Source organism: Equus przewalskii, chromosome 15 (assembly GCF_037783145.1).
Source record: "Equus przewalskii isolate Varuska chromosome 15, EquPr2, whole genome shotgun sequence".
Taxonomy (NCBI): Eukaryota; Metazoa; Chordata; class Mammalia; order Perissodactyla; family Equidae; genus Equus; species Equus przewalskii.
In genome coordinates, this window is record NC_091845.1 from 14,195,710 (window position 1) to 15,349,142 (window position 1,153,433).

Below are 1,153,433 nucleotides of genomic sequence, written 5' to 3' on the forward strand. Positions count from 1 at the left end.
GAGCTAGAATGACCTACAACTAGGGTATACAACTATGTACCAGGGCTTTGGGGAGGGAAAAAAAAAAAGAGAAAGATTGGCAACAGATTTTGGCTCAGGGCCAGAAAAAAACAAACAAAATTTTTTTTGAAAAAAGGGCAAGTCCAGTGGATACTGAATGGGAGGGGATGGGATAGGAAGCCTACTTATAAGAAAAAAAAAAGACCTTTGCCCATTTTTTCATTGGGTTATTTGTCTTTTCATTATTGAGTTGTAAGATTTCTTCTTATTTTTTTCTGGATACAGGTCCCTTATCAGACATATGATTTGCAAATACTTTCTCCCATTCTGTGGATTATCTTTTCCTTTTCTTAACGGTGTCCTTTGCAACACAAAAGCTTTTAATTTTGGTGAAGTCCAATTTATCTATTTTTTCTTTCATTGTTTATGCTTTTGTTTCATATTTAAGGAACCATTGCCTAATGCAAGGTTATGAAGATTTATGCCTATGTTTTCTTCTAAGAATTTTTTAGTTTTATCACTTCTTTTAGGTCTTTGATTCCTTTGGAGTTAATTTTTATATATGGTGTGAGGTAGAGGATGAGTATCATTCTTTTGCACGTGTATATGCACCATTTGGTGAAAAGAGTGATCTTTTCCCTGCTGAATTGTCTTGGCATCCTTGGGAAAAATCAATTGACCATAAATGTGAGGGCTTGTTTCTGGACTCTCCATTGTAGTTCATTGATCTGTTTGTCTCTAATATGGTTTTAAATACTTTTTTTCTTCCTGCGCTTTGTATAGAATAAAACATCTGTATATATAGAAGCATAAGGAGAAACCTGGAAGAAATATTAATCCTACTGTGGCAGAATGAATCATTGGTTCCAATTCTTCACTCCCCTCTAGTAGTTGTACACATCCACACTCTTGTCATCGTCTTAATACGGTAGGTAGAGTGTACTATGGCCTTGGTCCATTTGGACCTGGGTTTGGCCGTGCAATTTGCTCTGACTCTTGGTATGTCAGTGAATGTGACATGAACAGATACTTGCAGTGTACTTGTGCATTGGTCTTGCTCTCATGCATCACCATGAAAAGAATAAGCCCAGAGTAATCACTGGTTCCAAACAAATGTCAGATGCTTGGAACAAACCTGAACCCACCTTGTGATCTGGAGCCCAGGCAAGTTTAGCCAGACCCCAGCCAAAACTCTGACACTTCAGCAAGAAATAAACGCTTATCATTGTTTACCACTGTGGTGTTTGTGGTTGTTTGTTCTTTAGCAATAGCTAACTAATACACCTACCACTTAGAGATAATCACTCCTATCAGTTTGGCCTTTTGATCAAAAATGAGATTATGAAAAATGTTATATTCATACATATTTGTTCTCCTGTTGTTTTTACTTAACATTTTTCCATAATACCCTGTGTTATCAAAAGTTCTTGGTAAACACTCCTGTTATTATCTGCATATTTCAACCTTTAAAAGTTGTACATTTTTCTTAACCATTCCTATATTAGTTTTACCATTATAAGTAAAGGTACAATGAATTTTTTTTTAATTTTTTGATTTTTCCTTCTTCTCGCCAAAGCTCCCCAGTACATGGTTGTACATTTTAGTTGTGGGTCCTTCTAGTTGTGGCATGTGGGACACCACCCCAGCATGGCCGGACGAGCAGTGCCAGATCTGTGCCCAGAATCCGAACCCACGAAGCCTCAGGCCGCTGAAGCAGAGCACGCGAACCCAACCACTCGGCCAGGGGCCAGCCCCAAAGGTACAATGAATTCTACCCCCTCTTTCTTTCTCATATAAACCTTGGTCTACAGTTCACATTTTTCCCTTGGAATGGATTCCTAGATACCTTTAATAAGTTCTTTTAACCAGAGTTCGAGGTGGAGCCACTGATTTCCTGATTTCCATGTTATTACTATTCATATTTTCACCTATACTATTTGGCCAAACCCAGATTGTTTTGCTTCTTAAGGGATACAGGCAAATTTAATTTAACTTTTCAAAAAACTATTTTTGTGAATTCTTCCAGCATGTTCCATTGTAAATGTCTTTGGACATTTATAGTTTATTCGAAAGAAGAAAATTGTTGCCACAAAAAATAAACTATACACAGCCCTGCCTCTCTTGTTTTCCTCTGGGCTTATGCAGAAATAGGGCATGGAGACAAAATGTGCACATGTGTTTTTTTTGTTTTTTGAGGTTTTTTATTGGCCTAGTTAATAAAGGATCATATACCCAGGAAGATGGCATCCAGGGTAGAATCCGGGTCTAACTTTCTTTATATCCATCACAGTGCATAGTGCATAGGTGCATTCAATAAATATTTGCTGAGTAAATGAATGTAAGAAATATAGAGAATGTTAAAGCAGCTTTTCAGGCCAGAAATTACTGTCCTCACAATAATTAATAACTATTTTTAAGACTTCAATAGTGACAAATATGCTGCATCTAAAATTAGATGTGTAGGACTTTAAAGAATAGGCCAGATGGCTGATACTATATCTAAACTTTTCTGGGTGCTTATTAGCAAATAAATGGATCTCTTTCTTCCCTCTTCTGCTTTCTCTTTCCCCAAGAAAAATCATATTTTTCAGGTCATCCAATAACGATTGATCTGGTTTTATTTTAGCAACCAGTAAAATGGTTACCTTGGGAACCCCAATATGTGCACTGGCTGTCCTGGCACAGTACATAAACTGAGCCTTCTGAGAAGCCTCATTTAGGGTGCCCATGGTCTGTCATCTTGCAACTGGAGCCCCCGATCTCACCTGGCAACCGCCTCTCTGCGTCTGCTGTAGAAGACCTTGGCCCCTCTGCTCCTGCTTCTTCACTGGCTTCTCAGGGGCCATCATCACTCAGCTCCTTGGGTTAAGCCTGGAGGTCCCCTCTCAAAGGCAAGGACTACTACCTGGCTCAGAAACTTCATATATTATGCGCCATTCTTATCAATTCATACCCTATGCCATATTTTTTTAAAAGTCAGCTTTGCTAGTCAGTCACCTTGAAATTCCCCAGACAGAATCGGAACAAAGGACAGGAAAACACTACTAGGATTGCTTAAATTGATGCATAGTGAGGCTCCATTGGGAACTGGGAGATGACAAGAGGGAGAAGGTCCTGTGGTGTGCTGCAGATCAACACAGCCACTGTCACAATTTGTTTGGATGAGTCCAGGCTACAGATGCCAGCAATTTCTCACACCCAGAAACTCTCCCACCCCCCAGCACACACGTATTTACTTGAGGATGCAGGATGTGCGAACAAAGCAGAGAAGGGCCAAAGCATTCCCTAAGGACTGAGAATTGCTGCTAATGGTCAGCAGGCAGAGAGAGGCGTGTTCCTCATGCCCCATTTTTTTGTCAAATCATGTGCCTGGTGCTATGTAGGTGATAGAGGCACAAGAAATACTCCAGCTGAATGAAGCATAATAAAGAAAATAGAAATGCGATGCTGTAGAGTGCCCACAGAAAACCTGATGACCTTGTCCTCCAGAGGCAAACGTTCATTTCTACTCCCGCGTGGAGCAAAACAACTTGAAAGAGAGTGAAAATGCAGATGAGACAGTTATCAGATAGTGACTATCTGGACAAGAGAGAGCCTTTTATTTGTCCGTTTAGTCCTGGGGAGTTTCAGTTTAAGGCTCGTCCATAACTGCTCTCTTACCAGTGTTCCTGGGGGTGTTCTTAGAGAAGCCCTGTTGCCGCCCCATTGTAAAGGAAACTGCCTGTGAGTTTTCAACCATTACAGCTGCGATGATGAAACGGTGAAGAAGAACTGCCTCTAAGTCAAAAAGTGCACCCAGAGATAAGCTTCATTTTCAATGCCCTGCGGCTGCTTCTGATGGCATGGCCACTGCACTTCTCAGTAAGTGGGGATACAAGGCTGATTCATCTCAGAGTGAGCAAATGCCTTTTTTCTGTGATAATACCTTGCGCTCCACCTCCTAATAATTTCATTACATGGGGGAGGGAGAGATTAGGAATAGCGAGAAATACTGATTTATAAATGTATGGCAAACTTTTAAATAAAGGGAAAGGGGAAACAACCCACCCCCCCCATAACTCTATTATTAGCTGGGACAGAACTAATAATGGTGGTGTAAAACATGTACCGGACAGGTCACATCAATTCTGTGTGTAGCATTCTATTCTTGTGTCTTGGCTGCATAACAGAGGTGTACAGAGCCATGGCAAGGTGAGTCATATTAAAATAATACCTATAGTTTTGTTGATGCTGTTATATCGAGACTGGTTTCTCACAGCTGTGGATACTTTAGGGATTAAAATGAAAACATATATTCTGCCAAGATTTCTTAGAAAGTATGTGAGTTTAGGAAATAGGGTATAGGATATAATAAAATATCTTGGTGAGGAAGTTTCAGGGTTTATTAAGAAAACTACAACTTAAGTAACAGCAGCAAAAAAATAGGCGATTACATTGCATCTAACTGAAGGCAGACTGCTTTTTGTTTCTCCTAGGGGTTCTGGGATTTTAAAAATTGTTTAGTTTTATATAAAATGTACAAGAATTTGCTGAAATATCTCGTTGAGTTTTATGTTCACTAATTTAATTATGTACCCAAAGCAAAATAAATATATTTCCATGTATACAGAGGAAATGGATGGGATGAAACAAACAAACAAAAAAAATGGAAGAAGAAAGAGAAAGAAAAATCAGAATCTCTTAATACTTCATGAGCCTAAAACTCATAAACACATGAAAAGTGACCACTTTTATAGCCATATTATTAATACATTTGATACCCGATTTAATGAATTATCATGCCAAAGACTTCATTACCTGGTACAATTTCTATTTCATGTGAAAGGTTATGCCCTCCTTCATAGTTATCAAAAAATGTATTAACGTATGTTAAAAGTTTGCATTTTAAAACATAATAAAGCTTTGGAAATCAAATCACCTCATTTGTTTTCATTACTTGAAGTGCTGCTTGGGGAAATTTTTAGGCAAGCTACCAAATGTATCTCACCTTGCGCCAAACGGACCGGGCTTGTTACCTGCTCCCAGCCTGCCGTGCACTGATCTAGCTTGTCCCTGTGCTAGGTTTTTCCCCACATAGCTTGACTTGGTAGGGGTGTATATTAATTTGCCTCTACTCTATACAGGCCCAGGCACATTTAGCATCTGCCCTGTGCCTGATACTGTGCTAGGTGCTGGAGCTGCAACCACAGGCACAGACACGATGGACAGAGTGCTGGCGCTCTGCTACTGAGTACGGTCATCGGAAACTAGAGGATCGCCAGAGCCAGGTATGCCCAGGAATCGGGGAGCATGGATGTGGGATGACAAATCCCATCAGGCATGATTAGCTGGAAGATATTTAACCATTGGGAGAGTTGCAGCAAACTTCTTCCTCCATTGTCCAAATGCTCAGGGTGGCAGCACCATTTCTACCTTGCCTAAAGATTGTTTATGTCTGTGGCAACAATTTGAATCCATGAGTTATATTTTATGACTATTTTAGAAAATTAATCAGAAATCCAGCAGTATTTTAAAAAATTGCATGCATTATACATGTTCCTTATTACTCATTTATATTTTTAGGAACGTGCAGAGTTTTTCATTTGGGGGTAATGCAATGTACCTAGCTAAACATATCATTTGCATTTTACACCTTGGTTTATTTATTTATTCTTCATCCCTCAAGAGCTAGGTTTTATTGCTGATTACACTGTACAGGGAAAAAAAGAGGAAGTAAAAAGTAAACTCTTTACTTTTAAGGGCCTAATAGAGCATGAATCCTCTCAGTTGCTTTTCAATTTCTATGCACTGAAGTTGAGTCTGGAGTTGGGTGTCACCACAGCTGACTCAAAAGGCTCTAAAAATAGGCCTGCAAATACAACTTTGGTTATAAAACAAATGCCCCAGGCAGAAAAATAAGTTGAAACGAAAAAAAGAGGGGAAAATATTTATAAGTCTGAACTTCAGTAGAATTTAACCAATTCTCAGGAACACTGGGGAAATCCATTGCCAATTGTCAAAATTTTACCCAACTTTCTAGAAACATCTGTACAGAAAGAGCTAGTGCTCCTATTGTCTCCCAAATTTCAAAGAATATGACATCTACCAGAAGCCAGATTCTCAGAAGACACTCGAGGAATTTTGAGTTGACTCAATGAAATGTCACATGAGCAGGTAGCCTATGATATATCTCTAAGAGATTATTTCTGACCATTGTACGTAGGCAATGCTTTTGCCGGTCTTTGCTTTGTTCCGCTTAATTTGAATCTTATTTTAACAATTTAATGGTTTTCTGCTGGATTTTAATTGGCAGCCATGAGATGAAGAATGAGTTGAACATATTGTCATTTTGATATATGTTTTAAGCTAGTGAAGTAGCCCTATTCTTATACAATGAAATGATAAATATTGCCCAGTTGACATCTATTTAACAGTATATCTTTGGATTAAAGAAATGGCCCAGGGGCCGGCCTGGTGGCGCAGTGGTTAAGGTCGCATGTTCTGCTTCTCGGAGGCCCGGGCTTCGCTGGTTCGGATCCCGGGTGCGGACATGGCACCGCTTGGCATGCCATACTGTGGTAGGCATCCCACGTACAAAGTAGAGGAAGATGAGCACGGATGTTAGATCAGGGCCAGGCTTCCTCAGCAAAAAAGAGGAGGACTGGCAGTAGTTAGCTCAGGGCTAATCTTCCTCAAAAAAAAGAGAGAGAGATGGCCCAAAGAGATGTGAGCTGTTTTTCCAGCAGGCGAAATTGCTATGCCTGGGACCAGAAATATTAAGGTGCCAGGTGAAAGCCTGGAGGAAGTTTCAGGGAACAGAGCAGAGAGAGAACAGAATTATAGAAAATATGGGGTCAATTGCTGAAGCTTCACTAATACCCAGCCTTGTGTGGATTTTCCTGACTCACAAAAATTGTCATTCTTGTTAATATTTAGACTCTTATTTGAGTATATTGTGTATTCTAAAGGACAACGAATTTTCTTTCAAAGGCATCATCATTTTTGACAGAATATATCACAATGAGATGTGAAAAGAATCATGGTAGTTTTTCGACAAAAAAATTTAATCACTAAAAATTTTTGAATGATTGAATCTGAAAAATAGCTCTGTTTCCAGCACCTATAAAATCAAAATACATAATAAATTCTAAGGGAGAGTACTTGTAAAATATTCAATTATCTTCCCACCAAAATATTCAACAATTTCATTATGTCAACAGTTTAATTGCAAAGGTATGGTTATAACGTATTACTTACTCTACTCGTCAGTAAAAGTCACTAGGAAATATCAATTTCGCAATTTTTTACGACCTAGGATTTTTTTTTCTGACCTAGAATTCCTTCTATTAATGACAATTAATGCCAAGTTAGAACATATATATGGGCCGCCCCGGTGGCGCAGCGGTTAAGTTCACGCGTTCTGCTTCAGCAGCCCGGGGTTTGCCAGTTCGGATCCCCGGTGGGGACATGGCACCACTTGGCAAGCCATGCTATGGTAGGCATCCTACGTATAAAGTGGAGGAAGACGGGCACGGATGTTAGCTCAGGGCCAATCTTCCTCAGCGAAAAAGAGGAGGATTGGCAGCAGTTAGCTCAGGGCTAATCTTCCTCAAAAAAAAAAAAAAAAAGAACATATATAGTATTATTTTGGGAAATGATATCAAAGACATGACCTTCTTAACTTGAAGAGGAAGGCATCATTGTTGTTGTTTGTTAAAGATTTTTTTATCTGCTTCTCAGGCTCAGTACATAACTAATGCCTCCCTTTAATTCCTTAAAATTCTCACGTGTTGAAAATTTTAAAATACTAGAGTACCTGCTTTTATTGTCATTGTCATTTTAAAAAATTCTTTTTCTACATGGTGTAGAATCATCAGAGAGAAAGAAACACAATTATTCTTATGAAAAGTGGTATAATTCTGATTAGCAATATCTAAGTGGATTTGAAAAAGGAATTGATTTATATGCTGTTTCTGTCTTCTATGTTGTAGCATTATCCAATTTCATTAGTGAGTTAAGCAGTGATAGTAGTAACTTAAGTAGTAAGTTAGTCAAGTAGTTAGCTAAGAATTAATAATGAAGTTGAGTGTTTTTTGCTATTTCCTAAAGGTACCCATTTAGCCGATGTCTGTCCTCTGTGGTTCTATCAAAATTATATTTGGAAAATACCAAGCCATTTAAATAAATTTTTAAACTGGAAATTGTGTCATTTAAATTAGTACAGAACATAGATTCTGCTGTTGGAAGATCTGAGATTGGTCCAGGTTCCATCATTTACTAGCTGCTTAATCTTTGGCAAGTTATGTAACCTTTCAGCCTCCTTTTCGTCACTGTAAATTGGATAATAACCATGTGTGCCACACAGCAAATCACTGGGGGAGAGCACATGAGAGACAATAGGAAGAACTGGTTTGTAAAAGTGAGGGCAGCACACAATAGGAGGAAGCTATGCCTATTATTTGTTCGTTAAAATTAAGTTCACATGAGAAATGCCTTTCAAAATTTTCAGAGGAAACACTCAAGATTTCTAATCTACAATTCCCAGAAAGAGATCCTCAACTCTCTTCTTTGATGTGTGAAACAAGATGCTGCCATGATTTATCCACTTTTTCACACTGGCCTCACAGAATTAGAACATTTCTATTCAAGACTCATTTTTATTGTCTGATTATTTAAGTAGGTAGACATATTATTTTTATTTTCTCCAGGCTCATAACTATGTTTTCTATTCCTTTTATAGTCTGCTCGCATTTGGGTTCACCAAAAAATTCAGCCTCTCCAAAGTTCAAAGTACCACAAATTTATTCTGGCTTTGTGATACAAAGTTTCTCTTTCCCACCTTGAAATTGTTTTAAATTTATGTTTCTTGTCATCGTAGGGGAGGCAGAAATATTCCTCCACCTCCCTAGGTTCTTCTGACCGGTCCAAGAATTAAACTGACAGGAGACAGAGTGACAGGAGAAAATCTAACTACTTTAATAACGTGTATACATGGGGGAAACCCAGGAAAACTCAACTAACTCGCCGAAGTGGCTGAAGCCACCACCTTAGATACCATCACCAGCTAAAGACAAAGGAGGACTAGTGGTTCGGGACTTCAAAGGGGGGGAAGCCAATTCACATGGAAATGGAAAGCAAATGCTTAGTAAATGGATGTTTGCGGTGCCTTGCAGAGACAATGGGACATGGAGAGGACTTAGATCGAAGGGCCTTGCTGGGTTCCTCCGTCTACCACACCAGTTCGTATTATAGTTCTCTATGGTGATAGACCTTCCTGGAACAGGCCTTCTATCTTAAATTCTTTTAAGCAGTCAGGGGGAAAATAAAACATATCTTCCTGAGTCTTTTGTTCTTAAAAATAATCAGGCATAAGAGACCCAATTTGGAGTAGCAAATTCTGCTCTCCTGCATCATATTGGCTCCTATTTAAATACTCAGTTATGGAAATGGTAATGATGTTTATTCTCAATTTGATTAACTGTGGCTAGAAGTTTTACTGTTCAAAAATCGGCTCTGGTCTCCGGCTGAACACCAATTCTCTGCTTCTTACTTTCCTCTTGCCTGGCTTTGCACATGCTGTGCATGCCACCAGGAATGCCTTTCCTCACTTGCATGTGTGTCAAGAACTCTAGTTCCTCCTTTAGGAGTCAATTCAGAAGTCTCTTTGATCCTCCTGTGCCCTACACACTCTTTTATTGCAACAGTTTTTAGACTGGACTACAATGATTGATTTACTTTTCATTCTGCCCCTCAGACTGTGGATCGACATTTGAAAGACAGAATCCAAGATTTGTTCATATTTGTATTTCTAGCATGTAACAGACCGTTCAGAAATGTCTGTTAAATGGCCAAATGACCACATCTTACTTTAGAAAGCAGCTGTCAGTTTTTCTTAAAAATGGCAGCAGGTGGGGATTTTGATCTTCATCTTTCTGTTTTCCATAGGATGTGATCACCATGGCGCCCACATTACTGATTCTTTTGTGGGCCACAGGGATACTGCAAGTAGATTTACTTCCTGATAAAAAACGTAAGTGCCATCTATTAAATTTAATAATGTTTCTTGGGGGAAAAAAACACATTACAAAAATGATAGTATTATTTTCTCCTAAATGATCCCTCATTTGGCAGTTACACATGGATTTTTATAAAGGGATAGGCTATCATCAGAATACAAACTCTTTAAACACGCTATATTTTAAGAAAGGTAAGTTGGCCGAAATGCAAATTTTATGCTACAATGGGAAGTCATATGCCAAGTGTGGTTGTATGAGCGCTATGGAATGACACTGGAGCTGGTGGCCACAATTGGAGTATATTGCCATGCAAGGAAATACGTAGAAGGCCTCACGACTAAAGAATAAAAAATTTCCACTATGTTTGGTTCAGAAACTTGATCATCTATGTGTTTGGTGTGATGACAGAGTCTAAGAAAAGAAAACTGTCACATGGTCCCCATCTAACTTTGCCTAAGAGAACTGTCTATGATAATGGCAATGTTCTATATCTGCACTGTCAAATGCAGTGGTCACTAGCCATCAGTGACTACTGAGCACTCGAAATGTGGCTCATGCAACTAAGGCGGTGAACATTTGATTTTATTTAAATTAATTTAAATTTAAATAGCCATATGTGGCCAATGGCTACCATAGTGGACAGTGCAGTACAGACAGAGCTCTAGAAGTCTGCATGTGCAGGTGTGGATGTGGAGTTGTGGAAGGCTGGGAAGGCTGTCAAATATTAAACATCAGCGGAAACATCCTGACCACATACTAAGTGAGTCAAAGGAGGTTTCATAATTGTGTGTACAATATTGTCCTTATATTAGAAAAAAACGTAAAAAGTTGTGTAAACATATGTCCAGGAAAAAAAGATGATGAATATATCACGTATTAATGCCATTCTCAGTGGTAGGATTGTGGGTAGATTTCTTTTCTTTTTTTGCTCATCTATGCTTTCCAACATTTCTAAAATGAATAGGCATTGATTTTGTAATTTAAATAAAAGCTTTTATTTTGAAGGCAAAGTTAGAGAGTGGTTAATTAGGGGGAAAACACCCTTTTCTTTCTGTAAATGCCTTTATAAGTAGTTTTACTCAGAAATTTTTTGACTTTGAATTGTAATAACACATAAATCCATTTTGTATCATGAACCAGTACACATAGAAATATATAATGGAAACAAGGTTTATGAAACAATACTTGTTATATTCCATGCATGCTGGTATTTTCTATTCTATTTTCTTCCCTGTCATTAAAACAAAAAATTGCTAGTCACCACCCAATAAATTATCACAGCCATTTATGGATAATGACCCTCAGTTTGAAAACTATGGTTATAACGAATAAAGATATAGTAAAATATTCATATTTCAACAAAAATCCTGTAGATGTTATAGGCAAGCACCTGGGCAAGGTAAAACAAGATAAGGAGTTAAAAGCAGTTTTAAAGAAACTTCTTCCAAAATTGTTTCAGTATGATATGTTCTAATAGCAAATAAATACTATACTACCATACCGAATAAAATGCTATACTGCACAATTAAATATTTAAAAAATTTAAAAAGTGCTGCCTGTGCACAATTGAACATTGTATTGCTTCTTTTGATTGACAGTTGTGCTTCTCCCACCTGTCAATTTCACCATTGAAGTTGCTGGTTTATCTCAAGCTCTTTTACGCTGGGAACCAAATCCTGATCAAGAAGGAAGGAACGTTAAGTTGGGATATCATGTGAAAATAAGTGCTCCACAAGAAGAAGACGTAAGTGTTTATTCTGATGGCAATCCTTATTTAGAGTAAATTTTAATTTTGACTGCATTTTACTTATCAAGGGAAGTTTTAGCTCAAAAAAAGGAAACAGCTAAAGGGCTTTTTCATAGGTCCCCAGTAAAGTAGCGTCTCTGGTTGAAATGGCTGTGAATAGTGCTATGCACGTCGCTTAGCATGAAACAACAGTATAGAACATTTTAAATTTGGGACAATTCTTTTGCTTAAAAAACAAACTTTAGTGACTTCTGAGGTACAATGGATTAGGTATTCATTTCAATGTTTCCTCTGAAATAGCCAAAAGAAGAGAAGAGAAGAGCTGAGTAAAATGGGAGGAGGGCAGATGCCAAGTCAGAGTGACCAAGTTCGAATCCAGTTCAGCCACTTCTTCCATTTGTAATCTTGGACCCATCACTTAACCCCTCACGCCCCAGGCTCACCGGGGGATGTGTTAAAGTGCCTGATTCCTTGTAGGTGGGCAAGAAAATTAAACAAAGGGAGAAGCGATTAGTATCAACGATTTTTTGGTCAAGATGGAACTCTAGAGAATTTTCTGTCAAAAAGTTACCTCTGGGGAGGAGACTGGAGCTAGAGATGGTGGTCAAAGGGAATTTGAGCCTTAATTATAATATTTTCTTTGTTTTTCTAAGAATGTGCTCATGTATCACTGAAGAATTAAGTATTTTGTTATTATTTATTGGTTTTTTAAAAACGTCCAAATACTAAAATTGGGTAATTTATTTATTTTTTAAAACCACTTTATTGAGGTATGACTGATGTGTACAAGGTTGTACATGTTTAATGTATACAACTCAATGAGTTTAGGAGTATATATATATATATATCTGTGAAACTGTGAGGTTAACTATTTCCTAGCAAAACAATTTCATTGCATTTTATGCGCCATTTAAAAAGTGGAAGAAAATACATATTTGATTAAAGTAGGTCTCTTAAGGCTATTTCCCTTTTACGTATCATGACTCGTGGGTTTTATTTTTAGTATGAAACCAGGAGCACTGAAAGCAAACGTGTAACCATCCTTCACAAAGGCTTTTCAGCAAGTGTGCAGACCATCCTGTGGACTGACCCCTCCCTCCCAGCAAGCAGCTGGGTTTCTGCTGATCTTGAAGCCCCAGCAGGTAAGGCGCGCCTCTAAAAGTCCAGTTTTATATTTCAGACTTTGCAGATATGGGAAAGTCAAAAAACTAACAACTCGCTTTTCTTTTCTCTAGTCGGTCACCAGCTCCTGCCCCATATCCTTCCACCTCATGAACATCCTCACCAAGGCTTTTCTCACTCCCTGTTGTCATAACCCATCCAATTCCATCTGGCACGTCTCTGCAAACATCACGCACGCTTCTCACTCTCCTGCTCAGAAGCCACAGGGTCATAAACAAAGTCTGGGCCCATCAGGTCCCTCATAATTGGGTTCTAAGCCATCTTTCCAACTACACCCTACTTGAGTCCTCTGCTGTCTCAGATGGATCTAACCATGATCCCCACACACCAGCACGCTCCTGCCTCGGAGACCTTGCTTTCCTGGGCTCATCTCCTCTGCCTGCTTTTCTGAATCCTTCCCATACGTCAAAGCCCAGATCAAGTCGGACACCCTCTGTAAAGCCCTTTTTTTTCTCGTCCTATACTCTGAAGGGTGCTCTTCCTCCTCAGAACTCATTCATGGGCTGTGCTACTCATTTGGCACATACAACATTATATTATTTATCTTTCACAAATAAATAGATTTTTACGCCGCCCTTCCCAACTCTAAGTTCTTTAGGGGAAGGGACAATGTCTCATGCTCTGTTGCACCGAGCATAACAAGCTGTACATGCGTTAGGCATAGTATTCCCTCATGTTGAGTTTGTGGATTTGTTTCCAGTTCTATAGTTTCTCATACTAAATTGAAGAAAACTTTGCTGACAGTTCACAGAAGCCACCACAGTGAACAACCTAACAGCCATGGGGAAAGAAGACAACATTCACGGTCTCTATACTGTCCTTCAGGGGAAATTTGGGGATTCTAATGCTTAGAACTAGTGACGCTTCTGATTAAACACTTAGACATACATACAATAGGGAAAGAAAAGAGGAGGAGCAGATCTCCAAGTCCTGGGATGTGTGAGTGCACCTAATGACAATTGCCTTGGCCAGTCTGGCCCCTGAGTAACTGTCAAGCCATTCTCTTGTCACACCACTGGATGGAAAGGCCACGGCTCTCGAATTGTGTTGGTGACTAAGAACAGTATTGTAAAGATCAAAGATCATCCTATTTACTCATTCTAACACATTATCTAGATCCTATAGCAGCCAATTTATGATGGGCTTGATCCCAAGTGCACAGACAATCCAAGGTGGCCACAAGATCGCAAATACAGGTCATTGAGGGCCTTACATTAAACCACTTTTCCACCTCTCTGTAATGAATTATGGGAGTGTACCTGTAACGTACCTTTCGGAATTACATTTCTGCAATCCTAATTATTCTCTGAGCGTGCCAATACAGATTGACACTAATGAAAAATTAATTATTTCTGCCTTGAATCAAACTGAATTCATACCAAATAATTCCATGGAAGGGACCTGGGAGACAAGCTGACTTCAGGAAACTCTAAACTATACTTGGACATGGACCATCCGGTCATTTAGTACACGGACAGTGCATTCAGTACAGGCATATATATAGATATGGGTTTATATATTTATATATGTGGATATATATATAAACAAACATATCCAGGAGTGCATGGTGATAATACAAAGGACCCAGTCTTTCTTTTGTCTTTAACTTCTCTACAGACAACAAAGGGGTCTCTTCCTCTCCCCCTTGAATGACACTGGCTGACAGTGATAAATATGATCTTATAACTGACTTAAACTAAGCTAAAATGACTCCCTTCTATCATTCAAGGTTGAGTCTAAAGGCTCCCACTTTGGTGAGGTCCTCTCTGACCCTCGGCCCAAAGTGCTTTTTCCCCCTCTGAGCAACCACAGGGCCAGTGTTCCCACAATGTGTTCTGAAGAGCACTCATTAGCATGGTGACAAGGGGGTTGAAATAAAAACAAGGCTTTCCAGTCAATTAACCTTGGGAAATCCTGGGTGAAATGAACGGAACAGGTTCCGTTGAAAATCTCAAGATTTCCTTAATGTCCTTGCATACTAAAGAGGACTTTAATGTGCTAGTGTGTGTTCAGTCTCCAAAGAAGAAGTATTATTTTACAGTATTGCCAAGATTCATTTCCTTCTGAGCAGCAATCTGTGTTTTTCATGACTCATTTGGGTACAACCTAATGAATCATACAGTTCTAGGATGGAAAGTGGCATTGGACACCTTCCTCCACCCACTCTGTCGTTTACAGCTGGGAAAACTGAGGCCCAGAGCAGTAGGGTGCAAGGTGTCACAGCTAGTTATTGACAAATGTGGCACCAGAACACCACGGCTGCTGGACACCAAGCTCTGAGTGACAACATATTGTACTGCTCTTGAACTTTGATTCATGTTTGTCACACACAACTATCCCCCCCGCAAAAGTAGCTGGAAAGCCCTTTGATGTCAGAAACTACAATTTTGTCATCCTACCTTCATCCCCCAGTAAGTTGGCCCTTTGCAAATAGTAGGTTTCTACAAATATGTGATGATGATTAATTTTTGTTGAGACAAGATGCTGCCAATCACTACAGTTTCAAAGGAAGTAGAAAATTCAGAAGTTATCATGGCAATGTTTTGTTCTTTTTATTTTTGATCATCTAGGGTCTCCTGGAACCTCAGTTGTGAATTTAACTTGCACCACAAACACTGCAGCAAATAATTATACACATTTAAGGCCATACCAAGTTTCTCTTCACTGCACCTGGCTTGTTGGCAAGGAGGCTCCTGAGGATACACAGTATTTCCTCTACTATAGGTTAGTACCTATTTTTACTTATGCAAATGGGTTGTTTCCTCCAACCTTAAAAACCTATGAATGTTCCAATTTAGGTATGGCTCTCAGACCGAAGAATGTCAAGAATACAGCAAAGACACACTGAAGAGAAATATTGCATGCTGGTTTCCAAGGACTTTTATCAATAGCAAAGGGCGTGACTCGCTTGCAGTGTATGTTAACGGCTCAAGCAAGCATGCTGTCATCAAGCCATTTGATCAGCTGTTTGCTCTTCACGCAATTGGTAAGATAGACTTAAAGCTGAAATAACCAAATTGCAAAATCTCGGCATTGGAAGGAATTGTAAAGATCACCTAGTTTGACTACAGTTCTGCTGCTAAGTGATCGTCCAACCTCTGCTTAAAAAACACAGGGGCAAGGTTTGCAACCTCAGCACTACTGATATTTTTGGCCAGAGAGCACTGTGTTGTGGAGGCTGTCCCGTGCCTTGTAGGATGCTGATCAACATCCCTGGCCTCTACCTACAAGATGCCAGTAGCACCCTCCCACCAGTTGTGACAATAAAAATGTCTCCAGACATTTCCAAATGTCCCTTGAGGGATAAAATCTCCCCCAGTTGAAAATCACTGCCCCAAGGAAAGTGAGCTCACTGCTGAAGGGAGCCCATTTCATCTCTCAGCAGCTCTGACTGCTTTCATGAAATTTCTGCCCATGGATCCTGTGATGGATTGGTAGCACCTCCAAACAATTCTGACCCCTTTCCCCACAAGATGGTCTCTCAGCCATCCAAAGGAAGCCAGGTTTCCCATCCTGAGATTTCTCTTCCCCAAGCTACTGGCCCTCAAGTCCTCATGCATTCTTATCTTCCTTTGCCATTTGGGTCTGTCTCCTCTGGATGTTTTTGAGTTAAAATGTCTCTCTCAGCATGTGATTTTCAGATCTAAATATATTATTGAAGGTTTCATTTTCTCAGTTCTCAAAATATAAGATATTTTCCTTCATCCTAGATACTTATATTAATGAAACTCTTCAGTGCCTTTCACATAGCATTCTTGGTTATTAACACTCAAGATTTCAGTGGTGGCATGGTTATCAGGCTGAGCTGTGGAGCCAGGCTGCCTGGACTTGGATCCTGGCTCCTCCACTGACTTGGTGACTTTAGATAAGCTGGTCATTCCTCAGTTCCTCAGTCTTATGTGAAAAATGGGGAGAAACTAATACTTCCTATAAAGTTTTTTTGACAATTAACTATGTTAGTAATTATAAAGTTCTTAGAACAGTGCTGGGTATAAGTACCCAATAAATGTGCAAAATACTATTATTTAAAGGACATGATTTGGCTTGTGGCACATCTAGATCTATATCAAATGGAGTATAACTTTGTTTAAAGAGCTACCCAGTGCTTACTAAAGAGGTTATTCAGTTCTCTTCAATAGTATATTTCTTAAATGACCTAAAAATGTCACTTTCATGAAAATAGGTAATAAAAAATGCTGAGGTGATCCTGGAAAACAATGATATTAATATAAAAGTGGACACAAACTTGTACAGACCACAGGAATTCATTTTCTTTTGTGATTTCCATTTTGTCGAGACTAATTCCTCAGATTACTAAAAGAAATACTTTTCTTGGTTAAATATTTTCTGCTTAGGGAACGGCAGTCTCTGGAGCCACTGGGTCCCATTCTGAGCTTATTCCTATGATTCATTAACTGTGAGATCTAAGTCATATGACCTAAGACAAGAACACTCCCCTAAAAATAGTTTCCACCCGTATCACATGGCCATAAGACAATCAAGCGAGAAGCTCTAAGAGGAAAGAACTGTAGAGTTATAAGCAAAGACAAATTTAGCCCAATCCATTCTTTTTATGCAAGACAAAACTAAAGCTTTCTACTCCATCCCCTAAACAAACCAAAATAAGACACACAAAACAAAATGAAACAAAAACTGGAGCCCAGAAAGGGGAAACGATTACCCAGGGCCACACACCTGCTCAGTAGAAGCAGGGCTGGGTAGGAGCTGCAGGGCAATTTCTCTCCAAGATCAGGTTTATTCTAGGCTTAGATCCACTTGAGAAGTAAAAAGGGATGGTGGGGTGGGTCTTGCAATGAGTTGACAGGGGAAGGGATTCAACCATTCAACGCCATTTGGAGTAGGAATCTTTGAATGTTACCGCAGGGATCGCTTCTTCAGTGCTACAAGACGGGAGTCATATGTGAGGCACTGGAGTCCTGTGGCTTGGAGATCAGTTAATTAAATCCTGAGGGTAAATACTTGAGAAGACCATATCTTAGAAATGCCTTGAATGTGAGTGGATTGGATTTATCAGCTCCCATAGCCGACCTCTCATTCTCTAACCTAGATCGAGTAAATCCTCCGGTGAACATCACAGCACAGATTGAAGGAACCTCTCTCTCTATCCAATGGGAGAAACCAGTTTCTGCCTTTCCAATGCATTGCTTTGACTATGAAGTGAAAATTTACAACACAAGGAAGGGTTATGTTCAGGTAATTCTTCAGATCATTCCAATATTCGATGACAGCATTCTTTTAGAAATATTTCTTTTTCTTGTTCTTCTCCAATGAATTTTATTAAAAACGACCCTCCCCAATTTCCTCCTAAAATCTAGTAAAAGCTAACCTTCTCTTTGTCTCTTTGCATTTGCCTATGGCTCGCCATAGTTTGCTTGTCCCAAATTTCAATTCCTCTGCTATTCCTGAATGAACTCATCATTTTTTTGAGTTTGCCTCAGTTTACTTCTTTTTTTTCAGTTTTTGTTTTTATTGAGGCAACATTGGTTTATAACATACACATTTCAGGTGTGCATCATTATATTTCTACTTCTGTAGTGACTACATTGTGTTCACCACCAAAAGTCTAGTTGCCATCCGTCACTGTACTCATAAACCCCTTTACCCCTTTTGCCCTCCACCCATCCCTCTTCCCTTCTGGTAGCCATGAATCTGTTCTCTGTATCTACATGTTTATTTGTTTATTTTCCACATATGTGTGAAATCATACGGTGTTTGTCTTTCTCTGTCTGACTTATTTCTACTTAGTTTAATACTCTCAAGTTCTGTCTGTGTTGTTGCAAATGGCAAGATTTCATCTTTTTTTTTTTTTATCTGAGTAGTATTCCATTGTATATTGATCACATCTTCTTTATCCATTTATCTGTTGGTGGGCACTTAGGTTGTTTCCAAATCTTGGCTATCTTGAATAACACTACAGTGAACATAGGGGTGCTTACATCTTTTTGAATTAGTGTTTTCATGTTCTTTGGATACATACCCAGAAGTGGAATAGAAACATTTTTTTTTTTTTTTTTTTTTTTAAGATTTTATTTTTTCCTTTTTCTCCCCAAAGCCCCCCAGTACATAGTTGTATATTCTTCGTTGTGGGTCCTTCTAGTTGTGGTATGTGGGACGCTGCCTCAGCGTGGTTTGATGAGCAGTGCCATGTCCGCGCCCAGGATTCGAACCACGAAACACTGGGCCACCTGCAGCAGAGCGCGCGAACTTAACCACTCGGCCACGGGGCCAGCCCCGGAATAGAAACATTTTTAAATTACCTTCAGTGACTGCTCTGGTTGCAGCTTGGATCTAACAAGGTCAAAGTTAACTTACATCTACCCAGGTTTTATGAAAATAAACCAAACTTTACTGGCCTTGTGTCTTGAAAGGGCATACTTTGGCTTGAAAATAATACAAAGGATCAGATAAAAATTGTAAAATGGTGCAGCCACTATGGAAAACAGTATGGCAGTGTCTCAAAAAATTAAAAATAGAGTTGTCATATGATCCAACAATTCTACTTCTTGGTATATCTCCCAAAGAATTGAAAGCAGGGTCTCAAAGAGAGAAATTTATACATCCATGTTCATAGCAGCATTATGCACAATATCCAAAAAGAGGAAACAACCCAAGTGCCCATCGACAGATGAATGGGTAAACAAAATGTGGTATACGCATACGATACAATATTATTCAGCCTTAAAAAGGAAGAGAATTCTGACACATACAACAACATAGATGAACCTTGAGGGCAATAAACTAAGTGAAATAAGCAAAAAGATAAATACTGCATGATTCCACTTATATGAGATATGAAGAGTAGTCATATTCATAGAGACAGGAATGTAGAATGGTGGTTGCCAGGGAGAAGAGGGGGATGGGGAGTTGTTCTTTAATGGTGCAGTTTCAGTTTTACAAGATGAAAAGAGTGCTGGAGATTAGTTACACAACAATGTGAATGTACTTGCCACTACCAAATTGTACACTTAAAAATAGTTGAGATGGTAAAGTTCATGTTATGGGTATTTCACCACAACTTTAAGAAACTCATTAGCACTAATGGACAACAAGGGGAAAGGAACTGTGAAGAAAGCCAACATTTATTGAGCATCAAACTGTGTGTCAAGCTTTATTATGCTAGTTTATTCTATCGTCATAGTGACCCTATTATGTAATTATTCTTATTTTACAGGAGAATGAGGCACAGAGAGACTAAATGATTTGCCCAAAGTCACAAAGCTGGAAAAATATAGGGAAGTCAGCATTCAAACTCATGTCTTACTGATAGTAGGTATAGCAAATTCAGTTTGATTCAATTTGACTCAACAAATATTTACAACTTGGCTTCTTTGTGGAGGATAGAAAGATAAATAAGACACTGTGGCTATCAGGGGACCTCGTCTATCGGACACACTTACCTAGCCTCAGAGTTGCCCACAGTAAAGGCCCACAGAGGTACAAAGGAAGGAGTGGGCATGGCAACCTGTCAGGGCCTCCAGAGAAATGAATTGAATGAAACTTTGAAAGATGAATAGGAATTTGCTTGGTGAAAGAAGAGGAGGACTTTTTTAGCCAGTGCTTCCCAAAATACCTATTGCGAAAGACTGGCTTTCCTTTTTAAATTTCTAATCCACTAGAGATTGGTACTTTTGTAAAATAAAATGCAAATGATTTGTTAGAAAAATCAAATATACCTACAGACAAGCCCAATGATCGCAGACTTGGAGGTCATGGCAATGTCAAATTCCTTTGAAACCTCCTGAATTATAGTCTGTATTTACCTCATCTCGGGTCAGTAATAAACGGCTTCTGACCCACACCAGTCTGCCAACCACACTTGAATCGTGGGGGGTCTAGGCAGAAGGAATAACTCAAAGACTTGAGAGAGCATGGTTCCTTCAGCCAAGCGGCAGTGATTTAGTCAGCCTGGACGGAAGGCCAACATTGGGATCATAACTCTAGATCCGATACTGGGACTTCTCCCACAATGACTCCAAAATGCAAGATTTTGTTAAAAAAAAAAGAAGAAATGCCTCCTCTTTTTAAAACCATGCCATGGGCAGTGGAAGCAACTGTCAGGTTTTACTCAATATGGAAATATCACCACGTCTGCAGAATTGAAGAATAATTTTGGTAGCAGCATGAAAGCTGGATGTGGGTGGGGAGAGGTCATCTGGAAATAGGGATATCAGTTAATGGCTACTGCAATTGTCCAACCAAAAGATGATGAGATCTAAAATGGGGAGAGGTCATGCGGCAGGGGTAAGGAAGGGAGAAACACATCCAAGACTATGTAAGATGCAGGTGTCAGGACATATCTCTTGTTTGGAGCACAGAGGACTAGCTGGATAGTGGTGACACTAACCAGTAGAAGGAATATATGAGAAGGTCTTGTTTGTGAGAAAATGGCCACATTTCAACACTAGACAATGTTAGCCTAAGTTGCCTGTGGCAAACTAGTATTTACTGAGCACATATTATTGGATTGGTCCATCCAAAACTGCTATTTTTGCAGATCAAAGATGGGCTGAATATTAGCAGTTTTCATGATTCAACCTAATGTATCCTCAAGCTTGGGCTTTACAAAGATAATTCCATTTAACTGGATAATCCGTGAGTTAGTATTGTTATTCCTATTTTACAGATGAGAAAACTGAGGCTCAGAGAGGTCAGGGAATTTGCCCTGCAGTTAGCTGGAGGAAGAGCTAGGATTCAAACCCCGCCCTTTCTAGATTCAAGGTCTCTGCTCCTTCTACTTCCCTATGTACCCCCTCACCCCGCATCCCCCAGCTCCAGTTATTTGAGACATATCTGTGCATCAAGGATCAGCAACCTTTTTTGTAAAGACTCAGATATTGTAGGCTTTGCAGGCCATACCATTTCTGTCACAATTACTTGGCTCTGCCATCATGGAACAAAAGCAGCCAGAGATGACACATAAGCAAACAGGTGTGAGCGTGTTCCAGGAAAACTTTATTTGTGGATACCGAAATTTCAATTTCATGTAACTTTCGTGTGTTATGAAATATTATTGTTTTGATATTTTTCAATCATTTAAAAATATGTAAACCATTCTTCGCTTGCAGGCCCTGCAAAAACCTGCAGCAGGCCAGACTGCTCCGCAGACTGTAGTCTGCTGATGTCTGCTGAATACTATGAAACCAAGTGATATTGTCTAGTAACTTGACTACAGAATAGGGAGGGACAAGATGCGGAGGATTATGCATTCTGCTCTTAGCCACTCCAGTCTTTCAATCTGGAAACATTAATTGGACCCGGATGGATCATCTAGATCTTATGATTGCCCATTTTTAAAATTTTGTTTACATGATAGCTTTGCCCTAAAGGGTGACTGCCAACACTCCCACACCAAAGCAGAATAATCAATGTGTTTCCTATTGATTTTAAATGAGTCACTGAACAGTGAGGCACATTATTTATACATGACCTCCCATTCCAATAATTGGCGTTACTTAAATTATGTCTCCCGAGATTCTTATAATGCTAATTTTTTCCCATTTAGACAGAAAAAATGACGACCAATGCATTCACCTCAATAATTGATGATATTTCTAAGTATTCCATTCAAGTGAGAGCAGCAGTTCGTTCCGTGTGCAGAGCGATGGGGCTCTGGAGCGAGTGGAGTCAGCCTATTTATGTGGGTAAGTGTCTTGTGATTATTTTAAAACAAACCAGCTAAACGAAGCAATTTTAAAACAGATAATCCTGGAAAGTATACACATTCATTTGTGGGTCTTGAAATGCTTTCACATCTCTGCTAAGCCTCTTCATGTCAGTCTACTGCCTTTTTTGACCAGAGATGGATTTACTGAGAAGCCAATGAAGATAAGGCAAGCTAGCTTGAGCCTTTTCCAAGGCCCTGTACCTCTTTTTTTTTTTTTCAGATTATCTGATTCTACTTCTATTCAATCTTTAATAATTAAATTTTTTATTTTGAGGTAATGTAGACTCACATGCAGTTGTAAGACATAATACAGAGAGAGCCTGTGTGGCTTTCTCCCAGTTTCCCCCAAGGGTAGCGTCTTGCAAAACTATCGTATAATATTGCAACCAGAAAATTACCATTGATATAATCCACTGATCTTATTCAGATTTCATCAATTCGGTATGTACTCATTTGTGTGTGTTTACTTCTATGCAATTTTATCACGTGTAGGTTCATGTACCCATCACATGAGGATCCCTCCTGTTACCCTTTTATAAACACAGTCATCCCTCTCTCCCTCTCCTCCATTCCAAACCCATCACAACTACTAATCCATTCTCCATTTCTATAATTTTCCATACGGGATTTTGAATTCATACTTTTGTTTATTTTCTTAAAGAAGATTCCAAAGTTGAATAAGCTTCGGGGCCCACAAAATCTGGATCCATCCCTGGGTCTTCAGCATAACAGACACAGAGGATCAAAAGGATTGGGGATCACCAGGGCACCTGCGTTGGTTCTGCAGCTGTTTTTATTTGACCAAATTGCCCAGTTTATGTAGCAAATAAAATGATCGTTGCATCTGTCAGTGGGATCTGTGAAGGGTAATGAAGTACCCAATGGAGGCTTTGGATGAAAGGGCACATTTCCTTTCTCACTCTGCTTCATCTGGCAATCTCATATCCTGGAGACATGGCTTTGCATCTTGAAGATAGAAAATTCATACCCTGTGTTTACTGGTATCTGGGTTGTCTGGGTGTCTTGGGTACCCAAAGGCATTTTATGAGAGAAGGAGATGGTTAAAAAACAACTAGTGTATCTCACTTGTAGGCTGCAATCATGCAGCCTGGGTGCGCAGACATACATGGTTAAGTGCTGCATAAGATCTACAAGAACTTGGAACGGTGGAACGAACACTAGGATCTTACATAGAAAGCACAGGTTTCATGCCCAGCCTTGGCAAAAATTGATTGCATACCCTTGAACAAATCACTTCCCTCTGCCCTTGCTTGGGTTCCCAGGACAAGACAGATAATATCCACTTTGCCCGCCTCACAGGGTATTTTGAAATAAAAACAATAACAACGACAGCAGATAACATTTATTGATGGTTATTTGCTAGTCATTGTGCTAAATTCTTCACATGTATTACCTTTGTTAGTCCTATCAACAAACCTATTTTGCTTAACTCGGCGTGGCCAGCAAGGGGCAGAGATGTGATTCAAATCCAGGTTGACTGACTCCAGCACCAGCGCTCTTAGCACCCCGACATGCTGCGCCAGGATTTTGCAAGCTGCACAGTGCTAAACCAATTGAGACTTATTTAAGAGCTCCTGGTGGCTAACTTGTGGTTATTGCTGGTCAAGCATGTGAATGTCACCTCTCTCTCACCCTATGGGGTATTCAATGATCATTTGAAGAGTATACTTAAGGAGAGATTTCTTTCAGGCACGTGCTAAAATTTTCTATTATTTAATTTATTCACTTAGGTTACTGGGTGGGTCTTCAGGAAATTCCTGGGCAGTGACCCATAAGCCTATGTGGATGTGAGTCAGATCAGACACATGTCAGGTAGATTTCCATGGAAGACTGGGAAAGATGTGAAAAGGCCTGAGAAATGAAGACCTGTTCTGAATTTGCAAGGGTACTGGTCATGCTGAGTTACTGAGTTTCCAAAGGGGAGTGGTACCTCCTAGAGTTGTGCAACACACAACCAGCACAGCCTTATGGGGTGGCCCCAACATTACCCTGCTGGGAATCAGAAGAGCAGCATGAGCCGTCCTGGGGAGAGGAAACAGAAGGAGGATAAAAGAAACGGAGAATAGGCCAACTGCACTTGCTTCATCATTCTGCCAAGGCCAATCTTCCCTCCCCTTGCTCCTCCTTAGATTGGACGCCCAAACTGGACTAAACAGACCAGCACACACAGGACCTCCCTCCACACTGCTTCATCTGCACAAATAAAATTCACTCCGCTACGGAAAGGGACACAAACAGGAGAAACAGTAGTCAGTCCCAGGGAATTTTTAACAAAGTTAGTTATTAATTTTATCAAATGTCTATGGTAGATTAATTTCCATTACTCACATTTGGTGGATTTGTTTTTTAAAATGCTTTATATTATTCCCCAAGGACACAAAACTCGTTGAAAACTCATTGGCCCCAAATTATTGATATTTCTAAGTGTCTTCCCAACATCTCTACATATACAGTTTCAGAGAATTTTTTAATGCTGTCCAAGGACCTCAAACCAACATGGCAAAGACCAAGGTAGGAACCCTAAGGAGCCAGTTCTGCTTTCTGAGTGAGTTTTGAAGTTCTAGTCAGTGTTGACTGCAGAGAACTTAGAACTTATACAGTGAGGAAGAAACAAGAGACAAATCAGGATATCTAGGTTTTAGCCATGGCTCTGCCAATGTCCAGCTCTATGAGACAAGTTAGAGATGGCAAAAGATAATATTTCATGAGCCAAGTAATCAGAGACTGCTTAGAGTGCTGTGTCTGTGTCGAGAAGGATTCTCAGGCTACATTTAGGGCATCAGAAGGAGTGGCGATCTCCTGTCACCACGACAGGGCACAGAGTGGTGACAAGCATGCCAGGGTTTTGCCACCTCTGACCAGTTAGTCATGCCTAATCTCTCTAGGCCTCAGTCTGCTCGTCTGTAAAATGTGTGCTGCACCCCACGCTTCTTTCCAGTTCCACTCTTCACGTTCTTCTATACTCCATCAGCCCACCGCAGAAGTGCTGAGAGTGAGACTGTGACCCATAAGGAGGGTTTATTTTAAGTTTGTTTTTAATTTATTATTCACTCCCCACTTAGAGCTCTTTTCCCATTATTATTTCCTAAATAACGGCTTCCTCATTTGGAACTGGGCGCATTATCGTTTCCCCCCAGGTGTACCTCACTGCCATTATCTATGGCAAATCCTATTTCATTTACTGCCACCCTTTTCATGAAGATGAGCTGATTAATATTACTACTCACCTTATAAATCCATCGTTTCTGGAATTTACTCCCCTGCTCAGTTTAGGATCATTAGTGAATTTAATCAATGCAGACTTTCCATTTTCATCAGGATGATTAATAAACATAATAGGAAGTCCGGGCCCCTCTGGGACACTTTGCATGGCTCTTCCTTACCCCTTGAGGATGCAGCAATAATTATGCTCAGCTTGCAGTCTATCAGGCAATTTTGCTGCTACATTCATTTCCTTTAGACAATCTTCCTCCTCTCCAACCTTGTCATATAAAAGGCACTCTGGAGCCCTCCCCTTCCATTTCACTCCAAGGCCCAACTCAGATATCACCTCTTTCTTAGATATTATTAAGCCTACCTCCTGCATTTTCAGGTAAGGAGATGGAGGCCCAGAGATAGTAAATAATTCAGTAGTTATCAAAAAGCCAAGTGGTGGCTATTAATTGGTAATTTTCTCAAATAGGTGACTTATGAGTCAGTTACCAATTGGAGTAGATTCAATTAACTAATTAACCCATTACGGCCCAAGGTTATTGAATAGAGCATGAGACGCAGGATGAGTAAGTTTCAATTGATGAAAAGGGAGGCTGGAGGAGACAGGACTGCTGTCCAGCTCGGGTTGGCAGGTCCCTGAACGGTCAAGAGGCACAGGGGATGGCAGTTAGGGGGGACAGCCAGCAAGTGCGTGCTCCTTGCCTGGCCTGAAGCTGCCATAGATCAGCCCTCCTGTGCAAGAATTTCCATAATATGGTACATGTTTTGTTTTCTTTTTCAAATGGAAGTAGCAGTTTCATTTTATCAGTTATCGTTATCAACTGCCCTTCCTCAACTGGCTTCTCTGTCTTATCTTAAGAACTAACTTCCCACTTTTCAACAAGTCTTTCTCCTTTTAAACTTTCTTAACTTCCGGATTCTTCTGTTCCTTTATTATCTCTGCTATCTCCTGTTTACCAAAACATTTTTCTCCTGACCTTGGTCTTAGTGAAGGTTTTTGCTTTCTGAAGTCCATAATCTTCTCTTCTTCTCTGCCCTCCGCGAAGCTCAAATTCCATGCATGAAACAATCAATTATGAAAATAAATTTCCTACAGTTACATCCTTCCCTGTAGAAAAGAGTGTTATGTGAGTCCACCCTGCATTTATTTCCGGCTGTGTCTTTGGTCAGGCTCGTGTATCAGTGATGGGTCTTACCCACATTCACAGGAATTGCCGCTCAAACAAACAATTGAGCTTTGTCCTGACCTCACTGAAGGTCATATCTGAAGGCCAGGATCTATGCCTTGATGGTACTAGCTGCCAATTTACCAATTTTCAAAAGAAATTTCTTTAGCCTTGAGATGTGTAGCACTTGCACCCAGGGGAGCAGAACAAGGTTGACCACAGTTCTCAGATGGCTCAGCCATGCAGTCAAGGCTAACAGGGGTGCCTTCTGCCTTCTGGGGCACCTCCTTCCACAACAAGAACGGTTACTCATAGGAAATCCTGGGCTTGGCTTTCCTGTCACAGTTGGGGGTGGAGGGGTGGGGGTGGAGGGGTGGGGGTGGGCGTTGGTTCTCAGGGCTGTGTGACACATCCTAGAGCTTGAGAGGACGTAATAAATTAAGGCAGAAAATCAGGGGGCCTGTAAGAATTTGGGCTAAGATCGAAGTAACGTTCCCACAGAGAAACTCTTGTGCCTTTGTCCTCTGACCTGACGTTCAGGGGCTGTGAATGTGTGAGGGGGCCCAGTACATTGGCCCGGGGCACCGGAATCAAAAGCTGGAGGGGTTGGAGACAACTTGGGACCATAGAATGCCTCTCCTTCATTTTACTCTTTGCCGGTGGAGTCGTGACCCCAGTCCTGTAGCTCTCATCCTCAGCCCTCTGACTGATTTCAGTGGCTGTGCCCTCATGCTCTCTTTTTCTTTCTTTCTTTTCTTTTTTTTCACCTGACTCTTTCTTTTTAAATCCTTTTACCACACTGTGGTAAAACAGAGAGAAAACAAGGAAAGGGAAAGATTGAAGAGGAAACATTGTAGAGGTCCCAAATTAAATTTCCCAAGTCTTCCAAAAGAATTTTGCAAATTCTAAAGCCTTCGTGAAGTAAGAGATGGTTTCCTCTAGGTCAATGGTGACAGAAATTGGTAGAAAAATAAAAGCAGTTGACCCAATAACCTGAAAAACCCACTTGGGCTTACCGGAGACTGATATGACCTGTGGGGATTCTGGGTTTTCTTCGCAAGTGGGGGATTTCAGGTTGGTAACATGGCAGTTGCTTTAGTCAACTGCTTCCTTTTATCCAGGCTCCTTTGGTTTCAAGGCTGGTTAGACTACACCTAGCAGCTCCATCACTTGTTCCCAGCAGCAGGGAAGTGGTTCCACTGGCCTGAAGGAGGGCTAGCAGGGAGCTTTCAGATTCTGTCCCCAAATGTCAGGAGGAGGAACTCCCACTGTGCTTTCAGCCATGGCCACCTCTAGTGGTGCCTGTCCTGCTTTTCCACGTACGAATTCTACCTCACGTTGGGTCCATCAGACAGGACGACAGCTTGGAGGAAGGAGGGACTCTACTACTGGGCCAGGCACTGTGCTAGGCACGTTCACCTACATTATCTTGTGTATCTTCACAGACACAAGATTTTCACAACTACACAGGTTTACAGATTTTGAGAAAATAGATACAGAGAGGTTAAGGAAATGCCCAAAGTGCCAGAGTTAGGAAGTGGTGGACCTGGGCCTGCAACCAAACCACAGGATTGGCTCCATGCCTTGTTCTTTCTGTGATGCTTTGTCACCCCATAGGTCATGGTGCCAGCCAGGGAGACTAAGGCAGGAAGATGGGCAGTAGGGGCTGGGGTTTGTGAAAGGGGATGCTCTGCCAGCTCATGACCAAGTTGCCCATAGGGTTCATTTTACTATAGCTCCTTGAGAGTTACGATCATACATGCCTTATGCCCCTCTCTATTCCCTAGTGTCTGGATTATTTGCTGTGGTTTTTTTTCCCCTCCAGGGCTGAGCTTATCACTCTGTGTTTTGAGGATTCTGACAGCAGTTGAATTTTAGTCCTACTCTGATGATTTAGGGAAATTATCTTGATGCCTTAGTTCTGACACAATGTGTTTAATCACAATCATAATTATAATAACTAATATTTACTGGGCACCTACTCTGTACTAGCACTGCACTAAACACTTTACAGGTATCAACTCATTCAGTCTTTATTCACATTTTATGAAGCAGGCAATGGAAGCTGGAGAGGACACCCTGTTCAAGGTCACCTTGGTAGCAAATGTCAGAACCAAGATTAAACCTCTTGCTTCTTACTGCTGTGTGATGACTGCAGCCAGCTTTCAGCTGCATTAGCAGGTTGGGAGAACAGGCCCAGCAGCCCCTTATAGGGAAGAAAGTTTTGGGTTGCCTGGGGGCCCCAGAAGGCACACAGCGCTTGGTGCTGTGTGGGAAAGCCTGCAAAGAAGAAGAAAATGGCAAAAGGGAATTCTCTATTCACCTTCATAAAGTCTAGCCCTACTGGGGAGATGCACCCCAATAGTAGGGCAGTGATCCATCCAGTGACTCCTGAATGTGCATGTGCACATACACACTTGCACAGGGTCTCCGTTTCCTCTCCATATTTCCGCTCACTCGAGCCTAGTTTCCCCAGATGAACATAGTGCAAATTTCCTGCGTTTTGCTCTGGGCCCTGGAGTACTCTATGCTTTGTCCATTGAGGCTGCATTTACTGCCCCCTCTCTTTTTCTGTCTCTAAACCAGGTAGAGCCCACAGCCCACAGCTGACTCGGAAAGCTCGTCCACCCAAAACGTTTGCTTCTGACTTTTGCTTGCATTGTGAGCCTGTGACCTGGTTTGGGATGCTCCTTCATGAATGACACACAGCCTCTCCATGCAACAAGAGGCAAGCCACAGGCAGCTTCACAGACTAACGCATTGGTGTCCTCTCTAATACCTAGCCCTGCTGGTGTCATTTGAACTTCAGCCAGCATCTGCTGTTTTTATGAACACAGAGCAGGGCTTCTTTATAAGAAGAGTTCCATCAATTACTAATTAGCTCTTTTTCCTCAAAACCTATTGTTGAGTCTGAAATCAGATTCAAAATCAATATGGAAGCACTGAAAGTCATACTTGTATGGACAATTTAAAGTGGAGCAGGCCTCCAAATCAAATTGATCTCCTAGGAGTTATTAGTCTGAACTACATAGATCATAGAATTCTAGAACAAAAGGGGCTGCAGCACCAGGAGGGAAGTGATTTGACAAAGCTCCCAAGGCAGCCAGAGGCGGAGCTGGGACTAATTCAGGCCCAGTGCCTCCGTCTTCCTGCCCTCTCGGCTGCCACCATCCCATCCCCCTCCCTCTTCCCCCTATTTACGCTCCCAGGTGATAGAACAGTAGCAGAATTTTCATTAGTTGGCTTATTGTCTAAGGGCAAATGGTTGAGGTGTCAAAAACGACAGAAGCCAAGTTCACCAGTAACCAGACAGCTGAGCTCCCCAAATGCTCTAAGTTGGCAGTGTACGAAGAGCATCCAGGAATGAGGACTTCTCTTCCTTAGAAGGACAGGCTTTGGGACTTTGGCTTTCTAAAACTCATCTCTGCATAACCAAATAGTAGTGCCCATCAATTTTTTGAAAAGAAACATCTGTGGCTTCCATTTTAATGGCAGGAAAGGCATTCTCCTTGAGTTAGAGAAAAGGTTCACATTACCTGGAAATGCTTGTTCTTAAGAAAATCTCCAGGGCCAGAGACCTCAGCATTCAAATGAGTAATATATTCAGGGGCCTCCCAACTTTTACAGTATTGAAATTCTTAATCATTTTGCCCTGAATGTTATATGCTGTCACTGGGATCTGTTCCCCTTTGCTCCCTTCGGTGAAATCAGAGTCAATGCTAATTTTAATTCACTTATTTATATAACTGGTTCTCAAAATTTTTTTTATTAATAAATAACTGAACAGTAAATCATCAACAATAATTTCCATTTTGGGAAAGTATGTGAAAGCTTTTTCTTGTACTAAATTTACCTGCCAGTATATCTTTCCTTCAGGGTAAAGCTGACCTTGGCTCTGTTCTCTGGGGGTTAGTCTTGTTCTCAGTTGGCGGTAGGAGAGAAGTTCTAACGCGCTTTGGGACACTGCAGAAGTCAGGCCAGGAGAAATGACTAATTTGCCAACTCCTTCCAGGCAGTGAGCATGACTCTTCTTCCCACATAGTACCTTGCATGAGTCAATAACTTTTTTTGATTGAATGAAATAAAATGAGTTGCCTCTATATTTTTGCTAATTCAGTGAGAATCTTCGCTTATCAATGTGAGAGCTGAAGTGAATAACTAGAGAGTGGTTTAACTGAAAAGATTTTTGTAATCATGGTCAGAAGTAAACGGTACTACTATCAGGACTTGACATGTCAGGCTATGGGGTATTGCACAATTTGAGACACAAATGGGACTGAGTGTGTGACCCCGATAATATTTGCAACACTGCTCATTCTTTCTGCAGGACCCAAACTTTACCTGTCTGTTTAACCTAGTTATAAAAAAGATAGCTTTTTTTCTGCTGACATACCCCTTGCTAAATTCGTATTCCACGTATATGAAGCTAGATTTTCCAGATGTACTTGTTAGGGTACTTGTATAATGGAATGGTGAGCTTCAGAGATGGGGAAATGAAGCAGGCAGAAGCCCTTATTCAGGAAATCAGACTGGGAAATAAGGCAAGACAGTATTTGATTTGACAGTATTCGTTCACCCCAGTTGCTCTTTATATTAGCTATAAGCAAGTGCAGTAAAAAAGGTTTAACAGGGCACTCGGTTACAATCCAGACAACTGAATATTAATCCTGGAACCATTGAGGAGCTGCACGATTTGAGAAAATAAAAGGTTTGCCTCTCTGAGGGTCTGTTTTCCATCATTTTGCAAAGTATAGCTAATGCCTGCTTGTGGAATAATAGATATAAGTACATAAAACTTTTTTAATCCTGTGGTCATAGGTTTTTAATAAAGTGATTCAGTCCCAATTAGAGCCTAGGGAAAGTCAAGAGGAATGGTAGTTTGCAAAGCAGCCCCCTTCTATTGGGATGCAGCCTGCAAACCTAGCAATGTCTGACAGTGGAGACACAATAGCAAGATAGTGCTGCCCTGCAGGGAAGTGGTATCCAGCTGGGAAGATGATGCTCAGGAGAGTGTTCAGTGACAGAGAAATGCTTAGGATGTTTTCAGTGAGGCATCTACCTACGCAGTGTGTGCTCAGTTTGGGGACGTGGAAGTGGAATGGGATCCCGACATCATGGTTTAGAGCATCACTGCTAGGCCAGTCCTAGGTTTGAGTCCCAGCTCCCCTGCCTTCCAGCTGCCTGCCCTCAGCCGACTTATTCTGCCCTTCTCTGCTCCAGTTTCTCCATCTGTAAAATGAGGATAGTAGTGCCCACCTCGAAGCATTGCTGTGAGAATTAAACTGAGAATGTATGTTAAACACTTTGCATAGCATCTAGTACCTATGAGCAGTCAGAAAAAGCGAATATAAAGATATGTATAGAAAATAAGCTATCAGTTACTTCCAGTTGCTCATGACTTTTATTTTAGTTTTTTATACTTTGCTATAACTTTGAATCTTTCAGCAATGGAAATATACTTTTCAAAAGTTAATTTTGTTAAAGGTAAGTGTACAGGACATAACAATGCCCTGGACTGAGTGAGTGGGACTAGAAACGTGCTGGACTGGGAGGGATCTTAAGGGTCATATATTTCCACTCCTGCATTTTAACAGATGAGGGAACTGAGGCCTAGAATGGCCACGTTCACAGAAAGCTGGGAATAGAACTGGGTTTCCAGACTAGGTATGGATGCATGAGACAAAAGCATGCCTCTCTTGCATTTATGATTGGGTATGAATTAATGATGTAAACTGAGAGAATGAGGAGAGGAGGCAGGGGCTATACAGAAGAGCAAGAATCAAAGTGACTTCCAAGGATTCCAGTTTGGGAACTTGGGAGAGTAGAGACCAAGATGGGGATGTTAGCAGGGGTAGTTTTGATGTGAAGAAGGACATGAATTTGGTTTTGAATGTCATCTACTTTGAGAAACATCCCAGTGGGTTTCACATGTGGGCAATTTAAGACCTAGAATTGTAGCTGTGTGCCAGGGCTGGGCCAGGAATAAAGAACTGGGAGAAGATTGCATGGATTTATAAGATGAAGCTGTGCTAAACAAACTTTTCGAAGTTCAAAGAAGAGACCGTGGTGGAAAATATCAAAGAGTTGACATTTTCGACGAGGCTGAGCTGCGAGAGTCAATTGAAATTAGAAAGGGGAGAGAGAAATGTCGTTGAAGAGGAATATTTAGGTAAAAGAGCCAATGGCTTGGTTTCAATGTGGGCGCAATCGTCAAGCCTGAAATTCAGGAGGGAGGCCAGGAAAAATAAAGTTGGGAAAAGAAACCAAGAGTCCTTTGGATTCAACTAGGTGGAAACTACAAGTGATTTAAAAAGTGGTTTCTGTGATGGGGAAATGAAGAGCCTGAATCCCCTAGTCAAGAAATTAGGCTGAGAAATAGAGTAAGAAGGTATGTGATGATGGTTGGGAGTGATGGCAGAGAAAAGTAAGGGCTTATTCAAGATAAAGGACTCTATGAATATTTGAAAGTGGCGGGAAGAGATGAAGGAGGAGAGATTAAAGCTTTTGGAACGTAGAAGACAAACCCCAAGTAAGAGTTCTCAGGAGGCAAAAAAGCAAGAGATCAAGGCAAAGTTGTACTCACTAGCATTAAATCCTCAAGACATCTCTCCCTTTTGATACCTTGAACGTTTTAGATTTGAAGTATTTTGGAGCTTCCAGGATATTTACAAGGACTTGAAAGTTCCACTTACATTCACCACTTCTCATTTTGTAGAAGAAACAATTAATGGGGAACTGAAGATTGGGACCTGTTTCTCTTGGTGCTCTGTGGTTTGAACATCACCTCAGTACTTAGTGCAGCTGTCATCAAATTGTTACCTGTGTCATTCTTTGCTTAGTGCTCTTTTTCGGTGACAGACTCTAAACTGCACGAGGGGAGGGCCCACGTGAGTTCTTTAACCCATCTCCCAGCAACTTGTCCAGTGCCAAACATACAACAGGAGCCTAATAAGTATTTTTTAAATGAGTGACTAAAGGAATGAATGAGTGGCCTCTACCACAGAAAGGAAGCTTGTATTCAGCGAGATAACTCAGGCTTGGCGTTATTCTCTGGAAGTGAATCATGCATTTTAACAAGCACGTTACCTCTTTAAACACCAAACACCCTTTGGTAAATGACCTCGGGTTTTTGCATTCATTTTTTTTTGACCTTGAGTTTTTCTTGAATGCATTTCCAGTACCTTAAAAAAAAAATTACACACCCCCAAAGCTCCCATCAAAGCCCATAGAAGAATCTGTCCCTGAGTACAAATTACAAGCAAATTTAACTAGGAAGGAAGGTGGCACGCAACATATTTATACCATACTGACTTAGTGCCAATTTTCTTCTACTTTCTTGTCTGTGAAATGGGAGTCATGGTAAGAGGTGTTTTGAGGATAATTAAGATTGTAAAGACCTCAGGGTCTGATGCCTTTATTGTTAACAATGAGTATTATTCCATACTATACTTCCTGTAAAAGTTTAATTTCCAACTTTGTAAAATATTTGATTGTAATGCGGTTAGGTTACTAAATAGGCTTACATTTTTGCAGCTTTTTCATCTAAAAACCTTACTACTCACCAAAAGCTGATAAGCTCCAAGATCCAAGTGGCATAGTACACAGAATATATTCCATAAATATCTACTGATTGAGTAAATAATGTTTTAAGATTCAAAGTGGCCTCACTGCCATTAATTGTGTCACCTTCATATCAACTTTAGGAGATGGATATTATTCCCCCGTTTTACAGATGAGAAATCTAAGGCTCAGGGAATGCTAAACTACTTGCCCAGCGTCACCCAGCACCGGCAACTCAAACCCAAGCTTTCTGATGCCAGAGTCTAGTCATTTCTCTTACCTGCCACTGATTCCAGCTCTGATTTCTTTCTTTCTTTTTTCATCAGGAAACGACGAACAGAAGCCCTTGACAGAATGGTTTCTTATTGTGCTTATGGCAACCATCTGCTTCCTCTTGTTAATTTTCTCCCTCATCTGTAGAATGTAGGTATTCTTTATGTTTGGGTGCTTCCAATGGGGTCTGAGTATTGAGGTTTTACATTCTTGCTGTGCATCCATTGGTGTTCTTGTGATCAGATGGAATTTACAGCACTTTTGTGTCTTCTGGACAGACTTTCCAAGATGAGTGTGGACCAAATCAAAAAGTGTAAAACACCAGTAGCTGATTTACAGAAACTGGACAGAGCACTACATAGCCCTCAGCCATTACGAGCCCCTTCTTGAATTTGTCAACAGTCTATGTATTTCTGTGAAGGCTTTTACATTCATGTTCTTTTGATTCCTTTACCACCTTCCACTCAGGACTTGGTTGCCTTTGTTGAGCCACCAGCACACACCTTTTAGTTTTTCGTAAAGGAAGACAGCCCACTGGAGGCTGAAATTGCCACAGTGCTTCCCTCATTATGATCCCCAGTGATGAGGTACCAGCTCCCACCCTGGCCCTTAAGTCATTGGGCCCAAGTGGCTGATTGTTCTTAGGTCAAACACAGATTCTAGAAATGCCATGCAGATCTGGGGACCAAACCTAGAACTTGCAAATTTCCCCATAAGAATTCCTCAGACATTTTAGCATTCAGTAAGACAAAGTGCCATTTAGGAGGCTTAAGAATGTGTTCTCTTGGCCCTTTCAGAATTTTGAAAATGACTTTTATTTTAAACAACTTCAGTATTATAAATGTTATATTCAGATGGCATCTATGGGTTGGGGGTGAGTTCAAAGGAGAGGAAAAAGAAAGTAAACTCTGTGAGCCAGCACAGTTGGGGAGGGGCTGCTAACCAGCATTGAAGGTAAAGACAGGGCACCACACACTTGACACAGACGCCCATTTTCAGAAATCAGGCCTGGTAACAGGTAGCAACATGAAGCAATTACCATTCTGTCTGTCTTGGATGATTCAGAGGCCATCTCAGAGCCTTGCAGTATCCTCAAGGTCTTCAACTATTATCACAATGTAGATATTTGGAAGTCTTGGTCAATAAAGATTTTGAATTTATGAAACAGCAGGTCCTGGGATTAACTAGGTCAATTTTTAGAGTAGATATTTAAGGACAAGAAAGGATGCTCTTGCTCACCTAATTCCCTCCTTTACTGTGTTTCCAGATGTCACTTATGGACCAAGTTGTTTCCACCAGTTCCAGCACCAAAAAGTAATGTTAAAGATTTCTTTGTAACCACCCACTATGAGGTAATGTTGAAGGTTCTTATGTCATATCCGCCCAGGGTTGGGTCCCCAGGGATCTGTCACCGGGTTGTGGGTTTCCCATACTACAAGGCAGGGTGTTTACCCAGGAGGCCAGATGCTTTATGTTGCTTTAGTCATTCTGCTCTTTGGACGATTGTTTTGTTAAAGATGTTCGTCACTGTCTTTGAATGTTGGAAGGGTCCTACTCAACTGAGTGTCCCACCAGTCAGACTTGAATTTTAATTTTCTGTCAGCCGTCTCTTAACTGACCTTGGGAGATTCCTTCAACTCCATGAGCCCTAACTTCATTTTTTGTATAGTAAGGGGCACAGATGAGATAGTCCGATGTCCTGTTTAGGTCTGACATTTTGAGAATCCATGTTTCTGCACATGGGTACCCTCATCAACAAAGTTTTAAGAGGAATTTTGCCCAGTTCCTTAGTATAAACCACAATAGAGAAGGCAAATGATTTCCCCAAATATGCATTTTCTTTGGCCCTATTCACCATTCAGAGAACTAAGGCTTAAGTGAATGAATGCTCACTTACCTTTGGCTATACAATTGTTCTAGCATCATTTGGTGAAAAAACCCTTCCTTTCCCCCAATGAACTGTCTTGATAGCTTTGTTGAAAATAAATTGTCCATATATGTGTGGGTGTATTTCCGGACTATCTGTTTGGTTTCATTGATCTATTTGTCTGTCTTTATGCAATACAATACTATCTTGATTTCTGTAGCTTTATTGTAAACCTGGAGACCAGGTAGGGGAGCCTTCCAAATGTGACTTTTCTTTCCCCAAAGTTGTTTTGGTTACTCTAGGTGTTTTGCATTTTCATATAAATTTTAAAGCCAGTTTATTAATTTCTACAAAACAGGCTGCTGGGATCTTGATCAGGATTGTGTAGTATTAAACGTTAATGTGGGGAGAAGTGACACCTCAAAAATGAGTTTTCAGTTTATAAATATGACATATCACTCTATTCATTTAGGTTTTAATTTCTCTCAGCAATGTTTTGTGATTTTCAGTGTATAGTTATTGCACGTTGCTTGTCAAATCTGTCCTTGAATTGAATGGTTATTTAGGATCAGGGGGTTAGCAAACTTTTTCTATAAAGAGACAGACAGTAAACATTTGAGGGCCAAATGATTTATCTCAATTATTCAACACTGCCATCAGAGTGTGAAAGCAGACACAGACAATATGCAAATGAAAGAGCTTGGCTCTTTGCCAATAAAAGTTTATTTATAAAAACAAGCAACAAGCCAGATTTGGCCCACAGGTTCTAGTTTGCTGGCCCCTGATGTAGATCAAGCAATTTTCTTAACAAATTTAGTCTTTTCTGTAACAAAGTGACTCATGTTCAGATGAACCAACCGGTGACTGGTTGCAGGGGCAGGAAAGGGTTGATCAGACACGCACCAAAATGGATCATTTCAACAAGCTGTGACCTTTCTTTAGAGTTTGCAGTTTGGGTGTTTGAAATGATTGTAGACAATGATAGTTACTAACCTAGTGAAGCAGAGAATTGGGCCTGGTGAAAGAACCCCTTAGTTCAATCCTTGTGTTGTTCTTTATCAGGGGAACAGCTAGTTTGCTCTTATTAACCCACAGCTTTTCTGGAAGGAGAGCTGGTCCCCGCGTGAAACCTTGTTTCAGTTCACCTGAATCTGTGTTGTCAATCCCTCCTTGCTCTAACATACTCATCCCTGAGAAACTACATTTGATTCAAGCAGCAGACTGAAGTCATTTGTCCCAGCCTCTTAATGGAACATCTTCCTGCTGGTATCTAATTTCCCTACGGAGCCCCCAAAGACTTCCTTTAATATTCTGAGGTCGGTAAAAGAAACTGGCTTACGAGCTTATTGTATAAGCTTGTGGTTTGTCGTTAATTAAGATCAAGTCATGTGTGCAAAATAACAACTTGGGGTAGCCAAGCTGGGTTCTGAAAAAGAAAAGGATTAATGTCACAGCTCAGCACTGCCAAGCTCCTCAGGACAACGTACTCTCTTCTCACATTGTAGTTTCACATAAAAACAGACCAGTGAGAGAGAGACAGAGCAGGGAGAATTGGGAACGTAAAGAATATGTGAGCAAGTGCAGAGCTGACCACAGCTGGGCCACATGGCGGTTCCCTAGCCTCTACCTTCAAAGGCAGAACCTATCCAACCCACTCTTGGGGTCTCTGTGACAAGGATGACAAGGGGGCCAATTGGTGCTATCGGCAGTGACAGTTTGCCAAACCACTGGGAAGCGTTCAGCTAGTGGGAAAGGAAACCCTCGGCGTTTAATTATGACTCACGCCTCTGAGCTTGGCATGCGTACCTGCAGTCCTGGGATTTGGAGGGCAGCTGCCATCGCAGAGGTCTTGTTAAGCCAGTTTTTCCTTGTCCAGATCTTAGTTAGAAATTGTTTTGTAATATTCAAGAGATAGATACTGGGAGGGATGAAGGAGGGGGATAAGTTGACCTTTAGCAATAAAAAAAGAAGGCTTATTTCAAAAATCTTATTGAGAGCTTTCAATTTGTTAGAGGGTAGTTTAAAGCTGTTCTTTGTTTCTACAATGGTAACCAGAGAGGGTTCCTTCCAAAAGTGTAGACGCTAGACTAGTTAAGTACATAAGGCAGAGACCACGTCTGCTGTGCTCCTCGCTGCATACTCAATGCATAGCACAGCGTCCGGTGTAGAGCAGACATTAAATGTGTCGAATGAGTAAATAAGGTAGAGGAATAAGATCTTGTATAGGTGGTATTTTTTGTCACAAATTTTCTAATTAATATCTGCATTATTTATAATAGCCCAAATTGGACATAACAAATATCCAAATTTAGGAGAACATTAACGGTCCCTCCTACTTCCTTGATGGATGGAATATCATGGAGTTACTCAAACGATGCAGCCAGAGAATATATAACAATATAATTTAAAATATTCTATGATGTTACACAGAAAGAAACCAATTTATAAAGCCGTTTATCCATTCGCCTTCATATAACTGTAAAATAACTTCACACCTAGAAAAAAGGGCTTAAGAGAAACAGTGGGCTATCTTTGTGAGGTAAGCATATGGGTATTTTTTTGTCTTCTTTCTACTTGATTTTCCACATTTTCTTCAGTGAACATTTACTATTTTTATAAGCAAAACAGACTTAAAACCAATTGTAAAGAAATTAAGAAATGAAAAGTTCTCTAAAAGACATCTAAGGAAGGATGTTTTGTTTTGCAGAAAACCGGTTCCAATGAAACAGAAATTGAAGTCATAAGTTATGTGGAAGAGCCTGGATTTGAGGTCCTGGAAGATTCTGTGTTTTGATTGTCACTGTCACACACTCTCAAAATGAACTCACACTCACAAGCCTCAGCTAGAAGAACAGAACGGGAGTGGCTGTTTCTTGGTGGACAGGAACTCCTAATTCACTGAGCATTCAATTCAGCTGCAAGACAACACGCCCAGACAAATCTCTTAAACATGTGGATGCCTCACCTAAACCTCCTCGCTCACTCGGGGCGATGCATTCTCCTGACCCTTCTGTCGTGTCTTCTCTCCCTACTCTGTACAGGGTAGCACCTGCCAGTCTTTGTGATTTGCATTACTTACCTCAACCTTTCTTGTGCAAGAGACAGTTTTTAAGGCTGTAGTCAACGCTATTTACTGCTGGAGGTGCTAGTTTGACTGTTTAAGCTGCCAATGCTCAGCTAAAATCTCAGGAAGAAAGCATTTTGCATGAGCCTGCAGGGAATCATGAACTTGGATTCAAGACGGTCTTTCCTATGACAAATGGGAGCCACGGTGTTTTTCTTCTGAGTTCTAGAATACTTTTTCTTTTGATTGTGTGTGTGTGTGTATAAGTGAGAGCGAGAGAGAGAGAAACAGAGATTAAGTTGCATAGGCGTGATCTAGGTAGCATCATTTAAGGCAAACTAATTTAAAAAAAAATGAGCTACTACGTCACTCTGTATCAAGAGAGGACAGGATTTTGTTTCAAGATTATATTCTTGAAGTCAGCCTTGACATTCCAGGAATATACTGAGAAAGGTCTTGGGAGAAGTGGGTTGTGAAGGGGGTCACTGGATCAAGAGTAAACTTTCTGGAGAGATGTTTGCTGGCAAAGACTTCAGAGCAACTTGTTGGGCATCTGGTCAAGTAGCGCTAGGGGGATCCTAGCCCCTTAGGTTTCGAAGGGTCCTATAGACCATCTCATCAAACAGCCCAATCCAGACGGGAATTCCTCCTCTCCATATCCTTCTGTATGAGTCTGCATCTAGATGACAGGCCTTTGTGACAGGCAGTGGGCTACAGGTAGAACCAGGCACAGGTGTGCCCTGGGCAGAAAGGGGACAAGAGGAACAGTTAGTACTTCAAGGACCCAAACAGTGCTGACTGAACATGGCCCAGAAGCAGGAAGCTTAGGACAGGGAAAGGAGGTCACCGTGCTCAGAACCCCTCCACAGCAGCATACTCTTTATATGCTTTCCTGAGTTGGTTTAGTCAGTTTTGATTCAAGAATGACTACCACCTACTTCCAGGGGGTGTTTTTCTGGTAACCATCCACTGCAACGAGCAGGGAGTTGGGCCCAGGACAACAGTCACGGCAGTTATGGCAGCTGTCGGTTATTACTTGTTTCCAATTATTATGGACTCAATGTTTGTATGTCCCTAAATTCATATGTTGCAACTCCACCCCCCCATATGATCATATTAGGAGGTGAGGCTTTGGGGAGGTAATTAGGTCATGAGTGTGGTGTTCTCATGAATGGATTGGTGCTCTTATAAAAGGACTACAGAGAGCTTTCTTTCCCCATGTGAAGATATAAATTGGCAGTCTGCACCCAGGAAAAGGACTCTCACAGAACCTGACCATGCTGGCACCCTAATCTCAGACTTCCAGGCTCCAGAACTGTGAGGAATCAATTTCTGTTGTTTATAAGCCACCCAGTCTGTGGTACTTCATTACAGCAGCCTGAGCTAAGACACCAAGTGTCAGGAACTTCATCAGGTACTTCAGACGCATCATCTCTAATCCTGACAAGCCCACGTGGTCAGTATCACTGCTCCCATTTTACAGATGCAACCACTGAGGCCTGGAGAGGTTGTTAGATAGGAAATGGCATAGCAAGCGAGGAGCTGAATACCAGGTCCAAGTGACCCCAGTAATGTGGATTTGAGAGTGCATCAGAATCACCTGGAGGGGTCATTAAAACACACATTGTTAGGCTCACCCTCCGAGTTTCTGACTGAGCAGTTCTGGGGTGGGGCCTGAGAATCTGCATTTCAACAAGTTCCCAGGTGAGGCTGCTGCTGCTGGTCCAGGGACTACACTTTAAGGACGGCTGCCCTGGGTGATTCTGATGAATATCAAAATTTGAAAACTAACTGTTGAAGGAATAAGTGATGGAAAAGTCCTTCCAAAACAACTGCCCCCTTTTTGGCTTATTGCTCCCTGTCTGATCACTTTCAAACTGGAGCCTGGAAAACTAGGATTGTGGAACTGCCTAGGAGGCTGGAAGAGAAGGGAGCTGCCCCGAATGTGGCCAGTTCTTCATTGTTTGATGTGGTGCTCGCTTCAGAGACGCCTCCCTCCGCCTCAGCAGCCAGTCATCAGCTGGGTACTGAGCCGCTACCACCATCTGTCTCTCGGTGTATGTGTGTCAGGAGCAACACAAATACTTCTTCTTCCTCATTGCTCGGCCTATGGAACTCATTCTTTGGGAATCCATATCCCACATCTTCTTCTCCTTGAAGCCTTTAAAAGGAGAGTTTGGTTGATCCTGCACCTGGGGTCTCATTCTGGGCCTCATCTCTGTCTTGGAGTTTTGCATTGTATATGCCATTCCCAGCTTGGATGTCTCCCCACTAGACTGTGCACTCCAGGAGGATGGGGCTCATATGAAATTCATCTTTTTATCTGCAGTGTCTAGGACAGTACCTGGCCCTTAGAAAGCATAAATGCTTATTGGGCTCTCTTAAACCCTCTTTCAATTCTGGCATATCTCCTTGCATATAGTTGGAACTGAACCACATTTGACAGAGATTATCATGGCCTACAGTAATATCATGGAGAGGAAGATGGGTGTGTAATGAGAACATGATTGGAAATAACCAGGACTCATGTGCCTGACCATCTGGCTAGCGTAGCCTGGATCTCTTTTTGTTGATGATGTGTCTAAGTTGTGGCATATAAATTGCTGTATAAAAGGAGATGGGCTTCGGAAGTGGCCATTTCGAGTAGTCTATACAGTTTTCACTAGGCTTGTCATGGCAAATGGGAGTGTGAACATTCACTTTACAGGAAACACCCTTGTCAGCAGGTTGATTGGACATTGGCACCCACGTCTTTCCATCTTCCACCAGGACGGGGTGGAGAGCCACCTTCCTCCTAAAAGCCTCCAGAGTCACAGGCTCAGAGCAAACAGTGGTTCTCCAAGACATCCTTTTCAGGAAGGATTTTAGCCCAGTCTCTTTCTTTGGCATTTGGAATTCTCTGAGTGCAGCACAGGGGAAGCGCTGGGGAGACTGGAGGGTGAAGTTCAGTTTGCCAACAGCTCAACCAGCTGAGGCTCATTGAAATGCCTGAAGGCCTCAAGCTATTTATGCAGGCTGGGGAAGAATTCCACATGGGCCAAGAACATCCTGATTAAAAATCCAAACGTTTTCATGGTGAGACTTGTAGGTGTCAGGACCATCTGTTGATGGAATTAATAAACCTTAGGTGCTAATTTGTTAAAGGAAAAGTAGATATCTGGAAGCGAGAACAGAGAACTGAAAACAATCTCTGATGGCACAAGTAAAGGTGAAAAACCTAATTAGAACAGGACTTGGTGTTGGCCCAAGTATCTTTGTGGCAATGACCGTGTAGCTATTCCTGCCTCCACAGCCCAAATCTATTTCCAGGGTACAAACCTTTTGAAAATCATTCCTTTTTTTAGAACATTATATTGAACTAAAAGACAATCTTGTTTTTCCCCCCAGAATCCTCCTGTTTTAGGTAATAGCTGTCCATGTAAATGAGGTTCAGAATTGGAAATGTTAAACGTGAATGACAATGAATTGTCCAAGGCTGCAAGTTGAACAGGAGTGCATTTCTCATTTTCCCCCCAAATAGTCTCCTTCTTTGTCCTCACTATGGTCTTCATCATCTCTCAGCAAGGACTATACCAGTAGTCTCTCAACTCCTGCCCTCAGTATTTCTTTCCTCTGAAGGATCTATGTAAAAGACACATCTGCCTATGTCACTCCGCGTCCAAAGCCCTTAAATAACTCCCATCACCTTCAAGTTAAAGCTCCTTTTAAAGCAAAGTCCCCTGACTTGGTTCCTCAGTCGCTCTCCAGCCGCATCCCCAAGGAGTACGTGCTTGGGTGCTATGACGAGCACCATGTTCTCTCACCCCTCCATACCTCTGCTTAAGCTTCTCCGCGGGGGAAAAGGCCTTTTCAGTCTTTTTTTGCATTTCGTTGACACTTTACCTCCTAAGCCTCGGCTCTTTGCTACCAGGAAGTCACTAGGAACATACAGTTCCTCCGGTAACTGCTGTTTGATTCTATTTTATCACTTACTATATTATTTAAAAATTTTCTGTCTCCAAGTGGAAACATTTTGAGGTCAAGAACAGTCTCCTGTTTATTTTTGTGTACTTAAGAACTGAGTAGGAACTGGTTGGACTTAGCCAGATAATGGAAAAAAAGCAAGTTTCTTAAATTTATACCAGAATAGAAAACTATATTCAACTAGATCTAAAGAACTAAGCTCTGATAGGTAGACGTTTATTAAAGCTGTCATGTGACAGCAGAAATCCAATCATCAGTAGAGTTTAATAATGAAGTAATAAGAACTCCCAGTTGGTGTGGCTCTTGCTTCAGAAACACCTCCCTCTACTCAGCAGCCAGCCGTCACCTGGGCTCCACGGAGCTCCTGTCGAACTTCCTGGAGCTGGTTCCACCATTTGGCTCTCGACATAAGGGCGTCAGGTGCAACAAAAATAGCCCATGTATTCCATGTGTGATTTTAAAGTTCTAGTGGACTCTTCACCGTGAAAGTGTGTTATTAAGTTTGTTTTATCTATTCACATTAAAGGCAAAGATTTGTCCCTGCCAGGTGATAAAATGAAAGAAGTCATAAACTTGGGGGAAAATTGCAGGAAAGAAATCAACAATAAAGTACTGGTGTCATAGTTCAAAGGTCAGCAAGCTGCTTCTTAAAGGGCTAGATGGAAAATATTTTCAGCTGTGAGAGCCATAGGGCCTCTGCTGCCACCATGATAGCACAGAAGCAGCCATAGACAGTACGTAAATGAGAGTGGCTGTATTCCAATAAATCTTTATTTACAAAGAATAGTGATGAGCCAGGTTTGGACTGTGGGCCAAAATTTATCTGTACATAACTTAATGGATCCAAAATATGTGACGTTTGAGTGTGTTTCTTTTCTATTTTAGAAAAGCCAAGCAACCAATTTGAGGAAATAACAATTATGTTTAATCAAATGAAAATCATTCTGAGGGGCGGGGAGAGGTAGTGGTGAAAAATCTTGTTGTGTTTGACTGAACTTAACCTTGTTATAAGCTGGTTTTGCAAGAAACTTAGGTCCAGAATTCTGTCCATATTCCTACTGTTCACACTTTTCACACCATCTTTCAAATAAGTGTGAGTTTCTGTCACCTCCAGTGAAGCATGAGGAAGGAAGCCTTAATCCTATTAATCTTGGTTTTCTAGTGCCCAGTACAGTGCTTGACACATAATTAGCACTCAACACCTTATCTGTTGACAATTAAATAAAGGAGGAACAATTGGGACAATTCAAATTCCCAGTTATTTAGTCTCAGATATTTGGTAAAGACTGAAAAATGGTGCATCAACCACCCAATTTGTTTTCCAACTAGTTGTGCTATAGGTTATGTTCTAGGTAAAAAGCCCATTTTTATAACCCTGTAAAATACTTCTGGAATCCCCCTCCCCACCCCTTTTTCATCTCCTTGCCACATAATCTAGGCTTTGCTCTGAAAAGAGCCCTTTGTGTTAATGCTCTTTCCTGCCAGCTCTAAGAGGAACCTCACCCACCAGCCCTAGCTCCCTGGACACACACACCATCCAAGGAAAGGGGGAAGGTGAGTTTGGCAAACCAAACAGAACTCAAAACACCAAACCTCATGCTGCACCCTCAGAGCCATCAACCTTCAGGGATCTGATAACACATCAGCAAGACCCTGGAATATTGCACTAGAAATTAATTACCTCAATGAGGATGCATCTTCCTATCTGCATAAGGTTGCCAGACTTTGAAAATAAATACAGATGAGGCCCAGCTAAATTTGGATTTCAGATAAATATTGCATGGTACATACTTATATTAAAAAAAAGTATTAATTTTTTATCTGAAACCCAAGTTTAACTGGGCCTCCTGTATTTTCCTGGCAACCCCGATCTTGCAGGATAGCTCGAGTTTGCAAAACAGCTGAGACCCCTGAAGCCAAGTACAACCAAGAAGCAAAAAACACCATTTACTATCAAAGAGAGAAGCAGCCAATGGACCACTCTGGAGCAGAGAAATCACCACCCCTGAGCTGCGGGGGCTGCCTCTGGGGGAATCCTACAGCTGGGAAAGGGGCCCAAGCCCCTGCCTGCTTTTCAACAACCTGTGTACAACTTCTTGGGAAGTACACAACCTTCTTCCCTTCTTGTTGGGAACCAGTATCTATCTATCTATCTATCTATCTATCCACCCATCCATCTATCTCTCTACCTATTATCTCTATAATCTATCTCTATTTATCTATCAATCAATCATCTATTTATCTATCTACCTGCCTATTGATATAGATATCCAATGTTTTGCAATGGGGCCTGGAGTCGCAAGCCACCACTGCCTGAATTCCTGGCCTCCCTAGTCAGCTGTGTGACCTGGGCAAAAACCTCTGAACCCATCAGCCTGGGTCACCATGTATCAAATATGGAGAATAAATGGTAACTAAACCACCAGGTTGATTTACAGAGACTGGCATGTACTAGAAGCATAATCGTTAGCTGCTATTATTGTTGCATTTCTTTTTATTGTCACAAAATACCACTACTGGTCCCTTGGCTTCCCCCTACAGTCTGACTCCAAACCAGGTGATTTCACACTGGCCTCAGAGTGTCTTCATCTCCTTCATCCCTTGGCCCTCGTGGGGTCTCTCTTTCTGACTGCCACACCACTCCCCTGTGCCTAGAACAGTGCCTGGTACACAGAGGATGGCCAATAGTCTCTTGCTGAGTGGCCAACCAAACCCACTTCAGGTAGCCGCTCCTCCCGGCTGTGCCTGGGCCTGGTCATCATTCAGAACTTCTCCACCTCCCCCATCCCAACCTCAGACATCCCACCTTCCCACCTCACCCTGTTCCTCCTGCCGACTCAGTGTCCTGACTGCTCTCAAGCTGAACTTAAGAGACTCTCTTGTCCTTTCTCTGAAATGCCCTGAATTAGGAGCTTCATATTCTAGTCCTGACTTTATAATTGTCCGCGCTACTTTGGGCTTGTTGTATCACCTCTCTGCTCTCATCTCATAAATGAAAAAGGAATAAAACCTGCATCTCCTGCTCCTTAGTGTGAAAGGCACTTTGAAAACTATAAAAACCAAACAACATATTACTCTTTGTTAGTTAAAGTCCTAAGACACACATATTCCCGGTCTAGTTTGTGCTACTCTTAACAATTGGTAAGAATATGCAGCAAAAGACCAACTGACAGTAATTGAGAAGATCCCATTTAAGTCACTTCAGCCTTGCAGTTTCCAGACATTCAGATCATATGCTTGACCTTTTTGAAAAATATATTTTCTCTTGGGGGCCAGCCCGGTGGTGCAGCAGTTAAGTTCGCACGTTCCGCTTCGGCGGCCCGGGGTTTGCCGGTTCGGATCCCGGGTGTGGACATGGCACCGCTTGGCAAGCCATGCTGCGGTAGGCGTCCCACATATAAAGTAGAGGAAGAAGGGCACAGATGTTAGCTCAGGGCCAATCTTCCCCAGCAAAAAGAGGAGGATTGGAAGCAGTTAGCTCAGGTCTAATCTTCCTCAAAAAAAAAAAAAAAGAAAACTTTCTCTCAGTGTGGTCTATGTTATTAAAGCTCTGCTGAGCTACAGCTGACCACACCTGTTGGTGATCAAGGACAGAGGCCGATTTTGTTTAAATTGTGAGCTCTGTGGAGTCTCGTAGTTTACACTTGAGCTATGAGATTGGAACAACTAATCTGCATGGCCCATTTAGCACAAGGGGAAAGGGGCCTCCTTTCAGAACTGGGCAGCCTGATTGGCATATGGTAATCATGCCCTGGGAGGAGGGCAGGGGCTGGGGAAATCACTGGAAAGGGTGCCAGAGATTCTCCTCCTTTTAGCTTTTTAGGGTCAGAGATGGGTGGGTACAGCCCCGGTGCTGGGGACCGCAGTCGAGAATGACAGCCAGGCTCTAACCTTGGGAGACTGTCTATGGGGAGGGAGAAGACATGGAGGCCAGTGATCTCAATTCCAGGTAATGGGATGACAGATGTGCGCGGGTGCTGATGACGCGCCCTGGAGGTCGGAGAAACAAGAGGCCAATACCAGATGGAGAACCTGAGCGAGGCTTTGTAGAAAACCCGGCATCTAAGTGAGAACCCTACTTAACTTCTTTTATTAAATTAATATTATTAAATATCTTTATTTGTTTATTAACATTATTAAATGTTAATGTTTATATTAAGAAATGAAAATAAATAAAAGGTGATAATAGATGTGTCAGTTGAGTTTGACTCATTTTGGTCATGGGAAGCATCCACATTCTACATCTGGTTGTGTGACTGTCTCAAGGCCCTGGAGAAAAAGAGCAATAACTGACATAAAATAATTGCTAACATTTGGAAAGCTATGCATTTAGAACTTTACAAACTTTATCCTGTTTAATAAGTGGCAATTATCACAATGCATCCCAGGCAGTCAGCTCCAGAATCCATGTTCTTAGCTGCTGTCTCAGGCTGCCTGTGTAAGGTCCCAAGGTCCGTCATTTTGTGATGGAATCATATGGGGTATGTCCACAGACTGACGATAAATCTTTGATTTTAAAAGGCTTGCTCCTCAAATTACTATGGTTGGCCAGAGAATTGTTCTAATCATAGTAAGAGGAAAAGACAGTCAATTCTTGATTATCTGTGTTAACAGAGGAGAACAGTGGCATTGATAATTCAATACAGTTTACAAAAACCACCTGGTGCTTGATTACATTACATTAAATTACTTTAAAAATTACATGACATTTTAGTAGCTAATTATGTACTATTTATGTACCGTTTATAATTCAACCTTCTTTCAGCATATTTGCAGTAAGGTAAGCGTGTGGGAGAGCCTGGGAAAAGGTTAATCAGCATTGAATGCTGCCTTCCGGATGTAAATAACCAAAAATTTGATGGTAGAATAACTCAATCATTCTATCTTAAGATAAAAGCTTATGGAAGCTCCCACCTTATAGGCTGGAAGAATTATGAGCTCACCTGAGAAATTAGACTTATCACCCATGTCTTCTGCCTCCATGGAAAGATGTTGTTTTGAACATAGGGTGTGTGAGCTCTATAAAAACTCAGGTACACTGAGAGAATCCAATTATCTGGAAAAATAGAATTTCCTTTTATACAGTTAAATCACAGATAGATTACACACAGAAAAAGAGGATAAGAGTGAGCACTTGAAAAGGTTAAATAAGTAAGGCAAATAAGCCCTTTTCCAGTGCCCTTCCTTCAGAGTCACTATGCAAAAATCTGAAGCAGTACTAAATTCCATCTGAGTGTATTAACTGGGACTAGGGCCTGGGGAAGTCCCCTTGGATGGCTAAGCATAGAAAGTGTGTTGCTTAGACCGTCCCTGTTATCTATTATCCCACCTTCTGGAAACATCATCTCAATTTTCTTTTAAGAAACTGTCCCTCTCCCATGAGTGCAGGCTTGGCGTGATCAAGGTGCTCTGGCTGTGTGACACAAATTATACTGATCGGATTCTTCTAGGAATTTAGATATTGAACAGAGTGGCATTAAAATTGGAAACAGAGCTGATTCATCCCCTCAACAGCACCCTGAAAAGACTTTCCAAAGTTCCCACAGTGTGGATCCTCAGAGTGGCCTGGTTCTGATTCTCACCAAGGCTTGGCCATTTAGTGTTTCCTTGGCTCATGTGGTCTAATCTGTGTCCTTCCTTTTTGTCTGCTCAAGTTAGCAGAGTTGTTTCTGTTGCTCGCAACCAGTGAACGCAACCTGCAACAACCATGGAAGTCAACAAATCAGACACTTTTGGGTGAAGGTGCCTCTGAGGCACTTTCTAAAATACTTTCAGCTCAGTCAGACTCAGCTAGGGTCTCATTTACCAGATCATGAAGCTGAGAGACTAAAGGACTTTTCCAAGGCATAAAATTAGAAGCCAGGCCTTCTAACGTTTTCCATGACCTCACAGAAGCAGTGACACAGTCTTCCCTGGTTGGTTCACTATGGCACACAGGCAGGCAACTGATGCAAAATGCTACTTCAAAGACCCCTTCAATCAATTAATCAATGATTATTTATTGCAAGGCACTGTGCTAGGCACTATGAAGAGTACATGGAAGATAAGACCGAAGTCCCTGCCCTCAAGGAGCTTACAATCTAGTTGGGAAGACAAGGCATACATACAAGGAAAATTCAGTAACAATACAGGAGTTAAGTTAAAATGCAAGATAACAGTACAAGAGATTTCCAAAAGTCGTACCTGATTAATTACTAAATGAGTGGTACCGACAGGGCTTGCAGCTAATTCAGAGGCAGAACATCACAAAGGACTGGGTGTGGGAAGGCTTCACAGACGAGCTGGGGCTGGAGCCACCCTAGGACAGTTAGGATTTGGGTGAGAAAGAAGAGTGGGGAGGGTATTTCAGGGAGGGGCAGCCATGTGACCAAAAGGCACAGAGGTGAGACCAAAAGCAAGCAGTGTTCAGGGGCCAGTGAGGGCTCAGTATGGCTGGGTACAAAGTTGAGTTATTAGATTAAGAAGGGCCTTAAATGCTCAGGTTTACATTTTATCCTTTTAGCGGCACGGGTGGGGAAACCTTCAAACAAAAGATATCCTTAGGTTAAGTGTACAAAAGATTTAGCTAATCAAGAGAAAATATTCACGTTAGATCTTCAGGACATTTATTTGTGGATTTCAACCCTCTCTACTTGCAAAGAGGATTTGAAATGGTGTATTCAGGGCTATCAGTTCCAAAGGAATAGCTCAGGGGCATCTAGCTTTGGATCCTGGCCATAGACTTTTGAGTCCCTCTATGATCTCAAATTACAACTAGCACAAGGGTGAGCTAACAAATTCCCTGACAGGCAGGCAGGAAAAATGCTCCCAAAAGACAAGTATCTTTACAAATGACAGAATATTTATTAACAATACCTTTAAAAAAAGATTACATATGCTGGATCACTGGTAAATATCATTTACACTGGGGTTGGGAACTCCCTGGGGTGTCATTTTTTTTTTCATTCATTTTATTATTTTGTTGATTTTTTTGCGTGTGATTTTAAATTTTGTTTTAACATAGATGTAACCATATCAAACTAAGAAAGGAACACAGCTTGAAATACTGACAATGTTTTTTCTGGTTACCACTCTAGTTTTTACACACGTGGAATCCTGATTATGACTTTATTGGATAAATATAGCTAGAAGGTTGAAATTTAACTTATATTATTTGTAAGCGAAAACGACAAATTACAGGCAAATTTGAGCTCTCTCAGAAAGAAGAAAAGGTGGTAGCGTGTTTACATGTGAAAATTGTTATAGAAAATTTCATTGCCTTTTATATGCACTGTTCCACTAGTGTCAACTTACAAAACCTCCCCCATTATAACAAATAGTTCTTTTCATAAGAATACGGTTTTGTTGATATTGTCATTTTCCAATGTGTGGTTTTAAGACTTAGAAGGTAAAGCTTATAAAGCAACTAGGCTACTATTGCAAAACAGGAGAATCATCAAGATACCATACAATTTTACTAAAGATCTTTTATAGAATCATGAAAAAATTCTTTGCAGCAACTATTTGCTGAAATAGGAGAAATCTGCCAAACTCCGTACATGATTTTGATTCAAAAGAAGGGCTCTATTATTAAAGAGATACACATATTATATATAAAGAAATTATGAATCCATCAACAGAGAATTACCTTTTTTAAAAATGTACATTCAAAACAGATACATTTAAAGATAGTAAAATTATCTTTTATCCTTTGAAAGACTGGGTTGAGTATAGTAACTTTTGCTCTATGTTACTACAGGATATTTAACTTCAAATTTAATGTCTAAGATAATGCTACTACAAAGACGATGCTAACTTAGTGGTGTGAAAAGAAAGTCTTACCGTACACCGCTAAATTCAGGGATGGGAGTATTGCACAAGGTACCTCTTGGGCAGTGAGTTTAGGTTTTGAGATTGCAGCCATTCCTGAAACCATCTCAAGTTGGGTCAAACAAAATTGACAACAGGTTGGGAAACAAAGTGTACGTGTCAAAAGGACTTGATGCAATGCGTTAACCATCTGAAGAGTCATTTACAGACAGCAGCCTTGAGTTATAGACCAAGCCTTCAGCTGCTCTGCACTAGATCCTTGTAAAACTGTACAAGTCATTTGCAATTTATTTACCAAGATGAGTTTCAAATTCTGTCTCTAAAGGAAATATTTTCAAATAATAATTGTATGATCGTGTTGCCCATAGCATTTTACAGCAGAGGAAAAAAATTAATATCTACATTTCATGTTAACTTTAAAAAATTCTATAAAACACTAAATATATAATAAAAAATATGCATATAAGGACATATGTAAACTGCTTTGGTAACATCATATTACAGATGTCTTCAGTGCATTGCAGAGTTTCCAAAGAAACTTCAGACAAAGCTAGATTTGCTTTGAGGAAGTACTGTATAATGCCATTCCTAAAGAAGCAAAAAACATTTTTTTTTCCAGTAATAAGATGTACTTGAACAACAATATTACTTAGTACTGGGTGTCTCCAAAACAACTAGCTAAATGTTGCTTATATTATAAACAGTAAGTCCTTTAGGTGACTTTCGTCATAAACTGGACCTAGCTGTGAGGGAGATCATGATGGTGCTGATGGCTGACAGCGTGCATGCATTTGAAGTGGAAGGCCCGGCTCCTCTTGCATAGGCATCTGCAAAGAGAAAATAAATTCACTCAACATCGCCTCACCCTGGAAAGCAAGGCCACAGGGCTTTTGGAAACAGCAGAACTGGCTGGATTCTACTGAAAATGACCATTTCCTAACCACTTTTTTTTTTTTAAAGATTTTATTTTTTTCCTTTTTCTCCCCAAAGACCCCCGGTATATAGTTGTACATTCTTCGTTGTGGGTCCTTCTAGTTGTGGCATGTGGGATGCTGCCTCAGTGTGGTTTGATGAGCAGTGCCATGTCCGCGCCCAGGATTCGAACCAACGAAACACTGGGCCGCCTGCAGCGGAGCGCACAAACCCAACCACTCAGCCACGGGGCCAGCCCCTTCCTAATGACTTTTTAATGTCAGTTTCATGACTTCCTAGCTATGAATGTGGGAGTAGGCTATGGGACATCTCTGGACCTCCATTTAAGCATTTGTAAAATGAGGATGTCCACATCTAACACAGGAAGCATCTTCAATATTACTGGTAATGTTATTAAAATATGATGTATCAATGATGCACCCAAATAAAAATTGCTACTCGCTTTTGAACTCTACCTTTGTGCTGGGCACCGAGCAGTATGACACAATTCTCACTACAACCCTAAGAATATCTGGTATTGTTGCTATACCATTTCCCAGATGAGGAAATTGAGGCCTAGGGAAGTTAGAGAACTTGTCCACGTTCGCCTAGCTAGTAAACAGCTGAATTGGGATTCGATCCCATGTCTGTTTATGTACACCCCCCAGACCCCCCAAAATAATCTCAATCCTTTAAAAACTTTCTCTTATAGGTCCTACATTTTTCATACTAAGAGGTTAGCAACTGTCATTTGAGGTTTCTTCAAGATTGTCAGATCTTTGACCAAAAAAAATGGAAAAATCTCTTGAGGAAAAGATCATGTTTTGCTCAAAGTTACATCCTTGTTATCTGATAATGATACCAAGATAATTGCTTAAACTTTGTTTTTCTAAGCAATTAAACCAAGAATCTCAGTCACCCTAAAAAAATATATATAATCCTTGCAATGATAAGAAAGTGTGAAGTGAGATTTTAACAAAGTGAGATAAACTAACCTCAAAACAAACCCCAATCTTGTTTTGTTTTTGTGGCCTTGAGATTAGTTCCATATCTCACCATAAATCTGGTTCCCTTTCAACAGAAGTTAGAGCCCTTGGTTTAACGAGGTGTAGAATTCAATTCTCCCCAGTTTCTTATAAGACAAATATGCTGTTAGTCTTTGTATGCAAAAAAGGTGTAATAAATAGAAACTTCATCTGGAAACTGGCAAACTACTCCTGAGTTCAGAGCATAGCTTGCTGCAGCCTTGGTTTTCCCATCTGAAGTCCTGTTCTGTTCGTTAAGATTAACAAATGCTTATTCAGAAGAAGGGTGAAAGGACCAATGAACATTTTCTCTTCTGATTTGAGGCATCCGAATGTTATAGATGCAACTAAAATTGCTTGGTGGATGCTTTATTCTAACTTGACATCAGCAAGACACACTAACCTCTTTCCTCATCTGAAAAATAATGCAATGGACACTTGGCAGAGGGGCTGAAACTCAGGACTCTGCAGTAAGGCTTTTGCCCATGATTTGTAATATCATCTCTCCACTGAGGGCTTGAAAATTTATATCTCCAGTCTTCACTGAATCGCTTATCTCCAGACTGTTAAATCCAAAGGCCAATGAAAATTGACACTTAGATATCTAACTACAATTTTTTTTTATCGTGGTAAAATATACATAACATAAAGGTTACCATTTAAATTAAAGTGTGCAATTCAGTGGCTCCAATTTTGTACAACCAGTACCATCTAGTTCCAGAACTTTTTCATCACCCTAAATGGAAAGTCAGTACCCATCAAACCACAATTCGCACCACCAGCCAGTCACTAATCTGATTTCTGTTTATGGATTTGGCTATTCTGTTTTTTTTTCCTTCAAATAAATGAAGTCACATAACAATGACAAAAAAAAAAAATGTGCTGAGATATTTGCAAACATAGGATTTGAAAAATAGGAATGAATATATTTGCTCAAAAAAGAATACTCTCAAAACTATTCAACAAACTTTAAAAACAAATAATCTTGACTATATATAGACATATGCATTTATGTACATATGTTACACACACATATTCAAAATAAATAGTGTCAAGTTCAAAATACTTTCAGCCAAAGACATTGAATTACATCGTTTCACTAGAGACAAATTGCCAAAGCATTTTAAAGTACTCTTTTGCTTGTTCCTCCTGACTGAGGCATGCTTTTAACCTGCTAAGCTGTAATTTGGGGGTTATTGTAGACGCCAACCACATGGGGCCACATGGAAAAACCTGTGTGACCGATTTGGGGCTGCTTTAATCTAATTTTTGATTGGAACAGATTAAACTGGCCAACTGTCTTTTGCATGAAATGCCTGTGATCAGCAAACACCAGTTGTCTGAGGAAGGGGGTGGTATGGTCCATTTTTATTAGAAGTCTTTCTTTGTGGGCTTAATTTCATTGAAGCCCTGACTCATTGCGAAGGCTTATAAGATAAGTTAGGGAGGGAGAAGGGAGAGGGAAAAAAAGGCATTCTTACTTGATATCTTTGGAATTCGAATTTGTTCACTGCTGCTGCCGTCTCCTCCATCACTAAATGGCTTAATTTCTATTATATAATCTTCATCAAAAGGCAAAGAAAGCTCCACCGATGTTTTATTTGTTTCAATGACAGATGTGCTGCTTTGTCTGTTCCATCTGTACAAGACCTGCCAACACAGAAAGAACAGGTGTCACCTGCTGTCCTCACAAAGGCCCCAGAGATGGAGCCTTCCTTTGTTTCCACCTCTGGGCACGAGTGAAATGCAGGGCCACCAAGGTTGTCAGGCTGCCCACATGCATTTGGGAGGCTCATTTATAGCAAGGGCCATGTCTGCAGCTGCCATTTCATCATGAGGAAAGAGTTTAAAGGATACTGCAGCATGGGGCTGGGGGGTAGCATGAGTCTACCAACACGCTGTGTGGCCTCACGTAACCTCTGGAAGGCTCAGCTAGCACACCTGAAAAAATTAATACCTCTTTGAGGATGTATAGAGCTCAGTTACACATGAGGGGCTTTGGCATCAGAATAGACTTGGCCACTGTGTGACCATGGTCCACTTACCTCACCTCTCTGAGCCTCATTTCTCTCATCTGTAAATGGGGATAATAATACCCACCTTTCTGGGGTTTTCTCAAGATTGCACAGGACTGAATATAGGGAAAGGCCTGGCTCTAAAGGAAACATGTAAGAAATAGTATCTACGAGAACTCAAAGGGAACAAGAGATGGAAGCATACTTGGCAAAAGTTAGAAGCACAGGGCAGGATAAGCTACTATTATCATGGATCCTTTGGAGAGAGGGCATTCCAGCATGGGGAGAGGATCTCTGAAAGGCAAGGGCAATAACTCCCTTTTTCCTACCACTGGGAATCCCTTTTGAGCTACATACAAAATAGGGGATGTTATGCGGAAATCGCAGTCACTCTAGAAGCGTCTGCAGCTTTAGCAGTCCCCTCACGCACTTTTGTTTCCCTTCTTGGCCGCCACTGGCTCTGAGTCTGGGTTAGAGGCTCATTTGATGAGGTGGCCAACTAGGTCTCGTGAAAACACATTCACCTGCCTGGTAGTGCCTATGCTGATCATCATCAACTCCAATGAGGAACAAAATATAAAAGCCTGGAAAAGTGCATCCACCTTTCTGGATACAACAATAATTGTGATGATAACTATCCCACAAATACTCTCTGATGTTTGCTATGAGCTAGGCATTTTATCGACATCACCATGTTTAATCATCACAGCAATCCGAGAAGACAGGTATTAATCCTTTCTACAGATGAGGAAACTAAGGCTCAGAGATGTCACAGAGCCGGTAAGCGGCAGGATGAGGATTCCTAAACCTGTACTCTTAAACCTCTATAACCCACCAGCTCCAGTTTCCCCTGACAATAGGAAAGATAGGGTTGGGTGTCATCAGTGGTTCTCAGTCCTGGCTGTGTGTTAGAAGGACTTAGGAGCTTGTGAAAATACTACTGCTGTAGTCCAGTGGTTCTCAACAAGGCTGGGAGGGGTAGAGGAGCAATTTTGCCCCCCAGGGAGCATTTAGCAATGTCCACAGACACTTTTGGTTATTACAACAGGAGCTACTGGCATAGTAGCTAGAGCCAAGGATGTCACAATGCAGAGGACAGGCCCCACAACAGAGAATTATCCAGCTTGAAGAGGCAGCAGTGAGGAGGCTGAGAAACCGGTCTGCAGCCCCGCTGCGTCAGACTCTGTAGAGGCAGGGTCCAGGCTATGCGACTGTTTAAAACCAGATCTTCAGGTGATGTTAATGTGGGCTGGGGATCATGGGTTAGATCAGGCATTCTCAAAGCTGAGCATGCATCAGAAGCCCCTGGAGGGCTTGTTAAAACAGCTTGCTGGCCCCCACCCAGAGTTTCTGATTTGGTATGTCTGGGCTGGGACTTGAAAATCTGCATTTCTAACAGGTTCCCAGATAATGCCATTGCAGCTGGTCCAGGGACTACACTTGGAGAACTACAAGATTAGTTCCTCCTTCCCTAAGGCTCACTATAAATCTGATCTGCTGAGGTTAGAGACAGAAGGTCACTCTTCTATTGCAAGAAAAACCAAACACAAGTGAAATTCATAAAATTCCCTTAAAATGGTTTAGATCCCATTTGTTCCCTGGCATTTCATCACCTTAATTTATGTCTCTCTAATACAAGGTGGAAAACACAATTTCCTTAAGGTGGAAAGATTCATAAGCCTTCCCCCTTCCTTTTTTGGAGCATCAGTTGTATCAAACTCAGCATCCCCTCACCAACGATCAGGCTCAAATAAATCCTCAGGCACATTCAGCAGTGAGTGTCAAAGCATCTCATCACAGCCCTTCAGGAACATGGGCTGGCTGATGGGATGCAAGGGCACATCTGGCTTTGAGGAATAAATTGCTTCTTTGATTTACCTCTGGTCCTCGCCAGAGTGCAGAGAATTCAACTAGTTTCAAATATAAATCCAAAAGAAACACTTCCACAAAAAAAGCAGCCCTTTTATCAGCACTGCTTATCAGTCTTGTAATATTACTGACTGCAGTGGAACCTAAATAAAGGCCTGTAAAACCTTTATTTACACCAAACACTCGTTCAGCTGACTGACTTGAAGGCTGAGCTTGCATTTCATACAACCCAGGGTAGAAGACAAGGAGAAAGAATGGGCTCATGGGCATGACGATAATGGCATCAAACACTGTTGAACCCTTACTAGGTGTTTAAACACTGTATTTTCTAAATGCTAACATGGATTACCTCTTGAGGTAGGCACTGTTGTTATTTTGATTGCAAAGAGGAGGAATCTGAGACTGTAGAAGTTAAGCAATTTGCCCAGGGGCCAGCAAGTTGTGGACCGAGCATTCAAACCTAGGCAGTCTGGGTCCACAGGCCGTATTCTTGACTAATATTGGATGGCCATACCTGTGTGCTTGTGGGCAAGTTGCTTCCCCTCTCTCATCTATGTCTTCATAAATGCAAAATAAGGGGGTTAGACAGGAGAAAACTGATGGCCCATGGGTCATATTTGGCCTGCATATGTTAACTGCTTGGTCCTTATGGTGTTTACTTTTTTTTGAGTTACATGTCACCAATTAAAAATGAAGGAATTATAGGTGAAAAAGTTTGAGTTCTACTGAAAAACTGGAAGATGTGGCCATGCTGGTCTACATTCCTTTCTGGCAGCAATTGGCTGGAGAAGCCACTGCCTATTCTGGACAATCACAAATTCTGCAGTCTGTCACAGTCTTCAACACTTTCTATTGTGTCCATGTGCCCACCTCAGGACATTTGCACATCCTGTTTGCTGTGCTTGGAACACTCTTTCCCAGAGAACTGCCTATCTCACTTCCTCCTTTCTGTCAAAGCCCAACTGAAATGTCACCTCTTGTAAGAGGCTTTCCCTGGTCTTTGTATAAAATAATGTCTCTCCTGTCTCTTCCACAGCACTGTCTATTCCCCTCACTATGAGTTATTTTTCTTGGTAGTACTTTATTACTACTTGATATATTCGTTTATTGCTGGTAGGCAGAATAGCTGAGTGGCTAAAAGGTGGGACTCTGGATCCATACTGCCTGATTCAGATCCCAGGTCTTCAATACACTAGTTACGTTGATAATACTATATCATATGCTTGAATGTTCCTAAGAGAATAGATCTTAAATATTCTCACCATAAAAAAGAAATGGTGATTATGTGATGGGATGGAGGTGTTAGCTAAGGCCATGGTGGTAATCATTTTGTAATATGTAAATGTATCAAATCAACGAATCGTGCACCTTAAACTTATATACAATCTTATATGTCAATTATATCTCATAAAGCTGGGACAAAATAGACTAGTTATGTGAGGTAGGCAAGTTACTAAACTCTGTGCCATGAGTTCTTCATCTATAAAATTGGGGCTAATAACTGTACCTACTTCATGGGCTATTACAAAGTTAAAATAAATTACAACAGTGCTTGGCACATATATTTACAGTATTTGTTGAAAGGACCGAGTCAACTTAACCCATTTATGTAACCTGCCTGGCTTTGTAGGCAGTTTGGCTTGTGATACTAAAACTGTATGTTCTCTTGTTAGCTTGAGTGTCACAAAGTAGCTTAAGGATTTGTGCTGACAGAATATTCTGGGTCTCAAACTTCCTAAAGTCAACTTCTTATTGAGACTGTTTACCTAAGCAGAAATCCCATGAACTTAGACAATTTAGGTAAAAATGCAAAAATAAATGCACACACACAAATCATATGCGTAATTAAAAAAATTATACATCTCCAAACATTTACATGGTATACGTAGCAATTCAGTATCTAGAGCCAGTTACAGTGAGATTCCTTGGGATCTAACTGGGGCTGTGGGGACTCTGGCTCCTCCAATCCGAGCCCTAAAGAGAAGGGTTCTTGAGTCGGAAATCAAGAAGAATTCAGAAAGAGCCCTTTCCTACCATCTGGTCTAACCTTGTTCCTCCTTCTCTTTTCTCTACCGTCACACATGCAGTTTCTGCAGCATTTCACACACTTGACACCCATCCATCGCTGATGCTTCCTTAGATACAAAATTCCCAACTTGGAGCTGCCACTATATTTTTCATAATAATCTAGATCTACAGGATACAGTGAACCAACATGAAAAACCATATTTGGAAAAATGTCTAAATCCATGGCTTAAATAGATTATATCATCTGATCTGCTGCTCTGATATGGAAAGATTCCAAGCTCTCCACTTATCATTTGTTCCAATGTTTTATTCCTGTTCTATGGAAATAAAAATTTCCCCCCATCCTATGCCAGGCCCAGCAGGTCTTTTCTGGGAGGTGAATGCCCCAAGTTTGTCTTGCCCTGCTTTATTCCACCACACCCTGCCTGATTCTATGCTGCTCAAGTAAATCTCCGAGAGGTCTGCCAAAGTGTCTGTTGTGGTAAAAAATATAAGAAGGGCCTTCTTGGAAAGGTGCGACCAAGACAAGCTCATATGAGAGTTTCTGAATGGGGACAGGAGTACAAAGAAATGGCAACTAAATAATACTTGTTCCTCAATTTTTTTCCTAAAAAATGCCTATAATCTTTTGAACCCAGTTCACTGAAGCAAACTTCAGCTTGCATACAGATCTCTGCCTCTGTGAAAGCTGTGGGCACTCCAAGTCACTCAACTCAACAGGCTTCCGTTTTCGCATCCGTAAAATGAAGGGCTTTGCCTAGATGATCTCTAGGATCTCTTGCTGAGCTAACATTTTGCCTGGCTGCCTGAAACAGTTTAGGTAGCTCCCTGCCCTTCGATTTTATTTCAGCACCAGCTTGAACATGAGCTTAAAATCTAGTTAAAGCTTCTCTCACCAAACTCGTGCCCCTTCTCAGGGACTCTTAAAGCTTTCTGCACTTTTATTGTGCTTTTTTAATCTGTTCTAGTGGGTGAAACTGCAAGCTGGGAGGGACAATTTTTAATCTGTTCTAGTGGGTGAAACTGCAAGCTGGGAGGGTTTTTTCACTGTCTCTCTTGGTTTGGTTAAGTCAATTTGGGCCACATCACATCTGCATTTCTTTCCTGTGGTGATTAAGGTCCTGTCATGTTAGCCTGGGATAGAACTGCAAAGTTGCAAATGTCTGTCTTTGCTCTTGCCTTCTTTCTTTTCCTCATTTTAGTGGACTCCTCCCTCTTTCATCTTCCAGTCTCTCTTGTCCTGTATAAAACTGATCAGATAAACTGACATTATTTCACACTAAGAGGCTAACGATTTAGGAGTTCAGGAAATGAGACCTCCTTTCTAGGACAACCAGACTGAATGTATGCTTGGCTGGAGAAATCAGGGTGAAATTCAGCCACTGTTCTCTTGAGGTCCACAGTATGGGGATTCACAATAAGGCATCAGCCAATTACAATTACCCAAGAGGATGGAAGGTTTAAAGGCCATTTAAAAAATATGGCCAACAGAGAGAGCTCTGGCCATCAGGGAAGGCTTCTAAGCTCAGAACTGAAAGATGAGTGGCTGGTTAAGAATGTGGAAGTAAGGGGTACAGTCCCAAGGAGATGGAACAGAGATGCAAAGGCTCAGAGGAAAATGAAGATACTAGAAAATAAAATTTCTCCTTTAATAAAAGAAAAATGCAGTCCCAGAGATATTAAGTGATCTACCTAAAGTCACATAGCCAATAGAGGACCAAAACATAGGTCTCCCGTTTCTTTATGTTATCCAGTCATTCGCCACATAATGACATTTAACTCAACAATGGACTGCTTATACGAGGGTGGTTCCATCAGACTGTTGCCATATAGCCTAGATGTGCAGTAGGCTAGACACTCTAGGTTTGTGTAAGTATACTCTATAGTGTTTATACAATGACGATATCACCTGACGACGCATTTCTCAGAATGTATCCCCCATCACTAAGCAATGCATGACTGTATACTTTAAGACCCTTCCAGAAGAGGTTGCCTTTAAAAAAGGACTCAGTGAAAGGTCTGCAAATTAGTTTTTAGGGAATGTTTCTCTGCTGGCAGAATACAAGTCACTATGCCATTCAGGTGAAGGAAAAACAGTCCATGAAAAGGAAGGTTTTCCGAATCCTTCTCTAATCACATCGCCCAAGGCTTTACTAATGACTATGTCAACTCCCAATTCCAGCTCTGGCTTTACCAACTACTTCCCAACGGTCCATGTTCTTTAACTAGTGCTTGACAGCACTGCCTATCTGCTACTCTCAACATCGCTGTGCAAAAACTTCACAGCCCATGGGCTTAAGTCAGCCTGCAGACCACTTTCATTTGACCTGCACTGATTGCCTCAAACGTCATTTAAAAGTAAAAAACCCCAAGATATTTATAACCCATTTTAACTGGGGTACCAAGGCTACGTACATTTTCATTTCTAGCTCTTTAAAGTCTGGCTAACATTTATAGAATCAGGCAAAGGAATTTTCTAAAAAATCTCTGCTTCTTTTTCTATATACGCATCTCCCTAACAATAGGAATATGAACAAAAATGATTAACCGTTAGTAATACTGAGAAGTTATTGTTGATTAAAAGAATACAACCAAGACAAGAACAAAACAAAACCGACAGTAGACATGTTAAAAATGTGGTTCTTCAGGATTTTTCAGAGTCCCCACCACAGGGTCTAACCATATCAGACTGACTCTGTCTGAACCCAAAGTTTAGGCAATTCTCTAAATCCTGGCCCATTGCCAGGGACCATTTATAAAATTCAGACCACTTTGAGGACAGAGATTCCTAAAGAGGCTGTGAGAGTATCATCAGAGAAAAGGAGAACACGGTTCATATGATTCATTGGAAGAGACTGTCCCCATTAACAGCATTTGCAAAAAAGAAATTACCCACTTTGTATCCTTTTACTTCCGACTCATTATCCAGGGCCTTCACTTGATCCCAATTCAGGATAATTTTGGAGTCCGATGAATTCCATATGATGTTTCCGGGGGGTTGACTTGGTGCTATAAAAAAATTAAGATATACGAAGTCACAGATTATTAAGTCTCAATGGATTCTGAGGAATATCTCCTTACTACAATTCGAGAGTGGAGGCAATTTAATGGACTATTGCACTAATATGTGTCTTCAAGGTCACTAAAATATGACGAGATACAGCACTGCAAATGGAAAAAGATTCAGTTGGTCGCCTAACATTTATAGCTAAAAGAAGTAGCCCTTCCCAGTAAGGAGAAAAACATTTATCTTTCTGTCCTCTGGAGCAATGAATTTTGCATGGTATTCAGAAAGCTTCAGTTAAAATGCTAAGGTAAATTTGAATCCACATAATGATACCAATTAGTATGCAAATGATCATTGGGAGGTGGGGATGCGGAATGAACTTGGGATATGTTTAATGAATCCCTAAAATATTTTTGAGCAAGGTTGTTCTTACGTGGCTTTCTGGTCGTCACGTTGACCGTTGCACTGGAGGGGCCTGTCCCAGCAGTATTATACGCCTTGACAGCTAAATGATATAGTGCACTGCCTTTTAAGTTGGTGATTTTTGTTGATGTCTGATTTCCGATTGTTCGTATTTTTCTGGCGTTTTCTTCCTTGTCATCATGTCTCCAGTATTTAACCTGAGAAAATAAAAAGGAAGACCTCGAAAATCATAACTATTGGGGATATTTCCAATGTCATCAGGGAATTTTTTTAAATACAGATTCTTATGATTGAGTTCATTTTCTATTCTAATTCACAAGCAGAGCTTTCAGAACCAAGAGCTTTGTATGCTCTGAGAAATTATCCACAGTAAGAAGGGCCCCTTTTTGTTCTTAGCTTCATTGTGAGATGTAAATTGGCGCAACCACTGCTGGCTACTTCTCCCTTTTTTCCCACCTTTGTTTTGAGCCCAAGGAATCCCAGGCATTTCAGAAGTTAAAGCTCATTTTGCCAACTATCTCATAAATGCTTATACCTCCATCTATTTTAAAAAACATCTCTGGAGCATACCACAGAAAAGGGTAATCTCACAGTGGAATGTTCTGTGCTTCCATTAATGCTCCCCTAGAAGCAATTGTTCCCTAAAACAAATGCTTCTAAATGGGAATCCAGGTCTTTTTCGCATCAGAGTGTGTTTTGAAGGTCTCACTGAGACCTAGGGACTCTTTCCCAGACTCAAGGCTCATATCTCTTGCTTACCTCATAACCTTGTATCCGTCCTCTATTCTTCTCTATCGGGGATGCCCAGAAAACTTCAATGTCTGTTGCAGAAAGACTTCTGGCAAAGATGCTGGCTGGTGGTTTGGTGGGTTCTGAGGATGAGTATGGAAAAAGTTATCACTCTATCAGCTGCATCAGGACAAACTTCTAGATACTGGCATTACAAGGTGCAAAGCATCCATGGTTATATTATAGCTCTTAGTGATTATGATCCAAATCCTCTTTTTATAGAGAAGCCATGATTAACGGCTGGGGGGGAGTTGGTGATGAACACGGTGGTGAAGAGACTTGTCCAAAGTCTTTGGCGTCTAAATTTGGGGGTAGGTGAAAGGGAACTAACCTAAGACTACTTAAGTTTAAGCACCACGTTTTCATAGCCAGTGATTCCTTTAACACACATCCTTCTTAACTAGCATTTGTCATAGATGAACCTGAGTCTTAGTCACTGGATTATGAAAATGAAAGAGAAAGGCAAAAGGAGAGTCACCTGACTTGACTAAGATTCAGGAGAGCCAGGTGACTGTTCAGTTCTACATAGCAAACTGTTTGATCTTGGACAGGTCATTTATGCTTCATGGGCCTCAGCATCCTCAAATGCAAAGGAGAGCCTGGACCAAGACTGCTTCCCCAATTTCAGTTACTTTCGCCAGAGATATAGACCATTATTATATATTAATATTTTCCTTTCCGTGGTCTTTCTTAAAGAAAAACCTAGCCATGTCATGCATACTAACATTCATAAAATCCTGGTTTTCATTTGATAGCTGTATTTTTTTAGAATGCAATTCAAATCAATATATAACTATTAAATATTTTTAATAGTTCCTCTGGTACCATTTACAATCAACTTGTGGACTCCCTCTGGAATACACATCATGTTACAGAAAAAGTTGGACAAGGAGACCTCTAAGGTTTTGTCTATCCATAACAATGTAAGCTTCTATTTCTGTTAATTAATTCAGTACTTATTAAGGGTCTATGTGTCAGGCACATTTAGACACTGGTGACACAAACATGAAAAATAAATAGCCGGCCCTCAAGAAACATACCTTAGTGAGGATGGCAAATTAAAATTCAAAGTTTATAATACATTGAGATGAGAGTATAACAGGAATGTTAAGATATTAAGGTAAAGAGAAGCACTTAACACAGTTGGCCAGGGGAAATGAGAGAACCTTTGTTGTTCAAGTGGAGTCTTGAAGAATGACCATGAAATCACAAGGTGGTCAAGACAGGGAACATTAAGAGAAGCTGAAGCATATACAAGGGGCTCAAGCTTGTTTGGATAATTGCACATCCTTTGGATATGGTTGGAGCATGGAGTATGCAGGGTAGCAGCAGGAGTTGAACCAGAAGATAGAGTCAGGGGCTAGATCGTGAAGGGTTAATTCTAAAAATAGAATTCTTTTAAAAGTAATGATAACATATATGTAGATATGAAGACCTTTGTGGTGCTTGTGATTTTGGTCCTTAGCAATGGAATTAATAATGGGTAGTCATTAGTCTTTATATACAGTAGTATTGCTATCTTTCTAAGATACCAGTGGTAAATAATTAACCAAATTTTTACATTATACTCTTCTCAAATAAGGATATACCTTAAATTTATGGGTACAGTGCTAAAGCGATTGTACATCCTAAAATCAATTTCTCAGAATTGAAGAAATATCAAATATCTAGGCAGCATAAACCATACCTTCTTCTGCAGAATATACCACTGTGGTGGGACTGAAAGGGCCTTCTCCTTTATTGTTGAAGACACCCACTTTAACCTCGAAGGGAAAGAAGGGGCGCACGCTCTCATTCCTGAATACGTATCTGGAGGCATCAGCTGAGGCCAGCACTGTCAGCATCCAGATTATTTTGCCATAGGGCCGGAAAGCCACCACGTAACCAAAACCTCTACCATTCTGTAATTCCTCGGGGACTGTCTGGGAAGGAAGGGAGGTGGTTTTCAGAAATCACAGTAGTTTGATTCAAATGTTAAAATTGTTTTATTCTCCCTCCCCAACATTCTTGTCCATATTCTTCCCCACCAATCTTATGTTGGGCTTTGTCGAGTCTTAAATTTGGGGCTTGCCATTGATCTACCTTAAATATTCATGAGGTATTGCAGAAGGTTAAAAAACTTGATGAAAATCTGCAATAGAGAGCCTGACTTCTTCATGGGGAGACTCAGCTCTGAAATTGTTGGAAATGACTGGACAGTTGATCTAGAACCCAACAATTTCAACATATACCATCTAATATGAATCTTCCTCCAGTGCCAAATAGACAAAAGATCTCATTGAAGAAGTAAACAGCATCTTTGCTCAGCCAGGATCAGACTGAAGAGCTGAGCCAGAGGGAGTGATTTCTTTCACTGCTGGGGCTTTGGTTGAATGAAAGATTTTAACTTCTGGGGCTGTCATTTAAAATTCTTCAAAAACATTTAGGAACCCATTCTAAAACTCCCACCTCCTCTCTCAAAATCAATTTCTGATAAATTGGTGACTAACCTTCCTCCAGGTTGTTTAAAAAATACCTCATAGAAGAGAGCTCCAGCAGCAAAGCCAACTGCCAGGAAATCATGCTGGTACACTGAATCTATTGCTGGCAAATGTTTTAAATCAATTAGTCATGCAGCAATTGAGGAAGAAAAGAAAAACTGGTTTTCTCTGAACCAGCCTTCTTATATATATATATATATACATATATATATATTTGGTTTTTACTTCTGTTGTCTTCCCTTTCATGATTGTTTTTCCTGTGATGAATTGAATTAAAACTTAACAATTAATGGGCAAGCACCATCTTGTTCTGCTAGTCATTAGCTATGTGAGGGGGAGTGTTTGCATGCAAATGGATTTTAGCTGTTAAAAACAGAGGAGGAAACTTCCCAGATATGTTTAACATAGAGGAAAATAATAAAATCGCCTAGACTAATGTATGTTCCTTTGGTTCTATGATTCATTTACCTCCCAGGTTATAACCAGTTCAGATTTGCTGCCTCCACCACCACTGACATTAGCTGGGGTGACTTCTGGGACTGTGCAGGAGACAAAAAACAAGTCATGTCAGATGGCAAGGGCAAATGAGGGCCAGGAAGTTTGCCTGGCTGAGGTGACTCACTTTAAATGAATACTCTGATGCACACACCTTTGTCTTTTGGGATCAGAAAGGGGCCCAAAGCATCAGCTTAAGGAAGTGAAACATACCGAGGAAGTTGATACTGGTTACCTGTTTCCCTTTCAACAAGATACACATGTTATCTGACATGTCTGACCAATGGTTCAGCTCCATCCCTAAAGGCTGAGGTTCACTGAGATGAGGAAAGGACTGAGGTTCTGGTTCTAAAGCTTGGGTAGCCATTTATTAACCATGCGGTTGTACACAAAGGAGAGACAATAGACACTCTGCCCCTGCAGAGCTTACAATCTAGTTGAGGCAGAGAGCACATACAGGACAATTATAGAGCAATGTCAACAATAAGCAACAGTACGGTACAGACAGAATGGAGAAGTGCAGTGGTGTTCTGAAGTAGCAGGCTGCTCAGAGTAGGGTAGGGCTAATGGCTTCTCAGGGGAAGGAGAGTTTTAAGCTGGGTGTTGAAGGAAGCGGTGAACATAGGTTGACCCTTGGCTCACTGTGCTTAAACTCTTTGATCCCCAGTTTTCTCTGTAAAAGAGGGGAAATTATGCTAGCTTCCTCCTCATGATTGTTGAGAAGAATTAATTAAATTACAGTTTTGGAGGGGGAAAAGAAAGCATGGGGATTAGCTATATTATCAGCATGTAAATGAAAGACCCCAGACAGAGTTTAAAATTGTCTAGCTGGGGTATGTAGTTGGTAACTGGGTATGTCCCCTTGGTTAAGGCCTATGAAATAGATGTAGATGGGTTTTTGTCCAGGAGTAGGGTCAGAGTTCTCATTTGCTTAGGGACCTTGTTATTCCTTCAACAAATATTTGGTATTGTCACAGCTGGGAAGTCTACACAGACCCATACTTAATGAGAGAAGTAAAAATACAACTAACGCAGATGAATTGATGTCATTCTCTCCCTTTGGGAATTCAAGCTGTGTACATGAGGGTCACACTAAATTTCTGCATGGGTTTGTGTGAAATAGCAAGATGTTCTGAATCTTAGCTTCTGGGAACGGTTTATACCCTAAGAAAATCTTACTGAACATTTCTGAAGAACTTATTCTTTGCTACAGTGATTTCTGTGAGTTGATTTCATTTGAAATGTGGGGTATGTATTTAAAAAAAATAATAATCCTGGTAGGAGAATCTTGGTGACCAAACAAACCAATGAAGAGTTGACATTGGAGAGAACTAAACACAGAGTATCTATCCCTGTACAAGGGGTCCCAGGGAAGAGTGAGAACTTAACTCTTGATTGAAACTCACTACTGGTTAAGCTGAGCATCTACTGGCGTGATTTCTGATCATCATAATCATCCCAGGGAAGGGTGTGCTAATACAGAGCCTCAAGAGGGCTGAAGAGCAGGAAGAATTCAAAGCCTTTCCCTAAGGAACAGTAGCCTCTGGAACAGACTATCTGTATCCTGGGTGGTACTCACGGGCCTCTTCTGTCCTCCGCTTCTCTGAGGGCCGGCTGGGCTCCCCAATCCCAATCACATTGGCTGCAACTGTGCGGAATTCATATTCGACCCAAGGGTTCAAACCCACCACTGTTGCTGTGAATGTCTTCCCATCAATGAGTTCCGGGACTGAAAGACATCAAAAGGTGAGGATGTTTCACAGGACTCCACGTTAGGAAGACAGGAATTTCTATCCATCATCATCACCATTACTGTGTTTAGGGCACTGTAGGCAGTCTGAGAGTAGCGGCACCAACAGCTGTTACAGGAAGGTAATCCCAGAACTTTCTATGCTAAACTAATAAGCTCAAATCAGACACCATCACAAAAGACACAGTCTTCAAGGCCCAAAGCTACTGGACTGTAATCATTACTGTTATCACTTAACATGTTTTTCAGCATTTATGGTGTAGTGCCAGGCACATTGTTTAATTCTTACAACTATCCTATGAGTAAGGTAAAGTTATTGTCTTCATTTTTTATAGATGAGGAAAATGTGCTTCACGAAGGTTAAGTGACTCACCCAAGGTCACACTGGATTTCTACCTTTGTCTGTCTGTGGTCCAAGCTCTATAACTTATCATAACAATGGAGTTACAATATTATAAAACTATACTACTACTGTCAATGAACTGTATTAGCATATCTATAGAATCTGTAAACAGAAAAGGGCTGGCCCATGAAGAAAACAAAAAATGAGAGTCAGAGAGGCAGAATTTGACAGTGTTCACCTAGCAGTATTTGGAGAAGGGCTCCGGCACAGGAGGACATGGCCTGCTTGATGCCACAGCCATGAAGCTCTGGATATTGCTTCCATGCTCACAGAACAACTCTTTGAATTTTAGACTGATTGCCAGAGATTTCCCACTGGGGCCAGAAGACTCAACAGGAGGTCCCCTGTGACCAAGCTGAGGTCACCATCCTGGTGACTAGGCTGCAGTGGCTGCTAGCCTCCTCGGGCCACACCTACACCGTCCTACCCTCCAAAGATAAAAAGCGTGGGCTCTGAAGTCAGACCACCTGGACTCTAATCCTGAGTCCACACTTAGCAGCCAAATGACCTTGGGCAAGTTGCTTAACCTTTCCATGCTTTGGTTTCTTCACCATAAAATAAGGCTAATGACAATATCTATTCACAGTGTGGTTGCAAAAATCCAAGAGAAGCATTTAGCAGAGCATATGAGACTTAGTAAGAGTTCAACAAATTTCAGGTTTTTTTTTTAACCATCATTATTATTAGCAGCAGCATCTTCATCCTCCTCCTTTCCTGCATTATATTTATGCAGCACTTTCTATTTTTTAAAAAGTTTCACAATCATTTCTCTTTTGGGTCATAAATAATTCTTATTATGCCCATTTAACAGAAGAGGAAAACGAAGATGAATAGAGATCTGCTGATTAGCAGAGTCAGGAGTAGACTTCATATTTCCTCATGTCCAGATTTTTCCTATCTTTCCTTTCTAAAATACTCTTGTGACCCAGAAGAAAGTCAGTGATTCAGCTGGAAACACAGAAACCCATTTCTAATGTTGGATAAGCTAAAATGAAAAAGAAAGTTGTTGAAATCATTACTATTCATATGAATTGCATAAAACTGGGCTTATCAGTCCATTTATTTCTATTTCAAAACATCAAGGCAACACAGCCAACCCTTGACCACTAGAGGAGTGTGTATCTTGCTTACAACAACTACTTGTTTGTTCAATTTTTCCTCAAATGAAAGCCAAATAAAATAACAAAATGAGTCAGTTTGGAGGTATTGACAGAGATGGGATACTATGGCTAACTCACGTAATTTTAATTTAAAAAAATCTCATGCTTTTCCACGCCCAAATTTAACTACCTAAGAAATGGGCTCCAAGCTTCAAGTCAAGAGACTCCATGTAACCCTTAGTTATCGGCTTCTTGAGAGCTGTGTATAAACTTCACATTGACTGTGATTGAAGACTAGCACAATCCACTGCTTCCCAAAGCGTGCTAGTGATACGCAGACAATATTAGGTAACACACAGATAGATGCATTTTATTTCTAACTAACGTATTTTTAAATGGGTATTAAGAAAAAAATATAATGAGCATAACAGACCTATCATTTCACAGATATTCTTGCTTAGGATGAGTTAAAAACAAAGGAACAAACATGAGCTGATATAAAGAAAAATATTAAATAAATGATAGTACAGTTGGCTGAAGTGTAGGAAATACTTCCACTGTATTGTTTGCAGCTGTGTCTGAACAAGAACCTAGATGCTCCTTGGCTTCTGCCACAGTGCTTTGTCCACTATGTTGACTTTCAGAAGCCCCTTAGAGATACCAGCACCAGGTATCCAATATGGTACCTGTATTGACTGCTTGCCAGCCCACGGAGAATGGAGTTCTGGCTTGAATGACATACATGGTGATGGGGCTATGGTTGTCAGGCCCGGGTCTCCAGGAGAGCTGAGCGGTGGTGTCTGTAATTTCATCTATGGTGACAGCCTCTGGGGGTCCTGGGGGACCTGTGAAAGAGCAAGAGCCTCAGAATTGGAGCAGTGTGTTCAAATGTCTGAGTAAGTAATGACCCAATAGGATGCTGACCTATTCAACTATTTATTGACTCACTCACAGATTCCTCACTTGTCAATTCCTTTTTGGATACCTACTAGGTGCCCAGCATTCTTCCAGTCTCTGAAACTACAGAGATGAATGAAACATGGCCTCTTTCTTCTAGGGGCTCATAATAGAACAGGAAAAGCTAATAGATAAACAAAGAATCACAAGAGAATATTTGGTCTAAGGGCCAGCCCCGTGGAGAAGTAGTTAAGTTCGTGCGCTCTGCTTCAGCGGCCCAGGGTTTTGCTGGTTCGGATCCTGGGTGTGGACATGGCAACACTCATCAGGCCAAGCTGAGACAGCGTCCCACATAGCACAACCAGAGGCACTCACAACTAGAATATACAACTATGTAGTGGGGGGCTTTGGGAGGAAGAATAAGGAAAAAAAACAAAAAAAAGATTGGCGACAGTTGTTAGCTCAGGTGCCAATCTTTAAAAAGAAAAAAAAAGAATATTTGGTCTTGATTTTAAGAGAGCATATTGGGGTACCACAACTGCAAAATTCATTAATTCATCCATCCAATATTTATAGGTCAGGCACTGTTTTCCAGGGACACATTACTGATAAATGAAGATTAGAGTCTTCTGAAAATGGTCATTTTTACCACTGATGTGGATTTGAGCAGAAATGGCTTTAGAACTTTGGGGGTCACAGTGTTGCTCTGTGCATTATAGTTACTGACCCCTCCCTGCCCCACATCAAATGAGCACACACCTGTGTACAAGGGAACTCTGTGAAAATGATCAGTGCTCAAGAGTCACAAGACTGTGGCTTCTTGAAAGGAGTTTCAAAATTGGGCTGGAGTCTAATGACCCTCATTTGCAGTTTCTGCAAGTCATACCTGGATTTTTCTACTTATGCTCCCGATGCTCATTGTTTTTGTCCGCGTACTTAAACCATCAAACAGGAGGAAATCAGATTTAAATAACAGCTTGGAAATCATAAAGAAACAGAGGGATGGAAAGTGGTTGGCAGGCAAACACAAATATCAACAGAGCCAGAGCAAAGACCTCAAGCTAGCCTAGATTCAAACATGAAAAGCTCTTACTAGGCAGTTAAAGGCACTTCTAAGAAGGCACAATTGACCACCTCAAGAGAGAAAGTGATTGTGAGGGGGACGTAACGACAAACCTCATACCCACTGGATAGGAGATACTCCTAGGAGGCAGTGCTAAGGCCCAGTGCAGCAATCAAATAGACTGCCCGAATACTGTTGGGCCATGTCACAGGAGCAGGGAAGAAAGAGACTGCTCACAGAGCGGTGAAAAGTCAATGGCAACTTGGTGAAGGATGACTTTGTTCTGGGATTCACTTCTGCACGTGTTATGTGATGCCCTAAATTCTTCTTTCCTTTTTTAAAAATCATTTTTATAGACCCACAGGTGAGACTAAATTTATCTTTTTCCTCCTACTCCTGAACAAGAGGTCTGGAAATCTGTATGCTGGAACTGATTAATTTTCCATGGTGACATTTCAGCATGTCAGTCTAATGCCACCTAGATAGAGCTGAGGTAACCTTTAGTCTTTGGGACCCTTATTAACCAGATAGAGTCCCGAAGACAATATAGTCTTCTTTTTTTCTCACTAGCTTTCTCATCCAGCATTCCCATCCCCTGTTTTAATGGAGGTTCCTTTGACGGCCTTGAAAATCAAAGTACCACAAACAGAAAAGGGTTTCCCCTCCAAACTCCTCAATGAATTAAATTGATAGGAAGCATCTGAGCCCATTGTTGGAAAGAAGGAAATAAAGAGCAGGTATGAATTTGACCAATGGAGACAAGATGGTACTTTCACAGCTTTCTTTGCTCTCTGTCACGTTCCTGCCACCCGCCCCACAAGTGTGTAGATGTGAGCTCACAGAATGTTTACCAACTTTGTTTTGGGGAAGTTGGGTCCCTCTTTCAAAATAACAAAATGAACAAATGTTCATCCTCTGAACAAAATGTCCACGTGGTCAGGGGCTCATAGAACTTTCTGTCACAAGCAAGAACAGAGGGAAGATTGGTATGATTCCAGTGTCTCTGCTTCTGTCTCAGGGAAGGGTGGCCTTTCTGGCCACCAATAGATTGCTATGGATGAAATAAGTAGATATCAGAGAAGGAGGGAAGCCGGAGCCAAGACCCAAAGCTTTACTAGTTTCAAATATAAAAATCTCTGACAGGGCAGTGAAATGCATTTCTGCCTCCCCTCTGTAATATGCAGAAAAGTTGCAAGGGCAGAGCCAGAGGAGATAAAACAAAAGATTATGGTTTAAAATGGCATATTAATGTATTGGCCTTATTAACTAATTAGGCTAGATTTTCTTTTAGACTGCATTTGCAAATTCCTCTTGGTATTTAATGTTATTTTCTGTGAAATGAAGTATACAATATCATTTAAGAACTTCAAGTATTACTGATTTAAATATTTATTAGTCTAATTTATTGGTGTTTAAACTGCTGGTCTGAACATTATCCTAATTAAATAGAGGATAAATTTTCAGCAACAGAATTCTTTTGTTCCCAAGGGGAGAGCAGACCAGCTCTGATATATTTTAAAATGGAAATAAACACGTTTCCATAAGTTCTTCTACGGCCGCTCTACCCAGGTTGAAAGTTTTTCCTCTTATCTGCCCCTGATCTGTACCCTTACGGAAAGGTTTTTTTAGGCAATTTAAAGGGGAAGCAGACACATTGTAAAAGCTATTTTTCTCTAATCTCTCTTGACAGTGAGTTTTACTTGCTAACTCCCACACTTTTCCCCCTCATGTTATGCCTAGAGGATATAGCAACACTTTTTGTTGCTTCCAATAATACCTTGTTCTCTGTGCACTCAGATTCACCCTGCCTCCAAATCTGATATTCTCTGGATTTTTATTTTCTGAAACTCAAATTTCTGCTGGTTAAAGATGCCTAAACACTAACAGTAGTGTTTTAGATGAAGGAGACACTAGCCAAGGGATTATTTTGATGTTCTGATTTGGCTTTGCTTTTAATACTTCAGAAAACCCCTGGGCATACATCAGTTTGATTCTGGTCTGTACACCGATTCACAAAGATTTTAATTTTAATTTAAAAATATTTCTTAAAAGTCCTAACTGCTCCTTTACAAGTTGGTTTGGTGGGGCTCAGCCAGGGTGTCTGCAGCCATTAAGCTGAACTGAGGCCCTGTTGCTAATATTCAAGAGAATCTCACAAACATCAGGTTTTATGTCAGCTCCCAGCTTAGTTACTACATCCAAGCAGTCAGGAGGTGTTTCCCTCTAAAGCCATATTTTAGGAATCAGACAGAGCTATTAACTTTACGGAAAAAAGGAAACAGAAAAACTGGTGATGATTTTATTAAGCCACTAAAACACTAATTTGGTTTAGCCCAGATGAAACATAAAAAGGCACAATTTGATCCCTGTTTAAGCCATTTGCTTTTGTTAAACTAAAGTTATTCCAGAAGGTCACATCAACTCCAATAGACATAAATCAGGCACTCTGGGCACTCATAGGAGTTGTTTTCAGTTTAGAGTAACTGGACTTGCTCTGCACTTTCTGACAAGCGTCTGTGGGAGATAGATGCATACAAAACTTCTATAGACTGTTAACCACTGTTTACAATGTTCAGCTTCTGACTTTTTTACATAATTCTAAACCAGGGTTTTGGAGCTCTGTGCAGGAGTAGATATCACAAAAGTATTTTAAGAACAAAAGCCAAAATTCCCATACCTCTTACAATCAGGTCTGCGGCAGCAGACAGCTTGTCTACAGTTGTTTGGACCATGCAGACGTATTTCCCAGCATGCTTCAGCTGGATGTTTCGGATCATCAAATCACCAGCTGAATCCTGCTGATAAAGTAGGGGAAAGTGGCTACAATTACTTTTTAATGAGCTCTAAATATCATTATCGCATGAAGGACACTGTGACTAATGGATTTATTTTACACTGGCTGATGAAAACATTAATGATGCAAGCCATGGCCTATTAAAAATATGTGAACCTGCCTGAGATAACAGCACCAACATTTTCAGAACACACCTTGGACAAGACCTCAGATGTCTGGCTGCTCTGGGTTTCTGGAGGAGTTCGCCCCTTGAAAGCACTTAAAATTATGTAAGGTGGCTCTTGATCTAGTCCTGTGGGTTTCTTGAGACATGCCCTCAGCTTATAGCCTTCACTGAAGTTCCACGGCTTTGGAACTTTACATTTGGAAAGGGGAGGAAAGCCCACAATTGGCAGAATCTGCATTTTACTGCACAACCCTGTCTTAGAGCCAGCATTTTGATTGTTCCCAGGTTTGAATTAAAGGATTATGAGGACCAGACTCTTCAAGAAAATCTTGCATCACCTAATGTAGAATGGTGCTAGCTTTCCAAATGCCAGATGCATGTTTGATTAACAGATGAATAGAACTAATTACATCCTGGTATGAATGTCTACGTGCCCTAGAAATATTTCTACAATGTTGACCAGCACAGTACTTTTAATAAATATAAGGAAATGCCTCCGCAGGCTATTACAAAGGTGGCATTTTAACTGAAGAACATGCTACACCTTGGAGTTTGGTGTCATAGCTCTGTTAATCAAAAGCTGGAAGAATAGCTGCTTAAGCAAGAGAAAACCCTAGGGGTCAGATTCAGGAAGCTCTGCTTATTTCTAAACCCTCAGTGGATGACAAGATAACATAGGTTATTTTGGCCTTGTTGCTATTCTTCCAAATGACCATAATATTGGATAATGCTTAATGGTATTTACTATATGGCAGGCGTATATTAAAGCACTTCCTAGTACTTATATTAACGTAATAAATACTCACATGTCCTATGAGTATTTAGTCCTTTTATCCTTACTTTACAGATGAGGAAACTCAAGCACAAAGAGCTTATATAACTTACCTAAAGTCACTTAGTGAGAGGCAGAGCCAGGATGTGAAGCTACATGGTCAGGCTCCAGTCCCTATTCTTTACTATAATGCTGCACTACCAACCGGAAAGACTTTATTCTCATTCTAAATTCACGTGTACTTGGTTTCCTTCTTTTGTTTCAGTACAACACATCACAGGACAATGGAAGACATGGAACTACCAATGGTTGTAAAAGGATGAGAAGAGAGGCAAAAGCATATAGTGACGGGAGAACTGAAGGTTCAGGACTTAGTTGTCTTGGGTTGATCCCTGCTGTGTGACTTCGTGTAAGTCTCTTAATCTCTCTGAGCCTTAGTTTATTGGCCTGTGAAAGAAAGATACATTGCCTACTGTGCTAGGTTGTGAGAATCAAATGAGATTGTATGTGTACGTGAAGTCCTTCTGAAAACTGTGAAGCAAAGAGTAAATTTAAACTGGTATTATTGATGACCTGGATCAATTTTCTTCGTGAAGCAATTACGTCAAAGATGTTAAATCTAATTTAAGATGAGCTGTGATTTTTTTTTAACTGAAAGTTCTTTTACTTATAACACTTGGGTTCTCATCTAGATTCTACAATTTACTAATCAAGTCTTATAATTGCTCAGTAAAATTGGATAATAATTGCTAACCTATTTCACAGGGTTTCTGTGAGGATTAATGAGCTGATATATACGAAAGTGCTTGATAAATGATTAGGCACGTTGCAAATATAAGGAATCATCATCGTCATTATCATTATTATTATTAATACTTCCTTACCTAAGACATTGCACCTGTTAGGACTTTGAGTAAAGGTTTAAATATGCCTCACAAGGGGGTGTGTGCAGGGAAGGTGGGAAGCCATACTGGTTTTAAGGAAATGCCTACAGTTTCCCAACAATTCATTTTATTCACCCAAGGGCTTGAATGTCGGAGAAACTTCTGGTAGCCTGTAGATTTCAGAACACAGCAACCTATTAAGAGAATTTTTTGACTGTGTGATTTAGAGTGTGCTCTCTTTATTTACAAATTTTGACCAAATTAGTGTTTTTACAGTAAAACTGAAAGAAAAAATAAAGTCAGAATTAAGGTAAGAGTCTCACGGAAGGAGACCACATGACTTTCTCTTTCTCTATGGAGTTGTCCAGACCAAACTATTAACTGAGACTTAGGTTTATGTTCCTGTCAAAGAGAACAAAGCAGAAATACCTTCTTTTCCCCCACTGTGGTCTGTTCTGTTCCTGACAGAGCATGCAGATGCTATCAGAGGACAATGAAATAATAACTTTTCAAAAAACTACAATTGGCTGGCTCTGCCAGCCTCATTTCCACCATGCTGGCCCAGGTAGTAGAAACTGCAAAATGGGTTTGACTTCAGAATTGCTTCCTTATCTCTTCTATTGTCTGGTCCAAATGTACAGACATTAATGATCCTAGTAGCCGATACACTTCGCTCTCACAATTTGTAGTGCTGTCCTGAATTTTGCACTTATTTCTTAGCAGTAGTTGATTGGGGTTAGCACTAGTTTCACAGAGAAAAACAGTTCCCATGTGAAAGACTAACAAGGGTGATTCTACAGATAGAGGTCTCTACAAAGGGTGGTCGTTTAGTGCTTTACTTCATTAAGAGTGTCTCCACCTGGGCCTCAGCCCTGGCTGATATGCAGCCAGTCCAGCATAAAGGTCACACCTGTCTGACGGGCAGAGCATCCATTTTGATCAGTCAGGCACCTGTTCTGTTTGGTTGGTGCCCACGTCATTCTGGGAGATAATATTTTTTATATCTCTCCTGCCTGAGACATTGGTTTTAGTATGAAAACAAATATTCTGCTTAATTTATGAAGGTTTTCTCAATTTATGCTTTCCTGTTATTAGAATCAATGTTACCCATCCTTCCATTAATACAACCATTAAAGTTTATTGAGTATTTCTTTTCTGGTAGGCATTGGGCTATGCACTTTTTTACACCTGAAGGTATTTAATATCCTCAGTGTCCTTGTGAAGTAGTTAATATCTCTTTCACTTGGTCAAGGTTATCAGGCTGAACCATATTCAAGAGGTCCAGAATGGTCAGTATTGGCAATTTAATTGAGCCTTTCTCAACTAAGGTTCTAAGAGAGAATTACTAATGACTTGAGGCATCCATTGACGTAATGAATTAACTTCTCTCCTATGTATCTAAAATGGTACCAGTCATATATAATCCTTGGGAGAAAATGGTTACTCACATCATTTTTGGTGTTCTGTGATTCAATTGAGAAACACTGAGAAAGGAAGCAAGAATGTAAGTAACAGGACTAGTACTATATTTGAGTGGAAAATAGGCCCTCAATATATCATGTGGATAGCTTTTTAAGCTTTAGTCCATTTATTCTCAACATAGGGGTGGAGGTAAGATGAGGCGGGTAATGAGATTCCTATAGCAGCAATGGGGATGGGGAGGGCTTTTCAAGTCACAGCCCATTTTTATATCCTGCTGTCTTTTGGTTGGACCCATCCATGAGAATGGCAGCCAGAAGGAATCTTTATTACTAATGGGAATGGCAGGCTGTGTTAGGGCAGAAAAAATTTTTGGAGAATGATTGTGATAGACCCAAATTGTTTCCAGATTTGACCTGTTCTTGGTGTGAATTCAATGATAATACGTATTTTTATGGAAAGTAAGGCATTTTGACAATTCAACCATTAGAATTCAAATTACCTGGAGATAATAAATTATCTGATCAGACTTTCAGATTCAAGAAAGAGAACACTATCATTACAATGGTAAGTCTTCTAGAAGAGCCAAAGAGAGTTTAGTCAGTAGCCTAGAAACACAAGAGTAAACTATCCTTCAGCTATTTTCTTTCTTTCTTTTTATTATTTTTGTTGTTGTGGTCATATTGGTTTATAACATTGTGTAATTTCAGGTGTACCTTATTATAGATCAGTTTCTGTAAAGACTGCACTGTGCTCACCACCAATCGTCTAGTTTTTATCCGTCACCATACATATGTGCCTCTTTACCCCTTTTGCCCACCCCTTCACCCCTTCACCCCTTCACCCTCTGGTAACCACTAATCCGTTCTCTTTATCCATGTGTTTGTTTATCTTCCACATATGAGTGAAATCATGCAGTGTTTGTCTTTCTCTGTCTGGCTTACAGGGCATAGAGTTTGGGATTTGAAGTTTAAAGCTGAGTTCTGCAATTTTAGTCGCTATGAGGCCAAGGCAAGCCATACAACTCTCCAGAGCCTCGGTTTCCTCATCCATACACAGTAATGTATGACTAGCCTGGAGGATTGCTGTGAGGATTAAGAGAAGACCTGCCATATAGGGTTGCTCACACAGGGTGCTGCATTTATACGCAAAAAGGAGAAGGAATGCACCAAGAGTTTCTTGAAATAAGGTTCTTGAAGAAAATCATCAAAGAATAACTTTATATTTCTTTTCAAGTTAGTCTAAATAAGTTGAATCTGTTTTGAGAAGTTCAGCTGCACACTGCGTTTCCTGTGGATAGTTTGATATTAATACTTACCCCTCCAACTCTTTCAAAGTGGTCCCCATCTTTGTCGAAGTCAATCAGGTGTCCATTAAATGACCAAGTGAACACAATGTCTAGCGAGTGATCATGTGTTACCTGGCATGGCAGAACAATACTTTCTCCAACAGTGACATCCATGCTGGAAGGGGGCACCATTACCCTTGTTGGATCTGGAGAATGAAACAAAATAAACAACAAAGACAGTGAGCTTGTGCAGAAATAAAATGTAGAATCGAAGAGCAGGAAATACTGAGTAGTTTTGCTTTCTTTTTTTCTTAGGCTGTGACCAGCAAACCTCAGTCATCTGGGAAGCTCCGATTCAGGCTAGGAGGTCATTTTTAATATGAAAAGATGAAAACACTCATTATGTGAAACTTCCACAGAGCAACAGAACTCAGCTGGGGAGCACTGAGGTCAGATCTCTGAAGACACTCACGGAAGGCTTCCTTCTGGCAGCCTGCTCAGAAATTGCCTCTTTAAAGAGGTTTTCCTATCTCCCCAGTTTCACTAGAAAGCAATATTTCAGCTGAGTGCAAACAGGAAAATTCATGTTAATTTGAAGTTTGTTGGGCTTTCTTTTTCCTATTATAAAAGTGAAAAATGTTTAGTATGGGAAATTTAGAAATTTCAGTAAAGTTAAAAGAAGGTACCAAAAAAAACCCCCCAAACGAAATCTTACTTACTCTCTTACTGTCCAGCAAAAGCCTTTATTTTCATTTTGGTATAATCTCCCCTAGTCTTTTTGTTTCGTAGTTTTTCAGTTGTTTTGTTTTGCATCATTGTAAACATGCTACACATATGATTTTTCTGTCTTTTTTTCTCTACTTAATATAATATTGGGTATGTTTATATCTTTATCCACATATTTTTATAATCTGCATAATGTGCTATTGTTTGCAGTTTTAACAATTTTGAAACTGGCAGACAATTTAGCAAAATTTATTGTAAATATAATTATTTATTATATTTAATTAATACTTAATGAACATCATTGACAAAATGATATACATACATTACTTTAAAATAAGGACTAATTCATTTTAATTAATTAATTAATTAATTTATTTAAGGAAGATTGGCCCTGAGCTAACATCTGCTGCCAATCCTCCTCTTTTTGCTGAGGAAGACTGGTCCTGAGCTAATATCCATGCCCATCTTCCTCTGTTTTATGTGGGACGCCTGCCACAGCATGGCTTGACAAGCGGTGCATAGGTCCGCACCCAGCATCCGAACTGGAGAACCCTGGGCCACCAAAGCAGAACAGAATGTGTGAACTTAACTGCTGCGCCACTGGGCTGGCCTCCTAATTCATTTTTAAATTCACCCTTTACATTATAGTTTTAATTGGAAATGGAATGGGCTTGTTTAGCTGAGACAGCTTATAAACTCCAAAACTACTTTCACACACAAGGAGTCTCTTATTTTTCACTGCAACATGATTTCCTAAATGGTGTTATAGAGTTCAATGGTGAAAAGCAATTTGAGCTAAAAATAAAGGTCACATAAGTGCCTAAAGAATGAAATTCTGAATTCAGCCATATTCCAGAAATTTCTCTATACTAAACCAAACCATAACAAAGAAGACTAATCAAAAGCAAACAAAACAATAAAAGAACATAGATTAATTCCCTTCCATATTCACAGGATTCTGTTTCAGGCTGTGGGGTATATAAATATTTATTGAGTGAACCTCTTAGACTAAAATCTCACCTGGGAACTTTGAAACTATATCTTATAGGAGACTTTTGATGGGTCTTACTTTCCAATAAACCACACTAAAATTTCCTCTTTGAAGAGAGTATTTAAAACAGTTTTTATACGCTTTTATCCAACAATGGAAAGCGAATATCTCAGGTCATTAGAAAAGAAAAGTCTGTGTCCATAAATAGATTCCAGTCCAGTGGTGGGATGTGCTTTTGCTGTTTTCTGAAAATAGGATAAGACGATCAGTGGACTGATATGCTTTCAGTCTCTGTTGAATGAGTGATGCCCACGAAATGAGGAGTGGAAAACAGGTACTGCCAGCTAAGAAGTTATGAGAGGGGAAAGCTTTCAGTTTAAAACCTGAGGTTTTTGCAAATCACATAATCAAAAACCTGCTCTATTGATTCACTGACCTGCAGGAATAGATACAGATTAAGATTTTTTTAAATGAGGGAAGGAGTTGAGAGCAAATTACCTTAGAATAACTCTAAGCAAAAATCTAGGAATAGCTCCATTTTGACTTAGTGTGTCATTTATCATTTTTTATTTTAAATTTTCCTCATCTATAAAATGAAGACTGGAAAGTATAATTCCTGGCTAAAATTATATGTGTGTATGGCTTTCATTGGCAAGATGTCGCTTAATTCTACTTTAAACAGCTGTCCACTTATTTTGCAATTTATATTTTCATTTTAATGCACCTTCATTCATTTGTCGATTTATGCACCAAGCATGCATTGTGTGTTTCGTGGATAACATTGTCCTGGTACCAAGAGAGATACAAAGGAGACTGAAGGATAATAACATTTGTAATAACTAACTGAGCCCCTTAGGTTCTAGACACCGTGTTAAGCTCTGTACGTGGATTACTTCATTTATTCTTAACAAATAAGTGCTATTATTGTCCCTGCTTAACAGATGAGGGAAATTGATGCCTACGAGTGGTTAAGGAACCATCTATTGTACTATACTATAGCTCCTCCCTTCATTTAGCCGATAACATAATATCCATTCACAAATCATCCAAAGAACAAGTCTAAGGGCATAATACAGCAATTTGCACTCTTGATTATCTGTAATCAACTGAAGATATTTAAATGCAGAAGGAATTCAAAGGCGGCCATGGGGTGAAGCTAGTTTCAGAGGCCTTCACCGCAAGAGTAATGAAGTTACTGCCTTAGACTAGTAAAAGGCAGCGATGATTTTATGCCTAAAATGCTGGCTCTAGCTCTAAGCTCACACATCAGACTTATGAGTGTAGAGTCAAATGTCCAGTCTCAAGTCCTTAAACATGTCTTGGCTCCCTATCTCCTGACAGCTTCTGGGTGAGCAACAAGGACTTGGCACATACCCCAAAGCCTACAGTCATTTGCCATTCCAGCTCACATTTTTAACTGACATTTGTTTCATAAAGAAATGTTCATCTCTTTATGCACATGTAGGGATCTGGGACAGATTTTATTATTGGTGAACTCAGCTGCCTGTTAACCAAGGACCAGAGAAATTCTCTAAATCAAGGATTATGCTGGTATGGTTGCTGTGCTGACAGCTGCTAATTCATTAATTTAGCACTTGTCACCGATTCATGTTCTGAGCCCTGAGGTAGCAAGAATCAATGCAAAGCAAGTCATGCACTGTACACACACCAGAGAAGTCTCCTTGGGACTAGAGAAGATTAAACTAAAGAGGTTCAAAACCTCATTAGCTAGTTGGTTTTCTCAAATTGTATGCTTCTTCAGTACTCCTTTCTGTGTTGTGAATTCTCATGCTTTTTTCTTGATTAATTTCCTTAAATTTGAATACAAACTCTGTATGCAAATAAACAGATGGCTTCTTCAAAACAAAACTGTCTCCCCTCCTTTGGTCTTAATTCATCAAGATCAGGAAGAACCTATATTTACGACTTCTGTTCTGAAGAGTCACTCCAGCTATTGTTCTGTGCATACAACTCTCAAAGGCAATTAGAACTCAAGTTGTAGAATTGATGTCTGGATTTGGATGTAATTAAATAGCAACAATAAATAGGGCCAACAACACCCCTAGCTTTCCTGCTTGTGGTTGGTTCATCCTGTGGAGAATGATAAATTCAGAACTACAGAGAACTGATGCTTAAAACATATATATTTACCAAGTGCTTAACCCATCTAGAGTAAAAACAAATATTCTTTTAGGTTCTATAGTGTTTTCTATAATATATAAAGGACAGAAGGTACACTAAGTGCTTTGTTCTAAATATCATGCCAACGATGAGAGAGAGCATTAATTATTAACCACTCTGTTAATGATTAGGCCAACAATTAGATGCATAAATTATACCACATCATCCAAGTCATATTATATTCTGACTTTCAGTGTTGGTGGAAAGGCTTCATTTAGAACTTTTATTATCTGCAAAAACAAGTGCCTGTGGGTTCGTAGGATAAGAATTCCATTTTAATGTTGCTTTCCCTATACCATATCAACCCTTCCATTTCAGTTTATAATTTCTTTACTTTTCACTCACAGTGCCGAGATATTCACATAGTGCCTATCAGGAAAGTACTTAATGTGTGTTTTAATCATCTTCATTCAAGGAAGGGACATGTCCTCTTTTGTTCGCAAATTTCTTACTGTAATGGTCTTCATGATGCCTTTCAGTCAGGTTGTGTCTTCTTTTTTATATTAATTTTTATAGAGAGAATTTTAAAAATGGGATTCTTCAAAGACCTGGAGCTAGTCAAAGAGCTGACAGTCAGGTCACCTCAAATGACACAAGAGGGACCGGACAGAGAACTATTTTCAATAATTAAATGCCACAATAAGGACCTTTTATTAATGATCACAATAAACCTGGAGGTAGCATCTCTAGAGATGAATTTCAGCACTCCCTAGTTGGTCCCATTTTTCAATAAAAATAAAACCAGTGTCAGATGAACTATATTTATCAATTCTGCATAAAATACACATCTAAAAGGAACATTAGATCTAAACATTAGATGAGAATCAAGATTCACAGTAATTTCAAGCTAGACCAATTCTTTCATTTAGGATGAAATTTAATAGGCATAAAGGCAAAAAGCTATACTTAAAAAAATCAGCTGTATAGGTACAGGCTGTAGGAAGACTGGATTGGCAGTTCACGTGGAAAAGATTTGAGTATTTCTGTGTCAACAGGGTCCTTATAGCTGCCAAAGAAAGCTAATAGAATCTTAGGTTGCATTAATAGCATGTAGTATTCCATTCTAGAGAGGGAATAATCTCGTATGTTGCATTAATGAGACCACAGCTCACTAGGAACATCCTTTGGATTCATTGACAGATCACTGTACCTAGGTTACTGAAGGATCTAATAAACATATAATAGCTAAAATAACTGAAAATATTTGGCACAAGAAAGAAAAATTAGAGGAGAAATGATAACGGTCTTTAAATATATGAAGGGTTTATAGGCAGAAGATGAATTAAGCTTATTTTGTGTTGCCCCAAAGGAGAAATCAAAGAGTAACTAACATCAGGCATATTTTGGCTCCACATAAGGGAGAACTTTCTAACAATTTCATCTTTCCAACAGGGAAATGGACTGCTTAGGAGAACATGAATCACCATTTCTAGAAGTATTCAAGTGGACATGGACACCATCAGAGAGGGGACGTCAGGTTACACTGAAGGCCAATCAGACCAGATGACATCTATTTTCTCTTTGGAATAGTGTACGCCTCCAAGCCACCTCCCCAATGCTTTCCTGGGCGCTCGACTGGCTAGTGATCCTTTCCTTTTGTGAAGCTCGTCAGCATTAACTGTCTGTTCTATTTCTTCAATATTAAGCTTGAGCATTGTTTTGGAATATCACTTATATATATCCAGTTTCTCCCCTGTAATCAGATTCCTGGGGGTCAGGGACCACATCTTATACTTTTATAAATCCCTGGTGCCTAGCTCTGTCCCTACTTATGAGAGTAGGTTAAAGATAAGTTGTTGACCATCTGTGAATGGTAGTGTTGGTGACTGATAAAAATAAGTCCCCAATCCTTGAAATGCTGAAGCTGTTGTGCTATATGCTTCTTATTATTTAGCCTGACTTACATTGACTATAGAACATAAAAAAGAGTCACCTAAGAGTTCACTCAGCACTCCCTGTGCAAACTCTGGCCCTTCTGCTGTGCTCATTATTGACTTTTGCCTCTAAGGCCACATTTAGGACTTATTCTTTTCTTGCTTTAAAAAAGAAATTTAATGGGGCTGGCCCTGTGGCCGAGTGGTTAAGTTTGCGCACTCCGCTGCAGGCGGCCCAGTGTTTCGTTAGTTCGAATCCTGGGCGCGGACATGGCACTGCTCATCAAACCACGCTGAGGCAGCGTCCCACATGCCACAACTAGAAGGACCCACAACGAAGAATACACAACTATGTACCGGGGGGCTTTGGGGAGAAAAAGGAAAAAAATTAAAAAAATCTAAAAAAAAAAAAAAGAAATTTAATTTAAAAATAATTTATTTTGAAATTATTTCAAACTTAAAAAAAGTTGCCAGAAAAGTACAAAATACTCTTTCACCTTCACACAGACCCCTCCATTATTAATATTTTGCTGCATTTGCTTATTTCCTTCTCTTTCTCTCTTACATATTATATATATCTCTACATAATAGATATATATCTTTATATATAATAGATAATAGATATATAACATGATCTATAATATATTTACCCATTATCAGTCTTTTACATACATAATATATATTATCTATTATATATTTATACATAATATGACCTATAATATATAATTATTTACCCATTATCATTATTCTCTTTCTGAACCTTTTGAGAACAACTACAGACATGTCTCATTACCTTTAAACATTCCAGTGTGTATTTCCCCAAATAAGGACGCTTTTCCAAGAAGCAGCATACAAGCCTCGAAACAACTAAATCAACCCTCTTACATTACTACTATGCAACTCAGATCCCATTCAAAATTTGCTAACTTTCTCAGTAATATCTCTTTATCTTTTGGTCCAGGTCCTTAACTAGGAATGCATGTTGAATTTAATTGTTATGCTTCTTCTGACTCCTTCATGTTAGAACATTTCTTCAGTTTTTCCTTCTCTTTTAAAACCTTGACAGTTTTAAAGAAGATCAGCCTTACATTCTATAGGATGACTCTCAACCTGGATTTATCTGATGTTTCCTCATGACCTGATTTCGATTGTGCATTCTCAGCAGGAACACCACTGAAAGGCTGGGTAGTATCTTCTAAGTGCTTGGAATCAGGAGCTATGTGATGTGACGTGAACTTGTCTCAACACAGATCATGTTAACCCTGATCACCTGGTCACACTGGTGTCTGCCTGGCCTTTTCACCTTATATTTACCATTTTTACCCCCTTACAACTGATTAGTATTTTGTGGGGAGGTATTCCAAAATCACGCCAATATTCTGATGCTCACCAAACCTCCACCCACCAGCCTTAGGATCCACTGAAGACTTCTGCCTGAATCAACCACCTCTATGATGGCTACCAAATGGTGATTCCCTATTTCCATCATTCCTTCTACATACACTAGTTGACAGTCTACTTTAGGAAGTGCTTTCCTTAATTAATTAATTTACTTATTATATAACTATCCTGATGAAATAAGATATATTCAATGTATCATGCTCTAGATAATATCAGGCATGTATGTATTTGGCATTTGTTTCCAAGTCTTTATTTTAGTTATAGTTATTGCTGTTTTGGAAATTCTTTAGACATTTGATTTCTTTTAGACATTCACTTTTCACTAAGATTCGCATTCTATTGAGCAGCAATGCCTGTGAATTGAGAACTTAAAAAGATTTTAAAACAAACATAGGCTATTTTTCTCTTTATCTTCTCTCTCTTTTTATTAACACAATTAAAATACGACTTTGTCGTTTGAAGAAAGGAAGAGGAACCGGCTGAAAAAACCCAATGATTTTATCTTGGCTAAAGACAAGGAAATCTGCCCTTTTTAGGTAGTGGGAAAACACAGCCATGGTGTAGGGCACTTTCACGTGTCAAGGGTTTTAATCGATTCATGCCAAAAAGCACTGCCACGTAGTAGTACTGTGACCTGGTTCTTTGAACAACTTGTGCAACTTGACAAATGACATCGGAAGAAAACACAAGGCAAATTCTGACCCCAGTTGGATTGAGCACAAACAGGAGCCTTCTGTAAAGCAATTTACAAATCACCCCTGAGCAGAATGCTTACCAATCTATTTTCAAGGACTAGGGAAAAAACACAAAGCAGAGCTGTTTAATAAGCTTGACTGCCACAAATGGAAACTGCTATGCACAAGCCAATTGAGGGCGGCCAAGTATAGGTACTTGGGAAACAAGCAGCCAAATAATAATCAAAGTTATTAGTTTTGCCTGGTCAAAATGTGTAGCAGAAAGCACCTATTTAATTAAGAAGATGACTCTAATGACACCCAAATGCTCTTGGTTGCCTTTTAGGTCTTCGATAGTTAGTTACAACTATTAATAAGGAGCTTTTGTTTTGTCTTGTTTTGATTCTCAATAGCAGGTTATAATTTGTCTTAAAATCATTCATGGTCAACTCATCTGCTCTTATTTTCACCTGCTACCAGGGAAAGCAAACCTCGGTTTTGGATTTGTGCCAAGTTTCAGTAGCAGGGTTTCTCAGCTGGGATGTCTTTCCAAATGGAAAGAATTTTCTTCAGGTGCCTAAGCTTCCATTATGAATAAGAATACTCCTCAAGCAAAGTAGCAAGCAATAACGGGGGTGGGGGAGGTGGGCAGGGGGTATGTTAAATTTACCTTCTCACAATTTCTTTGTGATGCTTTCTTTATGATTTGAAAGAAATGATCTCAACAGACTCTCAGAAAAGACTATTCTCATTGACAAATTAAATAAATTGTATCAAGTCAAGGATAATTAAAATTACTACTCTATGGCATTTTCGTAACTGTGTTGGAAGACAAAAAGAATGAATGGGAACCACAGATATCTTTTAACCATGGAGAAACATTTTCATCAAATAACACTTAGAACTCTTTCTGTTTGAGAAGAAGGGATTACAGGCCTGTGTCTTTTAGCTACTACACATGAGTAACTCTTCCTTATGAGTCACTGGGCAAAAGAGTCCCAAAGAAATACCATTAGTGTCAGTGAAACAAAGTAAATCCCATTACAGACAAATGGCATAATGAAGTCTTTGCTGATTAAAGGAATATATTATTGCAGCTGATGGGCATCTGGCTGCATCTACTATCAGGTAAGAGAATATTTACCTAAACTACAAAAGAAATGAAATGTACACCTTGAGGCAAGGTCCATAAATTCCACAGACAATGCCTCTATTGTCATTAACATACAAAGTAACAACCAGGTGCCTATCCACACAGCTTGCTACATGGGGAAGGATTAATATCTGGTCAGTAGGTGGTGCTGAAACCTCAGCAGAAGGAGAAAGCATCCCTCCTTTCTGCTTATCCTGCTCCTGTCAGCAATTTTCTACATGTTTTCAAATTCCTCAATTTAAGGATTCTACATCTTGGGAAAGAGGCAAAAATTCTCATAATCTAAAGCAGTATTTCTTTGTTTGCTTACAGATTTGAGAGAAGGTCATTGAGGAGCATATGAAGCTTAAAACAGAGGGTCTTACTATCTTTGTGGACATTCTTAGCTACCCTCCCTTTATTTGATGCAGGAAGGATTGATTTATAAAGCTTTCTGCAAAACAAGATCAAACAACCCACCTACTCCAGCAGCCTGGTCCACTATTAACTAGCTCGTCTGGGGGCTTGTGTATAATTGCAAGTGAAATTTTCCCTGAAACCCTTCAGGATGGACAACTAGTAACAGTTCCTAATGCCCCGCAATTGTTGCAATGCTCCTTTGGTGTGTGTGACAGGTGAGACATCATGAGTTTAGCTAACTAAAAGAGATTCTTCTTCCTGTTGCGTTACATGCTTCAGAGTGTGATCTAATACACAATGAAACTTAAAGGAAAGAGAATGAAAATTAGGAGAGCCTTCAATTAACATTTTGCTACTCTTCTTCATTTTGAGGAGAAAGAGGCAAATAGTTGGCAAGTACACTCTTGCAGGGAAAAACTACTTTCTGGGGTAGATTTTGCATCACTGCACATTCAGTCCAGTCTTCCACACCAGAGATAGGGAGACTTTTCTTTCGATTGAGAGTTGCTGACCCAAAAAGAAAAAAATCATCTGAGGGTCAGAGAAGTATAAATCAACTTAATTTAGTTTATTTTCAGAGAGGTGTTTACAATTCTTCACGCCTTTTAACTTAGGTACAGGGGACATAAAAATCTCAAGATATGTCACACAATTTAACACTTAGATCTAATCTATGTAGAGGATAGTGGAGATGAGGGAGCGTGGGAGAGCAGGGAGAGGGAGAAAAGCAGGTGAAAACACAGAGACAGAGCAAGAAAAGCAGAGGCAGAGGGCAGCAGAGTCCCTGTTCCACAAACACAGAAGAGATTCCACACTGAATAAAGGACACTCACACCAAGAGGAAGGCACAGCGCCACAAAAGAATCTTTAGAAAGTGAAAAGGCAGTCTTCTGCAGAGTAACATTCCATTTTGTGGTTTTTAGGATATTGAAATGGAAATCTTTGTTGGACAAGCTGCATCTTTATAAATACAATCATTGACAGGTAAACTGCATCTTGCTACTTCCACCTAAAGATGGAATTTAAGTCAGAGTTCTGGTTTGAGTCAAAGTCCCACATTTTCCACTCTTCATTGACTTCTACAATGTCTTCTACAATGATAACTGATGATGATGATTATGTGAAAATTAACTGATGGCATGATTATTATGTGAAACACTGCAGTGCTAATGTTGTCTGAATATATGGAGAAATGGTCAGCATTAAAAATTGGTCAGACACTTCACAAAGAGATTTATTAAGGGCAAAAAGAGAAATAGCTTTCCGGCCAGGCAGATCTTGCTTAATTGAAAAAAAAATTAACTACTTCCTCATTTCAGAAACATGTCAGTTACTTGAATTAAAAGAAACAAGCAAAAACTTCTAGGGGTGTATGTGCTTGTATGTGTGTGTATCCAAATGTCTATTCCTCAATAAATCTTTTTAAACTTTACAGGAAATGTACTCACTTCCTAGATTTTCCATTAGAATCTAACAGCTCACTATTGGTAGTGAAAATAGCGAGGCAAGACGCTAGCCTATGTTATAACAAATACGTATGTACACATTATTTGTGTAGCTTATGCTAAATCCCTAGGGTATCTCTCTGGCCTGCGGTGCAACAGAGTTTTGCAAATTGCTGCTGCATCTAATAGACCAAAACTCACAGAAAGATATGAAAGAAAAATCAGTTCATTCATTTGTTCAAGTGGGCAAGATATACAAGTCTCATGGCCCTTTGCATTTGTTGATTACCCCACAGTTTATAAACAGTTTCTCATCCATTTCCACAACTCTCCAGTACCTTAAGATAGGTCCCACTGGGAATTGTTTCTGCCTCAGGTAGAGAAGCAAATAGGCACAGAGAGATTGTCTTGCATTTGGCCACTATACCAGGACCTGCTACTTTCCTCAACTCCAGAAAGCACCATTCACATAGCGAACAATGTTCACTTGTGCAACATGTCGGCCAATAGAACATCTTGCCATTTTTTCCCACGGGTGGAGGCTCCCAAACAATGCTGGAGGACCCGAAAGAAGCTGGATACTCAGTTCACTGGAAATAAGCCCAGGCCCAGAGCTCCTCTCAGAAATGGTAACTGGGAGTTATTTTTCACAGAGTAAAAGACTTTCTTTTAGCTATGCTTTGATGTGAACATAGGTTTTGCTAAAAATATCAGCATGATGAAATGTATAAAACACTCTATTTAGTGTCTTTAAAACCTAGTTTCCAGGTTTATCTATATAGCATTGATTAGGCGTGTAACCACCAAGAAGACATTTGACATCTCTGAGCTGTAGTTTTCTCATCTGTAATTTGGAAGTGATGGTATTTGGCATCCCAGGATGACTAAGAAATTCAAACCGGGTTAATGGATTTTAACATGCTTCATAAACCATAAAGTGCTCCCCAAGTGTGAGATACTATTACTGTTACTAATGATGCTGAAGATTTCCTTGGGAAAAAAAGGAAAAGGAGAGATTTATTTTGAGGATAAGAAGAGGGTGACATTCTAAGGGAAAGAGCTCACTGCAGTAAGTCACGGTTCCAAGACAGCTGTTGGCTGCTTAATAAAAGCCAGTGAAGATGACAAAGTAATTTCTGGTTCAAGCATGAATGCTCAAGTATGGGAGTTTATGTTCGATTGCCAGATGCTTCAAGCTAGCAGCTAAATCCAAAGACACCAAAGACACTTCATGCACCAACAATATCCTGCCCTCTCAAGTCAGAAGACTGCATAAACACACATTCCAAAAGGAAAGGACGTCACTGGAAAATTACCCAGGAGGAGAAGTAACTGTGAAACTGATGAGAAAGGTGGCAAATTCAAAAAGAATTGCTAAACCACTGGTTAGAAAAGGAGATAAAACATGAACAGAGAAAATGCAGCATCTATAGGGTTAGGTGATAAAAAGATAATACTGCTATTTGCTAATGATGAAGACGACATTCCCCTTGAGGCTGCTAGAGGTTATATTTATTTATGACTTTTGCAAATCTGTCAACAGAAGATTTATTGTGGGTGATTTAAAAGAAACTGTTAAAATATTTACCTTTATGATTCTAACCCAGAGTTAAGGTTGCAGTATATTTATCAAGGTGGTCAAGTAACCTGTTTATTAAACATTTTCCATATTGTTTTGTGGTAACCTGGTAGATCATTTATATCAGGAGAAAAAAGAGAAGAAGTAGACTTCTTACTGATGCCGAGTTCCTGTGGACTGGAATTATCATTTCAGGTTCTTGTGAAATGGGGATGGTACCATGGTGGCCACCATCACCGTCATTGAACACCATCATCATTATCATCATGGCAGCTTACGTATAGTCTATGTTTACCATGTGGCAGGATCTGAGCAAAATACCTACATTTATGATCGCACTAAAATATAAGCATCATGAGGGCAGAGAACATGTCTTTCATATTCAGCATACACATCTTACACATAGCGTAGCTATTGACACAATAGGTGCTCAATAAATATCTGTAGAATGAATGAACTGCTAGCAGTTAAACTTCCTACTCCATGATACAGGTATGATTATTATCACCATTTAATAGACAGCGAACCTGAGGCTCCCTTAGGGAGGCTAAATATATTCCCCAAGGCCACAGACCTAATCAGAGGGAGAAAACAGGTCTTCAACCCCAGGTCTGGTTGACTGGAAAGCCCTTTAAGTTACTGATTTCCATTCCAATGTGACTGCAGCTCACTGCTCACTTTAATTCATTGTCAAAGAGGCGTTTGGGTGGCTGCCAATGTTTAGGTCTAAATGAGCTTTGCCTAATTCTATTTTTATTCTGATAGAATGTGACATGATGTGTTGGAACCAGAGGTACTTGCAGGAGTCAAGACATAAGAAGGAGGAGGAAAAAATGGGAATCCAGCGAAGCCCAGCAGGATGAGGTGAGAACAGGATTCAAAAGAAGCGGCTCTGGGAAAGCCAAAAAGGAATCATCAGACTTTATTGTCAGATGCTCGCAAAGGTCTCAGTCATCTATGGAATCTAGCTCCATAAATGGAGGCTCAGCTCAAGGGGAGGTGAAAATATGTCAGTTTAAAACATTTCCAAGTTTTAAAAAAATTCATTTCAAAGTATTATATATTGGAAAATTGGACCCCTTGAACGACAGACAGTTTTGTTCAGGAATTAAAAAGGTGGACAGGGGAACCAGACTTCTCAAGTTTTAATTCTTATTCAACTACTTACTGACTGCGTTGATCCTAGGGAAGCTATCCCATTTCTCAGTGTCTCAGTTTCCCAAGATTTAATGGGAATAATAACATATACCTTGGATACTTTGAGGATTAAATGAGTAAATTAATATAAAGTTTTGAAAATAGAGCTTGCCACATAATAAATGTTAGCTGTGACTAAGAATCTAGCAGAAACAAAGATGCGTCCACATTTCAGAGTAAATGCCCAAATCCTTACAAGGGCCAACACCGCCCTACCTGATCTTAACTGATATTTTTGTGGAAGATAGAAATCCTAAGTAAAACAACCTCTTTCAGGTTCTTTTAAACCTGAATCTGTCTGAAGATTTTTAGATATAACTATCTGTTAGCTAGATATCCTGAAGGTAGATATCTGTACCCTGCGTATGCAAACTGAAAACTGCTATCTAGACTCCAATAGCAAGAGGGTGCAGATTTTCAGTTGAAAGCTGCTCTTACAGACTAGAAGCGGATTAAGAAAGTGGACTGTGGAGTCAGAAGTATCTGGATGCAAATTTTAGCTCTACCACTCACTAGTTGATTATGGGTAGGTCACTTGACTTGTAAGTCAGTTCATTTGTTTCTTAACTTGCAAGAGTCCTATGGCTGCTTATAATATGACTAGAACATTTAAAGTGTTTGATACAAGTTAGGTATCATCATTGTCATCATCATCACCATTGTCATCACTGAGTTCACTTTTGCCTGGGTCCATGTGTTGTAAATGCAGGAACTTTAAAAGAAAAACAGCTTCCCCAAACATGTAGAGATTGAGGAAGAGAGTGAAAAATTTATTTAGAGAAAAATGTTCATATAAATATCTCCAAAGAAATATCGTGGGTCTCTAAGTAATGACAAAATCTGCTTCAACTTTATAAGGAAGCCAAAGAAAAAATGAAATTGACAGCTACTAAAAATGATAACAGATTCTCAAAACAATTTGCTCCTAGTGAAAGTATCAAAAGGAAATTATCATTTTACATAGATATTTCTTTGCCAGAACAGTGTACAAACACCCAGAAAAATAGCACAGGAGCTTTCTTGCTCATTTGCCAGGGCAATACACCAAGTTTGAAGACGATCCCCAGAATGACATCAAGTCGAGAGATTATCATGCTCAGTGTATCCACATCCCAGGACCTCCATTAAGTCTCTGGACATCATCAGACACTGTGAAAAATGCTGAAGACAGGACAATATGACCCTGAGCTGAGAAGATTAATAACCGGTGAATAACTAAACTAGCTCACTGATAGTTTGCTATGCTGATTTCTACAGCTATCTTAATGGATTATTTGAGTAGTTTATGGGGCATGGCCAAAAATATACCTCACTGAGGGACATGAAAGGTCTAAACAAAGCTTAGCTGAGCGGTCTTTGCCTTTTAAACATAGAATCTTTTTAAATCTTTGTTTTCCCCTCTTGCCTTCTATTCTACAATTCTCTAGAAGCCAGAAATCACACAAGGACTAAGAGTTACTTTTGGGAGCATCAGCACAAATTCCCACAGATGCTGTAAGATTGCTCACCTCACAGAGTCACCCCAAGTCACACTGCTTCACTTTGTACAAGAGATAGATGTGGGGAGGTGGGGTACCGAACTACTGACGGGCAACCTGTTCTTCAATAGGAGTCAGTAGAATTTTCCAGTAATTAAGAGATCTGGATTCCAATACAGAGGGTGTACTTACATGATGCTAAGCATCTATTTAGAATCCTCCTTGTTAGTGGCTGGGTGTCATGCACACCCAATCCCTGTTTCTTTTACAACCTCAGTCTAAATTATCATAGTTATATAGACAACCTAAAAACAGTGGCAAGTGGGACCGGGATAAATCAGATAAATTACACAGGTCATGATTTCACAGGGCATTCCCTTTTGATGCTATTTGGCTATATAGAGCTGGCCAAAAATAATTTACATACTGGGATGATTTTACAAGAATAGAATAACAAAAAAGCAACAAAAATAATCACTATGATTATGTGTCAGACACTGTGCTAGCTTCTTTCTATAAAGTATCTCATTTCCTATTTATAGTAACTCTGTTAGGGTTCTGGGAACTCTCTAAAACCTCCTGAAACAGTAGCACAGGGATTTTTTTTTTTAAAAAAGGCATAAGCCTATACAGATGGAGAGAATGATTGGGAGGCATAACCATTAAAACTGGTGGTGTTTAGGGGCCGGCCCCATGACTAAGTGGTTAAGTTTGTGCAATCCGCTTCGGCGGCCCAGGGTTTCACCAGTTCGAATCCTGGTCACGGACATGGCACCACTCATCAAGCCATGCTGAGGTGGCATCTGACATGCCACAACTAGAAGGACCTACAACTAAAAATACACACTATGGGGGCTGGCCCCGTGGCCGAGTGGTTAAGTTCGCGTGCTCCGCTGCAGGTGGCCCAGTGTTTCGTTGGTTCGAATCCTGGGCGCGGACATGGCACTGCTCATCATACCACGCTGAGGCGGCATCCCACATACCACAACTAGAAGGACCGACAACGAAGAATATACAACTATGTACTGGGGGGCTTTGGGGAGAAAAAGGAAAAAAATAAAATCTTTAAAAAAAATACACACTATGTACTGGTGGGCTTTGGGGAGAAAAACAAAAAATAAAATCTTTAAAAAAACAAAACAAAACAAAACTGGTGTTTTAGAAGCAGCTGGATGGTTAACAGGTAAGAAGCCCTGAATCCTAAGGTGGTAATGGGGAAAAACAAGAAGCAGACTGACTTAGTCTTTGGAATACCCCCAAAGATTCAGGAATTGGTGGCACCAGGTACTGCTGAAAGCGCAGGTAATGGAGCACTGGACGAATGTTTAGAATCAGTTAGGTCCCTAGACACTCTCCTTTATTCCGTGCAGCCAGATGACTAACCCTCCTTACCCGAGAAGGATGCTGGGAGTTTACTCTCTAAGCGGATAACAGAGGAAGGTCTCTGGGCAAGAGGACACCAGGTTCAATTGAGGGTAGTAGGGATTTTGCAAATATTTATATCATGAATGCTGGGACTCCCAGCTGCCTTCCTCCACATGGCTTCCAGCACACTGGCAGTGAGATGTCTGTCCTCCGAGAAGGAGATTGAAGACTCTTTCTCTAGGGACTGTGATCAACCCCAAAGGAAAAACCTAAAAATAGTGACATGGGAGGAAGGTCCCAAGTGAAACGGTTCAGTCATATTGCACCCATAGTCAATACACTTTACCCACAGGTTCATGGCTTCAAGTTAGCTTTTCAGGGCCTCACTCTTCAATATGAGCCAACAACTAAGAATCACTCGATATGAGGACAGCTTCTAACATAAAAGATCGAGTCTGAAGTAAAGAAAATCTATCATTAATATTTTCAGAGGAATAAGACATATTGAATTCATGCATAGACAAGAAAACAGTACTACAAATAAGGAACATTCAGAGACTAAAACAAGAAAAGAATGTTACAAATAAGAAACATTCAGAGACAAAAAGAAAGTTCCTAGAAATTTAAGCCACGATAACTGAGAGGTAAATGTTAACAGGTCTAAGACTAATCTCTGTGGGCTGGCGTCCAGAAAAGGAGGCGGCTTTCTGCACTGCTCCACTGAAGCTAGCCATGGCCCCATGCTTAAGGCCATCAATTCTAGTCAACTCTAACACTTGCCTGTAGCCCCAGATCATGCCAGGACAGGGGTAGTTCTTCCCCAATCATGAGCACTGAGGTGGTGTTCCTGCCACTTGCTCACACACTGGCAGCCACAGGCTTGGCCTCTAGTCTGCGGGGCATGCTAGGAAAGAAGCTATGCTTCCATAATCACACAGTTGGAAATCCTAGAGCCCAAGTTTCAGCACCCCCTTTTGTCATCTGATGCTCAGCTTACTAGATTTCTGTGAGTTACCCTAGAGTGCCATGGACAATGGGGGATTTGTATTCCTAATGCTGCTTATGTCTCCATGAATTTCTTCCTAGAAATGCTGCTTCAGCAGCTCTGATGTGTGGGAAGCCTGGCCATTTGCCTTTGTTTGACTGGCAATGGCAGAGATGAAAAATAGTTGGAAGAGAAATCTGAGGGAAGTTCCTGGAGGATAGAACAAACGCACAAAGAGATGAAACAGAGGAAAGATAAAAGAGAAAATTACAGGACCACTCTCAATAAAGAGAACAGATAAAAGACAGCAGAGAAATAAATTCTTAACAAAATAGCACCCCCAATTTCCTAGAACAGGAGGAAATAAGTTTCTAAATTAAATAGGCCCATTATGTATCAATCAGAAAAGAGAAAATTAATTCCACACTAAATCACAATATTGTGACAATTCAAAACAACGGACATGACGAGAATAGCCTATAAATCTTGAGAGAGAGAGAGAAAACCAAAACCAAAAATAGGTCACATGCAAAGGAACAGAAATTAGAATGGTTTCAGACTTCTCAACAGCAGTGTTGAAATTTGGAAGATAATGGATCAATACCTTCAAAATTCAGAAGAAAAATTATTTCTAGCCTAGAATTCTATTCCCAAACTATCATCATGTACGAGAGTAACAGAAAGAAACTTGGAGAAAAGCAAGGTGCTTTTCAGGAAACTGTTGCTGGATATGCTTTAACAAATTAAGGAATACACGAGATCCAGGAAACAGGGTATCCAAAATAGAAAAGAGATGATAGGAATTCCCGGGAGGATGGTAAAGAAATATCCTAGAAGAATATTTTATAGTCTGGGTCTAATCATATTTCAAAAAATTTGGAAAACTGGCCAAAAGTTTGGGGTTTCAATTAGTGATATGTACCTAGAACTTAAGTAAACAAACAAAAAGATAGCAGGGAAATAAAAAAGATTTGCCAGAAAAGAAAAGTAATTATGATTTGTTCCATTGCTCGCCTGGAAATAGCACTGTATAGTCATAATTATGCAATTGTGGATTAATAATCTAACCAGAATTATAATTTATTTACATTAGGAGGATGGGAAATAAGAAGGGTATCATATGGGTAGGGGCATGTGAAAGAGAGCTAAAAACTCATTTTCTATAAGAAGAAGTCAATAGATAATCCCCAAAATGGAAGAATCAAGAGATAATAATATAAACATGTTATTTAAAGATATGAAAATCAATACAAAACCAAATCGAAAAAAAAAGCCCAAAGAGTTGAAAATGTTTGCCTCTAGGAAAGAGAAAAAAGGGAGCAGAAGAGCTTATGTTTCTCATACTAAGTCCTTTAGAACTATTTCATTATTTATTCTTCGTCTGAATAAACGGTGGGGGGAAATTAAAACCGAGAAAACAAAGTATTTTCAGGTGGATGTTGTTATCCCTATTTCAAAGACGAGGAAACTGAGGCTTAGAAATTTCACACAATGAGTGACTAGTAGAGAGGAAATTTTAACCGGGATCTGTGGCTTCTTAAGTGTGACAGTATAGCTAGTTGCCTCTAGAAGGGAAAAGACCCACCATCTTGCAGAGCATCTCTGTGTGTCAGATCATATGCTAAGTGCTCTGCATAATGCCACCTCACTTAAGACTCACAACTCAGAGACATGGGTGTTATTCTCATTTTACAAAGGCAGAAGCAGAAGCTTAGAGAGGAAGTGGGAGAATCAGGATTTGAAGGGAGCTTTCAAAGCTCACGCTAAGGAGTCCAGAGTGCTACCTATTTTAATCCTCCTCATCTACATTGAGTGCGTTGGGGATATTGTCAGCCTTTATACTAGATTCCTAAAGTTTTCTCAATATAAGCCCTGCTTCTTTGGCCAGCTGTTACTGAGTCTCGAAAAACTCAACTCTGATTTGTTTGTTTTCCCTGGAGGATCTGTACAGGTAAAATGTTGCCTGACAGATATCTCGTTTTGTCACCTAGTTCATTTAGGAGAGTGGCAGTTTTCTGCTTGACTCACTACATCTCCAAATGGAAATTTTGTATGAGGCGTTAGCATTTCCTCCAAACTGACAAAGAAAAAGGATCTTAGCGCAGGTGGAAAACTGTCTGAACTTGAAGTAAGAACTTCCCAAGAATTAACAGCTCTCCTCTCCTAGTTGGAGCCATCATCTCAAATAATGGAAATATTCATTCCCTACCTGGCTGAATAATAAGCGATGGTTAATTTATATCCCAAGGGACTTTCCTCAGAGGATCTAAAGGAGGAGCACACCACAGAAACGGCAACCCCAAAGGTCCCGATTACTCAACGTTACAATGGTATGACTTAGAGTGGCCATACGGCCTTGTTTGCCCGCGACAGTCCTAGTTTATCTCTGTTGTCCCAGTCTATCAATAGTACCCTGCTCATGTCAATTTGCATGAAAAATTACATGATAGCCTAGCAACACTTCATTGTTGCTCCTATTTTGGTATGCTGCCACAGAATCTACTGCATGCTCCACTCCTCTCTCACTCCACACCAACATATGTGTTACCAAGCCGGTCCCGTGGAATGGAGATGGATAAGGGGGTGTCTCACCCCCTTGGTAGTCTCTCTTTCTAGCTGAAAACAAGCTTGCATTTTACTAACCTGACGTATTGTTCTGCATACTGTTTTTAAAATAAAGGCAACTTCATTTCCTAGGTGCTTTAAATTAAATCAAGTTATTTGACAAATGACAGCACCCTTTCAGTCAGACGTTATAGATAACCACAGGCAGATCCAGGTGACACCTTTTGTAGGCTATTGATTAAAAGGAGCTGATATCCATCTTTCCAAGCACAGAATAATCCGCTGGCATTACAGAAATGATGGCAATCTTACAGAGAAGGTTAATCAGATACATGGGAAATCATACCTGCTCTTTGATAAAGTACAAGTCACTCAGAGATCATTCACAGACGCCAGCTGCCCACAGCACCGTCCCTCAGAAAACAGAGTTCAGGGCAGGCAGATCCCGGTTTGTCAAAGACCTACTACAAAACAAGACATTCTGCAGGTTTGAACAGTTTTGCCTGCTGAGAGCACTGCTTTGTGGGTTTTATAATACATGCACAATGGTAAACAGCATAAATATAAGAAGTAGATATAAAGTAATGATTTACTTTTTCTGAGAAGAGAGTGACTAATCTCTCAGTCCTCGGCGCAGCTACAAAAACATCGCTGGCATTTTGGTACATTTTTAGGGCACCACAGCAAGATACCAAGTTAAGCACACTGAGACACTGCTGTTGGATAAAGGGTAGTGGAGTCGATGGGAGGCAGGTAGAGAAAGGACTGGCAGCACAATGATACTATCATTTAAAGGTACCTACTAAACACCAGGGGCTATTAGTGCTTTACAGAGAGAATTCTAATTTTTTCAACAAGTAGGATTTCCTATCTTATGGAGGAAGAAACTGAAACTCCTAACGATTAATTTCAGGTCACAGGGCTGCTCAGAAGGGTTGGAGTTGGTTTATGAAACTAGGCTGTCAAACACCAAAGCCCATATGCCTTTCATGGTGCCTCACTGAGGCCCTCTATTTTTCCCTGTCTGCTACTTATTAATTTGCTCAGCTGTTAGTTTAATAACAAGAATTTGCTGAGCTTCTTTGGGAGGCCAATATGCTATAGTAGAAGGGGGCACAAGCTATTGGGACCTAGCTTGGTTACGAAATTTCCCCTTTCTAGTTTCCTCTACAAGAAGAATGGGCAGGAAGAGATGATCTCATCTCTTCCAAGGATCTCAAAGGTCATTCCAGTTGGGCCAATTTATGAATCGACTGTGAGAACAGGGTGGTTCTAACATGCTGCAAAAGGAGAACTGATTATGTGACCTATCCATTTATTCATTCATTCACTCATCCATTCATTCAAGATAGTTACAGAGCACCTAATATGTGCAAGGCACATGCTAAAGACTGTGGGTACAGGTCAGCAGTTCTGATCCTCAGGAAGCTTACGTTCTAGTTAGGGGGACAGAGGATGGATGCACAAATAAGCAAAACCAAAAAGTATGTTTAGATTATAAAGTGTGTTATGAAAGAAATGAATAGGGTACTATGATAGAAAATCATAGGAAGAAATTTCTTTTGATAAGATGGCCAGGGAAGATTTCTGAAGGAGATCTGGGATCTGAAGGATGAGCTGGAGTCAGCCAAAAAATGGAGTTAGGGAGTGGGGTGGTAGGAGGAGAGTTTTATAATATAAAGAAAAATTATCCAAATATCTCACAGTATTAAAATAATAGTATGAACATAACAATATGAAATACAAAGACCAACATGCACAGGTGTGTGTGCACACACACACAAATAAACCTTACTTCTGGAGGTATCTACATTATCAAAGCCCACCGGCCAAAAAACAAAAACAATAAAAAAACATACAAATACATAAGTAAATGAAACGCATGAACCTCATTTTCTAGATGAGGATATCGAGGCTCGGTGAGATCCTGAATTTTTATCAAGATTACCCAGAGTGAGAAACCAAATAGGCTAAAGTTACGGTTATTTAAGCGCAGTTGGAGCAGACTCTACCACGTATCACAGCAGTAAGGCTTGCTTTGGTCAATGTAACTATGAGATTTATATTTTCCAGAGCTGAATACACCAGTTATACTCCTGTGTCTCACTAAGATGGCCTCAAGGTAATCACTGATCCCAGTGACTAGTTACTGCTCCAGAGTGGCTTAGGGGATGTCACAGAATTTTCTAGAAGTTTCAAACTTTGACCTGCCAATCTGTACAAAAATGATAATAACCATACCTAATATTTATTATATGTTTACCACATGGACGGGTAGTGTATTGAGCACTTTAAAGCATTCTCTCTTTTAATTTTCTCAGCATCTTGATGAAGTACACACCATTTTTATTTTTGTCATATGCTTTTCTGACTCAAAGTGTAGAGTGTAAGGGAAACAACAACAGACATTTAGTTTCAAGATTGGATTCTGACCTGAGGATTGCTAGCTAAGTACCTGAAATATGCTGCTTTACCTTTCTTTCTTTTTTTTTCTTTGTGGAAGATTAGCCCTGAGCTAACATCTGCCAATCCTCCTCTTTTTGCTGAGGAAGACTGGCCCTGAGCTAACATCCGTGCCCATCTTCCTCTACTTTATATGTGGGACGCCTACAACAGCATGGCGTGCCAAGCAGTGCCATGTCTACACCCAGGACTGGAACAGGCAAACCCTGGGCCACCAGAGCAGAACGTGCGCACTTAACCACTGCGCTACCCAACCAGCCCCTGCATTACCTTTCTGAGCCTCAGTTTCCTCATCTACAAATGGGGAAAACAATACCTTTCTGTTTCGTCTCACTCAGTCAAGGTGGTGTGTGTTCTGTGCCATGTAAAGTGTCTAATATTATTTTCCTGTGGATATTGGATCATCTCTTCCTTTACTTGAATAAAACAGTAATGGTAGATGACACAGAAAACAATGCAAGCTATAACGTTTGAGCAAACCTATCAGTACAGTTTGTCTACAAGACTTGGGCATGGATCTGAGAGATATTAAAAGTTCATCAAAGGGCTAAAGAAGGACAATGGTGGGGGGTGGGCAGACAGATGGATTAGGAGCACATAAGAAGATGTAAGTTTCTGGTAATAGTCTTCTTAAGTTGATCACGGACCTACAGATATTTATTACTTTACTAAAATAATACAAAAAATTCAAAAAAGAGTAATAGACATTTGAGGGAAAATAAAAGCCTATCCTTATTGGCTGTCAATTAGCTGGAAGTTATCTCTTCATCAGAAAAATGAACTATGTCTGATTTCTCATTGATTTATCAATGAACTTCATGCTTGGCAGTAGAGATTCAAAAATGAACAACAATCAAGTGAGAGTCATAAATAGATTGTAAAAATGTGACAGGTGCATTGAAAGAGATGTACATAGAGCAATATAGGAGTAGCGTCAAGGTAGTAATCAGGATGTCTCCTGGGATTCTTATCATGGGAGGATTAAATGGATGATGATGTGACCAAATGAAAGAGAGAGTGCGGACGGAAGTGGTAGAGGGAACTGAGCGGAAAAGACACAGTCAACATGGGGGACATGCTTTATTTGTGAAACCAAGTATGCAACGGCATAGACAAGATGTTTCTAGAATATGACCATCTGGCCAGGTGCTGGAGCTCTCAATTGGTGGGCTGTGAACAGTAGTCAGAGAAAGAGAAGGTAATAAATATTTGAGTGCTGATATATGCTAATTAATGTAAATATATTATCCAATTTAGTCTTCCCAATCCTATGCAAGAGATTCTGCTATACTCATTTTACAAGTTCACTTTGAACAGTTTGTAAGAGATAACGTTGAGATTTGAACCAAATTTGTCTATCTCAAAACCTGTATTCTTCCCCCTACAATGTATTAGTAGAGAAGGGAACAGATGGACTATATTGGATGTACTAGAGAACTTCTCTCTCCAGTTACTATGCTCTTAATATCTGGCATGGTGTCACAGGAATAGAGAGGAAGGGTGCTAAGAGTCTGCAGAGCTATAGCGAATGGAAGACTGGTGGTGGGAGTATTCTCCAAGGATGTCTTCCAGGAGTAGAGTGGAAGCCCGCGATCACAGCAGAAGGATTAGGAGAAGCTCCTAAGTAACTGAGAGTCATAAAGCTGGTGATGCCTAAGAACATATCAAGCTCTAGGAATTAGATGATTCCTGGATAGCACAGCTGGTAAATTGACTTCATTACTTCTTTTTCTTTCTGTGCAAAATAGATCATTACTTATTTTTTCCTTTTTTAATTGAGACATAATTCACACAACATAAAATTCACCCTTTTAAAGTTTATAATTCAGTGAGTTTTTTTTTGGTATATTTACTCTTTGTGCAACCATCACCACCATCTACTTCCATAATGTTCCGAGACCTCTAAAACAAACCCTGTACCTATTAAGAGTCAATCCCAATTCTCCCCTCTCCCCATCCCCTGGCAACAGCTAAGCTATTTTCCATTTCCATGCATTTGCCTGTTCTAGACATTTCACATAAATAGAGTCATACAATATGCGGCCTTTCGTGTCTGGCTTCTTTCACTTAGCATCATGTTTTCAAGATTCATTCATGTATCAGTAGCATGTATCAGTATTTCCTTTCTCTTTATGGGTGAATAATAGTCCATTGTATGGATAGATCACATTTGGTTTATCCATTCACCAGCTGATGGACATTTGGGTTTTTTTCCACTTTGGGCTATTATGATTACTGCTTCTATGAACATTCAGGTACAAGTATTCATTGCTTTCTGATACATCTACATAGGGCTCAGGTTTTTTTTTTTGGTGAGGAAGATTGGTCTTGAGCTAACATCTGTGCCAGTCTTTCCCTTATTTTGTATGTGGGACTTTGCCTTAGCATGGCTTGATGAGCAGTGTGTAGGTGCACACCTGGGACCCAAACCCGTGAACCCCGGGCTTTCGAAGAAGAGTATGCAAACTTAACCACTCTGCCACTGGGTGGGCCCCATCATAGGGCTCATTTTTAAAGTCAGTATGTAAAACAAAAGTTTTTTATACTGAAAATTGCCCTTAAAAATCTCATGGGAAGCCACCACCTTGAAATCAATATGCTATCCAAATGAGCCAGATTTCTCTCCAGTTTTCTTTGGCTATGAGCCTGTCGAAGTGGCTGGCTTGTGTTTGGTGGCCATATGGTATAAGATCAACATGTCATCAAACACTGGAATCCCATTCAGTGTGGTGAGATGATCACATTTTAAGAGGTACATGTAGACTGAGGCAACTGAGCCCCGTGTCCTTTCAGATCCTTATCTCATGACCACTCGCGAAGGGAACGATTGGTAAAACTGCCCACACCGCTTAAATTGTAACTTCTCTCTTTCCTTCAGGGATCATAACCTGAATTCATGTAAAATAAATGGTCATACAATGCAAATCTCTCATACATGAAGCATGCCATCTCATTTTCTTTGGGAGCCTGAGGTAGAGGACCTCTGGATAGATTTTGTTGTTGTTGTTGAGTGAAAAATAAATAAGAAATTAGAGGGCTTCCATGCTTTATTCCAACTAAGTACTTCTTTATCAAATACAGAAATTTAGAACTGGAAGAGGCATTAACTCTATTCATGGCTCTTCATCTTACAGGTGAGAAAACTAGAGTCTGGAGCAACGTGATATACTTAGGGTCACACAATTGGGTGGTAACAGAGCTGGGACGAGAACCCAGGTGGGTAGGACTTCAGTTCACTGTTCTTTCCACTAGACTACAATCATTCCCATATTCACAAAATTTAGAAAAAGTAGGTCATATCCTCAAGTTTTTTATTATTTGCAACCTTTATAACTCAGCACATTGTCTTCTGTTTTGTTTCTTTCTCTCTTTCTTTCTTGTGCTAAAACTATAATTCTCCCCAGGATGGCAGGGAGTCTAAGAAGATAAGTTAGCAAAAAGGAAGAGCTATTATACAATTTATGGCTTTTCCTTTATACACAAAGCTTTCCCAAATAGACTGGTACACTAATGATTTTGGCTGGAAGATGGCACCCTGATTTTCTGGAGCTGAAGCCTAGCATGATTTCGTCATTCAAATACACTAGTCAGATGAATTAGAAATATTCATGAAAATGAGAAAATGAGTTTACAGGTAGTATCTCATGACCACTATTTTAGTACCATTAATCCACACTCTCCCTATTTCTTTGGCAGTTGACAGGAATCCCCAGTCAGCAGCTGGAGAAAGCAGAGAGTCTTTTTAAAGACAGGACTAATTTGTTTCCTGGTGAGAGGTGACAACCTGCCTCAATTTGCTTCAGATTTCTCAAAGATAATGACTTGTGTTTTCTTGTCCCAATTAACCACTGGCTGCTCCTGAGAAGACCATGTCCATTCAGATAACTGAGTTCCTATTCCCACTGATAACCTCCTGGTATAGATATGGGAGTGAAATGCAGATTCAGAATAGAATCATGAACAGAATTATAAATAGAAAGATTTAAAGCATTCCCTTTTCCAGCTTTCTTCTTCTCATATCCCCATCATGGTCAATTTACATCTACTTAATAATTTAATAATTGGAAATAATCAAAAGGCCAGCCTTTTCTACAGAGTGATGACACCCACTTAATACTACATGTCAAATGCTTACAGAGGGCCTGGTAGTATCATCAATGTGTGATTTAGAGATATAAGACATACGGAATAATGAGGTCTGGGGTCAATTTAGAGAATACACGCCCCCTGTCTAAAGGCATTGTGATTCATAAGTTTTAAACACTCTCACAGCCAAATAAAACAAGTCTGTAGGTTCAAGTCAAATCAGCCATGAGAGCCACCTCTGGTCTATAGCTGACATTTAAACACTCCTGATATTTCCTAACAGTCCTCTTCTCTCTCCTCCTCTCATTCACTCCTCCTTATCCAGGGGTGAGTCTTGGTGAAAACAAAGAAGAATTCTTAGCTCTTTGCCATTCTTTCTCCTTGAAGTGTGAAGGAAGCACATATATTGGGTTGATCCTCCATTCTATAAGTTTTGTAATGCGAGAGACCTGAGGTTGCACAGAGGTACAAGTCTATCCAATTTGGGGCTCAGTCTTAGGAAGCCAACTATTGCTATGTACCTAGCCACACTCTCATCTATCAGCTGTACCAGTAACAAAGCTGACATTTGATTGCCTTGACTTACCTCTCAAAGAGTTTAAAATTCAGGCAATGAACAAGGGTATTGTGTATTGAACTCCTTTAAATTCCAACATTTGATTAAATAGAAAAGAGACTCTTTTATTGGACTCTATTTTAAGAATATATTACTCATAATTAGCAGAGTAACCTTTTCAACCCACACTGCATTGCTGATTACGGATAAATTCATGCCAGGAGAAAAAAATGGAAAGACTGCAATAAGAAAACAAAGACAATGTGACAGAATTAACCTAGGGGCATACTTTTGCTCAGGGGTAGAAAAATAAAAGGGGAGAAATAAGTTTTTAAAACCACAAAATCGGGGTGGCCCCATGGCCAAGTGGTTAAGTTCGTGCGCTCCACTTCGGTGGCCCGGGGTTTTGCCAGTTCAGATCCTGGGTGGGGACATGGCACCGCTCGTCAGGCCACGCTGAGGCGATGTCCCACAGAGCACAACCAGAGGACCTACAGCTAGAATATACAACTATGTACCAGGGAGCTTTGGGGAGGAGAAGAAGAAAAAAAAGGATTGGCAACAGGTGTTAGCTCAGGCACCAATCTTTAAAAAACAAAACAAACCATAAAACCATAGAATGATAACATTTCAGAGTTGGGAGGGTCATGTGGGTGAACATTTACAGTCACCTGAGTAGGCCCTGAGAATGCTAAAATGACTAGAAAATGCCCTTTATAGGCCCTCAGATCACACACTCCCATGTGATGCTAGGATTCTTTCTGCAATGTTTCCTCAGAGTAGATGTCCAGTCTAGAACTAAACATCATTAATAACAGAAAAAAGTCACTAGTTTCATCTTTTGTATGGTCTAATTATTTGAAGCTTTTTCCTTTTATCGAATACAAATAATACCCTCTGTTCCAATACTTACCACCCATCTATTCTAGAACCGCCCTTTGATATCACATAGAGTTTGATAGCTCTTTAAATATTCGAAAACATTGACCATCACTTTCCTTCCCCCTCCATATGTCCTCTTCTTAGGTTTAACCAGCCTCGGTTTCTTCAGCTGTGCCTCCTCTCATCATTCCAGTTGTCTTCCTCTAGGTTGATTTTAAATTTGAATGTCTATCTGAAAATCAAAACAATCTTCCTCCAGTTGTATTTTCATCACTGCTACAGTAGAGTTTTAGATTTTTCCATCTCTTGTCTTGGATCTCTATTGTTACTGATTTAATTTGCTTTTTTTTTTAAAGCATAGAATATTGTTGACTCATCCATGATCTTACAGTCAACTAAGACCTTTAATACATAGCCTGACCCTAAAATTTGACAATCTCCTGCTGATTTTGGGGGCCAAGTGCAAAGCTTTACATTTGCCACTATTAAATTAATATTGTTACATTTGGTTCATATGAATATCTTTTTCAGATAATTTTGAGTACTGATTCTGTCATTTTGTCTATTCCTTAATGATTCATGTGATCAGGAAACCTACTCAGCAAACTATTAGTAATATCATGTGTCACTAATAAGAAATTTCAATAGGAAAAGGTTAAGGAAAGAGGGCAGAGGGATGGTAGGGATCTCCCTGCCAGGTTGATGAGCTAATCAACACTGTTGGAGTGAGACATTTTAACCAATCTTCCAAAATGTCCTCCAGCATCCTCTCCCTATCTTGCACACATAGGTATCACAAGAGATTTTTTTTTTTTTAGAGGAGTCTTGCTGATGCTATTTTGACTAGCAAGAGAAAGAAACATATTTCTAAGAAAATAAGCCTAGTTTTTTTTTATTGTTCAAAAATCTAGACTGGTGGAAAGATATTAATGAAAAAAGAAGTTACAAAACAGTGTGTATAGTATGATGTTTTTGTTATAGATCATACTATACAGACTGTTTTGTGATAAGGATACTTATTTACAGATTTGAAGGCAGATATAGATTTAAATATACACACACAGACACATACACACATATATACATACATATATATGCATGCCTAGATATTATTCTGAAAGAAAATATTTTAAACTATTTACATGTATTTCTCTAAATGATGAGATTATCTTTTGTCTAATATTTCTACAAATAACATGGATTATCACATACTTAAAAAATAATTGAAAAAATCCCATGTTGGTGATAACTACTTTTGACTCTAAATTCTCTTAGAAGATGTAAAATTTCTGCTGAAGTTGGTGTCAAGATCATTAAGGTACAGTTGATGGAATCCCCTTTCTTTCCATTAAAAAGAAAATAAAAATATTTGCCTCCCTGTTGTCCACAGTTCCTGAAATACGACCCACAGTGTTTCAGTGGCCTCCTCTCTGGAGGTTTCTCATTTCACCTTTCCACTGTATTTTCCCTGAATGTGCTGGGGGCTTCCACACCTATGGGCCATTAGATAAATTTCTTCGGCCTGGGATTACCTGTACATTTTTTAACTTAGTGAACTCACTCATCTCTTAATTCTCAGTTTAATTATCACCTTTACCCTCTTAGTTAGGTAATCTTTCCTATGTGTTCCTTCTATACTTGGAACTCAGCTCTATTTCTTTGTTCAGCAGGTCAAGGGGAGGGTCCAGGAATGTTATTTAAAAGCCTGTAGGCAATTCTGACCCTTGAGATCCATGGCCCACAGTGTCCAGATGGAAGAAAACGGCTATGTCTTCTGTATCTTTTGACATTCATTCATATTTGGACTGCATCAGAGAGTCCCCTCATCACTTATACTGGTCTTTATAATTTAGCTTCCTTTGTCTTATCCATCAAGAAGTGTTCATGCAAATAGCATGGTGACCAGATGTTTTATTTATGCTGTGGGCAAAGCCAATTGACAAACATATATGTTACATCAGAAGAGATCAGATGAAAGTATATATGGAAGAGAAGGCATTTCTGATTAGACTCTTTGGATTCCACTCTTTTAGGTAGAATTCAAGCTTTACTTACACTTACAAGGAGTTCTACTTCCGAAGAGAGGGAAAGGAGGAAAAAGTTAATGTGGTAATAGATGACATGCTTTCCAGTTTGGGAAATTTACAAAGCAGATGTTGCTAATCTTCACTTAATAACATGTATTGCATGTTTGCACACCGATTACAGAACTGCTAGAAGGCCACGTAATAGCCACTCTTGCTCTAAATATTCTGCTTACATTTCCTCTCCCATAACCAGTAACCTACTTTCGGCTCTTCAAATGGCTGCATAAAAGAGACAACCATTTTAACCTTTTAGAAATGGATCTTGCTGGAGTAAATCAGAGAGAGATGATGGAAATGTTAATTAACTCGCTTTCATCTTGGTCAGATTCCGTATTTAACCTGAAGGCCTACGGTCTTTTGGGTGGTTTTCTTAGATTTGATTGCCTATGACAGCCAGAGAAATTCAATCACAGTTTGGAGGGGTTACTCCTTTGAGAGTGCAATACCCCTCCTACCTCTGGCACAGAAAACAAATGCTAAGGAAGGAAGGTGAGAGTCACTCATGAATTATTCTGACACATCTCTTTTCTAGTTCAGGGTTTGTAATAGACCAAACTTTCCTTTTCAGAGTTGGGACCAAGTGTTGCCTTCCTGCACGCGACCACTTTTAAAATACAAGGAGACCAATGATTTAAAACACACACACACACACACACGCACACACATCCCTATTTCTGAGAGATCATGTCCACATAAAAACAGTCTGCATGACAAAGCATCATTCTCAAACCACAGGAAGTTTGACATTTAGGAACAGAAGATAAAAGTGCTTAATTTTACTTTCCACTTTATTTATTACACAATTAGCCATTTAAAATCCATTTCAGCTTTGGAAATTAGAAAAAAGAAAACACAGCACAGTTGAAAACAAACCACATTGATCGTTAAACATTTCATCGACAGAAAAACTCAAGATAAACCATTTTTTTTCTTCAGGAGGGTAAGAGCTCTACAGTAAGATATAAGATGACAGATGTAAACTAAATAGATGTGCATGACAAAGAGATGGATTTTTACTTATGTATTTGAGAAATATACAACTTTAATAATGCTGGGGATGTGTTCAGAACTGGTAGCAGAGGTAGGTCAGAGATCTATGCTTTTTAATATCAACTTCCTCTGGAGTAAGGATTTTATCACATTAATAGCTAAATCATACTGATCGTAAAATAGCTGAAATGAGGCAATTAGTATGGCCTATGACAGCCATGAAGAATGAAACATTTGAGGTTTTCAGTGCAAGCCAGATGGATATCTTCAATATACTTCTTATTATCTGCTTGTGGTAATAAGTTCAATTAAACTGAATCAGTACAACACAAGTCTCTTTGAATTGCCGGAAAAGAAATTAATTATGTGCTTCACATTTAATGAAGCCAAAGAGTCATATTCTGTCTGCCTTTTTTGTTTGTTTTGTTTATCTTGATTGGTAAGTATTCATTAGGAAATAAATTATTTCATTCATTCTACAGTAGAGTTTTTTCCTTAAAAGAAAGTATTTGGATTAAATGGGTTAAATATCACTAGTAATAAGGTTTTATCTATGCTACAATATCTGGGAGAGAAGTAGAAAATCAAATCTAGTGTTTCGATGATTTTGACTGCAATGTCTAACCATGTAGAAAAATTCTGACCTGAGGTTTTCTTTTTAATTTGAGATTATTATACATACAAAAATACAAAATTGTTTTTACCAACACTCATATTCCTACTTCTAGAATTAACAGTCTTTAACATTTTTTTCATAGACCTCCAGCTTTTTCCCCACTGAAGATAAATTAAAAATTTACCCAATTAAAATATTACCAGTACAGTTAAAGTTTTTTCACTTAATCTTGCTCCGACCCCTCCCTCAAAAATACTATCATGAGTTAGTCCTTATGTTGAACATGTATTTTTACATTTAAAAATTACATGGTATTATTTTCTATTACTAATTTTATATTAAATGATATTACATGCATTATACGATATAATAACCTATGTATTATTCTTTAATTTGTGTATTTTTTTGTCACTACCAACAACATGATGAAAATCTGTCAACTCTACCTCAGAACAAGTATAATTTCCCCTAAATACTCAGAAATGGAATTGTTGGGACATGGAGATTGCGCTTTTTCAATTTACTTACTCTTGACAGTGTCTATTCCAATTGGCACTCTTACTCATAGTGTAGCGAGTACCATTTTCCTCAGATTGTCACCAACAAAAGGTTTTGTTGGATGTTTATTTTATTTTTATTTTTATTTATTTATATTTTTGAGGAAGATTAGCCCTGAGCTGACATTTGCTGCCAATCCTCCTCTTTTTGCTGAGGAAGCCTGGCCCTGAGCTAACATCCATGCCCATCTTCCTTTACTTTATATATGGGACGCCTACCACAGCACGGCTTGCTAAGCAGTGCCATGTCTGCACCCGGGATCCAAACTGGCGAACCCCAGGCCACTGAAGCAGAATGTGCAAACTTAACTGCTCGCCACCAGACTGGCCCCAGATGTTTATTTTTTTTCTTTTCCTTTTTTTTGGTGAGGAATATTGGCCCTGAGCTAACATCTGTGCCAATCCTCCTTTACTTTCTATGTGGGATGCCACCACAGCATGGCTTGATGAGTGGTGTGTAGGTCTGCGCCCAGGATCCAAACCTGTGAACCCTGGGTTGCCAAAGCAGAGCATGTGAACTCAACTACTATGCCACCAGGCCAGCCCCTAGATGTTTATCTTTTGTCAATCTTATATGTTCAAAAATCGTATCACATTGGTGCTTAAATTTGCATTTCCTTGATTACTAGTGAAGCTAATAATTTTTCAAAAGCTTGTTGGGCCACAGTGTGTCTTTTATACCAAAAGCAAGAATGTGAAGCCTGCCTTCGTCATGGAGGCCTTCCTATGAAGGGGCAGAATTGGAATAGAGAAATACAATAGTTAAGGAATTACGTCTTCCCTCTAGACCAAAGATGGAGAAATGATGGGCAGAATAGAGTCAGGGTAGACTGTTAGGGTATGCAATCTCAATAAACTTAAATTTCAACATTACAAATGGTGAGAACCTCTTTTACAAAGAGAATTGGACAAAAGGGGAATCATTCTATCCATGATTGATATCGCTAAAGGCACACTATTTGCTAAATCTATGTGGTCCTCATTAGGCCTCACAAGAATGTCTGGGGTAATAATTACGCTGTTTCAAGATCTTGGCTTCATGTCTCGGTACAAAGAGATTTCCAGGTTATGTCATGGTCTGTGAATATAGGAATTACCTATCCTTCCCTCAGGATTCTCCTATCTTAGCTGTTGCAAACTCCAGTGTGGCAGGTCTTCTCAGATCTAACGGGATCTAGTATCGAAATGTTCTGGTCACTGTCCTTCTACCAAGAGACCTATCATAGTCAGCATTTAGTACTTCTAACAACTAACTTTTCCTTCCTACTCTAGATGCCTTGGTCAGAGTTTGTGTTAATCCTATTAGAAATACCCTTAATTATCGCCTAGAAATAATTGGTTCCAGTGGAAGACATCTAATTAGGTTGAAGTGCATTCTGTTATAAGGGCCCAATGTTAAAAGCTTTTGTTGTGGGTTAGCAGCCAGACGTCACTGCTGGTTACTGATTTCTGATTGATCCCTAGTCAAATATGGATAAAGCCTTGAATAATTTTACATAGAAGATGTGGGCTGCTTCAAATTCATTTCCAAAAAAGGTTCCAATTGAAAAGACATGACATTATTGTGTTGGTCATGCTCAGCATGGAAAAGTTGATGTTTCTCACTATCCTACAGTTAAAAGAGAAGAAGAATTTTCTACAGTGCACTGTAGTAATGCGGTAGACACTCTTTGGTGTTGGTAAGAAAATTTCCTTTCTGTCTGTTATATATATGTGTTGATAGCATCTTTTCTTCTAAACATAAATAAACTCTTGATGAGATGGACAATGAGCCCTAATTCTGGCAATAAAGGAATCAATTAAATGTTCAGTAAGCCACAAGGAGAATCTTCACTTTACAGGGACGGAGAACAAGAACACAAAGTAATTTCATGTTAGGAGTATACGTGGTGTTAGTTAAATTGTACTGAGAGTCTTTTTTCTATCAAACATAGTTAAAGTACAAATTATTTTTTATTATTATAAAAGTAATTCTGTGCACTGAATAAAAAATTTTAAACAAACAGAAGAACAAAAAGAAATCTTTTCAAATCCAGATGAAATGAGGGTAAAATTTGTATATAGGGCAACTTCAAAAGAAAAAAAATATATATATTAGGAGAAGAACAGCCAGCAGCCTGAGAGGTGTGTAAGCTTAATGTGGAACAGTGCAACTGATTTAGGCTAGTGACAGTGGGAAGTTCAGGACTTGATTAGTGTCTTGAAAAACCTCAGTTGATGTATTTTGTGCTTTAGGATTTTCCCTGGCCTGACAGTCTGGTTCCAGCAGTGTGAGGCCTCTTCAAATCCTGAAGAATCAAACTGAATACTCTGTTCCAGTGTCTGCCGAGTTATTTTTCTCTTCTCTCTCAATCAATGAGCTGATCGCCTCCCCTCTGGATTTTCCACTTATATCCAAGTAGTGGGGTCAACCCTTTCGATGCTGGGGTGAGGCTAAGGTCCTGGGAAAGAAATTCTCCTACCAAGACCAGCTTGTAATCACACTGAGGGAGTCTGACATCAAGGGGATGTGAACATTTCCAGCATGCAAGATCAGCATGAGGTGCAGTAAAAGTTGTGTATAACCTGGCTAGGCTATATCTTGGACCAAATTGTGAGGATCTGTCTTGGGAAGGAAAATAGTTATCAGAAGAAGGGATCAGTAAGGCCTTTTCTGTAAAAAATTGAATAATAAATATTTTAGGCTTTGCTAGCGAAGAAGCAAAATTAAGATAGTATGTAGGTACTTATATTTTATATGGTCTCTGAAGTGACTACTTAACTCTTCCGTTGTCACGCAAAAACAACCATAGTCAATATGTAAACAAGTGACATCTGTTTGCATTAAAACTTCATTTATGGACATTGAAATATGAATTTCATAAAATTTTCACACCTGAAAATATTATTATTATTTTGATTTTTTTCAACCAATTAAATATGTGAAAATCATTCTTAGCTCCTGAGCTATACAAAAATAGGCAACTGGCTGGATTTCACTCACGGGCCATAATTTGCCGTCTCCTAAAAATGCAATGTTCTCAAACTTTGATGTGTATGAGGATCAAGTAGGGTGTTAATTAAAAATATAGTTTTTTTAGTCCTCCTCCCTAGAGATTTAGATTTATTAAGTTAGGGGTGAGGCACCAGGAATCAGCATTTCTATTAAGTATGCTACTAAACTTTCACTTGCTAGGTGGCATGTACAAAGTTCTTTGATGTAGGACAGGGTTTCTCAAAGTATGGACTGGAACCGCCAGCCACAGAGTTCCTCAAGGTCACTTTGGATGTAGTTCAGCAAGAGAAGTATGGTAATAGCATCCATAGCTTAAAGCCCTGCATTTCATTTTGAGCCCTGGAGGTGATCAATGGGAGCTGGGGTTGCTATTACTATAGTTATCTTGCTGAACTGCATCCAAGGCAAATACTCTAAGTTACTCTTCTCTAGGACTTCTACTTAAAAATATCTGTCATATGAAACCTGTGCAGACAGACACTGTGTCATGCAAAACTGCAGGCTTTTAACTCTGCTATTAAAAAATAAATTTGTAAGTACAACATTGCATGTAAATATAGCCTGCCTTCCATATACTTGTTAAAGATGTTGACAAAATGATGTCACTAAAGCACGTCTTTGTCTAAAGGTCAAATATTATGCTTTCTGTAGGATTCAGGAGTCTGACTTCAGAGCTCTTCTTGCTTAAAATTAAATCGCAAATCCCAAATATACTATAACTAGCTTAAAAAATTAAAAAAGTAAAATTTAGAAATTCAGATGATGGGATGATAATCAAGAACCCCCCTGGGCACCTGTCAGAATTCTGCAGTTTGGAAGCCTGCTCACGCATAATCTGAATATTTCGCCATTTTATGGTTGCTTGCCAGCGAAACCTCCTGTACCTGGGGTAGTGGATTTCTTTCCTCCTTCTCCTCCTCTACTTATTGACCCTGTTTGACACTGTGTTCCACTTGTCTCCAAGACTGGGGGGCAGGGGGAGGAAGAGAATTGGATTTTAAAAGTGTTGTTAATGATAGAATTACTGTAAAAAGCTTAGAGAAGATGTGTTTTGATGTCTGACCTTCACGGCGTTTTAATCCCAGACATATGACGAGATCAAAATGAACACAAGCACATTTTAAGGTTAGAGAACACCTTCTTTGATAAATTAGCCCCTTTGTAGATCTCAAAATTGAATTAAAATACAGCACTTACTCATATTTCGGGCTAAACTGTTACATTTGCATTAAAGGTGCACGGCTCAAGCATTTTGATGTGCGATTCAGTACTTGGCACAGTTCACGTGGAGTTCAGAATGGTTTTCTCTGCCTTCGCCGTGCTTTATGGTGCAGATTTTTAAATTGTATTTCTCAGTTTATGTTAATATCCCTCTCGGAGACCTGGCAGTGTGAAGGCCCCTCTGCACAGACACGTCCTTCCCATTAATGCTAATGGGAGTCAGAACCAAGCACTGGGAGATGAATGTTCACTCAAATATCTTCTGACCTTACCCAAAGTAATAGGATTGTTAACTTCTGTGAACATATTGACCAGATAAAGCTCATCTCTCTCTTTTTTCTCCCACCTCGTCTCGAAGAATGATATGAGACTCAGAGGACTTCTGTGGAGAAACTGACTGCAGTCGAGTACCTGGCAATCGGGCGGGGACCCTCACCCCTGCACATTTCTGCCTTCCTCCTTTCACAGGCCGCCAGGCTCTTCCTGCCCCAGTCCTTCTCCTTCTCCCATCTATTAGGAAATTGCAGGTTTTAAAGTGTTCCCTATGCCTTAGCGAAACACATGGCCAGCACAGGCACCATACACTGATGCTGTCACATGCCCCTCCAAGTCCTTTCCAAAACTTTCCTAAAAATTGCCATTAAATCGTGTTTCCCAATCTTCACATACCATCTTCACGATTTTTTACATATTCTCTCATAACAATGTATATTTAATACTTTATACTGACTCACTTCTTTACTTAAATATATTTTGAAAGGAGATTTTTTATCTTTACCATTAATGGAAAACTACTGTTCTGATACACATTGAAAGTAACTAATAATTATTAAAATAAAAAAACCAGATTAACTATGAACTGCCTAAAACTATTATACCATACTTGGGAAATCACAGTTTACATTTTACTAGAAGGCAAGAAATAAAAGTATTTAGTTCTTAAAAAAGGTAGAGGTTACTATTTCAACAACATTTATATCCACCCTAAAAATGAGGTGACCATGGCATATTTCATCAGTGGTATATCTGTAAGCTTTGCACCATGATTCGGTACAAGGTGAGTCCAGGGAGCTGCATGGATAGTTGGGAATGGCTTTGTCCTGGGGCTGGATGTCCTGCTGAGATATGAACTCTGATGAGAATCAGAGGACTTTCCTTTCTGCCAACTGTCTTGAGAACCAAGGAAGTCAAGGCTTATGAGAAGGATGATAATCAAATACAGGACGTAACTTGTTCCTATGTGAAAATACCCCACTTTCAACAATATAGAAGAGCATACATATGGTTTCTATGTTTAAATGTTTATAATCTTTCACACTCTCAGTCATTTCTTTGTGGCAGGCTCACTTCTCTTTGCTAATTATTCTAATAGGTTGGGGGTGGAAACTTCATAAGTGTTTATTTCAATAAGATTTTGAATGTACATATAGCCGTTTTATTAAAATACAAACAACAGCAACAAAACAACTACTAATACTTCTTAAGTACCCAGCACCATGTTAAGCACTTAACAGATTATCGTAGCCACAAAACAACCCTATGAAGTCACACTGCTATTATACCCACACAGGTTAATTACCTTGCCCAAGGTCACAGAGCTGGTAAGAGGGAGAAATGAAATGCAAAGCCAGATCTTCCCGACTCTAACCCCTGCCCTTTAATCACTACTTAAGACAGCTGCCTACTATTCTCTTGTATGTCCATAACCAGCAAATAATCTCTAACAGGTCCCAGCTCTGCAACTAACCAGCTCTGAAACCTTGGGATCCCTCCTGGTCCTAGTTGATCACTAAGTTTCCTTTCATAGCTGAGATAGCCATACGTTAGCAAGACCTCTAGCTGGAATTTTGTTTTATAAATATTATCCAACCTCTTTGTCCTTTGCCCTGAGAAACAAGGTGAACACATAGTCAGTCATACGCCTGTGCTATTGCTCTGAGTGAATAATTAATAGACTGAAATAGCTGAAGTCAATCTAAATACAGATTTACTTACGACTCTTGGACTTGGAATTTTCTATCTGCATAGACAAGTATGTTTATGATAAAAAGGCTTCCCTAAACGGTAGTCTTTTTCCAATTTTCAGTGGCCCCCAAATATGTAATTAGGTTCTTTTTAGCCTTCTTTAAAATAAAATTGAGGCAAATATTCTTTTTGGATATTTTTATTTGTCTTGCATTATCTTACTTCACAGAGGGAGCTACAAATGGGCAAGAAGGAAATAATATGATATAACCCATCCATATTCATTATGGAGAAACAGGAAAAATGAGTAAAAAGATTTCCTGATGAGTAGAAAGAACCCAGCAGAATGCAGAATCAGGATCTCTGGGTTCACATCCTTCTTCTGCTACTAGTGACCTTGAGAAAGTCACCACCTGAGTCTTATCTCTTCAGTCAGATCATTGCCAAGATCCTTTCAACTTAAAAAATCTATGACTCAGCAAGATATAAAGTGATAGAAATGCAAATGAATGTAAATTAAAATCTCATCCTTCACAATTACTTTCACACTATCCCACCAACCTGGTGTTGAAATAGACTCACATCATGTGCTGTGCTAAGAGCATCAAGGACTTTCTGTCATAAACTATAAAGCACCCAGTCTAAGGTATGTGGAAAATTTTATTTCCTTAAAACCGACAGGGTTGGCTGGGTGACTAAAGCAAAGCACAGAGGAGATCAAAGCCCTTTATTAGTATAATAATCCGTATCCATATCTCTGAATAACCAGGGCAGCTCTTTTAAAAATCGCCAATGTCATTGTTTAAACAATGTTTGCTAAAAATAGTATTTGAGTCATGGGTTTTTAATTTGCTAGCACAGTGTTCCTAGACATGAATTTCAAATCTATAGAGACTTGAAAGAAATTTAATTAAAGGATGGAAGATAACATTAGTTACATACTATAATAGATACAATGGCTGTAATTCTCAAAATTGTATTGGATGATTCTGAAATAAGATAGCCTTTCAATCACATTCATTACCAGCAGTTCTCTAAGAATTATTAATCATATCATGTTTGCTATGATGAATTAATTTAGTAACAGTGATATCTGTACATATTAATATGAATGATGCCACATCTATAGATTACATTATTAGAAATGAGGACACAAATATTAATGCATGTGTTCTCTGGGTTAGTCATTACCTTTTACTACCAAGTTTCCAGTACTGCTAGCAGTTCCAAAATGGTTAGTGGCTATACAGGTATAACTCCCAGCATCTGATTTTGTCACATTGACGATTCTGAGACTTCCATCTTCAGAAATGCTAATTCTGAAATCAAAGCAAATAAACCAAAAATGGTAAGTTTGTCTCATACGACTAATTGGAAATGATTTCTGTCATTCTGTCGTCGTTCAAACTATAAATCATGGCTACAAAATTTGACAGCCTCGTCTTTATTTAGCATATTTGTCTACATACACATAAATACAATTAGGACGTGTGACTTATTTAGTACTTTTAATACCTTTCTTGCTAAAATGGTCTCAACATTCTGTTGGAACAGCTATTAGAAATATTAGATATGTTGTAACCATTCTGTCTCTTCGGCAGCTCTAAGCACCTTATGCAAAGAGAAGGCTTATTGTAGATAACCATTAGTCTTAAAACTGCTAATAAAGAATAGAAAAATACTCCCTTGATTGGCCCCTTTATGCATTTTCATTGAAAGTATTTTCTTCCAGATGAGAGGCTTAACTTAAATGAAGTATTATTAGGCATATTTATTTCTTAAATATGTCACACAATACATTTTTAATGAGATGCAAGATTTGAACTTAAAAAATTAAAATATTCCACTACATGGTATGACTTTGGCAGAATAGCAAATGCAGATGGCACATCTCAGGCCCCAAAATTAGGGACAAATATCTATTAGCTAGTGGGAAGGTAACACTTTCCCTGACAGACACAAAAGCTGGACCAGGAATGATTCTAGAGAACCCTGTTGTCAACACGACTACAGCAGAGGAGGAAGACGCAAAGATGAATAAGATATACAGCCATAAAAATTGTACACAGATAGTTCATTCAGGTAAATGTCTGTTCAGTCTCTACTATCTCTTTCAAATATACCCACTTCTTTGCATTTCTTCTGCTGTCTTGTTCTCACCCAGCCTATCAAATGATCTGCCTCCTAAATGATCTGCCTATTCCTACTCTTGTCCCTCAATGCATTCTTCAGTGAGTGGCCAGATGATATTTTAAAATATAAATCAGATTACATCACTTGCCAGGCTTGAAAATCCTATGTTGGCTTCCCATTGCACTCAGAATAAATTCCTTTGTAGAACCTAAAGGTCTAATGGCTCTGGCCTTCGCCTCTCTCTGGCCTACTTTATTTCATTCTAATCTTTCTATCCTTCAATGAACTGTAGTCACACTGGTCTTCTGCAAGTTCCCAGAATATCTGAAACCCTTTCCCATCTCAGGAGCTTCCTATTTGCTGTTCTGCCTGCCTTGACATCAGGACATAGCTGACACCTTCTCACTCTCTCAGGACTTCAACTTAGAGGTTGCTTTTTCTTATAGACCTTTCCTGACTCACATTTCTAAAGTGGACTTCCCTGTCATTCTCTTTTCTTGCAGCCACTTTATTTCTTCCCATTAAACACAATCTAGAAGTTTTGTTTGCTGTTAACTGTCTTATCACATGGAATATTAGCTTCATTGAGGGCAGGGACTGTGTTTGTACTAGGACTCAATCTCTGGGATCTAGTACATAGGATGACATGTAGTAGATGTCCTGTAAGTATCTGTTAAGTGACTGAGTGAATAAGTAAATAAATAAATAAATATTCTAAGAGAAAAATCAATAATGTGTTATAGGAATTCAGAGTGACTGAGCCACTAGGCACTAGCATTTGTCTCAACAGAGTCCTTTACAAATATTTTAAATAAGGAGTGTAGAATGAGCACAGATTCACTTAATAGAACTTTGGCTAAGCATTTTAAAACTACAGGTCAAATCTTAAATACAATGGGTTGCAAATGCTGTATATACTTTTTGTGAAGGCTCTAGGGATGGAGAAGCTGTAGACTTCCTGATGACCCTATCCTAGGTTCTATGATTTAGGCTGATGAGAAGATATGAAGATGTAAGAACGCTACAAATGATTTTGCAGTCAGAAGGATGGGAGTTCAAATTCCAGTTCAGTGAGCTCTAGCAATGTGACAGGAGGCAACTTGCTTAACTTTCTATGTTTTAGCTTCCTCATCTATAAAATGGAGCTAACAATACCAATCTGACAGGTTGATAATAAGAACTAGGTGAGATAGGTTCAGTGAGATTTCTGGTACATTTCCTGGTATTTATTAGGTAGTGATTCTCTCTCAACTTTAAAACTATGTCCTCTTATTTAATCATTTGTACATATGGGGAAAATTGGACAGTGTTCGCTTAACATAATTTCTCTTAATATAGCAATTAAATCAGCCTGCTTTTTGCACTCCAAATTTCTAATAACCTGAAGCCAATACACAAACTAACTTATCATCCCAAATCAGTGTATAAGGTACAGGCAAGGAGGCCCTTTGTTCATTCACACCACAGATAGACACATAACAACTGCTGAGTAAATACCATATGACACCCCATTAGCCAAAGAGCAGATGTACTGACAAAAATAGAGTGGTGATCAAATCCTAATTACCTCAATAATCACAAAAATAGCTTTAAAGAAGTTAATCATATTCCTATTTATAAAACAATGCACTTGAAATTGTGAATTGTTGGCATATGTGAACTCAATAAGGAAGGTGACATTTGTGTTTTGAATATGGAGTCATCTTCCATGAGGTAACATAGGCCTGGGGCATTTTAAACACTCTGAGAGGTAAGCTGAGTCTTTCATAGCACAAAGGCCTATTAATAATTTATACCATTTAAAGTGGTATTGTAATTCCCCAGACGTAAAGCCATCACCTGTATCTCACTGTATTATGCCAAAGGATATGAATAAAGAAACAAAGAATTTGTCATCAGATGACTTGGGTCCTAGCCTTGACCCTGATACTTACTAAGTATCTGACTTGGTCAAATTACTTATGCTCTAAGACAGGGTTTCTCAATCTTGGTACTATTGACTTTGGACCAGATAATTCTTTGTCCTTGGGAGGATATTTAGCAGCATCCTGTCCCCTACCCACTGAACTCCAGTAACTCTGTCCCTCCTCCCAAGTTCTAACAATCAAAAATGTCTCCAAATATTGTCAAATGTTCCCTGGGGGCAAAAATCACCTGCAGTTGAGAGCTACTGGTCTATGTCAGTTTTTATTTTTTTAATCTTGGGGGATATTATGACGATTATCTTCTATAATGAGATAACATACGTGAAAAGTTCTATTAACTGTAAAGTGCTGTACAAATGTCTTTCCCAGCATCATTTCCATCCCTGCATCCCTAATTTTGGTATTTCCATTGCACAAAAGGCACCAAACATGTTGTTGCTACTCCAGCTGTGGGTCCCAGCTAGCTTTTCACCATCTCTCACAAAAGTCTCTTTGCCCTTTATCTTCAAAGCTTCCCTGTCCAATTTCCTATGGGCCTTGTGAAATGACAAGTTCATTTTGTCAACTACTGTATTATTCATTTCTAAGATTTCAGTGCCTGACATTGGTTTAGTGTTCTAATCCTCCTATGGTTATTCACAAAGAGGTAAGTAAAAGAGCTAAGCCTCCAATGCTAGAATTTCAGGTAATGGAGAAGGTCAGTAAGGGAGATAATTTGTACAGGGGACACTTTTTAGTAGCAGTCATTAAATCATATCCTATTGCTGTGACTACTTATTCTTCCTAGCTATAATACAAATATGGGTGTAATATGAAGTTGGGGGAACTGTTTGTGAAATTCAACCACTTTTTTATCCAAGGAATATAGCGTAGTGATTAAAAACATAAACTCTAGAACTAAACTGTTTAGGCTCAAATCAGTCTTGTGCCACTTATAAGCTACGTGACTCTGGGTAAGTTAATGTCTCTGTACCTAAATTTGTTTGAGATAATGGAATAATAAAAGTAACTATATCTCATAGGGTGTTGTAAAGCTATGCAGTGTTCACAGCAGTGCCTGGCATGTAATGTGCACCATGTAAGTTCTATTAGGACCTGGCAGGGCGGCACAGTGGTTACGTTCGCACGTTCTTCTTCAGCCACCCAGGGTTCACTGGTTCGGATCCCGGGTGCAGACATGGCACCGCTTGGCAAGCCATGCTGTGGTAGGCATCCTACGTTTAAAGGAGAGGAAGATGGGCATGGATGTTAGCTCAGGGCCAGTCTTCCTCAGCAAAAAGAGGAGGATTGGCGGCAGATGTTAGCTCAGGGCTAATCTTCCTCCAAACCAAAAAAACCGAGTTGTATTAACTAAAGCTCTGTACCCTCCTAGATCCACTGATTCAAACATTTATAAAGGACTCTGTTAAGACTAAGGTTACTACCAAGTAGCTCTGCCCCTCTGAAGTCCGACAACACATGATTACGCATAATGAAGCATATGGGTGACATCAAGTTGTTATAGATGGAGGATGAAAAATTGGACTCATTCATTCATAGATATCTATTAAACACCTCCTATATATCAGGCCTGTATAAATCAGGAGGACTTTAGATGATTATATATCTAGAAATAATGCGAATGTCTTATATACCATAATGCACACATTTCTATAAATGCATAGTAGAAGGGGCATTACTTTTTCCAACGAGGAACTATCTGTAGTATAAAGATGGGCAGGGACCGAGGCCTGGCCAATCAGGAGACCCTATTCTCCTGTCTGCAGTGATTGGCTTATGGATAGGCATGACACCAAAACCAGGAGCTGTTTGAGGAAACAATCTCTTTTCGCTGAACTGTTAAATTTGGAAATCTAGAACTGTTCACAGTCATCTTGCCTGCCATAGAAAGCATGCGTTAAAGAAGCCAAGCAAAGAGAAACAGAGCCCGAGAGACAGAGAGAGAGAGGCAGAGACCTTATGGCATCCTTGAGTCCCTGTTTCTGTCCATGCCTGAAGCTAACAACTTCCCTTAGATGTTCCAGTTATATGAGCCAATAATTTAAGATATTGGATATTGGGTTTTAAGCTCTTACAACTGGATGAGTCCAATCGCTTAAAGAAATTACTGAACTTGTTCAGGAGATACTGGCAGTGAAAGTGGAGAGGAGGGAATAGATTCTGGAGATGACTCTGCGATGGCTAGCTCCACAGAACTTGTTGCTAGAAGACTGATTAACTCTATTACGGAGGAATAACCATGGATTTCTGAATATGAAAAAACTGACCTTATCTCTCTTCATATACAGCTGTATCATATACTTTTGTCTATATATTTCTGCAGATAAAGGCTAAGCACACAATGACCTGTTGCTTTTAATTTGTTACACAGGATTTTTATGAGTGAGGAATTAGCTATAAAGCTAGCATTTGGCCTTGGGGTGCTAATTTGGACTTACTCAAAGAACTTTTGAAATGCAACTCAACACTAATATTGATTGATTGATTGATTGATTTTTATTTTATTTTTTTTTTGGGAAGATTAGCTAACTGCTACCCATCCTCCTCTTTTTGCTGAGGAAGACTGGCCCTGAGCTAACATCCATGCCCATCTTCCTCTACTTTATATGTGGGACGCCTACCACAGCATGGTGTGCCAAGCGGTGCCATGTCCGCACCCAGAATCCGAACCGCGAACCTCGGACCGCCGAAGTGGCACATGCGAACTTAACCACTGCACCACCGGGCCGGCCCCCAACACTAATATTTAGATACTTGCTTCCTTTCAGTTTGGTTCTTACACCAACTTAGAAAAAGAATTTTTAATATTTCAATATTCGTTGTTTCCCCTGAATCCAATCCAAAGGTAGTTTTATTTTCATGTTTGTTTCTTGACGAGATTTAAAAGTTTCTATTTCACTTTAGTTCCCCCACTTCAGACTATTGACTGACCTGTAGCTATTAGCTTGACGTTGAACTTGGAGCTCCTCCTAATACTCATTAACAGTAATAGAGTTAGATAAAAAGAATTGAAAATGTAAATCCATTCCTGGCTTAGAACAGGTTAGCCCTGACCTACCTGTAGGCTCTTTTTTAAATCATTGATAGTATCAGAAAAAAGTCAAAGATGATAAAGCAGCAGGCTGTAAAAATAAAGGTGTGACACAGGATTTAGTTTTCCCTGCATGAAAAGAGGTCATCTAATTCACAACATAGTAAATTACCTATTGCATAGAGAAGCAGTTGTTCCCCCACTGTCATTTGGAGATTTCAGATCCATAGAGGATAGGAGCGTATCTGAAATTATGAGATAAATTGAATCTCTCTTTCTTAATACAAGGCTCTGGGTTACAGCCATTGAAGAGCTGACCTTGTCAGTCCTATAAATCAAAACCAGTCTGGGGACAGTGGACCTTTAAAAATGCTGATCTTTTCTTTTTGAGGGCTTTAGTAACAGACGACAAAAGCTGCCAACTCCACAATATTGTATCACCCTACAGAGGAGGGTTACCCCAAAATGGCGACCTGTGATTTTCTGAGCAGTTCTGCATTGAAGTCCAACTGCTGGTGAGAGAGGCAGCATATCCTTACCTGCCTCTGAGTCCTGAGGAAACACTTCCCTTATAAGTAAATCCCTTTAAAATACAACTCAGAAAATTACTTCTCCCCTTCTGCAAAGGCAGGAATTATGGATTAATAATTTCAACAAACAAACAATGGAAGTGTCAAACTGTTAAACTTTAAATCGCCTTTAATATTGTTACATCAGTGGTAACATAACTCACGTAAAACTATGTGTAATTTAAAAAATCTCAAAGGGTCATAACAGGCTTCTCCTTTCTTTTATACATGATAAGTTCCAAAAAAACTTGTTTGAAGGTTGAAAGCCTGAATGTGAAAGAACAGATTTACACACTAAAATACAGGGCTAAAATACATTATAAAACTTCAAACATGGTTAATATGAGCACTGCTACGTCTCACCTCAAGCAAACTGGCAGGATGGTGGAGCTATCACAGGAGGCCTGGTCCCAGGTAGGAGTGCACTCCTGAACCCAGGGGTTACCAGCGATGCTCTAGAATGAGGGCAGTTACCCAAACCAGGGGTCATTAACGTTTTGAGACAGTACAGTGTTGGGCATACGTCAGCCAGCCCCTCATAATAAGACTAGAGGACCAGAGAAAGGACTGCCTAGCCACAGATGTGCTTGCTTCGTTATGCATAGAATTTTCTTTTAATCCAAATAATTGGGAGATTTCATATAAAAACCCATTCGTGGCTAATTGTGACAAATGGGAAATAAGGCAATACTGAAGCACGTTGTCTCCAGGCACCATGGGCCGGAGGGAAAGGGCAGCAGCTCCTTAAAGCTTTTGGTAGGCTCTCTAGCTTCCATCAGTCCCTGGCTTGAACTGCTCCTCAATGTTCCTACCTTGCTCCTGTGCGCTTCTGAGGTTACTTTAAGCTGTCACTGTGTGCTGAGTAAGTGGAACAGGGTTTTGGGCATCCTTTAGGCTGAAAGCTACACTCTCTTCCCTCTTAGAGGCTTCCGACCCCAGATATACCACACAGAGAGACCAGAACGATGGAGTAGGAGGGGAAATTGGGTGTTGTATTTGTTTCCTAGGGCTGCCATAGCAAAGAACCACAAACTGAGTGGTTTAAAAGAGGAATTTATTGTCTCACAGTTCTGGAGACCAGAAGTCTGAAATCAAGGTGCTACCAGAGTAGGTTCCTTTTGGAGGCTCTGAAGGAGAGCTTTCCTTGCTTCTCTCTTAGCTTCTGGTGACATTCAGCAATCCTTGGTATTCCTTGGCTTAGAGACGCATCACTCCAATCTCTGCCTCCATTGTCACATGTTCTTCCTGTGTGTCTCTTGACGTCATCTTCCGTCTGTGCATGTGCCTGTATCCAAACTTCTCTCTTCTTACAAGGACACTAGTCATTGGATTAGGGCCCACTTTAATCCAGTATGACTTTATCTTAACTTGATTATATCTGCAAGACCTTATTTCCAAATAAAGGCATTTTTTTTTTTTAGGACAATTAGCTCTGAGCTAACATCTGCATCTGCTGCAAATCCTCTCCCCCCTGCTTTTTTTTTGCTGAGGAAGATTGGCCCTGAGCTAACATCCATGCCCATCTTCCTCTATTTTATATGTGGAACACCTGCCACAGCATGGCTTGATGAGCAGTACCTAGGTCTGAGCCCAGGATCTAAACCAGTGAACCGTAGGCCGCTGAAGCAGAGCACGTGAGTGTAACCACTACACCACTGGGCTGGCCCCAAATAAGGTCATATTTTGAGGTTCCTGGTAGACATGAACTTTCAGAGACACTATTTAACCTACAACAGATGTCAAGAGAGGAAACTTACCAGGGTTGTTGGTCTGGGTTGAGCAGGCAGCCTCACAGCCTACCTTGCAGACCTTAGAGGATGGGAAGAGGAAGTGATATAGGGGAGTGTGTTTGCGTCCATGGGCCTAGCACCACTGCACATACTCACCAGTCAATCCCCTCCCACTCCTGGCTGTTTTTCCCAATAGCAGCTGGCAGAGACTTGAAATTATTGTTCTTTAGGTGATATATTAATGATCAAATGTGGAATATAAAGTTTTGGTGTGGTAATGGATAATGTGCAAAAGCATAAAAATCCAACAGGAAAAAAAATATTAAGGCCTACCTGCAATTTCAATTTCTTATTTAATTAACCCAGTTTAGATTAAACTAGATTCTATCCTTTTGTTGTTGTTATTGTTACTCTGGCCAATTAATTAATATTTATTTTGACATTAAAATTATAGCCATAATTAGATAGAGGAGGTCTATACCAAAATGGTGACCTACGGTTTTCTAAGCAGGTCTGCATGGAAGCTGAACTGCTTGTGGAGAGGCAGTGTCTTTCCTTGTCCTTGAGGCAATAGCGGTACAACGCAGTTTCAGAATGCAACGCCCATGAAATAGTTAAAACTTTGAAGGACTGGATAAATAGCAATGAAGAGACACAGAAAAAAGATTCATATAGTCAACCTATCAACTGGAGAATTAGCCTGTGACCAACAGAGCTGAAGACATATGGACTTAGGAGAGCTATCCTGGCTTTGTGCCAGTTGAGGAATAAGAAAAGTGTGGCTGATTAACCGGCTCTGATGTGCTGTAGACACTGGCCTCTGCTGTTAGCAAATAACACCAAAACTTTGCTCTGAAGGGAAAAGAAGGACTTGTTTTGGTTTGAATTTGGCTACCTATTTTAATAAAATCCAAAAAGTATTTTGATTTTTGCGATGGTTAATTTTATGCGTCAGCTTGACTGGGTTATGAGATGCTCAAATAGCTGGTAAAACATGATTTCTGAGTGTGTCTGTGAGGATGTTTCGGGAAGAGATTAGCATTTGAATCAGTGGACTAAGTAAAGGTAGTCTCTCTCACCAATACAGGTAGGCACCATCCAATCCTTCGAGGGCCTGAACAAAACAAAAAAGCTAAGGAAGGATGAATTTGTTCTCTCTGCTTGAGCTGAGACACCCATCTTGTCTTGCTCTCATACATGGGCTCCCTTGGTTCTTGGACCTCCAGACTCACACTTATACCATTGGCTCCCCTAGCTCCCAGGCCTTGGGAATCTCTCTGAATTACACCACCAGCTTTCCTCGTTCTTCAGCTTGCAGACGGCAGATCATGGGACTTCTTGGCCTCCATAATTGTGTGGGCCAATTCCTATAATAAATCTTCTTTTACATGCCTTATTTGTTCTATTTCTCTGGAGAACCCTAATACAATTTTTAACTGGAATTTGCCTGAGCTTACATATTTAACTTCAAATGATACATGGAAATCCTCAGCCTGATTGGGGAGAGTGAATTATCCTGATATATGAAAGAAAGATTGTTTTGTGGTAATGTACAGTTTATAAAGATTTCATAGAAAGCCCTAGAGATGGCTTTGCTCCCCAGCTTAAGAAAAATGGATGTTTCGGATTAAGAATTTAAATGGTCAGTGGGAAGAGTTACTTCAAGGGCAATTTCAGGCCAATCTGTCATTGATCTTTCCATGTAGTTTCTGTGGCAGCAATAGATATTGCTATTGAACAGACACTTTGGTGACCAAGTTCCCTTAGAGATAATTTGCTTTCTGTCGTAAGATTCGAGTTTAATAAACCACTGAACGACCTGCATATTTCAGTCTGCCTGAAGAACAAGCAGCAGTTCAGAGCCTATTGCCCTCGCCTGCAGCACTGCCAGAAAGACAGAATAAGCTCATGTTTGTTTAATCTGACTTGATCCGGGTCTAACTTCCTCTGAACAACAGTTTTAAAAGCTCCATAAAAATAACCTGGAAGGAACTATTTCCCCAGGGCTAGATGAGTATTATATATTGTAGAGTTAATTTTAATTATTCTTTTTGACTTGGTGCATGGATGGATGTGGGAAATACTTTACTCAGGCAGGTAAAACTTTGTAATTTTATTTATTTACATGGTAAGAAAATAACACTGAAAACACCATGTTTTGGGAAGAAAGAAATAAAATAAAGGACATATTTTTGTCTAAGACTTGTTTCTTAAATTGCTACCTTTAATTTAAACAGGATCTCTCTGTGTCTCCATTAATACAAGATTTAGAATTCCTTTCTTCCAGGAACTTATAACCTGAGATAATTCAACATAAATCTACAAGGCATCGTAAAGACGAATGAGGTAGGGACAGGAAGGTAATAGTATAGTCTACTTTCTCTACCTCTGTGTATTTTATGAAAGCATCCTAATAAGTAATATTACTTTTATAATGAGAAAAAACTTATTATTAAACTATAAGGTACTGAAGAAGTTTTATATAACAACCTCTTAGGACACTAGAATAGCTGGTAAAAGAATTGTTTAATAACCAAGTGCAGTTGTCTTTACAAGTAATTGGAAATAAAGAAGACATGGACAGAAATGGATCGAAAGGCCCAGAGGAATGGCTGTAAATACACTAAGTTGAGTGTTGGGCATGGTGAGCTGCTAAGGACGTATATTAAGCACCTGCAGTACAGTACTGGGTGCTGTTGGATGCTTGCACTTATTCTCACATTTAATCTGCACAACAGTCTTGAGAAGCATTATTATCCCAATTTTTCAGTTGAGAAAAATGAAAACCAGTGAAGTAAATTAAAATGTCCAAGGTCAATGTAGTTAATAAGGGATGGAGTGGAGTTTCAAAATCAGATCTCACTAGGAAGAGCCTGCACTCTTCCCATGATGCCATCCTGCAGTGTTGGAGGGTGTAAGAGAGAAATAAGACAAGGAGAAAAAAAACATAACCACAATTAAGAGGTTTTCCTTAAATTTGCCATTAGATCTTTGGTTCCACTAAATACTTTTTCTTTTTGCTTTCTAATTTAACTTGTCAAAATAGTTTTTTCTAACATTGATAAATTCGTGTTAACACTAATGTCCAAAAGCAGAAGCAAAAGTAAAGAATTCTAAAAACAAAACTTGAAGTTGTAATCATAGAAGTTTCCTTTACCCCTAAGGAACTAAAATGACTGGAAGACAATATTAGTTATTATTAGTTAGAAAAGTTGGCCCACTATAAGGAATGTGTAATTTAGCAAGCATGGGAAGTTTCTACAACACAGATAGCAATATTGGCCATGCTAGAAAAAAGTGTTTGAATTTTTTTTTTAAAGATTTTATTTTTTTCCTTTTTCTCCCCAAAGTCCCCCAGTACACAGTTGTATATTCTTAGTTGTGGGTCTCTCCTGTTGCGGCATGTGGGATGCCGCCTCAGTGTGGTTTGATGAGCAGTGCCATGTCCACGCCCAGGACCCGAACCGATGAAACACCGGGCCACCTGCAGTGGAACGCACGAACTTAACCACTCGGCCATGGGGCCAGCCCCAAAAGTGTTTGAATTTTGTTATGTACCCTACTCTCAACCCTTTGGCAACTTCAGGATCATGATTTGTTTGCTTCAACTCCTCATCCCAGAACTTTATAACATTTCTAAGAGAGGAAATCAAAGTGAAATCTCCTAGTTCCTGCATATATCATGACAGAACACCACTGTCAGGGTCCAGCTAAAATTTCCAAAGTCCCTCCCTGCCCTGAACACCAGCTGCACTTACCATCTTAGCCTTGTGCAGAACAGAAACTCAGGATCACCTTCATGGTCATCCAGTCCAAGCTTTCCCAAACTCCCTGGCATGCTCATAATTTCTGCCATATTCACATACTACCAGATGGCTCAAATCCTTGCCCCAATATTTGTTAGACACGTGACATGGGAAAGTCTCTTAACTTCTTTAGGGCTCCAGTTGGCCATCTCTAAAATGGAGGTCATAATAATAGCACTTCTATTTCATAGGGTTTTTAAGAATTCTAAATATGAAAATACCTGTGAAGTATTCATAACTGTAGTGTCACACAGTAAGCACCTAATAAATGTTAGCTGCAATGATCACTTTTATTATCATTTTCCTCATCATTATCAAAATTAATAGTCACAATATTTTCTTTAAATGGCTCAAAGTTTAAAATTAAAGTAATTGAATAAAGGAAACTTTATATCGCTACTATAGATAGAAACCAATATCATTTGCCATAAATAGATACTAACCATAAAAATAAATATGATAAAAATAAATATGATAAAAACATACCTAAGGTATTACACTCTAGCTGGGTATGGTTATCTGCCAGGATACTGAGCTTATGGCTTCCTTTTTCTTTGGTAAAAGGGGTATTATCCAGGGTTTCAAAAGTGTTCAGACATACTAGGACCAAACTGACTTGCCCCTTGATGTACTCAGAAGGAGTAAAAGAGAACTGTGTGGTTCAACATCATTCAACATCTGCATATTGTATACCGTCTAAGATTATCTGAGCGCTCGGAGAGGTGCAAGTCTTACTACTTTGTGAAACACACATCTATTTCAACCATGCTCCCAGGATCAAGTTCCTTTTACAACATTATGACCAAGTGGGCCATCAACCTGTGTTGAGAGGGCCCCATTACTGCAAACTCATGACATTTCAAGGCTGCCCAAGCTGCTCACATGGGATTTATCATATACTGCCTCAACATCCCATCACCCCATCTATCCAAAGAATTCCCAGAAATTATGGCCCAGTTCTTCTACTTCTTTCTGTCCCCTTATCATTTTACACAGTCCTTTATATACAAACAGGCACCCAGTAAATATGTTGATTACTGGATTAAAATTCATTTAGTCTTGCGAATCTTAGAGACATTGGCGATACCTCTTGGAATAAGGATCCTGATAACATTTTTTGATACGTAGGTGAAAGTCAGAGATGTCTTTAAGAATCCAAAGCAAATTATAACATTCTCCCCCAGAAATGCAAGTGTGTGCTTTGTTTTTGAAAGCTTACAGGCCTCTTAAAGCCCCTCTGTGTCACAAAATTGTAAAGAGAAATTGTCCTGGGGTAAACAGAAATGTCACCAAAATTTTTACTCAGGAAGGTGTATAAGCTATATTTACTGTTTTCTATCAAGCTCAGTTAGAGGACTCTATGTGTTAAAGTTAATACTTGGGTATTTTCTTCCCAGGGGAATTATGCTACATGCTCTGTTCCTTTCAGGCTATTTCGCATAGGATAAATTTCCATGATCAACCTGAGACCTTGCAGCAATCTTCTCTTCTCTCAATAAACACTCAACCAAACGTCATGTGAAAAATGTAGACAGGGACTTGGTTGTTGTATTTTTTTTTCCCCTTGATGGAAAAGAAAGCTATTTCTTTTCAAAGAACAGTCTTTATTCTTTTCAGACAAACCGTCTAAAAAGAACTGTAAAGTCACACAGGTAATGGATTCCAATAAATAATTCTCATGATGACAGAACATTTAAGGAATTGATATATGGGCACTCTCCTATTTAATAGCCAAAATCTGCAAGGACCTTTTCCTAATTCCAAGGGGAAGTTGATGACAGAAAAAGTGAAGAGCTTAAGAAAGGAGCAGGAAGATCTTCTAATTAAAGGTGTCTTGGTTGAGGGGCAGAAGATAGTAATTTAGATAGGTCAGTGATAAGGGGAGTTTGATAAGAATATGGGGGGGTTGAAGAGAATAGATCATTGTGACTCTGACCTACTTAAAGCAAAGAAAAGGACAGGATAATATCTGAACATATTTGTACTGTATGTGTATAAAAGAATTTTCTGGCAAATCCTCCTCTAATAATCAGCATACCACATTTCTTGGAAAATCTAGTAAATGAGGCTTTTATGTAAATTTTAAACAAAAGAATAACGAAAGGAATATAGTAATCCTGAAAATACTGATAATCTCAAGCAACAAACCAAATGTGCTATAATTATTTTCAAAGAATTCAGAGTAGTGAATTATTCAAATTGGATATCTCTAATCATTAAAAAAATTAGATTGGATAATATTATCCCCAACAAAGCATGCTTTGTTGCTTTGCTGATGTGTCTAATATCTCAGGTCAAGTGATGCAGAATTGTTACACATGTTAGCCTTGGGTACATGAAAAGAGGCAGATAAGGAACTTATTAGAAGTTTTCTTTTGAGTATGTGTGCCTAGGGGTGTGTGTGTGTGTGTGTGTGTGAGTTAGGTCCAAAAATAAGGAATAGAATGATTATTAACATTTATGAGTTACAGTGATAGATGAGAAAACTGGTGTTAATAGCGAATTCATTTTTTCGAATGAGGTAACCTGAATAATAAGTGATTTAGGGCTATTCACTTTGTAGTGGTCAAATCACAGAGGGAAACAAAGTTGAAAAGAATATAAAACATCAGGAGGTCTGTATAATTAATCAGCAATCTTACAAAGTATGCCATAAATTAGAGCTACAGTTACACCACTATGCTTGGAAAATAGGAAACTGGACTTTTTATATAAGCATTCAGTTTTATTTTTTAATATCTATCTCTAGCATAATGTAAAGTGCACTTTAGGAAATGTGGCTAAGAGAGTTAATGCTTTCAGCACAGCTATTTACAACCTAATTTGCAAGTTTTACGGCATCTTAATAGTCACATTGCAGTTAAGAAAGAAATATCTTGCCACTCTTGAAGTGCCTGTCAAGAAAAAAAACTTTAAAAGTCACTGGAAAATAAAGTTTCTAAGGATGCTAACATTTGCTATAGACCATTTTCCTTTTCTGAAATTAAGTACAAAATTACCTTTAAAATATAAGTTGTGCCTTTGCAAATTTCAACTCCATTTCTTTCTACAGACAATATATTCCAAGGTATACATTGCTACTAAATTATTTATTCCAAACATTCTGGAATTCCAAATTGTTTTGTGTTACAGGTAGAGATTTGTATAGTTTGGAAAAAAAATGGTGAATATCAATTACAATGTGCTAGGTTCCTTGTGAGCTTATGTTATTCCACTGAATCAATTCCAGGTCATTCACTATGGTCACTCTTCTGAAGAAAGGGCATTAAAAAAGGTCAAATTCATATAGATACATAAAAGGTCCTTCATAGGGGAAGAGTCTGGTTGCAACCTGCTTTTGAGTTCCTACACCCATCCAGCCATTCCCTGACCATCTTGTACCCAACTGGCCTCTCAGAATAATCCCCAAATTATTAGCTTCTAAGCATATTAGTCATCTTCCTAGTTTTGTAGCCTTCCAAAACAACAAAATAAGGGAACATAAAGTCCTTTATTCTTGGTCTACCCTGTTTTAGGCTAAACATAATTAGGCCCCAGATATTTCCTTAGCACTTGGTATATAAAAGGCATTGTGATAACCACTATAGGAGATTCAAAAGGAAAGATGCAGCATTGCTCTGATCACTGAGCTTTCCTGTGGTGTGGGCATCTTTCGTATGCCTGCTCAGCATCCATTCCTCTTTGTCTGGTAATAAGAATAATTCCGATTTTCCTTTGGGAAGGCATGTCTCCCTACTCTGAGACCACATAGTTTGGGTGGTGAGAACACCATCCCCTGAATACCAGGGTGTTCATGTGGCTCAGATGTGGCTAATTAGAATAGCACACACTCTTGGTTAAAGTGATTGGCTCAGGGATGGGCATGTGACCCATCCTAGGCCAATCAGGGTAAATGAGTATCATCCTAAGACATTTGCTAAAACAAGTGGAAAAGAGGTAAATATTTTCCACTGGAGTGACTAAAATGGTAGGTGATCTGCCAAGGGTCACCTTCATTCATAACAGGGAATAGCTTGCCTGAGAAAGAAACCAAGAGAAATCAAGTCTTGATGATATTCCTGTAGCTCACAGACCAAACTGGAATTTTCAGATACATGAACCAATAAATTCTCTTTGCAGGGTGATGACAATGTTCTAAAAATGGATTATGGTAACAGTTGAGAAACAGTAAGTTTACTAAAAATCATTGAGTTGTACATTTAAAAAGGTGAATTTTGTGGTACGTACCTCAATAAAATTACTTAAAAACCCCCTGTAAGCCAGTCTAAATTGGGTTTCTGTCACTGGCAACCTAAAGAGTTGTGACAAATATACAGTCTTACTGGTGAGAGGGTGCACAGAGAGACAACAATACCTGTATGTCAATAGTGATGCATCAAATGGGTGAAACACCAAAAGGAAGGGGTCAATATGGGTGCTTATGCTAATTATTACTGCCCTCCTCCTTATCTACCTTCTCACTAGACTACAAGCTCATTAAATATAGTCCCCTTCCTCTTGGTGTTCAAACTCTGGTGCAGTAATGACTCAGAGAGTCTGTAAAACGTCTTTGTTCTGCTGTGGTGGCGGTGGTGGAGCTGGGAGCTGTTCTGAGAAGTGGCTTGTGGTAAGATAGTTCAAAATGACCTTGACTGTATGAGACACAAGAGTAAGTGTTTGGCTTCTCTTTTAGTCACTGATCACAAAAACTTCTTTCTGCGTTATAACCAAATTATTTGGAGTTCAAACTTGGTTGTTAGTGCTATTTCTGTTTTTCAGAAAAAAAGTCAGGCAAAAATTATTTGGGAAAAGGAAGTTTGAACTGTTAAGTTCATCAACCAAACTGGGCAAATTCCCTGGGTAACTGCTAATTCCTCACCTCAGTCTATCTACATGGTGACAGAGTTCTTTGGAGGGACTAGATCCCCTCTAACTTTAGGCTGACCCCTCCACATGTTTTCTTAGTGCTAGTGCACTTCTTTATCTGTTTAGGAATATATTCCAAAGTACAAAATGATAGATTCTGATACTTATCTCACTTGTGAGGGGCAAGGGAAAAAAAGCATATTGTAATCAACTTCCAAGAAGCTTAAAAAGTGATTTTCTTGTGAAGAGAAATATGTACATGCCCACAGATTCTGTACTCAGTTCAGCTGCTGACAAACCATTTTTGGAACTGTTCTTGAGATTAGTGCAGAAAAACTGCAAATGCAATCTCAGCTTATTTGTTCCAGCTGATACCATCTGAAGAGAAGCCCAAAGGCATGGGTTTTTGAGATAAGGCAGACTTCTCTAACTTCCAGCTGAAAATGGTCATGGTTCAAAGACAGATGACCCACCCCACTTTTAACTGACACAACATGAAGTACAAAAGGTAGCACAACTTTGTAACTTTTGTTTTAAGTTAAATCTCATCAAAATCATTATCACGGTTTTTTATAAAGTCCTCTGCAGTATTTGGAAAACAAAATGCCTTTCCTTCCAGACTTGGACTTTTAGAATATGTCCATGCACAGACAAGGTTTGACTGAGTTCACCCCTCACTTACTGACTTATCGTGGGCAAGTTGAATAGTTTCTTCTGTTGAAAAATGATGGAGCTGGACTTAGTGTTTTCTGGCTTTAAAAGTCCATGATTGTGTCACCAGTCAATATAGTCAAAGATTCAGGCATTGTAGCAAAAGGAAAACCAATTTGGCTGATTGAAACAATCTGGCTAAGTAGAGAAGACATAATGCCTTTTATTTTGTATGATTGAAACTAAATTCAAAAGATCAGTTGTTTATAGGAAAGCCATCCAAAAGGATGTCCAATTTGGATTTACACTAGCTGTCAATGGTAAGAAAATAAAGTTAACTGGGAAATTGAAATTCTCAAACAACAAATAGCCAAGATTTTCAAAAAATTGTTTCTATGAACAGATTTAATTCCTCCTTCCTTGCTTTCCTTTCTGCTTCTTCCCATCTCACATTCATTCAATGCTGATGAGTGCTTACCAATCATGGTAGGTTCTCAGGCGCTAAGAATGAACAGCAAATAGTCTCTGGTCTTCAACAAACACACAGTCTGGTTAAAAATGAAAGTTGCATCACATTATGATCAATAAATAACAGATCAAATAATGTGGTTAACTGAAGGGATCTATGTATTTGTAGGGTATCCTGCAGAGATCCTTGGTGGGGATGAATCAAGAAAGGTTTTCATGGACGTGAACTGATTCTTAAAGGATATGTAGGAGTTAGATATATAAGTGTCAAAGACAGTATGTGGAAAGGTAGCACTTCATTGTCAGGCATTAACTCTGAGCCAGAAATGGGACTGGAGGATTCACCAAGGATCCAGGTCACAAAGAGCCCTCTAAGTCATATTTGAAGTAAAGACTTTATCCTAGGGATAAGGACTTAAGGCATGAAAGAGATACCATCAGATTTGCATTTTAGAAAGATCGTGCTGCTGAATGAATGATAAAAATGAATTAGACTACAAGATGAAAGCCAGTGAAACAAGTAGAAAACTCCTACGAGAGTCTAGATGTATGCTGTCCAAGAGATAGGTACTAAGCACATGTGACTACTTAAATTTAAATTAATTAAAATAAAATAAAGTTTACATTTCAGTTCCTCAGCTGCATTAGGTACTTTTCAAGTGCTCATTAGTCACATGTGGCAAGTGGCTACCACAGCGAACAGCGCAGATATAGAATATTTCCATCATCACAGAAAATGCTATTAGATGTTGCTAGACTAGACAAGAGATGAAGAGAACCTGAACTAGGGCAACTGTGGCTAGGATGACCACAAAATAGCACAAGAGGAAAATTTAGGAGGAGAATTACATACTGATTAGATGGATGTGAAGGGGGAGTGAATGAAGATTCAGACATGCTTGATTCCAAGCAGACAAAGAATGTTGGAAGAAGTTTTATATGGTGGCGATGATCAACTGAATTTAAGTTTATTAATCTGAGGCTACGTAGGTAGAAGATGATGCCTAAGATAATGCCTGAATTCTATAATTACATTTTGTAAATATGGTACATTTTAATAGAATCACAGAACATTGGAGTTAGGGGCCAATCATTCAATTCACAGATCAGAAAACACAGTACGACTTTGTCTCATTCATTGATGTATCCTTAGCCCCTGTAATAGTGCCTGATGTGTAGGGAAGCATAAATAAATTCATTGTGAATGAATGAATGAATGAAGCCCAGAGAGGTGTCGTGAAGCAGTGGATAAGGTGGAACAATCACTGTTTTTTGAGTGAGAAACAGTTAAATTTCTGGTTGTGCCACGAACTAGATGTTGAATTATAGATAAATAACAAGTTTTCTAAACCTTGGTTTGCTCATCTACAAATGAAGGATTGGGTCATTGTATGGATTTTTAAAAAATTATGAACAGGTGCTTTGAAAACTACAAAGTGCTGCGCTTGAGTAAGAGTGGTGCTTATTATTAGCCAGGGTTATCCAGCTCCTTACTCAAAGTTTGGTCCATAGATCAGCAGCACTGTTATATCTGAGTGCTTGTAAGAAATGCAGAATCTAAGGCTCTGGCCTAGAACTTCTGAATCAGAATCCTTATTTAATAAGATTCCTAGATATTTGTATGCTTCTTAAAGTCAGAAAAACACTGAGCTACTTATTAGTGGAATTTCAACTCAAGCCTCCTAATTCTTAGGGGACAATGAATGGAACAGTCAACACAATTACTAAGCCAATTTGGTGGGAAATAAATGTAATTTGAAGTCTGATTTATTCACATTGGATGCTCATAACAAGTTGATGGCCCTCGAAAATTGCTAGATCCAGTCTAATCTTCGTGTGTAGATTAAGTCTTGGTGGTGACCAAATTTCTCCAAGGAGATGGCTGATTACTTGGATGAAGGCAGGGATAACATGCTAACTGCTTTTCCAGATGATACGAAGTTGAAAGAGAGAGTTCACATACTCTGTGTCAGTCAGGGTCCAATCAGGAGGCAGAAACCACATTTTGCATGACAGAATTAAATTCCTAAATGATCTTCATCATCTGTAATGTTGGCCTGAATATAATAATGAATGATACTTAACATGGGTAAATATAAATGTCTCTGTAAGCTTCAAAAACATTAATAGCACAAATATGATATTCTTTCATTCAATAAACAGGTATGTAATAAGAACCTACTGTGTGTCAAGCAATGTACTGGAAATGCAGTGGTGAGCCAAGCCGATGAAGTCTCTGCCTTCGTGGAACTTAAACTCTTTGGGGGAAGACCATTTATCCTATGGATGACTATTCTGACATTCACTAATTCAACAAATATTTCTTGAGCATCCACTAGGGGCTCTGCACTCTTCTGGGTATTGAGTATATAGCAGTAAATAAGACAAATAATGTCAGTGCTTCCCAGGAGCTTACATTTCAGTAGAAGGAGAGAGACAATAAACAATAAAGTAAATACATGAATATGATAATTTAGTTGAGTAATATGTGCTAAGAATAAAATATGGACACTAATATGATAGATTTATGTGCTCCAGAAACAGTAAGAAGACTAGTGGGAGGGAAGTGGGAGTGGTAAGAGATGAGTTTGGTTCCTAAGGCTTGGGCTTGGGCATTCATATGCATAAATATAAAATCATGTCATAATAGTTGCTATAAAGGGAAGTACATGGTATTATAGGAGTTTATAATAAGGGGAATTGAGTCCAAGTAAGTGATGATGTCACTGAGATTGAAGCAAAAATTAACTATGCAAAAACAGAAAGCTGGATGGGGCCTGGCCCGGTGGCACAGCAGTTAAGTTCCCACGTTCCACTTCAGCGGTCCGGGGTTCGCGGGTTCAAATCCTGGGTGTGGACATGGCACCGCTTGGCAAGCCATGCTGTGGTAGGTGTCCCACGTATAAAGTAGAGGAAGATGGGCATGGATGTTAGCTCAGGCTCAGTCTTCCTCAGCAAAAACAGGAGGATTGGCAGTAGTTAGCTCAGGGCTAATCTTCCTCAAAAAAAAACCAAAAAAACCCCCAGAAAGCAGGAGAGTATATTCCAGTTAGAAGAAGAGATATGATCATGATGGGGGAAGACATGGCATAGACTAGACCAAAAATAAGGAAATTAATTACTAAATTTCAGGTGACTTAAACTCAATCTAATTCAATCAAATGAGATGAGATTGCCAAAAATTTGAACATAATTGTAGGCTGCATTAATAGATAGGCGGCATCAAGAATGAGGGAGGCTGTGCTGATGAGAATGCAGCTGGAGGGGCTGGCCCTGTGGCTAAGTGGTTAAGTTTGCGCGCTCCACTTTGGCAGCCCAGGGTTTCGCTGGTTCGGACCCTGGGTGCAGACATGGCATCACTCATCAGGTCATCATGAGGCGGCGTCCCATATAGCACACCCAGAGGCACTCACAACTAGAATATACAACTATGTAATGGGGGGTTTTGGGGAGAAGAAGAAGAAGAAGGAAAAAGAAAGATTGGCAGCAGATGTTAGCACAGGTGCCAATCTTAAAAAGAAAAAAAAAAGAATGCAGCTGGAGCTAAGGCACCACTATTCAACATCCTTTGAAAAACTAAACACTGTCTAAGAGGAGGGCAGCCCAGGACATTAGATAATGCATGGGGAGAAAAGGGATGGGACTCAGCCTCTTCACATGAAAATGAAAGAATGATGTTCAACATTTGTTTGCATTGTTGTTGTTTTCTGAGTACCTAGCATCCATTCTCCCCTTTAACAGCACACACATTTTCTTTTGAGAACATCTTTTGCGATTGGATTTGATTTGGTGGGGCTGTAGTCAAGGGCTTTCTCTTCCTCTGTGGCCTGGGACCAAGGCTACAACAATCATATACAACCAATTTCCCCTAGAATAGCAGGACAAAGAGCCTGAATGTGGCTGGAGTTTATTTAACTCAGTAGTGGCACCTGATCAAACCATTCCTATAAAGAAACAGCCTCTGCATCTCCTGTTTCCTAGCCCCAGAGAGCCACCTTGGGCCCATTTAGTTTCAAACTTGCTTCTTCCATGGATTTTCTAAGTCCCTCATATCCTTCCCATAAAATTCCTGTTTGCTTGAGTTAGCTAGAGTTATTTCTAATTGCAAGCAAAGAACACTGACCCATTTAGCCTGCTGAACAAAAGACTTGGGTGAAACTGGGAATGGGAGAGCTGCCATCTTCAAATATTTGGAGGACTGTTACAGAAAAGCAAGCTTGGATTTCTCCTGCACCACCCCAGGGAGCTGGCTTAAAATTCAACAATAAAAACTCTATTTATGAATAAACATTTGAATAAATAAAAATCCCCTAAGGGGTACAATTCTTCACAAAGGCCATGAGTTTCTATTTCTGGAAGTATTTTTAGCAGAACGGAGCTAGATAAGTTAGGCTTTTCTTGGAGGGAATTCAAGAATCAGAGGGGAATGGCCTAAATGATTTTTAAGGTCCAGAGATTCAATAATTCTTGGGGTTCAAATGATATCTTTCATATAACTTAAGTTTTCAAATGTAATTGTCTTTGGCATGTTTTTGCCAGTACATTTTCCCCAAGTGTAAACAGATTTTAACGAAGAAGAAAAGGGCAATGGATTTTTATAGGAAGTGCCACTAAAAGCATGAATATAAAAATTTCAAGTACCAAATGGATTGAAAAAGTTGGGACATGCATTCTAGACCAATTTCCCTTAATAAAATGTTTCTCAAAGGTTATTCTGTGCAGATGGCTTTGTTTTCACCCTCAAAGCATGACACCGTGGCTAAACTGCAGTCTGGTAATTTCATTCTCTCCAGGCCTCTTTTAAAGCATTTGAGAGAGTAATAGCCTTTGTTTCCCCAGCCATTAAACGGGGTTGCTATGCACAACTGAAAAGATGGCTGTTTTCTCATGACAAGGTGGTTTGGGTCGGAGATGGGTATGTTATCTCCAGCAGGAATTTGATAACATTTCATATAGTAAGCACTGAGGCAAATAAAAAGTATTTTTATTTTTATGTAAGGTATGATCTCAAGGGTTGTCATTTATTATATTGAAGATATTCCTATAGTTGCTGAAAAACTACTGTGCAAGACATTGTCCATTGTATTATTATATATCCCTCGTATGAGGATCTGTATGAGTTAGCTGTTACTGAATAACAAATAACACCCAAGCTCAGTTGCTTAAAACAAGCATTTTTATTGCTCGTGAGTGTGTGGGTTAGCTAAGTGTTGGCTGCAGTGACAGGAGTGACTGGGCCATGTGTCTCTTCCTCATCCAGCAGGCTTCCCTTATCTTGTTTCCATGGTAATGACAGATTTCAAAAAGGAGCTAGGGGAAAGCTCCAATGTGCAAGCACTTTTAAAGCACTTACTTGCATCAATTTTATTAAAATTCGACTGGCCAAAGCAAGTCATGCTGCCAACCCCAGAGTCAAAGTGGGAACGCACTGCCAAAGGGCATAGAAGTAGATAAAAAAACTGGGACATCAATCTGCTACTGGATTCAAGTAATAAATTTAATTTATAATTTAATATCAGGAGAAAGTTGTCTTTTTTCAAGAAAACTTTTCAGATAATGCTTTTTGATAGCTCACTGATTTCCCTTTTGGTCTAGGATACCAGAAAGCTCAAAATATTAATAAGGATTTAGCTAAATCATTATTAATGTATGATTTTCCCTTCTTCTGCCTGGTCTAAATGTTCTATTTTAACGGTCTTATTGTACATAACACGCATTGTAAGCTGTCTCACGTATTTTTTTGTTTGTTTTTGAGAGAGTTAGTATATTAATAAAAAATGAATATTTATATTTATTTAAGGTATGGCAATTGTCCATGAAGTACATATAGACATTTGAAATATCTGTGAACAAAAAAAGATAGAGAAACTCTGCCTTTTAAAGGGGCATTAGTCATTATTACATATTACCTTCTCCTGGTTCTTACTGTGAACCAAAGTGACAACTGTACGCCTCAACAAAAGTTTTTCAGGGAATTATCTCACACCAATTTTCACTAGGAATGCAGCCTTTTACAATTGTCACAGGTTCAAAAAAAGAAATATTTTAAAATTCAGAACCCACACCTAAGAAGGTGACAGATGTAAGGAAAATTCAGCTGAAAATGAAGTTCTTCGTTTCATTTTGGAATATTTTCTTCTAAAGATACCATGAGACAGATTTTCAAAGGACTTTGAAGATACAGCTGCAGTGTTTCATGCCCATATGATTGAGTCCAGGAAATATTACCCAAGCCTTGGCAGTTGAATTTGAAATGCTGACTTGAAATATTTTCATTGAAGTTGTACCAGTTAAATAGAACTAGGAAGTTATTTAAGCTGGATTTAACATTTTCTTATATATTTCCTCTCAAATGACAGCAGACTCTCAAAGTTAGTGAGACAAAGAATTAATAGGTGTCTAAAGGCTTTGGGGAATTTACCTCTGGAAGAAACCAGAGGATTTTTATAGATCTCAAATTATTTCTGGTGATTTGAAGATTTCTTTTTGATAAATCAGTCACTCACAAATTAATATGGGTCCGAAAATAAAGAATCAGTTCTCCCAATTAAACGTGATATGGGCTAGGTATTCAATCTAATGTTAAGGAAATGATTTATATTAAAATAATGATTAGATTGTATACACCAATTCTAAAACCAAGGGATAGCTCCTTAAAGATTTTCACACAATGGGTCGAGAGGCATAAATGTGAAGAGGGCTATCAAATTTACAACCAATCTAAAGAATTCACAAACACCTTGTGTAGACTTGAGGACTTTCTGGTCCCATCATACTGAAATATGATTAGGTATTTATAATTTTAAAAAGCTATGCACAGACACTGTATAGGTATCATGAACGTAACAGAAAACATACTGTCTTCTGAAAACTTGCTCTGAAAATATTACCTCACTCCTTGTTTTTAATATATTTTCCCCTAGAAGCTAATTTCCTTGACCTAAAAGGACTTCAAAGGATTATGTTCTTTTCTTGATGTCAAGATATTGCTGTAGTTTCCTGTAATGATATTTATTCCTGTGCACAAAGAAATAGTTTATAGCTAACCTTAAATGCTTCTATGTTTTAGTCAGTATGACCCAGGAAAAGGCTCTGGCATAGACACTGAGAGCTTTGATTTCAATTAATGCCTCAGTCGCTGTCATTATATGCGTGTCTTTGTCTGTAGGTATGTGGATACCCAAATAACTGCTGATCCTTCTGTTTCTAGGAAACAGGGTCACAATTTTTGTCAAAATTTGTGCAAAATAACTAGTCAATGAAATGGTTTTTTCACCTTTATGCCAGTTGTTCTAGAGTTATGTAGGAATCTAGACGTTCACAAAATCTAGATTCCCTAGGTCTAGCTTTGTTTTCCCCGCTTTACTCATGGAACGCATGGAATGCCTCTCCATACCCTCTCCACAAATGTACTGCTTCCTTATCATGTAAGCGCCTCTTAGGTGTTGTCTCCTCTGTGAAGGCTTCTCGGATTCTCGCAGCTTGAATTTCCTTCTGCCTCCCCTGCATTCTTGCAGCCCTTGATTTCACTTCTTAATAAGGGAGTTCTTGCTTTCTATATTGTATTATAATGCTTACCTTTTACATGCTTCTTGAGGTAGACGTAATAACTGTCTTCTTGTTATCACTCGTAGTTGCACTCAGGGGAGTCATGCCAGGGATAACTGGAAAAATGCAGATTCTTTATACTAAAGTTTAAAAGGAGCACATTGCAAAAGTAGGAGAGAAGGTGCTAGGTTGGCTGCTATGATAATTCAACAGTTTGAGACATGCTGGTGAATTTTCATGGTCCAGTACCCTGGCACCACTGATCCTTTTACTGTCTCCGTAGTTTTGCCTTTTCCAGAATGTAATATAGTTGGAATTATATATGTAGCTTTTTCAGATGGGCTTCTTTCACTTAGTAATATGCATTTAATGTTCCCCTATGTCTTTTCATGGCTTGATAGCTCATTTCTTTTTAGCAATAAATAATATCCCACTGTCTGGATGTACCATCACTTATTTATCCATTCCTACCGAACAACATCCTGGTTGCTTTCAAGTTTTGGCAATTATGATGAAAGCTGCTATAAACATTTTTGTGTGGGTTTTTATGTGGACAGAAGTTTTCAGCTCCTTTGGGTAAATATCAAGGAGTGCAATTGCTTGATCATACAGTAAGAATATATTTAGTATTATAAGAAACCACTAACTATCTTCAAAAGTGGCTGCACTATTTTGCATTTCCATCAGCAATGAATGAGAGTTACTGTTGCTCAAAATCGTCACCAGCATTTGGTGTTGTCAGTGTTCTGGATTTTGGACATTCTGGTGTAGTACTACCTTATTGTTATTTTAATTTATATTTCTTTGATGACATATGATTTGGAGCATCTTTTCATATGATTATTTGCCATTTGTGTATCTTCTTTAGTGAGTTGTATGTAGAGGATTTGGCCGCTTTTTAAAATAGGGTTGTTTGCTTTCTTATTGTTGAGTTTTAAAAGTTCTTTGTATATTTTGGATAATAGGTTTTATCAGATATGTCTTTTGCAAATATTTTCTCCCAGTAATCGGCTAGTCTTATTCTCTTCACAGTGTCTTTTGCAGAGCAGGAATTTTTAGTTTTAATGAAGTCTAGCTCATCAGTTATTTCTGTCATGAATTGTGCCTTTGTATTATATCTAAAAAGTCATCTCCAAACCCAAAGTCATCTGGATATTCTTCTATGTTATTTCCTAAGAGTTTTATAGTTACAGTTTTTCATTTTACGTTTAGATCTGTGATCCATTTTGAGTTAATTTTTGTGATGAGTGTCAGGTCTGTGTCTAGATTTATTTTTTTTTCCATGAAGATGCCCAGTTATTGCAGAAACATTTGTGAAAAGACTGTCTTTGCTTCATTGTATTGCCTTTGTTCCTTCACCAAAGATAAATTGGCTATATTTCTGTGGGTCTATTTCTGGGCTCTATATTCTGGTCCACTGATCTATTGGTGTCTTCTTTGCCAATATCACATTGTCTTGATTACTATAGCTTTATTTTAAGTCTTGAAGTCAGGTATTGTCAGTCTCCCAACTTTGTTCTCCTTCTGGATTGTGTTGACTATTCTGGGTCTTTTGTTGCTCCATATAAACTTTAGAATAACTTTCCCCACAAAATGACTTGCTGGGATTACGAGTGGAGTTGCATTGAAGCTATAGATCAAGTTGGGAAGAACTGACATCTTGACAATATTGAGTCTTCCTATACATGAACATGGAAAATTTATCTTTTTAGTTCTTTTTTGATTTATGTCATCAGACTTTTCTAGTTTTCTTTACATAGATCTTATACATATTAAGTATTTCATTTTTGGAGGTGCTATTGTAAATGATATTGTGTTTTTAATGTCAAATCCCATTTGTTCATTGTTGGTATAAGGGAAAGCAATTGACTTTTGTATATTAACCTTTATCCTGCAACCTTCCTATAATCACTTATTAGTGCCAGGAGGTTTTTTTTGGTCACTTCTTTTGGATTTTTCACATAGATGACCATGTCATCTACAAACATAGACAGTTTCATTTCTTCCTTCTCAATCTGTTCACCTTTTATTTCCTTTTCTTGTCTTATTGCATTAGCTAGAATCTCCAGTACAATATTGAAAAGAAGTTGTGAGAGGAGAGATTCTTGCCTTGTACCTGATCTTAGTTGGAAAGCTTCCAGTTTCTTACCATTGAGTATGATGCTAGTTACAGGTTTTTGGTTAGATATTCTTCATTCTTCATTAAGTTGGGGAGGTTCCTCTCCATTCCTAGTTTACAGAGGTTTTTTGTTTGTTTTTAATCATGAATGAGTGTTGGATTTTTTCAAATGCTTTTTCTGCATCTATTGATATGATCATATGATTTTTCTTCTTTACCTTTTGATATGATGGATTACATTAATTGATTTTCAAATGTTGAACTAGCCTTGCATACCTGGGCTAAATCCCACTTGGTTGTAGTGTATAATCCTTTTTATACTTTTTGTATTTGATTTGCTAATATTTTGTTGAGGATTTTTGTGTCTGTGTTAATGAGAGATATTGGTCTGTAGTTTCCTTTCTTATAATGGCATTGTGTGGTTTCAGTATTAGGTTAATGCTGGCCTCATAGCATGAGTTAGGAACTATTCCTTCTCTTTCTATCTTCTGTAGGAGGTTGCAGAGAATCAGTATAATTTATTCTTGAAATATTTGGTAGAATCCACCAGTGAAAGCATCTGGGCAATGTGCTTTCTGTTTGAAAGGTTATTAATTATTGATTCAATTTCCTTCATAAATATAGGCCTATTCAGATAGTCTTTTTCTTCTTGTATGAATTTTGGTAGATTACGTCTTCAAGGAATGGGCTCATTTCATTTTGTTTATCAAATTTGTGGGCACAGTGTTCTTCATAGTATTCTTTGATCATCCTTTTAATATCCATGAAATCTACAGTGAAATCCACTCTTTCATTTCTGATATTAGTAATTTGTGTCCCCTCTGTTTTTTCTTAGTTAACCTGTTTGAATCTCAACTTTCAATTCCATTGAGAATATACCTAAAAGTGGAATTGCTGGATCATATGGTAATTCTATTTTTAATTTTTTGAGAAACATCCATACAATTTTCCATTGTGTCTGTATCACTTTACATTCCTACCAGCAGTGCAGGAGGGTTCTTATTTCTCCATACTACCTTCCATTTTTGGCCATTCCTTTTTGTATAGACTGTTGTGCCTAGTATCCACTAGCCCTATATCTAATAATAGCCATTTGAAAACTCACTCATTTTCCAGTCTCAACCATATGGTTTTTGTTAGGCTTCATTACTAAACTTTGGAGTGAAACATGAAACCCAGGCTTATGCTGATCACAGAATTTAATTTCTTCTGGAACAATGATTGGTTAGGGATAATCACATGACCAAATCTGAGTCAATGATCTGCAATGAGACTTTTTCTGGAACTTTCTGGAAAATGATTCTTACTCTTTCCTTCTGGAATTAAATATCTGAAGATTTAAGGTCTGGAGCTGCTGCAGCCATTTTTTGGCCATGAGGGGAAAAAAGTCAACATGGTGGAAAGAAGAGCTGAGCTTGTGTTTATTTTGTCACCTGCATTGAGAAGAAGATTAACATACTCCACCTGATTGAAACATACAAATACCAGTTACTTCGCTGACAGTTGAGTCATGCTAATAAACAAGATTTATATGCATTTTAGACTTGAGTCCTGGGGAATATTTTATCTTTAAGCCTGATTTTGCATCTAATCTTACTCATTATGTGTGACTTTTAAAGTTCAGCTCCTAGATTTTGGTGAGCACCTGGCTGTCTCCTCTGCCTACTATTTTTTAATGGTCCATTTAACTTTGGAATGTTTTATAAGACTTTTCATGGCAGATTTACCTTCTTGATTAGTTCTGCTTTAGCCAATATTAAAATGAAGTTGCACTGCTAAAGAATCTACCTGCTGTTACCTGCCACTCGTCCCCTCAAAATATTCCAGGTGAGGGGGAGGGAGAGAGACTATGGTTAAACATTAGTTTTAGAACCTACTTAATTCTGACAGTAGGAATTCTTATGGTGAGAGAAAATGATTGGAGAACAAAAGCCAAGATTTTCAAAGCTAAACAAAATTGTCCAGAGACAGAAGCTCAAAATTAGTACCAGGCACAGAGGATGAAAACACTAGAAAACTCCATATGGTATTGTTGTAATTACTCACTAGGCCTAGACTGCATGACTATAAAGTTATTACATTGCAAGATTAAATGCACTGAAGCTGTAGGTCTTTGCTATTCATCCTAGGCATAAAAAGTTCTGACTCCAGTAAATGAACAGCCCTCCCCCTCAGTGAAAAGAGGAGGAAAGAGTCAGGTGTTGTTGGCCCTATTGATTTGGATGACACATGTTCTCTGAACCACCTAGAGGGATTCTCTGTAGACTGAATGAAATCCAAAGGTCAGAGAAAAAAACTGATAAATATAATCGCAATTTCCTTGCAGCACCATATTTGATGACAAGACATTTGACACAGTGACAATTTAATATGTGGAAAGGGGGAGAAAGACCAGATATACTGTCCATCTGTAGTAATTGATCTTCTGCAAATTCCCAATGGGCACAGGGGGACAACTCTCATAAACAGCTTCTTCATGTAACCCAAAGGAAGACAGTGAAAGACCTTGTTCATTTTGGTGAAGTTTCCTCTTCTCTCTAGAAGACAAGCTGACATAATGACATCAAGCAGAGTGACCAGAGGATGCTGGGTGATGTGTAGGCAATCAACATAAGTTTTCCGAATGAAAACTAAATCTCCCTTAGGTCAGGTTTACAAAGCTGCAATTATCTTGTATGACATCCAAATAAATCTCCATTTTGGAAAGGATTCTGCATATTTTAGAAAAGTGAATTTGGGGATGAGTGATTCAGAAATCCTCCATTCGCTGTGTATTATGAAAACGGAAAGCTGATTCCAAAGTTATCAATTTAATTTGGAATTATTTATTGCTTAGATAAATGGCTCTAAAATTTTTATCTAGAGTCTTAGCATAGTACTTGGCACATGATGTACTCGCTAAATAATATTTGAAAGAATGAATTGATGAATTAATGACTCCATTAATCAATGAATTCCTCCGGGGGTTCCGAGAACATGTGTTATCCAAATCAATAGGCCCAACAAAGCTTGACAGCTTCCCCCTCCTTTTGCTGGGGGGAAAGACAGCTTATGTATTGGAGTCAGAACTTTTTATGGCTAGGATGGATAGCAAAGACCTACGTAAATATTGACTAGACTATGAAATACACTACTATGGAGATTTTGGAAGAAGTCTGTATAAATTTTTACTTCTCTAGCATCTAGATAGTATATAAGGCTATAGACTAGATGAAGACAAGGCTCCTAAGAAGAGGAGACAGGTAGAGAAGAAGCCCACACACTGAGCCCCGGGTCAGTAGATGTTGTAGAGATGAGAATATACAGTAGATATAACTGAGGAGTGGCCCAGGTGTAGAAGGAAAACCAGAGTCCTGGATATCAAGTAAAGCAAGAGCTTCACAATGGGAGGAGTGATCCACTACCTGCTCCAAATGCTGCTGAGAGGCCAAGTTGAGGAATGAATACTGGTCATCCAATTTGAAAATCCACAGGTCATTAACCTTAACAAGAGTGGTTTCAGGGCAGTGAAAGAGGAAGCTTCTGGTTAGGGCAGCCTGGTAAATGGTAGTACGCTCCATAGAAATGGGGTGCATGATGGGGACACATTTGAGGGAAGGCTGAGATGGTGAGATCAGATCTGGATATGTTGAATTAGAGATGACATGGGATACTGATATGATGAGGTTTATGTTGTTTTGAAGTCAAATAAATCTACAGATGAACTCTGGTTTTGCCACTTACTCATCTGTAAGGCTAAGAGTAAAATTAGTTAATGCTGATGAGCTTCAGTTCCTTCAAGTGTAAAACGAGCATAACAGTAATGAGCTAGAATGTTTTGGAGATATTTAGATACAGTATTATGTAAAACACTCAGCAGGTATAGGGTACTTGATAAATTCTAGCTGTCACTATAATCATGTTAGTGGAGATGCCCAAAATATGGCTGCTTGGAAATTCCCAGAGTTATTATTGTAATTCTCATTAGAATCCTAGAGATTTGATGTGGTTTATGAAAACTGCAGTAGGTTAAACAGCATTTCTCAAGAAGACATTGAGTTGTTCAAAATTAATAAATATTTGTAGTGAAATGACAAAATCATATAATGTCATGTGATCAAGCCATTAAAAATGAAAATATATTCCATATTTACATTATGGAATGATATCTACCATATATTTTAAATCAAAAAGGCAAGTTATAAAACAGGTATGACATAATCCCATTTTTGTAAAAATGTGTATAGATTTAACTGTGATTTAAATGTGCAGAGATTAAAAATGTGTATAGATTTAAAAACCTGTATGGTACTTTACCATTTATAAAGCACTTTCCCTTCTAATGAAGTCTCACCAAAACACCACAGGTATTTATTATTAAATCTGTTTTAAAGACAAGAAATTAAGTGTCTTGCTCAAGGCCACATAGATGGCAAAACTGGGCCTCTGATTCCTTTCCCCAAATCCAGTCCTTTTCACGGCAGTTGCCTCAGGTTCCACGGGAGTCTGAGACTAAGAGTCCAAAGGACATAGGAAGCTGTGAGTCCAGACAGGCTCCACCTATATCCACAAAATCATCCGACTAAGACTTTAGATAATGCTGTTTTGGGAAAAAGTAGTTCTTATGCTCTTTCTGTTTCATTTTCTGTTTGTGAGGACTTTTGCCTCTGCTTTAAGAAGCTCCCTATTACAGGGGCAGCAGCCTGCCTCTCTACAATCTCGGACTTCAGGCCGGAGGTAGCAGTTGGGTGACTTCCAGAACTTGCGCAGCACCTGGTATTGGGTTAGGAATACCCTAGGTCTTGCCATAGCTGAACTAAGTCTGCAAAGTTTCCTTGAGTTCACCCATTCATTTAAGAGGCCCCAGCACAGGGATCTGTAACACATGTAGCTAGTTTGGGGGTTAAAATCTTGGCATTCCAAAACAAAACTCCTTTTTAAAATAGCGTTTTGAAGGTAAAGTCACTAGAGGCCTACATTCACACATATTACAATTTTGACATTTGCAAAAAAAGGATTTGCAAGGAAAGTAAATAAACAGAACTGTCGTAAAGAGATGAGCCACATTTGTTGTTCTGATATATACATATGAAGAAATCAAACTTTTCTTGTGGGAAGGTATATATTTACTTAGTATCTGTTATGTGCCAAATACTGTGTTAAGTGCTTGAGATACCACAATGACTAAGACAGGCAAGCTTGTCCTCATGGAGCTTATAGTCTTGTGTGAGAGACAGACTCTAAACCAATTATTCCAACTTCAAATGCTATGAAAGAAAAGCACGTGAGCTACGAGAATAGAAATTAGACCACCCTGGGATTCAGGAAGGCCTCCATGTAGAGTTGAAGTCCAAGAATACTGGGGCATCTTTTCCTCCTCCACACCCCCAAGGCACTTTGAGTCAGGGGAGTTCAAATGAGAGCCTTGGTGAAGGGTCACATGTCGCCTTTGATATTCTGCCTCAGTGCCATTAAAATGCTGTCAGGGCAATAGGCCCTCATTTTGCTGAAAGAGGGTCTATTTCAGCATCGCTGGGCTCAAATGTCAGGCACACAGGTGGGCAAAGGACCCCATCTGGATGTCACTTGGATGGGAACCTGCTCATCACAGACAGTGGCAGGCCTAACTGCTGAGCACAAGATGTTTATATAATAAGCTACTGAGGTGTTAGGGCCTTCCCAAACTCATTTGTCAGGTTCATTGTCCAAATCTCCTTCATTGAGAATCAATGGAGCAGAGAAGCACAATGACTCATTCTGGAAAGATACAGATGCTAGACAACCTGACTCTGCACAAAAGCAGCCAAAAAGTTTCACCCAAAGAACTTCACAAACTCCAGTGTCAGAAGCAGAACGCTAAGCACATGCCCACTGGAGTGGTCAGCATCACATTCCAGTGCGTGCTCTCCTAGAGAAAAGAGCTTTCTAGAGGGGATGCGTTTGTTTTAATTCCAGGGAATCGTGCAAGTCCACAGGCTCAACAACACCATTAGTCCTGGATGAGGTACTTAATCAGGTGGGTAACTAGTTAAGTTGAATGCAGGCACTTTTGTGAAGCAAAATGTTTCAAACTGCCCTCAAAAGGTTTTAGATAGTGAACCTAGTAAGTTGTCTAGTTCCAATGGGATACAATGGAATCATTTTTAAGAACTAAGATAAATAAATTCCATTAAAGGGTTGCCTCTTGTTTTTCTAAGGCAGATTTAAATTTAAAAAAATGTCTTGTTACAGATGATCCATTTGTTTGCCTTTATCAGTTAGGGTTTTTGGATTATAAGTAGCTGAAATAGATGTTTGTTAACTTATGCAACTTAGTGAAAGGATATGGGTAGCTCACAAACTGGAGAAGAAGCTGAACAAACTGGGCTTGGAAAGGCCAGCAACCAACAGTGGCTCTGGGGATCTAGGGAGTAGAGGCTAAGGGGCAGTATCCCCAGGGACCTGCCATCAAAATGACTCTCTTTGTGAACCACATTCTGCCCATAGGGAAGTTCTGATCCCTGAAGAGGGGAGAATCTGATGAGCTCAACTTGTGTCCGCCCATGCCATCATCCACTGGACAGAGAATGGCAGAGCACTTAGATCGACAAAACTAGGAAGGTTACATGTAATGGGAAAAGGCACTTCCTGAAAGCTTGACTGAGGTGCCTTTATCAGAAAAAGAGCGACTAGATGTTGTGCAGATAAAACAAAACTCATAACATCCAAATTCTTTCTGATATCATCTCGTCTATGAACCCAGGAGAAACCTACCTAACTCACCATCACAGATTTTTGGTTTGCATGATAGGAGCAAGGTCATTTTGTATGTGCTAGAGGTCTCGCCACAGAAGTGGCATTTTGGCTGAGATGTAGGACAAGAGGGAGCTAGCCATTGAAGATCAGGGAGGAGAGTGTGTCAGTCCCAGGGAAAAGCAGGTGCAAAGGCCCTGAGGCACAAAAGAGCTTGATGTCTTTGGTTAACTACAAATCCAGTGTGATTGCAGGTAAGTGAAAGAGCTGGCAAATGGCAGATATTTTCAGGGAGATAAGCAGAGACCTGGCTATGTAGGACATTGCAGGATGTGGCAAGAAGAAATTGTATTCGATGTGAATGGAAAGGCACCAGAGGGGCTTATTAGCTGTCTATCCTTGAGCAAGATACTCAACATGAGTAGTAGCCTCAGTTTAGTTCATCTTCTTTAAAATGGTGTAATATATAACCCCTTAACAAAAACCCCCAGGGAAAGTTGTGTTTTAGAATTTGGGATTTCTAATATTAAGAAACAAACTAGGGTTCATATTTTATTTTGCATAACATCTCCAAAATGTCTGATGTGGTACCTCACAATCCAATACATTATTATTTTTGTAACTCAACATGGGGTAAGAAAAACACTAAGTCTACAGCCTCAGTTTGGTTTTGCCACCAAATGAGTTTGCTACAAAAAAATTTATTTGTTAAAAATGAACAAAAAAATTGCAAAGAAGAAGAAAAAAGAATAACCTTTTTTTTTTTTTTCCAGAGCTTTTTGGATTTCAAGGATACAGATACAGGATTGCAGGCCTGTGCCTGTAGGTAAGGGTCTTCTTTGCTGCCTAGCATGTAACGGAGAGTGAAAATGTTTGCTCACTTCCCTTCTCCACTACCCACCCTCTCTCCTTCCCTCCCAGCCATAATACCCAGTAGGCCAGAGTGAATACGAAGCACTCCCACCCAGGGGTTTTCCTATTTTATTTGTTCCACTTTGCATCATGAACTTCAGTTCCTTCCTATCCCCGGGCTCTGTGGGCTTGAACGTATGTGTAGGTTTGCAGATCGCAGAGCTTGTCAGGTCTAAACATAATGGGACCAACTGGGAACACCACTGACAACCAAATCCCACAAAGAGAACAAACCTTCCTAGAGTTTCTAGGTCAGAACCTACTCTAACAAAGTGGGCCATGAAGGCTCCTTTATATAGTAACTTGTTTAATTAAGATAACAGATGTTACTATTACACGAGTCCTAGTGAGCCACTATTTAATTGGACACTCATTCACACGGCTTGTGACTGGCAAAAACCAGTTCAAACAACCATTTCCCTTGTATGAGAGTTTTTTTTCCCTACAATTAAATTGAATAAACAATGCATTCAGTGTACATTCATTTAAAAGAGACAGCTTTAATGGCACAGAAGTTTAATATGAACAATAATGTTAGAATAGAATAATTTCCTAGTTTAAAAGGCAGGTTTAATTCTCTGTTTTATCTATCAGGCAGTAAGTTAGGCTGACAATCAGCTGCTCAGGAAAAACAGCTGAGAAAACCCCTCACTTGGATATTGTTAGATGCCTGGTATTTATAATGCAAGAGGATCTGGCTGTAGCTTTCACATTCAGATTTTAATATAATCTGGAAAGAGGGATAATTGACAGCCTGTCATGCATGTCAGTATGACAGAGGAAACAAAGACAGAGGGGAAAAAAACCCACCAGTGGATTAGCAGAATCCCCAGGGAAGACAAAATATAGAGATTCTGCTATTTAACCATTCATGGGAAAATACAAAGAACACTGTGTTAGATATCAGGAAATAGGTTCTTGTCCAGACTTCCACAGCTGGTCTGACAGATTCCAAAGCTTTCTGTTCTTCCAAATTCTGGCTGGTGACACAATAGGGGAGAACAAGGTCTAGATATACAAATGCCATTGCCCGCAGGAGCTAGGCAGGTACCGTAAATAAAGGAAGTGGGTGAGAATAAGTTTTCATAACACACTTTGCTTCTATTTGAAAATAAGAATATTAATTATGAGCATAAGAAAACATACTTTTTTCTACATTTTTTTTTTTTTTTGAAATGTGTAGCCCTTTTGGTCAGGCTTTCTAATTTTCATTTTTGATAGAGGAAAAAGATACCAGAAATATGTTACTTTTATTTTAACACTACTGTAAGAAAAACAATAATTCAAGAACAATGATAACTGGCGACTGACACTACATCTTAATATGGGGTAAAAGGGTTGTGTAGCTAACTGGAAATTTCATGCTCTTGGTAAAATGATAACTATTTCTCAGCTCCAGTCAGTTACTCCCTATAGAAATGCAGGCTGAGAGTTGTAGATCAGCCAGTTTTTTAAAAGAAATAAGAAATATGGATTACATGACATATTCCAAATTTTAATGGTTAGAATCTAATTTAAACAAATTAAACATGACGCTGGCTAATATACTGTGCTGGCCAAAGAAAACCTTTCTGCAAACTAGATTCAGCGAACCCTTGGCTAGATGACTTTTGGGACCTTCTGACAGTACCTTTCTGGGATTCTAAATATTACCCTTGCTGTAAAGCTTTACTGCCAAAGCAAGAGTGTGAAGGGGTCTCTTCAGTTTGGACATGCTGCTACATGAGCATATGCATGCCAATAGTTAGTGTGAGACCTGCTATGAGTCATCTAGACCTATTTTTCTCATAAATGTAGAACAGAAGTCCTGGGGGAACCAATGATTCCTATAGGTTGGAAAGCCACGCATGATAGACTGTTCTGGAGGGGTTTTTCAAATCACTTTGCCTGAGATTCTTATATACCATATTCTCCTAGGCTCCCTCTCTCCACTGCTTTGCCATCCCCTCTTCTCCCTACAATCAGTGTGTGATGACCCATTTCGAGTAATGGGAATATGTTGCAGTCCTTAGGTATGCCGAGGTAGAAATAAGTTAAAACCACTGGCCTATTGATTCCTAAAAGCTTCATTCAACCCTAAACTTCTCATAACCAGAGATGACATTAGTTACATGAACAGATATATATCCTTCAAAGAAGACAGGGGAATCTGTGGACCCTACACATAATGTACTTATTATTACTTGCATATATAAGTTGTACAGAACATGTCTAGCATTCAAATGTTCTACCTCACTTTTGAAAATTCCCAAATGAATATGAATGAATATATGTAGTCATGTTTGTATAATAGATTCTTTTTTTTAGGCTTGACACATATCCACCCTCAGGGAATGCTGCATGTACCAAGTTAGGGTAACTAAAAGGGCCTTTTTTCATGCAACTGAAACAGAGAAAAGATACTATTTGCGTAAAAAATCATAGGCACTAGGCTAAGAGGTAGTCTCATTGGTATGTAAAAGTTTGAATGTTTCAAGGTTTGCTTTCCTTCCCTCCCTTCTCCTTCTCTTCCTCCTTCCTTCCTTTTTTCTTCTTGCTGTATGGATCAGAAATCTTCTATAGCTTCTTCCAGGAGGAAGAATGAAATGAAATGACTGACATCGCAGACAAAAGTCAAGGAAGAGAGGTAGAGCTTGGCAGGTGGAGGTGCACAGAGGGCTTTAAGAGACAGAAGAGTCCCTGGGAAAGAAGGAAAGAGAGAATTCAGAGGAGAAAGACTCCCTGTGGGTATGAAAAAAGAGGTACCGGGAAGGTGACTCTCTGAGTCCGCCGTCTGAGGAAAGGTTGGAAAAACGAAATCAGGCAGAGACATCACACATTGTTTCCCATCCAAGAAAGACTCTCTCTCAGTTTCAACTTATGCTTTGACCACGACGTGAAATGCACAGTAGATTCCTCTGGGCATCCTATGTAAGGCTGATTGGCTAACATAAGACATTTTGTTGATGATGAATAGTTCTAAACATTCTTCACATAAGTGCCACACAGGCAGTTCTTATAATTATATGAAAAGTGCTCTACCCAGATGCCTTCCTCAGGACCAATGTATGTGCCTCCCTAACTCTGCCCAAGAGTCTTGGTTGTTGACAGCTTACAGATGTGTCCCTCACTGAATTGCCCTCTGCAGTGGGGAACCACCTATACCAAGTTTACCCCTCTCCCTTCCAGGCAGTGGCTTGAGGATATTGGCTGGGTGGTCCAGGGTTTCAAAGTCCAATCCCTCTTGCTTCAAGACAGGACAACTCTGAAGGGCAATCCCAGTTCCAGAGCTCCCAGTGGGATTGGCTGAAGCCTCAGCTGCAACCGCACTGCAGGGCAGCTTCTCCCTCTGCCCGGTTCTGCCTTCCTGGCTGCCCTGCAGGTGTCCACAGAGCAGTCTCCAGGAAATCTTCTACATGCAACTCTCCATCTCAGAGTCTGTTTCCAGAATACCTAGTCTAAGACAGTAGCCTTAAACAAGCTTCCAGCCGGCTTCGAGGTGTATTCATATTAAATTTTTACTTCAATTCACTTGTGTCAAATATTTGTGAAATAAGGATGAAGATCATTTGAATTTGAAACTATTCTGTTATTTATAGTTTACTTATGCTTTGCTTTGCTTTGTTATTGGTAGGTGTTTAACAGAGTTCAGCATTCAAAGAAAACAAAATACATTATAAATTCAGAACTAAATACTAAATGGCTTTATGGAGAAGCAGAAATGGTGAAAGCTTCATCGCCAACATAATGGGTTTTGGCTTTGAATAATTATTAGAAAGCAAATGAATGTGCTATTCTAAAGGAGGAACTAGTTTAAGGAGTTCTAGACTGGATACTACTCTTAGCTCTAAAATTCTACCACTTGGATTCAATTTTTTTTCATTCTGTGCTACAGTGCACCCAAATAATAAAATGGGAAAGTACAATTTCTACTCCAGTAACCTCAAAATGTTGCTGTTAATATAAAATTTAATAAAGCAGATGTGATGCTTCTGTTGGTGTTTGAGGGTATTGGGCAAAACAAAACAAAGTAAAGCAAAACACAAGGAAATTCACTTTTCTTTAGGTGCTGTTCTTAGTTTGTGACTACGCTTGTTTGAATGATAAAGGTAAAGGCGATTAGGAATGAAATTCCAGGAACTCCTGAGGAATAACTCACCAATGGATTTTCTTTTTACAATAGGACCACAATCCCCTTATTACATAATCACATACAAATGCACACATGGTAGGCAAAGTATATATTATGGGCATTCCTTCCAGGCAAAGCACACACTTACAAGCCAATTGGTAGAGAATTGTTTATGACCATTATAAACATTATCCAGGATTCTAAAAATATATAATGTAACAGTCTGAATAACATCTATGTTCGCATAAGCAAGCATTCGCTAACAAACATTAACTGATTGATGCCACATTAACAAGGAAGATGATGAAACCCCTAAGAAATTGCTGAGTGTTCCTTCTTAACAGTGTTTGAAACTTTAGCCTCTTCACACCTGAGAGAACCGGGCGTAAAGCCCCTTTTCTTCCTAAGCTAATTGTAGGCTGGAGTCATTCACCATATATAAAGAGGTGGTCTGCTTTTGATTCAGCTATTCACTTATAATGCCTAACACACTTGTGGAAAAGTATGTCAAGAAAAGCTTGAGACTATTTGTAGCTTTTACCAAGCTTTTCTTGTCTTGACGTTGTGGACAGGAATTAGTTATGGACTAAATGCTAGGATCCCTGTTCACTGATTCTCACAGGGAACTTGCATCTTTGTACCACCTTTAAGGGAGCATTCTGCCATTTGTCTTACTGATTCTTTTGGCCTATTTTATAGTATAGACCTGGTCTAAATTGGTAATACAAAATTGGCAATACAGAATAATTACATCTCGTATCCTTGCCAGTAATTATAATCTTGAAATTTCTTCTAACCAACCCAATACAATTCTGACCATGAGAATTAATGACTGAATTCCTAAAGTAAGTGAACTCATACATTTTTAGATCAAAGTTTTCCAAAGTATTTTTTCCCTCCTAAACCCTAATCCCTTGAGGTATAAGATTCATTTCCAAACAAATTTGGGAAACATAATTCTGTGAGATTCTTGATGCAAATACCGAAGTAAAGGCTCTGAGAAGATCTGAAATACAGGCCTTATACTTATTTGACCACACAATATTGCATTATACAAAATGTATCACCTCCCACTACCATCCCAAGAACAAGAGTTGGAAAATACTGCTGAAGATACCGAAAACTTTACCCTTAGGTCAAGCCTCTCCATTAAAAAAACAAAAACAAACAAGCAAACTATATTCTTGGCCCCACCTCACAGAACTGAATTTATTAACTTGCCCTTTATCACTATATAATTTGCCAAATGTATGAGAATTTTAAGACACACCTATGAATTCATGTTGTATCTACCACAGTAATTGTGTTTCACAGGGAAGATTTTTCTAAGATTTCACTATCAGGCAAAACAATTGTTTTTAATCTTACAAACATCATAGCTCTTTTAACTAATTATATTTCTCTCTTTGCTTAGGTAGTAAGACAAGTACATCCAAATTAGTGAATTATACAGACTATATTTTCATGTATTAATTTCATTTGACATTTTTGTTTTTATACTGATAATTTCCCATTATTCCCACTCCCTAAATTATGTACTTTTATCTTTTTTATTGCTTGCAATTTTTTTGGTAAGCAGCTTCAAATCCTTTGTGAAATGAGGCAAACTGTGAGTTCTCTGATTTCTTTCTTCATTTATTCAACAACTATTGATTAAAATCCTCAGTAGTAGTCCTGTGCTGGTGCTGGATAAACAGTGGTGAATGAAACCAGGTCCTGTTCTCACTTAGCTTATAGACCAGTTTGGGAAAATAGCTAATAGTTAAGTAAAACATAATAAAACATAAACATGCAATTACAAATTCAGAAAAATGCACAGAAGGAATTTAAGAGAAAAGTAGGCTCTGGTGATTTAATGGGAAACAAGATACACATGGCCTCAGACATCTTGGCAGTTAGGATTAGTGACTGAGACAACAAATGAAATAAAAACCAAAAATAATATAATAAGGAACCAGATGACGCAGTGCCTTGAAGGTCCTGGTCAGCAGCTTAGTTTCTGTCTTAAGTGTTAGCGATAAGATTGAGAGATGTGTTAAGAAGACCATTCTGGCTGTGGGACAGAGAACAGGTTGGAAGGAGGCAAGTGTAGAAGCAGGGTAACCAGTTAGGAGGGATTATGAACTGAATGTTTGTGTCCCCTCAAAATTCACATGTTGAAATCCTAACCCCGCAAAGTGATGCTATCAAGAGGTGGTGCTTTGGGACATGATTAGGTCATGAAGTGGAGCCCTCATGAATAGGATTAGTGCCCTAATAAGAGACCCCAAAGAACTCCCTCACTCTTTCTGCTATGTGAGGTTATGGCAAGAAGATGGATGTCTATGAACCAGGAAGCACGCTCTCATTAGATACTGAATCTCCATGCACCTTGATCTTGGACTCCCCAGCCTCCAGAACTGTGACAAATGAATGTTCCATTGTTTATGCCATTCAGTCTATGACATTTTTGTTATAGCAGCCCAAACGGATAAGGTGGGGAGCTACTGCAATAGCCGGACAAGAGATGATGGTGGTTGGGCCAGGGCACTGGCAGTGCAGAGGAAAGGAAGGAGATAAATTCTATATATTCTTTGGAAGTAGAATTTATAAAATTTACTAATGCACTGGATATGTGGGATGTTGAAAGAGAGGAATCAAGATGATTTCTAGATTTCTGGCTTGGGTAACCAGAGGGAGGTGGTGTGATTGCAAGAAGAATAGGTTTTGGGGTAGAGGTTGGTGGCCGAAGTAAGTTCTGTTTGGGGCATGTTAAGCTCGAATTGCTCAGGAGAGAATTCTGGACTGAAGATGTACATTTAGAATTTGTTAGTATAGGTGGTATTTAAAGTCATAGGAGGGCATGGGATCATCTAGGGACAGAATGGAAGTAGAGGAAAGCAAAGGAGGCAAAGTGGATGAGGAAGATGAAGATACCCTGGCCAGAATGTTCCAACAGAAAGTGAAAGAGGAGGGAGAGTCTGATAATGTAGGAAAGAGCAGGGATGACTGAAGGAGTGAGAGTCCTTGAGAAAATGAAAAAGGGTAATAGTAATTTTAAAGAGCATTGTTTTTTTCTGAGTCAGAACATACTGAATTCATCTGAAAAACATTTTTCTTTGTATTAAGAGCAGTCAGCCTCATTTTTTCTATAACAACTTTATGCATCCTTTGGAACAAACCTCCTCTTTTGGAATAAAACCCTTTAGAGCAAATCAATATGTGGCAAAGTCAACGTGCGTGGAAGCAACTGAAAATATAAAAAGTGAAATCCAAATCTCATCTAATTTCTATCACAATGACCATAGAAGACAGTCCTGACTGATGTCCCTTTCTCTCAAGCACACAATCACCACTCCATGGACACAATTTCAAAAGATGACCTTGACTCTCATTTTATCAAGATCCTAGTCAAGTCCATACTACATGAAATTCCTCAACTCTCTCTACCACACTTATTTCTGTGCCCTTACCCACCCTCTCTTCCTCCCCAAAGTCAGAGAAGAGGACAGGTTCATCCTTCTTTCCCACAATTGATTTGGGGTCCAATACTATCCTGTCTCCTTGAGAATCATCTCCCCTCCCTTACATCTTTAACTTCTTCTTGACCACAGTGTGATTTCTCTCAGGTTATAAATATGCCCCAATGTCCCCAATGTCCTCCACCCTAATAAGATCCTTGCCACAAAATGTCACTCCCCTCCAGCATATATCTTCCTCTTTTCATTATTTAACATCTGCAAAAAGTAGTTAGTGCTTATTATCCAGCCAGTAGAGCTTTCGCTCTTATTGAATGCGCTTATTTCAAGGTTACTTTTGACTTCATTATCACCAAATATGTATAGTTTGTGGTCTTCATTCTTTATGACCTATCAGTGACACCTGCAATGTCAACCACTGCCTATTTATGGTACTCTCTTACCTAGAATTTCACAACACTGCAATTTCCTGGTTCTCCTCTTAGCTTTCTGATGAATTTTCTGGTTTATTTTTCTCTCTCCTGCACTTGACACAGTCAGAAGAGTCTATTCAGAACTCTTTTGTTTTTTCATTTTCTGTCAGTGAAGCTTATTTACCCTCATCGCTTCAAAGAAGATGAGTTGGAAAGCTGTGTTTCTAGTCTCAATCTCTCTCATGAACTCCAAACTGACATTGCCAACTCTGAGCTGCCTATGTTCCACGAGTAGCGATGTGCCAATAAACGTGTAACAACTGGTTCTCTGTGGAAAAAAAAATGTCCTGATGGGTGACAATTTCCATGATTGTATACATTTCATGGATAGAAATTAGATTATATTTACCATATTTCCATGGAAAATATGGCAAGCTATCAATGTGACGTCACGGGACCTGGGAAGAGATGCACACCATCACCTCTTTTAAGCCCAGGCAAGTGGGCTCCAGGATACCACTTCATGATAAGCCTTTCAAATTCAACATACAAAACTGAACTCATCATCTACCCAAACTGGTTAATCCACTTCCACAGATTATAAATAGGCATTAAGAAATCCTTCTTTCTTAACTGGTCAAAGGATTCAGCCCTATTTTTGTTACATATTTAGCAGCCATGTGGATAAATGGTCTTGCTTGGAGCGAAGGATATGTCCCATTGAATAGGTCATCTTACATAGAGCAGCTTTCAGCGTTGCTGACTTACTGCACATGATAATTTTTAGAGGCATGGAAGGCTAAATAATTTATGCTAATATTATCAATTATTTGTTTTCTTTTAAATTTTAAAACTCCAATTCAATGATATAATTATGTTGTTTCATGTGCGAAGGACAGTTGAATTACAAAATATTTCTTATCCTGGGGAGAGTAGGAGGAACTATATACATTAAAACATAGACACAGGCACAGACACACACACACACACACACTACAATTTTGTTTAATGGGTCTTTTACCCACCACCTGGATTCTCATTAGGCAACCTATAATTCTACTATATGTACCCTCTAGGTGCCATATGTTGTAATTATATAGAGAGCCAAGTGTTGCTCTAATTAGATCATTTGGCAAAAGGGATTTAGAAACACCATGATGGATATTTACTAGTAGAGATCTAATTAACACTGGCATATCTGTGACTGAAATATGAGGACAAAACGATCCAAGAGAAATACAGGGTCAAACATAGTGTATGATCCTAGACCTGCAATATTCACATAGCATCTATAGATCTAAACAGTCTAGCAGATTCTATTTCTAGAGATGACAAAGTTAGGAGGAACCCAAATTATCTGCCTTGTCTCTACTGAGAAGGCACAAACACTGCCTGTCTGGTTTTAATATCCAGTCACATCACTTCAGTTCTAATTGCTCTTAATTACACGCCACTTTGGTTTGAATATTTTCATGATCACTTAAATCCATTTGATGACACAGAGCTATTTTCTCTGAACAAAGGCATTGCTGAGGTAGTTCAAGGACTTAATTTACCTCTTTTCCAAGAGGCTTAGATGGTTCTAACCCAGCCCTGAAATCAGACCATGTCTCCTTCCCCCCCAGCCATGGATCTGAAGGCTGCCAATCTATTAGTGAAGATATGAAACAACAGTGAAAGCTGCTTCTGGCCAGCCATCTTACCCATATTAAAGGCACCAGCAATATTCTGCAGTTTTAAAAGGGAGGTAATGAAAGCAGTGCTTTATTTTACTAATAATTTATTGACATCATCAGATTCCATGTTCTCTTTGCAGTAGAGTGAAGCAACTAATGCTTGTTCTTTCTTCAAGGAAAGCTGAAGACATGGCCTCTGGAATAAGTGAGACCTGGATTTGAATCCCAGCCCTAATGCTATCAAGCTTTGCAACCTTAGGTAAGGTAAATAGCCTCTCTGAGTCAAGGTTTCCTTATCTTAAAGATGGGGTTAATAACAGGACTGATCTCATAATGTTTTTCTGAGGACTAAAGAAAATGCATATAAAGGGTTTAGCAGAGGGCACAGTGAAGACTGACAAAAAGCTAGGTATTATTATTATTATTAACAAATGGATAAAAATGATGGCTACAAGATAACCAAGAAATACATGAAAAAAGCCAAAGTAATAAGTATCCTGAATCCCCTGAAATTCCCAAAGCACAAGCTTTACTCATGAAAGTGCGAGTGACAGAAAGGGAGATCAAAGTCTCATTTCAACTTAATAACTAGAGATTTCCGAGCTCTTCATAGCCAAGCTGACTCACAGTGTTTCTGTCACTATTATTTTATATCTGTCAATGTTATTTCATAATGTTAATCATTTCCTTTTAAGAAACCTGAAGCATCTCCCTATTGATTATTCTTCCATTTCTTCCATCTACACCCTACAGACACCAAGTCTTCCACCTGGCTGGATCCCTCTCTTCCCCTCATTTACTGTATGAGACTTGCTCATGTCTAGCCTTTAATCTTGCACGTATATGAGCTCCAACGTGGAGAGCACCCCGTTCCCTCTTTGCCTCTCTATGTGGATCACTTTAGTTAACAACAGCTTAAACTCACTTACTCTTGGAAGTCAATTTTGGCAGACCCTGCCTGACTCTGAGAGCCTCTTCCCTGTGTGTTTCTTAAGCACTGCCACGTACTTCTGTTTGGACTATGTTATGCTAATTTGTACTTCACTGGTGGTTTCCAAATTATATCATGTGTGCATATATTGTCACAATAGCTGAATTTTATAAAACTCTAGGAAACAAGTCTTGGAATTTCCATCTTCTCTTTTCTCCTTCAACCAAACTAGACCATTTATAATTTTCATAAGCATAAAATTAAAATGAAAACTCCTGCATAAAACAGTCACTATAAACCACTGACTTCTCAACCAGGCATGAAAATTTCCCAACACTTCATTCTTTTACTGGTTTTCCAGAAATTTGGGGAAGACGATCAGGGATGTGCTTTCCTCTCCATCCCCAACACCTCTCACCTTCTGTGTTTTCACCTTTAAAGTTCCCCCTGCTTTCACTTCTCCAGGGAGTTCAAGGCTTTGGGGGCATGAAAAGAAGTTCCCCCTAGCAAAAGTTGGGAACCACTGCTCTAGAGACAGAAGGGAGAGCATTCAGGCCTCTAACCAAATTTACCTCCTTTCACTTTGCATTAGAAGGACCCAGTGGAAGTGACAATTTAACCAAAAGGTAAGTCACAAAGGACACGTAAAAGGCACAGAAAACCAAAACACTACCAAAATAAAAAAGAAAGCCAAACAAAGGGGAGGTCATGTTACTAGGAAAATGTTTCAAAGATGTATTTCCAGAAACGTGCCATGAGTTGGATTGGGAGGTCGGCAGACTTTTTCTGTAAAGGGCCAGATGGTAAATATTTTAGGCTTTGCAGCCCAGGTGGTCTCTGTCAAAATTCCTCAACCTTGCCCTTGTAGTGTGAAAGCAGCCTACACAATTTGTAAATGAGCAAGTATGGCTGTGTGTCCAACAAAACTTTGTTTACGGACACTAAAATTTGAATTTCATCTAATTTTCATGTGTTACAAAATGCTATTTTTCTTTTGATTTATTTCCTATCATTTAAAAATGTAAAACCATTCTCAGCTTGCAGGCTGTGCAAGCACAGGTGGTGGATTGGATTTGACCTGTGGGCTATAGTTTGTCAAGCCCTAGATAAGAGTGCTTCAGGCAGAGAGAACAGCATGTTCAAAGGCTCTGTGGCGAGAGGAATAAGGGCATTTGAAGAACTGACAGGAGGTCCACACGGCTGAAGAAGTATGGTTGAGGTTGAGTAAGTGGGAGAGCAGGTAGGACAGCAAGTCAGGAGCCTGACCAGTGTAGGGTGCTCTTGGTCATGGGATTGGCCATCTGTTCTAAGGCCAATGAGAAACCACCAAATCTTGTCACACCTGGCTGTGCATTAGAATCACCTGGGAAACTTAAAAACAAATTCAAATTCCTAGGTCTCACCTCAGAATTTCTCAGAAAGAATCTTTGGGGACAGAGAGTGGGATTCTGCATTTTTTGTACCTCTGTTGGTTCTGCTATATCCACCTCGGCATTAGTCTGCAGACCTGAATTTGGTAACTACTTCTGGGTCTCTGCTTTGGGGATAGAGAAACACTGCCCCCAAAAGGTCAGGTTTCCCAGATGGGTGCATGGTAAGTCACAACAGATACCACCTGAGCACACACTTTGAACACAATTGATCAGGGACGGGAAACAATTTTGAAGGAAGTGTGGAGACTCATGCCAAAATCATTCCCTAACTGTGTCTGTTTCCAGTGAAGTGCAAGCTCCACAGGCTGCCATGCAATGCCCTTCTCAGCCTGATTCTGGGAAATCTTCCATCCTTTCTCTCTCTGCTCAAACAGTGCTCTGTACTTTCCTCTTGACTATATTTTGTTCTTGCTGCTCCTTCCACTTAAATATCCCACCACCACCTTTCTCCACCAATCTCCTCCAGAAGCAGATGATTTTGGTTGGCTGCTTCACCCATTTCATACAAAAATATTGAGTATCTACAGTGTTACACAGTATCAGGAGCTGGGGGGACTAATGTGCTCAAACACACTGGGCACCTTTCCTCATGGCCCTTTCAGCCTGTTTTGGGAAATTAACATATTTCATAATCATATCCATAAATATAAAATTTATAACTGTGAAAGAAAGAAGGAAAAAAAATCCATAGTCTCAGTTCCCAGGGAAACCGCTGTTAACATTTTGGTGGAGTTCCTTCCAGGCTTTTTTCTTTGCATGTATATCAAAATATCTATATATATAAGTGTGTTGAAGACTACAGAATGATATTTTATGTACAGTTAAAAAATAAAATTTATAACTTTATTAATATGAAAAGTCTCTGTCCTTTAAACTACTATATAAATTTTGTCTCCTTTCATATGACACCTGTAGAACCCTGATTTAAATTAGGTTACATTCATAATCTCAAATACATCTTGTGCAGAAGAAGTATGTGACAAATGTTTATTGAATTTATCAGAGATGTGATATGGGAAGTTTCATTTTGTGGAAGACTTGAGTGGGGGCTGGTTCCAAATAAAGCAGTTAAGAGGTTAGTTTAATAGTTGCAAAGTCCATGCAAGTGATAATAAGGCTAGAAACTAGGACAGGGGCAGAGGACTGACTAACAAAGAGAGGATTCATGTGGGAGACACCTGGAAAGATTTTTTTTTTTAATCAGGTGTTGCCTTTAGATTGGAGACCTTATTTTAAGTACTTCCATATAAAAATTCAGTTCTCTTCTCAGCATGTCCTGAGGCATAACCAGTACCATGACCACATGAACAGAACAGGTGGTAGGTAGACCCTGCCTGAATTTGGGCATCACTTTAATCCCTGACCATAATAAAACATGATGTACTAGAGGGAGGCAGAAAAGGATTACGGCTGAGCATGAGTTCATGGAGTCTCCCACAGGACTGGGTCTGTGTCTCATTACAAACGTCTAAAAACAAATCTCTCTAAACTCTTTTGCAACTGCTCTTTAGGGCAGCTTAAAGCCATAACTATTTTATCCATGGCTCTAGGAGACACAAACTGAGGTAATGGGGACAAGTTCCAGGTCTGAATTTGGAGAGGAGAAGGAGCTCGCTTTCCATAACTGCACATGCAAAATTAAAATGATATAGTACGACCAATAAGCAGGGCAACAGATTCTATCTAGAGCAAGGATGCTGCCTGGCTTTGATGTTGTTTTGCCTCCAAGGCAGGATTTGCATTATTATGGAGATGAACTGTCTCTAATTATTGCAATAACATAATTGTTCCCCAGGGCAGAATTCCTAATAACAGAGCTGTATAGCTCCCCAGCAACTGTAAGAGATATCCTGAGGGCAGGTTTCTCATTAAAAGCACATATATAGACACTCTGCCTCCAGAAGAGAAACAGAATGCCTGAAGCAATAAACTTTCCTTTCCATGCTAAGATTCTATCAGCCTTCTGGGCAAATACCTGCCATCACATTTGCTCTGCCTCCCAGACTGCCATCGTCTTCAGACCAGGGTTTCACACCTTATATACAACATGGAGCTCTGCAGCCCTGAGCTGGGATTTCCCTCCATGTATTACATGAATTTCAACTCTTTCAAAGGCCTTTGGGAAGACAGGCATATTAGGGTCATGATCTAATTTCATCTCAGAGGGCAAGACACAAGAACATGAATTTTTTTTTTTCCTATTTGAGTTGAATGTTAGACTTGATCTGATTATACTACAGGGGTCAGGCAAACCTAAACATATATTTCAGTCTGTGAAGAAATGTCTAAGAAAATGGGTGCTTATACAATTTTATTGTATCTTCAAAACTGGTCCACGGTGGCCTAGAAGTGCTCTGCCCAAGGTGATGTCAAGGTTCCTAAATCTAGCAGTCGTCTTTAAGCCCTTATTTGGTTGGACCTCTTGGAAGCACCAACATTTGCTCCTTCTTGAACCTTTCTGCTCCCTTGGTTTGTTTGTTACATTCTGCCAGTTGTTCTTCCACTTTTTTGAGCCCCCTCTTTAGTCCTCCCAGCAGGCTCTGCTTCTACCCCTTCTTGCCATGTGGCTGTTCCTCAGGGTTCCTTCCTTTGATGCACAGATGTTCTCATTCTACAAAACTCTCTCTGGATGAACTTCTCCACTCCTTGGCTTCTTATCTACTGACGAGATAAGGTCTCTGCCTTTACTCTCCTAACTCAGGCCCATATTTCAATTTCCTGTCGGACATTCACTCACTGAGCACTCACTGTATACCATATTGTCCTAGATGCTAGTGTTACAGCATGGAACAAAACACACACAAAGGACCCCATGTAACTAAGGGTCCTTCAAAGTAGAAGAAGGAGGCAGAAAAGGAAGTCAGAGTGATGTGATGTGAGAAGAGCTCGACCTGACTTGCCTTTGCTAGCTCTGAAGATGGAGGAAGGGGCCATGAATCAAGGAATGCTGGTGACCTCTGGAAAGCTGCAAACAGATTCTCCCCATGAGCCTCCAGAAGGAACGCAAGATTTTAGCCAGTGAGACTCATTTCAGACTTTCGATGTCCAGGACTGTAAGATATTACATTTGCATTGTTTAAGCTAAACATACACACATGCATGTGCACATGCACAAATTTCTGTTCTCTTGGAATTTACATTCTGATTGGGTGAAGGATGGGGAAGATGGATAATGAAATAAAACAGGGAATACGTAGTATGTTAGATGGCGATAAGAACTACAGAAAATATAAAGCAGGAAAAGAGAGATGGGGAGTTTTACAATTTTAAGTAGGTTATTGGGAAAAGGCTTTTCACTCAGAAGATGACACTTGAATGAGAATTCCCACTTGAATGTGACATCTCCACTTGCAGGCACCTTAAATTCCACATGTTAATATTCATCTCTTTATTTTCCCCTTTCGACTGTGCCCTTTCTATATTCACTATTGTGGTAAACGGCACTGCAGTCCACCAGCTGCTCAAGTTGGACCCTCTGGGAGTCATTTTCCTTTTTTCCCTCCTTTTAAAAATCTTTCTACTTAATATATCATTAAGTCTTTTAAATTCTGCCTTTAATAGCCTGTATACCTGTCTTCCTCCTTTACTCTCAGGAGACTGACATCATTCAAGTTCATTTGATTTCCATCCTAGAATACTGTCTGAAATGGGTCTCTCTGTTTCTCCTATCTGGCTCCACTTTGATTCTTTCTCCATGTTGTAAGCAGAGCAATCCTACTGCAGCACACATATGCCTGTGCACTCCCTTGCATAAAATTCTTCACTTTTCTCCAGTGTCTTCTAGTTCAAGTCTAAACTCTACAGACATAAAATTCAAGGCCTCTACAATCTATTGTTGGCTTCCATTTTTCAATGTTCCTTCTCAATATATCACCTTTATAACACACGTCCTAGGATTATTGGAAAAGTTAGATTATTTTGCTGTTGGGCCCCTGCACTAGCCTATGAGCATCTTGAGGGCTAGTTTTACATCTCGTCTTTCTATCTCTAGTGCCAAGCAGAGGACCTAGCATATGGCAAGCACACAAATGAATGCTTTGTTCATTGAATGAAGTTGGAGTTGGCTAGTTTGACAGAATAGTCATGCTGCTGTTCTGAAACCATGCCTGCGACATGCAGGCTGTGGGTTTGAGATTCTTTTCAGAAACACTCAGTGGCTTATCTAGATCTGTTTATTATTCATTAGCTTGACATAATGTATTAGCCTAATGTCTAAAAGAGAGGACAGAAATTCTCAAGCATAGGTAAGGGTAAGAAGTCTCTATTTACACAATGTTAACTAAACATTTCATTCATTCTTCAACTTCAGTGAGAAGTAAAACATTTTGTCTAAGTGAATTTTCCAGACAACTAAATTTACCCCATAAGCACTAAATTATTTTTTAAATATAACCATTCAGGGGAGAGTGGTCTTTCTATGTGCTGTACAGTAGCTTGCTTTACTAATCTAAGCTCACTAAAGATGATTTTTCCTCTTCTGAGACATTACATAACAATAATTATCATCTTTTGCTACAGAGATAAATAAAAGTACTTATTACCTTATTAATACTGTCTTTAATTTGGGGTAGCATACTTTCCAGAAAGATATTGAAGGAAGCGATCAGGATAGTGAGGGGATGCCAAATGACATCATATGAAGAATACCAGGGACAGTTGGGCTTGGAAAAGAACTGAAAGAGGACATGAGAGTAGCTGGCCAGTATATAAGGGGAAAAGGAATGGTGGAGAAGAATTAGATTTGTCAAAGCAAAACAAAAAACAAAGAGAGGAAGTTACAAAGATATAATTATGAAGAAATAACCTTTTAACAATTAGTTTGGTCTCCATCATTAGAAGTAACTAGGAAGCTCTAGCCATTGTGGGGATCCCTGTCCTGGAATGGAAGCTGGGCTTCGTGACCACAGTAGGCATTTGGTATTGTTGTCTGCCCAGCATCCATTTACTCTTCTTGTGGTAGCAGGACCCTGAATTTCTGTGAGGAAATCCCTGTCCCATTCTCAGTCCATGTGGTTTGAGGTGGAGCTTCCTTCCCCATGTGCCTCTTAGGATAAGCACACGACTCATGTCCTCCTAATCAAAGCAATACATTTCCCTTGAGTGCAGCTGGCTCAGGGCAGAACACTGACCAAGGCAGGTTTATTCAATTCTGTGAGAATCTGTTCTAGAATTGCTGTGAGATGCTGGGGAAAAAGGGCAAGCATGGGCTGCTGGCAGCCATCCTATCACCAGGAGAGGAGAGCCCATGAGAAAACAGAGTCAACACAGAGGAAGGCTCTGCTGAGAGAGGAAGAGAGCAAGACAGCCCTGATGCCACTGTATGAGCACCTGAGCCCTGTCTCACCTCTCAAGTCACAATCCATCTCTGGCCTTCTCAAATGTCTGAGCCAATGAATTCTCTTTTGTAGTGAAGCCAATTTTGAGTTAGGTTTCTGTCACTTGCAACCAAAAGAGTTCATCCTGGTTGATACATGGTTTTATGGCTCCTTATAATTCTAGGATCCTAGGCTTCTATTAATGACTCTGCTGTTTCTGTGTTTTGATGTTTTTTGTTTCTACTAGATCAACTTCAATCTCATCTGTCTCAAGTGCCTTCTGTCTAGAAACTAAAAGTAAGCAAAATTATGAATCTTATTCAGTTAGTAGCCTTAATTGCTCAATTAATCCAAATAATTTTATGACTTTGATGGTGACTAGAGGCTCTCCTAAGGACTAACGTACTTGGGCTTTGTGAAAGGTCCTCCCTGCTTTAAATATCTGATGTTGCCTACATTCTGATTGCTCGATAAGTGTACAAGAAATGTTTTAGGTATATGGATATGCTGCCTACACAATAACAAAACTATAAAAATTGAAAATTAAATCTTTCTTTTAGATGCTTGGTTTAATATACATAAGGCCAGCGTGAATATGCTTTAAATTTCTAAAGGCATGAAAAAACAAAATAAGTATATAAAAATATATTTTTTAAATAGTTCATATGTTAACATTAAACCAGTGTCTCTGAATTTATATCCACTGAGAAACTACAGTACAACCATATGATTGAATAAGATAAAAACTTAAAGAATGTTGTTTATACTTTTATCGTAAACTCATTTGTAGGCAGTAGGTTAGTTAAAATTGAAATTAAAATAAGTAGTGTTTGGAAAGTGTTTCAAAATATAGAATCTAGGGAGAATATTGATAAAAAGGAGTGCTTGATCATAAAGTTTTGTTTCATCAAACTTTGTTTATACCAGTATTTTATACTTAAGAGATTAATAATTTTAACTCAAAGTTTAAAGATTTGCCTTTTGATTCTTAAGATTCCACATCTCAAAAGAGAATTAGGGCTAAGAAGTCAGTGCATTAGAAACTATACTCAAAGATGGGCATAATCAAAGAATTTTGCCTTTCGTGTTAGTTTAACAATGTCAATCTTTTCATAAAATAGGAATTCTAAAATTTTTTACACATGAATTCTATGTAGGATTGCTTTTGCTCACTTACTCACTTGATTTTGTTTCTACTTTACCAGAAAAAAAAGAAAAGAAAAGAAAAACGGCAGAATTTCTTCTCTGCCAATGAGGAAATAATAGTAAGATCTTTCCTCTTTTTCATCCTTTTGGGAAATTATAAGATGCTCAATTGAGCTTATGTTTTCTCAGAATTTAAAAACCAGGGCCCCATGGAGTAAACTTGGTCCATGGATGTGTGGCCCATATTATACTAACATTAAAATAAAAACATTAGTTGCTGACATTTAAAAATTAAGATAGTTCAAATAAAAGTCAAGATTTATAGTTTCTCTTGAAAAGTGAGAAGACAGGGAGGCACCTGATCTGCATCCATATGGTGGCAATATGCTACAATTGAGTGACAGGTGTCTCCCTTTGATAGGGCACACACTGAACTCCCCACCATTCTCGTTATATTACACCTGGCCAGGTTTGGATTCATTTACATTACCAAAATCAGTCTATCTGCTTAACACATTTTGAGTGAGGTAGAAGGGAGGAGCAGAGCTGTGACAACACAACACCCATGTGGAGAATGAAGGCTAATATTGATAGTTTGGGTCATGCCTGGTAACACTGGAGCTGGAGGTGATAAATAGGAAGACTTGGGTAGTGATGGGGAGTTTCCTTGGTTTAAATATATCTTTAGTGTCATATAAATGTTGAAGCAATATTTGAACCCTATTAATCAAGTCAGGAGTAGAAAGAACGAAAACTGGAGAGGGACAGATTTGTGGTAAGACAAGTGGTAGAAACAATTATATTCACTTATCAAATAGAATTCTTGATATTGATATACCATTTTCCTAAAGGTAATTCAATCATTTTGTAACAATGGTTAAGTTACAGCAGTGGAAAGCAGTCAATAATATGGTTCAAAAGGTCAGGTTGTCTCTTTTCTTCTAGGCATACAGTAACATTGTATTTCTCTGCTGGGTTGAACTACAGCAGAGCTATGTGACTTGTTCTGGCCAATGAAACGTGAGTGAAAGTAAAGTGTTTCACTTCTAAACAGAAGTTTTAAGGGCCCATGCCTGTTTGGCCACCCTCTTTTTCTTCTGTAATTCCAATGTTCCAGAGAATGCTTCTCCACCAGCCCTGGTTTTAAAGGGCCACCAGCAGACTCATGATGGGCATGCAGTGTGAATGAGAAGTTGCCTTTTGTTGTTTTAAGCCACTGTAGTTTGCTTGTTACATCAGCATAGCTTAGCCTCTCCAGCACTGATCTACCATGTACTTTAACTTCATTCATTCATGGTTTTTGACATGTGTGTCTATTATCCATATTATTTTTTAAATGTTTTTCTTTATATCATTGTTAAATTAAAACTTCTAAAATGTAGCCTTATTTTAAGCAATACATGTGGTATATACTATATATATTTCAATTACAGTTTAATACACATCAAACTAAATACATAATTATTACAAGTAATCTTACATACCACATTTTGGGAAACACTGAGGTAAAATAGGAAAGGAATCTGATGTTTAAGGCTACAAAATAAGAAATTGTGGTCTCAAATCCCAGGTTTGGCTCCAAGTTTGAATGCCATGCCAATATTCAGAGAACTATACTGCTTTTTGATATAACAGAAATCAGAAAGAGACATGTATTATGAATTTAATATGTGTGTGAATACACCATCTATAAACCATATCAGGTTTGCTTGCAAAAATCATTAATAAGGACAGCATTATCAGTGCAATGGCCTAATCTGCATATGCAAATCCAAAGGTGTGCAGGTGTAAAGGGTAGATACATACACATTTTTACAGGCTTCCCCATTGCATCCTTGAGTACTTGACCTTTAGCATCAATTAAAATCATTATGTATACAGCTGGTAAATGTTATCTTATGGGTGACATAGATTCATGCATAATTACCATTTTCCAACAGACTGAGTAGATTACAGAAAGGGGTGGGGGATGTTTTATAGGGGTGACAGTCAAGAAAAGGTCTTAGAGATACCTGCCATTTGTTGCAATATGACCTAAAACTACAAACAACCCATATATATTTACATTGTATAAACAACATGCATTCTAAATGTAATTCATGTATAATAGGAAATACATAGGTGAAGAATTTAGATATCAGAAAGAAAAAAACTGTTTTTTCAAAAAGACGATTAAAATAATTAAAGCCATGTTATTTGCAGAATGAGTTTTGGAATTAGAGATATTTATTGGAATTAGATATTATTGGAATTAGAAATTCAAAAAAGGAAAGACTAACAAGAGACATAATAGCCATTGCCAAATATTTGTGGGGTTGTCACAGCAAAGAAGAATTGGATTTATGTGTTCACGCAAAAAGGAGGTAGGATGGAGAAAAGTGGGCAAGTCTACAAATAAATTTTAGGCTAAATTAAGAAAGGTATTTCTGGCTGCTCATCTTTGGGCAGCTATTGCAGTCTTCAACAGGGATCATGTGATCTATCCCTACAGGCAGATAGACTCTTTCTATCAGGAATGGGCCAGACCCATGGCACAGTGGTTAAGTCTGGCACACTCTACTTCAGTGGCCTGGGTTTGAAGGTTTGGATTCTGGGTGCAGATGTACACCAATGGTTGGCGGCCATGCTGTGGCAGCAACCCACATATAAAGTGGAGGAAGATTGGCACAGATGTTAGCTCAGGGCTAATCTTCCTCAGCAAAAAAAAAAAAAAAAAAGGATTATGAAAACCAACTAACTTACCACCCTCTTCCAAAGCTTCAGTTCTTTGATTAACATTTAGTCCATGAATAGCAGATAGTAAATTCTTCCCTCTAGAACTATTAATAACAGACCAATAAATTACTACAGGTCAATCAAATGTTAAAAATATTTCAAGATAGTACCTTTCATTTTCTCTTAGTATGTCCCTTCCTTTCTTCCAGGTGTAGACAGGTTTCGGAGAAGCTTTGGGCTTACACTCGATGACAACTTCACCTCCCACTTTGACAAGAGTTACCCTTTTTAAGAGGGTTCTCGAAAAGTCCGGACCCAAGGCTGGAAGAGAATATAGAAAATAAAATAAGTAATTATTATGGAAGGAACAAACCCCAATAGATCTTTAGACTTTTTCTTCCTGTAATGCACTTATTGTTGCATCGGGCAACAAAGGGAGGAAGTTTTTTCCTAAAGCAAAGGGAGTAAGTACTGTAGGTTTTGATGGATTTATTAAAATTTGAGGTATAATTTACACATTGCAAAATGCACCAGTTATAAGTGTTCAGCTTGATGAATCTGGTATACTATACTATGACGATCAAGATAAAGAACACTCCATCACTTTATCAAGGGATTCTTTAAAAAAAATTAGTCCATGTTCTAATGAACAAAAATTTAAAAATTTCAGAAAAGCAAAAGGGAAAGACAAGAAAATCGATGAAGCATTTTTCTGATTGTGTAGGCTGAAGCATTCCCTCTTAGATACAGTTACTGCCTCTGCTCTGTCCCATAGCATTCTGTACATGTCTCCACCAGACAACATGCTGAAATGTCTATATCATCACCCTCCGTGAGCTTCTTCTTAAAAACAAGGGCTTCCTTCCGCTTCCCACTACTACTGCCTAACGCAATGCTCAGCTCACGCGGAGAAATTGCGACTTGCTCTTAGAAAACTCTATTCCATGCTCACTACTAGTATTCTAAAAAATTCACTCATGTTGACACCAAATATATAGTTACTATATAATCTTACATAATTAATAATTGATTAATATTCCATTAATTATTTAGGAAAGAATTATTTCTTTCCTAAAACAATAGATACACATTTATATCCTCTCAGAAGGAATATAAAAGACACCTTTCTGAAAAATCTCCATTTTCTTCTGAGTTAATTAAATTAACACATTCTAGAGCCTGTTGTGAGAAGAGATTTCTCTCTTCAATTTTTACCATATTTAAAATCCCTCATGTCCTGAAGTTTGACCTGATGGAATTTAAGATTTCAGGCCATGTTGAGGATGAAATTTAAATACTAACCAGAAATTACTTAAAGAAGAACAGGGAGTAAGTGTGTGTGTATGTGGGTGAGGAGAACGGGTCGATTTCTTAAATGTACCCAAACCATAAGTTCATGATTTTAAAAAAACAAAAACAAGCTTCAACAGAAGCAAGTTAAATCTTTACTAAGTGCTTTTGTTGTGGAAATATTTTCAGTAATTGTCTAGAAGGAAAGAGAGATGGGAAGTTTACATTTTTTTTTTTTTTTTTGGCTGAGGAAGATTCACCCTGAGCTAACATCTATTGCCAATCTTCCTCTACTTTGTATGTGAGCCACTGTCACAGCATGGCCACTGATAGATGAGTGGTGTAGGTTCACGCCTAGGAACTGAACCCAGGCCTCCAAAACAGAGCACACTGAACTTAACCACTAGGCCACCAGGGCTGGCCTAGGAAGGTTACTTTTTAATGGGGTGATGCAAAGTACACATAGGGCTGGTTTTACTATGCGAAGGTAAAATTAAATAAATGGATCTAGTAGGCAATTGCTATCTCAATCAGTCTACCTTGGATTCATGAGGAGAGTCTATAATTCAGAGAGTACTTCTATAATGATAAGTGCAATTAATATGTAGAGAGCAAGTACAGATGTTTCTGCTATAATGAGATAAGTGCATTCCTAGTATGATCTAGAAAATCACATAATAAAAATTATAGGGTTTGGGCCAGCCCAGTGGTGCAGTGGTTAAGCGTGAGCATTCCTCTTCCGTGGCCCAGGGTTTGCCGGTTCGGATCCTAGGTGTGGACATGACACTGCTTGGCACGCCATGCTGTGGTAGGCGTCCCACATGTAAAGTGGAGGAAGATGGGCATGGATGTTAGCTCAGGGCCAGTCTTCCTCAAACAAAAGAGGAGGATTGGCAGCAGTTAGCTCAGGGCTGGTCTTCCTCAAAAAAAAAAAAAAAAAAACCCAAAAAACAACAAAAAAAATTATAGGGTTATGAAAAAGATAAGGTCAGGACAGACCTAGTCAATATTTATGTAACAAAAACACTAACAAAAACAATAATCATCCTAGTAAATATTTAAGCATGATTAAAAAGACAGCTTGAATTCCTAATAGATAAACACTACAAAAAATACAAGATTTCAGTGCGTGTGTGTATGTGTGTATGAAGAGAGCTTGATGGCAGAGGGACGAAGGAAGAGCTGAGTTTGCTAAACTATGAAACAAGGCAAACTGCAGAAAAACTGAGGAGAACCATGCTCTAAGCACTGCCAGGTTAGAGTAAGTGGCTGGACTGAGCCAAGACGAAGAATGTGGGGTGAAGGGGAATCATGGTCAGTACGCTTTTTGCCTCGGCTGGTTGTGCTGATCTGTGCTAGTGGGCTCTGTGGTTGGCTGCTGCACCCAGTGACACACATGGACAAAGCTAGCACCTACGTTGTACTGCATTGTTCCCCATTTACCAATCCCACACAGGCTCATATGCAACATAGAAAGGTTCTCACCGCAGAACAAACTCATCTTAGGTAAACACCTAAACTGACACAGTAATGTAAAAAAAAAATGAAGTCCCTGGAAGTTTTTTAAAAAGGATATTTTGTGAAATAGAGTTACAAATCTGTATCATATAAAAATCCCTTCTTAAAACTATATCTTTCTAAACAGATATATTTTTATCACTTTAGGCAAATATTTTTCTTCTGTTCAGGAGGAATTCTGCAGTTGCATTTGAAATGAGTTTACGTAAATCAAACTGTGCACAACACATGGGTGGATTTGTCAAAAAACTATATATTGCTTTTATGGGATTTGAAATAGTGTGATATCAGCCACACAGAAGGAAGAAAACACACATTCCAGTTTCAAAAACATTTGTACTGTACTGTTTATGTGCATATTATCTTTTGGATATCCTAGAGATAAGACTGGTTTTGAAAATCTTTCACTAATAAAAATGGAATTATAAATTCAAATATTTTTCCCTTTCTTTACTCAATTTCCTTAATTTACTTCTAGTGTTATCAACCCTGCAAATCTATCAGTTGCGACTATAAGTGGTAGTGCTTTCTAGGGCAAAATTGTCAGACTTGCAGCAGTTTTGTTTTTTTTTTTTTTTAGGAAGATTAGCCCTGAGCTAACTACTGCCAGTCCTCCTCTTTTTTCTGAGGAAGCCTGGCCCTGAGCTAACAGCGTGCCCATCTTCCTCTTCTTTATATGTGGGACGCCTACCACAGCATGGTGTGCCAAGCGGTGCCACGTCCACACCCGGGATCCAAACCAGCAAACCCCAGGCCGCTGAGAAGCGGAACGTGCGAACTTAATCACTGCGCCACCAGGCCAGCCCAGCAGTTTTTGAATACTTGAGCCATTAATGGGTTTCTTAACATTCTGCCATTTTGTGAACATCTTTTGCATTCGAGATGCCTTTAAGCTTGTGGAATGATGCTTTTTTCCTGTTTGTACCCTATATTTACTCTGATTTCCAAACATTGGCCCAGGAGAAGCATTAAAGAAAAGTGAAAGAAGCCTGTTCAATTTGACATTCACAGAGAACGAGGGTTTAAAAGTTATTGGTAAGTCCCCAGTAGGGTGCTATGAGAATCCAACCTTGGCTAGCACTGAAAAAATTAATGCAAGCTGAAGGTGAAACTTCGCTAGATTTCTAATAGTTCAGAAAAGATGAAACCAATGGTCAAATTATGCACTTGAGTCTGAGAGTAGCTCAGATACTGGGAACATCCTCATTTGCTAAATCACTTAGAGGATAATATTTCTTTCATGGACTACTGTGGGCACTGCTCTCTCAGTGTTGGAATGAGTCATGCTACAGGACCTCTTCCAGGTGGGAAATGCAACCTGTTTGTTTTTTATCAATGATCTTTAATACATTAACGTCACATTATCTACGAGAAGCATACAGCTGAGAGAGCCCTCTATGCAATTCTCATCTGTTTGTTTTTACTTAATTAAATTACTCTTGGTCACATGTTAAGGGTATTTTAAGTGGCCAATAGAACCCTTGAAAACAAAAGTTTTGTACCTTAGTACCATTTCCCAAGAGAGATGGTAAGAATGATAATGCCTTAACAGGATGTGCACTGGCTGTCCCACTTGGGAAATATATGGGTGTGATGTTTTACTCTACTATTTAAGAGCAAAAGATAATCATGCATGCCAGTTCTTTCACAGTCTGTAGAAACATCACTGGGAACATTGCCAGTTGATGGGGACTATTAAGGCTGGGCCCTTTAGAAGTTCAGAATTTCATATTATTTTAACCTTTATCTATTATCTTTAACTATTACCTCATCATTCCATAAAAATAAACCTAGAGGGAATGCATTCATTCAAATATTTCCACCACTGAAGAGACAACGCTGGTGTTACATGTTAAAACCCTCAACTTCTCCTGGCTACAGTGGGAATTTTCTTCTTTCTAGGTCCATCATTTCAGGATGGTGGATTCAAAATCAGCCCTCTCTGATCAAGGATAATATTTGCAAGGAGACTCTCAACAAGACTCTAAAGTAAGATTTTCCAGTCCTAAGATCAGCTTGATGTGTCCCTTCTACGTCCCTAACACCAGGCCCTACTTGCTGGTTTCCACTGAATGCCCTTTTTCTCTAGGGCTCGTCCTACCATGGTAATTCATATTTATGGGCTTCTGTTCCTTTGGAGCAGAAATAATAATATTTACAGTCACAAGGTTGTTTTGAAGATTAAATAACACATGTATTGCACATTAAGTACTGAGCACAATATTTGCCCAGAGTAAGAACTTCATACCTACTCCCCCCCCTCTGCTATTTCCACTGCTGCCACTACCACCACCACCATTATTAGGAGACTTTATGCTGAAAAACTTCTTAGAGCCAAAGAAATACATCTTGGTTTGAGAAAAACAAAAACATTTTTGTTCTGAAATACTTATAGACTTACAGAAAGTTGCAAAGATAATACAGAGAGGTCCTATGTATCTTTCACTCAGTTTCTCCCAATGGTTACACGATATGTGAGCACTGTATAATATCAAAACCAGGACACTGATAATTGGTACAACATGTGTGTATAGTTCTGTATTTTATCACATACGTAGACTTGAGTCATTTCCACTGAAATCAAGATATAGAACTACTCCATCACTACAAAGATTTCTCTCATGCTACCTCTTTATAGCCACATCCAGACCCCTCCTACCTAGAAACCACTAATCTGTTCTCTGTCTCTATAGTTTTCTCATTTTGAGAATGTTAGGAATATGGAATCATATATTATGGGACCTTTTGGGATTTTTCTTTTTCACTCAGCATAACGCTCTTGAGATCCATCCAAGTTGTTGTGTGTATCAACAGTTAGTTCCTCTTTACTGCTGAGTAGTAGTATCTCTTCCATCTTGGTGTGGATGAGAAATACATCTTTCATGTTGGCATTTCAGGCACTATGATAACTGACAAATTGAGCACAGGAACCATTTCAAGATCTCTCAACACTTTCTTTGCCAAAAAGTAGGATGAAGCTTAGCCTTTTTTCTTTCTATAAAAGGTTTGAAAAGCCAAAACTTAATTGTGTAGACATGGATGGAAACTTTTTTCTTATTCCAAGAAAAACACTTGAAAGCCATTTTAGAACATCATTTCTTATACAATAATTAACACATTGATTGAAAATCACTCTCAAATGCTTTAAGTAGATCCACATCTGCTAAACCTCCCTTGAGCTACCCTATCTATAAAATATAATAAAACAATATGCATTTTGAAATATCTGTAATCACTTTCACTTTATTATATCAGTCCAAATTAGTGATATTTCATTATATTTGCCACTATGTCCTAAATGCTCATACACATTTGTGTCTTTGGTTAGACAAGCAGTGTACAGTATTGTGCTCTTGATTATGAATAACTTTATTATGAGATAGAAATATTTGTTGAACAGAAGAGTCATTAGACTGTGATAGTGAGAGTCCTATAATACCAGTAGTTAAGAAATGGTAGCTCTTCTTGTTAGCTACTCTTAGTCCATCAGTTCCTGGAAGACATGGAGTATATATTATGAATCTGTATATCCCTTGGACGTAGCATAGTGCTGGGCACAAGCAGACGTTTAATCAATATTTGTTGAATTAATGTATGTTGTAGGAGAGAACTCAGGAATTCAGTTCAAAATAGGAAATTCCCTTCTTATAATGCTTTGCCTGGATACCACACCCCTTTCTTCCCTCCAAGTGTAGCTGTCAATTGTTTCTTGAACTTCCAGGCATGTGTACAGGACAATCCATCCTCTCTGGATTTGGACCTCAGTCTAATGAAGCAGAATTACCCAAAAAATACAATCTGAGCTGTTTATACTCTGAAAGCACCTGGTATGATGGTAGATGTTTAACAACTGGCTCTCCAAACAAAACAAAACACCAAAGAACTTAGTTTTCAGTGCTTGCCAACTTCTTTGGTATTAACACTTCCATTATGGCCAATTTTAAGCTACCAAGAAGTCACTGAATGCTGAATTGAGAAGGATACATAGAATCACCTCCTGCCAGTATAAGCTAGCTCCAGTGCCTAACTTCCTTTTCTTATTTCCAAAAACACACATTTATGGGAAGATTATAGGACAGTGGGCCCGGGAGTTCAGCTTTCCTCAGATTTGGAGCTTTCTCAGAGGCAGAACCACCATCTCCCCTCTTCTCTCTAGGTACTCCCAACCAACCAACCCTGTGCTGAGACCATGGGAACTTCAACTCCCTTCCAATTCCTAAGATTGGTTCAACTTGTTCAAAGAATCTGTTCCCTGAGGCTTTCAGTCAAGGTATCACAGTAGTTTTAAGGGCTTCAGTTACACATGCCCTGCCCTAGACACACAGGCTCAATGTGGATGAGCGATGTTTATGTAATCCAGCAGTGACTGATCTCTTGCATATCGTGTTCTTTCAATAAGGTACTTAGTGAAGTAGTTTAACATGCAAAGAGAACACGTATTTTGCCTTTGTGCTCTGCTTATTTTCAACCACATTCAAAAGGCTTTATTAAAAGCAACCTGTATTACACTCAGTACAAATTAATTTCTTCAGAAGCCTAGAAGAGCCAGTGTCTGCTCATGTTGGGGGGAGGTGGGATGGGGAAGCTGGAAGGTTGTTGGTGCAAATGCTTTATTTCTGGGAGAAATTGTCTCACATGATTGATAGAGCTTTTGTCAATATTAGGTTCAATAATGGAAACACGGATTAACTGGATGTAGAGAGGGTATACCAATAGTCATTACTCTTCCCTCCAACCCCTACTTGCTTTTACAAATTAGAAACCTACTCCGCTGTGATGGCTTGAGATTGGGTAACAACGGGATCTAGAAAGCAGATTCTAGATCTGTGGCACACAAATTTAACTGATCAGAAGAATCACGTGGAGAAGCTTGTTAACTCTATATACTCCTGAACTCTACCCGCCATGAGAAGGACCTGAGAATTTATAATTTTACAATTTTTGCCACTGAAAACGTGATCCCCAGAGCAGAAGCATTGGTGATCACCTGGGGGCTTGTTAGAAATGCAGAATCTCAGGCTCCACCCTAGACCTGAAATTAGAATATGAATTTAACAAGATCCTTAAGTAATTTACACATGTGTTGAAGTTTGAAACACTGTTAAATTGTAATGAATGCCAATTCTAATACTCTCTGGATCGGAATACCAAAATAGAAACAATTTGTTCCAGAATGTGGTGGACGGGGGGGGGGGGGGGGGGGGGGGGGGGGGAATAGTTACTTCATTAAATTAATTTATCTATTCACTAATTCAAACAGACTTGTGGTGGATAATGGTAAAAGATACAAAGTCATAAATACTTTGGCTAAATGCAAACATACGAACCGTAGGAAACAATCTTACTATATTTAGTACAATAGAGTGAATTTCTGGAAGCCAAAGCAGATAGGTCAACATAGTGGGCGGAGAGAAAAAGAAAAGCATATTTCTCACTGGCTGCTAAAAGAAAACACAATTTTGCTAGAATGTTCAAGCTTTCCCCCTGGCTCTACATTTTAAGAAGAATTTATTGGAAATCTCTTTATGTAAAGGACTATGGACCTCAGAATGGATAATGCCTTCCCATCAATTTTACAGAAGCCTCGGAGATTTTGGCTGTAGGACAGTGTACGGTATCAATACTCTGAGTTACGGTTTAAACTCTAACTCACTGAAGGCATTTACTATGGAATTGTCTGTGTGGAATTGTCACAACATTCATCCCTCAGATTTCAGTGTCTCCCTTCAGTCGGCTTTAAGACACCAAAGCCAGGCCATCAACATCTTAGTTCAGTCCTCACGTGGCAGTCTGTGAAATCACTCTGTGTGCCTATTCCTACTCACTCTCTTGGTGAAATGGCTCCTTCAGCCAGGGTTGGAATCTCTGATGCCTGGTATTTTCTTCTACAGGAGGACTTTGGATCCTGAGTTCTGATCCAAATCAAATTTTGCTAGGTAGACTACATTCAAGTTAAACAAACAAACAGAAACCCTCTGTGTAGGCTAGATTTCCTATTTTAGGATAGTAGTTCTCAAGGTACAGTCTTTGAGCAGCAGCATCAGCATCAACTGGGAATTTGTTAGAAATGAAAATCCTCAGGGCCCGCTTCAGAACTACTATATGAGAAATTCTGGGGGTAGGGCTCAATAATCTGTGTTTTAACAAGTCCTCCAGGTGATTTTGATGCATGGTGAAGTTTGAAAATCAATGGCCTTCTGATCTGATCAATTTGAGCGCTAGGTCCCAAATTGTGCTTTTCATTGGAATCACACTTGGGCAGTTTTAAGGAATAATGCCTGGGTCCCAGGCCCAGAGGCTGAATCAGTTGGTATGGAGATGGTATGGCATCGAGGTATTAAAATGCTCCCCAGAGATTATAATCTGCAGGAAAATTTGCGAACCACAAAAATGGGGCTTACTAGTGATTTTGCGGCTGTCTACATTACAAGCTTTCGGTATGGATATGAGTTAAAGGCAAGAAATTTCTTATATTGCTACTACAGGCTTGCAAAAAGCTTTCACATGTGATCTCTTTTAGTTTTGACAGTAAGGTAACAACATCCTCGTTTTACTGATAAATGGAGGCTTAGTAACTTATTAAAGATATTAAATTTGAATTTGAGATGCAAGTTGCATAGCTTTCCCTGTTCATGACAATTTAAGTAAAGCTTCTGCCTAGATGACTCTATTTGGGTAAGAAAGGCATTTGTCCTCTCATTGGATGCTGATCACACAGCACGTTTGATTATTTTGTAATCTGGCTCAATGAGGCAGTTGAGAAATAGGAACGAGATGCAGATGAGCACTTGTGAAAGTCCCTGTTAAATAACTTTTAGTTTAGCCTTAATGTTTTTCTAATTTGCAAGCCAACCATCTGGATAAATGCCAAATTAAGCAGATAATTGCTCAAGCCTACACCTCACTTTAATTGGACCATCAGTTCCTTAATGGTATTGGAGTGTCCTGCCAGGGTCAGATGTCTTCCACCACACAGAATCCCCAGGATACTGACCCATCGGACAGAAGTTCCTCAGGGCAGAAGCTACTTCTGTTCCACTATACAGTCCTGGCAAAGTCAGGTCATATTCAAAAGATCACTAGGCAGACATCTACTTGCTTTTAGAAGTAGTTCATACCACTTCAAAATCAAAGACACCCTAGTTACACTACCCATTATGATCCAGGTAAATTGGACAAAGTAACCAAGCATCTTGGTTTAGCACAATTACTTGTCCTCTGCAGAGAATGCCATTGGTATCCTCACATAGATTCTTTTTTCTGGCCCCTGCTGCTGTGAGTATTGGCTGCTTACCACCTCCAGCTGCCCTCTTCTCTGCAGAACTGAATAGAAGGTTTTGCTCCAAAACTCCCCAACCCCTACTGCCACTACCACCACCACCAAGGGGCAGACCAATGACTGACTGAGACAGGGATTTTTTAAAAAGGCCAGCCTCCTTGCCTCAGGTGGGAATAACTCTGAGATGCAGTTTATGTTCCAGATACTCCTCTCCAGAATGAGCTATAGGCTAGACCTTACTTGAGACCATGTCCTTGCTCTGCTCTGCTCCCCTCTTTTCTACCTTGCTTTCTCTTAGAGTTTTTTTTAGAGAACATTCCTTCAAGCGCTCACAGGTACCTGAATCTATGCCTCTGCTTTTTGGATCTTAGTTATCCTCTATCTTTACCTCATGATATATACATGGCATAAGCATTCTGTATGGAGAATCACAGAAAATTTCAATTTTGGCAATTCAATCAGAAGTCATTGTCACCCATATGATCATCTATCTAAGTGGATACAAATACTAAACACAAATAGAAATATTACATTAAAAAAGTTATTTTTTTAACCAATAAAATACGTTAGTTTTTTAATTGCATTTTTATAGAAGATTCAAGGTTCCCCATTATCATAAGTCTTATTACCATAAGACACTATTCACTCCAACATTCCTTCATGAATGCGACAGAGGATGGAATGATGGTATCACCCAGGGGATTGTGCAGCATCCCAGGGATACCCATAGGAGCGTGTCACACAGGTGAACCTCATCCATGACATAGGTTAATACAGGAGAAGAAGTCTGGGCACAGTCCCTGAAGAAGAATAAACTCTCAATTGTAATAGGTCAGTCTCAAACAAGGACATTTCTATTTGATGTACTCATCACCAGGCCTACTCTAATATACTGACCTCAAGGTAAAAGTCTCTCTATGGCATTCACCCATCCAGTGAGTAAATCACCCAGCACCTAGGTTAATTATTTAGCAGTTTCAACCCATTAAATATAGATATGTTACACACACATTAAATACCTAGACAGAAGACATAAAACAAGACCAAGAGAAAAGCCTATTAAATATATGCTTCCTACCCATCTATTATTCATGACTCTAGGGCTATTACCTAGCATGAAAGGGAATCTCCTCTCCAGCACTGGAGGATCTTGATATTTGATCACTAGCTGGAACCATCCTATTTTTTTTTCTTTCTTATACTGAAGTATCTTGTTTTCATTTTATTTCTTTGTTCAATTCAACCTCCCTAAGATTCTAATACAGGTAATACCTAATCAGTTATTTGACCCCAAAGAGGTGAACTATTACTATTCTACAAGAAACAAAGTGACCTGTGGAATACAGTCATATTATAGCTTACCCAAGTTAACCAAAAATAATTTATGTGTATTTTTAAATAGTCAAATGTCTTCTCCTTCATTTACTTAAGAGGACTCTAGGGACTCACCCTTTCAACATTTAACTGCTCTTTATTCACTTGGAATATATTGTGATTTTTTGGAGGGGGCAGGAAAAGTGGGATATTAAGGAGGAAACTTCTAAGCTCGTTTAAGATCCTCTAAAATTGGTCCTTAATTAGTTTTTCCATCTTTCTCTTTCAAGTTTAAACTTTGCCTACATGCTTTATGTATCTGAATAAAAATTTTTGAAAAATATTCTGGATTCTCTACGTGTAAGACACTATCCAGATGTTTTATAACTTTGAGCTATTTCACTCTGATCTGGAATATTCCCGGTTTTCTTTTCTGTCTGTCCAAATATAAATTATTTTTCGAGGCTCAGCTGACTAGCCCAGTCCAAACTCTCTTTCCTGAATTTCTAGAAAGCTTACTATTTTTCCCAACTGTTTGGCTTGTATCATTTACTAATGTGCTTTATTGTTCTCATAGTCAATGTGGTTCAGATTGCGGTGGTTAAAGAACTTCTCAGGAAATCTTCATCTTATCTTTACTGCTCTAGTTTGCTGACTGCAAGGGACTTAAGAAAGGACTCAGATCAAGAATTCATTCAGAATTAGTTTCAAATGGATATGATTTGAAATAACCCTCTGATTGTAAAAGTTGGAGCAGTGATTCCCACCTCACCGGCTTTGAATCCTGGGTGGGGGGAAGGCAAGGAGGAAGGGACTGGGGAGGGCTCTGCAGAGAGTTGTTATATCTCACGTATACATACAAATATGTACATATTCTCATACAGTCTATATATAAATGCATACATCTCACATATACTCTGTTATGTTCAGTGGTGGGTAGGTGCTCTAGAAAAAAATCATTAATAGCCTTTCTCACTTCAGGCTCTGCTTTTGGGACTTTAGTCATCCTCTATCTTTACCCCACGATTATATCCCATGATTTGCAGTCATTTGTTGCTACCAAATTTTGTTACTTTAAAAAAGGGAGTTACAAAATCTTTTAGAATTATAATGGAGTCCTCAGACTCATAAATTGGCAAGCACTCACCTAGAGGGTTTTAGGACAGTATGATTCCTTCATTAGGCCACAGACCCTCACTTTTAGCTGTTCTTCTAACTAGCTGACGTAATAGTAGAGAAGACACTTCTTTCTGCAGAACATCCTAAGCAACCTACCATGGAGAACTGTGTTCCAAAAGAGTCAGTTCCAACTACTGACCCAGGCAGGGTAGGACCAGCATCCTTGTCTTGGAAGAAGTTGGAATTATTGTTCCCAACATTTATAGGGTGGCAGGTATGTGTGTTTAGGCTTCCAAAAAGGTCACACATACAGTAGGCCAAGCCAAGCCGATGTCTATTCCCGGAGCACAGAATGCTCCTAGGCCTCTTTGAAAAAGGCCACAGCCCCATGAACTCTCACAAATTCTTGTCTTTGATGGGATGTTGGTCCAAGTAAAGAAATGAGGAGAAGAACAATTGAGGAAGCTGTTTCTTCTTCTTTTTTTTTTTTTTACCTTGCACAGGGTAGAAATACATTCAATTAGGGAGCATATACTTACATATGTAAGATCTACATGCTAGGCACCAAGAAGTATGTTGCAGAAGGGAAAATCAGGACTCCGAAACTGGGCAAATAATCAGGATTTATGGAATCAGCTCCCTTTGTATGCTGCTTTTCTCTTATTTGTAAACTTTCTATTATGTTTTCCCTAGGAAGAACTATTGCGTAGATACTTTATTTAAACTCTGAAGTTGGAATCAAGATTTTCCTATGGGAAACATGTAAGTTGATGGACTGGACTTTGTTTTTTTTTTAATACCCATAGGTTCATCAAGTCACTTAACTTAATGCTTTCAATGATTTATTTACTTAACTCATTAATTCATTTTTTAAAACAGTCTTGGGGCCAGCCCCATGGCCGAGTGGTTAAGTTTGTGTGCTCTGCTTTGGTAGCCCAGGGTTTTGCCGGTTTAGACCCTGGGTGCGACCTAGAACCACTCATCAAGCCATGCTGAGGCGGTGCCCCACATAGCAGAGCCAGAAGGACCTACGACTAGAATATACAACTATGCACTGGGGGGCTTTGGGAAGAAGAAGAAAAAAAAATAAGATTGGCAAGAGATGTTAGCTTAGGTGCCAATCTTTAAAAAAAAAAGTCTCTCAACTCCTTCACTGCTTACCACATTCATTCATTCTTACACTCATTCAATATTTATTGAGTGCATACTATGTGCTTCAATACTGTATTAAGTCCTGAGGACCAAATAATGAGTTAAACCAAATACTGTGCATGACATCTTGGGGAAGTTAAAGTGCAATGGGAGAAAAAGACAGAAAAATCACACAAATGTAAAATGTAACTGTGGCAACTGTTATAAAGGAAAGTTAAAAGGCAGTACTAAAACTTGTAAGAGAGGAGTTGACCTAGGCAGAGGGCCAGGTATGACCTTCTGAGGAAGCAATAATGGAGTTGGGAGATGGTGAATGGGAAGGAGTTAATGAAATGAAGAGGAAAAGGAAAAGCATTCCATGTAGAAGGAACAGTATGTGCCAGTGGCCCTGTGGAGGAAGGGAGGATGGTGAATATGCAGAACAGAAAGGTCAGTAGAGCTGAAGAGCATGGCGGGGGGGCGGGGGGGCAGGGGGGGGGTCACATGATGAAAGAGGTAGCTGGAGGGGCAGACCAGTAGGACATAGCCTGGAAAATTCAGATGTTGAAGAACAAGATTCACTCTGCCAGCTGTTCAAATAAAACTTTCCAAACCAGATCAGCTCTTCCTCCTTCCAAGCTAAGTTTGCATCAAATCAGAATGATAGCAACAGACTCCAAAGCATTTCAGAAATTTTGTCAATTTAGAAGGGTGGTCAATACAGGAATAAATACGAGTGCCAGGGGAACTATATTACCCATTGTAAGCATCAGAAGAGGCTGATTTAGAAAGTGGTCTCTTCTTATTGCTTGTAGAATGCATTACTTGTTTCTCAAGTAATATCTTTGGTTTAAAGATTTCTTTACCCTTTTCCTTAGATTGAACACTGATGTGAGGCAAAGCTCATGTTAGTTTAGTGACTTAAAGAGTTTCTATTTTTTTTCTGTCCAGCATAAAGACTCACCTATAACACTAAGCTCTGCGCTGGAAAAAATAACTCCATGTTTATTCTCTGCCACACACTGATACATGCCAGCATCCGAGAGGTTCACTATTGTTATGTTGAGTGTTCCTTGTTCGATTTGAATTCTTTCCTGTGAAAGAAAAAGGAACACAAAGCATTGACCTACAATTGAGACCTTACGGCACTTTTGCTACAAGTTATATCAAAGGGGCTTAATGAGAATAAACTAGCCATCATATAAGCAATTTATATAACATGATCTATTTATCTGTCAACTAAATTTGTGGCGGGTCAGATGCTAAATGGAACAACTCGTACATCAGTTGGTAAATGGAACTTAAATTGCAGGACTCTCTTGAGTTCTCATTGATTTAATAGTGAAACCATTCAGATTGATATTCCCTCTAAATACATGAATCTGAAATTTAAAATGCTTTTAGGGCTTTGTGCTAACTAGGGGTTGGGGAGTGAGAAATAAAACCAAATTTACTGTTTAAAGTATTTAAAACACTCGGATTATGAGCAGACAACACTTTGAAGGTTAATAGAATTGTAATCTTGGATAAAGCAGAAGCAAATATTTAATATTGGTTGAGGCTTACCAAAAAAAAAGTAGATATTAATAGTTTAATGTTCCCTTTCTCTATTGTTGTCAGTGGCATGAGCTAAGCTTAGAACCATCCGCTGGTAGCAAATCTGAAGAAAGCAAAATTATTATATGGAACAACAGACCATTTTCATTTGTCAGCCTGAGGATACCTAACTTGCCTTATCAATTTTCATAAGTACCAAGAAGGATCTCCTTCTTCCCAGGAGACCTGCCATTTAAAAATATAAAATATAGGGGCTGGCCCCGTGGCCGAGTGGTTAAGTTTGCGCGCTCCGCTGCAGGCGGCCCAGTGTTTCGTCGGTTCGAATCCTGGGCGCGGACATGGCACTGCTCGTCAGACCACGCTGAGGCAGCGTCCCACATGCCACAACTAGAGGAACCCACAACGAAGAATACACAACTATGTACCGGGGGGCTTTGGGGAGAAAAAGGAAAAAATAAAATCTTTAAAAAAAATAAAAATAAAAAAAAAATAAAAATAAAAATATAAAATATAAAGATGCATTGGTTTTCCATTTGCCTTAGGTCTGCAGTTTAGCTGGGCTGACACCTTATTAGGCTTTGATCGAATCTAGGCATCCATGTTCCCTCATATTAAATAAAGGGAGGAAAATGCTGGTTCACTGGGTACCTACACTCTAGCGATTTGTTTGAGTTTGGCTTTTATAATTTGGGAGAATCATGGGCTGAGCAGGAGCCCTTTCCAGTGACAGGAGGAAGTGTATGCGACAGGGCAGAGGTTGGGCACATCAGCCCCCTTTCTGCTGTTGTGCACATTGACAGCTAAGCCATTGCTCAGACCAGGACTCCTTCCTGTGTGGCCTAACAGGAAGAAATCTGAGCACAAAGAACTGGCTCTCAACTTGGGCCCTGAGGAAAATGTCAAACTTCAGTGAACATTTGAGTGAACATTTGAGAAAATACAATAAGGAGAGTTAAATTGGATACACTTATTTCTCACTCTAAGGTCCTTCCCTACCCTCCCCCTGCCTTGTTCCAAGTTCTTTGTCAGGGTCTGCTGCATTAGATGGAGTAGTATAGTATGCTGTATAGGATCCATCCCTTCTGGATTCTTAGATGTACCTTCCAGGTACTCGTTCCAGAACCAAGGTACTTATTCTTCCAGCTGCTAAGAGTGATGACTGCTCATATCCAAGTCTCTGTCTGGGAACTGCCCTTGGCTGAAAAAAACTTCCCAAATCCAATACCTGGTCATTGAGAGCAGGAGTGCAACAGCAGGGCCCCCTTGCCTCAATTTGAGAAATTCTGAAGGACCTTGGGCTCCAGAGCAACCCCTGAAGACCTCTGTTGCAAGTGCATCACTGTTTAATCTCCCTTTGCCCAATATGACTTCCCTGACTCCTTCATAGGTGAGGCTCCCGGGAGCATTCCCAATATATCTCCTGCATGCAATCTCTGCCTCAGAGTCTGTTTTTAGAAAATCCAAAGACAGAGAGTGATGTTTGAAATACTTTCAAAGAGCATTTAAGCTTTTCTTCCCTTTGAGCCATATCTCTTCCTCCTCGTCCCTTTTCCTGAAGAAATTTTCCATATAACCAATTCTAAAAACCTTATTCAGGCAACCTGAGGCAGTTATGCATCCAGCAGACATTGAATATTTGGATCCAGGCTCCATTACTTACTAATGATGGATGTGATCTTAGGCAAATTGCTCTGTTATGCCCATTTTACAGACAAGTTGGTTTCCTTGTCTGCAAAATGGGTGTAAAAATAGCACTTATCTCATAAGGTTCCTTGTGAATATCAGATGAGACAATGTGTTTGAAGTGGTAAGATAGGTTAGCATTTGTTAAAAGTGTTTGAGAAGTATGCCTTCCAAATCCTTTGTGAATAGTATTACAACCTATCATTTCCCCTTACAAAATGAATAGTTTGAGCAGAATTTTTATTTCAATGGTTATATAGTTCTAAAATTTCCATTTTGTTCTTTAAAAAAAATCTATCTGCTTATCTTTTCAAAATATCTTGTTTATTTTTATGGACATGGTTCTTTCATTTACCTCTTTGAGCCTCCTAAACAGACATTCCTATCTCTTTGTTAGACTGTTCTATAGGTTGGTTATCTTTCTAAAAAATAAATTTTTGCTTACATTTTGGAATATTGGTTTTGCAAGCTTATTTCTGAAAAGGAGTTATTTTTGTTTGTCTTTTTCCCACTGTTTAGCAGTTTTGCGGCTGCTCCACCTCATCGCCTGGGCCGCCAGTCCAGAAACAGACGTGCTCCTAGCTTCTCCCAGGTCCTGAGGTGAGGACACTGGGATGACTGCAGCTCGCATCCCAGGGCCAGTGGGAAGCACGGCCCAGTGCCTTCCACCTCTCTTCCACCACAGCATCCCAGTAAGCCAGGCAGGGGCAGTTTGGCTGCTTCTTTCACTGGGCAGCAGTAGGTGGGGGGATTTATCTCCAAAGCCTTCACTCCAAAAATTTTGTATCCTGTCTCTAGAGAAGATTTTTTTTTAACCTAAGCTCCCAGCTACCACTGCCTGCTCCCAGGCCTACAGGCTGGTGCCTCCAGCTCCAGTCATCACTTTTAGTTTTTGTTCTATTTCTGTTGTATTAGAGAAGTTAATCTTGCATTTGAATATGTCATTGCTACACGTTTGAGGCAGAATTGATATTTTGATGATGATCTTATTGCACCATGTTGTCCAGAAGTCGCCCCAGATGAAGAAATGACACACCACACTGAGAAGGGAATTGGAATGCTGAGAGGTCTTACTCCTTCACTCGCTCTTGTTTAGTGCACATACAGATTTGTATCTTAGCACTACTACATGTACCAGACCTTCTGCACAACTTTCCAATTGTAAAGCCAGAGGTGTTAATCTGTGAAGACCAAGGACCTAGCATAGGAGCTTAAGAAGGCTGAAGAAGAACAAGGCTGAAGAATTTGATTTATGTACAGTTTCTATTTACCAACTGCATTCACTTTCACTTTTTCCACTATCAATGGCATTTAGTTGCAAATTATTTTGGAAACAACTCACCATTTTCCTATTTCCTGAGCAATGAGGACACAGTAACCATTACAGTCAATACTAAGACACAATTATCATCAATTGCTTACCTGAGTTAACAGTGCTTCACCATTTTTTAGCCACCTGTATGTAGGTTTGGGTCTGCCATTGGCTTTACATTCCCAAAAGACATTTTCTTCAATGGCCACATGGATATCATTTATTTTTTGAATCCAATTAGGTTGAGCTATAGCAGTTCAAAAAGCAAAGAGAAGATGTACATTCAGTGTATGTTCAGTCACTTTTTACCATATGCAATCAAGGGACAAAAGTAGGTTTATAAGAAAATTCCTTTTCCAGACGTTATGCAAATTACAAGGCTGAGTATAAGTTCAGGGGTGCTTTAAGAAGACATCCCATCCTTTGTCCAACTCTGAATGCCCTATTTTTGTGGCCCATGTGGCTACTCTTTTAATCACTAAAGGCAGAATGACTATAACTACTACATAGCAAAATTAACTATCCCTGTCTCCCAAGTATCTATTCTTCCTTTTAGTAGGAAAAATCTCCCACACTGCCCCAACATTTTTGGCTAGGCTCATGTTTTCCTAGCTACACACTAAATTTCCCAGATTCTTTTGCAGCTAGAGTTAACCATGTAAATAAGTTCATGCCAATGGTCCGTGAATGAAAGCAGTGAGAGGAATTTCCAGGTTATTTACTTAAAGATACTTGCCCTTGATTCTCATTACCCCTTCCCACTGATTGGAAAAAAGTAACAACTGAAACAGCCTTGGACTCAGAGATGGAAGCTAAGTAAGATGGAAATGATGACCTGCCAGCCTTGGACCTTGCAGCCTCAGACCCTCCTGCCTATTATTTTAATTAATTAATTTTTTTTTAGTGAGGAAGATTGGCCCTGAGCTAACATCTGTGCCAATCTTCCTCTATTTTGTAATAATGGTATGCCACCACAGCATGCCCTGATGAGCAGTGTATAGCTCAGTGCCCAGGATCCGAACCTGTGAACCCCGGGCTACCAAAGCAGAGTGTGCAAACTTAACCACTATGCCACTGGGCTGGCCCTCCCACCTGCCTATTTTTAGAGAGATATGTGAGGGAGAAATAACGTTCTTATTTAAGCCACTGTATTTTGAGGTCTCCCTGTTACAGTAGCTTAGTCTGTCCCTAATAAATCTACTTCATTCTCACCCTTATATAATTTTTGTGACTTCTTTCTCTGTCAAGACTATTATCATTTTTTATTATTGACTTATTCCATATTGATAGAATGTTACCCACAAGAGTATGGCCCCAGAAGCCCAAATCTCTGAATAAGTCCTGATTTTTACCAAAACCTTCTTAGGAAATCTAGTCCTGCCCACAGTTTGACATAGGAATCCATGGCAGCACATAATTCCCACATTGCCCGCTGCCCTAAACCACTCCCACCACCAAAATTACGCCACATTTCTCATGCTTCAATTGAAGTCATGTTTTCTTTCCTCCTTCTTAGTGGCGATAAAGACAATGTTAATTTCACATTCCATAAAAAGTTTTCATAAATATCAAGCCTTGCCTAAAGCACAATTCACACTATTGTTAAATGTAACAACAAGTGTATTTAGGCAGAAGACCTTCAGCAGAAAAGAATCATAGTATCATTCTGGAATGTTATCTTCTCACAGGGCATTTCTATAGTGTAATGCCTACCAATATAAACCTAGTAGAGTTGATATCAGTACTTAATTAGAAGATGCTACTCGATATTCTTAGCCTGTCTCTTAGCTGACTTGACCTCAGTATCCTCATTCAGTGAGGATCCAAACCATTCATAATTTAATTCAAAAGGAAATTAGTAGAACTGCGGCCAAGCTATCTTACCTTCTTAATAATAAACAAAACTAGAAAAACACTCATCAAGTCACTTTACCAGCAGAGGTCTCTAGGTTCCTGAGTAAATACTGCTTCTTCCTTTCGCCATCTATAAGCAATGTCATGTTTTTGAAAGAGCAAAACACAATTTTACAAATCCTCTGCTGATGGGGATGACGCATTGCTGCATATGCAGGGAGGCCGAAAGGGTCAACTTTCAAAAAAAGTTATAAAATCAACAAGCATTAAGTTGAAGGAAAGGTTATAACCTTCATCCTTGAAAGCGCTGCAAGTCTGCAGTTGTTTTGTATCTTCCTGCTATTAACGCAAAGGGAGCTCAAAAGGTAGATACCTTTTCAGTTCTCTGTTTGGAGACTTTGATGTGCAACCCTGATAGGGGTAATGGCAGTTGTGTGCCTTATTTCACATTCAACCTGCTGAATATTTACCCCCCATAGCGTCCATGAAAACAAAGCAAACAAGAAAAGCTGCAGAAATCTGTGGAATATTAACAACTAAGCCAAACTTTTCAAAGAGAGTGAGGAAAAAAAAATGGAAGGGCAAATGTAACTTATGAAGCAATGTCGAGTTGAAGTTCAAAAAGGAAACATCAAAACCATGTACAGAGACAGAGATTTCAATGTCATAGATTTCCTGTAACACTTGGGCTTATTCATTGCTTTCTTTCAAAAATAGACAAAGCTGGAAGCAAAACCTTGCAATCTCAAAAAAGGAGGTGAGGCAGGGAAGGGAGGGCCTTGAGAGGATTTTGAAAAGACCTTGCAAAGTTCTAACTAATTAAACACTTCTGAGGGCTCATTCTGTCTCTTCCAACAGGTTATGGAGGTTAAGGTGCCAGACAAGAATGTTCAATGGTAGTTATTTGTGCTGGCCAAGGTGAAATCAATAACTAATTCATCCTTTGCAAGACATCATCAGGTACTTACTTTGTTTTTAAAGTAAAATAAGTTCACAGAAGCCCAATCTGAAATGATATGAACATATTCCTTTTGAAGTGAATATCTGGAGATGGGCCCAGGGAGATCAGAAATGGAATGTCCTATTATATAAATGGCAAAGAATGAGACAATCTTCCTTTTAATATGCCAATTGCAAATCTACAGGGCAAAAGCCCACACAGTGAAGGTTTCTGCTGCCACTCACTTAGATTAGATGAATCATACCTAAGTGGGTGAGTTTTTTGTACCAAAATAAAGTCCTGTGCCTAATGGGACTTGTTCCTATCTCTCCATATCTCTTTGGGTCATACAGCTCAAAGTCCTTGGATAACAGATAGTCCATTTTAGTGCATTATAGAAAACATTGGTTTTTTTTTTTTTTTTTGGATAATGCATGTGAGTCCATGGTCTTTATCACTTAATATCTAGGTTCAACTACATATTATAACTCCAAGTCTAAATAATAGCTCTGAGGAAGGCCTAAACAGGTTGGTTCAGCACTATTATTTCAGAAAGAAGGTTATATCTAAATTTCTTTTTTTGTAATATATGTAGATATACGTAGATCCCACATATTAAACATATGTGGCATTAACCACATCCACATATTAAAACAGACCCATCCATTTGGGCCATCATGTTCTTTCAAGGTTTGAAACACAGGAATTCCTCCCCCAAGACAACTTAAGTCTTGTTCTCAAGCTATAAATTCAAATAGAAGGTTAAACGGTTGTGTTAGAATTTGACCCTGTGACATTGTTAGTCTCTTGGATAAATGAACAATCTCTTCATTTCAATATTTTGTTCAATAACTGCCAGAAATGACCTAAATCAATGTCTGCGTATTCCAACCACTGGAATTGTGTAAGCATCTTATCCAATAATAGTTTATATTGCAGACAGATAAAATTTGAATTTAGTGGTCAAACAATTCTCAGAGGTATTTGTCTCTCTGACTCTTCAAAAACAGAAATTTCTCATAGAAAGAAATGCCATCATGAACCTTAGAACTTAAAAATTTTTAAAGAAAGGATATAATGGGGAAAAAATAAATTTCTATTACAAAGATTACCTGTAGTCATTCAAAATTATTTCTGGTTGCTTACACAGTCTTGGAGAAGATGAATCATTTCCAGGGAAGGCAGTGGTTTGGCTAACATTGCTTCGTAAGTTTATTGGTAGTGGGACTTTATGAGACTGAAGATAATTACTTGGCTTCAGTTTACAACCTATATACTATATAGTTGCTTCCCAAATCTTTCTCTCTTTATCTCAATTTCTTGTACTGTTGACAGAATCATTGAGATATTCTCAGCTATCTTGACCTTGAATGAAACATTCCCAGTACTCGCACTTGAACTACTCATTTTCCAACCTTACTGCAGAGAGTCTTCTAATTTATTGTTACAATCTTCTCTTAAACATCTGACTTCCCAATTGTAGAAGTCACTGAAGGGAGAGACCATCTTTACAGGAAATATTCATACTGTGTTCTGGGGTAGGGTCCAGATTTGATCTTTGTTCAGCCCTGAGAATCTCCCCTCCTCTGACTTCAGGCTCTCATCCACTCCCTACACCACAGTACTCATCATCCTAACGAGGGTTTTCAAATTCAATTCTATGAAGCTCTGAGGATTCTCGGGAGGTACCACCTTCACCTAGAGCAGTCTTGCTTTGTTTTAGGTATGGAGAATTTCATGTAAAAAAAAAAAAAAAGAGTAACTCAATGATGAAACAACACAAGCATTTTGAAAAATTCTTTGCTGAGGCATCTAAATCTTGTCGTTTTGTAAGAAGAGCTTTGGATTTGGAGGCTGGAGATTGAAAGCTTAAGTTTTCTCATTAGAATTGAGAGGAGGTTGGACTTGATGGTATCTAAGTCCCTTCTGACTTTAATATGCTAAGCCTTTAGATTGCCTCTTGAATTAACCGAATTCTTGAATCTCCTGGGTTCTCTGTTAATTTGTGCTTCACTTAACACTCCTATTTATGGTCTCTTCATCTCTATATAAGTTACACTGCACTTTTGCTTCTGGCAACGGCAGAGGAGACGCCAGCCTGCCAACCCTCTTGTAGAAAACAAAATATAAAAACCAACTTATGGAAAGGCACAGTAGAGGGCAACCAAAAGCAGGCATATTTCTATTAATAGGTATTTATTAATAAATAAAACAGATACAACTGTAGGAAGTAATCTGTATGTGAGATAATGGATAGGATTTGTGAATGTGCTTTCCATGCTGTAAATGTCATATGAATTGAGAGAATATTTCCATCATTTCATATTTTTAGGCTAATATTTAAAGTACTCTGTCATCTGGTTCCACATTGTTCTCTTACTTTCTAAGTATGCAAAATGAACCCACAGCTCCTGTCAAATAAGGGCCTTCTTTCTCCTCAAATCCAATAGGCCAGTTCCTGCCTCATACCTTTGTTCATAACCTCATGTCTTTTTGGAATGTTCTCCTCCCTTTCATCCTCTAACCAGTTTTTACTCTGCAGAAACACCTCCTCCATGAAGCCTTCCCTGATCTGCCACTAGCAATCCTCCTGAATATGTGCGGTTCCTTTGGCACAAACAGCATACCTATTTTGTGCCTTCACTTGTATTGTTTTTGTTTAACTCCTTTGTTGTTAACCAGTTTCTATAAGAGCACACATTTTCTCTTTTCTTCCCAGATGTGCTGTAGTCAATTCAGAACTTTAGAAATGAGTGATGGAATAAAAAGAATTGGAAATTGGCAATAGGTTCCTAAAAACAGAACTTAAGGCTGGTTCACTAAGCCCACTTCTACTCAAATAAACCAAGCCATTATTCTAGCCTAACATGGATTAACTTCTTTACATTTCTTTTTAACCCTCAACTCAGTCACTATTGAATGTTCCTTTGAATCGCCTATTATTGGGTTGAATTCATCCCTTTTTCCTTCCTCTATCCCCCTTCTGAACAAAACAGTACCAATCACGAACACTATGTACTTACAGAATATCTCATCAATATCACTTTATATGTGTTCTTTCTCAACCTCATAATAACCTGTAAGTTAAGTGGAATTATCCCCATTTTATAGATGAGGCCCAGAGACATTAATGTTTAGATTCAGAAAGTGGTTCACTTGTGACTGCACACAGGACTGCTAGGCTCCAATCCATGTTCTATCTACAGGCTGTCAAAATATATCTAACCCTATCACCAATGGTGATGGAAGGATTCTTTTGGACCTATGGTTCTCAAAGTGTGGTCGAAGGACCACTGGGGTTCCCCAAGTCTCATTTAGGGAGTCCATGAGATCCTTTTTTTGCAACTACATATCTGTGTGAGACCAAATTTTCTTCATATACTTCTACCAAAACAATGCATCATGACAGATTGAATACAGAAGCACATATAAGAATCCAGTTTTCTTCTTTTAAGACAGACATTGGAAGGATTTTCAAAAACATAAACAATGTCCCTCTTCTCATTAAAATTTCTTTTTGGAAAATTATAGTCAGTTTTCTTAAAATATGTTCATTATTTTAACATGTATCGATTGTATTATTGTCATTTTAAAATAAAGTACAAAATTAAATTCTAAGTTTTAATTTCTAATATGGTATATATTGATAGATATAACCCACATAAGCAAAAGATTTCTGGAGTAATTGATAATTTCTAAGGGTGAAAAGGGGTGCTGAAACCAAAACTTTGAGAACTCCTGCTTTAGACAAGCATAGAATCTTTCAGATAAATGAATCCACTTATGCAATACTTGCTACAAGTAAATTTAAACAATATTCCTTGATGGATAAAAATTGGAACAGTTACATCTGCTTTCTGTGGCAATATAGAGTGAGGGAGTTGAATTGCATTTCAATACATTGTCCTTGATCTGGCTTTCCCTTCTCTAGTCTGAAGTTTCTCATGGGGTAAGGACTTGTGTCCCCACTCCTGTATTTCTTCCCACCGAACATTATTCACAACATGTTTCCTATGCGCACCCCTTGAAAAATTGCAGCAAGTCTCTTTATTGGAATGACCAGATGAAGGGGAGGAAACAAAAATTGTTGACTTTAAGTGACACTCAGGGAAATTGCGGGTCTCATTATCAGTTCTGTCTAGGACAATTAAGTAGACTATTGCTCTACTGCAAAATTACCTTATCTTCTGTGTTCATTTTTTGGTCATTCTGTCCTTTAAGCCACTTCGGAGGGCTGAATACTATCTAGTGATCACATATACCTATCACATCCGTGGGGAAATTAGTATGCTGGGCTGCGTGATGCTTCTGTATTCACTTATTGATGACCTTAGATATACTCAAACAACATTTGCAGTGTCATCAAGCCTACAGTTTTGCCTTTAGAGTTAAAGGACCATAGCATACAAGGTCTAGACATACAGCCTTAAATGTAATTTGAAGAGGAAAATAAAAAGAGCTCCTTTGGACTCAATATTCAGGCGATCATCTTAGAAAACAGGAAGCAAAAAAGTCAATTGTTCATCTGGATGTTTTCATTTATGACACTGGTTGTGCAAAATATGCAGAAAAAGTATCTGGATGATTGATGGAGTTTTCCCCTTACCTACTGTATTAAATGTTGTCTTGTCAGGAAAAGTAATATGTGTAGTATAACAGAAAGAGCAGTTCTAGACGTAGATCTGATTCTTGCTCATTGTGTCATCTTCGCTAAGTTATGTATTTTATGTCTCTGGACCTTATTTTCTTTACTTATAAAAATCAAAGTGTTGGCCCCAACAGTTCCTTCCAGCTCAAACGTTACAGGAGTCTATGAAATATAGCTTTGTTTACTGATCAAATATTATATTTCCTGTTTCCCATTGGTGAAGATGATTTTACTCTTAACACCTGTTACATATAGGAGAAATTGTACAAAAGGCTTTAAATATCAGGTTCTTGTAGTTCACACCTCATTCTTCTAAATGGTGATTATAATTCTATTGGTCTATTTGTGCAAAAAGGAAGTGGCTGAAGACACATGAGGTGGAAAGATGAGTAATATCAGTGAATTAAATCCATTTTATACTTCCCTTTCCGTTCTTCAAACATAATTATTTTTGAAGAAGCTCTCACTCTACTTTGTCTATGTAGACTGGCTACAATGCCGGATGTGACAGCAACCTGTTAACTTTCTAGAGAAGCAGGAACACCTTTGCTTGCATGCAATTTAATCTTCAGCTTCACTCTACCACTTGGAAAGCTTAGCACAGGGAAATGGTTCTCACAATGTGGACTCCAGACAAACTGTATCAGCATTACCAGGGAACTTAACAGAAATGTAAGTTCTCAGCTCCCACCCCAGATCAACAGAAGCAGAACCTCTGAGGTTAGGGCCCGGTGTTCTGTATTTTAATAAAATTTCCAATTATTCTAATATGTGCAGAAGTTTGAGAACTTCCAGTATGAAGGAACAAGCATAACGTTTGGAATCTAGCTCTTCTTCTTACTATGTAAACTTAAATATAAACTGAATAATTGTAGGAATCATTCAAAAAAGACACGTGAGAGTGTCTTTTTGGCTCTAATTCCAAAATATATCTTGAGTCTCTCCATTTGTTTTCCTTCCTTGAGTCCTAGCCACCAACATCTCTCACCTAGATGGCTTCTTGACTGGTTGTCCTGCTAATCTGTTTACCACAAAGCAACCAGAGTGGTCTTTTTTTAAAAGCATGAATCAGATTGAGTCATTCCCCTGCTTAAAATCCTCCAATGGTTTCTCATTATATTCAGAATAAAACCCAAACTCTGTGCCTGGTTTACAAGGTACAGTATAATCTGTTACCCTCTTATGTTTCAAGACTTTCACCATTTCTTACTATGATTTGGTTACACTGGCTTCCTTGATGCATCTCAAATATGTCAAGAAGTTTCCTGCCTCAGGGCCTTTGCACTTCCTTACCTTCTGCCTGGAATGTCTTTCCCCTTGAAAGGCTGGCTCTTTTTCATCCTTTAGGTTTCAGCTCAGAGGTCAATTCTCAGACAAATCTTCGCTGACTACCTTATCTTATGAAGCCTTTCCCTTACTTCTAGTTATTTTCTATCATACCATCCTAATTATTTTCTTTATAACTCTTATTACAAAACGACATTTTCTAGGTCATTTATTTCCTTAATAGCATATTGCCTGTCAACTTCTAGTGAAATACAAGCCCCTTGAGAGCAGGGATTTGCCTTTCAGCCCTGTACTTAACATTGCCCGCCTTATGGTAGCCAACAAAAAAATATTTGTTGAACAAATTATTAATATCTTAAAATCATTTTGGAAAATTTCTACCTTTAGCCACAAAGATTTATAGTATTTTACCCCTGAAAATATACAAATCTACTTTTAGGAAGTTTTTTACTCTGAAAAATATCTGAAAGAGCAGATTAAAATTAGACCACACTGGTCAAGTATAGATCATGGCAAAAATAAATTGGGAAGATGGGGTATGGTAAAAATGTTTATGTCTGAACAGGTTTCAGTTCTTCACACATCTCAAACATGAGTAGCACATGCTAACCTAAAGCCACAGTGGGAACACATCAACCAGGAACGGGGGCTTCCATCATTCTGACACAGGGAAGATGGGAACAATGGAATCATGCCCAGCAGGTCTGCGGAGGAAGGTTAAATGGTTTTAGTGCCAGAAGGGAAAAACTGCCATTTTGTCAAGCCAGAACAGAAGTTAGCACATCTGTGGTTGTTGAAGTGAAGAGCTGATGAATGGAATGCAACAACTTGGAACTGAAAAGGAGAAGCCCGTTTCTAAGCTCAAACTCATGGTTTGTAATCCCAGAGCACAGTACATCTTAATATTGTAAGAAATTCTCCTGTCAACAAAGACAGAGTGTTCATGGATAAGTGACTGGGGCTACTCTATCCCCTTTTGTGATCTGCATGGTGATTTTAATTATAATAACTCATTTAAATTGGAGATCTAGGCAGCTGGATATTAAAAACACAGCATTGGGAAAACCCAATAAGACCAAAAAAAATGAGAGGAAAAAAACGACAGCCAAACTCTTTTGTATAATTAAGCTCTCCTGTGACAATGAAAACAATTCGATAATGTCTGTGTCGCTGATATGCTAGTTGAGGAAAAACAAAAGAAAAAACATAGATGCAACAGCCAAGTGCTACGAAAGTCAACTGGTCTGACAAGCTTCTAACACCAAGGGTGGTTGACAACCGAGGAAAAAGCCGAGTTATCTTCAGAAAGCAGGCAAATTTCATTCTGCTTTTTTTCCCATGCATCGATGCAGATAACTTGATTTAAAAGAGAAAGACTGGGGGCTGGCCCCGTGGCCGAGTGGTTACATTCGTGCGCTCCGCTGCAGGCGGCCCAGTGTTTCGTTGGTTCGAATCCTGGGCGCGGACATGGCCCTGCTCGTCAGACCACGCTGGGGCGGCATCCCACATGCCACAACTAGAAGAACCCACAACGAAGAATACACAACTATGTACTGGGGGGCTTTGGGGAGAAAAAGGAAAAAATAAAATCTTTAAAAAAAAAAAAAAAAAGAGAAAGACTGTTAGGACCTCATTTTCATCTCCAGCACAGGATCCCTGGAAAACGTCTCACTGCACAAAGCTGGGATCCAGTGACGAGGTTGATTCTCCAGAACAGTAACTCTGGAGTATTCTTCTCTAGTGCAGGAGACGTTTGACCCACTAGAAGGCACTATGCCAACCCCTGGTTACAGAAAATTTCATACCTTTTTAACAAACTGAAAAGAGATATTTCACTTAAAAGAAAATCATGAAAGTGAAAATGACCTTACTCAATTAGTTGAACAACTCAAATAACATTTAGGAATAATCACCACTGAATTGAAAAGTCTATTCAACTAAGAAAAAAGGGAAAACATTGGCCATTTACCTGAATATTTTCAGGTTGTCCCTACCTGACATATAAGAAATAATTATTACACTGGTGAGAAAAATGTATCCTAAACGCTTAAAAAAAAACCCCGCAGCAATTGCATCTCACTGAACAACTCTGTAACCTTCAGTCTTATGTTTTTCCAGTCAATTAACTGTGGTATCTTTTGCTTTTCAACCAACCAAATAGGGTATCAACTGCCTCAGTTTAAGAAAGAGCAAAGATCGAATATCAAGTCTGTCATTTGGCATGAGTAGAGTTAGTGCTTTATTATTGTTGAAGACAGATGAGTGATTAAAGAGGAGTGCAGATTTATTCAAACAACTGCTGCCCAGATCATCATATGAAGTACTTTCCACAACCATGTGTGCTCTCCCACCACCTGGGCTACATCAGAGGGATGTGGGTCCAAAATGCTAAGAGTCACAGGGGGAGGGTCACTGAAGGCTAGTTGATATTGGAAATCTCCAAGTCGTTTCTAATCACACTTCTAAAAAACCTCATATGACTATTGAGCAAAATTATTTGGCCATATCTTAAAACTAAAATGCTTTGGAAGAAGAATTGGTGAAATAAATAGACTTTCATGGTATCAGTTATTGCAAGAAATAAGAATATTTAAAGTTTTTGCTACAAATTGCACCTACAGAACTACTCTCATCGCTTTAATAAACATTGTTGTTTATGTGAAGCATTCTTGAATAATTATAAATCTATAATATTTATTTTCAATACCCCAGACAGATGGGATTCAGGCATGTTCCAATTTGGCAGAACTCAATATGCTTTCAAAATGCCTATCCAATGAAATCCCTTTTTGGATATCAAATCAATACGATAACAGAGTTTCCAAGATAGGCTCAATTGATGACCACGTGCTAGAGGTTTTACATTTATATTGTCTGGATCAATGCCGATGATTTGATTGGAATAGGAGCAGCTGCACATATAGTCTTTGGGGGTGAGAGAGATTTGTCTCTCTCCACTCTGATAAGAACTAAATTTGGACTGTGCATTTTGAGATGTTCATGGCACCACATTTACTGCTATCAAAGAGGAACATTACAAAGGATTAACATGAGCCCCAGATCAAAATTCCAATGCAGAAAAGCATAGAGCTTTAAAAAGACAAATCAGGAGCAGGAATAACAAAACGTTTCCTGTGTCAGGTTTACAGCTTGATGGCAGGAGGAGAAACAGTTCCTTTGCAAGTGTGTTCACACTAATATCCATCCCCCAAACACATCAGCCTAATTTCTTCCTTTCTGCTCTGACAACATCCTTGCCCTCCACCCTCACTCTACCTACACTCCCAGAATCACCAAGGGAATGCTAATTAAGTAAAAAACCAAGGGTTTTACAGTCTTATTTTGCATAGTCCTTCCCCAAAAGCCTGAATGCAAACTTCTCAGCTTATTATTTTAATATCAAGAAATTCTGTAGCACTACAAATGATAAATTGGAATCACAAACTTACCATAAAAAGTCAACTGTCCCCTTGCTACGTTTTTCCCTCTTGAATTTTCAGCCACACATTCATATAAACCAGCATCCTCCTGCTGGAAATTGGGGATTTCAAGGATTCCATTTGACTTGTGTCTCCTGGCTTTTCTTGCTATTGGCTTTCCATCAGCTCTTCTCCAGATAATAGTTGGTACTGGACTGATAGTGATAATAAAAAGGAATTAATCAAATTAAAGAAAATTGTTTCTTTTATCTGAACCTATGCTCTCAACATTTTTCTTCTTAGTTCTAAACATAAGCTTGCATTAGACAGTGTTTTCCAAACTTCATTCATTTGCACATCACTATAATGATTTTATCCATATCCACATCTCTAGTATTATTATATACTTACTGTTTTTCTTAAAATCAAATAACCTTCCTTAACCTTAAATAATCTATCTCCTACAAAATATTATCACTTAAACAAAACAGATTTTTATAAGCTTATTATATTTTTTCTAATATATTTGGTTTTTCTAAATCATAAATATGAAAATAAAAATGTCCATGCACACATGTGGCAGATTAAAGATGGCTTCAAATTCTTTCACATTCCTTTCATCAAGATGAGGTCCAGGCACCTTCCTCCTTGAACCTGGTGAGCTCTTGGGCAACTTTGAATACTGAAATAAGGCAGAGGTGATGTTGTGTCAGTTTCAAGACTCAGGCGATAAGAAACTGGCAGCTTCTACTTTCTGTCTCTTGGAGTACTCTCTATGGAACCTTACCAAGTTATAGCAGTCCATTAGGAGGGTGGTTTGAGGAAAGCTTACGTAAAATAGTGAGATAAGGAAATAAGCAATCTATGGGGTCTTTATACACTCTCAAGGCATCTATCATCCTACAGCCCTAACTGTTAGAACACATCTTAAATTGCAAGGAGGACATTGTGGAGTCTGCAAATCAATGGTTTAGTGAGCTAACCACAGCTTTTAAGATTGTGGCTTCCTAGCAGGAGATACAATTATTTACTTATTTATTTTTCACAAAAACACACGCAGAGAAGTAATTAGACTAAAGACTTGCTAATCTTCTCTGGAAAACCTGAGATGGTATTTAAAAAATTAAAGCCATCAACTCTACTATACTTGTTTTAGAAGAATTTAGGTTCACTAGACAGACACTAACTCAAAATGCAGAAAGGGCTCTATCAGAAGTACATTATGGGTCTTTACATTTGATGAGAGAGACACTTAACGCATGCCTTTACAAATAACTGTACTTAGACATAGTCTTTTTGCTCTTCAGTGGGCGCTGATGATGTGTTTCAGCAGCTGGATGTGCATACTCAAACATTTCTGCGTAGACTGGAGGAGCCCAATTTGGGTCTTTTGTTTTTATTCTAGTGCCATTCAAGCAGCATGAATAGAGTTTAATTCATACCCCCTTTGAAGTGTGAACAACATGAATTTTGCTCTTTCTCTACAGATGATTTTTCAAGGTGTCACCTTGGAGAGTTCAACAAATATATTCCTAGCCTATCTAGTTACCTGCTTTCACTTTTCCCTTGGATTGAGTTTCCTAATATATATATATATATATATTAACATATATGTTAATAAAAGGGACCATATTACACTGTTTGGCAATCTGCTTTTAGTCTCTTAGCAATAAATCATGGGCATTTTCTATGTCTTACACATTGTTTTACAAGTTGATTTTTTTTTTTTTTTTGAGGAAGATTAGTCCTGAGCTAACTGCTGCCAGTCCTCCTCTTTTTGCTGAGGAAGCCTGGCCCTGAGCTAACATCTGTGCCCATCTTCCTCTACTTTATATGTGGGATGCCTACCACAGCATGGCGTGCCAAGCAGTGCCATGTCCGCACCCGGGATCCGCACCAGCGAACCCCAGGCCGCCGAGAAGCAGAACGTGTGAACGTAACCGCTGTGCCACCGGGCCAAACCCTACAACTTGATTTTTAAGGTCTGTACAATGTTCCATGCTACAGCTATGTCATAATTTATTTAAAGTGGTAAGTTTTAAGGACATAAAAAATGACCACTGTATTGTACCAAAATAAAGACACTATTGTAGCTTATATGGCCACGACTTGGAAACATGGAAACCAAAAGAATCCTTCTTTATTAAAGCTGAAAGTAAAAAGAAAAGAAGTAACGCTTTCTTCTATGGTTGCTGTCAAACACAAAAGTCATAAAAAAATAGATTCAATGCTGATACAGGGGTTGGGCAAAAGTTAGCGTTGTTGCCTTAGCCAAGATTTGGGCACAGGAAAAGGATGAGGAGTTAGCAAAGGGTTAGTCCAATAGATGGAGTTGAGTGTAAAGATTCACGTGCATCCTCAAAATCCAGAGAAGATGTAAAATTCTCATTTCAGATGATAGTTTTTATGGTTTATGCCAAACCTTTTCTTCAGGGTTACTGGCAAAATCTTCACCAATCTGTTTTTTCATTTTCTTTATACCCTCTGATAGGTACTATATGGAAAAGTTAACTGGTTCCCAAGTAGGCTTATCTAACAATAATCCACAGACTGAATAATAAAGTTGTGAATAATTTTCAGACAATTCTGTAAAATAGAGACTCTCGTGGGGAATATCAGGTCTTACCTATCTCTAGGCAGAGTAGAAGGACATCCAGAATAGACAAAAGAAACCAGCAATTAGAAAAAAAATTCAAGAAAAGTTTGATGCATCCTCTATAAACTAGGGCCAGAATGAAAGTTCATATTTTTCCAAATAGTCAGCTTGACTCTACCTCAAATGAAGGCATTGTTTTCCTGTCATCCTGGGTCAGACAGTGTGCACACTACAGGTCATAATAATAGAACAAAATACTTTTTTCAGAATTGCCCATTCTCCTCTCTTTGTGGCACGTTAACTGCAGCAGCCTAAGCCTCCTCACACCATTACACCTTCCCTCTCCGTGGTGAGAGGGCAGAATCGAAGACGCAGACACAGAATTACAAAGAGAAAGGCTTGACTTGCTTTTCAGTCACCTCAGAAACTATCACTGCAAACAGTGCAAGGAAAATTCTATACCTGCCCAAGCTGAAGAGAGGAGAAGGAGGGAGAGAAACCAGAACTTACTTTCCTAAGGCAAAGCATTCCAGCTTCACTGTTGTTCCTTTTGCAGTCGGGACCGTTTCTGGGAACTGCACTTCTATTTTTGGCTCATATTCGCCCATCACCCCTGTGAATAAACGAAGGAGCTAAGTCTTGGAGGTTCTTTGAAAACATACATAAGTGTTTATCGGTTAACGTGGGATGCTCCCATACATCATTATGTGCATGATTAATTCTTTCATTTAAAGCAGGTCCTATGTCTAACAGTCGTGAATTGTGGCTCCTCTCCCAGCTACTGCTAGAGGGAAATTTGTATCACAGCACCACACCATCTGCCTAGGATTAAATTCTCCATGCATACAACCTCGCTTCTCAGAAATACTTTTTTTTTAGGTAGTCATGGAAAAAAACAAGGAAGGAAGATAAAGTCCTTGTCACCAGGAAAATCAAATAAATTATCTTTTTGGAAATATACTGCCAAAAAATTCAAAATACTTTAAAAACATACGTGCATGCCTTATTACATCTATAGAAGAAAAAAAATTCTGAGTAATCAATTTGTGACCACAAATTACTTTATCTTTCATTTCCAAGGCCAATCTGAATTAACCATAAATTAGAACATGCAAGGTAATATCAAATGCAGTATTTACACTATATTCAGAACGAATGTAAAAAGAATAATAGGAAGGTCATCTTCTCCCACTCGAAGGTCATCTTCTCCCACTTTCCCCCACCCTGGAAATGACTGTACAATTATGGCCCAGGTAACACAACCTAACAAATGAAGTCCATGCTTTAAACTAAATACTGATCAATTATTTCTTATCAATTCATTCTTGACCACATATACCACTGCTCTAATTGTTTTAATATATTTATTTATTTATATTCAATTTCTAGCCATTTTCTGTGGTCTCTGATTCAACTGTGTCAATACAAAGTTTGGAATTACGTAGTATACTAAAAAATGATAGGATCTTCCTTTTTCTTTCTCCTTTAGGCTTCCCTTAGTTAGAGGAAAAATAAATGGAAGGATTCAGAAGAAAGGTTGAAAGCCAGGAATGGATGGGGACAGCTACAATGACAAAGAGAAAAGATTGCACTCACTCTGCAGAGGTGATCCTTTTCACCTGCAGCTTCAGAGTTGGGAAGGATCAAGGGAATTTTGTCAGTGTGTAAAAAAAAAAAAACCAACACTAAGTGTCAGATGACATAGTCTAGCTAGGTTTACCATGAGGTATGAAGTGCAGAAGTGCAAAGCTGAATATAGTTGTTTGTTTATTTCCTTTCATAAATGACAGGGGAGATTGTGTTTGGAAGGCATCTTTGAGGTAATTTAGCTCAGCATTCCTAATCTTGGCATTTGTGGATGCACACTTTTCTACTAAGAGGGACCATAGCTAGCAACCTATTCTCAAATGGACCTTAACTCCTCCCAAATTGAAATCAGAGTTCTAATCTCTCCCTTCCTTTTAAAACAAGGCTGTAATCTCCAAAGGGTTAAACAGTTTGTCTTTAGTCTCACAACCAACTAGTTAGTGTTCAAGGTTGCAACTCTGGTTCTCAATTCCTCATCTCAGTCTTTTACTATGGCCTCTCACCACTGCAATGAATAACACTACAAAACTAGATTCATATACACTAAATCCATGCTTGACACATTCAGATACAAAACCATCCCTCCTTTTTTGGCCGGTCTCTGCGTTCTCTTGCACTTAAGTTTGGGTTTGCCTTCCTTTGAGCATTTGCCACAAAGTTGGACCAGTAAAGAAGTGACGCTTGCTAACGACGGCATCCACACACTGCCCATGCTGTTAACTCATCATCCCATAAATATCAGGAGGATGACACTGAATGCAGGAACAAGTTAACACCTTTACAGCTGCATGTGTGGCTGTGTCCTATGGGAGCTGTGTTAATTAAAAAGAGAATTGCCTTCAGAGAGAGGTCTTTTGTCCTCCCAGGAAATCAAGACCATCTGCATTGCAGTGTATCGTGTGTGGGAGACACGATGACAAGGTTAAAATACAAGGGACAAGGCTGTCTTAGCAGTGATCTGCCTCCTCTTTCTATAAACATTACATGTAAATTGGGTTTCTTTAAGCCAGCTATGAAAGATACACCAAGGAGCAAATATATCAGGACACACAACTGTGTCCTGAGTAACTGAAATGTCACTGCAGTGCAGACTCAGCATCCCAAATCCCCTGAACTGGTATCTCCTCATCCTAATATCCTACCTACTAAAGCCCAGACTCAAGGTCCACTCTTCCAGGGTCCTTTACCCCCTCCTCTGTACACCCTACTCTCTAGTCCACAGTGATCTTTAAATGACCAGAAAGAGGCAAAACCTCTTTTGCAACAGTTCTCACTGTTCCCCATGACTTCTTAAAAAAAAACCCACACATTTATTCAGGTAGAATTTATATACCAAAAAATTAACCAATTTTAAGAGTACAATTCAATGACTTTTAGTAAATTTACTGAGTTGTGCAGTCATCATAATTCAGTTTTGGAAGATTTCTATCATCTGGAAAAGATCCCTCAAGCCTGTTCATAGTTAATCCCCAGAAATAGGCCCAGGCCCAGGTAACCAGTAATCGGCTTTCTGTCTCTCTAGATTTGTCTCTTCCAGACATTTCATGTAAGTGGAATCATACAATATGTTGTCTTTTGAGCTTGGCTTCTTTCATGTGGCATCATGTTATCAAGGTTCATCCATGTTGTAGCATGTATCAGTAGTTGGTTACTTTTTATGGCTGAATAGTGTTCGACTGTATGGATGTACCACATTTTACTTACTATTCACTGGCTGTGTTAGTTCCCTAGCAATGCCGTAACAAAGTGATACAAATTGTATGGTTTAAAGCAGAATAAATTTATTCTCTCACAGTTCTGCGGGCTAGAAGTCATAAATGAAGGAGTTGACAGGGCCATGCTCCCTCTGAGACCCTGGGTAGAAGTGTTCCTTGCCTCTTCCTAGTTTTTGGTGGTGGCCATCAATATTTGGGGTTTCTTGGTTTGTAGTTGTGTCACTCCAATCTCTACCTCTGTTGTCAAATGACATTCTCTCTGTGTGCCTTCCCGTTGTTGTCTTACAAAGACATCAGTCATATTGGATTAAAGATCCACTCTACTCCAATATGACCTCACCTGAACTAATTACATCTGTGGACACCCTATTTCCAAATAGGGTCATATTCAACATACCTTTCTTGGAGACAATTCACCCATAGTATCAGTTGATGAGCATTTAAGTTGCTTCCACTTTTGGCTATAATGAATAATATTTCTATGAACATTCACATACATGTGTTTGCGTGGACACGTTTTCATTTCTCTTGTGTTCCCCATGACTTTTACATGGATGACTTTTCTCTTGCTTCATGTCTCAGTTCAAGTGATGCCCCCTTGGAGAAGTGTTTTCTATTCACCTTATCTAAAATAGGTCTCTATTGTTTTTCTCTGTCAACATCTTATTTCTTTTATGTTAACTACCACAATTTATAATTCTCTTGTTTGTTCCTGTGTTTAATCTGTCTTCCATCTAGATTGCAATATGCATGACATCAAGTAATGTTTCTTTTTCATATGTATCTCTAGTTTCTAATGCTGTCTCTTCACTTAATAGATGCTCAGTAAAAAACTACTGCCATAAAACATTTTACATATAAACTTCTGGGCACCTCCGGAATAAGCATTACTTTTTTCTATCATCTTTACAGCTATTTATATACATGTAGTTTCTTCTGCTGTACTTTCACTTCCTTGAGGAATGGAAATACTTCTGATTTTTTTCTGTATCCCTCACAAATCTTAGCTCAGTACCAGGCACAAGGAAAAAAATTGTGATGAGCACAAAATCTGTAGAAGGGAGGAAAAGATGTAGGAATGTGGGCCTTTATACTGTGACACATAATAGCCATTAGGTTAAATATGTATTTCTTTCCAGGCATGAAAGTCATTTTTTAAGTATCATCATGGCTTCTTATATGAGTTCACTCACTTAAGATCATATTTTTCCAAAATGAGCTGTGTAGATTGTTTATGGGGTCATAGGGAGGGATTTATGGGTTGATATACAGTGATCTGCATTTGTGGCTATAGGAAAGCAAGCAACAGAGTTATCAGTAATAATACAGATTGATCTGTATTTACAGGAGTAGTTATTGGATATAAAGATATGGATCAGAGATGGCATAGTATGGTTTTCACTGCTGTTTAAAGAATTTTTATTATATATAAAGATTGTCTTAGTATCAAGGTCATAAAAACGAAGGAAGCAATTTTCTTCAATTATATTATGAACATTTTTTGGAACACCTGTGAACTGTTCCATTTAATTTGGTTACATCTGGCATAGGCTATACTTTTATTCGACTATTTCTCTCATTTTAACTATTTTGGCCTTTACTTTCTACATTAAATTTTAAAAGCTGTTTCTTTTTTTATTTTTTAAGAAACAAAGGCCCCTTAAAACAAGAGTGCAATTTTCAAGTCATTCCTCTGACCACCTGTACACTTTCGAACTTAATTGCTCTACAGCTGTTCTGATGATTTACAGAATGGTTAGGCGAAAAGATTGAGACTATTAATGGAATTGCTTCCTCCATCTTCAAACTATTCAAAAAAGTGGGAAGATATAAAGGCCTAGCTGTATCTACACAACCAAGGTAACAAAGTAAAGACTACAGATAATATAGTCAAGATCAACTAGGATATATAATCTCAGCAAGGTTCCCTTTCTCCTGTATGATACATATGATAGGCCTATAGAGACAACTATTGATTTCAATTCTAAATAGAGACACCTATACCTATCATTTTAAACAGAAAGTAAAAAAAGTCTTAATTCTTAAAATGCATTGTCATTATTTTCCATCTTTTGGAGTAGAAGAGACCCCATAACAATAGTGAAAGCTACAGCACTTTAAATTCCATACATCAAAGTCCTCAGAAGTCAGGGGCTTAGCTATATTTACATTCAATGAATGAATTCAATAAGTATTCATTTAACACCAATCATAAGCTATGCACTGTGCCTAGCAACGGGAGCACAGTGTGGATAACACAGTCCTGATCATTATCTTCATGACATTTGTACGCTACTCTTTTTCAATTCATTGCATAGTAACATGGGATATGCAGGCAATGATTGTTTTTTGAATAACTGAAAGCATTAATTTCCAGAGGAAGACACAGCTAGAAATTCCTACGTGGTTTTTCTAAACCAGCGGTTCTCAAACTTGATATCACCTGGAGGGCTTGAGTTTCAGTAAATTGAGATGGAGCCCAGGAATTTGCATTTCTAACAAGCTCCCAGATGATGATAATGCTGCTGATCAAGGGGAATACACTTTAAGAACTTCTATAGTAACCATAAGATGTTAAGCTAAAGCATGAAGTTCTGCCTAGCATTAATAGACATCTCCTATAGGCTAGTCATTGGGAGAGTAGTAGTAATGGAGTTTCACCAGAGACAATGCCCATCAAGAGCCTGGACTCTGTAAGAGATGAACTTGTGGCAATGATTGTTTCCCTTTCAAAACCTGGAAAGTTATTAAGGCTGCTGCTGCTGCCTGTAAGAACATAGAATTTAACAAAATAACTGGCAAATAACAGAATATGAAAGAGAAATCAGCCACACACCATGCTTGTTTAACTATAGTTTGCAGAGTGCTGTGCTGGCAGAGGAGGCCAGTTTGCAGAGCTGTGTGCCATAAGATTTTGCCAACACCTGCCTTAGCTGGAATATGTGCTTGCTAAATTAAATCACAGAAGGGACTTTTACCAATTTCCAGACTGGGATTTTTCTACTGAAAAAAAATTTCAAAATTGTCTTATGAAAAGTTCCCACATTGACTTTCTTGAGGAATAAGTCATATGATATATATTCCATTAATCTAAACATGTTTGGAAATTTCTGATGAGTCACACAAATTCCTCCTTGGCTGAATTTATCATTTTTCCCTTTTAAAAAAGGTTTGTTTTGCCCTGGGTTGAAGGAGATACTGTGGGACCTACTAGAAGGTGAATTCCCACTGAGCTTGAAGCAACAACTGTCCAGTCGTGAACCTCTCCAGTGCTGGAGATGAGGAGTAAGGAACCTGAAGGTTCTATATCCCCTCTTATACTTTGGGTTTTAATCTGACCTCAGAAACCTGTGGGATATGAAAATAAACCCCATGGTTTGACCTGAATCAAGCCTGCACTTTGTTCCTTCTTTCTCACTAATTATAGAGCAGAGATAACCTGGGTTATTCCAGAAGGCTGTCTCCTATAAAGGTAGAGTGATTGTGTATTTCTGCTTGCCTGGGCTAGTCCTGGTTTATGTGAAGTTCTGATGTATTTTGCTAGCAGTTTATAGTTTGGGCATCTAATTATAAAGTCATCTTTTTGATGAAAGAAAGCCAACTTTGTCTTCCTTTGAGGAAGCACTTTCATATTCATCCTAATAAATGTTCTTCATATTGTGTTGAACTAAACGCTCACTCTCTCCCTCTAATTTGTTCATGTTGGTCCTAGTTCAAATCTTTGGAACCACAAAGAATTGTCTCTTGATGGACAGTTTTCAGATATTTAAAGATATTATCATGTTGTCAGAGATTGGCAAAGTTTTTCTGTAAAGGGACAGATAGCAACGACATTATGTAGGTTTTGTGAGCCATACAGTTTCTGTTAGGACTCAGCTCTGCCATTGTATCTGGAAAGTAGCCCTAGACAATATGTAAACAAACGGATGTGGCTATGTTACAATAACACTTTATTTACAAAAATGGTGGTGAGCTGTATTTGGCCCGCGAGCCCTAGTTGGCTGACCTCTGGCTTAAAGGAAATGGGGAAGATAGCAAAGTTTGAGAGAATTGATAGAATCAACAGACAAACTATTAGAACTAACAAGAGATTTCAGCAAGCTTGCCAGATGTTGAATCACTACAAGAATAATAGCATATCCATACATCAGCAATAACTAATTGGAGAATGTGATTAAAAATAAGCTACCATTTACAATAGCAGCAAAAATTATAGAGAATCTAGGAATTAATCAAAAATACCCAACATTTCTATGGAGAAAAACTTTATTTTATTTACAAAAACAGGCCTTGGGCAGTATTGGCCTACAGGAGAGAGTCTGACACCTGGTTTAAACAAACACTGTACCCACTGCCTGGGAATTCTTTTCTTCCCTCTTAGATTGTCCAACTCTTCATAGAAGCTTGGGCTGATTCCTCAAACCAGGCCAGGTTTCCTCACCCCCAGGCAGTGGCTGTATGCATAATCTCACCGGTCTTTGGTTTTAGCACAAGCGAAATTTAAATGAACCTGCTTTAATTCTCTATTCTCCCCAACAGGGCCCCACTCCTGCCTCAGATTGCAATTAGGCTCCCCAGACTATAAGCTATGAGGACACAGAAAGACTTTTTCATCCCTAGGGATAAATATAAAATAGATACTGAACGAATATTTCTTAGTTAAATGTATGATCCAATGAATGCCCCAAATCTTCTCTATTCCAGGCTGGACACCTCTGCTTCGCTCTTTGACTTCAAATCCCTCTATCAGTAAATATGTTTTTGGAACTGAATTCAATAATTCTGATAAAGAATGAAACTTAAGACCCTTCACTAATTTGGAATTCTCTAACACTGTAGGTTCCCAGGGGCTGAGATCACATCTTTTTATTTCATAGTGTACAACACATAATGAGTACTTAACAGATGCTTCTTAACTGACTAGCTAAATGACCATCCAAGACCTTTGGTCCCCATGGACCTGAGAATGGAAATGACTGTGCTGGAGGTCTATAGCTGACTGCCAAGTTCCTAAGCTTGTCAAGTCTTCAAAATGTCCAGAGTCATTAAGACACTATTAAATCAGATTAGCGATGGCAGCTTAGCAAAATACCTCACATCCTTTAGTCATTTAGATGTTCTTCTCTTAAAACATGCTTTACACCCACAGATCCTCAACTATGATGTTGTTAGAGAATTAAAAACAAGATATGATTGCTGTGACAAAGCCACACAAAAGTTGCAATTAGAAGTGAGAGTAAAATAAAGGAAAATGTTTTGGTATAAACTCTAGATATTAAGTGATATAGTCTAAGTGAAGGGCATATCTCTACCTGTGGCCAGGCAGAGGTTTCATCCTTGCCAGTCTAAATGCTAGGTCATCAACAAAAGGTTGTAGATCAAGTTTACAATCAGAAAGAGACCCTTGTAATGAATGGGTTTTTGATCTGACCACTAGGTTAATTAAGTGGCCTACAAACAAAGCTGATCTGTTCATGAAGACACATAGTGGTTGTTAATGCTCCCTTGAGGATCTTATCCAGTTTGGGGAAATATTAGGAAAGTTGACTGTGAACAGATGGTAGTATCATAAAGGAGGATACACTACAATGTATCAATATTAGAGAATATTCTAGATAGTCTAGGTTTTTCCTTTCCATATTTTAGTCTTTGGGCTTTGGTCTTAAATTTGGAACTTTGAGGAGAATGTAGTCTTCGGAGACACTAGGAGGTCTAACGGTCACAGAGATGAAGGCCCATTGTGTCCTGAAAGAGTGACTGCACTTACTTTTGTGCTAGGATTGGTTATTAGCATGGGGAAGAAATATGACTCAATGAACAGCATCTGTCTGTTGAGTAGTGTTTGATATTATCTGGCCTGCGCAAATGTTAAGATTGGAGTAAATTAAGGTAGAGAGTTGTGACTGGAATTCTAGATGATGACTAGGAGGAATCTTTGATGTAACATGATAAATCACTCATTTTTATAGCTAAGAAAAAGGAGGAACAAAGAAATGGCTTGATTTGTCTCATGTGAGTTACGGTAGATCTGGGACTACACTTCAGATTTCTATAACTTTTTTCATCTTGACTTTTAGTCCTGTCCCCTTTGTACTGCATCCTAGGTTAGGCCACAGCAAATAAGACAAAGCTGGTGGGCACCAGTCTGGGACATTCTCAACTCTATGTTCAGCACATCTATTTCTGTCCCACTTTGGGCTGCTCTGAAACCACAGGATGCTGAGGTTATCTGCTGGTCTCTTTTCCACTAGGTTAAAGCTTGATTTAAGGTGAGAAGATTAAATGCTTCTATGCTGACCTTGTTCAATGTTTTCATGGCTATATAAAATTAGGCTGAGAAAAATGAATGAGGACTTAGAAAAATACAGTCAGTTATTTTGTTTATGTTTGAGAACATAAATTTTAAATAATTTAACTTTATATTGAAGTATAATAAACATTCATAAATGTGAAGTTTACATTTTAACTTCCAAAGACAATTTATCTAGCGTATATAAACATATGTACATTTATACACACATCTTACATATATATATATGCTTATCAATGTATATAAATATGAGGATAGAGGTGAGAAAGTGAGGGAGAGAGGCAGAGAGACAGAGAAATAGACAAGAGACAGAGAGACAGAAAGAGAGAATTTGAAACTCTAAGATAGGATAAATCCTTTGTTCCCTTTTCCCTAGTACCTCTTATATTTACACTGCTAATTAGGGATAATATTCAAAAATATTTAACAACTAACGTGCAAAGCATAGACCCAACAGACAGACACTGTCTATAAACTGCTCCACATTTGTCTTGGTTATAAAAAGCAAAACAAAGAACTGCCAAACCAATCCCTAGCCAGTCTCGAGGAAAACATAGCAAAAAGGCAAAGGTCTTACAATAACTTTTCATGCGCTGTTATGTACCTGTGTATGTAACGTACATAAACATCCTCACAGACATGATCTCATTTTCCCAAGACTGTCCTAATCTCTGCTCATTCTTTTTGCTTTAGCCATTTTAGAGCAAGTCAGGGGTAGTGACTAAAGACAGAAAAAATAGCCATTATGACTATCATCTAAATAAATGATTTCTCTCACAGTTATGCTGTATGAGTGGTCTATTGCCTTCATTTATGGAAATTTAAGTACACTATTTTGAGATCTGTGTAGGAAGCACATAATAGAGCAAGCTCATCATCATTAATAACCAGCAATTGGGCTAATATTGATCCATGTGTTACTTCAGTACTTGTGGTAAAAATAATTATGATATATTTTTCTCAATGAAATCCTCTTCTTTCATGGTACCTAAGCAGCAGGTGCACATTTCCACATAACAAGTTATATTATTTTTTTCAAAGCAGATTAAAAAATATCTAGATAAATACAAACTCATATAAAATTCTCTCACACTTGTTTAACAACTCTCAATTTTCTAGTTCCTAGAGATGAATGTTACAAATAATATACAATTATTTAGGAGAATTTCCAATATAAAATTTTCAAAAATAATAATGGAAAATAAACAAAGTAAATATTTAGATCTAGAGCCCCAAACAGCTTTTCTGAACCTCAGTTAAACAGCATGGTGACTGAGGACCAAGAGTTTGCCCCCGATCCTGTCTTGACTTACTTATCTGGTCCTCAGTTCCCTTCTTTCTTGAAGAATAAAGATATAAAATTGGGTGATCTGTAAGTGCCTTCTAGGTCCAATAATCTGTGGACAGCCCTTTACCAAGTATTTTTTTCTAAAAAATTAAAAAAATCTCTAATTACTGTAGAAAACTGAGAAAGTGCAGAGAAGCAAAAAGAAAAAAACTAAGAATTGAACATTTTACCACTAAAAGTTAAACGCTTTAAAGTTTAACATTGTTACCATTTTGGAGAGTGATATTCCAGCTTTCTCTGTCATTATCTACATGTGTTTTACAAAACAAGGATACTACTATCTATACACTACCTAATCTATGTTTTAAACATATAATTTGTTGAGCATATCTTACGCAAGTAAGTTATTGATGTTGCTCTTCTATCTTGTCACTGTTCAAAGCACTTTATATGTAATTTAACACACAAAGTAAGCCTCAGAGGTAGGTACTGTTATCCTCATTTGACTGATGAGAATACGGAACACAACGAGGTTAAATTGACGTCCAAAGTCCCATAATTAATAAGTGGTGGAACTGGATTCCACGCAGAGAGCCAGAGTCCTCACAGCGTACCCTTGAATCACCCTGCTCCATATTTCAGTAACAATCTGAGATATAGGAAGGGGTGAGCCATGTGAAAAATCAGGGACATGGAAACAGCAAGTATCAAGGTCTTGGAGAACTGTAGTCTCTTGGGAACAAGAGCTAAATAGGGTCAGGGGATTGACATGTGACACATCACACTTGATTCTTATCAAGACCTGAGCCAACTGTTCACTGTTCACTTTTTATGACTCACTGTGACCTTTTAGGCTAGAAACAATGAATCACAGTCCAGATCTGCTTAGCTGGACCTCCAGGGAAATAACCTGAATATTGAGGACATCTAGTTCTTTAAGATACACCTGCACTTAGTAAGGAAAATGACCAGCTATGGCAATTAGTTCTGTTCAGACAATAAACTCCATTGCCTTGCTTATTTACGTTTCAGAGGCAGAAGGAAGATGTGAAATTTTGAGTGAGCTTCAATTATCAAAATGATTGTACAAACTCTATACTCACCTTGCACTTACCAGTTTAATACATAGTCACTAAACACCAGATCATGTGGAACGATAATTTCATTGATTTTGCTCTTACAGAGTAGACTTTAACAAGAATGTCATCTTTATTTTGCAATCTCTTCTTGATTTATATATCCCCTTTTCTCTTACCTCCAGACAAGAGCTAATTAAATAACCTATTTTGTGCTTAGTAATATAGTTCAAGTAGCCATTTTATGTACTTCAGCCTAAATGGGAAAGACATATTATGAATTTTCACCATGAAACTCTCATGGAAATTAAGAATGAATGGGCATTAATCGCTGAAGAATGAGATCTTTAGTCTGCTAATTTGTGATAAAATATTATAATAAAAAACATTTGTCATCTCAATGAAGATATACTAGACAAGTCAAGATAAATCTAAAAGCCAAGCAAAAGGCAAAGTTGTTGCCAACTTGAGGTGCACATGATGATTCTGGAGTTCCTGTGTTTGTGAATTTTTGCTTCTTTCTGAATCAGCAACTCAGTTTGATGTCTCTCCTGGGCTGTGTCTTACTGCATCAAAGTCAGTATTTCGCTACATTTGTGACTTACACTCAAACAGATAACACCACTGAACAGACATTTTGGCATTAGTGTATTATGCACAGAGGCCAGAGGGGCTGTATTTTTAAGTAATTCTGTACAAAATGCCACTGGAGCACATCTTTCGAAAAAGTTTCTTCATTCTTAGGTCTGAAGAGATAGCACTGATAGCTTTTGACAGAACTCGTCATTTACCTACTTATCTTTTTAAACTGATAAGATTTTTCAGTTTTATTTAATATAATTCAGCTTATTCCAACATATTAATTTAGCACTTGTCATGAGGCAAGCACTGTGCTGGGCCCTAGTACAAAGATGGATAAAAACTATGATCTGTGCTTGATCACAGTATCCTTGAGGTGGGGGAAGCCAAGCTGAGAAGAAAATATGAACATATCAGATGAATATTATGATAGAAAGATGGAACAAGAAGCACACAACAAATAATTCTTTCTATTGCCAAGGGAGAAGTCATGCTTTTGGTTTTACAAATAATGACTAAAATAATATTCTTGACTTTTCCCTTAAAAACTTGTTTAGTAAAACCATTTCAGTAAATGGCATTCTCATAAACCCAACTGCTATGCCAGAAACCTATGTGTCATTCTCGATTTTCTCTTCCACCACCTCCCACATCCAGTGCATCAGAAAGTCCTGGCAGCTTTAGCTGAAAACTATATCCTAAATCCATCCACTTCTCTCCTCTCCACTGCTACTCTCTAGCTCAAGCTGTTATCATTTCCCCACTGAGTTAGTGCGAAAGTCTTCTAATTGGACTTCCAGTTTCCACTCTCATTTTTTTACAGTTCATTTCCACACAGTAGCAAAGCAATCTTTTTAAAAACATGCATCACTCTCTTGCATTAAATCCTCTAACAGCTTCACACTGCACTTGAAATAAAATCCAGTCAACTCTCCATGGTTTCCATGATCTTCCCCTCATTCCTTTCCAACCTCAACTCAAACCACCCTCCACTGTGTGCTCCAACCATGCTCACATTCATATTCCCTGAACATGCCAAATGATTTTTCAGGGCTCAGGGCCTTTGTACGTGATAACTCAGCCCGGAATGCTCCTCCTTCCAATCTTCAAAGGATTGACTTCTTATCATTTGGTTCTCAGCTCATATATTACCTCCCCAGAAAGACTTTCCATTACAAGCCTGTCTAAAGTACACATTCCACCCCACAGAGCTTCTATTTTATCTATTTATTACTATCTAAAATAATTGGATTTTTGTTTTTGTTTACATTTGTTTGTTTGTTTTCACTTGTGTGCTCCAGGAGAATGGAGTGCCATGAGATAGGGGCCTTCCTGTTCTTGTTCACTGGCACCCAGGGAAGTGGCTGTCACGTAGCAAGTGCTAAATAAATATATGTTTCTTTTTTTTAAAAGATTTTATTTTTTTCCTTTTTCTCCCCAAAGCTCCCCAGTACATAGTTGTATATTCTTCACTGTGGGTTCTTCTAGTTGCGGCATGTGGGACGCTGCCCCAGCATGGCCGGATGAGCAGTAGAACGTCCAAGCCCAGGATTCGAACCAACAAAACACTGGGCCACCTGCAGCGGAGCACACGAACTTAACCACTCGGCCATGGGGCCAGCCCCAATAAATATATGTTAAACGAATGAATGATTGAAATCTACATTGTTTGCTCAAAAACTCCACAGTACGGTCTATGCTGTAAGGATGTTCAGACCCTGTCTGCAGAGGTTTGTCTGCAAATACCCTGTTTTGGGAGGTTCAGGTTCATAGCCTCACTTGGGTACAAAGTTCCTTCAGTACAAAGAGAAAAGGAAACAAATTTGGAGAAAAATCTGAGTTCCAGGCTTTAATTTGCCAAGTTTTTTTTTTTTTTGTATAAATTCAGGTAAGAGATGGTGTAGTGCAATAAAAAAGAACATAGTGAGGAGTTGATATGTGGCTCTGGAGTCAATAAGCTGTGGATGCTGGGTGTGAATCTTGGAGTCAGTATTTTTTAGCTAGCTGTGTGGCTTTGGGATTTGTTATTTAACACGTCTGAGCCCCAGTTCATTCATCTGTGAAATATAAAAAAGATATTCCTCATATAATTGCTTGAGATTTGAATGGGACAATCGAGGTGAAATTCTGAGTGCTGAGAAAATAGTAAGTGCCTAATAAATGCTTGTCATTAATGTTCTTGGCTGACAGTTTCCTCACCTGTATGATGGGTCTAGTAATTCTTGTTCATAATGGAAGGTTTAAATACGTATTTGGGAAAGGGATTTATAAAGAATAGAAACTTAAACACGTAAACTGTGACTGCTCAAATCATTATATCAGCCATTATTGAAGAACTTAATTATGCCTTTGTTTTCATTCACTCAACAAATATTTATTGAGGATCTTCTGGGTACCAAGTACTGTACTAGGTGCTGGAAATGTATTAGTGATCCAGATACTGCATATGCTTTTAAAAAGGTAAGTTTATAGTTAGAGAGACAGTGAACTGACAATTGTGATGCAGAATAAAGAATTCTTGGGGGTAGTAATGGGCTTTATTGGAGTTCATAGAGAAGGCATCTGATGAAGCTTAGACTGTGAGGGGAGACAGAGATGACTTCCTGGAGAAAGTTATATATTGGAAGAAACTGGAAGGACCAGCATAAGTTAATCAAGTGACTAGAAGAAGGAAGAGCATTTCAAGAAGAGGAAACAGAATACATATAAATACTCATGGTGGGTATATGAAGACCATGGTGGGGAAAAGGCATGGTGCTACCAGAGTTTGGCATATCATTTCGTAAGACTGTCTTTAAAAATCACATGGTGAATTATCATACACTGTCCTGTCATCCTTCTAAGTAATTCAGGGGAGGTTCCACATTTTCTTGAAATATTCTCACAAAAGTGTAGGAAATTAAAACTTCTGTCTCAAATAAGCCTTGATATTCCTGCATTTCACTATGGTGGGAACTGTCTTCAGTAACATAAATTCAGAAGTTATTTGGATAATTTAAAACTTCTTTCTGGACACAGAATACTAAATTACATAGAACTGATTAATGAGCTAATTGTTCAACCTTCACTTCATTCTGCCTGTGTACACAATTTAGGTGGAAGGAAACAAGAAACAGATTCCTTTGTTATTTATATTCACCTAAATCTACATTCCATTCCTGTTGAGATTAGCAATTAGATTTCTAATTAGTTTTCCAAAATGGATACATGGGTTTATTCTTTACACAAGCGGAGAAAATACAAGTACTAAATGTAGAAAGCATTAAACTTTTCTTAAATTTAATTTAGATAATCAAGCTTCGCATGCCAATAATATAACAACTTTCCATACTCAACCTGTGATCACAAAGAACAAAATTAATGAAATCCCTTAGAAAACTCACCATCATTTCTCAATATTAGCGGGGTGGGTGGACCCAGGACCTTGTGGTTTGTCACTGTATTCGTAACCACACAGGTATAATTCCCAACATCTGATTTTTCTACTTTGGCAATATACAGATTCCCAGTCTCTTGAGAAACGAAGCGACGATTATCCTGATAGGAAGGGTATTCATTGAAGATCCAGGCATAGCTCAGCTCTGAAAGCAAAAGGAATTATCATTACAAATCTGTCTTTTAGCAATGGAATTCTACTGCATTCATGAAAGAAATGGTCAAGTTAGAAGTTCATATTGTTGCCCAATACTCCTTTTTCAGCCTGCTAAATATATACAGAAAGTAATCACAGTCCCCTAAAGCATTTTACCAGTCTTCCTATTGTCAGTCAAGAAGATTTTATTTCTAGAGGACTAGAAGGTACACTGATAGTTGATTAAGAGAAGTCCAACCTCTTTAAGTCAAAAGAATATGCATTTATAGTTTGCTAAGCATGTGCCAAGCACCAGGCAACACTTACTGTGCTAACATTCCAATTACAGACCCAGAGAGTCTATGACTTTGATATAGTAAGGCTGGAAGTCACCCTGGAAACTATATAGATCACTTGCTTCACTTTATAGATAATAATCATTAAAGTGCATCGTAGTGCCACATACTAATAGCACTTTGTGATTTCCAATATATTTTTATAGTTTTCCATTAACTGAGAAACTTTGGCACAGAGGAACAAAGTAACTAATCCAAACTTTTAACCCTAGTTAGAGACAGAATAATGCCTGAGTCTCAATTCAGCTACCTCCTAATGCCTCCTACTATCCACACAAATTCTTACTCTTTTCTTACTTGTGAGGTTGAATTCTTTTTCCATTATTTTAGTAAGATGGTGGTTTAATATTGTAGCAAATACTTGATAAACATACATTGACTGACTGCTTGGCTGGTCCCATAAGTGTAAAGCTGCATTTTAAAAAATTAGTGAAAAAATTATTATATCCATAAAAGAGTGAATATGAAATAGCAAACAGCAACCTTTCCACAAATATTTATTAATCCCAGAATGCCAGTGGGATGGGTGTAATAGGCAGTTACACCTGAAAATTTTTCTTTGAAAGTCTAATTTTTCTTAAGAATTAGGCAAATATTTTGTGAATGAACATGTGAGCTCGTGCTTTCAATTTCAGAGAAGAACCTTAAATGACAATGAACTGAAATGATTTGCTGCATTAACTATTGTGCTCCAAGGAAATCAAACTTCTTCAGCTCCAGCCATTCCACAATTCCTTTCTTTAAAGTGTGATCTCCAGATTTGTTCAAAACAACTAGATGCAAAAAGAGCCTCTGTTTTCAGAACTAGTTGCTGAGTTAATATGATCCTGAGCTAAAGTCTAAACGTATGGAGTGTCCTTGGAAAATGGCAGAAAGGTCACTTCAGCTTTGTATAGAGAACATTACTGAAAAAGGCATTTTTGTTGTTTAATATTTCAATGAGTCCCAACTGTAATTGACCTCATTAACTGACTGTGCAACAGCCTTAATAATCCACTGTTTACATATAAAAGAGGGGTCATGCAGATTGCTTTCCCTTTATCACTGGCTTATAACATTTCTGCGTGCAGTATTTTAGAGAGATATAATTATGTTTATATGAGAATAGCTAATCATTTTATTTATACATGTGCATGTAATTATAAGTAACCCCATGCTGATGTCAAGAGGATACTCAATGTAAATAAGCAAGCGCTTCCTGGCAAGCTAGTTACGTCCTCAAGAAACTAAAATCTGGGAAAGGAAAGACCTTTATAATAGGTCATGAAGAAGTACAATCTGGGTATGGCAGTTTTCTCATAAAAACAGGAGATTTCACAAACAGCATGACTCAGTGTACTCTTCACTCAATTTGGTATGTGAGTTTCACACAAACCAAGTAATTTCTGAGCATCTCAATTCTCTCTGATGAACAATTAGGAGAATACTGCCTATCCCCTAATTGTTTATAAGAGAGTTTTAAGTATAAATTAGCATCTCCAATGTCACAAAGTAGAAGTTAGAAAGTAATTTACCAGTACAATATTAATCAACCCACACCTCTCCAAGGAGAGTTGTAATCAAATATGTGAGACTACATATTTTTTTCCCTGAAGACATTTTTCAAAACTGTTGCTAGTGGCTATTGGCTGGAAGGCTTTCTGAATTTGTGGGAGAAGGCTGGCTTGGTAACTAGAAAGTTGTATGGACCATGGATATCAGAAAAAAGGCATCTCCTTAGTTATTTTTCTAATCAGAGTTAAAAAAAAAAGACCAGAAGACCAAAATTCAAACCTGTGTTATATAAGGGAAACTATTTAACCTCTCTCACTTTCAACTTCTTAATCCATGAGATGGGGATAATAATAAATGTGACGCAAATACACAGTAAGGACCAATTTATGTGAAAGCATTCTGAATCATAAGCATATCTGAATCATTAAAAATTAATCCTTTTAAAAGTAAAACTAAAAATGTACTCAATTAACATGCTGTTTGATCTATTTAAAAATAAGTTAATTATTTTGGTTTCACTGCTTTTGTGTCGTAAGTGACTTAGCGCTTTAGTGAGAGATGCAAACAACTTTAAGCATAAACTACAGCATTTCCTACACTGTGGTCTTTGGAATATTCATTCCCTGTTAATAGAAGTTCTCTACCTCCCACCTACGCCAAATTTCAAAGGGTTACATGATCAAGTGACTTTGAGAAGCGGTGGATTAAACAAAGTTTAAAAGATTTTTAAATTTCTCCTTTCAGGACTCACAAGAGATTTTTAACATGCCAACATTCCTGAAATTCCTTAGAGCGTGTGTAAGCAAGCAAATTTATCTTATTATAGAATCCCCCCCATTCCCTTTATACACACACAGTTTTTCTAAAACATCTATTAATAGGTCACAAAACCCAGGTCGGGGAACCTTGAACTAACGCAATGACTTCAAGTTAAGAAACAGTAAGTAAAGTATAAAGATTATTAACTGCATTACTTTGGTTTTTGGGAGAATCATTAAGTAACATAAAACAAGAAAACAACAAAATGTTGAATTGTAAGTTTCCCAAACAGTAACAATAATATAACACTGTAAACATTTTCCAAGCTGTAGATACAGGAACAAACAAAAGTTGCCAAGAAGAGTCTCAAATGGATTGTGCTAAGATCATAACTAACATCACTTAAACACATGACCTTTGTAAATACTGTTGAGTCCTAAAGTGCAAAGGTCAGACAAAAAGTCTTGGCTGGTGCACTGGTGAGATTATGTTGGGCTAAATGCTAAGTCCACTGAAGGGGAAAAATCTCTAAAAAAAAATCTTTATTTTTCTTTACAGCAGATATAATTACCTGGAATATTGTATTTTTATTTGTCCAGGACAATGAGGAAGGAGCATGAGGATATAATCTCATGATAATGCAGACATCAAAGCAGGCAAAATGTGTAGTAAACCTAAAAATTATCCAACAAGTAATTGTCCTATTTCTTCATTTTAAAGATATGAAAGAAGAACAAAGCTGGAGGCAATATACTCCCTGATTTAAAACTATATCACAAAGCTAAAGTAATTAAAACAGTATATTATTGGCATAAAAACAGACACATAGATCAATGGAACAGAATAGAGAGCCCAGAAATAAACCCACACATATACGGTCAAGTAATTTAAAACAAAGGAGTCAAGAATATACAATGGGGAAAGCAGAGTCTCTTCAATAAATGGTGTTGGGAAAACGGAACAGCCACATGCAAAAGAATGAAACTGGACCATTGTCTTACCCTATATACAAAAATTAACTCAAACTGGATTAAAAACTTGAACAGAAGACCCAAAACATAAAACTCTTAGAAGAAAACATAGGTAGTAAGGTCCTTGTCTTAGGTATTGGCGATGATTTTTTAAATCTTATACCAAAAGCAAAAGTAACAAAAACAAAAATAAACAAGTGAGACTATATCAAACTAAAAAGCTTCTGCACAGCAAAGGAAATTATCAACAGATTAAAAAGGCAATCTACTTAATGGGAGAAAATATTTGCAAATCATATATCTGATAAGGAGTTAATATCCAAAATATATATAGAACTCATACAACTCAATAGAAAAAAAAGATTAAAAAGTGGTCAGAAGATCTGAATGGACATTTTTCAAAGGAAGACAACAGAAGACCAATATGTACATGCAAAGGTGCTAAAGATCACTAATCATCAGAGAAATGCAAATAAACCACAATGAGATGTTACCTCACACCTGTTGGAATGGCTATTATCAAAAAGACAAGAAATAAGTGTTAGTGAGGATGTGGAGAAAAGGGAACCCTTGTGCACTATTAACGGGAATGTAAATTGGTGAAGCCACTATGGAAAACAATAATGGAGTTCCTCAAAAAGTTAAAAATAGAACTACATATGATCTAGCACTTCCACTTCTGGATATTTATCTAAAGAAAACAAAAACACTAACTCAAAAAGATATATGCTCTTCCATGTTCATTGTAGCATTATTGACAATAGCCAAGATATGGAAACAACCTAAGTGTCCATTAGTGGATGAATGGATAAAGAAATTGTGGTAGATGGGGCTGGCCCAGTGGCGTGGCGGTTAAGTTTGCATGTTCCACTTTGGTGGCCTGGGGTTTGCTGGTTCAGATCCCGGGTGTGGACATGGCACTGCTTGGCAAGCCATGCTGTGGCAGGCGTCCCACATATAAAGTAGAGGAAGATGGGCAGGGATGTTAGCTCAGGGACAGTCTTCCTCAGGAAAAGAGGAGGATTGGCAGCAGATGTTAGCTCAGGGCTAATCTTCCTCAAAAAAAAAAAGAAATTGTGGTATCATATATATATGTGTGTGTGTGTGTGTGTGTATATACACACACACACACACACACACACACACTTTGGAATACTATTCATTGATTAAAAAAAGAACCAAATCTTGCCATTTGCAACAGCATGGATGGACTTCAAGGGCATTATGCTAAGTGAAATAAGTGAGATACAGAAAGACAAATACTTATGATCTCTCTTATATGTGGAATCTAAAAATAAATAAATAAATAAACCAAACTCAAAGATACAGAGAACAGATTGGTGATTGCCAGAGACAGGGTGTGGGGTGGAAGAAATGGATGAAGGGGGTCAAAAGGTAAAAAATTTTTTAAGAAACCCATCAAAACAAAATTCCCTAGCAATTCCATTACCTCAATAGAATGATATCCATTGTTTGGTATAACCTTCAATTCTAGCCTATATGCCTATAGGCTTTTCATGATTTTAACTATAGCTTAAATGATACTTAAAAAAATGAAACAAAAAAAGACGAAAATTTTGAGGCCTAGAAAGGGTAAGGTCAGAGAGTCAAAAAGTAGCAAAGCAGGCTATATCCTAGTCTTTCTAGCTACACTTCCATTCCAGCACTCCCTCCAGGAAGCAATAAGAGCTCTTGACATTTGAAAATAAAGAGCTAGTATTATTATATCACTCAACAGATGATAACCTAAGAACCAAAGTCTATTTTTATCAGAGCAAAACATTAATCCATTGGGTTACATGAAATGCTATCAACATTCCAAAAAATAAAGCCAAGTAAATAAAACAAAATAAATTCTCATGTGCTGCAAGTAGAAAAATGTATCCCACTCAGTTTGATTTCCTTAGGGACTTACATGCAATATTTATACTTATTCAAACTTGACAGATTTCTTTTGATAAGTTTTCACACACTAATTGCTCTGGAATTGACAGACAGTTCCTGTCCCATTGGCAATTTGTAACAACTGAGTAAACAGATACTTGGAATGCATTATTTAATAGATTGCGAAATTCTGAAGCTCAATTGAAAAGTACTGAGACTAGTTATAATGTGATACCCATTAACGCAGAAGGACCTAGTGATGGTTTTCTGACTTGTAGCATCTAAATCTATAGGAAAGTAACTATAAAATGTCACTCTCTTAATTGGTTCTTTTTCTATATCTTTGGGCCACAGCAAAGGATGCTTGGTTACTATTTTTATTTATTTAATTTAATTTGATTTAGTTACTTTTTAACTATTTTACTGAGGTCACATTAGTTTATAACATTGTGTAATTTCAAGTGTACAATATTATATATCAATTTCTGTATAGACTGAATGATGCTCACCACCAATAGTCTAGTTTTTTTCTGTCACCCTGCAGATTTGCCCCTTTACTCCTTTCTCCCAACCTCCAACCCCTTCCCCTCTGGTAACCACTAATCTGTTCTCCTTACCCATGTGTTTATCTTCCAAATATGAGTGAAATCATATGGTTTTTGCCTTTCTCTGCCTGGCTTATTTTGCTTAACATAATATCCTCAAGGTCCATCTATGTTGTTGCAAATGGGATGATTCTGTCTTTTTTTATGGCTGAGTAATATTCCATAGTATATATATACATCATATCTTCTTTATCCATCCATCAGTTGCTGGGCACTTGGGGTACTTCCACATCTTGGCTATTGTGAATAATGCTGCAATGAACATAGGGGTGCATAAGTCTCTTTGTATTGTTGATTTCAAGTTCTTTGGATAAATACCCAGTAGTGGGATAGCTGGATCATATGTTATTTCTATTTTTAATCGTTTGAGAAATCTCCATACTGTTTTCCATAGTGGCTGCACCAGTGCATTCCCATCAGCAGTGTATGAGGGGTCTCTTTTCTCCACATCCTCTCTAACATTTGTGATTTTTTTTCTTGTTAATTGTAGCCATTCTGACGGGTGTAAGTTGATATTGTAGTTTTGATGTGCATTTCCCTAATAATTAGTGATGTTGAACATCTTTATATCTTCTTTAGAAAAATGTCTGTTCATATCCTCTGCTCATTTTTTGATCGATTGTTTATTTTCTTGTTGAGTTGCATGAGTTTTTTATATATATTGGAAATGAACTCCTTGTCGGATATATGATTTGCAAATATTTTCTCCCATTTGCTGGACTGTCTTTTTATTTTGTTCCATGGTTTCCTTTTCCTGGCAGAAGCTTTTCACTCTGATGTAGTCCAACTTGTTTACTTTTTCTTTTGTTTCCCTTGCCTGATTAGACATGGTATTCAAAAAGGTGCTGCTAAAACCAATGGCAAAGAATGTACTACCTATATTTTCTTCTAAGAGTTTTAGGGTTTCAGGTCTTACATTCAAATCTTTAATCTGTTTTGAATTTTTTTTTTTTCCTGAAGATTAGCCCAAGCTAACATCTGCTGCCAATCTTCCTCTTTTTTTGCTTGAGGAAGATTAACCCTGAGCTAACATCTGTGCCAATCCTCCTCTACTTTATATGTGGGATGCCACCACAGCATGGCTGACGAGTGGTGTAGGTCCATGCCTGGGATCTGAACTCGTGAACGCAGGCTGTTGAAGTGGAGCATGACAAACTTAACCACTATGCCACAGGGCTGGTGCCTTTCTGAGTTAATTTTTGTGTATGGTGTAATATAATGGTCTACTTTCATTCTTCTACATTTGGTTGTCCACTTTTCCCAACACGGTTTATTGAAGACACTTTCCTTTCTCCACTGTATATTCTTGGCTCCTTTGTGGAAGATTTGCTGTCCACAGATGTGTGGGTTTACTTCTGGGCTTTCAAATCTGTTCCATTGATCTATGTGTCTGTTTCTGTGCCAGTACCATGCTGTTTTGATTGCAATAGCTTTGTAGAATATTTTGAAGTCAAGGATTATGATGCCTCCAGCTTTGTTCTTTTTTCTCAGGATTGCTTTGCTATTCAGGGTCTTTTGTTTTTCCATATACATTTTAGGATTGTTTGTTCCATTTCTGTGAGGAATGTCCTTGGGATTCTCATTGAGATAGCATTGAATATGTAGATTGCTTTAGGTAATATGGACATTTTAACTATGTTTATTCTTCCAATCCATGAGCAAGGAATCTTTGTCCCTTTCTTTATGTCTTCTTCAATTTATTTTAATAATGTCTTATGGCTTTCAGTGTATGGGTCTTTCACCTCCTTAGTTAAATTTATTCCTAGATACTTTATTCTTTTTGAATAAGAGAAGTCAAGAATACAATCCCATTTACAATTACAACAATTGTATAATTTTCCTTCCTTATGTTGTCCTTGTTTGCTTTTGGTATCAGGGTAATGTTGGCCTCACAGAATGAGTTAGGGAGCATTCTGTCTTCTTTAATTTTTCAGAATGGTTTGAGAAGGATAGGTATTAACCCTCCTTTCAACGTTTGGTAGAATTCTGCAGAGAAGCCATTTAGTCCTGGACTTTTCTTTTTTGGGAGGTTTTTGTTTGCTGTTTCTATCCCTTTACTTGGGATTTGTCTACTCACATTCTCTTATTTCTTCTTGATTCAGTTTTGGGAGGTTGTATGAGTCTAAGAATTTATCCACTTCTGCTAGGTTACCCAATTTGTTGGCAAATAGTTTTTCATAGTATTCTCTTATAATAGTTTGCATTTCTGTTGTATCTGTTGTAATTTCTCCTCTTTAATTTTTAATTTTATTTATTTGCGCCTTCTCTGTCTTTTCCTTAGTGAATCTGGCTAAGAAGTTTGTCAATTTTGTTTATCTTCTCAAAGAACCAACTCTTGGTTAGTTTCATTGATAGTTTCTACTGTTTTTTTTTTTTAGTCTCTATTTCATTTATTTCTGCTCTAATTTTTATTATTTCCGTCCTTCTTCTGACTTTGGACTTTGTTCTTCTTTTTCTAGTCTGTTAGGTGTAGTTTATGATAACTTATTTGAGATTTTTCTTGTTTGTTGAGGTAGGTCTGCATTGCTTTAAAAAACCCTCTTAGTACCTCTTTTGCTGCATCCATTAAGAGTTAGTATGTTATGTTTTCATTTTCATTTATCTCCAGGTATTTTTGCATTTCTCCTTCAATTTCTTCATTGATCCAATAGTTTTTTGGTAGCAGAGTGTTTAATCCCCACAGATTTGTGCCTTTCCCAGCATTTTTCTTGTAATTGAGTTCTAGTTTTCACAGTATTGTGATTGGAAAAGATGCTTGCTATGATTTCAATCTTCTTAAATTCATTGAGGCTTGCCTTGTTTCCCAACATATGGTCTATCTTTGAGAATATTACATGTGCTCTTGAGGAGAATGTGTATTCTTCTATTTTTGGATGGAATATTCTCTGTATATCTGTTAAGTCCACCTGGTCTAGTGTTTCATTTAAGGCCACTGTGTCCTTGTTAACTTTCTGTCTGAATGATCTATCCATTGATGTAAGTGGGGTGTTGAGGTCACCCACTATTATTGTGCTGCTATCAATTTCTCTCTTTAGGTCTGTCAGTAGTTGCTTTATGTACTTTGGTGCTCCTGTGTTAGGTGCATATATATTCATAAATGTTATGTCCTCTTGGTGGAATGTCCCTTTTATCATTATATACTGCCCCTCCTTGTCTCTCATTGTCTTTTTTATCTTGAAGTCTGCTTTGTCTGATATGAGTATGGTAACACCTGTTTTCTTTGGTTTGCCATTTGCTTGAAGGATCATCTTTCATCCCTTCACTCTGAACCTATGTTTGTCTTTAGAGCTCAGATGTGTCTCCTGGAGGAAGCACATTGTTGGTCTTGTTTTTTAATCCATCCAGCCATTCTCTGTCTTTTGACTGGAGAAGTCAACCCATTTACATTTAGAGTGATTATTGACATATGAGTTCTCAATACTATTTTATCTCTTGTTTTCCAGGTGTTCTATATTTCCACTGTTTCTTTTCTCTTGTATTTCTGACTGCCATTTCAGTTTTGTGGTTTTCTGTGATGGCTTTTTTCCATTTCCCCTTTATTTATGATTTGTGGCTCAGCTCTGATTTTTTGTTTAGTGGTTACCATGAGGTTAGTATAAAAGATCTCATAGATGAGATAGTCCATTTTCTGATAGCGTCTTATGTACATTAGCCTAAGCAGTTTCCACCTGTTTCCTCTTCCCCTTCTGAGTTATGGTTGTCACAAAGTATTCTTTTTTGTGTTGTGAGTTTGTGACTAAATTGAAGTGTTTATAGTTTTTTCTGATGCTTTCCTTACCTTTATCTTTTATCTTACAATTAAGTGTTTGCTAACCTGTTCTGATAGAGAGCTGCAATTTTATGATTTTGTCTATATATTTATCTCCTTGCTCAAAGCTTTGTAAGCATTTGCCTTTTTGTTTCAGGTAGGAGGGCCTTCTTCATTATTTCTTGTAAGGGAGGAATAGTTATAGTGGTGATGAACTCCCTCAGCTTTTGTTTATCTGGGAAAGATTTTATTTCCCCATTGTATCCGAAGGATAGTTTTAGTGGATAGAGTATTCTTGGCTGAAAGTTTCTTTCTTTCAGTATTTTGAATATATTATTCCATTCTCTCCTACCTTGCAAGGTTTCTGCTGAGAAATCTGCTGAAAGCCTGATAAGGGTTCATTTGTAGGTTATTTTCTTCTGCCTTGCTGACCTTGACATTTTCCCTTTGTCATTGAACTTTGGCACTTTTAATATTATATGCCTTGTAGAAGGTCTTTTTGCCTTGATGTAATTAAGGGTTCTATTGGCTTAATGTACTTGTAAGTCCAGTTCCTTCCCCAAGTTTGAGAAGTTCTTAGCTATTATTTCTGTGAACAAGCTCTCTGCTCCTTTCTCCCACTCTTCTCCCTCTTGAATACCTATAGTCTTTATATTGCTTTTCCTAAGTGAGTCTGATATTCTTGAAGAATTTCCTCATTTTTAAAAAATCTTAGTTCTCTCTCCTCCTCCACCTGAAGCATTTTTATATTTTTATCTTCTAATTCACTAATTTTATCTTCCATAATATCAGCTCTATTTTTTATGGTTTCTAGATTAGTTTTTATCTCATTAATTGTTTTCTTCATATCTAGAATTTCTGTTTGGCTTTTTTTTAGAGCTTCAATCTTTTTGGTGAAGTATTCCTTCTGCCCATTAATTTTATTCCTGAGGTCACTGAACTGTCTTTCTGAGTTTTCTTGTAACTTGTTGAGTTTCTTTATGACAACTATTTTGAATTCTTTGAATTTAGATTGTAAACTTCTGCAACTTTAGGACTGGATTCTGGAGAATTGTCATTTTCCTTCTCCTCTCAAGTGTTATTGTAGTTCTTCATGGTGTTTGATGAGTTGATCCTTTGCTGGTGTATCTGTGGTAGTATCAGGTCACAGATTCCACCTGCTACTGCTGGATGGGGGTGAAGGGAATGGTAGAAGCCATATTTTCTGATCCTACCCCATCTGCTGTAGTTGCACCAGCAGGGCCACTCTGTGCTTGCATGGGCTGGCTACAGCCCACTCAGTAGGTTGTGCTCATGTGGGCGAGGCCTCTGTGCTCAGTGGGTGGGTTGCGCACTGCAGGTGGGGCCTCTGTACTTGGTGCTTGGGTTGCTCTCACAGAGGGGTACTTTCTTTTGCACAGGCCAGCGCTGTGCTCACACTCACAGGAGGTTTGACTGAGCTGATGCACTAGGTGGGAGGAGCCCTATATGAGGGCTGAGCTGCTGCCACTCAGTGGGCAGTGTTCCCTTGGGTAGGGCCACCATGGTACGGTGGAAGCTCCTAGTGGCCAGGCTACCACTCTGAAAGTGCTTGTGTGCAGGCCAGGCTACCTCCGCCTCCACTTATAGTCATACTGGGTTGCTATGTGAGGATCTGAGAACTACATTGCTGCTGCTGGGATGGGGGAGGGGTGCACTCACCTAGTTCCACTGCTTCCTGGAGATTCAGTCTGTGCCCATTTTCAGATGTATGACTGTGTGGATCTCTCAAGCATCCTATTGTGCTGTGTAGGGAATCCTCTGTTGGTTAATGAATGTCTATTTAGTTGTAACTTGGATGGGAGAGGCAAAGAGAAAACTCACTCCGCTATGATGCTAACATGACTCCTGGTTAGTATTTTTAAAGGAAGCCATCAATAAAGCAATTTTCAAATTCAGGTGCTCATTGAGCAAATTCACCCTCTGATCCCTGTCCTCTGGATGCATGCTCTCATATTGTTCCTGATGTTGTTTAATTTCTTTCTAGAATTATATTATGCTTCATTACATTCTGAGTCCTATCCCAGGGGTAGCAAAGATTTCAGTTTTCAAAGATGCCTTTCTTAATCCTCAAAGTTTTAAATCTGAAAGGAACTTCAGTCCAATTCCTTCAATTTTACAGATAAGGAAACTGAAGTCTAGAGAAATTACATGCCTGAATCACAGCCACACATTTGGTAAGTGGCAGAGATGGGATTATGGGGTCGTCTCAGTATTCAGAAGAGCTGGTTCTGTTAGAAAGCCATTTGTTCTAATAGAGGGAGTAGAACTAGATGATCTCTAAGTCTCTCCCAGCATTAAAATTCCATGATTCTTTATGTATGCCATCAGCTCCAATATCCTATTCTGACAAACAAGGAAAGTGGGATCCAAAGAGACTCAATCTTGCTAAGAATAACATAAGTAGTTATTGGCAAGGTCAAGAACTAGAACTTTTGTATCACACACACACACACACACACACATACATGCAATACACTTATTTAAGTTAAGCCGTGTTGTGTAGAAAAAAAGATAATAGAATTAATAATCAAGAGTCCTAGATTCTAGTCCTTGCATTGTAACTAATTTTGGCTTTGATAAATTATTTTAACAGCATGAGTCTCCTTATCTTTAGTTTTATCACCAGCTATCCTACTTTTTGCATAGTGTTGTGAGGTTGAATTTAAACTGAGATAAGATTCTAAGCAAGTAGATATGAAAAAAATGTATTTTAAGTGATTCAACAAATGAAATGGGTTATGTAAATGCATGCATTGGTTTATTCAATAGCCAAATATTTACCAAGTGTCAACCATTTACAAAAGCTCTGAGCTCAGCACTGGAATGTAGAGCAGTTAGGAATATGGGGATTAGAATTAGTTGGTAGTTTGCCTGAGCAAGGGGAGAGAAAGCATCAACCCAATGGAAAGATCCCTGGATTTGCTGTCAAGATACAGGGATTGAGTCTTGGCTTCATCACTTAACAGATAGAAAGTAATTTTTACTCCTTAGTTTTCTCATCTGAAAATAGGGATAATAAAAAGAATACCTGTCTTGCCTAAACCAAGAGTTGCACTGAACATTAAACACGTCAATGTCAACTTTTTAAGATTCTGCTGGGAGTTTTTTGATTGATAAGTCTTTTGTCTTTCTCTGAACTTAGGGAAAGGGACATGATTTAAATTGTGAGTAATCTAAATAATTCCAAAAATGTAGAACTCTACCAGGAACCTTAAGCACTAAACAATGCTAGTGATTATGCACCATAAACAGAAAGCAGGAGCGTCTAAGAGAAGAGTGTGTTGTATGAAAGATTTGTGAGACATTCAAAGAAGGAGTGACTGATAGACTTCTGGCTTCTGAGAGAGGAAGTCCCTGGATGACACTTCTAATTACATTGAGACACTAAATGATCAAAATAAAGTCATATTTGAACTGTTATCCAGTGAACAGCACTTTGGGAGACAGGAGAGGAGGGGAGGTGTCTGAGAGGAGCTGAAATCTGAAGGGCTGGAATAGCACAGATATTGTAGCTCTATTAATTAGAAGACTGACAAATGGGTAGTTAACACCTATATTGATGGCCACGGCCCTTCACAACTTAGGTTGCTGAAATCATAGCTGTGGCTGAACAGATTCCTACTATGGGTGATCTGTGGCCCAGAAAACTTAGTTTAGACAGGTCCCCAGCATCAAACAGGAACTGTCATGGTTCAAACATTGTTTTTCATTACTTATTGGTGCTGAGCAGAGCAGGGGATGACATACATCCATCACCTAGACCACCAGTCACCACTCTGACGCCCATGGGAGACACTGATAATTAACTATGCCAGACACAGATTCACAATCATTCTCAATACAATGATTCGGGCAGTAACCGCCAATCAATTTGTGTCGGCACATGAAGTTCAAACCCTTTTACCATCTTTACAAAAGTGATTTAGGAGAAATAAAATGGTGCCTGTGAGGCAAGGACTTAAGACAAAACCTACTGCTAAATCTTACTCAAACTTGTGGCAAGCATTTCTAAAAATAAGCCTCCTGACTAAGTCTCCTGACTACTCACTGTATTCGATGACTTTTTAAGTACATGCTCTTTATTCACTCAGATGTGGCAGTAGAAGTGTGGGAAGTAATATGGAAAAACATTTTCTAGTCATATATACAGCCCTTGAATATTGCTCTTATGTATGGCTTACAATCTCCCACCTTTTATTGGTTACTTCTTGTTTTCTTACATCCATTTTATTGGGTAAATTGGGCATTTTTCTGGGGTGTAGATTTTCTTTAAAAATTTTTAGGTGAAAATTAAGGAATTTAACTTGAAGGCAACTTAACACATTATTTGATAATAAGCCAAATATGAGCATATGATGGAATAGATATAAAACTCATACAAATCTTAAAGGTAAATGGAAAGACTTCAACAAAATCCTGTACTCGGAGCTGATTGCTTCATGAAATGCTCCCAGATTCCCAGGGGTAGATGCTGACTCTCCTTTGTTTTCAGAATTGTATCAGTATAAAAGTTTGAGAAATATTGCCTAGGCCTAAAGTCAGCAAACTTCCAAACCGTAAAGGGAGAAGTGACATATTTTTTAAACAGAGCATCCTTTTTGTTAGCATGTTCAAACTCTCAAGTAGTGGCTGGAAAGTGACAGCACACAGAATGGATTTAACTTGCACAAGTGTGTGTGTCTCTTAAGGTTTTATGTGCTTTAAAAACATTGAAAATCAAATAGACATCTAGATACCGGGATTGTCTTGAAACTCAAACACAGTTCTTAAATATCAGTCCTCAAGGGGAATCAGGGTGCCGCAGCACAGATCGAAGACACTGGTGGTTCTCTAGCTTGAGTGAGCTGCATAATCAGAAGGACTTGACACCACACAGAATGCTGGGTCCTACCCCTAGAGTTTCTAATTCAGGAGGTCGGGAGTAGGCACCAAGAATTTGCATTGTGAACAAGTTCCCAGGAGATGTTGATGCTGCTGGCTGGTCTGGAGACCACACTTGGAGAAACACTGCTTTAAAAGATTTGAACACGTTAGGCTCTCATTTCATCACAATTGGCAGAGCTGAGTAGCAGCTTCCCACTTCGGGAACAGGCAGGCAGTCTCCAGATGGCCACAGTGTCTACCAATCCCTACTGATATACCAGGCCCATATTACTCAGTAGGCAATTTAGCTTGCGACATCTGTTTTGGTATATAGGAGTAAAGACAAATTAAAAAATGGAATTGACCCTTAGTTGCAGACTTTTGTTAGCATGAGAAAGGTACTGGAGACTACAAACACAAGCTCGTCTGAATACTTTGATGGGATGAAGGTGGAGGTGGGGCTGAAACCATACAGAATCAATGTTACAGCTTTGTATGATTGTGACAAAGAGTGGTCCAGCCTGCTCAGTGTGGTCAAACCAGTAAGGCGACGCCACAGAGATACAGCTTGAGTGGACTATGATGAGCAGATGAAAATACTGTTCACTGGGGATTAAAAGATATTTCTTTCAGTTATTTGTTAAATATTTGGCATTTAAAGACGTCAAAAGTATCACCGTATTTTATGAAGAGCTCAAACACAACAGACAAAGTTCATTTGAGAAGTATTAATCCTGTGAAGCGTAGCTACCGTTTGATAGCCAAGTAGAAAATACTTCCGACAATACGAAAATTGCATAATAGTTAAAGAGATACCTAGCAAAATTCAGTGCCCAGTTCTAGAAAGAGTATCACTTTTCCTTGGGTGGTGGGAGAACAGAAGAAAATCAGACAACAAAACTCTTTCAGCTTCATATTTCTACCCTCTTCAAAAATGTCCCCTGCCAGATCTCAGATTCCCTCAGAGGAGTGAAGTTCCTACTGACGGGGAAAGGTTGTATACAATCAATATCCCAGTCCTGTTGATTTGAGTTCCACAAGTTCTTTTGCTTCCATGCCTGTCTCACCACTACCTGTCACTGGCCTAAGGACATCCTGCCATTTTGCCAAATTTAGGCTCACTGCCACTCCAGGCCAACCCGCACACCACTGCCAGATTAATCCTTGTAAAGAGCAGCTCTGAATCATGTCCTCCTTCCCACACCAGTCCTCCGTGAGCCCCACTACCTCCCGGATTAAGTGAAACGCATCAAGCTAGTATTTGAATCCTTCCAAAGCAGGACTCCGAATTACCTAGCCTTAGCTTTCCACGCTTCTTTCCATGGAAGTTTATATTCTGGGGGAGTATTCCTCAACCCAGGCTCTGAGAAACTCCAGAGAGGTGAAGGAGAGGCAGCATGGATTAATTTATTTATACAATACATACTTATTTCCCCAGGGATCACCTTTAGATGCAAAGATAAGGCATTGCGGGAAGGCTCTGCCCACCCTGTCTTAGCTTTAAGTAGAGAGTTCTGTTTTTAAATTTTTTGTGATTTGCACTTCTCAGCAAAACTGTATTTTAAGAAAAGTTCATACTGCTAAGTAGGGCTGCTTAAGGTAACATGAAAAAATAATTACAGATCCCTTGATGTGCTCTATGCTTTTCAGTCTCTCTGCCTAGGCTTGTGCACTCTCTTCTCAGGATTCTTTTCCAACTTCTGCTTATCTCAACTACTGTCTTTTGCAGAGAGTGATTTCCTTCCTGAGAAATATATACGGTCTCTCTTCAACAACCAAATAAGATGTGCTTCTTTTATTCTTTATAGCAATTACACATTGTTTCACATACTAAAATTTTGTTTTTCCTAATAATGGCTCAATTGCTTGTCTCTTCTATGTCTAACAGACTTGAGTACAGTAGTTCCCCCTTATTTGCAGTTTTGCTTTCCACAGTTTCAGTTACTCACGGTCAATTGCAGTCCAAAAATATTAAATGGAAAATTCCAGAAATAAACAATTCAGAGGTTTTAAATTGCATGCTGTTCCGAATAGCATGATGAAATCTTGCACCATCCTGCTCCTTTCCACTTGGGACATGAATTTTCCCTCTGTCCAGTGTATCCATGCTGTATACACTACCTGCCCAGTAGTCACTTAGTAGCTGTCTCAGTTATCAGATCAACTGTCTCCATATCGCAGTGCTTCTGATCAAGTAACCCTTATTTCACTTAATAATTGTCCAAAGCATAAGAGTAGTGATTCCAGCAATTCAGATTTGCCAAAGAGAGTCCATAAAATGCTTCCTTCAAGTGAAAGGTAAAAGTTCTTGACTTAACAAGGACTGGAAAAAAAATCAGGGGCTGGCCCAGTGGTGCAGCGGTTAAGTTTGCATGTTCCGCTTCGGCAGCCCGGGGTTCACTGGTTTGCATCCTGGGGGTGGACATGGCACCATTTGGAAAGCCATGCTGTGGTAGGCATCCCATGTATAAAGTAGAGGAAGATGGGCACGGATGTTAGCTCAGGGCCAGTCTTCCTCAGCAAAAAACAGGAGGATTGGCAGCAGATGTTAGCTCAGGGCTAATCTTCCTCAAAAAAAAAAAAAAAATTATATGCTGAGGTTGCTAAGATCTACAGTAAGAATAAGTCTTCTATGCACGAAATTGTGAAGAAGGGAGAAGAAATTCCTGCTGGTTTTGCTGCAGCACATCAAATATGTATGTACGGGAAAAAATAGTATATATAGGGTTCAGTACTATCCACAGTTTCAGGCATCCACTGGGGGTCTTGGAACATATCCCCTGTGGATAAGGGGGGACCACTGTACTACTTGTGGACAAGAATACACATGGCAGGAGAAATATGAACTTTCGTCCCTCACATTCTGTAATCAACTCAAGAAACATCAGTTGAATTGAGGTGGAATTCTGAATGTCAGAAGTTTTGTACAGCAACAATTTCATTAGTAAACTTCAGGCCAAGAGTGTTACTAAGAAAGAAGTTAACTGTAAATAAAGAGGTACTGTACTTTCATCGGACCGTTGATGGCAAATCAAAATCACTCAAATCAGAGGAGGGCAAAAAATCTGTATTATCAGAAGCCATATGTTTTAAATCAGAATAGCTAAGTCCTTTCCCTAAAAAAAATCTTTCCCTTTATTTATTTATTTATTTATTTCTGACTCTGGTGCAGTTCTACTGAATTTACAAAATGGCAGAAGGAAAAGATGACTGATTCATAGTCTTCCAAATATCCAAGAGTGAGGAAGACTCAGTAAAAGCAAAGAGGTAAGCATGCGGGCGTGGAGTCAGTCCTTATAACGTAACAGGCTAAATGACACATGTTGATGAAACTACTTGAGTTACCAGATGACACCTGTGTGACCTGGCCAGATTTCAGTTACACAAAGGTGGCCGCAATCCCTGGACTAAGATATTTCTACGCACATGGAAGGTAAAATTGGGTCCAGTGAGCCAGATTTTCCCATCAACCTTCAAGTAAAGCTATGTCTTTCAAACATTAGCAGAACCACAACTTGTTTAATTTCTTATATTTCCAAAACACTTTAGTAAATATTATCTCATTTATGTCTGATAATTTTTGGAAATAAGTAGATTAAGATTAGTTCTATTGGAGAGACAGGGAAAGTGAGACATAGGAAAGTCAAATGATCTATTCCAAGGCCACAGAGAGAACCAGTGGAATTAGATGTGGAATTAAAACGGACATTTCCTTTGACCGTGGCAAAGATTTATTTTCCTATGCTAGAAACCACTGCAATGGCAACCTCCAGCTTAACTGAGCCAGTAATGTGGTGGTAGAGAGGTTATCATGACTGACGTGCCAGGCACTCTGCTGAAATAAACGCAGCAGGGATTGTAGTAGGGATCATGACAATCTTGTTTGCTTCTGTATGCCACAGTACTTAATCCTGTATCTGGCTTTCAGGAGATGCTCAGAATTTCAGGGAAGTAGGTGACTGGCTAAATCCTGAAATATAAGGAGGTACATGCCACTTGTATCATCAGCATTTAAAGATATTTTCTAAGAAAAGGCTGCACAAATAATCCTTAATAGAATTTGTGCTTTTTTTCACAGCATAATCAAAATCTGTCTTATTACTTTAAGCTAAGCAATTTCTGGGGAAGAAGAGGAAAAAAAGAAATACTCAATGTGGAAACTGAACTGCATTCATAGGAGTAATGAAAAATTTTGAGTAAATGATAGAAAATGTCAATTAAACTACAACTATTTACATTTTTGAAGGATTCAAGCGATAATATGACTAACCTAACAAGCTTCAAAGCAATATCATTAACTCCCACACAAGTCACCAATACCCAGCCCTTTCACCAGATTATTAAACAATTCTATACCCTCCTCAATTAAAGACGTGATCTAAAATTCAAACAACTGACGTTTAAATTCTGAGCATAAATTAAGCCTTAATCAAATTTGCCAAGAAAATAGTAGTCTTCATTGTAATCACAGATGCTTTTTCCCAACTCTCCCTTGCATCTTGGCAATGCTGAAGTGAAACCAATAACAAAAGCATTTGGCCTGGTGGTCTATTAAAAACGGATCTATCCTTCTCCAAAGGGAATTATTTTCTCTTTTTATTTGGGCCTTTAAAAACAAAAGAGATATCCACTGACTGCAATGATGAAGTTCTGCCTTGAGGTGTGGCAGACAGGATCAGATGAAAGATTAATCATCCTGAGTTTGACTTCCTTATCCGGTTTGCCATGAAAGGCACTTTTCTTCTTAGCAATAATTCTTCAGTTGGTTCTCATGGGATCCAATCATCATTCCTCAAAGGCTGACTATAGGAATGAGGATAGTCACGAGGTAGACCAATCATATTACCTCATCTCCAAAGGCACAGTGATTGGTCCAGCAAGGGTCATATGACAGAAACCAGCCAATCAGAATTTTCTAAAATTCAAGCTACGCAAAAGTACCATTTTTCTCAGATTTCAAGACTTGGAGGCTGTGAGCAGAGTGCCCCATGCCCATGTCTAATGTGCTACAGACAAGGTGATCTGAGAGGAGGAAGCTAAGACTCAGAGCTGACAGGCAGAGCAAGTGAGGGCAGGTAGTATTTCAGTTCCTTGAGAAAATCAACTCTGAGGAAACATTCTTGCCCTTCATGTAATTTTCTTTTTTTATAAAATCAATAAATCCGTTCATTAAAAAATTTCCCATTCATCCATTGATAGGCACTTAGCCTGTTTCCAAGTCTTGGCTATTGTGCATAATGCTGCAATAAACATAGGGGTTCATATATCTTTTTGAATTAGCGTTTTTGTGTTCTTTGGATAAAGAAGATGCAGTATACATATGTATAAACAATGGGATACTACTCAGCCATAAAAAAAAGATGAAAAAAATCTTGCTATTTCTGGCAACAATATAGATGGACCTTGAGGGCATCCTCATATATGGGAGATAAAAACAAATACAAACAAATACATAGATATAGAGAATAGTTTGGTGGTTATCAGAGAGTAAGGGGGTAAGAGGGAGAGCAAAAGGGCACATGTGTACGGTGACAGATGGCAGTTAGACTTCGGGTGGTGAACACAATGCAGTATTCAAAGAAATCAAAACACAGTGATGTACATCTGAAATTGATATAATGTCATAAACCAATATTACCTCAAAAAAATAATTTCCCTAGTGGATACTGAGTTGCTGTCCCCTGCAATCAAAAGTGTCTTGACTAATATAAACTCTGTCATTTCTTCTTCTACTTAGAGACTTATCATATCTCCCCTCCCCCATTTAGTAATGGCCTCCTTTAACCATCATGATGCATAAGTCCCCTCAGAATGTCCTTTGAAAAATACTTGTATATAATCACCTATCCATCCACTACCACTGAAAATTGTCTTTAAATTATTGGCTCTTAGAAATGGTGGATTCTTACCAATGACTTTTGTATCTCTTTTAGCGTAATACAACAAAGACTTGCAAGAAAAAAGGCAGCTTCAAGAAAAATTTTCAGGAGAAAAATAACATCTGATGATCACAGCTCTTTATCTCACGTCTAAGCAAGTCCATGTTTTTAAATATTCTCACCTCAGGTGTTTTAAGAGTATTTTCTATAACCAGTCAAGTATCTATCTTAGTATTTGGAGTTAGACATATCTGGTCCTCAAACTTTGTTTTGCCATTTCTGCGAGACCATGGAAGTTTACTTATCTAAGACTCAATTTTCCCAACTGAAAAGTGAGGCTAATAATACTTACACTTTATAGGTTGTTGAGAGGATCAAGGGCAATGCTGCAGCAAAGTGCTTGATTATACTTAGCACAGTGTCCAGCACATACAAGTATGTGATGAATGGTAGTTAATGTTTGTTGGTGTTATTGATAAGACAAAGATGGTGAATAGAACTGTATGAATAACTATATATTCATTCAAATTCATTCTGAAGATCCATTCTAAATCATCCACTTATATTAACAGACCAGATCAGGATTTGTGATTAATAAAGCTACACTGACATTTTATCTTAGTATGGCATCCTATTTTTCTGAAATTATTTTCACTTATGTTATTCATTTGAGTCATCTCTAGGAGGTAATATCTGCTTTCCAGGAAAATAAAGTAAGGAAAAGAGAGAAAAAAGACTTATTAAAACTTAGCATTAAACAAAGCTGGTCCAGAAAATTAAATCTTCTATTTGTACAGTGCTAGTACACTTATGCTTATAAATGGAAGCAGTAAACTCATAACTGAAAATTAATATGTTCTCTCACTTTCTAGAAAATGAGGAGATCTCAGAGAAGCTGGGAGGGCAATGGTAAACAGAAGTGTGGTGGGTAATAATCAAATACTGTATTCAGGAAACTTAGCAGTAAACTTATACTTAGAGCTCATGTATTACAGAGTATAGCTGGGAAGCACCCTAGAGAAAATATGTCCAACACTCTTCATCAAAACCAAGAGGAGGTACCTAGAAAGGCATTAAATACCTTCCTTGGTTTTTTGCTTTGTTATTTTGTAGTTAGTAAGTGGTTAGGGTGGGACTTGGAATCCATGACCCCAGTTTTTGTACCTCCTGCTCTTTTCTCATATAGCGTAGTTGAAAAGGCAGTAGAGGAGGAGGTGTCCTCCATCTAACTTTGTGATCTTGACCAAATCATTTAATCTCTCTAAGCCTCAATTTTCTCTCATGTAAAGAAAGGATAACCTTCAACTTAGAGGCTTGATGACCAAATAAGACCATATATGTGAAAATGATTTGTAAACAAAAAAGTGCCAAGCAAAGGTGAGAAATCATTATCAGACAGGGATTGTAAATAGATTTCAACCTGACTGGAGCTCTGCCTAATTGTTATTGGCTATTTGGAATGCTGTGCTAGGGTTCTGAGGCTGCACTGGGACTCAGAGGAAAAAGGAATCATAATTGATCTAGGATGACTGCTGTGGGTACAAGAGTGGGTACTGGAGACACATGTGACAAGCATTTAGGCTGCTGTATCTGCATAAATGAGTAGCGGCTAGGATTGGGAGAGGAGAGCCCTGAAGGAAGAGGCCTATGTTCTAAGGCAGTTTTTCACCTCTTTGTTCCATAGAATGTAAAATTCTGCAAAATGGTTATTATGTTACCAAAATCAGTGTGTAGTCATGAAGACTAAATTAAATAATGTATGCAAAAGAGCTCAAGAAACTGCAAAGCAACATCCAGTAGAGACGGATTAATATTATTATAGCACAAAAAATTACACATGCAACCATATCTTATCCATAGAAAATGCCTCCTTTATGTGGAAGAAAATAAAAGTTAATTACTCCCCTATAATAGCGGCAAAATAATACCAAACTGATGTTCTTAAGTGAATGTTAGTAAAAATACATTTTACCCACCTTTGCTTTCTAGCTTTTTGCCTGTCACTTTAAATTGGCTAAATGTTTGACAGATGTTCAATAATTGACACAGCTTATCTTCCTCTCTCAGGCTCCTTTCCTACTCAATTGCCAGCATTTCTAGTTGCTATAGCAACTGTAAACATTAATGATTATTCTAACCTGACAAGGGGATTTAAACACATTCTTAAGTTAAAAGTTCCCTCAGGAAAAAAAAATCTATCCATCTCTGGCAAGATGGAAAATATATGATTTAAATTCCCTAGTTATTGCATTTATTAAAGCTAAATACACAAATCTATTTCTATACTTTCACATACATAAGGATTTTTTTCCTCCCATCTGACTAACAAAAGGAGTTGTGGGGAATTGAGAAACTCAGTTTCCTCCAGTGTCAGGGAGAAAGATTTAATCTAGATAAATGATAAATAGGAGAACCTGAGGGGAGGTTTTGAAAGCAAACACCTGAGGTCATGTGATAGCAATGTTTCACAACAATCTGGGTGCAAGTTTAGGTCCCTCCACTTAAAGCCTCAGTGGTTTCAAGAGTAAAATTGGGATGATGATAATATCTGTCCTAACCTTGCATGTCCCCCTAAACTGTAAAAAGCACAAAATACATGAGATTATTACTGTCATTTGTGAGAAAGTGAACAATAGTCTATCCTGTGGAAGATGGTGAAAACAAACAGAAAGGCAGAGGTTGACATTAGCATCATGGCAAAGTGAGTTGTTCCCTTTGTCTCTCTCCTCTAAGTTACAACCGGTGGGACATCCACAGACCAACAAAGAATTCTCTGCACAGCAGAACACTAAGAGATCCATACATCTGTACATCTGAAGGTGGGTGGACTGGACCTCTTGGAAGTGGTAGAACCAGAGGAGCAGTCATGGCAGCTCCCAAGACAAGAGGCCCCCAAAACACAGGCAGCCCATGCTCCTGGAGGCACCAGGAACCACTGCAGTGCCCATGACTAGAGGCTCCAGGAGTCACAATGGTACCTGTGAATGAGGCAACTTCCCCTCCCCCAGCAGCAGTGCCACTGACTCCAGCCCTCCCAGCAGTGGGACTGCTTCTGAGACTCCAGCATTCCTGGCGGTGACAGCAGTGCTCGTGACTTAAGGTTTCAGGAATCACATGGGTGTCCAAGACCAGAGCCTCCAGGAACTGCATCTGCACTTGCAACTCAGCCTCTACCTATCTTCCAGCAGTGGTGGGTGGCACCTGTGACCTAAGGCTCCAGGAACTGCTGTGGTGCCCAAGACCAGGTGCTTCAGGAACCACAGTGGTACCCGTGACCAAGCCCCCTCCACCTCCCTCAGGGGAGGTGCTTCAGATATTTGCTTTTCCAGCATCAGGGCCTGCATCCAAGACCCCAGGCCTCCAGCAGTGGTGGTGGTGCCTGTGACCGGACATTCCAGGAACTGTGCTGGTGCCTGAGACCAGAGGATCCAAGAACCCCAGTGGTACCCACAACCTAGGTACCCCTCTCCCTATGGTGGTGGCAGTGTCATCCACAACCCTGGCCTAGCAGGAGTACACCTGCAAACTCAGCACCACCAGCAGTAGTGGTGCCAGCACTCCCAGAAAACCTGGGAGCAGCAGCACAGGCAGCGCATGTGGCAGTAGTTTCCGAGGCTACAGAGAGCCCGTGGAGAGCCCAGTAGCAGCAACAGCAGAGCCCATGACCCTGGTCCCCCCAGCTGCAGCAGTGCCTGCAACTTTGGCCACTCCACCCATGGCAGCAGGGCTGGCTGACTCAACAGATCTGGATGTGGCAGAGGTGCCCATGACCATGGCTCCCATCTTACTCCCTCCCTTGCTCCACTGCAGTGGAAGAACATGTGGCCAGATGACCCTGGAAGCAGTAGAAGTGCTTGCCAGTTTGGTGACCCCATTGGAAATACTCATAACTACAGCGACAGCATAAGCAGCTAGGCACCAGCAACCTTTGAGGCACAAGCAGCACAATAAGGGCACTGATGACACCTCTGGCAGAGGCAGTGGGGGGTGGAAAGTGCAGGCTCTCAAACACAATCAGAAACAGCTCAGAATCAAAGTTAACAAAGTTTTACCCAAATAAGAAAGGTATTTGCTACCACAAATGCACTGGCAAAGGAAAACACATTAAGCCACGTGAAAAACTACAGCAACACAATATCACAAAAAGAAAATGATAATTCTCCAGAAACCAAACTTGAAATCATGAAGGTTGTGATCTAACTGACAGGGAATTCAAAATAACTGTCATGAAGAAACTCAAGGAGCTACAAGAAAACTCAGAAAAATAGTCCAATGAGCTCAGGAATAAAATTAATGAACAGAAGGAGTACTTCACCAATGAGATATAAACCCTAAAAAAGAACCAAACATAAATTCCAGAGCTGAAGAACTCAATAAATGAGATGATAAATAAAGGAGAAAACAGTGGAAATAAAGCAGACCATATGCAAGAGACAATTAGTGAGCTCTAAGATAGAAATCTAGAAATGAGTCAGGTGGGGGAGAAAGAACTAAGATTTTTTTTAAATGGAGAAATTCTACAAGAAATATGCGACTCAATTAGGAAAAGCAACATAAGGATAATGAGTGTCCCAGAAGGAGAAGAGAGGGAGAAGGCAGCAGAGAGCTTATTTAAAGAAATAATAGCTGAGAACTTCCCAAACCTGGGAAAGAAACTGGATATACAAATAGATGAAGCTAATAGAATACCTAATTACCTCAATGCAAAAAGACTTCTCCAAGGCATATTATGTTAAAGCTGTCAAAAGTCAATAAGAAAGAAAGAATATTAAGGGTGGCCACAGAGACAAAAACAATAATCTACAAAGGAACCCCCATTAGGCTCTCAGTGGATTTCTCAGGAGAAACTCTACAGGCCAGGAGGGAGTAGAAAGATATATTCAAAATATAAAAAGATAAAAGCTGTCAGCCAAGAATACTCTATCCAGCAAAGTTACCTGTCAAATATGAAGGAGAAATAAAGGCTTTCCCAGACAAACAAAAGCTGAGGGAGTTAATTGCCACAAGACTTGCCTTGCAAGAAATCTTGAAAAGAGCTCTCCTATCTGAAATTAAAAGGCAAAGGTATACAAAATTTTAAGCAAGGTGATAAATAGATAGATGCAGAAAGTTGCAATATTAAATATTCTGATATTTATATCAGAATAGGTTATAACACAAAGGGTAAAGTGAAAGAAAGCAGTAAAAATAACTATAACCATTTCAATTTGGTAACAAATTTACAATACAAATAGATAATTTGTGACAACAAAAACATACAAGGAGAAGAGGTAAAGGAAAAAACCTGAATAGGCAAATAGAGATAAGGTGCTATCAGCAGAAAAAGGACTATATCATCTATGCAATCTTTTATACAAATCTCCCGGTAACCAAAAAACAAAAATTCAGAGTCATGAAACATAAAAAAAGAGGAAATTGAGAAACACATCACAGAAAACCACCAGACTGAAATGGCACATAGAAACATAAGGAAAAAGAAACAATGGAAATATAGAGCAACTAGAAAACAAGAGATAAAATGGCAGTATTTGGTCCTCAGATATCAATAATCACTCTAAGTATAAATAAATTGAATTAACCAATCAAAAGACACAGAGTGGCTAGATGGATTAAAACACCAGACTCAACAATATGCTGCTTCCAGGAGACCCATCTCAGCTCTTAAGACAAACATAGGCTCAAAGTGAAGGAATGGAGGATGTTACTCCAAGAAATTAGCAACCGAAAGAAAGTGTTAGAACTCTACTTATCTCAGAAAAATTAGACTTCAAGCCAAAAAAGATAACAAGAGAGAAAGGTAGACATTATATGATGATAAAAGGGACAATCCACCAAGAAGATATAACATTTATTAATATATATGGACCTAACATAAGAGAACCAAAGTGTATGAAGCAAGTATTAGCAGACGTAAAGGAAAAAATTGACAGCATTTTATGTTAATACCCCATTTACACTGATGGATACATCATCCAGATGGAGAGTCAACAAGGAAACACTGGCCTTAAATGAAACGCTAGGTCAGATGGACTTAAAAGATATATATAAAATATTCCATCCCAAAGCAGTAGAATACACATTCTTCTCGAGCGCACATGAAACATTCTCAAAGACAGACCATACGTTGGGAAACAAAACAAATCTCAATAAATTTGAGAAGATTAAATTCATATCAAGCATCTTTTCTGACCATAATGTTATGAAACTAGAAATCAGCTACAAGAAAGCTGAAAAAGTAACAAATATGTGAAGACTAAACAACATAGTCCAGGCACTATGGAAAACAGTATGAAGATTCCTCAAAAAATTAAAAATAGAATTACCATATGATCCAACTATTCCAATTCTGGGTATTTATCCAAAGAATATGAAAACACTAATTCGAAAAGATATTTTCATCTCTATGTTCACTGCAGCATTACTCACAATAGCCAAGAGTTGAAAGTGACCCAAGTGTCCATCAACAGATGAATGGATAAAGAAGATGGATCCATATATGTACAACTGCATACTACTCAGCCACAAAAGAAAGATGAAATCTGGACCTGGAGGGTATTATGCTAAGCGAAATAAGTCACATGGAGAAAGATAATTACTCCATGCTTTCACTTATATGTGGAAGATAAACAACAAACACATAGATTCGGAGAACGATTAGTGGTTACCAGAAGGGAAGGGGGAGGGCAAAAGGAGTAAAGGGGCACATATCTATGAAGACGGATAGCAACTAGACTTTTGTCAGTGAACACGACGTAGTCTACACAGAAGTTGAAATGTATATAATATTTACACCTGAAATGTATATAATATTATAAACCAATGTTACCTCAATAAAATTAAATAAATGGATAAATAAATAGCATTTACAACATTTATTTCAAGCTGGTAGACCATGGGTAAGATCTGTATAGGTTGTGTTCTATTTCCCATGTTTATCATATAACATTTTTAAAATTAATTGCCAACATCCAAAAATTGAAAGATTTCACATAGAATACCACACGTATGGCCTCTCATGAAAAAATCATAAGATCTGGCAATATCGAGTCCATATTTCTTCAAGGTGTTAATTGGCCTGAGATGAGCAATGGCTGGCTTGTTTGAAGGGGGCATATGAATCTCCAACTGACCTACACTATTTTATCATTTACATTCTTACCTACCTGGCCCTTGGAGACAACAAAGTCTTTGAAATCTGACTGAACCTCTTCCATACATTATATTCATTCATAAAGAAAATCTTCCTGACTTCCATCAGTCCCAACCATTTTGCATGTCTTGGTCTTCCTGTGTGAAGCAGGGGGCAGTTAATATCTGTGCCCGACTTTGGTGGACCAGCACGGTATAATTTCTTCTGCTCTCATTAGTGACTGCATAATTCCTCAGGTCCAGTGACTGACTAGGGCAAACTTCAATGGAAAGCAAGAGGCCAGAAGAAGCCATCAAAATATTCTCTTTTAATGTCTAAGTTTTTTTCATTTGTTAAAAAAAACTTATTATGGTAAAATATGCATAAACTTTATCATTTTAACCCTTCTTATGTGTACATTCAGTGGCATTAAGTACATTCAAATTGCTATACAACCATCACCATTATCCATCTCCAGAATGTTTTCATCGTCCCAAACTAAAACTCTGTGTCCATTACGCTTAGTTTTAAAGCATTCATTCAACAAATATTTACTGTGTGTAAACCATGTGATAGGCATTCTCCTAGCTACGGTGGATATAGTGGAATACGTGCAGCAGGGATATAGTTCTAGGGGAATCAGTTTTCCCAAATCCTGATCCTGTTTCCAGGATGTGGATCTTCTGGTTCAGGTATACACCTCTTCTATCCTGAAATAACTCTTTGGGTATAGGATCCTGGATGACAACTGGATATCATTTGTTTTAGGTGCTTAGCTTCTCCCAACCTGGTAACCTCATCCCAATTTTTCATCAGGAACCATTTCTCCCCTACTCTCAGTAGATGTTATTATACGAGTGAAGTTGATTGCCAATCTGGCTCCAGGAATGGGCACATGTTCTATGTCTGCCCAATCAAATTTTTCTATACATACCATCCTATACCTTCAGTTATATAATTGGTTTATGGATGGGCATATAACTCAAGTTGGCATATGAAAGTCACTAGTGAAGCTTTTGCTAAAATTTTTGGGAATGAGGTATTCTCTTTCTGCTGGGCTTACCACGCAGTGAGAGCCAGCTTGAGGAAAGTAGAGACAAGAGATGGATAACAGATTCCTAACACCCATTTGAGAACTAAAATCTAGCTGCATCTAATGAAAACTTTATGTCAATAATTTCTCATTTTTGTTTAAGTTTATTTGAATTGAATTTTGGCACTTGTAACCAAAAGAATCCTGATTAAGAGAACAATTAGATAATAGACACAGTTATGTAATCTTAACAAGCATCCAGTGGCCAATTATGTGGTGACTCCCGGAAATCTGTTCTCAAACTCTATCTTCTTAATTTTACTTAAAACAAAATCATTCCCTTGCCCCTCACTAGTCCTACTCCTGCCATAACACAAGCTTGGCTTCTCCACTTTAATTCTTCTTTCTCAGATGTCTACTTGGCTCATTCTAGTTGAAAAACATGTCATCTAAATGCCTATGCTAAGATTTTAGATACAATGTCACATCTGCCAATTGTTAGCCATATGATCTTGGACAAGGCAATTCAACTCTCTGAGTTGTTCTGGTAGTCAAATGCGCCTGTAAGAGTGTGGGGATGGGGAAGTCAGGCATATTAGTATTCCCTACAGGTATCTTGGTTACTGATCTCTTCTGGTAGATGGTGGTGAAAATTTAGGAGAGGGTCTCAGAGTGGAACGAAGGAAGGCTCTTTTCAATGAAAGCTCTGAGCACAAGCATTCAGTGTTCACTGATATTTACTAGGCGGTCAGGTGCTAGCATACTGAACTTGCACAGCACAGGAACAAGTGACAGTAAACCACAAATGGCCTGCTTATCCTGCAAAGGAGGGTGTGTGGCTGCAGCAGGGCCAGGGCTAAGGTCTGCACAGAACTATTTTCAGCCAGCTTTGTGAACACAGAGCAATCACCTCCTGACGTGTCAACTTTAGCTATAATGGACAACAAGATACATATAATTCTAGCATTCCTGCCACCCTTCAGATCACAAATTGCTCGGTGAACATTGATTAGCTGAGCCTCTTTGATGATGCCTGACCCTAGATGCACTTGTTCAGCTTGTGGCAGGAGTTTGAACTTTTTTTGCTCTTTGTAAGCTTCTTAACCAAGACTTGGTGAGCAAGGAGTGATCTCAGTCTTTACCCTCTGCTTGTGAATAATTTCACGTAGCCCTTATTGACCTCTAAGGGGATGGGTGCCAAGGTCACAGTTGAGCTATCAGAAGAAACTGCCAAGTCCATCTCTTGAAATATTTGTCTTTTCTCTCCTGAATATGACAAAAAACTGAGTAAGGGTGTAATAAAAAGATTCAGACCAGAGAACTATGGTCGTTAAGCTGAGAGTATGTAAGAATAGGACTGGACATATATAAAAGCATAAGCACACATTCTATAAAGCAATATTTTAAAGATGTGTGCATGGAATATTGGTTCAATTGAATTTAAAGAGGCATTACATGATAAAATCATGTGGACAAGTATGTTTGGGGGATACTGAGTTGAAAAAAATTGGGTACATTTCTTTACTACAGGATTTCTCAAAATCTTAGCACTGTAAAATCTCCAAGAGAATTCGATATGTAGCATTTCCCAAATCAGTGAACTACCTCACACCTTCTTAAGGGTGTGGTTACCAGAGATGTAAAAATGGCATTTCTATTATCACAATGTCACAGTGATTCAGAAGCCATTAATTAAAATACATGATTAGATCAGCAGTCCTTAGGTGACATTTACTTTGACAAAGCCAAGTTATAAAAGATCTAAATGAGAGGCATAGGAGAAGAGGTTTGAAGAAGCATTAAAGTATAAGATCTAAGAGTATAAACATTGAGTAAGGTAGATCCTAGTTCTTAACACAGGTCAGCTCTAAGTAATTTACTCTCCTTAAACCTCATGTGTAAAATGAAAATAATAATTATACTTTTCTCGCCTGATTGTTCTGAGTATTTCACCTTCTTTGCTATTCTCGACATGTCTGTAATGGGACTTTAATCCCTACTTTTGAAAGCTGTTTTCAAATAATATAAAAATTCTCTTATCATATACTTTTGGAACCTAAAGTTGGTTAGTTAATTGAAAAAGTTGCAGAAGCAGGAAACCATTAAAAAAAGCCATATTTACATCTTAAATATTTTATACAATTAAATTTACTTATTATTACATATTATTTATATATAGTTTAATATTTACATAATTTATTTATTATTCATTAATAAAATCATTTATTATTTAGGAAATTAAATTTATTATTGTCAATCTTTTGATATGGGACCAATATGCCCCTTGCCTTTTATTTTTTTATCTTTTTAAGTTGACTGCTGACTGGGGTTCTTGTTATCATTTTCATATAACCTCCACTCTCTATATATCATCTACTCTCATTTCAAGTCTTGGTTTCCTTAAAAAAAACCTTGTGACACTATTGATACCAGAGTTTAATGATCTCCCCTAAACTTTTATAATTGTCTTGTCCACAGCCTTTTTATTTTTTTATTGATTTACCTTTATCGAGTCTTCCTCAAAGGATTTCACATAGTTTTCGTGGAAATGACAATTCTTTCCTCTTCATTATATTTCATTAGTTTATGTAATATTTAACATATATAATTTTAAGTACAACTCACATAAACAGATTGGGGAATAAAAACAACTGATTCTTGGCAAGGATACAACTCAACAGGTAGGAAGCAGCATATCCAGGAACCTTCTGCTTGCTACAGGCAACAGTCACTGTATATTAGAGAAGAGGAGAGAATCTGTTTGTCCAAGAAGTTAGTTAATGAGAGGTGGGGTGAGAGAGCCTCTATAGTGCTTTAGGAGAAGCCATATTCTGCTTTATTGCTGCATAAACAGACTCTTGCTCATTAGACCACTTTATTTTATCTAAAAGTCTGTGCATAGGCCTCCTATTGATGCATTGTTAATTGACTTCTAACTGTGGTTGGTTCCATTAGGGGAGACTAATGTGGGACTTTACAGGTACAATGGCAGATCAATGAAAGATGAATATGGGGAAGAAGGTAGGTTTTTAGGTATTTTTACATAATATGGATGATTACCTGGTCCATATAAAACAGTGCATTCTAAACTTTTCCACTGATGTATCCTTAGCTGAAGAATAGGACGAATACACACTTATACAGGGCCAGGAGGCAAATCCTGAAGCAGCCCACTTCAAGCCCGGGGTTTATATTACATATTTACTTTACTTCTGGATTCCACAGGATAATATATCTATGGTAGTTTTAATATAAAATATTTAAAAATACAACTATGAAATTCTTCAAATACATTAATAAATACAGTTCTCAGAAAGCAGTACTATGTCATGTGGTACTAGACACTCTTAAGAAGAAAAGAAGCAATGAAAGAGATGGACAATGATGGTCAGTAGTATTTTAGAAAGATCAAGGAAGGAGTGAAAGTGAGTGAGGACCTGAAATGAAAGAAGGGTGCAAACCATGTAGGTATCTGTGGGACAAGAATTCAAAGCAAGAGAACAGTAGTCACAAAAGCCCCAAAGCGGGTAGGGACATGGTTAGTGTCTTTGAGAAACAGTGTATGGCTGGAGTAGAATGAGAGGGGGAATGATGACTGAGAGGTAGCCAGGGACCAGTTTATGGAGGCTATTGGCCACAATAAGTGTTTGGGATTTTTTTCTGAGTGAGATGTAAAAGCCTTTGGAGGGTTTCAAGAAAGAGAGAAACATGAACTGACTTAAATCTCAAAAGAATCACCCTGTCTCCTATAATAAGAAACAGCTGGAGAGGGGCAGGAATAGAAGCAGGGAAACAAGTTAGGAGGCTGTTATGGTAGACACGATGTTAAGGTAGATATTTTGGGGGACAAGGGTGACAGCTGTGGAGCTGGGGAGAAGTGGCTAGATGCAGGGTATATTTTGAAGGTACAGCGGACAGGTTTTGTTAACAGATTAGATGAGATATAAGGAAAAGAAAGAAATTAAGGACTATGCCCTAAATTACAGTAGTGAGCCACTGGATGAACAGAGTTGCCCTTTCCTGTGATTGGGAAAGCTCCAGAAGTTTCAGATTTAGGAAGAAGATCAATGTTCAGGTTTGGTCATATTATCTTTGAGATGGCTATTAGGCAACAAAGCAAGATGATGAGCAGACAATGGACATATAAGTCTAGGATTCAGGAGGGAGGTGTATTGAAGATAGGCATTTGGGAAATATCAGTATAAAGATGGCATTTGAAGCCATGGAACTGGATGACATCACTAGGGAGAATGTATATATAGAGATGAAAGGTCTAGCTCCTGAGCCTGAGGGCACTTATAGTTTACTTTAAGAAGCTGAGAAGATGACAGGAAAATGAGAAGCCAGCAAAGGAGACTGAAATGGAAAGACAGTGAAGTAAATGGGGTACCAAGAGAGCTGTAGCTCTCTTAAAAGCCAAGGGAAGAAAGTATTTCAAGAAGTTTAGACTGACCAACTATTAGTACATTAACTGGAGATCGTTAATGAGACTATTTTTGTGCAATTCTAGGGAAAAGTCCTGATGGATTAGGTGGATTAGGTCAATGAAAAAGAACAGATGTAGAGACAACTCTTTGGTGCAGTTTTGCTGTAAAACAGAGCACAAAAATTGGGTAGTGTGGTCAAGGGAACTTCCAATTTATTTATGACGGGCTATGTTGCCACGTGTTTGAATGCAGATGGGAGTGATGTAGCAAGGAATGAGAATTTATCTAATGCAGGGAAGATGAGAAAAACAAAGGCTAGAGCAAAGTCCTTGAGTGGGTGAGAGGGGATGGAATCCAGAGCACAGGTGGGTGAGGTTGACCTTAGACAGGGGCCCAGAGAGATTTTGTGTTTGTGTTAGGAAAGAGAGCAGAAAATATCCATCGCTACAACCACCACCTAAAACAAAGACGGCAATGTCTCTTAGTTGGATTATTGCAACTACCACTTTCTTGACTTCTCTTCTCAAACTCTTGTCCTGCTGCAAGCCATTTCCCACACTCTCAAAACAGTTATATTTTCAAACTATAAACATAATTACCTAAAACCTAATGGCTTTCCATTGTCCTCATGTTAAAGAAGGAAATCTTGAAGATGGTCTTAACAATGCTCAGTAAGAATATCTTAAATGTTGAATGAAGGTTCAACATTTTCTCTTAACTAAAGTGTTCTGGAAAAAAAATGGGAGGAAAAAAATTTCTGTATTTTTTGTATGTTTCAAATGAATAAAACAGGTCCCTCTGTTTTTACATCATATATTTCAATGTGACCCAGTTAATCCTTTAATAGCCAGCTTTCAACACCTTTGGTCAGCTTCTTACTGTGATATGAAAGATTGGATCTCATTCCTAAGACTAAGTCTCCCGTGGAACATATCCTTGGTGAAATGTTTAATATTGTGGTCAGTGGAGAAAAGAGAAGTTCCTACGAATGCCAGTGTTATCACGAACAAGAAGCACTTCTAATAACTGTGAGGCAGAGCCACTTTAAACCTATTCCCTCCTGTTCCTCTTGAATGTACTTTTCCTATATAACAAAGAGCCTCTGACCCACAAAAAAAATGAAAAGATTTCTTCAAAAGGGACTGAGCAAATAACCAAACCCGTAGGCTATTGGCCAAATGTAGATTTGATGTTGGAGCCAGGTTAGGAGTTGATGAATTCCTTTCTTCATTGCTGGCTATAGAATGGAATCTTTGACTTGGTCTCCATAAGATCGTGGATGAAATTGTAGCAGGAATATAAAAATGAAAATAATCCTAATTCTCTTTCATTGGTCAATGATTTCTATACCACACTACATTTTCTTGGTGATGATGGTAGGGTTGGCAAAATAATTGAGTGATGTTAGGATATAACAATGTTACAATATGAAGCAACTTCAACTAGGGTTGTAGCAATTCTAACTATGTTGGTAGTTGCTGCACTGTATATTAACATATCAATGCTCTGAAAAACTGGACTGAAAGTCAAAATTCACCCAGATGTAACTTTTTTGACCCAATTTATCTGGGCAATACAAACAAAAGCAGATATATTGGTATACATTCTACAACAAATAGCATCACTCCTCTTATTATCTTTCTGGGGAAATCTTGTCCAACTATGAGACTAGTATCAATCATTTACGGTTTTGAAAGACCTTTGACTGTTTTTCTCTTACTCTTTGGATTCACATAATAAAGCAGAGTAGAAAAGCTGAGTGAAGAGAAACAGGCCCCCTGGCGTTGAGCACATGAACAGGAAGTATCAACTCTTTATCAAACAGAAAAGAGTAACAGAATCATAGAAATAGCTTGTCTCTTGACCTTATGTAAGGCTTTTACTTTACGGATGTAGATCACACCGCTAATTGCTAGAATCCTAGAACCTAGGTCTTTTGTTTTCTAGAATACTGATTCTATCTCTAGTATTCTCACTTAAAAATTGGGAGATTTAATGTTTAAAAAGTCTGGACTTCTAGCTTTTCTAAAAGAAGAAGAAAAAGAAAGAAAAGGCGAGGGGCCAGCCCGGTGGCGCAGCGGTTAAGTTCGAACGTTCTGCTTCTCGGCAGCCTGGGATTCTCCAGTTCAGATCCTGGGTGCAGACATGGCACTGCTTGGCAAAAGCCATGCTGTGGTAGGCGTCCTACGTATAAAGTAGAGGAAGATGGGCATGGATGTTAGCTCAGGGTCAGTCTTCCTCAGGAAAAAGAGGAGGATTGGCTGTAGTTAGCTCAGGGCTAATCTTCCTCAAAAAAAAAAAAAAGAAAGAAAGAAAGAAAGAAGGAGAAAGAGGAGAATTAGGGGAGGAAGAGGAGAAAAGGAAAAGAAAAAGAAAGATCGGAGCTCATACTTCCATATAGCAATAATGGGTAAAGTGTTAAACCCTTTCTTCTTCTCCATGGACAAATTTATCTAGGGTTAACTTTCTGGCCTTGCTACCCTGGAAACCTGTTTTAGGTGAAACGTCAGCTGTGTGAGCAGAAAACATTGTTACAGCAAAAACGACCCAGTACTGGCACGCTGCACCTGGCTGGGAGGACTGCAAATGAACTATACATAGCTGGTGGAAAGTCATCATGTTGGCTTTTATAGGATGGTGACTCTTGACACTGGGCTTGCTCTTCATCAGGACTTTGGAAGCTATCCCTATAGAAATGTTATGAGATCTTGGCAACTATTTAAGACACAGAACTTCTAAGTCAGGAGGCTTGACACTTTGCTACAAGAGTCTCAATTCTTTGCTCTTAAAATATCACTTGGGAAAACAGAAAATGAAAAAAATAAAAGTCCCTAGATTGCTGTTTGGATTACTCCATGACTCTCATTGAAGAGGGCCTGGCACTGCCCCGTTGGCATGCACTGTGTCTAGTCCTTAAGCTGGATGCCAAATGTGACCCATGGTGATCTTGTTAGTTTTATTGTCTAGTTGAGCCTAAGAACCCCTCAGGTGCATTGTAGCAACAACTGGTTGCCTCTTTTTGATGAGATATATGCTCTCTAGTTCACCAGAGTCCTCACCATTCCCTATTATCTGACATCTGGCTCACTCAGATTAGTTTCAGTGTGGTCTCTAAAAATTTTAGATCCCTGTTCTAGAGTCTGGGTAGGTAATTTATTCCTGCAGTAACTTGACACATAACCTGTCAAGGGAAGTGTTGAACCTCTCAATATTTACGAGCTTTAGAGAAATAAAAATCATTTACCTACAACGGTCTAATATATTTCTGTTTTGATGACCTCTTTTTTCTTTTTTTCATTTTTTGGACAAAAGCAAAACCTCTTGTCCTAGCCCAGTGGGCTTCCAATTTTCTCTTCCCAGCCTCCAGTTTCTATCTGTATCTAAGGTAAATTAACAAACAATCCAGCCCAAATCTTAAAGACAATTTTGACTGACTTCAGAGAATTCTTTTTTAACAATTAATTGGAAAATAGGTCTTGACAACCTATTTAGCTGTCACATCTTAGGACAATTCCTTTGCAGATACAGAAAGAAATAATGTTTTCAAAATAATTGGACTCTATATCCAAGGATTCAACATAACAATTAGAAAGATATCTTTTAAATAAAGATTTAGGAAGTGTGCTTCATTGTGTGTATTTTTTTTTTAACTGGTTGTAGGCTGTCACCAAGTTAGAGGAAGGAGACCATTAGTACGACATTCATCATTCAGTATTTCCAGGAACTTCATTTGAGAGAACAATCTACCTGCTTTAGTTTTTATGAACCCCCTATGAGTTACAGATGCCAGATGTCTTTTCTCTGGCTGTCTTTCTGATGACAGGCCTAGTGGCACATAAAAGGAAAGCAGTCAGTGTTGGGGAGGAAACTCACAGCTTACAGTGGGACAGTCCATTATTAATGGAGAAAGTCACAGGGTAGTTAATGTACGGATGTCAGACTTTCCAACTTTCATAGAGTCCCCTTGGGAAGTGGTGCTGACAGATGTGTTGAAGGCAGAACTGCAAGCAGAGCTGATAGTCAGCAGGGGATCATTAGTCTGCTTCAAGAGCTGGGGCTCCTGAGTGATTAAGAGGTAACAGCTTACAAAAGTCATGCATAAATTACACACTCCAGGGTCAACACCCCAAATTCTTCTTAATTTTTTTTTACAAAGCATAGCGTCTGAACACCAAATATATTCTGCCAGTCTGTCAACAGAAACTCACAATTTTAGTATTTCTCATATTCACTATCTATAAAAGCAAACCCACCCTTCAATTAATTAATCGTGGATTGTTTCCCAGCTTCCACTAGAATAGGAATATGGTAGGACTGTATGTGAAAGGCTGCCCAGAAGAGCCCTTTCACATACTTGTAACTCATTTTAAAGATATTTGCACATAGCAAAGATGAGAGTTTTTAAAGCTAGGATTATGGAGGATTAATTTTGGTCTTACCTAGTTCTATCTTTTAGTGAGCCCATTAATCTGCATTGTGAAAATTTCAGTATAGCCACATAAAAGCTTCTGTACTTTAGGTTTTACGGATGTATTTTGGGGGTTTTTTTGGTAGCAAGATTGGCCCTGTGCTAACATCTGTGCCAATCTTCCTCTATTTTGTATATGGGATGCTGCCACAGCATGGCTTGATTTGTGGTGTGTAGGTCTGCGCCTGGGATCTGAACCCACAAACCCTGGGCTGCCAAAGTAGAACACGTGAACTTAACCATTATGCCATGGAGCTGGCCCCTTGTGGCTCTACCTTGACATTAGAACAGGAGACATCACACATAGTACTTAGCAGGGGAGCATCTTATATGTGGTTTTTTGCATGAAGCTGCTCGTGGTCAAAAAGCTGACAGAACAGCATTCTCTACTTTACTCTGACATATTTAGCTTTGAACCACTGGACTTAATTTAGACTTTATTCTTAATTGTTTATAAGCTGTCCGGAATGCAAGTACACACGAGATAACTTATGTTAATTGCATTTTTGCTGTTAAAGATTGCTGTTGGGTAGATGGGATTTTGTTGAAAATAAAAGAAGGGCTACCAGTGGAAAGCAAATTTGGTATGGTATCTGCCACAAAATAAAACATGACATATTTCAGATCACAGCCACTTTCAGGCTTTGGACCACTGACTTTCCCATCCCCTCCTTGTATTTCACTGGTTGATTTTTAGCGACAAACACTACATTTCCCTAGCTGAGATAAGTATGGAAATGAAAATAGAAAGTATGTCAACTTGAATTTAAAGTTTCCTAACCTGAAAATGAACTAGTCCTCTTAGCATAATGCACTCCCCCGCAAGCAATTCTCTTAACTAGGCTACAGTGCCATTTGGGAATGAGGGTGTTTATATGTATATTTTTTTCATTCCCTGCAGAAAGTCAAGTCATTTGAGCATTGCTGAGTGCAGATTTAATGCACATCACTGCACACTTACCCCAGTAACACAGCGAGGGCCTGCCACTGGAGATTCAGAATAGCTCCAGGCAGGAGAAAAGCGGATTACTGCCAATCCAGGCATTTTTAGTGATAACCATCTCTCAAGGCAGGGTAGCAAGGTCAGCTATTTTAACTTGAATATCCAGAATGATTTTCAAATGGAAAATAAGTAATAAAATAGCTATATGGTTTGCAGGACACCTATGTATCCAGGCATGGTAGAGACTCTGGCATACAATGCAAACATTTTTTCCCCCAAAGGCTGGTACAAAAAATGCTTTTTTGGAGAAAGAGGTAACTAACCATAGAGAACCATGTAAAAATCTGAGCTAGAAACAACCTTGGAGATCACTAAATCCAACCATGTACTTGTATTTTTAAATGTTTTAAATGTTTTGTTATGAAAATTTTCACAGGTATACCAACTACAAAGTAGAGATAATGGTATAATGAACCTTCATTGTGTCATTATCCAGCTTCAATAATTATCAAGATTGTTTCATTCTCATTTGTCCCTACCCTCTCTGTTGTTTGTCATCTAGCAAATTATAGAAGTATCTTTCCACTTTCCATTATGTTTTTATTTCCTAAGTTTGTTTTCGGTTTTGTATTTTTAATCTGGTATATGGTAAAGATGTAAGCAAATACTCTATTTGGTTCTATGAATTATCTATACTTCTAGAACTTTTACCCAATTTTATATACATATCCTAAAACGGTTGTTTACAAATTGTTGAGGAATGTCATATTTATGCCATGTTTCAGGGGTTTTGTCATCTGTCAAGTGGGGATATATAGCACCTATATCATAAGGTTGCTATAAGAATAAAATTCATTAATATATGTAAAGCCTTTAAAATAGTGCTTGACATATGTTATCCACTATATAATTACTGACATCCATAAGTGAGACTGCCTCCCATTTTGCTGTCTTTGTCAGGTCCTGGTGCCAGGATTATACTCATTTCATAAAATGAACAGGTAGCTTTTCATCTTGTCTTTGCTCTGACACAAATTATTTGGCAAGGGAATTACCTTAAAAATTTGAAATAATTTCTTTATTAAATTTATAGCCTAGAAGACTTGGAGAAAATAATTCCTGAAAACTTTCCATTCCTTCTATGGTAATTGACCTAATCAGATTTTCTATATTTTTCTGGTTCAATTTTATTTATGTATTCTCAGTAGATTGTTCATTTCATGCAGATATTCAAATGTTCATAGAGTTGTGTGTAGTATTCTCCTATGATTTTAAATCTTATATGCAAAATCGTATGCTCTTTTTAATTTCTAATTTTGTGTACTTGTAGTTCTCTTGTTTGTTCTTGATTAGATTTGGAAAGGAATATGCTTGATTTTTTTTTCTCTCCCTCTCAAAGCTCCTCTGAAGATCTCATGCATACAGTTCCTATTTTCAAATTCACCAATTTCTACCTTAATTTTCTTCCCTTCTATTTCCTTCAGCTTTGTTTTGTGTTCTTTTTTAATTTCATGAGGTGAATACTTAGTTTATTGATTTTGATTTCCAGAAATTCATGCTTAAGAATGAATTTAAGGTTATTAATTTGCTTCAGAGTATACTTTTCATAAATTTCATAAGGACTGTTCTCATTTCTTTCACTTTTTAAACACTTATAAATTAATGATTTTTATTTTTGTGTTAATAAACCCAGTAGATATTAGAAAACTGACTTGAAATTTTAATGGATTGATTTTTTAAAAAAAATTTTGGTTATTGTTATTGTATAAAATGATCTACAGCTAATTTCTAGTTTAACTACATTATGGCAGAAAATAGGGCCTGACCTGTACAATTTCAACTTGTTTAAATTTTCTTTTCTTGGTTTAACATATAACCAATTTAAAAAAGCATTATATAGGCACTTGAAAAGAAAGTACATAAATGTATATGTTTTATTATTACATTATTCAAATTTTTTGTATCCTTAATTCTATTTGCCTAGCCTGTTAAATAACAAGTGTGCTTTAGTAATTGTTCTGTGTATTTCCAAATTTTTACCATTATGAATTTTGACCCTATGTTTTATGGTGTTTAAAGTAACATAATTAGAGTGTCTTGATTGGGGTTTAGGTATTTTAACAATAAAAAGTATCTTTCGCAATTTAACGGTTTTGCATGTAAATAACACTTGGTTGCAAACTAATAATTCTACTTTCCAAAAAAGTCTATTTTGTTAGGTGAATAGATATTTTATTTTAAAATAAATGCCATTATATTCTGGTTAGATCACACAGATTTTTAACTCAATATTATGTTCTCATGTTTAACATAGAAATTATCTCTCTTTATATTGTCTGTCATAAGCTATAAACTTTTATATACATCATCTTTTTTCTGTATTTTTTATTTATGCTGTTTTGCTCATCTTTTGGCATTTGATTGAATAGATTACAATTTCTTTGATTTAACTGTCTCCAGCAACTCGGAAGGTACACATTCTGTTTTTTATATCTATCTAGATCTATATTTCCTCAAAGTATTAAAATAAAGAATACCATAATAACTTTTGGCTTCCTCTCAAAGAGGAGGAATATGCTTTTACTATTAAAAGGATGATGCAATGACATGAAATGTTAAGTATGCCATGATATTAAATAAAATAGTATGCATATGCTGATCAAGTATCTTTATCAATTACATTGATTATGTAGAGATTGGATCTTTACTCCTTAATTTCCATATTTATTGAGCTTTCTGATCATTATACTTTCCTTTTGCATTCTTTAAAAAAACTTATCTAGTTAGTCATGCTTATCACCAATTCAATTTTCTACAATGTTCATTTGGCTTTTTATTGAGTCTGCATTGCAGATTTTAATTCTTTCATTTCTAATCTTTGTCAGCTCCTTTTAAACCCTCTTCTGCGTCAGTCAGCTCCCTTTTCACATTGGCTTCTTTGTTTCATAAAATCCATGTTTTCTTACACTTGACTGAAAGCACAATAGAGATACTTCTTTTAATTTTCTTAAGGCATCTCTTTCACACGCATTTTTGTTTTGTTTTGCATCTTCAGGCAATAACTGACACTTCCCTCTTCCCAACTGCCGTGCCCCCCAACCCCCATCACTGAATATTTTCTTAGGTCACCATGATGGTGCAGATGTGTTATTTACCTCTGTTTATTAACATTGGTTTGATTCTACCCAGGTCTTAGGTTCATCAACCCAAAATGAGTGCATCCCTCTATTCCCTCAAATTGACCACAGAGGGCTCCCAGAATCCCTATCTCAAATCTTAAGCTTAAGCCAATTTGGTAGTCATTTTCCCTTTCCAACTTACTGGTGTCTGGCTATCGTTGATTTAGTAAGACTTAGGAACCAAGAAGAAACTTTCTACTGGTTCAGTTATCACCTTCAGAGTGAACTGGTATCACCCTTTTCCTGTCTCCACATGTAATATGCCATGATAGCCTCTTTCTCTATAGAGCATTAGTTAGAATTGTTGATTTCCTAGTGATTTTTAGGGGGGAAAAGATGGTGTATGGTATGTGTGTGTGTGTGTGGTGGTAAGTATGGTAGGACACTTTTGGATTCTTTAGAAAAAATGTCTTCTTATAATAAGGGAATGGACATCAGACTTTTTAATTAGCTATTCAGATTTGATATATAGATACAAAGTGACTATTGCTGGAAACCTTTAAAGATATCCTCTGTCCATCTTCCTTGTCAACTTAGTTCTTTAGCCATGAGACTCTGCTCCAGCCCAAGTGTTCGTGTATTCCCCCACCCCACCACCAAAAATCATATTGTGAAATCCTAACCCCTTAAGGTGATGGTATTAGTAGGTGAGGTCTTTGGGAGGTGATTAGGTCATGAAGGTGGAGCCCTCATGAATGGAAGTCATACTCTTATGAAAGAGATACCATAGAACCCCTAATCCCTTCCACCACGAGAGGACACAGCAAAAAGCTATAAACCAGGAAGAACATTTCACCCTGATCTCAGACTTCCAGCCTCTAGAACTGTGAGAAATAAATTTCTGTTGTTTATAAGCTACCCAGTCTGTGGTATTTTGTTCTTGCAGCCTGAGTGGACTAAGACGGTCTCCTATGGTCATTTCTCAATTTGGCCTATCTGTGCTATTATTATAGGTAATTCTTCAGGCAAATTTTTGATGGCTACCCTCTGTTTCTAGTCCAATTACAACACTGCTTTTGTGTTTTTCATAGAAAGCTGGGTAATAATAAATCAGCCTTGGCTGCCAAGAACCCATTTTAACACTGCCTTCTACCCTAACTCATCCCCTATCTTACAACACTATTTAAAAAAATCTTTAGCAATCTCTAACCTTTTTTCAGAAAAACACCCAAATCTTTAACACTATCTCAGAGCCTAGTTTTTGCCTACATCCCAGACTTAGACCTGTCTTATTCTCCTTGCTACTCTTGGGGTCCCACCACACTGACTTTTTCTTACTGCCAGACGACCTCCCCACTCTGGAATTATGTACTGTTGTTGCAATACCATTCCTTCTTCCTTTCAACTCTTTCATCCTTCAGAAATCTAACCTCCAGAGCTACTTCTTCAGGGAAGCTTTCTCCAGTCTACATCATGTCCTTCTATGCTACATGATCAGATCATTGAGCCCTTTCCTTTTCCACCTCATAACCAAAAGCACACATCCCAGCATGGTTAGCTGATTACCCTCTTACTCTGCAGCAGACCATAGGTCCCATAGGAGGAGGGACCATTGTTTTTGCTCTCTCCTATATCTGCCATGTCTATGACAATGCCTGGCATCTGCTGAATTTCGATATTTTTGCTTTCTAAAAGCAATCTATTCTCTTTAACCTTGAAATCCTAATTTACATACTCCATCAGGATACAATCATAAATCTCATTCATCACAACCATTTCCATTGAAGTAAACTGGAACTGTACATTGATAAGAAATGTTGGCTTGCAGAGATAGTGAAAAAAATTGAAAGGTAGCAAGATTAACAGAGAAGAAGATGTAGGAATGTCTTTCTTAAATTTTGGTGTTGACTTCAGAGGTGTGTCATACCTACCTCATTTTGTAGTAAGTGTGAACCACAAATGGAAAAAATAGGATACATAAATCAGTTACTTTTTATTTTTAAAATCTCATGTATCTTTTCAAAAGGCAAACCTGAGTTTGCATGAAATGATAAGAAGTTGGCCTCAAACACCTACAACTGAAGTATTTTGGCATTTCCTGGGTGTTCCTTAGTGTATGTGTTGGTTTGAGGGAACATGAAAGCGTATAAATTTCAAATGATTTTACAAAGTAGAGATTCTTTGGATATTTCTGAAATGCTACATTATCAACTACAACCATGCTTCCAGCTATGCCTGCCATATGGATTTATGAATTCCTGTGGAGTGTTATTATAACACAACTCCTTTCCAGGGGTTAATTTTGTCAGTGAAGATTGTGATAATATGTTAACCTGCAATTAGCTGATGTGAGAAAAATAGGGTGTGTCACAGTTAGAGGTGGGAAGAGCTTTCTTGGCTCAGTACAAAATGACTGCCCGTTGTTTGTGAGCAGCCAGTACCTACCTAAGAGATCATGAACACTCTCCCAATTAGCCTCTGAATTAAAGATTTGACATTTCTTTTAGTTCATAATGTAGGCAGAGTTGGTCTCTCTGTAAAACTATTACTGTTTCACTTGGAGTTTTGTATTTATTCTCTATGTTCCAAATGTCAAAATCATTAGTGAATATGGTTAACTCAAATAAGTATGATTGGTTAAATAAAGTTTTTCATCCATGTTGTTTGCCTTTGATGAATATACAGACATTTAATTTAAACATTTCCTTTTAAATCAGTATTCTGGTATTACACAGCATCAGAAGCTATAATCCTACCTTCAGACATAATGCCATAATCTATTCTTTTGGTTGTGAAAATGAACTTCACTTGCCGAAGTGCATCATTTTCTCTGGTTTTTGATTTGGCCTACTCTAGTTATCTTCCTAAATGTGTGCAAATGAAACAGAATGAGTTAAAAAACTATATCAGAAAAATGCCAACTTCTTTTTTGTGCCGTAACACCAACAGGATCAAGATCCTTGAAAGTGGTGAATACTCCATTTCTGAGCTTTCAATTTCTGATTTCCCAGCTAGAGCCTATTTCCAAATATCTGGGACTCAGCCAGCATTTCCTCATTCTATGTATTGCACCATTATCCTGCTTAATTCAATGTGATGTCATGATACTGATGGGGTTCAGGGCAGGTCGCCCCAAGATGTGCCACTCTGGTATACAGACTATTTCCAGCTTGAGGACAATAAAGGCTCAAAAGACTCAGGAAGAGCAGCCGACTTCCCCGCCCCCCAAGCTGCATAAAGGACTTTAACATAGAAAGCCTGTTCCAGGAAGAAGCTCATATCATGTGACAGCTACAGTATGATGTAAAATAGGTGTGATAAAAGGACACCAACAAACCCATTTTTTGGGCCCAGCAAAACCTGTTTAACAAACATTTGCATTCCATCTCTATGTAGATTGTCTTCCTCCCCTTTGAAGTCCCAGATCACTAACCCCAGTGTCCTCCTTGTCTGTAGCTGAGGATATTTAAACAGGCGGACTCAGCCAGATAGCTGAGTTACTCAGTTTCTTCTCGGTTTCTCCCATATATACAAGCTATTACATTTTGTTTGATTTTTCTCTTGCTAACCTGCCTCTTTGATTATTTAACCAGCCATAAGAACCTTAAGGAAAAGCGGTGGGGGGAATTCTCCCACTTCCCTGACACAACACCGATTCGTCGTTGAAAATGTATCCAAAGAGGGCCTCATTTCTTTTTCAGCTGAAAAGACGAAGTTCATAGGGTATATTTCCAGTGGGCATTAAAACAAGGATAGGTCTCATATATCCTGTAGTGATTGTCCGCTAAATTATTTATGAAATGCTCAGCTATGTTCATGTTGTTGAAAGATCAGTGTTGATCATTTGTTCTGTTCTGGTTGGTACATCCTTAGTAGCACTCTTCTGGATATGTAATGTGTTTTTCACATCACCAGACTCTTCACATCCCAAATAGCACCTGTGTTCTAATATAATACCATCCTTCATTGCTTTCTGGGACAGGACAACCCCAAGAGGGAAAGCTCTGCATGCAGCTGAGCTTTGTTGAATGATCACAGTTTGTAGATCACTCAGCTTTATGGATCAAGTCTCTCTTTCCAAATGCCATGTCCTTTTAGTGCTAATGTGTTTGGCCCTTATTCTGACTGATCAATGGGCCTTCAGTTCCAAGGATCAAACCTGGAGATAATCTCTCTGATTTTTTTCTTGTTTTTTGAAGTTTAAAAAGAAAACAGAGACATTCTCAACTTGAATTCAAATCTATCCACAAATACTCTTATGTAGTACTTATCATTAAATTAAGTACAGAACAACTGTCAGGAGAGAAGCTGAGTAATTAAGCCCATCATTAATTAACTAAAATCCTTGGTTTCTGCCAAATAAGGAACATGGAAACACTTGCGCAAGAGAAAAGGAGGAAAAGAAGATATAGAAAAAGAAATTCTTAAAATTTATTTTTGCTATTTTTTAAAAACTAAATTATATTCTCTAGGCTACTGAATGAGGAGGATTTTAGGCTGGTTACTTTTAAAACTGCACATGAGAAGCAGGCTCCAAGGACTGGAATTTTGCTTGCCCTTTTGAGAGACATTTGCATTTGTGAAGGAAGGGGGATGACCTTGTAGGGACCTGAAATTGGCCACCCCAGGATATGTCTCTTTGGCATCAGGCTCTGGGGAATGGAACTTGCCCTTGTTGGGACACATTTACATTTGCAAGGTAAATCTCTATCTGTAAAAGGTGCCTCCCTCTCTGTACCAGGAAGAAGAAGAGAGATGACCTTATCCCTAGAAACTCTTAATGGGGAAGGCAAGAACTTAAGTTGGTTGCTGTCTGGCAATCTCATGTAACTGATTTAGGGTGGTGGCTTCTGACCTTTACTTAATCCGATTTGATTCTTGTCTAAAAGTCATGGGATCACCCAATGACCAGACCCTACCTACACTGATACCATTTTAACTTTTTTTCATGTTCTTTCCTTTGTCTTGTAAAGAAATGACTCACATACCCATGCCTTATAAAATTTAGCCCTAACCCTCAACTCGGGGCAGCAGCAGGAGCTCTGACTGCCCGGTGGGTCTTGTCCCCATGCCAGCGGGGGCAGCAGAAGCGGCAGCAGAAGCTCTGACTGCCCATGGGTCCTGTCCCCATGCTATTCTATACTATTCTCTAAATAAAAGAGCACTACTGCCAGATCTTAAGAGTCTAAGAAATCTTTCTTTCGACTCCTCGGCTCACCGACCCCACATCACTGAACACAAAGAAATTTAATATTAATTTATTAAGTAGCTGAGTTTATTTCTAAGTGCTGTGGTTTGGGACTTGCTACAGCTGGAAAAACAGCTTAAACTTCTGTAGGGACCTGAAATTGGCCACCCCAAGATACATCTCTTTGGCATCAGGATTATTTGAGGCTGATTGCTTTTGATAAACTGGGACAGGGAAGGAGGCTCTGAGGAATGGAACTTGCCCTTTGTTAGGACACATTTACATTTGTAAGGTAAATCTCTATTTGTAAAAGTTGCCTCCCTCTCTGTACCAGGAAGAAGAAAGGAGATGACCTTCTCTCTAGAAACTCTTAATCAATACCAAAGGCAAGGACTTAAAATCTGCATTTTATTGTGCCTGTTTCTGGTAACCTCCTGTAGCAGACTTCCCTCCCCCTCCCAACTTTGACATTTCTGTAAGGATTAAGCATCTTTCCTTAGGCTAGGAAGTGATTGCTGAGCTCACCTGTGACCACCCAGCTCAAGACAATAGACTTGCCTCCGGCTACGCCCACCGAGATAGCAGACCATTACCTGCTGTGTCCATCAAGCACTGTGCTGACAGGGCAATCTTGTGACTATTGTGGGAGGGACATTTCAATCACATGTGAAACACCCTGTTTGGGGGTATATAACCACTCTGTGCACCCCACTTCTTCAGTGCCCTTTCTTCCTTCGGAAAGAAAGGCCCCGGGCCATGATTCCTCATAAAGCTTTGTTTAATTTTCTCTTGCTATTCTGTCTCATGTGAATTTAATTCGTTCTCTGGCCAGACGAACCCTCATTTGGGAAGAGGAAATGTTTTCCTCCCCTACACTTCTCTCTCACTAGAGCTAAAAGGAGAACTAAGGTAGAAAGTATACACCTACTATTCCTGGGGAACTCTTCTTAGAAACCAGACCAGCAATTCTCTATATAGGTTAATTTAAGAAATTGAGGTCTAGAACTATTCTAGGACCAGGGAACGTTTGCAGCTTAAACACATTCATTTTTTTCTACTCATAAGTGTGTAGTTGTTGACATCAAGGCAGCCAAAAGTATAGTCATGAAACATTCAAGTTGTTTTAAAGAGTTGACAAGAAAATTCAAAGGCAAAAAGTATGTCAGTAGCATCACAGCATATGCTTAAGCAATTTTGGAGATAACCGACATCAGAAATATTCACCTCAATTCTTCTTGTCACATCCAGTGTGGGAGAAGCCGGTCATTCTTCTAGACATGCGAGACCTAATTCTCCCCTTTGGTTTCCTTTGCTGATGCTCTCTTTGAGATAAAGGATCTCACGGCTGAGAGAAATGGAGCATGTATTTGGTACATGTATTTGGTAGTAAGGACAATAATCCTACTGGCCTATCCTCCCAAACATGAGACACTTCACCAAGCCATTTGGGTGGGACAGTTTATAACAAGTAGTCCCTGATCAATGTGGCTCTGTTTTCTGCTCAATGGGTGAAAAAAGGGAGGCTTATTGAATGGAGAAAAGCATCATCTTCCAAATTGTTTCACATTACTCTGTGCTGATTAAATAACTAATGTGCTAAAACCTGCTCTGACTGGCAAAGTGGGAAAAGAAAAAAGGGAGAAATTGGCTCATGACATTTTGGATGAAAGAGTCCAGGTTCATGTCTTTCAAAGGAACCAGAGTCAAGGAGCACCAAACAAGATTGCCCTAAGAATGTTTAATACCAGAAAAAAAGAAGATACCTAGTAGTCTATGGTATTGATTAACCTATCACTAACTAAATGTTAGCCTTTCCTCATTGAACTAAATGTTAGCCTTTCCTCATTGAATTGCAATAGATATCTATTTAAGTGAATATATAGTTTCTTGGCTGAGAAATGAAACTCAGAATGCATTTTCCATAGAAATAATATCATAAAATGTGGTTTGCCCAAATTTGATCCCTAATATTCTCGAAGAATGGTAGTAGTATTATTTCAATGCTGCCCCCAGCCAGCATTTTACACATTATTTCCTAGGGTTTCAAGAACCCACTTTTTGCCTAGTGACAGAGTCCCTTATGAATCATTGGTATCCTAACGAGGTCAGTCTTAACCTAGAGGACACCTGCGGTTTTAAAAGCTATTTGCAGGAGACAAGCCATCTCTGAGATTCAGTCACTTCTCAGGTGACATGGAATGAGCTTCAAAGGGCAGCTACCTCAGTGATGACCAAATAACAAGGACTCAAGATCTTAAGACCAGAATTCATCATTTGTTATTTAAGTGGTTTTGGAATTGGGTCTATTTTTGAGCACCTTCCCTCACTCCACACACACACCCCAGACTGAGATAACTAAAGTGGAATGCTGGGCCCTTCTTAGTTCCCGTAAACATGTTCAACCAAGTCCCACTATAACCAGAAAAGGAGATTGTAACTCAACAATTAGAGGGGTATTCTTCCTATAATTTTTCATGATAATGAAGTGATTTTTAATTTCATAGCTATTTTAAAATTTCAAATTGTCTTTTTTAAAATTGCCATACAAGTTGAAGACTACAATTTTTTCTCTATTCAAAAAAAATCTCAGTAATATTTTAAAAATCTTGGTCACTCTTAGGTCTAACTTAATATCTTGTTTCTTCTAAGGAAATGATATAGAGCCCAGGAACACAGTATACACACTAAAGAGAAAACATAAACATAGGGAATTACACAGGGTTTGTCCTAAGATAAGACTATTGGAAGAGTTTAACTCAACTGCCATTTTTAGTCCGTAAGGGCAATTTTCAAATGTTACAAGAATGGCTAGGGGCTGGCCTGGTAGCTCAGCGTTATATTCGCACGTTCCTGCAGGTTCAGATCCCGGGTGTGGACATGGCACTGCTCATCAAGCCATGCTGTGGCAGGCGTCCCACATATAAAGTAGGGGAAGATGGGCACAGATGTTAGCTCAGGGCCAGTCTTCCTCAGCAAAAAGAGGAGGATTGGCAGCAGATGTTAGCTCAGGGCTGATCTTCCTCAAAAAAAAAGAAAAAAAAAGAAACAAAAGAATGGCTAAACCAGCATTTTAATAATGCTGCAATGTCAGAGCATGATTAGTTTATGATAATAATAGATACAAATTCCATATGAATCTCTTGGGAGATATATCTGAAAAATATTTGTCTACTTAAAAGTTGTCACATGGGGGTCGGCCTGGTGGCACAGCGGTTAAGTGCGCACATTCTGCTTCAGTGGCCGGGGGTTCACTGATTCAGATCCCGGGTTCAGACATGGCACCACTTGGCAAGCCATACTGTGGTAGGCGTCCCACATATAAAGTAGAGGAAGATGGGTACGGACGTTAGCTCAGGGCCAGTCTTCCTCAGTGAAAAGAGGAGGATTGGCAGCAGATGTTAGCTCAGGGCTATTCTTCCTCAAAGAAAAAAAGAAAGAAACTGAGTGAGCCTGATCCTGCAGATGACATCTTGATGCTGGAAGCTGAGTACATGTGGGAAGATAGAAACAGAACAGGGCTCAACAGGGCTCAGAGAAGTTATATAATTGGCCTAAGACCACATGCTGGGTTAATAGCAGAGCTAGGACTAGAATGTGGGTGTCTTACTTTCATCATTTTATCTCTGCTCTACAGTAAATACAAAATGATCCAGCTGAAATAACTATGCTGTGGGAAGGCATGATTGATTCTTTGAAGATTATAATATTCATGATATGTCCAGATCAAATCAAATTTCTGGGATCCTGGAGATATTTGCAAACAGAGAGGTTCTTCCAGGACAAGACTGACTTGATTGTGTAATGCAGAAACACAAGTCTTCTACCCTGGCTGCATATTAGAATCACCTGGACTGCTTTCAAACTATAAATGATGCCCGAGGGCCCTTATCAAGAAATTCACATTTAATTGATCTAGGATGAGGCCCAAAAAACCACTGGCATAGAGAGTCCAGTACAGATTTCCACTGTTGTCTCCTGACTAGAAAAAAAGGGGCATGTTTTAGATAATTCTTGGCCCTGCCATTGATTAGTATGTGACCTTACATAATCTCTGCTTCGATTTCCTTATCTACGAAACATGTGTCCTCACTTCTCATAGGATTATTATGAGGATCAGAAGATAATATAAGGTAAACTAAAACATTATAAAAACCATAAAGAACTCTATGGATGCTCTATTACAAGGTCCCTGTGTCTGATGCCGTGTGAATGGAATCCAACTTTAATGGAGATAGGCTCTGTGTAAAAGCATTGAATGTTGAAAATTATAGCTAGTTTCTATAAAACCCAGAATAACGAAAATAATCTCAAAATCAGAATCATGTGGTTTTCTCTCTTATACTGTAGGAGGCCACACATTCACTCACAATAATGTAGTAAGAGTTGGCTAAATGGAAAATGTTACTTTCAAATATGAATATCTGAGAAAAAGCCAGTCTTTCTTAGTCATCTCCCTTATCAACAACCACAAAAATATATGAAGTCAAAGGTAAAGCCTGAGGTGATCATATTTTATTTTAAATTCTTTTGCCTAAGAATTTGACGTAAGAAATGTTCAACCCTTCTGCTTGGGTGATGTGGAAATCAAAGCACTCTATTTTAGAAAGGTGGATCTGGGCTGGTTTTGTATAAGGTGGATCTTAAATCCAGTGCTGCCTCAGAGTCTACTAAAGCAATAGTTTTGGGGACCCTGCCCCAGCTTTATGGAATCAGAATATCCTTGGGTAAAGGTTGGGCACCTATGGCTTTAACATGGTTCAGCTTCCTGTCCACCACAGGCCAGAGGTGGGGTGTGTGTATGGGAACCACAGATATAGCTCAGGGCTTCTCAAACTTTCATGTGCATATGAATCACTTGGAGATCTTATTGTTAAAAGTTGAATCCTAATTCAGTAGGCCCTGAGTGAGGCCTGGGATGCTGTCTTTTTAACAAACTGCCAGATGAAGCAGATTCTGCTGGTCCATGGATCATATTTTGAGTAGCAAGGATCTTGGTGAATGTAAGAGAAAGGTGGGAACAAAAACCTCCTTTGGTGAACAGTTCATGAGGATTTCACTGTTGAATAACCTGACAATTTTAGTACACTGGAAGAAGAATCTCAAAGTATCACAGTTCTATTTCTATTTAATGAGAGCTTGGTTAAAGATCCTGAATTCCTGGTACTAAGTGGGCTTGGAGTTGATGGAAAGCAAAGTGAAAATTCTGGACCTCAATAAACTCTGTTTCTAATATGAGGAACATTACAGACCACCAGAGCCCATCACAGTGATTTCTACTCTTTGGTGTTTGTGTTAAGATTTAACAGCAAAATCTATGTAATGACATCACTTTTGAATTTCTATCTATTAACCAAGAGATGACAAATATGCTACACACAGTAATTGGTAGATTACTGGAAATACCTGCTGACTGAAATGTTTTTTAAAATAGATTAATTGCTGTTCATTTCTATGTTACCCTAAGAAGGTCTGACACTGCATAGCTTTTGAAATAGGACATGCAGCATCCCTTAAAATGGATTTCATGTCATTACTCAGTATCCCACTGATATAATAAAAGGCTGACTCATTTCCTTTCCTCTGCATGATCTGTTACAATTGAAACTGGCATACCATATGCTAGGTCTAAAACGCTCAGTACCTCCAGTGGCTCATGGTGATTCTGCCAGCTTTAAGGTGATATACAGCCTGGAGAACAATGAGAGAATCACTACTGGACAGTTTGCACCGGAAAGTTTTCAGTAATTGGGGGGATTTCATCAGATAATCATTGACTCTACTGCCCCAAACTGATGGATGTCTGAGATGCTCTCTTACAACCTTCAAGATCCTCCTGTTGTTTTCTCACAAATTCCTGTGTCGTGCCTGCCTTGCCCATAGTGTTACTGAGCACATGGTTTCTAATAGAACCCATAATGAGAATATTTATTTCCTTGTCTTTCACCATCAAGACTGTCAGGAATGTCAGCACAGCTCAAGGAACTGGATTTCAGAGCTGCTGACTGCTGCCAGCAGAGACAAGCACATTTCATTGGATGTCTATGAAAATTTTTAATATATTTCTCTGTGGGTAGGGGAAAGTATTCAGGTACCTCATTGTGTAGCAGCACAGCAGCATGCCACGTGTTTTGCCTTTCCCAAAGATATCATTATACCAGGGAGTAGTGGAGTATTTTTTTCTTAATATATCTACAAGATTAATTTTTTAGAGTTGCTGCCATGTTATGAAAACTTAATGCTGTGAAGGTAGATTGCAGCAGACATTAGCAAAATCTTCAATTCTTATTTTGATCGGATTTCATAACGAGAAGTGCTAGCCTGAGTGAACTTCACTTTAACCTAAATATATGTCCAGTTAATTGGTTTCCTCACATAAATGACAGGATTTCAATAATGCAAACATACTTGATAAATAAGTTTAGTCTTTACTGAGTTGTTATTACATAACGATAGAACTGAAAGGGATCTGAGAGATTTCCTTTAATCTCTTCACTTCACAGATATGTAGAGAGTAGCAGAGAGAATTTGAAGATATTTGTCCAATATCAAATGATTACTTGAAACAGAGTCAGGGCTGGAACTCATGTCTTGGACTCCAAATTTAATGCTTCTGGTCCTAACTTGAATGGAAGATGGAGTCCTAAAGAATAAACTCATTTTTCAGAACACAAACTCCTGAAATCTAATCTGGATTCTCTGCCAGTCTTCAAAAACCAAAACCCTAGTAATTCCATGTCATTGATCTAGACTTGGAAGGGCACTTGCCTCTTCCACCTGTTTTTATAGTCATTGTGTTTGAAGTGTTTTAGCTATTTTGCTCTTTGTCACTTCCTCCTAGAAATGTTAGCTGGGCCATTAGATGAGAAAGGAAAAGTTATAACTTTTGGTTACAGGATATAAATAAAAGAATTTTCAAGTTCTCAGTTTAAAATATTTCTTTTTTTTTTTTTTGTTTGAGGAAGATTAGCCCTGAGCTAACATCTGCTACCGATCCTCTTCTTTTTGCTGAGGAAGACTGGCCCTGAGCTAACATCCATGCCCATCTTCCTCCACTTTATATGTGGGATGCCTGCCACAGCATGGCTTGACAAGTGGTATGTAGGTCTGCACTCAGGATCCAAACTGGTGAACCCAGGGCTGCCAAAGCAGAACGTGCAAACTTAACCACTGCGCCACCGGGACAGCCCCTAAAATATTTTCTCTTTTAATCATGTGTAAAGTCAAACAGAAAATTAAGGTAACAACAAGGATAGATGACATCAAATTAAACTTTAGCCAGCATTTCCAAGAATAGAGTGCGTCAATCTGGTCATCACAAACTTCAGTGGAATCCTAATAAATACCACTACCTATTAAATCTCCACACTACTGAATCCTTTATATGCAGTCAGATTTGCCTTACGGTCATCATTACGCCTTTTAGCAGACACTGCAAGTTGCCTACATAGCATCTCTCCATATTTTCCCTTATTAACAAAATTATGATTTTTTTCCCCAGGGCCATCATGTGTCTATATAAAACACTTGATTTTTCAGTCTCCTTTGCCACTGGAGTTAATAAATGAAATGTAGTCCTTCAGCAAAGTAAACCTTCCATAATACAAAGGCAAACTGAAATGGAGAATTTTGACTTTATTCTTGCCTTTCAAACCCACTATTGGGAATGATGACACAGAGACAAGAAGCAGTGACATATCAGAGGATGACAATGTGTGAACAATTTCCTAACAGCTTTAGAAATTTTAGTGTGATATATCTCTCATACAGTTTGGGGTGAATTATAAAAATAAAGAACTATAATTTACGTAGGAAAGTTTATTAGAAGATTATTTAGGCGGGGGGGATTTCAGTATGAGAAAACCGAGAATGCTATGTTAGGCTCTGTTGAACATTATTTCTTTGTAAGTGAATGCACTAGAAATGAGAACTTTGGTTGACCTAACAGTGACTTTCTTCATCACTGCAGCATTTCTCTGACGAGCAATGCGATGCAGTAACAAATGAGATTTTCTCATTTAATAATAAAAAAATGTGTAATGTTTTACAAAGCTTCTATCTGAAAATGTCCAGTTCTTAAAAAAAAAAAAGGCAGCTTACACAGTTTTGCTTGCAGGGTCATATCTTTCTCATACAATGGAAAGCCTGAAGTCCACTTTACGCACTCCCCAAGCTTCCCTCCCCCACAAAAAAGGACAGTGTAGTATGCTGGGTAAAATGAGAACGGTGCACTAAAGCATCCTGAAAAAAAAAAGGCACCTTCCTTTTTGTCATTCTCATTTCTTCCTATCGAGATTGCTCAGTTGGTGCCTTAGCCATGGAACACGTTGAACACTTTAGAGAAAGATCAGAGAAAGGGTTTGAGCCCTGGCTGACATGCTCAAGAAGTGATGCCAGCTTTAGACTACATGCCTTCGTAAATAGATGTGAGAACAACACACACTCCAGTCTGTTGAAGCCAATGCTAGCAGAGTTTTCAGTTACTTGCAGCCAAATGCCTTCCCAACTGATCTAGTCACTATGAGTCTTCACAAAGTGATCTTGGATCCTGTGGTTAAAGGACTTTGGATCTGGGGCTGATCCCTACCCAGCCCAACAACGAGATGAAATGAAACAAGACCATCTTTTAACCCAATCAAGTTGGAAAAAGTAAAGGGTTCTGATTTCCATCGACTCAAGTGTCTTTCCCCTTGTGCCAGGTAGACAGCAGTGAGGTGGAACATTTGCAAAATCTGATATTTTCCTATCCTAATTATGGAAGGCAGTGACAATGATTCTTCCTCGACATGGAGGGACTTTGGGAATCTCTACAAATGACACTGTCCCCTCAGCTGGTGACAAGAAGGAGAACAATCAGCAAGAAAAATAGCACCCAGTAAAGTGCGCACATTTCAGTGCATTTATAGTTACCTCCAGAATGGGCTGGTGGGCCACACAGTAGTACCATCCCCTGACCTTGGCGGACAGACACAGTGCTTCTTGTTCTTGTTTTAAAGTTTTCAAGATCTATTGGGAGAAATAAAGGGAAAAGTGTTTAAAATTTAAAGTCCTAAGATGTGACAGGAGAGTATTACTATATTTCAAAAGAGGATAATCTTCTGCTGAAAAACAGCCTTTGTAGAACCAATACCAGGGGAATTCAATGTAGACTCTTTTCAGATGAAATTGTTCTGTTTTTCTTGATTCTATATCTATGCTGTCCTCTAACATAGCCACTTGTCACATGTGCCTACTTAGATTTAAAACAATTAAAATTAAGTAAAATGTTTAATTCAGTTCCTCAGTCACACTAGCCACATTTCAAGTGCTCAATAGTCACATGTAGCTCCTGGTGAACACATTGGACAGCAGAAAGATAAGCACTTACATCACTGCAGAGAACTCTATTGGACAGTACAGGTCTGGATGAAGAAACCGAAGTTTAACCATGTCAATGACCACCCCAAGATCTCTCCATAATTAAAATCATTATGAGGATGAAAATTCATGTTTCCTGACACTCAATTCTGTTCACTTCACAAACCATTCTATTACCTGCAATTATACTTGTTGCTCTATATGTATCTAGAATACGACTCTCTCTATACACAGACCTTATATGCAATGTATAGACATATACACATATACATAATTGTTTTAAAGTTCTTGTGTATTTTAAATATTTATCAGATACTGTCCAAGTTTCTGTTTGGAAAAAGTTCCCCTCTCAAGGAGATCAAGTCTGGTTAGAGAGAGAAGACACTACAAACCTAAAGATCACAGTTCAAGTAAATAAATAGGCAGTTGCCAATAAAAATGAGCTAATGTAAGAAATACGTCTAATAAAGTGACATATTATTGCTCCAAAAAGTGTTTTTTATTCCATCCTCCCAAATGTAAATCCTCTTAACAAGGAGCGTTTTAAGTGCCATTTCATTTTTTGTTGTCTGAAACATTTGATTTAATAACCTTTTTATCAGACTTCAGGGTTATTCCAAGCCAAGTATGTTCTGCAGGGTTGCATGTCATCTAGCTGTGCACACTAGAGTACAGTAACACTTATTGACTATTTCCTCCATGGTGGCCATTTTGCTAAGTATTTTATGATGATTATTTCTGGTGATCTTAACAACAATTATGTGAGTTAAGTACCATTAATGTCCCCATTTTACAGACGAGAAATGAGTAGCACTATGGAATTTGTTGAAGGCTACCACATTAGTGAGTGATGGAGCTGGGAGGTGAACCTGGACAGCCTCCCTGCAGTTACAAAATGGAATGCTTCCACACTCAGGCTTGGTTTTAGGGAGAGTTCAGGATATTAAAAAACTTATACACACTTATGTTGATTACCAGCTTCTTCTGGAATTGGACAAATTTTAAGCTCAAATGTTACTGTTTCCATCAATCAAGTATTTATAAAATTTTCATTAAACATCATCTGGTTGCCAGCTCAGGATACACACATCGTGAGAACATAGCTTCTGCCCTGTAGGGATTCAAGAGTTCAGTGGGCAAGACTGACAGGTAACACCTAATAGCAAGAACTCAAAGACTGCCAGAGTTGAGATATGAAAAGGGGCCCCTGGAGGACATGCACATAGAACAAAATGAAACATTACTATAATTTGAATTACATTTCTGATGTAATGAACTTCTTTTTGTTCAATGAGAACCATGTGAGGCTCGGATATGATTTTTTCTTCTCTTTAAGGAAATGGTTTGAGAAGCCTTCAAAGGAGATTAAACCTGAGATTTAAAAAACTTCATTATGGCATTAATATTGTAAACCATTATCCATAAAAGTGACACTGAATAAGTCTGAATTGTCACTTCTGCATTCAGGTTCTTGGAATAAGTCATCTAAGTTTTTGCACAGACATCCCATCCAATCTCCAGAATTTCATGAAACATTAAGAGCTGATAGATAATAGAGATCAAGTCTTGTCTGGGTAAAATCCACCACGGTTCTGACTAGAAGAAGTGCATCAGGAAAGGGGAAAGATAATGAGAAATATATGCAATGATTTTTAACTGTCCTAATTGAGCTTTATAAACTGGATTCCTGTTCCTTCCTTTTTAGTTTATGAATACATGCACTTCTACAAGATTCGGGCAGTCAGAATATATCACATTAATCTGGTATTTGAGAAAATAATTAGAAATCCTTCTTAATAGTTAATTGAAATAGATTCCAGGTGGTAGAATCTACTTACACGGTGATTGGAAAGACTGCATTTAGACAGACTTGAGTTTGAAAATCCTTTAAGCCATTTATGAGCTGTGTTGTTGACCTTGGGCAAGTCTTGATTTTCTCATAAATAAAATGAGAATAAATGTGCTTTGTTTTAAAATAAGAATTATAGGCAAAGATTAAACGGGATAATATTTGAAAAGCACAAGGCCTTTCATACTACCAGTTTGGTGCTCAGCATATGTTTGTTCTGTCCATTGAGGAATGCTGTAATCCGGTGGCAAATCATACCCCAAGCATTCCATTTAGAAAAGGGTTCCAAACAGCAAATGCACTCTGTAGAGCTGCGGTTGCTAACCAAAGGGCAGCATATTTATGCATGTGTTTAAGGAAAGTCTGCATGTCCCAAACTGGCCTTTTCAGATATAACTATTCATCCTGATCCTAATCGGTAGCAGCATGATAATTTTCCAAATGAAAGAACAATGTGTGGAAAACGGTTTTTTTGGTAACTTGTTCTCTCATGGCCAGGCCCTTCTCATCATTATTCCCATATATATTGTTTTAGTTAAAGTCATTTTATCTCCAAAGCTTTGGTACCACGTGATCAGTGATCAGTGAAGTAGGCATTATGAGATAGTTAGAATACATTATGGATAAACTTTATTGCCATGACCATTGCATTGTTAGCAATAATAGTATCTACTTGCAAAATGTATTGAGGTCATACCATGACCTTTTGTATAGATCACATTTAATTCCATTATAGTTTAAATTTCCAATTTGCAGGTGATATAACTGAAGCTCAGAGAGGTTCCGTACCTTCTTCACATACCTAGGAAGTGAACAGAAGAATAATACAAACTCATATCTGTCTCTTCCCAAAGCCACTCTTCTGAAGTACCAGATCTATGGCTTCCTCACTGATTTAGTGAAGCCAGAAAAAGAGAACATTCAAACTAGTTACTCAGCTTCCTTGAGACAAAAAAAAAATTATAATAATTTGAATGAATTTTATATTCTTCAGTGAATATGTAAGAAAATACACATTTCAATGCACAATGAAATGAGTCAGTACATTTAATTTGAAATCTTCTATTCCTTTGCTTATCCTTGTGGGTGAGCACTTGATATGGGGATTTTAAACATTAGGTGCAAAGGATGAAGTTGAACAAGGGGAGAACAATCAGAAACAACTCTATTAAGGAGCAGAATGGTTAAATTGTTAGGAAGGGAGCTGAACAATTACATTTGGATTTTATGCCCTTTAGCTCCCTGTAGTGGGTTACTAAAGATATGGTTGAATAAACGATATATATGTACGACAATGAATTAATATCCATGTACCATGGTTTCTCAAAACAGATTGGTTTTCTTGCTTTGTATATGGTTCATTGACATGTTATCATAGACTTTTTTAAAAAATGGCACTACTTTTTGGTGTTGATTTCATTTATCAGCATTTTACATAAATTTTTCCAGAAATCATGCACTAAGGAATGCACAATTTTGTGGCAGATGTGTTTTCACAGCATATTTTTCTATGAAAACAACTGTCCTTTATTCTCCTATGGAATGTAATATCAGCATTTTATTTTTAAATGAGATTAGAAAATATGCTATAGTACTTGGAACATATACCTTATTGAGAGTATAAATGAAGTGATTTAGCAGTGAAATTCCTGATGGAGTAAAAGTGTATATAGGTCTTAAAGCTGCAATATGTGATAAATAATAAAAAGCCTTAATATATAAAAACATTTTGAATTCAGATTGCAGAGTAAATCAGAGAGCAAAGGGGAAAAAATCACATATTTCCTGCCTGGAAAGTTATTAAATGTTTAGAGCTGGGGAAAAGGTAGCTTACAATAAATACTTGGATGTAGTCTAGAGAAAATAAAATCAAGAGGATCCAAGACATTTTTTGAGAAGTAATAACTGTAAATAAGAAAGCGTAACTTATTTAGGCCATCATTCAGGGACTACCTATCACACATGAACAGGGAGAGCTGAAGCCATTCAGAAGGCAGGACTATCCAGAGAAGAGTATAAGAAGTTTAGTTTTGAAATGGTCAAGAAAGGTTAATGAGATGATAACACACATCTTGGTTTATTAAGAATCCACAGAGAGGCAGGAGAAAAGGAAAGAGGAAAAATGATACAGTAAACCATGCAAACAATGCATGTATTTTAATGCATGTATTATTTACTAAGAGTGAAAAAAATACCAATTCACTTTTTTCCTGACTTGGGTACACCTGGATTGTATTAATTCTCACAAGGTGGCCTCAGAACAAGAAACTGCCAGCACCAGTTCCCTTTGTTATTGCTTCCTCCAATTCTGAAAGCAGTAATCAATAAGGAAATCAATATCAGCTTGGAAAAATGGTCAACTGATACATTTGCTATGAATATGATTTCCATAATGATGACTGCACAATTATTTTTAAAAAAGAGGTATTTTTGGAGCATAATTTTAAAAACCAATTATCATGCAGTGTACTTATGTCTTGACTTTCTGCCATTTGCTCCCTGAGTGTGTGCATGAGTGGATGTACATGCATATGGTTTCTTGAATTTTAGAGACTCATACTGAAAATAAGTCTAAATTTACAAAACCTTAGGAGTTGCAAACTCACATTTTTTATATTCCTTCCACTCAGGAAGAAGAAACCATTAGTAAGACTGGTGTGGTTGACTGCATTTCCCTATGAGAAAGTATACAGCAAGAGGAAGAATTGCATAATGGTTTAACACACTGGCTTTGGAGTCAGAAGGACCTGACCACAAACTCGGCACTCTTAGTCTCTAACTGTATGCTGTGGGTGAGTTACTTAATCTCCTTGAACTTCAGTTTCTTCATCTCCAACATCAGGACAATAATTCCTATCTCATAGGGCTCTTTGAAGATTAAGATCTTGAATGTAAAGCAGTTAACATACTGCCTGGTTCAAAGTCTGTAGTCTATAAATGTTAGCACTATCATTAGCATTTCTGAGCATCAAAGGAAAGTCTACAGAAAGTGATTCACTGGGGGAAAGCTAGTGAGTCCAAACTTCCACCAGATAAAGTAACATTAGAGAGGTCAAGTCAATCCTACTGCGGCAAAAAATCCTGATAAGACTTAAAGCGCATCCTTTTTTGCTAGACCTAATTGTGTTTTCAAGTCTAGACAGGTAGTGAAGTGAACCAGATACCTTATTCTTTGCAGTGCATGGACTGTATTCTTTATATGACTTAGAATTAAGATATGCTCACGTATACTGAATCCAGATAATTCTCCTTAAAAACTTCCTACGATGATATGGTCTGAGACATCTTGTGTTACTTTTTAATGTAAAAGGGGAAAATATTTTCATAAAACAGTAAAAACCGATGTTTATCTTTTGCAAAGGATGCAAAAATATGCTATTTTAAAACAGAAATAAAAGATAAATCATTAGATTATTTACCAATTATATAAAATTATTCATTGAGCTTAAAGTTTTAGGAGTTCACACTGTATACCAGATGGAAATAGGATGCCTATAAAGGGGAATTGAAATATATAAAATAGTGATAGATATGCTTGTCAGAATCTTGCTTTCCTTATGTCATTAATTTTTCCATTTGTTTATCTAATTTTCAGCAAATATTTTTTGAGTTTCTCTTTTGTTCCAAGTATTGGTGCCAGCCATTTTTTTTCTCTCCAGCAACTAAGGAAAACAACACAAAACAAAAACTTACGGTTATGCTAAAGATCTGACATTAATTAATTACCCCAATTGTTGGCAGTCCAAAGTAAGAGTCTAAAATTTGATTATAGGTGGTGGTTTGATATCAAAAAGGAAAGCAAATCTCTTTCCTTATATAGATAACAAAGGGTCTTATTAATATTACTAAGTTAATGTACACTCAGTTTACATATGACTCATTCATAGAAATGGCTTATGACCTTGTCTGTCATAATCCCTAAGGCTGCTGCTATGGGCATCACTATGACAATCCTTAGAGCACTTACATCAAAGTAAAAAGGAAGAATTTGTGGGAGCTCTCCCAGGTGCTGATTCTGACATCACAGTGTTCTCCCTCCAAATACCTGATTTTTTTTCTCATCCTGTTTAGTCATACTGGATGAAACTCTACAATTTAGGTACTACTTTGGAATTACAGAAATGCCATTTTAAAACCATAAATGTCTGCAAATGCATTACCTTGCTATAAGAGTGAATTAATTCAATCAGCTTGCTTCCTCTTAACAAGTAAATGAGAGCAGTATAGATTCCCTGAACGTGAGTTTTGATTAACAACCCTCCTTCCAAACAAAAAAAACAAAGGAAAATGTAATCTATGAAGTAATGAGGAAGGTAAAGTAGGGCTGAGAAAGCTCAAGAAAGATTAATGACTTAAAAAAATATGATGAAGAAAGATGAATAGAGATTGCCAAAGCCAAATTTGCCTGGGGTCAGCAATCCTGCATTTAGCAAAAGAAGAAGTTACCTCCTTTTTCTCTTCTTGCACCACATTACTATATCAGTTTTTGTTGTCAGCAAGAAAACCTAAACAAGAATTTAAAATATCATAATCAATGTTATGCTTTAAGGAAGCTTCTTTGGGCTGCTTTGGAAATGTAATCATTTTCGTAAATATTAACTCTTTGGGGAAAATGTAAAGTCAGTTTCGAATAGCTTCCATAAACAACAGTTTCTCACCTTCCATTAATTCATTCATTTAATCCTCACAACTCCATAAGGCAAGTATTATCACTAATTCCATTTTATAGAAAACAAATTTAACATCCAAGGTAACAGACTTAGTATAAGGAAGAATGTGGATTGGAATCCGGGTCTTTCTGACCTATAAGCCCATATATTTAGCCTGTACTCTATACTGAATTAAATAAGAGGAGTGAAACCTGTAGTTGATTGTCTAATCGACTATTTGAGACTCTCACACTTTTTCATCTACTATTATTTTCTTGACTTTACAAGAAAATAAAAGTTGCTTTGCTGCCCTTTTCTCTGTAAGCATATGACTTTCCTGATAGCTATTTTTATTTCTCATTTTAGTTCTTTTCTCTTTCCTCATTTCTTTGACATACTCTATTTTATCTAGACCTTTGTGCTATTTAAGAAGCCAAAGCACAACTCAATTTAAAATGTTTGAGTTTCGCTGTGTGTTCCATAAAATTGTGCACCTACCTAACTCCTGAGGTTACTGCGATTAGTGTGATATGGCTTCATAAATAATGCTGCTCTCCTCTGGATACAGGTGCCCTAAAACACAAGCTATTATTACCAGCATTTTTCTCTGTAGGAGCTCATCTCTTTTCGCATATCATCCTGGCTCAGGAGTGTTAATGATTAGGCAGCTGCATTCTCTATCTTTGGTTTCATACTTACACAACACAAAGAGAAATAAAGGTTTCAGAAAAGCACTGACCTAGTAAGTTTTGTAATAAAATATGCACTCTTCAATGTGTTCTACGAACACCATTTGGGATTTAATCCCTGCCCGTATCCCCAGTCTCATTCTCTGCTACTCTCCCCATTTCTTAGTTATACTGTAATAACCATGTTTTGCTTTCTGTTCTCCAAACACCTTAAGGCTAACTCCGTCTCAGAACCTTTAAACTTGCTGTTCCCATTGCTTGGAATGCTCTTTACTCATCTTTTGGCTTATCATGCTCATTCTCCAGGACTCAAATGTCACCTCCTTGGAGTAGACTTCTTTGAATATTTATCTAAAGTAGACCACTGCCTGGCTCCAGTTACTTTCTCTCACATCTCCTTTTTATTACATCTTTCGTAGCAATCATTACCAGCATCTGCAATTGCTTTGTTCGTTTATATGCTATTTGGTTTCTTGTCCTTCCTCCCCCCTCCACAAATGAAGGTTTAATAGGAGCAGGGATATTTTAGTCTTTATCAGACTATAGCACAGTGCCCAAGTCAGTGTCTCATACATATTAGGTACTTTATTAGGACTTGTTGAGTGCTGCTCTGCCCCCTGGTTCACACACTGAGGTGGTGGTCAGCAAGACTTGTTGGACTAGGGTGAACTTTCTCATATTTGTCCACATGACACACTGTTTCCCAACATCTTGGCTACAAAAGACTTTTGTGTGCTCAATGACCAGAGGTACTCTGGAAGACAACTTTAAGAAAAAGTCTTTGATCAAGGGCCTGGAGCCTCCCACCAGACCTTAAAGTGAAAGCTCAGAGATACACTAAGATTGGAATGTAATCAGTACATGAAACAATTTCACTGCTTGGCAAAAGAAATACCCTCCCATCTGACCCCTGCCCCAGGGAATGCTTGAGGTGATGAAAATGTGAAACAACATCATGCAAATTGCATGGGCCTGTTATTTGTGATCAGGGCTGTTATCAGCTAGTCAGTGATATATCATACAATCATCTGTTCTTCACCTAGTGTGAGAATTCTATAACTTGATAGACTTATGATCATTAAGGTTTCGACAGAAAGAAACACGATTCTTCACTTTGAACTTTTACTTCATAGCCTTTTCTTCTCCCAACTGAAAATTAAAATTAGCACATTGTAATTGATTGTACCAGTCTTCTTAATGAGCAGATAATACTAGAGGGCAAATCAGATAGATTCAAGTAACGCCAGAATAAATAAATATTCTTCGAAGAAATGCTGAAAAGGCACATATCAAGGGGCTATTGTAAAGTCAGTAGTCTGTCAGAAAACCCTTGGGAACAGATTACCAAATGTAGATATCTGGGCCACAGATTATGATCAAACCTGAGTGACCACAAATCTACCAGCCATGCTACCGGTCAGGAAAACCCTGCTTTAATGTGAAAGAAATCGCTTCATTTCAAACTTTTTCATTCCATTTCTTTTCTTTTGTTAATCTTTCAGGAACAAGAGCCAGAGCAATCAGCTCACTATCGAATTTGCCTGGGACTTAATGGCGGTAGATGCAATCTCTAAAGGAAGAGGGGCAGTTTCTCACCTCCTGGTCATAAATGAAACTAGGTAGATGCTCCTATAGTTAAGCTTTCTCTTAATTCTATCCCAAAAAATAGGCATTTCCCCAAGAAGCTTGGGAAGAAATTACACTGATTGTTAACTTTAAAAGGAAAGGCAGACCTTATCATTATTTGCTGACACTTGTGCTCTGCAGAAAAGTTTTGCTTTAAAATCAGATAGAGGACTCCTTACTATGTACTCAGTGTTGGATTTTTGAACAAATAAAATAAGGATTGGTGACTCAGAAAGAAAGATGCAGTCATGCTTATATTCATTGCTCCTATGAAATTGGACATGCTTTGCCAAATAGCTATTTGGGGGAAATCAAAGCTGCCGGAAGTAAAAGGTTTGTTTAATCACTAGCTCAAAGAGGGCTATTTCTCTTCTCTTTTCTTTCCCTCTCTTTGAGTAGAAAACATTTCTTGGGATACTGGATGCTGAATTAGCTGTATACTGGTTAAACATTTAAAGGCATAAAAAAAGTTCTGCATATAAATGAAACTCCCAGATGAAGAGCAGCTGTTATTTATGTTGAATTTAAGTTGCTTCGGCAACTTCAACCATATATTTTTATCTCATTTAATTACAGTTTTGAAAATAAAACCATCATCAAATATACATGCAAGCTATGTGTTTATTCATCATCTATTTAGACTTGGTTATGGGTGTTGTCTCACCATTCTCATTTCCACAGAGAGAAATCAGAGAGAAGGCTGCAGTGTGGAAAACCTGCCAATTTTTGGAAATGTCATCACTCAAGCCCCTTGCTTTTAAATGTACCCTAAGGTAGAGGAGAACCAATACAGGTTCATTCAGTACCTACATTATGCCTACTATGAGCACCTATTACAAGCCAGCTACTGTTTTAGGCACTGGGGATACATCACTGAAAAGCAAAACAAAACAAATCTCTCTTCTCAAAGACGTGTAAGTAGGTAAAACAACCATAAACAAAATAAACAAATCACACATAGTGTCTTTGATGGTGATAAGTGCTATAGAAAAATAAGTTAGGGAAACAGGATAGGGAATGTTGGTATGAAAACTTTAAAAGAGGAAGAAAATATAAAAGTAGAATCTTTTTACTTCCCCTCCCACTTCCAAATATGGAGGAATAAATCACTCTCCCTCTGCCAGCTCAGCTCCTGGCCCCCACTGAGACTGCCAAGAAGGTGCAAAGTAGTGCCAAGTGACCCAGCAGTCTTGATTTAGTTTTGTACTTTCTTATTTATAACTGATGATGAAGTCACCTTAGTGCAGGTAACACCTGAGGAAACTAATAAATAAGTATTTTCAACTTACATCTAAAAGTTTAAAATAGTTCCCCAGCAAAAACAAATACATACTTCCAAATAACTGAAGAAATGGGAGAAACATCTGAGCAGGCATACTAAATATATACTGATTTCCTTAAGGAAGACAATAACCATACAAGTACTGTGATAATTTGTGTGCTCCTTAGATAGAGTTACTGTTTTCTGCTTCAGAAATCCTGGAGAGCCAGAGAATTTCCGAGCTGAAAAGATCTTACTGTTTGGGCTGCTATAAAAAATATACCACAGACTGGGTGGCTTAAACAACAAACATTTATTCCTCACAGTTCTGGAGACAGAGAAGTCCAAGATTAAGGTGCTGGCAGATCTGGTGTCTGGTGAGGGAATGCTTCCTGGTTTGCAAATGGCCATCTTCTCATTGCATCCTCACTTGGTGTAGAGCAGAGAGAGAGAGAGGAAGCTCTCCATGTCTCTTCTTAAAAGGGCTCCATCCTCATGACCTAATTACCTCAAAAAGGCTCCTCCTCCTAAAACCATCACGTTGGGGGGTTAGGATTTCAACATACAAATTTTGGAGGACAAACACCCAGTCATAACTCTATCCTTTCTTCAGTCCGAACTCTGTCCCTCAGCCTCCCTTCTTTCCTTCTCCCCATCAATATTATTTATGGTGTCATATGTGGTAGATGCTGTGGAGAATATGAAGGTAAATCAAACATAGTTCTTGACCTCAAGAAGTTTACAATCTAGGTAGGCACAAAAATAACTCTATTGCAAGGTATAAAGGAAGTAATCAATGCTCTAGAGTGGTAGAGAGAAAGTGCTATGGGAGTTGAAAGGAAGTACTTTTTGCTAGAGGTGAATCATCCAATCAGCTTTCCATTTGGACAGATGATGGACCCAGATGTATTGGGATCAAGAGACTTGGATCTTCATGTTAATATATGTCAGCATCCATGACCTGGTTCCTCTCCATCCCTGTCTTAGCCCTGCTTATTTTCCCCACCTTCTTTACTGCAGGTCAATGCACACAGACGGCACAGGGCACCACCTCACTCTACTGCAAGGTGTGACTGGATTCTTATGAGAACTTTAGCATCAAGTGCATTCTGGTGGGTTACTCAAACCCAGACGCTGTCAACTTTTGAGGCTACTAGTACTCTAGTTTTCATATGAGACAAGCTCACATCCAGCTACAGCTTGATCTTGCATTTCAGAGTACTGGCCTGTCACCTTTCCATCTTCACAATGTCACTCCTGAGGTCATTTTCCATTCCAATGTTTCTGGGTACGTCTCTGCCTCACAAATTTCCTGCTGGAGTTTTCACAAGATTCTAGCGCAACCCTCATTGCTCTTTGTAGCAAGAAACTCTACAGCTGCAGCCTCATTGTGGCACTCAAATTTCCACAGACTTCTTTAAATATTCTAGATGAAGCCATAGTGATCAGAATGCTACAAAGCACGACAAGTGAGATAGACATTCTTAAATGTTCCTAAATCCTAAAATGTATGTATGAAGTTGACTGATCTAGTCAAGATATTATGGATCTTTGCTGAGACATCCTGGGCCTCAAGTGATGAGTACAATGCTCACCTCTTTCTTGCCTGGTTGGAAGTCTGGTACTAATTCAGCAGCGGCTCTGGGTTGCAGCAATTATAATAGCATTTACAGCTAAGAGTTACTGAGTGCTTACTATGTGCCAGGCACTAATCTAGGCACTTTTCAGTTGTTAACTCATTTAATCCTCTTAATAATACCATGAGGTATGTACTAGTACATTTCCCTTTAATACATGAGGAAACTGAGGTCCAGAAAAGTGAAATAATTTGCTCAAGTTCACACTGGTAGTAAATAGTCCTACCAGAATTCTAACTCAATCTGTCTGGTTCTAGATAATCTGGTTTTCTTTAATTTTTCATCGTGTGACATATTAAGCACATAAAAGTAATGTATAATGATTATGTAGAGTTTAAAGAATAATAAAATGCACACCTGTGAACACAACACCCAGATTAATAGATGGAACATTGCCAGTAACTTTGAAGGCCCCATGTATTCCTCCCTGATTGTACCCTCCACTACCGATTATTTTCTTTACCATTTTGTGCTCTTTTCTTATAGTTTTATCATATATATATGTATTCCTAAACAACATACTGCTAAGTTTTGAAAGTAATGTGTACTTTATGAAAATGGAATTGTACTATGTATTCCTCTATGATTTGCTATTTTTGTTTAACATTATTCCTTTGAGAGTCAACCTTGATGAGTGTAGTTGTGGTTTATTGATTTTCACTGTGGTTTAATATTTCTTTGTAGAAATTTGCCACAGTTTATATATCCTTTCCACTGTCTATAGATGGTTCTTTTTTTCTACTTATTTGCTATTACAAACTAAATTGCTATGAAGGCTTGTTTACTGTGAACATTTTCAAGAGTTTCTCTGGTCTAGAGTATATATATCTAGGAGTGTAAAAAAAAGTTTAGATTTACTAGTTCACAAGAGACTTACACAATCTGATTTCTAAAGTGGTTGGGACAAGTTTTTTGGTTTGTTTATTATTTTTTGAGGAAGATTAGCCTTGAGCTAACATTGGCCGTCAATCCTCCTCTTTTTGCTAAGGAAGATTGGCCCTGAGCTAATGTTCATGCCAATCTTCCTCTATTTTACATGTGGGACGTCTGCCACAGCATGGCTTTATAAGTGGGGTGTAGGTCTGTGCTTGGGATCTCCACTGGTGAACCCCGGGCCACCAAAGCAGAGCAGGTGAACTTTAACTGCTATGTCACCAGGTACATGTTTTAATCTTGTCAGCCTAAATGAGTATTCCTGTCGTTCCTCGCTAACCTTAGTATTTTAATTTTTGTCAATCTGGTGTATGAAACAGCAATCTATCGCTTCTAATTTGCATTTCTTTGGTTACTAATACAGTTGTTTTTTTCATATATTTATGGGTCACTCACATTTCATCATTCTTAAAATACCAGTTTATGTCATTCACCCATTCATCTACTGGAGTTTCGTCTTTTTCTTACTTACTCCCTGGAGTTCATCATGTATTTGGGATCCTCTGTTTCTCAGTTACATTTTTACAAATATCTTCTCCTGGTACATGAATTTTTTCCCCTTCTCTTTCTTGTAATTTTTGATGAATGGAAGTTCTCTGAATGTATCAATCTTTTCTTTAAAGCTAACATTCTTAGTTTCTTATTTAAGAAAATGTTCCTTATCCCAAAGTCATAAGGATATTCTCTGATATTTTTTTCTAAAAGTATTAAAGTTTGTTATTCTCATTTAAGTCCAGGTCTTGCTCTCAACCACAGCACCACAGTACTGGGTATCTACAGTTAATTCTCGTCATTGGCAGTAGTTATGTTCTATAAAGTTGCTGCAAATACTGAAATTAGCAAATACCGAAACGTTGTTCCTAAGGGAAAAACAGAATTAGGTTTTGCGACACTCTTGTCACATTTTCATCAACAAATTCATACATAACCTTGTTTTATGTGTGTTTCTGTTTAAATACACTTTATTTAATATATAATGCTGATTCACTAACATTAACTCATGGCCAACAGCACTATAACTCTGGCCTGAATGAAGCTTATTTAACACATGTATTTTCTCCGTAAGGCACATCACAGCCATCCTGCACTTAGGAACACTAGATAGCACTTTAGTACTACACTTGGGCTATTTTAAATAGCAAAATTATCAACAAAGAGCACAAAAATGCAAACGATGTTGCACTAAATAGATTGCAAAAAGGACACTTGTTTGTAGTATGAGAGCTGAAACAAGAAGGCAGAACGTCTCCTTGTTCAAGCTCAGCAGGGAAAGTGTTTGTAGGGTAACTAAAACATTTTGCTGCTCTGCAGACATCCATGAATGACCATGAAGGAGCTGAAAGTATTGATCTTGGGGTTACAGATAAATTTCAGAGATCATCAATGCGTATCCGGCATCAAGCTCTGGGCTGGGCACTTTATAGGCACTCGATAAATGTCATAGGTAAATATTTAGTACCTTACACAGAGTTTAGACATGGGTGATAGCAGAAATTATATTCTCTTTAGGTTACACTTCAGGTAAAATGATGATTATGAAGAAGAGGATGATGATAATAATAATAGTAACAATTTAGCAATGACAACAATAAAATTATTAGATGTAGTAATAATAACAATAGGAACAACTAGACCAATGATGATATGTTTCCTTATATTTTCATAGTACTTAAAAAAAATAAAATGGCTTTATTTTTGTTGAGATTTCTTGAATTTGGGGCCATCTTAATTATCAAAGGCACCTGAACTCATATATCCAAATAAGTACAGTCCTTCAACATTAACTCCTTGGAGTACGCATATTATTCCCCCAATTATTTTTACTTTGTGGTAAAATACACATAACACAAAATTTCCGTTCTTAAACATTTTTAAGTATACAGCTCAGTGGTGTTAAATACATTCATAATGTTGTACAACCACCACCTATCTCCATAACTCTTTTCATCTTGTAAGACTGAAACTCTATACCATTAAACAATAACTCCCCTTTCTCTCCTTCTTCTAGCCTCTGGCAACTGCCATTCTACTTTCTATCTCCATGAATTTGTATAGTACTTATTTTTAGCAAGTCAAAAGAACCCCAACATTTTTACTCATACTAACTCATCTGATTGTCAAAACATCTCTGGGAAGTAGACAGGGACAGCATTAAGTATTAACTACACTGTATAGAAGAAGGCATTTGAAATTCAGAAAAGTTAAGAGATTTATTCAAAGTTAAACCTCTAATAAGCAGATGATATGCTTTTTACATATCTTGGCTTTGGAGATAATGCTACAGAGAACACGGGAGTGCATATATCTCTTTGAGATTCTATTTCCTTTTCCTAAGTGTTCCTCAACGGATGAATGGATAAAGCAGATGTGGTGTATACGTACAATGGAATATTATTCAGTTGTGAAAAAAAGAGAAAATCTTGACATTTGTGACAACATAGACAGACCTTGGAGTATTATGCTAAGTGAAATAAGTCAGACAGAGAAAGACAAGTACTGTGTGATATCACTTATATGTGGAATTTTAAAAAGCCAGCCTCATAGAAACAGAGAGTAGAGTGGTGGTTATCATGGGCTGGGAGGTGGGGGAAATGGGGAGATGTTGGTCAATGGGTATAAACTTCCAGTTTAAGATAAGTCCTAGGGATCTAATGTACAGCATGGTGGATTATAGTTAATAATACTGTATTACATTCTTGAAAGTTGCTAATAGAATAGATCTTAAATGTTCTCACCACAAAAAAGAAATGGTAATTATCTGATGTGATGGCAATGTCAGCTAACACTATGGTGGTAATCATTTTGCAATATATAAGTGTACCCAATCAACATGTTGGACACTTTAAAGTTACATGATGGTATGTGTCAATTATATTTCAATAAAGCTGAGACAACAAACCTATCCCAATGTTCTGATAGAGTGGACTTGCCATGAAACGTTGGTCTTAACCATGATAATGATGAAAGCCATGTTATGTGGATTGAAAAGCAGAACCATGGTATTTTACAATAGGGACCCATGTCTTTTTAATGCTTTATTTTTTTCCCCTGAAGAAAATCTTCATTATTTTACCAAAATTCATGAGAGAGAACAAAAATTATCTTATGAAACTGGCATACTGTGTCTGGAGTGATATGTGAAACTACGAAGATTCAACAACTCGGTTCAGCTGTGTTATTAATATTGCTCTTCCTGATTAGTGTTAATTGGAATATTTTAATTGATGCAGTGTTTTACTGCCTTCACAGCTTGAGTGAGCAGAAGTGCAGAGAACAATTTTTCAATAACGAAAACTAACAAAAACTACCATGATCTTACTAAGATCTATATGAACATATTGTGACAAACCCCACAAATTTTCTGTACTAGAAAATGGGATGAAAACTATGTTTATTTATTCAATTCTTTTAACATATGTTTTATGAAGTGCCTAATATAGGCCAAACCCTGCTCTACGGGCTTGGGACATAGCAATGAAGAATGAGACAACTATCCCTGCCCTGGTGGAATTCACATCTGGCCAGGTGAGACAGGAAAATGATAAATGCGATAAATTTTAAGTTACCTAGTATGTTAGAAGGTAGCGAAGCTGTGGGAAAAAAGAAAAAAAACAAAACAGAACACTGTAAGAGGGGTTGGGAGAGCTAGGAGGACGGAGGAGAGCTGCAATTTTAAATAATAAGCTCAGCGTAAGTGCGAACAAGGAGATGACATTAAAGCAGAGACTTGAAGGAGGAGAGGAACTTAACCCAGGTGGGTATGTAGGGGAAATTGTATTAGGTAGAAGAAAGGCTCTCAAAGACCCGATCTTGGGCATGTTCGAGGAACACGAGGAGGCCAGTTTGGCTGGATTTGAGTGAATGAGGGAGAGAGAAGTTAAGAGATGGAGTCTGGAAAGTGGTGGGGCAAGGAGGGTAGGCGACCCTGTAGAGCCCTGTGGACCCCTGTAGGAGCTTTGGCTCTTATTCTGTGTGAAAATGGACGGCACAGCAGGCTTCTGGGCAGAAGAGTGATGTGATTTGACTTATGGTTTTATGATTATTCAACTCAATTCTGTTCAATCAGAATGAATGTCTGTTTCATGCCTGGTGAAGTCCTAAGAAACAAAAGACATAAACATAAATTAAGATAAAGCCAGGGCCCCTGAAGTCTCTCATCTTGTTGGAAGATGTGGACAATTGTCTGATTCAAAACAGACAACGGCAAGGGCTTTAGTGGATGTATAAACAAAGTGCTATGGGATTACAAAGGAGAAAGCAAGTTATTTTTCTCGCAGGAAAAAAAGTAATAATAAAGTACATAACATTCAGTCTTACCTGGAAAAAAAAATTTCAAGAGGAGAAAAAAGACAGACAGAGAATGCTGGGGTAACGGTAAGCATGCACAAAGATCAAAAGGCATTAAAAATATGCGGTGTGGGGGCTGGCCTAGTAGCATAGTAGTTAAATTCCTGCACTCTGCTTCAGCAGTCCCGGGTTCGTGGGTTCAGATCCTGGGGGGCAGACCTACACACTGCTCATCAAGCCATGCTGTGGTGGCATCCCACTTACAAAATGGAGGAAGATTAGCACAGATGTTAGATCAAGGACAGTCTTCCTGAAGCAAAAACAGGAAGACTGGCTACAGATGTTAGCTCAGGGCCAATCCTCTCCACATACGTAGAAAAAAAATGCAGTGTGATCCCCAAAAGGCAGCAAGGTGTCTGCACAAAAATAAGAGACATGAAGCTAGAAAGGTGGGTAAGGGTGACAGTGCAGACATTGTTGATACCCTGGAATTATATTTTGTTTTCCACAGAGTAATCTTATTAAATAGAGATGCTTTAAAAATGTTTTGTGGTTAAGTTGCAAAAGGTAAAAAAACTATATTGATTTCTTAGAGAGTCACAGTTCATAGGGCAGAAAAAATCCACAGTAAAAGGACTTGTTTCACTTTATTTAATCCCTCATTTTCTTAAACTTATTTGAGCTTTGTACACTTTGAAGTTGCCTTTATTAAAATTCTGTAGAACCAGGATGCAACAGGGGCAATAACCAGGAATCTGAGTATGGAGCGTGGGTGATGTGGTGATTTTGGAAAGTTAACTCTTAACTCAAAGAATGGTATGAATTCAGGACGAATACTTTAGGGGTATAGCAAGAGAATAGGACAAAGCTAAAAATAAATGCAAAGTTATTTGCCATCTTCATTTAATCTCTCTTCCAGAAAATTTTAAAGAACACACAATCTTATGTAAGGACTTAAGCAATTAACATTTCTTCTGATAACTCTTAAAGAAAGAAGCTGAAACACAATGTGAGCTGGTAATACTTATTCATCTTTATTCAGAACAGTGGTACCAGCCTAAATTAGATTTCATTGAATTAATGTAGCAATGAGAAAACTTGGGGGTATATTTAGCTTGTGTATTAAGTATGGATTTTATTTTTAGATTCCAGCTTTTCATTTCCATTTTTTTTCTCAGAGAAACAGGGCACATTAAAAACCATACTATGGAATTAAAAGGGATCTTGAAAAGTGAATTTAATCAAGCGGTATTTTTAGATTAGGGGATGCCAAAAGATTCTGCTTGATTGGCTTTGAGAAACCTCAAGCTCATTTCAGCCATACTGATGAGTTTTTCAACTTTCCACATTTGGTTTCTACAACCTTCAGATATAATCATATAAGAGACATCTCTCAATAACTACATTTTAGTAGGAACTGCAATGAAGAAGGGAGGTGAAACCTACCAAGTTCAGTTTGTTCAAGTTTTAGAGTCAGTTGTTTAAGTCTCTATTATTTTTGTCCAAAACCAGGTAAACAACCTAATTAAGATGCACTTGGATTTAATTTAAAAGAAGAAAACAAACACAAACTTAACTATCTATGTTTTAAGTGTCAAGAAAGCACTAACCAACAATTCTCTAATGAGAACAAAACACGCTGTTCTTTTCTCCAGCTGTTTCTGAGATTAATGAAAGGAGAAGAAAAGCAATTTTCAAAAGTCAGAAAAAGAACTGTTTAAATTTTCTACAGGAATGAACACATAAAAATTAGGTGTAATAGAAAGATTACTTTAGCCACAATAAAATTTTACATAAGTCTGACTAGCTTTTGCATTGATCATACACACTTTTTTTGGGTATAAGACAAATTGGAATCAAATTCTGTTCTTCTTAGATATGACTGCTGTGAGTGAAATGAGATGCTTCTTCCCTATCTAACAGAACATTACCTATCTCACATCCCCCTCTGTGGGAGTGTCACCTGAGTTGTGGGAAAAAAGGGTTGGGATCCTGCCAAATGCCAATTACACAAGTTCCTCTTCACGCTCTTTGGAGAGAAGGAAAGAGAATGACGGATGAGAATGGGAAAACAAAGGACATGAATGATACCACTTTGCAAGAGACCCTGCAGAGAGGGGAACGGATGTTTGAACTAATGCCATCAGGAAAAGGTCTGAGCCCTTCACCACGTGAACCACTCGCTTTCCCAAAAACCCTGTGGTGTGCCAAAATCTATTTTAGCTTTTTATTTAGGTATAAGATCAAAATCTGAAGTTCCAATTTTGATATTTAACCAGCCTAATTTGGGTTATGTGACTACATGACTATGATACTTGCAAAATATTAACTCTTTTCAGGTTATTTAATTATTTAAATATTCCAGTTTTGATGTTTCTTACTGAAACTTTGCAGAACATAATCAAACTGACGGGATGGAAATGTAGATATTACACAGGAACCTTCTTAGCCATGGGCAGAGAATTACAGCATTTCAAGTTTTCAAAAGACTCAAGAGATTGTTTATTTCCACTCCCAAAGGAAGTTGAAATCTTGAGCTGTCGAGTGATTTGCTTAAAGTGCCCCGTTTGTGGCAGAGCCAGGATTAGAACCCAAGATGACATTTTCACTGCTCTCCCAGTCCACTACATTGTACTACGCTAATAGTTATTTCAAAGTTTGTTCTCAGAGCCCTGCTTTTTTACTAACTAGTAGGGGATTTATCACTAAATGAATTGGGGAGTTACCATTTACTGTATCGGCTTCTTAAGGATATATAATGCACAGTACAGCACCAAAGCCTCCCAGAAGTCCTGCATAAAGCAAAGCTGTGAACTGTTCATTGTTGCTCCCTCCTCGAATCAGTGTCCTCCTAAGCACACAGTGAGAACTGCTGCAGTGGATCATCATGCTAGTGTTTTTCTACTAATAGATAGGGTACCAGACATTGTTTGCAGAGATAGAAATATTTCTTTGATGATGTAATCAACTTTGAGGATCAGAATCTGTAAAACACAGCACACATTTTTCGTTATTTATTCCAAACTTTTAAAAGAAGTGAATAGACAGGAAAACATACTTGAAAAATATGGTGGACTTGAAACATGCTAACTTTCCATATGCTGTAAACTTTATGCTGTTAAGTGAACAACAAAACAAAAAGATGTGTGACACTGCCTGTTTTTATTTGGGATTTCCAACTGATCATAAGCTACCAGAAAAGTGGTAGGCAGCAGTTGGTCATTTTTCTCAGATATGAATTTGAGTCATTCATTCTCTAAGACTCATACACAGGAATGGGTTACCTGAATGCTATGTGAGTCCTTTCAACTTCCCAGAACCTGAAGCTCCATGTGACTTTACTGTGCTCTCCTTTTTGTATATTCAGGAACTGGGATCAAGACAAGAAGTAGTTACCTTTTTTCCCTGTTATTTTTCCTATGTAGCATGGAATGAGGTAATGCCACACTGGTAGCCACAAATGAGGTTATCAAAAATGTCTGGAAATTTGGCAGTTGAAACAAATAAATCGTTCTTGGGAATTGTAAATATGAAATAATGCTTTAAAAAGTCCCTCAAATAGTACTGGTCAAGAACTGAAAAGAAAAATTATTTAAATTCTCGATAGGTGCAACTATCTTTGATTAAACCAGCACCATGCCGTATTTCATGAAAATAATCACCAATAATTAAGGGTCAATTATACCAAAGTAAAACCAAAAAACCCCTTTTCCATTACAGATGAAAATAAGCCAGATGGTTATGGATAAAACCTAGAGGTGGAGAAACATTGCCACATCACTAATAGTTCTAGCAGGGCCATAAAAGTTGCTTTTGGACTTCATCTGGCTAGATTTTGTAGGTTAATAAGAGAGATCCATAGGCTTGTTGAACAGATAAGATGATTAACTAGCCTTCTTATAGCTATAAGAAACAAGTAGAAGTGTGATAGGAACTGAGAGTGAAATGTATGGCCTCTGTTTCTAGCAAGTAAATCTATTTCCATTTAGGATGAAACTAATTGTGAAGTTTTTTTCATTTGAACTCTGGCATCCTGTTTACAGCATTTTATACAAGGTTAGCTTTCTTCATTTCATTGCCCATAATGTGGAAATAATTCAGCAACCGAACTTGCTGCTCCTCGGCAACCATAACAAAAACAATAATACTTCCCCAAGGAGGTTACATGTCTCAGGTCATTGGTGGTGTGACAGAGATGTCCCTATCTTTTATGAAAGCTAAGCTCTGCTTTGCAAATCTTTATTCACTAGGGGAATGTTCCCATGAATATGGGCATTTCAGAATCTATGTATTAAAAAAGCATAGTATACATACATCCCTATATTAATTTTGTGGGGCTTATTGTTATTACAGTCATTTAAAAATAAGAATCTAAACTAAAGGTCTCTCTTTCTCTCTCTATCTCTCAGGGGAGAGAAGGTACTGAGTTAAAACAAAACACCCTTTAATATTAGAAGTGAGTACTAAGTGAATGGAATTGGTTGTGACAGGTGTCTCATAGCAAGATGGTTTCTGTGGCTGATTCTTCAGGAAGGACTTCCACATTTAGCTGAAAAATGCTATCAAAATCCAAGTGCATTTTTAATTCAATTTGCTTTCTAGCATTTTTGCTTAGGAAGCTCACAGCCAGAATTAATACATATTCAGCTGCAACCTAAAAGATGCATGTATCAATTAGTTTTAGATACTTTAAAAACATCTCATTCAAAACTAAGAGCAATATTAATATTCAAACAAATTCATGTTATTTCTTTAAAGCTGGGAGGATTGTGGATCCTTAAATGACTCATCTCTGAAATAAAGATTGTATGCAGCTATCATCAACAAAGTTGTTGTGTAGTAGAAATCTCTCTTGTTTGATTCAAGCAGCCCAAAACTTCTCATTGCAAAAATATCCTAACTGGATCTATAAGGGGAGAGCATAGGGATCATCTACATATGTGGAGACCAGGAAAGTGGGCTGAATGGTGGCTCCCCAAAAAGAAATGTCCATGTTCTAAGCCCCAAAACCTGTGAGTATGACTCTATTTGGACAAAGGTCTTCACAGATGTAATTAAGAATTTCCAGATGAGAGGATCATCCTGGATTATCTGGATTGGACCTAAATCTAATGACGAGTGTCTTTAATAAGAGAGAGGCAGAGGGAGCTTAGAGAGACACACAGAGGAGAAGGCGATGTGAAGACGGAGGGAGAGACTGGAATGACATGGCCACAAGCACAGGAATGGCAGGGCAGCCACTAAGAGCCAGAGAAGCAAGGAGCAATTTCTCCCCAAGAGCAACCAGACAGAGTGCATTCCTACCAAATTTTGGACTTCTAGGCTCCAGAATGTGAAAGAACAAATTTCTGCTGTTTTAAACCACCAAATTTGGGATAATTTGTTATGGCAGCTTCAGAAAACTAATACACCAGGTTTGCAGTCTTTTGCTATGCGAATTTGCAGGAAGAATCGCTAAATTTGTATAGGCCTTAGTTTCCTTATCTTTTAAAAAGTGGTTTCTGAACTAAATAATGAAAATAATAATAAAAAATAACAGTAACACCACCACCACCACTTGTACAACTACTTACAATAATTCTGCCAGTTGTGCTATAAAATTCATTTTAATAATAATCTCAGAGAAGTTGAATGACTTGTGTTTGTTGAAACAGGGCATTTGTAGGGCATTGATCTTCCTTTTTGCCCTTTGTTATTCAATACATAATATGTTCAGGACACCATGACTGCTCTGGTGATGTGGAGTTTGCTGTCTAGCAGGGAAGACAAATCTTAAATAAGCAACGAAATCCAATCTCATTTGAATGTATAATTGAACAAAAGTAATAACACCTGTTACTTCCGCAAATTGGTGATGGTAGATACTGATCATCATTGAGTACTTATCTATTTCATGAACAGAATTTGCATGAAAGATAAGATAATTTTCCTTGTAACAGAAGGAAGTCAAGAAAATGTAGAAGTTATGGATGCCAGGAAAAGGCAACTCATCGGTTATCCTCTGAACTGCTTCTCTGGAAGGCAGATAGGTCCATGATAAATATCAAACTCACTCTGCTACAACAAACAAAGCCATTGGATAAATCCGTATAATAGTCACAGAAGTAAAGTGATTTTTCTGGACTTAAGACTTGGAGGCTGGTTTGCCTGGCATGTTAAACAGGAAGTTCTCAAGCAGAACATCTCACAGTAAGCTTGTCAGCTGGGGGCCCGAATCACATGGAGCACATCTGCCCACTTAGGCCTTTACTTTGCCATGCTTGACTGGTTCTTTACTCTGCCTTCTGAAGAGGTTGTGTAGTCACTATTTCTGAAGATCTTTTGGAAAAAATAGGAAGCATCTGTCTTAGATGGCTGGGTCAGTCACCTGATGGAAGGCAGCAAGCTGGCCCAGCTGATCTCTTGAGATCTATTATGGCTTGATGCCTCTCTCTTTTTATTTCATTTAGCCACAACTAATCCCTCTACATGGCCCCAAATACTGAAGTGGGAACCTGGCCCAGGCAAGGCAGTAGCATTTAGAAGATGAGAATCTGATAAACTTAGGTTGGAATTCTAACTTTGCCACTTTGGCTGTACGACTCCAGATAAATTACTTCATTTGGCTTAACCTTAGCTTTCCATTTTTAAAAGAGATAATTATTTTCTGGCCTTAAATATAAAGTGAGACTATGCTTGTAAATTATGTAACTTGGCATCTGGTAAATGCTAAGCACTAAACGGTGACCGCTGCTATTATTGTAATCATTGTTATTAATTCCATCTTCTCAAAGAAAGAGTTACCTCACTTATAAAGCCAACCAAAGGGTTGGAAACCATATGCATTTCCCTAGTCTGATGTAGCCAGAATCATAGGTCAAGCTCAAGATGAAAAATTCACTCCTTATCTTGCAACCAAATATATACCCTTCCAAATCTCTTCTAGTTTAGCTTCTCTTTTCCTTTATTGCTCTGCAGTATTCTCTGGGATCCCTCTGTTTTCTATCAGAAGGAAATTTCTGAGTTGTAGCCACTTGGACAATCAGGTCAGGGCTAAGAACTGCCAGGTATGGCAATTTAATAATGATGATGGTACAGTAATAATAACTAAACACTATTCATGCCTTACAGGTGTTCTATCTTCAATCCTTGCAACTGCCCCCATGGCTTAGGTATTATTATTATTATTATTATTTCACAGATGAGGAAACAGATTCAGTGTAAAGGACCTGCCCAGAGGCATAAAGCTATTAAGAGGAGCCAATATTTGATCCTACACAGTCTGGTTCTAGAGATTTCCATCAAATGGGCAAGCAAATTCCTAGATGCAGGGATCCTAGATGCAGGATCCAAATGGATACAACATCACACACAGTGAAGATGTACCTGATTATATACTGGGGAAATTCTTAAAGGCATAAAGAGAAAAAAAAAAAATATGTGGAAGACAGACAGAATCAGAACATTTTTTCCCCCTTTCTCTTCATCTATCTTGGAAAACTGACATGCTGAACATTGTAGAGACCAATGTCTCTATGTGTTGTACCTTTAAAGAAGGAAAAGTTTATTGTCACTTCTTAAGCAAATACAGAGGTTATGTTCCCCTGCTGGCCCTGGGGATGCTGACAAGGCTGCTTAGCTGGCTGGAGGGGTGGGTGAGTCTAACAAAAGCCCTTTGGATATTAAGCTTAATGGTTTTTCCATTTAAAGTTGGCATTCTAATGACTATTTCTTAGAGCCTTTGAGGATGAATGCTTTCTTATTTGACCTTTTGAATAGAAGTTTTGTATAGGATTACAATTTAATTGGAAAAGAATTTAAGAAGATATAGTGCATTCTCCAAGAGATTGTGGAGGATAATTAGCCAAATAATGCTGTTTAAAAATCATCCTATCACAGATTCTTTTTTCAATATATATATATATATATATATATGAAAGAACATGAAATATATATGAAATACTATGAAATTATATATATATATAAAAGTCTGATTGATTTTGAACATCTTAACTCAATAAAAATGTTAATATCTGTTATTTGAGAGATCAACTATATCTCCAAATTCCATTTTATCCTTATATTATGAGGTAATGAATATCCCATCAGTTTGTATTCCATTGGGTTAAATAATCTCAAATTATATCATGTAGCGAAATGAATAGGTGCCTGCAATATGGGAATCCAACAGGACACGGAAGACAATTAGTATCTCAAAAACTCGTTTCCCTTTAGTACCTCAGTTACTTCTTTATTCCCAAACATCCCCTTGAACTTTCGCAGTTTGGTCCATTGCGCCTCATGCCATAAAAAGAAAGAAATACGAGCTACTCTGTAACCAATTATTTTCCCTGCCAGCAATATGAAATTCATTAGGGACGCTGGCAGTGTCCTGAGGAAAGAAGAATCTCAGTTTAATCTTCCTTGAGTAGGAGACATTATAGATGCCAAGACTGTTTAGAATTAATAAAAAAAAAAAGGGATAAAGGAGAGTCTACTATCAATAGACACATAGATGCTAGGAAGGAGGGTGGGGACGCAAACCTCTGGAGTCAGAAGTACAGAGGAAGGATAGGAGGAATCATGCTTGACTTTTGTAGTGAGTGCTACTTCAACAGTTGAGGGAAAAATCATCTGAACCTTACTGAGAACCTAGATTTTTTTTTCCTCATTTTGGTGTCTGGGCAGAAAGGCACACTAGTTATAGCCATAGTAGAAAGAAATGGACTCCCACGAGGGGCTATCAGAGCTCATTCTTCAGGTCTAGAACAATCTGAAAGCCACCTAGTCCAATGCCACGCATAGGAAGACCCTGGTAAGTGTTACTGAATACAGGAATAAATAACCCTGTGTCCTGGCGGGATTTTCCTTATGTCATCGTTGGAGAAAATCTTTTATTTTTTTATTTTATTTTTTTTGAGGAAGATTAGCCCTGAGCTAACTACTGCCAGTCCTCCTCTTTTTGCTGAGGAAGCCTGGCCCTGAGCTAACATCCATGCCCATCTTCTCTACTTTATATGTGGGATGCCTACCACAGCATGGTGTGCCAAGTGATGCCATGTCCACCCCCGGGATCCGAACCGGCGAACCCCGGGCCGCTGAGAAGTGGAGCGTGTGAACTTAACTGCTGCGCCACCAGGCCGGCCCCAGGAGAAAATCTTTTAAACAAAATATTCATTAAGATGAATTTTTTGTGCACACCTAGATATACTAACAAGTATTTAACAACTACACAGTTAGGAAATTCCATATTGGCTCTAATTTAAATTTTAAATGCTAAAGTTGAAGTTCCTTTTATAACAACAATAAAAAATTATTGTAATAATAAATAAGCATTAACAAAGATGATGATTCTTATTCATCTTAATTAATAATTGGAAACATTATTATTATTATTTGCAGCTAATGTTAATCTGAAAATGGCAGACTGTTAGGTTTAAAGAATAGATTCTAGGGGCTGGCCCTGTGGCCGAGTGGTTAAGTTCAGCACTCCGCTTCAGAGGCCCAGGGTTTCACTGGTTCGGATCCTGGGCTCGGACATGGTACTGCTCAACCGGCCATGCTGAGGCGGCATCCCACATGCCACAATTAGAAGGACCCACAACTAAAATACACAACTATGTACTGGGGGGATTTGGGGAGAAAAAGCAGAGAAGAAAAACAAAACGAATAGTTTAAAGCATAGATTCTAGAGCCATGCTAGCAGAGTGCAAATCCTGGTTCTACCAATTACTAGCTGTGTGACACAGGGGAAAATATGTAACTTCTCTGTGTTTAATTTTCCTCATTTATCACAGGAGGATAGTAAGATATCTTATAAGTTTATGTGAGGATTAAGGGAGTTAACACATATAAAGTGCCTAGAATAATGCCTGGCCTATATTAAGTGCTCAATACATATTAGCTATTTCTATAATGATGATGATGTGATGGTATTATTATGATGTTTATAGTATGGCAGGACTGTGATAAGTACATTCAGTGCATTAGCTAACCTAATGACCCTAGCTGGTATGTGCTCTAGCATCCCCACTTTACAGATGAGAAAAACAGACTTAGAGAGTTAAATAACTTGCCTGTGCTTAAATAGCTGATAAGCGACAGAGACTGGATTTGAACTCAGGGAATTTGATTCCAGAAACTGCAACTCAATCATTACAGGATTCTACCTTTTTTATGGTATCTCATGAAGAATGCAGACATTGGTCAAATAAACACCATGGCTTTCATATCAGTAATTCTTGCATATAATAACTTCTGTCTGTCTCCTCAATTTACTCCTCAAGTGGCATAACAATTCTGGTCATGTGCCTTTTTAAATAACTTTTCCCATAATTCTTATTTACATAAAAAAATCAAATATTTGATTTTCTTGAAATGCCTCCAAGTTTTTCTTATTCCTCTTAACTGTCAAGGTCAAACTGTACATTCATATTATAGCATATGTCTACTGTTATACCAATTTCTGACACAGCTTTTGCATGCATGAGTGCCAGAAAAGAGTGCAAATAAAAAATAAAATCATTTGAATGAATTACTGAGGTCAATCACTGTATTTAAGGTTAATATTTTATTTTTGGATTCAAGACTGACACCAGATTTTACTCTTCCGGAAGGCTGCCCTTGCTGATCTGTGATGGTCTTCACCCTCCAATTCAATTGCACTTTATGGAAGTATATCTAATAATTTTTAAATATAGAAAATTATAGCCAAAAGAGTACTTTTTCTTGAGGTAAAGACACTCTTAGCTCCAGTAGGACCTATTTTTTTTTTTTTCCTGAACATGGTTATGACTCTCAAAAATGAGATGAGATGAGTTTTGGCAATTACCAATACATTATTTCAGTCAAGAAGGAGGTGCTGGTGAGGGGTGGGAATCACTTCTTGTCTTTCAGGTCTAAACTCAAATATCCACCTTATTAGCAGCACCACCACTTGGGGAAGCACACATTATGCAGAACAATGCTGCCATGGGAAAGGCCTTCCTGCTCATTAATTCCCAAATTTCCTTCCACTTCCCATCTATCACAAAACCAATTGTATTTTCACCATAGTATGATCACTGTCTTAAATAGTCTTATTTATGTGTTCTCTTATATTCCATTTGGCTTCCCCCTCAGATATAAGCACCATGAAAGTAGAGAACTTGTTTGCCTTATTCATCACTGTATAATTATGAGAACACAGCAGATCTCAAAAATGGTTGTAGATGGATGGATGTGTCCCTCTGTATGACTAAATAAAGGAACAATTAAAAAATCTAGGAGTTTGGGGGTTCAGGGCCAAGTAAGCTAAGTCATGAGGGCTGACCCAAGTAGAAGCTACTCAAGTTTAATTACCCAAGTACTCAGAAAGAAGGGACTCCTTGTAAAAATCTTCCCTAGACTCATACCAGCACTCATGTCAAGTCCGTGCAAGAAAGGAAACTAGTGCTTATTGAATGCCCTCGATGAGCCAAGGTGTTTAATTCGTAAAAGCACCTGGTGAGGTTGATGCCAGCCCTAATATTGGTTCCCCTACATTAAACCCAGCATATACAGGGTTAAAACCAAAGCACTCTTTCCCTGCTTACTCCCTGGCTCCAGAATCCACTATCTGCCCTGGACACAAATGGCCAAGGCCAGCCACCTGATTCTTCACCATCTCCTCTTCCTCCCTGCAGACAGCCTCCCAAGGCCGAATACAGGCTGATCGGAAATTGCTGACCAGTCATGCCACTGACTCCCTCAGCCTCTCTACAAGCAGCCACATTCCTCACAAACCTTTAAAACCCCTCATCTCCCCTCTTTTGGGGAGATGAAATGAAACAAGACAAATTTGAGAACTCTCTCTTGTCTCCTGGCTGATATCACCCAAAATAAAAACCCTTTCCTTGCCATAAGCCTGGAGTTCCAGTTTTTATTTGGCCCCTCTTGTGTGGCGGGTAAAGAACCTACATTTGTAGGCAGTAACAAGGTGAGCCACGTAAACCCTTTTATACAGGGGGAAATCAAGCTCAGAGAGATTAAATAAGGCTCAAAGTGAGACAGCTGTTAAGTCACAAGCAGAGCTGGAATTTTAATCTAGAGATGTCTGCCACCGAAACCCTGCTCCTTCTAAGTCATCATAGTGATCCCAAGCTACTTCCCTCTGCCTGACTAAGAACTATTCTTTCAGTGATAATACTGCTGTGTTTCCTCTGGGTTCAGGTTGTATTTCCTATAGCATTATTTCAATTCTGATACATTTAGCAGTATAATTTAGCCTGAAGTGAGGTATTTTAATCAGGTCACACATATTAATGGTATTGCACATCTAGAAGGGATCTTAGAAATGATGTAGCTATTTGACCACTCCGATTTTGCAGATAAGGAGAATGAAGTCCAGAGAGGTTAAATGCCCTGCCCAAGGTCACATTCTTATTTATGCATAAAGACCACAGAAGAGAGCAGGACTTGAGCTTCTTCCCTTCCTGAGGGGTTACACAGACTGCTTAAATTGTAATCCATCTTTGCTGACTGGGTGAATTTACCAGTGTATACTTGTTAAATGATATCTGTAAAATGGCTCCTAGAATCTAGCATGAGAAATTCCATAGTGAGCACAAAATCAAAAACACACCAAAATGAGAACCAAAATGTTTAACATCAGTTTAAAGTCACTTCATTAAGGGCAAAGCTGGGCCTGAAATGCAAATCGCTTAGTTTGTAGCTTGATGTTCATTTACCGCTAACAGACTGCCTTCATCACATTATCTTTCTTCCCTTAGGTCACAGTTTTGGTTTTTCAGGCATCAGAGTATGGTTTGGGTTGAGTTTACATAGCACTGTTACCACTTATTAGCTCTATGACTTTAGGCAAAGACCTTAACCTCTCCAAAACTCAGTTTTCTCCTCTGAAAAATGGCGCTAATTATATTTTCCCTATGGTGTTTCGAAGATGAAATGTATGTGAAAGTTGTTCAGTAAACTGTAGCAGGAATGGGAGAATCAGCCCAAGATGTGTTGGGTCTGCTGAGCATAATGAGTCAATTGCTTTCAAAACACTGAATGCTATCAGGCATGCACACTCTGGTCTGGCACAATTTTCACTCTCTTCGTTGGGTTTGTATCCATCCCCCTGCATCACCCATTCATGTTACCTGCCTGGTCTCTACATGGGTTTGGGTTTCTAACACCTGAGAGAACAATAAATAGTGTTGGCTGTTACTATCCCAATTTTCTAGATGTTTACAAATAAATATTTCAGCAGGCAATGAGATGAATGTATCCAATCTGTATAATCTAAAATTTGAAATCATGGTACAATAGCCTATTCTCCGACAAACATACACCCAGAAACTAGAAAGGGTTATGGTTAACAAAAGAGTATATTGACCTTTCCAGGGGAATTATGCACAGCACCTTTATTACAAATATTGTAAAATGAAAAAGAAGCAAGAAAATTGTGGGGTTCAACCAGCTAGAGAACAGATTCATCATGAACATTCATTAAATGTCAACCTAGTGGATTAGGAACAGCAGTAATTAGCCTACAGTGATCAAATAATATTTCAAAATGCCAAGAATAGATTTTTTTTTTAAGTGACAACTCTTTTCTAGTCTTGAGTTCAAATGCTGTTTTATAATAAGGGATACATGAAATTGATTTGAGTTTTTTTCTAAGCATTGGAAATATTTCAGTACTAAAACATTGATATTTTCAAGTATTCTAAAGAAAAAGTTAAAAAAGTTTAAAAGCCTGAATTCTGCTGAGAAAAATCACTATTACCTTCTAACCACTCCCCTTGGTTCTTACTTCTTCTTACTCCTTCTGATCCTTAGATTCCCATGAAAACCTCAGTGATGTACCTCTGGAGATAGAGAGGGGGACACAATGTGAAAACCACAAGTACGATGGGAGGAGGGGAGAACAAGAAGCCCTAATAATAACATCAGGACTTCAGCTAACAGCTATGACCTTCAAGATGCGTTTCCTCAATCATCATTGCCTTTAGAATTAGGAAACTGGATCAGAGGTCTTAGGGTTCCCTTACATAGCTAAGTAAAGACATGCATCTTGCCAGACACACAACAGAAACACAACACTGACTCCAGGTCACTCTTTAGCCCTAAGATTATGATCTCCCTTGAAAGCACTTCATAAACATCGAGTTGCTTTTCCTCACCACAGGGCTCTAGGATACATGCCTTCCTTTCTTTTTCTTTATTATACATTAAAGAGCAGAGAGATAAAGAATAGTACTAGCTTATCCTGGAAGCCACAGGGAATGAGCACTAAAAAGGTTTTCAAAGTGAAGTGTTATTGGCTTTTGGTCCCTGAACTGAATCTTGACACTTAGTCTCCCATTCACTCAGTGGGAATCATAATTTCTTAGAGAAACAGTCAGAATTTTCTGAGACTTAAGCTAATTCTTTGTTAGTGAGGAAGGCAGGACCTTTCATGAACTGTCTATTCTTCCCCATAAAACATTTAAAAACCCATAAGGAGGTAGGAATCAGGTACGGGTATGCATTTTTGACTCTTTACTGCCACTAGGAAACCATTTAGTAAAAAGCTGCTCCGTGGAAGGCAGACTAAAAGGGTTAATGCAGTGTTCCTAGGTATTTTGCTCACCTCACACATCTCTTTAGGATATAGCTTAGATCTGATTTGTAATATACTGCTATTGCTTGCTCTTTTTTTCCATTTTTTAAAATCTGTAATGTGTTTTATATTCGATTTGCTAATGATGATAAACCTAGAAGACGGCAGAGTATTTTCCCCACACTTTTTAAAAAGGAGGAATGAAGAACACAGAGGAATAAAGAATAGAAATGGTATTTACTGAATTCAGCAAGTTTGAACTTGGCGAAATTAAGATTAAAAGCACCCTTATTCCTTGTTTAGGTTTCTGGAAGATACTCTATTTCGACTGATCTTATGGCATATTCGTTTCTCTCCTTTTCATTTGAAGCTAAGCACTCCATGTATATTTCTTTCAATTTCTCCCTTTCCTGCTCATTTGTGATTTGGGGAGGATCATATCCAATTTGTCCCCTGCTTTCCAGTTTTTAGTATATTGTCATGTGCTCAGTTGGTATTTAAATGTACATCAAAATATTTGACTTAACCTGGGCTTGGAATTGCGAGAGATAATTAAAATCAGCAAAGAATTCACACTAACTAAAATTTATAACACAGGAACTCTAAAGAAGATTATTTAATTCTGTAAGATAAGCAGCATCACAACATTCCCTCTCAGGAAATGAAAATGTATTATTATAAACATGAAAGTGATACTTTTTCACCAACGAGGGTATGGAATCTTAAGAGCTTGAATGTGTGTGGGGCTATAACAAGGACTACAAATTCACTTGCCTATAGGAGTAAAAAACAAACATTAAATAAGCAAAGTAGGCTGGCTTAACGGCATATTATATATAAGATCAAGTCGGGGGAAAACATGCCCCATCTAGAGGAGCTCAATGGCAGCCATGGTTGCTAGAAATTCTACGTCTTTAAGAGAAGCTTGGAATTCAAATTAGCTTCTGGAGAAACTACTTTTTTTAAAAAAATAGAGTCCTTTATTCTTAGGCAGAACTGCAAATATAAAACATATAAAAGAGGCATGCTCATATTGAACACATTGAGCGTTGGAGGGTCCAGAGCCCTTTGAAAACTATAAACGTGTTTATTGGGGGAATAGGGTGGGGGTGAGGATTCACTTTCACAGAGGCTAACAGGCGTAAAAGATCCCTTACACTGAAAAGGTCCATGTCATCAGGCATTAAATGTCTAATACAAGAAAGACATTAATAGTGGGAACATGGTGCTTACTATAGCTTGAATTGAAAATGTTTAGAATCATTTTGTATCTACATTTGGCTCTCACAATGTAGATTTACAAGGCAATTGGTTTCGTCTTATTCTCATATACAATACTCTTACATAAAATACTCAGAATACGAGTCAGATATATCCACTGACATTTTCTCTTCAGTCATATGTTGCCCATTACAGTTGGTGGGTTTAAGACCACCCCCCTCATTTCTTTTACACTTCTTTCAGACAGTGTTTAATCTTAAAGTTATAATGATCAACTAGCTCTTCAAATAAATGAATAAATTAATGAGACTCTCATGTCACTATTTAATTTTGGTATGGCCTATTGAGAGTTAATATTGGACTGCTTTGAAGTAATATATTGCTAATCTACCCTATTCGCCATTTATCCTTATGACAGCTTTTACAAATATCCTAAGAATTTCCCCTCTAATTTTAGGGGTTAACAATAAATAGCACAAATAACTACCATAATTTATCGTGTGGCTGCCGGGTGCTTCAAATTCATAATCTTGTCTATTCCTCACTGGAAAGTGTGCATTATTATACATATTCTTCCAAAGGGAACACTGAGGTTTTGAGGAAATTAAACGCCTTACTCAAAATTAGTCACAGCTACTAAGTGAAAGAGCTACCATATGAACTCTGATTGTCTCATGCCAAAGTTTCTACTCTTAAGTGTCCCTTTCCTCCGAACATAATTATTTTAAAAAATAGTAAAATTGATTTCTAATTAATAACTAGCTGCCAGAAAAGAAAGCTATTAAATGTTTCCCAAAGTCTCAAGTCATTTCAACATGTTGATGATAATAAAATCATTACTCGAACTCCCTGCCCCCTCAAATAAAAATCATACAAACATGGCTTGCTTTCTGAAAATGCTTTCGCTGTCAATTATATTTAAAACAATTACTTTGTTGATCATTTAATCATCTGAAGGAAATAAATGCCACTATGGGGCATTAAGAGGCTAACACAGTAAAGAATCTGAGCTGCAATTATAATTTGTTTCTTGGCAACTAATAGTAAAAGTTATAAAGTTGATTTTTAGCACATCTATAAGAGGCAGCATTATAGCCTTGGGAATATTGCGACAGTCCTTAACAGTATAATGCTGTGAGTAATTTGCTTTTGCCACTATCATAGATAAATTATTTTGGATCTGCTTGGTCAAAGCCCTAAAGAATTCTCATTAAAAGTCAGCTATTATTGTGTGCTGTTTTCTTCCCCTCTGTCCCCCATTATACAGAACCCAACTGCATTGGTTATTCCATGCATTATAATAAGCTGAAAAGAATCAGCAAGATAAAAACAGATTCATTCAATAACTAGGGGAAAGGAGTTCATCACTATAATAGTTCCATTTCCTATCTGAAACAGCACTTATTAAATGTAGTCATGGTTAGAGTAAATTAAAAATTTTATAATGGATACGAGTGAGAGCAATAGGGATTTTAAAGGGTTCTATATGCTGTAAAAAGGGAAAAATAGTAGTGAAATTTGAGTGGTCTTATATCCAAGAGCTTAGGAGTTTTTCAGGCACAAATTTGCTCTTAAATGATCACATTGGTGGGTCACATTTTGGGAACAGAATTTAATTTGTTTGGCCTAGAGGAATAATATTACATTCATCAAGTTGAAAATCTTTAAAACAGTAGTATCATGGTTTTCTGAGATAGTTTTTTCTTGAAACTGGAATATAGGTACTATCTATCAGGAAAAAATTATTGCATTAAAATACAAAAACACAATAACAGGTTAAGTAATGAAGGAGAAATAAATATTTTAAGAGCTTTCATAGCAAAAAAATAAAATTATATGGTTAGGTGTGTTTGGAAATACGTTGATCATATTAGAAAGAATTTATCTTGTGTAAAAGGATGTACATTAGAACTGCCTGCTTGAGGATGTCTTGGGCAAGATATCTCCCAAATAAACCAAGAGCTCACGGCTCCTGTTTGTCCTGTTGACACGCCACATGTCAGAAATCCTGTACTGAAGAACAGCACAGCCCTACTCTCCTGACTTGTGAGGTGACTTGGTTTATAGTAACTGAGAAAGCTGAGAGTAACCTGAGTAACCTGAATGGAGGCATCAATTAGTCTTCCTGCTCTTTGCTGCTGCCAGAGAGGTCAGGCACTCCCAGCGTCGTCTCAGATGGGTAATCGATGCAAGGCACGCTAGCTAAAGCAAACCTTTATTCAGTCAAGGACATATGAGCAGCTATATTCTCTGGTAGAGTCGTCAAACACACTGTTAGATATAGCAGTTGAAGATGTTTCCAGTGGTAACCATGACTCTCACTATCTTCAGTCCCTCTTCACTAAATTTAGGGGAAAAAAGCACACCTAACCTGAGACAGATATACAGTGCTGAGTAGTCTTATTTTTTCCCTCATATCAGAAGTACTAATCACGAACGAAACTTAATTTCTACTTAAATATCATATAAAAATGTTATTTTGCCCAAAAGATAAGAGATGTTTAAACTCACAGATTTACCATGTCTCTATTGGAATAGAAATTAGGGATTTCCAATATATCATATACATTTTTTGTTTGTCTAAAAGATCAAATGAAGGGGCTATGTCTATTTCCAGTTAGCAAACATTTATAACCTAGGTCTTGGTACCCTACGGGCTCAGCAAAAACTTATTAAATAAAATGTAATGCAGTGGATGCCTATAGGTAATTCATCAAATATTTATTGAGCTCTGACTCTACAGCAGGCTTTATGCTGGGTGCTAGGGAATCAAAGATGAGGAAGACACAGTCTCTTCCCTTAAAGAATTCTACTGAGGGGAGAGGGTATGTCGCATAAATTTGTGCAATACATAGGCTATGATGTAAGTATGCACAAAATGCAAGGCAAATGCAAAAAGAAACAGTTAGTTCTACCTGAGGAGCAATATTTCAATCAACAAATATCTGCTCACTGCCTGTATGCATCAGGTTCCATGCTAGGTGTTGGTATTACAGCAGTGAACATGAAAGAAAAGGTTCCTGCCCTCATGGAGCTTGTATTCTAGTGAGGGAGACAGACAATAATTTAGTAAATAAGAAAAAAAGTGAGATGATCATACAGTATGATAATAATTGTTCTGTTGGAAAATGCTTAAATGCTTTAGAAATTAAATGGAGGGAAATGTCTTTCTAGAGGGTGGTCGGAGATGGTGTGCTTCCACAGAAATGCTACATATAGAAGAGTTTTGTATGGAGAAGAGGGTGAGGGTGGGAGCAAACTAGGAGCAGAAGAAATGAGGCTTGAAAACAGATTCCTAAGCATGGACGGGCTGGAAATAAAAACACTAAGCAATATTTGAATTTTGAAATAAGCCAAAGCAGTGCCCTAAAGGAGTCCATGTGAATGTTTAATTGTTACAGTCACTGTACAAAACATATGGATCATATCACACAAGATTAATGCTTTTAAGATGCAAAAGCAAAGCATCACTTATGCCTGCTGGAAAGCCATTACTGTCCCACAGAGCATACAATGAATAAAGAGTACCGGCAGGCTGCTGGCTGAACTTTACAAGCATAACCAGTCTTTCACAAAACTGAAATAGCCATCCATCCCTACATCCAAAGAACAGAACTGTTCAATCTATGGTTGAATGGGAATTGACACAAGAATCCTGGGAATCTTGCAAGAACAACAGGCTGCTTTGTAAATTGCCCCTAAAAGTATCTGTCTTGTGTTATAGATGGTTAATGAAAACAGTATTAAATAAATATCTTGAAGCCAAATGATGCTGTCTCATAGTCTATGGTTACACATTGGTTCCAAAACTCCTCTAACAGTCATCCCTCTTGCAGCCTTTCCAAATGAAAGCAAAGAAATACTTGCTAGTCTGAAGGAAAGCCATATGTTCTGTTTCGCTGCATTACCTCCTTCACTTATATGTCCAGTACACAAGGACGAGTTCACTGCTTCTTGAAGGCTTTCTAAAACTTAAAATATATAAAATATCAGTTGCTGTCTAAATGTTCACAAGAGCTAATAGAATGAATGGTAACTATAATTTTTTAGTCAATTTGTAAAGAAAAGGAGTCCCTCCTTCACTTTGATGTGCACAGGGAGAAAATGAGTGAGTGGTTACTTTGAAGGAAGAGGAGACGGGAGACACAGTAACATAAGAGTGATGCCAAAGAGAGAAGGAAGATTGCTGTGGGAATTGATAGAAAGTAGGTTGATAGAAAGCAAGAAGCTTGGCAGATCAAATGAAGCCTGGGAGTGGAGCTGACATATCTTCTCTGGTTTAACACCTGTCTTGGACAAAAGCTACTGAGTTGAGGTGAAGGCTTCATTATTACCCAATACCCAGAGTTTCGGTAACCTCCTAAGTCCTCAATGCCTACAGGTTGTTCAGAAAAAAGGACACACTTTCTATCCACAGATAAGGAAATCCGTGGTGTAGACCTAGTGCAGCAAGATAGCAGCAAGCACGCAACCAGAATTCTCAGTCCCATCTGCATCCAGAATCCTACATGCAACACTTTTACGAGGTTTTCTCCCAGTTTCCAGTTGTTTTCAAATAGTTCTCCAGCAGTGTGTTGTGGAAAGCACCCAATAAGAATGTTGGACTCCCTTCCCTACCTACTTATGATAGCAAAGCGCAAAACAAAACTTAAATGAGCTACTACTGTCAATGAATGAAAATAGTACAAATGTTAAACTTGAATAAAACTTAAATAAATCAGTACTACTCTTGAATAAAAACTGTATCTTTAAACTTGCTCTTTCAGCCTATTAAAATATGGAAATTTCTGTCAACTTGAAAAGAAATTCAACCAAAACCTCCTTTGATGCTGCATTCCTTTTAGCTATGTCTCTCTCTTTCTCTTTCCTTTTGGTGTGCCCTTGGTATCTCTACTTGTTTACTTCTCATTCACTCTCCACCCCACTGTATCTGGATACTGTCCTTAGCTCTACCTGAAATCAGCTGGCAAAATTCACCTTTATGTTGCCGGATCCAGTAGGCATTTTTTAGTTCTTTTCTTATCTAATTTCTCATTTCTCTGCTACACTGGATATTTTCAACCACTCCCTGAAAATGTCGTCTCTCTGCCCTCTCATAATTACTAACTTCTCTGCTTCTTCCCTCCTAGTTTCCTTTGGGGGTTCTTCCAACCTCGCCTATCCTTTAAACACTAGTGTTCTCCAGGGTGCCCTTGGCCTGCTGCTCTTCCGTCTTTTTTGGGTGATCTGATACACTCTCATGATTTTAATTCTAACCTTTATGCTCGTGTCTACTTACTGTAAATCTTCAATCCTACTGATGTATTATCCTCATATATTCAACAGCCTGATTAGCATAGACATATATATTTGAATGTCCTTTGGATAAGGTGACTTTACATCCTAGTTTTCTTGAGATAGTTGTGGTTTACATTTATTTTCCTGGCAAAATTATTAATAATGGCCTTTTTCACATTCATAAGTATCCAAGCTTGGATGACAAATCATAAAACTTGGTATGTCTTAAAGTAAATTTGCCATCTCTTGATTTTCAACCCTAATCAGCGTTCAAACTCAGTCAATGATACTCCGCCATCCAAGACAGAAACTTGGAAATCATTCTATACTCTTCACTCCTTCTTCTCACTCTCACTCAAACCATCCACCAAGCCCTGATAATTTCAGCTCATAAATATTTTCCAAATATTTCTCTTCTAATTCTACTGTCTTTGTCTTAGGACAGACTCTCATCATTTTCTGCCTGGAATATTAAAAGGTCATCATAAGTGTTTCCTGGGCTCTGGTATTCCAGTTCCTTAAATGCACACTCCAAAACGAAGCCACAGTAATCAGTTTCTGAAATGGAAACCTGATTATATCACTCTGCTACTTAAAACTGTTCGCTGCTTAAAACTGTACCCACTAAAAGACTCAAGCTGACTAGCATCTCAAACAAGGCCCTCCATGACCTGACCTTTATCTCTTTCTCCAGCCTCATGACCTCCCACTTCCCACTTCCCACTTCATATTTGATGACCTCGATATATGTAGTGTTTCCATGTTCCCTGCATATCCATGAAGATTCAGGCTTCCTCACCTTTGCAGCTCTTGTTGCATGAAACACCCTGTCAACTCTCTTGGCCTCTTTCTCTGTTAGCCATCTGTCAAGACTGGGGTCAGTCATTGTCTCTCTTGGGGAGCCTACTGGGTACCCCATTATGGGCTATATGTTGCTCCTCCATGCTTCCATAACATACTGTTTATGCTGCTGTCTTTTCATTTATCACATAATATCCTGGAATTAATACTTTATTAATACTTTATGCCTTTCTGTCTCATTAGAGTGCAAGATCCCTCTTAGTCATTTTTACTCCTTTCAGACATTTCTTCTTTAGATCTTTTTCTGTTGTCTTTTTCCAACAGGGCACGTCTTACTTTTATAATTGGAAGAAAATATTCCCATATACTTTGTCTCTGTGGGTCCTTAACATAGCCATTGATATTGATACTATCCCCCCTATACAGAGAATGAAAATGAGACTTAGAGAGGTAAAACAACTTACCAGAGGCTGCACAGTGAGGTGGCATATGTGAGACAGAAGAGACAGCCATATAAATAGTGTAGGCAATTCTTCTCACCATGCCACTTGCTTGGTCAATTTTCCATATTGCATTAAAGATGGGGACCCATATCTATTTTATTACTAGTTTCAATTTTCACAGCTTCACACAGAGAGAGTATCTTTGTTTTCCAATATGTAAAGATATGTATTTTTCAGACAACACAGTTCTAAACTCAAGCTAACGTTCTTCATTTGATGCTGAATCAAAGAAACAGTTACTTGTATATTCTGATCCTGGTGAAAAGAAAAATGGCATGCCTGTCTCCAATGTGGGCATGTATACCCACAACTTAAGGGAATTTTGAGGGTAATTTTAACTATATGCATTTTGCTTTAAGTGCTGACTTTGGAAACAAATCTCTGTGAAGATGTGTGAGGCTCTACCGTGTTCTTTCTATTCCAGAACATTTAGTGCATCTAGACACTACTGGTGAAGGAGAAACAGTATTTTTCAAGCACATTTGCTTCCCACTCTGAAGTTTTAATAGAAAAACAAACCAAAAATAAGGAAAAGACAATAAAACACAGTTTCTATACCAGCTGGGGATGCATTGCCCATGTTTTGGTGAATAATCTGCCATATTTGGTAGTAGAGTCACTCAGAATGCACCTCAGATGGTAACAGAATCCCTCTGAAACATTTTATCATCCACTGAGTGTTGCTTTTAAACACTTGCTATTCCTAGTGCATCAGCTTTCCAAATAGTAGTTCTTAGCCACAAGACACTTGGATTTTACATTCCTTTGCTGAGTCCAGTCCACTGATTCTCTCTAACTCTGGAGAGTTTCTGTTAGTTTATTTTCCTTAATCCTTACAGGTCAGTGCAGTGATGCGTGTGTAGTAGCTGTGCAAGAAAGTCCTGGAAAAATGAAGATAATGTTCTTCAAAAATCTGAAGCTTTCAGGATTCCTGGTCTTTGATGGAGCCAGACTGGTGAGGGATTATTCTACAACACGCTTCCTCTATAGGGAAGAAGGGAGATGACTGCCCTGCTTCAAAGATGGGGAGATATGTGAGTGCAAAAGGCAATACTGCCTTATTCTAAATAGTTGTAAAACTCCAATAGCTACCTCTAAAACTAAATGGAAAGAGATGAAAGAGAAGCCACTCTTTTCTTCTTAAGCAACAGGATATAATTAATCTAACCTTGAAAATAAGATATAATACAAGTGCTGAGGTCCAAGAGATAGCCTCCAGGGAACACCATAAGAGGCGACCATTGACTCCCAGAGAAAGTTTACTTGTCTTGCTGGTACTTTTGGTCTGCTTATTGTAGACCCCTGACTCTGCCGATGATCTCTAAGGATGTATGCTGCAGGACAGAAGGACTTTTACCTGCCATTCATTCTATCAGCTGCATGTTCTTCTTAAAAACGCTAGTTTGCACACTTTTGGATTTAATGGAGCAATAGAATAATCGTAGGAAAAAAAAGGGGAGATGTGTGAAAACAACATAGATGTTCCTAAGTATTGACAATAAAAGCTACCATCACTACCACCACCATCTTCTACCATCATCAATTCATAAAAGAAAGAACTTTCCAACATTAAATATTATAGGAAGGGTACAATGGCAGGAGAAAAATTGTTCTTTAAATTGTCTAAACTCTGCCTTATTAAAAAAATATAGTACAATTTCATCATAGATTCGTTTTGGGAACCAGCATTTGAAAGTATATCCCAAAATATCTTCTCCACAAAATAATGACAGTCCATTTATTTGACTTAAGAAAGGGGCCCATTCAAATGAAAATAGCAATGCGGTACAGTGAATAGACATCAGTACTTGAAGTCAGAAGCCTGAGTTTTGATTCCTAGATCTGACACTTATTAGTATCATGGACTTGAGGAAGTCACTTTTCGTCTTTGAGCTGCATATTCCACATCTATAAAAATAGGGATGATGATGATGATAAAGCATACCTCATGGGGCTTTTGTAATGACCAAAAGAAACAACAGATTTGAAAGTGCTTTGTAAACAGTAGGTATAGGCAATTTAGTTACTTTTCCATGGCATAACAGTGGTGGCTTGGATTATCAAAGAGAAAGAGAAGCAGTAGACAGAAAGGACCAACAAATATTCTGTGGACAGGGTGACAATTTCCTCAGCTTTACAGTCCTCAGTGCCATGACAAAGCAATTAGGGAAAGTCATCAGGATTCTTTTGGAGGCAATTGGAGGATAAGCTCCTATGGTCCTCCATATTTATATTGTGAACTCTCTACAGCTGACTGAACAAGACTGTACTACAAATCCAGTAAATACCTCACTGATTTCCATTTTTCTACAAACACAATTTCAGCTAAAAGACAATTCGTGGTTAACAAATTTCATATCGAGCCAATTAGCCAGATCATCTACCTGCTAACTGTAGCAACATTGATTTTTGTTGAAATATTAATTATCCAAGACAAGATTTCCTGCTTATCCTTCAAAAAAAGCTTAAAATGCACTATTTTACATCATTGCCAAGGTTAAGAGGAAGATGTTTATGATGTGATTATAATTTATATTCCCAGATTCACCATTCATTTTAGAGGCAACAAGGCCACCTGGTCAAATGAAGGATACATTTGTGATGCTTAATTTCCAGCAGGAAATGGCAATGACACTCAAAGTAATGAACATCAAGGCTCCACAGATGTAATATATTCGTTCATCTCTAAGTGCCAGCCTTTGACTATTTTACCTACATTTCAGTAATTTAAAAACCTTCAATTCAATGTAACGTTTATATACAAATGTTTTCTAGCTTCATCACTTGGTTGACAAACAGCAAATGACGTCACACACCCACTGCTATGTGACAATATTTTAAATTCTTCTTCCCTCTAAACAATTAAAGAAAAAAATACAAAAATACTATGAAGACAATCTAATTTAAGAGCTTTTATCTGCAACCTTCAGAGCACTGAACTATGTGCCAGGCTATCAGGATAAGTAAGCTACACTTGCTGCCACCACTGAACCCACATTCAAGACATTGTTTCTCATCATTATTAAGATGTGCATCAGAGAGCAAATCGGAGAGAGAAAGGGGATCAGAACCCACTGCCTGGGATTCCCAGTTGGGTACTCTCAAGCAGGAGCATTTCTCCAACGGACCTTGCATTTTCCACCTTGGCGTAGTCCATGGACTAATTATGTCTCTGTTATCTGTCAATGAGACCACTAAATGAAAATTTTAAGGCGATAAAGAGTACTTTAATAAACTTCCTTTTTCAGGATACACTAGCTAGGCTCCGATTAGCTGAGGCAAACAATGGGTCTATTTTGAAAATCAATCACAAGACAGCAGCTCAATAAGAGTAGAGGGAGAGTTGTCACTCCAGTGTCACAACATGTCTCTGATCAAAAAGTTACATGCATGCCAATCACTTGATAACAAAGGAAATATTCTTTGGGAGATCTAGTTTCCCTTCCTCCCCCAGGTGGATATATCTTCCAAAAGGAAAGCACATTCATCTTTGTCTCTGAATTTATTTTGCACATTTAGCTCTAAAATGTTAAAATTTTCAAGGATGCCATTCCCACTAGCGTCTCTTTGGGACCCTGGCTTCCACATAGAGTGACTTACTATCCTGCTTATCCAACAAAAATTTAGTGAATAAAGTAAGGCAATGGTGGAGTTTCTAGTGGGGCTGACACGCAATAGATAGACTGACAGATAAAATTAAAGACTATTATTTGGGGATATATAAAGAAAACCAACAGGCACTGAGAAAAACAGGACTCAGGAAGGACACGTTAGCCAGGGTGGCAGAGGTAGGTGATACTAGAACTTTGCACACCCATCCTCCCAAAATTTAGCCTTATTGTGACTTTGGACTTTAATTCTGATTTGGAAGAAGTGATGATAAGACATGCTTTCCTGGGGGTGAAGAGTAGGATTCATTTGTAAAAGTTACAGACGGGTGATAAAATTCTGAAAGGTTCTTACTCTCCCGTTGCCAAATTACTAAGCTCGTGAAATGTTCTCTCTTTTTAAAGCCGGTGGTTTATCCTTTCTGGCACTCAATAATGTCAGTTTCTATATGTATGGGTAGAGTGTCATCACTGAAGAAATACCCACTAAATATTTGTTGTGATCAGTTTTAAATTTAACAAATGCTTATGTACTTGGCAAATGAAAGAGATTTCCTGAAGAAGGAATTGCCTTATAAATCTATGGGATGCTCTCCGAGAAAACTCGAGACAAAGACAGACAGAAAGACAGAGGAACGTCTATGGAGCTATTTACAGGTATAAAAACTCTACGTAATAAAACACTATTTCACTTTATCTAATCATACTTAATTGATGATTAATACCAAAAAATTATTTAAAAAACCAAAAACACAAATGAGGCTATTAGAGCAGAAACTGATTAGCTGTCCAATATATGAAAACAAAGTTATCTTTTCTACTACATACCAGATATTTTGCAGATATTTTGAAATTCTTACCACAACCATGTAAGGCAAGTACTTTGGGCAGAAGGACCAGAAGAAATGGATCCTTAACTGGGACAGAAAGAGCATCAGCAGCATCATGTGAGCTCCATTCTCAAGCACTGTCAGGTAAGTGGGTTCTTCCTGACTTCTTGGCATCTTCAATCTTATCCTCTCATCTTGTGCAGAAACTTAGTGATGACAAGATTAGTGATATTCAAATTCTATTGTCTGTATCTCTGAACTGTACTCAGCACTGCCACTTACCGGTTGGAGTTTGAGGTAAGGATTAAAAGAGAATTCATCCTTTAATGTCTGGCACGTGCAAAGCAAGTAAGAATTGTTAGCTCCTGTTGTTATTACTGGTGGTTGGTTGGAGACGTGTGAGTTGATGACAGGACTTATAGAAAACTTCCACTGCACTGAATGCCATGCAGATTTTAAAACACTGACCATGTTTTATGGGAATACAGGAGAATTTTCCTAATCTTCAGCCAGTAAACTGACTTGCTTAAGTATAGTGACTCCAGGAAATCTTGAGGTAAAAATGCAGAATAAATAAATAATCTTCCCTTTTCTCACACCTTACCACCATCTTCTACTCTGCTGCATTCGCCCCCTGCTCTGGGAACTTCAGCCACACAGACAGAAAAAATCTGAATGAGCAAATGCTGTCTACAGTCTATGTTTTCTCCTCTCTTGAAATGCCTTGTTCTTTTCTCTGTACTTCTCCACTTTTTACCCCTCCTTGAACATCTGTCTAACCAGCTACCTTATAAACAAACACTACTTTCAGGCCATTTCTCTTCTGCTGCTGCTTATTCTGTCCTTGGTTCTTTAGAAATCAAGACTTTCTACCTTCCTAACACTCACCATACTTGAGGTGACTTGTTCAATGTCTGTCTTCCTTGCTGGACGTAAACTTCATATTTGTCCAGTTCACTGATGTATCACTCCTCATCTAACACAGTGCTGACTACCTAGCTGATATTCATTAAATATTGGAAGAAAGAAAAACGAACACACAAAAGAAATCTCCAAACTGAGTATAGATAACTCAATTTTTCACTCATGTTTACTTGGATGATGTGGTGATATTTTCCAAAGGTACTGTTTTTCAATTTTGAAGGAGAATTAACAATTTCTTGACAATATAGATAATTACGTAGTAGAAATCTCAGGTTGTCATTACTGATGTTGAATTATATGTAGGATAAATGGTTTGTTAGAGTAAAATGAAGCTTAATATCCTAAATAGAGCAATTGCTAATTGTGTGTGAAAACTTGGAACATCTACAGGGTACAAGGAACAACGTTTAATGTTGAGTAAATGTCCAATTCTCTGAGTGTATACAGACTACTGAGAGGGCCAGACAAAACCATATGGTGTAATTCTAGTACTTCATAATAAATACTGGAGTACTCAGAGACAAAAGAAATGAGAAAGCATAGCATTCACATGTTAGTGAGCATTCTATAGATCAACAGGTGGAGGAATGTTCATGAACATACAAATTACATTTCCCAGGCATTTAATTCTCTAACTCTAAAATACTACCATTATGGCCCTCCCATGGATGAGGACACTAGAGTTGAGAGGAATGTGGAAACTTTCTCAGGGTCACACAGCCTTTTGGTGGTAGATACAGAGAACAGCACGTACAAAGCCAATAAGAGGACTGAAAGGGCCAGCCTGGTGGCGCAGCGGTTAAGTGTGCACGTTCTGCTTTGGTGGCCCGGGGTTCGCTGGTTTGGATCCTGGGTGTGGACATGGCATGGCGTGGCAAGCCATGCTGTGGTAGGCGTCCCACATAGAAAGTGGAGGAAGATGGGCACGGAAGTTAGCTCAGGGCTAATCTTCCCCAGGGGGAAAAAAAAAGAGGACTGAAAGGTCTATGCAAATTTAGAAGAAGTGATTTATTATAAAGTACTCTGGTGGAGAGAGGAAAAGTGACATTCACCCCCCCCTCCCCGACTCAGGAAGATTATCCCTGAGCTCACATCTGCTGCCAATTCTCCTCTTTTTGTTGAGGAAGACTGGCCCTGAGCTAACATCCATGCCCATCTTCCTCTACTTTATACGTGGGATGCCTGCCACGGCATGGCTTGCCAAACTCTGCCATGTCCCAAACTCTGCCATGTCCACACCCAGGATCTGAACCGGTGAACCCCGGGCCTCCGAAGAAGAACGTGGGAACTTAACTGGTGGTGCCACTGGGCTGGCCCCAGGAAAACTGACATTTTAAAATAAACCCTGGGTCAAGAGTATTCTTTGTTCTGAGAAAACCCACCAAGGGCCCTTTAGGTATGCAAATACAGCAATTACCTCTCCACACTTCCTGGAAGAGTTAGCAATGGAGATGTGCTGGCCAATGTTAAATGGTCTGGCAGCTTATTTAATGGTTCTCCTAGGACTTCAATGCCTTAGAGAAAAATATTTCTCTATAGATTTAGAGTATGCTTGACCTATAAAATAGTAATTGCTCTTACAAAATCACAAGCATTCTTGTTAGAGGAAAACAGAACTGAGACTCTGAGAAGTAAGGAAAAATGAATTCTTTGTCAAATTTGAGGAAACAGTGGATTAGATTGTCAAGGCTCCAAATGTGATGTTTTTTAAGATTAGACAGCCCAGAATTTATCAATATTGAATTTTATATTACATGCCCAAAGGCCATATGCTTTGCATATACGGAAGGTAGGATGGAGTTTATAGTTTATGTGATATGTGCATCATATTTCTTTGATCTTATGATGCTATTAATGGATACTTCTTGATTTCAAAACTTACTATAAAGCTACAGTAATCAATACCTTGTGGTACTTGTGTAAGGACAGACATAGATCAGTGGAATAGAATTAAGAGCCCTGGGGCCGGCCCTGTGGCTGAGTGGTTAAGCTCAAGGGCTCCCCTTCACCAGACCCCGGTTCACTGGTTCAGAACCTGGGCATGGACCTACACACCACTCATCATCCTGGGCACAGACCAACCACACCATGCTGTGGCTGCATCCCACATAGAAGAACTAGAATGACTGACAACTAGGATATACAACTATGTACTGGGGCTTTGGGGAGAGGAAAAAAAAAGAGGAAGATTGGCAACAGATGTTAGCTCAGGGCCACCAAAGAAAGCTTCCTCACCAAAAAAAAGTATACTTTAAAAAAAAGAAAAGAATTGAGAGCACTGAAATAAACTCTTACATTTATGGTCAATTGATCTTTCGACAAGCGTGCAAGACCATTCAATGGGAAAATAACCATCTTTTCAACAAATGATGCTGGGACAACTGGATATACATATGCAAGAGAATGAATCTCAGAAAAATTTATATAGAATGAAGTTGAACCCCAACATCAACATACACAAAAATTAACTCAAAATGGAGCATCAACCCAATATAATACACTGTTAATGGATTATACAATGTCACATCAATTTGGAAAAGAATTTGACAGTTGCTCAAAATGTTAATCATAGTCACTATTTGACTTAGCAATTCCACTCCTAGGAATATACCCAAAAGAAATTAAAAAACTTATAAATGAATGTTCATAGCAGCTTTATTCAGAATAGCCAAAAAGTGGAAACAACCCAAATGTCCAACAACTGATGAATGGACAAACAAAATGGTGTTATTTCCATATAACAGCATACTATTTGGCCATAAAAAGAAATGAAGTACTGATGTATGCTACAACATAGATGAACCTCGATAATATTATGCTAATTGAAATAAACAAGTCACAAAAGGCCACCTACTGTAGGATTACACTTATGAAATGTCCAGAATGGGCAAATTCATAGAGACAGAAAGTAGATTGGTAGTTGTCAGGAGCTGAAAGGAATGAGGATTGCCTATTAATGAGTATAGGGTTTCTTTTTCAAGCTAATGAAACTGCTCTGAAATTAGATAGTGGTGACAATTGCAAAACTTTGTGAATATACTAAAAGTTAACTAAATTGTGTATCTTAAATTGTGGAATAATATGGTATATAACATAACAAGCTGTTACCAAAAAAAAGACATGGTGTTGAAAGTAAGAGGCAATAGTTCCTTAATGATTTAAAAGAAGAAAAAAAAGACAAACACTAAAAAATGTACTTCTCAGTTCAAGAAAATAGAGTATTAAAGAGGAAATATTATATTACAGGCTGGTACAGGGCAAGGCATTTCTGTTTCTCTTATATTTTTTCATTGGTTGATTCATATATTCATTCAGCTTCATTTATCATGCAAATATTTATTCAGCACTTATTCATAAATACCTGCCTTATTGGTGATAACATTTGAAAAAAGTAGAGGAAAGTCATCACTGAGGTTACAAATAAGAAAGTCCATTTGTTGATTTCCTTACCCTCCACCTACCTTTTTAAAATAAATGTGGGCTACTTAAAAGATGATCTATAAGGTATAATTAATCTAAATTTTATGAGGCTGTGATAACAGATTGCTCAAGCACAAGACTGTATTGAATTTTGGAGGATGGGGAAGTAAACGCTATGAAAAAATGAACAAATCTGAAATGCTAATGATATACAAGAATGCAAGTATTTGGCAGCGAATTAATACACTGATCATAATTAGTGTGTATCTTAAATGCATATATCAGGGAGAAATTACTGGCCGGCAGTGCAATCCGTTGAGAGTATAGTGGGTAGTACAGAATTTAATCTCTGGTAAAATATCTAACAGAATAATTTAGTTCTTAGAAAATACACACATGCACACATACACACACCTACCTTTTCATGATGCCCCTGAATTTGAGATTTAACCTCTAAATCCTAAAGCAGACTTTACTCTCTACAGAGATCACATGTGAGAGCAGAGGAGTGGTGCATAAAGCACATGTCAGCTAGGAGGTAAATGGCTCGTTCAGATGAGTTTACTCAGTTAAAGGTGCTGATTGGGAAGACAACAGAATCTGGCCCTCGATAGCCCAGGGGCTTTCTGCAGCTTGAAATGTCATAATAGGAACCATAACAATGCATGAGAGACCACAGTCGAACTGTTACAGCCACAGGTAGGTCAGACACTCTAAATGTGATAATAGCTAGTTTCTACGGTTTTGGAGTAGCAGACAAAGGGGTCAAATTCAGGGAAAATGACCTAGAAGAAAAGAAATCCAGAGAGAGGGCCTCAGGGCCAACCAACTACTCTGAATCACATCAAATCATTGTCCTATGGAGAAAGGACCAATCCTGCCTATTTTAGAGAAGGCCTAGAGAGAGGCAGAAAAGTGCTGGACAAAAGAAGAGGTTACTTTTTGAATTTCTGCAGCTACCTTTTTTCATTATTTCATCAAATCATGCTATATAAGGTTCAAAACCTAGTTATGCTCTCCAGGGGAAAATGCATAGGGTGACAAAAAACTTGCACGGATTATCCCACATTTAATCAAGGCCATTCCTCTCAATACAATGCTCCGTAACACAGTTAAGTTACAAAAGCACCTGATTTCAGTCTCATTCCCTAGGAGGTTTTATTTTTCCTTGATGACAGTGTTCTGGAAAGAAAAGGAAAGAAAATGTGAATATGTTGGTCTATTAGTTTCCTAGGGCAGCTGTAAACAAGTTAGCACAAATTTGGTGGCTTAAAACTACATAAATTTACTCTCTCACATCCTGAAGGCTGGAAGTCTGAAATTAAGGTGTCATCAGGGCTGCGCTCACTGTGAAGGCTCAAGGGGAGAATTCTTCCTTGCCTCTTCCAGCCTCTGAAGACTGTTGGCGATCTTCGGCAGTCCTTGGCTGCATCACTCCAATCCCTGCCTCCATGGTCATATTGCCTGCTCCTCTTTGTTTCTTCTTCTCCTCTGTCTTTTATAAGGACCTTGCCATTGGATTTAAGGTCGCAACTGCACAATTCTGGATGATCTCATCTTGAGATCCTTAATTATACCTGAAAAGACCCTTTTTCTAAATAAGGTCACTTTGACAGGTTCTAGGTGGATATATCTTTGGTAGGTTACTATTCAATCCACTACTATTTACTATTTACTATTACTAAGTTACTATTCTACTCACAACTCACTAGGTGGTCAACTAGATTTTGAATTTTGAATCAATTGAATATTTGTATATGGTCTACAACATCATAACCTCTCAAATAAAAACTCTTGAAAAAGAATGGATAGTGATATGGTTAGAGTGATACTCTGTATGTGACATTTTCTCTCATCCAGAAGTTGCTCCTCTCTTTCAACTAAATGGCAACACTTAACTGATTGTTGACTAAAACTTTACCCAAACTTGAAGCAGAGTGATGGTAAGACTTGATCATCAGTGATTAAAAATTAAACTTGAGGGGCCGGCCCAGTGGTGCAGTGGTTAAATGCACACCTTGCAGCTTCAGCGGCCCAGGGTTCGCTAGTTCAGATCCCAGGTGTAGACCTATACACCGCTTGTCAAGCTGTGCTGTGGCACACATCCTACCTAAAATAGAGGAAGATGGGCACGGATGTTAGCTCAAGGCCAGTCTTCCTCAGCAAAAAGAGGAAGATTGGTGGCAGATGTTAACTAAGGGCTAATCTTCCTCCAAAAAAAAAAAATTAAACTTGAAAAACAATCAAAATTATTTTAATATTTATGGACTGAATTATTCACAACAATGAAACAAAAAGGCATGATATTTTAGTAACTTGATTTTTTTTAAATTAAAATACAGTGTTAGTTGTTTTTAACTTCAGTGATTTTTTTTTAAAGCCCTGTCTGATCAAGCTTGTTTGGATTCTCATCTGGTCTTGGTTGTGAATTTTCATGTGTACTGTATATTCAGAATGCTCCTGAATTTTAAAAAAATCTCTATACTTCATTGATTTAGTCACAAACTACTCTTTGTCAGTCATATAGACCCCAAGTGGGACTGTGGGATGACTGGAAGGAGATACACCCAACAAACTAACAGCTGCAATTAACTAGTGTCTATACATTAACAGGTTTTGTGGGAGGGACAGAAAAAAATACAAGTGAGAATAATGTATACATGTGAATTTCAATTATTCATTATACCACAACTCACAACGGTCACCATCACTAAGAACCAATAGCATGGCCATAAATCGACTAGTTGTTAAGGTTCACCTTACAGAATTCTCAATAGACATGAATTGTCACCAGAAATGTCCTTCTACTACTATAGTAAATGGCAGAGAGTATCTACAAAAAGGACCATTTCAGAAACTCAGCAAGTTTGGTTTGAATTCTTCTAAGTACTCAAATGAGAAAAATCTATTCTTTTATCGAGGATCAAAGCTTTCAAATGATAAATGTTTTCGGTTTGTCATTCAAATGTTCCTTAGTGGGTTAAGTTTTAATTGATCTAAATATTCACAAATTATTTATCCAAACAGTCATCCGTCAATATTTTATCGCTCAGAAACAAAAGTTTGCCTATTTAAGCAGCCTTCCGAATTAAAAATCAGTCAAGCCAGTCATGGGTTTGGCCATCTATCAAACCCCCAGCTATTGTTCCAATTGACTGCATATTTCATTCTTTGGCTATGAAGGATAAACTAATTACTGAATATTAAAAGCAATGAACACTTGAGATTTACTATGAATAGAAGCAATGATCAAGGCTCAAAAACCAGGTTGTCAAGAGCCCCAGTTAGAATACAGTACAACCTTCAAAATTTAATACATTTTTCTAATCATTATTACCATCATAACCACAATTGTCAGAGGGTGCCCCAAATTAAGGAGAACTCAGACAAGGTTTACTGTAGTAGGCACAAGAAAGATCTTTTTCAATGAAGCTGTCTAACCAGCTGCTGTTCATCAATGTGATTTTTTTATCACAAAAAATGTTGGCTGCCAAATAACTGATAAAGCTAACTGAAACTTACCTCAGAATGGACTGGTTTATTGAGTTACTTTATCCTGATAAATACACTTCTTGAGGGCACAGGAAGGGCAAAACTGAGTGGCTTTTGCACCTAAGACCCTTCACTTACCAATTCCATCCTTTCTCTTTTTTTTCATAATTTCCCTTTTCTATCCCCTTCCCTTTAATGCAAGTTCAGGAGGTAGATAGGCAGGGCATGAGTAGTGTACCAGTTTAGTTTCTTTTCTCACCTCAGGCGAGGTACCAAAAGAGAGAAGCATAGATAGCACTCTGTTGCTTCCTTCAAAAGAACACCAACTTGCCATGGCCAAGACTATGCCAGTTTCCCTACAGCAGGCAGGCAACTTGATTTTGTCAAATAATTTAATTTAACCATGAGCAATTTGGAGGTACTTAGGTATGAATGATAGTCATCTTACAACTTGAGATGATGAATAGCTTAATTCTTCTGTTTTGAAGATCTGAACTGTTACAAGACAGTTGAACTTCCAGGAAGAGGCCCCAAACAATGTTTATGAAGCAATCAGTTTGACAGGCTAAAATCTGCAGTTATTGGATTATTCTCTTGGAAGCTCCTCATAATAATCTATATTTAAAGTGCATCTTTTTCACATGTGGGGGAGGAATGATATGGGACTAAGAGAACTTATAATAATATATCTTTTACTGCTTGGAGATATACTGTTTACCCACAGTCATAATAACCCACAGTTATTTCCATAAAATATCAATATCCAGAATGTTTTACAACCTACTTGCAATAAACTGGAAATTTGCATAGTAACTTTTAGAGCAGAAATATTGTTATTAATTTTTCTCATTATGGAACCTGAAACCAATTATATTAAAATTAGAGTTGCAAATGTATGCATAATTGCAGTATATAACATTATGCTTTTAGATGCTAACAGTAAATCAACAGTATGATGGCATCAAAGAAGCCCATAAGTAAAAAATTAAAAACAAAAAACATAATGATGGATGTGCTACATTAAAGGTTGCAAACATTTTTTAAAAATCCAAGTTTCCGTCTACAAAGGAAACATTTTATCAACCACCCAAATCTATGGTTTGAATATAAATTCCATTTGAAAAGTGTAGTTTTAAGTGTCATGGGGGAACTGTGCGTGTCAAATGCCATGTAATGGACATCTGCTCAGGAGTTAGGTGCTCAGGTTCCTATGCTGGCTCCTCCTCCTTCTACTGTACCCTTGGTGAAAGTTATCTCATTTCACTAGTCCTCAGATTCTTCACCTATAAAATGAAAAAAACACCTATACTTCCTGTGGTTATGCTGAGAACTTATAGGATAATGCTTCCAAAGTACTCATCATAATATCTGACATAGATTGATAAAATTCTAATAAAAATTATAACAATAGCTAACATTTATTAAACTCAATGTATGCTAGACAATGATCTAGAAGTTTTATCAGCATTAATTTATTTGATCCTCACAACAAAGGGAGTACAGTTATTAACCACGTTTTATGGATAAAGAAACTGAGGCAGAGAGAAGTACTTTGTCCAAGGTCACAGGGTTACGGGAAGAGCTGAAGTTCAACCCAAGGAATCTAATCCAGGGCTTGTACTCTTCCCACCCTACCTAAGCTCTTAATAAATGTTAATTATTATTCTTATTTTCAAGACAGGAAAGGGAGGGAAAGAGGGGGAAAGGAAGAGAAGAGAGACGGGAAAGTAGAGAAGGAGTTATTGACTAACGTTCTCATGCTAGGAACTATTCTGGGATTTTGCATATGCTTTATAACTTAATCTTCATAACAACCCTAAGGGGGAAGTATGGTTATCCCCAGTGCTGATTTGAAGTCTGAGTTTTAGAGACATCGTGGGACACACAAAGCGAAGTGGAGCAATGAACACCATTCCAGTCCATCAAAACTTAGGCAATAGAGTATCTCGCCTTCTCAAGTCCACATTCCCAATTTTTTAAAAAAATAGTGACTTAGATATTTTGTGAGTGTATGAGTGTGTATTGCAATTTACTTTAAAAAATATCCATGTCTATATGTCAGAGAAAAAAAATTGTTTTGCAGCATAACTGTGTACAGTGATTCTCAAGCACATTTAGATTGGGATGTTCAGCTGGGGAAGTAGGCAGCTAGAGTGATGGGGCTATAGCAGTCAATATAGACACAGCTTTGGAAAAATCCTCACCACTAAGCTGTGGAAATAATGAACTGAAATTCCCTCTACTCCTGGCCTTATCTTCTGATTGAGTTGCCTACATTAGAATCAAAGGATGTCCAACTTGTTTTTCCCCCTGGGTGGAGGGGGAGGTGCAGCAGATGGAGGTTGAAGAGGCATGCCTACAGTAAAAGGAAAGCTATTCCTAAATGCTTCATTGAAGCTACGCATACTTTCAGGCTTGAGTTTTCGGGATACAAAGACTATCACAAAGTCCTTGAACTCAGGAGTTCAACTCAGGCCCCAAACATGGCCTGATGACTCTAACATCCAATTCTTACAACTTATTCAACAACTACTATTGTGAGCTTACTAAGCGCTAGGCACTGGGTAGACCCTGGCAAATCAATCAACCAAGTTTTCTACCCCAGGTGAAATAGAAGGAGTAAACAATAGAAGGGGTATTGGTAGCCTGCTATTAGAAAGAGGCTATGGGGCTGGCCCCATGGCCAAGTGGTTAAGTTCGCGCACTCCGCTGTAGGCGGCCCAGTGTTTCATCAGTTCGAATCCTGGGGGTGGACATGGCACCACTCATCAAGCCATGCTGAGGCGGCATCCCACATGCCACAGCTAGAAGGACCCACAACTAAGAATATACAACTATGTACCGGGGGGCTTTGGGGAGAAAAAGGAAAAAAATAAAATCTTTAAAAAAAAAAAACGAAACAGGCTAAGTGACAACAAGAGAAGTGATTGCTGATGGCTTAATATTGCAGGGGGAGCGAAAAACAAAATGTGATTCAAATTACATTATAATAATGTATGCTCATGAAAATGTCCATACTTCATCAAGAGTAACTTAAATTATGCTATGCCTGTTTGATCAAGGATTTCCAGCCTATAGGTATCGAATGAAAAAAGTTGGGGAGGGACAGGTTCTCAGAGGCATATCCATTAACTAGAATTTTTGGTTATGTGAATTAATTTATTTTTGAAAATGCTAAATGCAAGAGATTATCAAATTCTGGCTATAAAAGCTCCATGAAAATATTTTAAAAATAATCCGTAATAATGTCTACTTTATAAGATTGTCCTATGGATAAAATTATTTAAAGTATATAAATGAAGCTTAAAGTTGTAACATGTCGTATAAAGATGAAGAGATGTTTTTCTTATAAAGTAAACTGGAGCTAAGATAGAGATGGGCCAGGGTGCACTGAACCAGGAGTAGAGGCTGGTGTTCCTAGGCTGTCACTTATTAACTGTGCAAATTACAATGAGTAATTCAGTTATTCAAATCTTCAATTTCATTTTTAAAAAGATACAGGACAGGAAAACTTTAAGGTCCATTTCAGCTATAAAATCATATGATTAAAAATAACAAAATATTTTCACTTGCATATTATAGTGCAGTAACTATGGTCAAAAGACATTTTTTTTCTCAGTGGTTATGAAAACGCTTGGGGTGAAAGAAATTACACAGCAATATTCAAAAGCACTGTCATGCTTCACCTTACATCACTGAAGAAAGGTATTTCATTTGAATCAATTAAACATGATTTTTGAAAAAAGGCAACATCCTTTGATTTTCTTTTAATTAAAAAAAGATAGGAAAAAAAATCTAGAAACTATAGATTGATGATCTAGAGGCTGGACTCCAGAAAATGACTAAAATAGAAAGGGCATGGGTCTATAAAAATACATCATCCCCCCAAATAATTTTATATATATATTTTCTTTGTTGTGTCACTGAATATGCAATTAATAACAGAATTCCTTTATTCATACATATAAAGCGTTCTAGACTCCGGAGATATAAGGATGGACAAGATAGTCTCAGCTCTCTCAGAACTTAGATTCTATCAATCATAGGAGTTAAATAATGAGAAAAAAATAAATATACAAAATCATTCCAGGTTATATTAAGTTCTAATAAATGAAATAGAGGATGCTATTATGTAGAAGTAGAGGGTTAGAAGAAGGTGGGCAGAGGAGAGGAGAAGAAATGATAGGAATTACTTCCTACATTAGACAGGGTGATATGGAAACTTTCTCTTAGAAGGTCATACCTAATTTGAGAACTAAGGATTATAAGAAGTGAGCATGTGAAGTATGAGGAGAAAAGCATATCAGTCAGAGGGAACGAAAGTATCAAGGTCTATTGTAAAAGATAGTTTGTCATTTTCAAGAAATTAAAATGAGATCATGGTAATGAATTTGAGATTTATTCTAAGTGCAGTAGAAGGCATAAGGCAGCAAAATGCAATGATCTCATTTACATGTTTAAAAGATTATTCGGGCTGTTTTATGATAAATAGTTAAAGACGGTCTAAGAGAAGATGCAGAGACCAGGTAGGAACAGAAGCTGTAGAGACAGCAGCACATCTTGATTTTAACAAGACATTGGCAAAGATTCGCATGACTTTAAGAACAAGTAGGAGGAACTGGGGTTCAATTATAGCACGTTTGAGTAAATTTGTAGCTAACTGAACAAGAGTATGCAAAGAATATTGATTTAAAGTTCAATCTCATCTTAGTGGAAGTTCTCTGCTGGCATGCTGCCCATCCTGGTCAACATGTTTTATCAACTATTTGAATGGACAGATGCTTATCAAATTTTCTGCTGATACTACAGTAGGAGGATAATCAATATGTCAGATAAAAAAAGATTAAAAATAAATTTCAACTGTGATAGACCAAAGGGTCACTACTCAGAAGGTGAATTTAATAGGGGTAAATATAATATTCCGAATTTAGGTTAATAAAATAATATGGTTGGGTAGCTCTGGATTAAAAGACATTCATGAAAAATCAATCCTCAGATTTTACATGACTGTATGTTCAAAACAAAGTCACAATATGAGACCTAGGCTTTAAAAAAATGAGTATCATTGTCAGCTGCATTCATAAGTTCACATCATGGGATACTACTGTTCCCACTGTCCTGTGCAAACGTCAATGTACATGCATGGAATTGGGAACAATTCTATACGGTCACAATTTAATAGATGATTTAACATAATTGAGTGCATTGTGAAGAAGATGGTTGTGGATTAAGTACCTGGAGAAGAAAAGAATTATAGGACAAGGGACATGATCATATTTTCACATATTTGAACCCAACAAGAAACATAAGTAAGCACTGGGAGCGAAAGTGATGGAAATTTAGATATCTAGCTCAATTTTAAGGAAGAGATGTTGGGTTTGTTTTTGTATTTTTGAACAACTAGGGCAGTCTACTGAGGGCCAGGATGCTTTGTGATGAATAGGTGAGCTCTCTATTTTTAAAATTTTTCAAGTTGAGTGATTATCAGCCAAGAATTCTGAGGGGGGCAAGATGTTTATATCATACATGAAGTGGGATAAGCAAGGTGGATTGCAAACACTGGTCCTGAGGTCAACTCAACCACAAAATGGGTGGTAGAGCTTTTCCTTAGGCTAAACTATTCTATTTAAATAACTGTCCTTGAATATGAGATTCTGTCTTTCAGATACTTTTGTACTTGAAATGCCTGGACATTCACAAAAGGACAATCTTAAGAGTTGGTAATATGCTTTTAAATGTCAAAGTTAAAAAAACAAAATGTTGGTAATGCTATGTCAATCTCTATTTTTTGTCTTTGAAAAATTTTTCCTACACTATAAAATGCAAAAAACAAAGTACAAGAGTGGCTGAATACAGAGATTTTCTCTACTCTGAAAGTCGATTTTATGATTATTTTCCAAAATGAATCCAACAAAATTCATTTGTCATTACTAAAAAATAAGTACAAATATTAAACTTGTATTAAACACTTGTATTAAACCAAGAGAAATAAACACTTTGGTTCTGTAGCACTCAATCAGACGTATTATCCTCCTATTATTCTGCACACCTAAGAATATTTGGAAGACTATCTCAGGAGACATTCACAAACAAAATAATCCTATTTCCCATATATACCTAATACTTAGAAAATTCATTTCTCAACTAATAAAAATTCCACCAAATGGCAATAATAGATTAAGCACTGGATTATTAGGTATATTTGATGTTGAATTCCCAGAGAAGATTTTGTTAATAAGACTAGACTACAGTGTTACTGCCAACAGACTTTGTAATTATGAAACATTTGACATTAATGCACCTTTATATGAATTGGGATTTTACACAAGGAAATACATAATCATATGCAAATACATAAACCCTTAAAAATGTAGCTGAACATTAATTCTCAAAGGTGTCTCTACTCAAATGTGTACTCACTGCTCTTGCCTATGAATTTTATTTTTAACTTGTTATTTCTAAATTCCACTTTCTTTGATATGTTCATGAACTTTTATTAGATGGTGGTCTTAAGATACGGCAATTTGTATTTTAATTGTTCTAAACTGGAAATATAAAAGACATAAAAGGTAATACTTTGTTTGTGTTTAGTTTTTCTTATTATTGTAGTTTTTAAAATTTTCCTATTCTATGAAATAAGGAAAAAATGGAGAATTATAGGAATAATAGACCACCAAGATTTTTTTTCAACTTGAGTTTTATGGTTAAGGTACTTCTCATATTCAGTTACTGGCAGTTCAACTGCTTGCTTATACACACTCTCTTTATAAAGTTTGTGTATAATCTGTTGTGTATGTAAACTTACATGTGTGTAAATTTGAGTGTGTGTGAATTGATGTGTGTATAGAGCATCATATAACCAAACTATCACATAATCAAACTATCTCAATCCTTATAAAAGCAGAATACATCTTCCCACTCAGATTTACAATTTATCCTACAAAGAAGACATTTCCCAAATATGAAAAAAGGGTAAATAAGATCATAGAACAAATTAAAATCTGGTTTTTAAAAAGAGAACTGTTTTAAAGCCTTATTGGTACAATAAAACAAAAACTCAAGGTAACATTTGCAGCACGATATAATTGCTACTTACAAGCAAACTGAAGCTTTGCTTCTCTGCTAACAATTGTTCCAAATGAGTTTGTTGCTATGCACTGGTATGTTCCAGCATCTTGGGTTTTATTGGGGTTATTGATCAACAAGCTGCCTTCAACAACACTGTAGCGGAAATCCATACCAATGTCAACATCTGTTCCATTTAACTTCCACCTATAGTGTAAAAATGCCAGTAGATAAAGCCTTGTAATATTAATCAATATTTCTGAATTGTCTAAAATATATAAAAACCATAAACATATAAAATATCTGTTTTTTTTAACCATGGTAAAAAAAATTAGAAATGCTGTACCCAGGATTGGTGACAACTTAATTGCTTATGCAAAGAGCAAGTCCTTTACAATAAACAATGATATTAAAATTTTAGCACCTGTTTTTGTGACTACTTATGATGCATAGACACTTTACTTTCTTTTTTTTGAAATTTCCCATAGTATCTTGTAAAACTTTCTTCAAATAGGGTTCCTCAGTAAAAGTCATTTTTCTAGTTTGTAGTTATCCTTTAAATGGGTCTGTACAGATGACAGAATACACCACTTTCAGGTAGATTGCTGAGTATTCGATGAAATTGCAGCAGAGGTGCTTTGATTTGGTTCTTAATATGACTGAAATGGGTGACTGCAAAGCAGAGAAACTGTATTGATCTAGAGCTGTCTTCAGGACCAAACTAGCCTGAACCATGGATCACTTTGAAGATCTCCTTAGCCATTGGCACTCAAACATCAATCAACACTCCCAGTAAACCGCAGATCATGACATCAGGTAACAGAGGCAAAGAGTTTTGTTATTCTTCTGTTTGTTTACTTGGATCATCTGTGTGTCTGACTATAGTGTTTGGCCCAATAAATTAGTTTTAGTGGGACTCACACATTTAAACAGTGAAGCTTTAGTAACAAGATATACTTTTTTTTTTTTTTTACAGCCAATAACATTCCAAAGGGAGCTTATCTTAACCAAATTGCCTTTCAAGAAGTCTTTGAATACCTATGAACTTCTGAACTAATACAATTCAATGACTATCTTATTTTCTTCTCCCCCTCCCTTCCAAATCCCATACAGAACATCAGGTAATGAAAACAGCATAGTTGGAGCTTCTGAAATATCAACAGTCTCCTAGTAGCATTCACATTGGGAGACCAAAAAATAAGAAAACACTGAAGCACAAAAGAAACTGATCAGAAGCAATAACAGGAGTAAAGAATGAGACACTCCTTTTATTTCCTTCAAACAGTAACAGACAAAAAACCAAAAATATTACTATTGAAATGTGTGTGTGAATACACACTCATTGTGCATGCTGTTATAACATTCTGGAGTAGTATGACTGGTGTGCGTAATGTAAAAGAATTTAAATGAATAAATACAGGCCAGTTAGTTTCAAGATTTTGGATATTTGGTATCAACAAAAGTAGATGTTTAAAGAATGATCCCTTTCTTCCTGCCAAGATCTCTCTCAAACTTCAAGGTAAACCTTAGAGGACACCTCTTCCAATTGAAGTCTTCTTCAACATTCCTAATCAAAATCAATCAAAGCTTCCCACAATCTCTTACAGAATTGTCTCTGCTCCTTTATGTAGGAATTCTGCCTTCAGTGTAGGTAATTTGCCTACATCACTTTGTATTCTCCCTTTAGCAGCCTTGAACTTGACACTCTCATTGTGCTCAATGAATGCTTGTGGAATTTGACTAAATATTTTACTTCTTTGCTGGATATTTTAGCTTTGAGTATACACAGTTTGTGAAGCATTCTAGCCCACCACACACAGCAATGTATGTTCACATCTATGTCTTTGAAAAGTAAAAATTTAAAAACATGAGGGGTAGGAAAAGTGGGCTAGAATCATGAATGGGACATAGCTCTCGATGTTTATAAGAAGGTGGGTATTAGAAACTGACACTGTTTTTAGGCTCGACAGTAACAAGAAAGTAACAAGCAATAAAAAGAGAACAGCTGGGTTGTATTCTAGCAGGTCTTATATGCACATAAATCTCTAGAGCTGACTGCCTGCTCTAGACATTTTTTTGAGTCAGCTATCATGTCTTGGCCATAACTCTCACTTCAAATGATAGTGGAGCAATTTAATATGACAAATCTAAGAACTCCAAGAGGAAATTGCAATATAATGTGAGCTGCAAGCAGAGTGTGGAATTTAGGAATGGGACCATGTGAGTCTTTTTAGAAAAGTGATTGTGGGGATAATGAGAAAACCTCTGTAGGTTTGTCTACACTAGTCATCTCTACCTAAAACACTTTGTAGAAACTCCGTTAATCTACTTTATCACCTGCTTTTACATAAAAATAGCAAAGGAAAAGGGATTATTTAGAAAATAAAGTGCTTGCTGTGAAATGCAGTTAAGTCTGTATTACAAAGCACTATACAAAGTTTTATTGCAATGCAGTCACTGTTCATTCCAACTGAATGTGGGTTGCACTGAATTCCTTATCTTATTCCATACTGGAACACTCCTGAAAAATTTATAATTTATTTTCAATGTTTGAGAGATGTCTGAAGTACTGGTAATAAAGAGACAATGCCCATTTGGAACAAAGAGAGATTTTCCCAAGAGCCAGGGCAAATTGGTGAGTCTCATTAGCTGATTTCTGAATCACTTGGCGACTCATGACCCAACTCTCTCCAGAGAGTGGGGTTGTGCACAACCACACTGACACTGTGACACTCTGGAGGGTACGATTTTTCAGACCTTGCTGGGAAGCTATCTATGGGATTTGTTGTAGTAAAACCCTCTTTCTTTGTTCACTGTTTCAACTTGGCACATAAGAAGGGGCAGGACCTTTCTGACTTGGAATTTGCTGTCTGCAAACTTAGTTGAACACAAACCTCAGAGCAAAAGTACTGCAACCAAGTACTTGAACGTTCCTTCTGTCTAGAAAGGGAAGCTGTGTGCAATAAGTAATGTCATGTGTCCTTAGGGAACTTTAATTCAAGGGAAGTTGACACAAGACAAAACTTCTTACATTTTTCTGGGTCTGGGTCAATCCTTTCAAAGTTGAGAGGCAGGAAACAATGAAAAGAGAAGGCTCGGTTGAGGGAATAAACACAAGGAAGAGAGGGCAGTTGGGGTGTCTGAGGGAAAAACCTGATACTGAAAATCTCACCTTGAATTTCTCCTACTTTTTCTTCCCCCTTAAAGTCAGCCTGAAGACTGAAAAAGTTCAGCCAGAAAGATGTTTGAAAATACCTGATCTCTCCATTCTTCCTCTTGCTCTTTCCCTCAACAAGAGGGAGTTTGTAGCTCTCCGGGTACCAATCAGCTATTACAGAGAAACTGCCAAGTGTGTAAAGGAAAGCAAAGTACACTGCAACCAACTGCTAGTTCATTTGATTAAAAGTTTTCTTCTCAGCTTTTGCTGGTAATCTTTAAAAACATAATAGGCTTCTGTTTCACGGCTTATTTTAAATAACAAAGCAAGCCCCTATATCTAGAAGCACAGTGTTACAAGAGCAATGTTGGTTAAAAGTCACAGTTTGGGAAAAAGCAAAACAGCAACTTGCCAAAATCTGCTACAAAATTTTTCATTTAAGGCTAACATCTGAACTTACACTTGACTATGTACTAAAAACTGGGGCCATTTAACTCATCATTTATGTATGTAGGAACCTTTGCCTCTTGCATTTATTTTTTTCTACATAAAGCATTTTAAAATGTTTGATTTAACACTGAATTCAACATATTATAGGGAAAATAACTACACGTTCCTGGTTGCCCAGGACAGTGCTGGGTTTGCACTTGCTGTCCTAGAATAATTATTTACAGTCACCTTTCACTCTCAAAAGTGTCCTGGTTTGGATGATAAATTACATGTTCACCCTAATTATATGGTCCATTAGAGAGTTGTTTTTTGGGTTTTTTCTTTCCGGAATGTGCTTGCTTCTCCTAACCATATGGCAAAAGATCATTCACTCTCCAGATGCAGTTAAATGTCTGCTTTTCTGTGAAACTTTCACTACGTTCCCTCCATCCTGAAGTAGACTTTCTTTCTTCCAGGAAGCCCTAGAACTTGGACATCCTTTACTCACACTACAGCATAGCATTAGAACTATTCCACATCTAGACAGCTCCCAACATGTCACTGTAGCCACTGCTGCTTCTAGGCCATGCGCAAAAATGTACACTACTTGCACATGTTGTTCATTGATCTTTGAATAGCTCAAAGATGACTGGTACACTGCAGCTGCTTCCTACAGTGCTTTAAACACCTTTCTTAGAAGACAGATTTTTCAGAATCCTAATGTATACCCAGTTCAAGGCAGAGCTGCTGTGGTGGAATCTTGGGTGGAAACTCTGCAGTTCCTCACCTCAGGTGATTCCAGAGCCAACTCCATGGACCCTGGAATTCAGTTTGAAAAACACTGGGGTGGTTCGATGAATGAATGAATGAAAGGGCACACAAATTAAATTCTAAAATAATTTCCACTATGCTAATAGTATCATCCCTTAAGTAGTAGGGATGCCCTTTCCCCTCTGCCAATTTGAAAACTACCTATCTCAGTTCAGATGCCTCTTCTTCTGTGAATCCTTCTTAATGACTCTAATCTCTCTCTCCCCTAAACTGTGGCACGTTATATATTATTTTGGTTTTTACATACTGTTATATATTGGTTATTAGTTTAAAGTTTTTATCATTAAATTTGAATAGAGGTTAAACAATATTTATAAGATATATGTCAGTTATAAAGAATCATGACTAAAGATGTGACTAAGAAAAGGAATGTTATTATTTTTGAAGTCTCTTATTTCTATCCTGATTCCAATCACTCTCCTCGCAATGGTTAATTATAATCTTTAATTTTGACTTTTCCATGCCCTTGATTTTCTTTATGATTTTATCATGTATGTTTGTATCCTTAAACAACTGCTCTACCTCACTTGTTTTTGAACTTTATAAATATGGAATTATACTCTATATATTCTTCCACAACTTGCTTTGTTTACTCAAAATTATGTTCTTGTGATCCATTATGTTGATGCAGTTGTAATTCACTCATTTTCACTACTGCATGGGGTTACCTTGTATGAACGTACCAGGTTATATTTATTTATATTATGTTAAATTTAGCCTTCTAAATTTCTGTTAATCTGGTAGGTTTGAAAGAGTATCATTTACTTTTAGTTTGTATATTTCTGCTCACTAATGGTATTGACAAACTTTTTATATGTTTATTAGATATTTGATATTCCTTTTCTTAGAAGTATCTACTCAAGTCTTTTGCTAATGTTTCTATTGAGTTACTTGTTTTTTACTTTTAATTTGTGGGAATTCTTTAAATACTTGGATATTAATCCTTTGCTAATGGCCTATATTAAAAATATCTTCTCCCAGTTGGAAGCTTCTAATTTTATTCATCTCAGTATATTCTGTTGAACAGACGTTTTTAACATTAATGAAGTTAAATATTTTCTTTCATGATTTGTGCTTTTTCTGTCATATTTGAGAAATCTTTTCTTCCCTCCAAAGTCATAAATATGCATGCCTATCATCTTTTAAAAGTTCTGTAAATGTCCCATGTAGGTCTTCTATTCACCTGGAACTCGTCTTTGTATTCATGCTGTGAGGTAGGGGTCTAATTTTATTTCATTTTGTTAACCATATGGATAATCCATTGTGCAGTACATCTCTTTTTCAGTTTATTTCTACTATTATCATGAGTTTTAATTTTTCTTTTTTTACCTTCATAAAACAGTATTCTTACTGTTTAAAATTGATCTCACGTGGAAATATTAACCTTGACCACTTGCTTTACTTATCATTTGTTCTTGTATCTCAGATATTCTACCTGGAATTATTTTTATTCTACTTAAAGCGTATCTATTAGAATTTCCTTTAGTGAGGGTTTGCCGGGGTCAAGCTTCAGTTTCTGTCTGCCTGAAAACATATTTATTTTTTTCTCCTTTTTAGAAAGTATTTCTGCTATACAGAAATTTGACAGTTAATATCTCTCAGCATATTGAAGATGCTGTCTTCTATCTTACTTTTTTGTTGCTATTGGGAAGTCAGCTTCTGGTTTAATTGTCATCTCTTTGAAGTTTATCTGTATTACAACTTTGGCTATTTTTATGATGATGTCTTCAACATGGTGTTCTGTTTCACCATGATAATTCTAAATGAGGCTTTATTTTTACCTGTACTACTGGAAATTCATTGGGCTTCCTAAATCTATAAGTTGGTATTTTTAATTAGCTTTGGAAAATCCTTAGCCTTCTCTTTAAGTATTGTCTCTGCTTAATTCTTTCTTGCCTTTCCTTATGGAACTCTGATTAGACACATGTAAACATTTTCTCTTAATATTTTTTCTCTTTCTCTCTCCCTTTCTCTCTTTCTCTCTAATATTTTGCTTCTCTTTATCCCTTTCTGCTGCCTCTGGATGATTTCTTCAGATATATCTTATAGTTCACTAACTCTCCTTTCAGCTGTGTCTCATCTATTGTTAAAATCACTTAGCACCAAGGTTTGAAATAGGCAATTACTTCTGCCTTGCAGTGCCTTGTGAAGGCAAGCCTGTTTCTCATTACATATGCTCTAAGGATGTAGCCCTTGGGTCCCAGGTCTATTTTGGGAAGCTGCAAAATCCAGAGCTCCAGTTCACATAGTTCATCAAAGTGAAAACTGCTTTTAGTGTTCAATTTTCTTCTCTGGGTTCAAAACACACCTACTTGTTGACTTCTGAGTATTTCTTGCTTTCCTGCCTATTTACTGAGGCATTTTAAAAACGTGTTTTTAAAACACGTTGTTAAGAAATATTAAGGCTTTCAGTGAGAGTGTCAATCAGGATATTGGGTACTTGACTTTTCATGAGCACAATTGTCTCTTTAGTGTCTCAGGATATCCTATGATGACTGTCTAAAAGCTCTTTACATAAGCAGTGCTCCATAAGTATTGGTTGATTTTAATAATAGAAACTATATACATGGAAACACATGCTTTTAAACCAACAAACCTGATATGAGGTTTTGGATTCCCTTTAACTTCACAATTAAGCTTCACTTTTTTCTCCTCAGAATCCAAAGGGAACATGACATGACTTGGTTCTTGAATAAAAATTGGACCATGCAGTGTATAGTCATCTGAAAGGAAAGAGAAAATGTCCAAAATGAAGAATATCTTCTGAATAGGAACAACAACAACAGGAAACAACAAAATTAAAATAAAAGAGATTAACAAAAAAATAGTAATATACAACAGACTTAGTTCAACCTCTGAATGAAATTTCCCATTGAAGACTAATATGTGGATTATCATGAAGTGGAGATATGGATTTTCCTATTTCATTCATACCGATAATTTATTTTCATTGACAACTTCCAGACACAGAAATGTTTGGCATTCCCTTTTCTCTCCTCCACTTCTTATTATTCCATCTGTCTTTAGCCCACCCTTTTACTTTGTTCACATTTTGTGACTCCTACATCCCTTTTGTGCTGCTGTCATCCTGGAAGACTGTCTAATGTCACAAAGTTAAAATTTCTCTGCTCTGTAATGGGATAATATGATTGGAAGCAAGCAGTGATGGTTTCGCAAATACATTAATAATAAGAAACATGTCTGTACTGCTAAAATATGCATAATACTTTCTTAAATTGGCTATGTAGGTAAATAACCACCTCGAGTCATGAAGGACCAGTTTCTTTGTTTTTTCCAACCTGTTATGGACCCATACATCGTCTAGCTTATGAAGTATCACACAGCTGGAATCATATGTAACTCAGCACACAAATTGAGTAAAACCCAAACTGGTCTATAGCAAGTTCAATGGGTTGAGTCCACTGATCATGAGCTTGGATGGGCAGCAATATCAAATAGCTATGAGTTTCTAAATGCTTTCTCTCAATAAGAGAAACTAGGGTGCATGAAACTTATTTTGTCATGGAATAGCAACAGAATTCAAAGACTGGAATAATCTACAAACGACACTTTAAGTAGCAGTGTAGAGTACATATGTTTCTAGAATACATACATAATAAATAATGATCATAATGCACCTTACCACCTATACCCATGAAAGTGATTTTCATTTTTCAAAATCTGGTTCAAGTTCTTTTTTTTTCCTAGAAGGCTTTTCTAGACACTTCCTCCTTTAACCACATGATTCTTAAATTACATCTCCCTGAAAAAGACACCTTTTTCTATCAAGTATCTTTGTACCTTTCTTTCCCTTTCTTTGGACTATAAGCTCCTTGAGAGCATGACTGTATCTTACTCATTTTTGTATGTTCTGTGGTAACAAGTACAGTGGCTTATACAGAGAAGATGGTCAACAAGGATTTGTTCTATTTGACAGTAATTTTTTTCACATTTTAATGTATTCAAGAAGCTGATTTGGGCATTGCCTAATGACTTTTGAGATAGAAGGGCCAGTGGCTATCATGTAAATAATACATGATAATGAATACCACTCTGTAGTTGACAATCCATTTTCCTCTTAAATGTGATTATTTTGAAGGGTGTGAATTGCATCTGCTATCCTGGAAAACCTTCATAACCAGCCTTTTGTTGATAGGTGATAGGATGAGACTGAATTCATTCAGGTGAATCAGGACGGAGGAAAAAGAAGAAAGCTGATTTGGGGATCTAGGTGAAGAATGGTAATGTAATTTCTTTTAAGGCTTTTAATCCAGGCTTTAAAAAAAAAATCCACAAGTTTGAGGTTGGAATATAAAATAAATTAAGGACACAAGATAACCAAACAGAATTCTGATTTATTCTAGAGGAGTGGGGACAGCCAATAACCTTGTTGTGAGAATAAGCAGGATGTAGATTCAAAAAGACCATGAACTGAGATTTAATGCCTTGGGTCAAGTACTAACTACATGATCTATAGAGAATCACCTCCTCTCTATGCTTCAATTTTCTCATCTCTAAAATAATAGGATTTGACTAGGTCAGGGATTCTACATCAGTTAAAATGGGAAAGAAGCCATGACTATTCTCCCATAAACAGATATGTACATGCATTTGAAATCTGCATTCAAAACCATCACGAATTATATTACCACCACCATCCTTTCTTCTTACTCCATGTATAAAATTTCATGTTAATGAGAGACTTAAACAAAGAAAACAAGACATATCAAAGAATACAAAATAAATGCATGAAATAAAAGTATGTAAACATACTTTTTTTTTAACACTCATGGTTTGAAGGCAGATATTTCAAAATCCAGATATTTACATTTCAGATTTTCAACAACTACACAGATATTTTCAAAACAAATTTAGATGCCGGTCAAGGGTTAACTCAACTCAACTCTAAGGATTGTGTGAATTTTGGCATCTTTAGTTAAGTAGCAAATATTACTCATCAAGATCACTAACACAGCAGCAAGTTTGGTAGATTTTACTCTAAGAGAGAAATATTTCTATTGTTGTCCCAATTCCAGAATTATGTGTGTATATATATATAATATCAATCATCTCAATTCATTGATGTTCCCTGATTTGAATTTCATACAGAAATACACAGTCTATTACCAGTAATTCCAAATAAGAATAAAACATAATAATGATTACCCAGGATGCAGCTGAGAGGCTGCAGATTAACATCTGTACTATTTCTCAATGTATCCATGTCATATTTAAATAACAAAAAGGATATTTTTTCCTGTGTATTTTGTAACAAGAATTGATAATAATGATGCTTTGCATTTGCTATAAATAAGACATTTCAAAAGTTTTTATTTTCCCTTGGTTAACCAAGCTCACTGCCTGGAAATTAATATTAGCATAAAGGGAACGGTATTTCATCTCACGAAACCCAGTCTTTCAACGACGAGCTATTTGGTTTCACAAAGATAGAGGGAGAGATTTTAGAAAGTTAAGCTATTCAAGTGTAGAAAATAGGTATCCTAACTTTAAAACCTTTAGACCAGGGTTACCAGCATTTTTGAGAAAAAAAGAGTTACAGAGTTGCTTTATTGCCGCCAAATCTTGAGGTGCCTGGGTAAAACAGAGTCTTGAGAGGGACATTCTTAGAAGAAACACAGAGAGGGGTATCACTAAGTTTATTCTACCTTTGCATAGTAGCCACAAAGTGACTTTCAAGTGTCTTGAAGGCACACACAAAAGATATCGCATTTGCCATTTTCAAAGCCTAGAAAATAATGTTCACCCTTTCCTTTATCACAGTAACTTGTTCTATGTAACCATAGGTGTGGCCACGATTTTCAGCCAAGAGAAGTAAAGGGGAGCATCTCAAAAAACGACAGAGGACAAAACTGAATAAGCCAATATGTCTCAAAGTTAGACTGTGGACCACCAGCATTGTAATCATGTCATGCTTGTTTTTTTAAACCCTAGTCCAGACTGACTGCAAAAGAAAAATCTGGGGTCCATGAATTTGCCTTTTAACCTAGTTCTCTGGGTAATTCTTTTGCACACTAAAATTTGAAAACTACTAACACAGACCCTTCTGTCCCTAGCTCTCCACTTCCTAAGAGCAGAAAATCAACCAACATTGACTTTAGACGCACTCCTAGACTTTCTCTTTTGGGCAAAGTCTAACCAGCATATCCTCACTCGATAACATTTAGAGAAGGAATTTTAGCACATTTGGATTAATAGTTGACAGGAAAGCAGCCAGGTACAGAAAATTATAAAACAACCTACACAAAGAAAATGGAGTTCTATAAACCAACCTCTCCTTAGAATACTCATAGTTGAATTCCAGCAGCTACTTGTGAGAACTCCCAAGGACTGCACTGAATTTACAAAGAAGAGGCATCCTCAGGGAGATGCAATAGTCCATTGACCTGTAGTAATATCTTATCGTCACTTGATACATGTGACATTCCTGCTGCAACCACTACCTTTTATTTATAAATCATGAACCTCTTGAGCAACAGCATGTTTGGACTGGTATTTTTACTTTTGGATTCCCAAAAGGGTGAAAACTCACCCCAGTGTCTCACCTGCCTTGAAGAAGTTAGGGGAACGGGCTCACGTTGTTATTAGGGATTTCCCAGGGGAGCAGCAGGCAATGATTTTTCATCCTTCTGGGAATCTTGAAAATCATGGTTAAGATGAAGGAGGAAGCAGTCAGTTCCCGACAGCCCAGATAGAGCCCTATAAATTCGAGCCCATTGATCTCAGCCCCAGCTTGGGGGATTCAGTGCAGATGTGGATACTGGTACCTCATGATTTCCTGGGTTCTCGCCTCCTTGGAGACTACCTGCTAATTGGCCACTAGGCTACTTCTACCACACCACTCGAATTTCCTAAAATTTGGTACCACAGAAATTCTCCTACACTAATTTCTGAGTAAACTGCATATTTGTAAAGAGAAGAGAGAAGACCTATGCTAAGGAAAGGCTCCTTTCATGCTTCAACACAGAGTGGGTAACCTTTGGGTTTTCAGGAAAGAGTAGAGATTTCATGACCAGAAACTTATTTAGGTTAAAGATCAGGCTACCCTTAACCCATCTCCCCTTTTGTTCATCAAATATTAAAAATTATTGGAAAACTGCTCTAAACCAGGGAGTCTCAAACTCCTTATCCTATTTTATCCTTTTCTTTTTAAAAGCTATTTTTGGGGGGAGACAAAAATCAATGTTTGTTAGTCAACTTCTTCCTGCATCCTCCTCCAAGTGTCCCAGAAATAAAATGTAATGTCAGGGCTACTCTTAGAATTTTAGATTACTGAAAGAGATGCAGACAACTATAGAACTTTAGATTAGAAGAGATCATTTAATCCTAAATGTATTTTCCCAGGTCACAGACTAAAAATGTACCATATATGCAATGGAAACAAAAATGACTTTCACCTAAAAATAAAATAATCCTCTAAGAAAAAAAGTAATAAAACACTTCTCCACAACCAGGTGTCACTTATTTTACCTGCAGCTTTGGGACCTCAATGGTCTCACTCTCCATTACTTTTTCCTTTGAAGTAATTTGGCTCACTTCTGCATGTCCCCAAACTTCTGTCCCAGGCAAGCAGGATGCTGCTCAGGCTACCAGAAGCCAGACTGGGCAAGGGAATTGGAATAGATGGGACTGACCTGAGGTTTTCTGAGACTGAGCAGAGAAAAATCAGATTGAATCTCAGGTGATGGCAGACTCAAGAAGCAAGGCAATGGCCCAAGTATCAAGTCCACGGGAGCAAGAGTAGAGCAAAGTCTCCATTCCAAGTGAAAGGTCAGCAAAAGATAACATGCATAAAAAAGCAAGCTAGTGGATAGCTAGGGCTTGGAAAAATTCACTGATGCTGAATATAGTTCTTTTTTATAGGGCATCTGTGAACAATCCTAAAAGCTAGCAGAGACAGGGAGGAAAAGCATTAAGGGGCTGAGCCATATCAGACAGCAAGTATGATCTCAAGATAAATATTTCATAGGAGGCAACTTAGTAAAAAAGTCAGGCTATGCCTAAAATAATTATTCCTCAAAGTGTGGTCTAGAAAGCTACTGCATCAATATCACCTTTCCTGGGGATGCTTGATAAAGGCAGATTCTTGAGCCCCTGCCAGACTTACTGGGTTTTTATTACCAAAGCTCAGCACCTCTGTTTATTGTTGTGCATTCTACAGTTTGAAAACTAGTACCTTACGTTATGAATCTAACACAGGTGACATTCAGCCCTAAACCAATTAAGGACACTAATGAAGAAAAACTACCCTGCAGAGTTTTGTTCTACGTGCTAGATCACTCTGTAGCTACCATGTGGGGTGGGGTAAAAGGCCACATTTTACCAGCATAGCCCTTAGGTCAATGCATTTCTCTTCTGCTGGAAGTATTTCTCATCTGTTGCAAACTCAGTGACTCAACTCTGCTGGGAAAGGACAAAAATGCAATACTATGATTTCATCTTAGAAAACTAAAAATACCAGATTCAATTCTACCTGTAATTGCTGTGGAGTTCCCAGGTGTTGCACCTGAGGGTTGTTTAGGCCCTTAATCCTAATGACAGGTATGAAGTACTGCCATAACAGCCAAGAATCTGGGACTGTGATGTATAGCCAATCTTGCTACAACATCAAATAGGCTGTTTGATTAAAAACCTGATCTTGGGCAGAAATACTTAAATGGCAACAATCTTAATTTGGAAAGTAAACTCTGAGAGACCTAATGAGGAACAAAAGGGCTTGATTGTAAGCTCAGAACATGAGCCTGTGGGTTTAGATGTAAGATATCTGGGTCACATCTGGAGGGTAGGTAGACTGTTGTATTATGCATGCACAGAAGCATCCTGACACAAACCAAAGTGGCTTTGTCAAGTTGTATCTTCTACTCTGCATCCTGCAAGGCCCTTGACCAATCAAGAGAGTAAATGCTCTGTGTGTGTGTAATCAGTGGGAACATGTTGCCTTATTGGATTGCAGAGCAAAGCCACGCCACTTGGGACAAGGAAGGAGTAGTTCTTCAGTGAAGCTGGTTTGTTGGGTGTGCTCCCAGAGTCATACTCACATTTCACTTTCTCCCTCTCACCAATCACATCAAAGAAGAAGCCCAGTGGGGGGAACCGTTACTCATTCTTCCATCAAAATGTTCCAAGAAGGGCACATACAGGGCCCACTGTATCCTGCAGGCTGGGAGCCTACTCCTCCAGTCTTTCTAATGATCATGGAAGTTCATTCTGGCTAAAAAACTGTAAGGTCAGCAGCATCTCTGTGGATCCAAATTACTCACAAAATGTATGGGCAATAATCTACGGAAATTCAGAAACAAATGAAATACTGTAACAGTGATTTTCCCGAGTGTGAGAATTCATTTAAAATTGAATCACTGATTGTAGAAATGATGACTGGACAGCTGTCAAACTATCATTACAAATACAATTCAGTGTTGTTAGTCTTTATAAAATAAATAGCAAGGGATGTTCAAAGGCCCCACATTAGTGCCTCTGTGTGAAACTAGCCAACAAACAGCGTTTTTATTGAATAAGTATTCCATTTGGTTCTTTTTGGTTGATCAGTTGAAGAGAGCAGAGGCAAAACAAATATTAGAGGAGACAGACACACTGCTTAAAGCATGAGACGTTTCTTTCATTTGTCTTTGCTTCCACCTTCCTTCTTTTAACCTCCTCAAAAGAGCTCTTTAAACAGGAAGACACAGGGAAGTCTACCAAGAGCTGGCATATGTTTGAAGACAGCATGTGAAAGAGAATCCAAATGAGAAGTGAACTCTTCTTCTACTCTTTCTTTGTTCTCAGGTTAGGAAAATAATGCTGCTGCCATCATACATCGTGTCACATCTAATGAGGACCTAATTGTACGTAACGCCAGATCTTAGAAATGGTGGTGAGCTTGGGAAGTGTTAGGAGATAAAAGTGGTCTCAGCTTAGAGAAAAATTCTGCTTTGCTGAAGAAGGGGTTTGTAGGAGTGGAAAGAAACAGCAAGAAGAACTGTGTTAACACATCCTACTCTGACCCTGACCTCAAGACCTTGAAACATTTCAGGAACAATGGATTAATTATTCCTTTAAAAATAAGTAATTGGGTGATTTTGACGTCAAGCCCCCATTATGAAAAGAAAGGTGAATTTTCAACAAATGCAAATATTTTGTAACTCATTTGAAGGCAGAAACTGACCTGAACTGATGTGAGGCTATATATAACCTTAGTGTGAATATTCATATTTTTTTGCTACAGAATTATAAATGTGTTTGATTATGGAGTGCTGACCCAGAGTCAGCTAGGGATGTTATGTAATACTGGGCATGTTTTGTGGACCGTATTTCTTTTCTAAAATCAGAAAAACTTTTAATTCTTAAACATATCTGAACCAAAGGGTTTCTGATCAGAATTTGTGGGCCTATACTATATGCCAATTCCAATGTTACATGTGGAGGACATAAGAGTGTGCAAAGCAGACATCATCTGAATAAACACCTCATGGAGTGTTTATTCTAAAGGAACTGAAAGACAATGTGGGGGATCAGAATTTGCCATCCCAAAATGTGTCTCTGGCTTGACTATTTTTAAGAACAAAAAATCCTGAAAGAAACTTTGACCTTTCCCCCTAACTGCCTAAAAGAATTCAAGATAGAAGGCCTGTTCCAGGAAGGAGCTAATACCACAAGATAATTATAGTATAATATAAACTAGGTGTGATAGATAGGGAGGAACCTCACAAGAGTTTTTAATCAAAGTGCTCTCCATCTTGCATTGTCTTTGCTAGGTATGGTCAACATTTGTTTATCAAACATTTGCTTTTCCATCTCCATGTAAATTGCCTTCCTCCCCTTTGAAGTCCCAAACCACTACCTCCGACATCCTCCTTTGTCCTTAGCTGCAGATTTATTTAAGGTAGTAGTTTCTGCCATTTTGGCAAGTTACTCAGTTTTCTTGAGTTTCTCCCATATATACCTGTTATTACACTTTCTTTGATTTTCTCCGGTTATTCTGTCTCACGTCAATTCACTTCTTAGACCAACTGGAAGAACCTAGAGGGTAGAGGAATAGTTCTTCCTCCTCTACACAATCATCAGATAAGTATAGCTAACTTTATAGTTTTAATTAAAAGATTTTATTTTTAGAGCAATTTTAGTTTAATGGGAAAATTGAGCAGAAAGTACAGAGTTCCCATATGCCCTTTTTCTCTTACTCACAATTTCCCATATTATTAACATCTTGTATTAGTGTGGTACATTTGTTATAACTGAAGAGCCAATTGATTCAGCATTATTAACTAAAGTTCATAGTTTACATTAGGACTCACTCTTTGTGTTGTATAATTCTATGGGTTTTGGCAAACGTATTATAACATGTATCCACTATTACACTCAAATAGAATAGTTTACTTCCCTAAAAATCCCCTGTGCTCTACCATAGCTAACTTTTTAATTTATATTCAAATACATTACTATTTACTCATGGAACAAATAAGAGTATAGAAACACACACATATTTATAATTGATTGGTTTTGACTAAAGAAGTCTAAATGAGATATCTGGGTCACTAATTCACTCAGTATAGCTTCCCTAGTGATATAAGGACATAGTGGACATCTATGGTTTCTGCCTGCTCAGAATCCATCATTCCTCTTTAAAGTGAGCGCATTCTACTCTTTCTTTGTTGAACGCCTCCCCCTCACCCACCACTCTTTCAACCTAAGTGGTTTGGATAGACTAAAATCTTCTGTCCAAGCCAGAAAGAGCAGGTAACTCAGACCTGGCCAACTGGTATTCCATTTCCCTTGATAAATTGATTTTCCAGTGCTATATCAGACAGTGCTCCACTGCTACTCATAGGGTTTTCATGGCCAATTTTTTAGGAAGTGGGTGGCCAGATCCTTCTTCCTAGTCTATCTTAGTCTGGAAGATCTGCTGAAACCTGTCCACCACAGGTGACCCTGCTGGTGTTTGAAATACTGGTGCCAATAACTTTCAGCATCACAGAAACATGCAGCCATCACAGTATGACAACTGATAGACCGGTGGTGTGGTTCCCTGGCTGGAAACAAATCCAGGCTGCATTGGTGAGAGTGCCCAATCTTAACCACTAGACCACCAGGGTTGACTACTAGGATGAAAATCCCTTTTATAATCTAGGATTGCTTGGTGGCAGGAAGTCTGGAAATTCCAAAGGCCCCCACATAGAGAGGCTAACAAAAGACAACGAAACTAAAACGAAACTGAAGGATGGAGGCTGACTGAGTTTTGATGACATCATTTGAGCTCTGGAACCAGTTCTGTCCCAAACAAGGTTTATCCCTACAATTCCCACATATGTGAGCTAGATTGCCTTTATTTAAAGCAAATTTGAGTTGTTTTATCAGCTGCAGCTAAGTGACTCCTAATTGAAACTGTATTCATAGAAAAGGACACATCTATTCATTCAATGGGTTAATTCACGTCATTGGTCTTCCTTCTCTTTTTCCTATTTCCTTTTGACAATTCTCCAAATGGACCTTTGTGTATAAATGCACACAAATAGGCCCTCAGCAGTATGGCAGGCAAAGATCTTCTCTCTGTGGACCTATTGTTCATTTTTATGCCTATACCTCAACCTGGTCACTCCCACGATCAACTGCTCCCCAGAAGCTCTTTTGAACTGTGCCTCTTCTTCTGGTTTCTGGATACACATGACAAGCCCCATCAAAACATGTCCCATGCCCTTCCCCATCACCAGACACTAATTCCTGTTCAAAAAAATGTATATAACTGTATGTTAATCCATTCCAAAAACTCTTAGCTTCCTGCTGGAATTCATACACTGTAATGGTGGCCTTTTGAAAAGATTATTAACCTAAAATAGTGGTAATGCTTTTAATGAGCTTTTGTGTATTCTTTGTATGCAAAAAGACTCTCCTAGGAAGACAGTTAAAAATGAATATAGAACTGCATCCCCTTCCCCCAAATTCTGATTAGATTTGGAGGTGGGTCACAGGCATATACATTTGAATCATGCTTCTCAGGTTATTCAGATGCAAGTGATCCACAATCATGAGTCACCATTTAAAAAAGAAAAATTGAGGGAATGTCAGCAACCACAGTAGGCTGTTTCAAGCACCAGGTGGCTGCTAGAACTGTTAACCAAGGAAAGAGAGCACTAACGTAGCTCTCAAATCAAATGCTAGAAATGTCTCTCTTTAATGCCCTGAGTGAGCAGAATGTTTCTCATCATACATGCTCATAGGGATAAATACTTCTGTGAAATAGGAGGTGTAAATGATGCCAACAGACCTGCTTTGGCTCCTGATGCCTTACTTATCATGTATTCGGAATACTATAATCCAGAGTTGTCCAAGCTTCTGTGTGACTGGGAGAAACAATTAACTCTTCCCTCAGCTCTCTCTCTAAGCCTCCCAGAGCCAAAGTATCCTCCTCAACTACATAAAAGTAATACCAAAGGGTTGAGGTTGGCTTTTCTGCATTCAGTCATAATTTCACACTTTCTTGGAGACCATCTGTTTTACGCCCTTCTGGGGTGAACTGCTGGTGGTGTTGTCTCCTCGATGACACCCTATGTTCCCCACTGCCTTCCCTGACATTAAATTGCCTGAACGGAGAACGCCTGCAGGCAGTACTTTCATGTTACATGCACTGTGGCTCCTCAAATAATATTCATGAACCTTTGCACCTGTCTCTTTGGCAGCTGAAGTATCCCACACCTGTCTTTCCTTAAATGTTTCAGGCTTTTAATTTGGCACATAGTGAATGCATCAATATACATACTAGGATGTGTGAAAGGGAGTCATCTGGCAGCTGTTCAAGCAAAACTCTGATAACATATTTCTAACAGGAAAGACCCACTAAATTTGAATTTAGTATGCTTCTCTTTCTGGTGTGTAAGTACTTTAGGTATTTTGCATATTGTTGCTTAGGATACAAGGCTGTCACGATGTCCCTGGTGAAGGTGGGGAGGAGAAAAAATTGAGATGAAGTTCATGGCAGCCTGTGGGCTCCAGGTAAGAGTCTCCATGGTGGGACACTGGTATTTTATTAACTTTTAAATTCTTTTTGCTGAAGAAGATTTTCCCTGAGCTAACATTTGCTGTCAATCTTCCTCTTTTTGTATGTGAGCCGCCACCAAGACATTGCCACTGACAGACAAGTGGTGTAGTTCTGCACCCGGGAACCAAACCTGGGCCACTGATGTGGAGTGTGCTGAACTTAACCACTGGGGCACCCGGGCTAGCCTGGGACACTGGTATTTCAATTGAAAGTTAGTACGAAAACCCAAACCAGACTTGCATTTGACATCACTCATTGACTGAAACCAAGCAGTTCTGCTAGAGAAGGAAAAACACAATCACAATCACTCAACTTAGGTAGAGATGTGCTCAGCTTTGGAAAAAAGATGCTTAGGAAACCACAAGTCAACTTTTACCTTCCCTTCCTCAAAAGATAACCCCTGTGTCTCCTATTTAGAGACACGTAGAATAATGATAGTAATAACTTTCCATTATTGAGTGCATAATAAGGCCAGACTCTGTGCAAACTAAAAATACTTCCTAAGCCCTGTGTCACTTACCCACAACAACCCTACTGACTGGTCCTATGCTCCTTCTCCCTTGGTGATGGAGAAGGAGAGGCCTGGAGACAATTCATCCTTATAACAGGTTGCAGAATAGGGACTTGAACCTGGTTTCTTAGGATCAGAGCCAAGTACTCAGTGGCACTATTATATAGAGTGGTAATTGCTCTCTGTGAATTACCACCAACAACTAGCAAATGAGATTCGGATAAGTTGAGTAAAAATGGTTTCATTAAGTGTTAGTGACTTCAGATTTTTAATAACCCCTTTTTTGAGGTGAGGAAACAAAGGTTTTCAGAGGTGAAGTAGTTTACCCAAAGTCATACAGATATTCAGTGATGAAGCTCTAACCAGAATCCTGATTTTCTGATTACCAATTGAACGTTTGTCATAGTACCACTGGTTCCTTCCAGTTTATTGTTTGGGTAACAGTAGAATTAGTCCACTTTTTTTTTTTTTTTTTAAGATTTTATTTTTTCCTTTTTCTCCCCAAAGCCCCCCGGTACATAGTTGTGTATTTTTCGGTGTGGGTTCTTCTAGTTGTGGCATGTGGGACGCTGCCTCAGCGTGGTCTGATGAGCAGTGCCATGTCCGCGCCCAGGATTCGAACTAACGAAACACTGGGCCGCCTGCTGCGGAGTGCGCGAACTTAACCACTCGGCCACAGGGCCAGCCCCAGAATTAGTCCACTTTTACCTAGAAATATAGTGGAGAAGAATGATGAAGTCATCCCTTAGGAAGGGAGATAATTTATTTTGTCAATATTTATGTCTTGTAAACTTTGATTCAGGAGAAAATATGTGAAAGGCTATTTCCTTTCTATAGAGAGCAGAAGGGACAAATGTATTCATCATGTGCTGTACTTGTTACTAATTCTTCCAAATTACAAAGTTGTTCTTTTTTGGAATTGCCAGCATATTGATGTACAAAAAGGATATTTTGTCCTAAAGTATGTGCTATAGAAAACTTTATAAAAGAGGATTCATAACCTTTCAAAACAACAAGCATAAAATTTGCATCTAATTATTGGGCATTTTGCCTTTTCTATGTCATTCTGTCATAAGGTAAAGTGGCATGCACCCTGATTTGGGCAAACACAAAGCAAAAACTCTTTCTGTGAAGGAATAAATGCCAGCAGAAAATGCCATTGACTTGAATTCACAGGCTTATCAACAGAGGGGGAGAAGCGTTTTCTCAACTTTCCTAAGACAAGGTAAAAAGCAGGTCCATTATGTTGTTGGGCCCTTTGAATAAGTCATCCATCTGTCCTCTTCATTTCACTCACAAATGATGTCCACATGCCTTTCCATAGACCTGTGACCAGAGAGGAAGTGGACAGCCATGACCTTCTCCACCTTTATAACAAAAGTATCTGTTTGCTTGAGCAACACACCAAGGAAGCAGGACGTAACTGACAGCGGATACTGAATTAATCTCTTTCATTCATTCAACAAGTATTTACTGAGTCCCCACTATGTGCTAGACCATATTCAACACAGTGGCGCAGAGGATAGACAGAGAAGTCAATATATTAACACACTGCCTTAAGAGAGCTCATGTTCTAGGTTTGGGGGAAGCAGAATCTAAGCAATTTACCTAGCCTGTTGCAAGGTGATTAGTGCGGTGAAGTAAAAAGAAAGGGCATAGAGAGTCCTGCAATTTTAAATAGGGTTGCCAGTGAAGTCCTTTATGAGAAGGTGATATTTGATCTAAGACTTAAAGGAGGTGAGGGAAGAAACAATGAGGCTATCTGGGAGATAAACACTGCAGGCAAAGGCAGCAGTGATTACAAAAGCCCTGGGGCAGTGGGAGTGTGCTTAGGGTATTTAAAACAAACACTTTCCCTCTCTCTTTCTCTCTATCTCATACACACACACACACACACACACACACACACACACACCCCATAGCAGCCAATGTGCCTGGAGCCCAGTGAGCAGGGGGAGCATTCACAGGAGACAAGTAGGAGGGGGAAGAGCTATACCGCCTATCAGTGCTCACCTACCGCCATATTCATGGCTGAGTTCCCCAACCCATAGTGTATAAGCTAAAAACAGGTATTATTGCTGTATCCTAATTTTACAGATAAACAAAGTGAGGCACAACAAAAATCCACCTCATGGAGGCTGGAATACCGTGGCACCACCATGATGTTTTTTTCTTTTCTCTCTCAAGGGATGCAGATGGAATTAGGAAACTGTAATTCTTGACCAGTTTTCTTATGCGGAACATGCCAAGATCTGTACGTTGTTTATAGCATAGGAATTAAAAGCATGGACTCCAAAAGATTGTGCCTGGGTTCAAATCTCAACTCTCCCTCTAGATGACCTTGAGCGAATTGCTTAGATTCTGTGCCTAAGCTTCCTCATTTGTGAAATGGAGGCTTATAGTAGCACCTATCTTTTTTTTTTTTTTTGAGGAAGATTAGCCCTGAGCTAACTGCTGCCAATCCTCCTCTTTTCACTGAGGAAGACTGGCCTTGAGGTAACATCCATGCCCATCTTCCTCTACTTTATATGTGGGACGTTTACCACAGTATGGCATGCCAAGCAATGCCATGTCTGCACCTGGGATCCCAACCGGTCAACCCTGGGCCACCGAAGCGGAACGGGTGCACTTAACCACTGCACCACCTGGCCGGCCCCCTGTAGCACCTATCTTATAGGGTTTTCTGTGAGTGTTAAATGCCTTAATATTTTTAAAGTGCTAAGAACAGTGCCTGGCACCTAATGAGTCCTACACAAGGATGAAAACACAAAATGTCTACAAATTCCCTCTTTAAAGTCTCTGATTGGGAGGGTGGGGTAATTGAGGATAGGGAGGAAAACGAACCCTTGTTAAATCACCATTAACAAAATTTTTGCCTCAAGGAAAGTAACAAAGTGGCTTATTTTCTTCCTTCACCCTTTTGTCCCCCAAATGAGTAGCCTGGTTGAGTCTATAAACTTAACTGTAAGTTGCACACAACCCATCTTTAATATTCCTCCAGGTCTCTGAATGTGAAGCCAACATTTAGACTCAGAATACTCTAGACAATCAAAGAATGCCACCTTCAGACAACGCTGAAAAGAATGTGGGTAATGTCTGTATTTAAGAGGGAATAAAGGGAAGCTAAATCCTTTGGATCAGTTTCTCTCTTTTGATGTCACAGCATTTCTATCTCAATGACATCAAAAAAAGCAAAGTGTGATGTAACACAAAGACAGTCAATAGCTCTACTTTTGGTAGGCAATAAAACATCCCCTCTAATGAAAAGGCCTTTCTTTCTGCTCCCAAAACATCCTGTGTAATATTACACTTACCTGCCTAAACTATGAGAATACTCTGTTTACTTGCCTCTTCCTTATAGGTTCATTGAAGATAGGAACCTGAATTAATGTGGTCTTTGTTCACCAGTCTTTACCATTCTTTTTGCCACACCATTGATATCTGATCCATCCTTAATGAAAGACTTGATGAATGAATAAAAGAGCTTGCCAATGGGTATAAGTTGACGATGAGTATGTAGCAGAACCAGGGTAGAAAATTAACTATCCTGATTGCTTGTCAAGTACTATCTACAGTAGAACTTGGTGCTTCTGGAAGATTTTTGAGAGGACTAGCTGAGCATTACTCCATCAAGAAAGTCAATGTTTGAATTTTCTATGAAAATTAACTTTTCATTCTATTTTAAAATGGAGTCTTGTCTTTATGAACCCTGTTTCTAACGTTATGTCATTCTATAGAGAAATTCTTTTTCATTCATTCATTCAAAGAATGTTTTCTGAGAACTGTGTTCCACATGCTGAAGACACAATAGTGAACAAAGACAGAGAGCTTCCTCCTTCTTTCATTGAGTATCTATTCACAGACAAGCTGATGCTCAGTAATTGAATTAAAAAATAAAAAACAACCCTGAGCTAGACAGGCCTAGGACATCATCTAGTTCAGTAGTTCTTATCATTTTTTGAGTCAGAGAACACATTGATAAGATGGTGGAGAGGCGTTCATATAGACACAAAATTTTACGTAAAATTTCAGGGGTTTCACAGACCTCCCTGAAGACAATCCTCGGAGTTAGGTTAAAAATTCCTGATCCAGGGGCCAGCCCTGTGGTCAAGTTCGCACACTCCACTTTGGCGGCCCAGGGTTTCCCTGGTTTGGATCCTGAGTGTGGACATGGCACCGCTCATCAGACCATATTGAGGCAGCATCCCACACAGCACAATCAGAAGGACCTACAACTAGAATATACAACTGTGTACCGGGGTGCTTTGGGGAGAAGAAAAAAAGAAAGATTGGCAACAGATGTTAGCGCAGGTGCCAATCTTTAAGAAAAAAAATCCTGATCCAATTTGAGCCTATCACTTTACGTGTGTGTGTGTGTGTGTGTGTGTGTGTGTGAGAGAGAGAGAGAGAGAGAGAGAGTGTCTCCATTTACCTTAAAAACACAAACTAAAAATGTCTGGCATATATTAGAAACTTCACAGCAAAAGATTAAGTTTCTGGGGTAATTCAGGGGCTTAAGAAGCTGCAAAAGTGAAAGTAAAATGGATAAAGTGACAATGGAAAAAAATTAATAATTAGGGAGAATTTTGTTCTCTTTTAGTAGCAAAGTAATAAGAAAATATGTTTCAAACAGCACAACTATACTTAAGTCTTCCGTACCCTCAGGAAATCAACAGAAAACTATTGATTACAGTGTTAGAAGCCAATCTCTATAAAAAATTAAGTGATAACAACTATTTCTTACCTGGGTAACAGCTGCCCTCAAATGAGAAAGAACCATTCATTACTAAACTTTTGTGATCTTGACTCAAAAGGCATCCTGAAGTAGGACTTGAGCAATTGTTAACATTTTCTCAAAGGGAATTCAGGAGTTTGCAGTTGACAGTTGATATGATTCTACTCTAGGGAAAATTTCCAGCATGTAACAATATTTATAACCTTTCCACAGATAATTACTGAAATGTGTAAAATACTTAGCCAACACAGGGAATTCAGTATGCTATCAGCACAGCAAAAGTTATAGGTTCAGAAAAAATAACCATGAAAATATATGCATACGGAGATAACATAAATGAGGCTCTTTTGGTGAAGTGAAAAAAGTCTAGTGATGATTTGAAGATATGATGATTAAAACATAATAATTATAGCCAACCTTTATGAAGCACTTAAAATTTCATGGGACGCAGAACAGGAGAAAATATTTGTAAAGCACATATCTGATAAGGGTTTGGTATCAGAATATGTAAAGAACTCTTACAACTCAACAATAACAAGAAATCCAATTTCAAAAATAGGCAAAGGACTTGAATACACACTTCCCCAAAAAAGATATACAAATGGTAAATAAGCACATGAAAAGATGTTCAATATCATTAGATATTAGAGAAATACAAATCAAATGAGATACCACTTCATACCCACTAGATAGGCTATATATATATAACAAACCCAGAAAATAACAACTGTCGGCAAGAAGCTGGAGAATTTCGGACATTAAAATATTGCTGGTGGGAATATAAAATGGTGTCGCTGATGTGGAAAACAGTCCGCAGTTGCTCACAAACTGTGACCCCCAAATTCCAATCCTAGGTATATCCCTATGTCAGGGGTCTCCAAAGCCACCTCAGGTTCAATGATCAGCCAAGAGGACTCACAGGACTCAGCTTATACTAGTACTCACAGACCCAATTTATTACATCATAATATGAAAGGATACAGAGCAAAATCAACCAAGAGAAAAGGCACATGGAATGAAGACAAGAGGAAAACAGGGGCAAGCTTCCAAATTCCTCTCCCAGTGAACTCACGCAAAAGCAATGCATTTTGTAAACACCTGTGAAATGCTGTCTATCAGGGAAATTCATTAGAGATTCAGCACCCAGGATTTTTATTGGGCACTAGTCATATAGGCAGGCTCTGCTTGGCACACACCAAATTTTCAGATTCCCAGCAGGAAAGTAGGTATTTAGCATAAACCATATTGTCTACATATTCAGTTTAGGAGCAGCAAGCCATTCTTATCAGTTAGGGTAGTGGGAAATCTACAGAAATCAGTTTTCAGATGCTAGTCAACAGCTAACCTTTTAAGCAGTCCTTTCCAACAGAGCTGTCAGGCCTGCTAAATTACCTCTTTTGTGCACAATATCCAAGAAAATTGTAGTGATAGTTGTGCAACCTTGTGAATATGCTAAAAACCAGTGAAGTGTATACTTTAAAGTCATTAAAATAGTGAATTTTATCTCAAAAAAAAAAAAAAACCTTAGAGATGTTAAGAGAAGATATACGTTTGAGTTAAATTTAAACAAGTACATATTTGGTGTATTAAATTTAATTGGTGTGTTAAAAATGTAACGGGGACTGCTATGGAATGACTCCCACAATTCATACATTGAAGCCTTAACTGTTAGTGTGGCCGTATTTGGAGTAAGGAATAACTAACGAGGTCATAAGGATAGAGCTCTGATCTGATAGGATTAGTGCCCTTATAAGAGGAGACACCAGAGAGCTTATGCTGTCTCTGCCATGCAAGGACACAGCAAGAAGGCAGCCACCTACCAGCTAGGAAGAGAGCCTTCACCAAAAAGTGAATCATCCACCACCTTGATCTTGGAAATTTCAGCGTCCAGAATTGTGAAAAATAAATTTGTGTTGTTAAAACTACTTACTTTATGGTATTTTGTTATAGCAGCTCTAGCTGACTAAAACAGGGAATATGCAATGTGCTTTATATAAAGTATCTCACTTAATCCTTAAAACAATCTTTCGAGATAAATTCTACTTCTCTTTTTCAAAGATTGGAACATGAGCTAACATCTGTCGCCAATCTTCTTTTTTCTTCTTCTCCCTAAAGCCCCCCAGTACATAGTTGTTGCATGGCTTGATGAGTGGTACGAGGTCCGTGCCCAGGATCCGAACCGGCAAAGCCCTGGGCCACTGAAGCAGAGCGTGTGAACTTAACCACTCAGCCACGGGGCCAATCCCAGATAAATTCTATTGATATTTCCTTTCTACACAAAGACTTAACAAAAATTAATTTGCTAAAGTAAGATAGTAGGACTTAAACAAAGTCCTGACATTGTCTGACATTAAAAATCCATGTGCAACCATACTGCCTCAAATTATAACGATACTGTGAAGAAATTCCCAAATTATAAGACTATATAAAAGTCTCATTTTAAAATTTCCTTTGTTTTTATAATTTACCCCTTAAGGCATGTATTTTCACAATTCCTTTCCCTTTATTATGTTGCTTTTCAGCAACTGCTTCCTTTAGAAGATCTTCAGAAACATCCAGTTTTAAGTTGGGTACATAAAGATGGTGCTTCGCTCTTCTCTTGTTGTGAACCATCACAAAGCAACAAGTAGAATGGAAAAAGGAAGTGGAAGCTCTATCACAGACAAAAACAGGAGGTATCTATGGAAATCTATGGAATGGAACACAATATATACAGAAAACTGCCATGTGCTGTTGAAGTCAAATAGGAGTTCCTAAAGATCCTGAAAGAACCTGATGACCTCAGAGAAAGCAATAGAGTACAGCTCTCCACAGCAAGTTGACCAATCAATAATAATTTGTTTGGAATAAAAAATGCTACATCAAGAAATGCATGATGAATTACTTTACATACCACTGTCATCATAAAGATATTACGAGAACCAAAAGTAAAGGTTTCTAAATGATCAAAAGAAATACACCAACCAAAAAAATAATGTCAAACTACCCATGGAAATTTTGTTTTTGAGGAAGATTAGCCCTGAGCTAACATCTGCTGCCAATCCTCCTCTTTTTGCTGAGGAAGATTGGCCCTGAGCTAACATCCACACCCACCTTCCTCTGTTTTATATGTGGGATGCCTGCTACAGAATGGCTTGATAAGCGGTGCCTATGTCCACATCCTGGATCCAACCAGCACATCCTGGGCCGCCAAAGCAGAATGTGCGAACCCAACTGCTGTGCCACTGGGCTGGCCTCGGAAATATTTTTAAAAACAATAAAAATGGGCACCACATCAAAATATGACAATAAAACTAAACAATTATTTTATATTAATGAAATGTGAAAGAACTATTAAAAGAAAGGTACTCACAGTTAGAATCACAAAGCAAAGTATAATTAATTCCTATATAAAAGTTTCACAGCTTGTTAAAAATAAAGGGATGGGCAAATGTATACTCAACAAATGCAAATATAAAGAAATCATGGGCCACCATTTTAGTATTAGACAAGGCAAAAGCAAATGAAATAAAGGATAAATCTTTACAATGAAGGGTCCAATCCACAAAGAAGATACTTTATTAATATGTAAAATAACATAGCAGCAACACTTACAAGGAGAAATATGCTGAAACACATTAATATTAGGAACCACTGATCAGTCTCTTTCACTCTGTGACAGTTTAAATGGTGAAAAAAATTAAATAGATAGGATTCCTAAATAATATAATTCTAAGCTGTATCTATTTGAGATAGACTATAGCTATATATAACACTATGACCAATTGACAGAGAAATGACTTCTTTTCACATGCCCATGACACAGTCACAATTGACCATATTAGTTACACATACTAAATAAATTTCCAAATAAAAGAATAGAATAATTACGAACTAGAAAAAAAACCCTTGAAAATTAAAAAAAATCAAAGATCAAGGAGAAAATTAAAATGAAAACTACAGAATATATTCAGAATGACATAGCAAAAACATCACATCACTGTATATGGCCCAACAAAAGCAATGCTTACAGGAACATCTGTGTTCTTTACTACAGTGAATCAAATATATTAAGTATGTAACTAAAGAACAAAGTAAAAGAATAATAGCAACTAAAAATGAAGGGGAGGAAATAAAAATAAAAGAAAAAATCAATTAGAAAACAGAACAGTTTAATACATCTAATTTAAAGAAACTATAAAAGAGTTAAATGGTTAAGCAATCATATACGAAAAGGAATAAAAGCCCAAATACACAAAATAAGAAATGAATAGCCACAAACACAGAGGAAATTAAAAGAATCCAAAGAGATTATCTGTCTCAATTCTATGCAAATGGATAATCAGAAGGAAAATATTAATGTTCAAAATTAACCCAAGAGGAAACAGAAAATCTAATTAGGTCAGTTAGCAAAATAGAAAGTTGTCCAAGAACTACCAAAGACTCAGACACAGATGGATTCACAAATTCTACAAACATTAAAAAAAAAATCTAACACTATTTAACAGTTCTCAAGCTAAGAAAATGAAGAAAAGCTTCCAAATTATTCTTCTAAATCCCAAGAAACATTTATATCATAATCCAACAAAAACAGGTCTAACTCTCTCTCTGTCTCAATCTGTTTCTGTCTCTCTTTCTCCACACCAACTTCACTTTTGATATTCTATTAAATTCCAGCTAAATAAAATAAATTTACAGATGAGAAAAATATGTAGTCTAGTTGCTTTAATTTCAAGGTTACCTTTGAACTAATTTAAAAATAAATTTAGTATATATGCCTATGGGTAAAGGGAACTTTGATTGACCTTCCTCACTTGAAATTGTATTTGGAATGCTCAGGTTTTACACATGACATGTATAAAGTACTCCATAAAATCCAGAATATAGGGCAGACTAACGTCAACAATTAGTAAGAAACGGGGGTCTCGAACACTGATTATCTCAAACTGAATTTCGTATAAGCAAAACCCTGGTTCTCCAAGCCAAACCTCCATTAAATCTGATGCTTGGGAGAGGCTGAAGACATGTTTAGCCGAATTTGATTTTTATTGTAACCATTCCTTTCCTTCTAAGGTCACAGTGGTGTAATTTAAGAGGCACATTTTCTCTGTACAGGGCCTTATAATTATTTTGTTTATGTTGTCTTATTGCGTGGTACTAATTTTGTCTAATTGACCAGTCACAAATTGAACAGATCGAAATTGCTCAGAACTATAGCAGTTTTCTTCATGACTAAACAATTTATCATTGTCAAAGAATAGAAAATTAACAGGTGGATTCGCAAGGTTATTTCTGCAATTAGATCTCTGCTTTCTTCTACATACAAACAAAAAGCTAACTCTATCATTGGGATGTTGATGCAAGGAGGAGGTGCAGCTTTACAGAGGAATGGAGAAAATAACGCGTATAGCACGATGAAGTTCGGGTGGATATTTTGATCTGGGGTCATATTCTAAAGATAATTTTGTTGATTTGAACGTATTATCTTTGTCTCTAGGTACTAGAAGGCTTTATAAAAATCTATGAAGATTTCTCTGTAAAGTTTATGAGTGTTTTTAATTATAACAGAATCTTTGTGTTGAAGGATGAACATTTGAGATTTTGATTTTTGTAAGTGATCCCCAAAGTCCACCTCATATCTTGTGATTTTGCTGAGGCACCATTTTAAACCATGACCCTTGAGAGGCTGGGGTCAAGAGGTCAGTAAGTAGACCCAACATTCACTCAGCATTGCCACGTGGCTTTTGTAGTACCTACTCTTCATCATGCTCAGAATAAATATGGTGTTGAAACTAAACTTTATTTCTTTGGGAAAAAAAAATGTCACCCCAATTAAAGTCATGGTACAGGTGTTTGTGAGTTTAGGGATTTCCATATGTCAAAGGTCTCCTAAACCTTAATGAAATATTCTAATATTTTAATTTAAGAAGTGTATTTCATAAAAGGCCATGGTTTTCCCAAGTAATCTGATTATTGTCTACTTTCTTTCCACGCCTTTAAACTATTTAACCTCTTCTCAACACCACCCCAACCTCAACACTGGGACAAAACATAAGGCTTGGTAAGCATTCACTGTAAATACTCTGGCCTGCTCTATCACTGACTATTGATTCCTAAGAAGGCTTTGTCTTTGGACTAAAGGTCCTCTGGCTTTGGCGACCTGCCTTACCCCTGCAGGTGAAAAGATGTGATTTTCCTCTCAAATTCTCAGGTTCCTTTTTGGCATAGCATCCAACTCCCTGTAGTCCAACTAGTGAAGAAAGGTCTTTAGCCTCAACACTTCCCCATTTAGCTGTTCACTATGTAGAACCATGCCATTTCCTAGGGCTACGCATAGACTAGTCTATAGAACAGCGAGAAGAACTCAGTTTGGGAATCATAAATGTCTGGGTTTAAATTTCAGCTCCTCTATTTCTAGCTTTGAGTTGTTGGAACAATTACTTAAACTCTAGGAGGCTTTTCTTTATAATAGTATTATTTATTACAATACTACATTATATAATAATGTATAATTATATACGATAATATATAATAATATTATACTACTCTCATATTATTTCTTTGTAATAGTATTACCAATAATACTTAATTTTTTAAAGGATTGTTGTGAAATTTAGAAAACAATCAAGTAAAAGTCCTAGCACTCTGCCTAGTATATAGTGGGCACTCATTTAAACAATGAGTGATCACCAGTAGGATGACTAGATTGCTGGTGCTATTACTAAGACTAGCTCTGTAAGGATGGGTAAGATCCATAAGAGTAGTGGTAATAGGTCACATTTATAGAACACGTCTCCATGACAGGCTCCTCACTAGGTGTTTTACATGCACTGTCTCATTTCAACCATGAGAAAGGCATTATCATCGTTTGAGTTTTACAGATGATAAATCTGAGATTTTGAGAAAGGTTAAGTTCCTTTCCCAAGACATTATGCCTAAATGACAGAGTGGAGAATAAAATCCAGGTCTGGCAGAATCCAAAGCCTACTCTTTCTATATTTATTTCGTTACTTCTCAGTATTCCTATTTTACAAATGAGACTATCTAACAGAATTTTATCTCCCTATGACACACTAGCACATTGCTGGACTTTGAGTAGATGTTCAAATAATAATTTATTCTGGTTGCTATACATTTATTTTTTTATTAAAAGTATATAGACATATGACAACAATTCCGAAAAAAAGAATTTTGCAAATGACATGTAATTCCATCTCCTTAACAGCTACTTTTGGTATATTTCCTTCCATTTTTTTTTCGTGCTTCTACTATAATAATAGTCGTAATCACAAAGTATATACAATTTTATATCAAGCACTTGCACTGATGATAAGCACTTTCCATACTTCTACAGAGCCTCTATAAACTGCATTTTTAATGGTTGTGTATTTCAGTAAATGATGAGTAATGATTCATCTGTCATTAACAGCCAGAGTAGATTAACCATGAAGCCCTCTGGTGAACTGTGCCAAGAATAGCATTTTAAAAAATTCTTAATACAATGAAGGGAGAGTTGAAAAAGACTGGCTGAGTACTCAAATGCTTGAAAATATTTGTACCACATGCAACTAGGAGATAGGCTCTAACTGTCGCTAACTAGTGATAGGATTTGGGCAAGTTCTTTATTATCCTTGGTAGTCTTTGGACCCTTATTATAGAATGAGGTGGAATTTATATTCTCTCAAATGTTCCTGCCCATTTTATAATTTTATTGTGATCATCACCTGGTCTCGGTTCTGACACTCAGCAATTGGGGGATTGGACCAGTTCTCTAGCACATAAAGAGGTGAGACTAAATAAGTCGTTTTGTTTCTGTCATGCTAATCCTCTCTGTGGTTAATATTTCTGATCTAGAGAGTGGTGCTGATAGGATCCCCCTTCCTGCATCTTCAGGGACCTTGCCATCACCCTAAGCTTCTTCCAGTTCTAGATGTGCTTCCTCCTTCTTACAGGAAAGTTGGGGGATGTTGAATATATGAAGCTTAAAGTCCCTTGCTAAAACTGGGCCAAAGATACCTGTTGTGCTGCTGCTGTGGTGTTTTAATACCTTTTAAATTAGTTTCCAACATTTAAAATAAAAATCCAGATTTATAGCACCTCTTAAAAAAATGGGAGCTCTTGTAATGATGGGCCAGCATTCCCACTAGGCAGAAACTGGCTGGAACTCAGTAAATGCTGACTGTTTTGGATGAGCCATGCATTCTCCAAAGTCTGGACCACAGCCTCTGTCACCACTTATTATCGTCTACCTGGTCAGCTTGACTTATTTCTTTCCTTACCTTGCCTCTGTAGGCATCTGCATTTGAGACCCCATGTTATGTGGAATACTTCTTTGGATGAGGAAATCATCAAAAACCAGCAATGACTCCGAAGGCCAGTGCTTCAAACAGTTCATTCAGAAAATATCAGTGCTCTTCTTTGGGCTGATTGACCCTCACTTGAATCAAATTCCCAATTCCACTGGTTTCATACTCTGTCATTTTATTGATTTAATGTGCATTGTACCTGCTAGGTAAAGCTGATTTGTCTGCTTTGAAGCTTGAGGTCAAGTACATTTTCATACTGTAAGTAAAAAAGGAAGAGACTGGCTTCCTTTGAGAGGGAACCCTCCTGGTAGAGTGTCTGGAAGGCCTTTGCCACAAGCAGAGTGTAAAATAGAGCTGTTCTGCGTGTTTACTTTGCATAAATAGTCACTCACAAAGCATTTTCCTTTGTAACAAACTTTGTGAAATTATTCATTGGAGGTAGAAATTGCCTCAATTAGATAAAAGAAATGAAGCATTTAATTAATTTGTGGCAAACCCATGGGTGGCCAGAAAAATAAAATCATATCTAAAACTAGTTGAAGACAGACCACAAGATTGGACACTTTCTCCATATTAAAAAATGAATGCAATTGACACCTTTTAACACTTGTCTTTTATCCATCTAGTAACAAAAAAATTAATTTCCTTAGTCAAAGCAGGAAAACAAAAGACCAGGTTACCAGTACTCAGAGTTTTCAGGAAAAGGAAATTGCACTAGTTACAGAAACAAGAAACTCTGGGTGCAGCTGTCACTATTAAAATACAACAAAAGCCAGAATAAAATTGCCACAACAATATACAATTAAAATTATTTCTGACTGGTTTTTCTTTTTCCTCTCCAATTACGGCTTGTGTTCTGGCCAAGAGAAGCAATCTGTAAACTGCTTTACATTCACCTCATACAAGATGGATGCCATTAAGCACTGTCTTATTCTGAGTTTTCTGAGGTCTGGACAAGTAATGAAAGTCCCCAAACCAAAGTCACTTTCACACACTTTCACACAAACTAGAAACTCAAATCTCTCTGGGTAAAATATGTGATTCTGATGTACTGAAACACTCATGAGAAATTTTTACTGATGTACTGAAACACTCATGAGAAATTTTTACTAGATAGCGTATTTACTAATTGTAGTTCTAATTATATAACATGGGCCAAATATTACAGCTAGTGATTGTAATTTAAATTTTATCAATGACTTTTCCAGAGGAAAAGTAACAATATCTAGAGAATGACGGTTAAATATGTTAACAAAGGAGCATTTAGCAATAAGTAAAAATTGGGGACACATGCATTGTGGAATTTCAATAATTACATTAATTATTGAAAACATTTTTTAATATGTGAAGTTATTCATCTCACAGAATTGGAAAGAAGGCTGGTCTGGAAGTCTAGTGTAAGTCTTTGGTCTTAGGCTAACTATGTAAACTTACATTCACTGGGTGGGGGGATGGGGTGTGTGGGACATCTGAAAGAGATATCTCACCTTTTATTCCGAAGATGCAAGTAGTAACAGCCATTAAAGTGTGTACGTACATTTCTGCAATGCAATATCAAGCATGAAGTCATCCATATATAATTGGATTTACACTTAAAAGTTCTCCTATTAGAACATTTTACATGAGGAATGGAGAGTTTCTCTATATACATATATTTCCAACAAAAAGACTTCATTTGATTTTTTTTTATTGAGGTATCATTTGTTTACAACATTTCCTTACTTATTACAAAATAGTAATGTTTTCACACTAGGAAAAAAATCCTATCATTTTCTTCTGGAGTGTGTGTGTGTGTGTGTGTGTGCACGCATGAAAGCACTGACTGGGAATGAGGGAATGGACTGCCTATCTAGGAGGTACATGAAGGTCTCCAGATTTCAGGTTTTGAATATTCATGGGGTGGGACATAAAGCCACATTGCTAGAGAGGCTCAGGCCCACACCAGTAGGCTCCTTTATTAAAACTTCACACTTTTGTCATTGAAAGTGATTGCTCATCTCCCAGAGCTCCCAGAGCAGCTGAAGATAACCTAATTCCCCAAAATCTGGACAGTGTATCTCCTCCAAGAATGGGCAGAATCTCCTAAGGAATCCTTTATTATCACTCTTCCCAATAATTATAATTATTTCCTGTAAATAATACGGGTTACTTTTTATGTAGTATTTGGATATGAATGATTAACTTTTGATGGACTCTCTTTTTCCTTCTTAAAAATGCTGTTTTATGATTAGCAAATGAAGATATTTTGTCATCATTATTGTTGTTTTTAAGGTAATGAAGACCAGAATTATTATTTCAACGTCATGCCACTATTTTTCATTTTTAAGTAAATGATAGCTATGAGATTAACCCATTTCAACTTTGAAATATAAAATAATATGGGACAATCTTAAGGATAATATTTGATAAGCTTCCTAGCCTGAAGCCAGTGTGTTAAATTCTCATTTTGTTTTCTTAGCACCCAAATGAACTAAGGAGGAGAATGAACTGGTATTATACAAAACAAGCAATATTTTTTTCTTTCTGATTTTCCTGCCATATCTCAATATAAGCAAATAGCAAGTAAAATCAAAATATTATAATTTATTGGATTATTTCCATACTTGTTAACTTAAATTGTAGCTGAGGTACAAAGATTTGAGTACATGAAATCCAGCCAGATTTGTGAAAATTCAAACATATTTTAACTTAATACTTAAAAGCACCAAACAATATTAAGTTAAACAAAAAAGGATATAATAACAAAAATTGATAATTTTTCTTCCTTGCCACTGCCAAAAGAGAAATTCTGGTGTTTTAGCAATAATAGGAGACTTTAAATTGGAAAATCTGATTTATAGACCTGGCTATTAACTAGCTGAGCATTCTTATATACTCACCTATGTTATCCTTTTGAAATTAAGACGGTTGAAATAAATTATCTCTAAAGATTTTTTGAGTTTAATTTTCTATGATTTTAAACAAAAACAAAAGTAAATAACTTTTACCAAATGGTAGGTGAAGTTTTATTTTATTTTATAAATAAACACACACGCACACACAATCTAGTGCTTCCCTATTTCAATTACTCTTCTGGGCACTTTGGAAATACTGACTGACTTAAATTGTATTACAAACTAATAAACTTTTTTTTTTTTTTTTTTTTGAGGAAGATCAGCCCTGAGCTAACCACCCCCAATCCTCCTTTTTTTGCTGAGGAAGACCGGCCCTGAGCTAACATCCATGCCCATCTTCCTCTACTTTTTTATATGTGGGATGCCTACCACAGCATGGCTTTTTGCCAAGCAGTGCCATGTTGCACTCGGGATCCGAACCACCGAACCCCGGGTTGCCAAGAAGCGGAATGTGCGAACTTAACCGCTGGGCCACCAGCCGGCCCCTAAACTATGTTTTATAGTTGAGGAAACTGAGGCACCGAGAGGTTAAGGGACTTGTCCAAGGTCATACCAGGAGAGCTGGGATTTGAATCTAGGTAGTTTGACTCTAGAGACTATACAATCTTTTATTTCCTCTCCCAACATTTTGCAAAAATTTTAAACATGCATTTTTTAAAGTTGAAAAAAATTGTATGTGAACATCCATCAACTTATTCACTTGGACTATACAAGTACTATTTCGCTATGGTAGGTGAAATGAAGTAACCACAGGTAGATCACCTGAGTAACTGCTTCATTTTCACGCGCAAAGAAATCCTCCACCCTGCTTCTCCGATACAACGTGAAGTGAGTGAGGCCCAGGGTCTGAAGGCCCAGGAGGCCTGCTCATCAGCTGTGAAAAGTGAATGGCCTCACAGCTTTCGACCTCAAAGTCAAACAATAATGATACTAAAAATCAACACAACCACTTCCACCATGCTGATTCATATTTTACAGCACCTTATTTATAATTAATGAAACATCGACAGGCATCATTTCTCTTTATGAAATCACCCTATTTTCTCAAAAATGATAATGGATTTGTCTGAGTGGACAGATATCAAGCAGATTTTACTGGTCATAGTGGAAGGTACAAATCAGAGAATGTATTAGCACAAAAGGGATCCCCATGCATTATGCATTATGTCACTGGGTTTTCCCTTCTCTAGAAAGCATATATTTAAATAGACTTGTATAGGCATGTGGCTGTTCTAACACTCTACTAGCTTAATAGATGTGTGACCTCCACCAAAGTAGATGGGAACTTTATATTTAATGCTTTATAAAGCCTATATATATCCGAAATTGGAACACTTTCTTTAGAACTCAGATTTAATATATGCCTAATACAGTGCTCCAGTGATCTCTGATCCTATCATCACTCAGGTAGTCTTCAGGATGCAACTTGAGATGGTTAAGGAAAATGTACATTAATGTTCCTCAAGGAACATAGTCTTCTTAAGATTTAAACTTCAACTATCATTATCTATAGCCAACTTCAATAAAATACATTACACATTAAAATTTTTTATTCAACATCTCTCATTTCATTTTCTCTAAATGTCCCTGCCTTATAAAAATGTGAACCCATTAATGCATTTTTAAAGTCAATATGATGGTCCATATCTAAATCCATATTTTAGTAATTTGGGCACACACACATATACAATATAAGGTCCAAACAGGAGGCTAGCTATTCATGCTTTTCCTAGGTGCATATAATGCACATCTCTAGAATAAAGAATAAACCCCAAAGTGAGAGATCTAGGTCTCTGTCCATGGATGGCTAATAGGGAAGCTCCTAAGAGAGGGCTCTCAATTTTAGTACTGTAGTTCTGACTATGATTTTCAGAGCAGCAGCAGCATCACCTGGGAATCCAGAAATGCACATTTTCAGGCCCCCCCCAACATGTACTGATCAAAAGCTGTGGGAATTGGGATAGTAACTCATGTTTTAACAATTCCTCCAGGTGATTCTGATGCCTGCTAAGGAGAATCACTATTCTAACCTGCACCAGATGAAGTTCTTCCAGCAAAGGATGCCAGTCTTGCCACTGCATTGGTTCACCAATTTTATCCACTTCTGCCATACTCCCATTTTACTGTCTTTTAAAAGCCATTAGAGATCACCTTTGTTGCACTTTAAAAATTGACTTTACTTGTAGAGTGTTATCCATTTTCTATCTCTGTTATCTTTTTTATTGTCATTTATTTTAAAGGGGTCTTGAAGTAATAGTACATATAAGAGGCAATGTGTTATAGATCGACTTAACCTGGAAAGAATGGCTAGTTCACTCTTTCCTATCTCTTCTCCTCTTCCTCGATAATTACATGGAGATCTTCAAACTCAAGTTTCTCTCTTCTTGCTTTCTTTATATTTATGTTACCATCTTTTTGTAAATTTGTAGTGAAATACCTAGCTATTTTATTTTTAATTTCTTTGGTTTAATAAACACATGTAAACCTATGATCTTGTCTTCTTAGAAAGGCTTTTGCATGTTCTGTTAATGTAGATACATTGCGTTGTCATTATCACTGGTTTAGAAGTAACTGTGATTCCAATTTTGCTTTCTTCTTTGATTCAATGTTGAAGTTTAATAATAACTTCATTGTTTAATTTTTTATTTGCAATTTCTAGTTTTATGATTCTGCTAATATAATGTGATTTGCACAATTTCTAGATACTAGAATTTACTGAAGATTTCTTTGTTGCATAGTATACTATTTATAATTAAGAACTAGTTGCTCCAATTTTGTTGATATGGGCAAGTTACATCTTCTTTGAAATTTTATTTCCAGTTAAAAAATAACAATAATAACACCCATTACCATGTAGGTGTTTTTTCTATTTCATGAAAGCTATTATATTCAGAGATGTATAAGTATTGCAATATATATCCTTATATTGTACCATATAATTTTAAGGATATTTTAATTTTAATTAATTTATTCAATCATTTGTTCAATCTTAGCCATGTACAAGGTACTATATTAGGCATAGATGATGTAAATATGAATAAGAAACTACCCCTGCCTTCAAGAAGCTTTTAGTTTAGTGAAAAAAATAGTCACGTGAAGAGTATGGGAAGTGTTATAAAAGGCTATTTATCTATCTAACTATGTATCTATCTATCCATCTATCTATATATCTATATATCTATATCTACCTATCTATCTATCTATCTATCTTATATATATATACTGGATGATGTTAAGCAATTTATTAAATCTTCTCTCTGACTTAGTTTCTTCATCTCTAGAATTAGGATAAGAAGAATAACTACTCCATAGGGCTGTGATAATTGGATGAGATATTACATGTGAAACCCTTGGAATAGTAACTCTCCCATTCCATTTGAAAACTTACAAAAATTACCAGTAGAACATTCCTGGCAGTACTGAGAGGGCCAACATAGTTGGAGTTTGCAGTTGAAATCTACTTTAGTAACACACTTCCTTTAGAAAGGCATGCAGGAGGTGTTGTATATAAAGCAGATACAAAAAAATCCCTGGCATCTTTACAAAGTGCATTTGATATCCTAACGTGGTCAATTTGTGCTGGAAAACTCCTTTTCACCCTTAACTATCCTTCCAAATAATGCATATGCACATGAAGTCTATGAATGTGTACACATACATGCACACATGCACATGCACATCCCATGTCCATTAGCCCTGGGGTAAAATTGAGTATAGCCAGCTCTGGCAGTCTAGCGGTTAAGATTTGAGGCTCTCACTGTGGCCTGGGTTCATTCCCGGGTCTGCAAACCATACCACCTGTCCATTGGTTGTCATACTGTGGCAGTTGTCATTCTGTGGTGGCTGCATGTTGTTGTGATGCTGAAAGCTATGCCACTGGTATTTCAAATACCAGCAGGGTCATCAATAGTGGACAGGTTTCAGTGGAGCTTCCAGTCAAAGACAGACTAGGAAGAAGGATGTGGCCACCCACTTCTGAAAAAATTGGCCATGAAAACTCTATGAATAACAGCGGAGCATTGTCTGACATAGGGCAGGAAGGTGAGAGGGTGACACAAAAAGACTGGGCAGGGTTCTGCTTGGCTGTACACAGGGTTGCTAGGAGTTGGAATCCACTCAATGGCACCAACAACAAAGATTAATTATACTGTCCTTTCTCAAGAACACTTTTTCTTTCTGGAGAGAGCACACCTAATGGAAGTCCTAGAACACTTTAAGCCTGGGGGTAAATCCTATCATAACTTTCACACCTTAATTGAGAGCATCTACTACATTCAAGCTGTTTCAAATTTTGTGCAATTATCTGCATGCTAGAGGGCACAGGGAGAAACAAGCAGCCATAGCCTGTGGAAGAAATGTAGTTAAACCTCATCAAATTCGGCTGAGTGTTTAGGACATGTGTCATATTCTAAACATTATGGAGAAAGCATTTGTTAATTTAGGTCTACCAAAGTCATTTGTTGCCTTAATAATATAAATATCTACTTGCATTGTTGGTTTGTTCTTTTACTTACATGTACTGCCTTCATACCTGTAGTGGATATATGCTTTTTCCTCATCATCCACCTGCTTTACTTATGAGTGCTGAGATATATAGAGTGGTATATAAGTTAAAATGTCCAGCCTTCCTCTAGCTAAGGGGTGGGCACTGGCACGTCATTCAAACTAAGTCAATCAGACCTTGTTCTTGCTAAGATTTTGGATCCTGAGTGATAATAGAGAGACAGAAAAATGGTAACAAGTTTGGAGCCCATTCATTCCATTGCCCATATTTTCCATGAAAAAACTGTTGATTGTGCTGTTACTACAACTTTCACTCTACTCTGGTTTCTGTCTTTCTCTGAATCTGGCTTCTAGTTGTCTATTGTTTCTGGAAACTCCAGCAAACTTTCAAATAAATTCGTTTTCTACTTAAATTGTTTAGTGTCAGCTCCTGTTGCTTGTATCTTAAGAATCCTACCTAATCACAGAATTGTGAAAAATGAAGTTTTATTTCAGTAAGGAAAAAAACTGTGAAAGAGCACTCAGAAGATTAGGGGTGAAATTCCAGAGTGTTTATAACTTATTGGGTAAGTTGTCAACCTCGCTAAGTGCCAGTTTTCTCATCCATAAAAAGTAGGGTGGGACTGAGGACCACTAGCCCCATGAAGCATTTGCCAGAATGCTATGGATGCTCTCTCCCCGACTCCCACTTGCCCATATAGCTCAAGGGGCAAACTATTCACAGAAAAAGCAGGAGGAAAGTTGAACAAAATGGGTCTCCAGAACATTTGAATTGCAGCTCAAATGCCCTTTCATCCATGATATTCCAGGTTAGGGGTGAACATAACTGCATTTTCATTAGCAAGGTTCACAATTTTGCGCCATGTTTCCTTACTTATGGCTTCCCTCATTTCTGCCTTATCTCCTGCATTAGACCATAAGCTACGTTGAGGTACCATTTGTATCTGATTTATCTCTCATTTCCAGGATCTAGATCAGTTCCACTAATCAGTCCCTATTCAATAAATACCACGTTGGATTTTTTAGAGTGGGTTACTCCTACCTATATCCAGTCCATGAATGCTAAGTGAGTATGTAGCTGCAAGGAAAGCCCCAAGAAAAGGTTATGAGAAGTTTTGTATATGCTGTAGTGAGAATGAGAGAATGAGTATCAAACATGACTTGTTTCCCAGTAGTTTTATTTAACAGAGAATGACGTGGGTACTGCATATTAAGAGATTTTATCAAAGACCTACCAAATTAGTGGTGAAAATACTGCTATAAAATCCTCTTGTGTTTGTAAATAATTCGCATGATCCCACATTCCAGCTACTTTGGACATGCTACATCGAATGTGGGCAAAAACTAAAAACAGAACTAAAGAAACAAACAAAACAAATTCCAGATCAAACATTTTCATTCAGGTACATAGGTGAAAATCATTCTTATTGCATCCCATTATTAGATTCTTTGACAGAAATTGTTTGCTAAATGGAACTTCTTTCATTTTCATTGAAATTTATAGCCAATTTGAGGGAAGGTTTAATTGAATATTTCATACTGTAGGGAAAACTAATAACTAAACTGAGGTGAACTCTTGGAATTGATCCATACAGATGGTAAAATCCTTTCTCCCTGTTTTTTCTTTTTTTTTTTTTTTTGCCAAGGGAATTTATTTAACTCTATCTCAGTGAATCAGATGACAGGCTAATTTCAATCCAACTTACAAATGAATATTTCTGCAAGGCAAAAATCTATCAAGAGTCCCTCCTTCTAGGAATATAAAAAGAGAAGTAGAATAAATCCAGGGAGAGGTCAAAAAGCCTCTAACAGTCAACATTTTAACATTGTTGGAAATGATGAAAACCTCTGGATCTCACATTTGCTTGCAAGCCAAATGACGCATTTATTGGTCACTCTCTATTATAAGGATAACACGGTGACTCAAATGAACCTGGAATTCTTGCCCCATCTCTGCCATGAATTACCTGTCTATCCTTAGGTAAGGGGCTTAATTCTTCTGGATCCATTTTATTATCTATAGGACAAGAGAATTGTGTATGATGATTCTATAGAGTTATTTTATCTCTAATTTTATCTTTGAAAATAATCTCATATAAGAGCTTTGTAATTGTGATGGATTTCACAAGAACACTAAATGTCCAGTTCAAGAATTGCTCTCGCTTAAGGTACCGTGTCTACTTTTCACTGTGTAATCTCTCTGTGGCTTAGTAGCACACTTCATGAAGGAGGAATGGCAGGGGTAGGCAGAAGGACAGGTTCATACGCAGATACTCAAGAGGCATAGGCAACTTGCCATTCCATCTGTTTGTTGCAGCATTCTGAGAGGAGGCATCATCTGCTTCATCAACTCACCCAGTTGCAGAAGCCTGTGTGGATGCTCTGAATATGTGCAGAAAGTCAGCTGTATAACCCTAACAATGTCTAAAACGCCAATAATCAATATATTACTGCAGAAGAATCAAGCCCATGAGGCCAAGGCATATAATCATTAACAACTTTAGGCAAAAAATGTGAATAAGAGTCCAACTCTGACCCAAGAAGCTACATTCGTGAAACTACTGAAGTCACAGATTGTTGACTTCCATTCCAAACTGGCTGAAACCCAGTGAATAAAGTGCCTGAAATTCACCTGAAGCATACTGCTCTAACCATTTGGACACTTGCCCTCCACTTCCCACTTTTGAGCAAGCAGGGCATTGATTCTAAGAGCAATTGAGTTATTCTCCAAATGTCAGTTCCAAATAAATACTGAAATCAACCAAAAAGGCTTAGGTGTAAATCTATTCTCAATTTACACCTGACTTTTACGAGTTCAAGTGAGTCGCACTTGAAAATGTCAGGGAGAATTCTTTTATGAAGTTTCACATGACTTTTGGGGGCACAGATCTAGTCTGAAGTGGTATTTGACAATCCAGGTGCAACATTCAGAGAGGAGCTGAGTGAAGAACAGTCAAGTGCATCGGAGACAGCTCAAGGTGTAAAAGCATGGCAAAAACACACCAGAGATGTTGCCCTGCAAATTAACAAGGATAGAAATCTCCACTCCAAAGACAGGAAGTCTTAGATTTTAGTAACCTGAAGTTATAACCCACAGGGTGTATTTTAAGGTTGAGTGATTAGATTTGGGGAGATTTAAAAAGATTACCATCAGATTCTCCCAAGCTTTAAGCCATTCTCCCAGTTGTAAGTTAGACAGATTGCTCTAGTATAATAACAATTCCAGGCTCCTAAAACTATGTAGGAATGGCTATCTTTACATACTTTTGCTTTTTATATCTTAAGAGAATGCTCAAATGCCATGATCAATAGATGTGAGATCATGGGTAAGTAACTTCAACCCTGTTAATATTATTTGAAACATACATTCTAGCTGTACTGACTTGGAAATGTACGTAGACATCTGACTGGCAAAGCACACAGGAGTCAAACCTAGAGAGCAGCTTCCTATCTATAAAATGAGTAGAGGGCTAAATGGTCTCTCTGTGGTCACTTCTAGCTCTGACCTCTTGGAATGCTGCCTGGGCAATAAGAAACCAGTTAATCTCTAAAACAGAAACCCTCAAAATAAAGTACTTTGCAAAATTCCATATTCAGGCATAGCAACAGGCTTACTCAAAGTCCCAAATATAGAAAGGGGAAGGGAAAAGGGAGAGAAGATTGAACATTTAGGTGCCTCCTATGTGCTGGCCTTATATTTTTGCTTATTCACTTCTCTCAAAGCCATGAAAGATATTCCCACTTGACAAATACAGAATAGTAACCTATGAATTTTCTAACTTACCATGAAGTAGTACATGCCCTTGACATCCTCTCCTGACTGTCTCCAACCTACGATGATTTCTGACTGGATTTGCCAAAGCTTTTTCATTTATAAGTATGATGGTTAATTTTGTGTGTCAACTTGGCTAGGCTATGGTACCCATGTGTGGTCAAACATCAATCTAGATAAATGATGCTGTAAGTCATTTTTTTAGATGTGATTAACATTTAAATCAGTAGTCTCTGAGTAAAGCAGATGACCTTTCATAATGTGGGTAGGTCTCATCCAATCATTTTAAGACTTTAAGAGGAAAAAGACTGAGATCCCCAAAGAAGGAAGGAATTCTCCCTGCAGACTGCCTTTGGACTCAAGATTGCAACATCAACTCTTCCCTGGGTCTCCAGCCTACTAACCTGCTCTGCAGAATTCAGACTTGCCTGTTCCAGTAATTGCATAAGCCAGCTCCTTAAAACAAATATCTTTCTTTCTGTATATAGATGCATCCTATTGGTTGTGTTTCTCTGGAGAATCCTGACTAACACAACAAGCGACAGAGAACTCAAATTCAAATTGGTTTAAGAAAAAAATAAATCTGTTGTCTGACATTAGCTACAAAGACTAAGCCCTATTGTCTTTTGTTGTTTGTATTTCTACGTGGGCTCTCCTTTGTGGTCACAAAGCTGGTCAATGGCAACCCGGGCTTACATTTTACCGCTTCAAACATTGTAATGAGTAGGCACTGCTCCTTTCACATAGATTCAGCAAGAGTTTGAGGATGGACTTGGAGCAGTCAAAGCTGGGTCTTTTTAAGTGTTTGGAATGGAAGGGGATGCTTAGAGGTAGCCCAATGGACCAGAAATAGGAGAGGTGCAGATCTTCAAAGGAAAATTAAAATGCTATTACAAATATTATAGCTTGTTATATTTCCTGCGTTAACTAGTACTGTGAGTTCTAAATATTCCAGCTCTCTTCTTAACACAATTCCAGATGCATAAACTCAAAAATCATTCACAGATTGTATACAGTGAGCTCTGAAGTAAATGATATATAAAATTGAGGGAATAGTAGAGGGATTTTTTTTTAATTAACAAATCTCCCTTCCAAAATATTCACATAGATTATATAATACTGCCCATTCCACTCATAGCAATTATAAACCTAAATGGCTATCATAAATTGAAAAGCACCAAATAAAGTTTGGTTTCTACAATGGAAATAATCCATGGGACACAACTCTTCTGAAATAGATTAACATTTCCCCCTTTAATATCAATAGTATAGTAAGAATCAAATCTGCTACATAGTCAGGTAAGATAAGTAATGAAGTACCCAAAAGGGCAACCTCTATACTAAGGCACTTGAAGCAACTTGCTATTGATTTATAACCACACCTTTTACAACATGTGCTACCTAAAACTCTGCTTTGCAGAAATTATTTATTACAGTACATCATCATCAGTGCTGATTCTTTATGACCCCTTGGAAAGCTAAGATATTAACTAAAGTCTTTGGCCATAGAGAAAGACTATTTTCCAAGAGAAATGTGGCAAAATTTGAGAATTAAAAAATCAGAATATATCCACATACACAGATACAGATACATACACACACACACACACACACATATATACATACGTACCTCATGAGCCCTATTTTCTGCCACACTTCATTCTTCAAAAATAACTATAATGTCTCCAAAACCCCCACCTGCTATACTGATTTCTTATCTCAGTGGCTTAACTCCTGATGTCTCATTTTCCTATCTTTCTTCTCCTGGCTAACATTTGATCATCATTTCAGACTCAACTCTGGTGATATTTCCTCTAAAAATCCTTCCCTAAAACCCAGATTGGACTAAACTACCCTCCTGAGTGCCTCCACAGTGTGTCTTGCTTATCTCTGACAAGATTTGCAATATCATATTGAAATAACCTGACAAGATGATTGTCTCCCCTTTGCCATGCATATACTTTTTGACAGCAGAGGTTATGCCCTGCTCATCTTCTCTACAACACCGCTCCCCATTTGCCCACCTGCATTATCCCCTGGCAGGTGCCTATCACAAGTTCTGTATAGAACAAACTGAGGAAGAATGTTTGTTCAACTGACAACAAATTTTTAAGAAAAAGCAAATAGCAACATGGAAACCAATTCCTTTGGGGGGAAAAAAATTGATTTCTTTATACTTGGCCTGAATAAAATAAGACTTAGTGGGTAGGGCGCATGGCACCAGTTTTTAATACTGAAAGAGGTGCTGTGCATAAGCGTAGTTTACTTGATTCTGGAGGCTCCAAAGGCAGAAATAGGGCTGACTGGAAGAAGTTGGAGGCAGGCAGTATGAATTTTAGTAAAGGGAAGAACTCTCCAATAATTGGGGCTGTCTGCAGACAGAAGGTCTTGATTCACTAAATAATAAGTTTTTCACACACCATTTAAAGGGTTAAAACAGACAATGACTGACTCTTTCTCTGAGGTCTCCTATAAGACATTCCCCTATTGGAAAAAGTGCTACACTGGGACAGGACTGCTGTTGCCTAGTGCCTAGCACATAGTAGATACTCAATAGACATATCGAATACATAAATGACATAGATTTTCTGTCCAAAACTAAAGATTTATCATGTCAAGGCATTCCTTGATTTCCTTTCTTTACATCATTTGTAGGATTCTCTTTTTTAATTTAAAAACAAATGGTCTGCTTACAATCTATGATGGCTAATAAGGGAGAAGTTGATATATACTAATATAAAATTGAACATTTTCATGAGATCCACTGCTAAAACAGCACCTTTCCTGGATTTATATTAAGTATAAGTAGAACAATTGCAACACCACAGCTCTGATAGTGGAATACCATGGTAGGTTCATGTAGATGTTTGTTCAGTTTTTGACTGCCCTTTATGACTTCTAGGAATATGAAAATGTACACAACACAGACTTTCTCTTAGAGAAACTCTAGATCTAGAAGTACACACTGACATTAAGGTAGAATTCATTATCTTATTCAGCAAATACTTACTAATTTCCTACTTTGTGCCAAGCGCTGTGCTAGACTTTGTTAGCTGTAGCAGAAAAAAATATCTGCGTTTGACTTTAATAGGGGGTATGGAAGATCAAAGAGCTGTGGGAGTTTTTAGAAGAGATGGATTCCCTTACAGGAGAAGGGAGAAAGACTTGACAGACAGATGGAGTTTTGAAATGTAGATGTCAGGGAGAAAGAAGTCCAGGGACAGAGAAAGTCTTGGGCAAAGGCATAATGACAGGAAAGCGTGAGAATGGGAGAAGTACAGAGTTGGGTGCTATTTGATTATAAAATGTAGATAAAGAGGTAAGTGCGTACTGGAAAGTTAGCCCAAGACTGTGTTATGAAGGTCCTTGATGAAATGTACCCAGAAACAGTAGACTGAGAAGAATGTACTTATTATCAGAAGCAATAGGGAGCCACTGAAGGAAGGTTTGACAAGTGTCTTTTTGATAAACTGGGGCCCAGGAATTCATGTGGAGAGGAGTGGAAATACCCTGAGGGCACAGAGAGTGGACTCTGAGCTTCTCCAAAAATTCCCCATGATTTGTTTCCTAGAGTTCCTGAGAGGATGATGCACGTTCCTCTGGGTACTCTGATTCGCAGATTCTCCCTAACACTACAATGGCAGATATTGTTTCAAAACACATCTTCCACTTCTTGGAGCAATTTCTCTTACCATTCTTTTCTCCTAGCTAGCATTTATTCATTTTTGCAGACTTCAGCTGACTTCTCCAAAATCCTTTCCTTAGGAGCCCAGAAGGATTAACAGACATTCCTAGGAGCTCCCATAGCACCCATCATGTTTATCATTTCAAACACATTGAAAATTGAATTTCCTATTTTGGTGTTTTTCATCACCATATATGTGTTTTTAGAGGGTAGGGATCATGTCTTATTCACCTTTTCTATCTGGCCTGAATCCAACACAGGTCTGGCAAAAAGTTCAGCTGTGATACAGCAGAGATGCGAAATCTTGGGAAAGTCAGATGCCTGTTTGGGATTTTTGGTTCTTCATATAGAAATTCAGAGGATCAGATCAGTGATCTCTTCCACAGAGTAATCACAGTGGCAGACACATATTATTAACAGCAGATCACCCACTACTTAGGTTTAAGGATCAGTTAGCATCAAAAGACTTCCAGATAAGAGTCAGGAAATGGCGAAAATATAACTTGACTAGGACATAGCCATTTGATGGCCATGACAACAAAGATAATAACCCTTTGGCATGATCCTAAGGACAAAGATAATAATTCCCATCACATTTAAGCCGGCTCTGAGTAATGTCACTAAAATATTCAAAAGAGAAAAGCAAGGCAGACATTCATAAACTCATGCTGTAGGCAAATCTACCCTGAATTAATCTGTGAGTGTAACTGATGTTTTGTTTTGGCTCTAAAGAGTTTTAAAAAAATCTTATAAAATCAATCTTTTGATATTTGATTTGAAACTCAGCTCAGACTTTTAAGGGACAGGACGGAGCTTTCTGGTATAATGTTCTATATCTTGATAGAGGTTTGGTTTAGACAGATGTATGCATTTGCAAAATGCAAAATTGCAAAAATGAATACAAATCTCAAGAAGTAGTCATTTAATATCTGTATGTTTCATTGTTTATGAATTTTAGCTCAAAGGAAAAAAACCTCTGTAAACAAAAATTTATTTATTTATTAATTATTGATATGCAGGCTAAGTATTTAGGAAGAAGTATATGGATGTCTGTAGTTTACTTTGAAATGCATGGAAAAAAAGATGAAGTAATGGATGAACAGGTGGATGGATAGATAGATGAATATGCTAAAATGTTAAAGGTAGAATCTAGCTGGTGGGTATAGTTGTGTTCACTATGACATTATTTCTAATTTAATGTAGGTTTGACAATTTTCATAAGAAGACGGTGGAAAGATTTTTAGTAAGAAATAAAATAAAATCAAGAATAGACATTCATAAAACTATCGCATTAGTCTTTTCAGACTACAATAATTTTTAAAAGTACTCTAACCTATGGTACAGAAATGCAAGGAGGTAAAAATGGAATCTCTCTCTCTCTTTTTTAAAGATTTTATTTTTCCTTTTTCTCCCCAAAGCCCCCTGTGTATTTTCAGTTGTGGGTCTTTCTAGTTGTGGCACGTGGGACACTGCCTCAGCATGGCTTGATGAGCGGTGCCATGTTTGCCCCCAGGATCCGAACCGGCGAAACCCTGTGCTGCCAAAGTGGAGCTCGCAAACTTAACAACTCGGCCACAGGGCCGGCCCCAAATGGAATCTCTTTTCACTCATAGTTTACACATCTTTTAATTCAGAATTTTTCTATATAGATATTTCCCTTTCTTGACAGACTCATCACAAGACTAAATAAAATCGTGTTTGTATGTGTCAGTGTGTGTATGACAAAAAATATTTGCTAAAGAGTATTAAGAAAGCAAGCTTCTCAGGACATAGCAGGATGTTTTAATCAAAGAAATAAACAGCAACAGCCCTCAGAGAGATAAAGTTAATCTTAAATTTTCTGTCATATTAAGAAAGAGGCAAAAGGAAAAATAGAAAATATCCAAGTGTTCCAAAACAGCTGATGGAACTAACGTTTGCTCCCTCCTTCTCCAATCCTCAAGGCTTAACTATTCACTGAACTACCTCAAGGAGAAAGTAGGCTGGCAAGAAAAGGGAAGTGATTGGAACTGTCTGCAGGGAGGGCAGATGCAGTGGAGAGAAAGCATTGGGCACTGTAGGTTTTCATTGCTTTTCTGAACGGGGAACATCAAACTCTCTTAGAAGCAAAGCTGCTTCTTTCCAACTTTTCCTTCTGCTATTTGCAGAAATACTTAGTCAAGGGATTGCATCTTCAAATATTTGTGAATAAGCAGACAGAATTGCCAGTTGCCTAGAGGGAAATTTAATACTTCTCTTGGGTCCAAGTGTGCCACTTAACTTTAATTTAAGAATCTGAGATATAGTTTATGCATACACTAAACGAAAATCAACTGGATTGCATTCTGCTGCCTAAAAATAACAGGGGTGCAAGATGTTCACACTTATCATGCCAGGATACTCTGCAAAGCAGTAAGAACAAAGATTATCATCTCTAGCAGGTAGGTATCCACTTGTCTAATATGTTGACATACTGGTGTGCTAACAAAGGTCATAAATATGTCTGTGATGGAAAACAGCACGGGTGTTAGCTCAGCTCACCTAGAAAAGGCAGGAAAAAAAAAGTTCTAGTAATTGTTTATTTTAACTTGCACATTTTCACAGCATCAAGAAAGAGAGTCTAACCCTCTTTTGTTAGTGAGATAATTTGTTAGTCAAAATACATATGTTTTAACTTATGCATGTGTGCTATTGTTGTTGATAGCTATGTTAATTAACATATTCCCCAGAGGCAATGGCTTCAGGTAAACAGCATGATGAAATATTATCCTGGAAGAACAAGACCTTGCAAGTAATAGCTTCTATTACTTTGTAATGAGTTTCTCATTCTCAGTACCCCAGTGAAGAGATCTCCTACTTTGATTCCACCCAGCTTTGAACTGAGATCACGTGATCCTCAAGCTAGCTGTTGACCTAACAATCCTTGTGCTGTCATCCCACATTGGGAGGAAAACTGAATCATCTGAATCATCTTCTTTTTCTTCTGCTCCTCTTCCTCCTTCTATGGCTCCTCTTCCTCCACCATAACCACCACCACAACTATTACATATTATAAATAAAATTATGTTTCTGCCTCTGTTACTATACCAATGTAAAATGTGTTGGGTATATTTTTCAACAAATTTTGAGGGCATACTATGTGTAATGTGATTTAAAATATAATCAATGAGGCATATAAGGAATAAACTTTGAGATGTTCTCGAGGAATGCGTAAAAGAAATCATCACACATTCTTCCAAAGAGCTGAAACTGAGATATTACGATAGGTCAGGGTAACTGACAATGGAGAAAGACAAGCCAGACATATAAAGACGTGGCACTCATAAAAAATACTGATTTCAAATGTAAGGCCCATGTTAAAGATAACAAGGGTAAAGGTGAATATTTGTGATGGAGCTGTTTCTCACATGGTCTGTCCTATACAGCCACGTGCCACATAATGATGTTTTGGTTAATGACAAACTACATATACAATGGTGGCCCCATAAGATTAGGACCAGACAGCCTAGGTGTGTAGTAGGTTATACCATCTAGGTTTGTGTAAATACTGTAGGGAAGGGAGAAATTTTCCTCTATGCTTCTAGGTTCTTCCAGCTGGTTTAAGAATTAAGTTGACATGAGACTGATTAACAGGAGAAAATAAACAAAATTTAATAACATGTACACCTAGGAGAAACCCAGGAAAATCGAGTAACTCACCAAAATGGCCAAAGCCCTCACTTTAAATACCATCCTCAGCTACAGACAAAAGCAGATGTTGGAGTGGGGAGAGTCAAGAACTTCAAAGAGGAGAAAGGCAGTTTACAGGTAGGTGAAAAGGATCAAATATTTGGAAAATAAGTATTTGGTCACACAGAAATAGAAGAACCCAGAGGGAGCCCAACAAACAGGCTTTTCTAGGTTTCTCCCTGTCTACCTCCTAGTTTATGTTATGCTAAGGTGATAGCTCACTTCCTGAGACAGGTGTTTAAAAAAATAATCAGACTAAAATAATCCTTGTGTTAAAGAGACACATTTTGAGGTGGCAAATTTTGTTCCACTTCAGTATACTCTATCATGTTCGCACAATGATGAAATTGCCTGACACATTTCTCAGAATGTATCCTTGTGGCTAAGCAACACATGACTGTGTAGTGTTCTCTAGGACAGAGGTTGACAAACATTTTCTGTAAAGGACCCAGAGAGCAAATATGTTAAGTTTTATGAGCAAGAGTCATTGTTACTGTAATTCTGCAGCTATCGTGTGAAAGCAGTTGTAGGCAATATGTAAAAAACAAATGAGCATGGCTGTGTTCTAATAAAGTTTCATCGAGGAACACTGAAATTTGAATTTCCTATAATTCTCATGTGTTATGAAATATTAATGTCATTTTTCATTTGTTTATTTTTTCAATCATTAAAAAAATTGAAAAACAATTCTTAGCCAGTGGGCTGTACAAAAACAGGCAACGGTCAGGATTTGCCCCACAGGCCACTGTCTGCTAACCCCAGCTCTAGGGTGAGTAGCAGCAGGGATTTATTATTTAATGATGGGTAATACCCTTTCTCTGCAAATGAGGAAGATATTGTTAAGGATGGTAAAAGCAACAACATTTCTCATGGATTGAATACTGATTATTTGCCTAAATTGTGATGTTGGCAGTACTATCTCACTTGTGGATCAGAAAATAAGGCTTGGAGAGTTAAAAATCTACCCAAGACCACATAGCTAGCATGGGGGTACATATCTGGATTATTCCAAAGATCACGCTTAGTCTACTATGCTAAGTGGCTTCTCCAAGAAATGGTTAATATGAACATACTTGGGACTTTCTCCCAGACTACTTTGTCTCTTGGTGAGCATATTCATTGGAGAAGGATGCATGTAACCCAAAGTAGGGCAATTTTGTTTCTCATTACCTGTCCCAGAGAATGTAATTTAACTGAAACAGTAGTTATAGCAAAATATTCACAAGCTGTAGGACACACATCACCTGTTAGTAGAGTAGGAACTTATTTTGGAAAACCTATTGCTCTAATAGCTCACCAAAGGAATAGGAGATTATAAAGAAATAAAGAGGAAATTATTAGCTTGTATGAACATGATAGGCTGGTATGACTGCTTTTCTAAGTTCAGGTGTTCAGTTTTTCCCTGAGCAGCAGAAATAGAAAGTAGTGATCTTAGTTCTTGGGCATAAGGGCAACACACCCACACACACCCCCATAACCACACACACACACACACACACATCTCACAGGGCATGCCTGGCATTTCATAAAGAATACACATGAAATAGTGAACTGATAACTTTTTATGTGCTGGAGGTAGAGAAGGAGGTATGGAATGCCCAGAGTCTCTGCAGAAACCAATGAATTCTCATGGTGGTATATACAAGAGAGGAGGTAGCTGGAATTGGGGCCAGAGCATTGCATTAAAAATGCAGACTTCTGAGGCCAGACCTGTGGCCAAGTGGATAAGTGTGCATGCTCTGCTTCAGTGGCCCAGGGTTTCATTGGTTCGGATCCTGAGCACAGACATGGCACCACTCATCAGGCCATGCTGAGGTGGCGTCCCACATAGCACAACCAGAGGCACTCACAACTAGAATATACAACTATGTACTTGGGGGCTTTGGGGAGAAGAATAAAATTTAAAAAAAAGAAGATTGGCAACAGTTGTTAGCTCAGGTGCCAAGAAAGGAAAAAAAAAAAAAAAAACCAGACTTCTTACATTAGTCTCCTCATTGTTAATCCCAGAGTGAATTTCAGAGTTTACTCCATCCTGACCTTCTGCATCACTACCTTCCCACAGATTTATTCCTCTCTAGTATCACTCTCTCACTACCTCTCCCTCTCATTTTTTCCTCTCAGAAATGGTTCCAAATATCTTTAACCTGATCCCATTAAATAAGGCGTAGAGCAGGGCTTCTCAACCTTGGCACTATTGACATTTGAGGTTGGATAATTCTTTTGTCTTATAGTACTGCCCTGTTCTAGGATGTTTAGCAGCAGACATTGCCAAATGTCTCCTGAAGGGGGTGGGGTGGGGTGTGTGTGTGACACTTGTCTCTGTCTCCATCTCTCTCTCCTGAAAGAGGAATAAAGGGCTTGTGAAAAGCAGATGGTCTCTAGCAAGAGGCAGACAAATGCACGGGAGCAAGAGTCATAAACAAGAATGGTGAGATCCCTCTGGACTGGGGAGGGGATGCAATTCTGTGGGAGGGGGGCATCTGTGCCAAGCCAGCACTCCCTCTACCATCAGGTTACTCTATGATGTGCCTAAGGGGGTGCTATCCAAGGTACTAATGTTATTAGTATAGATTACTTTACTAGAAGCAAAAGAGCTAAGAGCTGCCATATTTCAAGGAAACACTTGGGTTTTGACAGTAAGAATGTCAGTGACAACTTTAACAGATCAGAATTTAGACATCCTTCCCCGCTTCCTGTGTACAACAACTGGGTTGGCTCCAGTAAGAATGGAAATGAAAATTTCTCACCAACCTGGCAAAGACTGGATGGAGCTGGGGAGTCAGAAGTAAGTTGCTTTAAAGGAAATAAAGAAATGAAGTTTTACACACTACTGCTACTTGCTTGTGTCTGCAAGCTCCAGAATTCTCCATTGTGTTAAGCTTCCAGTCTCAGCTGTGGATGATTTAGTATGCAGTCCTCAGGTACTACGCTGGAACTCAATGACTATATCTCCTTATCTTGCCCTGCTCCTTAGTTTAATGGTTCCCAGACTGCTGACTTTTACAATGTTCTTGATGCTTAACCCTGACCAGTGGCTGGGCCACAGAAATTCTTAGCTTACTGCCCTGGGCTCAGATAATGGCTCCTGGTATTCCCAGTGGGGGTTACAAAGACCTACAGAGGGAAGAAAGACTGATAAACACTTCACTAGAGGAATGTGTGTGTTCTGAAAATCTTTCAGCTGGTAACCGGATGGGACTATTCATGCCTCTAACCTTGCTGAAGGGTTAACCTTGTTAGATGGTTCCTCATTATCAAGCTGGGTGCACGCGTCTGCTATTTTAATAAATTTAGGCTTAAATTAAGGACCTTGCTCAATAACAGGAATCACATACCACTCCACAGCAAATATCCCTGTCCTTCCACCAACAACAGGGAGCTGTATGCATATGATATATTTATCTTTGTGTATATAGATACATTTGCAATTATTTTAATTCCACATATTCAAGATGATAAAATACAGCTTGGGTAATGAGTAATTGTCTGGTGCTGAGCCTGGCATGACTCATACCTTTCACATCAAATGATTCCTTTGATTCTTCGGTGGAGGGTGGTGACTGTGGGCCCTTTAATTTGGCTGCATTGCAAACTGTTGGAATAAAACCCAACGTGGTCCAATGGAAAATAGTGAGGAAATAGCTATTTCTCTCTCAATAGGTAGAAATAAGCAGATTATTTTTAAAAAGGCACTGTTCAAAAGCACAACTACAATAAGTAAATTCATAATCCCTTCAAAATGCGTACACTGTATTTTCATATTTTAATAAACTATCAAATTAGTTACAGGTTTTAACTTCATTTCTGGTGTCTCTTTATTCCCACCTAGATACAGGTACCAAACTCTTCTGCTCAATTAACAGCAAACATGTCAGTATGTGTTAATAACTAAAGATTCCAAGGTTTAGGAACAACCATGTGACCTGAGTTCTATCTTTGCCATGATGTGAACTTATTGCCAGCTCTGAGCAAATCACCGCCCCTGCCTCTTTGGGTCTTACATTCTCCATCTGCAGAATGAATGGCTGACTAAATAATTGCTGAGATTTCTTCCTACTCTAACATTTGGTGGTTGTATCTCTCTAATGACTTAATGCAAACAACCCTATTGAAAAGCCACACTTTTAACTCCCATTCAATTGTAAAAAAAATTGACCATCCAACTAATAAGAGAATGAAATCAAAGGCAGAGTTATGTGTTTACTATGGTCTATGAGAAATTGTAAAATCAAGTGTATACAGGTGACAGGTTTGCATGTGAATGGGTAAGGCCAACCAGGAACAAGTGGTGAGAAATTTTGGGAACCAAAGAGCATATGCCCTGTCTGTAGAAGGCCTACAACACTCATCTGCTGTTTTAATCAACACATTCTCAAGTTAAGAGCCTTGTTCCATAACAGGAATCACACACCACATCAGAGCACATATCCTTGTCCTCCTACCAACAATTGGGGAGCTAGTTTTCTGTGTAGGATGTAGTTCTGTTTGTGTGTACTCCCACTTGCAATTATTTTAATTCCATATACTTTGGGATTAAAATACAGTTTGGGATTAAAATCAGGAATTGGCTAGTACATTTTCTCCAGATAAAAATCAAGTGAGTTTGTGGTTTGGGTTTTCTCCTGCCCAAAATCACAGAGTATAATATTGATAACTAAGGTTGAAAATTGGAATAGAAACGCAATTGTGAAGTGTCCATTAATGTAAACTAAAACCACCACCATCGACTTTAAGACTTTTTAATTCCTTTACAATACAATTTAAATAACAAGGGCTTAAACAGAGGGAAAACAAAGTTTTAATGTAGCAAGGGAAAAGCAGGTAAGTTTCATGCTTTAACCAAATAAACGAACCCACAAAAAGTAGTTAGGTTTTCACCTTTAAAACACTATCATGACCTAGGAAGCTTACCTCTTGAGTTCAGAACCATAAAACTGTTTGCACAATTGTTAAAACAGCCATACTTTTTGAAAGGACCACTTCCATTTTTGTAAGTCTTTTCTTGGTACAAGACCAAATGCTAGTGAATTACATGGGATAGTGCTACCTCCTGAACTGAAATAAAACTGGATGCAAAAACGCAGTGAGAGAAGAATTACACCGTTTCCATTGGCTTCTTCAGGGATCTATATGCATTCTTGTATTTTAAGATAATTTTGTAACATTTTGTTAAAAATTAAAGGGAATGGAAAGGGGATTAGGACACCTCAAGTATTCATCCCCTCATTACTTTTCTAATTGTAATGCTGAAGTTACGTCTTTTCAAATATCTCTCTTCAGTCCTGCAATAAGAGTCATTATGCGTTTTTACCACCACCACTTGACCAGACAAAGACAATCCATGGAGTGGGCATTTTTAGGTTAGAGACCAGATGGTAGGCAATGTATATACAAGGAAAGGATGGCAGGTTAACCTCATTGATGTTTAGATATATTTCAATAATCAAAGGTAATTGCTATGTAAAGAAAGAGCTAATCACTAAATGAAGTGTATTTTCTATTTCACAAGAATGTATGGCTAATGTTTCTTTTCCACAAGTTCAGACAAGTACAAATTATCATACTGATCCCTGAACAAGGCAATGGCCTGGCTAATTACACTTCTAAATGTATTCTTTTCTCTGCCCCTCCCAACTCATCTTGTCTCTGCATTCCTGATCCTTCCTTTATCATTTTAATCTGTACAATGATATGTTCATACAGATAACAAGAACAACACATGAACATGAATTTTTGTTAAATTATTTTATTTATGATCATTGAAAAGAAAAAAGATGTTGAAAATTTTATAAGTAATTTTAAAAACAATTTAGAGAAAATGGTATTCATAATTGAAGAGAAAATTTTTATTACCAAAACAAAATTAGCTAATTATTATTGTTTGGTTAAATCTAGGTTTAATTTTGTCCAACTTGTTCAGGGCCCATGCTTAGTCCCATAATTTATGCTGAGATGTCTGCACTCAGCATAGACTTTCAAATACATGGGTTCAACATCAGATTCCACCATAGGTCATCCTGAGAAGGAAACAGGAAAAACTGGTCCTTGGGGTCCACCCCTACCACCAACGTATCTTAAACCTACTTACACAACTTACTGCAATTTCTCCCAGTAGGCAGCTATAAAATCCATTGTTTTCATACCCTCCTAGCTGCCCAGGATTCTCAGCTGCAATGCTTCAGTTCTGCTGATCTATTCTGCCCCCTGCCTTCTCTCTCCTTTGTCCTCAATGGGGTTCATTCATCTTCCTCTCCCCTTGAAGTTTTGCTAAATGATTGACTTTCAAATCCCTAAATCACACAGAGTGCTAATGGATGTTAATGGCTTCCCTAAGTATTTAAATATTAAATGGAAACTCCTATAGGTACGCTGGAAACTGAAAGAATAAATATTTAATAGTGTGAATTGCAGGAAAAGTGGTGAAAGACATTTTAGAGTCAGTATTCTCCTCTGCTAGTCCTCATCAAATTAAAGCCTTCCTTTAAGGTAGATCCTATAAATGTTACATAAACGTGAGTTATTTCAAAGATTGGATAGAGTAATGATTCTAAAATGTGAGTGTGCCTAAGAATCACGTTGGACAGTTTCTTAAAAAGGCAGCCTTGGGGACATATCCCCAGAGACTCTGTTTTAGTATGTTTAAGTTAAGAATCCAGGACTCTGTGTTTGAACAAACACAAGTTATTCTGAGAAAGGGCACTAAGAGACCTGCCACCTGAGAGGCTATGGGACCATTCTCAGTCAAGGATCAGAATGCAATACCTAGAGCTGCCACTTAGTGGCAATTCTCAGTGTTCCTTTGGCTCAGATATCAAAGGGTTAAAAAGAATCATTACCTCACTGGGTTCTTGTAAAGAATAAACAAGTTAATATTATACCATGGTTAGCCATCGTCATCATCACTGACAATGTCATCAACGTCAATAATAATGGAAAAACACCTGAAGTGTGTTCACATGTGCCAGCCTCTGGCCTAAGTGTTTACAAGTATTAACTCATTTAATCTTGAACATGTGGATACACCTTCAGAGGGACTAACTGAATCATATTCAAGAATAAGCATGTAATTATATTCCTATCATTAAAAATTAATATCAGGAACATCACATCATCAACAAAACTCCATAAAATTCATGACTGAGATGGTGTGTGTGTGCGTGCATGTTCGTGTGCATGTGTGTATGTGAGAGAGATATCTGCCTTTGTGCAGGGTCTATCAATCTTGTCTTGACTGTTTTTTCAAGTCAGCAGCTTTATCTGTACTTTTGCTCCACTCAATCTCTTCTTGTCATTTCCCCTTTCTGTTTGAAAATCACTACACCTAAGTCTGCAAAGCATCGTCTTTCTATTCCATTTCTTGTTGAAAAGAGTTTGTGACATCCTGGGCGATGGACATGCCATAACAATAATGGTGGTGGATTGTTTTGACTTATAGTGAATCTAAGGAGAGAAAATGTCCCCACACAGGAAAGTGACAAGACAGACCTCAATCGTTCTGAATGATGGGCCCAGTGATTGGTACAGTCTGTTCCAGTCTTTCCTTTGGTTTCATAGGATGCCAAATGCACATCTGGATGCTGGCAGCAGAAGGAAACCCACCTTGTGAAGGATAAGAGCAAAATTTGTTGTTGCTACAGGCCTAACTCTGAAATGAAACTGAGAAGAACTGGTAGTTTTGTTGAATTAAGTGAACATTAACAATGGCTAAAAGGTAGGTCCTTGGAAATGGGCCCACAATAGTATATGATACTGGGTGCAATTTTCAGTAATTAGGGATCTGATCCCCCCTACCTTTCGATCTAAATCTTCCCATTAACAAATTTCAGAAATTCAAATTCTACTCTCCACTTTCTATACACAGTTCAAGCATTTCACCTTGGTGTTCTTAACTCACCTAAAATTCCCTTTGCCTGCTTCTAGCCTAGTGCATGTCCAAATTCTAACTACTCATTAAACTAGGGGTTTGTAAGTTAAATGCACACCGACTGGCCTGGAGACAATCCATACACTTATTAAATCAAATTACAAAGTGCTTGTGAATTTCGGAGGTGAGAAACAATCATTTTCATCCAATGATAAAAGGGATCTCTGACCTCCTCACAAAAAAAATGTTAGGAACTACTATAATCTGGAGCCTACGATCATGGGCTACCTTTTCCATAAGACCATCCTTGATCTTTCCAGCCCATAGGTCAAGGTCAACAGCTAGAATTGCCTTGAGGGCAAAATCAACACCTTTACTCATCTGATTACTCCAAAAGATCATAAATGTTTCATGGTCAAAGACTACATTTTATTTATTCTAGAATTCTCAATATCTGTAGACCATAGGGGGAACTCATGTGTCTTAACTTGTACTTAATTTTCCTGCAACACTTATCAGTGGCTTTACCCCTAGTAGAGGATTTATAAATATTAGTGAATAGATGAAAATTCATACTGAAAGAACAAACACAAAAACTTTAAGTAGACATCTAAAAAATATCTTACTCACCTAACATTTTGAGTTTGCTATATAATACTTCAAAAAAGAATTTATTTGTTCTTTTAGGTATCTGGAAAAAATATTCTTCTTGTTCTTTTCCAAAAAAATAAGGCATTTTTCAATTATAACAATGTGCATATTTTTGACCCTTCTAGTAATTCAACAACAATTTAGGCTGAAGCAAATAGGTGGCAACAAAGAATGAAAATGGTAAATCCATTTAAGTGTGTTTATAAAATCACCTGCCATAGAAACTGAGTGATTCTAGAAAAAAAAAATTATACATACTATGCATATATATATGGGGGGTGTGTTTGTGTATATACACACAACATTCAGAATATACACACATATGTATACACATACATGTGTGTGTGTAATTAATGTTCATCACATATGGGAGAAGGTACAACCTACATATTTAGATATGTAAGGTGAGGCCCTTTGGAAAGATACATAATTGAGGAAGAAAGGCCAATGAACAGTATCTACTTGTTTTTGGATCCCTAGCCAGATAAGGTCTGGAATCTCTCTACCCTCCTTCTCCTTACCTTCTCAGTCAGCCTACACATATTTTCCTATCACCCTCAACTCTGTTGCCAGGCAGGTGACTGCAGAGCCCATGTGCCCTTGCATAGCGGGTGAGACCACATGTACCCCAAGGAGACATGGCTGGGAGATGACAAAAAGAGCTTAGAAACTCTACGTAAGTATTCAATAGGCTAATCTTTGATCTGAACTTCTAGGCCATAAATATACCACTCTTCTGGTAATTTATAGCATCTAGCCCCACGGTATAGCTAGAACTGTTATCTGACAATTACTAAATTATTCTTTTGTCTTGCCTCCCCAGCTAGATTATAAATAATCTTTCAGTGGAGGGCCATATCATGTGCTTTTTCCTACTACCTTGAATACTTAATACAAGGCTCTACCCACATTAGGGTCTAAATAACATTTAAAATTCTAGTTTCATTTTCTAAAACTATTCTTAGTACATTTTATACTTTAGCCATAAGATATCATATCCTATTTCCTTCATAACATATACAATTTCAAATCTATCTGTTTCCCTTATTATAAAAGCAATATAGCCACTGCAGAAACTGTGGATAATAAAATATATACAGAAGAAAATGGAAAGCCTTTGTAAACCCACCACCAAAAAGTAATTAATATTAGCAAATTAGCATATTGCTGTTACTTACTTTCTCCCCTCGGTATATTTTTACTTTTACATATATTTACCTTATATTCAGATTTTCATTGTATTAGATACATATTGCATTCCAAGCACCTTTCCAAGTCATTAAATATTCTTTAAAAACATGATTTTTTAATGGGTGTATAGCTCTTCATTCTTTAAAAATTTCATAATTCATTTAATCATCGAACTACAGTTATTTATTTAGGCTGTTAATTACGCTGTGATAAAACATTCTGAACATAAAGAATTGCACATATGTCTGATCTATAAATAGATTCCTAGAAGAGGAAATATTGAGGCTTCTGATGTGTATTGTCAAATTGCTTTCCAGAAAGTTTCTACACATCTGCAGTCCTGCCATCAGTACAGAGCATGCCCATCTCATTGGATCCTTGCCAGGACTGAGTACCATGATGTTTTCCAATCTTTGAGGATTTGATAACATGATATCCATTTATGCATCTGACCTCTGCTCATCTGGTTACCTCTTCCCAGCATGTCCTTTTCCTCGTTCTCCACTTATCTAAAACTACCTTCAAGGTAGATTTTAAACAATGTCTGCATTTTTAAAGCCTTGCCCATCTTGGCAGGTTTGTTTTCTAAATGTTCTCATAGAGATGTTTTTATATGTCTTTCACAGAATGTATTGTAGCCTGGCCTATATGATATATAATTGTATGAGTTTCTCCTCTACTGCATTATAAATATTGGGAGGCAGAGATTAGCTCTTACTCATTCATCCCTTGCTCCCAGAACCTAACAATACAGTGGCACCCACAATAATGGATGCTTCATACTTTAAAAGACGTCAAATAACTTGCAGCTTCTAGAAAAAATATTTAATAATTCATTCACTCATTAAAAATATTATTTATTGTCTACTCTGGGTCAATTACTAGTTAAACAAATGAGAAATAAATGATAAGCAAAATTGGAAATTATTTCTACCCCTGAAGAGATTTCATTTATTGAGTGAGGCAGACAATCAAATAATTAACAAAATAATTGAAATTTAGTTGTGGAAGATTTCTCTGAGGACTTGATACTGGAAATAAATTGAAAGTATAGGAGGAGAAAGGATGGAGAGAAGGAACCAAGATGTAAGGCATCCCTTTCCTAATCTGCTCACTGGATGTCGCCATTCCTCCAACCAGGTGACTTGCTCAGGGTGACCTCAGCATAATCCCACACACACAAAAATTGTCAAATCCATTCTAATTAGTATCCAAAGATTCTTGGGGAATAGCTTCACTCTGGCTATTCTTTTTAGGATCAAATTTTATCGATAATCATCACACTTCTTTGTCTCTCAAAGATTACACATAATGCACCGAATGACTAGAATTCACTGTCCTTTATCAACTGAGGAAAAAATGCTTCCTACTTCTTCATCTTGTCGACAGGCTGACTCTGTCCTATTCAGTATGAGCTACCACATACCAGACACAAAACAAATCAATACGCTCTACTCCTCTCAGTCAAGGGATTCAAGGTATTCCAATAATTAAGCAACAATATGTGTGCAGAAAAGGCAATATCCCCAATGATTAGTGTTAAATTTAATTAATTACCTCTAAAATAAAATGACACATAAACTTTGTAATTAAGAATAATTCTTAATTAAGGAACATTTGACAGATAGGCAGAAAGGAGGAAAGGGATGGAAAATGGCTGATTAAGATGGGGAATTAAGCATCTCATTGAAGCCATTAGCAAGCCCTGTTGTGTGTTTATTTAATTTTCAGAGCATTCAATGAACTGACATTCAAAACAGATATAGAAGATACTTCAATAAAACACACGCACACTTTTTCAGTTTAACATAAAATTGTACTTTTGTAGCCAAAATGACAGCTGCATTTTTACCCCCTTGATCACCCAACTAAGAAAAGGAACGAGTTGGTTGGGGAGTTACCACATCTGTTGACTTTCTAAGACATGAGAAAAGCCATATAGTCTTTAAGACTTAATGTTAGCCTGCTTCATAAAACATGCAGTTCTTTTCCCATTATTGGCATTTGACGAAGTTTCTTAGCTATCTCATGTGTCTGACATTTGGAGGGGCTGAGTTGTATCTTGAGCTATTCCATTTCATGCTGATAAACGAACTGTGCAAAAATGGCCTAGGGAATCTTGGACAACAGAAGATACAGCATAGCAAATAAAACAGAAAGGTTATCTACCAAATGATCTCTCTTTGCTAGGAATATTTCTTGTGGTTCTGGTCACTTACTTCAAATATAACCCTCAACCTCTACCCCCTGCTACAACCACCGCTTCTACCACCATAGAGCAGGGATCAAACAGACAAATTAAAAAAATAACTAAAAGGAAAAAAAGGGACATAAATAATCTTGGTTGGGTTTTTGTTAAGCAGTTGTCTAGTAAGATAAAGTTGAACAATATGTAAAATTTCCATTGAAAAGAGAAGTTATAACCATTATTTTTAAGGACAAGGTAAGCATAAACATGACTAAGGATAAATAAGATTTTTTTAAACCAGGGTATAGATTGTCTCCACAAAATCATGGAATTCTAGACACTGAAAAACTAAAAAACCTATAGAAAGTAAGTAAACGATTAATTATAGAGAATCATTTCTTTTCCCAAAATTGCATTAAAATAATAGTTGCTATAGTAAGAGTATGTATAGTAAGATCATCATCATCATACTGTGGAAGGGGCTACTAAGGGAAAATGTATCCTTATTTTTTTCCACTTTAAATCATTAATAGAGGAACCACAATCTTTTAGAAAACAACTCTGGTAAGCTTTCTTGGAGAAAAACACATTGGCCTGCATTTCTTAGGTTATTATATACTAAAGAGATGTGGTGACAGCTAATACTCAAGTTCTCTGCTAACAGACTGATTAAATGCGTTACACTTCCATAATGTAAAATACACATTCTTGTGTTTATTGCAAATTCTACAGTTTCTCACTTTTTTGATTTGCACATAATAAGATGCATCATAGGAAACCTGTTATTTTTTTCCTAACATTCACTCCTTTTTGTTCCAAGTTTACAAATCAGCTATTTTAAAAGTTCACTTTGATTTCGCATTGACTAGAGTGCCTGCCTGCTGCCACCACCATCTGCTGGGAATTTGAAGTTAACTGTTTAAAATGCTTAAAAGAAAAACGATGAACCATGCTGTTAGACTTAACAATACATAAAGACCGTATTACTCCTCAAACATCCTAAAGCTCTTGTTGACAAACCAGTCATAAGTTATATATATGTGTGTGTGTATGTGCATATATATATAAAATTAATATCACCAACTGATATGAAATGTGTGGGATATTATGACTTGCTTTTCTCACACAATTCCTGCTGAACCAAGAAGGTATTGAAACCTCTCAATTGAATCTGGTGTGTTAATCCCTTAACAGTCATCACCTGTTACTGGATTTAACTTATTTGACGTGTAGGGTATTCCTCAGACAGAGGTTTAGCCTAAAAACTCAGAATGCTGCAGACTGAAGAGTTTATCTGCCAGTGACTGAAAAGTCTATTTAGATCCCCCTGGTCCACACAAACATCTTTCAATTAACAACAAACATCATATACTATTTAAGAATGTTGTCCAGTTAGGGTCTTCTCTGAAAGATCAGCTATTTTCTCTCCACTCTTTTTTATGTGTCGTTTTTACACGTTTTTCACATTTCCAAGGAGGTTGGAAATAGTGTAAAGATCATCGGGAAAGTTTCCTCACTAAAGTATTTTCTTCCAAATACTGTAAACTTTGAAGACCACATTATCACAACCCCTTTGTACACATAGTTTCCTTTCCTTAGAATTCTCATTTTCTGCCTGGCCAATGTTGGTCTTCCATTCCTCAAGGTCCATCTCAAATGAGATTTCTCTAGGAAGCCATCCACCATACTCCAAAATTGTATGAGTCACATCTTCAATTCTATTCACTGGGTGTTTGTTGCTCAGGGTCCAAACATAAGTAAGATACCGTCATCACTTTGGACAGAGGAATAAAAATGGGAAAATAATATAACAATTTATTGGGGCAATTATAGTCCAGTGTATTATTTAAGAATGGAACTCTAGAGTTAAACTTGTGAGCTCAAATCTTGGGTACTTTATCTGAGTAACATGCAGCCAACTTGTTTAACCTAAGACTCAGTTTTCTTACTGGTAAAAAGAGAATAATAACAGAATGAGATAATGGATATAATATGCTTAGCAGAGTGCCTGGTACAAAGAAAGCATTCAAGACATGATCACAAGTAGGAAGTATTTATTTAGCAGTACTGCTCTCATGACCCAGGTCCTCTGCTAGGTGCTTTCATATTTGTTATTCTGAATAATTCCTCAGAATGACTACTGTATCCATTCAGTCAATGTGTATTTACTAAGCACGTACTATGTGTCAGATGTTGTTCAAGGAGCAGGACACCTAGTGGTTTATAGTCTTTTCCCCTGACCTCATGGAGATTTCCTTCTTGGAAAGGTGGGAAAAACAGACAATAACGTACACATAAATAAACAAGATAATTGTAGATAGTGCCGAGTGCTATGATGGAAAGAGGAACTGGGTAATTTTTGGCGGGCTGTGGGGATGTGGCTATTTTAGGAAGTCAGAGAAGGTCTTTCTGAGAAAGTGACATTTAGGTGAGAACTGATTTGTGAGAAGGACTTAGGCATGTGAAAGTCCCAGAAAAAGAACTCAAGGAAGAGAAAAGAGCAAGAACAGAGGTTCTAAAGACTGAAAAGGCTTGGCAGGTTCTGGGAACGTGGCTTGAGGAACAAGATAGAGAGAAGATTGAGTTAGAGGTAAAGACAGGTGGGCAGGGTCAGATCAGGTGAGACTTTTTTTTTTTTTTTTTTTACCGCTGAGGAAGACAGGCCTGAGCTAACATCTGTTGTCAATCTCCTCATTTTTCGCTTGAGGAAGATTTGCCCTGAGCCAACGTCTGTGCCAATCTTCCCCCACTTTATATGTGGGTCACTGCCACCGCATGGCTGGATGAGTGGTGTAGGTCTGCGGCTGAGATCTGAACCCAGGCTTCTGAAGCTGAGAGCGCCAAGCTTAACCACTATGCTACAGGGCCAGCCCCCTGCTTGGGACCCTTTTTAAAGCATGGGATGAGGAATTTGGATTTGCAACATCAGTTTTTATTTAAAAAGCCACTTTTTCTATTATGAGGTATATGCAATATACGGGATAAGTACTTCAATTATATATTGTATGGAAGAAACCACGCCAAAACTGAGTGGTTAAGACAATAATGATTTATTATATCTCACAATTCTTTCACCTGGGCTCACTTATGTGGCTACGTTCAGCTGGAGTCTCAGCTGAGAAGGAAGGTCTGAGATGACTTCACTCAAACATCTGGCGTTGGTGCTGGCAGTTGGCCAGGTCACTTCAGTTTGCTTCCACATGGCCTCTCACCCTCCAGCAGGCTAGACTGGCTTCCTTTCATGGTGGTCACAAGGCAACATTTCAAGAGGGCAAAAGTGGAGCTGCATGGCCTCTTAAAGCTTAACCTCAGAAGTGTCACTTCTACTGCACTCTACTGGTCAAAGCAGGTCACGAGTTTAGCTCAGATTAACAAAATAGGGAAATATAATCCACTTCTTGATGGGATGAGAAAAGTCCGATTGTAAAGGAGTTTGTACATCTGGATAGGAGGAATTCATGGTCATATTTTGCAATCTCTCTCAGCAAGAGTGGTCTAGTTGGGCAAGGTAAGGGATAATGGTGGCTTAGCCCTGGGTGTGATGTGGCAGCAAAAATAGAACTACCTGAGACAGCTCTATTTTATGCCACTTTTATTGTCTCTGGAATCAAGCTTGTAAGGTTAAATGACTTCTCAATGTCTCCTAGTTACTCAAGGCAGGCATTTAAACCCAGGTAGTCTGACCATGGATTATGCAATTTTAATTAAAATATTCTACCATTTCCCACTATAATGTACTGAGAAGAGACAAAACAAACAAACCTTTGAAAGATAGTGTGATATTCACCATTTGGAAATGAGTAAGTCTATATTCCCATTGAACTTTGTATATCTATTATTGCAGTTATCAAACTGCATTGAAGTTACCTATTTATGTGTTTCTCTAGGCTACTAGAATGAAAGCTTCTATAGGGCAAGAACCAGGTCTTAATCAGTTGTCTAATCCTAGGGCTGAAAACAGTGGCTGGCAGGTTCATAGTAGACTTCTTATAACTATTATCAAATCAGTTAATGAATTTAAATGTTATAAAGCTAATTAAGGGTATTTTCTGCCTTGAGCAGTGGAAAGTTACATATTTTAAAAATTTTATTCCTTGTGAAAAAACTTGCCTCAAGGAATATTTTTAAAGAAGACAACAGTAACATAGATAAAATAAATCAGCAATGACTCATTTTGGAAAAAATCAATAATGATCATAAAAGAGCCACTTATAGAAAGAAAAATGGTTGCTACCTGAAACACGGTTTTTTAAAAATGTATGTTTTCTTAATATCAGTTGAAAAATCAGGTCTTACTTATAATGACCTATTTGTAGAATTATAAACAACGGCTCTGAAGACTTAAGCTATTCTACAAAAACAAGACTCCGAAAGTAAATTAAAACCCAGAGGACACGAAACCAGTTATTCTAATGCCAAAAATAGCTAGTAAACGGAATTGAAAAGTCTAAAGAGGAAAAGTATTAATTGGCCTGGATAACAAGATGAATCATCATTATTCCTCTTCTAGGAAGTCATAAATAAAGTCCTGTGAATTTGTTCTGCTGTTAGCTGTGGTGTGTTACCAGTGCAGGTTAGAATGCATGCTGTATAGACACCTTAAGGGGTCTGAACTTTATGAGGGTCAGTTATCTTTGCCCATTCATAATTACAAGCTATATCTTAACTTCAAAGTTTGTCTATCTAAATGAATAATATCCTTTACAAGGGAGATACAATCTTTGAAGAATCAAAGCAATGCCACAAGTGGCCTTCATGAAAAGGCAGATGAAAGCATCCATTTTACTGATGCCTCATGTCATCTGTGCTAAGTATAGGACAGCATTACAATTTTAGGATGTGCACAGAAACGTGTCCTCCATACTGCATCTTCTTTTTAAGTATCCAGCTGGAGAAGAATGTGGGAAATTATCCCACTTTGCCCTGCTGGGACTAACTGAGAGGGTAGCTTAAGTCTCTACCACCATATCTACCCTCGCATTCTGTCCTGAGAGAGCCAAGAGTGGTCACCAAGTCAGACTGAGGCTCATATGATCAGGATTTCATCTATCAGAAACAAAAATTGAGACTTTCAATTTTTTTCACCCAGGTTCCCCCAAGTGAGCAGGAAACAAAAATTACCAACTTGCATGAAAGAGGTTGAAGTTTGCTGCAGAGTTGCCAAGCTCGATTTCTCAACATCAGTCTCCAGAGATATTGATTCTGAGTTTCTATTTATAGCTTTATTGCTATATATGATCATGTTGAAAATTCAAAGAGGGTTGTGTATAACTCACTTCCCTATTCTGATTTATTCTGAGTTTGAAATGAATTTAAATGTTTAAAACACATGAACAGAAAAGACACTTTGTTCTCTAAACTACTAAAGCTCTCGAAAAACATGTCAAAAAAATTAACACAGCTTCGAAGACCTGAGTACCACGTTAATAAAAAAGTAGAACTTGGAGGCTGGCCTGGTGGTGCAATGGTTAAGTTTGCATGTTCCGCTGCGGTGGCCTGGGGTTCACCTGTTTGGATGCCGGGTGCAGATCTACACACCACTTGGCAAGCCATGCTGTGGCAGGCATCCTACATATAAAGTAGAGGAAGATGGGCACAGATGTTAGCTCAGGGCCAGTCTTCCTCAGCAAAAGGAGGAGGACTGGCAGCAGATGTTAGCTCATGCCTAATCTTCCTCAAAAAAAAAAAAAAAAAGTAGAACTTGTACATAGCTTGGTTAAGACAAGGCAATTCGCAAGAATGATGCAAGCCCATCTGAATTAATATTTGCAACATTAACAAATCAGATTCCTCTTTTGAAATATAAAGGCCCACAAGAAGTTTGTCCTACATCATCAGCCCCTTGAGAAACTGTGGATAAACATGAAATAATTATATCCCAAGAGATGAAAAACAACTAGTAGTCCCCCTGAGAGAGCCCTTGTTTTGATGTTAAAGAATGGGTGTTATTGTATTTCAAAGGAAAAACCTCCCTAGAAGCAGGCTGTGATAAAAACTGACATACAGATTAAAAAGACAATTAAATATTAACGAAGCCAAACCCACTTACAAATCAAATGCTGAGGAAAGGAGACATCTTTCTTCCACGTTCTATTACTTTAAAACAACAAATCTGTTTGTGTTATTGCATACTAAGCATCACTTTTGGATAACATGGACCTGACCTTTGCAAAGCAACCTGGTTACTAAGTAATGTATAACTGTGATATTTGTGCCATTCCAGGAAAACCTGGAGAATATCTTAGATGAGAATTTACATGTAAAATGACAAATGTTTTCCTCTGATAAGTTTGGCTGGGTTCACTTTGGGTCCCAGGCATTGCTGAGGGTGTGGTTCTGACTATCTAACCCTGGATAATGGAAGGCTACAGGTTTATAGCTAACTGCAATATTTTCCAACATAATTTTGATATTAAAAGTCTTTTATTATAAACAAAACGTCCTCAATCTACTTATCATAAATCTCAATGCTAACTTATAGAAGATCTAGACTTATTTAAGAAGGAAAAGGCACAGGTGGTGAGCTCAGAGCCTTAAGAATTTGCCCAATTACAAATAAAATAGATGTTTTTGCCACACAGAAATTTAAATATCTTTCTGGACCAAAAAAAACCCCCCCAAAACCAACAATGCATGATTGGTTTAGAAGTCATAGAATTTTAGAGGCTGGCCCTGTGGCATAGTAAAGTTTGGCGCACTCTACTTCAGTGGCCCAGGTTTTTGGATTCGGATCCCAGGCGCAGAGCTACACCACTTGTCAGCCATGCTGTGGCAGTGAGCCACATACAGAATAGAGGAAGACTGGCACAGATGTTAGCTCAGGGCAAATCTTCCTCAAGCAAAAAGAGGAAGATTGGCAACAGATATAAGCTCAACAAAAAAATAAATAAAATAAAAATTATTAAAAAAAAAGAAAGAAATACATGCCACAACTAGAAGGACGCGCAACTAAAATATACAACTATGTACTGGGGGGACTTGGGGAGAAAAAAGGAAAAAAAAGAAAGAAAGAAATCATAGAATTTTATCTTCAGAAGTTTGCTTAGATGACATACAATATTTATTGTACCCAAGAATTTGCTGGTCCTCCCCCCTTTTTTTAAAAAAATGACAGCTTTACTGAGATATAATTCACATTCCATACAATTCACCTACTTTAAGTCTAAAATTCGAAGCTTTTTAGTATATTCACGGAGTTGTGCAACTATCACCACAATCAATTTTAGAATATTTTCATCATTCCTCCAAAAATCCAATTAGCAGTCGCTCATCTTTTCCTTCCACTACCCAACCTCCGTACCCACCTCCTGCCCTAGAGAACACCTCATCTACTTTCTATTACTATAGAGTTTCCTATTCTGATATTCCACACAAATGGAATTATACAATATACAATGAGTGGTCTTTGATGACAGGATTCTTTTACTTAGTAATGTTTTCAAGGTTCGTCCATGTTGTACCATGTATTGGTACTTTATTCCTTTTTATTGAATGATATTATTGTATAGATATATACCACATTTTATTCATGCCTTCATTAGCTGATGGACATTTAGGTGGTTTCCTATCTTCCTTTCCAAAATTCTTTCTTCTCTTGGTTCTCTTTGTTATCATTTTAGGCTCTTCATGGATAAACTCTTCTTCTAGTCCTTTAAATTCTGGCCTGCAGCCTTGTATGCCCTCTGTGTGCCTGTATTTTCTTTCTCTTTGTGACTGCATTCATTCTTTGTGCTTCCAAGAAAGCTTCATGCTGACAAACCTCAAATCTCAAGCTCCAGAGACCTCCTTCCTGTACTTCAGACCCATATAGGTCCCTCCCTACTTATTATCTTTCCCAATATCTAATTGATTTAGCCAGACATCACCCAGGAGGTATTTTTGACTCTTCCTATCTTCCTCACTTTTCACATTTAGTGGGTCCCCAAGTCGTGTATATTTTACTTACTGATATTTCTTGAAACCAACCCTATTCCATGCCATCATTTACTTGTTAGCTCATCATTTACCCCTATCATACAGTCCTAAGCTCTTAACTCATTTTCTTGATCCTGGCAGAATACTTTTTATATTCTTTAATAACTCATCATCACTGAAGAAATAAATTCCAACTCCTTAGCAAAGTACGAAAAGCCTTCATGGTCTTGCATCTGTGTATTTCTCTAATTTATCTCACACTGCTCTTAGAGAGGTGGCTTTCACTCCCGTCATATCAGACTTCTTGTGTTTGTCAACAGTGCCACTATTGCCCTCCCTTTACGTCATCGGATAGTTTATTCCCTCTGCCTGGAATGTCCTTTCCTCTTCTTTTATTGTCTAATTTCATATTGTTCTTTGAGGCACAGACTAGTTAGCTGCTCACCAAACTCTTTTCTTTATCTTCCTGGAACCTGAGCTAGACCACGTCTCTCTTGCAGTTGGGTGTAGCCATGTGAATGAATCCCAGCCTCTGGCCCATAGGTGGAGGTGAAGTATCATCCTTCCAGGTTTAGATCACAAAAGCCTCCTGTACAATGTTCCTTTCTCTTTTCTCTTTTCTTAGCAAGCGGTTAGACGTCAATATCCAAAGACACCTTGAAAGTTCCATGTTAAAGTTTAGCTTGGGTCCCCGAATGACTACACAGGGCCACAGCTCTTCCTTCCACTCTCCTCCATTGAATCTTACATGAGTGAGAACTAAATTTCTAGTATACTAAACCTCAGATTTTAGGGATAATCCAATAGAGCAGTCAGCATGACTCTTCAACAACCAGGTGCCTAGAAAGGTCTTAATTTCTAGCTCCACATCCTTCCTTTTGTGCATCACACTACTTACTAAACTGTACTGTAACTGCTATTTACAAGCTTATCTCCTTCCCTCGCTTGTGCACTCCACAAAGTCATGGACTGGGCCTTTGATCTTTATAATCCAGAATCAGCCATAATATCCGGTATTATATGTACTTGATATGTATTTGTTCAATGAATTAAAGTTCCCTTCACACATTTTTTCCCCATGTCTGTTCTGAAGGAATGTTAACAGGATTTTTTTAATAAAAATTATGTGTGGGTATTTCTGTGTTTACCTAAGTTTGGGGAATGCCAGGTTAAATGAAAACATGTTTCTTTATTACAGTCATTTTCAAAACTTCCATATACTAATAAGCATCATCAAGATAATAGTTTTTTCCAAAACTTATTGGATAACAGGCTTTTTTTTCTCATAGAACATCTTGAGAACAAGTGATCACAGAGAATATTTTGGAAAAAGCTGACCTTGAGTAATATAAATATTGCAAAATCTTGCATAGAAACTCTGAAATGTTTTATTTCAGTCCTAGATGCATAAATGACACACTCAACTTAAATATTCAGGGGCTGATGAATTTCTGGAGTATTCACCCTGGAGACTCTCCTCATTTAGGGTCACCTAGCTTTAGGATATTTCTCTGCACTAAGCACACATTCAGAACAAGAACCAGGGAGGTGAAGAAAAGTTAAATCATGCTTAGTGTATTTCCTTTATTGTCTTAGTCAGGCTAAGAATGAGCTGGAAAGATTGCAGATATTGGCTCAACTAAAGAGAAATAGTTTGGTAGTCAGTGTGATATAGGGAAACTTATTTAACTGGCCCCATACCTCAGAGCCCTCCATTATAAATATCAAAACATGCAAAGAGTTTGAAACAGTGCTTGGTTTGGAACAGTGTAGGTAAGTGTTCAATAAATGTTCCTTACTATAATTATTAACTGAAAGAGTACTGGAGGGGAGCCTCCTTGCCATGACTTTAGGCAAGTCACCTGACCATGTTGGGCTTCAGTTCTCTGTCTTTCAAAAGGCAAGGGGTGGAATTAAATTGCCTCTGACTCCTAGTCCTGTTTTGACTTGCTTGGCTTCAGCATTGTTTAACTTCAGTCTCATATCTGTCATTCTGGCCTTGAGCAAATCATGTCCCTGTGTTTTCCGCTTTTGGAGGTGCTAAGAGAAGGCAATCAAATCTAGATTATCATCACTAGTGGAGACAAAAAGAGATAGCAATAATCCCCAAAAGAAGATAATTCAGTGTCATTTCAATTTGACCTTGGAATTTCCAATGACTTTGGGGTTTTAAATTCACCTTGGTAATTTCCTAAAAATATAGTTTTAATTGTGTAGGCATACACTAATTGATGACAGGGTTAAGACAGGCCTGAAGCAGACCAAGTACAGAACTTGTCCAACAGACAGTATAGGCTTGGATTCTTAAAAGCAGTGTGCTAGTTTGCAAGAAGCAAATTTATTCAAAGTAAAATGTCACAGCTATCTCAGGTGAACACATGCTGTTTATTTTATATAGTTTGCTGCTTTATGTCCTCATACATGAAAAACTTGTTTGATGTAACAGTGGGGCTGAATCCAATGCCCCCAACATTAGTACATCTTTCTTAAATAAGCCCTTGTAGACTTATATAACTTTATTTTGTTTAAAAAACGTTTCGAGCATACTCCCGTAGTTTTGTTATCATTTATAAACCATCTCTTAGACCTTGGAAAATCAGTAAGTGCCGTGGCTTTACAGTTTTCAGGATGTCAGATGCTTTCAAATGAACTGAGGTCACTCCTCAGATAGATTGCTCAGAGTCAGAGTAGCTTGGGAAGAAATGTAAATTTCTCTGGCCATGAGGAAATAGAGATTTGCTAAGGCCCAGTGACTTTGCATCAAATTGTCATGCTAGTTTAAAAGTCAATAAAAGACAAACAGAAATAGGATTTCACGTACAAGGTAGAGCTGAGAAAATGAAGCTGTTCAAACAATCCTTGAGGTTCCCAGTTCTACATATGGGAACAAAAGGAACATTTTGAGAAATTCTTATGTTGCCATGTTTAATACAATGTCACTCAAAAAGATTATGTACATGGAGGATAACTTCAAAACATTACCATATCAAAGGAAAACAATCAAATAAATACTTGTGCATGTCAGATACTACGAGAAGTCTTAAAGGATAAAAAAGAAAGAATAAGATGTGCTCTTGGTCTCAGGCTGACCACCTTATATTTAGGAAACCAAGTCATATAAGTGAAAAGGTAAATAATAATTAAGGAACAGCTTGAACATTAATGTAAAAGATGTTACAATTTACTAATCATTATGAGAGATAAGACAGAAATCTCATGGCAGACTAGGGTGATACCTGCAAGATATTATAGATTTACTTTCTGTTCCTATTTCTAAGAAGATTCTTATTGAATTTTATTCTGCAATTAAAAGTACCACCTTTGTCTCAAATGACACAAAGTACGTGATTTTCTATTAGAGACATTCTCTCTGATATAAGCGTATTTTAAAACCAAATACCATTCATGAGACCTGAAATACTTGTTCTGTGTGTGTATGTCCATACACACATGCACAAAAAGAAAATTATCAAGCAGCTATTTGAAATTATAGATTCATGCCTTGCAGCTGATCCTCTTTTGGGTTCAAATCCTAGAAACTTAAACATGTTCTATTGGAGAAAGTGTAGGCTTTGTTATAAAAAAGACTTGAAATTAAGAACAAGTTACCTACTTTGGGCAAGTCACTCCACCCTTCTTAGTCTCAGTTCTCTCAGATAAAATAAGTATAATACCACTCACTTCTCAGATTATGAGTTAAGATTAAATGAAATAAATACTTTACTGGAAATGTCTATAAGAAACAAGGGATGGTGCAAATGCTCATGGTTCTGGGGATTTAAGAAAATGGGAATGATGATACTTTTCAAATATGAGGTGAGATCATAAAATAACAAAACAACACAAATAGATGGAACAGACTTTAAATTATTTACATGAACTTCTGTAGTCACTTACTTTTCTGAGCTTCACTTTTCCTCCTCTGTAAAACGGGAGGATCAACAGTACTTGCCTTCATAATCAGCTGATTAAATGAGATAATGTAGATCACTTCCCACAGTATCTGGCCCCTAGTATGATTGAGTCCTAGCGATTTACTACTATGATCATTTCTACGGGAAAGTCATTCTCATGGCTTCAGCAGGACAAACTGGAATAATTTGTTAATGTTATTAGTCAGTTTTATGGAACCCAAAGTGTATCTGGATGACCTTTAAGGGTTTTATTTATCCACATGCCCCCCTGAAATTAATAGAGGTTAAGAAATTTCCTTCTAAGAATACCTTTTTTCTTTGCCCTAGAACTCTCTGCATTGGAAAACAGTGAGTACAACATACCATTTTGAATGTCTCTCTTTATCCAAACCACAGAACCATAAACATACACATCCGATGGATGACTCACCCATCTGAGAAACTGCACATATGCGCCCCATCCTAACTAAATATGTGGGTTTACAGAATGCATATTTAGAAAAAACTAATTTACTTCCTGTGCGCCCTGTAGTCCCATCTTGTTTTCATGCAGCTGATCCAACTTTCAATTCACAAAAGCAAAACCTCCTTAGAACCAAAATAAATACTAATCTTAAATTCAATGTACCCTGACAGCAAATAAGTTTGCTGTGCTTACTTCAGCATGAATAAAAAGCCCGCAAGGAGACTCCTACATAAGAGTATATTTACAAGTTCCATTACCCACTGGAGAGATTGATGCAATAAACCTATAATAAAAAGCTCATGTTATAGATTTCTCTAATGTTTTTATCAAACAGCCTGTATTATCTTGGCTTGTATATTTAATTTAAAATAGGTTTTCAATAAGTGTCTTAGAGTAAGAGGTCATTTTCACTTTGCTTTCTGACATGCAAGAATGTTTACTGACACTTTCTTCCCCCAGAATTGGAAAAATATGCTTGTCTGGTCAAGTGTTTCATAGCATTAACCTATACATTCATTTTCAGTCTTGAACAGCTTTCCAAGCTGTAACAGTTGGCTCTCACATTATATAATTTATTTTTATTGCCAAGTAGGGGTAGGTAAACTGTTACAGATCACATTAGACCACCAATGTAATCTTAAATTATTTTGTATTATGCATAGATTTTTCAGAGAACTTGCCCATTTGAATTTGAAAGGATCTGACCAGAACTTCCAATGAGTCATTCTCCTGAACTATGAGACAAACCACTTACTTGAAACTGGGAGTCCCTCTACCCCAGGGAAAGGAAAATAGCTGGTAAGGTATGAGTAAAACACTTGAATTCTTACCCATATTTGTTTCTATTTATCCCTACTGAGTGCTGGTTGCTGCTCATCTATCCACATCTAAAGGAAATTTCCTGTAAATTAAGCTATTATTGCATACAAATCCAAAATATTAACTAGTTAGACCTTCCTTTTGAGATTTGTTCTCTAAATAATTGTCACATTAACACTGACAAAATGTATGCATTCATTCATTCCTCCAAAAAATATTAATTTAGTCCATATTACCTTCCAGGCACTATACTAGAGTTTCTGATTCAAAGGGGAGAACAAACAGACATAGCTGCTGTCTTCATGGAATTTATAGTGCACAGGAGAAACTAGATATTAATCAGTCATAATAACAAACCCTTGATTACAACTGGTGAAATATACTCTAAGACAGAACCACGCAAGGAATCAATGATGCTTCTGGGCAATTTAATCAGAGATTAAATCAAAATCCTTTTTGCATGAGCAAAAGTAGCATTATCCTTAAGTTATCCTTTTCATCCATTTGAATTTATCTTCAATTTCTTGGACTTTGAATACATTTTTCTGTCTTGAGATATTATGTGTATCCTCATCTACTACCATTGAGTGAAATGAGACTATATCTGCCCTTCCTTATAACTTAGATTATAATTATTCTATTTTAATTGCTTTTCTTTTCTTTTATTTTTTGAGGAAGATTAGCCCTGAGCTAACATCTGCCACCAATCCTCCTCTTTTTGCTGAGGAAGATTGGCCCTGAGCTAACATCTGTGACCATCTTCATCTACTTTATATGAGGGATGCCTGCCACAGTGTGGCTTGATAAATGGTGCATAGGTCCACACCCAGGATCCAAACCGGCGAACCTCAGACCGCCGAAGGGGAGCGTGCCACCTTAACCACTACGCCACAAGGCTGGCCCCTTTAATTGCTTTTAAAATTCCATAGGATGCTTGGTCTCACTCTTGAACATTCTTGCCAGGTAATTCAGATAATTCTTGCCACAATCCTAACATTTCCATGACAACAAAACACTCTGCGTTTCTCCATTCCAGAATGTCCATTTTATTTTTTAGATATTGCAAATTATGAGAAAGCAAATCCTAAGTCTAATGTAGAATGTGCCTTCACCGTTTATCTAAGTTCTGGGGCTACTGCAAACAAGCCAGCTTCCTCCTCCACGTGATGGTCTTTCAAATATTTGAAAGTTAACAACCCAAATGGGATTACCCTGAAAGAAGAGTCAAAAGAAACTATGGTGATATGCATATTCGTTTCATTGGCATCCTCTGGCAAAGAGGTACTAGGCTACTTTATGTCAAAATATTCATGTTCCATCATTTCAAATGGCTCCAGCAGTGTGCAATCCTTTGGTTTCAGTTCTGTGGACTCCTTTTCCTATCGGTAGCGTAGAGAAGTCAGGTATCTCAATATGGTGGTGTACTTTTCAAGGCGAACTGCCCTGCATGTTGGAAGACAGGGGGAGCAGAAAACAGAAACACAGGGGAGGCCACTACATGAATATGAGATAATGCTGCAGTGTATTAAACCAAAATCAAGACCCTTAATTCAACTTTTATGAGAACAGTAGAGAAATTTTCACTATCAATCTCATTCTGAGAAAGGTGAAGGGCATACAGAACCAAAGAGACAGCTTGTCATTAAAAATGGAGAGCCTGGCACACACACTAGGTGATGCAATAGTGTGCACACACTCTTTAAGAGACAAGATTTCTCCTTGCAGTTACAGCTCAGAATCTCCGAAGTCTAACATCCATGAACTCTCTTCAGCGTTAATGATTCAAAAGGCAATATAAGCTTCTCATTAAGATTCTATATTGCACTGGAGGGAGAAGGAATAAAACAGAAAGATTTCTAAATTCCTTGAAATATCAGAATTTACATCATTTATAGGTAGTGACTTTTTAAAGAGAAAGTGAGCATACATGACTTTGCACCTTGGGGAGACTATGAATTTCATCAAAAATAATTATTTAGGAAAATATTTCTTTAAAAAGCCATCTGATTTTTATGGTGGGATGCTACCTTGACTCACAAAATTCTATACATTCTGGAAAGTAGGCTGCTTGTAAGATATCAATGGTTCAAACTTCTCCTCAGTGTTATCTGGGGCATAGCATTCAGCTTCATGCAGTAGATAATAGCGAGAAGCAAAGAAATTATGACCCAGACCTTCCAGAAAGGACTGAAGATTCCTATTTGTTCTTACAAAGATAAATCCAGGTCTCCTACCTACATTTACTGAGGTTAGAAAGGACTAGGGGAAAACAAAAGGACAAATGACGCAGCATATAATAAAATCCCCACGCTCTTCCCAAACATTCCTTTTCTTTCCTAAACAAAGATCCATTTTTAAAATACCTACTGCAAGGAAGGGCTGAATGCTTATAACTGACTAAGTTCTGGGAAAGATTTCATTCTCAGAATTAATACCCATGGGCTGGTCTCATTAAGTCTTTCAGAAAAAGGAGATACAAATTATAAAAAAGCATGGAGGAGAAAGGAATATATCTTGTGATTCTAAAGCCTATACTTTTTTTAAACATTCAAAACTGCAAACTTTCTGAAAGCAGAAAATAAGCCACAAATGGAATGATCCCTAAGATTCATTTGTATACTTTGTAAAAGTTGGTGGAAATTATTGCAAGATTAGGCTGAAGAAGTGTATTCAATCTATGTTTGAAATTGGACATTAAGCTTCCATTTTTTCTAAACAGAAGTCATGTGCCTAATTCCCTATGCACCACAGACGCTTTAACCCATGGTAACTGATTGTAAATACAGTATGAAACCATCTTGAGCCTTATTTACACCTGCCAATTTGCTGGCCTCCAACACTAAACACAAACAAAATGGTAGCAAAAGAACTGCCAAGTAAAACACACTCTGCCCTCGTTCTCTTTCAACAAACAGAATCTCTTACTTCTTGTAAGATGTAAAGCACACACTTAAACCCCAAAACTTAGGTTATTTCAACATCATGATTACAAACAATATAATTTGGAAAGTAGCACAATAATTAAAATGATAAAATTGCCTTTTAGAGCCTTGAAATCTGTATGCTTTTTTTTTTTGATGAAGATTAGCCGTGAGCTAACATCTGTTGCCAATCATCTCTTTTTTTTTTTTTGCTGAGGAAGACTGGCCCTGAGCTAACATCCATGCCCATCTTCCTCTACTTTATATCTGGGACGCCTGCCACAGCATGGCTTGCCAAGTGGTGCCATGTCTACACCCGGGATCCGAAGCGGTGAACCCCGGGCTGTCAAAGTGGAATATAAGCACTTAACTGCTGCGCCACTGGGCTGGCCCCCAATCTGTATATTTTTAAGAAGCTTCCAACTTTGAGGGGGTTTTCTTAGACAATATCCTTAACAAACAACAAATAAGTTGGCAATGGCAACAAAACTGACTGTAAAGGTGGTGAAGAACTCTTTTGTCAATGGTCTTTCCAGATCCCTCTTGAATTCTTGTAGCTCAGCTTTGGGGTGGAGGGAGTAGGTAAAGCTCATATCCTAAACAGAAACCCAGCAATTAATTGCTTCAGGAAGCAAAGCAAGGCCTTGGGGAAATTAGGAAACATAAGTGTGATTATTAGGTTAGTTTTATTTACCAAGGACAACACAACCAAACCAAACCAAACCAAATAAAACACACCAACACCACAAAACCAAAATAAACAACAACAAAACTCCACTTCTCTATGAGTATCTATATTCCTAAACTTATTGTTTTACAACTGCTGGTTGGCCCTATGTAACCACTCATAACTCACTCAAAAACATATCCTGGATTTGGCACGAACTGGTCACTTGGTCCTTAAGGAAGATGAAACTGCAAAACAATTATGAGTACATTCATCTAGTGCCCAGTACATGCATCATTTCTAACCAGTCACTAAAGGGAAATAAAGGAAATAGTCAGGTAGGAATACTCCATTCTTGTTAATCAAATAGTAAATCAGATGGAAGGAATACAAGGAGAAAGGGGCATGAGTTTGGTATAGACTAATGGAGACCGAAGGCAGAGGTTCTAGAGAGAAAATAGGAGAAGGAAGAATATTTCAGGCTAAAATCACTAGCCTTAAATGAATGGAAAGAGCAAAGTTTAGTGGACTTAGCATCAGGAAATTTGAATTCTATTCTCTGGTCCATCACTTACCACCCCGTGACCTTACATAAGTTATTCTCTTTTCTGATGTTAGTTTCCATTTGAGAATTCTCTTAAGATACTTACTATGAATTCAAGACATGAATATGAAAAAGAGCTCAATCTACAGATTAACTGGTAGACATCATCAAAGGAATAATTTTCAAAGAAATGAATTTAGCAGTTTAAAAGGTAATTTAAAATGTATTTATTGGATTTTAAAGTAGTGTGTTGAAATATAATTTAGTAACACAAATTAAAAAATAAGGCCTTACTTTGTAGAGTGATTTACAATTTTTAAAAAAAGCCTTCACGTGTATTATCTCATGTGAGTTTTAAAGCTCCCCTTTGAAACTGTATAGAGAGCTGATTTACAAGCCACATAAGAAAATTAGCTTTATTAATTTATAGTCACAATTCATTTTGCGACCCAAAACGGTGTTACCCAGCATGATCACCGACATTTACTGTGACTTGGCTCTGAATAAGTTTCTAAAAATAAAAAGCTAGCTATTGCCAAAAATTAAATCCAACTTCAAAGGACAAGGATTTACCAGCAGTTTAAATATTCAGAGGAATAAAACACAAGCCATAAAGAAAATCCCCAAAAAGAAGATCCATGATAAATGTTTTAAACAATAGCTGAAGTGTGATAAGAAGTGTGAGGATTGAGCATACTTCTATAATAGAGAACCCATTCACACAAGAGAAATCCATTCTGCACTGTAAACAGTTACTTACCACACTGTGGTATGGGTTCCACTGGGACGTATACTACTATTTCTTTGTTTCACATTGTTGGACATGTCCCTCTACCCGTTGGGCCCCTGCTCAGGTTTCTTTCTTAAGTCCCCTGAGTCTAAAAAGAGCAGCACATCCTCTGGGAAGTCTTCTCCGCCTTCACTCCTCCTCAAATCCCACTATACCCCAGGCTGGGTTGGATTTGTGTTGGATGCTATGCCTCACTGTAGCTGCATTGCAGTCAGTGCTCATTTTCTCTCCAAAGCTTACTGCATTTCACGGGGAAGGTCTGTTTAGATTAGCAGATCCACAAGGGAAAGAAGCGTGCCTTTTTAGACCACATTCCCTGTAACTAGTATAGGCACTTACTAAATATTTGTTTTGTGAATTAATTTGTGATGGGATGAATTTTTTCTCTCTTCTGCTCTTGACTTTCTAGGTGGTTCTAACACTACTCACTCAGAGGAAGAGAGAGATCTTTTATTCACCATAACACCCAAAGTATGTCCTAAGAGGAGGTCATTCTTGGAAAAGTGAAAAGGGTGGTTCTACATGAATCTGATAGAACTGAATGACTGACAAACTACGCAGGTGGCCTTGGAGAAGAAGTCATATTTTACAGAGAAGGAGGGAGTAAAGGCATTAAAGAGACCCATGCATTAATGATACAAAGGAATCACAGGGAGGACAAAGGAATCAGAGAGAGTCCTAAGAGAAGATTTTTTTCTCCCCTGCCTATAGCTTACTGCAAGAGAGGAGGCTCTAAAAGATGGGATGAAAAGGAGAGGGGCTGAAAGGATGGAGCAGTTAAATAGACTACAGTGGTCATGCTTGAATCCTTACCCTGGTAGATCGGAAGACATGACAAAGGAAAAGACTGGAACAGCCTTCTTGACTTTGTGTACTTGGTCAATCAAATCTGTTAACGAAAGACTCTGGTATCCTTCCTTTCCAAAGTAAAAGGTCTGGTAACAGGATTACAAAGGAATCAGATGTTCTTGAAGATCACTCCACGCCTTTATAGTCTAACCTATAAAAAGTTGCTCATCTTCCAGATTGAATTGAGGAAGCTGATAAAATTTTCTAAATATCTGTAGGCTGTTTGAAAGTTACTTGTAGGATACAAGCATTCCAAATAAAGTAATTGACATTAAAATAATTAGTAGATGGAAGTTCCAATGCAAAGTGGTATTCTGACAAAGAAAAAAATAAATAAATCTTTAGAGCATTTGCCTTGCCACTGTTACATATCCTCAATGATGTCTGGGAACGATTTGTATTTTAAAATGAGTATACAGCAGAACATGGCAATTTGCTTAAGTGTCAGCTGCAAATTACAGTTTTCCTAAAACCTAGAAAGAAACTTGCATCTAATTTAAACTTACTGCTTTCTCAATGAAGTAAATGTCTTCCCTAAAGTGACCATTAAGGCCATTTAATATTACTAACTGTAAACTAACAACAATTGTAAAGCTGAAATGGAATTAATATTGCCCTTTCAGTAAGCAGACAGCTGGTGCCTGTATAGCAATTTAGAAGTTATAAAGTTCTTTTCCCTATCCTGTCTTAGTTTACCTTAAATGTTATGATCTTTCTACTACATGAGTCTGACACACAGGCTAAATATCAATAAATATTTTATTTTATCAAAATAAAAATGTGGCTTTGAAAGGGTGACTGTAGCCACACAAAATGGACAGAGATTTTGGGATAAGGCATAGATTACATATGCTTTCTACAATATTTTACGAAAATAGGTATGCTTACATTCTGGGATCAGTTCTGAAGGCAAAGCTTCAGGATATCTGCCATAATAAGGAAAGTTCAGCCTTGGTGTTATGGGCTGAATTGTGTTTCCCCAAAATCCATAGGTTGAAGTCCTAAACCCTGTACCCTCAGAACATGACTGATTTGGAGACAGAGCCTTTGAAGAAGTAATGAAATTAAAATGAGGCTTTTAGGGTGGGTCCTAATCTAATCTGACTGATTTTCTTATAAGGAGAGGAAATTTGGACACACACAGAGAAAAGGCCATATAAAGGCACAGTGAGAAGGCAGCCCTTTGCAAGTCAAGGAAAGAGACCTCAGGAGAAAGCAAACCTGCAAACACACTGATCTTGGATTTTCACCTTCCAGAGTTCTGAGAAAATAAATTTCTGTTGCTTAGGCCACTCAGCGTGTGGTACTTTGTTATGGCAACCCCAGCAAATTAATACACTTGGTAATTGATGATAATAAAGAAACTCTGATATGGGTGCATATTCTTTCAAGAAGATACAATGGTAGTAATGACAGCTATCAATGAACAGTGACAGCAACGGTCAATGTTTATTGAGCATAATGCTATGTGCTAGGAAAAACTCCAACTAACCCTTTTAATTCTGACCACAATTCTCTGAGGTTACTATTCTTTATTATTCCCAATTTACAAATGAAAAAACTGAGGCATAGAGTGATTAAGGAACTTGCAAATGATGTTCAGCCAATATTTGAATCCAGTGTCTGGCAATGAAAATGATCATTAATAAATGTTCACTGAGCTTAATAAAAACATCGAGTCCTAAACATCGAACATTCTTGAGAAAGTGTTTATGTACTGTTAGTACAGATCAGATACAATTGCTTACTAAGTATCTTCTATTGCCAGCTCCATACTTGCAGATACTTTCATATGCTATGCCATATGAAATCATAGTAATTCTAGAAGGTACATTACATATTATTCTCTCTCATTTTTACACATGAGGACACTGACTCTCAGATAAAGTCAGTTGCCCAACATGAGAGTCAGCAAGAGTAGAACACGAATACCAAACCCTGGTATGTTTGAATCCCAACGTCATACATTTTCTATTGTACAGTGATAAACCACAAGAGTTGAAGTGATATAATTGAAGAATAAGTATAAATCATTTAGGAAGAGATGTAATATTTGTATATGTGTGTTTCTGTGTTTAAACATACTCTAAAATGTGAAAAGAGGTCAGACGATGCAAACCTAGAAGCTGATTTCTCCTTGTTTTGAATAATATCGTGTAATGAGGCAGGAAGTGGCTTTATACCAAGCATTTCCCTGCTCATCGCAACATGAATGAGGGCAAACCTCAACTCTGTGATTTTTGGCTAACAGCATTTTTAAGTGAACTCTTTCATATATTCCCAATAGATTTTGAAAAGAATGCTGGGGACTGATTTTTAAATGGAACATCTTGAACAAATTATAGCAAAGGAAAATTTGAGTCCTTGATAATTTAAGTGTTATTTTTACCACTAATGTTAATTCAACCCTAGCAAATTAAAACAGGAAGAATTAATTGGATATGCAAATGAGATTATTCAGTATATAAATCTAATTACATACCAATTTGCTTTAACAGCATGAAAAAAGAATAAATTGTTCTATGTAAATTGATTGTCTTAAATAACCACCTGTAGCCCAACAAAAATTGTCTTGGAAAAACTATATTGTAAGTGCAGATGTCTAAGTTAATAACATAATGTTCTTCAGAGATCTTGTCACAAGAACCTCTTTACAATGAAATCTGCTTATAACTCCTGATATACAATAAGGTATTATCAGGTTTCTAGAACATACGGAAATAATGTCACAAGTTGGCTTTGTTTCCCCAGAGCACAACAGATTGATAAGACATGTTGATTTCTGAAATACTTAATGCTTTCACATAGACTAGACTTAAGTCAGAGCAATTTTCATGTCTGAAAAATAAGAAGGAAAAATGGGTAAAGTGTGCCAGTTTTTGTTAATTTAACTATGGCTCTCAAATCTATTTAATGAAATGCTTTCAATACAATCGAGCAACCTCCTCCACCACCCATCTTTAAAATTATTTTGCCACTTAGTTTAGGCAAATGAGTTTTGAACATTTAACTGGAAAAGAAGGCATTAATTCATGAAGCCTGGGTCTTGGGAACAAGCAGAGTAATACTAGATGTTTGCAAAATACAAGATGAGGGATTAGGAAGAGTCACTGCCTGCCTCTTTACGTAGCACTGATATACGGCCCAAACAGAAATTACAGGCCAGTGTTCTCAGGGTTAGTCACACTAAGACTGGGTCCATTTTCAGTGACTCTAGGTCAGAGAGCCTAAATGTCCTAATTTCTGTGACTCTCCTACAGACAGATCATAGAGGCCATGGTGAGTCAAATCCATGGATTCATCCCCAAAATCCAATTCCACTTAGTCTTATCTTCTCAGGATTAGACACAAGTATTTTGCAGAACAGTGGATGGATAAAGCATGTAGCTGAATTGAGTGACAGATAGACAAGCAGATTTACAGATGTGCGAATTGCTGGACAATAGACAGATGGACAGATAGACAGACAAGCATGATCTCCCTTTATTATCAGCATTCATTCTTGGCTCTGAGACTGAAAAGAGGTTCTAAAAAGAGGTCATAAGATGGTAAACATATTAGAAACCTAAATCTATATAGCTGTGGTAAAGAAGGCTGTGGAGCAATTTATCTAAAGGAGACTTTTCTTCTACTTTATTACATGGACAAGTGTTGCTGAACCTCTTTTCAATCTCTAAAATAAGAATCAGCAATGACAGCTGGTACTGTTGTTAAGAGTTTCTCTGCCCAAGTTCTTTTCTTTGGGGAGATAATTAGAACTTACCCTTAGGGGACTGCTTATCTGCTCTTCCCTGCCTGGCAAGAGGAACACCAAGTGGGGACAGGGCACAGGAACAGATGTCCTGGCTCTGTGCACCTGCTCTCCGGCTATAGTAAATGGAATCATAAAGAGGGATCTAAGTTAGTGATAGTGTCTTGGGATGAGCCTGAAATCAATGCCAGGCAGTCTCTAGCTTAGTCTGAGCAGAATGGAAGACACAATGGAATGATCAGATACAAGGAGAAAATGGGTTTAAATCTGATAAGAGCAAATGAGTTTGAATGAGAGGGAGGAAGCAGCTCCCAGAGAAGTTCCCTAAGCTAGAAGGTGGAGCTGCAGCTGTTTTTTATATGGTGCATATGACCTCAGACAGGGGCAGTCAGGAGCCTTTGAAAGAGACCTCAAGCACTGGTGCCGTTTCACTCTACTCTTTGTCAGGTAGCTCCAAACATACAAATCGAAAGTTACTATCACATCATCTCTTTTATTTCCTTCCTAGTTCTTATCACTATCTCAAATTATGCCATTAATCTATTAACTTCTTCATTATCTGTCTTCTCTGGGTGGAAGGTAAACAGGGATACCCTATCTGCATTTTTACTACCCCATCCTCAGCATCTAACACAGTGTTTGCATTGCAGGAGCTCTATGAATTCTGTGTAACACAGAAGACAGGCATGCACGCAAGTCACTGGACTAGAGAACACAGTTCGATAAGAGCTTTCTAACAGCAAAGCACTATGAGGTCACTTGAGGGGAAGAGACTAATGCATGGGGATAAAAAGGGCTCCATGGAGATGATACAGCTCAGCTTGCATTGTTTAAGCACTTCCTATGTGACAGGTATTGTGCACAATGCTTTAAGGGGATTATTTCAGTACAACCTCACATCCGCCCTAGGAGGTATGTACTATTACCATCACTCTTGTCCAGAAGAGGACACAGATTAGGTCACTTGCCTCAAATCACAGAGCCTGTCTGTTGCTGGATTCTGAATTGAAATCCAAGCAATCAGAACATACTATGCCTCTTGGGTCTTGAAGTACAGGCAGAGTTTTTAACAAATGGCAATGCAGGAGGAAGGAAGAACAGGAACAAAGACAAAAGGACAGAAAGATACAAAGTTTTTATCTTCTAACTGCAGAAATAAATACATATGTGCTCATTGAGCAGGAGGAGAGAAATGTGGGAGAGGATTAGTAAGAGACAGGAAAGCTAAACATATCAGATCTGGCTATAATATAAATATACAGAGAAAAGGAATACACATGCCTGTTTCTATGTATACACCTCTATACAAAATATGGTCAGGGTGGAAGACATTGGCACTGAAGAGAAACAATACACTTTATGTAATTTATGCGGTTTATTTGAGGAATAAGAGTGTCTTCTTTCTCCAAGTTTTCATGAAATATTTTGGGATCCACCAAAGTTAAGGTGTGAAAGAAGTACTGATATAATTAAATATATTATTCAACATAACATAAACATGGCTTGCAATCTGACTGGCTTTTAAAGTTCCATCTGTCAATACAGGCTATGATATAATCCTAGCTTCTAAGCAATTTTTCTTGCTGGCATCAAATAAACTCTGGCAAACCGGCAAAAAACAAAATTCTAAAAATTCACCTCCAGGATACCAAATTGCATTGTAATTCACTGTGCTACAAACTTTGCCACAATCTGGGGAGCTGTTTAGAGTAACAATATATAACCAAGAATGTAGACTAGGGGCATCCTGAAAATGAAGTGTAAAATATCAATTGAGAAGAAAATGGGGACCAGTTTTAATAGTAAGACTGAAAATGCTGGGGAGGGGAGTGGTAAGATTAAAGTTGATGAATTTAACATTCTTCACGAGAGACTTTATTTGTATTTATTTGACTTATGTAAATATTGCTTTAATCAGATATTTCCTGAAGTCATGAGGAATAAAATAACCTAGATTTTGTAACGCAAAGGCTGATTTTGGACAATTTAAGTGTTTCCTTCTTTCACGTCTCTGTGAAATATGCAAATAATATGTACTCCCTGGGAAATATCAATAGAATACACACAAATCATTTCAAATCTATTTATGGATAAATTAAAAATGGATTTTAATACTCACATGCGACAATGGGACTATCTATCATAATTAATGGAATAGTTTGGCAATGGTCAAGTAAATAACAGCATTTAATTCCATCCATCATTAAAATTTGATGCATTTGTTGCATTTTTTAAAAAAACACATACTTGGAGTTGTCTATCACATTTATTTTGGGTATTAATAAGTACATGAAGTTGTAATGAACAATCTGGCAGAATTCTTCTTAGACTTGTGACAAGGCAGAATTGAGAAATCAAGAGAAGCTGCATGAGCCCCCTCCAATTATTCTTTCTTCTGAGTTATCACCCTTATTCTCTTCCCTTCTTACCCGCTGCCCAGCACTCTAATGCTGCCTCTAGTAAAGGCAAGGGACCTCTACTGAGGAAAGTGACCCAACAAATGTGACACATTTAAAAAGAGGTCTTGGGGCCAGCCCGGTAGCACAGCGGTTAAGTTTGCATGTTCCGCTTCAGTGGCCCGGGGTTTGCAGGTTCAAATCCCGGGTGCAGACATGGCACCACTTGGCAAGCCATGCTGTGGCAGGCATCCCATGTATAAAGTAGAGGGAGATGGGCATGGATGTTACCTCAGGGCCAGTCTTCCTCAGCAAAAAGAGGAGGATTGGTAGCAGATGTCAGCTCAGGGCTAATCTTCCTCAAAAAAAAAAAAAAAAAAAAGAGGTCTTGATAAGGACATACAATCCCAGGAATAGCTCCATTATTAGAAGGGCCTCTTTGCCTCCAAAGTCATTCAGTAATCAAGGAATTATCCATCAGTAATGAAAACTTTGATATCAAGGGCTGAATGGTGATGTTAGTATTTCTGATCAAGGATCTTCCTAGTATTTCTCATATACACGTATACAGTGTGTGTGTGCGTGTGCGTGTGCGTGTGTATTGTAAGTATATGTGTGCATATGTGTTTTATAAATACACATATTCACTCACTCACATATAAGCAGTCCTTGGACATTAGAGAGTTGTTCTTGAGTCTAGCTATTTATATGGCAGTCATTGTTTAGCTTTGTAAGCGTTCCCAGGTAAAATTTATAATCACCCAATCTTCCTTTGCCTAAAGAACTGAATCAGGTAACCACTGATCTTTATTACAATTTGTTTTTCCACTTTCATATCCTCATCCTTCTATATACTCACCATTTCCTGATTATATAATCCCTGCTAGACATATTTCTGTACAAAAACTGTGTATTTCCTTTGGGTGGAAGACCTTATTCCTTCCATGCTAACCCATAAACGGCATTACAAAATTTCTGAAAATAGAGAATGCTGTTTCCTAAAGATCAGAGCATTGCTGCAGAGGACATCTTCTACAGTAGTTCTTACACATGATATGTTTGTGTTTGCTTCTGTTACCCAATTTAAACTCTTCAACTTGTTACACTTTACCATCGTGTAATGAATTTCCAAATATTGTCATTTCAGACTGTGGAAAACTTGCATGAAAAGGAAAGCGATGTCAGATTATGCTCTTACTCATTTGTAATACTTTAGCCCCCAGCTACATCCCCTTTAAGTCAGACAAAAACAGATTTTGTTTTACATATAAATGTTGATGATTTTCACTGTGAGTATTTTGGTTCATTGAATTCAATTAACTAAATTCTTTAAAAAACAAGTGTGTATTATTTGCCTTTTTGAAAATTCTAGCTCTAGAAAGGGGGAGAGGAGGTGTAAGTCAAATAGCTTAGTTTTTCCGTAAGCTATTATAAAAAGAAAAGTCCAAACAACCAGTCAATTCAGTCAAGCGTTCAATCATTTGGCTTTATCTACACAAAGGCAGATAACTGGTGAGATTTTCTTCTCCCTTCTGTATTTCAATCTTGCACAGCAGTAAAACCAACCTCCTACCCAACAAAACACTAATGTATTAAACTTTTCCAAATGAATTTACTTCATATAAAGTCTCATTCATTCATTCACATATCCATCTGGTAAGGATTTATTGAGTGCCTGCTTTGGACTAGGCACTATTCTCAATGCTTGGGATACATCAGTGAATAAAACAAAGAAGGCTGCCTTTGAAGAATTTACATTCTAGCAGAAGGGAGAAATACAAGAAACAAATATGATACATAAAATATATCATATGTTAGAAGTTTACAAATGTTATAGAAAAAAGAAAACGTTGAACAGGATAAAGGGGATCCAAGAGCATGGAGGGAGGTGAGCAGGGTGCAGCAGGACATATAGTGTTCATAGGGGCCTCATAGAGAAGGTGAGATCTGAGCAAAGCTTGAAGGAAGAGACGGAGTTAGCCAAGTATTTATCTAAGGGAAGAGTAGATCATGGCAGACACAGACAGATCCAAGGCCTGAAGGCTAGGACAAGGCTGGGATGTTTATAGGTAGGCAAGGCCACTGGTGAGCCTGGGTTAGAATGAGACAGGAAGAGAACAGAGTAGAATAGAACTAGGGAGAGAGGAATTATATAGTTAGAGGCGGGGAGGCGGTACAGGTCACACAGTGCTGGCTATGAGAAGGACTCTGGCTTTGGTCTAAGTGAAACGGAGAGGTAATGCAAGTTTTTCAATAAGGGACTAACCTGTTCCAGTTTACTTTTTAAAATAATTACTCTGATAGCTGTACTGAGAATCAACTGTAGAGAGTAAAGGGTAGAAGCAGGGAGACTATATTGTAGAAAGCAAAAGGGAGACCAGTTAGGAAGATATTTTAGTACTCCAGGAGAGAGATGTTTGCTGGTGCCTCAGACCAGGATGGTAGCACGGAAGGTGGGGAGGAGTTGGATTTTGAATATATTTTAAAAGTAAAGCCACAAATTGGCTGAAGGATATGAGAGAAAGCAAGAAATCCAAGAGGAATCTAAAGTTTTTGGTCTGCGTCATGGAAAGGATAAAGGTGCCATCATGTGAAACGGGGAAGGGTACAGGTGAAACAGGTTTGGGGGAGAAAATGAGGCCAGGTCAATATTTGAGTTTGAGATACTTATCAAACACCGAACTCTACATGTCTACCTAAATGGCTTCATCAACTATATTTGTTTTCAAATATAGAAACCCACTCTGATATGGTTTTAGAGTTGTATATACAGTTAAAATAAGAATAAGTATAAAAGTTTATTGATTATTGCAGTTTTTTTCATATTATGACATATATGAACACGTCCGAAAGTGAAAAAAGAGAAACAAATATTTATTCCCTCCAGAAATCTTCAATTTGTAAACCTCACCATCCTTTGATACAAATAGAATTCCATTATAAATTTTAAGGGCTTAAAAATGTATAAGCCATATCCAGATCTTACTGAAATAAAAAGCTTTTATTGGTACAGTTTTGTTGGGGGAGAGGGGGCACAAGACTAAATCATGTGAAACTAAAAGTCTGAAGGTGAGGTTAGGAATAGAGAGAAAAGCTGTTATTGATTTGCACCCAGTTCCAACTCATATGGGGTTCTTCCTATACCATAAAGCAATTAACTCAGTTGTCTGGGGACAATGACTGGGTGACCTGCAATTCAGCTCAATCCTGACACTATCTACCTGGAGATAGTGTCCATTTCCACAGGTTAAATCTCAGTCTTACAAGACCGTCTCCCTTCAGATGCCAATAGCAATTCCAGGTTGTCACTTGTGCTTCTGACTGACCAGCTATAGACCAGGGGTTCCAACCACCCCCTCCTCAGGTTCGACTAATTTGCTACAGTGGCTCAAAGAATTCAAAGAAACATTTCATTTTCTAGATTACTGGTTTATTATAAAAAGATATAACTCAGGAACAGCCAGATGAAAGAGATAAAGACGGCAAGGTATGGGGAAAGGGCACAGAGCACACTACTCTCCTGGAAGCACCTCATGTCCACCAACCATGAAGCTCTCCGAACCCTGTCCTTTTGGGATTTTATGAAGGCTTCATTACATAGGCACGATTGATTAAATCATTGGCCATTGCCAATCAATTCAACCTCCAGCCTCTCTCTCCTCCCTGGAGGTCAAGGGGGTGGTACTAAGCTTCCAGTCCTCCAATCACATGGTTGGTTCCCCTGGCAACCAGCCCCCATTGTTAGGTGCTTTCCAATAGTCATCTCATTAACGTAAACTCAGGTGTGGTGGAAAGGGGTTTGTTATGAATACTAAGATACCCTTATGACTCTTATCACTTAGGAAATTCCAAAGGGTTTAGGAGCTCTGAGCTAGAAACTGTGCCAGGAGCTCTGCAGCCAGAAATGTGGATGAAGACCAAATACATATTTAATTGCAGTATGACACTGTGATCAAGGAACTCAAAGAGCACTGAAAGGTTTCAAGAATCTACATGGAGTCATGAACCTGAAACCAAATGAGAGTGGGCACCATGGTAGAAGCGATTGGAGAAATTTACCCAATGAGCTAGCAGTTAAATTCAAGCAAGAGGAAAACCGAGGTTACCATTTGTTAAGTTCCTATGATATGTGTTGCACTGTGCTTGACGGTTCACACATACAACTCATTAAACACTCATCATTCATCTACCTCTATTATAGAAGTAGAATTTATAGATGGGTGGATTAGTAATTTGCCCAAGGTCATATAGTTGAAAAGTACAATCGGTTTTGATTCCAGGTATGACTTCGGAATTCTGGCTTTTTTATTCCAACATGCAGGTGAGTGAACAAATTCAGATCAGGTGTTGTATAAAGAATCACTAAGCAAAGCCTCTGTAATTGGGGACTAGAAATTTAGGAAATGTATCTAAGCAAGGGTAAGCATGCATATTAAATGACAGATCTGGAAGGATACCAGAGGCCAGGCAGAAAGCCCTGTGTCACATGCCTGAGGACAACTGTAATCCATAATCCAAGAAAATGGCCAAGAACCAGGGATTTATAGCAGTTGAATGAGCAGGGTGGCAATAGGCAGAAGGATGAATACAAATCCCAAGAGACCTTGACAGCTGAGGCACCTTCAAAGCTCAGTGATATTTCCTGTTGAAACAGGGATCAATCCTGGGATGAAACACTAGGGCCCTTACATTGTACAAGCTGAAGAATAATAACCACCAGAATGTGTATATTCTGCTTGTCTTAGAAATAGGACAAATAAGGATATTAGCTTATTAATTTTAAAAAAAACAAAACATCCCCATATGTAAAGAAAATAGAAATTATGCACTGCATTTACAAATAATTAAAAACTGATATAGAAATGTGTATGGCGCTGTTTTGTTAATCTAAAGCAACTGCCTTTGAGATAGTTAATATTGTTTTGTCCTACAGCAGCAAATGCATTTGAATGAAATGGAAAATAGCCTTCATAAAATTTGATGCTTTTAAAAAACCATGTGTTTGTGATTCTGTTGGGATTTTATAAGCTTGTTTGGATTTCATTGTTGATATGAGGAGTAGGGGCAGCTCTAAAATAATAAACAGGTCTGAGCTTAGATTGAAGAACTTGGAAATTGCTCAATAACAAAATGCAATAAGAAAGACTTTTATTTATTTTGTAAGCCACTTCATTTCAAGGTTAACTCAGATAATTTAAGGAGTAGAGATAAACAATTCCTGGTTTTTCTTCTCTTTGAGATGAGCAGATCTCTATCAGGTTGTAGGTCTCAGATTTCTGGAAAATGATTGCACAATCCCTAAAGGCTACCAACATTCTATCTTTTATGTCAAATTTATTTATTTATTTATTTATTTATTTATTTATTTTTGAGGAAGATTAGCCCTCAGCTAACATCTGCCACCAGTCCTCCTCTTTTTTTTTTTTTTTTTTTTTGCTGAGGAAGACTGGCCCTGAGCTAACATCTGTGCCCATCTTCCTCTACTTTATATGAGGGACACCTACCACAGCATGGTTCAACAAGCGGTGTGTAGCTCTGCACCTGGGATCCAAAGCGGTGAACCCCGAGATGCTGAAGTGGAATGTGGGAACTTAACTGCTGTGCCACCAGGCTGGCCCTTTTATGTCTAATTTAGACAGACATATTCAATGTTGTTTAGTAGGAACAGAGGGGACAGAGAGGAGAGAGGATGGAGTACATCCTGATGCCTGATGATAGGAAGAACTGAGAGCATCTGGGATTAGCTCTCTTGTCCTGGTTCTCCTGATGAGTGGTGACAGTTCCCATCAAGATTAAAGAAACTTGCAAGCTCTGAACAGGGCCAAGAAGAAGCTGGGGTACGAAAAGAGCAGAGCAGATGCAGGGCGGGCCTCCAGCTAACAAATCTTTCTGTGGGCATTTTCAAGGCACCCCTGTGGGAACTTCCAAAAACAACAGGAGAACAGGGGGTAGAGAGCTGGGATCCAGTTATTTCACGCTGAAGGAGCCAGTAGAGATATGGGATGAAGATTATATACGGAGGTATGAATGTGTATATAGATATACAGAGGCAACACACTCTTTTTTTGCTCTTAAATTCTTTATTTTCCAAACTGTACTTTAATGGGAGATAAAGCATGACTAAAATTATTAATAGAGAAATAAAGTGTGTGGGAACTAGAAAACTTAAAGAGAAAATACTTTGATTTCAAATTACATTTTGATAGCTCACACTTTCTTTTTTTCCTGACTTTACTTTTATCTTTCTTTGGAGATTGTCAGATGGAGTCATCAAATGTAGGAGGCTATTTTTCAAGGAGACGTAGAGGGGAAGGAATTTTAACAGTTATCCAGAGTGGTGGCATTGACTAGGGATGGAATGAATGGGTTTCGGTTTTAACTTAGTACAACACTGTTCACCAGAAAAAAAAGTTCCATGAAAACTTAAAAATCCCCCTGGGTGGTGCAGAGCGATATGTCTTGCTGATATATATTTAGTTACCACACAAAGTGAAACCCTTCAATAACTGGGTGGCTCAGACCATGTCTCCACTCAAAAGAATATCTTCAACTCCTCTAGATTCTGGATATTTTTTATTTTTAGATGTCAAATGGTTAATGTATAGAATCATTTATAGATTTTTAAAAATAATAATATCGTTCTCTAGCATCCTACACAAAACTAGCAGTGAATATGCTCTGAAATAGCATTTTCTTAGGAAGGAATGCTTATTTGCTAAAATAAACAAATATCACTGGAGACGCAAATATTTTTTGCTACTTCAAAGGAGTTTTTTAAAAAGTGTAGTTCTCTGGCATTGAGACTTTAAGCAGTGTTTGTATTACAGACTAGTTTGAGTGAAGTAACGTCCAAGAGAAAATGCCACGGAGTGAATGTTAATATATTTATACACAGAGGCTAATACATTTTTCATTTAACTACAGAGTGGAAGCTAATACATTTGTGTAGTGAAACTAATACATTTTTCATTACTTAAATGCCTAGTAGATGGTTCCAGAGTTACTAATGAATTTACATGAGATCCTCCAAAGGACTTGGAAACAATTGAAATCGTTTTCCAACCACTATGTTCACCTGCTCATGAAAAGCAATGATTGCAAGGGGTAGGATATCATTTGTAGAGAGTAGGAAAGCATTTCTTTATCTATGATATCAACAATGTGTAAAGGTAATGGCACTTAAGGTAGGAAACTTGTGTTTTCACTATATTACTTTACTCTGAGTATGCCATTTCTTCCTTTCACTTCCTGCCAAGCGACAGAGCAGATGCTTTTCTCCCTCTTCTTCTCCTTCTTAACAGGGAGGTAGATTTTGAGGTCAAGAGCTAAAGACCAAGTGGCTTTCTGAATTAACCTCATGCCAGCAAGGTTATAAACACAGTGCTTCTGCTGTCGCTGAGACTTTTATAGGCTGCGGACTCCTGTGACTGCTTGAATGATACTTTGTATCTAGCTGTCTTTATGATTACATTATCATCACTAATAAAAGAGAGAGAAAAGAAGTCTTCAGAAAAATTCCCACCTAATTAAAAGATACACTGAATTTTCGCAATGGATTTAAGCCTAAAATCAAGCTTGGATTTCCGTATTAACGTAAGAAACCAATGGGTGTACGGGCAGAAAGTCCACCAAGCTGAAATCTTCGCACTTAAAGTTGGATAATTTGTTGACATCTCTGGAAATGAAATATGTACAGGAGCAGAATTTGGAGGCATAGGACTGAATGTAACTAGGGAAGAAGTAAGACATAACTTTTTGTGTTATAAAAACAAACTTTTTTGATGAGTACACTTAGTGAGCAGGCCAGGGCACTGATTGCTCTGCAGGACTCTGCAGTGGGGGCACCATTCACATGGTGTTCTATGTGAATCGCGCTCCAGGATCTGTTCAATATGGCAGGAGGGCTACAGCTAAGATTTACATGACCAGATTCTTATGTACAAATGGCTGTCAATTTCACTACCTTAAATCAGTCTTTGGACTATGGAAAGAATAAAATGTACGGAAGAATTAAAAATAGCGTCAGCAACCTGAAGCAAAAGCTAGATACTGGACAGTATTGAGTTAAATATACTTATTACCTGTAGTTTTTCAGTCAACACCAACACATACTAATTGAGTACTTAAGATAGTGCAGCTTGGTTTTTAAGAGCATTTGCGGTGTTTAAATCCTGGTTCTGGCACTCATTGGCAGAGTGACCTCCAGCAATTTACTCAACTTTCTGCCCCTCAGCATCATCACCCTGAAAACAAAGATGATGATAATATATACATTGTTCAGTGTCATAGAATTATTACTTGCAAAGTGCATGCAATGTGGTTGGTTCATAGTAAGTGCTAAAGAAACCTGAGATACTATTATCACCACCTGTACTATGGTTTGGCATCACAAGTAAATTTAATTTACATGAATTAACTCACACTTAAAGAGCTCTCAGTGTGGTTCTGTTCAGAATGGTCTCAATGATTGTGCCCTACAGTGAGCATGAGAAGAGGGGCATAAACCTGAGGCTCTGAGTAAACCTTGATCTTGACACGCCTCTCAACGCCATGTTAAGTGTGATTCTGGAGTGTGAAGGGGCATATTTTACATACAACATTGCCCCTGAGGATAAGAAAAGTACTTCATCTAATGCTTAACAGCAATTTGTTCCAACATTACAGGAGAATTCAGAAGTGTTGGATTTTACTGAGAGGCAATATATCAGTCTCCAACACGGCCCCTTCCTGAAAGGTTCTGAAAAGTAATTTTGTCTCAGTGTTGTTTTTAGAAATGAAGCTCTGAATAAGATATGACTGCATTGAGTGGGAAATGCACCTGATAAGCACTAGGGGAATCAAGCAATTAATAAAACACAGTTTCTGTCTTTTATGGGATTACAGATTAGGAAAGAAGGTAAACATAATGCAGCTGAACAAGAATGAAATGATTTTTAAATACAGCACAAACTCTGGATTCTTGTAAACTTGGTTTGAATCATATTTTACCTAATGCACCTTGGTTAACCTGGCATCAGTCTCCTCAGATAAAAAAAGATTAACTTATTTATGTGTGAATCCTTTAGCATAGTGCCTGGTACACTGTCAAAACCATGATTAAGACACAAAAACCACCGGAGAGCCAGATGGTGGAGATGAGTGACCCAACTCAGGCTCTGGATGACTGACGGGTCTTCTGTGCACATGGTAACTCTGAAGAGTACTTTGTTTTCAGTTGATTATGTGTTGTTCTTGGTGTCAAATTTGCTTCCTTCTCATGGCATAAATGACCATCCAGCTAATCTCTGGGAGTTAGTAAAACCTTTGTAAGGTTCACTGACAGAAGCATTCTGCTAACTGCATTTGCTATTACATAATAAATGAAGTATTTCAAAACTACGCATTCATCACAGTAACCCAACACACTGTATGGATTTTAAGCTTAGAGTGACTGCTTGCTTTTTTGAATTTCCCCTAAGCTAATTTCCTGACCTAGTAACCTTGGCTTCCTAGCAGTCGGTAATAACAAATGTAGAAATAAAGCATCAAACACTGCAGGAGAGCCCTTACTCTTAGAAAACATTGTCAAGGCTTAATTAATTTCTGAGAGGGATGAGAAACTTTGCCTGATAATAATACTCCTCTTACATCAGCAAATATGGATGAGATCTGATGGGAATGCAAAGAAAACCTTTTGTAACTTGGTCAACTGGTAATAAATGAGTAGAAGGTTGATAAGACGGAAGCAAAATATACTATATTCTAATGAACTCGAAAACTCACTTGATGAAGTGCAGAGAATGACTGTGTCTTCACCCAGGTAAATCTTTGACTGTGCTAATAAGACTCCTATATTAAAAATATTTACTTGGGGGCCAGCCATGTGGCATACTGGTTAAGTTTGGCGTGCTCCACTTCAGCAGCCCGGGTTCACAGGTTTGGATCCTGGACGCTGACTTACACCACTCTTCAGTGATGCTGTGGCAGCGATACACATACATAACAGAGGAAGACTGGCATAGATGTGAGCTCAGGGCTAATCTTCCTCAAGTAAAAAAAGAGGGAGATTGGCAGTGGATGTTAGCTCAGGGCAAATCTTCCTCAGCAAAAAGAAAAAAAATAATACTTGATTTTAAATTTTACACATTGCTTTAAAAAGAGAAGGTATTCAATAAATCCTAGTGTTCCTAAGATTTAAACACATAGCATATATATATATATCACACACACACACACACACATTTATAAACACACTCCTAGATATATTAACTTCTCTCAAGTTTTTCTATAATTTGAGAAAAAAAGATTTAACAATATTAAGTTATACTTTCTCAGCATTATTTATGATTTACAAACTAATAAGGGATAGGAGTATATCAGGGCTATCAAGCAAAGAGGTCAGTATACAGCAGGGGTTAGCAAACTTTTTCTTAAAGTAAAATTTTTTTTTTAAACATAATTAATGTTTTAGTGACATACAGATGTATAGGTAGTAAATATTTTAGGCTCACATGGTCTCTTTTGCTCTTTTGCAATGTCTCAATTTAGCCATTGCAGCATGATAGCAGGCATAGATAACTTATAAACGAATGAGTCTGGTTGTGTTCCCAAAAAACTATTGACAAAATCAGGTGGAGGGCCATATTTGGCCCAAAGCTCTAGTTTGCTCACCCCAGGTAAAGAAACAAAGATAACTTAGGGGCCACCTGGTGGCATAGTGGTTGGGTTTGCACGCTCTGCTTTGGTGGCCCAGGGTTCACCAGTTCGAAATCTGGGTGCAGACCTACACACTGCTTGTCAAGCCATGCTGTGGCAGCATCCCACATGCAAAATAGAGGAAGATTGGTACAGATGTTGACTCAGCAAACTTCCTCAAGTAAAAAGAGGAAGATTGGCAACAGATGTTAGCTCAGGGCCAATCTTCCTCACCAAAAAACAAACAAAAAGAAAACCACCAAAAAGATAAATAAGAAGAAAAAAGATAACTTAGCAGAGGATAAAAGTTATTTTAAAGAGAAACATAGAGAAAGACTTCAAATTGAGTTTTGGGGTGGAGCCCCATTATTCACGGGACCATGAATAAATATGAGTTTGTAGCATAATTTGATTCTGAGAGTATCATAGGCCTCTGTAACAATCTACAAGTTCCCAGTTTAGGAAAACAAAACAAACAAAAACAAAACAAAAGAAAAAACAGCATCACCTCAAGCTGGCATCAAGTATTACAGACTCAACTGATTTAGGGGATGACAAAAACCTAAAGGCATGTGTCAGGAATCTCAGAGGCCTCAAGGAGGAAATACAGACTGTATCAGATGACCAAGGAGCGCAATGTTATAACCCGGGCCTTCTGCTTTCTTACTAAACTAACAGAGTCTTGTCACCAGCCCTCAAAGCAGGAGCACCCACAGTGAGGACCAGTGAGTTCAGTCTGTGAACCTGGGATGGGAAGAACTAGGGTCAAAAGTCTTTATTAGAAGATAGAGAATTTAATCCAGAAGTCAAGCAATGATAATCTTCCCTGGGAAAATGGGATATTTTAAAAATGTTTATTTTTAAATCAGGTGCTCTATTAGTCTGCCAGGGCTGCCATAACAGAATACCACAGACTGCATGGCTTAAACAACAGAATTTATTTTCTCACAATTCAGGAGGCTGGAAATCCAAGATCAAGGTGTGGGCAGGGTTGATTTCTGGTGAGGGCTTTCTCCTTGGCTTGTCAATGGCCGCCTTTCCTCTATGTCCTCACACGGTCATTCCTGTGTGCATGCATTCTCCTCTTCCTCTTCTTATAAGAACACAAGTCCTAATAGGTTAGGGCTCCACCTGTATGACCTCATTTAACCTTAATCACCTCTCTAAAGACATTATCTCCAAATATAGTCATATTCAGGATCAGGGCTTCAATTTGCGGGGGAGCGAGACACATTCAGTCTATAACAGATGCCTATTTTGGTTACATTTTCTTAAGACACAATTTCACTATAGCCATTGATGATTGACCAAATTAAATGATTCTGAAGGTGTACAGCAGCAGTAGTTGGATTCTTACCCTAAGTATCTGCCGCAAAATTAAGGAAGATTTTTCTTGGAAAAATTATATTGTGAGTTTTTAAAAAAAACTTTTTGTTTTTGTCCAGTTCCAAATAATCACAACTTGGAAAAATTATTTTATGATTTTTTTTAAATAAAATATTTTGGTATGTCCAGTTCTGAATTATCACAAGATCAGTTTCCTTTTAATAAGGCAGTTACCATTCTCTACAAATCAGACATGGAACTATAGGATGAAGGATGTTCAACTGATTTTTCAAGATTCAGATGTGATTTCTTTCCAGTTTGGGAGAATAAAGAGCCTTGTTCTCATTTCACTGACACTGATAAAGGCAACTAGGGGAAAAAAAATCCCACTTCATCGTTGCCTACTGATGGCAATCAGAGAAATTTGGAAATCTTCTCTCAATAGTCACTTAGATTGGCACAAAACCACATCAGATATCCATTGCATTCTATCTGGAGTGGAAAATATTCTCATGAATCAAACCTTTTAAAGATTTTTTTTGGCCCAAGATCAGAACACTGTAGAATGGCAAAGCTGGTCTCTGGAGCCATTTCTCCTAAGGTGCCCTACTCCACCTCTCAAAGCTGCAGCTGCAGCCTTCGACACTGCCACTCTGTGTTCCTGATGACTGCTTCCTACCTGCTGCCTCACATTCCTTTCCTGTTATCCAAATTCACCTCATCTAAGCTATTCCTTTGGAAAGCAGAGGATAAACTAATTTCTGCTAAAGGGGTACTGATCCTAACTGTCTTAATATGCTGAGCTTCCTCAAAGCACTGGCATTTAGCAGAGGGTGCTGAGGGGGACAAGGGTTAACCAACTGAATGGGTGAAAATTGATGGAGTTTAAGGCATGCACTAGGCCAAAGGAAGTGATACTTCCAGCTACAGAAGCCATTTCAGCCACCTCTCAAATTACACTATGAAGCAAATCCCTAATACAATTACACACAAAAATGTCACCTCCAGGATAATTCAACAATGACAGAAAACTTGACAACTATAACTTTTATGATTCTAAAGAGAGATAATTGATGACAGAACAAAAACTAAACCAATATCTTCTATTAAAATCTGCAAGATGATAAACTGTTAATCTTATGATTCATAATAAATTCATTTTAATTAGTAAAATGTGAGGTATTTGTGAAAATGAAAAAAGTACATGAGGGCTAATGGTAACATCACTCTATGGATGACAGAACTTGCTGGTAAACAAAGGCTATTGCTACCCTAAGGTCAGCAGATGAAAGAAAAAAAATTAAATATATTTAAGAAAAATGACAGTTTAATGAAGTTGTTTGCTAGGAAATAAACATAACTTATAAGAAAGACTCAGTAGGATCCAAGTCAGAACTGAGTACCTCCCAACTTAATGCAAAACACATTTTTTAACCACTAACTATGTGCAAACACTATAAAATGAGCTGCACGACATACAAAGATGCAATATATATACACGGTTTTTGTCCTCAAAGTAGGGTAACCACCTTGTTCCAGCTGCCTGAGGCTTGGTTTTACTACTGCAAGTCCTGCATCACAGGAAATTCCCCAACCTCAGCCAAATCAGGATGGCTGGATCCTACCTCAACAGTGTGTTCAAACTAGTGGGAAGAAGAGGCACAAACCAAGTTATATAAGTGGAGAAGCAAAGGGAGGAGTGAAGACCAAGTATAAACTGAGACTGGGCATATCAAATACTAAAACAATAAAATGAAACACAGATCCATTTCTATGTATCACCCCTGAATCACATCCCAGTGACATGGTAAATATGAGATGTGCTATCCAGATGTAGAAGATCAGACACATTGCTTCTCCCTTGTAACAATTTTTGTATCTCTATCGTCTAGGACATTTAAGTACAAAAGGGGTGACCTGAAGTCTTTAAGTTAAATTAGAGGTGAATACCACAAGAATATTAAAGTTTTATTAACTAAAGATTCTGTGCAAATAATCTGGGTAATCACAAACAATTTTATGGCTTTTACTCACAGCGTAGTCATAGATTAAAAATGTAAAAGGAACCACTTCCAAGTCAAGTCAAGACAACTCTTTCCTCCTCCCTTGGGTCATTATTTTCCCTCTTAAATGATGAAAAGGGGTTTTATGTGATCCATTTTGCTGTAGAGAAAGTAGACTGTGGAATCTTTTATACAACAGAATCATAAGGAAAAAGCTTAACAGGTTCAACTATGTTAAAATTAAGTATTTCCGGGGACCGGCCCAGTGGCGTACTGGTTAAGTGGTTAAGTTCACGTGCTCCACTTCAGCGGCCCGGGATTCGCAGGTTCGGATCTCAGGCACGGACCTAGCACCCCTCGTCAGGCTACACTGTGGCAGCGTCCTACATAAAGTAGAGGAAGATTGGCATGGATGTTAGTCAAACCACAATCTTCCTCAAGCAAAAAGAGGAAGACTGGCAACAGATGTTAGCTCAGGGCCAATCTTCCTCAACAAAAAAAAAAGTACTTTGGCTGTTCAAAAGACTCTAAGTAAGTATAAAAAGGCCAGCAAAAATAGGGAGAAGACATGTGATTGAGATATATCTATATATGCCAAAGGATAGTGTCCAGAACTACTTCAAATTATGAAGAATACAAACAATCTTGAAGAAAAATGTCAAATGACTTGAATAGGCAATTCATAGAAGAGACTTAAATGATCAATAAGGAAATAAAAATAAATATTGCAAACTAAAATCATACTGAGATACCATTTCAAAATCAACAGACTGTCAAACATGCAAAAGTCTGACATAATCAAGTGTTGACAAGAACGTAAAGGAACTGATACAATTAGACACTGCTAGTAGGAATGTAAATTAGAATAACACTTTAAAAACAATTTTGAATTACCTAGTGAAACTGAGGATACTCAAGATTCACTGATTCTTCTTAGTGTCAAGTACAGCAGGGGACATGTATGACAATATTCATGGCAGCAATCACTCATAGCAAAAGAAAAGGTTATTAATAGTAAATGAGTATGTGGTGTATCCATTCAGAGAAAAATGACAGAGAAGCAAAAATAAAATAAAATCAATTATAGGTAGTTGTAAAGGATGAATCTCAGGAAATTAAACTGAGTGAAAAAGGCAAGTTACAAATTTTAATATGACTCCATTCACAAAAGTTTATATTTATTTGGAGATACACATGATAATACTATAAAAGCAAGCAGTAGACCAATAAAATTCAGAAGAGTGGTTATAACTGAGGAGAGGAAGGAGACTGGGGTCACAGAGGAGGATTCTGGGAACCAAAGTTAATGGTAATGATGTTTTCCTTAAACTGTCACTAGAATGTTATATTGTTATTTTTTACACCTAATACATACTTTATAAGCACTCCTGTATATTGACAAAATATTTACTGAAACTAATTTTAAAATAAAATATAGGCCGATTATCTGATAAGCCATCATATGAGTTAGGTACCAGGACGCTCTGGATCATGAAAGTCTGCTTTCATGGCATCCTAGAGGAGGTGCATGGGTTTTAGGGATTGACTAAGTTTTTAGAGGATGAAGATGGAGGTGGGCCACAATTCTTATTATGCACATAATTATAGTATTGAAAACGATACTGGCAATTGTGTATTAAGCACTTACTATATATTTATAACTTTTGAAGTGCTCTAAGAGCTTATTTCATTTAGCTCTCATCACAACCCTATAAGATAAGTACTATTATTATTCCCATTTTTATAAATGAGGAAATTGAGGCTTATATAGGCAAAATAATATAACCACACATCTAATTAAGTAGTATAGCTAAAATTAAGATCCAGGAATTCCAATTCCAGAGCCAGGACTCAACCACAATGCAAACTGTGACTATGTAATAAAAGCACAGTCATGCACTGCTTAATGACAGGGATATGTTCTGAGAAAGGCGTCGTTAGGTGATTTCATTCATTTCTATGATGTTTGTGCGAACATCATAGAGTGTACTTACACAAACCTAGATGGTATAACCTACTACACACCTAGGCTATATGGCACTCATCTTATGGGACCACCATCACAACATATGGTCTGTCTGTTGTTGACCAAAACGTCATTATGTGGCACATGACTGCAAAGGGGAAAAGGTGGATGGATTATCACTGATTACTCTGAAAATCATGCCATGTTCCTGGGTTAGCATCGAGGTTGCAAGGTTTGACAAACTGAAGATAAGGCATTACTCCCCAAATTAATTTTTATTTACAGTAGACATTGACATATGGCAACATGTACCTTACTGGATATATCAAAGTAGAACTTTTGCTTCCTCAAACAAATTTTTTTTTGAATTCTTAATACCACTGATCAGTTTTTACTTACATTATTACATCCCAAATAATTTTTAAAAATTAAATCGTTAAGTTGCTAGGAGAGTAGATCCTAAAAGTTCTCATCACAAGGAAAAGGAAATTTTTTTATATCTATATGAGATGATGGATGTTAACTAAAGTTATTGTGGTAATCATTTCACAATATATGTAAGTCAAGCCATTATGCTGCACACCTTAAACTTATACAGTACTATATGTCAATTATATCTCAATAAAACTAAAAAAAAAAAAAAGAAATCCCTAAAATGCCAGACCTCACCTAACATTAAAAACAACATCTACTGCAAGAGTTCATAGTCTTTTTTCCTGCCATGGACACTTTTGATACTGTGGTGAAACCTATAGATGCTTTCTCACAATAATATTTTTCAGTGCATAAAATAACATACATATAATTACAGAGGAAATCATTTATATTAAACTATAATTATAATGTATTTTAAAATTTTGTGATAAAATAATATATGTATGTCTAGTGGTGAGTGTAATAACTCCTGGAATTTCAAAGTAGTGATGATTATAAACACTATATATATATTTTTTAAACATTTTATTTTTCCTTTTTCTCCCAAAGCCCCCCAGTACATAGTTGTGTATTTTTTCAGTGTGGGTCCTTCTAGTTGTGGCATGTGGGATGCCACCTCAGCATGGCCTGATGAGCGGTGCCATGTCCGTGCCCAGGATTGGAACGGGCAAAACCCTGGGCCGCTGGAGCGGAGTGCCTGAACTTAACCACTCGGCCACGGGGCCAGTCCCTATAAACAATATTTTGACGTATTTGGAGTAACTGTTAATACGATATGAATAAACCAGTGATTTCTATTGGTGGTAAAGCCACAATAATTGATCATAATTCTGTGATTATTTTTCTACATTCATAATCGAAGGAAGTGTTCATTTCAGTTAAAGGTTAATAAACACAGAATTGGTTTTTTGTTTGTTTGTTTCTATCCATGGGTCCTGGTTAAGAACCCCTGATGGACTGTATCTGAGTCTGCTTCTCTAAGCCCGCTCCCGTTGACTGATCTGGTTGTCCCAGTCAGGGACACTGCTGTCCTGTCTGCACAGTTCCATCCCAGGCTGATACAGATACCATTGTTTTTCACCCTGTACTCCCAAGCCCTGTGATGCATCCAAGCTACTGTGTTACTGCAGTGGTTTCTACGCTTGCTCTTTCACCAGGGAGCAGTTTTATGATTCATCATTCATGCCACGTAGCCCTCTCTCCTAATATATAAGTTTGACAAAAGGCAGAGCACTTTGGGAACTAGCATTCATCATGCTTGTTTGCTCACCCCTGATTTATGTTTACCTATCCCCTGACCTCCCCCGCCCCCCGCTGCCTGGATTCCAGTAGGAAGCCCCACAGTAACAGCTAAATATCATCCTAAAGCCTTGGTGCAACTGCCGTCTGGTAGAAGAAGGATTAATCGCACCCCACCAGAATATCTGTGCAGTGATCCAGAAACTCAGAAATGATTGCGGAGCTTCCGGAAGAGGAGTGAAATGACGAAAATTTATGGACCATGAATGGGCAAAACAAGGGGTTAGAAAATCAGGAAAGAAAACACATGAATAAATATGGAAATAAAAGAGAATTAATCTCAAAAAAGGGTCTTTCAGATAGCTAATGTTCAGTATTTACAGGCCCACTAGAATAGAAACCTTGAATAAGGTGAAAATGAAGGGATTTTGTCGTCTTTGAGTGAACAGAGAAGTAGCTTTCTAAAATGCTTTGCACCATTTTTCAAGGCGAAAGAAAATTCGCCCTCCAAAACACAGCATGGACCTTTAATTTCCCCATTTCTTTGCAGGTAACTCTTTGAAGCTATAGAAAAATGACTTTACGTATAAATGCAGAATTGCTATTGGGTAAGAAAAAACCAGATACATGACTCTATCATCCTCACCTCACCCACTTTTGACCTAGGAAATCCAATGCTTAAGAACGCTGGTTTGGAGTCAGAGTACACTGGGCTAAAGCCCAGCTTTTCCATTCCAGCTGTGTTCTTAGGGGAGATAGTGACCTCTCTGAGCTTCAGTTACTTCATGTGTAAGTGAATATATCAATACTCCCTCTTTTATGGTTGCTTTAGATTGGGCTACGATAATGTATGTAAGGCATTTCTCATTGGGTCTGGAACACATGAAAACATTCAATAAACGGTAATAATTATATTAATTATTATTACTCTATAATTGCTCACACATTCCAGGGTTTTCAGCCACGTTCGCTACTCAAAATATACTTGTCCTAAATCTATACTACTTCTGTACCTCAAAATCAAAACTAATGTGACTTTCCCAATATATAAATTATACCCACTGAATGTCCTTCAAAGGAAAAATAAAATTTTGAGATTATCACCCCTCTAGAATTCTCATGACAGGTTATTCAATGTCTGCATAAAGTCTCATAGTTATGGGAAACTAATCTCAATGAATTTTTATTGTGCAGCTGCTTAATTCACTGTCAGTCTTGTAACTTTTCTGGTATTGTTAAAAGAGTAACATCATGTTTACTGCAGCTCAGTGTCTCACAGTGCCACCCCAGCAGAGTGAAGTCCTTATCTTCTGTCCAATGAGGCTACAGTTTCAGCTCAGATGCCCATCTGGAAGTTACTCTTCTCTATCAAAAGGAATAAATATAAAATCCCTTCTTACTGCCACAGTGAGTACAGAACAAGCAGTAAAAAAGCAAACAGCAAAGCAAATGGCAGACATGCAGAGCAAGAGTGGACTTAGAGAAATTGGGTATTTTCTAACAATCAGGTCATAGATGAAACTGAAAGTGCCTCTCCTCTCTCTCTGACAGGGGATGCCTTCATGTGAACTTCATACACTTATACACATAAAGAGGCTGCAATTTTGCAGTCTGGACATCCAGAAGCAACCCGACATCACATAATGGTCTGGAGCAAGTCTTTTGCTGGGCACATAAATGGTGTCAGAGAGGACACTGACCCTCTGAGAAGTTAAGTTTGAACTGAATCTGAATAGGAATAATTCTCTTGGCCATGCCTGCTTAGGGTTTTCACAAATTCTTTTGTGAAAAGAGGATTTATCATAGCCCAATGGAAAACATTGTTTATAGCTATACAAGTCAAATGCATATAACTTGTATTTGGTTCTCACTTCATGAGTGTCTTTAAATCATTCTCTACTTATGACTTTTATGTTTTTAATGAAATACAAGTTAAGAATTCTCCAGGTGTCTTCACAGATAGTTACTGAAATAGGATGAAACACATCTGAGAATTACAATCAAAATTCTGGTGAGGAGGATAGGCAGAACAGAATGTTCTTAGGCAGATTCTATGCAGTTCCCATCCCTCATGACATACTTTTATATACACTGGTGGTGAGGAGGAAGAGTAGAGAATGAGAGGTTGGTGACGTTTACTATTGAGAATGTTCTATCTGTCAACAACATGCCAAGATATTTGCAGGCATTTTCTCATTTGATCTTCCAAACAACTTCATAAGGCAGATATCATTTTTATTACTTCATTTTATAAAAGTTGAAATTATGATTCAGTGAGGTCCAGTACTGACCCAAGTTCAAATATGTACTTTCTAGATAGAGCCAGATTTCAAGTCTTTAATATTTCCTGTTTAGGATTGCTTCTCTTAAAACATGTAGTTTCCTTTTGTTAAACATTCAGGAAAGGGGCCCAAAAAGATAAAATCATGCCTAACTAACCTTATTTTTTTTTACTTTTTGAGGAAGCTTAGCCCTGAGCTAAAATTGGACGTAAGCAATTAATTTGGCTATATTATGACTGAATAATTGAAAGCAGGGCAATGCCACATTATAGGAAATCATATTTTACTTCTCATGAAATGTAACTTTAACTGAGCTACTCTGATGCTGCAGAAAGTGGTTTCAAATTTAAGATAGTTATTCATTTATTAAGGATCTACAGAAGTCTAAGTTATAGAACATGTGGAATAAATAATAACCCTATAACTTTATTTTTCTGGCAAAGATTCAGCTATATAAAGTAAATATTGCTACAGGTTGAATTTAATCCTTTATAATTGCTTGGATCTAAGTGAAAAAGCTGTTTACACAAGAATGTCCTTGTGCATTCGGATAAATTGTATTTTTGGAAATCTGAGGCCCTCACTGACAGAGAAATATGCATATGACTAGCCTCTGTAATAGCCCCACATCATTGTCCCCCCTTTGAAACAAGGCATGCAAACTCCAGAATACCTGTGTTAAAAATTAAGGCTAATTTGGGGCTGGCCAGGTGGCATAGTGGTTAAGTTCACAGGCTCTGTTTCTGCAGTCTGGAGTTCGCTGGTTTGGATCCTGGGCACAAACCTACATACCACTTATCAAGCCACGCTGTAGAAGGCATCCCTCATATAAAGTAGAGGAAGATGGGCACAGATTTAGCTCAGGGCCAATCTTCCTCAGCAAAAACAGGAGGATTAGGATTGGTGGCGGATGAATTGCTTATGTCCAATATTCAAAGCTCTCCAGGGACTAGGACAGACATGTTGCTACTTGAGTACACATTTGGAGAGATACTCTTATTCATGCTGGAAAAAAAAAAAAAAACCTGCTAGGTATAAAAACAAGAGCATAGTCTGTATCTTAGGAAAAAGAGACACCAAAATTGAAAGGGTTAAAGCCATGAGACCTGCATACTGCTGAAAAACTGAAGACAGAATGAAGGCACTGCAGTGTCTGTAGACAGAGAAGGTGCAAGCAGCTGCATCCCTGGTAGACAGCTTATATTGAGTTATTAGTCTGTCTGATCAATACAAAAAGCATTTCAAGGAAAAAGTGTGTGTTCTTTCATTCTCCTCATCAGGCAAATAAAAAGACTTCCCTGTAAAGATATAAAGAAAAAGTCCTGAAACGTGCTGTGTGACACTCTAGAAGTAGATTCACCAGGACATGCCCCTTCTTTCATTACTTAACCAAATAGTTCTTCTGATGTCAACCAATTTACAATTGTGACCTCATGACCACACTTTGTCTCTGATAAACAATTTTGAAAGACTTTAAGAAATAAAAGAAACAGAAAATGAAAGTATACACAGATGATGTAAATATTTTCCCTATAGGTGAAGAGTAGAATGTTCTGAATCTACTCCTCAAGCTATTTGTTTGAAAATATTTACTCCCAATGTGGTTTCTATGTTGCATCTAAGGCTATGAACCAATAGATATTGCCACTCAGGGAAGCCCCATATTGGTGTTTCTTCTCACCTGCAGCTGGTAGCAACAGCCCAAGAATAGAATGCCACGTATATTGGCTTACTTGATCTTGATCACAACTCCTCAGGGGAACTATAATATTTCTTCCTTCATACTTTACTTCTGCACATATTTAATACGTACTTCTGAGGTGACAGAGAGTATCCTAAATGAAACTGAAGATACAAATACAAAAAGATGTGGCCCCTATTGTTAAGGGGCTTACAGTCTATGGAGAGAGATTCAAGTGAACAGAAACTCCTAGGAAAGGTGATAAGGGCTACCATCGTGTCATTACGAAGACATAAAAGAAAGGTACCAGGTCAGCCAAGGAACATCTAGTCAGCAAACCCCTACCTATCTCTTGAAAATCTCAAATAACTTCATGTAATATGTTCAATGTGACAAATATTTTTGATATGCACACTTACTCAATCTTGTTACAGGCTGTTTCCATCTGAAATTAGAAGCATACAGGTTAAATAACAAGCTGTCTAAAAATGTCTTCCTTATCTGAAGTAAAACTTTCCCAGCAACTGAAGCTGGTAATTCAAACTGTATATAATCTTTCATTTCTCATGTTCCTCTGCTTATGCTCCCTCTTCCCTAGGACTTAAGAATAACCCCGATTCTGGGGAGTCTGGATGACATCTTGCAACAAAGGGGTCTAGTTATCTTGCCCTGCAGGTCCCTGAATAGAAACCTCTGCATTAGCAGACAAACTTCCTGGCACCAGAATCCGCTATCCACCACAGAGGCAGACAAACAAGGATCCCTGCCTGCAGATTCCCTTATCTCACCATCCCCCTCTCTGCAAACAGCCTCACAAGGCCAAACACAGACTGGTGGGAAAGTGCAACCAGCAAGGACACACGCTCCCTCCTCTACAAGCAGCCACATTCCTGCAACCTTTAAAACCCCTTATCCACTTCTTAACGGGGAGCGAGCAGTTCCTAAGGTGCTAGCCGGCTGCATGCTCCCTTTGCCTGGCAAAGGAAATATAGCTCATTTTCCTTTTCACCCCAAACTGTTCTCATTATTTGGATTGGCACCAAGTTCAGAGACAGAACTTTCAGTAACAAACAAATACAAATCTTTGCCCATTTCCTAAGCAACTCTTCAAAAGTGACATTTCAGCAAAGAGATTCTAACTGAGAAGAAATAAGAACATCATCATTATGAAAGAATATTTTCATTCTTTGGATTAAGCATCAGAGAACTATCCCTAAAAAGCAATAAGGGCAGCCCAAAGAATAGGATTCTTAATTTTTGCCAAATAATGTAGTTACAGAAGAATTTGTGGTATTTAAATATTATTTCAGGAATAAACTAATCCTAATCCTTGATTCATCCTGTCTAGAACTCTGGTTTTGATGTTAACCTTAGTTGACTCATGGAAATATTTTAGGACTAGAAGAAAAGGCATACTAATCCTTTTATAGGTTATTCTTAAAGGACAGGCAACATCCCAGCATCCCCCACAAGCTAATTTTGACACCATTATGGATAAATTTGTCCAAACTTTAAAATTTCTTTTATTCTAATTGTATCACATTGATGATGATTGTATAACTCTATGCATTCACTAAAAATCACGAAATTTTACACTCAAAATAAGTGAATTTTATGGTATGTAAAATGTACTTCAAGAAAGGTGCTTTTATACATTGACTTATTCCTTCAGCAGGTTTAAAATTTTTTTTTTATAGATGGGAATTACTCAGCACTCTAAGTTTGTTATTTTTGGGGTGAAATAGTTCACAAACTTAATTCCATTGTCTTAATCCAAGAGAAATCTCAACAATTTAGTTAAGAAAAGGGCTTTTAAAAATACAAAGTGTTTTAAGACATGAAATCCCTTTACCTACCTCAAAATAGATAGGCACTTTAAACACATACAGATGTGGAAATGATCTGGGGGAATTTAGACACAAACAGATTAAAGATTCTTTCATATCATCACTGACACCTGCAAGGTTTAATTAAGCTGAAAGTCACCAACTTCTGCTTAAAATGCTGACTGGTGGCTGGTTAATTAGTTGCTTTTCTCATTGATTAGCAACTTATGCAATACCCTGTTATAAATGGCTATAATGCTTGCCTTGTTTCAGAGCTTAATTAATATGATATAGACTATTTAACTATTGTGTCCTTGTTTGATTTATGAAGCAAAAGCAGAGAATTTTTTTGCTAACTCAAAACAGTGATGTACATAAACATTTTCAAAGCAAGCCAAAGCTGATAATATAAAACTTTCCTTGTCTTTTAGGGAAACTTTGATGAAATGAACCATCACTACTTGTCATGAGCAATCAATTAATTTCTCAGCAATAGTGTTGTCAACAAATTTTCAAGACAAATGTTTCAATAAATAAGTACCTATCAATTTTCACTTATCCAAATTATACTTTAGAATGCTCTGTGGAATTAATTAAAATAATTGTCTGGGCACTTCTCGTTTTTCATATGCAGATGACTCCCAAATCTGTATCTCCAGATCCAGTTTCTTCCTGGAACTCCAGGCTGATGTATCCAACTGCTTATCTGACACCTCTATGAGGATGTCCAACAGGCATCTCTAACTTACTAGGGCCAAGACAGAACTCTTGATTCTGCCTGCCACTTTCCCCCAACAAACCTGCATCCTACCCATCTCAGAAAACAATTCCTCCAACTACTCTGTAGCTTAAACCATAAATCTAGAAGTTATTTTCTTTCTCTCATTTCCCCACTTTCCATATCCTATTTCCAAAACATCCTACTCTGTACATTTTTTGTACATTTCACTACTACTTCCTTGGTTCCAACAACATCTGTCACCTGGGCAATAGCCTTCTAACTATACTTCAATTGCTTCCTGACAATACTGTCCCCACACCTCATCCAGTGTGTTGCCTTGTCACTTCTCAATATGGAGCTTTCCAATGGCTTCACACTGTGTTTGGAATAAATACCAATCCTTTTACATTTGATTACATAATCCCACATGATCTGGCCCCTGTAGACCGCTCTGACCTCATCTTCCTCTCTCCCCTCTGCTCATTACATTTTAAGCTCTTTCTGCCCTGAGAATTCCCAGTGCTTAGAAGGCACTTCCCTGGAATTTCACATGCTGGCTCCTTGTTTTCATTTTCTTATCATTTAGATTTCAGCTTAAATGCCACTTCCTCAGAGAAGACTTCTCTGACTCCTTTAAATAGCCACCCAATTGTTTGCTATCAGTGCTTTTCACTATCTCACTTTTTATGTTTTTTTTCTGGTTGACATATCTGGTTATTTTCTCTGTCCACAATAGAATGTAAGCTCTGAGAACAGGTACCTTATCTGTCTCATTCTTTGCTCTATCCACAATGGTTAGAACAGTGGCAAGCACAGAAAAGGTACTCAGTATTTTTTTGGTTGAATATCAGGATGTCTGGATAGATCTGGTGATGTTTATTCAATGTGAAGTTACTCTACATTGGTCTCCTTTTCAAAAAAACAAATAAACATCTAAGATGTTGATCAAACATTTATAACAGCAAACCAGATTCTCTATTTGCCCTTAAGGACAATGCTTATGACACGCCCAATAGGGATAAATGGTAAACTAAGGCAAATATTGATACTACAGTTGAGTCTTATCATATGCGTGGATTATATTCTAACACTAACCATAAAGCAAAAATTTGAGTCAAAATTTTGCCCCACAATAAGCCTTTATATCGCCCATGAAGTACAATGCACATGGTCTTTTGTATGCCACCTTACAAAGTAATATGAATGTATAAATGTGAAATAGAAATAGTGATTTGCAATATATTAATGAATAAATGTTACAGAACCTATTTGCCTACTTGACCACTATTTATTCCCTTTTCTCTTTTCTAACTGAATCCGCTATTTTCCTGTGCTTAGCACTGTGCATCAGAGGATATGAGACTATTCCCAACTAATGGTTGAATCATGGCAGATCTAAGCAAATCATCATGGTACCATTTTCCTTGCCAGGGACTGGTTTAGATATGTGAACAAGAAGTGAGAAGAAACAGGGTAAGGGAGCTTCTGAGGAAAGGTATCATCACTCTTAAAAGATATGAGAAGAAACACAACCTTTTCCATTTGATCTAGAGTCTGCATGTGAGCTTAGAACTATGTTGGCTATCTTAAGGGAAACTGAGTTGCCACTTTCAGAATGACAGGGCAAATTAATGGGAAATTATTAAAAAATTAAGTCATTGATGATGCCATCGCACCACTGATCACAGCCAAAGACTTCCATTATACTATGGAAAATATACTTGTACAATATTGTATCTTTAAACATATTGCTCATGCACAGAACCCTATGATGCTTCCTCTAGTCATGCATGAAGTGAAATGAGATCTACTGAGTGACCAGCTGATTCACTTCTCTTATCTCAAAGTAACTCAGGTTACCACTCTCTGGGTGAAATAGTGTGAGAAATTGCTCATGCTATTTAAATTTTTATTTCCCCTATCCTTTCCTTTCATTTTTAGGTTTGCATAGTTGAATTTGGCCAAATTAAATGCCTATATGTTAGCTTACTACTCTATTTTCATCTGTAATAAAGACATCATAAAGCACATGTTGATTTCTTTAAAAAGTAAGAAATAAGAAATGAGTTTATCACATGAAATCTCTAATTCAAATAATCCAGAAAATATCTTTTATCTACATTTCTCTACCCGGCTGAAGGCAATATCTTCCTCACTGAATTCCCTTAGCAATAATAATGTTCCCTACTCTGTGAACCTAGTATTAATATATGTTATATCTCTACTTCAAAACTGCTGCAGAAGCAACTGTATGTGCTCCAATTCTAAAATATATATATATTTTTGGTTATATTAAGTTGAATAGTAGATTTCCAATGAAAAAGCACTGTAGTACTTTCAGACATTATAATGTTACCATCTGGGCATATTTAATAAGAATCTTCATGGATGCAGCTTTATCAGTCCATCCCCTATGCAGCCTGAATAAAACTTGGCCACCTAGCAATTCATCTCATCATAAGTTTGTTGCACTCAAAACAAATACTCATCTGAGTATTTAAAATTATTCATCTAAGTAATTAAAATTTTTACAGCCATCTGTATAAGAGATGCCATAGGGACAGACAGAGAGCCAAAACATCTTAGTCAATCTCCTCACCAACCTTAATGTATTTCTTAAGTGTTTAAGACAGCTTCTTAAAAATTTCTTCTCCTTCTCTGTTCTCTGCCTCTGCCCCCATTCACCCTTCTCTTCTGCCTCTAGATTCCTTCTTTCCTGAGTACTTTCCTGCCTTTTTAAAATATAAATCAATTTAGCCTTTCCAGATTTCTTCTCATTCTGTATTCCACCTATTAATTGGGTATTCAAACAAAGTCCAAGCCAGGCAGGCTCTAGGTAGCCCAGGGGAAAAGGGACAGAAAGAAAGGGTGGGAAAGTATTGAAGTCACATTGTTATTCAGACTTCACAAAGTGAATTCATGCAACAGCTATCCCAAGTAGGTACTATCATCCATTCTAGAGATGGAGAAATCCAGCCTAAGAGAAGCAAAGTGGTTTTCTCAAGGCCACACCACTAGTTACATTCATAGTTATGTTTGTATTCATTTATTACATTCAAATCAATAGATACTGAGAATCTGTTATGAACCAAACATTGTGACAGCCTTTTGGGGCACAGAGAATAATAGAATGTAACTTGGTTCTCTCCAAATTTCAGTCTGCTGTCCTGGTTGTAGGATCTTCTCACTACTGGACCTGGGCAGGGTCAGGTCCACCCTTGCCTCTCAGAGTAGTACCAGTTTCCTGCAAAGGCCAACAACCAAGGCACAGAGGCTGCTTGGCTCTTCCCTACACTCCTGGAGCTGAAGCTGCGGGAGTTGCTGCCACTCTCACTGCCAGATCTCTTTAACATGTCCTTACCTCTGTCCACGGCTATCACCATTCTTGAAAGTGTCTTATCTAGGCCAGAGAAATTTTTAGCAGGCCTGACTCTTTCTCCCAGGTGCTGTGAGGACTTTTGCTTCTAAACCTTCTCTTCTGCATGATTTGAAATGCTGCACACATAACAGGTACCATATGATTATTTAATGAGTGTTGCACCATAATAGAGGTTAAGCATGTAAGCTCTGTCACTTTCCATCAATATGACCTGTCTACACACTTCCAAGCTTGGCTTTCGACATTGGTAAATGTGGATAACAGCAATAGCTATCTAAAAGGATTATCATGTGGATTAAATGAGATAAACATATAAACATAACATATATAAGATTTAGATGAAAATTACTTTGAGAGAAAACATTAAAAATTATTTATTCAGTTATCTTTACACAATCAACACAAATTTAAGCATGCATTCCAGGTCAAAGAACTTTATATACTTGAAAATGTATTTTTCTCAAGTTCTTAGTGGAGCACAATGTCAATTTCTTTTTGGCAGTGGAAAATACCACTATATTCTCAGATAAAACACTACAAATGTTTATAATGGTTGTTCTCCCACTCGGCTGCATGTTTATTATTTTTAAACATTCCAATATCAGTCTTATGAGATAATTATTAAGTTTCTCAGAAAAGCAAACTAATAAAAAAAAAACATTTTTCACGTTTTCCTCTCCACCTAAGATTTAACGTCACATCAAGGATTTGTACACTTATACCACATCAATACACCTTCATAATGGCAAAATGCACAAAGTGTCAGGTTTTCCTAGATGACAAGTTGTCATGAGTTTCCTCAAGCGCCGAAACATGACTCATTGGAGATAGTTGCAAAAAAGGTGAGGACAGCAAATACAAAAATAAAAAGTAGTACTGCTAAAAAGAGATGTTAGAACTGATTAACTGAATCATCTTGGAAAGCCACAGACCTAAACTTTATCATGCATAGCAACAGCAATTTAAAAATAGTCACAGGTTTCCACAAACTTAGAAAAACTACCTTCAGGATGGCAATCCAAGAAATAAAATTATCTCATTATGCACATAAGGATGAACCTATCAGAGATGCTCTTTAACATTTTGGGTTTTTTTCTTTCTTTTCTTTTCTTTTTTTTTTTTTTTTTGAGGAAGATTAGCCCTGAGCTAACATTTGCTGCCAATCCTCCTCTTTTTTGATAAGGAAGACTGGCCCTGAGCTAACATCCATGCCCATCTTCCTCTACTTTATATGTGGAATGCCTACCACAGCATGGCTTGCCAAGCGCTGCCATGTCCGTACCCAAGATCCGAACCAGAGAACCCTGGGCTGCCAAAGTGGAACGTGCGCACTTCACCGCTGAGCAACCAGGCCAGCCCCTCAGTCTTTTTCTTTAGTAGGAGAAGATTACAATCACAAGAGTGGAAGTGAGAAAACCTCCCTAGACCATAGATCACTATTCAAAAGGCAGTCGATTTCCTCAAGGTCCAATGGAATCAAAATGATCACCTCTTTATTTGGAAACAGCACCCTTGACAGGAACAGAGGGAGTGTGAATCCAGAATATTCTTATAGGAAATACTCAAAATGCTTCATTCCATATTAAAATACTAGCAGAAGAAAATTAAAGAAGGATTCTTATTTCTTGCCTTTCCTTTAACAATATGCTTTGGAGTTACTGCAAACCAATATTTGTTCCTTGATTCAAAAATCACAATATGCATATTATGTAACAGGCAATGTTCTAGATGGGTAAAGCAGTGGAGACAATAAAATCCCTGTCTTCTTGGAGTGTACATTCTGTGGAGGGAGACAGACAAAAAAACATACTAGTAAGTACTAATGGAGAAAAACCAAGTAGGATGGGAGTGGCAGACTACATGAGGAGTGTAGTTTGTAAACCCTGATATTCTCTAATTACTTGTGATTCAGATTCTTCTTCAACCAGTCAACAGACACTTAAGTACCTACCAGCCATTGTGCTAAGTCTAGGGATAGATCAATAAGACATTGCTTCTAACCTCCAAAGGGCAAAGATAAACAGATATTTTTGTTTGGGTGAACATATTCAAAATTAAGGTGAAGAAAATAAAGTTTTGTGAGTATGAAATCAGTGATGATATTAGTTTAACGAAACAAAATGATGTCACATGGAACGCTATGTAAATCTAAAAATACAACTTTATAGATAGCAAGGGAGAGAATTTATTTGAAGACTGGGAAATAGAAGATTTTTAAAAGGGAAATACATGACTTTAATAGAAATATATATAATATAGAAATACATATGTATATAATATTAGATATATATTTAACACAAGTTTTCAAGTCTCAAAGAGATATTTTCTTTAGAAAAGTACAAAGAGAAGAAACTGAACACATTTGTAATCCTTAATTTTTAATTAAGTTATTTAGAGATAAGTTAGAGAGCTATCCTACTGGATATATTGCTTTTGAGAACTACCTATATTTTATGAATAGCAATAGCTGTTTCATTATTTGAAATTCTGTATTATATCTGTCAGCACACGAAGCATATATATTTATTTTCTAAAAAAGCCTAGTAGAAAAACCACTGTTTCCACAGAATGGCTCAATATGACACAACATAAACTTCTAGAGGGTTTCTTAAACTTCTGCTGTTGATTATTTTACCTCAGGAGATGAAGAAAGGAAAACAAGACCACATTGTTTATTGACTGTCAGCATCACCAAGCATTCCCATCTTTAGAGAGATTATCTGCCCCATGAAATCTCCCAAAGGTGGAACAGTAGGAAAATCAGACAGTTCATGCCACAACTTCCTTTTCTATCCATTGTACTCAAATAAATGGGTGTTTTTTAGAGTCTAGTATTAAGCATGCTCAAATCAAACGGTTTATGTGAGTGGGCTAGGGCAATTGGTTTAACTGTTCTTCTCTGGCATGAATTCCTCCAGCTCTCTCACAGCACAAACATTCATCTGATGTTGACTTCAAAACTGCATTGCTATCTCATGTGGTCATTAAGATGACTGAAACACCTCAAATTTCAAGTTATTTTCATCCCTGGGTTAGATCATACAATAAAACCCTGTGATTTTATTGGAGAGTCAACTTAAACATTAAAAGTAGAGCATCGCATCTAAAAATGATTCAGTCACTCCCTAGGAAAATATATTCTATTATGCGCTTGGATGGTATGAAGCACAGAAAAAATCTACAGAAGTGATCAAGATATGGCTTTTGACAAAAATAACTGCAGAATGACTTAAGATTTTTTATTATTTAATATTTTAAATTATTAAATACTTCTACCACACAGAAAAGTTCATAAATTATTATGGCATTCATGTTCTCAAAAGTCGGAATTAACAGATGATAACATAGCTTAAGATACATTTCTTTTTTAACACAGCATTTAAAAATGGCAGATTCAGCTAAGGCTTTCTTTCTCTCTCCAACCCGTTTTTATTCCCAGAGGTTTTCTGAAACTTGTATGTGTCATTACCATGTGTATTTTTATACTTTTATTAGCCGTGTATTGATATGTGTGTATGCAAATTTTTTTTGTATTTCTAAAATGTACATAAAGATTATTATATTTCTATACTATTTTAAAATTTTCTATTTTCACTCGATATTACATTTTTTGCAGGAACTTTCATGGACACATGTAGCTTAAATTTAGCTGCTTTATTAGGAAGCATTCCATTATATTAATAAACAGACTATTTATTCATTCCCCTTCTTTTTTTTTTTTAAGATTTTATTTTTCCTTTTTCTCCCCAAAGCCCTCCAGTACATAGCTGTATATATTGTAGTTGTGGGTCCTTCTAGTTGTGGTAAGTGGGACGCCACCTCAGCATGGCCTGATGAGCGGTGCCATGTCCACATCCAGGATTTGAACCAGTGAAACCCTGGGCCACCAAAGTGGAGCGCGTGAAGTTCACCACGCGGCCGCGGGGCCAGCCCTACTCATTCCCCTTCTAATGGACAGTTAGGTCGCTTCATCTCTTTGCTATTACAAACAGAGCTTTTTTGAACATTTGGGTACATGTGTTCTTACGTACATGCACATGTTTCTCTAGGGTATATATCTAGAATTCCTATCATTGCTGGATTGTAGGTATGCAGATATTGAACTTCAGTGGAACGTTCCTATTGCTCTACAATGACTGTAACAATTTATACTCTATTCCTCACTCATATGACAGTTTCCAGCGAAAACAGAGATAGTTTATGCCAGATGCCAAAAGAAAAAGGCCTTGGAAGAACTGACAGTCACAAAGTTCATATAGTTTGCTTAACAAAGAGAGGCAGCAGTGCAATAGGAGAGGAGTTTAGAACTGTTTAGAAGAGCTTGTGATGGAAGTTTGTGGTAGGGCTGATAGAAACGAAACACAAGAAGTCACAGCCAGGAGTCGAGGGAAAAAGCATAGAGCCAGCATCTATAAAACTCACAGGTCTGGAGATTTGAAGACTCTCTGAGGTCATTACTTTTAATCAATGCTAATAACAGGGATGAGGCAAAGGAAAGGTTTGGGCATATTTGCTATCCTCCATTTAAAGGGTGAATGAATGTTAAATATTCAAAAAACTTTCCTTTAAATGGAACACATTTTTTTTAAAGATACAGAGCTTAAAAGGGCAAATCATAGCTATTTGGGAAGTCTTCGGTGGATCGTTTCATTCTCTAAGAATGTTGACTGGTGGGAGCATAGAGTGGAAAATATTTGTTTCACTTTAAAAGCAAAACTGACAGGAATTGGTTGTTTAGAGATATGAAAAGAATGAGGAATTAGCCATAAAACAATAGCCTCCAAAATGGTTTCACTGTCAAAGTCCCAATAAAATCCATTCTCCAATAGTCAGAGTGAGCTTTTTTGGAAAGGTAAATCAAGTCATGTCCTTCTTTCTCTGAAACATTACAATGACTTCTTATTGCCATGACTCATGAAAATCTAAAATTCTTACTCTGGCCTACAAAGCCCAGTGTGACCTGGCCCATGGCAAATTCCCTATCAGGGCTGAACCACTTTCTTCCCTCATGCTATGTTTAAACTACAGTGACTATGACCTTTCCACCACTGGCTAAGCCTAAGGATCCTTGCACTATCTGTATGTCATCTTGAATGCTCCACTTCCAACCCATCAATCTCTTCATGTCTGACCCCTCTTCCCTTAGGCCTCAGCTCTCCAGACGTTGCCTGATTACCTTTCCCCAACATAGCCACTTAAGTCACTTACATCCCCATCGTTAAATTTTCTTTCTAGCACTAACCACTGTCTACTTTTTATTAACAATTTTTGCAAATTATTTACTGCTTGCCTCCTTTGATTAGAATTAAATCCCATGAAAATTCAACCCCTGTAACCATGGAATATTCCATGTAAGCATGGAATAATTATCATGCTAAACTCACTTCTCCTACCCAATCCATTAACAAATCTGATGGTTCCATGTTCAAAATGCATCCAGAACCCACTCCTTCCTCCAACCTCTACCACCACCACTCTGCTCCAAGCCAACATTATCTTACATGGATTACTGCAACAGCTGCCCAACTGTGCTCCTGGCTTCCATTATTGCTGCCCTACAGATTATTCCCCACAGAGAAGCCAGAGGAAATTCAAATCACATCATAATACCCCTCTGCTCAAAGCCCTGTAATCCTCCCACCTCACTCAGAATAAAACTCAAATTCCCTACCATGCCTATTGGGCCCTTCATGATCTGAAATCCAGCTATGTCTCCGATCATGTCTCCCACCTCCTACCACTGTCTTTCTCACTCACTGCATTCCAGGCACTCCGGGCTCCCTCTGTTCCTCAAATGTGCCTAGAAGCATTCTGCCTTAGGGCTCTGCATTTGCTCTTTCATTTTTCAGAAGGCTTCTTCTACTGATAATTACATATTTTGCTCTCCCCTTTCTTTCAGGTATACGCACATTTATTCTTATTAGAAAAGCCTTCCTTGAAAAATCTACCCTGCTTTATTCTTCTCCTTAGAACTTTTCACCACTTGAAATATTACGTAGTTATTTGTCTGTTTGTTTACTGTCGTTCTGTTAGAACGTAAGAAATATAAGATTAAGGATTTTGCCTGTTTTTCTTTTCTGCAGGGTCTCTAAAGCTTAGTCAGTCTCTGACACATAGGAGCTCAAAAATTATTTGTTGAATGAATGAAAAAAAGGCTTTACTTTCGTGTCCAACGTACACAAGGTGAAAGGAAGGTCATGGAAAGAGGGATCAAGTCAGGGAAATCTTTATTTTTTTTTAACAGATTAGATTAATGAAGCTCAGATATACCAAGAGATTTACACAAAATCACGAAGCATGGTAGTCATTAGTAATGTCTTACTGGGCACATGGTAGGATTCTTTCTTTCCCTTTGACTATGTGATTTGCTCTGGCAGATGGACTGTGACAGAAGTTATGTGTCACTTCCAGGTAGAAACGTAGAGTCTCTATGATTTGCCATATTTTCCTTCCCACTATAGATGGTGTGTGAAGCAGGTGTTAAAAGGAAGCCTCCACCAGGGCAGGTCCCTGAACAACCCCGGAGAAGAAGCCCCTTGCTGAATTACATTGAAAATGTACTGTGAGTGAGATGTATGCATTTACAGTGTTGTCACACTGAAATCCTGGAGCATTTTTTTAACTGTAGCACAAGCTAGATTGTGTTGTGTATCCCAACCAATACACGTAGCTATTAAGTGGAAGAGCTGGGACACAAATCTATGTCTCCTTTCTATCATTCTAAGCTGCCCTGTGACAGTTGACAGAGCTTTGTTAAAGAAGGAATATATGAGCCCATAATAGGCTGTTTTTATTCAATTGGAGCTTTCATATGCACCTCATTTCATTTTCATGGATAGGAAATAGACAAAAAAATCTTTAAGCCATATGACATGAAATGTAAGTCATTAATCAAAACTTTCTGAATTTGATATTTAGAAACTACTATCTCTACTACTTACATGTTCATTCTTCCTATTTGCCTAATCCATTTTATTTAGACACTTAAATCAGCAGAGTGCCAGAATTATTTTCCGTAGGATTTTGTTTCTGTAGAGTAAAGATTTGATTATCTGCTTCTCTCACCACAGAAAAGTCTCTATAAACTGGCACTTGCATAATGTTACAAGAAACTGATAACTTCTAATGATTTTTCCACACTAGGAGATTCTAAAGTACCTTCTGAATCAAAGATAAAATTTTATGTTATGTATTTTCAATATTAAGAAATATATTGTATTTCAAATTTCATTAGTCTCTGTGTTTGACATATAGGGAAATCTCAGTTACTATTTAATTAACCCAAAATATCATTCCCTAATCACATAATGTAACAAAAAGTTTGTTCCATCCTAAATGAAAAACCAAAATTCTCTGATAACTACAATTTCGCAGAGAATTGAGAGGCACAGTAAAATGGGAAGGGACTCAAGAAATCCAGAATACATCCTAACAACAAATAATATTCAAGTAAGTGAAGAAAAAATTTCATCCCACATTCATATTCATTAAGCCACCCTGTGATTTAAATTTTCAAACAGTTCACAAAGTTGCCTTAATATGCTAGGACATATTCCTACATGTGCTCACTGAAGCTCCATTTACTCAAGCCTTCCTTTTTCCCAAAGCCAAAATGTAGGATGGCATATTCAGCAGGCAAATGTTGTGCTTCATAAAGAAGGTAAGTAGTACTTTTGTCATCTCTGCTGCTTCTCTTATATTATTACCATATAACACTTATAATCTGTGGGTGATCTATGCTGCCTATTAATAAGACTCCCATAAACTAGAATAGAGATGGGGTAGAATCCCAAAATCAAGGTTCTGAATTTCTATCACTCGAGGAACAAAGAGCTCCCAAATCTCAATAAAGAAGATATTTTAGACTCTTGCTAATAACTAACTCAGGCCTCAGGCAACATAGAACCTCACCCAATTCATACCCAATGCTTCTTTCTCCATTTAATTCCCTCAGGAATTTGATCTCTGCTGGAGAATTGACAAAAATACACTCTCTAATGCAATAATGAATAACGCTGATGTAATATCCTCTAAGGAATGATTTTCTTTGACTGACTAGCCGAGGATTCTCTGGCATTACAAACTTTTAACCAAAAGAAGTTCGAGGAATGCTACAAACCCTTCTACAAAAGAGCCATAATATAGAAACTGCTGTAAGCAAAGTTGTGAGTTGTTTGTAGGGCTTTCTCGATACCTTCCGACCATATACAATAATATAATAGATTGGGCTAGTTACTCACCATCATCTTTGTAATTCCAAAGAGGGTATAGTTTAAACTAACGAAAAGGATGAAGAAAATGGCATCAGAATAAAGAGTCCATAAATTTGGGCCCTATGGAAAATAGATCTCCAAAGGATTGGAGATGGTAATGCTGCATGATGATTAACAGATTCTGGGTCCAGATAGACTAGTTTTGAATTCTTTCTCCACCATTTACTAGCTGTATGACCTTGAGAAGTCATTTAAACTCTATAAGCCTTAGTGTCATCATCTGTAAAACTGGGATAAAATGGAACCTACAATTAGTAACAGTGTCAAGTGCTGGCATAGGAGGGCATTAGCCAAACCTCCAACCATATGTTGCATGGTCCCTACAGGTGGACATCCCCTAATCTCTGAAATGGACAATAGATATTTTACCAGTCTTAGGGACAGTGTGACTGAAGGTATTTTTAGTAAATGCTGCAATTTATATTGATCTATAACATCTAAACCAAGCAAAAATAACATGCTTAAAATGGATATTCAGCCTCAAGGCAAGCTCCTTAGTCTACTTTAAACCAGATTGCCATCACTGATTCCTTACTGCATAGAATATCTGGAACTGCCACTGACTAACCCATTGTGAAAATTAAAATGGGATACTGCACACAAAACACTTAGCACAATACCCCATACATAGTATATACTTCATAAATGCTAGTTGTTACTATTAACAATATATTCTGTTGTATATATGTAAGTGTATTTTCCTTAGATTAGAAATTACTTTTAAAGCCAGGAAAGAAAAAATAGCCTTCTTGTCTCACTTGAAAACATCCTTTAAATAGGAAAAGTTGTTACCATTAATAACAGCTTGACGAAATTTGTTAACCTACAAAACCAAGAAAGTGGATCTTTATCTCCCCATTCATGCATATATGTTGGGACAACATTTGTGCAAATGTCATGGTTCTACATGCACAAATAAATACATCAACTAATTGAACTGATTTGTAGGCCCTTAGCTGCTTGGAGCTAATTATTTATATTTATTTGGCTTTAATTTCTATTAAAGCCACATAGATTTCCTGATATTTCTAAATTACGGAATAAAAGTGATACACACATGAAATCAAGGAAGGATTGCTGGCTACACTGCAGTTCAAAAACCATATTTAAAAAAATATATGTGAATGTGTATACACACACACACACACAATTCAGTTTTAACCAGAAACATCAAATTGAAATTGGTTCCTGAAAATTCCAATCCTTGGTGATTAGGATGTTGAGAGGCAAAACAGAGTTTGCTCTGACATTTTTTCTCTTTTCTCTCTACAGCATTTTCTCCCTTAAAGTAAGCTAGAAGGTCTCCTCTATAATAAGGGTAAGATCATTCAGAGTGTGCAATTGTACTTGCTAATACCACTGCCGTTTACAGAGTGTGGAACTACTCAGACCTCCTAACAGTGCCAACTGGGCTCAGTGATAGGACTAACGAGGTTGTTTGGTGACACAGCAAGTAAAAATTAAAATCGGAGGAGCAATCATGTTTGATACTGGGAGTCACTAAAGGGAGCCGGAAGAGAGGCAATAAGATGCTGCCAGGCTTGAAGCACCTGCTGAATTCAGAGTATGTCACAACCTCAGAATAGCCTGCTAAGGGAAGGCTGTAAAAGAGAAGTACAAAAATCAATTCTTAACGCAACCAAAGCATGAATAAAAATTCAGCAGCTGCTTGGTTAGAACTGATGGATGCAAAAAAAGTTCATTAGACAGGGGGAAGGGAGGAGAAAAACTGACAAATTGTAATGCTTCCCTCCTCCTACATAGGCTGTTCACGTGTGTTTACTTTCAATAGTACTTTTAAGTCACAGTATTAGATGAGGGCAAATACTGGCTGTTTTCAGGGACTGGTGCACTCTGTCAAATCATTCTCTGACATCTCAGACTTGATAAAGTTAGATTTTCTCATTCATGGCCCCTTGATACATGTGCATCTTTACATGGGGAATGGTTCAGATTAAGTCTGTACTCCTCTGTGCCGGCACTTTTGCAGGTGCACAGCACCACTTCTCAGATGCTGTCTTTCATGCCTTCACATTGCTGATTCTTTCTTTTGCACCTTTCCAGGAGAACAGCTGGGGTGCAGTCACCAGATGCACCATGTTGCTAGACCTCTATGCTGAAGTTTATCAAAATTATGACTCATGAGCCCTACGTCAGAACAGAAATGCCCTGGTATTTTCACAAACTTTCATTAAGGCTTTCTCATTCAAGTATAAGGTTCTCCTGTCAGACTCTTTAAAGCTCCTAAAACTTCATTCAGAGTGTTAATGCTGAACCTAGAAGGCACATTATAAATTCAGAATAGGCACTGACCCTTCCTTCGCAACCCAATGTTGTGGTCCTTATTAAATTTATAACAAAGCTCTGACCTCGCTGTAATTTTCATGACAGTCTCTGAGATCTTGGCTATGCAACTGGTAAGGAAGAGGATTAAGCGGAGCAACAGTAGCTACAAAAGAACATAGGTTGCCTTGTAAATGCCTTGGAAATGACAGTAGCTGCCAAGAGCAGCTGCCAAAGCATTTACAACTAAGCTGGCGGGGTGACCTGGTCTCTCATCCCTTTCCCTCTACAAAGCTCAAGATATTTCGTTCGGTGAGCTCCCTAAACAAACAATTTCTGAGCTCATATTTCTTATGTGTGGGAACCAAATAACTTCAAATAAGAAAATACTATCAGGGATGTTTTCACTTAATATTTAACCATGTTCTGTATGCAGTACCTAAAAAGAAATGATTGGTAATCAGATATGTAGCCAATTCAGTGTAGATTTAAAATCCAATCTTTTAAAAAACTCAGTACATAGCATTCGTGTATTAAAATTATATCTGTGAGATGGTCTTAAATCTTATGGAGAGGAGGCAGTATTGAAGAGTGATAAAACGCATGGTGCTTTAGAGTCAAATTGCCAAGATTGAAATCCTGCTTCCACGAGCAGAGGGATGAAGAGCAAACTACTGAACTTCCCCAATTCTAAGTTTCCTTATATGAAAAGCAGGTATAATAGAAGAATCTACCTCCTAGGGTTGGCGTGCAGATTAAATAAATATATACACACATGTGTATGTGTAAAAAAGTATATATGGCTTAGCTATTTACTACTACCAGACTAAATACTTCACAAATGATTGCTGTTGCTATTATTAAGATTACGATTATTATTATTGTCAACATTATCATTTTTATCTAAATGAAAACAGAGAGAGAATTTGGAGGACAACAGATGACCATTTTACTAGTCTGTTAAAATTAGATAAATAAGCTCAATGTATAAACTATAACTTGTTTAGTAAATTAATTTGTATGCAAATCAACATAGAAATTATGTATAATTCAATATGCTTCTCTCCAAGGAAATATGTAAATCAGGATGGTTATACGGTCTATTTTAAACATTTAATCTTATATCTATAAACTGCATGATCCTTAAAATATTATCAATAAGTTTAATGAATCTGCGTATGTATTCATTTATTGCTTTTAATTATACCTTCATGCAAAAATCATATACTCTAGTGCTATCTTTTATTCAAAAAGTTTACATTCTAAGAATGATATCTCACAGGATATCTCAAAGTTTGATATCTCAAACTCCTATAAGGTAAAATCCATGACACTTCATTTGTTCTATCCAGTATTAGTAGAACACTATCCACTTAGGACAGATGATGATAAATAATTCTCATGGTTATTACAGTGAGCCTTCCACTACATGATGAGACTGTCTTAGAGGGGACCAGCCTTGACAAAATATTATACCTGCCTGCTTGAGGATCATGTAAATCTACTGACAACATGTCAACTAGAATGGGGGCTACCCTACTTTCTCAAGCTCAGCTTATCACGTAACCAGGGGCTTCATGCTCCATGCAAGGGATACCATAACATCTCACAGGGCCTGAAGGTCTCTAGGTACTACAAACTGGTACTCTAGGACTCCTACAAATAGCCTTCCTGAGGCCCAGCAGTCTGCTTATCCTTTACTGACAAAATAGACTATTGCAGAGGAAGTACCCTTGATAGGAACACAGACCCACATTGCAGGCTCAAGGTAGCCAGGCTCTGAGATATCTTTCAGTGGGATGTGGAGGATTAGGGAGCCTTTGGCTTCTCTTCTTCTTGCTAACTCTTGACCTATGTAAGTTTCCCAATAAAACCTGCTCCCTAGTCTTTGAGATGTGACACTCTGGCATTTGTCCTGAAATCTATGGGATAAATGTAGACTCAGAAGGGACCCATCATAGCAACTATGGACAATACCATCATTAAAATGCCAAAACAAATCATTTTACTGTAAAACTTATTGGTATTTGATATTAACAAAAAGAATGCATCAGAAATACTTAGTAAATTGTGTAACATTGGCCAATGTTTTGAAGGAGCTAATAAAAATATGCCAATAAAATCATAAGACATGCAATGAGAGTATAGTGTTGCTGTCAAGGGACGTACTATTCCCACTAAAGTGTAACTCAGATCACGTCTGGGACTCTGTATTTCACCTGGTTAAAGGCTGGTCTCTTACTCAATGTGAAGCGAAATTGTGACTAATGTGATAAATATTCCTTAAAAAAATCTACGTTTTTTCCAATTATGGCCAGATCTCAATTGTTTCCACTAACAGACTGAGATCAGAGGCAAGAAATATGCAAAATTTATCACATTTATTTTTGAAAATAAATACGAAAAAACTACTCTAAACATATAAGTATACACATACACAATTACACAAAAGCACAGGTACACACGTGCCCATGTGTACACAGTCTCTCTCTCTCTGTCTCTCTCTCCATCCTTCCAATCTAATAATAGAGAACTCTCCAAGATCCACCCTATTACATCTTAGTGAAGCATCTTAGGGCCAATACTCTCTACCAGATTACTTATGAAAAGCAAAGAATTTGCATGTTTTCATGGATTTGATGGATAAGTATATACCTTTTGCATAGAATTGGCTAAACGATCTTGATCAAAATGTTTCAAATACTCAAAAGAAAACAGTTTCTTAGGAACTCTGTTCAACATTACTCCAATAAAAAGTAGCTCTCCAATAATGCCAGACTAAGAGCCATTAACTACATAAGCCACATGATGCATATGCTCCCCAAATAATCTCCTGCTTGTGAAAATTTATCTTGAATATGTGCCAATAGATTTTCAGGCAGCCCAATTATCATGCCGTTTCCAAATCAGTCAAGGTCTTCAAGGTACTATATTCTTGAAATACAGAAATAATGAGACTGTCTGAAAACATCTATTTATGTAAAAATAATGCAATTCTTGACAGGCTGCAATATTTATTGAAATATATGACTTCATTTAAATACAAGTATAACTGTTTGGAACTGACTGGGACATAACAGGAAATCGATATATGTGACTAGTTCAGATGATGGTGATAATGATGACATAGTCACTACTTCTTTTCCTTATACCAAATGGTTTAATTTTCAACAGATACTTTTAGCCATGAGGCAAAACTGGCTTTAATCATTCAATCCAGAAGCAGATGAAAGAATTCCATCAATCCACGTATCCTCTTCCCTAAAATATTTTCAGCACATCTGGGTCTGGGCTAGGGCACAACATACTTATAGGACCTTTATTTTCCCAACCGAAATAGGACCTATTCCTTTCCATAAAAAATACACCAATCCAGACTCTTAGATCTAATGAAACTTTGTCATCATATGGATTTAAAAATCAATAACCATTGCCTGATCACTTCAGGGGCCACAAACTCAAGTTTCAGTTCAATTCTGCTACATATAAGTGATGATACTATGGGCAAATTCTACCTTAGCCTCAGTTTTTCATCTGTTAAATAGAGATGATCTCAATGTACCTACCTACCAAGATACTTGTGAAGATTAATGGGGTAGATTCATTAAGGAGAGGTCTTGGCATATAGTATGTGCTGAATGAACAAATGGTAGAGATTACTGAGAATTTCATTGTCAAGGAATATCTGAATGCATGCAGCATTTCACTGTCATGCCATTTACTTATTAGCTATCCTTCTCCATGTGATTAATCAAAAAAACACCAAAAAACAAAATTAAATCAGACTTGGGAATTCTATTGTGTTTGGTACATAAATAGATGCTCCCATACATTTAGAAAGTATATAGATCAAATATCTGTTATTCTTATTATCTATGTATATTACAATTGTGCAGGCATATCCAACATGTGAGTTCAGAGAATACTGAATGAGTACCACATATACTCAAATTAGGACTCGTAAAGGAAAGATATCCAAATTCAAATTCACCATTCTGACACTGCTTCTCTCCTCAATATACAGTTACCCAATTACAATCACTTAGTACAATACAATAAATATCAAAATAAAGTTGGGCAAAACATTTTTGTTGTGTACCAAATTTATTTCCTAACATCTGTGTGAGCATTTATAAGGTTATGAAAATCTTAAAAATAAACAATTTATTTGCTACAAATCCATGAATGGACCACTCCAGAGAATAGTTAAACCAATCCTCTCTTTACTTTTAGAGAAGTTCAAACACATATTTTGAATAACATTTGTATTTTCCTAACTTTTCGCCTTTATTAGGAACGCTAGAAATCATGTAAAGATAGGTAAAACAAACATTTTGAAGATAATCGTAAATGTTTTCTCTTCTACTGGTGACATATTAATCGTTATGAGTTAAAGCCAGGATGATGAAAAGTCAAGGCCAGGCTAAAAACCTTCAATGATTGCTTCTCTTTCTATACTGAAATAGACCAGACTACTACACCCAGCAGTCAACGCTTACTTTTCTTGATCTACCCTACATAATGGCCCAACTGGGATCTTGTTTTTCTTTGTTTATTCCTTAGAAATACGTACCTCATTCTCCTTGCTCAGTCTCAGGAAGCTTTCACCTGCTTTGTTAAAAGTCACAAACCTACTCGTGTTCAAAGGGCAACTACAATGACACCAACCCCACATGCTCCTAAGTGAATTCTAATCTCTTGACACTTCTAACTGCTTCTCTAGTGCCAGAGTACTTGACCTGTATCTCTTTAAGGGCCCTTGTCAGCTGATAATATGCTTAATTATTCACTTATTTTAAAAAAATTATCAAACATCTATCAAGTTCCAGGCAATGTGAACATGGAGAGATAGCCCTGAAATCTACAGACATATTTTCTCTTTACATGGAGATAACCGTTTAGTTAGGAGACACACAAGTAAGTTATTGTAAACCAAAACAAGAGAAATTAGCAATTATAAATTGTAATAAACGTTATAATGGACTAAGCAGCATTGCAATTTATTTTTTTATTGAACATATTTGACTCATAACATTGTGTAAATATAAGGAGTACAATGTGTTGTTTTGACACGTTTATATATTGTAATATGATTGCTGTTGTAGCAATATTTATCACATTACATTATTATAGTACAATATTGTCTATATTCATTATACTGTGTATTAGATCTCTACTGGCTTATTGAATATTTGTTGCAAGTTTGTAATTTAGAAAATAATTCAGGACGCTCTTTATGAAGGTCCATAAGAAAACTTTTGGGTTGATATCCTTATTATCTTGATTGTGATGATGGTTTCTCAGTTGTACTCATACACTAAAATGTGTCAAATTGTACATTTTTAAAATGTGAAGTTTACTATACGTCAATTATACTTCAATAAAGTTCGATAAAGCTTTTTTTTCTTTTTAAGAAAATAGAATATGATGGAAGGGCCCTATTTTAGTTTCATCAGGGAAAGTTTCTCTGATGGAGATGTATTTAAGTGGAAATCCAAAGGATAAACCCAGTCATAAAAGACAACGGAGAAAGACCATTGAAATCAGAGTGGAATATCAGGTGTGAAGGTCCTGAGTCAGGAAGAGATTGACATGTTTTAGTAGTGGAAAGATTAGAACTTCTAACAAGTTAGGGAGAGAGTTGCATGAGATGAAGTTAGAAAAGAAAGCTGGGACATTATATTTAGGACATGATAGGCTGTGAAAAGGCATCCAAACTTTATTCCATAGGCAAGAGCAATCCATTCAAAGTTAAGAAGAGTGATATGATAGGTGTATATTTTTAAATGATCTCTTTAACTGCTACATGGAGAATGGATTAGAAATGGAGAAAAGTGGAATAAGAGTGAGAACAAGAAGCCCAGTTACAACTGTTCCACATAGTCTGGGTAAGAAATTATGATAGTTTGGCACAGTATGGAAGCATAGGAGACGAAGAGAAGCGGATTGTGTTGGTTTTAAATTATGTCCACAGATTCTCTCACACTCCTCCTTCCAAAAGATGGAGCTTAATTGCTTTCCCTCAAGTGTGGGCAGAACATTGTGACTCCCTATAACAAATAGAATATGGAAGAAATGACATTCTACCACAATGTCCTGCAACAAGGCATTGTGGCATCCTTTTGCTTTCTCTCTGGATCATTTGCTCTTGGAGGAAGCCAGGGGCCATGTTGTGAGGACACACAAGCAGCCACACGGGAGCTCCATGTGGTGAGGAACAGAGGTCTCTCACCAATAGCCAGCATGAATTTGCCAGCCATGTATGCAACTGACTCAATTTGAAAATGGATCCCCCAGCCCCAGTCAAGCCTTCAGGTACTGCAGCCCCAGGTGATATCTAACTGCAGCTTCTTGAGGGACCCCGAATCAGAAGTACCCAGCTAAGCTGCTCCCAAATTCCTGACCCCCACAAAAGGAATGAGATAATAATATTTATTACTGTTTTATGGACGGGAAAAAAACCCCCAAAAAACATTGAGAAGCACCCTACCATTCTTCAAATGGAGCCACAATCCAGATATTATCTTCATAGGGGGAAAGAATAGCTTAGATAGTCCTGCCTGAGGAGGAATTATATTCCAAGACACACATATTTGAAACACTGGGCTTATTATGGTAATAGCAATGGATGGCTAAAAAGAGAAACAAGATTGCACTTTAACAGATCAGTGAACAAAAAGGCACTTCAAAGAATGTTAAAAATAAGGCACTGAAACCAAGGAAACTCACAAGCCATGTTTCTAAGAGCCATCTGGGTTCCCTAAGACTTTAAGAATGGTTTCTGTGTTAAATCTCACATTACTAATGCCACAACTACTCAGCACTCTGTCAAAAGACTATGTGCTTAACAGGCCTCTAGTCATAATAACATTATATGCCAGGCTGTTCCTATTCCAGGGCTCCATTCAGGAGTTAGTCTGGCCCTTTTATGTCACTCACTGTGTGATATTCTGGATAGGGTGAAGTAAGAAGATGGGCTATTTTCTTTCCACTTTCAAAGCCTTTAAACATCATTAAATTGAATCATGAAGGCAACAGTATTGTTACATCTCTTAGCCCACAACTGATTTATATTAACTTTTGCATAGCACACACGGTGAAAAATACAATAAATGCTTCCATATATGAAAAATAATACATGAAGAAAAATGATCACACATAAAAATATGATTCATCTGAATCAATATTGCCAGGGTGCATCTGATACATTATGCTGGGGCATAACAGTATCCATTTTGGGGAGCTGGAACATGTCATCCTTCTACATTAGCTTGTCCCAAAATACTTTTCCCATTGGTATGTGAGATAAATTTTAGATTATACAGAGACAAATAAATTAAACAATAGTGACTCACTTAAAAATAAATTCATTCAGTTTTCAATTAATTCTCTATGAGTTCTCCTGATTAAAGAAAATCTCAGTCGATGCCAGTATGTCTTTAAAACTTGTTTAATATCTGATAGTCTTATTTTTATAGAGAAATATCAGGGTTCAGAATAAAAGTCTTCTGAGGACAAGCCGTGCTTGAATGTGTTTGTTACTGTGATATTTATTTTTGTGGTTATTTTTAAATTATAACAAGTGATACTGCTGCGATAATGTTCCTTTAAGTAAAAAATTAAATTAATAAACAATTGAAGTAAATAATAATACATGAAGTACACAGATTGGACAAAAATAGATGATGATCAAATTTTAGGAAACACTGGTCTAGAAAGCTCATTTGGGCTCCATTCCACTATTGTACTTATGTAGTATCTGAGGTCTTAAGTGGTAGAGTAATTTACTTAAAATTATAAAACTAGAAGGTGGCAAATAGGGTTCTAGATTCCTCAGCTTTCTATTACATTAACATCAAAAAAAGGCAAGACTAAATTTCAAAAATGATTTCTTTTTGTGTGTTTATTTTTTATGTTTCTAATAGCGTTTGCTTTTTTCACAGTTTTATTGAGATATAATTGACACATAATATTGTATTACTTTAAGGTGTACAACAATTATTTTATATATTTTCATGTTGCAAAATGATTATCATAATAATTAGCGGTAATTAGTTAACATATATCATCGCACATAGTTATAATTCTTTTTCAAAAGTGATTTCTAATCACTAAACAAAACATATATCTCTTTATTTACGTTTTAATTTATTCACTACATTGGGGATCAGTTTAGATAATATGAAATCCATAAACAATTATGAAATGCAACTGATCAACAATCTTGTTTTCCCTTCTCTCATCTTTAATGCAACTGAATAGAGCAAGTAAATGAAATTGTAAGGGAAATACAAGCAAGCTAGAGCATCAACTTCAAATTTGGCTATATTTCCAGTTAAATAAATATTATATTAAAACCAAGATTTTGTGCAAATATCACAACACTGGGGAGAAAAGCCTTCCCAAAAAGAGTGTCCAAGAACTCAGCTGAAGAAAAAAAAGAGGAGAGGGAAGAATTCATTTTCACTTGACAATTTTCATTTTGCAAAGACCACTTGTGTGCAGCTCATGTTTGCTGGTTTTATCAGTAGTTTATAACTTCTCAGTCAAATTCTATAGAGAATATCACATCAAGTTCTGGCAAAAACTGTTGACCCAGACTAATACTGCTGCATTTTTTATTTTCTCTTTTGTTCAGAGATGTGAATTTATTTTGGGTTTGTTCAGTTCTTTGAATTATCATAATTCCCATAGGGAAGGGGCAGTATTTTATTCTATGAACAAGAATTTGAATTTGAAGTTAGAGAATTTCACTCTGTCCTATAAAAGAAGCACAAAAGGTAGCACATACAAAGTTCACGCCATATCTGAATATAGGAATACATTAGCCTAGTGAGTTTTAAACAAATAAATTAAAACTTTACTCATTTCAACTCAGAGGGAGGTGAACAGTTGGAGTTTGAAGGAGTGTTTAAAGACAATTTCATTAGCTTTACATCTGTATTCTAAGTTAAGATATAATTAGACTGAGATAGCAAAGGAAAGTAGGAGGGAGGGCCACGTGCTCAGAGTAGGTCAGAGGGAGAGAGAATGAATATTACCACAGGGGGTGAAGAGAAAACAAGGTGACAATTCAAAGGGAAGTAAAATATTGGGATTTGGGGGAAAGATATCTCCATGGAGAGAAAGCAGAGATCACTGTACTGTGGCTGCAAACAAGAAATAAAGCAACTTTGGGAGGTAACATCTACACAGTTTAATCTGGTTTTCTCCATAGTAATGTTGCCAATCAATAACTAGGGGGGAAGCTGATGAAGAGCTAAGCTGCACAGGCACTGGGGGAAGGACAGAAAGGTTGAGTTTACGTACAGGAGACTAACTATAAAAACAAGAGTGTTACAGGAGGCCAGCCTGGTGGCGTAGCGGTTAAGTTCACACACTCTGCTCATCAAGCCATGCTCTGGTGGCATCCCACATACAAAATAGAGGAAGACTGGCATGGATGTTAGCTCAGGGACAATCGTCCTCTAGCAAAAAGAGGAAGATTGGCAACAGATGTTAACTCAGGGTTAATCTTCCTCACACAAAAACACCCAAAAACAAGAGTGTTGCTCAAGAGGGAACCTGATAAGGTCTGAGGCTGATATGGACAAGACACAGTGGGGGGAAGATATCTGGTATTGGTGAACATAACTGCATGACCTTCAGCCACTTATTTAATCTGATTTAGTTGCCCCTTCTATAGTGCAGAGGTGATGACATTAGCTATATTAGGGCTCCTTTGAGCCCAATATATAATATAATGTATTTAAAGCATTTAGACGAGAGGAAGGAGGTCAGTATTTATTGCTGTTGTTATTACTATTATCATCATCATCAGTAATGAAAAAGTTGCCTAGGACTCTAAGTCATGTTTTGTTCTAAGAAATATGAAAAATCAGGTAAAATAATACTTATTAATAGTTAAAGATAAAACATTAGATGGGTGATATAGTATTCTCCTCCATTTCTAAAATTCTCTAATTCAAATATTAGCAGATTGCCCAATAGACTGGATAAAGATATAGTAATAAAATGCTTATATACATTTGTATCTGTACGGCTATAGAGAGAACAAGATTTATCATTCGAATAATAGAATCACATAAGAGAAATAGCCACCAATCCTGTTTTCTTCCTCCTTCCTACCTGTGAAGGAGGTTGTGACCTACCCCCCTTCTTAGTCAACTATACCACAAAACTAAACATCACTTTTGACCTTTCATACCCAGTGTTATCCATGATAGGTGAGAAGGCATGCCTGATTTCAGTGTTCTCTTTGCCTCTACTCCCACTATTGTTCTTCTTTATTCATACTATGTAATTGAGGACCCACTGAAAGTAAGTAGATAGAAGTGCTCTGCTTGCATTGGGGCTCAGTGGTGAAGGGAAAAGAAGATCATGCCTTTTTAATAATTGATTGCAATGACATTATTATTACACCCTGATTATAGCCAGTCTCTGTGCTACATGTTTTGCATCTACTTTCTCAGAGAATTAAGCAATTTCCTCAAGTTCATACACTTAGTAACTAAACTTAGAGGCAGGTTTTGAACCTAGATTTATCTCAGCCCCCAGGACCATGGTTCTTATCCATTAGAAGCAGTACCAAGGGAGTAGTTTCTGATATTGCAACATTACGATTCATTGAGAAGAACTGTATTTTGCCTGAATTTCCCACTTAAATCTGGCAGGACACATGAGTTTGAAAGAAACTGTTTCAGCCCACAAGATTAGAAATTCCTTAAGTCTATTAGAGTGAATCACAAATATCTTAGTATGCCCAACATCTATCAGTATATAGAATGTAGTAGATGCTTAGTAAATTATCAAATAAATGAATAAATCAATAAAGAATATGTAAATATATTCAAAGGAACCAAAAGTTCTAGTTTGAAGAAACTAACCTCTTCTCCAAGTTTATTTGCCACTGTGTAAAAAGACTATAGGGCATTATTAGCCGTGTTACCTAACACCACCATCTCAAGTGGGAAAATAGTTGAAGAAGGCAATCAAACACTTTTGACATGGGCGCCGGGCCCATAGCCTAATGGTTAAGTTTGGCACACCCTCCTTCAGTGGCCCAGGTCCAGTTCCCAGGCATGGACCTACACCACTCATTGGTGGCCATGCTATGGCAGCAACCCATATACAAAGTAGAGAAAGACTGCACAGATCTTAGCTCAGGGCGAATCTTCCTCAAGCAAAAAGAAAAAGAGAGGAAGATTGGCAACAGATGTTAGCTCAGGGTGAACCTTCTCCACAAAAACAACTTTTGATGAAAACACCCTTAGTAATAAAATTCATGTCTATTTACATAAATGGAGTTTAGACAAAATGTGATGTAAGAAGAAAACAACAAATCCAATAAAGAAAAAATTATTACTAGTTTGATAAAAGCAAATCAAACGTTCTCAGTATTTGATCCTTGCTCTAAAAGCAGTTAGCCATGTGAATTTAGGCAAATGAATTAATCTTTTGGTTTCTGGTTTTCTCAACTGCCCAAAGGAGAGCCGGACTGGATGAGAGAACAACTTCGACAACCTGTGAATCTCTGATAGTTGAGGTAACATATTTGCTGCAACGGATTTTTATGTTAACCACTGGCCTAATCTTCAAAATTCCTTAGAAAAGAGTAATGTTTTCTTCTTATCTTAAGTTGATCTTGAGTTGTTTGTTTCGACATTTGTCTCCACATCAACAAGTGGAATGCATTTCTAGCTGTGTTAATTCCTTTCTGGTATAGATGTCACATAAGTGGAAGCAATAAAGTTGAAAACAGGGAGTTAACATTGATTTTTCTTTCTTTCTATTGACGTAGTTCAAGCAACGTATTCATTGCTGTATTCATACCTTTTAAGTAATCTATTTGACATCATGCTTTCTTCAGATACTCTTTGTCCATGAAACTGCCTTCCTTTTTTGTCTCAAAACTATTTTCAAAGCTTTGGCCTGAGATATAACCCTCAGGGAGGGGGAAGTTTAATCACAGACTCAATATGGATTTTTAATTTTGGCCTCCAGAGTTTTGTAGAGACAGGAAGGAAATGAAAAGATGTTCTGCTTCCTACGGATACCAATATGAGACAAAACTGAAAATAAGCGAAGTCAATGATCATCCTGCCTCAAGATCACCCTCACAACACAGAGGGTCTCCTTTCCCCAACATTAAGTCTCCCCTCTTTTGCTTTAAGGGAGAATCTAATATCACACCTCAGGTGAATTAAAGTCAGAGAGTTCACTCTCCCAAGGAAGTTTATGCTTTGTTTTCCCTTATTACAAGAAGCTGCACTTTGGGTGTAGGGTAGAGACAAATGAAACCCTCTGTGTTCACAAAACACACACTGGGAGATTCCATAGCAGAGTTGTGGAAGAAAGACTCAGATCATATTTTAGGAAACTTGGATTCTGATTATGCAATAATTATCTGTGTGTCCTTGGGCAAACCAGTTAACTTGTCTGTAAAATAATTTCTGCAGTCCTGTAATCCACTAATCATGTGTTGAGGCTGGTTGGCAGTGAATCCTGAGCAATTCTGACTTCCTGACAGCAAAACAGGCTCTCCAAAGAGATAGTAAAACTTCTTTTTGTTTTTTTAATCAGATTTATTTATTTTTTTATTGAGATATAATTCACACACCATACAATTCACCCTTTTAAAATGTACAATTAGTTGGTGCTATGATCTGAATGTTTGTGTCCTCACAAAATTCCTAGGTTGAATTCCTAGCCCTAAGGTGATGATATTAGGAGGTGGGGCCTTTGGGGGGTGATTAGGTCTGGAGGGCAGAGCCCTCATGAATGGGATTAGTGCCTTTATAAAAAAGATTCCAAGAGAGCTCTTGCCCCATCCACCACATGAGGATACAGAAAGAAGTTGGCAATCTGCAATCCAGAAGAAGGCCTTCTTCACCAGAATCTGAGCAAACTGGCACCTTGATCTTGAACTTCCAGACTCCAGAACTGTGACCAATAAATTTCTGTTGTTTAAAAGCCACTCAGTCTGTGGTATTTTTGTTATAGCATCCTGAGCAGATTAAGACAAGTGTTTTTTAGTATATTCATAAGTTTGTGCAACCATATCACTATATAATTACAGAATATTTTCATCACCCTAAAAGAAATCACATAGTTAATATCAGTCACTTCCTATCCCCTCCTATGCCCTGCTGTGGGCAACCACTAATCTACTTACTGTCTCTATGGACTTGCTTACCCTGGACATTCCATACAAATGGATTCATACAATATATGGCCTTGTATGTCTGGCTTCGTAAACTTAGTGTAATACATTCAAGGTTCATCCATGATGTAGTACCAGTATTCCATCCTTTTTATGGCTGAACAATATTCCTTTGCATGAGTACACTACATTTTGTTTAACCATTCATCAATTGATGGACATTTGAGTTGTTCTCACGTTTTGGCTATTATGAATAACAATGCTATGAACATTTGTGTACAGATTACTTCTGGTTTGGTCAATGTGATTTACAGGTTCTCTGAAAAAAGCTTTTTAAAAAATCCTCTGGTCTTCACTGTTTCACTGTTTTTGCTGGATACAAGATTTTGACATTCTTTCCTCTATGAAGGCTTCTTAGAGGGGCTGTGATAAGGGAAACATTTACCCCATTCTTTGAGTCAACAGCTTAGCAAATTTATATTTTGTAGCCCTCTCCTCTACACCTGTCCCCTAATCAACTTCCCTTTAGGCTCAGGGCTACCAGCCTGGGTTTTTACTTCTACAAAGACAAGAAAAGGAGGAAATTATTCTCAGCTATAGTTATAAGTTAAGGATGATTAGGTTAGTTCCTTTATCTTCTACGGCACTGCTATCTAATAGAAAGACAATGTGAGGCACATATGTATTTTAAATTTTATAGTACATAAATAAAAGAAAGTAAAAACAAATTGGCAAAATTAATATGTTTTATTTAATCCAATATATTCATTTCAACATATAATTGATTTAAAAATTACTTTGTACTAAGTTTCCAACATCCCAGAGCAGTGCCGTGGACACAGAAAAGAAGGTGCTGTGATGATGGAAGTAGAGATAGAAGTGATGCATCTACAGGCCAAGGAATGCCAAAATCAGAAGGAAGTGGCAATGAAGGATTCTTCCCTAGAGCCTTTAGAGGGAATATGGTCATGCCAACATCTTGATTTCAGACTTCTAGCCTCAAGAATTGTGAAAGAATAAATTTCTGTTGTTTTAAGCCACTCAGTTTGTGGTAATTTGTTCCAGACCCCTAGCAAAATCCTACAGATTTTGGTAACTCAGTTTGGACTAGCCACATTTCAAGTGCTCAATAGCTATATGTGGCTAGTTTCAGCACAATTTTAAAGTCTTTAGAGGGCTCTTCTATGACCATTTCCCAAATCTTGCTGCAGAAATGAGAACCTTGGAAATAAGTCTTAATTCAGATCTGAAGGGGTGAAATCTCTTCCTGGGAGTCTTTTCTTTCCAAAACAAAATAATCTGTTATCCTCCTTAAAGGAAAGGGTTCTTGATTGCTCTGAGAAGACACTACAACTCAGCCATCCACAAGGGGTTTGGCAAAATATGAAAACTTTCCTTATTTTATCTCTCTAAGCACAGAACTCACACCTAATAACATTTACATTATTGTTTACCAAAATGATAGGTAACTGTACTCTATTTGGAGGCTCAGAGACATTTTTCTTTTATTTTCTACTTTCCAAAGATTCTGCAACATAGTTCTATTTCCCTTTAAAATTAAGGAATATAGATGGCCAACAGGCATATTAAAAGATGCACAAGATCATTAGCTATCAGGGAAAAGCAAGTCAAAACTACAATGAGGTAACACCTCTCTCCAGTCAGAATGACTATAATTAACAAGATAGGAAACGACAAGTGTTGGAGAGGATGTGGAGAGAAGGGAACCCTCGTACACTGCTGGTGGCAGTGCAAACTGGTGCAGCCACTATGGAAAGCAGTTTGGAGTATCCTCAGAAAATTAAGGATAGATCTACCATATGACCCAGCTATCCCACTGCCGGGTATTTATCCAAAGAACTTGAAAACACAAAGGCATAAAGATACATACGCCCCTATGTTCATTGCAGCATTACACACAATAGCCAAGACTCGGAAGCAACCTAGGTGCCCATCAAGGGACAAATAGATAAAGAAGATGTGGTATATATACAAAATGGAACACTATTCAGCCATAAGAAATGATGAAATCTGGCCACTTGTGACAACATGGATGGTCCTTGAGGGTATTATGCTGCGTGAAATAAGTCAGAGGGAGAAAGTCAAATACCATATGATCTCACTCATAAGTAGAAGATAAAAACAACGACAAACAAACATATAGCAATGGAGATTGGATTGGTGGTTACCAGAGGGGAAGCGGCGGGAGGGCAAAAGGGGTGATTAGGCTCACATATGAGGGGATGGACTATAATTAGTTTTTGGCTGGTGAACATGATGTAATCTACACAGAATTCAAAATATATTACGATGTACATCTGAAAGCTTTATATGGTTATAATACAATGTAACCGCAATAAAAAAATTTTAAAAATAAATAAAATTAAATTAAGGAAGAACATCTTTTCTGTGTTCATCACATCACAAAACAGAGAAAGAGCCCATGCCAATATCATACCTGTTAGTGGTTTACAGGCAGTGAAACAAGGCTTAGCAGAAAAATTAAATTATTTCAATACTCAGGACACCTCTTCAATATAAAAAAGCTCTTCCTTTACATCACCAGGTATTCAATAAGGTGCTCTGACAGCTAGACTTATTTGAGTAAAAAGGCAGCATATAGACCCAGGGGAAAAGTAAACCACTGGATTATGAATCAGAAAGCCTAGATTCCTGCTTTGGCCATTGATGCCAGCTGTATAACCTTGAGCAGGTCACTTATCACTCAGATTCGCACATATAAAATTGAGAAAATGACAATTTCTGCCTTACTTGCCTCTCAAGAGCATTTAGTGTGGTTCTCAAGCTTTCTAAGGCATCACGATCCCCTGAAGGGCTGTTAAAACACAGACTGGGGGCACATCTCCCAAAATTCAGATTCCATAGGTTTGGGCTAGGGCCCAAGAATCTGCATTTCTGATAAGTTACCAGGTGATGCTGATGCTGTTGATCCATGGACTACATTTGAGAATCACCAGTTCATAGCATTTTACAAGATGGTAAGCTCCATGAGGACAGGTACTATGTGTCAATAGATACCATAGCATAACAGTTAAAAGCCCAGGCTCTGGAGCTGAATAGACCCAAATTCAAATACTGTCTTGGACTTGTACCAGCTCTGATTTCTTAGGCAGGTCATGTAACCCCTGATCTAGGAAATGGGTTGCCATGAGGTTAAATGATATACTGCACTCAAGAATGTGGTGCTGTATCTGGCACAGAAATGCTGAACAAATTTTTACTCTTAATATTATTTTTGTAGTTGTCTCTAGTACCTCATAGGGCTTGTTAAACAGATTGTTCAGCAAGTATTTTATAGACTATCAAGTGCTAAACAAATTAAGGGCATAATTAGAATAGTGTGGGGACACATCCTCATCGAACTCTGTTCTTCATATAGGTGAAATCTTTGGTTAGCATCATCAAGGAAAGCTTAGGAGTAGAGAAGAATGGAAGGATAGGGCCCATAAGGAAGTCTGAGCTCTAGCATATTCCATCACAGTGCATTAGGGGCTTCTATGTGCTTCTCTATCTTAGTTATTTTGTTTTTCGTAAAATGCATTTTAAGAATCTTTCATCATTTTGAACCACCAGATCCTTCTCTTTTTAGAACACCTATCTCTTTGGAACTTGATAAATTTCTAGGAGCCCCATCATAGAAACCTCCTCAGCTCTTTCCCAGTGCCAGATCCCCAGACAGATGGCTTCAACTGGCACCTGTCCTAGGTGCTTTGCTGCCAGAAGGCAGACCCCAAATGTTGTGTCTGCTATACGTGTAAATGGATGCCCACTGATTTGTTGCTGTTGGTGATATTGATAATGATGATATTAACAGCAACGAACACTCAGTGTTACTAAGCCACATACCTTCCTGAGCGCTCTACACATATAAATAAGTTTAATCAATTTAGGTAATTATTTTTCATTGATATTTATCATTAATATTATATCATTATTTTATAGATGAAGTCTCATTACAAAAAGGCAGAGAAAGGGCAACATAAGTGCTAAAAACTCCACTATACAACCTTCAACTACTGAAGAAGGGCCAGACCCTAGTGTGCTAAGAAGCTGATATTGGCGTCATCATTATCATCATGAGTGCCAAGAGGACAAGAACTGTTTCACTTAGACCTAACCTACATTCTTAGAGAGCAGTACAATGTCTAGCACTAGCAGGTCCTCAAATATGTGTTGATTACTCCATGAACAATAGCTAACACTAACTGATGCTTGCTAAGTGTCAGACACTGTACTAAGTACAAAGAACATACATATGATTTAATCCTAATAAATACTGACATGAAGTAAATATACTTATTTTGTCCATTTTACAGCTGAGAACCAAAAGCAACCCAAGACTTAGATAAAATAGCTTGATCACACAGCTGATAAGTGGCAGACCTATCTATCTCATGTCAAAGCTCATGCTCTTAACTACCAGCTCTGCTTTGTCTCCATGTGGCATTTCTGGCATGGTAAGAGATGCCACAGGCTATTCCTTCACCTGCCATCCTCAAGCTCTGAGGCAGTATCATCGATCCCACATTTCAACAGGGAATTATCATGCAAACTGATAGTAAATGCATGTATTGTTCAGATTTTCTCTTTTCTGTTTTTTTCTCTCTTCCTAATTTGTTTCATTCAACAGAGTTCAATCTTTTATTTTATTTACTTTTTTGTAGATACTACATGTCCTAGACTCTATCAGTAAGGGACTTTTATTTATAGTTAAGACTTCCAGCTTGGCTGAGCATATTTAATGAAGCCATTAATGATTTTGCTTCATGAGAGGTCTTAAATTGAATATTTCTAATAACTTTTGGCTTATTTGACTGCTACTGCATGTCCATGCCCAGGGGGATATAAAATTGCTGCCAGTTTCTCTGTTTACCTCAACATCTTCATTAATGATTAATATTTTGCCACTGTAAAATGTATTTAAATACTTAAATTGATATTCAGAAGGAGTTTTCCATTTACTGTTTATTATTTTCTGGACACACTTCTCCCTATTCTTTTGCCAAATTTTCATCACTGGAGTCACTGCTTTTTAATCTAGCTGTTAGCTCTCTTCTTGCTAAATCTTTCTACCACTTTGGGTTCATTTCATGGCCATGGTTATGAGAGAGCATAGAGGAAATAGGAAATCCATTCTTTGCTATCAGTCAGCATGATTGTAAATGCATTGGCAAGACAGTTTCTTAGAAAGAAACAATAAAATAAGAGGTCACTACAGGACTCAGTAACTATATGAAAACTGACATTTACTCAACTCTCTTTTGATCTTAATTGAATACTTGTTACTTTTGCAAGAAAAGAGGCAGTACTAGGTTTAATTTCTGTCTAGAACTGTGAATTATTTCAATGTTGGCTGTTCTTCTGTTTATTCTGGGGAAAAAATATGAGAGTCTTGAGAAATGAAATATTGTGCCTTGCTGCTCTGAGAGGCCAAGCTTTGAAACTAACTTCTGTGCACTATCCATCTTGATGGGGCCTTACGACATTTTTAATTAGGGAGGATATTTTAGGGCTGGTCCTGAGCTTTGCTAGAATGTTTTGACTAAGTGGCAAGATTGTGCTCATTGAGCTCTATTATCAACATCAACAAATACTGGGAGCTCCTATTGTGTATTTGTGTCCTTTGACCCTAGAATAAGCCAAAACCATAGACAGCTTTTCAGTCTTAGTGATGAGAGCTCTTGAGCCTATAAGGCCTTCTGAAGACCACTGAGCAGTCTCTCCATGTGCTCTAATCACAGGTACTGGCCTTTGCTTTGCATTTTTTGCTGTCAGAGATTCAAGCTACATCCCTGTGATTAACTCTTCACCCCAGGTCTCCTCCTTGCTCTACTTTTTGTGAACTCTCACCAGTCCCAGAATATGTCTCTCTTGAATTACACAGGACCTTTTCTCCACTGTCTACCCCCATACACAGCTGTAACAGCGGCACTGTGAACAGATCAACAAAATGCTTGCATTTGAAGAGGATGCACTTTCTGAAAAAAGAGAATTGCTGAAGTTGGTAAACTGTGCCATAGAGATAGGAATAAATTTAGCCTCCCTAAAACCAAGATCAACTGAGAATACGTCAAACAAACATTTTTTTACTCATTCAGGGAGGGTTTTTAAATGTCTTTATGCCTCTTGCTGCAGATGAACATATGGACTAGCCATTTTATTCTTTCTTTCAAATTCTGCCAATGTGAATAGAATCAGTAACACATGGTAAAGCATAGGACCTATGTAAAATTTCATATTAGTTGAATAAAATTTCAGGCTTAGCTCTAACCCTTTCAGCATATATATCTGCCTCTCAAACCATGTGTATAGCTAGAATTACATACTTTTAGAGTTGAAAAGGACTTTAGGGCCATCTGTTCTACTCTTTCATTGTACAGAGGTATAAACAGAATCCCCGAGAGGCAAGCTGACTTGTCCAACAGCTGACTAACAATAAAACTAGTAAATAGTACAAAGAGTAAAAAAGTTGTTTAATAGTAAAACTATCTGGTTAAAGGACCAGATAATACTCACATAGCTATATGGAGGCATATGTACATATACTCATTTAAATACTTGCATACATATGCGTATATTAATCCACATCAAGGCAAACACTTCCATAATCTCTGTCAAAGCTATGTTTCCTGTCTGATTTCTTCCTAATTACTGACATGATCAATACTGGGCTGCATGTCTGCTATTAATAGGTGTGTGTATGTTCTTGGTTTGGATTCCCCCAAAGGCACAGCCTGAGAGAAGAACTTGGAAAGTTAGTTTATTTGGGAGATGATCCCAGGAAAGAGGGTTGAAGAAGGAAAAGGCAGAACAACTGCAGGCAACTGGTATTTGGTCTTGCTGGGAACCTCTAGGGAACTGTGTAGAATGTGCCTAAGAATTGTCCTTCCAAATGACAAGAGGCTGAGGCATATATCTACTGAGTCTCATGCCCTATCGGTTGAGGACTGCACCCAAGGAGGAAGTTAACTCCTCATAGCTCCCCTTGCTTGTGAATTTAGAAAAAGATCTGAGGCAGAAAAATACAGAGCAAGACAGTCCACCTAGCTGTAGCTCAAGTCAGAAATGGGTGAGGGAGTGTTGTACAAAGAGCATCTGATATAGAGTTCAAGGCACACAAACCAATTTTAATACTTTACGTGTTTAAATCTAATTTTAAAAACTTTTGTATGGATTAGCCTCAGAGGTGGCTAGTTCACTGCTTTAACATAAAGGTGACTACAGCATGCCTTGGGTCCATAGCACAGCTTGAAACTGGAAACCTGCTCTCTGTAACTCATGTCTGGCCAGGATGCAGCATTTATTCATTTGACATATATTTACTTATCAAATGGCACTATGTACACTAGGCACTTTCCAGATGCTGGGGATAGAGCAGTGAACTAAAAACAGAAGTATCTGCTTTAATCAAGCTTCAATCTAGTGGGAAAAGACATTTAGTACAATGACAAATAAAAAATAAAGTTACTCATATTGATAAGAGCTCTGGAGAAAAATGTTGGTGAAAGAGAATATTGCTATTTTAATTTATTTACTGTGGTCAGGACAAGCGTCAACTAGTAGCATTTGAGCACAGATACAAAGAAGGTTAGAGGGCAAGTGATGGGAATATCTAGGGCAAGAGCATTCTCCACAAAAGGAAGAGTTAGTACAAAGACCCTAAGATCTAACGTACTCGGCATTATGTCTAATATCAAAGAAAAACCAAATGGTTGAAAGAAACTTTGCAAACTGGTGCTCTAGGAATTGCATTTAGCCTGAAGAGCATTTTGGTTTCTTTTATACAGTTCTTTTATTTTTAAATTAATTTGAATTAGTTGGCAATGATAAAGAATTAGGAGACTTATACATAAAAATCTCAAAAAACTGGGAGGCCTGGCATGTAAGAATAGAGCTGGGCACTGGTTGTTACTTTAGTGGAACATGTTTTCTCCAGTTTTCCACACTCATCAGCTTTCACTATTGTTTGTAGGAGTCACTATTTCTTTAAGAATATTTTACTCATTTGTTAGCTTCCTGGATCTTTTAGGCCATAGGGTTTTGTGATTCCTGGTTTAAATTAATTAAAAGGGAGAATAATAAAGCCAATTTTGTAAAGACTGAATTTCAGACTACTAACATCAGTAGTCTTATTTCGAAAATTATTGTCAGAGACTGAATCTAGCATTTGGGAAAAGAGAACATTTCCATTGTACTATAAATTACTAATCAATGCCCTCAAATAATTAGCAGACCTTTCAAGGTGCATCTCTTACAGGAGTAGCCTGCTTATTCATTTTGATCTCTATCTTATTTAAGGAAAAAAGATCAGGAAGAGGCATATTTGAGATTCACTAATTATGGTAAACATAATAGACATAAATATCTTCCTTGCCAAAAACTCACCAAAAAAATCAACAGCTAAGGAAGTAAAGAAAAGGAAAAGAATGAACAGTTAAAGCAGTTAAAGAAATCTGTTCAAAATTCAGAATGACTAGTGCTATGCAAATTAATGAAATCAAGACAAATAGCAAGAAAACAAAAACATTAATTAAAGCTTGACTTTACCTACACTGAAGGAGGCATATAGTAAAGAATATTAATGCCATGTAAAACAGTTCACATACATATACACAAAACCTCACAGAAACAATCAACATACTGATTCTCTACAAAAAGCTAAGTGAATAAAAAAGATACAGGTACATAGATGAGAATTCCGAGCTTTTTAAAACACAGTTGAGGAGACTGATGGCTTCCTGGATTTTCAACCCTTTAACTTCTTGATATGTACTCACCACCATGGGTTAAATAAACACATTGCTGTAGCCAGATACTGAGAAATTGATTCACTGCCTTATGCTCTAAAGCATATGTCTATCCCAGAGTCATGAGAACTTAGGGCCAGATTGTCTCAGTTGAGGTCTTTTAGGAGGGTCAAGGTGCATGAACAGACTGCAGACAAGAAACTGAGGGGCCAGCCCTGTGGCTTAGTGGTTAAGTTCAGCACTTTCTGCAGCCCATGGGTTTGAATCCTGGGTGCAGATATCTACACCACTCATCAGCCATGCTGTGGTGGCAACCCACATACAAAATAGAGGAAGACTGGCACAGACGTTAGCTCAAGGCTAATCTTCCTCAAGCAAAAAAAAAAATTAAAAAGAGGAGGATTGGCAATGGATGTTAGCTCAGGGAGAATCTTCCTTAGCAAAAAAAAAAAAAAAAGAAAAGAAACGAAACAAAACTTATATTCTACAGAGCCTGAGACATACTGCTGGGGAGGAAGCTTTAGGTTCTGACCAGATGAGTGAGAGAAGTAATATCTCTAAAAGAGATGGCTGGACGGATGCCAAAAAGTCCATGATTAGGGAATGATGAGGATGTTGTAAACTCAACTAAGGCAAGAATTAGAAGATTTGCAAGTGAAAGAGAGTTTATATGTAGAAAAACATAGAATGAAAATCAAAATTTCAAGAATAAATTTGCAACCATGAATTGACCAAATCAGCAAGATAGCTAAAAGACTGTATATTATGGTGGTCAAAAGTATGGATTCTGGAGTTAGTCTACTTGAGTTTGAATCTTATTAGGTCTACCACTTACTGGCATGGTGATCTTGGATGAGACTCTTAACTTCTTGTTGTTTCAGTAATAATATTAATAATAATAGTGATAAGAATAAAGGAAATAGTAAATACTTCCTAATGGTCATGAGAGAATGAAATGAGATAAAGTACCCCAACTGCTTAGCATAGCACCTGTCATGGAGTAAGTGATTCATACACGTTAGTACTACCATCACTAACTTTAATTGTATAACAATTGCAAATAATCTACCATAACATGCTGTCAGTCTACACAGCTATAGAACTCAGCTAACAGAGTTCTAAGAGGGCAGTAACTATCTGTCTTACTAAGAATTGTATTCCTAGATACTAGCATAGAGTTGGCTCCTTGCAAGGTACTCAGTAACATTATTTGAATGAACACATGAATCAAAGTAATGGTGATCCAAAAGTCATTTTTGTTTCATGTTGTAAAAATGCAAATATATTCCAGATGTCCCTCTTAGACAGCACACTCTGAATAATCAAGTAGGTCAACTAGACTCATTTCAAAAAGACTTGGAAAGATGCCCACCATCCCAACCTGGAAAAAACTCTCAGTGCATGCTGGACTTATGTTGCCTCAACACTTGAATGATATCTGTCAACCGGTAGGCTCACATCTTCCAGAAAACCAAGAAAACAATAAATAGCCTGTTTGAACTTTTTAAAGCTCTTGTCCAGTGGTTGATCATGAGTATATGGTAAAAATCTCCTATCATTTTGCTTTCTGGCTCCTGCTAAGTCATAGGTATATTGAAATGAAAAAGAAAGCAAGTCAGTATCAAAAGACGCTGTGATATCAACAAAGACATTGAAAGAGCTACCCAGATAAACTTCCATCCACTGACATCAAAGTAGGCAATACTCCAGACTGTATTATCAGTTTTATTGCCCAGCATCTCTGTGCAATGGAGCACTGGGATGAGCAAAAATAACAACTTTCAAACTAAATAAAGGCTCAAGCGATTCTAAAAGGACCAGATAGACAGGTAAAACATCAATGTCTAGCTTTGGATACAACATCATGAAAAGAGCTACTAAAAGATCATCAGGAAAGTGTATTCAGCAGTGTCAGCAAATGTTAGTCATAGTAGTGTGCACTCTGACAATTTTATCATTGCCATCTAAAGTGAAAGCCCGCTTTTGAATTAGTGTGAAATACACGAGCATTTTTAAATCAAAAAGTTTGAAAATGACACTCTACCTGCAAGGCACAACATGAATGATTGCAGTACCAGCAGTTCCCATGGCAACTTCATCTTCAGTTTCTGAGGTCAAAGGAGTTTCAAGTCCAATAACAAGTGAATAGATTCGCTGCTTCTTTTAAGTTTTGTTCAACCTTTAATCTGTGGGAAAGAAGAGACATTACAATGAGATTTGGGAATACTTCTCCTTGTAGTCTCTGTAAATTTATCCTTACTTTAATACAAATAAAATTCACTTGTGGAAAAGTACTATTGAAGAAAACAGAAACACGTTAAATTATGAATATGAAGCAAATAAGCCTTCTTTCCTTTTCTTCCAAATAATACTTGGGCAGAGACTGGAGCTGGCGTGTCCCTGTGGCTACTGAATGAAGACAAAAACAGCTGATTTGGCATGAATCACCCTGAAGGTTGAGGAATGGACTATTTTTCACATGGTCCTTCTCAGTCCCTTAGTCTCCAGTCTCTGTTCTTATTAATTTTCCAATTAATAATATACCCCAAAAAAGCGAATATAAAAGAACTGCCACTGAAAAAGATAGAGTTAACATTGATGGACCTTAAGTAGAAATTCTCAAGTTTTAGAATGAAGTTATATATGAGAAAATTATAACTACCCCATCAATTCAAACATTTTTTCCTATGCTCTATGCTTCATTACTTAAACGTAATAGAAATGTGCAGCTCTAGTGCCTACTGAGAGAAATTCTACCAACTATGAGTAGCTGTCTATTACGTTCTCTTGGACAAATCCAGAGCATGATTAAGAACAGTAATTCTTCCGTTAGCCAGGAATCTTAAAACAGGAGAACTCTGTGGTAAACAGAGGCTGCTTGTTCTGTGTACCAAAAACTACAAAAATTATGCTAGTGTCTGGCAAGCAAAAGGTGCTCCATATATGCATAAATACATGGCAGGATGGCAGAATGGATGGGAGAAGGGATGTGTACAGCTACAAAGTAGGTAAAGGAATGAGTGAAGCAGGCAGGCAGACACAGGCACTCTGGAGGCCACAGACATGCCCTGTCTGAAGGGGCAGCTGCTCCTCAGCTCAAGCTGATGGCTCACATGTGAGGCACAGACCTAGGGTTGCAGGAGCACCTACAACTTTTCAAAGAAAAATTGAAAATATTATCATATGTTGAAAATCTCCCAAGTTTTAAATGTTGGAAACCAATTCAAAATGTATATATTTTTAAACACTGTGTAAACCAAACAAAGCCAAATTTCCCTCATGTGCCGAAGGTTTTCAGCATGACCTTAGGAAAATTGTGCTTGCTCTCATCCACCCGTCCCTTCTCCCTTCCATCCTGCCAGCCAGCCATGTATTTATGCATATATGGAGCACCTTTTGCCTACCAGACAGTAGGTGAGGGCCTGGACCCACTAAAATGAAGATACCAGCTCTAGCCTCAAGGATCTCCTACTCTAGTGGGGACATTTACCTGCAATTTCATAAAACTTCAATACAGTAAGCCATTATGAAGGAAGGAGGAAACTTTCTGGCCTGGGAAACTTCATAAAAGAGATGAGCTCCCACTGGGGTTTGAAAGACGAGGGGGATGTTTCCTATTCACCAGTTTATCACGTAAGCGAGAAATCTAGGGAACTGGGAGACTCGCATCCTGTTTACAACTCTGGCTATAACTAGTTGTGTGGTCCTGGGTATCCATGCCACCCTACCTCCCTCTTAAGGTTGTTACAAGGGAAACCTCCTGGTTAAGTAAATGAGACGTCTTTGAAAACTACACACCATACAAATGCCAGATATTATCATTATTGTAGCTCCAGTATTTTTAAGCTGATAATAACCTGGGGCTTCTCATCTTACTCTCGTTTATAAGGAAAACACTGTGAGCAAATGCAGCCACGCATGAAAACAAGGACCAAACACAAGCTGGCTAATCAAGGGCTCTTAGCGTTAATTTATACTGCGTGGTCAATGAGAAGCCTTTATGTTTACCAGGAAGCTCATAGAAAGTGAAGAACCATCATTAGAGAACTCACCTTTCTTTTCTGCCCTTAAATAGCTCAGTTTCTGATAAAGCTAGATTAGTTATGTTGTGAAGACAAAAGGGACCCTTAACTTCTGATCTGCTGATGTGGCTGGAAGCAGGCAACGTCTCTAATTGGATATGTTCAGATACTCTTATGACATGCATGGTGATTAGGACATTTTGGATAAACAAGATGTGCTGATCAATGAAAACTATTAATGTCTTAAGCAAATGATCAGGGTATTAATAATTAATTTTGCAAAGAAAATGTCATCTTGGACCTGGGGATTGCTCTACAATGTTAAGCAGTTTCTTGAAGCAATTAAAATTAGCTTAGGAAATGTATCCAATTACATGATAAAGATTTAATTCATGATATGATGCTATTTACAGTGCGTGTTCTATTAAGAGCTATAAATTTTTAAAGATAAAGGAATTCAAGAACTCTATTGGTATTTATTTACATTCAGGTAGGTAAGGTTCACCTTCACTAATCAGAAATAACGGGGTCATCGACAGTAATTTGTGTAGCGGATAGTAGTAACCAGAGCACCAGGTTGTCTGAAGGGAGCTAAAAATTCATGAATCTCATGTGGGACTGTGGTGCAGGATACCATGTTTCATAATCTCAGTTTTTCTGCCAGGGCCAGAAAGAAAGCTGCAGGATGAGCCAAGAGTTATGGTGGTAATAGATATCCTCTGCAGCTCAGAGCTCTCTCTGGTTTATCCTAAGGTGGCAATAGCAAAAGGTACTCAGCACTAACTTTGAGACCTTACCCAAGAATTAGACTCGTAAATCCTGGGGAGGAAGCCACACCATGAAACAGGACTTGGTTGCTTTATCTAGCTGAGCTGAAAGGAGATGAGTAACTGAGAATTCTACAAGATATTTTCACACGCTGCCCCACGGAGCAAAATTCTTCTAGATTCCAACCCGTCAAACAATTCTGATATTACTAGTCATACTGAAGACCTCGGTATAAAGTGCTTAAGACAAAAGCATGATTCAGTTCTCCCTTAAGAGTCCTGGTTTTCAAGAATCTGCAGGCGGGTCTGATCACATAATTATCTGTTTTAACACTCTGCTAAATTAAAAATATGCTGGTATCCAAATAGTCCTAATCCTGCTCAACAAATAAGCAGGCATGCTAATTGTGGAGCAGGGGCAGTGCAAGGTGTTGGGTGTGCAAAGGTGACAGAGGTAGGAGCCCTGTCCTCAAGGAGCTCATTGTTTACTTGATGAGAGAGATGACTAAACCAGTCATAATTCAGCACAATGCATGTCTGAATTCTATTATGTACAAGGTGCTAAGGACACAAAAGAACATCATCTATCTGAGCCAGGAGGTGGGGTGGGGCAGGGGCTTCAAGAAAGCTCTATAAAAGGGCTAATAGTTTGAACTGAGACTTAAAGGATAGAAAAGATGGAAGAAGGAAATTCTAAGTTAAGTGACAAGGACAAGAAGCAGGTATAAAACTCAGAATTTAGAGAGTGTTGAAGTTACCACAATGCAAGATACTGAAAGGTACAAAATCAATTGAATCACACCTGTGCTCTCATTCTTGGACGTACCACTCTCCAGCTCTGTGGCTCATCTATAAAATAATGGCAATGATACCTATCTTCCAGGCTTATTCTAAGGATTAGTGAGAACATATGGAAGGCACTGAGCACAGGTCCTTGACACTGAGTAGCTATCCTTGTTAAAGATAGCACAGTACAGTCTTAGTCTAATCCCTGATCCCTAAACAGCTTTGAATGTATATTAAAGAGTTTGAACTTGAATCTGAAGGCTAGGAGGAGGGTGGGAATGACTTTAAACAGGGGGAGGACCCGAACAAATCTGATTTCCCTGTATGGGATTCTGCTTTAAATGCAATCCCCAGAAGAACAGAATATCTCTTTTCTCACTTTGCTTTTCTCCTCTGGTCAACAAGTTAACTACATCTATAATTACTAAGTATACTTCCAATATGTAACACATTTTTCAAGGCCTCATGGCAGCAAGACAGAGCAGGAAAATGTTAGACTTTGAAATCAGCACATTGAGTTCTGTCTTCCTGGTTTTGCCACAAATTATCTGACTTTTGGAAAGCCTCTAAAGCTTTGTAAACATATGTGATTGTCTATATTTTGGGGATCATGCCATAAGCCCCATCTTCCTCACAAGTGTGCTGTAAAGGTTAATTGACATATGTTTTAAAAGCAAATATCAATTATTATTATTGTTTAGACTCAGATTCAAATCCCCCTTCCCAAATAGATTTTAAACTTTGTGAAGGTAGGGCATCATTGCTTTATTCATTGATATGTAAGAGTCACATGGAATAGTAAATAACATCATAGGCAGTCAACAACTAGTTGGTATGGAAATGAAAGAATAAATTTAACTAACATCTTCTGTGGATCTACTATGTGCTTTTACATTCCCTTCTTATTTAACCTCATAACAACCCTGGAGGCATCACTATCCTCTATAAAATTATAGCCTTGGAAATTAGACTATGAGAGACTATGGAAGGTGTCCAAGGTCCAACATCCAGAAATCAATAGAGATAGTATTCAAATCTATGTCTTCATACTTCAAGGACTATTTCTTTTCTACCACAGGACAGAAATATAAATAAAGCAATGTATCTGTTTTGATTTCTTTTTGGTGAGGAAGATTCACCCTGAGCTAACATCCATTGTCAATCTTCCTCTTTTTTTTGAGGAAGATTAGCCCTGAGCTAACATCCGTGTGAATCTTCCTCTACTTTGTATGTGGGACGCCTCCACAGCATGGCTGATGAGTGGAATAGGTCTGCACTCGGGATCAGAACCCATGAACCCAGGCCACCAAAGCGGAGCGCACAGAACTTTAACCACTCAGCCATAGGGCCAGCCCCCAGCAATGTGTCTTTTAAAGCATGTCATAAAGTCCTGATAGTGACTCTTCTCTCTCTGATTCTGCTTTTCATGATGTCCTTCTGCAAAAATGAAGCCAGATGCCAGTAAGTAAAAGTGCAGAATCCATGTAATATTCATAACACAAAGTATAACACAAGTTTCAGAGCTGAGACTTTGTCAGAAGGCTACATTTCACTAGTGTTAATTCAGACGTCTTCCTGAGACAGTACAACTGTGAACATGTTCCTATCCCTCTAAGTGTAAGAACAACATGAATGTTTGTTTTCTTGCTAATTATTATTTAGAATGCAGCCATTCTTAAGGCAAGAATTTTAAAAAACATCATCCATGGTTCCCAGTTGTATAGACGAGCGTTTTCTAACTCTACAATTAACTAATGAGGGGTGCAGTCAATCACAATCGCAGAGAAGCAGTGAAAGGAACTGAAAGCAAGAGAGAAATTCAGCTTCCTTAGAAAGCAATCTGCCAATCATTTCAAGGGAAAATGGCATACGGTCAAATCTTAATGTTCAATCAGTCAACAGATATTTATCGAGTGCCCATCATTCAAATGATAATATGCAGAATGCAAAGAGTTATGGTTCAAGATCTCTGCCCACAACGGCACTACAACTCAGCTGGGGAGAAAAGATTACTGACTATACAAGTTAGTTTATACGTCAAGTGAGTAATACAAATAATCTATACTTCCTATGGTTATGGTAGCTGGCCTACAGATTCCTCTTAGATGACGAAAATTCACATCACCTCAGTCAAATTAGCTTACTAGATTTTCTCCTTATATCAGCTTTTTACACTATCTATTAGAAGAGACACACGTCCATTTCTATTTCCCTGATGTCATCCCTCCTTCAGTAGAGACTACAATAAGTAGTCTGCTAGGAATGGTGAGAAATGTGTGTTGCTTGGTTCATCTCATTGTATTGCTTGTCCCAGCATTTGAAAGTATGAAGGGAAGCGTGCAAAGAAGAGAAAATACAAAGGTCCTAGATAACACACTTGGAAAACCGTACCTATTAACCAAGAGGTAGACATATAAAAGTTGGAATCCCTTATTTAGATGGTATTCACCTACCTAGTGGCTGATTTGGACTCTCTTTCCTTCACAAGATCACATTAGAGAGGACTTTGAGGAATTATAGAGGGTCAGCTAAGGTAGACAATTTCCCCCATTTTTAAAGGCTTTCTAGGCAAAATAGTGTTTGCCACTTGTGGTAGTTCTAACCAGAAATATAATGATTACAGTAGGCGGATATCCTCTGGCATAAAAGCCAGCTACCAATATCTCATCATTTTAGTTACTGAAGGATATCTTTTATACATTCTGATAGCCAATAGAGTTCTACACACTAATTTTGGATAAACCTCTTACTAAAGTTTCTTAAAGTATATACCCACTATCAATTTCTCAACACACTTCCTCCTTGTAAATTCTTATTCTACTTTGATGTTGGACTTTTACACTTTGCTAATGAGGAGATCATCTTTAAAAAAATTGAAGTAATCTAAATAATCACAGTGTGGTATTTCAAAAGATCACGGGATCAAGATTCAGAATAACTGGGTTCCTGGCTCAGTGCTGTTATTTACTTGCTGGGCAATTTTCTTCACCAATAAAAGGAGGGGCTGGACCAGATTGTTTCTAAGAATCCTTGAATGCCTGAATTGCATCATTATATCAGAGAAAAGTGGTATATTCAGAAGATATTTAATAAGTCAAATGGATGGCAGTCACCATGCCTTTGTCATCACCAGAGCCATCTGAGGCATCTCACAGTGTCTCAGATGACATCATCTTCCCATCCATCAAAGTTATTTGAGATGCATTGCTTTTAAATTCTATGTATGGTGCTGTTACTGGAAATTTTAATACCAAGCTACAAATACATATTCACTATTCATAGTCTCCAGTAAGTAATCACATACTGTACTACTTTTTAAAGTTTTATTTAATTTTTAATTTTATTAAAGTAATATATAAACATAGCTTAAATACTTATTCCTACTCCCCTGAGGGAACTGCTTCCCAGGGAAAACAGTTGTTTTTCTGATATGTATCTCAATATTCATAAAAAAAAAAATTCTCTGGGGCCGGCCTGGTGACGCAGGGGTTAAGTTTGCACGCTCCACTTCAGTGGCCAGAGGTTCCCTGGTTCAGATCCTGGGTGCGGATCTATGCACCTTAGCAAGCCATGCTGTAGCAGGTGTCCCATGTAGAAAGGAGAAGATGGGCACGGATGTTAGCTCAGGGCTAATCTTCCTCAAACAAAAGAAAATGCTTATACTACTATTTCTTGACTTTTGGGTCTTACATTTATTAGTTTCTTTTATGGATGATGATAATTCAGCTCTCTAATATAATCACTTCCAATGATAGACACACGTAGACAAACACACATGTATATCTGGTTCCACTGTTGTCCAAATTTAGTTATATCACTTAATTTGCTAATAATTTTTCAAATGAACCCCAGAATATACTGCTTATATTTCCTTTTTGTAGTACTGGGGTTTTTTAAGAGATAATAATTTCCTCTTTATTTGCTTAGGTTTCTAAGTATATATCACAAATTCACCCCACACATTCTACCATATCTAATGCTTTCAATATGTTCCAACACACTTGTAGTTCATCAGTTTTAATAAATATTCATTTAGGACATGTAGATACTGAACAGCTTTAGAGTTAGACTGAAAAACAAATGAATGTGGTTTGTCTTCTAGTATCTTTTAGTTTAAAACAGAAAAGCAATGCATTCAGAGCTAAATTATACATATTATGCACATTATATAATTATTCATAAATATATGAAGCTTACATGTTTGTGAGAGCTTCCAGTACAACATATGTAGTTAATAAGGAACATACAAGGATATGTGATTAAACTCCTAAACAATGTTGGAGGCAATGTAATGGTAGAATATAATACAAGGTACCTGAGGAAATGACAAATAATAGAGATCATTTACAGAGTATTTACTATACAGTAGTCTCTGATTAAGTACTAACCCATATAACCTTTAAAACAATACTTTAAGCTGGACAACAATATTATTTTCATTATAAGGGTTAAGTACATTGTTCTTAGAGCTGATAAGTAATGGAAACAGAACATGAACTATGAATGTTTCCCCCCCAAGTTTATTGAAGTATATTTTACATACACTGATATGCATTCTTTTCAGTGTAAAGTTTGATGAGACTTTAAAAATTTATGCAGTCATATAACCACCACCACCATCAAGATGTAGAATATTTCCATCATCCCTGAAATGAACCTGAGAGTTTGACTTCAGAGTATACATATTTAACTACTCTTGAAATTCTCTCAAATAGTTACAAATGCAGGATTATTAGAATAACAAGCAATTGTATTACGTACAAAATACACGCTGTTTTCCTCTTATTTAGACTGCTTCTCAGATACTTCATCCTTCCTTTAGAATGTCATTCCCTTATTAGTACACTCTCACTACAATAAAAACAAGAACAAAAGTAGGTCGTAGCTGAAGACAGGAAAATACATGGCACCTCCACCTTCCTTGCCAATCCTAGAGAAAACAATGCTAATTGAGGATGGCACTCTTTCCTGCTTAGCCTAAGGGCAGTTCCAGAATCTTCTCAACATAGCATTTCAAGTAGACATGACAAAATCAATATGGTTTGCAAGTAAAATAAAAATCTCATTGCCTTCCCTATGGTAGTTGAACAAACTGTCTTTAGAATTACACAAGCCAGGTTCAAATCCCAGCTCTACTATTTAGCTGTTGACCTTGGGCAAGTCACTTAACCTCTGTTAGCTTCACTTTTCTCTTTGGTGAAGTGACAGTGATGATACAGGGTTGTCGAAAGGAGAATAAGAGAAAATCTTTAATTGGATTCTGCTAGAACAAGTTGAGCATGGCTTTGAGTAGGTAAACTTTTTGGGAAAAGATGGGCAGGCAATGGAAGCATCAGGCTTTAGGAGACACAAGGATGCAGGAAGCACATTGTGCCAAAGGGGAAAAACCCATGACCCATTGGACGCCCTCCTGAGCGTCAGAGGAGCACGATGGAGGCAATTTGGGGAAACGACACTGCCCAGAGACTCCAGTCTTAGTCTTGCTTTCTGGGTATTGGAAGTAAATTCTGCAAACTTCCTCAAGGCTCCTACCACCAGAGCAAGAAGGAAGGGTTTCTTAGCAATCATCTCACGTTTGTTTCCCTTCTGCCCACTGGTGTGCTGCAGAGTGCCAATTCTGCTAAATTCCCAAATAAATCACCGTTAATGAAGCATGTTGCACATACAGACAGCAACAGGCATTTTTTAATCACTTAAACTAAAGAAGAGCTAAAGGTAAGCACAAAACACTCTAATACCTAATATATTAGGTGTCAGATTTAAAGTGGCAAGAACCATACGACTTTCAGAGCTTTTACCTGGGTGCACTTAGTGGGGAAGTAAAGCTTACTAGTATATTCATCATTATGCACAGCTTGCCGATTGCTTGGACAACCAAATCAGATATATGGTAGCCGACAAGAGAGTCTGTATCTACTGAATCAGAAGCAGAAATAAGACTGCAAACATAAATGCACAAATTATGATAGGCTATAAAAATACAGGGGCTGAAATCTTTTACACTCTGTCCTTCACTCACAAATTATTAACTGAATTTCTAGCACCGACATACTATGTAATACAGCAATAAACAAGACAGACACAGTCTGTCCTCATGGAGCTTATTGTGTTCTACTGAGGGAGTAAATAACATAGGACTCTATGGAGGCTGGAACAGTAGACAAGCAGGAAAGGGCACCAGTATGAACCAAGAGTATATATGGTCTTTGGAAACAGACCTAAGTTCAAATTCTGGTTTTTTTAAAATCCAATACCTGAATTGTTTTGGAAAAGTTATTTATGACCCTTCATTTTTTGTGTGTGGAAGATTAGCCCTGAGCTAACAAACATCCACCACCAATCCTTCTCTTTTTGCTTGGGAGATTGGCACTGAGCTAACATCCGTGCCCACCTTCCTCTGTTTTATATGTGGGACGCCTGTCATAGCATGGCTTGATAAGCAGTGTGTAGGTCTGTGCCCAGGGTCCAAACTGGTGAGCCCTGGGTTGCCAAAGAAGAGCACGCAAACTTAACCACTACACCACCAGGCCATCCCCCAATGACCCTTCAATTTTTAATCTATAAAATGGAGACACTGCCACCTACTGCAGAAGTTTATAGAGAAGTATTTGAGCTTTAGCACCATAAAACAATCTTAATATGAGCTTAGTCTTACGTAGGGGAAACTTAGAAGTCTCTCTTATAATAAGTGGAGTCTGTGATATGAAACTATCCTCTTCTTTAGTGAAATGATAATATAGGATCTGCATTCATAGCCTGCCATCTCATATGATGGTAAACAAATTGTGCATTCCTGATCCTGTGCTATTATTTATAGATATGAATTATTATACTGGAACAATCATCTAAAAAATACTTGTTGAACACCTGTGGTTATGTCAGGCATTGTGCGTCATGGTAACCTCAATAAGGTCCTGTCTTTATACAGCTTGTATTCTAGTGCATTTTCCAGTTTGTTTGCCCATGAACCCATTTTCTTGAAGAACAGGCTAATTTCCTGAGAAGCACACCTCTTACAATTGTCCTTTATTCTAGGACTGCATGCAGATGATAGGATGTTCCCATATCATTTGACAAACTCTTTTGAATTCTTATTTGGTATAGAATAGTTTTCTAGAAGTTCCCTGCATATTAAACAGAACTATTTAAACATGTGCTCACTTTCATTTTCCTGTCATTTGCATCCAAATCTGTATTTCAGGCATAAAAGATGGCAAAGTGATAAAATAACAAACATTTTGTTTTTGAGTTTTTACTATGCGTCAGTTACTACCCAAAGACTTCACTTAGATTATCTAATCCTTACAATAACTTGAGGAGGTAGGTAATGGTTTTTCCCATTTGTCAACGACAAAAGTGAAGCTTGCAGAGGTATGTGAGCCACCTATTTCTTCAGTATTCCTTGCCCTGCTTCCTTCTAGACCTGTAAGTGGCCAATTTCCTCTCAGCATATTGTGTCAGGACAGCTAGCACTGACATTCATAAAGAAAAACAAAGTAGAAAGTTGGTAAACCTCTTTGCAAAGGCTGCCCTTATCTGTGTTGGTGGGAATACTTCATCATCAGATACAAACTAATGAGACTGAATTATAGCATATTGATCCAGATTCGTTAGCATGCCAAGGGACTTTTTTCACCCTTATATGAACAGGAGAAATTCTGAATATGACAGTTTAAAAAAGTTTTTTATTGCCCTCATCAATGTGTGGGTACCAATCTAGTTAGTTAGCCCAAATAGGTAGAAAGTGATAAATGTGTTCTTTATTTAATTAGGCTGACTTAGGCCAAACTGGGCAAATGCTAGCTGGTTCTAAGAGAACCAGATTTCAGGCCTGGACTATCACACATATAACAGATGTCGCTGCAGTTCTGGGTGTGAAATGAGCACAAGCTGCCAATCTACTTTTAACCATTCTATTTATGTTCTTATTTAAAATGCAGTAGAGTGATTATTTCCAGTTATAAAGTGGCTTTTACCCAAGAATTTCCAAAGGACAGTGTATTAATTCTTACTATACTTGTTGAGATGAGAATTAGGTTCCAGTATAATATTTTTTAGGCAAAGAGACTGAGGCATAAAAGAGTATAGTGAGTATACAATATTTAGTAAATTAAGAAGAAATATATGTGTCCTTGTCTAAAGCTAATGCTGGGGGAAAATAGTAATTTTACAGTAGAGGGACTTAGCTGGCTGCCTATTAATCAAGAGATCACGGCTAACATCACCAGTGATAAGTCATATTGGCCTCATGAGCCCCCTGGTATGGTGCACTGAGTGGGACACAACATTCTTCTATGGTCTTCTTGCCAACAATGCCTAATCTCAGTGTGATCATGAGAAAACATTAGACAGCTGAGTAAGATGCTATAACATAGCAAACCAGTAGTCTTCAAAAGTGTCAAGATCAGCAAAGGCAAGGAAAGACTAAGGAATTGCCACGGATTGAAGGACACTAAGGAGAAATGAATACTGTAAAAAATGTGAGATTCTGGATTAAATCATGGAATAGAAACAGGACATTAGAAGAAAAACTGGTAAACTTCGAATAAGGTCTGCTGTTTAGCTAACTGTATGGTACCAATGTCAATTTCCCGTGGTTATGCAAGATGTTAACATTAGGAGAAACAGAGTGAAGGGCATACAGGAACTCTGTACAGCTTTTTGCAACTTTTCTATGAGTCTATAATTATTTTAAAATAAAGCGAATGCCGCATCAGTCATTTCTTAGGCTGAGAATCAGACTTTTTTTAATCTTCGTTTTTACAACACTGGAGCTATCCTCCTTGAAAGAAATACACATACATCATATCATACCAGTGTAGATTTATATTTATGGTTTGCTGCATCATTTCCAGAAGAATTTCAAAGATCATGAAAGTTTACTCATAGAAGACAAGATGGTTGGAGGAAAAAAGATGTTAAAAAAAAAGTCTGGATGGCTGGGCTGCAATCCATACTGTTAATGTTGTTACTTTGTTGCAATTTATTTAAAATTAGACTGCTGAATAGTCAAATTAAGGTATGAAATGAACCAAGCTTACCATGCTTTTCTTAATGAAGAAAAAAATAGGGCCAAAATTCTGTACTTCTTGTACGCTAAAAATACAGCATGCAGGTTTTTCCTATATTTCTCATTTACTATCACTGTGAACTCTTTGCAATAAAACGTAAGATCTATGTAAAGACAGGAGAAAAATATGAAAATGGAAATAGCTGTAATACTATACAGATATTTTTTTCATGACATAAAACTTCCTCCTTAAATTAGCATTCTGGGTATGCTGTTGGTAAAAGAAAATATACTAATTCTAGTTACCTATGAAAACTAAAAAATAGTTACCTACAAAAATATTTTTGAGAATAAAAATCTAATTGATGATAACTTAAATTTTGAGACTGAGGCTATTTCAGAGACGTGGCAAGGAAGAAAAGAAAGATCTAAATAGCTGAAGTTACTTCAGGAAAATTCAATTCCATGATTTCTGTTCAAGTACACGCCTACACACAGTTCAAGTTTTTATTTTATTGCCTTCCAGCCAATCACTTACTACATCTCAGCTGCAAGTTTCTGGACAGTATTGTCAAGTGTAGAAAAAACACTGATAAAATATGTCCTCCTGTGCCTACGTTTACATAACTGTAAATAAATGTAATCTCTTCTCTAACTTTTCTGAGCACCACATTTCAGGCTCAGACTGTATCTTGGGTTGCCTTATGAAAATTCTGCTAGAGGAAAACAAAGAAACTCTGCAGGAAACAGTAATCTTGATGGATGGAAAAGAATAAGCGACATAAATACAATGAAATAACTTCCAATTGTCGAGCTGAGTGAAAGGAAGACAAAGTTTTACTAACCAGAAGTAAATAGTTCTGTTTGTATCTTAACTGTGCTCTTAGCTCATAGTAAGCCCTCAAGTGGGGCCGGTGGCAATGGTATGTAATCCGACTGTAATGATAGACTTATGTCACTTCTAAGCTCTGGCATCAATTCCTCCCAAGAGATTCTACTTTCTCCTGAATTCACACAAATCAAGAATGAGTCTGGTAGCCATGATGAGCATTGTCAGAGAAACAAGGAAAAGAATTAGAGAAAAAATGTATCGTTTCTTTTTTATTGATATTAATCTGGACTCTAAAGAAACCCTTCTCTGATCCAAATCCCCAAACTTTAGTTATGGCATTCTCCCATTCCTCTTTAACACCTGCTCCTCCAGCACAACCACAACAGCTACCAATTAAAAACTCCACATACCCACATATCCTTCAGTTTGGACATTAGAAGTTGCATTTCTAAGCAATTTTAAACAGCTAGAATAAAATATATAAATGTTATATTAATCATATATATAATATATACTACATATATACAAAAATGTGAAAAAATATATAAAATATACCAGGGCCCAGTTGTCAATACAGAATGATTTGTTCTATAGGAGAAAAGGATTAAAAAAAAAAACTTCACATCTTTTTAAGTGCTTCTCTGTGCTAAACTGGACAAAGTGGACATATTTCATATAATGTTATTTAGTGAACACAACATCATGTTACATTCTAATTAAGGATAACTTCCAGAAATACCTCAAATGTGTAAATAAACAGTGCAGGTGCACAAGGACAGGCAGGGTGTGTAATTATATGTGTACACATTTATATGCCCACAATTCTCTTGTCTTAAAACAGACCTAAGACAAGGCTCTCCTAGGTTAACTGCTGTTGCTCAGGAAAAGGCCCAGGTTTGCCTTCACAGTTAATCATTTCCTTCAGGTGTAACAATCAGGTTTGCCTCTTGGTGCCAACTGTTGTCTAACTACAAATATGTAATAAAGTCTCCTTTGAATTTTCTAAAAACATGTTGTATTATTCATTCTTTACAATTTTTCCAATACTCCCAAATTAAAAAACAGTTTAATGTTTCCAATAGCAAGCAGATGGTTCCAGGGGAAAAATATTATCTGGCTCTTTGTTTCTTAACATAACATAAGAGGCTTGGCAGCATACTACCTGTCTGAAGGAAGAATCTGGAGTAATGAGTCACCAATGGCAGATTCCCTGGCAAAACTACATAATAGCTTAAGAAGAGTCCCATATCTGAGCAGCTGGGCTCCCTCTAGTCCATTCTCCACATTCTAGCCACAGCTGTATTACCAGAGTGCAAATATGATCAAGCCGCTCCCTACAATTTTCCACCTGTCTTCAATACCTTTACAGAGCCAGGAAAGACTTGCTTAATTCAACTCCCACCCATCTCTGCAACATGAATCTACATTAGAGTCATATTTTGTGTTAGCTTGACACATCTGGCAATCTTGCCCTCTTATCTTTGCACCTGATTCTTTCCCTTTCCTTCCCCTCTGCGTCTAGATTGAAATTTGCACTTACATGAACTTCCTCTCGAAACTTTCTCTGACCTCCTAACAATGGTTTGGTGCTTTTCATATGTGTTTTGATAGCATTCAGAATTTCTCTAACTAGAGTAGGCATCACATAGTATTGTAACCTTCATCTTTATTCTCCTTTGTTATTAAAAACACCCTGAAGGAAGAAGCAAAGTCTATCTCATTCATCAATGTGCCTAGAAAATATGCACACAATAAATATACATTGAATCAATTTAAACTATAATGAACCTAACTACTGAGGGAAAAGCAGAGTAAGTCCAACAGTGCAACTTGTCAGCAGAAAGTAATGTGATAAGAACCTAAAAAAGAATAATCAGAAAATTACTCATAACTAGCTAAGAAGGTTAGGACTTTGTTTGACTACCTTTGTGGACAAGAGTTTATGAATTGGCTTGGGGATTTAAAAAGGTTTCAATAAAGATATGCATATGAAATCTATATAGATAGTCAAGTTATCAGTTTGGACACTTGCTTCTAAATCACAGATTCTCAAATATGTTTAAGAGTCAATAAGATAAAAAGAATTTCTAGGTCACATCTATTTGGCGGAACTGGGTTAACCAAGTAGACAGATCACTTTATTGTAAGACTTCTCATAGCCTTCAATAAGATGACATGGAATTTGTCTAAGAGAAGAATTATTCTGTGTGGTATTTCCCAGATTTACTTGACCAGAAGTTCCTTTTCATCCATGAACATCTCACGGGACAAAAGTCCCTCAGAACTCACTTTGGGACATGTCTGTCATCTACAGCAAGGATCGGCAATCCATGGCCTAAGGGCTACATCCAGACTGCCACCTGTTTTTGTAAATAAACGTTTATTGGAAGACAGTCACGTCAGCTCATTATGATACTGTCTATGACTACCTTTGTCATAACAATGGCAGAGGTAAATAGTTGCAAAAAAGATCATATGGCCTGGAAAGTCAAGCATATTTATTGTCTAGCCATTTACAGGAAAAAGTTTGCTGATATCCAATTTATAGTAGTATTTTTTTTTTTTTTTCTTGGTGAGGAAGACTGTCTTTGAGCTAACATTTGTGCCAATCTCCCTCTATTTTGTATGTAGGACACTGCCACAGCATGACTTGATGAGCAGTGCATAGGTCCACACCTGGGATCCAAACTGCGAACCCCGGGCCACAGAAGCAGAGTGCACCACCTTAACCACTATGCCACAGGGCCAGCCCTGTTTTGTTCTTTTCTTAAACTTCAATATTAAAGTCTTTTCTGAGTATGATTAAGGCCTACCAAAATCAGCTGAACCCACTGCTGATATCTTATACAAAATTGTTGTACAAACGCAGGATGAAATGATCCATGAAACTGAAGAAAAAATCACATTATCTCTACACTGAGCTGACCACCAGTATTTTCTAAATAGTAATGTGAATTAAGCAATATGTGTTTGCATTTTTCTGCTTTAAATTCTAATTAGAAATTATTTAACACATATTTTTAAACTAGCAAATCAAAGCTTACTAATATAGACACATTTACCACAAAGATGCCTGAAACTAATACCTTAAAATATGTTATGGATAGATAATTTATTGAAACTAACATACTAGAAATTTTATGAAGACAATTGAACTCATTTGATAATTTGAAAAAATCATACTGGTATACTAAAGTACCTAAAGTACTTCATTATAAAGATCAATTTTCATCACACAGGACCAGAGCTGAACAAAGTTTGTGATATAGACTTAATCTAAATAAAATGTCAATTCACATACAGTACAGGTGATTTGATTCTTTATTCAAGTTTTGTAGTTAAAGAAAATACATAGCTTTAATTCCTAGTAGAAATAAGATTTTTTGTTTCTTAAATTGTTAATCCATACAATTAAGCTAAGTCAGATATCGGCGTGGTTCAGGACACATTCAACATTATTTCGTAAACTGCTAGAATCAACCTGTTTGGTCATTAGTTTAATAGAAAATAGAGAAATGGAAAGAAATAATTCAGCTAATGGTAACTTCTGGTGATACATATTTGCAGAAATAAGAGTTTTCTCTATTTCTATAATTCAGCAGAATTAGCCTAAAATTCTCTTTCTCACATGCTTCTCTCTCCTCATTATTTCTAGCTTTCATCTCCTAAAAACATTTGACAGATATTGCTACTGGTTTTTGGCTCTGGTCTCTTTCCCCCTGTGTGCTAATAACCATCACATTTGACGTCTGATCTCCTGGGAGAAACTATTAAATGCCTTTAGGCTTATTTTAGAAACCAAAGTTGATATGTTTGTTTGTTTTTTTCTTGAAGTAAGAACACTTAACATAATTTTTTCTTTCCTGAGGAAGATTTGCCCTGAGCTAACATCTGTTGCCAATCTTCCTCTTTTTGCTTGAGGAAGATTCACCTGTAGCACACCCTCGACAATCTTCCTCTACCTTGTATGTGGGTCACCGCCATGGCATGGAGGCTGAGGAGTGGTGGAGGTCCACACCTGGGAACCGAACCTGGGCCACTGAAGTGGAGCATGCTGAACGTAACCACTAGGCCACAGGACTGGCCCAAAAATATAGGGGTTTTGATAGTTATTTCAAGGCACCCTTTGACTAGAGTTTCAAAATAACTTCAGTTTCTATGTTCTTGTTCTTCTTGGGATAAATGGCCAAACTGATCATACATAACTTAAGAGAATTCAACTAAATGTGCTCTGAAAAAGAAGAAAAATAAGCCAACAAAACATACAGATAGAGAGAGAATATTTTAAACAGCATATGCCCCAGAATGAGTGTTAGTTGGGATAAACAAATCCAATTCACTATTCCCATGGGATATTTCAGTTCTCAATTCTCTCTCAGAATGTGAGCATTCCCTCAGGGTGAATATGATTCGTCTGTTGAAAGATACAAAAGTTTTATGAAGTATGGTTCCTAAACATAAATAGACTACTTCATCTGGTGTTCAACCAGTAACTTGGTCATCTACCTCAAATCTAGAAGAAAAACGCTGTGTATAGAATCACTGCCAGATGACACATTGGTTTCCAATTGGGTATCATCATTTTCCATGCTGAAGTGTGCATCCCTGGGAGGTCAAATGATTCTAAAGTACATGTGTTGAGTGAGTGGAAGAGAAAAGATTGTAATTCCAGTCTCCAGACTCTCACGCATCGCTCCTCTACTATACTACAGCACTTCCTCTTCCTTATGAGACCTTCTCCAGTCAAATTCCAACGGACTTTTCCAGCCACTCTCCCAGTCTCCCTGGCATACAACTGTGCTTCAGTCAAGTTGGATTTTCTGTGCATGCACTTGCTGCATACTATACTGGCTACACAGCATTGTTTTGACTGTTTTTTCCATTCCTCCACCTTTTAAAATAAAATCCCCTCAACTGTCACCTTTCAAACAGCTCAACAGTCACCTTCCAAACAGATACGTTTTCCAGATGCTCACAGGCCCAAGTTACCACTTCTGCTCTGAATAAGGCACCTTTTCTGTATCTTTCCTGTGCTACTTATTAAATCCCAACCTGTATTATAATTGTATATTAACTCCTCTATTAGGTAGGACGTAAGCTCATTGAGGTTAGCTAGACTCCATAAATTTTTTTAAGATTTTGCATCCCTCATAACATGCTCAGAACCATGTCTTGCATACCATAGGTACCGAACCTATGTTCACTAACTTACAAGCGCAGATAACTGTGTCTTGTCACTAGCAAAAAAACAATATCTGTATTTTCCAGAACTTGTTCTTTAAACAATCTTTAAAAGTCAGAACAACTGGAATTGTTGTTCTGTCAGCCCTCTGGAATTCTCCCTGATGGCTTGCATTCCTAAAATACCATTCTAAGTGGTTTCTACAAAAACACCTGAATGTTCTTGCTTTTTGTTTTGCTATGTCTGTAAAAGTACCATCAGTTTTAATTCACCGGGGCCTAGATACACGGATTCATTTAAGCGGGGCTTGGTGTTCTTTACTCTGGCCTCACTTATCTCAGGATTCAGTTCACCTTATTTATGTTTTCCCCCTCACTTTATATATCTAGGAAATCCTTCTCCTTGAGTGAGTTGACAGTGAAGACAGATAGTTTTGTCTTCTTGGACAGAAAGGAAGGGTTTCTTGTTTTAAGTACTGAATCAGGTAGCAAGAAATTTTGAGTATCCATTTTAGCCCATTTTCATTTTCTCTCTGATGCTTTATTGTTTCTCTAAATAATACAAAGACAATATTTAGTCTGAAAATGAGGGTTTCTAATAATTACTAAAGAAAAAAAATCCTTAAAAAAGCTGTAGCAAGCCAGTAATTTCAGTTAAAGTTGGTTATTCATAATACTTGTGCATAATCCTCTAACAGAAACTGAGATGAGAGAAAAGGTTTTTAAAAGAGTTGATGATCAACATGTATCTGTATATCCCCATTAGGAAAGATGTTTATTTCCTTTCCTGAATTACTCAAAACTCTCACATGTCTAACTAATCAATGTTTCACCATATGCTTCCTTATATTACTACTAAAGAAAATGGTTAGTTCTTCTTCCTTTTTTTTTCAAAAATGTTTCTGTGATCATTGCAAAGTGATATTGGTGATGTAAGTAATTTCTTCTATTTTTGTCCTAAAATAAATTTAGGTATCAGTTTAAGCTTGTATATTTTTGGCCATGACAAATCGTCCTGATCCATTGCTACCTTGGAGTAATAACGAGGAAGAAGATTGTGCGTGTGTGTGTGTGTGTGTGTGTGTGTGGACCTACACATATTCAAGCACACATGCGCTTATACATACACATATGTATACACACAAATAGTCAAACATTTTCCTTTTCCTGCCATCCATAGACACTTTGGATTTTCCAGCCGAAATCCTTCTCTACTTGAAATATTGCATCAGATGTCAAAAAGCCCCCACCATTTCTTGATTTATAAAGATCTCTATTAAGTGATACCTTTCCTTGCTTCTTAAGGAATCAACACCAAACCTTACAGCTTGCTCCATCAACCCCTGGAATAAAAAGGGAGCTCTCAGATCTGCTTAGTCTACACCTAGCATTCTCTTTTCAGTCACTTTTTTTTTTTTTTTTTGCCTTCTCTAGTTTGCCTTAATATGCATGTTCTGATGAAAAGAAGGAACTGTTTCTTGTGTATTTGTGGACCTTTGGACAGTATCATTACAATCATGGTTGTTAATAACTTATCTTTGCACCTGAGAAGAATGAAAGCCCACTTTGTTTCACTGTCCTTTAGATGAAAAATATCTCCAAGGAGAGTCCACAAAACTTGACTTTCACATACCCTCTGGTGACTTCAGCTAACTCAAAACTAGGAATATGACTCTTATCTCTGTTTCTCTACTTGTGCATCTCCCTGGAATTCCAGGTCCCAAATTTCTAACTGCCTACTTAATATCAACCCATCCAATTTATTAAAAATCATCTCATAAACAACTTGTGCTTTCTTCCGCATAAACCAGCTCTTTCAAGAAATACCATTTTGATTCTTGAAGTTGTCTTGGACCATTTGTGAACACAGCAAAGGATTTCTGGTTCTGTCTGTCTCATGAACTCTCTGCATACCTAAACTCATATGGAGGAAAGAAGAAATGGAGTGGTAGTGATTCAAGCAATGGAATTGTCTTATTTGGGCTCCTTATTATCCTTTCTGTAGCCAAATTGATGAAGTTGTGAAGTTAATGAGCCCACTGGTCCACAGTGTCTGTACATAATAAAGTATAGAGCCAAGACCTTATTCATGGTAATCCCCTCTCAGGAACCAAATCTCAGGTGACCCAGGGCTCCCACTGAATGGAATCCAACACTACGACAGAAAAACTTGATTACACATGGACTGCCTCTCTAGCATGCCTTATTATTTGTTTATTAAATGGTTTTCCACTGGGTTTTATTTTAAAAGGTTGCTTCTGAATCTGAGTGCTTTAAGTGAACAGCTCTGTGCTCACCCGATGACTTTTTCAAACAGCAGGTTAGGAGCTTAGCTCTTTATTAAAGCTGCAATAGGATTGGAGTTCCACTCCTTTCAGGTCAAAATACATCCTTCCTCATTTTTCAAACTAATGGAAGCCAGTGAGCCGTATATTTTCTGTAACTGACAAAAAACAGGTTTCCCAGAGGACTGAAGACTAAAATAAATTGTAAGGATTTATCTTGGTACATCCTATGGCATGTCCATGTATACAATCTGGCTGTGACCTTTCATAAAATTAACCTGCGTTTATGCTGATGATTTCTATTCCAGCTCCTTACTGCACATTCACTGCAGTGCTAACAATGAGTGGAAATGTCTCTTTTCAAAGCCATCACTGGTACAACACAGTTGTGGTCAGGTGTTTTTTGATCTTCCAGTTTCACAGAGAACATTGAGTCCCTTTCCTGAATCCTGACCTGCTATCCAGCCCCAGAAATATGCCACTCACTCTCCAGGACACCTAACAAGACAACATTTTGACTTCTTCCACTTGACTCAAGAGGCAATTTTGCCACTTCATTTATGAGAGAAGAAAAAGTGCTACGAAGCATCTCTGTGACGGCAGAAGCCTCATGCTGTGAGTTGATCTTGCCACCCTGAAACTAATCTGGAAATATTTGTACCTTAATCTCCTGTAGAAATAAACCTTCTGGAGCTCTCAATCTGACATTCAGTGAAATTTGTACTATATCAGCTGTTACTAGGCATGCCGTTAGGAATAAAAAGACAATGCAGAAGCTTAAGTCCTGCGTTGGGGAGATTATTTCTTGTTTATGTTCTTTCTTTGCAGAAGATTTCCTAGTGCGGTTCATTACAAGCATTCTGTCTCCCTTCCTCGACTATTTGCTACTTCTCTTCCTTTAGCCTTAAATCATATGTCACAATCAAACTTTTAACCTGGGTCTAGGAAGACCTGTTTTGCTTATCTGACTATTAAAGATTCTCAAATGTAATTGCAGGCTTCTTACTTATCCAGGAGATAAGGCTGTGGCTGAGAGGCCAGTTGGCTGCCACTATTTCACACCTAGTCTTACTTGTAGCATTCTTGCTGATCTTATCAAGATGAACTATTCCCCACAACGATTTTACCTGCCATTATGTTCAGGTTGAAAATAAAAAATGATGTTGCCAAAGTGGTATTAGATGGCAAGGGGCACGGTGCTACTGACCCAAAGGTACGTTGATACGTGCAGGGAGTGTGTTCTGCCCCGGTCACTCTATACACTGATAGTTAGTTTTAATGATCTACGCGCAGTCTCCATATTGCTATTTTAAAATACTTGGAAACACCTATGCAGTGCTCTTTAGTTTCACAACTCAATTCTACAGAGACAAATATTAGAGTTGCCGAGGTCAGTGGCCCTGCCTAATGGTATCCCAGACAGCCAGTCAAGATGGTGTCTCCACTCACTGCGAGCTAATTAAGAGTTGAAGGAGGCCTCTAACATAGTGGTACTCGCACAGCCTCCCTCAGCACATATTTTTGCCCTTGGCATTCTGAGAACAATCTGACATGTACTCTGGTAGATGCCACTGTGCTAGCTTCAGCAAATTTAAATGACTCTACCCTCTGCCATTGACTGCCAATTAATTTTAAACCAAATGTCTGGGAAAGGTTATATCAGGTATCCTGAGAAAATTATATGTGACAAATGTACGATAAATAGTGTCATGAACAGTGAATAGTCTTAAAATTCCTAAGTTTACTTTCTATTGTACTTGTTTCAGGAAGAAAGAAGTGATGCTAAGTGCTTCGGGAATTCTATGTCAACCATATTTATCCTGTCCAATTTCCTCATATTGAAAAAAGTATTTTTCTCTTGGCTTATTTGCAAAATAAGGCTAATAATAGCACATTGAGAAGTTTTGTTGGCGTAGGAAAGTGATCAACACATAAATGACTGTATAGCTTAACACTATTTATTTACTATATCCTTACTTCACTCTGGAAAAAAAAATAAGAAAAGTGCCATAGAACACTTCAACTCCATATCTGCAATAGCCATTCACCAGAGTTGCCCCGTACAACAACTAGTGTAAAGGTACTCCATTTGAGATTTTTCAAAATTCAATTGAGTTTAAGTGTACAAACAAATAATTCCCCAAACACCTTGAATCTGGTCCAAGTTCTTATAGGAAGCTAGGATATTAGACCATGAAACAGAGACATGGGTTCAACTTCCAGCTATGTAATGACTCAAGAAAACTCACAAGTTTCAGTTTCCTCATCTGCAAAACAGGTATTCGGTAATCTTAATTTATCGTTACAATTTCTGCACCCTCAAATAAATCATATGGGTGCAACCACGAACTGACAATATTGACTATTTCCGTTCTTCTCACTTTATTCTTTTATCTATCTCCATTCTGTTAATGGGCAAATAATCAGAAAGTTACGTAAGCTCAGAGTATCAATTACTTAATAAAGCTTGGATCAAGAAGAGTGAAATAGATAAAATGTTACTACAAAAAAATTTACTTTTCCTTGTAATTAGCTCTGAATATATTTTGACCTGCTATTAGTTATTAAACTGTAAGGTTTACAGAATTAGCTATTTTATTTATTAACTATACTACTATATTATGTCTGAAAATTATCCATATTTAGAATTTTTAAAGACAGTGGACACATCATACTGAAACATCTTCTATTTCTAGAAGACCAGTGAAACCATCCTCAGCAGTAGCAGTGTCTTAGGACATTCAGTACCTGGAGTGGAAGCAGAATAAACACAATTTTATCCTTCACCCTTTTTTCTCCTCTCTACTTTACAATGACACACCTCTGCTCTCTCAGTTGACTGCTCTCTGTTGTTATAAGAGAAATTAATACTCAGTGCCCATGAGACACATGATTCCAAACTGTTTGGTAACCAAATTAGTGGTGCCAAGTAATACGATGCAAGTCTATGTAATCAAACTATGATTTGGTGCATTTTAAAATGCAACCACATCTACCCTCCAGCTCATTACTAATCATAAAAGGAAATAAACTTCCTAAAGGGAAGCAAACAAGTTGTATCATTGGTAATTTATGTTGGCTTCTTTGGATGGCTCTTACAGCTCTCAATTTTTCTAATCATCTCTTAGCTCAAAACCTATTCACTGATACACACACTGATGATGCAGATTATGGCATGTTGTCTCTTCCTCTGCCACTTTCATTTTTAAAAGATGATCTGTATTTGTTTAAAGACATTCTCTCAATATAGTTATTGGATCTGCAAAGAAAAAAAATTAGAATAACTCTAAGTTTCCTCCTAGCTCTCAGCTGCAAGTGTTGTAAGTAGTGGCAATTGATAGTATGCAAAATAGCATTTCTTCCCATTCATTCATATCAGCTATTAGAAGGAAAAATCCACACTATTCTATCTCAAAGATTTTACATAAGCTTTGAAGTGTGTAGATGTTCAGCAACAGAGAGCAAAGCTTGGTAATCCGCCTACTTATAACATAATTTCATGTTTTCCTTTATTGTGAAGAAGATAAAAAGAGATCATGTTCGTGAAACTAGAACACCACATTGATTTTTGTATCAGGCCTATGTGGTGAAGGACAAAAAGTCAAAGTTTGTTTTGTAAGTGTAAATAACATATACTTCCTATATTGAATCTCTTTGGGATTTATACCTAGGGCATTTCCAAATACTTTTGTTCTCAAGATTATTACCTTAGGTGGAGATTAAGAGGAAAATAATGAACTTGTTGAACTAAGAAAAATCTACTTTGTTTCCAGGACACATATCTGAAAAGAAGTTAGTGCTAATCGACAAGTATTCTAAAGACAAAGTCTTATATTGCAGATATGGGGCAAACCAAGGTTCATATGAAGAGCTAAAGCATTCACCTGCTAAGGTACAAAATGTATTCAGAAAATTAAAACTCTATTGACTAAAATCCACATTACAATTGAATCTTATCCTTATATTACTGTTTTCAATCTGATTGGTTTATGCTAATTTTAAGAATAAATTGTCATCCTAAATTAACCAATTTCACTGTTATTTTGCTTAGGTATAATCTTTATGGAAATAATTAATGGAAATCAACAAAATGTCATCATCTTTGATCTGTTCTTCAAATAGATAAACATTCTTTATTTAGAATAGTCATACGTCCTGCAGCATAAATTCAAAAGCTTAGAACCATAAGGAAAGCAAATGTTCAATAACAGGGAATAGTTACATCAATAATATTTAAGGTATATGAATTTTATAGAACAGTGTATGGTAATCCAAAATATTTTATAAAGGTAATATGAAAACAGACTATGCTTTAATATATTAAATAATAAATTACAGAACATTGTATATATCTCAGAATTAGAAATACATAAAGTATATATGTGTATGAGCAAAAACTAGGTGTGACTATACAAAAATGAAAATAACTGCCATTAGGGATTATACTCAGTTTCTTTGCTAAATTATTAAATCCTGTTTTTAAAAATTAGCCAATTTAAGAATTTAACTATAACATAAAATGTAAGTATATAAAACAGCAGTTATGAAAATTAACAAGGGCAATAGCTTCAAATCTAAACCAGTTTATAAGATCAGTCTGTAGAATTTTAAGCTTTAATATAATTTATAGAGAAGTTATTACACTATATTTTTGTGAACAGATTAACAGTTTTTAATTTGGGGAATAACTATATACTAAAACTATTAGAAATAACATAGAAACAAACTTATTGACACAGAAAAATATCCAAAATGTATTGATAAGTACATCAAGCATAGTTTATACAATACTGGGGAGAGAGATTAACCCCATAGTTTACAGTATTAGTTTACTAGAGTTACCGTAACAAAGTACCACAAACCAGTTGTTTAAACAAGAGAAAGTTATTGTCTCATGGTTCAGGATACTCAAGTCTGAGATCAAGGTGTCGGCAGGGCCACACGTTCTCTGAAGGCACCAGGGAGGGATCTGTTCCACGCCTCTCCCCTGGCTTCTGGTAGTTCCTTGGCTTGCGGCAGCGTACCTCCAATCTTCACATGGCATCCTCCCTGTGTGTCTACTTGTGTCCGAATTTCTTCTTTTTATAAGGGCACCAGTCATATTGGATTAGGGGCCCACTCTATTTCACTATGACATCATCTTACCTCATTATAACCACAACAACCCTACTTCCAAATAAAGTCACATTCTGATGTTTCGGGGGTTAGGACTTCAAATTACGAATTTTGAGGGGACATAATTCAGTTCACAACATTTACTTATGGAGAGAGTATGAAGAGAAGTAAGGGACTTTCATTTTACTACCTGGAGGAATGCTGTTGGAGACGCATTCTCAATTCCTTTCTGCTTAGCTCTCTCACTTCTATAGGAGGAGAAGAACCTTAGGTGAATAGTGAGCTCAGGACAAGAACACTAAGTATGCCCTTTCTGACTCTTTCTTTCAATTGGTCTGTTCTCAGGTCCCTTGGGTTCTTTTCTCTGAGGTAAAAATATGCCATGAATGAATCAGTGAATGAATAAATGAATGAAAGAAAAAAATACACAAACAAGTCCCAAGTGGTAAAGTATATGCCAGAAAATTAACTATATTTAATCTGGGTGATGGCAATACTTATGATTATTTATTTTTGTTTATTTGTACTATTTATAATACATCTCGTATAATTTTAAGTCAGAAAGCTAGAAGCAGCTTCCCCCTCCACACATATATGTACACTATATATATATAACAGGTAATAATTATAACTAGCATCTATTTGGTACTTACTTTGTAGCACACAGTTTTATAAACGATTTATATGAGCAATATTTACAATGGGTGGACGTGTCGATTGATGGGTAAATGGATGGATGGATGGTAATTATAACTCATCCTTTTAAACATTCTCATTTTCTCAGTTCTGAAACCACAGCACTTCCCAAATTTCAGGAGTAGCTGGTGGTAAGGATGAATCTGATATCCTAGGTCATGAGGTATCAGATTCCCCTAGAAATGTCTTAGTCTGTTTCAAGCAGCCACCCTTGGCAAATAATTTGGACAGTAAACACTTTCATCAGATATAAGCTAGATCCTTACATCCAGAGAGAAACTTGAGGTAAGAAGGAGATGAACAAGCAGATCTGAATAGCTACCATTTAAAAAGGAGCCAAAAACCATCCTGGTGACCAATGGGGAAATGACAGATATAGATCTCTCATAAGTGCAAGGAGCTTGAGTACTCTGTATCCTTAAATCATGGGATCTATATCCCGATATTATCCTTCAGATTTCCTAGGTACTATCTCAGATCTACCAACTTTAGTTCTCTACACCTACTGTCCTAATGGATTCAAAAGGACCTCTGTGACTCAAGCAATTATATGTCTTTAAGACAGTATTCCAGATGTCTGCATGACCTTGATACCAGTACCAATATAGAACATAGGAATGTGCAGTGAACAGTTTTTGTATTCCCCCTACAGAATGTATGTGTGTAAAACACAATTCTCCCCCCAAATTTAGAAATCCATCACATCTTTCCATACACTATAGTACCACACAATACACTCTCCAGTTGGTTGATAGGATTTAATTCTGTTCTACTCACTTACTCTGCACAGTAACCACATATGGCACTTCTTTTTACACATTAGAAAACTGAAGTACAGAGGTTAAGTAACTTACTCAAGGTCACATTGGCCAGACACTAGAGCAAATATCTGAACTATTGTAGTAGGATTCTAGAGCTCAGACTCTTCAAAATTATGTTCCACAATATCTACTTACATGATATCAAATGGTTCACTTCTGAGACAGAGAAAGAACAGAGCTATTTTCACTGACCTAGAAAAATTGCTAGGCTTTGATATATTAAAAATATATTCATTTAAGATTATTCTGGGCTGAAACTCAGTGTACTACTTTGATTTGACCTCACCTCAGTGGGGTCAACTCTTTTTATGAGATGTATTTGAGAACACTAATTTAATATTTTTAGCATATGACATTGATTTTCAGGTCAAGCTCTTTAAAAATAGTAAACTAAATAAACATTGGTCTCAGCTTATGAAATCAAATATCACTACCAGCCATTGAGGAAGTACGATAATGATTTTAGCTCTATGAATCTGTATCAGCCTAAAAGCAGTAGGATTAAGCTTAAAAATAGGAATGAAGGAATGTATTTGAGTAAACTTTCCACCCTATTGAATTTTGTAGATCTGAAATTTACCCATAGATCTAGATGGTGTTTAAAAGATTCCCTGATAAATAAATGTCGTCTTTGAGTTATATGGTGGTAGATGTAGGTGTGAACTGCTTCGTCCTTAAATCTCTGCCTATGTGAGAGTCCTCTGGAAAGTTCTCCAAAGAGAATGAAGTTTCAAGTGCCAGCTGCTGGCATTCAGTCTTTCATCTATTGCTTTTCTTTGTGACATAGAAAATCTACTCATTGTTCTTGTTTGGCACTGTTAGCAAAATAGTGGGCTTTCTCTTTGAATCAGTCTTCAAAAACATGGCCTTAGGAAAGTGGAGGATTTCTTCATTCTACCAGGATATCAAATAATTCCAGTTTAGCCCTTTCTTAGATCACTTTCAAAAATTCTGAAAGTATGTTAATAAAAGACATATTTTTAATTCAACCTATTTTGAGAGAGTCTCCTGAATATATATGGACATACAATATAAAGGCTTTCACCTCTCATTCAAATGTTCGAAAACTTAATAGAAGGAATGATATCTAAACATAAAACAACCAAATCTTAGAGATTTCCTTTTTGAATTCTAACATAGGGGAGTGGGACTCCTCTTAATAACAACATTGAGTAGAAGATTTGAACATAGGAGTCTCTGCAGTAAAGGGGGGCAGTCCAATCAAAGTATGAATTGGAATGAGACATAATTACTAAGTACTGCCAACGAGTAGCAAATAACTGTCTGGAGAGACAAGGGGATGTCTGTGGCTTCACATGATAGTCTGAATAGCATCCTAGCAATGGGTGAGAAAGAAAAACGAAAACATGAAAGTACGTTGATTGTTTTAGAAAGAACACAGAAAAAGCCTATGATCAAATAACAGATCATTCAAAACTGGAATCTAGAAGTGAGGGGAGATATAGGGAAAAGACATATATTGGGAAACGGTAAAAGCAGAAGTTTCTGAATCAGAAACCAATAGCTTTAAAAAGAACAGAGGGCAGAATTAAAAATGAAAGACAAAAGTATCAACTGTGAGAAAAGATGTGCCATCAGGAATACTAATAAAGTTGCCCTTTTCTGTTGAAGTTCAAAATAGAAAAGCATTTTTGGGAAACTAGCTCTCAGAAAGACACACTGACAAAATTATCTTTAAATAATGGGCAGGTATTCCTATTTAATGCAATCTTCAAGAAGAGACATAAGAAATACCCAGATCCAAGTCATATTATTATATAGATAAGGTATTTTACAGGCTAGGTAAGGCTAGGAAAGTTTACCTTGCTTAAAAAAATAGAATAAGCTGAAGTATGAAGATCCCCATCCATGCCCCCAATACTGTTTTCCATTTAAGATATCTAAATCTTTATTTATATACATGTCCACACAATGACCTAATCCTACCCCCATAAAATTCTAAATATGTTTCTAGAAGGAGATGACCAAAAAAAAAAAAAAAAGGAAAAGAAAAGAAAGTATTTCCTCACTTAGTATCAGTCCTAAAGAGTAAAATGGCAGCTTTTAACAAATATTTCTAAGATGACAAGACAGAGAGCAAAAAAGGAGGACAGCGTAACCAATTAAAACTTTAGAGGCCATTTAGACAAAAAGTTGAAACAAGGCTCTGAGGTCATGGCTTTCAGTGGCAGAACAGCGCCAAGGGACTGGTAATGACCAGAAGGAATCCAGAGTTCACATCAACAAAGCATGGTTAAGATGTCTGGTCAACAGTGTCTTAGAAAAAGTAGCAGTCCCTACCTAGTACACCCACACTGCAGCCAGAAGCAGCCTCATTCTAAAGGAATGCCAGAAATAAAACAAATCTTAAGATTAAGAAACGCTAACTTCTCCATTTTCTGACACAGAAATCAAAGTCTAAGACAGTTAATGTCACATGGCCAAGGCCACAAAGAAAGTCAACAGTGGAAACAGGTCTCAAAACTTAGAAGTTTGTACAGTGATTATACAAACCAATTATCAAAGATGATGCTGGTTTCTTATATTCTGCCCTATTAGCACGTTCAGTACACTTGTAAGACCAGGAGCCCTCCTTGTTTTCAGAACAATATGATCTCATTTCCCACAGCTCTTCTCATTATGGGTATGCATATTTATGCAAAAAGTAAAGGAAACAAACTTCAGAAGTATTTTCTCTATCAAAATAGAAAGGAGTCGCTTATGAAAGTAACAGAGAAAGAGTATCAAGACTGCTATAGTTACTCTTTTAAGAAAGTAAACATCTATTGTTTTGCAATGAATACTTACTCTGATTTCCACTTATGTTTTGGTAAATCAAGTAATTTGTAAATGGAATATATTTAGGCTTGGATTCTTTTTCTCCTGGTTACCAATGTACAAAGTAAGAAGTTTTAAAATTAGTTGCTTTTATAAAACTATACTTTCCCCATTAGTCAACTTCTGTTTTGACAAAAGTTATTTTTAAAAATAAAGATTCTTAAAAAATAACAATAAAAATATAGATGCTAGAAATGGCTACTACTTTGATATTTTCTCTCTAGTATGAACATTTTGGCCAAATGAAGAACTTATCTGTTTAACTTGTCACAAAACGTAGGAGCAACCAACTGACAAAATGGAGAAAAAACAGCCTCTTTTATTTCTCTTAACTCTCAATATATTATCTTCCAACAGAGGATTTACAAATATGTGTAACTAAATTGGTCATAAGAATACCGGTCATTGAAACTAAAGATGTAAAAAAGTCCACGTGAGTTAACAAGTCAATAACTCTCAAAATATGGCTTTTGGTACATTTAGTAAGAGAACAATGCAAAACGTTCTCATTCTCCAGTTTTGTATCTCTGGCTCAGTTTTAATTCTTCAATTCACAGAAAGCTGATATGTCTCTTAGAAGATCAAGTGTTAGAGCAAACAGTGCCACAGGTTATTTCTGGTGGATGTCAGGGACATCACATGAATTCTCATTATGAATATCAAGACAGATTTTTACTTGAGTCTGAATTTGTAAAATTGCATGTATTAGCCTCTCTAGGGCATTCATGACCATTAATATGGGCGAGATAATTCCACTCATGAGATTGAATCTTCACATCTAGAGAGAATACAAAAAGGATCAAAAAAAAGTCAGAAATCTCACTAGAAGAGTCAGGAGAATGTCAACATTTTCTTTTTAATTGAATGAGAGAGCTAACGTCTGGAAAGTAAAAGGATAGTCAACAGTGAGTCATTATAGTATCCTCAAATTCGGGGCAAGGTACAAATGTGAAAGGGTAGAACATTATTTAAGTAGTGTAGTACTTAACTGAAAACAAGCTATGGGTAACAGCTTAGATCCCTATACTGCCTCCCAGGTTGGAGTGATGGAGGGACAAAGGAAATGGAGAATATACTCTATTTGTTCCCTCTAGACTGCTACTTCAGGATTCCTGATTATTCCCAAACAAAACTGAGCAAAACATGCCTCTCCCTACTCAGCCTTACCCACCTGAGCTCTTCCTCTTGCTTTCTTTCTCTGCTCCAGATGGGCCAAGGTGAAGGGAAAACACCCTGAAGGCAAGAACTCCTCTCCTTTACTGGTCTACATAAGAAGAGGTAGAATCTCAAGACCTGCTACTGTTTCCAAATGACAAATAACAATACTAATAGGTGACAGGGTTCAGCTTAAAGGCATCAACCATATTTTTACTCCTTAAGAGATTCATTTTCCTAGACTTGGTAGCCATTTTGCATATCTCTAATCACTTCTGTTAGTAAAGATAATCCATTTCTGTTTGAGTCATCCATGAAGAAGGCACAATGTTAATTGCCATATTAGCATAGCTTAAAAACAAATTAAAAGACCAGGGAATTTTTAACACATGGTAGAAACAACTAAAAACATCACTATGAATTATTTCCTTTTATTCCCAAATTTTAAAGAAGATTATTCCCAGATTATTTCAGGAGGTGAAGCTTGGAGTAACTCCTATTTCTTGGAACACACAATACACTCTTTAAAGAATGTTTTCTCAAGGAAAAAAAAAACCTGTCTAAACAATTATCTCTAAATTACAAAAGGAAAATGCAAATAACACTTACAGGATAATCCTAATATGTAAAAACTAAACCACGGGAAAATTTGAAGCCAAGTCCCAATCAGGGTGGTTTGAAGAAATAAACAGAATATGTCCATGAAATTAAAAGTACATTGACAAGGTATTACATTTGGCAGGCAGTGATGGAGCAGGATTTTATTTACTTATTTTGGATGAATTCTAAGCCAATGCCTATCATGATGAAAATGCTGGTGTGGCAGCAACAAACTTGGAAAGAGAAGCCCCTGCTGCTCTCACACTGTTGGATTTAATACAAGCTTTCTGAGAATCTACACTGGTGACAGCATAAGGTAATGATTCCACTGCCAGGGTAGAAGCATGATGATACAGCCCAGACAAGCACCTGAGGAAAATTTAAAGCACAGCATCTCCACTTTTCACTGTTGACTGATGAAAACATATCAACTGTAAATAGGTCTTCTACTGCATTGGGGCCAATGAAGAAGCACCCTAACTGGAATCAAATCAGCTGCTGTTAAAGGACTAGGATATGAAGATATTCTAGTATTGCAGATTGCCAATGATGCCATCATCGTGATCAACATCATGATCTTCATGTGGTGGTTATCATCACCAAGTCACCCAAACAAGAGTCAATACAACTGATCTAGCTAACAAGATATGACCAAATTAGCTCCTGCAATGATCAACATATCTGTGCAAGAAGGCAGGTCCTTTAGGACATTTTATAGACCAGAAGAGGTGAATGTCTGAGAAAACAATGGCCTCAACTAAGCAGTGTGAAGCCCCCTTGCCACAGGGGGTCCATGAGTGCAGCTTCTGGGACTTTTTCTTGTTTTCATATGTATTTTATATGCCTGTGATGTTTCATCATTGCATACCCTGGGAAGTCTGTTTTTTTAAAGGTACTCAAATATGTCTCAATTTTAATAAGAGCTTCTACACACACATTTATTTGCCACTGAAAACTGAAGTAGCACAACAAAAAAATTTTATTGCAATTCAAATGTTTGAAAAACTAGAAAACTTAATGTATCCTGTCCTAATTATGTTTTAGCCAAACCACCCAATGTTTTAAAATATCTCCTCTCATGTTGATTTCCTGACAGATAGGTTATGTCATTTTATTGTATTTGTTGACTATATATATGTAGGCAATATATGTATTATAATTACAAAATACATCTATATTATATATTTTCTACTCTATGTAAATATCCAAATCAATAAACAGCTTATGATACTCAAGATGGGAACAAATTACCAAATTATAGATTAAGTTTAGACTCTTAGAGTTTTTTTTAAAGGTTAATATTGAAAGAAATCTTGGTTCAGATTCTACCAGAGAAGTGACAATATTTACCCAGGTGCTTTATGGCAGAGACTTCACCACCACCTAGGTCTTTCATTAATTTACCATGCTATCTTGCTCATAGAAATGTTTTGGGAAAATTATGTTTGAAATTGGTCAATAAGGTACTACAATCTCAGACAAATCAGTTTTGGTTTCACTCAGTTTGAATTATACTCCTGTCATAGCATGGTTCTATTAATATAAGTGCTGTTTGGTGTTTGTTAGTTTTAATGGGAGTGATTTGATCTCTAACGTATATTAGGTTCATTTTATAGGTCGATGGAACAAGTGGCCATCCATGTAGCATAACATGGGTGATATCCCAGTCTTTGTGAGCAAGCCTGATAGGCAACAGTTGAGAACAAAAAGTGAACACTTGAAAGTATACTGATTGTTTTAGGAAGAGCACAGAAAAAGTTCATGTTCAAATAAAAGAGAATTCAAAGCTGAAACCTAGAAGTGAGGTAGATACCAGGAAAAGACACATTTGGAAAAAGAAGAAGAGCAGGATTTCTTGCATCAGAAAGAGATAGCTTTAGAAAGAACTGAAGGTAGAATTAAAAGGGGAGGACAAACTATCCAACTGTGAGGGAAGATATGCCATCAGGAATACTAATAAAGTTGCTCTTTTTGTTGAAGTTCAAGATGGAAAAGAATCTTTTGGGCAACTAGCCCTTAGGAAGACACACTAATAAAACTCATCTTTATAAATTTGACAGCTATTCTGATTTCAAATAATTCTCAAAAAGAGAGCCAGAAAGGACATAAAAAGGATCCAACTCTTGATTATACAGACAAGGTATTTTACAGATGAGGCAAGGCTTGGAGAGTTTACATTATTTGCAGATAGAATAAACTGAGGTATGAAGATCCTCATCTCCTCAACACTGTTTTCCATTTAAGATACCTAAATCTTTGTTTAAACACATGTCCACACAATGACTTAATCTTACCTCCATCAAATTCTAAATATGCTTCTATAAGAAGATGAGCAAAAAAAAAAAAAGAAAGTTTGTCCTCATTTAGTCCTAAAGAGTAAAATGGAAGCTTTTAACAAACACATCTAAGGGAGAAAAACGAGGTCAGTGTAACCATTTAAAACTTCAGAAGACACTTAGACGAAAAGTTGAAAAAAGGCCAAGGCTCAGGGGTCATGGTTCTCAGTTGCAAAACAGTGCCAAGGGACTTGTACTGACCAGAAGGAATCCAGAGTTCACATCAACAATGCATGCCTAGGATGTCTGCTCAAAAGTTTCCTAGAAAAAGCACCAAACCCTACTACACCCATACTGTAACTCGAAGCAGCCTCGTTCTAAAGGAATGCCAGAACTGGAACAAATTTTAAGATTAAGCAAGCCTAACTCCTCTATTTTCTGAGAAAGAAACCAAAGTCTAGGACAGTTAATGTCATATGGCCAAGGTCACAAAGAAAGTCCACAGTTGAAACTGGTTTCAAAACCTAGAGGTCTGCGGGGCTGGGCCTGGTGGCGCAGTGGTTAAGTGCACATGCTCCGCTTCTCAGCAGCCTGGGGTTCACTGGTTTGGATCCTGGGTGCAGATGTGGCACCACTTGGCACACCATGCTGTGGCAGGCATCCCACATATAAACTAGAGGAAGATGGGCACGGATGTTAGCTCAGGGCCAGGCTTCCTCAGCAAAAAAGAGGAGGACTAGCAGTAGTTAGCTCAGGGCTAATCTTCCTCGGGAAAAAAAAACAAAAAACGTAGAGGTCTGACAGTGATCATACAAACCAACTATCAAGGATGATATTGTTTTTTCATATTCTGTCCTGTTAGTATGTTCAGTATACTTGTAAGACCCTAAGTTCCACCCTTTTTTCAGAACAATATGATCTCCTTTCCCATCGTCCCTACCTCCCCCTTCCATTATGGATATATTCATATTTATGCAAATATTAAAGAAAACAAACTTCAAGGGGATGAATATTTTCTCTATCAAAATACAAAAGCACAGCTGATAAATATAATAGACAAAGAATATAAAGACTGTTGTAGTTAATCTTTTAAGAAAGTGAAAAAGTATTGTTTTGCAATGAATAATTACTCTGATTTCTACTTGTATTTTGCTAAATCAAGTTTGTTAAAGAATAGAACATAATTATGCTTGGATTTCTTTTCTCCTAGTTACCAATGTATAAAGGAATAAGTTTTAAAATTAATCGTTTTTATAAAACTTTTTCTCCATTAGTCAACTTCTACTTTGATGACTTTGATTTTTAAAAATACAGATGCTAGAAATGGCTCCTACTTGGTATTTCCAAGCATGAAAATTTTCACCATATAAAGGATTTGTCTTTTAAACTTGTCAAGATCTAGAGAAACTATCTGATATACTGCAGAAATACCAGCTTCTTTTACTTCTCCTAACTCTAATAATTATAAGAACTACTGGAACAGAGTTTTCTCAGTCTCTCTAAGAATAAGTTTTGATAGAGAACTAAGAAAGTGGTGGGAAAGGAGAGAGAGGAGAGGGGAGAAGGGCATGGGAGCTGGGTAAAGAAGAAAACCATAACTCCAAGCATGAGTAAAATTTTCCAAAGGTGTTAGGTGAGAGCATAAATGAAAAACTCACTAAAAACAAACCATATATACTGTACAGTTTTGTCTTGTGCTGGCATTGATTCTTAGCTGACATACTTGCCTTGCAAGACATGCTATAAGAGAGCTGTCCTAAGACCATTATTTGGAGTAGCAACAGGGGTGGGCGGTATAATGTTAATTTCTATTTCCACATGACAATGTATATATATTTCATCACTGCTAAAAATAAAAACAAATGATATTGCGCAGCTATTTCTTTCATTCCTCAGTTTACCTGCCATATTCATCTCTGAATATATATTTTCACTCCTTTTAGAGAGATGGCACTTGATACTGATTGTGTTCCAGATCATGTAGTTGTTAGCAATAATACTTATTAAATGGAAAACCTTGGCCACTCCAAAATGAAAAGTAAATAAAACATTAGTGACAAGTTTCTGCAAAATGTAAACTAGTGCATATTTGTGCTTGATGTTCAACAACGTTGCAATGACATAATGTACAATAAAGACACGCCAATAACTTGTATTTTATTGATTGACTGAAGTATAGTTGACATACAATCTTATATTAGTTTCAGGTAAACAACATAGTAATTTGACATTTATTACATTACAAAATGATCACCCTGATAAAACTAGTTACTATCTGTCATCATACAAAGTTATTACAATATTGTTGACTATATTTCCCATATTGTACATTACATCCCCATAATAATGTGTATTTTAAATAAAATACTTGCATGATTGATTTTGGAGCACATTAAATGAAGCTTACATCCATGTCTTTTACAGACATATACAAAATTTAAAATGTCTTTGACTAAGAATCTGCTGACAGTATTCAATTTACTATATAATATTCAGTCCATTGCTTTTTTTGCACTGTCTTTCATCATTCAGGTCAAGGAGGATAATTTTTGTGGAATTCTCTTATCTTTATTTTTTCCTTTCAGAGCACTAACATGTTTATATCCTTCCTCTAACCTATTTTCAATTGGAAAAAGAAAAGGCAGTCCCAACAGAATACTTGCAAAACATCAAATACACCGGAGTGGTAATCAAATGCAATCCAAACAGCCTTCCAGGGTGCACACTGCATGAATATCACTATCCCCAGTGCATTCAGTCAGCCTCCTCTCTAATAGGTGTTCTGATCCAGCTCTTCATATTCAATGATACACAGTAAAGATCTAATTCCAATATGGGCATGCTCTATGTTTTATGATCTCAATTGGCAGTTTCAAGGATGAGAAAATAGAAGCTTGATACTTTTACATCTGCAGCTTTGGATTTTACAGACTGGTTGACAAGCTCACCCACAGTTTCCTTTCTTGCCATGCAAATATTTTAAGGCTCCAAAAAGCTTAGCTTGGATTCAATTAGATTTTTTTTTCAAGTGCTAACTAAACTAGTTTGTAAATATCCCATATCCAAATTGCATGTATCTTGCATTTAATAAGTAGAAAGAACACATTCTTTGTTTCACTTTTCACAGACAATCCTAATTTCCTGTCTTGTATTCAAATCCTTCATCCTTGGATGGTGTGCCACTATTCACTGTGGAGGAAAAGGACTAAGCTATTTAGGAATATTTATTTTCTAGAGACCAAAAAATTGGAGAGACAGTTTATTTGTTTAATGAGTAAAGCTATTCAATGAGAAGCATTTTCTTTTATGGCTTTTAACATATTTCCTTTAAGAAAATTCACTGTATTTCAGGGTTGGTGAAATTTAAACATATTGGTTAAAAATCTTCAGTTCACATCCAACAATGCCCCTCCTAAGTATATGTGCACACAAAAACTGTACATGAATGTTCACAGGGGCATTGGCTATAACAGCCAAAAGATGAAAACAACCCAAATGTCCATTAACTGAAGAATGGATAAATAAAATGTGGTATATCTATACAGTGGACTATTTTTTGGCAATAAAAAAGAATGAAGTACAGATATGTGCTACAACATGGATAAACTTGAAATCATGAAGCCAAGTGAAAGAAGCCAGCCACAAATGATCGTATAGTGTATAATTCCATTTATATCAAATATCCAAGATAGGCAAATCCATAAAAGAAAGTTTTCACAGGGCTAGGGGAGGGTTTAGGAGAAATGAGTGACTGCTAATAGGTACTGTTAAAAGATTCTTTTTGGGATGATGAATATATTCTAAAATTGATTGTGGTGATAGTTGCACAACTCTGTGAATATACTGAAAATATTGAATTGTACTTTTTAAATGTGTTAATTACATGGATTATGAATGAATAAATCAATAAAGCTCTTCAATACTTAGTCAAAACTTTTCTTTTCTTCATTTTCACAATCTTTTCAACAAAGCCACACATTCACAATGGACTTTGTGATAGAAATCTCCTTTTAAAATAGAAAAATGATGATTTTTAAATTCATAAAACAAAAGTTGTTTGATGAAAATTGAAAAAGGCCGTCTTTCATCTTGATTTTTAAGTACCCAGAAGACTACCTAAAATATCCGCTGATTTTCTGAGGATTCTGGGTAAAATAAAGCTAAGCAGACCTACACTGGGAATGATAGTTGCACCTATTGGGGAGAATCTTCGTGCTATTGTTTGCTCTCTGTTGCCTTCCTGATCCGAAAACCTCTTAATACTGACTCTGGATTTTATTACAGGGGTAAGCTTTTGTAAGTTCAAAGCCAAGGTCATGTCCTTTCAGCTCAAATCCAGTCTTGAGGCATAAATCTTTCAGAAAAGATCCTTCCACACTTACATCACAAAGACTCTGACACATGTCACAATGAAGCAACTTTCATTAAGTTGCAGCAATGAATGTCCCTTCATTTGACGGACTCTGAAAAATTGCTCTATCTTTCCCTATTCCCATGACAGCTGTCATCACATCACAAATGGAGAAAAGTTTAAAGAAAGAAAGGCCTCTCAGTTTCCTGACAGTTGTCACCACTAGCAGCAACATAATACACAATGTTACCAAGGGGAAATAAACACTGTGTAGGAAACTAGAGAATGCACAAATTAGAAAAATTCACATTTCATTTTCATAAATCACAGAATAAAAGACAAACAAACAAACAATAGCATCATTCATAATATGCCAGAATTTTCCATATGGAGTATATCTGTCCTGTCTCCAGTATACATCTCAATTCCTATGATTCTGGAGAAAGAATCTATCCTGGCTAAAACATTCAAAATCTTTTACTTCACCTGTCTTTAAATAACTAACCACAAGACTCAGGTGTCAGGCAAAGATGTATCAGATCCTTTTAGGACAGAAGGCAAAGATTTAGGGCATAAAGCAGTGTAATATAAAATGAGACGCTTTTAACTTTTGACTTGACAGGCTGATAGAATTGTTGATGTAGTACATTTTATTTTCTGATCTGAAATAACAATACAGTATGAAAAAAGTGAAAACAGATGCCCAAGAAAGAACTCCTTCATTATAAAATTCACTGTGGGCTGAAGAAGAAATTCAAGTTGATCCTTACTCTTATTACTCAAATGGGATGCAGACCCTCAACACTGACATCATCTGGGAGCTAATTACAAATTCAGAATCTCAAGCCTCATTCCAGTCTTACTGAATCAGAATCTGCATTTTCATACATTAATATTTGAGAAGCACTGTCCATACCATTTTTCCACTAGTGTCACTATCCATTGTTTGGACTCTTGGGCCATTGAAATAATACATTTCTTATTATTAACAGCTATTAAGCAATATTAACATGAGAAAAGAAATGTGATACAACACAATACATACTGTATTTCTAAATTAATTAAAAATTCAAAACATCAGATTTCTCACGTGAGAACTATGCTAAAGCCTTACTATTGATGTCAGATTAAGAGATACTCTAAATCAATCGATCTTTAAGACTACATCATTTGTCAGCATCTCTGTGGAAAATGCAACAACTTCATTAATACTGAGTATAGATTCTTAACTTTAAAATACTACATCAATTTGATGTTGAAGTCTGCTATGACTTTGCATAAGAAGGTGGTGTTTCTCGACTATGAAAGGCAAGGAGCTTTCATTGTGCTGGTAGGTAAGGTAGTATACTTTGAATTGGCCAGTGAGGTACTTAATGTATATATAATAGCTGCTTAGGCAGGCCACATGCATACCAAATCCAATGATGTCAGTAGAGGATTTGTCTGCCTGATATTGCTGAAATAAACTCTTGAGTGCTCTGTGTTTAATTAAGGGAGCAGAGTTGGAAAGCCATAGAGCCTGTAGGCTTTGAACATTAACAATCATCCCTCTCATCATTTCCTAGGATCACAAGGAGTCAGGACCACTCTACCAAAGCTCAGAGCCAACTCTCTGTGGTGAGAGGCACTACCAGTTTCGTGCCTCTGAAAAAATGATATCAGACAACCACACAATTAATCACTACAGAGTGTTCAGCCCTCAGATATCAGAAAAAAGACAAAGCTGTCATCTCCTCAGTAAATCCCTTTAAGTGGCTACTTCAAAACTTAGGTAAGCTCCTGTGTTACCAAAGGGAAGTTAGAAGGGAGAGAAAAGTCAGTAGCCTTGGGAAAAGAAATTACAAGGCAGACAGACACTATATATTTTAGTACCAATTTTCTTTTTACACATTGAAATAAAATAGTCCCTAAGAGCCCCTGTGCTCTTAGTTGCAATAATGTTTATTTCCAAATTATCTTTAATACTAATAGCACTTTGCAGTTATAAAACATCTTGTTCCAAAAAGCTCAAAATGTTTCCCATATATTAATTCAACTCTACTTAATACCATATCCTAGGGAGGGATGGCTGTAACCATATCTAGGGAATAAATAGGGTTATAAATAGGTTTTGAATTAGTCCATTTGATCAACTAAAATCATTTAAGGTAGGTGGAAAGGAGAACACCTAATAAATGACTGACTTGTGAGGTAGGTAGGGATCCAGCTTTGTTCATAGAAGCAAAAAGAGGGGTAGGTCTGCCTTCATAGCTTGATGGCTTAATTACAAAAACCTACTCCCAAACAAACAAACAAAAAGTTTGCCTCAATTACTCAGCTATTTTAGGCCAATATAATTTTGGGTTCACAAAAATATCTGGAAAATTGTTTTGTTGCTCCACTTCATATGGCCTATATGGGAATCAACTTAAATACCACAGAAGTACTTTCAGCTGGAGAAAAAAGCCAACAGAGCAAAAGGAAGCAGTGGCGATTCAAATGTAGAAAAGCCAGCACAGGTCCCTGGGGTGGCCTATAGAATGTGTCTTTCCCACTTTTTCACAGACATAGACCCAATCAGAACGCACGTACTTTGATAAGGGCAGCGGTTTTTGGTTTGTTTTGTTCATCGCTGTATCCCTATACCCTAGAATAGGGGGAGGTAAATAGTAGACATTTAATAAATAATTTTTAGACGAATGAATGAATGTAGGCCAGCGGCCCTGAAGATGGGCCCACGTGCTGATTCTATCAGCTGCACAGGTACACAAGAAAAATGTCTATGCCTAAACATCAAAGCATTGTGCTCCTTGTTCCTTTATCAGATACAACTTCTAAAATGTCTGGTGTAAAATTAAATAGAATTTAGGCTGAGTCTTGAGGTCAAAAATAAGTGGAAATGAAACCATCTTTTCTGACCCATTAATGTGATGAAAGTATGTGTATATTTCCCCTAAATGCCTGATTAGACACACACTCAGTGACTATCTATAGAAGGTTAAAATTTTTTTTTAAAAAGGAAACAATCATCAACTTATCCGTTTCAACAGTAGTATAAATTATGTTTAGCAACTTTAGTGTCACATTTAAATAAAAATTTTACATGTTAGTAAAACCAGCAACTATATTTGTAGTCTACTAAACTGAATTTCTCAGGTACAGCAAATTATATTTATTTATTAAATTCTGTATGATTAACTTCATTCTTCTATCTTTAAAATATAAGTTCTTAAATTAGACCCCTACAAATTAACAATTCATGAGACATATTAGGGTCTAAAACAAGCTTTGTGGAATCCTGATGTGCTTTGCCCTATTCTCCCCTGAGCTTCCTCTCTAAAAGTACACAGAATGGATCGTTCGTGTACTTTCCACCTTTTAGGCAGAGTACGCGCCACCTCATGTTGTTAAGTTGCATGTTTTCTCCCCCATCAGTGAAAGGTCTCTCAAGTACTTTACAACAGAGGATGCAAACTATGTGAGTGTGAATTTGATAGACATCTTCAGCCTTCAATCATTTAAAAAATAAATAGCAATACTTAAAAATTGTGACATGTGGCAACGCTGAGCCCACAACCCTACATGACAACAATATTTAGGAGCGACCCTAATGTGCTATTCTGAACTGACCCTGTGGACTCCCTATTTTCTGACACTTGGTCTACCTCATTCACGAATGTTTTCAGTCTGGTTTCTGCAGGACTTTGCTTTTGGGTTCTCTGCCTCTCAGTAGAGTTCTAGCATCATGAAATGCACATAAAATCTTAAAAGAAATTCAAGAGTGACTCTCTTGCCAGGGAAAGAGGAGCATATGGGGCTCTGGAAATTCTAGGCTCTATTCCTACTCATACTACGAGAAGGCCATTCTATTTTTGGTAGCCTCCAGCCCTATTAGAAGAGAGTCAAAGATAATCTGTAGATCACTTCCAGACTTAAAATTTCATGACTTCCTGTCACTATTTGCCCATTTGCTAGGCTAGTCATCCTTGGACACATAGGAAATAACCTATGACAGTGTCACTTGCCTGCCACCATCAGAAATTGTGCTACATTAGAGAATCACTTCTAAAATTGCTTATCCAATTTTCTTTTAAAAATGGTTTATCAATTTAGCTTTGTCCTAAACAATTATATCTATAAAATAATGCATTATGTTTACTAGTTACATATTCTTTCCTTTAACATGTCCACTAAAATTATCTATCTATATACTTCCTAAAGTTATCAAACATTCCACCAGAGGTATTTGCTTCACACTTTGGGAAAAACTCCCATGTGAAGTCCAAAGTTTACTAAAACAGATACTTTAGAAGACTTATCGGAGTCTTATCCAGACTTTCAAACAGGTTTCTAACTCTACCTATCAGATTATTTTGAGGTTGAAAGCCATCATATACAAATTCAAGAATGTTTCTCAAGTGAAATATTTCAGTCTACCACTTTACGTGAACATCTTAAATACTATTTGCATGTTATGAAAATGATTTGAAGAAAATACCAAAGTAACCAACGTATCATGCAGTTACAGTCTTGGTGAACATTAAAGATTTGCAAAGATTTTAGCTCAGATGTGTACACACACACACACACACACACAGAAATGCATGCATGCACACACACACACATACCAGTTAGCCTAAGAAACTGTTCTTCTCCTAATAATTTAGGTAAAAAAGTTTAAAAGTAAAGTCATTTTTAAAGCTTTCACATCTCTTAAATGTACTCACATGCCACATAAGGTACTTTCAACAAGAAATACAATACTACAAGAGAGGTTAACAACAGTAATCAGCTGAATACCCTTGCGGATTCCTGTGGGGAGAGGTAGAGAGGGGACTCCAGGGAAGGACTGTGTCAGTCTAAATCTGCTACTATTCTTCTCTCAAAGCACACAGCCAGACAGCTGGATGGGAGGAAGAGTCACATACCTTAAATTACCAGATTCACACGCAACACATACGCCATAAAGATGCCAGAGACCATGTTTGAACACATGATTTGTTCTCTTCTGGGAGATGGTGGTTGTTTCCCACCCTGGTGTCAAGCATTATGCCTGTGTATGAGCAGTTCCAGCAATCTGAAAGGCGCACAAATGCATTGCATTCTAAACAGCTTGGCAGCAATTTCTTGCAAATGACCGTGTATAAGAGGCTCATGTCCAGGAGACAAGGGCATTTATCTGAACGTTTGGGAGACTGAAACATATTACTCTGCATATGATGCTTGGTGGAGGAAAAGTGAAGAGAAATGACTTCAAGAAGTCATTCAGTATCGTGGTGTATTATACCCAGCAATAACTTTAAATTTACTTCCTGGGCAGTTGAAGTGATTTAATAAAATCAGCCTCCTGGGACTCAGTCATGCCACCCATCTCCTGGGACTATTTGGGATAATACAGATAAATGGTGTGTGGGTGTGTATTTGTGGGAGCAGATCAGAAACACGAAAATTGGGAGAAGGATCAAGACCATTCACTAGCAACCTGTATAAACAGCTACATGATTTCCGTATATACTTGTTTACCAACATCTACCATACTAAACATATTATCCATATACACTATTGCAGAAATCATCATTAAAATAAGAAAATGTACTTCTGGTGCCATAATGCCCACTTCATTTAAGATAATTATATTTCAAAGCTTAGTGGGGCACAGTCAAGAACCAAATCATTCCTTTTTCCATGTATCTCTTCATTGATTTAAATTTCTTAATCATTAGCCCAGTAACTTAGCAATATGCATGCCTACTACTTTGGAATTAGTTCCAGTCCCCTTACACTTGATGTATTTCACTCCCTCATAGAGTTTTTCTTTGTAGCATGAAGCCACATCCCTTTCAACCACAATACCCTCATTCCTCTACTTCCTTATTTACTTTTTTTTTTTTTTTTTTGCAGGGCACTCAAATTTCTATCCCTTGATATAGGGTTTGCTTCTGGCAAGCCTTAAATCTGTCTCCTTTAGTCCCCTTTGCCAACTGCCTGGCTCAGTCAGCTTCTCTAAATTCTGTCACATCCTCAGAATCTGTAACTCTGCATTTTATATCTAACCATAGAAATACTTTATTCCTTTGCAGCTCCTTCTGATGTGCCCCTTTCAATCTTAAATCATCCTGTTCCTTCCTTGAAACAACACAGAAATTTCATGCTAATATGCAGAAAGACTCTCATTCCAACTTTGGAGTATAGGTGAAGGCATGTGAAACCACATACAGAACCTAAAGCTGTATCTAAGTCTAATTTACAACTTTACCTTTTTAACTACACAATAAAACAGTCTGATAAACCACTGGAGCTATTAACTAAGTGATTTTGAATTGAACATCTCAAGTCATTAGACGCACTGGTTTAAAACCAAAAGCAGTGCCCCTAAAGCTGCCTAGTAACTTTATAATCAAGGATTTGACAGCCACAAATTATCAAACATATCTGTCACTATTATATTTTTTGCATAGAAATAGTCCCAAGTACAAAATCATTTTGGTCATGGAAGGATGCACGAGTATAAAACAGAGGAATTATTTCACATTACTGATTCTACTTACAACAGGACATGCTGCCTAAAAAGCCAGGATATCTACCCAATTTTATGAGATTTGGAAAATTAATTTTATACTTTGTATTAATCATATCAAATACAGTCTACAAATTCAATAAGGAATAACATTAATATTCAAACTCCAGAATAGTTAGACACATATACAGAGATTTTCTTGTGGTAAAATATGAGAGAAAAATTAATATTCCAATTTACATTTAAAAGCTGTCATAACACTACTCTGCTCTAGAATAAAAAAGAGAGACCAACCAAGCTATTACTGCCATCAAATGGCCACTTATCATCCATCTTAGGGTTCATTACTAGTTAAAAATAATATAAATATTATCAACTATTTAGTAGAATATTAGCCTGTAATTATTTTGTACCCTTCCAGCTATCCAGCTAATGTGTATTTTTATTTTAATAGTGAAATAAAAAGTACTGCTATCCTTATACTACAAATAGCAATTCTGAAACTAATTCAGCTTCTTCCACTAATGTAGTGAAGATGTTCAAACAAAATTTAGTCACAATCTGGTATAAACACATCAAGAAGCTCCAGAATCATTAGTGGTGGGTTTAGTAACCTCATCAGTTGTTGTTTTTAACTGACTTACCTAGCAATCAACAGTTCTGAGATCACAAAAAATGCATTGTAAGCAAAGATTTTGATAAAGTTATTTTTGTAACTCACTTGGATTACACAAAGTTGCTCACTTGATTATGTTGCCAGGTATATATTTCTTAATGAAATCATTTATGGCTTTTATTTTCCATACTGTTTAACAAGACTATCATTTCTTGGGGAAAAATGAAATCCTTTGGCATACTTTTTTTTCCCTTTCTTAAAATCAAGCTCTACAACATTGAAACAGACTCTCATTTGTGAATTTGTTTGTGTTATTTTTAAGTTAAATGTTGTAAGTTTAATACATTTGGATGAATCCTCCTTAATCACCTTTAATTTAGAATATAAGATAAACTATTACCTTACTTTAAAAATTAACATGGGCAATCTATACACACATACATACACATCCATAGCTTTCAGAGTCCCATCTGCACACATGTGCCTAGGACTAAGTAAATGTATTACACAACAGAGCAGTATATAACATACCTCAATGACCTCTCTTAAGAGAAGGTGGCAAACAAATAAATAATGCAAAAGAACCAGACAATTCCAACCTTGTTTCTATTTGACTTTAGAAGAACTCTCTAATGAAAAACAGAGATAGGGAGTAAGGAGAAGAGGATAACAGGGCACAGGGTAGAGAGGGAGGGGATAGGGTAGAGAGAAAGAAAAAGGAAGGAACGGGGGGGGGAGAAGGAGGGAGAAGGGATGGAATGAGGAAGGGAGGGGAAGAAAGAGGGGAAGAAAGAAAGAATCTTAGTAACATTTTGCTTCTGATTACAATTATATCACGTTTCATTCAGTATCTAGGCAATTTAAAGGGTTTTCCAGGAGTGAGAAGTTAGAATGAACTGTCATGAGATCATAGACTTTCCTAACCTAGAAAGTATCTTAGAAGTCATACCTCATTTTATAGGGAGATACCAAGGCACAGAGAGGTGAAGTGGCTTGCTAGAGCTTGCACAGCAACTTAAAAGAGGTTAACTTGAGCTTCTACGTTACTGAAGATAACCTACAGAGCGGACACTTCGACAATGCTTCTTCAAAGCTTGCTAACATTCAAATCATCCAAAATTTTTAGGGTTATTAACTTCCTTTTTTTTCATTCAACTACATTCACTTTTGAACTTATTGAGGAGACAGTTTACAGAGCTTCATTCCTCACCTCACATTTGCTGGTCCAACTTGTCAAGGAGGGCTAGGGTGCAACGCGTGTGCAAAGAGAAGCTACTTAGAAAGGCAGCTGAGGATGCTGTGAAGTTCGTTTTATGCTTAGCCCAGCAGCTCTGGGGACAGACAGAACAGCCTGCCAAGGGCCCAAAGCAAGACTGCCAAGGGGCTTTACTGTGCTGATCTGTTCCTTATCACAAACTCTTTCCACTTTGCTTAACCCCAGCACCTTCTCAATGCTGAGGGAGTGCTGTCCTTGGAGTTGTACAGAAATTGTATACAAGGTTGTTAGGTGGATTTGCATGCATGCAAACACATACAGAGACATACTATTGTTATATACAAAATGCAAGACTTTTCCTTTATTATCTTTTATAGCATTTTAAATTTATTTTGAAGACCAATTAAATCAACATGGCTTTCAAAGCAGCTCTTACAAGGTAAATGTAACATCCATCTGGCTTCCCCATCTGTCAAATGACCAGACCCCAAACTAACCCTAAAGCATTCAATCCCCTTTTCTACAGATTAAACACAACTAGGGAGATAGTGTCCCAATTTTTAGAAAATAATCAAATCATTTCTAAAGTAATAGGAGCACACTATAAATCTTGCAAATACCTCTTGGAGCTTTCTGGTGACTAGCCACAAAAATGTTTTAACATTATAGGAGTTGCAATTTCTAAATGTTTGAATGGAAAATAAAAATCATACTTTACTTCAGGAAGATACTTCTCTACAAGGCAAAAGTTCCTGCTACATATTAAAAATAAAGGCAATTCAAGAGTCAGACAAAAATATTAGAATTCAAAAGAAAATAGCATCTATCAAATTAGGTAGACACAAAACAAACATCTGTAAGAAACAAGCATTGGACCTTAACTACCTCTATTTCTGCTCTTGTCACCATTTTCAAAATGATTGCATCTTTGCAAGATGATATACTTGCACTGGTTAGAAAAACACCAACAATTATTTAAAATATAGCTGAGGCTTCCTCAGTAACTATCACTCACAAAAGTCAGCTCAGTTTTGGAAGAAGGCATGAGGCCATTCTTTTGTTTAGGGAAATGTAACCATCAAAACCACTTGTCTTTATTTCAGATTTCAGTATTTCAAACCTTTAAACACACTTTTTTCCAGAGAACAGTCTTCTCCTCAAAAACAGCTGTGGGCATATCCATTACCCAGAGGTACCACAACCATTCTCCTTGTGCTTCATCTCACCAGATGTTAAGCGTTCTTTATTGGTTCGTTACCTTTTCCCCCCCAAACCTCAAGCTCTGAAAATGCCTATGGTCATGTAGACAATCATTGATTTTGAGTCTTCTCTCTCTGCATCGTTCCCTTCAACCAAATCTAATGAGAACCCTCACCAGTGAGACACTTTCATACTTTACAGTCTGTGTTTTTTCTCTGCTTTGAGACTTACTACCTATTCAGAAAAATGGTATTTCCACTCTGGGAATTACAGGATCCTCCGGCTCCATGGTCTCGAGCTCAGTGAGGGCACTCCAATTCCCCTTTTCAGGTATGAATGATTTCAAGTTCCCCTTGGTCCACATCAGCTCTGGCCACTGGTTCAAGTGGTTCAAGCCTCTTATATCCAAGTTATATTCTTATAACAGCTCAGTTGTTCTACTTTCAGTCCAGGAATAAAATTGTGATTTATATGTAGGCTAAGGAAACTCGGACAAAAAAATCCACATATCCCTTTCCACAGTGATAACAATCTTTAATTTCACTAAGCCATTGATCATTTGAAAGTCACCAGGCAAACATTATTAACAATATTAATTCCTGATATTATTTTTATGATCAATTCATCTTGCATGGATAACAAACATTTACTTGGTAGATTGCATTTGGAGACACATGAAAGATAAATGAACTCAGATTTGAAGTGATATTTTTTGCTTCCTTAAATTTACATCACTTCATAAAAGTGGTACATTAAAAGCAAAAATAAGCTAAACATAGACTCTTATTTTTAAACTGTCCCTTGGAATGAAAAAGGAGATATACGGTTTATATTTTCAAATATTCCTAATAGTTGCCCACCCCCTGACCCCCAGTAAAGTTTCTAAACAGCATGCCCCTAAAAAAACAAGAGAAACTTTCCTGTTTCTGCATTTCTTAGTGGCAGTAGAGAGCTACAAAATAAACTATCTTAAATAAATTCTCGGAATACTGACACATGCTTCTTTTATATGGGACTGCAAGTAAAATGATCTCTTTACATACACATTACTTTTACTTACATTTTTCTTGCAATAGCCAGAGATACAGACGAAGATAAATACATGCTCTAAGCATCCTGAGCACCACAAACAATGCACCCAGGCTTCCAAATTAAAAACAAAGCCAATCATTTTTAACTTCTATAAAAGCATTCTGAAAGGTCTCTTATTTCCTTGTATGAATCAATTATGAAAGAGATCTGACAGAAGCAGCAAGCTCTAAACAGATTACACTATCTCACCAGCTTGGTTCAACAAAGAGCGAAGGAACAGAAAATCAAATGCAGCTTGCAAAGTCACATTCACATGGAGCTGGAGGGAGAAAGAGGGGGAAGAAAACCTGGTACTTACAGACTGTAAAGTAAAATGTCCCAGTTTCGCTTTACATGTTACAGCAAATCAAACAGAGATTTCAGCTCTCAGCAAGTCCCTGCTTCCACTACACTGTTCATCCACGCAGAACAGGCCCTTATGGATTGCTTAGGCAGCTGGGAGATAATGGGACCATATTCTCAGCTGGGACTAGAGATGCAGAACTGCTCTCCGCTGCGCACTGCATGGCTCTCAGCCAGCATTAATCAAGGAGGACCCAGCTTTGTGGTTGTGTTCCCCAAAGGATCGACATAATTAGCGCATGAATCAAAGACGTACACTGAGAGAATCACACACATCTCTAACTGGCTCTGCTCATATCGAACCTGATTAGGAAATCAAGTTGGTTCCCCGATCAAATGTGTTCACCCTTTCAAAAATGCACGGAGACTCGCACAGCTGTTTATAGATTTCAAGGGAGGAGTAGAGATTAAGGCTTCCTTCCCAATGGGCAATTTATGTAATTCCTCAACTATAGAATATAATTACACTGCTTGTTCGGTACGTATGGTGGGTTTGCCCTGTGATTTGGTTTGTCTGTTAGGGTTTTTTCTGAAGGAAGGTTACAGGCTGTAGCATCATTTCTCCTATGGATTTTATGAGATGTGCATATGTATATTCTTTGCAGGTCTAGTCTTTGGGGTGGAGACTGGTAGGACTAAAGCTGGTCTCTATGGGGGCGATTTACATCCCCAGAGACATGATTCTTCTTGAGTACTGGAAGTCCAGGGCATTCAAAGCAGAGGGTTTGGCCGGATACTCGGGACACCAAGTATTCTAAAAGGAACTGTGATGTTGATTCTGCTGGCATTAGTGAAAGCACTCTCTTATTTTCTCTGCCTGCATGGTGCTGCAGTAGGAGTTGCAAACTAGTAGCCTGTGGACATGTTTGGTTTGAGAGAGAGATTTTAGAATTTGAATGTGAACACTTTTAAACAGAGCGTGTATTCCGCACTTTACCAAAATGGTGTCACTCCAGCCTCTGCCCATACACGCTCACTGCTAGCCCAGGAAGACATTTGTTTATGTAAATTTGACCTCAGTTAAGCAAGTCTGGGTTAAGGATGTAACACATTCCTTTTCAGAGAAAGGAGAGTCATCTCTTGCGTCACTCATGAAAAGGCTGCGATTAAGGTACCCTTGTGATGATTTAAAGTTCCTTCACACATGGCAGCCGTAGTCAATAAGCCTGTGTGATAAAGATGGGAGGAAATTTAGGGAGCCAGAAAGTCTGAGTCCTAACCTTCACCTTGCTGTAAAAATCAAGTGACCGGATTTCTTATCTGTATAACAGGACCTTGGTCCAGATTTCTGAGGACTCTCGCAGACATGGCATTCTACTATTTGTTCTAAGAGCTAGAAAGTGGCCCTCCATTAGAAGGGTGCTTACACTTCATAACAGCAGCCAGAGGAATGGGAATGAAATAAAGCTATGCATTTTTTTTAACTGTCCCAAATTTAGAGGGACAGTTACATGTGAGTGTCCCATCATAAATGGGCTAATAAGCAGCTGTTTTAGAGAACTGGAGGTATTGTGATCAGTAAGTGTGAGTAAATTATATATGTGTGATAGTGAAAAAAAGACAGGTTAGGAAGAAAATGGTTTTATCTAATTCCACACTAACTATGTCTGAGAGCAAAACATCTGGATGAAGAGCCAGAAGTCCAGTCAGAGTGGTTGTCTTCATGGTGCCAATCACCAGGGTACAGTGATGTGTGGGGTAAGGGTCTTTTTATATTTAAACTGAATTATTCCATCTTAATTTCTATTTTTTAATTGAAAACATTTTTTTTCCCATCTTACTTTCATATACTCCTACCATCCAAAGGTAGAGAAACGTGAGGCTTCTTTTCACATTCTGGGTTATGTCATTTTTTGTGGAAAAATGTGTGTCATCAAGGTCAAGACAATCCAAAGTATCTTAGGGTTTTGATACTGGTCTTAGGGAATAAAAGGAAAATGGATTGACACTTTCATGGTGCCCAACTCAGTAACTCGAAAAGTAGTTCACCCAAAGACACAGGATTTTGTAAAAGATGCATGCTACCAGACCTTCTTGTGTCTATTACCAACTCAGTTATTCCAAACCAGATACAAGGCCTCAAGTAGATTTATTACCAATACTTAAGAGCAAAAATACACAAAGTAGGGGATAATAAAACAGTGTAATTAAACTTTTTAAAAATGTTACTAAACTTCTGGGTAATTTTGGTTACCCAAGTTTTAGTTCAACATGTTTTTTCAAGTATTTTAAATCCAATTTCTATAAGGTAAACCGTTTCTTTGCTTCTTTGGGTATTGTTGCAATTTGGCATCATTTGTAAAATGGCACAAATTTCAGGTTTGTTATTTTTATTTGGCTCATTATATTTGAGACTTTGGCACATCTACTTCATGAAACTTGTGAGGTGCTGACAAAAATAGGTTAATTAAATAGCAATTGTGCATCTCAGTTATATTAGCAAACACATTGCTAAAGCAAATAGAAAGAGGAGCAAATTAAAATACTAAACTGTTTATTCAGTGGTACAGTCGAAATAAATAGTTTAATTGGTTTTTAAGTTCTATTCAATCCCTGTTTGCCTGGTAATTGCTTTGATTTATCTCTGATTATGGTACGTGATAGATTCACTTTGACATCATGTGATTTGCACTTGTTTCTAATGGTAGGTGATAATTATTAACTAAAAATTTTTAACTTCCATCAATTCCTCATAGGTTTCTCCCCCAAGACATAACATTTAAAACATGAGGTGGTTTATAAGAAAAGCTTAAATCTGGAAAATGTCTGATTTCTTTTTCTTTTAAGGTCAAAGCCAACAATGTCAAAAGAAATATAGCAAAGAGAGGGAGAAAAAGACCAAAATAATTAGTAAATGCTAACAAAAGAAATTGTCTTCACAAAGACAGTAGAACCTGATATATTACCCCAGAATATATTTCGGAAGTCAAAATCTATACAGAGATTGTTTTAGACTTCACATGGAAATTGCAAGAAACTGCATCTCTTTGGGACTCTGAAGAGTCTGCAATTTTAGCAACACTGTTGTCAAGTCTAATAAGAACCTGGGGAATGGAGACCTGAGATCTCTTTCTGGCCATAATACAAGATTCAGCAAGTTAAATACAGCCCTCAGCTTCAGAAAATCTAAGGGCAAAATGAAAGTTATGGCAACAATTTCCCCAAGAGGTTGAGACTTAATCAATATTTTTTAATACTTTGGAATCTTCAGCAGTAAGTCACTGATGTGCATACAATTGCTCATTGCTTCTTCTAGAAAGTGTTCATATTTCCTATCCCTTTCCTCTCTCACTAAAAGAGTTAAAAGCTGAGAGAACTGTGACATTTCTCCAGCTGAGAACAAAATTTCAAAGGAATGGATGGTTCAGGAATCGCTGCCCAGGGCACCCACTGGAATGATAATCTAAGCAGTTTGCCTGGACTTCCTTTTCCAACCAAAAGCAATGTAGCCAGTAAGAAAATAATCAAGAAGCAAGCCAAAAGTATGGATCCACATGAGAAAGTGTGTGGCCATATTCATTTTTCAGGAAGTAATCTGATTACTGCAGCAATGATGCATTGAGACCATGGTCACAAAATTATAACTGTCTGTAGAGAAAATAGCCCATTTTGAAAATTATATCACAATGACATCAAGTTGACCGATAAGCTAGAAAAAAATACAATAGGCCTCAATATTTATCTACCACTAACTGCTCAGAAATTTGGAGTCACCATTAGCAGAAAATAGCTTTTAATTTAAGGCGTGTGTACACATGTTTTGAGAAAGAAAGAGAGAGGGAGGGAGAAGGAGAAACTGTAGACAAACTGTTTTCTAAGTGGTATTTCTCATTTCCTTTTTTGGGGTAGAACTGATATTTATCCTTATTATATTGGCTAAAGAACACATAGCAATTTTCTTATTATCTGAAAAGAGAACAAAAATCCTTTTTCTCAGAAGATTCTGATTTTATTTCAACAAAAACAGAGAGTTTTGAAAGACTGGTTTTTGATTCCATTAGGGATGGGGGTGCTTTGGTATCTAGTGGGTATAGGCCAGTGATAGTGCTAAATATCCTACAATGCACAGGACAGCCCCTCCCCAAAAATTATCTGTCCCAACATATCAGTAGTGCCACATATGAGAAACCCTGATTCACAGGAAGCACGAAGGGGTCCTCATAAAATTCTTAAGAATTCAGAGCTGAGATTAAAAACTGACCAAGTTGAAATGGTGTTGCTCTAAATATAGCTACAGTAGCAATACTAAACTGACTGTTTTGCTTTGGAAGTTACTTTAGACTTTTAAGTATGCTTTCACAAAATTACCACATTCACTACAACAAGCTAGTTCAAAAGCCCAGAAAGTTCTGTAATTCCAAGTCTATCAGTACAAACAAACATGGACCTTAGAATAAATGGCTAGTGGCATAATCACTAAGTAGAAAATTCAAGTCAGGGGGGCTAGCCCAGTCGTGTAGTGGTTAAGTTTGTGCGCTCGGCTCCAGTGGCCTGGGGTTCACAGGTTCAGATCCTGGGCATGGACCTACACATCCCTCATCAAGCCATGCTGTGGCAGCGTCCCATATACAAAATAGAGGAAGACTGGCACAGATTTTAGCTCAGGGATAATCTTTCTCAAACAAAAAGAGGGAGACTGTCAAGAGATGTTAACTCAGGGCCAATCTTGCTCACCAAAAAAAAAAAAAAAAAAAGTTAGAACAAGTACCCAACATGGCCCTCTGCTCTCTCTCCTGCTTCTCACAAAACCAAATATAACCAAGAAGAATTAATCTCAATCCAATCTCTGTTATCCTCTCCATCCCGCCTCCCCACCATGGGAACCAATCAAGATGACTTTTTGACAAGTTGAGCTGCAAGTAATTCCATATACGTATTTTCTTTCTATCTCAGTGATTGTCCCTAAACAAATGGGTATCCTTTAGTATGCTCCCATATCAGGAATCTGATCTTCTCCTGAAATCTATAGTTTCAAAAGAGTTGAGATTAAATGCAAATATGCTTCAATTCATGGGCTTTCATTAGGAACTCAGTTGTTAGACCTCTTTTATTTACTTGTGCAACAAAAATTTATTGAGCACCTACTAAATTCATTGTCCGTTTAAATTATTGGGGAGAGAAATAAAATCTCTCAGCATCTGCTTTCCTTACAGACTTTATGCATTTATATTGTATCCCCTACATCATCCCGTCTGGCTCAGAAAAAGTTTACTGCATTTCTCATCATCCACTAAGGTCATTATTATTTATAATCAGCTTTATCACTAATGTAGTGTCCTGTGGACTCTTCAGCTCTGTGCTGAGTTCTTTTGTCAGCTCCAGGGAGTGTAGGCACTAGGTGGATGGCAGAGGCTTTTCATTTTATTCTTTGGCATCCCTTCTATCAACTGCAAAAAGCCTTGTTCAGGCTTTTACCTGAGGCGAGTCACAGCTCACCTTTGTTTCTTAAAGGGAAACTATCTCCCCTTAGATCTGCTGCAGATGGAACAAGATAAGGAGATGCCCAAAGGATGAACACTGGCAGAAGCAGAGCTAAACCCCAAAAGTTCAGTATTTAAGTTTACCGCAGGGTTAAATTAGGAAAAAAGTGAGTGTCTGATTAGAACGGGCAAAGACTATCCCTACATTTTATGGAGTGAAATAGAGGAATAAGATGCCTGCTTTCCTTCCTACATGCTTAAAGCAAATGGGTTAATGTTTTTTTCCCAAATGGATTTCCAGGTCCAGAGGAATAGGCTTAATTTTAGAACACACGTGAATCAGAGATTAAGGCAGAGTTCAAAATTCTCTTTAGAAATTGTAAAAGCTCTTTTCAGGGAAACCTCCATCTAGATTCATATCCTTCTACCTTCTTTGTTTATATGATGTAGAAACACTGCAAGCAAATGACAAATACAGAGAAATTAACCTTTAATTCTAGGAATCTAAAGTTTTTGCAATCTACACGATATAACCACATAATCATATGTAATTTTAAAGTATATATTCATCCTTATGCTATATGATATATTTATTTGGGTCTTTGCAATTTTAAAACAATTTGTAATTTATTTATTTATTTTTTAGGGGATGGGTATTACAGATTTATTCTGAACAGTGAAGAAAGCAGAAGGATGACTTTTGTCCAGAGATACATTTTTTTCTGCCATGGGCTGTCTTAATTTGGGTTGTTTACTATGTTTCAGAATCTGCTATGCACTTTACATGGATTATCTAACTTAATCTTCCCCACAACCCTATGAGGTAGTATCTTTACTATTCCTATTTCATGATGAAGACATCGAGAGGCCGAGATTTGAATGAGTTGTCCAAGGGCTCATAGCTAAAAAATGGCAGATATGGGTTTTTTAAACTTTATTATGAAGAACATTTTCTTTGTTGACAATTTTTTCCTTTCCAATCACCATATAACTGAAAATAGTCCTAAGTGTTTTGCCTACCATAAACCAGTGGTTCTAAGTTTGAAAATTTAAAACAGGCTGGTATAAAATAAAGTAAATGTATTAAACCTTGAAACTGTTGGGAAGGGTTGATCCAAAATAACATATGAAATGAATAACTTTGGACAATACTCAAGAGCCTCAGTTTCAGCCTGAACACCTGGAATCCCTTATACCTCCAATTTTTTTGGAAAAACTTACAAAAAACTTGAAAGAGTGGTACAAGCTCATATGTTTTTTACCTAGAACTAACATAAACATTTTGATGTTTGCTTTTTGTTTTTATTCTCTCTTCTCTCTCCTTCCTTTCTTCCTTCACTCTCTCTCTCTGTTGTATTCTCTTTTTTCTGAATCATTCAAGAGTAAGTAGCAGACATCATGACACTTTATCCTTAAATAATTCTCCTAAGAATTCACCAAATAATGTTTTTTCATCTTTATTGAGGTATAATTGACAAATAAAACTGTAAAATATTTAGAGTGTACAACATGATGTTTCACCAAATGTTTTTCCAAAGAACAGTAACTTCCACCCATATAACCACAATGCAATTAACCAATCCAACAAATTTAACACTGATACAAAAACAGCATTTACTATATAATCTATGTATGGGTGACATCGTATCCTTAGTTCATTGCATTAGGAGGAGGTATTGTCAGTTTTTCCTGCTATTGGTGGTATTCAGTTTGATCACCAGATTTCTCTGTTATAAATGTAAAGGTATCACATTGCTTTTGTAACTAGTAAGTAATATTTGGGGAATACTTTGAGACCATATAAATATCATTTTCTCTAATAGCCTTCACCTGGTCATTTTAGCATACATTGATGAACCACGACTGAATCAATTTTTATAATGATGGTTACAAAAAACCTGGATCCTTGGGGGCCAGCCTGGGAGTGTAGCAGTTAAGGTCGAACATTCTGCTTCAGTGGCCCAGGGTTCACCAGTTCAGAGCCCAGGAGCAGACCTAAGCACCATTTATCAAGCCATGCTGTGGCAGGAGTCCCACATATAAAGTAGAGGAAGATGGGCACAGATGTTAGCTCACGGTCAATCTTCCTCAGCAAAAAGAGGAGGATTGGCAGCAGATGTTAGCTCAGGGCTAACCTTCCTCACAACAAAAGTCCCCCAAAACCTGGATTCTTAAACCTCAATAATCTGCCAGTTTCATTTCTTAAAGGATCCCAACCTACTCAACACTCTCAACAAAACTCAAAGTGGGGGTAATGGATGCCATTCAGGAAATATTAAGTTTCTGCAGTTTTCTCAGAAACAGAAGCCAATGACAACTCATCAAACTATTTACTAAAATTTATTATCAGTTCCAGAAAACATAAAGATGAGAGGAAAAATATGAAATTAATCACTTCTTTTTGAGGAGAAGAGGGAAATTTTCAGGATAAACCTGGATATCACTCTTCTTAGTAATGTCTTAAGTTGAATAATGAGCCATCTCTTTCCGTACCTACAAATGCTAAAAATACTATATTTATGAGATTAGGGTCACTTTCAACTTCTGCAGAATGCTATATTAAGGAGCCAGAGTTCCTTTCAGACATTTTAAATTGTGCCATTTATTGATTTTTAAACTGTTCTATTTTGTTGTAGCATTTTTCACCTGCAAATGAAGAAAAAATGAAAAGCCCTGGTTGAAATCCATTCTCCACACTGGTGTCAGAGTGCCCTTTCCAAAACAGAAATCTAAACTCAGTATGTTCCTGTTAAAATCCTTCAGTGGACCCCTCCCAACTACCTGGTAAAACCCAAACACTACCAATTCACACCAAGTCCCCTGTAACGTCCTCCTTTGTTGACTGATTTGTGCTTTATATTCAACGCATCAAGCAGGATTGTTTCCTCTTCCTTCCTTGAAAACTCCATCATGTTGTTTTCCATCTATGCATATATGTTTGCCTATAATGCCTCCCCACCCCAAATACCCTCATCAGGAAATACTTCCAATCTTATAGATGTAGTTCTAACTATCAAAGTTTATGAGTGAACATTCTGGAGTCAGACAGTCTGGTACCCTAGACTGTCGACTTACTAACTGTGTTGAACAAATTACTTAACCTCTCTGTGTCTGCTTTCTATAAAATGGTGATGTTGCTAGTAACTATCTCTGCCACATAACTATCCATCTATTTATTCCTCTATCCTAGCCACCCATCAATCCAATAATGACTATTTTAAGATAAAGCATTTCTGAACCCTTCTTTCTCCTCTCCTACCTATCACTCCCACCCTCCAGGATAGCTTTACTATGTCTTTTTTGGGTTCACAAGATATTGAGGCACACTGCAGAGTAATCATCTGTTTATGCAGCCATTTCTTCTACTAGACTATGACCTCCTCAAGGTAGATATCACGTCCTACTCAATTTTGTTTACCTAGCATCTAGCTCAGTGGTATAGCTCAATAAATGTTTAAAGAAAATGAATGATATTTGTACAAGTGCTGCAGTTACAAAACCATGTAATAATATGGTTTTCATCAGGTTCTTGTATAATTTGACAATTCAGTAATGAGTATTAATAATGACGGGGTGATAATAATAAAAGCACAGTTGTTAAAGATTTAAGATGACATGTAAGACTGACATGTCAGTGAGGACACCAAGGTTCTATCCTGATTTGGTCATTTATTAATCAAGTATCCTCAGGTAAGCCAGTTTACTTTTCTGGGTAGTCCTTTGTTCATCTATGAAACAAAGGTGAAGTTCCAGCAACATTATAGGTCAAGCCTCCTGCTTTAAAGAGTCACAGAAATTCTGGTTAAAATAAAGAAAGAAAAATACCAAAATTATATGTTTGCACGTGTGTATAGCTGAGTTTAGAAGAAAAAAACATGCCAAGTCAGAGTAGTAAGGTTAAGCCAATCGTCGAGAGTCCAGTAATACAAGCCCTAAGAGCTGGCTGGGATGTCATGCTGCACATCCCTAGGTGTCATTCACACACCATATCATGTGAATGCACTTCCTGGAATTGTGCAAAATAGCATCTCTGGGGGCTAGAGAATGAGTTTTAATACCCCACAGGGACAGATGAGGCATGAAGCTGAAACTTTAAAATCTCTGCTTAAAACATGGATGCTGGAAGGTCTGCAACATGTGGCAGATAGAAAGTAGTAAAACTTCACCTGACAGCACACGCAAGTGTTAAAGAAGTGTGTTAGCTCAAAATTTCAGGGAGGGGGACAAGGTAGGCTAAATAATACCCCTTCCCCAAATGTCCAAGTCCTAATCCCTAGAAACTGTGAATATGTCACCGTACTTGGTGCAAGGTACTTTGCAGATGTGATGAATTTAAAGATCCTAACACAGGGACGTAATTCTGGATTATAGGGTGGGCCCAATGTAATCACAAGGGTCTATCTAAGAGGGAGATAGGAGGCTTAAAATCGAAAGCACAAAAGGCAACACGACAACAGAAACAGAGAAAGAGTTTTAAAGATGCTATGTTGCTAGCTTTTATTATGGAGGAAGGAGGAACACAGGTAGCCTTTAGAAGTTGGAAAAGGTAAGGAAAGAATTTTCCCCTAGAGTCTCAGAAGGAAATCAGCCCTCAGACTCATTTTAGCCTTCTGACCTTCAGAACAGTAAGAGAATAAATTTATGTTCTTGTAAGTCACTAAATTTGTGATAATCTGTTACAGCAGCAATCGAAAATGAATACAAAGTTAACAATACAAAGGTAAGAAATTTTACTTTAGTCTGCACAGATATAGTCTACACTTATATTGCCTAGTGGTGATTGAGTAATCCCAAGGTGAAATGTTAACACAAAAACTAGGCAAAACCCTATGAACCCACTTGGAACCTAGGAGAAATGAATTTAAACTTTCTATTTAGGTATACGTCTACCATCCTGAGGACAGAGATCTCCCATAGTTAACACAAAACCTGTGAAGACTACACCACGCGAGAAAAACCAACTGGAGGAATAAACAGAAGTTGCAATTGAGAACTGGCATGCAAAGAACTAAAAATAATAGAAAAATTTGAAAGAGATGAGAAAATAGGTATTTAAAGTTATACAAACGATAAATTAGAAATTTACAAATTAAAAAATCTATACATTTCGAGGGGAGAAAAGTGGATTTGAAAAAGTGGGACATGAGGGAACTTTCTACAGGAATGAAAACGTTCTATACCTCGATAGGTACGATGCTGACACTTTTATATATATATATATATTTGCAAAGAAGCATCAACTGCACCCTTAATGTCTATGTATTTCAGTGTATGTAAATTACACTTCAATACAAATGAATAAAGGAATAAATCTTAATGGAAGATTAAAGATCAAATCAAGTTTTAAGAATAAATGCATGAGTTAAAAGTGAAAGCTGAGAAACTCACACAGAATACAAAAGACTAAGCTAAAGTAATGAAAAATAAGAAGAAGATCTCATGACACATGTAGAAGAGAATGAGTAGGGAATTTGAGAATAGTGAATGCAGGAGACACAATATTCAAATAAAAATGGATGAGAATTTTTCAAATTAGATCAAAAGATGTCTTCAGAAAAAAAGAAACATACTGAATGTTGGGAAGGTTCAATTAAAACAAAGCCTCGATGAAGCAGTCACATTTTAGTGAAGCAGAGGATCCCCACGAGGCAGATCACCTACAAAGGAAGAACAGTTAGACTGAAAGCAGACTTCTCATCACAAGGAAGTGGCAAGAACACAATGGAATAATACTATTTTCAAAATGTTAAGGTAAAATAACTGCCAAGATATGACTTTACAGTTTTATTCAACTTTTATTTGGCTAAACTTTTGTGAAAGAGTGATGAAGTAAAGACATTTTCAGAAAGAGTATTTAACTCAAAATCAATGAAAAATAATATCAAGAATGTAGGTCATCAAGAAGAAAGCTGTAGTCAAAAGGCAGAAATGGATACAAATGAAGAACTCAGAAATAGACCCACACAAATAAGCCCAACTAGGTTTATAAAAATAGTTTTATTGATATGTAATCCAGAAACTATAAATTCCACTTTTTTAAAGTGCACAATTCAGTGTTTTTTAGTATATATTTTAGTATATTCACGGAGAAAGGATAGCGTTTTCAAAAAATGGTGCTGGAGCAACTGGAGAGCCATAGATGAATGAATATCAACATAAACCTCACACCTTATACAAACATTAACTCAAAATGATCATAGACTCATGAAATATAAAACTGTAAATGTTTTAGGAAAAGTGTAAAAGAAAACCTTTGGCATTTAGGGCTAGTCAAAGAGTTCTTAGAGGCCGGCCCCGTAGCCACGTGGTTAACTTTGCGTGCTCCACTTCAGCGGCCCGGGGTTTCCCGGGTTCGGATCCTAGGCAAGGACCTAGCACTGCTGGTCAGGCCATGCTGAGGTGCCGTCCCACACAGCAGAGTCAGACAAACCTACAACTAGAATATACAACTATGTACTGGGGGGGGGGGGGGTTCAGGGAGAAGAAGAAAAAGAGAAAAAGGAAGATTGGCAACAGACGTTAGCTCAAGTGCCAATCTTTAAAGAAAAAAAAAAAAAGAGTTCTTAGACTTAACACCAAAAGCATGGTTAACAAAACGGAAAACTGGTAAATTGGATCTTATCAAATTAAAATTTTTTCTCTGAGAAATGCCTTGTTAAGAAGATGAAAAGACAAACTACATCCTCATAAAAGGACTATTGTCTATAAACATATAAAGAATTCTAAGCCTTAAAAGTTTCTTAAAAAATAACGCAGTTAGAAAATGGGCAAACACACACAAACAGACATTTCACTGAGGAGGATAGACAGATAACGTGAATAGATGTCCACTATCATTTGCTATTAGGGAAATGCAAATGAAATCCATAATGAAACACACATATCAGAAAGGCTACAATAAAAAATAGTGAAAACACTAAATGTGGGGAAAATGTGGAGAAACTAGATCACTCATACATTGCTGGCGGGAAAGTAAAATGGTACAGCCTTCCTGGAAAACATTTTGGTACTTTCTAAAATAATTACACTGCAATTACCATGTAACCCAGAAATTGTGCTCCTGTTAAACTTCAGTTATTAATTAAAATACTTTCACAAATGCAATAAGTATTTACTAAGCACGTATCAAATTCCATATAGTAAGTATTTATATACATTTGTGATAACTAACATAAAAATAGAAATAATATAGAAATATTCAATGAATTGGCTATATATTAGTACCCCATGATATAAATAACTTTTCACTGATATTGACTTATTATATTCCAATGGGGCATTTGAAATTATTTCATCTATTTCTATCTCAAAGAACAACTGATTATTGGTGGGGTAGAGAGGTGGAGAGAGGGAGCAAGAACAAGCGAGCAAGTGAATAAATGAAAGCATTTGTTCAATTCATATTTATTATCTATTGGATGGAAATCAACGTGCTGGTTGCTGGTGAGCCAGACAAATGGATAGCAACAATTATGGAGTTTATATCCTGGGGAGGGAGAAAGACAACAGGTAAGTAATCAATAAGTAAATTCAATAATTATAGACTCTTTTAAGTACTCTATAAGAAATAAAAAAGAGTCACAAAATAGGGAATAACAAATTTTGGCTCTTCAGTATTCAACAGGGTAGACAACATGAGAAAAATATTAAAGAAGTAATCACTAATAAGCAACATTAATAGAAAATAATAAGTGAAATTTTCATATGCCATAGTGCTGGCATTACTTCACTTGGGTCTTGCAAGAATAAACCCACTCCACCTCTCAAAACCCTTCTTACTGAAATGGCTTAGGTTTCTATATGTGTATGCTTGTGAACAAACAGCATTAAATTGTTCACTGCATATGACAATAGAAGAATCACTAACAGTAGATATGAAAATGTACCAAATTCTGGTTTTTCCAAAGACAAGCTAATGAGTAAGTTATTTGAAGGAAAAAAATGCTATGGCATGCAAACTATGGGGTATAGATTTTAGATACTCTGGGGCCAGATCACAGGGATCCTGGGTTTCAAGTTAACGATTTTATATGTTATTCAATAGGAATGATTGTCCTATAAAATTTTTAGATTATTGGTGAGAAGAAGATGATGACATCAACAGCATTAGTAGGAAGGGGGAACACTTATCACCCACGCCACCTGCTCTTATTTGGAGGGATAATGGTAAAGCAATGCTCCTGGACTTCCCCTGTGAGTTGGGAAGAAGGAATAGAACATAAGCATCTCAGCTCCTTCTATTCTGTCTTTGGAAACCCCTACCTTGGGAAATGGTGCCTTCTGTTCTGCTCTCTGACCAGGAAGCACTGACCCTGCTCCTTTGGGAAAGGGTCCAGGTGACTAAAGTTGTCCAGGTACCTAAGTAACTGCATGAGTAAATCTGTTTAATTCAGGGGTGAATTACTAGAAACCTGCCTGTCAACAAATCTATGCCATATCTTTCAATTTATCAGTAATAAGTGTTAAATTTTTACTTCTATTAGTCTGACTGCTAAGAGTGTTTCTCAGTTGATTCTGAACTTTGTAGCGAAAGAAGGGCATTGATCTTAAGCCTCATAAAATCCTCAAACAGGATTTTCCTGGAATATCTAATAATGTTCAATACATCAGTAAAAACAAAATGAGCTGATGAAAAGCAACAAAGTATAATTAAATTAAAATTGCCTATAAGCACATCAGATGTCATCAAGAATAAATGGCTCTCTTACTGGTAGAATTTTGCAGTGCCAATGTATTTTTGGATGACATGAAAAGTTGAGTTTGTATCTGAAGGTAACACATTTGGTCAACTTTCCTTTGTTTTATAACTTATACACAGAAAGTATAGTATGGTAACAACTGATATTTCCCAGGTAGAAAATTGTTTACATCTTCCTAAGTCTAACTTTTCTCAACAAGCCCATGTACAAATCTAACTCCTATGGTCATCTGGATGGTTAGGGACAGAAGATAAGTTACGAGCTCTGCATTTCAGCATGTTCTGTGGATCACCATCTGCTCCCTCTCTGTACCATGTTCCAGTGGCTGAACCCTGGATGCAACTTGAAGCCTTTCCTATTAAATTACTTTTGAGGCTGAAGTTTGCTACTTTTTAGACCAGAGCTATATAAAAAATGTACTGTATACACCACTAAAATAAGCAAGCATTTCAAGGAATTTATTCATCCACCAAGCATAAGTCATATTAACTGAATATGACCTAATTAACAAGCATAAGACGTATTAACTAAGTCATATGTGTAAGTGACTAGGGATTTAATATAGGTCTAAACTTGATACTTTGCTTTCCAGGAATTTGAAGTCCAGTAGAGAAGTATAAAACATATAGATATGTATTTTAAGAGAGTATTTATTAAAGCCCTATGGGAATTTAGAAAAGGGAAAGATTATTTCCTACTTGGCATTTTAAAAAATGTTTCGGGGAGGAAGTGGTGTTTGAAATGAGAACTTGAAAGACCTGTCAATTTTAGATATTTAGAGATGGCTATTAAATGTTGACTACGATGTTGAAGGGGGATTTCAAATAATCTTTTACTTTATCTGCTCTGCAACACAAGAGGCCCTTCTCTAGAAAAACATCATCTGCCTATTTTGGACACTATCTCTGATATCTAGATTCTGCTGAGGATTTAAAAGACCTTCTCCCCAGAAAAAAAAAGTTGTACCCGCAATTACAATTTTTCATAAAATATCAAGGAATTCACAGACTTTCAGTTCAGAAACTTTGCTTTAGATCAAGGCAATGTTATTAGTAGAAAACATATTATATATAAGTAGTATTCTACACTTTTCCAAGAACTTTTACATTATCTCAATATGAAGAAGTAGTAAGGGCTATTATCATTGCCTCCCTTTTTCAAATAGAAAAATGAGATACAGAGACATCAAACAACTCTTCCAACATTACGAATTTCTTTGGGAATTACTGGGATTATGTCAGTGTTTATTACAATGCCTCGCTAATCTGCTGGAATTCTACTTCTCTTAGCATCGCTCCTTTGAAACTTCACTCTATCCAAATTGGTTCAACCACATGTGAAAGGAAAATCAAAATAATAAATATCTCAAATGAAAGAAGTTCATTTCTCACTCACAGGGGGAAAACAAATCCTAATAAGTATTCCAGGGCTGGTATAGCAGTTCCATAGTCATCAATTAAGGACCTAGGCTTCTTCTATCATTTTCCTACACTATTCTAGCCTATTACATTCATCTTCAAGATGACCATTTGGTCCAGCATAGCAATTAGAGCTCCAGTCATCAAGTCTGCATTCCAGGAAGCAGAAAGAAGGAAGTGGAGTGGACAAGAATGGACAATTCCCAGCAGAATCATCTCCCTTTGAATAGACTTTTCAGAAGTCTCCCAGAAATATTTCTGCTTATATCTTATCAGACAGAACTTAGTTACATGGCCATATCAGTTGTGAATGTGATAGCAATTATGGTATTTTATCGGGGCACACTGATGCCCTAAATAATATTGGTGTTCTGCTATTAAAGAACAAAGGAAAACCGAATACTGGTTGGCAACTAGCTGCTCCTTCCATAATCATCACCCAACACTAAATACTCAAACCAACAAACAAAACTGTAGTGGCAGAAATCACTGAATGAGGATTCTGAAGATGGGATTTCTAGTTGATAAAAAGACATTGACCAGATCAGTGTTTGGTTTGGGTAAATGAGGAAGGCTAAAGGCTAGATTTGGAAAACGAGGGAGGCTAGAGATTGAAATGCCTCTCAAGTGTCCTCCAGCTTTGAGGTTTTAGGAGAGCTAAAATTTTACCTCATCGCCATATCTCCTGAGGAATAGTATTTTCTGATATATAAACTATCCCCACTTCTGGGAATAGTCTAGTTTAGATTCTGCAAGGATATTAGAGTGGGCTCATTGATTCAATTATTTTAGAGCAGATAATTATTTACAAAAAGAAAGAAAGAAAAGAGAACAAGAAAGTTCTCTTGGGAGTTGAGTATGGATGGCAACTTTACCACCTTGGTACCAACAGAAAGTAAGATACTCTGTATCTTATCTTTTTGATATTTGGGATGGGAGATTGAAATTCACAATTAAAATAAAACATTTATGCCTAAAATTGAAGAACTTTAAGATACTAACAGTAAAATGTGCAGCTGTTTATAAGAACTACCATTTATGAAAGTAAAATATTCAATCAGTAAAAACAGTTCTTAATGCCTCCAGGGTAATCAATATTTTTATGTTCACAGAATTAAATCTATGTAACTATATAAACATCAAGTCTTTGTACCATCTTCCTATAAAACCTGATAGATTGAAAAAATTATAGACAATACCGTTTGAACTATAAACCAGATTTGTTAATTAGGGTACTGGCATCTGGCTCCTTCTAAGCATTATCAAGGAAGACAGCTAATCCCAGTTTATCTCCTTCATTCCTCTCCTTCATTTATTGTAGTTTCTTAAATGGAAGGACCTAGAGTGTCTTAAAAAGAAATTAAATAGAAAATTAAGTAGAAAATTTAATAATGAGCCAAATGACTAAGACTTTTCTTTTTAATTACTTCACCAAATAGGAAAAAATATCATTAAGGACAACATGATCACCTATGTATCTATGAAATATGGGAAAGCAGAAGGGAAAGGAACGGCTGATCCTAGCTCTGGATCTCTAAAACAACATATCTGGAAACAGAATCTGCTTTCTCACTCCGCCAACTTGGAGCACCGAACAGTATCCCCTGTTTTCAACTGACCATGACATCTCAGGTCCAGTGTCTTCAGAGGCTTCTGCAGATCTGAGAGAAGCCTCTAGGACCAAGCCCAGCAACCTGACCCACTATCCTAATCTACTGTCTCTCTGAAATTTGGGATGTATTTAGAAGGAAGGACTCACAAATGCTACCAAAAAGGTGCTAATAATAAAAGACTGTGTAAAATCTCTGTAAACCATATGAGCCACCTCTTGCATCAAATTCAAACAGTATTTAATAAGCACCTATTGTATGCAAGGCACTGTGCTAGAAACCCAGAGGCAAAATTTCCTGCCTTCAGGGAGATTTCAATCCAGTTATTATTGAATAAACTTAGAAGGGTGCCTAGAGATTTTTTTAAAAAAACAACATGATACAGCCTAAACTCCCATATTTTTTGATTCGCAGGTAGATAATAAGATATCAAAGACTTAAAACAGTCCTCATCTGAGAAGTTTACAGTATAGATTTGTGAGACAGAACAAAACCTTTGAAATGATTCAGAAATAATCACAGGGAGGATACAGGTGTAAAGCACCAGAGTGCAATCAAACCGTGACAAGCAGTCTGTTGCATGATGGAAGATGCGCCTCCTCATTTCTCAAGACACAGTGAATTTCCAGTCTCATCAAAAGGATTTGGATTATGGGAACACAGATGTCTTTTGAGGCATTTCTACCATACTGAACATGAGAGGCCATAAATACTAAAACTACAGTTAGAGAGATTTTAAAGACACGTGAAAACTTGGATGAGATAGCTCAAAATAAATAATACAAAGTTTAAAAATGACGTCTATAGCCTATGAGGAGAGTCTATAAAATATTAAATAATAATATCTCTTTTATTAGACATAGGCAAAAGCATCTGCTTTCTCTATTTTATTTTAAAAGTGCTTACACATTCACAAAATTTCTTAAAAAATAGGAAAATAATTACCAATATACTCACTATCTAGATTCAACAACAATTCACATTTATCATACATGTGTGGATACATGTTCTTTTTCTTTTCATATTATTTGTTGGCCCATTGATGAGTAAGGCATCTGGTTAGGAGGACCTGCTAGTAGAAAGATTTTTGAATCTATTACTCTCCTCTAACTAGTTCTTCAATGTTTAGAGCTAACTTTACTTTTGTTGAGAATGATAAATGGAGGCATGTGGGGTAGATTTGTTGATACCAAAGTAAGTTGCTTTCTGCCAACCTTTTCTGAGCACCTACTACGTATTAGGTGGTGTGTAGGGTAAAAAAGATATATTAGACAAAATCTCTACACATAAATGGCTTCTTTTACTGATTCTCCAGATTGATTTAGGCTCTGAAGAAGTATATTTCTTGCTTTCATGTAGAATAGCCTACCATCCTAGAAGTCTGGAATTTTTTCCTCTATTTTTTTCTTTAATAGGAAGTTCATATATACTAAGGAAGGTAATATCTTGGTGTCTAGATCAGTGAGGTGAAAGTTGATTTTGTCCTTAATGCATGTTCATGTTTTAGCGTGAGATTTGTCCTACTAATACTGATTTTCATTTATTAATACACACAAAGTAGATAACATGACTTGGAACTGCAACATATATTCCAGAGTTCAAGCTAGTTTCCATGTGTGTCCATAGGCAATGTTGCTAGGTACACAAATATAAAATGTAAAGAAGTTCTGTATTAAAGGAAGATAAAGCAAGCATTTCTGCCATACTAGGATATATATGTTCTTGAAAGACCTCACTCTTTGTAAAATTATGCACTGAAAATACGGGAAAAATAAATTTAGGGTAGACCACTGAAAACTCATGCAACTTTATAACCAGAACATTAACAAAGATAATTATTGGTGTCTCCCTCAGAAATTATCTTGGATAACCTAGGCAGTCAGCTGAGCATGGTTGGAGACTGCCTAGGTGGTACTTAAAAATACACAAAAACATGGAGGCTGGCACCGTGGCCCACCGTGGTGGTTAAGTTTGGCATGCTATGCTTTGGAAGCCTGGGTTCTGCTCCCAGACGTGGACCTACACCACTCATCAATGGCCATGCTATGGCAGCAACCTACATACAAAACAGAAGAAGATTGGCACAAATCGTAGCTCAGGACAAATCTTCCTCAGCAAAAAAAACCCCACAAAAACATGAGAGTAGGCATGAGAGTTTCTTGCACTGAAACAATGAAGAAGGAAGTAGGCTTTAGGGCTGCTAAGGTGGGCCCAGAAGGAAATGCAGCCTACCACAAGCAGAAAGTCTTGTTCAAATGGGAGTGTGTGCTTTTCTAGGGAAAAGTCTCTGGTGAGGATACTTAGGTTTTTTGTTTTGTTTTGTTTTTTCTTTTCTGCAAATACAGTTGCGAATGCTCTTGTCTATGCATCTACTAACTGAGGACTTTTTCCTTTCCTGGTGAAGATAATTCTAATTCTGCTATTTTAGCAAACTATCTAGGAAAACACCATATGATCAATCACGACTTTCATGTTCCCTTATTTACCATTTGCCTATGAGGGTCTTGGTGCTTATAGACACATGTAACATAGTAGAATAGACTGTATATTTTACACTCACAGATACAGACACACACATATACGTTCATGCTACAATAAAGGTCAAATAGGCAAGATGAGTGGAACCAATATTTCTTGGAGTACTCCTTGTTCCTTAGAGAATGTTCCCCAGTGTTCCTTACCAAAAAAATGAAGAAAACAAAAGTGGAAGTCTGGAAGGGAGGAAAGAAGAGAGGAGGAGGAAAGAAAAAAACTAAGATTAAATGTCATCATTTTCCTAAACAGGTGAATATGTGGCTTATTCTAGGCACAAACTTTGCACCCTATATAAATACCTTTAAAACTTAGCAACATGTAGAAAAGATATTCTGCAGAGTGGCTGGTATAAATAGCACTATTTTGGATGAGATGTTCTAAAATTAGTACAGAATCCTCCCCATGATGGACATATGAAGTTACTCTTCAATCTCCTTCAAGTCCTCAGAACATGGTGCTTTGGAAACTAAGAAATAACCTCTATATTTCTCTTCATTTCAGCAGTAGGAAATGGAAGATTTTATCCAGGAAGGAAGACAAGGTCTAGCATAAGGGGATGGGAAAACAAATAGGGCGTGCGCAAGTATGGGCTTCCTTCCTTTAGTTTCCCCCAACAATTTCTTTCAAGAAAAGAAAACTGGGTGAGTAATGCAACTCCACTGTTTCATTTGTTACTCAAATCTTGGTGGGGTTTGTGAGCAGCCTTAAGCACTATAGTGACTTCTATTAGATTCAACATGATAATTCTAGAATGCTTAAACATCTAATCTCTTTTGTTGAGAGGGTAAAAATAATTTTCAACAAGTTTCTTATCCTCTCATGATTGGCAAAAGCTCCCAAATGATCCATTAAACTGAGCTATTTCAATATTTCACCAAAAATAAAATGAGCCAATACATACTAATGTGGAAAATATTTCAACATAAAAACTCACAGAAAAAAAAAAAACTTGCAAAAACAAAGCAAGGCTTCATGCCAGGAAAATATTTGATGGAAATCAGCATGTCTCTGTATAGCAATGCAAAGATGAGTGATTTGGATCTATTGTATTATTTATCATTCCTTTTTATCTATGATTCCAGACTATCTATTATTAAAAATGGAGCCTACATTCATTTAAACAACATTATGTTATTGCTTTTCTCACTTGTAAGCATTCATTTCAATTGAAGGAAATGGTAATGCACTAATGCATAGAGAAGACTATGAAACACCATTGAATGCTACTATATACAAGTTTTGAAAGCTCAGACTCATTTGGTACATTTTCCAAGCAAACATGAACTTAGAATGTTAATTGCTAAGTCTCTGTATCTAAACATCTTAGATAATTACCAATAGTTGAACCTGAAGGCTAAGTGATTGTAAAATGTGCAGTTTGGTTAATGCTCAAGAAAGTAAATCAGTATCAAGGATAACTATAAACAGTTTAATTGTTTCAGGGATGTTAACTGGCAAGGTACATACAAAGAGGGAAGAGGGGAGAAACTAGAAGTGTCTTTGGATCTGTGCTGACCCCACAGGTTTGCAAAGCCTGCTCTCTATGTGCAGTCTTAAAATTCACTGAGTCATAATTTAACTCTATAAATTTATTTTCATGAACAAACAAAACCTACTGGTACCTGTCATTTGTTTTTGCAAAAATTAATTTGCTGCCAAATTTTGATATTGTTTCTTTCCAACTCTCTGTATGTGGGAAATCCCATAGTATTTTATAAACTGAAGGGAGAGTATAAAAGATAGCTTCTCATATATTCCTGAAGTTAAAAAGACATGGAAAGACAGAAATCAATATCAACGCAACACCTAGCCAAAGGCTTTTAAAATTTCTTGAAGTCACAAAATCTATTGTATGAAAAAAGAAAAAGTTTTCACCAAATGCTAGCAAAAATTTTGTGTTTATATGTATTTGCATTATAAATATATACAGATACACATACACATTTAATTTAGTCCAAAGGAAATTATAGTAAAGAGTATCTGAAAGTGCTGATACTATCCTACAGCAATATGATACACTGAGATTCTTGAGGACAAGGATTATGCATTGTCATCTCTAAATCCCTTGGCAATAAACAATTGTTGTAGGTAGATGGATGGATGGATGGATGGTTGGTTGGTTGATAGGTTGGTTGTATGGCGGGAAGTGAGGGAAGAAGGTTGGTTGCTTTACAAAGATGTATCTTTCCTTCTTGTTTCTCTTGTAACCATGAGCCCCCTACGACCAGTTCAATTGATCCCATCTTATCAACAGAGTAATTAAGAGTAGTTTTTCAGGAACTGAGACCCCTTGCCCAGTTAAGGCCAGTTGAGACCACCCATCAACTGGGACTCTGTAAATGCCCAATAAGTGACCGCTTAGACGTCAAACGGCTGAAAACTCCAACCTCAGATCATGCCAACACTACCATTTTGTGAACAAACGTCCTAGGAAGAGCCAGGAAGCTTGCTCACACTTGCACAGATCATCAATTACCTCATTTCTCCTTACTTCCAATCCTCTATCTCCACACTTTAGACTGTCCCACCTTTCATCCCATAAATGTTGCCCCAAGCCCTGGATCAGAGAGACAGATGTTAGAGCTGATGCCTCCTGTCTCCTTGCAGATCAATCTGGCAAATAAAGCTATTTTTCTTTTCCTACAGGCTGATGCCATAATAATTGGCTCTTTATGTGATTGGGTGGTGAGCCTTTGTTTGGTCACACTCTCACAGATTAAGTTTATACAATAACTGCCTCCCCCCAAGAAGGGGCAATACTTGTAAAAGTCAATGCATTGGAGTACAGAAGCATATTTACAAATAGGCCAAGAAAGGAATCAGATTCAGAAATGAGATGCTTAAGTAAACTAAAATTATTTTTATATTAGGAATTCTACCAACAAATTGGCTACCACTAGCAAAACATACCAGGTAGAACCCCAATAATTGTATATAGCAGTGTTTTTACAAACTTTCCTTGGATCCCTGGTGATGCCTCTAAAGCTGCTAGATGAGAAGAAAGTGGGAAAAGGTAGCCGGCATTTGGTAGCTCACCATTTCAAGTGGGCTACAAATTTTTATCTGATTTATGTGAAGAAAGCATCTCACAACTTAATTTTAAAAAAGAAAATGAACAAACAAAACAATCTAAAAATGTTATTTTACATGATCTTAGAATTTCCTGGAAGAGCAGTTTGGAGAAAACAAGGGCCCTAACTTTAGATTCAGCAAACCTCGAAATGTTCAATTTTTGCCCATTTTGTATGATGATTAAACTGTCAAAGGCTCTCCAGTCGTTAAACATCAAGGCTGATCGATTCCTTTACAACTACACCAAAATGAAAGTGTTATTTGGAAAAAACAAAACAATTTATGGAAACAGCAACAAAACAGACAGCCAAATGGGTACTTACACAAAACAAATAATTATCAGATATAAATTTTCATTTTTTAAGTTGAGTTTTTGGTGCTTTATAAATTAAAGCATGTATCCAACATTGATTTTGGGTAAATTGTAGACATAAATAAATATTATATTTGTCCACAAGACTTAGATTCTGTGCTCATTATATCAGTGATTATGATTAGTGATGTACACAACTGCTTTTTATCATATCAAATCACTCCAAAATCCACGTTTCCCTAGTTAGAACATGATGTTCTAATCAGACATTTAATACCCATCAGAGGTTCCTCTTAGATTCAAGTAAACATTTAGACTCATAAGACTATCACAGACCACATCTGACATCAAGCTACACAGAAGAATATAGTTAGGGAGCACACCCTGCCAGCAGGGCAGCAGCAGTCATACAGAAGCTTCCAGGAGTCATCTCCTCCCCAGGTGACAGCTCTGGTATAAAGAGACAAGAGTCACATCAGACAAGTGCTGGAATCATCCTGGTCTAAAAGCCTCGTGTCCCACAGGAGCCATCATCTCTTTTAATAATTCCATAGGAATAGCTTCCAGGGTCCTCACAAGGGATATGCAGTTACAAGTCACTGCATTCCAAGGAAGCCCAAAGCATTACATCTCAATCTAGGATTTGCAGGCCATTTACAGTTCCTCTTAATGCAGATACAATTTACGAATTACAAGTTATTTTTACCAAAAACAATCCGTCCGGCAATAGTATTGTACTTACTGCCTTATGGGGTTCGCAGGTTAAAAGAGCTAAAGTAAGGGAAGGTGAAATTTGGATGTCAAAGGGAAAATGATTTTGTTAAACTTTTACCCTGAGATGGATATCTTTGTTTTTCTCTTTCTGCTTTTTTTCCCCAAATCCCCCCAGTACGTAGTTGTATATTAGTTGTGGGTCCTTCTAGCTGTGGCATAGGGGATGCTGCCTCAGTGTGGTCTGACGAGTGGTGCCACATCCGCACCCAGGATCCGAACTAGTGAAACCCTGGGCCGCTGCAGCAGAGTATGAGAACTTCACCACTTGGCCACAGGGCCGGCCCTGAGATACGTATCTCAATAGCAGTCACTTCAAATATGCTCTTCTTCTATAGGTTAAGAATTTAGAGGCAATTACCTGAGGATTGAGAACTATCATCACCAAACGCTATGCAACTGATGGCAGATTTTTAGAAATTCCATTTCCCCGTTCTATTAACATTCGTTAGACATCAAGAAAACTTTGATCCAAACCCAAATCACCCAAAATCGTTATGATACAAATTATTCAGGATAACTTACTAGCTGCTTGTTAGTCAAAAAGAGAACACTGTTCCTGCACTAACTAATGGATGTCTACAAACACACGATGCAAATTAAAATCTTGTGTGCAAGCACAAATTGGGTTTTACCTAGTGTTAGCAACTGGTAACAGAAAATAGCCAAACTGAAATTTTCAAACATGTTAATTTGTTGAATTAAATCACAAAGGTTTAAAAGTAACTTGGTTCCTGGGTCAAAACGCTAAGAGGCAAAGGAAATGACAACGGTTGGTAAACTAATTTGAATATTAGTTTTCTTCTTTCCTAAGAGGAAAAAGAAATTGGATATTTAAAAGGAGAGAAAAAACAAACGTTACTGAAATAGTTGGGGTTTCTAGTCATAGACTGTTGCCAAAGTAATAGGAAGATGGAAAGAATGAGCAAGGACTTAAGTCCTACTAGGAAGGGGGAAAGCCTAAAGGGGAGAACATACAGTTAATATAGCATCTCTTATTGGTACACAAGTAAAAAAATAATAATAAAGTCTCTTGCTAAAGCTGTGATCAGGATTTTATGCAGTAAAAATGAAGGATTAAATAGACTAAGAGAGAAGAAAAGACATATCGGATTACGTACATTTTTCATTCATTATGTTTAAAAATTAATTTAAGAGCCATTTTTACGGCATGCATACACCTTATAAAGAGCTAGGAGGTGGACTTCTGACCCCTTGATCTTTAGCTCTGCCCTGCCCCTCAGGCTATCTTAGATGTAACAAGATAGATCTAATAACAGATCTTAATAAGAAAACATCAATTATATACTTTTCTTACTTCGTGCAATGCATTTTCCTTTTTCTTTAAAATGAAAAGGCTTCAAATCAAGGCATCATCTATTATATTTTTCATAAACACTTGGTGACTTTCCTTTCCCCCTCTTCAGATTATTGAACATAAAATAGGAAACAATATCCAGATGTATACTTCAAGGTATTTTCTATAAAACATTTGACTGTTGATAAACCTTTTCCATATCAATGCCTAAGTGATTATTTCAAAGCAATTTAAAAATAGATTATATGTTTCAGCAAAATCTCCTGTTTGTTTTCTGTCTTACTAACAGACTTTTATTAAGCAGCTGTTGCTACTGAGTTTACTGCCTTCTTGCTTGAATGGCTGTAGACCGTTATACCTCAGCATTTTCACACAGCTCATTAAATGTAGCACAGTTTAGAACACAATGATGGAAATTAGGGCTTCCCAAAGGATTAGAGCTAAAATAAACCAATCCTGGTTATTAGTCAAACCATCAATGATTCCTCCTCCAAAAATGCATAGGCTGTGTATCTCTTTGCTTTTGTATTTTTACTTTACTAGATTTCAAGAACTATATTCTGTTTATAAGGAATTCTTCTTTCCTTTTTTGAGGAAGATTAGCCCTGAGCTAACATCTGCTGTCAATCCTCCTATTTTTGCTGAGGAAGACTGGCCCTGTGCTAACATTCATGCCCATCTTCCTCTACTTTACTTGTGGGACGCCTATCACAGCATGGCTTGACAAGCGTTGCCATGTCCACACCTGGGATCTGATCTGGGGAACCCCAGGCTGCCAAAGCGGAACATGTGAACGTAATCACTGTGCCACCAGGCCAGCCGCTATATGGAATTCTAAAGGTAGATCATAGAGCTTAAGTGTGGAAAATACAGGCCCTGAATTCTGACTGCTTCATAACTGGGTCTGCCATTCACCAGCTATTTGACTAAGGCTCACTAATACTCAGGTCTGCATGTGTAAATAGGATAAAAATATTCTCTGTTCTACTGTAGGGTTGTTATAAGTATTAAATGGGATGTACACAAAGCACTTGTCACAGAACCTATGACATTATAAGCATGAATTTTATCATTATATCTATAATACCATTATAAATATAATTACAAACATAACATAAAGCATGGAATATCCAGATGGCATTCCTCCAGCATCTCTCAAAATCCTAATGTACCATTTATATTGGAAGCCTCCATTTTTGGCTGAATCTCCTCCAAGATTTCCTGGGACTCCATTTCTAACAGGCAAGCACATTTTTTTTAATAAAGAAAATAACTACTTTAGAAGCCGGCGGCTTATACCTCTTTTGCCTGGCTGAGGAAGCGAGGCTGTGCCAGACTTTACATTTATTTTTGTTAAATTTCATCTTATTGGTACCAGCCGAGCTTTTCAGGCTGTCAAAACAATTCCAAATCTTGGTTCTGGGTTCTATTCTATTAGCTATCCCTCCAGCTGTGTCATTTACAAATTTGAAAACATGCCGTCATCCAAAAAGTTGATACGATGTTGATGAAATCCAGCCAAGTACAGGGTCCTATGACATATCCCTAGAATGTCTCACTTTATGTAATATGGATAACAAAGACCCAATAAGACAGATAATAATGACCAATAAAAATAATTTAAAAATTAAAAGATATTAACAACCATTAACTATATTAAACATCATTTTTAGGTTTTCTCTTTTTTACGATTGGCACCTGAGCTAACATCTGTTGCCAATCTTTTTCTTCTTCTTCTCCTTCTCCCCAAAGTCCCCCAGTACACAGTTGTATATTCTAGTTGCAGGTCCTTCTGGTTGTGGCATGTGGGACTCCGCCTCAGCATGGCTTGATGAGCGGTGCCATGTCCAAGTCCAGGATCTGAACCGGTGAAACCCTGGACTGTAGAAGTGAAGTGCACGAACTTAACCACTTGGCCATGGAGCTGGCCAAGGGCTTCCTTTTTTTTTTTTTTTAACAATTTATTGGGATATAATTCACACAACACAAAATTCACCTATTTTAAGTTTACAATTCAATATTTTTAGTATATTTACAGATTGCAGAATCATCACAATCTAAGTAGAACATTTCCATCACCCCAAAGAGATCCTTTGTGCCCATTTGCAGCCAATCCCCTGTCCATCTTCAGTCCTAGGCAACCACTAATCTGCTTTCTGTCTCTCTATATTGGCTCATTCTGCATATATCATATAAATGGAATCATATACATCTAAGTCCTTTCACTTAGCCTGTTTTTGAGATTCATCCATGTTCTAGGATGTATTAGCAGTTTGTTACTTTTAATTGCTGAATAGTATACCATTGTAGGGATATACTCTGCAAACATTGTACATATATCATCCCATTTTGACACTTATAGCAATTGTAGGAGGTGGATGTCTCACATAAGCATTCCTACAGTAGAGAGGAAGGATCTGAGGCTTGGAGAAACTAAGAAATTTACACAAAAGATCAGTTTGCAGTGGAAAAGCCAAAACCTGAACCTAGACAGGCTGACCCGACTCTACGATTCTTAACCTATCCTGCCTCCAGTTTCAGGAGAATTATCAAGCATTTAAGAAAGCACATGCCCACAATATCAGCTGAACTACTCATTATTATCCACATTTTCCACAAAGATGTCATTAAAATTGCTGCCCCATATCTTGCTGAATGACAGCTGTCCCGTCCTAAAGCAGTCCTCCAGTGTACCACTCATGAACATAAAGGGAAATTAATTTTGTGTGACTTATTTAGAGTAAATCCAGACTGGTTGCCAGGCCATTTAATACCTGTGCTTTCAAAACTCAGATTTTGTGGGGATTTGGCAAGTACTCTAAAAGTACCATAACAAATTAGGTTTCAAGAACACCTTTAATACATTGTGTAGTCAATATTTCAGAATTTAGCAGGTAATGACTCGAAAGAAAAAAAAAAAAAGACTTGATTTGTTTTGCATGGCACACAAGTTAAAGGATAGGAAACTGAGATAACCAGACTGCCTAGATTTAAATAGTAGGGCATTTTGGACAAGTTATTTGACCTCTAAGTGACTCAGTTTTCTCATCTTTGAAATAGAGATAAAAATAGTACCTATATCAGAGGGTTGTTGTGAGGAGTAAATGAGTTAACATCTGCAAAGCACTTACAATGGTACTCAGCACATAATAAATACTCAAGAATGTTAGGTATTATTATTGTTATTATGAGGCGGAGAATCACAATAGGTTTATCATGGCAGTCCAGCAAATAAAAATAAGTGTCAATAAATGAGAGACTGGTGGAAGGAATGCAGGCAAGAGGATTTAAGCATCTGTGCACTGTCATTTGTCATGTTTTGAAATAAAACATAATGTAAAATGTCCCTAGAGCAAAAAAAGAAAAAAAAAGTCTGTTGCTTCCCTCATAGCTAAGCTGGAAACACATGTTTCATTTGGGTTCTTGAGCTCACCAGATCCTATTCCACATACAGTGATGTGAGATTAATGTCATACCTTTACCCTCTTGAGTAGGGACACCTAAGAACTCGAGTTTATAAAGGGGATATTAACTTTGGTGTATGAGAGGTTAGTGATTTAGTTTAAAGTACTGAAGAAAATAAATAGCACCTCTTTCTTCTTTGGACTCACTTTTTTCTCAATGTGATAGTAGTTATTTAAAAGAACACTATAGTGTTTTGAGAAAAAATAATGTTTCCCACCATGTCCTCAACTTTAAAATCCTTTCTGTCCATTTTGTATCTGTTAAATTAACAAAAGAATTTAAAATGATGACAATACCTGCAACCTCAAGGGGAAATATTTGGCAAAATGTTTCAAACACCATAAATTCTACAGGTTTTTATACTGAAGCAATTTAGCCTAAGGTAAAATCTCTCTCTCTCTCAATTAAAAAAAATGGCTTACATGAAAATATTCAATGCATTGCTATTTAAAATAGGAAACACTGAAAATAGTCCAACTGTCCAAAAGAGTAATAGGGGAATTGATAAGTACATTACACTGTTGTTACTGGATAGAACATAGTGCAGCCATTAAAAATAATTATTCTGTCCATGTTGGATATCTATAATGAAATATGAATGTTAAAAGTAAAAATAGAAACTATCTGAGCTATGGAGGCAACTGTAAAATTATGTATTCATGTAGTCAAGGATTAGAAGACAATATAAAGCAATGAAAACAGTTGATTTATTCTACTTATATTAAATAATGGGCTACTCACATGGCTTGGCATAAAGTAGACTTGTGCTAAATATAGTTTCCTTCTCCTTAATTGGGTGTGAGACTCATGGTAATATTTCCTTAGATTTCCTGCCATAACAAGGATGATGATGATGATGATGATAATGATGGTGATCATCGTCATCATCACCATCATTGTATGATTCAGGGTTAAATATTCTTAACATAACTAGTAGATTCTTTTTTTATTTTTTTGTAATTTATTTTATTTATTTATTTTTTTTTAAAGATTGGCACCTCAGCTAACAACTGTTGCCAATCTTTTTTTTTTTTTTTTCTGCTTTTTCTTCTCAAATCCCCCCAGTAAGTACATAGTTGCATATTTTAGTTGTGGGTCCTTCTAGTTGTGGCATGTGGGACGCTGCCTCAGGATAGCCTGACAAGTGGTGCAGTGTCCGCGCCCAGGATTCGAACCTGCGAAATCCTCGGCCGCCGAGGCAGAGCATGCGAACTTAACCACTCGGTCACAGGGCTGGCCCTAGTTAGATTCTTAAAGAGTAATTTTCTTAAGGTCAATGTTTGAGGAAATTGATTTCTAGTTTTATTATGGAAGTCAATTTAAAAAAATGCTTCAATTCATGGAAAATTATAAATACATTTATTCTATTAGGTGTGACAGTCCATTTCAAATAAAATAAACATTTTAATTTATTCATTAATTAATCAGAAGTTTATTGAGTGCTGCAAAGTTCCAGGCACTAAGCTGCAAACCCCAAACATGAGACTGAGCAAGAAACTCGGATTTAGAGTATGGTGGGGGATAGAGACAAATAAACATACATTTGTAATGTATGTGATGAAATGCTATGCTAAGGGAAGTCCTGTGTACAAAGAATAGCATAGAAAGGGAACCTAACCAAGGGAAGGGAGAGGAGAAGATATCCCAGCATATAGGCCCAGAGAAAGGAACCCTAGCTTAAGAAACCACAACAGGAAGGAGGAATTAGGCAAGTAAAGGGGGATTGGTAAAGTGAGAGTATTCAGTTATCCCAATAACTTTCTGGCTTGTGAGAAGAACCAAAGGCAAGAGAGGGCACTAATCTTTGTAGCATTCCTGCCCAACAGAACTTTCTGTGATGATGGAAATGTTATAAAATCTGTGCTGTCTGATGTGGTAGTCACCAGCCACAAGTGACCAGTGAGCATCTGCAATATGGGTAGTATGACATAGAAATTAAAATTTTAATTTCAGTTTTCTAATTAATTTAAATTTAAACAGTAGGGAGGGAGGAAAGCGGCAAGAGGCAAGGCAGGTAGAGTCCAGACTGTGCAGGGATGTGTGTGTCAAGTTATGGAATGGCAACCTATAACCAAGAATAATGCAGTGATTTCATGATCAAGTCTGCATTTTTAGAAACATTTCTGTTGAAAATGGAATTTAGGAAGCCAGACTAGAGGCAAGGAGACCAATTAGGATGCTATCATCATAAATTAGAAGAGAAACACTGGAGATTTTAACAAGATAGTGATATATGAGTGATGAACCAAACAGCTGCATCAAGAATTGGCTAGGAGATGTAATGGACAGGACTTGGGGATTGCATGTGGGCAAAGAGGTAGAGGCGCTGCTCAAAGGTGATACTCTTGTTCTAGCTTAGCCAGAGTGGATGGTGGTACCATTAGTGGAGATAGGTAATTTAGGAAATGCACTAGATTAAGAGAAGAGAAATTCTACCATCACCGGATCTTGACTCTGGTACTTACTGGGTGGGTAACTCTACTCAAGTCACTTAACTTATGAGGGCCCCATCTCTCATCTATCAATCAAGAAGATTGAAGGAGATGATTGGTGAGATTTGTTCCACGTGATTTTAGGAGTACATTTCCAAAGATGTTTATTTTTATTACCCAACATTTGTATCAAAGATAACTTGTTTTTCAAAAGTATTTATCATTGGAAAAAAAAATTATTTGCCATGTCTATTTTCACTGTAGATGGGACTCTATGGTTCCACTTGTTGTAATTTGTTATGTTAAATTATATAGCTAAGCTACATCCATACACACAAGTCCTGGAGTACATTCTTATGTGTGGCAATACATAACATTATGATCTATAATAAATCATAGACGCATTAGAAACAAAAAATTACAAAGCACATCATATTGCCAAAGTCCTCCTTGGTGGTCTTGTTTGTGTACAAATTCTGCATTTTTTCTTCCTTATTTTTCCTTAAGTAGTGATAATAGTATCTACTTTGACAAAACATATTTCAAACCAAACTGAATTGTCCCAAATCAATTTTCACACAGATAATTGTTAGCCCCAGATATTCAGAAGATTTCTACTTTTAGATTCAATCTGAGCCATAGCCTTCATCACTTATCTTGAGAGAATAAGTTTTAGGAATGGAAATGCAGAAGTGGGAAACACACACACATGCACACACAGGAGGATGTTTGGATCTGCCCTTAAAGCCAGATAGATAGGAATTACTGTTTGGGTGATTGCTGCTTTTTTACTTTGAAGCTTTCTAGCTTGACCTCACAAGCCCCAAAATTCTTCACTGGAGATGTTCTAAATGAGCCGTCCAGAAACAGACAAGGTAACAGTAAAGGAATTCATGCTGTTTTCCTACCACAAGAAAGACATCAAACCAGATGACTAATTAAGCACGAAGATATAGCATATAGTCAATAGTGCTGACTGTCAATGCAAGCACTCTGGGTTTGAATTTCTAGCTCTATCACTCATTAAGGGTTAGTCTTGGGGCAATTGCCTAGCCTTTTAAAGTCTCCTCCTCGTCATCTTTAAATGGGAATAACAAGCAGAGTCTATCTTATCACCCTATTATGAAAATTATCTGTCGTATTATTTACGAACTAATAGATTTGGTAACATATTTAATATATTTCAATCAATTGTGGCCAAGAATTAATTAATCTTATTAATGCTCAAATTATCCCATTTTAGGTCTGTGAGGAGCCCTGCAAGTTGACTCTGTGTCCTTTTGTCATGATCCTATTCATGTTTGGTAGCTTCCTTGTTTTCTGGCATGACAAATGAGCTGGCTCATCTTGGATATTTCCTCGAAGTCGGTAATATTCATTTGTCTTGTTTGCTGATATATTTCCAGTGCCTAAAAATGTGCTCCGTAAAGATTTCTTGAATGAATTAACTAAATAGCACTTAACAAATGTTAAATAAAAGTTATCTATTATTTGTCATGGTGTTATAAGAATTTCTTCCTCAAGAATCTGACTATGCAATTCTTTCAATTCAATTTAATTTAATCACCTTCTGAGGGTCTGCTGTGTGCTTCCCTCCCCTCACCCCCACCCTCATGCACAAATGTCTTAGCTGGTATGAAGAATATAAGCACTATTAACAAGTACAGCACACAACTATATCATAAGGAAAATGGAAGGAAATGAAAGGATTAAAATACACAATGTTATACTTTTACTTCACCTAAAAAAAATATAGTTCTTTCTATATCATTTTCCTTATATTAGAATTAGGGGATTCTAATGTCAAATGTGTTTCTAGGAGAAATCTTGTATTTCTTCTGCAATAGATCCTATTTAACTTTTCATTTCTATTTTATTTACTGCTTTCATTGTCATAGCCATATGTTGTCTCTGCCATCCTTCCTTTTTCAACTTTTTCTCAAATGGTAACCTAGTTTTAATCTCATAACCATCTTCATTGCACTCTACCATTTCCAGAATGACTTCATTTACCACGTAAGTAAAACTTGCCCTTAATTTATCTGCTGGAAAGCTGAGGAGAATTTTTAAATTCAGGACTCTTTATCTTATTCAGATTTCAAGTAGCTAAAGAAATACTTCACATCTGTAATATTCTTGGTATCAAAATTACTCAAAACACATTTTATGCCACATCTGAGGTCTTTAGCTAGATTCTCAAATGTGTATTGCATCCAGCTTTGCCTGGAATGAGGCATTTATAAATGTCCTCAGAAGGTAAAATCCAAGACTCTAATACAAGATGCAGGTAAGGTTAATGAAAAGTTCATTATCAAACGATTTTGACACCATGACCTGCTAATGTTCAGAACACTTAGATGAGACATTTCCTAATTTGCCTTGCTGGCACATGATCACCTCAATTTGGACTATTGTGATCCAATACACCTCTGGAGGGACAGATGGCCTCCAATTCAACAAAGCCAGATGATTTACAAGTTTAACATTAAAGGAGGGCAATCACAAGACTAAACAAGCATTTCTTCTAGAATTAACTATATCAGAAGGGAAATGTTAATTTTTCATCATTAAGAAAACACAAATGTCACTCACTTCTAAGAAAAAAAGTTACTCATCTACTTCTAGATCATGACATCGTTTTAAGGAACATAAAGTGAAAGGGAGTGAAGCAGAAAGCTAGCCCTTTACCATCTTTTCTCTCTCTTCATAATAGATAGATTTATGTTCATTTTTCTCCAAATATATCTGGCAAATTAACATACTCATGTTTCTCACCCCTACCCTTCAATTCTTCCCCTTAGGATTTTTTTATATTCCTTCCTGAATAATTCTAGTCAGTCAGTCTCTAGGAACAAATCCTGGATCCATCAATAACAAATGGATAGCTCTTTGAAAATCACAATCAGTCTCTGGGACTTAGTTTGAGACTTTGTTTACTTATCTATAAAATGAGGAAAGTAGATAACTTCACTGAGGTCAAATGTTCTGTGACTTTTTAGTCTTTGGTTCACAGTGGTCTGTTCCTCAAATTCCTATAGCTCTTGTTACTGGTGTCACATTCTTTCAGCAAAAACTAATCCAACCAATAATGTATAGAGACTCTTAACATGACAGATTAACTTTTCATATACAATGTCATCCTTTCCTCTACAAAAGTGGCAGCACCTTGAAGGTAAAGATTATTTTATTCTCTTTGCATTTCTCAAAGCAGCTAGCCCCAAAACTTACACATATCAGGTTCCACCTAAATACCTGTCCACAGATTTGCCGATAGACTTATTAGAGTTCCGTCAGTTCTACTAGAGAAGCTGTACAAACAGGCATGACTCTAAATGTGCTATATTCCTAAAGAGAGCCAGACCAGGTTGCTTTCATCACAAGCTTAAGTAGGCCATAAGTAACATTTTTTCTTATGGTAAAACTGTTAGAGTCCTTCAGAAGAACGTAACAAGGAGAAAGAATTTATGGGGGTAAAAGCGTTGGCCTCTCGTGGTAGCAGAACAAGAATACTAGAAAAAAGTCACAATTTTAAACAGGATCAAAAATGAGAGCAGATGTGAAGTGAAGAGGAACATTTACAACCCAGCTCCAGAATGAGCAGAAGTTTGGAGATGAAATAAGGAAGCAAAAAAGGAATAAGCTGTATAATTTTACCAAGAGAGAAACTACATTGTCAAAGAGGAAAGAACTACGCAATAAGCAACATACACCCAATCATAAAAGAACTGTTATAGTACTTTGAAAAGCAATGCAACTCCCATGCTATACATTTATACTAGTGAATAGCTGTATACAAACATTCTTTCAAAGATTTTCAGTCAACAATTTCATCTCACTTATAACACTAATACATCCCTGTTCTTCCCTCAATAGGTGGATAAACAGACTTTAGATGAGTAACTATGAGAGTGAAAATTTAATTTTTTCACTAAGACATTAGGAAGTAGATTCTCATATGAGTCAGGACTTCAAACATTTGATTGTTCTACTGGGTCCATCAGCCAACAGATATGAAACTATGGATCAAGAGAAGGCCTAGTCTTTGTCTTCACTCAGAATGTACATCTAGCTTCTATAAACTAAAGAAAAACTGGTTGACAAAAGGGCATTGCCTCCCAACAGCAGATTGCGTATTCTGATAAGTCCCGAAATGAGGATCTAACCTGCCCCAGTGTTAGACTATTCCTCTAACAGTATGACAGACTTACATGAGAAAAGCAAAGGATTGTTGAGAATTATTTGTGCATATTTCCTGTTAAAAGTTTTACTAAAACTTGACTAGTGTAAAGGATGCAAAGTTCATACAACTGGGAGTAAACTAAGTAACAAATAAGGCATCATGTTTAGCTATGACCATTGTTTTCTATTATTACTATTTATTTTTTTAATTCACCATAACACTGGTTTATAACATTATATAAATTTCAGGTGTACATCGTTATATATTTCAACGTTTGTGTAGATTACACTATGTTCACCACCCAGAGACTAATTACAATCCATCACCACATACATGTGCCTAATCACCTCTTTCGCCCTCCTCCCTCCCCTTTTCCCCTCTAGTAACCACCAATCCAGTCTCTAGTTTTGTGTTTGTTTGTCATTGTTTTTATCTTCTACTTATGAGTGAGATCATACGGTATTCAACTTCTCTCTCTGACTTATTTCACTTAGCATGATACCCTCAAGGTCCGCCCATGTTGTCACAAATGGCCAGATTTCATCATTTCTTATGGCTAAGTAATATTCCATTGTGTATATATACTATGACTTCTTTATCCATTCGTCCCTTGATGGGCACCTAGGTGGCTTCCAAGTCTTGGCTATTGTGAATAAGGCTGCTGTGAAGATAGGGGTGCATATATCTTTACGCATTCATGTTTTCATGTTCTTTGGATAAACACCCAGCAGTGAATAGCTGGATCATATGGTAGATCTATTTTTAATTTTTTGAGGAATCTCCATACTGTTTTCCATAGTGGCTGCACCGGTGTACACACCCACCAGCAGTGTATGAGAGTTCCCTTCTCTCCACATCCTCTCCAACACCTACTGTTTCTTGTCTTGTTAATTATAGCCATTCTGAAGGAGTGAGGTGATATCTCATTGTCATTTTGATTTGCATTTCCCTGACAGTTAATAATGTAGAACGACATCATTTCATGAACCTGTTGGCCATCTGTATATCTTCTTTGGAGAAATGTCTGCTCAGATCTTTTGCCCATTTTTTAACTGCAATGTTAGTTTTTTTGTTGTTGAGATGTATGAGTTCTTTATATATTTTGAATATTAACCCCTTATCAGATATATGATCTGCAAATATCTTCTCCCAGTTGTTAGGTTGTCTTTTCATTTTGTTGATGGTTTCCTTTGCTGTGCAGAAGCTTTTTAGTTTGATGTAGTCACATTTGTTCATTTTTTCTTTTGTTTCCCTTGTGTAGTCAGGCATGGTACTTGAAAATATGCTGCTAAGACTCATGTCAAAGAGTGTACTGCCTATGTTTTCTTCTAGAAGTTTAATATGGTTCCAGATCTTACATTCAAGTCTTTAATCCATTTTCAGTTAACTTTTTCTATATGCTGTAAGATAGTGGTCTACTTTCATTCTTTTGCATGTGGCTGTCCAGTTTTCCCAACACCATTTATTGAAGAGACTTCCCTTTCTCCATTGCATGTTCTTGGCTCCCTTGTCAAAAATTAGCTTTCCATAGATGTGTGGGTTTATTTCTGGGCTCTTGATTCTGTTCCATTGATCTGTGTGTCTGTTTTTGTGCCAGTACCATGCTGTTTTGGTCATTACAGGTTTGTAGTATATTTTGAAACCAGAGAGTGTGATACCTCCAGCTTTATATTTTTTTCTCAGGATTCTTTTGGCTATTCTGGGTCTTTCCTTGTTCCATATAAATTTTAGGATTCTTTGTTCTATTTCTGTGAAAAACGTAGTTGGAATTTTGATAGGGATGGCATTGAATCTGTAGATTGCTTTAGGAAATATGGACATTTTAACTATGTTAATTCTTCCAATCCAAGAGCTTGCAATATCTTTCCATTTCTTTGTATCTTCTTCACTTTCTTTCAACAATGTTTTATAGTTTTTGGTGCACAGATCTTTTACCTCTTTGGTTAAATTTATTCCTAAGAACTGACATGGGACAGAATTAATACCTGCCAGGTAATCAACTGGCAAGTGTGCAGGCTTTACCTGACTTTGTCACTTAAAAAAAAATCATTCACTATTTTCTTGGTCTGAATAGGTCCCAATTTAAAAGTAAAAAAAAAGTAGAATATCAGAAATAACTGTCATATTTAAGAGGAAAAGACCTAAGTAAATGGTTATTACTTAACATATTGCAATATTTTAGGAATGGTGAGGTATTTCTCAATTTAATTAAAAAAAGTAAAACTTCATTAACTTGTTAGGATTTGTGGAAAATTATCACAGTAAAGACAAACATAGGTGGCTGGTTAGCTAACTCCCAGCCCACCCTTTTCTATGACAATAGAATTCCATTTGTCTTCAGAGCAGCAATGAACTCAGCCACAGTGATGAACTATGATTGGGCTAGGCCAATTATAGCAATCTTATTTCTCTTTGCCAGATATTTATATACCTGGACTCCTTGAAGCCAGAAATAGCCAAGTAAGCTGATTTCAATCAAATAGCTATAAGAAAAATTTTATATGGGAGAGATGTTTCTGGAAAAACATTCCTATTTTTATAAAAATGACAGCGATAAGAGAGTCCCTAATCGTACATCCCCTTCCCCATTTTTTCCTACTTTCAACACTGATATGATTCCTTGAGTAACAACAGCCATCTTGAGACTATACATTGAGATGTATGAAAACTAAAGGCCAAGATACTAACGAGCAGAGAGGAAAGAAAGAACCAGCCTAGGTCATTGCTGACGTCACTGAGCCTCTGAGCTAACCTACAGTTTTCCAATTAAGTAAAAATAATGTATTGTTTAAGGTATCTATTCTGTGACCTAACACGTGCAGAGAAATGATATAGTCCTCTCTGCAGAACCCAGTCACAAGAGTCCACCATAAATGTCTGCATTTCTTAAATGTAATATATCCCATCCCTTAGGTGACCCCCTAGTGGCCTGCTCTAACGATCTGCTTATTTCATATGCTTAGTGATATCCTTTTCTTTTATATGTATAGAAAAGTAGTCCCAGATCCAAAATCTGACATGCCATCTGCCCTGGAAATATATTGATAACACGCACAATATATTGATAGCAAACACACAATTTCAAGGGCCTTGGGGAGCTTCCTGAAGAGCATCCATGAATTCTGGGTATGGTCTTCAGAGAGGATCCAAATACAAGAATCCTAGTTCAAATGGTTTGTTATTTCTTTACTCCGAATATTCTTTTTAGGTAATTTGATTTTATAAGAAAAATAAAAGGCCAACTTCAGTCTTATTTGCAGAACTCTGTGCTCCAGTCACTTGGGAAGGAAGGGATGCAATTGATAAGGAGAAGCAAAGTGAGGGAAACATCTCTTGATTAGTACTCAGGAGAGAATGGATCTGGGCATGATTCTCTCCCCATTTGCAGAGTGACCAGGGTCATTTTTGGCTTCCGTTCCTTCATATGTAAAATATGGATAATAATAAACAAAAATATGGATAATAATACCCATTTAATCAAACTCTTTTAAAAAGTATAGCAGGATGTCATGTGGGTGCTGTCTGAATGACACATTAAAGATAGAGTTTCTATTAGCAGGCATAGTCTCTACATGCGGGAGGAACTAGGACACTGCAAGGTCAAGTTCAGATTTGTCTCTGTCATATCTGGTCTTCATCAAAAAAGATGCTTCTCTTCTGTTTTAATCTCCATGTCTATCTAAAAGCTTTATTTATTTATTAATTACTGATAATAATAACAGCAGTTTTTAATTACTCCATAGCTAGTAATTACCAGGAATTCTACCTGGATCTTCACATATATTATTTTATCATCACAAGTCAGATATCTTTATCGACATTTGAGGAAACAGTGGCTCAGAGACAATGAAGTAACTTACAAAGAGTCACACAAACATAAGCAGAAAGGCTGGGATATGGACACAAGTCTATTCTACAATGGAAACTATTCTATTGATTTTATGTTAAAATGCATCTCACACATAGAATTCAATTTTACTATGACCTAGCTAAAAAGTATGTTGGAGATGGCTAAGAAGTGGAGTTGTAACTGTCCAATAGAAACTATAACGAGGATTCACAGTTTCCCAGGTCTTACATCCAGAGGCCAAATGACAGAAAGGGCCAATGGAGGTGGCTAGCTGGAAACTAAATTTAGGATTCAGAAAGGATACGTGTTAGTCAAACTGTGCCAATTTAGGAATCTTATCAATATTCATACCCTTGGTATTTTTGGTAGTCAGGGTCTGACCAGGATTTTTTTTTCTCACAAAATAGCATAACTTTAGCCCACCATCCAATGGAAAAAATATGTATTAGTGATACTGTAAGACATTTTTAATGAGGCAAGACTGGCATCTACTCCATATGTGAATACTAAAATTAGATCAGTGACTGAAAGCTTTGGCAGCTGGAAATGGGAAAAAAAAACCCAAAACTTTTTTTTTTTTAAAGCAAGAAATGAAGATTTAGGGCTTTGTTAAAAGAACAAGGGGACCTCCACTTCCTCCCACGACGAACATTACACCTGGAAGGAAAATAGTTAACCCTTTTTGTTATTAAAACAACATATAAGTGCTATTTTGTTCATTTAACATGTTCATTTTTGGTAGAGTCTTGCATTAAGTAAATAATTTAATTTTGAAATAGAACATATGTCAAAATAATCCAGCTTTCACATGGAGACAACAGTCAAAATGCGTGTATAATATCCTTTTAAACGACCAGTTACAGCTGTGACAAGCAATGCCAAAAGCAATGTTCAGATACCATAGCAACAAGTCTTTCTGCTATAGCAGCAAACTCACAATCACAAGTTGAAAGAAGAATCATTACAGATCTTTAAAAAGTTTACTTTAAAAAATTAGTGCCATCCCCTTCCTCCCATGAAACTTTCTTCATTCATTTTGAATTCTCAATTTTCTGATTTAATGCCTTGAAGGATCTTTACTCTTAATAACTTCTGCAGATCTTGGTAAAAGATACAAATACAAGTTGAGAGAAGCACCGAACCTTAGCTTTTGTTCCACATATACATATTTGTGTTCCAAGAAAACAGTCTTAGGTGTTCAGGATTTTTAATATATATGTTTGTTTGACAAGTATTTCATCCTTTGTATTAAGTACTTAAAGTGAGATTCTCTTATAATTCTTTCTAATGACCTTAATATTTCAACAGAATAATGCATCCTAATATGAATGCCCACTTTAAATGATCAGGATACACCTGCAGTAATTACTGCACTGAGATTAGTCAGCTCATCCTATGCACTGGTGGCTTCGTGTAGTGTTGGTTTATCGCATCAAAGTGCAAGTAATAGATTGAATTCCCAGGTATACCTGACAGGTAGCCATTTACAAAGTACTCACACACTTGATGCATTGACCTTACCCACGACACAGTCAGAATGGATGCATCAAGCCACTTTCAAATAACCACAGTGGAATTCTCCTCCCCAAACATCCCAATTATGAATTGCATACTCCATTTTAGGTGAAATATTCCACTTCAAAATCTTAAATAAATTATATAAGTAAACTATAGACCTATACAACTTCACATCAGAAAAGAACTGAGATACTATCTGTTCCATCTCAGAAAGCAAGAGTTTTCAAGTTTCAAGAAGTAACAGAGAGGTTTCAAGTTTAATATCTACATTGCTATCCTAGTAGTTTTTATTTTACGAGAAACCAAAGAAAACATCGTTCACATTTTTCAGATCTTTGCTAAAACTGAAATGAAAGAAAATAAACTACAAAAAAGTTATTTTTTCTAAACTGATGAACAGTTAATCTTTGTGGATGCCTGCCTCATTCAAGTTCTCATCGAAAATCATACCCACAGATTACTAAAATAATCTCAAAAGTGGCAGTTAGTGAGCAAACAAAGCTTTTCTTATTGTTGTAATGTATACATAGTGGTAAAATATACATAACATAAAATTTACCTTTTAACCATTTTCAAGTGTAAAATTCAGCTGCATTAACTACATTCACATTGTTGTGCAACCATCACCACCATCTACTTCTGGAACTTTTTCATCATCCCAAACAGAAACTCTGTATTCATTATATAGTTTATATTTTATTAAGAAGCACAAGTAAGAAAAAAATTTTTCTTCTCATCCTGATCTGCTCCAGAATCTAAATGATGAAGCTTACAAGGTTATTAAGGCCTCACAGGGAAGTCATTTCCAGCTGGTTTACATGCCGGGGAAGGAGACTCAATAATCACAGTTGCCACAAAATAGCCCTCAGTCCTGGGATTCTCTGCTGCCTTGAAAAAGAACCAGAAAATGGAATATAGGCTCCTCCCTCTTCCTCTAGCACAGTTCCTCAAGTGTAGTCCACAGTATTGGGATCCTTGGTAAAACGTAGTTTCCCAGTTCCAACTTGAGTCCTAGTAAAGCCTCTTTGGGAGGTGTGTAGATTCCCTCGAGTGTCATTTAACTTGGTCCCTAGGTGACTGAGATCCATATCAAAGTTTGATAAACACTGCTTGACTGCCTATAGCTTTTTCTCTAGTCACTCCTGCCCCTCCCCCAATACCTCCCACACATCACCCCATTACCTCCACCCATGCACAATACCTCTTTATGCCTTCCCTTCATTCCTAAACATCCCTTTAAGCCACCCTGTCTGATGAGAGAGGCAATAGTTCAAGCAAAGGGAGTCATAAAAGCTTAGTCTCAGTGCAAACCCAAAAGACTAGTTCCCAAGGCAACATTTCCCTTAATAACATTTAGAAATAATTGATCAGATAATGAGGTAACTATGAATACTCTTGCTTGCCACGTTGACAATCCTGACCAAAAAAGACTAGGGCATGTATATTAAATAGTTTTCTCCAGTGGTGAGTTATATTTGGCCTAATTCACACATAATGAACTGCTTAGGTACACAAAGAAAATTTTTGACTTCCTGAATATCTCACAAAGTAAACTTTGAAATTATCAAAGTACAGAACTTCATGACTATGCTATATTTTTCCAATGACCTGTGGGTAGAAAACTTCAGGGTATTTTTTAGAAAATATGTGTCCAGGATACTAAAACATACCACAGATATTTTATATGCATGACCACAACCTCCCTTCTCTGTGATCCATCGCATATTTTGTAAGATGACACTAACATTTATGCTATATCTCCCTGATTTGACTATGAGCTATTAGAAGGCCATATGCTATGTATCCTTCATAATTCTTGGGCAAAAACACACTTGATGATGGAAGAAGAGAAATAATAGTATCTGGGACAAGAAGACATTTTGTCTCAACTGGTATTCAACCCCATAACTTGAACCTCACTTTAACCAGGCCAGTCACAGGAGAAAATGAAGCAAAAACTAAGATAAAAACACAGGTACCAAATCATTACTGCTAGCAGCCACACTTGATTCTAAACGTGCTCATCTCCCCCAATATATAGTGCTGACTTGATTGTCTTATTTTTGTTTTTAATAAAAGCAGATATACACTTTATTTTTGATAGCTTTATTCCTAAGTTGACTCCATTTAAAGTTGAAGGATATTCTTAAAAGAATGCTAGTGGTATCCTATTGCCTTTTGGAGGAAGAAGAAGAATGGATAAAAATGTTGTGCAAATTAACTCTTTTATATTTATATCAGATAAAAGCTCCCATTATAAAATGCCTTTATGTAGTAAAAAATGTTTGAAGTTTATAAAACTAAACAAAACATATAGCACAATGAATCTTTAGTTTTGACCTTCACTGTAGATCTTTCATTTTCTTTCTCACATTAGACAAGTTGCTTAATTATAGAAGCTATTTCAGGAATAATTAAGAACTCCCCTTGCAGGAGCAGCAAAATAGTTTATGTGGTCATCTGTGGAAGGTTATAACTTGAATGTATTATTTCCTGGATGTTTAACCTTTTGGGTAGGCAAGGAAAAAAAATGATGACATCTATTTCATTTATGACTATTAAATTGCACCCAGTATTTATCAAATGCCAAGAGTACATGTGTCTTTTCCAGTTACCGAACATGGGGTATATGTGTCTTTTCCAGTTACAGAACATAGGCTATCCAAGCGCTAAATCTAGTTTACCATGTGGAAATTTACATTGAGGGTACAAGCCGGGGCTTGATTCCTGAATTTAAATTTGGAGTTCTAATAATATAACAGGACATTTATTTTAAAAACAGCAATACAGTGGGGCAGTTCATTACAATGATCAACTTACAAACTAAAAGATAAAATTAAACTGACACACCCAGGGGGTTAGTCAACTACCTATGTTAGGGTAGAGCACTAATGAAGTTGTTGTCATAAGTGGTTCAGTATAAGTTAAAGGCAGTTAACTTCATGTAGAAATCAAACTTGGTTTAGTGGTCTGAGAAGTAAAAATTGCTGCCTACAGTTAGGGGTGCAAACATAGTTTCAAAGAAGATTGGAGAAGAAAGTGGACAGTTCAAGGCATTTCATTATTATGCATGGAAAACAAAATCTAAAATATGTGTTCTGCTGTTTTGGGTCATAAAAATCAGATTTCCCCATAAAGGCAGCGTGCTCTTCTACCAAGGTGCATGGCATCTCACACTGCACCATCAGACACACAGAAGCAGGGTTAAACAAAACGCAATTCATTCCTTTTTAAAAACTATCTTGCACATAAATCAAACAGTAAGCTGTTCCATCTGCTGAAAGTTTATCCTGTACCCTTGTATTCATTTAACTTTGATAAATTTAACTTGGATAATATAAATTGGTTAGATCCTCACACAAGCTTTTATTTCAACTGAGGCAAAGAGGAGCTGAATTTTGGGTTTATTTTGTATGATGTGTTTTTATTTCACAAGCATACTCTCACTTTAAAGTTTTATCAGTAGCCTTAAAGTCAAGTGTTTAAAAAAACTGACAGTCCATTTAATAGATATAGCCTTCTATTTCTACAGTTATATCTTTATCTTCTGCCTTTTGACATTTGTATTCGGACAAGACACTTGATTTGTCAACAGCTATGACAAAATCATGCAGGCTAACCATTTCATTCCTTAAGAGCATCAAGTAAGGAAATAGCCTCCCAAAATAGCTGAGTCTCAGAAACAGTGATGTTGCTAGTACAAGCCAAGGTGTGCTTTGAGTGCAAAATGCATACTAGATTTCAAAGACTAAATATGGAAAATAAATGTGAAATATCTCATTAATAATATTCACAATGATTCTCTGTTGAAATGATATGAGTTTGGATATGTGGGTTAAATAAAGTAGATATTAAAATTAATTTCACTTGCTTATTTTTCTTTTTTCTAATATGGCTACTAAAAAATTTAAAATTGAATATGTTTGGCATTATATTTCTATTGGACAGTTCTGCTAGATAGTGAGGAAGATGTGTGAGAGAACATGGGGTATGGCTGTGTACAGGTGACTATGTAGGTTCATGTGAGTAAATTTGGAAGTATATTGCACAGACCTTAGAGGGTGAGGAGACAACAGCAGTAATAATAGCTGATATATAAGTGTGCTAAATGCTGCACATGAATTTTCTGATTTAATAATCAGAACAATTTTATTATGCTTATTTTACAAATGATAAAGCTTAGGAGTGAAATAATAGTCCCAAAGTAACACAGCTGTATGTGGTAGAACCAGGATTCAAATGCAGTTCTGCCTGACTCCAGAACCTGGGCTTTTGCTCATAAAAGACAATCTCAGTCAATAAAGCCTATTTCTGGTTTATCGTCATAGAATGCCTCTGTGTTTTATGATACTATTCTTTCCACCTACCATCCAATTCCTTATACCCATTTGCCTACTCATATTCAGCTTATCTTTCAAGATGCAGCTCCAGTTCACATCAGCATGCTACTCTCTGAAATTTCTTTAATCAGCACCACTAGCTGAAAGGGTCACAGAATTTTATTTGTGTCAGGTGTGGTAATTATATTTGATTATCAGTTTCATGAAGGCAGAGACTGTATCTCATTTCTTTTGTGGTCTCCACAAAAGCTAGCACATAGTAAACAGACCAAAATAGTTATTAGGTAAAAACACAGGGAAGGAGAAAGGCCAGGGAGGCAGGCAGATCTACATTTGATCACGTGGAAGATAATAAACATCAAACCTTGCTAGGAGTAATAAGGACATTTCCTTTTGCTTGGAATGTATGTCCTCACCTCTTTAAATAACTTATACACTGGACTTATGCCCAATCCTGATTAACCAGTACCCAAACGTGGGATGCACACAGTTGAAGATTTTTGGATGAAATTCATGGGTAATTACACTTGGAAACTCTTGCAAGTAATATACAATGTGGGTATAAAAATATTTTTATTCCTCTTTTTAATTTTGTCCAAACGTGCTGCCTGAACTGTAACTGAGGAGTACTACTGATAAAAGCATACTAAATAGGCAAAATAGGTTTGTTTTAATGAAAAGAAAATGCCTGAAACATCAGCTTTCTTCCTTTTTTTAAAATAACATGTTTTTCGAATAAAAATGTAGCTACTTTTCCTTACTGAAGTAAATCACCACTAGGCATCAGAGTGCTACTTCTATCATCTTCTCCAACTGGATTGCCATTCTGTCAGCCAAAACCTAAACACACCAATTTGTGCTTCCATTGTAATAATTGATGAGTCCCCATATTTCTTGCTGAGCATAATGCTAGGTTTTATCCTTATAAGGTAAGATATCCTTATAAGGTACCTGATAAACTGCAATATTCCAACCCAGAATAGCAGTCATGAAAAAAGACACACTAAACTAAGCACATGCAGTAGATGCTACTCTCTGCTTTCCTGATATGGGAGGCTATATTAACTGTAGGCCACTTCCCAGATCATGTTGGTGGTATAGAGAGATAGTATAGCGCAGTGGCCAGAACAGTGGTTACAACACTATTGATATTTTGGAGAGAACAGTTCTTTGTTGTGAGGGGGCTATCTTGTGCATTGTAGGATGTTCAGCAGCATCCCTGGCCTCTTACTCACTAGATTCCAGTAGTACTCTCTCCAAGTTTTGACAAACCAAAATGTCTCCAGGCACTGCAAATGTCTTTGGAGGGGGTAGGGAAACCCTGTCCTCACTGAGAACCACTGGGTTAGAACACAAAGTCTGGCACCAGACTGGTTGGGTTAGAATCTCAGCTCCTTAACTTTGCAGCTGTGTGACCTTAAGCAATTGAGTTAGTCACAGAAGGCAGATGTTTCCTGAAGAGTAAAATGGGAATAATAATACTACTTTCCTCAAGGAAGTTGTGGAGATTAAATAAATGAACCTTTATAAAGCATTAGAAGAGTGCTTACCATGTAGGAAGCATTATAAAAGATTTAGCTGTTATTATCATTATATTAAAATGAAGACATATGATTTAGTCTTAAGTTTGAAGCTAAATGGTATGTCCACTTGGCAAGTCACTTAACAACCTGGGTTTCAGTTTTCTCATGAATAAACTAGAGGGTAGACCAAATGTTTGCTGGAGATGCAGTGCAGTATAGTCGCTAAGAATTCAGGTTCTAGAATCAGATTGCCTGGATGAGAGTCCTGGATCCACAACTTACTCAGTGAATATGCCTAAAGCTCATGTGCTAATTTTGTAAAAACCTAAATAATAAAACCCCAAATCCATAGGGTTTTTGAGAGAATTAATTGAGATGATGTAGACAAAATCTTAGCAGAGTATTCAATAATACTGTAAATGCTCAATATATGGTAGCTATTGTTATTACTATTAGTCTTTCTAGCTTTTAAAGTATATGTAACTATAATAGTGAGTGGAAATGAGAAATTTTAAAAGAGTAGCCTCAGTGGAGTATGTAGAAAGGGGACATGAAACCAATTCATTTGTATTTACATATCTTTGGTTCCTATTAGGTCTAGAGTGGCCAAGAGTTAATACAGTAGTCTATTGACCTGGATACTCCAAAAGGCAAAGGAAAATGACCATGTGAATGTGGGCTTTGAGGGTCCTGGAATGCAACTAAGGTGGGATACTATCCTTTTAGGATTGACAATCACAAGACTGTTGAGATGAATTCCCTTCATTGCCCAGAAAAGCATGGGCTCATTAGGTTATCAGTTAAGGATATGCCCTGGTCAGAGCCATCAGAAAGCAGAGTTCTCAGCTTAATGCCTGTATTTCTCCACAACTGGAAGCTACACAAGGAATTCTCTCCCTCTCATCTACTGCTGTATTTCCAGTGACTGAACATGGTGCCAGATACACAATAGATACTCCACAATTTATTGACTGATGATTCCAGAACCAGTGTTCCAATCTCCACTAGAAAATCTGGTGTAGATGCCAAGCACGTGTAGCAGTCTAAGTCTATAAGTCATCTTCTGGAGGACCACTCTTAACTGTAATCCTCAGAGGCCAGAGCTACCATGATTTTTCACAGATGATAGACAAAACCATCATCTTCATCAGTGGCAACTCCAAGAAACTTCAAGAAAATGGAGATGACTCAGTGGTTATGTGCTACACAGATCTGCTCCTTCCTCCTTAATATCTGAGCCATAAAGGGTTCTCATTCATAGCAAAGTTTCAGACTTCACTCTACTGATGGTAGCACCAAGCATTCGTGGAACCATAATATCAATGTCTAGGAGTGCCAGAATGCATCTATTCATTGCCAGTCACCTGGAAGGAGATTTTCAAAGTGGAAACCGTCAGAATGGCTCAGGGAATAATTTTTGGAATAGTATCACTTAGCAGGTGGTTATAAATTTGAGAAAAAATGATCAAGTTAGTGTTGAGCTAAGAATACCAGAAAAGATCATACTGAGTGACTGTGGTGATAAACTATACACAGGATAAGAAATCCCGGGTACTTCTGTTGTCAGGAAAAAAGTGAGAGATCTCTAACTCTACACTCATATTAGAGATTTGTTAGAGAGAAATGTGACTATAAATCAATGCAGAGCTAGACGGCCAGACCAGTTGCACCTCATGTGACATCTCTGATCCAGCAACGTGGCTCTCTTGAGGGCAACGTTGAGAAATATTATGAAGCCATATCTGGGTTTAGCAGGAAAGAATACCATAGCACATTAGTGATGACTGCCATAAATACAGGGAAAGAGGAGTGATAACAATTAAACTGCATATTTCCCATGTTCGATTCAGAAACTGAAGTAAATTCACAAAAATCAGATCATCTCCTTACAGTCATTTGTTACCCTGTGGACCCAATGGTTGGGGTTATTCAGTCAACAAGGACAGAAAACCAGCTAGCCTTTTGTAGCAGCCAGAGCGGTCTAATAAAAGACTTACACTTTTAGAGCTTCGAGCTGTTTTTAGTCTGTTTATCTCTGGAAGGCATTTCCTTTTCTCTCTGCTTGCCACCCTGCCACCAGCATCACAAAGTAATCTTGAAGAGCAAGACCAAGATGAAAAGCCTTATTTGCCATACCATGAGAGTAGCTCTGCATCTAGCAAATTGTACTGTTTAATTTGAAATACCACAGATAACTTGTTTGAAATATATTTTGCTTCGGAGAGGCACTGCAGATGGAATAATGATAGGACTGCAAATGCAATGTGAAGGGAAGGGGCATCTTTGAGTGATTCCCATATCACCTGTGCATTTTTCCAATTTTCAAGTTCTTTTGACTGTCTTCAGAGGCTTCATGGCACGTGTCTATATCTGGGTAATCTTAAATGAATGTTTTCTTTTAAAGATGGATATGACTCATAAAATTAGTTAAGGGAAAAAGAAAGGTTGAAAAAGTATAGCCATGCATTCAAATCTACAAAGGAACAATCCTCATCTATGGTTGTTCCTAGCAAAGTGTTAACATCCCTTTTTTTTAATCAACAATGGGGCAAATCATCATTTACGCACTTGCTGAGACTGCAAGCCACTTGCCTTAGGTATTAAGTGTACGTAATTTTCATAGCCGCAGGGCATCCACTTATCAGATTTGAAATGAATAGGTAAAATCTGATGCTGACACTTAGCTTCAGCTAAGAAAGAATATGCTGCACTCATACATACACATATATATACATGTATGTATATATATATACACACACACACATACACACACATATGTGTAAAAGGTAGTATGCAAGGCAGACTAGGTGGAAAGGAAGAATTATACAGTCTAATGTACAGATGAAAGATTTGATATTACGTAAGTCACTAACACAAAGAAAATATGCTAGGGGAGGTTTGATAGCAAAGCCAATACCCTGCATTATAGTCACCAGGCCAGAAATTTATGAGCACTGCTGTTACTTCATTTGCATTTTCTTCCTATCACAAAATCCATTTAAAAAGGAAGCCAAGAAGAATCTCTGCATATATAAAATAATCTTAATAAAAACAAGAAGAATATTTGGCTTGCCTTTATCCCTATGTAAAGAAATCACAGACATTTATGAGCACTGACTTGTGGAAAAAATCCATTCTTGAAAGCTCATTAGTAAAATGCATAGTTTTCAAAAACATGTCTACCCCCAAAGATCACTATCAACATCTTAGAAGAGGGAATAAATAAATAACGCCTAATTAATAACTTCAGACTTCATGAAGACATCAAAACTAAAGTATATACACCTGATAATTAGGGATTTCTATTCTACTACAAATCATCTACTGAAAAAGATAAAAGAAAAGCTCAGGTTGACTTACATTATAGATCTGTTATACCCAGGAAAAATATGTATCTCAGGGTTAGGCAAAACACATTTCATTTTATTGGTTAATATTAACTTATATTAGTATAAAAATGGAGTTACATATTATTACTTTACCATTTGGTTTAATTTATAGCAGCTTAGTGAGATTAAATGTGGTCAAATGGTATTAATGTAGGCACATCTCTCAGATGATAAATTATACTGAGCAGGAGACTGCAATTCAATACTCAAACTGAGAATTGTACAGAACCTCTGGTTTCAAATGCTATAGTTAAATTTGATGAATGTCCCTCCATTCCCCCATATCACATCCTTGCAAATGAAGTTCTGATTCTACAACAGGAACTTAAACTCTGCTACTCAGAATAATTCTATGGTTGGTAGGAGATTTTTGGTCTGAGCAGGAATCTTTCAGAAATAACTGCAAATCCAATGTGTTTCTAAGTGTACCTGAAGGTGGTCAGAATCTCCTCCAAGCTGTAGTGTTAAATACACCCATTAAAATAAATTAAAAATTCCAGGATGGTCAAATATACAGTTCTTTGCATTTTCCCAACTCAGAGTGATCATTTACAAATTGGATATCAGACTTGGGATATAAATTTATCTTGAGAGAATGGCACTGAGCCAAAACATGTTCTACAAATTACACAGGGACATGGCAAGTTCTGCATTTAGGTTGAGAAAACCAACTGCATAAGCCAGTATGCCAGAATGGAGCTATGGCTTGGCAACAGATCATAAGAAAAGAACCTGGGAGTCCTAGTCCACCACAAACTCAGTAGTAGCCTCTAGTTTGACACATACTTCTAAATGACCTAAAACACAGCCTTGAGAACTAAATGAGACTCTGAACATTACCACTGTCAGAACACACCTGGAACATGTTCTTTGTAAATATTCATATCTTTTTCCAGAAAAAAGTCATAATAAAATTTTATATATTTCTTTGCTGTTGGATTTCTAAACTTGCATATGTAATAGGATGTTATTTTTTTTTAATGCCAACAGAGATACTCTGGGCTGTGAAGCTTGAGGCTTGTTTTCTCATTTGTTCTTTATTACATAAATTGTATTATTAAGGAGCAAACTAATAAGTATTATTTTAAAAAACTAACACCTAAGTAACCTTTCAAATATAACCAAAATATCAATAATGATACTAATGGTAATAATAGTAAAAAAAGTACTCCTGGGGCTGGCCCCGTGGCCGAGCGGTTAAGTTCACACGCTCCGCTGCAGGCGGCCCAGTATTTCGTTGGTTCGAATCCTGGGAGCAGACATGGCACTGCTCATCAAACCACGCTGAGGCAGCGTCCCACATGCCACAACTAGAAGGACCCACAACGAAGAATATACAACTATGTACCGGGGGGCTTTGGGGAGAAAAAGGAAAAAAATGAAATCTTTAAAAGAAATACTCCTGGAATATAATATTCAACACTGGGTTCTACAATTTAAGAGGAAACTTGACAAATCAGAATATGTCCAGCGGAGGCAGGAAAGGATGATGTCAGGTAACGGGACAACTGAAGCAGTTGTAGATGTTAAGTCTGAAGTTATTAAGGAACAGACTGAAGGAACCTGGCTGCTTGAGTTTGAGTCCCAGTACCACTACTGTGTGACCCAATACAAGTTATGTTAACCTCAGTGTGATTTTGGTTCCTCATCTGTAAAGCAGGGATAATTACAGTATTCACCTCACAGCGTTCTGAGAACTAAGAGTTGCTATATGTAAAGCACTTAGTCCAGCATCTAGCACAAAGTAAACTCTCCAAAAGATGGAGCTCTGAAAGAATCGAAAAGAGTTAAACAAACACTTGTACATGAATGTTCATAGCAGCACTATTCACCATAGCCAAAATGTGGAAACAACTCAAATGTCCATCAACAGATGAATGGATAAACAAAATATGGTATACAGAATACTATTGAATCATAAAAAGGAAGGAAGTGCTAATACATGCTACAACGTGGATGAATCTCAAAAACATCATGTTAAGTGAAAGAAGCCAGACACAAAAGGTCCTCTATTGTATGATTCCCTTTATATGAAATATCTAGAATCAGTACATCCAAAGAGACAGAAAGCAGACTGGTGATTGCTAGGGGCTGGAGGTGGGTTGAAGAGGAGGAACGATGAGTGACAGCTTAATGGATACTCGGTTTTATTTTCAGGTAATGAAATATTTTGGAACTAGATAGTGGTAGTCTTTGCATAATACAGCAAATGCACTCAATTTCAATGGATTGTTCATTTAATGGTTAATTCTATGTTATGTGACTTTCATCTTAATAAATAAATTAATACATAGAGATTTAAGCAATATTCATAATAATAATAAAAAAGGTAAGCTGTCGCTACATTACTACTACTTCTAGTACTCCTCCTTCTCCTTCCTTTCTTCCTCCTCCATGGATGGGGAACTCACTCCCTCATAAGGCAACTCAGTCCATATTCAAGTAGATTTATGTAGTGAAAGATCATGGGCTTTGGAAGCAGCAAAAAGTCAATGAGTTTAATGGACTTACGCCCATTTCTCAGTTCCATCAGCTATTAGTTGTGCAGAATTGGTAAGTTATGGAGTTTCTCTTCACCTCAATTACTGATATGTAAAATAGAGATCCAGATGTCTATGATTTATAGTGTGGATTAAATAAAATAACCTACCCTATGTCTAGCACAATGTCAGCATGTAGTAGTCGCTTGCCAGGAACAAGTACAATCTGAACATAATAGATCTAAGTGCTGATACTGATTTTGGGGAGATTGTAGGAGAGGAGCAGAGGAGTTAAGTTCTGAAAGTTCTAGTGACTAGGTTTTGTTGTTAATTAACTGTTAACTAACTGTTAACTCAGTCATTTACTCTGCTGACCTGTGTACCATTAGTCCTCCCCCAAAACTTGATTCAAGTTCTCCCTCTGGGGCTACACAGTAATGTAATCCCCGCTCAAAAGAACATCCTTCAGCAATAACTCTTGTGGGCAAGAAATATACACATATCTGGCTAAGCATGCAATTTACTAAAACCCTGAATTAGTTTTCCATACTTTTTTGAGGCGCCCTCCCTCCATCACTGACAAAGCAGTAAAACTCTAATGGTAAAATATTCTCCTCCTCACTCCCTACCAGAGAAGTTACAATAGATTTCTGTAGAGATTTCCAGTTATGAAAAGTAAAGTATAGAAGTAAGGGTGGGTGTCTCCCCTTAAAAAAGAGACCAAGGAAGGAGGCAAGAACCTACTCTCTCCCTGTTCTGCCTCTCTTCTTTGTACTGTACTTTCAACACTTCGGCTATTACCCTCTCTGGATAATGATCATCTTGGAAGGCCCGCATTCACCTAGAGTGGCTATAACAGTTTATTACACTTGGTGTCCTAGCCTTTAGAACAATCAATAACCCCAAATGAAAAGTAATGGTTATTATAAAGCCAAACACAGGTTGATGATCCTTCCTTACTGATGTTAAATTTGCCTATTGCTTCTTGCATATTTGTCTGCCACTGCCCTTGCTGCATTCAGCTGCAAACCTTTCCTGGAAGAATTCATGGGTCCACCCCTACCTTTATGTGAGTCTCATGCATATCCTCTTTTGGGTAATCCAGTGATGATCAGTTGCTTCCACATCATATTTACTGGTTTTATGTTTCTCTCTAAGATGAGATGTGCTAGATATTCAGTGAGTTAGCCACTGCTTTTAGTTATTTACCACAAAATACACTCAGGACTCTCTTTTGTTCTCTATTTCCAAAAGGCTTACAGCATCTCCTAATTACTGGCCCACAATTTGGACTTCTGAGTGTATGATCTATACTTTAATCTGACTCTAGGATAAATGCGATCCAAACAGTTTTTTAAAATGTTCACACATTCAATCATTCAGTCATGAAATATTTATGGAGTTATCAAATTGATAGGAAAATTAACATGGAGTAGAGGTAAGATCATTAATGGAGTAGAAAACAAGTACATAAATTTTGGAATTAGAAAAGACCTAAACTAGGGGTCGGCCCCATGCCTGAGTGGTTGAGTTCGCACACTCTGCTTTGATGGCCTGGGGTTTTCCCAGTTCAGATCCTGGGCACGGACATGGCACCACTCATCAGGCCATGCTGAGGCAGCGTCCCACATAGCACAACCAGAGGACCTACAACTAGAATATACAATTAAGTACTGGGGGGCTTTGGGGAGAAAAAAAAGAAAGACCTAAATTAGAATTCTGTCTCTGCCATTTTCTTGCCATGTGAGAACAGAGAACTTCTTTGAGCCTCAGGTTCCTTGCTTACACTATTTTTTTGTTAGTGGTGTCAAGTTGATTCCAACTCCTGGTGACCCTGGGTACAGCAGAGCTGAATGCTGCCCAGTTCTTTTGCATCAATTTTTTTTGGAAGTAGGTGGCCAGTTCCTTCTTTCTAGTCTGTCTAAGTCTGGAAGCTCCACTGAAACCTGCCCACTATAGGTAACCCTATTGGTATTTGAAATACTGGTGGCATAGCTTTCAGCATCAAAGCAACACACAACCACTACAATATGACAACTGACAGATGGGTGATATGGTTCCGTGACCAGGAAACCTGGGGCTACAGCTGTAGGAGTGCCATATCTTAACCCACTAGACCAGCAAGGCTGGCTTGCTTATAATATGGGGCTGATTCTATCTGCCTTCTCACAATGTTATAGTGTATAAAAATGTATTTACATAAATCATTTAAATATTTTACATATTTACTCTATAAAAGTGTGATTTTCTTCTCCAAATAACTTCTAGATTTTAAGAGTTTATAAATATATTTTCATATAATTTGCAGATTTTAAGCCAAATTGCCCTAATGATTTTGCATACTGAGCAAACTATAATTCACCCTGTTTATTTACTGCAATTTTGGCTATTTCATAATGCCAAACTTCAAGTTATATATACTTTTTATTTTTTTCATGTGTTATGAGTAAAGTCTGAATTTAATTCTTTATGATCCAATTCATAAGTAAATGTACTAAAAACCTTTAGGATCCACATCCTTTAGGTTTTTCATTTTTGTTTTCTTTCTTTTTTTTTTTTTAGGAAGATTAGCCCTGAGCTAACTGCTGCCAATCCTCCTCTTTTTGCTGAGGAAGACTGGCCCTGAGCTAACATCCGTACTCATCTTCCTTTACTTTATATGTGTGATGCCTGCCACAGCATGACTTGCCAAGTGGTGCCGTGTCGGCACCTGGGATCGAAACTGGCGATCCCTGGGCTGCTGAAGCGAAACGTGCAAAATTAACGGCTGCATCACCAGGCTGGGCCCAATTTTTGTTTTCTTAACAGTATAGTAAAAAGGACATGAAGTGTGCAATAAATTTCTTAGTTCTGCCTCCGAAAAGCTACGTGGTCATGAAGATGGTATTTAATCCCACTGAGCCTCAGTTTCCTCATCTTTAAAACTGAACTTGATGAAACTTTGCCTCACTATCCCATTTCTTTTAAAATATGGTTTTATGTATATGGAAGTGATTTATAAAGATTAACAAGTAACAAAAAGTAGCCATCACTACTTTTTTCAAGATTTTTGCTATTTTTTTCTTGACTACTCTTTTGAATTTTAGTAGCAAACAAATGGATACCTTTCTCCTAAAAGTATTTTTAAATAGTATTTATGTTTAGAAGTGACCGAAAGTTCACTGGAGGTAACAGATTAATTTGAAAAGTTCCAGACATTTTTGATTCTATAACTTGATGATTCCAACTTGATTGACTTTTTTCTTAGTGAGTTAATCACATAATTACAAACTAGTAGATTATTTTATGCAAGAAGATTGTTCCACAAATTAGGACACTGTCATTTATCATTACCATTTCTTTTCAAAACATATCAAATCTTACCATCTGTTAACACTCGCTTCAGTGTATAACATTTTATTTCCCTCAAATGAACATTATGAATAATTGCAAAGACCTAATCAGGAAAAAAATTAAAAATTCACTGTAATGTACAACCATGAATATCTGCAATGATCAAGGCCAGGATAAGAAAAAAAAACAGTAATGTTTTAGAGCTCATAGAGATCAGGGGAATAGGCTTATTTGGGGTCATGCCTCTTTCATAAACTCGGACTTCATGGGAAGAAGAAATAGCTGTTAGATTAGAGATTGTTTCTTACATACTCCTCTATGCTCTACTCCCTTTCCCCTCCCAACTCCATCAAGTACATAAACAGACATGATTGATTCTGAAGGGTTAGAAGCCTGACAATCACAAATACCCATTCAGTGAAAAATGTAAGACTAAAATACAGATGCATTTAAGTTTTAGAAACCTCTGCCCATGCCCCTCCTCCCCTAAAAAAAATGTTATGGGCTAGGGGAAAATGAATACCAAGCTCATACTGTAATTATAGATGAGGACCAATTGGTACTTTGTAATTTCTAGGCTGTAATCATGCCCGACTAAGTCCCTTCCCAAACAGAATCTCTCTCTAAAGCCACCAGAAGGCATATAAGGACAGCACTATTACAGCAGAAGATGGCTACAGAAAGCCTGGTGAATTCACACGATGCATGCACAAAGCAAGTAACACTTGGTGCTCCTGCAATTATTAAGTCTGTATAGTGCTAGAGCTCAATGGGGTCCTGGGAACATTCTGTGCAACCACCTCATTTTACAGGGAAGAACACTCAGGCCAGGGCAAGTAAAATGACTTTTCCAGCTCCAACAGCTAATAAATAGCAGAGTCCATATCTAAGTTTCTGGTTCCTGTTCCCACTTTGTTTGCTCTCTACACAATACTGCCTCTTCATATCAATGCTGGGTAGGTTTTTCTTTCTCAGTCTGTGAATGTCACCTACTAATGTACCTGATTGAGGGCTAACTAAAATTAAGAATCTAACTAATAATAACTAAGAGAACTCTGCTAAGAATCAACTGTCTCTCTCTCCCTTTATAAGCATGTCTTATGTAAAATAGAGATTTAATTCTTGCCCAAATTTTGTTAAAATTTACAAAAGCGTCTAGCACATTGCTGTGGTAACTCTAAAAAATGTTGAACAGATTTTTCTACTAATTTAAAGAATTTATTAGAGCTGGGAAGATATATTATATAATCAGGGTAGAGTAATTAAAGGACAAAAAATAGGACACTTCATCATAATAAAAAACTCAGGAAAATATACACACTAAAGAAAATATGTTGCATCAAAATGGTTATTCTAAAACCACTGGGAAAATACGTACATATATACGGTTACAGTCAACTAATAATTATGAAAAAATCAACATTGGTAAAAGTAGAAAAATTAATTCATTGATATTAGTATACAATAAATAGTAGTGTTAGTATATAATAAATATATTTAAGATAGATACATAAATACATATAAATAGTTTGGTACTAAAAGAATACTGATATCAACCCTCTGGGGTTAATTTTAAATAAAGACCCTAAAACGAAAACTGTTTTAATATGCAAAATACCTCATTCCTGCTTATTTCAAATCATAATGAAAATAAAATGTATGAAGCTTGCTGGTGATGCCCCAGATTGTATAATCCTCCAAAAGACATTAACAGAAGCGCTAAAAATCTAATTAAATTTTAGAGTGCTAGTAATGTTGCCATAAGGCCCATGTAAGCTATTATCTACATTAATAAAAATTAAATTCAGACTATATCCATATCTGAATAATAATATACTTGGTTTCAAGGTCATTCTTATTTCCTTACTTAAGGACATTTCTTCTCTATTCTCATAAATAAAGTTGATTAATCACTAAGGGGAAAATCAAATTCTTTCTCTTATATCTCCACGTTCTTCTTTTAGGCCATGTAAGATGAACTGAACAATCTTCCCACTTTGTGGGGGAGAGTTAACACCTTGGCAGCTCTCCACCTTTCCTGACTTTTCCTTGCAAGAAAGGAAGGTCTTTGTAATCTGTCTTGCTCTCTTTTTCTTTAACAACTTGTGTCCTGGGCTCAGCTTGGCTCCAGCCTTAACGTGCTAAACAGAGGAACAGAGTGTACCATATACAAGCCCAGTTTGGTCTTTTCTCTCTTTATTCCATCATCTATGCAGGTAACTGGCTTGCTTGAGTGAAGGTAGACTCTTCCTGGGACAGGCTGCCTTTAATTCAAAGTTGGGGGTGGAGGAGATTTTGATCCAACTCAAATTCACTAATTCCATTTTAGCAGGGAGGCTGCACTTTTGGAGTTATTCAGTCTCCATTAATGAAACCTCCAGTGGTATTTGGCTGATAGTTCCCTTTTCAACTGGTAAGAATCTGGGCAGAAGCAGAGTGTGACTGATAAGACCTTCATATCTCCAAGGAACCCCACTGTTAAATTACAATATTAAATTTGTCAGCAAACTACCATTCTAACATGTAATATAAAGAACTAATACAGTCCCCACAACTTTTATAAAAGCAAACACATCTCCTCTTCTCTCTTCACCCCTCCTATACATATCTGACTGATATCTTGACATATGAAGAAAATATACATTATTTAAAGTGACTTATAGAGGAAATGCCTGGAAACAAATCAGTTTTTTCTAACTCATTGTTTAAGACTTGAGGTGTTTTCTTTGTTGTTCTCCTATGTTCTACTACATATCATGGTCTTACATTCTACCATTTATCTCAGATCTTAGCTCCCAGTTTTTCTCCATCTGCTTGATCTCTGGGCTTGTTGATGAGATCTCCAAACCAATCCCTGCAGGTTCATTCCTTACTCACTGCTCCTTATAGACAGATCTACCTATTTCTGGTCACTGAAACTCTTTCAGATAAAGATCCTGAAAATAACAATGCCTTTCTCTATTATTTTTTTCCCTTTTTGAAATCTGACATGTCTCCAACATCACCTAGCTCTGGAAAATGTGTTAAGGCTCCAGGTTTTCCTTAGTTCCCAGCATCGCCCTTTGACAAGAGAGTTAAATAGGTAATATTTGCTCTCTCAAAACTGTGATCTTTTGTTTAGATGTGAAAGTTAAAGTGATAATTGGGAAAAAAATAGTAACATGGGCTAGATTGTAAATTTAAAGGCATAGCATCTGGAGATAGGAAAGCAGCCTTGCATGGCTTGGTACTGATGATAAAATAGTACCTCATATTTATATGTTACTTCATCATTCACATAATGCTCTCATATACATTCTCATTTAATCTGCATACCAAACACAAATTAGATTTGATGATTCTCAGTTAACAGATGAGGACATCTGTGCCACTGGACAACCACAGCAGACTTATCAGAGGAAGTAATATATTCTCTATCTTGTCAGAGTTGGTGCTCAGTAATATTTGTCAAATAGATAATTGTGACACAGTTGCCACAACTATAGTAAATAGAGAATTGTGCATGTTGTTTGCCCAATATCCATTCAGACTACCATCTCTCCTATCTCTGCATGACTCTGGGGGAGGAGGAGCTGTCAATTTAGAAGCCCTGATACATGACCCAGTGTAGTCAGTACTCCATAACCTGGCCAAAACGTCAGAGATATTTTATGATGTTTAATTTAGATGCTTGAGAGAAAGTAATTATCAAATTCATTTAAGTTGTGTTTCTGCAACTTGCAACTGAGAAGTTATATCACCACACACGTCTTATCAATCCAACAGTACAGAACAGCGTCCCAATGATGTGGGTTATGCTCCCTTCCACCTGTCTATTCATTTGTTTTCCCCTTCCTGAGAGATGAATATTCTTACCCACTTTAACTCAACACTCTGATTCATGTTTCTCTGGTTGCTCAGGTTCTTATTAATTACAGTTCCTACTGACCAGTAAATAATCTGTCCTATGCCTGTGCCTAACTCTTCTTACATTCATCCCTGAGCTTATATCTCACCACGAGGCTCCACTGCCTGCTCTGAGCTTGGCTATGCTTACCTCATCCTGGGGGACCACTTGATGATGTTACTCTGTTAATGCCCATGATCCCACCAGGCATAATTCTTCCTGCATTTTCATGCAGAATTTCCTTTCGGGCAATTATTTTAGGGGAAGTATGTCACAGTGGTTAAAGGCATTTGCTTTTCTTTCAAACAGGCCTGGATCTAAGTCTTGATTCCATCTTTTATGAGCCGAGTATCCTGCAGCAAGCCGCTTACCTGTACCAAGCCTATATTCCTCATTCTTAAAATTAGGATAACAATAGTATCTAGTCTTAATTTGGATCTTGAGAGATTGAAAAGAATAATTCATTTGAATTACATATGACAAAACCTAATAATAAAGACTCAATAAATTCATTCAAATGTATTTATTGAGTATAGAGATTATATATATGATAATCATAGACATATGATTATATAAGTTACTATATATCTTATAATTATATATATAATCATGAAAGTATCTCTCCTATATTCTCCTAGGTCTTGAGATACAGATGAACAAAACAAAAATGTAATGTTGTGGACATTACAATAGTAGAGGCAGACAACAAATAAGCACACAAAAGAATGCATAATATAAATATATAAATATATAAATGCCATATATTTTAAATATGAGAAGTTAATCATAAATACTGAATTTTCAGGCTATTTGAGGCGTTACTACTTCTGTTACACTGATACGGACTTAATGATTGATAGAAAAATAATGACTACATCTTTATTACAATACTAACTCTTAAAGACACTAGATAATTAGAATACACCAAAATTTATCATTAGTGAGCAACATTTCGACCTCCCAGGCATGTACACAGAATCTAGTATATTCGGGGCATTATGCTTAGGTTCCTTGGATGGGGAAGTTGGGGTGTTAAGTTACACCTAGAACAACTAATTTGGAAATAAATGTTAACTAGAGGCACTTGCAATGTGTTGACTAGGAAAACAACGGAAGAGTCACTATTATAGAAGCCAATTAGTGGAGAAAAGACAATAGTGTCAAGCATATGAAACCTCAACAATACTTTCTTGAACTGAAAGATGAATTATGACATGTCTTATGCTGCATAAGCAAAAGTACAAAACTTGGGCTTCATTCTGTGCCAATGAAGAACCATTGACAAAACTCAGCCTGTGTTACAGAAAGGTCTTAATGTGGGAAATAAAATTTAGAAGCAAGAGACTGAAGGCAGAGAACATAATTAGGAGGTGACTGAAATAATCTAGGTGGTAAATTATAGGCTCTGAAACTTAGACAGTGGCAGTAGTGGTACAGAAAAATAAATTGAAGGGACAGTATTTTTGCAAACTTTTTCCTAAGATTAAAAGGTTTTCTACTTGTTGGTAAAGTGAAAACCATAAGTGCTTTTACTTTTAAAAAATGCACCATTACTGTAATAATTTGAAATACAGAACAGCATAAAACAATTATTTTGAGAGGCATAAGTACATAACGTCCTTACATATATGTGGATAACCCCACACACATGCATTTAAACATACACAGGTAAAACGGACACACAAATATTCCTACATACTGAATAACGAGCAAGGTTGTAATCACCACTGATTTGCAAATATTATTGCCCTGTCATAGAAGGATATATGGCTTTCACAGCAGTAGTTATTTTCTCCTGTTTATTGATTAACATAGTATGCACAGAGAGAGAGAGAGTAGTATTCCTTCAGTGGCTTGACTCTTTATGGAGTGCCAGATTCTCACATGTATTTTAATACAGCTAGAATGTGCTCTATTTTTTTTTTTTTTAAAGATTTTATTTTTTCCTTTTTCTCCCCAAAGCCCCCCGGTACATAGTTGTGTATTCTGCGTTGTGGGTTCTTCTAGTTGTGGCATGTGGGACGCTGCCTCAGCGTGGTCCGATGAGCAGTGCCATGTCGGCGCCCAGGATTCGAACCAACGAAACACTGGGCCGCCTGCAGCGGAGCGCGCGAACTTAACCACTCGGCCACGGGGCCAGCCCCTAGAATGTGCTCTTTTAGTGTTACTGGCCCTTCCAAGTAAAATAACATTGCTGATATAGTAGAAGCTGGCCATGATTAACACATGCCACCATTTAATTGCATCTGTCAGTGTTTTAGGGTCTTATGCATCTCTTTATAAATTAAACACTAGCAGTGACTTGCTCATATTGTAATTACGTATAAATGCCCATGTAGTAAAAAACACACTAGGTTCTACACGGTTTAGTGGTTAAAAGCAGACTCTGGAGCCAGACAACCTGAATTTGAATCCTGGTTCCATCTCCTACTGAGCCAAGCAACCTTAGGCAAATTACTGAAATTGCTAAATTTTCCCTTTTTTCAAAGAAAATAACAAGTATGTCTAATATACATATGATCATTATATATTGTACATAAATAATAATATATATATTATAGATATATAAAGTGTCAATATATATAAATCTCTTATAACAGTCCCTGTTACATTTTTACATTTTAAGCACTAAATAATTCTGTTACTATTTTCTTTGCTATTATTATTATTACTACTACTACCATTATTACAGTTTGCTATATTTTCTTGGGCAAGTCAAAGATTATATGATAACCAGTTATTTTTCATAAGCAAGAAACATATCAAGATTCTAGGTTTGGTGGTCCCTTTTACTGAGGATTTTTCTCCAGGTGACTTGACAAAGGCTTGGTGACATAGCAGTGACAACCATTGGAGAAGTAAGGGCTAGAAATACAACCTTTGAAATGGCAAAGTCTCTGCCTTCCGGAGACACACAGTTCAGAAGTGAAAAGACATGAGGACAAATTCCTCCAATAAAGAACAACAATATAGTAATAAATAGCGACATAAGATACAGCGAAGGGGGGCTTATTCAGCCTCATGTATTCAGTGGTGTTAAAAAGAATGGGTTCAGGAATCATGGAGAACTGATCTAAATCTCAAGACTACCTCTTACAAGATGTATGGCCTTGGGCTAGCCACTTAAGTCCTCTGAACCTCAGCATTGCAGTAGTATGGTACTTTATGGGAGAGGCTCTGAAGCCAGACTGCCAGTGGATCTTTTACTTATTAGCTATGTGACTTGGACACATTCCTGAAGCTTTCACTGACTCCTCGTTTGTAAAATGGTGCTGCTACTAACTCCATCTTATGAGTTGTGATGATGCTTGAATGAGCTAATAGAGATAAAAACAAAGTTGTAATCAGCACATAGTGAGCATTTAAATATGTCTTGGTGTGACTGATATTAAAACACGACTCTTCATAACCTGGAATTTTGACAGGAGTCCCCAAATTAAAAACAACAGAAAGCAATCTCTACATTCTATCTAGGTGCTAGATCATCCTTGAAGGACTTTCAAATGAGGATTCCCCAAAAAGGTTCTGCCACTATCAGCAAAATTGATAAGAATGGCTTTTCTGTGGATTTCTGCATGGAGAGCTATCAGTTCACTATGTGCTCACAGTTCTACCCATGCCTAAACCACGGGTAAATGGGGAGCTTATCCACCTTAAGCCAAATGCTGGAGGCTCACGGAGGGCTTAAGCTCTAGAGTCAGGGTCTGAAAGCCTGAATTCAAATCCCAATTCTAACACTTGTTTCCTTTGTGACTAGGACAAGCCACTGCTTCTCTGAAGCTCAGGTATTCATCTATAAAACAGGATGAAACCGCTTTGTTGGTAGTGTTGTTCTTCCCATAGTTATTCCTTGCTTATCTACTATACTCCATTTGCTAATTTGTGATCTTTAAAAATAAAGGGAATTAGAAGAAAAGGAAAGAAATATTACATTTCTTTCATTAGGCCACTAGGCTAGATTGAACTTGGCTTTCTTGAACAGTTGCAGAGGAGAGCTTCCTCAACCTGCCTTAGCCCCTCAAGACATATTTAGCACTGTCATTTTCAGAGTAAAACATGATGAAAGCTCAACCCACAAGATGCTGATAGCATGAAGCAAAACATATGCTGATGCGATTCATCTAAGTATCAAACCTAAGTAAACTCAGCGTGTTTATTTATAGCAGGAGGTGGTTTACACTCAGAGAGAAAAACTACAAACCAGATTCTAAATTCAATTCAAGGAGCAGGGGTGAAGGTATGAATGAGCTGCAGGATAATGTACTGGAAGATGAGAGTTTACTGAATTTGAGTGAAAGGAATCAGGGAGAGAATGAGAAAATAATTGGTATGAATAAAACGAGCCCTTTAAGAAAGATGCCAGTTAAGTGGGACAGCAACAAAATTCTCTAAAGCTCTTGAGGCTATGGAAGAGAAAGACAGATTCTGCATTCAAGTCACATTAACATCACATTTGTTTATCTTTGCACCAGTGGGGCATGGCTCATTGTTACATATATACAGCAGTCTAGTTTGGTACACTAATAAAAACAGGAATGTGGGGGCGGCCCCATGGCCAAGTGGTTAAGTTTGCGCACTCCGCTTCAGAGGCCCAGGTTTTGGAGGTTTGGATCCCGGACGCAGACATTGCACCACTCATCAGGCCACGCTGAGGCGGCATCCCACAAAGCACAGCCAGAGGCACTCGCAACTAGGATATATAGCTATGTACTGGGGGGCTTTAGAGAGAAGAAGAAGAAAAAAGAAAAAGATTGGCAACAGATGTTAGCTCAGGTGCCAATCTTTAAAAAAAAAAAAAAATAACAAAAACAATAAAAAAACAGGAATGCGTCACAGCAGAAATAAAAAAGCCTATTCTCTCTCTAACAGGTGAAAAGGCATAGGAAAAAAAGACTTTGTACTGTAAAAAACATCTCCTTCTTTCCTGGCTAATGCTGCCCTTCCCTATGGTCTCTCCAAGGTCAGAGGGCATTTTGAGATTCAGTTCTCTGAGCAGAGCCGGCAAATTAGGATATTATGGATTTAAGAACCCAAACAAAATGAAAATAGGAATAAGATTTTCATTCATTCATCTATCTATCCAGTCATTGAACAGCTAGCTGCGTATCTCCTTCATAGTAGGGTCTCTGTTGGGTGCTATGGGAGATAGCAAAAAGAGGAGGATATAGTCACTGCCCTCAAGAATCGTACAAGCCATATAAGGTAGAGACATGCAAACAGTGTGGGTTACCCCGATTTCTGTGCAAAGGTGTAAATTGACGATTGGAGCATCTCTGAGCATGAATAGAGCAGGAAGTGGTGAAAAGTGATGAGTTTTGGAAGCTCTAGCCAAATATGCTCCCAGGCAAATACACAGCAGGAAAAGAGTGCCAACTTTAGGATGAATAGTATCAAAGAACACAGGTTAAATGTTACAATCATGCAAAAATAAACGCAAACAAGAGTTATCCAATTATTATTCTTATCATTATTATTCATGAATAATCTAGCAACAATCTCCATGTGTTTCTTTGAGCTTATATTTGAAAACTCTATGATTACTTTTTATAGATAATTCAAGAAAAGAAAGGAGTATTAGAAAACCTAAAGAAAACATCTCCTACTTAGTTGTACATAAGAAAAAGTTTCAGGCACCAAAATAGTGATTTTTCCTGACAGAAAAAACCTATAGATTTAAATATTATTTTTAAAAGAGGGCTATTTAGATAACATTTGCGTTACGTTCCACAACATATTATTTTACATTTGATCTTATTATATGACTTGTTATGGAAGTTGGCCACAACTCATATTTTTTAAAACTAAATATAGTATCTTTAAATCACATGGATTTCCAAGATACTTCAATGATAGCAGTTAAACATTTCTTAGATGTTGGAAAAAAGTTCCAATTTTCACTTTTTTATCTCAGTTTCCCATGTGTAGACAATCATGGCAAAGATTTTAAAAATATTGTTCTCATAACGTCCTTGATTTCACTTCTATTTTCAAGGTTGATCAATAATGGCAAATGGCTGTCACCTTTATACATTCAGGTCGTAGCACCTGGATTTGATGGGACCCCTTGTTAGACAGGAAGTGCAAGGATGCTCAGGTCTCCTATGCCCAGTAAGGAGGGTTTTACCAAGCCCACAAATACATATACTGGTGCCAGGGTTCTCCTCAAGGGATTAACCAGGTTATGATCATTCTGTCTATCCCATCCCATTGTTTTATAAGAGTTGATGTCTGATTCTCTGATCTGTGAGCTGGGGAATCTGACTTAACATTATCCTTTAGGATTAATTACCACATGGAAATACAAGGAAGCTTAAGTGGACAGTCAATCATGTTCAAGCTGTCAAGCTAATTAGATTTTTTTATCTAGCAAGAGGAAGAAAAAGGACACCGCATTCAAGGTATAGGATTTAAGGAATTCTAATTACCTAGATGTAATAAATTTTAAACTTAATTTTGTCAAGAGATACAAATGCAACACAAGCTAGCAATATATGCAATTCTGATATTAGAAAAGCAAAGCAAAACAAACTAGCAAAACTTTGTTTTTAACAGAATTGCTTAAGTAAAAGAGGAACAAGGTTGTAAGGCCATTAATTCATTTGTCTGACCATCCATGCATTCATCCAATATTTATTAAGTGTTAGGCTTTGGGGCTACAATGGCAACTGCAGACCCTGTTCTCATATGGCAGGCAAGGTCTAACAGATGAGATATGAGTTAAAATTCTACCATGATTTTCCACTGAACATAAAAAACATACAAACTTATGTCACCCAACAAGGCCCTATGTGATCTGTACCCTGACAGCATCTACAATCTCCATTTCTACCACTTTCCCTCATTCACCACATCCAGCATCAATGGCCTTCTTTCTTTTCCTCCAATATGATAACAGTCCCCTCTGGTGCATGAAGATCTCTTCCCACTGATCTTTACAGCATGGGCAACTTCTTGTTATTCAGTTCTTCATTCTACATCACCTCCTCCTCCTTTCTAACCAGCGTATTTAATTTTGTCAGAGCCTCTCCTCCTAGGCATTCTCCATTTTTACCTTGCTTTACTCTACCTTTGAAGCACTTTTCATTACCTGACATTATAACACAAGTTGTTAATTTTTTGCCCTTCTTACTGGAATATATGCTTCATGAGGCAGTGGTTTTTATCCATTTTATTCACTGAGCACTATCTGGTATAAAGTAATCATTTGAAAAATACTTGATAAAAAAAGAGAATACAAATGTATATAAAATGTATTATAAAATGTCACAAAAAAAAGATAGATGGTCGTATAAGAGAATAAAATAAGGTGATCGGAGTTATCCCAGAAGAGGCTAAAAAGAGTTTCCTAAGGAAATAAATCAAACTTAATCACCTACGTTTGTTTATCAGATAAACTATGTAAATCAATTTGGTCCTTCATTGCTTAAAGCCTAGAAGGAAACAGGATAAACTACAAAGGAATCAACCTATACATAAATTAAACTGGTTAGTGGAATTAAAGCTGACTGCTTAACGAAAGGAAGAGCAAAAAAGTCAACATGGAACCACACCCCAGGCTGAATGGTCACTGCTTTGTGACCCTCTTACAAATGCATTGGTGTAGGCGGCTGGTCTGTAGGCAGAGCGCACATCCTCCAGCTCGCCAGACATCCAGAATCAGTGAGTTGATTTAGGTAAGCACTTAAATACATATTTAAAATTGAGCTCAGGGATATATGGCTGAAATTACTTTGGAATGATCTCAAAATGATAGAAATATTCATTCTTATTAAACTACTGCGATTTTTGATGAGTTGTCATCTTTGCTCTAGAAGCCAAATATCAACTTTAAAAAAGAGGCTGTGGACCCTAAAGAACTAATGCTAAGATGCTACTAAAAGGGCAGTCACCCAAGTCGTTTAATGGGAGAGAAAAGCACTGAAAGGGAAAAGGATGGGCAGGTAAATGTGAGGAAAGAATGGAAGGAAACTCACATGTCCTGCAAGACACTAGTGGCCCTGCCTGACAAATGAGACCACAACATTCATTTCCTGCATCATTTCCTACTCGGTGCTAGATGGGTCACTAGGAACCAGAATGGAACCAATTCATCAATTATAATGAGCAGATAGGTTTGTCAAAAGAAACTCTTTCCTGAAACGTCTTTTTTTAAAATCATCCCTTCTCTTATAGAATTCTCTTAACTTTCCACAAGTTATTATAATTATATAAATTATAAATTTTTAAAAATTTTATATTTTTTTACTTTGTGTAACTGAAATTTCTCTTAATTATTAAAAAGAGTCAAAAGTGTTCTCCCCCCTCTAGAATACATTTCTTCAAAGTGCAGATATCCAGTTGGACTTAAAGTTGGAAAAAAGAAACAGGTGCACTCTCCTTAACCATTTCAAAAATCTGTGGTAATTTAGGATTCACATCAGTCACATGTTGATAGTTAATTTTATGGGCCAATTTGGCTGATCTAAAGGATGCCCAGAGAGCTGGTAAAACATTACTTCTGAGTTTGTCTGTGAGGGAGTTTCTGGAAGAGATTAGCCTTTGAATCAGCAGACTGAGTAAAGCAGATCTTTATCAGTGCAGGTGGGCCTCACACAATCCATTGAGGGCCCCAATAGAGCAGAAAGGGGAAGGAAGGAGGAATTTGCCCCTCTTTGCTTCCTGCCTGCTTGTTTGAGTGAGGACATTTCATCTCATCTTCTCTAGCCCTTGGACTGTGATTTAAATTTTGGCTCCCCCAGTTCTCAGGCTTTTAGATTCTGACTGAATTATAGCATTGGCTTTCCTTGGTCTCCAGTTTGCAGATGGCAAATTGAGGGACTTCTCAGCCTCTATAATCATGTAGGCCAATTCTTTATAATAAATCAATCTGTGTGTGTGTGTGTACACATGTCCTACTGGTTCTGTTTCTCTGGAGAACCCTGACTAATACACACGCTTGGAAGTAAGCGTTCTGAATTTTACCTATCACCGAAATAGTAGTAGTGGATATATCACTATTTAGATGACACTATTTAAACTTCCCAAGTAATTTAAGTTCCATGTAATAGAATAAAATGAAACCAGTTGAATATTACTGAGGTCTTAAACTATAGTGATTAATTTTTTGGACTAATTCACAAAACTCCTGAGATAAACTTTATCTATATGTGTGTATGTAGGGGGAAGGTAAATGACAAGTTTTTGAGAACTCAATACTTAAGGAATATGATAAAAAAATAAATAATTAGAGAAAATAAGCAAAAAAGTCTTACAATTCTACTTCCATTCAAAATATGTCTTGACAATCTCCGTATGACTCCACTCATATGTGGAAGTTAAACACGTGGACAAAATGAACAGATTAGTGGTTACTAGGGAAAGAGGGGGTGAGGAGCAGGCAAAAAGGATGAAGTGGTACACCTACAATATGACTGACAAATAATAATGTACAACTGAAATTTCACAAGGTTGTAAACTATCACAACCTCAACAAAAAAATAAAATAGAAAAAAATAAGACAAACAAAAAATTCTCAAGATACTAAATTAAAAAATACTTCTTGAAATTCAGCAGGATGCTTTGTAGATAGCAAGATAATTCTCAATAGTAGTTAAGACCTGGATTTTCTTCATCTCATACTTAGAAACAATCTATTTGATTTCTTGGGTTGTATCTACTTAAATCTTTATGGTCCACAAGCTGCTGTGCATTTTTTTTGTTAGGTTTTCATAGTTTCAGAGAATTGTAAAAACTCAACCACTTGATGAATTCCATCCGGGATCTTGAGTCAGATTTAACAGAGATATAATGGAGAGAGAAGGAAAAAAATAAGTAAATAAATAATCATCAAAAATTACATAGGAACTAGGGGGCTGCTGCCTGGTGGCACAGTGATTAAGTTCGCACGTTCGGCTTCGGTGGCCTGGGGTTTGCTGGTTCAGGTCCTGGGTGTGGACCTACGCACCACTTGTCAAGCCATGCTGTGGCAGGTGTCCCACATAAAACAGAGGAAGATGGGCACAGATGTTAGCTTAGGGCCAGTCTTCATCAGCAAAAAGAGGAGGATTGGCAGCAGATGTTAGCTCAGGGCTAATCTTTTTCTTCAAAAAAAAAAAAATGACACAGGAACTGTATGCTTTAACAAGGTTGCAGAAAGATCTGACTTAAACTAAATTTCTATTGTATATAGCTTACTTCAATGTATATTTTAATTATAAATATATTTTTCTTTTCATAATAGGCAAATTACCATACCTCTTTAAATGGTCTATTAAATACTAGTTCATAGAATATTAGTTATTGGAAAGAGGGAAAAAGTAAGAGATGAGACAGAAAAGTACTATATTGGTAAGAGCAATTCCAAACAAAGGTTAATCAGAAACGAAAATAAAATATTTTTTAAAAGATCATGTTTTCATAAGTTTTCTATTTGTATAAAAATTCAATTTACACAAGGCTTTTCTTTCAATGGAGACCAATCTGTTTTATATATTGCACAATTGCGGACGACTTCTCAGTCTCTACACTGCTCCATGCTGCTGTCCCGTGTTGCCAAGGACCCTGCACAAATTATGATGGGGAAGATCCAGAGACAGGCCTTCCTAACCCCCTTCCCATAAGCAATTACTAGCAATTAGTCACACTGCAGGACTAAATAACTCTTTCTCTGCACCTGCAAAAACTATGCTTGAATGCCACAGCTGAATCCACTGAAGGAATCAAAATTAAATTTGAACTGAAAATCTAGCCTAATACCTTATTTATTACCTGCCACTCTCCAGAATAGAATATGTGGAAGAAGAGGACCCCAAAGGTTAGACTTTATCTTCAGTTTGTTAGAATATTTCCCCTTGAAGAAGAGTCTCTTTTGGGGACAGATAATATTGCAAAATACAGTTGTATTTCTCTTGGGCCCTATTGTAAGCAATGCTGATTCAATCAGGTCACACACACTTGGGAGGCTTAAACAAGAAAATTTCCTTCCTTGAAAGTCCTTCCTTTTTGAATCACATATTAATACCTGTGTTTATTAATATATATCATCTTACACTCATCTCAATAATGGGTTTCTTGGGGGCTCCCTTGAATTCATCCAAATATCTCACTCATTTACTTAGTAATTATTGGATGTAAAAATCTAGCAATTCATTTCAACTTCAATAGTAATATTTTACAAATGAATTGAATACTACACAAGTGAATGGTGACTGGAATATATAGCAGATACACTGTATCATAAGGTGCCACTTCCAATCCTGAATCAACTTTTAATCAAGTACAGGGCCCTGAACTAGTCACTTAACCTCCTTTTATATCTGTTGAATGGATGGGTGAATATTAAAAAATAAAAAAAAAGAGTATTTGGCTTTGTAATACACAGACATCCAATTATTCAAAGACAAACACACAATTGTATTCTCAAATACACTCATATACAAATATCAATTGGTTCCTTTTGCATAACCTGTTCCAACTTACTTGGACACGTTAAAAGTGAACTGAGGAACTGCAGCTCTTACAGGTGATTCACAAATTATCTGCTCACAATCTTTACCAAAATTGTAGGGGAATGAGAGAATTCCTCTACCCTCTAGGTCCTTCTGGCTGGTCTACAGATTAAATTGGCATGAGGAAGAATAACAGGAGAAAATCAAACAAAGCTTTATAACACTTATACATGGGAGAAACCCAGGAAAGCTGAGTAACTCACCAGAATGGCCAAGCTGCCACATTAAATATCATCTTCAGCTAAAGACGAAGGAAGGTGTTGGGGGTAGTGGTTTCAGACTTCAAAGGTGAGGAAGGCAATTCACATGGAAATGGTAAAGCAAATGTTTGGTAAAGAGAACTTTGATAATGGTGGTCTTAGCAAGATCCTCCCAGTCTACAAACATGCAGAGTTATCTATGGTGAAGGCCTGTCCCCAGGTATCCCCAAGATAAAGAAATTTATCTTAAATTTCTTTTAGGCAGCTAGGCGGGAGGTCAAGGTTTCTTTTAGAGTCTTTTGTTCTTGAAAATAATCAAGGCAAAGAGACATATTTTGAGGTGGTCAATTCTGATCCCCTACAATATCTAGTTAACGTATATAATTACACAAAATCTCATACACTGGAATTTACAAATATATTAGTGATTTTCAAGTACCTTCAGTTAACGGATCTGAGGTCTGTGTGACTTAATCCTTCAGCAAGTACGTTTGCCAAGACGAAACTTAAAAGTCAGCTGGACAGCAGACAAACAAGACTGAACGCCAAATAGATCTCTGCAAATATAATATTTATAGAAAGAAAAGAAAACTGCTTTTCACATTTGTAAAACTTCTGTGCATTTCTCTTAGCTTTGGTTTATGAATCTCATTTACTTATTGCTAGAGGCTCTTGCTAGCACTAGTTTTGACACTGCCAAAGGCTAAAACCAAAAAATTTACTTCTAAAGATTTTTTTCAAAAGGAACTGCTTTTAAAATAGTCAGATTGTTGTGCTAAAGAGCAAGTCAACTTGCAGTGTCAGTGCTGACCTGAGATGAGTGCCTCAGGCAATGGAAATAGAGGATCATAACCAGGATTTCCAAGACAACTATGTCAATACTTGTCTCTGTTGTATTGTTCTTCTCTTCTCCACACCCCCATCCATTCCTTTTCATTAGCTATCCCATTCAAACTTGTCATCTTCCTACATTTTAGAATATCACTCCCACCCACATACTTCTTGTAAAGAAGAAGTCAGATGACTATAATTCAGGTTAAGTCAGTACACATCTCTTCTACAGTTCTTTCAATGATGCATAACACTGTATCATCACTTACGCAGGAGATATGAGAGGAGCACCCAGATTTTTTTAAAAAATCACATTATTATAATACTAAGTAAAGAAAACAGTAAATCAGAAAGGCACTGGTTTGCCATATTCAATAGAGCAGTGGTTCTCAAACTTCAATATGCATCAGAATAACATGGAAAGTCTGTTAAAATAGATTGCCTGGCCCCATCCTCAGTTTCTGATTCAGTAGGTCTAAGGTGGGATCTGTGAAGCTTCATTTCCAACAAGGTATCAGATGATGTGGATGTTGCCGGTCTAGGACTCACACTTTCAGAACCACTGTTCTAAAGTTCTAATGCTCTAATGTAGTAATTCTCTTGTTTAAACTTCCCAGGAACAGGATGCACTAAAGATTCCACTCTACTCTCAGAAATTTTTAGGTAGTCTTAAGGATCTGCAATTTTAAAAAAATGATTTCATGTAATTCTAGAGATGGTGGTTTAGGAATAGAGAGACCATTGTCACAATCTACCTTCAACAGTCCTAGTTTACACTTGCTGTCTCAGGGTCCCATCTAGTTAGTGGCTCCTTCCTAAAACACATAATTGAACATTCAGTATATGCTTATCGTATCTGTGAACCATACCTTGAAAAACATTGATGCAGAGGTACACCACATCAGTAAATCATCAATGTATTCATACCCCTTTTAAAACACCCTGTCCACCCAATGAAACCCAGAGCTGCAGACAACATTACATATTCCTTAGCCCTCCATTACTGCAATTGCCATTGCTACATTCATTTGCCCACCATTACTGCAAGTGCTCAGTGGTCTACTACTATATTCTAAGCTAAGCATTTTTAAAATGTATGTTATTTACAGCACTAAGATCTCACTTTCTGCCATTTATTTCTTATTTTTGCAAACAACTTCAAAAAGGAAGTATGGATAAAAGACATTGTTTGGACCTGCCACAAACAAATAAATAAATACAATTTAAAAATAAAAGAATAAGAATATCTTGAACATTTTGCAGCCCTGGACACCTTGAAAGAACTGATGAAAGAAATAGAAGGTAAAGGTAAGCAGGCAGTGAAAAAAAGGTGACAAAGTCTTTGACCTTGAGAAGGTCAATGAAAGCATGACTGCAAAAAAGGAGAATTAGTACATGGAACATAAGGCAGGCAAAACAAATTCTGGCTAGAAGCATGTCCTCATCTCATAGACTTTATATATAGGGCAAGTACCAATTTTGAAGCTGGGAATGGATCTATTAATACTTAGAGACTAAAGACTGTAAAGATTCCATTGAACACTGATTTGTTTCCAGGATGCACAGCCCCCCAACCAGTAAATTAAGCATGCCTTTACCTGCAGACATTTAAGGTAACTCTACCCTAATTTGCCCTATCTCCTCTCCACTGCCAATATAAATTCCATGAATCTTCAAGATACAGGTGATTAAGCTTCATGTTTTAAAAGTTTCTCAAAGTGTGTACTAGAAGTCATCTACATCATAATCATTCAGGATTTGTATTTAAAAACAAAATTTCAGACATCAAGGCAGGGTATTACAATCAGAATGTTTGGGTGTGGATATCTATATTTTAATCAATAAAGACGTGATAGTTATACACATTAAATTTTTTAGAACTTTCTCTGTTAGGTTTTTCTTCTTTTTCTATTGCTTTTAAGAAGATGGTCTTCTAAAACAAAATATATGGATTTAGAAATTTTGGGTTTGATCATTAGCAATGATATGTTTTAAATTTCACAATATAAAAGGCTTTACACAAAATGCACATTTACGGCAGTGAAAAACTATCATTCATAATATCGTAAAAAAAGAATTCAAATAATTGGGTCTTTTTTTTCTTTTCTCCCCAAAGCCCCAGTACATAGCTGTATATCCTACTTGTAAGTCCTTCTAGTCCTTCTATGTGGGATGCCACCACAGCATGGCTTAATGAGTGGTATGTAGGTCTGCACCCAGGATCCAAACCGGCAAACCTGGGCTGCCTAAACAGAGCACGCGAACTTAACCACTATACCACAGGGTGACCCAACTGGGTCTCTTAATACACTATTTTATTACACACTGTTTTATTTTAAGGAACATTAATGGAGTAGGTTTCTTTATGGAAAGTTTTCTTCTAAAATGTACAGGAGTAACTATTTGTATCTAGTTCTTCTTACGCTTAAGTGATTTCCAAGAGGGAGAAAAACTATGAAATTGTCAATTAAACAGATTTAATTATCAGAACCTCTCTTTTCTCACTAGAATTGAGACTGAGGAATGCATAACTCTTAAATGCGTCTGACCACTTTGCTAATTAACAGGTTCCATTTGTATGAAAACAGGTAGAAAGCAGCGAAAGTTAAAGATGAAGAAATATTTAACATAATATATCTCAAGCCATCTACACATGAACGTTTTGCCTAATTCAATCTGAAGGTTCACATAGATCACCTTCCTCCATTTAAGTTTAAAGTAGGCAAAACTTAATCTTAGCAACACTTTGTTCTACTACCTGATGAAAATGGAATTTAAAATCAAGACCTGGAAACTCCCAGTCCACCATCTTATACTTAAAAATAGTGATCTCAAAAATGATCTAGCCAATTCCAAAGGGAATGAAAGTATAGTTCTAAGGAACACTCTCAGTTTAATATGCACATTTTATTTACAAACTGCCAGTTTATGGCCACATCTATGAACAAAACAAGAAAAATACATGAAGTTGCTTAAAATAAAATATATATAAGACATTAAACTACAGACCAGCGATTAAAAACTATGGTGAAAATGAATATACATATAATCAGCCACAAGAGTTGAAGGCACTATATTTTGCAGTTAACATCCCCATCAAGCTCTGAGATCATGAAGGATTCCTTTCCAAGACCCTGTGTCCAAATTCACAACACCAGCAGTCAAGAGAAAGTGATAATAAAAGCTTAGAAAACACTTAAGAGTAAATTCTAAAATGACATCTTTCCCCCTAAACAGAAATGCTATTCACTGCCTCATCTGACTAGGAAGGTCATCCTTAGGACTTTAACTAGGTGTCATCTCCTCCAGATGCTACCTCCCTTCTCATCTCATTTACTTATCCCTGTGAGAGCTCCCTAGAGCTCTCTACTTATATCACTGATGGCATTGTGCACATTATCTTCCTCTTTTCCCTATGAGCAATTATAAACTAAGGACTGTGTTTATTTAATCTGTGAATCCACAGCCCTGAACTGAGCTTCTGTCTGGCTCATAATAGGTATGCATCCAATAAAATATTGGTTGAGGGGGCCAGCCCCATGGCCAAGTGGTTAAGTTTGCGCGCTCCACTGCAGCGGCCCAAGGTTTCACTGGTTTGAATCCTGGGCGTGGACATGGCACCGCTCCTCAAGCCATGCTGAGGTGACGTCCTGCATGCCACAACTAGAAGGACCCACAACCATGAACATACAACTATGTACCAGGGGGCTTTGGGGAGAAAAAGGAAAGAAATAAAAATAAAATAAAACAAAATAAAATGTTGGTTGAATGAATAGTATGTTGAAATACTCAACTGAAAACACTGGCCAAAGGACGAAGTAATAATTGGCTCCAGCTACAGCTCTCTGAAAGCAATTCAATTCAGTTGAAACTAATTCAGTTCAACTCCACTCAATAGACATTTACCAAGGGTCTAGCCTTTGTCCGAAATAGAGATATAAATGGTTTTTTGACGTGCGTTATCTTTTCAATTGCCTTAACGCTTTACTTTGCCAATAAAGGTATAGTTTAGGTTGACAACCAGAAATTAATTACAAGGGCGTGGAAATCATGGTATGCTCCAAGTTTTGTGGAAAGAAAACAAGAGTAAATAGATATAAAATGTGTTCTCTAGAATTTCGTAGAGATTGTACATAGGTATATATTTATGTATCAGTCTTTTTGAATAACCTACTAGCCTTTCTTAAGTGGGCTTCCTCGAAAGAGGAACATCCATTGTATGTAATGGATTATCTTTTCTCCTATGCATCTAGAATATTACTAGAATAACACTAGTATTCCTTGGGAAAATGAGAAAATAGTCATTCAAATAATCTCCTGTGTTCCTTCATTCAGATGAAGAACCCCAGTTAAGACAGGCTGCCAGTGTCTCTATTACAGATTGCATGTAGGTATGTATTTATGTATAAGAAAAACTTACCTCATTGAATTGGTAATTAATTGATGTAATTAATGGTGTTTAGCACTATAGACAGCCACAACCATGGGGATAATTCAGGAGATTCACTTCAGTATTAAGCTCTTTGATCTGAATTATTTAGATAATGGGCTCAACTCTCCACCTTAGGAAGAGATTTCAGGAGAAACCAACTGTTGGAAAACCCCCTTCCTTGAGATAGTTTAAGAGAGGGTTACTCTCCTGCCTCAGAGTTTAACAAAGCTCCATATAGAATAATGACTGTTTTAAATGTTTCCAACCACTAAGATTCCTCGGGTGTAAAAGAGGGCTTCCTTTTAGGACATTGGAGCTATGAACTAAAAGCATACAGGGGTAAACAGGAATGGTGCTCCAAAAAGATTCAGGGTCACCTTTGTGGAGGAAAAGGGTGATAGGTCTTTCAGTCAATCACAAAACTGGCTCCGAGAAAAAAATCTGTGTAGTGATGGAAAACTTCAGCCATTCAGATCTCCACTACAAAGTGCATTCCACAGGGAAATGATGTGATTAGATCACCTTTAGAGTTTTTTTCACACCTAAGATTCAATGATTCCAAGATAAAGAGTGTCAGTCTTAGAAATTACAAAACAAACTCTGATCTTTCACTGTCTCAATAAGGGCTGTGCTTTCAGTATTCCTGGGTAGTGTTTTCTTCCAGGTATTACACCAACCTGGGGCTTGGATCCCTGTTTAATGAAGCTGTCCTCCTCCGTTCTCATTCACCTTGTTTCAGTTGCTCAAATACTCCATATTCTTTCCTAGTTCAAGACTTTTACACATGCCTATCCTTTCACTCTTTCTATATCTGGCTCTTCTAATGCTGAAATTGCAACTTAGGGCCATCTCCTCAGAAAGACCTTACATGAATATACCAACTAAAGTAAGCCTTCTCTATCCCAATAATTTCATTCACAACAGTAATCTCTATTTGTATGTATTATTAACTCTTTGTTTCTTCCAATAGAATATGAATTTATAGGGTAAGGACCATGTTTGCTTTCCCCAGTATCTGACATATACAAGCTGTTCCATACATATTTTATTGAATGCAAGAGTGCATGAGCACATGAATGGAAGGAGGCAAGGAAAGGGAAAAAGACAGGAGAGTTAGTTCAGGTAACATTCGGATATGGCCTGGGCAATGACAAATGTTCAGTCACCCAAATAATACCAACAACAGTGAGTTGAAGCTCATTGGGCTAGGTGTCATAAGTGCTTCAGAAATGAACAAATGAAGATATACTACTTTCAATAACACTTGGCTCATTGCTTGTGCAGTGAGAGTTACAGTGTCTGATTTTTCTGGATGGTTTGCCATTTGCAAAGAATTACAGATTAACTGCAGCCAATTGGATAGACTGGATAATCTGGCCTAATTCTTAAAAAAATATTCTACAGTCTACATTTTTATTCACATAACTGTTTCTTTAGTGTTTCCATTGTTTTGACTTCATAAATAGTCTCCTTACTTAGTTAGGCTGATTCAAGGCTTCAGATATTGATGCAAAAAATTCCTTCCTCAGGAAACTTTCACTGACCAGATAATTATAAACTTTTCTAACCCCCTGTACTTTTCCTACATAATAAATGTGTACATTGATAAAATTTTTATCAATTTCTATATTCCTGAGCTCAGGGCCAGTGTGTCTCTTTGTTCTCCATTGTATCCCCAGTGGCAACCACAGTGACTGACACAAAGAATGTGCACCATAAAAATTTGTTGATTGGATTAATTATAGCTCTTCTCACCTGTTTCATGGATTTTCTTCTCTAAAAGAAAAAAATCAATTGTAAACAAGTAAACAAAATTCAGTTTCATGCATTACTTTTGTAGAATAACGAAAAATAAAGATGGATGCGTCAAAATCCCCTTTTCAATGCACCACATGCTATTCTTATCAACAGAGAAAATAATTGTCTCACAAATCTTCTTCTTTGCATCTACACACATAAACAAAGAAATGTATATATTTTTCTTTTTATTTACTAAATAAAGAGCATCATAATATGCATAATATTTACATATTGCTTTTCTCGTGGACATGTACACCCTTCATCTCAGAACACACTGATCTGCCATACAATTTTTAATGGGTTATAATATTCCACTGTAGGATGCAGACCATAGCTTTCAGAAGTCTTCCCCTATTTACAGATACTTAGCGTATTTACAATTTTCTTGTATGACAAAAAAAGCTTCAAAGAATACTCCTGAATATATTTTATCATACGCATGTTTAATGTTTTTGAGTGATAGACTTTTAGACAAATAAAAAACACATGCTAGATGAATACTATTTTCTAAAGGTATACCACATTCTGGATGGAATGTTCAACTCATTTTATAAGATTATCAAAGTCTAAAGGTTGAAGATGTGAGATTTTTCCCACCATGATTCAATTCTAATTTCCATCAGCAACCTGAAAAGTCCACAAGTTGTTTAGATGAGTCTGTAGCTTAATTTGAGCACACTGTGTTCTTCAGCTATCTTGTGTCCCAGGGTGATGGGAAAAAAAGCTCAACCAAAAGAAATATAAATGTTGAAATAACAATACATGTAGAATAATGTAAATGTACTTAGTCCTTTCCAAAAACTGATTAAGATATTCTCCTGACAGAACAGTTATGAGTAAATCATTTCTAAATATAATGCACCTCTAGCTGAGGCAATATAATTGAACAATTTTTTAAAATTTGTTCCAGCTAATAAGTGAATAGCAAACAAGAACATAATTCATAAAAAATGGTGTCTTCCAATTATAAGAACCTAAACTAATCCTTTTATGAGATTTTTGACAGGATGCAAAAATCAAATGCTAAGAAAATAATAAGTATTTTTCTCACTGTCATGTAGAACAATAAATCTGGCACCAATTGATCGGTATACTCAACATAGTTTACTAATGGTGAAAATACGCAGTAGGAAGTTTTATAACTGAACAAACATTTTCGAAAGAACAAAAAGTGACTTTTGGAATAGACAAAAGCTACAAAACTTGAAATATCTTTATAGCAATCTAATAACTATCAAAGTCATTAAAATTTCAATTTTAAGTAGACAAATACTAGATTTAGCAAAACCAGAATAACTTCTTAACATATTTTCTCTTCTGTATGAAAATTGTGTACATTTTCGGTGTATTTATTTATTTATTTATTTACAGCAAAAAGTATTCCATAGAGACAGTTTGCAGAAAAGTTTCTACCACATCTTTCAGAAACGACTGACTTCTTGTTTGCAGCATGGAGAAATGTGTCTGAATGAACATGATCAATGTTCATTAAATGCACTAAACTGACAGGTACAAGAAATGGCACCACATGCTTGTGCATCTGAGCTTTCTATAATGAATAAATGGAGCGTGTGATCCCAAAGGCAGCTGCACCAGCCATAACTTTGTATTTGACACTTGACTGCCCTTAGAAGTCTGTTTGTCAAAAATCGTCCATTTGGAAAAAAAAAGAAAAAAAGCAAAAACTTGTGAGGCTTTCTAGAGGGCAGTTGCACACGGGCTTCTCACGAACACCACTTCTAGGAGTCGGATTGTTCTGAGATAAATCAATTATTTATTTTATTGGTTATCAGTTCATTACTATTGGAGTTCATTCAAAGTTCATTTCACTAAAAACCCTGGCATCACCTTACATGCTAAAATCCAAAGTCAATGTTAAAAAGAAGGCAAAAAAATTTGGTCTGCATTCCTCTCTCTTTTTGTTCCCCTCGACAGTGTTCTTATGCAATAACCCTCCCCCAGTCTTAATAACTTTATGTCTGGTGAAAGCCAGCTAGTGACTATCTTGTTTTTTTCCCATTAAGATAAAGTTATCCATAAAAGTTAGTTACAAAGACAGGATTAGAATGCAGCTAGAGCACAATATCAATCAAGTACACTAACATTCAGATGCCAAGTTTTATAGAAGACATTTAAAAGCCCAAATGCTCTATCAGCCTCTTACTTGCTAGTGCTAGTGTGTTGTTAAGCAAATTACTTAATCCTCTGTGACTAAGGTTTCTCATCAGTAAAATGGGAATAACAGTACTACCTCAAAGGATGGCGATGACTATAATATCAGATAAGAGTTGTAAAATGCTTAGCATTTTGCCTAACAAAGGAAACATTCAATACTCAGTAGTTATATTGTACATGAGCTTGGTGTTTGCCCTGTCTTTGATGAATAGATGTCAGACTTTGCTGAGGACACGTGTCATTGAACAGAATGCTCAGTGATGACGTGAAAAGGAGATTCAAGCACTGATTGTTTGGTATTGCCCATTACAGCAAGCAGAAAAAGGACATTAAGATCAACATATGAAACACACTTCAGGATACTTTAAGCTAACTCTCTGCCACCTTTTGATAACAAGACACTGACAATTACGAGATGCTGATTATTAGAGTGATGGGGGATGGCTGAACTGGGATTAGAATGTGAAAAATGTACCCCCTGGTAAGGGCTTCTATAAACCCCTTCAGGAGGGTTTGCTCTTGCCAGCTGGGTGTGGGATGCATGTTAGTTTGAGTTCTTACAGAAGCTCACTGAGATAAGTATTAGAATAAAAGTAGTTTCTTTAGGAAGTGCAGGCAATGCCAAAAAGGAAGAAAATGATATAGCGGAGTGAAAACATCCAATAATGAATATTTTGTTAAAGCAGCTATACAGTGGGCGATCCTGCAGAGAAACTCTGAGAAGTGGTGTAAAACACACCTTGCAGAGTTATCTTGCCTGAAGGATAATGGAGCTGGGATACTTACATTGCTTGAGAGTCACCGGTGGAGGGCTATTCCCAGGGGATGTTAATTCTCAGCATTTAAAGCTCAGCTATACACAGGAGCAATGCAATTTCCCAGAGTTCCAAGACAAGAGACTTAGAAACAGGGCTGCAGATACTAATGGTTGGAAGTCCTCAGGAATACAATTAAGGGTCTGAGGCATATAGGCAGGGTACTGACAGCACCAGCTATAGGAGGTCATAATTTCTACTTGTACTATGGCAGTGCATCAGGAACAAATCCCAGGAAATTCCCTAAGACTCTACCTGCCAGACTGTCTTCCAGACATCATGTTGCCCAGTGACCATGACTTTCAGTAGAATCAACGCCATGGAACTATTCAATCTGCAAGTAAAAATTACAGTCATCAAGTGCAGTGATTATAAACATTCAATGTTCTGAAACCATAAGGGAATAAATATTTGAGCTGATGTGCATGCTTATGTTTGTGTGTATGGGTGAGGAAAAGAGAAATGAATAGATCCTGGAAACCACTCACATTTGGATACACACGATTACTCCCCTAAAGATTTGGCAAATTCATTTATTACAGGAAAGCATTTGGTTATCTGCAGGTTTCCTTAACATATCGTTTACTCCTCATCATCTTCTGCATGACACCATGTTATGCATGTTAGCACAAGTTTTAAAAATTGGTTCAAAATTACATTTTAGATTTATTCACACAATGCTATTTGACATTTAAGTGCTTTATCTTTTAGCTGCAGACTTTTCTATTTGCTATGTTACATTATGTCATCCATATTACATTTCACTAAAATGCCAGCATGTTTTGAATCATTGAGCTGAAAGGGACTTAAGATCAGTTTATTCTGTCCTCTGCCTAGGAACAAATCAATGTGGGCTATATCATGAACACATGAGAATCTCGACAGGTAAACCCCTCGCCCCCACCTTTATTTCCTTTTAGGACACTGAAAGTTCTTTATTAATTCTATTTATGCCTAAAAATTATAAAATGTTAATTTGCTAATTAAGTAACAATTACATAAGTTAATTAATAATTGATTGTAAATTGTTGAATATTTTAAGGTACAGAAAGCTATACTAGAGTGGAATGCAGCGGGCAACCATTCAAGCGTTTCATCCAGTGGAATTTTCGGTACATAATTCACATCAGGAGTTTATCTGTTATATGACTGATTACTTGCAATAATGGAACATTCACCATCATTCAAAGCTGCTTATTTTTTCCATTGTTGGGAATATCCAGTTTCTAAAAATCTTTTTTAAAATTTGAACCATGTGTGTCATTCAACTTCTACCTATTAATCCTACTCCTGAATCCTGAATCAAACTTAAACAAATGTACTTTTACCACAAGATCTTAAGGAAGTCCTTTATCTCTGGGCCTCAGTGTCCTTGTCTGGCAATAAGATTCGTGGCTTCTTTCATCCTATGGGTCTAAGGCTTCTTTCATCTCCTGGGATTGTCTAAATGCTGTGATCATGCACTTTAAATTATTCCTTTCCTTCACAATGCAAGCCAACACTGGTTAAAAATGATATTGATTACTTTCCTCAATTCAGTGATGTCCCAGACATCATTTTATGTGTTATTTCTCCTTAATATACTACATTCTGGCTTCTATATATCAGAAATGCTGAATGATTTCCTTTTGCTTAAACCTTGGATGTGCTTTACAAAAGTGGAATCTTTTTACTGATTTATTTCAGCTTTATCAACAGTTATTAAATACACAAATGCAATTGCCAAATTACAGCTTTATGCTGACACTGGACCATGTTAAGTAGCATATAATAGGACAGAAAATAAATATTTGCCACTGGGGGAAATTCTATCCCAGCTAATGGTTTAGTAGTAATTTTAGTACCTGGGCTATAAGCAGTTTTTGTGTTGTGAACTGTAGGTCTTAGTTAGTATTTGTAAATACTCTCTCTATATTATTTTCAAGAGGTTGCTCCAATCCCATTTTATTAGTTAGTTTTTTTACAATCACTCCCCAAGGATTCTGTTGTCAGGTATTAATATGAGGGAATTAGAAGGAACAGAAGTTCACCACCTTGCTCAAGACCCTAGAGAGGAGCATGAAAGAGCTCAGTGAAAATTCAGTATTTCTGAATCCAAAGCTTGATTGAAATCATGGAACTGAGGTTACTGTTTTTGAAAGCAGCTCAAAATGTGGTTGTTAATGTTCCTGGTTGGCTCATGATACAGCAGAAAGTGTATGAAACTAAAATGACTGGATTCTACTCCTGAATCTGCCATCAACTGTCTATTTCACTATGGGCATGTAACTGTAGACTGAAACATCTCTGAGAGGACAACCCACCGTCACACTCCTTCTGATGATCTTATTCTCCTACATGCACAAACTTACATTTGCTTTAACACTGAAAAGAGGAGGAAAGAGGAGAAACAGAGAGTATGTTCTAGGAAAACCAAAGGTGCCTCTGTCTGGTCCAGGACAGAAAAATACCCAAACCAAGTGGGCAACATGTCACATAGTAAGTAGCTGGAGCCCTTATTTATAACCTGTCTGTCAGCCCTCGGTTGAGAAGATTAGTTATCAAGATTTCTGGTAAAAGAAGCAAATTTGATGCAGAAATAAATTAGGACACTAGAAAACTCCTTGATTCTTTTATATCACAAGTTTCACAAGATTTTCAAAAGCAACAGTCATGACTGGGAACTCAAATGAGGAAGCATGAAAGAGTCAACACATGTAATGTGCACCAAGGGAGCACACCAGTCTAGTGGCAGGCAGCCTCTTAACTTCGGTATGTCAATATTCTCATCTGCAACACAAGACGGTTGAATTACCCACCAACTATCATTTATGTACATTTATGCACAAAGTATATTTCACATATGTCATATAAGGCAGATATTCCTATTATCTCCATTTTAAAGACAAACTTTGAAGGCATAGCTAAATTCTGTAAATTTCTCCAAGGTCACAAAGTCAGTACATGGCAGAGTCAGAATATAAAGTGACATAATCTATAAAGTCTCTAATGTAATGATACTATTATTATCAGAAGATAAATGGCAGCCCATCATATGGAAAGATCTTGTGAGAGAATCAGCTCCTAACTTATAGAAAAGTTCTCTTTTATTATATAAAATCATTATCTGCTTTATATATTTTTAATTTCTCTCTCCACTAGATGGTTCATTCTGTAAGGATAGGACACTGGTGTCTTACATGTCTTTTAAAAATCCCAAAGCATGTAACCTAATGCTTACTGATTCACTAAATACTTCTCACCCCCAAATCACCTTATATTGAAATCCACCCAGTAGTTAAGACTATTACAGTAGGGTAGTACCTATGTAGGTTATAATTTTGGATATTAAGTTTCCAGAGTTGGTGCTGTAAGGAGGAGAATGTGGTGAAATCCAGAACTCTAATGAGATAATGCCAACATGAAGTAAAAACGAAATTTCAATGAAGTGATAATAAACAAGGCAAATAGCAACAGCAACAATATATAAATGAAGTATCCTAGTGCTTAGGAAGTTTATGAAACCCATAGAAATTATGTTATTAATAGAAAGATAAAAGAGAAAGATAGAAAAATGAAAAAGCAAAGGAAATTATTCTGGCAGGCTATCAAATCAAAGTGCTGGTTACACAGAAAATATACCAAGAAAACTCCCTCCCTTCTTACACCTGCCATTGGACTAAAAATAATGTGATGTGTTTAATCCATTTTCTTCTGTCTTATAAAATGACCCATCACATCCCTGTCCTTGAAAATGTTATGACTTTATAAAAGCACCAGACAATTTCCCACACCTGGTTAAGCTCAATGAAACTCTGCACCATTACAAAGCTGACTCATAAACTACAATTCTATAAAATTCATATAGATCACCAGGAGGCTCCAGCTATTACTGTTCTCTCATTTAGAGAGCACAGGTTTGATGTGGGTAAAACATTCTGGGGCCTTTACAAGCCAACACAATCAATACCTTTACACAATACGGTTGCTCCTAGAATGGTCATTCATGCTGAGAAGACTAAGGATAGGGGCCACATAACTGATAGTGGGCTCTCTTAGCATGAATGCAAGGCAGGACAGAAGGTACATTTAACAAACACTATGATGTTTGGCTAGGTGGCACTCTTTTAAGTTGACTGAGAAGTCAGAATACCTCATCTACAGGATAAATTAAGGGTGCTTTTAAATGAGCTACCAAAATAGAAAGTGGTTAAAACCATACTTGAATTATACTTAACATATTGGAAATAAATGTTTAGATGAAAAGGAAACTGCTTCCCAATTTTGAAATACTGGAAGAGTCTTCCAACAAAAGTCACTCAACATTTATAATTTTCCTTTCTTTATGTGTTTTTCTTTTAATGTATGAATAAATTATTGCTAGTTTTAAATATGATTCTTGAACCTATATTCATAAGTCTAACAGATAGGAAATGTTCTTTTTTGTGCTGTTTTTGGCATATCTTTGTATTCATGTAATGATAGCTTTATAAAAATAACTTTTAAGATATCTTTCTCTATACTCTAGCAAAAATTAAATATCAAGAAAAATCTGTTCTTTGAAGGTTTAGGTGTGATCATTTTTTGAAAAGAAGTTTTGGGAAACATTATTTCTTCTACAGTTAATGGTTTGTTCAGATTTTCATTTTTAATCTACTATGAACATCCTTTATTTTCTGATTAAATAAATAATAATCACTATAAAAATGATACAATTACAAAGAAGAAAAGTTTTAATGATTTGCATTCCAAGCCAAAGATAACCACCCATTAATATTTTAGTGAGAATCATTTTACATATTTCTTTAATGCATATATGCTATTTTTGTTGTCATATTCTTTTAATCTTTTTATCTCACAGTCCTTTTTAAACCTAATGTGCTTGTTTCATTTATTGAGAAATATTTATGTGAGATACAAGTGCAAGGCCCTATGCTAAGTGATGAAGAAGAAACAAATTAACACCTAAAATGTGCCCCCAAAGAAGTTACAGTCTAATAGATGGGATGAAACACCAACATAAATGATACAAGTAACATCTCTAGTATGTGAAAGGCATGGGCCTTTGGCACCTACGAGCCATTCTACATTGTTAGAAAAACCTAAAATCCTACAGGTTAATAAAGTCTTCTATCTACCATCTGCCCGCAATATCTCTGTGCCACGTATCATTCATATGCTGGAGGCACCATCCTAGTGTGCATATTGAGAGGGAGATTTAGGTCTGTGTCATCCTTGGTACCCAGTTAACAGCACAGATATAGATTCTGATGCCAATGTAGGGATTAGGCTAAACACTGACTTGTTAGCACCAAAAATGTAAAAGGTTTAAGTAAGTAAACCCACACCTGTAGCCACCATTAGTGGCTTTCAGGAAAACAAAAAAACCTTTAAATTAATATGTTTATATGCAGGGCTTTAAACAGAAATCTTTATAAAATGAGAAACACATTATGAAAAATTTAGGGGCCGGCCCCATGGCAGAGTGGTTAAGTTCGCGCGCTTGGCTTTGGTGGCCTAGAGTTTAACCGGTTTGGATCCTGGGCGCAGACATGACACCACTCATTAGGCCATGGTGAGGCAGCATCCCACATGCCATAACTAGAAGGACCCACAACTAAAATATACAACTATGTACTGGGGGAACTTGGGGAGAAAATGCAGGAAAAAGAAAAGAAGAAGAAGATTGGCAACAGTTGTTAAGCTCAGGTGCCAATCTTAATAAAAAAAAAGAAAAATTTATTTTGCAAAGCTAAAGAATTTAGGATGATACACTAATAAGTCGAACAAATTCAATGTTTATCTTTCTTTCATACCTAAAGCATTCTCCTACTATCAAAAGGCTTAGTGTTTCAAAAAGGGAGATTTGAGCTTTCTTAGTTATTCTTAGAAGTTACATCTGGATTTGGAAAGTAAGTAGTTTAGAATGATTCCATCAAGACCACTGTCGAAGTAATTTAAACTGGAGTATCTCATTATTTGTAGTCAAGAAGCAATTTGGTTCTCTACGGTTGTTATCATTCACTTTGGTTCTGCTAAAGTAGAGATACAAGAGCCAAACTGAGTGAAAAGATTTAGCCCTTTGGCAAAAGCCCTTTCAGTTAGAGAAAATAGTCAATAATTTAATTCACATACTACATTTTTACTACGTGTATATATAGGATCACAGGGAATCTTGTATATATTTTGAATAGAAATGACTTGCATACTTGAAACAATAGTAATAATAGCTAACATTTATTGAGTGCTTACTACCTACTCTGAAGGTATGGTCCAACTTAGTCACCATAACAACTTTATGAGATAGGTTCCAATATCACTGTTTTTACAAATGAATAAAGTAAGATCAATTAAATTAAGTAAATTGCTTCAAGGTACACAAAGCAAGTAGAACATCTATGATTCAAACTTGGGCAGTCTGATTGTAGAGCTTTCCATCTTAACTACTGTGCAATTTTACCTTGTTTTAGATTACAAAATTGTACACTTATGATGCATAAATACAGCAAAAAACCTGTTATCAAAGTGTCACCAATTATTTAACAACTCAGACTGTGTCAAATATTGCTGTATACTGATGAGAGAACGTGATGTTCTCGTTTTAATACAGAAGGCCTATGACCCAGATATTGGAGTCTGATTTCTTGACATAAACTATGTAAAAAATAGAATGAGTAATGTATATTAAAAATGAAGTAATAAAATGTATGATATTAAAAATATAAGGAGCAAATAATAATATGAAAAGTTCAAAATAAGGGTAAATGCATTAAATAAAATGGGAAGGACTGTAACCACAGGACCAGTTTAAACTGACTCTTATCTTACAAAGGATGTGAAAAGCTGTCTTGCAGGGGCAGCGAACCAAAACTGCAAGTTACATGTAGCTGGAACATGTGCAGAGAAGAATATCTTGACCTGAAATAACACCCAGAACCAAAGATTCTCCCCACACATGGAACAAAAAGGACTGGGACATGACTGGAACTCAAAAGATGGACCCTTTTCAGAAGCAATGAGTCCACTGCCCAGGAAGACCTGATGCTAAAGCCCCTTTCCATACCTTACCACAAATGGTCTTGTTTGGAGTCCCTCCTATGGAAACCTGCCCTGCCAGTGCTTATGCATACCAGCCTGCCCTCCTTAATACCTTAAATTTTACTCTAAACCCTGGATTAGAGAGACAGATTTGAGAGTCTTGCCTCCTGTCTCCTTGCCAATAGACCTCACAATAAAGCCTTTTATTTTATCAAAAGCTGGTGCCATAGTATTGGCTTTTTATGCGTATTGGGTAGCGAGCCCTTGCTTGGTAATAGGAAAAGACTAACAACAAAAAGATCTATAGTTGAAACTAAATGTGTGGTCTTAATGAAAACATCAGGGTGTAAAAATGAGAAGAGATTTCTAGAGGAAGAACATAGATGTTATGGAAGCATTGATTGTCTATGATTGTCTCTGATTAATTGCACTGAGTGAATATTTAGTAAATGCTAATCCTCTTTCTAAAACTGAGTACATGAAAAACTGCAAGATATAATCCATACTTGAACAGGTTGATATTCTGAGGTAAAGTTCAAATTAAATGCTAGAAAACTATGGCCCCCACCCCAGTTCACTAAGAATGGTCGTTAAACAGATCTTAGTCTATGAACTAAAGCCTGTGGACTTGATTCTTTCACAGCCTACAAAGTTAAATGTTTATGCTGATTCTAACACGATTTCTTGCTTGATGAAGCAAAGAAGATCAGAAGTACAAAGTCAGGAGGCTTGAGTGGTAGTAGGAAGTAGAGAGCTGAGTTAAAATAATGAGATATGATAAAAGCCTGAGAGGAAAGCAGCAAAAAAACTACGAAAGTTAAGACAATACCCAGCAATCATCAATGTTTCCAATTAAAACCTAAAGACAATCATATACTCAGTTGGGAAGATATGAAAACGTGTAGTTTATTTTAAAGATTTTTATAAGATTAAATAATTTAAAACAATCTGACACTTGAAAAATTAGATTCTTTTTTTTTAAAGATTTACTTTTTTTTTTTTCTTTTTTTAAAGATTTTATTTTACTTTTTCCTTCCCAAAGCCTCCCAGCACATAGTTGTATATTCTTCATTGCGGGTCCTTCTAGTTGTGGCATGTGGGACGCCACCTCAGCGTGGTTTGATGAGCAGTGCCATGTCCGCGCCCAGGATTCGAACCAACGAAACACTGGGCCGCCTGCTGCGGAGCGCGCGAACTTAACCACTCAGCCACGGGGCCAGCCCCCGAAAAATTAGATTCTCTATATTTAACTCCTTCCCCTTGACACTGTTAAAAAGGTGTTACTATATAGGCATTTTCACTATAACACGAGAACAATAATAATCTAAGTATTTGCTATATGTTTAATGAGAACACATCTCTACCTAAGAAGTACCTAAAATGTTTAAGTGAAACCTTACTAATTCATCAAACATTATTGAGTACCTATTAGGTGGCAAAATATACAAGATTCTCAGAAATCAGGGAAAAACTTTCAATCAAAGAACTCCCAGTTTGTAAGTAAGCAGGGTAGGATATAAGAAGAACTATAAAGGGCCAGCCCTGGTGGCCTAGTGATTAAGTTCAGCATGCTCCACTTCGGCAGCCCGGGTTTGGTGCCTGGGCACAAATCTACACGACCCCGTTAGCGGCCATGCTGTACTGGTGACCCACATACTAAAAAATAGAGGAAGATTGGCATGATGTTAGCTCAGGGTGAATCTTCCTAAGCAAAACAAAGAAACAAACAGGCAAACAAAAGAAATATAAAAAAGGAACACAGGTGAATGGTTACCAGAGGAGGGAATTATGGCTCGTGGTACAACTATGTTATATAGATGTAAATAGGATAATTGAATTATTTGCCTTAAAACCCATGCTTGCTAGATAATTTTTAAGATTTCAAGAGCCTTCAAACAACACAGTATTTTGGGGTTTTTTTGGAATAATTGCCACAGTGTGAGAATAAGAGGAGTAAACCACACCCCATACGGGTATACCCAACTGACCAGAGAATTGTGGACAAATATACGTGTAAATATGCTTCAGATACATCCATCACCAGGAGAGTGGGCACAGAGATTGCGATATATTCACATAATGGAATAACATATAGCAATGAAAAGAACACACACTTGATACTTGTAGTGACAGGGATAAATCTCAAAAAAATATTACGTTAAGCAAAACAAGGCAGATACAAAAAAGTGCATACTTTCTGATTCTACTTATATAAAGTTCAAGAACAGGCAAAACTAATCTATAGTGAGCAATTGCCTCAGGGTATGGAGGTATTGACTGAGAAGAGGTAAAAGAGAACTTTTCCGGTTAATGAAAATAGTCTTTATTTTGATCTGAGTGGTGGTTACATAAGTGCATATATATTTAAGATTTAATTTTTTTACAGTGTGTAAATTATATCTAAATTGAAAAAGGAAAATATGCTTCAAAATGCAACAATCACAGAATCAAAGGAAAAGAGGCACAAAATAGTGAAACTTACATAATATATACAGAGTAAAGGGATTCACTACTTTATCCCAGTGATTTATTTTTCCATAACAGAAGAAGAGAAGAAAGAAAGGTTGTGAGGGAGGGAGGAGAAAGAAGAAATAAAAGAAAGCAATTAGTTCAATAAATGAAAGAACAGAGCATTGTGGAATTCTTAGTTTGAAAAATAAAATTTCCTTTTCAAAAGCCGTTCCAAGACACTAAATAAAACAATCTTCTAAGGCTGCAATTTCCAAATTTTTTATATCAATAGTCTACCTTCTCCCCAACAAATGTATTTAATTAGGATTCTACTGGACTTCAGACCCTTTTATAATTTGTATTAAATAAATAGCTCAATACTTACGAAGAAATAAGTATGTGTCATGCATGTCAGTTTGTAAGTTGACTAAATAATAGTCAAAGAGGAGACTGATTGCATTAACACCATCATTTTAAATATAGAGTCCAGTTGAAATACAGACATTGTACTGGTGTTGGGGTGGTGCTTATTCTGAACAAGCAAGATTACAAAAGCATAGCAAAACTAATAAAGGGTTTAACGAATAGTTCTGGCACTTTATTAATATCACTAATTAATATTTACTGATATTAGTTAATATTAGTAAAAACAACATTTAGTCTTGCTTGACCAAGATGCAACAGTCAGGTAGATTGTACTACTGCTTTTTTAAATAAGAAAGTAGAGGGAGGTCATTTATCCCTAAGCTTATTCACAGGAATGAGCTGATCTAGTCTTTGATTTTTGATATCTGAGTAAAGGACACATATTCTAAAACAACAACATTGAAAGTATAACTGAAATTGATTTTCAGTGTTGGTATATTCTTGAGAACCCTAGTAACCTAGCCCTGGCTTTCTACAGGAGTTTTAATTTTGGCCACCAACAACAAAATTTGTCTATATAATGTATGCGATTATAAGACACAATACGAAAATAGGAGAATAAAAAAGTTATCTTTAAATGTCCTCTGAGAGGATAAAAATGGAGGATTACCATTTTACAACTGTCAAGAAAAGGGATTAATTTAAAATCATTTTCTATTTCCACTGCCTGATGTGGTATATTTAGATGAATAGAAGACCATTGTCTTTATTCATTAATTTTGAGAGATTGTTAAAAGATGGAAATCTTTTGGAATTATTATGCTTCTGTAACCATCTTTTATCTAAAAACTATGACTCTTAGAGAATACTCTGTTCTCTTCTAACTGTAAATGTTGTCAAAAGGATGAATTAGAGACATGCTGTCAACACAGATTTTCAATGTCTGCCCCACAAAGTTCATTTGAGGGTCTTTTGTCTTCTTACACTCGTCAAGATAGTATTTTATCAAAAATAATGATTTAGAGGGGCCGGCCCAGTGGTGTAATGATTAAGTTCATGTGTTTCGCTTTGGCAGCCCACAGTTCACAGGTTCAGATCCCTGGTGCAGACCTACACACCGCTCATCAAGCCATGCTGTGGAAGCATCCCACATACAAAACAGAGGAAGATTGGCAAAGACGTTAGATTGAGAATAATCTTCCTCACCAAAAAAAAGACTTAAATTAGATGCACAGAAATGTTTAGACGTACATCACTGATTTCTGATGTTTCTCCTCATAAATCAACATGGATTAGATTAATGTCGGTAAGTAAAACTACTAAATGATTAAATTATGATATTGCTGACTTTAACCTTCCCAAATACTGAAATTTTTATCAGTGACCTAATGGAACCTTTTCATGACGTGGTGACAGCTGGATACCAACAAAGCCACAATAGTGAACTGTTTTCTGCTCAAGATCAAAATAGCGCCCAAAAATGTCCCTATAGGAATGTATTTAGATGTATTTTTAAATTAAATAAAAATACATACTTTTGTAAATATATAAAAATACATAAAATAAATATTAAAATATATATTTAAACATATGTATAATTTTATAAATAAATACATATGTATCATGTATATAAAGATAATATGTATGCATGTTTTCTTTCAAACAAAAAGGATAGATGCTTGATTATGTCTTTCAAATTCATACTGATATACAGCTTAGCTATTCTTGCAGAAATAAAATTAAAAAGAGTAAAATTGGATCTAAAAAGAAATGTTAACTACAAAGTTATCATTTCATTGTTACGAATTCATTTCTTATGTGTTTGAAATTATTATGTGCAACCATTAGAGCAGTACTGAAAAAATACCTGGAAAGTTTAGCAAGTTTAAAAAAAGGAACAAATGTTTTTAAATAAAACCTACAAGATGAGCACACTTTAATTCCCTGGAATTCACAACATATTAGAAGATGATCCCAAAGCTATAATTTTGTTCCCCTTAACTTCTGGGTGTATAAACACAGCTACGGTTCATCTTGCTTTAATGATACAGATGTGAAAGATATTCTCATAATGTGCAGACTAATCTGACTGATTAGCTGAAGTGCAGATTTCTATCATACAAAATCTGCCATATAGGTGTAAAAACAAATCGCAAAGTAAGCCTTGCAAATAACCTCCAAAGTTTTATTTTTTTCATTTTTTGTTTTTTGAGGAAGATTAGCCCTGAGCTAACATCTGCCACCGATCCTCTTCTTTTTGCTGAGGAATACTGGCCCAGAGCTAACATCCAAGCCCATCTTCCTCTACTTTATATGTGGGACGCCTGCCACAGCATAGCTTGACAGGCGGTGTGTAGGTTCCCACCCAAGATCTGAACTGGCGAACCCTGGGCCACTGAAGTGGCACGTGTGAACTTAACCACTGCACCACTGGGCCAGCCCCAAAGCTTAATATTTTCAAAGTTACAAGACCTTGGGTAAGTCATAAACAGCCATGGCCTGAGTTTCATCATCTGTACAATGAGAAGACTGTTCTGAAATACCCTCTAAAATCCCTTCTAGATCAAACCCAAGATGACACTGACATCTACTCTTCTCACATTCTATCCTATGATGAAAGTATTTTCACTAAGTATTGATAAACATAATATTTTTGTCATTTAGAGAAGTTATGAGATAACACACATTGATAGGTCAGTTTTGTTCTTTATTACTTGTCACTTTTCCAAGGGGTCACTCTGAGGGAAAAACTGGGAACTTCTGTCTTTGTAATGTATTAAATTGAACCACATGCCCAAATATACAGACTGAAGACTCTCTTCATCTACTATCTCTGTTTATTACATAAACCACAACCATGTTTCCAAGAGTGACTCTCGGTGTCCTTCCATTAGCAAATTGCTGGCATGACTTTCTCTAAATGAGAATTATAAATTATACCTCTTACTACTTTTTTCCTAAAGTACACTTTCCTAATATTTAATTTATACATCATCTCCCAGATGTATTAGTAATAAATGGTTGAAGGCGGCAGACAGGTCTCCAACAAGAAAGCATCATGCTTGCTGTTTACTGGGAGGCCTCATTAAAAAGGCATCAAGAGAAAGCAAAATAAAAACAACCTTGTGAGCCTTTGTAATTGGTCTCAAGGGATATGTAGCGCTGAGGATATCAATACAGAAATGCCTTAGTCCAAATTCCCTCTTAGATTGTACAGAAAACACCTATTTGGTGATACATTGTTTGCTGGACACAGTTGCTTATGATCAGAATGAAAACAAAGCAAAAAATAAGTGCTACTTGATTTCACATATTCTTTCCTACAACAATATTTTTTATATAATGACCATTCTAAACCTTTTTAACTACCATGCTGCTCATAAATGAAGTAACTTTAAACAAATGTGTCACTAATGTTCATCATGAAGGTAGAAGAGCACAGATATATACATATATCCATTATATGCATAATTACACAAATATATTATTAGTGGTATAGTAGTCAACAATTTAGATGAATTACATAGGGATTACTTTGTGAAGCGAAGATGTATCACATATAGTGATTAATCTTTTAATTTACCAATTTTTGAAATACTAGCTTTTGTTAAAGCAAGATATTTCCATGTAGGGATAGGGACAAATTTTCATGACAACATTTGTTTGTTATCCATCAGACATCAAATTTGACATTTTAACTGATGTGGATTATCAGTTTTGACATAAATACACTATTTCTACCTTCTCATGACCCAAAAGGAAAGTATCATCCCATATGATAGATTAGAAGTAAGTCCAATGAATGTGGACAGATGATGTATGAAGCTAAGATGACTAAAATAAACACATCACCCAAATTCCAGACCAGTGTTCTTTACACTTGTTTTATTTTATGATTTTTCTATGTTTTAAAGCATTCTTCCATATAGTGAGATAGATTTACGACAGTTACAAAAGTTACCAGATCTTGGTTGATCTACAGATCAAGGAGTGCATAAAATGGATTTGCAAAAAAAAAAACGAGAAAAGAAAACTTTAAAAGTATATCAAACCTCAGCATGATTCTTTAGATATATCTGGGTTTCTCAGAAGCTAGTTGACAACTGATTAATCTCAATTTTTTTTCCTCTTTGTCTCAAGCTAAACAAGTTACAAGTAAAAATAACTTACCTCTTTATGGCCCTTCTTTCCATGGAAATATACCTGCAATCTTATTCGTCAAACATATTTATTACTTTCAGCTTCAAATAATAACACATGAACTAAACGCGTGAACTAAATATTTGAGAGATGCTTAATTTTTACCATTTACGCAAAAACAAAAAAAATCTAATGTGAGATACTGGAATCCAGAGCACTGGATCCAAATTTCTATTTTCTCATTCTTGGTTCACCCCCTGGCATACACATTTACAGATTTATTTGTCAATTCACAAGTAACTTATGGACTAATACTACTCTGGGTAGTAGTTTGAACATTTCAGCTTAGACATGGGCTATACAAATAGTAAATATAAAAGTATTGATCAGTTGACTAAATATAAATTTGTTCTTATTTTTAGAGATTTCTCTTAAGAAAATAATACATGTTTAAAATAACAAATATGAAAAATAAAACAGAAAATAAAATTTCTACTATCCAGAAATCATCAGGCAGCATTTTCTTGGAATTCAGTTTTAATTTAATCATTCAACTATTCTCGGGCATTTAAGTTATCATTTTGCTATAATTAATATAATTGTGATGAACATTTTCGCATATATAGTCAGAAGCCAAATAACGACATCTTGGTCAACGACAGAGCGCATATACAATGGAGGACTCTAAGATTAGCACCATAGAGCCAAGGTGTGCAGTAAGCTATACCAGCTAAGTTTGTGTACGTATACTCTATCATGTTCACACAATGAGGAACTCACCTAATAATGTATTTCTCAGAATGTATCTCCACGGTTAAGCAACACATGACTGTAATTTCTTGAAAGAATCTTTGGTTATTAAATTAGATTGCCATATTTTTGTTCATTTGCCTTTCTCAACACACGAACAAAACGTTTTCCTGATCATCCAAATCATGCAAGTATAGAAAATACTGTTTAGAACAACAGATACTGAACTTAGATTTAAGTAAAAAGCTACACTGAACAGAAACAGAAGGACATATGTTATATTATTCCATTTATATGAAATATCTAGACTGGACTAATTCATAAAAGACATAAAGCAGATCAGAGGTATCAGGAGCTGGGGGTGGGGAGAAATAGGAAGTTGTTGCTTAATGGTTATAGAGTTTCTCTCTGGAGGTGAGGAAAAAGTTTTGGGGACAGTTATACAACATTGTGAACATAATGTCACTAAATTGCACACTTAAAAATGCTTAAAATAGCAAATTTTATGTTATATACACTTGACCACAATTATTTTAAAAGTTGCATCAAAGTCAAGACATAATAATTAGAACCTACTAAGTCAATGAGAATTTTATACACAAATATGTAATAACAATAGCAAGTTTTTGAGTGCATGCTCTGACAATGCCTCGAATAGTGCTTATCTGTTGTATCATATTTAAAATTCACAGTAACTCCGTAAACACTAAAAATAGGAAAACTGAGGCTGAATAAACTTAGCTAAGTTTTGTGTGGTTACACAGTCTTAATTGGTAGAACCAGGACTAATACCACATTTGTATGATTTCAAATCAATTGCTTTTAATTATTATGCTATCTAAATTACATTTCACATGCTTTGTCCGTAAAAGGCTCTGTATTGTTAGGTCTACTTTATAGATAAGGAAAATGAAGCTCAATGAGATTATGTGTGTTGTCCAGTGCTACAAACCTAGTTAATGAGAGAACCAGACTTTAAAAAAAATTATCCTAGACTAAAAAATGGTAAAAATAGTACAGAGAATTCCCATATACCCTTCATCCAGCTTTCCCAATGTTAACCTACAAAACATAACACCACGATCAAAACAAGAAACAGACTACAAACTTTATGCAGATTTTACCAGTGTTTGCACTAATATTCTTTTCCTGTTCCATGATGCAATGATATAATGAAGAACATGGGTAAACTATTTCATAGTGTCCCTCACTTTGGGTTTGTCTGATGTTTCCTAATGGTTATATTGTGGTTACGTATTTTTTCAAGAATAACACAGAAGTAATGTGCCCTTCTCAGTGCATCATGTCAGGGGTACATAACATCCATATGTCCCATCATTAGTGATGCTAACCATGATCACTTGGTTGCAACATGATCACTTGGTTAAAGTAGTGTCTGCTGAGTTTTTCCACTGTAAAGTCATAATTTTCCTCTTTGTTAAAGACTTGGGGAGAGATGCTTTGAGAGTAAGAAAAGTTAGTTTATCTCCAAACCTTCATCAGCTAGTTTTAGCATCCATCAATGGGTCTTGCCTACAACAATTATTACTGTGGTTTTCTAATGATGATGTTCCATATTCTTTACTCCTTATACACTTATTAATTAGAATTCTTCCATAAGGAAGAGCTGTGTCTTCTCTCCTATCTGTCTATCTGCCTACCTACCTATCTATCTATCTATCTACTTATTTCAGTATGGGCTCATGGATATTTATTTTATTCCATGGGTTAAAATTCAACATTATAGTTATTTATTGGGTTGCTCTAATTTTCCAGATTTGGCTATTGGGGCCTCTTTCATGTTGGCACCTGTATCCTTTGACTTGACCCTACCCTTTTAGAGCACTTCCTTACCTTTTTGGTGCAAAATAATAAGTCAACTATTTTAAAGAATTAAAACAGAAGGAGGAGTAAAATAAGGGCCTGGTTCTCTTTTACCAGGTTAAAGACTAGCAGATGTTCTGTGCACTGAGAAGAACTCTAACACTTTCAGATATGAGACTAGTGCATCTGAGAACTCTTGGCTCAGTGCCTTTGTTTCCCTACCTATGAAATGGGAATGATTACCTCCATCCCCTAGAGAAGGCATGAGAATAACATGATAATAAATGTGAAGGCACTTTGTAAACTCTAAAATACATGATTTTACAGGCATATTGCTGTCCAATATGAAAATGTTTAATATGAAAAACAATTACCAGGATGTGATAAGCAGAATTCTAAATATGTCCCTCCAAGTTTCTATTCCCTAGTTATTCTGTCAAACACTAACATAAGTACTTCTGCGAAGAGACTTTGCTGATGAAATTAAGCTTATTTATCAGCTGACTTTAAAATAGGGAGATTATTCTGGACAAGTGGTCGGCCCAAATGTAATCACAGTACAATTTAAGCAACACATTGCTTAAAAGCAGAAGAGGAAGGTAGAAGATTCCATCAGATGTATGTGGGTAAGAAGATGAGGCCAGAGAAATGAGGCAAAAGGGAGGGCAGGGAGAGATGTAGGAAGAAACCGACACACCACTTCTGGCTTTGAAGAAGGCCATGAGCCAGGCTATGTAGGCAGACCCTAGGAGCTGAGAATGACTCCAGGAGAACCAGTAAGAAATGGGGACTTCAACCCTACAATCACATGGAAGTGAACTCTGACAACAGCTTGAATGATCCTAAAAACAGATTTTCTCTACAGCTGCAGCAAAAAAAAAAAACATTAAAAAGTCTGCTGATTCCTTGCTTTCAGCCGTATGAGATCCCCAGCAGAGATCCATGCTGTATTCACACTTCTGACCCAAGAAAATTGTGAGCTAATGAATGGCTCTTGTTTTAAGCCACTAAATTCGTGATAATTTGTTAGAGCAGAAATAAAAAAAAAATAAGGCTTATGCAGGAGAAAAATTATTTAGAGAAATGAAACAATTCTTTTCATAATCTCTGTCAACCATAGAGCCTTATACATAATGACCACTAGTTGATAGATAAGAGGAATCAGAAACATTTGATGTGAGAAAATTGAGAAGGTATTATATGGACAATTTGCACTTACAGAGTCCACTATATGATTCCATGGGTCTCTATTTGAGACCCAAATGAGTCATAAACTTACCTGCATCCATTTTCAAAAGGGCAAAATGATGATTGATCAGAAAGAATTCGAGATTTGGATTTGAAATCTCTTGTAATATCTAATCCAGGCTGTATCTAATTCAGGCATTACCCAAGTGACATTTGGCATTTCGTCACCTCTAAACACGAATTCCTACATCTTTAAAATGGGTATAAATAGTAGCGATGTTGGTTTAAATGAGATAATGTAAACAAATTTCCTTGAAAATTATTTGGTGATTCTCAGAAACTGACTAAAATAATTCCTGGTAGTCAGATTAGCCTAGACTGTTAATTTACTAAAATCAATTTGCAATTACTCATTATAATGTTTATCTCTTTCTATATTCTCCTACTGTGAGATTATAAATCGAATATATTAGGAGGTGGTTTGAAGTTTATAAAGAGAGTAGGAACAGAGAAATGGAAAGACGCAGAATAACATTATGGTAATCTCAAAGGTTCCAATCAGTAAAAAGGACACTAAGTAAGGAAAATAATACAAAAAAAAAAACCCACGCTCCTTGTTGTGGGTTGAATTATGTGCCCCTGCCCCCAAATTCATATGTTGAAGTTCTAACCCCCAGTACCTCAGGATGTGATCCATTTGGAAATAGGGGCATTGTAGGTGTAATTAGTTAAGATGAGTGTATACTGGAATAGGGTGAACCCATAATCCAATATGACTGATGTACTTTTAAAAATGGGAAATTTGGACACACACACACACAGGGAGAATGCCACGTGAATGTGAAGGCAGAGATCAGGGTGACGCTTCTACACAACAAGGAACACAAAGATAGCAAACCAACAGAAGCTAGGAGAAAGGCCTGGAGCAGATTCTCCCTCACAGCCCTGGGAAGGAATTAACTCGGCAGAAACCTTGATCTTGGACTTCTAGCCTCCAGATCTGTGAGACAATAAATTACTGTTGTTTAAGCCACCAAGTTTGTGGTACTTTGTTACAGCAGCCTGGGCAAACTAACACATTCCTCCATTCAAGAGAAGATACACAAGGAATCAGTGCAATTACTATTATCCCGCATAGAGTATGAACCACTTAAAGAACTTGGAAATACCTGAAGTACACTTAATTCCTAAAAAAACCCCTGAGCCATAAAGAAGGTGGAAATTGTTATTGCTAGATTGACCCTGCGCTAACATCTGTTGCCAATCTTCCTTTTTTTCGCTTGAAGAAGATAGTCCCTGAGCTAATATCTATGCCAATCTTCCTCTATTTTGTATGTGGGATGCTGCCACAGCATGGCCTGATGAGTGATGTGTAGGTCTGAGCCCTGGATCTGAACCGGCAATCCTCAGGCTGCCAAAGCGGAGTGCACAAACTTAACTACTACACCAGCAGACCAGCCCCTTGAATCTGAAACTTTTAAATTTGAATCCACATCTCCTTTCCTTACGTTATTCAGTCAATTTCCATTTGGCTAAATTCCTCATAGTTATTACTAAACTCAGATGGGAGAATCTATCAAAAAGAAATGGGAAGGGAGCTCAGCCCTTAGACTGTATGTTAGGGACATGAGAAAATTCCAGTAAATTCAGCTGCAAGGGGGATTGGGGGCAGAACCCTGAAGGAAGGATACATCTGTCCTAGCAAGGCTGTTTCCACAAGCCCATTGTCTTGATCAGCTTGTCAAAGCAAAACTGCTTGAGCTGTTCAAGTACAGCTCCAGCAGAGCATATGTCACAGACCTCATCTTGGTCCAATTCTGTTTTATTAGATTACAGTCCAGCAGATGTTCTTTGCCCTGAGTGGAGCTCTAACGCATTTTAAATTCCCAGCCTAGTTCCTCTGAGAAATACTCAAAATCCAAGTACTATTTTGCCAGTGAAAAAAATTGCTTTTGTAGGATTAAAATATTCAATCTCTCGAGGTTTTGGTTAAAGTTTACCTGGCCAGGCACTATGGTGAACAAACAGCCACACTTGTGTGATGAAAGTTTTAACCTCTACGAAGTTTGCAGCCTATCTGAAGAGCAAACTATTACTAGCTATAGAAGCAATGGATTTGGAGTCCCTGAAGAAAACATCAAACCAGGTATTTTGTTCATTCTGAATAAGAACGAAATAATTCTTTTTCCTGTTTGCGTTTAATTCTTTGAATTACTTGAACTGTCTCCATCCCTCATTCCACATGAGAAAACTAGAAAAACCAAAATATCAGAAACTTACTTTGCAGAAAAAAACCTCAAAGTTGTGAAATAATTTATGCACAAAAGCATATTCAAGTGAAAACTATCTTTTGTTATCTTAACTGCTAGGGTGATACTCCAAAATAGCCACTATGCTAGATTATCCACAAATATCTAAGTGACTTCTGAATGGCAGCAGGGAACAGTTTATCGATCTCAGAGGAAATATGGTGCACTAAAAATGACATTATACAAGAAGTCAGAAGACCTGATTTCTGTATCTGGCTCCACCACTAACAGGCTTTATGACCTTGAGAGGCCTCTTGGAATCTATCTCCCCATTTATGTGATGAACTACATGATCTCTGAGATCCATTTCTAATTTTAAATTATGAGATCCAAATAATGTAACTGAGATACTCTCTGAAGTCTATTAAGAAGTAATTCTTAATTATGATTTTGGCAAATTTGGAGAAATAACTAACTCTAAATAAGGCTGATCAAAATCAGAATAGCTATATCCTTTCCATCTCAATATTTGGTGTACATCCCTTAAAGGTATAAAGTGGAGGAAAAGTCAAAATTAAATGATTACTTATCATGTGCTATGTTCTATGCTAGTTTCTTGATTCACTCACACCTATAAGAAATCTATAAAAGAACTATAATAATGCTCCCCAAAAAGGGCTAATTTTAAACCAAGGGAAGTGATATATATACATATATATATATATATATATGTATATATATATATTCACTTAGAAATTGAAAGAGCATGGGGCAGTGTTTCTCAAATGATTTCAAAGTAGTCATTGGAAAACTTGGAATAAAAGCCATCACAATGTTAGTTTCTTTGCTTACAGGCACAAAATGTCATCAAATATTTCATTTTAAAAATTATAATAGGCATGATTTCTACATCATCACTCAGATACAGTCACAGAAAATATTAATATCATGAATATTTCAGGAAAAACATCAACTCATTATTAAATCTACATTTTATATCTATTTATTTTTTTAATTGAACTAGCATTTAGAACCTGAGCTATATTATGTACTTCCCTACTTACCTATGGGAACACAAACACACATCAGGTGGCAGGGAAGTTTCAATGGTAAGCATGTGATTCCAAAACTTTGTAATTAAGTTTAAGGTAAAAATATATATATATAATGAAAAAAAATGCAGAAAATTTCAAAATAATACAGAAACAAGTTTCTGGTTTTGTTACAGTAGAAATGTTTAAAGTAAGAAAAATATTATTTCATGGTAGTGTTAATCTGGAAAGTTCTGTAAAGAAGTTAGGTTTTGAAGGAAAGAAGGTGCTGCTTTACTGAAGGCAGAGAACCTGGAAATCCTTACAAGACTGGTTTCCAACCTGCAGAAATTAGTTATATAAATATTTCCTGGGAAATCCTAACCCCATAATTAGTCTCAGTTTGTCTGCTCACATTAAATTATATCACATGATGTACGCAGTTACATTCTTCCTTGACATATTTCTTAACTAATAAAATCACTCATATCTATTGATTCTATTCGAAGAAAAATAGGGAGGTTACTCTTTTCAAGTAGCTTTCCACCACAGTATGATTATGTGGTAAGCTGGTAATGATAGAAACCATTTGATTTTTACTCTTCATTAAAAATAAATATACATTTTAAAAAGATTCATGGTTACTCTACTTAGAATCTATATAACAGACCAAAACCATTATTACCCCAAACTAGAATTAATTGCAGTGATTTCTGAAAAAGCATAAGCACTTCTGATACAAAAGGTCAAGGCAGTAATAAATTTATTGAGCATTTACTAGATGCAAGGAAAATACTAAGTATTTGATATGCACTCTCTATTTGATTTTCTCAAAAACCCAATGAAATAGGTAGTATTAATATCTTCATTTACACACATGGAAAAATAGAAGCTTGGAGAGCTTATGTAACTAGTAACCACCAGAAAATAGCATAGCGTGTTTTCAAAATCAGCTCTATTTCACTCCAGGCTGAAATCACAAAAGGATCCTAAAATATTCCACATGAAAAAAATTTTTTAAATCATCTACTACATGAGAACCATCTTGAAACTGTGGTCACAGAAGTTACAATGGCTTAAACTTTACATGAGTAAAATAAGACTTGGAGAAGACACCAGCCAGGGTACAGCAAGTGAGCAAGCTTAAAATGCTTACCAAGGTTTAGCATGTCCAGCAATAGGAAACAGAGACTAAGCCAGCACAAGGGGAAATCAAAACAGAAAGTGATCCTAGAAGAAAGGACAAGAATATGGGATGGGAACAGCGGGGGCTCCAATCAAAGGCACATTTTTTTTTCAGCTCAATAGCTCTTTCTTAGTAAAATGCCTGTGTTAGGCCAAAGGATGCTTTCTGCATATTGCATTTTTCTAAAATGCTGCCCTGCTCCTACGTTGTTATGTATTTTAAACTTACTATCTTTCATTGGGCAAATTTAAAACGTAGGACTCATCTAACGAATCGACCTCTGAAAAAGCCTGACCCCTATATTCTATAGTTTCAGTGAAAATCCAAATATATAACCCAAATCTGTGGTAAAACAGAATGTACAGGATCGAATTTGGTCAGCAAAACTGAAAGGAGAATGAGGCCATCATTTGTGATCAAGTTCAGATCAAATTTCATTTCCAAGTGTTTCAAGGAACTCTCAAGTTTTGGTAATATGCTGCCCAACATCGATGGGCCAGAAACTATGCGTTGGAAATGCTTTAGTTATAAAGGAGAGGTTTGTTTTAATATGGAACCAAAGTACAGTCGACTCAACACAACCTCACTAAATCTTCCCAAATTATATCTGCTTCTACACAGTTTTCCCCCCTTAATGGCAATATAATGGGCCAACTTCTCATATAGAAAATAAAGTCAGGAAAATATTAATTTTTTTTAAATAATAGCTATTGGCCAATAGTGTAAATGGGTCTAAAACAGTACCATATTAACAATGAAACAATTTCATGTAATTGTCATTCTGATTTATATTTGTCCCTAATTTTGCATATACAAAACAATTTATTTAAAATAGAAAATGAATTATTTCACCGTAAAGGAGAAACGACATTTTTTGGTTTTGTTTTAATGTGTCCTACAATTATATGACACAATCTCTTTCTTTCAGGAAATTCTTTAGATATGTGTGCTATTGTTCAAGCATTCTTAAAATAATAGGAGTTTTCATAATTTCTGATGCATTGTTATTTATCTTTGAAATGCTATGTGTCACACCTTGACCTCTCTGGCCTAACAAAGAAAACTACCTCTATTTTTAATACTTTAACATCATTTAGGATTCAAGCAAAATTTTAACTTGTCAATTTGTTAAAACTGGCTATACAGAAGCAGCAGAGCATAATCAAGGTATTTTTATCTCCCAGGTCATTTTCACATTTAGTCATTTTTATAGAATGAATTTACTATTTTCCTGTAACAAATTCAACACCATAGAATTATTTTTTAATGTAATCTGTTTTAAGTCAAATAGAACTAGAACTAAGATCACTGCAGAGTACTCAAAGTAATAAAGCTACTGAAATTTCTATTAATAATATGAAAGTTTGCAGAGATTTAGCAAATAATTATTTCTAAAAAGATCTCCTAAAAGGGCTAAGCTAGTGAAAGATGATACATTTATTTCAGTGCAGCTAACCACAACATATATTTCTACCTTATTAGAATTTATATTGACAAAACCACCAATTCAAAAATCACTGGATAGATTAAAGCTGTGATGTAATTTCCTACTTTAAATTGTAATGTTGAGCAATGTGGCATTTATAGTATTAGTTAGGAATGCTGTTGTCTGAATTTGATAGAGTTAGATGTGTGCATATGTAGAGAGCACACTTCTGAAATATTCAGAAACTGCTAAAAAAAATCCTGCACATAAAATGAGACTAATCTTGTGTTCACAAAAAAGAACAGAATTTAAGCTCATATATTTTCTGCAGAAGGTTTTAAAATAAAACGACATTACATATTAAAGAGAGATCCAAAGAAGACTAGGAGGCTTCATCAAGTATTAAAGCTAAGTATCCCAGCAAAAAACAAAAAGGATCATACATTCTTAGTTCTTGATTCTTTGAAGAGCTATAATTCATGTACGAAAAATAACGTACTTACTATATCGGATGTCTGCTTTCAACAAATACTGAACTTATCTTTAGCACAACTTCAATCCTTGGTGCATTATTTATTTCCTCCTTAACAGTAGCAGAGATGCAAGATGTTCCAAATCTTTACTTTCAGACAGTTTTCTTCAACCACAGTCTTTTACATGTCCTGTTATTTGCTTCAGCATCTATGAAACAACTCCATCCTTCACAATAATCAAAACCCTCGAAGCAATCCACATCTGCTTCTTATACTGAATTTCAAATCTACTCACAGAAAAACTCTGCTTTGTATTTTCTTTCAGAAAGTTTTGCGGGTTGAATATTCCAAATTCCTTTAACATACCAGAGAGCACTAAATGGTAAGAATTACATTACTGCAGCTCCTTAGATTATAACTGATAAGGTGAGCCTTTTACATTTATATTGGGTTCTGAGGAGCTGATGCCATACTGGTCTAATAATTAATAATTCATGGAGCCAAATTACAGCCTTAGAAGGAAACAGCCACTTTGACTAGTTCTTTCATAATCCTCTGATTTATGTATGACAGCACAGAGAGTTCTGAGAGGTTAATAATAAAAAAAAAAGAAAGAAAGAAAAATTCCAGACATAACACTTGAGTTTTAAAATTAGTACTGCCTTTGCACAAGCTGGGTTTGTTGTGGCATCATGGGAGTTCTATCTCTTCGAGCACAGTCAATTCAAAGGGATACCATTTTAAATGAGAATCTGGCTAGCGAAGATGTCCAGGGAAAAGTAAGGAATGCAGAAGGTTGGGGAAGTGGGCAGTAAACTCAATCTGAGGAGCTCTTTGGACCAAAAAGGGGGAGGAGGGAATTTAACCCTACTGCTTCTAAAAAGTAGGTGCTTTTTTTCATTTTTTTGAGGAAGACTAGCCCTGAGCTAACATCTGCCAATCCTCCTCTTTTTGCTGAGGAAGACTGGCCCTGAGCTAACATCTGTGCCCATCTTCCTCCACTTTATATGTGGGACGTCTACCACAGCATGGCTTGCCAAGCAGTGCCATGTCCGCACCCTGGATCCGAACCGGCGAACCCCGGGCCACCGAAGCAGAACGGGTGCACTTAACCGCTGCTCCACCAGGCCGGCACCTAAAAAGCAGGCTTTAACAGGATTCCTGAGAGGACATTTCAGGTTCAAATCTACCTTCTGTCCATGTCATTATCCCTCACACCTGAAAACAGATCAGTCAGGGACACAATCACCATGCATGCACTTTGTGTGCCTGTGTGTTTTTTGCTCTTTCGCACATGAGTATTTGGCTACACACAATAATTCATATATAACAGTTTCTTCAATGCATGGGCAGCCCATAATATGTAAGCCTTAATAATTTTAAAGAACATTTTTTGAGAAATAATTTACATATAGTAACCTGTACAGATCTGAAGTGTACAGTTCAATCCATAGTCCTATCAAGATACAGACTGTTTTCATCACTCCTGGGTTCCCTTATATTGCTGCCCAGTCAACATCCGGCCCTCAAAGGAACTGATTTCTTGCATTATAGATTATGTTACCTATTCTAGTGTTCTACATAAATGGAATCATCATAAAGCATGTATTTCTTTGTATCTAGATTCTTTTATTCAACATGTTTCAAGATTCATACATGTTGTTGCCTTTTATTGCTGAATAGTTTTCCATTGTATGAATACGCCACCGTTTTCTTACCTATTCTTCTGTTGATAGACACTTCGGCTGTTTCAAGTTTTTTGTGACTGTGAATAAAGCTGCGATGAACATTCTGATCTAAGGCTTTTCGCAGATATGTTTTCACGCCTCTTGGATAAATTTCCGTGTGTAGAAACATAATTCCTAGGTCATAGTATAGATTTATTTTAACTTTTTATGAAACTGTCAAAGTATTTTCCAAAGTAATTGCCCCACTTAACATTCCCACCCATAATGTATGAGAGTTCTCGTTGTTCCACATCCATGCCAATATTTGTTGGTATCAATTTCCTTCCTTTTAGCCATTTAGTGGGTAAAGCAGTATGTCATGGTTTTAATTTTCATTTCTCTTATAACTTATCATATTGAGCACTTTTTTCATGGGCTTATAGGAATAAGGCTCCATCTTCACTAATTGTTAATAAAGTGGGCTTTGACTTAGTGGTAGATCAAAAAGAGATTTTCCATGCAGGCCTAAGCCTCAGGGTCTTTGAAACAGTGTATCTGTAATACACTATCTTCCCATTTAGCTAGGTCTAGTCCCTGCCCCTGTGTTTTCTGTTAGCATGGAAACCCTAAGGCCTGCTTACTCAGCCCTTAGTGACCCCCTTTATTCTAGTTTGAAGATGCTATGTATTTTGGTATTTTTTTTTCATTCTCAATATTCAAAAAAAACCCCGTCCTTTTCATATACAGTGACATTCTCTTGGCAAACACACGTTCATTGGCATGCCTAAGAATTTAGCTTTCATTGATCAGCTTTGGACTAGAGAGACTGGTGTTTGAATATCCATGGGTAACCCTGACCAAAACAGGAGTCTTGAGCTTTGCTTTCCTTATTTGTAAAATGAAAATAATAGCTCTCCCTTAGGGTTGTTATGAGCATTAAAATAGACAATTCATATATGACATGTCTGGACCCATGGAGAGCAGTGATGGTGAGGAGGTGTTGGCAATTGTGACTCCAAAAGGTGATCTCACTTCACACTCATAATTATTTTCTTTGAGTGCTATACTGGATTTATGATAATTCTTTCCTATCTTTCACTTGATCTCTTCAGGTATATCATTTACCATCTGTGAGCTTCAATGATAATAGTTATACTTAACAAGTATTTATAGTTTATGTAAACCAAAGTTCATATAACGATAACAATATAAAAAGAAGGTAATGTGATTCGAAATGTTCAATATTATTGCACCTTATATAATCTCATAGAGTAAGTTAGACCCATACACACAAGTACTGATTATTTTATTAAGTGCATATCTGCAGACAGAGTAAAGATATCTATATTTCTCTACCTATATAAGTATGGTAGAATAGACAAAAAGAAATACAACCCATGTCTATGAAAAAACAAAAATGTACCAAAAGGAATGACTGATTAGTATCTGTCATATATTATCACCTCAAGAGTTTGTGGAAAGATGAGTGATGTTATGTGTTGAATTTTGTTCCCCCAAAACTTCATATGTAGAAGTCCCAACTCCCAGTATCTCATAATGTGACCTTATTTGGAAACAGAGCTATTGCAGATGTAATTAGTTAAATTAAGATAATGTCATTCGGGTGGGCCTTAATCCAATAGACTAGTGTCCTTATAAAAGGGGAAATTTGGAGGGGCTAGCCCCGTGGCCGAGTGGTTAAGTTCGCGCGCTCCACTGTAGGCAGCCCAGTGTTTCGTTGGTTCGAATCCTGGGCGCGGACATGGCACTGCTCATCAGACCACGCTGAGGCAGCGTCCCACATGCCACAACTAGAAGGACCCACAATGAAGAATATACAACTATGTACTGGGGGGCTTTGGGGAGAAAAAGGAAAAATAAAAAAAAAATCTTTAAAAAAAAAAAAAGGGGGAAATTTGGAGACAGACACACAGGAAAAAAGTCAATGTGAAAATGAAGATAGAGATCTACAAGCCAAGAATTCCAAAGACTACAAGCCAACCACAAGAAGGCAGAAGAATGGTACGGAAGAGATTGACTCACAGCCCTCAGAAGGAATCAACACTGCTGACACACCTTGACCAAGGCTTTCTAGACTTCAGAACTGTGAGATAATACATTTTTCTGTTTTAAGCCACCCAGTTTGTAGCACTATGTTACAGAAGCCCTAGAAAACTCATGCAATGGGTAAGTCAAGTGTTCCAGAAAGAGAGGCTACAGAGAATTAATCCCATGTCTCCTTGGTCATGAAGACTGTGCATATATTTATAAACTCATGATAACAGGCATAATAAGTAGCCAACCAATGACAGACATTTAATGACAAGGACTTGATGGCTATGAGGGTGCAGAGCAGAGTTTCCAAAGGAGGTGTTGGGGGTCATAAAGGGGAAGGAGAAGAAGCTAAGTTCATATGAAATCATAAAATCTCTACCAGGAGACAGTGGATGATGAACTTCCTAAAGAGGAATCCTCACATGGGAACAAAGTGACAACTGTTTTTGCTTCCTTGATACTAAGTTGTCCTTAGAAAAGACAGCCAAATGGATTTGGGAAGACTGAGAAACAGTCTGGTAGAATTTGATTTAGCTTTCTGATTTGGGGTCATGGAGGAAAATTTTTCCTGGCTGGGCATTACTAGCAGGGTGCAATTTGGAGGAGGTTCAGTTCTATTCTGACCTCAAAAGCAGCTGCAATGACTGTAACACGTTCATTGAACGTTCATTGAAACAAGTTGAATAAAAACTCACTCCAATTACTTAGCACTGTTGTCCTTACTTGATCCACCTAACAAGCCAACTGAGAACACCAGTTTAAGGGGCTTTATTCCACTTTCTAAAACTGGTGGGTCATCAGAATCCTTACAATAAGCTCTCATGAGTCACAAGCTCAAACAAAAAGCTAGCTACTAAAGTTTTTATGATTTTATGATTGGAGATGATCTTTGATTCTCAAAAATCAGTTTTTTCGGATCATGAAACTCAAAATCCTTGTTGGGGTCATGAAGATATCCAATACAATGTTCATGTAGCCAGTTATCTTTCTCAATCTATGAAGGCATCACATGAAAACATTTCTTGTGCTCCATCCTTTATTCATTATACTATCCAACAAAATGAGGTTCAATTTCCTCTGATATATATTTTCTTTGCAGGACAAGTTGGTAGAGTTTTGAGGTGTAGAACAAGAACAGAAATTAGGAAGCTGAATTTGTATACTTGGTTTTTCTCTCCTCTAGCTCTATGACCTTAAACAGCTACTTTGTTGTAGTCTTAATGAAACACCACAGCTTTTGAATTTTTCTTAGGGTTTGTCATGGCTTCATATATTGAATTTGATAATGACTCTCAACCATGCAGGGCTGAGATAATGCAATTGTAAAAATGGTCAGAATAGGGGCTAGCATGGATTTAACGAGGAAACAAGGAGTCAAATGAGCTTAAAATAAGTACACAGTAAATGACTCTAACACACTCTTAGTATGCATTCTGTTTCACTTTTCCGCTTCAGTAATTTTGGGTTAGATGCTGGTTAATACATTTGAAGATATGGAAGTTACCCAACCCCATAAACAAAGGTACTCCTCAGATGCTAGCCATGTTATCCTGTTAGCATGACGCCCACAGGTAGTGGGGCCAGGAAGGTCAATATTGAGCCCATTACAAACTAAATCTGGCTCTCATATTACAGTCCAGCTATTCAGATCTGTAAGGAACACCTGTTATTAGAATTTTAAGCCAGATAATAACCATTATGAATTCTGCTTTGCATCTTTTATTTTATAACCTAAAAAATGTACTTACAGAACAATATATCTTCTACAAGAAGGAAATGTCTTTTCAGAGTTCATGCTATTTAAAAGGCATTCAATTGAAAGCTCAGGATTAGTAATTCTCTGAGCAAAATTTCCCAGTACAATAAATAAATAAAACACCATTATTTAGAAATTAAAGTGGCTTGATGAAGGCTCAGTTATATGTCCAGTATTATTTTTCTGTAAAACTATTCTACTTCTACAAACATCATTTTACATCAGAAGAAGTTAGGTGGTGACAAAACCTATAAATCCTATTTAGGTTATTCCTCAATCACTAACTTCATGGAAAATATTTAACTTTTATGTTACTCTCAAAGTAGAAGCCATTAGCTCTCTAGATGGCTTACAATGATTTCAATGGGAAAAATACAAATCTTTGGTTTTCACATCAGTTTAGTTTATAAACAAGCAGGATGCTAATGCTATACCATGTGTTTTCTGAAGCAAGTGTAACGTTTTTATTCAGGGTGCATCAGTATTTAAAATTGCTTTCTTGTGGTTATTTTGCTCTCTGTCAATGAAGGAGACATACAAGATCCATTCTCTCAAGGAATATACATTTTATCAAAGGGGGTAGACCATAGCAAGGGGAGAAAATGAAAAGAGGGAAAGGAAGGAAAAAAGCAGTGAAGGAGAGAGAGGAAGGATGAACAAACAATAAATAGATAAATTCCAGTAGTAGTAACTACTAGCAGAGAAATAAAATAAGGCTATTGGTTTTAAAATAAGGACAGATCAGTGGCCAAAGCCTTTGAGGAGGTAAATATTTACTCTGAAAACAAAACAGTGAGAGCGTACCAGCCATGTGAAGATATATCAAGGGGGAAGAGTATTCTTGACTGAGAATGGGAAGTTCAACAGGCAGAAACGAGTAACAAGAATTAAAATCAGATTGGTTAGGCAGGTTTCCAATCATGTTAAGATTCTACAGGCCATAGCATGGAGTTTGGATTTTATTCTGAGAGCAACCAAAGGAGTGAAACAATGTTTGTAACGTTGAGTCCTGAATCTCAGCTTTTCATCCACTGAGAATGCCACTGCAGGGGTTGCAAGAGAAAACAGTTCTGATATACCTACTTTTTGCGCATTTTTGTATTCAGAACATTCAGTTACAAGAGACAGATTAACCATATATAAGTAGTGTATTATGGTATTAACAATAACTAGAAATGTTTAACCAAACATATCTACAACTCATCAGAAATATTTCTAGCATTTAACTCTCCATTTTAAGTGCCTTTTGCAGAGGGAAGATATAAAGAAATTGTTTTCCAAAACATATACTGTTTAATTTCATACATTTTAAATTAGGTCTACTGAGTAAATTTGGAATAAAAGCCTTCCCCAAAATCACAATACTATATTTAATTAATTTCATTACATGGAAACCAAAAATGACAGATACTGAGTATTATTTTAACCATGTTTTCAGAGTAGCTGATAGCATTCTTCTAGAACTTCACAGCTTGCATGGTACAGTGCAATTTTAAAATCAATTTTGTTCACACTTTGTTCTTGGGAAGACCAGTTCTTTATTTTCTGTCTTCTGATGATACACATAGTTCAGGTATAATGGGTGGAACATAAAAAATAATGAAGAATAATGGACGTGTGTTCCTTAAAACTGGTATTGCAAGTCTTGCAGAAAAAACAGCAAAACAAAGCAAGGAAACCTCCTTTGAGCACTGGCTTTTTGGATAGGAACTCAGACATAAAAAGAAAAGTGAAATTCATCCAGATGTCTACTTTTAAGTTTATGATAAATTAAATTCTTTATAATTAAGATTTATAATTTTTCAAATATTTTCCGTTATTATATTTTTATTTCACCTATAAATCAAATAATAATTTAGGCAAATTTCTTTGTGAATAAAAAGGCAACTACTTAAAATGGAAGAGGGTAGCATTATTATTATTAATAATAATTTTGACATCTTGGTCAAAATAAAACAAAACAGAAATCACGTCTCCTTTGATAAAAAATAAATTCCTACTAGCAGCAATACTCTATGCCGATTTAATTTTTAAATGTTCTTCTTTTCATTGTTAACAAAGATATGCCTTGAGAACATTAGAAATAACTCATCAGGTTAATATATTTCAAAAGTGATTTGCAGGACACTGTGATGTCAGCATCAGGGCAGAGTGAGTGCTTCTCTTAGACTATCTCCTCTGAAATACGATAAAAATGACATTCATATACCAACAGAGGACATTCACACAACACAAAAGAAACCCATGCAGCCATATGTCTGAAGGTGGAGGAAATGGAAGGTCATCTGCTCTCCCTCCTGAATGGCAGAGACCGTGGGAATGTGTGTGGCTCTGAGAGGAGAGGGCGGGAAAGCAGCCCTCCAGGGGAACACCTTTGCACTTCAAGTTCCCTCAGCTGGAGGGAAAGTCTGACACAGTGGTGGCTAAGCTATTGCAAGGTTGTCTTCATCAAGCCAGCAGCCCAGGACAGCAGACAGTAAGGGCAGAGCGAGAAGCCCCCAGGATCGCACAGGCAAAAGAAACTGCCCCTCCCCTTGCATGGTGCTCTGGCTTAGCCAGTTGGCCAGAGCACCCATGCATACCACAGCAAAGCAGCAGCTGTTAGCAAGTGAGCCACACACACTGGGGGGCTCAGAATACACAGCTCTTGATGCCCACCCATGGGCAGCAGGTGGAAGCTGCCACAAAATACTGTCACTATGAGAAGGCACAAATCCACAACACCAAACAATACGAAAAAATATTTGAGTATTCTACACCAGAAGGAAAATGACAAGCACCCAGAAGTCAATCCTGAAGGCACAGAAATTCATAATCTAAATGACTGAGAATTCAAAAGAGCTATCATAAAAAGCTCAATGAGTTACAAGATAATACAGATAGACAATTGACTGAAATCAGGGACTTCTTCATAAAAGAGATTGAAACTATAAAAACCAATCAGAAATGCTGGAAATGAAAAACACATGGATAAGATAAAGAAAAATCTAGAATCTCTGAATAACAGAGCTGGTATTATGAAGGACAGAATTAGCAGCTCAGAGGACAGCAATATAGAAAGGCTTCAGATGGAGGAGGAGAGAGAATTAAGACTAAAGAAAAGTGAAGAAATTCTCTTAGAAATATCCGAGTCAATTAGGAAATGCAACATAAGGATTAAAGGTATTCCAGAGGGAGAAAAGAAGGAGAATGGAGCAGAAAGCTTGTTCAAAGAAATAATAGCTGAGAACTTCCCAAACCTGGGGCAGGAGCTAGAAATATAAGTGAAAGAAGCTATCAGAGCTCCTAATTTTATCAATGTTAAAAGACCTTCTCCAAATCATATAGTAGTAAAGGTGGCAAAATCAAATGACAAAGAAAATACATTAAGGGCAGCAAGGCAGAAGAAAATAACTTGCAAAAGAACTCCTAACAGGCTTTCAGGAGATTTCTCAGCAAAAACCTTACAGACGAGGAGAGAGTGTAATGATATATTCAAAATTATGAAAGACAAAAACTTTCATCCAAGAATACTATATATAGCAAAAAGATCCTTCAGATATGATGAAGGAAAAAAAGCTTTCCCAGATAAATAAAAGCTGAGGGAGTTCATCCCCACAAAATGCCGCCCTACAAGAAATGCTCAAGAACGCACTCATACCTGAAAAAAAAAAAGAAAGAGATTACAAAGACTTGAGCAAGGAGATAAATACATAGACAAAATCAGAAAGCTGCAGCTCTCTATCAGAACAGGTTAGCAAATACTTAATTATAACATTAAAAATAAAGAGAAGGAAAACATCAAAAATGAATGTAATCTTGTCATTTTAACCACACAGTCACAACAGAAGATGGAATAAGTTGTGACAATAATAACTTAGAAGGGGAAGAGGTGGGGGCTGGAATTGGCTTAGTCTAAGGAAATAAGAGGATATCAGAAAATGGACTATCACATCTATGACATTTTTTATAGAAACATCATGGTAACCACTAAACAAATAATCAGAACAGAGACACAAATGATAATTAAAAAGAAAACTAAGAAAACCATCATAGAGAACTACCAAGTTGAATTGGTAGTCCAAAATACACAGGACAAGAAACAAAGGAAAAACAGAATAACCAAAAAACGATTGATAAAATGGCAGCATCAAGCCCTCATATATCAATAATCACTCTAAATATAAATGGATTGAATTCTCCAATCAAAAGACACAGAGTGGCAGGATGGATTAAAAAACAGGACACAACAATATGCTGCCTCTAGGAAACACATCTCAATCCCAAAGACAAACACAGACTCAGAATGAAGGAATGGAAGACAATACTCCAAGCCAATGGCAAACAAAACAAAACAGGTGTTGCCATACTGATATTAGATAAAGTAGACTTCAAGACAAAACAGGTAAAGAGAGACAAGGAAGGGCAGTATAAGATGATAAAAGGGACATTCCACCAAGAGGACAAAACACTTAAAAATATATATGCACCCAACACAGGAGCACCAAAGTAACTAAAGCAACTATTAACAAACCGAAAAGGAGATATTAACAACAACACAATAGAAGTAGGGGACCTTAACACCCCACTTTCATCAATGGATAGATCATCCATACAGAAAGTAAACAAGGAAATAGTGGATTTAAATGAAAAACTAGACAAGATAGAGTTAATAGATATACGTAGAACACTCCATCCAAAAATACAAATTACAGAAAGTAAACAAGGAAATAGTGGATTTAAATGAAAAACTAGACAAGATAGAGTTAATAGATATACGTAGAACACTCCATCCAAAAATACAAATTTAAGAAGATTGAAATCATATCAAGAACCTTTTGTGACCACAATACTATGAAACTAGAAATAACCTATAAGAAAAAAGCTTGGAAAGTGAAAAATATGTGGAGACTAAATAACATGTTGCTGAGAAACCAACAGATCATTGAAGAAATTAAAGGACAAATAAAAGAATATGTGGAGACAAATGTGAATGAAAATACACCATACTAATTCATATGGGATGCAGTAAAATTGGTCCTAAGAGAGAAATTCATAACAATACAGGCCCACCTTAACAAATAAGAAAAATCTCAAATAAGCAATCTCAACTACACCTAACAGAATTACAAAGAGAAGAAAAACAAAGCCCAAAGTCAGCAGAAGGAGGGAAATAAAAAAAAAGAGCAGAAATAAATGAAATACAAACAAACAAACAAAAACACAGTAGAAAGGATCAATGAAGCAAAAAGCTTGTTTTTTGAGAAGATAAGCAAAATTGATAAGGCCTTAGCTAGACCCACTAAGCAAAAAAGAAAGAAGTCTCAAATAAATAAAATTAGAAAGAGGAGAAATTATAACAGATACCACAGAAATATAAAGGATTATAAGAGAATACTATGAAAAACTATATACCAACAAATTGGACAATCTAGAAAAAAACGTATAAATTCTTAGACTCATACAACCTCCCAAATCTGAACCAAGAAGAAACAGAGAATCTGAATACACTAATCACAAGTAAAGAGATTGAAACACTAATCAAAAACCTCCCCCAAAATAAAAGTCCAGGACCAGACGGCTTCTCTGGGGAATTCTACCAAACATTCAAAGAAGATTTAATACCTATCCTTCTTCAAAAACCTGAAGAAGACGGAACATTTCCTAACTCATTCTATAAGTCCAACATTTCCCTGATAACAAAACCAGACAAGGACACCACAAAGAAGTAAAATTACAGGCCAATATCACTGATGAATATAGATGCAAAACTTCTCAACAAAATATTGGCAAACTGAATACAGCAATACATTAAATTGATCATATACCATGATCAAGTGGGATTTATACCAGGGACATAGGGATGGTTCAACATCTGCAAATCAATCAATGTGATACATCACATTAAGAAAATGAGAAATAAAAACCACATGATCAGCTGAATAGATGCAGAAAAAGTATTTGACAGTATCCAATATCCATTTATGACAAAGACTCTCAATAATATGGGCATAGAAGGAAAGTACCTCAACATAATAAAGGCCATATATGACAGACCCACAGCTAATATCATACTAGACAGGGAAAAATTGAAAGCCATTCCTCTGAGAACAGGAATAAGACAAGGGTGCCTACTCTCACCACTCTTATTCAACATAGTACTGGAGGTTTTGGCTAGAACAATTAGGCAAGAAAAAAAAATAAAAGGGTTCCAAATATGCAATGAAGAAGTGAAACTCTTGCTTTTTTCAGATGATATGAATTTATATATATAGAAAACCCTAAAGAATCCATTAGAAAACTATGAGAAATAATCAACAACTACAGCAAAGTTGCAGGGTACAAAATCAACTTACAAAAATCAGTTGCATTTCCATATTCTAAGAACAAACTAACAGAAAGAGAACTCAAGAATACAATCTCATTTACAAACGCAACAAAAAGAATAAAATATCTAGGGAGAAATTTAACCAAGGAGGTGAAAGATCTATATAATGAAACCTATAAGAATTATGGAAATAAATTGATGATGACATAAGGAAATGGAAAGATATTCCATGCACATGGCTTGAAAGAATAAATATAGTTAAAATGTCCATACTACCTAAAGCAATCTACAGATTCAATGCAATCCCAATCAGAACCTCCACAACACTCTTCACAGAAATAGTACAAAGAATCCTAAAATTCATATGGGGCAACAAAAGATCCCAAATAGCCAAAGCAATCCTGAGAAAAAAGAACAAAGCTAGAGGCATCACAATCCCTCACTTCAAAACATACTACAAAGCTATAATAATCAAAACAGCATGGTACTGGTACAAAAACAGACACACAGATCAATGGAACAGAATTGAAAGCCCAGAAATAGAACCACACATCTGTAGACAGCTAATCTTCGACAAAGGTGCCAAGAACATACAATGGAAAAAGGAAAGTCTCTTCAGTAAACGGTGTTGGGAAAACTGGACAGCCACAAGCAAAAGAATGAAAGTAGACCATTTATCTTTCACCATACAGAAAAATTAACTCAAAATGGATCAAAGACTTGAAGGTAAGACATGAAACCATAAAACTCCTAGAAGAAAATATAGGCAGTACACTCTTAGACATTGGTCTTAGAAGGATGTTTTTGAATACCATGTCTACTCAGACAAGGGAAACAAAAGAAAAAATAAACAAATGGGACTTCATCAGACTAGACCTTCTGCAAGGGAAAGGAAACCAGGAACAGAATGAAAAGACAACCCACCAACTGTGACAAAATATTTATAAATCATGTATCTGACAAGGGGTTAATCTCCAAAATATATATAGAACTCACACAACTGAGCAATAAAGAAAACAAACAAGCCAATCAAAAAACGGGCAGAGGATATGAAGAGACATTTCTCCAAAGAAGATATACAGATGGCCAATAGGCACACGAAAAATGTTCAACATCACTAATCACCAGGGAAATGCAAATCAAAACTACACTAAGATATCACCTTACACTTGTAAGAATGGCTATAGTCACCAAGAGAAAAAATAACAAATGTTAGAGAGGATGTGGGGAAAAGCTGGTGGGAATGCAAACTGGTGCAGCCACTATGGAAAAAAAATGGAGATTTCTCCAAAAATTAAATAGAAATACCATATGATCCAGCTATCCCACTACTGGGTATTTATCCCAAGAATGTGAAATCAACAATTCAAAGAGACTTATGTACCCCTATGTTCACTGCAGCATTATTCACCATAAGCAAGAAGTGGAAGCAACCCAAGCGCCTATCGACTGATGATTGGATAAAGAAGATATGGTATATATATACAATGGAATACTACTCAGCCATAAAAAAAGACAAAATCGTCCCACTCACAATAACGCAGATGGAGCTTGAGGGTATTACGTTAAGTGAAATAAGCCAGACAGAGAAAGACAAACACCATATGACTTCACTCATATTTGGAAGATAAACTAACATATGGACAAAGAGAACCATTTAGTAGTTAGCAGCAGGGAAGGAGGTCAGGGGGTGGGCACAAGGGGTGACGGGGCACATTTATATGGTGACTGACAAATAATAACGTACAACTGGAATTTCATAATGTTATAAACTATTTTGACCTCAATAAAACTAAAAAAAGTGATTTGCAAACTGTTTATAAAACATTACTTCTATTACTAGTAGAACCACCATCCTTGAATTACTGCAAACATTTTTAAGACACATACAACAAAAGAACGGTCTGTGTCAAAACTTAACTGAAATAAAGATGCAAAGCCAGCAGATGGACAGAAAGAAAAAGGGAGATATTCATGGATTTGGTACATAAATGACTTGTATAAATTTTATCTTTCTCCTTTACCAATCACCAGTAAAGAGGTAATCTTTAAGTCAAATACTCAGTTGTAGTTACATCTTATCTCATATTCTTTGGTAATTATCTTCTACGCTCAATGCAATTTTTGAATTCTCAATTTATTTTTAATTATCCTACTTATGGATTTCAGTTAAAACGCACCCCAAATAATTTTTGAACGGGTACATAATATTTAATGAATACTTGTTGAGATGTTTCCCCTTTGTTTCTAAAGAGGAAAATATGTCCTTAGCCATCAATTTTTTAGCTAAAAGCTGCAAACAGAAATAGTTTTGCAATTTTCATACATCTTAGAAATTTTCCAGCTTCAAGCATGTGAAATGTTGCTGTACCCCTTACATAAACTTCCCCAAAACTTATTGCTAAAAATGCAAACATCTTTTCCAACAAATATTTTAAATGTAATGTAAACATATTTTACAAATAATGATTTAAAATAATTCCACGAAACCAGACTATTATAGCATTCTCGAATATTGCTAGTTAGATGAACTGGCCCCAGATGGTACAAGCATTCTTTATTGTCTGAAGTGGTTACAGAAAACTAGGCCCACAGAAAAAGACTATGAATTAGACATCTCAATATTGCAACCTCATCACCTGGCCACTCTGATGCCACCAGACAAAGGTCGAGCAGAAAGCAAAGCAATTTGGGGGGCGGGGGGGGGGGGGAACATAACACATTCAGAAAGAAAGCAGAGATTTAGTTAAATAAGCATTCATTCTTCCCTTCCAGGGACCATGCTAGGCAATGAGATATAAGGATGAATAGTCATAGGCCCTTCCCTGAGGAATTCATGGTCTGATGACACAAATATGTGAACAAATACATGGTGACAGGACAATTAATAAATTAATTACAATTAATAAGTAGTATGTGCAAGGTATAGTAATATGTAGTTACTGTAATATGGAGATGGGGTGATCGCCTATCTTTTGAACATAGGGGAAGGTTTCTCAGAAGTGATGCCTGAGTTCATATTAATTTATTCATTCATTTACCAAATCTTGATGGAGCATTGTTATAGGTTGAACTGCATCCCTCTAAAAGAGACATTGAAGTCCAAATCCCTAGTACCTGTGAATGTGACCTATTTGGAAATAGGGTCTTTGCAGATGTAATCAAGTTAAGATGAGGACATTAGAGTGAGCCATAATCCAATATGAGTAGTGTCCTTACAAGAAGAGGAAAATCTGGACATACACACAGATACAGAGGGAATATGGCCAAGTAAAGACAGAGGCAGAGATGGAAGCTCTGTTCCCACAAGCCACAGAATGTATCAGGTCACCAGAAGCTGGAAGAGGCAAAGGATCCTTCCCTAGAGGTTTTAGAGGGAGCATGGCTCTGACAACACCTTGATTTTGGAATTCAAGACTGCAGGACTGTAACAGAATAGATTTTTGTGGTTTTAAGCCACTTGGTGTATGGTACTTTGTTACAGAACCCTAAGAAACTCATACAAGTATCTACTTGGACAACACACCACGAAAGTTGCTTAGGAAATAGTGGTGAAAAGGACAAAGACTGCCCCAGATACTAACTAGGTTGTTCTGGACAATGAGAGTAATTGAAACAAAACCCCATATTATGAACTGGTATTGTTTGTTGAGAGAGTTGTAAGCGATTTGATATAACTGTAGAAAAAAGTAGGATAATGAGTCTGGAGAGTAAGCCAGGGGCCAGATCATAAAAACTCTTCAACGTCATGGGAAAGAGTATGAGTTTGACCCTGTTGACAACAGTATGGCTTATGGTTTAAGCTAGGGAAATGATGATACGCTTATACTTTCAACAGGTCACTCTGATAGCAGCGAGATAATGGATTTGTTCTAGGCAACATCCAAAGGAGTGAGACTAGTTTGGAAGCTACAGTAATATGCCAAACAAGAGATAAAATGAGAAGCCGAGGGGAGGTAGTGGGAGCAACAATGACCTTCAAGCCAAATGATTTCAAACTTAGAGCAATGTAGAAGGGGCTATATGGAACTAATTTCTTTAAAAAGAATATTGTTTAAGGCAGTGTGTTAGGGAAAAAAAAAGAAAAACCCTCAGAAATACATAAAAAGAGAAGGAAAATTAGTCTTTCCAGTCAGAAACCAAAGACATAACGTAGAGATGTCACGGGCACATACACACAAAAATATGTTGAGTTGTTTGTGGTATGGGAGCCAGAGAGAAATGTGTATGAGGGAACTGCTTGAAATGCTAGACTAAGAGCATGGTAGATGTGAGAGTCCTATTTGAGTCTCAAAGCAGAAAAGGAGACTTCCACAAAGGGACTGCCTTTAAGTCTTGACCCAGCTGAGCATTTGCAGTTTACTCTGACTTAAGATTTGCTTTTGACAAACTCATAATTTCCCAATCTATTGTGTTTAAAAAAAAAAAAGCCATTAAAATAAACATATAAATATGTCTCTCCTTGGCATTCTCTGACATTAAATCTAAACAGTAAGAAAAGGCCTCTTGCTTTTTTCTCCCAATTTAATCTAATAGATGGATTTATATGCTCTTGAGTAATTGTGTGACTTTGGAAGAGGCAAGACAAGAACCTGAATGGAAGCCCAACACTACTGGCCTAGGGAAACTTAACTCAGGGTCATAGTCCTTGCTCTCCAGCTGCTCAGAATTATTGAACTTCTGCAAGTCAGTCAATACACCGAGGCCTATGTTTAGGCTCATCTTGTTCAACATTTTATTAATAATGATGTTAACAATAATGATAGTGGCTAATGTTTATTGAGCCCTTATCATGTGCCAAACTCCACGCTATGAACTCAATTCATTATCTTATTTCATCCACTCAACAACCCTAAAAAGCAGTCCCTAATCTTATTCTCATCCTACTGATGATGAAATCAGATCTCAGGAAAGATAACTGTAACAAGTGGTGAATTAAGGATTTGAATACTTTTTTAATTATTAAGGTATTACAGTCATTCAGAGGTATCAAATGGCAGCAATATATACATATACATATAAACAGGGTACAGTGTTGTGATTAAATTTATAGACTCTTAACAAGATTTTGTAGGACCAAAATTTAGATCCGGCTCCATCTCTGCTGTGTTACCTGGGACAATTTACCTAAACCCTCTAGGCCTCAGCTTCCTCATATGTGAAACGGGGAAAATAAGTAGTATCTACTTCAAAGGGTTGTGAAAGGATTAAAACAGTTAATATATGAAACTGCATAGAAAGCAGGTAGAAATCACTAGTTAGCTATCGTCATTATCATTTTCATCAACATCATCATCACCTTAATTGTAAGTGGTTACTCATCACTGCAGATATTTAAACAGAGGTTGGACAAATACACAGCAGGGATATTATAAGAAGGATTCACATGCTAGATAGGTAATTAGATAAGATTGTCATTATCCTGTGAGTTAGGATTTGTGATCATATAAGTCTGGGAAATAATAGACAATGTATTACCTTCTTATACTTTCAAAATTAATGTCAGAACTACTGTAAGGGTTTCTCGTCAATGAAGCTGTTTATCTCGTTTTTAACCTAGAATTTCTCAGCTCTGTCAGATGATGCTACCTTTCTTGAAGCTTATACCTGAGTATAACTCACAACATTCTTGTCATTTAAAACATATTATGAAAAGTGCCTAATCTGGAGGCAAAGAGAAACATCTCTAATCTTTGTCTCTAAGCCACCAGTAACTCAAACTCAAATAATAATCACTTAAATGAGCAGAATAGACATGCAAGATGAGCCTTTTAGAGACTAGGTAGCATTTCTGAGAAAATGTTTCTGTTTTACTAATTATGGTTTAGACTGAAAAATGCCTGTGGTGAGAAATCCAAATTCTGATTAACAAATCAAAATAACACAAAAAGTATAAGAAAATAAAGCTAAGCTACTGTCAATAAGGTATACATTTTTTTTTAATATAAAGCTGTAGAGTGGTCTGTGTTTAATATACCTCTAGCTGAAATCACAGCCATATGTGTACTATCTCCATAAGCAAATCAAAATTATTTTCTATGTTTGAGTGAAACTGGCTTTGTGCATGGTCTTTGCATAAAATTTAGAAAGAACAATAAACTTTCCTGACAGTTTGAAATTACATTTTTTAAATCTTACACAGCTCTAAAGAGATAATTTAGTCTCAGAACCTGCTCCCTTGCTAGCAAAATTTCAAAGTATTGGCAAAAAGATATTATACTATGTGATGTTTTCTGAGTTATTTCCAATGAGCTAAACACATTTTTCAAAATATGCAAAATTTTATAAAGAGTGAATAATTTCTTAAATTACATAATCAAAATGGTACTATAGTATAGCCTTTGTTAAAGAATGAAGATGATTTGCAAGTCATTTTCAAATATTTATTTTAACGGGTATAAAATAAATCTCAAAATATTCAAATTTCCATCCTAAGCTACAGACTAGGAAGGAAGAGACTACCATGTATTATGTATCAAACACTCTTCTAGGCACTTTTACATATTTTATATCATGTAATTCTCACATTAATCATACAGTTCAGATTAATTAATCCCACATTACAGAAGAGAAACGTACAGCTCAAAGAGTTCACATTATGTTCCCAACTTCACCCAACTAGTGAGTGAGAAATAAGGAAGAGATCTAAATGAAAAAGGTCAACTTGATCTTCTGATTCCCAAGTCTAGCCAAGAAACAAACTATGATAAAGCAAATATTGGGGTCCATCTCTCCCTAGAAAAGAAAAAGAAGACAAGTTTAAAAATTCTGAAATAATTGGTAGTCAAGGACACCAGACACCAGAACACAAGAGTGTTGAATTCATAAGAGGAAACACATATGATACATATGGGAGCTGGTCAATTATAAATCAAGTAATCCAGAAATCACAAAATTGCTAGCAGTCTTTGAAGCTAGAAAGAAATGTCTACTCTGCCCTTTTCTCTTTTAGGCATCCCATTTTGTAGACAAAGCTACTAATCTCTAGTGAGTGTAAGTTATTCAGTCTAATGTCAAATAGGATAAAAATAGAAAAAAGAAAAAAACCACAAAGCATGCATGACAAGCAAGTCAAATCTGGATATACTTAATTTGTTAATAGTCAAGGTAGTAAATGACTCGGGTAAATTGGCCATTTTGTTAGATGTTCACAGGTGCAAAATGAGAATATTTACTTAGCCCACAGAAGTGATGTTCAGATAAACGAATTAAAGTTTGCGAACTGTTCTGAAAATATAAGGTGCTGCAAGAGTGGTAAGCATCATTACTATTCAAATTAACACCTAATCTCACCTGTTCCACAGAGCTATATAAATGTAAAGTAGACTCATTTCATTTCCGTCAACTATTTCCGGTCTCCAAAATTCAACATCTGATCTTTTGGCTCTTTAATATTTTATCCAAATGACTTAAAGAATCAAAAGAGAAAAACAGATCCCGATAACTGACAAACATGGATGCAAACCCTAATGTCATCACCAGGGCTGAAATACACTGGCAATATCCAAATTTCACATAAAAGCTGAAGGGTTGTTTTGGAAAAATCTCATCCTATTTTCCCTAACTTCTGTAAAAACACAATGGACTGAGGAAAGGGAATGGTGTTTTTATTTCAAACGATCAACATTTCTTTGAGCACTTATGCTATGAGACAGATAACATCTAATTAAATTCTAACCCAAACCCTATGAACCTGATACTCTTATACCCCATAATTTTTTTAGGCTAATGAGGAAACTGTACCATAGAGAGTTTATATATTATTCCCAAGCTCACGTAGTTGAACCAAGTGGTGACAACAGAGTCGAATCCCAGCAGTCTGATTTCTAAGAAAAGCTTTTAATAAATGATATCCCCTATCATCTCCTCGATGTTTTATTTTATAAATATCCATCTCAAGTCCTTAACCAACACTTTACACTAACGTAGCAATTTGGTAACAAAATTGAAAGAAGCCCGTGATACTCTGGATGTAACACCTTTCTTTTTTAGTTTAGGATACTGAGGTCAACCACATTAACAAAATTAACTCTCCAAGGTACTATCAGAAGTTAGCAGGCAAGAGTGGGAACAGAACCCAGAACTTGTAACCTTATGATTTTTCTCTCTACACTAGACAGAGCTGCATGTTTCTTGAAGAATTTTACCCATATTGGAGAGATGAAAGAAAGAGAGAGAGAAAGACAGTCAGACAGACATGGAGGGAAGAAGGGAAGAAGGGAGGGGGAGGCAGAAGAAGGGAAAGACAGGAAAAGAAAGGCAAGTGAAAGAAAAAACTAGGCACTATGATCTGATTATTAGAAAGATTGCCTCAATCCCTTCTGCTGCTTTGGTTATTCCAGGATCCTATTTAAAGAATCACATATCATAACTCTATGGTATAAGAGAATGTGCTAGGCAAGAATGGGAAATATAAGAAGCACAAGCAATGTGTCTGCCCTCATTTAACCCACATGACAATGAAAACCAAAATTGTTAATGTACGGATGGTGATTGAATAAAGCGCCTTACAGTGAAAAGTTTATGGAACTACGGTATAACATTTCCTTTCCTCTAATACCAGTAATAAAGGGATGTACTCTTATAAAACACTAATAACAACAATACAAATTCTCCTCTTACTACGGCTGATTCGAAGGGCAGGAAAAGAAAAACAATACCACTTTGAGAATTATTTGAAATCGCTTCCTTCTCAAAAAGAAAAAAAAAAAAAAAAAGGAGGAGCTGAGCCTGAAGTCTCATGTTCCCATACGCATTAGCTGGATCTTTGGAATCATTTCTCTATTGCAAACACAAATTAATTAGCTGTTTCTCTGATGGACCATGAGAAGGCAAATGGGTCAATGAAATGATAAACACAGTACCTAGCATAAGGTCTAATAAATAGGTTGCCCCCAAAACATATTGAATAAAATAATAAATGAGTGAGCATAGCAAACATTGCTGTCTGTCTGTCCACCAAGACTCATTTTTTCCCTCCTTCCAGGGCATTAAGCTAGATGATATTTCCCAGCTTCCCATGCATAGCCACAGAAGGCCATGCGACTAAAGTCCAACCAATGTGAATGGAAATAAGGCCTGTCCTATAAAACGTCTCACAAGCTGCTCCAGGTTCTTTCCCTCATCCTGCTGACTGGAATGGTGATGCCCAGTATATTCCTGGAAGGCACATGTTGAAGAGGCAGAACCCTCATCTGCCTGAATCCCTGAATAACTGTGTAGATCAGAGGATCACCTCCCTCCCCGACTCCTGAACATGGAACCACTCTGGACTTTTAAGAACTTGAGAAATAAAATTCTATTTTATTGAGTCAATGCATTTTGGGTCCTTTTGTTGCATCTATTTATCCTACCTAAATTAATTCAATGAGTAATCATAGAATTCAAGCCCCAAATCACATGGTGGCATCTAGGTTTTATACCACACATTCAAAATACTGAAACTGCAAGCGTCTACTCCAATTCACACACAACATAAAAGAGCATGACATGACCACAACAGCTAGTGGGAGCTCATCCTTCTACTAACCCATTCTTTCAGAAAAAGAAATCTTTCTGTTGGCATTCTGTTTGCTTAGTAAAAATATTTTATGCAAACTTATACATTATAAATATTCTGAGCAGCTTTAGTTTTACCACGTTCTTAGCTGTAAGGGAGCTCTTTTCCTTTTTTTTTTTTTTTTTGGTAAAGAAACTCAGATCTAAAATTAGTGTGTTAGTGTGCAAAGATAATGAAACTTGCCTGACCTTTCCTATGAAGACATCACATCTCCAGAGAGGAAAGCTTTTAGTGCACAGGAACAACACATCTGTTGGTGACTTAACAATCTGTGTGTGGGTGAAGGAGGTAGAGAGAAAGACTATGCCTTGCAGGTACAACCAATCATTCTATTATTACTCTGAGTAATGAAGCAAAGTTCAAGATGGCATTTATATTAAAGACAGTTTACTATGTAAGCCATTTGCTTCCTACCAGAGACTGGAACTATCAGAAACATGAATAATATCTTCACTTTTTTTAAAAAAAATCACTGGATATAGTATCTGGAAACAAGAAAGAGAAGAGCTCTCAGTCATTTTCTTTTTGTGTTAATACAGATGGTGCCTTAACACTGTCTCAGAACTATAGATTGATGAAGAATTAGTCAACGTATGGTCAGCACACAACCAATGTGAAAGAAGACAGCAAACATCAAAAGTAGAAATACTACAGCATGTTAAATGTTAACCACACAATTTTTTCTGACAAATGGCCCCCTCTGCAAAACTATACAGAACATAAGGAAACATAAAAATTGAGAGGCATTCTCAAGGTGAAAAGACCTAAAAGAAAAGTGGCAACTATGGACTGTGCTTAATCCATTGAAAACACTTATCTTTATCTCAAAATTTGCCTTATGATACACAGGTACTTATAGTTGAAAGCCCACTTCAAATATTGCCACCTCTTTGAAGGCTTTCCCGACTTGCTTATGGTTGTCCCTGTCCCAAAGGGAAAGATAATCTGCCTTTAGTGTGCTCCCATAACTCTTGGTTCTTATCATAAAATACATCACCATCATCATCACCACAAATATTTACTAGACAATTACTAGGAACATAAAACAGGTAAATGCTCTGAGTTGGATTACAGAATGCATAATAACAATTATTCTATTTCAATTAAATAGCTCAATAGGAACAGATGGAAAAACAGTGCAACACAGAAAATCATTTTCAATATGATGCATAGACTGATGTCTTCAGATTGATAGTGGAGTCCCACAACTCAGTCCTCGGACTACTTTATTCAATAATTAGCACTCTATTGTCACCCAGTAACAGAATAGTAGGTGTTTATCTCACATTTCCTTATCTTTCATGAGTTGTAGAAAACAGCTTTCCTGTAAGGTAGGGCGTCCTTCTATGATTCAGTAAATGGTAAATCTAAGAGGAAAAAAGGAAAATACACCAAATCTTAAGTTGAAAGCAAACAGCAGAGGTTTTGTAGAACCAGTTGTTTTTTTTTTTTTTTTCCAGTTGATCTATGTCAGGCTGGTATAAAAGGGGTGAGCTGAGCATCTGGACCAAAACCAAGGCATTTAACATTTCCAAGCAATTCAGAGGCATGGATGATTTATGATGCTATTCTTAGATTTTTATCATGTGTCCTCTCACTTTATGAAATGTGGACAGGCACATAAACCTGGTGACACTTCATGACATAAAAACAGTGATTGAAGACTGATAAAGAAGAAAGAAAAGAAGAATCATTTTTGTTTGGAGATGTTCAGAACAGGGCAGGCCCCTGGGAAGATGAGTTGAATTTTGCTCCAGCCTGAGTGCCTTTCAGCAGGTGGTAGGAGCTTTGTGCTTAGGCAATCACTGGCCTCCCCTATCTCTAGAAAAAGCAGAATAGGATCTGTGACTTAACTGATATACCTGAGTGGCCTTTTTTGCTAGAGAAGCTGAGGCAGTCATATTATTGAGTATTAAAAGGCCCTGAAGAGAATAAGGCCACTCTAACATACTTTCTATCTTCAAAATGACCCATCTCCTTCAGTATTGGCCAAAAAAAGAAAAGGAAGAAGAAAAAGAAGTGAAGGGGAAAAGGTAGAGTGACTTTTGACATACCCAAAAAAATAGAAACAGCGTGGCATTTTGGCAAAGCTGAAGTTTATTTATAAATCACTTCTCTAGCAGACATCCTCTACAAGACAAAACCATGCCCCAGAAAATCTGTAGGTAGCAATTTCTACTTCGTGAAAAAGATATGTCATATATTTAGAAACTGTTTACTGTCATCAACTTGTTGATTAAGTTCAAACAATATGTAGTCTCATTAAACTTTTTTTGATTGGAGCAGATTTGCACAATGATTTTTTAAGATATCACATTATATGTATATTGCCAGATGGATTTTTGTTTTTTAAAGTGTGTCACTCAATGTAACAATAATGAATGTATTGTGAATTTGCTAAAATAACAACAGATTATATCATAAAATCCTAAATTATATCTAAATATAGATGTAGCATTTCAAAAAGGTCACTAATCTTTTTCTCATTTATTTTATCAATATTTTGACAAGTCACACTTGATTACTATCGCAGAGGACAAAGAATGTGATCTTTCTTTTACTTCACCATTAAATAAAAATTTAAACATTCATTTATATTTTCTGTATTTATGACAGTTTTGGCACTCAAGACTTTTTAATTTCCTCATGGCCAATTGTGTTTAATGACTAAGATATAAATATTTTATTGCTTCTAATAATTATTTCTCATTAGAAGCACAGTCTTACTTCTTCAAATAAATCTTGCCACTTTAGAATGACGCATCAGGAATGTATGATGTCCTAGTTTACACATAGATATGAAACAAATGAGTGACAGCTCTGGAGATTTCTAGTTAGTGCAACAGACTCTCAAGTACCTATTCTGAAGAATACTGAGTAGTTACAGGTCATTCACTAGCAATCTTATGAGAGATGTAACATTTTTAAGTTAAGCTCTTAATATAAACAGCTGACATGACATTAAAGGAAAAGAGCAACTCTTCTTTCTAGGTATTAGAGTTAAACTACATCAAGAAGCATGGAAGTAAACTTCACTATGGAATGATTTTAAGGGAGCTGAGTGATCCTCCTGCACAGCCTACCTGTATTATCTGAAGCTCAGTCTGGGAGCCAGGGATGAGTAATCCTGAATTTCCCTCACAAACCAATTTATTCCATGACCTATGGCCAGAATACTATAAATAAATGTCTAGGAGTATCACATCTCCTGAGGAGCCCATTTTCCTTTGCTGATTAAATAGGTACTTACACTACAAAAGAACCTTTTCCCTTAGGGGTTCTAAAATAGAGCTGCTTAATGATTCGTGCCACGCATCCTGAAGAACAAAAGTTCTCCTAATCATAGCAAAGAAATCATTATTATTGATTAAAATGTCATTTTAGTCAGAGATCAGGAACCCCCAAAAAGATCATTTTTGCTTTCCAAATGAACCACAAAAAGTTTAAACTGTAAGTGAAATGCCATTCTGTGCTGTTGCAATGAATTTCCAATAATAGTATCTACTTTATATTGGTTCAAAAACATTGCCTTAATTAGGTTGACCTTTAAAGAGCTTTTCTAGAATTGAAATTCTTTAAAATGCTTCCGAATACTATATTCATATGTAATCTATCTATCCAAATAGGATTACAAAAGCTTTAAAATAACAACTTACTATTTGTTTCAGATACCAAATAATATTTTTGTCAATTCTGCCAAATATCAAAATCCTATTTAGAACTCATCAAAAGATTTAAAATTTTAATATTTGCTTATCTCAGTTGAAAATTTACCTAATGCTAAAAATTGTGTTCTTACAATATGGGGCGAGGTGGACAAAAAACAAAACTTGCTTCAAAATATCAAGCCAATTCTAAGCAATGTATCCATTTTGAAGAGTTTGTAGTATATAATAATGACATCCATACTCGTCTAGCTCTTACTTTGGGTTTCAGTGTTTACAAACATTTCTACATACTTTATTCCAGTTAAAATCACAGCATTCCTGGGAGGTACAGAAGGGCAGTCTTCTACAGTCTTACATCAGCTAACAGTGGGGACACGTTCTGAGAAATGCATCATTAGGCAATTCTGTCGTTGTGTGAACATCAGAGCATGTACTTACACAAATTTATATAGTATACCCTACTACATACCTAGGAAATACGGTACTAATCTTATGAAATCACTATCAAATATGCAGTCCTTTGTTGACCAAAATGTCCTTACGTGGCACATAACTGTAGTTTAGAGACGAGGAAAAAGTTTCAGGCAGGGTAATCATTTCATTCTTCTCTAGGTCTTTAACCAGCCACTACCCCTCAGGGAGTGAAACTCCCCTCAACCATGTGGGGCCTACCTCACAGCTTTTCTGACACTCACTAAACGACAACATTGCTTCCTGTATCTGTAATCACTGGATGAACCTTTGAGATTAATTCCTCTAACCTCAGCACTGTTCCCTACCTTAAAAAATTGGGGAGGGGACGATTAGGAATAAAGTGATTTTTCCAAAGTCAAACAATTTATTAGAGCCCACCGGACACTAGACCCCAGATCTTCTGACTCCTGTTAAATTGCTCTTTCTACTGTCTCCTGCCTGTTTTCTTCTTTTCCAGAACTGAAGAGAGAAAACTTTTCTGGTCAGGCTCTGAAAACCAGTTAGCCAGCCCTGAAAGACAATGGAACTGCCTTTGGAAACATTTCTTTTCTTTTTAAATTCAGCTTTTCAGGAGACACTAAGAGTTGGAATTTGGTGTCAACTTTCAACTACATCCCTGATTACAGTTTTTGAAGGATGGGAACCCTTCCTCTAGGGACCTTTCAGCAGTGCACGTGTCACACCCTATAATGAACAAGGAAGAGTATACAAATGAGCCATATATTTTATTGCCCTTTAGATTCTGGATCCTATCACACATTTCCAGCCACAATGTTCATCAGTCTTTTAGTTGATCTATCATATAAAACCATTATTTTAAAAAGTTTTCACATAATTATCATACTTCTTTGCATTCAGCTACTATTAAAAACCACTTACGTCTCCTCCATATGACTGCTTCAGTCATTTAAGTTTTAAGCCTCTTGAAGCATACTTCCTCAATAAAAATAAATAAATAAGGCTACTATAAGTGCTTGTCTTTACCCTCTGAGATTTTAACAAAAGATTATGACAATGATCACCTTCATTCAACTTTCCTACTCTAAGTGGGAATGTAAACCCTTATTATCAGAGCCTGTCTCATCATTTATATGAAAAACATGATGATTGTTTATTTAAATGAGATGAAATTGTTCTTATCTAAACCAAACAGCGCAAAGTAATCAGATGCTAGTTTTAATTCCTCCACTGAAAATATATTTGTATACTTATAGGACTTGGCTAACTGCTGTATTATAAATATTACAACTACATACACTTGATTATTTAGCATGTTTCCCGATCATCACCTGCAAAAAGAAATTATTTAATGAAAAATCAGCATCACATTAGCTTTGAGCTTCTATGAGGACTAGAGGGAAAAGTTTAAGGGCTATGTGAAAATTAAAATTCTTCCAAGTCCTTTTCTTGGTTAATTCATTCATTCAAAAATATGTATCACATGACTATTATGTGCAACCCACTGGGAATACAATCCTGAGCACAAAAAGCAAACCACATACCATGTCCCCTGTCCTCATGCATTTTAGTCTAGTGGGGGAGCAAAAAATAAATAATAATGAAAGAAACACCAAAATATTCATCATCCAATGTTCCTTCAACAAATATTTATTGAGAGCCTACTATGTGCAAAGGCACTATTCTAGACATTTGGGTTACATCAGTGACTAGACAAAATCAGTGCCCTCTTTGTGTCCGTATTCTAGCAACAAATAAAAATGGCAAGCAAGAGGATATATTGGAGAATATGAGGAAGCCATTTGGTATAAACCTAACTCGGCCTGACCTTGTCTTTCCAAAAGGGCCTGACCATAGCTGTTGAGCATGCATTGTATATCTGCTTTAGATATTCCCTATGGCAAGAACAAAGGCCCTTGAGATAAAGGTGCAACTTCCCTCCCCCTCCCCTAGGTGGCATCTCCTTAAGGATTAAGCATCTTTCCTTAGGCTAGGAACTGATTGCTGCGCTCACCTGTGACCGCCCAGCTCGAGACAACAGACTTGCTTCCTGCTAAGCCCTCTGAGATAGCAGACCCACTACCTGCTGTGTCCATCAAGCGCTGTGCTGACAGGGCAATCTTGTGACTACTGTGGGAGGGACATTTCAATCATATGTGAAACGTCCTCCTTGGGGGTATATAACCACTCTGTACACCTCACTTCTTTGGTGCCCCTTCTTCCTTCGGGAAGAAAGGCCCCAGAACATGGTCCTCAGATTTCAGCTCAGAATAAACTCACCCAAATTTTCATTTATAAATTGGTTATGGATTATTTTCGTCGACACTAGGATGCAGAGATATATGCAGTGGTAAGTGTTGGAGGAGAAAGAGAAAAAGTAGAGAATGGTAAAGAGGATTCAGAGCATTGGAGTTGGGGGTTGTAATTTTCAAAAGAATGTTAAGGGTAAGTTTTATTGAAAGGTGACATTCGAGTAGACTTTCAAAAGATAGTAAGTGCCTCAAATAAACAAAAAAAAAAAACAGAGGCTTGAAAGACATGCAAGGATGCCTCAGCCATGCAAAGGATGTTGGTCCTTATACCAAGTCCAATGGGAAGCTAACCTGGCTGGCTTAATATGATGAATGGTGAGCTTACTTACTGAGTTAGAAAAGAGGGAAAAGGACTAAAAGGAAGGTGCTAAGGCATCGATCCATTCTTCCACAAAATGCAGTATCCAAGATATGGAAGAGATCAGAAACAGCTCTACACATTCTCCCATTCCCATCTCTCAATTACATCTAAACACAAATAGGGAAGTTGGACATGAATTCTTATTTGATATAAATATGAAAACATGAACCCCAAGTGATGAGGATTTTAGGCTGGTTATTTTTAAAAACCGCAGATGAGAAGCAAGCTCCGAGGATTAGAATTTGCTTGCTCTTTGAGAGATATTTGCATTTGTGAAGGAAGGGGGGATGACCTTGTAGGGACCTGAAATTGGCCACCCTAAGATATGTCTCTTTGGCATCAGGATTGTTTGGGGCTGATTGCTTTCGATAAACTGGGACAGGGAAGGAGGCTCTGAGGAATGGAACTTGCCCTTGTTGGGACACATTTACATTTGTAAGGTAAATCTCTATCTGTAAAGGTGCCTCCCTCTCTGTACCAGGAAGAAGAAGAGAGATGACCTTATCCCTAGAAACTCTTAATGGGGAAGGCAAGAACTTAAGTTGGTTGCTGTCTGGCAATCTCATGTAACTGATTTAGGGTAGTGGCTTCTGACCTTTACTTAATCCGATTTGATTCTTGTCTATAAGTCATGGGATCACCCAACAACCAGACCCCACCTGCACTGATACCATTTTAACTTTTTTCCATGTTCTTTCCTTTGTCTTGTAAAGAAATGACTCACTTAGCCATGCCTTATAAAATTAGCCCTAACCCTCAACTCGGGGCAGCAGCAGGAGCTCTGACTGCCCGTGGGTCTTGTCCCCATGCCAGCGGGGGCAGTAGAAGCGGCAGCAGAAGCTCTGACTGCCCATGGGCCCTGTCCCCATGCTATTCCGTACTATTCTCTAAATAAAAGGGCACTACTGCCAGATCTTGAGAGTCCAAGAAATCTTTCTTTCGACTCCTCAGCTCACCGACCCCGCATCACAAGGAATGTAATAACTTGCTCTATGCCTTAGTTTGTTGTTTAAATCCTACTTCTCAGGTAGAGAATGAAGCTTACCACTCTCACTGGGGAGGTGGGGTCTTCCCAAATGCCTGCCTGATCTTTCACAAAAAGAGGCAGCTGTGGGATCCAGCACGTAATTTTAAAAATTGGTCTATGGTGACAAGAGATTTTCACATATTGAGGTATATGGGATAACTATTCGAGTTCAAAACTGATTCAACTTGAACTAGAAAGCCTGATCTATGTCCTATCAAACATACATTCTACATTTGCTTATCCATTAAAGTAAGGAACCTCTCTTGAGATAAAGAATGGATACTTCCTCTCCTACGCCCTACTGGTATCAACACCCTATTGGTGACGCCCTATTGGTAATGCCCTGATTAGTCCCTTTCCTGGCCTCATAGTCATGTTGACCTGCTAATTTGCAACTGAATACCTCTTTGAAAATGTATCCTGGGTGTGTTTAATGCATCTTCTTTGTTCTAAAAAGATATCAGACTGTACTGAAACTCATGCTTCTCTGGAATGTCTTTTAAGGCCTTCCCCGGTTATAATCCTCACTTTGGGTCATGATAAACTCCCCCCAATTTTGATTTATTGGTTGATTATGGATTATTTGCCTGGACTATAGCCACTCCCAACCCCCTACCCTGGGTTGAGAAACAATGGTATAAACCTCTAGAATTCTATGATCCTGTGAATCTATGATAAAAACACACTGACACTGGTAAGCAATAAATCAGAAAATCCATTCACTTATAAAAAATGTCAGGGGCTGGCCCCGTGGACCAGTGGTTCAGTTCTCCTGTTCTGCTGAGGCAGCCCAGGGTTTCGCTGGTTTGGATCCTGGGCGCGGACATAGCACTACTCATCAGGCCACACTGAGGCAGCGTCCCGCGTGCCACAACTGGAAGGATCCACAACAAAAATATACAACTATATACTGGGGGGAATTTGGGGAGAAAAAAAACAGAAAAATAAATAAATTAAATAATTTTTTTAAAAAAAAGATTGGCAACAGTTGTAAGCTCAGGTGCCAATCTTTAAAAAAAAATGTCAAACGATATCTGCCTTTGAGATCACCACCATATTCAGAATAAGAGGATCGTTCCATAAACTACAGAACCACTTTGTCTAATGAAAAATATGCAAATGGTTTTGAATCAAACAGTCTAATCATTAAGCAGTTATCCTTCCAATGTTGTCAGATCAAACAGGAACAGAAGCAGTAGGAGGCATTTCATCGCTCTGTCACCTCTCCCTCCCCTATACTGTGCTCATTTCATTCTTTTGGATTTCATTAAACTTCACTCTGACACTCTAACCCAGCTTTTTTGTAAGTCATTTTCATCACCATTTTATGATTTCAGGCAAACGAAAGAAACACAGTTATGAAACAGTTCTCTCAAACATAATATTAGTGAACTTTTTTTAATAGATTTAAGCATACCACAGAATGACTAACATTGATCCTGTATAAAGTACTTTTAAAGATATTAAATATCAGAAATACATTTTATGACATGAGGTCTTTAGATGTGGGTAACTAACCTCTCTACTGGCCTCAGGCTGTGAATCCATTTGAGTGTATTAAAGAGGGCAGAGGGAATGCAAAGACAAAACAACAGAAACAAAAACTTATTCCATGTCTGGAATTAAAAGTGGTGTTGCTATTCAATTAACCAGGACCGGGCACTTTGTCAGTAAGTCTGTGTACTGACACTGCGGGCAGCAGTCTCAATGAGTTCACAGTCTCTATGGGGAGTTATTACTTCTTTTTCGAATTGCGTTTTTTTTTAATTTTTATCTTTGATTTTATAGCAGTGACATTGGATTATAACAATATATAACTTTCAGATGTGCATAATATATTTCAAATTCTGTGTAGATATCATATTCACCACTCAAAGACTAATTACAATCCATCATCACACATGTGTGTCTAATTGATCCTTTTGCCCTCTTCCCTCCCCACTTCCCCTCTGGTGACCATCAATCCAATCTCTGTTGCTGTGTGTTTGCTTGCCATTGCTTTTATCTCCTACTTATGAGTGAGATCATATTGCATTATGAATTTCTCCCTCTGACTTATTTCACTTAGCGTAATACCTTCAAATTCTATCCATGTTGTCACAAATGGCTGGATTTCATCATTTCTTATGGCTGAGTAGTATTCCATTGTGTATACATACCACATCTTCTTTATCCATTAGTCCCTTGATGGGCACCTAGGTTGCTTCCAACTCTTGCCTATTGCGAATAATACTGCAATGAACATAGGGGAGCATGTTTCTTTATGCATTTGTGTTTTCAACTTTTTGGATAAATACCGAGCAGTGGAATAAGTGGATCACATGGTAGATCTATTCTTAATTTTCTGAGGATACTCTATGCCGCTTTCCATAGTGGCTGCACCAGTTTACACTCCCACCAGCAGCGTACTAGGGTTCCCTTCTCCCCACATCCTCTCCAACACTTGTTGTTTCCTCTCTTGTTAATTATAGCTATTCTGACGGGAGTGAGGTGATATCTCATTGTAGTTTTGATTTGGATTTCCCTGATAGTTAATGATGTTTAACATGTTTTCATGTACCTGTTGGCCATCTGTGTATCTTCTTTGGAGAAATCTCTGTCCAGATCTTTTGCCCATTTTTTAATTAGGTGGTTGTTTATTTTGTTGTTGAGACATATGAGTTCTTTATATATTTTGGATGTTAACCCCTTATCTGATATATGGTTTGCAAATATCTTCTCCCAATTGTTAGGTTATCATTTCATTTTGTTGATGGCTTCCTTTGCTGTGCAGAAGATTTTCAGTTTGATGTAGTTCCATTTGTTTATTTCTTCTTTTGCTTCCCTTGCCCGGTCAAACACGGTACTTGAAAATATGCTGCTAAGACCAATGTCAAAGAGCAGACTGCTTATGTTTTCTTCTAGAATTTTCATGGTTTTGGGTCTTACAAATCCATTTTGAGTCTTTAATCCATTTTGAGTTGATTTTTGTGCATGGTGTAAAATGATGGTCTACTTTCATTCTTTTACATGTGGGTGTCCAGTTTTCCCAACACCATTTACTGAAGAGACTCTCCTTCCTCCATTGTATGCTCTTGTCTCTCGTGTCAAAAATTAGCTGTCCATATATGTGTGGGTTTATTTCTGCGCTCTTGATTCTGTTCCATTGATCTGTGTGTCTATTTTTGTGCCAGTACCATGCTGTTTCAGTTACTGTAGCTTTGTGGTATACTTTGAAATCAGGCAATGTGATACCTTCAGCTTTGTTCTTTTTCCTCAGGATTCCTTTGGCTATTCAGGGTCTGTTGTAGTTCCATATAAATTTTAGGATTCTTTGTTCTATTTCTGTGAAAAATGTTGTTGGAGCTTTGATAGGTATTGCATTGAATCTATAGATTGCTTTAGGAAGTATGGACATTTTAACAATGTTAATTCTTCCAATCCAAGAGCACGGAATATCTTTCCATTTCTTTGTGTCTTCTTCAATTTCTTTCAACAATGTTTTATACTTTTTGGTGTACGGATCTTTCACTCTTTGGGTAAGTTTATCCCTAGTTATTTTATTCTTTTTGTTGCAATTGTAAACAGGATTGTATTCTTAATTTCTCTTTCTGCTGCTTTGTTGTTAGTGTATAGAAATGCAACTGATTTTTGCATGTTGATTTTCTATCCTGCAACTTGACTGTATTCATTTATTATTTCTAAAAGTTATTCAGTGAATTCTTTAGGGTTTTCTATATATAAAATCATGTCATCTGTAAATAGTGACAGTTTCACTTCTTCTTTTCCAATTTGGATCCCTTTCATTTCTTTTTCTTTCCTGATTGCTCTGGCTAGAACTTCCTATACTATGTTAAATAAGAGCAATGAAAGTGGGCATCCTTGTTCTTAGATGCATAGGCTTCAGTTTTTCTCCATTGAAAAAGATATTTGCTTTCGGTTTGTCATATATGGCCTTTATTATGTTGAAGTATTTTCCTTCTGTACCCATTTTATTTAGAGTTTTTATCGTAAATGGATACTATAGTTTGTCAAATGCTTTCTCTGCATCTATTGAGACGATCATGTGATTTTTATTGCTCATTTTGTTAATGTGGTGTGTTCACATTGATTGATTTGAGGATGTTAAACCATGCCCCCATCCCAGGAATAAAATCCACTTGATCATGACGTATTATTTTTTTAATGTATTGTTGTATTCGATTTCACAGTATTTTGTTGAGGATTTCTGCATTGATGTTGATCAGTGATATTGGCCTGTAATTTCCTTTTTTTGTGCTGTCCTTGTCTGGTTTTGGTAAGGCCAATGTTTCCTTATTGATCTTCTGTTTCGATGTTCTATCCATTGGTGTAAGCGGAGTGTTAAAGTCTCCTACTGTTATTGTGTTACTGTCTATTTCTCCTTTTATGTCTGTTAATAATTGCTTTATATATTGAGGTGCTCCTATTTGGGTGCATAGATATTTACAAGTGTTATATCTTCTTGTTGGATTGTTCCCTTTATCATTATGTAGTGCCCTTCTTTGTCTCTTGTTACAGTTTTTGTTTTAAAGTCTATTTTGTCTGATGTAAGTATTGCTATCCCTGCTTTCCTTTCTTTGCCATTTGCATGGAGTATCTTCTTCCATCCTTTCACTTTCAGTTTGTGAGTGTCTTTAGTTCTGAAGTGTGTCTCTTGTATGCAGTATATATATGGGCCTTGTTTTTTTATCCAACCACCCTATGCCTTTTGATTGGAACATTTAGTCCATTGATATTTAAAGTAGCTATTGATAAAAATGTATTTATTGTCATTTTGTTACTCTTTTTTTCCTGGGTATTTTAGTAGTTCTTCTCTGTTCCTTTCGTCTTCTCTTGCTCTCTTCCCTTGTGGTTTGATGCCTTTCTTGAGTAATATGCTTGATTTCTTTCCTCTTACTTATTTCTACTTATCATTGGTTTCTGGTTTGTGATTACCTTGAGGTTCCTATATAATAGCCTATGTATGTAGTAATCTATATTATGTTGATATTTTCTTTAGCTTGACCTCTTTCTAAAAGCTCTACTCTTTTACTCCCCTCCTCCCAGATTTTATGTTTTTGAAATCATATCTCATCTCTTTTTTGTCTGTCTATCCATTACCCTCTTATCATTGTAATAGGTAATTTTAGTACTTTTGTCTTTTAACCTATATATCATTTTCATAGGTGGTTGATCTGCCACCTTTACTGTATTTTTACCTTTACCAGTGATTTTATTGTCTGGTGTTTTGGGGTTTTGTTTTTTTAATAATTTTCTCATTCTTATTTGTGGTCTTCTCTTTCCCATTTAAATAAGCTCCTTCAGCATTTCTTGTAGAGCTGGTTTCTTGGTGATAAACTCCTTTAATTTTTGCTTGTCTGGGAAGCTCTTTATCTCTCCTTGCATTCTGAAAGATAACCTTGATGGATAGAGTATTCTTGACTGTAGGTTTTTTCCTTTCAGGACTTTAAATATGTCTTGCCACTGTCTTCTAGCCTGTAAGGTTTCAGCTGAGAAGCTCACTGATAGCCTTATGGGTTTTCCTTTGTATGTCACTTGTTGCCTTTCTCTTGCTGCCTTTAGGGTTCTCTCTTTATCTTTAATTTTGGACATTTTAATTATAATGTGTCTTGATGTGGGCCTCTTGGTATTCACCTTGTTTGGTGCTCTCTGTGCTTCCTACACTGGATGCCTATTTCCTTCCCTAGGTTAGAAAAGTTTTCAGCTATTATTTCTTCAAATAAATTCTCTGCCCCTTTGTCTTTCTCTTCTCCTTGTGGGACATGTATAATACGAATGTTACTGCACTTGATATTATCCCAGAGTTCCCTTAGACTGTTCTCATTCTGTCTAATTCTTTTCTCTTTTATCTGTGCAGCTGGGGTGATTTCCTCTAGTCCTTCCTCCAGTTCGCTGATCCATTCTTCTGTATCATCTATTCTGCTGTTGAGTCCCTCTAGTGAATTTTTCATTTCCATAATTGTATTCTTCATTTCTGATTGGTTCTTTTTTTTTAAAGGTTTTTTTTTTTTTAAATTGGCACCTGAGCTAACAACTGTTGCCAATCTTTTTTTTTAATTGCTCTTTCTCCCCAAATCCCCCAATACATAGTTATATATTTTAGTTGTGGGTCCTTCTAGTTGTGGCATGTGGGATGCTGCCTCAACTTGGCCTGATGAGCAGTGCCATGTCCACATCCTGTATCCAAACTGGTGAAACCCTGGGCCACCAAAGCAGAACACACAAACTTAACCACTCGGCCACAGGGCCAGCCCCTGATTGATTCTTTTTTATATTTTCCACTTCTTTGTTGACATTCTCACTGTGTTCATCCAGTCTTCTCCCAATATCTGTGAGCATCCTTATGAGTTTTTGTTTGAACTCTTTGGCAGGTAAATTGCTTATTTCTGTTTCAGTTAGTTCTTTTTCTGGGGTTTTGTCCTGTTCCCTTGCTTGGGATGTATTCCTTTGCCTCCACACTATGCCTCTTTCTCTGTGCTTATATCTATATATTAGGTGAGTCAGCTATGTCTCCTGAGCTTGGAGAAGTGGTCTTATGTAAGAGATGCCTTTGGAGGCTCAACAGTGTGCTTCCCTCTCGTCACCTGTCCAAATGATCCAGGAGTGACCCCTGTTTGGGCTACTTGTGTCCTTCTGCTGTGGCAGGGTTGCTCTTACTGCAGGTACCTATGGAGTCTAGTCTTTCTCTCCCTGGCCGGCTGTTTATAAATTGGAGCCCTAGTACTGTTGGCTGCAAGCTCTAATAGCACACTCCTCTTGCAGTTTTCCTGTTAATTGAGTATGTACCTAGTGTAGCTGGTTGCTAGGCTCAGGGGCTTACAGTTGCTGTAGGCCTTAGGCCTGCAAGGCATTTTCAGCTCTCATAGGATCGCAGCTGAGTGGGGCTGGCCCTAGGCACAGGAGCACCCAATTGTTTCAGGCTTTGGAAGGTGGAGTCAATCCTCTTTGTGGCTGAGTGTGAAGCACCAGACTTCTACCACTGTTAAGTCCCACTCCCCACAGGTCCACACACACTGTCAACACAGCCCTGGTCCATGCATACTTCCCAACCCCCTGGAGCATACCCAGTTTCCCCACTGCAGAGGCCCCCTCCTCTCCACCAACATCCCCCACAGTTCACCTGGTCCTCACACAGGCCCTGCCCCACAGAGGTGGACACACTTGCCTGCCTGTAGAGGATAAAGGCACCCAGTCTAAGCAGGCCGATAAGTAGCCTGAGGGCTTGCTGTTGGGTAGGACCTGTCTCTAGGGTAGGTTTCCTACCCTGGATGAACTGGATTAAATCTATGCTCTACTGGGTGTGGCAGACCCCTCGGCTACCAGGCCAGGGGAAGAACTTCAATGGCATCTGCCAGGTCTGTGTCAGCATGCCTGTAAGTAGGTCATGAAAATGGCCACCACCAAAGTCTTAGCCTCTGGAGAGGTTTCACCCCTCACACAGATGCACCCAGAGCCTACCAGGTGAGTCTCTTTTTACCAAAGGACTGTGCAGCTGTCTTTTTGGTGATTTTAGGTTGCTCTCTGAGATGGGAGAATCTGGGCCCTTTAAGAGCCAGGTTTTTCTGGCTTTCCTCAATAGCTTTTCTGGGGGCATTCCCTGCTGCAGTTAATAGCCAGCGAAGCCAGATAGTAGGGCCCTTGTCTCAGTTTTGCTGAGTCTAAAGGATGCTTAGAGTAGTAACGGGCTCCCACTAAGGTCCCCACTTCTCCAGGGAGGGCTGCATACCTTAGGGTGGCTCCCCCCGGACAGCTGTGAAGGTCTGTGGCTTGTGAAGGTGGCTTTTTTCCTCTCCAGAAGGAATTTCTGCCTCTTTCCGCCTCGTCAAGACTGTCCCTTGTTGTGGGGGTTCTTTTTATCCAGTTTTCACTTTTCTCTCCACGGTAATTTTTCCAAGAATAGTTGTAACCTGGTTTTGTTTGTGAGAGGAGGTGAGTTCAGAGTCTGCCTACGCTGCCATCTTGACGAGCTCTCCCCTCTATGGGGAATTAAATGTGAAAACAGACAACCAGTATGGACAATTTACCCTTTATCAAAACAATGACAATAGCATAAGTAGACCCAGACATTCTCAAGAGGGAAACATAATTTTACTTAGGAGAAATGATTAAACCACCACTATTAGGGCGGATATAAGAAAGGAAGTTACTCCCAAATCAATGGAATTAGTCTTTTCTTTTTAACTTTTTGACAAGTATTGTAATTTTTACCATTAAATGCTAGGAAGGGCTCTACCTCAGAGAAGAACCTTGTGCTTTCTTGAAAATGTGAATATATTTCTACTTTCCAAACAAGAGGAAGGAGGTGTTAAGTTTCTAATATACCATGGACATTCTGCTGCCTGGGCTCAAATCCCAAGGATAAAACCATTATGTGTAATTGGGTCATCATACTCTGCGTAAAATTAGGAACATTTGTGATTTCTGATAACTCTTCTAATTGCTGCAACCTCCTGCTAGTCCCTGTACAGCTGAGGCTTCCTTGGAGAACTTCTTGCTCTTCACATCAGTATCTTGTCAGTTGATACTTACAGGGAATAATGCAGCTTGCTAAATAATAATGGCTCTGATTTTTCTTTTTAATTAATGCAAGCACAAGAGTAACAATATGATTAGAATACTGAGAGGGGCAAGTCAAATTATTCTCACCTGCTTTCTGAGTAGGAGTTTAAAACACTAGCTTTCCAAAACTCAAAAGAAATGAGAACAATGCCTATGTTTACAATCAATAAAAATCACTATTTTTATTGATATGGTTCCCTACTTTGGCCTTAGGCTTAGCTCAATCCACAAAAATTTAATTCACTATCCAATTTTACATTAGCATTTTCCTCTTTGCTTCTTTATAACACTTGAGGTGTGACTATAAGTTAACCAGACAAGAAAATCTGTTTGCTTATTTTGTAGTCACAGCCTTACACTTCAATACTGCAATAGTGATTTCCTAATACAGTCAGAGACTTCATAGTCTTGCACTTCACTTCAATTAATTCTTTCTTTTATCTATGGAAATGTGAAGAACCAAGTCGATTCATATTTTACATCTCAAATAACCATCCAAAATATGTAGAATTCATAGATATTAGAGAACAGGTTTGGTAATATACATGTTTAGAAATGCTTTGGGGGGCCGGCCCCATGGCCAAGTGGTTTAGTTCGTGCGCTCTGCTTCGGTGGCCCAGGGTTTCCCTGGTTCGAATCCTGGGCGCGGACATGGTACCACTCGTCAGGCCATGCTGAGGTGGCATGCCACATGCCACAACTACAAGGACTCACAACTGAAAATACACAACTATGTACCAGGGGGATTTGGGAGAAAATGGAAAAGTTTTTAAAAATTTTTAAAAAATAATAATTAAAAAAGAAATGCTTTGGAATTAATAATGACTTGTCTATTAGCTCCTATAAATTTCTGGGATGTCAAAATAAATGGCAGGAGAACTTGGAGATAAAGTAGGTTGAGAAAGGATGGTTCAAGTAAAGAACTGGTTTTCAGTCCAAGTGACTAGGTATGTGTGTCTACACATCCATATATAAATTCAGACTATCTGAAAATATAGATGAAACAGAAGTCTCCATACAGGAGGTAGGAAAAAGAGAGGTGATGTAGCTATATTAACATATTTTTAAAATACTAAACTGTAAAGCCACAGTGAATCGTTGAGTAGGTTCTTGCTTAAATAAATATGGAGGTGAGCTTAATAGAAAAATAATAGTACTTATGGTTCCTGATGTGAATTTAATGATACTCAGTAGGGCCAAGCGAATTAAAGCCTCAAATATTCTGAGCCTTTTTAGGAGCTGAAGAGAAAAAAGTTTGAATGGATTCTCTTCTTATGTCAAAAAAAAAAAAAGAGAGAGAGAGAGACTCAGCCCAAATCCAAATGAGATTTTTCTACCAGTGGAAAGATATTCTACCCTCAGTGATCCACTTATGATTACATCATAAGATTGTTATATTTTCCAGGGTGGTTTGTGTTTTTATTTCCTTGAAAATAATCTAAAAATCTGATGAGGGATAATTCAAGCTTTTAAATATAGCTTTAGTAATTTGCCTCTGTATATTTTAAAGGAAAATCTGGAAAAGCAACTTATATCTTTTGCAAGTCCCATCCGAGAGGTTTTCTCAAGAACAACAAAAACATTTAGAAATCCAGTAATTTTTCTTCTGTAGATCTACATATTTTCTTTATTTTTTTTGTTACTTTTTTTTCTCTTTATGCTAGAAAATACTCTTCATTATATACCATTTATTCTTCTATCAGGACATCCCTGTGTCCACATATACACACACATGGATGCTTAATAAGTATAACTGGAGAAAGAAAGTTAAATATAGCTAGATCCAAGATGTCATATATATTAAATGTGAATGAACATCACTCAGTGTACATTTATCCTTATTATTTTGGGTTTCCACAAACTATAGCTAAGCATGAATATTTTAAACCTAAAATTTTTGTATGCAACTTATTAAACATGACATTCTTTAGCTATTAAAGAAAGTTATGCAAACACAGTCAACAGACAATGCTGACAACAAAACCTCAGAAAGATATGACTTTGAATCCAAGTTTTAAGAGACACAGACTGTGTCAAGGTAGATTTTTTCCCCTTTCCTTTTATTTTTTTTAACAAAGTGGGGAATTATATGACAGGAAAGTGTGTTATGAATGAAAAAAGGTACGGATTTTAAGTCAGAATCCCAGAATTTAGGCCCTGATGTTTAATCTCTTGTGAATAACGTATAAAAAGACTGTATTTGGATGCAAACTGACAAATATACTTGATGAATTTAGTTTTTAGGCTCTCCCTTAATGACATGATATGAAGATGTTTTTCATCTGTAGATTCACTTCTTATGCAAGGGTATAGCCAAGAAAGGAAGAGACTGTCCAAACACAGACAGACTTCCAGTAGAGAAAGCAATAGAGTGGAGTTGAGGGTTAAGGCTGAAAGAATAAGTTGAAAATATCATATAATGAAAATTACCCTAAGTCACTATAGACTTACCATGTTGGGGATAGACATACTTTACCTTCTTTCAACAGGCCCACAAATACAAACAGATTTTTGTGTTTTCATTTTATTTTCTTTTAACTTAGCATTAGAACAGATGACTGTTTCTTCATGGAATGCTATACCTAGTTGACTTTTGACTTGTGTTTAAGGGGCATATTGTATAAAAATTGTTTATATGTAAACTCTAGAATCACATTGGGCAAAGCAAGATGTTCACAAGAAAGAGGCACATGGGAATGAGAAGAACAGACTCACATCTCTTCTCAGTGTCACTTGGGCCAACAGGAACACTAGTGAAATGCAAGGAAGAAACAACTGCCCTCTCTAGTCTCTCTCTTTTTCACTTTTTCTCTCCTTCTATTTTCTACTTTGCTTGTTCCTTTATTATTAACTGGGTAGAGTAAAATTTGCAAAGATAAATCTGTGTTTAATGTAATTCCACATCATTAAGATTAATTTGAGTGAGTCTGAGAAGTAGAAGAAAACAAGACTAGAAGAGAGATTTGAAAGGTAAGTTGAGGAGAGATCATAAAGAACATTGAACGTCAAGATTAGACTCTATTTCATAGATAACGGGATATTTTTATCCACATGAGAGGCTAAGAAGAGCTGTGTTTCAGGAAGATAAATCTTCAGAAACAATTGAGGAAGCACAGATGAAAGAAAATGCCAGACTGAACCAAATAAGGTAACTTGGCACTGAGGAAGAAAAAAGAGCTGCTGGATATATTATTACCTGTACTTATTACAACTGTGTCAAATCCCCTTGCAGTCTTTTCTCCCACCATAAAATAATAATATTAAACCAAATAACTACAGTAGGATCTCTCAAAATTGGAAATTTAGAAATGTGCTTAAGTCACCAGGTGAAAGAGATACAATATATGAAATATTGTATTGTAATTTCCTTATCCCCAAAGGATAAATAAATGGTTTGAAAAATGTCTCCAGTACAAAGTTAAATTACACCATTATTAATAGTATTTTTTGGACTATGAAAATAGTAGTTTTGAGGCAGAATAAAATACACACACACACGCAAAAAAAGAAAGAATCTGCAAGACACGGTATTGTCATGGCAATGGCCTAGATTCACCATGTCTCTCTTAAACATAGTAACAATAGAATTTTTTTCTTTAACTTTGTTGGAATCACTAATAGGTGCTTTCAATTAACCAGGAAACCAAGATTCACAGGATCATATTTTGCATAATTTTTCCTTTTACTTGCAACTTCCAAAACAAAATGCAATACACTATCCAGAGTGTTTATTTGCTTCTTAAGCAAGGCCTGCATTATAACTATTTAACTGTTCTCCAGGGACTCAACCAGATTAAAACAGATCTAGAATGGCTATATTGTTGAAAAATGCCAGAAGGTTCTTTTGAAATGATCTAACTCACGTTAACATTTGAGTGTTTCGAAAATGGAAATTCTATTGTCATCACTTTCAAAGATTCTGGTAACACCCTTTCCTCTTCTGACATGCCAATACTTAGTGGTCCTTGGAAATAGAAAGAATAGCAACAACACTGAATAAAAACAGCAAGTGCTGTAACTATTATGATAATATCATGGCATTTTCAATTTATTAGGTTCCTATCTGATACCGTACTAGTCACTTTATAAATATCCTGACAATCACCTTGGGAGAAATATTTCCATTTTATAGAGGATAGCTCAGAGGATTGAAAAGTTGAAGTTACAATGCCAGTCAGTCTCAGCACTACAGTTCAAACCCAAGACTCTGATTTCCAAACTTAATTTAGTTGAATTCTACCATTGCCCACACTACACAAGGTTAACGTTGAAATATTATAGCATCACATTCAAGGAAAACTCTGGCTCTTGGATGGCTGGAACATAAAGTTGCCTAGTCTGTTATAAATATTCCATTATTTAGTGATCATTAAGTTGCAATCATATAACTGCAAATATGCAATAAGCATTATTTATTTTCTATGTGTAGGAAATCACCTACATTAAGGCTATAGATTATGCGTTACCTTAATATTTATTGTTTCAGTCTTTGGCAGAACTACTACATTCCATGCTTTATGAAGCTTGCTATCAATACCACCTTGAAGATGACTTTAAATTACATAGAGAGCCACTCTGAAGAGGATGCTGACCAGTTATTCTCCATCTCCACAGAAGTCTATAAAAAGGGAAAGATGTTAGACTTGGATAATTTTTGGAGCCAGCATCAGGGTGCAGTGAAAAGAGAATAGGTTTTGGGTTCAGACAGCGCTAGATCTAAATCACATCTCCCAGGAATTATTAACCAGGACACCCTGGATAGAGTTTCCACATATATAAAATAAGGGCAAATTAATATCAACCTCACATGATTATCATAAAGCTTAAAAACAGGACATACAAATTACCTATCTCCTGAATGTTGTATGGAGAAAAGTATAGGTTTGGGAGTCAGAAAGATGAGTTTTCTTCACATCTTTACCAGTTATTGGCTGTGAGGTCTTAAACTAGTAGGATCCTTTAACATATCTCAGATCTGGTTTTCTGACTTCTATGAGGAAAGCAACACTTGCCTTAAAGAAAGGATAGATGTGACATGCTTAGCCTAGTTCTGGCACTTGGTAAATAACCAATAAATGCTAGTTCCCTCTACTGTTATGTAGGAAACATTTGAAGAATGCTGGCTTTTATCCTTTAGTAACATGGAACTGACGTCCTACCATAGGTTGATTAAAACATGGTTCACTAAGAGAGAGATGTAGAATGGGGATATTTTACATATGAGAGAATCAGCCAGGCCTTGATTGGCTCAGATACAGACACCAATAGCCCTATCATCATTAAAGTATTATAAGATATGCTCCTGTAGAAACTTAGAAGGTAATATTCTCTAATTGTCTTACCTAGGCTTTTAATGTGAATCTTGTCATAGTCACTCTCCTGCTTGAAAGTCTTAAAAGTCTAATCTTATTTTTAGGATAAAATAAAAAATCCTTACATGGCTTATAGCACCCTAGGTAGATCTGGGCCTTGCCTAATTCTCAAGCCACTCTTCTTAATTGCCATACTTAGTTATACTTGACTCCTTACAGTTTTTGAATGCACCACACTTTTTCATACGTCTATACCTCTGCCTAGAATTCTTCCTTAGCCTGGTCAACTCTTGCTCCTCCTTTTTTCTACTTAAAGGGGAACTTTTACTGGACCTTTCTAACTCAGGTCCTTCTATAGTTCTCAGATCACCCTGTGATTTGCCTATCATAAAACACTTATCTACATTATAAATTTAAAATGTATTTATGTAATTATTTGTTTAATGTTTCCTTCAGATACCCTGAAATTACAGACCTAGTGAGAGCAATGTTTGTGTCTACCCTGCTCCCTGATAGATCCCCAGTGCCTATCAATAAGGTCAGTGCTCAATGTTTACTCAAGGAAAGAAGCACTAATGCTACGGTCACACAATGTTATTAAGTGAGAAGCTATTTCTTCAGCTATTGTATGTGAAAATATTTTTATTTTATACAGGAAAGATTTGGTTTTGTTTTCTAGCAGAGAACGTAAATTCCAGCCTAATTACTCAGTTCTTATTCCAATATAGTTGCAAAACACACTACTTAATTAATTTCCATTTTATAATGATGCATAAACTATAAGGGCTAAATAATATCTTATTACAACATCAATATCAATATAATAACATCAATAATTTGAGCTAGTATCATAGTCACAGAATGGCCTTAGGATATGGTGTAGACAGGGTTTCTCTACCTTGACACTACTGATATTTTGGGCCAGATAATTCTTTGTTGTGGAGGCTATCTTGTGCAATGTAAGATGCGTAGCATTACCTTTTGCCTCTACTCATTCGATACCAATAGCACTCACTCTCCAGTTGGGACAACTAAAAATATCTCCAGACATTGCCAAATATTTCCCGGGTGACAGAATCATCCCTGATTGAAAACCATAGAGTGACATAGAGTATCTGTATTAAAACACTGTCTTTGTTCTCAGTAAGTTGAAAACCCAGGTGGGTGGGGTTAATACAGGTACACAATAAAGAAAGAGACATAAACAGAATGCTATCAAGTTTAAAGAAAACAATCTCTCCTTTTCCAAGGATTTAGCATTTCATCATGTATTGTTTCACACTGATTAAACCATGGCTGTGGTAAAGTTAATTCTTTATCCATATTATAAGCTGCTTAATAAAAGCAACCATACGTCACACAACGCCCACCAGAGAGCCCCAGTGAACCTTCATAACCATCAGCATTTAGACTGATTGCACCAGAAGAAAAACTGAACTCCAGACCAATCTTTCAAGAGAAGTAAATGTCGTGTGTTTAGAAATTTTTTAAAAGTCAATTTTCAGCATTATGCAAGACTGTGTTCACATTGCATCAGGCAAACATAGAAGACTGAAATACTGGGGAAATTATATTTTTCCTAGTATTTCCAGTTCAATGAAAGATGAAATAGAATTCTTTAGGAGAGGGAGAAAGGAAAAAGGAAAATCTGAAGATTCCAGAAACATTATTGAATTGAAGAGTAAAATATTTTTTTACTGCTAAAAAATGAGGCAATATAAACTAATCATTAGTTCCTGCTCAAATCAACCTTCTGTTTCAAGTGTCCTGTGTCTTGCAAGTTCCTACTCACTTTTCACTATCCTGTTCCAATGTCACCTCTCCTGTGAAGTTTTCCATATAACCTGTGCTCCAAAGAGGACAAGACCTGTCACAATATATAGTTATTATCTATTCACTTTGTCTGCACTCTGCTCTATTAGTCCCCTTAAGGCAAGGTATGTGTTTAACAGTATTTTGCACAGGACTTAGAATGTGAGGGGCCAGCCCTGTGGCCGAGTGGTTAAGTTCACGTGCTCTGCTTCGGTGGCCCAGGGTTTCACCGGTTCGAATCCTGGGCGCGGACATGGCACCGCTCATCAGGCCACGATGAGGTGGCGTCCCACATAGCACAACCAGAGGCACTCACAACTAGAATCTACAACTATATACTGGGGGGCTTTGGAGAGAAGAATTAAAAAAAAATAAAGAAGATTAGCAACAGTTGTTAGCTCAGGTGCCAATCTTTAAAAAAAAATAAAAAATAAAAATAAATAAATAAAAGAATGTGGGAGGAACTCCAAAATATCTTTTTAACAAGTGAATGAACGAATGAATGAATGAATGAACAATCAAACATACATGATTCAAGTTAAGCACATGCTAGTTTGGTTTTGTCTCAGTCTTAAGGTAGAAAATGATGATTTGTTATAGATCACACTGTTAAAACTCCCTTGATGTTTGTGCATCTTCCATCAGGGACTGTAGCACCTAAGTTGTTAGTAATAGACATACTAGGAATTCCAGAGAGGGGCTCTTGAGTAAACATGGGGGTATTATACACTATAATGTATTACAATGTACATTATACATATGGTGTATATTGTCCACTATACATAATAATTACACAATTGTATTCAGTTCTCTACAACCAGACAATGAGCCCAGCTATAAAAACTAAGTCGATTCTACCTGCAAACTCACTTCCAGCTAATAAAATGGTGCCAACTTGACTGATGTGTTATTTATGTGGCATCAAATCTTATAAAGTCATCATTTCACTATGTCAGAGGGTTGTCATGTGTTGGTTAAAATCTTGCAAATAAATACTTACCATAATTTAGTCAGAAAAGATGATTACTTTTCTTGGATGAGGTGAAAAGGTCCAGAATGATTAAATGATTTGATGCAAATATGACATATTCATGAACTCATCAGTAACACCTAACTGCAAGTGGAAGGCAGAGAGAAGCATCTTTCCTCGGAGGGTCATATAATTGTAAAAGAGAAAATGCATGCTTTTGCACACACACCCTACGTTAGACCAGGCATATGTTTTCACACATCATATACTCTTGTATTTTATAAAAGGGACTTACTCTCCTTGATCAAGTAGCTACATTGAGATAAAAAAATGATTTCTACAAAACTCCAACAAAACTCTAATACGGTAGTTCATTACATATAACCAACAAATTGATCCTAATATACCATTATAGCTGCATGGTGAAAAATGACTACACACTTTAGTTCTGATTTGTGTTGCCATTATTTACCACTAACTCTCATTTATACATGCTAATAGAGGAAGCAATGGTGTGGTGAATCTGAAATAGTAGATCATCAAAAATCATTTTTTTTTAAGATTTTATTTTTTTCCTTTTTATGCCCAGAGCTCCCTGGTACATAGTTGTATATTCTCAATTGTGGTTCCTTCTAATTGTGGCATGTGGGACGCCGCCTCAGTGTGGCTCAATGAACGGTGTCATGTCCGCATCCTGGATTCGAACAAACGAAACACAGGGCTGCCTGCAGCAGAGCACGTGAACTTAACCACTGGGCCACGGGGCCAGCCCCTCAAAAATCATTTTTAACTAGTCTGGAAAACATGTTTCCTTTATTTTTCCCACAGCAAGTTTAGACTATCAATTTTTCAGTTTTGATTACAATTAAAACTTATTTCAGTTACCCAAGAACATTCTAGGTGCCAGAGGTAAATAAAGACAATCACCATTTTGCTTCAGCTTGCTGTTAGAAATATTAAATGTTTTAGAGAATGAGAAAACAAAGAATATTGGTTGAATGCTTAATATGCCAAGCACTGGTTAAGTGCTTTTAAATATGCTGTCATTTTATCCATGATACCCTGTGAGGTAGATGTTACTATCTCCATGTTGTAAATGCAAAAAGTGAGGCTCAAATGTAAGCCTGCCCAACGTCACTACCAAGTATGCCCAACAACTACCAAGACATGTTGCTATTCAGACTAAGTGGATTGTGATATCCATCTTGAATAGCCAGAAATATCATATCCTTTCTTTTACCAAGTATTCTAAAGAAAAAGCTAGTAGAAACAGTTAGACAGCAAAGAAATGATTTTGCCATGGCAGACTTTCCCGCATCCACACTAAATAAGAATGTTGCATGGGGGTGGAGAGTAGGGGTTGGAAAACAGATGTTCCCAAACCACTGATTATGTTACCCAGTAGGTTTATAAATCAAATGCTAAGTGTAGAAATCATGCATTTTATTACATAAAAGACAGTAGCTGGAGTTATTTTAAACCCCCTAAGTGAAATATGATATATTCGGTAGAGTATTCTTTCAGAAATACATTGAATATCACAGTATTTTAAAGTTACAGATGTTAAAGCATGATACCAAATACATACAGGATTAAGAAGATGAGAGCTATTTATAGTAGTTAATCAAAGCTAAACTACATGTTGCAGGTTCATATAATTGGAATTAGACACTATTTATTTTTGCATTGAGAAGGGACACAGCCCAGTTACTGGAAAGGTCCTTAATAAATCTGAGTTTTATTCTCATCAGTCCCCTTTAGCCCAAGTTACTCATCTTCTTGCTGAAAATATACTCCCAGCTGTCAAAATTTTAGTATCAATCAACCATCTCTCTGCATCCTGGGCTTTGCTTTGAGAAAGTTTGGCTGCTAAATAGATAAATCTGTCTTTCTGTGTATGTTTATGTTTACAGTACCTGCTCGAGCTGAAAACCAGTGATAGTGAATTAAGGCTATGTATTGCAGTCATTTTTACTCAAGTGAACAAAAGAGCATGGAATCAACATAATAAATATGAGAGTCACTGGAATTGATAGAATCAACCAAATTTAGCTTTTAATTCCAACATTGTCCTTAAGCAAGTTACCTAACTAGAGTGAAGTTCATTTTGTTCAGGTCTAAAATAAGAAGTTATTATATTCTCTTCTTTTCTGAAAACTCCAGCTATCCTGGATGCTTCAATATTTCAATGTCACTCCTATTTAAAGCATGGTCCCTGGACCAGCAGAATTAGGACGACCCAGGACCTTGTTAAAAATTAAAATTTCAAGCCACACCCACGCTTACTGAAGATAATTTGCATTTTTAACAAGATTCCTAAGTGATCTGTAGGCACCTTTAAGTTTGAGAAGTACTGGTGCAGATATCAAGTTGTAATAATAAACAGGCACCAAGCCATCTAGTCTGCATAAATCTAATTGTGTTGACAGTCTCGGGATTTCTAGTAAAAAAACGCCAAGTCTTTAATGATATTCAAATGTCCCTTGTAAAAATTTACGATGCTGACTTAATTAAGTGCTATATATCACAAAAAGACCACAGCCAAAGGATAGCATCTACATCCTCCCCTACTTTTTTAAAACTGTAAAGCACTTTGGCTATAGCAGTAAATTCCTGACCAGGGCTGGTAAGCACCCTACCACTACTCTCCCCAGTAGCTGGAAATGGTGTAAACAATAAGAAATGGAAATTCTGAGTCTTGTATTGAATTTTCTTCAATACAGCATTAGCAGTCAGGAAGCAATGAGTGAAACAAGGTAAAAGAACCCAGGCAACTACTGAGGAGAATTCTAGAAGGCAAGGGAGAAGTGGCTCCCCAGGTGTTAAGTGTTCATGTTATGCATTAAACAGGGATGAACACTGCCCTTGAAATAATTTTTTTTTAAAGATTGGCACCTGAACTAACAACTGTTGCCAATCTTCTTCTTTTTTTTATGCTTTATCTTCCCAAACCCCCCTGTACATAGTTGGATATCTTAGTTGCAGGTCCTTCGAGTCGTGGGATGTGGGACGCCGCCTCAATGCAGCCTGACGAGCGGTGCCGTGTCCGTGCCCAGGATCTGAACCCTGGGCTGCCGCAGCGGAGCACGCGACCTTAACCACTTGGCTACGGAGCCGGCCCCCGCCTTGACATAATTTGAGTTATATCAGAGCTGAACATTCAAAGCAATTTGCTGAATATAAAAAATCTTTGAGTTGTCTGCCAAGTGAGTATACAGCTCTTTCTCTTAGAAGTATCCAACTCCCACAGCCCCGGCTGAAAGGAAGTCCTGGTGTTTCCTTGCACCACAAAGTCATTGGAGCAGGAGACTTTCCTCTTTGTGGAATTTCTGATTAGGACACAGTGACTAAATTAGACCTGAAAAGGGGAGCCAGTGGATCATGTTAATGCAGAGACAGGATGACCAACTTTAACTGACTACACGTAAACACAGAAAGAAGACTGAAAAGAGAAAAGAAAACAGCATGGCAAAGAGAGAGAGCTGAGTGATTATTTGGTCCCAGAAATACAGAAAGGGTGACACCTTTGCATCTGACCTGTCAGTTCTGATTTTAGCCTCGCTGTACTTCCTAGCTGGAGGTTCTGTGAGATTCCTCGTATTCTTCTAGTAAACTAACTTGTTGCTTGGGATAGTTTAAGGAGGTTTCTGTTTTCTCACAACTGAGATTTCTTGGCCAAGCCACTGATCAAATGTGCCTCATGACTGCATATTTATACTGTCTATTTTTAAAGACCAAAACTCCTTGAAATCAACATTGCAGTTTTAGCTCATCAGCTGAATTGCTGGGTGATATTAGGCAAAATGCCTCTAATTCTTTACATTTCTGTATTCCTGCTGTTACATGTGGATAAAATCTATCACGATGCCTTGACTCACGGGTCAGAAGTTAGAACAAATGCTAAAGCTACTTGAGAAACAGACAAACTGTGCATAATTCAAAGATGTTACTAAGCAGATGTTAGCTTGAGGGCATTAAGAGAAGTGCTGGCACCTATAAATAGCTAATACAGCTTCTGAGACTGCCCAACTACTGACACAGCAGGGTTTATCCACTGGGAGGCTATGACTCACTTATTCTCCCAACTCCTCTATGTAATCTGACATGATGTATCCCCAAGACATTTCCTGCTGCTAATGCTTCTATTTCTATCTTGGAGCCTTTTAATTTGTATTTTCCCCAAATGGCTTATGTCTGCTTGTCAAGTGGGATTCTCACCTCATTTGGAACTTCTGGTTCTTTGATAAGGAAGAGCAAGCTGGCAAGGAGAGCTGGCATGCCACAGAAACCCATGTAAGCAATCAACAGCTTCTTTACAGCCAAGTGTGATTTTTCTGCAGTGCCAGCCGAAAGCAGCTCAGCACAACTGTCTCCTGCTAGTATCAGATTCTCACACACAAAATCGCTATTAGAACTTTACTGCCTTGTGGACGGTAAGAGTTTGAGGTGCAACTAGCTGCTCTGACACCACCTGGTGGGTAAATTTCTTGAACCCTGTGTGCAATACCCCTTAATTGGCACTTAAGTTTCAAGAACATTCAATTCCTGTTCATCTATAGGAATGTGAACTGTGATTATAAATCCTGGCCCTGGAGTCAAGATGGAACTGAGTGTGAATGAAAATTCTGCTTCAGATTTACTGAGGTATTGGAAAACTTATTTAACCACTCTGAACTTCAGATTCTTTTCAAAAAAAATGAAGAAAATGTTAGAAACTACCTTTGGATTAGATGATAAGTATTAAAGAAGAAAATGTGTTTAGGATTAGGATGTGCCTGGTACATAAGTGCTCAAAATATGTAAGCTGTTATGATCATCATCATCATCATCATCACCACTAAGCGAGGACAGCTTTATGTTTTAAAGCCTTTAAACTCTCCTGTGTTCTCCTGTTTCTGCTGAGTACAACTAAACGTCACCCAGTTCTTCAAGTGAAGCAAGATCATCCTCCTCCTGTCCTTGAGGGATAAAAATAACTTGTGGGAAAGTAAATTCTCAGCATCAACATGAAGAACACTCCCCAGAGTCATAGAAAAAGCACAACTCTGAATGTCAAGACTTTTGTTGTGTGTGACTATGTGACTCTGGACAAGTCATTAAACATTTCTGAGCCTAAGCTTCCTCAACTGTTCAATGAGAGATTTGGACTGGATTTTACCCGGGGCTCCTTTTACTTACAAATAAGTAATGACTTTACTCCTTCCAGTTTCATCACTAAATGGTCTCACATTCATGGAAGTAGTCACACTACATAGTTCTCTAAATATTCAAGAAACAGAACCTGAGCTTCAACAGTCAATATGTTTGAGGTAAACTCACTATAGGGACTTTTAAAAGATATAGAATTACTAAGGCATGGAATCGTTACATTGCAGAGAAATAAAGGTGTATTTTAGACCATTTTCATTTCAAGCTGTATCAGGCTTTGGGGGTCTGTATTAAGCAGGATTGGTTAGGCCCTGCTACGAAAATCAAGGAATGTCAATGGCTTAGTATATTAAAGTTTTAGATCTCTCTCCCACAAAGTCTGGTGCCATTTGTCAGCTTTGCTCCCCATTTTTCTTTGTTACATTTGCCTCGCTTCAATTTTTGTTGGTTAGTGAGGCATCTAGATAGCTCCTGATTAAATTCAATTTATAAGCACCAATTAAATATTGACTGAGGTCTATTCATTTCTAGCTATTTCATGAACAAAAGCTAAATGAAGAGACATTATGAGGGATTTAGACCCTAAGTGAATAATAGCTTTGGAAGTGCTTTGAAGAAAGGAGGGAGCACCCCTAGAATTCTACTCTATTTTATTCTTTATTTAGGCATAGTTATGATGTCTTTATCTTATACTTGTACACAGCTCTCCACAGAAACTGCCTGTCTCTTTTGTTCAAAATTATAAGCATTAGGACAAATTTGTCCTTGTATACTTTTGATGCTCCCTTTATTTCACTGCCATCAACCACTTGGTGGAGGTTATTTTCCTGCTATTTTTCTCCCTTGGGAGTACAGATGAGGTTAAGAGGATTATTCGGCAGCTGTGTCCAACCACCTGCTCTCCAAATCCTTGGTTTTCAAGCTCTTAAGAGTACTGCTGGGGACACCTTAGGTTCTTTCATTACCAACATGGCTAATCCTGCACTTCCCTAAGACTTGGCATCCACCTACTCTGAAGATAGCTGTAATTATAGCTCTCCTTTAAAAGTTTCATTCTTCCAGCAAGGCTCCAGTTAGCTTTCATCTTATCTCTAATCTTTTATTTCAAAGGTGGATTAAAAGGTAAAATAACCACAACCACTTCTCTAAGGCACATTCAGTCCTTGACCTTTGGGGCAAGTGCCTGTCTTACTTCAAAACAGAACTTAACGGGGAGTGTAGATTGCTCTAACTCTTCCAAGCCTTGCCCGCAGCAGACTCATCAGACATATGTTAACATCCTCCTGTTGTATGATATTTCATCCTTTTCAGATAAAGTTGGCTGTTGTTTCCTTTCAATTTCACTGCACTGATCCCAAAGTTTAAGCTTCTCAAATTTCTCTAGCCTTTTTCTGGTTGTTTGTCTTCAGTGTATTCAGTTCGTTATATTGGTCCATCAGCACTCCATCTGAGATCTTATTCCACTTTGTATTTGAACATCTTCACTGCGTAATATTATCCAAGTCCATGTGTTTGTGATCTCAGAGCCACACTAATATTTTGCAGATAATCCATCAATCCCCCCAAGGTTGGATTTTAATAAATTTTCTGTACAGTCTTTAGACAGATGTATCATATTTATTTTTTCCTTAAAACTTCCATGGCTAAAACTGAACTGACAGCAAGTCAATGACCTTTGGGTAATATCTTTTAGTACATCTTTGACTGCAAAGCTCAAATCCTGGGAGTTTGCGGTTTGGGGATCACTTTTAAGGAGGTGACTCTAAAGGGAATTACACTATGTTTTGGGTGATCTACAAAGTTTACATTCCTTTATTACATGTGCAATTAGAAGGGTGATTCTGTACTAAAAGTTCTAAAGATGTTGTTTTTGAATTTTGACAAGCTACCATATGTCCTAGTTTAAACATGACAAGTTAAAAGTGTACCCTAATTTCATTTTTCCATATGATAAGAGCAATAATGCAGGCTTACTTTGGAAGGCCTCTTGAAAAAGTACCCTATTGCAATCAACAAACACTTTATGTTAATATTACCTTTTGAGATCCTTATAATAGCAAATCTAATTTCATTCGATCCATAGGTTTAATAAGACATGAAGGTTGCTTACACAGAGTTACTTATAAAATATCACAGACCACGTAGGGTAAAGACATAATTTTTTCAGTAATGTAGGTAAAAAAAAGAATTCCATTAATTGAATACTTAGATATTAGGATATTGGGAATGAAGTATTGTCTTTCCTAAAAACTTCTCAGTTCTGAACTTGCTTAGCTTAGAGAAGAGAATCCATTTATCTAAGGCACTGAGTCCCAACTTCTTATTTTATAGATGAGAAAACTAAAGTCCAATAAAGTTTAATGATTTCTCTAACATTGCACAATTGGTTAATATCAAAATGGAAAAAGGACAGGAGAGCTGATATTCATTCAGTCTGTTTTTTCTTCCCATTAGTTCATATAGAGGGATATGTCACAGAGTTACAAGATCATTGCGGAAAATGTAATTTGAGAACCTTTTCTTACAGATTGGAAAGTTGACATTAGAAACTTCCAGTTTTGAAAACATGGTGGACTCAGCTATTGTAAACCAATGCCCACCTAAAAAGACAAAGAAATAATGAATAAAATACAACCAAAACAACATATATTGTTTTAAATCTGTAAAGCTTAAATAAATAAAAGGGAATTCTGAAGGTGTCAAAAAGGAGCAGAGGAATTGAAGATCAAGCTATAAGTTTCAGCTAACGTGGCAGTGGTTCAGGGACGTGCTGGTCCTTGCTATAGGATTAAGGGGTGGTGAGTCAGGGTATTAATGCCGCATTAGATATTGGGCCACAGGAAGATAGATCTAAAATCCCCGAATAAAATATGAATTCTCTAAATTCATGAAAGAAAACTAGAAAACTATGCAAAATGGCCTGAAGAATGTTTGAAATTTTGCTGGCCACCCTGGGTTCAACGTGTCCCCTGGAAAAAATTGAAACCTCAAGCCTTTGCCAAGCTTGAATATATGATTTAAAAGTAACTACTCATGAGGTGTAGGAAGTCAACACTGGTCTGGTCTGGGACACTTTAAATCCCAGGACCTTGTAAAAGCAAAAGCAAAACCACTCTTAGGGTATGCTTTCAAAACACAGGGCCACAGCATTTCCAGAGGAAGAAAATATATCTAATGTGAGCTCACTGTATAAAAACATACTTTATGAGAGAAAAAAAATACCACAAAAATAAGTCAGCTGGCACAGTAAAAAGAACATGTGATGTAAGCACCAGAAATGATAACAAATTATGAACATGAACAGCAAATAAAAGTGTGTAGGGGTAGGCCTAGTGGCATAGTGGTTAAGTGTGCGCACTCCCCTTCAGCAGCCCAGGGTTCACGGGTTCAGATCCCAGGCATGGACCTACATATGGCTCATCAAGCCATGCTGTGGTGGCATCCCACAATAAAGTGGAGGAAGATTGGTACAGATGTTAGTTCAGGGCCAATATTCCTCACCAAAAAAAAAAGGCATGTAAAATGATTACAGATAAAAAGGACTCGAACCTATAATAAAAAAACCCAGAACATTATGATAAAAGAAATTGAGAAAGATAAACCAGATAGCATTTCCAGAAATTAAATAAAAAATAATTGAAAATTTAAAAACCCAATGGACATTTGGGGTTGCAATTAAGTGTTTTTCACAAATATTCTACTTCTTTATTTCCAGGAAAATGTTAAGATTATATTTCTATGCCCTCTTTGGAGTCATCCATGGCCATATGGCTCCTTTAACCAATGAAATGTGAGTAAAAATGACATGTGTTCATTCTGGGAAGAAGCTTTCAGACCTAATTTGTGATCCTACAGGTTCTCTTTATTTTGCCTCAGCACTCACGGAATCATTCCCTGATGGTGATTCCATCAACATGAGTCCCTGAGTAAATATAATGAGCAGAGGTCCCTTGTTAACTTGCATTGGGCATGTAACACGAGGGAGAATGAAACTTTTGTTCTTTGAGCCCATGGAATTTGGGGGTTGTTAGCTAATGCAGCATAAACTAGCTATCTTGACTCAGACAAAAAGTTAAATAGCAAAGCAGACACTGATGAAGGAAGAAGTTAAAAATTGGAGGAACTTTCCCAGAACTCAAAATGGAGATGTGAAGAAATACAAAATATGAAAGGATAGCTAGGAGTTACGGATAGGAGACTACGTCTAATTAAATATGCAGGAAAGGACAACAGAAAAAAATGTGTCAATATTCAAATAAACGACAAGAATTTTCTAAACCTGAAAAAAAGAAATGTGTCCTCAGATTGAAAAGTAGAGTATCACAAGAGAAAAACTAAATATAAATGCACAATTGGACATATCATAATGAAACTGCAGATCTCCAAACAAAAAAGAAAATCTTAAAAGCAAACTGAGAACAAAAGATCACATACAAAAGATTGCCAATTTGACTAAGAAGACTTCATTAGCTGCAGCAATAATGAGTAGAAAACAATGGAATTAGATCTTCAAAGTACTGAGGGAAAAAATATTGTCAACTAGCAATTCCAAACCTAGTTTAACACTGTTCAATAATAATGGTAAAAGAATGATATTTTATGATAAACAAAAATTAGACAATTTACCATTAAGAGAACCTGCTAAGAGAAATATTTAATGGATATCTTAAGTAAAAGGAAATTGAACTCAAAGGAAGTGGAATGCTGGAAGCAATAAGGAACAAAAAATTGGTAAATATACAGAGTAAAATCTATGTAAGTTAAGCCTGTACTATATTAATATAACAATAACAATTACTAATAGGAAGAAAAATAACGTTGAACTAAGATACAATGTATAAAAGAATAACTTGGGACTGAGTGGTACAATTAGAGTTAGAGAATCTTAGGTTTTATTTGAGAACATTGTTACATTTAGCATTGCTAACTTTAAAATTTAAGGCAGCCTACTAATAAAAATAGAGTGATATCCAAAATAAAAGGAAAGAACAGTGGAAATAAGAAAAATCAGTAGTCCATTAAAAAGCAGGAAAGAAGAAACATGCAGACACAAAAAACTTGACATAAAATATGCAGACACAAAATAAGATGTTAGAAAGAATGTTAAAATATTTCAGGATTCTAAATAAGTGCCAACAACTCAACTACCTTGATAAAAGAGAGAAAAAATCAGACGAAAATATATTGCTATATGCTACTAACAGGAAACACACCTACAATGACACATAAGGGTTGAAAACAAAGTAGAAAAGGAATCCCTGGCAAATGTTAATTTAAATAAAGCATGTATGGTAATAGTAATATCATATAAAGTAAATATTATGTCAAAAAGTATTATTGAGGGGCCGGCCTGGTAGTGCAGTGGTTAAGTTTGCACGTTCCACTTTGGCGGCCCAGGGCTTGCCAGTTCGAATCCCAGGTGCAGATCTATGCACCACTCGCCAAGCCATGCTGTGGCAGGCGTCCCACATACAAAGTAGAGGAATATGGGCACAGTTATTAGCTCAGGGCCAGTCTTCCCTAGCAAAAAGAGGAAGATTGGCGGCAGATGTTAGCTAAGGGCTAATCTTCCTCAAAAAAAAAAAAAATTTATAAAAAAGCATTATTGAGAACAAAAAACGAATCATTCTATAACGATCAAAGGGTGAGTTCATCAAGTTAGAAGAAACTTGATGCCTATTCATGATAAGTAGCCTACCCAGGGACACATGAGTTAGCAGCGATGCAGAACTATAATCTGTGCTTCTTCAGAGTTGCACTCTCTTCCTTTTCTTCATAGCACCTAACACAATTTTTATATTTTGACTTGTTTATTATTTGTCACTCCGATTAATATCAACTCAAAATTTGAGGGTACATATACATTTTATTTGCCATTGTATCACCAGGTCATAAAACAGATTCTGGCATATAGTTTGATCCCAATAAATACTTAAGTAAACAAATGACCTAAAGTTTCCAGCTATTCTGGCCATTCACCATAGCACAATCCTTTCCATTATCCATAAGGAAAAGCATAAAGCAGCAATTGGATTAAACGGAGCAATTCATACAGCCATGTATTCATAATTAAGATTAAAAATTTCTGCTCAATGTTACAATTTGTAACATATTTCACTGAATAACTCAAGCATCTTCTATAGTCCCACACTATGATTTTAATTTCAATTTCCAAAGACAAAGGTAAAAGAAAAAATCTCTATGATATTCTAAAGTAAAAAAATCAAATAAAAAAATGATGACAATTGAATTGTACATTTTCAGACAGCAGCTTATTTTCTTATCCGCAGCAGCTTAAACTGCATTCAGAAGCACAGGCACAGAAACATTTCAATATAAGGCCACAGGGATGTGTTCTCTTAGTCCTAACATCACCCTCATGGTATGTTAATGCTCCTCCCTCAGCACAGGTAATGTTACTTCTGCTAGAGAAGGCTCTGTCTACCATTACAAGAAACACAGAAAGAATAAAAATCATGTTTCTCTGCTAAATATTCCCCTGCTATATCAAAAGTCCCTCAGGGGCCGATTAAATTCATTAAGAACTAGCAGAAATTCTAGCCATTCTTTTCTTTCTGGCCAACATGCCAGCAAAAGAAAAGCCAACCTTGAGACAACTGAGCTGCCAAAAACCTAATCTTATAGCCTAATTTTACAACCAAATAACACTAATTGAAAAGCATCAATTATAGAAGGTTTGTTTTCTAACTGGCACCATGGTAAGTACTTGACATTTTTTCTTCATAACTCTTACAATAATCCAATAAAATGGCTATGAGTACCCTTATTTATAGTTTGAGGAATTTGAGGTTTAGAGAGGTAGTAATTGGAAAATTTAAACTATGAACCCATCATATTTTGTCTGACCCCATCACCCACTATCTTTGTATTAAACCCTGAGTTGTTACTGTTAGAAATCTGACTTGGTCTTTTGCATTGGAGGCCACTTTTAGGAAGACAGTGCGTATTGAATGACAGCTCAGAAAGTATGCTTATTTTGTTACATCCCCTGGTCACCACATCTGAAGGAGAAATTTTGTCTTCCTAAAACATGCATTTCCTAATCTATTACTTGATTGAGATATAATTCACATATCAGAAAATTCACCATTCACTGTACAATTCAATGGTTTTTAGTATATTCACAAGGTTGTGCAACCATCACCACTATCTAACTTCAGAATACATTTATCACCCCCCCAAAAAAACCCTGTGCCCATTAGCAGTCACTCCACATTCTCCTCTCCTCTTAGTTCCTAGAAATCACTAATATACTTTCCGTCTCTATAGTTTTACTTATTCTGGATAGTCATATAAATGGAATTACACAATATGTGGCCTTTTGAGTCTGGCTTCTTTTACTTATCATATTTTCAAGGTTCATCCATATTGTAGCATATATCAGTACTTAATTTTCCTAATCTATTTTAATTGACTAATATCACCTAACACAAGATGAAAATTGTTTGTACCAATCCAGAAAAAAGGAATGTAACTATCTTCTTCCATTTTCTCTATGAGTGTAGGTTAGATTAAATTTTATGATATTAACAAAGCAATTTTATATGATGCAAGCCCATGAATAATATTACAGTCTCCATTTTACAGCTGGGAATAAGAGGTTCAGAGAGTTTAGTTTATCTGTTCAAATATTAGAGCAGAAATTTAAGCCCAGGGCTCTGAACACAAAGCCAAAATTACTTTCACTTAGTTGATGGATATATGACAGGAACAACTAAATGGCCCATTCAGCCACTGAACCTATGATCTTTGGTTCAGCAGAGACAGACTAAAAGCTGAGCTAAGCTTCCACATTCCATCAATTTAGTTGATTTTGTATAGCTGAGGATATTGAACTCAAGGACCTATTAGGGCCGTCTAGGTAGCAAATGATGTGGCATGAGGAACCAGAGAATATAGAGGAAGGCAAGTGCTTAATGCCCTCTTGCCACCTAGGAATGCAGATTCAGGGTAGAAAGATACTCTGATTTCTTCTAAGGAATCTGGAAATCATCATTGTATGTGAAATTGAATATTTAAGTATAGGCAACAAATTAAACTTTATCTCTTTGAAATTAAAAGAAAAGAAAAACAAATGTGTGAACCAAAATAACTGTTTGGGGCTGTTCTTATCCATAGGCTACCAGTTTTACAACCTGTGGTAGAGGACAAAAGGCCAGGGCACCTGAGGGTGCTCCTTCAGTAGGGCCAAAGGAGGACAGGAAATTTTAAGGGAACTTGACCTCCTTTCAGTCTTAATTCTGGAAATGTCCAACAACTTAAACTTTTAAAGACAGAGGAATTGGAACAGGAAAGATGTCATTAAATCCTTCATTCTTTCCATGGATACTTACTGAGGACATTCTTTGTGTATATCCTGTAAGGTTCTAGAAATACCATGATGTAGAAGAAGATACAATCACAATGGGAGAGGAAGATAATCAAGCAAGCAATTACACTACAATGTGATTATCATGTTCTTTACATTGATGTTGGCAACATGGGGAAGTCTAACCCAGACAAGAGAAACCAGAGAAGACTTTATGCAGGAAGTGAGTCTTCATTTAGTGGTAAAATGAGTTGATCAAATAAAGAAGGGAGCAGGGGAAAAAGAACAAAATATTTGTGGACAGAGGAATAGATGAGCAAAAGCAAGAGAAAAATATGGCATTTTAAACAATTAAAAGAAATTCAGGCTCACAGAACCTATTTTGGAAGGTGTGGGGCAGAGGAAAGAAATGAGGACAGAGAGGTAAGCAAGGGCCAAAATAATATAGAAGCTTCTAAAGCCATGTGAAATAGGTGGAATTGATCCAAGGAAAATAGAGAACAATGAAAGATTTATACGTGGTTGCGGTAATGATAATTGAAGAAGATCACTCCTACTGCCTTGTTTGGGATAGATTGTAGATAGACGAATCTGAGGAGGTAAAAAAAGAAGATGAGTGGGGCTGGCCCTGTGGCCAGGTGGTTAAGTTCACACGCTCCAGTTTGGTGGTCCAGGGTTTCGCCCGTTCAGATCCTGGGCGCAGACCTAGCACTGCGCATCAAGCCATGTTGAGGCGGCATCCCAAACAGCACAACCAGAAGGACCTACAACTAGAATATACTACTATGTACTGGAGGGCTTTGGGGAGAAGAAGAAAACTAAATTAAAAAAAAAGACTGGCAACAGATGTTAGCTCAGGTGCCAATCTTTAAAAAAAAAAAAAAAAGAAGTTAATAGCAAGTTTGAGAACACTTAGAATATCTTGGAATAATGCCCCCACAGTGAGAAGAAGCCTGGCTTCTTGTTGCAGGATTAGAGACCACATGTAGCAGAGGCATCCCCTAACTAACCTTCAAGCTGACCCCAGACACATGAACACACCCAGTCAAGAATGGGGGAGTTTGCTCCACATCAGAAGACCCCAGCAGCTGACCCAATAGACTCATGAGAAATGATAAAGTTATTGTTTTTAGCCTCTGAATTTCAGAGCGGTTTGTTGCAGAGTTACCTAATTGGTAAAAAAATACCTTATTCAGTCTTGGATTATGAAAAACATCTAAGCAATCAAGTGAAATAAAATTTTTTTCCTAAATATCTTTTTAATTGAGTGTTAAAAATAATCTTCCTTGAGATTCAAAATCACACACTTACATTTACCGAGTGTCATCAATCCCTGTACTGAATAAATACTTAATTTTTATCTTGCTTGGGAGATAAATTGGCCATCAAGAGATAATTATTACATCTTTTAAACTAACCCAGCATTTTAATTTGTGTGTACCAATGGAATGAGCCCTTTCTCCATGTTACTATTTTTCCCCATGAATACCTAGATAAACACGGTTAACTTTAACATCACTCATATCACTTTTAAGGGATAGATACTGTCATGAGTGGACTATGTTCCTCAAAATAAAATGTCGAAATGCTAAGCCCCACAACCTGTGAATGTGACCTTACTTGGAAAAAGGGTCTTTGCAGATGTAATCAAGTTAAAATAACGTTACACTGGATTACGGCCCACCTTAATCCAATAGGGCCCTAATCCAATGACTGGTGTCCTTATAAGAGGGAAGTCTGGACACAGACACACAGGAGAGAAGGTCGTGTGAGGACAGAGAGAGATTTGAGTAATGCAACTACAAGCCAAGGAACATCAAAAATTGTTGGCAGCTACCAAAAGCTAGAAGAAGCAAAGAAGGACTCCTCCCTTAGACCCTTCAGAGAGAGCACAGTCCTGCTTACACTTTGGTTGTAGACTTCTAACCTACAGAACTGCGACAGAATAAATTTCTGTTGTTTTAAGCCACCCAGTTCATGGTACTTTGCTTCAGCAGCCTTAGGAAACTGAAACAGATACCAATTTTACTTTTTTATTTTCTAGATTATATAATTTTTTTTCAATTTTTTTATTTTTATTTATTTTTTTGAGGAAGATTAGCCCTGAGCTCACATCTGCTGCCAATCCTCTTTTTTGCTGAGGCAGGCTGACCCTGAGCTAACATCCATGCCCGTCTTCCTCTACTTTATATGTGGGACGCCTACCACAGCATGGCCTGCCAAGTGGTGCCATGTCCGCATCCGGGATCCAACCGGCGAACCCCGGGCCGCAGAAGCAGAACCGGCGCACTTAACTGCTGTGCCACCAGGCCTGCCCCTAGATTATATCTTTTATTAAGGAACAAATCTGCATCACTGTAGACAGGATGTTACAATGCTGATGTTTTATCGCTAAAAGGCTTCACCTTTAAGACCTGAATATTTGTATCATCTAATTAACTTAATACTTCTGTAGTGTTGACTGATAAAACATCCTGTCCTGTAAAAACATTTGGCAAAAATGCAACAATCTTCACTTTATGCCAACTTCTCTTTCCATGATGCCAAATTTTGAGGTTTTTGAGTTACCAAATTAGTATGAACCACAGAAAAACCACCCCAGGTATCTTCTCCAGAGAAAATTGGGAAAGGTCTCAATTTCCTATTTTCAAGTCTTAATTTATATGACTTCCTTACCTTTGTTAAATTCAACCTTCAGAAAAACATCAAAAATAATCTCCTGGTATCACTCTGTAAGGAAAGGTTCCAGTGTTTTCACAGAAACTAATCATGTTAACCACAGGTGAAATACACGTAAGGAAATTCTTCCCTTGTGGGAAGCTTACCTTTTAGGGCAGATCTTGGGGTCACATACCGTTACTATATGTCAATGATTCCTAGAATAAAAAACAAAAATATACAAATAAACACATTTTTCAAGTATAAATAGGCTTATACGTAGCTGATGCGTAACTGCTCCCATTGTAAACTCAAATTAGAAGGAGATGAAAATTAAATACATTTGGTGTGGATTCCCAGCTTGATAGAATTACCTAGATTAAGAGCCAGGATGCTACATTCCTTTCTTTGCTTTGCCTCTCACCAGCTGTGTGACTTTTGACACGTCAACTCAACACTCTATCCTTTCCTTGTTATATAAGGGCTCTAGGAGCTGTGACGTTTTCTGGTATTCAGATTGAATAAAAGAGACAATTTCCTGGGGCCAGCCCCGTGGCGTCATGGTTAAGTGTGCACGTTCCACTTTTCAGCAGCCCGGGGTGCGCCGGTTCGGATCCCAGGTATGGACATGGCACTGCTTGGCAAGCCATGCTGTGGTAGGTGTCCCATGTATAAAGTAGAGGAAGATGGGCACGGATTTTAGCTCAGGGCCAGTCTTCCTCAGCAAAAAGAGGAGGACTGGCAGTAGTTAGTTCAGGGCTAATCCTTCTCAAAAAAAATAAAATAAAATTTCCTAAGAAAGTACATTACAAAGAGTTTGAAAATAATGAAAAATGTGCAATGAATTAGGAGACATCCTGAGGATTTTGTTAGTTATATGACTATGTAAAATGAAGGTAACAATAACAAAAACAAAACAAAAAACTCTTTCCATAAATATGGTATTATGCCTTCTCTCAAAGCTACCAAGTCAAATTTTAATTGCAAAATAATTTTGTAACCGAGAGTATTTTTCCCTGAAACAACAGTTTGTCCTCTAAGGAAAATATATACACAATGTTACTAAGAATAAGTGTACATATTCATATCTTCATGTTTATGTATATGTGTATCCTCTAAGTTTCTACTGTAGATAACTTTACCTCTGAGTCAAATCACTGTCTTGTAATTTTTTTATAATTAAAAATATCATTTTACATAGATATATATAGATTGACCATTCGGAAATACCTTTAATTATACATGTCTAGTCTAATTTACATTTAAATATAGCACAATTGATTGGGATAGAAATATTATATTTTCTTGATTAGCCATAAATGCATTATCACTTCTTAAATTTATGCTATTCCCTGCTGGGTAGCATAATAATTCATCACTATATTAAGTACCAAACCACCTTTCCTTTAAGGTTTATCAATAATGTCCAGAAATAAGGACATTTATATTCTATATTATGTTCTTTATGTTGTTAATATATTCAGAAATGTAATTTATCTTTTTTCTGTCCTTTCTTACATATTTCCAAAAAACAAAGTGCTTATTAAGATACATGTAAGGGTTTCCCATAAAATAGAAAAAAAATCCTATATTCAGGGTAACAATGAATCATAAATATATCACCACTTGTTGTATTTCAGTATGGTTGGTCACCAGCTATATGCATATGAGTTAGCTACAAGAGTTCAATATGTGCTCAAAGCCTGACTTTATTTTTCCTACATTAAGGATACCCACTGATAAGAACCAGCTAAAGTTCTATTTATGGCTATTGACACCCTTTGCAACTCCAGCTTACATATCAATAACAACAGTTAAAATGATAATAATCCTAAAAAGAAAAAAATGGTCAAGGTTTCATTCTTCTTTTTCAAGTATTACTAGAAACTTGGAACTCAGAACAAGTTCACAGACACTTTATTTCTTCTTCACAGAATGAAAGAAGCCAGTTTGTTGAGAGAATCAATCAATGAAAAAGACATTCTGAGAAAACCAGAATTGAAATACACCCTTACTCTGGATTCCCTTGAGAAATAAGGGATTGAAAATAAGGTAAAGGGGGTGAAAGGTAGCCACATCTCCTGACTTTTCAAATAAAGTTCCCATGAGGTCAAGTTTTACCTAGCTTTCTGTTCATAGATGGCTGTTTTTGCCTGGCATATGGTTTCAATAGCCCTTCTTTTTATGTGAGCTAGTATAGCTTTCTGTACCTCACAGCTAAACAGTTGCTGGTTAAGAAGTGAGCCCACTGAAGGCAAGCTTTCTATGGGTAATATGAAATCCCAGCTATGTGCCTAAGAAACTGAGGGAGACATACAGATGAATAATAAACAGAAACAAGAACAAAAAATCACCCCCCCCCCCATGCTATCTATGTACTTGCAAGAAAATTTCTCCATACAGAAATTTTCCTGGCTCCTGCATATGAATCATCGTCAGCTGTTCCTTACTATTATAGACCAATGGTTTTTATATTTTTATTTATTCATTTGTCAAAAAGATATTTACTTGGGGAAAAAAAACAGAACAAGGCCCCTACCTTCACAGGGTTTGTTTTCAAAATAAAACTACTACTCTACTCTGCCACTGCCCCCCAAACAAACAAAAATCATCAAAATAAATGTAAAAGAGTAATAGACTATTATTTTTGAAATAATCCTTCTAACAAAACCATGCCATTTGAAGATCATAAAGGATCTTGTGCTCCTGTTACCTTTAGCATATGTTTCTGGGATGATACTAACCACAATATGTTTATCCCGCCCACATACACACAAATAGAAATCTTTCATTGTGGGAAAATACATATCTATCTTGTCTTGCCTTATTCTTCAATTTGAAGCCGTGGAGCCTAGTACAACCTGGTCTAAAACAGGTGCTCCTTAAATGTGTGCTGACTGAATGAATGGATCCAACTTAAAATCTAAGTTAGCGTAAGGAATATGTGTCAAAAATAAGTTCCATCTCCACAGTGTATTTTCATGACTACTCTTAAAAGGAAATTTCTAATGATACCTAGGTTGATATTGAGAAGTTCTTTATTTTATAACTAGGAATTGTTTATTCATTTCTCATTGGAAAAAAAAGTTGAATAGCCATATTCTTATCAGAGGAAAAAGTGATTTAGTTAAAACTTCTCTATCAACAAAATGCAAAGACAACCTATGGAATGGGAAAAAAAAAATATTTTCAGGGGCTGGCCCCATGGCCAAGTGGTTAAGTTCATGTGCTCCACTTCAGCGGCTCAGGGTTCACTGGTTCAGATCGTGGGCGTGGACCTACACACCATTCATCAAGCCATGCTGTGGCAGCATCCCACATGCAAGAACTAGAACAACCTACAACTAGGACATACAACGACTTACTGGGGCATTGGGGAGAAAAAAAAAAGAGGAAGATTGGCAACAGATGTTAGCTCAGGGCCTATCTTCTTCAAACACACACACAAAAGGCTTGAAACAAAGAGCAAATATACCCATCTCTTTAAAAAAAAATTTGCAAATCACATGTCTGATAAGGAGTTAATATCCAAAATATATAAAGAACTCATAGAACTCAAGCAAAAAAAACAGATAATCCAATTTAAAAATGGGCAAAGGACTTGATTAGAAAGAAAATATACAAATGGCCAACAGGTACATGAAAAGTGCTCACTAATCACTAATCCTTAGAGAAATGTAAATCAAAACCACAATGAGATATCACCTTATGCCTGTATGGATGTCTATCATCAAAAAAAACAAGAGATAACAAATATTTGCGAGGTTGTGGAGAAAAGGGAACCCTTGTGGACTGCTGGTGGGACTGTAAATTGGTACAGCCACTATGGAAAACAGCTTGGAAGATTCTCCACAAACTAACAATAGAACTACCATATGATCCAGCAATTCTACCTCTGGATATATATCCAAAGAAAATGAAAACAGTATGTTGAAAAGATATCTCCACCCCCATGTTCATTGCAGCATTATTTACAATAGCGAAAACATGGATACAACCTAAGTGTCCATCAATATACGAATGGATAAAGAAGTCTGGTGTATATATATATACAATGGAATATTATTCAGCCATAAAAAGAAGGAAGTCCTGTAAATTATTCTCAATAAAGCCAGGAAAAAAAGAAAGAAGTCCTGCCTTTTGCAACAACATGGATGGACCTTGAGAGCATTATGCTAAGTGAAGTAAGTCAGACAGAGAAAGACAAATACTGTTTGATCTTGCTTATATGTAGAATCTAAAAAGAAAAAAACCCAAACTCATAGAAAAAGAGATCAGATTTGTGGTTACCAGGGGCAGGGGCAAAAGGTAGGGGAAACTGGATGAAATTGGTCAAAAGGTAGAAACTTCCAACTATAAGATAAATAAGTACCAGGGGTATAATGTACAACATGATGACTATAGTTAACACTGCTGTATGGTACATTTGAAAGCAGCTAAGAGAGTAAATCCTAAAAGTTCTCATCACAAGGAAAAAAACATTTCTTTTCTTTTTTTTTTTTTTTGTATCTGTAGGAGATGATGGATGTCAACTAAACTTATTGTGATAATCATTTCAAGATATATGTAAGTCTTACACATATACAATGCTGTATGTCAGTTATACCTCAATAAAACTGAAAAAAAATAAACAAGCAAAAACTTCCCATCTCAGATGTGCCAGCATGCACAGAGATAAAGCAGGTAGATAAACACTCAATTCCATTCCTTGAAAGAGGACAAAAACACACAAATTATTCTTGGCCACTTTGGTGCTGCTTTACATAGGGAAAGAAACTATCCATCCATTATAGTCAATTGTGAAATAGCCTCTCCCTGGACAAGAACACAGGGAAAGGCTTTCATTTCACTCATCTTCTTTAAGTTTAGCTTCCTAATGCATAAAATGAGCATAATTTTGTTTTTACCTTACGCTGTTTTTGTGAGGGCAGAATGAGATAATCCATGTAAAGAATATTGCTAAGCTTATAACACGTGCAAAATAATTTTTTTAAAAATCATTAAAAATTTATTAAATTTTCCAGTGTTGCATCCATATCATTTACATTCTATTGTAATAGCTTTAAATTATGGTTAAATTTTTGTTATGGCTTTTAACATAAACGCCAAAAAATCACATGTGAGAATAGACAGGAAATTAATACATGAACTAATGAATAAATGGATGAATCTCCTTCTGCTCAGAAAGATTGGGTCCCAGAGTTTTGAACAAATCAGCTGGTGTCAGCATAAATGCACTGGCTATCTTACAATACAAAAGAACCAGAAATCCATGAATGACTGCACAGCTTCTTGGCTAAAAGCAACTAGGAAGAGACAACAGCTGCAAGGCGTGGGTCAAAAAGGATGATTTCACTCTACATAACAGAAAGTCCTGATCCAGACCCTTCCCCAGTCCCTCAGAACTAAAAGGTGTGTTGGTTATTTATTCAGGACAAAACAATCCTTCCCAAGTGACAGGAAAGAGCATGAAAATAATTCTAACAAAAATGTTCAAAAAACCAGATAAGCTATCTCTAATTCTTTCAGTTCTCACAGACATAGGATGCAAGATTAGAAGGGAGAAAATAGTTTCTCTTCAGTTAGTGGTCTCTTTCACTTCCACTGGGGTCAGACATGTAGCTACCTAATAATAAACATATATATGATCACCATTGGTTACAAGTTTCCTATAATTGTAACCTGAAACCTCCTGTGCATTATGCCTTTAAACAATCAATGGATAACACATGGACTCTGAAGTCAGACATGAATCTAAGCTTTACCACTTACCTGTTACATGAACTCAAGCAAGTTATTTAATCGTTCACAGTCTCAGTTTTCCTCAGTTGTAAAACAGGAATAATATTAACTACCTTGCAAGGTTCTTGTAAAGATAAAATGAGAGAATGTATGAAAACATCCTATCTATAGCAGCTATTCAATAAATGATACCTATTATTATTACATTATTTGAACATGAAAGGATAGCATGAGGTGAGAGAAAAGAGACGCCATTCATAACTGTCCATATTCTAAAAGGCCATTATATTCAAAAAGCTTTTCCTTACATCTATCCTATTTTACTTATTGATGGCACTTTCCATCACTGAGCCAGCAGGTATTTCTCATGGGTGTTTACTTTCTTCACAGGTAGTCAAAACTCAACCTGAATTTTCTGTGGGAGGTAAAGGTCATGTAAGCATTAAATTATCCATGTTTATTTCTAGAAATTCCATTAGCTTTGCTTGACATAATTTAGTATTAACATCCAGGTTATTAAACTAATACTAAGCAAGAGATTACATTTAAATGCATTTTTCAATGGGAAGTGGGGTGCATTTCTAATTGTGTTGTCTAGTTACAAGAAAACAAATGATCATTTGATTCTTTTATCATTATCAAAATAAATAATATCAACCACAAAGATCACTAATGGGTTCCCCCCCACACACATTCAAAGTAAGTAACAATACAACATGATATATAACAGGCTTTAGAATTATTAAGAGATAATCACATCATTGGGACATTCACCAGGCACAATCAGTGGCACTGCTATAATATGATTATCTCTCAATAATAAGGGTCCCTGCAGTTTTCACAAAGTGAGAAAAAAAGTCATTACCACAGGGAAAATGTGTATTTATTTTACTGAAACATAAAGCTGCCAGCTTAAGCTAATGAATTGTGACTCTCCCTGAGATGACAATATTACACAGTGTAGGAAGTTCCGTATCAAGGTTACACAGGCACGATCACCTTGAAGAGCCTGGCTTGAAGAGTCATTTTCTGGAAGACTAATTTCTGGGATCTTGACTACAGGATAAACAGGGCTGGAAGATGCTTAAGAGCCTAGAGATCTGCGAATCTATTTAAGACAGAGATGGGACTGAGAATAGCAATGGGAATGTCTTATGTAGCTTATCAGTTGTAAGGTTAGAAACTTGAGATTCCGAGCTTCACAAGTTGTCCTGATGTAACATAATTAGGGCAGCTCACTTGAGGAGCTAGAGACAGATGTTCTGGTCTACATGAGGTCCCAGGACAAACAACCAGTCACATGAAAATAGGGAATGCCAGTTTGTGAATTTAGAATTAGGAGAGCAGGAGAAAGAAACAGGGATGAGTCTTTGGCACTGCTCTCAAGGACTGGAAAAATGCACAGGATTTGAGCTTTACTTGAAGGCTTTGATCAGCAAGAAAACTCTACTCATCTAAAATTACTCAGAACGGTGGTATTTTCTGAAGTCCCTAACTCACAAAAAAATAGACAAAAGTTACTCTTCTTGAGTTTTCATTTCCTAATCAACAAAATGGGTAAATAAAAATCCTCCTCAGAGTTACTGGGAAAGTTAAAGAAAATGTTTAGTTTGAAAGCACCCTGTAATTAAACTCTATATTTGTCACAGATAATGCTAGTAGAGAATACATAATAATTATTTTACTGTAATATGCCTGGAACTGTACTTGGCATTGTGGCCTATAAGATAATATTCTCAAAGAATATAAAGTCTCAAAATGCGTACAGAGGTATCAATTTTAGGAGTTTCTAACAACAAAAAGCCAAAAATTATATGCCTCTAAATCATTGATTATCAACCAGAGGCAATTTTTTGACAAAGTCTACAGACAGTTTTGGTCATCATAGTTGGAGAACAGAGGTGGCATGTAGTGGGTAGCTGATAGAGATGCTGCTAAACCTCCCACAATGCAGTGGACCCTGTTCTAAAATAGGCACTTACTGTTAGCACTTAACTCGTAATTTGAATGACTTACATTACTAGGTGCCCACATCTACAATTCAGTACTGTGGAAAAACTACCCCATCTGCCTCTACATCCTAGAAATAGAGATGGAAAATAATTCTCTTCAAAATACTGAAGCCCATATCCAAATGTGGTCTTTTTAGCCCTTTAAATTTCCATTAAGGAAAATTATCAGATTTGGCTAAATTCAATTCTGTCTTTCCCATTGGGAAACCAAAGGGGAAATATCAATGTGTTGGCAATTTGAAAAACCAGAAAATGAAATTTTCAAGGGTTCAACATTATCACAAAAAAACCCTGACACAGTTGTAATGACAACCTGTCACTCTACACTGCCAAGTCATGTATTATGCCAATGCTTGACATTCCACAACAGCCTAATGTGTCACATTATGTGACATGATATAAAAATATATTGGACACTTAGAATTTGATATTTCCTATAGGTGCATGCTCCTTATTGAGTTTTACCAATGTAGGGGGAAGAAAATACCTACATTTATGCACAGCAAATGGAAGATATATGAAATAGAACACAAATCACAAAAGGTAACTACAGAATGATAGAGTCCAAATATTTTCACACAGGTAATTTCATGTAAGTCTGAGAAGAAATTCAGTGGAGTAGTGGTTGAGAGTACAGAATCAAGGTTTCAAAACTCAGATCCATAATTTCTAGCTGAGGGACCTTCAGCAAATTACTTAATCTCTCTGTGCCTTGCTTTCCTCATGTATTAAATGAAGGATTCATCCTATGTGCCTCATAGGGCGGTCAGGAAGATTACATAAATTAATGTTTACGAAGGCAGAGTGTATCATCCCAGTTTACAGAAGAGATAACCTAAGTTCTGTGACTTTAAGCAACTTTCTCCAGATATCACTGGTTCCCTTCTTTGAGCTTTTTGTTCGGCATTGCCCTGGTTCTCATAAACTGCACTAGACTTCATTTCTGGTGATTGCTGTGTGAGTGCTCAACTCATTTAGTGGTTATCAAATACATGGTGCATAACCGTATCCAGTGAGCGACATAATGGAATGGGGGGCAGGGGGACATAGTCTGAGGAGCTCACAGTCTGGTCCCTCAAGGCAGAAAATTTGTTCCTGCCATAAACGATTTGTATACAACAGAAACTATGGTAAGGGCTCTGAAGTGAAATTTCAACCCTGAAAAACAGGGGTTACAGGGGTGACAGTTTTTGAAAATGAGGTCATGGGACCTCTGGGGATACACACTACTGTTCTTCTTGTCTGAATATTTTAATTTAAATCTATGCACATTTATTTTATGCTTGTATAAATATTGATATATTCATTTTTATGTCTATTTCCATTTATGGTAAATTTTCTTCTATTTATATTATTGATATGAAAGTTCTTCATATGCACAATTAGTTTAAAAATCCATTAGATTTGAAGAAAATGTTAAATAGACAATAGTAGCTTGTCTGTAGCTATGTTAAGAAATATGATTGTGATATGCCCAAGTCCAGAATTTGGGGAATATCAGTAAATAAAAAGGGAAATTCTGGGGTCAGCCTGGTTGCATAGTGGTTAAGTTCGTGCTCTCCACTTCGGCTGCTTGAGATTCACAAGTTCAGATCCCAGGTGAGGACCTACACACCACTTATCAGGCCATGCTGTGGCAGCGTCTCACATATAAAATGGAGGAAGATGGGCATGGATGTTAGCTCAGGGCCAGTCTTCCTCAGCAAAAAGAGGAGGATTTGCAGCAAATGTTAGCTCAGGGCTAATCTTCCTCTCTCTCTCTCTCTCTCACACACACACACACACACACACAAACAAAGGGAAATTCTACATGAGTAGGCAGATCTAAGAGCCCAGAAAAGGAGGAGTTCCAAACATGGCCCCTACTTTTCACCAGGAACATCTGTTTATTCTGGCTCCCTGGAGAAGGATTACTAGTTCCCACCACTACACTTGAGAAGGTGCATCCTTTTCCATATCCATTGCTACTCATGGTCCATAAAGAGATCTACATTTTGGGTTTGTTTAAAGACAGCATACTGATTACACAATGACATATTGCTGAAGGGAAATGCGCCCAAAACAGAACGTAAAATACACAGCATGACTTGGTTTTCTCCCATGATGAAGAGGAGAACTGCTCATGCGACAGCCAAGCACCACCTCAACAAATGGCTGCTGAAAGCTAAAACAAATTTTAAAGATCAGTATGTGTTTACAATATCATCAAATATTTTGCTATCACCCTGAAGAATGAAACAGCAACTAAACAGCATAAAGAGAATGAAAGAAATAATATTTTACAACTTACTGAATTGAGCTATACACACAATAATTTCCAGGATTGATTTCCTGTCTACTTTTGAAGCAAATAGCCATCAATTTGGAAATCCACCCACAAGTATGTGAAGAATGCAAACATTTCCTACTCAGTGGGAAATTTCTTTGGCCTTCTTGAAAAGAAACTTAGCACTTTACACACACACATACACAAACACATTTATTCCCAAGATTGTATAATTCATACCAACTCAAAACTTCCCTAGTTCACTATAAATCAGTTATGATTTAACTGAACTCCAGGGTAGGCAATGCTACATTTGAAACACCTTGAAAAATTATCTTGGTGTCATACATCTTTGTAGGTAGGAAATTGCCTTATGTATAGTCCAGGTCCAAGACAGCTTGGTGAACTGGTAAGAGAGTAGGCTTTAGAGTTAGAGAAATGCTAGTTCAAACCTACCTACCTCATTTACTCCTGTCTCACCAGAGGAAAAGTATTCTCTCTCAGCCTTGATTTCTGCATTTGCAAAATGGAGGCCATAATACCTTTTTTGCCCAGAACCCAGCACATAGGACTAATGCAAAAATAGTGGCAGCCACTCCTATTTGCTTCAAGTGAAATCCCATTCTCTCATTCTCTCCTGTAAGAGACCAAGTCACATGACTCAATGACTTATCAGACCGAAGAAGTTTAGAAATCACTGCTCAGTTTCTCCGCATAGTTGGTACATGGTAAAGTATATTTCCTCAATGGTTTAATTAATCTCCTAAAATAAATATTTATTCATTTCACTCTGTATCAAGTTATTATCTTCCAGAAAATTAGCTCAAATACGATCAAAAAGAGTTCCACATTTTTGGTGAGTACACTTCTATTAGGAAGAAAACACACAAAAAAAACCCCACTTCTAATTATGCATTTTATTTCTAAAGTATATATATATATACACTATTATGTCATTAAATTATATACATAATAAAATATAAACAGATTATTAAAAATGATGTAAAACATACATATAGAAGTTCTCATATTTCCCCCATCCTTAAATGGATATCCTTGTCTATCATATAGCGTGCATGCTAACCACTGGTAAGTCCTTTGTTGTAGAGTAAAGAAACACCTAAACATAGGAAAAATTGAAGACTTCCACTTTGGGGCCATTTTAGAGTAATGGGTATCACACTTATTTTAGTCTTGTAAACTACTATAAAACTGAAAAAAATCTATGAGGAAACTGATTGCAGGCATTGGACAAGAGACAGCAGAAGGCTGTGATCCTTGAGAGAAAGGAAACATATGAGGTGTGCTCATTCATCCTGCCTTTCTTTCTGTGGGGACCTTCCAAACACAGCAAAGGGAAGTAAAGTCCAAACTGATAGCACTGGTCTCACCAAGTAGAGACTGGAATTTGGAGCTATTTGGAGTTTTGAATTTATAGGGTGAGGTAATGAAAAGGAGGGAGCTGTACAGAGAAGAATCTGTAGACATCTGCAGATAGGTCCACTGAGTCTTTGGCTGAACACTATAATCTACACACCAAGGGCAAGATTTCTCAACACGTGGCAGAGAACAGCTATTCAGGGGCTTGATACAAACAGATTTCAGTTTTCCCAGGGCTGGAGATGTTGGCGTTCCAAAAGTTAGAGTGGAAAGAACTTGATGAACACTACTCCAGGTATTGAATTGAGACCATAAAAGGGTACGTTCTTTTCTTTTTTTTTTTGCTGAGGAAGATTAGCCCTGAGCTAACGTGTGCAATCTTCCTCTATTTTATATGTGGTGTGTTGCTGCCACAGCATGGCTGACGAATGGTGTAGATCTGCACCCAGGATCCAAACTCACAAACCTGGGCCACTGAAGTGGAGAGCACCAAATTTAACCACTAGGCATGGGGGCCAGTCCAAAAAGTCACATTCTTAAAATGATTGAGATCCTCAAAGAGCTTTTATTTCTATGGCTTATGTCTATCAATATTTACCATATCAGAAATTAAAATTGAAACTTCTAAAAGTACTTGCTCATTTAAAAATGACAATAAATCCATTACATATTAGTATAAATAATGTCTTACGAAAAAATAAGTACATTATCTGAAACAAAAAAAATAGTGAGAAGAGTAACATGTTTACATTTTTGAAAGTCATTTTAATTTTTGACTCAATAGCAAACAACTGGATTCTCCTATTTTTCTTTGGGTTCAGTCTCATATGACATCACATGTTATGCAGCCTCTGGAAAACTCCACTGTACACTTGTGAGAGACTGAGAGTGACAAAGGCACATATCATCTTAGTATTACTAGGAAAATATCTTCAATCTGGCAAACCACCTGAAAATCCTGGTTACCTCCCCCCATGGTTCCCTGGACCAGACTTTGAGAACTACTCTAAAAGGATGCCTTGGAAGCAGAGGGGAGAAACATCTCATTCAAAACAGAGAGATGAAAAGAAAGAATAAGAAAATACGTGTGAGCAAAATTGGTGGGGAGGTAGATTTTCATAAAGAAATTTAGCTTCATTTTCTCTTCAAAAGAGTAACTAGAGAATCTCTGCTTTGCAGGGGAAGCATTCCTTGTGGTTCTGTTTTCAGGGATGAGGAGTGGGTGGGGAAGAGTGAACAGGGATTAGGTGATCCAGGTTGGCCCATCCTCCTGGAACAGTGCCTGGGTCAGAAGAACAAGTAAGACACAAGTGGACGCAAACACGTTTTTCCTGATTTTGATCTATGGACTTAGGAAAAAGGTAGGTCCTCTACTTTTGGGGGCAGGTGCAAGGTTCTCAGGAGCCACCTATCTCTGTCCTGGCAACAGACCAAGGGGAGCAGAGATGAAACACACAGAGAAACAGCCTAATGAAAGAATAGTCTGAATCTCTGTATACTCCACTATGCCTAAATTGAATCTCTGGATTTGTCAACTATACAGTGGCAACCCAAACCAAAAGAGTCCTGACAATACCTAGAAGAAAGCACATTCATGGCAACAAACAGTGAAAGCCATTTCTTAAGTTTTCTTCTTATGTTTCTGGATAATAAGAAAACAGCATAGTTCATGCCACACAGAATACATACAGGTTGTGCAGAACAAAATATGTATGTATATGTGTCTGCCTGTCTTGAAAGAAGCAACGCCATGAGAAAAATACCACGACATATTGTCTAACTATTTTCTCCATTAGTCCTCTCTTATCACCCCACAGTCTGCTCCAAAAACCTAAGCTTTCTCAATCACACCAATGCCATAGCCTTGGAATTTCACACCCTACTCTAGACAGCACTTCTCAACTGGGGGCGATTTTGTCCCTCCCCCACCAGAGGACACATTGGACAGTGGAGACATTTTTCGTTGACATAACCTGGGGGTGGGGAGGGATGTTATTGGCATCTAGTGGGAGAGGTGAGGGATCCAGCTAAACATCTTACATTGAATAGGACAGGTCCCCACAACAAAGAATTATCCAGGTCAAAATTTCAATAGTGCTGAGGTTGAGAAGCCCATCTTGAGGAAATAACCTTGGTTTGAGAGTCATTTTCCTAGGCTAGTAGCCTCTGGATTGGCAACACACTACTGAGATTTCCAAAAACACCCAGGTAATATTATATAGCCCAATACTAAACTTTACTATTCCCCAAAGCTATTTGTATTAATATTGTATTGTGCACACTTGAAAGTAATCTAATTTGAGTCAATGCGCTAAAGTAGCCCCCATGAGAGCATACAGAGATACACGAGCATGCATGTGCTTGCTCTTTCCAATCAGAGTTGCAATGCCATAGTTTCTCTGACCACAGTGTGCCAGGAAAAAAAAAAAAAATGGAATCATCAAAGAAACTTAATTTAATGGGTGAACTATTTGTTTAGCTTCAAAACATGTTCATTTGGTTTGAGGCACACCCTGACTGCAAAATGAATGGGTGATCATTCCAACCCAGGGGCTCTGAGAAATGTAAGAAAAGGGACATCCAAAAGTCTGTACAAATAGAATTAATAGAACTTGAAGCAGAATGGCACTTTAAGGGAATGATCTGAGTTTTTGTTACTGCATTCCATGAATCTCCACAAGACTATGGCATGCAAAGACATTCCCCCAGATTCTACAATTTCCATTCACTTCCCCTCTTTTCTCTGACTCATCTTCCCTTGCCATTTACAGTCTGTGCTCCACAGAGAGACTAATGGGGCTTGATTTTGTTACCTCGGCCAGCACTGCTTTAGGAGACTTCATCCTGTAATCATCATAGTTCCAGCGGTGCATGTCTATGAAATTAAAATGGAAGAGATTGATTCCTCAGGTATGTGCTTGCTGTTATTGACAGTCACTCCAGATCAGTCCCTCGGAGGCAGGACAGCTCTTGCACGAAAAATACCTTTGCTTATCAAGCTGAGGCTCTGTGCCACTGAGATGGCAATTTCAGGCCCATATGACAGCAGTCAGAGATGAACTAGGGCGCTTGGGAGAGTGAACTTCAGTAATCCCGTGGTATTCCATTAATCTGAAATCCACTAATCTGAGACTTCAAATTTGTCTCCATATTAAAGCTCTGATCCACTTAACAATATTACATAAAGACAGCTAGTTACTCAATAAAAGCAAAAGACATTGCTGGCAACATATGTCAATGTTAGATTTTCAGTATTTTAGGATTTAAATTTTGGTTCCTTTTTTAAAAAATTTAATATATTTTTTAATTGTGGTAAAAAATATTTAAAGTAAAATTTACCATTTTAACTATTTTTAAATGTACAATTCAATGACACTAAGAACATTCAGAATGTTGTGCAACCATCACCATCAACCATCTCCAAAACTTTTTCATCATATCCAACAGAAATGCTGTACGCATTAAACAATAACTTCCAAGACTCTGGTAACCTCTATTCTACTTTCTGTTGCTACGAATTTGACTACTCCACGTACCTCATATAAGTGGAATTTTATATCAATATTTGTCCTTTTATGTCTGGCTTATTTCTAGCATAATATTTTTAAGGTCCATCCATGTTGTAGCATATGTCAGAATTACACTCTCTTTTAAGTCTTAATAATATTTCATTATATATCTACACTACGTTTTGTTTATCCAATCATCTGTTGGTCGACATCTGAGTTATTTCCATCTTTTGACTATTGTGGATAATGTTTCTCTAAGTGGTTACAAGTATCTGAGTCCCTGCTTTCCATTGAAACTTTGATTCATTTTTGCTTATTTAAAAACACTGCCTGACAGCTGTAAGGTGTATTACAAAATAGATAAACTAATCTAATGTATATTTTATCATGTGATCCTATACAACATTGTGGCATAGGTAGATATAATTTTTGTAAATAAGAACACTACCACTTAGGACATTTAGGTTATTTTCTAAAGCATACAAAACAAATAAGTACAGGTGTTGCTAATATTCTTTCTTCTCTCTCTGTGGCTCCCAAAATACCTGGTTCCTATTACAGACCATGAACATAGATTTTGAATAAACAAATACTACTCTATGTCAAAGCAGCTCACTATGTCTTTGGTTAAGTTAAAATGAAGGTCAAATCATGTCATTATATATCATAAGACATTTTCTCTCTTAGAACTCAAATAGCCAGGTGATGGGACAGAGGTAGACATAAATGATTTTGAAGTTTATGTGACCACAAAATGTCCTTTTTACCCATGTCAATGTATTAATTCACAAATGGAATCTTGAGCTATTAGGTTGTTTAGAACCAAGACTTCAGAGACAATCTAGCGTGACAAGTTTAAGTACAAAAAGAGAATAAACTTAAAGCTGATATGAAAAAATAATGCTATTGAAATCATGGGTTATTAAAAATTATAATTGCATGCAAAAGAATAAAATTTTGGAAAGCTTATTTTAATAGAGCAGCACTTCTCATTTAAACAACTGCAGAAATTCCACATTTTTTTAGACGTTTACTAAATCTCGGTAGCTCTGGTAAGATTATTTTATTCAATTCTTACAGCAGTTCTATGGGGACAAACTGTTATTATTTCCATTTAAAGCTAAGGAAACTAAGAGTTTTAAATAACTCTCACGGGACCACATGGCTAATAAATGGTGGAGGTGAACTTTGAACCCATATCTATGCGACTCCTGAGTTGCAGCTTTTTATGACTATGCTATCTAGAATTATTCCAAGCCACATTTGACAACTGGGACAATGCTTCAAACAAATATGTGTTTATGAGGGAGATAAGATTTAATGTGCCTTGAGAATTAAAATGGGTCCCCTCAGAGCTATAAGATGGAGCCTACTCAGCCTGCTTTAGACAGTACCAAATTATCTGGTATTTCTCCATTCTGAGAATTTAGCAACCCAACATGACTCCACATGGATTCATCTACCATTTCTTTTAGACCTCTCCCCTGAGATTCTAATGTTGGCTGTTTTTACTAAAACAAAAATATTTTAGGAATAATAGCATATCTAGAATGTTCTACAGAGAGTTTCACTGTTGCTATTGTAATTATTCTCAATTATTACTGTTGTTCCCTTTAGAGCAAGTAAACTCAGGGAGAACGTATGCTATTTGCTTAGAGAAAAAGACTGATAATAATCTATAAAGAAATTATCAACCACATGTAGACTCATGTGTTTCTTTTTACTCTATCCTGGCATCAATAATTTTAGAAGTCAGCAGTATGCATGGTTCTGAGTTCACACTGATATTTGATGCAGGATAATTTATGACAGCTAAAAGTGACATAAGCAACTTAGAACAGCAATTATTATTAACATGGTAAATTAAAATGGAATACTGACTGATGTCTTGTGTAAAATTAATGTGCCATTAACCTTAATTATACCAATAAAGTTACATTATGAAGGTCAACTACAAAAACACTTATCTGCCTGGAATACACAGCAAATGTACATTAACTCTATGTTAATACTAAATGTAGATATTAAAAGGGAAAGGTAAATAAAGCCAAATATTAAAGTCTAGGTTGAAATAAAAATCATAAATGTGAGCACATAAGCTATATCAGTTCAGGATTCCCTGTCTCATGCCACTGACAATGTTTCCTATAATTTGTATTGATTAGTTTTTATCAAGTAGCTTCAACCAAGTTTCTTTCTCCATATAAGATTAACACAGCCCATGAACATTGTCAGACAGCAAAACGTTTTAGAGCTTGAAGAGTCATGAGAGATAATTAAGTTCCACCTTGTCATTATATACATGAGGAAACAAGTGTCTAAAGATGCTGGAGCACAGATTGAGCATAGAGCCTCAGTCTAACTCTCACTCAAGAATTATATCCCCTATAACCTGCTAGATTTTCATTTCAGCTACTTTGTTTTTGCTAAGGTACCTTCTCCTTTCATTCTCTAATTCTGACAGAATGTAGGAGACTATTTTTTTCTTTTTCTTTTCTTTTCTTGTCTTTTTTTTTTTTTTTTTTTGGTGAGGAAGATTGGCCCTGAGCTAACATCTGTTGCCAATCTTCCTCTTTTTGCTTGAGGAAGACTGTCACTGAGCTAACATACATGCCATTCTTCCTCTATTTTACGTGGGATGCCCCCACAGCATGGTTAGACGAGCGGTGCTGGGTCCATGCAAGAGATCCAAACCTGTGAACCCCGAGCTGAGGAAGTAGAGCATGTGAGCTCAACCACTACGCCACTGGGCCGGGACCTAAATTTTTAAGCAAGTGAAATAGAGGTAATAATACCTAACGTATGGATTTATTGTGATGGACGAACAAAATGCTCTTGAGATCCTGCTTGAAAATTGTAAAAAGTTATAATTTTTTATTACTAATATAAATGAAGGTCTTGAAAAAGCTGAACTCTCTTTTAAGACATCTCTTTTGCAGTCTCTTTTCTCTTAAGAAGTCAAAAGGAATACAGGCTTTCAGACTAGAAAAATGTGGTTTCTAGCCTCAGCTCACCCAACTTACTATCACTCTTGAATATCTCTAGCTATTCCAGATGTCTAAAATCCTAACAATAATATTTCTCTTATATGGTACTTGCGAATATTAAATTATATATACATATAAAATACTACTTGGGGCAATGCCTAAAGTCTAGTATACATTTGAGAAATACTAATTTTCTTTCCTCTTCCTTTTGAATCTTCAATCTTCCTTTTTAATAGGTATAATTAAATTGTAAAATTTTAAATAGTACTAACAGGCAGAGACAAATTGGGATGTACAAAATTATTTTATTACAATAGAGAAATACTTAATGAGCCTCTCCATAACATAAACAGACAACTTAAAGACACAAAACAAAAGTAAATCTGCACATTGAGATGGTACCACACACCCCTAAGCATTCTCAATTAAAGTACCTGGGGCTCTCACATATTAGGGAGAGATGAATACATAAACATCTGGATTAATCTTAGAAATGATTCAATGGGGAAGAATATAGAGTCATCCTCTTCAAGGGAAAGGAATCCTGACATGTTAAAAGACACTTTGCTGCATCCAGGTTTTCTGACATTCCTGATGGAAGCAGGGTCAAGCTCTTCTGGTATAAGCTACCTTTCTGATTAGTATGGTTCTAATAATGTGTATTTCCAGCACATTACATCTTTTCCTATATAGTATATAGTGAAGGATCTAGTCACACGATGACATACCAATATACTCAAGCTCTCACTTTTAACATATCACATCACTCTATCTAAGATTAACATCTAAATTAATTTTGACTTAAATCTAGAGAAATACAAAACAATGGGGAAAATGAAGTCAAAAGACTAAGTGTTATGAAGTCCTAGAAGTCATACCAAAGACATCTATACTGTTGATACAAAAGGAAGATAACACTTTGAAACAATGTTAGTCTTTTCAGAAAAAAAGAGATGCCAGCTCCCTGGGCCACAGATTCTGAGTGCTACCACATCAATCCTTTAAAGAAATTACTAGCATGCTGTGTTTGGTTTACTGTCTCCCACCTTGCATTTTACAAACTGTATCAAAGCATGGAGTGTAACAGCTCCAATTTCTTTCACAGCAGCTGCACTGTGTGAGAAAAATTGACAGATTAACTAGAAGAAAGCCTCCCAAGTCACTGGAAACTATGATCGCCCATTAGAACGGAATTGTAGACCAAAGAATACATGTAAAGGAATGCCTCAGTGATCCACTGCACCATCAACCAGTGGGCATGATAATGCTCTTCAGGATTTGTGTGTGAGAGGGAGAGGTGCAATCCAGAAATGATAACCTCTACAATTGGGCTGAGCACTCACTCTGGGTAAGGATAAAGATTTGGAGTTTGAAAAAGTTGCTATTGATTTTTATTATTTCGATGAATCCTCTAGTTGCTAGCTTCTTCCAAAAAATAAACTACACTAAATATATCCAGTTCTTACACAAATTAATGAAGTTAAGTTAAATGAAACTCCAGCTGCTTTACAAACAGATAGTCCTGTTATTGGAGTTCAGAAATGCAAACTTGTCTTCTTTATGATAGTCTGTTAGGTCTAGATCTAGTGGGCAGCACTGCTCCTCACATTTATACAGAAACGTACAGTGTGTTTGAGAAATATTTGCCATTTTTTCCATACAATCACGTTCAAGAAATAGGCAGGACTGATATCCTGACATCTATTTTAGAGATAAGTGACCTAGAGTTCTGAGAGTTTAAATGTGGCGCCTACAGGAGGAGGTACTTAGGAAGGTGACAGTGTGCCTGTTTGTAGGATGAAAGGCAGAGGAGGAAAGAAATCTTGAAAAAGACATTAAAGGAAGATATACATTGGATCAACCTCAACTTAATTTGCATGTATTTTTTCTTTTTTGAGTTCTTTATTTTAAAAGGTTGCAGCAATATGTATTTAAAAGGTAACCATGGATAAACTAAATCTTTTAAAAGACGACTGCTTTGTGCACATTACTGGAAGATATGATATGATATGCAACATTTTACACTGTATGTATGAATGAAATGGATAAAAACGACCTCAAAATAGACCATAGCTTATACCTCTGTTTTACAGTATTCTTTAGGAAAGGGGATGTCTAAACATTTATTGTAAACCTGAGTTTTAATGTGTTTATTACAACTATTTAAATCATCAGTAACCTACATTTCAAGACTTTTTCCTCCAATCACTTAGTATAATTTGAGCTTCTATGATTTTTTTAAGTAAGATAGATAAGTAGGGGGATATGCCACAAATATATCCTGAAAAGAGATAATCTTTTCAAAACTAAATTTTACTGTCAAACAGATGAATTAATACAGAGATCACATACAATGAAAGACTTTACACATCAGAGTGTTTAAAAACTACTTATTGACATTTCACCAAACATTCTATTGTTATTTTTATTGCTTAATTTATTAGCTTCATCATTAACATCATGAGATTATGATGTAAAAAAGGAAGATACATCATAAAAAAGATAATCTGCACCTTCAAAATTAAGTTATTAATATAACCCATAGTTTGCAGATAGGGAGTCCAAGAGTCACACAGCTAAATGACTTACCAATCATCATTGGTAATCCCAGAACTTGAATCCAAGCCTTCAGATTCTAGATCAAGAAATTTCATACTACATAAGGAAATTCCTAATTGGTTAAAAATAAGCCAGTTCAGGATATCCCAACACATTCTCTAGTTCTATATTTTAGCAGTCTTCTCAATCTATCCTCACAAGGTGAAAGGGGTGAGGGTTCTCTGTGGGGCCTCTTTTATAAGGGCACTAATCCCATTTATGAGGGCTCCACCCTCATGTCCTAATCAAGGCCCCAACTGCTAATACCATCACCTTTGGGGTTGGTTTCAAGACATAAATGTTGGAGGAACACAAACATTGTGTATGCTTCTAGTCCAACAGAGGTTTCAGAATTACCACCACCATCATCACCAGCACTGACATTTGTTCAGCGTGTGAGAATCTACATCAGGTGCTTTCAGATAATGCTGCTTCATAAAGGACACATCAGTTTTCCTTCGATTTCTGTGCTCTGAAACAATTTTATAACATAAAAGTACATATTTAGTATTAATTTGAAGTAGTCTATCTAATAAATGGCAGCCCAGTGTCATCTGAATGGGGATATCTATGACAAGTTTTACACTATTTTTTTTTCTGGGTTATTTTTTTTTTTTTTTACTTGAGTTAACTTAGATAATTTGTATTGCCCAAAAAATCATCGAATTCTCTAGCATTTTTAATCTCTTCTGTATTGATATAACCCTCTTATAATTACTAATTCAGTGTATGTGTTTTCCTTATTTTTTTCTACAAGAGACTTTTGAGTGTTTATCTATGTCATTTTCAAGTAACAGCTCTTAGATTTATCTAATTTAGTTTTTGCATTATTTAGTGATTTTTTCATTATTTTCCTTGCTCTTATAGCTTTATCATCTTTTCTAACTTTTCAAGTTGAACATTAGTTTACTTTATTTATAATATGTTATATGATAAAACTGTATTGAAAGCTATGTATTTGTCTGAAAGTACAATTTTGGTCCTACCTCATGGGCTTTGACATGTAGCACTTGTATTTTTGTTATGTTCTTAACAGCCTGTGACTCTAGTTTTTAATTTTAGTTCTATCAATGACCACAACACACTCACAAAAACAATCTCCCTCACATACATATATAAAAACATGCAAACAAATACAACCAACCAAAATTCCAGAAGAGCCTAAAATACCTGGCTTAGGTCAACTCATCTGAAAACACAGGTTTCTCTAACATTTGGGGAAAAAATTAGTTTAGTTTTCAAAAACTGTGTTCTTTGTACTCACAATGTGATTTGTACCACAACATATAAATATTCCAGAAAGCACAATTTTTGTTATTTGAAAGGACTGAAACATTTGGGTCACATCCCCTTTTACATGGAGAATCTTGAATACAATGTAACACAGATTTCAGGATTTCCCACAATCGATTTCCTCCTGGCTCACTGGAATGCAGAATTTCCTGTAGATCTTTATAACAAACCAACTGATGACTTACAGGTTTGTATCAGCCAGAATAACTAGGTTATAGTCCAATATCAACATAAAAATCAAGGCCTTACAGTAATTTATTTTTCATTCATGCTCTATGTCTAACGTTGGTTGGCAGCATTTTTGTACCATAATTATTCCAGGGGATGAAAGAGAGTTAGTATGAACAAACATTTCCAAAATCTCTAAAAGAGTGGGAAGGGAAATGGAGAATTAGGCACTGGTTTTTAAACCTTCCATCCAATTGTGATTCATGCCACTCTCATTCATATTTCATTGGCCACAGCAATTTGTTTGGTCTCAGTTTTCGGGGAAGTATAACCCTACCAGGAACCCAGAAAGAGATGAGAACAAGAATACTGCACAAAATTCATTCTATATTTTTATATAGAATGAATATAAACTAGTGTTTTCTCATGTTATGAGAACCCTCCCATTTTTTAAATTAGTTTTCATACATCCATTCAATTAATATTTATTAAGTGCTTACTCTATATCAGATATGCATCCTCAATTAAGAATCCTCCAAATTCCATACCTCAGGACAATATCTAAGGAATAACTGAGAAGTTATGCAATCTTTAAATGACAGGCAAAGAGTTTTAAGAAGGAAATGTAATTGCTTAGAGAACATATTTCTATTCAACTACTTTTCACATGAGCAATTTTCCAAATAATTATCTAATCATACAGTTTTCCAAAGTGTTACAAATGTATACCAGCCTTTCTTTGACATAACAAACTTTGACATTTACTCTATAGACAGGAGATTAAATACACAATACCAACTCCCCTTAGCATGCTAGAGCACAGAAGAAAACCCACTGAAATGCTATTCCTGTTGAGTGACCAAGAAGAGCATCAGTCATTTGTTCTCACAGGTGCACAGCTGTATTCTCCGTCAAGACTGTTTCAAGTAACACTTTATGAGCTACTTCTACCTCAGATGATAAAAAGTAGATTGGCAAAGAGCCACTAAAAGCATCAATAGAAAGAAAACCCAACAGTTCCAGTGTCAGTGAAAGGCCTCTTTCTGCTTCTTGTCAAATATTTTTCTGTTTGATATATTTCTTCAATGGTTCCAAGAAAATAATGAAGCAAATTAAAATCAATATAAAATTACAAATCAAAATACTATTCTAGGGTTGACAGAAAGACAGAGGCAGGAGTATTTCAAATCAAGTGAAAAAATCCATCACCGACTCAATCCACAGTGCCTCGCTTTCTGAAGAGACTATGACTCATTCCTGCTACTATTGCTAGGCAGGACAGGTTGAACCAGGAATGGAGAAACAGCCCTCAATTAGAAATTCATTGAATTTTGTCAGATCCAATGACATTAATGTTATTTCAAGGGTGAATGGTAGGTATGTTTCTTATTCCGTCGGCTTCTCTGTTTCTGATATTTTAATTCTAGGCTACATTCCTTAGATGTTACTTTTCATTCTTTAAGAATTATAAAAGTGTGAAAAACAGGAGGATAAAGTCAAGGGAGACTTTTTGTTTATAAATCAAACGTGAAAATTTCAAAACACATCTGCTGCCTTGAAAGACAGGTTGAATACCTATCATTTGAGAGTTAGCCAGATTTGTGCACTCAAGCACTTGAAGTAAGAACATTTTATAGTATTTCAATAGCAATCCTTTTATTTCCATAGGATAACAGAAAACAAATGGGAGCAGAGAAAGAGTAAGTCCTAGGTAGTGGAGGGTTAAAAGGCTTTCATAGCCACAGACAATCATGGTCATTTTAGTTAAAATATCAGGGGACATTTAAAGTCTCACAAGTGCTTAATATGCCATAGGGGTGCAAAAGAAGCCATTTTTTTTTAAAGATTTTATTTTTTTTCCTTTTTCTCCCCCAAGCCCCCCAGTGCACAGCTGTATATTCTTCGTTGTGGGTCCTTCTAGGTAGCATGTGGGACGCTGCCTCAGTGTAGTTTGATGAGCAGTGCCATGTCCGCGCCCAGGATTCGAACCAACGAAACACTGGGCCGCCTGCAGCAGAGTGCGTGAACTCAACCACTGGGTCACGGGGCCAGCCCCCCAAAAGAAGCCATTTTTAAGGGGAGACAGTAGTAGAGTGTGTATTAGGTCAAACATTAACTATTACTGATGGCATAAAACTAAAAATAAAAGTGATATATGATAAGGCAGAACATGTTTGGGTGAAAAAGTGGGAATGCAAACCTTTATCTTATAAATGTGTCTCCAGTAGCTTTGTAAATCATCAAGGACTTTACTTTTAGGAATAGTGAATGACAGACGTTCTGCATTGTTCACCATTGTACATGCTATACTAACTGCAAAAAAATTCTTATATAGATTCCATAGCTCCGTAGTATCAGTCACAGTCAAATAACACTAACCTGTAAAAAGGGAGTTTTACGATCATCAAGGCACACATTTTCAATTTTATGAAACAAAAAAAACTGAAGTCTATAAGAACGGGAAACTTGAAAAGCACCCAGAAAATTAGTTGAAGAAAAGCTAAAGCCAAGTCATTTGACTGTTGGTCTAACACTCTTCCCTTTTATCAAAGTCTCAATTAAGAGAACATATATTTTCCCATCCATGCATTTGGTTCCAGAACTCTAACACTGAGAAGCTCTTGAAGTATTTAATTATGTCTGATAAAATAGTCATCTATTCCACCTGACAACTAAAATAAGTTAGGATTAGAAGAGTTAGTGACATGACTGCATTGAGCATACTATAAAGTGCTTAGTACAAGTAAGCTTTTATTATTGTTTTTCATACTATTTGACAGGTAGGCAGAATTTACATAAGTGTAAGACAATATATAAAAGCAAGCATGTCAGACTTGAGCTGATCCTGAGACACACCAAATATGGAGAACAGAGGTGGCAAATGGTTTCTCTTTAGCTCTATTTTCCCAGTAGATACAGCTTGTTAGGTCCACAATAATGTTTTTAAAAATCTGAATTAGCCTCCAAAATTTAAAAATTGAGGAAATTCAAAACAATCCAAAATTCAAATTTCTTTTGAAATATTGGAAGACCTGGCATCACTAGGACTTCATTCCGTAAAGGCAGCAATTACCTAAAGCCAGCAGGGTATTCTGTTGAGTCACTGCCAGTTGAAGGCCTGGAGCGTAGGGATGTCAATGGAAATGGAGAAATAAGAAAAATCACTAACAAAAGAGACATAAGACACATAAAAACAGATAATAAAAAGCCAGATATAAATCCTACCTTATCAATAATAATGTAGAATGTATAAACAGTCCATTAAAAGGTTGACATTTGTAGAATGGATTAAAAAAACACACGATCCAACTATATGCTGTCTATAAGGGAAACATTTTAGATTCAAAGATACAACGGGTTGAACATAAAAGAATGGAAAACCATAGTTACCATACCATGCAAATGGTAACCAAAAGAGAGCTGGACTGGCAAAACTAATACCAGACTTTAATACTTTAATCCTAAAATGTTACTAGAAATAAAGAAGGACACTTTATAATGAAAAAATGTCCAATCCACCAGGAAAATATAATAATCATAAACGTATATGCACTTAACAATAGAGACCCAAAATACATGAAAGAAAACTGACAGGTTTTAAAGGAGAAATAGACAACTCAATAATAATACTTGGAGACTTCAATACCCTCTTTCAAGAGTGGAAAGAAAATTAGACAAAGATCAATAAGTAAATAGAAGATCTTAATAACACTATAAATAAGCTAGACCAACAAACATCTATAAAACACTCTATTCCAAAACAACACAATACATATTCTCCTAAAGTGCAAATGGAAGCATGTTCTAAGTTAGACTATAAAAGATGTATAGGCTATATATACACTATAGACTACATATAGACTATAAAAGGTCATAAAACAAGTTTCAAAAATTTAAAAGGGCTGAAATCATAAAAAATATGTTGTCTGAGCATAATAGAATAGAATTAAAAATTGAGACTAGGGGCTGACCTCACGGCTAGGTGGTGAAGTTCACGTGCTCCACTTCAGCAGCCTGGGGTTTCACCAGTTTGGATCCTGGGTGCAGACCTAGCACTGCTCATCAAGCCATGCTGAGGCAGCCTCCCACACAGCAGAACTAGAAGGACCTACAAACTAGATTATACAACTATGTACTGAGGGGCTTTGGGGAGAAGAAAAAAATAAGTTAAAAAAACAAATTGAGACCAAAAGCAAATTTGGGAAATTTGCAAATATATGGAAAATAAATAACTCCCCCTAAATAACCAAGGGGTCAAAGAAGAAAGCAAAAGGGAAATTACTTTGAGATGAGTGAAAATGATGACAAAATATGTCAAAACATATAGGACACAGCTAAAGCAGTGTTTGGACGGATATTTATAGCTGTACCTGTCTATATTAAAAAAGAAGAAATATTTCAAATCAATAACCTAAAGTTCCACCCTAAGATACTGGACAAAAAAGAGCAAATAAAACCTAATCTAGCAGAAGAAAAGAAATAATAAAGATTGGAGAGAAAATAAATAAAATATGAGAAGAGAAAACCAATGAAAGCAAAACTTGGTTCTTTGATATTAAAATTGACAAAACTTTAGCTAAACTGACCAAGAAAAATATGGAGAAGATTCAACACCCTAAGATTAAGAATAAAAGAGGGGAGATTACAACAAACTTACAGAATTTTTTTTTTAAATGAATACAAAGGAATACTATGAATTACCGTATGCCAACAAGTTAGACAACAAACAAAATGACAAATTCTTAGAAACATAACCTACTAAAACCGCATCAAGAAGAAATAAAAAATCTGAACAGATCTATAACAAGTACAGTGATTACATTAGTAATAAAGAAACTTTCCATAGAGAAGTCCATGAACACAAGGCTACACTAGTGAATTCTAGAAAATGTTTAATAAAATTCTCTAAAAAATGCAAGAGGAGGGAGTACATATCAACTCATTCTATGAGATCAGTATTACCCTAATACCAAAACTAGTCAAGGACATCCCAAGAAAACTACCTATTAATAATCTTTATAAATATGAACAGAAAAAAACGTCAACAAAATACTTACAAACCAAATCCAGCAAGATGTAAAAAAGAACATACAACCTAACGGATTTATCCAGGAAATACAAGGTTGGTTCAATGTATGGAAATCAATCAATGTAATATACCATATTAATATAATAAAGGACAAAAGCTACATGATCATTTTATAGATTCACAAAAAGTATTTGACAAAATGCAACACACTTCCATGATAAAAAACACTCAAGGAAAAAGGAATAGAAAAGAATTTCCCCAACCTGATAAAGGTCATCTATGAAAAACCCACAGGTAACATCAAACTTATTAGTGAAAGAATGAAAGCCTTCCTTATAAGGTCAGAAACAAGACAAGGAAGTCTGCTCTTGCTACTTAAATTCAACATTATAGCGGAGGTTCTAACCAGGGCAATTAGGGAAGAATATGAAATAAAATGCATCCAAATTGGAAAGGAAGGAGTAAAGCCATCTCAATTTGCAGATGACATGATGTTCTAGACAGGAAATCCTATGGAATCCATTTTTAAAAACTATCAGATCAAATAAACAAATTCAGCAAAGTGATAGGATAAAAAAGGTCACTATATATAAAAATCAGTTATATTTTATACACTAGCAATGATCAATCTGAAAATGAAATAAAGAAACAATTGCATTCAAAATCACCTCAAACAAAATAAAATACCTAGTGATAAACTTAATAAAAGAAGTACTAGATTTGTACACCAAAAATTCCAAAACACTACTGAAAAAATTAAGACCTAAATAAATGGTAACACATCCCATATTCATGGATTGGAAGATTTAATATTGTTAAGACTGCAATAGTCCAAAATTTTTCTAAAGAGTCTATGCAAATCCCTATCAAAATTCTAGTTGATTTTATTGCAGAAATTAAAAGGCTGGTCCTAAAATTTGTGTCGATATGTAAGGGACTACAAATAGCTGAAACGATCTTGAAAAAGAAGAACAATATCAGAAGATTCACATTTCATATCCAGACCATATCAAGAACTCTTACAACTCAACAATAAAAAACAAACAGAAAACACTTTTTAAAAACCGGGCAGGGGCTGGCCCCGTGGCCGAGTGGTTAAGTTCGCGGGCTCCGCTGCAGGCGGCCCAGTGTTTCGTTGGTTCGAATCCTGGGCGCGGACATGACACTGCTCATCAAACCACGCTGAGGCAGCGTCCCACATGCCACAACTAGAAGGACCCACAACGAAAAAATATACAACTATGTACCGGGGGGGCTTTGGGGAGAAAAAGGAAAAAATAAAATCTTTAAAAAAAAAAAAAAAAAGCAACTCTTAAAAAAAAAAAAAAAACCGGGCAAAGGATTCGAATGGACATTTCTCCAAAGAACGTATACAAACAGCCAACAAGTACATGAAAAGATGCTCCGATCACTAATGATTAGGGAAACGCAAATCAAAACTACTTCATATCCACTAGGATGGCTATAAAAAGACAGGCAATAACAAGTGTTGACAAGGATGTGAAGAGATAAGAACCCTCATACACTGCTGGTGGGAATGTAAAATGACGCAGCCACTCTGGAAAACAGTATCATTGATCATTCCCCATTCCCCAAAAAGTTCATCATAGAGTTTCCTTATCACCCAGTAATTCCAATCCTATGTATACATCCAAGAGAAATAAAAACACATATCCACACAAAAGCTTGTACAAAATTGTTCATAGCAGCGTTATTCATAATAGTAAAAATATGGAAACAACTCCAATGCTCATCACATGATAAATGAATAAACAAACTGTTTATGTCCACGTAATGGCATATTATTCATCCATAAAAATGAAATACTAATACTTGCCACAAAATAGATGAACCTTGAAGCATCATGCTAATTAAAAAACCAGATGCAAAACTCTACATATTATTCTATTTACGTAAAATTCCAGAATAGGCAAATCCATAGAGGCAGAGTATAGATTAGTGGTCTCCAGGGGCTGATGGATAGGAAAATGTGGAGTGGCTACTAATGGACTCGAGGTTTCTCTTTATTTTTAAAATATCCTAGAACTGAGTAGTGGTGATAGCTGCACAGCCTCGAGAATATTCTTAAAATCACTGAATTGTACACGTTAAAAAGGTCAAGTTTATGGTATATGAGTGATATCTGAAATTAGAAAAAGAAGATTCACAAAAATACTATGAAAGTATCAGTATAACTTGTGATTGGCCTATATAAAGAGGAAGGACTATGCAAGAGGAATCCACAATTTGGAGACTAGGATGTTGATACAGGAGGACAGAGAAGCTGAATCTGACAGCTGGTAAAGAGCATTACTTAGAAATTCAACATGAAGTTGATGCAAAATATTATGCAAATACATGAAAAAGTCACAACCAACCAAAAGAGAAAAGAAAAGCAAAATAATTCCTAAAGACTTGCCTGAAGCAAATATATTCTAAAATAACTTTCAATTAATTCCAAGATAGGAGCAATTGATCTAAACTGTCAAATATGTGTCTCCTTTCTTTGAACAGAGTGCATTCCCTAATATGTACTGCCATGCTGGGCTGTTAACTACCCAGGCCAGAGTAGGTTCAGAAATTTCTAACACTGATAACTGTATGATATTCATGATCATTCTGTCCCATTCATACAGCTACTTTTCAACTGTCAAAATTTGAAAACAGTTGACAGCTCTGAGTATAAAATGAATGTAGAGGCCATAGCAGCACTGGGAAAACGGTCCTATAAATGAATTCTACTTGCACAGAGGGAGCTAAAAATAGCTTTCTCATATAATCCTTATTAATCTCCTAATCTTTTTACATCAGTTATGCCTCTATTAGCTGTTGATGAATAAATAAAGAACTTCATAAATTTCCACTTCAAAAAAACCAACTTTTTTTCATAGCGTATTTGACATTTTTGAAAGATACAATCTCAACCAATTGGTCTCGAGCCACATACCATAGATTACAACAGAGAAGGCCCACTCTGTTTACTCAATTCTGTTAAATAAACAAACTGCAAATATGGGGCATTATCTGACACAGTATTTGTTGGGTCAGATCACACGATATGATAAAGCTGACTCTTGCCTTCATTATTTTCCTAATTACCAAGACCAACACTGTTTCATCTAAATTATGTTGTGAATTCAAGCGAGAAGATGTTAAGTGTCTTGCTCGTAAGTGATATAACACCTCTTCCCTCTATTTGGTCCATCTTTAATCATAATCAATGTCAAGGATCATGTAAAATTCAAAAAAGTACTAATAGAATCTGGCTCTAAACATGTCTCATTGAATGTAAATGGTGTAGATTACTAATCCTAATAATATTTTCCATTGAGATATTTATAATATGTAATTAATTTCTTTCTTTAAATATACTAATACACTTTAATAACAGGGAAAATTGAGCATCATAGCTAAGCTACATAATTATTAGATGAGCCATAAAATAAAGAATTTAATTTGATGTGAATGATGAAATTAATAGGCATATAAATCTGAACTCTTGAAGAAGATATTTTATAAGAGAAATTTTCTACTTTATATAGTGGCTCCCAACTTTCCATTACACTGTAACGAACAGGTCATGTCACCAAATGATCCTGTCTTGATATTACTGTCTTAAATATACCATCAAAAGATATATGGACTGAATATCATTGTGCACCTCACCTACTAATATGTAATCTAAATTTACAGGAAATTAGAATAACCCTCACCTAAAGGTGCCATAATCTAATTTCTTATAAAAAGGAAAAGTCCAAATGTGATACTCTATTGTTATTGCATCTTGGGTAGTGTGACTCTTGAGCTAAGAACTGAGCTGAAGAGAGCTGAGAGGGCAGATCCAGGGGAAGTCCATGTGCTGCTAACCCAGGCTTGCTTGCCTTATTACACTTCTCTGAGGATCACAGCTAGGCTGAACCAGAGGTGCCTCTAGGATTCAGAAACCTTAAGCTTGGAGCTGTTCTTTGTGGTAGTGCTGAACGGGTCAGCTGAGCTGTCCAAATTGCCAGGTACAAAAGACCTCTACTGAGTATGAGAGTCAACACTAAGTGAGAGGAGAAAGGTAATAAAGATGTGTGGCTAAAAGAGTATGGATTAATATCCATCAACTAGTAAATGACTAAATAAAGTGTATATCCTTACAATGGAATATTTCTTTCAATAAAAAAAAAGAAATATTGATACATACTACAACAGGGATGAGATATCTCAACATTTCATTAGATGTTCCTCCTTTTGGGACAAAGTGACTAATATCTCCTTAGCATCCACAGTAGACACAAATGGTGGGCTGTTTGTCTTTCATGCACTTCCAATGAGAAAATGGACAGAGATGAAGGAATCCCAGAAGAAACCAGAAGCTAATTATAATGATCTGGTTTTCAAATTTCCAGGCAGGAGAATTAATCTTAGACAATAGGATTGCCTTCTAAAAATAAGTTCTGTGATGACTTTAGTTAAGGTACACCAATTAACTCAAACTAAGATTTCCCCATAACATATATTTATTAATTTATTTTTAAATTACATAGCCAAAGTATTAAAAGCTTTACAGAGTAAAAATTAATAGTCCCTTCCTTTACCCTACTTACTCTATAACATTTCTTTCACAAAGGAAAATATACATGAGTTCAATTACAATTTAAATAGAATAAAACATATACACCCTGGTATGATTAATAACTAGTGGCTCCAAGTTCTTCTCAATTTCAGACTATGATTTTGTGTTATTGGTGATTTCTGTCAAGCAGATTCCTAATCTGTGAAAACGAGAAGTGAATTTTAAAATTTAGTTATCATATGGCTTAGAGATTTTTTTTTAAAGCTGGGCAAAGCCAGTCTGAATCACTAGTTTGTTGGCTTAAGGAACATATCCAATAGAAGGGCTTATAGAAGCCAAAAGTGTATTCCAGTCTGAAGTTTGATATGAATGCTCTATTAGAGTGTACGTCTGAGTCAGCCAAACTCAGACTTCACACTGCTCTTCAGATGACTCTCTATTATTCCCTAAATGACTTGCCTCCTTTTGCTGTGATTATGATTTCTGCTCAAGGCTGATAATCAAATTTCTTACAAATCAAAAGGAATAAAACATAAGGTGAAGCTATTAAAAACGAGCTATCAACAAAAAGGTCAAGGCCTCCGGCACGACAAAGAAAAAAAATTATTTTATGGTCTTGGATCAGATTTATTCTTGATATAAAGCAGAACCCATTTATAGCCACTTTTTTTTTAACTAGTAGTAAAGCATATTACAAGCTTTCTTAATTTTATTTTCTCTGGCATTTACTGTGTTTTATAAAATATTTAAATGTCAACTAGATTTATAAAAATGTATTTATAACTTAATAAGTGGCTAAAAAAGATTATTCATGAACAGATAAAATGCAGACCATAATAATCTAAATTGATATGGATTTTTGTTTTCCTCTCCATCACAAAAGTAATTAGTGTTTGCTTACAGAGTTTTTTATTCTACAGTAATAGGTACTAAAAATATGTCTGTATACATTTGAGATCCCAACATTACTACAGCAGAGTTAACCTTCAAGATCAGAACATTTGGTGGATTTACAAATTTCAATTTGCAATGAATTCAATGAAGGGTCAAGGACATATCAAGGATGGCTTAGCCCAAATCCGGATTTGAGGAATAATACCAACAATATTTTGAAAATGATTATCCACTAAGTTATTTCTTCTTGCAGGTGAATCTGGCCCCTACTTGAAAGCCACCAAATGGGCAAGCCTTCATCTATTTTCACATTTCTCTGATAAAATATTTTATGAAAAATGAAAGCAGGTTCACTGACTAAATATACTCTGATCCTTTCTCTGGGGTAAATAGAAAGAGCAAACACTTACAAATGAGAATGTTAGTTTCACCATTTGGGCTCAAAATAAACATCCACTTGTGGCTGCAATTTTCCAGGACCTCAGCTTTAAGAGAGAAGCATTGTTTAAGATAAAAATTGCAAACCTTCCCAAACAATTCTGCCATCTATTTTGAGAACTTTACACAAAGAAATCTGCCCTGTAGTTCCAGGCTCTCACCCTTTTACTGTCTCCATAGTTTTGCCTTTTCCAGATATTATATAGTTGAAATCATACAGTATGTAGCCTTTTCAGATTGGCTTGTTTCACTTAGTAACATGCATTTAAGTTCCTCACATATGTCTTTCCGTGGCTTGATAGCTCAATTCTTTTTAATAGTTCACTGCCTGGATGTACCACAGTTTATTTATTGATCCACCCACAAAAGGACAACTTGGTTGCTTCCAAGTTATGGCAACTATGAATAAAGCTGCTATCAACATCCACATGCAGGTTTTTGTGTGTATATAAGTTTTCAAGTCCTTTGGGTAAATACCAAAGAGCATGATTGCTGGATTACTAGCTTTTTAAATATGAATGTAAAAGGATTTGAAATTCATAGCCCATTAAGTTTTATAAGAGAAAAGGAGAGACAGTGATACAGAGAGACAGAGGGAAAGGAAAAAGAAGGGAAAGGGAGAGAGGAAAGAGGATAACAAATTTTTAAATTCCCACTTGTTTCAAGGGCATTTTGATAAATACAGAATGTAATTAGGAAACTACTTTCTCAGAATGCAAGGTTAATTAGATAATTAGTTGAGTTGAGCAATAGATGAGGTACCGCATGTTAAAAAAATTAATATACTAATTCTAACTGAGTAATTATAACTAGAGAGACAAAAGCCAGGTTTGAAAATAAGCCTGTTAAATACCAAGAAAAAGGGTGAGACTAGATTTTAATTTGACTGACAAGATGAAGACAGCCCTGACAGAGAAAGTTATAATTATACATTTACAACTATTTTTAAGTATAAAATGGGATATATATTTAAAAGTGATTTATTACTAATTATATTCTCTTTTAAGGATCAGTTAAATGCACTCATTTACCCACTTAATTGCTCATTCATCCAATATCTATTTAGTGTTCACATTGTGCCAAGCACTGTTCTAGCTGCAACGTACACATCCCTCAATATAACACTCAAAATCCCTGATCTCATGAAGCTTAAATTCATGTGTAGATAGCCTTGAAGTAAAAACAACAAGTAAGAAAAGTATACAGTATTTTATAAGTCCAAAAGGCCTTGGGGACTAAATGGGTAGAGTTAAATGGGACAAAGGTGCAAGGAAGCTGCAATTTTATATAAGCGGGTCAGGGTAGGCATCTGAATTGTATCTTTTTTTTTACTACATTTCCGTTTAAAATGGGAACATAAACTCTTAACAGAAACTTCAAAATACTCTGTAATTTTTTAAGTAATTGTTAAAGCATCAAAATATTTAACATCATTTGACAATATCCTACAGTATGATTTATTCCGATGATTTGATTTCTTTCCGATGGAAATTTAAAAATAAAACTGGAAACAAAGTCTGTCCTACATTGTTTTTAGATGTAAATTACAAAACATCCTATGTAGTCTAATTGTTGTAAACCACATAAGTTATTTGATACCTCACATCAAACCTGGAAAAATATCACTAATGAATTGATTGAAAGACATTATAGCTGATATTAAAAGCACTCTTAAACCGAATTTATATTGTAATTTAAATCCACATTTTGTCAACAGAATCCTTAGGTGGTGAGAATTATCATACAAGTTCTTTGAAATCCTCAATGTACTCAGAATGAAAATAATGCCTACAATCAAAGGCATGAGGAAAGACTTTTTTATTTCACATTCCTGTATCCAAACTTCAATTCCACTCAGTTCTGTTTAGGAAAAAGCAGAAGCAACGTGGCTTAAAAGAAACTCAACAGAACTTTTGGAATACTAAAACAAATATCTTACAAAAAAATCTAAAAGATTAGTTTTTCCTTAAAGTCTAATTTTCTAGTTCATCAGAATTATTGTTTCTACAGGGCAAAAGGTCATAACATAAACTAAACACTCTCCTGCATACACTACCTCTCAGTTGCAACATCTGTGGACCATCTGACTTTTCTTCTGCCCTTTGTCCTATAAAATCTCAACGTTAGTGTTACCATTTCTATTTGACTAAACTTTGTCTTGGTAAGTAGGTAACGTTTATATTTAGGCTCCCTGAGACAAATCATTCTTCACAGGCAGAACCATTTAAGCCTTGTCTCCTTTTAGTCTTCAAATATTTATCACTTTTAAGTAATGGTAAATCAAAGTAGTATCAGCATTTTTTCTGACAAACTTTAATGCTCTTTAATAACTTCCACAGAAATAATTCAAGATAGCCTTTTCTTTTTTTTTAATTGAGGTAAAATTGGTATATAACATTATATAAGTTTCAGGTGTACAACATTATGATTCGACATCTGTATACACTACAAAGTGATCATCACTAACAGTCTAGTTACCATCCATCACCATACAATTGATTCCCTTCACCCCTTTTGCCCACCCCCCAACCTCCTTCCCCTCTGGTAACCACCAATCTGTTCTCTGTATCTATGAGTTTGTTTTTGTGTTGTTTGTTTGTAAAAAAAACAAAACAAAGGAGACAGCCTATTTTTAACAAGCAGTTGAATAACGTTTTCAGTAAGGAAAACTTTCAGTACCCTAGTAGACTGAAAAAGTCACAATTCTCTTCCCCTCCCTTTGCAATGTAACTTTGCAACTCCTCACACTAACCCCTAGAAACAGAGCTAACCAGCAGTGCATCCAGGACCAGAGGAAACACCAGGTGAGTTCAACCCAAACTGCTGATCTCCAGAATTGTAAGCTAAATAAACGGTTGTTTTAGGCCACTAAGTTTTGGGGTTTGTAATACAGCAATAGATAACTGATACAAACTCAAGACTGAGAGTACTGTCTGTAGTGTCAATGAATAGTTAGTTAAACTAGATTACTGGATTAAAATTGATATTTTATAAAGATATTAAAACGAAAATGTTTAAATAAATTGCTACACCTTGTTAAAGAGATATACTCATAATAAATACATAAAGGAATAACAATACTACTTATAACAGCCAACACATGTATATTACTTACTATGTGCCAAAAAAACTGACTCATTTAATATCACACCACACTATGAAATAGGTGCTATATTATTCCCACGTATAGATAAGGAATCCATGACACAGAAAAATTAATTAACTTACCCAAAGTCACACAGCTTATAAGTGGTAAAGCCAGGATCTGAATCCAAGCAATAAATACTATTTTCTTCTGCCTCTCAACAATAATAGTAACAATAATAAAATAACAATATACTGGTTTCTCTCATACTAATAGCTAAAATTTATTGAGTGATTACCATGTGTCTGGCACTGTGCTAAATTTATCTCATTATTCTTCAGAGCAAGAAATTAAGAAATTACTAATATCCCCATTTTTAAACAAACATTAACAGAGAGATAAAGTAACTGCTTCTTCTTGTCCTGGAAAATTTTTTGTAAAAATTATATAATGGACAATTTATGCATACTACCATTAAAATTTGGTACTTTACAATCAATAGTCATCAAGAAAATTCCTGAGGCTGGCCCAGTGGCGTTGTGGTTAAGTGTGAGTGCTCCACTTTGGCAGCCCAGGGTTCATGGGTTTGGATCCTAGAGGCGGACCTACACACTACTTGTCAAGCCATACTGTGGAGCATCCCATATACAAAAGAGAGGAAGACTGGCACAGATGTTAGCTCAGGGACAATCTTCCTCACCAAAAAGAAAAAAGAAAGAAAAGAAAATTCCTATTGAAACCACAATGCAATACCACTACATAATCATTAGAATAGTTAATATTAAAAAGACTGACAATACCATTTGTTAGTGAGGATGTGAGTGCAAATGGAACTCCCATGCATTGTTGGTTACGGTGAAATGGTACAAAACGTACATCAAGAAGAGAAAGGAAAAATATATTGTGGTATATCTCTATCATAGAATACTCTCAAGAATTTTAAAAGATCAGACTACAGACACATGAAATAACATGTATGAATTTCAAAATGTTACAGTGAGCAAAAGAAGGCAAAGACAAGTATGTACCGTATGTTTCCATTCATAAGAAATTCTAGAACAAGTAAAAATAGTCTAATAAATCAGAAAAATGGCTACCTGGGGTAGAGTGGAGACTACTACTGAAAAGGTGCACAAGAGAACTTTCTGAAATAATGAAGGTATTCTATGTTTTTATCTGAGTAGTTGTTAAATGAGTTTCAAAAAGTCAACACATTGTACACTTTAGGTATTAGCATTTACTGTATGCAAATGATACCTGAAAAAGCAAACAAGACAAAACAGAACAAAATTGGTCATCTTCAACTTATTCAAGTTAAGATATATCTATGGATACCTACTACGTGCTTAACACTGTGCTCAAAGCAATCCTGAGTGACAGAAGGAAATTTGGTAAAAGTCTATGCCATCATGAAGTTCATTCTGTTGTGAGAGAGACAAACTTATATAAGAATTAGAGAAGAATCCAGGAGAGAAATAATATACTGGTAAAACACATGGGGCAGATATTAAGTGCTATAGAAGTGACAATAAAAATATCACTTTTTATAAGTGAGATAGAGAATAAGAATTTATGAGACATTTTAACAGTTAAGGACGTGACAGATTAATATTTAAAAATATTTTTAAATAGTTTTTTTAAAAGTCGTTAAAATATTACAGTTCAAAACAAAGCAGCAAATAAAGTAACTTAAATCCCAGAAGAATTCCAGAAGCCTCCATACACTTTATCATAAAGACTTCAGTGAATTAATCCCTGAATGATTTTATAGTAGCTGATATCCTAGGATGAAATATAGGTTAAACAGCACACACACACAAAAAACCAAAAATCTTAGCATCCATTCAACAATAATTAAAAATTCATATCGAGTTATTTTAGCACCCATTTTTTATTTCAAATATCCAAAGGAGGAGTGGATAGGCACCAATGGTAGCTAGGGTGATCCTGCTAGTCTAATTGCATGTCAAAAATTATTCACCATTTTAAAATTATGCTAAAATTTTGTAAACAAATTCTTAAACAGGGAGGGACCTCCAATATGGGTTGGAGTTTCTCCATAAGATTCATTGAAGAAGAATTTATTCAATGCTTAGGTTCTATACTCATTCTCAGGGAAGTTAACATGATATTCCAATATACTCTGCTACCTAGAATATTCTAACATAGTTGGGTATAGTGGAAGGGATAAAACATGTGTGCAAAAATCCAAGCAGAGAACCAGTAAAGAATGAAAATCTTCATGTTTGCAGTGATGGGGTCCAGCTATCTCAAGGACCCAGAATGCAGTTAACTAAACGTACAGCTACGGTGTGAGTCAGGATCAAAGCACACAGGACACTCTCAACATATATTGTTCTATTCTTTTCATAAATGCAGCTCAATATGATACAGTGATTAAACTTTACAATGCAAGACTTTCATATAGATAAATCATAAATCATAAAAAAGTTCCATTAGTATCTTGAGTTTTTCTTTGGAAAATCTTGTCATTTCAATAAGAATAAATTCAAGAAAGCTCAGACATGGAGTTTCTATCCAAAAGAAAATGAGTTGTTTCCTCCAATCTGATCTGTTTGAAGTAAAAAAACTTTTAACACCTATCTCTCTAGCTAGCTTCCCTACACAATGGCTGTACACGCACAATGAGCTCATTCCCTGCTTAAACTCCTGTTGCCTTAGCATCAGTACCCAAATATTTAACATGGCTCTCAAGACCTGTATAGCCAGGCTCATCTCCACCTCTTCAGTCATCTCTTTCCAATTCTGATTCAACAGCTGATTTTATTCATACTGAAATTTTTCATTCTCTTAGAGGTACTATTTATTTGTTCGATTATGTTTCATATATAGTCTCTCTCTCTCCCTGTTCTAGACTTTCTTACATAAAAATCATCATTAATGATTTTCATCTGGAACATATAAGTACTCAAATGTTACATGTATAAATGAAAAAATAAAAATGGCCACAAGTCAATTCCATAAGAACACAATTCAGTGTGACAGTATTCAAGTCATATATATTAAGAATGCATTGAACAGTTTCTTAATATTACAAAGGATATATTCAGGGTCTACCTGGCTTCCCTCTTCTTGCACTGCCACCTGGAAGCTCTCTCTAGGCTGTGAGCCAGGATAATGCTAGAGCTCATCTTGTTTGTTGCCCTTGCTTCTGAGATCATTGTTCTATACTGCCTGTTGTTGTCACTGTCTAAAAACTGCTATTTTTTTTTCATTTTTGTTCTTATTATATTAGACAGAAAGGTAAACCCAGTTCCTGTTACTCCATCATGTTAGATGAGGAAGTTCCAAGGTCTTAGAAAGTACCTGGCTCAGAGGTCTCATCTTAAGAGAGGCATTTGTAATGTAACAAATACTAACAATGAAAGTTCTAAAACACTGAAAACTATACTTCACAGTTTCTAAACGAGGTTAGCTTTAATTTTCCACCCATCAAACATCCAGATCGAGCAGCTTTATAATTTAATAATTTTAATAAATTATTCAGCCACTATCGTGGCAACTTATACATCAATGACTATTCTTATAAAGGCAGGATGTGGAAGAAAATTAGAGAAAGGCCAAAAACTGATGATAGTTGCAAGAGGGCACTAAACTGATTCATAGTCCGGCCTTCATTTTCTTTTTTCCTTTATATTTCCACAGGGTGAGGGGCTGGGGTTGGAGGTTGGCAGGGAGCTGCCTAAAGTAAAAAATCCCACGTGGATTTGAAAGGGCCAGAGAAATCATTGTATTTGACTCAACTGCCCTCCACTACAATATGTGTTTCATAAATGTTGACTTAATCAAAACAGATGCCTTCATGCCTTGCTTTTCACTATTAACAATAGCATTTAATAAACATCATAAATGTGCCAGGCACCATGCTATGTGCTTTACATATGATAGACAATTAATCCTTACATCAACCCTGTCATGTTGGTGCAATTATCATCCCATTTCACAGATGAGAAAACTAAGCACAGAAAAGTTGCGTAACTTGCCTAGGATATTTCTACGCTAAGGAAAACAGAGTTCTAACCCATGGTCATCTTCCTATGCAAAGGCATGACATTTAATCAACTTGCGTTTTAGGGGATCTGGTCTCCAACGCCCCCCCTCCCCAGCATCCCACCTGACCTGTGCTGGTCACCCAGTTATTCACCAGTTTGTCCACCGCTGTTCCTGTCTCTTATTGACCCATCTTCAGATCAGTTATGCCTCCATCATTTCCCAGAAGAGGATCTGAGTCAATTTAACATAAACTGTCTGCATTTAGCAAGAATACAAAGAGAACCCTCACTGAATCTCTTTAAGCCAATGTACACCTGCTGCTGCTGAGACCCTAGTCTCATTGCTGAGCTTCTTCCTCATCACCTTCATTCTCTCCCCCTGCTTACTCCTGCACTAGATTCCACCTGTTATGAGAGATCATTTATGGTAGAATTTGCGCTGCCATCTTCATTACCAGCCTTTGCTCTTTTTCCAGCTTTACTTCTCTGACCTACTTACGTTTAGGATTAGAAGTCAAATTTCAACACGTTAAAAAGAAAGGATGTCACTGGCCAAATCTCCATCAATTTGGGGAAATTTTACCTAAAAGGAGTTGGAACTTGGATAGAACTCGGCAAAATTTAATTGATTTTTTCTTTTTACATCTTTATAATACAAATAGCTTATAATTTATACCATATATAAATATATAAGTATTTTATCACACAAATTTATAAATAAAAGCTATATAAAACTAGAATGTATTATCCTATAAGATAATGAATTCTCTTTTGAGTCTATATTGAGCAAGTACTTCTCAGGAATATGGCACTAAGGTCCATTCATTGGGTAGGGAGTTTGAGTAAATATTTTTTAAGATCTTCCTAGCCCTAAGATGGTTACGTGTACAGTCAACCTCACTACCTATCTCTAATACTTGTATATACTGCCTTCATTTAACTCCATTCCTTGGAATTTCTAGCTCTTCTACCACTTTCCCTAAACTATCGAATGAACTGAAGTAACTTAAGAATACCTTAAAATACTTTTTCTTATTTATACACTTATCTAACATTTACCAGCTTTTTTCCAACAATAACAAAAAATGAGTTGTTTTCTTTCATTCTGATTTTTAGATTCATGTTTCTCTTACTATCCTTCCACTTATTTGATAACATATACATTTGTGATATATTTTCTGTTTCATGCTTAGTATGGCTTAATCTATTTCATACCAAATAGAAACTATTTGAAGATCTCAGCATGTTGCAATCTTTCCCAGTTTCTTTAGTCTTCCTTTATAGCAATTTCTTCCCTTCCTATTTTCCTTTCAAATCCATACCACTTTATTTCTACTAACATCTACTTATTTGCTAGTTCTGCTGTCAATCATCTCACTGCATTATGAAATGTCTGTTTCTGTCAAAATGCCATCACTAACTGAAATTCTCTGTTCCTCACATTTATTTATAAAATTAATATAATCAAAATGAGATCTTAATTCTCAACTTACTCATTTTAAAATTTACTTAGCAAATTTTTATTTTTTACTCTCACAGTACAACCTGAGTATCAGGAGATGAAGATAAATAGCTTAAGTCAAACAACCCAGTTATTACCATACACAGCCAATTTCAAACTTTAAGTTTACAAATGTGCTGTTGTAAAATAGCATCTTTTTTCACACATTACATCTTACTGCTACAACGAATAGAATGGCACAAAGTCCCTCAGCTGCTCAAATTTATGGACTCATATTTAATCTCAGGGCTGGAAATTGCCTTAAATGTAATCTAGTTCAACTACTATCAAATAACAAAACATCTCTACAATAACTTTCCAGGTGAATTTCCAGTCTCTGAACAAAGAGGTCTAGTGACAGAATGTGCCATAAATTTTCTCAGAGAAATGTTTGATCCACTATGAAGATCATTATGTGACAGTTATTACATGCCTCATCCTTTTCCTACAAATCTTTATTCTATCTTAAGAGTATAATCAAAAGATTAAATCTGCATTGATAGCCCCTCTAGTGTTTGTAAACAAAGACACCATTCCTGAATCTTAACTCATCTAGACTAAACCATCTCTGGCTTCTTCAAACATTTCTCATGACATTGTGATTAATATTTTCCCCACACTTTAAGCATTCTCTATTTCACTTATGTCCATTTCAAAATATGGTGCCCAGAGTAAACTAAACATATGTCCCACTATGTTCTTGAATCACCTGAGATATTTACAACTTCTACTATGTTCTATGAACAAAACGCTCTATCATGAACATAAATGAATTTATTACCAAGTCAATTGTAATGCATCCCATTCACACAATAATCAGATATTTTAACTATAAGACTCATGTAACCTAGAAACTACTTAACATATTCTAGGACAGTTGTCCTTTTTAGAAATCACAATTTTTATCTGTTTCCTGTTCTTTTTATACAGCTTGAGAAGGCTTGTTTAATAACCATGTAATTTTTAAGCTAACTGGACCCTTTATGGCTGGAATTGTGTGGTATTTTCCTTTCAGGTTTTACAATATTTTTATTTAGTTTCTGTAAATTTGAAGAAAGGGAAGTGCTAATCTTTCTAATCAATAAGAGAACTGATGTATGACCAACTGCAACATTAAAATACAAGTTCAAAATGTTTCTAAAGCTTTAATATATAAGTGTTTATGTATGTATAGATAGAGAGAGAAAGAGAGGTGGGAACCTGATAGATAGATAGAGAGATAGACAGACAGACAGACAGCGACAGATATATTAAACCTAATACAGATAATTTTTTTAAATTACTAATAGAATTCAAAAAGAGGGACCAGCCCTGTGGCCTAGCGGTTAAGTTTGGTACACTCCACTTCAGCATCCCTGGTTCACGAGTTCAGATCCCAGGCACAGACCTACACCACTCAGCAACCATGCTGTGGCGGTGACCCACATGTAAAGTAGAGGAAGACTGGCACAGACGTTAGCTTAGGGCTAATCTTCCTCAAGCAAAACTAAAAAGAGGAAGATTGGCAACAAGTGTTAGCTCAGGGCTAATCTTCCTCAGCAAAAATATGTAATACATTTTTTTGTTTATAACAATGGCAAAGAAAAAGAAACAATGCCTACCAAAGTCAGAAAGAATGTAGCAAAATTGGTACTTTAATTTAGTGCAAATATGTAAATTCGTGTAAATTTTCCTAATGGAAATTTATTAATGCATTAGAAACATAAAATATAAACAGTTTTTGATTCATCAATCTTGCTTCAGGAATTCATCCTCCAGAGATAAAAGATAAGTTAAATAAACTATGTACATCCATAAATGGAATAATAACTGGCTATTAAAATAATGGAGAATAATATTTTTTTGACATGGAAGATATTCATATTATAAAACTAAGTGTGAAATACAGGGCATAAAACATGTGAAAAATACATATTCATTTATAACTGTGATTATTTAAGCAAAGGAAAAAAGTCTAAATGGACAACACCAAAACAGCATTGGTTATAATCTCTTGGTGTTAGAATTTAAACGACTAATTACTTTGGTTCTCCCTATGTACATTTTTCTAGTTTTCTAAAGTGAACATACATAGCTTGTGTAATAAGAAGCAGAGGCAATGATCCTTTTTAATATGAGGAAGTCCTCACTTGGTTATCTCTCCTATATTACTAATTTTTTATCACAGCTATATACTAAGAATATAATAAGAAGTGTAGTACCAAAGAAGAATGAGAAAGAAAAAAGATGTGAGGCTGCGTCCGGCCTGGTGGCGCAGCAGTTAAGTTGGCGAGTTCTGCTTCAGCAGCCCAGGGTTCGCCGGTTCAGATCTCAGGTGTGGACCTACGCACCACTTGTCAGTCAAGCCATCCTGTGGCAGGCATCCCACATATATAAAGTAAAAGAAAATGGGCATGGATGTTAGCTCAGGGCCAGTCTTCCTCAGCAAAAAAGAGGAGGATTGGCAGCAGATGTTAGCTCAGGGCTAATCTTCCGCAAAAAAAAAAAACAACACAAAACTGTGAGGCACCCTAATGCCCCAATGCAATGTTACATGTTTCCACTTCAATAATTTTAATATGTGTCATTAATGAAATTATGGTGTGACAGAATAATAAGCAATTGCAATGTCATTAAACAGATTTATCAACAGTAATTGAATCAACTATTTCTGTTAACCAGCCCATTCATTGAATTAAATCCTATTCAATTTTTTGAAGATTAAGAACTTGTTAATTATGAGCTTTTAAGTATGTATTTGTTACTCATCTTGAAGTACTTTATTTAGGTCTTATGCGACAACTACAAACTCCGCTTGCTTGCTAATAGTTAACATAACTTTCTAATTCTATATTGTGTCTTCGTTGCAAGAAAATGAAAACTTCATTTTTCATTTTGTAAATTTGAAAACTAAGCCCTTTTCATTTTGTTATTTGTATTATTTATTATTTTATTATTATTATTAAAACTGTACCATGTTAGATAAACTGGCAAATACAGCATATATAAGAAGATAAAATAAAAACTATTCTATTAACTACCTCATAAGAACAATTGATGAAGCATTAATGTATTTTAAGACTTCTTTCTGTGGTATAATTTGAATTTCTTTTAATATTAATAACTTCCTATATCATGTATTTATGCTATTACATCAGGAATATTTTCAATATTGTTAAATGTTTCTTCAAGATTACTTTTCATGGCTCTTAGTCCACTGATATTATAAGTTGTTTAACTCTTCTACTACTATCAGAAATAGTTTATATTACTGTTAAAAGTGAACAAATCAAAGATGATGCTGGCCCATTTTAATAGCTCTATTATAGGAGTTAGATTGCAATAACGATGTAAATAAATTATTCTACAATAGCATAGGAGAGGAAAAATAATTTTCCTTCTGCCTTTCCGATTTCTTGACTGAAACTCCTGTAATAAAAGACAGATTAACAAGAAAAAAGCAAACAGAAGTTCATTAACATGTATATCTCATGTACACATGCTAGATACCCAGAGAAAACTGAGTAACTCAAAGAGACGGCTTAGCACTTTGGCTTATATGGCATCTTCAACAAAGAACCATACATTTGTGGAGAAATGACAAAACAAAGGCAAGTTACTTTTAGATTTCCAAAGGTGGCAAACTGTAGGTAGGTAGACTAATGGTAGATAAAAGCAAGTCAGTTAAGTTTGTTACGTAGATTCCTCTGGTGCCATCTCCAGGCTGATAGGGTACAAAGTTGTTTTAGGTGATTAACTTGTCTTTTCTAGTAGAAAGGGGAGGAGAGACACCTTTGAAAATTTATGTCCTGTTTTTAGGCAAATAGAGAGAGAGCAGGGAGCTTTTCTCATAACTGCTTCTTCTCACTTGCCCTCAGGTGAAAACAGTCTTTATGCCAAAGCAGTATACTTTGGAGCAGCATATTTGGCCATATATATATATATATATATATATATATATATATATATATTAACAGACCCCTATCTTGATGTTCCATTATAAATTATTTCAAACTATACCTTACATAATCATTTGTTTGATTGTAAGCAATCATGAGAAGTTTGGTATAAATAAGATTCATGCAATCAAAATTTTTTTCTTAAACATTAAAAAAAACTTCATGAAAAACAGTAGTAGACATTTTTTTAAAAACTATCTTCCAGAAGGTTATAGGATTAATAGGATAATTATTATAAGATAACCAAAAAGTATAAAGTCAACCTCAACACCAGAGCAAGCTAAGTTTCCATTTGTATATTACAGATTGGCCTAAATGAAAATATATTTGGAAAGAACTTAACTAGTTCTGCATTCTTGCTATACAATTAAAAAAAAAAAAGTTTATGTCCTGTTCTTAAGTTTCACATCATTCCTGCATTGGCTTCCTTCAGTGCTTTTAGCCTACAGGCACCATTCTAATTTCTTCCCAAACTGTTTCCTCATTTTCTTTCTTCTCTTCTGCCTGAACCTCATATAGCAATCTATCACCCCTGTTCTGATTCTTTTTGGGTACTTACTCTATTTGCCTCACTTTCCTTTCCTTTTTTCACTTTGCCAACATGCCCTTAATATTTTAGCTGTTTTTAGTTTCGCATTTGCATTGGCAAATAGCAAGAGATGAACTAGATATGTAAAAAGCAGATTTCAGGCCGGGCAAAGGGGCAGAGAGCACACAAGCATCAAATGAGCATATGAAAAATTCACAAAGGGAAAATATGCATTCTTAGCTTTTGTAGATCCAAAAAACAGAAAAAAAGGTTCTAATGGCCTTCCTTGAGCAGAAATGTGGAAGTTGTAGAAAAACTGAACCTTACAAACTAAATTTAAAAAAAAAGATTGTAAGCTGTTTCAAATATATGTAGGAAATGAATGGTTGGGCTCAATGCAGAATTGACTAACCCTTTCTGGATAGAAAAAGGAGTTAATGTAAGATGAAAGCTCTCACTGCTCATGTTACCCCCTCTTATCTACGCCATGGAGAACTTCTATACATCCTTCCAAAACAAGTTGAAATGGAACCTCTCCAATGAAACGCTTCTTTATATCCAAGTCAGCTATGCAGTATTAATTACCCTCTCTTCTGTACCCTATTCCTTATAGTGTGGCACCTACTAACTGTGAGCCTGTTTCACTGACAGATTTGTGAATACACTACTCTATTCTTCCATTCCACCATTCAATGATTAATTGCCTGCTTTTCATTTTTGGAGAAAGGGAGTCCCTTTGTGGAAATTGGAACACCACTAAGTTAGCTTTATAAAGGGTTCTGCTAAGTGTTTCATATCTAAATACATTCCTGCACATAATTATTTTGCAACTGCTCATCCAAGTTTGTCAATTCTCCTGAAATCTAGACTTATAATGCTCTTCTTAATGTCAAAGTATTTTCACTAATTCTGTCAGCTTATTTTTATACCCTCTGTTTACTATAAACATCTTTTTTAATTATTTTACTGAGATAAAATTCATATAACATTCACCAATTAACCATTTTGAAATGCACAATTCAGTGTTTTTTAATATACTCACAAGCTTGTGCAAATCTCATCACTAACTGCAATAAATTTTCATCACTTCCAAAAGAAACCTCATATCCATTAAGCAGTCACTCTCCATTCTCCTCTGCTTCTAACCCCTGGCAACCACTAATCTACTTTCTGTTTCTATGGATTTGCCTATTCTGAACATTTCACATAAATGAAGGTATACAAGATGTAGCCTGTTGTGTCTGACTTCTTTCACTTAGCATATTTTCAAGGTTCATCCATGTTGTAGCACACATTAGTATTTTGTTCCTTTTTATGACTAAATAATATTCCATTTATGGATATGCCATATTTTGTTTATCCATTCATCAGTTGATGGACATTTTGACTGTTTCCACTTTTTGGTTATTACAAATAATGCTATGAACATTTGTGTACAAGTTTTTTTCTTGGACAAAACATCTTCTTGACAGCAACTCAAGGTACTCTAAAACTTGCATTTTAATAGCCAATGTGATAGTCTTGCTTTATTTCCTAACATCACACGCACATTTGGTCAGCCATTTTTGTTCAAACCATTCACTGAAACAGAAGGAAAAAAAGGGCAGAAAGAAGCCATAGACTCATAAACAAAACATCCTACAGAATAAAACTCAGGAGAGTACATTATAGCACAGATTGTCTGACAGTGATCACATTATGTCTTTGCTCTCACTGCCAGAGAACATGAAAAATACATACTGTATACTGTAATGGGTCATTTTATATATCTTTATTTTAAGAAAAATACCTCAGAGACAAACAGAACTACAACCAATCAGCAATAAACAAAAATCATTAAATGTTTGTCACCATTGATACATCTTCAATAATTTTATAAAAATGTTTGCTATGTATAACTAGACCAATCACCTGAAAACTGTGTGAAACATGCATTCACAAGAAAATAACTGTAAAATAAAAGTTTACATCCATGATCTGCCAGACAATAAAGTATAAATATTATCATCTTCAATATATTAATAAACTGTAATGTATAGGAAAATAAGAAAATTTCAAAGGATGATTATAAAAATGGAGCATGAGTACATGTAAAAAAAAAGGAAAAGATGAATGGCTATTGGGAAAAATGTGGGAAGTTACAAGCCGGCTTATTAAAATTTAAAACACATGAAAATAATTGTGTTAAAGTCAGTAGAGCTGTTAGGCAAAAACACGTCAGTTAAGAATACCAAACTACTAGTATACTGCTCAAAGTTAACCAATCTCCATCTCCATGGAGCAAGATGATGCTAGACAGAGAAGTATATGACTCAAAAACTGAAGCAACTCACATAGTTAACACTGAAATAAATACGCAAAAAAGGAAAGAGAAAAATGAAAAAAGCTGACAATACAGAAAGCTTTCTCCAAGTAAATATGAGAAATATAACTATTTAAATTCATCAATAAACACGAAAAATAAAAACCTATCACTTGCCATATGACGACACTGTCAGATATGATGAGGGCTTCCGGACCTCAGAAATTGCTGTATTCCTTTAGGGATGGCTAGAAAGTGGCCAGGGGAGAGAAAAGACCACAAGGTACAGTGGACAGAAGAGAGATGACAAAACACTTTTAGTGCATTACAGTGTTAGCTTCTGAAGATGCTTTAGGCTTGAAATAAATGAGCCATGGGGAATAATAAGCATAATTGTTGTAGTAAGTATATATTGGACAGTCACAGTGCTGGGTGTTTTATTTATACTCACAACTACAGTATATAGTATGTACTATCATCATCCCTACTTCATTGATGAGCCGACTGAGGCTCAAAGAAGTTAAATCATTTGGTTAAGATCACACTGCTGCCTGACTTCAGATTCTGCACTCAATGTTTCTTTGCATGTTAATGGACTAGAACGTATTATAATAAGGTAGAGGTGTATCCAATAATCACAAAAACTAGTAATAATTAGACAATTTTTTAAAACTAGGCTATGAAATCACTTATGTGACCAGAAATGACTTCTCTAACTTTGCTTGTTAGGTCACAGCAAACTTTTAGTATGCAGTCTTTCTGTTTCATCCTATCAGCATGTCATGAACTGTCAAAAGTGTGGAAAATGCCATCCAAATCTCAACTTTTCACTAACAGTGCAAGTAGGTGCCACCTCTGAAAGACTGCTTCTGTCACTCCAAGACTCTGCTGGAGGTTGATGCCAGTGTGATGTGCCTTCTCCAGGTGATCTGAACAAAAACCATGTGTGTCATTCTCATAATGTTTCCAACTTCTGTCAGGAACTTAAATTAACTGGCATTGAGGCTTTTAGAACAGTTTTGCAGAAGATGGGGCTCTAAGTACCAAACTTCCTACAGAAGTTCTTATAAGCTGACAAAAAGTAGGCAACAGAAATTGGGTTTTCCCTTGAAAAGTAGTAAAGTTTGGTTTTTCCCTTTTTTATTTTGGCATTTCACCATGTTTTCTAGGGTTTGACCATATATTTATAGGAGGTCAATAGCTGAAGACCTTACAGTGTATTGGCTTCTGGAATTAGACTGCCTACATTTCAATTCCAAATGCCACTAGCTGTGGACCTGGGGAAAGAACCTCATTCTCCAATTGTATCATCAGTGGTAAATTAAGATTTTGCAAGTTGGGTCCAAATGGTAGAGACAAGAAGGGAAGGAGAAGGGGAAGACAACTCACTTCCTTACTCTTGCTTTTATAATAATTATTTTCAAAGAACTATAATAAACAATTACTGAAGTATTCCTTTAGTCAAGAGCACTAGATTCATAACTATGCTCATAAATGACTATTGATTGGTCCAGTATTATACCTAATCATCAAGAAAACATGATGAAAGCAAGAGAACATTTGAAGGTCATAAAAAAAGATATATCACAATTGTGTCTAGGGTTATTTTAACAAAAGTCTTGCTTATTCCTTACAATACATAACCTGGTTTACAAAAACAGGCATTATTTGCAAATATGTCCTTTAATCTGGTTTGACAAAATAAGTATCTATCTCAGGACCAAGCATCACATCTTGTTATGATCCTTTGGTCCTTTTTAATACAGTGCAATCCCTTTTCCAGACATTAACTTGTTGAAGAGACTAGGCCTGCTGTCCTGACGAATGTCTCACATTTGTTATTTGTGTGGTTGCATCTGTGTGACAATGTCTACCCTGTTCTTCAATTCCCTGTATTGCCTGATGATCTGATGTTAGTAAAACTTTTTTGACTTGAATCTATCATGGACGTTGTCTATTACATCTTGCATCATATCAGGAGGTATATAACATCTGACTTACTACTGTATTACAATGAAAACAGTCTGATGCCATCATTGTATAATTTTGATTTTCTCCTCTGATAAGCAAGTTATGTGTGTAGTTCTACCCTGACATTACAAAACTATCAACTTTCTCATAAACCAGATTATTAAAAATTGCTCACCCTTGCCTGAATCAATAATTTCATTTGGATGTTTTGTGAGTTTCAGTTAGTTGTTTTGTTTGTTTGAGTTTGTTTATATTTGAACAGGCCAACTTAGGCCATGCATGTTGCTCACATAGAAGGTAAGCCCTTCAGGTTGGCAACTTCAATTTTCAAGTCTAAACTTGAATTCTAACTTGACAGACATGGTCTGTTAGCTCAATCTGCAAAGCTAGCAGGCATTCATTTCCTTCTAAGCCTAAATTAAGGATAAATAATAACAGTGGCAATCATCTATCTAATGCTTACTATATATACCAAACACCAGACTTAGTTCTCATTTAATCCTCACAATAATATTATAAAGCATTCTACCCCCATTTTACAAATGAGGAAGCCAAGGAACAAAGAAGTGAGAAAACTTCCAGAGTTAGACAGTTAGTACCTGGTGATCTTGAAATTCAAAGTCATCCCCTCTATTTAATATCCTTTCTTTTAACTGCTATGCTGTATGTGTATTTTAAAGTTCTTCTTTGAAGGGTACAGAAACTGCCACATGTATACAGCATGCACAATACTTCTTTTTCCACAACTAAGCATGCCTGCCTCTCTCCATATCATTTATTTGAAACAGGTTGCCTCTTGAGATTTGTAGTTTCTGTGATGATGTAGAAACATAGGAGCTGACCTTGCTGGGGAGAGAGGCCAGTGGGATTTTTGCTCTAATTATAAGTAGTACCTTGTTCAGGAAGGGTCACCTATTCTTCTGGTAAATTTTTTCAGTGCATAACAAAATCGGTTTATTATTGGTCAGTTTATTTCCCTACTTTGTCAGTGGCCAGTTGATATGTTGGTGTTCACTAGCATGTGTAGACTAAGAATGCACTTCCTAAGTCAATTGCAAGACTAAGTCATTAGTGAAATCTGCTCTTCTCTACCGATTTTTACTATTTAGTGATACACAGAAAGTAAGACCACTTTGATTTTTATTTCTTTATAGATTATCTTTTTTTGTTTGTTTATATTTGGAGGAGAGTTTCTGCCTGAGTTATAGGCTCTTCTCATTTTTGTTTTAAAATCTTGCTGCCAATTTGTGTCTTTCTGTATATCTTCTTAGACACTCCCTGAAAAACTGAGAGATAACCCATCAGAAAACCACAGTCTGCTGCCAAGTCACCTAGAAAGTCCTGTACAAACTTTAAAAGTTGCCCCCTTTGAAGTGATTGGTCTTCAAATCTAAAGTCTCTTCTTGATTTATGATTTTCTGTTCAAAACAAATATTTAAGTCATTATCCTGTGCACTCTAGTATTGTGCTGATTCCATTGAATTAGTCAGCCATGCAAGGAAGGAGAAATTGACAGATAAATTCAATAAATAGTATGTGCTGAACTTGCTGAGTCTCTAAACAAGAAGGAAGTAAGCACAAATGAGCCATGCAGGTGCATCCCACCTACAACGGAGGAGAATCAATACTCCCCAAGTAAGAAAAGGACAAATCAGGAGGAGAAAAGCAAGAAGTATATAATGCTAGCTTGAACGAGAATTCTGACAACAATGGAGACTGGAGGGGAAGATGAATAATTACGCATATATGTGTTCTAGATAGGAATATTCCACAAAGTCCCTGAAAGGTATATAATAACACCCTGCTGTGAACACTGGCAAGAGGGGAGAACAGAAAAAAAAAAAAAAGAAAAACAAGTATAAGAAATAAAAATATTTTATGGCAGACAGCATGCTGAAAACTACATTCCTTTCTGTATCTTTCTATAAATTGTTTACTGAAAACTTTTTTCAGGTCCAAAGAATCTTTTTTGAACGGAGCAACAACTTACATGAGCTTTAACTTCAGAAGTCACTCTCTCAATATTTAAAAAACCAACCCAAAAGGCATTTTACTCATTATTAACCTGGCTGAGAGTCTGCCAAGAATATGTTTACAGCACTATTCTCTAACAGGAAAACAGAAACAATTAAATGATCTATATCGTATTCTCAAGTGACTTGGGATACCGTGATTTTATGAACTCTTGTGGCCCTTAAAATTCCCATGTTGAAATGGTGAGTTCTAAAACACATAGCTCCTTCCTCCTCCCTTGGTTTTTCGGTCTGTTTTTTTTTTTTACCAAACCTACCATATTTTTTTACCTTTGTTGCCATTTATTTGTATAATAATCTTTTGTTTTATAAAGCTATAGATTTACACCTTGGATTATCCTAAGGCACACGATTCTTTAAGGGAAATTGCATTAATCTACATCATCATAACTATGGAACAAAAAGATTTTAAAAGAGTAAATGACTTTAGAAAGTGACCAACATTTAGTTCACACAAAAACTATTTATTGAGAACTTTTATTCGCAGTGCATTATGCTTTGAGGATCATAAAGAAATAGAAGAAATCTACTTCCTAAATACTTATCATTTAATTAGCCCATTATGAAAAAATTTTAAAAAGAAAAACTCAAAACTCAACAGGAATGTAGAAGATGTTAAAAAGGTTATGCAAACATGTAGTATGTACTCATTTATTTTTTTATGTTGAAAACATAATCATCTTTATGTATATGTGACAGAATATTTTTAAAACTATTAATTTCAGTTGTTAGGATTATTGCTGATTTTATAGTCACTTGATATTTCAAATCTCTCAAATCAAATTTTAATTTTTTGATCATAAAAATAAACATATAAAATAATAATTAATTGTGAAATTCAATGCATATAACTAATACTTGCAAAAAGAGTTCAGAAATTATGATGCCTGAGAGAAGGGGATAGAACAGTCAGAATGGAAAGTTTAGGACATTATCCTGTTAAACTTTCATGTGGCTAAGTTTTAGCAAATAGCATGACTCTGTAGTGCAGACAGAAGAAGTTGGTGGATAAAGTAACATCTAATAAACATAATTCAATTAGCATATAAATGGCATACTCTCAATGTAATATTTGGTTTTGTCCATATAATCTATAAAATACGATTTAAACATTGGTTTATCCAAATTCTACATGAAGAAAATACTCCACTGCAACACTGCACAGCTCAGTTGATAAGAATGTATTTAGTTGGTAAATGCATAATTAACCACTAACACTAAACATTTAATGACTCCAATTAACAGGCAACATGAATGATGTAGACGCTGAACTTTTAGTTAACTCTTAAATTCTCAGCTTAGTCTCCCTAAAGAGAAAATTCTAATCCCTCTATGGAGTACATAAGAAATATATGTTCTTTGAGATGTTTTTCTAATTAGGGATTTGGATTTGCACTGGTTCACCTAAGTTCTCTAATCTCTCCCACCTCTTACCCCAGTACCCTGTGACACGTTATCAAAACAAACCACTAGGACTCTGAAAAGGTGTAATCCCCATTCTGGAATTCCTAACATTGTGTTCTAACCAAAGGAATTACCAGCCATATCAGAGGGACATGGGCTATTGATACTACTAATATTTAACATTTTCACTAGCAAGCTTGACGGTAAACTTTGAGTTTTATGGACAGTATTCCTTCTTCTCAGGTCACATGGCTTCCCGCCACCCCCACCATTTTTCCTCCTTCCCTCTTTCAGGACATCTTTTCAGCTTTCTTTTTCCAAGGCCTTCTTCATCTTCTAATGTGTTGAGAATATCATTGCAGACAGCCTTGGAGGACAAATGAGGTGATTCATTGATTGGTAGCATTTAGTAATGAAAGACAGAATTAAGCAGCCATATTCAGAAAAAAAATTAAGGTTTTTAATTTTAAAAAGTCATGGTACTTCTCTAGGTTTTGTGAGAAGAAAAGTAAGCAAATATAGATCCTAAAACAATTAAAGATTTGAAGAACAAATACTTTCAAGGATGAGTCCTTGATTTCTGATGAAGATTTGAGTATGGCATAGACCTCTGTAGGTTGGAGAAGGAATGGAAAAGCATGTCTACTATCCTAAGATCCCAAACGGATTGTTTTCTCTCACAGGAGTCTCTAGGGGATGCTTATTTCTATGTGTATGTAGAACAGCAAAATAATGCTAAATCCCATTAAATGAAGGAAAGAAGAATGAAGCTCTTATTTCTTGAATATCTAGTATGAAAAAAGCACATTGAGAGATATTATTATCCCTATTTTACATAGGGAAAACTGAACTAGATTATAAATAACAGAACCCCAATTTTAAATCATTCCTATACTATAAGCCCAGGTTTTTGTTTTTGATTCAATATATATTAGTATTAATACAAAAACAGTACAATTGGAAGCTGACCTTCACACTGGTGTGTCAAAGATTTCCTTTATCTGGCAGGCTCAGTCAATTAATTTCTAGGGCAAACAAACAAAGATTCAGGCAACTGATTTCCAACCAAGGAAACCCTGTTCCAATCTATGCACCATCATCCCAAATTTAACTCACTAATCAGTCATGGTAGTGACCATAAATGAGACCCAGAGGTGAAGTTAAATGTCTCCATATAAGACATCAACAGTGAAAGAAAGCCAACTCACAGGGCACATCCTACTGTATATCTGTCCGTTATTTACATTGCAAAGCAAGCTGAGTTGGGCCTTTTATCATTTCCATTTCCATTATATATATATAATCCATTTATCATTTACCATTTCCATTATATATATATAAACATACTCATATATATGAAGGAGGTACTGAGGGTCTTCAGAAGGCTACACTTAAAATCAGATATAAAGTGACAATGAGCACAATGGAAAAATAATTACTTTTTAAATTGTCATTGAAGAAATTTGTAGACAATTCAAGACGACCATGGTTTACTGTTATTACTAAAAATTTTTTTAAAGATCCTTAACAAATTTTCAGCTTTTGTAAGTCACCTCAAAATCAGGTATTTGACTTCCAGCATTGGGATATGACAGAAAAATTGGACCACTACGAAAATTTTTAGGTTAACTTTATTTTTATTTTTCCTTCCAGTTTAGCTATCTAAGAGAGGACTTTATAGCCTCTACTACTACTAGTATTTTAAAAAAATAATTCCCATTTCTGCCTCAGGATGCAGAGAGGTATCTGGTGTCAGATATACCACAGTTTAAAGAGACATAACAGGACATATCAGTGCACTCTGATAGGGCTCCATCAGTCCCCTGACATGCATCTCAGCTCCCTCCTTCATAACTGGTGGAACTGTAATCTCAGTGGTTTCCTTTGATTGGACCATGAGATATTACAAAAGCAATGACCGAGAGTTCAGTCACCACCTCATCCTCATGGGAAGGAGCCAGAATCACCAGGGTGGGAGTGTGGTTAAAAAAAAAAAATGCTCTAAGTGATTCTGATACTTTTAAAATACTCCTTCCAATAAATGAGTGATCATAATTATACTGTGAATAATTTTGTCTAGTTGAGGGCCTCAAATACACCTATGAAAAGATATTCAACCTCATTAACATTTAAAGAAGCGTAGATTAAAACAATAATGAGATTTTTTTTTTTTTTTAAACCAGACTGGAACTATTTTCCTATACCTTTTTTGGTAGTATAAATTGGTATGCACAAGGATGTTTACCAGAATGTAGTTTAAGTGCACTAATTGTAAAAGACAAACAAATTATATATATATGTCTATCAGTAAGAGATTGTCATACATCTATTTAGTGGACTGGACCATTAGGATGATAACGAAGGTTAGTATATTTTGCTAATGGAAAGGTATGCATGACATGTAGTTGAGTGGAAATAAGTAGATAATACAAACTCCATTTGAAGAAAACGAAAGAAGTGGTGCATGTAGAAATTCATATGGAATTTCCACTTGGAGGAAAGTTTTTTAAAAAGGTTAATAAGGGTCATTTAGAGGAAGTGAGATTGAGGTTGATTTTAACAATCTTTGTGCTTTTTTCTGTTTTGCTTGAAATATCTACAGTGAGCTTTATTACTTTTACAGTAAGAAAAAAGAAACCTGTAAAGTAATTTTCATTTTGGAAAATGTTAAGACCAAATCAAGAAAGTATTCATTAAAATTTATCATAGGATTATAATATTTTAATAACATTTTTCATGATTAAAAAATTCTTTGATGATAGCAAACTTAGAACCACACTGAAATACTGTTTTGCAACCTGTTCACCTGTTTTTTCTGCTTAACATCTTTTGGAAATGTTCTCGTATTTTCAAATATTCTTCAAAAATATGGTTTCTAGTAACTTTTTAGTATTCATTGAGTAATATACTAGTTTTTTAACTATTATTTAGGTTTTTTTTTTTTTAAGATTTTATTTTTTCCTTTTTCTCCCCAAAGCCCCCCCGGTACATAGTTGTGTATTCTTCGTTGTGGGTTCTTCTAGTTGTGGCATGTGGGACGCTGCCTCAGCGTGGTCTGATGAGCAGTGCCATGTCCGCGCCCAGGATTCGAACCGACGAAACACTGTGCCGCCTGCAGCGGAGTGCGCAAACTTAACCGCTAGGCCACGGGGCCAGCCCCACTATTATTTAGGTTTTTGATGTAGAAAGTAATTACATGACACGATTCTGAATTTCAAAAGTTGTTTACTGAAGAATAAAGCTCACAAAGTGATATAAGGTGAGATTTTCAAGCTAAAGATACACTTTATAATACTTAGACTCCAATAAGCCCTTGCTGGAGGAGGGAACTCACCAAGTGATTCTGCTGTGGATGATCTGATGCCCATGCTAAGAAGCACTCATATGAACACAATAATCTAGGAAGAAAAAGCCTAAATTGGCTATCTACCTATAATCACACTATTCTTTTCCTTAATAATATAATCTAAATGATGATTTTCTTAGTAAAATAATAATGGTGAATAATTACATAGCGCACACAAATATCAACTCATTTCATCTTCATAATCAATCTTTGATGTAGGTGCTATTATTATCCCTATTTAACAACTGAAGAAGTCGAGGCAAAGAGAGGTTACACAACTAGAGAAAAATAACTCAGCGAGTAAATGCAGAGACAGAAATTAAACTCAGCACACTGGCTACAAAATCCATGCAGTCGTCTTCAAAATTACGAGCACATCCACAAAATATGAGGCTCATTCAAGAACAAATTCTTATTTACTAGGAGGGCTAAGATTAGAACTCAGGTATATACAGGTGTTCTTTCCATTCACACTCTCCTCTCTCCCAGCAACAACAAAATTATCTGGATAAATAAGATTATTTTGTCTTTTAATTAAAGGGGAAGGGGAAGAAAGACACACTTACTTGTCCATGTTTCCGGTGACTGCAAGTTAAGTCTAAACAGGTTGATTATATACAGACATAAACAAAACAGTTTACAGAAATGGCATAATTTTTTTCTACCATCTACATTCTTTTTGTTACAATATATCACCAAAAGCAAATGCATTAGGACCTTCATAAGAAGTGGCCTAATTAGCATTCAGATTTCTAAAAAGAAAAACAGAGATGTCAACCTTAGAGATAATTCTTTAGAAGAGAACAGACACCTCAGCCTACAGACCTAATACTTGACATATGTAATAATGCTGATTTGCATATAAACAGTTGTACTTCAGGAGGAAGCTAGACTATGAGAAATGAGTACAACAGAAGGAACTGAGCCCTTCTAGGACCCTCCAAAGGAATGTAATTATCCTGTGGAGTTCTAAGGTTCATTTTCTGTCATGGTACACTTCAGTTGTCCTCAAGCAAATTACATAGTTAATGCTAGAAAATGACCACAAAGAACCATATTCTTTCTCCTCCTTGACATGGTGTCTGAGCATAGACACAATGCACATGAAGAGACCCTACCAGCAATCCTCCTCAGAGCCATCTGTGAAATATCTTTGAAAATGGGTACCCCTGTCCTCCACGCTTAAAGCTAAATGATGTGTTTACACAGGGTGATCCCATAAGCGTTTACTTCTCTCTGTCTCCAAACATGTAGGAAATAGCCTCACACCACCATCACAAACACACTCTTTAAACTGGCTATAAGAGAGGATCAGTAAGTAAACTAAAAGTCCTGGGTTCAAAGCCCTACCACAAACTATCTTTACATCTAAAAAACTGTCACTTAACTTGTCAGGGTCTCCATGTCATTATTTTTGAAATATCCAGTTTCTTTTTCACTCCAAAAATTATAGTTTTAATATAAGCTATTACATTGTAGACACAGTTATACTTTACTAATTTCAGAACCCCACTGGAGAAGATGTAAATTTTTTAAGGACCTCATTTTATCATCATCCCCCTAACTGTCCTAACTGGTTTCTTAAGGCAATTCAAATGGTTGATATAAAAAAACCCAAAGTATTTACAGCCACTGAAATTGTTCCTTTGGTGTTCTTCCCAGAGATGAACTAAAATGGTGCCATTTCCTGTTTGCCATTCTTAGTCTGGTGAGCTAATCAGCACACAGCATCCAGGATGTCTTTGGCTCTGAGACAGTGAACAAAACAGCTGCTTAGAAATGCTGAAATGCATACTGTGAAATTGCCAAACTGTGTAAATTCATCCAGGAGAATCTATCTTATTTCCAGAATATAAATGAATTAATCAGTAGCCTTGCCACCCACATGTCAGAAACATCCCTGATTAAATTTAATGTAGTGAATTTGTGCAATCACCACCAAACTAACCATTGATTAAACAAAGGCCCCAGAGTGCTAATTGCTTTAATGTGCAGTTTATTTCTGCTCTTGTTTGAAGGGCACACCTCTGAACATTTTGCTAGTTTGGGGGACACATTCACATTTGGAATTCAGTCTGGGTATATTTCTTAAGGCAGCCCAGATCTATTATAAGCAGGCCAACTAATGCATCAGACATTTAAAGAGGTGCTATTTAGTTAATCTGTCACGGTGGCACTAAGATTTCCCTACTACCTTGTGGATAGGTGGAGAAACCTGTTTATCACAAGATAATTAGTCACCTAATTTACTCTCTGCATGTATAAACAGGAGGGAAGCAACTGCTCCTTACCCTAGAGATAAGAGTTAAAGGTTGAAATATACCAGACTCCTGTCTCCTATATCCTATACATTTTAACTTCGGGCATAAAGTTATTTGCACGCACTTGACTGATAAAGATGATAAGGGACTTACAAAATATATTATAAAAGACTGACATTTTTCAAGACCAGTTCTTTATTTTCCTCCCAGATAGATACAGATATAGATATAGATATATAGATCTAGAAAGACTACACATTAACTAGAATCTAATTCACACAACAAATCCACTTACAGAGACTGAGGTTGTAGTTTAACAGCAGTTCTGTCTGCATTTACTGAGTTCCTATTATACAACAGGTACTATATATAAGAATCAAATTCCTGCTCTCAAGTAGCTTAAAATTTAGTGGCAGTGGGTATAATATGTCTAGACTGAAAACGTCCCCCCTGGTATTTTCTCAAAGACTGTCTCATTATAAGTCCTGTGGAATCACGTTCATGTAAATACTGGATATTCAAAAGTAAATTTTTAGACTTAAAACAAAACTGAGTGTTAAATCTCTAGTCTTGATCCATAACGAATATATAGAATTGCTCTGTTAATTCATAGCATGAAGGTGGAAAGAAAGGGAAGCCTGTTTGGCCATAAAAGAGGGCTGGCTAACATTCTTTTAGACTTACAGAACATCTCTACGTGTATCATGGAACAACTGTTTGACTGCGCTTTAATACCAAACAGTATATTGAGCACATAATAAAATGTGTTCAGGCCAAAAACAGTGACTCCTCTTTCCCTCACAGCCCACATCCATTCCACGAACAATTCCTGTGGACTATATCTTCAAACTACTGCTGCTACATAGCCAGAATGTGATCACTTCCATTGCTATGACTCTAGCCCAAGAGTCAATAGGTTCCAGAGGACACGATTACAATATAGAAATAATTAAGGACTGTTAGGTATGAAATGGAAAGCATTGGTCCCATGTGGCTCCTCACGGGAGTATCAAAACCAATAAAGTGGTATTTTTTTCAATGTACGTAAGACAATCCCATATTCTCCAACAATGTAAAGAGCTACCTTAGGAAGCAATGGGTGTTTTCACATAGTTGTTAAGGAATGTTTTAGAAGAGGGTCAGCATGGTCAAGTAAGAGTGGGAAAGTAGGGAAAGGAGATGGATTAGAAGATACAGTTCCATCCAATCCTGCAATTCTATGCTTTCAAATTGTCACGTTCTCATAAAGTTCATGAGTCACAGATGAGATAGAATTGTCACATATAACACACATGGCATGTTTATAATATTGTAGAACCGTGAAACAATATCCTATTAGAAATTGGGATGTAATTAAAATATTCCTTTCATTCCACATGAATCTCTCCTGCTGTGATTTGTATATATCATTTCAGGATTTCACAAACCAGCTGTGAAATTGCTGATTTGTCTCCAGTATGAATTTCTTTGTAAGGAAAGAAAATGGCTCTTGGAAATAGTCCTCTTCCTATGAGAAGAGGAGATATTTATGCTTCTTTTACAATCACATACAGGTCAATTCAAAGGAAACCTACATATTCCTTAAGTAAAAGGCAGTAACACATCAGGAAATGGTTCTTGCAGTAGCTGTTATGCTAAATATATACACCCCACAGTCATGTTTGGCACAGGAGCCAGGAAAGGAGGTAAATGCTATCTTTCAGACACAGGCAAAGTTCACTTGTCAGAAGCTCTTTACACTCTTGAAAGGGAAATTCCCCTGGCACCATCTTTGTTTCTTTGAGACAAGACAGATTCATGCCAACAAATGCATTTAATTCTTAATTGGATTCCCTTTAAAATTCTATAATGAAGTGGATCACACAACTGCTTGCCTATATTTGAAGAGCCATAAAAATAACTTTGGCAATTTCATCTTTAGTTCTAGTACCAGCGAGCCCATACTCTTGATATCTAAAAACCTCAAGCCAAGCAAACTACCTGAGTGTGGTGGCAGTTGTTGCTACACCAATGCCCTTCTCCTTCTGAGAGCTCTTCAGCAATCCTTCCAAGAAGCCTCCAATATTGTGACAACTCTAAAACATTCAAATTGGCAATGCTGTTCTTTACCAATGAATCATTTTGCACAGAAGGCATTATAAATTCTTCAGTGACAGTGCCCACTAAATGAAACATTTAATTAATTTGATCCCAGGACATTAAGTCTCCTTGTCTCAGAAGCATGACAGCCTCAATCACAACTAACAGTCCTCATTTGAAAATCCTCCAAGGGGACCAAATCTCCGTCCTTTGAGGATAGATTCGGTTTTTTTAGGAAGAGTCAGAAAGCTGTCAGAGCAAAATATGAAAAAAGTAGATTTAAAGAGAAAAATCAGCAGCGAAGAGAATTATTCCCTTATGTGTTTTGAAACCTAAGTCTGAAAGTCATTTCCAAAGAGGAATCCAAACCATGCCTTGATAAATGGTTTTATCACAGTTGCCAACATAAGAAAAACTATATTAATCTGACTACCATAGTTAGTACACAAGATATTCAATGGTTATTGAATGAATAAAGGAATGGTTGGGTATAATTGTTTTAAATTTTAAAAAATCAGTCTCATTTTCAGTCGTATTTCACATTTAAAAAAATACTGGGGCTGGCCCAGTGGTTCAGCAGTTAAGTTCACACACTCTACTTCAGCAGCCCAGGGTTCACCGGTTCAGATCCTGGGCACAGCCCTAGGCAACACTTGTCAAGGCATGCTATGGCAGGCACCCCACATATAAAATGAGGAAAGATGGGCACAGATGTTAGCTCAGGGCCAATCTTCCTCAGCAAAAAGAGGAGGACTGGCGGTGGATGTTAGTTCAGGGCTAATGTTCCTCAAAAAAAAAAATACTCTCTCTCCATGTACATTTTCAACGAATATTTATTTATTGCTTTAGTGTTGCCAGTAAGTTAAGACTGATAACATAAAATTATTTTATTATACTAGTCCCTGCCCACATGTGGTTCACAATCTACTCAGCAATATTATATTTTTAAATGTAGGATATATTAAAATTAATGTTTATGAGGAAAATACTGCTAGTCTTCTTTTCTTCCATAAGACAGAAATTTTATCTGGGCACATGGCCACAAGAATAAGAACTATATCAGGGCTGGCCCAGTGGCGTAGTGGTTAAGTTCACATGCTCTGCTTTGGCGGCCCAGGGTTCACCAATTTGGATCCCTGGCATGGACCTACACACTGCTCATCAGGCCATGCTGTGGCTGCATCCCACATACAAAATAGAGGAAGATTGGCAACAGATGTTAGCTCAGGGCCAATCTTCCTCACAAAGAAAAGAAAAGAAAAAAAAGAACAGTATCTTCTAGTCTTCCTTGCAGCCACATTTGGCCATATGACTAAGTGCTAGTCCATGAGATTAACCAGAGCAGCTGTGTGGAAATTACAGGGAAATTTTCTTAAAAGAAAATAATTGTTCCTTTTCTCCATTATGTCACTTGGAATGTGCCTATGACACCAAAGCTCCACCTGCAATTACAAAGGCAAAGATGATGTATGACAAAGCCTGCATCTCTAACACCTTTAACACCATAGCCACTTTGCATTGCCTACCTTGACTTTTACTTTAAAGAGAAAAATCAACTTTTATCTCATTTAAATCTCGCTATTATGAGTCTTCTTTCTCTTGCAGCCAAGTTTAACTCTACCTAATATAGTATGAAAAAGAAAGGTTATTTATTTAAAGTTCCAATGGGTCTAAAGGGATAGTTGTCAGGAAAAGTCCTGAAAAAAAATACACCTGCAAAATAAAATAAATACGAAACTACAAAAATATTTCACATCTTTGTACACCCCACATTTGAGAACCTCAAAAATCTTCTGGGAAGGAGAAGGACACATGATAAAATTCTCATTTTACATAAAAGAACATGGCGCAGAGAGGTTATAAGACAAGTCCAAGCTTATAAAACCTACCCTTCTTTTCACTCAGTACCTAAAGAAATTGCTTGCCTTACTCCAGCATGAGGATTTTTATTCCTTTACATAAAATTGCTAAAAAGTCTAAGTGGGCTCCGGCATTTGTTTTGTAAGTCAGGAAAGTCTGTAGCACAAAATAATCTGAAAAAAAAAATGCTTTTAGTTTCCTGAATTATATGATGCAGATGAAATTGGAAAGAAAGAGAAAATTATCTGGAAAAATTGGTCCAGTTGGGGATACACAGCAGAAAACAGATGAAGCATTTTAGATATCTCTCCTACATTACTTTATATAGCGTGAGTTTTCAATAAATGGAAAGCGTCATACAGAAGGGGTTAGAAATATATTTGCAATTTTCACATTAAAAGTGAAGGAAAACATACAGGGAATAAGAAAAGAGAAAACTCTGAATCTTGCTGAGGAATAAAATTGCATTTTACCAGCTGGAGAAAGGCCTGAGTAATAAGCAGAGACAAGGTGAGTTGTGAGGAAAGTTGCAAAAGGCACTCTAAGATGGGAGAAGAAAAATAAAATGAAGACGACAGCATGTTTGGGACTTATTGGGCAAAAATATAATCACTTTCAACATGCATCCCACACACAGAGACACTCAGGCAGATTTATTTAATCAGTTCTGACAATAATAAAAAGTAGTATAAATGAAAGATGTCCAGCTATTCTCAAGGTACACAATACTGTCTGAAAATTAAACAACTAACTTTTACATCTGAGCAACACTCCACTGAAAGGAAAGAGCAATGAGGCGAGCCAGTCTTACACTATTTGCTCTATTCCATATAATTTTTGAACTATTTCACATTGAATCTCTGGAGCCTAGAAGAGGTGGTGTTGATGCTCAAGCTTCTATCCCAGATGGTAAATGTTGCAAGTTACATTAAAATAAAACAGTAGAAAATTCTTGACAGAGAAAAGGCTCATATTCTTCTCCTGGAGAGCTTTCTGAAAGCCCCATCACCAAAGTTCATAACATAAATAATGTGTAAATGTCATTTTAATAAAATCTCATATATGAATATCAGCAGACTTGATAATAACAGCAGGAGCAATAACATGCTCATACCATAAAGATAAGACAGCCTCAGAGGATTTTTAGATTTTTACTCTGTGAGTAGCAGACAAACCAACACGTAGGCTTTTAAATTTAATTGGCACCCTCTACAATCTCAATTCAACAAAAGAAATATAGCATAAATGCTCTAACTCTAAATAATAACTTCGAGTCACTATTAGCACCAAATACCACAAATAAGAACAACATGCAATAAACCATGCAGGAAAAAATTACAGATTTTTCTATCTCCAAATGTGGTGTGTTCATTTATTTTGACAAGTGCAATTTAGTTTTAATTATTCATCATATGGTAGTGAATATGCTGCAGAATATTTCATAAAGAAATGAAAACTTAAATCTGTAATGGAAAGTCCTATTAACAAGCAACATTATATTAAATATTTGCTTAGAACAATGCAAAAGCAAGAAATTTATAGCAGGAATCGAGATGAGTGAACTTTCACAATGCAGTAACAGTAGGAGGACAACTATAGTCCCTAATGTCTATGCACTGTTTTTTCTTCTGCCTGCTTGCCTCATCCACCACAGTGAATTTTTAGTGTTCTTAAAGCTCATCCTAATAATACCTTGAATTTAAAGAGTGTTTTGAAACTTACAAAACATTTTCACATTCATTATCTTAATTTAATCCAAAGGTTTAAATTTTGCTTCCCCTGGGAGACAAAAACTTGGCAATGTCTAAAGACACTTTTGTTTGTGATAACTAGGAAAGTACTACTGGGTGGAGGCCAGGGATGCTGCTAAACCTACAAAGCACAGGACAACCTCCTACAACAAAGAATTCCCTGGCCCAAAATGTCTATATGCTGAGGTTGAGAAATCTTGATTTAATCCTATAGCTACATTATCAGATGAAAGGAAAAGAACTGCTCCATTTTGGGACACGAAACGGAGACTCAAACCCTCTCTAAAGTATATAACAAATTGTAACTACGGCCACATATCTTCCTTCAGTGTATAGTTCATAAAACAATACACAATTCCAATGACCTGCAGAAAATGTGGGAAAAAGCTCAGTGACCAAAACAAAAAAGCTTGAACATAATAAGAGTGAAGTGCCCAGAAACACTGAGACAAACAAAAAAGAAAAATCAAGTGTGGCAAGAAGGGAATTATCTGCAAGTACCACACTGCAACCAAGGGGAAGAAAATCAAAGACACCAAGATTTGAATCCCAGGTCTGGCACTCACTCAACAGCTGCAGACTTTGGGCACAGCACTTAACATTTTTAACTCTGAGCCTAGTTTGCCCAACTTGTAATATGATTACAACTAAATGAGAATTCACATGAAAAGCTCTTTATAAAACATAAGGCACTGTCCAAATGTTATATATTATTAACATTAGAGAAAACTTTCACTGACCTCTTTCTTCTCCCTTATCATTTGGTTACTGAACTCCTAACTTGTGTTCACAGACTGCCTAAAAAAACTCGGCTTATGTCAAAAAGCAAACATATGGCCAGATCCCATAAAGACGTGGGGAAAGGGGGATGTATGCAGAAAACTAGTTAAAAGCAGTAGGCCTGAAGTCTAAAAGTCTGAAATTTAGAGAAACTAAATAATCAGCTTATGAGGGCAAGAGAGCTTTGGGTGTATTCAACCTGCCTCCACTTCCTCATTTGGATAATAATACCTGTGCCTCATAAGGCTGTGAAAACTAAATGAAATAATAAACGAAAAAGAACAGCATCCGAGTACACAATAAATACCTGCCATGATATTAATAACATCCATAACACAATATATATATTTTTCTGAGAATTCTTATGTCAAGCAATGCCCTGAAGGCCTGGGAAATAGTGGTGTATGAGATGGAAGAGGACTGCCCTCATAAACCTCACATTTAAATGGGGGAAATGAGCAAATCAATATATGAATAACATAAATAACGGAAAATAAAAATTTTAAAAGGTCAGGAACTCAGGCTTTAGACATGAGGTGGTAGTTCAAAGTATCTGTGAAGCAAAAGATTAGAGATTCCAGAAATGATTTGAAAAATAGGCTGTGTGAATGGAATTATTAAATACAGGATTTGTGTTCAAAGTTCAAAGGAATTCAGGAAATCTACAGCCAATTATAGTATGGGTGGTGGGTTCACAAACATGAGCAAATAAAATGCATCCAGCAAGAGCAGCTGATTTAAAAGGTAGGGAAACGCTCTCCAGTTGTTTTCTTAAGCAATATTTCATCCTAAAATAAAGTATTTCATCCAACAACTATTTAGGCCTACTTCTTACAAATTAGGAAGCAAAGTTCTAAATACTTTTTGAGGCAGAAAAAATAAGACAATCTTTGGTAAAACTCAATGAAACTTCTTAAATCAGAATAGCCAACATTAATAAGACATATATCAACTATGCAGATATAATTGAAATGTTAAATTAATAAAAAATCTTGGCACATTATGATCAAACTGATTCCATTAAAGAGGAGATTAATAGTAGGAAGTTGCATTCTGTTTCAAGGAAATAATCTAATTAAATAAAAATTAGTGAGCAGAGCTCTTTAGCAGTGAATTTATCAAAGGATAGATAAAAGAAATTCTAGAATTATGGTATATATCATGTGGCAGAATATTTATTGTTTTGCTTTGTTTTGTTGACTAAAACATTACATCATCACTTTTTAATTTCTGATCTCACTTCTCATAAATACCATAACATCAATGCCTATCAAAAATAATTTTTTTAAATGGAAATAAGCTACTTCTATCTGCAATAAAGTTACTGTTCATCCTAACGGAGAGAAAAATAAGGCAGCAGGGATGGAAGTAGTTTAAACACTTTTAAAAACACTGACAAATGGACCAAATGTTGCAATATGCTTAGAACAATTACATAGCACAAAGTACACTGGAGATCTAGAATTATCTCGTCACCTTGATCAACTTTAATTAAAAGGAAGACAAACTAGTAATTCTAGACTCTAGGAATGCTCTTTGGATCTTAAGTTACTATTTGCAATGGCCATTTACATTACTGAAAGCAATCATGCAACTACTAAACCTCCGTTTTTTTTTCTTTGTGCTTTGCATATATTACTTGCTATTCTTTCATGAATATAATAGTCTCTAAAAGACAAAAAAAAAGAAATTTAGCTTAAGTGGCATAAAAGGTTAAAGACTAAATGAGAAGACAAAACAAACACCCTGGCAAGCAAAGAAATAATAAATAGTTTTCAAGACAATCTTCTTTTCTGAAGTCTTTAGATAATAACAGTATTGATGACTTCAGAAAGAACCAAATATTCTATAATACTTGCAAAAACAAAGCACTAGATCATCAAATATGTTATCAAGCCTATACATACTTAAAAGGATTCAGCATTTATACCACTTTACGTAAGTGTGTGAGTTAAGTTTCCTAGTGGATGGGCTTTTAATCATCAACCACCTTAAGTCTATAGTTTAACCCAGAAAAAGAGGAAGAGAGAAGTGGTAAAATCAAAGTAATGGTCCATGATTTCACCATTATTGCAAGCAAAATCCTCTCACTTTCAATGGATGTCTCCCAATTTTTTTTATCCTTTTTCTTGTTCACATGTATGGAACATAATAAATGAAAATGAAAGAAAAGTAAGGGAAAGGAAGAAAGTAATTTTTACTTTTATTGATATATAATTCCTGGGAAATTCTGGAAATATGTTTAGGAAATTTCAAGTAATATCATTTAATAAAGCAATATAAGGTCCCAAAAGAGATATATAAAAATGTAATAAAAGTGACTTAAAGACTTAAATGTTTTGCTGAAGATCCATTTGTAAATGAAGTCCATTTTATTTCCAATGGGACTTAATACATTAAGTTATAATCAAAAACTTTATCAAGAGTATTTTTAACACTCAACTATGTTGGAATGAAAAATAAATTCTGTCATTTCATTAGAGATTATCAGTTTTAATATCTATAATCCCGTCATTCATTAAGTCAATACGTATCTAGCACTTATTATATGCAAAACAATATTCCAATTTCTATAAACATGAATGTAGAGTATAATAGAAATCATCACAGGTTGCACTGCCATACATACAGTGCTGATTTGAATTAGGTTAGGCCAAAATAAAACAAATAAAATTAAATCAATGAAACTGAGTTTGATGTACTCACTCTCCTAACAGTTGTTTTTATTATACAAAATAAATTGTATGGAAAAGTAATATATTAACTAGACAACTGATTAAAATGGCAAAACAGCCTTTCTTTTTAATATTTATGCTGTACAGAATTGCTTCAATGAAACAACACCAACTTTATTTTTCAATGGAATCTATGGTGTCTAATGTACAGAAATGTATGGAACCTGCCTACATAATATATTGTGTATTAAGAAAAATAACTAGTACTAATTCAACTTTCAAAAATAGGACAATTTCTTTTTTGCCAATGTACGTCATCCTACTAGAAGAGCCTACATAATATTTTATAACTAGGGCTAAATTAAATAATTCATTTCCTTGCTATCCAAGAATACCCAAATGCAGAAATGACAACAGCCCTACGAGGAAGTGGAGGGAAAGGCAAATTCATTCTTTCTTTTCACATTATTACCCAAGTCTCCGCAATGACTTTGATTACTCAAAGACATATTTCCTAAGGGACCATTAGTGATGTAGCCCTGAGAGTCCTGTTTCCAAATTTTGACCTCCAAACATGAGTAATAGTGTTCAGAATCAAATAAGAACACAAAAATTCGAAGAATTGAGGAAAATAGATCTGAATAGATATTCTTTCATATATTTGGTACCCCTTAACTTTGCTCTTATTTTAAAAAACTACTTTAGGGATATAATGTGAATGGATTTTATTAGCATTCCTGGAGCAAATATTTAGTATCCTAGATGGCCATGCGCAACTTCCCAAATGTTAACTGATGCTATTACAAATTGCTTGTGGCATATTCAAGGTGTATCAGGAAATTAATGACAAAGCTCAGAGGACATAAAATAGATTTTAATAACTTGTCAGGAGGATCATTGTTTCATTAGTTTCTTTACTATGGTAAGGAAAGACATGCCCATTTGGAATTCTGAGAATATTTAGATAATGACACTGTGTAAACTGGTGACAACACAACACTAGTATTATAAGCAGAATTTCTCTTCCTCAGATTTACGTGTAAAGTTTTCAAGTGCCTTTACTAATTATGCTTTTAAAATAATCTCTTCTCTTCCTCCACTAACCAGAATTAGAACAAAATCAACGAAAGGTTCCATCCTAAATTGCTAAGCATTATACTGATGATTGAATATCATGTTCTGGGTTTCCATGATCACTGTCTACTTTTGTCCCCATTCAGGACCTGGTAAGATTATAAGAGTTACAACAGTTATACCCTTTGGGGGATAACATTTAGTATGTTTTAAAAATGGTTACACAGTCCAAAACCAAATGAACATGCAAATAGAGTGACACAATGTAAATTTCTTCACAAGTAAAGTTTCCAAAATAGTTTGGTTACTTTGATTTCCCACTATTATCATAGAATCACCTTTAATTTCAGAGCTCTCAACCATCATAACCTCAGAAGTATATAATGATAAGAACAGTAATTAATGATAATTAACAATAATAATAGTCTCTGAGGAAGCAGAATTCTGAGATAGACCCCAAGATTCCTGCCCTTGGTGTACCTATCCGGTACAATCCCTTCCCTATTGATGAGGGTGTGACAATGACTATGATGGATTTCATTCCCATGATTAGACTACCTTATATGACTAAGGCATTTGGGATTAAGGTCCCACATCAGTTGGCTTTGAGTTATTTGAAAGGGAGATTCTCTTGGGTGGTCTTGACCTAATCAAGTAAGCATTTAAAAGAGACTGGCTCTCTTTATAAAGGGAGAGATTTGAAATGGAGAAACTGTCCTGCTGTTATGAAGAAGTAAGCTGCTGTATTGTAAGGTGCTTCTGGAGGGCACCACGTGGCAAGGACCTGAGGGCAGCTTCTGGGTGCTGAGAACAGTCCTAGCTGACAGCTAGCAAGGCAAGAGGCCGAGATCTCAGTCCCACAACTGCAAGGAAATGAATGTTGCTAGCAATCTGAGGGAGATTGGAAACACATATTTCCCTAATTGAGGCTCCAGATGAGGACACAGCCAGCTGACACTTCAATCTTAGCATTAGGAAACCCTGAGCAGGTAATCCAGATAAAACATGCTGGACTCCTGGTCCGTGGAACTAAAGATAATAACTGCGGGTTATTTTAAGCTTCTATATCTGTGGTAATTTATTACATAGCAATAAAAATCTAATACAGATGTACTATCATGTATCGAATATTTTGTAAGACTTTGCCAGGCATTGTGCTAAGTTTTATAATTATTATCCCATTTAATCCTCAAAACAAATTTTAAGATAAATGCCATAACCCCATTTGATAGATGAAAAAGTAAAAGATCACAGAGTAAACAACTTGCTTAAATCCACACAACTAATATGGATGATAGCTGAAATTTTAATCTGATTTTAACTGTAGAGACTATGCTCTTAAACACTCTGTTCTGTTCTCCCTGAGAGCAAGAATACTGAAGTCATGATTCTACAATCTGAGTTCAAATCTCACTTTGCTGCAAATTAGCTGTGCCACTTAAAGGAAAACACTGACTCTCCCTCCGCCTCCCTAGCCTTGTCTATTAGTTGAAGGGTAGTATATCCTCTTAAGTCTTTTCAAATCTAACGTTCTCTCATGAAATTAAATCCTTCTACTTTTAATTGACCACATAGGAATATAGTTTTATGTAGAAAAGTTAAACTACAAAGGCCGGTGATAAGATGCCTTATTTTGTCAAATGAGCCACCTTCTCTCTATGAGACCCAAAACCCATGTTGCAAACAACATTCTAGGGGCTGGCCCCATGGCCGAGTGATTAAGTTCGCGTGCTCCACTTCAGTGGCCCAGGATTTCACTGGTTCAGATCCTGGGCGCGGACATGGCACCGCTCATCAGGCCATGCTGAGGCAGCATCCAACATGCCACAACTAGAAGAACCCACAACTGAAAATATACAACTATGTACCGGGGGGCTTTGGGGAGAAAAAGGAAAAATAGAATCTTTAAAAAGAAAAGAAAAGAAAACAACATTCTTGTGCAGTGCACAAATCCCTGGAAAGGGACTAGGAGATACGAAGAGATGGCTTATTTTAAAATCCGTTTCTGGCACATATCCCAGCTAAAGCAGGAATTGAAAATTATTCAAAATCCCTCTGCAGGGATCTTGAAAAGAATAAAATATCTAAAAGCAGGACTCAATAAAAATGCTCATTATGGGGGCTGGCCCAGTGGCGCAGTGGTTAAGTGCGCACGTTCCGCTTCTTGGCGGCCCGGGGTTCACCAGTTCAGATCCCAGGTGTGAACATGGCACTGCTTGGCAAGCCATGCTGTGGTAGGGGTCCCACATATAAAGTAGAGGAAGATGGGCACGGATGATTAGCTCAGGGCCAGTCTTCCTCAGCAAAAAGAGGAGGACTGGCAGCAGATGTTAGCTCAGGGCTAATCTTCCTCCAAAAAAAAAAAAAAAAGCTCATTATGTAGTGGATAAGTATGTTCCTGGGTTCTTCTTAAGAAAATGTCTATGGCAAAGGTCTATCTCTGGGTCTGTGAGGGGAAACCATAACCACAGTGTGGTGGGCAAACTTTTTCCACTATATGACTGTCAGGGTCTCAAAGTTTTGTTTGGTTGATTTCTTTCCAGCTCACTGGATCTCATTGGCATGTTCCATGACCCCCTTCTTCTCCCTCCATTCAATTCTTTGCCCCATCTATGCTGTTTCAACTGCTCTTCTCATTTGTGCCTCTTGTAAACCTCAACAAATGTCTAAGCTTGACCGTGTGAGCTAGATCCTTTTGCCCAAGCCCAACCAGTTCTTCAACAAAAAATAAATGAATCTATCTTCACCTGTCATCTGTTCTCTCTCATAAGCACTTAACTTGCCTGGGAAACAAATAACCTTTGTAGTGGTGAGATGACATATAATTGGTGTCTTATCTCATTTCAGAGGTCTTGGCATGATTGTAATCATGCTGACTGCATTAGATTCCTCAATGTTCCATTTCGGTCCATGCGTGTACTCCTTCCCCTCTCCCTCACAAAACAGTTCATCAATTCCTCTAAATAGTGCTGGTGAGAGCAGCTACCTATATCTTGGTTATTTAAGGCCCTCTAAAATTTTTTTAAGGTGTTTTATTCAACACAGCAGATGACTCTGCTTTCAGTAGCTAATATTTTTAGTCCCATTAGAAAACTCCCTATGCATTTGGAGGATCCAAGAGAATATCTTCAACATCTGTACCTTCGTTCTTTCCATTCACAACCTAATTTCCCCTTTATAAAAAATCCTCCTCCTAGGGGCTGGCCCCGTGGCCGAGCGGTTAAGTTCGCGTGCTCCGCTGCAGGCGGCCCAGTGTTTCGTTGGTTTGAATCCTGGGCGCGGACATGGCACTGCTCATCAGACCACGCTGAGGCAGCGTCCCACATGCCACAACTAGAAGGACCCACAACAAAGAATATACAACTATGTACCGGGGGGCTTTGGGGAGAAAAAGGAAAAAATAAAAAATCTTTAAAAAAAAAAATCCTCCTCCTAAAGTTCAGCTGAATTTCAGCACATGAAGACAAGACCAATATAAACAGGATACAACATGCTATTTTATGTCACCAGGAGAATACATGTTTGTTCTGCCACTTTAATGGGCTTTTCCCTTTACAAACCCACCAAGTGGCTATTTTCAGTATTAACCTAAGAGAGTGCTCATGCTTATCACCCAAACTTCCAGATATGATGAATGACCGAAGCAAAAAACACATTTGTTAAGGAAGCAGCCCATATAAAGCTTGCAAAGCTTTGATTGATCATGTTTACCCAATGGATACAAATGTTACTGGCCTTTAAAAAATATTTGGGGGAGTTTATGCTTTGTTTTCTTTCCCTTTCTGAAAATGGCTTTTTCAGAACAGCATCTGCTCAGGCTTCCAAAATGGAATGGGATGGAATAGCAGTTATCAGTAATTTTGTATAAACAAAATTGATGCCTTTTTTCTAGAATGTGATGAGGTATAAAAATGGCCCACCTGAGAGTAAGCCCTCAATGTTCCACTTCGTTTTCAAGAGCTGTTGTCTGTATTATTTGTGTATCTGCAAACAAAATCCGTTTGGGTTAATAAACCAAAAAGCTTGAGTTTGGCTCTGGAGCCAAACATTAATTAGCTTTTTAAAAACATCTTGAGTCCATTATTTAGTCCTCTGTGTATAAAATAAAGTCTAATTCATTCAGCTAACCATTCAACAATTACTAATTGCATACCTATTATGGGCCAGGAACTTTTATAGGTTCTTAATCTATAGCACTAAACAAATCAGGTTCTGCTCTCATGTAGCTTACATCCTACCAGGGAGATAGACAATAAATGAATAAACATATAACACATCAGGTGGTGAAAAATCCCATGTAGAAATGAGAAAGAGCAGAGGAGGTATAGATACTCTTCTAGAGATGACAATCAAGGAAGATCTCTCGGATGAGACATCTGAGCAGAGATCCAAAGCAGGAAGGGACCATGCCATGCAGGCATCTAGGAGAAGAGCAGCCCAAGGAAGGCAACAAGTGTATATGCCCTGGGAGACTTGAAGAGAACTTTGAATATTCATGTGTGCAAACATTCTTTGAAGACTTTAGTAAGGCACTGTTATTATCATATATTCTAAGTATCACACTTTCTGCCACTTCCCTAACTAGACATGGGTCATTATTTGTTCCCCAAAACATAACTCACCATGAGATGACACTTTAAAGCCCAGAATAACTGCTGTCACTCAACTAATATATATGGAGCCACTTAGAATCATTTGCCCCATAGCTCAGTTATAGAGCCATTTTATCACAGAGAATACAGTCCTTAGCAATTTCCCTTTTGATCAAAAAAGATACCTAATATGACAAGAAATCTCTAATCCAGACTACAACATCAGCCAAAGCAGAAAAATAGCAATTTCCCTTGCAAAACTGATTTTAAACTATCATCATCTGTCATCATCATCATCAATCACAAGCAGCAGCTGCTTTTGGCAGCATTATTTTAAGTCCATATTTAGCTAGATGACAGCTTAACCTTCTTAGGGAAGCAAAGTAATCTCTCCTTACAACCCCAACCAAGTACCGAAAAGCAGATTTGCTCTAATGTAGGAATTGGTTTTCATCTGATTTCATAAACATGCAATGGCATTTGATGATTTAATAGATCTTTGGATTTTTCTTTTGAACATTCAACACTCTATCAGGGCTGGTGAAGACTACATAACTCAAAGATTATTGCAGTCATATCAGCAAAGAACTTATCAACAGAATTGACTTTGTATGATGGCCAGGTAGAAAGGCAAATCTACTTTCCACAGAAACACTTACATAACACTTGCCTAGAAAACACTTGCCTAAACACATGGAGGAACACAATGTATTTATGTTTTGCATGACAGGCACATTCCTTTCCCCATTCTATGCTTGCACTTAACTGATCCCCTCCACTTGCTGGTCACATTCATGCCCCAAGACTTTTCATATCTCTGTTTATACTCACACTACTTACTCAGCCTACAGTGACCATCCCCACTATCTCTATAAATTCATATACCAACCATAGTCACTGAGCAAAAATTCAATGCCAACCCCTTCCATAAAATTCTTCCTGGAACCCCAGAGAGACGTAATTTTTGCCTCTTCTGAATTGCCCACTAACTTTCTCTATACCTCTTTTAGGAACTCATCTTGTATTCTACCTTGTATTAGAGTCATTTATTGTATCCATCATCCCATTTCATAATTTTATGATGAATAAAATTATTTGTGGGCAATTATAATAGCAGTGTATCTTTTTATTTACTAAAATAGTCTTCACATAGTACACTGTTACAAAGATATGTGGTGAGTTAACAAATACTACACATACTAATTAGCTGCATCTTCAAACCAATATCCTCAGTTAAAAATGTGTCTTCCATCATTCCCAGCATAGCTAAGGGCCAGAATCAAAATACCTATTTATGGAAGCTACTTAAAGCAAACATCAAAAACATCAGTTCTATTATTCAAAAGAAATTTTACACAAGTAATGGCAAAAAATATCCCCATTAAAAGTTTCCTTTCTGGGGCTGGCCCCGTGGCCGAGTGGTTAAGTTCGCGCGCTCCGCTGCAGGCGGCCCAGTGTTTCGTTGGTTCGAATCCTGGGCGCGGACATGGCACTGCTCATTAAACCACGCTGAGGCAGCGTCCCACATGCGACAACTAGAAGGACCCACAACAAAGAATATACAACTATGTACTGGGGGGCTTTGGGGAGAAAAAGGAAAAAATAAAATCTTAAAAAAAAAAAAAAAAAAAGTTTCCTTTCAGCATAAGAAGTATTGTGAAATCCTTTCCTCATGATTCCCACAACTGCTAGCACACTGCCTTCATGACAATTTGTTGAATGAATAAGTAAATGATTGCTTGATTATGTGCACTTTACTATATCTCAGACGAAGAATGCCAAAAATTCTGGGGGGGAAGACGGTTGCAGGACAAGAAAGTCCAAGATAAGCAGAGTACAAGTTGAACTACAGTAAACTGAAAGAAAACAGATCATTGCTGTTGTTCAGCAGAATCCTAACGGAAAGTATGAGGTTAAAAATCCTATCTGCACCTGAAAAAAATAATTAGGATCATTGATATTCTGAAAAACTAACATCCAGAAAAGTGTTCATCCAAGAGAATGTGACAGTAAGAGTGTGAGAGCGTGAGTGAGAGTATGCACACTCACACAAACACACGTACCTATCTGTCTGCCTGGTGCTAGTGAAGTTGGAGTAGGGGTGGGAGGCAAAGGATAATTTTCAAAAAGCAACTCTATTTACTACTGGGATATAAGTATTGATTCATAAAAAACAAGAAAATTTCAGCATAGCTAGACAGTTTAAGATTAATGATAGAATACCTAGTTAAAGGTAGCTGAGAGGTATATCATTTTTCATGACACAGGACCAATGAGAGTCAATAAAAGGAAATATTAAGTTAAATTTAGAACTTTTCACCATACAATCATTTATTTCTCTAAGAGAAAAATATGTGCACCCAGTTTTATTGTTTTAAACTAAAATGCTAAGAGTTTAAAAATACATACATGGTACTTTTCTAAAAGTCAGTGTTCATAACTATTTTCTTTTGCTGACTTCAAAGTCTGTACTTCTAAAGAATAGCTAGAAGAGTTTCAATGCAATATGAGCTTTTGGGAATTAATTATAGCAGGGGAATCACGCTCAGAGTCAGTGTATACACTGTCAATTTCCTTTTCTGGAAATCTGAGAACCATCACCTGGGAACCTAACTATTGTTATATTCCCCAACCTGTTTATCTTATTCATCTTCATATTGCCAGATGATCTGGCACAAAGTAACGGCTACAAAGTGTTTGTTAAGCTGTGCTAAATACTACATCAATGTGTCCATTTTGCCCAAGGTTCAGTTTCTGAAAATGGCAGCTTAAAACCACAAACAAACAAGGGAATCTCTCAGCCTCAATTTCCTCCTTAATAAACTATCATGGGTTTATCTTCTGTTAGGTCAGTGACTCCCAAAATATGTCCTGGGTATCAAAGGAGTAGGGGAAGTGGGTTCTATCTTCAGACTATGTGAGCACTGCTACTTGAAATAGTAATAGATTTTTAGCTGCAGGACTTCTCAGGGTATTTAATATGGAAACATACATTGTGTATATTATCAAAGATAGATAAAATATACATAGTACTTCTCAATTTATTTGACTTCGGAATACATTTTAATTACAATATTGTAGTGGGTTGGTCAAACTTTTTCATACTTTAAACATTAAATATCATGAATTACAATGCTTTCAGCTTTGTTTCCAATATTTTCCTGCAGGCAACTAATTAGTCTTTTTAATGCGTAGTCTTTTCTTTTCTCCCCTGAGGAAGATTAGCCCTGAGCTAACATCTGTGCCAATCTTCCTCTACTTTGTATGTGGGTTGCTGCCACAACATAGCCGCTGAGTGGTATAGGTCCGTGCCCAGATCCAAACCTAGGCTGCCAAAGCTGAGCATGCCAGACTCAACCACTACACCATGGGGCTGGCCCCAGATTGCATAGCCTTTTTGAACATACATCTTAAGGAATGCACGTGACAATGATTCTTTATCAAATGAGAGTTTGAACAATGACCTCACATGTGAAATCCTAAAGGTTTTAAGAATAATGCACTGAGAAATCTCAGAACATTTATTTTGCCTTTATTTTTGAGAAAAGCTTTATCTTTTACTTGTCCACACTGAACTACTCTATGTGTCTCATCCATCCCATTTTGTTCATTTATTCATTCAGTAACCACCATTAAAACCTCAATATTCTCTACGCATGGACCTAGAAACTGGTCATATAAGACGGATACAAGGATTCCTGCTCCAACAGAGCCCCTTGTCTCATTCCAGAGAGAAAAATATAATAACAATAATAATTCAGAGTAGTGGTTGCTGACATAAGAAAGGGATACAAATAGTTACAAAGTAAGGTCAACTTTGTCTTGGATAGTGAGAGAAAGCTTCAAAGCAGTAAGCTCTAACAGAGGTAGGTCCTAAAAGAATGACTTCACCAAGCTTAGGAGGACAGTGGATAGAGGAGAATAACACACGCAAAGAGAGAGAATAGCATTTGCTGAGGTGTAGAAGTAAAAAAAAATAGAGAAATTTAGAGGATTGAGGTGACGAGGCAAAAGGTAGATGGCAGCTACCTTGCACAGGGTCTTGCATACCAAACCAAATAATTTGGTTGAAATATTTTAAGAGGAAATGCTACAGATCAGAGCCTTCAAATTTTCCATCTTTTGTTTCCAAATTACTGCCATATATGGAAATGTCCATGTGAGTAGATCTGGACTGAACTGCATATGTGGTTAGCATTTTTAAGCTCCTCTGCTACTGGTGAGATGATGATGGCCTGAACAAAGCAGCAAGTGAATTTATGATGCCCTATATAATTATTCTCCTTACAGTTTTTACTCTCACAATGCTTACTACAGAAGAATGGGTGATACAACCAGGTCTCTCTTTACCCATACCCTGTATCCATAATAGAGTACAGGAAGATTTAATCTAGTATTCAAGGACAGTGGTTTTTTACCTCTACAGGTTTAAATGATACATGCGATGGTGCATGGATATGTATTTTGAACCTACAATCTGCCTTAAACTTATTGGAGAGTTGCTTAAAAAGAATCTCTGAAGCCAGCCCCATGGCCAAATGGTTAAAGTTCTGCTTTGGTGGCCCAGGTTTGCAGGCTCAGATCCTGGATATGGACGTAACCCACTCATCAGCCATGCTGTGGAGGCATCCCACATACAAAATACAGGAAGATTGGCACAGATGTTAGCTCAGGGAAAATCTTCTTCACACATACACAAAAAATAAGAATCTCTGTTCAGGGGGGTGGGTGCCCAGTGGTGTAGTAGTTAAGTCTGAGCACTCTACTTGGGCAGCCCGGGGTTTGCAGGTTCAGATCCTGCACAAGGACTTACACACTGCTTGTCAAGGCATGCTGTGGTGGTGTTCCACATACAAAACAGAGGAAGACTGGCATAGAAGTTAGCTCAGTGTCATTCTTCCTCACCAAAAAAAAAGAATCTCTTGGGGGTAAGCCCCATGACATAGTGGTTAAGTTTGGCACACTCCACTTTGGTAGCCCAGGTTCCCAGGTTCAGATCCCAGGTATGAACCTACAACACTTGTCAGCCACGCTGTGGTAGCACGAAAGATAAGCAAAATTTTGACAGGTAAGGACAGGAAGAAAGGGAGGTCTCTGACAAAGGAAACTGAATAAAAGAAGGCAGAGAGGTAGGATCAAATACTGGGTGAAATAGCAAATGATAAGTAGCAGGAGCATCAGGAACATGAGATGATGGTTAGAAAAACTGAAAAGTCATCTTGGGGATATTCTCAGTGCCAGCATTACAACTATCTACCCAGTATCTGGTATACTTAGCAATAAAATGTGGGTAATGAAAACGGAATTACTATACAGAATAATTATGATATTTACAACTCTTCTAATTAGTATTAAACTGGCCTCTGAAAATAAGTACACCTACATGCTCTTTTTATACATTCATATAATTTCAATAAGCAACACACAAAGAATATCCATTATTTTAATTGTTTATTTTTAAATATTTCCCCTAAAATTTGCTTATACTGATTTGCATTCTTTTGAAGGGTAATAACACATTTATCTATTGCCTTTGTCAAGGACATCCTGAAAACGACCCTTTGCCATAAAAAGATATTTTTACTAATGGCATATAATCAAGCATGTTCCTCAGTAGTCATTAAAACTTACTGCAAATATTCAGCAGCTATGTAGCAATTGCAAAGAAAACAATGAAACTGATTTCAAACTGTAATGCCTGTGATGTGTCTCACAAAACCCAGAAAAAGAATTCCCTATAATAAGATAAAAAATATGTAAAGAATATTTTATTCCCATTTGATTTACAAATGTTTAAAATATACTTTTTAATATCTGGCACTCCATGATAACTAAGTCTTTTTAAATGCAGTTAATATCTTAATAAGCTTTGCTGTTTGTCATTACCATTTTTGTAGATGAGTTATATATTTTTCTCTAAATACTGAATAACTAATCTTTCACATGTAGGCTGATCCATATAAAATGGACACTAACTTATCAGTTTCACCTACAAAAATGACAATATTTTAGATTTAAGGTAACAGATTAAAATCACAGAATCACAGAATCTCAGAGTTGGAAAAACGGTCAGAGACATATAGTGGATTCTTTGGCCTTTTCATAAAAATCCCCTATAGTATAAAATAGTAGTCATTTGATATCTGCTGTTGGAATGTCGGAAATAAGGAGCTTAAAATAATACATGAATGGGAACAAAAAGGAGTACTCAAAGCAGAATAAACCCAATACTCAAACAGATCTGAATCATTCTTCATATTCACCCACTTCAGATAAATATTTCTCTTTTAAATTAACGAAAGGAAAAAAGACACATACCTCAAGCAAATATCTAACCAAACAACATAAAAGGTAGTAGAACATCATTTAGAGTTTTTAAATGACCAGATTAAAGAATGTGAAGAATTTACTACCTAGACTAAAAATATAATGCATTTATTTCTCTAATTCCAAACAAAAAGAACTAAAATTAGCATTCCTAGATAACTCTCTTTCACCTAAGTACCTTGGAAGAATCAAGTGAATTATTCAAATCTAGAAAAGGAAACCTCTAAGAAAATAGATATTTTAATGCTCCTCAGCCTGCAACCTATCCAGGAAGAGAGAAATCAGATAAAAGATAACCTTGAACTAACAAGGTTATGAGGGATTCTTTCAAAATGAGTCAATCCTGAGTCTCCATGTCAGGTAGGACAAAAGGGCATAGAGGGGAAGCCTGCCTTCCTAGATCAACTCTCATCCCAAAATTCAGCAAGAAAACAAGAACATTACTGACTAAACAAAGAATTACTTGTACCCTTCTAATGTCTGACCCCGATAAATGAATTTTCCTTACCCTGTAACCTCTTAATATCAGTTTTACCAATACAAAATTATTCACCTCTAAACTTTAGCTTTTTGAAGTATGAAATGAAACAAAAATATTTTAGGGAAGAAGGAAGCTAAGAAATCATATGATTTAGCCCACTAACCATACAAATGAGGAAAGTGAACTTTAGGGAAACTGAATTGCTGAAGATCCACAGCTCCTGAGAGCAAGATCAGTCTCAAAAGGCAACTCCAGAACCCCTGGCTCACTACTGTTCTAGGCCAACACTGCAGGACCATCCCCTATGTTGTAACTTGATCATTTTTGCTATAGGATTGGGTGGTACATGTGTCTGTGCATGTATCTGTGTGTAGCTTAGACAGGCATTAATACAGTTAAGACTCAATTTTATACTGATTAATTAATCATTCTTAAATGGTCAGTAATCCTTTTTAAGTCTAAAGATCTTCCCCATAAATTAAACTCTGTAATGCCACAAGATTATCTGCAATTGGGTAACCAAATACAAAATACATTATTATCACAGAATTACCAAAGTATAAATTGTTAAAACAAGCAAACTAGTAATTCTCCAGCATATGATGTATGCACTAAACCAGAACGAGTAAAGACCAAGAACTTTGTACAAAATATAAAAGCATTAGGTTGAATAATCAAAAAAACGATTATTGAGAATTTTTGTACTGAAAACAGAGCCAACTGATCACTAAAAATGACAAAATATAAAATAATGTTTACAGGGGGAAGTTAGGTTCCAAAATGCACATTTTGGTAATATTAGCATTTAACATAGCAAAAGTATAAATTTTATGAAAAATACCAAAGATTTATAGCCAGATAAATATCTGAGGGAAAACTAATAAATGCATTACATATTATATTTAGTTATTCAAATAATAAACATAAGATAGTTAACTTTCCTTCTTTGAAGAATGCACAATTTTAAAATACATTGGAAAAATGAGATTTAACAATAAAATTTTATTTGCAGATGAATTTAGCAGGACACAAATTATATTTAAAATCACCGATGATCTTATAGTTTAATATAAAATCCATTGCTACTGCTTTCTGTATATATTATTTACATAAGACAGAGCTATAGATTAATTTCATAACTCATAAGGAAAAGCAGTTCCAATTAATATTTTGTACAATTCCTAAATATAATATGTACTTATGTAGTACACAGACATATTTATTTATTTACATAAAATGGTACATACCCCCAAATATGTTACTCATTTCAGGTTCAACTACACATCACCTACAAATAAAGAAATGGATTTTAGAACAAAACATAAACCTAGACTTTTTAAAAGTAGTTAGTTGCATTCCAATGGTATCACTGGTTTTAGAGAAAACAGTCTCAATGTGAAATCATGTTAGAAGAAGTTCTTCTCAATGAAATATAGAGGACCTGCTTGATCATGAAATTCCTTAATCTGTGTAGTAAGTTACCCTGATAAACAAGAAAATTGTCACAGTAAATCTATGAAAAAGGCTTACAGGCTGATCTATATCTAAAAATCTGAGATGAAAAAGAGATACTAATACAGTAGTATGTTCAAATAAGCAAAATTAACTATCTGATTTCATATGAAAGTCAAAACTGTCTCATTTCAAATTAAGGGATAAATTTCATAAGATCATAAAGAGCAATGATTAATATTCATTCCCTATAAAGTACATGAAAAATCCTCCTTTATTATCATTTATTTAAAATCATTGCCAAATTTTTAGATAAGAATTAAGTTGAAATCCAACTTTTAAAGATTAGATAAATTGTGTAACAATTACAAAAAATTTAAACGGTATGAGGGCTATTCAAGTTTTACAAATCCTCCACTTTTCTTACCCTCAAAAATTTTCCACTAAAGTTTTCTAAATTTAAACTCCAGGTGATACTGATGATAGTTTAGACTTAATGCAAACATATATTTACCTTTCTATGACTTCTATATTTTGTCTTCAGACTCTTTTTTCTGAGGTCCATATCCATGCAGCCAATTGGCTATCTGACATCTCTATTTGGGTAATCTAAAGGGACGTCAAACTAAACACCTCTGAATACAAACACCAATCCCCCTCCCACCCCAAAGGTCCACTTCCCAGCACTGGCAGTAAACGGCACCACCATAATTCACCCAATTTCAGAAGCAAGAAAGACAGGAGTCACACACAACTTCCTCTCTCTCTCACCTCTTATAAGTAGCCAATCCACCACTTAGTCTAGACCATTTTACTTCATCCACATCTCTCCATCTCTGCCATCAACTCTGCCCCACCCCCAACCTACCATATCTCTCACCTGCAATAGCAGCAAGAGCATTCTCATTGCATTCCTTCCTGACCCCACCTATCCTTTCCCTATCTATTATCTAGTATAATCACCCCTCCCCACTCCAACTATCTCAAGATGCTTCAGTGTCTTCCCATTAGTCATAGAAAAAAGACCCAAGTTCTTTAATTGGCCTACAAATCCCTGCATCATCTAACCTTAGCCAAATATTTCCAACATATCATCTTCCACCATCCTCCACCTTGTTCTCTGCACTCTAGATATACTGAAGTGTTTTCAGTTCTTGAAATTTGCCACGTTCCTTCCCATTTCAGGGCTTTTATACATACTATTTCTTCTTCCACCCACTTCCCACTTCCACCTATTCATTCTGGAGATCCCCACTTAAACTTTACTTTCTAAGAGAAGCCTCCTCTGACACCCTAAGTCAAGTCCTCATAATGTACTATACTCTCACAGGACAGCATTTTGCTTTTTCAAAGCATTTATCACAGATCATCTATGGGATTATGTGATTTATGACTGTAGCCCTCACTGAGCTGTAAACTAAAGGAAGGTAGCATCTATGTTGTATATCCTCAGTGCCTAGCATAGAGCCTGACATCCAATATATACTAGTAGGTGGAATTAAAACGGATAAATGAATGAAAATGACAGTTTGGGGCATATCTTTTTTATATTCCAAAGCGTGTTGGTATGAATGCATGGTATGAAAGCATGTTGTATTCCTTAGGAAAATACTTAAAATTATTTCTGAGCCCCCAAACAAAAGGTATAAGGTCCAATAATGACTCTTATAAAATGCTAACTGCTTTTTGATGACTAAAACAAAATGAAATTATTTACTCCCCACATGTAATTCAATAAATGAAACATAGGAGATGTGGAATAAATATGTAGAGAATAAAAGAAGTTATTTTATAGAGCTTTACCATTTGCAATATGCTTCCAGATACACAATCTCCTTTGAGTATTAAGTCTAACACTTATTGAGTACCTACTGGTATTATCTCCAGCTGACAGAAAGGAAGTAGGGTAAGAAAGGATCAGTGTTTGGCCTGTAGTTGCATTGCTAATAAGCAGCAGAATGAGATCTCCTATCTGCAACTCCTCTGTACTTCCTGCTAAATTACAGAGCCTTGGCAGTGATCCGAATGATGTAAACCTAACAATTTCTCCTAATGAGACCATCTTGTAACTTCATGATGATTTTGTTGCTCCTACACAGGATTTTCACAATACTGTGAGCTATTCATACTACCTTATACCTAAGGATGCATTTACTTAACATCCCTCAAAACTCCACCAACCTCACCTTCCCGAGTCCTTCTCCACTGAATTAAGATGGCTCACCTCTGCATCTCCTATCACAATATTTCCTGCACTAAATTTTAGACTGATTTACTGATACATCTCCTTTAACTAAACTATATGTGCCTTGAAACAGAATCCACTATTTGTATTCCAGCACCTAGTGCAAAGGCCTCTGTCACAGTGGTCACTGATACACCTGGGTATTGAGTGGATGGATGGATGTGATAGTAAATAAAGGAATTAGCCCAAGAACATGCACAGTCCTAGATGCTCCTGTCACTTCCAAATCATCAAAATTTAAAATCTAGTGAGAGCATTTTACCGAACTCTAGTTCTCTAGTCAGCATTGTAACCATTAATGCATCACGTGGTTATCATATAGGATAGCAAAGCTCCTCTGACTGACAAGAGATTATGCAATTTGTGTTGGGAAGATATGTAATTTTAAACATATAGAAGCGTTAAAAAACTTATAAAAACAAAGATAGAAATTAATTTTTAAAGTGAGAAAAATAAAACAATACAGAATAGTTTTAATTTCTTCAAAATTTTGACAGATTTATATTGAATATTTACTATAGCATGTTGAAAAACAGGCTGAGATATTTCCCTCCTAGATAAACATCTGGAGTTCTGTATTTGTGACTGCATCAAAGTTAGCTTCTATATTAATAAGCTGCTTAATCTAAATAGCTTTCAGGTTACCCTCATGTGCATAATCCTTCACACCTGGATAAGTTACAAATTGATAATGTTAGCATCGTTAAATCTCATGCTATTCACAATAATCATTCAATTCAAACTCTACTCAAAAGGCAAGTAGAACAGGAAAAAGTAAATCCTTTTTGTTTCTGGAATGTATAGACTTATGGGTCTTCTCAGCCATTTCGTTCTTTTGTTAGTTCTGAGTGAGTTCTAAGACAGTAGATCTTATCAATACTACAGATAAGCCAAGATAAATGAGAACTCAGTTTTTCCAAATAACTATGGCCTTTTTTCTCAAGCAAAAGTAAGCTCAGAGCAATACCGTTCAAAGCAAGTGAATAGATTTTGTCAAAGCTTCAAGCCACATGAAAGACAAGTATCTGGTCTCCATTTAGCATAAACTTGAATCTTTTGTGACTGAAGTAATACTGAAAATGCAGTCACATGCTTCTCTGGTGGAGAGATGGGCACTACTGACTAAGCAAGAGAAAAAGAGAAGAGAAAAAAAAAGACAAGGGAAATATGCTCTTTGTGAGGACCACACTAATAAAACGATCAAGCTTCTTTTGGAGCCACTGATGAAAATTAAAACAAAATTTCTTCATGACAAAGGCAATCAGTGCATCTGTCTCACTCTAAAGAAAATAATTTTACTTCTTCCTAACTCTAGGTATTGTACCCAGTTTTATAAGCTCCATAAAAGGGCAATTAATGAATTTTCATAGCAAATAGATCAGCATAAATCTCGGTCAAAGATCTGTTGGTCCAGTGTCTGGAAAAAAGGCATATCTGTAAGTAGTTTTGTATATAAATGTGCTAAGTACAGAAACTCCACAAGCTGATGAAGTGTGAGTCTTAGCTAGATGCAATAAAGACCTTTTAATACATATCTATTACTACCGGTTTTCTTGCCAGATGGTGGGTTGCCATTTCAGAATCTAAAAGCTACCTGGCAAATTTCCATCTGAAAACAAGGAAAACCTATTAGATACCTAACAGAGCAAGGAATCGTATGGAATAGCTGGAATGGTGAGGAAACAATGCCAATACTGATTATCTAAGGTAGATTTTCCAGGTGATTGTCTTTGTTTGCTTCTCTTCTACTTTTGCTGTGTATTTCACTTCTTGGGTGGACAGGGCATGTACAAATTTGAGAAGGAACTCACTGGGCTCACTCAGGGAGTCTTGACTTTTCCAGTAACTTTCTTGGAAAAGTCATTTCTCTAAGGAGCTTCTTCATCTACAAAATCAGAGGGGCGGGCTAGATGACCTTCAGGTATCTGCAAGAGATAATAACTATGATTTCTAGAATGATTCTATCATGCTGCTGCTCTGCTAAAAGGTTATTAGGGAGAGCACTGAAATAAGCACCCAGAAAACAGTCTGAAGATTTTCAACAGATTTCATTTCCCACACCATCTATGCACCTCCTCAATCACTGGAGATAATCCTTAAGTAGTATTATTCCAATGTCAAGCACTACATGCTGAATTGTATACGCCTAGTTCGGAAAAGCTGTCTATATGATAGTCAATGCATATAGCCCTGAGGGACAATGCAGAATATATCATAAGACTAAAAAAAAACAAAAGGAGGTAAAAGCTTTTCAATTGACCACTTAAGAGGTTATGTAGAGGCCACGAGGTGAAGTTATGAAGTATGTTTCTAGTCAAGAATGCCATCTACTGACAATAAAATACTCAATATTCATGTGATTTTATTGAGTGAAGAGTCAACAGCAGATTTCGGTCCTGGATCAGGTAAGAATTTGGTATGTAAAAATAAAAGCCCATCGATTCTCAGCATCCCTTCGGAGTATCTGTGCGTATATGTTTAATAACCATCATATCTCAAAACAATTCAGTCTGACACATTTAGTTTAAAAATACAATGATAGTGGCCAGGGTTGCTAGCCATGCTTGGTGCCCCATTAACCAAGTTCTTAGCGTGCAACCAGATTTCCATCAAAAGTGCTCAAACCACCTAAGAAAGGCTTGAATAGGGCATTTCATAAAAGTAGAAGCTATCTGCCAAGGTCAAAAAGCTCTTACCTCTATTTCTCAGCTCAATTTTTCTTATGACTTTTCACCCACAAAGTCATCTCATTTAAAACCTGCTAATCCCCGGGGAGGGCTGTTTTGACATGTGGAGGGTGATAAGAGCTATCGAAAGGGCTTGATCTCAATTGTAATAGAAAACACAAATGAAAACAAAAATATTTTCACACTCCATGTTTTCCATCTATTAAACTGGCAGAGATCAAAAGTTTTATCATTGTGCGATAACTGTGTGGGATACCAGATATTCACATACCTTTTTGGTGGGTGGATCCATTAGTACAAATTCTATTGAGGGTTACTTATCAATATCTATAATAAATAAAAAAGCAATTTTTTTTGACTCGGAAATGGCTCCTCTAGAAATAGACAGTCGAGGAATATATAGTCATTGGGGCACCTGGTACTGGTTCTAATAGCTACCTAAATAAGGTTGTCCTGAGGATTAAATGAAATGATGCCTGTGAAGTGTACAGAACAAAACTCACATTACATTGTACTGACATTAACATTAAGCACTGATAAACCTCAGTAGTTGCTCATATCATTGTTGTTAGATGATGATGTGATCAAGTCATTTTAGGAAATACTACAAAATTTTGGACAAGTAGAGTCTTATATTCATTAAGGTAAAAAAAAGCATATGTGTGCACTATAAATATCTATATCTAGAACATGATATTTAAATGCTCTTTGGTAAGTCTTGACAATTGGGGAAATATCTTTATAGAAATGTATAATTTATATATAATCATATCTGTTAATTTCTTAGGAATGTTTTATATTGAATTGATAAATGTCTAAAAGACTAGGAAATAATACAAAAATCCTTTTAATCTGGATCAAAATTATCATAATTTTATTAGGACATGATTGAATGAATTAAAGAATAGTTTAAATATTTTCTGGCTTTTTCTTCTCTTTCTACAGTTAAATGACATTCTAAACATTATCAACCATTCATTTTAGCTGAATGACAAAAAGAGGGAAAAAAAGTGAAGTAAAAGCACATTCATTTGACATTAACCCAAAATAACCAATTTACTTCTCATGAGCCTAGGATATTGCAGAGGTGCATTTGTTAAATTATAGCAGCAAATTTTCCTCAGGAATCTTCTAATTTTGTTCCAATCACTGGAGTCATGTTTATGTATTTCCTTGCAAAGATACACTGCTTCCTCAGAGCACTCTTGAGAATAGAAACTCTTTATCAGATGACTGAATATCAAACAGTGAGATGACTAGCCGGTTAGGTTAAAAATATGAAAAGACATTTAAATTTAAACATAAAGGAGATCATCTGAATGACAAAATATGGAGGGTACAGAGGAATGAATTAGGAAAACTTCTTCCCTTCCTCTTCCTCTCAGAGCTTCTATACCTAAGCAGGAAACCTGGATCTTACTATCCTATTGTTTAGAGCTGTGCCGTTGAATAGCCAGACATGACTATTGAGTACTTCTAAGGTAGCTAGTAAGAATTGAAGATGTAGTCCAAAAAATGCATATAAAATATCTCATTCATAATTGTTTTAACATTGGTCCACGTTACTGTAATATTTTGAACACATTGTATTAGATAAAATTTCACCTGTTTCATTGTACTTTTTACTGGGACTAGAAAATTGAAATGATACTATTGGCTCACTTGGTTTTTCCATTGGACAGTGAACTAGAACGTCATTATCTATGACTTATACGTTCCTTTGTGCGCACCTGTGTGTATTTTGATGGTTCCAGTAACTCAGTCCTCTCTAAATGGGAAGAACCCATATATCTGTACAGTCCTATCTTCACAAGACACAGGAAGATTGGTTGATTCCCATTATATGGGTCCAGATCTTCCCCCTCAAAAAAGGTACTACCAGCATGGTGTTGAATGTTTGAGTTTCCAGCTGCATTACCTGGACAAGTCACTTAAGCCTTTTAGCCCCTTTTCTTAACTCTAAGATGCCTGTCTACCTGACCAAACAGCATTGCTGTGACAATCATTTAAGGTATATATGAGAACTCTTCGATTCGTACACACTACGGCACTTGAGGTGGTATTAATATTTAGTTTTATCTCACAAATGGCATTTGGAACAACTGATCCTTTGTAATGCATCTAAATTGGAGCAGAAATACCACACCTGTGCTGCCAATCACACTGCTGTGTAGGACAGCAGCTGATTTGTTCAATCCTAAGTCATAATTTGGATTGTTCCATAATGATTCTTTTTCAAAGCAAGTAAATAGAGCACGGATCTCTGAAAAAAGCATAATAATGATGATCAGAGTACTAGAATTAAGAGTAAAGAAACTTTAAATTAAAAATATTCAAATTGCATGATGATGTTTTCCTGATAACAACTGACTGTCTCTTGCATGTCTCTTACATTCATGCATTCACTCATTGAATATTTGGAGCATGCTCTACAACACAGCAGAGTGGAAAATATCTCAAGCTTTGGAGTTAGACATACCTGAGTGTTAATTTCAGCAACTTTGAGTGTTTTATATGGCTCTGTGAACCCTGTAATATTGGAATAAATTATTAACACCAGTAAGGTTTTTGGACAATTAAATGATGCATTAATTATAAAAATTAGCACAATTCCTGGCACATGGCATTCAATAAATGTTAGCTAAACTACAATATTTACTATTGTTTAGTTATTGTTCTAGACACTAAAGATACTATGACACAGGCTCTGCCCTCAAGGCATTATCTAGATTATCATCTATCAGCTATATCTAAGGAAGTCTAAAAAAGTAGATATTTTCAAGTATCCAAGTAACTGGATAAATCATAGGCTGTTATCCTGATATTTAGCACTGTGTAATTACAGTCTTGATCATCAGAGGAGTCTATTCTAGAAATCTAAGGATTTTTGCAAATTAAAATGCAGTTTACCTAACATGTTTCATTTATTCAATCTTTTAATACTGGATTTCAGGAAGCTCTTCAGGAAACAGTAGTTCCCTCTTCTACCAGACTTAAAGTTAGCTTAAGTACTCTGTTAAATGGACTTTCTCTTAAACTTTTTTTTTTCTAGTGAGGAAGATTGGCCCTGAGCTAACATCTGTTGCCAATCTTCCTCTTTCTGCACAGCTGTTACCTCAGGGCCAATCTTCCTCTATTTTGTATATGAGATGCTGCCACAGCATGGCTTGAGGAGTAGTGTCTAGGTCTGTATCTGGGATCTGAACCCACGAACCCAGGGCTGCCAAAGTGGAGCACATGAACTTAACCACTATGCCACCAGGCCAGCCCCCTTAAACTATTTTTTAATAACACACAAAAGCCATCATCATCACATCCTAATGCAACAATCATTTACCATGATCCTCTAGTTCAGCAAGGAATGTGAGAGATAAATGATAAAAAAAAAAAAAATCAATAACTTCTTGCTTCCTTCCACAAACCTGGCTCAATAAGCTCTTACCATAAACAGCCATTATCTTTGCCAATTTATTTTGTTCTACAATAAATGAGTGAGCAGCAAGGATTTCCACAGAAAGGCCCTAGAGGCCAATTCTGCAAGTTCTCAAAATAAAAATTGTACCAATTTGTAATCATTTTTATATATAGCAGAGGAAAACAGAATCCATATGGACAGAGAAAAGAGATTCGGCTATCTACACCAAAATGGAATACCCACTTCCCTTTTGTAGATTGCTATAAATTATAGTATGTCAGTATGTCAAAAGATCCATATGCTGGAATGACTGCTTTCAAATCAATCAAATCAATCCTAGTTAACAACTATTAATTGGATGATAATAGAAAACACAACCCCATTTTCAAAAGACATAATGCTGCCTTTAAGTAGGTCTAAATTCTAGTCATTTGTACATATTTCAAGTTGTTATGGTTTACAGACTGTCTTCAAAACCCAGCTCTAATTAAGTAAATTATTTAATCATCAGAGCCTCAGCATCCTCACCTGTAAAATGGAGATAATTATATCTGTATTTCAGTCATATTAGAAATATTAGAAATAATGTACGGAAAGCACCTATCACAGCCTTATTATTACTATTGATGTTATATTTTCTTTACTGGCTAGAGCAGGGGTCTACAAATGCTTTTGTAAAGGGCCAGACGATAAATATTTTCAGCCTTGTAGGCAGAAAATCTGTATGAGAACTGCTCAACTCTGCTGTTGTAACATGAAAACAGTCATGGACAATATACAAACAGAGGAGTGTGGCTGTGTGCCAATAAAACTTTATTTGCAGACACTGAAATTTGAATGTAATATAATTTTCATGTGTCATGAAATATTATTATTCTTTTGATTTTTTTCAGCCATCTAAAAATACAAAAACCACTCAATTTGTGGGCAGCATGTAAGGAACTGGAGAACCAGATTTGACCAATAGGACACAGACTGACAACACTTTGCCTAGAAGGGTCTGAGCTAAATTTGTGCAAATTAATTATATAATTAATGGCCAATCAGTTTTTGAAAAAACATCACTTGCAAAAAATTCAAAATGCTTTTCTCTATATACAAAACCATGTAATTTTCATTTACTTTAATTTTGTTGAACATTCTGGAGAAAAACAAATATTCTGTTCTCACTATTTAAACACCTTCCATTTTGCAGATCTTTTAGTATTATTTTATCTCTAATGTAAAAAGTTCAACTTTGGTACTTCAAAGCACTACAAACAAATTTATTTAGAGTGCTTGTTAAACATATTGCTTATTTTCCTTACGAAATTAACTGCAGTTTGCGAAACAAACAAATGGATCCAACAATACAAGATACAAAAACAATTTCAACAAATAGGTCTTCATTTACTATTTAATCTCCTTTCTGCCACTGACTTAAAACCATCTGCCAGGAAGAGGTGCAAACACCATATTTCTCCAGTTACATAATGTTAATTATAATGGAATTACACTACAAATAAAATCTTAATCACGTTGGCCACTCTTCTCCGTGTTCTTATTAGTTACTCACAGATTCCCAATCCATTAAATCTGTGCTGCAGTATTAAAATGGGTAGCAGTGCAGGAAAAGAGAAGATGAATTTGATTTGGTCAAAAGGTCAAAGCACAACAATTTAGTTGAATAAGTAACGCGGGCATAATCTTTTCATCCTTTTATATTTTATGCTTTTAATGTTGGATTATATGTAAAATGAACAAAGACAGTGAATATCAGGTCAGCTATGCTGAGACTATCAAGCTGATGGACAAAGGCACTAAAGGATGTGCTGTTGAGGTTCACATTAGTTGTTCTCATGACATTAACTTAAAGAATTTGGAGATATTACCAAGAACTCCTAATCTATCCATATTTTATCATCTACCAACTTATCTACCTTCTTAAACCAAATGACAACAAAAAGTGAAAATACAAGCATGCAAAGATAAGTAAGTCATAGAAGTTTGCAAAACCACAAAACAGGTTTTAATTTGTTTGGGTCATGACATCACATTGGCCCCCAAACAGTTAAAACGATATCAACATCACCAGGGATGTATATATCCACAGATAGTTAAGTACAGAGATAATAATGAAAGGCAGCATAGAATAGGGATTAAGAGTACATACTACAGAGGCAAACTGACTGGTTTTGTAAGCTCAGTCATTTATAGATATCTGCATGATCTTAGATAATTCACTTATCATTCTATGTCTGAGTTTCTTTGTAAAATAGAAATAATGATCATAGCTACCACAAAGTGTTAGAAAGATTAATATGTAGAAATTTTTGTAATGTGGTACAAAGTAAGAACTATGTAAACATTTGTTAAGGCAACGGCTAAAATAACTATTTATTACTGAATAATAGTCTATAATTCTGTTTCTTTATAATATTTGCATTTTCATAGGTCACTACCATATAGCTCTTTTTAGATCTGCATGAGAAAAAAATCTAAAGTACTTAATAGCCCTATCCATGATAAATATTTGCCAACAAAAATGGTGAAATGGAAATCTAAGGGTTGTTTGCCTCAAATACCACCAACATCTGACATAATTAATGAAACAAAATTACAGGGCAATAGAGCACTTATTTCTAAAGCAGATAATAATGGAGCCTTTAACCAGCAGTGTAGAAGATTTGACTCCCTCATAATGACCCTGAAAATCTGCCACTTCATTTGCTCCTGCTCTGTATGTAAACTCAATCCAGTGCTTTCTTCTCTTCCAAATATCCCTATGATCTGCTGTTTCCAAATTCCCAGGTCCACATCAATGAACTTGACAAGATTCTTATCCAAGCCCCATATAACAGCACACCACTTTGCTAACTGGTAGAGGGAATGCCAAGATGGAGAAGAGGCAGCCAGAGGGAATGCAGAGATGGAGAAAAGGCAGCCCAAACCTTCAAGGAGCTTACAATCTATTTAGGGAAACAAAGTGCAACAACATAAAAATGTAAGAAGATAATGGCAACATAAAACTCTACAGCAAGGAAGTACTAAAAAAGCAAACATGGGTGCAGCGCTTTAATGTCTATACATTGTTGTCACCAGTATATTAACTCTATTTGTGCCTTCATCCCACCCTAGCCCAGCAAATAATCCTCAGCAAATAAGCTATTATCTTGGTATTACAGATTACCAAACAGAGCCTCAGGAAATCTAAATAATTTGTTCAAGGTCTTAAAGTTAGAGGCAAAGCCATAGCACAGAATCCAGATCTTCATACTTACATCCATAATTTTAAAACTACAGCACTCTTTTCCCGGAAAGGAGAGACCCATAGGACTCAAGTACTCTGTGATAACTTCCCAGAGAGAGGATGTGAGCCAGTTCACGATGAGTGGTCAGAAGAGAGCAAGATGATGGGAGAAAAAGGTCACTGCAAATGGGAAATGGTGTCAGCTTAGAAAGGGAAAGAACAAGTTCAGGTCAATGGCTTTGAATGGAGTGTTTGGAAAGAGGCCTGTGTTGAAAAGAATAGAAAAGTCATTAGCTAGTATTCTTCATTTCCTATTGGCTGTGCAAAAGATGAGGGAGGAGGCCTGGGCTTTCGAAGCAATTGCACTGAGCATTACCAAGCTAAATTTCAACTCTAGCACCTCAAATGCCAATCTATCCCTTTATACCTCTTGAGACTCTGATAAGACCAACAGACTCAGTCAATCTGATTAACTTGGGATCCCCAAACCAACTGCTACCCTATATTGAACTGACAGAAAGCATGTTAGTAAATCTTAAGATTTATTGCACACTTATATGTTAGAAGCATTGTGCTAAAATCTTTTATATTCTTTACCTCATTTAATCTTCAAAATAGCCACAGAAGGTGTGTCAGGGGTCCCCAAGACCACTCCTGCATTCAAAGACTTGCTAGAAAGACTCACAGGACTCAGCATCTAAGTTGTATTTATGGTTAAGATTTATTACAACAGTGCAGTAGAGATACACAGTTGGATAAGAGGAAAAAAAAGACACCGGCAGAGTCTAGAGGAATCCATATGCAAGCTTCCTTATGCTCCCTACCTCCCATGAGGTAGTCATACAAAGTACACTCTTCTCCCAGCAATGAAAATGCATCAATACATGTGCAATATTTTTGTCCAGAGAGGACCATTAGGGACTCAGTGCCCAGGGTTTGTCAGTTTGTTTGTATGTAGGACGGCTGGTCACAAGGTAGCTCTGCCTAGAATTACCAAAATTCCAGATTACCAGAAGAAAGCAGGTGTTCAGCATATACCACATTATTTGTACAAACAGTCTAGGCATAGTGAACAACTCTTTTCATCAATTGTGAGCAATTTTATATCAGTACCAGCCAAGATCTCAGATGCCAGCCAAGGGCCAATCTCACAGCACATCTCTTAGGAGAGCAGTCTCAGGCCTGCGACATTAACTCTTTCCTGCACAGGAAGCAGTTATTATTATTATTTCATGTAGAGAAATAACTGAGGCACAGAAACATTAAGTAACTCATCTAGGATCCTAGAAGTTCTCAGTGTTAGACAATGTGTCTTATCTTGACAGCTCCTAAAAACAGATGTTGAGACAAGCACTTACATGCAAGTGGCTTAGGTTTAGGAGGGATCCTAGGAACCAGAAGGGGTTGGGGTGGGCAGAAGGATGGCTAGGAAGGATGGAAAGATAATCCAAGAGTCTGTTATTAAATTGGTTACCACCATGGGCTAGTGAGGGTCAATCCCACTATGGTACAGTGTGAAATGAACTTCAAAGTTGTCCACTCAAAATACTAAAAAGAAGAGTATTTATTTACAGGCTTTCCACCCCCATTGGTCCAAGTCCTCAGTAGCTATTAACTCCAGACATTAAAGAAATGTTAGGATAGAAAGCAAGAACCCTAAGGCAGAATGCAATCTGATTTTGCAGGGAGGGTGGGAGCCAAAATTTGCATCCAGAGAATGCAAGATGGGGCATAAAGATGTAAATACCGTCTGTAGTAGATCTCAGACAGTGTGACTCCTCATAGCATACCTGAGTCATCATGGCGGGCTTCTGTCAGATTCCTTTATAACGGATTACAAATCCATAAAAGCTTTCCAGGACTAAGCAAAGAAATAAGCAATGTAGACCAACATGACATTGGTAATTCCAATTTTTTGTTTGGTATAGAAGAAAATGATAGAGTAAAAACCTGTCTTAAAAATTCCATGTACCTCAGCATTCTTTACAGGAAGCATATTTGTTTAAACTCAGCAATGGTTAATACATAAAGTTTTGCAGAAAGCCTGACTCTGGCTCAGTCAGGTTTCTGTTCAATACCCTGGGGAAGATATATATAGATAGATAAGTCTTTTATTTGTGTATAAAAGCTTTACTGAGATATAACACAAAATCACCCTGTTAAAATATACAGTTCAGTTGTTTTTAACATTAACATTTTCCAAGTGTTGTGTAACTATCACCACCATCTAATTTCAGAACATGTTCATCCTCTCCTCCCAAAAAAACTATACAAATTTTACTCTCACATTTCCATTCTGAATCATTGCCCATTTTGCCCTCCTCCTAGCCCCTGGCAACCACTAATCTTTCTGTCTTTATGAATTTGCCTATTCTTAAAATTTCATATAAATGGAATCAGACATTATGTGCCCTTCTATGATTGGTTTCTTTTACTTAGCATAGTGTTTTCAAAGTTCATCCATGATGTAGCATGTATCAGTACTTTGTTTCTTTTTATCGCTGAATAATGTTCCATTGTGTGGACATACCACATTTGTTTACCTACTCATCAGTTGGCAGACAGTTGGACTGACTCTCTTGTTGACTCATAAATAATGCTGCTATGAACTTTCATGCACAGGTTTTAGTATGGCAGTATGATTTCATTTTTCTTGGGTATATACCTACAAGTAGAATTGCTGGGTCAGATGGTAACTCTATGTTTAACATTTTGAGGGACTACCAAGCTTTTTCTAAACAGGCTGCATTAGTTTACAATCCTATCAGCAATGTATGAAGGTTCTAATTTTTCTGCTTCTTTGTCAATACTTGTTATTGGCAGATACAAATATTTGAAGGCCTAGTAAATTCAAGGGGATCAATGGTTTGGCTAAGAAACTTCCTAATTATATGTATTCAAGGAGAAGGTAGATGCTCTGTGGGTTATAAAAATGATATGCCCTCTAGTAGTCATTATCATAGTAGGAAAACAAAAACATCCTCACCTACACACAACACATGGCAGGTGGTGGTGAGTTTTTACAGTAATTCCAAATGAGAAGATCTGGGGTAACCCAAGAAGGTGTGATTTGAGCTCTACTTTACTTGGAGGAGGATTTGAGTGGGAGTAAAGGAACATGACAAGAGAGGAAGATAGCTTTTATAGACTGAATGTTTGTATCCCTCTTCCCTCCCCCCCAAATTCATATAGTGAAGCCCTAACCCCTAATGTCATGGTATTTGCAGGTGAGGCCTTTGGGAGGTAATCAGATTTAGATGAAGTCATGTGGGTACGGCACCTATGATAAGATTAGCGTCCTTATAAGAAGAGAAAGGGGGACCAGAGCTCTCTATTTTCAACACGTGAGGACACAAGGAAAAGGTGGCTATCTGCAAGCCAAGAAGAGGACCCTCACCAGGAACCTAATTTGCTGGCACCTTAACCTTAGACTTCCTAGCCTCCATAACTGAGAGAAATAAATGTCTGTTGTTGAAGCCACCCAGTCTACGGCATTTTATTGTGGCAGCCTGAGCTAAAACAATAACATAACAGATGGAAGAAACATTATGAGTGACAGCGCAGAAAAAGAAATAAGTACTTGTATTTGTCCAAAAACAAGTAGTGAAATATTGATCAATTCACTTAAACTTGTGTCCTCAACAGGGTGAAAACAATATTCTATTGGTAGATGGAAAGGAAGTGGAAAGAGAATCTGAAACAAATGGATTGTAAGAAGAAAGTTATCATAGGGAAATAAGTAGGAGCATGGTATGAATTTGGCAAACCAAATTCCATTAACTTTAATGTCTATATTTCTGAAAAATGTCATCTTTTATTAAGGAATATTTGATAGCTTAAGATCCAGCTCAAAACAACCATAAAAAATAATGCTTAAATCAGTCTGAAATATGAATAATGATTATGAATTCTAAGTAAATAAACAAAGCTGTTATAAATTACTTTGCCATAATTAAAACAAAACAAAACCATCTTTTTATTATCTTTTATTGTTAATATGAGCCCTAATTAAAGACTATTTCGAGAGAATTGTGCTTTAAAATACAGGGAGAGAGAACTCCAAAGCTCTAGGAAAAGTAGTTTAATAGACACTTCAGTAGTAACTGGAGGACTCTAAATAATGAAGAGAAAAGGAATGCAATGGGATGTAAGATCCAAGAGAACCTGAATAGTAGATTCTGGCAAAGTCAAGCCAAATAACAATTTTCAGTAACAGATGATAAAAGCATACAAGAAGAAAGAAAATTTAAATAAAAGAACTAAGTTCAATTCACGGAGAGAATATCTGACTGGTTCATGCACATTTCAAGAAATTTTCTGTGTCACTGGGATATGAAAATTCAAAACTATCTTAGACATATATATGTATTTTTGGAGCTCTACAGAAGGTATTAAGCTGTAGCCAAGATAGATGATTGTCCCAAATTAGGAACTGGTTAAAATATAAATCACCAACTCTCTCCTTCAGAGTTACTGTTAACATCAAGCTAGACAAATAAAGATTAGCACTGTGCCAACTCACCCCATGTCTATGCGTCTAGGCATTTATGGAAGACAAAATCTGCCTCATAGAAATGCACTGCGAATTAGCTCTCTAGTATCTGCAAACCCTGTGTAAACCTAGGGGAAAGTTGGGCCCAAAGCTTTATCATTTCTTTAAACATTTAACACCTTCAATGCTAGCATTCTCTTTAACAGATGCTTCTCAAATCTCACATGTCATAGCACAGCTTCCTACAATCCCTAAAAGAAAACAGGATGACACATTTTGGTCCCAACAGATAAGCAAAATTGGAATTGCTATAGGACAATCTGATAAGCCACTCCTAGCAAGATGAGAAATGGAAGGACCTCATTCATGATAGTAGAATTTTGTGGAGGAGAATGGTAGACTGAGACCAGTCCATTGTTGTATGTAAACATTTCTCTGTGTTTATATCAAAGGAAAGGATTCTTCTGGTTTAATACTGCAAACGTGTTATCAGAATGATAGATAAGGCAAAGAGTTATTGATATGGAATTTTTACAGTTATATGCCACCAAATATATAAGCCAATTTACAAATTAGTTAATTTCTACATATCCAGGCTTGAATATGTGTTGAAAAACAGGTATTAGATTTATGTTTTAAAAGAAAGCTATAAAACAGCGTTATGTTCCCAGTTTCTTTAAAAGATATAAACATATCATACTATTTGATTCTAACATGCACTTTCATAAAGTTTCAACTTATCTGATACCGGTTATATCATAAAATTGCTTGAACATTTTAATTCTTGTATTCTTATCACCACTTGATTCCTCCATAGAAAGCTGTGATTAAATTGATAGTCTCTTCCTAACTTTAGCCACATGCCAACCTCTTTCAAGTCTGTACACATTCTACACAAGCAATTCCATCTCCCTGTAATCTCCTCCTCCTTGATTTTCACATTTGCTTTTCCCATCATGCGAAACTCAACTGAAATGTTTTCTTCTAAAAAATACTGGCCTTCCCCGTCATACTAATTAGTTTCTACCCAGAACTACAGCCCTTATAACCCACTCTTTCTCCCCGTTTAATCATAACATTACTCTCACCATACCTCTTTATTACCTTCACACCATTTTTCTCAATTTGTTTCCACATATTTGTTATTTTTCTGTTACCTGTCTACCCGTATAGACTTTCAGCTCCATGAGTGGAAGATCTACATTTGATTTATTTACCACTCTCTTTCTGTACTCAATATCTAGTACACACTAAATATTTATTCAATTAACATGTTCATGTGTATCTTTACATCTGGATCAGTACAAAAAGTTAATAGTGGTTCCATGATAACCTATTTTTTCCTTTATGTGTTGCTATATTTTCCAAATTTTCTAAAATGAACATATATTGTGAAAGCAAGAAAAAAAATTCCCTTTTTTAAGGGTTTATTTCTCTTTATAATGCTTTGCTTAGGCCTTTGGTTATACTTCAGATATTTGAGACAAAGGTAGTAATTTGCTGCTTGGTCATCAGAATGTAGGTATTGGTCCTATCTATGGAGATGGTCACATCAGCAAAGAAGATATTGAAATATCTGGAGGTTCTGAAAGTGATTATGACCTTCAAAGCTTACTCAAAGAGGAAAGAGAAGAGTTAAAAAATTGACAGAGTTTACAAAAGATTAGATCAAACAGCATGGAATCACTTCCAAAGGTGATAGTAATCAATTTTTTTCTTAAACAGTATCAACGGCAGAGTCCATAGTGGAATAAGATTAACTTGTTTGGAACTTGACTAGCCCTCAAGGACAAGAATGTGACAAGAGAAGGAGCCCAGTCAGAAAATATACTGCCTGCAAGTATGGTAACAAATAAAGGGTAACTTTCTCATAATATAGACAGGAAAGAAGTCCAAAAGAAGATAAGAGAGGGTTGGTGAAGTATTGAGATGAAGAATCATGTCACAAAAAAAGCCCAGTAGCATCAATCGAAGTCCCAAGAAGCAGACTAAATTTTAAGAGTTAAACTTCAATCCTTGGAAGAGAAACTTTATGAAGTTAGATGAAGTTTAATCCTATAGTTACTGTAGGATCCTAAAGGAATAGGCTCTGAGACAAAGGGAAAGATCCACATTTCAGCAGGTGGGTCTAAGTGCCTTTAATATAAAAGAAAAGTCTAGTTATTTGAACTAAAAGGAAAAGGAAAAGTAAAAGCCAGACTAGCAGCAAGCATAATCCATCCATGAGCTAAGGAATACAGCGCCCAACTTACGATGGTTTGACTTAATGATTTTTCAACTTTACTATGGTGTGAAAGCAATACACATTCAGTAGAAACCATGCTTCAAATTTTGAATTACCTTTTCCCGGGCTAGCGATATGTGGTCCGACCTCTCTCTTGATGCTGGGCAGGGGCAGCAAATCGCAGTTCCCAGTCACCCACACAATCAAGGATGGAAACAACCAATACACTTACAACCATTCTGTACCCATATAACCATTCTGTTGTTCACTTTCAATAAAGTACTCAACAAATCACAGGAGATATTCAACACTTTACTATAAAATAGGCTTTGTGTTAGATATTTTGCTCAACTGGAGGCTAATGTAAGTGCTCTGAGCACGTTTAAAGTAGGCTAGGCTAAGCTATGATGTTCAGTAAGCTAGGTATTTTAAATGTATTTTTGACTTATATTTCAACTTAGGAACGGTTTATTGGGATGTAACCCCATCGTAAGTCGAGAGGGATCTGCACTGGGTTATAGCTCCATCAAACCTGCTGTGAAAGGGCAAGATCTGTTCAAGAACAGTAGGTGAGGCTCAGACTACAAGGCATTTCAAAAGTTCATAGCTATGGGGTGAGGAGGGATATGTGGACCGGAACCAGGCAAGGCATAATATCAACTATACGCAAAATAAGGGAACTCTTAAACACTGTTTGTGTGAATGTAAATTGGAACAATCACTTCAGAAAACAATTCAGCAATATCTAGTAACGTTGACACACATATCCTACAACCGAGTGATTCAACATCTGTGGGGATATGCCCTAGAGAAAATTTACATCAGGAGGATGTATGTACCAGGAAATTCATTGCCATAGTTTGCTAAAATTAAACTTTTGAAACTTAAATAACCAGTCATATGAGAACAGACAACTATCATGATTACATTGCATTTAAAATAAATGAACTAGTACCCATATTGATCATATAAAATATAGGGAAGAAAGAAAGCAGAAAGCCAAAGGATATGTTTTGTATCATGTTATGTATATAAATTTTAACAACACAAAATAATACTATATATCTTGGGTTAAATGAATCTGTATAAAAGTGTATTAAAGGAAAGGAAACCCAGTTACTTGAGGACATGTAATAGCTTTGAAGAGGTAGGAAGGAGGAAAACAGGAGGCTTCATTTGTATCTGTAATTTCAGGGTTCGATTCTATCTTTAATTAAAATGGATCTAAAGTAAACACAGTAAAATATTAACGTTTTTTCCAAGGAAATTAGGAATACATGGATATGGATTAATATTATCTTCTGTATTATTAAATATTCAGAATATTTATAACATTTTTTAAGAATTAAAATGCTAAAATATATTTTTTTGCAGAACTACCTCTTTTCAACTGACCACCAATATTTTAAATTATTATTAAATAAGAATCTCAGATTGCATTTATCAGAATTGAAGAGTATACACACTGAGATTTATTTATTAGGTACCTTTTGGAATGCAGCGTAGCTCCTTATCCTACCTAAGGTTTTGATGGTTTTCACATGATCGTTGTGATTGATCTCACGTGAATGTTTTCATGGGCTCTATGCTTTTTTCCTGGCTTTGTGAAAAATTTTATGTTGTCAATTTTCACTTTAGGAAGACTTCTACTGTAATGTCAAAATCCGGTCATGCATAATTTCTCTCTCATTCCATCTGAGACACTGTCTGTTTTACTACCATTATTAATTTTTGAAAGGAGAATACAAGATAGGGGAGGGGTTGGCATTATCCCTCTCAAGGAAAAAATGACAGACATTTATAAAAGCTCAATATTAAACAAATTTAAATCTGATCAATTGTCTGATAATGGTTGACTACCATGAAGACACCACTTAAGACTCACCGCTACAATCTACCCATCAGCTGTTCAAATTGAGAAACAAACACCAACTGATCTGAAGTGTTGCACTGTTTGGAGATGTAGAAATATGCAGACTTCAACTGAAATATTTGTACTTATATTCCCTTAAGCTACAGCGAACCAGATTTCCACACTCCAGAAGCTAATGTATTTAAACTGCGTTACCCACCTTATCTCTAGGAGCAAACCTTGAGCAAATATACATTTAAAAAATCAGTCCTACCTTTCAATCACGGATACCACCTACGTTAAGCCCAGGTTGAAAGAGTACAAAATTTATAACTATGAAATTAGAGTGAAACAAACATAATACTCCACCACATGACATGATGTAATGAATCCTAGCATGAAATAAGCCTACTAGCATTTTCTACCCTCATTTCTGAACACGATAAGGGCTATGTCATGCCACTAAGCCCATTCCACAAGAAGAAAAAAAAAAAGTCCATTGATGTAGTTTGTTGCTAACTTCATCCCAACTTCTGTAATCTTAGCTGTGTACAATATAAGAAAATAACAGAAACACATCTTCAACTGATTCACTTTGATACTTTATGTTCCCAGGGAAATCATTTCCTATGAGAACGGCACTCTCGCATTTCACCAATGTACCACTTAACTGCACAAAAACAAAACCTGCTTTTTTGGGGGAAAGCAAACTTTTGGTGACTGTCCATTGGGAAAGCTTATGGGAGCCTGGAGAACGTTTGATCTGTTGGCAACAGAAACCCTTACACTGCACTCTGCATGAGCATCAGCTAAATTTAAGACCTTGGCAACTGGAGCTTATGTGTTAATGCTGATTGCTACTTCTCAGTAGAGAAACACTGCTGAAGGTACAGGTGTAGATCACATGCCAGCTTTTTTTCTCCTAGAAAATAACACACATCTGCTCACTGTAAATTAATTACTGAATGGTAATTAGAACTTAGCACTGGGGCTTAAATAACAAATGGTGGAATTTTTAGGATCTGGCTCTGTAGGAACAAGCAAAGTCTGACGTCCTCTGATATTTCACAAGGCTCTTGAGAGGCCGAGCAAAACAGAAAGAACACCAAACTATGAGCTAGGAGCCCCAAGTTCGTAGTCCCTGTTTCTCACCTGACCAGCTATATGAAGTTGTGCAATACATCTCATCCCTCTGGGCCTCAATTTCCTTATCCATAAAACGAGTGAGTTTGACTACAGACAACTAAAGCTTTCAACTCCAACATTCTAAGTGCCCCCTGACTTTCAGCTACTTTAAGACAGTAATTTCAGTCAGTAAGTCAGGTTTTCAACTTGCTAACCAACACCAAACAAAAACATATCACTTATGAAATTGATGCCAATATTGGCACACACGTAGAAGGTTTGAAATTTAAAAACTCATTATTTCATATCAACAACAAAATCTATATTAATATTATAAGAGCTTTGATGATCTCAAAGCATTCATAAAAATCCCCAACTATCTGTGAATCACACTTTGGGAAACTTTCTTCTCAATCAAAATTCCTCAACCCAAGTTACATGTAGGAATCCCATGGGGTGAATTTAAAAAATACCTATGCCTTGGCTCCCACCTCAGATCAATTAAATCAGAATCCCTGAGGATGGGGCTCTGTCATTGCCATTTTTAAAGTCCCCAGTCAATTCCACTGTTTTAAACTACATTAATATTAATGAAAAATTGGGGGGGGGGCACTTCAAGGGCATTCAAGAAGAGCTTCAATATGAAAAAGAAACATTTTAAAGCATTAGAACACCTATAATGAGCTAAATCTATGATGTAAAAATGGCAACAGAAATTATTAATGTGGGGAAATTTTAAAAAATATATTATTAAGCATACTTTGTCAACGAGCTGGCCTTAGTCTATCCATAAGTCTGCTCAAAGTGGGTACTCCACTGACTGAATGAGTACGTAAGTTAATTTCATGATTGACATATATGGAAGAATATTATAGATTGCAAATGAGAATCTAATTTGTGAGAAGGTTCCTCACACCATCAAGCAATTCTTGGGATCTGCAATTTAACTTAATTGGAGTGGGTGTCCTACAGCTCAACTCAATTCTGGATGTCCTACAGTTCAACTCAATTCTGACACTTACCTACTCAGAAATACATCAGGTTCCACAGGTTAAAGGGTCAATCCTACAACACTGCCCCCACCCTCCACCCCCCACCCCACTTCAGAGACCAATCTCAAACCCAGGCTGTTATCTGTGCTTCTGACAGACTGGCTATAAATTAGAAGTTCCCACCACCTCCTCCTTCTTTGGGTTAAATTAATTTTCTAGCGTGGCTCACAGAACTCAGGGAAACATTTTACTTACTAGATTATAATTCAGGAACAGCCCAATGGAAGGGATGCATAGGACAAGCCGTGGGGAAAGGGTGCCAAGCTTCCATGCCCTCCAGATACACCACTCTTCCAGCAACTCCAAGTGTTCACCAACCTGGAAACTCTCTGAACCCTGTTCTCTTGGTGTTTTTATGGAGGTTTCATTACAGAGCTATGATTGATTAAATCATTGGATGTTAGTGATTGATTCAACCTCCAGACTCTCCCTCCTCCCAGAGGTCAGTGGGTGAGACTGAAAGTTCCAACCCTCTAATCACATGGTTGGTTCTCCTGGCAACCCCCCCCCCCCCCCCCCCCCGTTCTGAGATGGGTCCAAAAGTCACCTCATTAACATAACAAGAGACAATTTGTTCACTCTCAACACAGGAAATTCCAAGAGTTTTGGGTGCTGTGAGTCAGGAACCCTGGATGAAGACCAAATATATATGAGAAATATATTTTGGACATCTGAATGACAAAATATATTTTTGTTTTATAAATAACAGTATCTCAAATGTGTCTCAATGTTTTTTAACTAACAACCAAGAAAAAATAAAATTTAAGTTCAACATGAAGAACTGGCTAACCTGTTCTTTTAAACTCATGAGTGGTAGTTGTTACAGACAAAACTGTGTTAGCAAACAGATTTCAGAATGCTTTAAATATGGGAATTTTTTTTATCAAATAGGTTTTGGAATGCCTTTAATGTAGGAATTAAAAACAAGTGTTGATTGTAATCCATGTAGGAAAACATACACATAGTTTTGCCTCCCCCATTATGGGACCCTCTCCCATCTTGCCCCACCTCAGCCTGTGTGGTTGCTGTCCAACTTCATGTAAGCCCACTAGATTTTGCCTCCTGAGGGCCAAATGCTACATGCCCAAAAATCTCTGCTACTCCCTGTTAATGTCATATTCAGATGAATCACACAGCTCATGTGGAATCTGGCTTCCTAAGCAGTTCCATAGCGCCTCATGATGCAACTCAGAAGCACGGGAGAGTTTACCAATGAAAAACCAGAGGGAGCTGGCAGGTGAATTCTCTCTCACTTCCTCCTTCTGATGAGGTGTATTTTTCTTAAGATGTGGTTTTCTTGTAGACACACATCGTAAACATCTCACATGGTCCAGCCACTGTACCTGCCAAACAAGCACTCTTGATTTTAAGCAGATCATAATGAAGTGGCCACCCTGCTAACACAGCACCCTTCTATTGCCTGTTTTCCTTGTCCTCCTTATCTCCCTTTTTCCTCACCCTCACTGCTATAGGATTGCACCTCATATCTTATCTTAGCAAAGTTTTAATACAATGTCTTAGGCTTTGTTTTTTAGCAACCCAAGGTAAGACATGGAGTTTTTCATGGTAACAATGGGGTTAATTTTCAATTTTTTAATAGGATAAAAATCTACTTAAAAGATCTATTACAAATATCATATTGGCTATTATGTGGAAAATGGATTAGAGGGGGCCAAAACTGGGGGTAGGAAGACCATTAAGAAAGCTAATTTGGTGATTTAGGCAAAAGATGGTGGTGGCTGGGACTACATAAGGGATAATGCCAGATGCCATCACTTCCTCAGCTCTCTTCCTGGGAAGTCCATTTCCCTACAAAAACGTGAATAATGTTTTTAATGACATGGAACTACTGTATATATAATTTTATGCATTTTCCACATAATCATAGATCATGGACAACTTTTCATGTAGGTACATATGGGCTTATTATATCCTTTTTATCAACTCTACATATTCTGTTATATGGTTACAGCATAATTTTTTCAATCATAACTTATTAAACCAAGACTCCAGTGAATATCATTGGAAAGATAGATGGACACAGGTACACAGATATCTTTATGTACCTTGTAAATAGTCCTATAAGACAGACACTGAAAGTAGAGATTTTGGGCTTACGTGTGTATCAGTCAGGAAAGGTCAGGTTATGCTTCAATAACACTACAAAATAAAATAAAAATAAAACTCAGTGGCTTTACATAATTTCCTTTGTCAGTCATACTACACATCTAACATGGGCCCACAGAGGGGCCCTACTCATCAACTTCAATAGGAACCCAAGCTGACAAAACAGCTCCAATGGCAGCACTGCCTGTTGTCATGATAGGAGGATGAGCGAGCACAGGAACTGCCAGCTGATTCTTAAAACTTTTCTCCACAAGGTGTACTTAATAATTGTGCTTCAGGATTTCAGCATTGATAGAGCTACAGCAAGGTCTAGTGGAGGCCCCTGCATAGAGCATAAAGTCAAAATCTCAGCCATGCATCTCCTTGGCTACTCTTTTCATTGGGAAGATACTATGTGTTTCCAGGGTAAACCACAATAAGGTCGCACACTACCAAGCCCAATGTTGAAGGAGAAGGCAGTGTTTAAAAATATGAACTTTGAGGGGATTACCCATGGCGTAGTGGTTCAGTTCAGCACACTCCACTTTGGCAGCCTGGGTTCACGGATGTGGATCCCGGGTGTGGACCTACACCATTTGTCAGCCATGTTGTGGCAGCAACCCACATATAAAGTGGAGGAAGACTGGCACAGATGTTAGCTCAGGGCTAATCTTCCTTAAGCAAGAAAAGAGAGGAAGACTGGCAAAAGATGATAGCTCAGGACTAATCTTCCTCAGCCAAAAGAAACAAACAAACAAAAATAAACATGGGCCTTTAGGTACATCTGCTATAAGCATTATCCACCTAGATGATATCAAACATTATGTGAACTTTAAGCCTTAGTTTCTTATCTATAAAAGGAGAAAACACCCCCTTGTGGGAGAGACTGGTTACTTGTTTACCAAACTTATTTTCTTTCCCCACTGCACACATGGTTGGACTGCATTTCCCAGGATCCCTTGCAAGTGTAGCCACGTGACTGAGTTCTTGTGAATGGAATGTGGATAAAATGAAAGATGCCACTTCCAGACCTGGCTCATGTAAAACCATCTTTGCTATCCTTACCTTCTCTCTCTTCTATTGTGTCAGATGGAAGAGAGAATCCAGTAAGACTCAGAAGCTCTGTGAAATGGTGCACCACAACTGGGAGGACACAACTGTATTAAATTGTTAAGTGAAATAAAAACATCTATTGTGAAGGTTGTTGCTTATAGGATTAGCCTACACACACTATTTTACTCCTATACTAGGGTAGTTATAAAGATTAAATGCAAAAATGAAATGAAAATTTTTATCAGTGTCCATAAATATTGCATACTAAACAACTACTAACTATGATTATCATTATTATGATATTTACCATTCAACACATCCAAATATATTTTAACTCTAGTCAAAATCTACTTGTGTAGGCACCATAACTGACCAACAAAAGCATTTAAAACAAAATAGACTCCAAAAGTCCTTTTTAACATCATTGTGTTAATATCAAATATAAATGTTGTCCAAGGAAAAACTAAATATGGCTTCTTACTTCTTTCAGTAAAAACTCAATCCTTAAAAATGTTATTTCAGGGTAAAAAAGTACTCACATTCATTATTTAGAGAACACTGGCACAAATGTATATTGATTTTTAGGTTTTATAACGAAATTTGCTTGATGTGGTTTTCTTCACAAATGAAATGAACATTGACCTGCCCGATTGCATATTGACAATAAAATCACCCTTAGATACAGAAGGCTTTGTCGATACTGTCAAAGAAACTTAGGCATGATGACCAGACTCTTTTATAAGCTGATGATATTAGTTCTGACCCTAATTTTGATCTTCCCCTATTGTTTAGTAAGAGAAAGAAGAGAGATATTACTTCTCTTCTTCCTCATTTTATCTCAAAATTGTCCTATTTCAATAACTTACATGGGAAGAAGGAGAATGGGAGAGGGCCCAGGGAAAGAAAAAATACAACATAAGAGCTTATATATATAAAACAAATACAGGTGAAATGTTCTCACCTGTAAGTAAAAATAACTGCCTATTAAGAAATAGAACTGGAATAGCTGGAACACTCTTCTGAGTATTCAGCACCTCCCCACTTTAAATGCAAAGTAATGAAATGTATTGAATTGTTTTGCATTTCCTCAAAATGAGACTTTCATCTCTCAGAATTGCTGATTAAGTGTTTCTCTGGTTATTTGCATAGGATATACCATCTATCCACTCGTTACAGAAGTTTATTTAATAATCGTATCCTTCTGAAAAGGAAGAAACAGCCAGTTTTCTGAGAACTGTACACATGTCAGTTTTCTGGGACAAATATTATTCCTGTTTCATTCTAGATTTCTAATGTTAGTATTTGGACTTCCAGGTAGAAGAACTAAGGGACTGTGTTTTAAACTTGCATAAGCATACTTGTCATTTGTTACTGAATGGCTGCTATGTGCCTGACACTGAGTCAGCCTCTTGAGAACAAGACAGATACAATCTCTGCCCTTTGGGAGCTTATAATCAAATAAGAACTTGACCAGGTTGCCTTTGAGGCCCAAACTGGTTCCAAGAATACAGAAGTCCCTGGAGTCCTTGAAAGAAGTTTCAGTTGGAGAAAAACACATGGCTCCTAAAATGGTCAAGGAAATGTAAAATTAGGTTGGAGAATCCCACTTACACCAGTGATGATACTTTTCTTCTTTTTCATAGTATTCTTTCACAATCAGAAAAAATACAAAAATAGTGATATTTAGAAATTTTTAAAAAACTTTTTGTTATTAAATAATATCTTAGATATGACAGAAAAGCATCCACATATTAAAAAGTAAGGTGAGAAGGGTAAAAGCGGTTTCAAACTCAACAGTTCATAGGAAGAGACAATACTAAAATCTTGCTAAAGATAATTCACTTTTAAATGATCTTTTCTCACCAAAAAGATAAAAAAGAATTCACAATTTGGGGGAAAATGCAGTGACTATTAAGCTAAACCTAAGTATATCTCAACCTGCATCTACCTACTTCATAAAAATAAAAACTTAAATGTTAATGAAATAATATCTCCAGTGAGTTTCAAAGTAAACAGATTTCACAAGGTTTTATATTGACAATTATAAGTCATTCGTATGTTATTAGGACCGAAAATCCTGTCCTAACTCAGCTTTCTCAATTATCCACTTAGTAAATTACTCTTTCAAACTCCCAGTGGTTCTTTAAGAGCTGATAGGTTGCTGTTCGTCTGACCAGGTTGACTTTTTCTGACATGGTGCCTTGCATCCTCTGAGAATCCTAAAAGAAAAATTAACACATGAGCCTTTTCCTTTTGTGCCCCAAATCTGAAAGGAAGAAAAAGGTTTAAAAGTAAATGGTTTTCGGGGCTGGCCCGGTGGCAGAGCAGTTAAATTCGCATGTTCTGCTTCAGCAGCCCAGCGTTCCTCAGTTTGGATTCCAGGTGCGGACATGGCACCACTTGGCAAACCATGCTGTGGCAGGCATCCCTCATATACAGGAGAGGAAGATGGGCACGGATGTTAGCTCCGGGCCAGGCTTCCTCAGCAAAAAGAGAAGGATTGGCAGCAGATGTTAGCTCAGGGGTAATCTTCCTCCAAAAACAAGTAATTGATTCTTCTTAGTGTAACATTATTTATTTAAACACTGTGTTCATTAATTTTAAAGGATGTGTACAGTTTTAAAAACCATCCAGAAGTCTTACTTTGCTTAACCAATAAAACAGCAAGTAGAAACACACAAAAATGCAAAACTTCAAGAAGAATCTGTGAACAAATTCTACAATTGCAAAAGAAACAGTTTAATTACCTATTTTTAAGATCAAAAGAGAGGCTTATATCATTTTTCTGTATAGTTGCACATTATTTCATTAAATGAACATAATAACATCAAAAGAATTAATTCATTGTTAAGATTTGAAGGCACTGGAATCACAAGTACAGAGATTGAAACAGTAATCAAAAACCTCCCAAAAAACAAAAGGCCAGGACCAGATGGCTCTCTGGAGAATTCTACCAAACATTCAAAGAAGAGTTAGTACCTGTCCTCAAAATATTCCAAAAAAATTGAAGAAGATGGAACACTTCCTAACACATTCTGTGAGGCCAACATGACCCTGATACCAAAACCAGACAAGGACAACACGAAAAAGGAAAACTACAGACCAATATCACTGATAAACCTGGATGCAAAAACCCTCAACAAAATATTGGCAAACCAAATACAGTAATACATTAAAAGAACTGTACACCACGATCAAGTGGAATTCATTCCAGGGATGCAGGGATGGTTCAACATCTGCAAATCAATCAATGTGATACACCACATTAACAAACTGAGGAAGAAAAATCACATGATCATCTCAATAGATCCAGAGAAAGCATTTAACAAGATCCAACATCCATTTATGATAAAAACTCTCAATAAAATGGGTATTGAAGGAAAGTACCTCAACATAATAAAGGCCATGTGTGACAAACCTACAACCAACAACATACTTAATGGTGAATAACAGAAAGCCATCCCTCTGAGAACAGGAACAAGACAAGGGTGCCCACTCTCACCACTCCTATTCAACACAGTACTGGAGGTATTGGCCAGAGCAATTAGGCAGGAAAAAGAAGTAAAAGGAATCCAAATTGGAAAGGAAGAAGTGAAACTTTCACTATTTTTAGATGATATGATTCTATATATAGAAAACCCTAAAGAATCCACCAGAAAACTACTAGAAATAATCAACAACTACAGCAAAGTTGCAGGGTACAAAATCAATTTTAAAAAATCAGTTGCATTCCTATACACTAACAATGAACTAGCAGAAAAATAAATCAAGAATACAATGCCATTTACAATTGCAACAAAAATAATAAAATACCTAGGAATAAACTGAACCAAATAGGTGAAAGACCTGTAGACTGAAAACTGTAAGTCTATTGAAAGAAACTGAGGAAGACATAAAGAAATGGAAAGATATTCCATGTTCACGGGTTGGAAGAATAAACATAGTCAAAATGTCCATACTGCCTAAAGCACTCTACAGATTCAATGCAATCCCAATAACATTCTTCACAGAAATAGAACAAAGAATCCAAAAGTTTATATGGAACAACAAAAGACCCCGAATAACCAAAGCAATCCTGCGAAAAAAGAACAAAGCTGGAGGCATCACAATTCCTGACTTCAAAACATACTACAAAGCTATAGTAATCAAAACAGCATGGTACTGGCACAAAAACAGGCACACAGATCAATGGATCAGAATTGAAAGCCCAGAAATAAAACCACACATCTATGAACAGTTAATCTTTGACAAAGGAGCCAAGAACATACAATGGAGAAAGGAAAGTCTCTTCAATAAATGGTGTTGGGAAAACTGGACAGCCACATGCAAAAGAATGAAAGTAGACCATTACCTCATTCCATACACAAAAATTAACTCCAAATAGATGAAAGATTTTAATGTAAGAATTTAAACCATAAAAATCTTATAGAAGAAAATATAGGCAATACACTCTTTGACATTGGTCTTAGCCACATTTTTTTGAATACCATGTCTACTCAGGTAAGGGAAACAAAAGTAAAAGTTAGCAAATGGGACTACATCAGACTAAAAAGCTTCTACAAAGCAAAAGAAACCATCAACAAAATGGAAAGACAACTCACCAACTGGGAGAAAATATTTGCAAATCATGTATCAGACAAGGGATTGATATCCAAAGTATATAAAGAACTCAAAAAAAAAAAAAAAACCACGATCAAAAAATGGGCAGAGGATATGAACAAATATTTTTCAAAGCAGTATATACAGATGGCCAACAGGCACATGAAAAGATGCTCAAATCACTAATCATTGGAGAAATGCAAATCAAAACTACAATGAGATATCAACTTACACCAGTCAGAATGGCTGTAACTACAAAGACCAAAAACAACAAATGTTGGAGAGGGGGTGTGAAGACAAGGGATGCACTGCTGGTGGGAATGCAAACTGGTGCAGCCACTCTGGAAAACATTATGGAGATTCCTCAAAAAACTAAAAATGGAAATATCATATGACCCAGTTATCCCACTACTAGGTACCTATGCAAACAACTTGAAATCAAAAATCCAAAGTCACATATGTACCCCTATGTTCACTGCAGCACTATTCACAATAGCCAAGACATGGAGACAATCCAAGTGCCCATCGACTGATGATTGGATAAAGAAGATGTCATATATATATATATATATATATATAATGGAATACTACTCAGCCATAATAAAAGACAAAATCATCCCATTTGCAACAACATGGATGGACCTGGAGGGTATTATGCTAAGTGAAATAAGCCAGACTGAGAAACACAAACACCATATGATTTCACTTACATGCAGAATACAAACAAACACATAGACAAAGAAAACAGTTCAGCAGTTACCATGGGAACAGGGGTGGAGGGTGGGCTCAGGGGGTGAAGGGGAGCACTTGTGTGGTGACAAACAAGAAATAATGTACAACTGAAATTTCACAATGATGTAAACTATTATGAATCTCAATTTTAAAAAAAATTTGAAGGCATTGGAAGTTTGGGAATAATTAAAAATATGTATGCAATTTTTTGCTGAGTAATGAATATGTCAAGAAATATGAATTTTACTGAACGCATTTAATTAAAATGGGTACGTCAAAGATCTTGAAAGTTAACCACTTCTCTGCATTTCCAAGTATTCACAAGTGCTCCTCATGGGATATAACAATGAATGAATACAAAACCTCAGATATAAGTTATGAAATACAATTTACTATGAAATTTAATAACTAAAAAATTACAAATGTTTGTTACATTTACATGATAAACTTTTGAATATATAGATTTAAAATACACATTTACCACTCACATACATAAATATGAAGAAACTGCTAGAGAAAAGCAAAGAAATTTGGAGAGATCTTGTGTTATATATGAAGTATATATCTAGGTCCACATCCTGAATCTGTCCTTAGTAGATAAGCAACTCTGGGCTTGTAATTTGAGTTTATTTGTTAGTTTTCCTATGTATATATAGAGGTTATGCCCAGTATCCTATTTATTGGCTAAGAAAAGGAGTGATACTGATTTGAATTAGACAATTCTAGAGCATTGATTGCGACACATCTCTATGGGCAGAGCTTTCAAGGAGCCAAGAAGGTCAGTATACCTAGATATGCTCTGACTTTTTCTCTTGTCTCTCTCTCTCAATGTGACTGTCTGGGGTGATGAGCTGACTCAGTACCTGATCCCTCTATGTAGGCAGAGGGATGCACCTATTCAGGAATGGACCTAAGTAGGCTAATCAAGGCCAAGTATAGACTAATTAGCTTAGAGAAAATGAATCCTTTCACATAGTGCATAATATTACACTTCAGTTCTACATTCCCCCAAGTCCCAGGCTAACATAAGGTGTTCTATTTTTCTTTCTTTTCCTTTCCTTATGCATCTATTTCTCTCAGAAATATGATGAGAAGGAGAGATATCTTGGACAGAGTATGGATATTATTCACACGCATAGCCACACTGCCACCATAATGACAGCACGCTATTTCTTAGAGCCTAACTATAACACCTAGCATGATATCTTGTACCCAATGTGCAATGGTATGTAGGAATATATATTCTCTCAAGAAAGCAAGAACCAAATAGTCCTTTTGTAATCATTTACCCTAATCCTTTCATTTCATACATTGGAAAATGTAAAATACAAGGACACAATAAATGAACACACTCCTGAGTCCTAGATAGGAAGGCATTAACCAGTGGTACACTTATGTTACTGAGGTAAAATAAAGGCATTACGATTAATTTTAGTGGTTAAAATGATAAGTATTATGGCCCCACAAAGATACCAATAAAATATAATAATGAAAATTTTTATTTTTATATGAACCATTTTAAGGGACTCTCCCTAGTTACACCTGAGATCCTCATAACGGCTTCTGAGTTAGGGGGAAAATGAACTAAGATGACATAAATTAAGTACCTTGTCTGCGGTTGAATAATTAGTAGGTAACCTGCCCTAATCAATTATGTAAAAGCCAACGTATATATATAAGAATACACATATATATACACACATTTAACTAAAGTCACTGTGTTTTACATTAGATTCTCAGAACTTATTCATCTTATAGCTGAAAGTTTGTGCCCTTTTACCAACCTCTCCCTATTTCCCCCACACTTTAGCCCCTAATAACCACTTTTCTACTTTCTGTTTCTATGAGTTTGACTTTTTTATTTTTTAGCTTCTACATATAAATGATACCATGCAGTATTTGTCTTTCTGTGGTTTATTTCACTTAGCATAATACCCTGCAGGTCCATCCATGTTGTCTCAAATGGCAGGATGTCCTTCTTTCTCATGGCTGAATAATATTCCACTGTATATAACCACATCTTCTTTATCCATTCATCCATTGATGGACACTTAGGCACTTAGGTTGTTTCCGTGTCTTGGCTATTGTGGATAATGCTGCAATGAACATGGAAATGCAGATATCTCTTCAAAATCTTATTTTCATTTCCCTTGGATATATACCCAGAAATGAAATTGATGGATCATGTAGTAGTTCTATTTTTAAATTTCTGAGGAACCTCCATGCTGTTTTTTTTTCTTGTTTTTTTTTAAAGATTTTATTTTTTCCTTTTTCTCCCCAAAGTCCCCCTGGTACATAGTTGTATATTCTTAATTGTGGGTCCTTCTAGTTGTGGCATGTGGGACGCCGCCTCAGCGTGGCTTGATGAGCAGTGCCATGTCCGCGCCCAGGATTCGAACTGACGAAACACTGGGCTGCCTGCAGCGGAACGCGCGAACTTAACCACTCGGCCACGGGGCCCGCCCCCTCCATACTGTTTTTTCCATAGTGGCTGTATCAATTTACATTCCCATCAACAGTGCACAAGGATTCCCTTTTCTCCACATCCTAATACTTTTTTTTTTTTTAAAAGATTGGCACCTGGGCTAACAACTGTTGCTAATCTTTCTTTTTTTTTTTTTCTGCTTTATCTCCCCAAACCCCCCTGTACACAGTTGTATATCTTAGTTGCAGGTCCTTCTAGTTGTGGGATGTGGGACGCCGCCTCAACGTGGCCTGACGAGTGGTGCCATGTCCGCGCCCAGGATCCGAACCCTGGGCCACCACAGAGGAGCACGCGAACTTAACCACTCAGCCACGGAGCCAGCCCCCAACTAATACTTTTTATCTCTTGTCTTTTTGAGGATAGCCATTCTTCAGTACGAGCTGATATCTCCTGGTTTTGATTTGTGTTTCCCCGATGATTAGTGATGTTGAGCACCTTTTCATATACTTCTTGGTCATTTGTATGTCTTCTTTGAAAAAATGTCTATTTAGTTCCTCACCCCATCTTTTAATTCAATTGTTCAGTCTTTTGCTATTGAGATTTATGAGTGCTTTATATATTGTAGATATTAACCCCTTATCAGATACATGATTTTCAAACATTCTCTCCCATTCTGTAGGTTGCCTTTTCATTTTGTTGATAGCTTCCTTTGCTGTGCAGAAGCTTTTTAGTTTGATGCAGTCCCTCTTGTTTATTTTTGCTTTTGTTGCCTTTGCTTTTGGTGTCAAATCCAAAAGATCACTGCCAAAACTGATGTCGAGTTTCCCCCTATGTTTTCTTCAAGAATTTTTATGGTTTCAGATCTTACATTTGAGTCTAATCCATTTTGAGTTGATTTTTGGGTATGGTGTAAGATAGGAGTCCAGTTTCATTCTTTTGCATGTGGCTGTCTAGTTGTCCCAACACCATTTATTAAAGAGACTATCCTTTCCCCATTGTATGTTCTTGGATCGTCTGTCATAAATTAATTAACTATGTATGCATGGTTTTATTTCTGGGATCCCTATTCTGTTCCATTGATCTATGTGTTTGTTTTTATGCCAATATCCTACTGTTTTGATCACTACAGCTTTGTATAATTTGGGTAGTGTGATGCTTCCGGCTTTGTTCTTCTTTCTTAAGATTGCTTTGGCCTTTTTGGGTCTTTCATTGTTCCATACAGATTTTAGAATTGTTTTTTCCATTTCTGTGAAAAATGCTATAGGAATTTTGATAGCAATTGCATTGAACCTGTAGATTATTTTGAGCAGTATGGACATTTTAACAATATTAATTCTTCCAATCCATGAGCACAGAATGCCTCACCATTTATTTGTGTGTTTTTAAATTTCTTTCATCAATGTCTTATTGTTCTCAATGTATAGGTCTTTCACTTCCTTGATAAAATTTGTTCTTAGATAGTTAATTCTTTTTGATCCAGTTGTAAATGGGATTATTTTCTTAATTTATCTTTCTGATAGTTCATTATTAGTATATATAAACAACTGATTTTTTTATGGTGGATTTTGTATGCTGCAACTTTACTGAATTCGTTTATTTGTTCTAACAGCTTTTTGGTGGAGTCTTTAGGGCTTTTTATACATAATATCACATCATCTGCAAATAGAAACACTTTTACTTCTTCTGTTCCAAACTGAATGACAGTTTTTTCTTTTTCTTGCCTAATTGCTCTGGCTAGGACTTCCAACACTATGTGGAATAAAATTGGTGAGAGTGAGCATCCTTGTCTTGTTCCTGATCTTAGAAGAAAAGCTTTCAACTTTCACCACTGAGTATGATGTCAGCTGTGGACTTGTCATATATGGCCTTTATTTTGTTAGATACATTCCCTCCATACCCAATTTGTGGAGAGTACATACGTATATCATAAAATACATACATATTTTAATATTAAATTGTGATTATTACCAAAAAAATATATGGCCATTCCGAGATTAAATAAAGAACTAAAAAAATTGGCAAATGATTAGTTTTGCAGGTCAGCAGATTACATTTAAAGTCCAAGCTCCACCATTAGCTAGTTATGTGACCTTTAGTAAATTACTTAGCTTCTCTGAACCTTAAGTTTCTATAGTCTGTAAAATGAAGACAATGAATTTATCAGTGATGCACAAACACTTGGAGACTGGCTGTAAAACAATCATTACCTAGGACTTTGGAAAACCCAAACTCAGTTAGTTCTAACACTCCATCAGGTTTCAAATCTACTTGGGTAGGGTTCTTATATTCCATCAGGTTTCAAATTCACTTAAAACATTGACCCTTTCTACTTTAACATCCCTGCATTTAAGCTGAAGCTCAAGGTAAATGATTTACCCAAGGTAACAGAGGTACTTCGTAATAATACTGAAATTAGAACAAATACTTCTAACTCCCATCCCCATGATTTTTCCAAGGAAAGTATTAGCAAAAATACATTAAGCTGATTATCCTACTACTTTCAACACAGCTAGAAGCATTGAATTCAGGGTGCTTTGGAAATACACACTGTTTTTCTCCAACCAGAAAATGTCTTGGGAACTGTATGTATTCTTCAAGATGAATAATCACTTGATGGCTATTGAAGCTAGATGAAGAAACAGAAGCTGCTCTTAGAAGGGAAAAAATAAAGTCATATTTCCCTCAAAACACAAAAGAAAAATGCCTATAGGAAAGTCTCCTTCTAAGAAGTGACTCCACAACATGGCTTAAGAACTTTGTTTTTCTAGTTGGAGATTCTAAAAATCGCTTCCCCATAAGACTTAAATCACTTTAATAATTTTATTTTATATATAGGAAGATGTAGAGGAGGTTGAGAAGGATTGGGAAAGGAAGATAACTAAGAATTTTTTACATGAGAAAATCATATATTATGTCAGTTTCAGCACTTATTATCATGAATGTGGCTCACTATCTATCTGATAGATTCTCTCATACAATGTCTGGATGCAGAGAGAAAAGTCTGAAACTTTTAAGTGATAAAGACTAAAAATGAAAAAACTCTCTTTTTCTTGCCAGCAGCATATGCCAGCTGAAGAATTTTCAGGCTTTACATTCTGAGGTCACCTCCTAGCACTTCATTCTTGGGTACTTCTCGCTGCCTGCTGGATTGGCCATCAATCTAAACAAACCAGGTCTTCTGAAAAGAAATGAATCTTTCGACAACTAGTTATTTTTAGCAATGCTTTGACAAATGTTTAAATAGTCAATGACTGAAGGAAGAAAGTACCTGGATGTAATTAGCAACTTTGCTAATTCTCTGTATTTTCAGTTCTGCATTTTTAATTTCCCTCTTGTTTATCTGAACTGTTGATTAAGTGATTCTCTGCCAGCTAATGTATGCACTCACCTAGCCATTGATTACTTCAAATGACTGCCTTGCATATTTACTGCTGGTTAAATATTTTAAACTTCTACCAACATTATCTTGTACCCAATTAAGAACTCATTGAGGCAGGTTTTTTAATCTCTTTTTCATTGTAGGGAGTATTCTTGAAGCTAATTACAGGTAAGGTTTACTTGTTCTCCTCATTTTGAGACATAAATTCCTGAAGGACGGTGCCCTGTCCAGTGAGAGGTTACTAACAAGAGCTTGGTTCAGAGCATCACATGGGGTGGGTAGAAACAGAAGGAATGGAGAATTGGCTATTCTGTTCATGCCTTGGCTCTCTCTCGAGCTTCTTTAATTAATTCCCTTGGCATTTCTCAGGGGGAAAAGGTGGCACAATACCTTTAAAGTCTCATGTCCACTCGTCACTTTCTCTTAAAAATAAACATTTACTTTGTTTGATAATCTGTCTTTCTGCAACACAATTTAAAATTGTGGCTGTAATAGAGTCAAAAGAAATCTTGAAGCAAAATTTTTCAATTCTTCTCTGTTACTCCGCTGAAGCATGATGGGGCTACTGCCCAAAGTATTACATTCAAAATACACCACATTCATTCAGGACTAGGAAAGAAAAGATCTTTTTGATTATTCATCTGTGGGAATTTATTGTCCTTATCCCAGCAGACATTGTAAAACTGAGGCCTCAATAATATTTTGTCTCTGCATAGAATTTAAAACTTCCATCTTGCTTTACAATGCATTATTTCAGCAAATCCTCACAGCCACCTTGTGAGATGGATAAATGTATTTCAGGGTTTCTCAGCCTTGGCATTATTGACATTTGAAGATTTGAAGATAGATGATTCTTGGTTGAGGCAGTTGTTGTTTACAATGCAGGATGTTTAGCATCATCCCTTGTCTCTACTCACTAGATGCCAGTAGCATCAACTCCATACATAATGGTCATAATTAAAACTTTCTCCAGATATTACCAAATGTCCCCTGGTTTTGGGGAGGAGGATGATGGCAAAATCACCCCCAGTTGGAAACCGCTGATATATCTATAATTCTGATTTTATGAGGGACCTGTCACTAGAAACATTTAAGCGACTTAACTAAGTTCACAAAGACTTTGATTCCTCTCTTTACTTAACCTCCACAAACCATCAGCAAATCTTTAACTGTACCTCAAACATATCCCAAAATCTATCTACCCATATCCATCTCTACTACTACTATCTAGACCAATGAACCATCTATTGCTTGGGCTAGTGCAATAATTTCCTATCTAGGATCCTGACAATCCCTCTTCCCCTCTCAAATCCATTCTCTGCATATTGTAAGAGTAATATTTTTAAAACACATCAAATAATAACGCTATGCAGTTTGAAATCTACAGTGATGTCCCAATGCATTAAAAATACAATCCAAACTACTCATCTTGCTTATCTCTCTGGTACCTCACTCCCATCCAGCACACTGGTCACAATGATCTCCTTCATATGCTTAGATTATGACAAGTTAGTTGCTACCTTGGAGTCTCTGCACAAACTGTTTCCTCTGCCATAAATGCCCTTTCCCTTACCTTGACAGTTGGTTCTTTCAGATTTCAGCTAAATTCGCTACGCAATCTAAAGTAACAATTTCCACATTTCCTATTTTAATTCTCCACATATTATTTATTTGATGTTTGTCTTGATTAGTTACATGCTATGTTATTTATCATCTGTTTTCTCCATAGAGTGCAAACTCCAGGATAGCAGAGATATCCTGTCTATATCATGACGGTTTTGTTCACTGCTATGTTCCCAGCAGCTGGAACAATCTGGCACATAGTAGGCACTCAATTAAGGATGCTGATTAAAAGTATTACTTAACAACAAATAAATCATGGAGTCAGAATCCAGATGACTCTTCCCATTATATTATTAAAAAACAATAATTTCAAAGCTATTAATTCATAAAAATGTTTATAATACAAATATGGTAGGGATGGGAGGATAGACGGTGAGTAAGGTGGAGTCTCTGCAGTGGAAAAACTCACAATCTATGGGACAGTCACAGACACACAGATACACCACAAACACAATTTTTTTTTAAAAGCACATGTAAGAAATGCAAAAACAGTAGCAGGGATGTGAAACACTGGGAAAGAAAGAAACAGAGGGTGGGATCGTAGAAGCCTGCATTTAGAGGTTAGCTTAAGCTGCATCTTGAAGAAAGCATAGGTCAATATGTATTTCAGCAAACTCCAGGCTGTCAACACTTTGGCCTTAGAAGGTCTGGATTAATAATGCCAAGTGAGGGGGAACTACCAGCTAGAGACTGCAAGCTAATTAAACTGTTTACATGTTTGCTGTAGGTATTCTGACATCTGTTGGCCATGGGCTGCATGACCCAGAGAGAAACTACTTTCTTGCCTGAGTGAAATGGTGATTCAGCTTCCCCAGTCATTTCTTTGTGTGCTTGCTCAGAACAAAAGCCGTCATCTCTGCTGAATGTCACCAGTGTGGCCCTCACCTGGGATATTGGAATAGCCACTGAATGAGTTGAGAACATAAAACTAGTATTTTTTGTGATCAGCATAATTTAAGAACTTGGAATCTCTGACAATAATGACTAAAATGATAGGAGCTGGTTTTCAAATAAAGTGTAATGGGAAGCCTGAAAAAGAAATAGCTTTGAAAATGAAACTCAAAAGAAGCAAATTAAGTCTCAAGTACATTCTATGTGAGTCTCTGATGACTGCAGGGGTTGAGGGGAGAAGGATGAGCATTTGATTTCTTTGACTGTACTCTTTTTCTTATTGACTGATTCCATGTCAATTCAGAGGTACAAAGTTATTTATAAATTTGGATATTTGGAGATGAAAATTTTCTAGGATTTAATTAACAAGCACTTTGTGATTCTGATATGATATATCCCTGTATGATTTCACAACCATAAGTTAAATTATTGTGGAGTTAGTAAAAATCATGATACAAATACTTTCATATTCTGAATGTACCGAATAAACAAACAGCATAATACAAACTTTAAAACTGACACGAGTTTGAATTCTATGTGTTATTCTGTTCAAACATTCAAAATGATCTTCCAAAGGCATTCTTTTGCTATGATAGGAGAAGCTATATATTTCAAATGGTAATAAAATTGAGAGCAATCAAGTTAATAGGAAAAACCTAAAATTTTCCAAAACTAAAAATAGCATTACTAGGAAGAGAAATACATCTTCCTCCTTATATGACAGTATTACAGATCTATGATTCAGCATGAATTTGTCACTAATCAAGAACCCCATGTGGTGAAACCAAAATGTCTGTCACAATGTCCCCTCAAGAGATTCCACACATTATTAAAAATACTCTATTTTAAAAAGTATGTACCTATCAGCTTTCATCTTTTTACAAGACTGATACTGTTTACTTAGGATAGCATTAAAAGAACAAAATTTATGGCAGAAATCCTTGAGTTCAAATCCAGATTTGACCATCGATGAGATTATACTAACATGAGACATTGACAAAACCTCTAAATCTCAGGCTTCTCATCTGTGAAATGAAGAAAGTAACTTCTACACCACAGCATTATTTTGAGGATTACTGGAAATGTAGCATATTAAGATGCAGAACCACCATCCTGGCACATGATATGCACAAAATAAACGTTAAATGTAAAATAATTCAGATGTACTCTTTCCTGATTCTTCTTTCATAAAAAAAAATCAATTAATTCAAGCTGGCTAAACCAGGAAGGACTGAAAAGGGAAAGACAATATTTTAAATTTAAAAATGGACCATCACCCTCCACTACCTATACAGGATGAATCCAGGTAGAGCATCCATGGAAATCTATAAAGAGTCTCAGTGGCCTGGAGGCCAGTTTGAAGAGGGAAGAACTAGGGAAGTGATGCTAAATTGTGAAGATTCCTTAAAAGTTGCTACAACTTCAGGAAAGCCTGTGCTTCAATTTACTAATGGAAGAGGTCCACATGCAAGCATCTTTCACAGGTCAGGGGTGGCTTACTGCTCAGAGTACAGAGAAGGTAGAAGTGATTCACAGAGAAGACACGACCGTCAACTAAGCCAAGAGCCTGACATGAAGGATATTCTTGTTTCCCTCCCTTTATGCCCAACATACAGTAAGCACTAAATATTTGTCAAATGATACCAACAAAAATAGTGAAAAAGAAATCAGAGATCAAGTGAATAACACTATAGTCAATAAAGATTTTCTGTATTGAACAAATGAATGAAGTGATGAACAAATGACACAATGATTGAAGGAATGAACAACATCATTAAAGGTTCCTTTGAGTCTACCAAGCAACCAACAAATAAAAGAACAAATATGTTCTTCGAATATCCTGTCAATGAAAGAACTCAAAGCCCACGGTACAAGCCAGAATTCATGTTAGGGTTCACAGGAAAGCAAGAATATCAAGTTGGGCATGTCACAAAACACTCTGGCACCATTTTTGTTCTCTCCAGCCCGAGTCCTCACACACACACCTCAAACTACCTCTTTCCAAGTAAGGCATAGCAGCTAGTACCTGAAAAATAGCAAAGAGGTGCTAATTCCAGTCTGTTCTATTTACAGAGTAGAACTTACAGATGGCATACCTCTGTACAAATTAGTATCTTCTGAAATTGGATCAGATACAGATACCACTGATTACAGGGCCTGCAGAAACTACCTTCTTCCCATGCCATCTCTAGATTTTTGGCAGAAGTTTATACTCAAAAGAGGATCAAACAGGGGCTGGCCCCGTGGCCGAGTGGTTAAGTGCGCGCGCTCCACTGCAGGTGGCCCAGTGTTTCGTTGGTTTGAATCCTGGGCGCGGACCTGGCACTGATCATCAAGCCATGCTGAGGCAGCGTCCCACATGCCACAACTAGAAGGACCCACAACGAAGAACATACAACTATGTACCGGGGGGCTTTGGGGAGAAAAAGGAAAAAAAATAAAATCTTTTAAAAAAAAAAAAACAAAAAAAAAACAAGAGAATCAAACAAACACACAAGTACTTACTAAAAGCTTAGTAACACATCAAGTAATGCCACAATCCTTTACCTACAAATCCCTGAGAAAGCAGACTTATTTTATTCCTGCCAATTAAAGAATATGTCTCCAAGAACGTCATTTTATCTCCAGAAATAAGTCAGTTCACAAGAAGCTCCAGGCTAGGTGATTGTCATTCTAACTATTATCTTGAAATATTGAGAAACTACACACCCTTGTTTCTCTCCACAGGTGGGACAGCCACTCATCCTAGAGTGATATAGAGTGACATCTGTCAGTGGAGGGCATGGTATATCACAGATCCAGAACTGTGTTAAACATCTAAAAGGTGTCATTTACTTTCTGTCCTGAATTAAAGTACCTAACACTTAAAAACTACATGCTAATTTTCCTACCATATTTTTTCTTTAGTCTGTAACATTACATGTTGCACCAGAATAACACATTTCCAAATGTTAATACATAACAATAAAATAATTTTTTGAAAGTCAAATTCCTGAAAAATCAGATATTTTATTACAATGCACATACAATTACTCTCATAGCATCATGAATGAAAAAGATGATACTCAAGAAAATACAAAGAGAATCTGCCAAACATTTCTTCACATATATCTTTCCTCATGTTCTCTGTGACTTGTTTTCAGTGGTAAACTTTAAATTTGTCTCATCTTAGCAATTTGGATTCATTAGTTTTACCACGTCTTCAGATCCATTAAACAAAAGAACCAATGGCTCTAGAGTTACTAAAATAGAATCTCTTCCTCTTATGACTCCTGATTTAACGTAATGAGAAATTTAGAGTTGATTATAAAGGTACACACATATTCTGGAAAGAAAAATTAAAAGGAGTGAAACTTGATAACCACTTCCTTGAGCATGTATTCATCACTAACTAAACTAAATAGGACAGGAAACTACCATATCCTAGTTCTCAGAGGTGACCACAGATTTTTTAACTTTTTTTTTTTTTTTTGGTGAGGAAAATTCGCCCTGAGCTAACATCTGTGCCAATCTTCCTCTACTTTTGTATGTGGGATGGCTCCACAGCATGGGTGATGAGTGGGGTAGGTCCGTACCCAGGATCCGAACCCAGACCACCGAAACCAAGTACAAGGAACTTTAACCACTCAGCCACAGGGCCAGCCCTATTAACTTCTTTTTAAAATACTTTTTACATATCTCTATTTTAATAGCAAGAAAATCTCAAACTCAATATGAGGGGCTCTGTGTAGGGCACACAGTTAGTTGCCTATCCAATGCCAATTATCTTTTTCTTACTTGGAGGAAAAGCACAGGTTTTGTCTGGTAGTTCAACTCTCTTTTAAAATTTGAGAACATGACAAAGGGATAAACTTAGATTAGTCTAATCCACTGAGCAAAGCAAAGTGGCCTCTGTTGTATAAATAAAGTTTTATAAATAAACAAAGCCATACCATTCTTTTCCATTTATCTCTGGTTGCTTCTGTGCTACATTGGCAAAACTGACTAATTGCATCAAAGACTGTATTGCCTACAAAGCCTAAAGTATTCAGTATCTTGCCCTTTACAGAAAAAGTTTGCCATTCCCTGGTATATACCAATCCTGATCATCCCATTACACTACCAGTGACTTGTTTGAATAAATGCATATAACACAGTCCTAGCCAATAAGATACATGGAAAAGTCTGTGAAGAACTTCTGGGAAAAATTCCCTTGCTGATCAAGAGAAAAACATATAAAGAAATAACCCCTCTTCTTCTTTTCAGTGTTGATATGTAGCGAAAATTTGGGCAGTCTATTTTTTGCTTGTTTCTTTGCTTTCTTAATGGGAGAAAAACTCTACGTTGAAGAAATTTGAGTGAAAATAACGAACTTGGTCCCTTGATGAAGTCATTGAATTATCAAATTAACCAACCTTGGAGCCTGCCTATCCCAGAACTTCTTTCATCTTTTAAGCCTGGTGGGTTAGGGATTACTTTTACTGGCAGTCAAAAGGTTCCTCATAATATTACCATATCATGGAACGTCAGAGAAAGAAATGACTGGTCAGGGAGAGGAAGCGGAACACGTGTGAGTGGGCTAAAGAAGTAGCTCCTCTTAAAAGACATTTTATTTTATGGTAACACAGGATTGGAAGGATTATGGAAGATCCACACTGCTTTCTACAGAATGCAATAAGAATTTCGTATTTATTGCATTTTAAAAAATTCTACTTTAAGTAATTAGGCTACTGGCCAATAATCCATGATTGCAAACAGTCATTAGTATACCTATATATTTTTAAACAAAATGGCAGATTATTTCACAGATAACTAGGAAAGAAAAAGATTCCTAAATTTATATTCACTTTAAAAATTTCTTACCAACATATGTAGTAGGATTTAAGTCAATCGCATTTAAAATGCCATTCATTCAACAGGTTTTTACTGAGCGCCCACTGTGTGCTAGGCACTGGAGGCACAACAAAACACAACAAAAAAAGGTCTTTGTTCTTGAGGAGCTTATGTTATGTGGGGGCAGTCAGATTATAATACATGAGAGTAAATAAGCAACATAAACTGTATGATAGAAGGTAACATATCACGGTAAAGGGGTTTGGGACTATTGGAGGGATTCCTGGGGAAGGAGAAGACGCAATATTAAATGGGGGTGTCCACATGGATGCAATGGGATGTAATCTGAACAAAGACTTGAAGGATTTAAAGCAGTAAAGGAGTCAGTTAGTCAGCCAGAGGATTAAGAGAATACAAAAGTTAAAACACAGGTCTGTGCCTAGCATGTTCAAGGTCTTTGTGGCTGTGGCAAAATGAGTAAGGGAAAGAGTAGCAGAAGAAGAAATTATGGGGCCACATCATGTAAAAAAATGTGTAGGTCATTTTAAGGACTGTGGCTTATACTCAAAGTGAAACAGGGGGCCACTATAGGACTGTGAGCAGAGAAGTGTCACGATTTGACATAAAATGTAAATAGATCACATGTTGCTGAAACTAGACTACAGTGATTGGGGCATGTGACAAATGTAAATGCAAGGAGAACTATTAGAATGTAGTAGAGTAGTCTAGGAGAGACGTGGGGTGACTCAGACCAGGGTGATGGAAGTGAAGGTAGTAGAAAGCTATCCATTTCTGAGTAGGGGTGTATGTGTGTGTGTATTTCCATTTTAAAAATCTTTTTTTATCTTGAAGTAATTTCAAACATACTGAAAGTTACAAGAACAGTAAAGAACAGCCTTTACCTAGATTCACCTATTACATTAGTTTCCTATGGCTGCTGTAACAAAGTACCACAAACTGGCGGCTTACAACAATAGAAATTTATTGTCTCACACTTTGGGAGGCTACAGGTCTGAAATGAAGGTGTCAGCAGGGCTTGTCTCCTCCTAGCTTCTGGTGGTTTGCTGGCAATCTTTGGTGTTCCTTGGTTTGAAGCTGCATCACTTCAATCTCTGCCTCTGTGTTCACATCGCCCTCTTCTTATAAGGACACCAGTCATACTGAATTAGGGGCCCATCCTACTCTAATATGGCCTCATCTTAACCAATTACATCTGCAATGACTCTCTTTCTAAAACGTCACATTCTGAGGCATAAGGGGTTAGGACTTCAACATTATCTTTTTTAGGGGAGATATAATTCACAACCCATAACAACTAGTTATAACATTTTGCCCTAATTACTTATTTTATACATATTCTTATTATTCTTTTTTCTGAACATTTCAGACAGGTATCATAGACCTTATACTTAGATATTTCAGCATTTCCTAAAAAAGTGATATTTCCCCTTTTATACTCACAGTACAGTTACTAACTTCATTGAACTGAATATTTAAACAGAACTTTAATCAGTTGTATTTAAATTTTGCTAATTCACTTAATAATATGCCTTATAATGTTGTATTTCTTACACCTCCAGATCCAGGCTATAGTCTATTTAGTCAGCACACATTTTTAGTATTTTTTAATATATACATTCCTCAGCCTTTTTCTTTTATGATATTGATATTTCTGAAGAGTAAAGTTGATGGGTCATTTTTATAGTCCCTTCTATCACCTTCATTTTATCTTTCTAGAGTTTACATTTCTTCAAACTTCAAAGGCTGTTTTTATCTAGGGGTGTCCTAAGGCTTTAGGCCAGTCAGGGCCAGATCAGCCTACAAATGACAATGCCAGAGATGCTAAGATATGTGGAGGGAATTCTCCACACAGAGAGAAACCCTACAGTGAAGGCAGAACAGATTAGGGGTACAGCTGGAAGTCTAAGTATTTTGTGGGATGTGAACTCTGGAGAAACATTTGTTGCAGAAGAAAATGGACAAAGAAAGGATAGTCAACTCTAATAAAGACTCATAGGAACAAGTACATGACACAGTGCTTCACTTCAACAGTTTGTAACCTTAATAATGAAGTTATAAATAAGTTGAATATGTTATATGCCTGGGTAACATGACAAAACACACGCGCGCAAACACACACACACACACACACACACCGCCAAATATTTGACCTCGTTACTTATTTTATTAAATATTGGGAAGCCAATAGTGTTTTGATGAAAAGATAGAAAGTAGAAAAGAAAAATCAATAAATCGCTCACAGAGAAAGTAGCCATAGGTGTAATTCAAACCAACCAAACATATTGCTCTACATAACTCCAACTCCTCTCCTAAGAGGTCGAATTTGCTAAAGAGATGGCCTTGTCCACTCCCCAAATCAGGATGCATTTATGTATGCAGTTTGGGGTCAGGACTTAGAAGCCTTGAATTGCTCGGTATAACTACATGATAAAAAATTGAAAACACTGAAGGGATAGAGGTATCTTGAGAGGGAGAGACCAGCCTAATGAGGCAAGACGTGGGTAGAAAGGGGGGATTTGAGAAGCCTCAGAGCAAAGCAGCCCAAAAGGACAAGAATGACAAACTACGACTAAGAAATGTTTTTAAATTATTTGTATGGGATGTACTCACACCTTTCTCCAGCTTTATCACTCTTACAGTATCTTTAATACAGGAGTACACTGCTCACTGATTTGTGTGTGTGTGAAAATAGATTATTTTGGGTAAACTTAGAGGGGGAGTGGGAGTTAAGTTCTAAGTCTGTGTTAATGCAAGAAAAAAACACATTATGCCAGGAAGCCTGAGATGAAGACAGAGCAGATTCTGAGAGAGGAAAGTGCTGGGAATTAGTAAAAATTCTTGGGAAAACTCCATATTTTCAAGGCTATTGGTGAAGTTAAAACCACAAACTCCAAGGAGTAAAGATCAACCTAGCGAATATCTAGATATAAGTGGAACATATAGAAAATTTTACTAAGGTGTGAGTATGTGTACCACAAATATGTATGTGTATTTAGTAAATATGTATATGTATGTACATGAATTATGTGTATATGTGTGTGTTGTTTGTGTGTCTATGTATGTTTAGTGTTCCAAGTCCTGACCCCAACATGCATACTGATATATACAATATGCTGAAAAGTTAAAGGTGGAAAATAGGGAGGACCAGAGAAGTCTGTAGGGATGTAACAGTCAAGATGGGTGGTGGGATCTGCTAGAAAAAATGGTGACGGAGAGGGTCTGTAGATTCATCTCCTTTTCTGTCTCCTTCCCCACCAAAAGACCCCTTTGTGATTGTCCCATAGCTCTGAGATGTGGGCCAGAATTGTAGGCTAGAATATTCACCTTCAATACACAGTTCCTGAGGAAGCCATGTGCCCCAGAATATGAAGAATTATCTCTATTTCCTGAAGAGCCTTTATGCCCATGTCTGAGCTCCAGCTCAACTTCGTGGGGTATTTTATCTATTTTCTTCCTCCCATGTAGTGTGGGACTCTCCTCCTTCCATTTTTGGATTCATTTTTACAATTATTTAAGAAAAGAAAAAAGAAACAGAGAGAAAAATCAAATGAGAGAGTCCTAGATCCACCCACCAGCTTAGATTAACTCTTGTTTTTTCTGTTCATTCTGGCATTTTACTAACTCAATGAGATGAGACTTCTCAAGAAAAATCAGACCATTACCCTTCCAGTGGAACAGGCTGAGCAGGGCAAAGGTCAGAGTAGGGTATAGGGCTTCTAGTCAAAGCTCACACATAAACTCACAAAGGACTACAGGGTAGAATCTCAGACAGATTCCGTGCCCTTGAATTGGACTATTAAGAAAGTACAGGATACCTGCAGGAGAGTAGAGTCCCAGAGCACTGTTCATCATCACCTTCCCATAGGAGGTGACGCTGCTCCAAGTCTTCATGTTGGGGCTGGTTTAGAGAGCAGTGCTGAGCCTCTAAAAGCCTCTGATTAGATGGTAAAAACTTAGCTATGGTCACTATAGGTCTAAGATGCTGCACCCATCCTCAGTAGAAGACGACTGACTAGATACTCACCTGAGGGTCACTTACTGAAAGTTCATTATTTGAGTTTTACAAAGAAGGAACATTGGAAAATATTTTTATCCACTTTAAAAATGAAGCAACACATAGCTCTACCAATTCAAGGTAGAAAGTCATATTTTTCATGAATAATGAAGATCCTCAGCCAGCCTAAAGAGAGTGACAATAGGGCCTCAGCCCCTCTATCTTTTCCTGCTTTTCAGGGACACTGTAGAGTCAAGAAGAGAATGGTCTCACCTGACTCCTCACTCTCAGGATGTCAATCTCTCACAAATCTCCACCCTCTCCATAGATACAACAGCTTCATTTACCTGCCGTCCTACAACACCAACCGTCTCTACTGCAGGACCACCATATACCACTTTAAATCAATCTGATGTGCTTCGCATTCCACTGATTATCATCCCAGAGAGCTCACCTGCAGAGTTTCTCAGCTAGTTGCCCTCTTCTGTTCTAACATTCCCAGGCATGGACCACACCTCCCATGTATGATTTCTCCTGGTGGCAGGCATCTGCAAAGGACTTGTTCTGCCCCACCTCCTCATACTGTGTTCTATGCCAAGTGCACCTTTCTCCCCACCTATTACAGACTTTTCTCTGGGTGCACCCTGCAAGTGGAGGCTGGTAACTTCTTCCTCCTTAGCCTAGGTGTCAATGAGCATTTGAAGATACAGAGTAATAGAGAGAATGTATTTTCAGATTTGGGAAAAAGAAGGAGGAGTCATTTCTAAAGCAACTCAGTCAATGCTATGAGCTGAATTCTCTGAATTTCATAGAATTACTTAATAATAAACAGTACCCCCAACTCTTCTAGAGCCCTGAAGGGAAACCAGAGCAGCTGCACAGAAACAGCATCTCCCAAATCCCAGTAACCTGGGGATGATTTTCAGCATAAATGAAGTCAGCCCTTCCACAGTCTCTTGGCTTTTCTGGCTACAGCCCACGTCTGTGGTAGCTGTTCTCCGGAAGAGTCTCCCGTTGTTTATTCAATGTAAAATCTATTGCTACCCAAAGCCTAATGTGGGCTCAAGAATCCCTACTGCTTCCCTAGCTGCAGCCTCTACCCTACTGTGAGGCCCAGATCCAGTGCCTGCCTAGAACTCAGCCCCAGTTGCAGCCCTTACATCTGCTCAAACTAAGCTCCAGGCACTTTCAAACCTCTCTCCCACTCAGATTAGTATCCCTCCCTAGAAGCCAGAAACAGGAGCAGCCTCTCAGCCTACCTGAAATTCTTACCTGAAACGGCCCTTGTGGCAGAAGCAACTATAAAATTTGTGGTCTTAATTTACCCTCCACGGTCCAAAGATCTCAGGAAGCCTAGCTTTCACAGGACAATCCTATAGGTTAGTCTCTATCCTTCCTGAAGAATTTGAGCAAGAAAATGTGGAAACAACTTGTACATTACCTTCAAAATAGTCTCACAGAAGAAAAGAGGGGTCAGCCCACAGCATCTGAGAGACTCTAGCACCAATGCAGTCAAAAGGTATATTACCAGGAATCTCTCAGACGAAGTGCCAGCAAGGACTCTCATAGCCCTCTGTATGGAAGGGCCAGAGAAACCCTCAGTGAGTCAGAAGAATCAATATGAATACTTCTTGGGAGCTTTCCTTCCTTGATTCATGCACTGAACAGGTGGAACAAGCCCAATCCATCCGCTTTCATGAGTGGCAAAAGTGGGGCTTACTTCTGAAGGTCCTTGAATTTATAAAACTATAGTACAAGATGACAGAGGCTCAATCCTGACCTTTTTGTCATGCCATCTTTCCATACTCAGACACCCATGTTTCAGGGGCAAACTCATTCAATAGCTGAGCTAGGGAAAAGGGGTAATTAGAAAAAAATACAGCACCTACCCTGGTGTGTGAGCAAGGCCAGAGGCATGAAGTGGTCCTGCTTTGATATTTGTGATAGTCTTGCATTGACTTATCAAGCTAGCAGAGAGAGCAAATACATTTCAACCCTCACCCCCTGCAACTAAGAGAAAACCTGGCAGAGAATGACTTAACTGGGGGCCAGTAAGGTGATCCAGAGCTACTATAAGTTGAGAAACAGTAGACCATGAACCCAACGATAAGAATGGGAATCATGCCCCAGGAGACTCCAGCCATAGCATAGACACGCTTCAGAGAGTTGAGCTGTGGAAGATGAAGTTAGAGGTGCCTTCCAGGGCCAATAAGTTCCAAGGTGATAGTACAGTTGGGGCTGTGGAGTCCACAGTGCCTCAAAATAAAAAATTTAAAAAAAAAAGAAGATACATTCTGAAAGTCATTGGGTTCAAAAGCTCTCAAATACTAACTGGCAATCTGAGTAATCTAAGAGCTCTTATAACTAAATCATGCCCCATGCCATGATGGAGGGGAGTCCAAAATCTAGGGAAATTTTCCTTTAGACACCATCTTTCTAGTTGGTTAAAGCTCAAAACAAGGTACAGCCTCAGAGCAAGGCCCATAACTGTGCCACTGAAGTGCCCCCTGACTCAGACTGTTTGGCTGGTAATGGCTCAAAGCCCCATCCCCATACCATGCACAGTGGGGATATGGCGCCTACTCAGGTTTTATATATCCACCCAGAGGGGTGGGCAAGCGCCCTGGGGTGGCAGAAGCATGGATCGCCTAAGTTTAAACACAAGGAAAGATTTAGGATACTAATTTAGACCCAAATGAAGAAAACTAGAAGCAGCCCCCAATCAGTAAAGAACCCAGAAGTGGATATGGGGTTGTGGACCTTCTACACCAGTGGGAGAGAGACACCCTGTAAAGGACAGAGGAACAGCAAAGACTCTGCTGAGCAAGATATCCCAGTTCCTAGCCCAAAGGAGACAGGCTCCTCTAAAAGCTAAATTCAGAAAAAGAATGAGTTATTTCTTTTCCTCTACAGAACGCCAAGTCAATGTCAGCCTCCGAGCAGAGCCCAGGCCCTGTTCAAATCAGAGTTGGCTTTTGGCTAGTTTGGACACTGAATGCCAAGAGCACACATCAGTCATGAGGCTGATCAAAGAGAGGTAATTGTGTCTAAGGCATAAATTTTGGGCAAGAGCACGGCCAACACATAGAAGAACTCCAGGCTCGTGGAGAGCCCATAGCTGAACAATCCTACTATTACAGACCTTCTTCTTTCCTTAAGCAAATCAAAGTGACAAGTGCCACATCCTGCAGTCTTCAAACAGATTCTGAGGGCCTGATTTTTTTGACCAGGAGCAGGCAGTTCAGAAACAAGGATTGGGAGCTGGCCCGATGGCATAGTGGTTAAGTTTGCATGCTCCACTTTGGCAGTCCAGGGTTCACAGGTTCAGATCTCAGGCATGGACCTACACACTGCTCATCCAGCCATGCTGTGGAGGCATCCCACACACAAAATAGAGGAAGATCAGCACGGATGTTAGCTCACGGACAATCTTCCTCAAGCAAAAAAGGGAGGCTTGGTAACAGATGTTAGCTCAGGGCCAATCCTACTCACCAAAAATGAAAGCAACAGGGGTGGATATCCTAGAAACATTGAGGAAGTCAATAGCGTCTGAGGCATCTTCTTTCCATGCCTCCCAAGGAGCCTGTGTCCCCATTCTGGCCCCACCAGCAGGTGTCCAGCATGCAAGATACCACAGCTCACCCTTGCCCCCTGCTCTGGGCTCTGTCTTTTAGGGAATCATTTCTAGTGTGCCTTAAAGTCTTCCTCCATTCCCTCATAGAAGGGAAATAACTTTCAATGAAAATTTTCACTCCATGTGGACAAATATATTTCAGTAGAATGTTCTTGAGGAGGACAGTCTCTTTCTCCTATCCAAAAACATTTTTCTCTAATTATACTTGTTTCTTCTAATAAGAGAGCAGCATCTTCTATCTCTGTGCATTTTCAGTTAAGGTTTATAGATTCTCAGTAGCTCAGGCTGATTAAGTGAGCACCATTCTCACATATGACATTCCATGCAAGGCTTTGGTTGCACAGCCATTATTTCTAATTATACACAGTCCAGATATCAAAGAACTGTACTCCTTCCCAGTGAGCACAAAATTCTTAATTGATTCAAGCTCAAAATTGACAAGTACACAAACAGATAAAGACTACTAAAACAGATTCTCTATTGTCTCTCGCCCAACTAAGAACAAATCTCTATAACCATTAATCCACTTACAGAGATCACCAAATGTCCAGACCATAAAAATAAATTCTCAATCATTCTTGCTACTAATTAGGAATAACTTATCAGGCCAAAAATGAACCCAAATCAACAACAAAACACGAAATTAGTAGAGAAGAAAATTAAAATGAGAAAAACAATATAAGTAAAATTCTATTGTTTCTTTGGATTCTCCTCTGGAAGCCAAGAAAAGACATAAATAGGCTTAAATATTCCATGAAGCAAACTTGTGACAAAATTTACCTGGCTCTGTCAATTGAATCCATTGGATAGCTCAGTGGAAGATCTTCAAAACTTGTAAAATATAATCAATTAAAAAAGGTTAAAATCATGATTTTCATACAGATATAAATTTGACAAGTGTTAAAGATTGTGTTTTACTCATATGAGTGAACCAGTTAGATGTCATAACTGCTTCTTCTTTCTGGATACATTTTGAAACTAGATCCAAGGATTTCCTGAAAGATTGAATATATGATGTGAGTTACTGAACTTACTGAAAAACCTTCTTTAGAGAAGATATGAATTAGACCTAAAATTTTATCTTTCTTCCAGTTGTATATAGCTCTTTTTTATCCAGTATTTTTATAGTTGATTTTTCAGTATTTATGAATAGCAAAAATATATTCAGTATAATTCAAAACAAAGAAGAGAGCACCTGCTGTTAGGAACAGTCACTTTCATTCAGAAGAAAAAAAAAATACACATGCTGGGTTAGTGGCTTTATCTCAAAAGTGCCAGCTCTTAAGCAAGACAAAATCAAACTTATGGGGAAATTTTTCTTGGAAAAAACTCTCAAATTACCAATAACTGGATAATAGGAAGATATATTTGGTTCTATTAATGTTATAATGAGCTACATATTCAATAGCTTTTAGGCTGATTGACCCATAATTTTAAACACTAACTCAGATAATTCATAACAAATACAATGAGCTGCATATTCAGTAGCTTTTTTGGCTGGCCACCCCATAATTTTAAATACTAGTTCAGACAGTTCACAACGCATATAGATGGTAGATATGACATATTGGCTGCTTATTAATAAAAAGATGAAGTGACATAACTTGGGATCTCCTATTTAGTGATAAAGGCATAAACAAGATACAACTAACATTACATCTCCAGACTTTATTAAAGACAATTAACAACTTTATACCATCTCTATTCAGTTAATGTTATTGTGAATTTATTTACAATAGGTAGGTAGGTAGGTAGGTAGATAGGTAGATGCCTATGGTATGTATGGTGAATTTATTTATGGTAGGTAGGTAGACAGGTAGGTAGATGACAGATAGATGAATAGATAGACAAATATCAATAAATTAAAAAAAGTACAGTTGATAACTAATTTTCCACTTACAAATGACTATCACTGGCTGCATCCTGAAACAGGCACCCCCTAGTGTACTTGCTAAAAATTCCTACCTCAGGAGTACTGCCCAAAACATGCTGAAGCATAAGTGTTAACATGGTGGAACATCATGTAATTGATGACAAAATTACACTTTACCTGAACCTATTGGTTCTATTATATTGTTTTCTCAAGAATCCATCATTGTTGGAATGGATTTTCTATGGTTACTGTAAATGCCTACAGGAATTCAATACCTAATCTTGAAAGGGAACCAGCCATAACACACGGACTACCAACTAAAATTGGTTCATATTATTTGCTTATGTAGTGTTTATTTTGTATATGAAAATTTAACTATCATACCTCCAAAGCTGGGGCTATTGCTATTTTCTCTGGGAATTTATTAGTCAGCCCCCACATGTTCATCCCACTTCTGATCAACAGGACAATCTTTCTTAACAGTCCAGTTAGAAGGACAATATGGTAGTTTAAAACAGAATAAAACTTACTAATATATCAGTGATAAAAAGAAACATTGGCTTTTTTTAACATTAATTGATAAACCAACCAGTTATTATATTTAAAATTGAATCATTTACAAAGACAGCAAAGTTATAAGAAGGAAATAACACTGGATTAACAGTCAGGTGACTGGGAGCTCTATTCTAAGTAAAATATGACAAAGGACAATTGACTTCATCTCCCTATGTTTTCATTTTTTCCTCAAAAATAAACCCAATATTTGCAATGGAGTTTCACTCAGACGACTCCTGGTATTTGACACATTCTGCTCAATATGAATTTTCAGAATTTCACACAAGTCACCAGTCCCTTTATGCATGGCTTATCAGTGACACTCCATCATCTCTTACTACCTACACATCTGGTATACAGATTGGCTAATAGTCTTTAAACATTTGAGGGCTTCTAAACCCCTGGGAGCGACTAAGTTTGTTTTCTCATTACTGTTTAAGGAAATATGTACCAATTCATGAGTGCCATTTTCAGCATCTAATATATTTTTTTCAATAATGCATCAATCACTTTAAAATAAGAAAATATTTTACAACATAGTTATGACAATCTCCCAAATAAAGCTTCTTTGAAGGTCATATAGGAGTTATTATAGCTGCTGGTTTCAAGTTCACTTTAAGCAGAATCATTTTGTGTTAGCAGATAAAGCACATTTCACTGAGAAGCTAAAAACAAACAAGTTTCCCATGTAGTTGGCCTCAATAAGATGTTAAACACAATGAGTCCAGCCTAATCATGAGCAGTAACCAGATGGCTAGGCAATATTTGACACATGACTTATCTGTCAATGCTCATAGCCACATATTCAATTCACTCTGGGTTTGACCTTGATTGTCTTACAGACTCTGTCAATCACAATGGCATGTGATTCTTCAACTCAAGGTAAATTTCCTCTGTAACTACAATCAGATAGTTGCTAAGGCATCACTGTCAATCACTGAGTTATTCTCAAAGGTAGGCTTTCTACCAGTGTGTGTGATAGTCAACAAACTTTCAGTTAACATGCCACTGAAAGACAATTTATGCTGTATTTGAGATAAGTTTGTCAGAGGTAGCTTTCAGGAGAACCCAATTCAAAGAATTGAATTGGGGAACTTAATTCGATGGATAAGCAAAGTCAAAAGTAACTCTAAGAATCAAATCAACCAGCAACTTTCTTCCAATCCAACCTGTTAAAGAAAATTTAGGGAAGTATGGATCATTCAAGATCCTCTTGCTAGGACCATCAATGAGCAAGTGAACCCAAAATAAGTGTTTCGTATTTGAAAAGCATGAGACCAAATTTGTCGTTAAAGAGAGTTAAGTCTGGACCCCAGTTCGCTATTTACTATGTAACTTTGATAAGGTGAAACTTTCTGAGGCTCACTTTTCTAATTTGTAAAGTGAGGATACACAACTTATCTTTCTGGGCTATGGGAGGATTAAATTAAATAATAAATGTAAAAGTACTTAGCAGCCAATGTGACCTAGTAGGGCAGTACATAAATGTTAATTCCACTCCTATCCTTCTAGAAAACTTGTTAATGTAAAAAAACAGGGATTTTTTAAGGTTGGACATGTTCTTTTTTTACCAGATTATTAAATATAAACTGATAGAAATTCTATAAATTAAAAAGCAAACTATACATTCATTAAGACTCTTATATTTCTATCCCATAGATATGATCAATATAATCAATATACCTACAACATTAATTCAGTAGCCACAAGCTAGATGAGGCTATGGAGCACTTGAAATATGGCTAAATTTAGGGAGAGGCTTACAACAACAACAGTCATTTATTATTTCACACAATTTTGGAGGGTTATGAATTTTGGTGTGGGTTAGCTGGGTGGCTTTATATGTTGCAGTCAAGATGTCATTCAGGGATGCATCTGAAGGCCTGACTGAGACTGCAGGATCCACTTCCAAGACGCTTCACTCAAATGATCAGCATGTTGATGCTCGCTTTTGGCAGGATGTCTTAAGATTTTTGTCATGTGGACATCTTGATAGGGCTGATTGATTCTCCTTAGGGCTCCGCATGGCCACTGGCTTCCCCCAGAGCAAGTGATCCAAGAGAGAACAGGGCAAAAGTTGCAATGCCTTTAATGACCTAGTCATGGAAGGCATACTCCATCATTTCCAAAATGTGGCTAATCTGAACTGAGATGAGCTATAAGTAAAAGGCACACCATATTTCAAAGACTTAGCCCAAAAATAATGTAATATAATTCATTAATAATTTTTATATTGAGTAGCTTTGAATTAATGTTTTAAATAAAATATATCACTAAAATTAATTTTTCCTCCTTCTTGTTATTTTTTTATGTAGCTACCAGAAAAATTTAAATTGGATATGTAGCTCACACAATATTTCCAAAGGATAGTGCTGGTATATATAGCTGTTCTTTAATGGATATCTGAATAAACAAATTTGGGAGATGCTTTCAGATTCATACATGTAGCCTGCTGCACTCTAAACAAAGCCTTTGAAAATTAAAATATACGCTAAGTATGAGCAGATGAACATTAAAAGTTTTCAAGAGAGAACAGTGTGAGAAAAATAAAAGTTCAATGTAAAAGTGCTAATGGTGGTGAGGGACATGAAAAACACATTGTCCTCAGTGACATTCATAGTGTATACTCTTAATAGGGTAATATTTTTTGTTATAGCTACTACAAGGGAAAGCATTCATCCATGCTGAAAGTTGAAGTTTATTATCTCAACTTCATTGGATGTACAAGGAATTCTATTAATGAAATCTAAATTTCTCCTCTCCTTACCAACTTATCCTATCTGGGGTATTATGAAAGTGTCAGCTTGACAGCTCTACTTTATCCACAAAAGAGAAGACTAGGAAGCAATCTTTCTTAGTTTTCCAAAAAAAATTTAGTCCTATGGATAATTTTTATTTGACCAGAAATATTTTAATCATGTGAGCACTTAATAAAGTACAAATAATTATGTGCAATTACATGGTAATTACTCTCAATATAATTACCATGCCAGTGCAACTTTGTTAGAGATAATCAGATGGTTACTGGTGAACTACAAATTAATTGATAACAGGACATTTATAACTGCAAATGATCATGATTACCTTGGAGTATATGAGCACATTAGAAATGTGAGTAGGATGGCAGGAGGATCAGGGACATTCATTTAACGGGAATGTCATAGAATAAGTAAGATTAGATCATAAATCTACTTGTCTTGGTTTCAAGCTAAAGGATGCTCTCTGCCTGCTGTTAGCAAATTTTTTGGTCCTATTTCATTCAATATATATGCTATTTGGGGTTAATCTACCAAGCAGAGATTTTTTTCACGTATATTCCATCTGTGTTGTGGTCTGTGTTGTGTAATTAAAGGCATCTAAGTAACAAATTACACTTTTAGAGTTGGAAGATAAATTAACGGAGTACTTATACAAAAAAGGGATACAGATGATGAGAGAGGTAAAATGTCAGGATCACACAATGAGAGAGCTAAATAATTTCAGATTTCCTCATTTCTAGTCTAAGAATATATTATACTAATGTTTCACAAATCTAATTCCTTCATATACTATTTCACAATGTTGCTATACTTACGTATTGACCCTATATTACTTATTTAACAATTGATTCAAACCTAACATAGGTCTCCATTTTAATCTCATCCTAAACATTAATACCTGAGAATGTATTAGTTGGATGTCAATTACATTTTTTTCTAAATTTCACTAAAATTAACACGTATCTATTAATATAAATACTTCTTTCTGTGTTAGAATGCCTAGCACACTTTGTGAGACACTATGCTATATCATACTCCCACTGTGTGCTAGAATGTGTCTATAATTCTTTAAGGTTAAGAATGACTTAGAATAGCACTCTACACTTCAGAAAACAAAAAATTATAAGCACCTTTGTGCAAAGCGATGTATTATATACTAACTCAATGCAAAAATGTATGTGTTACCTCCCTGGTCCTTGAGAAGTTCAAAGCTCTCATACAGTATAAAAGCCTTAAACAAATACATTCAATACAAGGCAGCATGAAATGCATGCTATGAAAGTGGTAGATCCTGCTACAGAATTTCACAAGTCCTAGCTATATCATTCCTGGCTGACGTAAACAGTAATGACCTTGCAATGGAGGGAGAAAATGAGCCGGGGCTTGAAGGGTATTCAAATTTAGGAATGTTGAGTGGGGACTTATGAGGCAGAGAATGCAAAAAAAGAAAAAAATCAGTTTGATAGAAAAAAAAAGCAAGGCATGCATGATGGTTAAATTTTATGCATCAACTCAGCTAGGCTTTGGTGCCCAGTTGTTTAGTCAAACATTAGTCTTTTCACTGCTGTGAAAGTATTTTGTAGATGTGATTAACCTCTACAATTAATTGAATTTATGTAAAGATTACCATTCATAATGTGTATGGGCTTCATCCAATCAGCTGAAGGTCTTACAGCAAAAACTGAGATTTCCTGGAGAAGAAGGAATTCTGACTTAAGACTGTAACAGAAATTCTGCCTGTTTCTAGTCAGCCATGCTGCCCTACAGATTTCAGACTCCAGACTATAATAGCAAATCCTATCTGAGTCTTTGGCCTGCCAGCCTGCTCTACAAATTTCAACATCGACTCTTGCCTGAGTTTCCAGCCTGCTAGTCTGCCCTATAAATTTCAGACTAGACAGCCTCCACAATTGTATGATGCAATTCCTTGAGATATATATATATATATATATATATATATATATATATATATAATATGTATATATTCCTTACCACACACATAAATGTGCACACACACACATACAACAATCCTATTAGTTTCTCTGGAGAACTTTGATACAGCATGCTAAGATAAAAGTAAACAAATACAAGAATACAGGGAAACTCTTGAAAAGGAGATTTGGCACAGATAGAAAAGGCAGGAAGAATTCAGATGTGAGGACGAATTTATGCAGAAGCCACTGAAGATGAGTGAGTAGAGGAGCAAAACAAGCCAAGAGGTGCTTTAGGGAGACAAATGTGTCAGTAGCAATCCTGATGGATTAAAGAGAGAAAAGATACTAGATATAGAGAAACCAAATAGAAGGTTACTATCAACATTTAAAGTTACCCTTCCCAACTCAATAAAATCTGTGAAAAATCACACTGATAACGTTGAATTCCTTCCTGTAATAAAATGATCTGGTGATGAAATCATAACTTCTCACCTCCCCATTTGACTTAAGAGCTCTTTTGAGAAATTCAGTTTTGGCTACTCTTGCTTTAAACCTTCTTTTTTCATGATTCCTTAATGGATACAAGCCCTAGAATTGCTCACCACCATATCTCTGCTTTTATCTGCATTTTTTTTTAACTACCTGACCTGACATGCAACATGGAAATGGACATCCAATAATGTTTATGAACAAAAGTTTTTTCCCTCTGACTCCTGAAAGTGATTTTCTTAATTTCATATTTTCAGATGCTTCAATACGCGTCTGCAGGTATTCCTGGGTGCTTGCTACAAAGGTAACTCTTTGTTGATTTTCTATTGTCTTCTGTTTAACACAAAAAGTTATTTCCGAATACATCCTTAAATTTCAGAGAGGGGTTCAATTTCAGGATGTTGACCTGGCAGTAATGTTTATGTTTTGCATTACTAGTGCTAGTACAGAGATTATTTTCTTTATTTTACATTTAAGCTGACTTTCAAAGTGATATATCTCCCAAAATATATAAAACATCTTAAAATATACCCACCTAATTTAGAAAGCAAAAATAAAGGTGATAACCTTCATCCAGCTTGCCTGTGGCATACCATGCTAATCTGGTAATACTTTTTCTTTAAAGAAGTCTTATACTAATTATAATCATTAGCAAATATCCTACATTATTTTGACCATATGTACACACCACCAAAACTGTTTACTTAGTAGTTTTTCATTCATATTTTAAATTTAAATACCTATTTTACACTTGTCCTAACCAAGAGAATCTAGGAAATCATAGACTTGCCATGCTAATTATATTTTCCTAATACACACTATAGTAGATACATATCTATTAAAACAAAAGTTAATCTTAAGTATGCCACCAAAAACAAACATAGTATAACTAAGTGGAATGGATATTTACTCCGCAAAGCACTACAAATGAGTAAATAATGGATCCTTTAGTTATAGTCTATTATTCCTTACTGGGACAGTTCTAGAAGGTATGCCACGTGAAATCCTTACAGATACTTGTTTCCTATAAAAGACAACAGCCCCCTACTGCTGAAAGATCTGTCCATCCCAGGAGGCCTGTCGCTGGCCAGAGAGTTAGTGCATCTTCCATGTGATTGCAGGAAGCATGGCAAGTTCTTATGCATGGAAGCTACAGGGAGGTATATTTATACTCAACATATAAAGAGAGTCATTTCTATCACAGAGATTACAATATGATCCTGCATCCATTAAGCTTTTTTTTTTTTTTTAGATACAAGGAATAAGCTACATTTTCAGGTCACTTCAGTTAATGAGAGTTACTGTAAAGATAAAGAGGTTAGTAAAGAGGATCGATAATCTCTTGCCTCTAGCAACCACTTTCTTTACATTGACTTTATGCCTTGCTATCTGCTTGCCCATGATATCTGATCACTTCTGATTTCTACCCTCTCCCTGTGCCTTTCAGCTTCAGTCCATTCACTCTCTGCTCATTCCCTCTGTATGATCTGATTGGGTCAGTGTTACCATGAAGTATTGAGCACACCTGTTAGCCAGAGCTCTTGCCAAGCTACCTATTAGAGATCACCATCCTTTGGGAGCAGGGAGCCATCTTCGTTCATTAAACACTGCTTAGTGGGATAAGTCATCTAGTAGCAAGCACTATTACTCAAGCTGAATCCCCAGTATGGCATTTAGGGAGCCTCTGCTTCAAACTCTTCTCTATATTCTTACATTGATTTTCCTACCTTTCTCTTAAGGAGTTTACCAAGTTAAGATAAAAAAGATATATGAACATATATAGTACCACACCGTCTGAAATGCATGTCATAGTAGTGGTCCAAAGTGCTACAGAATTTGCAGACCTCATTCCTCATTGAAGTGAAGGGAAATTACTTTGCTAAGGAGGAGGACTGTCAGCTGGGTCTTGAAGGATTAGTGATTTCCACATTTAGAAATGTCAAGCTACATCAAACTAAAAAGTTTCTGCACAGCAAAGGAAACCATCAACAAAACGAAAAGACAACCTAACAATTGGGAGAAGATATTTGCAAACCACATACCAGATAAGGGGTTAATATCCAAAATATACAAAGAACTCATGCAGCTCAACAACAAAAAAACCAACAATTCAATTAGAAAATGGGCAAAAGATCTGAACAGAGATTTCTCCAAAGAAGAAATACAGATGGCCAACAGGCATATGAAAAGATGCTCAACATCATTAGCTATCAGGGAAATGCAAATCAAAACTACAATGAGGTATCACCTCACTCCAATCAGAATGGCTGTAATTAATAAGACAGGAAACAACAATGTTGGAGAGGGTGTGGAGAGAAGGGAACCCTTGTCCACTGCTGGTGGCAGTGCAAACTGGTGCAGCCACTATGGAAAGCAGTTTGGAGTATCCTCAGAAAATTAAGGATAGATCTACCATATGACCCAGCTATTCTACTGCTGGGTATTTATCCAAAGAACTTGAAAACACAAAGGCATAAAGATACTTGCACCCCTATGTTCACTGCGGCATTATACACAATAGCCAAGACTTGGAAGCAACCTAGGTGCCCATCAAGGGACGAATGGATAAAGAAGATGTGGTATTTATACACGTGGACTACTACTCAGCCATAAGAAACGACGAAATCCAGCCATTTATGACAACATGGATGGACCTTGAGGGTATTATGCTGAGTGAAATAAGTCAGAGGGAGAAATTCAAATGCGATATGATCTCACTCATAAGTAGAAGATAAAAATGACAAAAAAAATAAATAACACACACAGCATTGGAGATTGGACTGGTGGTTACCATTGGGGAAGGGGGGAGGGGGGAGGGCAAAAGGGGTGATTAGGGTCACATGTGAGGGGAGGGGATGCACTATAATTAGTGTTCGGGTGGTGAACATGATGTAATGTATCCTGAATTTGAAATATGATGTACATCCAAAAAAAATAAAAATTAAAAAAAAAAGAAAGAAATGTCAAGTTAGGATATCCTAAGCAGGGAATCTCACAAAAAATTCAAGGCCACAGAGAAAGTAAGGCATCAGCAGGAGTTTAGGAGATTGACGGACATTCTGAGTTTCCTTAAAACAGGACAGTACTTCTGGAAGGTACCTTGTATGATCCATCCAGTATAGATCTTATTTTGATAAATTAAACAAACATATACATATATAGATATATACATATTTACAGGTGAAAAAATGGTCTAGTTTTCTTATTCACTTCCATCAAGGATTATTATAGTTTTATCATCCATTGTTCAATCTAAATGAACAACTGAAGCCTCCCTTTCCAGAGAAAGGACAGCCATGGTATAATCTGGAATAATCAAGTCACTATATCCTTCCACCTTAAAGGTAAAAACACATGAATGTAGACTTGATCAGTCTCTTACCCACTCCTCACCAAACAGGTTCAGGCTCAGTGACACTTGCTTAGCTTATAGCTGACAAAGCTAGTGAAATGTATCAGAGGGATGCAGAAATCTCTCACCTCAAGATCTGCAAACTTCTAGTTGACTCTCAAAGCCTAGTTAACAAAAAAAGAAAATAACAATAACAGCAACAACAGCTACCCTTTTTGAGAAATTATTTCTCCAGACTCTGTGTTAAATGTGCGTATGTATAATCTCATTTAATTTTTTTCATTTAATTCTTATAATAACCCTATGATATAAACTGCTATTATTATTCCTATTTAACAGATGAAGAACCAGAGAGTTTAAGTCATACTAAATTCTCTCAGGAGGTAAGTAGCTGAATTGGGCTTCAAACTTCGAAAGATTTTTTATTCCATTCCTACATCTATCTGACATGGTATACCCAAGTTCAAACCTTTGTTCTCACTGATCCACCTCCTAAGAATATTCAATCTACCCTTCAATAATCATTAACGGTTCTATATCCCACAAAAAGCTCTGCTAAAGATAAATGAACCATCATTGTAATAAAAACCTCAATAAAGTACTGTGGAAACTCTGAGGAAGAAGCGTTTAATTCTGTACATAAACTCTAATACAGGTAAATTAGGTTACAGGATGAAAAATAACTGACCATTCAGATTCCCAGAGGCTCTAGTACACTGGTTTCCCACCATTCACATTTTGGCTAGGGTCCATCCACCAGCTAGTACCATCCCTAATCAGCAAGTTAGTACATTATGCCTATGTTGACATCTCCGTTCAAGCCAAATGGTCTGTCGCTCAGTTGATCGTGTGTCCTCATTAGCAGTTCTTAGACCATCAAAATCATATTTGATGAGTCTGGTAAAGTACTCAACTGTATTTGTGTTCTCTTTTGTTCTAATGCTAATCATTGAGAATTTTAACCATCCTTCTGATGAATTGAAAGCCCCAGTTTAGACATTCAAACAAACCATTTTCATGATGACGATATCAGCTCAATCTACCCATTTACAGATCACTGATAGTCATTCTGATCTGCAGTGCCAGTGATATCTGTCACATAAGCTTAAAATTTCAATCATCTTTGCCTTTTTTTCTCCCTTTTGGCCCCTACATGCAAACAGTAACCAAGTGTTGGTTTCACATTCACAACCTTTCTCATTTGCCTCTTCTTTTCCAATTTTATTTCCTCCAGTTCAATTCAGGTTTTTATTATTTCTTGCTTGATCTATTTTATAGCCTCCTAATTTGTCTCTATATCTCCAGTGTCAGTTCCCTACAATGTGCTACACACTGTTGCTGGAAGAGTCCTGAGTGACATCACTATTCCTGTCCTCCTAATACTCACAAACATTTAAAGTTTCCTACCATCTACCAAAAAAACTCCAACTTACTTTGCCAAGTATTCAAGAGCTCTCATGGGTTGGCCTATGAGCAATCAACTTTCCAATCATTCTCAATGACTTCTCTGATACTCGCTAAGGGGAAAGATCAACTTATAATAAAGTGACTTAGAAAACAGCTTTCCCCTGGATGTACTAGAGCAGTGGTTCTCTAACTTTAGTACCCATCAGAATCACCTGGAGTGCTTGTTAAAACAGATTCTGGGGTAGGATGCAGCAGTTTCTGACCAGGAGTCTGGAGTGGAGTTTGAGAATCTGCCTTTCTAACAAGTGCCTAGGTGCTGCTGGTCCAGGGACCACTGTTTGAAAACTACTTATCTAGATTAGAGTATCTCAGACAATAGTAATACCAAACACATCAAGAATGTGTTGCATATAATACAGTAACTCAAGTAAACACATTATATAAATAATCTCTTCTGTCCTTTATGGTTTTTGGTGTGGCTGTAGACCACGTTTCCCTCATAAGTGTGAAAAGATACTAACAGTGAGTATGATTACTGTGCTTTGGGATGTGTCATTTAGAACACCTCCAAGTATTAGAGTGTGGCTTAGGATTTTACTTAATACACAAGTGGACTATAGACTATGACTTCCCACTGACTTTTTTACCTAAAATGGAAATAGCCCTACTTTTTCCAATCATTAAAGTAGTGAATGCTCACCATAAACATTCAAATAATTCAGAAATGTATAAAAACAAAGTTAAAAATCTCTACTCTGTCATTTCACCCTCTGGCTTCTTGACAGGTTGGTTTTGTTTTATTTTTAAACATTGGCACCTGAGCTGATATCTGTTGCCAATCTTCTTTTTTTCTTCTTCTTCTTCTCCCCAGAGCCCCCCAGTACATAGTTGTATATTCTAATTGTGAGTGCTTCTGGTTGTGCTATGTGGGACACTGCCTCAGCATGGCTTGATGAGTGGTGCCATGTCTGCGCCCAGGATCCCAACCAACAAAACCGTGGGCCACCAAAGCAAAGAGTGCGAACCAAAGAGTGCGAACTTAACAACTTGGCCTTGGGGCTAGACACTAGTATTTATTTTTGCATCTTTTTTTTTTCTATACACAAAGGACAAACACAAAGACATAGGATTAGAAAAATGAGATCACAGATTACATCCTGTTTTATAACTGTTTTTCCTCTTAAAATGGAATGAACATTTTCCAAGTAAATACATGTAGACCTACCTCATCATTATTTAGAGCTGTTTAAACATTCTTTTGTAAAAGTGTACTGTTATTTAACTATTCACTTTCTGGTGGACAGTTAGGTGTCTATTTTTCATGTATTTTTGATTACATCAAAATACATTCATTGAACATTCATTCATTCATTACAATGAACATTCATTTACATATACCATTATGTTTATTGAGAATTTCTGTCCTATAGAATTTAAATTTTTAATGAAACCCAACTTATCTTTCTCTTATATTACCTGGATTTAGGTCATGCTAAGAAGGTTCTCCTCTGAAAGTTAAAAATAGTCTATATATATTTTTATCTAGTAGTGTGTGATTATATTTAAATTTCATGCTAATGTAAATTTTTTATTTCAAGTATTGATCTATTAAAATAAGTATGCTTTCTTGTAGCATTCTTGTTATCAATCCATACTACTGTTCATCTTATATAACATATTTAATATACACTTCAATTCCAGATATAATTTCTTCTGTTTCTATTGAGCTATCTATATCTGCACAACTTTTTACCATACAGTATTTTCTTAAATGTTGGCTTTTTAACTCACTTTTATATCTAACAATGTCCCCCATCCCCTCTTCCACAAAGTTCTGTTTCTAAATTCCCTAGACTTTCCTAGCCACACTTTCTCCAGATCAAATTTAGCTTCATTGTTTCAGTTCTGCCAATTCTAGGCACAAAAATAAATCTGTTAAGATTTTTATTCAAACTCCAATAGACATATATTGATTTGTGACAACTGACACCCCTAAAATGACAGGTCTTCCCATTTAGGAGGAGGGTGTACTTTACTTTTCAATCAAGAATTTGTTTTATATTATTTAATACATGGTAATATTTTTCTTAAGGAGGTCCTAAGCATTTCCTGTTAGGTTTACTTCAAATTTTTTTTGTATTTGTTTCTCCTGTGAATATAACAGTATTTTATTCACCTTATAAGTAAAGCTACTGGTTTTACCTTATATCTAGCTATGTTACTAAACTCATTAGTTCTAAAAGTTTTTAAGTAATTGTAAAACTTTTATTGAAGAACTCGAATATAATCTGAAAATAGTAATATTGTGTCCTCCATTTTTTTATTCTTAATTTTGTTTCCATTTTACCTTCTACAACCTCCAGAGCATTTTTGGCTAAGGGCATTGATAAGGGGCATTTTTGTCCTCTTTCTGATTTTGAATAGGAATGCTTTTAACGTTTTCTATGAATTGTTATGTTTACTACTATTTTTCATAAATATCCTCAATTGTAATGATGCTAAGAAATTTTCTTTTACTTTTTTCTAATTTGCTAAGAAGTTTTATTGGGGAATGGCTATTCAATTTTATCAAAAGACTAAATTCTATCAAAATAATATGGAATTTCTTCTTTATCTTTTTAACGTATCGCAATGAATTATATTAACATATCTCTGAATGCTAGACTCTTCTGTTTTTAGAATAAATGTATTTGACAAGTTCATATCATTCTTTTAATGTAATGATGACTGATGGACTCATATTTACATTAGCAATCATAAGGAAACTGATCTACAATTTTTCTTACTGTTATTTGGTGCAGCTTTCCCCAAATTTGACAATACATTATCTTAGCCTCTCAAAACATGAACTATAAATAACATAAAAGTGTTCCCTATCACTTTTAGTTTGAAAATTCTGAAACATTTTAAATCACTTGGTAATGATTTGTTTATTGAACTGCTTCTAACACTTAACTATAAAGTTATCTGAATCTGTGCATTTTGCAGAACTGAAGGTAAATGCAAGACCTTATTTTTCATTTTTTTCCCTGGTAATTCATTTAGTTGGGAATTTTTCTTTTCCTGAAAGAAATACTGGTACTCTTTTTTCCAACAAAATCACCACTGCTATTTGCATGTATATATCCAAAAAATCACTAACATTTAAAAAATTTATTACATATCTATGGTCCTATCCCCTTTATACTTTAATATTATATATTTGTGGACTTCTCATTTTTCTGAATCAAACATGACAAAACTGTGTTGATTTTACCAGTCTTTTCAAAACATAGGCTATTTTTAATACTATATATTCTCTATGTGAACAATTCACTAATTTCTGCTTTTTAAATTACTAATTACTCTGTACTAATTTCCTTTGGTTTCTAATGTTTGTTTTCTAGCCTCAAGTTAAATGTTTAGTTTACTTAATTTCAATCTTTCATACTTCAAAAAGGAAGCATCAAGGTTTGTAAAAAGTCTCTCTGAGTAAACATTTGACCATACATCACAATATTAAATAAGTATTTTTGGAACTTTTTTTAAGGTAGTAGAAAATTTAGTTAGGATTTCCTCTTCGACCTAAAAGCCATTGAGAAGTTGTCTTTTCTTCATTTGATTTCCAAGTAGTACTACTTTTGCTACTGGTTAATTTATGGTGTTATTGCTCTCTAATTAGAGAATGTAACCTCTAACTTTTTTTTTTAATTTTGAAACTTCCTTTAAATCTATTACATGATCAGTTTTCATAAATATTCCACACTTTTTAAAGAATGTATAGTCTACGTTTGTAGGGTATAACTTTCTAACTATATCTTTGAAATGAATCTTAATTGAATTGCAATATTCAAATCAGCCAGCTCTGGTGATCTAATGGGTAAGATGCAGCACTGTCACTGCCGAGGCCCAGTTCACGTCCTGGTCAGGGAACCACACCACCCATCTGTCTGTTGTCTGTATGTTGCTGTGATGCTGAAAGCTATGCCGCTGGTATTTCAAATACCAGCAAGGTCACCCATGGTGAACAGCTTTCAGCAGAGCTTCCAGACTAAGACAGAGTAGGAAGAAGGACCTGGCCACCTACTTCCGAAAATGATGGCCATGAAAACCCTATGAATAGCAAAGCAGCACTGTCTGATACAGTGTTGGAATGTGAGAGGATGGCATAAAAAGACCGGGCAGGGTTCTGCTCTGCTATACACAGGGTCACTAGGAGTCAGAATCGACTTGAAGACACTAACAACAAATATTCAAATCAGTGATTCTCAAATTAGCAAAGAGAAACAGCACATACTACAATAACCTAAAAGGTCATATCAAAATGGGGCGGGTAAAAAAGAAGCATTTTATTCTAATGCTTTAGTTTATTTTTAATGACCAATTTGGCTTTATTTTAAAATTGGAGTGATATTTAAGAAGATGGTAGAGGTTAGTATTATCAAAGAGGTTTGAGCTTAAAATCGTAGAAAACACTACTACGTCATTTATTTTGGAGTTCTCTGACTAGTCCAACTCTAAGAGAGATATTAAAATTCCCCAGTCTGGTAACAGTTGTTTAACACTCCCTTGGATTTTTAAGTTTCTAATTCATCATACTTTAATGCATGTTTTTCAGTACGTGAAGGTTTAACGCTACTATATCTTGTTTAATGCTGAATTTTTATCAATCGAAATAGTCCTGTATGTCATCTAATAATTCATTATTTTGAAGTGTACTTTAATATTCATATAATTAATCCTGAATTTATTTATTTTTTTGGTGAGGGTGATGAAAGGGTCTGTTATATCTTTGCAAATCTATTCATTTCATGAGTTGACAAACATTTTTGAACCATATGTTCAACCATGCCAAGTGCTGCTGATAGAACTGTAAATAACCTTCTGGTCATTTTGTGCCATTTTCTTTAAATGTGTCTTCTTTTAAACAGTATGTAAATGGGTTATCCTTTTTATCTAATGTAAGAATAACTGTTTGGTACTTAAGATTGAATTTACCAACTTTAGTTATAACTTGGATATATTCTATCATTTTATTTTAGTTTTTTGTTTGTTTCTATTTTCTTGTTGGTTCCTTATCCCAAATTTCTACTCTACTACTGAAGCTTTTTCTCCTTGTTTATTATTTTCTCTTCTCTAGCCATTATGGAGAACTTCACCTTATTTCCATTGTACTGTTAGTTATCTTGCAATGTATAAGTATATGTAAATTATATTTTTCCATCTACCTCAATAATTAAACCATGTCTAAGAACTCCCCCTTCAAGAACAAGGCTAGGCACTTACACACTTCTGTGTCTTCATTGATCCCCTCACATTGCACAGCCTTTTCATTACAACATGTAGACATCACCTAAGTTCTTTCGATAAAAGCTAGGATTTTAGTTTCGGAAAAAAAATTATGTACATTATGTTCCTTCCAGCTGAAGATCCTTTTTAAACCATTACATTAACATTCACAACAACATTATCAACAATAATTTAATTATATATTTTATTGGACTCATTACTCACAGGTTACCAAATGTGGCTGGGTGTCAGAACACTTGGAGAACTTATTAAAAACACACACAGCTGGCCCTATCTTAGTTGTACATACTCCATCTCTAACTTTGGACTCTAAGAATCAGCATTTAAAGTCTCCCTGGGTGATCTGAATGCAGTCAGCCCAGGCGCAGTCTTGGAGCATTTGTGTGAGCCCTGTTATCATGTCCTCCCCATTTGTGATCTATTTGGATTCATTTTCAGTTTGGCTACAGTGCTTCATTGCTTGATTATGATTCTCTCCCCAATGCCCACCCCGCCCCCGTTCCTCCTCCCCTCCTCCTTCTCCTTCTTTTCAGGAACAATACATTTGTAAATACTCTGAGTCTTTTCACGTATCAAAATGTACTCTTTCCCTTCATACATGAGCAAAATGTGTCTGGTTAAAGAACACCAGGGTATTCTTTGTTTTGACTCAAGAGTTCTGAAAAGAATGTTGCACTGTCCTCAAGCATTTTGTGTTGTAGATGAGAAATTAGGTAACAGTCAAATGCTCATTTCTTTGTAAGTAACCTGTTTTTGTGTGTCAGTTTTTGTATGAATTTTTTCTTTATCCTTAGAATTCAAAATTTTCACCATGATATTTTATTTCCATTAATCTTCACCACCCTGTAGTGAGTTCATTTAATCTGAAGACTTTAAGAAATAGTTTAGCTTAGGGGAAATGGTAATCTATTATTTTTCTTCCTTCCTCGCATCTGTTGTCTATTTCTAAAACTCCTATTAGCTATGAGATAAGCCTCAGGACCTATCTCCTTTATAAACTGTCTTTTTACTTGTAGTTAGACTCATTTTGCTAGCCTTCCAGTTAATTAATTGGGTTTCCACTAGCATCCTTTCTGATATTTATCATCTCTACTAAAATGTATACTTTGTGTTTTTCCCCAGCAATCTCCTTTTTTCCTTTAATTTTCAGTTTTTCTCTTTTGTTCATGGTTGCTTTGGTTTGATAAATGCAACATCCCCTTGTGTCTAACTGAAAACTTCAATTAGTATTATCATTATAGTCCTCTCCAATAACACAACTTTAAACTTTCTCTAAATAGTTGTGGTTATAAGCTTTGACAGGCCAGCAGAGAGTAAGAGCATCTTTCTCCATTCTGTAAGTTTGACAAAAACTACTGAGTCAATAAACAGGTCACAACCATTCACCGACATCTGTCTTTGCATGAACAGTGGCCTCAGACATCCCTCAAGATTTCAAGTACACAGATGTGGACACTCACGGATTTTCCAGTTGTGGGGCATAATTTTTTCCTTTCACATTATGTTGTAGGAAGTTGGGAACAAAAAAAGATACAAAATAAAACAAATAAAATAAACATACTTAAATTGCCATCATGGTCTTCCCCAAAATTGATTTACACTGAAAAGATTCTTCTAAATTTGTAAACAATCCAAACATATATCGATTTGTACAATATGGGAACATTCAAAAGGAATATTTTTCAATACAATGAACAGAACTCTGAACATAAAATACTTAATTTTCAATCAGATATGAACGTCATGTCAATGAACAAAAGTGAGTAATTCAAGTGCAAATCAAGCTAAAATCATAATATGTTGAAATGAATAAAATGCACATAAGAAAACTACACTAAATTATGTGATATTTTATGTTATCCTCATTCACACCTAACATTTAGTCTTAAGCTTAGGTTCTCATTGAAAAAGAGTAAAACTGAACAAAGAATATAATATTTAAGACAGAAAAGATGCAAGATGAATATCTTGTGTACAAATGGCAGCAGTTTTAAGTTAATTTTGGATGCAAATACTCTAACCAATCAACTTACACCAAAGAACTGAGACACACTATCCCAAATTTCTATTAAAAAGTGATGAATTTAAATGACCTAAGTAGTTTTTCTGATTACTGTCACTGAAGAACACTATGCCCATCAAAACAACAAGAAACAAGAATTCCTCAGTTCTGATTAACATACACAAACCTCACAATTCATAACTATCTTGACTCCTGGTATTTGACTGCCTTATTACTTAACATACCTGAAGTATGAATGTCTTCCATCCTAATGACACAGAGTTCTCTTTTCACTTCCCTCTGTGTGATATTGTGATTTATAATAAGAAATACATATTTGGTCTTAGTCCATGGTTCCTGGTACAGTGCTCCCAAAACCCTTGTAATTCCCTAAGTGATAAGACCACTAGGAGGATCTTTTGTCCTAAGATATGGTCTTGGACCTGGGCTCCTGACACAGAGCTCCTAAATCCCTTGGGATTTCCTGGGTGATAGACATGTCTTTGTTCTAATGAGGCAATTCTTGGTGGGCTCTTAAATAGCTTCTGAATGGGGGCTGGTCACCAGAAAGTCCAAGCCATGATTAGAACTATGGAACATTCAATCCCACTCACTCCCATCCTCTGGGAAGGGGAGAGGGGCTGAAGACTGAGTGAACAATTGATGGTGCCTATATGATGAAGCTTCCATAAAAATTTCAAAAGTACAGGGTTTGGAGAGCTTCCCTGTTAATGAACACATCCACATACTGGGAGAGTGACACACCCCAACTTCACGGGAACAGAAGCTCCTGTGCTCAGCACCCTCCCAGACCTTGCCCCACATATCTCTTCATCTGGTTGCTCATCTGTATCCTTTATTATATAATAAACTGGAAAATATAAGTGTTTCGCTGAGTTCAGTGACCTGTTCTAGCAAATGATCGAATCCAAGGACGGGGGTCATGGGAAGCTCTGATTTACAGTCAAGTCAGACAGAAGTTGTAGATAACCTGGGGACCTGGTACTTGCTATTGGCATCTGATATTAGGGGGCAGTCTTGTAGGACTGAGCCCGGAACCTGTAAGGTATGCACTGACTCTGGTTAGTGCCAGAAATACCTGAATTGTAGAAAATTAGCTAGTGTCACAGAGAATTGCTTCACATGGGGAAAAAATACCCATAAATTTGGTGTCAGAAGTATTGTGAGTGTGAAAGTAAAGGAGAAACATACAGGAGGAGTGTGTTTTCCTACACACTCTCTTTTGTGTGGCCCATCATTTCAATCAGTCTTTTGCCAGAACCCAGAACTCCTTTGTGCTTTCGTTGCATCTGGAAAATTTCTGATCATATTATCAATCTTACTCCATCATTCATGATATCTGAAGCTCAAGACACAAGGGAGTTATTCCTGACACCCGTGTCTGCCTCTGTTGATACACCAATCACACACCAGGCTCCTTCATTGTACTTCCTGTGTATCTCTAAGATCTCTCTCCACCTCCACTCTCCCCGCCCTATGACAAGCCATCCTTTATCCTGAACAGCTCCATCTGTTTCTGATTTTCTTTCTTCTACCCATTCTTCATAGAGTGCTAAAATGATTTTTTTTAAAGATCTGGCCATGGCTTTTTCTGTTTCTAATCTTCCAATAACCTTCTAGTTTCTCACAATAAAGCCCAGAAAACTTAACATAACCTAAAAATTCATGATCTAGGCCCCGCGTTCCTCTCCAGTCTCACCCTCCAGCATCCACTTGCTTCAGGCACAATGACTTTCTATCCATTCCTAGAATTACAATGTTTTTCCCTTCTTGCACCTCTGCACATACCATCTCTTCCAAACACAAAACTTCCTGCCCTATTTGCCTACCTAAAACTTACTCACTCCACAGACCTCCAATCACTGATCCCCCTCTTTCACGCACTCATAGCACTTGGTCTTCATTCTTATCACTTGCGACAGCCAAAAATATACAAAAGTATGATTAGTTGTTTAGCAACTATTCCCCCAACCCAGAACATAAGCTCCATGAGGAGAGAAGTTGTGTCCTCTTGTTCACAACTGTATGCTCAGGGTCTAGCACAGAACTGTGTACACAGAAGGAAGGTGCTCAATACACACTTACTGAATTTAGGAATCAAATATGGAGAATAGAAATAAAGGGGAATGGGGTTAAAACTTAATAATACACACCCATATACACTGCTGAACCACATGAGACACCCTCAACAAATGACAACATATACTGAGCCCCTCTTGAGGAAGTTTGAAGACCTCAAGAAAGCCTTTAGATAGTGTGGAAATATTGCTAGAGCTGTGTGATAAAATAAAGCTAGGCTGGTAATCAGGATATTGATTATGATAGTAACAACAATAATAGCAACAACTTACTGAGAACTTAGTATGTGCTAGACACTGTGTTATGCAGTTAGCATGGATTCCATCACTTATTCCTCATCACAATCCCTTGAAGTGAATACCATTATTATCTCCATTGTAAAACTGTCAAAACTGGGGCTCACAAAAGTTATTTGGCTTGCCTGAATTCATAGTAAGATGATTAATAAGTGATCAGCCAGCCAGGTCACAAACTCACTTTTGTCTGACTTCTGATCCTAAGCTCTTAAACATTGTGCAATGCTATCTCTTGATTTCAGCACCAGCATTTGTTTGACCTTGCCTAAGATGCCTCTGCTACTCACTTCATGATGGCCTTTTCAGCAAAATGATGGTTTTAGACCAAGTGACTGCCAAATTGTCTTCCACCTCTAACAATCAACACAATGCATATTTATGAATCATAGAAGGAAAACCATAAGACTGACATTCAATGATAAAAAATTTTAAATTACAATTTAGTAACATGTCCTTCCCGTCCTACTTTAGCTTTTCTGTAAACAAATTTCATAACTGTGCATTTGACTAGTCTATTATTTTTCAAGCAATTTTATTAATATGAGCATAAGAAATTAGAGAGATAGAAGGGAAAGTAAAGCAAAGAAAAAGAAGGGTCTGAGTGATCTTTTGAGTTCAATAACAAGGAAAAGGAAATAGGTATTTCCTAATTTGCAAATCACATAACCAGCCAAGGCAGAAAGTCCAAGGTTAAACACAAATGTGGACAAGGTTTGTCAAAGGATTAAACTAAATCTTTAAAAAAAGTCAGGCTGTGTCAAACTGACCTTATTATTGTTCAGATAAGAAAAGATCACAGTGGGACAAACACAATCCATTTAAACACTGCTTTAAAAATAAAATAGGGTATTGTTAATGGCTGCTTACAGATCTCATATTTTTGCAAAAAATGGCTCACATCACACAACAGAATTTTTCAATAGTCCCAGAGAAAGTCAGTGAAGGAGGAAGGCTCCAAATGCCTGGCAGATAGATAATCCATTTAATATGAAATCCATAGGGCAGGGAAATGGGATACCTTTCAGGAGAATGGTCTCAAAACAAATGTTCTGAAGCCTTTTGTATCATTTCCCAGTGCTCTGAGGCCCCTGCAATTTTTTCCCAATGCTCAGGTAAAAACTGCCTTGTATCACCATATGAAAAGCTTGATGAAGAACCTGAGATAGGGGCTGGCCCCTTGGCCAAGTGGTTAAGTTTGCATGCTGGGCTTCAGAGGCCCAGGGCTTCACTGGTTCAGATCCTGGGTGCAGACATGGCACCACTCGTCAGGCCATGCTGAGGTAGTATCCCACATGCCACAGGCAGAAGGACCCACAACTAAAAATATACAACTATATTCCCAGGGGCTTTGGGAAGAAAAAGGAAAACTAAAAACTCTTTAAATAAAAGAACCTGAGATAGGTCAGGACAAGAGAAGATAAAGTATGCCTAACAATTTTGTATTCTGTTTTGATTTTTAATTTTCAAAATATTAAGAAAGCTAATAAGGAAGAGTTAGGGGCATACATATGGCAAGCTCTGGGGATATGTTGAAAAATACTGTTTTCTTTTAATGCTCAAAAAAATGTTCAAACTCATGAGGAGCAGTGTGTTCATACCCGAGGAGCAAAAGTCTTAGTGGAAAGATCATGATTAAAAGTATCAATTCTGGAGTGATAATCTTACACATCCATCTCCCTGATCAGATCTTGTCTTGGGCTAAGACAGTCAATCAACAGTCCAGGAAAATGTTGTAGGCTTGATGTCACAAGTATTACTGTAATCTGAGACTTCACCCCTATCCTTCTCTCTGCCTCTCAGGAGTCCCACATCAGACATTAGTCCTCAGAGGTTGGGAAATGAAAGCCCAAAGGCCACATTTGGCTCACACATATGTCCTGTCTAGCCCACATAGTGCTGCCTACAGCAACTTATGCTTTAAAAAGAATGTTGGATTGCTTTCCATCATTTATAAATCTGGGAATTTAACCCCTCCAAAAAGCGAAAACGGACAAATAAAACCAATAAATGACTTGCTTTTCTTGAAAAATTGAAGATCTGGAAACAATGGGCTCAGTTCACAAAGACCAGCAGCACATTCCTTCTCCACAGCATCTCCAGCCTTCTCTGCAGACTCAGCCACTCATATATTCTATAACTCGTTTGATTCTCATATTTAGGTTACTGCTGCTCTCTGTGGTCCCTGCTGGCAGGGACATTTTCATGTCCCTGCATAGCGATGATTCTCTCCATTGAGGGTCTAGGTTCTTTTCAAATGTGGAACAGGAAGGAAGATGAGGATAATCTGCCCAGCCATTTTCATCTAAAAAGCAAGCATTTATGGTGGTTGTCTTTGGTGCAACAGCTTAGCTTGTCCTTCATAATTCTTTTAGCAGTTGTTGAGACCACAACCACATTTGTATGGTAAGAAACTGTTAAATAAAAGCTTTTATTTCTCTATTATTTATGAAATGCATTTTGAAAAACACTGAGTATGTATGTACTGAAATATTAATGAACAAATAATGAAGGACAGTCGACTTTTGGAAACATATCTAAACTTCTTACATTAATATTATTAGAAAACAATATCCCCTTTTGTCAGTCTTTTTGTTGTAAGCTGCATTTTCTGGGACATAAAATTTAATGTGTAACTTTGCCACTCTGTCCTATTTACCAGGGTTGTTAAAAAGCCCTTCAAATGCAGTGTAGCATGTCCAAGATTAAAGAATATGTGAATTAAATCCTGGCAACTTCTACTAAATTGAATCCAAACACTAGTCTTTGTAATTTAGGGTATGAGGTTGAGGCTCCCCTCTAATTTCACTATAAATGAAATCATCCTCCCTAATTTTGGGTTCTTTTCATTCATTTTGATAGATTCCTGGGAGTGATTTTATGCAAATGTGTGCTTACTCAGCCATGTTTCTTGAATGAAAACAATGATTTATTCTGCACCTACTTAAGAAAGACTATTAATTTCTGAGAAAATCCAAAGGGAAAAGTTTATAAGTCAAAAACTAAATAATTCAAAGTAAACTGAACACATTCATTCAATACTATGTCAGTTATCACAATTTGGAATGAATATATTTTAATATATGAAACTAACATTTATTGGACACCTCCTCTCAGCCAGCGTTGTCTTAGGACATCTCAATGGATATTTCCTTTTATCGTCACATTTTTATAGATGAAGAATTTTTATAGATTTTTTTTAGATGAGGAAATTCTTATAGAGGAGAAAATAGATCTTAAAAAGCTTATCCAAATTTATCCAGGTAGTAAGCAATAAGGTCATAATTGAAACCGGAAATTATGCCAGAGATTTTTCATTTATTATTTTTACTTTGCAGAGGTAATCCCCAATTTAGACATGCAAAACCTATGAAGATTTCTTTCCCATTAGTTGTAGCCCATTAAGAGTCTGTATTTTTATGAGCTCCTCTAACGATCTTCATGCACCAGTCATTCAGCAACTTAAGGTTCCATTGACTCCAGGAACTCCTTCCTCAGGCCATCCTTTCCTCCGCCGGTTCTGTGATCCCGCTGAGGCTTACCAAGTCTCTTCTCCCAACCCCAATATACACATCACATTGTTCTTCTCCACCTGTCTCACTTCTCCCTGGAATGCATGTCTTCTCCTTATATTATTATATTGGATTCATATATTAAAACTGTCTTCCTGTAAGAAGCCATCACACATCAATCCCACCCCATTCCCATTTTATTACCCACCAGGCCTTATGTAATCTACTTTATTATATTAGTATATGCTTACTTTGCTTACTTCACTTTTAAAATATTTTCTTCCATTTTTCCATTTTCTTCCATGTGTTAAGACAGTAATTTCAGATCAGAAAGCAAAACTTCTCTTTCTCTAGAAATCTATTTAGAAAGTAACAAAAGAAAAATGTCTCAAGGAGGTAAGTAAAAAGAAAAAGAGAGAGGTTATTAGGAAAAGTGGCAAGAAGAGGTACAGATACACAGATGAGAAATTTTAATGATCCCAAAATGATGGACAGACTTATAAAAGAAGCACCTTGTAGACAGACTTACCTATTCCGAAATAACCAGGAATATCTGGCAATCTATAATTTTTAGTACTCTCATAAGAAGGGAATGGATTGTGACCTCTTAACACACATTACGGAAATTCGTCCAGCCTTCCTCATGATATCATTCAACCGAAGAACCACCAAAACTGGGGTCAGAAGATTCACAGTCTTATCCTAACTCTACCACCACTTAATGTTGTGATCCTGTGATAAACTATTTGATTTCTCTCAGCCTCCATCTCCTCATTTATAAAACTATTGAGGGTCTACAATGACTCTTACAAAACCAATGGAAACAAATGCTTCTCCAAATCAGGCTTCACATGCAGTTGTACATCTTATTCTTCCAATTTATCTCTTCATGTCCCACATGCATAATGGGCAGGAAGTCCTCCTGGGCTATCCATACCAGGGAGTAGAGACCTGATCACTGTCATTGCTCAGTGATGCCACACGGTGGCACTGTTTAGGATGCTGTGGAGGAAGCTGAGCCATTGCTGCAATGGGCTCCTGCTAATATAAATCCTGCTACAGGTTCCACATGGCCTATGGGGGACAATTTCACCTCCTGAATGTTAAGTACATCGAAGATGCCAGTTCTGGGGCTTCCAAGATTCTCATGGCTCAGATTTTTAAATTTCCACAAATAGCTACCTCCCAAGTCCCCAGCTAATCATGGGAAGCACTGGACAGTATGGCTCTGGCATCTACCATCTCTCCAAAATTCCATCTGTTTTCCCTCAAAGATTCCAAGCATTTTTGCTTTTAGGCCTGACTGTACTCCTTTTGAGGTAGCCATGCTACTGGCCTGCCCTTAGCAGGAAGCTCACATATATGCTTCTAAGGGGAGTGATTCAGGAACCTTTGTCACTGGAGAAGAGCAAAAGCAGACCCAAGACAAACACCCCCCACATAGGACCTCACCTACAAAATGTAATTACGAAGCACGTTAAATGTTTTGAGGGAAAAGTAAAGGTGCAATGAGGAAACAATACAGGGAAACCTAATGTAGATTGGAGGGTCAAGGAGGTGCTTTCTGAGGAAATGACATATAATCCAATATCTTAAAGATGAATAGGAATTACTGAGGGGTATTTCAGGAAAAATACACCATATATGCAAGGACTCTGGGGAGACAAGAGCTGGGTGTGCTTGAGGAAATAAACAAAAGGCCAATGTGGTTTCACGGTAGAAAACAAGGAGAGAATAGGGTGAACCTGGAGAGGAAGGACAGGTCCAAATCAAGAGAAGCCTCGGACTATGTGGTCTCTATGACCCTTTTGGATTACCAACTTTAGGACCCAATGACTACTGGCAACCTAGCAGAAACAAATTCATTTAAAAATACTTTGCAGGCAAGTCAGGGAAAAGAGAAAGAACTGGGTCCTGTAATACAGAGATTGTGGGGGTGTCCTGTGTTCTTATCTCTAGTCTTTTTGAGTAGCTGATCCTGGGGGACCCCAATGTCTCGGCTCTCACAAAAGTTAGCTCTCAGGTAAAGATCATCTGTGTTCACATCTCCTGCAGTTCAGGGTACCCCACTTCATAAAAGACACAGAGCCTCTGCATTTAGAAGCTGAGGGGTCAGATATCTGAGGCAAATCTCCATTGCTGTACAGGAATTAATTAATGCTGGCAGGTAAGCATTGGCATAGAGAGAGAGAGAGAGAGAGATGGAGAATTCAGGTTTAAAATTAGCTTTCTGAACATAATGAGAAGATTATGTATAAGGCTCACTGTATTACAATCTCAAGCTTTTTCTGGAAACAAATCTTTCAGGGGAAAAATAATTAAATGAAAATGACTGGCAGAATGCCAAAGTCTCAGACATCAAAACATAACAAATTATGAAAAGGTATTTGAACCAAGAAAGAGACAGATGATAGGAGAGATTTCGTTATTGTTAGATTTAGGACATTAGGGTTTTTGCGATCTATCATACCACAAGCAGGATGTTTTTCTCTGGACAGTCCCACATAGATAGAGAGTCAAGTGATTTCATTTCCTCCGCATTTCTGGCCATTTCATGGATCACACAAGGATGATTAAATGGCTTTTCTGTATTGTTTGTTAAATTTGACTCTTCCCACGAATTGGGGGTGGTTCCCATGGGAACCTCTGGACGTGGTATAAGAGCAAAACAGATCACAATCATTTGAGTCTCTACTGAAAGCATACTTGGCAAAATATTTTATTCACCATTTCTGTAGGAGCAATTCTCTAGTACATATAAATCCAAGGTCTAAGGAAGCAAAAAGTCTGTTTTGTTGTTGCTTAATCTCATCCCAAGTAAACATCATGGAACTTTTTCCATTCAAAGAAAAGTTATTTTGCACACAAACTCGGCCAAGGATATTATATCTGAAACTGCCTCTAATGTCACTTGAGCAAAATAGGCCAGTATCACTGGAATGGTTCTGAGTGGAATGGAATTTGAAGAAGAGAAAAATGACTGTATCCATTTTCACACAGACAACAGAAATTATCATATTGAAAATTGGCAGAATGTAAATTTTAAATAACTTAACCAATATAATATATTGCTTCAAATAGGCAATTCACATAAGATAAAGTACAGCTGGAAATAAATTATAAAAAATAATTCTCATGTGCATTCGTGACTTTCATTCAATCACAAAAACTTTTTTAAATTCTTTAAGCTGAAGATCCCACACTACTTTCTTTCTAATAGCATTACCACTTTGTAAAATTTATGCATGACTTTCCACATCTCCAGTGCTACAACTCTAGCTGAAGCCAACATAATCTTTCACCTAGGAAACAGAAATAGCCTCTGAACTGTTCTCCCCACTTTCACTCCAGACCCTTCTCTACTCAGCAGCCAGACGATATTTAAAAGACAAACAGATCTCTATTTAAACACTTCAACTACCTCCCACCTCACTCAGAATATAATCTAACACCTTTACCATGGTTTACCATTCCCTTTGTGATGGGGCTACTGTTTCATGTCACTTCTAGCTCCTTCCTATAATACTCCTCAAAAAGTTACTTCACTCACTCTCTCTCCAATTACTCTCCTCCTACATTCATTTAAACTCACTGTAATTAGGCTTGCACCTCTGCTATGCCTCTGAAACTGCATTTATGAAAGTCAGCAATGACCTCCCAGGTTACCAAATCCAGTAACAAATTATGAGTAGTCACCTTTGACCCAGTTGATCACTTCCTCTTCCTCCATATTGTTTTCGTTCACTTTCTTTTCAGTGCAATCTACTTTCCTTTTATTTCACCAGTTGCTCCTTCTCAATTTCCTCTGCTGAGTGCTTCTCTTCTTCTGGATATTGAAACGAGGTAGCAATGCAATCCTCAGTCAACTTCTCTACTACATTCATTCCATGGTGACCTCATTTCCTCTTGAGGTTTTAAATACAATCCATATACCAACTTCTTTCTCCAGCCTAGACTTCTTCTGAACTTCAGACTCTTACATCCAATCCTCTATTTTACTTCACTGTTTCGATGCTGTATTGGTGAGTTACTGCCATAAAACTCCTGCATAACAGATTGCCCCAAAACTCAGTGACTTACAACAGCAGCTATTGATTCTCATTGATTTGTAAGTCAGTGAGGGTCTGATGATTTAAGGCGGGCTCAGCCCTGCTTCGATCTGAGCGTCTAGTTGCACTTAAGTGGCATATCTCTGCTTCTCTTGTACTCACTTGGGGACCAGGTCAGAGGTCAACAGCTATCCAGGGGAAGCTCTTCTCATGATGAAGAAAGAAGAGCAAGAGGCTGAGCCCAACCCTGTGAGCACATTTCAATCCTCTGTTTCATCCCACCTCTAACGACGCACTGGCCAAAGCCAGTCACACTGCCAAGCCTAAAACAGGAGAGGAGATATACTGTGCCCGTGGACACAAGGAACAGTAACCACTGTGTGTAGTAGATGTCTCCCATTTTACATATCCAAACCTCATCCCCTCTGAACCTGCTACGACTTAATCTTTTCTCATCTTAATCTTCCATTTGTTCAAGACCAAACACTTGGAGTCATCCTGGACTCCTCTCTCTCTCATTCCACTTCCAGAAGCCTTCAAAATATGTTCAGAATCTGACAAAGTCTCACCATCTCTACCACTTCCTTGTATGAGCCACCAGAATGTGTCCCCTGGCTTACTTCATTATTGTGCTAGTAGGTCTCCCTGCTTCTAGCCACCCCCCCCAAAACCCCCCTCCCTGAGCACAGTCCATGCCCCTTAACTTACCCTTTCTCTCTCTCTCTCTCTCACACAGACACACACACACACAGACGGCATCTCATTTCATTTAGAGTCAAAATGAAATCCTAACAGTGATTTAAAGGCCCTACCTGATACCAACTTTTATTATCTCTCCAAACCCATCTCCCACCACTCTCTCTCTGTCTCATTCTATTCTGGTCACAGAGGCTTTCCTTGAGACTTTCCCAACAAGCCAGGCTTAATGCTACCTATGGCTTTGCCTTAGCTCTTATCTATGCCTGGCAATTTCTTCCCCTAGATACCCACATGGCTAACTTCCCTAGCTCCTTCAGTATTTTACTTAAATGACATCTGCCTTGATCTCACTATTTTAAATTGCAGCTCACCCACCCCTACACTCCTAACCCTCCCACATTATTTTTTGTATCACTGATCAGCTAATATTTTACATAATTAACTTATTTATTATGCTTATTGTCTGCCCCCCCAAAACCATTCAACTCCCCAGCAGGACAATGTAAGTGCCATAAGGGAAAAAAAATGTTTATTTTATTCACTGGTGTATATCCCAAGCACCTTGATTAGGACCAGGAACCTAGAATTCAGTCTTTTTTTTCCCATTTTCACCCAGATGAAGCTCCTTCTTGCCTTGGGGCCCTAAGACTTGTTCCTTCTGCCTGGAACCTTCTCTGCCCAGATAGTTTCCCTCTCATCATTCAAATCTCTGCCCACACATCACTTCCTCATAGGGACCTCCTGCAGTCACCCCTTCAAAGTACATTCCTTCTTCTTGCCTCTTTGCCCCATTTTCCTGCTTCATTTTCTTTACCATACTTTCACATTTTCAAAAACATCTATTCATTTGTTTCTTATTGTGTCTTCTTGCACAAAGGTGAAAGCTCCCTGAGAACAGAGACTTGGTTTATCTTAGTAATTGCTGTCTCCTCAACTCACCTAGAACAGTGCCTGGTGGGCCAGTAAGAACTCAAAAAATATTTGCTTAATAAATAAAGGTCCTCCCTCAAAGAGGAGGAAAAACAAGTCTTGTCCACCTAATGTGAAGAAAAATGGTACTTGCATTGATGGGAGGGCAAGCTTTAAGAAATTCAACAGAGGGAACATGAGTTTTGTGGTTAAACAGAATGTTCCCAAGTTCAGTCATCCTTAAAAGCTGTAGGAGAGTGCCCTACTCTTCCAAGATAAACATGCTTGAGAACTTTAAGAGGAAAACCAAGAAAAAGCAGCTTCTGGTACCCATTTTAGGTTAACTAATTTCCTCAATAAGAAAACATGCATGAAATGTACAAGCAAGTTATTTGATGTTTCATATGATTAAGTGCAAGCCGGGATAGCTTTGAAGAAGCTGCTACACAATCCCCAGAGGAGGAGCTGCAGACAAATAGCCAGATCATCCCTTGGAAATAGATTCCTCCAACAAGGGAAAAATAATGGAAAAATGTATGTCCTACATCTGGGTAGAGCCACTTGCAGTTTCAATTTCCCAAAGAAGGAAAGAAAATGAAGAGATAGTAATTTTCCAAGAATATTAAGAAGTAGTTATGTTACAAGTAAGTTTCAGATTACAAAAAACAACTAACATTTAGCTGACATTTTTATTATTATTTTCTTGCAAATTAAAAACACTGTTATAAATGCTTTCTATGCACTTAACACCTTTTTTTCCCCACAACCACCCTATGAAGTAAGTACTTTTATCTCTATTTTGAATATGAGAAAACAGAGGCACAGATAGTTCAAGCAACTTGCCTGAAGTCACCTAGCTTAAACCGAGAGTTTTGCTCCAGAGCATATGCTCTAAACCCCTGTGATAAATGCTTCTTAAAGAGTAAGGTCAGTTTATCGAGTGCTTATAATGAGTCAAGTATGCAGCTAAGCATTTTGTAGCTAACAGCTTATGTGTATATGAATCAACTTAATCATTATTCTCTTCATTTTAATCCTGCATAGTCCACCTACTTTACAATATAAAAACTAAACAAAAGGCTATCTTCTCTCCATTTCCTATTAAATTTACACTGAAACTCAAAGGTTTGCCAGACAACCTTGTGGAAATCCTTTTTAGTTAACCAACTAGCATGGGCCAGGCCCATGGTTATTTTATCAGTATGATCAAGTGAAAACATGTAAGTCAACCATGTAACCTACAAGGCAGCTGGTTCTTGCCATTTTACTAAACACTAGAATAATTTTATACTACAGGGAAAATTCACTGCAACAACTTATATAAATGTAAGCATTACTATTCTTAAAAACTGCAAGCTTAATTGCATTTACAAGTATAGATAAAAAATACATGTGACCTGGAGTAGCATCTGTATAGCATGCTGTTTTAAAGACATCAAATAGAGTTACAGAATTTCAAGCAATGTTTCCTACGGTCTAGGACAATGGTATTTTCTAACTATGAAGGTCTTCTCCAGCATATAAACCCGAAGGTGCTATTAGGGTACAGTAATGCTTGTGAGCCAGGGGGTCCTCTGAAGTATGCATTAATCTGAAGTTGATAATTTATGGTCAAGTAACACTTCTCAATGTATCCCACTACAGACTAGAGGTTCCCATTTAACTTGCCCTCACAGGAGTTCTGTGCTCTGCATAAAAACAACCAAATGGAAGTCACGCACTCCTCAAAACAAAACAAAACCACTATCTACTGTCCTTTTACAATTTTTACAATATTAATACTGTGCACTACTTCACCACTTGATCAAACTTGAAGGCCACCATAAGGCAGATGGAAATTTCTGAAACAATACAATAATCTAATTGTTGACCCAAAAGCTTAACATAATGTGAAATCTGCCTGATTTGCTCTAAATTACAGAAACAAATCTCTTAAATTAGAGCAGAATCAATAAACTATACCGAACTCAATACAATTAATGAAAATCTACAATACTTCAGTATTCAAGACTGCAATAAGAGAATTAATAGATTCATTCAAAAGACACATAAGAGAAAAAAAATCACTGGAGGAGGGGGTGTAATGTTTAACTGGCATCCAAAGGTAATCAGCTAAATCTTACAATGTATTAAATATGCATTTCACAGAAAGTTACATTTGTCCTTGACTTTTGCTTCTCTCTGATCCACGTTATTAACATATCATAATACAATATAAATGCCACATATTGGAACTGTCCCGAGGCATCTAGTTATATGGAAGGAGAGACATTAACATTCACCAACTTACTTAATTTCATTGTCATCTGATAATTATTAAGTGCATTTATCAAGTCTCACAAGATTTATACAAACCGGATAATTCTACCTTACTGCCATAGCCCAAGAAATAGTGTATATTTAAATCCAAAGTTGCAGAATTGCAATTAGTCCTACTACTGTTTTTCTGAATTTTCTTTAGGGATAAATTCCCACCCCCAATCAGCTGTATGAAAGCCATGAAATATTTTCAACTTGAGACAAACTGTACATGCCTTGAGATAGGAAGAAAGAAGACCCTAGGCATTATGCTAAGTGAAATAAGTCAGACAGAGGAAGACAAACACTATATATCACTCACACATGGAATCTAAAAAAGACAAACTCACAGAAACAGACTAGAATGGTGGTTACCAGGGGCAGGGGTGGGGAAATGGAGAGATGTTGTCAAAACCCTCCAGTTAGAAAATGAATAAGTTCTGGGGATCTAATGCACAGCATTGTGATTACAGTTAACAAGACTGTATTATATACTTGAAAGTCGCTAAGAGTAAATTTTAAATTTTCTCACCACAAAAAAGAAATGGTAATTATGTGACATGATGGAGGTGTTAGCTAAAGCTACAATAGCAACCACAGTGAAATATATGTGTGACAAATCAACACATTATACATTTTAAACTTATACAATGTTATATGTTAACTATATCTCAATAAAGCTGGAAAGAAAATTAAAAATAACTGGTAGATTATATTTCCCTAGGAATTTTTTCATTTCATTTATTTCAAATGTGCTTGCATACTGTGGAGATGATATTATGAACAACAAAATGGACACATCTAAAGATAAAGTTGAGATTAAAAGACTAAAAAAAAAAAAGGAAAGAAGGCCCTTGGAGGGAACTTCAGAAAAAAGCATTAATACAAGTAATGTGAGGGTGAAGGGGGAATCAATCACAAGAATCACAATGAAACAGGCAGCTCTGATATGGGACTTGAAAACAGGGGCAGAGTTTTTAATGGGTAGAGCTGCACTAGGAGATGATCCTCTGGGTAGAAAGCAAGGAAAGGCACAGAGACTGGAATTGGGAGATCTGTTTAAAGACAGGTCATCCTGTTTGATGAGGAGTTAGTATAAAGAAGAGATTGGAGACTAAAAGGAAATAAAGCTCCAAAGGTAGGCTAGATCTGTAGCATGAAGGCCTTTGATGCAGGCCGAGGAGCCTGTGACTAATTTGAAGATAACAGGGAGCCAGCGAAGGCTGTTGAGGTGAGAAATAACTTGATTAAAGCTTCGACTGAGAAAGATCTTGTTGGCACCTCTACAAAAAATGGGCCAGGAAGGTTAAAGAGCGGACGTCAGAAAACAAATGTCTTAGGAAGTCTTACAACAGGTGTTCATAAAAAATAATTAACAAAAACAAGTAGTCATTTTCACTCATGATACATAAAAATTAACGAGCCCCTAGATTCTGTTCTGGTTTCTGAAATACTTAAAGTTGGCCTATTAAAATTACCACAAGATTTTTTTTTTTTTTGCTGTGGTTTGTTTGTTTTTATTGCTTTTTATTTTTTAGCCTGAGAGGTGAACAGACACAGTTAAAATCACAAAAAAGTATAAAAATCCAACAGAGTGCTGAAATGCCCAAAGAACTAGACACTTTCTAGCATATTACAGAGCAATAATTAACTGCTGAAGTGTGAACTCTAAAGACAAAAGAAATGGACATCTACTGAGTAAGTACTGGCCTCACACTCTACTGGGGAAGTATTGATTATCACCATTTTTCTGTTAAGGTGACATATAACTAATATATACCAGGTAGGGACCAAACCCAGTTTTATGTGACTGAAAAACCATTTCATTTGTTATCTACCACATTATACCTGAACAAACTACAAACTGCAGGTTACAACTGGAGGGAGTTACGAAATTGATACTGTGGGTCAGGACAAGCATATATTTTGAAATGGAATAAAATATAAAATATCATTGAGCACTGACTATAATAAGGGCAAGCAATATTTTATGAAATATTTTTCATATATATGTATTTGTATGTGTGTATTTAGGGACAGGATTTATTTGGTATCATAGCAAAGTAAGTTTGAAAGTTACTGCACTCACTACAAGATCCTCCAACAAAACATAGAGGGCCCAGCCCAGTGGCGTAGTCGTCAAGTTTGCATGCTCTGCTTCGGTGGCTGGGGGTGGGGGGGTTGCCAGTTCAGATCCTGGGCATGGACCTAGCACCACCTGTCAGGCCACACTGTAGTGGCAGCCCACGTGTAGTAGAGGAAGGCTGGCACAGATGTTAGCTCAGCGACAATCTTCCTCAAGCAAAGAGGAAGATTAGCAACAAATGTTAGCTCAGGGCCAATCTTCCTCTCTCACACACACACACACACACACACGCAAATAGATATTACTCAGCTTACTTTGGAGAATAAATAAATTTTTACTCTAATCTAAAATTCTAACCGAATTATTCTAAGTTTTGCATCTGATGCCTGAAATAATACTTTAGTCTACTAAATTATTCTCCAAAATCACAGTAAAAAAATCAATAATTAATGCTAATATGTGGTAAAGCCCTGGATTCCAAGACACCTCCAGATGAAAACATAAATTACTATTTTTTAAATAAAATAAATATCATAATTTAATAATGTAGCAAGTTTACCTGTTTCCAGATGATTTTTAAATTTATACAACCACTTTCTTAAAATTGTAACCATGGACCCATTTAAAGCCAGTTCAAACAGATCTCATCTCTTATCAAAGTGATTAAGGATTGCCTTCCAAAAAAACTGCAAAGACATGTAGCCAGGGCACGTGCAAAAGAAGAAATCATGACATGAAGTGACCATGGAACCAAAGATCGTCCTTCCCACGGAACCCAAGGACAAGGACATCACTGTACCTTGAAAGTTGGACTCTGAGCAGAAGCAAGGGATCTCTCATTCAGGAAGATCTGGTGTTAAAATTCCTTCCCCACCTCATCGAAAATGTTTAGAACCCCATCATAAAAGTTTAGAACCTCATCATAAATGTTTAGAACCCCATCATAAACATTTAAAACCTCACCACAAATGCTTGAAGCCCACCAATGAAAACCTGTCCTACCAGCGTTTCCACATGCCAGCTTGTTCTTCCTAACCTCTTAAATGTTGTCCCAAATCCTGAAATGGGGAGACAGATCTGAGAGCATATTACCCCTGTTCTCCCTGCAGATCGATCTCACAGAATAAAGCTGATCTCTTTTCCCAAAGGCTGAGGCTGTAATTAATTGGCTTTTTTTTATGTGCATTGGGCAGAAAATCCCAATTTTGTGCAATAACAAAATGGTTAATTATCAACTCTCAAATAAAAGTATTATAAACAACAAGAAAAAAAACTCTTCCTTTCCCAAGACTTCCTTTTTTAAAAGTAAGAATTATTCTAGTATAGTAATTAGAGCATCCTGGGTTTGTGTTCCAGCCTACTATACTAGGCTATACGACCTTTGTCAAATTACTTTAGCTTTCTAATGCCCAAATATCCTTGCATTGAAAGGGAGAATGATAATACTACTTGCCATATAGATTTGTAAGGAAGATAACAAGAAACTGCATGTAAAGTGCAGAGCAAGAATGCCAAGTTCTTAGAAAATGCGCAGCAAATATGACTGAAATTGCATTTCACATTTAATGGTTGGCATGATTAATTTATGCAAAAAGCCAATTGTTGCTTTCAGGAAATTTCAAAACAAACTGAGTATGAGACAAATAAATCACTAAAGCTAAAAGCTCAAGTTTTCAGGATATTTTATTATTATTCCTGATTTTCCCCTAAGTCATCTGCCCTTTCCTATATCAGTCTTCTCACTCTTGGTTAACTTGGAAAAATTAAAAGCTCAATCTCCCCTTGTCACACTATTGTGTTTTATGTGATTATTTCCAAGCACTCGAGTGGCAAAGGCTCCAGCCTCCATTCTGAAGTAGCCCAGGGATGGAGAGAGATGTAATGTGACAAGGCCAGAGTTGCTAGGCCAGCAACATGACCAAGTGTACCTTAAAATTCCCTAAATGGGTTCAGATCGCTGTGGTATGATAAATGTGTGGACTGCTTTATAAAGAATCACTTAACAGTGATTTATTTCTGGAGGAAAACAAAAAGCCACCAGAACTAATTTGACAAAGTGACAAGAGAACGCAGATCTTAGTTGTGGGTCACAGACTCTTCACCTTTCTGTTATCGTGTTTCCAAATGAGCAAAGGAAATGTGAGGTTGAAAACCACTCTCTTTCTGGAGAAAATTATGAAAAATAAACCCCAGAGAATCAGAGACAACTTCCACCTACACATCTACTCTCATGAGACTCCTCCCAAAATTGTCTTAATCAGCAGTGGTTTCCTAGGGGAGGAAGGAGGATGTAAATCATGGTGCAAAAGCATTACAGTAGTAGCTTATCTTCCTTGCATATATATTCCTATTTATGTAAGTAAAATAAATCTGGTGTGAACAGAGTGACTCCAGAGAAATCCTGGGCAGATTTCTCTGTCTTAGCAAGAGGATACCATGCCAGCCAGGAATTGCCTTGTCTTCAGGTCCCCAATTCTAGGTTTAAGAATAAGCATTAATATTAGGAGCTGGGGCCCAGAGAGATGAATACAATATGACCCAGAGTCTAAACAGTCCATGTCAAATGTGGGCAAAGCTGAATCAACTATGACAGGCAGGCAAGTGCCACACATAACTCCTCACAGTCACCCTCTATCTCCCTGCCCTGGACTCCTTGATCTATGTGCCCATCCAAAGCTGATGAACTTTCTACAGTGAGAACATTCTTCAGGCAAGTACTTGTCTTTCTCTTTTAGAACCTCTATGAAAACCCATAAGGTAGACACAGACAAACTGAGATGCCACTAGTTTGAGTGAATTATCATGGGAATGGTCTACAGGAAAACTCTCAGGTAAAAGGAACTTGTGTTTTATCAAACCAGGAGCAGGAGAATAATTCTAAGGCTGGAGGCTAGAACCTCCTGTGTCCAGAAGAATCCCAGGGTTTAGTATGTGAGCTGTGGCCAAAGAAATGAAGAAAAGGACTGTGCTTTGCTCTCATTTCTAATTTATCCTAGTCTCAATCACCACCGTAATTCAAAAAAGGGGCTCAGAAACCCTATTTCCCCCTCATGCCATTCGCTGCTACAGTTCAAATATGCATACATCAGAAGGTCTAAAAAGTAGCCAAAGTATTATGATATAAATCAAATTATATTACCCATTAAAATTAGTCATGGCTGTCTTTAATTAGTACCTTTACCTTTAACGGCTCATCACAATGCAAGAGCTCAGACTCTGGAGGACACAGCAAATCCATTTGGTTTCTGAATCTGTACTTACTAACAACAGAACCTTGGGCAATTGCTTAACCAAAAACTCACTTTCCCCTCATACAAATCAGAGATAATAATAGCTCACAGGTTTATGGAATAGATGGGTAAATGTAAATAAAAGAGTGAGTGCAATGCCCTCCTAGCACATAGCATGCATTTAACAAATACTAGTTACTAATAAAATTGGCAGAGTGATATCACAGAAGGAGTAAAAATTTAGAGTGATGATCTGGGCTCAAAATTTCATTCTGCTGATGACTCTTTGAGCCTCAGATTCTTCATCTCTAAAGTGGGAATATTTTCACCTCCTCCTAAAAGTTGTTGTGAAGACTAAACAAAAAAACAAACACTATTGAACCTAATATAGTTTTGACACACAGTTTATGCAAAATCAGAACTGACACTCTTTGGTTTAACCTCATTAGCAAACAAAACATCTGTGAAGGTAACTGTGAACCCAATCCACAAATGAAGAAGAAAACATATATCCAAATAGACCTATTTTATTAATTAATGTGGCCATGGTTCATTCCAAGTTATAAAGAAAATGGGAAATCTTAAAAAAAAACCTTTAGTCTCTAAAATGAAGAAAGGAAGGGGCTGGCCCAGTGGCGTAGCGGTTAAGTTCACATGCTCTGCTTTGGCAGCCTGGGGTTCGCCGGTTCAGATCCCGGCCACAGACCTATGCACCACTCATCAAGCCATGCTGTGGCAGACATACCACATATAAAGTAGAGGAAGATGGTACAGATGTTAGCTCAGGGCCAACCTTCCGCTGCAAAAAGAGAGGAGGATTGGTGGCGGATGTCAGCTCAGGGTTAATCGTCCTCCAAAAAAATAAATTAATTACTTAATTAATTTAATTTAATTAAATGATGAAATGAAGATGTACCACAAATCATGAGATGGTCAGAAAATCTGTGGCTGTATTGTAGTACAGTGAACAACCCAGAGGGAGTAGGGAGTAAGCACCATGCTTTAAGTGACCTTGAGATAAATCACTTATGTAATGAAGGCAAAGCAGGACATATATTTGAATGTAGTTAAGAAAGAAAAGAGGTTAAAGCCACAGAGTACTTATTTTGTTTCTTCAGAGATCAGAAGTACATTTCACTGCCTGACAATCACAGAAAATAGAGGCAGCTCATTCACAAAATTGGAAAGCCATGTGCAAACTCCTTTTCCCATTCTCTCTTAAGATCTTGCATTATATGCCTGAAATCAAATCTTAATTTCTATGAAGTGCTGCTTCTTCCCTTTCTCCTTCCCTCTCCCCCTACCTAACCCTTCCCCATCCCCCTCCCTCCTCCCCTTCCTTCTCTTCCTCCTCCTCCTCCATTGCAAAGGCAAGCATACTAGTTTCTGAATTGGTAAGGAGGGATGATTGAAAAAACTGGAGCAAGAAAGGAAAGAATATTCAAAAGGGAGGAATGCAAAGGCCCAAGCCCTAAAAACAGCATAGAAGGCTAGAATATTTTGGAGAAATTAAGAAATATTTTTATGAAAAGATATTATTCACGGTAATCATACATAGAGATGGATGCTTCCACAAATACTGGAAAAAGTTGTGTGCACCCACACTGTACATCCGCTGCTTCCATCTTTGGCTGTATGACCAGTCACAACAGCCCCATGAAAAAGCAAAACCGTGTCCTACAGTTTTATGTGTAAACAGTTAATGTGCAGATAACAGAAATAATTAGTGTCATAAAATGAATGTGAGATGTATCAGGATGAAGAAATATGTACTGATGGTAGCAAGGTCACATGTCCATCAGCTTTAGACTTGGAGGCCCCCCTCAGTTCCTGACTAAGCCACTAACAGTAATTTACAGCATTTCAATCTTTTCCTTCTTTCTTTTGATGAGAAACATTGGCCCTGAAGTAACATCTGTGCCAATCTTTCTCTATTTTGTATGTGGCCCACCGCCACAGCATGGCTTGATGAGTGGTGTGTAGGTCCACGCCGGGGATCCAAACCCATGTACCCTGGGCTGCTGAAGCAGAGCACACAAACTTAACCACTCTGCCACCAGCCCAGCTCTCAATCTTTGCTTTATTGAAGCTAGATTCATAAAATGGATGCATCTGCCACAGGCTTTAAGCTTTTTGGAGGCAATCACCAGAACTCCATGTGAAAAGTATTTCATAGTTAGGGTACATCTGCCTGAACACAAGCATGGTATTATTCTGCTTGTGGTAAACCTGAGAACAGTGAAGGTGTGACTATGTACTCATCAGTTTGAGAGTCTGACAGCCAAATCATTCTAGAGTATAAATTAAAGATTAATTTCAAAAGGTTCAGTGAACATTCTAGGGTTTCTTCAACTTCATATCTGTATTCATTTCCTATTGCTGATTTGCCAAATTACTACAAATGCAGTGATTTAAAACAATATGAATTCATTATCTCACAGTTCTGGAAATCAGAAGTCCTAAATGGGTCTCCTGGGCTAACATCAAATGTTGACAGCTGAGGTCTAGAAGAGATTCCATTTTCTTGCCTTTTTCAGTTTCTAGAGGAGGCTCTCATTCCTTGGCTCGTGGTCCTCATCCATCTTCAGAGCCAGCCATTGCATCACTCCGACTTCTGTTCCCTTTGTCACCTCTCCTTCTCTAACTCTAACTCTCCTGCCTCCCTCTTCCCAGGGATTAGGGTGTGGACATTTTTGGTGGGGATGGCAACTTTGTAGAAAGCTGCCTGTTGTCACGGAGGAAAAGCATTTAAAATGCTAAAGTGCTCCACATTTTAGGAATTTCTCCCAACTCTCCCAACAACTAGTATTCTAGCTGAAGAAGAGGGATAAGAAATACCTAATTTGAAGGATCCACACAATCCTTACTTTGTAGACTATAAACTCAGTTTGGTCTGGCTGGTAGACTATAAAACTTGGGGACTTTAAAGGAAAAGGAGCTTCTATTCTTAAGAAAATCAGAGGGGCCGGCCCCATGGCCAGGTGGTTAAGTTCAAGTGCTCTGCTTCAGTGGCCCAGGGTTTTGCTGGTTCAGATCCTGGGCACGGACATGGCACAGCTCATCAGGCCATGCTGAGGTGGCAGCCCACATGTCACAAGTAGAAGGACCCACAACTAAAATATACAACTATGTACTGGGGGACTTTGGAGAGAAGAAGGAAAAATAAAAAAAATCTTTAAAACAAAAATCCAAGGGTACTCTTGTCACAATGAAATAGTCAATTCATATATATAACAGACCTGGGCATATACAAGTAGCTTGGAACCTGGGCATGAACAAGCAGCTTAGAAAAAAAGAAGAGGAAGTATTCTTCCAAACTCAAAATATAAATTCTAAGGCAGACTCCAGCTTTGTGCTAATATACACAATATCAAAAAAAGGAAACCTTGCTTTCAGACATACCTAATTCTTTATTGGCCTGATCTGGGCAGGAGAAGCACTCATTTTTCTGCTAATTATATAAGAAGAAAGATGTGTTTTCTCATGAGTCAATAAATAAAGAGCTAAAAAGCTGTAGTTTTTAGGTGACTTTTGTGGATTGAAAGGAAAAGATTGCACACATGTGTGATAAGTGCCTGACCGATTTAGAAAAGAAAATACAGAACAGAAGCAGAGTGGCTACGCTGAAGTGGAGGGTTTACTATGCACCCTGGCACAGCTTTTCCCCAGCCCTTGGTTCTGGAACCACCCAGCTACTGTAACAATCTCTAACCAAGTTGTCTTGCAAGAGTGCCCTTAAACTCCAATTTCCATCATCATCCCTTTAGAACTTCACCGACAATTTATTTCCATGGTTCCCTAGTTGTGTTAAACTTTTAGGGTAGTTCGAGGTAGTTCACGGTTTCAACAGCAGATTCTACGTTCCTTTTGACAACGTCACATCTTTGCAAAGCTGGGTTCATATCACTGCTCTGACAAAACTGTGCTGCATGAAGATCAATGTGGACAGAAAATAGCGTGGAGGTGTTCAATCTAATTCCAATGTTTGAGAAGTCACTCAGTGCCCAACGCAGAGACATAACCTATTCATAAGTAATTATGGTTAAGACTGGAATAAAAATATTTTTCTTTCAATTTGTGTGGTTTTTCAAATATTATAATTTTTTCCAAATTATGTTAGGACAGAAATACTTATTAATTTGTTTCAAGCTAACTACTTAATAAAGGAAACTGTTTAGCACTTCTTCAGGGCTAAGGGTGCTATGAAAAACATTACTGAGACACTAAGGGCACGATAAACCTAGAATGTTTGGGAACCTTGGATCTATGCTCTTCCATTTAAGGGAATGTTTACAAATATTGGCTCTCCTGTTTCATTAACAAATCCCAGCACCCAGAAGGCCACATCTTCATCTGTTAGAGAAGAAAAGATGCAGTACCTAAGTCTCCTAGAAAAATCTCTCTCTCTCCTATTTTCCAGAAAAGTCCTCTCCTCTCCCCATAAAACCACACACAGTTATCTCTTCTTTGGCTGCCAAGTATTTGAAGCCTCTTCCTCTTTCGGGAAGTCCCCACCATAAGAAGACATATTGGCAGGCAATACGATTCCCATTATAGAAGTCAAAATAGCAGGCTACTCACTTTCCCAGCCTCCCTGCAGCTTGGGAACAAATCCTGATACATGCTCAGCCAACAAGATGCACTGCTCCTGGGACTTCGAATGGGATCCAGGGAAGTGAAGAATATGGAGCAGTGGGAACACAGAGGCAACAGAGGCAGCAACGTTCAATCTCAAGGGCAGCAGGGGCAATGGTAATAGCAGTAATGTCCAATGCCCAGTGCAGCACCACAGCTGAGCAGCAACCGTGGGTGTTGACAACACAACTTCCCTGGAAGGTTGTAGCTGTGGGTTTGCCTGCCTCCTTGGACTTCATCATCCTCTAAGACTGACTCTCCAATCTCCTTGCTGGACTTTAATATCTTTCAAAAAATTTGTCTTCCTGCCTAAATCATCTGCAGTACCTTTCTGTCACTTGTGAGTAAAGCCATGATGAGCATAGCTCTCCAAATGCAATCTTCTTTCCACAGAATGTTCGTAAACCTCTCAACATGATAAAGTTACATAAAATAACACACAAATAGAACTTATGCAAGTGAATGGCTCGAAGGCAACAAAACTCATTTTGAGTCAAGAATCTTTCCCAACCCCCTCCCCACAAATTATCATGTACAGGGAATGAGAATGTGGAAAAATACAGAGAAGACATCCTGACTTGGAACACTGCACAGTTCCAGAGTCAGGACACTGGAGAAGCAATCCTGTTGGCCCTATGCACATTCCCTTTGTCTAGAGTGGCAAGTCAGTCCCATTGCTGATATCTCTGCTTAGTTCATTTAGAATAAGACCTAAATCACTTGCTTTTTATGGGTAAGGCTGACACAGCCTTAAGTAGAGCAATATGAAATGTGCCACTATAATGTATGAAATTGACATTTCATGTCCATTTTAGATACAGCTAGATGACCTTAGTCTAAAAGAGCCATTTTAAGTGAGAGCCAGAGTTTTATTTTTTGACAGATGGGTGCCACAGCTAGAGAATTTATCTAGGTTATATCTGAACTCAAGTATGATCTACACGATTATTTTGATTCAATAGCTTTAGACACTGTGGAAATATTTTTCCTCTCCCAGATTCTAATTTGCTATGTCACACATGTCCTATTTAAGAATGTTTTTTTGCATTTCAGCATTCATATAAAGCAGGATGACATGCAACTAGTCCTTCAAACTATAATCCACATATTTCTATCTTACTCATTGATGTTATTGGATAAAAATAGACTTTAGAATTAACTAATTCCTACAGTAGACTAATAAAAAAGCAAACAGTCAATTGTGTTGAGTAATTACAAATACCATAAAGTGTATTGCCCTTGTTTACACATCTGCAACACTCTAGGATTTTTTTTTTTTTTTTTTTACCAAGGAAGCAATGTTACGATTTAATTTTCTAAGAATTATACTCTCACAAATTATTATCATATAACTTCTCAAATACAATTCTCTATAACAAGAAAAACGCCTTAAATAAAGCATTAACAAAGACAGCCTGTGCGTTTTGTTAAACTTGCAAAAACACAAACAGAAAAATGGAAGAATACTATGAATATATTCACAAAGACTAAATAATGGAATATGAAAGACTAATCCATTAGTTATTATTTGGCTCCAACACTCCCTCTCTAATTGTACAGTTTCTCCTAATAATTCAGGGTATCTTTTAGTAATTTTTTCAGTCATCAGTGAAAGAAAATGCAACACAAACTGGTGTAACCAAAACGAAAATTTAATGGTTTACATAACTGATTTCTGGGACTACACTGGCTTCAGATACAGCTTCATCCAGGAGCACAAATGACATCATGGCTCTCAGTTTTGTTCTCCTTTGAACTGAACACAATTTTTAGTCAATGCCTCCCTTCAGGATGGTAAGATGACTACCAAGAACTTGAGATTACATCTTCACATCTCCAAATTCAGAAGTGAAGGAGGAAAAGAGTCTTAGAATTAACAGCAATGTACCTGAATGGGTCACCTGAGGTCATGGGTCCATACCTGAATGAGACTTATGGCCAATTGCTTCTGAGACACTATGCCTATGCCACAAACTCTATCCTAGGGCCAGGGATAAAGCCAACACCTCTCACAGCAAACAAACCAAACATGAGGAAAGGGTCTCCCTGAGAGAAAATTAGGCCTCTTTTCTCCAATTAGATATAAGCTGCAAGAGGCCAGGAACCATTTTCTATACTTATGATAACCACATTCATTCTGAACAACAAACCTGCACGCAGATCAGGTAATTAGAGATACACTTATGAAGACAATAAACAATGTATTTTAAATCACACAGTTCCCATAATACCCCTTCATCTTCATTGACCAGCCCCAAACAAAAAGCTCTGCCCATACTATGGCCCCATTACTAGCCCTGGAGAGGCAACGAGTGTGGGCCAGTTACCCCACTCTTTCTCTGATGCTTCCTCCTGGTGACAACAATCCCAAAATACCAATTTACCATCAAATTCTCTCTCGCTCACTTACACTACCATTGTCTTGTGTTTCCAGTTTTCAAGGCTCAAGAACTACTAGTTCTGATAGAATAGAGGAGATTCACTATCTTAAAGCTGATATTCAGTTTGCCCTGTTTTTTCAGACTAGAAGATATACTGTACTTGTATTTTATATTACACTTTCAGGAAAACTAATATTCCAATGAACACACCTCTTTCCAAGCTCCTGATGTTCATTAGAACTCAGACTCCTCCTGTCCCAGGCCTTCAGCCTATGTTCATGTGTTCTCTGCCTAATTTCATCTGGCTTCCTCAAGGTCCACAGAGGCCATCCCCAGTGCTCTCCTGCCTGGCCTGTCACACCCTTTTCAATGACAACTTTCAGAATATTTTCTCAGAATGAAGGATTTCATTGCACTTCATTAGAGCAGTTTTTCAACTTTGTCACTATTGATATTTGGGGACAGATAATGCTTTGTTGTGGGGGGCTGTGATGAGTAATTTTTTGTCAACTTCCCTGGGCCCCAGGACTTCAAGATATTTGATCAAATATTATTCTCAGTTTGTCTGTCAGGGTGTTTTGGATGAGATTAACATTTGAACTGCAAGACTGGGTAAAGCAGATTGCCCTCCCTAAGGTGAGTGGCCCGTATCCAATCAACTGAAGGTCTGAATGGAACAAAAAGGCTGAGTGAGAGGGAATTCTCCGACAGGAACTTATACCATTAGCTCTCCTGAGTTTCCAGCTTGCCTACCGCAGATTTTGGGACTTCTCAGCCTCCATGATCACTTCAGCCATTTCCTTATAATAAATCTCTTTGTATATATATAGAGAGATAAGGATATATCTCCTATTGGTTCTGTTTCTCTGGATCACCTTGTCTAATACAGGAGCTCCCCCATGGATTTAAGGTTGTTTAGCAGCATCCCTGGCCTCTATCCATTAGATGTCAGTAGTGTCCCCCTAGTTGTGACAACCAAAATGTCCCCAGACATTGCCACTATCCTCTGGTAAAAAACTGTCCCTAGTTGAGAACCATGGCACTAGATGTTAACTGACGATACCATCAGGACACCTGGGGACACAAAAATGTCTCAGAAATATCACAAATTTTTAGCAGTGACTTCCCTATCATTCACAATATCCTAGTGTTTCCTGAATTAGGGATGCCTCCCGTGCTCTCTTCTTACAGCTTTTCTATGGTTCAGACTAGATCCTATCATCCATCAACCTGTTGCCCTGTCTGTAAAGTATTGGTTCTCAGACCCAGACTCATTATGAATTCAAACAACCTGTGAGGCTCGCTCAACACACCAATGCCCTGGAGATTTTGATTTAATAAACCTGGTTGTGGGCCAGGGAATCTCCATTAATAAAAAGTTTTGTAGGTGATTCTGATACACAGCCAGTAGAAGCACAATTTCCCTAAAATTGCAACAAGGATTGACAGGCAAATGACACCCAGGAGACCACACACCTTTAGACACAAGCAAATATTCTGCCTCCTAATGAAAGTCAGAATGGTCATCCCTCAACTCAATTGCCTTCCCAATAAGTGAAGAAAGATCATGAAAAGTCTTTTTACTTCTATGGGTTAGTTTTTCAGATAAGGGCAAATTTTTTAATTCTATCAGTTCTAAAAGGAGTATCTTTTATAACAGAGGAATAGGCAAGGTCACAGAAGAGAAATACAGGCTTTAGGGGCTGGCCCGGCGGCACAGGGATTGGGTTTGCATGTTCCACTTCGGCGGTCCACAGTTTGCCAGTTCAGATCCTGGGTGCGGACATGGCGCCGCTTGGCAAGCTATGCTGTGGTAGACGTCCCACATGTAAAATAGAGGAAGATGGGCATGGATGTTAGCTCAGGGCCAGCCTTCCTCAGAAAAAAGAGGAGGATTGGGAGCAGTTAGCGCAGGGCTAATCTTCCTCAAAAAAAAGAAAAAGAAAGAAATACAGGCTTTATAAGACACATACTTAATTTTCATAAGAAAATCATATGAAAACAGTAAGTCTTTAAATCTAATTCTGGAAAGTGACTTTTAATAAATCAAAAGATTGTTAAGGGATCTAGCCAGTGGTAAATTTAAAAAGGAACCCTAAATTGAATAACTCATGAACTCAGGCACACAAGTAATTTCCTAAAATTCTCTAACAACAATTCAAGCTACAGGACACATATTTTTACTTTGCTACATTAGAATATAAATTTCTCATCCTCAATGGCTTTCATTTGTCCATTTTAACTCTACAGAAAATCAGTAAATATTAAGGATAATGTAACTACCTAAAATTTTCCTCGAAATAAAATCTATGTGCACCTAGGAAAAATACAGAAATCAGAGACTTTTTAAAATGCTGCAGAGAAACTTTCTAGTTACTGTCTTTTGAGAATAGATCAACATTGGAATGTGTAATTTGCTCTTTATTACTCTGCAAAATACCGTTATCTTCTTCTAGTCCCCTCCACTAAAAGTCATAAAATCATTAAAGTCAAAAAATGCATGGTTGTGGCCAGCCCGGTGGTGCAGCAGTTAAGTTCTTACAGTCCGCTTCGGTGGCCCGGGGTTCGCCAGTTCAGATCCTGGGTGCAGACATGGCACCACCTGGCAAGCCATGCTGTGTTAGGCGTCCCACGTATAAAGTAGAGGAAGATGGGCATGGATGTTAGTTCAGGGCCCGTCTTCCTCAGCAATAAGAGGAGGATTGGCAGCACATGTTAGCTCAGGGCTAATCTTCCTCAAAAAAGAAAAAATGCATGGAGACTAAACTTGATGCAACAATGACACTTAAGAAATCTGAAGAATTACATGGAAAAACTGCCTTCACAAAAAATGCCCTTTGATTCCAAACAACTACAATATGAAGCAAACAATACAAGTCACCTGTTTCTCCTTTCTCTAGAAAGAAAAAACTAAAGCTAGAGTTAATTACACATGGAAGGGAGTGAACTCATTAGGTGATGATGTCCTAACCAACCCTTAGTTGCTTCTTTTTCTCTTCCCCTACCACTCCCATTCAACCTACTACAGATAGCTCTCGTGTTCCAGTATCAAATCTCTCATTTCTTCCGGTCTATGCCCCTCCTACTTCTTTCTTCTTTTTTTGTTTCATTATCTACTTGCTTGTAGCACCACCAAAGAACCAATTTCTCTTTGACAGTCACTCTGGCAGCCTTCCCCAATTGTTGAGAAGCTGCTCAGCCAACTGTTTTTCAACTCTTACTGACACTCTTTCAAAATCCACATCTTATTTCCCCTACAGTTTCCAGACAGACAAAGAGTCTATAAAAAACAGAGAAACAAGCCCTATCATCCAGAATGAGGATCCATCAGAAGTTCTAAATATTGTTGCTGTCATAACAATAAAGGTCTGTTATTGTAGAAAACCCCATTCATTACGAAAAAATAAATATGAGTGAAAAAAGGGCAGAATTTTTTAAACTCCTGCAGTAAGGAAGAAGGATGACCATCTTGGCTGCCAGCCAACCACAAAAACTCACTCTGTGTACTTGTCCAGGGAATACAGAATGATCACTATCCTCATCACAATGGCAAATTATAATGAAATCTCTGAGGATATTAGAGAGAAAGGCCTTGGTTTTGGGATCGTAAAAACAATCATAATAAAACAGCTGCTCACCTCCATCAGAGGAATTTAACACATTATCTCCCTTCTTATTCTCAACAAACCTGTTTTTGGCTATCTACTGCTGGATAACAAACCACCAGGAAATGTCATGAGTTCTTATGATGGATTATTATTTCTCACATTTCTGTGGATAGGCTCAGCTAGGCAGCTGTCCCTTGGGCTCTCTCATGGAACTGTAGACAGGCGGCACTTAAGATTCAAATTATCTGATGACTCAGCTGGGTGGGCCTTCTCCAGGTAATTCTCATGCCTGGCATGTCAGTTGAGAGAGCTGCAACAGCAGTTGGCTGGTCAGGAGTCACTCTTTCTCCATGTGGCTAGCTTGGGCTTCCCAATAGAGTATTGGTCAGTATTGGTTCTAACATGGCAGTGGCTTCCTCCAGAGTGAACATACCATGAAAATAAGGAGGACACTGCAAGGCGCCATAAGACTTAGTCACAGAAGTCATGCAGCCTCACCTCCACTGCATCTACTAATTGCACAGGGCCAGCCCAAATTCAGTGTGGGAGATGGACCACACAAGCTAGGAACTTCCAGAGGCTCTTTGGGCCATCTTAGCTATCACAATGCCTGCTAGGCAAACGGGGAGAAGTATTGTTTCAGATTACAAATAAGAAACAGACTCTTTGATTCTGGGTCGGGATCTGTGATCTAAGTCCTAGAAATTGTCCAAATGGGGACAGGAATCCAAGTATTCAGATTCTAAGTTCAATGTTCAGCCGATACCAGGCAGGCTGAAATGTCAAAATGGATTACACTATGATTCCACTCATTTGTGGAAGATAAACAAACACATGGACAAAGAGATCAGATTAGTGGTTACCAGACGGAAGATGGGTGGGAGGTGGACACAAAGGGTGAAGGGGCACACCTATAAGGTGACTGACAAATAATAATGTACAACTGAAATTTCACAATGCTGTAAACTATCATAACCTCAAAAAAAAAATGAATTACACTTAAAAAGCTAAATGAAGTTTTTGCCCAAATGTTAATTTCACCTACAATTAAGTAATTGTCCAGAGTGGACATTTCAGGGTAGTCTGCTGTCCCACGTTAATGACATCTTCTTTTGCTAATAGCCATCAGTTTTCCTCTAGCAACACTGCTCCACCCACACTGGACTCATCATACCCTGCTCTACCTTAGCTAAGGGCAGCATGTGCTCAAGTATTCTCTCGCTCTCTCTGGGATCTGAATCTTAAACACAGTGGCAGAAGGACTGCCGTGTTTGAAGCACATTTATTCTAGTGGCAATGTCCTGGAGAGACAGTCAAATAGTTGTTGCTATGAGACCCATCCCCTCCCCTACTTATCCCCTAGGCCTGGTACTCTGGCCACCTGATGGCTTTCCCACAAATTCCATTTGTGCTGATGTTGTGGTTGGAGAGGAAGGATACTGTCGTGGTTATACAGACCAGCTTTGAGGTCTAATTCAACTCAGTTTAAATAAGATTCTGCCACCTCCTTACTAGGTGTGTGCATCTTTAGGCAAATTAGTTAACTTCTCTGAAGCTGTTCCTCATCTGTAAAACAAAACGAATAATATCTTCTTCAAAGAATTGCAAAGATTAAATGAGGTAATACAAGTGAAGCACATTGTCTGGTTCATAGTAAACTCACTAATTGTTAGCTGTTATGGTTAATATTACAGGTCCTAATGCCTTATCTGAAATACTACTATCCAAAAACCTCTGAAAACCAAACCCGTTGTCAGCAAAACCTGACCTGAGGTAAAATGGAGCTCCTTGTGATCTTTATCTTATTCGAGTCGCCATTCTTATGTTTCACTGCAGAAATGTCAATATGCTTGGGTGCTGTCCAAGAACCTATGGGTATGTCACACAACATATAGCATAGGTAGCCTACTACCTTTCTAAAAGGTAAAATTCTAAAATGCCTTTGACCCCAAAGGTTTCAGATAAGACTGTAGACCTGTAAGTTATTATTATTCAAGAAAATTATAATAAAAACCGCACACACCAAGAATAGTGGCTACCAAGAACTGTGGGGGATCCTACAAAAACGGAACTATTTATCAAAACCCAGAAATTATACTAGCCAATTTCAATAACAAACAAACATTTTATACTGAACTAATACTTGCTTGTATAGGCAAATTGTGCCAAAGGAACAAATTTACATATAATTGGATAAGCTACTCTACAAATATCGTACTTCTAGTTAAGGCATGTAATTAGAACTGCATCTTCTGGCTTTTTAATTGAGTGTGTGTTTAAGAATTATATTTTATTACCTGAATTAAATACCATTGGTTCCAGACTTGCAGGTTTCTCACAGGCTTGCTGTTCACTCATATTGTATCCCCTTACATATAATCAGAGGTTTGAATTATAATCCCTTCGTGGGATCGTTGCTTTTGCTTATACTGTCAGATCTGGCTCTCAATGGTTCAGAGCTCCAGAAAAAAAACAGACTAAACCACCGCAGCATCTTTTTCTCTAGGGTTAAATTTTACCCTCAGAAGAAAGATTCTGAGGGTCTGTTTTTTAAATTAAAATGGGAAGTTGAAGATAAGCATGTACAAATCACCATATGACAAAAATGAAAATTATAACTCAAACCAGAACATTTGGAGAGCCTTATTACTTCTGATAATGAATAAAGTTATGATGTACTCTTAACACTTTTCCACTGTTGTTCTTAAGATCCCTTTTTAAAACTCTTCCTTAAGATGTATTCTAATTCACAGTGTAAATAGTTTTTTGGGGCATGCGAATGATAATATATAAAACTTACATATAATGCCAGTTTTGAAAAACCTTCATTTTAGAAAACATGTCTATCTGTCAAAACTGAAAGATTCATCCATGAAATAACCAATATAAATTTGTTTGAAAGGATCTATCTGTTCACATAAACATTCTATGTGATATGTCATTTTATGTACAATCTGGTTAAGTAAGTAGGTAAATGAAGAAACCGAGTTATATAAAAGCCAGGAAGTTTGTTCAAGGTCATGAAGTTAACTGCCAAGCAGATGATGCAAAAGACCATTCATTAAAAACAATCTAACTTTAATAACAGGGTGAAGATCTTCTCTCCAAAGTCTCCAGCATATTTTCAGTTTTCATGAATTTTTCAGAGAGCATCTGTTTTCAAGTAAGTAGAAACATACCCAGGGAAAATAAGGCCTGTTACAAGAAATTAAAATCAAAGTCCAGAAAAAAAGCTCTTCTTCTTTACATGTGTGCTAAAGGAAATTTAATGCCATCTACACTTGATTATTTGTGAGAATAGAAGAGAATGCAAAACAGCATATCTAAAAGAACCTTCTTTATCCATCCCTGAGCCATGCAAACTACTGGTTTCTCACAAGTCCACCAAGGAAAGCCAAAAGTTCTTTTGTTTCTCATTAGAAATAGCTGCATCCTATGCCCGTGGAAGGTCGCTGCATACAATGCTATTTTTTGTAGGTTTAGAACAGCATTTGCAAACAATGTTCTAGGAGCACTTAATTGGTGCCATAAGAAAAGAAGTTTTGTGGTATTTTAAAATAATAATAAAATAAATTTAAAATCTTGGAAAATTCAGGGTTAAATAAACAGTTTGAGGGGCCGGTCATGGACTCTACTGGTTAAGTTCAGCACACTCCACTTTAGCGGCCTAGCTGCAGTTCCCAGGCACAGACCTACCACTCCGTGGCAGCTATGCTATGGTGGCAACCCACATACAAAACAGAGAAAGACTAGCACAGATGTTAGCTCAGGGCAACTCTTCCTTAAGCAAAAAGAGGAAGATTGGCAACAGATGTTAGCTCAGGGTGAATCTTCCTCAGCAAAAATAAAAATAAACAGTTTGAGCAATTTTGTTTGTTTTCCTAAATAATTTCTTGGGCCTTTAACATCTTAATATATATTACGAATTGACAAAAAAGGCATTTCCCAAATACTTCCACAGAAAATTATGGTTTGAACTTCCTTGATGTTCCACAAAGTATACTTTGGATAATGATTCTCCATAATATATCATAATCAATCCATTGACCTAAGATTCCTATAGAACCAAAATCTAGTCTATTTTTTAATTAGTTTGGTAATGGGGGATTTACCACATGTTGAGACAGTCTATTCATTTTTGGACCATTCTACTTAGTAGCCTCCCTATGGTTTCCTTTAATAAGTCTTCGTTCTTACTTCTGTGCAAATGCAAAACAGATCATCTTCCACTTGAAAGTCTTTCGCACATGTGAAGACATCCACTCCAATCCCTTGCACTGAATTTCCACCACTACAAGCTAAACATCCTAAATTCTTCATAGTTTGGGATGCCATCATTATCCCAACTGTTCTCCTCATGATACATGCTTGTTTGGAGATAAATGAAGTAGCGTAGATCACAGTCCTCAGGGTGTGATCATGTCAGTGCAGGATTAATACTGACCCAGTTTCCCCAGGGTCCAAGCCCTGGCTCTGCCATGCTGCAAGTAAGCTATCTTTTCTGAGCCCCACTCTACTTATTAGTAAAACAGTAATAACAATAGTTTTTGCCATCATGAGGTTTTTGTGAACATTAATTTTAACATATTGAATCTGCCACATAATAAGTGTTCGATAAATATTAGCTAGTATCAGTATGTCCATTTTGGAAATATGTGTTTTCTTTTAGCCAATTTACAAAAGTAGAATTCACCAGGTACTCAACAGTGACTGACTGGCTCAAGGTTGTAATCAGCAAGTAAATGGAACAATGAGGAAAGAAACTGGCAGAGGATTAAAAATAAGCCACAAATTATCGGCAAGCAGATAAAGCCCTGACTGCATAATCATTACTGAACAGACTCTATCTTTGTCTTCCCATGTAGTAACATGTCACTTTCTTTTAAGGCTTTCAGCGAAACACACACTGCTAAAGCGTTCAATCTGAACAAGAAATGGGGGTGTGGAAATAAATATCTTTTAACAACACAGACTTCAACTTTTCCCTGCTCTGCTTGAAAGAGTGGCATTCAGAGGCAGAACAAAATTCAGTGTCAAGTTATTTTCTACTCCTGGTTTGATGTCACTCCACTTTGAGCTTGCTTTTGGCTACACCGGTGGAGCTTGCAATCTTTTAATTCAGTGCATGACTTATAGTTCCCTGTAGCACCTTTTAAACACTGGCAGAGTTCTACAACAATGATGAATGTGGCTCCATCTAGCCCAAACCTCTAGCATCTTATAGGTGGAAGAATTCTTGGCACTGAGCAGCTGAATAGGCATGTATTTCCAATATGGATTCTGATCCTTCCATATTAGGTGGGGTTGTGGAGCACTCTTTGCAGGAGTATAAAAAGTGAAGCGGCTCAAATTATCTCTCATGTAATCTCTGATATTTTAGGAATGTTCTTGATTTCTAGAAATCAATTTATAAAATGGAATAGAGGAAACAAACCAGTTTCAATCATTGTTCTTGTTCTCAAAGGATATGGAGCATCACATAACTAAACTAGCCTGAATTTCCCACCAAATTAGGATCATGTTACACCTCTCTCCCTCACACTGCTTACTTTAATCAAATATTGAGGTCTTTCCTAAATTAAAAGAAAAGGAAAGAAAGAAAAGGCATCCACTAGGTTCTGAAGGATGATTCAAAGAAAGGTACTTCTGAGAGTTCTCTGATGTACTTGTTATGTCAGAACATGAAGCCAGCCCCTCAGCCATGCATACTGGGGCTGTGGTGGACACCTGGTAAAGAGCAGAGGATCACAAGGCAGTCAGCAGTCTACCACATGGCCCCTAGCCAGTGCACTGCCCCCAAAACTGGGGAGATTGTGACTTAACCAATCTAGTCTTCTCATGAAAAAAGAGCAAGCAATTCATTGGGGAAAAAAACATACACGCACACAGACCACAAAGATGAGAAAGACAGGGAGTGTCTTCAAATCATATTAACTGTGCAACAGTGAAATAGGGATATAGAGGAGAAAGAAATATTCCTCTACCTTCTAGGTTCTTCTGGCTGGTCTAAGAGTTAAAGTGGCATGATGCAATAACAGGAGAAAATCAAAGTTTAATAACATGTATACGTGAGAGAAACCCAGGAAAAGTGAGTAAATCACAAAAACGACTGAAGCCACCACCTTAAATACCATCTTCAGCTAAAGACAAAGGAGGATGTTGGGGTAGTGGTTTTAGAATTCAAAGGAGAGGAAAGCAATTCACAAGGAGGTGGAAAAGAAAATATTTGGTAAACAAATGTTTGCCATGCCTTGCAGAGACAATGCGACACGGAGAGGACTTTGATCAAATGGGTCTTGCTAGGTTTCTCCCTGTCTATCACACCTAGTTCATATTATATATAGTTATCTACGGAATTAGCTCCTTCCTGGAACAGGCTTCCCATCGTAAATTCTTTAAGGCTGTTAGGGAGGGGGGTCAAAGTTTCTTCCTGAGTCTTTTGTTCTTAAAACTAATCAAGCCAAAGAGACACATTTTGGGATAGCAAATTCTGCTTCCCTACAGAGATCCATAAACTTCTAACATTCCTAATCAAGTAAGTATCAAAAATGATCCCACATAACCTTTTAGCTCTGAACTTCTCTGTCTTGACAAGGTCCAGGTGTACCACAGTTTGTATAGCTTTCCCAGAATGCCCATCAGAACCCTCCATGTGAAAGATGTTTCTCTCTTCTTTATGTCTGTATTTCACCTTCTGATAAATCCCCAATTAGTTAACAGAACCTAAATAAGTTTCCACTGCTTGCCACCAAAGGTTGCCAAAGTACATTTAACAGAAAGAAAGCTATTACTTGGTGAGTTTTCAACTATGTTTAAAGTTACCATCTCCCCTCCTCCTCTCAACCTTTCCATACATAGCACTTAGTTTTGTATACCAAATTAATCTAAATTATCATTCCATTCAAAACAATTATGTGCTAAGGAGCTAAAACTATCAACTATAGGGCTACAGAATTGCAAGATGCTCAATAAATTTTATTAGTTAATGATTAAATAAAGTACACAGGACAAAAAAATTATTAAATCAATATTTCTTAATTATAGGGCATAAATCTACTAGAAACCCAGATCTCTATTTTTTATTGCCCAGGAAGTATAAGAAAAGGTGTCAGATAAAGGAACCAAAACTAGAATTCATTCATACATTTACTGAGCACTTTAATACTAGGAACTGTGTGACACACTGAAATGTGCTATGCATTGGGAACACAGACAAGGAAAACACACAGTCAATTATCTCACATTCTAATGGGAAATATGGACAAGAAAACATCATAACACACAGGAGAGATGTATTATTCATTTTCCATTCTATCACATAAGAGCCTGCAGGCTTTAAGTAGATAGAGATCAGTGAGCTCCTAGGAAAAAACATGTTCATTGGTGGATACTCCATAAAGACAGTCAACTGCTTAACACTCAGACATTCAAACAGCTCTATTCAGGACTCCATAGTCAAGGGATGCTTGTAATAAGATACAGTGCAGAAAGAGCTTCTGATAGAACAGAGTCACAATCAATGGCAAACATACCCATCAGGAGGGAAATCATAAGTATGAAGAGATTTTTAAAATTAAAACACCCCCATACACACAAATAAAAAATTTAATAGAAATCCATGCAGACAGTGCTTTAAAAAATGCATGACTTCAAAGAGAAAAGAATCCTCTCTTCACCAAGAAAGTAATCATTACCTAAAACTGCCCCATTTTAACAACATAACAAGTTGATCTTACTGGCCTGGTTAATGGGGATGAGAAAATAAGTGAGAGCTGATTCGGATATCTTCTCTGTCACTACTACCCTATTCATACTTTTTGGATAATCCCTTCCCCCTCCCGTAGTGCCTCCCCTCTCCAAAATCTGCTAGTGGGTTGGAAATTTTACCTGACTTCTTCTGCCACACTCTTAGACATGATATGTTGCCAACCTACTGTAAGTGATTTTTTCCCTATTCTTCATTCTATGTGCAGGCCTTGCCACAGGGAGATTCCTCTTACTTTCTCTTCATGCTTTGACAGTGTAGGTTTTTGTCTTCTGGCTTCTCTGTCTTTGTGGAATTGTTAAAAGTTTTCCTGGATTCTGGGCTTTGACTAGCCCACATCTTAAATTCTTTTAATCTGTTTATATATTTAAAAATTCACCAGGGCCTAATCAAGAAGAATTAATTTGGCCATGTACCTTCTTCAGTGCTCTTAATTGCCACATATTTCAGTTTCACTTAGAGATAGAGAGTCGGGATAACCTGTGCATGACGTCAAGCTGTCTGGTGATCCCAAATGTAGTTTTGATGTGTTAAGTGGTGCAGGACAAGAGCTGTAAATGTAACATTCTAACACTCATTTCTTAGCCCCAAAACACAGAGTAAATTTCTAAGGAAATCTCCAACAATAAATCATCACATGTCAGAGACTAATTACAGTAAGTATTGTGCTAGACACGTCAGTTCAGAAACATTACGTTGTGGGTGGTGTGAGGGGACATGGCACTGCTGGATTCAGGACTAGCAGAAATATCTGAGCATCCTTCTAAGCAGCAATGGTACCAAAGCTGGACCAACCCAAGAAAGGGACACTTTAGACAAGGCATTGTTAAAATTGCCTGGATATTGATCAGCAAGGACGTCTTTTTTTTCTTTGAGGAAGATTAGCCTTGAGCTAACTACTGCCAGTCCTCCTCTTTTTTGCTGAGGAAGCCTGGCCCTGAGCTAACATCCGTGCCCATTTTCCTCTACTTTATATGTGGGATGCCTACCACAGCATGGCATGCCAAGCGGTGCTATGTCTGCACCTGGGATCCAAACTGGCCAACCCTGGGCCATGGAGAAGCAGAACGTGGGAACTTAACCACTGCGCCACCAGGCCGGCCCCAATCAAGGACCTCTTTAATGCCTAAAGATTAGCAAAGCAAAGTGATTCTGATGGTCAAATGCAATGACAAAAAACAAAAGGGAAAAGACCTCTGGAAGCAGATAGAGCTGTATCACAAATATTGGTGCTCTGCAGAGGAGAGAACAGAGACATTAGATTTGAAAGACCTGCTCTGCCAATTATTAGTTATTAGATTCTTTATTTAAATTCCTGCTCTGCCAATTATTAGACTTTGAGAGGCACTTAGCCTCTCTGAATGCAAATTTCCACAACTGTGAAGTACAGATAACAACACCCACCTTGGAGGATTATTGTAAAGATTAGAAATAATGTATGCAAAGGTTCAAGACATACTGTTAATGCTCAACAAATTTGAGCTATTACTCACTGTTAACTTACTATACCTGATTGCAGGTTCCCAAAAGATCACCTAGGTTACTACTTTGGTACCAAGTCCTGAAGCTGCCATAAGCTAAGAAGATATATTTTTGGCTCCTTCTATCTGCAGCACAAATTCAAAGATCAGTATGCCATGGACTTACGTATAGTACATAATGCCTCATAATATAACATGGCAACCTTGTAACTGAGAGCCCTTAATGAGCTCTTACAGCTGGATAGCAACAACAGTCAACCATGACCTTGCACAAGAATGCCTAATATAAGCTGTTCTGCCTGGATATATGATCACTTGCAAGGCTTTGTGAAAATCGCTAACGTTGACAGATTATAGAATGAACTGCTAATCACTAAGGCACTACTAAATCAATTCAAGTTATGAAGACATTGTTTGGAGAACGTAAACTGTGATAATTTCTTTGGAGGGCAATCTGGAAATAACTACAAAAGTTAAAAATGCAGAATGCACTACTTTTTGACTGATAAATTCCAAGTCCTCTTTCAGGAATTTATTCTACAGATACACTCACATATGTTTACAAAAATAATGTTTACAGTTGCAAAGGCCTGTAAAGAACATAAGTCATGATGAGCAGGGGTCTAGTATTATGGCCTTAGTACAAAGGAATAAATATTCTGAGTAGTCACTGGCAAGCAAGAGATAGCTATGTGTGGACTGATATCTAAGATTCATCTTTAAGTGAAGAAAGGATATTCCATGTTATCGTTTTTATAGTAGATGTTCAGATTTCTTTTTTAACTGAAGAAGTATCTTAAAATACATGTGCTCATATACAATAAATATCTCGGGTAAGATAAACAAATAATAGCAACACTGCCTCTAGGAGAAAGAGCTGGCAGAAGATGATGAAAAGGAAGTTTAGTTTTGACCAGATATCCTTTTAAACTATTAAAATGCACACTCACAGACATATAACCTTTACAGAAAAATAATTAAAAAATACAAAGGGTTATAAAGGCAAACTGAAATGGAAAGTTCAGACATTATCCAGGGAAATTAAACAACATTAATAGCCAGTCCAAATCAATGAAGGTCCCAGACCCAGTATCAGTACTACAATTTTTTTCTTTGAAATAATACGGATAATTACCTTAACTCTTCATTTCAACAATGTAACTAGAGGTTGTACGTGGGACTTCTTCAAGCTATGAAATGGAAACTGCCAAATTACAAGTGTGACATTTGCTTAAATTCTTCAGCGACAGGTTTCTCATACAGCACAAGTTCTATAGTAACCTATTTTACAATTCTACAGGCCTGGAGGACACAGATCTCCAGGCATATAACTTCTTACAGTTGAAATGATATATTCAACATAGCCAGTGCTGTACTGACTTCTCAGCCATTGATAAGGACTTGAGAATTAAAAAAGAAACAAAAGGAGAGAGAGGATGAGGGAGTGGGGGGGTGGGGGAAGGGGGCGAAGAAATAGTAAGCCTAGAGTTTCAAGTGACTTGAGATATCAAGATAGCCTCTCATGGAGAACCTTCCAAACCAACAATATGACATCCTAAGATTTAAGATCTCTAAGCAAGTATCTGTGAGTTAGCCTTTGAGTGTAATCCAGGTTCGTGATGGCCATACTCACACTAAAAAATATTATTTAACTATTACCTAAATGCTTCATGTATGGTTTAAATAATATGGAAGTTAAACATATTTAAATACTGGTAAAGAGTGAAATTAATATTTCCCCTTTAATACACTCTCAAACTTGAATCCAGCTAAACTAACTTCATGTTCCCAGTATTATCATTTCCCTACATCATTCTATTCATAGCCTTCACTCCCAACATCCTCCTTCACTCAGCTTTGACTAAGGCTTTCTTGACCAATGACAACTTGATCATTTACATATAAAAACTTAAGTTATGAATCAAGCTCCTCCTTGCCTACTCTCCCTTTAGATGCTATTTCTTTTGCCTGGAACTTTCTTCCCTGGTTATTTGCACAGCTAGCTTCTTCTTAAGTTTTGGGTCTCAAAATTCACATTCACCAAGAAGCATTGCTTCACTATGCTATCTAAAGTAGATCTTACATTATTCTCCATCTTAGCACCCTTCTTCTCTCCTTCAGAGCATGTATTTCAGTTTATTTATTTATTTTACTTTTTTTTTGGTGAGGAAGATTGGCCCTGAGCTAACATCTGCACCAATCTCCTTCTATTTTGTATGTGCGATGCCACCACAGCATGGCTTGCTGAGTGGTGCGTAGGTCCGCACCCAGGATCCGAACCCACAAACCCCTGGCTGCCAAAGCGGAGCATGCAAACCTAGCCACTATGCCACCGGGCCAGCCCCTATATTTTATTTATCTCCCCTACCAGACTCTAAGCTCCATGAGGGCAGAGTCCATGTCTGACTTGTTTTGTTTTCTAACTACAGGACCTAACTTCGCCCTAGTACTTAGTAGTACTAATTAAATAGATGAATAAAGTGAATTCTAGAAGGATACTCCATTCACATTTTTCAAAATTATTGCACTTTGACTAGAAGATGAAAGCCACACCTGAAAATCTGTAATACCACAAATTGTAGGAGCAACAAATTCTATTTTGAACTTTCTGTGCTCCCATTTACTCTATATGGTATTTGTGAAATTGCCCAATTCATAGGGAAATATCACTGGTGTGATGGCAACTGTGTGGACAAGGACATCCAAGTAAAATTCTTTGGAAAACAATAAGAGATCCTTCTTTAAACAGGAAGAATAAGGAATCTTGTTGTAGTAGTCAATTTTCTCCCAAAAAACAGATCAATAGAATATATGTGTGTGTACACATACACACTATGCATATATATATGCATATATATATGTACACACACACATACATAGATGAGAAAGAAAGAGAGATATTGAGTGAGATAAATTTATTTTAAGGAATTGGCTCACGCAATTGTGGAGGGTGGCAAGTACAAAATCTGCAGAGTAGACAGGAGATTTGTTGGCAGGAGACCCAGGGCAGAGCTGTTGTTGCAGTTTAAGTCTGCAGGTAGTGTGCTGGTAGAATCCCCTCTTCCTCAGGGGAGGTCAGTCTTTTCCTTAAGGCTTTCAACTGATTGGATGTGGCCCATCTGCATTATGGATCTGCTTTATTCAAAGTCTCCTTATTTAAATGTTAATCTCATCTAAAAAATACCTTCATAGCATCATCCAGATGAGATCAACCAAATATCTGGACTTTCGTCTAGCCAACTTGACACATATTAACCATTTTACTTGGTTAAAAAGATGCTGTAGGGGCTGGCCCAGTGATATAGTGATTAAGTTTGTGTGCTCCGCTTTGGCAGCCCGGGCTTCGCAGGTTTGGATCCTGGGTGCAGATCTAGCACCGCTCATCAAGCCACACTGTGGTGGCGTCCCACATAAAATAGAGGAAAATTGGCACAGATGTTAGCTCAGCAACAATCTTCCTCAAGCAAAAGGAGGAAGATTGGCAACAGATGTTAGCTCAGCGACACTCTTCCTCACACACAATAAAAGACCCTGTACAGGCATACCTCAGAGATATTGTGAGTTTGGTTCCAGACCACTACAATAAAGTGAATACCACAAGAAAGTGAGTCACACAAACTTTTTGGTTTCCCAGTTCATATAAGAGTTATGTCTACACTATACTGCAATCTATTAAGTGTGTAATAGCATTATGTCTAAAATACCAACGTACATACTTTCATTAAAAATACTTTATTGCTAAAAAATGCTAACCGTCATCTGAGCCTTCTCTGAGTTGTAATCTTTTTGCTGGTGGTGGGTCTTGTAAAAAACGCAATATCTGTGTAATGGAATAAAGTGAAGTACAATAAAACGAGATATGCTTGTATTGTTATTTATGTATTACTCAATTTATCTTCTCTGTTGAAATGAAAGACATGCAACTGAAAACTTTTTCTACATCTCATAACAAGATGCAAAGGCATGTACTTTAAAATGAAGCATCATGTTCTGAGTGACTAATAAGCATGCATTTGGACCCATACATATATCCCCTTCATTGAGTTTTATTGCCGGTAGTCAAAATCATTTTTTCCCTTTGTTTAAATTTGCAGCCACAGTAACAAAAACCTATCAAACTCAATATTTTATAGAAGCTTAGCAATACTTGGAAGCTTATTTGTATGAAAAATATAATTAAACAGTGAATTTTGAGTATTCAAATACATTTAGAATAATAACTATAACTTACATAATTTACATACACAAATTACAAATCTACTATAACTACAAAAATGCTGTTAACATTCATATATCAAGGTTTGTTTGAAAATGTTGCTATTTTGAAATAGTTCTTAACATTTGGAATGCCTTCCCAAACTCTTATAATTTATGAAGAGTTATCATCCTTGCAATAAAATATAGTTCTGAAGGCAATGTGTACATGCTGAGGCCTTTTAATCAGACACTGATCAACAAACACAAAAATCTCTACCTTACCCAGGACTCCAAACTGGTTACAGCTTTAGCTCACAGGCAGACGTATGGGGGATGACATCAGTATCACCATTTACTAGCTGCGTGACCTGAGTTAAGTTATTTAATCTCTCTGATTCTCAGTTTTCTCATCTACGACCTATGGGTCATCATAGTACCAAGCTTATAGGATGATTATAGGTTTAAATGTGATAAAAGCATTTATCAACTTGCCTGGTACATTGTCAGTGTTTGATTAATGTTACTCGGGATAGTTAAAATTTACGTAGACAACCTATATTTTTTTTTCTCATGGAGTGTCTCCCATGACTGGGAGTATTTCTTTCTAAAAAGAAGTTTCTATTTAATCAGAAAAAAAAAGAAATATATTTGAAAACCTGCACTGAAAAATATGACATGAGACATAGAAATTGAGTAAAACCATCTGAAAGATTTAAAACAATGAAAAACTGGGTGAATACACACTAGGACTAAATTTCCCAAAATACATTTCAAAGACTATTCCACTATATCCATGGTCTTAAACCCTGCTGCACTTAATAAAATCATCTGGGAAGCTTTTTAAAAAATTCCATTACCCAGAACCCACCCTCACCCAAACCAACTAAATCAAATGATTCTAATGAGCTGCCAGGGCTGAGAGCCACAGGTACTAGATGTTTAGTAGACAGTCCTTGCACTGGGGGGAGTGGGGATTGTTCTTTAGTTGCTGAAGACTGAATGTTTGTGTCCTCCAAAATTCATACGTTGAAACCTAATCCTAATGTAATGGTAAATGGAAATGGACCTCTGGGAAGTGATTAGGTCATGAAAGTGGAGCCCTCACAAATGGGATTATAGTCTTTATAAAAAAAAAGACCCCAGAGAGATCCCACACCCCTTCCCCTACGTGAGGTTACAGTGAGAAGATGGCCATCTATGAACCAGGAAATGGGCTCTCACCAGACACTGAATCTGCCAGCACTTTGATCTTGGACTTCCCAGCCTTCAGAACTATAAGAAATAAATTTCTGTTGTTTATAAGCCACTCAGTCTATGGTATTCTGTTCTAGCGGCCCAAACGGACTAAGAGACATTAGTCAAATAAATTTCAGAAACATGTATTTCACAATGTACATAAAGATTCTGAGAAATCCTAATGTAGGAAAACTTGCTTAAGATCTAGAATTCCCTAAGCTCATTACTGCTAAGAATTTTTTTAAAGGACTTCTATTTATATCTTGAAGAATTAGTGTTCTTCAGAACATGCTTTAGTTCCCAAACCTGGCTGAACATCAGAATCACATGGGGAGTGTATTCAAAATATAGTTTCCTAAACCTCATCCCCAGAGACTCTGATTCAGTACCTCTAAAGTGGGGCTGTGAATCTTTATTTTCTTCTAAAGTGTCCAGAGTTTTCTGAGGAACATATTTTGTAGCAATTACCCCAGGGAGTTTATATTCAGTCTCATAAACATGCCCCCTTCTTCTACTTTCAAGTTGCTGTTGGGAAAGCGAACTTCTTCCTGTAAATTAAAAGGAAAGATGTCCTCTACAGTATCAATGGCTACTACTTGAAATGTCGTCAAACAACATTAGTTTCTCTTTAATAATACCTAAGGACAGCAAATGTTACTAGCAAAGGAATGCACCTCATTCACAGGAGAAAGATATGGAATATAGCCAGAAAATATGGTGATAGCTGATGGGCACTAGATATCTTGCCATTTAAACTTCTGACATTTCAAATAAAATGTTTTTAAATAATAATAATAAAAAAGAAATTGTCCATGTGGAAACCTAAAGCCATGAGACAATTCTTCTCATACTACAATATAAAAGCACTTAATCACCTTGCTGTTTTATTCATTATATGCATAAGAACCTTTGTTGTTTGCTCTTTTTCTTAGTTTTCTAATTTAAGCTCCAAATTACTTATTAATCCCTATGCATGTTGGATTTAAATATGAAATACATTAACCAGTATAAATATTTTACACAAATAAAATGCAAATGCACTTTTGTACCCAATTTACTGTTATTGTACATAATTAACATGAACCAGAACAGGAAATAAGAACTAATCATAGGTCAGGCATATATCAGAAAGCTTAGATAGGTTATGGATAGCACTCCACATACCACTCCCAACCCATCATTCAAATTGTATACTTAGACTGTATACCTAGGGTCCACTAGAATGGATGTTCTTAGTCAATGAGAATTAGGGTATAAAACATCTAGGATCAATAGCAAACTCAAATAATCCCTATTGATGGATAATTCATTATATTCCCTTTCAGATATAAGGGAAACAGCCCTTCACCCCCTTCAGTTATTCAACCCAGGTAATTCTGGTAATTGGGGGTGGTAAAATCCATCAGTGTAATTATGTTTCTGTAGTTCTTTCTAACATCTAAAAGCCTAAAAAGGCAGAAATGGTGAGATTTCTACCATCCTTTCCATTGAAAGTGCATGCTTCAGGATTTTCACAAATACATGGTCTGGTGCTCAGAAGAATCACTTAGAAACTGTAGCACACTGTGCATCTTGGGAATAATCTAATGGCAGAGAATACCAGGACATTAATGATTAGAAGCCTGTGTTCAGGCTAATTTCCATAACAAAACCACAAGTTAGATTCTAAAGATATAAGGAAATGGATGGAGGTCTGTCAACAAATTAAGATTCTGATGTGAGTTAGCTGAGTAGGTACGAAGGGAAAAAATGTAAATCACAATGGAAAATAGTGAATAAGTTCTTATTGTATGTGTTAGAAATGTAGAAACATACAACAGTAATTAAGACATGTAAGTAAGTAACGAGCTTAAATGAACTGTAAAAAAAAAACCAGAATGTGATGTAAGTATTATTTGAATTCCATAAACTACACAGTAAATCTACATACAAGAAGGAAACAGAAAAAGACAAACTTAGTAACAATACTTCATTCCTTAAAGGTTATATAAACACATCGGAAATAAAATAACATTAACTTGTTTCTCTTTAAATATGTAAAACTCCTTCATTGCATGCATATTAATAATACACCAGTCATTACTATTATGCTTGCTAAGTTTTGAAATTCAAAGCATCCATAAAGAGACTGCTATTCTCCAGAGCAAACAGAAATTCATTTCCCAGTACTGTCAGTATCACAAGTAAAAAGAAAATTGCGTAAATCTTTTAAAAAATTTCAATCACATTTGACTGAAAGCAACTTGAAACATTTTTATATTTCTACTCTGTCACATGCCAGTATTTCCTTTTGTAGCATGGCAAGATGGGCTATAGCTGAAGTAGAAAGAATACAGATGAGAGTTTATTCAGTAATTCATTCTTTTTTAATAAGGTAAGCTCTTGACCATAGCCAAAACCATTTCTCCAAAATGAAATCTCAAATAGTGCTAATCGGATCTCAGTTCTGATATGGTGGTTCTCTGTAATAGTCAACCATAAAACAATGCACTATGGAAAAATGCTGCCTCCCTCTGTTTCCATACAGTCGAGGGAGATCACACTGTCGACCCACAGATGAAGACAAAAGAGCAAACATAAATCAGCTTGAGTATTTTAAAAGAACAACATTTCGACTTTGTAAATCATAACTTTCACATAGTTCATCAACAACATAGGTATCATATTGAATAAATGTATCAAAAGAATAAGATTATAATGATAAACTCAGCATTTTTTAGGGATGGTCTAATTATATGCCCGGCACTCAGCTATGTGTATATATAATTATCTCATTTGAGTCTTCACAACTCTACAACAATATTCCCATTATATGGATGAGAAAAATGAAGCTGAGAGAGGTTACATAACTTGGTCAAATCTTACAAATATATAAGTGGTAGAGCCAGAATTTGAATCATCAAATCATTCTGAATCACCAAGTCCACCTACAGCCTTTCTTTTACATCACATAAAATAGTGTTTTCCATCTGTGGAGACTGAATCCCAACCTAAAACACAGAATTAATTATTTTGGAGAGTACACTATCTTAAGAGTTAACCTTAATATAGTGATTTAAGTAGCTACATTATAAGAAAACTACTAAAATTTGTAAAAGCTCATTAATTCAGAAGAATAGAAGACTGCTGCTTTGAATAATAGTAATGTTTTAAAAAAGCACTCATTTCACTTACAACACATAATATAAACTACAATATACTGGTAAATTGCTACTAATAAAAGAACTGAGTAGAGTTAATGGAACTATGAATTCACAATAACCCTATGTTACACAGTGCATATCCACACCTTATCACCACCTTAACAGTATCTAGAATTGTTGCACTGTCTCAAATTCTGACCATTAGTTTCAAAATAGAAAATTGCAGGAAAATACTAGGAATTTTAAGCTAAAATCCACTAACTGGTGAATGAGACCTTGAAATGTGCTAAAGAAAATAAAAAGGAACTTCTTTATACAGTAAAGACCATGTACTCAGTGTGCAGACTTTTGAATGAAGATTATTGTACTACAAGTAAAATAGCCAACATTCCACATCTGTAACAGAAGAGTCTTCACAAAGGTAATTCTGCTGCAAAGCATATCACAACTACACGTGACAATCTTATCAAAGCAGGTTATTTTCTGTTTCTACCATACTATGATAACACCTTACCTCTCAGTACCTCAGGCAGGAAGTAGGGGAAGGCGAAGCTGAGATTGGTGAAAATGGATGTGAAACACCCATTCTATTATTCTCTCACATAAAGTGGGGAAAGCCCTTCAGAACTTCATTCGGAATCTATTGAAAGTATTAAATATAGTTTGATTGGCTTGCATATTTTATTTTTCTGGTCCACAAATAGTAAGAAACAAACAGAAATGGCTAGTTTACCAAAGCAAGGAATCATATATGACCATCTGAAAGGCAGCAGAATGCAGACAGCAGTCACTCAGGTACCGACCTCTCCACTGTACTTGATGAGATGCTGTTACACAGTCCAGTATAATATTAATTGTTTCAACAAATACATAAAGCATCCATATGTACTATGTTCTGTATAAATTGCAAAGATTATAGTACAGGGCTAAATTGCTTTATGCTTAGAATATGCCACGCACATTGTATTAGTCTTAAATACTTATCATTGTGCCTGGTAGGCACAATCGACTTCACTTTATAGATTTTAAAAACTGCCATGGAAAGTGTTAAGAACAATGTTCAAGATCACACAACTGGTAAGTGGCAGAAGAAATCCAAGTTTATCTGAATCAAAGGCCCATGTTCTAGTCTAAACCACTATCCTATGTTCATCATGGCGATCCGGTCTCATCAGAAGTAAATCATAAGCCACTTGTTTAAAGGGGAAAGTAATATATTTTACAAGGATTTCCATTTTTAAAAAAACTACTGTTAAATTAAAGACAAACCTCTATTTACAATTACTTAGTTCCAAGAATTCTAGATAAGCATATTTGTCGCATAACTTTTACAAGGAATTAGAAATGTGACGTAAGTAAACATTATCTCTTTAAGGATGGCATTCACCTAATTAGATACAGTTACAGTAATGCTTGGACTCCTGATTAATTCACTAATCTGCAAGGAGTATAGAATCAATAGCTAGTCAGTAGCTAATCAAATGAGTCGCTAAAGACAAAATATTCATATTTATATTTGATAGTTGAAGACCAGTCATAATATCCATGACAATACAAATTTGTACAATTCAAAATGATGGTAATGTGCCTAGAATCAAGCCTTATAAAACATATTGGGGAACTTGAGTCATTTCATTTTTTTGTTTGATTTTCTTCTCCAAACTGGACCCACCTCACCATAAACACACTTATACCACCTGTCCTCACTGGAAATTTCCGTGGAGAACCTAAAAGGCATAGGCATCATGAATTATCAAGGTTTATATCAGTACAATTTTGCAGGGTACAAAAATATTTTCATCCACAAAAGTTTAGCCCAAGAGTAGAGAGGATATATTACTTTGGTAAGAACAAAGGAGACTTGTACACATTTTGTCAAACCTCAAGGTCATTATGGAATCAGCAGTGCTTCTGCTATCCTAACCCTCACTTTCTCATGAACCAAACTCCCTTCCCAGAAATGCACCACCTTTATTTAATTAATAGTGAAAAATATGTATCTGAAGGGTTGAGAGCTTAAATTGACCCTGCTCAAATGTGGAAAATATTTTCTTTCCAGATCGTGAAAATCAGTGACTCTGGCTTTAAATAAGCAAGAAAAATAAAACCTTGTCTAAAAAGGTACAAATCTTGCAGCCAAATCCTGCTTTTCCAAGTTTCAAATGCTAAAAATCTATCTCAAATATTTCCTAATCACTCTGACATATTTGCTCCACTTATCACAAACTCCCAGTAATATCATTAATGCTTCATGAACATGTATTTTCTGAGTTTCATTGTATTTTTGGTGCCTACCATGTTTTAGGCAATGGACACTCAAACATGAATAACAACAGTCAAAAAATAAACTGTTTATTGGAAACTTACTAGGATTTAGGCACTGTACTAAGAACTCCGCATGCAGTGTTCTACATAATCTTCACAAAATTCTTGTGCCTTTAGGTGCTACCCAATTTTATAGATGTGCACATCAATAAACTAAGTGATTTATTATGTCTTTTAGTTATCTGAACAACCCTACAAAATGCATATTACCCCATTATACAGCTGATGAAACTGAAACCTAGAAAAGGTAGGTAAATTATTATCACACACACTCACACAGCTAGTACAAAATAGATTTAGGACTGGTAAGAAATCTGTCTGACTCCAAATTTCAAGCTCTTAACATGCACTGTCTCAAATAACTCACATGGTACTGAGCAACATGTGAAATAATTACTACAAAGACAGGGGAACGAAATTGCCCCAATTTGCCCAGGACTTTCCCAGTTTTAACACTGAATGCCCAGCATCCTGGGAACCCCTCAGTCTTAGGAAAACTAGGAGGGTTGATCACCCTCAGGATAGGTGTTAGTTATATCAGCAGCATGTGGCATGGAAAATGAATACAATGGAGTTACGTACAGAGAAGGGAGCCATTCTTTATGCCTCAATAGCATTGAAAGAGACTTACCAGAGTGACATTTGAGTTCAGCATTGTGCAAACTGTAATAAACATGGTTGGAAAAGATGGAAAGAGTAGACAAGAGAGGAAATATAAATAAAAGCGTGGAAAAAATATCACATGATCAGTTCCAGGACAGGTGACTAGACTGACACAGCCGGAGCTCCAAGCCTGAAAAGGGAAAAGCAATGGGGAAGTGTGATTGGAAAGGAAAACATCATCTAGGAGGGATCAGAGTAAATCTCATAAGAGGGAATTAAGCATGAGGATGTGGTTTTACTTGCACTTCCCTTCACAGCTCTACAAAGAGAGAGAGGCTTTGAAGAAATGAGAGCTTTGGCTTTATGATTTAGTGACAAATATACGTGCCTGGGTAGGGGGATGCTAAATGATTCTTTACTGGAAGTCTGACTTATTACAAGGGAGTGGAATTGTTGTTAGGCATACAATCAAAGTTATACATCAGATGAGTTCAAGAAAAAATCAACACAAACTAGATGTCTCCACCATCCTTGTCCTGAATTTTTTGCCCCTTGTCTCCTTGATGGAATAAATCCGTATTGACTGCAAGTGATAGAGATTCAACCCAAATCAGCTTAAGTCAAAGGGTAATTTACAAATTCAAAGAGCTGAACTATCTAGAGGTAAACTCACTTTAGGCATAGCTGGATGAATGGGCTCCAGCAATGTCAGAGAACCAGGTTTTTCTCCATCTCACCTCTGGCTTTCATTCTCAAGCAACCTGTGGTGACCCCCAGTAGATCCAGGCTCTCTTCTCTGGTGGCAAGACAGCTGGAGCAGTGGTAGACCGACATCCTCCTGGTTCTTGTCTCCTTGTTCACAGGAATTGGTTCACAGGCATGCATGGAGCCCGCCTGGAGCCACGGAGAAGTAGCAAAACACCTCACTCCTTTGCAATGGTTCTCATTGGGCCCCATGCCTATTCTGGAAGCAATTACTATGGACAGGGAAAACCATTGCTCTTCCTTAAGTAGAAGAGAATGTTCCAATCCTTAAAATGGAAATGAAGCTCCACCAGATCATGTGCACTAAAAATGGGATAGTACCAGACAATGAAATATTATTCAGCACTAAAAAGAAATGAGCTACAAGACGTCATCATCATGGCAGCATGAGAGGATCCCTTTGTCTCTCCCCTTCAATCTACATCAAATAAAACATCCATAACCCAACAAAAGCTACATTGCCCAACAGATCAGGACACCACAGAGATCCACAGATCAGTACATATGAAGGTTGGTGGATTGAAGCACATAGAGGAGCCCAACTAGTGGGAGAACAGAGGTGGTATCCAGGCTCCTGGCCCCTCTCCACTGGCAGCAGTGGCCGAGCCAGCTATCCCATCCCCAGAGAAACTGCTGGGCAGCAGCAGAGGTGTGCAGGTGACTCCAGCTTCCCAGCTGTAATGACACCTGTGGCCACAGGGAGCAAAGCAGTAGTGGAGATGGAGCCCCATGACCCCAGCTCCCTCTATACCCTCCCCCACCACCCACCAGAGCAGCAGAGCTTCTACCAGGTAATCCTGGACACAGCAGAGGCATCAGCCATCCCTGTAATCCCAGAGGCAAAGCCAGCAACCACAGTGACATTGGCAACAGCAAAACATCAGTAACCACCAGGGATGCAAGAAGTGATGACAAGAGTACTGATGACACCCCTAGTAGAGGCAGTGGAAGGTGGAAAGAACTGATTTTCAAATATAGTCAGAGGCAGCTCAGGTAAGAGAAACCAAAAACTAGTGCTATAGCACTACCTACAGAGAAACAAAAGAAAGGCCTCTAATCTACTATCAGTTGAAAAGTTTGAATCAAAACAAACAAAGCAATACCTAAATAAGAAAAGTGTTCACCAACACAAATGTGCCAGCAGAGGAATAACTCAGCAAGCTCCACGAAAACCCACAGTAATATGAATCACAAAAAGAAAATAACAATTCTCAGATACCAAATGTCAAGTTATGATTTAATTGTCTGTGATTTAATTGTCTAAGAATTCAAAATAGCTGACATGAAGAAACTCAACAAGCTACAAGAAAACTTATAAAAGCAGTTCAATAAGCTCAGGAGTAAAATCACTGAATAGAAGGAATACATTACTAAAGAGATTGACACTCTAAAAAAGAACCAAGTGAGTTATAGAGCTGAAGAACTCAATAAATGAGATGAAAAAAGCATTATAAAGCACTGGAAATAGAGGAAACCAGATAGAAGAGAGAATCAGTGAGCTTGAAGTTAGAAACCTAGAAATGACAAAGGTAGAAGAGAAGAGAGAACTAAGATTTTTTTTTAAATGTAAAAATTCTACGAGAATTATCTGATTCGATCAGAAAGGTCAACATAAGGATAATGGGGATCCCAGAAGGAGAAGGGAGAGAAGAGAGAAGAGAACTTATTTAAAGAAATAATAGCTGAGAACTTCCCAAACCTGGAGAAGGAATTGGATACACAAATCCTTAAGGATAAGACAACACGTAATTATCTCAATGCAAAAAAACCTTCTCAAAGTCACGTGATAATAAAACTGTCAAAAGCAATGACAAAGAAGAACGTTAAAGGTAGCTGGTAGGGGAGGAGGGTGGAAATAACCTGCAAGGGAAACCCCATTGGTTAATCAGCAGATTTCTCATAACACAAAGGTTAAAGAAAAAGGAAGCATCAAAAATAACTATAACTACTTCAATTTGGTAACAAACTCACAATAGTAAAAAGGATAATTTGTGATAACAAGAATATAGAAGGAGAAGAGAATAAAGACAGAACCTGCATAAGCAAATGAAGATAAGATGCTATCAGCAGAAAAAGGACTACCTTATCTATGAGACATTTTATACAAACCTCATGGTAACCACAAAACAAAAATGCAGAGGAAACACAAAACATAAAAAAAGAGGAGACTTGGGGCCAGCCTGGTGGTGCAGCAGTTAAGTTTGCACATTCTGCTTTGGCGGCCTGGGGTTCGCCAGTTTGAATCCCAGGTGCAGACATGGCACCACTTGTCAAGCCATGCTGTGGCAGGCGTCCCACATATAAAGTAGAGGAAAATGGACATGGATGTTAGATCAGGGCCGGTCTTCCTCACCCAAAAAGAGGAGGATTGGCAGCAGATGTTAGCTCAGGGCTAATCTTCCTCAAAAAAAAAAAAAAAGAGGAGACTGAGAAAAATATCACAGAAAACCACCAAACTAAAATGGCACACAGAAACACACACATAAAAAGAAACAATGGAAATATAGAGCAACCAGAAACCAAAAGATAAAATGGCAGTATTAAGCCCTCATATATCAATAATCACTCTAAATGTAAACGGATTGAATTCACCAATCAAAAGACACAGAGTGGCTAGATAGCTTTAAAAAAAAAAAGACCCAACAATATGCTGCCTCCAGGAGACCCATCTCAGTTCTAAAGACAAACATCGGCTCAGAGAGAAGGGATGGAAAATGATACTCCAAGTAAATGGCAACCAAAAGAAAATAGGTATAGCCATACTTACATCAGACAAAATAGACTTCAAGCCAAAAAAGAACAGGAGACAAAAATGTACATTATATAACGATATAGGTGAAAATCCATCAAGAAAACATAGCATTTATTAATTTATATGCACTAAAATAAGAAAAAAATAAAAAGCAACTATTAGCAGTCTTAAAGGAAGATATTGACAGCAACACAATAATAGTAGCGGACTTCAATACCCCACTAACATCAATGGATAAATCATCCAGGCAGAAAATCAACATGGAAAGATTGGCCTTAAATGAAACATTAAACCAGATGGACTTAATAAATATATATAGAACGTTCTACCCAAAAGCAGCAGAATACACATTCTTATCAAGTACACATGGAACATACTAAAGGGTAGACCATATGTTGGGAAACAAAACAAGTCTCAATAAATTTAAGAAGACTGAAATCATATCAAGCATCTTTTCTAATCACAACAGTATGAAACTAAAAATCAACTACAAGAAGAATGCTGTAAAAGTCACAAATATGTGGAAATGAAACAACATGATACTGAATAACTATGGGATCAATGAAGAAATCAAAAGAGAAATCAAAAAACACCTGGAAACAAGTGAAAATGAAAACACAACATACCAGAATCCATAGGATGCAGCAAAAGTGGTACTAAGGAGGAAGTTAATAGCCATACAGGCCTATGTCAAGAAACAAGAAAAATCTTAAATAATCTAACCTTACACATAAAGAACTAGAAAAAAACAACAAACAAAGCCCAAAGTCAGTAGAAGTAGGGAAATAATAAAATCAGAGCAGAAATAAATGAAATAGAGACTAAAAAAACAACAGAAAAGATCAATGAAACTAAGAGCTGCTTCTTTGAAAAGATAAACAAAATGCACAAATCTTAGCTAGACTCACTAAGAGAAAGAGAAGGCTAAAATAAGTAAAACCAGAGTGAAAGAGAAGAAATTACAACAGATACAATAGAAATACAAAAGATTATAAGAGAATACTATAAAAAGCTATAAGCCAACAAATTGGATAACCTAGAAGAAATGGATAAGTTCTTAGAATTATACAAGCTCCCAAAACTGAATCAAGAAGAAATAGAGAATTTGAATAGACCAATCACCAGTAAGGAGATAGAAATAATAATCAAAAACCTCCCAAAAAGCAAAACTCCAGGACCAGATGGCTTCTCTGGCAAATTCTTCCAAACATTCAAAGAAGATTTAATCCCTATCCTTCTCAAACTCTTCCAAAAACTGAAGAGGAGGGAAAGCTTCCTAACTTATTTTAAGAGGCCAATATCATCCCGATATCAAAACCAGACAAGGACAATACAAAAAAAGATTATAGGCAAATATCACTGATGAACATATACAAAAAATCCTCAACAAAATATTAGCAAACCAAAAACAACAATACATTAAAAAGATCATCCACCATGATCAAATGGGATTTATTCTAGGGATGCAGGGATGGTTCAACATCCACAAATTAATCAACATGATATACTACATTGACAAAATGAAGAATAAAAATCATATTATCATCTCAATAGATGCAGAGACAGCATTTGACAAGATTCAGCATCCATTTATGATAAAAACCTTCAATAAAATGGGTATAGAAGGAAAGTACCTCAACAAAATAAAGGCCATATGTGACAAACCCACAGCTAACATCATATTCAATGGTGAAAAACTGAAAGCTAACCTTCTAAGAACAGGAACAAGACAAGAATGTCCATTCTCACCATTCTTAGTCAACACAGCATTGGAAGTCCTTGCTAGAGCAATTAGGCAAGAAAAGGAAATAAAAGGGATCCAAATTGGAAAGGAAGAAATAAAAGTGTCACTATTCATGGATTACATGATTTTATATATAGAAAACCCTCAGGAATCCACAAAAAAACTATTAGAAATAATAAACAATATAGTAAAGTTGCAGGGTACAAAATCAACATACAAAAATAAGTTGTGTTTCTATATCCTAACAACGAACCATCAGAAAGAGAAATTAAGAAAACAATACTATTTACAACTGCACCAAAAAGAATAAAATATCAAGGAATAAATTTAACCAAGGAGGTGAAAGACCTGTACATTGAAAACTATAAGACATTGTTGAAAGAAATCAAAGAATACACGAAGAAATGGAAAGATATTCCATGCTCATGGATTGGAAGAATTAACATAGTTAAAATGTCCATCTTACCTAAAACAATCTACAGATTCAATGGAATCCCTGTCAAAATCCCAATGAAGTTTTACACGGAAATAAAGAATCCTAAAACTTATATGTAACAACAAAAGACCTTGAACAGACAAAGCAATTCTGAGGGGAAAAAAAAGTGCGAGGAATCACACCCTCCAATTTCAAAGCATTCTACAAACTATAGTAATCACAATAGCATAGTACTGGCGCAAAACAATACACAGATCAATGGAACAGAATTGAGAGCCCAGAAATAAACTCACACATTTATGGACAGCTAATTTTTGACAAAAGAGTCAAGAACATACAAGGGAAAAAGGAAAGTCTCTTCACTAAATGGTTCTGGGAAAACTGGACAGCCACATGCAAAAGAATGAAAGCAGACCACTGGCTTACACTACACAGAAAAATTAGCTCAAGATGAGTTAAAGACTTGAATGTAAGACCTAAAACCATAAACCTCTTGAAGAAAACAAAGGCAGTATGCTATTTGACATTAGTCTTAGTGATATTGTTTTGGATATGTCTCCTCAGGTAAGAAAGACAAAAGAAAAAATAAATAAATTGGACTACATCAAACTAAAAACTTTCTGCTTAAGAAAGGAAACCATCAACAAAATGAAAAGATAACCTACCGACTGGGAGAAGATATTTGCAAATCATATATCCCATAAGGGGTTAATATCCAAAATATATAAAGAACTCATACAACTCAACAACAAAAAGATCAACAACCCAATTAAAAAATGGACAGAGGATCTGAACAGACATTTTTCCAAAAAAGACATACAGATGGCCAATAGGCATGTGAAAAATGTTCAATATCACTAATTATTACGGAAATACAAATCAAAACCACAATGAGATATCCCCTCACACCCTATCATTAAAAAGACAAGAAATAACAAGTGTTAGAGAGGATGTGGAGAAAATGGAACCCTCAAATACTACTGGTGGGAATGTAAATTGGTGCAGCCACTATGGAAAACAGTATGGAGATTTTTCAAAATATTAAAAACAGAACTACCATATGATCTAACTATTCCACTTCTGGGTATTTATTCAAAGAATACGAAAACACTAATTTGAAAAGATATATGTGCCCCTCTATTCATTGCACCATTATTTACAATACCCAAATACCCAAACATAGAAACAACCTAAGTGCCCACCAACAAATGAATGGATAAAGAAAATGTGGTATATGCATACAATGGAATACTACTCAGTCATAAAAAAGGTGAAATCTTGCCATTTGCAACAACACGAATAGACCTTGAGAGGATTATGCTAAGTGAAATAAGTCAGGCAGAGAAAGACAAATACCATATGATATCATTCATATGTGGAAGATAGAAAAACAAAACAAAAAAAAAACACACACACATACAGAGAACAGATTGGTGGTTCCTAGAGGAGAAGGGGGGAGATGGTGGGGAAAGGGGTAAAGAGGAACATTTGTATAGTGACGGACGTAAACCAGACTTTTGGTGGTAAATACAATGTAGTCTATACAGAAGTCAAAATATAATGATGTACACTTGAAATTTATATAATATTATAAACCAATGTTACCCCAATTAAAAAAATAATAAATGAGCTATCAAGCCATGAAAAGACTTGGAGGATGTTAAATGTATACTACTAAGTGAAAGAGGCCTATCTGAAAAGGCTACATACCATACGATTCCAACCGTATGACATTCTCAAAAAGGCAAAACTATGGACACAATGAAAACATCAGTGTTTTCCAGGGGTGGAAGAAGGGAGGGAGACATCAATAGGCAGAGCACAGAGGATTTTTAGAGCAGTGAAAATAGTCTGTATGATATTATAGTGATAGATATATGTCATTATACATTTGTCCAAACTCATAGAATGGACAACCCAAGAGTGATCCCTAAGGTAAACTATGGACTTTGGGTGACTATGATGTGTCAATGAAGGTTCATCCTTGGTAAAAAATGTACCACTCTGGTGACTGATGTTGATAATGGGGGAGGCTATACGTGTCAGGGCTGGCTGTATACGGGAAATCTCTGTACCTCCCTCTCAATTTTGTTTTAAACCTAAAACTGTTGTAAAAAAATAAAGTCTTAAAACGAACAAAAATGAAAGGGATAGTAACAGAGGCCAATGGTAAAAGAAAGAAAGCATACCTATGTTTATCAGGCAAATAACCAATATATATATACTCTCCTTTTTGCATACCTAGAGAGAGGGAAATGGACGAACTAGTTGGTAATCTCAGATTTATTCATTGGAAATCTGTGACAGAGACTGGCTAGTTATTCATCAAATCTGTTTTCCTTTCCTCATGGAAACTCAGCGTGACTCCATTTCTCAGCTTCCCTTGCAGAGAGAAATGACCAAGTGAGCGAGTTCTGCCCAATGGAACATGGGTGGAAGCCATGACAACCTCCCAGACTGGACCTATAACAACCTCCTTGAAACCTGTCAGGACATTTCTCTCCTCACACTCCATATAACTTGCCTGAACAAGGAGAATTCTGGGGATTTAGGAGAGGACAAAGCCACAAGAGGATAAGAAACCTGATTCCTCGACTGACCCCATGGAAAGCCACTCAACTAGGAACTATGCTGTGAGCATGGAACTACTCCATGTGAGCAAGAAGTATAAAGTTATTTTAAATCACTGAAAATTTAGAGTTTATTTGTTACAGCAGCCAGAGTTAGCTTTTCACAAGGCCCTGTGGGACTCAGGCCACTGGGAGTCTGAAAACATGAAAGTAAGCAAGTTTAAACCTCTCTATCCTTCTAACCCCATTAAATCATAAGAAGGGGCTTTAAAACACACACACACACGGATACACATACATAAATCACACGGATTTGAGGAAAATTGGAAGGGAGGAGAATTTAGAAAAAGATAAAGCAGATTTCTTAGTACAGGTGGTTCAGAGAAAGTGAGGAGGAAATGAACACAGGGTTTTGAGAAAGAGGTGACTGATAAGTATACAGTATATCTGCCTACCTACATGGTGAGAAGATATGTGTCATTAATTAACTGTGAAGATGCCACAAATACATACCGAAAAAGAATAAAAATGACTCTATAATGTTGTAACACAAATTGTCTTGGCAAAAAGCACACTCTCACTATTGACCACCTCACATTTCCACTGAGGCCACTGGGAACCAAAACTGCAATAGGCATTTTGTAAAAGACAAATACATAGGAAAGATGAGATGAGGCAGATTCTCTAATACAAGTAGAACAAGACAACAGAAGGAGAACAAAAAGAGAGATCATTTTCTTTTAGAGGGTGCTAGCATTATAGACAGAGGTCCCTTTAGTCATGCAGGAAATACTGAAAAAGTTTTGCAAAGCTAAGAGAACAAGAGGAGAGTTTTCTCTCTGGGGAGTTGGGGATGTTGATGAAGAGCAATGCCTTTGATCAAAAGGAAGGTTAGGAGAGAATATGTTAGCTGTGAACTTACCAGAAAGGATATTTGGTTAGGCTGAGAAGTGAACAGGAATTTGTCTTCAAATACTGCAGCACAAAAATGGTAGCCCAGTATTCCCACAAAGAAAGCTTAAGAGAAAGGTTATAACTGAGGGCACAGACCCTGACAATTTGTTTATCAGAAGTGAAACAGCATCGTAGAGGGGATTTTACTTTAAATGTCTGCTCCTAATCCTGGTAGGTATTCAAGATAAAACTAAATCATACCTAAGTCTACTCTAGTATATTTTAGATTAAATTAAATCTTTTTTCTTCTTTAGGATTTTTAATTCTCCTCCAACTTTTTTATATAGACAAAAAGAAAAGGTAGTCCAATGGCTACAATAAGAAAACTATTGAGGCAAGAACAAAAAAGTAGTACTGTATAGTGAAGCTGCTAAGAAAATCAATTCTAGAACCAGAGAACTTGGTTCAAATGCAACCTCTGCCACTTACTGGCTATGTTGAACAAACGACTTAATTTCTTTACACCTAGTTTTCTTCACGTATACAACAGAGATAATCATAATACCTATCTAAGTGGGGAAAGTGCTTAGAGAAGTATCTCAAAAATAGTAAGCACTATGTATATATTAGCTGCTTCTATTTTTTTTTTCCTTATATCTGTCTCAGTTTTTCTGCTAGTAAAACCAGGGGTTGGGGGAAGGAAAGGGAAGTAATGTTTATTGAACATGGAGGAAATCTCACACATAGTAATAGAATGTCAGAGAAAGTTGGCTGTTCCCCGAAGAGTTCCTTCACCTTCCTGGAAACACAGCTAGAGGATATTTCCCAGCCTCTCTTAGGGTAAGATACACCGACATATAACTGAGTTCTGGCCAATGGAATAAAAGCAGAAGAGATATGTGTGACCTCCAAGTCTGGGCAAATAACATCCTGCAAGTCATTATCTTCCCAATGGCTTGATGCAGATGAGCATACTGACCTTGCTGAGCATGCCTCTGAGCATAGCAGGGGCACAGAACGGATGAAGGTTGGGTCTTTGAATCACACCTTGGAGGAGTGCTACCAGGATCATACATTTGGGGACTTTACATGAATGAGAAATAAATTTATTTCACATTTGAGGAAGTACACTTTTTGGATTCATTTGTTAAAACTGTTAACCTACCCAATCTAATTACAGCTAAGCTCTATATGTGTACTCTTATGTTTAATCCCTAACATGATGCCTTGGAATAGACTCTATCCCAATCAGATAGCTAAGGAAACTAAGGCTCACAGAAGCTGTGGAACTATCTTGTCCAATATCTTGAATGAAATAAGTGGTAGAGCCACATTTGGGTCCAGGTTGATCTGTTCCAGAGTAATATGATCTTTACCCTCCTCACAAGACTGCAACACGGAAAGTGTCATTCATTTCCTCACTCATTTACTCCTTGGTTTCCTCAATTTCTGACCACTGGAACTTTAGTCTTTAAATTTAAACTTCATTTCCTTTTACCCATATATCCAATTTGGGAGATCAAGATGACCCCTGGATCACATTCATCTCTTATGCCTCATTCCAAACACATATGAGTCCATGACAGGGAAACAAGCGCTCTTAACACATCTGTTACAGGAGACACAGATTTCCAGCCATTTTGCAACTGGCTACAGCATCAGAAATGACGAATGGCAGAGCCAGAGATAAGGACAGAAAGGTAAAAAATCCCAAACCATCAGTGATCTCCAAAGTGGGGTCTACACCTTGGGGGATGTGCAAAACAATCCACTGAAATACAAAAAAAAAAAAAACAATATTAGAACTTCTGTTTCAAAATTTTTGCTTATTTATCCTTTAGGTTCTTTCTGTGTATATTTTAAAATGTAAGCAGTATATCAACATAAAGTATATGTGTATAATTTATAAAATAAATTTTAGCAATGTATGGTCAAATTTCCTTCCAAGAGTATATAATCGAAAAAATATGAAGACCAATACATCTAGGTAGTAAATCTGGTCTCCTTCACTAGACTTAAAACACTGTGTTACAGAAAATGAAAACAAAAAACTCTCCACATCTGTGTTTACAGACATGACCCTGCTTACCATATGAAATAGAGTAATTCAATTAAAATCACATAAAAGCATGTTTTCACAAAAGATTAAAATCTTTAGATAAAAAGAGATCGAAACTTATGTATATTACGTTTATGTCTTCAAATATAACAAAGAAGAATCCAACAAGTTAAAACAATTATCAGACAAACTTAGCAGAAAAGTCAGAACTGTAAGGGGCATTTTCTTCCGAGAAGCTTAATTATCCAGGTTACCTTTTTTAAAGACCTAAATTGATGTAACAAATGTCCTGTGCTCCTTTCAGAAGAAAAATTCTAGCTAAAAGATTTAGTGCTTGGAGGGGAAAAAATTAGAAGAGCTACTTCCGAATATAAAGGAGGGAGAGAACTAGGTAAAACAAGTGAATGATAAAAAATCCAACACCATTTGAAAGACATGTTCTCTATTCACTCTTAATGACCCAGCAATATGAAATGACTATGGAAAGAGGTGCTGAACTGACTCAAGGAGACAAAGTCCCCCAAGTTAAAGGCACTTTAAAGTGTTTTTGCAAAGCCTGCAAATAAAATCCTCCTCTGGTGAAATTTCCACATGGCTTTGACCTGCACCCTTAAACAACAGGTCACTTCTCTTATCGTCTTAGCCTCTAATTTAAAAAGGTCAGGTTTTCCGTGCTTGCCAGCAACCTGGCAGGGTCCAGTGTGAAAAACAATGAGGTTTATCATCATGACCCCTCCTCATCAATCCGGGGCAGCTGAAGTCAGTTTAAACAAACAAACAAACAAAATCAATAGCATTTTATAAGGTGGCAAAAATAATATTGCCATGGCATGTGTTTTTGATCCTTAGCAGTCTGATACTCCCAAGACATAGTGTGGAGATTCACAAGTCTTGAATGAAACCAAGATGAAGATAGCAAGAATAAAGTTATGGGTGAAATGTGAATTTTCTCATGAATGCCAGGAAAATCACCTCAAAGTGTCTGCCTCCATGACACAATGTTCTTTTTTCACCCACTTGGGTAGAAACAGAGATAACAAACTTGCTAATCAGCCGGACTGGAAATGCTCCTGCACGGACCTGCCTGCATGGAAATCTACAGTCTTTACGCTCCTACCCCACTCCCTAAAGGACATAAACCATAAACCTCTAAATACAAAAATTAAAGCACCTTCCAAGTTATTATTCTAAGTGTCCAAAAAACATCCGTTATATGGAGTTATTCCTTGAAATAACCAGTTCCCATCACAATAAACTGCAGGAGCTTCCCATGCAATTAAAAGACACTGTTATTCTGACAATATGTCCCCGCCCCTATGTTGATTTCAGTAGGAAAACTAGAAAAAGTTCCACAAGCATTCCTCCCAGGAGCTCCTCCTTGCAAACACACCTCCAACACACACCCAGATCCCCCACCCCCTCCACGCTGACCACCCACCCAAGGTGATCAGTCACAGTGATTCGCCCCACACCAGCTCTGTAAGCCTTTTCGCTCCAAATCTGGAGACCCCGGCCAGAACCAACCTCCTTTAGCTCCCCGTTGCGTGAAGCCACCTCCTTGCAGGGGCTCCGCTGTGCTGCAAAATGTTTTCATGCATCAGACTCCCAGACTGGTTCAGAGACTCAGGAACCCACGTCCTCCTACCCTCACCTCCACACCTTTCATCAATAATAAAACGTACACACGAAGCACAAAGAGAGGAAATGGAAGCAGGTTTTGAGCCCTCCGTTCCAGAAGGAGAGCGAGCGGGTAGAAGTCAGCGGGGCGCTTGGCGCACATCTCGCGGATGTTTGGGTCCGGGAGGGAGACCAGGCGGTTCCTTTGCCTCTCAAATGAAAGAGCAAATCCACCTGAAGTTCATGGAAGTGAATGCCACCCCTACAAGCTCCCTCGCCAGAGCCTGGGTATACCAGGTCCGTGCCGCTAGAGCGGGGACCTGGTCGATGTGGCTCGCCGCTGTACCCCCAGCGCTTAGCATTGAGCCTGGCACACAGTGGGCGCCCCCAAAATCAGTATCTGTTCCAACACGGCTCCTTCCACCACATCTACGGGCTCCTGTTCCCTTAGTCCCAAGTCCCTACAAACCCCAGCCCAAGTTCGCCTTCCTCCACTACGGGCTTCAGCTGGGCAATCGCAGCGGCGGGTACCGACAGTGGAAGGAAACTCTCGCCCCAACCGTGCGCTGGCGGGAGAGCGCACGGAGAGGTGGCAATAGCCTGAAACAGTTGCAGCAGCCGATTTAAGGGTTCCCGAAGCATTTCGGACTCTGGGTTCCTTGTTTGGCGGCTGCCTCGTCGCGCAACAAACTTATTTTCTGACTCAAAAGAAGAAGGGTCGCCGCGGGGTGACGGTGGCGTCGTCGGGGCCCTGCCTCCTCCCAGGTTCAGGGCGCTCAGAGCCAGCTGCTGCCCTGACCCGCAGGGCTGCCCGGCTGAGGGCAGCGCGGCCCAGAGCCCCTGTCCAGCCCTGCAGGAGTGGAGTCCCGGGAGCCCCGCTCCACCGGGCCACCCCCGAGGACCATGCGTTTCCCCCACATCCAAGAGCCGGGGCGCCCGAGGCAGCCCGCGGAGCAGACCCCGGCAGCCCGCGCCCCACTTACCTCAGCACCTAAGCGCGGCGCCCGCTACAGCCTCGGGTGAGGCGCCGGCACAGTCCGAGGGTCCCAGTTTAGTGGCAAAAGCTTCCTACTTGCGACCAATCCTGGTGTTGAACCCGGTGCTCTGTCTGCTGCCGCGCTCTCCTCCCTCCTCGCGCTCGCGGCAGCTCAAAAAACCTGGCGCGGCGGACTTCAGTCTGCCGGCTCGTCAGCCTCGAGGAGGGGGACCCGCGCTCAGAAGAGGAGAGGCGCGGGGAGGGCGGGTGCCAGTGAGCGGCCGGGCTGAGCATGCTCAGTGCGCGGCCGGAGGAGGCGCGCGCCCGGGCGCAGCACCTGCCCGGCCCTGCCCGGGGGAGGAGGCCCCTAGTTCCCGTGCGCAAAACTGAACAACGGTGCCTGGTCTGAACGCCAAGCGCCCAAAGACGATCAACCCGGTTCCCGTGCAAGGATATAGGGGATGTGCTGCTTAGTGATGGAGAATAGACCGCGGTGATGCTGCCTTCTTTTGCGACCCAGGTATCAGAGCACAAGGAGGCGCGACCTGCCCGGTCCCCAAACCTCTGGCCTCTGGGAGACGTGGAATTCCAGCGATTTTTAAGGCGCCCTGGCTAGGGAAACAAACTCGTGTGCTTTGGGGCCTTGAATTGCGGAGTCCAGGGGGTTATGGGGTGAGGGGACGACACAACTTGAGAAGCCGGAAGAGGGGGCTTTTGGAAGGTTTTACCTACCTGTCCTTAGGCGGAGGACATCAGCCAGACAAGCAGCGTTACCGACCTGGAGTCTCACCCAAACAACATGCTTTCAAGCTGGGATGTGTTTGTGGGAGAGGAAACGGTTGTGATGAAATAGATATAAGGATCAATTTGCGGCATGTGTGGGCATATTGAAAGCTTTGTTATTCACAAGCATGTGCTTTGGACAATGACGTTAGCATGGTCATTCTATACTATGAATCTACTGTTTTGTTGCAGAAATGGCTCTTTTCACTCCAACTCCAAACCTCAGGGTAATCGTAGAGATTGGCAGCAATGCCCCAGCTCCTCACCAATCCTGTGCAAAGCGAGTCTGACAGGCAGAGGAAAGCCAGCCGGGTCGAGCTCATCTGGAATGCATTTCCAGCAACCCCAAGAGGAGCCCGGGTTCGTCTCGCAGGGAAAAAGCCCCAGGGGCTTTGCAGAAACCCGTCTTCCTGCGCATCGCTCAGCAGTTCAGAGCTACATAAACAGCTTCTGACCATTTACACAATCATGTAAACCTACCCTGACATCTCCATTATGTGGAAAAGATGTTAACTGGAAAACTATTTTTAAACTACTATAGTAAGCAAACAAACACCCAACTCCTACAAATGTATGCAGCTGCCTTATTAGTTCACACAGTGATTTTTGTTTTTCCTATTCGGAAAGTGGGCCAGTTTAGACGTGGTGGTGGGTATTGTTGTGGTCAAAATTTTCACCACTTGAAATGCCATGGCTTTGCTTGTTGCTGAGACTAATGCTAAGGAAGGGAGTTTTTGTTGTTGTTTACCCCAGATTTTTTGATTGCTTAAACTTGGAGAGAGAATTTAAGGTTTTCCCTCTCCTTGTGTGGTGTGGTTCTCTAATAAAGACACTTTTGCAAAACTGGAATGTTGGTAATGCAAGTATTTTCCATGGTCAGTAACTAGTTAAGATAAGTTGTTTCTACTCACTTTAGAGACTTTTGTGTTCCTGCTATAACCATGACTTACAATGCAGTGTTTTTTTAGATTGTGCTTTTCTGCACCTAGTCAATTAAAGATAAAAATATATATGATTTTCAGTAAAAATATAACCAAAAATGGCCAGAAATTCTCCTGAAAATATTGCTACTTATACATGCATACTCTTAACATGTTCAGGGAAAAAGTGGTTATTTTAGATTCGAAACAAAATTTCAAACAAAAAAGAATAAAGTAGGCTGTCACATTCTACCAAGAAGACAATAAGCTGAAGCAATTTTCAAAGTGTTATGAAGATTTCAGGCAAAATCTCTTAACATTGTTTCAAGATTTCAAATTTTAATATTTTGTTTTCATTCTTTCTTTTAACCACTCTTCTGCATCTATTATATGCTAGGCATTGTATTCTAGTAGATGCTGGGAAACTGAAAATGACCAAAACTTAGAATCTGCTCCACAGTTCAATATGTAGTTGGGAAAACAGACATTATGTATCAGGAGAGACAGATTTGGGTCGTGTTGAGCGGATGTCAGTTAAACATTATGATGAGAGGCATTCTTCCTTTTCACCAACAGAGCCACACGGATCAAATGCTAAGCTTAATCAGCACCTCCTCAACATTTCCCCAAGCAGAACAGTCAGCTAGTTTAAAATGCAACCAACAATCCAGTCCCTTTTTTCCATCCCACAGGGAAGATATGAAGCTCAACTGCCGCCTCTGCCAAGAAAGCAAGCCTCTCACTGAAGCTCCCAGGATTGGAGAGTGTTCCTAGGAGATCCAGCCTCTGCCAGAAGACGAGAATGGTTTATTTTGACGACAACATCCTCACACGTGCATCCCGGCATATCCGGGACCCTGGCTGGGAGTCAGTTTCTTGCCCAGGGAAGCTGTCTTTGGGATTCTCTGGGGAGAAATGTTCCAAAGGAATCAATTAACACTGCCAGCAGCAAGTTCAATACCCCTGCATTGAGTTCCCTGCTCTGTATCAGTGCATGAATGAATTACTGGTGCTCATGTAATTTGCAAATAATTATCATTATAAAGCAGTGGAAATTTTCTCCTTCCCATTTAGCTTAGGTAGCATCTAAGTAGGGATTTGCATTTAGCCCCCTCTACATTCCCCAAAATAATTATTTACACACATATGTGAAGTTGTACTTCCAGGTCTTTTATTATAGGAGTATCTATGTGGACACAAGGTCACCTCTTACGCTCATTAAACCAATCTGAACAAGGTCTGATAACTCTTAAGGGAAATCAACGCTGAAAATGCTTTTGACTTTTTGGAAACATGAGCAGAATACATCATCAGGTTAGACTCAGCGTGCAACAGTTCTGAAAACTCCAGATAGGGCATCTCTCTGTCCCCTCTGTTCTTCCTTCACCACACATCCTGGGGATTTGGTGGGAGTGACTTTAATACAAGAGAAGAAAAGAGGAAAAGCATCACAGGAAAAGAAATGTCTCGTCTGACCACATCTGATTTGTTTCAATTTTCTCCATATACTTTGCATCCAGTGGGATTTAAACAAATGCACAAACACCACCCTCTTTGTTCTAAATAACTTGAATAAGGCCATCCGATGGCAGTGGTGCCTCAATCAGATAAAATATACCTTAGTTTTATAAGTAATTGTCTATTTTTGATGTATCTGGTGCCTGGATAAATCTTCAGGTATAATGCACCACTTGTATCCTATCCCCATTTTAAAAATCAGCTTTAAATTCACTTTAATCAAGTGGATAAAGCAGAATTTTTAAAAGAAATGTGTGGTGAAGAGCTTTGTGTTCAGTGTTGGAGTATAATAAAGCAGCTCAGGTGAGGACTTTCGGACCAGCCTTCGTAAGCTTCCTCCTATGCAGTTGTTTTAGGTGACTGATTGATGCTTGAGCTTCAAACTAAGGACATCAGAATACTAATGGCCGCATAGTGGGATAGTGATCATTAGCACACAAAAGCGCAGTTAATTGCCATGAAGGTTGTGACACAGACTGACAGATAGAGTCAAAGTAAACTAGAAGCTTGACATCCCAGCCAAGACTGCTTTATAAACATAGCTGTGATACTCCCACTGAGTTTAAGCATAATGAGGCGGAATTAGGAATCAATCAGCTGTGCTCCCCTCCACACTTTTTTCAGATTTTATTAGATTCTTTATGCAAAATACAAAAATAAAATTTCCATAGGTCTCTACTTTGCAAAAGTAATTACAGTTGATTTTCGTGTTCGCAGTAGTTATGTTCTGTGCAGTCTCTGTGAACACTGAATTAGTGAGTACTAAAACCATTGCTCCTAGGAGAAATAAAGAGTTAGGTTCCTATGAGCCTCAATTGAGAAGATTTTCATTAACCAATCAATACAAAAACCTCATTTTATGTGCGTTTCTGCTTAAAGAGACCTTAATATATATTGTTGATTCATTAATATTGAACTGATAGCCAGCAGCACTATAACTCATGCCTGAGCAAAGCCTATCTACCCACATGTATTTTCTCTGTAAGACACAGTGCACAGCCTTCTTGCCCTTGGGAACACTAAACAACACTCCAGCACTACACTTGGGGCCTTTTTCAATGACAAGAATACCAATAAAATGCACAAAAATTCAAAACGTGGTACCAAATAAACTGCAAAAAGGAGACTTCTTTACAAGATGAGAGCTAAAACAGGAAGGCAGTGTCACCTTTCTGGACTTCAAGTAGGAAAGTGGGCGACTCAATTTTCACTGCTCTGTTTGTGTTCACAAATGACCACAAAAGTGCCACAAGTATTGACTTTGGGGTTACAAATAAATTTTAGCAAGTAGGTAAATTTGCGAATATGGAGTCTTTGAATAATGAAAATGACTATGCAAAACATCCCCTTTAAATGGCTAACCATATTAGTCCATATGGTATATGATTCAATTTACAGATACTCAGTTTACACTCAATCCTTTTAGGAACATGTTAGTGTGAAGAAAAAGGTATATTTTGTAATATCAAAGACTGTGTTTTGCTAGCTTCTTCAAATAAATTATATTTTATAATCACATAGGAGTTTTCTGTCTCTTTGCATTTATTTCTGAAGTGGATTTTGATATTTTTGTTTTTATTGTTCAACACTATAGTTCATGCAGTTCACAAAGTAGGATACTTTCAAGAATTAAGGTAAAGCTAAGACTAGAGAAAGAGGAAGCTTAGTGAAATGGAAAGTGTGTCTTGAGACCCGTCCCAGGGTAAAGTGGTGAAGTTCACACACTCCACTTCAGCAGCCCAGTGTTTCTGATCCTGGGCAGGGACATGCCACCGCTCATTAAGTCATGCTGAGGCAGTGTCCCACATGCCACAACCAGAAGGACCTACAACTAGAATATATAACTATGTACTGGAGGGCTTTGGAGAGAAGAAGAAGAAAAAAAGAAAAAAAGAACATTGGCAACAGATGTTAGCTCAGGTGCCAATCTTAAAAAAAAGTAAGTGTGTCTTTTTAGGAATTGAGAAAACTGGAGTTCTGGTCTTGGCCCAAGAACAATGTAACCAATGAGTCATAAGACTGGCAATTATCTATACAGAAAGCTACATGCAGAGGAAACCAGTCCATGGGTTGAAATGAGTCAGTCATATTCTACCTATCAATTCTTTTGTTTTATTAAGAGTTTAGGAAGTAAATGGTTTATATATGAATCCTTTAAGAATATTGTTAAAAATTCAGATTTTAGGTCTCAACCCCTGTTAGGAAGTTTTATAAGATGTCCCCCAATAATTCATCCTTTCTGGTATTCATGCTCTTATTTAATTCTTTTCCTTTTAACTGTTGGCTAGACTTATTGATTCACTATTATTGATTCAGTGATATGAAGGAGGTCACTTTCAAGATTAGGTTACACAAAGACTGTGTCTTCTATCTTGGATACTCTCTCTCTTTCAGATTGTCAGGTTCCATGTTGTGAAGAGACTTAGTCAGTCTACGGAAAGATCCACATGGCAAATAACCAAGGCCTGCCAGCGTTGATAGGAATGATTTTAAATTGGATCTACTGAGGCTTATCAATAGCATGTGAGTGAGCTCGTAAGTAGATTCTCCAGTCCCAGTAAAGTCTTGAAATGTGTGAATCACTGGTCAATAGCTTGATTTTGACTTCATGAAAGACCCTAAGCCAGAAACACCCCCACTAAGAGGTACCTAGATTCCAGACTAATAAAAACATTGAATATTTATTGTTAGTTAGTTTAAGCCCTTATGTTTTGTTGTAATTTGTTACATAGCAATAGATAGCTAACATACTCCCAAGATGCTCTGATTTGACAAGTTTGGGATGAGGCTTAAATATGTGCATTTTACAAACAAACCAAGTGATTCTGATGCATGTGGTTCATAGACAACTCTTTTGTAAACCCTGGTATTTGGAGATGAAAGAGTTACAAAGAAATTAGAGAGTTCATCAAATCATACTTTTTTCATTTTTTTCTAAACAATTGATACTGATACTGGCCCTGGTGTCTGTTCTCTTACACTAAACCCAGCATATATGGGGTTAAAACAAAAAGCACCCATCCCCTTTCCCTGCTTCTTTAGATACATTTATATGTAAATATCGGTTTATTTAACCTTTGTATCCCTGAGATTCACAAGGCAAATAGAAGCTACAAATTGTTAAAAGCCCAGATGGCCTCACACCAAAGTTTTGGCTAATTACCAATCCTTGAAGTTTATTATAGGGAAACTGATGTCCAGAGAATATCAAGAAACTGAAGCTTCTCAGGTCCCAACTCCTTGGCTTCCTGGCTCTGGAATCCACCACCCATCACAGAGGCAGACAAGCAAGGACATCCACCTGCAGATTCCTGTATCTTGCCATTCCTCTCTCCACAAACAGCCTCACAAGGCCATATGCAGGCTGATAAAAAGGCATTCACCTGCAAGGCCACATGCTCCCCGTCCCCTACCTAAAACCCCAAATGAAAACCCCTAGCTTTTTCCCTTCAAGGAGGTGGATTTGAGTTTTAGCTCCCATCTCCTTGTCTTTTGGTAATAATAAAAGCTTCTTTCCTTGCTGTAAACCTGACATTCTAGTTTTTATTTTTCGTCTCTCTTGTGTAGTGGGTAAAATGAACCTGTCTTTGTGTCCAGTAACAATACTATATTCACAAAAGCATAATTCTATATTTTCTAAAGTATTTTCATGTCATACCTATTGTTTTAATATCATTTTCTTCACTGAAAATGTGTCCTGAATTTTTTTTCATATCACTAAATACTTTTCTATGCCCTAATTTTTGAAAGCGGCTTAATATTGCACTTTAGAATATACTACAAATTAATCAATTCACAATCAGTTCTTGAACACCTAAGTTGTATATATTCTACCATGATAAACAACTCTCTGATAAACATTGAAGTTAAATTTTACACACATTATTAATTATTTCCTTAGAATGAATTCCTAGAATTTGAACTACTAGGTGGAAAAGTATTGTGATTTTTCTCATTCTTAATTGACATTCATGATCTCCAACAATTAAAGGCAGATGAGAGCTCTAGGTCTTATTCTGAAAACCCTGAAAATGGGCCAGCCCGGTGGCACAGTGGTTAGGATTGAACATTCTGCTTCGGCGGCCCAGGCTTCGCTGGGTCAGATCCCGAGTGCAGACATGGCACCGCTTGTCAACCCATGCTTTGGTAGGTGTCCCACATGTAAAGTAGAGGAAGATGGGCACAGATGTTAGCTCAGGGCCAGTCTTCCTCAGCAAAAAGAGGAGGATTGGCAGCAGATGTTAATATTCCTCAAAAAAAAAAAAACCCTCAAAATAACATAGTAAGTTATAATAAAGTAAAAAATAAGTAAATTATAACAAAAGAAAATAAAATTCTGCACATGAAAGAACTTGAAAACACAAAGGCATAAAGATACTTGCACCCCTATGTTCATTGGGGCATTATACACAGTAGCCAAGACTTAGAAGCAACCTAGGTGCCCATCAAGTGACGAATGGATAAAGAAGATGTGGTATACATACACGATGGACTACTACTCAGCCATAAGAAATGATGAAATCCAGCCATTTGTGACAACATGGATGGACCTTGAGGGTATTATGCTGAGTGAAATAAGTCAGAGGGAGAAAGTCAAATACCATATGATCTCACTCATAAGTAGAAGATAAAAAGACAAAAAAACCCAAACACGTAGCATTGGAGATTGGACTGGTGGTTACCATTGGGGAAGGGGGGAGGGGGAGGGCAAAAGGGGTGATTAGGGTCACATGTGAGGGGATGCACTATAATTAGTGTTCGGGTGGTGAACATGATGTAACGTATACAGAATTTGAAATACGATGTACATCCAAAAGAATAAAAATTAAAAAGAAAAATTCAAACTATAAGCTCAACAAAGTCCCAACTCTGTCCTACAGGCTCTCCAATAGTCCTTTGAATGAAAAATTCACTAGAGGCAAATGCAACAGTATTTCAAGGGCAGGATTCAGTTAACAGTTTTGTTGGAGTCAGGCAACAAAATCCTCTGCGAAGTGCTCAACATAGAAAAGATTGCAATCATAAGTACAGGGCACTATTCCTATGAATATAGGCTATAAAACTCACCAGATTCTCATACTGTGTTCTAAAAGCAAAACTAACTGCAATATTTTCAGTCAAACCCATAACTTGAGCACCACTCATTTCACCAGTGAATAATCATTGCTGCCTTCAATTATGCCAATTAACAAAGCTTTTATCATTGATCTTAGATAAAGTCAATTGAATCTTATATGGGTTTCTGATAAGAGGCTTACAGATGCTAACTACTTACTTTTGGAATATGTATGCCTGATTAGGGAACTGCAATTGTTAAACAACAGCAGCAAAAGGGTAGATTAAAACCAAGACACACACACACACACACACACACACACACACACACACACGGAGCCATCAGCCATACATCACGCTATGGTAACATTTTTTAAATAAATTGAATAAAATATGGCAAAGTTTTGCACATTTTTAATATGATGTTTATTCATTTTGCCAAAGTTTGTGTCAGTTTACTCTGTTGTCAGTAGTATTTTCCCAGTTCCTTGCGTACTTGGTAACTGAATAATACAATTTTATTTGTACCTTTTCTAATTTGTGGACATAAAGTGTTTCTTATTTTTCTTTTCTTTATTATTAGTGAGGTTAAACTTTTTACATATGCTTATTATATGCATCTTACAAAACGCCAGTTTGTGTTCTTTGCTCATTTACTTATTTGAATGCTCATCTTTATCCTGGAGATACATCAAAGTTTTCAGCATATTTAAGATAAAATTTTATCTGTTGCAAATATTTCTTTCTGTTTGCTTTTTAACTTTGGAAATATACATATATTTTACATTCTTTTAAAATCAAATTTATTACTTTTTCCTTACACTTCTTTTTTCCAGTTTTATTAAGATATAATTAACATATAACGTGGTGTAAGTTTAAAGTATACAATGTGATGATTTGATAGATGCATATATTATGAAAAGTTTACCACAGTAAGGTTAACACATCCTTCGCTTCATGTAATTATGGGGGTTTTTTTGTTATTGTTATGCTGAGAACATTTAAGATCTAGTCCCTTAAGAACTTTCAAATATACAATACAGTATTGTTAACTATACTCAGCATGCTCTGTATTAGATCCCCAGAACTTATTCCTCTTATAACGAGAACTTTGTACCCATTGAGCAACATCTGCTCTTTCCCCGACCCACTCCTGCCCCTGGCAACCAACAATTTACTTCTGTTTCTATGAGTTTGGCTTCTTTATATTCTATATATAAGTGAGATTATATGGTATTTGTCTTTCTCTGTTGGACTCATTTCACTTAGCTTAATGCCTTCAAGTTTCATCCATGTTGTTAGAAATGGAAAGATTTCCTTCTTTTTTACGACTGAATGATATTCCATTGTCTTATCTCTCCCCCTCTCTCTCTCACACACACACACACATATACACTTTTTTTTATCCATTCAACCATCCATGGATATTTAGGTTGTTTCCATGTCTTGATTATTGGCAATAATGCTGCAATGATCATGGGAGTGCAGCTCTCTCTTCAAGATCCTGACTTCATTTCCTTTGGATAAATACCCAGAAGTGTGATTGCTGAATCATCTAGTAGTTCTATCTTTAATTTTTAGGGGAAGCTCCACACTGTTTTCCACAGTGGCTGTACCAATTTACATTCCTATCAATAGTGACAAGCGTTCCCTTTTCTCCACATCCTCACCAGCATTTGTTATCACTTGTCTTTTTGATAAAAGCCATTCTAAGAGGTGTGAGGTGATATCTCACTGAGGTTTTGATTTGCATTTCCCTGATAATTAGTGACGTTGAACACCTTCTCATGTACCTGTTGGCCATTTGTATGTCTTCTGTGGAAAAATATCTGTTCGGGACCTCTGCCCACTATTATTATATTTTTCTATTTCTCCCTTCAGATCTGTTCGTATTTGCTTAATATATTTAGGTGCTTGATGTTGAGTTCATATATATTTATAATTATTATGTTTTCTTAATGAATTGACTCCTTTATCATTACATAATGACTACTTTTTCTCTTGTTACCATTTTTTACTTAAAGTCTATTTTGTTTGATATAAGTATAGCTACCATTGTTATCTTTTGATTTCCTTTTGCACAGAATATCTTTTGCCATCTCTAGACTTTTAGCTTATGTGTATACTTAATCTGAAGTGAATCTTTTGTAGGCAGAATACAGTTGATCTTATTTTTTAAATCCATTCAGCCACTCTATACCTTTTCACTAGAGAATTTATTCCATTTACATTTAAAGTAATTATTGATTGATAAAGACACTACTGCTGTCTCGTTAATTGTTTTCTGGCTGTTTGTAGTTTCTTTGTTCCTTTGTTCCTCTCTTGCTGTCTTCCTTCGTGATTTGGTAATATTTCATAGCTTTGATTTGGTTCTCTTTATCTTGTGTGTATATACCATAGGGTTTTGCTTTGTGGTTGTCCTGATTCTTACATAAAACATAGATAAAGAGTCCATTTTAAGCTGATAACAATTTCCATCACATAAAAAAACCCTACCCTTTTACTCCTCATCACCACGTTTCATGTTTTTGTTGTCACAATTTACATCATTTTATATTGTCTATCTATTAAAGATTATTATAGGTATAGCTATTTTTAATACTTATGTCCTTTAATGTTTATATTAAGGTTAAGGGATTAATACAGCACCATATCACAGCATTGGAGTATTCCGAATTTCACTATATGATTATCTTTGCCAATGTGTTTAATATTTTCATATGTTTTCATGTTACTAATTAACATTCTTTCATTTCAGCTTGAGCAGCTCCTTTTAGCATGTCTGTTAAGGCAGGTCTAGTGATGATGAACTCCTTCAGCTTTTGTTCATCTGGGAAGGGCTTTATTTCTCCTTCATTTCTGAAGGACAATTTTGCCAGATAAAGTATTCTTGGTTGGCAGTCTTTTTCTTTAAGCAGTTTAAATGTATCATCCCACTCTCTCTTGGCCTGCAAGGTTTCTACTGAGAAATCTGCTGATAGCCTTTTAGTGGTCTCATGTAAGTTTTCTTTGATTTTTGACAGTTTTATTATGTGTTTTGGAGAAGATAACTCTGAATTTCTTTGGGGATCTAGGAGCTTCATGAACTTCTATGTCAAAATCTTTCCCCAGATTGGGGATGTTCTCAGCCATTATCTCTTTAAATAAGTTTTTTGCCCCTTTCTCATTCTCTTCTCCTTCTATAATTCCAATAATGCATAAATTATTTTTTTAAATTGTGTCCCATAAGCTTTCTTCATTTCTTTTCTTTTTTGTTGTTGTTGTTCCTCTTACTGAATAATTTCAAATGACGTCTTTGAGCTCACTGATTCTTCCTGTGGGTCACTACTCTTGAAGCTCTCTATTGAATTCTTTCTGTCAATAATTTTATTTTTCAACTCCAAAATTTCTGTTGGGTTCTGTTATTATGTTTTCTATTTATTTATTGAATTTCTCACCTTGTTTTTGTTTTTTTCTTCTGATTTATTTAAGTTGTTTATCTGTGTTCTCTTGTAGCATTCTGTGCATCTCTAGAACAATGATTTTGTATTTTTTTATCATGCAATTTGTGTACGCCCATTTCTTTGCAGTCAGTTACCAGAAGTTTACTTTACATTCCTTTGCTAATATCATGTTTCCCCGATTCTTCCTGATTCCTGTAGTTTTGCATATGTGTCTGCACATTTGAAGGAACAGTCACTTCTTCCAGACATTATGGACTGACTTTGGTAAGGAAAGACCTTCACCTATAGGTGGGGCCACATTGGATCATGCAGTGACCCTAGTTCTAGTGGTGCTGGGTGCCAAGAGCAGGGGTGTGTGGTGACTGCAGGTATCGGGGGAGTATAATGTCTCATTGGCTCAGGCCTTCAGGTCCATGACATCAACAACTGCATAATCCTTGGCAAGTGCAATGGGCATCTTCAGCAGTTGCAAGGACTGTTTTGGTCCTGAGTGGCATGCAGGTCTAGTGCCTAGGGACCGGGGCAAGCAGCTGTGGTTACTGGAGCCAATGACATACACACGCTTGACTGTGGGGGTCACCTGCAGGTGCCTGTAGAGTGGCAGGGACCAGCTACAAACATACAGGTAGTGGAGAGGGCTGGGAAGAGCAGCAGGGGACGGGGTTAACTATGAAAGCACTAGCAGCTGCAGGCATCCTGACTGTCACTATGCATTCCTATGGCTGCAGGGTCTTGCCACCAGCATGTGCATAGCAGTGGAGGCCCGTGATGGGAGTTCAGTCAGCAGCATGCACGTGCACAGCTGCAGGGGCTAGCTAGGAGCCAACACACAGGGTTGGGGGTCAGTTATGGGGGTGCTCTAGGCTGGTGTCTTGCATGCATAGTAGCAGAGGCTGGGGCTTGCTGCGGGTGTGGATCTCAGGCTTTGGCAGGGAATGGGGGAAGGTGCATGGAGGGACTCAGATGACTGGAATTGGTGAATGCAAGAATATGTGGGGTGAAAACCTCAGTGGCAAAATCTGCAGGGGGTATATGGTGGCTTTGCTGGCTGTTGGTTTCTTCCGTGGCAAAAGCTGTTGGGGTCCTCTAAGGAGCAAATAGCTGGGAACCATGGTTGCTTCTACTGCATGGATGATATTGATATCCCTGCCCTTCTTCCTTACTTGTAGACATGTCAGCTTTGCACATGTCTGGATAGGGTGAAACCAAAACAGCTCCTTCATGAGTTGCCCTGAAAAGTTGGGGAAGCTATTTGTTCACTCCACTCTCCCATTCCTGGTGAGGGGAACTCTTTCAAGCTTGGGAGTTCCTTCTTGGTGCCAAGCAGTGCTGGCCTAGGGGATAGGATGATGTAGGCAATGAAGCTGTTCTTCCGACCCTTTTTGTGAAGTTATTCTCAGGTTTTTTATTCCATTGTGTTGCTGAAACTTCTTATGTGGACTCCTAAGACCTCTCAGAGCTATGTTTGTTCATGGATTGCTGTCTAATTCTTAATCTTTATGGGGCCACGCAGGCTAAGTTCTCTTACTTCACCACCTTGGTGATATCACTCTTTAAATTTCTATCTTTGATGTCACACTTTTACACTATCCAGAAAAACAGGCATAGAAGGAGATGAATATTATTTTTAAAACATACACACACACTTAAAGTCTCTAGAAGTGGTTTCAAGGGGATGCATTAAATGAAGAAACATTTATTCAAGAAAATCTAGTAAAACTCAGCAAGAACAGCAAGGATCTATGGCATTTGAATCATGACTCCCTACCCCTAACTCAGCACTACAGAAACTCCACTCCAGGTGGAGCCAAGAACACAGGACTCCTTCCTTCTCCTCACCAGCTCCCGGTGGAAGCATATGGTATCTTTCTGGGAGGCATAGGCTTTTAGCATTTCTTGTCTTCCCCACAACTACCTATTACAGAGGCTAAATAACAGGCGAGTGTGAGTGGGGTCAGGGCTACCTTCTTCTATGCAGCCCTCACTCATAGAGCAGTGGCTCTTCCTCAGGCACAACAGGCTAAGGATACTGGGGCTCCAAACGCCCTCATCCCAGCTCAGTTGTAGGGTGGAGGTTCCATGTCAAGAGAGGTAAGTCTAGAATACCAGAGCCTATTGCTCCAACCCTGAACCCTCCTAAATCTAGGGGGCCACTCAGAGAGAATCATACCAGTGTCCCCACAACCAGTTCCAAACCCATGGCTCAGGGAGAGAAATAAGCCATAAGAACAGAGAGCTCCTATGCTCTCTGGAAAAAAAAACAACATTGAGTTTATTTGAAAGAGTGAGGAAGTTTAATTATAAGAGTGCTCTCAAAAACAATGCAGGTTTTGGTAGAAAGCACTTAAGAGGAGGCTGTTAGCTTCATGAGGGATATTATATAAATCATAGGCCAGTAAGTGTACCAGAGAAGGACAGCTAAGAATAGCCTTCTTTGGGTCAGAACAAACCTCAAACAATTGACCTCAAAAATTACAATAAAGGGCTGACCTCATGGCCTAGTGGTTAAATTTTTCATGCTCCACTTTGGTGGCCTGGGTTCAGTTCCCCAGTGCAGACCTACACCACTCATCAGTGGCCAAGATGTGGTGGCAACCCACACATGAGATAGAGGAAGATTAGCAGAGATGTTAGCTAAGGGCAAATCTTCCTCAGGAAAACAAAAAATATATCCCTATACAGGAACCGAAATTTAATTGGATCAGTCTCAATCTAGGGAGCAATTATGCCCCAGTGTATTGCTAAAAACAATAGAACACGGGCAGTCCCAGTGGTGCAGCAGTTAAGTGTGCATGTTCCACTTGGCGGTCCCGGGTTCCCTGGTTCAGATCCCTGATGCAGACGTGGCAACGTGTGGCAAGCCATGCTGTGGTAGGTGTCCCACATATAAAGTAGAGGAAGATGGGCATGGATGTTAGCTCAGGGCCAGTCTTCCTCAACAAAAAGAGGGGGATTGGCAGATGTTATCTCAGAGCTAATCTTCCTCGGGAAAAAAAAAAAGAAAAAAACCCCCAATAGAACAGTCAGCTGGTAATCAGTAGACCTTGAAAGCTGGATATGATCAGGGAAAAAAAGAATCTGAAGAGAGCCCTTCAAGGAGTGTGCATGGCAGGCCTGTACCCTCTGAGAAACAAAACAGTCTTCTCTCACACGGTGAGAGAAATGGACTTCATTATAATAGTCCAATGAATGACTAAACAGATAAACAAGAAAACAGTAATTAAAAACACCTAAGGCAAAAGGGGACCCTCCAGAGTTGTTACAATATATATTTAAAATATCAAGTTTTCAAGAAAAACATTGTAAGACACACAAAGAATCAGAAAAATGTGACCTATACAACAGAAAAAAAAAAGCAGGCACCAGAGACTGATGATAAGAGGCACCGGATGTCAGATTTAACAGAAAAAGACTTCCAAGTCGCCATTAAACCATGCTCAAGGAACTAAAGGAAAGCACAATTAAAGAAGTAAAGGAAGTCATGATGACAATGTTACACCAAATAGAGAAGATCAATAAAGAGACAGAAGTTATAAAAAAGAATCAAAGGGAATTTCTGGAGTTGAAAAATACAACAACCGAAATGAAATCTGTACGTGAATGTTCAGAGCAGTATTATTTATAACAGCCAAAAAGTGGAAACAACTCAAACGTTCATCAAATAATGAAGAAGTAAACAAAATGTGCTATATCCATATAATTGAATATTACTTGGCCATAAAAAGAAATGAAGTAATGATATATGATACAACATGAGTGAACCTTGAAAACATCCTAAATTAATGAACCTAGTCACACACACAAAAATACTATATGATTCCATTCATATGAAATGTTCAGAACAGGGAAATCTACAGAGAAAGAAAGTAAAGTAGTGATTGCTTAGGGCTTGAGATTGGGGGTGGGGAGAGGGGAATAAGGGACTCACGCTTAAAGAGGGCAGGGTTTCTTTTTGGACTGATGAAAATGTTCTAAAACAGATTTTAGGGATGTTTGCAAAACTATGTGAATATACTAAAAACCAAGTGTATGGTATCCGAATTGTATGTCAATAAAGCTGTTACTGAAAAAAACGCCTCTATTCTCAAGGGAACATAAAAACCCACCTACATTTTGTCCTATCATATTTATGCTCTTATTAAAAAAATTTTGTTTTTAATTCATCTAGCACTAATTTTAGTTTATGGGTGCATTTTAATTTTTTAAACTATTGTTTTTGTTTACTAATTAGCCAGTTGTCCCAATATTGTACATGGCACTTCAGCTATAATGTTATAAATTCTAGTTTTGCCAAAGAAATAAGGTTGTTTTTGGAATTTTGAGGGAAAAAATGCTAATTAAAAAGAACACAATTAAGATACTAAAGAAAATATCTTCAAGGGGCTGGTCTGGTGACATAATGGTTAAGTTCATGCACTCTGCTTTGGCAGCCCAGGGTTCACGGGTTAGGATCCTGGGCACGGACCTACACACCACTCATCAAGCCATGCTGTGGTGGCATCCCATATACAAAATAGAGGAAGATTGCCACAGATGTTAGCTCATCAACAATCTTCCTCAAGCAAGAAGAAGAAGATTGGCAACAAATTTTAGCTCAGGGCCAATCTTCCACACCAAAAAGAAAACAAAGAAGAGAAAAGAACTTCAAGATATTGCACCTGGTTGGAAACATTTTATTCAAATATATTGCTTTAAGAAAGAATAAGTATGAAATAAAAGGGTAACTAACCCTTGGAAAAGAAGAATCTACTCAAGTTGAGAGCATAATTACTTTCATGAGAGTATCACGAAAGCAAAATGATGAAATAGCAGGGGTAATAGAGGGGTTGGAGAATCAGGTAATAAGGCATTTGCTGCTGAAATGAAAACACAAAGTCATGCATATTCTATTTTTCTGAAAAATCTATTTTTCAACAAATCTGAAAAGCTAATTTATTTTACTTTTGGTAAAATATGACATATTTAATCAAATATATATATGTGTCATTTATTCATTATATTCTGGGAGATATTGTTCTCACTAATTAGAAGTATTATTCTTATTAACTTTTGTATATGATATATTTTAATATTTGTTAAGACAGTAATCATTTTGATTCTTCTTTCACTGTATGTTTTGGCCATTTTGTTAGTTGAGTCTTCTGGATATATGTTAAAGTGATTTTCTCAGATTAACAATTATTACTGATATTTTTATTTGGATTGTGTAAATTATGACAAAATGATAATAATACCTACACACATTTATTAACTGCATTTGATTTGTGAGAAAATAAGCTTAATCTTTACATGTCCTATATCAAATAATCTTGTAAGACCTCTATCAGATAGGTAGTGTGGTTTTTTAAACTTTTAAAACTGTGAATAAACACATACAGAAAAATGTATAAACATAAACATAGAGATTAATAAATTTTTACAAAGTGGACATCTGTGCAACCAGTAAATATATCAAGAAGTAAAATATCGCCAACACCCCAAAAGCTCCCAATACCCCCTTCCAACTACTATCCCTCCCTCCTACCAAAAGATAACCACTCTCCTGACTGCTAACAATCATTATGTATTGTCATATTTAAAGTGTGTTTCTTACAATTACTACCTAGTTGGGTTTTATTTTGTTTTTTAAATTTCAATTTGATAATCTGGAATGATTTTTCCTTTTAAATTAAATGTAATTACTGATATATTTGTGCTTAAATTCACATTATTATTTGTCCTGCCTGCTGTAGGTTCTTTTTCTCTCCTGTCTTGCCTTCATTTGGGTTAATTGTTTTTATCAATCAATTTCCTCCTCTGTTAGTTTGACATTTACTCACTCTTTCTGTCTTCTTTTGGAAGTTACCCTAGAGACTACACGTGCATCCTTGATTTATTAAGTTTAATGTTCCTTGGAACTTTTACCATTTTTTCAGTTTCATGAACTTTGGAACGTTTGAACTCCATTTATCCCCCTCCAAACTTATTACTAGTAGTATTGTGATTTTTAATTCTCTCGTGACTCTACCTACCTAAATACTACTTCCGTATTTCCCTATATATCTATCTAATTTACTAAGTCACTATAACTACTGTTATATGCAGCTATTACTCATTGATTTTTACCCACATATTTATCCTTTCTCTCTTATCTTTCCTGTATCTCTTATCTTTTATCTGGATTCATTTAGAATTTCCTATATTGGGGATTTGCTGGTAATGAGTCCTCTCATATATTGCTTGTCTGAAAATTTCTCTGTTTTTCCTTTACTTATAAAAAATATATTGGCCACACTCGGGGTTGTATCAGTTACTTCTTGCTCTATAAACAAAAAAAATTCCAAAACTAAAGGGTTAAAACAACACTTTTAATTGGCTAGGATTCTGAGTGCCAGCAATGTGGATTGATTCTTCTCTTGATCCTGCCCAGATTACTGCGTGATTGAAGTCATCTGGAAGCTTGACTGGGGAGGGCTGTTTTAAGATGCCTTCCTTCTCAGGTCTGGTGTTACACAAGATACATTGGCTGGGCATTCTTCATGTGCTTTCTCACTCTCAAGGAGCCTAGCCTTGGCTTCCTCACTCAGTCTTGTGCAGTGAAGCTGCAAGCCTTCCTAAGGCCTTGCTTGGAACTCCCAAAATATCACTTCTGCTACGTTTTTCTGTCAAAACAAGCAAGCCCTTTTTCAAAGTGGTGGAGAAATGAGCACCATCTCTTGATGAAAGGAATGGGAAGTTACATTGCACAACGTTGTGCATATATGAACAGGATGAATTGGTAGCTAATTTTGGTAATTTACCACAATATACCATCTGGTCACAAATTATCCACAATCGTCTCACATGTAAAATGTGCTCATATGTATCTCAGGCCTCCCAAAGCTCTTATTCAATTACATCATCAGGCTCACAGTTTTGGATCTAGTGATCTGCATCCAGTATAGATGCTGAAGAAGCTCCCAGAGTATAGCTCCTTTTGTGTGACATCTCTACTGAACTAAAAAGAGACTTCAGAACAAAAAGACATGTTATATGCTGCCATATACCCAGCTGACAATGGTGAGACAGGGATAGGATACAGGGTTAAGATAACTATAATAGAAACTCCTGGTCAAAAAGGGGAAGAATGGGAGCACATAGCAACCATTGCTTTGTAGAAATATTGAAATATAGCTATACACATATTGTTTGTTTCTCCTCCTCCAGGAGCAGAGAAGCTTTCTTGATTCTGCCCCATTTCTGCTACCTGTAAATAATTCTTTTTTTATTTTTTTTGGTGAGGAAGATTCGCCCTGAGCTAACATCTGCTGCCAATCCTAACATTCATGCCAAGCCTCCTCTACTTTGCATGTGGGATGCCTCCACAGCATGGCCAACAAATAGAGTAGGTCCATGCCCGGGATCCAAACCTGTGAACCCAGGCCGCCAAAGTGGAGCATGTGAAACTTTAACCACTCGGACATGGGGCCAGACCCAATAAGTAATTCGTTGGTTCATTACTGTCTGAGGCTCTTGACTCCATCCTCTGAATAATCATTCCTTTTCTATATGAAATGCTTCCTTGTGCAGCTAAAATTATATCTAATCATTCTCCGCATGGAAAGTTACAGGCTCAGAAGCTACCTTTTATATCCAATAGCTTGAATAGTCTCAGTCCGTTTTAGTTCAAGCTTGGAGTGTTTTTTTTTTTTAATACAACTCTCTTAAAAAATTTCTGTTTCCTTTAAATCTTTTTGGATGACATTCCAAATCCCCAAACCCATATGCACAGCATTTTCAAGACAGACCTCTCTCTACTTTGGTCATGTCAGGCAGCTGTGAGGCAGAAGTCTTAATGTTCTTCTGTCATGCTGAGAGGGTCCACTAGCCACCTTCTTAAAACTGTCTGAGATCTTACTATAGGATCTTGGAGCCACAGTTACGATTTGATTTTTATTCTGAGGCTAATTCTCACTTTGAGAATATTTTGCTAGCTTGAAGGATAGGGGATGAGAAACAATTTTCTTTTCCAACCTGGAGAGTCCTGGGTCCTCTATATTTCCTCTATATTCTGCTTGCAAACTGACTTTCAACATTCTGTGACAGATTGTCTTAGGTAGAGACACAGATTCATTAAGTATGTTTTCCAAATCGCTCCAGGTTACAGTTTCACTTGCCACTGAATAACATAGGTCACCCCTTTTTTAGCCTCTTATAGATGTTTCCTTATTTCCTTTCCAAGTTACACAATGAATTTCCTCCTCAATTTTCCAGCCTTCCCTCAATACCAAGTTCAAAAGCTATTGGCACATGTTTTATTTTCTTATTATAGCACCACTTTACTTTTAGCATCAATTTCTATATTAGTTATCTGTTGCTGCTTAATAAACTATCTCCAAAGTGCCTTAAAACAACAATTTGTTTGCTCATGATTCTGTGGGTCCGCAATTTGGGCTGGATTTAGCTGGGTGCTTCTTCCCCCTGGTGTGACTTATGCAGCTGCAATCACCTGATTGCTCAACTGGGAATGAATGGTCATATGTCTAAATAGTTGGTATTGGCTATTGGGTCTCTCTCTTCATATGGTCTCTCATCCTAAAGCAGGTAGCCCCAGCTTCTTCACATGGCAGTCTGTAGGCAGCAAGAGAGTGGCAGCCAAAGTTCCAAAGACTCTTGAGGCTTATGCTCAGAAATCCCACATCAAAATTTCTTCCATGTTCTTACTAGGCAAAACAAATGATAAGGTCAGTACAAATATACTTCCTAATAGAAGCAGCAAGAGGGTCATACTGCAAAATAACTTCCATTCAAGGATGGGAAGAATTACTGGCCTTTTCTTTTTTCCCAATCTTCTCGAATCTGTGACTTAATGTCTTTTAAATGTCAGGCATCGTATCTCCAAATATTGCTTCTGCCAGAGTCTTTTGATACTTCCCTTTGAACTCCAGTTACTTATATGTTAGACCTTCTTACTTTATTTCCTATACTTACTACCCTCCCCTCTGCATTTTTCTTCTTCCTCTTTTTTTCTCTTTTTTTGCTGGCTCTTTATATTCAGTCTGGATATTTTCTTCTGATTTACAATTCAATTTACTGTTTCTCTCCCTAGTTATATCTAATCTACTTTCAAATGCGTCCAATGAGTTTTGTAACTCTGTTGCGTTTTCAATTCTAGTTGGTACTTTAACAAAGTTCCCAACCTTGTCTTCCATGAATGTAATAACCTTAATTATTTTAAAGTCTGCTTTTAATAGCTCCATTATCCAGAACTTTTATGAATCAGTTTCTATTTCTATGGCCTGCTGTCTTGTTTTCCTTTCATATGGTCTTTTCTCCTCGTGTGACTGGTTATTTTTGATTCAGTATTGATACCGGCCCTGATATCAGTTTCCCTGCATTGAACCTTGCATACATGGGCTCAAAACCAAAACACTCTTTCCCTGCTTACTCCCTGGCTTCCTGGCTCCAGAATATGCTTGATTTTGGCAGGTGGCTAGAGCCAATCACAGTTCTAGTTTAGCTTAATCCTACCGTAGGGATTCTAGGTCATCACTATTCCTAGAGGGTAGCCCTACATGATTCTAACCCACAGCATGAAAGATTTACCAAGGTACAGTTTTTGGGAGACTAGACTCCCCATATTCCATGAGACTGTTAAAAGTGCTGATCATTTTCTATTTCAGTCCCTCTTTCAGATCAGGAGTGACCTTTGAGGAACAAGAGCTCCCAAGTTCATGCTTACCTTCTCTGCTTTCCTCCTTCTTAAAGATCTTTACTGCCTTGTTAGTTTTCTGATGCCTGCAAGCAGATTTTTTAAAAAGAATTTATTCAATTTTCTATCAGTGGAAATGGTGGTCTGAATTACCTAGTCTGCCCTTACCAAAAGTGGACATCCCCGTCATTTCTATTATTATCTTGCTTTACTGATTAGAAACGTAATAATTTTCACACATCTAATAAATGAAAGATTGAAGGAAATTAACATGTTTACAGTACCAGGCTTTCCAATTCAGTAATACTGAATTACTTTGCTATTATAGATATTCATAAAAAAGAAAAAAGCAACATCTGCCAAGAATTTTATTATTACAATTCCGTTCAATTAATATTTATTAAGCATTTATTATGTGCTAAGCACCCAATACAGCAGTAGGGAACAATGATATAGACACAAACAGCATGAATAGAACCTCTTTCAGTTCTCAATCGAGTGACTAGAAAAAGTTACTATAATACATAAATAGTCATTATTTCTATTTAGTCTATGACATGTAAGAGTAATTATTTTGGATCAAATTCCAATTCTATAGAATAAACAGACTTATGTCCAAACATATCTATTCATTCATCTATCTGTGTAATGGAAAACATCTGCTTCCTGAGCCTATAATTCAGTGACTCTCCAAATTTGGGAAAGCACCCAGACGATTTTCATGCATATTAATTATGGCTATCTGCTACCTTAAATGTGTAGGTATTCCTTAAGTCTCTTACAAAGAACTCTTATAACTTGTTCATTTCTTCTTGGACATTTCACTCTTTCTCAGGACTTCAGTTATCATCCATATTCAGATAAATATCAAATCTCTATCTTTAAACTTTTATCCTAAGAACTGGATGTATATGTCCATTTGCCTTTCAAACAAATTCATATGGATGTTCTATAGGCTTTAATGTCCAAAACTAACCAATTTTCTTGACCATTCTCCTAACTCACTCCTCATTTATTTATGCTCCTGTTGTCCTCATAGTGAAAGGTTTTATTGTCTATCGAGTTGTCTCAACCAAAAACGTGATCTTTATCCTTGACTCCTCTCTTTTCTCCATTACTTAATTCAATATTTTGATGAAATTAAAAGTTTGGTTCAGTAGATTTCATCAATATGTCCCAAATCAATTCAATTCTTTCCATGCCCACTGACATAATACTGGCTCTAGACTTCTCTTGGCTGGATAGTAGTTAGAGCTTACTGAAAATGTTACCGCCTGCAAACATCTGTTCCCTACCCACCACACAAGAGGGGCCAAGTAAAAACTGGAACACCAGGCTTATGGCAAGGAAAGGTTTTTATTTCAGATGATATCAGCTGGGAGATGAGAGTGAGCCCTCAAACTTGTTTTGTTTCATCTCATCTCCCTGAAAGAGGGGAGGTGAGGGGTTTTAGAGGTTTGTGAGGAATGTGACTGCTTGTATAGAGGCGGGGGGCGGGGGGGGGGGGGGGGAGTCAGTGGCCTGGCTGGTCGGAGCTTTCCCACCAGTCTGCATTCAGCCTTGGGACACTGCTTGCGGCAAGGAGGAAGAGATGATAAGGAATCCAGGAGGCTGTCCTTGGCTATTTGTCTCCATGGTAGGTAGTGTATTCTGGAGCCAGGGAGCCAGGGAGTAAGCAGGGAAAGAGTGCTTTGGTTTTAACCCCATGTACGCTGGGTTTAATGGCGGGGAACTGATATCAGGGCCAGCATCAAAAACAAACAAATAAACCACTCTCACAGCTTTCAGACTCTTGTATCTGTGACCACTGAATCAGAACCACCTGGCGTGATGGTTAAAAATTCATATACCTTGGCCCTACCTCATACTTATTAAATTTTAGTTATGGGAGTGGAGCCAGGAATTTTTTAAAAATAAATAACTGCAGGCAATTCTCATGCAAATGTAAGTGTGAGTGCCTCTGATTATAGAGCTGGACACTCCCTAAAGACAGCACAGAGAGGTTAAATGTAGGGCACCTGAATAGGCAGAAATAGAAGAACTCTGGCACTCATAAGGAGTTTCAGATGTGAAAGAAATCAGAGATAATATAACTCAAACACCACTGCACAGAGGAAAAGCTGAGACAAAGTCACCCAGCTGGTTAATGACCGGCTCAGGAAAGGAAGACAGAATAAGCGACCTCCAATAAAGCAATGTCCATTTCACTATGCTCCTTCCCTCTTTTTGGTGTATTCCAAACTAGAGATAATTTTAGGAAAATAATTTAGAGAAACTAGAATTTGATAATAATAAGTCACCCAATGTTATCTCTCATGTAAAATATGTAATATTCAAGTTTTTTGTAAAAAATTTAAATAAGCTATTTGTTTAAACATCTCATAGTGATGATTTCTAAATGCTTCTAAAGAAGACTAGTGCATATTTCTTATTAAAGGAAAAATGTACTTTGTAGATTTTTAAATATAACCCACAAATGTAGTTGCAATCATTTTAATTGTAAGCCCCTAAAGCTTTTCCATTGAAAGGATGCAAAGAAATTTCAATTGAAATTTAGATTTTAAGAAGTCATTTACTTAGAAATCTTAAAGGAATAATGTACTTGTTTAACTTCATTATCTAGCTCTGAACTTGAAATTGTGGTTAAAAAAAGTAACGGTTTCTTTCCAATTATTAAAGAGATATGCATTTCAACAAAGCGAAGAGATGTTTAAATGCCTTATTAAAACTTGTTCAAAATGTCTTACATAAACAGAAAAAAGTTTCATACTTTTAAAAAAACAGTGTTTCAGGAAGATTCGTGAAACTCAGACTATATTAGCACTCTAAATTTTCTGGTAAATCTATAACAAACTTTTGCCCATTGATTAAAGGACATGAAATATCACCATCATTGAATATTCATTTATTAGGCAGATCATGTGAGCACAGGGCTTATTTTAGGGCTTTCTCAGTGTTCCTCCCCAGCATCCCTGTGGTAACAAAACTCAGCCTCATATCTGTGGTTGCTTTGGGCAGAGAAGAATTTCCTACTGCCCCACAGTGGTTTCATACCCTTGCTTTCTTCGCTACAAGATTCTGTGTGTAAGAGGGTTTCCTGCTCTTCCCCCTGTAGGGTTGACTTTTGCTTCTATCCATTCTCCCTGAAACAGTCCATTCTTTGCTGAGGTCCTGGGAGCTGGAGGATTTCATACTCCTGCCACAGTTGATTACAGCTTTTTTACTTGGTAAAGGAAAGCGTCTGGGGATGTGGGTTGGGTTTCCTTGCCGTGTGTCACTAAAAGTTCCCTGTCTAATCTTCTGTTTTGCCCACAGTCTTTCTTATGAGCACTCGGGAGAGACCTAAGGAAAAGAGCTTGCAGAGAGCAGGCTACCATTAAGATTGGGGATCGAAATTAATCTGAACTTTCTTAAACCTGTCCTTTAGGAATAACCCACACCTGTCTTGTAGGCTAAAATTTTAGCCGTTTCCTTCCAAGCCACCTTAATGACAGTCACGTCTTCCCCTCTTGCTCCACCAAAGGCAAAACTATTCATTCTGTCCAGTCTCTTCTTGGAAGGACCTGGCACTTCAGGAATTCAGTTTAGTTAGTTGCATGCAATTTAGGTCTCTAATGTGCTCAGAAAAAGTTATGATTTGGTAACTTGTCCAGCTTTTTTTCATTATTCTGGTGGGGGTAACTCAATGCTTTCTTCCTTACTACACTTTTAGTGTCTGTTGGAGCTATTGTCATGTCCCCTCTTTTAATCCTGACATTTGTGATTTATTTCTGTTTTCCCTATTTTGTTCTTGATCAGTCTTCATAGATGTGTACTGATTTTATTAATCGTTTCAAAACTCCAACTTTTTCTTTAATGATTTCTTTCTATTACTGGTCTACTTTCTATTTCATTGCTTTTGTAAGTATTTGTAATTTTATGCCTTTTACTTTCTTTGATTTTACTTCATGTGTTCTTAATGTCTTGAGTTGGATGCTTAGATTGCTCATTTTAAACTTTTCTTTTTAACGTATGTGGTTAAGTTTGTAGATTTCCCTGAAAAACGTATCTTGAGTTGCATCTACAAATTTTGATATGTTGTATTTTCATTATCACTTAGTTCAAAATAATTTTAGTTTTCATTTTAGTTTCTTCTTTGACCCACGGCTGTTTAGAAGTGTGTGTCTTGATAATCATATTTTTAGAGTTTTTTGGATTTTTTATTTTTCATTTCTAATTTAATTCTATTTTGATCTGTGAAGAGACTAAGATTTTAATCTAGTTGAATTTGTTTTGTAAGACTTAAAAAAGTAAATCCCAGTGTATGATCTATCTTGATGAATGATCCATGTGCACTGGAAAATAATTTTATAGTTTTATCATTGTTGGATATATCATTGTTGGATATAAATATAAATAAGGTCAAGATGATTAATAGTGTTGTACAAATTTTCCCTATCCTTAATCATTGTGATTGTAAATTTTAAAAAATTTATTCTGTTCTGTCATATTTTTTAATGTATTTTGAAGCTCTATTATGAGATGCATATATATTTGAGATTTCTATCCCCTGCTTAATTGATTCTTTTATTGTTATAAAATTATACCCTCTTCTCTGATAACGCTTGTTGCTTTCTTCTTCTTCTTCCTCCTCCTCCATTTATCCTCCTCTTCCTCCTCTTTGTCTCCTCTTCCCCCTCCTCCCGATCCTCCTCCTTCCATAATGACACATCTTTTCCTATCTTTACACTTTCATCTTTGTTTTTTAAATTGTATTTCATGTAAATGTCAAATCTTTTTCTTTTTTAAAATTCAGTTGCACAATTTCTGTCTTTAAACTGAAGTTAATTCCACTTTCATTTTGTGTAATTATATATCTGGTTAACTTAAATATACTATCTTGCTGTTTGTTTTCTGTTTGACCCATCTTTTCTGTATTCATTTGTTCCTTTTTTGCTGCTTCATTTTAGATTGACTATGTTTTCTTAATATTTTATTTTATCTCCTCCATTGGCTTCTTAGCTGTGTTCTTTTTGTCATATATTTCACTTCTACGTGTTTTTAATCCCACAATATATTTTTTATATTTGTTTAAACCCATATCTTCTAAATATTACTTTTAAAGACTAATATTTAGTCACATATTGTCTTCTTGAAGATATTTTGGATTATTTCACTTTAGCCTGAAAAAAAAATCTCATTTTGGTTTGGGTCTCTTAGAAACAAATTCTATCAAATCTGTTACTCTAGATATTTATTTATATGCTTCCATTGATGATTTTTTCTTCTAGATTTAGATATCTAGGATGACTTCTAGGTTGACTCTTTCACACTTTAAGAGTCATTCCTGGGGCCTGCCCCGTGGTGCAGCGGTTAAGTTCGCATGGTCCAATTTGGTGGCCTGGGGTTCGCTGGTTTGGATCCCCGGTGTGGGCATGGCACCAGCTTGGCAAGCCATGCTGTGGTAGGCATCCCATGTATAAAAATAGAGGAAGACGGGCACAGATGTTAGCTCAGGGCCAGTCTTCCTCAGCAAAAAGAAGAGGATCGGCAGCAAATGTTAGCTCAGGGCTAATCTTCCTTAAAAAAAAAAAGAGTCATTCTTTGTCTTCTAGTTTTATTGTTTCTAAAAAGTGGTTTTCTTTTTGTTGGCTGGCTGTTTTTGGAAATAATATAAATTTAATAGTAAAATTTAGCAGATAAAAATTATTGTTCAATTAGTTGGTAAAGCAATTGATTGGTTATTTAGAAAAAACATAAAGATTGTTTTCCTCCAGAACTAAATACTTTTGAGATATATAATGGTTAACTATGAAAGTGAAAAACTAATTAAAAAAATTGTGGAAATACTTGCAGTCTTCAAATGTGAACAAACTTTATAAACATAAAAACAATGGGAGAATTCAAGAAGTATAACTGGTAATTCTTCCAAATAAAAAATAACATTTTCTTGTGTGAAAAACATATCCAAACTAAAATTTATATTTAAAGGACAGATTAAAGTAAATAGCTACAGTAAGCATAACAGAAAAAAATAGGAGTATCTCTATTATATAAGCAGGTCATAAAAAGCTTTAAAAAATCTAACCTAAACAAGTGGTGTAAGATGAATAAATAAAAAAGCTTTTTTTTCTGTAAAGCAAATATAAAAATGTCTGTTTAAGCTAAAAAAATGTTTAGCTTCAAATTTTTTAAAATTTTAATTATTTTTAGAGTTTGCCTGTGCATATTTAAAAAAATTTCTTTTAAAGATTTTATTTTTTTAGAGCAGTTTTGGGCTAACAGCAAAATTACAAGGAAGGTACAGAGATTTTGCATATACTCCTGCCCCCACAAATGCATAGCCTTCCCCATTATCAACATCCCCCACCAGAGTGGTACATTTGTTACTACTAATGAACCTACATTGACACATCGTAATCACCCATAGCTTACTAAAGTCCATAGCTTACTTTAGGATTCACTCTTGGTACTGTGCATTCTATAGACTTGGAAAAACGTATAACGACACGTATCCATCATAATAGCATCATACAGAGTATTTTCATTGCTCTAAAAATCCCCTGTGCTTTACCTGTTTATCCCTTCCCCCAGTCCCAATGCCTGGAAACCACTGATCTTTTTATTATCTCTAGAATTTTATCTTTTCCAGATGCCCGATAGTTGGAATTATACACTAGGTGGCCTTTTCAGATTGGCTTCTTTCAATCAGTAATAGGCATTTAAGGTTCCTCCATGTCTTTTTATGTCTTGATAGCTCATTTTTTTTAGTGCTGAATAAAATTCCATTGTCTAGATGTACCACAGTTTATTTATCAATTCATCTTGATTGCTTCCAAGTTTTGGCAATTATGAATACAGCTGCCATAAACATCTGTGTACAGGTTTTTGTGTGGACAGAAGTTTTCAACTCCTTTGGGTAAATACCAAGGAGCACAACAGCTGAACCATATGGTAGGAGTTTATGTAATTATGTAAGAAATCACCAAACTGTACCCAAAGTGGCTGCACCATCTTGCATTCCCAGCATCAGTAAATTACAGTTCCTGTTGCTTCACATCCTCACCAGCATCTGGTGTTGTCAGTGTTCTGGATTTTGGACATTCTAATAGATGTGTAGTTATATCTCATTATTGTTTTAATATGCATTTCCATGATGGTATATTATGTGGAGTGTATTTTTATATGCTTATTTGCCATCGGCATATCGTCATTGGTGAGTTGTCTGTTAAGGTGTTTAGCCCATTAGATTGTTGTTTTCTTATTATTGAGCTTTAAGAATTCTTTGTGTATTTTGCAAACCACTCCTTTATCGGATATGTATTTTGCAAAGCTTTTCTCCCAGTCTGGTTGTCTTTTCATTCTCTTAACAGTGTCTTTTGCAGAGAAGACATTTTTAACTTTAATGAACTCCAACTTATCAAGTTTTTCTTTCATGGATTATGCTTTTGGTCTTGTATCTAAAGTGTTGTTGACAAACTCAAGGTCACCTAATTTTTCTCCCATGATATTGTCTGGGAGTTTTATAGTTTTGCATTTTATATATAGTGCTATGATCCATTTTGAGTTAATTTTTGTGAAAAGTTTAAAGTCAGTGTTTAGTTTCTTTTTTTTGGCTTTTGTCCACCAGTACCATTTGTTGAAAAGCTATTTTATTAAATTTTTTCCTCTGTAATTAAATTTGCGTAATTTCTATTGTCTGTCTTTGAGTTCACTGATCTTTTTTCTCTCTGCATCCAATGTTCTGTTAAACACATCCAAGGAATTTGCATTTTTGATACTGTATTTTTCAAATCTAGAATTTTTATATATTCTTTAAACCTTGCATTTTGTCTTGAAAGTCTCCATGTCTTCCCTCGTTTTACTCATCCATCTCTCTGTATTCTTTAACCTATTTGTAATAATTGTTTTGAAGGACTTGTCTACAAATTCTAACATCTGGATCATCTGTGTGTATGTCTCTATTGGCTCCTTTTTCTATTGATTATGGATCATAGTTCTCTACTTCTTTGCAAGTCTAGCAATTTTTATTCTGTACTGTACTTTGTGGATTTTGGACATTTTTTTTATTTTGGTATTTTCCTTTAAAGAGTGTTGAGTTTTATTTTGAAAGGAAGTCAATTTATTGACAGTTCACTTTAATCATACTAAGGTTCAATTTTAGACTTGTAAAGATGGATTTATTTCAGTTTGCTATTAGTTCTAGGGCAATGTTGTTTGTCCTTGGACGTGTTCCTTCTTCTTAAGTAATGAGCCTTTTGGCATTTCAATGGAAAGCTTAATGTGTTTATCAAGCACCTTTAAGTTGACAACATTTTAACTCAAAACTCTATCTCCCTAGCATTGGGCAACTGCTGAATCTCTGTTTAGCTCTTTAGCCACCCAGATGCTGCTTTATGATTTAAAAAACATTTTACCCTGCACATTTATAGTTTAGGACTCAGTCAAGGATATGAGGTAAATCTGCACTCATATTTGGGATTTATCCATTTGTGGTTGAGTCCTTCGGGGGATTTTTCCTTCAGTTTCCAGCCACTCTGGCAGTCCTGAACTCTAATATCTGTCTCCTCAGCCCTGCCTCTTTATGCTTGACTTTTCTCCCTGTTTGTCATAGTGAACTGGGAAGAGTTCTGGGAAAGTTCAGGTAAATATGGAGTTCACCTACTGTGATTCCCTTTTTTCATAGACCTATAATTGTAATCTGAAGGGAAATTAAACTGATATAAGATCCTCTATCCTTTATGGATGCAGAATTCCTCCCTTCCCAATTATAGGTATTATAAAATCCCTGTCTAACAACCCCAATTATGTCAACCATGCTAGATCTGTTTCTATAGTTTGTTTTTGTTTTTTTTTCCTCTTGGTATTTGGTCAGTTGGTTTTCTTTCCCAACATGCCTGGTAATTGTGAGCACTGGACATGGTGTATGAAAAATTGTAGTTTCTGGATGATCTTAATTTATTCTAGAAAGTATTTAATTTTCTTCTAGGAATATTTAAAGCACAGGCATATTAGTTTAATACAGTCAGGGACTGAGATATTCCAAAGACATATTTCAGGTTTTCACACAGAATTTAAAAGGGGTGTTAGGCAAAGATCTTAACTCCACATGAGAAAGAAGAAAGAAAGAGCTCATTGGCACCTCATTTGGATCTTATATGATTATCAACAGGGGTTCATTTTATAAACTCCTCCTACATCCTGCACAAGATATGTTTTAAGACTTCTTGAAGTTATTGAAAATACATTTCACAGCACTTATTATCTACAAAATATAGCATTAGAATTTATACTCTCATAGAGCTAAAAATATGCCTCATGCTCATCTTAGAGCACTCATACCTTCTCAGACTGTAGCTGGCAGGAGACTCCGGGAGCTGAAACCTCACGAGAAAGAACATAGTGCAGCAGAATAAGTCTGAATTGGATTTTTTAAAAATAGCCCAAGTAATTTAGCTAGCCAGCATTCAAATCCCATAGATAATTTACATATTATGAAGCAAAGGCAGTTTACTGCATTAAATATAAATAAATGAAATGTACAGGTGATAGCTTTATAATTTTCCCTAAAAATAAGCTCTTTTTCCTTAAAAAGTCCCTTATTTCTGATTTCCTGAATTCTTGTCTCAAAATGGGGGCCTATGTTATTATGTTTCCACATTTGGCAGGCTAAAAAATCCTGTATCGGTGGTTTGCCCACTTCAAATATTGCTTTATAGTAAATTGCTTTTTAGTCCAATGTGTGAGATAGTTCAAATTTGATCTGCGCTAGTTAAAGTAGGGGTGAGAGTAGAGCCATTTTATCCTTTAGGCAAAACAGACCTAGGGCCTACAAGTTGTTAGCACCTTCAGAAGATTTGAGAATTGAAAAAAATGAACAGTTTCCAAAAAAAAACCAAAAAAGAAACCTTCAAAATATAAATTAATAAATATTTGATTGAAATCCACAAAACATGTTTTGTTAACTTCACTATCCATAAAAATTTCATCACTTCTGAGAACATCGTGTGGAATAGACTGTTCTCACTTTGCAAGAATTCCTGAATATGCATTATGATTGCTGAGAAATCATAGGCAATAAATTAAATGAGTTTATCACAGCCACACAATTTTGAAAGCATAGTTATAAAATTATTTTGCAATTTTTATTTACTGTGTAATATGGATGACTTTTAATGTTTGATAATACCTTTGAAGAAGGGGGTCTTGACATCACAGCTCTGGGCTTCTCCTTTGACTTGCTCCTTTCTGCAGAAGTTCAAGAGGGTACAATGTGAAAACACAGTAATTAGTGTTCTCTCCAGTCTCTTTGGGCTCATAACGTTTATTATGAGCTTAGTCTATTTCAGGAATTACGGTGTGGTTGTTACACAATGAGTAAGACAGAACTAGCTTCCATGGACTGTGTCTCAGGGTTAGAATTATGAATGGTGATATAGAACAGAGCTACATAAATTAGGAAACAGTTTAGTATGGAAGTGAAAACAATTCCTAAATGATTTTCAACTTGTTCTTCAATAACAGGATCTTAAACATTAAAAAGCAAAAGAAAACAAAACTAAGCTGTGCTTAGAGAAAATATTTGAAACTCTGGACTCACCACCTCTGCATAGATCACTCTTAGCATGTATCTTACAAAAATTTACGGAAAGCGAACCAAAGTGCATACAAATACAACCTGAACTCTTCAGCCAAAAGATGTTCTTATAATTGAAACATTAGGGAAGTAACACTACAACATATAACATAGCATAACAGGTTATATGTTATGACACTGAGTTGCGAAAAAATATACTTTCAAGTTTTTAATTGAATGTCCTAAAATCACTTATACGAAGGCTACTCTAGATCTATAAGTGAAGAGCAGCACATTTCCTTAGCTAGTTTTAAGGTAATTATTGAAGGATAGTATTGTCCCTTTTTTTGGGTCATTGAGAAAGGGTACACTCTCTTTTGCAAAAAAACCCCAAGCATATTAGAAACCTTCTTTCTGAGAAATTTACAGCCCAAGATATGAAACAGCCCTAACAAGAAGCATTTGATGCTCAGTCTTGGTAATTTAAGTTCTGAATACAATTTAAGCATAATGTGCTTGTTGGGAAATTGTACCAGCTCAGGAAAATTTCACATTTTTAACTAATATTATTGCTGTGCAGGGTCCTTTTGTGCACGTTAGCATTTGACTTATTGTTAAAAATTTGACCCTGATTAGGACCGTAAAACCCTAACTTGCTTACTAAGTGCACCCTTCTATTCTTTTGGAGGATGTGGATTTATTACTCGAATAGCTAAGCATGAATGTATTTGTCCTTCTACTTAATATTGACAGAATACTGTACTCCAGCAACTTTGCTGCAACCTATTATTAACTGAATAAGCCTTATTTGTTATTCATAAGCTTTCAAGTAATTACTACTTTATCCTTTATTTTTTTTTAGTCTTTGTTGTCTATAATTGCCTATTAAATGCTTTCAAATAAAACTTCTTTACTTATCATTTCTATTCTTTCCAAAATCATTCCCTGTAGTCAAGGTGAATCATCACCACCCCCTTTCTTACTGTTTTATGCTAAACAAGCATATTCTACTGTGGTCTATGTGACTAATTTCATTTACTGCTGTTCTAAGAGAAATCTCCAAGCCCACTGAAATCAGTCTTAGAAAGATTGCTCAAAGACTAGTTCTTGGTATGTACAGGATTTTGCAACATTAGTCTCTCTTTGTTCTTGCAGTAGATCACAAAGTGATTAAAAAAAGTATATACATACATTTCTGTGTTGAGGACCCTATTGTGACAGAGATCACTGTTTAGTTGACTACATTTCTCTCAAAATGTAAGGGCTTTTCATAGAGAAAATATAAAACAGACTTCAATTTTTCTGGTTATTTTATTACTATGAATATAGTTAAACATGAAAGCCCAAATAATTAAGTATCTAGTTGTCTTGGTCCTAAGGTATGAAGGACCAGAGATATTAGTATCTACTTTGTACAGAGGAAAGAAAAGAAAAGGTCTAATTCAATCAAACAATGAGATGTTATTTGGTGTTAGCTATTCACATCTGTCAAAAGATTAGATATGTGGATGTTGGATGTCAGGGTTGCTGTTGGAATATATTTTTTCATAGACCATTGTGACATAGAAGCAGAAAAGGAAACTGACTTTCATCTTGACTGAATTCCCTGGGGTTTTATGCATTTACTGCTAGTCATCTTAAACATGTCAAGCATTAGGGGAATACATCTTTAGGGACCATTAGACCCACCCCTGAATAATAGCTGGGTCATCACTGAAGGCAGTGAAGGACTGCAAAGATGTGGTCTTGGCTCACTGTTTCTTGAAGCTGCATAGAGTTCGCAAAGCACTAGATTCAAGAAAAGGGTTCAAGCAGTACACGCCTTTAGAAAGAGTTCGCACGTTTGATGCAAGATTGATTCCATACCTCATGAAAACTGCAGTCTCAGACTACTACTGAAAAGCTTCTCTTACTTCAGGCCAACAAACCAAGAACTACCTCTTCAGCAGAAACAAAGTCTGTTAAGAGATAAAGCATTAGAGACTCAGCCTGGATTGGGGATTCTCCAACTTAATCAAGAAAAGGGAAGGGTGTGGTGGGCTACAAGATACAATAACCAAAATGACCTCGTCACCTAATATTGCAATCAGGCTAGCATTCGTTAACGCATTCATTTATTTATATAAGAATATCTGTTTGTGCACTGACAACCTACTAGGCACTGCTATCACACTGGTATGGGTGATGTCTGCTTTGCCTTTGAACTGAATACTTACTTGTTTGATGTGCTTACCACACTGTCCTTGTCTCCTAGCTGCAGGGCATGTATTCCAGTGACTACAGTATAAGATTCTCTGTTAGAGAATCATTAAAAATGAGAAGTCACTTTCAAATATTATGCTTTCAATACTTTAAATATTAATTCCTTTTCTCCACCATTGGCCTTTTTTTGACTTTCAAACAATATTTTCTATTTGTCTATTATTCTTCCCTATATAATGATATTTGCATTAAGAATTTGTCTATTATTCTTCCCCCTACACTCATATTTGCAAATCAAATCCCATATCACAGGGGAAACCTGGCAATCACAATCAGGCAGTGGCTTAAATTTAGATTTTTTATGTCGTCTTCAAATAAGGCATTACATGTAGTTCCAGAGATATTGACAGAATTGAAAAAAAGACTTTCATCAGACATTTGTTTGTTAAACGTAAACATTTGAAACATTTCATAATTTTTGTCACCCTGTTTGGCATTTCCTAATTTTTAATATGCCAGGGGTGTCAGAAAATGGAAATGTTCTGGGTCTCTCTTGACCTCTGAGAAGTCTGAATGAACCTGTGTGAGTATCTAGGGATAATATATATGCTTCTCATGTTTGCATGTGACTGTAACTGTCTTGACGTCTATGATCAAATCAATGGTTCATTTGTTGATGATAGTTGTTTTCACTAGAGTCTGTTACCAACCAAAAATAGGTGTAAAATTATACCAGTCTTGAGAACCCTGACAACAAACACTACTCGGTAGCCTCAACAGCAACATTATTGAAATGAGAGGCCCTAATGTGCTGTGTGGAGGTATTAGAAAATTCGTTAACAATATTTTTGATCTATTTAGTACCAATTCTAATTATTTGTTAATCTGCCCGGGGGTCAGCAGTCTTCATTATTACTGCCTCTCAATATAGATGGTAGGCTTACACTTACAAGTATAGATAGATATTGCACACGTTGCAGTTCTTAGCTGAGACCCCAAACTCAACAATCTTTTGTCTTAATGGCAACCATTACCAAACCATGAGATCTCCACTGAGTTTTCATATACTTGTTGATGAGAAAAGTGTCCCAGTGGTTGAGATTTCTAGACGTTCTGGAATTCCTAGCAGAATTCCTAGCTAGAAATCTGAAGAGGTTCATCAACTTCCATTAACCCAGATATCTACGTAAACTTATTAGGGTATGTGTGCATGTGGTACTCTTATTTTAGCAACAGACATTCTCTATGGGACTGAGGAGTCGTGTATGTTAAGGGAGTATGTATGGATCTGTGCCAACAGCACTTTAACTTTTTGAGCATCAATGACAGTAATGTGAGAGTATTATAGTTGGAAACCTCCTGACCCTGGCAACATTCACAGTCCTTCCATCTGCATTCATTTTCAAGTATTTAACTTAGATTATCTGGCTACAAATCTAGTGCTTTGAGACACTCTGGCTCCATTTGGTAGAAATATTTTATTTTGACCTTTTAGGTCTCCTCTCCACCTCTGCGTTGCTTTTCTGTGGAGCACTCTTGGCTAATTTTTTGAGAGCCCAATTTATAATTCCTTGGCAAACATCACACAGTGTGAGTATGTTAATGATGCTAACATACAGAATACACATTCAAATTACTGAGGCTTATGTATGTTACATATTCTAGCTGTTTTACTCTCCAAACTGTTAATAATGACATTCAGGGGAAAAATCTGTCCCACTTTTGACCTTTGGAAATAAAACCAACATTATATACGCAGTTTTTAAAGGCAACATTTTAGGCTTGCAAATACTGTATGGCAGATTTAGTTGCTTTAAAGTTTGTATTTGATTGCTTTAACAACTTTAATAACACTGAGGTCAGTAAACTGCTACTGACTCTCTTTTGTTCTAAAGAACTCAGGATGGCACACATATATCTTGAAATACTTGCAAAATGAGGTGATGAAAGTTAGATTGTTGCATACACATGTGAATAATATTAACATCACTAATATAGTAATCTGTGATTACTAATGACTATTCAGATCCATTTCAACATTGCAGCTTTTATTTTTACAGAGCTTTACAGTTTGGAAAATGATTATCCATACATTAACTTATTTTTATTTTGATAATCATGATCATTGCCATCACCTTCTTCTTCATCATCATTATCTTCATCAAGGATTTATTTATTGTTTACACAATACAAAGCACTGCATAAAGAATTGATAGATGCAAAATCCATCCTCCGATCTTAAAGACAATGAGAAATTCTGCTTTTTTCCTAGTAAATGTGTAGATGACTTGAAAATTTCTTATCTCAATTTTCCATATGATTGCAGTGAATTAGAAAGGGTGCTATCTCCATTCTACAAAAGGAAAATCTAGGCCTAAGAGAAGTAAAAGTAGCTTACCCAGGAAACACCAGCATCAAAAGAACAAACCTAGTTCTGCTAATAGCCTAGAATGTTCCCTAGCGGATTATTCTCTTCTGGAGGGAAGGATTGGAATATTTTAATAATTGAGAGAGAATTTTCTGAAAACAACTGAAAATAAAGCTCTTTTGTGGACCAATGAGAATATACACATCATCTGAAATAGATTTCAATCTTTCCTTCAAAGATAAAAACAAAACAGGCAAACAAAAACCACCAAACTACAACCTTGCTTTTCTCTGATTGTTATATAGGAAAGTGGCACTAAGTAAAGAGGTCTGAAATCTCAGTGTTCTCTATGATTCTAAAATTAGCTATAGAATCTGTTTTAGTTTGGGTCATTAGACTATGCCTCCAGGAAATAATTTCACAAAAGATTTGTTTGGATTAGAAATGCATCCTGATGGCTCCTTTCATTGCAATGAACAACCAAATTAGTCTGTATGTGTTCCTTTCTAGAAAGCATATAATAGAACAAATGATATTTACAACAACTTTTAGCAAAGGCTAACGTTGACATTTCACTTCCATGTCTACTAGTGTCCCAGAAACATGTAGTCATACCTTCAGCCCTCTCACTTTCCTGGTTATATATTACTGCATCGAGTTGTGAAATTTCATTCCGTGGGGCACAGGCAGTGCCTTTGATCACCAGCGCCCGACTCACATCCTTCCCTCTTCTGCACTGTCAGAATCAGGTTCTTTCTCAATGTTCTCTTCCCTGGGGGAGGATGCCACACTTTACCAGATAACTCACAAATTTGTGCACATATGTCGAGATCTGATGTGAAACTACGTTGCAAAGATTTGAAGAGCCTCGAGGCTTGCCTCACCTCGGTCTCCTACCTTAAGTAAAGCGAGGGAGCACGATGCTCAGTAATCTAAAAGGTATTCTTCCTCACCAGGAACTGTACCAAGCCTGGATGTTTTCTGGATATCCTAATCCTTTGGCAACCCTTCAAACCAACATGAAGTAAATATTTCTTCAATATTCATTTAGAAGATAGTCTGAGATATGGATAGGAAACCGATGGAGACGAGAGACCATGGCTGTTAGCAGCTTTCAGCCTCTATTTTATTTTCCTGAACAATTCACCTTTGGTGACAAACCAGCAGACCCCAATCAGAAAATCAAGACTCCCCAATTAATCAGATTGACATTATTTCGAAGACGTCTTGGAGGTTTTGTTTCTATGAGCACCTCGCCATCCCTGTTGTCTCATCAAAGTGCTTGTTCACATGAACCTTTCCTCACAAGGACTCTGGTAAATTTTTTCTCCATCTTATTCTATTTCCTGATAATTTTGTATTACCATGGTGAAGTTTCAGGGTCCTTTATCAAATGGCACTCCTGAAGGCTAACCCCTAATCCCATTCTGCCCTTACCCTAAATTAATCTCCCCACTGGCCTCAAACCTTCCACTATTTGCAAGAGACACAGATTACTGAGGAACACTTCTTGCTATAGTCCAACCACCTTCATATAACCAGAGTAAATAGAGATCCTGAGAGGGGAAATGGTTTACCCAACGTCGTCCTGTACTTGAAGTGTCAGAAGTAAGTCTTCTGATCCTAGGCTAGTGTTAGCTCTACAACTGTAATTAGATTAAGAAATTATCTGAATAAGGGGAATAAAACATGAGTATCTCATACCCTAAGAGTTTTGGAAAAAAATCTTATTGAGGGTTATGCAAGATCTCTTTGGATTTCTTAATGTTGTAATTTTGACTCTCTAGGGTATATTTTTGGGCTTTAATTATATTTTGCATTTTTCACCTTGTCTCCTCTGCCTGGCAATCTCTTACACCTTCATCTAGTCAATTCCTATATGCTTTTGTATGTCATTTTAGGTACCACTCTCTTGAAGAATCCCTTTTTGACTATTTATACTGAATGCTTTTTCATACCCTTGTAGTTCTGAGTAGCACTCATCTCAATTGTAACCAATTAGTAATTTATATTTTTTTAAAATTTTGTCTTGCATACTGTACTGAGAGCTTGACGAGGACAGGTCCATATCTGTTTTGATTATTTCTTCTACATTTCTTTTGGAAATCATACTAGCCTTGGCCGTGTGACCCAGGCTTAACAAATGAATCTTCGTACCCATGTGATTGCTCTGGGGAATGGTATATGACCCATGGTGGAGTTGATCAACTGAAGGTGGTGAGGAAGATACCACTTTTCCTCCTGTTTGGTAGGATGCAATCCAAGAATTGTCTAATGCCCTGGATTCATGCTCCTGGCAGCAGCTAACCTGAGCTAATGACATCAATATGCATAATAAGGGATAAGATAGAACATAAAGAAGAAAGCAAGAAAATGAAAGGGAGAGAGAGAGGTTTGAGGTGTTAGAGTCCCTGGATTAAGATATCCCAAGGCTGGCTCTGTTTCTACCCCTTATATAGCAGGGTGAATGAGTCAAAAAATTATGTTTTTGTTTATTTTGCTTAAGCTAGTATGAATTGAGCTACTTTGTCCTGCAACCACTTTTCTAACTAATAATCCACTGTATTTATAGCATCAAGTCCAGTGCCACACACACTCAAATAATTCTTAAATAAAGAATGAATAAATAAATATTTTTGGAACAGGACTGAAAATTAAATATCTCACAAGAAGGTATCCATATTGATTCTTAATTCATGCCTATTGATCTACTGAGATTTAAATATGCTAAATATTTGATAATCCTATTGATTAATGACTCATAGCTTTTAGAAGAACCTTATAAAGCAAAGTTACATTGAAATATGAATTTAAGGTTAACTTACCAATGACATTTTCTTTATGAGTCCAATGAAATCTTTACAATAGGAATTCAAATTACAGAAGTTAGAAACTAAGTCAAAATAAGCAGGATACCAAACAGAAATAAATCTTGTACCTCAAGAATTCAGAAACATCATAAACCAGTCTCACAGCATAATTCAGTGGCTGATTTGATAACTCTTAGAGTGTATGAGAATAAAGGAATTTATTACTCATCTTGTCTAAACCTCTGTTTCTTCATCTGTAAAATGGAGATAATAATTGTGGCAGGGACATTTATTGGACTCTGTCCTGTATGCAAACCTGCTTACAACTAGTACCCCCAACTTACTTTGGAGGAATACTTGATTGCATGAGTTTTTGATAGAAAATCATGTGCATCCTATTACAGAATTTGAAGGGGCCAGATCTTTCGTCTCTCTTCCCCACCACATGACTTTGACTTGGCCAATCAGATGCTTGCTCATGTGAGTAAGTGATGCAAATATTTGCAATGGTGTAAAGCATTTGTTGCAAGGAGCACTGATGGTGTACTCAATAGTCATTGATTCCAGGAAACTGTTGAGATTCTTACAGCCTATGCCATTGGAGATATCTTGCTTCCTTCTCCAAACCAGTTTCTCTAGATCCTATCAATTGTTATCTCCCTAATATCTGTTCGATTAATTCTTTTCTGCTTGATTCATCCAGAGTCTGGTTGTGTAATGAGAATGCTGAATAATACAAACATGTATTCTGAAAGAGCTTTGGTAAAAATTAAATGAGATAATTTCATAGGACATTTAATGTAGAGTTTGGTTCATGGACCTGCAGCTATTACATAGTGAATAGCATGGTTCCTGGCATACAGTAGGACTAATAAATATTTGCTGAATGGATACATAAATTACAAGGAAAACTGCAAATATTAAACTATAGTGCAACCTCATACTATTTTGCATGGTTTCTGAAAATGAATCCCATGACTTGTGGTTAATGTGGACACTAAACTGCATATATTTGTGTTAAACCAAAATGCTCAGTATCACAGAAATCATTCCTGGAAAAAGCTTGGTTCCCATGACCTGAAACTTAACGTGTGGCCCTGGGAATTGGATGTGCTAATGGGCTTAAATTGAGGGGTGGGTTCAGCCTTTGTGCTTCAGGTGAAGCTGAACCCACCTCCAACTAAAGCTGATTAGCACATCAATTCCCAGCACCACAGGTAAGTTTGAAGGCATGGAAATCAAGGAGGACCAATTAGTTATGAGCAGACATTTAACGAGGACTTCTGAGGAAGAAGCTCCCTTGCACTTTTAAGAGAGCTATAGGGAAAAATGTTCTCTTGACTTGCAGGAAGAGAACAGAGAAATCTGCAGCTGCTGGGGGCCATTTTGTGACAGGATTAAAATGAAACATCCACATCAAAGGATGAAGTAAATACATAGAAATAAATTAGATGTTTGTAATGTTATTGGCCAGCTTGATCCTGATGACTTTTTAGTTCTCACAGTTACTTGTATCATTAACTACCTCTATTGTTTAATCTTATTTGAACGAGATATTCTTTCATTTATAATCAATAGCTTCCTAATGTTTCATCTGCTTTGCTGGTACTCAGATTAAATTGAGTCCTTTGTTAGATAAGTATACATGGTCTAAACCCATAACATTCTCCCAAGAGTTTCTTTTCTATCATCTGGTATTCTATCTTGTAAATCACCCATCTTTCTCTGTGTTTGCTAATAAAGCATGCCTTTAGGATATAAATGTTGGTTAGAATTTTTTTACTTCCAATTGACAGAAAATAAAACCAAATTAACTTAAACAAACAAGGAAAGTTTATTACTCATATCACTGAAAATCTTAGGAGAAGTTTGATTTAGAGATTCAAATAATATTGGCAGGTCATACTTTACCTCCATTGGCTCTGCATTCCCATTAGTTTAATTCTCAGTCTCCACCACATGGCCAGATGGCCATCAGCAGCTCCAGGCCTATGTCATTTTCCTTCCAAGTTTAGCAGGGAAGAAAACAAGATTCTCTTTGACTAATTTGGAAAAATAAGTCTTATCCCTGATCTCTTTGACCATAACTAGGTTACTTCCCATCTATGAAATAATTACTGTTGTAGAATATATGATTAGCCAGGCTGAAGTCACATGTCTACTCTGAAGGCCAGAGATGGAGGCAAATGCCCACTGCATTCAACAAGCAAAAGACAAATTCTAAGCACTTTAGAGTTGTAATTTGAACTATAAGTCACATACTAATACAGTTTTAGAATTAGACGAGACCTTAGAGATTGAACCTTCTGAGAAGTAGAAGGTCTTTATCAAGGCTCATGAACAAGTTGGTGACAGAGCCAAGATTAGAACTCAAGACTCTTTACTTTCAACAAAGTTCTTTTTGTGCTATGCCTTCAGAATTATAGAAAGAGTATGGAATCTCAAGCTAGACAAATAGGAGTCTCAGTTTCTCCTTCTGTTAAATGGGGATAAGCTTAATCAGGAGATTAAATCAGATATTAAATGGCTTTGAAGTACCAAGCACAGAATCTGGAAGAAAGGAGATCATATTATGACTCTCATTGTATTTTCTTCTTCGATGAAGTTATTATTTTTTTTTCTATTCCCAAAAGGTCGTGTAAGTGGTACTACCTTGGTTTCACAGACGACAGCTATCTTTTCTACATATTCAGCATAACATCTTCAACACGTTCTCAGAAAGCTTTCAAGAGAGTTGTTACTAGAACACATATTGCCCCTAAGTCCAGGAGCAAATTTTATCCAAAAGGCCAGCGGCCCTAAAAGATAAGAAATAGCTGGTTTAAATAATTGAGGCTTATTCACAGGGGCACTGGACTGTCTCTCTGGGCCCAGTCTCAAGCATGGATGACCTTTGACACATCACTTAACTTCCCTGGCTTTGGTATCTTCATCTGTAAAATGAGGACAACTTTTCACTCTCCCACATAGAGTTATAGGGATAATTAAATAAGACACTACATATGAAAGCATTTAGTAAACTGTAAAGGACCATAAACCTTTAAGATACACAATTATATATTTTATGTATGTTAGTAAATCTGATATTTAATACAGTCTCCTTTATACTGCTATACATTTACCATTTTTTAATATATCTATATTTGTTGGACAACTATTGAGTAGGTTGAACAATATGAAATTGCCATTTTTCTTCTGTATCGAGGAATTAATTAGTGCAAAGTATAAATGCTTTTTAGTGTTTATCCCTTCTACGGAGGACAATCTTACTTTTTCCCTCTTTTTTATATGTATGGATGAATTGTAGGAAGAAAAGAGGAACTTTGATGTCTTCCCTTCTGTCATTTCTTTACCCTTTGTTCTTCTCTTTTTATAATTGTAATAATTTCTTTTTCTCGGTGGTTCACAACTTTGGTTAAAATTTGAATCATGGGAGCTTTAAAATATTCTGATGCCCAAGCTAGCCTCCAAATCAACTGCACTGGGTATGTGTGTGGTTGGGACCCAGACATCAGTGTTTCTTAAGCTCCCATGTGAATTCACTATCCAGCCTAGCCTGAGAACCACTGCTCCAGTTCCTTCACATCGGTGGAGAGCTCCATCAACTTCCTTCCCATGGCAAGGTCACTTAACTTATGATACTTAACTAGGAAGTGATCACAGTAGTAGAGTGATCTTTTCCAGGAGAATTCTGAGGTTTAATTTGACAAAAAACATAAAGGTTGGTATCAATTTTATTTTCTATGACAGAGTCTTAGTTTCCATTTTCTAATGTTTGTGGTGAGAAATAAAAGGAGTAGCAAATTTTCAGTGATATTTTCTGTGTACTATTATCACATTCCTGAAAATCATATTTTCACCTCCAAAGGTGTATTTCCATGGTTTGTTTGGTGGTATAATGGTTCCAGTGTGAGACTCTCACTTTCAAAATAAGCCATGTCACCCTTTCCTCATGTGCCTTTTCCCTCCTAAAAGTTTCACCTGCAATTGTATCTTTTAAAGGCATGTTTGCTGCCTTTTATGGTGCAAAACATAAATGCCAAGGAAGAAATCAAAAGTTAGGAAGAGAAAACAAGGCCTGAAAGCTTAGAAGTAAGACCACAGAAATCCCTGATAAAGAGCTCCTTCCTGTATTCTCTTTAGCTTTATAATCCAACTCAATGAGCAGTCAGCAAGCCACCACACCAGAAGAACAAAATGAGAAATTTTGAGGGCTGGTGCACAGAGAGAATTTCCTCAATAGATTGAGGAACAGAAGGGTATTCAGCAGGTATATGTGACTGAGATGTACAGTACGAACTTCCTGAGGTTATAAAACTTGAAATTTAAAATTCCCAAACCTTTCTGTCTAGTGGTCCACGTGGAGAAAGGACTGTATCTACCTGTGATCTCTGATTTACATGCATGTCAGAGCAACAAGCATGTCATCTTACTGGGCTTGAGGTTTGGTTATACTTATTATCAGTGCCCAGAATTGTGTTTCTCTTTGGTGACTGGAAGAAAAGAAAAAAAAGAAAATTATCAAAGAAGGGAATTGGAAGAGTATTTTATTTCTAAAAAATGAATATAGTAGAAGCTATTATTATTATTATTATTTTTTGCTGAGGGAGATTCACCCTGAGCTGACATCTGTGCCAGTCTTCCTCTATTTGGTATGAGGGTTGCTACCACAGAGCGGCTTCCAGTGAGCGGTGTAAGTCCACACCCAGGAACCAGACCTGGGCTGTGGAAGTGGAGCACGCCAAACCTAACTGCTAGGCCATGGGGCTGGCCCTGAAGCTATTATTTTTTTTTAACTTATTTACTTTAAAATTGACTAGATAGTGTCCCACATCCTGCTGCAAAAAAAAAAAAAAAAAAAAAAAAAAAGAAAGAAAAGAAAAAAGAAATAACACTGTAATCAAATAGAATGCTTAAAATTAAAAGAAAAGAATTTAGAATATACTTGGAGGAAAATGAAAGAGAAAGATAACTGGAAGCCTCCTCTGAGCTTTTCCTGTTAATTCTTCATCAAATGCAACTCTAACTCTCTGGACAAGGAAAATGATAGGATATCTATTTCAAACATCTGATAACAAAAATCATCTGGCTGAACTTATTCCCATCCAGTAAATAATGTTGACATAACAAACAAATGATGAGGAAACAATGCACATTTAGCACATTTGACTACATAAGCAAGAGGGTTAAATATCTGAGGCAGGCAGGGTGGCCCTAAGGGCATTTACAGAGCAGAGGGGATTATGATAAATTAGAGAGCAAAGACTGATCGCAAGAGGGTAGCTGGTATATAGACCCAGCTGGTTGTGGCCATATGAGAATGGGAAGCAACGGTTTCTAGAACTTCTCATTTTTTGGGTTTTTGTTCTTGCAACAGAAGCCAGGAATCTGGAAAGACTTTACATCATGATTACTTCACATAATTGATTATATAATGTTGGGAGTTAATTGAATTTTTAGAAACGTGGGATTCACAATATATAATTGAGGGCTGAATATGGTCCACAGGTCACTACTTTACTGATGTTGGATTTCTTTATATTTTAATCACTCCGCTGTGTAACTGTTCTTTCAATTCCCATTAATTTCTCTTGAACTGATTGTCAATCCTTTGACATTTACCAAAAGTTGTTGGTTACACTTATGGGAATAATTTATGCCTTCAAGTTCACCTTACACTTATAGAATTTAGTGAAAGTTTCCTCATCTGTCTAATGGGAATGATAAGAGGACTTAACTCAAAAGTTATTTTGGGTCTTAAATGAGTTAATGTATACCAGCTTCTGGACCTTTGTAAGTGGGTAAATATGTTTACTATTATTATAAGTCTATATTGGAATAGCCAAGGCATCTATCCAACTATTTTCACATAGAGGATGATTTTAAAATATGAGTTTATTGATTAACTGATAGATTGACAAGTTTATGGCAACAAATACCCACTGAAGAACTTTTCTCACCTTATTCCACTTGCACATGACCTGGCATTTGAAGGATGTGATTGAGAAGAATTAGATTTTAGTTTTAGCCACTGATAGCATGTGAAAGCTTAATTTTTGAAAATAATTATAGTATAAACATTTTTCTAATAAATAAAATATGTCTAAATAGCTTCATGAATATTTAAACAGCTAATCCACAAATCCCACCTGTGCTCTCCAGGCAGCACAATTTGAAAGCAGGAGCATTTTCTTAGCTCCATTACTTACTCCATACTTTTCTTAGTACACCATTAGAGCACATTATTTATACAAATGCAGCTCCTTTCTCAGGCCACCCAAGCCACTCCTCATTCAAGGGAAGCCCGGTGGTCTTCAAAAAATGCAACTGTTTTTCTCTGGATCTGTAGCTCAAACTACTAAAGAAATGAGGACAAAGCTGGGAAGTTATCCTTATGAAAAGATAATATAAATGATAAGTAAAAATATTTTCTTTTCTTGGTGAAGTCAGCTATTAAACAATGATGCAGAATATTTAGATATTAAGAAAATCACTTCCACTCTGGGAATCAGTTTTGCCAACTTTAAAGTAAATGGATTGGACTCAATGATGTGTCTCTTCTAGTTTGAAAAATCTGTGATTATAATAATAATAGCTGATACACATAATTGTAATTATAAAAACAACATATTTTTCCTTTCCATTTCTATGGGATAAAAAAAGTGTTCTAATTATAATGCAGCAATGCATGTTCCTTTCCTTCAAGGAGCATTACATTTATGAGGCAATGTCTACATATGAGGAAAAATCATATAAGAAGGAAACACAGTCATGGAGGGAAAGAATAGCATATAAAACTTGTTGATATTTCTCCTGATTTATCAAAGTAAAATCTGAAGACATAAAGAAAGACTTATTGAGATAGGATCACTTAGAAAAAAAATGAAAAAAAATCTTGGAAAAGGGAAGTAATAGAGAGTGGCTGGAGGCTCTGCAGAAGGAACAGATAATTACAGATTTAGGAAGCAGGTTAGTGTGATTTTTAGGAAAGAGTAGCAGGTAGAGAATAATAAGAATTGAGAAAACTCTGCTTATACAGTTTTCATTTGGAGATGGACAAGGTAAAATATAGTGAGGATGTATTGAATTCTTCAGAACAATTTGAATCTACAGTCCAGCGGCTACTTCATTTTTCATTGTCAGGAAAGACATTAGTTTCTCTGCTTCCTTCTCTGTGGAAATCACGTGAGGAGTGTTAGCCTACTTTTGCACACTAGGAAAACATTAAAATATGGCAAGGCTTAGTACCTAAATTACTCATGTAAAAGCCAATGGTCCTGAAAAGTAATGCTAGAAGAAAGTTCAGTTCCTTTGGAAATCACTCCAAGCTGAATAGAAATATTTAAAAGGTCCTGGTAGGATTTTTTGAATATGATAGGGCAGATAAGTTTTGCTGACTGTCAAAGAATTGGTAGAGTGCCAGGAATGACATGGTTTTTCTCTACTCAGTTTCTCTATCTTATTATATATACACCACAATTTGAACAAAATAAAATTAAATTTGTGAACTTTACGCCTTATCATAAATGTTGCATATAACATAAACATGTGGATGCATCTGTGCGTATACCTTATGAATGTAAATTTGCTATAGGTTCATAAACTCAATGTTGCCCTAGACAAAATTAGTAGAAATACAAAGAGAAATAGAAACACACTAGTAATAGATTACTAACTTACCCAACTGAAGACAAGTCAAGTTGACAAACTATACATGTTGGTAACCTAAAAAACATAACTAATGGAGATTGCTGGGAAGACAGCAGCATAGGAGGACCCTGAACTCACCTCCTCCCATGGACATGAAAAATTTACAACTACTCTTGGAAGAATTACCCCCAAAAGAGAACTGGAAACTGGACAAAAAGAACCCCCACAACAAGGGACAGCACTTACTGAGGCAGAAATACCTTTCTGGAGAAGAGAAAGCCACAATCTAGCCACAGTACTTCATTGCTGGGAGCAATCTTAAGGTATGAAGCTTTTCCTGGAGGAGTGGAGGATCTGAGTGTAAAAGGTCTGCCACAATAAGCAGTCTTTGAACTCAGCACAACTTGGACAAACATCATAATATCTGGCTTTGCTAGCTATTAATTACAACAGGAGATGCCCCCACAAAAGCTATTGAACATAAGAGAAAGAAAAGCCTTCTCTTAAAGACTTTTCACACAAATTCACCCATTTTGGAAAGTGACACAAAATCACCAGAAAGAAAGGTACCATGCTTTGGTGAAAAGAGACTCACTTTATAGGCTCTGGGTGCATTTCAGGGAGGCAAAACCCTGTTGAGACCACCTCCCAAGGGACTGACACATTGGTGGCAGCAATTATTGTGACCTAGTACAGGCATGTTGACACAGACATGGCAGATGCCCTTGGAGTTCATTTCTTGGCCTGTTAGCACAGGGCTTTGACAACGCTCCCCCCCCACCCCCCAGGGCACAAATTTAATCCAGCTCAGCAAGGGCAGGCAGTCTGCCCTAGGGACTGGCCCCACCCACCAGCAAGTCCTTGAGCGATGTTTGGGCCCCCATAGGTGACATATGTGGGACATCTGCAGTGTGGTGAGTGGGTCTACCTCTGCTGGTCAGGGCTTGTATGAGGGGTGGGCCTGCATCATTGGAGTGTGTGGGGCCTCTGCAGCAGGGTGAGTGGGTCCTCTTCAGTGAGGTGGGGCATGGGCATTGGGCAAGACTGTGTTGATGAGGTGTGTTGTCCTGTGGGTGGTGGGGCTAGTCAGCTGCAGCAGACTTGTGCTTCTGAAACAGCCACATGGGGGATCTACCCCATCTTCCAACACCTGAAACAATTGTATGCCGCCACGCCTGAGGGTGGCCCCACCTAGCTGCAGTACTGAGAGAGCTGACAACAGCCTTGTAGGCCAGAGGCTTACAGCAATTGTCAACCCCTGAACCTAGCAACCAGCCACACTGGGAGCCTACTCACTTAATGGAAAAAAAGTGCAATAGGAATGTGCTATTAGACCTTGAAGCCAACTGTGTTGGGACTCCCCCTGCCCAATAAAGAGACTGAAGGGACCAAACGTAGCAGCTGCATGCAGCTGAGCCTTACAACCAGCCAGCCATGGGGGCAGCCTAGCCTCCCCATGCATTTGCAGCAAGAAAAACTCCACCACAACAGAAGGGCAAATGTAACCAACACAAGGGACACTCCCGGAACATTTGCAATTTGTGACAAGAGGGAAACACATTACTGGGACCCATAAGGCATCACTTACATAAAGCCACTTCTCCAAGATTAGGAGATGTAACTGATTTACCTAATACCTAGATATAAGTATAGGGAAATATGCAAAATGAGGAGAGAGAGGAATATGTTCCAAATAAGAGAACAGGACAAATCCTCAGAAAAGGAACTAAATGAAACAGGGACAATCTACCCGATAGAGTAAGAACTAATAGTCATACGGATTCTGACAGATCTTGGGAGAAGAATACATGAGGAGAGTGAGAACTTCAACAAAGAATTGGAAAATATAAAAAAGAACCAATCATAAATGAAGAATAAAATACTGGAAATGAAAAATTCACTAGAGGGAATCAATAGCAGAGTAGATGATACAGAAGAATGGATTAGTGAGCTGGATGAAAGACTAGAGGAAATTATTGAAGCTGAATAAAAAAAAGAAAAAAGAATTAAGTCTAAGGGATCTCTGGGACAACATCAAGTGCACTACCATCCATATTATCAGTGTCCCAGAAGGAGAATAGAGAGACAAAGGGGCAGAGAATATATGTGAAGAAATAATAGCCTAAAACTTTCCTAACCTAAGGAAGGAAATAGATATCTAGGTACAAGAAGTACACAGAGCACCAAATAAGATGAACCCAAAGAGGCTCACACTGAGAAACATTATAATTAAAATGTCAAGAATTAAAGATAAAGAGAGAATCCTAAAAGCTGCAAGAGAAAGACAACAAGTGAGATAAAATGAAACCCCATAAGGCTATCACCTGACTTCTCAGCAGAAATGTTACAGGATAGAAGGGATTGGCACCATATATTCAAAGTGCTGAAAGGCAGTGAAGACTACTTTACCCAGCAGGGTTATCATCAGAATGGAAGGTGAGATAAAGGGTTTTCCAGACAAACAAGAACTAAAGGAGTTTGTCACTAATAAACCAGCCTTACAAGAAATATTAAACTGACTTTTTAAAGTGGAAAAGAACACAAATAGGAATAAGACAATTATCAAAAGATAAATAAATAAAATCACTGGTAAAGGCAAATACACAGTAAAAGTAGCAGATCAACCAACTATGAAGCTAATATGAAGGTCAAATGACAAAAGTACTAAAATAATCTATATCCATGATAAGAGGGGAATGGATACACACACACACAAAAGAGGTTAAATATAATATTAAAAACATAAAATGTGGAAGGAGGGGAGTAAAAGAGTAGAGCTCTTAGCAAGAGGTAAAACTTAAGAGATCGTCAACTTAATATAGATTGTTATATATGTAGATTATTATATATGAACCTCATGGTAGTCACAAGCCAGAAACCCATGATTAATACACAAAAAATTAAGGGAAAGGAACCCAAACATAATACTAAAGAAAGCCATCAAACCATAAGGGAAGAGGACAAGAGAAGAACAAAGGAACAGAGAAGAACAACTAAAATACTCAGAAAAAAGTAACAAAATGGCAAAAAGTACATACTTATTAACAGCTACTTTAAATGTCAATGAACTAAATGCTCCAATCAAAAGACATAGGATGGCTGACTGGATACAAAAATGAAGACCCATATATAGGCTGCATACAAGAGACATACTTCACACCTGAAGACACTCACAAGCTGAAAGAGAAAGGATGGGAAAAGATATTCCATACAAATGGCATTGAAAAGAAAGCTGGGGTAGCAATACGTATATCAGACAAAATAGACTTTAAAACAAAGACTGTAACAAGAGACAAAGTAGGGCACTATATATTGATAAAGGGAACAATCCAACACGACGATATAACACTTGCAAATATCTATGCACCCATCATAGGAGCACCTAAATATGTAAAGTAGTTATTAACAGACATAAAAGGAAAAATAGACAGTAACAGAATAATAGTAGGGGACTTCAACACTCTGCTTACACCATGGATAGAACATACAAACAGAAGATCAATAAGGAAACATTGGTCTTAAATGACACATTAGACCAGATGGACTTAGTAGATATATTCAGACTATTCCATCTAAAAACCACAGAATACACATTCTTTTCAAATGCATATGGAACATTCTCTAGGATAGATTACACATTAGGCCACAAAACAAGTCTCAATGAATTTAAGAAGATTGAAATAATACCAAGCATTTTTTCTGAACACAGCAGTATGAAACTAGAAATCAACTAGAGGAAGAAAATCAGAAAAGCTACAAATATGTTGAGATTAAACAAAATAATGCTGAACAGCGATTGTGTCAATGAAGAAATCAAAGGAGAAATAAAAAAAATTCCTGGAGACAAATTAAAATGAAAATACAACATGTCAAAATTTATGGGATACAGCAAAAGCGGTTCTAAAAGGGAAGTTTATAGCAATACAGGTCTACTTCAACAAACAAGAAAAATCTCAGATAATCTAACGGTGCATCTAAAGGAACTAGAAAAAGAAGAACCAACAAAACCCAAAATCAGTAGAATGAAGGAAATAATAAAAATCAGAGGAGAAATAAATCAAATAAAAGACTAAAAAAAAAAGAAAAAATCAATGAAACTAAGAGCTGATTCTTTGAAAAGAAAAACAAAATTGACAAACTTTTAGCTATACTCACCAAGAAAAAAAGAGTGAGGGCTCAAAGAAATAAAATCAAAAACAAAACAGGAGCAATTACAATGGACACCTCAGAAATACAAAAGATTATAAGAGAATGTTATGAAAAGCTATATGCCAACAAATTAGATAATCTGGAGGACATAAATAAAGTCTTAGAATCATACAACCTTCCAAAACTGAATCAAGAAGAAATAGAGAATTTGAATAGACCAATCACCAGTAAGGAGATTGAAATATTAATCTAAAACCTCCCCACAAATAAAAGTCCAGGACCAACGGCTTCCATAATGAATTCTACCAAACATTCAAAGACTTAATAACTATCCCTCTCTAACTCTTCCAATAAATTAAAGAGGAGAGGAAGCTTCCTAACTCATTCTATGAGGCCAATATTACCCTGATACCAAAACCAGACAAGGGCAAGACACACAAAAAAATTACAGGCCAATATCACTGATGAATGTTGATGCAAAAATCCTCTACAAAATACTAGCAAACTGAATACAACAATATATTATAAAGATCATGCACCATGATCAAGTAGGATTTATTCCAGGGATGCAAGGATGGTTCAACACCTGCAAATCAATCAATGTGATACACCACATTAACAAAATGAAAAATAAAAATCACATGATCATCTCAATAGATGCAGAGAAAACATTTGACAAGATACAGCATCCCTTTATGATAAAAACTCTGAATAAAATGAGTATAGAAGGAAAGTACCTCAACATAATAAAGGCCATATATGACAACTCCACAGCTAATATCATATTCAACAGAAAAAACTGAAAGCTATCTCTTTAAGAACAGGAATAAGACAAGGATGCCCACTTTCACTGCTGTTAGTCAACATTGGAAGCCTTAGCCAGAGCAATCAGGAAAGAAAAAGAAATAAAAGGGATCCAAATTGGAAAGGAAGAAGTGAAACTGTCACTATTTGTAGATAACATGATTTTAAATATAGAAAACCCTAAAGAATCCACCAACAAAGATTTAGAAATAATAAATGAATACAGTAAATTTGCAGGATAAATCAACTTATAAAAACCAGTTGCATTTCTATATACTGACAATGAAATAGCAGAAGAGAAATTAAGAATACAAGCCCATTTACAGTTGCAACAAAAAGCTAAAATACCTAGGAATAAATTCAACCAAAGAAGTGAAAGACCTGTACAGTTAAAACTATAAAACATTTTTGAAAAAAATTGAAGAAGACACAAAGAAATGGAAACGTATTCCACGCTCTTGGATTGGAAGAATTAACATAGTTAAAATTTCCATGCTTCCTAAAGCAATCTACAGATTCAATGCAATCCTTATCAAAGTTCCAACATTTTTCACAGAAATAGAACAAAGAATGGAACATGAAAAGACCCCAAATAGCCAAAGGAATCCTGAGATAAAAGAATAAAGTTGGAGGTATGACACTCCCTGATTTCAAAATATACTGCAATGGTATAGTAATCAAAACATCATGGTACTTGCACAAAAACAGACATACAGATCAATGGAACAAAATCGAGAGCCCTGAAATAAACCCGCACATCTATAGACAGCTAATTTTTGACAAGGGAGCCAAGGACATACAACGGAGAAAGGAAAGTCTCTTCAGTAAATGGTGTTTGAAAAATTGGACAGCCACATGCAAAAGAATGAAAATAGACCATTATCTTATACCGTACACAAAAATTAACTCAAAATAGATTAAAGACTTAAATGTAAGTCCTGAAACCACAAAACTTCTAGAATAAAACATAGGCAGTATGCTCTTTGATATCAGTCTTAGTAGCATATTTTCAAATACCACGTCTGACCAGACAAGGGAAACAAAAGAAAAAATAAACAAATGGGACTGCATCAAACTAAAAACTTCTGCACCAGAAAGGAAACCATTGGCAAGATGAAAAGACAACCTAACAATTGGGAGAAGATATTAACAAACCGTATATCTGATAAGGGGTTAATATCCAACATATATAAATAACTCATACATCTCAACAACAAAAAAACAAACAACCCAATTAAAAATGAGCAAAAGATCTGAATAGACATTTTTCCACAGAAGATGTAGAGATGGTCAACAGGCACATGAAAAGATGTTCAGCATCACTAATTATTAGGGAAATGCAAATCAAAACTACAATGAAATATCACCTCACACCCATCAGAATGGCTATAATTAACAAGACAAGAAATAACGAATGTTGGAGAGAATGTGGAAAAAAGGGAACTCTCATATACTCCTGGTGGGAATGCAAAATAGTGCAGCCATTATGGAAAGCAGTATGGAGATTAAAAAATTAAGAATAGAACTACCATATTATCCAGCTACTCCACTTCTGGGTATTTACCTAAAGAACATGAAAACATGAATGCATAAAGATATATGCTCCCCTATGTTCATTGCAGCATTATTCACAATAGCCAAGACTTGGAAACATCCTAAGTGGCCCTCAAGGGATGGATGGATAAAGAAGACTTGGCATATACACACCGTGGAATACTACTCAGTTATAAAAAAAGGATGAAATCTTACCATTTGAACCAACATGGATGGACTTGGAGATTATCATGTTAAGTGAAATAAGTCTGACACAGAAAGTCAAATACTGTATGATCTCATTCATAAATAGAAGCAAACAACAACAACAAGCAAACACACAGATACAGAGATTAGGTTGGTGGTGACCAGGAGGGAAGAGCGGAGGGAGGAGGTTGAGAGGGCTGACTGGGCACATGTTTGTGGTGATGGTTGGTAATTAGTCTTTGGGTGGTGAACATGATGTAGTCTACACAGAAATCAAAACATAATAATGTATAATTGAAATTTATATAATATTATAAACCAATGTTACCTCAACAAAAAAAATACAAAGCTAAGAAAGTTGATGTGACTGACAATATATAGACAAGTTTAAGTTTGCTACAGAGGAGAAAAAAATCCTTCTTTTTAAGAGCAAGTGAAACGTTCATAAAAATTATCCAAGCATTGGGCCATAAAGCAAACTTCAGTAAGTTTATAAAAGTAGAATTAATACAGACAATACTTCTTGATCACGATGCAGGAAGACAATGAATGTATATTAAAATCAGTCCAAAAAATATTCTTTCACTTAGGAATTTAAATACTGTCTTGAACAAATCTTAGTTCAAAGAGGAAAAAACAGAAATGAAGAGTATTTAAAGAATTAGTGAAAGTACATGATACCTACCAGAATCTAAGGGACACAACATTCAGAGGGAAATTCATAACCTTGGAACTTACAGTGACTTTTTTAAAAAAGAAAAGATGAGGACAGATAAATTAAGCAATGGATGCAAAAAGGTTAGAAAAATATAACAAAAAGTGAAGGAAAGTGTAAGTAGGAAATTTATAATAAAGATAAATTCATTAATAAGTTTTGAAAACTTCAAAACAATACAATATGCAAATTAAAACATTTTAGGAGGAAAACAAGTAAATAAGTAAACTATTAAATAGTTTAATCAAGAAAAAGGAGAGAGAGGAGTGAAGTCAGCAAGATGACAGACTAGAAGTTCCCAGCGTTCATCCTTTCACAAAAACAATGATTAAACAGCTCACCACCAACAAAAAGAGCTTGAGGAGAGCTCCAGAATATAATGAAGAAGCTGCAGTATCCCAGTGGAGCACAAAAATGGAGAATGGCACGTGGAAAAGTGTAGGGCATTTTATCCATGTTCTCACATCCCCCAGTCTAGTGCAGCTCAGTGCCAATAAGGAGCCATCCAGCTACGACAACTCCCCAACCCCTGCCACCACACGGTGGTGTAAAATGAGAGCAGGAGGGCCCCAGCAACCCTTGCCATTGCTGTGGACACCTGCAGCTTTTGCCAATGAGGAGCCCTGCAGTCTTCATCAACACTCACCCCAGCTGATAGAGCTGCCTGCAGTTCACACTGCTGCACTACCCTGGAGGAGAAGCTGTCACTGCCTTCCTTCCCAGGCTGGAGCTGCCACCCCTGCCATGCCCCTAGGCCTGGTGCCACAGTGCACACACCATGGACTTCAGTGCTGTTACAGTTCTATGCATGACCATACCCCAGACACTGGTACCACCACCGCCCTGAGCATGCCCATACCCCAATTCCAGCACTGCCACTCCTCCACTTGAGTCTGCAGCCTCGATCCTCGATGCTGTTGCTGCCACACACACACTCATATCCTGGATCCTAGAGCTGCCACATACATGCCCTTGTCCTGGTCCCTGCCACCACCACTCCATAGAAGCCCATATCTTGGAAATTGGCACTTCTGCCATGCATGCATCCATACCCCAGATTCCAGCACCAAAAGGTATCCCTTCACCTCTGACTTTCTACTGTGGGTAAAGTTAGCACTGGCCACTGAGAACCCCAGCACCTGCTGCCATGCACACCAGTAGCTTTGGTCATCAAGGATCCCCACTTTATTCCCCAATGCTGACCTTAGCTGATGGAGCTATCTGAAGTCTATATCACTGCATCCATTGTCCCCTGAAGCTGGAGACATTAATCCCCAACCAGGTAACCTTCACACTTCCTTGTATGTGAAGATTTTCCCCTACCAAAGCCAGTCCATAAGGTCTGAAAGAAGTGAATGCTTCTTCAAATGCACAGACATCAACACAAGGATACAAGGAACATGAAAAGTCAAGGAAGTATAACATATCCAAAGGAACAGAATAGTTTTCCAGAACTGACCCCAAAGAAATGGAGATCTATGAATTTCCCAACAATGAATTTAAAATAATTGTTTTAAAGCTCATCAAGCTACAAGAGAACACAGACAACTCAGTTCTAAAGGGGAAGTTCATAGCAATAAGTGCCTCCCTCAAGAAACTAGAAAAATCTCAAACAACCTAGCTTTACACCAAAAATAACTAGGAAGAAAAGAACAAACAACGACTAAAGTTAGTAGAAGGAAGGAAATAACAAAGATCAGAGCATAAGTAAATTAAATAAGGATAAAAAAGACAATAGAAAAGGTAAAGGAAACTAAGAGGTAGTTCTTCAAAAAGATAAACAACATTGATTATCTTTAGCTAAACTCACCAAGGAAAAAAGAGAGGACTCAAATAAATAACATCAGAAGTGAAAGAAGAGATGTTACAACTACTACCATGGGAATACAAAGGATCGTAAGAGACTACTATGAACCAGCAAATTGGACAACCTAGAAAGAATGAAAAAATTCCTAGAAACATACAACCTACTAAGAGTGAATTATGATGACCTAGAAAATCTGAACATACTAATTATTAGTAAGGAGATTGAATTGGTAATCAAAAACCTCCCAATAGGTAAAAATCCAGGACTAGATGGCCTCACTGCTGTATTCTACTAAACACTCAAAAAAGAATTAATACCAATCTTTCTCAAACTCATGAAAATTTGGAGAGGGTGAATGCTTCCATACTCATTTTATGAGGCCGGTATTACCCTGATACCAAAACCAGAGAAGGATGCCAAAGAAAAGAAAATTACAGGCCAATATCACTAATGAACATAGATGTAAACATCCTCAAGAAAATATTAGCAAAGTGAGTTCAACAATATGTTAAAAGAATCATACACAATGATCAAGAGGGACTTATTCTAGGGATGCGAGGATGGTTCAACATCAGCAAATCAGTCAATGTGATACGCTCCATTAACAAAATGGAAGATAAAAATCATATAATCATTTCAATAGACGCAGAAAAAGCATTGGACAAAAGCCAACATCTGTTTATGATCAAAATTCTCAACAAAATGGGTATAAAGGGAATATACCTCAATATAATAAAGGCCATATAAGACAAGCCCACACTTAACAGCATAATCAATGGTGAAAAGCTGAAATCTTTTCCTCTAAGATCAGGAACAAGACAAGGATGCTCACTCTCACCACTTTTATTTAACGTGGTATTGGAAGTCCTAGCCAGAACAAATAGGAAAGAAAAAGAAAGAAAAAGAGATTAGGAAAAAGAAAGAAATACAAATTGGAAAGGAAGAGGTAAAACTGTCACTATTTGCAGATGACATGATGTTATATATAAAAATATCCTAAAGATTCCATCAAAAAACTGTTAGAACTAATAAATTCAGTAAAATTGAAGGACACAAAACCAATATCCAAAAATCTGTTGTGTTTCTCTACACTAATAATGAACTCTCAGAAAGAGAAATTAAGAAAACAATCCTATGGCCAATTGTACCAAAAAGAATAAAATTCCTAGGAATAAATTTAACCAGAGAAGTGAAAGACGTGTATATTTAAAACTATAAGATATCAATGAAAGAAACTGAAGAAGACACAAATAAATAAAAATATATTCTGTGTTCATGGATTGGAAGAATAGATATTGTTAAAATGTCCATACCACCTAAAACAATATACAGATTCAATGCAATCACTATCAAAATTCCAATGGCATTTTTCACAGACATAGAACAAACAATCCTAAAATTTGTATGAAATCATCAAAGAACGCAAATAGTCAAAACAATCTTGAGAAAGAAGAACAAAGCTGGAGGCATCATGCTCCCCTATTTCAACTATATTACAAAGATATATGTATGGTATTGGCATTATAACAGACATACAGATCAACGGAACAGAATAGAGAGCACTGAAATAAACCCATGGAAATATGATCAATTAATTTATGACAAAGGAGCTAAGAATATACAATGGGAAAATGACAATCAGTTCAATAAATTGTGCTGGGAAAATTGGATAATCAAATGCAAAAGAATAAACTGGACCACTATCTTACACCATGTACTAAAATTAATTCAAAATGAATTAAAGACATGAACAAAAAGACTGAAACCATAAAACTTAGAAGAAAACGTATCAGTAAGCTTGACACAGATTTTGGTGATAATTTTTTGAACATAACACCCAAAGCAAAAGCAACAAAAGCAAAAATAAACAAGTGTGACTACCTCAAAGTAAAAACTTCTGCACAGCAAAAGAAATCATGAACAAAATGAAAAGGCAACCAACTAAATGGGAGAAATATGTGTAAATTGTATATCTGATAAAGGGCTAATATCCAAAATATATAAAGAACTCATACAACTCAATAACAATAAAAGCAATCTGATTTAAAAATGGGCAGAAGATTTAAATAGATATTTTTCCAAAGAAGACACACAGATGGCCAACAGATACAGGAAAAGATGATCAATATCATTAGTCATCTTGGAAATGCAAATCAAAACCACCATGAGATATCACCTCTTACCTGTTAGAATGGATATTATTAAAAAGACTAGAAATAACAAGTGTTGGCATAATGCGGAGAAAATGGAATGATTGTGCACTATTGGTGGGAATGTAAATTTGCATAACGACTATGGAAAACATTATGGAGGTTAAATAAAAAATAGCACTATCATATGACCCAGCAATTCTACTTCTGGGTATTTATACAAAGAAAATGAAAACATTAAATTGAAAAGATATATGCACTCTTGTGTTCATTTCAGCATTGTTTACAATATCCACGATATGGAAACATATCCATATCCATGCGTTCATCGATGGATGAATGGATAAAGAATTTGTTATATAAACGCACAATTGAATATTCTTAAGCCATAAAAAGAAGGAAATTTTACTATTTGAGACAACATGAATGGACCTCAAGGGCATACTGCTAAGTGAAATAAATCAGACAGAGAAAGCCAAATACTATTGGATCTCTTTTACATATGGAATCTAAAAATTAAATTAATTAAAAAAAATCCAAGGTCACAGATACAGAAAATAGATTGGTGGTTGCCAGAGGTGGGAGGTGAGGAGTGGGAGAAATGGGTAAATTGGTTTTGTTTTCAGTTTAAATATATTTTAAAAATTAAAGAGCAAGATTAGACTATCAAGGGTCCATGGAAATGGATGTAACTCTAAAGATATTACAATTGTTATTATAAAGTTCTCACTTGAGGATTTCAGCTTTTTAGATTCATTGGCATATTTGTCATTCTCCTGAGCAGAGTATAAGCTCCATTTCTTTATGGAGCCCATGAGTATCTTGAACACAAGTGCAGGCACTGTTTTTGTTAATGGTGACATAGAGGGGACAGATGAATGTACCTAGTCTTAGTCTTTTATAATCTTATCAATACAAGGTGCTATTTTAACACTCAGTAAACCATAAACACACTTGATTCACTAGGAGACTCTGAAGATCACTCGTACTTGGGCAGAGGCAAGCCAAGCACTGCATGCTCCTGAAGTCAGCTGAACCTCTGTGGCCCACTCCCACCATGATGTAAAATAAAAGCAAAGCATTCTGTATCATTATTAGAATGTCATATTCTCACTGTGCAAGGATCTGGCGGGAGTCTTTACTGGAATGCAAGTAATACAAGAACCTTTGTAAACATTTACTATAATTTTATGAGAAAGGTAAAAAAATGAACTTTTTACCAATTAGTACTATAAAAAATATCCAGTAAATATTCACTTGATACAGGATTATCAATGAGATGAAATTACTATACGTGACAGACTACACTGTGAAGTAAAAGATGTAAAATTGTGAGATGTAGCCCTTTCTTGATATTAGAAATCTTTGTGAATAACATAACAATGACTGTTCTATTTTTGTTTACCTGTTCACACATTAAAACAAAAACAAAATACACTATCCTGTAGATTAACATTTTAAAAATTACAAAATTACATATCCTTTATGTTAAGTAAAATGATTATGTGTAGAAGGCCCACTATAACTTAGTATCTTTAAAACTGGAAGACAAGTAATTATGTTCTGTGACTATTATCACAAATAATTTTCCCAGAAGTATTTCCACAGATTAATTTTTAATAACCTTACCTTTCCCTCCAAATGGAAAACACTGATATTCCACAATATTATTTATCCAACCAATAGTTTCTATTTGCAATTACACAAATACATATTAGTTTACTTATTTCAATGATATATTCCTTGTGTTTTGAAAGCTTTACGTTTAAGACATTGGAAATAAGCAGACATTTATCTTCCCCCCAAAAAAGAACACAGATAATTCAACAAAATCAGGAAAATGATACATGAACAAAATAAGCTCAAAAAGAGATGCAAATTATAAAAAAGAGTCAGATAGAAATTCTAGATTTGAAGAATACAATGAATGAAATGAAAAATGCAATAGAGAGCTTCAGCATCAAACTTGAGCAAGTAGAAAAAGGAATCTGTGAAGTTGAATATACATTATACCTTATCCAGTCAGAGGAGGAAAAAAAAAAAGAATGAAAAATAGTGACAAAAGTCTAAGGGATTTATGGAATATCATAAGATGAATCAATGTATGCATCATAGGAGTCCCAGAAAGAGAAGAGAGAGACAAAGGTAGAAAACTTATTTAAAGAAATAATGGCTGAAAATTTCTAAAATCTTACCAGGGAAATGGACATTCAGATTCATAAACTTAAAAGGTCCCTAAACAAGATCAACTTGAATAAGACTACATTCAGACACACTATAATTGAACTGCCAAAAGTCAAGGACAAGAAAAGAATTTTGAAATCAGCCAGAGAAAAATGACTTATCACATATAAGGGAACCCTCATAAGACTATCAGTGAATTTCTCAGTAGAAAACTTGCAGGCCAGGAGAGAGCAGGATGATATATTCAAAGTACTGAAAGGAATAAACTGCCAACCTAGAACACTAGACCTAGTGGCAAAATTATCCTTTAGAAATGAAAGAGAGACAAAGACTTTCCCAGACAAAAAAACTGAGGGAGTTCTTCATTGCTAGACCTGCCTTACAAGAAATGCTTAAGGGAATTCTTTAAACAGAAATGAAAATACACTAACAGCAAGGTGAAAGCTTAAGAAAACATAAATCTCATTGGTGAAGGTAAATATACAGATTAAGGTAATACTGTAATGGTGGTGTGTAAATTACTTTTAACTTTAGTATAAAAGTTAAAAGATAAAAAATTTTAATGCATATACAATAGAAACAGAAGCAAACTCTGACTACAAGGACACAAAGTGTGTGTATGTGAGGGAGCAAGTCAAGGTTTGGGTTTCTGTGTGCAATTGAAGTTAAGTTGTTATCAATATATAACAGATAGTTACTACTATAAGACATTTTACACAAGCCTCTAGCTAACCACAAAGAAAAACCTAAAATAGAGACACAAAAGACAAAAAGAAAATAATTCAAGCAAATCACTACAAAGATTCATCAAATAACAAAGGAACATAGCAAAAAAGGAGGAGAGGAACAAAACAACTGCATAATGGAGAGAAAACGATTCACGAAATGGCAATAGTAAGTCCCCTATCAATAATTACTTTAAATGTAAATAGATTAAACTCATCAATCAAAAGGTGTGGATTGGTTGAATGGATAAAACATCAAGATCAAGGAATATGCTGTCTACAAGAGATTTACTTTGGATTTAAAGACATACATAGCCTGAAAGTAAAAGAATGGAAAAAGATATTTCATGCAAATGGTAACCAAAAGAAAGTAGAGGTGGCTATACTTACATCAGACATTTACCCTAAGTCTAAAACTGTTTCTAGAGACAAAGAAGGTCATTACATAATGATGAAAATGTTAATTCAACAGGAAGTATAGCAATTATAAACATAAATGCCGACAACATCAGAGCACCTAAATATATAAAGTAAATATTAACAAATTTAAATGCAGAAATTGACAGCAATATGGCAATAGTACGGGACTTCAATACGCCACTTACAACAATGGATAGGACATCTAGATAAAAAATCAAAAAAGACATAGTTGACTCGAACAATCCCTTAGAGACAAACAAACTTTCCACCCAACAGCAGAAGAATGCACATTCTTCTCAAGCACACATGGAAAATTCTCCAGGATAGATCACATGTTGTTAAAACAAGTCTTAACCAATTAAAAGATTGAAATCGTTGTTAAGGTAGCACAGTAAAGCTGTGTAAATATACATAGCAAAGACATTTCTTCCCTGTATAATCCTTGAAGGAGCTGTGACAACTTGCCAACTGGATAGGGTTGCTCAATTTAGGAGATAAGAATATAGCATTCTCAGCCAAATTTGAATTTCAAATAACAACAAATAATTTTTTTGTATAGTTATGTCCCACACAATATTTGGGACATGTAACCAAGATAGCCTTAATGGTCTCCTCAGCTTCAGTAATCTTTAGACAAATTTCTTTCTGACTCTAGACCCTTGACCTCCCTTTTCTTAGAAGACTTACTGTAGAAAACTTACAACTGTAAATTATTTCTCTGCCCCTTTGAGGTATAAATCTTGTACAACCCAGGAATGTCTTTCAGTAGGACCTGGGAGCCTTCCCTTTGATATATAATCATCAAGAAAGATAGGCCTTTATCTTCCTGTCTCTATGGGATGATAGAAGCCTAACTTCCATAAGCAAACACAGATGACCTATTCATATTGACCAACCTCCCTCCCCTCAGTGTCCTTTGGTATTTTTCCACTAGCTCACCCTGCACTAAAAAACTTTCCTGCCTTTTGTTTCAATGGAGTTGAGTTCAATCTCTCTACCCCATTGCAATAGTCTCTCTCCTCATTGAAATCATCTTGAATAAAGTCTTTCTTACCTGTTTAACTGTTCTAGTGCAATTTTTCTTTTATGCATACTTATACTAAAAAGCTATTTGTCATTTATCTGAAATTCCAGTTGAACTGGGTGTCTTATATTTTATCTGATGACTCTATAGTTTTGTAACATGGGGCAAGCCAGAAACCCTCCTTTAATTACTGTTTCTTTATCTGTCTAAAAACCAGATGATGATTCTATTACTGCATATGCTTTGTTGGGATTATATTATATAATCCAGATGAATCTCTTAGCATAGTGTTTGGCGCATAAGAAATGAACATTACATGATTTCTGATGCTGTTATTATGCTTATTAATAACAATAGAAATTGGATAAAAACAACATGGTTCCTACCTTATGAACTTTCATGACAATGTGGTTAGTTTTCACAGTGGGTACCTATTCCTTTCTCCTACTATTGTAGTTAGAGAAAATAAAAATTGCGTTTTTTAAAAAATTCATATATACAAAGTAGTTTTCATCCCCCTTGTCTCTCAAGCAGGTTCACAATTATTTGTCTTCTATGAATGGGAGTTCTAGTTAACAGGAATGACAGATAAACTAATTTCACACCATAAAATGACATGACATGAAATCTGATCCATATGACTATAATTCTCTACTCATGATTACCCCACAATTTAACAACTGAAAGCCAAATCTTGGTTCTATTAAGGATCTAGCTTCACTCTATACCTTGCTTTTTCATTAGTCAATTTTCAATTATTTGTGTTGATTGAGATAAAGACTAAGGAAAAATTAACCCTGTTATTCATCTAGCCATTTATTGCACAAATATTCACTCATTCCAGAGCAAAGTAATCAGTAACAGTTTGGGTGGCTTGGAGCCTTGACCCCTACTATCCTCCTTTCTTTGGAGAGGGCAGGTAGTGAGCTGAATGAAAGGCAAAGATGAGGGGATGAATGACAAAGGGTAGTTATAATGCCTAGATAAAAATAAATTGCCGCCAGCTAGGTATATGAAATTTTAAAGTAGTAAGTATTCTATGGAAAATATACTAAGATAGTTTTAGTCCTACAAGCATTTTGGAATGTGTGTGTGTGTCTTTCCACTGATGTGTAGAGTACACACATGAAGGCCTTGACACATTTTCATACAACTCTTACCTAGCTGGCGGCAATTTATTTTTATCTAGGCATTATAACTACCCTTTGTCCCCCACCCCCTCATCTTTGCCCTTCATTCAGCTCACTACCTGCCCTCTCCAAAGAAAGGAGGATAGTAGGGGTCAAGGCTCCAAGCCACCCAAACTGTTACCGATTACTCTGCTCTGGAATGAGTGAATATTTGTGCAATAAATGGCTAGATGAATAATAGGGTTAATGTTTTGGAAGATTCAGAGAAGTATTACCCAAGGTTAAGTGTTAGGGTGGGGATTTGAACATAAATCTTCTGACTCTATGTCTGAATTTATTGTCATTGACAACTTCTTATAACACTAAAATTTAAGACAATCATTTTCTTCTAATTATATACTACTGACTAATAATGAGGGTCAAAGAAAAACAGACGTTGGCATGGTGAACATTCTATTTGCTTTTATATAGAAGATTCTCACTATTTAAGAATACCATAGTATATCAGTCATATTTCTATCAGAGAAGCAGAACTGCCAGGAGTGATAAGGGATATGTTATAGTTAAATTCACTGTAATCATGGAAATTTGTTGGGCAGGCTGTGTAGGCTGAAGCCTCTTTATCTACCACCCAGACTTAAGTCATAATACAGGTCTGCCGGACTGACAGTCAGGAAGCAAAGCCATGTGCGGATGAGAGCAAGAACAAGCTGGGACCCACAGGTAGAGTTTGAACCCAGAAGGACAGCTGGAATCTGAGGACACATTGGAATCCATGTCTGTTATCATCTCCAACTTTGATGGCTTTGGGGACTTGCAAGAGAAGCTGGCATCATTGTGAGGAAGCTATGGACACAATTGGCATCGGGTTAGAAACCAAAGGAGCTAGGGGAGCTATGGATCTGGGTGCTGCTCTACACCAAGGTGAGCTAAGAGATCAATGACAACACGTGTGAGCAGCCATAGTACCTGGAGCTCAGCAATTACCACCGAAACATAAAAAAAAATATATAGCTGCTACTTCACTTTCTCCTTCCAAATCTTGTGTAAAATGTTTCTTGTGCCCAGTAATATTCTGGAGACATAAAGGGAAGGGAATTCTGGAAAAATAGTTTGAGCTTAGCCTCATTGGCACAGTATAAGCTACCATAGCTGGTATTACAGAAAAGACATGGAAAGAAATCTATTTAAAATGCAGATGAATACTTCCTTGGATTTTAGGGGTGAAAAGTGTGATTGAGAATTTATCTTGAAAAAGAAACCTAAAATTTATGAAAATAAAGAAATTTTATCTCATTTAATACAATATAGCTTCTAATTTGAGGTTGGCCCTGTGGTGCAGTGGTTAAGTTTGCACGTTCCGCTTGGATTCAGATCCCAGGTGTGGACATACACACTGCTTGTCAAGCCATGCTGTGGCAGGCATCCCACATAACGTAGAGGAAGCTGGGCATTGATGTTAACTCAGGGACAGTCTTCCTCAGCAAAAAGAGGAGGATTGGCAGCAGATGTTAGCTCAGGGCTAATCTTCCTCACAAAAAAAGGGAAAAAAATGTAGGTTCTAATTTTAATTATGTGTTAATTTTTTAGGGAGGACAAAATCCGTATCAAATGTTGGTTTCTTTTTTCTTCATATAAATTTTCCAACAGCAATATTAGTAACATAGCATTCTATTCTTTACTTCCCTGTTAACTATCTCAGGAAAATCATAATGAGGGTCAGTTTTGAAAAATAATTTGGAGGCATCCCAAGATTTTCATAAATTTCCTCAAAAGCTCCTCTTAACCTTTTGGTTCCCAAAGATTCTTATTTGAATTGCCTGAAAGTATTCGTATTTGAGTTGTCTGTTGTGTCTCTGTCCACATTGATTTTCTCTTCATTTTCAACTGGTCTAACTCTGCCATATCATCAATAGATTTTCCTGTAATTGATTAGTTCTCTATAATTATCTTCAATGACTTCATGATATCCTGCGTCTTGTAAAAGACTCGTAATTGTTTATTGCATGTTAACAGGCTTACCTACACAGACTTTGATGATAGTCACAGATACACAGTAAAAAGTTGAGAGGAATGTTTGAGTGGGGGTTAATTTTACAAATGGTCAGTTCATTAGTGAATATTGTGTAATGATCGTATTAGTCTTACATGGTAATTACAAGGCTTGGGCTCAGATAAATTCCCTGATAATGAGGACTTTTAAAAACTAATAAATAGGAATTACCCATTTTCTATAAATAGGAAATTTCCAGAGAGGACAATGTGATTCTTTTACACATTGGTAGTGTATTTTACATGAAATTACTTAGACCCAGAGAAATTTACAACTCTTTATTTCCTTCAACTTGGTTATATCAGTGTAAAGCCCTCCCTTATTTCTTCTTCCAGTGATGGGAAAAACCTATCTACTAAGTCCAAGAATAAAAATGTCATGTAGGCTCTAGCAATGATTTTCTTCATTGATGACCCTTTCATAACTAGACTCTGAAATTATCTATAATATCTATAAATTGAATAATAAACTAGCTCTTAAGTAAATACAAAATGGGAAGGTCTTTTGTTATGGCAATGCTCACTTTCCAAAGTAACCAGAGACTCAAGTCTCAGTCAGTGTGGAGAAAGCCCATGCGAGTCCCTGAGCTACAGTATAGGATCAGTACAGAAATGATGAGAAGTGGGGGCCAGCCGTGTGGCCGAGTCGTTAAGTTTGCGTGCTTCTCTTCGGAGGCCCAGGGTTTCTCCTGTTTGGATCCTGAGTGCGGACATGGCACCACCCATCAAGCCATGCTGAGATGGTGCCCCAAGTAGCACAACCAGGAGGACCTATAACTATAATGTACAGCTGTGTACTGGGGGGCTTTGAGGAGAAGAAGAAGAAAAAAAAGACTGGCAACTGGTGTTAGCTCAGGTGCCAATCTTTAAAAAATAAAGAAAGAAATGGCGAGAGGACCACTGGACAAAAAGAGACCTCAAGTTTAGACAGGGTGTAAAGGGCATGGGATTTGTTGATGAGAAGCAGGAAAGACTGGGGCTGGCACCTGAAGACTAGGCATGAATAGACACCTCTACAGAGGCAGCAAGGATCAAAGGCAGTACGTGGAATAGAAGCCAGGATGATGCGGTATTCTCCTGCTCCACACTGAGGGCTCAGGTTATCATGGCAAAGTAAGAGAGTGGAGAGGAAGGGGGAGAATTTTATATTTAACTGAATACTTACCCAAGAGTGACTGAGTTTTAAATAACAGATGACCCATACACTTTGAATTAACAATTGTAATTATTTTCAGTAATCCATTGAAATGGGAACTCATGAATTATGCTGAGTTCAGTAACTGAAATATAAAATTACATATTTTTCTGACCAGTATTTTCTTTATAAATTTCAACAACACTGCATGTTGACTTGACCAGGGAAATCTCCATTGAGGAATTTATCCAAGAGAAATACATGCTCACATAAATAAGCAAAGATTTGTGTACAAGAATGTTAATTGTAGCTCTTCATTTTATGGTAAAAAGCTGGAAGAAATCCAGATGGCTGTGAACAGGGATTTGTGAAAAGGAATTGTGGTACATCCATGTGAAGGAATAGTATTCAACTGCCAAAAATAGATGCTCAGGAATTCGCATTTTGAGGGACTTTATTAAAATTTAATTAAGATGATTTGGCAGGTTATAATGAGAATGTGAAAGTTTGGAGACAAGTTTTTATAGTATTTAACTTATCCTTGGTGTTCCCTATAAGGTAAATGGTTGACTATTTTATAATGGAATAGACAGAAAATTCACATGTAAACTTTTTACCATGTTTAAGATGCTCTGTTTATTTATTTTTTATTTATTTATTTATTTTGCAGTTTCTTTTTTAATTGCAGTAACATTAGTTTATAAAATTATATAAATTTCAGGTGTACATTGTTATATATTTCGTTTTCTGTGTAGATTACATCATGTTCACCATTCAAAGACTACTTACTATCCAGCACCACACTCATGTGCCAAATCACCCCTGTCATCCTCCCCTCTTTCCCTTTGGTAACCACCAATCCAATCTGCTTCTATGTGTTTATTTGTCGTTGTATTTATCTTCTACTTATGAGTGAGATCATACAGTATTTGACTTTCTCCCTCTGACTTATTTCACTTAGCATAATACCATCAAGTTCCCTCCATGTTGTCACAAATGGCCAGATTTCATCATTTCTTATGGCTGAGTAGTATTAGGATGCTCTGTTTAAATAAATCTTCATTCAAATATATCCTGCATTAGAGTCTTAATTTTAAATGTACCAATCTATTTGAAATATCTACTTCAGCTTGAAAATTTTGTGGGCAAAGAAGATATAACCTTAGCTAGTCATTGTTTCATTATTTTGAATTCTAGAAAGAATGATATTAAGATGTTCTTACTTCATAGGATTGCTGTGAGATATCAGTAAGCTTTATATAACTGAATTACAAGTAAATCCCCTAATGCTTGGAGAATAAGGGGTTCTGTTTAATTAAATATTCCATTTTACTCAGAGTTATCACATAAGCCATACATGGTTTCAACTTTAAAGTACTTGAGAAAAAAAATGAAATGCAGTAAAAACAAAAATTGGACTAGAACATACCTTAGTTTTGATTTATTTTTAGAATCTTGCAGTGTTTCAGAGTCATGGACAAAAACTGTAAGAAACCAACCAGAGAGGTATGGCACATAAACCGAACACCATTAGGCTTCCTTGAATTTACCTACTGTATTAATTGGCTAGGACTGCTATAACAGAACACCGTAGACTACCATAGGTTTAAACAACATGGATTTATTTCTCACTGTTTTGGAGGCTAGAAAGCCTAATATAAGATGCAGGCCAACTTGGTTTCCTAGTGAGGGCTCTCTTCCTGGCTTGCAGATGACTACCTTCTCACTGTGTCTTCACAGGGTAGAGAGAGAAAAAGAGAAAGAGAGAGTGCTCTGGTCTCTCGTCCTCTTCTTATAAGGACGATAGTCTCATTAAGGGGGGAGGGCATCCTGAGACGGGAACCAGCCTGAAGAGACAGAGCCATCTGTAAGGCCCCTGGCCTTACAACATAAGGCCCCTAACCAAATGGCAATCCAGGAGAATCAGATAGAGGCCACCAAGATCCCCATTCCACAGCCTCTAGACTTCCCGGGCTTACGCATGCACCCTAGCACCCTGGAGTCCACTGAAGGCGACCCTAGCCCCATTAGCATAGTAAAAATCACACCCAGGGGTGGAGAGCTAGCATGCTAATGATACATGCATCACATGTAGTAGCGTGCCACGTGACAGTGCAGGTGCAAGCACAACCCCACCTCTACATGCCATGACAAGGCACTCCTCCCTAACCTTTGCCTAATAAAAGCCCCACAATCCTGTTCACTAATGAGCCGGTCACCTGCCCCTTTCCTTTCTGCCCGAGCTCCCTTGTGCCTCTCCTGTGCATAAGCTAATAAACTTTTACTTTTTTCTCCCATTTGTTGTCTCTCTTGATTTCCATCCTCGGGGACAGTAAGAATTCAATGTGCCAGTAATAGTCCCACCCTCATGACCTCATCTAAACTTAATTACTTTCAAAGGTCTCACCTCCAAATACCATCACATTGGGGATTAGAGCTTCAATCTATGAATTTTGGGGAGACAGTTCAGGCTATAGGACCCACTAACTTTACAAAGTGGAAAACTTTAGCCCAGAGAGGGAACAAATTTACTAGCCTAGACTCAGGCATAGTTATTGGCAGAACTCAGCTTGGCCTCAAGTCTCCTGATTCCTGGTCAGTAAACTCACATAGTACTTTATCAGACTCTCTTTCAGGACATATTTCTCTTTCTTCCTTCTTATAATGATTTGTCTACAAGGCATATTGATCCTACCAGATTGTAAGTTCCCTGAATACAGAATCGATATCTAAAGCATCTATTGACTATTTTATTTTATTTATATTTATATTAACTTATATATATTAACTTATATTTATTTATATTAACTATTTTATTTTTCATAAAAATTAAGTTGTGGATTCAGAGGGGCTGTTGTGTTTCTGAATTTTCTAGCTGTTATGTATTCAAGTATATAGGAATTTACTGCAGTATTTTAATGATATATTTTATCTTTATTACTTCTGTTTTGTAATTTTATAAAGACTTTATATTAATTAAATTTTGACCAATAGTATTTATTATACATTATATATGTCTATTCGCCATGTTGCCAATCACTAGTGTTATAACTATGAAACTGAACTTTTTCTTATGTGGTTCTGGTTATATTATTTTTCATTAAATTTTAGCTCATATAGAAGGCATATGGAACATGACAGTGCCATAGATGATGTCTCTTGGGTTTACTCCTTGGACATATGCTTTACATACAAAAAGATATTTCAATTCACCATATGTGATCCATATTTGAATGAGGAAATGGAGCCTCACAGGAGATGTATCAAAATAGCACATGCAAACATTTACTATTTGTGCCAGTAAGTGGATCTTTAGCAGAAAACTCAACAACTACCATATGCAGCAGCTGTTATTCAGTGGACCAAAAATAACAGCCTGGAACAATGCAAGCTGCAGTTTTAGCATACTGGAACCCCATCCACCTAGCGAATACTTATTTCTCAAAATCCATTCAGATGCCTAAGAGGCTCTTCATTTGCAATTAACCATTGTAATTGTTCTGACCCAGACATGCTAGCTAGGGGAAGCACTCCAAGAAAAAGTTTCCTGAGCTTTCAGTCAATTGCCAGAGGGGGGAAAAAACAGTAAACAGATTGTCTATTCCCCAGGACAACTTTTGGAATATAACACAAAATATTTTTTAAATAAATCTTTGGATGGCAAATATGGCTGAAACAATACCTTGCATGATTTAACAATGTTAACCAGTTTATTAATTAGATGCCTCTCTGAAACACCACAAAAGGGCTGTTTCCTATGCAAAGTATTTTATTTGCTCAGACTTTTTGGTCAGCTGAGATAGTAAACGTGAGTACGTGCTGTTATTTATTGAAAGACAGTTAAAGCCAGATATGCCGGGAGTTAATTTTTGATGCATTGTGATAATAATACAGAGAACTCTATTATCATTATGGTAGTGGGGAAAGCAATGCTCAGGAGACAAAGTCACTGGCTTAGAACTCCAGTCTACTACAGGCTTATATATAAGGCCCTTAGAAGCCTCAGATTCATCTCTTATTAAGTGTGATGGCAATAATCTCTACTTCTGATTATTTCAAAGGGTCGTTGTGAGGCCAATTACGCAATGACTACTACTACTACGTAACATCGTTTATTGAATTCATGCTATGTGTCAGAAGTTGTGACACTGCTTTATATCATGTCATTCAATCCTCAAACCAACCCACAAGGTAGTTTATTTCTGTGCTGAATCAACACGTAAACCTGCAAATCCCAGTGGCTTTACACAAAGAATTGTGACGTAGAATCAGGTGAAACTTCAGAGAAGCTTTCTGGGATGCTGTGACTCAAGGATCCACATTGTTTTAATTTTGTGAAGCCACTACTTCAATACATGCCTCCTTGGTCCCTAAATCTGGAGAAGAGAGATCTGGTCTCAAAATCTTTAGCCCAGAAGTCACCCAGGAGAGCCCCCTAGCCAGAACTATCACATGACCCTGCCTAACTTCAGCGGGCAGAGATTATGGGGCAGCACATGGATATTAGGTGAGTAATCAGCATATCTGCCATAGACAGTGATTTTCCCTTTTTTACCTCTGAGGGAACTGAAGCTCAGAGACATTAGGTAAACTACTATTAGATCATGTAGCTGTTCAGTAGGATACTCCGTATTCATCCCAAGTGTGTTTGATTTAGGATCTTTATTAATATTTTGATGATTTATTACCATGTATTAGTGAATCACAATAGGCTTACAAAAGGGATATTTTTATAATTCTTACTTTAATGACCTTCTCATATGATGAGAAATGAATTCTTTCATTTAGGTTTTTCTTTCACTTCAGGAAAAAAACTTTCTACTGTTTTGTCCCGTAAGTTTGGGAAATTAATATTCAAATTACTCAGACACTTTTATCGCAGAGAAATTATTTGAAATAAAATTTAAATAAATGTTTCAAAATAAACTTTGGATCTTTTTGATAAACATACAAATACTGTTTGAAGTAGAAGGAGTAAATGCCGGTCTTGGATATGTGTTTAAAAATATTGTAAAAATTAAGAAAGAAAATCTTACTTTGGTACTTTTATATAGACATCAGAAAAATTAGAAATCCACCAGTTTTGGTTAAAATATTTTTTTCACTGTATTTTTGGGAAGTGCATCAGAAAGTGAGTAAGAAAGTCTCATGTTACTGAAATAGCAAAATAAATCAGCAATAAATATTCTAATGTAATTAAAATTGTAAAATGGAACAATAGATAAATCATCCATAGCCGTAACTGAAATATGTAATGTACTACTAGAACACAGCATATGGCTTAATAATCGGGTATTGCATATGGTAAATATTTGTCATATTTGTGCTCTTATTTATGGCTTTTCAAAGAACTACAAGAACAGTAGGATTAATTCAAAGACTCTGATAAGAAAAGAATAGACTATGATTATATTAGCTTTGCAGACAGTCATGGGCAAATAAAATTGTATGTTACACCAAGAATACTGATTTTATTGTACTAATGTGTAGTCTCCAAAATTAGCATGGATTTCTGAAAAAAAAATATACATCGAGTAATTCTGGAAAGTGCTTTTATTGTGACCATTGATAATATTCATTTGTGTAGTAATACAATCTTCCTCCATCTTCTTCCATGGACTGTACTCAAGAACCACAATGTTTGTTTCTGTTTGCAGGAATTCAGACACCTCAATTCATTATTTCAAATTGACACTTTAGATAAAATTCACTCTTCTATTTGTTTTTTATATTCTAAATTCAAAACCCATTTGGTAGGATTTGGAGATATACTTTTTTATGTACAAAGATATATCATGGAAACAGATAGTTTTGGTCACATGCGGCCAGCTGAGGGAAGGAACAGCATCAAAGGTTAACATTTGTTTGGTAGGTATAATGTTCTGATTACTCTTATAAACTCTAACATGTTTTACACAGTTAATAACTAATAATAAAAGTGATATCTAGTCTTTACTGAGTTCTCTTCTCTTTACCAGGACTTGTTCTGAGTGGTTCACATAAATGAACTCATTTGGTCTTTATGGCCTATGAGGAGGGTGTATTATTGATATCCTCAGTTTACAGACTAGAAACTTGGTGCTTAAAATAGTGAAGCAGGCTGCGAAAATCACACCACTCACTTGGGACAGAGCTCAGTTTTGAGCTCATAGCTGTGTGATTCTAAAGTATAACTTTCCTTCGTGGTACTATGATGCTCCCTCTGCCTACTTTGCCACTTCAGCTGCAGCTTTTGAGCAATTGTGTCATTGTGTCTTCACACCCAATTGTTTGAGTCAGGTTTAGGAAAGAATGTCTCTTCATGCTAACAGAGTTATTAATTGCATGGTTGGAAATCGTTGGTTTCAGAATGGTGGCTATGATAAATCTGACCAAATGAGGCTCAAGGAAATTCATTTGTTTTTCACTTTCAAGTAAAAAGCATTAGAGCATTTCATTCTCTTTACAGAAGAGATTAGAGAAGAACAATTAGAGGGGAAAGCTATTCTCCAATGCCTACAGAGCCACCATAAAATACTGCATATCCTTCTCAAAAAGGGGATCTTGGCTCCCACTAATGAGGGAAAAGCTATTCTCAAATTGCTACTTAACATCATGTGAATTATATGAAAAGCAGTGTTATATTTTTTTTAAGTACCTTGTCAAAAGTATTGCCTGCTATATCATTTCATAGTCCCTCTGCAAATTCCCACGTTAGAAAGAAAGTCTTTTTGTGGGATTTATTTCCAGGAAATCCTTCTTCTCCCCTAAGGAACAGTATGCCTTGTCTTAGTAACATGCTCATTTTTACCCTGGAAGTTGGGAAGCTCAGACCCAATCTGAATGCTCTATGAAAGCAATCATTTAGTATCTGTACTAGTCTATTTGTGCTTTTCTCATTTTTCCTTTTTTTCCTGAGAACACAGCTAGACCATATTTTCCAGCATCACTTGCAGGTAGATAACTAATTTGAATCAATGAAATATAGGTAAAAGTGACGTGTGTCATATTCAGACCTGGTCACCCAGTGCTGATCTTCTCTCTCTTCCTCTAACTGCTTGCTGATTCACAATGCCTATGGTCATCTTGGAAGGTATGGACTGAAGAAAGCAGAGCCTCTTTCAACCCCACTCTCCCACCTCCTTGTCAACAGTTATACCTTACATGGGCAATAAATAAATTTCTAAAGCATGAAACCACCAAGGCTTCAGAGTATATCAGTTACAGTGGCTACTATCATATTAATTACTAAAGAAATTGATAACAGATGTTGGGTGTTTTTTTCTTTTCTTTTCATTTTTTTAAGCTTTTTTGAGGTAAGATGTTGGGTGTTTGTGTAACAAAAATTATAGCAGAGTGAGTTCTACTTCACGGAGACATTCAGGATCCCAGGTTGACAGAGGCTCTGCCATCTTCAAAATATCCCTTGCAAGGTTGTTCTTTGTTTAGTAGTTAATTAGTGGGTAACAGGAAAAAACTGATGTCAGAGGCAAGAAAGAGGGAAGTGCAAGTTATTCAGTAGCAAAGCATTTGTTTGTGATAACTTGGAGACAGATAATATATATATACTAAGCCTTTGGCTATAGGAAAAAGTTTTGAAAAATGTATCATTGGTGAGTATTGCTTGCCACTGGCTGAGCAAACCATAGTATTAGAGGAAGGAGATTAGATTGAACGACAATTAGCTGTTTTTCACAGAGAAATAAAAGAGAATAGAAAGTATCCAGAAATTTGAGGTCCTGCAAGATTTGGAAAAGTTGATTGGAAAAGTAGAAGCCAAACAGGAAGTAAGATCAAAAAAGTCTCTGAATGACAAAAATTCATTTAGACTCAACCTTGCAGCAAAAATCCAATTGATATGGAGCCTCCCACTCAAATCAGAAGGTCTCAATATAGCCAATATTTATTTGCAAGAGAAGCATGTAGATGAAGAAACAAACAAAATCTCACTTGAAAACTATGTCTCAGAAAAAAATTTTGTTTGGCTATCAGAACATGGAATTGACTGGATGCAAATAAATCAGATGCTTAGTAAGATTTTGAAGGTATTGTATTTTCTTTTTTTATCTTAGTTTTACTTTTTTTAAAATTGAGTTCAGAATAGTTTACATCAACGTGAGATTTCCGTTGTACATTATCTCTTGACTGTCATTACATAAGTGCTCCCCTTCACCCCCGGTGCCCCTCTCCTTCCCCTGGTAACCACTGAACTGTTTTCCTGGTCCAAGTACTTGTTTATATTCCACATATGAGTGAAATCATCTGGTGTTTGTCTTTCTCAGACTGGCTTATTTTGCTAAATATAATTCCCTCTAGGTTCTTCCATGTTATTGCAAAGGGGATGAATTTGTATTTTTTTCTGGCTGAGTAGTACTCCATCGTATATATGTATATATACCACATCTTCTTTATCCTGTCATCGGTCAATGGGCACTTGGGTTGCATCTATGTCTTGGGTATTGTGAATAGTGCTGCAATGAACATAGGGGTGCATATGTTACTTTGGATTGTTGATTTCAAATTGTTTGAGTATACCCAGTAGTGGGATAGCTGGGTCATATGGTAGTTCTATTTTTAGTTTTTTGAGGAATCTCCATACTGTTTTCCATAGTGGTTGCAAGTTTGCATTCCCACCAGCAGCGTATGAGGGTTCCCTTCTCTCCACACTCTCTCCAACATTTGTTATTTTTAGTCTTAGTGATTATAGCCATTTTAACAGGTGGTATCTTAGTGTAGTTTTGATTTGCATTTCCCTGATGATTAGTGATGTTGAACATCTTTTCATGTGTTTATTGGTCATCTGTATATCTTCCTTGGAGAAATGTCTGTTCATCTCCTCTGCCCACTTTCTGATTGGGGTGTTTGCTTTCTTATTGTTCAGCTGTATGAGTTCCTTATATATTATGGAGATTAACCCCTTGTCGGGTATATGATTTGCAAATATTTTCTCCCAACTGGTGGGTTGTCTCTTTGTTTTGATCCTAGTTTCTTTTGAGTTGCAGAAGCTCCTTGGTCTGATGAATTCCCACTTGTTTCTTTTTTCTTTTGTTTCCCATGTCTGAGAGGACATGGCATTTGAAAAGATCTTTTTTAATTCAATGTCAAAGAGTGTACTACCAATATTATCTTCCAGGAGTTTTATAGTTTCAGAACGTATCATCAAGTCTTTGATCCATTTTGAGTTTATTTTTGTGTATGGTGTGAGACAGTGGTCTACCTTCATTCTTTTGCATGTGGCTGTCCAGTTTTCCCAACACAATTTATTGAAGAGACTATCTTTTCTCCATTGTATCCTCTTGGGACCTTTGTCAAAGATTAGCTGACTGAATATGTGTGGTTTTATTTCTGGGCTTTCAGTCCTATTCCATTGATCTGTGTGTGCCTGTTTTTGTACCAGTACCATGCCATTTTGGTCACTATGGCTTTGTAGTACATTTTGAAGTCAGGGATTGTGATACCCCCAGGTTGTTCTTTATTCTCAGGATTGCCTTAGCAATTTGGGGTCTTTGATTGTCCCATATGAATTTTAGTATTCTTTGCTCTATTTCCGTGGAGAATGTCATTGGGATTCTGACAGGGATTGCATTGAATCTGTAGATTGCTTTGGGTAGTATGGACATTTTAACTATTTATTCTTCCAATCCATGAGCAAGGAATCTCTTTCCATCTCTTTAAGTCACTATTAATTTCTCTCAGTAATGTCTTATAGTTTTCATTGTATAAGTCCTTCACCTCCTTGGTTAAATGTATTCCTAGGTACTTTATTCTTTTAGTTGCGATTGCAAATGGAATTATATTCTTGAGTTCTCTTTCTGTAAGTTTGTTATTGGAGTATAGAAAAGCAACTGACTTTTGTAAGTCGATTCTTTATCCTACAACTTTACTGTAGTTGTTAATTATTTATATTAGTTTTCCCATGGATTTTTTGGGGTTTTCTATATATAAGATCATGTCATCTGCAAACAGAATAGATTCACTTTTTCACTCCCTAATTGGATTCCTTTTCTTCCTTTTTCTTGTCTAATTGCTCCGGCCAAAATATCCAGTGCTATGTTGAATAAGAGAGGTGATAGTGGGCATCCTTATCTTGTTCCTGTTCTCAGGGGGATGGCGCTCAGTTTTTGCTCATTGAGTATGATGTTGGCTGTGAGTTTGTCATATATGGCCTTTACTATGTTGAGGTAATTTCCTTCTACTCCCATTTTGTTAAGAGTTTTTATCATAAATAGCTGTTGGATCTTGTCAAATGCTTTCTCTGCATCTATTGAAATAATTGTGTGGTTTTTATTCCTCTATTTGTTGGTGTGGTCTATCACATTGATTGATTTGTGGATGTTGAACCATCCCTGTGTCCCTGGTATGAATCCCACTTAATCGTTACATATGATCCTTTTGATGTATTGCTGAATTTGGGTTCCCAAAATTTTGTTGAGAATTTTTGTATCTATGTTCATCAGCCTTATTGGCCTGCAGTTCTCCTTTTTTGTGCTGTCCTTGTCAGGCTTTGGTACCAGAGTGATGTTGGCCTTGTAGAATGTGTTAGGAAGTGTTCCATCCTCCCTAATTTTTTGGAATAGCTTGAGAAGGATAGGTATTAAATCCTCTCTGAAAGTTTGGTAGAATTCCCCAGGAAAGCCATCTGGTCCTGGGGTTTTATTCTTTGGGATGCTTTTGATTGCTGTCTCAAGCTCTTTCCTTGTGATTGGTCTATTCAGATTGTCTGTTCTTTCTTGACTCAGCTTTGGGAGGTTGTAAGAGTCTAAGAATTTACCCATTTCCTCTAGGTTACCCATTTTGTTGGCATATAGTTTTTCATGGTATTCTCTTATATTCTGTTTTATTTCTGTGGAGTCTCTTGTTATTTCTCCTCTTTTATTTCTGATTTTGTTTATTTGAGCTTTATCTCTTTTTTCTTTGTAAGTCTGGCTAGTTTGTCAATTTTATTTATCATCTCAAGGCACCAGCTCTTTGTTTCATTGATACTTTCTCCTGCCTTTTTTGTTTCAATAGCTTTATTTCTGCTCTGATTTTTATTATTTCTCTCCGTCTGCTGACTTTGGGCTTTGTTTGTTCTTCTTTTGCTAATTCAGTTAGGTGTAATTCGAGATTGCTTATTTGGGATTTTTCTTGTTTGTAAAGGTGTGCCTGTATTTTGATGAATTTCCCTCTTAATACAGTTTTTGCTATATCCCATATAAGTTGGTATGGCATATTATCATTTTCATTTGTCTCCAGATATTTTTTGATTTCTCCTTTAATTTCTTCAACGATCCATTGTTTGCTCAATAGCGTATTGTTTAGTTTCCACATATTTGTCCCTTTCTCAGTTTTTTTCTTGTAATTAATTTCTAGCTTTATGGCATTATGATTGGAGAGGATGTTTGTTATTATTTCAATTTTTTAAAATTTATAGAGGCTTGCCTGGATTCCCAACATACTGTCTATCCTTGAGAATGTTCTGTGCACACTTAAGAATGTGTATTCTGCTGTTTTTAGATGGAGTGTTGTATATATGTCTGTTAAGCCCAACTGGTTTAGCTTTTCATTTAATTCCACTGTTTCCTTGTTGATTTTCTGTCTGGATGATCTGTCCAATGATGTGAGTGGGGCATTGAGGTCCCCTACTATTATTGTGTTATTTTTAATATCTTATTTTAGGTTTGTTAAGAGTTGCTTTATGAACTTTGGTGCTCCTGCGTTGGGTGCATAGATATTTATAAGCATTATTTCTTATTGATGGAGTGTCTCTTTGGTCATTATATATTGCCCTTCTTTGTCTCTCTTTACCTGCCTTATCTTGAAGTCTACTTTGTCTGATATAAATATTGCAACACCTCCTTTCTTTTGTTTGCCATTAGCTTGGAGTATCGTCTTCCACCCCTTCACTCTGAGCCTGTGTTTGTCCTTGGAGCTGAGGTGTGTCTCCTGGAGGCAACAAATTGTTGGATCTTGTTCTTTAATCCGTCTTGCCAATCTGTGTCTTTTTATTGGAGAATTCAGTCCCTTTACATTGAGAGTGATTATTGATGTATGAGGGCTTAATTCTGTCATTATAACACTCATTTTCTGGTTTTCCTGCATTTCCTTTGTTTCTCATCCTGTGTGATTTGGTCACCCCATTGAATTATGCAGGTTTTTATGATGTGTTTCTTTGTTTTTTCCTTATTTATGTTTTGTGTCTCTGTTCTGCTTTTTAGTTTAGTGGCTACCCTGAAGTTTGTATTCAGAATCTCATGTATAACATAGTCTATTTTCTGATGGCCTCTTGTTTCCTCAGTCAAAACTGATTCAGTCCTTTTCCTCCTCCCCTCCTGTTATTTTTCTCATCTCTTATTCCAACTTGTGTTGAAAGTTTGTGGTTAAAGTGACAAGATTATCTTTGTTTTTGGTGTTTTCCTTCCCTTTAGCCTAATGCTATCGTTGAGTATTTGCTATCCTATTCTGAGTCTGTCTACCTATTTATCTCCTTACTCTGTGTTTTGTGACCCCTTTCTCCCTTTTTTACTTTTTTCAGGTATGAGGGCCTTCTTGAGGATTTATTGCAGTGGGGGTCTCGTGGCTACGAAGTCCCCTAGCTTTGGTTTGTCTGGGAAACATTTAATTTCTCCCTCATATCTGAAGGATATTTTTGCTGGATAGAGTATTCTTTGCTGAAGATTTTTATCTTTTAAAGTTTTGAATATGTCATTCCATTCTCTCCTAGCTTGTAAGGTTTCTGCAGAGAAATCTGCTGAAAGTCTGATAGGGGTTCCTTTGTAGGTTATTTTCTTCTGCATTGCTGCCCTGAGTATTCTTTCTTTGTCATTCATTTTTGCCAGTTTTACTACTATATGCCTTGCAGTAGGTCTTTTTAAACTGACAAATCTAGGAGATCTGGAAGCTTCCTCCAAACATATTTCCCTCTCTTTCCCTAGATTTGGGGAGTTCTCTGCTATTATTTCTTTGAACATGCATTCCACTCCATTCTCCTTCTCTTCACCTTCTGTAAGACCATAATTCTTACGTTGCATTTCCTCATTGAGTCAGATATTTCTTGGAGACTTTCTTCATTTCTTTTTAGTCTTAGTTCTCTCTCCTCCTCTGTCTGGAGCATTTCAACATATCTATCTTCAATTATGCTGATTTGCTCCTCTATGATGTCCACATGAGTATTCGGGGAATCTGTATTTTGTTTTATCCGTCCCATTTTGTCTTTCATCTCTAATATTTCTTACTGATTCTTCTTTATAGTTTCAATCTCTTTTGTGAAGTAGCTCCTGAAGTCATTGAATTGTTTCCCTATATTCTGTTTTACCTCATTGAGTTTTTTGATGATAGCTATTTTGAATTCATTGTCATTTAGTTTACATATTTCTGTGTCCTCAGGACTGACTTCTGGGTACTTGTCATTTTCCTCTTGTCTGGAGATTTGTTGTAGGGCTTGATGTTAGAAGGTCGGGTCTTTCTCATTCTGATATTATTTGGTTGCACTTACAGCCTGTCGCACTGGGTGGAGGTTGAGAGTTGCGTATTCTGAGCCCTCCGACTTCAGCGGAGATGGCACAGCGTGGGTTGGGGGAGGGGTGCTTTCTCCTGTGTGCAGGCCCTGGTTTCCCCATCAGCTCTCACTATCTGGTCTCCTGGCGTATTAGCTTGATGAGGTCACCCCACGCTAGAGCTTTCACTCCATTAGAGGGCTTCCCTCTAGGCTGCAAGGGCCCTAGGGAGTCCTGCGTGATCCCACAGTTGTGCAACCCCTTCCCCACTCCTTCCCTCATGGAGCCTCCCATGGCAGCGATTGCAGTCTTTAGGGGAGGGAGTAAAACTCTCTCTTACCCTGTTCTACCTCCTCTGAGGGGGGCTTCAGCCTGTCCACCCTCTGTTGTGTGGCTGCATCTCTCTCCGAGGATTTTTGTGCTGTTATGGTATTTTCTGTTGGAATATGGTTGCTCCCTTTTGTTGTATGTTGGAGGGGAGAGAGTCCTGGGCAAGTTCACTCCACCATGATGCTGATGTCACTCGAAGGTATTGTATTTTCAAAAAACCCACAAGCCTAGCCTAAAAAAATAAGCTTGTCTTTTTAGGCTTAAGATGGGAAGAAAGCACATAGTGGAACTTGAGTAGCCTCTGAGAAGGGTATCCTCATCACCCACTTCAGACATGGCCAAGTACAACAGTAAATACGGAAAAACCAAGTAGGAGCAGAGTTAGAGGATATAAAAAACAGTGGTAACCCTCCTAGCTTCCAAGAAAGCAAAATCAGGATCTAATTAAGAAATGATCCCACTGCCAGGGCAGAAGTGCCTAGTGTTATAGACATATGTAATTCTCTTTGTAATTCACATAGACCAGTGACTCCTATGTGTCCCCTGTTCTTCCCTTTTCTTAAAGGACTTTATTGAGATAATCTTTTTGCTGCTTCTCCATTTAATACTGTGTGTGTGTGTGTGTGTGTGTGTGTCTGTGAGCATCTGTGCTGAGGTGGGTGCAGATGATGCTTTGCCCTTTCAATCATAGGTGGCTGATCTATGTGGAGCCATAGCAGGTCCTTATGGAGGTGTATGTGCTTCACCCAGAGATTTCAGAAATTGAGCTACCTGCAGAGACTGGGTGAGACTTGGGAAGGAGATGGATGTTTTCTATGTGTGGGACAAAGAGTAAACCAGGTATTCTGTGATCAGCAGAGTGAACTGTGGCAAAAACTGCCTAGCTATTTACCAAACCAATTTCATTTTCTTTTCCTCTGGGGCATAGTGTTAGACTTTATTTCCCAGCATCCATTGCAGTTAGTCATGACATATGACTGAGTTTGTGCCAAAGGAATGTTAGTAGAAGTGATGTGCATCACTTCCAGGTCTGGCTCATATAAACTTCCTGTGCAATCCCATCTCTCTTCTCGTATCTACTGATAGGAAGTTAACACTCTGGGAGAACTTGTGAGAACTTGCAAGGAATGTGTTGAAGAAGGTAAAGCTCTGTCAGCCTACATCAGTGAATAACTGCTGAGAGTAGATCCCCACTCCTGCTCCAAATGACTTTTACCTGAGAGAGAAACAAACTTCTATTTTAGTAAGCCATTGAGATTTCAGTTTTCATTTATAATAGGAGCTGGCTTTATCTTGCTCCATTTCCTTATTTTGAATTAACTACAAGTTTTAATGGTATATTTTAAAAATCTTGGGTGTAAGCTACCATAAATGTGTTCAGTGGAAAGAGGCAGGTGTAAATATAATAAAACATCCAAATAAAGTGGATGGCTGTGAATTCATGAAACCCAGGAGATAGTCTAATTTACTTCCATGAAATTAGAAAATTCAGTCCTTGCAATTTTGCTGACTTAATACAAGAAAGGGTAACTATTGCAAATATATCTGAATGTTTTGATAATCATCTATTTGCCTAAGAAGTATATTTCTGATACTATCAGATATACTATAGGAACAGTTACTTTTATAACTTATGCAGAGTCTGAAAGACTTTTCTAAGTGAGATACTATTATTTATTTATTTATTTTTATTTTATTTTATTTTTGTTGAGGAAGATTGGCCCTGAACTAATATCTGTTGCCAATCTTCCTCTTTTTGCTTGAGGAAGATTGTTGCTGAGCTAATATCTGTGCCAATCTTCCTCTATTTTTTTGTATGTGGGACGCCACCACAGCATGGCTTGATGAACAATGTGTAGGTCCACACTTGGGATATGGACTTGCAAACCCTGGGCCACTGAAGTGGAGCACATGAACTTAACCACTATGCCACCAGGCCAGCCCCTATTATTTATTTTTTAAGCTATACATGACATGGCCAAACCTATAGAATAATGCTGAAGAGCTCTCTCAATTAGGTATTTACTTATTATATTACTGTACATAATTTACTTCTTATTATTTTGCTTTACGTTAGTTACAAAAAGTGTTGTTTCTTCTAATAAGAGAATGTTCTTTTTTGTTTTTTTATTTTCCTCGACTCAGATCAAGCTACACATAAATTCCAACCACTCAGGAATGATCTCCACTCCTCCCAAGCTAGAGAGCTGGAGCTAATCTCTTGAACAGATTTAGGTGCCTGAATTCCTTTTGACTACCACCATGCTGTCCCAGCTCCCCATCTGCTAATGATTAATGTGCTTCTCACAATTACAATCTTTCCTCACTTAGCTTGGCCTAGTCGTTGGAATAGTCCCTCTACTTCTGACTCTCTTATTTCAGCTAATGATACCACTAGTCTTATAATCACCCTGACTTGAAATCCTATAGTCAGTTTAATACCTCCCTCTCCCTAACCCTGTACATCCATCCAATCAATTTCAAAATTACATACATTTTACCTCCACAAAGGCTTTCACATGTTTAACATTCCTTCTATTCCTGCTGCCTACACCACAGTTCAGATCCTCATTACTTTCCTACCTTCTGTACTATAATAATCCAGTAATTGGCTTCTCCACTTCCATTTCTCCCCATTCCAATCCATTTTATGCACTGCTGCAAGATTAACCTTCTTAAATTGCATCTCTGATCACAGAATCGCAGACTCTCAAGATAAAAGAGGGCTTAAAAGTCAAAAGATCCAATCTCCTTTCTTTTCTTTCCGTTTCTTAATAAATATCAGAACTGGATATATGCATTTAGTTTGTTTCATTATAGAGGTAATGCATGGTTAAAAAATAAACAGTGCAAAACAGCACTAAAGGAAAAGTAGAAATCCTACTCCTCCCCCGCACCCAAGTTTTACTTCCCAGAAGCAACTGCTGTTTGTTCTTTTAGTTGCAGATTTTTATTTTCCTGGTGGTTACCAGTATAACTTCATGTAATATAGTTATATTGTAACTTTTTTCCTAAATGTACTAACATTTAGCACAATGTCTATTGACTTCCTATTATGAAACGTGAATAAGTTGGTATACTTCTTCTACCTACTTCTTAATTTTTGTTAGTTTCGTTATTGTCTTCTTTTTCATGTTTTAAAGGCTAAAGTGATTTATTTATTTATTTATTTATTTTGAGGAATATTAGCCCTGAGCTAACATCTGCTGCCAATCCTCTTCTTTTTGCTGAGGAAGACGGGCCCTGAGCTAACATCTGTGCTCATCTTCCTCTACTGTATATGTGGGATGGCTCCCACAGCATGGCTTGCCAAGTGGTGCTATGTCAGCACCCAGGATCCCAACTGGCAAACCCCAGGCCGCCGAAGTGGAACTTGCTAACTTAATCACTGCTCCACTGGGCTGGCCCCAAGGCTAATGTGATTTAAATTTTGTTCTAAGTTTCGTTCTAGGTGGCCAGCCCTGTGGCTGAGTGGTTAAGTTTGCGCGCTTTGCTTCGGTGGCCAGAGTTTTGCTTGTTTGGATCCTGGGCACAGACCTAGCACCGCTCATCAAGCCACGCTGCGGTGGCATCCAGCGTAGCACAACCAGAAGGACCTACAACTAGAATATACAGCTATGTGCTGAGGGGCTTCGGGGAGAAGAATAAGAAGGAAAAGAAGATTGGCAACAGATGTTAGTTCAAGTGCCAATCTTAAAAAAAATGGTTTGTTTTGTAACTATAATTAAGTCCTCAATGCTTTGCATATAGCTTAACTCTAAGAATCAGAAATAACTCTATCATTTAAAATATTATGATTATTAAATTATATCACTATATAATCAGCAGTGTAGTTAGAATTCTACAAAGGGAAAGGAGAACAAGGAAAAAGAGTTATAAGAAGAAGGCCGTCACATACAGTTGAGCATGTTGTGTCCTGTACAAGAACATCTGACCAAAAGGGTGATTGTGGACTAAGATCCCATATGTGACATTCTGTGCCTTAGCATGGCATTGTTACCTTTTTCCAATGTCCAAAAAAGGCCCCTACATGCTAGTTGAGCAGGTTTCTAGTCATCGTGTATCTAATAGGATTATGCTTTCTTGAGGAGGCTATGTCTGATGTCACCTGACCATATGACAACTTAGAAGTAATTTTATTCCTTGTGAATTTGAAGACTTGCTTAGTTTTTCTTTTGGTAGAAGAATGAAAGAAAAACTAAAGCTTCCCCAGATTCAGTATTCTTTGGTCATTCCTATTTCGCTCCCTTCCTGCTACCAGCTCCTCATTCTAGAATGCAGTGAACACCACCACACCTGTCTTCCACTCCCTCTACCATTTGGTATTCCTGGTAGGTGAACAGATACAAGAAGAGGTATTGAGGTGAGAGATGGAGTAGTAGAGTAGCCTTAATTGCTAAAAATGTATTTAATTCAGAGAGTTAGGAAGAGAGAAAAAAGGAAGGTATATAGTGATGATTAGCTTTCTAGTAGGTGAAAGTTACTCATTTCTAGAAAGAGGACTTTGGAAATCTTTGCCCAACTTTTTGTTATGCTATATGGCCTTATTACTACACAAGATAGGGAAAATCCCTTCTGCTTTGCATCAGATTTTAGTTCTTAGAAAACTTCCTATCTCTTTATTTGCAAATATTTAGATCAGCAGTTGGGGGCTAATTTGATGCTTCCTGCCTACCAACACACTGAATCAAAGCTGTCAATAAGTCACCTGTCTCTTAGGGAATAGACTGCAGGCTCCCCTGTGCTGAAGCCTCTACAAGAGTGCCACAACCTTATCTTAGCTATAGTCTTCTCTCTTGGAAACTCCTTTCGTGTGTCACCTTCTACTCCAAATTGCTTTCATCTCCTTACTCATACCCTTCATTTTCCTGCCTCCAGGACTTTTGCATCTTATTCCTTCAACTTATTGCAACTTCATCCATTTATTAAGGGAATTCTCTCTTCACTGATCATCTTCCCATGGCTGTCAGATGACTATTGACATGAATATAAGGTCTTTACATACGCAGTTTTATGTTTAACCATAGCGTATCTACAGTAATAGATTCCATTAATGAAATCTATGCAAATTTTATATTTGTCCTGAAGCCCCAAATATTTTTAACATTTAAAATGTGTAACATAATAATAATAATAAAGTAAATAAATAAGTAACAACAACAGCAACAATAATTCTAATCAGTAGAAGAATCGTAGTTCAACTTCACCTGTGTTCACTAGGCTGGGACCTCAACAGCTTTCTTTAGAATGTATTGCTGGTGTCATTTTTCCTACAGAGATATGTCAGCCACAGAATGGTTGTTTGTCAACAGGCGTCTTGCAGCAGGTCCTCTATGCATTTTATTCTCCTCTTAACTGCTATTCCTTCTACGGAAGCAGCAGATTGCACTGCAGCTGGCTTTTTGGTGTACAAGGAAGTAAATGAGTTTCCCTTGTATTCCCCATTGCGAGTTTATGTGTGCATTTCCCAGCAGCTTTGTTGATTTCTTACACTGGTCTTCTGGCCTTCTCTTCCGTTTAGCTAGTGCTTCTCTCTCTCTCTCTCTAGACATGTATGCATGTGTGTATATGTGTGTGTTTCCACTTGTTTCCATTTATCTTATTATCAAAAATATTTGCTATAAAAACAGCTATTTAGGAGACATCCTCATTTCATTTCCCCCTTTTATTCCTTAGAGAAGTAATGCTCCAAGTTGGTTCCACACTTCCAGTTACTCTGAGTGTCAGCTAATCATCTAAATGACAGCAGTGACATTTGGGAGTACAGAATCCTCTTCAACTGGCTTTATAAACCCATCTTACAATTTTTATTTATTGACATCTTACAGCTTGGCAATAAAGTGTTCCTTGAAGCCTTGATGAACCCAGATTTGGGATACAAAATCAACTCAATTTCAAGAGTTTGTTTGAAGAAAGGGCACAAACCCAGTAGACTGGAAATTCGGGAAATGAGAACAGCAACGTATAGGAAAAGTTAGAACTGGGTCTAAGCGTCATAGTATGAAGTCTGATATGACGGTTCAGATCTTAGCTTCTCTGTATACCAGATATGTGATCTTATGCAAGTTACTTAACCACTCTGAGCTTCATTTTCCTCATTGCTAATGAAATGCTGAAGTTTAATGAGTTAATGGAATATAAAGTATCTAGAATAGTGCCTGAATTAAAGTTGGCATTATTATTATTATTATCCCAGATCTGCCACCGTCTTGCCATGTGACTCCATATGATATTATTTGAATTTGCAGGGCCTTTGTTTCTCTCCCTATAAAATTAAAGAATTTGTCAGATGATTTCTAAGGGCTTCTTCCAGTTTTTAGATTTTGTTTTTCCAACTGGTAGAATTGGTAGAATAATGTTCAGTTTGTTATCATTCTGGTGTGTTTGTAAGTCTGACTAACAAATCTCAAATCTTCAGAGCCATATCTACAATAGTTTAACACTGGTTCTATACCAGACAGCTCCTTAGAATGTGGCCTGACAAAATTTCACAACATAGTGCCTCTTGGGCTGTTAGTCAATCAATGGGAAAGTGATCTTGTTCTTTAGATTTGGAAGAGCCTGACATCAATCATTAAGACAACCAGATTTAGAGGCAACAGACCAATTTTACCTGTATATTTCCAGAGTTACCTACCATCATGGCCTATTGTACATTAAGTGTCATTGAGGAGGAGGTCCTTGAGGAAGGCACTGTTCTACCTACAATCGTTTTCTGGCTTACAGTTTAGATTTGATACAACATTAATGTAGAGTTTAGAAGTGAGTAGGAGCATAGAAAGTTTCAACATGGTTGTATTCTAACAAGAAAATTCACCAGCTTTTTCATCTCTCTGGAACACACTTAACCTAGTCTCTGATTCATTTTCCTATGATGGGTGGAAAAAAAGCTGCTATGATCTTTTAAATGATGAAGCCCATCAAAATGCTGGAAGATACTTAGAATGGGAGTAGGAAAACTAACTGTGCGACCTTTGGAAAGTCCCTAAACCAACATGGGTATGTTTCTTCATCTATTAAAACAAGGGGTCGATTCAGATGATCTGTCTCTGAGGCAGAACTTCTATGTCTGTGAAGTTCTCATACTTAAAGTTCCATTAGAATTATATGATCTGTGTTAAAAATGCAGACTTCCAGATCCCAAGTCCATCTATTCTGAGTAAGTCAATCAAGAATGAGGCTTGAAAATATACATTCTTTTTAAAACATACATATGTGAAATTTAAGACTCAGACCTGCAGTGATGACTGGGATGTCGATGAGGCTGGCATAATGACCACTCTTAACGAGTTGCTTAAATGTGCTAAGACATTATAAATCTTCAAAGAATAGCTCTATGAGGTGGGCACTTTTTTGCTAATTCTACCTGTAAAGAAATGGGTCATAAAGAGTATGTGGTAAATAGTTACATATACACAGTTGGTAGATGAAAAGAACTGGGACTTGAGCATAGCTTGGCCAAACTCAAATCCTGCAGCTTTAACTACTGCTTTTTATTGTCTTTTAGGGCCATGCTAAAGTTTGCCATAGATGTAGCATTTTGTCAACATGTTGGTCTTCATTCCTCTATTTTTGGTAGACTCTCACAGTGGATCTGGAATTTCCAGACCACCTAATTTAACCCCACTTGGTCAGGCCCTCCTGCTTGTGTGGCTGAACTAACTGAAACGGTACCATGACTGCTCATCTTGCAAGTGGAGAGAATCACAAAAGCAGCTTTCACTCCTTTCATTCAGAGCAACCAGGCCATTGCAAGGACCATATGGTGCCTTTGTGTGAGTCAGAAAAAGGTACCTCCTCTGGGTCATCCAACTGAATCCCACCGGGGGTGGACTACTTTGAACACTTCTTAGTTCAGACTGATGTAGCACCACCAGGTTTTGGGCTTGGAGAACAGAACTCAGGTTGGATTTATGTCCTGATTTATGCCCTTGGCCTGGTACCTTGTTCAGGATGCAAGCTGTGCAACTGTACCCTGCACCCCTGTAGGGCTGGAGCATTTAATATCTCTGCCCTTCAGTTTTCTCTTCAAAATCCTATACTTGAAGTTATTTGATAAAGTTGTACAAACAAAAAAGCAGGTAGAAAATGGTATTGGAAAAAAAAAATTTGTTTAACTTAGATTCCCATATGTGGAAGTCAACACATAAAGGGCAAGCATATGCAGGAAAACTGAAATCTATCCTGGACATAATTTATCTTTGTCAGGTGTCAGTGGACCTGGCCTTTATTTGAAAGCAATTTAATTAATGAGATTAGCGCCCCTGAAGTTCTTCACTGCTGAAATAAAGGAATCCATATACCCTAATGTCTTGCATAGACTTCCTCCTCCCTCCCATCCCCAGTTTAATATACTTTCCAAATGCCAGTCATTGATCATTCACTCATCAGAATTAAAAAAAAGAAAACTCTAAAATTAGTTTTGGATTTCAGGAGAAACAAAACAAAATAAAACATATTTGAGGGTGGTTGAGAGTGAAACCATATTGAGCTTTGTGTTCCAGGAGATTTGTTTGTCAAACAGGAAAAAAAAAGCACCTTACTTTGATGCTGCTCAAAAGCCTGAGGCAGTTTCTACCCCATTTGTATTTCTGGATTTTTTTCAGCCCCATCTGTTTATGTTCTATTGAGCAATGATAGCAAAACAGAAAGCCAGCTTCCGAGGATCCGAAAGCAGGTGGGATTTGGAGATAATTTGAAGGGCATAATGATAAATTCTCAGAATAGAGGATCTCAGATTGGCTGATGCCATTGTTATTTGGCAGTTAATATTTCCTTTACGTTTATGTACTCTTTGTAGGAGACAGAATTTATCTGTGGTGAGAAAATCTGAAATGTTCAGATCATCTGAACTGAGATCTTTAAATGTGTGGGTTTTTTTGGTAATTGTGAGACATAATTTTGTGTCTATAAAAATTGGGGGAGGCTTTGCCAAATTCTTCTAATAAATTCCCAGGTTATAACATAGAAAACCCAGGAGATATATTTTAAACTTCCCTCCTTAAATAGCTAAACATTTGATTCTGATGCAGTACGTTGCAGGAAATCAGATAGCATAGAGTTTTATTTAAATAGTAGCTTCATTGTTGAAAGTGACAAGATCTAGAATACCATATATTTAAAAGGAGACATATTTCCCTAAAAATGGGGACAAAAGATGGCAGCATCACCTTACCTTGCCTTTCATTTGACATATTTATATGGCAAAATTTTGACATAAAGTCATCCTTGCCAAAGAGTCTGTGGTTTTCCTGGACTTCTGCCAAAGGACAGTGCAGCTTTTCATGATTTGCCTCAGCACGCAGGGACAATGGTGACCACCATGGAAAATTTACACACCCCTTTCATTATGGGTAGGCACAGAGACTTCTGCCCACCCACCTACTGAAGGCTACAGGCAACAATGAGCGCATTCCCTAATCAGACATGCATCATCATCTCCAATTTCTATGTACTGAGAACCTAGAGGGCTGTCAATTCTGTAAGCTGGCACTGGATAATGGCTGGTACTGGGTATCCTGCTAGGGGCTAACACATAAAACAAATTCTTTCTTCCAAGGAAGGATTTCTCTGAGGTGAGAGAAAAGACATGCATGGATGAGTAGGTGCCTCCATTTTTCACCCATAGGCAATTAAAATTTAGTACTAGTCAGATTAGGTTAGGCTATGATGACCTCCAAAGCTCATTATACGTGTCTCATAATAGAATGAGTTTCACATAAACTCTAACTCCGGTACATATTGGGCAGCTCTTCTACACTTTGTAGCTCTGTCTTCTGAATACACAGCTTCTAAGGACACTGCAGAGAAAGACAAAAGTGGATGAACTGTCTCGGTACAGAAATAAAATAGGTCATTTCCTGTCATCATCCATTGGCCAAACTAGCTATCTTGTTCCAACATAATTGCAAGGAAGGCTGGGAAGTATTGGGGAGGACATGGAATAACTAAATATTCCGCAAAAACTACCCTGAAAAAGTCTGGGGTTTCATGCTAAAATGCAAATATTTTTTAAAGGAAAGAAACTGGTTTTGCATATCACCTGGGGTTAGCCTTGGAAGCTATTTTCTCCTGGTGAAATATTAAAAAATGAAAGGATACATGGAATTTAGTGAGTTTATTTCCGTACTTTGAGCAAAGCAATCAGCCATTAATTTATCTTAGCAGTCTAATTCAAATCAATCTGTATACTTATACTAATATGCAGAATTTGAATGGAATAGTGTTAAGATCTTAAGCTCTGGAGAGAAACTACTTAGATTCAAAACCTGTCTCTATTACCTGCTGGCTGCTTCACGGGCATGTGGTATAATCTCTCTGAGACCGAGTTTCCACACCTGTGAAACGGGAGTGATGATGCTAATAAGAGGGTAGCTTCCTGAGCTAACATAAGGAGTAAATGGAATGATATGTGCATAGCACAGTGTTTGGCACGTAGTACATACTCAATAATGCATGGATATTTTAAAGAAGAAAAGCCAAGAAACGAATTTATTCTATTTCCTTAGAGTTCCTTATGATATGATCGGTGTCAATTCACTAGTTATGGCATATAGTTGGCAATGGTTGTTGTTGGTGGACTATCCACAAGTTTGTACCCTATGCATTTGTAGTGAGAGACATAATACTGAAATAAGTGAAGAATCAGAAAGGGGACTCCACAAAGAAACTCATTAATTCCCTGAACATCCAAAGTTAAGGACTATATCTCACAACCTCTTCATATCCTCAAAGCAGTTAACTCATGCCTGGCAATAAAGTTTTCTCAGTTATATAATTGAATGAATGAATGACATTTGGGTAGTACTTTTGATAATGTTTACTATTGTGTTTGAGAGGCAGCCCACAAGATCTAAACAGACTAATTTCCTGTGCTAGAGCCAAACAGAATCCTAAGCCAAAATATATACTTGTCAATGCTTTAAACTTTCTCTGTTTTAACATTAACCATCAAACTTCACGAAATGACAATTAAATTTATTTTTTGTCAAATAATTAACTAGATATCCTTCGATACACTACTTTCTAAAGAAGTTAGAGTTATTACTTCTTATTTGTTTTTATTTTAGTTTCATCTCAGAAGCTTTCAGTGGGAGAAAGCGTATCAACTCGAAGCTGCTAATTCTAATATGATCCCAATTGCTTTAAAGTGGTGATGTAGCCACTGAGATTTATTTGTGAATGGTTGAGATATTTGGTTGGCAAGAAGCTATAGAATTTGAGAACCCCCTTTTTGTATACCTTAATTATATCTAATGAGATGATTTCTAGAACAAGCAAACTTCATGCAATCTGTCTATACTTCTACCTCAATGTTGTGCTGGCTGAAACAGTTCTCATTAATTGGATAGCTGTGAGTGTAGTAATCAGTGACAAGTTCTAGGAAGGCACCAGAAGACAGCTTCTCTTGTGTCACTGGGGGAGAGAAATTCATTTTTTCACTTATTTATGTGAGAGTAGCTGATACCAATTAAGCAAAAATGATTTCAAATGCTAAGAATACGTCCTCTAATGTAAAAATGAATTAGCGTTTATATTCTTTGAAAACATTCACAAATGAATGCATTCCACTCTAACTAATGGCACTCATATTAATATTTATGGGCCATGGGATATCATTGTCCATTAAGTAGATCTTTATTTTAGAGCATGCATAAGAAATGACAGTGAAGAAACTTTCTCCAAACTGCAGAACATGTTAACATAGCCCAGGTTTGAAAATAAATGGTGCAGAGGGGTAAAGTCTTAATTATATAAGAGATTCACATGACAGACAAACAGCTGTTAGATATTAATATAGAGGCACACAAGAAACAAGAAATCTTTGGGGATAAAATAAAGGGCAAAAACTCAACAAACAGACTGTCAGAAGGGCCTAGTAGGAAATTGAGGCAAAAAGATGGCATCTGCCAAGGTAAGAATCTTGATTAAAGTTGCTCAAATTATAAAATTGTTACAGTCCTAAAAATCAGCTCCCAGGAGCTGACTGCTGAAGATGTGTAACAGGTGGGCTGGGTTTAGATGCTGTAATGCTCTTAACTATACTGAGGATGAGAAAAAAGAATTCATTATTTTAATGATGAATTACCTCCATTCACCCTTTGGAGACTGCTTCCAGTATGTCTTGAAAATACAAACCTTTTTCTCATTGAAGTCTTTGATATAAGCTATCGACACTTGGGAGCCCCCTGGAGGTGGGATTCCCTTTCGATTTCATAGTAATTAGATAGAAAGTGGCATGTCAGTGGCCATGGATGAAATTGAGCAGGAGTCCTGGCTTGGTGGGAGGGTTTGCAGTGACCAAGGACTGGATGGGAAGGAAGCCAGATAAATAACACAAAGATTAGGGAATATGCAATTATTATAAAGCAGAGAAATCGGTACTAAACACCAGCAAAAAGGTAACCTTGAGACGAACTCTGTTCTGATCCAAGCAGATGTTTCACATAGAAAAGAATGAACCACCCTGAATAACACGGAGGAAAGAACAAATAAGTGATTGCACATAAGTAGAAACAGCAATTGGAAGTAGATGAGCTAGATTCTGATCATAGACTGAACTGCACAATCCCCATGAATGTCAGTTTTCCCACCCAAGGAACCCCAGAACTGTGTTTTATTCATTCCCATTGCTACTTCTCAGCTTTAATGTGATATATTTTTAGATTATTTCCATTTCTTTGACATGAACCTAGACGGCCAGATTTAATTCAAGAATTTAATACAAGAAGAGAAATATGGCCAATCTTACTATATTTCATTGTCTTTTCACTGCTTTCTAGTCTCACCAAGCAGCACTGGATATTAGTGAGAAAAACAGGCTTTACAGCTAGATTATCCTGAGTCTGAAACTCAACATCACCTCCCTTTCTTCATGTTAGTAAAATATTTGGGTGAATTACATAACTTCTCGGAGCTTCAAGTCCCTCTTACCTAAAATAAGAAATAAGAGAGATATTTCCAGCATTCAGTCATATGATGGTGTAAGAAAAGGGCTTGGAAGAGAACCTAGAAAACAGGAACAGCTTAATCACGATGATTGTTTTCATCCTTCTGAGTCCTCCCTTAATTACTGCAAAGCAGAGGCCACAACACCATTCCCACAGAACTAATGATTGCAAGGACTTCTCTGTTTAGACAAAGCACTTGCTCTCCAGATTACCATAGTCACTATGCAATATTATTTATTCGTTTACATTACCTACCTCTTTCTTATAGGTATATGAATGGCTTACCTTTATGTAAAGTCATAAATAGGTGTTGGTCAGGACCTTAGTTTTTACAAAATTCAAGTGTAAAGAAAATGAGGTGACTTGTTAAAATGCCTTGAACATGGTATATAACAACTAAATGATCCTAGTGTCTTTGTGCTAAAACCCCAATGGTCTAACAATCATTTTCTGTCCATTTTTATTATGATATTAATCATTTTTTCTATGTTGACCTTTTCACATATAATTTGGAGCAGGAAGAGCCTTCAAGAATGCCTAGTGCGGACCATTCCTTGGCCAAATGAAAAAATGAGGGAAAGATCTTAGCATGGTAGAAGATCACATGCTGGCAGAACCAGGAATTAAATCTGGGTCACCTTATTGATTATTTAAAGCTTATTAAAGTGCATCTTTAATTTCTCTCTTATGAGTTTCCACAGAAAACATTTAGTACTGCACCTGGCACAGAGTCAATACTCAAAAGTTAGCTGTTAGAATTGCTGCTTCCATTTTTTTTCTTTGTTCACACTATTTCATGTACCTATGACTTTCTGTTCCTTTTAATTAGTCACCATCTGATTTCAAACATCACTTTAGCCCTGTTTCTGGTCAATACATGTTCAAAAACGGATCTTTCTCCTATGAAGTCCATTAGCACTTGCTCTCCCTATCACTTCTTAGCACTTAATCTATGGCCTAGTGCTGTTACTGGGTTTGTTTTTTGTATGTGTATTGTGCATCTTCCATACAAAATTTCTGTTCCATCCGAGGGCAAGGAGGATCTTTGCAGTATGTTCCCCTATCATAGAGCAGTGTGCTTAGTATTTTGCTGATGGATTGAAAGATGTGTAATTCTGGTGTTCTGAGTGACACATCGAGAAAAACTGTGCCAACTCTGTACACCTATGTCCCATGTCATCTACAGCTGAGAACACCAGAGCATCACAGCAAAGTTATGGCAAAGAAAAATTTAACTTAGCAAGTTAGGGAATACTGTTATCTTTTCAAGAACTGCTAAGTTTGAAATTTACAAAGTACAGTGTCTAGGCAACCCCTTAACAAGAGACTATAAATTTCTTGCGTCATGCCTGGCATTGCAGAGGCTAGATGATACATTAGAATTACAAGCATCATCACATGGGCTACACATCTGTCAACACTTAGCAAATGGGTCACATTACTACTGGAGAAGGTGACAGTGAGAACCGGAAGTAGAAGCTGTTTAGGAATAATTTAGAAACAAGTGTTTGTTTATTCAGCAGTGCATGCATGAATTGATTTCTCTTGTTTTTACCTCAATATTGAGGGCTGGCCCCCAAATGGACTTTGTACATTTAGCGTAAAGATACACTTCAGTTAAACTGCATACAAATGATTTAATCATGAATGATAGCACACAATTGAGATTCAGCCATAGTTTTGCAGCAAAACTCAAAGTTCCTTTTCTTACTGCTTTTTTCTTTTTAAGTAGAAGCAAATGTGAATTTTAATAATGCAGGTATCTGGAGCATAACGGGGCATATCAATATGGTAACACAAAAATGGAACCAGTGGCCATCAAGAATGTTCAGCTCAATAAGGCCTTGGTCTGGCAAAAAGAGATGTGACTGTATTACAGCAACTTCAACACTCCACAAAAAATACAGAGTATCTTAGGAATTAGTTTGATGAGAAACTGTTTCTGATTCCTTTCCTTTCTCTTCCATTCTTGACTTCCATTTGACTTATGAATCTAAGCAAGATCAGGTAACTGGTTTAATGGAAAGCGTGGCAGCTCAAATTGCAGGGTTCTTTCCTCTGAGTGTTAAGACTTGCTGTGTGTGTTAAGTAGAAAGAAAGATCAAGCTCCTAAGTGTAACGGATGAACTTGTACAGTAAATCAGTGAGTAAGAGAGAACGATGCAACAGGTACTTCTAGAGTAATAAGTCACATTTCTGACATGAACAAAATTACTTTGTCTTATAGCATACTCCAACTCTTACTGATGTTAGTTACTCAAGAGATTGTGAACTATCATTCTTTTTTTTTTTTTAAAGATTGGCACCTGCGATAACATCTGTTGCCAATATTTTTTTTTTCCTTCTTCTCCCCAAAGCCCCCCTAGTACATAGTTGTATGTTCGAGTTGTGAGTGCCTCTGGTTGTACTATGTGGGACGCCACCTCGCATGGCCTGATGAGTGGTGCCATGTCCGTGCCCAGGATCCAAACTGGCAAAACCCGGGGCCGCCAAAGTGGAGCGTGTGAACTTAACCACTTGGCCATGGGGCCGGCCCCTGTGTCATTTTTAAAGTACAGTAGTTGCTAAGGAAAATATGTCCCCTTCTTATTTAATTCTGTATCATTTTCTTTCTAGGGTTTCCCAAAATGTCATTTTAATCTTAGCAGAATGCTGGTGGAAGGATACCACAAGGTTTGTATTATCTGTTTTTAAAAGTTGCCTCATATGTAGAACAAACATTGCCCCACTAGTTACATGTGTATCTGATGAAGAAATTGCCATGTTGCTTCTGTAGAAGGTGAGTGGAAGAACTAGAATTAGTGCTAAGACTGGAAAGTCTTTACAGATATCTAACTCCTTGTATGGACAGCCGACCCTGCTGTATTATGTGCTAGACAAAATGTTTGTTCACTTTATTCCTTTAGCGAATTGTGATTGAGAGGTTACTACGTGGAAGACATTGTGCTTGGGGCTGGATATACAAAAGTGTGGAACAAATAAATGATCCCTGTGCTCCAAGTGTCATGATCTTAAGGGAAGGAGACATGTAATAAAGATCATTAGTCTTCCCTAATAGATACAATTTTACATTGCTATTGTTATTTAAAAAGCAGGCATATTGGGACAGAAAATAAGCATTGTACTTGGTGATTTTTTGTCACTGATAATTTATGAGACTATAACCTCTTTAGAATGGTAGAACCAGGGAGCTGGTTGGAAAGTGAGTCTTAACAGAAAATGGACATGAAGGCCTTACACCTGAGCTATTGGTCATCAGTGTGAACAACACTGCAGCCTCGGTGCAACGGATGGGCCAACAAGTCAGGCTGTGAGATAGATTTTAAAAATGAATGGGGTTGGAGGTAACAGACAAACTGAGAGCAGACTGTTTCTAAAGAATTTTGATGGTATTGAGTATAAGAAAAAGAAAATGGTGAGTGTTTGAAGAAGCAGGGCTGAATTGGGGTCCACTTACAAATGGTGAAGTCTTAAGAATGTCTTTGAGATTGTAGAGCGGAGTGCCAGGAGAGAGAAATTGGACATAAATGAGGGAGGAGAGCAGGGAAGGAGAAAAAGCTTTCAAATGTAAAGCAATTTCTACACATAAGAGGTGTCAGAGGGAAATGTTTACACATGCAGAGACTCTGTGCACACACATCCATTCTTGGAAGAGCACTGAGGAAGCAGGAGATGGAAAGCAAATTAGGCCAAGTGAAAAGTGCAATAAATTCACTGAGCTCTTTGAAGTGATACCATATATACTCACTCTCCTTAATGGGAACTCTGAGAAGAATTGAAATGCACCATATATATGATCTATATGCATGTAGAGATATAGACTACAGAAAGGTGGGGAGAGAGGAAGGCTATTTCTTGTGAGTTATTTGCTCTTTTTAGTCAATAGAGCAGGGCAACAAAGGTTTCAGAAGATATAATTCATACTGTTGATATGAAAATGTAATTGAAAGGAAAGTGAATTTCTGAAAATTTGAAATGTGAAAAGTTTCTGAAGATGATTGATGATGTGTCCTTTTATCTTACGGGCTCCATTTGGTCTTTTAGCATGAAAACCTTTGTAAAACAAGACTATCCATCTACAGCATATTTTGTTTGATGTGAGGTGAGTGCACATTTGTTGTTTTGCCTGATCAGCCTCCATCTCTCCCTTCTTTTGCTGACACCTTGTTGGTTTCCACCTTTACTCTCAGTCCTGCAGTTCAGATGGGGCTGATCAAATCTCCACCTCCTGGGATACTGATGGGACCCGCTCTTAGCTAGTCATAGTCCTAATTTAGGTGTCCCAAGCTTGGGAATAAGGTTTAACGCTGTAACTCTTGTGGGACTTTTGGGAAAGAGATTTCTTTCCACAAGAGTTGTTAAGCTGGTTGAATGTAGACCTCAAGTTCTAGGTGCTGCTGTAGGAAAAAAGCCCTGCTAAGAATGAAATCAGCACATACTTCTTTTTTTTCCTCCCCAAGGCCCCCCAGTACATAATTGTGTATTCTAGTTGTAGGTCCTTCTAGTTCTTCTATGTGGGATGCTGCCTCAGCATGGCTTGATGAGCAGTGCTAGGTCCACACCAGGATCCAAAATGGCGAACCCTGGGCTGTGGAAGCAGAGTGCATGAACTTAACCACTCAGCCACGGGGCCGGCCCCAGCACATAATTCTTGATAACATTATGTGAGCATCTGGATCCAACCATGGCTGAAGACTGTACTTAGACTTAACAGTAACACAGCCAAGGCAGTCTGAATTAAATTTATGTCGTATGTCAACAAAGAATCTTGACGAATAAGTGACAGTACAGATCCAGGTTTCCAAACCATATAAACTCATTGTATTCTTCCTATCAACCACCTTTCTATTTTTCAGCCCCATGATCAGTCATTGCAACTATGTTCTCATCATCTCTAGCAACTTAGAATGTCTTACTTATTTGACTTTTGACAAAAACAGTTCTTTGACATTGTCAGTCCTGTAAATAAGACACTGAATATTACAAAAGATCAGAGCAACAGATTTTTAAAAAATTCTATATGTTTTAGAAATGCAATTTTCCTTTTGACATTGCCCCCAGGAGACTGAGTATAAAAGTAATTTATTTTTAATGATCTTTTAGTGTAGAATTATATTCTGAATACAGCTATATTTGAGGCAGCACAGTGAGGCTACCTGGCTTTATATAGGTTATCCTTGTAAACAGCTGAAAAAATTGATCATGAAAACCCTATGAAGAGCAGTGAAGCATTGTCTGACACAGCACTGGAAGGTGAGAGGATGGTGCAAAAAGATCAGGCAGAGTTCCTCTCTGCTGTCCACAGGGTCGCTAGGAGTTAGAACTGACTCAATGGCACTACCAACAAATACTTGTAAACAAATAATACAATGAAAAGATTGCATTATTGTGACATAAAACTAAAACAAGATACAGTGGGGAAACAAAATAAGGGGTGCTCAATTGTACAAGGGGAAGTATCAGGGGGAAGTTTAACAGGGAAAGTAAATTTTTAGCAGAGCCTTAAAACATGAGTATATTTTCCAGATATTAAGTTCTTTGATGTGGATGGCTTGGGGCTAAGAAGGTGGGGAAGGTGGAGAATGGTGCCAGAGGAAAGGCTTTCAGGAAGATCAGCCTTACATAGAGCACATATTTCAAAAATATTTAATAACATAGATAAATTAAGTAGAGTAGCTGTAAAACTTTTACATTGTTTTTTGAAAACTCGATGTGTCAAAGTGGCTCTAAGGAAAATTTAAACATCCAAATTACCTTGAAAATAAAGACACTTTGTCTTACTCCCTTTATTCAGACAAATAAACAATGAATATTTTTGAATACCCTCTGCATATAATCTTGTGCAATGTGGTGGAGTAGTTGGATTATGAAAGTCGTGTAAGACATAAGGTTTAACTCTTTTTGTTGAGTGTTGGTAATAGTTCCAGAAGTAACACACTTACTTATATTATTGTAGTTCATATTCTGTTGTAAGAAAAAAGTATGAAGTGTTTAGAGTATAAAGAACAATATTTTCCCAATATAGGGAAAAACGCAAAATTAGACTTGTGAAATATATGTATTTATATACACAAATATGAGAGTCTATACTATTGTACCTCTAGAACATAGCACTGTGGCACAGGAGAGACTAAATAAATATTTGTTGAATGAATAAATAAATAGGATAAAGCTACTTTTTCATTCTTGGAGTTATGCCATGCAACCAGTACGTATGCAAATATGTCTGCCTTGAAATACTTTAGTTGCTTCTGTAATTAAAGCATGTTGGATGCACTTTGAGGAGGCACTTAATATTGAATTTTGCTTTATGATGAATTGTGTTTTAACAAGGTAGTAATATACTTGAAAAAATACAACATAACATAGTACCTACATGCTACTAAGTCTCCTAGATGAACTCTAAAAAGTTCAATGAAAAATACAGATGCTTAGTTTACCAAAGTCAGACATAAGGATACTTGAATAGGCATGGATAATTGATTGACTTTGAAAAAGATTTGTCTAGATGTTTTGCTGAGTGTCAGCAGAACCAATTACCGCTTTGTCTTTAAAAGGAAAAAAGAAAAAGAGAAAGATTTAGAGTGCTAACATGGCCCAGTGGTCAAATACATAGAATGTAGGAATTCAGTATATAATAGATCTAAATACGCTTTTCAAGAATGGCAGAGTTAGTGGTGATTGTGACGATGATGGTGATGATAATGGTAATGGTGATGATGGTGATATGACACTAGTCAATCAACAGCAATCCACCTTACTTTATTCTGAGTTCCATCTTGCAGAGTCAGGTAATGGCATAGACATTAAAATCAATTTTCTTGTTGACTAGATCCTAGGAAAGAGAGCTCCAGATGAATTTTAACTGTCTAATGACAGATTTTATGACTGAGGCATTATGAAATCTGCTATCAAGGCACAAGACCAATAAGAGAATGTGTGGTATAGAAAGTCAAACAGCCTCATGCCAAATCTGTTACAGGTATGTGGAAAAACTCAATTTCTGCTTCAGACGGGTGTCCTGGGGCATGTGAAAATTCCAGGCTTTCTGACTTCAATTAACCTCTTTTATAGATGAAGCCAAAAAGAAAGAAACATGCATAATAACTGTTACAAAGACATATTTCAAAGTCATTAAATGCACATTAATAATCTTGGGAATATATAATTTTGTAGGTGACAGATACTATTTTTATAGCTGTTCTTTAGAGAAAGAATAAGTTTCTCTTCATTAAAGACTAATGAGTGACATTACATTTAAGTGTTCACATTAGATATGCTCCTTTGAATTTAATGATGGGGCAATGAGGCCTTTAATTAAATACTCAAAAATCTCCACTGGGAGAAACAAAACAAATTTATCTGCAATTTAAAAAAAAATGGAATCCATCTGTTATATAATAAAATTTTAAAATTTCAGATATTTAGACATATTACCATTGTACCTCTGAAACCTTAGTTCTTGATATCCTAATTTATTGGCATAACAAAGTAAGTAATATGGCAATTTGTGTTTTATTGTATCTTGGTTTTGTTTCCGTACTTTTAATATTCACTATGGAGTAACAAAGAATTCCCTATAACCCTTAAGTTGTTTTCTGAATTACTGTTATGGTCTCAATATCCCACAATAGTAGCAAATCTTTAAGCAATAATTGAAAGAAAAATAATTATAAGATTAAAGATCACTATCTGGAAATTGGATTATAACCAGTTTCCTAAATTACATGATATTCCTAAATGAGTTTTCCCGCATTTTAGACCAGAGTATGTCCATTTACCCTATGCTAGAGTTCATTAGGTATTTATTAAAAATATAAAATGTAAAGTTATTAAAATTTTAAAAATATTAAAATATAAGAACATTACCAGATTTTCACTATGTCACACTTAAATGAAATCATTTCATCCATAGACATTACTATTTTAAAGGTTCTATAACCTGGAAAACGTGGAAGAGAAAAGCAGTAGTTAGGTGCAGAATAACTAAGACTACAATAAATAAGTATATCACTTGGTATATTTACTGAGCATTTAGTTTCGTTCTTAGCTCCTGGTATTGTCTAGTTTGGCTAACGGTCATCACTTTGACAAATATCAAAGAAGAACAAAGCAAAATGTCAATTCTTAAAAAAGGAAAGGATTAAAATGCCTTGAAGGGATGAGGAAGAAAAAATAACTCTCTCATAGTCCATTTTGATGGACTTACGATAAAATCTTCCATTAGGCAAAGGCTTGGGAAGCCTACTGATGTGGGATTAGATACAGTTAGATGAGACTCAAAGCGGATGCTACAAAGCTTATGTGAGGCTGCTAATTATTGGTGGTTGATTTCTGTATTTTTCATGAAGCTCAAGTGTAATCTGTAGGTTGCCTCTACTTGACAGTTTTACTGAGAATTCCTATTAACAAAGAGCAGATACTGGAGGGTTTTTTCGGTAGACCAATGAAAGAGCTTGGGGGAAAATATACTTTTCCCTGAAATGACTTGAGAAAAGTGATTCCTGAAGATGCCATAATTTGGAGATCATTTGGGATAAACAAGAAAGAATCTTAGAGCTTCATGCCTTTGTGACTAGAAAAGAATTATCTTGAAATGTTTTAATGATGTACTTTTAATATTCACTATCAAGTAAAAAAATTAAGGATTATATAAGAGTGAGATTTTGGTTTTCCATTCATTCATTTAGCATTTATTTGCCAACTGCCCACAAGTTACAGGCATTGTTCTGGGTTCTGAAGATTAAGTAGTGAACAAGAGATCATGTTCTTTACTTAGGGGTTTGGAATGCCATTACCAAAACTTAATATTTGACTACGCACTTCTTCAATGAGTGCAATATTTATTTTTTATTTTTTGATTTATTTTTATTATTTCTTTGTGAGGAAGATTGGCCCTGAGCTAACATCTGTTGCCAGTCTTCCTCATTTTACGTGGGATGCTGTCACAGCACGGCTTGACGAGTGGTGCTAGGTCCATGCGGGGGATCCAATCCTGTGAACCCTGGCGGATGGAGAGGAGAGCATGAACTTAACCACTATGCAACCGGGCCAGGCCTATTTTTTCACTTTTTAAAGATCAAGAGATAATACTATAAGAATAAGAATGACATACAAAATATACATATATAGCACTAGCTCACTTAATATCAAACATAGTATTAATCATCCCACTCCAATTTTAGATTCAGGATCAAAACTGTTTCTACACAATTTTTACATAATGTAATATGAAAAAATCTGTTTTGCTCAGGTACATTGTAGTAAAGGGAAGATCCATATAGAAGGTATGGTCTACATTATATTTAGAATGTATTTGTTGAAATTGCAAAGTGAGATCTATAATGCAGAACTATAACTGATCTAGACAGTGGTTCAATGGGATGTTAAATGCTGACTCTGTTATCAATGTGCAGTTTGAAGTTATCTACTCATGCATCAAACAATAGCTTATCTGACTTCTTTGGATTCTTGAGTGTGGCACATGATTTCTTGGGGCGGATCATTGTATAAAAACAGTATTCATTCACTCTACTAACATTTATTATGAATTACATGTCACTATGGTGCTAGTTTTGGGATTCGGTGATAAATATAAACTGGCTTGGTTTTTGCCTTCATGGTAATCTTGTGAAAGAGGACAAATATTCATTATGTGATCACAAATATATTTTAAAAATTGCAACCGTGACAAGTGTTACAAATGACATACACAAGGCCACTGTCACCCTTTTATGTCAAATCTTTCTACCTCCTCTCCTCCTCTGGCCTCATCCCTGACCTCTGGCAATCGCTAATTTTTTCTTCATTTCTGCAAGATTATCATCTTAAGAATGTTGTATAAATGGAATCAAAGTAAGTAACATTTTGGACTTGGCCTTTTTCCCTCAGCCCCATTCATTTTTTTTCTAGTCTATTTTCTCTTTGTTTTTAAATGGGCCAATATCCATTGTTCTATCTTTCAGTTCATTGATTATTTTCTCTGTCTTTTCTATCCTGGTGTTGAACCTATCTACTGAGTTTTTATTTCAGTTATTGTATCTTCTTTATATCTACTATTTTTTTTACTTAGACTTTCTATTTCTTTGTTGGGACTTTCTATTTTTCATTTGTTTTAAGTGAGATCCTAATTGCTCAATGGAACATTTTTATTATGGTTTCTTTAAATTTTTGTCAGGTAATTCTAACAACTCTGTCATGTAAATATTGACATCTATTGATTGTCTTTCTTCACTCAGTTTGGGATCTTTCTGGTTCTTGGTGTCTTGAGTGATACTCAGCTGAAACCTTGACACATTTTTATTATGTTTTAAGACAGGATCTTATTGAAACCTTCTATTTTAGCTGGTTTCCGCTGACACTGCTGGCAGGAAAAGGGATGGCGCTTCCTTATTTCAGCCAAGAGGAGTAGAAGTGTAGGTTCCTCCTTGGTCTCTGTTGATAACCAAGGGAGTGACAGCATCTTCACTATTGGGTGGGGGTGAGGGTACCAGCTCCCCCCTGGCATCCACTGATACCTCCCTGGCTGGGAGGGGTAGGGGTGCCATGTTAATGCTCACCATGTAGCCTCCACTGAAACCACACAGAGATGGTATCTTAATACTGACTGTCCAGCAGGCCTCTTCTGATGCCACTCAAGCCAATGAGGCAGGGGTGTCTCATTATTTTTGGGTCAGGGTGGAAGTCTAGCCTCCCCATGTGGTCTCTACTGATATTGCAGTGGTTAGAGAGCAGTAGGCCTCCTTACCACCTGATGGGAATAAAATTGTCAGTCTTCTCTGACACCACCCTGGTGGGGGTGGGGACGGGTGTTGGAGTGCTGTGTTACCGTGTGGTGAACATGGAAGACCCACCCCACCTTTGTCAGTGTGGGTGTGCATGGGGCCACAGTTTTTTCTGTGGTGTTTGCCTGGAGTAGAGAAGTTATTGTCTGAAAGTTCTCTGTCTTGCTAGGCTGCCCCTTTTCTGGTCCTTCAACTTTTGAGGAGCTTTTATTTTGGTTTGTTTGTGTCTACGCTTCTTGTCATTTCCAGGTGGCGGCTTCCTCGGCCTGAAGTCCGGGCTACATGCAGCAAAAAGAAAACCCAGAAAACTCACCCTCATGTTGTCCCTTGGGTCCTGAGGTCCGTAACCAGTCTGCCTTCTCTCCACCCATGAGAGTCTCCTGTTACATGTTTTACATATAATTAGCAGGGTATTAATTATACATAGCGGGAGGAATAGAGACATATATGTCTATTTCTTTTTCCTGGAAATCAATTTCTTAGAAAAAAAACTAATCACTCTAGTTGCAGCAGAGAGACAAAACAGGATATATTAATATATTTAGCCGTTTCTTATGTATATATATTTGAAAATGTATTTCAAAAGGAATGATATAATCATTGATTTTTAGTTTTAAGTGTATTGTCCTGCAGAGATTTCTTAAGTCTCTATACAGCTCCAAACTATGGTAGTGTGTGTGTATGTGTGCTTGTGTGGGTGTGCACATGCATTTTTATTCTGGGGTGTATCTCTTTTGTTATTATTATTCTTCCTCCATAGAATTGTTCACATAGAATTGTGAATGTCTTGATACTTCCAAAAAAGTTGACACTTTAGTTTTATTTCATGGATCATGAATTCTTTTACAGTTTCTCCTCTCTTATCAGATTGATTTTTTATGTCATTTCCCCTTTGGCATGTATAAGGCATACTCAATTGAAAAAATGCTATTTATATTCTCTTGTTACTCTTTATATAGTTTGCAGTTAGATATTTTCTAATTAAGTTTATCTTTTCCTACCACATTGTTTGCATCTAGTAGTATTTTGTCTCATGTATTCTGGTAAAATCAAAGCATTTTTTTGACCTAAGAAAAATATAGAAAACAAAAATAAATGCTGTATGTGAAAATGTTATATATAGTTAAAATATTAAAACAGTTCAGGGTCTGTCCTACAGCAAATCCTAATACTCTCATATGTTTCAAGTCTCTGAATCGAGGCTGTCTTTGTAAATAGTTTTATTGGAATATAGCTATTCTCAATATTTATGTATTGTCTGCGTCTGCTTTCATGCTACAATGGCAGAGCTGAGTAGCTGTAACAGAAATATGTGGAGCCCAACACCTAAAATATTTACTGTCTGGTCCTTTAAAAAAGTTTGCAGATGCCTGGTTTAGAGGATTATAATTACTAAAATGTCTAGGGAAATAAAGTGAACATATGCAATACCCATTATTTCTGAAGGATCCCAGATGTCTACATGTGGTAATATATTTAAAAAGCGGTGCTCCTTTTAACACTTAATACTAGGAGAAGAATGTCAGACTAGTATGATGTTGTTATACATAGAGGTGGTCTTAGATACTGCAAATATTGGAGAATAAAGAAGAATATCTTCTCAGTATTTTGCTTTCTCTTTTGTGGGAATATATCCCCTTGGCTTTTCTTCTTCCATTCTGACAATCCTTTCATGATTCTTTTGCAGATGTGTCTACTTCTATCAATCATTATATGTAGTTCCAGAAGGTCCTGGACCCTATCTTAGTCCTTTTCCTAGGCAGGCGGACCCACACAAATAACTCCATTTAACATGTGCTCGTGTAAGAACTAAATATCTTTATCTCAGATTTCTCTTTTCAGATCCATACTTGTATTCAATTGCCTACTAGGCTTCACCACATGACTGGCTTTCAGGCATATAAAACTGAATAAGTTTAAGACTGACTTTACAGCCCTAATCTTCTCTGTCTCATTGAATGATTCTACCATCTATCACATTGAGCAAGCCAAAACCCAGGGGATCATCTTTTGTCTGTATTGTTCCTCAGGTTCACTTCTATATTCTGGTTAATTATTGATTTTCATTTGTTTTAATCTGGCTTTGGCGTTCTTCATTAAGGTTTTGTTTTTTGAATATTGTAGAGAATCCACAGCAATCATCTCTTCAAGTATTTTCTTCTCCATTCTCTATTTTCTACTTGGAATCTCTACTTACTCTATTCTCTTTGTCTTTGTCATATTTTCCACTTCATACTCTCTCTTTGATCCATATAGATCTTCTGATCTATCTTGTAGTTCAAATTTCTATCTTCTGCAATATGTAATCTGCTGTTTAAAGATTTTTAAAAAGTTTTAAATTTAATATTTAAATTTTCTAGAAGTTTTTCCTTTCTAGAAGTTACATTCCATTAATTTTCAAATACATGTGTTATTTTCTATAGTATTTTGTCATGATTTTTTATTTTTACAATTTTTAAGTTTAAACCTTCTCATTTTGCTATCTTTTCCAAATAATTCTGTTATTTAAGTTCTTGTCATCCAATTTGTTGCATTAGTTCCTCATGAGAGATTATTTACCTTTTTTTAAAAAAATTTAAATTCCTTATAAGTTGGGATTGTATCTTTTATGATGGAAGTCCAGTGTGTCACGGTACTTGTGGAAGTTTCTCTGATAAGTGGTTTTACGTTAATTTTTTGTGTAGCTTCTTTGGCTAGGTGTTAGAATTTTTCTACGCCCTTTTACATGAAAGGCAGGGCTTCCAATGTCCCTGCTTTCTACAAATATAAAAATTCCAGCCCCTTGGCTCACCTAGGCTTAAGGACAATCTTCTGTTCTGTGGTACATATTTTGCTACGGTTCTTTGCTAGGCTACTCTTCCTCTTATAATTTTATGAGGAAATCTTTTCTGGCTCTTTGAGATTTCCTTTTTTTAATTTTCCTTTTTAGAAGTTTATAGTATACTTACCCAACATTTTTATACGTATGTAGTGGTAGATATACCAGCTCAGCTCAATTTGCATGTTGAAATTAGCCAAGCTATCTTTTCAGAAGCGATTATGGTAATATTACCCTTCTTTTAAAACACTCTAATAACTTTGCTATATGCTTATTCTAACCTGAAACGTCTTGCTATTTCAATCTCTCAAAACTTATTTCACAAAATTCTTCCCCTTTCTTTCTCTGCTTCAGCCACTCTGGCCTTCTTTCATTTCTCTAAATGCACCATGTGCTCTCATATTATATTTTTGCATATGCTGTACCTCCTGTGTCTGGAACACTTTTTCTTACCCTCTTGAATAACCAAGTTTATAGATACTCATTGTCCAGAGCTCAGATTAGATACCGCTTCCTTGAAGAAGTCTTCTCTGACCCTCTATTATTGCTTAGGATTCTTTAATACATACACTTATAGGATTATATTTCTTTTCTTCAGGCCCTTGTTACAGTTTGTAATTATATGATCAGTAATTGATAATTAGTTTAATAAACTTTCACCGCACCCCCCCCCCACCCCCCCATAGATTGTATACTCTTTCAGAGCAGAGGAGCAGAGTATTATTTATTTTGATTCATGATTTATCCCTAGAGTCAAGCACCCATTAAGTGCTTACCAATATTTGTTAGGAAATTATTTGATTGTATCATATGGGTTGAGGGAAGATTTCTCTTATATTGATTTAATATGATTGGGTGTGCATAACCTTAAATATACTTAAATCTAAAGCTGTCATATTTGATTCTGTTTGGCCAAGACTACAATTTGAAAAATTTATATTTACATCATCTTACTCTTGACACAGAATGAAAAAAAAAAAGAAAATGAGAAACTAAGATTTCTGTTTAATGAGAAAATTTAGAAAAGAAGAGTCATCCCATTAGACAGAACCAAAATATATTATCACATAGATATAGCACCAATGGATTCAGAGACCATCTGTTCTGCCATCTAAAGCTAATTAAATAAAAAAAAAATCTGAGCAATTAAGAAACAACCATCAGCCTAAAGTCTAAATTAAGAATGATTTGATAATAAAAACTACAACTATTACAAATACGTTTAGTTAGGAAGTACCTGAGTAAAAGTCTACAAGTCTTTAAAGTAGTATTGAAAGAGTGAAGAATGGAGCATGGATATTAGTGGAAAAAATTACCAAGGGTTCACTGTTATCACTAGTATTCTATTAGACTAATGACTTTATCCTATCTAGGAAAGAGCAGTGTGCAATTTTAATAGTTGTAGAAAAGCTCATAATATACTTTCATAATATACTATCCTATGAAATACCAGCATATTTAATTGAAAAGTAGAAAAGCAAACAGGTCATTTATTTATTACATGCTAGATACCTAGTTTGTATTCCTGGTATAATCCTCAGTAAATCCATCTTGATTATTTGGTTTTCAATGAAATAACAAAATTGCTGAAACTTCTGTTGATGCTGTATAGGTGATCTGATAAAGTAATTTTCATGTGACACAGCATTTTTCATGTGTTCAGTGTTTACTGTTCACAAAATATTTTGCATTTTCACATACATGTATTATTTGACTCTTCTAAAACCTGTCGAGTGAGTAAAGCAGGTGGGATTAGTCTTATTTGACAGATGAAGAAATTGAGACTTAGGTGATGGGCTTGAGATCACATAGATGGATCTTAATTTAGTTATTCTGACTCTTGTGTCCACTAATTATCAGATAATTAGTATTTTTATATGCAGTTAAATAATGCTCATCTGAGCAATATTATGAAAAGATTTTTTTTTTCCTGTAAGAACAAATTGAATTAAATCCCTTAGCCAACTTGAGAAGACCAAACTATGCTTTCACAAATTCTTAGAGTGATAATCATATTGTTTTTTACGTAAAAATCTAGTCTAAGGGCAGAAAGTCTTCAATGTAGGAAATATATAGTTACTCATTTCTGAAGCTATAGTGTATCAAGGCAAATAAGAAGAGACAAATCTCATCTTTACCCCTTCCTTGATCCTCATCAACATTCTTCAAAGTATGAATGGACCAAGCATTCACATCATTTGAGTGTGCTCATTACAGATAAAGACTCTGTCATCCTACCCACTCTGTATCCATGGAGGCAATGCCTGGCAATCTGAATGTTTTTAGGGGATCCTCCTGTAAAGTTATGCACAATATAGTTTTAGAACCACAGCCTTGGTGAATCTTTAAATATGTGGAAGATGATTTAAAATTGGAATGAAATCAAGTGTTTTGACATCATAATGGGATAAGGAAAAAATTCAAAATCTAATAGTAATATGTACTTTTACTACCATCGTAAATAAGTATACAAAAATACCAAATTTGAGCCAACAGTATTCTAGGCTGTGTAACATACAAAATAAACTTAAATCAATGCAAAATTTGATTTTCAGGGCTCTATCAGGAGTTAGCATAATTACTTTTGTTTAATATTTAACCCTGAAAACAAACAGCAGCCTGAATGGGAAAAATCAACAATGATGGTATCTTCTGGAATGGGCAATTGTCTTGTCTGTGTTTATAACTAAACCATAGCCTTCCGTTTAAAATGGCATCTGGCTAGTTGTCCCTGAGGCAGTTTCTCCCAGCTTCTCTCTAAAATACCTATTAAGACACAGGAAAACTCACAAGATCGCAAAAAATTAAGACTGACAGACAACCTATTACTAGAAAATGGGAAGAATTTCCACTAACTATAAAGCCAATGGAATTGGATTGAAAAAAAAAAAAATGGCGGCTTCACGAAAGAGAATTGCTTCACACTACTAAAACAGATAGGAAGATACTTTGTTTTCCTTAAGTCTCCTTTCTTTCTTTGCTCCCTTTCTTTCTTTCTTTCAGTCTGCTCCCTGTATCTCAGTCCTAGGGTTTTAGACAGCCACTCTTCCTTTTTCTATATAGTTATTGCTTTTACAGGCAATCTGAATAACGTTTGTGTCTCCTTTCCTGTAGCAAGAACACAACAGAGTAGGAAGAGGGAGTCTGGGACCTTTTAAACAGAGGTGCTTGCAACCTAAGTAGTGTGGCTCTTAGAAATAGAGCAGTGTGGTTTGAAGTGGAGAGTGGACAAGCTGTGGGAAAAATAGATGTAGCAGATTTTTGTGTGTGGCTTTAATTTAGAAGTAAGAACTCCAGGGTGTAGGATGAAACATACCCCTCTAAATTTCAATAGACAAGACCCTGAGAATTGGGCCAAGAACTGTGCACATCAATTTACTTTTCATATATAGATCTGAGAAGATGATTAGATTTATAATCAAATGGACAGTAGCTGGAGCCAAGGGCATCCTGCTAATTGGTAAACACTGTAAATAGGATAGATCTCTATTCATACAAGAAGGGAAACAAAACAACATGTGTCCTATTAAAATCTAATTGCCATCCAGAGAAGGGGAATATAAAATATCATTATAAAGGCTTATTTGAGGAACATGTTAAAAAGTGATTTATCAAAGAAACCAGAAGAAAATGCTAAAATATTTCAGCTTGAAGTAAACCCCAACCTGCAAGACAAAACAGTGTTTATGTATACACGAGGAGCAAGTACTGAGAGTAAATGGAATCAGATATGAAACAAAAGGGGGATGGGCTGAAATAAAACAAAATGAGACACATAGACCAAAGGCTGAGACGTTAAGGAGCTGATCAAAATAAAGTATAGTAAATAAAATTGCAAAAGCATAATTAAAATTTGCATCTGAGACGGTAAGGTAAGAACTACTATTGCAGCAAATAAAACCATTCATGTGAGGCATGTAATTGAGATTCATTCCCGGAAACAAAGCAGAAAGACCAAGGGATAAAAAAATCATTAAATAAGATGTGGAGCATATGTAAGTTAGAGAATGGAAATCTAGAAAAAGTATTTGGGTTTTTCTCAAAGAAGAAAGCAGAACAACTGGAATAGAAGCCATCATTAAAGGAAAAGAAATGATGAAAATTTCCACAGCTGATAGATTATGAACTTTCTAATAAAAATGCTCCATAATATTCCAAAGAAGGGAAATAAAAAGGACCCACCCCAAAACAAAACTTCTAATTAGAATAATTAAGATAAATACTCTTTTTTTGTATCAAAATGTTTTTACGTGTCCTGTTTTTTTTATTACAGTAACATTGGATTATAACCTTATATAGCTTTCAGATGTACATCGTAATATATTTCGAATTCTGTGTAGATTACATCATGTTCACCACCCAAAAACTAATTATAGTCCATCACCACACAAGTGCCTAATCCCCCTTTTGCCCTCCCCCCTCTCCCCTTCCCCTATGGTAACCACCAATCCAATCTCTGTTGCTATGTGTTTGTCATTGTTTTTATCTTCTGCTCATGAGTGAGACCATATGGTATTTAACTTTCTCCTTCTGACTTATTTCACTTAGCATAATACCCTCAAGATCCATCCATGTTGTCACAAATGGCCGGATTTCATCATTTCTTATGGCTGAGTAGTACTCCATTGTGTATATATACCACACCTTCTTTATCCACTTGTTCCTTGATGGGCACCTAGGTTGCTTCCAAGTCTTGGCTGTTGTGAATAATGCTGCAATGAACATAGGGGTGCATGTATCTTTATGCATTTGTGTTTTCAAGTCCAGACAGTTATGCAGCTTATCCATAGAGGAATAACTTGAATTGGTATCAGAATTCTCCACTGCAATAGTTATTGCATAAAGGCATAAATATTGGATAAAGACAATATTTATTGCATAAAGACCTCAGAATTTTGATGTGGTAAATTTGAGGCCTAAAAATGTAAACCAAATATTCCTCCATATATTAAGGCAACAAGAGGACATTCTCAGATATGGAAACACTTAAAATTATATTATATATACACACGGATATATACATATATATTTCTTTAAAATAGTTTTAAGTACATATTTCAGCTGATTGAGAAAGGATTAAATTTTAAACTGAAGAATGAGGAAGATTACAATCTAAGAGGTTTAATAAATTTAAAAAACATTTAAATAATTATTTAAAATGTTGTGAAGTCAAAAATAGTTGATGAAATGAGATGTTTAATATAATAATTGAATATGAATAATTTGGGTCTAAAACCAAATTTTCTCAAATGAATAGGAGTCAATTTTAAAAAGGCAGAGAAGTACAAGCCTCTTAAATTTCTCATCTTTTGTGAACAAGTAATAAAACAATAAAATGGGATAATTTCATGAAACAACAGAGAAAGATTGATTAATGGAGGTTATCACGAAAACCATACGCAAACATGTAAGGAATTTAAAACTGGAGGAATTGCTTCCAAATCCCTGAAGAAGATGAGCAAAAAAACTATTTTTCGATAGAAAAAGATAGAAAACAGGCAAATTCCAGAAAGCATAAAACAAGATTCACTTATGAAAATAAGTATGAAAGAATTAAACTCTTCTATGAGAAAATAAAGACAATTGGATTTGGCTGACAATCCAATATATAACTATATGAGTCGCACACAAGAGAAAATAATAAAGATAAAATTACACTAAAATATTGAAGAGGAATGATAATAATTTACCCAGCAAACGCACACTAAAATAAGGCAATGGGAAAGTATTTCAGGTAAAGTAGAAAGCAAAAGTCTTATAAGAGACTAAAAAGTTCTTTTCATAATAATATAAACTTCTGGAGAATCTATACCAAAGGCAAATGAATAAAAATATATATGAACACAGATGTAATTTGACAAGGAGTAATGAGAGAAAACTTGTCCTACCATATATTAAAACATTCTGTATTACAATGAATATAAAGATCATTGATTGTAATATACACCATTGTTTTATGTACTACTAAAAAGAAAAAATAATTTCCTATGTCATCCTGTAAGAGTTATCCTCATTTCAGAAATGTTTACATCTGAAAAATTGTGAAAATTAAAATTGATGAATTACAGTATTATGAAGCTTTCATAATTAAAATAGGATTATGCTAGGCACAAAATATGAAAACAGAAATGGGACAGCACATATAGCCTTGAAATAAATGTTTGTATGATAATACCTTAATATACTATGTAAGAACTTTAATTCATAATATGATATCCTAAAAGAAATCTAACAAACTGACTGGAAAGATATAGAATATTCAATGAATGGTATGAAGGAAAAAATACATCTTCGATAAAAATATTAAGTTGGTGTTCCCTGGATGGATATATTTGGTTAGATAGAAAAATGATGTAATAAAAGACCAAAGAAAATAAAAATGAATATTTAGCTGACTGTGGATGGTTAGAACTAATTATTAAAACATTGGGAAGAAATCACAAAGGGAAACTTTGAACTATGAGAGAAGTTAAGATTTCTGAACATCACAAACATGACAAAATTAAAAGCTAAAAATTAGTGAACCATATAGTATTACTATTTTTGTGGGTCAACATGGCCAAATATCGGCAACCTATAATTAAATTGGGAGAAAGTTTAAACAACGTGAAAATATAAAGTTGAATATCCTTGATTGGCTTGTAGAAATCTATACATTAATATAAATACAGTAAAACCCTAATAGAAAAACAGGTGAAGGATAATGACAGTGAATTTCTAGAAGGAATAGAAATGGCCAATAAACATAAAAACATTTCAATTTAGTATATATTTTACATAAAAAAGCAATTAAAAGGAATTTACCAAAATACTACTTGTGGTTCTCTCTGGGTCTTGGGATTATGGATGATTTTAATTTGTGGGTTTTTGCTATAAGTTTGTTTTGTTTATACTTTTCTGTATTTTAGAAATATTCTCAAATAATACGCATGAATTGTTCATTAACATTAGGAACATACACACACATGCACATATAGTAATTTGGATAGGAGCAAATGGTACACAGCAGAGAAAACACAACAAGTGAAAATAGGAGTCTGAATGTAGAATATTACTGTTGGCTGTCGTTGGGGTGGAGGGATGGTCATTTGCATCTCCAAACTCTACACTTCAACAACGCAATGCATATTCTAGAGAGGAAAGTACCGGAAGGGGATTTGATATCACCTTCAACATAGTAACACTGATGGCCTCATTGCACCATAACTGAGGATGTATAAAGAGAAAAAATGAGCGAGACTGTACACCAAAAGTGAGGGTGGTGACCTCATAGTGTCACAGGCCATCTCAATTTTTTTAATATCTTTCACACTACCTCTTATATGGTTGATTTATAACAAGTAACATGCATTCTGATAATTAACTTTTTACAAGGTAAAAATAAAACTTGTACTAAAGGAGATGCTAAAATTGCTGATACATCACAACTCCTAAGGATTCCAGGTCCCCTAAATTGTGTATATTACTACGACCCTAAAAATTGAAATGGTATCTAGATCAATGGTTCTTGAAGTGTGATTTCCAGACCAGCAGCAGAAGTGCATGGGAATTTGTTAGAAACACAGATTCTCAGCCTCCACTCACACCTATGAATCAGAAACTCTGGGAGTAGGGTTCAGCAATCAGTGTTTTAAAAATCTCTCCTGGTAAAAAAGCAAACAATCTGATTGAAAAATAGACAGAGGAACTGAATAGACATTTTTCCAAAGAAGACATACAAATGACCAACAGGTACATGAAAAAGTGCTCAACATCACTAATCATCAGGAAAATACAAATCAAAACCACAGTGAGATATCACCTCAGACCTGTTAGAATAGCTATCATCAAAAAGACAAAAGATAAAAGATGTTGGAGAGGATGTGGAGAAAATGGAACTCTTGTGCACTACTCGTAGGAATGCAAACTGGTACAGCCACTATGGAAAATAGTATGGAGGTTCCTCAAAAAATTAAAAATATAACTACCATATGATCCAGCAGTCCCACTTCTGGATACATACCCAATGGAAATGAGAACAGGACGTGTTGCTTGCATGTTCATTGCAGCATTATTCACAATAGTCAAGATATGAAAACAGTGTAAGTATCTGTCAATGGATGAATGGATAAAGAAGATGTGGTATATACATACAATGGAATATTATTCGGCCATGAGGAGGGAGGAAATCTTGCCATTTGTAACAACATGGATGGACCTTGAGGGCATTATGCTAATTGAAATTGAAATGTCAGACACAGAAAGACAAATATTGTATGATATCACTTATATGAGAAATCTCAAAAAGCTGTACTCATAGAAACAGAGAGCAGAATGGTGATTAGCAGGAGCTGGGAGGTGGGAGAAATGGTGTAATGTTGGTCAGAGGGTACAAACTTTAAGAGCATTCTCTAGAGTCCTTGACAATTAGATGTTTTCTGTCTTTAAACCTTCAGCTGTAGATTCACAACAAATGTTAGTTTAATAAGTACACTAAAAGGTCCTATAGTAAAGAAATTTTATTTGACCAAGATTGCTTAATTTTTCCAGGATAGGAAAATACTTGATATTATTAGGTAATTAGATGTTTACCTAATATCATCCATTCAGAACTATAGTCCCATGAATCATCCTTTGTGAAACATTCCAGCTCCTTCCTCTCCACGTCCAACAGAGAAAGGGAACAGATCCATATTTGAAGTTGATATTATAGTAGTTAAACTTTTGAAGCTTCCTTTCCTTAGCATGAATAAAGAGGACAAATTTTTTTAAGGATTAACAGAAAATTGTAACATGCTAAATAATCTTGTGATAAGTAAAATTTAGTGCTGCTCTTTTCTCATGGAAAATGTTCTTAAAATAATCATTAATGTCACTAGTAAGGTCCTCTTGGAATGCAAAAATCTTAGTTTTTCCCATTGAAAAAATCCTTTAAAAAATGTACAGCAAAAAAGAAAGAAAAAGAAATAACGAGATGTGGATTTATTTTAATTTTGTTCTATTTAATTTTGGAAGTGGTTGAGGTCTAGAAAAGTCTTAAAATTTCCTTGCTCTAAACTTTAAGCTTGCTCCTTCTGACTTCTGACTTTTTCACTTCTAGTCCTCTAGTTGGAATGCTGCTCCCTTTTTCTTTCCATAGCTGGTTCCTTCTCATTATTCAGGTTTCATCTCAGAGGACTTCCTTGACTACCCAATCTAAAGTAGCTGCTTCACTCCCAACAACGCTCTCTATATCGACTATGTACATTTTATCATCTTTATAGGACTTAGAGCTATTGGAAGTAATCTTGCATAACTTGTGGTTGGTGCTGTTTATTTACTTATTTGTGTTATTATCTCATTATTCTGGAAGGTAAGTACCATATAAGGTAGAGACTTCGTTTTGATTACCATTGTGTCACTACTACATAGAAGAACGCCTGGCACTTGGCAGGCCCTCAATAAATAGCTGTCGATGAAAAACAGAATTTGATGTTCTATATCAGTGTTTGGCAAACTTTTTCTGTAAAGGGCTGGATAGGAAATACTTTAGGTTTTGTGTGCCATGTGGTCTCTCGTAACTATTCACCCCTGTCAGTGGAAGCGCAAAAGCAGGTAGGGATAATAAGTAAATTTAGGAGCATGGCTGTGTTACAATAAAGTTTTAGGTACAAAAAGAGGAAATGGGCTGAATTTGGCCCACAGGTCATCGTTTGACAAATCTATTCTATAACATCATCTAATAAAACATCATAAATTGGGATGGAATCTACTTCCCTTATTCAACAAAGTGAGCCAAGTGCAACACGGCCTCCATACAGCACTGGAAACCTGGAGGGGACTTAGATATATTCTCCTATCAATTACTTTTTTTAATAAGCTTTTTGCTTTAGAAAAGTTTAGATTGACATAAATGTTGCAAAAGTAGTACAGAGAATTCCAATATATCCTACATCCAGTTTTCTCTATTATTAACATCTTACGTTATTATGTTTCGTTGGTTACAATTAATGAACCAATATTAATATGTTATTATTAACTGAAGTACGTACTTTATTCAGATTTTCCTAGTTTTCACCTACTGCCCTTTCTCTGTTTCAGGATCCCACCCAGGGCGTCACATTGCATTTTGTAGCCATGACTCCTTATGCCAATTATTTATAAGGGCATAAATTGTTATCTCTTGTCTTTCACTTTTGCCCATTTCCTCTCTTCCTTCTCTTTGCCATTCCTCTTTGCTCTTCTTCCAAGTCTGGGCCAAAATTTGGTGGTAGCAACTGATGCAGTTTTTGAGATGCTTAGAAAGGCAGCATAGCATAGCAGAAATAACCCTTAGGTTCTGCTCATATCTATGAGTCTTTTGGACGGATGACTTAATTCTGTACACAGCAATTTCCCCGTTTCTAAGTTACGAATGCTAAAATCTCCCTTATCTGTTTCAAGAGACTATTTCAGGACAAAGCGAGCTATTTTATGTAAAAACACTTTGCCTGAAAGCATTTTGCAAACTCTAAAGCACAACTTCAATATAAAGATTATTGCTGTTGTCAAAGGTCAGAATTGTGAGGGTAAAGTGCCAATTCCTCCTTCCTGACTTCAAGGCTGGAAACTGCCATTATTAATTAGTTCAATCCACAGTAAAGAGTAATAGGCAGAGTTAAGACTGAATTTCAAAGCACTTATGCAGAACTCCTAGTGATATTTTATACTTCAGACCAAATTGAATAATCATTAGGTATTTTACTGCCAAAATAAAATCCAAGCAGATAAAAATGTTTCTTCTGTTTAGAAATTCATTGTGGTGAATGTGGAATTATATCAACATGGACATTTTCTATGGATAGACTCAGTCTTGAACCAGCATGATCTTCTTCCACATACATCAGTATTTGAAAGTGTTACTTGCTTTCCAAATGTAATGTAAGCAACATAAATATTGATTGGAAAAGCCCCTGTTGTGACTCTGAAAGTTGAAAACACTTCAAAGATGCTTACAAATAAATTAGAAAATCAGCTGAGCTTCCATCAGAATTAGTTTAATGTTTGCTTTTTTGTGTGTGTGTGTTAGGAAGATTGTTGCTGAGCTAACATTTGTTGCCAATCTTCCTCTTTTTGCTTGAGGAAGATTGTCCCTGAGCTAACATCCATGCCAATCTTCCTCTATTTTGTATGTGGAATGCTGCCTCAGCGTGGCTTGATGAGTGATGCTGGGTCCACGCCCGGGATGCGAACCTGCAAACCCCGGGCCCCTGAAGTGGAACATGCGAACTTAACCACTACACCACCAGGCCAGCCCCAAAGTTTGCCTTTTTTCCCCTGTTAGAGTCTGCAAGTTCTTTTTTCCTTCTTGGAGATCCATCTCTGTCACAAATTATCGACTCTTCATTGCATAGCGAATGCTGGATTTGACTAAATTCTCTAAGGAGTTTGGACTTATTTTTTTTAATCATCTGTGAAGCCCATTTTTGCATTTTGTGGAAACACTTCTCTGTGGTACTTCTGACCATTGTTCAACCTACTCTACTAACTACAATTATAAGTGATTCTCAGATGCTCTAGAGCAGAACCATCCAATAGACCCTTCTGTGATGGTAGATATGTCCACATCTGAACTGTCCAATATGTTAGCCACTAGCCACATGCAGGTACTGAGCACTTGGAATGTGGCTAGGGCTACTGAGGAACTGAATTTTTAATTTTTTAAAATTTAATTGATTTAAAGTTAAATATAAGCAAGTGCATGTGGCTAGTGGCTACCATAGTGCGTAGCACAGATCTAAAGAGTTCTTTTAACCTGTTTTTTAAAAAATGAAAGGCAGTGTAGACAATCCACATTTTTGTGTCATTAATATCTAGTTACTATATCTTGGAACTTCCCACCAACCATTCATATACGACAACCATATTTTGATTCTTGAAATTTCTTGAAAATCATCTTATAAAAGAATATACAGAAAATTTTGGGAAGAGTTCCTTGATTTTTAAAATTGGAAAAACAACTATGTTGGATGTTCAGATATCTCTCCCCTTCTGTCCTCAGATTGGTTTTTGTCTAAGATTTATTGTTTACTTGTAACCTAGGCCCTGCCTGGCAGCCTAAGGCAGCCTGACATAAATCAGATAAGGTTGTATTACACATACAGATAACAGTGCAGAGGAATAGGTGAAAAAACTTTACTTGTGATTAAACTAGAGGTACTATAATCCTTGGGCCACTCATCTCAGTTCTTAGGACTTCTTTTTTCTTTTCAACCTGTAAACGAATTTTATGACAGAATGTCTCGAGCTTTCTCATGTCTAAGTATAATGGCCTGATTGGCATATTCAACTAATTGTGAATCATTAGTCCTCACTGAGATGCAGTACAGCATAAATCATCCTTGACATAACAGCAGCCACCAAACATTGACATCTTGCTGTGTTCCCGGCTCTGTTAAGTGCTTTTCCTGCTTCATCTCTTCACGATAATCCTGAAGACAGGTAACTGCTATTATTATCTCCATTTTTGAGATGAGGAAACTGAGGTGGCCCAGTTGGAAAGCGGCTAAGCCAAGGTTTGAACCCAGGCAGCAGGATTCCAAAGCTTTTGCTCTCTACTCAGTCATTATGCCATGCTGCCTTGTCAAAAACCAGGTGGAGGAATTCATGCTACTCCAGCAGTTGAAGGACTTTCCACCTTGTAATGGGCTTGATCCATTAAATCAAAGGTGGATTTAATGTGTTTGAACAAAATTTTTAATATTGAATAGATAAAATAAGAAATACGAAAACAATAGATTTTCAAAGAATGCCTCCTTCTGTGGCAGCAGTGCCCTAGAGGTAGCAGACGTTTTGAAAATGAGTCTCCAGTGAAGGTGTTGACATATCTTCAGAGGTCTAATTTATTCTGAATTGTTCTCAATTGCTTTCTATTTGAGAAGATGGCAGCACTCCCAAGGGTGCCAAAATAGGCTGTATCATGGATGGTTTAGAAAATACTCTAGTAGATAAAGAGAATTCAGCAGTGGAAAAGTGACAATGTTAGTAACATTAGCTAACATTAATTAAACACTTACTTTGTGCCAGATATTTATTCTAAGCACTTTACCTGACTAGTTGTTAAAAAAAAATTATTCTAGAAACATTTCTATGAAATAAATGTTAGTATACCTTTGGTATAGATGAGAAAATAGAAGAAGAGAAAATTTAAAATAATTGGCCCAAGGTCACACAAATGGTAAGTGGTGGAGAAGGAATTTAAATCCAGGCCATCCACATCCATTAGTCTGGGCTTTCTGTGTGTCAGCAATCTTCAATTTGGGACAAAATGCCTGTGTAGGGACACAGAAGGCTGCCCTCATATGGCCTTGATTAGAAACTATACGCCCATTTTTTTTTCCCCCATGACAGCTTGCCCAAGGAAAAAGAGAGAAAAAGAATCCAATTATGAAGATGAATGAGATTCAGATCCAACTACCATGAGGAAATCAGGAAATCTGGGCTCTGAAAGATGAAGTAATTTGCTATATTTAGCAGAATGCTTCAAGGAACTAGAAGACAATATTAACTGTCTCAAAATTTTTAAATAAAACACTTTCCTGTTTCTGATTGGAAGGCAGTTAGAAAATGTAGGAAAAGGATAAGCTGAGAACTTACTCAGGTTCCTACCATGATTTTGAAACAAGAACAACAAAAATGTTTCAATTGAACAGCGGAGTTCAGGGGGAACTTATTCTGTGTAATCAGACTTCTAAGAGACTTCATAATCATGTGAAAATGGTTAAGAACCTCTGAGATTGAAATACTAGATATAACAATTTCTTCAAACAGGGAAGCCAACATTTTGATACATTATAATGAAGACTTCTATGGGCCCTGAATGGAATTAGCACAAGTCATGGTGTTTTAGACATTTCATTGTTATATTATTCCTCATGACCTTAGCAAAAAGCTGTACGTCAGCAGACATACTGAGAACCCTAAGTAAAAATGAACACTTCTAGACCTAACAAAGTTTAATCTGATAAAGACATCGAAAGAATGATTTTTTTCATCAGTAGTCGTCATTTTTCTGCAGCTGAAAACCATGCACTCATCAAATGACAGTTTCTGATGCAAGCTATACATAAAAGAATAGATATAATTTTGTATGTACAGAGATTTGACTTATTGTATTCTTAGTGACTATTTCAAAGTAGTAAACTCTACAATATAGATAAATTTTACACAGAAGTAATGTTATTAAACCAGAAAATCTTCAAGTCTACTCAGAATAGAATCCTGAATTGAAATAAGGCATGATAATTTATTTCTTTAATGAATACATCAAGCTGGAATTATGACTGGCCCAACAGCAATAGATGCATAAAGATCCTGAAGATATTTCAACACCAGTTCACACACGATGGATCTAGAATCCTGGGACAGATTCAAAAAACTTCGATAAAAGCCTAGTTCTGCCATGTAGGCAAGTCACACAGTAACTTTGTTTCCTCTTACGGAAATTAGAAACAGTAATTACCTTTTGACTGTCCTTATTGTATGACCATGAAAACCAAGTAGGATCATGCAGAAAAAAGTACTTTTCAAATTATAAGACAGATATAAGAAGATCATTATTATATAGATCCAAAAAACACAGGCACCAGTATCTGTAACTTCTAACAAATCTATACAGGCCTGTGGTGGGGGAGTTGGGGAGCAACTATTCTTTCTTGTTTTCAGTTTGTTTCTCTCACGAATATCCACCCCCAAATTATCCCTATGATCCGTAATTACCTTGCCCTAGACATGTTTATCTATATCTAACCTCTCTCTCAATCTATTTCTCCCTCCTTCCCTTCCTTCCTCTTTCTCTCTTACGTCAAAGGAAAATAATGACCAAATAACTGTAGAAGATAGCTGAAAGAACCATCAGTTAAGATACTTTGGAAAGATGTTCTTACTGAGGAGCAAACCTAAAGTTGAAGCATTTAACCTTTTAGAAAGTAAAACTCTTAAAATTGGAAATAAAATCAAGAATAGATTAAAACTCAAAGATATTATTAGTGAACTAAGTCAAGCCAATTCAAAGAACATGTGATAAAAACAAACCTCTCTTCTCTCCAAACTGTCAAATTTGACTTACAGCTTTCAGTACTAAAACTGCCTATCAGACTGACAGTTCTGTTTAATAAGTAGGCATTTAATTATGAAAAAATTCAGATTATTGAAATTCCTCCAAGAACCTAATTCTCGGATAGTTGCACATTGGAGAGTGTAATAAACTGTTGCTAATTGACCTAATCAAGTTTGGAAATGCATGCATACTAGGTTCTGGTGGGTAAAAATCTGTATTTTCCCACTATCAGAGATAGGTAGAGGGCTATAAGGGTCTCTTCCCTTCAACCTCCCTCCCAGGTCAGAAAGGAAGCCTCAGAGTGAGCATGTTCAAGTGATTATAGCAAATAGATACAAAAATAGCCAACGCATTTTTCCTGTAAGGTCAGTGAAGTCCTAGTTCTCTATCCCTTTAGGTGTTCCAACTATACCTTGCATGGCATCATGCTCATTACAATCTTCTAATGGCAGCGGTGATTTGATTATCTCTTCAGAGCAGAGATACAAAAACTCTCATAATCAGCATTTATGCATCATGCTTAGGACATTGTTCAGAACACTAATCCTTCTAGGTTCTTATACTGTGTTCCTACAAGGATGGGAACATCTCTACAATATTTCCAGAGAGTCCACCTTTGTTGAACTCTACCAATGTAACCAGTGAAAGGCCACCACTAACACCCTTGATGTTAATTACATGATAATTGGACATAAAATACTACTTATTGTAACTACCTTTAGTATGTGACTTTTGATTGGCAGGAGACTTCTCAATGTCAGCTCACCACCTGGAGACTGTATATGTCATTTGGGTAATTATCTCTAGGTATAGATGAAAACATAATCACACATACAGACACACACACACACACACACACACACACACACACTCTATGCTAACATATGTTAAACTAAGTTACAGATGACAAAGAATAACCCAATCAGAAGGCATGCTGATTCACATGTCAGCATTATCCATTACGACAAATAGCCTGAAATTTAATAAATATTTTAATTGCTGTCATAGCTATTTCTTCATCTTGCTTTTTGGAAAGCACCTGGATTGTTGGCAGCCAGCAATTATTTATATTAAAGCCTAAAACTTTCATTTTAAAATTATCCCCCAGTTGCTGAATATGATTGTTTATAAAATAGTAAAGTAATTCCTATAATTTATGTAATGAATTTTCAGCTGAACTCTAATCTATTTAACAAAGTAGAATATTATATAGCATAATTTAATTAAAATTGAAATAAAAACCTCCATAAACTAAGCAAATATAAAAATTTTCTCAGAAAGTACTATTTAGGTCACCCAGTTTGACTTCAGTGTTTGAAAGGAAAGTGCTCCCCTGTGCCAGAAATATTTGAGGGACAAACAGTGAAGCTTCTTATTAAATAATATTAATTTTTGACCCTCGAAAGTAAATATATTAAATGATTAATGGCTTCTCCAATTTGATTGACAATGTATTTGCAAAGCTTTTATGAAAAGACTAATGAATTTAGTGTTAGTAACTTTGTATGTAATGTGGAGAAAAGCATTTAAAATTTTACTTTATTTTCAAAATCGAATTATCCTTGAATTCCACTTTTAGTTGTGCTGCTATTTAGCTCTGAGCCCGTGTGGATTTCCTCAGGGTTATATAGCTTTTAAGACATTTCCAATAGACGTTAGTGGCAACTTCTATTTATTGAGTGCTGACTCAAGGTACTTGCACTTAGTTTGTTATCTGATTTCTCTCATAATAACTCTGAGATTGCAATCTGCACGAGCAAACATTATCAAACTGAGGTACAAATAAGTGTGCAAGACCACATAGCTGGTAAATGACAGATCTTGGATTTGAATCCATGCAATGTTTCCAGAATCTGTGCTCTTGAAAGCTATTTTATACTGCCTTCAATATCTGTTGCCTCAGATTTTTAGGTAAAGAATCGTGTTTTCACTAAATCCCATTAATTAATTGAACTAAGAGTAGGTTTGGAGGACCTGAGAGATTGAATAGGTTTAAATTTGAATAGAATACTACAAACTCTCCCCTAGCTGGGGAGATGAGGTGATTTTGCAATTTCGAATAAAAATTAAGCAAGATTTATTTTGGTTGGGGTGCTTTCTCCTAAGTTTCTCGTGCATATTCAAGAGAATATGGTCAAAATTTTCATCTCTCGTCTGACCTTGGATTCAACTGGTGGAGTATCCCATTACCCCTGTGTAAGTATAATGCATAACTACTCCACAATGATTTAAACAAATTAGCAACTGAGGGTCCTTTAGTTTCCTTTGGTCTAAATCCAAATGGCTATTACTTCTGGGCATTTTGTTCTTAATGTCTTATGGACGGATTTGCACCAATTTTTTTCTTAAGGTTAAGGTTAAGTGAGGGCAGCTAAAATGTATACACTATGTTGGAATAAGCATACAGCTTATTCAGTAGGTGGCACTCTTTCCTTCCATCTACAAATCTTAAAACAAAGCCCTAATGTAATATTGGCGAAGCTGCTACTGGTGCCATTTTTCCAGGAAAATGTGAAATAGATGCTCAGAGTTTTTCCTTTTTCTTTTCCCTTAAGAAAGCAGCACATTTACCATATTGTCTCTAAAATCTAACCAAAATTACTTGTCTCTTTCTCTCTAGTTTATACCATCAGAGAAAATATCTGACATGTTCCACCTCCAAATAGTTATTACAGTTATTAAATACTTAATAACATACGTTGAGAGCATGTGGATAGAAAACTTAATTTCGGTAACACTGTATTCTAAAATGAAAACTGGACTATTTTCTTTCTGTTCCTTACTATTTTATGTACCCATAAATGGCCATCTCTTGCTTTTGAGTTACACAAGAATAATAAATTTGATAACAGCAATCACTGTTAATAAATAATTGTCCAATCTTCATGTTCTGCATGGCCAAGTGTTTCTTACATAACATGTAAAATTTATGACATCTTGCCTGTCAGCGGACTTTAAATGTTACTCATGTGGTGGTCCTATGACTGGCAGCATCAGCATCACCTGGGAACTTGTTAGAAATGTAAATTTGGGCCTGGCCTAGTGGCATAGTGGTTAAGTTCCAGTGCTTTGGTGGCCTGGAGTTCACCTGTTCAGATCCCCAGAGTGGACATACGCACTGCTTATCAAGTCATGCTTTGGCAGACATCCACATGTAAAATAGAGGAAGATGGGCATGAATATTAGTTCAGGGTTAATCTTCCTCAGCAAAAAAAAAAAAAAAAAAAAAAAAAAAACACCCAAACAACCCCCAACCTCCAAAAAACCTCATAAGTGTAAATTTGGGGCTCCATCCAACACCTTCTGAAGCTCTGAATTTCTGGGGTTGGGATCAGGGATCTGTATTAACAAGCTGTCCAAGTGATTCTTAAGCATGCCAGAGTTTGAGGAGCCCTGCAATGGTTTAATAAAGCTAATTAGCATTAATTGGTAAATCACGTTAGGGTAAAAATACATTTCTCCCTGGAATGCCACACCTTTACTTTCTCTCATTTTCAGTTGAAGATTGGGACTAACCTGCAATACATAAATTGTTTCTGACACCCATTTTGTGATTGAATGAGCATGTGAATCACTTCTCTTTTACTGCAATGCCTAAGTAGATCTGTGGCTCTGACAGGCATAAAACCAGGGATTTTTATCATGTTTTGAATACAAAGCTTTTTTCTTTTTTGTAAAAGATTCAATCTTAAATCCCTTGCAATATACATATGGTACAAGTTTATAATATATCAATAATCTATACAAGGTAAATGAGGATGATTTCAATTATTATTTCTCATTTTTGTGGAGAAAAATAAGCCACTACATTCATTTGCCACATCCGACCTAATCAAAGAAATTTATCAAAATCTATGACTTTATTGTACAAGCGTATTTGATAACTAAAAAATATGTTTGATTCTAAGTTCTTCAAATACAGAATTAATTTAGTAATAATGATAATATATGGACAAGTACTGTTCCTATGCTTGGGATCAAATTGAATCATCAGCGCTAATTTATGGAGGACCTAACATGTCAAGGTATGGTGTTAGATACTGTAAAGAAAGCGGCTTGTGGGGCCGGCTCCGTGGCTGAGTGGTTAAGTTCCCGCGCCCCGGTGGGGCAGCCCAGGGTTTGGATCCTGGGCGCGGACATGGCACCGCTCATCAGGCCACGTTGAGGCGGCGTCCCATATCCCACAACTAGAAGGACCTGCAACTGAGATATACAACTGTGTACAGGGGGGTTTGGGGGAAATAAAGTAGGAAAAAAAAAAAAAAGATTGGCAACAGTTGTTAGCCCAGGTGCCAATCTTAAAAAAACAGAAAAAAGAAAGCAGCTTGAGGTTAGTCCTTGTCCTGCAGTATAATCCCTTCTGATAAGCTGATATACAGGGCTCTCAAAGAATTCTGATCCTTTCCCCCTTAGAGAGAGCAAAACAATCTTGGGAGTTTTCCAGTGAAATATAGGCTCATGGATGACCAAGAACTGGAGAAGAACAAAATAAATTGTTTTAAATTTGTTGCTAATCATGTACAGGAATCGTCTTTTATATTACAATGAGAGAAGAATGTGTGCTTATATATATTTTGAATATAAATTAAGCTTATAAAGCTAAACATAGCCCAGTATTTTTACTGTGCTTACTTTGATGGTATATTGGAAGATATTAAAATAGCATAAATTCACAGGTTATACAAGGAATTATCTCCACCCAATAAAATTTGGTGAGATGACATTACATGTACATCTGTTCCAGAAACCGTGTACCAGTAATTTCTGTTTTGAACTGCAATGTATTCCATGTCTTAAGTATAGTTATTAGTATACTAGAAGTCCTGTTAATGGTAATATGTTAAACAACTAATTGTAGGATTAATCAAAAAAAGTCATACAAAACCAAATTGATAATGATGTATTTATAGTTTGATAAATAATGGAGAATCAAGAATAGAAGAAAATGAAAACATTGACTAAGTCAAAGGAAAATTAATAGTATAATGACAGCAAAGCATACTTCAGAAGTGCTAGAATTCCAACTTTTCTTGTTCAAAATGTTGCCAAATGCCATGTAGCAGCCTAAGTTCTTAACAGAATGCTTAATTAGTCTTCAGTAAGCTCCAGCAGTATGCTGATTTCAGTTTAAGAATGTCACATCTTAGTTACATTTAATAGCACATTTAGTAGGTTACTGGTGAGAACCTCTTAGTTCTACTGTCAGGAGTGAAAGTCAATGGAATTATACATCATACTGTTTTAAGAACTCAGGGAAGGACTCAAATCTTTTGCTTCGGTTCAGAGCCCATTAAGAGGACTGTGCATTTTAGAACCCTGTCTATTGAGAGAGATGACATGAACACTAAAATTAAAACTCACCAGAATTCCATAATAAAAATGACAGTAGAAAGGATGCCTCTATGTAGTACGGGCATAAGACCAAATGGGGATAGATATAATGCATATTAATAAGAGTTCAGATCACAGAAAGGTCACTTCAGTCTGAGATATGGAGGCTTGAAATAGGCCTTGAATTGTATGAAGCATCTGGAAGGTAAAGGAGGAAGGAAGAAACCTGGTGGGTAAATATTATGAATCAACATGCGAAGGTCAACTAATATCCAATCACTACTTTTAAATTATTTGATTATCTTCAAAATTGAAAAATATAGAGAAAGATATACTCATTACAAGTATACCTATATTTACAGGGGAGAACTTCAAATTACAAAGCTACATGGCATTTTTTCTAGAAACAAGCAAAATATTTTCAATGATTTTGGATCCTACTATTGAAAAATTCTCCTATGTTCCTATGAGGGTGGGAAAGTTTTCTCAAGGTTGCCCAATTTGAGTATATCAATATGTTTTTAAGAGCGGGACACATTACTGGATTGACAAAGGCAATAAACTCTTTATGCTGAAAAATAAGCAAATATTGTTGTATTATTTAGAGAAGAGGGAAAGATATTGGGGGAATTTTAGAGAAGAGATGGATAAATGTTTATGCCATTCAGTCCTCCAGATGAGACTGCCTTTCATTAATCTTTATATTACATTGATTACAAAAACTCACTGAAGTTTCATTAGGGTTAATTATTAGGAAACCAAGAAACATAACTATAATTGAAAGCGATTATGATTTCTAGAGTTGGGTCACTATGAAATATCCTTCAGCCTGCACTTGAACTTTTATTTTCTTGCAGTAGATATCTTACCATTTTTGTTTTCTTCCTCTTCTGATATCTCCCTCCCCCTCCCTTCTCTCTCTTCCTTTCTTCCTTCCTTCCTTCTTTCCTCCCTTCCTTTCTTTCTTTCCCTCTCTCTCCCCTCCTCCCTCCCTCCCTTCCTTCTTTCCTTTCTACCTTCCTCCCTTCCTCCCTCCCTGCCTCCCTCCATCTCCCTTCTTCCTTCCCTTCCCTTCCTTCTTTCTTCCTTTCCTTTGTATATATGTATGCATGTATGTATGTATCCTAAATGTTAGAGTTCTACCACCCCATTTCCCAGAATCCTCAGAGGTAACCCTAACTTAAAAGTGGTATTTTTCTTATGCGTGCTTGTATACACTTCAGCTACAAATAATTTTACATTCAAGTTAGTAAAATTATATTCTGAGGTTAGTTAGATCACAATGTTTTGAATTAACAAGGGACCTGTCATCATCTCTTAGAACTTCTTCTTAGTATAGTGAAACTACAGGTTTCAAGCTGCTTAACCAAAAGAGTATTTTGGTTTTCTTATATAAAGTTAGGGTGAGAGGCAGGAAAAAACCACAGGCATGTGGCTCCATTGTGTTCAGGTGGTTTGGGAACGATGCATAGTGTTTGCACTCTCTTCCTCACATCTCCTCATTTCAAGAAATACTTGTAGCAGGCACTGTTCTCCATCTACTTTCCTCTTTCTTCACCTCTCTGTTCCTGTGATAATCATCCTCTTGTCCTAAGAAGTAAAATTAAGCATTCGTTGGCCTGTTCATTGGCTGCTCTAGGGTCTCTGGAGTCACTGCCAACATCACAAAACTTATAATTTCCTTTTTTTCTCCTAGTGTCTTAACCCACTCCCTCCCCTTGGCATGTGCATCTTCTGGGTTGACATGCAAAAGTTGAATTGAAAAGATACTAGGTTGACAACTCCAGAAAGCTTAGCTTTATGTTTATCTAGTAGCCGGATATAGTGTCCTATGGTGGAGAGTGACTAAACACGCCCCTTATCTGTGCAATAGACTAAAATATTTTCCCAAACTCATCAGTTTACTTAAATGTACCAAAAAATTTTGGCTTTCTTAGAGATTGTCATCCAAGACAAAACGTTTGATACTTTTTTCACCTATGGTTCAATAAATTCTTCTCAGAATTCCCCTAATAATCTCCAGTGAAATATTGAATGGTATGAGCAGTCTCCTGGTACACATGGGCACAAATTTCTCTTGGGTCTATAGCTATGAGTAGGGTTGCTGAGAGGAATGTTAAGGTTCAATATCACAATATAAGGCCAAATTCTTCTACAGTGGGGTTGTACTAATTTACACTCCCTCCTGCAATAGAATTGCTATTGATTAATATCTTTGCCTAAACTTTCTATTGGCAAACTTCTTCATCCCTGTCAATAGAGAGTATAAAGTGATATCTCATTGTGGGATAAATTTGCATTTCCATGATTATGAGTGAGATTAGGCATGCTTTCATATGTTCTCTCATCATTTTTATCCCCCTCTGTGTTTTCTACTTCTGCTTGTAGCATTTGTCTGTTTTTCTATTGGGTTGTATTTTCCTTACTGACTTGCAAGAGTTCTTTATATTTCCTGGATATCAACCCTTTGTTTCGTAGGTGTGTTGCAAATATCTTCTCCAAGTTTTTTAATATATGGCATTTTTTTCTATGAATAGAAGTTCTTAATTTTAATGAAATAAAATATTTTCAAATTCATCCATAATATTTAGTGCTTTTTGTACCACTCAAGAATTGTTTCCCTAGCCCAAAGTCATAAATTATTTTCCATTTTTTTCTTCCTATTTCATAGTCAGTCTTTTATTTCTAAGACATGTAAATTATCTGAAATTGATTTTGTGTATTAGTGGGGTAGGAATACAATCTCCCTCCCAGCCACTCTTTTTTTACTTAGTATCATCATTCTCATTGATCTGCAATACCATCCCTGTCATTTTGTCAAGTTTCCAAATATGCATGGGTCTCATTCTGGAGTCTTTATTTTGCTCATTTGGTCAATTTGTCTTTCCCTGCATGAATACCATATGTCTTAACTATTGTAGCTTTATGATGTCTTGATTTCATTGGCAAGTCTCTTCAACTTGTATGTTTTTTCAAGATTTACTTGTCTATTTTTGGTCCTTTACTCTTTTATATTTTTACCAACTTTTTCATGAAAAATTCATTGTGATTTTAATTGATATTGCCTTGATATATAGTTTAATTTAAGGAAATTGAATATTATGATCAGTGAAGAAGTTATGTCTCAATTTTTATTAGTTCATCTTTACAGAAAGTTTTTCATAATTTTCTCCTTAAAATTTCTGGGAATTTAAAAAACTTTAGTAGGCTGAGTAGCTTTTTGTTGTTGTTGCTATTGTAACTGAAATTTTAATAGTATTTTTTTCTTTTTTTAGACATCTTTAATAAGTTTCTTACATTATGTGTCTAATAATTCAATGCCTGTAGTGTGAGTAGGTCTTATTCTGTTGTTATTGTTTTTGCTGATTCTTGATGGTGTGACTGTTGTTTTTAATTTTTAAAAAATTATTAGTTTATATTCAATGGGACTTTATATGTGAGAGATGTTTGAGGCCTGCATTTAAAGTGCTTTGCTCCATGATGCCAGTTGCTTCTAGGCACCAACAACCTGTAGACACTTTAGTCTGAATTCTCTGCTTAGGGGTGGTATGAATTCTGGCCCTAAAACTCATCAGGGCTTTATTTTGGTTGTGAAATTTTAGGAAAAGACTCTCCATCCTCTAGGACCTTACCCAAGGCTAACATTAGCACATTTTCCTAACATCTCTCTTTCAATCGTGGGCTTTTCCTGGTTCACCCTTTCACAGTGGGTCTGGCCTTTTGGGGTTTCCAGTTTCCAGCTTGAATACTTGGCGTGACATTGCACCTTGCATGGGACTCTGCGCTTTATTTCCAGTACCCACTTTGAGGCATTTTAAAAGCAATCATTCTACAAGGGTATGTCCCAAACCCTAACGCCTGTCAAATCCCTTGGAGCTCTAGTGAAAATGCAGGTTCTGATGCTGTAGGTCTCCAGTAGCATCTGAGATTGTTTATTTCTAACAAGCTGCCAGTTGATGTGAATGCTGCTGCTCTGTAGACCACACTTCGAGTAGTAAAGCTCTGGACCACTAGGGATTGGCATGTATGACGAGCACAGCTGCCCCGCTTCATGCTCGCCAGCCTCTGCAATTTGCTGTTTTGTGTATTTGAGCAGTGGGAGATTTTCCCTACTTTCTTGCCAGCTCACGCATGCACTTAAAAGATGTTTCACAATCTTTTGATATTGAGCAGGTTTAAGTGTTTTCTACTAAGAAGGTTTTTAAGAAACTAAATTCTAAAAGATGCTTAATGTTTTTGGGCTTTGTGTATAGGTGTATGTGTGTAGACTTTGAGTTTCTGTGTTTAGCTTTAGACCTTTGGATGGGCTTCCATAACTGAGCTGTAGCTAGCATTTAGATATTACCTCACCTTAGTGTCAGTGGAAATTTTAAAATTTTATTTCTATTCTGTTGATTGTCTACACAGCAAAGTCTGGAACACAGCAGGCAGTTAAAAATACACCTTAAAGTGGTTAAGATCTTACAACTTGGAAACAGAACTATATGGATTCCAAATAAGTCCTGCTATGTTAAAGTTGCGTAACTTTAGGGAAAAATACTTTCCTAAGCCTTGGTCTCATTGTCTTTAAAATAGGTTTAAAGCAATACTTACCTTAGAAGGTTGTTGTAGGAATTTAATGATATAGTTAAACTCCGATATTATAAATATTTAAATATTCATCCTTTTTAAGAAATATAGGAATGCTTAGAATAAAGGGGTAATTGTGATTATATTAAAAATGATTAAGAGAATTCCTCGTTAAAAGACAAATAAAATTCCCCTCAAAATTATAATTTGAATAATGATTTAGGAATTACACATTGCATTCATAGTCTAGACCAATGCTGTCCAATACAGTAGCCGCTAACCACATGTACCTGTTTAAATTTCAATTAATTAAAACTAAATAAAATAAAACATTGAGTTCTTCATGCACACTAGCCACATTTCAAGCACTCGATAGCCACATGTGGCCAGTGGTTACCACATTGAAGAAATTTCTGTTGGATGGCATTGCTCTAGATCATATAAATGAAAAATGTTAAGTCAATTGATATAGGACACAAAAAGACTGTGCTGTATTTACACATAATTTAATTATTGGTCTGTTCCAGTTTTCTCCCTGATGTGGCTAATTTGGTTTTGTTGTTGTTTGTTTGTTTTTAAATGGACTCAGTGATTAGGGCTATGAAAAGAAAGCCTAAGAAATAAAGAGTCTAAAATAAAGAAAAAGACCCTGTCATTCCTTCAGAAATAAAATTAAGCCTTGGTTTCTATACTGTCATCTAATTTTGTTTAGGTTATTCTTTTGTCTTAATGAGAAATGGTGGCTTCAGGGGAACCACAGATTTGTATCACTTGGTTACTGGACCAGGAAGCAACAAGCATATTTCTAACAGTGTAAACAGGCTGAGAGCAAGAGATTCAACTGGAAAGTTAGCATATGCCAAAAAAAAAGGTAACCTAAAACTGACTTGTGGGGAAATTTCCAAAGCATGCAACGCAATGAGGTGCCACTGAATAAAAGAAAGAGATTCTTGATTGTGTTTCTTGGAAAATAGATAATAAATCAAATTCAGGGCATTGTTACCAATTTGACCTCACCTAGAGGAAGTATTGGATTGGTCATTATGGAATTCCTTAAGGAAAAGAAAATGGATTTGAAAATATACAATTTAGGAAATACTATGAAGGTGACTATTTCAGAGATTTAGTATGTTGAAGAGAAAGGCTAAGGAAATGGATCTTATTCTCCCAGGAAAACACTGCACTGTGTGGTGATTTAATTAAGCAGTTAAAATGGGAAAGGGGCTAGATTAGCAAAATTGATCCTTAGATCATATTCACACTGGGACAAAACATAGCTGCTGAAAAAAGACGAAAAGACACATTATAGTATATTAAAGAAAATAGTGGAGAGTAACTAGATTTTGAGACAGTGAACTTTATTAGATAACAGCATTGGAACAATTCCAACTGCCCAGTGTAATCATCACAATTATGTGATCGGAAACGATATCAATAATGTATTCAAATAATCTTGATCCTCCTACTGCAAACAGATGCATTCCTCAACTTAATCCAATTCACATCCCCCCTTGATGATTTCTTTATCAAATTATGTAATTTGTAACAGCATAAGAACTGGAATTTATTATCTGAATGATAACTAGCTGTATTCAAATATTCATTAATTTGAAGAGACTGAAACTAGCAACAACAGGAAATCTTGTGTGCGCTGGTTTATTTGAAATTTCAAGCAGGTAATGAGATGTAGAAAGATTCCAGGTTGCAGATGACTTAATTGAAAACTGCACATCATATTCCTGGAACACAGTAGGTGCTCAATAAATATGTGTTGAACTGCTCAATCAGCACCGCTTCTGTATTGATGCTTTTACTCCGTATATCACGAGAAGCAATGCAGAGACTAAAGAGACAGCACAGATGTGTTTCTTCTACAAAGTCTTCATTTCAGGAAAGTTAGCTAACAAGCTACAGAGCTAGCAGGGTTTTTTACAAATTGTTAGGCATACATACAGCTTAAAGGAAATTGAATTTACATTTTGAAATTCTATTTCATGAGAAGAATTGAGTTTGCAACCATTGCGGTTCTTCTTAGATCTATCCAACTTTTAAAACAGTCCTTATTTTGGGACCAGTGCTGGGTCTTATTCATCTTTATAGCTGTTCCTTCCTTCTTCCCATATTACCATAGTGTGTTTGCTGCACACAATAAGTGCTTATAATACCTGACTGTTTAATTGAAAAAAATGGCATTTTTGTATAGCAAGCCTGCCCTTTTGACACACTAATCCATTTTAAGTATGGAAATATATTATTAAATAAACTTTGTGTGTCTCTAAAGGGGAAACTATCTGATACTTAAACTTAATTATGCACAAACTTCCCTTGACAAACAAAATTATTTTCCAATGATTAAATTAAACCAGAAGACCTTATGGAAAAAGAAAATAGCTCAGCACAGGTCACTTGTCAAGGCTCCTGACATGCTTATTTTATTTTATTTTGTATAGTTACATTTGTTTTTATGGACTAACTGAAATAGCAGTTGTGAAAGATTGTCTGGCAGTTTTAATCAGTGAATGCCCAAAGTGAATATTCTCATTTTAGCAGGGGCCCTAGGTTTTGAGAAAATTAGCTGATCTCTCAGCTTGATTCAACATGCAGATACTTAGGTTAATTCACTACCAGTTCATGAGAAGCTTTTAACAAAGACAATCTATTTTATGATTTGTAACAAATATTTATTATTGCTCTCAGTAACCTAGTCAAATCAAGAAAACGTAATGGGTTTCGTTGTCTGTGTCACTTTGTTCATTAGTGGGCATATTATCTTGTATAAATACAAAGATAAAAGTGTTTCAAAATTCCACTTTACATTAAGATCAATAATATCATCATTGCTGTTGAAACATTTTAAAGAGGAAATTCTATTGTTTAATATTCTGATTTTTTAAACAAATGAAATATCCTATTAATATTCTGTTACATCTTAGAAAGAAACATTCAATATTTACGTTATTTTCTCAGTTAGTATAGTCCTGGTAGTTTACATTATAATATTGAAGAGATGTTTTTCTTGAAATCTTGAACCATCAAATATTAAAGGCCTTTTAATAATTTCATCAACTTGTTATTTTTCACATGCTATACAACTTTTTCTTGACCAAGACAACAGCAAAATGATTCAAACTGTTTGAAAAATTACTGTGGAGATTTTTGTGGAAAAATTATTGTTGTAAGAAAATGTATAAGGTAAGTAATATTTCCTGTGGCCAGAAGAAAGGGTGCTGTGTCAAGGGTATTTATATATAAATGATCTGCAATATGATCTGGAAGGAGACGGCAAATAGGATGACTGAGACGCAAAAAGTATTTTAATGGGCTATCCGAAGTTTTCACAATGCTGTACTACTGTGGTGTTCCAGTCTATTTTGATCATGGACCTATACATCTGTTCTTCACATACGAACAAAGCACCTACTGGATCTTCCGATTCTCTTTTCTCATCTGCTTATGTGTGGCTGGTGAGGAATCAAATTGCTGGAGCTGATAACGTGAATCAAAAATATTAGGAGACAGTTGCATATTCAATAACACATTATAGGTAAAGAATTACTTTATATTCTGAGAATAGTACAGAGCAACTGAAAAGACTAAATGAGGAAATAAATAATGTTTTAAAATTTCTGTGCCTTTCATAAAGTAAAGTTTTCATAATACATTGAATGAGTATTTAAACTGCCATTTATTGTCATTTTTCCAACATCTCCAAAAGCCTTTCAAGTATTTTCTTTTCAGTTTTCTAATTGTTGATATACTGTATTTGGGAAACTAGTGTAAAATCAATTGAAAAAAGGAAGTTAACCTTATCCCACAGTTCAAAAGCATCCTCTCAAAAATTATGAAACATTTAAAATGCATCTTTTATAACAGTTTAAGAGAGGAAATAAACATAAACCCTTGACCCCCATAAATGCAAATTTGCAAAGTGTCTAAATGGTAACTTTGAGTTTTAGGAAACTGTTCAAATACCTTTGTTTTGACACAAGACAACTAGGAACATGTTGTATTTTGAATATTTATATAAGGCTCACCCCACACAAAGAGTAGCAGTGAACTGAAACTTCACTCACTGAGTAGATCATAGTGCTCTGTGTTCTGAGTCGGCCTCATTAACTAGACAACTTTCCACCAGGGCTGGTCAATGCTCCGGCATTCAAAGCCCTGTGGAATGAGCCCTGAGACAGACCTTCCTAACTATGGACATTCTTCCACCCCTCACACTGTGGCAGCAAGTTCCAGATATAGACCACCCGCCTGCTGCAAGAATTCTGTATTAATCAAGTACGTAGGAAGCTTATCACTGCCATCTAATCTTTTATCCTATGCTTCTCTTCAATAATGTCAAAACGAAAGGTCAAAAGAGAACATCATAAACCAGAAATCCACACATTTTCCTTTCTAACAGTGACATGCAGGTGTTTTCACACATAGCATGATTTAGTCATATTATCTGGATGACTGACATGGTTTTTCACATTTTAACTTGCTTTTGCACTGGGCTATTTATTGGGTTGTATCTGCGTACTTCCGCCCTACTGCAGGCCCCTGCAAGAGCCTTTCAGAAGCCCATGAGAATCAGAAGTGATGCACTTTCAGACACTATCTGCCTTCTTTTTTTTCTTTCTTCCTTTTTTTTAAAGCGTGGACATACGACTTGGCAGATTCAACATTTATAATTTCAGCTATTCCTGAGTGATCTCTGACGTTTAATAACTTGTCATTTTGTTGAGGTACAAATCTGAATTATTATTATCACTCCTTACAAGGCTAATGTCCAAAGTCAGTCATTTATCCAAGAGTGAAAATGGCCAACAACTGAATAACAGGTCTCAATTCAGGAAAGTTGGTTGCCTTTCTCACTGCCTGTGTTGTCACCCTCTCAAGATGATAGTTTTTCTTTCTTTCCTCTTTTTTTAAGGTCCGTCAAGTGAGATATAAAACAATGAAAACTGAAATGGCAGCAGACTAGGGATATGCTGTTACATACTGTGGATAACACATGTGACTCTCTACGGATCCTTGATTCAGGAGAAACTTAACTATGTGGGCAAATTTGGGGATTACAGGAATTCTCTGGACATATTCCTTGTAAACTTTGACAAGCTGCTAGCACTCATTTCCATCTTCAACTCTTGTTCAAATTGTTCTCTATGTATGAGATGCCTCCTCTCTGTATCTTTCTTTTGTTTTCTTTTTTTAAAGATTGGCACCTGAGCTAACAACTGTCGCCAATCTTGTTTTTTTTTTCCTGCTTTTTCTCCCCTGTTCCCCCAGTACATAGCTGTATATTTTAGCTGTGGGCCCTTCTAGTTGTGGCATGTGGGACGCTGCCTCAGCATGGCCTGACAAGCGGTGCCATGTCCGCACCCAGGATTGGAACCTGCGAAACCCTGGGCTGCTGAGGCGGAGCTCAGGAACTTAACCACTCGGCCACGGGGCGGGCCCCCTCTTACTTTTCTCTTTACTGTTTTACAAGTAAAACAAGCACAAATAAAACATGAGCACATTCTTACTTTAAAACATTTAAACAATACATCAATAGAAAAACAACATCAAAGTTCCCATTACCGCATCCTCACTCCTACTTTGCTCTCCAGAGGCAACCACTTAGCTATAACACGTGTGTCCTTCCAGGGCCCTTACTCCATTACAGGAATAGATTTCGTACATGTACATAAATCTTTTTATGTTTTAATTTAATTTAATTTTTTACATAAATCAGGTTATAGCAGAATGTGAGTTCCATGAGAGCAGAGCCTTTGTTGGCTCTTTGATAGATCCGGAAGTCAAAAAGAGTGCTTGGTACATAGCGCTCCTTACTATTTGTTGGGCAGGTATAACTTGCTCTTTCAATTTAATATGTCTTGGTGATTACCCCATGTCAGCACCTAGATTTGGTTTGGGTCCACCTCATTTTTATTTTTCACATATATGCATAGGATTCTATGATGTGGGTTTAAGACAAATTATTTAACCACTCTAAACCCTAGTTTTTATTTAGAAGTCCATGTCCTTTAAATGAATCCTTCTCTGTGCACAATGACTTATTGGATCTGACAAGACAGTCATTTTGCCCCTCATTCACATTCCCTCTCTAGGGGTTATTAGACCCTTAAAAGTGTCTGCCTTAGATTACAGGTTTCTGAAGGGTACAGATTGTGCTACTCACTTCTATGATAGAAAAGCTATAACAGTGCTTGGAACAGAGCAAGCCTAACAAACATTTAAAAATGAATAACTGCTGAGTTTACACAATAAAGCATATTGACATATACCTACACAGTTGCTGACTAACGTCTGGAGGAACAGTTGTACATAAAATATACTTGTGGGGAAAGATTACAAACTATGACTTATTATTATTTTTTTAAGCAAATGGCTTAGAATTGTTCAGTCAACTACAGTCATTGAACATATCCACAGATCTAGAAAAGGGTGGACAGAAATTGCAATTGCCTCTTTAAAACACTATTCTCTTTAAATATTAATTAACACTCTCCACATCCCACTGTCCTCATTTTGGAAAGTTGACAAGAAGATATGCACTTTTACAGATGATAAAAGTTGGCCTTGTATTTGTAATTTGCTTACTCAACATTTTTAAGACACCCCAATGATGCTCAACCGTATCTCTTAAAATGTGCAAAAATTCAGCATTTTGTCTCAGATTGTACCCAAATTAAATAGAAAGTCAGATGATGAAAACTGGAGAAAAGTGTGAACCTTTCCTACAATGACATAACAATTGTTAAGCTAAGCAACTATTTTTTATTCCCAGATGAGCTTAAATAATGATATATCCACACGAAAAACAATATTTTTATCCCCAGGTAAGAAATTGTTTCTGTCTAATAATCTCAAAATATTGCCTTAGATGTAATTGTTTTCTTGACATAAAAATGATTGAGGACAAGCCAATAAAATTTGTTGCTGAAAAAGGAAAACATTAAATTAGGCCCTGACTTTCAGTAAAATAGAACCATATGGTACATTTAATTATAAGTTGAGGAGATATTTGAAGTTTTAATTTAAGTGTTTTACTTACAACATTAGCTCAACTCTTCTGCCCACATGTCTAATATCAAGCCATAGCACCACATGCAGAAAAACAATAACAACGCAAAAGATAAAAAACAACTCGTGAGTCACATACTTGCTCCGCACATCAAAAAGATATAAAACTCAAAAAGTTCATCAAATGGGGTCAATCCATAATGAATTCTGTTTCTCTTTTTTCCTCACTTGTATGTTAATAACATAATTTACGTTGTTTCTTTTGCTTTGCTTTTCAGTCTCATGGATCTATCCTGAGCTTTGGGATCAGAGCCCTGAGTATTGAGAGCCTAACCTGTGCCAGGTACCTGCTAGACACTGGGTGCAGAATGGTGAGCAAAGACTGGCAAGATGCCTATATTCTTGGAGCTTAAAGTTCAATTACTAAGAACCAGTTAGCCTTTGGCAAATTATTTATTATCTCTGAGACTCAGTTTCTTTATCTGTGAAATGGAAAAATGGTACCTACTTCATAGAATTATTGCAAGGTTTAAATAGGATAATAATACATGTTAAGAGCTGGCATTGTGCCTTTCACAGGCAGATACTAAAAAATGCCAGCTACACTTCCTAATCCTCCCTCACCCCTTTCCCTGAATGAACAAAGAGATCTTTAATCACAGTAAGCTAGCACCCTCAGAAAGCACTGCTGTGTTGTGCAGCTGGAGAGTGGCCTGTACGGTCGCAGATGTTACCTTCTTGCCAGGACAGTGGAGACTGATGAGTGGAGGAAGGGAGAGGCCTGCATGTGGGGCTACGTCAGGCAGTTGACGGATCCTGTGATCCGTGCCCCCCTCATTTTCCTTGGTTTGAGGCAAGAGGAGCAGGGCCAGGGACAGCCGAGCAAACAAAGTAATCCAGATCATACTTGTGGTGAGGGTGACAAACTCTAAGAAAGAACATCAATCATTTTGAGCAATGACTGTCTTTTCAGACTGTGTTCACCTGGACCAGTGGAGGGAAAAACATAAGTCTGCTGTTCAATAATCTTGTGTAAAAACTCTTTTCAACAGGGATGGCTTTGTTGTTCTCTGATTACTCACTCTATTTTCTCCCAAATACTCACTCTTCTTGTTCTACCTTTACTTTCAGCCTCATAAAGCTGACAGAGCAGACTGTGAAACCTATTCATTGTGTGGCCTGTCCAATGAATTACATTTGTTTCCAAGTTCTGAAAGATGCTCTCAACAAGCACAAGGTGAGCCAGCATTTTCCTCATTGGATCACCAGTGGGGCAGAAGCCTTGGGCTTCACATGAGGAAAGTCCACTTTAGCAACCTGAGGAACATCTTGCCTCCAAAGAATTCAGTCAGGGATGTTGCCACAAATTGTGATGAATTATTCTTTCATTTTCCCGCTTGCTTTATTCTAATGCCTGGTGGAGGATGTTCACCTCCTCCTCCTAGCTAGTTGACAGATACTCTGGTGAGCCTGAGCAATTGCTGCTGCTGCCCGCCTACCTCTTTTTGCCTGGTTTAACAACACTAGTACTTTATTATTCACAGTATCATTAATTAATTAATAAGACAGTTGGTGATGATATTAAGGAAGCTGGAACCACTTCAATTTAGATCGACACTACTCAAGACATTGGCACAACTGATGTTTGTTCAGAAATAATAGAGTATGGCAGGGAATCTGGGAGAGAATAAGAGAGGGCTAATTTGGACCCAACTAATTAGAATATCATCATCATTTGGATAGAGAGTAACTTAGTATTTAACTTTTTACAAGTATAAAAATGATTCCTGAAGCAGTGCCATAAAGTAGTGATTCTCATTGGGGATAGGGAGCTATAGCAGAATCTGTTACCCAGAAGCATGCCAGGTTTGAAAAAGTATATTTATTATACCTATTTCTTACATAAGGCAGAAGGGAAAGCGGGATAGAACTTCTTGACTGGGAGAGAGGGAATATGTAGAATATAGAGTGAGAAATCAGTGCAGGAGGCATGTAGAGTAGGAACAAAAAGTCAAGAAACACAGTGAGTGTATAAATTAAATATTTGGAAGAGTATTTAACTTATTCATGAGAACCAACTATTTTCAAGAACTTTGGCATATATTATATATTTTTAAAAGTCCTGGTTACCATGGATTTTAATAGTCGGTACAGCAAAATTTTCTTCTTTATTTTTCATTACTTTGAGCTTAATTGGAGAAAGTACTGTGGTGTAGCAGACAGCATGCTACTGAGATTGTTATACTGGCTTTGTTGCTATGCTGCAGTTAAAATCAATGAACATTTTGGCGATCATACTGAGTATGTGTTGTAGGACCTATGAGAGCTCACTTCTTCCTTGAACCTGTTTCCTCACTGTAGGTTCCAGTTACTATTGCTGTGTATCAAGCCACCCCAAAACTTGGTGGCATCACACACCTATGGTATCCTGCTCACAGATGTGGGTCAGGAGTTTGGACAGGACATAGCCCATATTGCTTGTCTCTGTACCACAATGTCTGGGGCCTTAGCTGAGTGGTCTCAAAGGCTGGGGGTGACTTGAACACTCAGGACAGGAATCATCTGGTGACATCTTGACTCAGGTGTCTGGTTGTTGATTCCTGCTGTTGATTGGGCTGACAGCTGGATTGTGGGCCAGAACACCTATATATGGCCTGTCCACATGGTCTCTCTGTGTGGGTAGGATATTGTGATCTATAACAAATATATATACTTGGTTATTCAGATGACCCAAATATATTTCTCATGTATACTTGATATTCATTCAGAGTTCCTGGCTCACAGTTTCCAAAACCCTTGGAATTCCCTGTGATGAGAGCCATACACATGTCTTCTGTTATGTTAATGAGGCGTCTTTTGGAAAGCATCTAAGGATGGGGACTGGCTGCCAGTGGAGTCAACAATGTGATTAGAGGATTGAAACTTTCAGTCCCACCCCTTGACCTCTGAGGAGGGGAGAAGGGCTGGAGGTTGACTTCACTTGCCAATGGCCAATGATTTAATCAATCATGCTTATGTAATGAAGCCTCCATAAAAACCCAAAAGGATGGGGTTCGAAGGGCTTACTTCTTGCTGAACGCATGGAGGTTCTGGGAGAGTGGCTCACCTAGAGAGGGCAAGGAGGCTCCACGGCCCTTCCCCATACCTTGCCATGTGCATCTCTTCCATCTGGCTATTCCTGAGTTAAATCCTTTTATAATGAACCGGTGATCTAGTTAGTGAAATGTTTCCCTGAGTTTTGTGAGCCACTCTAGCAAATTAATCAAACCCCAGGAGGAGGTTGTGGGAACCTCTGATTTATAGCCTGTTGGTCAGAAGTACAGGCAACAACCTGGACTTATGACTGGAGTCTGAAGTCCAAGGAAAGGGTTGTTAGAACCTGCAGTCTGTAGCCAGTCAGTCAGAAGTGAAAAAACAGCCTGGGCTTGTGACTAGCCTCTAAAGTGGGGGTCAAGGGACAGTCTTGTAGTACTGAAACCTTAACCTATGAAATCTGATGCTATCTCCTGGTAGATAGTGTCAGAATTGAGTTGAATTCTTCTTTTTTTTTAAAGATTATTTTTTCCTTCTTCTCCCCAAAGCCCCCCAGTACATAGTTGTATATTTTAGTTGTGCGGCCTTCTAGATGTGGCATGTGGGATGCTGCCCCAACATGGCCTGACGAGCAGTGCTAAGTCTGTGTCCAGGATCCGAATTGGCAAAACCCTGGGCTGCCAAAACAGAGCATACAAACTTAATCACTTGGCCATAGGGCTCGCCCTAGTTGAATTCTTATGCACCCTGCTGGTGTCTGACAATTGTGTTTGGTTTGGGAACCCCCCATTTTGAAAATTGGGTCTCAGAACACGCAAAAGAGTGGGCTAGTTCGGGTTTCTTCACAGAATAATAGCTGGGTTCCAAGAGTGAGCATCCCAAAAGAGTCAGGTGAAAGCTAGCCTTGAAAAACACATAGCATTGCTTTTACCATAGTCACATATACCCACCTCGATTCAAGAGGAGGGAAGATGAACCCATCTCTTGATGGAAGGAATGTCAAGGTTGCATTGTAAGAGTTTGTGGGATGGGCAATGTTGTTGTGAACATCTTTGGAATATATAGTCTACCATACCGTATATATATATATAATATAGTCTTCCATACTACACTTCAGTTTAATAAGTGGTTACTGATGACTTACTGAATAAAAGTTTTGACTTTTAAAAATGAGGATCAGGAGGAATTCCAAGATGGCGCCGTGAGTAGTCCTCTTTGTCTCTCGCCCTTCGAGTCTACAATTATTTGGACACTTATCGCTTGACAAAGGATATCCAGACAGCATCCCAGGACGTCTGAGACACCCACGCGACTATACATCGGAAGGCGGACGGACTTTCCTCCGGGAGGATGTGGAAATAGGTGAAAACTCTCCGACCCCGACGGGCAGCCTAGTACCCGCAAGCGGCTTTCTTCCAACGGACGCCCCCAGAGGATCCACACACATCTAGGGCAGGAGCGAGAACACAACAGAGGAGCGACGGTGGAAACAGGTGACCAGAACCCTACTTAAACCCCCCGCAATTACTCCTAAACGCAGAGGGAAACTTTGGAGTTGCACACCTGAGCCCGCGGGGAGAGTCTCTCCCCGCCATTGGCGGGGAGACCCGGCCTGGTGCTCGGGGCACCCGGAGGGTCCCAGAGAGAGACACGGAGGGCACGGAGGTCTCCCAGCTGCCGTTGCCCGCCCCGTGGGACTAGGGATTGCCGGAGATCTCGGAGAGGACCGGGGCGGGGGAACTTTCAAAGGCGGGTCCGGCGACCCGGTGGGGAAGCGCCGGAGCTCCGCCAGGCAGCAGACAAAACTCTCTGTCTGCCGGTAGCAGAGGGGCCACGCTGAGCACTCAGGGCTCCCGGCAGAGGCCCGGACAGAAGCCCAGAGGGCGGGGCGACCCCCAGCTGCCGTTGCCCGCCCCGTGGGACTAGGGATTGCCGGAGATCTCGGAGAGGACCGGGGCGGGGGAACTTTCAAAGGCCGGATCGGCGACCCGGAGGGGAAGTGCCGGAGCTCCCCCAGGCAGCAGACAAAACTCTCTGTCTGCCGGTAGCAGAGGGGCCACGCTGAGCACTCTGGGCTCCCGGCAGAGGCCCGGAGAGAAGCCCAGAGGGCGGGGCGACCCCCAGCTGCCGTTGCCCGCCCCGTGGGACTAGGGATTGCCGGAGATCTCGGAGAGGACCGGGGCGGGGGAACTTTCAAAGGCGGGTCCGGCGACCCGGAGGGGAAGCGCCGGAGCTCCGCCAGGCAGCAGACAAAACTCTCTGTCTGCCGGTAGCAGAGGGGCCACGCTGAGCATTCAGAGCTCCCGGCAGAGGCCCGGAGAGAAGCCCAGAGGGCGGGGTGACCCCCAGCTGCCGTTGCCCACCCGGTGAGGCTAGGGATTGCCGGAGATCTCGGAGAGGACTGGGGCTGGAGAGAGTTCCAGAGACCCAGCTTAGTAGCCTAGGGGGAAACCCTACAGGCTCACAGAAGCCTTAGGGAAAGCCTCTGCACAGCACCAGTAGAAGGCACCCAGCCGCTAGCCACAAGGCTGGAAGACCCCAGGGCAAAAGCAGCATAGCTAGGTGTACTAACCACAGACTGTAGAAGATGCCAATAGCTCTCCTGCGACACATAGAGGACAAGTGAGATTTGGTGGGTGCCGACAGCAACCGAGCGACAAATAAAAGTGATCCCACCCCTGGCCGCTGGAAAAGCCCATAACACCGTTGCAGACCCCAAGGAGAGAGCGCATCTAGGTGGGCTACAACAGTAGGCACCTGCAGCCTGAAGCCCCCCGTGACGGCCCCCACGGCAGAGGAGGGAATCCAAAGGGCCACTGTGGCTACGAAGAGGGGCCCAGGCCCAGTTAGCAACTACGGACAGGGTTCCTGGTTGGTGAAGTATAAACAGCTGCTCCCCCCACCGCAGCAGCTGAAACAAGTGAAAGGAGCAACTAAACTCTATCTCCATGCGGAGGCACAAATCAACATCATCAAGCAATATGAAAAAATACATTAAATCTCCAGAACAGAAAGAAAGTAACAAATACACAGAAAACAATCCCAAAGAAAATGAGATATATAACCTAAATGATGATGACTTCAAAACAGCCATCATTAAAATACTCACTGAGTTAAGAGAGAATTCTGACTGACAACTCAACGAGTTCAGGAGCTATGTCACAAAAGAGTTTGATACGATAAAGAAGAACCAAACAGAAATACTGGAAATGAAGAACACAATAGAGGAGATTAAGAAAAATCTAGATGCTCTGTACAGTAGGGCCGATAATATGGAGGAAAGAATTAGCAATTTGGAAGATGGCAATATAGAATTGTTGCAGGCAGAGGAGGAGAGAGAAGCAAGACTTAAAAGAAATGAAGAAACTCTCCGAGAATTATCAGACACAATTAGGAGATGCAACGTAAGGATTATAGGTATACCAGAGGGAGAAGAGAAGGAGAAAGGGGCAGAAAACCTATTCAAAGAAATAATGGCTGAGAACTTCCCAAATCTGGTGAGGGAGATGGATCTTCAGGTGACAGAAGCCAATAGATCTCCAAACTTTATCAATGCAAGAAGACCAACTCCACGGCATATAGTAGTGAAGCTAGCAAAAGTCAACGACAAGGAGAAAATATTAAGGACAGCCAGGCAAAAGAAACTAACCTACAAAGGAACCCCCATCAGGCTATCAGCAGATTTCTCAGCAGAAACTTTACAGGCTAGAAGAGAGTGGAATGATATATTCAAAAATCTGAAGGACAAAAACCTACAGCCGAGAATTCTCTACCCAGCGAAAATATCCTTCAAATATGATGGAGAAATAAAAACTTTCCCAGATAAACAAAAATTAAGGGAGTTCATTGCCACAAAACCTCCTCTTCAGGAAATCCTCAGGAAAACCCTCATTCCTGAAAAATCCAAAAAAGGAAAGGGGCTACAAAACCAAAGCAGAGGAGATAAGTAGAAGGACAACAACAGAGAGTAGCAGCTCTACATCAGAACAGATTAAACCATGGGACGAGAAACAAAGGAAACTGAAGAAAACCGGAAAACAAGACACAAAATGGTAGTGGTAGGCCCCCACGTCTCAATAATCACTCTAAATGTAAACGGATTGAACTCCCCAATCAAAAGACACAGAGTGGCAGGATGGATCAAAGAACAAGATCCAACAATATGCTGCCTCCAGGAAACACACCTCAGCCCCAAAGACAAACACAGACTCAGAGTGAAGGGATGGAGAACAATACTCCAAGCTAATAATGAACAAAAGAAAGCAGGTGTCGCTATACTAATATCAGACAAGGTAGATTTCAAAGCAAAACAGATAAAGAAAGACAAAGAGGGACAGTATATAATGATAAAAGGGACTCTCCACCAAGAAGACATAACACTTATAAATATATACGCACCCAACACAGGAGCACCAAAATTTGTAAAGCAACTCTTAATAGATCTAAAAGAAGACATCAACAACAATACAATAATAGTAGGGGACCTCAACACACCATTAACACCAATGGACAGAACATCCAGACAGAAAATCAACAAGGAAATAATAGAATTAAATGAAAAATTAGACCAGATGGACTTAATAGATATATATAGAACACTTCATCCAAAAACAGCAGGTTACACATTCTTCTCAAGTGCACATGGAACATTCACAAGGATTGACCATATTTTGGGAACCAAAGCAAACATCAATAAATACAAGAGAGTTGAAATAATATCAAGCATCTTTTCTGATCATAACGCTATTAAACTAGAAATCAACTACAAGAAAAAAGCAGAGAAAGGTGCAAAAATGTGGAGACTAAACAACACGCTTCTCAACAAACAATGGATCATTGAAGAAATTAAAGAAGAAATCAAATATTATCTGGAGACAAATGAAAATGAGAACACGACATACCAAATCATTTGGGATGCAGCAAAAGCAGTCCTAAGAGGGAAATGCATCGCAATACAGGCTCACCTCACTAAACAAGAAAAAGCTCACGTAAGCAACCTCAAACGACACCTAACAGAACTAGAAAAAGAAGAACAAACAAGGCCCAGAGTCAGTAGAAGGAGGGAAATAATAAAAATAAGAGCAGAAATAAACGATATTGAAACAAAAAAGACAATAGAAAGGATCAATGAAACAAAGAATTGGTTCTTCGAAAGTATTAACAAAATTGACAAACCCCTAGCCAGACTCACCAAGAAAAGAAGAGAGAAATCGCAAATTAATAAAATCAGGAATGACAGAGGAGAAATCACAACAGATACCAATGAAATACAAGAGATCATAAGAGAATACTATGAAAAACTATATGCCAACAAATTGAACAACCTGGAAGAAATGGACAAATTCCTAGACTTCTACAATCTCCCCAAACTGAATCAGGAAGAAATGGAGAATCTGAATAGACCAATCACAAGTAAGGAAATAGAAACGGTAATCAAAAACCTCCCCAAAAACAAGAGTCCAGGACCAGACGGCTTCTCTGGAGAATTCTACCAAACATTCAAAGAAGACTTAATACCTATTCTCCTCAAACTGTTCCAGAAAATTGAGAAAGATGGAGAACTCCCTAACACATTCTATGAAGCCAACATCACTCTGATCCCCAAACCTGACAAGGACAACACAAAGAAGGAGAACTACAGGCCGATATCACTGATGAACATAGATGCAAAAATCCTCAACAAAATTTTGGCAAACCGATTACAGCAATACATCAAAAAGATTATACACCATGATCAAGTGGGATTTATACCAGGGACACAGGGATGGTTCAACATCCGCAAGTCAATCAACGTGATACACTACATTAACAAAATGAAAACCTAAAACCACATGATCATCTCAATAGATGCAGAGAAAGCATTCGACAAGATCCAACACCCATTTATGATAAAAACCCTCAGTAAAATGGGTATAGAAGGAAAGTACCTCAACATAATAAAGGCCATATATGATAGACCCACAGCCAACATCATACTCAATGGACAAAAGCTGAAAGCCATCCCTCTGAGGACAGGAACAAGACAAGGGTGCCCACTTTCACCACTCCTATTCAACATAGTTCTGGAGGTGCTGGCCAGAGCAATTCGGCAGGAAAAAGAAATAAAAGGAATCCAAATAGGTAACGAAGAAGTAAAACTCTCGTTGTTTGCAGACGACATGATCTTATACATAGAAAACCCCAAAGAATCCACAGAAAAACTATTAGAAATAATCAACAACTACAGCAAAGTAGCAGGGTATAAAATTAACGTGCATAAATCAGTAGCATTTCTATACACTAACAATAAACTAACAGAAAAAGAACTCAAGAACTCTATCCCATTCACAATCGCAACGAAAAGAATAAAATACCTTGGGATAAACTTAACCAAGGAACTGAAGGATCTATACAATGAAAACTACAAGACTCTCTTGAAAGAAATAGGCGATGACATAAAGAGATGGAAAGACATCCCTTGCACATGGATTGGAAGAATAAACATAGTTAAAATGTCCATACTACCTAAAGCAATATACAGATTCAATGCTATCCCAATCAGAATCCCAAGAACATTCTTCACAGAAATTGAACAAACAATCCTAAAATTCATATGGGGCAACAAAAGACCGCGAATTGCTAAAGCAATCCTGAGCAAGAAAAACAAAGCCGACGGAATCACAATCCCCGATTTCAAAACATACTACAAAGCTACAGTGATCAAAACAGCATGGTACTGGTACAAAAACAGGTCCACAGATCAATGGAACAGAATTGAAAGCCCAGAGATAAAACCACACATCTATGGACAGCTAATCTTCGACAAAGGAGCAGAGGGCCTACAATGGAGAAAAGAAAGTCTCTTCAACAAATGGTGCTGGGAAAACTGGACAGCCACATGCAAAAGATTGAAAATTGACCATTCTTTTTCACCACACACCAAAATAAACTCAAAATGGATCAAAGACCTAAAGATTAGGCCTGAGACAATAAGTCTTTTGGAAGAGAATATAGGCAGTACACTCTTTGACATCAGTTTCAAAAGAATCTTTTCGGACACTGTAACTCCTCAGTTGAGGGAAACAATAGAAAGAATAAACAAATGGGACTTCATCAGACTAAAGAGCTTCTTCAAGGCAAGGGAAAACAGGATTGAAACAAAAAAACAGCTCACTAATTGGGAAAAAATATTTACAAGCCACTTATCCGACAAAGGGTTAATCTCCATAATATACAAAGAACTCACACTGCTTAACAACAAAAAAACAAACAACCCGATCAAAAAATGGGCAGAGGACATGAACAGACATTTCTCAAAAGAAGATATGAATATGGCCAATAGACACATGAAAAGATGTTCATCATCGCTAATCATCAGGGAAATGCAAATCAAAACTACACTAAGATATCACCTTACCCCCGTTAGATTGGCAAAAACATCCAAAACCAAGAACGACAAATGTTGGAGAGGTTGTGGAGAAAGAGGAACCCTCATACACTGTTGGTGGGAATGCAAACTGGTACAGCCACTATGGAAAACAGTATGGAGATTTCTCAAAAAGTTAAAAATAGAAATACCCTATGACCCAGCCATCCCATTACTGGGTATCTATCCTAAGAACCTGATATCAGATATCTCAAGAGTCCGTTGCACCCCTATGTTCATTGCAGCATTATTTACAATAGCCAAGACGTGGAACCAGCCTACATGCCCAGAAACTAATGATTGGATAAAGAAGATGTGGTATATATACACAATGGAATACTACTCAGCCATAAAAAAAGACGAAATTGGCCCATTCACAACAATGTGGATGGACCTCGAGGGTATTATGTTAAGCGAAATAAGTCAGTCAGAGAAAGACGAACTCTATATGACTCCACTCATAGGTGGAAATTAGTATATTGAGAAGGAGATCTGATTGGTGGTTACCAGGGAAAAGGGGGGGTGGGGGGAGGGTACGGAGGGGGAAGTGGTGTACCCACAACATGACTAACAAAAATGTACAACTGAAATCTCACAAGGTTGTAATCTATCATAACATTAATAAAAAAAAAAAAAAAAAAAATGAGGATCAGAAGAGCTAGTGGTTTTCAAACAGCCAAAACATCATAGGGAATGTTTTTCTTCAAGAGACGTTATGATTCCCTTCTTCTCCACCCCACAGCAGGTGACTGGTTTTGTGTGGCGAATACTTTAAGCATCATCTTGGGTTGGTGGGGCATAGGGTCTCCAAAAACTCTGATTGATAACAATGCATCTCTTGGTAATTGTCTTTCTTAGGGAGCAGTTGGCCTGAGATTTGCATCCTTCCTCTACCACTTATTACCTGAATGACCTTGAACAAATCACTTAATCTTTCTTTGCCTCAGTTTCCCTATCTGTAAAACAGGAGATAATAATAGTAACTACTTAATGGATCTGTTTTGAGGCTACAAAGGGGTAATTCACATAAAGCAATTAGCACGGTGCCTGGAATATACTAAGCACTTAGTAAATGATTGCTACTGTTATTTAGGAGGATAGCTTAAACTAAGCAGAAATGTATATTTCACTAAGTTGTTAAGAATAATAGTTGTTATTCAGGACAGTAGAAGAAATTTTGAGAAGTGATATGTTGGGAGGGATGAAACTGGTATTTGGCAGAGACAAACTTTGGGGGAAAAATGTTTATTTAGAGAGTATTTTAATGCAATGTTGCCATTTGGAGTGTAGGGCTAATGATCTTCCCTGTCTCTACTCCAAATCTTCCGTGGAAACTTCCATTTCCCATTTATGTGCTGTGTAGTCTCTTGGGGCTACAATAGAGGTGCTGAGTCTTGCTTCAAATGGGGAGAGAATGAGACAGAGGCAGCCTCGAGAAGTCTCATGTTTGCATTCGATTTATTCCCTAAGCGCCCTTTGAGGGGCTACAGGAGGGGAAAAGATAGGCGCCACTCAATCTCCTACCTTTGCTTCAATCAAAGCCATTGTTAGCCTTTTTCTCTCTCCTTATTTTTACGCATAAAGGAGTCCTTTCATCTATGATGACAAACATTATTTGAAAACTACTGGGTCTATAGATTCCTCCAGCTCTGAGAGTCTTCGAGATCTAATTCTGTGTGTTCTTGAATATCATGCAATTATGATCACACACACAGTCTTCTGCAAGCTACATTTTTAATTTTAACTTCGATTTCTTGGAGCTGTATGTAGCTCAAAGTGAAGTTGTTAGAAAAGTCCGTTTTTAGGTTATTAACAGCACCATGGATTATCAAAACAAAAGTTTATATGGATATGAGAGTTTGTCTTCTAATAAAATATGAGGAGAGAACAAAGACCAGGTGAGAATTACATCTCTTTTTATCAAAACAAGCTCCCCCATGGGCATGGTGGCCTAGTGGTTAAGTTTGTGTGCTCCGCTTCGCCTGCCCTGAGTCCGCTGGTTCAGATCTTGGGTGTGGACCTACCAACCACTTATCAAGCCATATGCTGTGGCAGGCGTACCACATATAAAGTAGAGGAAGATGAGCACAGATGTTAGCTCTGGGCCAATCTTCCTCAGCAAAAAAGGGAGGATTGGTGGCAGATGTTAATTTACAGCTAATCTTCCTCAAAAAAATAAAATAAAAACATGAATAAATAAAAAGGTTTCTCCTTTATCACCATCTGTCCATTCATATGGGGGAAAAATGTAAAAAAAAAAAACCCAAAAAACAAGCTCCCTCAAACACACACACTCATGCACAGTCACCACCACCAACATCACCACCACAAGTTTAGCCCTATCCCTGTAAGCCATTTCCATATCAGCTTTTGATACCTTCAGTGCCATGAATTTGTTCTCTGTCGGTTTAGCTGAACTGTGGCTACATTCCCCAAATTCCCTTCCTTGTGTGGCTCTAGATAGGAACAAGAAAAACTTAAGGGAGACTTAGGAAGTGGAAGTGGAGCATCTGCCATTTTTACAATCTGAAGGTCAGTGTAGGATGCTAGCCACTGGGGCAGCCCATGGATATGGTTGCTGCCTTACTAGCTCAGCTTGTTGGTGTGTGGCAGCGCTCAGACTTGCAGCTTCCCCAGCTCCTGCTGCTGCTTCTCCTTTCACTTTTCTCAGTTCTGTGCCAGATATGCATGCACCTCTGTGGTGAAGATCACTCACCTGGGAGATCACCCACATTATCAAATGGGGAGTCAGTGTAGGACCAGAGTGAGAAGCTCCGGTTTGTCCTTGCTCTCTTTCACTTCAAGCTCAATGCCAGATACAAAGGTGACAACATTGCATAGCTCTCTTAACCAGTTCCCATAATTGCCCAAGGTCTGATTTGTATAGTAACTCCCTCTTTCCATAGCATCATAGTGGTGCTACTTCTTTGATTGAAGCCCAACTGATAACACCTTGTACTACGTTTCTTAGCTATTTATAAGCCCACACCTCTACAATCTTTTCTTACTTTATTTTCTACATATCCTTAACAGCTAAGAAGATTTTACACAGTTTATTTTCAGTGCATTGTATAAAGTCAAGAGGCATTTAATGATCTGCCTCTGGGCTACTTCACTACTTGAACTTAAACTTGAACTTCTACTATCTTTCACTCTTACCCTCAAGTCCAAACACTCTGATCTCCTAATGGGTCTCAAACCCATGGCACTCTCTTCTGTCTCATGATATTGACAAATGGCTGTGATACTTTCCTCCTGTTATTCACAAAGCTGGTTTCTCTTCTCTCTTTTCAAATATTTACTTAAATATCACTGTGTATGAAAGAACTTTCCTTTCCTTCCCTTATCTTCCTTTCTATGTGACCCTTCCAAACTTTCCCAATCATGTCTATACTGAATTGCCTTTGTTTCCTCTATAATGTGCACCCAAATTCTTATAATATATGTATTTCTTAGTTTAATGTAGTAGTATCCGTCTCGCTGAAAAAAATGTGTTATCACGGCACAGACTTGAATTTGTTTTATTCTCAATTGTGTTCACATTTCCTAGAACAGTGCCTGAAACAGAGCAGCCTTCAATTGGTGGCTAAATTGACTAGCTAAATTGTTGCAGTAACATAACAGCCACGGTATGTATGCACTTGGAATTACTCTATCCTCTTGCAGGACAGGAAAGGAGTTGTCAAGTCACTGTCCTCTGCCTTTGATAGGTAGTAGCTGTGCAAGTTTGAGCTTGAACTTGTCAGGATGGCTATCACAAGCTTCCAAGTTCATGCTCACATTCTAAGTCATCTTAGAGTTTGGCCTTTGGAAATTAAATTCAGTAAAAAGAGTATACATTTCTGCTTCCCCAAAAGAACTGTGTTTGGGTATAGGTTTCTTTTGATGGAGGTGGTAGTTAAACAATAAAATCCTGACCAATCTTAATAGTTATCAAAATCATGCATTTATCTTGGTTGTGATATATGACTTAGTCCAAAACAGCCTGATAAAATGGAACTAGTGGCCATCACACATGGGAAAATACGAACAACCCTTTATGTTTTCCTGAATATTATTTATAGACATAAGCTTTTATAGAAGCACTGTGTCTAGTTGGAAATGTAAAAAAAGTAACTATCTCCCTGGGTTCATGTAGAAGCTGAAATGGTACTGTCTGATCGACTATGCTATTTCTGACGTTCTCTAGAGTCATGTATCTGGAATGGAGCCAATAAAAGTGAAAAAAAATCACACATACACCTACCTAGATATACTCATTCTCTATTTTTAAAGTTTTCCTATCTATTTCTATTGTCTATCTGCATAGAAGCTAACTGCAGTTGGGCACTTGTTTCAAAACAGAAGGCAGAGAAGAGATGGCTTTGCTACAGTTGTAGCAGAATCATAGTGACACGCAAAGTATTTTGGTTTTGGAAGTTGTTCTTGTGCGTTAACTGACCTGTCCTTGAGAAAATCAAATTATAACATGTCACTGCAAATCTCTCTCTCTTTTTTTTAATTCCCTTTTTGACAAAATAGAATCCACTCATTTATTTGAGGAAAAAAAGAATAAAAATCAGAGGTAAAATATATGTTCCAGCTATCTCTTAGGAACTTAACTCCTAAACTACCTCACTTCTCTCCATTAAATTTCTCATCATTCTATCTTGAACTTCTTAATATAACTTACCATATTGATATAAAAAATTTAAGTAGCCAAAAAAGTCTTTCATATGAGAATGTAAATTCTAGTAGGGATTCTAGTAAGGAAGTAATTCTGTTTTATCTTATGGTTTCTTATGCTGTGACACCATCGCCTTGTACAGTGCCTTGCACATAACATGCATTCAATAAATTTGTCCAGTGAATGAATAACGTATGTCCTTAACAAAATATTACCAACATGGTTCATTTTTACCTACATTTTTCCTTTTCAATCTTCACTTCTACATGAAAATAGAGAGAAGAAAAATCAGATAGTTGCAAAGTCTTGAGAACATCACAGATGTGATGAGACCCTGCACTAACACATAATATCATTACATAGATGTAGGCACAACGGTGGTAATGTTGTGGCCTCCAAATCTGAAAAAATGCACACATTAAATGCTTGATAACATTCTCAGTCAATAAAGTGGCTGTGTATTAATTTTCTTTCTTAACACCAAACTCATCAAAGAGGTCTACTTCTTCATATCAAGGTTCTTACTCTATTGGAGGTGAAAAACTACATCAATTCTTTAATAAAACTATTTCCTTTAACTTGTAATATCACTGAAATTATCTTGAATGTTTTCTCTGACCTCTTTTTTAAACCTTCAGCCTTGAAAATAAGTAGGATACCTGGTAGACTTAGTCAGAAAGGGAGATGAAGAAGTGGGACAAGTTGGGGTATGGTAATTAATCATACCAGTAATTAATCATACCACCTAGGGCACTGCTTCCAATTTGGCTAAAGATAAGAATCACCTGGAGCATTTGATAGAAAAAAAAATTACTGTCTGTGACTGAGACCTACTGAATATGAATTACTAGGGGTAAGCTACATATTTAATATGTACCCCTTAAGGATTCTTATCACCTGGCAAGCTAGGAGGGACTGCTCAAGGTAGCCCGGGCTTGGGGGTAAATCCAGGTACAGGTAATAGGAAATTGTTCAATAAATCATGAAGGGCACAGCACACAGAGTACAGATAATCAAGGCAGGCACATCTGCAATACCAGGAAGTCAATGAGAATCAAAACAGGTTTCCCAACAAGTTATCATGACATAGCCACAACAATTGTGGTATAAGGAGATATGAGTTCTGGTCAGATAAATTCATTATTTTTTTGTTTTTATTTTTATTTATTGCAATTTTGTTTTTGGTAAGGAAGATTGGCCCTGAGCTAACATCTGCACCAATCTTTCTCTATTTTGTATGTGGGACGCTGCCACAGCATGGCTTGGTGAGCAGTGTGCATGTGCGTGCCCAGGATCTGAACCTGTGAACTCTGCGCTGCTGAAGTGGAGTATGCGAACTTAACCACTACGCCACTGGGGCAGCCTCTAGTTATTTTTTTTAAACAAGAACTTATAACCTTACACTGCTGGCTGTCTAATGCCTACAAACAGTCATTCTATCTATGTTTCCAGTTTTTAATTTTGCTTACAATGGGGTGATGAGTTTGAATCAGCTACTCTTTCAAAGTCAGACAGAAAGTTGACAAGCTAGATCTTGGTCTCTGAGATGCTCACCAGCAGGTAGCAGGGCTGGGGTTGAATGAAAGGACTCTAGTCCTTGGCTTAACTGGTAAGTACAAGGACTGGACACTGTATCAGAAAAAAACAACACACAAATGTTTATTTCTAAGTAGGTTAGCAAAACTCATGAATGGGAGAAACATCAAAAATGACCCAGTTTTTGGAGCTCTATGATGGGGTAGGGCTTTGGTTTCAGGAATAAGATCAAAACCTAATTTTCTGAATATGAACATGCTGTGTTATCAGCATGTTACAATTGATTGTGGGTCATTCATGTATTTAGCTGGAGGTTCTTAAATTCCATGTAAGTGCAAGATTGAGCCTAAGGCCTGGCATGGCATTGTTTCCACAGGTCAGGATCAAGTGTCCTCAGTTCTGAATGATGAAGCAGGCACGGCCGTGAAAAATTACAGATTTGTTTTTAGTTGACGCCACCAAGTAGTCTGAGTTTATTAAAAGAGAGAGATTTGAATAATAAGCTGATCGTGTAGTGACAGACAACCGTTTTGCTTAACTGGAATTTACAATAAAAAGCAGTCAAGGAGAATTCCCCTGATCTTCAACATCAAAGAATCACTCAAGTAAAGAAAGGGAATCTCTAAGATGGAAGTGCCCTAATTAACATAGTGCTTATTAATTATAGACTTCTAAAAGCTTTTATTTTCAAAGTTTAGAAGCACTGCTGGTGACCTTAATATGTCTTATTATGCACATCTTTACCTCACCTTGCCACTGGGGAAGAACAAATTTGAAGTGTGATCTGCTAGCTAAAGGTATTAAATAAATGAGCATTTTAAACGAATGGTTCCTAGGTCATTTTTTTCTTTGAGTGTGTGACAGGAACCAAAAAAATAAGTGTTTTCAAAAACTCCTTTGCCCTTCCTAGTAAAGGATTACTTGTAGGATTCTCTGTACCATATCCTGTGCATTCTAGGCTTTACTGTGCACACTGGTGGAGAATGTGGGGTGAACAAGGGAAACAGATGCGGGGTGTAATTCACATTTGGAAGAGTAAAAGAGTGCCTGTGACAGAAAACTGAGGGTAGGGGAAAGGAGGAAGAGACAGGATCTTATTAAAAACAGCTGACATTTATTGAGTGCCAGGCAATACTATTGCCAGGCATTCTTGTAAATACTATACAGGTCTTAGTTCATCTGCTTTCATGACAGCCCTGAAGATGGTATGGGAGACACTGTTACTTATCTACCCAATATCCTGTCTCCCATTCTTTCTCCTTAAGAACACTTCAGTTTTGTTTGGAGTCAATGTTCCAGAGAAAAGTACTCACCTTACAAGCTTCCCTGGTAGCAGTTCTGGACAACGAAGTGGACATCAGTCCGGACTTTGGGGGAAGTTTTTACATTAGATACCAGTGCAACGCCTTCCTTCCTTCTTCCATTACCTTGCCTTAAATATGGATGTGGTGGCTGAAGCTGCAGCAGCTATCTTTTGAAAATGAGAGAACAGCCTAGAAAATTACAGAGCATAGGTTCTGACATTGTTGAGTTTTCAAACCAAAACCAAACACCTGTTACAACCAGACTTCTTGTTGTATGAGAAATAGATAACCAGGTTTGAATAATGAATGGATTACCTTTTCTCGCAGCTGAGTCCATTGCTAAATACTACTGGTAGTCATCCTCACTCTACAGATGAGAAAATTATGTCACAGTGAGTTTAAATAACTTGCCCAAAATCACACAGGTAGAAAGTGGAGAAAAGACTGATGAGGGATCTTGTCTGGGCTGACTTGGAGAGATGGATTTTAGAGCTTGCGATGGGGCAGAAAAGTGTTTGAAGAGCTTCTCTAGGCATTGTGTGAGATACTGAGAGTGATACTATGTGAAAACAAGGTTTTTCAGAAGTTTTGCTTTTTATCGCAATTATGCTTTCCCTTTGGCATTTATTTTGGAGAGATTGTGGTAAAGATTTAGACAGTTTTTATTTACTTCTTGCTTGTTGAACTATGGTTCATATTTTAATGATATGATCCATGAAAAGCACTTAGTGAGTGCCTGGCATGTGTAAAGCATTCAATAAATATTAGTTGTTGTTACTAACATAACAATGACAATCATGAGAATACTGTGCAGTCTTCAAGCAAATCAACCTAGCTGTCTGTAGGTTAAACAAAGTCTTCTGCTGGAGCTCATTTGTAAGAAAATCTTTCATTGACTTATAACAGGAACATCTCAAGGGTATGTCCATTTAATGCCAAGATTCAGGTGAAAAATACCACCACCTCCAGTGAGCATGTACACACCCCCCTCCCCCATATCGGTTATTTGCTATCAGTCAATTGACTCAATTTATGTAAGTTTAAGAAATTAATTAGGGGTCCTGCCCTGTGGCTGACTGGTTAAGTTTGTGCATTCTGCTCCGGCCACGTGGGGTTGGCCAGTTTGGCTCCTAGGTGCTGACCTACACACTGCTCATCAAGCCATGCTGTGGTGGCATCTCACATGGAAGAACTAGAATGACCTACAACTAGGATATACAACTATGTACTGGGGCTTTAGGGAGAAAAGGAAAAAAAAAGAGGAAGATTGACAACAGATGTTAGCTCAGGGCCAATCTCCCTCACCAAAAAAGCACACTTAAAAAAATAATTAACTTGAAGATATCTTCATTTCAAATTTCCCTTACTCTTGGAAACACAGGATGGTTACAGTTATAATACCATATTTGAAGATGCATATTATTACCTTGGTAGGATGTAAAGCATTGAAGATTCAACAAATATTTACTGACTGCCTTTATGTGTGAAATCTTGTGGATAACAGCTAGATGAATTAGACAGGATTTCTTCCCTGACGAAGCTTAGAACCAAGTTACAAGATAACATATCTTATATTATGTTATATTAAAACTGCATGTTTTATTTTTATATAACATTAGATTCTATTTGATTTTGATATTAGGAAGATTTAAATAAAGATATAATCAATGCATTGTGAAAATGCAGAAAAGTGAGTGCTCAACTATGCTTGGGAGTAGAAAAAGTTCTTATGGAGGCATTATCTTTTGAGCTGGAGGTTGAAGGATACATTATGCACAAATAGATGTCAACAGAGTAGGAATAGGAATGAAATGCCTTCTAGATTGAACAAGGGATGCTGAGCTAATGCTCAGCAAGTGTTAGTTGTTTGTTGAAGCTGAACTGTGAAATGTCTGGAAAGATGTACTAGATTATACTCTAAGAAAGTTAAAAAGCATGGTCTTACTTTAGTATAAAATTAGAATTCTTTCAGTAGTTGAGGAAAATACTACATTTACCTTTTAGGGAAAAGACAAACAAATCTCTGGCAGCAAATGTGAGAATTTAGCAGCTGAGAGATGAGCTGTGGGAACAATAACCTCTATACTTGTTTAAGCAAATGGTTTTCTTATAGCTGGCTGCATTCCTAAATAATATAGAGGGCTACTATGAAGTCCATTTTTACAGAGAAGAAAATTATGGCACAGAGAGTTTGTATAACTTGCGCTAAATCACATTGTTAATAAGTAGCAATAAGATGGAGAAGATAAGATAGTAAGTATCTTTGAGATGATTAGGGTTATAACTAGTATGATATCAGTGGGAATAATCTGAAAAAGCTGAAGAAAGTTTTGAAAAATTTTATAGAAATTGACAGGACATGCAAAGAAAATCCAACCTGAGCTGGAAGTTTACATTCTTGGTGAATACAGGAGAAGATGTGTTTTTCTGGAGGGGCTTACACTAGGTATGTTTGGACTAGGGTGAGAGGTCACCACAATACGGAAATAACCAGTGTGCAGTTGAAAGCCGATAAACAGGTGTGAGTTCACGTGTGGAACAAGAGAGGCAGAATGCAGCAAAGACTCGAGGACGTAGAGAGAATCTGGACCTTTGGGAATGCCTACATGAAAAGAGATAGGCGAAAGAAGATCTTTAAAAATGTCGTTGGGGGAATTATTGCTTTCCTTCTTACATGACATGTCATACATGATGAAGTAGAATACATTTGGCTGTTTTTGTTAAGATGTAGTTAGAAAAGCGTCATGCATAATCATTAAGTTTCTTGATCCCTATATTTTTCTGATTATTTTGTCATACATGTACACTTTTAAATTAGCTTTCAAAATATCTCATCTGAAAGTGACCCAATTTTCCAGTGAAAATTACTGTCTAGTTTCCAGGGTACATTGGGTAAAAAATTAAATATCTCTGGAATAAAAAGAAAATATATTTGCAATAAACCTCATTTGCTCAAGGTGAAAAAAAAAACAACCCAGAAAGAAACCACATTTGTTCTACACATTCATCAGAGTGTGTCATGACAGGAATATCAACAAGAGGAAGCAGGTGTTTTGTTCTAACACATGGAGCAACCTGTCAGAGTCACCGTGACTGAAAACAAAGCCTCGCTGAAGTGCTCTGCCCTAGCCCCAACCCTCCCTCCCCCGGCTCCCTGCTCCCTTCTTAAGAATAATTCTCAGAGCTTGTTGCAGGAACTAAAGCCACCTCTTCCGTTTCTATACCAGGCACAGAGACTTTCTCCTGGCCTGGCTTTGAATACTTAATTTCTGGACACATCTGTTTCTCTTCAGGAGTTAACTTTTAAAAGTAACCTTTCAGAAGATGAAAGGGAGGCATGAAACATTTTCATTTTCTTGAAGAATTTCGTTTCTCTTCTCTCAGGAGGCAATTGCACCTGGGAGCCGTCTGGTTCATTTTAAATGTGAGCTAGTTGTTTCATTTAAAAAATAAGAAACAGGGAAAACAAGATGGTTTGTAAGCAGACACACAACTTAAGCAGGTTTTCTTTTAATTTGTGCCAATTAGTTGACCAGGGGAGTCTCAGGTTCTTTGCCTAGAAAAAAATATTCTCTACCTAACTACTTCCTCCCCAAACGTTATAAATCCCAAACTCATTTTCCAAGCCTAACTTTCATGTTTACCACTTTGCTTTCCAACACTTGTACTTTCTCACTTTTAAAATTAAAGAGCAAGAGGAATAATTGCAAACATAATTATGTAATGAAGGGGCCTTTTATGTGGTGTATAGTTAATTATAGCCACTCAATTATACCTCTAAAGCCAAACCCTTGTATTCTCTTCTCCCTGTCGTTTAAAGGCTTTATTGAAAATTATTGCAACAAATTGATTTTCACATAATCAGTAGATTCAAGTCAGATGATTTGTCAGATCATAATGAATTTGAGTTACAATTTCCCCTCCTCCACCATCTGAGCTTTTAAGCAGTGGGGGAATTCTTGGGACAATGATGTGCTCTGTTTTCACATTTGTCATCCCACGGAAAGCTCCTTACAGAAACTACAAGGCAAAAAATGGATTACTGACCTCTAATCCTTTACTAGGAAATGTCTGTGCTGGGCCAGATGAGCTGTCATAGAAGTTTTGCCCCTCTGTTTTATGTTTGTCTGCATAACTGGAAATAATAGTATTAATTTGTTTTTATAAACAGTAATATTGTTCTATTGCTCCCTTCTCACTCATCTTCTTCCCTTCCTCCCAGGGAATCAGGTTTGGGCACAGGTGAGATGGGTATCAGGTTGGGGCTGCAGCCAGCTGGTGTCAAGGCCCACATGAAGAGGGTGTCCCCACCTTGCAGCAGCCTAGGGGGGTCAGGAGGTTGACTTTATTCAGGGAATTGAGCACATAAATACAGATATTGAAAGATAATGGAGGCTAGTTTTCTCACTGTGGGAGAAAGAAGATATAAATATGGAAATGGAAAAAATTAGAATGAACCTTCTTTTATTGTATTGGAGTGAGAAGTATTGTTGTGAATTCTTGTTTTCAATACATATAGATAGAAAAATAAATACAGATATAAATGTTTTTGTCCACGTGGAGGAACGGGGTACACCAACACTCCAGTAGCAATGAGCCTACCTAGCACCCATATCTTGGTTTTTAAAAACTACTATCCAGGGGCTGGCCCAGTGGCACAGCAGTTAAGTTCGCATGTTCCGCTTCTTGGCGGCCCGGGGTTCGCCAGTTCAGATTCCGGGTGCGGACACGGCACTGCTTGGTACGCCATGCTGTGGCAGGCATCCCACATATAAAGTAGAGGAAGATGGGCACGGATGTTAGCTCAGGGCCAATCTTCCTCAGCAAAAAAGAGGAAGACGGGCAGTAGTTAGCTCAGGGCTAATCTTCCTCAAATAAATAAATAAATAAATAAATAAATAAATAAATAAATAAATAAAAACTACTATCCACTAAAAGGAATTAGAGATCCTTGGAAAATGGCTGATTCCAGGGCTGCAGCATGGAAAGGATAAAATGACCCGTAGAATTTTATTGTACCAGAAAGTAGGGACATGTTCAAAGATGATGGGGACATGTCAAAGGACACAGAAACCAATTGAAAGTGTTACCACCAGCCAAATCTTGGACAATTTGAGCAAGAAAAATCACAACAATAAAATCATGAAAGTGACAGATTAAAATCTATTGAATAAATGGCTCTACATGATATAAATAAAAAAAAGTAAATACAGAAGGTTGAGAGAAAGTTCTTCCTTTGGGTAGAATGCCAATTAACAAATCTAGAAGAAATGACAAAATTGGAAATCACCATGTGACAACTATCATAATAAAAATTAGTTCAGGAAAAAATTGTCAATAGATGCTAAAGCCAGTGGGTAAAAGTGGTATCAGGAATGGGTTTTTACATAATCTCAAAATTTCTTCCCATAAAAATACTTATTCTCTACAGAGAAGGGGTAATTTGTGGGGAAGTGGGGAAGCCTGGCAGACATCATCTTAATCAAGTGATCAAAGTTAATGCTATCACTAAGGGGACAAATCAATATCTCTGTACCACTCAAGAATCAAAGAGAAGAACTTGGCATTAATTCTGTGATATTCCAGCCAAAATGCATAACCTGGATCTGATGATGTGGAATCATTGAATTAACCCAAATTGAGACACATTCTCCAAAATGACTGGCCTTTAATCTTCACAAATGTCACATTCAAAACAGGTCAAAACTGAGGAATGTTCCAGATTAAAGGAAACTATAGAGATATGACAAATGGGTGCAACTTGTGATCTGGGATCGGAGTCTTACAATAAAGGGCATCACCAGGGTGATGAAACGTGAATGCATTCTGTGAGCGAAGGTTACAGGGGAGTTATTTGTACAATTCCTGGAAATTCTCTGAAAATTTGATATTGCTTTTTCAAAATGAAGGTAAAAAATGTTAGCATAGTATTATCATTATGACACTGTCTTTTATATACAAAAAGGTTACTAATAAATGAGTACTGACCAATGCCACCATGCTGCCTACTAGAGTATAAGGTCTGTGAAGACAGAAACTCTGTATATCTTGTAAACTTCTAGCTGGGCCCAATAAATATCTGTTCAACTTAAATCTGTGAGTGCTGAGATAAATAGTACTTCCTCATGAAATGCTGAAAGAATAATTTATTTGATAGTAGGTAGAATCTGTATTTAGAGTGTTTTCTTCTCATTTTGGCAGCAAAAAGCAATCTCCATTCTATGGTTGCCCTCCTGAAGGGAGGTAATATTGCATTGTGGTTTGCATAGTGGTTAAGAACACAGATCTGAAGAGAGGCTGCCTGGGTTAAAATCTTGGTTGAATTTCAATGATGTGTGAGCCTAGACAAGATAAGTTCTCTTCCAAACCTTGGTGTCTTTACGTCTATATGTGAAATGGGATGATGAGAGCACCAACCTCTTAGGACTCTGAGTGGTTGTAAGGGGGATAAATATGACCGCAGTGAATGAGTAGGAAGAACACGGAAGAGTTCACCCCTGCTGGTTTTAAGATGTGTGTAATATACATACACACACACACACACACACACACACACACACACACAGAGGATATCTGAATTCTTGTGGTCTAGGAAATTGTAATGGGGCAATCACAAACAAGAAGGGAAGGGAAATACTAATGCTAATGTTTAGTCATTAATCCACTTGTTTATTTTTATCCGTTATTTGTTGGGTGCCTACTATGTGCCAAACACTGTTCTAGGTACAAGGGATATGTAAGTGAATAAAATATTAAAACACATGTGGCCTCAAACTATACTGAGTATAAAAATCATGACCTCAAACTCTGGTGTGCATAGAAATCATGATCTCACACCATAGTGTGCATATAAATTATGATCTCATACTATAGTGTTCGTAGATACCATGACCTCAAACTCTGGTGAGCACAGAAATCATGACCTCAAACTACAGTGTGCAGAGAAATCATTCATAGAGGTCCTGATCCTTTTGTCTGGATGGGGCTCAGGAAGATGCACTTTTAATAAGCACTTCTAGATGCTTAGCACTGTTAGCATTTCTAATAGTCACTAACAGACATTACTAGTAATATCGAAAAGGTACTTGTTATTATATCATTTAATCCTTACCAAAACCCTATGAATTAGGTACTGTTTACAATTTATGTGTGAGCAAACTGAGCCTGGGAGAAGTTCATGCCTTGCTCTTGGTCATATAGCTAGCAAGAGGCAGATTCAGGAAGCTGACCCGGTTCTGTCCAACACTGAAGGCAGCTTGATGCTAGCTTGCCACCTTAATAATTTCAGGAGATGGAGCCATGGACTTGGGAGTGCCTCATAGCAGATACAGCAGTGGACTGGGGCAAGGCACAGCCTAGGAATGGCCGAGGCTCGGTGCTTGTCTTTAGTACAAGGGGATAGTCACAGGCTGACTACTGGCTAGTGAGCATGCTCAGTTAAGTTTCATGAGCACATAAAAGTGACTGATGGAAACCCAAAAATAAACGTATCAGGAGAAGATTATTAAGTGACAAATAAATATTAGCTGTGGTAAAACAAAAAACAGAAGAAAAACTTTTTATTTGAACACTAGATGCCACTAACATATTTTAATTTTATGGAAACACTCATACAGTGTTCATTTCAGTCCATTGTGGCATGGGAAAGAGAAAGACTGCAGGAAATTGAGAGTCCACTACCCCTAGTCGTTGTCTATACAAAGTAAAATTGGAAGCTTGACTGCTTTGTGCCAGGGTAAAACCTTATTGCATTCATGCCAAGTAGGTTTCTCTGTGCAGTTCTTTCCTGGTCTCAGGCATTCCTGTTACCAGTAAACAAAGCATGGCTCTGAGCTGTGGGGGTGAAGAACATATGATGCTGAAACTCATTATTTTTGGTCTCTTTCTCTTTTTCTTTAAACAAAACTCCACACAAATATATGTCCCTCTTGGCCTCTCTCCTAGTCCCCTTTTGTCAAAGAGCCATCAGTTTTTACCTTCTAATGAATCAGAGGCCTTGTCTTCAGAGAAATTCAAGGGGCTTTTAAGTTGGTCAGTTTTGTACTTCAGTCATGATTGCCACAAGCTGAAAATGTGTACGAATTGCAGAAACAAGCTCTAGATGAAGTTTCTGGAGTTAATAGTGAGGATGCCATTCACACTCAGAACTAGTTGCCAAGCCCTTTCTCTAAAATACATTCTGATGGTAAGGAGACTGCTTTGAAAGCTTTAGGAAGGATGTAGGAAGGGAAGTTTGGCATTTACTACAAGACATTCTTTCTTAAACACCAGAATCACCTGTAGTATGTGTTAAAAGTCAAGATTCTTAGGCTGCTCCAGACAAATGAATCATGATTTCTGAGAACGTTTTTGCATTTTTAATACATACTCAAATTTGAGCTTCCCTGCACTAAAAGTTGATACATATTATTAATAATGCATTTTGTGAATAGCTGAAGGCAGCTACCTTGATGCTGTGCTTCTCTGCCTTAAGACTCCAGATTAAAACAACACCAACAAGCTGTCACATTTTTCCCATTGCATATTATAGGCCAGATCCATATGTACTAGGTGCCATATATTCCACTGAATTCTTACAATGCTATGGCCCATGTACCCATTTTTTTTTTTTTCTCTTTTACAGCTGAGAAGACTGACACCGAGAGAAGTTGTGTGACCTGTCCAGTGTCTCAGAGCTAATCCAAAGGAGAGCTGACACTGGAACCAAGGACTGCATGACTCCTGAAACCATACTCTCAAATGCTGCATTCCATATAAACAATTCGCATTGAAAAGTACTTGGCAATTTACTAATTGTGCAAGGTTTTTTAAAATAATAAAACTTATAAGTACATACATATCTATCTATGTATCTATGTATCTATCTATCTGTCTGTCTGTCTGTCTCTGTTCCCAGTTCCTGCTAATATTTGGTCCTGGTTCCTGACATAAGATCCTAAAACCTTTGTAATTTCCTGAGTGATAGGAGTGTCTGACACAGAGCTCCCAGATCCCTTGGAATTTCAAGGGTGAGAGCAGTGTCTTTTGTTCTAATGAGACGACTCTTGCTGGGCTCCTGGATGGAGTCTGGTCACCAGAAAGACCAAACCATGATTAGAAGCTTGGAACTTTCAGCCTCACCTCTCCTCCCATTCTCCAGAGAGGGGAGAGAGGCTGGAAAATGAGTTAATAGTCGAGTGTGCCTGCGTGAGGGAGGCTCCATAAAAATCCCTAGCGTTCAGGGTTTGGAGAGCTTCCAGGTGGGTGAACACATCCACATACCTGGAGGATGATGCACCCCAACTCCACAGGGACAGAAGCTGCTGCACTTGGGACCCTTCCAGACCTTGTCTTATATATCTCTTCATCTGGCTGTTCATCTGTACACTTTATCATATTATTTATTACATAATGAACCAGTAAATGTAAATACATGTTTCCCTGAGTTCTTTGTGCTGTTATAGCAAATGATTGAACTTGAGGAGGGGTCATGGGAACCTCTGATTTGTAACCAAGTTGGTCAAAATCATGGGTAACCTGGGGACCCACTACTTAACGATTGGTGTCTGGAGTGAGGGGCAGTCTTGTGGGACTGAGCCCCTAACCTGTGGGGTCTGCACTAATTCTAAGCAGTTAATGTCAGAATTGCTTGATGTGGAAAAGCCACACATCTGGAGTCAGAAGTAGTGTGAGTGTGAGAGTACAGAGAAACGGTGAGTTATTCCTTACACGGCTTTACATACATTACCTCTTTTGATTTGCATCAGAACTGAAGGGACTAGTTCCGTTTATTAGAGAGCTTTAGCGCGTTCCCACAGCCAGGAACTGGTTTTGCTGAGATCCAGTCTCCGGATTTCCATTGCCCCAATCTCTGGCAGCTTATTTGTTTTATCCCCATATCTAGCAGGCAAAGAGCTTTCTGTTACTGTCTTTAAACCAGGCACTATTATGCTTCACCTTTAGCAGCTAGGGGGCTGCTGAGCTGTTAGTAATGGACCTATTTGAAAACATTTGGTGATGACACCTCGGCCATACTGTTTGTCAGGTGAGAAGAATTGCTGAAGACAGTAAGAGTAGCCAGAGAAACCTAATAAGGCGTTATTCAGGTTTGGAATGGCAACATCTTCTTACTCTCTTATCCCCAGAGAAATGATTCCCATTTCATTTTTGAAAGTGGAGCTAGTAACACTTGATTTTGAAAATAAACTTCAGGGAAGATCTGAGTCCCTGGATCTCCAATGTCACTTTCAAAGCTAATGTTGCTTTTTTCTTATCTGGTTGACACCGGGTGTTGCACAGGAAATGTGCAACATCTGCTCTTCCATTTTTAATAATTTACCATTACCTGAGATATTTGAAAAGGGCTTTATGATCCTTTTAGCTCATTACTTCTCACTAGCCCTGAGGTATTTCAGCACTGAAGTCATCAGGCAGATATTATTAGAACTATTAATACCAATAATAGTGATAAGTTTAATGCTATTGTCATTTTGGCAAATGGGCTGAACCCTGAGGAGGTGAAAATGATGACCGTTGACCTATAGGTTTGAAAAAATGATTTAAATCACATTCAGACTATAGTGTTTTAAGACGCTGGGAGAATTTGCTGCAAGAGATTCAGTTTTACATGCAAAGAACCATTGTCAGCTTCCCCAGATGACTCGCTGCAAGACATGCCACAGCCTAGAAACAATGGGAAAACAATACTACACGGGAATTTCATTGGAACAGGGTCACTGTCACTTCTAGATATATAACAGAGCTATGTTGGATATTACTTAATACAAGTTTTCCCATTACAAGAAAAAGTATTTACAAATATTCAGATGCAAATACATAAATGATTCCACTTAGAATATAATTTAAACATCTAACCCTGGCTTCTGTGTCTCAGGATGATCCAGTCTTCTTATGTTGGTTTATCTGTTGATTGCCTGATTCAGCTACAATAGCCTCCTTTCTGATTCATTAACTCTGGGACTTATGCTTGCTTTAGGACTGTTTTTTTTTTTTTTGGTGAGGAAGATTGTCACTGAGCTATCATCTGTGCCAATCTTCCTCTATTTTGTATGTGGGATTCTACCACAGCATGGCCTGATAAGTGGTGTGTAGGTCTGCACCTGGGATCAGAACCTGTGAACCCTGGTGCTGCTGAAGCAGAGTGTGCAAATATAACCATGACAACACTGGGCTCGCCCCTAGGACCTTTCAATATGCTTTTTCCTTTCCCTGGATTGCTTCTCTGCCAGACTGTTGCGTGACTGGCTCGTTTTTGTCATGCAAAATTCAATTCAAGTGTCATCTCCTCAGAGAAGCCTTTGCTGACTATGCTAGCTAGAGTAGGCCTTCATTATTATTATATGACTTTTATTTCTCCTTCACAGCACTTATTACCATCTGAAATTATTGTATTTGTTTAGTGTTTAGTTTTTAATGTATCCTTCTGCCCTGGCCACTGGACTGTAAGCTCCCTAAGAGCAGAGAGTTTGTCTGTTTGTTTGTGTGGAAGAGAGCTCCTGGCAAAAATTAGGTGCTTTATAATTATAACAACGAATACTGACTGGACCCGTAAGCCAGGCACGCATTGATCTTAGTGCCTCGTAGGTATTAATATATTTATTCCTCGCAACAACCCTGTGAGTTTCGTATTGCTATGGACTGAATGTTTGTGTCCCCCTCAGATTCATATGTTGAAATCTAAACCCTTGAGGTGATGGGATTAGGAGGTAGGATCTTTGGGAGGTGATTAGGTCATGAGAGTGGAGACTTCATGATTGGGATGGTGCCTTATAAAAGAGACCCTGCAACCTTGGGCTCTCCAGGACCAGTTCAACTGACCCCATCTTACCAACAGAATAATTAAGAGTTGTCGTTCGGGAACTGAGTGTCCCGCCTTGTCCAGTTCAGGCAAGCTGATACCATCAACCCATCAACTGGGCCTTTGCAAATGCTCAATAAGTGACCTTTTTGAGGTCAAGGAGCTAAGATCTCCACCCTCACATGATACTAATACCACCATTTTGTGAACATGAGTCCTATGAAGAGCCATGAAGCTTGACTATGTTTACACAGATCATCAACTCCCTCTCTTCTCCTTACCTCCAATCATCTCTCTCCATAATTCAGACCACCCTGGCCTTCATCCCATAAATTGTGTCCCACGCCCTGGACTGGAGACACATATCAGAGAGCATATGCCCCTGTCTCATTAGAGATTGATCTAGCAATAAAGCTGATTTTTTTCCCAAAAGCTGATGCCACAATAATTGGCTTTTTTAATGTGCATTAAGCAAGAGAACCCCAATTTTGTGTGGGAATAACCCCAGAGAGCTAGCTTTCCTCTTTTGCAATGTGAGGTTACAGTGACAAGACAGCCATCTTTGAGGAAGTGGGTCCTCACGAGATATCGAATCTGCTGGCACGTTGATCTTGGACTTGGACTTCCTGGCCTCCAGTACCGGCAGAAATAAATGTTTTTTGTTTATAAGCCACCCAGCCTATGGTATTTTGTTATAGCAGCTGGAAAGGACTAAACATGTACTATTATTATCCCCACTTGCAGATAACAAAACTGAGGAACAGAGAGGTTAGGCATTTTCCTAAGGTTACACAACTGGTAACAGAACTAGGATTTGAACCCGTAATGTCTGGGTCTTAACACACCAGCACAATAAATGTGGGCTGAATAAATCAATGAAATAATGTATTGACACATACGAACACACATTTTTACAATATGTTCATATATTTATATGAACACATACACACCCATGTATTTACAGAATTGCACTGCATTTCTAGAAGTTAAACAGATTTATGCTGATGAATCCGTGTGGTATATACCTTTTCAGGTCATCTGACTGGAGTAATGCATATTCGCTGAGAGTGTGGGAGAAACCACAGAAGGAATGGTCTATCAAGATATCAGTGTTAGCCTCATGGCCATGAAGTTCTAATACGGTTGACAAGATACCTAAATGTCCCAAAGATGACATACTAAGGTGGAGTCATTTATAAAGCACAAACTAATAGCCCCAGGTAAATGTAAAGTTACACAAAATAGTTAATCTGTTTAAAAATAAATTTCCAAGAAAAGCTTTATAATAGTAATATAAATTTTATAGAATTAGAGAATTTAAATTTAAAGGACCTCAAAAAATCATCTCATTCAATGATGCAAACAGTTCCATAGTCTGTTATTATACTATTCAGAGCATTTGTGCAAAGACACACACACACACACACACACATACACATACATACACACATATGAAAGTGTATATGTATATATTCTTTCTTGTTGGATCATTATATCACATAGAAAGGCATATAAAATGATCCTCATTTTACCAATGAATAAACTGAGACTCAAAAAATATTTGAGTAATTTGGCCAAGATCCACACTACTCACAAGTATGGTTAGAGGAGAGGACTTGAAAGAGAAAAAGATTAAAAATTTTTGAATGACTGCTACTTGCAAGCACTATACTAGATGATTTACATATGCTATTTTATTTAATTCTCACAGCAACTCTTAAGGTTAATCTTATTGGCTGTCTCCCATTCATAAGATACGGATCTAGCTTTAGAGAAAGAGAATAAATTGCCAATGGTAACACAGCTAATTAATAGGGGGTGAGTGAGGACGCAAACCCAACATTTCTGACTACAATACAATGAATAGTTGGAATAATGATTCAATATTCATACGTACATTTTGTACTCAGTTGTTACACATGAAAATCTACATTCACAGGGGCAAGTTTTAGTGTTAGAAGTAGAAAATACTATATTTGGGAAGAAGACTGTGTTATAAGTGGTTTTGGTCAGTGAGAACTACGCATAGTCAATGTTTTTGAGAGTCACTTGTAAATCTTAATTCTAAAAATTTGGCAGGAAATATTTATTTGTCATCCAATCAATTCCGGTTTGTAAAACCTGTCAGAAAAAAAAAGATAAAAAAATGATAAGCACCCATTTGGTAGGAATAGATTTTTAGAATAATTTTTTCGTATGTAAATAATTTACAAGATAGTTGAATAATTTTGGCTATTATGTCTGAATATTTGATGAGAAAAATTTTGCTAATTTGAAAGTTGGACTCATGTAGTTCTCACTTTTTAATACAAAATCAAAAAGCATCATGGATAATTTGCATTTGAATCTGCTGTAGAATTTCAGTTATTTATGTGCTTAGATGGCTAGGCATAGCACAGTGTGAAATAATTTGCTTTAGAATTTAGCTATATCAACCATTTACATATAATCATATAATTCCCTATGTCTTCTTTCTAGTATTAATTCACTATCTATTTTAATGATTGAGCTTGAAATATTTTTTGCTATTTGATTAATATATAGAAGCTAATATTACTACAATCCTGTTACTCAAAATTTGTTTTCTTCTTAGAAATCTAATATGGATTTTATATATCTATATGGGTATATAGATATATCCATGCAGATATCCCTATACAGCAATAAATCTATCTATCTATCTATAAAGCGCTCAACCATTAGGCCATTTCTTTTTACAAGATATAAGAATCTACTCTCTCTCTCCACATACGTACACTCACAGATGTGTATTCATCCTTCCTACCTTAGCAGTTTAGCATTCCATGAGGAATATACCAGTTAAAATGAAATTCTTCTATTAAGGAAGGAAAAAAGGATGTAATTTCTTTGAGCAATGCTTTGTTTTGATTTGAGTATATGTACAATTCAAACTCTAAGCTGTCACTATTTTAGAAAAGTAAGTGGTGGAAACATGGTAATTGTATAATTAGCTAATATTCCCATTCTGCTTGAAATAAAATAGCACCGTGAATAACCACTATTATTGTTTTTGAGGTAGAAGCAAAGATACAACCAGTATACTTTTTATTTTATTAACATGCACAAGTGTTTATTGTTAAATAACTTGTATGAAAAGTTTTACCTCTTAAAATATGAGCAGTTCTTAGACTTCTGAGAAAATCCAACAATCTCTTGCTGAATTTCACACAATTTAAATAAAATTATTTTGCCTAGCATATGCATGAGACTTTCATTCAAATTAAAACTCTTTTTTTCCCATTAAACACACCTTTCATATTATGGACCGTTGAGTCGTTTTAATGTATACATATTTCACATTCTGTCAACTTTGTTTTTGGAATTAATGGTTGGAGACTTTTCTTGTGATGGGATTATCTCTATTATCAAATACCAAAAGGGCAGACTATATGGAAAATAAAACAGAAAATTCACATGAGCTAAAAGAGGATTTCCTTGTAACAAGAAGATTGAATGCTGGAATAGGTTACTTTGGTGGAGAAATTGGAATTTTCTCTGAAAGTGATCAGAAATAGGACATGTGTGGATCTCTCTGTGGGTATCTGTGTCATTTTATTTCAAGACAAGGGGTGATTATTTTTTTAAGAGAAACACAAAAAATTTTTGATAGTAGAAATGAAGTGAGCTTGCTATAAAAGTTCAAAAGAGTTGAAAAGAAAATAAAACAAACTTGGAATCTTACATCAAAATCTACTTAGAATATTTTAGTACATTTCATCCATGCCAATAAACACAAGTGTATTCATTCATTCATTCATTCATTCATACATACATTTCTTCAACAAATACTTGTAATGCAATTTCTGGACATTGGCCACTATTCTAGTCATTGAAGATAATGAATACAACAGAAAAGCCCATGGACCTGTAGGATTTATATTCTGGAGTGAGGAGACAGGAAAGAAAAAAAAAATCAACAAGCAAATTCATAGTTTGACTGATGATGATAAGAGCCTTGGGGAGAAAGCAGGGCTAGGCAAATAATGAGTTTTGCTAATTTACACAGGGTGGTCAGAGAAGGCCTCTTTAATCAGATGACTGTGAGAAGGGCCTGAAGGGCCTTCCACTGCAAATGACTTGATAATTTAGAAAGAATAAAACAACAAAAATCTATGTGACAGCCTCATGTGTTAGGAATCCAAAGGAGGCAGGATCATATCAGGGTCTGATGGAAAAGATCTCAGGAAATCTTGACTTGAATTTCTATTATTCTTTTCTACTAGATTCTAAGCTTCTCCCACCTGTCTATGTCTTGGATGCCGAACCAGCGTCTTTCCTAGCATAGCATTTTGCACATAGCAGGAACAATCCTGATGTCTGAGATCTGAGATTTTAACCTCCCAGATGGAATGCTTCTGTAACATAGGATAAATTTTCTGTGCAACATGGCCTAATGCATCTGATATTTATGAATTACTTTCCAAGTCTCCCACAGTGTATACATGTTATCACTTTTTGGTTTGTAGAAAAAGTGAAAATTGAATTTTCCTAATTGATCTTAGAGAGTATACATAATTATAGTCTTTAAGTTCTTCAGGAGATGTTTATCTGTTAGCTGAGAATGAAGCAACTTTTGTGTTATTACCAGAAACACCTGCCTTCCTAAGACACAAGATTTGCCATATTGCATTTCTCCTGCTTCACCACCATGACACAAAAGGTGTGAGGGGCATGATGATGCTTTAGATATGCAGAGTTTGTATGGTTCTGATGATCCATTGAGTAGTCAATCCATTAAATATGTGAGCTTGTCCATATCTATTATCAATCTTTCTTCAATGTCAATAATTTTCATTGAACTATTCCACATGTATAATTTAAAAGCAAAATTTTTTTCTAATGGTTCACAATAGCAATGGAAGGATATTAGCCACAGATAATTTTAAATGCAGAAGTCAGAGCAGATAAACAGCTCCTTTTCTAGAAAGAAAAGCAACACTGAGATATCAAGATCTGGTTGGGATCTCAGAAGTTCATCTGGTTCATTTAGTTACCTGCTTTTTAAGATAGAGAATTATATGCATGTAATATTTTAAGTTGGTGATTCTGTGATTTGCCTGAAAAGCCTCACTTTAGTTATACGCTTTTAGATGCTTTTTAAAAATGTGTCCTTCTTTTGGTCTGATTTAAAACTTGTGAGAGCTCTAGTCCAAAATATCACATTCTAAATGAGGAATTCATATTGTATGAGATGACAGAGTATTTCTGCTCCAGTTCATATGGCTGAAGGGGATTTCAGATTACATTGTCTCCCACCCAACATTCATTAAGCAAATGAAGTAATTGAGGCCATGAAAGATTAAGCGGTTGACCCGGGGTCATATAAGTATTCCATGAGAGGAGCGTAATGTGGAGCTATGTTCCTTATTACAAAGTGCACATCTAAGTCATGTTGAAGTTTTAGCCAATCTGAAATCATGGGTGGAAAATTTACTGTGGATACCATTTGCAAAGGGAGACTCCATGTAAAGGGGAAAACAGAAGTAACATGCAAATTCTGCAATAGTCAGTTCTAATTTGTCCTTTAAAGTCAGGCGACAAGACCGCTCCATTTCTTATTATCTGGGGATCTGGGTATGACTGAAAAATCAATATGGAACCTCATCATCTTCCACAGTTATTGAGCGTCCACTGTACACGTGGTGCTAAAGTAGGCGCTCTGCACTGCAGCCTCTTTCAGTCTGGCCCAAGGGCCAGGGCTGCAATTTCTGTCTTCCATGTATGCCTCAGACTAGCTTGGAGGCTGTGTCCCAACAAAATGACATTCTGTTTCTCAGCTAAAATTCTCATCAAAATTCCTTTTAAATTTAATGATTCCTTCTCACCAAACACTGTGTTCCCAAGTCTTCTAATATACATGCTTTTCCAACACGGCTGGCTGTTTATTTCAAATATGTCCCTGCTCAAAAGATTTTCTTAGTCAAAAGTCTTTCTATGATTTCAAATAGTATATACGCTGACATATTTGTACCTGGATAAGATTTCTGCTACTTATGAAAAAGGTTTTAACTATTATTCACTGAAAATGTTTAATTGCACATCACTCAACTAGGGTGTGCTCAGGGAGTTGAACCCAATTATAACATAAGCAGAAGAAAACATAAGAACAAATAGATGTTGCAGAAATTACATAATGTCTCCACTAATCAAATATAAATTAATTTTACGTTAGCTCATGCTTTAGATTATCCATGCCTCATTTGCTCCTGCTGCTATCTTTTATTATCCATAGATGTGAGATTAACATGGATTGTTTTTGTTAACATTTGACAAATGTCAAAACATAGCTTCTCACATTCTACCAGTGACCTCTGTCTGATTTTCAGCCTAGATCCTCTCATCTCTGTGTGAGTTTTTCAGATCTGATCTCTGTGGGAATCAGATATATTCACCTGGGTTTTGCAAAATAATGAAATGGAACACCGTAATGAAAGTGCACGTCCCTCGTGTCAGGTTTCTTTATGAATTCCAAAATCATTTAGGTTCAGTGACTGAGACTAGGAAGTGCCTTGGATATGATCAAATGGGGATCAGCACACTCATAGACCCCTACTCCTTTCTAAATGCCCTCTTTCTAAAATGTCCCTTCTCTTTAAATGTGAGTTAAGATTGTAAAGGCAAAACTAAGGCCTTGGAAATGTCCTTTCACAATCTCCTATGCTACCTATGCTTGTTCTCCTCTTTTTTCTTTCTTTTTACAATTCTGACTGCTTATCTCAAAGGTTGTGGGCAAATTAGAGGAGGCCAAAAGAGTTATGTGGTTAGTTAAGGGACATTCTTCAGCATCTGGCTGGGTTCTGGGCCAGCAAGTTCTACTGCTTGAGAGGTTGTAAACCAGGCTTTGAATAATCCAATTGACTTAGTAGTAGGTCCTCAATCATGTAAATATGTACTCTAAGCATCTCCTTGTTATTAATATGTAGTTTTATCAGACTTACCTGATGGTAGTAATAGAGATATGTCACATTTTGGCTGACCAAGATCAGAACTAACTCTATATCTTAGGAAAATTCACCTTCTTGGGAGTCTTGGCAAAGCCAGAGAGCTCTTGGTCTCTGCTGCAAGGACCTGAGTGTATTCCACTATGGAACCATACCATACCACCCAGGTAGATGCACTTATTCTAGAACTGGACTTACCAGCTTTTGCATTGAAGAAGCAGAGGCAGTAAAGAACCCATTTTGGTGGCTAGTGACAGCCTTGATGGTAGTCATGTCAGATTTCTAGGGTGGTTTTAGATGGGCATCCAGTGCAAGCTGGAAAGTCCAGTCTTCAATGAAAACACTGTCCTCATTTAAATGGTTCCAGGGTGTGATGTTGGTGCTGGCCCTACCCACTACCAATGTTCCTTGTTCCTGCCTAGCTTTTGAAATGGATTCACTGGACAATTTTGTGAATTAGCTAATATCCTTCCAATATATTCATTGTCTGCTTAAATCATCCAAAGCTGGTTTCTATTGCTTGCAATTTACAGCCTGAACTACTATTACTACACTGTGCAAAACATATTACTAGATAATTATGCGTTTTTACACCTTGTTGATAATTTAGCTCCCTACAGGAAGTTTATTAATTCCTACATTAAAGAGAATCTTTAGTGAATAAAAAAAAATTACAACAGTTGTCTTTATGACATCCTATGGTTATTTTCATTTTGATTCCCTTGCAAAGATAGCAGTCTTTAGATTCAGTGGTGCACTGTGGGTTAAACTTACATCCAGAAGGATATAGTTGTAAAGATTTATGGTGTGGTTCTGATGTGGGGTCAGTGAGCCAAGGAGTCAAAAGAAAGATTTCTTGGACTCTCAAGGTCTGGCAGTGGCACTCTTTTATTTAGAGAATAGTGTGGAGTAGCATGGGGACAGGACCCATGGGCAGTCAGAGCTCCTGCTGCTGCCGCTGCATGGGGACAGGACCCACGGGCAGTCAGAGCTCCTGCTGCTGCTGCTGCATGGGGACAGGACCCACGGGCAGTCAGAGCTCCTGCTGCTGCCGCTGCATGGGGACAGGACCCACGGGCAGTCAGAGCTCCTGCTGCTGCTGCTGCATGGGGACAGGACCCACGGGCAGTCAGAGCTCCTGCTGCTGCCGCATGGGGACAGGACCCATGGCAGTCAGAGCTCCTGCTGCTGCCCTGAGTTGAGGGTTAGGGCTAATTTTATAAGGCATGGGTATGTGACTTATTTTTACTGGAAAAAGAAAAGATGATGTAAAAAGTCATTAAATGATTTCAGTGCAGATGGGGCCTGGTTATTGTGCGGTCATATAACTTTTAGATACGAATCTGGCCATATAGATCGGCATGTAGGTGAGGATGCCCTGGGCTTCTCTCCCTGGGGCAGCCCTAATTCATACCATAAAAAAATCCACTGGGTCATATAGTTTGGCATGTAGGCCAGGTCACCTTGGGCTTCTCTAGCTGGGGCAGCCTTAATCCACATCAGTTCTATCTTGTTCATGTCTTTGTTTACTGAGCTAAACAGTCAAATGAGATATCAAATTCAGAAGCACAGTATCCGCAACTACCAAGATTAAAACACCTCAAATCTTGGTGTATAATGAAAATATGCCCCTAGAGAAACTTTATGTGTAATCCAATGAGAAACAGCAGACCTGAGGCAAAGATTTAGCCTTCAGGGTTATGTAACTTTAGTCTGTGTTTAATGCAGGGTTTAAAGCTCATGCTGTCGGACAAGCGGTTTTAGACTTCTGAGCAGGAACGTGGTGTACTTTTGAAATAAAGAGCAGTGAGAATACATTCCCTCTCCCGTCGCATTAACAGCAAGACTCGCTCTTCAAATGTTTCCTGCTTGTTCCCACCGAGCACAGGAAGCAATGTTCTGGTGATTAAGCAGCAATATCATTATAAAAGCCAAATGAATAATCATTGTGTTAATGAACTTTATCTCAGAAAAGATTAGTTTTTTAGTGTTAAGCCTCTTCCAATATGAAAGAGAAAATGTATTTCAATTCCATTTAATCAACTAGAGATGTTCATAATCTATACAATTTCATATCCTGTCTGCACGTATCTCTGTAGATCTGCACACAGTGACTTCAATGGATGATCACTCTATTAGATCTCTCTCTCTCTCTCTCTCTCTCTTTCTCTCTCTCTCTCTCTCACACACACACACACACACACACACACATGAGTCTCCAGGAATAGAGCCTAGAGTCTTTCATGGAATAGATTTGTTGGTAATAAGCAACATGTGGTTCACAAATTAGTAATGACAATTAAATCCCTGAGAAACAAATTTTGCCACTTAAAAGAAATTTGGAGTGCTTCTTTAGGAAAAAAAATGAGATACTAATTCTCTTTTAAAAAGTGGTTATATGAGCTTTGGGTCCTGAGTTGTATTCTGAGGACCAATATCTTTTCAAGTATAAAACGCTCCCTCCAAAAAAAAAACAAACAAACAAAAGACTTTTGCTAGACAACAACAGAAGAAAATGTTTGTCCTTTGACTATGAACCCAAAATATCTGCATTCTCTGCTTTTCTGTATACTATATATTCTTAAGGAAATTCCATGGACATGAAATGAGTCCAATTACTGCTATTATCACTCCATTTCTCTCTCCCTTTTGGTGGTATTGTACTGAGCGCTAATCTGAAAGAATGCTAGAAAAGGTCCCTGCTGGGTAGGAGCTTATAACTCTAATGGACACTTGCAATCTGCAAAAAATCACCCAACAAGAAATGCAGGGTTCTCAAGCACCTCAAGGGAAGCGTCTAGTAAAAATTATACCGATTTTACCTGAACAATTCTCAACTGTGATGTCATTGGCCAGTGAAAGAAAAAGCATGCATATTTCTTATCTACACTGTAGCCCATCGTTTTGCAAAGCTTAGTGTACAGCATCATTTTAGATGATACATGAACAAACATTAAAAAAATATACAATTTTAAATACATATTAGGAAAAATGTATTGCTATCATATTACGTGATTTTATGAATAATTTTACTATGGTAGACACTGAATAAAAAGTGAATCAATTTTAAACTGAACTGGAAAGTTACTGAGTCAATCATAGTACAAATGCTAATGCTGGTAAGAAAATTATTTTTTTTGTGAACAAATGAACTCAGAGAAGCACTATTTTAGCCTTAGTAAATTACCATTTCTGATGAGACTCAATAAAAACAGTGGAGAACCATTATTTAAGTTTGAATTCTCCCCAAAGCAGACCCTGAGACAAGGATTTGGATTCTGGCAGTTTATTTGGAGGTGATTCCAGAGAGAGCAGTGAGAGAGTATGGAAGAGACATGGAAGTGGGTAAAGCCAATCAGTGTGCATCAGGGTTGTGGGCAATTCCAGCTCAAACACACAGGGGACACTATGATAGATGTGTAGAACACACTACAGAATCGTCCCACCAAAGGGCAAGGAAGCTGGGGTATTATCCACAACTTCCCATCTATCGCTGGTTGATGGTCACTCCTATGGCTATTTGTCCCCTGGAATTTTTGTCCTGCCTTGAGGGAACCAAGTGAGCTCAGGCAGAGAGATACAGGAAACATTCAGGGGTGTAGGAAGTGAAGGTTAGTCTTGACCTCCAGCATAGGCAAAGGGGATGAAAGATGACCTGAGAGCATCTGCTCCAACCATTGTTTTAAAGACTAAAGAATTGATTTTAAATGGCTTTTAAATGGCCAGTGATACGTGATTTTTTTCCCAGAGGTGTTTTACTGTTTATTCCATTCCAATTCTAGACAACTTATTCATCCCAATATAGTATAAATGGTACATCTATTAGCCAAGCTATCTATCCTATAACTAGATTGGATAAGCAAGAGTCTAATTCTATTCCTTTTGCATTTTGTCTTATAAATGGTGTTTGAAGAACTGTGTAAGTGATGAGTTAATACTTATATTCAATATGACTATGAATATTCCTACATTATAGGCTAAAATTTAATTCTGAAAATCAGAAATGAGAAACAAAATAAGAGATATTTGAAAGAAAAAACAGAAGAAAGATCAACAAGTGGTTCATAACTCAATTAGCATACAAAGTGGTTTTTAGGTCATCCCCTTTTCCATTAACCTCTTAGCACTAAATACTTGGTTTTTCCTGACCCTTCTTATTCGAGTACATAAGTATTTATTTTGTTAGGCTGAATCTCAATTCATTTTACGCCGGCCATCTCTGAGCAGCTCAAGCACCTAAATGTTTTGCTCTTTGCTAGCTAGAAGCTGCATCATTATCCCATTTTTTGTCATCTGGAAGATTAATCTATGTCTGTTTTTATTTTAGGCCAACTGACAATAAAGAAAAGTTGTGCCTTGAAGCTTTAGTTTTAGTGAAATCTAAATATTAATTGGGCTAGATGTGCATAGCTCAGATGCTCAGAGGAGAAAGTTAAAGTGCTATTTGGAGTTTTACAATTGATCCTACTTTAACTGCGATGGGAGCTTACAGCTGGAGTAAGGGAGGTCCATGGTAGATTGCCCTGTCACTTTAAAATATGCCCTATTTTGCACCACTGTATCTCTGGCACCAGCCTCCCAGGAAGAGCAGTGACTGGAGAGAAAGAATGTTTAAAAACAGTAACTCGACTTCCTAGCCACGCTTTGGCAGGGCTCTTCACTATTGATCAGACATGGAATCCTAGTATTTCTTCTCAGATCGCAAATTTATTTTCACTCTTGCACAGTCCTGTAGCAAACTCCAATTTAGAATTGCAGTCACAGCTTGGTTCTCTCCTCTGAGGCACTGGTGCTGACACCCACTCTGGGAACATATTATGCTCCACTTTCCGTAGTACTATCCTTTGTGCAAAGGGTAAAATTGGACTTAATTAATTAAAAAGCACTAGAAACCTGCTGCATGCACATAGGTTCAAAAGGAACCATAGCCTTTAACTGAAAGCACATGGTGGTTCAAACAGGCAATGCTTATTTGGTGAAAACTAGAATCTACATGTGAGAAAAATTGCTAGCCTTGGTCAATTTTTTCTGTGGCCTTTTTTCCTTAATCTTTAAATCTGTCCACAAGGATTGCCATTAGTTATGATTTTAATCAGCAATAATAAACATTCATTGAATGCATGCTCAGTGATGGAAAGTGGTTTATGAGCTGGAGATAAGGAGATCAATTAAGAATGGTTATTTCCTTCAAGTTGCTCACACTGTCCTCATTTGGGGAGGAAAACCCAAAGTGGTATATTCAGTGAATTCTGAGAGGTTGAGAGTCTTGAAAGAAGCACAGAGAAGGGATTCACATTTGTCAGGTCGGTAAGCAGGCACGAAGGGGCCTCCTTTGCCTTTTGGGCACAGAGAACAGAATAAAAGAGCTGAATGAGAGGCTACAGGAAAGTGAAAGGGGAAAACACAAATGTGTTCCTTCTGGAAAGAATTATATTCCAAACGCTAGTTAGGGCAGTGAAGGAGATTTTTTTCTGAGTTCTTTATCCTTCATTCTGCAAACATTTACTAATCTTTCCTATGAGCAGGGAATGTGCTTCAGTTCAGGAGCAACAATCAGGATCTTTTGCAAAGAAGCAAAAAGAGTTGAAGGCTTAACTCATAGATTAAAAAACATGACAAAGACACATTAACCAGTCATAATAGCTAGGACATTATTGGGATCCTGATTCAAGCACATATGTAGAAAATTATTAGACAATTGGGAAAATATGAACACTGACTAACTATTTGAAGTTATTAATGAAATATTGTCACCTCATTTAAGTTTGATAATACCAATATGGCTAAGTTTTAGTGTCTTGTCTTTTAGAGATACATCCTGAAATATGTATAAATAGAATGAGAACAAAAAATAAAATAAAATAAAATAAAATGTGAAAGTAAGGACTGTGTCCATGATTAGGCAGCTCTCAAATAATTTAATGATTACTGTACTAAGGCTGCTTCTCATTTGAGAGCCTTAAGAAGTTAGCCATCATTTATATTGGCTTGTCATAAATGTTTATAAGCTCTAACTATGTGATTGGAGTAAACATACAACATAATCCGCCTTATCATACCTTACATGGCCTGCTCCCAGGCTTTTTGTTCCCATCTCCATTTCTTTGAGTTGGGGCCAGATCACGCCACTTCCCACTTCAAGGCCCCTACTCCAATTCTTTGGGTTTCTATACAGTGGCAGTTTTAGACAAGCATCCTTTCACTGGTTAGCTGTACTAGAGGAATGAGTATAGTGTAACCCATAAACAAATACAATTAAGGCCTTTACCCTCTTTTAAAACAAGTTCTCTGAGTGTCCTTTTGAAATTAAGAAAGCTATAATTTAAAACCATTTCTCTGTTCCCACAGCATGAAAAAGAAAACTGCTGTCTTGCTCAGGTGCCGTGGGAGGTGAAGGTTTTCCACCAACCAAAGGGATGGATTTTAGAAGATGGAATAATCTGACAGCCATTATGAATAGAATATAAGAACTCCATTGTCAATATTTCTCCTTTATGAATACAGGAAAATGGATTCAGAAAATAAATCTAAGCAAGCAGTTGTCATTGATAAACCCTCCACTTGCTTGACAAAAAAGTGGTCATCGTCTTGCAGCCGGAACATTTTTTTCTTGGATGAACTAGAATTCATTTGCTTTATCTATAGAGCATTGTCGCCTCTGCCCTTCGCGGCTGGGATTATACTTTAGTTCTTTCTAATTATGCTGTCATTCAGATCTGCAATAAGAATAGCAGAAAGAATAAGCAAAATATTAAACAGAGCTAGTTCTAAAGAACTATTTCTTGGCCTCTCCATCAGGAGATGTACAGAAGCGTTACCCATACCATTAAGAACAAACTCTATTTATACCACAAGTTCTTCCTCAAAGTGCCCCTTTTTCTTTCTGTTGAAATCATGCCAAAAGGCTTAGTGTCGCTTGAGTAAATATTATGTACTTACCAGGTTAGCTTGAAAATAGTTTGGGAATTAGCTCTTGATCCATCAGTGGGCAACAAGGAAACTGCAGCTACTGAAAGGTCTGTTAGCATTCTTCCCCGCAAGCAGTCTCTGAAGTCGGAGTCATTTTCTACTGTAAGAGTTGATTAATGGGAAAAGATCTCTCATACGAAAATAAAATGTCAATAGTTCAGACACAGAATAGTGTAGCCAGACCAGTTTTAAAAAGCTTGCTCCGTGTCCATTACAAAGTGAGTCATTCATTCATTCACTTATTCATTCACTTAATCTTTTTTCAAATTACTTTCTGTGGGTTCCGGGATAAGGATGGGGGAAACAGAATGAGTATGATACACCCCCTACCCTTGAGGAGTTCATGATGTAGACTGAGAGATCATATCATACCACCTAAGATGGATTGAATACTTAGTAATATACTGACTGCTATTTAAAGCACTTTTGATAAATTGTTTTATTTTATCCTCACAACACCTCTATCAGGTATATACTATTCTAATCTTCATTTTCAGATGAAGAAACTGATGCTTAGAGTTTGGTATTTACTCCTAAAAAAGTATAGCTCAGTGTGGCAAATGCTAAGGGAAGACAGAAACGGGAGTGATTAATTCTGTCTGAGGTTTGGACTACATACTTCAAAGGATGTGGTAATATTTAGATTTAATTTTAAAAGAAAATTTTCCGTCTCATCCATGCTTCCATAGAGAGTCAAACACAACTCTAGTATAATATGCACTTAGGACTATATTTTATTTAATTGTATACATTTATATATTCCCAATGGAGTTACACACGAACGGTTAACATTTTGATGCCCAGTGCCGTGACCTGTGTTCAGCACATCGAAGGTGTTCAATAAATGTATTTTGAATGTATACATGAGCAAGATTTCATTAGATGTAATAAAGCCAGCTTTACAGAAAAACAGAACAGCATTAGACATGGCACAGAGGTATGAATGTAAATGTGTTGCTTAAGGATAAATGAGTATTCCCCTCAGTTCAATGTAGAGTGTAAGGATTATACAAGGTGGAGAGGTCGGAAAACGGATAGATAAGAGTGGAAAGGCAAGTTGGAGTCTGATTATAGGGGGGTTTGGACTTGACTTTGATGCTGTCAGTGGGGGATGAGATGAACATAAGACCTGATCTATGTTGGTAGAAAGAGAATGATCAAGCCAAAGATCAATTAGGAAGGGGGCTAGTTCCAAGGTGAGATGAAGTTCACAGCACAAGGCCGGTGGCTGGGATGAAGGGATTGAAAGGAAGGAGATTTAGAAAGTGAAATCCAAAGTATTAATAACTGATAGGATCAAGAGATGCTTCAGAGAGAGGAACAGACTAGAAGAGTGGCCTTGGAATTTGAAGGGTACCTAGGAAGAAAGTCTAGCCATTAACGCGATAAGTATTGCAGAGTGAGAAGCAGAAAAACTTGGGTTTTAAATTCCTAAAAGTCCCCCAGAATAGAACAAGAAAAAAAAAAGTTTGTCCTCAAATTTCTTAGGTGTTCTATTGAATGTCTGAGGCTTTTCCTGAGCCACTGAGTCTGATATTCCAGAGGAGTCTTCTTTACCTAAAAGATGAACTATCTCACACCAGCTATCCTTAGCCTTCAAACATAGTCAGATAGGTTCTCCCAAGGTCTATTATATAAGAAACATCTTTAGAATTCAAGGGAACTCCTAAAGAAGCCCCCAAATTCACTGTAGGCTCTAAGTACCATGAGACGGAGCACACAGACAATTCTTGTGTCTTTCCTAAAAGAATTGTAGAACAATTTAACATAATTTTCTGAGCCACCTAGATTTAGAAATTTCTTCATTGACATTCCTTCTAGCAGATTATGACTATATCAGCTAGCAGAAAGCAACAAAAATTCCATCTAATATTGACCTAAAAAATAAGGACATCTATGACTTCCCATAATTGGGAATCCGGAAGGAAGGTGCATAGTGGGGATGACAAAATCTACTTGCTCGTGTATCCTTTCTCTAGCATTCTTTGGCCTCTGCTTTCCTCTGTGTGTAGACTCAATTCTCAGAAGGGTGATGAAATGACTATAGGAATTGAGCACATGACAGTGTTTAGAGAAAGAATGAAAGAGAAAAAAGCTACTGGAAAGAAACTGTTCCAGAAAATAGAAGGAAAGTTATCCCAGACTTCACCACAAATGTGTGCTGTGTTCTTATCGGCACAAATTGAACAAGATGCCCATGCTTGAAAATATCACTGGCAGTGGGGTAGGATTACTCCAAGAATCAATCAGTGCCCTGGAAGGAAAAAGAAATATAGATTATTGGTAATGAAACTGTTACAAGGACAGAATGAGCAATGGAGTCAGAGATCAGTAACTACAAGAAGCCACTATTGCCCCTATACTTAGAGAAGCAAAAGGGGGAAGGTAGCGTACCCCAGTGCTGTTCCAGATGAAATTGTCTCTCTGTCACTGGTAAGAACAAGCCAGGAGATCTCTGTCCCACTCACCCTGCTAGAACCCACAGTTACCTGCACGTTCCTTTTGCCACTGATTCCTTTGCCAGAACCAGAAGCAGAAAGACAATAGCTTTTCTCTTCCCATTTCTTATTTCCCATCCAATGGCTCTCACTGGCAACACTCACCTAACAAGATAGTCTAAGAAATGTCATCTGCAGGCTTCTCTCCCCTTGCTGGTGCCTATAAAAGAATGACTGTGGGGCTACAAGCGCCTACAGACAAATAATTAGCATGCCCTTAGACCAACAGTCCCACACATAAAGCTGAGGAGGGTGGTGTGGTTGGGGGTAGGACTCTAGCAGGTATCAGTTGCCCTGAAGCACCCGGGGCCACATGGGTAAGAGATAAAAATACCTGAATAAAAGTGGGCTTTGTTAGCATGGAGGAAAGGAGAATGGATACTGGACAGATTAATGACAGGGTTCACCACAGTGGCTGACAATTAAGCCTAAAATTCATCTTTGATGACTAATCCAAATCAGTGAAAAGACCTTGGAAAATATCACTTGAATTAAAATGACTTAAATAATGTCTATCTCTTGATGGTATAAGAAGATGGCTTTGATTGTTTTTGCTTTTATCGGAGAAACATCAGTCCTACACAGACCAAGAGGAAGCATTTCTGTGGGGGATATTGTTACCATTACAACACACAACCTAAAAGGAATAATTAATCCATTAACTAAGATCGCCTCATTAAGATGGAATGTGTTAAACATGCTCACACACATTATTATTAAGTTTAACTTCTTTATTGCTTAATTGATGCTAACAGATTTCCTTCTCAGAGTTTTCACTTCACGTTGGCTCAGTGGGAGTCCAAGCATCATCATGACAGGGCTGGGAATAAGATTTTGTCAATTCTTTTCCTTGATGAACATGTCATTTAGGAGGAACTCCAGAGGGCAAGACAATCTAGGTTTCTAGTGTGGTGGGAGTCCCATGCTGCAGTCCCACTGGACCTATTTCAAGTTGTTTGGCAAAATATAAAAGATTGCTCCATTAACTTACTTCTACCCTACTTGCCCTCTAGAAACTTAGAAACTCCATTTCTCGTCAAACAGATATTCTGCTTAAAGACTCATTTCTTTTTGATCATGAGTACAATTCAAATGACAAGTCAACCTTTTATGAAATGTGGACATACCCATATTTCACATCCCCCTATGGGGTCCTTGGATCATCTCTCTGCTTTTCTGTATTAGTCTTGCAATTCCATACTTTCCTTTGAACAATAGGGTCTGACCACACCCTCTTTTTTTTTTTGTTTTCTTACAAAATGTGCTCCCAACTCCTATTTTAATGCTCACACATTCAATAAAACTCATCACAACTATAATTACATTATATATATATTTGCTATTTTTAAAGTACAAAGAAACGTAAGCTAATTGTAATAAACCAAAAAGTATAGAGGAATAGAAAACAAAAATAACAATCTTTTCTTCCCACCCTCAAATTCCTTCTCATTTTTGGAAATCATGTTAAGTATATGCTTCTAAATTTTAAAAAATTAACAAAATTTTAAAATATGGAATATTTCAAACATACAGAAACATTTCATAATGATTAATTGAGTTAATATACGTTAAGTGCCCAAATCAGTGCCTGGCATATAGTGAGTACCATTAAACTTTTGTTAAAATAAAAATATAAGGCAAGTATTTATTGTTCAGAATTGACATGTGTTAATATTTTTCTATATATGCATCAGATTGCTTTGTGCTTGAAGAGAAATAAAATATTATAAATTCGCTAAAACTTCAGGCCCATAGCTTCTGCCCCATGTCTCCGTACTTTCCCTCCTCCCTCGTCTTCCCCCCTCCCCCACCTCCCCTGCAAAGTCTCTTCCTCTGGAACATCTCAGGATAGACCTGTTCATGGGAATAAGGATTGGCAGAAATCTTAGAATCTGATGCTTGGTGTGAGGAATCCTCACATATGTTTTGGTAACTTTCCTATGTATGTTCAAATCCATTATCAGTATATGCTATTGTTTTGTGTATTTTTTAAATTCACAAAAGTGGCATCATATTGAACACATAGTTTTATAACTTGCATTTCTCCCCCCATTATGTTTTTGAGATCTATGTATTTTAACTCATGTAATCTTGGGTATTGATTTTAATTGATGCATACTTTTCAATAGAAGACTAAGTGATATTTTATTCACTTATCCTTTGCAGACAGACTTTTGGGTTGTGTAAAGTACTCTAACATTACAAAGGAGGCTAAAATGAACATCCTTGTTCATGTTGCCTCAAGTTCACATGCAAGAGTTGCTTTAGGGTAAAGACCTAAACATACACTTTCTGGTTGCAGTATAAACGCATCTTCAAATTCATTAGGTATTATCAAATTATTCTCTAAATTAGCCATATCAGTTCATACTCTCACTGACAAAGCTTGACAGTTTCCCTCCTTCCTGCATAGTCACTAACAACTGGGGTGGTCTGACATTTGAGTTTTTGCCTATCTGGGCATGAAATGGTATCTCATTATAATTTTAGTTTGGCTTCCAAGAACATTATTGACAGTATGTATCTTTTTATATGTTGACAGGTGATTTGTCTTTATTGTTTCATGAAATATTCTCTGCTTATCTTTCTATTGGATCATTTGGTTAAAAATTTTTTTTAATTTTTATTCTTGATATGAATTATTTCTTGGTTATTTACATTAGAAATATCTCCTCTAGTATGTAGCCTATACTTACTATGTTTATGTTATCTTTAATTTTAATTTTAATGTAGTCAGATTTCTCATCTTTTTCATTATTTTCTCTTCTTTTGCCTGTTGTAATTGTTTTTTATATTCTCTTTGGAAAGTTTCCAAGCTTTCCTTTTTGACATTTAGGCCTTTAATCTGTCCAGAATTTATATTTGCGTATTGTGTAACAGAGAGAGAGAGTTTTTTCTCTTTTCCATATGAATAGCCATTGTCCCAGCATCATTTGTTCTTTCACAACTGTTTTTTTAAATGTCAGATTTGTCCTCTTCCAAATTCCCATATGTTCAGCACATTCTTCTTGGCTCTCTATTTGATTCATCTGGTCTATTTTTCTATCCTTCTTTTCTATTTTTGCTTCTCTTCACTATCACCACAATCTTTTAATTACTTGATGTTATTTTAAGAATTAATAGCTAGATTTCATGATACCAAGCTTCTCCTATTAAAAAATGTTTTTATGGGACTACTATCAGACTTGAGGGGGGAAAATGCAAGTTATCAGACTAAAAAGCTTTGCAAAGCAAAGGAAACCATGAACAAAACAAAACGACAACCCACCAACTGGGAGAAAATATTTGCAAATCATTTATCTGACAAGAAGTTGATCTCCAAAATATATAAAGAACCCATACAACTCAACAACAAAAAAACAAACCATCTGATCAAAAATGGGCAGAGGATATGAACAGATATTGTTCCAAAGAAGATATACAGATGGGCAACAGACACATGAAACAATGTTCAACATCACTAATTAGTAGGGAAATGCAAATCAAAACTGCAATGCGATATCACCTTACACTAGTCAGAATAGCTATAATTACCAAGACAAGAAAAAACAAATGTAGGAGAGGAGGTGGAGAAAAAGGAACCCTCATACACTATTGGTGGGAATGTAAGCTGGTGCAGCAACTGTGGAAAACAGTATGAAGATTTCTCAAAAAATAAAAAATATAAATACCATACAATCCAGCTATCCCTCTACTGGGTATCTATCAGGAGAATTTGAAATCAATGATCCAAAGAAATTTATACACCCCTATGTTCATTGCAGCATTATTCACAATAGCCAAGATGTAGAAGCAACCCAAGTGCCCTTCTACAGATGAATGGATAACGAAGATGTGGTATATATATATAATGGAATACTACTCAACCATCAAAAAGACAAAATTGTCCCATTTGCAACAGCACAGATGGACCTTGATGGTATGATGTTAAGTGAAACAAGCCAGACAGAGAAAGACAAATACTACATGATTTCATTCATATATGGAAGATGACAAACACATGGATAAAGTGAACAGATTAGTGGTTACCAGAGGGGAAGGGGATTGGGGGTGGGAAAAGGGATAAAGGGGCACATACGTATGGTGATGGACAAAAATTAGACTATTGGTGGTAAACAGAAGTTGATAAATGATAATGTATACTTAAATCACACAATGTTATAAACCACTATGATCTCAATAAAATTACTGGAAAAAAAAGTTTGTTTTTTTAACATATCTACTTGTTTACAGTGGGACAAACTCTTGGCAGAATCACACTTTTTCTTCCTATGTTTTTCAAATACCATGAGTGGGAAAAAAATTTCAGTACATAACCCTAAGAATTTTTAGCCCATTTGTTCTTCACTATCAAGGTAGCTAATGTGTTCCACATTCATTGCCCAAGAGAAGGGATGACTCAGAGAAGGGATGATCAAGCAAATTCTACAAACAGCAGAATCAAAGATTTAGCTTAGACCCAGAGGGAAGAGAAGGCACAATGAAAAAATCTGAAACAATAAATCATCAGTATGAACCTCGGTTTTCTTCTATATCCTCCTCCCATCATTACATCATGTATATTCCAGGGGCTGGAATGAGAGTAGAATTAGATATGAAGTGAAGGTCGTTTAGTGGTGTGTCCTGAGAAAAGGGCCTCTGCACCCCAATTTCTCTTAGCTCTCTTCTTGGTGAGGGTGGGGGTCGGTGATGGTAAGAGATGAAAGAAACATCAGATAGACGTGGAGTATGCAGAGAAATTCCGAAGCAAATGCTGTGGTAGCATGAATATTCTAAGTTTCTTTCATTCCCAAGGTGTCACAGAGCAGAAATGATTCTATGCTATGTCTCTAGGACAATGAGCCCTGCACCCCTCACAAAGTTTCCCACATCTCCAGAATCAACAGGGAACAGTAGAATGAGTTCTCCTGTGCTTTCCAATGGAAATGTTGAAGGACTTAGAAAACTTAACTAATTTTCCCATAGCCTCTTCACAGCACTGGAATTGCAGGCTTTTTTTGCCCGTGGTGGGCACAAGTACTTTCTGAATGTGTAATAGTCAATAAATCAGCAGAGACAGAGACATGTATGGACTTTCGTTCAACAAAACAAAAACAAGTTTTTTGGGCTTTAACTACCTAGTGCTCCCTGTGGCACTTCAAACAATAGAATTTGACATGTCACCTGCGTTAAAGTTGCCTAGAGGTCCCAACAGGAGGAGTTCAGGCTATTTTTTGTTGTTTAATGATTGTGAGAGGAAGGTGGATTCAGAAGTTAACTTCAGACTGCGATTGACCTTGAATCTCCTGCTGCTTTCCTTCTCGTAAATTTAATTAAATTATTTTACGTGTGATTATATTTTTAAAGACTCACTTCCCAAAAGATTGAAAGCACTTTGAGAGGAAGGATTATAGCTTCCTGTTCACCACTCTGTACCTTAGCCAAGCAGAGTGCATGGTGCATAGCGAATATTCAACAAATAATTGTTGAATGAATGACTACAAATTATATAGACCCACAAATACAAGGCTTCTTCTTCCTAGAGATAATGGGAAGTGTCATAGTATGAAACTGAGGTATTCTGGGTATAATCCTTATCTATTTACTAATCATGAGTGACTTTGGCAAGTCATAACCTTCTCAGGTTCTTTGTCTGCAAAGTGGAAGGATTAGATTAAATCAATGATTTATGAACTGTGCTGACTCTGAGGATATTTTTGAGAATGGATGAACTGGAGAAAGTGTGCAGTGGCCAGGCTTAGTACCTCTCATTTCTAAATCAAGAACAAAATTAATTTATTTTAAATATTAAGCTTAACACTTGAAGAGTGTGTCTGCGGCTTACACAAACACACACACACAAACACAATTGGGGAAAATGTCTCTAAGTTTTCTTACTTCTTAGGATAGATATGCCAATCCATAACATAACCAGAAAAGACAATACAGTGTTTCTCTCTTTCTTAACAGTGTATAAGTGGTTAAAAGCCTGTAAGCATTGTTAAGAATCTATATTGTTTAGCCAGAAATTGGTAGGAAAAGAGTTATATCTGAGGAACTAGAACAGTAACCTGGTCCTCTATTGTTCAGTATCTAGAAACCTCATGTGTGTATTCTACTAATCAGAAAAAATACATAAATATTCTCGTAAATGTTTGATGTACATGTGTGTGGCATGTTGACATTTTTGCAAGTACTTAACGTGTACCAGGTATTCCAACAAGAAGTTTAAAATACTAGTAAAATACAGCAACACTATGAAGTAGATACAGTTGTCACTCCATTATATAATGTTCAGTCCAAATGTTTATTGAGCACGTACTGTATCTCTGACAACATTCAATAGAATGTGTGATGATATCAAAGGAAGGATATGCGAGGTCTCTGCTCTCACGGCACTAATATGAGAAGTGAGTGCTGAAGACAGAAAATAAACGGATAAATTCATAATATCCTTTGAGATAGTGACATGTCTCATCACTCTTACTAAAGATGGTAAGATCTCTCTGAAGAAAAGGAAGAGGACAATGGAATAGAGCATGATGAGGGTGGAGTGGGAGGAGAAGAGAAGCTACATTTGAGGGAATTCTTGAGGAAGATCTCTCTGAGCAGAAAACACTTGACTCGAGATCTGAATAATGAGAGGGAACAGTCCTGGAGAGAACAAGTGATTAAAAGTCCCTGGGGCCTGAAAGAACTTTGGCATTGTGGGAGAGCAGAAAGAGTGAAGAAATTGAGGCACAGATGGTTTAACTACTTTTTCTTATGCCACACAGCTAGTATATGGAAGTGCTAAATGCAACCCAGGTTTGTCTGATTCCAAAGCTGGTTCTTTTAAACACTAATCAATATGGCTTCCCTTAGAAATGAGCTTGGTAGTTATACCAACATCCATAAAACCCACTAGAAAGCTTCTTAGGATAAAAAGTTGTATGGTTTTGTTTATATCATGAAAACAGCTAATGACTTGAACTATTAAACACTTGGGAATACTGCAACAGTATGATCCAGTGTCAATCATCCATCCTTTCATATTTACATTGAGAGAAATCCTGTAAAACCCTCCCTTCCTGCCAACTTCATAGTTGCCAGTGAGATGAAGTTTTAAAGCAAAGATACGGCCAGGTAATTGGAACTGCAAGCTGATAACAATTAGATCTTTTGTAACCAGCCCTAGTGGTCTAGGGGTTAAGATTCAGCGCTCTCACCTCCACAGCCAAGGTTCATTTCCTGGTCAGGGAAGGACACCACCCATCTGTCAGCTGTCATGCTGTGGTGGCTGCATGCTGCTGTGATGCTGAAAGCTACACAACCAGTATTTCAGATCACAACAGTGTCACTCATGGTGGACAGGTTTCAGTGGAGCTTCCAGACTAGACAAACTAGGAAGAAGGACCTGACCACTCACTTCTGAAAAAACTGGCCATGAAAATCCTATGAACAGCAGTAGAACATTGTCTGATACAGCACCAGAAGGTAAGGGGATGGCGCAAAAAGACTGGGCGGTGTTCCAGTTTGGTGTATACAGGGTTGCTAGGAGTCGGAATGGACTTGATGGTACTAACAACAACAAAGATGTTTTGTACTTAAAGAGCCGCAAGCAATAATTGAATCGGCAATGGGCTAGGCTGTAATTGATGTTCACGGTTCCAAAGGAGAAGGGTGTAGAAGACAGAGGGAAAAGGCTTAACTGTGTTTGTGAGCATAACAAAAATTAGCAACAATATGTTAATTAGAAAATAGGGTTAGAAAATTGGGCATAAACCACAAAACTTATAAGTATAATCCTTAATATCTGTCTAAGATAATAAACTCCCAGGGATAACGAATACGACATTGGACGCTCCCTACGGGACAGCATAGACTTACTCTTACTTTGGAGAGGTTTTAAAAATAATTTTAAACAGGAAAATTTCTACAACACTGGGACTTGAGCCACAATTTTGCTGCATTCGTTCACACAGTTCTTTTCCACTCTCAGGCTCTAAAGGTCTCATGAGTCCTAGACTCATTACTTTTTGTAATGTGTCTATGTTGTACATATCAAACTTTATTATTACCCAAACATGAGAAACGCCACACAGAGTGGTTGTGGAATTCACTCTTTGTCACAAAGCAATTGAGAAATGCGTAGAATGCTTTAGTCACTAGCTCTTACTGATTATTATGTGTAAAATTGAATCACTTGTGTACTATGTCCTCGGGCTAGAAAGGAAGAAAGTAGCATCTAAAGCAGAATGATATAATCTGCATGAAGTGAATGGCTTAATGAAATATGTTCACCCTGTCTACCCTCTGCAATTCTCCATTGATAATATTTCCTCAGTAACTCAAATGTATTTTCTCTTATTTCAAAATACATGAATATTTAGAAAGCACAAAAATATATGAAGAAATTAGAGGGAAATATCATTACCCAGTGACAACCAATATTTTCATCCAGTATTTTTTCTGTGATTATTATTTGTTTTGGGGGTTGAGATATTATTGCATGAACTCTTATGTTTCCTGCTTTACATTTCAATATGACATAATAAATATTTTACCACATCATCATAATTTTCATAAGTAAAATTTTAATTTCTCCTAATTGAGAGAATTTCTCCCAATCCTGGACTCATTCTTCTCAATTTTTATGACAAACATTGTATCAAGGAATATCTTTATGTATAATTTTTATATTTCAGATTATTTTGAGTTGACTTCTAAATTGGGCAAACTAATGGCAATATTTAAAAAATGAAGTTCACATCCCAGAATTTAAAATATCATATGGGTAAGGTAGCGCTTATCAAGTTTAAAGGTGTGTGAAGTATTTGGAGATATTTTTAAAATTGAAATTCTGATTCACTGGGTCTGGGATGGGGCTTGGGATTCTGCATCCTAACAAAAGCCATTGATGCTGCTGATTCTTACCCGACTCTTTGCTAGGAAGATGCCAGTAATTTTTTCCTAAATGTGTCAGTGGTAGATACATTTCAAAATCCATGTGTATCTAAGAGCACTTAATTGCTGACATCCAGGGAAGACATCATGACCAGATATGCAATTTTATGTTTATGCGTTATTCTCCGAAAATTCTGTGGGAAATCCATTATTTTCTGGCATTTCTTTTTTGTAGAAGAGAAGCCTGAGGACACTGGGCTTGGTTTTCATTTGTAGTTAGGTAACCTCTTACATTTCCCTGCTATGTGTTTACAGGGTCATAATTCAAAAACAAAATCCAAGTGGAAGGGCCAAGTAGGCTCATGTCTACACAAAATATAAACAACTACGCATACACACTGAGGAGTGAGCAAAAGCAATGACATTCTAGAGAGGAACTGACACTTGGCAAAAGGAAAGAGCACAAAGTGAGTTTCTGGAGGTTACAGTTTTCAGTCTGAGGGTAAGTCCTAGTATCATACAGGGAGTTAAAACTGCAAAAGAAAACCCACTGTCTTTCAGGTTAGAGTTTGGGGTAACCACTTCCCCTCAAATGGCAGAAGGTAATTCTGCAAAGGAGATACTCAGAAAGGAGAGCACCCAAGTCTATATATTAACTGCACTGACGTCCCAGGCTGGACCCTGAAGTGTGCATGTACAGAGTACACTGCCAGCAGGTCAGCTAAGGATAAAGGAAATGAATTATTTTAGATGCCACCAATAGGGAAACAAGTTCAACAAAAGACATAGTGCTCAGTTTAGTCATCTACTAAAAGGAATTAAAAAGACCTAAAGAAATGGAGAAATATACTCATGATAACGGTTTAGAAGACAGAATATTAGGATACCAATTTTACCTCGAATTGACCTGTATGTTCCACGTACTCTCTATTGAAACCCCAGCAGAACTGATTCTAAAATTCCTATGGAAACGTTAGGGATCTGGAATATCAAGCAAACTTGGGAAAGGTGAACAAAGTTGGAAGACATGTTTCATAACCTTCAGATTAACTATTGCTTGATCAAATAATTATTTTACTAGCACAAGGATCAAAAATGGATTAAATTAATCAAATAGAGAGCCAAGAAATGGATATATACTTATATGTCTATTTGATTTTTTTTGACAAACGTGAGAACAATCCAGTGGGAGAAAGAATAGTCAATAAATGCTCCTAGAAAAACTGGAGATCCCTAGGAAATGCAATACCTAGACCCCTACCTCACGTTAAACACAAGTATTAATTTGAGATGTGTCATAGACAAATATAAACACAAAAACTATAAAGCTGTTACAGAAAAATATGGGATAAAATCTCTGTGACTCGGATGTAGGCAAAATTTCCTAGAACACGAAAATCAAAACCATAAAAGAAAAAACTGATAAATTAGATTTCCTCAAAACTAAAAACTTGTTCTCATTAAAAAAAGTCTCAAAACTTTGGCTTGAGAACATTCATAAAACTTATAAAGTGTAAGTAGATAGTGAAATAGCAAAGAGGAAGCCTGAATGGGCTCCCATTGGCCTAACATGGGATAATGGGTACCTTAAAATTAATGAGTTATAACCCTTTAAATAAAAACAATCCATGAAACTACTGATAAACACATAAGTAAATAAGTAAAGTAAATGGGAGTGATAACCTGTTTTACAGCAGAATGACCAATAAATGCAGAAGCAATGATAAAATTGCGCATCATCATTTTGTAGCCATCATAGGAATAATTGTTGCAGGCAAGACTTGTCAATAGGTGCTAAAACATTTGATGAATTTTAAATAAGAAGGGGATATTTATGCGGTCTCAAATATCTATGCCCAGGTTATTCACAAATCATAAAGGGATAATGGCCACCTTAAAGTGAAGGCATCTGGCAGACTCTACCTTTAACCAAGAGATCAAAGTTAACATCGCTAGTAATGGACAAACATAACATTCCCTTCTTCGTGTGATTCACGGAGAAGGACACAGCATCACTTACACAGCATTCCATCACACAAACTCAAATTGAGGACCATTCGACAAAATGACTGACCTGTACTCTTCAAATGTCAATGTCATGAAATACAAAAGAATGAGAAACTATTCCAGATTAACTGATAAAGAATCATGACAACTAAATACCATGCATCATCCTAGATTAGTTCATAAGTGAGTGAAAAAGTCCTATAAGGATAATCGGTGAAATTGAATAAGGACTTTATTATTAGAACTGTCAATGTTAAATTTCCTGAATTTGATCATTTATTTTGCTTTGGTTATATAACTTATTGAAGGACCTTGTTCTTAAAGAGAGAGAATGAAAGAAAGAGAGAGAGAAGCATATGACAAATTTGTAAAAGGTAACAATTGCCAAAGAATACGTGGGTATTAATTGTGTTATTCTTGTGATTTTTAAGGTTTAAAATTTTGTTCAAAATGAAAAGTTAAAAAAAAAAACCAGAAGTAATCTAATTCAAATATTTTTCTGCTGTTTACTTAGGAGAGATTCTCTTTAAAAATGGATTCACCTTAATCTGTAATTTAGGGCCTTCCCTCAGAACGTGCAGGTTTTCTTCAGAGATATCATTTACTAATGTCCTTTTCCAAATGTCCTTGTTCTTTTTTTCCACTGTGGAAACAAGTATAATTCTTAGATTTTTAATACCATTCACTGTCCTACATATTTAGTATCTGTCTCTTTTATTTTTAATGAATATTTATTTTTAACTTCTCTGTCCTAACTCTGCATTCTAGTGGCTCTTTTCAAGATGCTTCTCCAAATCACTGACTTTATTTCCACAGTCAGTTTTATTTTGTTCAGCCTTCCATTCAAATTCAACTATTGCATAGATCCTTCAGCAGAAGCCTTTCCCCTATCATTTTACATTTCAGCTCAACATATTGTCTAAAAATTGTGATGCTATTCTGTGCTACAGTTTGTTTCTACCTGCAGCCAAAAGATGCCGGTTTTATCTAAAGCTCTTCAGTAAATCATTATCAGGAGTCTTCCCTTCTGTAAGTTTTCAGATAATACTTTTTTTTCTTGTATACTGAGGAATTTTATTTTCATAGGCACCATGCTGGACTATTTTACTGCTGACTCATGCAAAGAGTATGGGAGAGCAAGCCAGTCTGCATTTGCTAATAGAAGTCTTGTCTAAGTCTTCTTAATCATTCTAATGCTTCTATATTAGACTGAGATGAGAGCTTCCTCTTCCCCCTAGTCTGGCTCCTTGACATGTTTGTTTTTTGGAGGAAGATTAGCCCTGAGCTAACATCTGTCGCCAATCCTCCTTTTTTTTTTTTTTTTTTTTTTCGCTGAGGAAGACTGGCTCTGAGCTAACATCTGTACCCATCTTCCTCTATTTATATGTGAGACGCTTGCCACAGCATGGCTTGGTAAGTTGTGGGTAGGTCCGCACCCAAGAGCAGTGTGTAGGTCTGCACAGGAATCTGAACCTGCAAACCAAGGGCTGCTGAAGCTGAGCATGCAAACTTAACCACTATGCCATGGGGCCAGCCCCCCTGACATATTTTTTATATGGGGAGGACTTTCTAACTCTCCCTGCAGGCTGCCCAGCACTCTACTCATAAGATTGAACTTCTGAGTATTCAAAATGCTTTCACAGATTCCCTCTTCCTGCACAGTATTTCTTTACTTTTGGTGTTTAGTCACTGAATGCTTGTAGATGCTCCAGATCACTGGCTGTGCATTAGAGAGACAACAACTTAGTCCTGTTTGCCTGTTGGTATAGAAGGTTTTTTTTTTTTTTTTGGTGAGGAAGATTGGCCATGATCTAACATCCATTGCCAATCTTCCTCTTTTTCCTGAGGAAGAGTGGCCCTGAGCTAACATCTGTGCCCATCTTCCTCTATTTTGTATGTGGGTTCCCACCACAGCATGGCTTAGTGGGCAGTGTGTGGGTCCACACCCAGGATCCAAAACCGTGAACCCCAGGCTGCCAAAGCAGAACACACAAACTTAAGCACTAAGGCACTGGGCTGGCCCCGATCTTTTTTTTTTTTTTAACTATGGAGTCCCAAGTAATAAAGAAAGGTAAAGGGTCTTCTTCATTACTCCTAGACTATCATGGAATCAGTGGGTCATAAACGATTATAATTTTATCCCCCATCCTAGACCTATCAAACTTTTGGAACTAGAATTTGCATCTAAACAAAACTTTCAGGTCTTGGCAATAAATTGACTTCCTGTCTTAGAATTTTAAAAATTGAGTATTATTTTCAACATCTTAAAGTACTTTAGTTGAAAGTTGGTAGAGGATTCATCAGAATAAGGTAGCCTATTTATTCTAACTAGGTTCTCTCATTATTTTTATCTGCAAAAAATAAGTTTGCATTAATACTGCAGTAAAATCAACTGTTGGGCAAAGCAAAGAGTCCACGTAGAGAAAATAAGAGATATCATTTTAATACCAATGATAAATGCCTATTTTCCCTTCTTGAATTGAGTCCTTTCAGTTCTTAGTATATTTTCAAAATTCATACTTTTTGATGTGTAGTAACTGCAATATACAGGAGCAGGAGCATGTTCTTTATTTTGAAAATTGACTTGAAAGTGTATATCTTAAAATAAATCAAGTTAAGATATAACTTTTTCTATTAGTTTGTAGTTGTATAATAGTAAATTGCAGTGAGTGTGGCTGGATTTATTTCCACTTTTAGGGATTTATTGGTGTTTTCTTTATGGCTTGATATATGAGCAATCATTTTAAATGTTCCATTGGCTCTTGAAAAGAAGGAGCAGTACTTATATAGGATTTAGGGTTAGAAATGCAGTTATACATAAAATATATCCTGTTAATATATTTCTCAGACCTGTTTTTTGTTTACTTGCTCTATCAAAGACTATGTACGAAATTTTCACTTAAATTTCTGTTTCTGGCTATTTCTCTTTATATATCTAAATGTGTTTTAAGTATTTAAATCCTAGGTTAAATACTTAAAGGTTTACTACTATTTCTACTTTCTACATACTATGGCTTTTGTTTTAGTATGCATATGTGAACTATAAATATTACTATGTTCGTATATTAATTCTATTCTTTTTTTGTTTATTTCATCTATCAAAGGCTGACAGGTTATATTCAAAAAGCCTGTGACTATGTTTCTATTTCTCCTTGTATGTCTAAGTATTTATTTTATGTATTTAAATAACTGGTTATCACTTCTTAAAGTGTCATCACAGTTTTATACTTGTTGTGGATTGTATGTTTCCTAACAAAGAGCATCTTTACTTAAAAGCTTATCTTGACCCCATTTCCATATTATTATTGGAATCCTTGCTTTATTTTTATTGCACTTGTATAGTAAATGTTTACTTATTTTTTTCTTCTACTCTTTCTAGTCTGCTTTGTTTTATCCATGTATCTTGTTGAAAGTATATAGTTTATGTGTATATATATGTGTGTATACTTATTTATTTTAGACTATATCCAAGAATCATTTTTAAAATTAAGCACTTTCATGGAAGTATAATTTTCATACAGTGAAACATTCATTTCTTAAATATATAATTTGATGAGCTTGATGCATAACAAATACGCCATTCAAGAGAGAAAATATTTTCATTATCACGGAAACTTTCCTCTCATGTCCCTTTCTGGTCAACTCACTTCTCAGAAGAAACACTCTTCTGATTTTTATACCCACAGGTCAATTTTCCTGTCATCAACCTTTGTAAAAAAGTAACCATACCTAATATATCCATTTGTGGTCCAGCTTTTTTCACTCCAAATTGTGTTTTTTCAAGATTCATCTATTTTGTTGCTTCTTACAGTAATTCATTTTACCCATTTTTGAGAAGCATTGCATTGTATAGGTAGACCATAATTTTTAAACCTATTCTCCTTTTGATGGACATTTAGGTTATTTCCAGTGTTCCCTTATCATGTATAAGAGTCTGCTAAGAATATTCTTGAACAGGTCTTTAGTGGACATATGCACTCATTCTCTTGGGTATACTACTCAGAGTGGAATTGCTTAGTCATAGGGTACCTATTTAAAGCTTTTAAAACAGTCACACAATTTCCCAAAGTGGTTATACCATTTTTAATCCTACTTGTAATGGAACCAGTTGTTTTTCATCAGCAGTTATTGAAGGGGGGTATGTGTACTCCTGGGGGTGGGGTCCCTGAGACCCTTTTAGGAGGACTTGAAAGGTTGGAACCCCTTTCGTAATAATACTAAGATGTTATTTGTCTTTTCCACCATGTTGACATTTGTATTGTTGGAAGAAAAGCAATAGGGAGAGGGATTAAAATAATCTGTTGTTCATTTTAGTGTAATCAGAGCAGTTGCCCGGAACTGTACAGATAGTCATTGTTTTCTTCACTGCCATGCACTGACAGTTCAAAAAAAACCCCCAAAACAAAAAAACAAATACATTTGTCAGTATTGCATAAGAATGTCCTTCACGAAGCAGTAAAAATTGCTAATTTTGCTAAATTGTGACTTGAATGCACTTAATTTTAATACTCTTTGTGACAAAATAAGTACACATTAATCACTACTGTTGCATTGTGAGGTACCATGGTTATCTTGACAAAAGGTACTTTAATTGTGAAGGAAGTTGGCTGCTTTCTTCATAGAACACCTATTTTCTTAAAAAGAATGACTGACAGTCTATGATTATTCAGACTGGATATTTGTTAGACAGTTTTCAAAAATTAACTAAGCATGTCTGTCACTTCAAGGAAAACAACTGACTGTATACATTACTGGTGATAAAAATTGAGCTTTTAAGCAAAAATTTGAATTCTAAAAAAGTTATATGCACCAGCTTTCTATATTTAAAGATGTATCTAATAAGACTGGTGGTGGTATTAATGAATGTGGCTTTTGGTATTATGTAATGAAATGTGCCAACATTTAGAGATCTGCATGACTCAGCAAACCAATATTTTCCAAATAATGTATGATGTTACGAAATCATGCTTGAGCGAAAGATGTATTCAAAGTTCAAGATAGACAACGGATTTTCATGCAACAGAATGTGAAAAGTTTATTGATATGTATTTTAGTTTCCTAGGGCTTCAAAAACTTGGTGGCATTGAAACAACAGAAAGTGATTCTCTCACACCTTTTAGAGGCCAAAATCCAAAACTAGGGTGCTGGCAGAGCCATACTCCCTCTGAAGACTTTAAGACAGAATCTGTTCCTTGCCTCTTCCAGCTTCTGGTGGCCCCAGGTGTTCTTCAGTTTCTGGCCACATCTCTCCAATCTTCGACCTCCACGGCCACATTAACTCCTCTCTTCTCTCTCAAATCTCCCTCTTGCCCTTTCTTATAAGGATACAGGCAATTGCATTTAGGGTCCACCTAGACAATCAGGGATAAACTCCTCCTCTCAAGATCCTTAGCTTAATCACATTTTTTGTCATAGAAAGTAATGTTCATAGGTTCCAGGGATTATGACATGGATATATCTTTTGGGGGGACATCATTAGGCCCACACCATATAGTTTTATAGTCCATATTGTAACTAACATTTAAAGTATTACCACATTTTGAGTTTTGGTATAGTATAAAAGAGTATCTACCTTAGCTTGAAAGGCATTTAAAAATACTCCTTCCTTTTCCAACTACATTTCTGTTTGAGGTTGAATTTTCTTCAGCTACATCAGCCAACACAACTTGTCACAAGAGATTTAATGAAGAAACAAACATGAGAAGACAGCTTCTATTAAGCCATATATTAAAAGATTTACAAAAATGCAAAACTATGTAATGCTTGTCACCAAATATTTTTTATTTTGGAAAATATGCTAATTTTTCAAAAAATGTTTTATTTTAACTTTAACTGCATTCATTATTGTAATTTTAAATGCATTGATAGATAGATATAGTTTAATTTTTTTTGTGTGTGTGTGTGTGTGAGGAAAGTTGACCCTGAGCTAACATCTGTGCCAATCTTCCTCTATTTTCTGTGTGGGATGCCACCACAGCACGGTTTGATGAGTGATATGAAGGTCTGTCCCCAGGATCCGAACCTGCAAACACTGGGCCACTGAAACAGAGTGTACAAACTTACCTAGGCCAGTGGGCTGGCCCCTAGTTTTTAAAATTTTGTTTTAGTTTCTAATATGGTTAATTGTGATAGACAAATCCACATTATGGAAAGGTCTTTGGGGTTTTCAACAGTTTCTAAGAGTGTAAAGTAATTCTGAGACTACAAAGTTTGAGAAGCACTGCTCTACATCCTTGATATCATTTGTTGTCAAGCTTTTTAATTTTGTCATTGTAGTATCTGGGGAATTGTACCTCATTGTGGTTTTAATGTGCCTTACCTTGACGACAAGTGATGTTGGGTAGCTTATTGGTTAATTCCTATGTCTTTTAAAAAAATGTATTTTTTCTAATTCCTTGTAATATTTTCTTTCACCTAATCGACATTAAAAGTGTGTTGCTTAATTTCCAAATATATATATATATTTGTTGTTGTTACTGATTTTTAATTTATACATGTTGTTATCAGAGAACATACTCTATATAATTTCATCAAATGAAATTTGTGGAAACTCATTTTATGGCCCTGGATATAGTCTATCTAGGTAAATGTTTCATTTTCACTTTAATAAAAGAGTGAGTATTGTATATTTTTTTCTTTCTTTTTGGTCCCAGCTCTCCTTCCTTCAATTATTCCTCCATACTTTCTTAGAAGAAGTGTGATCATGACTCACTCTTCCTTAAAAATTGCCAATGACACTCCAGTGCCAAATTCTACAGAGATCTTCACCTACTTTTCTAGATTTATCTCCAGTTTTGTTAACTGTGTATTTGAGGCTGTTTCTTGAATGTGCTGTTTCATTCACGCTTCTTTCCTTTCCAATCCCAAAACCCATACTTCTGAGTACCCTTTCTTCCTCATATATCTTGTAAGTCTCACACCCAAGATCTTAAAATGTCATGTCCTATCTATGACGTATATAAATATTAATTAGGTTAATTTGGTGAAAATGTTGTTTAAATCTTCTCTATGCTTTCTAATTTTTTTTTTTTTGTCTACTTGTTTTAACAATAATGAAGAGAGAAGGGTGAAAGCCTCCATATGTAATTGTGGGTTTATTTCTGTCTCCCCCTAGTTCTGTCAGTTTGCTTAATTCATTTAGAATTTCCATTCTGAATTGTACACACCTTTAAAATTGTTATTCCTTCTTGTTGAATTGACCTTTTTTATCATTATGAAAAAATTCGATTTATCTCACAATATTTCTTGCCTTGAAGTTGATTTTGTCTGCTATGAATAAAAGTACATCAACTTTCTTAATGTTTTCATGGTATGTGCTTTTTTGTTCTTTTACTTCCAGCTTTTTTGTGTCTATGTATTTAAATTGTGTATCTTGTAAATAGCTTTGAGATGGTTCCTGATATTTCATATTGAGTCCGACAATCATTGCCTTTTGACAAGAATGTTTTGTCCATTTATATTAAATGCAATTTTTAAGGAATAGTATGCTTTTCTTTTTGTCCCCTTTGTTCTTTCTTCTTCATTTCTTGCCTTCTTTGGATGAATTGAGTATTTTTTAATGGTTTTATTTTATTTATTCAAATGATCTTTTAACTATCCTTTCTATTTTGGGGTATATGGCTTAACTCACCCTTAGCTTGTTACAGACTATCATGAATTAAGATTATATTTCTTCACATATAATTAGATTATTCCTTTTATTTCTCCTTTATCCTTTATGCTATTGTTGTCATATATATTATTTCTACATATTACAAAATCTCAGAATATATTATTATAATCTTTTTCAAAATAAGAAGTAGTCATTTAAGTTTGTGTATTTGTTTATTTCTGGCACAATTAATTCCTTCCTATAGGTATAATTTTCCATCTGATGTCATTAATTTTTCAGCTTAAAAATTTTTATTTAGCATTTCTCTTACTGCATTTCTTTTATGCTGGCAAAAATTCTCCCACCTTTCATTTATCTTATAATATATTCATTTCACCTTTTCCTGATGGTTATTTTTTGCTGCATATCAAATTCTAGGTTGACAGAATTTTCTTTTTTATTTCTGTCAGCACTTTAAAGATGTTATTGCGCTATCTTCTGGACTCTTTTGTTTCTGATGAAAAGTCAACTATTATTCTTATCCGTGTTCCAATATGAACAAAAGAAGTATGTTTCTTTAATGCTGGCTGCTTTTAACATTTTCTCTTTATCTTGGTTTTTGGCATTTTCACTTTTGATGTGCTTTCATTTGTATTTCTACTACTTGGGGTTTGCTGAACATTTTAAATCTGTAAATTTATATTTTTCATTGAATATGGAAAATGTTCAGCCATTATGTCTTCAAATATTTTTTCTACCTATTTTTTCTATCCTTCTGTGATTTCAGTTACAGATAAATTAGATTTTTGATGTTGTCCTACATGTCACTGAGGTTCTGTTTATTTTCTTTCAATCTTTATTTTCTGTGTTTAATTTCTGATCACCTCTCTACAAGTTCCTTGATTCTTTTTTCTGATTTGACCAGTTTTCTGTTAAGTCTATCCAATAATTTTTTTCAAAATTTTTTTAATTCTAGTATATTCATTTGGATTTTTGATACTATCATTGCTTTAATGTGGTTTCTCATCATTTTATTAACTCTGTCCTCTCCTCTTGTAAATTTTTAAACATGGTTATAATAGTTACTAAATTCTACATCGAGAACATCGTTGATCTTCTTCTATTGACTGCTTTTTTTCCTCCAGATCGCTTGCCATATTTTTCTCATGCTTCTTATGTGTAGTAATTTTTTATTGTATTATTGTCATTATCAATAAATACATTGTAAAACTGCTGGACTTATCTGCCTCTGAAACATACAGAGTTTTATACTTGCAGGAGTTAAATTACTGGTAGATCACTTTGATCCTATAGAAGCTTGGTTTTAGGCCTAGTTATGATAGGTATATTTTGATTTTATTCTTCCTTATAAGGCATAGGGTTCATAGTCCTGGGCTAACTTTTAAGACATGGCCCTACTCAGGTGTTAAGGGAAATTCCAGAGTGTTCAATAGGCTATACTAACTTGATGGAACTTGATTTGGAAACTCTTCCTACAACCAGGTAACTTCTGAAATCTCTGCCTCCCACCTTCTGCTTTTTTCTAGGCTTCTTGAATCCTACCTCTGCGTACATACTTTTTAATGTTGTCCAAGAATTTGAAGGAGTTATATGCAAAGTTTGGGGTTTCCCCTCTGTGGCTTCTTCCTTTCCAGGAGTTTCCCCAAATTTCTAGCTACTCTGATAGCACCATGCTTTGACTTTTGTCTCTTCAGCCCTTTTCTGTTTGAACTCTAATCTCATTGTGTGGTAGAAACCTAGAAAATACTTTTAAGGAAAAAGTTGTTTAAATACACCATGCTTTCCCTCAAGAATTGTGTCCTCTGCAGTTTCTGCCTGTTTTTATGTGCTCATTGTAGCTTTAGGTCGTTTATTTTGCACAGAATTTACACATGTTAATGGTCGCAAGAGTAATATGACACAACCTTTTCTGCCATTTCCAGAATTGGAGCTCCCCTAGTCATCAGAATAGTTTTATTTTAATAAAATGAAATAAAATGAAAGTAACAAAAATATTTGAACTATCTTATTTCATGTTGTCTGTTTTATACACTTTGTCGATATGTTCAAGATTTTCAATCCAATTTTTTTCCCTTTAATAACTTGGTAGATATTCAAAATAAAAAGTTCTCAAAAACTTAGGAAAAGATGGATTGTTTTGTTTTCATGGTACAAGTAGCATCAGAATCAGTTTTAAGGCTGTTCAATTGTTCAACAACATATTACAATCCAACCTATCAAAAACGATGGTCCCTTGCTACCAAAAGTCAGCCAATCATAAACAGAATCACTCCAATATACATGCTGCTGAGTGCCAAGCAATGAAAAGCAATCTCACCCAAGCAATCATGCTTTTACTAGTGAAGTCAAGCCATGTGCACCTCTGAAAGTCCACCAATCTCTCAACTCCATGCTTTCTAAAAATTCCGTGTATGATTGGCAGTCTGCTCTGCTTGGAGAGTCTGTGTGTGATCATAAACACTCTTTTTTACTATAATAAGCAATAAATTCAGCTTTAATAATTTTTAGCTACTCAGTGGTGGTGATGTCATCCTTTAATAGCATAAGTTCATTTTCTACTAATTCTACCGACGGTCACCATTCTCTGTCAGTGTCAGAACAAATTCCCTCCTCCCTCCTACTCTCCACTCTAGTGTTGTTGAACCAGCAGTTTTTTGGGGTATGGTTTAGGGTTTATATTATATATTTATTTGATTACCTTACTTATTCAAATATTATGTTTTCCTTATTTCTTTAAGACAAGATTTATCACATATCCATAATTACAGAACTCATTTGCGCTTAATTTTGTATTTAACTTGCTTTAATTCTCTTCTTCAACCTTTTCTCCTTTATTTCACTATTACTTTTTTATTTGTGGGTTATTTATTTTGATTAATTTTTGGATTACTTGAAATTTGCCCCTGGGTAATTTTTTTTCAGGAGTGCCACTTAGTTTATTTCTTCCATTTGTATATATATAAGACTTTGTCTTGCTTTGTTTTGCCTTCATATTTTAATAATAATATATTTAAATATAGTATTTGTTGATCACAACCTTTCACACCTAACACTCTGAAGACCTTGCTTCTTGTTTTGTAGCCTTATTGTTGCAGAAGTGATAACCCATTCTTTTTTCAGTAATCTTACCTGTTTTGTTTTGCTCTGATGCCTTTGGAGCACATTTTTCTTTTCCTGAGGAAGATTAGCCCTGAGCTAACATCTGTGCCAATCTTACTCCACTTTATAACTGAGTCACTGCCACAGCATGACTGAGGAGTGGTGTAGGTCTACACCCAGGATCCGAACCTGCAAATCCAGGCCACTGAAGCAGAGCATGCCGGACTTAACCACTATGCTATGGGGCTGGCCCCTAGAGCACTTTTTAAATCCTTGAAATAAAATAATTTTATGAAGGTTTTTTTCTGATTTCCTTTGTATTCATTCATTTTGCCTTACATACAGTGAGTCCTTTTAATCTGAACTCCAGTTCTTTCTTCTTTATATGTTATTACTTCTATGTTTGAATAGTCGTTTCTTTTCCATTCAATTTATTCCCTTCTGATTACTCTAGAAAAAAGTCAAAACTATACATCATGGAATACAAGGTCTTTTACCATTTGATCACTGAATCCTTTCCTCTTCATACCTAACGCTTTAGACACATAGACCTGATTTCTGACCTTTATTTAGCATTCAGATTCCAGAGACTTATCTTGTGTAAAGCCTTCCTACAATTTCTAGGTAGAATTGTTTACTGTCTCTGTTATACTACCCCTTGCACCAATACATATTTTATCAGAGCACACATAATACTCTACTGCATTCACATGTTCTACTCTATTACACTGTAGGCATTTAGAGGGTAGGTAACTTATCTTACTTGTCCTAGTGTCACCCGTGTTTAGCAGAGTTCTTGGCATAGAGGAAGTATTGTTTAATGAACTTTTGTAGAGTCAATAAATGGACATACAATTGGCATTTACTGGAAGACAGTGATTAAGAAGTCATAAAACGGGTTTAATCACACTTAGAAACTTATAATTATTTGACTTTGTATCTCTGTGCTCTTGTGTCCTCACTTGTACATTGATGGGGTTTGGTTAAGTAACCAATATGCTCTCTTCTAGCTTTCAAAATCATGACTCCTTAAATTCATTTCTCCAATCCCCAATATTTCTTCTGGGTAGTAAGGTAGGTCTCTATAGAAATTCAACCAAAATTTAAGTCTATCAAGGAAACAAAACTATGACAAGACAGCTTTTATTATATGTGAGATACATAATTTACCTCATTTGTTCCCCACAACGACCTAACCACTGTAGATAAAATTATCATCCTTATTTTACAGATAAGCAAACTGAGACAGATAGAGGTTAAATAATATGCACAAATTCACACATAACCTTTAGATGACGAAGCTAATATTTGGAACTAAGTAGACTGACTCAAGTTCTGTGCTCTTAAGCAGCATGCTATGCTGCTTCTCATTGTTCTAGACAGCTAGAATTCCATTTAAATATGAATCTTCTTTTCTAATAAAGGTGATTATTGCTTGCTCATAGTAGGTGCTCACAATATATATTTGTTGAATGAACGCATAAACCTTCATGATTTTCCTGACCAAGATGTTGCTATAGCATGTACGCTATAGCTTCAAGCACTCTGTAAATAGAACAGAGAATATCTAATTGGCTTTCTTGAACTTTTCCAAGTTTGTGTGCAGTGAATGCTAAAATAAAATGTAACTGAGATCTTTATAAAGCACCAAAAGCAGCATTTAAGGAGGATAAAAATTAAAAAATTAAAAAATTTAAGTATTTTCCAAGTTTTTACATTTCAGTTCAACATTGCAGCAAATAACAGCATTATTTATAAAATACAGTGGTAGTAATGTTTCCCGCAGGTTAGCATGGAGAATGTATACCAACAATAAAATTGTAAATGCACTAGGCAGGTGTAATATTCTAACTGTGTTCAATGCTATCAAGATATAGTGCATTCAAATCTGAACAGAAACTTAGATGTTAGGATAGTCTTCGTTATATGACTTTTGTATTTTTAAAAATAGAGTTAAAAAAATCTTGTAATGGTGGGTACAACTCTTTTGAAGTTTTGATACGTATAGTTTAAGATGAAAAGTACCATATATTCACTATATAAAATATAGAAAATATTGGCAAGCAAAAGAATGGAAACCTGCAATCCCACCACTCGAAAATAACCTTTGGCAACATTTGGGTATATGTCCTTCCTGTTTTATGTAGGTAGAGGGCTCGTGTGTGTGTGTGTGTGTGTGTGTGTGTGTGTGTGTGTGAAGAGAATTTGAGTATATTCCAATACGTAGATGAGGATGTTGTCAACGATAGTAATAATCCAAATCCAAATGCAATGACTTCTGCTCCTTCATGCTCTTGAAGGACACTCCATTTGTTGCAGAGTCCCCACTAAGTGTTTTTGGAACTCCTAGCATTTGCTTTGATTCTTCTACTGTTTCAGCTTCCCAGTTTGTTTTTTATTTTTGGAAGATTAGCCTTGAGCTAACATCTGCTGTCAATCCTCCTCTTTTTGCTGAGGAAGACTGGCCCTGAGCTAACATCCGTGCCTGTCTTCCTCTAATTTATATTTGGGTTGCCTACCACAGCATGGCTTGCCAAGCAGTACATAGGGCCGCACCTGGGATCCGAACTGGCGAACCCCAGGCCACTGAAGTGGAAGGTGAGAAATTAACTGCTGCACCACCGGGCTGGCCCCTCAGCTTCCCAGTTTTAAATATTCTCTGTTCAAAGCCATTTGGTGCTGCTGCCACTAGTGATTCAGCCCAACATGAGACACAGCTAAGAGCTCCCTCCCAATGTTGGTCCCATGCAGAATTAGGAAGACTGCTCCTTTCCCCTGTTCTGTAGCCCATGTTGTCACCTGGGGCTGACACTCCGGGCTCTACTCTCTTCTGTGATTCACATAGTCATTCATGGAGTCATGAACCTCCTTCAGGTTCTGCCTCTAACTAGCCTGAGTTTATAGAGATCCCAAACAAACACAAAAGCAAAATGAGGTCAGATGAGGGTCTGGGTGCTAATAAATCCAATCTGTTTTTTTGACTCATTTCTGTCTCCAACCTTATTCTAGGATCCACAATGTAAAATCATCCATATTCAGCCATTTTTTTAATATACAAAAATCGGTAATTTCACGTGCGTTTACCTAATGACACTTCCTTTCTCCAATTTGAACCAGAAACCCAAAGGCCCTGTAGCTGACTCCTCATTTCCCCCTTTATCCATTCTCTTTTTATTCTTCCTTTTAGTGATAGAACTCTCTTTAATTTTAGTTAGACAAGCCTATACAGCTAGAAACCGGTTTTCCTTCTACCTCCTCTAGCACGGCATCCAGCATACCACAGACAACATCAGTGTCTTTTGTGCTCTGCTCAGTTGCTCAGGAGATCACATGTTTATTCTGGATCCAGAGTCTGAAGATGGGAGTTTGCTCTTTGGGTCCATCAATTCCAAATTGGATGGCATTGTGAATCTCACTCAGTTCTCTTGGCCTCAGGGTCCTCATCTGAAAGCGTGGTGACTAGACCAGATGACTTTGAAATTACTTTCATGCAACAGCTGGTTTCTAGTATCACTTCCAGCGTTAAAACTATGTGATTCTAATAACATACAGAGCCGCTGTTCAAAGTTTTTCAAAGTCGCTTACCCATGTATGTAATTTCATTTTGCCCCTTTGGATATTTTTGAAAAATGTTGATTTGGTGCCTATTGTGATTATGAAACTATTTTAGCCTACATGTCATATGTAGACAAATGCCTTTTTTTTTTTTAAGATTTTACTTTTTTCCTTTTTCTGTCCAAAGCCCCCCAGCACATAGTTGTATATTCTTCGTTGTGGGTCCTTCTAGTTGTGGTATGTGGGACGCTGCCTCAGCGTGGCCCGATGAGCAGTGCCATGTCCGCGCCCAGGACTCGAACCAGTGAAACACTGGGCTGCCTGCAGCGGAGTGCTCAAACTTAACCACTCGGCCACGGGGCCAGCCCCGACATATGCTTTTTTGAAGGTGTTCCTTAGGGGCAGAAACCCTGTCCTATTTTTGTATTCCTCATGGCATCCAGCAATAAGACTCATCAAATACTCGTCAAACTTGACTTAATTCATGGTAAGAAAATAGACCCTAGTCTTCTCAACACATAGTAAAAGTTAATGCATAAAACATGAGCTATAAATTTAAAGACACATTGCTTTGAAATTTTAAGCAACTAACATACTATTTAATAACTTAGTAACTTTATTGCTTAAAATTCTAGTTAATACTCTCAAGGCCCAGAAGGATTAATGTGGTTTCCAAATAATGATAATAATAATAACAACAATGAAAAACTAAGAATAAAAATAGTAATACCAGGGATTATAATGTCATTTTATGTAGCACTAAGAAAATAAAAAGTTGCCAATTAAACTATGACATGCCATTGACTGTGAGATGTATCCTGCTTTCAGAGATACAAGAAATATTAAAAACAGGTCTTAGAATTGACAAATTATTGAAGTAATAGATAATGACAACCACATCAACAATGCTAATACTACTATCACTTTTACTGTGTGCTAGGTATTATAATAAGTGCCTTCCATGTATGACTTCATTTATACCATGAGGTTGATGCAATTATTCCTATTTTATGAAGGTAAAGTGAAGGCTTAGAAAAAAATAGCAAATTTTCCAAGGTTGCACGTCTAGCCAGTGAGATCCCAGAGACGAAGCTAGCTCTATCAGACTCTGCAGAGTGACCTCTTAGCAACTATACTATCATCTAGGTGTTGTGCAGTTTTTTCAAAAGCAGGTCCTTCTAACTGGAGAGATGATTGGATTGGGACTCTAGGTTTGCACCCTAAAGAGCAGTGAATTGGAATGAAAGCTCAGGAGTATCCTATTCTACTTGTTTTCTCACATGCATGGCTTGTCATTTTTCTGTTACTAAATTGGCTTGTTTTCTTTCATTCTCTTTAACAAGATGCCAGGGGGATGTAGTACTAATTGTGGGATGAAGTTCAAGTGTTGCAGGGATTTCCTAGACAAAATATACTTCTGTGGTTGTTAATCAAGTAATGTGTAAAGAATTTACATCAGGGCTTCTGCACAGATGAACAACGAAAGTTCCCCAATTTCACATCCGTGGAGACATAAATATAATTGGAGCACCACATTAAAATAGCTAGCAATTAGATATCTTGGTTGCTGATCAAGGACATGGTTTTTGTCTATAAATCAAAGACTGCAAGATTTTTGCTCCAGAGGGAGTAGAAGACAAATCTGTACCGTCAATTCTCAGTTATCGGGGTGCTGATTATTTAGTTCTCTCTCTCGTTTTCCTAGTGTGAAGCCCCATAGCACATTTGAGATCTTTAGCATTCTGAAAGAAGGATGTACCTCTAGCTACTTAATTTTTCGGCTTGCTAGCGGCTCTTAAAGAGGTTAGATGGATGAAGAAAAATTCAGAAAATGAAGAAGAACCATGTGATTGCGAGCAGACTACACAGATCTCCTACATAAATCCCTGTGGTTAGTCATCAAGAAAGTCGAGATGGTTGAGCCTGTCATTTACTAGCTGAGTGGACTTAATCACATGCATATCCTGCCAACCTCACAAGGTTTGTATGAGCATCAAAAAAATATATTTGTATTTTATAAACTGGAGAGTCTCTTGTAAATTGTAAAGTACCTTATAGATAAGAATTTTAATTCTCACTCACTATAACTCATTTGACCAGCTTAATTCAAGTGTCAACATCACCTAGGTACAATTAGAATTACTTTAGGCAATGTTTCTCAAATAGTTTGTGATAAAGGATCATTTAAAAAAAAATTGTGGGGCCAGCCTGGTGGCTGAATGGTTAAGTTTGTGCGCCTCACTTTGGCGGCCCAGGGTTTTACCGGTTCAGACCCTGGGCACGGGACAGGGCACTACCCATCAAGCCACGCTGAGGTGGCATCCCACATGGTACAACCAGAGGCATTCACAACTAGAACATACAACTATATAGTGGGGATTTTGGGGGAGAAGAAGAAGAAAAATAAAAAGAAGATTGGCAGCAGATGTTAGCTCAAGTGCTAATCTTTAAAAAAAAAAGAAATTTATCCATTGTGGACTAATTTTATAAATATCAAAAAATTACTGGAAAATTATGTAAAAGAAAAAGATCTGCAATATGTGAATTTCAATTAGTTGTCATTAAATTCAACAGACGTAAAATTAATATGTCATGTTACTGTACAAGTTCCTAAAACCATCCTCCCCATTAGTGTACTTATTTCATTGTAGATTGGTTATTCACATTTCAGAGATCAGCACCATTCTGTGGACCACACTTTGAGGTGCACTGGACTAGGGGAGAACCTAGTATGGTACTTAATAGGATTACAAGACTCCGTAGGACTTGGCTCCTGCTTACTCTCAATGCCGGCCTTCTCACTGTTCTTTGAAGGTGTCATCATCACTCTCCACATCAAGACCACCAAGAGTTTAGCATGCTGCTCCCTCTGGATCGTATGGCTGTAGCACCGCTCTTTGCCTTGATAATATTTTATCCTTTAAATTCCAGTGTAAACTTTACTTCTTCAAGAAACCCTTTCCTGAACCCTCAGACTCAGTTATGTTACTTTGTTATAGGTTTTCATTACACCCTGGACTTCTCCTTTACAACATTTCTTTTATCTATAATTGCCATTTGTAATAATGTGTTGCCTACTTCAAATCACACCCTGAAACCTCCTCAAAGCCAAGGACTGCGTGAACGCCTTTCAAGTTGTAAATCCCAGCACTAGTAATAGCTTGCCACACAGTAAGAACTCGACAGATAGTGTTGACCAGTGGACCACTTTTCTGGGCTAGGCAAGTCTAAGAGCTGTTTACACAAAATATTTCCTTTAATAAAAAGCTAATGCCTGCCCCCTCTCTCATTGTCTCAAGTCTTGGACACACAGGTTAGGTGTGTCATTTTTAACATGCCAACGACAACACAAAATCTGCCCAAGTTCATGCAGTGAATAATATATAACAGGCATAGTTATTTTTAATATAATCATAACAACTATTCATTGAAGTACAACTTTAAAAAATCAATTTGTTAAGGATTTTATGTCATTTTCACTCAAGCAGTCAAAATTTTCTTGACAGAGCAATACATTGCGGCAATGACTTTTAGTACTACTTGGTGTCTATCTTACATCAATGTGGTATTAATGGTAAGAATTCAGAAGGCTCAATTTTGTGATAACACTGCTATTTATATCATCTCAAGATAACCTCAGAAACCTTATTTTATTTCTTTTAAACCTCAATTCCAAAAATAGTTATATACAGTAGTTTTATACTTACTCATTGAATGAGCAAGATTTCTATTCCTGATTTGAAATTTCCATATAACACAGCCACTTACCTTGACATGGTCAACTTAGGACATTAATTCATCATTTGGTTTGTATCTATTATAATAATTTGTAATTTAAACATCCTGATTCATCCATATGGTCAGTTCCCAAATTTTTCACTTTCTTTCTATTAACTTTCCTATCAATCAATTTTTCCACCATTTATTCATCTACCAATCTTCATTTATATAAGCATGGAAAAAATCTTTAAGAAATATGCTAAGCATTTTGCATAATTCTCCATTTTTTATAGTTTGTTTATAGGTAGGATATTTTCTGGGTTGGGTATGAGTGAGCAATTATCTTCAACTTCTTATTTATATGCTTTAAAAACAAGCAGTGGAGATATTTCTGCTATTGGATAAAATGTATTAAATAGCAGAAGGCCAACATTACTGCTACAATGACTAGATAAAAATCAGGTTAGATTGAAAAAAATATATATTCTTAAAGGTATTAAGGAGGTGAATAAATAAGGAAGACTAAATAAACTTCTCTATTAGTTTACTATTGTTGTGTAACAAATTACTATCTTAAAATTAGTGGTTTAAAACAGCACCCATTTATTAGCTCATAGTTCTATAGTTCAGAAGTCTGTGCCTAGCATGGGAAAGTTTTTTGCATAGGGTCTTAAAAGACTGAAATCAGGTTGACAGCTGGGGCTATAGTTCTCATCTGGGGCTCAGAATACTTTCCAAACCTCACTGGTTATTGGAAGAATTTATTTTCTTATGGTTGTAGAAATGAGATCCCAATTTCCCCATAGCTCTTGCCTGGGGACCACTCTCAGCTCCTGTAGGAGACCACCTCTCCATTGGCAACTGCACAACATGAATGTTTGTCTTCTTCAAGTCAGGCAGACTGCTTATCTCTGACTTCCCCTTCTGCAAGCAGCCAGGAAAAATTCTGTGCTTTTAACAGGCTCCTGTGATTAGATTAGGCCCACTTGGATAGTTTCCCTTCCTCCAAGTTGACCATGCCATGTAACATAACCTAGTCCTGGTAGTAAAATCCATCATATTCAGGGGCCCAGAGCTCTGCATAGCAGATATCCCAGGGGTGGGAAATTTGGAGGCCTTCCTGATATTCTGCCTATCACAAGTTTCAACGAGAGAAGGCATTCATATATAGAGAATCATCAGTTACTTTTACCTTTGGGCATTTGCTGATTCTGAGCTTGGGCTAAGGACAAGTCTTGGTCCACGAAGAGGAGGTCTACTATGGAGAAGAAAAAGAAGCAAGAGACTGACTTGATAAATTAGAAACTAAAAGAGCCCCAAACCCCAGACCAGTTATCTCTGGAAGACCGTTGCTGAGCCCTCAGAGTCTGGGCCTATGGAAAGAACGGCAGAGTAAAATTTACTGCTGTTTCATGGTACTTAAGAGACAAAGTTCCTGTAGAGGGCAGAGGTTTTCCACAAATGAAGTGTTCACATATTTTGAGGCTGCATTGGGTAGGAGATAAAGAGCTAAGCTCCAATCTCTAAAGAAACCTTGTCTTTTTAGAGTCGAGGAGACGGAGACAGCCAGATTCTCAGTCAAAAGGGCCACTAGCCTGAAGGACAGAGACATAACAGTGGTGGACTACGTCTTGGTAAAATGGCAACCCAGCTCCGACCCAACTCAGTCCTTGATGGATTAAAGGGACCATCCCCACTCTTATCTGCTCAAGAGAGGAAAGGGCTAATATTAGCTGGCGGAAGATAACTTATAAAGCTTCTGTGATTCATTTATGCATAACATGCGACATAAAATTTTAAAAATACTCGACATGAAAAGAGGGAGGTAAAGGTGACTGATAATCAATAAATAACATAAACTATGGAAATATGCCCACAAATGCAACTGATATTGGAGTTAGAAGCCATGGAATTTACAAAACTACAATTAATATGGCAAATAAAAGCGTAGAAAAGATGGGCAAAGTGAAAGGACGGGGAATTTAGACACAGAACTGTAATCTATACAAATAATTCTAGAAGTGAAAAATGCAACATCTGAAAGTAAGAGCTCATTAACTGAATTTAATAGTATACTGGACATAAGAGAAAAATGGGTTGGTGGACTGAGGCATGTTAGTAGAATTTATCCAAATTGTAGTACACGGAAAAACAAAGAAGGGAATGAAACAGAAGAGACATGTAGAAGATAAAAAAAGTCTAATATATGTGGAATTGGAGTTCTAGATGTAAAGGAAAGAGACTAGAGTAGAAGAAATACATAAAGAGACGGCATTTAGAATTTTACAAATCTGCTGAACTATATCAACCCAACTCATAGATCTAAGAGGCTCACTCACCCAGAAACAGAAAAAATATTAGAAAACTAACATATAACCATATCTTATGTTAAAGCAGATGAAGAGGAGACACTAAAAGTTTCCAGAGGAAAAAAGAGACACTATTTTCAAAGTCACAACAATAAACCTAAAAGATGACTTTTCAAGAGAAATTACAGAAGCCAGAATGCAGCATAATGGTATATTTATAATGCTGAAAAAAAAAGAAAAAAGAGCCAACTAAAAATTGTATGCCTTCAAAATAATTATCCATCACAGTGAAGATGCAATAGGTAAGATAAAAATTAAGAGACTTTGTTACCAGTTAACCATCATTACTAGTAGAACAAGCAGTCAAAATCAATAAGAATATGGAACACATGATCGATATGATTACCCACTTGAATATATATAAATATTTCCCCTCCATCATGGCTTAATATAACATAGAGTATTTTTTTTCACCTTGGTGGAATTAAATTAGAAATTAATAACAGAAAAACAACTGGGAAATCTCCAATATTTCAAAGTTTTAAACAGCATAATTCTAAATAACTCATGGATCAGAGAATAAACTACAATAGAAATTTCAAAATATTTTGAGGTAAATGATGAAAATTTGACATATCAAAATTGAGGGATTCAGCTAAAGCATTATTTAGACGGAAATTTATAGCTTTAAATAACATATCAGAGAAAAGAAAGGTTGAAAATAAATGACTTAAGCTTCCAAAAAGAGCTAGGAAAATGCATGATATTAAACATTTGGAGAATGGAAGAAAACACATATCAATGATAAGTGCAGAAATCTATCAAATAGAATGTATATATAGACTAAAGAAAATCAACAAAGACAAAAACGGGCTTGTGGAAAAGAAACATGATAAACTCTTAACAAAATACATTACCCATATCAAGAATGAAAGGAGAGTATCATTACAAATTCCACAGATAAAAACAGAAATGCAAAGAAGATATTATGAATTACTTTATGTCAATACATTTCACAAATCAAATGAAGGAGATAAATTTCTGAAAACCAAACTTTGCAAAACTGGCACAAAAAGAAAGAAAAAACTGTATAATTCCATCTAGATTGAAATAAATTAATCCATAATTAAAATCATAGCATAAAGAAAATGCCAGATTCAGGTCTATTTCTTTCGCATATTAGAGAAGAAATAATGCCCATATTAAATATATTCTTTAAAAAATGAGGAATGGGGAAAACTTCCCAACTGATATTATGAGGCCAACATAATACATAGCAATTTAAAGAGAGGAAAATTATAAGCTAGTCTCTCTTGAATATAGATGGAAAAATCATAAACAAGACAATCAGATTGTATGCAGTATTATATAACAAGTATATTGAGGTTTATTTTAGGAATATACAGCTATATAAAGCAAGACTGATGTAAAAACCCACCAGTATAATTCACTACATCAAGAGAATAAAGGAAAACATAAAGGTAAGTACGGGAACAGCTTCCTCTGACAAATAGTAGCTATAATAATGCTACATTTAACATCACACATAACAGTGAAACAGTGAATGATTTCCTCCTGAGGTCAGGAACAAGACAAGGATGTCCACTTTCACCACTTCTATTTGGCATCATATTGAATTTCCTACATGTTCCAAGAGATTGGAACAGAAGCAAGATTGTTATTTTTCAGAGATGATGTGATTATATGTGTAGAAAATAAAAAATTTTTAAACACTCCACTAATTATTAAAATTAATGTTAGAATTCTGCCATTTTGTTGGATACAATGTCAATCGAAATAATTGTATACACAATTGTTAATTGATATACCAACAGACACAATTGGAAAATGAAAATTTCAATCTGACAGCAAAAGGAAAAGCAACAAAACTAAAAAAATGGGACTGCATTAAACTAAAAAGCTTCTGCACAGCAAAGGAAACCATCAACAAAATGAAAAGGCAGCCTACCGAATGGGGGAAAATATTTTCAAATCATATATCTGATAAGGGGTTATTATTCAAAATATATAAAGAACTCATCCAACTCAACAGCAAAAAACTAAACAATTCAATAAAAAAATAGGCAGAAGATCTGAATAGACATTTTTCCAAAGATGACAGACAGATGGCTAACAGGTACATGAAAAGATACTCAGTATCATTAATCATCAAGGAAATGCAAATCAAAACCGCAATGAGATATCCTCTCACTCGTATTAGAATGGTTATTATCAAAAAGACATAAGTATTGGCAAAGATGTGGAAAAAAGGGAACCCTTGTGCACTGTTGGTGGGAATGTAAATTGGTGCAGCCACTATGGAAAATAGTATGGAGGTTCCTCAAAAAATTAAAAATAGAACTACCACATGATCCAGCAATTCCACTTCTGGGCATTTATCGTAAGAAAAAAACACACTAACTGGAAAGGATATATGAACCCTCACGTTCATTGCAGCATTATTTACAGTAGCCAAGACATGGAAGTAAGCTAAGTGTCTATCAATGAATGAAATTTTGCCATTTGTGACAACATGGTTGAATCCCAAGTGCATTATGCTAAGTGAAATAAGTCAGAGAAAGATAAATACTGTATGATCTCACTTATATGTGAAATCTAAATAACAAAAACAAAAATATAAAATAAAAAAACGAGCTCATCGACTCAGAGAACAAACAGATTGATGGTTGTCAAAGGTAGGGGTGGGTGGTGGAAGAAATGGGTGAAGGGAGTCAAAAGGTACAAACTTCCAGTTATAAAATAAATGTCACGGGGATGTAATGTACAGCATGGTGACTATAGTTAATAATACTATATTTTTATACTATATTAACTATAACAGCATTATTAGTAATATGCAGTATCAAATACTGCATGTTTGAAAGTTGCTAAGAGAGTAGATCTTAAAAATTCTCATCATGAGAAAAAATTTTGGGGGGGCTGGCCCAGTGGCACAGCAGTTAAATGCGCATGTTCCGCTTCAGTGGCCCGGGGTTTGCTGGTTCAGATCCCGGGTGCAGACATGGCACTGCTCATCAAACCATGTAGGCATCTCACATATAAAACAGAGGAAGATGGGCACGGATGTTATCTCAGGGCCAGCCTTCCTCAGCAAAAAGAGGAGGATTGGCAGCAGTTAGCTCAGGGCTAATCTTCCTCAAAAAAAAAACAAGAAAAATATTTGTTTTGTAACTATATAAGGTGACAGATGTTAACTAGACTTATTGTGGTGATCATTTTGCAATGTATACAAATATCAAATCATTACAACTGAAGCTAATATAATGTTATATATTGCAAATACCTTAATTTAAAAAAAATAAAATTTAAAATATCATCCACAATAGGAACTAAAAACATCAAATACCAAGGAAAAATTTTACAAATGTGTGTAAAACACCTGTGTTGGAAAATACAACCTATTATTAGGTGAAATTAAAATATGCAAACTACAAGTATCAGAAGGTTCAATATCCAAATGACACGATAAACTTGATCTATAGCTTCACTGTAACCAATCAAAATCCCAGCAGCATTTCTGGAGGGAAATTAACAACACAATTCTATAATTTATATAAAATATGTAATGATTTGCCATAGCCAAGACAATTTTGAATAAGAAGAACAAAGTTGAAAGGCTTAATCTACCAGATTTTAAGATAAAGTATAAATTTACAATAATCAAAACAACGTTTATTCGAGCAGAACAGAGTCCAGAATCATACCCAATTGTGATTATTTAATTCATATCAGGGGTGTCATGCAATTCACTGAGGGAAAACATGGATTTTACAATAAATGGTGCTGATGTATTTAGATATGTGTATGAATTCAAATGTATGTTGAAACATATCTCACACATATACAAAAATAAATTCTAAATGTATGATAGACCCAAATATAAAACCTAAAATGTAATAACTTCTAGAACAGCATTGGGCAATAGAAATCTATTGTGAGTCACAAATGTAAGCAACGTTAAGTAAGTTAAAATTTTCTAGCAGTGCTATTAAAAAATCAGATGAAACAGGTAAAATTAGTTTTAACAATATATTAAATTTAACTCAAGATAGTCAAAATATTATTTTCACACTTAATGAATATAAAAATCATGTGAGATATTTAACATCGTTATTTTGTACTAAGTCTTCAAAATCCAGTGTGTATTTTACATGTAGCAACATCTCAATTCGGACTAGCCTTGTTCAAGTGCTCAACAGTCACATGTGACTTGTGGACAACACCATTCTAGACAAATACGTGGGATAGGGTAGGAAATATTTCTTAAACAGGGTGCCAAAATCACGAGCAAAACACGACTGATAAATTACACTTCATCAAACTGAGAACTGTCCATCAAACATACCATTAGGAGAGTGAAATAGAAACCACAGAGCTGGAGACACTCCCAACACAAAAGAATCATACTCAGAATATATCAAGGACTTCTGCAGATTACTGAGAAATAGACAAAGCAATAGAAAAATGGGCAAACTGTGGATTCATAGGTAATTTTTCTCTTGTTTTGCATGTATATTTCTTCCATTAAATATGATTTTAGATTTTTCTCTTTTTTCTCTTTTTATCTGTTTATCTAATTATCTATTCATTTCTATTTACATATTTCTAGTCATCCCAACAAATATTTTTCATAAGCATTGTGAAATGCCACTATATTAGAAAATCATTATCTCATGTTTATGCATGATTTTCCAACCTGATCAGATTATTTGATATAGATTTCATATTTTAATAAAGAAAAATGTTCATCCTTCCTGTTGGTTTATTCGCTTTCATTTATATCTTAATCATCTATATCTTAAAGATAAAAGTTGGAAGTGGTACACAAGCATAGTACAAGTAGTCAAGTGGAACTAAGGAAATAACCACTTGAGGTATACTCCAAAAGGGAATTTTGTTATTTTTATTATTAAAAGTAGTATTGCAAAAAAACAAACAATGGAATTTTCCTCTGAATAATATTAAAAATAACAAGATTCATATGACTTTGAGTGTGAGGTTGGCGTTTTGGTAACATCAAATGAAATGTGCACAATTGAATTTCATCCAGTAATATCATCTTTCCTTAAAAGTACTGCACTCTCGAAGATGGAAGTTTTATACAGATGCGTAAAGTCCTATAAATACTCAGAGGAAAAATGAAATGCTATGAACTACAAACAGAAGGGCACATATTAATTGCAAGATTAAATCAGTACCCAGTATTTGAAATGAGTTGTGAAATTCTGCAGTCTTAAATAATGGCCATTTTCTAGATGACCTCATTAATATGGTGTCTTGGTACCTGGCACAATGGAACTTGAATGCAGATGAAGCGGGGAGAATAGTGTTTTCTACTCTCAATCAGGTAAGATTTTTATGGTAGGAAGAAAAGCCCAACTATTTACTGGAAAGAAAAGTCTGTACGTAATTAGTCGTGTGAACCTGGGCAAGGTTCAAATGTACTTTTATTTATGTGGACAAACTCTTGAAATCATATGCACACAGAAAATAAAAATTTTACATTTCTCTTCATCTGGGATTTTCACACTGACTATATCATATTAACACAAAAAATAGACGCCACTGAATCTGCAAACCTAGGAAAACTTGCTCTATCAAGGCTAATATTGATGAGGAATTTTACAGTTAACAAAATTCCTATGCATCTTATCTTACTAACAAGCCAGGGTGTTAGGAAGGCATGAGATAATTAGCAGTTTATATGTACTTATGAGCAAAATAATCTGAATTACATTATAACTAGACCAAATCTGTGGTTGACTATGATACTTTATAATGGAGTTTTGTTATTTCAGTTGGAAATTAATTTGGTCAAACAACACAAAACAAGGAAAACCCTCATATCATATAGCCTCATCAATATTCAAACTACCTTTTCCAGATCACAAATATCAGCAGGGATAAATACGTAAGAATAGTTCCAGGAGTAATGGAATTATGCCTTGCTGTTTGACACTGTTGGAAACTCTATCAGAAGTGTAGGCTCTGGGCAAGGAGGAAGAAAGCTTTTTCACACGGGGAGAAAAATGATAATTGGGGAAGTAGGTTCTCATTACTTCCCACAGACACTGTATGCCAGAGTTTCACTTAAGTGAACAATGAACCTGCTTACATTCTTTAAGGCATCTTAATCGCTTGACCCACTTATTAGACAACAAGGATCAAGAAAGACTTGTGAAAGCCCAAGAGGGATAGGAGGCTGTCAGGGAGGCTTTCTTTTTAGCTGTACCATTCATACCTTGTCTCACTGGTTTCTTACTCTTTAAGTTAATTATTTATTGATTCATTAACCTGTCCTTCAAGACATTGCACCAGACTTTGGATCTGATCTAGTCTGGAGTTCGCTCTCATTGGGTAATTTCTTATTCTGCAACAAATCCCTTCATAATTTGCTTATATTACATTTATATTTACAAAAACACGAAGGGCCATAGTGCTTATCTTCAGAACAGTGTCAATGAGGAAGCAACTAGGGAGATCATGACCAAAGCCAGGTAAGGATAGGTGACAAGCCCAAGGAATGCAGTGGACAGAGGCAGCTATCAAAGGAAAACAAACCAGGCTTCGGGTCTGGAAGCAGCTGCAAGGAAAGCTGGGGACACAGGATCCAGTAAAAGGAACTCTGGAACTGAGCCTTGAGAGGTACCCATGGGTCTCACAAACCACACTGCCTTGTTCAGTGCCCCGGCAACAGAATTTTTAAATCAAAGCACAGGATTCTGCGCTTGTTCCGTTGGATTTTATCTTCAAATATTGAGGCCAATTATTGTAACCTGCATAGATCTTTTCAGATTCTGCATCTACTAATCAGGAGTTTGGTATTCTTCCGTGCTGTATATCATGTGCAGATTTGACAAGCTCTCCCTCTATAGAGAATTGCGTCATAGATAAAAGTGCTGAAACAAGAGAGCGCCAAAGGAAAAAAATCATTAAAATTGCCGCTTACAACTTAAAAAAAAATCCCTTCATGTCCCCCATTTAGGAGTTTTCTTTTCTCCACCATTAATGATCTTCTCCTACTGTATTGTCATTTGTTAAAATTCTCTCTCATTTTTCATGGCCCAGCAGCAGTCAACTCTTTCAAAAGCCTAACCAGATTCCACAGCACATCTGATAGTTGTACCTACTGTTTATACAGCACTGTCAGTAGCTCTTTTGTAAAACTTGTCTTCTGTCTTGTGTTAGATACGTTCCCCTATTTCCTTACCCGATTGTACCCTCTGTGAGATCTGGGATTATGTCTTACGTACCATCTTACCTTGCATATACTCAACAGAGGTCTATGTGTTTTTTATACAATGTGAGTATCTGACAAATATCTCCTAATGAGTGCCTATTGTCTAAGCACTCTGGTCACGCCTGTTAAAATCAAGAAGCAGGATTAAAAGATTAAAATATGTTCCTTACAATGAACGTGTTCTTCCACATGTTTAATGAACATGGAGACTTTTTCAGCAAAACTAACCCTTGCATTCATATTTTTCTCCTCAATGGAGATCAAAAGCAAAAAATCAGTGCTACCTTCAACTCATTTCTTAATGTCATCTTCTTTACTCTAATTTAATAGACTTTATGGAATTTAATGGTATGTGAGCTGGCTTTTCCTTTTCTCAGCTTAAAGCACTAAGCAATTCAAAATATGGTAGGTCCATATTTACGAGTTCTTCACCCCAAGTAGAAAAGACTTAGAGGTGACTAAAATAAATCCTTAATATATCTTTTGGAGCTGAGTACCTCATGAAAGGCCTTACCAGCTACTCCATAAAGATTACAGTTGCCAAAATACAATCAAGGAAATAAATAGGACAGAATTCCATCCAATGTAAAGGAGGTCTCATGTTTTATTGCACAATGTGGTTATCTATGATTTACAACCTTCCATTTCTCATTCAGAGAAAGTTGCATATATTCCAAGAGGTTATAAACCTTGATTTTTTTGATGCATAGTTCAATCAGCATTATTTACTACAGAAAACAACACTTGTGGGACACATAAATTTTACTTTATCTTTGCTGGCATAATAAATGATTTATCAAGTACACTATAAAGGGGAGGAAAAACACTTTAGCTATATACAGTTTGGATATTAATTTGTTCCCATAATAAAGCTAGGCTTTATGATAACTTGTGTATAAACCTGGGTTAGCCAATGTACTTTGACACCATGCTGATTCTATATGTAAGAATGATTCTATATGTATATATAGCCTGCCACACTATCAGTGATATGAGTAAGTGAGCTATCAACCATTGAATCATATCTTCAATATTCTGATGGCTTTGGCTCCATCACTCACAATTATTCAACTCAATAGGTCTTGATAATCCAGGACCATTACTTTGGCAATATCAGCTGAGAGAATCGGAGACCCACCTAACTTAGCTCCTCTGCTGTGTTCAAAGGAGGAAGGAATATAACTTTGGGCTTAGGGTGGCAAAGTAACCCAAGGTCAGTACTATCTCATATGTAGGTATGATATAGAACTTGAGTTATTCTCAAGACTCTTCATTCTGTTTTTGGATCAGGGATACCTAGATAGACTACTTATTCTGTGCATTTGGCTAATACATTAACAAGAAGAGCTATTTATTGAGTGCCTACTATTATGGAAGGTGTTTAAAATTTAGTATCCCGTTTTATTAGTTCTAAGAACCTGATGTGTAGGAACTGGTTCATACTGGCTCTTGATTGCTGATTCCACTCATCTCTTCCCAAGTCCTCATTCCTTGATGTTACAGTGGTAACTTGAAATTGGCCATGGTGAGAGTATTACACCATGGCAATTGACAAATGCTACAAATCAGGGATTTTCAAATTTTTGGTTTAACAGCATACATTGCATCCTTTGGAAGTAGATATTATTATTTCTATTTTATCAATGAAATAATTAAGGCTCAAAGAGGTGAAACATCTTGCTTATAGTCAGTATAGTCAGAATGTAAATTTCAGGCTGGGGTTTGAATCCCAGTCTATTACACTCTAGAACCCAGGCTCTTCCCAAGTTGAATAAATCGTTGAGGCTGTTTAGATACTCAAGTGGGGTCAACCATTGTGAAGAAACTGACTGTTCTTCAATAAATTCAACTAAATGTTTACTTTCCTTAATGCTTTTGCTATACTGAATTTATTTAAAAAATGCAAATAGCCATTTATCTTAGTGGAGTTTTTGCAATAATAAAACAGTGGTTTTCAATACAGTCTATTTCTTTATGGGGTGATGACTGCTAGGATGAAGTACTGGCACCTTTTTCTTTTAGTAATATTGACACGTCAATACTGATAATTTAACATTCACATCCCAACTGACAAATTTAGCAGGCACCACAAGGGGATGGAATGGCAGGAAGAAGGGATGGGTGGGAAAGGAATTTTAAAATGTATCAACATATAAGGAACAACATAACATTTTTAAAAAACATGCCAAGATTACATTTAAAACTCGTAGTGGTTTTTCCTTCAACAGATTATCTACAGAAAAAAAGATCCATAGTTTTTCTCTCCACAAGCAGGATACAATTCCATGTCACTCTTTATAGTGATCCAGAATGGTTTCTAAATTCCAACCATTTTACTTGTTTGACTGCTTGTCTTGTTTCTGTAATCTGTTGTTATGGAAATGACTAAGATGTCAAAACATTGTTCTGTATAATCCCACAGGGGAAGTAGGGTTTTAAGAGGAAAACTCTGAAAGAGGTTTGGAGACAAACTAAAATCAAATTTGGACTTTGCACTTAAAAATCAAAACACATTTTTTGCTTGGCTGTGCTTTGATTTTCAAACCACTTCTCCCATGTGAACTCTTAATTCTCTAGTTTGTGAAAGGGCCATGAAGCCCATTTTCAGTTGTTTACCATACACTCGTGAACCTGAATAAGTCAATGACACCATTTCTTGCTTGCACGACAGGAATAGTTCAACCATTTTGATTGAATTGCTCAGCCACATATAAATGAAATAAATCAAACTCGTTATTTGGAATAATGGACAGGCTAAATGATTGTCTAAAATACCTGCCATCTGTCAATATCTTTCGATTCTTTTGTGAATATAGACATGTTTTACAAAGGTCAACTCTTTATCAAGTGTAACTCTATTGTCCAGAAATGTTTATTTTAAAGATCAAATGAATTGCTACAATTTTAATATATGCTTCAAAATGAAAAAAATGTGAGCTTTGAAACATCATTATAAAAAATGTATTTCTATAAATAAATACATTTATTCTTTCTCCTCTTAGGGTTAAAGGGAATGATTATAGCACCACTTTCAATTGCACTCTCTGGCTTCTGTACACATTGGTCAAGTTAGTCTTTTGTAGATAATAAACCTAAACCATTGACCTCACTGCCGGGATGCCATGGATGAGAGAAGAAACATTAAGGGGGAGGAAAAGCATGAGATGACATTTTCTGGGGCACAGTCATCAGTTTGCCAGACACACTTTAGAAGGGCAAACTCTGACACGTCCAAGACTTTGGAAGTAGATTCCTGTGCTGGAAACCACATCAGAAGTGCAGCTGCCACTAACATGGCAGGTAATGATCTGCCAGAGTGGTTTACAAAAGTGATAAAACTAAAGACCCCTAGAGTTGAGTTTTCCTTCTCAGACAAGCCACTAACCTTCTGTGTAATCTTCATCTTGAACCTCAGGGGGCCATAAACTCCACAGTAGAGGGGACCATATGAGGATTATTTAGCAATGCATACCTGGCTCCTAGCACAGTGCATGGCACGTAGTAGTTTCACAATAAATGTTTATGGAACAACATTTAGTGACTCCTAACTGTTCTCAGCTTTATTTGTCCATAAAATAGGAACGGGGCCAAATATGACTCAAAATGTGGTTGTTGACAAGAAACTTAGATGACATGTATGGATGTATTTTAAAGACTAAGTACTCTCAAATATAAGTTACATGTCAGTTTACAAGTATTTTTCCTTTTCCAACATTCATGATAGTCATTTATAAAATATATACAGTCTTCATTTGGAAAGGATTAGTTACAGAAGGTGCTAGGAAAAAAATAGCATTAAAACCAGGCAATTTTTTCAATCTTGGATTTTCCTCACGCAAACTTAATGGTTACTTTTTAAAAATTGAATTATTTCTGCCTTATTATGAACTTCTTGCAATATTACCTTAGGCAGTTTGAAATTCTTTCTAGATAATTAAAATACTCTATTATTTAACTCAATTATGTTGCTGTTCCCTTTGCTGAAACAATGTTCTGTGGTTGTATAGCCTGGAATTTTCCAGGTAATGCTTAAAATTGCATCTTTGCATATTTTATGTTTTTCTCTGATTGAATTTCTCTCTGTAAGTTTTTGGTCCTTATGTAATTCTTACTTATCTTTCTTAGCTTCACTCAACTCCAAATAGGTCTCCAAATTTTACTGCTCCAGTCCCCAAATAAGGGAATTGATCACAGGCTTAATGTTGGTGGCCTAATTTGATAAGTTGTAATGTGAGTTATTCAATGAACAGTCTATATTATGTTATAGAAAAGTTCTCCTAAGGTAGGGACAGATTGCATTTGATCCCTGCAATCACTGCTGTTATTGTGATATTCTAGAATTCTCCAAAAGCTGTTTTTAATTTTGAATCCACAATATTAAATATTCTTGTTGAGAAAATAGATTTTCTTTAAAATAAAGGAGAAATAGATATCTTTTGAAATGTATTGTATTACACATGGGGAAGAAGAAAAAGAACTAAAGATTGTTAACGTCTACGATGTGACGTGCCATGCACTGTGACAGGGAATTTGCATATAAAGTCCTGAGCCCCAGGCAGTTAACAGCAGTTTTAGGTTCACGGTAAAACTGAGCAGAAAGTACAGAGTTCCTGTATACCCCTTGCCCTGACATAAGCATAGCCTCCCTCACTATCAACATCTTGCACCAGAGTTGATACATTTATTGCAATTGATGAACCTATACTGACATCTCATTATCACTCCGTTATGGACTGAATGTTGTGTCACCCCATCCCCCCTAAATTCATATATTGAAACCCTACCTGCCAAGTGATAGTATTAGGAGATGGGGCATTTGGGAGGTAATTAGATTAAGAAGAGGTCATCAGAGTGGAGCCCCCATGATGGGATTAGTATCCCTATAACAAGGAGAAGAGACTGGAGCTCTCTCTCTTTCCCCAATGCCAGCACACAGCAAGAAGATGGCCATCTGCAAATAAGGAAAAGGGCTCTTACCACACACAGAATCCGAACACATCTTGATCTTGGACTTGCCAGCTGCCAGAACTATGAGAGACAAATTTCTGTTGTTTATGTCATGTGGTCTGCGGTATTTTGTTATAGCAGTACCAGCCGACTAAGAGGCACTCAAAGTCCGTAGTTTGCATTAGGGTTCATTCTTGGTGTTAAGTATCTGTTAATAAGTTTATTTGCCATCTTTATTTTTTTTTTTGGTGAGGTGTTTTGATCATATCTTTTACCTATTTTTTAAATTAGATTATTTCTTTTCTTACTATTGAGTTTTCAGAGTTATTTGTATATTTTGGATGCAAGGTCTTTATCAGATATATGATTTGTGAATATTTCCTCACATTGTCTTTCATTTTCTTAACAGTGTCTTTCATGGAGCAAATTTTTTAAATTTTAATAAAGTACAGTTTATCAATTGTTTCTTGTATGGATTATGATTTTGGTATTGTATCTAAAACTCACCACCAAACCCAAAGTCAAGGAGATTTTCCCTCTATGCTCTTGAATTTTTATAATTTTGCATTTTACATTTAAATCTATGATCCATTTTGAGTTAATTTTTGATTAAGATCTGTGGTTTATGGATAGGTTCTTTTTTGTGTGTGTGTGTGTATAGACATACAATTATCCCAGCAACATTTGTTGAAAAGAATATCCCTTCTCTATTAAATTGCCTTTGTGTCTTTGTCAAAGATCAGTTGACTATATTTATATGGGTCTATTTCCGGTCTATTTTGGTCTATTTATCTGTGTGTCTATTCTTTCACCAATATCAAACTGTCATTATTACTGTAGCTTTATAATTTATGAAATCAGGTAAAACGAAACTTTCAATTTTGTTGCCCATCTTTAGTATTTTTGACTACTCTAGGTTCTTTGCCTTTCCATATAAATTTTTCTACATAGACAATAATGCCATCTGCAAATAT

General features: G+C 37.2%; 2 protein-coding genes and 2 long non-coding RNA genes across 14 annotated transcripts; 3 read left to right on the top strand and 1 right to left on the bottom strand.

Moving 5' to 3' along the window:
• Positions 1-3,625: 3,625 nt before the first annotated feature.
• On the top strand, positions 3,626-44,280 carry IL5RA (interleukin 5 receptor subunit alpha). 2 transcript variants are annotated; one of them, XM_008518947.2, is made up of 12 exons: positions 3,626-3,861; positions 5,124-5,267; positions 9,925-10,009; positions 11,594-11,739; positions 12,746-12,884; positions 15,495-15,648; positions 15,723-15,910; positions 17,993-18,138; positions 22,448-22,586; positions 34,896-34,992; positions 36,110-36,194; positions 39,417-44,280. In XM_008518947.2, exons 3-12 carry the CDS (start codon positions 9,937-9,939, stop codon positions 39,501-39,503), a joined length of 1,254 nt encoding a protein of 417 aa, XP_008517169.2. In that variant the 5' UTR covers positions 3,626-3,861; positions 5,124-5,267; positions 9,925-9,936; the 3' UTR covers positions 39,504-44,280. The 2 variants fall into 2 exon arrangements, with proteins under 2 accessions (XP_008517169.2, XP_070432824.1); XM_070576723.1 differs by lacking the exons at positions 34,896-34,992; positions 36,110-36,194; positions 39,417-44,280 and adding an exon at positions 23,271-23,458 and having other exon boundaries at positions 3,735-3,861.
• Positions 44,281-49,715: 5,435 nt separating this feature from the next.
• Positions 49,716-923,872, bottom strand: CNTN4 (contactin 4). 10 transcript variants are annotated; one of them, XM_070576725.1, is made up of 25 exons: positions 923,605-923,843; positions 787,780-787,820; positions 705,821-705,871; positions 488,677-488,818; positions 346,146-346,272; positions 339,164-339,339; positions 280,069-280,164; positions 224,087-224,284; positions 208,659-208,761; positions 205,583-205,767; positions 193,515-193,651; positions 189,817-189,946; positions 175,372-175,522; positions 118,747-118,874; positions 79,155-79,330; positions 74,479-74,599; positions 70,528-70,686; positions 68,168-68,317; positions 66,562-66,632; positions 65,301-65,535; positions 63,584-63,696; positions 62,835-63,021; positions 62,291-62,403; positions 54,964-55,132; positions 49,716-52,372 (listed from the first exon to the last, which is right to left on the bottom strand). In XM_070576725.1, exons 4-25 carry the CDS (start codon positions 488,729-488,731, stop codon positions 52,272-52,274), a joined length of 3,081 nt encoding a protein of 1,026 aa, XP_070432826.1. In that variant the 5' UTR covers positions 488,732-488,818; positions 705,821-705,871; positions 787,780-787,820; positions 923,605-923,843; the 3' UTR covers positions 49,716-52,271. The 10 variants fall into 10 exon arrangements, with proteins under 10 accessions (XP_070432826.1, XP_008517134.1, XP_070432829.1 ...); XM_008518912.2 differs by lacking the exon at positions 787,780-787,820 and having other exon boundaries at positions 923,605-923,872; XM_070576728.1 differs by lacking the exon at positions 787,780-787,820 and having other exon boundaries at positions 74,479-74,596; positions 923,605-923,837.
• Positions 923,873-923,923: 51 nt separating this feature from the next.
• LOC139076115 (uncharacterized) lies at positions 923,924-925,229 on the top strand. Its single transcript, XR_011527393.1, has 2 exons — positions 923,924-924,117; positions 924,573-925,229. It is a non-coding gene; the product is annotated as an uncharacterized lncRNA (long non-coding RNA).
• Positions 925,230-1,061,221: 135,992 nt separating this feature from the next.
• LOC139076034 (uncharacterized) lies at positions 1,061,222-1,089,701 on the top strand. The gene is made up of 3 exons (XR_011527261.1): positions 1,061,222-1,063,285; positions 1,064,046-1,064,151; positions 1,089,482-1,089,701. It is a non-coding gene; the product is annotated as an uncharacterized lncRNA (long non-coding RNA).
• Positions 1,089,702-1,153,433: the final 63,732 nt, after the last annotated feature.

Excerpts from the sequence above, each read along its gene's own strand:
- IL5RA (XM_008518947.2), top strand. The coding sequence starts at position 9,937 with ATGGCGCCCACATTACTGATTCTTTTGTGGGCCACAGGGATACTGCAA. Across the intron at positions 12,885-15,494 it reads TGATCTTGAAGCCCCAGCAG|GGTCTCCTGGAACCTCAGTT; the intron begins GTAAGGCGCGCC and ends TTGATCATCTAG. Across the intron at positions 15,911-17,992 it reads GTTTGCTCTTCACGCAATTG|ATCGAGTAAATCCTCCGGTG; the intron begins GTAAGATAGACT and ends TCTCTAACCTAG.
- CNTN4 (XM_008518912.2), bottom strand. The coding sequence starts at position 488,731 with ATGAAGTTGCCATGGGAACTGCTGGTACTGCAATCATTCATGTTGTGC. Across the intron at positions 280,165-339,163 it reads AGCAAAGCTTCAGTTTGCTT|ATCTTGAAAACTTTAAAACA; the intron begins GTAAGTAGCAAT and ends TTCTCCCAATAG. Across the intron at positions 205,768-208,658 it reads GAATGCTTTGCCTTAGGAAA|TCCAGTACCAACTATTATCT; the intron begins GTAAGTTCTGGT and ends TATCACTATCAG.